Source organism: Xenopus laevis, chromosome 1L (genome assembly GCF_017654675.1).
Source record: "Xenopus laevis strain J_2021 chromosome 1L, Xenopus_laevis_v10.1, whole genome shotgun sequence".
In the NCBI taxonomy this organism is placed as follows: Eukaryota; Metazoa; Chordata; class Amphibia; order Anura; family Pipidae; genus Xenopus; species Xenopus laevis.
In genome coordinates, this window is record NC_054371.1 from 25,316,132 (window position 1) to 26,386,896 (window position 1,070,765).

General features: G+C 39.9%; 10 protein-coding genes, 1 long non-coding RNA gene, 1 other non-coding gene and 1 pseudogene across 25 annotated transcripts; 3 read left to right on the forward strand and 10 right to left on the reverse strand.

The window, feature by feature from the left end:
* The first annotated feature begins 27,412 nt into the window (after positions 1-27,412).
* afap1.L (actin filament associated protein 1 L homeolog) lies at positions 27,413-132,144 on the forward strand. Of its 3 annotated transcripts, none has more exons than XM_018228470.2 (18): positions 27,413-27,588; positions 69,273-69,401; positions 71,684-71,781; positions 77,561-77,669; positions 79,792-80,003; positions 81,217-81,396; positions 93,405-93,497; positions 95,830-95,911; positions 102,444-102,593; positions 104,209-104,420; positions 105,069-105,214; positions 109,901-110,018; positions 111,652-111,915; positions 115,549-115,663; positions 115,890-116,054; positions 118,003-118,193; positions 126,501-126,662; positions 128,345-132,144. In XM_018228470.2, the coding sequence occupies exons 1-18, from the start codon at positions 27,570-27,572 to the stop codon at positions 128,369-128,371; spliced, it is 2,472 nt and encodes an 823-aa protein (XP_018083959.1). In that variant the 5' UTR covers positions 27,413-27,569; the 3' UTR covers positions 128,372-132,144. The 3 variants fall into 3 exon arrangements, with proteins under 3 accessions (XP_018083959.1, XP_018083954.1, XP_018083968.1); XM_018228465.2 differs by lacking the exon at positions 27,413-27,588 and adding an exon at positions 59,057-59,186; XM_018228479.2 differs by lacking the exons at positions 27,413-27,588; positions 111,652-111,915 and adding an exon at positions 59,071-59,186.
* Positions 132,145-144,402: 12,258 nt separating this feature from the next.
* sorcs2.L (sortilin-related VPS10 domain containing receptor 2 L homeolog) lies at positions 144,403-719,843 on the reverse strand. 2 transcript variants are annotated; one of them, XM_018228485.2, is made up of 28 exons: positions 719,031-719,843; positions 534,807-534,874; positions 403,973-404,072; positions 274,382-274,540; positions 273,119-273,192; positions 246,986-247,050; positions 242,321-242,439; positions 237,424-237,513; positions 225,783-225,962; positions 213,246-213,392; positions 212,078-212,180; positions 209,881-209,957; positions 206,040-206,131; positions 203,454-203,561; positions 190,701-190,821; positions 188,817-188,950; positions 188,022-188,150; positions 183,719-183,890; positions 182,062-182,239; positions 172,416-172,549; positions 171,983-172,106; positions 169,991-170,103; positions 163,985-164,110; positions 161,182-161,281; positions 156,881-156,983; positions 153,974-154,131; positions 145,817-145,896; positions 144,403-145,528 (listed from the first exon to the last, which is right to left on the reverse strand). In XM_018228485.2, the coding sequence occupies exons 1-28, from the start codon at positions 719,499-719,501 to the stop codon at positions 145,505-145,507; spliced, it is 3,549 nt and encodes a 1,182-aa protein (XP_018083974.2). In that variant the 5' UTR covers positions 719,502-719,843; the 3' UTR covers positions 144,403-145,504. The 2 variants fall into 2 exon arrangements, with proteins under 2 accessions (XP_018083974.2, XP_041443704.1); XM_041587770.1 differs by lacking the exon at positions 145,817-145,896.
* Positions 556,733-556,927, reverse strand: LOC121396294. Its single transcript, XR_005962965.1, has one exon. It is a non-coding gene; the product is annotated as a U2 spliceosomal RNA (small nuclear RNA).
* A 9,425-nt stretch (positions 719,844-729,268) lies between the features above and the next one.
* Positions 729,269-735,854, reverse strand: LOC108698020. Of its 3 annotated transcripts, none has more exons than XR_005966508.1 (3): positions 735,768-735,854; positions 735,078-735,180; positions 729,269-729,778 (listed from the first exon to the last, which is right to left on the reverse strand). It is a non-coding gene; the product is annotated as an uncharacterized LOC108698020 (long non-coding RNA). The 3 variants fall into 3 exon arrangements; XR_001932538.2 differs by lacking the exon at positions 735,768-735,854 and adding an exon at positions 735,646-735,767; XR_001932537.2 differs by lacking the exon at positions 735,768-735,854 and adding an exon at positions 735,388-735,529.
* Positions 735,855-735,875: 21 nt separating this feature from the next.
* On the forward strand, positions 735,876-743,377 carry grpel1.L (GrpE-like 1, mitochondrial L homeolog). Its single transcript, NM_001096018.1, is given in 4 exon segments — positions 735,876-736,023; positions 740,143-740,290; positions 740,973-741,054; positions 742,812-743,377. Coding segments are annotated over 4 exon segments (651 nt in total). The 5' UTR covers positions 735,876-735,949; the 3' UTR covers positions 743,159-743,377.
* Positions 743,378-757,193: 13,816 nt separating this feature from the next.
* tada2b.L (transcriptional adaptor 2B L homeolog) lies at positions 757,194-760,673 on the reverse strand. Its single transcript, NM_001091291.1, is given in 2 exon segments — positions 757,194-758,498; positions 760,335-760,673. Coding segments are annotated over 2 exon segments (1,263 nt in total). The 5' UTR covers positions 760,605-760,673; the 3' UTR covers positions 757,194-757,505.
* A 197-nt stretch (positions 760,674-760,870) lies between these two features.
* LOC108719561 lies at positions 760,871-769,041 on the forward strand (annotated as a pseudogene).
* A 1,826-nt stretch (positions 769,042-770,867) lies between these two features.
* On the reverse strand, positions 770,868-844,863 carry tbc1d14.L (TBC1 domain family member 14 L homeolog). Of its 7 annotated transcripts, none has more exons than XM_018228500.2 (15): positions 844,603-844,863; positions 843,615-843,741; positions 832,684-833,395; positions 802,625-802,733; positions 790,261-790,379; positions 788,046-788,128; positions 784,259-784,376; positions 783,741-783,847; positions 782,322-782,402; positions 781,569-781,663; positions 781,115-781,186; positions 780,799-780,927; positions 778,432-778,541; positions 775,794-776,052; positions 770,868-773,962 (listed from the first exon to the last, which is right to left on the reverse strand). In XM_018228500.2, exons 1-15 carry the CDS (start codon positions 844,786-844,788, stop codon positions 773,897-773,899), a joined length of 2,373 nt encoding a protein of 790 aa, XP_018083989.1. In that variant the 5' UTR covers positions 844,789-844,863; the 3' UTR covers positions 770,868-773,896. The 7 variants fall into 7 exon arrangements, with proteins under 7 accessions (XP_018083989.1, XP_018084000.1, XP_018083992.2 ...); XM_018228511.2 differs by having other exon boundaries at positions 844,599-844,728; XM_018228503.2 differs by lacking the exons at positions 843,615-843,741; positions 844,603-844,863 and adding an exon at positions 833,639-833,969.
* Positions 844,864-867,575: 22,712 nt separating this feature from the next.
* On the reverse strand, positions 867,576-902,059 carry kiaa0232.L (KIAA0232 L homeolog). The gene is made up of 9 exons (XM_018228535.2): positions 901,901-902,059; positions 892,375-892,847; positions 890,045-890,182; positions 878,235-878,325; positions 877,649-877,721; positions 873,034-876,217; positions 871,742-871,850; positions 871,073-871,167; positions 867,576-869,266 (listed from the first exon to the last, which is right to left on the reverse strand). The coding sequence occupies exons 2-9, from the start codon at positions 892,600-892,602 to the stop codon at positions 869,090-869,092; spliced, it is 4,095 nt and encodes a 1,364-aa protein (XP_018084024.1). The 5' UTR covers positions 892,603-892,847; positions 901,901-902,059; the 3' UTR covers positions 867,576-869,089.
* Positions 902,060-938,656: 36,597 nt separating this feature from the next.
* Positions 938,657-943,534, reverse strand: s100p.L (S100 calcium binding protein P L homeolog). Its single transcript, XM_018225643.2, has 2 exons — positions 943,382-943,534; positions 938,657-938,864 (listed from the first exon to the last, which is right to left on the reverse strand). Exons 1-2 carry the CDS (start codon positions 943,517-943,519, stop codon positions 938,712-938,714), a joined length of 291 nt encoding a protein of 96 aa, XP_018081132.1. The 5' UTR covers positions 943,520-943,534; the 3' UTR covers positions 938,657-938,711.
* A 14,145-nt stretch (positions 943,535-957,679) lies between these two features.
* On the reverse strand, positions 957,680-972,678 carry LOC108696360. Of its 2 annotated transcripts, none has more exons than XM_041587803.1 (6): positions 972,554-972,678; positions 968,381-968,767; positions 963,999-964,025; positions 962,690-962,770; positions 960,582-960,688; positions 957,680-958,432 (listed from the first exon to the last, which is right to left on the reverse strand). In XM_041587803.1, the coding sequence occupies exons 1-6, from the start codon at positions 972,603-972,605 to the stop codon at positions 958,343-958,345; spliced, it is 744 nt and encodes a 247-aa protein (XP_041443737.1). In that variant the 5' UTR covers positions 972,606-972,678; the 3' UTR covers positions 957,680-958,342. The 2 variants fall into 2 exon arrangements, with proteins under 2 accessions (XP_041443737.1, XP_018081144.1); XM_018225655.2 differs by having other exon boundaries at positions 968,381-968,770.
* A 20,005-nt stretch (positions 972,679-992,683) lies between these two features.
* On the reverse strand, positions 992,684-1,011,722 carry LOC121402073. Its single transcript, XM_041587805.1, has 5 exons — positions 1,011,589-1,011,722; positions 1,000,312-1,000,698; positions 998,422-998,532; positions 995,436-995,540; positions 992,684-993,187 (listed from the first exon to the last, which is right to left on the reverse strand). Exons 1-5 carry the CDS (start codon positions 1,011,638-1,011,640, stop codon positions 993,132-993,134), a joined length of 711 nt encoding a protein of 236 aa, XP_041443739.1. The 5' UTR covers positions 1,011,641-1,011,722; the 3' UTR covers positions 992,684-993,131.
* A 7,376-nt stretch (positions 1,011,723-1,019,098) lies between these two features.
* Positions 1,019,099-1,054,075, reverse strand: man2b2.L (mannosidase, alpha, class 2B, member 2 L homeolog). Of its 2 annotated transcripts, none has more exons than XM_018228545.2 (19): positions 1,053,850-1,054,075; positions 1,050,335-1,050,481; positions 1,049,205-1,049,310; positions 1,047,481-1,047,653; positions 1,046,610-1,046,725; positions 1,044,432-1,044,609; positions 1,042,209-1,042,404; positions 1,041,646-1,041,836; positions 1,041,376-1,041,529; positions 1,039,811-1,039,932; positions 1,037,635-1,037,900; positions 1,031,167-1,031,358; positions 1,030,566-1,030,818; positions 1,028,897-1,029,007; positions 1,028,624-1,028,816; positions 1,026,310-1,026,456; positions 1,022,972-1,023,084; positions 1,022,573-1,022,690; positions 1,019,099-1,019,494 (listed from the first exon to the last, which is right to left on the reverse strand). In XM_018228545.2, exons 1-19 carry the CDS (start codon positions 1,054,003-1,054,005, stop codon positions 1,019,406-1,019,408), a joined length of 3,021 nt encoding a protein of 1,006 aa, XP_018084034.1. In that variant the 5' UTR covers positions 1,054,006-1,054,075; the 3' UTR covers positions 1,019,099-1,019,405. The 2 variants fall into 2 exon arrangements, with proteins under 2 accessions (XP_018084034.1, XP_018084037.1); XM_018228548.2 differs by having other exon boundaries at positions 1,026,310-1,026,450; positions 1,053,850-1,054,074.
* Positions 1,054,076-1,070,765: the final 16,690 nt, after the last annotated feature.

Here is a 1,070,765-nt window from a genome sequence, read left to right on the forward strand (position 1 = left end):
GCCACTGGATTTAAATATTTACCTATTCATGTTAATTTAAAGCCATATTTATATTTTATCATCCCTGAAAAAAAATGCAGATGCGGTGTAGATTTAATAAATCGGTACATTAAAATATGCATGAATTTCAGGCCTGCTAGGAATGAGGGCATGTCTCAGATACTCGACTGTCACATCACTTTAGACGCTGATAAGTACACAATGCAGAGATGTTGTTAGGGGGTTCAAGCAAAGATGGCTGCCCAGGGCCCTGCACATGAAGAAGGCCTGCAGAGCACTGAGTGAGGAATAACATATATATATATATATACATATAGAAGGGCAGCAGTAATGCTTTATATCAGTGGAGTCCAACCTATAGTACAACCCTTAGCAGCCAAAGTCTAATGGGTGTAGGCCAACAACAGGGTACAGTAGCTTGCTGGACAATCTGGGAAACCCACAAAGCCTATTTTGCCCCACCGCTCTGAAAGATAGCCTTGACAGAATGAGGTGCAAACCTTACAACGCTGGTAGAACTTCAGAAGCCTCTTATTCTATGGCACAAACACTTCACCAATATGCTGTTAACTGCACCACCGGGAACGACACCTCTCAGCAACTGCTACGGTAGAAACTACAGACGTTTTTCAAATGTCTTTCTTATGTGTCTTATCTCTGCAATACATTGATTTGATTGTATCTCTCTGTGGCTTTATATTACATCACCTTATGCTGCTATAAGTTCTATTAATGTTCTGTAAACTACATAATAAATGGTTGTGTTTATAGAAATCTGTTTGTGTGTCTTGCCTGAGAAAAAGCTTGGGACAATACTATTATATCCAACCACGTCATATTAGCCTACACTCTTCTGGGCAGGTTTCCACTAGGTGTTGGACAATTGTTGGTGGGATCTATCTCCATTCAGCCATTAGTGAGGTTGGGCACTGATTCATACTCGCCATTCCAATTCCACCCAACGGTACAGTAAATTACATGGATACTATTGGTAGTATAATGTATTTTATGGTCATTGCCAACTTTACATAGCAAAGGCAATATCTGACCATTCTGAAGTTTGTAGGCTTAGTAGTAAATAACACCCAGAGCATGGAGAACACGAGCCACTCAGTGCTTCATGGTACAATTAGCTCCTGCATTTAAGATATTAAAGGAGAAGGAAAGGCTTTGTGCACTTGGGGGTGACAAATATTAGGCACCCCCAAGTGATTGTATTGACTTACCTGAAACCCCAGGTCAATGCTCCTATCAGCAGAAAACTGCACCGGCCCGGGGTTATACCAGTGAACACCATGGAGGGATCCTCTTCCGGCTTCTTGTTGCTTTGAATTTCCCAGGGCAAACTGATGCACAGTTGAACGAAATAGCCGACTTTTTAGTTAAAGTTTGGCTTTTCGCTCTACTGCGCATGCATAGCCGCGCAAAGAAATCGGATCGGAGAAATCGGAGGATTGCTCAGTGGTGCTCTCTGGAATAACCCCAGGCCGGTGCAGTTTTCTGCTGATAGGAGCAGCAGCCTGGGGTTTCAGGTAAGTCAATACAATCACTTGGGGGTGCCTAACAATTTGTACCCCAAAATACAGGATGCCTTTCCTTCTCCTTTAAGTATGGGACTCTGGATGCACTTTGCACCTGCAGGTGCTCCTCTCTTAGTATCATGAATGGTGTGCCAGTAGGAGGTGATCACATGCCACTCACATAAAATGCCTTGGTAAATTAACTTTTGTCCTAAGTACAATAAGGAATATTTATATAGAAAGAAAGCCTGATCTGATCCCTGATGTTCATGTCTTCTACTGAGCTACTTTTAGTACGATAACTAAAGTCATTTTAGGTCTATATATAATTACTGCCGGATAATCTTCTAGAACCTATTTTACCCTTGAGCCACTTTCATATGTAAAAAGAGTTGGGGAGCAATAAAAGCAAGACAAAAGCTCATAGGGAGTGCCAAATAAGGGATGTGATTGGTTATTTTGTAGCCCCCTATGTGGACTGGCAGCCTATAGGAGGCTCTGTTTGGCAGTACACCTGGTTTTTATGCAATTAAAACTTGCCTCTGCTTTGAGGCCACTGGGAGCAACATCCAAGGGGTTGGAGAGCAACATGTTGCTCACAAGCTACTGGTTGGGCATCACTGGTTTTCTAAAAAATATTTAGAAAACCAAAATGTGTCCAACCCAAAACTCACCCTGAAGTATGAGCATCTAGAGGAGCAGTCTATCTAAATCACACCCTATCTAACCTAAATGTTGGGCCTCCCTGCCACTAATTCAGGCTCCTTGCCAGTGCAGTGCAAGTTTGGGAAACACTGTTCTGCCCATTCCAGCTCCCCAACATCTTTAGGAGTTACCGTCTAATCTCTTCTGGCTTATGGAAATCCTTGCAGAGAATCTAGGTGTCTGCTGGAAGACATTAAGTCGGTCATTTGAAAGTGTAGTGCAAACATCAGTAATGTTTATTCTGAACATGTGCTTAATAGCTTTGCCTGCAGCAATAAAACCAGTGCGTGTATTTATAGAGCCAAAACAAATTCCTCCGATGGAGTGAGTAAGAAGTACAAACATTGTCCGTGCATGGGGGCCCTTACAATCTAGAGGAAACAATGAGATTTGATGGACCTGCAGGCCTTTGTTGGTCTCTTGATTAGAAGAGTTCCTGTCCCTCTGAGTGATGGTACTTATTTGTTTGTAATTTAGGATGCCTGCCTTTCACCGCCAGCAACTGCTATGGGCACTAGGTTTCCCATTCTTTTCAGTGGGGACAGGTGATCAAGGGAATGAGAATGCTGGATCCAAACAGAAAGTGTTTCGGAGAGGGGAGGCATCCCCCATAAGTTTTGTGGGAAGCTGCCAATTCACTATTGACATGGGCTCTCGAACAGGTTTACTAGTCCTTAAATGAGAGCGGTATCTAAGCATTGGGCCTCTTGGGGCTCCACTAGATCAGGGGTCCCCAAACTTTTTTCACTTGTGAGCAACATTCAGATGTGAAAGGAGTTGGGGATCAACACAACCATAAAAAATGTTCCTGGGTGGTTAAAATAAAGGGTGTGATTGGCTATTTGGTAGCCCCTATATGGACCGGCAGCCTACAGGAGGCTCTTTTTGGCCATAAATCTGTTTTTTATGCAACCAAATCTTACCTTCAAGCCAGGAATTCAAAAATACGTACCTGCTTTTAGGCCACTGGGAACAACATCCAAGGGGTTGGGGAGCAACATGTGGAGCCACTGATCACTGAACTAGATGGAGGAGGGGAATGGTGGTGCAGTGTAACTTTCCTTATAGCATATTCATTATTTCTGTGCCTGGAAGGGCACTACATGTTTGCACAATAATGTTCTGATAGGGGGCATTATTCTTCTTATATTACCGGGATACTGACACTACAGTCATTGCATGAGTTAAATATTTTTTTTACTTTTTGACCCCATTTCTATTCTATTCTATCTATTGCTGACCTTGGTCTTTACTTGAATTGTCATATATTGGAGAATACAGTAGAAGCCCATAGGCATATTCCTCTGCTGCCTACACCTAGTTCATGGAGTACTGTGCTCTCCAAAATGTGTTTCATTAGGCTAAGGCACTCCAGATACTGACACCAGAAATTAAACTCTTTTTTTACATCTATCATAATATTGCCTTTGAAAGCTACATATAACTTTGCCATAAAGTATTTGCCCAATGCTTTTACATTACCTGTCTGATGCCTCATGTTCCTGTATGAGGGGGCTGCCATATTTGTGCAGCAGGAGTCCGTTAGCATTAGAAACTGAGGCTGAGATGGGACAGTCAGGTTGGCAAAACAGTCAGGTTTAGGAACATCAACTAACAATAACTTACAAAAACAAACAAAAAACGATCAACATGACCTATAGGTAACTTTTAATGTACATTCATATTTTAAAAAGTAGTTTTTTAGTGTCAGTATCACTTTAACTATAATTCCTGGTAAAATTCTAACTTTCACCCATATGCCACAAGCTCCCAAAGAAGACTCTCAATTGAGGTGCTGCCTTTCTGTTGTAAGTTAGTTTTTATCCAACAGAGACTTTGGGGGCAATGTAATAAAAGGTGCAAAGTTTGTTTTAGGTCAAGACACTGATAGGATTTTGTAACCTGACCAGGGCTTCCATCAGGGGGGCACAGGGGGTACGAGTGTATCAGGCCCAGGCCTAAAGGGGGCCCGGCTGTGATGCAGTTTTAAAAATAGCCGGGCCCCTTGGCTGCGCCAAAGCTGTGTCACCTCTTCAAAAGTCCTGAATCGCCAAAAAGTCGAAGTCTCGAATCAGGGTGAACTGGGGGAGCCGGGGCTGAATCCATGGGGCCCCCCTCTAGCCCCCCAGCCGCGCGTGTGCGGATGCGCACTGTGTTTTTGCTGCGACCAGCAGGAAGATAAAAGAGTGCAGATGTAGATACAGGGTGCGGATTTTGGCCGGTGGGGCCCACAAGAGACGGAGGTCAACCCTGTCCCGAACTGCCGAAGTCTCGAAGCCACAAAAAGAGCCATACTTGAAGTCCCAAAGCTGCGAAAAGACCCGAAGTCACAAAAAGAGCTGAACTTGAATTTCTGAAACCGTGGAAAGACCCGAAGTCGCGGAAAGAGCTGAACTTAAAGTTCTGAAGCCATGAGTTCAGTTTTAAAGCCCTAGCCACCAATGTATTATTTTAATACTCTTCAGGCCCCTGCCACCAATGTTTTTTTTTTAAATATTCTTTTTAAGGGGGGCCCTGGCACCAATATTATTTTTTTAAGTTATGGGGGGCCCTGACCACCAATAATTTTTATGGGGGGCCCTGGCGTCACAGTTTTTAACTTATAGAGGGGCCCTAACCAGTGTTGGACTGGGACACCAGGGGGCCCATCAAAAAACCTTTAAGCTCTGATGTCTGTGTGGTCTTTTAACTGTGGTGTGGGGTCGGCAGGATCTGGGGTGGGGCTTGTGATTTCTAATGGCGGCCCTGAACCTGACCAATAGATATCTGGATGAGTTTAGCATGATATTTTGTACAGGCTGTGGGGAGGGCCCCAAACATGACCTTTGCAAGGCTACCTTAAGGCACAGCTGATGGGACTGCCCTGAGCGACCATACATATAAATTACACTACATCACTGGGAAATCTTTGAGAGCTTAAAAAAAAAAATCGCATTAGCTTAACCATGTCAGTACCACTTGAAATACAGAGGGGTTGCAGTAGGATTGTATAAGTGATAATAAATGGCTATGCCTTTATAGCAAGATGATATTGTTGCAGCATCCTCGCCTTATTAGCCATGTGTGTGTGGAGGGTCTAATGAATAAATGGGGTACTGCTGTGAAGCCCCACCCTGATCCACTTACCGTATAGGAACACCTTTTATTAGCATTAACCAGGTCCCTTTCATTGTTCCCCACGTCTCCTCTCCACTGTGAAAAAAAAGACTTCAACGTGGATATTAAAAACAAGGGGATTTGAAAGAAATCCATTTTTATAACACAGCCTGTGAAAAAGACACCTGCTCATCAAGGTCATCCTTTTGGCTTGAATTAAACCTGCCTGTTAGAGGAAGGGGACAAAAACTCCAAAAGGGGTCAAATTGTACCGATTGTTCCTTGCAGTGTCCTTTTATTTACTTACTAGCTAAAAGGGCATCCATCCCTTTCTTGAAGCTGTCTAATGTATCGGCCATTACAACTGATTCAGGAATCGGTCACATCCCCCACTGTGACAAATCCCTTTCAGACCTTAAAATGGCAAAATGGAACCTCTTTTCTTCTAATAGGAATGGTTGTCCTTGTGTGTGCTGGGGACCATCAGAGAGTTTATTATATATTTATTCTATACATATGAGACAGTGGTGTATAGCAGGGTAACATGATATACCAGGGAAAGCATGAAGATATGAGAGAACAGACAGATTTAGAGGTCACACAGATCCCCTACTGTAAAATATATAGATAGTAGAAGCCCATGATTATGTATTTAGCAGCAGGCTTATAGCCTTGTACTCTGGAACTCTGCTGTGTCTTCTACATTGTAATATCCTTATTATGTTATAACGGGGGCTTATTATTTCCTGTGTATCACCTCCACTGACATGTCCCACATTCAGTGAACATTATTCAGGCACAGAGCAGCACCCGCTAATATCTATTACAATAGACCGTCCTGAGGTTGTGTATCTGTGCGCTAATCATCCCTCTGCCACTAGAGGGCAGTGTCTACAGAATAATGTGACGGTTCCCTGACAGTCAGTGCCATACAACAAATAATAAAATTAAACTAAATATTTTATGAGACCTTTCAGTGGCATAACTAGGTGGAACCCCCCATTTTACATATGGGGGGGGTGATCTGCCTTAGGGTGATGTGCAGGTCCCAAGTTACAATTTTTGCAGCGAGGGGTAAATCAGGATCAGGGTAAATTTCTGTTTGCTAATACCAACTGCACTGGTGCAATTTAGCAAATGAACCCCAAGCATAACTTGCCTCTCCTCCTACCACCTGCGCTCGCCGGAGCCCGACTTCAGGGTTCCTTTTAGAGACCTGCGCTGACGCTCCCCGCCACAACGTCACAAAATGGGTGGGGCAAGAGGCGCGCGTCTATAAAAGTTCAACCGAGAAGTCGGAACCAGTGACCCGGAAAGGGGGGTGCGAGATCGGCCCAAACCTACCTGACCTGCAGTTATCAGACTGCTCCGCACATCACTAGTTGACACACTTACACTTACGTCAATTTAAATATGGCGGCTACATGTAGATCATATATATGTCTTTATTAGAGATGTTGCTGAAATTGCTGGAAGTGGCCATTTATTATTACAGATGTCCAAGGAAGCAAAATAAAGAAAAAAGAGATCCTCTAATGCCCCAGACATGAGCCCACCCTAAAACAAATGTGGCATGACTTTTAAATGGTTAATCCCACAACTTCAACGTTTTGTCTTTTTTTATGACTTTTCAGCATACAGGATATGATGTCACTGGCATTATATTGAGGATGCAGCTTCATCTTATCATTTCCCCAGGTATAACCTGATGAAAAGGGTAACGGATTGGAAAGTTTGCACTTTGATAAATTTGCAGAGTAACGATCGTTCGCCTGATCAGAAAATTGCCTGGTGAAACAGCGCAAAACTTCCCTAGCGCTGAGCTTTTTTATTGTCCACTTCGCCTTTTAGTAAATCGGCAATGTCCCTGCAAATTGTCATTTTGCCAAATTTTCCCTAGAAAAACCCCACTTCATCCTTTAGTAAATTTGCCCCAAAGGCTAGACAGCTGCAACTGTCCCACACACACACGTTATAACATTCAGCAGGTGATTGATTATTTTCAAAGTTACATGAACGTTTCTCAGTATGACGAACATTACATTATATGGGTGGGAACGAGCAGGCCGATATTATTCCTCTATCAGTCCCTTTCCAAGCAACCCCCTGCAGTGCTCCGCACGTGTTGTGCTGACTGATTCTGGCTCTCAGTCCCAGTGTGTTGCAATGGAGCAGCGCCCGCCCCACAGAGTGCAACTTGGAAGCACCGATTGCTTGTTCTGGCCATGTTTCTTGCAGATGTCATACCCTGACTGGGGGCTGCACTATTCAAGAGGAGAAGAGCTTGCAGGGGGGGATGAGCTGCAGAGCAAGAGAAAATTGTGGATTGTTACAGTCATTTGGCAGCAGCCACTTTCTCCTGTTCAGGCCCATTATCTACTTATTTTAAAGGGATCCTGTCATCGGAAAACATGTTTTTTTCAAAACGCATCAGTTAATAGTGCTACTCCAGCAGAATTCTGCACTGAAATCCATTTCTCAAAAGAGCAAACAGATTTTTTATATTCAATTTTGAAATCTGACATGGGTCTAGACATATTGTCAATATCCCAGCTGCCCCTGGTCATGTGACTTGTGCCTGCACTTTAGGAGAGAAATGCTTTCTGGCACGCTGCTGTTTTTCCTTCTCAATGTAACTGAATGTGTCTCAGTGGGACATGGGTTTTTACTATTGAGTGTTGTTCTTAGATCTACCAGGCAGCTGTTATCTTGTGTTAGGGAGCTGTTATCTGGTTACCTTCCCATTGTTCTTTTGTTTGGCTGCTGGGGGGAAAAAGGGAGGGGGGTGATATCACTCCAACTTGCAGTACAGCAGTAAAGAGTGATTGACGTTTATCAGAGCACAAGTCACATGACTTGGGGCAGCTGGGAAATTGACAATATGTCTAGCCCCATGTCAGATTTCAAAATCGAATATAAAAAAATCTGTTTGCTCTTTTGAGAAATGGATTTCAGTGCAGAATTCTGCTGGAGCAGCACTATTAACTGATTCATTTTGAAATTTTCTTTTTTCCCATGACAGTATCCCTTTAAGCACCTGGTATATACTGCTGTGAGTTACCTAGAGCTCCTCTGCTAGAGCCAGACCCAATGGGAAGCTTTTATAAAAGACATGATGGATCCGGGACTTAAACACACGTTAGAGCCTATTAGGTCCCAGGCCAAAGCCCCCTCCCAAATACCAAACACAGCAAGTGTTAGGCAGGACTACACGGCCGATTCCGCCGCGATCCGCCAAGCTGCACAAAATCTCAGGCGTCACGTCGGATGCGACGGAAATAAGGTAAGTAATGCCAGTGTCAGATTGTGTCGCATTGTTGATGCGACACGACTGTCGGATGCAGACGCAGCGTGCAGCAAATGCATGTAGCGTCAGATCACCGTTCCGACACAATTCGACTTTATATTACTGACCTTGTTCCGGTCGCATCCAACTTGACGCGTGCGTTTTGTGTGTTTCGGATTGTGCGTTTCGGATTCAGCCGTGTAGTCCTACCCTAAATTAACTTTTAATATGATGTAGAGAGTGATAGTCTGAGACAATTTGCAATTGTTTTTTATTATTTATTATTTGTGATTTTTGAGTTATTTAGCTTTTTATTCAGCATTTCTCCAGGTCTCAATTTCCGCTATCTGGTTGCTAGAAATAAAAAGCAGCAATAACAATACATTTGTAGCCTTAAAGAACCTTATTTGTTTTTTACTTGGGGTCAGTGATGGAGTATTTGATCTACATTTAAAAGTTTGAAAGAGTCAGAAGGAAAAAAGCAAAAAAAAAAAAAAAAAAAAAAAAAATAACGAAGACCAATTGCAAAGTTGTTTAGAATGATCCATTCTATGACATATTAAAAGTTAACATAAAGGTGAATCACCCCTTTAATGGGAAGTTAAACTGGCCATACACCAGCCAATAAGCTTCTGACTCCAGAGGGGTGCCATTTGGGTTCTCACTTCATCTCATGTCACAAACATTTCTGACCATTCAAACCGATACCTGAAAAAAGTAATTAGATTGTAAGTAGTGATGGGCGAATTCGCGCGAAATTCGCGAAACGGCGCCGGTGCCCGTTTTTCAACGCCAGCGCCCGCGACTTTTTGCGGGCGTTTCGAAAATGTATTCGCTGGCAGCGAATCACGCGAATTTGCGCCTGTCGAATAAATTCGCCCATCACTAATTGTAAGCTCCACTGGAAGCTCCACCGTAAGTTCTACTTGGCCAGAGGCAAGAGTGGCGTGCAACAGCTGTATGAATATATTTGAGGGCGTTGTTGATACTGTATATAGTGAATAAAGTACCCCCTCTTGTAAAATATAAGGATTATAAATTACCAAGGAGTTCCACGACCATTTTTTTTACAAGTCATGGAACTATGAGGTAAATTTTAATATTCTCATATTTTGCAGGGGGTAATTTATTTATTATAATAGACAAGCTTCAGTGAGTCATGTGACAGAAATGACATCACTAAGCTCTGGTTATTACTGATGACATCACTAAGAACCATTTATAAGGATATAATTTATAGGATATTTATAGCTCTTGTGTACCTCTATAATTCCACTACCGTACCATAAATGCCTTAACCCTGCTTATTTCCTGGGGATGAAAGAACAACAGGAGGGTTATGGGAAATAGCAGCCAACTAAAATATAAAAATAAAATAAGTAAATTTTTATACAGGCCATGGAACTCCGGGCTGACTTGTAATTGCCTCATATTTTGCAACAGGGGGTACTTTATTTATTATAATACACAAGTTTCAGTGAGTCATGTGACAGGAATGACATCACTTAGCTCCAATTATAACCAATGACATTGCTACGAGGATATAATTTACAGGATATTTATGGCTCTTGTGTATTATACCACTATGATTCCACTACCGTACCATAAATGCCATATATAACCCTGCTAATTTCCTGGGGATGAAAGAACGATAGGAGGGTTATGGGAAATAGCTGCCAGCTAGCCTGCGGTTGCAAACATATCCAGCTGGAATTAGCTGCACCAAGAGAACCATATATTTCTGATCACTCAGTGTAAGGCTTCTGCTTATAGAATCAGTGAGGCAGCACCTGCATATGTTTAAATATGGAAATAGTCAGATGTTTGTCTGTGACAAGAAAATCCAGATCAAGAAATCCAATCCATCAGTGGAGTAACTATAGAGAAAGCAGACCCGCGCAGTTGCTTCTTCTATAGCCAATAAAAAATCCCCTCCTTTCCAGCCGATCTCTCTTACCAATGAGGGGGAAGCAAGTCGGGTGGGAGTGGGCGGAGCTGGGGTGGGATGTGGGTGGAGCTGGGATGGGGTGTGGGCGGTGTTGGGGCAGGATGTGGGTGGGGCAGGGCATGGGCTGGGTGGAGGTGGAGCAGGAAGTGAGCAGGAGAATGGGAATCGGAGTGAGCCTGACCCCTCTAAAGATTTTTTTGCAGGGCTATGCTATCGATCAGTGATGGGCGAATTTCCCGCGAAATTCACAAAGCGGTGAATTTCGACGCCTACGACAATTTCGACGCGCATTACAGTCAATGGATGCCTGATAATTGTCGCCGGCAATTTTGCTAATTTATTCACCGGCGGTGAAATGCGGAAATTCGACGCGATTTCGCACCTGGCGAATAAATTCGTCCATCACTGCTATAGTAACACACAGAACATAAACCAAAGGGACAAAAGCTGATTGTTCTCTGTAGAGATAGAGCTTACATGGAGAGATAAGGTGGATGTGAGATATTCCTTCTCAGTCCTATCAAACAAATCCAATTGGCTGACACTGAGCACAACATCCCTGGAAGCAGACAAGTTGTCTTTTTCACCTTCAACAGATAGGGAGTGTTTGTGAAAAATATATTTTCTTTGGCTGGAATGAACAATCCTTTATTCTATGCCATAAACACCCACATTTCTGACTAAACATGCCTGAGAGCTGTATATTTTATCATACTGAGTCTAACAAAGCCGGGGAGGCAGAGAGAACGTGTAGGGAATCATTTGTGATTTATCCGAAAGGAAGAGGAAAAAAGCACATAAGTAACCGGTATTACAATGTTTCTAAGCCTTTTCTTCAGGGAGGGGTAGAATTTGAAAACAGCTTTGGGACCCAACATTTGGTTCGTGTACCTCTTTTCTATTGAAGGAAAAAATTAAGGAGAGTCAAAGTCACTAGGGATGTAGCGAACTGTTCGCCGACGAACTTGTTCGCGCGAACTTCGACCGTTCGCGTCCGCCGAATGTTCGCGAACGTCGCGCGACGTTCGCATTTTGCGTTCGCGTTCGATTCGAATACAAATCGTTCGACCATTCGACCATTCGAATTCCTTTGACCGCTAAAAATCGAACGATTTCCATTCGTTCGAACGATTGTAAGCATTCGATCGAATGAAAAGCATTTGATCGAATGCTTCGATCGTTCGATTCGAATGAAAATCGTTCGATCGAACGATTAAAATCCTTCGATCGTTCGAATCGAACGATTTTAGCGGGTGTTCGAAGTTCGCGAACTGTTCGCGAACGTTCGCATTTTTTGCCGGTGTTCGCGAACACCAAATCGGCAGTTCGCTACATCCCTAAAAGTCACCCACCCCAAATAGCACAGGGACCTATTATTTGTCCTGACCCATAAGTTAAAGGGGTGGCTCACCTTTAAGTTAACTTTTAGTATGTTATAGAATGGCTAATTCTAAGCAACTTTTCAGTTGGTCTTTTTTAATATAGTTTTTGAATAATTTTCCTTGTTTTGACCAACTTTTGAAAAGACAAATCCTCTGCAAGGCTACAAATGTATTGTTATTGCTACATTTTATTATTCATCTTCGGGCCCTCCCAGGGGCGTAACTACAGAGGAAGCAGATGACTGCAGGGGGGCCCAGGAGGTATAGGGGCCCCAAGAGGCCCTAAATAATAAGCAATTTCAACATATATTGATAATAAAAAGACAAACTCTCATTATATTGGGAGCCCTAAAATTAATTTGCTGTGGGGCCCAGTAAGATCTAGTTACTCCACTGGGCCCTCCCATATTTATATTTCTGTCTCTTATTCAAATCAGTGGATGATTGCTAGGGTAAATTGGACCCTAGCAACCAGACTGCTGAAATTGCAAACTGGAGAGCTGCTGAATAAAACACTAAATAAGTAAAATCATCATATAATTAAAAATGAAAACCAGCTGCAAATTGTCTCAGAATATCGCTCTCTACGTCATGCCAAAAATTATTTTAAAGGTGAACAACCCCTTTAAGAGCCCCTGAATCTAAATAAAGGAATCCAAAACTGCACATCTCCCTTTCAAGTTGATTTTGGGTAGGTTGCTGAGGGTATTTGCTTTGTGTCCCCAGTACAACAGGGAGATTTTAGTGTCCTGCTCTTGCTGCATGGAAACCCCTCTTCACTACTCTTAAGGTGGCCATAGACTTAAAGATCCGCTCGTTTGGCGACATCGCCAAACGAGCGGATCTTTCCCCGATATGCCACTAAACTGCGTGGCTATATCGGGGGTAATTCGAGTGTTCGGCCGTATGGCCGAACGATCGAATTACGATGCGCCAAGCGGCTCCGACAGGTCGGTCGGGTAAAAATCCAACCTTCCCGATCGATATCGTGGCCAGATATCGATCGGGATGACCCGTCGGAAGCCCCCATACACGGGCAGATAAGCTGTCAAATCGGTCCAAACGACCGATATCGGCAGCTTTATCTGCCCGTGTATGGCCACCTTTACATTACTTCCAACTTTGTGTCCCCAAACTACACACTGGCTTTTCAGAATGGGTCCAGGGTCTTTAGATTGTCTTAAATAAGTATATGACACCATTCATGTTTTATAGTTTAGGTTTTCAAGTTGTTCTTTATTGTTTTGGGTGTATCTTTTACTAACAGAGCAGGTATTATTACTAACAATAAATATCAGACCGTTGGGTTGTAGTACTAGGCTCCCTCTAGAGATCCACCTCATTACCTCTGACTTCAGCTGGATTAATCTCTCTCAGTTTCTCTTACAATATGAATGATTCCAAGTACAGGAAAGCGTGTGTCTCAGCTATGGTTTTTAAGTTGTGGTGCTGTAGCAACACTAAATAGATAGGACTAGATTGTCATACAGCTCCATGCTTTGCAAAGGAGATAGAGTAGGGTTATTGCTAGTGATGAGTTAATTTTTTCACCAGCCATGGATTTGTGGCGAAAGTTCGCATTTCACCATCTGCAAATTTTTTCATGAAACTGAGGAAAAAGTCAGAGACAAAAATGTTGCAGAGACAAAAAAGTCACCATAAGAAAAAACGCCCATTGACTATAATGCATTTGAAGCAAGAAAAATATCACGCGTGTAAAAAATTGTTGTGCATAAAAAAAAATTGATGCCCATTAACTTCAATGCGTTTCAAAGTAAGATAGTAAGTTAGGTTGAAAAAAGACACATGTCCATCAAGTTCAACCTTTTAAGTCTATATTTAACCTGCCTAACTGCCAGTTGATACAAAGGAAGGCAAAAACCCATTCGAAGCCTCTCCAATTTGCCTCAGAAGGGGGAAAATTCCTTCCTGACTCCAAAATGACAGACCAGTCCCTGGATCAACTTGGACTATGAGCTATCTTCCATAACCCTGTATTCCCTCACTTGCTAAAAAGCCATCTAACCCCTTCTTAAAGCTGTCTAATGTATCAGCCTGTACAACTGATTCAGGGAGAGAATTCCACATCTTCACAGCTCTCACTGTAACAAACACCTTCCCAATATTTAGGCGGAACCTCTTTTCTTCTAATCGGAATGGGTGACCTCATTTCAGCTGGAAAGACCTACTGGTAAATAAAGCATTAGAGAGATTATTATATGATCCCCTTATATATTTATACATAGTTATCATATCACCCCTTAAGCGCCTCTTCTCCAGTGTGAACAACCCCACAACACATTATTTCTGCTACAGGACTCCATCATTATATACGGTCAGCAAACATTTGCAACCGTCACACTAGGGGCCAACCATGCTAGAATACAGTTTCAAGGCACCTCTTTGTAACTGTCGCTCAAGTTGCGTGTGGGTCATTATACTGTTATAGGCATTGCAACATATGGTTGTAGAACAGGCACTTACAGGCCCTCTACGTGAATGTAGTTTTGCAGGTACAGAAGAAGAACAGGAATAAATGGACCCATGTAAATTGTGTTTGGTCAAGGGTTTGCTTCTCTGCACCTAAGAGTGCGGCAATTTGCACCAGATGTATAGACAAAAGAGACACTGGCCACTTAATAGTATATGAAGCCCACTACCCATATGAGCCAGGCCTAACTCTGTTTATTGTCTGAGCTGGAAGGGGGGTGGGGTGGCAGCATTAATCTCTCCAATAAATCCACCATCACATCCAAAAAAATCTCACATGACTAAGACGAATGTGTTGGGGTAACTCTGATTATACAGATCATAAACCAATGTATTTCTGAGTTTTACATAAAATAAACCAGTTAAGTGAAACACACTCCAGGTTTGTTTGTATTTGTGCTGTACATATATACAGTTTGATGTTCTTATCCGCCTCAGCACATACACTGCACAAAGTACACAAGAATTGAGCTGTCTGGCTGCTGGCTATTGCCCAATATCACAAACTACAAAACACACACAGAGGGGAGAGGTTGCCCCCATCCCTCAGCTGTTCCTTTCCACCCCATCCCCATCTCCGTAACTCTCCAGTGTGCCTTGCCATCATCCAGCTCACAAATCTGACAGCAAACATGACATAAATCAATGGACAAGAAAGCGAAATCTAGGCAAATCGTTAAAAAAGCGAAGCTGTCGAGAGGAGGGTACGGTGCAGCGCAGCACAATTTATTCTCATGGTTGATGCTTTTTATATCAACACTGCCCTTAAGCCAAATAAACACATTGATGTGATGTAGAGTTAAAAGCCTATGATATAAAACTGTAGATTAATTGTACTGGGGCCTTGGCTTTAGGAAGCTGAGAGCAGACAAAAGGCTGCAACAGATAAACTGTGCAGTTCATATATTCCAATGGTCCATGGGGGAATTAATGGGAAAGGGGCTGATATTTTGATTTCTGAACAGATTTGCTCTCTTTTAGGGTAGGGGCACACGGCGCGATTTCGCCGCGATTCTGCGCTAAGCGAGTTGTCGCTGCGTTTTTTAAGCCGAAATAGCTTTGCTAACTTTGGCGCTGGCGTCAATGCAAATCGCGGCGAAATCGCTGCGCTAATTCACACGCGGCGATTCGTTTTCTATTGTCGTCCGAAGTTGCCTCGCTGGGCGTTTCCGGGCGACAGTAGAAAAAGAATCGCCGCGTGTGAATTAGCGCAGCGATTTCGCCGCGATTTGCATTGATGCCAGCGCCAAAGTTAGCAAAGCTATTTCGGCTTAAAAAACGCAGAGACAACTCGCCCAGCGCAGAATCGCGGCGAAATCGCGCCGTGTGCCCCTAGCCTTAAATGATAGACAAAACCTATGCCTCTTTGCTACTTAAATCCGACAAAAGGATATAACAGCTGCTTTATGCTCAAACAAAATAAATTCTTGCTTAGAATGTCTGTGTTTACTTTAGGCATGTTTATTACTTATGGCTGGTTGTGTAATTGCCTAGAGGCACCTGGACTTCTTGCAGCCTGCCTTCAGCAGAACAACTGACTTCAACACATAAGTGCTAGTAAATCTGCAGGCCATATAGAAAATTGGTGGCTGCTGGTGCTCAGCTTTTACTGAGCTCAAGGCAAGTTTTTCTGCTGTCAGTCACAGCTAACTCATACTCATAGGGGCAAATTCACGGAGTTGCGCTAGCGCAGGCTTCGCCACACTTCGCCGGACTTCACCAAGCGCTCAGGGAGGCGAAAGGTAGCGAAGTTGCGCTAGCGTTAATTCGTCAAGGAAAGCTCAGTTACGCTAGCAATGCCTAATTTGCATACGGCACCAAGTTAAAGTACAATGGACGTATATGTAGCAGCAAATACATTACACTACACAAGCCTGGGAAAGCTTCATAAAATAAAATAGAGTTGTTATATTGCCCTACATATTTGCCCACTGTATAGTTTATGTGCCATATGTTAGGAAATGTAGGGGGGAAGGAGGGTACTCCAAAAAAATGTGAGATCTTTTTCAGCCTATCACCCTTAAAAAAGGAAAAGACGCCAGCGTTTTTTGGGACTTTCTACTTTTTTAAGCAATCCCTATCTACTCTATTGCACTTTGCCTGGTCTGAGGTGGCGAAGGCAAGTCTGGCGCAATAGGTAACGTTCAGTAAAATGCGTAGGTTAGTGAATTAATGTAGTTACGTCCCTTCGTCATAGTGTAACTTCGCCTGGCATAAGGGTGCGAAGTAGCGCTAGAGTAGGTCCACTTTGCTAGCGAATTTACGCCAGCACCCGTTAGTAAATCAGCGAAGTAACGAAATGACGTCACGCTGGCGAATTTGCGCTAGCGTTAGGTGCTTCGCACTTTACTGAATTTGCCCCATAGAGCTTACTTGGCTTTGGAAGTGTTCAGATGCCTCCAGGAGTCATAGAGGTACCTAAAAGCAATAGACAAGCATAAAATATTATCCATATATGCTAAATTCCAAGTTTAATTCAGTATTAAAAATTTAAATATCTGCTACTCCCTTGTTTATGAGGGTTAAAGTGAATAAGTGAAGTGTTGAACGGGTATAAATATTAATGAATGCATTTGATAGGGGTCTGTCTACTTTGCCATTTAGATTGGAGGATATTGAAGATAAATGAGTAAATTATTGGGAATGGCCCTTTTACCATAGCTCTATAAGAAAATCACGTGTGGCTTAAGGTCTCCCATCCATCCTAGGACATTCCATCCTCCACTTGGGGAGTCTAAATATGTTGGGGAGTATCAGGGGGGAATGACAGATGCAGCAACGAGGCTGCAACCTTTCCCCAGGCCCGGATTTGTGGAAAGGCCACAAGGCCTAGGGCTGCAGGATTTTAGGGGGGCAGCATGCTGCCCAACCACACCCACATTGGTTCAAAAACACTGGGGGTGTGCTGAAGATACAATCATTTTTTTAATTTACCATGCGCCAATCCCCATTGCTCTGGTCCAGATGATGAAATTATGACGGAATAAAGGGGAGGGGACAGGGGCGATGAACGGCAGTGAGCCTAGGGGCGCCCACTATGTAAATCCGTCTCTGCCCTTCTCCTACTTACTTACTGACACCACACCCATCACCCTTTCTCCCCAACAAAAACAACCGCACACCATGGTTGGTTATTTATTAACAATTAAACTTCATCAGTTAACACGTGTAACATTAGTAACTTGTTGTAACAAAACTGTTTGTCTAACATGCATTTAGTAACCAGCAATCCGTACTCCCCTCCAAAAGGACAGACCCTGAGCCCTAATGTAACACCTAATTCCTACCTCCTTTTTCTCCATATCTAAACTGAGGCTGACTACCTTTGATCAGGACCCCAGGCCTACAGGGCTACTCCCTTTCCTTGTCAAGTACCCCCTTTAACTTTCCCCTGGTACTCTCTACCAACTGCGTCAACAAACAGCCCACCTGTTAGGGAGGGAGGATTATCCCTCCATCTGGACCCAACTGAAGGTTGACCCAACCTAGCGACCCGGTCTTAAAAACAGAAAGTGAGGCATTCCCTAAAAGTCAGTTAAGCAGATAAGCAATATACATAAATAAGTGGGCCCCATATGTTACACTAATAATGAATTTATGAAACACAAATGGATGCTTCCAGTATGGCAATGAACACATGGATTACAGCAGCTCTTCTTGCTGTTACTGTAATACAGATTTCCCACCTATTTCTTGAGATGTGCTGTTGGTCTAGGGCTGAGAAGATGGACCCAACTATTAGGCGGGTAAGACTGATCCCAACTTTGTTTCACTGTTATTCCAACCTTTGAAGGCCTCTCATCCCACCAATCGCAAATGCCTGTTTGAAGCCAAAGAGAATGTCTTCAGGATGGAACACAACTTGTGTTATTGTTATTTCAAAAAAAAATGTTCCATTTGTATTTGTCATTCTTTCCACCCATTCGTGACATTTATTGAGAAGAAAATGCAGTTTAATAGCAGTGGGAACTGCCCTGTCTGATCTCTCTACAAAGACTTTTCCTAGACCAGTGGAAAGAGATGAAACAGGGAACAACCCAGGTGAATCCATAAAAAATGATTGGTTACAATAAAAAAAAAAATGATTTGCAAAATGACTCTGTAGTCCTATTTTATTAACTGTCATATCTGGAGCTTTTCGGATACATTGAACTGAATCTGAAGAAAGTTATTCGGCTAAAAAGAATATGGAGAGAAGGTAAGATTGCGTTTTATATTCTGTATACATTATACAGCGTATCAAAGGAAAATATAAAACTACAGCCATAGCACAAAACAGCTTCTATGGGAACACCCATGTTGTGTGATATGTGTATATGTGGTTTTGTTTTTTTTCCCTGAGGAAGGTCACAACAATGTAATTGAAACGTCAGAATGTCTTGTGTTTGTTTATTAAAACACAATTACTCTAACTGAGCGCGGTACTTTTTATTGCTTTGTACACATTTTACCTGCACCCAGGAATGCTGTATTTTTGTTTGGTGAGTGCTCCTCCATGTTCCATATGAATATATCTTCATCCGTACAACACAAAGTTGTTGCTTCAACAATCTAGTTATCTTTGTTGTGCTTTTATAACACTGTAAGGACAAAAGTATCTAAACACCTTCCTGTCCAACATCTCATTCCCAAACCAAGGTTATTGTCATTTTACCCTGTTTTAATGGAACCATCGGTACTAGTCCAGAGCATAGAAAAAAACCCCCAGACCATTATTCCTCATCCACTAAACCTTACAGTCAAAATTATGCATTCAGACAGGTAACTCCGTAACTAGAGGGGGGCGGGCCCTGGTGCGTGACGCGCAGCCGGGCCCCGCCCCCCCCCTCAGCACATGCGGGATTTCAGTGGTGAGCGGGCTGCCGGGGGGCCCTGGTCCGCTCGCACCCCCTGCTCCCCCGGTAGTTCCGCCACTGTTCTCCTTGTATCTGCCAAACCCAGACTGGGCACAATTTACTGCTTCAAATACATTAGGTGAAGAGAATCTACCCTATGTCTTCCTAAGGCAAGCCCCAAATTGTGGGGGTTCTCAGAGCCTTGGTTTGGGGGGCACAGTCTGTAGACTAGATAGGGACTGATTTGGTGGAATGCTTACTTGTTTTAAATCCTCTTGTAAATCAACCTTGGAGGTCAATTTTAGGGGTGCTGCAACCATGCAGTTAATTGAGAACGTTTTTTTAGGTGGCAGCAGCCCAGAAGTTCGAAATGATAAGCAAGGGGGGTAGCATCAGAAAGTCTGCCTCGCTCTTGGGTCAATTAGAGCATGGCTTGGGCTAAACATTTCTTTGATGTATAAAAATCCTACAATGACCTTTCTAATGCTTTATTTACCAGTAGGTCCTTCCAGCTGACAAGAGGGCGCCCATTCCAATTATAAGAAAGGAGGTTCCATCTAAATATTTGGAAGGGTTTTTTTTTACAGTGAATTCTCTCCCTGAATCAGTGGTACAGGCTGATACATTAGATAGCTTTAAGAAGGGGTTGGATGGTGTTTAGCAAGTGAGGGAATACAGGGTTATGGGAGATAGCTCATAGTACAAGTTGATCCAGGGACTGGTCCTATTGCATCTTGGAATCAGGAAGGAATTTTCCCCTCTGAGGCAAATTAGAGAGGCTTCTTATGTGTTTTTTTTGCCTTCCTCTGGATCAACTGGCAGTTAGGCAGGTTATACTGTATATAGACTTCAAAGGTTGAACTTGATAGACGTGTGTCTTTTTTCAACCTTACTATGTTACTATATTACTATGATTTCCTAGATATTCTTGGAGCTGATCTGAATGACTGTTAGAACAATATTTATGCTATATCTTTAATTTCATTATTAGCTAAGTGGGGGCTTTCTCTTATCAGCTAACTGGGGCCCTGACCCAATGTTAGTCCTCACAGGAGGGCTCTACCCAAATTTGTCTGACAACCTCTGCCGTAAGGCATTAGACATGCACCCCTAAGCATAAGTAAAGCGTGCCCATCCCCCCCAAACAAAAAAAGAAGCGATTCCCGAATTATTAAAGTGACATACACCCATAATGAGCAATCATGCAGTTAAAAAAACAAATAAACTTAGAATGGGATAATTATTGAAATCCCGCAAAACATAAGTGAGCACAGTAAAGTGTAATTAAATATAATTACAGAAGCACAACCAAGTTGCGAACCATCTTCTGACGTAGTACAAAGTCTTTCTGTTTAGATGTTAATAAAAGACAGATGTTTAAAGAAAAATGATGATGCATGCTCTATATAAAGAATAACAGAAAAATTAAAAAATAAAGAGACATACATTACTTTTCATGCATGTGTACCTTCCTTTTCCATGGCATTGGGTTTATTACTGGCATTGCATACAGGGAAGAGAACTCATGGGCTCCCATGTTTTGCATGAGGTAATATCAAGCACATTCTGCCTTTATCTTTCATCTGTTGTGCCAACATAGTGTATGCTGCAATTGGGGTATAGTTCCAATATAGCTACCAATCAGAACATGGCTCTGGATATCAAGGAAAGAGCCTATGGTGCACCTGCAATCTGCACAGAGGTAAATGAGAAATGTTAAATCCTGATTTTATACCTCTAATAGGTGCGCTCTTCCCTATATTGATTTCATTGGATCATAAATGTGAATTATCAAGCTCCAAAGACTTGACCCTGAGACTGGATGGTCACTGGTTTGTGAATTAGGCCAATCAGAGAGCAGATAAATCTGATCAAATATCTACAACTGGTGCTGAATAGGAAAAATTATATGTCAGTATCAATGAATAATTCTGGTTTTGGTGCTACTGGACCTTTCATTTGATGGTGTAATAAAGGGGTGAACCTTCATCAATATTCATAACTGTATTAATTAATATTAATACAAATATTAATACAGATATACAGGATCAATGATTAAACCTTTTGATATACTGCTTGTGAGCAATAACTTACACACACACACACACACACACACGTAAAGGTAGAATTTAAAAACATTTACTTAGCTATGATGGTAATTACAAGAATAGCCAGTTCAGCATCTATTCAGCACAATTGGGAGCTCCGTATACCTTCGGTGCATGACTCTCAGGATCCTGATAATCAAGCGATCATCCAAATTCCTGTCACTTTTTCAGGAGTCCGAGGTGAAGCTACTTATCCAAAAATGAAGGTGTCCTTTATAGTCAACAGCTAAAAAGACCTTTAACCCAAATGCTGAACTAGGCAATATTGATAGTTTAAAAGAGTCTTGTCTGTCTGCTGTTTGTTTATTCATTCTTAAGGCTATTTGCTGTGTAACCATACCTTTGTTAACTATGTACTGTTTACCCAGCAAGGAGACCTTACTTCTTAACTTTACAATAGCTCTCTAAAATGTGCTGAATTTACTTCAATGACTAAAGCTCCCCATAGATGCGACGATTCTTCTTGCCGAATGACCGATTTTAGGGAAGTCCGACCAATCCTTCGAAATTATTGTGCGGTTAGTGGGATTCGAACGATCGTACATCTTACGATTTTTCGGCCGACATCTGTCAGGAAATTGATCGTCCAGGTCAAAAAATCTTTGTTGGTCCCAGTGCAATCTATCTATGTTTGCAGGGCCAAGCAGGCAGCTCCCCTTTGTTTTCCTGGCAAATTGGTCTTTTTAGTTGATGGTCAATTTGTACGATCGTACGATCGTTCTGAGAAAATCGTGGTCTCACGATAGGGTTGCCACCTTTTGCCAAAAAAAATTCCGGCTGGTGGGGGCGGGTACACAAAGGGGGCGTGGCATCGAAGGGGTGGGGTTGTGCAGCAAAGGGGCGGGGCCACGGCGCGGCCAGGACAAGAACAGAAAGGACAAGGTAAGTTTACAGGGGATTGGGGGCTGGCCGAGGGGGTCTTTTTAAGGGTATTACAAATTTACCGGCAGCTACATTGCCGATAAATTTGTAATACCGGCCCCGGCCTTGGCAGGTGTTTTACCGGCTAGGCCGGTAAAATAGCGGCCGGGTGGCAACCCTATCGGATCTTTTAAAAATCTCAACATCTATGGCCAGCTTAAAGCAAAAGAAGACTCAAATCAGAAATATATATTGTAAATCATAAAATTAAATTAGAAAATATCCACCGTGCTACAGATGGATAAAACAAGAATAAAAGCTGCACAGTCATGTTTAAAGAGAAAGGAGGGCACTGGTCTGTCTTTAGTTGGGGCACTGGATCAAACAGGCTATGTGAGGCCCCTTTTATTATATAAAGGGACTGCTTAAAGGACTAGTAAGATCAAAAAATTAAAGTGTTTTAAAGTAATAAAAATCTAATGCAGTGTTGCCCTGCACTGGTAAAACTGCTGTGTTTGCTTCAGAAAAACTACTATTGTTTATATAAATAAGCTGCTGTGTAGCAATGGGGGCAGCCATTCAAAGTAGAAAAGGCTTAGGTTACACAGCAGATAGCAGATAAGCTCTGTAGAACATAATGTTGTCTGTTATTCACTATTTAACCTGTGCCATATAGTCTTTTTTTTTAATTTCCAACATTGCTACACAGCAGCTTTATATTTTCATTACTTTAAAACACATCTATTTTTTTAGTTTTACTGTTCCTTTAACTTACAGCTCTTCAGCTGTAGCTGAACTAGCTTCCTTAGGCTTACTAAGGCTAATTAATGAACACTGGGTGCTTTTGAACCAATGTGTCAGCCCATATGAAGCAACCTGTTCAAAGCTATTTGCTAAATTGTTGCTATAGGTTACTGCACTGGTGCAAGATTACCTGTTGTTGGTACATGAGCCCCACAGGTTCCACCTTGCAGTAGAGTTGCCATCTGGATCTTCTAAATCTGATATGGCCTGATTTTTCTACCTACAACTACTGCATTACAGGGCCTAGGCAAGCCCTCATCTATCTTATAGACAGCTCTGGGAGGAGGCACCATGAGACAATATCCTACTTCTTACAGCCTACATTTCTGAAATTATTTACTCAATTCCAGACCAAGTTCTAAAAAAAGCTGGCATTTTGGGTGGAGGTGGCATAAGACTAAGTCAGGCTTTGGATACAAAATAAATCCAATCTCCCCCTAAAAAGCAGAGGCTTGGAAGATGCTGGGAGTGATTTTTCCCAACCTGCTGGAGGGACATGGGTGTAACAGCACTGATCTGCTTGTGTTGGTTTAAAGTCCACATACTAATCAATACTTTGTGTTATTTACAGCACAAGCACATGAATTATTTATTGTTTTTTGGCAGCCAGACATAATTCATGATCCTTGTAGAAATCCACTAGGCATTTAAATATACAGGTACAGCTGCCTCTGTGCTGCAGCCTCTGCCTCTGTACAACTCCCTCTCCTCACCCTACCCCAGATCTTGTATGGCTCCTCCATGTACCTCTGCCTGTGCCCACCCCTGTGCATCTACCTGTGATCTTTTCAGTCCTTATCCTGAGCCTGGCATTGCACCTTCCATCTATCCCTAACTGTATAAATACCTAGACCTACATCCCTCTGTACCTCTGTCTCTGTTGCGCCCCCTCTGTTTCTCCCCTAAAGACTCTAGCGCTGCCATCTGGTACAGTACAGTGATTTTGAGGGTTTTAGGGTCCAGCATTCATGATATTTGGAACATATTCAGCAATTTCATTTAATTTACACCCATTCACCAAGAAATAAATGTACATAAACTTGCTATGACTTACACCCCCCATCTGCAAACAGCTGCCTGATCATTGTTCCATGGGGGTTTGTGATTACTCCCCACGCAGGCAGGAAACTATTTGTCAGAATAAAATTGCAATAAAAGATTAATACACAGCCTTTTTATTGAAGGGCCCAACTTGGCTAAGCTCAATTGACTACATGAATATGTATGAATCATTGTGGAAGTGGACAGAAGGGTCAACAATGACCAAATGTTGTTATTTTAAATGGATATCATCATTTGTAAACAAAAACTTGGTGAAGGTCCAAACAATCAGTTCTCTCATTAACATGACACAAAACAGTCCCTTTTTCAGAACTGAACTGTAAAAGACCCCCCCCCCCCTATTCTTCTCCCACAGGCTGCCATTGGTGTTTTACTTGAATCTCTAGTTAACTCACTTTGTCTAAACTTACTAATAAGGTAAGCCCATAGATGTCACATTGGGGTACATTGCCCGGCAGATGTAGCATCCCCAGCAAACCACATTATTTAGAAGCCCGAGGGACTGTTTCAAACCCCTGTAGGTACTCATACAGCACAAGGATATTGGCAATGAAAAGGAGAAATAAAGCTATATGATGCAACATCAGGTCTTATGTATAGGGCTTTTTTATTGGCTCAAGGCGCAGCAATCACATTGATTTTGCTCCTTTACCAATATATATTGAAATTGCTCATTAATTAGGTCCTCATGGGGCCCTGTATACCTCCTGTGCCCCCCTGCAGCTGCAGAGACTGCTTCCTCTGTAGTTACGCCACTGTCATTGGTCATAGGTCCCTGGTGCAGTCCCTAAAACATTGGCCATGGTCAACAACTCTCCCCATTGAGAAAATGAGATTTCAATTGCCACATAAATGTTTCAATTTTATTCATATTATTTTTTAGGGTTTCATTCTCCTGCAAGATGGCCGTATATGCACAGATATTATTGTATGAAACTCAGCTACGATATTTGGTGCATATGGCAGAAGATGAGCCCAAACATCAGCCAGGGTTTACTGCTGAATCAGCAGATAGAGATAGAATTCTATTGTTCTATCTACCTTTATATCTGACAATTCAGCTCTTAACGTTTGTAATCAAAACAAATGGTGTTTGCAGGAAAGATCATAATTGTATGGCCATCTTTACAGATCTCCCTTGCTCAAGACCAAGTAGAAGCACCAGACTTTGCTGCCCCTTTGTTGGCATTATAGTCAGATGGGCCTGTGACCACATCTAAACATGACAAAATCTCATCTTCCAATGTAAATTTTGGCACGCAAATGGATTTTAGGCTCTTATGCTTGAAGGCCACACAGCGGTGGGTGGATGAATTTGGCTTCTCACTCTGGGTAGCAGGTTGGTCAGCATATGCCCAGAAAACAACAAATATGGCCTTGAGTTGCATATTAAGTACACTTGCAGACCCGGACTGTGGGTCCTGGCTAGAGAGGCTGCTGTTAAATGCCATAGACAATCCATATTTATTGGGCTGGTGGGGGGCTGTTTGGACCTGAAATATCCTGAACCAATAGGTGTATTTTTTTTATAGTTGTAATATTGTGTGTAGGCAGTCTTCTGAGGTCATTTACCTGGTCATGAGCTTTCAGAAAAAGCCAGTACTGCACTATGGAACTACTTTCTGACAGGCTGTTGTTTCTCCTACTCAATGTAACCGGAGTCAAAGTGGGACATGGAGTGCTGTTCTTATATCTACCAGGGAACTGTTATCTGGTTAACTTCCAATTGTTCTGCTGATGGACTGTTGGGGTAAATGGGCGTGATGTCACTCAAACTTGAAATACAGCAGTAAAGAGTGACTGAAGTTTATCAGAGCTCAAGTCAAATGACTGGGGGCACCTGGGAAACTGGCAATATATCTAGCCCCATGTCAGATTTCAAAATTAAATATAAAAAAAATCAGTTTACTCTTTTGCAAAATGGATTTCAGAGCAGAAGTCTGCTGGATCAACACTATTAACTGATGTGTTTTGAAAAAAAAAAAGTTTTCTCATGACAGTATCCCTTTAAAATACCAGGGCCTATTTTGATTCCCAGTCCTGACCTGTACCTCTGGCCTGGCTGTAGGTGTACAATTGGAGGTACGTAGCTCGCTGGCATTATATACAATGAATAAATCGATGAAAAAGATGCTAGTAGTTGAAGCTAAGTTTTTGAGGGAAACGTTTGCTGCCCTTGCCCCTTTTACTGTCTCTATTGTTAAATGTGTTTATATATAAAGCAAGGCTGCCTTAAATTTAAAAAAGTGAATTATGATATAAACTTAAATAAATGAGTGGTGCCTAGGGTTGCCACCTGGCCGGTAAAAATTATGGTTGATCCCAATATTATTAATAGGGAAAAAAAGATAAATATATAGGAAGGCCGGTATTTTTTTCCACAAAAGGTGGCAACCCTAGTGGTGCCTGAAGGCAAACAATGATGGTTGGACCAGTAGATATTTTGGGGGTAACAGCAGAAGAGCAGTAGCCTATATATATAAAAAGCTGTGTTAGAGGAATAATATATATATAATAATATAGTGGATAAGGTACCCCCTACTGTTATAGGGGGTATAAGATATTATAAGTCACTGAGGAGTTATGTGACCATATAAAAGCACGAGGCCGCGTGCTTTTATACAGGTCACATAACTCCAAGGTGACTTCTGATATCTTTATAAATTTCTAGTAGGGGGTACATTATGCATTATAATCTACATTTTGTGGGGGGGGGGTCAGGAGGGGGGTCGGAGTCTAAATTTTGGTAGTCCATTTCGGATGTACGGCATCGAATTCCGACGCTCTGCATCAAATTCGGCAGCCTGGGGGCCCCTGTTCTGACCTCAGAATGCGCCGTTTATAAGAATATAATTTACAGTTTGGTCCCATAGGGAAATGACCAGACTGTAGATTATATATAAAGAGCTGTGTTATTGGAATAAGAGCACTGTATCCCCCCCACAGACACACTGTAATGTACATAAGATCAGTTTTCTGTGGTGAGAACTTTATTCAAGAAGGAATCTGTGGAGGCAGAAGATGTACAGGACACAGTCACTCCTATAAGGTGAGGCACAGACACGGCTGGGGCTATTCTCCTGGTGCCCTAATACACAGAACTGGCACCCTGAGAGTCTAAAGGTCATTATATGAATAAAGTGGAGTGTGCTGCTGGCAGGGGCTGAGTAACCAGAAAGCTTTTTGTGCAGAGCTGAGAGACCCAGGCAATAGCAGCAGCCTCCTTTGTTCCTCAGTACATTACACACGCCCCTGCTCAGCCCCGCCCCTTATCATTTTGTCCCGCCACTGCATTGGCCGCTCGTGCTGTCAGTCAGCGCCGTGATGATGTCCCAGCTTTTCTGGGCAGGGGTTGTGTGCAGCTGCTGAACCCCCAGCTCATTCCTCCTCCTCCCGCTGCTGCTGCGTGTGCTGCTCACTCACCGGCTTCTTATTCACCTTCCGGAGCAGATCTGGATTCTTTGGGGCAGCCATGCAGAAATACTGCAAAGGTAAGGGCACTTGGTGGGCTTCTGCTCCTTCATTGCTCCTTTTTGGGGGGAGGGGGAGGTTGTACCATGTAGCTGTGCATGCAGCTTTAGGAATCCCAGCTGTGCTGCTGGCTCCAGTGTGCTTGTGCTATATGATCCCCCGTAGGGCTATACTGTTATTGTGGCTGTTCTCCTTCCTCTGGACTGCTGCCCTATTAGAATCCTGTGTGCAGAAAAGCAAAAGGCTGGTTGGTTGGGTCCAGTAAGGCTGATACATGGACCAGCTCCTGGGCCCTCTAATTTGTAAGCACAGCTCTGCCCAGAGCAGTCCTTGGCAGTGTTAGAGATTCCTTCAATCATTGACAGTTTTTCTTAAATGCATATGGACAACACGACCACCTCGCGCCTAGTGTCACAGCTATGCGAGGTGTTGCCACCTTTTCTGGAAAAAAATACCTGCCTTCCTGTATATTTATCTTTTTCCTCTATTAATAACATTGGAATCAGCCATCATTTTTACCAGCCACGCCGGTAAAACACCGGCCAGGTGGCAGCCCTAGTTGTGACTAGCAGGGGCAGCTGCACGGAAAAAGGGACTGTCCTGGCTATTGTTCCACTGCAAGTCTTTTGTAGCTGTCATGGGATGCTGGGAATTGTAGTCCAGTGACAGCTGGAGGAAGTCATATTGAGATGTTGTTGTTGGACATCTGGGACAACCCTGCTCCACATGGGAGCTGTCAGCTACTGCCCTGCTGTTTAAATGGAACACACCGTTTTCATAGGTATTTTTCATATATAGTGACCCTGCAGCTTGGGGTGGCAAAATGACTTATGAATTTTGTTCTTTGCACCTTTGTGCTCCCTTGATATATGCAGCAGCATCTTTATTATGCTCTATACATAAGCACATGGGGTAAAGACTAATCACACTAATTTGGGATCCCTTTATTTCATCTGGATAAGCACCAATGGGTTTGTAAAATACCCCAAACCACTCTAGTTAACCATATCTGCTGCTGCTGGGAGTAGGCATGAACCCCCTGCCAGTCTCGTTGAGGAGATAATTAGACAGAAAGCCTTATAACTGCATATGGTATGGGAATGTCAAACTGTCACCTTCCTAGCTACGGTTAGAGTTGACAAGCAGTCAGTGCCCAATTCTGACTTGGCACCAGGAAGAAATACACAGTCTGGCCAAGCAATTCTAGAATTATGGATAAACCCTTTCCTCCTCTTCCCATCCACTTGATGACCCCCCCCCCCCAGTGTAGGCTGAACTCCCCCTTTTCAAATGGATCTGGGTATGAGATCTCTCCCTGCCGCTTGCTACAGATCCGGCTGCAGACACCAGTTCTGATTGGCAGGGGGAGAGTCCGTTTAGCAAGCTGCGTTTTGGTTTCTTCCTTTGGGGATTTTGTTCTCATTTCAAACTGGATGGGCCGCCCTGTAACTGATTATATTGCTGTGTGTGTAATGTTGTTAGTGGCTGTTATATGCCCATGATTTGATTAGTCTCTATCTCTCTGTACTCCAGGGTGCGGGGAATCCTACTGCAAAATAATGAAGTGCTCTTTGTGGAATGATCTGTTTCTTTGTATCCGCAGATTAATCTTCGAGCCATAGCATACCAGTTTAACCCCTTATATTGTGCTCAGTTCGCTCCCTCTGCTGACACAGTGAATAAATACATTCAGAATCTGAATACAATTTATCCCTAAAGGCGCAATGTTTATTTGCTGGGTGCCATGTGATGAGCATGCCCCGCTGCTTTGCATGGGCTTTTCTTTGCCTTATTCTCATCGTGAGTTGAAACCCCAGGGGTAAGAATAAGGTGCAGTAGGGCAAGATGGCATCTTGAAATCCTTTAGTTGTTGGGTTCTGCAATGTCCATGCATTAGGGAACCTGCTGTCTGTTTTTGGTGTTGGAATCCCCCACCCCACCTAGTCTTCATGTCTGCCAGTTTATGAATAAATAATAATAATTACATTGACATTCCATCTGCCATTGAGAACCCACCACCCTTTCCCTATGGATTGATAGATGTTGTACCACATGATCTTACAGGAACTGCTCATGTAGTTGCAGAGACAGTAGTTGCATGGGAATGGTAGTAGCTGGAGATATAGATGCCCATCACTACAAGTGTCCCAGACATTGCTGCGCACAGTTTAATCAGAAGGGGCTTATCTTAGTTCATTAAAGGTGAAGGAAAGCTACCGAAGCAGTTTATTGCCAATAGATAAGCCACAATAATGCAAACTATAACACTATATTTATTCTGTAGAATGCTTTACCATACCTGAATAAACAGCTCTAGATCTTCCTCTATTTGTTTAGGATAGCAGCTGCCATATTAGTTTGGCGTGACATCAATTCCTGCTTGAGTCTCTCCCTGCTCACTCATAGCTCTGGGCTCAGATTACAGCAGGGAGGGAGAGAGGAGCAAACTGAGCATGCTCAAGCCCTAGCCTTGGAGGTTTATGCTGAAAACAGGAAGTCTGATACAGAAGCCCATGTGTACACAATAGAAGGAAAGAAATGATGTGTTTCTTTTGACAGAGGACTCAGAGCAGCATTACTTTGAGGGTTTACTGGTGTATTTATATAGACCTTTCTGATAAAGCTTACTTAGTTTTAGCCTTTCCTTCTCCTTCAATAGCAAAGAAGCAACTCTGGTCTTTTATGATTGCCGAAATCATTATTTACTGTCGTGGACTTTTTTCAGCATCAGCTGTAACTATGAGACTGATCAAGATGGGAGAGGGCCTTGCTGGCAAGTGCTTACAGTCTGTAATAATATACCATTGCGAGCAATACAAATCTTATTCTAATTCATTCAGATTGAACTTTCAGCTGACAATATTAGGCAGATAAGGTAGCAGAAGAGCAGAGAATATGCTGTCTATGGGGGCTAATTAGAGGGGGCGCATTATTCATTTTTAGCTGGATCCGCACAAACATATGGCATCCCTTGAGCTCTTAGTGGGTCTCGCCACAATAAAGGCCAGTGCTGCTCAGAAGGGGCCAGGGACAAACGATTAACCCTTTTAGTGACTGTGGGACTCAAAGCATCTTTGTTCTGTTTTGGGTGGAAGAATTGTTTTCTTGGAATGTCCATTAAAGGGGAACTCCACCCTGAAAAAGGGACAGTGAAATGTAAGTGTAAGCAAGTAATCTTAAGCATCTTTTCACATGTATTAGGAGATGTCAGTGGTTATATGTAAATGTATTTGCTATTAAATACCCTGCCTATATATACTACTGAAACAATAATGCAGCAGTCAGGTCTCCTCCAGCCCAAAATTTCAGTTCCCACAAGGCCTTGCCTGCTGTCTGCTGAATAATTAGCTGTAGGGGCATGGAGAAAATTGTGTGACTTTTTGTAACGAAACAAGGAAGTAAAAAAATGTTTTTCCCCTTCCCACCCCTAATTACGGTTCGGTATTTGACCGAATCTTTAGCAAAGGATTCGGGGGTTCGGCCGAATCCAAAATAGTGGATTCGGTGCTTCCCTAATTAATCTTTACATGATTTTCTAGTAGATTTAAGGTATGAAGATCCAAATTATAGAAGGATCAATTATCTGGAAAACCCCAGCTCCCAAGAATTCTGGATAACAGGTCCCATACCTGTATTTCGATAAAATGGACTCAATGGGAGACTTCCTGTATTTCGCAGCTGTATAATGGGTTTCAGGATAACAGAGCCCATACCTGTATACCTTTATTATTTGCTGTTTTAATTTACAGCAGCATTTACCTGTTGTTTAGCTCATGGGCATTGGTTATTCTGCATAAAGAGACTTATTTATTTTTGTTTGTCAATATACATGGGAACAGCCATACTGCTTATACTGCTGGGGTTAAATTGAATAGCTTCCATTGCAGTGACTAAATTGTCATGAAAAATGGAAAATTCGGCAGAAGAATAGTCTTTTGTATCATTAATTTTTTTTATAACCAGCTAATGGAAGCCATACAAAGCCCATACTGTTTTTAGAATGTATTATTGGCCAGTATAGTGTCCCTTTAGAGTAGGCCCAGGCAGTCCGGCTTGTGTGCATAAAGAGTGGGAGTTTGGAACAGTCTCAGCAGGAGTCCGTACAGTGAACTTCTCGCTAACAGAGGTGGGTTCTGATTCCTGAAGATATGGGGGAGATGTATTTGCCCCCAAGAGACAACCCACCTGCCCGCAGGCATCTGAATAGGGGGCTGAAACAAAAAGTAATGTTATTACTGCTGTCTGCCGGCCGCGATAAACATCTTAATCCAAATAGGCATCCGATTTTAATATCAAGTTATTGAAACAACAGGACATTTCCTCCTTCGCTCTATGGAGAAAGAAAACCTATTTCAGCACATATCTTGAATAGTTTTTGGTCTCCAGGAAAAAAATAAATGGAAACCCCCATTTCAGCTTAATCTCCAATACGGTGCGCTAGTCTCAAAACCAAATGGGCTAAACGCATAATCTCTTTAATACAGGTATGGAACCTGTTATCCAGATCTGGATTTCTGGATAATGGATCTTTCTGTAATTTGGATCTTGATACCTTAATTCTACTAGAAAATCGTGTAAACATTAAATAAAGCCAATAGGCTGGTTTTGCTTCCAATAAGGAATAATTATATCTTAGTTGGGATCAAGTACACGCTACTGTTTTATTATCACTGATAAAAAAATAGTTAGTTTTTTAAAATTTGGATAAAATGGAGCCTACGGGAGATGGTCTTTCTGTAATTCTGAGCTTTCTGGATAACGGGTTTCCGGATAACGGATCCAATACCTGTAATAAATACAGAAATCTGGCTTAGGATAAGCAACATGCCAGCTCCCAGGGGCAATATTCAGTATTCAGATTGTACAATTAGGTCAGAGACACACGGGCAGCTTAATCGCCAGCTAGAATGAAAATCGCCGGTGGGATGGCACTCGGAGCGCTTCGTTTTCCAAAGTCGCCCGAAGTTGCCTCACGAGGAAACTTTGGGCGACTTCGCCAAATCACCATTTGATCTTACAAGCAAACACAAGAGTGGAAGAGATTTATGTAATTTTTAGCCCTACATTAGGGGGTAAAAAAAACAAAAAAACTTCTTCAAGTAAAAACAGTCGAGTTCCCATATAAGTCAATGGGAGCTGTGCTGATCCTTTTTTTTTTTTTTTTCTTCAGACTTTGAGGTTTTGGGATTTTTTTTTGCTTGTATTTATCCAAAAAACTCGAAACGTTTTAGAGATATTCATATTTTTTTCTGCACTTTGTAGTTTCATTTTTCGATGTTACTGTTGCTTTCAGGAAGAAATGCATAAGAAATATGGTTGAAATCAGCCCAGCTGGCCCATCAGATCTGGGCATGTATGGCCAGCAAAAGTCAAGACAAACGGCAGCTCCTTCACATCTGTATTAGTACAACTATAAAGACTTTGTCGTCTCATGGTATAAAGTAGGTAAAAGATAAGCCGTCCTTATCAGGGAGATGTATTTACCCTTTAATTGAGGGCTGTGTTGGAGGCCTCAGTAAGGGTAAGGGCACACCTGTCAATTCGGGAAAATTTAGTCGCCTGTTGACTAATCGCCTCTTCTTTGGGGCGACTAATCTCCCCGAACGGCTTCCCCCTGTCTTCCGCTGGCTATAATGAAAAATCACCTGCGGCATGGCACACGCGGCACTTCGTATTCCGAAGTCGTCCGAAGTTTCTTTCGCCAGGCAACTAAATCTCCTCGAATCGCTAGGTGTGCCCTTACCCTAAGGGCAGGGGCACACAAAGCTACTGGGGGAGATTAGTCGCCCATCGACAAATCGCTTCTTCTTCGGGTGACTAAGAAGAACTGCCTCCCCGTTGGCTAGAATCTAAATCGTTGGCAGGATGGCACTCGGAGCGATTTGTTTTCCAAAGTCTTCTGAAGTTTGTTCGTGAGGCAACTTCGCAACGAATGCCATCCTGTCGGTGGTTTCGATTCTAGCTGGCGGGGAGGCAGTTCAGGGAGATTAGTCGCCTGAAGAAGAAGCGATTTGACGCTGGGCAACTAATCTCCCTCAGTAGCTTTGTGTGCCCCTGCCCTAATAAGCTGATTTCTGCCATAGGGATTTACATATCAGTCCATTTGCAGTCACGAGTCTTTGACACAGAATGTGTCTGGAGCTTTCTGACACTGAGCAAGAACAAAAAGGAGCAATAACAACAGCAGATTAACATTGCAAGATGAATGGGACAGAACAAAGGGAGAGGGTCTTTCTATTTGCGGAAACCCCCCACACCTCTTTATCACTGAGCTGAACTTTCTTTTCTCCTGTCACTCAGACTCACATCAGTGGCTCATGCCATGTGCCCTTTGGCTCTATTATAGCACAGAGACCAAGCCAAGTGGAGTCTCAGTCCAAATAAAAGCAGCAGTGCCTGACCTGCCCTTAGTGTCTGTGTCACGTTAGACTAATTATCGGCTCTTGTGTTGGTGAGGAATTCAGACGTAGAAAAACAGCTGATATATGCTGTATATGAAGAAGAGGGCCCCTATTGTAGGGGTAACAATTACATAAATCTCTTCCACTCTTGTGATTGCTTGTAAGATCAAATGGTGATGGGCGAATCTGTACCATTTCGCTACGCCGTACAATTTGCGAAACTCCGGAAAAAATTGCAAAACGGCTAAAAAGTTGCTGCAAAACAATTTTCACACGCATCGTTTTTACGACTATGAAGATTGTCATTCATCCAGGTCATGGTATATCTAATACAAGTAATTTAAAAAAATAAATCACGCATCAATTTTTACGTGCGCATATTTTGTGTGCAAATGTTTTAAAGTCAATGGGCGTCAAAATTATTTTACACACATGACTTTTATCGCAGCAAATTTTTTTCGGCTGCAAATTTTTGCAGCAGTTTTGAATTTTGTTTTTTTCAGGTGGCAATATGCGGAAATTCGCCCTCAAATCCATGCCTGGCAAATAAATAAATTCGCCCATCACTACACAGGAGCATAGCCAGGCTGCAGGGGCCAGTTACCTTGTTTTAAAGGGGTTTTTCCACCATTGAGTTAACTTTCAATATGATGTAGAGAGTGATATTCTGAGACAATTTACAATTGGTTGTCATTTTCTATTATTCGTGGTTTTTGAGTTATTTAGCTTTTTTTTTTTAAATTCGGCAGCTCTCTAGTTTGCCATTTCAGCAATCTGGTTGCTAGGATCCAAATTACCCTAACAACTAGGGATGCACCAAATCCACTATTTTGGATTCGGCCAAACCCCCGAATCCTTCATGAAAGATTTGGGCGAATACCGAACCAAATCCTAATTTGCATATGCAAATTATGGGTGAAAAGGGGAGAAAATATTTTACTTCCTTGTTTTATGACAAAAAGTCATGAGATTTCCCTCCCACCCCTAATATGCATATGCAAATTCGGATTCGGTTCGGCCAGGCAGAAGGATTCAGCCGAATCCGAATCCTGTTGAAAAATGCTGAATCCTGACCGAATCCCGAACCGAATCCAGGATTCGGTGCATCCCTGCTAGCAACCATGCATTGATTTGAATAAGAGGCTGGAATGTGAATATTAGAAGGACTGAAAAGAAAGATTATTAATAGCAATAACAATACATTTGTAGCCTTACAGAGCATGTTCTTTTTTTTTTTTTTTAAATTGGGCCAGTGACCCCCATTTAAAAGCTGGAAAGAGTCAGAAGAAGAAGGCAAATAATTCAAAAACTATATAAAAAAATAATAATGATGACCAATTGAAAAGTTGCCTAAAATTGGCCATTCTATAACATACTAAAAGTTATCTTGAAGGCTAACTACCCCTTTAAAGGAGAATTCAACCCCCTAGGCACAAAAATCTCTCCCCCCTCCCCTACGTAGGCCCCCTGGCCTACCTCTGCCCCCCAGGTGAATGCAGGGAAGGGGGGAGGGAGTTTTGCGCCTAGGGGTTGAATTCTCCTTTAATGCATCCTTTGTAAGTGGGGAATCAATATATAATCCATCAGTAATTATGGTGCACCATACTACTAGGTTAGCAGGGTCCTGCTCCAAGTGGGTCCCATTTATTAGCCCACTGATCACCAGGGTCTCCTGGGTGTCGCACCCTACCAACAAGTAAAACGGGGTCTCAATGAAAGTGCCAGTTGCATGCAGACCACACCCCATTATCCACAATGGCCATGCCCCAATCATTCCAAAATATCTGCTCATGATCTACCAAACCCCCCACATGCCCCAACCCTTCCACAATCCATGAATTGGTCTTTCCATCTCTGAAGACTTTCTCTGCCATGAATGAAAGTGTTTTAAAGTAATAAAAATATCATGTAGTGTTGCCCTGCACTGGTAAAACTAATGTGTTTGCTTCAGAAACACTACTATAGTTCATATAAACAAGCTGCTGTTTAGCAATGGCAGAAATTGAAAAAATACTTTATGGTACAGGATAAATAGCGGATAACATATAACATTATGTTCTACAGAGTTTATCTGCTATCTACTGTGTAACCTGAGCCTTTTCTCATTTGAATGGCTGCCCCCATGGCTACACAGCAGCTTATTTATATAACTATAGTAGTGTTTCTAAAGCAAACACACCATTTTTACCAGTGCAGGGCAACACTGCATTATATTTGTATTACTTTAAAACACTTTTCACTGTTCTGTTAAGGAGCCTCTGAGTGTTTATGCAGGGGTTGTGTATGGATTCTAGAATTCTGTTACTATTGGAATGGGGAAGCTGGAAATACTTTTACAGTATGAATTGTTTGTACTCTTTGTTTCCCAGCTCATGCAGCCCTTCCATCCCCTGGTTCCCACAACACAGTTATTCTTGGTGAGTTCACTAACAGAGGGGGGAAGATTAGATCACGGGAATGTCAGTGACCCCGTGCAAAATGGTAGCCTTCTGCTCATTAAGAGGAAGGGCCTTTTAAGGAAGCGCATGCTGATTTAATCATTTTGTTGACCAGATCTGTACAGCTTTTGTGCATTTCATAAGTTCAAGTAAAGTCATGTTTCCCAGTAATTGACTCTCCGAACTGCTACAAAATGATAAATTCAGTACTCTAGTGTCCCTTAGGGTCAGGGCACACACTCAGATTCGTGGAGATTAGTCGCCCGACAGTATGAATTTGTTGTACAGTATGAAGTTTCCTCATGAGGCAACTTGGGGCGACTTCGAAAAACGAGTGCCATCCCACCGGTGATTTACTTTCTAGCTGGCGGGAGGCAGTTCGGGAAGACTGCCGAATAGGTGTTTTAGCCTATGGGGGACGGAGTCAATTGGTGGACTTTGAAAAATCAAATACTTTATATTTTTTGGAAAAAAGTTGAATCTAATTCGATCGAATGCGCTATTCCTTTGATTCAAACGATTCGAATTCGGACGAATACGGACCTATTCGATTGAAAACTGACCTATTCGACCCTAATAAAAACGCCAACTTAATTTCGGTTGGTCTTTTTGAATTCTTATTTCAACGTTATTTAATGTATCAATTTAGAACAGTTTACAGGGTCGGCGACCCCCCCTCTCCCAGAGCTGCTTTAGAAGATGAAAAATGACACTTCAATATTAGAAAAACGATGACACATAGAAAATAGAAAGTAATTGGAAAAAGTTATTTCTGGTGATCTGTCTGAAAACAAGCAGTTGTTTGAAGGTGAACAACCCCGTTAAAAAGGTTATTCACATTTCAATGAACTTTTAGTATGATGTAGAGCAGGGGTGCCCAAAAGGTAGATCGGGATCTACCAGTAGAACTTTAGGTGGTGATCAGTAGATCTCAAGACACTGTTAACCAACAGCTTGACCTGAATTAACATCCTATTTTATGCTATTGAATTAACATCCTATTTTATGCTTTTCTTTCAGATATTTATTATTTTAAGGTTACCTAAGAAATATTGTTTGTTAAATATAGCAATATAAATTTTCCCAGTATTTAATTAATATTTTCCATGGAACAGAATGCTAAAAATATTTTATGGATTTAGATCATAATGGGACAAGACTAAAAGTAGACCTTGCATTAGTAAAGTATGGGCACTCCTGATGCAGAGAGCGATATTCTGAGAGAATTTAAATTGGTTTTCATTTTTTATTATTTGTGGTTTTTGAGTTATTTAGCTTTTTATTCAGCAGCTCTCCAGTTTGACATTTAAGCATCTGGTTACTAGGGTCCAAATTACCCTAGCAACTTGATTTGAGTAAGAGACTGGAATATGAATAGGAGAGGCCTGAATAGAAACATAAGGAATATAAAGTACCACTAACAATAAATGTGGAGCCTTACAGAACATTTTGTTTTTTTAGATGGGGTCAGTGTCCCCCATTTGAAAGCTGGAAAGTGTCAGAAATAAATAATTCAAAATTAAAAAAATGATGGTCAATTAAAAATGTAATTCTATAACATGCTGAAGGTTAACTTAAAGGTCAACCACCCCTTTAAAAAAAGGTGATACATTCTGTTGCACTCATCTTCCCAACCTTCTTGTCTGAAGCCTGGGGCTTGTGTAACCACTGTATCATGGAGAGAGGTGCTGATTTAAAGGAAAGATAAGAATGCTGAATGGAAATAGAAGAGATTTAAGGAATCTGTATTACCTTTCATGAAAAGTCATTGATGGTGTGTTATACAGTAGATAACACTTAAAGGCAGAGACACACGCTCAGTTACGGGGAGATTTAGTCGCCTGGCCATAAATCGCCTCTTCTTCTGGGCGACTAATCTACCCGAACTGCCTCCCGCCAGCTAGAATCTAAATAGCTGGCGGGGTGGCATTCGGATCGCTTTATTTTCCGAAATTGCCCAAAGTTTCCTCGTAAGTTTTTACTTAAAGGGGCAGTTCACCTTTAGGATAACTTTTAGTATGTCATAGAATGGCCAATTCTAACTACCTTTTCAGTTGGTCTTCATTTTTTCTTATGTATAGTCTTTGAATCCCTCACTTTTTTCTTCTGACCATTTCCAGCTTTCAAATGAGGGTCACTGACCCTATATAAAACACAAATGCTCAGCAAGGCTACAAATGTATTGTTACTTTTTATTAATCATCTTTCAGGTTCTCTCCTATTCATATTACAATCTTTCATTCAAATCAACAAATGGTTGCTAGGTTAATTTGGACCCTAGCAATCAGATTGCTGAAATTGCAAACTGAAGAGATGCTGAATAAAACGCTAAATAACTCAAACACCACAAATAATAAAAAATTGTCTCAGAAAATAACTTTCTACATCATACTAAAAGTTAATATAAAGGTGATTAACCCCTTTAACCCTCTCTCTTGGGGGCAGCTGTGAAAGGAGAAGAAAGTTTCAGTCTGATTCCAGGAGGTAAGAGGGGGGCGTTAGGAAGTGTAAAAACAAAGTAGCAATCAATTAGTACTTTATGATGAAAATAAATATGAATTTTAAATGTTTCATGCTGTACTAAGGTGTACGGGAATGAGCTGATGATATGATGTGCCAATATTATACTGGTTATGTGTCGCCTTGGGGGTGATTTTGAGGGAATTGTGGTTGTAAAATATGAGATGCAGTGGAAATACTCTGGTTCTAATTAGTTTTCTTGTGTATGTTTATGATTGCTCTTATCAGAGAGTGGGGTGGCGTTTTAAATATTACTGGCGGCACCTAAGGGATGATGTTCTTGGCTTGTGACATGTGAGTGGGAGTCCTTGATTCACTTTAAGGGTGGACGCGAAGATTCGGGGATATATAGTCGCCCGGCGATAAATCGCCTCTTCTTCGGGGCGACTAATCTCCCCGAACTGAGCCCTGTCAGCTAGAATCTAAATTGCCGTCGGGATGGCTTCGTTTTCTGAAGTCGCCCTAGTTTCCTCATGCGTTAACTTTGGGGGACCCCGTGCAAACGAAGCGCACCGATTGCCATCCCACCGGTGACTTACATTCTAGCTGGCGGGAAGCAGTTCAGGGAGATTAGTCGCCCCGAAGAAGAGGAGATTTGTCGCTGAGCGACTAATCTCCCCGAATATGAGAGTGTGTGGGCGACTAATCTCCCCGAACTCCCTACAGCCAGCTAAAATGTAAACCGCCGACGGGATGGCAATCGTTCGCTTCGTTTGCTGAAGCCCCCAAAGTTGCCTCATGAGGAAACTTCAGCCGACTTCGGAAAATGAAGTACTCCAAGTGCCATCCTGCCGGCAGTTCAGGGAGATTAGTTGCCCGAAGAAGAGGTGATTTATCGCCGGTCGACTAATCTCCCCAAGTCTGAGCGTGTCTCTGCCCTTAGGACTGTAAAACTGACGCCTGTGTTTGATATGATTGTATTTAGCCTGTTCAGTCCTCCCTGTTCCAAGTTATTTATTGGCATGTGGAACAGCCCGGTGTTGGAGTGGGACTAAAAATTAGACTCTGCTAAAAGGAAATGTTGGGAGTGCTACATTTGTCAAATATAATTCATGTTTAAGTTAACTTTTAGTATGTTATAGAATGGCTCATTCCTAGCATCTTTCCAATTGGATCCAATTTTTTCTTTTTAATAGTTTTTTAATTATTTACCTCCTTCTTCTGACTCGTTCCAGCTTTCAAATGGGGGTCACTGACCCCATCAGTCATTACTACTTTTTATTACTCGTCTTTCTATTCAGGCCCTCTCCTATTCATAGTCCAGTCTCTTATTCAAATCAATGCATGGTTGCTAGGGTAATTTGGATCCTAGCAACCAGATTGCTGACATTGCAAACTGGAGAGCTGCTGAATAAAAAGCTAAATAACTCAAAAACCACAAATAATAAAAAATGAAAACCAATTGCAAATTGTCTCAGAATAACACTCTTTACATGATACTAAAAGATCATTTAAAGCTGAACGACCCCTTTAATGGAAACATCACTTGTTTTGGCTGTAGTAACCCAAAGCAAACCAGAATGCTGGTGCTGTTACCCACATCATTGCTTCTTGTTAAAGGATTTTGTGGGGGCTGCTCTTACATTAGCCAGAGTTCTGATATAAAGACTACATTAGGTTTTCCCGCAACCCTTTTGGATTCACTTCCCTGTCCACATGAAAGGAAGGAGTGCTACAGAAGTTGTGCTTAGGTATGCGGATTCCTTGTTCTGGGAGATGCCATGACTTGGTAATTGTAGGGCTACTAAAACCCATTAATTATTATTACTATTTCTGTTCGGTTGGGTTTAGAATGTGCACAAAAATTATTATTATACTTTATTTATATAAAACCTTATAAAACAAACCAAATTTAAACCAAGTTTGAATATTAGAGTATGTGTCAATAATAAATTGGTGCTTCACCTTTATGTTATGTAATGCTAATTCTCAGCAACTTTTCAATTTGTCAATTTTTTTTATACTTTTTGAATTATTTGCCTTCTTCTTCTGACCCTTCCCAGCTTTCAAATTGGGGTCATCTTAAAAAAAAAAATGCTCTTTAAAGGGATCCTGTCATCGGAAAACATGTTTTTTTTTTCAAAACGCACCAGTTAATAGTTCTGCTCCAGCAGAATTCTGCACTGAAATCCATTTCTCAAAAGAGCAAACAGATTTTTTTATATTCAATTTTGAAATCTGACATGAGGCTAGACATTTTGTTAATTTCCCAGCTGCCCCTGGTCATATGACTTGTGCCTGTACTTTAGGAGAGAAATGCTTTCTGGCAGGCTGCTGTTTTTCCTTATTGTTCTGTTGTTTGGCTGCTGGGGGGGAAAAGGGAGGGGTGATTTCACTCCGACTTGCAGTACAGCAGTAAAGAGTGATTGAAGTTTATCAGAGCACAATTCACATGACTTGGGGCAGCTGGGAAATTGACAATATGTCTAGCCCCATGACAGATTTCAAAATTAAATATAAAAAAATCTGTTTGCTCTTTTGAGAAATGGATTTCAGCGCAGAATTCTGCTGGAGCGGCACTAATAACCGATTCCTTTTGGAAAAAAATGTTTTTGACAGTATCCCTTTAAGGATACATATTTATTGTTATTCCTACTCTTTAAAGGGGTGATTCACCTTCAAGTTAACTTTTAGTATGTTATAGTTTTTGAATGAATTGCCTTCTTCTCACTCTCTCCAGCTTTCAGATGACCTCCATTCAAAAAAACAACTAGATTTGGTAATTTGGACCCTAGCAACCAGATTGCTAAAATTACAGACTGTGGAGCTGCTGAATAAAATGCTAAATAACACAAAAATGAAAATAATAAAATAATTGAGGGCTGATGAGTTTAGCAAATGCAGAGATGCTCTGTACCTATCATGGTCCATAGTCCTTCTGTTGTGTTATAAAAATGCTACAGAGATAATCCTATAAATCTTTACCAACATTGATATTCCCTACACTAAGCACAAGTCTACAGGAAAATGGGACTGGATAGTTTCTTTGCACATATTGCCTAATGTAATGCATGAACGAGGCCTCTTATTCTCTATTGTGTACTGTATAGAGTTGCGACCTAGAACCGTGACAAATCTGCACCCGCAGCAACTCGCATTCTTTCTGATCCTTGCTCGCTGGTGCCTGTCGTATATAGGAGAATACACAGTAACTCATTTGTCTCCCTGGAACCGAAAAGGGATTTTCACGTGAGTCCAGATGAAATTAGCCTCCACGTGGCCAGTGCAAACACAGTGGCTCAAGAAATTCCCAAATAGTTTTCCCTCCCCTTATACACAGACCCTGTGCCACTCGGTGACCTTGAGCGAGCAATGAAAACAAAAGAGTGCAGTGTTCTGGCACTTAGCAGCCCAGTATCCAGTTGCTGGGAGTCATTAGTTACCCAAAAAAACAAAAGTCATGCTGTAAGAAAAGCAAAACTAGATGCAGCTGCTTTCCAAAAATCTAAATAATTTGCATTCTGTAAAGGCCTGGGTGATGGGGGGGTTATCGTGGTTCATAACTGCAGGAGGACTGTAAATTTGAACACTTGGGGAGTTATTTATTGGTTCGGAGCCGAGGTTCCAATAACACTGGATACTGTAGAGTGAAACTGTCCTTAGATTTGTCATAAAGGGCAACTTACCCCTCTGAATTGTGCTTATTACAGTAAAGGCTCATCCCATGAGTTGAAATGGAGCCCTGCTCTACTGAATACTCCTAGAGGGTTATCACACTACAGTCCCCTACCCAGCAAGCTTCCTTTTGGCTTCTTGTAATAGATTTACAACATAATAGGAGGGTTGTGGGAGGTGATAGGGAAATTTGTGGACAAGTAACATAGACTATGGCTGCATAGGCAAGTCTAGAACTGCAAGCAGTGCCTGTAATATTAAGGGCAACGCCAGATGTGGCATTTTTAAAAAAACTTTAGTCTGGCATAAATACGCATAAACGGCACTACCACTGAAACTAATGGAAAACGCACTATGGCAATTCTCACAGGGCCCTTGCAAGCTGAAATCAGCAACGGGACGCCCGTATTACCGTTTGTTTTTTAGCAGAAACGCCAATACGTCAAAAAACTACCAAATCGATAGTCTCTTTGGGATCTGCAAGTTTGAAACCACACTTTACGTAAATACGCAGCGTATTTTAAATATGGCGTCCAAATTCTCACAAGATAAATGACGCATTTACGTGCTTACGGCCGGTGACGTAATTACGTTGCGTATTGAGAAACATTCCTGCTCCATTTTGAATGTAAATAGTTTTTCTATTTCGAAATAGCTTTTCTATTTTCTATTTCCAGCCAGCGGAATTATGGGCCGCGAGAACAACGAGAAGTGCATGTTGGGAAAAGAAACCTACGTGCTGAAAAACGCATGTTGATGGTCGCATGTGGTTTTAGTGGCGTATTTAAGCAACGTAAAATCTCAACGTAAAAACGCCATGTCTGGCCTTGCCCTAAAGTGGCCAGAGGTAATATCCCAAAAGGTCATTCAGCACTTGATAGTGATTCTATTACAGTAAACATGTGGCAATGCAATAGGGGCTTAATCCACACCGTGCCATGGAGACACATAGACCATAAATATGCACTCATTCTATAAAGTCAAGCAATTCTCTATAACTTGAGCTACTATAAGAGGAGTTGTTTCACTGCACTACAACATCCCGCTGGCAGCTGCAAGGTCATTCTGTGTGTTGTAGTTAAACAACAGCTGGAGGATGCATGCCCTCCATCCCACTTTCTAAATTTGAGATGATAATTATTTAACCAAAAGCTTGAACTGGAATGTTTTTTTTTTTTTTAAATTCTACTAGGCAACTGTGTAACAATACAAATGAACAAGTATAATAATTTAAAATACATAAGAAAGAGATTTCGGTGTCCCTGGAAAGATGTGGAGCAGTCAGGCTTCCGGTTAGCGCCGAAATCAGTTGGGGATGATCTCAGCCGGCAGCCTTCCCTCTCTTTTTGTATGAAAGGCTTGAGCTCCAAGTGTCTCATCCAGTTACAGGGGATTTGCTTCAGAGTGGAGGATGTTGCATCAGCAGCAAAAACATCCCCCCCCCCTTTTCGGTTTATGGCTCAGTCTTTTCCAGTTCTAAAAATAACGGAATCTGGCTACCGCCTAAGCACTGTGCCTCCTTTACATTACATAATGCATCGTTTAAATTTATGTGAAGGGGTGATTCATCTTTATGTTAACATTTTGTAAGATAATACCATATTCCTGCCAACTTTGCAATTGGTCTTTCCTTTTTTTTTTTTAATAGTTTTTTAATTATTTGCCATTGTCTTCTGCCACATCTTGTGCCCTGACCACGGCAGTTCAATAACTTTTATTTATTTTTTTAATAACTTTCTTCTCTATGCAGGCCCTTTTCTATTTATTTTATCATCTCTCATTCAAACCACTGCCTGGTTGCTATAGTAACTAAGACCCTAGCAACTAGATCGCTGCTGAAATACCAAACTGTAGAGCTGCCAAACAAAAATCCTAATAAGTGAAAAAAAAAAAAAAAGAATGACCAGTTGCAAATTGTCTCAGAATATTAATGTTTACATGATATTAAAAAGTAATATAAAGGTGAACTACCCCTTTATCTGTATGTTTGTGACTGTCTGAGTTGCAGATCTTTAAGGATCAATGCTGTTGTTTCCAAACTGTAAGGCTGCCCCTTGAGGCGACGTGGAGCAGTGACAGTGACAGGGGGGGACCCATTTATGAAAGGTAGAATTTTAGCAGAATTAGAGCTTTTTGAAACCACAATTAAACTGTATTTCTCAAAAATTATGAATGCCATGAAAGTTATGAAAAGATCCAAATATAAAAAGTAGGAATGAAAAAAAAGTGCAGAAAAAAATATAAATTTCTCTAAAGCCTCTAAGAATCGGAGTTATTTGGATAATTGCTAGCGAAAAAAAATCCAAAAACCTCTAAAAGTGTGAATGGCTAAAAAAAAGAAAAAAGTTTTGTATTCGAGTTTTTCATGGTATATACACTTAAAGCGGTTGATCACTTTTGAGTTAACTTTTAGTATAATGTAGAGCGTGATATTCCGAGACTATTTGCAATTGGTTTTTATTTTTTATTATTTGTGGTTTTTGAGTTATTTAGCTTTTTATTCGGCAGCTCACCAGTTTGCAATTTCAGCAATCTGGTTGCTAGGATCCAAATTACCCTAGCAACCATGCATTGATTTGAATACTGGAATATGAATAGGAGAGTCTTCAATAGAAAGATGAGTAATAAAAAGTAGCAATTTACACACGTGAGAGCATTTTTTTTAGATGGAGGTCAGTGACCCCCCATTTAAAAGCTGGAAAGAGTCAGAAGAAGAAGGCAAATAGTTAAAAAACAGATGTCCAGACAGTGTTGGACTGGGCCGGCGGGACACCGGGAGAAAACCCGGTGGGCCCCTGCCGGCCCAGACATGGTCCCTGATCGGGCACCCCCTTAAAAAAACACATGCAGGCACATATCGGTGTTTGCGCAGGCACGAGCCCAGGGGCGGATTTACATTGTGGGCGCTCCTACGCCCACTTCCGTTCGTCGCCCCTGTCACCTCCCCTTTATTCCTGCAAATTTTCATCATCTGGACTGGAGCAATGGGGATTGTTGCACGGGAAATTTAAAAAATGATTGTATCTCCTGTGCATCCCCAGTGTTTTTGAACCAATATGGGTGTGGTCGGCATGCAGCATGCAGCCCCCCTAAAATCCTGCCGCCCTAGGCCCGGGCCTAGGTGGCCTTTCCACAAATCCGGGCCTGCATGAGCCACACCAGTGTTTGAGGAGGCGTGCAGAGGGAAGCTGGGAGGGGGTCCCTGGTGATTGCCTGGAGGGCCCTTTATGTGGCAGTCCCGGTGGGCCCCCATTGCTCCGGTCCAACCCTGTGTCCAGCCAATTCTACCTGCTGATTGGTTGCTATAGGTCGCTGCACCTGGGCAAACTTAATGTCTTTTATGACATTGCCCCATTAGTGTGCTCTTTTTAACGTGTCAGTGCAAACTGTGTCATGCAGTGCTTTTGTAGCCAGCTGTAGAGTGTCCTTTCATTTTACGCTGCACCGATAGATATGCTTGAATGGCAAAAGTGCATATAAAGGTGTGAGAGATGCCTGATATTAGCTTTATACTTACCTTTCCTAAGCCTCCATTGTGTAAGGCTGACTGGCCATAACATTTTTTATGGCATCCCATAGCCCCCCTGTAGTGTTACCATTTCCTTAGCAGGAAAATATGGTCTAGTGACCCGGGGTGCTTGGTTTTATCTCACTGTGGACTGGACCAGCGAATGGGCTGCAAATTGAATTCACCTGTACTGAGCATGTTCCATATCAAAGGAATTTGGCCATCCGCATGTGTGGCCCAACTATACAATATCTAACCCTTGTTGCCTGTGAGCTAATGTAAGACCCATTTGTTTGCGTGGAAAGAAAGGCGAGTAGCACGCCTCCGTCTTTATTCTTCATACCCAAACACGTGGTGATTACTACCATATTCACTCGAACACGGTGGGAACGGCGGGGCTGTACAAATACACACGCACCTCTAAATATTTCTCTACGAGCGAGATTTCCAAATTCAAATATACATGATGGACAAAGAGGGCAGTGTAAAAAATGACTTGCGGAGCAGGAATATTCCGTTCTGTAGTCTAAGAAAACAACATCTGAAATGTGTTTAGAATCCAGAGATTCGGCTCTGGGGATGGAAAAAGCTTAGGGAGCAAACCTGTTCCAGTGAATTGTTTCCACTTAAGGACAGTCGCCATTAGTGTGGGGGGTTGGAGAGACGGTCACTATTTGGACTCATTGGATCTTGGAGTCGAGCGTTACAGAGACCATCCCCAAGCTTGCCAATCACGGGGCCGGTTTATATTATTATCTCATGGAAACTGCTGGAGCCAACATCTGCAGCTATATTGTACATATAGGAAATATACAGTTAGGGTGGGGCAGTTTTATATTCCGCTTCTATGTTCCTGCTTTATTTTCTCAACAGGCATCAGTCAGCCGGAGCATCAGAACGTGGGATTTGTAGATGTACAGGTATGGGACCTGTTATCCAGAATGCTCGGGACCTGGAGTTTTCCAGATAAAGGATATTTCTGTCATTTGGATCACTACTTAAAGATAATTTAAAAGTTAAATAGGATTGTTTTGCTTCCAATAAGGATTCATTATATCTTAGTTTGGATCAAGTACAAGATACTGCTTTATTATTACAGAGAAAACGGAAATCATTTTTAAAAATATTACTTATTTTATAAGGTGAAGTCAAAGGTATACAGTCTTCGCATAATTCTGAGCTTTCTTGATAACAGATCCCATACCTGTATTATAACCGCATGGCCGTAGGTTGCTTATCATGACAGGCTTGAGTTTCTGCAGCTGATTTAGCGCACGCCACTATGAAATAAAGACATAACTAAATAACAAGCTCATTCTGTACCTTGTAAACAAGACATTACTGCAACATAGATATTGGGTGTTAATTCTCTGCTATTGAAATTTGTACACCCTTTTAATTAGATAATCTGTTTTTGTGGAGTTGTCTATTGTCTTTCCAAGCTTTCGTCGCTCAGTCACTTGCAGCGGGGTCTGCTTCCTCTAGAGTGGGGGTCCCCAACTTTTTTACCTGTGAGCCACATTCAGTTGTAAAAAGAGTTGGGGAGCAACAGAAGCATCTACAGCAGACCAGAAATGTGATGTACATACATATTACTCTTCCACTGTGAGCACTGCCTGAGCTTAGCATGTCCTAGTGCATGGACATCGGCCGGAATCTTCACCCAGCAGCATTCACCAAACGTGTACAAGTGTTTGGTCGGCATTAAGCAGAAGCTATAATGTTTCCATATTGGAAATATACACCCCTCACCTAGACAATTATAGTACAGGTATGGGACCTGTTATCCAGAATGATCGGGACCTGGGGTTTTCCGGATAACGGATCTTTCTGTAATTTCGGTCTTCATGCCTGAAGTCTACTAGAAATTCATTTAAACATTAAATAAACCCAATAGGCTGGTTTTGCTTCCAGCAAGGATTAATTATATCTTAGTTGGGATCAAGTACAAGCTACTGTTTTATTATTACAGAGAAAAAGGAAATCATTTTTAAAAATTTGGATTATTTAGATAAAAAGGAGTCTATGGGAGACAGCCATTCCGTAATTCGGAGCTTTCTGGATATCGGGTTGCCGGATAAGGGATCCTATACCTGTATAACTAAAAGAATGGGGCAGCAAGGGCCAATGAGCATTGCAAAGGATTTTGGAGGAAGGAAGATGAGAAAGAGCTATATAAAATGTTTTTATCAACTGGGTTTATTTTTCACATTTTCCTTCTGGTATAACACAAGCATTGCAATGTTTCATTAATATAATTAAAGATTTTAGTAAATGTCTCTCCTTATAGAAACCTGAAGGCTGTGCTCATATCAAAGATTCTTAGTTGGCAGCCCTTCTCTGAATGTGGTTTGAGTCATCCTATACAGTCTTGGTGTAAGCGTGTGATTTACACATGGTAGCTGATTGGATAGTAACAGTACAAGCCGGGATCTAAGCGCTAGCAGAAGGGTAATAAGCTGTCCCAGGGCAGTCACGGGTTAGTCCTAAGACAGGATGGTTAGTAGCTGAAAGCTCCTGGTGGGAGGAGCCACATAAAGGGTATGAAATGATTTATAATGTTGGAATATCAGGGTTTGTGTGCAGGCTGAGTGTACAGCAGCTCTGATTCGCAGTGGCCAAATGATCTCAGTTTATAGTTATGAGGATTGCGTTATCCTACTTAAATAATGTAATAGGCAGCCTTTATAGTGCAGTAACAAACTGGAGAAGGAGCTATAATATTTTTTTTATAGCTATTACCAAAATTTAACTATTCAGTGCCTTTTGCAGTTTTCTCTCTTAAAGGAGAAATGTGGGTTACCTTCATGTAAACTTTTAGTCTGTTATAGAATGTCCTATTCCCAGCAACTTTGCAGCTGGTCTTTATTACGTATTCTTTATAGTTTTTGATTCACTTGCCTTCCTCTTTTCAGCTTTCAATTGGGGGTCAGTGACCCCAGCAGACAAAAAAAAAACTACTGTTCTGTGAGGCTACAATTTTATTGTTATTGTTATCTTTTATAACTTATCTTCCTATTCAGTCCTGCTCCTTAGGGTAAGGGCATACCTGCAGATTCGGGGAGATTTAGTCGCCCGGCGACTAATCGCCTCTTCTTTGGGGTGACTAATGTCCCCGAATTGCTTCCCCGTATCTTCTGCCTGCTTCAATAAAAAACCGCCTGTGCAAATGCACTCGCAGCGATTTCCAAAGTCGCCTGAAGTTTCCTCACGAGTAAACTTTGGAAATTGAAGCGCCGTGAGTGCATTGGCGCAGGCGTTTTTTCATTGAAGCAGGTGGAAGACATGGGGAAGAAGTTCGGGGAGATTAAGAAGAGGCGATTAGTCGCCGGGCAACTAAATCTCCCCGAATCTCCAGGTATGCCGTTACCCTTACTTATTCCAGTCTCTCATTCAAGGAAAATAAGATCCCAGCAATCAGATAGCTGGAGAGCTGCTGAACAAAAAGTTCTGAAGAACCATAAAAATGAGGACCAATTGTAAACTGTCTGCATCATACTAAAACTCAATATATAGGTCAATTACACCTTTAAAGGGACAGTATAATCAAACAACGTGACATAAATACTCAAGCTCTATGTATAAATTGAAAGTCTTTAGAGTCAATTTGCAAGTATCTAGTATGGCAGCTCCCTACCATGTAAATAAAGAAAACCATATCACACCAACTGGACTCTTGGGGCTTTTTGTAAATGAGTTTAGAAGGTCAACATACTGAAAATAAAGAAATAATAATAACCCCAAAAGATATCTATTGTCTTACAGAAATGGAGAGTAAATGGTTCTTCACCGCCAAGGAGAAGCAGTTTGGAAACTGCCACAACCGTTGGTTATAAATCATCTGGGACACACAAGTTTTGTGTGATGGAAACTCCAGAGTTCTTACCAATGTACTGACGCAACTGCCAAGCCTGGCTTTGTCTTTATAGCGTTGCAATACAGGAATAAAATCCTTGTCTTCACAGAACTCCACCCAAAAAGATTTTTTGGAAAATTAAAAAAAAATGTAAAATAACTTTAAAACTATGGAAAAGTGTAATGAATTTATATTGTAAAGTGATTTGCAAAGGTTACAGTTAGTGAAAACAGTATTTGTTTGGCTGTTTACATTCTGGCTCTGACGCCTGAAACAGTGTAGCAGAAGCCAGCTGCTTAACAGACCTGGTGGAAAACTTCTGCTATATTATTTCATGAGTCAGAACAAGAGAAGGACCAAACAAATCTTGCTTTCGATTCCGGTTACATTTTCAAAAAGTTGCTTAAGGGCTCATGTATATTTGCAATGAAGTTGCGGTCCCGGCAAATTTCCCCGAAGTCAGTTGAGCGTAAAACCACGTCCATTAAAGGTACGTTAATGCCCTTGGTGCACTTCTTTATTGTTGCGAACGGTGCTACTTTCCACCTCCAGTTCTGAATTGAGCGCTGTTGCCCCTATTGATGCAGGATCACCCTGGAGCTAGCGCCACCTCCAGGCCAAAGCTCCTGAGTGCCCTCTGTGGCAACTACCGCAGTTCAGTTCTGCCATAAAAATATGTTGCACACTAGTGATGTACGGGCCGGCCCGATACCCGTGGGTCAGGCAGGTTCGGGCTGACCTCGCACTCCACTTCGCGGGTGGCGAGCAGGTGCGGTTTGAGCTCTTCTCCTGCTCTACCCGCCCGCCACCTTCAAATGCGTGCTTCTGGCTTACAGCCTTATAGCCGCGCGCCTACTCGCCTTACCCCTTTTTGTGACGTTATGGGCGGGTCGGCGTGGGTCTATAAAAGGAATCCGGAAGTTGGGTGCGGGTTGTGGGTGGACGGGTCCAGGTCGGGTGCGGGTCACTATTGCACACGTCACTCTCAGGTCAAACACTAAAAATGACACCAAGCAGATTTTGAAAATGTTAGACAAAATTGTGTGAAGCACAGCAGTTGCGTTAATTTAGTCGAACTGGACAAAGTTGTGCCAAATGCATAACCCTCTTGCAACAACAATGATACTGGAATTCTGGGGAAAACACTGCATTGCGAGAAAATGGCTACTGTGCTCGAAATTACACTTTGCTCACTGCATTTGCTGACGGTCATGTGAGCTATTTTCTTTGCAGCTTTCGGGTGGAGTTCCCCTTTAAAATCCCACTCGGCACAACAACATAATCCATTTGTACGAGGCGCTTTATAAATGTATATTAATAATAGTTATGGCCTCTCCTGGGTTCCCTGTGTTGGGAGAGATTTATCAGCCCACACTTTTTGCATTTGTGTTCCCCCACATGGAGAATATGATAAATGTTACCATTTTTATGGATTTATGCTCTGATATCCAGAGCAGCAGTTGGGAAGCCTGAGTCCAATTATCATTGGAAAAGCCTCAATTCGAACAGATGTTTATGTTGTGGTTGTTGCTGATTCTCTGTCTGTTTTATAGACAGAGGTCTGAACTGAAATATAACGGCGGCTTAAATATTGTATAATACTATGTTTGCAATAAGAGACCAAAATGGTGATCTATAGATATTTATTTATTTTGCTTTTAGGTTACATCCGCCATTGTAAAGATAGAGGCGTGTCTATTACGCTGACACTTCCTGTTACATCTAGAGGCTGCATTGTTTATTTTTCCTGTCAGGTGACCTGTGAGGGAGCACACAGTATATAGCAAAATGGTGGCTCAATGTGAAAGATGTATATAAAAAAATATATATATATATATCGATACGTATAAATGAGAATGGAAAGTTTCTATAATAGGTCACTTATTAGGATTTAAAATATCTGCTGGTTAAATATTATTTCAGAATATATAGATCCCCTGAAAGGAAAACTGTTGTGGGAAAGATTAGCATTTTTATTTGTAGATTATGTCATTGTCCTGCTCACAGATTCTTTCATTGCTGCCACCCTCTATGAGATTGCACGCCTATGAGATTTTAGGCCAAAGTGTGCTTTCCATTGCATAAACAAATAAATCCTTATCGGGCCGGGATTGCATCAGTATTTCATTTTTAGCAACAGCATCTTGGCACCAGACAAAAAATGTCGCTAAGGATTTGGCAGGGGCTTGAAGCTGGTACTTGAAACTTATATTTGCAACCTGTATGTGTTTCTTAATTAGTGAAATGTATCTTTATTATTGACATGTGTAACCTATGACCCTTCAGGTGTGGTTAAATATGAGTCCCTGCATTCTTGTCTACTATCAGATGATAGTAGTTGTTAGATTTGCTTCAACAATTTAAGGACCACTGATAGGCAGAGCTCATATTAACTGTTGCAATCTTGCTCTGCTGTGTCTTTTGGGGTTTATTAATCATGCCGTGTAAAAAGTGGAGTGAAACTATCCCACAGTCACAGTCCATTCCCAGAGACTAGGGATGGGCGAATTTTTTCGCCTTGTTTTGCTGTAAAAATGACGCCCGTAGACTTTAATGGATGTACGCAACATTTCGCCACTGGCGAATTTTTAACGAAACGGGTCAAATTCGCCCATCCCTACCAGAGACTATTATCCCACTGTTACTATAGGCACCATCTCTCCCTACTATACCTGCTATCCCACAGTCACACTCCCTTCCCAGAGACTATTATCCCGCTGTTACTATAGGCACCATCTCTCCCTACTATACCTGCTATCCCACAGTCACACTCCCTTCCCAGAGACTATTATCCCACTGTTACTATAGGCACCATCTCTCCCTACTATACCTGCTATCCCACAGTCACACTCCCTTTCCAGAGACTATTATCCCACTGTTAATATAGGCACCATCTCTCCCTACTATACCTGCTATCCCACAGTCACACTCCCTTCCCAGAGACTATTATCCCACTGTTACTATAGGCCCCATCTCTCCCTACTATACCTGCTATCCCACAGCCACAGTCCCTTCCCAGAGACTATTATCTGCCTGTTACTATAGGCACCATGTCTCCCAACTATACCTGCTATCCCACAGCCTCTTCCCAGAGACTATTATCCCACTGCTACTATAGACACAATCTCTTCCTCCCTATATGATTTACTTCTTGTTATAGTAAGTTTAATGGTAACGTTGTTGGACACCTTGGCCCACCCAGTCTGCCTGTTATGCTAGCTGGGTGTAGGCATGAAAAGCCTCTTTGATAGTTTGGGGACAATGTGTGCCCTGAAAGGTATATATGATGGTGGCTATGCATTCAGGCTGTTCCATGATCCTTATCATTAGTGTAGGAAATCTGCTCGCTCCCTTCCCTTCAACCTTTATCATCTTTCATACTGTGATTAATCCCTCTGTTCTGTGATCATGTTGATCATGTTGAAATGAAGATGACAAATTAATAGGTGAGGGAGATAGTAAGCCTAAAATGTATATTTGTGGGCCACATACAAAAGTGATTAAAGGGCAAGTCTACCTCAAAATAAAAATTTGCCTAACAAATGAAAACGTAATTCTAAGCAACTTTCCAATACACATGCTATCATCCCTAATTTCACATTTTAAAATATATCTTTTGTTTCATTTTTGTGCACTCATAATTTGTGCTAGCAGTATAAGATTGCATATTTTAAAACAGTTGTGACATTTTTTCCCTTTGGAAGCTTTCTTATGTTTATTACGGTGGCCATATATTATTTTATTAAGCCTACTCATTTATATTTTTACGTGATATGCCCACCTTGAGGTGACATTAATGGGGATACAAGCTTTTGTGAAAAAGACAGCATCAATAAGCAGATACTTATCTAGAACAAGGGATCGTTAAATTTTAAGTTTTAGAATGGCAACTTTTCAATTGGCTTTCATATTTTCTTGCTTATATTATTTGCCTTCTTCTTCTGACTCTTTTCAACATTCAAATTGGGGGTCACTGACCCTACCTAAAAATATGGTTATTGCTACTTTTTATTACTCATTTTTCTATTTAGGCCCTCTCCTATTCATATTCCAGTATCTTATTCTAATTAATTTGTGGTTGGTAGGGTAATTTGCACCCTACCAACCAGATTGCTGAAATTGCAAACTGGAGAACTAAATAACTCAAAAACCTCAAATAATAAGACATGAAAAACAATTGCAAATTGACCCAGATTTTTACTCTTTACACCATACTAAACACTTATTTAAAGTTGAGCAACCCCTTTTAAACCACAAAACAAGACAAAGTTAACTGCCTTGTCTATTTAAAGTTCTGAAACCATTGCCCTGGTCACATATAGTACTAGTACATTATAGTACATTATAGAGTTTTGTAGCTAATAACATATTCAGTATTAGTCAGTGAACTCAGTAGGGCAGCTCAGTTGTGCCAGATGCAGAAAGCATCACTAATCTGGGATCAATTCAGCTGCTGCATTATGAGCTCACTGCTTAATGTACAGTATTGTGCTGTAATGAGCCGGCACACTAAATTCCCATTCAGGTTGTCCCACCGGACCCACCGGAGCAAGCGATACCTCTACAGCATGACATCATACGCCCCAAATACATTGTTATATGAAGACACAACATCTTGAACTCTTTACAGCTGGGTGGGTGAGAAACATGAGAGCATGAACCTGATATTTTATTTTAATTAAACAGAAGAATGGGTTTTCCACACAGTAATGTTTTATTCTCTGCGCTGTTAATGAACTTTTGGAGCAAACTTACTGTATGTGCTGACGTGCCATCTTTTATCTGGGAGCTCAATGAGTTGCCTTGGACAGAGTTGAGGGCCACGCAATGAATCTCACATTATATTTCTATATTTTTAGGGCAAAGTTGCACCAAGTTGCATATCTGGCACAAAGGTGCACATTGCGATTGTATCTGAAAGTACACATTGTATGGGCCCTAGGGGTGGTGGCAGATGTAGTCACCCAGCAACAAATCCTCTCTACTGTGGGCGACTAATATCCCCAAAATGCCTTCCTACTGGCAAGAATACAATTCGCCAGTGTGATGGCATACGAATCGCTTCGGATTTCCGAAGTTGCCTCACGAGGAAACTTTGGGCAACTTCGGAAATCTGAAGCCAGATTGGGTGACTAATCTCCCCGTCTGCCACCACCCTAAAAGGTAGAGTTTGTGCTTTGGGACATGACCCCTTGTGTGTGTGGTCTCGTCATCAAAGACATATTTTGCTCTTTTTAAGTGTCAGTTTCTAAAGGAATAGGGAGTTTGAATGACACATGGTGTAAGAAAAAGTAACTTTTAACGTTTTGCACATGATGAAATGAAATGCATGCTGTACTGCCATACTCTCCTGCTACTGGATTAGCATCAGATGAAGGATAGTTGTAGAAACCATCAGAAGGTTGATAAACTGCGTGTGGTCAGGCTCATGAAGGGCCGGGGAGGTCATGCTTTGAAATTGTGGGAAGGGGGAAGAAGGTTAAAAGAGTAATGTTACAGAAGGACTTGGTGCTGGAGGTGGATGCAAGGTGGGATACCTATAATGATTACAATGTAATTCTCCTACTGCACACCTGTAGTTCACCAATCCTGCAAGCTGGTGGTGCGTTCCTTCCGTTGACCCGGCCGGGTCCCTTAGCAACCAACGTGTAAAAGAAACGGATCCGCACACACACCGATTAGTGCAATCGGGTATTATCCCCTTTTATTCAGCCACCAAACATCATGATGTTTGGTGGCTGAATAAAAGGGGATAATCCCCGACTGCACTAATCGGTGTGTGTGCGGATCCGTTTCTTTTACACGTTGATACCTATAATGATGGCATTTGGGATGTCAATAATTCTTCCTTTGTTCATGTAAAGACTATGGTGAATTTAGATTATCACTGTTTTCAGAAATTCTTACTTCAGATTTTTTGACTAGGGTCCACCATTCAGAGCTTGTGTCTGCCATACCATGCATTGCTATGGGAAAGGTTGACTGGCAATAATTCATAGCATTCTCCCTGCCCCCCCCCCCCTTCAATGTATGTTGTGCTGTTGACCCTCTTCTTTTTCTTCTCTTTTGTACTTGTAACCTTTTTATTCTACATCTCACTGAGCCAATTTTGGGCGACTATTGAAAACGCATCGCCGCGTGTGCATTAGCGCAGGCGAATTTGCGCTGTAGCCTATGGGGAAAAACGCCGAGGCAGTTCGGGGAAATAGTCGCGCAAAAGACGAGGCGTTTAGTCGCCAGGCGACAAAATCCCCACCGAATCTCCTCGTGTGGCCTTACCCTTAAAGTAACCAAAGTAGGCTACAGGCTACATAGGAAGTGCTGTTTCAGGGCACGCATGCTGCAGGTATTGGACTTGTTATTCAGAATGCTCAGTGCTCAGGACCTGAGGCTTTCCAGATAAGGGGTCTCTCTGTAATTTGGATCTTCATACTTTATAAAAAATACTCTGATTAAAAATCATTGAAATGTTGAATACACCCAGTAGGATTATTTCCCCACCTATATGGAATTATTATATCTTAGTACAAGGTACTGTTTAAATTATTACAGAGAAAAAGGAAATATGTTTAAAAGTTTTGAATTATTTGATTAAAATGGAGTCTATGACAAAACTAGTTTCCTGATAACGGATCTTATAACTGTATAAACATGGACTTTTCCAAGACAGTGCTGCCCAGTTTTTACCACGTAGTTGGCCAATGAGCTAACAAGCTAAATGTTGGAGGGCCAAATTATATCAAAATGATGGTGACCCACATAGCAGTGTATGGAGTCCATAGTCACATGGGGCAGTAGGCAAAACAATGCCACATCTGTCCCACAGGAATTCAGCTGGCACCAATGTAACACACTCAATTAGAATGATATTGTATATCTTGACAAGGGACTGGGGCTAAATGCTGAATCTTTCACACATTCGTTATTTATGATCGTAAGTACAAAGCACTAGCAATGTGCGGGCCGGCTCAATACCCGCTAGGGATGAACTGAATCCACTTTTTTGGATTCGGAACCCCCGAATCCTTCGTGAAAGATTTGACCGAATACCGAACTGAATCTGAACCCTAATTTGAATATGCAAATTAGGGGTGAGAAGGGGAAAACATTTTTTACTTACTTGTTTTCTGACAAAAAGTCACGCAGTTTCCCTCCCGCCCCTAATTTGCATATGCACATTAATTTGCATACGCAAATTAGGATTAGGATTTAGTTCGGCCGGCCAGAAGGATTCGGCCGAATCCGAATCCTGGATTTGGTGCATTCCTAATACCCGCACATCACTACAAAGCACTATTTTGGATGCAATGTGTAGCCAGTATTGGTGCTGTACCTGTGCCTATACCAGTGATCCCCAACCAGTAGCTCCTGAGCAACATGTTACTCTCCAGCCCCTTGGGTGTTGCTCCCAGTGGCCTTAAAGTAGCTGCTTAATTTTGAATTCCAGGCTTGGAGGCAAGTTTTGGTTGTATAAAAACCAGGTGCACTGCCAAACAGAGCCTCAATGTAGGTTGACAAACCACATAGGGGTGACCAAATGGCCAATCACAGCACTTATTTGGCACCCCAAGAGCATTTTTCATGCTAGTGTTGCTCCCCAACTCCCTTTTCTTCTCAATGTTGCTCACGGGTTCAAAAGGTTGGGGATCCCTGGCCTATACAGTATATGTTTCTTTTTACTTGCTTGGCGCATCAATGCACCCCTGCAGTTTGTTGTAAAGAATTACAAAGAAGTGCCGTTCCCTTTGTGGGTATCATAAATAGCCACAAACTACTTGCACTAAGTCAATTGCCCACTTACGCTGCATCCCAAAATTGATGCCATTCCAACACTAAGTTGGGCAAGTTACACTGGACAAATTTAGCTTCACATTTCATTATAGGTAAAAAGCATAGGGATTTGTGTCCAAAAATTGTACAATGAGCTGTGCTTGTAAATAAACCCTTATGAGTATAAATGATTGTAGAAAGTCGTATCTAATCCAGGATATGCTGTAATTTATCTATTAACAAGAAAATCACTTTCAAGACATAGATCCCAGCTTTAGAAAGGCAGCATTAGAGTGGGAGTGGGAGACATACAAAATACAAATGGCCTATCATTTTGTGTACCTATTTTTTTTTCATATATAGACTAGGGATACCAAGTCTGCAGCCCTCGTTATTTTTTCAATCCTCTTTATATAAGGGTCCCAGCCTTGGTCCATGAGATGGAGCCCCTTATTTAAAAGCTATATTCACTTTTAAATTTACTTTTAGTATGATGTAGAAAGGAATATTCTGAGACAATTTGCAATTGGTTTTCATTTTTTTTATGATTTATGTTTTTTTAAGTTATTCAACTTTTTATTCAGCAGCTCTCCAGTTTGCAATTTCAGCAATCTGGTTGCTAGGGTCCAAATTACCCTAGCAACCATGCATTGGTATGGATGAGAGACTGGAATATGAATAGGAGAGGGTTTTGATTAAAAAGGGAAGGAATATAAAGTAGTAAAAAATGTAGCCTTATAGAGCATTTGATTTTTAGATGGAGTCAGTGACCCCATTTGAATGCTGGGAAGAGTCAAAGCATTTATATCTCTGTGTAATATTGAGAGATCTCAATAATGTCTGTCCTTCCCATATAGCCAGATAGTAAACACGTACTGTAGGTTGTATCTTTTGCAAGAAACCCCCCTGATTCCAGCTGGCAGCAGTCCTGATGGAAATCAGGCTCCCGCTGACTCAGTCAATAGCCATTCCAAATTTATTGCAACAAGGTTACAGATATCAATGGGACCAAATCCAAAATGCAAGCCCCATCTCACCATCTGCTGGCCCCCTGAAAGTAATAGATAGGCTCTTGGAGTAAGAGGCTAATGCTACATCTGTTTCCATGAAAGCGCAGATAATTACAGATACACACAGCTTATTTGCTTGCTTTGTTTCATTTTGCTGGATACAAGTGTCAAAGACAACTCGGATTTTTATGGGAATAAAGTGTCATTGTGTCAGATTACAGGGGTGAGGTTGATCTGCAAGTTTAAAGGGGAACTTCAGCCCAATACTCAAAAGAAAATAATGTCCATTTCTGCATACTGAAAGAAAATGACATTTTAAGTACATTCTATAATAAACATTAAACATGTAAAATGGTTTGTAACTTTTTCAGTATAAATGTTATTGCGTTTGAAAGCAGGATTTGTCTGGCTTTTTCCTTTCTTTGCAGAGCTTGTTGGAACAATGTAACCAATGTCTGATGCCCTCCAGTTCCCAACATGCTTTGCATGCTGCTTTACAGGTCTGTTGTTCTGCTAATCTCAGAACTTGCAATGTCTTGTGTGATCTGGCAGTGGTGTAACTAGTACTTAAAGGGATCCTGTCATCGGAAAACATGTCTTTTTCAAAACACATCAGTTAATAGTGCTGCTCCAGCAGAATTCTGCACTGAAATCCATTTCTCAAAAGAGCAAACTGATTTTTTTTAAATTCAATTTTGAAATCTGACATGGGGCTAGACATTTTGTCAATTTCCCAGCTGCCCCATGTCATGTGACTTGTGCCTGGAGAGAAATACTTTCTGGCAGGCTGCTGTTTTTCCTTCTCAATGTAACTGAATGTGTCTCAGTGAGACATGGGTTTTTACTATTGAGTGTTGTTCTTAGATGTACCAGACAGCTGTTATCTTGTGTTAGGGAGCTGTTATCTGGTTACCTTCCCATTGTTCTTTTGTTTGGCTGCTGGGAGGAAAAGGGAGGGGGTGATATCACTCCAACTTGCAGTAAAGAGTGATTGAAGTTTATCAGAGCACAAGTCACATGACTTGGGGCAGCTGGGAAATTGACAATATGTCTAGCCCCATGTCAGATTTCAAAATTGAATATAAAAAAATCTGTTTGCTCTTTTGAGAAATGGATTTCAGTGCAGAATTCTGCTGGAACAGAACTATTAACTGATTCATTTTGAAAAAATGTTTCTTTCCCATGACAGTATCCCTTTAAATGGATACTGTCACGGGAAAACATATCAGTTAATAGTTCTCATCCAGCAGAATCCTGCACTGAAATATATTTTTCAAAAGAGCAACATTTTTTTTTTTCATATTTAATTTTATTTAATTTCACATTGGGTTAGACATGTTGTTAGATTCCCAGGTGCCCCCGATCAGATGACTTTTGATCTGATAAACTTCGGTCTCTCTTTACTGCAAGTTGGAGTGATATCACTCCCCTCCCTTTCCCCCAAAAGCCTTATATACACTAGGGATACTAAGCCTGCTCCCCCCCCCCATTACTTTAGCACTGAAATTTTTAATCCTCTTTTTTATAAGGAATGATGGAAATGCAAAAAGATATTGGCTCCTTAACACCTGTATTGCTAAAATGCTCCCACCTAGTGGTAGATATGACTATAGCACTCAGTTGGTAAAACCCAAGCCCCACCATCCTCCAGTTACATTGAGTAGGAGAAACAATAGCTTATCTGAAACCAGTTCCATTATGAAGTGCTAGCTCAGCTGTTACCTACACACCAATGTTACAGCTAAAAAAATACATTTATTAGTTCAAGAATAAAAATGTAAATGGTAGAATACATTATATGCAATGTACACAGCGTTGTTTAGAAATAAAGTGAGTGAATCCCTTGAAATCCTCTGATACCCCTTCCCATGCACTCACATTGAGCACAGACCCTACATCTTATGTGTTAAAAGAGATACCCCCTTGTCCAAAATATAAGAAAATTAGACATTGCCTTGTGTTTCTATGATCAATAGAAAAGCTGCGGCCTTGTGTCTTTATATGCTTTGTGACACACAACATTAGCACAATTTCATGTTGATGGCAAAACTATTCCAGATATTAGATCCCATAGCTTTGTTGTCTAATCGTGCCAGTGTATGTGAAAAGTTTGATAGCCCTGAGCTAGAAGATGAGCCATCAGAAGAGATGTATTTGTTGTCGTGGGATCAAATATGTATTATTGTGCGGTTCAATAAGGACAGAATGCAGTTCTCAATATTAAGATTATTCTTTGTGGTAGAAAAACAATGGGGACCATGTGTGGAAATTGGAGGAAAAACTAGATTGGCTTTTCTCTTAAAGTCAGAACTATTTATTGTTGCCTAATGTCTTTACTCATGTTTCTGATCAGCAGTTACTCATTGTTCTTTCCCTAAGATAAAGATGGATAGCCAAGCCCAATGAAAGCAGATGCTTGTGATACAGCAATGTATTCTAGTCTGTTTCCCAGGAGGAGAAAGGAAATTGATTTATGAATAGTCACCAGCAGATTTTTTGTTTATTTAATTGATACTTTGTATTAAATTTATTTTAACATTTTTATGTGATGTAATTAGGGGTGTAACTGGATTTTGGACTCTTGAATATGCCCTTAAGGGTGTGTCATGATATAGACACCTAATGTATTACGTTTTCAAATTATGGGTCTGGCCACAGCTGGAGATGAGCGGATCAGTACTAAAGGCAAACTGAGGTGAGATATGAACTCTTTATTGTCCTGCCCTAACCTGTACTTTCATTGGGCAAATGTTAAGTGCAGTAATCAGGCTTGCACTTTCATCATCATCACTGGGCTTGACAGATTAATCAGCTAATGGCTGATTGGTTGCTTTGTTGCCAATATGAGTAAGCAAGACTTGGTGTATACCAGTAATGAGCAAATGAAGTGGGTGAAAATACCTGACCCTAGTAAATGACCCAAAGCGGGAGACCCATTACTCTGCACAGACACTTTGCAGTCATTGGTCCTCCTCAACATTACGCTGAACTGTTTATCATCATAGTTTGGGCACTGGAACCCAATATTTGTCTTAAAGGAGAAACAAACCCCTTATTTAAAAAAACCCCATAACCCCTACCCCACATAGACCTCCCCTCAGCCTAGCTGCTACCCCAGGCAAATGCCCCTAACTTTTTACTTACCCGTCAGTGCAGATTCAGGGATCGGAGTTCACAGCAGCCATCTTCCCGGTCATAGTGTCTTCTTCCGGCACTTCTGCAATTTCAGCCAAATTCGGTGCATGCGCAGTTGTCGTGGACTGGAAAATGGCTCCAACTGGGCATGCACCGCTTCACCAGTCACATTCTCAGGTTACCAAAGACCCGGAAGGTGGCTGCCGTGAACTCTGATCCCTTAATGCACCGAGGGATAAGTAAACAGTTAGGGGCATTTGCCCAGGGAACAGCTAGGCTGGGGGTGGAGGAGGAAGGGGGGTCTATGTGGGGTAGGGTTTTTTTTTAATACTGAGTTTGTTTCTCCTTTAAGGGGATCCAAATCAAGGCTACTGCCCAGCAACTGTAGGTACAAATATAATGGCGTGGATAGTGGCTATCGTTGACAAGATAGTGACAGTAGGGGGCAGATTTATTATGGGTCAAATTGAAAATTTCAAACTCTGACTATTCACCACATAAAACCTGCCGAGTTCATATATAATTCAATGGGAGAGGTCCATGTTACTAGCCTTCCTGACATTCAAGTTTTTTTCGGAGAAAAAACTCAAATCGAGTTTAGTCAATTCGATTAGAGTTTTCGAGTCAGTAAAATTTGTTTTTTTTGAGTATATAGAAATTTATTAGAGTTAAAAAAAAAATCTCACATTGGACCTTTGATAAATGTGCCTCTAGTCAGGGATTCCCAGCCTTTTCAACCTGTGAGCAACATTCAGAAGTAAAAGGAGTTGGGAAGCAACACAAGCATGAAAAGTGTTCCTGGGGTGCCAAATAAGTACTGTGATTGGCCATTTAGCAGCCCCTATGTGGATTGTCAACCTATATTGATGCTCTGTTTGGCAGTGCACCTGGTTTTTATGCAGCCAAAACTTGCCTCCAAGCCTGGTATTCAAAAATAATTACCTGCTTTGAGGCCACTGAGAGCAACATCCAAGGGGAAGGAGAGCAACATGTTGCTCACAAGCTACTGGTTGGGGATCACTGCTCTAGGTGTAGATGACAGTAGGGCAAGATGGTGACTTTATATCAATGTGTCCCTTCAGCTCAGCCTTGGGAAGACCCAGGGGACAGCAGGTGTAGCTAAAGAAAGTAGCATCAGTGATGTTTTACCGCTGACCCCTCAGCTGTTTTTGATGTACATCTTCTATGAACCAAAGCTTTCAAGACAGGGTCCTAAGAGTTGTAGACCAGCAAAAGCAACCTCAGTTTCTTTAGTCCATATGCTGTGGGTTTTCATCTAACAACATCAATAGAGGTGCAGGCACCCGTCCCTGTTACTAACTACAATAACACCTAATCCTTGTCTATTCCATCTTCCTCGTTCCTACAATTAAGCAGTTGTCCTGTAAAACCAAACAACTGCTCGTAACAAGTCTCAGCCTAATGGACTTTTCGTCTGTCCATAATGGAAGCTGTAAAGCTGGCAGGGAGAGAAATTAGCATAGACTCTGTATCTCCTGGGGCTTCTACTATCTGCCATCTGTGACTGATAGGCCTGGGGCGCACCATTTATTTGTGTCACTCATAGCACAGCTCTGTTTGCACATGTCAGGCTGGTTCCTATATCACAAGGAGAAATCTCAAGCATAGGAAAGGGAAATACCACGTCCCTACTTACCAATAGCATGAGACCACGGGGGCTGAAATCACCGACGACTAAGCACTGGCAATGGACTAGTTCTGCTAGAGTGAAAGTGAATGGAGCCAGCTGAAATCATTTCTCTCTCTGTGCTTCTGACTTCCCTCCCTTTTCTTTGGGATCACGTTACAGTTGAGGAGAGAGACATTTGTGTTCCCTTTCACGGGTAAGTTATCATTATAAGGGATGGGATTTCTTGATCTTACAGCTGTCTTGGAAGGCCCGTGTAGAATAAAACCAGATTTATTTTATGGGGCAGTGGACACTGGCTTTCTTCCTTCTGATCTGTCTTGTGGGGATAATAGGGTTGGCTTGGAGTTGACCAGTATTAGGAGAGAGTGGGATAGACAGGATAGCAGAGCAAGATGGCAACTGTAGGGCAACATGGTGATGGTGATACAGTCCTCTGTTGTTGCTTCAGTTCCTCACGTATGCCTAATTGTCGTGCTGGCTCAGGTACAGCTTGTTTAAGTTGCCACTGGCTGGTTGACCTGCCACAATCTACTCCCACAGCCCCCTTGTTGTGTTATAATGCCCTACTAAGAAGCCAGAAGGGGCCTAAAAACCATTAGTGTAGCACCAGGTTCATTCTCCCGTGCTTTTTCATAGATTGAGAAAGATACCCATAAATGATGTCAGCATAGATATTCCCTGCATTAAGGACAATTTTGAAGAAGAATATGAATTTATACTGAATCTTGAACGGGAGAATTTACCCACCAGATAACTATCTAGAGAAAAGTTTTGTACAGGTGATACTTTTCATGCTGAATACAACAAGGTTACTGGACACTAGAGAGCCTTGTGTCAGAGGGTATAGACGTGGTTATCTTTTTAGAGCTGCATTTGATTCATTTCATTAAACAGAATCAAGTACATAAGGCTGCCCATACGGAATAACTGCGTCCAATACGTTTTATTAAATATTTTAAGGAAAGTCTAGTGAATGTAAAACCTATTTCTGATTTTGTATTTATGTGTTGTATCCAGCAACGATAATATCATTAATGGATCAGTAACACCGAAAATGAGCCTTTGAATTGTCTCATCATCGTCATCATTTATTTATATAGCGTCAGAAAATTACAGAGTGCTATACATTAAAGGGGTGGTTCACCTTTAAGTTAACTTTTAGTATGTTATAGAATCTACGTTTCAATTGGACTTCATTGTTTCCAGCTTTCAAATGGGGGGGGGGTCACTGACCTCATTTAAAAAAACAAATGCTCTGTCAGGCTACACATTTATTGTTATTGCTACTTTTTATTACTCCTCTTTCTATTCATGACCTCTCCTAGTCAAATCCCAGTCTCTTATTCAAATCAATACATGGTTGCTAGGGTAACTGGGTCACTAGCAACCAGATTGCTGAATTTGCAAACTGGACATCTGCTGAATAAAAAAACAAATACCGTTAACTCAAAAACCTGAAATAATAAAAAATGAAAACCAATTGCAAATTGTCTCAGAATATCATTCTCTACATCAGTGGTCCCCAACCAGTAGCTCGCGAGCAACATGTTGCTTACCAACCCCTTGGATGTTGCTCCCAGTGGCCTCAAAGCAGGTGCTTATTTTTGAATTCCAGGTTTGGAGGCAAATTTTGGTTGCATAAAAACAAGGTGTACTGCCAAACAATGCCTCATTTAGGCTACAAGTCCATATAGGGGCTATCAAACAGCCAATAACAGCCCTTATTTCACATCCCCAGGGACTTTTTCATATTTGTGTTGCTCCCCAACTCTTTTTTACATTTAAATATGGCTAACTATTAAAAAAGGTTGGGGACCCCTGCATCATACTAAAAGTTAACTCAAAAGTGAACAACCCCTTTAATTCATAATGAAAAAGGGATCTTAAAATACTTTAACAAACAATGGTTTACAGTGTAAGAATAGGATTAGAAGCCCTACTAGCAAGAGTTTACAATCTAAAGGGTTAGAGTACATTGTAGGGATGCACCGAATCCACTATTTGGGATTCGGCCGAATCCTTTGGGAAAGTTTCTGCAAATACTGAACCGAATCCTAATTTGCATATGCGGATTAGAGGCGGGAAAGGAAAAAGTGGAAAAAGAATGTTTTACTTTCTTGTTTTGAGACAAAAAGTCATGTGATTTCCCTTCCCACACCTAATTTACATATGCAAATTAGGATTGCAAAACCTGCTGAAAAAGGCTGAATCCCGAACCGAATCCTGGATTCGGAGCATCCCTAATACAATCAAACCTAAGTAATATAGAAACTATTTTGTGATTTATGATACATTCTGATCATTCAAGATACATTGAATAAGCTTCCTTAAACAGTTGGGTCTTTAGGGAGCATTTGATAGTTTGATAAGTAAAGGAGGTTCTTTGATTTTAGAATATGTGGCCACATACAACCTGACACCCCGTTAATATTCCTAGCTCCAGAACAGTAGCCAGATGGTATACAGGTATCTCTGTAGAATGTCTCACAACCAACACACAAGTATTTGAATTTAAAAATATTTGGGGATTCAAAAAAAGAGAGAAATGGAGCTGTAAGCCTGAGGCAGAATTCCTTACTGAATGATGAACCCTCCGGCTGTATCATTAGTAGGAAATATAGACAGTTTCAAAATATTGCCCATGGTCTGCTTAAAATCTCATTGTTCCACGTCTCCGAGCTGTCGCCCTTCAGGCATAGCGCCGTAAGAACATGATCACGCTGTTATGCTCTGTTTGTATGACTCCTGGGATCTCATCGTGTCAATACACGCTCTTATAAGCTCAAAAATATGCCGTGAGATTGAAAAGGGACAGTAGAACTTGCATCCTGCCCAAAACATGCTCAAATCACTTTCTTTTATAAACATTGTTTGCTAAGGAATGATCTCTGTAGCAACAAAGACAAGCATTTGTTTTTAAATATTAGCGATAAAGGCAGTTTTGGTACAGTAGATTTCCCAAAATACAGTACCGTTGTTAACAAAATATATGGCAAGAAAATGTTATTGCAAGGGTAACATCCTGTGGACCTACAGGTAGAGTCCTGAAGCGAGTCGGGTACCCGCGAGTTACCCGCAAAAAATTTTGGGTGCGGATATAGATGCGGGTCTGCGGGTTGGGTTGCGGGTCTCATTTATATTTCCTATCTTCTGTTATGTCTATATTTTCTTCTTAAAATTTTCTTCTCCATCCACTTTTAATGATGTCACGTCCGGTTTGCAGCAATAGCACTTCCTGTTTAATGGTGGTCAGCAAGTTGCAGATCAGGTTTTTGGATAAGGCAGTTGCGGACCGGGGTTGGGTAGCGGATCCAAGTGAGTAAATATGCGGGATGCAGGCTGTAGGTTGTGGGTTCGGTTCAGGTCACGGTCTCATAAATTGGTTCTGCACAGGACTGATCTACAGAAACATGTCTATAGGGCTGTATATACAGGGTTGGACTGAACCTGCGGGTCACCGGGAAAAAACTCTGCTGACCCAGACCCGCTCCCAACTGAACCCTTGTGTGCTGCCCCCTGACCTCCTAGATGAGGAAGGTGTGGGGGTTAAAGGGGTGTTGCGGCTGGGGTGGGGGGCCCTGAACCAGCAGCCCCGGTATGCCCCAGACCCCCCCAGTTTGATGCTGCTTGTATATACAGTATAGCCCATTGTTCACCATTCATCTTGCATTGCCTAGAGATGCCAGCTAACTAATTCCATGTAATTAGAGAGATTATGTTTCATGCCCGCCCTTAAACTGTGTTACCGTTTGCTGTAAAATTGAACACCAGGAGTGGTTCACCCTGATGGAATTATGGAATTAATGTACCGAAGCTTTGTCTCTGTTACATTCCATTCACTATTATATTTACTAATGGCTGAATCTGTCATGTTTTTGACCCACAATGCATAATTTTTCTCAGATATTCAGCCCCTTTGTGCCTGCTGCAGAATTTTGCATTGACTACTTGCAGAGATGCCAACCAGGGTGGGAATAGTGTGGCCCGCTCGCACACCCTGGCCTTCAAAAGGTAGATGCCTGGTGCACGGTGTTGGAGGGATCGGCACCCTCCCAAGCAATCATTTTCAAAGATACACTGGCACTCACAGGGAGATAGCCTTGCATGTTTATTTGCGGGAAGTGCAATTTTTCGGGGGTTATACCCCAAAGGGGTATAACCCCGAAATGTTGCACTTCTGCAAATAAACATGCAAGGATATCTCCCTGCTTGCACCAGCCGTGAGTGCCAGTGTATCTTTGAAATCCGGGTCTGAAGGCATATAGGTGCATCTTGGCCCGCCTCACACCCATCCCCACAGCTCTGCTGTGCACCCTGCTCCACTGCTTTGGGTGATGATTCCATGCATTTCAATGGAGTGGGTATGATAGGTTTCTGGTGCAAATTGCTGAAGGGCCAGTTACTGTGGAGTATGAAAGCTCCAATCAGTGAGGGGTGCCAAATAACTTACCTGACTTTACCCGAGTAGGTGCTCCTGTTAGCAGAAAACTGCACTGGTCTGGGCACTAGTGAGTAAGCGACCCTCTTCCTTTATTCATGTGGGTGCACATGCACAGATGCATTAAATGCTGGATTTAAAGCTGACTTTTTTGCTCTACTGCGCATGCATCGGCCACTGGATTCTGAAGAAGGGAGGAAGGAGACCACTCACTTGTGCCCCTGGCTGGTGCAGAAGTATAGGTGCAAATTTTGCTCAAATTCTGTGTAAATTGTGCCTACACCCTTGTGTATTGGCAAGGGAATAGTCTTATACCCACATAATAGTGCAGTGGTTAAATGTAGTCCTAATCAAAGATGCACGCTATAAGATGGCATAATATAGGATTTCTGTGTATGGAAATTTGGGTACATTTTTGCATCTCACACTGCCCCCCTATATACACACACCATGCCTATTGGGATCAGTAAGAATAATGTTAATAGCTGGAATTAATTGACCCATGACTATAGTGTTTCCTTGCCTGATGCGTTTGCTTGCACAATATTATCCACTGAAGCATGTGATATTGCCCAATTGTAGCCCCAAATGACTTATCAACAATAGCATGCTGGGTTACCCGGTCGGCTTGAACGAGGTGCTGCTGTACAGTAATGCAAACTGCCAAAGGAATATCAAGGGGAAATTTGCCCCGCCACATAATTATTTAATCTCCCTCTCTGAAGACTCTGGCCTGGCTTTAAAAATCTGGATTTAAGCAAGTCACAGGCAGCCAGAAAAGCAACAAAAGTTGTGGGTTATTCATCATTTTATGAAGGCTCGAAGCTTGCAAATGCGGCCAACAGGGATAAAATTTGTTCTAATGAACTTCTGGCTGAACTGGGATGCTCGTAATGTTCAGATGGTAAAGGGAAAATATACCCTATTTACAACTGTGGTTAAATCCTGCTTTATGTTCATTTAACTATTCAATAAGATATATAGGACAGAAAATCTCCAAAGGGAGATATTCATTAATACTTGTGAAATCTGAAACAGTGCCACCCAGTGGATGTTCGAAGCTCTAGCTTTTTAAAAAATAGACCCTAGGGTAATTATTGCAGGTTTAGGCGAGTAAAAAAATATGAAACTTATCATTCCAAAAATTGCATTCTCCTCCATTTTCGCACGGTTATGTGATTTAAATATTTTACCTATGGCAATTGCTGTTTGTGTCAATGGAAGGGTGTGTTTGGCCACTTTGTCATCCATAGGCAACAAAGTGCTCTGTGTGTCACTGCCCTTAAAAATGTATAGTGCATTGTGCCAATTGCCAAACTGTGTTTTATTAAATATTGAACTATCTGCTTTGTTTACTTGCAGAAATGGAGGAACTCATAGTGGAACTGCGGCTGTTTCTTGACCTGTTGGACCATGAATATCTCACAACAACAGTCCGAGAGAAAAAGACTTTAATAAGCAACATCCTGTACAGGATTCAGTCAGCCAGAGGTCAGTATATAGAGAGGGGTTTCATTCAGTCATTGGTTGGTCCTTATATATAGGGAGCGGGGGCTCATTCAGTCATCTGAAGACCAGTATATAGGGAGAGGGGGCTCATTCAATCATCCAGAGACCAGTATATAGGGAGAGGGGGCTCATTCATTTAGTATATAGGGAGAGGGGGCTCATGCAGTTTTCCAGACATTTTTATATAGGGAGAGGGGACTCATAAAGTAATCCATAAGTTAGTATATAGGGAGAGGGGTTTCATTCAGTCATCTGTTGGTCCTTATATATAGGGAGAGGGGGCTCATGCAGTCATCCGGAGACCAGTATATAGGGAGAGGGGGCTCATTCAGTCATCCGGAGACCTGTATATGGAAAGGGGGCTCATTCAGTCATCCGGAGACCAGTATATGCAGACGGGGCTCATTTAGTTAGTATATAGGGAGAGGAGGCTCATGCAGTCATCCAGAGACCAGTATATAGGGAGAGGCGGCTTATTCAGTTATTATATAGGGAGAGGGGGCTCATTCAGTTATCCATAAATTAGTATATAGGGAGAGGGGGCTCATGCAGTCATCCAGAGACCAGTATATAGGCAGAGGGGGCTCATTCAGTTATTATATAGGGAGAGGGGGCTCATTCAGTCATCCGGAGACCAGTATATAGGGAGAGGGGGCTCATTCAGTCATCCGGAGACCTGTATATAGGGAAAGGGGGCTCATTCAGTCATCCGGAGACCTGTATATAGGGAAAGGGGGCTCATTCAGTCACCCAGAGACCAGTATATAGGCAGAGGGGGCTCATTTAGTTAGTATATAGGGAGAGGGAGCTCATGCAGTCATCCAGAGACCAGTATATAGGGAGAGGCGGCTCATTCAGTTAGTATATTGGGAGAGGGGGCTCACGCAGTTTTCCAGATGTTTGTATATTGGGAGAGGGGACTCATTAAGTTATCCATAAGTCAGTATATAGGGAGAGGGGGCTCATTCAGTCATCCGGAGACCAGTATATAGGCAGAGGGGGCTCATTCAGTTAGTATATAGGGAGAGGGGGCTCATTCAGTCACCCGGAGACCAATATATAGGGAGAGGGAGCTCATTCAGTCATCCAGAAGTTTGTATATAGCGAGAGGGGGCTCATGCAGTTTTCCAGACTTTAGTATATAGGGAAAGGGGGCTCATTCAGTTGTCCATAAGTTAGTATATAAGGAGAGGGGGCTCATTCAGTTATCCAGAGGTTAGTATATTAGGATCATTCATGCAGTGGGGCTTATCTTATATCCCAATGATAAATAAAGGTGGCTGTAATAGTTTTTAGTCTGGTGTCCCCTAAGGGGAAATGTAGCTGTTGAGATGCAAGAGGATAAAGCACTGTGGCCTTTATTTACTAAGGGGGATTGCAATTTTTTTTGAGTTGCGGTTTCATTTTGGCTTCCTTCTTTCTTCTAATTACAGTGCACAGAGTTTCAATGTGTCCATCACATTGGAATTCAACATTTTCCATGCCCAAGGCTTTGTACCTAGTTTTAAATATAACCTGAAAGGCATATCAGTCTGCCCACAGAACACGATTACTGGTACTTTCAAGTAGGTTAAAAAAAAGTGAATTTATTAATGGGTTGGTTCACCTTTATATTGGCATTTAGTATGTTATTGATTGCCCTATATTTTGAACTTTTTATTGACCACTCCTAAACAGCTTCCTGTTTCCTATGGTAATGGGCCCCTAGCAACCATATAGCCACAGAGAACTAGGGATCTGTAAAGCAAAATGTTAATTAAATGCTAAATGTTAATTTTATTTTGGACTACTCCTTTAATCCATTATGGCACACACATACAAGAACATGCTAATACCTGGGTATTATTAAGTAAAACAAGACAATTTGCATGAAATTTATATTTTTGCATGACTATTTAGCCACCCTCACCCACTTTCCTTACATGTCACATGCTGGTAAGTGATGCAGAAGTAATTTTATCTTTATAATCCGTGGCAGAAGGCAGTCAAAGGTAAAATATGCATTGTATGCTGTTTATGTTTTTTGCTACATTATTTACTAAAAGTGAGTGAACTTGGTTGTTCTGGTTTAAATTAGGGAGAATGTAGCTCATTAGGCAAATTACAATGGGTTGGTGATAAATCTTATCCGAGTGCGCTAGACCACAAATAAAAATATGCTATTCTGATCCGAGATCCTTTTAGATACTGTTTCCTAAATGTTCTTCAGATGTTTGTTTCTTTGCCAAGGTTTTACAATACATGTATATCTTTTATTTTTATAGAATCTGAACTGAAGATTCATAACCACAGAGCAGAGATGCCTTGCAGTGTGCCTGCTCCACCTCAGATGCCTCTGCCAGAAATCCCTCAGCAGTGGCTGGTAAGAACTGTCTCATAGAGTGTTTAAAGGGGAACTAAATAAACATAGCTTTGATTTTTACTTTTAGCACCCCCACTTAGGGCATCCTCCCTTAAAACTCAGTGGTATCTTTACCTTACCTTAATATGCAGAGTTGCACAGGGTGGGAGTTGGTGGCTGCCATCTTTGCTTGCGTCACAGTTGGTTTTATGGCTTCTTGGTAGTTTATTGGCAGTTGTCAATGATCAGGAGCATCTTGACCGAAAGACTTTCTGGTTCTGGATTCCAGCATTCATGCTTCTGGTTGGCAATGGCCACCAAGGAGCCTCAATCAAAGATGGCAGCTGCCAGCTCTATTGAACAATTGTCTACGTAGAGAGATATGTTACTGCGGGCCCCTGGGGTATGCCAGAGAGCTAATCTAATAGCAGGCTGGTCTTACTTTTAAGTAACCAGTTTCCATGCTTGTAACCAGTAAAAATACATTGTGGCATTGATCCAAAAACATTAAATGTACGGTGTCAGCATAACGTTACTTTCCTATTGGCACCATATTTTCTATGTTTACCTTTTTTCTAAAGGGCTTATAAAAGGTGTTCTTTCACTTTACATCGGGGGTTCATAGAGTTAAAGAAAATGCACCCCAGGGCAAAGAAGCAGAGAATGGATGGATGACATTTTGACTATAAACATGACAAAAACACATAGAACTTGCCTCCAAACGACTTTCTGGTGGCTGTGGAAAATCATGTGAAAACCACTATAAATAAGTCACAGTGGACATGGGTATTTTCATTGTTATCAAGGGTAACTGTCTTCAATTGTCTAAAAAGTTAATATTTACTTTGCCTTTAATTCCCCCACGGGACACAGGGCGGGAGGAGTGCTGTAACATTAGCAAACTTGTCAGCACGGCCTCGGATCCTTGTACTTGGATGAGTAGCAGAGCTATAATCTCTTCCAGAATAACTGAACTTGGGGTCATTATAAGAAGAGTTTGGAATTCACAGAAGGGCGGGAGCCACAGAATATCCCTGCACATTGTTGGCTTTCCCTTTCTCACTGTGTCAGCACCCAAATTTCTCTTCTGCCAGTAGTTGGGTCACAATTCAGGCTCGTCTAGAAAGAGACTCTTTCTCTTCTGAGGGGGAGTTTTTAAGTCAAACATTAGACTGGATTTGCAATTTGCAACTGAGCGAAGAACTTAGTGCAACTTATTTTGTGTCGTGTAACTGCTGAGCCCTTAGCCCAGCAAATTGATTGTAGGAGATATTCAGGTATGGAAGTGCCATTTCAGGGCCTTTTCTGCTTCCTGCAACCTGAACATGCTACATCCTATAGCACTATAATCTTTGGGCCAGAGGATACTGACATAAGTGCGGAAGAGAAACGGAACATAAAATTGCATCCCTCAAAACCCATACCCTAAGGACTTGTACAGGAACCCACAGGAGGTACTATATCCCCCCCCCCCCTGCCGCTCACAATCCCTCAACAGCTCTGCTTCTTCTCTTCCACTGGGGGACTGGGTGGGTGGGAGATTTAAACAGCTGTCAAAATCTCCTGTCCAGTCCCTAGTGGGCAGGATGCCCCCCCCCCCATTTTGTACCCTAGGCCCACCCAATGTTTGCACCCTAGGCCCGGGCCTTTGTGGCTTGCACACAAATCTGGGCCTGGCTCGTAGTTACACAAAGATTTGCAGCTATGGGGGGGGCAGCTCCATAGTAAATAAATCCTAAAGTCATCCATGGTGGCCCTTGCTTAAAGGAAACTATACCCCCAAAATGAACACTTAAGTTACAGTAAGTTTATATCATATTAAGTGGCATAGTAAAGAATCTTACCAAACTGGAATATATATTTAAGTAAATCTTGCCCTTTTACATCTCATCCCTTGAAACACCCTTTTGTGATGGTCTGTGTGCTGCCTCAGAGATCACCTGACCAGAAATACTGCAGCTCTGTAACAGACAACTCTGTTAATTGGCTCATGTGACCTAACATGTATGGTTTATTTGTTGTGTTTGTGTGCACGATGAATCCTAGGATCACAGGGGACGGCCCTTATTTTTTAAAATGGAAGTTTTCTATTTTTGATTACCCAATGGCACATACTACTAAAAAAGTACATTAATATGAAAATGGTTTATTAACATGAAGCAGGGTTTTACATATGAGCTGTTTTATGCAATATCTTTTTATAGAGACCTACATTGTTTGAGGGGTATTGTTTTCCTTTAATTCTGCATTTGCTTACAGTACCATAGCAGTGTGAGCAGTTCTCCTGACCAGCCATTATGATGAAAGGGGTCACAGTTTTATGCTCCAAGTTTCCTGAAATAAATGTGCAATGAAAGTTTAAGCTATAAGTCATAGAGCTTGTGTTCTTTGTAGTGGAAATAATCAACCTGTGGCCGTCTGACAGTTGATGAATTATGCAAGCTAGTTTGGCTCTCCCTGATTTGTGATCAGAATAGGGTAAGCTCTGGAATGTCTTAGCAGCAACAATGGCTATGGGCTTATGTGGTGGAACATAAACATTCCACTCCTATGATCAGATTCTGCTGTACATAACAATGGAGCTGGTGGGAAAAGCCTCATAGGAAATTCCACGCCGGCGACTTATATTGACACCATTGTTAATGCAAATATTTGGTAGTGCTAACAGCATGGCTACTCATAGATTCCATGTACTGTTCCACATGCAGTTGCAGGATACAATGCTCGGTTAACGCAACAAACAATCATGTGCAAAGATTTCATAGCTGATAGAGAAATGCTTCTAGGCTGTGCAATCATTGTGATGGAAAGAGAAGTTTAAGGGTAGAACTCCGATCGAGCCGACACGTCGCCATGCGATGAAACTCATGCGACGTGTCGGATGTTCTGAAGATACAGAAAGTGAAGGAGAAATCGCAGGTAAGAACTACATTTATCCGACTGTTGGATGCAGCGTTTTAAATGTAGTTCTTACCTGCGATTTCTCTTTCACTTCCTGTATCTTCAGAACATCATACACTAGAGTCCTGCAGAGGGTCGGGTTACCCGCAAAAACCTCTGGTACCCTGCGGGTGTGGGTATAGATGCGGGTCGGCGTTTCTGCGGGTCGCTCCGCTGGTCTTCTCAATAGAGATTTTTACTCCCTTTTTATGATCATGATTACTCCAATGATGTCACGTCCGGTTTACAATGACAGAACTTCCTGTTTTACTCCTTTTTTTTCTGACCATGCCTATTTCTGATGATCTCACTTCCGGTTTTCAATGACCGTACTTCCTGATTCTTGATGGTCAGCGGGTCGCAGGTCCGGGTTGTGAATAAGGTACTTGCGGGTCGGGTAGCGGGTCCAAGCGGGTAAGAATGCAGGTCTGCGTTGCAGGTTGCGGGTACGGGTTCGGTAGGGGTTCCAAAAAATGGACCGGCGCAGGACTCTATCCTACACGTCTTGCGCGTTTCTTTGCATGGCGACATGTCGGTTTGAGCCGCACCGTGGAGTTTTACCCTAAAAAGTAGCAATCTAGTACTGTAATCCTGCTAATTTATGGAGTCCTGTATTAGAAAAAGTATCCGTAGTCTATTGGCTACATGGGGGGGAATGTAATTAAAAGTCTCATGTGTTATTTAAAATGGGGTCTTTGTGAATGTGTAGCACTGCTCACAATGTAAAATCAGTTGCTGGCAAATATTACATTGCACATTTTCGCTAAGCAAAGGTTTAGCGTTAAAACCTGGCTCCTATAGACTGTTGATTATATTTAGACCTTTACTTTAATGTGATACAAATAAAACTGAATAGCCCCTTTTTGGACTGTATTCTAACAACCTGCTCTTTAAATAGGTAAAGGTGGCCATACACGGGCCAATAAAAGCTGCAGACAGATCCAGTCGGCAGCTTAATGGTCCATGTAGGTGGCCCTCTGACCGGCTTCCCCGATCAATATCTTGCCGAAAGTCCACCAGATGTAGATCGGACAGGGGTAAAAATCTGACTGCGATCCGACTACCCTTATTCTTTGCATTATGATTCGATCGCTGTGCCCTAGGACCCATGATCGGATCAGCCCGATATGGTCCCCCCTAAGGTGGGCATACTGGGGAGGCGTTCGCTTGTTTGGCGACATTGCCAAATGAGGGGATCTCTCCGTGTATGGCCACCGTAAGTCGTTATTAAAGGGAAAGTCCCACTTCATAGTAAAACAAAAAAAATCATAATTACCAGGTGGTAAGATCCACAGGAGAAACCATGTTCATAGAAGACTTGGACATGACTGCCCATCGCCACTAATGAATGTAGTAGAAAATCCCTTACCTTTGACATCAATGAAGCTAGGATAAGTTTTTGTTTTTATCTACTGCCCCTTTAAATGCAGTGTGCCATATACATATATCATTATAGGTATTGTACAGTGTTCTGAGCTATTTTTCTTGGTCCTGGAAAGACATTCCCTGTTCTGTTTCAGTGGGTTTATTCATTTAAAACCAAATAATAAGACCATTTAAGCAAGGAACATTCCTTGACATGCCTACATGCCATGTAGCCTTCTATATCAGCTTGAAAGTACAGCAAGTGCACCTAAATCCTAAATTGATTCCATCTGTGTTGACGTTGGCTAAGCATTCTGGTCCAACCCAACTAGCGCTATAAAGGTATCTACCCTTTTTCGGCTTTTATTTCCTTAATCTTTGTTTCCTGTTATTCCTTAAGGAAGCCCGTACGTATAATGAGAAAAGGCCCATTTCAGACTAAAGCTTGGGAGAATGTGGAATTATGTTCTATTCAGTGTTTTTCTTCTAGAACTCCTCCCCTCACATAAGAGATTCATTACTGAATAATGAATTGGTCTGTGAGCTACTGCACTGGAGACCCTTTATCAGCCATATCCTGAAGCTTCTGAATCAGGGGCCTCAATGTTTTCAAAAGAAAATGTTAAAAATAAACATAGAAATCAACTTTAGGAAATTTTTCTGCATGATGTGGTTGTGTTGGTTTTGGGTTCAGCTTCATAGATTATATAAACAAATAAATGACCACGGTCATGGTGCCAACAGGTTCTTCGGGCTTGTGCTTATTTTCCCTAAAGGTTGTGCTGTGCCTTTAATACGCAAAGCAGTAATAATTCTGCAACTGAAGAGACACAATGGACTGTAAATACAGATTAAATTCACACGATGGCTCATTGTTGCCTTGAATAAGTCACTTTTCTGTAATGGCGGTCACACATAGGATGATTTTTAGACTTGGTGAGTCTTGTTGGCCACTATGTTATCATTTGATACATTAGTTGCTGCAGGCTTTCCTTCTGAGCACTTTTGCAAGTTCCATGAATTATTATTTTCATTTATTGTTCAAGATATTGGCAGTTTTGGCTACTGTGGGTGCTAAATAAGGGCTGTGATTGGCCTAGCGCCAATGTAGCTTGGCAATCTAAAGCAGACTCTCATTGGCAGAAGAAGAATGGTAAAACATAAGAAGCAGTTGAACAAGAGAATTTTTTATGATATGCATAGAGCTGTGGGCATATGTTAACTGTATGGGTGGACCTTTAGGGAAGAAAGTGTATGGATTGCCTATAAATGACCTGTCCCTTTTAGCTAGTAACCTGTTTTCACTTTTTTAGCTTATCTTTCTCTTGCACCACTACTGGGTGTGGGTTGTAAATGGGTGGGTCAGCGTTGGACTTGACCTTTGTTTATTTCAATTTTCTCATCACTATTTGGCAATGTATTTTGTGAAAAGAGAAAATATTTTGTTTGTTGTTTCATGCATTGGTAAAAAAATGTTTACGCTGTTTCGTTTCAGCCTCCAGATAATGGACCTCCTCCTCTTCCAACGTCTTCCCTTCCCGAGGGCTACTACGAGGAAGCTGTACCACTCGGCCCTGGAAAGGCTCCAGAGTACATCACTTCTAGTAAGTAATTGCTGGGGGAAAGCAGCACACTGCTAATTGTGACAATAAAACCATGGTTTGGATCAAGTACAAGGTACAGGTATGGGACCTGTTGTCTAGAATGCTTGGGACCTGGGGTTTCCAGTAATTTAGATCTTCATACCTTAAGTCTACTAGAAAATCATGTAAACATTAAATAAACCAAATAGGCTGGTTTTGCTTCCAATGAGGATTAATTATATCTTAGTTTGGATCAAGTTCAAGCTCCTGTTTTATTATTACAAATAAAAAGGAAATCATTTAAAAAAAAATTTAAGATCATTTGGATAAAATGGAGTCTATGGGAGATGGACTTTCCGTAATTTAGAGCTTTCTAGCTAGCGGGTTGCCGGATAACAGATCCCATACCTTTACTGCTTTATTACTACAGGTATGGGATCTGTTATCTGGAAACCCATTATCCAGAGAGCTCCGAATAACTGACAGCCCTCTCCCATAGACTCCATTTTATCGAAATAATCCAAATTTTAAAAAAGATTTCCTGTAATAATAAAACAATACCTTGTACTTGATCCAAACTAAGATATCATTAATCCTTATTGGAAACAAAACCAGCCTATTGAGTTTATTTAATGTCCTGAATACCCCAAGTCCCGAGCATCCTGTATAACAGGTCCCATACATGTACTGTGAAAAAGGGAATACTTTTTAAAAATTTGATTTCTTTGATTAAAATTCTGGGCTTTATGGATACCAGGTTTCCAGTTAATGGATCATTTACCTGTAGAACCAAAATGGTTTCTAAATGCCACTGCCTCCCCATGTTTCCTATGTGAATTGCCTGTGTTCAGTTCATAGTGTCATTGTGTAGAATGCATGTGTAATGTAATGTTGTAGGTCTAGCAACTCCTAGAAACCAGTTTGCAAATGTTACCCGTTGATTCATTGATATGGGGTGGCTATTACAGAGATGTGTGTTCTGAACCTGAGACCTGCAATGTTTCCCTTTAAATACTCAGTGGACAGATGTGTTCAAGGTTCTTTGGGGTCAGTTCCCAGGTATGCACACATTTCAGTGTTAAAAATAAAAAGGTTAAATGTTGGCAGTAAGGAGTCCTCTTTTCACCTCCACGTCTGACAGCGGTAATCCAATCCAGACTTTAGTGAGCCTCTTTAATTTTCTAATGATTTAGCTTGGCGCAACTTCCCACAGCAACGCTGAAAGCTTGGCACCACCTGCCCTGCCATTCTAATGACCCTCCCGTCTCCTGCCAAACATTTGCCGTTTAGTTGCTGACACAGCCTCTACAATGCGGCTTGCGAGGAAATAAATAACAGAGCATTATTTTGGTTGACAAAACAGAATCTCTAGGAAAACAAAAATTATATTATTCGTTTTTTTTGTGGTTTGAGCACTCATGTGAGGCCAACGGCTGGGCTGTTCTCTCTCACAAAATGTCAATAAAAGTACAGAATTGCTTCTTCTCTGCGGGACTAGAACATTTTTCACAGCTGGGTGTCCACATTGAAGTAACGTTCTCTGTTTTCTGTGGAAATCATTTGTTTTAGCAAAAAAAAAAAAAGAGCTGGATGGTCTCCATGCTGGGATATGGTTTTGCTACATCAACATGAAAAAGATTTATATACATGTGCAAAGCATGGAAGGAAATTTACGGGGCATTTTTAGCTGGTTCGGATCTGTGCTGAAGTCAAAGCTTCAGTTCTCTGTCTCTCTTGAATGTAGACAATATCAATAAAATAAATAAATACAAAAAAGTCTCAGTAGGCTTATTTATTAAAAGAAATAAAGAACCAAATACGGAACAGCCTAATAGCTTTTCATCCCAGATCTCACCATAATTGACCTTCAAGTTGGGGTTCAGGAGTATCTAGAAGACCAAACAGGCATTATTCCCTAATTTCACCCCATATGAACTTCAGGCTGAGGCCCCTCCCCTTTATTGGCTCCTTTCCCCAGTTCGGAAATCAATCAATTTGCTAGAATGTGGAAGCCACAACAGAGCTTTGAGGACCTGCTTACAGCGCTAGGAAGCTTTTTTGTTATTATGGCTCTCATTGCTATTTATTTTTCTGTAGCAGCATTCTAGCATTCTAACATAAGCCTTTTTGTGTCCTTATCAAGACTATGACTCGGATGCAATGAGCAGCTCATATGAATCGTATGATGAGGAGGAAGAGGATGGCAAAGGGCAGAAGAAGAGGATTCAGTGGCCTTCAGAAGAAGCATCTATGGATCTTGTGAAAGATGCCAAAATTTGTGCATTCCTTCTTCGGAAAAAAAGATTCGGCCAGTGGACCAAACTTCTGTGTGTCGTCAAAGAAAACAAATTATTGGTAATTAGTTACTTCGCTGTTATATCTTCCTTCGCTGTTGATCCTCCATTTGAGGCATATGTGTTGGTTTTTTCCAATATTTTTCCAATATCTATTTCATCCATATAGCGAGATTACAGATTCACCATATAACAAATTTGGTTAAATAAGAAATTGGCCAAGTTGCTGTGTAGCCATAAGGGCAGCCATTCAAGGCACAGGTTACATAGCAGATACCAGATGCACTCTGTAGAATCCCATTGTATTCTATTACAGAGCTTATCTGTTATCTGATAAGTAACCTTTACCGTTTTTCCTTTTTCAACTTGAATGGCTGCCTCCATGGCTACATACCAACCTATTTATATAAACTGTAGTCGTTTTCTACAACAAAAACACAACTTTAACCAATGCAAAGCAACAGTACATTATATTTTAATTACTTTAAAATGCTTTTAATTTTTTTTAGTATTACTGTTCCTTTAAATGTGTCCTCTACCTAAAACCTGACTTTTTTTCACAACAGAAGAAAATGTAATGCAAAAAAACTTTCCAATGTGTATTCAATGTACATTAATGGTTTTACTTGTAACTGTAACTGCACTGGAAAGCAGTGTTTGTTTGTCCATTTCTACTCTCAGTAGTCAGGTCTCCTCCAGGTCTGTTAATCAGCTGGCTTGCAAAATTGTTTGAGGAGTGAAAGCCTGGAGTTAAGAGAATGTAAAGGGAAAGTCAGATACTGCTTTTAGAGGATGCTCTGGATGGTTTTCTAAGCACTTTTGCAAAATGTTTTTGTTTCAAAGCTTTTTAGCTGTTTATTAACAATACCACCTGCTGGTTAGTTACTTTTATTGTGCAGTTGGAGAGGCAGGAAAAAGAGATGTGTACAGAAGGAAACAAAAACAAAAAAACTGTTCTAATGTTGCTCAGGTCATGAAAGAGATGAAAAAAAGAAAGAAGTTTCTGATCTCTTTCCTGAGTAAAGCAACATCAGAGCAGCTGGGGCAGTTATTCTCTTTGATCCCATATGTGCCCCCTCTGTTACTTGTTGACTTTAACCATGACCCATTCACTAATGTGACCCTGTTGACGTTAAGGCAGACGGATGGCCCTTTAAGCTATAAAGGTGATAAAGTGGCATCTCTGATATATACTGTATGTACAGTACTCTACCCCTTAACCGTATACCCTTTCTTATTGTGATGTAAATTCTTTTCCCCTTCCTTTTCACAAGTGCTACAAAACTTCTAAGGACCAGCAACCGCAAATGGAGCTGCCGCTGAATGGCTGTGCGGTTACCTATGTGCCAAAAGACAGCAAGAAGAAGAAGCATGAGCTCAAGGTTACTCACCAAGGGACCGATGCCTTAGTTCTTGCAGTGCAGAGTGAGGAACAGGCAGAGCAGTGGCTGAAGGTAAGTGACATAATGGCTGGTATTGTGAACCAATCAGGCTTTTTTCTAACAACTGTGGCCTTGGAATCTTTTTTTTTATGCGTGACACTTGCATTGGAAATGTTTTAAGAGTACTGGAAATGCTGCTGTCGAGCAAAAGTTTGCTTATGAATTTAGAGAAGACTTCTGTTCTCAGTAATTTGCCTTTACTTTTTGTTGATCCAAAGGAAGGCAGAGAGGCCTGTGCCCACTTGTATTGTTGTGCAGCATTTGGCACCCTTGTAGCAGATGAAATTCTTACTGGTTTATAATCCAGAGTGTAGCACTGGCAATAAGAAATCAGAAGAGGGTGGGACATGGCAGTGTTTGGGGGCAGCACTGTCATAAAAGGACTAATTCACATGGGAGAATCCCTATCATTGCAGAGAAATACTATAAAACTGTGCCTGTGCCGGAACAGGTATACCCCACAATTCTGCAAAAAAAAATCATATGTTGACCCTTTAAATCAGGGGTCCCCAACTGTTTTTTACCCACAAGCCACATTCAAATGTAAAAAGAGTTAGGGGTGCCAAAAATGCGCTAAGATTGGCTATTGGTGACCCCTATGTGGACTGGCAGCCTACAGGAGGCTCTATTTGGCAATACATCTGTTTTTTATGCAACCAAAACTTGCCTCCAAGTCAGGAAATAAAAAATAAGCCCCTGCTTTGAGGCCACTTGGAGCAACATCCAAGGGGTTGGGGAGCAACATGTTGCTAATTAGCCAATGGTTGGGGATCACTGCTTTTAATAAAATCCAGAGTTTTACTAGGGGTGTGAGCTTTAGCAAGGACTACACACTGCTCAACATACTCCTTCCTTCAACTTACTCCTCTTGAGCGAGTATCACAGCTATATTGTGGCTCCATTGATTTCCTCTAGTAATAGGTGTGTATGAAACTCAATAATTCATATTATGCAGCATGTTCCATGGCACAATTTGAGGGATTTACCTTTGCATTTCCTTTCTGCTCAGTAAATGTATTGGAACGATGGCTTTGTAGGTCAGGCGAAAACCAGCATTCGACCATACTTCAAGGGCGTAAATATTTCTCTTCTTATTTGTGCACCTATTTGTATATATTTAAATGACAGTGGATTTATATATATATATATATATATATATATATATATATATATATATATATATATACATACATACATACATACATACATACATACATACATACATACATACATATATATATATATATATATATATATATATATATATATATATATAAATCTATATATATAAAGCAGATCTGCCCTAAGAAATTATTCCAAATTCTACTTTATGTTAGTTAAGCAAAATAAACTCCACTTACGCTTTATAAATGATTTCAATCTTGTTTCTTTTATTCTTGGAATTCAAAATCACATGAAGCAAGCAGGCACTATTTTGTGGACACTGTGATTAAGGCAAGCTTTTCACCATGCCAAAATATTGTTTAGGCACCAGAATGGAGCACCTGATGTCCATGTCTTTGTACTGGCTACACAGTTAGATGTGACAGGGACGGGCCAAGGTATTTTGGCACCCTAGACAAGGGCTTCAATCAGCACCCCCACCCATTAAGCCTTACCATTTCCTACCTTACCATTACAGTTTAATTTTTCAGTAGGATCATTTTATCACATCACACATTACCTGTACCAGCAAGCCCATCAGCCATCATATTGCCCCAATGTACATGTACCAAAAGCCATCATTCTGCCCCCCCCCGTACCTGTGCTATAAGCACAGCAGCCATCATATTGCCAATCTTTATCTGTGCCAGCAGCAACCAAAAATTAATCAGATTATATTGCTCCCAAGTATCAATGTACCTGTGCCAGCAGCAACAGCAAAAATACCTGTGCCAGCAGGATGTGTCAGAATACAAGCCCTGGCGGGTTTTCCTTTATTTCTGTTGGAATGTCTTTGGTGCGATCAGCGAGCCACACCAACAAGCCAGCTCTCTGACTCAGCGACGGCATTGACGTGCATGCGTATGCACCACCTCACTGCCGCACAGCACAGGAGTATGTGAATGAGAGCGCTTAAGGTGGCTACTACTCACATGCAAGAGGGAGGTGAAGTGAGGTGGCGGGGCAGTGGATTCAACCCGCAGTATTATTGCAAAATAACGCATGTGAGGGTTGTGGCAGGCAGATTAGAACATTCTGTTAAAGGACAAGAAATTTCCAAAAAATGAAAAACAATTTACTCTTAAAAGAGTACCCCTCAATGATGGCGCCCTAGGCAGCCGCCAACTCTGCCTACCCCTAGTTCCAGCCCTGGATGGTGAGAAGAGAATGGGAATGTGAGGAGGGCAGTGACATAAAGGAAGTGCAGAATAGAAAGTGAAAATAATTGCCTGCTCCGCCTCTATGCCTCTGGCAAAGAGGAGGGGCAGGCAAAATATGACAGTTGAAATTATTAAATGAGTTTATAACGGGTATGGATTTTTGAATAAAAAAAGTATTTGGGTTTCATTCTTAATTTGAAAAGTTCTTTTCTTATACAGCTTTTTACGTCTGGGAGACAGGTCCCCTTTAAAGGAGAACTCAACCCCCCAATTAAAAAAAGCCCCTTCCTACTAAGCAAGATAGTCCCCTTCCCTGCTTCCCCCCCCCCGCATACTTCAATAGGTCTGAAAATGTCCATAAAATATTTCTCACCTGGTGTGCAACATCTTGCGCATTGCCGGTCTCCATCTATAATAGAGCGCCGTATTGGTGCATGTGCAGTTGTAGCAGTCTTGCGGCTTGTACCGACTGCGAATGCGCCAAAAGTGGCGGAAACTACCGAAGAGGACCCCAAAAATCCGAAGATAGGGAAAATGGCATCCACATGCTCGTCTGCGCTTACTCTGCACTGTTAGGTGAGAAATATTTTTGGGACATTTTCAGACCTATTGAAGTATGGGGGGAGGGGGGACTATCTTGCTTAGTAGGTAGGGACTTTTCTTAATTGGGGGTAAGTTCTCCTGTAGAAGATACTGCTTGTTAGACAACCCATATTTAGTTGGTTGTGGATAAATATCTGACTTGATAGAATAAACAATACCAGTAGATTTTACAGAGTGTTCAATGGAAACCCCACCTAAAGAAAGGGTATATTATCCCTTTAAGACAAAGCTGTCCAAATTCTTGTATCCTATTGTCTATTTATTTACTATTTAACATGTTTGGGTGCTGGATTATTATTATCACAAACTGGGGGCCATTAAAATCTCCTGTAGGGCCACATCCAACACATAGGCTTCTAACACATACAGCCCTGCTGTACAATGTATTAGGAAAAATACTTAATCCTTACTTTATAAAGTATTAGGCCTTGACAGGGAAATTCCCGCTGACTCACTACCTTACTGCCATTCATTCAGGGATCCACATCATGTTTCCGAATATGCCGGAGACCCGCACTTGAAGACATTTTTTTGGAGCGCTGCACGGTATTGCGTGTAACACGTTTGAGTAACGTTTCCAACTATAACACATTAATGCGTAAAACCTCCATCTGAGCTTCATTTGGAAAAGACCTTCCTATTTTCCCAATGTATTACTTCATAAAAACTGCAGCGAGTTACAGAATGAAGTGTATGATCCGTAGAAACCCTCTCTGGCAGGGCAAGTTGGCAAGGGGTACGGCCAAGAGAGAATGTAGTGTGCCGAGAGCTCAAACACTTTTCTATTGATAGAATTGAGAGTTCAGAAGGCGACTGTGCAGGTTTTATACCATTTTCCTTCATATTGATGAGGTGGAAATTCCTTAATGGGCCTCTTGTATCAAGCAGTAGTTCTTCTGATATAGTTCTTTAATGTGGGTTTATTTGTTGCCAAAGCTTAAAAAAAAGAAATAGAAATGTAGCTTATATTTCAAAAGTCAGGCGTAGTCTGCAAAATGCTTCTTAAGGGCAAATTAATTATGCTGCGTAAAATGAAATCCGCAGTAAAAACAGTATAAAAAGCTGCGTCAAACAAATGGCGAAATTATCAAGGTGTGTGTAATTTTACGCCGGCCAGATTTGCCGACGTTATTTTCCAATGCTTCTGGCAGAAGTCACTCCTAGAAAAAAACGCGTAAAAATTTGATGCCGGTTTTTACACAGAGTATGCCTGTCTATCTGCGGTGTATTATCCCGCAGTTTTTTACACAGCATAATAAATATGCCTCTTAGTGTACATTGGGCTAGTGCAGGGGTCCTCAACCTTTTTCACCCGTTAGCCACATTCTTATGTAACAAAAAAGTTGGCGAGCAGCACAAGCATGCAAAAACTTTCTGGGGATGCAAAATATGAGCTGCAATTAGCTGGCAGCCTCCAGTAAACCTGTTTTTTATCCAACCAAAACTTGCCTCCAAGCCAGGAATTTAAAAATAAGCACTTGTTTTTGCCACTGGGAGCAACATCCAACAACATGTTGCTACAGAGCCACTGGTTGGAGATCACTGCTTTTAATAAAATCCAGAATTTCACTAGGGGTGTAAGCTTTAGCAAGGTCTACACACTGCTCAACATACTCCTTCCTTCAACATATTCCTCTTGAATGAGTATCACAGCTATATTGTGCCTCCATTGATTTCCTCTAGTAATAGGTGTGTATGAAACTCAATAATTCATATTATGCAGCATGTTCTATGGTACAATTTGGGCTAGTAGTGTGATAGGGCTGCTTTGGCCAATGTGATTTAGCACCAAGGGGAGCCACCCGGAATGTTGGCAAAGGCCTACTGTGGTCTATAGGATAGGTCGTCTTGGAAGTTTCAGACCTGTTAGGGTTTTTTACTTCTTTAGATTTAGGGGCAGATTTACATAGGGTCGATATTCGACTGCCGAATGTAAATCCTTCGACTTCGAATATCGAAGTTGAAGGATTTACCGCAAATAGTTTGATCGAACGAAAAATCCTTCTATTCGAAGGATTTTAATCCATCGATTGAACGATTTTTCTTCGACCAAAAAATTGATAGAAAGCCTATGGGGACCTTTAGGTGGCAAGTACCGTAGGGGTTTGAAGTTTTTTTTAAAGAGACATTACTTCGACTATCGAATGGTCGAATAGTCGAACGATTTTTAGTTCGAATTGTTCGATTCGAAGTCGTAGTCGAAGGTTGAAGTAGCCAAAAAAAAAATCCGAAATTCAAAGTTTTTTTATTCTATTCCTTCACTTGAGCTAAGTAAATGGGCCCCTTAATGTTATTAGCAGTATTTACCTGCGCGCCCTCTGCTGTTCATACAAACGCTTATCTTACTGAAGCAGGAAACATCTCTTGAGGATCCCTGTTTATCGCTATTGTTCACGAGTGATTCAACCGGGTAGAAAAGCATCAAAAAATAAGACTTACTTCATCCCCGGATGATGACATACTGAAATCCTTTACTTGTAACTGGTTTAATCTGCTGCTTGATCTGAATATAAATATTAATAATTTGACTTTGTTTTCTGAACAAATCTTACCGAGATGTTGCTACACTCTGGATACCTCCAATGTCCTGTCATATTTCAAAACCCAGTAGTGAGCCATTAAACGTATACAGAGTTACCCCTAACTGGAATCTAAGATATATATACTGGATATCTCTAATAGTTATCTATTAGTGTGGCCTCACCTTGTTATAAATACAAATCTGGACTTATACAGGTATGGGATCTGTTATCTGGAAGCCGATTACCCAGAAAGATAGGAATTACGGAAAGGCCGTCTCCCATAGACTCTATTTTAATCAAATAATCCAAATTTTTAAAAATGATTTCCTTTTTCTCTGAATATTAAACAGTAGTTTGTACTTGATCCCAGCTAAGATATAATTAATCCTTATTGAAGGCAAAACCTGCCTATTGGGTTTTTTTAAAGGGGTTGTTCAGTTTCCAAACACTTTTTTTCAGTTCAGTTGTTTTCAGATTGTTCCCCAGAAATAAAGACTTTTTTCAATTACTTTCCATTATTTATTTTTTACTGTTTTTCCAAAATCTAAGTTTAAAGTTGAATGTTCGTGTCTCTGGTGTCTCAGTCTGACAGCTCAGTAATTTAGGTGCAGATTCTGAACTGTTACAATTTTGCAACATTTAGTTGATCCATTTCTCAGCAGCATCTCTGGAGTATTAGCAACTATTGTATCAATTCTAACAGCTGCCTTTACTGAAACTCAGGGATTCTGCTCAGCAGGGACAAAGATAAGAAATGTATCAACTAAATTTATCAATTTAGAACAGTTTACAGGGTCGGCGACCCCCCTCCCAGAGCTACTTTAGAAGGTGAAAAATTACACTTAACACTTAAATATTAGGAAAACAGTGGCACGTAGAAAATAAAAAGTAATTGGAAAAAGTCGTTATTTCTGGTGATCTATCTGAAAACAACTAGGTGCTTCGAAGGTGAACAACCCCTATAATGTTTACATGATTTTCTAGTAGACTTAAGTCATGGACATAAGTCATGGAGATCCAATTACAGAAAGATCCATTAAACCCCAGATCCTCAAGTATAAAGGCCCCAATATGGGCCAAAACATTGGATACACTGTGATGCGAAAAAAATAATAATATTACATGTACATTGGAGTGCAGGTCCATCTTGCAGCTGTATATTCATTATTGACTCTGGAAGGGCCGAAAGTTAGTCCATAGTTCTTTAATAAATTATTATTCATTTTTCTAAGACCTGTGAGTGCTGATCTTTTTCTTTGTTTTCATATATATAAATTGAACCAATAACTGCACTCACAGGTCTTTCATAATAGTGAAGAAAGAAAACGTTTATTCAATTTTCGGCGATTGTGTGCGGGCCTTCTTCAGGATTCGGGCTATCTACAGTATATACATTTATTATATAATACACAAGTTTTTGTGAGTCATGAAACAAAAATTACATCACTATTCTCCATTTATAAGGATATCATTTACAAGACATTCATGGCTTTTGTAAGAAGAAAAAAAACCCATGAGGAAGGGAGATGGCTGAGAAAAAAAGAGATTTTTACGCTGACATAGAAATTCCTCTTTAGGGTGGAGGCCCCATGCTGGCATAAAGAGCAATACCCCTACTTTACCGGTATTGTATCAATTTTATATTCTGTAAAGTGAACCCTACAACTAATTGCTTTGGTAATTAAAGGGCTATGGGTTTACTAGCTGGGAGACGCATGCATTCTGTTCTTACACCACTCTTTGAGAACACCAACAACTGAAAAATGAGAGCCTAGATAACGGAGTGTTCATGCTTTTTGCTACACGGGGCTGTATTATTTGAATTAACAACAAGGCTTTTGTCAGATAGTTGTTTATTTTATAAAAGTCTGATTCACGGCTTGTGCAGCCAAGAATATCTGTACTAAGTCTATCCCAGCATTGCACTTCTACACTGGAGATGATTGTAGCTCAGAAAAAATGGATGCCGTACCACTTATATCTTGAGACTTTCATTGTGTCAGCTAGAAGCCATAGGGCTAAATCTGAGGTCACCTCTAGTCTAGACAGCAAACCACATTAATGGCCTACGGGCTGCTCGTGAGGAAATGTTTTGGTAAAAATCACTGTCATTTAAAATGAAGCTGATTTCTTGGTATTACACTCAAAAAGCTACTAATTAAATTGCATTTTTTAGCCAAAAATCAGGTCATGGCCCCAGCCAACATGCAGCAGACAGTCTGTGCTGTAAGGCAAAAGAGATTAAACCCTAGATTCAATATATTTCTTAGCTATTGTTGGTGAAAAATGAGGAGCTTATACATCCCTTAAAGATTGTTATTTCTTATATTAACTTTGGGTCAAGGACAGGAAATCTGACATTCTCTAGATGTAATTTTACTGCTTTCAGCTGATGGCAATAGCTTGTTAATTGCTGTGGGATAGCAGGTATAGTAGGGAGAGATGGTGCCTATAGTAACAGTGGATAATAGTCTCTGGGAAAGGAGTGTGACTGTGGGATAGCAGGTATAGTAGGTAGAAATGGTGTCTATAGTAACAGTGGATAATAGTCTCTGGGAAGGGAGTGTGACTGTGGGATAGCAGGTATAGTAGGGAGAGATGGTGTCTATAGTAACAGTGGGATAATAGTCTCTGGGAAGGGAGTGTGACTGTGGGATAGCAGGTATAGTAGGGAGAGATGGTGCCTATAGTAACAGTGGGATAGTCTCTGGGAAGGGAGTGTGACTGTGGGATAGCAGGTATAGTGGGGAGAGATGGTGTCTATAGTAACAGTGGATAATAGTCTCTGGGAAGCGAGTGTGACTGTGGGATAGCAGGTATAGTAGGGAGAGATGGTGCCTATAGTAACAGTGGATAATAGTCTCTGGGAAGGGAGTGTGACTGTGGGATAGCAGGTATAGTAGGGAGAGATGGTGTCTATAGTAACAGTGGGATAATAGTCTCTGGGAAGGGAGTGTGACTGTGGGATAGCAGGTATAGTAGGGAGAGATGGTGCCTATAGTAACAGTGGATAATAGTCTCTGGGAAGGGAGTGTGACTGTGGGATAGCAGGTATAGTAGGGAGAGATGGTGTCTATAGTAACAGTGGATAATAGTCTCTGGGAAGGGAGTGTGGCTTGGGATAGCAGGTATAGTAGGGAGAGATGGTGCCTATAGTAACAGTGGGATAATAGTCTCTGGGAAGGGAGTGTGACTGTGGGATAGCAGGTATAGTAGGGAGAGATGGTGCCTGTAGTAACAGTGGATAATAGTCTCTGGGAAGGGAGTGTGACTGTGGGATAGCAGGTATAGTAGGGAGAGATGGTGTCTATAGTAACAGTGGATAATAGTCTCTGGGAAAGGACTGAGGTTGTGGGATAGCAGGTATAGTAGGGAGAGATGGTGCCTATAGTAACAGTGGGATAATAGTCTCTGGGAAGGGAGTGTGACTGTGGGATAGCAGGTATAGTAGGGAGAGATGGTGCCTATAGTAACAGTGGATAATAGTCTCTGGGAAGGGAGTGTGACTGTGGGATAGCAGGTATAGTAGGGAGAGATGGTGCCTATAGTTGCAGTGGGGATAATAGTTTCTAGGCAGCAGCAGACAAAACATCATCCCATGTGTCATTACCCTTACAGGACATCTTATTTTTTTGGGATACCAATTAAAGCCGGTTTGCCTAAACTTTTTAGAGTTAGAGTTATCATTCTTTATTTATGACTAAAGTCTTTCAGTTTATTCCTTACACTTTGCTCAGTTGTTTACTTCAGCTAGGACATTGCCATTAAAGAACATCTTGAGCAGTGACGGAGAGGGGTAGTTTTACTGCCACTGTTTTCCAATGGAGGGCAGCAGCGGTCAAAACACCCCAGGTGCCCTTGCCTAAAGGTATTAGAGGAGTTGAGAAAATATTGATTGTAAAGAGCAACAATGTTGTTCTATTTGCAACTGGCAAAGCATTTCCCACCATTCTGATTTCTTTGGGATTTTTGTAATGTACTGTGTTATCAGATATAGAGGGATGTAGGGCAGAAGGAGAAATGCTGAGAGAAAGGTTAGCATAACAGAGAGTTTTAAAGGGTTTTAGGAGGCTTAGGGTGGACATGGAAACATGGTGTTCATGGAGAAAAATAAAATGATTGCATTGAACAAAATTATTAAAAAAATAGTAAACAAAATCATTATGTTACATAAGAATGCAGTAGATATTGTGAATGTGTCAATTGTCAATTCCCAGGAATTTAAACAGTGATTTTCAGTCTGTTTTAAGGCAAACCCCTTTTGACATCCGATATTTGGTATGGGGCTCCTTATCTTTATAAGGGGTGACAAATATTAAACCGTTTTTAGGAGATATTTAGTAATCAATTCATGAATATCTAGGACAGGTAATGCGTGTTTACTCCCAAATCTCCCCATAACCAACCTTCTAACTGAACGTCCAGTTCTCTAGCAGGTCTAGTAACCAATAGCAACCAAACAGCAAGTTTGCTGGTCGCCAGTTTGAAACTTTGTTGTGGGTTATTGGACCTGATGCATGTGTTACTGGGGTGAGTAATAATATTTATTAGGTTTGCATACTCTAAAAGATTGAGCCACTTATACTCTTGACCAAATAAGGATCAGCCTTTTGACCCCATGGTCAAAATCAGATCTGAATGGGGGGGTCTAGAGGACCTGTTGGGGGTTGTCAGATGGAGTTTTCTAACCTGCACAATAATATCTGACCAATTTGCGACTGATATTGGCCAAACAGGCCATTATGTTTACCCCAGACAAGACCAATAAGCTGCCATCTTGGTCTGGAGGGGCAGAGTTGGCAGCTTTTATTAGCATATATATGACCATCTTAAAAAAAAATGAATGCAGGACCCAGGTGGGAACAGTGCTGCACTTTTGAAAAAGCTGGGCCCCCCGTGAGTGCGCCGAAGCTTTGCGGCCATTTTTGAAGTTCCGAACAGCTGAAATACGGAAGTGCCGAAGTGCCGAAAAGACCCGAAGCCACGAAAACAGCTGAACTCCCGAGGCGGCTAAAAGAACGGAAGCCACTAAAACAGCTGAAGCCGAACTCCCGAGGCGGCGAAAAGACCCGAAGCCACGAAAATAGCCAAAGCCGAAGTCCTGAAGCGGCGAAAAAACCCAAAGTAACAAAAACAGCCGAAATTTAACTCCTGAACCTGCGAAAGACCCAAAGTCGCAAAAGGAGGCGAAGTTGAAGTCCTGAAGCCATGAGTTCAATTCTACTGAACACCAAGTTTTTTGTTTTTTTTTTGTTTATCCCCTGGCCACCAATGTATTATTTTAATATTCTATAGGCCCCTGCCACCAATGTTTTTTTAAAAAAATATTCTTTGGGGCCCCAATTATTTTACTTGTAAGGGGGGCCCTGGCAACAATGCTTTGGATACCCATTCTAAACATGAGGGTACTACATTTAAAGAATCACTTATTTATAATAGACGTGAAGTTAAAAGAAAGGTGAACACCACTGTTTAAGTGAAAATAAATGAGAACCTTCCTTTGCTATATTGTGTTTTTCTACTTGACTTGCAACTGGCAGTCTGTCTAAGGGGGAAACAAGGGGAAAATAAACCTTTAATTTACCCCAAAAGAAATAAAACAAAGGCACCACGGTTACTCTTCAATATCCGTCCGCATTAGTCAAATCTATTGTAATAGCAGTGTTATGACAGCAATGATAAAAATCAGTTGCAGAGTAATAATACTGAACTGTGTTTTCCAGTGATAAAGTGCCAAACACTATTGTCATGGGAGCGTGGGGTAGACAAGAATCCTTTCTGTCACATGTATTTAGTGGAAAATTGCAATTTTAATGTTTTTACTGCTTAGTAGAGTCTTTTTTTAACTGCACCTCTGGAACAAGCGTTAAGTCAGCAACCAGACCACTTGCGGTTACTTAGTTGAAAATTTAAGTACGTTTAATCTCACTATAAAGACAATTTATCAATTAACTAAGTAAACATACATGGCTCTCGTGATTAGTGTTGAGTCAGCAAGGACTGTGGACGCTTTCTGTAGTCGCAACTAATGAGAAAATTAAATGAAACTGAGAGTCACTCTTGCACTTATTATATTGCAGAAATGAATCCTAATAAGCGTGCCTATGGCATATAAATGAAATACCTGGTTGTAGATAAGCCCGTTCTCTCTAACTCTGCATGGGATTCTGGGAAAGGCTTTTGGTGTAAACCTCAGAATAACCCACACTTTAAAGTAAAGTAGGCATAGTGGTAGAGGTAAATGGTAGGCAGTCAGCAGTTGACAAAAATGTCATCAGAAGTCCTCTGAAAACAATGGAAATGTTGAGTGATGGTCCGGTCTCTTGGGTGTTCATATAAATTATCTTAATTTTTTTAAATTCAAACTACTTCTCAACCAGATCCACCTTCTGCATTATTTTTTAACGCATTTGGAAATGAATCTATCAGTGCCCGGCCTTGGATTCCATACTGCGAGACTGCTCCTCTTCTTGCTTGACCTACGCAAACAGTAGCTGCCTTTCCTTATTCTGCTTAGTCGGAATCTCCATTTCCATACACTGCCAGTTACTTACAGATTGTTTCCTTGCAGGTAATCAAAGATGCTTGCAATATTTCTGGTGGGGCCATTGACTCTGACGGACCAATATCGAGTTCTCCTGTGCCGAAAAGTGAGCTAGAAAAGGTAAGACCTTATAAAAAAAAATAATAATATGGTCTGGTGAACCAAAAAAAGTAGGCCTAATTCTCTACCGTCTTGTGTTGTGCATTGACTGTACAGTGGACTTCAGGCATCCAGTTGACATTGATTTGATCTATTATCCACATCAAAATTTGATCTTCCAAAATACTCATAGAAATAAGCCTTACAGGCCCATTAGACTTAATGGACAATTGTGTTTTGCATAAAAGTGTGGTTGCGAAAATTTGGCATCATAACCTGACATGCACACCTATGCCTGTGTTACAGCATTAAGTGAGCCAAACAGTTGGCTAGAAATCTGATGTTCGGTGCTTAGATGTGTGTGTATGTATATAAAGGAAAGTCCAAAACCAAATAGATGGAAAACATATTCCGTTTAGGCCAACTATATGGCTGTGCCAATCACAGTACATGCGATACATGCAGTTTAATGGGAACCGGCTGGTAAGTAGACAGGAACAATATCATTCAGAAAACTGACATTCGGAAGTTTATACTTTATGCAGACATAACATGCTCCCTGCTCTGATGTACATCTCTTGCTCGCTGTGTGTTATACATAAACTAAAACTGCCAAGCCCATAAAGCCCATATGCAGAGTGTCTGCTTCACTGGCACTCAGCCATCTGCAAATATTCTTATCCCTGTGTATGCTACTATCTTCAAAATCATCACTTCCTTATTTTATCATATATATATATATATATATATATATATATATATATATATATATATATATATATATATATATATATATATATATATATATATACACAAATATATACGTATATATGTTTTCGGCCACTCAAATAAATACATTATTCCTTTGAAATAAACCCTGGTGTTCTTCAGCCTTTACTGCAACTGGATATTTATCCACTGAATTGCACCCAGGTACACAAACCCTTGTGTGTGCTAAAGCCTTCTACAAAATATATATATACACAACACGTCTATAGGTATAGGGTGCCTGGGTGCAGAGCTATGTATTAGTATGTACAATGGCTCAAAAGAAGCTAGCACTCATCTACATCTACACACCTCATCTACTTAAAAGTATACCCTACTCCCATATGATCCGCACAGTGAGGAACAATACCGAGCCATACCTACTCCATCAGCAACTAAATGATCTTATAGACCGGTTTCAACAACGTGGCTATCTGCAACATGAACTTCTAGATTGGTAGCAGCGAGCCACCAGCCACACACAGAACGAATTATTAACGTCCACCCACATGAACAATACAGCAAACGATGAGGATAAACTTACGTTTCTCACCACATACTCCCCAAGCACCAAATCATTTACTAGAGCTGTACCTAACCATTCGCCTTCAACACGCAGTTAAAGGAGAAGGAAAGGTAAAAACTAAGTAAGCCTTATCAGAAAGGTCCATCTAAATATACCAGTAAACCCGCAAAGTAATGCTGCTCTGAGTCCCCTGTCAAAAGAAACACAGCATTTCTTTCCTTCTATTGTGTACTCATGGGCTTCTGTATCAGACTTCCTGCCTTCAGCTTAAACCTAATTGCCCTGGGCAAGAGCATGCTCAGTTTGCTCCTCTTCCCCCCCCCCCTTCTCTGCTGTAATCTGAGCCCAGAGCAGGGAGAGACTCGGGCAGGAAGTGATGTCACACCACATTAATACTGCAGCTCCTATCCTAAACAAACAGAGAGCTTCTAGAGCTTTTTACTCAGGTATGGTAAAACATTCTACAGAATAAATATAGTATTCTAGCTTGCACTATTGCAGCTAATCTATTGGCAATAAAATGCCTCCGTAGCTTTCCTTCTCCTTTAACCCCAAGCGCCCTCTACTGGCCGGACTTTCTCCAATGACGAGCCTCTTTTGCGGCTACGCCCCCGTGACAGATACCGACAGCACGGTAGTGCCGCTTCCCTGCTTCTCCACTTCTCTGCTTCTCTACTTCTCTGCTTCGCCTACAACGCTGTCACGAGCCATACCACATAATTGCTATGTTCAGTAGCGCAGCATCAAATCTTCAAATGGTTTAAGGGACCTCTGCATTGACTTCTACATGACCCTGACAGGTTTTAGCTGGAGTATTTTTGGATTCAAGCTTTTTGCAGCTGGACATAAAAAATCTCAAAAAATGTGTTGTTTGCTTAACCCAAAAAAATGTAGTTTTTACTGAAATGATCCTCGAAAACTCGAATTTTTCAGGAAAAACACAATATGACCTTTGATAAATAACACCCATAATGTCAGCATGTTACATGGTCTTTACAGATAACGCAGCAGCAGAACTTACAGTCCAAGGTCATTTAATCATGTTTTTATGTTTAATAGAAACTGTCGTTGGAGCGGCCAAGCTCGGATGGAGAGGGAAATGTAGAGAATGGAGCGGTGATAACAAACGACAAGGAGCCAGGTTTGTTTACACAAGATTGCTTGAAAACATTTATCAGAACCCATATGCCACTATTGGCTGTAGAATTTCTGCGCTTGAGAACTGCAGAAAATGTTAAATATTTCCACAAATAAAACAACAAAAAAAAAGTAGAAAACTGCAATAGTGCCGTCTGCCTTAGGTGATTTAAAGGTGAACTACCCCTTTAAAAATGTGCCTGTTTCAGAATGTGGTCTAATAAGTATGCATTTGGTGGCAGAGCTTTTATAGTATAGAGACGGCAGTGTTTACGTTGGTATTTGAGTTTAAAGTGCTACAAATATGTGGGTTATGTGGCTGCGCTCTCTTGGGTTTGCTCTCTCTGTAACATGGGGTTTTTGACATTTGTGGTGCTATTAATGGAACATTTTGACTACATTATACAGATTACATTATGTAGGAGATGCACAGATATTGAAAGTCACATTTCCATGAGGAGGAAAAGAGCAAGGCTGGATTGCCTCAACTCCGTTCTAAAGGCAGGGTAGAAAGAATAAAATAATTCAAAATATCTTGTCATACTCTTAGTATGGGGTTTTAATCTCTGTCAGCCGTACAAATTATCTTTTATAGTCACCCTATTGCTTTTTGGCTCCCTGATTTAATGATCTCTGAATTTATTAATGGAGCCATATGTCAGGGAGTTGCGCCACCACTGAGAAAGGTTGTTTGTTTGCTGTGACTCACATTTGAAAGCTGGAAAGAGTCAGAAGATGACAGCGAATAATTAAAACAACTATAAAACATAAATGATGAAGACCAATCGGCCATTCTATAACTTATTAAAAGTTAAAGGGATACTGTCATGGGAAAACATGTTGTTTTCAAACATCAGTTAATAATGCTACTCCAGCAGAATTCTGCACTGAAATCCGTTTCTCAAAAGAGCAAACAGATTTTTTTATATTTAATTTTGAAATCGGACATGGGGCTAGACATATTGTCCGTTTCCCAGCTGTCCCCAGTCATGTGACTTGTGCTCTAATAAACTTCAGTCACTCTTTACTGCTGTACTGCAAGTTGGAGTGATATCACCCCTCCCTCCCCCCAGCAGCCAAACAACAGAATAATGGGAAGGTAACCAGATAGCAACTCCATGACACAAGATAGCAGCTGCCTGGTAGATATAAGAACAGCATTCAGTAGTAAAAATCCAGGTCCCACTGTGACACATTCAGTTACATTGAGTAAGAGAAACAACAGCCTGCCAGAAAGCAGTTCCATAGTGCAGCACTGGCTCTTTCTAAAAGCACATGACCAGGCAAAATTACCTGCGATGGCGCCTACACACTTTACACAATATTCTAAATTAACAAAATATACACTTTATATTGTAGAGTGAATTATTTGCAGTGTAAACAGTGTAATTTAGAAATAAAAACTACACCATAAAAATCATGACAGAATCCCTTTAACTTAAAGTTGAACTGCCCCTTTAAAATCACTAAAATCAGTCCCAGCACCGCTAGCTTTGTATATGGATTTTCTGTAGCTTATATTATGCTTCATTTATTTTCTTCTCTGCAATTCCCAGGCAAGGGAAAGATGATTTCCATAAGTTAGTACTCTCTTGAGCAGACCACCCAGCAGCTTCTTGTCCCAGAATGTTTCTTTGCAGAGAAAAACCCTTCTTCGCTGTAACATTTGACCCATATTGCATGCTTCCTATGTATCTGGCATCTGCTCAGAACCTTAATCTCCCAGCTTTTGTTCTAGCTACAGTTCTATAAGCACAACTTACCCAACCCTTCTTTGTTTACAGCAATAAAGACAGAGGTAGCTGCCTGCAATGGTTAAGAGAGTCAGGTTTACATCCCTGTGATTTATTACTGATGTAAAAAAGAAATACATTAAAAAAAAGTGAGTTTTATCCACTTGTTAAATTTCAATTTTGATATATTTTCTGTATCATCATATCCCCTAGTACATGGTATTTTTGCAGTAGTAAGTGAGAAAAGATAAAACACTAGGTTTGTCGTGAAACAAAGGGGAACTGTTTTCAATCAAAAAGAGTCAAATAACTTTGTCATGGAAGATATTTTTGCCCTATTTATATAAGAGTTTTTTCCACTTGTTTGGAGTAGAGTAGGGAGCCGGCAAACAACAGGCAGGCAGAATTCTCCTTAGAAGAACCTCTTGGCTTAAAGGAGAAGGAAAGCTCCAAGACAGTTTATTGCCAACATATTAGCCACAATAGTGCAAGCTAGAATGTTATATTTATTCTGCAGAATGCTTTACCATACCTGAGTAAACAGCTCTAGACACTGTCTATTTTTGTTTAGGATAGAAGCTGCCAAATAACCTTGGTGTGACATCACTTCCTGCCTGAGTCTCATCCTGCTCACTTACAGCTCTGAGCTCAGATTACAGCAGGGATGGGAGGAGGGAGGGGGAGAGGAGCAAACTGAGCATGCTCAAGCCCTGCCCTGGATGTTTCAGCTGAAGCCCATGTGTACACAATAGAAGGAAAGAAATGTGGTTTTCTTTTGACAGAGGACTCATTCATTGTAGCCTTTTTTTCTCCTTTAAAGGAGAAGGAAAGGCTAAAAGTAATTAAGCTTTATCAGAAAGGTCTATATAAATATACCAGTAAACCCTCAAAGTAATGTTGCTCTGAGTCCTCTGTCAAAAGAAACACTGCATCTCTTTCCTTCTATTGTGTATCAGACTTCCTGTTTTCAGTTTAAACCTCCAGGGCAGGGCTTGAGCATGCTCAGTTTGCTCCTCTCCCCCTCCCTCCTTCTCTCCCTGCTGTAATCTGAGCCCAGAGCTATGAGTGAGCAGGGAAAGTCGGGTAGGAAGTGATGTCACACCAAGAAAATATGGCAGCTGCTATCCGAAACAAACAGAGAGAGCTTCTACAGCTGTTTACTCAGGTATGGTAAAGAATTCTACAGAATAAATAGTGTTATAGCTTGCACTATTGTGGCTAATCTATTGGCAATAAACTGCTTTGCTAGCTTTCCTTCTCCTTTAAGTGGCCCACTGTCCATAGTCAACTGGGGAGGAGTCCCATCCTACGTTAACCCTTGATAATGTGTTCAAGTGTTCTTTCAAGTATGATGTCCAGTATCATTTGGATGGAGAACACTGCTATGGAATGGTTGTGTTCTAAAGAAATGCAGTGTCATAATGTACAGGAATGTGTTGAAATATCATGGTCCAGCAAAACAAATAGTTCATCCCTTGCCCTTTTTATGTGAAAGGGACTATTTGTTTAATGTTAGTGTGAAGACGAACACCAAGGAATATATGAGTTGCTCTTTGGTTTTTGATCAGCTGCAGTTGTTCGTGAATTGTTGGAGTAAAGAAGTGTTCTTCAAGAAAGAAAATCTTAAGTTATGTGAATATAAACTAAATACAAAGAAAACAGTTCTACTCCGCACCCTCCGTTTCAGATTTTCCACTAAAAGTTCAAAATGGTTTAGAGCAAGTGTTTGGGGGACTGCGGTTTGTGTTTGAATTCATCTTGGGTTTAACTGAATTAGTTTTTGCACCTAGGATGCACCTGGCCATCTGGGTTGTGTTCCTTGGCCAGTAGTCTACCATGCAATTGTAATTAGACTCATTGACCTTCTTAACATGGCTACCCATCACATGACAGAGCCAAAGCCATGCTTCACAGCTGAGCAAGTGGGGTTTGAAGGTTTTTTTTGGCTTTTTTATAATATAAACATGTCCAGATGTAGGAAAAACAGTAACAGTTGACTCACGAGGCAATATGATATTCTTCAACTGCTCAGAATCCAGTGTCGTTCCCATCAGGTTATGTAGCACTGACCCCAGGTTTGAAGCGGTGGTGTATTTATAAGTTACTGGAGCTCACATCAAAATATTGGTGACTTTGACACTCTCCTTTAAGGGGTAGATTTATTAAGGTTTGAGGTGTGTTTCCCATGCAAAATGGACCTGGACCTTCTCAAAAATGTCTTTAATTTTGGGTCTCTTACTCCAGTTTAGAACTAATTCTTGATGGACGTTTTGTAACTATATATAAAGTATTCTGTAGTCTATTATTGAGTTTGGACTTTGACCAACCAGTCCCCATTCCTCAAGGAATTGTCCCAGTTTTATTCATGTTTTTATACACATGAAATTCAACATGTTCCCTACTGCAGTTGATGTGAAATATCTAAACCTGTTATTAGTGATTTGCACAGCCCCGCAAAGAAAGCGGAAGACGGAAGCACTCTGTGGTATAACCCCGGGCCAGTGCAGTTTTCTGCTGATAGGAGCACCGGCCTATCAGCAGAATACAATCACTTGGGGGTGCCTAACATTTGGCACCCCCAAGTGCAGGATGCCTTTCCTTTTCCTTTAAGGTATGAAGATCCAAATTACGGAAAGATACGTTATCTGGAAAACCCCAGTTCCCAAGCATTCTGGATAACAGGTCCGATACCTTTACTATCTTTCATAAGGCCATTCTAAATATTTTTTATTCTCTGCAACAATTAAAGAACCATCAGGTCAGATGCATAATTCCTATGTTAAGGATTAAGGTTTAGCCATGATCCCAGAGTTATTTAACCTTAATCAAGTGACACGAGGCAAATGCACAGTATGGATAAGTTAGAGGGGATGTGTTCAGAGTAGACTACGGTTCTTGGGAATAAAATTAAGGGGTTTTCTTGGTTCATGGGCCTCTAGTGTCACATGCAGACTCAACTTTGCCAAATTATCTGAATTTTGGAGATAACAGAATGCAGTGGAGCATTAAGTTGAAAGCTATTCTCAAATAACATAATTGCCTTTTGGATCAAAACCTGTAAACCGAGAAGACTTTTTTTTGTCTTCCAGTTTAATGACAGAATGGATTAGCCTGCTCTAGGAGCATGTTTTGCAAACCTTTTAAACTTGGAGGAAGCTCAAATCTCTAAATTTCATTCCGAACATAAAGACCAATTGGCCTTGGTGCTGGACAACAGAGGCAGATATGTTGTAGGACTGTCTATTTTTTTTGCCCAAGTTAAAGCAGGTATATAGATTAGGTTGAAAAAGTCACATGTCAATTAAGTTCAACACTTTTGCCTGAAACCTACCTTACTGCTAGAGAAATGTAAAAAACCCATCTGCTGCCTCTACAATTTGCCTCAGAGGAACAGACTCCCAAGAGAGCCATTGGACCAGTCCCTGGATTAACTTTGTAGTAGTACTAATATTGTACTATTGATTTTCTTGTAAATATTAAGTAATACCGTTAAATATAGATCATACTGCATTAGATGCAGTTCATTGATTAATCCACCAAAGTATAATGAAATATCATCTGAAGACCAGAAAAAAACATTGTCGTCTAGTTGACAAGCCATTATATTATATTGTAGATTTCATGGCTTTACCTGACAATGCAAAGCATCTTTCTGAGTTGAGTAACTCATCATTCAATAAACATGTTGCTTAAAAGAATGTATTTCAATGTTTGAAGACAAAGGTAGCCACTTCTATTTTGACAGTAATATCACTTTAACATATTATTTGCACATTTCATGCCAGGGTTCTTAAGGGATTACTCCTGGTTTATATATGTATTTCACTCATTCTCTTGCCTTGTATGATGCTAAATATATCCCTTTTACATATTTGCACTATTACTGAGCCCACACACAGTTGCGGTTTTTCCAGGTGGATGTTCAGACATTGTTTGTATTCATTTATTAGTATTTCAGAAGTAGATTCCTCTGTAGTGCAGAATGTTAGACGTAGGCCCCTCAAGCATGGCAGACTTTCTGGCACAATGAAAGAGCAAATAAATCATGGTGTACTTGACTGTGCTTAGTCACTGACCAGGGCTCAAGCTGACAAAGCAAATTTAGCCATAGAACAATATTTCTTAAGATGAAAAATTTTCAGTTTGCTGGCACGTTGCGTGCATGATCAGGAGTTATATTCTTACTGGATTTAGTCTGTATGTGTGCAAAAGGTCTATGTGATCAGAGGCCTTACAATAGGAGCAGTAATCTGATGAAGAAAAACTGGTGCTCATCATACTTTGCCCCAGGACAGCAGCTGAAAGCAACCAATCAGGAATCAGCTTGAATCCACTGTAGCTCAGATAAAATAATGAAAGCAACTTTTTCATTGGTTGCCAGGCTGGTGGTGGCACTCTTCTAAAGGTCATCTTTTGAATAGGAATAACTGTAAAGATAGCAACAATGGTCTCCGTCCCACAGGGTTGGATGAGAAAAAAACCCTGAGAACAAACCTCTGCAGTAGCTATCAGTATTTTTGTCTAAAAAATGTATAGTAGTGCGGTTGGAGGGCACCAGTTGAGTCCCCTTGGATCCTCTTCACTGTGATATGCCCACAGAAGAAAATGCCATTGAAGCTAATCCAGACCTTGCTTCAACTGCATACGTGCTCCATGTCAGCCATTATAATGAAGGGGAGCCAAAACTTGTCTCTCATACATGGTATTTACTATACATAGGAACATCTGGTGGAATGTCTTCTGCTGCTTAAAATATATACATCATATTTACTGTTCTTTTTTTTTTTGTTTTGTTCTCAATAGTCAAAAGAAAGAAGAGTGGCAAAGTTGAGCCTAAAGGCACGGTGACAAAAGTAACAGGCAAAAAGATAACAAAAATAATTGGTCTGGGAAAGAAAAAACCAAGTACCGATGAACAGACATCATCAGCAGAAGAAGATGTCCCAACCTGTGGTGAGTTCCTAGGGGCTTCATTTAGGTCAGTTCTTGTTACTTTGTATTTTTTCAGGCACATATTCCCAGTTATTCCAGCAGTTACATATAATCCTTACCCCTTTATTCCTTCTTCGATATTGGTAAAAAAACAGATTTAAATCTGCCCAGGTGACATACTACCTGAACAGTCTATTGTCTCCTGAACACTCTCTGTCAAGTGTATGATCATTGATTTAAGAGATTGAGAGCAACAACCCCATTTGTTAATGTTAATGAGTCTCCAAGAAAGAGCCAATGATTGTCAGCCACTTAGTATCTCATTTACCAGTCAGCTTTTGGAAAGATGTTTTACACAAAAAAATAAAAAAGCAGAGTACATGATAAGTGCAGGTTACCCCATGCCTTCTGAAATACAGGGCAGCTACTGCACTGTTACCCAAAGGTGCCCTTGATTTCACTTTTTACTGGGCTATACATTAAGCTGAATGGCACAGGGAGATATTTTGACTAGAGGTCCACATGTCACCACCATGTTTGCTTTAGGCATAACCATTTACTATATATCTCTCTGGAATATCTTTGGGGAAGTGGAGAGATGTTAATAGGAGTGTTTTGATCACTGCTGTTTTCTACAGGAGGAGTTGTTCTAGAGGTGAATGTGGGACCATAAGCTGGAGACTCTTGTTCACTTCTCTGGCAACATCTTGTGACCCTGGACAAGTAACTTAATATCCTGGTGTCCCAACATAATTTGCCTATCATGGATGTTTAAATGCTGTTAATAGCATTGAGTCCCATGGGAGAAAAGCACTATATAAAGTAATCCCCGTCCCTCAGCCTGATTACAATGTGATATAGTCTTTGTGTGTGCATGGGCAGCACAGTAACAAGACTATTTTGGGCTGTTAATTGAGTGAGTGCGTGCTGGTCCAAGAGACTTCTCGCAAGCCCCATAGCATTGTGCATGCGTCTATTAACCATGGGAGATTGTCCAGTGTCCATAAAGGCCTTCGTATACTTGTTTATAACTACACAAAAAGAAAGCAGAAGCCCTATATCAGCTTTAAATGATTTCATTATGTTGAATGTAGTTTGGGAGATACTTGACCTCTAAAGGGACTGGAGCCAAAAGTCCAAAAAAGACCAATGTTTTTTAAATTGCTTCCCATTGTCCCCTCTGGCTAAGGGAATATTCTTTCAGGTGTTGGCGTTCTGCATGTTAGACATGCTCAAAAACACCCATCATTTTGTGTTCAAGTTCCATTAGCCTTGGTGAATTAAGCAACTGTTTGCTTAAAGGGTAGTAATAAGAATGCTAAAAGGGTCATTGTCATCTGAATGCTATTTTTCAAGAAAGTTTTCTCTGATTGCTTTCATTGCATCATTCATGGCATCTGCATGTAGCTGAATATTTTAATTAATAGCAATTCTAATAATTTATAAGCTGAGTTATGAATATATAAAATTAAGAAAAGTAACTGTAATCAGTGTAAAGAAAAGTAATTAGTAGGAAAAAACAAAAATGATAATGTCCCTTCCAGATTGGCATTGGCATTGTGTTCCCAATTTGTCATATACTTTTGTCACCGTCCTTAGTAACGTTATATATGAAGCCCTGCATCTTTTTTTACAGGATATCTTAATGTTTTGTCCAACAACCGCTGGAGGGAACGCTGGTGCAGAGTCAAAGACAATAAACTCATTTTCCACAAGGACAGGACGGATTTGAAGACCCACATAGTTTCAATCCCCCTTCGAGGGTGTGAAGTTATTCCTGGATTGGATTCCAAGCACCCCTTGACATTCCGACTTCTCCGTAACGGACAAGAAGTCGCCGTGCTGGAGGTATTGCTTTCTGTTTATGTCATGAAAAAAAGTTTTCGAGTATCTTTCTGGGCAAATCTCAAAGAATGTGTTTTCTTTAATAAAGAATTAATTTAGGGTCCATTTAACTGTTGTTACTTTCCAAATTGTATTTATTTTGATGGTAAACCCTTATTTTTGGATTTGGCAAAGTACCGAAAAGTCAGCAAAACACTGGCTGTTTTGATCTTATTTAATGGGAAATAAAGACCTTCCTTTACAAAATTTGGCTAGTACAGGTATCATCCTGAAACCCGTTATCCAGAAAACTCTGAATTACAGGAAGGCCATTTCCCATAGACTCCGTATTAATCTAATAATTAAACATTTCAAAAATAATTTCCCCTTTCTCTATAATAATTAAACAGTATATTGTACTTGATCCCAACTAAGATATAATTACTCCGTATTGGAGGCAAACCAAGCCTATTTGTTTTAATTAATATTTACCAGATTTTTTTAGTATACGTAAGGTATCCAAATTACAGAGAGATCCCTTATTCAAAAAACCCCATGCCCCAATCATTCTGCATAACAGGTCCCATACCTGTGCCATCCATGTTCCAGCTTCAATGAAACTGTGTTTTAGACTTCAGCTCAGCAGGAATAATTTGGTCTTTTTGATTGCAGGCTTCATCCTCAGAAAAAATGGGAAGGTGGATTGGAATATTATTGGCTGAGACAGGTTCCTCCACAGATCCTGGGGCTCTGCATTATGATTACATTGACGTGGATACAACTGCAAATGTGATACAAACTGCAAAGCAGTCTTTCTGGTAAGGTGATGATTCAGAATTTTTGTTTTTCAAAGTTATTTTACTCTAGCTGCTTTGTGTTGTCCTTTGTCTTAAAGGGCAAGAAACTCTCCCACCAATGATCACCTGGGCAGGTCTCCCTTTGCCTTCTACATGAAGTGCTCCCTCAAAGAATACTCCTTGCCCATTACCTGTTTTTAATGTAGAATTGTGCAGTGGGGTCAATAGCTTCATCTTAACTGGTGCTCAGGCTCCCTTGTAGTAACTGCCGGAACAGACCGTGTGTACTGGAAGTCAGGATGAAATGACCTTCACAGTCCTCAAACCTCCAAGTATGACAGTATTCCTCCAATATCTGTCCCTTCCACTCTTTGTCATGAACCCTCCTTATCTGGAAGATGAGCCTGGGATATAAGCAGCAAGTAGGAGCACTGTGGAGGCAGATGAGGGAAGGGTGAGTCCTTGAGGCAGGAGCTGTATGTGCCTAGGGAACACGTTAAGGGAAGGCAGGAACAGGTTAAAGAGGGCTATGAGTCAGACTGGATCAGGTGCAGAATGGAACAGGATGGAGAGAGCAAAGATCAGGACTGGACTAGACAGGATGAAGAGGGCGAAGGTCAGTACAGGAACAGACTGGATTAGGACTGGACGGTGCGGGCGTAGCTCAGGAGCAGACTAGAAGTTTAGGACAGGACGGTGTGGGCGTAGATCAGGAGGCAGGAGCAGACTAGAAGTATAAGAAAGGACAGTGCGGGTGTAGCACAGGAGACAGGAGCAGACGAAGTATAAGACAGGGTGGTGCAGGTGTAGCTCGGGAGCAGATTTGAAATCGGGATCAGTAGGACTGGATAGCGGAAGGAGACTGGAGCAGAATAGAGACTAGAGCAGAATAGCAAGAGGACTGGAGTGGATAGCAGGAGAGGACTGGAGCGGGTAGCAGGAGAGGACTGGAAAAGGCAGGGCAAGATGCAGAGCAAGACGAGGCAAGATATAGACAGGGTACAGGTTAGAACAGAACAGGAAGCAGGAACCAGAAAGGCAAGGTCAGTTCAAGGTCAAGGCAGAATATGGTTAAGGCAAGATCAGGTTTAGAGTGAGGAGCAAAGCAAGATTCAGAATAGCAAGGGAAGCTGAGCAGGGCAAAGTTGCAGCAAGGTTAAAGCAAGGAAAGATCCAGGTTTAAAGCAGGTCCGGAGCAGAACTGGAAGGGGAAGATAATGCAGATCAAGACAGGACAAGGTTCAGAGCCAGGCAGAACAAGACAGGGAAGGGTTCACACAAGACAAGATAAGGCAAGGCAAGGCAAGGCAGAATATGAAGGAGGCTAGAACAGGAACCCGTACCTCGGGACAATGCCGCACTGCTAGGATGGGAACCAATGCTCAGGCAAGGAGTGTTTTTAGGGCTGGTCTTATATAGGGCAGAGTCAGCCCTGATTGGCTGACTGCAACCAATCAGGCTGCTGCTGGGCTGGGGCTGCAGAGGCCAGGTAACATATAGTGAGCAACCCTACAGGCTGCTCATCTGGCCAAATGGTTATAGTATCGAGCCAGAAACCCAAAGGTCCCTGGTTTGATCCTGACATGTATGTCATTTTGTAAAACCTGAATATATTTAAAATAAAATAGTACATAAATAAAGAATACAAACAGCAGAACTCCTTGCAGAAGTCTACAGACTATATTTTAGGTTGGTGCAGTGTTTATGGAGGAAGCTCATTTTTGATCCATAGGACTTTACTACATGTGGCAAAAACACTCCATGCAAAAAAGAAAAACAGACATTAGAATTTGCCATAATCTGTAAATCTATAAGCAGTGTCTTTGTCTTTCTATGTGGAGGAGTTTCCGGTTCATCAAGGTTCTTATTTACTTTTTTTATTTCTGCCAGAAGACTTAGGCATTGAGTCTTTTCCTAGTAACTGAATAATTCTCAAAATCATATAGGTTATCCAAATTGATACTGCTTGTATTGATTATATGGTAGATTTATGGCCACTGCCCTCAAGCAGAGAACAACAAAGGCCACACCAGCATTCTCTGCCAGTCTCTGCTCCTAATGCTCTTTAATGCACACACATGGGCCAGACCTCCAAGAGTTTCGGTGGGGTTGTTTGCCTGTCACCACTCAGTGTATCAGCCAAGATGCATGTCATTAAAAATGTTACAAGTGGTGACAGATGAAGGGCTTTATGAATAGTGCTACGGCTGTGAAAACGCCCCCGTGTGCCATTTTATTGAAAAAATATACAAAGAAAACATATACAGTATAAAATAATATGATTATGTACTTGGGAAAAAAATTGCCACAGGAGACAGTTCGCCCTTTAATAAAATCCGACCTCATATTTAAAATTTGCTATAATTAACCAGTTGGTTAATGTTTCATTTCCAAAACCCATGAGGTCATGCTCCTTAACGCTGTTTCATAAATCAAAACGATGATGGTAACAACATCCAAGTTTGGCCACAAATACTGCTATCTCAGCTGATGGATGCTAACCATTCTTATTAAATTTAATTAAATGGCTGTATTTATTCTGCAAACCCTTGAGGTGGTCTGGAATTTTAAGAAGACCAGGCAAGCAGCCAACCTTTCTTGAATTTGAATTATGATGCACAGCACGCATGCAACTGAAGTTACGAGAAATAGAAAAAGCAGAGGCAGCAGAAGAAAGCTGCAAAGTTTAATATTTGTGTTTTTACTAAGTTACCAGAAGTCCATTCTGACAACTTCATCAAGTTACCTATGCCTTGATTTTCCCATTTTGCCTTTGTTCTGGTGAGTTGCAGCAATAGATATACAGGTATGGGACCTGTTATCCAGAATGCGCGGGACCTGGGGTTTTCCGGATAACGGATCTTTCCGTAATTAAGTCTACTAGAAATTCATTTAAACATTAAATAAATCCAATTGGCTGGCTTTGCTTCCAAAAAGGATTAATTATATCTTCGTTGGGATCAAGTACAAGCTACTGTTTTATTATTACAGAGAAAAAGGAAATCATTTTTAAAAATTTGGATTATTTGGATAAAATGGAGTCTATTCCGTAATTCGGAGCTTTCTGGATATCGGGTTTCCAGATAAGGGATCCTATACCTGTATGTGTGTGTATATATCACAGTAGAACACCCATTTTACATTTTTCAGGGGACCGAAAAAAAATGGTGTAAAATCCAGAAAATGTAAAAACAGGGAAATGTATTATGCATAATATATAGGTGGGACCACAAAAAAAAAAACAATGTAAAATGAAGGAAAACTTAAAATCAGGGATGTAAAATTGAGATTTCATTGTATATTAATTTGTGTAAAGTTGCTCAGAGTGCTGTGCAATTTACAGTAATTTTTAGTTTTCATGATAGCAATTTTACTCTGCTATATAAAAATGTAACAGGTGTGCCCCTTGATTACTCAGAGGAGGGCTGGATAGAACAGCAGAAGCTTCCTTTGATGTTTTCTATGCTGTACTCTGTACCTAGTGCCGGATTAAGCAGCTATTTTGAAAACCGGTGTATGCTACTTTTTTGGGAACAACTCAAACACGTCTCATTCTGTTGTTTTTCTTAGCTTAGTCACATTTGGGGCACATGTTGGATGGCACGCTGATAACTAAAGTGTCCTTATATAACAAATAAACATCATTGAGAAGGGTAGGCAACAGGGGTCTTTAAATAAGCTCAGTCCCACAAGTCATATTGCCCAGTAACTGCAGATTTCAGGCTGAATATATTGCATAGGGAGCAAGGAGAGCTCTGTCTGTAGCAGTCAACAGAATTTCTATAAGCCACAAACTCCTTCCTGTACATGTAAGGGGAATCCTAAATTTGCGGCTTGTCTTTGCTTTCCGTTTTGCAACACCAGAGGGCGCTAGTTAAGGACAACACAGCTACTCATTATGTGTGGTCGTTTTGATTAGGACTTGGCGCACGGAGTCAAGTATGGAGTCACCATAAGCTTTGTTGATATTAGTAAAAGATCAGTGCTTGGTGTTTTCCTCACATTTTTTGTTGTATTTTATCTACACATGATAACAATCGTGTTTTCTGTCATCAAACCCTATGAAAGTTTCTCTTGGTTGAACTGTTCTGCCAGGCTGATGTAGCATGTTAACTCTAGGTGGGAAAGAAAGGAAGCGTAAGAAGAAGAAGATTAGTCATCTGTAGAAAATTACATCTAAGCTGCAAGTTATTAGTACGTGCCCGATCTTGCCAAAGTGTAAAAACAAATCACTCCAACTGTGCCTTCTTAGAATACCGTGGATTATTGTGCGGACATTATTGTTTTTATACACATTGCGGCCAAGAGTATAAGGACACCTATTCTAATGACTGGAATGGGCTATTAAGGCCACAGCCATCATTACTGACACTGGTGCCGCATCATACAATGACATTGTTGACAATTCCGTGTTTGTGGAAGACCCTTTTCGGTTTCTGCTTAGCTTCACACAAAGTGAATGGAGGACCAAGCATATGTCAGTCACCTCTGAGACGTTGAACAGACAGGTGTCTGGATACTTTTGGCCGTATAGTGTATCACAAAGCATAATAGCTCACTTTCAAATAAATTGGAAAAGTCTGATGGGCCATGGAGCTGAAAGGCCATGAAGCTAATGGTGTCAACATGCCAAAAGTTTATTTTAATAGGATTTCTGGGTTAATGAGGTTTTTAGGGAGTCAATGTGTATTTCTATTTCTTTTGTAGCTTTATGAACAGAAGAGTGATCTCTGCAAACCCATACCGAGAAGCTACTACAAATGGCTATTCTTGTCCCAGTGGCGTGGCCCTTCATTATGATGATGTCCCGTGCATTAATGGACTGGTAAGCATTTAACAGGCATGGCACACGCACAGCAACAAATCAATAGCAAACATTTAAACCCTGGCAACAGCTAATTGTTAGCATTGACTGCATGACCAATATAGACCAATAACAGGTCTCCATTAAGTATACCAGACACTAATTTATTTGTCAAAATATTCAATAGCCTGTAACATTAACGTCTAGGATGTTCTTACATGCAGACCACTTAAACAATAGGTTTATTTTTTTAGTTGTCTGTCCAGACATTGCTAGTGATTGAAATAGAACTTTTTGACTTCAGTTTCTCCATCATCTTCGTGATTACTAGTATTAACTCCAGAGTATCCAATGCTGTTTTCATTGAAGTGATGAGATTTATACTTAAAGGGATTCTGTCATGATTTTTATGATGTCGTTTTTATTTCTAAATGACACTGTTTAAACTTCAAATAATTCACTCTACAATATAAAATTGAATTCCTGAACCAGCAAGTGTACTTTTTTAGTTGTAATATTGGTGTGTAGGTGCATCTCAGGTCATTGCCTGGTCATGTGCTTTCGGAAAGAGCCAGCATTTTAGGATGGAACTGCTTTCTGGCAGGCTGCTGTTTTTCCTTCTCAATGTAACTGAATGTGTCTCAGTGGGACCTGGATTTTACTAATGAGTGCTGCTCTTAGATCTACCAGGCAGCTGTTATCTTCTGTTAGGGAGCTGCTATCTGGTTACCTTCCTATTGTTCTGTTGTTAGGCTGCTTGAGGAAAGGCTGTTGCTAGCTTGAAACATCGCTGTATATCTGTCCAAGAAAAAAGCCCATTTTTTCAATAAAGGCCTTTTAAGAAAATTACACTGTTCAGTGCTTTCAATGTAAAAATTGAGGCTGGTGGGTAATATCACTCCAGTTTGCAGTACAGCAGTAAAGAGTGACTTAAGTTTATCAGAGCACAAGTCACATGACTGGGGGAAGCTGGGAAACTGACATGTCTAGCCCAATGTCAAATTTCAAAATTAAATTAAAAAAACTGTTTGCTTTTTTGAGAAATGGATTTCAGTGCTGACGTTTGCGGGAGCAGCACTATTAACTGATGCGTTTTGAAATTTATTTTTTCCCATTTCAGTATCCCTTTATGCAGCAGCTGGATACCCCTGGGGGGTTTTAGCTATTTTTACCTTTACCTAAAGATTGTTTAGTTGTTTGTGGCTACTGTATTCTTGTCTAATATTGCTGAAAGAAAGATGTATTTTGATAAGAGTTGTCAAGATCTTGGCTTGATGCAAGAAACCAGGTGGAACCTCTCTGAACCCATTGTGGAGAATCATCAACCCGTGGTCACTGTATGGAAAAGTTCTTATTTCCTTCAGTTATTCTAAATTGTATGGTCATACCTTAAGATAAGCTTGCTTTTTTCACTCACCTGGCGATCTTTAGAGTACATGAAGAAGGGCTTTTTGAAGGTTGTACTTTATTTTTCTGATCATGAGAAGACAGGCTCATTATATTTTTGTTCCTTAACAATGACTTGGTACAGACCTCTGATCTATGACCTTTATTTCAACTACTCTATGGTTTTTGTACCCGACAATGGTATCCAGTAACTCTTTTGCGCTGTTGCATGTTCTCTTTGCTAACACTACCAGTATGTGTGTTGCAGTGGAGACCTGATGAGGACTATGAGACATACCGTAACAGAAAGAATGGAGAAGAAGTATATTACGATGATGCAGACCTGTACGATAACTTACCATCTCCGAAAATCTTTGCCCGCTATCCACCAGCTGATAAAAAAGCCAATAGGTTTTCTTCTGATAAACTCCCTCCTAACCACTACAAATCTCCTGTCTCATCCAGTCTGTCTTCTCAGTCTGTCACTAACAACTCTGCTGTAGGGAGGGGACCTCTCAGTTCCCAGTCTCAGGTACAATTTATTGTTCTATGCTTGATCCATTTCCCATCCTGCATGTTTAGCTTTACTTCCTGCTCATTCAGTCTTATCATTCTTATTGTATCACTTGCCTTATGTTCTGTCTCCTGTCTTCAGCACTCTCTAATTGTCTTTCTACTTGTCCCTTAAGGTCAGACATTGCACACAACTATGTGGCCAAAATTTAGCCATGGTATACACGTTCCCCTGATCAGCATACATGTCTAAAGCTTACTAAGGAACCACATGCACAATATGAAATGAAATTACTAATTTTATTACAGACACAGAGACATCTTATAATAAAATTGGTGATGAGCCTTTGATTTAGTTTTGTGCATGTGGTTAATAATCAAGGTGTTTGCTGTTACTATACCATATATCAAGGGATCAAGCATTTTTGGATGCCAGTGACACATAGGCAATTTTGGCCACCTTCGTTCTCTTTGTATAGCAGTAGTGATTACAATACTTTCCTCTGGAGGCAGTCACATACTCTTCTACCCAATCGGAAAATAGTCGCTGCGGCACCGTTCTTTGTCATTGGGTAATATTGGTTAAAATCTCTTGTGTTTTTCTGTAACACAATATACAGGAGGTTCTACTGGGGGTTCTAATATATATATATATATATATTTTTTTTTATATAATATACAGTATATATTTTATATGTTATTTCTTTTTATTATTTGATATAATTATATATTATATATATTGTTTTATTTATATATATATATATATATATATATATATATATATATATATATATATATATATATATATACACATACATACATACATATATGCATACATATATACTATACATACAGGTCTAAAGTTGTATTCATACACACAAAGCATAGGGCAGGCAGAGTATGGCACACACAGGAAGCATAGGGCAGGCAATATACGGCACATCCAGGGAGCAAAGAAGGCAGAGTATGGCGCACACACAAGGAGCATAGGGCAGGCAAAGTATGGCACACACAGGGAGCATAAGGCAGACAGAGCATGGCACACACAGGGAGTATAGGGCAGGGAGTAAAGGGCAGACAAAGTACGGCACATCAAGGCATCATAGAAGGCAGAGTATGGCACACACAAGGAGCATAGGGCAGACAGAGTATGGCACACACACGGAGTACAGGGCAGGTAAAGTACGGCACACACAGGGAGTATAGGGCATGCGAAGTACAACACATCCAGGTAGCATAGAAGGCGAATTATGGCACACACAAGGAGCATAGGAGGCAGAGTATGGCACACACAAGGAGCATAGGGCAGGCAAAGTATGGCACACATAGGGAGCATATTGCAGGCAGAGTATGGCACACACAGGGAGAGTAGGGTAGGTAGAGTATGACACTCACAAGGAGCATAGGGTAAGCAGAGTATGGCACACACAAGGAGCAAAATATGGCACATGCAAGGAGCACAGGACAGGCAGAGTATGTCACATACAGGGAGCATATGGCAGGCTGAGTATGACACACACAGGGCACATAGGGCAGGCACAGAGCATTTTCAAGAGATTTGATGCCTGCAGTTGTGCATTTTTATCTCAGGGCAACAAATCTCCCTGTCAGCCATCAATTCTAAGCTTGCCATAGACTTGCAGATGTAACCTTAATATCGGACAATCGATCATGCTGTGCAATCTCCTGACCTACCAATAACCATTCAGATCAAATAAAGTAGTAAAAAATACCCAAATCAGGAGATGTTCTGTCACTGACAGCAATCGTATGAAAGTTATGTCCAACAAATAGTAGTGACAGAAATCATCAGATAGGAAATACATGCAGAGGTATCGTTAGACGACAAAAAATTTCTACTGATCGACTAAACGACCGATCGCCATGACAGTTTTTACTTAAGGTTATACTTAATATTATACTATGGGAAGTCTTTTTCCAGAGTTTTGTCACCCTCAGTAGAGTAGATTGCCTTGTGCCATCATCCTTAGACATCATCATCATCATCATGTATCTCTGATTTTGTTGAGATGATGGTACATTGATTCTCAATAAACATATACGATAAAGATAAACCTAAATCTACTAGCACATGACAACTTGCCTCTCCCTCCAGGGGACATGCTCCACAGTCTAATGATTTCTCATTGGAGCATAATGTGAGCATGTGGAAAAGCTCATCCATGTAACATTGCATGAAAAGGCAGTAATCGTAGCAGATAAAGTCAATTACAGTGCTGCTAACAGATAGGTATTTCATCATTTTCCATTCACTGTAGTAGAGACAACATGTTGAGTTTTTTATCTGTCCTGTTCTGGAGGTACTGCAATTTCCAGTAACAGAATGAAATCCTGATAAGGATACATGTTTATGAAAGTAAATGAGATATTTTCAGCAACTTACTTCCAGGTAGGGATGATGGAACAACATCATGACGTCTGGTGGCAGATAACAAAGGCCTATCGGCACATGGTCTACACAGACACGACATTTAGCTGTTCCTGTGAGTGAATTCACATCCTGCCTGCTGGAGATAGGAGTAACATTCCTGAAATCCCATCCATGGGGAATGACTTGTGTTAGTGGTCAGAAATATTGATGTAAACTGTTTGATTCCATATTTCAGCAACTGTGGTAGAAGCAAACAGCTCTTTGGGCCTTAGGCCACAGTGAGTCATAAAGTCCCCCTGTGACAGCCATGCCACTTAGATCAGTGTTTCTTAAAGAAAAATGGAGCCCCTTAAAAGATATTAGCAGTTTTTATACTGCTGATTTAATGAATTTGAAACAACAGCGCCACCTGCTGTTCATTTTGGCCAGTCGGATAAAAATGTGTTTACAGAGAATAAGAGTCTTGTCATGTTACTCTTCTTAGAACTGCTCGAAGATTCATTATACTATATATATATATATATATATATATATATATATATATATATTATTTTCATTTATTATATATATTATATTTATATAATATATATTTATATATATTATGTTATTTTTATTTTTTCTTTTATATTATATATTGTAATATATATATTATTTTCTTTTATAATATATATATATATATATAATATATAATATATATATTATTTTCTTTTATAATATATATATATATATATATATATATATATATATATATATATATATATATATATATATATACACATATATATATACATATATATACACACACACACAGGTTGAAAGTTGTATTCACTGGAGCCAATTTGTTAGGCACCCGCCCCCAGTTACTTACTTTTTACCTCTACTTTATTGCACTTTTGCAAATAATGCACCAGCCATTGAACCACCAGAAGTGTCATGGCAACTGACAATTGCATGTATTTATATAGCACCAACATATTGCGCAGCTCTGAATAGATTGTGGATCCTGCCATAAGAACGTTTGGTGCCTTTGTTTTTTTATTGAGGTGCTTGTAAATAAGCTTAATGTTTTCTTGCCTTACACAAGTGTGTGTGTATGGATGCTGGGTTTTCATTTGGAGGGGTTGAACTTGATGGACTTTGTCTTTTTTCAACCCAATTTAACTATGTAACTATGTAACTATAACTATGTAACAAGTGAGTCAAATCAAAGAGCCAAGTCAGAAAAATAACAATTAATGTTGAAATATTTCTCCCAAACAGCTGAAGAGCAAGAAGCCACCTGCCATGGCCAACGGCATTGCTGCAAAACCAAGAATAAACAGCAGCCAGCCAAAGAATGCAGCCCCGGCGACCAACGTGAAACGCGCTGCCTCAAGTAAGAACATCAGCCGGTCTTTTTCCTTTGTATATACTGTTAGGCATGTTTGTACTGGTGGTCAGGTTATGGGATGGTGCTTCATCAGGGATAGCAACTTTTAACCAAACATCACAATTTTTGATGGACATCTACATTAAGAATCAATGATGCAGAAACATTTTGGTGCTATATAATGCTGCTGCTAATAATATCTCACACCTGCTGATTCCTTTTGTGAGCTTAGATGCCGAACAGTACAAATATGGGAAGAACCGGGTGGAAGCAGATGCAAAAAGACTGCAGATGAAAGAGGAGGAATTGCTGAAAAAGAAAGAAGCGCTAAGAAACCGATTGGCTCAGCTACGGAAGGAGAGAAGGGACATACGAGCTGCCATCGAAGCCAATGCTGGTAAGTTTTACGCAAAAATTCCTGCTGCTGCTTCTTCTGAAAGGTTATTTTTATATAAATATATATATATATATATATATATATATATATATATATATATATATATATATATATATATATATATATATATAATACATAAAAAGTTCTGATGTCATCAGTTATAAACGGTGAGTAGTGATGTCATTTCTGTCACATGACTCACTGAAACTTGTGTGTTATAATAAATAAAGTACCCCCAGTTGTAAAATATGAGGATATTAGAAGTTACCTCTGAGTTCCATGACCTGTATAAAAACACTCAGCTGAAGTATATGGTCATGAAACTCCTCGGTTACTTATAATATCCTTATATTTTACAAAAGGAGGTACTTTATTCACTATATATATATATATATGTAAACTGGAGAATGTCACACCACTTCTACTCTATACCCAGGTGCAAGGTAAAATTTCATACATTATTCAAGAAAACCAGCAACACCGGGACTTTTGTTCGAAAATAAAAATACTATATTTATGTGAGCGTATACAGCCAATGTCATATTTATATATAAAACAGGGTTTTTTAGTTACAAAGTTCTGATCAATATGAAATTACATTCTGCCATTTGTTTTAATAAAAAAAAACTAATTTCCTATTTTTCACCGTTAAAAAGCATTCATTTGAAAGCTGGGCTAATTTGACTGAACTTACTGCCCCCTTCTTCTTTATAAACAGGGCAATTTGTCAGGGGCTTCTCAGCAGACTGGTAATTCGTTTTATCAGCTCGTCTAGAGAGGTTCTGTGGGACCAGAAGAAAAACTGGCTTCATATTTTTTAGTGCCAGACATAACCGAACCCATAGATATTTCTTAATTTAAACAATAGGCAAATAGTATGTTTAGCACAAGCCCCATTCACTCAGCTCGTGTTACAAAGGGGTCCCATTAAGAGCTGACTTTTGGTTGGTTACTATTAATTACTGCATCTATCAAAACCTTTGCCTCTGAGCAGTAAGCAGGCTACTCTGTATCCGCCTCACCTATTGCTTGCTTCAGAGATACCCTCTCTATTGGTTGGCTAAAGCAGCTCATCGCCCTAATTAGCACAGTTAATAAAAATGGAGAGTTATTTTTAATCCCTAGAAAATAAAAACTGGAACTGTGGCCGTTCTACCTTGATATTCTAGACGTGTGCCGGAATATTCAGCTGATCTTGTAACCTTAGTGTTAACACAGTGGCACTACCAGCTCTGTAGATTCTATGGGGGGTAGCAAGTACAGGGTTAAAAGCAGAAATGAGAAGATGTCATTAAAAATGGCAAAACTCTTTTTTCTCAAGAACATGTTTTTTTTCCTTACTATTCTGGCCTTGGAATCAGTAAACTGAACTACAGGCTGGCACGTTCAACATACAAACTTAAAAACTGACACCTGGTGGTGGATAAGGGCAAAAGCAGGTGTTTTCTGTTTTGGATTGAAGTTGATTGTCACAGCCAACACTGTTTATATAAATACGTAGTTGGTTAACAAAATCAACTTCCATTATGGTCATCAATCCCTGTCTAAATTACAGACTTCATTCATTTCTAAAGTCAGCATTGATTTTTGTGGTATGTATATTTTAACAGAATATTCTAGCATTTCAGCCATAAAGTGTGACGCTACTGCTGCTTCGTGAGAGAACAGCACATAAGGTATAGGGATTGAACTCCCCTATTTACACACAAAGGAGACATAGGTATAAATAACCCAAGTGCAGTTGCCGTTAACAATCATTCAGCAATTGGAGCTGCAGAAGATTGCTTTCCATGTGAATTCATTGTAGAAATAACTTTAAAACCTTTGACATTTGTGCTTCAAATAACATTTTCTTCCATGGGGTTTTTGGGTGGAGTTCCCCTTTAACATAGAGTTGCCATATTGGAGTCCAGTGATAATACCCCACCATCTACTGTGTGATTTGCAGGGAGAAAATCCCAGGTGCTGCTGGAAGACAAGCTGAAGAAGCTGGAGGATGAATGCAGACTTAAAGAGGGCGAGCGGGTTGCCCTTGAATTGGAGCTTACGGAGGTGAAGGAGAGTCTGAAGAAAGCCATGGCTGGGGGCGTCACACTCGGCCTCACTATTGAACCCAAGCAGGGAACATCTCGGTCACAGGTAAAGGCTCCAGCGATAAGAGAACTTTGATATATTTAAGAGGATTTTAGCTGGAGAGGGTTGGAGAGGGTTGGGAGCCACATGTTGTAGTTTCAGAGCCTCACAGCTGCAGCTGAGGGTTGCCACCTCACCCCTTTAAAACCGGACACTTAAAGGGATCCTGTCATCCGAAAACATGTTTTTTTCAAAACGCATCAGTTAATAGTGCTACTCCAGCAGAATTCTGCACTGAAATCCATTTCTCAAAAGAGGAAACAGATTTTTTTTATATTCAATTTTGAAATTTGACATGGGGCTAGACATTTTGTCAATTTCCCAGCTGCCCCTGGTCATGTGACTTGTGCCTGCACTTTAGGAGAGAAATGCTTTCTGGCAGGCTGCTGTTTTTCCTTCTCAATGTAACTGAATGTGTCTCAGTGGGACATGGGTTTTTACTATTGAGTGTTGTTCTTAGATCTACCAGGCAGCTGTTATCTTGTGTTAGGGAGCTGCTATCTGGTCACCTTCCCATTGTTCTTTTGTTTGGCTGCTGGGGGGGAAAGGGAGGGTGATATCACTCCAACTTGCAGTACAGCAGTAAAGAGTGATTGAAGTTTATCAGAGCACAAGTCACATGACTTGGGGCAGCTGGGAAATTGACAATATGTCTAGCCCCATGTTAGATTTCAAAATTTAATATAAAAAAATCTGTTTGCTCTTTTGAGAAATGGATTTCAGTGCAGAATTCTGCTGGAGCAGCACTATTAACTGATATATTTTGAAAAAAATTTTTTCCCATGACAGTATGCCTTTAAGGAATCCTCAGCCTGCTTGGCTAATTAGCAATTAATTTTGATGCATGGCTGCACATAAGGGTAGAATTCCTTGGGCGATTTTACCTGCGATACCTTTCGTTCCGACACGATGAGACTAATTGCAGGCGTCACGTCGGATGTGCCGAATCTAATGTAAGTAATACAAATGTCCCACGTAGAAGTTGATTGCATCCGACACTGAAAATATCAAAGTAAGAAGGCGCACACCCTTAAACTAAAATTCGAGGTGCTAATCCATAGGAGGCTCACCATAAGGGTCTCCAAAGCTAACATACCAATAACCAAGAAAGGATTGCAATTTACAAAAAAAAAATGAAATAAAGTTTATTCAACATCAACAAAAAGGGGGATTACATAAATTGCAAAAAATAATTGTTTAGCCCAACGCGTTTCGACCATAGTGGTCTTCCTCAGGGGCACAAATAATAAGAAATCAAAAAGAAAAGGATGTTTTTATCTATACAAATATAATTCCAAATGATTCTGATATGAGTGGTGTTTAGCACTGCTGCCCTATTGCTCGAGTTATATATTGATGGGGTTGAAATTTAAAGGGGGCATATGTTCTCTGACCCCACTTACTGTATAATTACACAGAGTGTACACTGAGCACTCTTGCAGTTTACATTCATACTTTACATTTATTTTTCATATTCGCAGTCATGCCAATATTGTTAAAGGGGTGGTTCACTTTTCAGTTAGCTTTTAGTAAGTTATAAAATGGCTAATTCTAAGCAACTTTTCAATTGGCCTTCATTTTTGCTTTTTTAGAGTTTTTGAAACATTTGCCTTCTTCTGACTCTTTCCAGCTGACTCTATTATGAAATAATTTTGTTACAACAGCGCCACCTGCTGGTCATTTTCCCACCAGTCTGACCAGCAAGTAGTCAAGGAAGTTGTCAGGAGAAAGAAAGAGGCTGCTCTCATGTTCTTCTGCTTAGGAAAGATTTGAGAACAATTTCTATTTTTCTCCTAAACAGAAGAACATGAGAGCAGCCTCTTTCTTTCTCCTGACAACTTCCTTGACTACTTGGTGGTCAGACTGGTGGGAAAATGACCAGCAGGTGGTTCTGTTATAGCAAAAATAATTTATATTAACTGCACATGTATCCCTTATATGTTGGGGAAAAAAAAAGAAAATAAATAATGAATAAAAATTACAAACGTGCTTAGAATAGCACCGTCATCAATGTTACATTCACTTACTTTAAAAGTTTACTTATCCTTTAATGTGGAAGTTGCAATATTAATGTATGAATGAGCAGAGAAGTGTCCGAAGAAGCTTCCTGCACACAGTAACTTAAATGATCTGGCCTATGGCTGGACTGTACAACAGGGCTGTGATATCAAATTGCTAAATATGAGCTATTTTACATGAATGTTTGTTGAAGAATATATATTATTTTAGACTGTATTATGTTCAGTTTGTGTATCCGTCAAAGAAGTACAACACTTGCTTGTGCTGTCTAATGGATTTTGTTTGCTTGAGGCAACTGTACACTTAAAATATATGAATAATCTACTGAAGGCAGTCTCTCAATCAGAGGCACTTGTTCCTGTAGTTACAGATACAGTCATTTTATAGGAGAAACAGAGAGCACTCAGCTTGTCTTTCAAGAGTTGCTTAACCCTTTAAGTGCCAGCAGAATTTCACATTTTGGTTACGCGAAATGCCAGCCGTTTTTGAAACATTTGTGCTCTCTCACTTTAGTGCCATTTTCTGAGGGGAAACCTATAGTTTACCTAGGAAAACTATATATTGTTTTTTTCGGGAGAAACTGAGCTTTCTAAATCTGCCTGAGTTGTCATGTATTTCCACCTCTGCAAAAAGATTTATAGCTCTAAAAAAATGAAAAAATCCTATTTTTCACAATATATGCATTTATACCAGAAAAATATTTCATTTTACGCATGAAAATCCAACTGATTTGGAAAGCCTCGTGTTTCACGAACGTGCCAATACCAGATATGTATAGTTTTAGCCAGATTTAGGACATCTGTACAGCAAAAACTCCCGGCAGTATATTACCGAATTTTGAAAGCACTAAGGCAGAAAACGGCATACTTTAGATTCCAAGGCCACAAAATCCTGAAACTGTAGGTTTACCCCAGAAAACCATATATTTTTAGAAAGTACACATTCTGCGGATTCCAAAATGGGTAACTATGTCTCTCTACTCCTAACTACCAAACATCAAAGCTTGTCTGAACGTAGCGGTTTTTATAAAAATGTATCAAAATTTTGAAAAATCACTTCAAAGGTTTTATTTTGCTGCTCCGCATATCCCAAACTATATTAGATACCAAGAAAAAGCACCCTGAATATGATTGCCAGGGGTCCACTGAACAGTTTGATCCCCATTATGCATAGGTTTACCAAAGTACCTGGCATTTAGAGACCCCAATATGAAGTTAGCACATCCAAATTGTCCAGGACTTTACTTCAGCTACTGAAAAATTAACACATTGACTGCATTTTTTGTGGGGTAAAAACACAGAAAAATAGGTTTACCCCCCAAAACCATATATTTTTGGAAAGGACACATTCTACCGAATCTAAAATGGGTACCCATGCCTTTCTGCTCCAAACTACTGAGTCGCAAGGCTTTCCCAAAATTGTCGGTTTTGGTGAAATATCTGAAAATTGCCTCAAACCTTCAACTTCCCAGCACCATATCACCCATGTATCATTAGGTACCAAGAAAAAGCACCCTAAATATGATTGCCAGGGGTCCTCCAAACAGTTTGGTGCCCATTGTTCATAGGTTTACAAAAGTATCTGGCATTTAGAGGCCCCAAAATGAAGTTAGCACATACAAATAGTCCTGTGGGTAACTTCAATCAACACATTGACTGCATTTTTTATGGGGTAAAAACACAGAAAAATAGGTTTACCCCCCAAAACCATATATTTTTGGAAAGGACACATTCTACCGAATCTAAAATGGGTACCCATGCCTTTCTGCTCCAAACTACTGAGTCGCAAGGCTTTCCCAAAATTGTCGGTTTTGGTGAAATATCTGAAAATTGCCTCAAACCTTCAACTTCCCAGCACCATATCACCCATGTATCATTAGGTACCAAGAAAAAGCACCCTAAATATGATTGCCAGGGGTCCTCCAAACAGTTTGGTGCCCATTGTTCATAGGTTTACAAAAGTAGCTGGCATTTAGAGGCCCCAAAATGAAGTTAGCACATACAAATAGTCCTGTGGGTAACTTCAGCAAATGAAAAATCAACACATTGACTGCATTTTTTGTGGGGTAAAAACACAGAAATATAGGTTTACCCCCCAAAACCATATATTTTTGGAAAGGACACATTCTACCGAATCTAAAATGGGTACCCATGCCTTTCTGCTCCAAACTACTGAGTCGCAAGGCTTTCCCAAAATTGTCGGTTTTGGGGAAATATCTGAAAATTGCCTCAAACCTTCAACTTCCCAGCACCATATCACCCATGTATCATTAGGTACCAAGAAAAAGCACCCTAAATATGATTGCCAGGGGTCCTCCAAACAGTTTGGTGCCCATTGTTCATAGGTTTACCAAAGTATCTGGCATTTAGAGACCCCAAAATGAAGCTAGCGCATACAAATAGTCCTGTGGGTAACTTCAGCTAATGAAAAATCAACACATTGACTGCATTTTTTGTGGGGTAAAAACACAGAAATATAGCTTTACCCCCAAAACCATATATTTTTGGAAAGGACACATTCTACCGAATCTAAAATGGGTACCCATGCCTTTCTGCTCCATACTACTGAGTCGCAAGGCTTTCCCAAAATTGTCTGTTTTGGTGAAATATCTGAAAATTGCCTCAAAGCTTCAACTTCCCAGCACCATATCACCCATGTATCATTAGGTGCCAAGAAAAAGCCCCCTAAATATGATTGCCAGGGTTCCTCCAAACAGTTTGGTGCCCATTGTTCATAGTTTTACCAAAGTATCTGGCATTTAGAGGCCCCAAAATGAAGTTAGCTCATACAAATAGTCCTGTGGGTAACTTCAGCTAATGAAAAATCAACACATTGACTGCATTTTTTGTGGGGTAAAAACACAGAAATATTGGTTTACCCCCCAAAACCATATATTTTTGGAAAGGACACATTCTACTGAATCTAAAATGGGTACCCATGCCTTTCTGCTCCAAACTACTGAGTCGCAAGGCTTTCCCAAAAATGGCAGTTTTGGTGAAATACCTGAAAATTGCCTCAAAGCTTAAACTTTCCAGCATTGTATCGTCCATGTATCATTACCAGCATAAAGCATCCTAAATATGAATGCCGGGGGTCTACTTAACAGTTTGATACCCAATAAACATAGATTTACCAAACTATGTGGCATACAGAGACCCCCAAATCCACATAGTGGATATGAATTTTCACGTATGACACTCTGGCTACTACAACATAAGCAGCCAATGAGAGCCCCTAACAATATGGAGACCCTAGAAAACCATATATTTTCCGAAAGTACACAGTCTGACAAATCTAAAGCATGTAAAGACATCTTTCTACTGCAAACTATCAAACCGCAAAGCAATGCTAAACATAACGCTTTTTATGAAATTTCTGAAAATAGTCACAAAGCAAGCATTTTACCCCATTATATACCCCACATTTTGTAACGTACCAGCAAAAGTCATCGTAAATATGAACGCCAGGGCTGTACTGAACAGTTTGATGCCTGATATGAAAAGATTTACCAAACTAGGTGGCATACAGAGACGCCCAAATGAAAATAGTACAAATGAATTTTCATATATGACACTCTGACTGCTACAATACAAGCACCTGGTATGTGCATTATGCACCATAAGACCCCCTAACAGTATGGAGACCCTAGAAAACTATATAGTTTCTGAAAGTACACATTCAGGCGAATCTAAAGCAAGTAATTACATCTTTCTACTGCAAACTACCAAACCACAAAGCTATGCTAAACATAAGGCTTTTTTTTAACTTTCTGAAAATAGTCACAAAGCTTGCATTTTACCCCATTATATACCCCACATTTTGTAACGTACCAACAAAAGTCATCCTAAATATGAACGCCAGGGGTGTACTGAACAGTTTGATGCCTGATATGAAAAGATTTACCAAACTAGGTGGCATACAGAGATGCCCAAATGAAAATAGTACATATGAATTTTCACATATGACACTCTGACTGCTACAATACAAGCACCTGGTATGTGCATTATGCACCATAAGACCCCCTAACAGTATGAAGACCCTAGAAACCCATATATTTTCCGAAAGTACACATTCAGACGGATCTAAAGCAAGTAATTACATCTTTCTACTGCAAACTACCAAACCGCAAAGCAATCCTAAACACAACGCTTTTTATGAAATTTCTGAAAATAGACACAAAGCAAGCATTTTACCCCATTATATACCCCACATTTTGCAACGTACCAGCAAAAGTCATCCTAAATATGAACGCCAGGGGTGTACTGAACAGTTTGATGCCTGATATGAAAAGATTTACCAAACTAGGTGGCATACAGAGACGCCCAAATGAAAATAGTACATATGAATTTTCACGTATGACACACTGACTGCTACAATACAAGCACCTGGTATGTGCATTATGCACCATAAGACCCCCTAACAGTATGAAGACCCTAGAAACCCATATATTTTCCGAAAGTACACATTCAGACGAATCTAAAGCAGGTAATTGCATCTTTCTACTGCAAACTACCAAACCGCAAAGCAATGCTAAACATAACAGTTTTTATGGAATTTCTGAAAATAGTCACAAAGCAAGCATTTTACCCCATTATATACCCCACATTTTGTAACGTACCAGCAAAAGTCATCCTAAATATGAACGCCAGGGGTGTACTGAACAGTTTGATGCCTGGTATGAAAAGATTTACCAAACTATTTTGCACACAGAGACCTCCAAATGGTTATATAGCAGACAAAATTTTCATGGTCAAAATGAAGTAACAAAGAACAAAGCGAAATGGTATAAAATCACTAAAATCCAACAAAACCGCAAAAATCAATGCTTTTTTTTTCCGCCTACTATAATCAGCAGTCAGAATTAATGGTTGAATATTTTAGCATGGCTAAATAAGTTTTACAGACAGAAACAGGGGAACAACACCATCGCACAGCTGAAAATGTAATAAAATGGCTAAACATGCAATAAAATGGCTAAAAATGCACAAAAATCACCAGAATTGCAGTATAATCACCAAAATAACATACAAAAGGTATTGCGCAGTGCAATTAGCGAATACTCTATTCGCAATGGCAATAAAACAGTTTTTTCAGGCAAAAAAAAACAGACGATGCGATAAAAACAAAAAAACAAAGACACAACATAGTGTAAGTGTGTATGTGTGTGTACAACTGACCAATTGCATGTTGTGTGCGTGTGCAAGCGTGTGGGGGTGCTGTGAATGTGTGTGACCCCCTGATCCCCCAAAAATGTATGTGATTGTGTGTAAGTGTGAATGTAAGTGTGTAATGGGAAAAAAAGTGTATGTTTGTGTGTTTGTGTGTGTGGATGGGCACTAACCTGGGTGTAGTAGGGTCCAGATCGTCCAGGAGTGCTGCAGGCAGAGCTGGCACCGTCCTCTTCTGATGATCCGGTAAAAGGGGCGGAGCTTAGCGGCCAGGAAGTGCAGGCAGCAGCATAGCACGTCCATTGCACGTGCTGCTGCTGCCTTTGGGGCCCCTGGGCTATAGAGCCTCAGGGGCCACTCATTCCCTGCCTAGGCTTGTTGCCTGGGGGCTGGGGAATGAGTCTGAACAGAGCGAGCAGCTTTACAAGCCGCTCCTCTGTTCACAGAGTGCAGGCAGCAGCAGAGCACGTAGATTTCACGTGCCTGCTGCTGCCTAGGGGCCCCTGGGCGATCGCGACCCAGGGGCCCCTTGTTCTTCACCTAGGCTCGTTGCCTAGGGGCTGGGGAACCGGAGGATAGCACTTAGAACGGAGCGAGTGACTTTACAAGTCGCTCCTCCGTTCTGAAAGTGCAGGCAGCAGCAGGGCACATATATTGCACGTGCCTTCTGCTGCCTTGGGGCCCCTGGGCGATCGCGCCTCAGGGGCCACTCGTTCCCAGCCCCTGCTCGTTGCCTGGGGGCTGGGGAACGAAAAGGAACGGAGCAAGCGGCTTGAAAAGCCGATCCTCCGTTCCCTAACCCTGAAATGCTGCAGAACGTAGAATCTACGTTCTGTGGCATTTCAAGTGTCATTCCCACAGAACGTAGATTCTACGTGGGGTGGCACTTAAAGGGTTAAGTTGTATCTATTGAATATTGGCACAAGAGATCTTGGAAACCTCACTTAATGGGATTATCAATATCACTGTCCTCCTTAATCAATATGGCAGCCGCTGAGAAGTATTGACTGACCGAGTAGCGTTTTTCACATATTATTTTAAAAGGAACATTTCTGTGGGCTCCAGCTGGCCTTTATATGTTTTCAAGGGTGTGAAGGTTATAATGGAATTCTCTCGGTTTTTGCAGTCTCCGGTCCTCAAGCACCGCACGATGGAGAATTCTCCCATCTCCAGCTGCGATACAAGTGATGCTGAATGCTCCCTACCTGTGAACAGTGCAGCCCTTTTAAAGAGACAGCCCTCTGCAAGGAACTCGCCTGTACGAGGTCATGTTTTAAGGAAGGCCAAGGTAAGAGATACTGCTTTATGTATGGGGGGGGTGCATGTCGCTGTTTGATCCACATGCTGATCTCTTCCCATTGGAGTGAATGCCATGACAGCACTTCCTATACATGCAAATGGGAAGCAGTCAAAACAATGTGTATGCCTAGCCTTGGGATCTGACAAATTAAGAGAGACATGGGTAATAGCTGCCCCTCCACAGTAGGGTCTTGGGTTCAATTATGGCTAGGAAGTACAGTAGTTTAGAGCCTCCAAAGGGCCCACCGCCACTCGGCCAAAGCCAAAACTACTCCCAGCCCCTGTGCTTTTCATCATTAATATTTAAAAGGTGGCCGTGCATTCCACAGTGGAACATGAGGTAGTGGTGACTGGGGTAGGCTGGCTTGTGGAAAGGGCTAACCACTTTCTGGGCCCACTGGAATTTATCCCAGTGGTCCAGTTCATCCATGCACCCAGAATAAAACATAGTAACATACTGTAGTAAGTTAGGTTAAAAAAAAATACCTTTCCATCAAGTTCAACCTTTTAACCCTATTTTAACCTGCCTAACAGCTAGTTGATCCAGAGTAAAGGCCCCCATACACGGGCCAATAAAAAAGCTGCCAACAGACTGAGTCGGCAGCTTATTGGCCCGTGTGTGGGGCCCTCCGACGGGCTTCCCCGATCGATATCCGCCTGAAAGTCAGACAGATGTTAATCGGGCAGGGTTAAAAATCCCGTCGTATTGCGGTCGCATCTGTTCATTGATGCAGTCCTGTGATCCGACCACCTCCATTCTGATCCAATCATTGGGCCGTAGGGCTCACGATTGGGTCAGCCCGATATCGCCCACCTCAATGTGGGCATATCAGGAAGAGATGCGCTCGTTTGGCGACATCGACATACGAGCAGATCTCCCTGTGTATGGCTACCTTAAGGCAAAAACCCCATTGAAGCCTCTCCAATTTGCCTCAAAGGGGGAACAATTCCTTCCTGACTCCAAAATGGCAATGGGACCAGTCCCTGGATCAACTTGTACTATGAGCTATCTCCCATAACCATTATTCCCTCACTTGCTAAACACCATCCAACCCCTTCTTAAAGCTATCTAATGTATCAGCCTGTACCACTGAGAATTCCACATCTTCTCAGCTCTCACTGTAATAAAACCCTTCCGAATATTTTGGCAGAACCTCCTTTCTTCTAAAGAAGCAAGTTGCGAATTCAATTGGGTTGACACATTACAGCAACCCCAGAGTGAATAGTCCATAAATCCATAACATATAACGCCAGTGGTGTAACTGTAGAGGATCAGACCCCGCAGTTGCAGAGGGGCTTGGGGAACAAGGAGGCTTGTCTGCTTCCTCTATAGCTAACAAAAAAACAGGGACACGGAGTGGGCGGAGTTGGGGCAGGAAGTGGACGGGAGGTTTGAGATGATGGGGATCAGAGTGCGTCAGGCCCCTCTGGAGATTTGTTTGCAGGGGGGCCAAGCACATTCTAGTTATGCTACTGCATAATGCGTTTTAACCTCCCCAAAGGATCTTCATCAGGGATTTAGCAAAAAGAGATGCCTTTCAATATATTGCTCTGATTTGGACCTGAGCAGTATCTCGAAGGATTTGGTATATTCTCCCTATGTCTCTATGGTTTTCCACTGTAGAGTGTTCTGATGAAAATGTCACTTGTTTTTTTTTTGTTTTTTTAAAGGAATGGGAACTCAAAAATGGCACATAATGAAAAAAGGAGGTTTGTTTTCATCTGTAACTGCCTTAACTAGCATCGACCAAGGGACTGACCAGCCAACTATTTGGTACAGCCTGATTTACAAATCTGTTGCATAAAATCCATACTTGCATTGTGCCTGTGGGACAGCAGTGAAAGGACCAGTCTCCGTCAAACGCAGCCTTCAACAGAACTCCTAGCAATGTTGTTCCGTTTTTTTTTGCTGCTGGTACAGTGTGCTTCTTCATCCGTCTGTCATTTCCTTACGTGTTCCTTACAAAGAGAAGTGTTATCTTTGATTTCTGCGCTTGTGGAAGGTCACGTCAAACATCTTCAAAGCGCTAAAGTTGAAGTATACTGTTAAGTTTTAATGCAGTCTGCTACTTCCCTCAACTTTTATACTCGCTGGTTGTAAAGGAAACGGCTTTCAGCGATCAAGTTTCTCGTATTGCGGTGCCTTCAGCCCATTGTTAATGTCAAAGTCAAGCTCAGTACATGGCTCAAAATATACTGGAGGTGTGGAGATGGTTGGTTTGATATGATTTTTATTCCATACGGGGTCCTGTCCTTACCTAGATCATTCCAATATTGGTTTGACAAAGCACGGCTATAATGGTCTTGAATACATTGCAACAGGGCCAGATCCTAAAAAGGAAGTGTAAACCCAAAAAGAAATAGATATAAATTCTTGGAGAGTTCAGAAAAAGACTCCACCTTCAACTCGTCACTCCAAAAGTGCTGCCTAGTGTTCCACTTGATGCAGAAGAAGAACAGCTCTACTTTTATGTGCAATGGGCAAATAAGGGTGAAATCATAATGAATTATATCCTTCCAGCTTTTACACCCCTAAGCACCTCTATTCTGTTATTTATGGACTTTTGTGTGCTAGATTCTAAATAAGTAGGTCGGTGCTATCTCATCATTCCAAAAAGAACAGATGTTGGATCATTTGTACAAGGAATTCCAACTGGTCAGAAAGGTCGCTGTTGTAAAATCAAGCACAAAATCTCTAGTCCTTTATTTGTTGGAAAAGGCTACTAAAATGATTATAATTATACTAATAAGAGTTACTGAACAAATGACCAATGTCCCTGCCCTGTGAATGTCAAATGTTGCCTGAAAAAGTCAGATTATATATGTTATCGTTTGCATTTCTTGACCAATCACAAAATGTCTGGAATCACAAGATGTTTTTTCTGCAGCACCATATGAGCCTCTTCGCTAATAGACTTTAGTGGGGAAATGTAAAAAACTTTGTAAATGATAACAATGGCATACACAAGAACAATTTGCACATCACAATATAATGTTTATCATTAAACAGCAGCACATAGCACATTTTTTTTTAAGACTGCGCAAGGTGGGATTTTTATTATTTTTCAATTACTTGTCATGATTTTTATTTTTTTTACACATATGGGGTTATACTAAAGCTCCATTTTTTTCTGGTCGAGGTTTTTTGGGATGAAAATTTTCATGAAAAAAAAATTGAATTTTGCCATATTTATTATACCCCAAGTTCGAATCTGTAATTCCACCACCTTTAACCTGCCATGGTCATCAATGGCAGATGTCCCTTTTACAATTTAAAGAGAATGAGATTTGCGCGGGGTTTCGTCCTAAAGAATTCTAGGCGATAACCCGAAAAAATCGAGCAATTCAGCCGGTAAATCCTAAAAATTTGTACAATTTGGGTTTTTGCTCGATTTTATAGTATTGGATTTTGGTCGAGCTTGGTTTTTGAGAAGGAACTGCATATTTACTTGGGGGTGCCAAAAGTTAGGTACCCCCAAGTAATTATATATACTAATGTCACATGCAAGGCTGGTGCTCCTATCAGGTGAAAACTGCATGTGTCCAGGGTTCTTCCAGCGAGCAGCACGGAACAATCGGCTTCCATCTTCTTCCTTCTTCAAATTTCCAGGGGCAGACGTATGCGCAATAGAATGATATAGCTGACTTATTTGTTAAAGTTTGGCTTTTCACTCTACTATGCAGGCGCACCTGCGCAAAGAAAGAAGAAGCCGGAAGCCGATCGATCCTTGGTGCTCGCTGGAAGAACCCCGGGCCGGTGCAGTTTTCTGCTGATAGGAGCACCAGCCCGGGGTGTGAGGTAAGTATATACAATCACTTGGGTGCTAATTTTTGGCACCCCTAAGTAAATACAGCCTTTCCTTCTCCCTTAATGAAAAGATGAGATATATTCGAGTTTAATTAAATTACCCCCATAATGTTCATTGATGCAAAAGGTTTGCAAAATCTCTAAAGAAAGCAAGTCTCTTGTACAAAGGAAAAATTGTTCTCATTGTGCCAATTTTTTGGTTACCAACTTTTATTACGTCTCCCCGCAAATGTCTGTTTGGCTTGTGGGAATGAAGGGCTCAGCTTTTTGGAGTGTTGGTCAGCAGTCAAACTTTAGAAAACAAGGTCTATCTGTTGGGCCATGGACGATTTTTTTTCAGTTCAAGCCCCCCTTGGAGGTACAGCCTTTGGCGAGGACCCCCTTAACAAGGTGATAGATATAGGAAAGCATTGACGTATCAGTCATTCAGCCATTGTTCCAAGAATATCTAGGACATCAAATAAGCTTGTACCTTATATCTCAGTTTGATTGAGCTTCAAGATGGCCGTCTAAAGGTATCAAGGAGAGCAAATAGGCACCCTAATTGACCTTGAGGTTGAGTTGTCCGCCCTATTCCCAGAAGGGTAATCAAAAGCAAATTATATATATTTAATATATAAGGAAACATTTACCTGTATCTCCAGTTTACTCTTACTTTTCTATCCACAAAGATTGTGTTTTGTGCTGCAGGGTCACTTTTTAATGTAAATGTAAAAGTTTGAAGGGACACAAAATGTTTAAAATGATAGCACATTTCTGTATTGAGAAATATGTTTTCAGTTATTTCATACAAAATCTGACAATTACAAGAATCTATATGGCCTAAGGAAAGATACAAATCACAAAAATAAGATCCATCTCCCTGAGCCCAAATTAAGGAAAAAAAAGTACTTTTTTGTTTCAATCCTCAGATTAAATTATTTATTTGTATATTTGCATTTAATGTTAATTTGTTTAATTTATGTCTGTAAATATGTCAAAAAATATATACACCTTGGACCTTCTGGGATATGTCTTGGGAAAGGAAGTTGTTGAAAAGCAATGAGAGGTGCCTGAGAAAATCTGTTGGCTCTGCATATTATACCCTTAAGCACAAGTCAGAGGAACCAAAAGAAAGTGTCTGAGAAGTCTGGGTTCTTCTACAAAACAAATATATTACAGTGTCTTTGTGAAATCATTTGTATTAGGAAGAGTTTTCAATGAGAAGATTCTACTGCACAGGTACCTAAAATTTTTAAAGGGGTTCTTCATCTTTGAGCTTTACTTTACTTTAAGTGGGTTATTTATTATAGTCCGAATTTATCTCATTGGCCTTTTTAAGGGGAAAACACAATTTTTTTGTTGTTTTGGGCATCAAATTTAAAAAAAAGTTGCAGTTTTCGGTGAAAAATTCATACAATTCAAATTTCCTCATGATTTTATAGTGTTTTTCTCCGCACAGGAATTTTTTGGGAAAATGATAAATAAAGGGGGAAAAATCAATCCGGGTTCGGTTGGAGTATTTTTCATTATGAGATATTTTCGGACTTGGTAAATGACGCTATAAGTATGATGTAGAGAGAGATGTTCTGAGACTATTTGCAATTGGTTTTAATTTTTCATTTTTATTTAGCATTTTATTCAGCAGCTCCCCAGTTTGCAATTTCAGAAATCTGGTTGCTAGGGTCCAAATTACCCTAGCAACCATGCATTGATTTGAATAAGAGACTGGAGTGGACAGGCCTGAATAGAAAGATGAGTAATAAAAAGTACCAACAACAATACATTTGTAGCCTTGTGGAGCATTTGTTTTTTAGAGGGGATTAGTGAACCCAATTTGAAAGCTGGAAAAAGTCAGAAAAAGAAGGCAAATAATTCAGTAGCTATGAAAAATAAAGACCATTTGAAAAGTTTCTTATAATTGGTTATTCTATTACATACTAAGGGGCAGATTTATCAAGGGTCGAATTTCGAGTTTATTTTAGTGTAATTTGACTAGGGAATAGTCCAAATTCAATTTGAGTTTAAAAAAAAATTGAAATTCGAAAATTATCATGTACTGACCATTTAAGATTTCAAATGAGACTATTCGCCATCTAAAACCTGCTGAATTGGTGTTTTAGCCTATGGGGGACCTCCTACAATCAATATGGAGTCGTTTGGTGAACTTTTGAAAAAAAAATATATTTTTGTGATAGGTCGATCCTATTCACCGAATTTCAAAAATTCAAATTTTTTAATAAATCTCAATTGGTCATTTTTTTTAGAATTTCGAGTTTATGGGAGTTTTTATGAACTCCCATAAACTCTAAATACAACCCTCTATAAATATGCCCCTTAATTTGAGATTTTGGAACAGAAAATACATGAAAGCATTATTTAGACCATTTTGTAAACTTTAACATAAATATTCAGAAAAATTGTAAATTTTGATTTTTTTGTTTTAATTAACTTTGTCAAAAAGCTAATTCTAGTTATAAGAAATAATGGCTTTCGAAGCTTCTGTGTGGAGGAGAGACCAACATTATTGATATTATCAAAAAGTTAGGTGAAAGTCTTTAAAAATGATCCAAAACAGTTAAGAGGCATCAAAAAGAATGATTTTTAGAAAGAAAAAAGAAACCTCCTGATGTAGGCTCATGGGACCTGTGGTTCCAAAAAAGCTTGAATACTAGTCCTGAATCAAATATAGACATATCTCAATGTAACTTGCAGAGAGTTGCCTCACCATTACATTGTCTCAGTCATTTTCAGAATATCAAAAAGATAAAGGAAAATATTTTAAAGCAAGGTAACTAGTTAGTTGCCAAAATGGCAAATATCTCTAATACATATCAGAAGGATTCAAACTACTGCTGATTGGATTCCAAAAATAATGTTATAGTGAAATACTGTACCTGTGTTCTACTACCAAGACTCGTGTACACTTCATGAAACTCCAAGGTAACATCTATTATCCTTTTGTTTCATAGTTGGGGGTACAATCTTTTTAGGTTTAAGTTGGGATAATTACTTAGCATCAAATTTAAGCAATGACAACTTTCAGTACAATTTATGGATATATAAAGTGTTCTGCAGTTTTATTTTGTCAAGATTGTGCTTTAAAGGGGTTATATAATAAAATCGACACCAGTTTCACCAGGTATAGTGACCAGTAGCATTTACTGTTTGCAGGTGACCTATAACTCGTTTTGGGTTCTTGAACTAATAGAAACATGATTTTATTACATAGGCCCCTTACGATTACAAGAACCTCTAGACAAGTCAAAGCCATGATCATTTTTTGTACAATTTTTGTGAATGTTTCCTATTTTGTAAATATCACCTTCGAAAAATACCAACTTGCAGCATTTTTATCCTTCTATCTGTTAATACTCAGCATATGTATTCAAATACCACTCTGTTCATTTTTCATAAACAGCCATTTTGATCATTTAGAGCTGTCTTTAACAGGGTCAGATAAGGGACAACAGCCATGTTCCTCACACATAGGGGCAGATTTATCAAGGGTCGAATTGAAAAAATCGGATTTTTAAATTTGAATTTCGAGCTGATTTTAGAGGCAGATTTATCAAGGATGATGGGATGTTTTTTTGAACTCCCATAACTTCAAAATTCGGATGAAAAAAGACCAATCAAAATTTATTTAAAAATCTACGTTTTTTTGCAGGTGAATAGGCTGTATTCGATCGTTCGAATCGAAGTAAGATCGTATTTGATCAAATTCGATTTAAAGTATTTTCAAAGTCCACCAGTCGACTAGGGAATAGTCCAAATTCGATTTAAATTTGAAAAAAATTTGAAAATTAGAATATTGAAATTTATCATGTACTGTCTCTTTAAAAATTCGACTTTGACTATCCGCCACCTAAAACCTGCTGAATTGCTGTTTTAGCCTATGGGGGACCTCCTAAAACCAATTTGGAATAATTTGATGGACTTTGAAAAATCAAATTTTTTTTTTTTAAATACTTGGGGGCAAATTTACTTATGGTCGAATATCGAGGGTTATTTAACCTTCGATATTCGTCTGCCAAATTGAAATCCTTCAACTTCCAATTCCTATAATCGTTCGAATGATTAAATCCTTCGAATCGAACGATTTGAAGGATTTTAATCCATCGATCAAAGGATTTTCCTTCGATCAGAAAATTGTTAAGAAGCCTATGGGGACCTTCCCCATAGGCGAACATTGGCCTCGGTAGGTTTTAGGTGGCGAACTAGGGGGTCGAAGTATTTTTTAAAGAGACAGTACTTCGACTGTCGAATAGTCGAACGATTTTTATTTCAAATCGTTCAAATCGAAGGTCGTGGTCGAAGTAGCCCATTCGATGGTCGAAGTTTTTTTCCTCTATTCCTTCACTCGAGCTAAGTAAATGGGCCCCTTGGAATTGAATTCGATCGAATACGATCTGAATTTGATTCTAACGATTGAATACAGCCTATTCATTTGACGTTAAAAAATTTTCAGCTTGGTCTTATTTTATTCGAATTTCGAGTTGATGGGAGTTTAAAAAGACTCCCATCACCTCGAAATTTGACCCTTGGTAAATCTGCCCCATAGTGTGGTCTTGGGCCACTGATATTCCAACTGATCTCATTCTTAGTTCTTCCACTGTTTGTACTTGAGTTCTGCATTCTTTAGATCAAGGAAGTAGAACATGAAACTTATTACTATGAAATGTAACTTCCAGCATAGCTAAGAATTTTGGGAGTATTCTACTGGTGCATAAGAATTAGTTATAATGTTATTATCCAGTTTTGTATCCCAACTATATAATTGCTATCAAAGTACATTTTAAGGTGACTCACCTTAAACCATGGCTTGTGGGAATTTGAGTAGAACATACTTTCCATGTGCTGAACATTTTGCACTCCTTGTTTCACCCAATATGTCTACCTTATGTTAATAGTTCAAGTGGGAGGTCCGTTGTTCATTGTAACTCATGGTAGGAGTCATGATGCCAACTATTCAGGCCACCAGTCGGAGCTTCCGAATAATGGTATATCATTGGACACTTCTTCAATTGAGACACTATTAACTTATGAACTGAAACTTTCCAAAAAGCTGATGACTATAATATTCACTTGGGGACCACTTTTTCAAAAATCCAGTTTCAGGAAAATGAACACGTTTTTGTTCTTGGGTAGTAATCATTTTTGGCGTAAAATTTTCTCAAGTTTGAAGTCTTCATGAAGTTGCTCATGTAGCAACTGGAGATATCTTGACAAGAAACAACAATAGTTTTCATTCAAAAACACTCTTGTAGCCAATGGTTTGAACGGACCTCGGTTTGAGCAGAAGAAAAACGATTTTTTTTTTGTGTCAAGATCAAAATTAATTTTCTTCTTGAGCTTTGAGAATTCATTTTATGAGGTCTTCTAGCAGTTTGACTCTTTATCACAGGCCCAGTGCTAGCACAATAGCCCTTTCTCTGACTGACACCCAATCACATTAAATGCAATATAGCAATAGAGGTGGCACTTTTGATGAATTACACTGAAAACAGTCAAACATTGTATCTGTGAGTTTTTGTACATTGGCACATTGGTATGAGAATAATCATTTTTTATGTATATAAAGAGGAAGAACTTTGTAGTGAAAAAGAGTGCATCACATTGAGCCAAGACTGCTCCATCATCAGGATCGTGCCCTGCAACTGCCATCTCCATTTTCTGCTGTAGTACCAATTCCAGTTGATCAATCAGAGGCTAGCAGAAACTTTGTATTTTAGAAACACTTTCTTTATAATTGTGCCATCTTTTTGTATCCTACTGATATTTTCAAATTTAAGAAAAAGAAAAATTAAGTGTAAAATCATTGTATCTTGAATTTTTTTTGTAATATATGGTGATCACATAGCTATATGTTGTACAACCAACTGCCCTTTATGAATGTAATAATTACCTTTTTTTGTATTTTTAAATAAAATTATCTAAAGTGAAAAATTCTGTGAAAAAAAAGGCACGAAATAAACCAGAAGGGTGCTGAAATTCCTCTCAGAAACTTTACATTTGACTGTAAATAGATCCCTTTTATGGGACATATTTAATTTTTGAAATGCACATATTTTATTTAATAAAGACATGTCTGCTTTTTATTATTAAAGTAGATTAAATGATTTATTGCTTTTTTTTTTAGATTATTCTTTATAATATTTCTGTACACAGTGCTGATATGGACTTGCACCCACGTGGGTGTCACACAATTATGTGCACTATTCATTTAGTAAATATAATTAAATATACTCGTGTGTGCCTGTTTATTTATTATGCCTACATATAAATATATATATAATTGCATTTTTATACATTCTTTTTTCAACATTTTTGCTGCCAGGTAATTTAAATTTAATTGAAAATGATTTAAAATATAATTACATTATTACATTTATTTTAGTAAATTTCATTTAAAAAAAAAATTTTCAAGAGATTTTTTTTTTCTACCAATAAGTATTCTCCTGCTTTGTTTTTGAAAAGTTTGCAATATTTGTTCTGTAGGGTGAGAAATATTCCTATAATTTCAGTCTACAGAAAATTCTTGTGTGTCAGACAAAATACATGTGGAGGCCTATTTATTTAAAGTCTATTTTTTGTGTTTTTAGAGGTTTTTGAAACCATGACTAAACTCACCTTCTCTAAAACCACGATTACCATTTATTAAAAGATCTGAATAAAAAAAGTACAAACGGAAAATAATGCAAAACAATCCGGAAAGAATACCTTCTAAAAATGTGAGGTTTCATTTAATTCCTATTGAAAAAATAATCTGAAAACCTATAAGTCTGAATTGATTGAAAAAGGTCCAATAGATTCAGCTTCTATAGGACCTCGACAACTTTTACCTGGCAAAGTTTTGTATTAGAGTTGTTTGTGGTTTCTACTCTTAGTGGCAGATTTATCAAAGGTCGAGGTGAATTTTTGAATGAAACAAATTAGAATTTCGAGCTGTTTTTTGTGTACTTCGACTAAGAGAATAGTCCAGATTCGATTTTGAAAAAAAATGGAATATCGAAATTTATTATGTACTGTCTCTTTAAAATTCGACTTTGGGTACCTAACCCCTGATAGACTCTCCAAAATGTACCCACAAAGCAGATGCTTTGCTATGCTGGAGAGGATGTAGCCACAAAGGTACATTACATCAGATTCTTTGGGCTTGCCCCAAACTGATAAAGTTCTGGCAGGAAATTGTGGACCTAATGATAGCGTTCTTTAAAACCCCAATGAATATAGAAATGCCTCACTTACTATTAGCTCTTCCTATTCCTAGATTGAAAAAAGCAGCCCAGAAATTGGTTAACCAGATATCCACGGTAGCCAGATTAGCAATTACTTCCAAATGGAAGACTCCGACAATCCCAACCATCGAAGAAATAATCCTTAGAATAGAGAGCAGCAAGAAATTTGAGGAAATGACTGCCCGCATCAACAATACATTACAATTGCATAGCAATATCTGGGGCTACTGGGACTATTACATGTCGACTAGAATCGACCGCTCTTAAATTATCTGGTAATTACTGATAGGCCAAAGCTATGACATTTGACCACGAGCTACATCTTCCCCTCCCTATGACTTTTCATTTGTTTATATTGTATTTTCTCCCCTCCCCTTTTTTATGTTCCTTTTTCTTTATTTCTCTTTATACAATTGCTGTACTACCTTACAATCATTGTCAAATCCAATACTTAGGCACAGTTTATTACTGTATTTGGAAGTATTGGAGGGAACAGCTTGGACCTTGAGTAATGATGATGTACATCATAATCTGTTATGTCTACTTGTTTATTCTGAAAATAAATAAAAATTTAAGTTACAAAAAAAAAATTCGACTTTGACCATTCGCCATCTAAAACCTGCCGAGTTACAACATGTTGTAACTTTGTTAAAGGGATACTGTCATGGGAAAATTTATTTTTTTTCAAAATGGTTTAGTTAATAGTGCTGCTCCAGCAGAATTCTGCACTGAAATCCATTTCTCAAAAGAAAAAACAGATTTTTTTATATTCAATTTTGAAATCTGACATGGGGCTAGACATTTTGTCAGTTTCCCAGCTGCCCCCAGTCATGTGACTTGTGCCTGCACTTTAGGAGAGAAATGCTTTCTGGCAGGCTGCTGTTTTTCCTTCTCAATGTAACTGAATGTGTCTCAGTGAGACATGGGTTTTTACTATTGAGTGTTGTTCTTAGATCTACCAGGCAGCTGTTATCTTGTGTTAGGGAGCTGTTATCTGGTTACCTTCCCATTGTTCTTTTGTTTGGCTGCTGGGGGGGAAAAGGGAGGGGGGTGATATCACTCCAACTTGCATTACAGTAGTAAAGAGTGATTGAAGTTTATCAGAGCACAAGTCACATGACTTGGGGCAGCTGGGAAATTGACAATATGTCTAGCCCCATGTCAAATTTCAAAATTGAATATAAAAAAATCTGTTTGCTTTTTTGAGAAATGGATTTCAGTGCAGAATTCTGCTGGAGTAGCACTATTAACTGATGAGTTTTGAAAAAAAAAATTTTTCCCATGACAGTATCCCTTTAAACATCTTTGCAAGACTAAGACTGCACATGCTCAGTGTGGTCTGGGCTGCTTAGGGATCGTCATAAACAAAGCTGCTTGAGTTCTGCAGGAACTGCAGGAGTTCTGCAGGAGTAAGGAGGGGGCTCCCCCTGCTGTTCATAAGTATGAATGTTGCCCTGCTCAGCAGTTAGGGACCGTCTGACAATTCCTATCCACAGCAGTAAATGAAGGGAGAATTTCACTGCATACAGTCAGGTTTCTTATAAAAACGGTACACATTTTTTAATTAAAGTATATTGGAGATAGGTTTCTTTTTCATGGCCTGAAAATCATACAAAATGGAGATTCGGGCAGAATTATCAAGGGTCGAATTTTGAATAATAAAAATTCTAATAAAAAAAAAAGGCCAACCTAAATTTATTAAAAAAATGTAAGGGTTTTTTTTCGGATGAATAGGTCATTTTCATTTGAATCGTACAAATCGAAGTAACATTGTATTCGATCGAATTCGTTTTATAGTTTTTCCTAAAAAAAAGTCCACCAATTGACTCCAAATAGGTTCTAGGAGGTCCCCCATGGGCTAAAACAGCAATTCAGCAGGTTTTAGATGGCGAATGGTTGAATTTTTAAAGAGACCGTACATGATACATTTTGATTTTTTTTTCAAATTTGAATATAATTTGGACCATTCACTAGTCAAAGTACACAACAAATAGCTTGAAATTTAATTTTTTTAATTCGAATTTTCACTTCGACCCTTGATAAATCTGCCCCTTAGAATCAATCGGTTGAGTTTTTGCTTGAGAATACAGCTTCATTCCCTGACAATTTCTTATTACAAATCTGGTGGGTGAACCACTTCTGTATCAGATAATGGGAGTCCAAGATGATGGTGTTGGTGTGAGACAAATGCTCTTTTCTGGTTCTGAGAATTCTGCTGATGCATAAATATTGTATTCCTTAATGCATTCACAAATACTCTGACATCTGGGCCACTGCCGCTATAAACCTCACCAATACTGAATGGCGTTAATATAATTTATGGGGCATGTTTGATGTTCACAGCAAGGTCACTATTTTTGTTCTTGCGTTAAATGTAATCAAACATAATCTGCATTTAACGCATTATTTATTTTTTAACCAATATATATGATTTTGAAGACAGAAATAATTGCTGATCTTTTCAATATCTCAGCTACACATCGCCAGACACATTTATTCTTAGCGGGCTCCTAAGCCATCGCGTTTCAGTTAAAATATATACATTGTGACTTATTATTGATCATATTTTATTCTGAGCACACATATGCTGGAGGTTTTAGCTTGTGAAGAGCACCAAGGCACCAGTCTGAATCTGCTATTCAAATAGGAGATAAACTCATGAAAGTGAACTGGGATTCTTAAAGAGATTCAGAGGCTGAAATTAGTACAACAGTATTGGCTTTATACAGTAGCCAGGGGTAAGGGCCCACCTGATGTCTTGTTCTTACGTTATGATGGGGTTAATCTATCAAAACAGGCCATTGTGACTGTGTGTGTACTTATACAGATATGGGGACTTGTTATCCAGAATGCTCAGGATCTGTGGTTTTCCAGATAACATCTTTCTGTAATTTGGATCATACAGAAAGGGGGTTATTCATTAAACTCCGAATTTATCTGGTCAGGCTTTTCTGGGCAAAACTCAAATTTTTCTTCTTTCTTTTTTTTCATACTCGAATTTTGCGAGATTTATTAAAGCTTGATGCTGCAACAACCCCAAATCCCAAAATCCGCCATCTCAGACCTGCCGAGGTTGTGTATAATCAACGGCAGAGGTCCCTATACTAATTGGAAGTTATCGTGGTCTGCGCTGGGTTTAGCCAGAAAATCCGATCTTTTTGGACAAAAACCTGAAAAAATCATGTGATTCGAGGAAAAATCCCAAAACAATCTAACAATATGATTTTTTTCAGGTTTTTCCCCGAACTGATAAATTCAAGCTTTTTAAATAATAAATAAGGTCAAATCGGGTACGAGGGTTTGGTTGTTATTTTTTTATTTAAAATAATTAGATAAAATCGGATTTTAGTAAATAACCCCCTAATGTCTACTAGAAAATCATGTAAACATTAATTTAGGGGCAGATTTATGAAGGGTCGAAGTGAATTAGAAGGAATTTTTGAAGTAAAAACATTTGAAATTCGAAGTAATTTTTTGGATACTTCGACTATCGAATAGGATACTACGACTTCGAATTCGATTCGAAGTAAAATCGTTCTAATATTCGACCATTCGATAATCGAAATACTGTCTCTTTAAAAAAACTTAGACTTCAATACTTCGCCAAATTAAACCTGCCGAAGTGCTATGTTAGCCTATAGGGACCTTCTAGAGCATTTTTCTAAGTTTTTGGAAGTCGAAGTAAAATCTTCGCTCGATCGCTGAAATCCTTCGAATCGTTCAATTCGAAGGATTTAATCGTCCGATCGAACGATTTTACTTCGACCGCAGGATACCCAAATTCAATGAAAAAAACTTCGACTTCGATATTCGAAGGCGGGTCAGATGCCCCTTGGCCAAGACCAAATATACAATGGTGCAAGGAACATCTTTGTATACCAGTACATTTAGGGGCAGATTTATCAAGGGTCTCTCCAGCAAAATAACATTAAAGAGGGAAGAAAGGGGTTTTTTTTGTTTTTTTTGTTTGTATATCATACAAAAATATAATTCGACAACCATTCGAAATGTTCCCCCTTTTATGAATCCATCCAATATACAGTCCCATTCAATAAAAGAGCCAAGGCTTTGACACAAACAGGTAAAATTCCATATTTCCACCTTTTATTTCATAATAATTTAGAGAAACGTGAATATCCTTCCATACATAGAAACACTTGCAAGTAAACGGAACACATATTTGCCATTTTCTTTAAAAAATTCCGTCTTTACTGTGCTATAAAACATTGGAAAAGGGGAAAATTGAGGCAACGTGTTATAGGGGGATGGCTGGTGAGAACGCGGGTTATTTGCGTGGGGAGGAGATTAACATGAGTGTGTCGCGGCGGAGGCAGGAATTATCTGCATGAACGTTTCATACTGACACGTCACTTATGGAGTAATAGTTATGCAAAAACACCGATTTTTACATTTGGAATGTTTTAGAGAAATTGCTGACATAAGGGATTAAACATATAATAGTAAAGAAACAAATTGTAAGGCTACGTCTGCAATAAACCACAACCAAATTATGTAATTGTCCGTTCCTAGGTAAAAGATATAACTAGAGATTATCTTCCTTTTAGGTAGAGTATCAAAGAGTTCTGCGTGAATTAGGGATGCACCGAATCCATCTGCTCGGCCGAACCGAATCCTAATTTGCATAGGCAGCGGGGAGGAACATCAAGTGACTTTTTGTCACAAAACAAGGAAGTAAAAAATGTTTTCCCCTTCCCACCCCTAATTTGCATATGCAAATTAGGATTTGGTTTGGTATTCGGCCGAATCTTTCGCGAAGGGTTTGGCCGAATCCACAATAGTGCTTTCGGTGCATCCCTAAATAGAATATTCTCTCTCTGCCAATTTGCATGTATATTTTTCTGTATATAAGTGGGAGCTATAATGGCAGCTGCCACACAACGTATGTTACTCTTGCCTGGTGCAATGCTAAGATGGCAGACCCAATATGAGCCCACTTTGTATTCAGCTGCAACCACCTACCCTTGATCCTTACACCAAATAAATCCATCTGCCAGATGGGCAGGCACTACATACTGTGGCAGCCACCCTCACTGACCTCCTAGGAAGGGCACATTTTGAGACAACCCTAAGAGGGGTGAATTATCGACACTCAAATTTATTTGATTTTTTTGCACTAAAACATGTGAAATTAAATTATGGATTCAAACTCAAATGTCTGCTATTTATTTAGTGCAAAAAAAATTAAAATTAAAAACTTGATAGAAGTCAATTGGAGTTATTCTAGGCAAAATGTAGAGATTTTTTGATTCTAATGTTTCAAATTTTTGTAGAGCTTGTAGACCCATTAAAAATTATGAGTAGAATACGAGTTTGATGCATTCCAATTTTCTTCCACGGTTTTATTCAATAGTTTTCTACATTACATTTTTAGAAATTCAAAAATTCTAGTTTATTTGAACTGGGGAAAAAAACTCACAAATTAATTTTTGATAAATATGTCCTCCAGTAAGGGGTTGCCTGTAGAATTAGAACCAGGGTCTGAGATTCAGGGTCTGGGGCAGGTTACTTATCCTGTGCAAATATGGAGGCAAAAATGTTGTGCGCTCATAAATAAACTATAGACTCATACTAGCTTTTAAAAGGAAGATAAACACTTCTTATAAGGAAAGGTCTAGAACTGCAATATCAGGGGATTTCCTGCTCGGTCTTTATACTGTAGTACCACCACCAGAAGCCATTGTCCCAGACCAAAGAAAACATAACATTTTGCTCTGATTTTACCAAAATGTGTTTTTTTTTCATCTCAAGTGACATGGTGAAAGCACACCTGGTGAAACTCTGTGTAAAGAACATCCATGAGTTACCTGTTGAAACTTTGATACAAATGAGATCTATGGTGAACTATCAAAATACAAAATAGAAGATATCTTCACTAATCAAAAAAACTTTGATGATATATGTAGCGATACTAGGTCACATACTGTCTCCTTCTTCAAGGTCCTTAAAGGGCATGTAAAGGTAAAATAATAAAATCCCATTTTTACTTTCTTAAATGATATATACTTTAATTAAAAAATATGTACCGTTTTTATAAGAAACCTGACTGTATGCAGTGAAATTCTCCCTTCATTTACTGCTGTGGATAGGAATTGTCAGACGGTCCCTAACTGCTGAGCAGGGAAACAATCATACTTATGTACAGCAGGGGGAGCCCCCGCCTTACTTCCCAGCCATGCAGAACTCAAGCAGCTTTGTTTGTTTCCCTGTAGAGCAGTCAGAGACTGTGTAGAGCTTTATATTGGATTTCACCTTTACATCCCCTTTACTGTTTCCAACTCCAGCTGCAGGGACAAAGATCATGGAGCCAGATTTAAACAGATAAACTGGGATTCTATTTGGAGGATTATTTTGCTGCAGTAACTGGTTCTGCAGAGTTAGATAAAGTTTGTATTAAACAATACAAAAACTATAAAATCCACATTAGATTACATGACAACACAGGACCCAGTGCAGTCTGTATATTCTGATTATTAATCAGTCTTGTTGTATCTGCTTCCGGCAGATATTATTTGACTTGTGCTGTTTTGATAATTTATGACGATCCCTAAGCAGCCCAGACCACACTGAGCATGTGCACAGTCTTAGTCTTGCAAAGATGTATAACAAAGTTACAAGATGGTGACCCCCTGTAGCCAACTTTGAAAGCATAAATCATTTGTTTGATTGGGCTTGTGGTGCAGTAAGTTCATGTTAATGTTTAGTTTACAAAATACAGCATTTCTAGCCTTATTCTATTTTAGACTTTACTTCCTCTTTAATAAGGTTTTTGCTGGTGGCCTATAGAATTCGAATGGTTTCCAGGGTAGGAGGATGATTAATCTTGAATTTTAATTTGAGTTTGTTGTTTTAAACTCGAAATTGTGAGTTTTGACCAAACTCGAATATTCTAATTTACCATTCGAACCTTATAGCTATACCTATAGCTACTTTTATTAGGTCTTTTACATGGAATTATTGTACCATTAGTGGCATAACTCTGCTACCTATGGAAAATACATGAAAAATGCAAATTCCTTTACCAAGAAACATTTTTTCTTTGTGGTTAAGGCCATAGTTCACCATTTCAAAAGCCTGGACAACTCAAGTTTGGGAAGTTTGTAGCTATCTTTTCAACCCTTGATATGCACCAAAATGTACAGCTACTGATCATAAGTCTACAGGGCAAAATCATTCTTTCAAATAAAAACCGATGATGGGACTTTATGTAATTCATTTAAGACGATGAACTCTTAATTGGAAATAGCTTAATAATGGTTCAATATATGGAGTGGTTTTTGCCAATATACTGTATAATCATACTGGGAAGAGGGAAACACCCCGTAGAACAATGTTAACTGCTAGAGATTCAGAAACATCAAACATCAATCGGGAATTTCATTATTCTAAAGAAATGTAAACTCAATTAAAAAAAAAAAAAAAGCTTCTCTAGATGAAGACATATATGCATTACATGGAGTACAGAGAGTATGAATACAAGACAGAAAATGTGCCTTGGGTTACAAATTTGCTACCACTTGAATATGACTCGTAGCAATTGTCTGTTTTTTTTTTATGAAATCGTGTCCTTAAAACAATTGGGCGTCCAGTTGGTCTTCCACAGCAACAGACATGGATGTGTCTCTGGAGCAGTTAGAATGAACTTCGCTTCTTGTTACAGTCCATTCTCACTCTCTTGATTTCCCACGGAGATATAAGACGATACAGAAAAAAAGTCTGTAAGATTTGAATTCAGCTGTGAACATCAGCTAACCAGGTAATTGTGCATCTCTCTGGAATTAATACTTAAAACCACGCCTGAGTGATTACCTGGCAAAGAAACAGAAGAGCGTTATTATACTATTTTACGTGTCGATACAGTTTCATTTCTCACTACACACTGGAAAAGAAGGGTGGTTTTACAAGTACATAGAAAAAAAGGTGCAATAACAACAACCAAAAATCTCCATGTCTGATCCATGACAAAGCATGGATATCTTGGTTGGGTTGTGGAGGAACCATAACTGTGGCAAGGTCTATTGTGCAGTGATAGTGTAGATATTGTTGAGGGGACACTGGGGGGAGAGGAGCAGGACATCCATCTAACATGCCACTGACCTGCGTATGGGCACTGGTAGGCATCGACAATAAGGGGATCGTGTAGCTGCTCAAATTTCCAGCTCTGCCAGAGAGCCTCACTGCAAGGCAATGGTGTGGAGGAATTCCAAGGATGGGCCATAAAAACAGTAAGCAAGATAAAATATATAGGATACAGAGGATGAGTGAAAGTGGAAGCACACTGGTAGATGTGCACAAAGTCAAGGGGAATAGAAATTAAAGTGATACTGATACCTCTAAACAAATGCCACCATTATGTTCCTGACATGAAAATACACTGAGATAGTATATTTCTTCCCTTTTACCATTAGTAACTCACTAACTTACTAAGGTTTCTTTCTAAGGAAGGTCAAGAGATAGGGCTTTTAGATGTGGGCAGTGATACGATGACAGTCCGGAGGGTTTCTTCTTTAAAGGGATACTGTCATGGGAAAAAAAAAAAAAATTTCAAAATGAATCAGTTAATAGTGCTGCTCCAGCAGAATTCTGCACTGAAATCCATTTCTCAAAAGAGCAAACAGATTTTTTTATATTCAATTTTGAAATCTGACATGGGGCTAGACATATTGTCAATTTCCCAGCTGCCCCAAGTCATGTGACTTGTGCTCTGATAAAATTCAATCACTCTTTACTGCTGTACTGCAAGTTGGAGTGATATCACCCCCCTCCCTTCCCCCCCCCCCCAGCAGCCAAACAAAAGAACAATGGGAAGGTAACCAGATAACAGCTCCCTAACACAAGATAACAGCTGCCTGGTAGATCTAAGAACAACACTCAATAGTAAAAACCCATGTCCCACTGAGACACATTCAGTTACATTGAGAAGGAAAAACAGCAGCCTGCCAGAAAGCATTTCTCTCCTAAAGTGCAGGCACAAGTCACATGACATGGGGCAGCTGGGAAATTGACAAAATATCTATCCCCATGTCAGATTTCAAAATTGAATATAAAAAAATCTGTTTGCTCTTTTGAGAAATGTATTTCAGTGCAGAATTCTGCTGGAGCAGCACTATTAACTGATTCATTTTGAATTTTTTTTTTCCCCATGACAGTATCCCTTTAATAGACCTATGCAAAGCCCACTGCCATTACACAAGAGCCCTATACTTGGGGCACTAGAAATTGTAGATAAGACAAGAGTGACCGTGTACTGGCAGACGTTAGCCTCTGGATGGGCCACTCTTGCCACAATGTTTGTTTGTTTTGAAATAAAATTCTTTGTTTTAAACTACTGAGTGGACGTGGAGTACTCGCCGACTTCTCTTCTAGGGCCACTCTTGCTAATGAGGTCTGTAGCTTGGGAAGCCAAATCTGGCAAAGATCTGATGGTTTGACCAAATTGTGCCAAATGGGTCTTGCTATGAATGGCCAGCTTTAGATGTGCCAATATCACTTGAAATTCTGTTTTTGTGTATGATAAATCTGTATCAAGCTGTGGAATTCTGGTATCTTTACATCTGTTAAACAGTAACAGCAGAGTCTAATGAAATCTCAATTATTTTTGTGCAAGAACATCAACTTTTTTCGGGAACAGTTTCGTCATTGTTCATTGTTAGGTTTACAATATATTCAAACTACATAGACATCATTTGCATTCAGATTAAAAGCTGGATTCACAAAGCTGTGAAAAAATTGGAAATGCATCCATGTATGGAAAGGTAAACATTGTTATACACAAAAGGGACGAGAAGACTGATGGTGTCAACGGCTCTACTTCTCCTGGGGTTGGAGGCAGAATATGAAGTGAAAAATGTCTATTTTTCATGTTTTTTTCCCCTTCACAAAGATTTACAAATCACATGTACAAAATTGCTCTTTCTCAAGGATAATTCACTTCTGTAGCTCTGGTAACTACTTACTTTAGGGTAAAGACTGTGCAAAATAAGTCTAGCAACTTAGCATTCAGCCTTTTACCTTGATGAAGTTATTAAACAATGAGCAGTGGCTAAATGTTTGTTCATGTTGAAAAACAAGGACAACAACTAGCGACAACTACGTTTGAAAGCCAATACGCCCAGCTGTGATATCTATGCATTGGTCATCAATCCAGGGCAGTATTGTAGAGTTGCCCCTCCAAAGGATGCCCAGTTGGAAGCTCAAATAGGGTAACATTTGGGGAGAATGATTTTTTGCTCAGCCAGATACTTCTGAAATCCCAGCCAGGAAACACAGTAGTTAGAAAGTTTTTTGCTCTCCTAGGTACTTCTGAAAGCCAGAAGATGAAGTAGTAGATACTTTTAAAAACCCAGCTTGAAGATCAAGTAGAGATATAGATGATTGCTCTCCAAGATACTTCCAGGACTAAAGTCATCACCCAGACCACTGGCTGTGGGTCACCTAGTCTAAAGGCCAGATAGGGTGAAATTCAGGGAGAATGCCTTATTGCTCTCCTAGATACTTATGAAAACACAAATGAAAGGCCAGTTAGAGATATATGCTGTCCTAAATATTTGTGAAACTATGTCCAAATATCTGGAACAACAATCATTTTTGTGTGTCTGTATCCTTGTTATGAGCTAAGGGGTTCCTGACCAATACTCAACCTCAAAGAAGATCTTGAACCAAAAAAGACTGTAATTTGCATGTCTCCGCCCATGATGCCTTATGGGAGAATTAAAAGTCTAATTTTTGGTCTCTAGGCAGTGCTGTGTGTATGACATGAAACAAGTAAATAACTTCGGATTTCAGAAGACTTCACTTTCCAAAAAAGACTGAAAACAACTGATTTGGCATTTGTAGGCAGTATCTTGTGTAGAAGGCCATTCTACAGAAAATAACTCTATGGTGGAATTCCATTAGACTAAGATGCTTGAGTAGGAATTTAGTCTGTTTTTCTCCCAAACTGTACTGAACTGTAGAATGAAATGTAAGAACTGTATGGTAAGATACTAGTGGTTGCAATGAAACCAAAATCATGTGTAGCTTCCATACATGTTCCCAGCAGAGAGCAATGACTTCACTTTTAATACACAGAAATAGATTACAATAAAAAGGACTGAATGGGGCCATCGGGTAGGCAGAGAGGTCATGCGAGGTCATATCCAGCCCACAGGCAACCGTCTTGAGATCAACATTATCAAGGGCACTTCTGCTATGAGGGAAGGTGAGGACCCAAGGTGGCCCTGAACATTATAGTTATTCAAAAAGTGTTAATGTCTTTTAACAATGTTCCTCCTACCACAACATGTCCATTTGTTAAGGTTCTAATTTGGTGAACGCCTGTGACATAAATAGAAAAAAAGACACGTTTTGGGCAAAAAATACCTTTTGCCCAAGTATTTCTCAGAGAGTCTCTCTGTTGGCCGGTAGGGATGTAGCGAACGGCGGAAAAAATGTTTGCGAACATATTCGCGTCAAAAATGCGAACGGTTCGCGAACGTCGCGAACCCCATAGACTTCAATGGGAAGGCGAATTTTAAAAGCTAGAAAAGACATTTCTGGCCAGAAAAATGATTTTAAAGTTGTTTAAAGGGTGCAACGACCTGGACAGTGGCATGCCAGAGGGGGATCAAGGGCAAAAATGTATCTGAAAAATACATTGTTGACACAGCGCTGCGTTTTGTGCTGTAAAGGGCAGAAATCACACTACGTCACTCAGGTGATGTTTCTGGACACGGAATGTGAAAAAGCTCACACAGCTAGGTGGCACTTGGTTAAAGACTGGGCAAACAATGCCTGCAAGGGCAACGTATACAGTAGTGGGTACGGAATATATTATTGCTGCTGTAAAAACATCACTCAGGTGATGTTTACGGACACGGAATTATTATTGTTATTTAGACAGAATGTGAAAAAGCTCACACAGCTAGGTGGCACTTGCATACCTCCCAACTGTCCCTCTTTTGACCACTCAACCCCCTGTCCCTCTTTTGTACTGGAAAGTCCCTCTTTTCTCTGAACTGAACAGCCAGAAAAAAAACAGTTTCTAACTTAATTAGCTTTTGGCAGAGAGCTCAGAACAGCTAACAGGTGCAAATAAGATACTTTGTAACAATTTTGACTCTGGTTGGTGCTGGTAGTGGTGAACTACTAGGAGGAGCAGCACACCAGTCCCACTCCCCAACACAGCTAGACTAATAGCACTGGGCTCTTACAGTAGCAAAGTAAAAAAAACAAAAAAGAAAATAAAAGCAGTCCTTACAAGGACTATTGGGTTACAGGCAGCAGTCAGCAGATGAGAGATCAGCAGCAGTGCCCACAGCAGCTACATACAGAGCACTGCAGTAGAAGGTAGATTACTAGCCAGCAACAGGCCCGGACTGAGAATTAAAATAGGCCCTGGCATTTCAGGTACACAGAGGCCCAATCAGCCCTCACAGAGGCCCAACACAGCCCCTACCAGCCCACTAAACATTTACTTTCTATGGGACCTTATAGCAGCCCCTCTGGCATTTGCCAGAACCCACAGATTGCCAGTCCGGGCCTGGCCAGCAAAGCTACCTAACCTAAAATGTCCCTCAAATCCCTGCAGAGTTCTGTCCCTACAATACAGAGCAGTATCAAGTAGATTACTAGCCAGCAAAGTTACTATCAACTGTCCCTCAAATCACTAAACAGCTCTCTCCCTACACTAGCTCTTCCAAGCACACACAGGCAGAATGAAAAAACGCTGCAGGGCTTCAGTTTATATATGGAAGGGGAGTGGTCCAGGGGGTGTGGGGGTGGTCCAGGAGGGAGAGCTTCCTGATTGGCTGCCATGTATCTGCTGCTCTGGGGTGAGAGGGCAAAAATAAGTGCCAGCTAAGGCGAACCCAAATTGGCGAACGTCGCGCAACGTTCGCGAACATTCGGCGGACGCGAACGGTCGATGTTCGCGCGAATTAGTTCGCGGGCGAACAGTCCGCGACATCCCTATTGGCCGGCAATGTCTGTGTGACATCCAGATTAGACAGCATAAAAGGATGTCAGTCTGTTCATATTACCTGATGCAGGGTGAGTTTTGGAATGTTTGTCAGGCATATCACTTTGCATTAGTGCTGGTACATTAGCACAAAACATTTCTGGGAAATATCCTGCACACTTGAATGCAGATAATAAAAACAAATGGAAGCATATTACCATCTGACAAGTTGTAAAGCTGTGTGCTAGAGTTTGATGCCGATTTGAGCCAAATGTATGCAGTTTGGCCTGAGGGGCATTGCAGGGATATTTTCATGGTGGACTTGGCAGTTAATGGCTTCATTCCTGAAGTATAGTCGTAGGGTTGGTTGTCTGAGTGAAGTCATGATGCTATGAGTCATATATCAATATTTTTATGAAGCTTTTCATTCATCCAGGTCACAGTATACAGTATCTAGTAGTGATAAGTCTTAAAGGGATACTGTCATGGGGAAAAACATTTTTTTCTCAAAATGAATCAGTTAATAGTGCTACTCCAGCAGAATTCTGCACTGAATTCTGCACTCAAAAGAGCAAACAGATTTTTTTATATTCAATTTTGAATTCTGACATGGGGCTAGACATATTGTCAATTTCCCAGCTGCCCCAAGTCATGTGACTTGTGCTCTGATAAACTTCAATCACTCTTTACTGCTGTACTGCAAGTTGGAGTGATATCACCCCCTCCCTTTTTCCCCCCAGCAGCCAAACAAAAGAACAATGGGAAGGTAATCAGATAACAGCTCCCTAACACAAGATAACAGCTGCCTGGTAGATCTAAGAACAACACTCAGTAGTAAAACCCATGTCCCACTGAGACACATTCAGTTACATTGAGAAGGAAAAACAGCAGCCTGCCAAAAAGCATTTCTCTCCTAAAATGCAGGCACAAGTCACATGACATGGGGCAGCTGGGAAATTGACAAAATGTCTAGCCCCATGTCAGATTTCAAAATTGAATATAAAAAAATCTTTTTGCTCTTTTGAGAAATGGATTTCAGTGCAGAATTCTGCTGGAGCAGCACTATTAACTGATTCGTTTAAAAAAAAAAATTTTCCCATGACAGTATCCCTTTAAACAACTGGACTTGCTCATCAAGTCTACTTGTTTTGAATGTATCACTGTTAGATACAGGGCATCAATAAAGAGCAACAAGAACCTTTATCTGTGCAGCATTTCAGATTTGTCGTGGCTCATTCAACTTTTGAAATGGTTTAGTGAACATTAAATGCAATCTATCATCTGCAAAACTCCATGCCAGATATTTAGTATATGGATCCATGTCCTGCACAGGGATACACAGTGCTTGGAGACATCTAAACAGCTACAAAGCCAGGAAGGGTGGATGAGTCCCTTCTTATTCATTGCAACATGTCTTCAGCTAAACTGCCAGTGAGCTTGTGAGGGAGATAACTTATTGGGCTATTGCTGACCAGGGCTAGAGATAAGCAGCAGAGGTGCAATGTAGGGGGTAGTAAGAGGGGGATGATTGTGGGGGAAGGAAGCTGGCCATAAATGCAAAGATCCGATCGTGCGAATCATCGTACGATCGGACTTTCCCATCTCCCGACCCGCCACTAACCATTCAGATCAAAGTCTTACCAGTCAGATTAGTAAAAGAACAGATCAGCAATGTTCTGCCCCTGACAGCAATCGTACGATATCTATGTCCAACCAAAGCTAGTGACAGTCTCCCACTGAAAATCGTACGATCGGCAATACACGCAGAGATATTATCGGCAGCCGACAGAAATTTTCTAACCTGTCCGATCGACCAAACGACCGATCTCCGCCGGACGAAAAATGTCGGGACTCTCCACACACGGTTTGAAAATCGTACGAATCCTCGATTCGTACGATCAGATCTTTGCGTCTATGGCCAGCTTAAGTAGAGAGTGGAAGGGGTGAGCAGGTTGCTTTTGTGGAGCGCAGTTGTGGGCTGAGGTTTTGCAGAGCTTGGACTGAGCAAAGAGAGTGTATTGCTTTGGGCAGCAATACTATTTGGCCAGGCTCTGCTGCTGGTGCTCAGCACTTATGGGCTTCAAGGGCACCTGCAACCTTAAACAGCTTCCCACATCAGTGGAACAGGCTAATAGAGCCCAGACTCTGATTGGGGGAAACAATACTTTTTTTAAAAAAAATTGCCTCCAGCGCTAGGCTGCCTGCATTGGAAGGAGCTCACGGTGCAGGCGGCCATGTGGGAACACATGTATGTGCATAAGGAGTGCTGTAACGTGCTCATTATGCGCAAGCATGTGGTGTCAGATTGTGAGGCACTTAATCAGAAGCAGTTGTTCCCTCTTATTCCCTCTTGGCTATGTTGAAAAAAATTCTTTTGTGTGCACATTTTAAACGTTTGTGCACATTTTAAAAATTTTACGTTCAGGTTAAAATGAATACAAAATGTTGTAAAATAATTTTTTGTGTGCACCACATATTGTTGTGAGGGTTAGCCTCAAAATCTGTGTGCATACACATGAGCGGACAGCTTAGATTGAACACTGGTCAGAAGCTCATGATGTGCATGCACGCCACACAACATGGCAGCTTGCACCCAGCTCTCTCCCAGTGCGGACAACTTAGCGCTGGTGAGGGAAACTATTTTAGGGTGACAGGTGCCCTTTAAAGAAGAACTAAAGCCCCCACTGTGATAAGTCCCCACTGGCCCCCTCCACTGCCTCCCCCCTGCTAAGTGTTACTCCAGAATTTGTGTCCCCTGTAAGATTACTGGCAGTACATGCAGAGTGAGCGCAGGGGAGCTCACAGACGCCATATTTTACAACTGCGCATGCGCCAGAAGTCATGGAGATTGCTAAAGCGTTGAAAGAAGATCCGAAGGTTACCAAAGCGCTGGAAGATGGCGCCATTGAGCTCCGCTGCACTCACTCTGCATTTGCGGTCAGTAATCCTACAGGATACTCAATTCTGGAGTAACACTTAGCAGGGGGGAGGCAGGGAGGGGGGCCAGTGGGGACTTATCATACTAGGGGGTTGAATTGTGCTTTAAGTCAGTTGTATAGGTGACCATATAGCACGTTTGATTTTCAGAAATGTTCAGGAACCTCCAGGTAACATGGAGTCACTCATATGCAATTCTAGAAGAGGTGAACATTGATGCGCCAATTACTTTTTATGCACAATAGATTCCCTCTAATCTTTCTTCCTACGTGGATTGTAAAGCAGTCCCTTGAAAACAAACAATTTACTAAAAAGAAAAAAATAGTCACAAAACACTAATCAGAATGACACAAGAAGAAGAAGAAAGGCCCTTTCATTACCTCTCCCATGTCCTAGAGTTTGCGAGTCCATGTCATCATCAATAAACTCCTCTCCCTGGATAATGTTCTGGGTGTCCTCGCTGTGATTGACTGGACTTGTCATTTCCTGCTCTTTTTCATTATGCATCTGAGCATAAACATTCCTCCCCGGCATTTTCCTACAGTAGGAGCAGAAAACAAAGTTTTAATGCCAAAAAAAGGTTATCTGGTAGATTCAGAAATCATCTGATGTACAAAATGATATGTCCAATGGCTAAAGCTACAGATAGATGGAAGTTCAGCATCTTATTTGATTTATAAGTGCAGCCTACAAAGACCTCAGGCTAATGTTCTCCTGTCAATATACTAGGCCACCTGTGTACAGCAGACAAATCTATTCAATGAAATGTACTGGTTTTCTCAATCCTTAAAGGGCATGTAAAGGCAAAAAAATAAAAGCCCATTTTTACTTTCTTTAATGAAAAAGAAACCTATCTCCAATATACTTTAATTAAAAAATGTGTACCGTTTTTATAAGAAACCTGACTGTATGCAGTGAAATTCTCCCTTCATTTACTGCTGTGGATAGGAATTGTCAGACGTTCCCTAACTGCTGAGCAGGGAAACAATCATACTTGTGAACAGCAGGGGGAGCCCCCGCCTTACTTCCCAGCCATGCAGACATGCAGAACTCAAGCAGCTTTGTTTATGATGATCCCTAAGCAGCCCAGACCACACTGAGCATGTGCAGAGTCTTAGTCTTGCAAAGATGTATAACAAAGTTACAAGATGGTGACCCCCTGTAGCCAACTTTGAAAGCATAAATTATTTGTTTGATTAGGCTTGTGGTGCAGTAAGTTCATGTTTATATTTAGTATACAAAATACAGCATTTCTAGCCTTATTCTATTTTAGACTTTACATGCCCTTTAAACAGATTTTTTATGGTATACTTTTTATTTCTAAATTACACTGTTTACATTGCAAATAATTCACTCTACAAATTTTACTCTCGCACAAGTCACATGACCTGAGGGCTCCAGGGAAACTGACAATATGTCTAGCCCAGGGATCCCCAACCTTTTGAACCCATGAGCAACATTCAGAGGTAAAAGAAGTTGGGGAGCAAAAATGTTCCTGGGGTGCAAAATATGGGCTGTGATTGGCCATTTAGTGGCTCCTATGTGGATTGTCAACATATATTAAAGCTCTGTTTGGCAGTGCACCTGGTTTTTATACAACCAAAACTTGCCTCTAAGCCTGGAATTCAAAAATAAGCTCCTGCTTTGAGGCCACTGGGAGCAACATCCAAGGGGTTGGGGAGCAACATGTTGCTCCGAGCTACTTGTTGGGGATCACTGGTCTAGCCCCATGCTAAATTTCAAAATTTAATATAAAAAAATCTGTTTGCCCCTTTTAAAAAGGATTTCAGTGCAGAATTCTGCTGGAGCAGCACTATTAACTGGTGCGTTACTTGTTTGGTATTACTTTCCATAACCTTCACCACTCATACATCACAAAATAAATGTAATATTATATGACATTTCTATTGAGATATTTCATTTTATTTTTATCATATGAGAACACAGAATCAAGCACATGTGCTGTTAGTTTTGAATTAAATGCAAAATATAATCAATCCCCATCAGGATTTACCCAATTTTGCTTATTCTGAATTTTCACGCATACATACAGTATGGGCATATGATGGGTTATTCTTCTAAGAGAGCAGACTTAATTAGCTGCGTCTTGAATAATGACAGGAAATAGGAAGTGCCATGTTGCTTTCTCAAGCAATGCAATGGAAATACCATACGCAGACTTCAATAAAGCAGCACTGCCAGTTGGCAAAATACTGACAATGGGAAAATGCTTACTTAGCCGTCTTCACTATGAAGAGACATGGGAGAACCAATTTTTTTTCTTCTTACGAACGATAAAAGCCAAAGATAATATTGCTTTTTTGATAAATAAAGGGCAGTATCATAAACATAAAATGTGTAAAACACGGAGCATCAGAAATTGGCGATGAAATATCACTTTTAATAGTCCATTTAAAAACTTTCCAAAATGTACATATAACGGCAAGGGGATCTGTGTTTTACGCGTTTCGTGGCATCTTGTCACTTCTTCTGATGAAGTGGCGAGATGCCACGAAATGCGTAATGCGCAGATCCCCTTGGCATGATATATGCACATTTTGGATCGTTTTTAAATGGACTATTAAAAGTGATATTTTATTGCCGATTCCTGACGCTCCACATTTTACACATTTAACGCTATAGATTTCCTGTGGGGGACAGATCACACATGCAGCACGGATACAAGCGTTTAAAGGGCATGTAAAGGCAAAAAAAGTTAAATCCCATCTTTAATGAAAAAGAAACCTATCTCCAATATACTTTAATTAAAAAATGTGTACTGTTTTTATAAGAAACCTGACCGTGTGCAGTGAAATTGTCCTTTCATTTACTGCTGTGGATAGGAATTGTCAGATGGTCCCTAACTGCTGAGCAGGGAAACAATCATACTTATGAACAGCAGGGGGAGCCCCCGCCTTACTTCCCAGCCATGCACAACTCAAGCAGCTTTGTTTATGACGATCCCTAAGCAGCCCAGACCACACTGAGCATGTGCACAGTCTTAGTCTTGCAAAGATGTATAACAAAGTTACAAGATGGTGACCCCCTGTAGCCAACTTTGAAAGCATAAATTATTTGTTTGATTAGGCTTGTGGTGCAGTAAGTTCATGTTTATATTTAGTATACAAAATACAGCATTTCTAGCCTTATTCTATTTTAGACTTTACATGCCCTTTAATAGGAGGTATGATGCTCCCTGGCCTTTGAATGCACAAAAGGCTAATTTCATGTCTGTTTAACATTGGATTATTTTAGAATCCCAACATAATTCTAATTATCTAACTTGCCTTTTGAATTTATAAAGGATAAAAGCTCCGACTGGTACAAGGCAGATTGCGAAGATAATGAATATGGCCCAATATCCTCCGGCTCCTCCAATTCTCTGGGAGTCTGGAATGACAAATACAATAGATAGTTGGTAATGTTTGGGGCAGAATAACATCTGCTCAGATACAGCACGGTTCAACTTCAACAATTCACTAATCATGGATTCCTGTAGAGGTTTTGATTTTAATTAACAATTACTTGGAACCACATGTAATCAGACTCTTGTTTAACTATCATCCCAACATTGTGTGAGTACAACTTGCTTAATCATCTGTTGTTAAAACCAAAGAACCCTTGAGACTCCTACATTAAGACATGTGAGATGTCATTTATGGATCCCTGGGGGGTAGAGTGTTATGGGTGCAGGAGTGCACCCCATTGTGTTCACTTAAAGGATAAGTATCCCCTAAAAATAAGTGAATGTCAAATTGATGAGGATGCTATTCTAAAAACTTTTGCAATGTACATTCATGATTTTTTTTAATTCCAAGATATTGAAGGATACATGTGCTGTTAATATAAATGAATTTTGTTATAACTGCGCCACCTGCTGGTCATTTTCCCACCAAGCTGACCACCAAGTAGTCAAGGAAGTTGTCAGGAGAAAGAAAGAGGCTGCTCTCATGTTCTTCTGCTTAGGAAAGATTTCTAATTTTTTTCCTAACCAGAAGAACATCAATACATTTATTCTTTAATATCTTGAAATTAAAAAAATAAAATAAAATAATGAACGTACTTTGCAAATAGTACCCTCATCAGTTTTTCATTCACTTGTTTTAAGGTTTACTTATCCTTTAACAAACACTTGTGCCCCAGGTAATTCTTTACTTTGCACTGAGTGCAACATTAAAAATGTGGTTCCCAGTATAGAGAGCAGCATCAAAAGCACAGGCCAGCCCTGTCTCTACTGCCTGCCATCTGGCTCTCTTTAACTTGCATGTGTAAATGACGTACAAATTAGGGGGGTATATAGCTCTGTATTCGAGGGGAAACAGGCAATTCTATGTATTCTGGAAAGGAGTGCAGGACCTATGGCAATGCTAGAGGACCAGACGTGTCAAAATGGGAAACAATGGCTGATTGCAGTGCGAAAGATACAAAAAAAAAATGGCTGATTGTGGCCCTTTTTCCGCTTTGCATACTGAGTTTTGCATTATAAATGTCCCCTGTTTTATCCTCAATTTCCTCTACATTAATAGTAAGCAGAGCTCTTGGTTGGAACTTGGAGTTGACAATGGAGACTCTTCTAAATTATCTCAGTATAGTTATACAGTCTTTTCATTCTTTGTAGGTTACCTGTTCTCCCTTGTTTGTTATAGTTATACAGGAGCAGTGACCAGCTCCATGTTGTAGCTCCCACCCCTCCCAGCTATAAAAGGGCGATATCAAATCCCCTATTGGCAAACATTTTAAATCCTGCAGTAAACGGGGTATACAAGACTTAGGGGTAAAAATAATTGAAAGAGTACCCATGCCTATAAGGGGTGGTGATCCACTTCTCTCTTTAAATAACCGTGAAGTTTTTTGGATTTTGACTTTACATACACGCAATCCAGATGGATTAAATACAAGATTTGATATTTCTTACTTTATCTAGATAGTTTAAGTGGCTAATCATAATGTATTACTGTATGTATCACAACTGTTTCATGTTTCACTAATGGATACTTTTTAATGCACTCTGTAATCTATTACCTATTTTTGGCCATTAGAGGTCACTGTGTATATTAGCTATTTAAGTTTGGATTTTCACCTTTTCTTTTATGCTTATGATTAAGGGCAGCTGAGCCCGAAACGCGTCAAGCTGAAACCACAGCGTGTATTTTTAAACATGGTTCAATAAAGATTTTCTATTTTAACTAAAACGGCCTGGTGTGCGGAATCGCTCTTCTCCATTTATCCTCCCAGCTATAGTCAGGTGATCCCACTGGTGTCTAATAAAAGGGCAGCCAAGTTTGGGAGTTTTACTTTGAAAGCAGCAAGTAAGTTGCAGGTAAAACTTAGTCCCTTTGTAAAATGTATAATGAAGCAATAGAAATCTTAATGAATCAGATAAAATTGAGCGTAGGACTGGCCAGATATGGGATGACTTTGACGTAGTTGATCAGTTTAAATATATTGCAGTATATGGACAAACAATCCCTGTTTTGTTTAAAGGGTAAGGCATTTTTCAGTAGCAGAATGCACAAAATGTCTCTGTCTTAAATATATTGATAATGGGTTGAGTGCAGAGGACTCTTATATTTGTCTATATGTATTTTGTGGTCACAGCCTCATTGCACCCCCGCCTAATGGTTTTAGAAATTAGTGGTGAGCACAACTTTCCCTTGTCTGCCTCACCAGGTGGCATAGGCGAGTGATGTAGTGATTTCACTCAATGTTCATAAATCCTAATCTTTTAGTTACTGTACTGTACTTTATAAATGGGGGAGGCTTTTTTGTTCTTTGTACAAAGACAAATAGGTTCCATCAGTTGATGAGAAACTAAACAGTTTGTATGTTATTAATATGATGTTCTATAAAAATCAGAGCATAAAACACGACTTTTGTGTTTATAGAACTTCCTTTTTCTCAAATAGTTAAAGTACGTGACGAGGAGGTGGTGAATGGCTTGGCTTCTCCACAAAGACGCACTCTAAGAGAAATTGTCCCAATTTTGGTACCACCTCCCCCCCAATCCCAGCCCTCTACTATTTAAAGGGGAACGCCACAAAAACATAACGTAAACTTTTTTAAAAGTAAACATAATTTCAAGCTTTGCAATATACATCATTTAAAAAAATACGCAGATTTTTCATGATTTTTAATGGTTTCTGAAAGCTTAACCCCCTGCTCTTCTGCTGATCTGTCTGACTACTTTGCTGAGCTGTCTGACTACTGTTACTTTGTATCAAAATCAGCTGTCCTCAGCTGCATCCTCCAAACCCCACAATTCCCTGCACAAGTGATATAAAATAAGGAACAGAACATCCCAGTGCAATGCATTGTGGGTTATGTAGTTGCTGCATGCTGTCTGTAAACTGTGGAGAAGTTGTTACAATTTGTAACATCAGTGTTTAGTTCCTCCTTCCCTGCCAGGATTTCAAATGATGCAGAAAGAGAAGAACTGTTAAACAGCTGGATTTCAGCATAGACAATGGCATTTATTAATAAGTTTTGAAGAAACAGGTAAATGTGATGGGTATATTAGTGGTTTCTGTGTCATGTCTGCCTCTTTATCAAATTTTGGTTTGGAAGCCGGAGTTTCCCTTTAAACAAATAATGGAGTACAAGGGATTTTGATCAGTCCTTTGGTGAGAACCTGTGTGAAGAAAATGTTCTACCCCACTGACAGTTTCCATTCTGTTGGATAGCAAACAGCTGACTTATGGCACATAAAATTGTCTTCAGGTGTAATGTCCCCTAACTGTCCTGATTTTCTAAGCAGGAGAGTATAACAGTTACATAGGTTTCATAGAGTGTATATAATCTATTTAAGGCACTGAGTTTGGCCCACAAGGTCTGAGAATCAACATCAAACTCAACGCTTGACAGTAGTATCTTACAGGAAAACTATACCCCCAAAATGAATACTTAAGCAACAGATAGTTCATATCATATTAAGTGGCATATTAAAGAATCTTACCAAACTGGCATATATATTTAAGTAAATATTGCCCTTTTACATCTCTTGCCTTGAGCCACCATTTTGTGATGGTCTCTGTGCTGCCTCAGAGATCACCTGACCAGAAATACTGCAGCTCTGTAACAGGAAGAAGTGTGGAAGCAAAAGACACAACTCTGTCTGTTAATTGGCTCATGTGACCTAATATGTATGGTTTGTTGGTATGTTTGTGAGTACAGTGAATCCTATGATCCCAGGGGGCGGCCCTTATTTTTAAAATGGCAATTTTCTATTTATGATTACCCAATGGCCCATACTACTAGAAAAGTATATTATTATGAAAATGGTTTATTTACATGAAGCAGGATTTTATATATGAGCTGTTTTATGCAATATCTTTTTATAGAGACCTACATTGTTTGGGGGGGGTATAGTTTTCCTTTAAGCTCTAGAAACCCCAGACTAACGTAAATCCCAGAGCCGCTATTACAAAAGTGAACAGTTTCCTTTCAAAGAGTCAGGGATACAATGAAGTAGAAACGATTTCTTATTGCAGCAAATTAGAGTAACTAGCAAACATCTACACAACAGAATGTCAACTGTAGCCTGTAGGACTTTCATTTCCGTAATGACTTACAGAAAGAGAAGCAGAATTACCTGATTCGGAATCGCTTAGCGTCACTAAGACCCAAAATCCACCCCTCAGGAAGAAACTAATGTTGTGCGCATTGAGGGCTTGCTTTATCACAGCTATTCTCTGAAAATAAATGGAACACATACATTAGTAGCAGCACAGGTAACATTCAAATAATGGCTCTCAGTCAGGAGACTAAACAAGCTTCAGTGACTTCTCAAGGTTGTTGTTGCGGCTGGAATTGTAGATCAGCAAGTTTGGATTATCCCTGCGTGAAATCTTTGGCTCTTTATTCAAACTCAGTTATTTACTTTATAGAAGCTGGAAACACACGCACCAAATGTTGATACAATATAATCAGTTTGCAGGTGAATGTGCTGTACATTAAAGGGCCCACTTGCAGGGCCACCAGGCTGATCATACTCGGGCGACTGTGCAAGATGCTGATTGGGCATCAGGAAAAATTGCAACAACAACTAATGAGCTGATGAGTTGGTGATCATAAAGGGTCATATAGCTAAACAGGTTAGCTTTGCCATGCACTAAACCAGTTAAAAGACCCTTAGCCCATGTCATCACAAAAACAGAAGCAACTTTAGGGGACTAGGACCTAGTGGCAGAATTACATTAATATTGAGCAGAGGGGCTCTTGGTTAGATTTGGATGTTTTTGGGGGGGACTTTTTGGTTCTTGGACAAATAGTTTCCATCAGTTTGTATGTTATTAGTATTATGTTCTATAAAAATCGGAGCATAAAACATGACTTTTGTGTTTATAGAACTTCCTTTTTCTCAAATAGTTAAAGTACATGGCGAGGAGGTGGTGAATGGCTTGGCTTCTCCACAAAGACGCACTCTAAGAAAAATTGTCCCAATTTTGGTACCACCTCCCCCCCAATCCCAGCCCTCTACTATTTAAAGGGGAAAGCCACAAAAACATAACTTGAAATTTTTTAAAAGTAAACATAATTTCAAGATGTGCAATATACATCATTTAAATATGCAGATTTTTCATGATTTTTAATGGTTTCTGAAAGCCTAGCCCCTTGCTCTTCTGCTGATCTGTCTGACTACTTTGCTGAGCTGGCTGACTACTGTTACTCTGTATCAACAGCCATCTGCATCCTCCAAACCCCACAATTCCCTGCACACATGAATTCAATACGGAACAGAGCATCGCAGTGCAATGCATTGTGGGTTATGTGGGTTATGATGGGGTCAACAGGAACAAAAAAGGTGATATTGTTTGGACAGAAGGAGTGGAAGGAGCCAATAACAGAATTGACTTTGAGTGAGGAATTTAAATTGCTGCCACTCTTGCAGCTTTGAGGCCATACTTAACAAACTTGAATAATGCAGTTATGGGGTCAACGGGAATGAAAAGGCGATATTGGTTGGATGCCCAAAAGTGGGAGGAGCCAACAACAGCATTGACTGTGAATGGGGAATTTAAATTGCTGCCACTCTTACAGCTTTGAGGCTACACTCACCAAACTTGAACCACATAGTTATGGGGTGAACCCAAATGAAAAGGCGACATTGGTTGGATGCCCAAAAGTGGAAGGAGCCAACAACAGCCAATCAGATTTCATTCAGTAAGCTTACATGTTTTTTCAAACCAACTTGTTCTCAAACTTCACCTTTCTAGATTACAATGCTCTACGATGCTCTTTTAAATGCTCTTTAAAATGCTCAAGTTAATTTTGACCAGAAATTACAATGAGCTTGTTTATTCCATGCTTTAAAGTAGCTTGAAGGTCTGCTGGTTAACCTAGTGTTAGTTACTTGCTTTACCATGTCATGATCATTGCTAGTGGGTAATTGTGTCATGTCTTACTCATCAGAGATTTATACTACAAGTCTGCAGTAACTGTTTCATTTTTCTTGATCAAGGCCAGGCCATATGTTCTCCTTTCCTTGGCTACAGTTAGGAAAGAGGGTCACAGAGTAAATTAGGAAAGTTGAGATCCCTATTGTAACAAAAAGTGACAGAAGTCATACGATCCTGATGGGATATTGTGAACCTCATGGGCCTTGATGCAAGACATGTGTATGTTCTTCTTCTGGTTGCTACCCATTAACTTTACCCATTAAGGATAATATGAAACACAATGATGCGTCTGGAGGTGAGGATCAACTATAGCTAGTGCTGGTGCTTACTGACAATCCACACTGGAGGCAATGGGGCGATTTTTAATTGGGAGAGTTAAAAAAAACACAGCAGGCAAAATGCCTGAAATCTTCTCTATGTCACTGCCCTAATGGCGTCTCTTGTTCTGTAAGTCCTTTGGAAAAATTAAAACATATAGGCCTTTCCTGTTAATGTATTCATTGCACAGTACCTGGATCAATCAGGCTGCTAATCCTGATTGGGTTATAATGATGTTTTTAAATAACACCATGACCTTCTCTTGCTTCAAAAAAAGGTTTTCAAAGCCTTCAGAGGTATTTCATGTTCTCAAATCCCATATGAATTCAGTGATTTATTGCTCACTATATATCAGACTGGAGTTCTATTTGATAGACGACTATGCTAATATGATAGATGAACATGCCAATGCAACATCTTAATTAAACTGCTATAATTATCCAGGTCGGTCATAACTAGGATTACATCTAGATAACAGTGAGAAAGTACATTGAGGGGTCTCAAAACATGGGGATTAGACTAGAAAAGGGTTTAAATGGCAAAGTGAAAATTGTAGGAAGGATTTATGTTGTTTCTTGTAGACAAGAACAAGGGCAGAATGCTTTGGGTGCAGGCAGAGAGCACACTTCTCTATATTGCTCTATCAGTTTGTACATACCTAACTTGTAAAGGATTTACCTTATCATTTGGCGCGTTCCTCTTTCTTTTCTCTTCATTGGTAGCTGGAAGCAGGTACAACTCTGCCGTGGTCGGAAGTCCTGGTTTCACCACCGTCACTATCGTTTGTTCGGGGATATTGGTTTCCTGTAAATAGGGAAGTTTTAAATTTTTATGCTTTTAATGTAATATTCCTGCAGATGTAATGTCTGACTATTACACTGGCTCCGAACACATTTAGGGTCATTTATTATGTATTGGGCAGGGTGCAAGGTGCAACAAAGGGGGTACAATCCAATGTGATTTATTGCTTTGCACTTGAAGAATTGCTGTGGGAATTCTACACTCCCAATCTGCCCCCATAGAACTGTGTTCAAAAGGGGCGCATTTACTAATATGTCATACTTAATGGTCATGGTTACATTACTGCAGATGTATTTTAAAGCGGTCGTTTGCCATTAAGTTACCTTTTAGTATGTTATAAAATGGCTAATTCTAAGGAACTTTTCAGTTGGTCTTCATCAGTAGCGTAGCTGTAGTGCACTGAGCTCTAGGGATGTAGCGAACTGTTCGCCCGCGAACTAGTTCGCGCCAACGTCGACCGTTTGCGTCCGCCGAATGTTCGCGAACGTTTGGGAACGTTCGCATTTTGAGTTCGCGTTCGATTCGAATACAAGTCGTTCGACCATTCGACCATTCGAATTCCTTCGACCGCTAAAAATCGAACGATTTCCATTCGTTCGAACGATTGTAAGCATTCGATCGAATTAAAATCCTTCGATCGAATGGCTTCGATCGTTCGATTCGAATGAAAATCCTTCGATCGAACGATCAAAATCCTTCGATCGTTCGTTTCGAACGATTTCAGCGGGTGTTCGAAGTTCGCGAACTGTCCGCGAACGTTCGCATTTTTTGCCGGTGTTCGCGAACGGCGCTCGCGAACACCAAATCGGCAGTTCGCTACATCCCTACTGAGCTCCCCTGCAAAAAATCTTCATAAGGGACACAGCACACTCCAAACCCCATCCTCCCGCCCACTTCCCGCCTCTGCCCACTTCCTGCCATGGCTCCACCCACTCTCCACCAGGATTTACCCTACTCCGCGCCTGATCTCTGATTGTTCCGACTTGCACTCTGATTCCCTGCCCCAGGTAAGAGAGCGGCTGGTGAAGGGGGGGTTCTTGTTAGCTATAGAGCAGTGATCCCCAACCAGTAGCTTGTGAGCAACATGTTGTTCTCCAACCCCTTGGATGTTGCTCCCAGTGGCCTCAAACCAGGTGCTTATTTTTAAATTTCAGGCTTGGAGGCAAGTTTTGGTTGTATAAAAACCAGATGTACTGCCAAACAGAGCCTCAATGTAGGTTGACAATCCAAATGGGGCTACCAAATGGCCAATCACAGCCCTTATTTGGCAGCCCAAGAACATTTTTCATGCTTGTGTTGCTCCCCAACTCCTTTTACTTCTGAATGTTGCTCACGGGTTCAAAAGGTTGGGGATCCCTGCTATAGAGGAAGCAGACCAGGAGGGCTTGGCAAAATGAGGGGTCTGTCTTCCTCTATAATTACACCACTGGTCTTCATTATTCTTTTTTATTTATCAGCTTTCAGATAGGGGTCACTGACCCCCATCTAAAAATGAATACCCTGTAAGATTACACATTTATTGTTATTGCTACTTTTTATTACTCATCTTTCTATTCAGACCCTCCCTTAATTATATTCCAGTCTCTTATTCAAACCAGTGCATGGTTGTTAGGATAATTTTGACCCTTGCAACCAAACTGCTGAAATTCCAAACTGGACAGCTAAAATAAAACCGGACTGGACAGAATAAAAAGCTAAATAACATCTTTTGTCAAAGTTTCTGCTTGTTTAACTTGGAAAAACAATAAAAATCATTTAAAACAAAAAACTAAATAACGCTAAAATCACAAAAATTTGGCGAATTTCTCCCATTTCGCTTCGCTGAAGAATTCATGAATTTCCCGAAAAATTTGAAACAGCGAAAAAATCTAGCAATTTGAATGTTTTTCACGATAAAATCGATCAACTTGAACGTTTTCACTAGAATAGAGCAATTCGAACCTTTTCACTAAAAAAAAATTTAGCAATTCAAACGTTTTCATTAAAACAATCGAGAAATTCGAATCTTTCCATGAAAAAATCTAGCAATTCGAACGTTTTCAAGAACAAATTGTGAAAATCGGAAATTGGCGGCGATTTTTTACTGGCAAATTTTCGCGGGAGATTCACAAATTTATTCGCCCATCACTACTCCCTTTTCCATGACTGTACCATTGACATTCTTTTCTCAGTTTTCAAAACCAGGGACAGACATTTCCAGAGCCAGAGAACCAGAACCAGGCAGTGACCGTAGCATGAAGTTGACAACTATAATAGCGACTATTATATAGAAAAAAATACTTTTATTTTAGCTTTAGTTTCCATTAATTCCACCTAATAGTTATAATCTACAAAATTTGAAAGACTAAATTGCTTGTTTAAGACGAGCAACACAGACCCCTTGTTGTTCATGTAGAACTTATTATACGACTTTCGAGGAATGATTGATTCTCTCAAGCACACGCATCTCAGAATTATAGCTTCTAGATCCGAGATCCGGATTTTTTTTGGAAAGAAATGGCCAAGAAGGAATTACAAAGAGCCTTTTCTATAAACAAATGTGGTGGTTGCCCTGGATATGAGGGAAAAGCCAAAACCTCAATCTAATGACCAGTGGACGGGATGATATAATGTATCCAGGGCGATTCCGAAATTCATTGTTTTTACACTGAGTCGTATATTACATCTGACAATAATGTGGGAAGATCAGTAACTCGACTCTGCACGAGGGCAACTTTTTTATTCAGATCCCTAAGTAAACATTCTGCAGCCCATTTGTAATAGTGATGTCTGCCAAGGCCAAATGACGCGGATATCAATCAAGCTCTTTTCTTGGGGTGCTACCAAATGCTGAAACCTCAAAGTATGAGAGCTTTCTCTGGACAATAAAAAAAGAATATCAGACGTTTCTCGTCTCTTTTAAATCACAAAAAAAAAAAAATGCTATAAAATATCCTGCTGACTTCTTTGTCCTCTCAATTCTTTTCCCAGTAAGTAGGAGACGCGCGTTGGAAGCGTATGTTGGAAATGAGCGGAGTGCTCGCTGACTCAAAGAAGTAATTAAATTTTAAGCCTTTCCAAAATTGCTTTCAAACACTAACTGTGACAATATAATCCCAAACTGTGTAACTACAGAATGCGTCGTAGACTACAACGATACCTGTAATGACGGGATTTATTGTAATATCAACAAATTATAAGGAACGGTCGGCGGGGTTTCTATGACAGCGGGACAAGTATGTACTTAGTTTACTTACATTATTGTACAAAGGTACTATGTAAAATACAGCAAAGGCAAACATGGGGAGGGAGAGTTTCTACTAGCTTTTTCAAAACTCCATCAAGAAATTAAAAACACAATGAAGCTCAATCGAGGTTATTTTCACAATCACATTTTTTTTCCTCCGTTACTAGCCTATTCAACAGAAGAAGTAAAGTCCATGTTAAGCCGTGGATAAAAATATTAAATGAAATTGTTCCATTCATCTTTAAAATGTAAAATAACTTGAATAATTAAATTATGCTTCCCGTTGACTTCTAGAGAAACATGGCAGATTTGTTCTTGAATTTTGTCATTTGAATTTACAATATTATTTTTCGAAATTTCAGCTTGGAAAAAATTGAAATTGAAATTTTGCAACAATTTTCTTCAATCTCTTTAAAAATTAAAAAAATGATCATACAAGTATTCAGTCTGTTATCTGTAAACGCGTTATCCTGAAAGTTCCGAATTATGGGAAGGCCATCACCCATAGAATCCATTCTCCCATTTTGCTTCGCTGAAAAATTCAGAAATTTCCCGAAAAATTCGCAAAACGGTGAAAAATCAAGCGAAAATTTGCCAGTAAAAAATCGCCGCCGCCAATTTCCGGTTTTCACAATTTTTTCGTGAAACATTTGAATTGCTCGATTTTTTCATGGAAAGATTCAAATTGCTCAAGAAATTAAAAACACAATGAAGCTCAATCGAGGTTCTTTTCACAATCACATTTTTTTTCTCTCCATTACTAGCATATTCAACAGAAGTAAAGTCCATGTTAAGCCGTGGATAAAAATATTAAATGAAATTGTTCCATTCATCTTTAAAATGTAAAATAACTTCAATAATCAAATTACGCTTCCCGTTGACTTCTAGAGAAACATGGCAGCTTTGTTCTTGAATTTTGTCATTTGAATTTACAAAATGATTTCGAAAATTCAGCTAGGAAAAAATTGAAATTGAAAGTTTGCAACAATTTTCTTCAATCTCTTTAGAAATTAAAAAAAATGATTATACAAGTATTGAGTCTGTTATCTGTAAACGCGTTATCCTGAAAGTTCCGAATTATGGGAAGGCCATCACCCATAGAATCCATTCTAATCAAATATATAAATATATTTTAATTTAATGCCTTTTTCTCTGTAATAATAAAACAGTAGCTTGTACTTGATCCCAACTAAGATATAATTAATCCTTAATCCTGTTGGGTTTAATTAATGTTTACATGATTTTTGTTCATAGATTTAGGGGCTTTTTTATCAAAGGTCACATTTTAGAGCTTTGTGACGTTTTTTATACCTTGAATGAATTCACAACTCAAATTTTTTCCGATTTAAGAAAAAACTCGAATGGAAAAAACTGGAATCAGTGAATTAGAGGTGAACAACCTGAAAATTTTCATTAATTGAATTTTCCACGGGGAAAAAAACGTGAACTGCTCGAATAAATCGAGTTTTTGAGCCGATAATAACTCGAACATCATGAAGGTTATTAACATCTTCAAATGGTTCAAGGGGCCTCTGTCATTGACTTCTACATGACCTCGACAGGTTTTAGCTGGAGTTTTTTCGGATTTGAATTATTTCCAGCATCATGGTCTAATAAATCTTGATAAATTTGTGGGTTTTTTTTTACAAAAACTCGTTTTTTTAACCACCAAAATAATTGAGTCTTTTTTTTTTAACTTGAATTTTTAGGGTTAAATACAACTCAACCTTTAAGAAATTGGTGATCTAAATTACAGAAAGACGGTAAAACCCCAGGTCCCATGGAAGAGTTTCCTAGTCTGCAGCTCCTAGATTGGTCACCCAACTTTATACAAATATTAGGGCCCCATAAACTAGACAATCTTGCTCTGAAGTTTATATAATACAAATATGATAATGGTTCAGTCAATAGTAATTTTATTAGGGATGCACCGAATCCACTATTTTGGATTCGGCCGAACCCCCGAATCCTTTGTGAAAGATTCGGCCGAATACCGAACCGAATCCGAACCCTAATTTGCATATGCAAATTAGGGGTGGGAAGGGATAAATATTTTTTACTTCCTCGTTTTCTGACAAAAAGTCACGTGATTTCCCTCCCGCCCCTAATTTGCATATGCAAATTAGGGTTTGGATTCGGTTCGGCCAGGCAGAAGGATTCGGCCGAATCCTGCTGAAAAAGGCTGAATCCTGGCCGAATCCCGAACCGAATCCTGGATTCGGTGCATCCCTAAATTTTATATTATAATTTTATACTTACTTGACTGTTCACTTGAGGAAGTATCAAACCCTAAAAAGCTGTATACGTGAGATGTAAATATTATGACATAATAGATGAAGGATAAACTAATCTGGACCTTCAGTACAGAATCTGTGTACATGCCTTCCCAGTGTTGATCCATTTGTTGTAAATGTTCATAATTTAGTTAAGTAATATGATCCCGGCAAAGTAAGGTTTTTCCCACACGCATTTACTATTCTTTGTGCAATACTGGACCCCTGCAGTAATTTATAGTGGCCAGGCATTCGCTTTCATTACAGATAGGCAGTTTATAATGAAAATTTAAAAAACATATATGCAAATGTAATTAAGATGACTTACTCTGATTGGATATGATTAGATACAGATATATGTAAAATGAGTATGTCTATGCGTACCTTTGTTATTAGTCTTGTTACAATTTGTCCGATATCTTCTCTCCACTCTGGGATGTTGGGGTTATACATATCCAGGTGTTTGCTGAACATCAGTGATAGGATCTGGTATTCATCTGCAAGACAAAGTCCCATTATGCCCTCTGCTGCTTTATATCATATACCTGATTGGCTCTCTCATTAAACGCCAATTCCTTTCTATACCCTTGTCTCATAGACATCAATCACCCAAGGAAAATTTTTAAGAAATCTGATGCTTCTTTTTCTTGCCTCTGTACATAGATTGAAGCTGTTATCAATTAGCACAATAAGGGGAGTACAACTGTCTTTCCCATGCCTACTGTCTGCTATTACAAGATTATCCAACACAGGATAGTGTTTGGAAGTGATCAGGAGGATTACATTGAAAATAGCTGTTAATTTTCAGTAAGTTAAAGGGGTGGTTCAACTTTAAGTTAACGTTTAATATGTTAAAGAATGGCCAGTTCTAAGCAACTTTTCATATTTTCTTTTTTATAGCTTTTTATAAATAATTTTCCTTCTTCTTCTGACGCTTTTCAGCTTTCAAAAGGGGGCCAATGACCCCATCTAAAAACAAATACTCTGTAAAGGTGGCCATACACGGGCCGATAAAAGCTGCCGACAGACCGAGTCGGCAGCTTATTGGCCCGTGTATGGGGGCCCCCGACGGGCTTCCCCGATCGAGATCTGGCCGAAAGTCGGCCAGATCTCGATCGGATGGGATTAAAAATCCCATCGGATCGCGGCCGCATCTGTTCGTTGATGCGGTCCCACTTTTTATTTATGAATTTCTTGTTTCTCTAAAATGATTCACATTTGGGGGTGAATGAAAACACACACACCTTTTTACTTAATTTATTTTCAGCCACTCAAATTTCTATCTATCTATCTATCTATCTATCTATCTATCTATCTATCTATCTATCTACCATCTCTCTATCTCTCTCTCTCTCTCTCTCTCTCTCTCTCTCTCTCTCTCTCATCTATCTATCTATCTATCTATCTATCTATCTATCTATCTCTCTCTCTCTCTCTCTCTCTCTCTCTCTCTCTCTCTCTCTCTCTCTCTCTCTCTTTCTATCTATCTTTCTATCTATCTCTCTCTCTCTCTCTCTCTCTCTCTCTATCTAATCTATCTATCTATCTATCTATCTATCTATCTATCTATCTATCAGTCTAGGTTTCTTGCTAGCTATCTGCCGGTCTGTACACTATAATGCTCTGCTATTTGTAGAAATTGATCAGAGGCAAAGAAACCTAACATTACCATGTGCAATTGTCAGCCAAAGTGATGTACAGGTTGCCACCATTGGAGCCTGGGACAGTGGAAACACTTCCTCTGGATTTATAAATAGCATTTGAACATCTGGCAGTCTGGGTTTGGCAGTTGCCAATAGAACACCACTTACCTATATTTATAATATTAACATTAAAGTTTGGTAAGGTTTTGGTGTAGCTGTTTTCCATGGATTGTGCAAGGGTCCCTGACTACATTGAAAGGAAACCTTACATCTACCATAATTCCAGACTTCTTACTATATGACAACAGTATGTGAAAGGTTCTTTCCTGTTTCAGCACAATAACGCCCCCATGTACTTAACAAATTTCGTTCAGAATGAGTTTGCTGAGATGGGAGTGGAAGAACATGACTGGATTAACCCTGGACCCAACTCAACCCAACTGACACTTGTGCAAACAATAGGAATGCCAACTGTGAGTCAGGACTGATCCCCAACATCAGTGCCCAACCTCTCTAATGCTCTTCAGGTTGAGCATAAGAACATTCCACCAATAATATTGCAGCATCTAGTGGAAAACTTCCCAAATGAGTAGAGGCTAATATAGCCTTGCCTTAGTACAGGAATGAGATGTTGGACAGGCATGTTTTGAGATATATTTGGCCATATAGTATATATTTATATTCTAGACAGTTCTTTCATTTTTAGTTTTGCATTGATATAGCCAAATCTCACCAAAGACTTTGACTGTTTTTGAAACCTGCAACATTGAATTCCAGCAGGAGACTTGCACCGTGACGCGGAACTCTCCGGCCTCACCAAATCTGGTCACAAGGTAATTTTCCAGTGTAAGGATCGGCTAAGAAAAAAAATAAAAGAAAAAGAGATTAATTCTATTATATTTGTTTTTCCAAGACACATACTACAATTTTACCTCTATAACTCAAGAGGGGTATATATCAGAAAAGTGCTATTAAGTGCCATTTTGTTGTTAGCAGAAGATACATTTCACAATCATCCAATAAGGCCAAACCCAGTCTCCAATGTATAATCATCCTATGAAAGTCTAAGTAAAGGCTGGCTCGCCCAGTTCTGCTCCACTTGCAGCAATGACCTTCAGGATTAATCCATGTTAAATCTGCTTGAGTGGAAAAATACAAAACGTTACCTGCAAGTTGTTTCCAATCCACCAGTAAAACACAGTCAAGTTTGCATTCCTTGGCTGTATCACAGCCGTCAGATTCACTTCTTTGTTCTTGCCAACCACTGGCACCAGTTCAAGATGCAGAGCCTGAAGAGGAGCTGTGAGAAGAATCCATAAGTACAATTGTGATACTTAATAATACTCAGATTACTTTCTCCGAAACGAAGAAAAAGAACATGAACTAATGGTAATTACATTTTGGTTTTTTTTCATTCTGGGATTATTAGCTAGTTATATTGGATGGGACAGGACAGGTTTTAAAGGAGAAGGAAAGGCTTGTTGCACTTGGGGGTGCCAAATGTTAAGTACTAACCCCAGGCCAGTGCTCCTATCAGCAGAAAACTGCACCGGCCCGGGGTTATACCAGTGAGCACCACAGAGCGATCTACTTCCGTCTTCCTCTTTCTTCAAATTTCCCGGGGGAAACGTATGCGCAGTTGAACGAAATAGCGACTTTTTAGTTAAACTTCGGCTTTTCGTTCTACTGTGCATGTGCAACCGCGCGAAGAAGGAGAAAGCCGATCTCTCTATGGTGCTCACTGGTATAACCCCGGGCCGGTGCAGTTTTCTGCTGATAGGAGCACTTGCCCTGGGTTTCAGGTAAGTAAATACAATCACTTGGGGTGTCTAACAACTGGCAACCAGCCTTTCCTTCTCCTTTAAGAAACAAGACAACATTTGAATCCAGTATTAACCAAGCATATTTTACTGTTGTTTGTTTAGAGGAACAGTCATTGGAACATTTAATTGAAACTGTATTCATTCATTCTAAATCCAATTTACAACATTGGAAGGCAAAGTGCAAAAACAGATGTAATCCACCCGGCTTCAATATTGTCTCCTATTGCCTACCGTCCAAATCAATATTCAATTTTTAAATGATACTTGCATTTCTAAACTAAAGGGCTCAACCCAAGCGCTGCATGCAAAGTGCAATAATAAAAAAAAAAAAGGATGCAATCCTTTCCTTGTACTTTGCATGCTGTGTTCGGGTGTCTGCAAATGGTGTGATGTCATCACGTGGCATTTTGGGGGGATTCAGAAAAAAATAAACACTGAGGACCAAACACAGGTCTGATTCTGTGGGTTTCTGGGTGCACCTACTTTACTGACTTGATTCCTTGTTCCTGACCCACTTGGCTGGTCACTGCCTGACATGACTTTTGCCTGGATTTTGACCTTGAGTCTCTTTAACCCTTTGGATACCTCACATTGGACTATTTCTTCTGCCTCCTTGGTCCTAACTCTGATCATCAGTAACAGCCATCAGGCCCTGACGTTGCTGTTTCACCCAAGGGCTTCCTTGAAAGGGGTGATTTACCTTTAAGTTAACTTTTAGCATGTTATAGAATGGCTAATTCTATGCAACTTTTCAACTGGTCTTCATTTTTCTTTTTTTATGGCTATTGAATTATTTGCCTTTTTCTTCTGACACTTTCCAGCTTTCAAATGGGGTTCACTGACCCCATCTACAAAGACAAATGCTCTGTAAGGCTACAAATGTATTGTTATTGCTACTCATTATTAATCATCTTTCTTTTCAGTCCCCTCTTATTCATATTCCAGTCGCTTAATCAAATCAGTGCATGGTTGCTAGGGTCATTTGGGCCTTAGCAACCATATGGCTGATATTGCAAACTGGAGAACAGCTGAATAAAAAGCTAAATAACCGAAACATAAAAAATGAAAAACAATAGCAAATTGTCTCAGAATATCACTCTCTAGAGCAGTGATCCCCAACCAGTAGCTCGTGAGCAACATGTTGCTCTCTAACCCCTTGGATGTTGCTCCCAGTGGCCTAAAAGCAGGTAATTATTTTTGAATTTCTGGCTTGGAGGCAAGTTTTAGTTGCATAAAAACCAGGTGTACTGCCAAACAGAGCCTCAATCTAGGTTGACAATCCACATAGGGGCTATCAAATGGACAATCAAAGCACTTATTTGGCAGCCCAAGAGCATTTCTCATGCTAGTGTTGCTCCCCAACTCCTTTTACTTCGGAATGTTGCTCACGGGTTCAAAAGGTTGGGGATCCCTGCTCTAGAGTCTACATCATAATAACAGTTAATTTAAAGGTGAACAACCCCTTTAGGGGTATAATTTGATCCTGACATAAAAATGGCTCTCCCGACTGGAAGTCGCATCTTCCTATATGTCCCTGAACAGCAGGGAAATGCGGAGCCCAGAACTACAGAGCAGACAGCAGACTCTGCATGGAGACTTGTCAGATCTGTGTTCAGCATAAAAAATAGTCTTTAAACACTAACTGCAGTGCCAGGGAGAATTATAATGTCAGGAATGTCAGTATCAATTTAATAAACAGGCGCTGGTAATTACATTCCCTTGCTATAGCTTTTATTCACATTTCTTACACCTACTGCAGTTAGTAAGTAAAATGCACTGATAACTTATGTGAGCACATTTATTACACACACTGGATGGATCAATCAGGAAAGCAGATTTGCAGGGCACAAACACAACCGCCTAATATAATAACATGTCTTCCTGCGGTTGTTGCAGAGGCATTACTACATAAACGAGGAATCTTACTAACAAAATAGGAAACTGCTCATTTGCATCAATTGCTTTGGCAGAGGCAACATGAAGAATAAAACCTCAAATTCAGCCAATTCATTTTGGCATGCACGTTTCATTTGAGTGTGCCAGACCTAGAAGAAGCTTTATGTAGCGGGTATTACCTTAAGTACCCAGTACATGCTGGCAATTGTTAATGCTACCAGTTTTAAGAAAAGTAGAAAAGTAAAAAAAAATACCCTTCCTATTTAAGAGGTTACTGATACCAAGCGGTGTGAATTGGAATTTCAGGCCTAGAGGCACTTTGGCTGTTACTGACAGTGATCACAAACAGGAGAATCTATTGGGGAGTCATGTATCAAAGACGGGAATCTTCAGCCCGTTGTTTTGTTGCAGTAAATGACCAATCTCATCTAGGAGAAGATAGATCTATTTTCTTGGCTCAGGCCACATGACAGATTAGTCACTGTCATTAAGAATCAATAGGAGAAAAACAAAACCGCCAAATGACATGATGGGCACCCTGACAGTCTCCATTTAATAGTCTGAGCTGAGTACATTTTGGCAAATCTTTATTGTTAAATTGCTGGGGATAATACAGCTAACAGAAGAATAACAATAAACAGAAACCTGCCTGGTGAATCAAGGCTTTGTACAGGTCTGGGACCTGTTATCCAGAATGCTTGGGACCTGGGGATAGTTTGGATCTTGATAGATTTATTTATCAAAGTCCGAATTTATCTCAATATTTTTGGCTACAAACATTTACTATTACATTTTCCTGAAAATTTGCTTTGCGGGAAAAAAATCAGATTTTCCCAATTTTTTTTTGATTTTTCACCCGATTTTCAGATTTTTTTCTGACTTTTCATCCAATATTTTCGGATTTTTCAGCCGATTTTCCCAATTTTATCGGATTTTTCACTCGAAAACTCAGATTTTTGCCCGAAAACTCCTTTTCGGGGTATTGCACGAAACCCAGCGCACATCAAAAAAATCATTGGGACTTCTCCCATTGACTTATATACAACCTTGACAGGTCTGAGATGCGAGATTTTCAGATTCTGACTTTTCCATCCTCTGGGTTTAATAAATTTCGGAAAAAAAAATTAAAATTTTTTGTGATTTTTACATTCGGAGTTTCGGAAGTAACCCCCTACATCTAATAGAAAATCATGTAAACATTAAGTAAACCAAATAGGCTAGTAAGGATTAATTATATCTTAGTTTGGATCAAGAACAAGCCACTGTTTTATTATTACAGAGAAAAAAGGAAATCATTTAAAAAAATTGGATTATATGATTATAATGGAGTCTATAAGAAACGGCTATTCTGTCATTTAGAGCTTTCTGGATAATGGGTTTCCAGATAACAGATCCCATACCTGTACTACTTTATAAACCACATGGTTGGATACCCTATACAGAAAAATAATATATAAGAGGATAATAAATATACCCAAAAGCAATGTCACCAACATATATGCTCATGTCACAACACTTTAGATATAAATAATGCATGGCGGATGTTGACTGCCTAGATAATTGTGGTACCTGCAACTCCAATCGAAGGAACAAGCTAAAAAGGGTGACCTTATGTTGGCTATTAGTGATCAGTATTTTTGATTTATTCCTCTTTTTATTTAGCACCTCTCCAGTTTGCCATTTCAGCTATCTGGTTGCTAGGGTTCACATTACCCTACCAACCATACATTGATTTAAATAAGAGACTGGAATATGAATAGGAGACAACTTGAGTAGAAATAAAAAGTAGCAATTATAGGAATTTGTTTTTTTTTTTGGATGAGGTCAGTGATCCCCATTTGAAAGCTGGAAAGAGTCAGAAGAAGAAGGCAAATCATTTAAAAAAACTAAAAAACAAAGGCCAGTTGAAAAGTTGCTTAGATTTTGCTTAGGTTCAGTAACATGCTAAACATTAACTTAAAGGGCAACCACCTCCTTTAAACACTTGGTGCAAACCAACTACAACTTAGCACTGAAGCGACAGCTACTGTATGTCAACACACTCAAAATCCTTATGTGACTTTGCAGTCCCCTGTCTAATGTAGAACACAACAGCCTTCTGTTGTTTATAAGACTATGCGCTGAAAGAATTGGGGTGCCCTAAGTGCTAGAGCCTTGTAACTGCCTTCTACTTTTGTAATCTACTACTGACAGCCTCCAAAACAAACTATGCCAACTGTTGAGATGAATGAGATTACACTACACCGGATCTAGGTGGGCACATAATGACTATAATACATTCCTTGAAATTAGGCTGGTGACAAGTCTTGAGAGCAGAGACATTCTGACCTTACTTTTTGTCCAATATTTGGTCAGGACTCCTATGAAAATCTGATCCTAGAACTCACCTTGTTACAGATGGAGGAAACGTTATTTAATTACAGTATGTGTATGTGTCTCAGGCAGCTTACCCTGTGTCCTATTATGAGCTCTTTCAGGTCAAAAAAATTTCTATTAACTCTGTCTCTATATAGGCCAGATATTAGATAGAGAGAGAGTAAGAGTAAGAGGCAGCGGTAAGAGAACTTCTTTTGAGAGAGCTCATCCCATGCACCACAGCAGTTAATGATTCATCCTTAAATCTCATTTTGACTGGTTCTCAGATTGGATACATTGCAATGGCCTCCCCATACAATTTGGTAAATACACATGTTGTATATGTACATGATGTACATCAGGGGTCGCCAACCACCGGGCCGAGGTCCAGTGGCAGGCCGCCGGCTGTGCCGAACTGGGCCGCCTCTGGAATACCTCCCAACATTTTGGAATTAAAAAGAGGGACAAAAAAGTTGCTGTTTTCTGCGTTTTTTTTCTTCAGTTATTACAGTTTTGCTAATGAAGGTGTTTTTTTCAAACCACATCAGTTAATAGTGCTGCTCCAGCAGAATTCTGCACTGAAATACATTTCTCAAAAGAGCAAACAGATTTTTTTATATTCAATTTTGAAATCTGACATGGGGCTAGACATTTTGTCAATTTCCCAGCTGCCCCCAGTCATGTGACTTGTGCCTGCACTTTAGGAGAGAAATGCTTTCTGGCAGGCTGCTGTTTTCCCTTCTCAATGTAACTGAATGTGTCTCAGTGGGACATGGGTTTTTACTATTGAGTGTTGTTCTTAGATCTACCAGGCAGCTGTTATCTTGTGTTAGGGAGCTGTTATCTGGTTACCTTCCCATTGTTCTTTTGTTTGGCTTTTGTAGGGAAAAGGGAGGGGGTGATATCACTCCAACTTGCAGTACAGCAGTAAAGAGTGACTGAAGTTTATCAGGGCACAAGTCACATGACTTGGGGCAGCTGGGAAATTGACAATATGTCTAGCTCCATGTCAGATTTCAAAATTGAATATAAAAAAAATCTGGCTGTTCTGGGCTCTCTGCCAAAAGCCAATTAAGTTAGAAACATTGTTTCTTTTTCTGCCTGTTCAGTGCAGAGAAAATCGGGACTTTCCAGTACAAACGAGGGACTGCAAGTTGAAGAGGGACTGTCCCACTAAAAACGGGATAGTTGGGAGGTATGGCCTCTGGTCCCAGCTGCAGTCTATAATATCTGTAAAAACTATGAAAAGAGTCCTGATTACCTGCAATCCCAGCTCCCTGATGCGTCATTGCTATAACAACAGTTGTGCAAAGCCCAGGATGCTTTCTACTGATTGTGATAAGGACCAAAATCCGGTTTGACAGTTTTTGGTAAGCCTGAAATGTGCCGACACATCTACTTCCTTTTCGGACTAACTTAATTTTCTTCCGACCATAGCCAGTTGGCCAGAATGATGTGCAGGCGGCGCTGTAAGCTGATGGATGTCACTTTTAACCAATGCTTGAACTTAATCAAAGCCGCCGAATCTTTCTCACATAATCATCAGTTTGAACATGCCCTTATTTAATGAAATCAAAACTCTGACAGTCTCTATTTCACAGCCCAAATCTTATGAACAAAGAGAGATTTTTAAAAAGAAAAAAATTGTGTAGGGACCCATAGGGCTAATGTGCCCCTATGGCTTTAGATCCCTACACTTCCTGATCTCCCTAGTTGCTGGGCAGATGCCCATGTAGCTAGTTGTAATTTACATATCCAAGTTATTGGCCAGGAGGTGCTGTGACCACTTCCTGTCACACTTTGGTATAGTGAGTGAGAAGGGGTGGATCTTCCTCTTTGGCTTCTGGTGTCTGACCCATCCGGATGTTTCCAGGGAGCCTGGGTACAACAAGGCCCAGTAAAGCCAGTTTGCCCTAGAGGGACCAGTATCTCTAGAGCAGAGATCCCCAACCTTTTGAACCCTGCAGCAACATTCAGAAGTAAAAGGAGTTGGGGAGCAACACAAGCATGAAAAATGTTCTTGGGGTGCCAAATAAGTGTTGTGATTGGCCATTTGGTAGTCCCTATGTGGATTATCAAGATACATTGAGGCTCTGTTTGGCAGTACATCTGGTTTTTATACAACCAAAACTTGCCTCCAAGCCTGGAATTCAAAAATAAGCTCCTGCTTTGAGGCCACTGAGAGCAACATCCAAGGGGTTGGAGAGCAACATGTTGCTCACGAGCTACTGGTTGGGGATCACTGCTCTAGAGAGATAAGTCGGGGAGCAGGGACCCTGTGAATGTGGCTAGGGAGTGGCAGGAATATAATGTTATAGACTCTCTTGTCTCTAACAGATAAAAGTTTGTTCTGTTTGACTGTAAGAACCTCCTGGCGCCCATTTCTTTTTTGGTTTATGCACAGTAGCCTGTGGGAGTTGTAGTTGCACTACATCGGACCTTCACTTCTTCCAATTTGCGAAGGCTCTGCCTTCAGTGATAGAGTTCAGTGTAACCCATGCTCTCGTTTACTAGCTGGTGATTAACCCCGTGTGCCTGTATCGCCCAAAAACGTGTTACAATTACTTATACATTGGTACCTGTATTTAGTATTGTCATTGTCTTACCATATGCTTTGATTTAATGTCCTTATGTGTGTGTATTCTTTGGATTAAATAACAGAGATGTAATTCACTGGCAAAACTCTCCAATGGTGCAGCCAACAAGGAAACACATTCCAAATCGTTATTTGGCCGCTTGCAGAATAAATTCATATTATGACTCACAAGCTGCCAGACTGTAGGTTGTTCTACTTGAATATTAGAAATGATTCAGTACATTTGGTAACAGAGACAAAAGATCAATATGAGAGAAGAAGCGGGGCAGTCACCTTAGTAAAAGTTGGGGATATTTTATTTTGTATATTTTGATAGAATTAATCTGAATTGAGTCCAACTAAAACCATTAAATTGTCAAGACTATGGGCTGCAACCAGATTGTACTGTCTAATCAAATAGTCCCATGGAAGCTTTGATTGAATTACAGCCTATAATAGAGGACAACTTCTATGAATCTGACAGGTTCTGTTTACAAGTCTTCTGTCAGGTTGATGGAAAGCCCTTCTATAAGTTGCTGTTGTTCCTCATTGTGGTTCTACCATAAATGTATTTCAGTGGAATTTTGAAATGTGAGAGAACATCAAGAGCTTTGGGTGAATACCCAAAGAGGAGGCACTACCTACAATGCGAAAATCAATATTTTTTTAATTTACTGTTTTCGTGAACATCAAAGACCTTGTTCTTAAAACGTAGGGGTCAGGGTTAGTGATGTGCGGGCTAATCGGGCGGGTTTGGGCCGACTTTGCACTCCTCTTCGCGGGTGGTGTGTGTGTGCGGGTCGAGCTCTTTTCTGGCTCTCCCCACCCGCCACCTTCAATTTCCGCCTTCCGGCTTTATAGCCACGCGTATGCTTGCCCCGTCCCTTTTGTGACATTATCGGTGGGGCGGCGTTGGTCTATAAAAGGAACCCGAAAGTCGGATGCGAGAAGTCGCGGGTTGTGGGAGGGCGGGTCCAGGTCGGGGTTTACCCGTCGCACACATCACTATGGGTCCTACGTTTGAGCTTTTACCCACGAGCAGGTAGGGGTTAGGGGCATCAGACAGACGAGGGGAACCGGGTATTTACTGCCCTTTACTTTACTAAGGGACATGTTTGCCTTTAGGGCAAAGTGATGTTTGAGAAGTTTGTTTCACTATGCGAACCCATTACAAAAAAGTACATTCCCAAAAACAAGGGAAATAAGAGGGTTGGCTGCTTTTAGTAACCCCTCCCCCAGGGAGTGTTGAGAGGCTAATAGGAAGGCACATAGAATTGTTTTATTCTCGTGTTCCTTAGTTGCCAAAGGTCCATTGATACATGAAACCTTCAATCAACCATTTACAGGACTGTCAATGGGTTATTTGTTTAAATCTCTTCTTTACAATTCTACACTTTTCATGGCTAACCCACTAATACCCACTAATACCTGAGTGCCTGTGGTAAGGGAGGATGAGCAGTACAGGTATGGGACCTGTTATCCAGAATGCCTGTGACATTGTGTTTTCCAGATCTTTCCGTAATTTGTATCTTCATACCTTAAGTCTACTAGAAAATCATGTAAACATTAAATAAACCCAATAGACTGGTTCTCCTTCCAATAAGGATTAATTATACCTTAGTTGGGATCAAGTACAAGCTACTGTTTTATTATTACACAGAAAAAGGAAATCAATTTTAAACAATTTGAATAAAATGGAGTCTATGGGAGCCTTTTCTTAATTCTGAGCCTTCTGGATAACTGGTTTGCAAATAATGGATCCCATACCTGTACTTGGGAACAATTTCCTCACTGCTGCTACAGAAAGTTGAATGACTAAGGCACCTACCAACCAGGTTAAAATAGAAATTGGTCAAATGTATGTCTATAAAAGCATGTGATTGTGTGGATATTTGAGTAATTTATAGGCAGGGTTACTAAGAAAGAAATAAAAATGTAATTCTCACCCCCCCCTCCTGTTTAAATGCAGCAAATGACAGGGGTATTCAAAACGTATCATCCTGGCTACATTATTCTAACCACCTACTGTGTAATTGTCTCCCATTTCTTTTGTGATATTCCAATCTATGAAAACCAGCTCTGAAATGAAATTCTGGGAAGGGAGAATTAAATGACACTCAGTGGATTTGCATCAGTACAAAGGGAAGAGAAGGCAATGCTTACGGTTAACCTGCACGTAGATCACGGCCTCGTCCTGCCCGGCAATATTCTCTGCTTTTACAGAAACCCTGTAGATCCCAGGATTTTCATAGCGATGCTGTATGGGCTCATTGGTCAGTGAGAGATTCAATTTGACTCCGCCCCCGAGGTCCACTTGGTACTTGGTATTCAGCATATCCCCCTGTAACAAAGGGCAGCAAATGACCCTGGAAACATAGTAAACTACTAACACTCTAGTACGGCCACTTATCACCAGGGCTGCTTCTATAGTGGGGCAGGACATTTCCCAAGGAGCCCTTTGTAAGAAAATATGTTTTCTAAGGACATATTATTATATAAAACAGATTTTTTTTTAGTAAATACCTGCGTCCCACCATCAGCTGTTGGTGCATGCTGGGAAATATAGTTGAAGGATGGTCAATGGTTGGGAAAACTGGAACTAAGTAGATATTTTTCCCTTGATACACCTCCTAGTATTTCCAAACCTCCTAGAATTACAGTATATTGCATAGGTATGGGACCTGTTATCCAGAACACTCGGGACCTGGGGTGTTCCGGATTATGGATCTTTCTGTAATTTAGATCTTCATACCTTAACTCTACTAGAAAATCATATAAACATTAAATAAACCCAATAGGCTGGTTCTGCTTCCAATAAGGATTAATTATTTCTTAGTTGGGATCAAGTACAAGCTACTGTTTTATTATTATAGAGTCTATGGGAGATGTGCATTCTGTAATTAGGAACTTTCTGTATAACGTGTTTCCGGATAACGGATCCCATACCTGTACCTCCTAGCATTTCCAAACCTCCTAGAATTACAGTATATTGCATATACCTCCTAGCATTTCCAAACTGAAATGTTGGACAATTTCAAACTTAGCTCTGATTTGCTATAGTCGCAGTATTACCCTATTAATAGGTACAAGTATACGACCTATTATCCAGAATGCTCAGGACCTGGGTTATTCCAGATAACGGATCTTTCCATAATATGGATCTTCATACCTTAAGTCTAGAATATTCTAGACTAGAAAATTGATGATTTACTAATATCAATGAAATCATTTTTCTTGTGTTGTTGCAATGAACATAAAAAAACATTTCCAGACCTATTACAGGTATAGGATCTGTTTTCCAGAATCCTCAGGACCTGGGGGTTTTCCAGATAAGGGATCTTTCTGTAATTTGAATCTCCATACTTGAAGTCTGCTACAAATAATTAAAACATTAAATAAACCCAATAGGCTGATTTCAATAAGGATTAATTATATCTTAGTTGGGATTTAATACAAGGTACTGTTTTATTATTACAGGGAAAAAGGAAATCGTCTTTTCAAAATTTGGATTATTTGGTTAAAATGGAGTCTATGGGAGACGGACTTTCTGTAATTCTTTTTGGATAACAGGTTTCCAGAAGACGGATCCCATGACTGTACTATATAAATCACAAATAATAATAAATGGCAGGCTGCATAGTGCAAAGAATGGCTGTAAAACCTATGATGCTGCCTCTGGGGAACTGATAAATGACCTCCCAGATCTTTAAACCCAAATATTAACATCTCCTTAATAACAGAACCCCCTGAAATAAATATTTATGGATTATGGACAGCACAACCGAAATAATATTAAATGGATAATAGAATTATGGAATACCTGATCCTGTTGAATAATAAATGTAATCTCCTCTCCAGGCTTCACCGCGATGGAGTCTCCCTTAATGGTGATGCGGAGACCCTTTGGAGCAAGCAGCGGGCAGGGATACCGAACTAAATTTTCTTGAAGGTCAACGCCACCTTCACATACATTGGATACAAGCTTTCTATACCTACAGAATATAAAAGAATTATTAGCCACAGCAAGCTTACAGAGGACATTTTTTCTAAAGACATGATGGGGATTATTTATCAAAATCTTTTTTTTTTACGGATTTTTGCCAAAAACCACAAAATCTTTGGATTATTGCACGAAACCCAGGGCAGATCAGGATATCTTTGGGAATTCTCTCATTGACGTCTACGTTGAACTCGGCAGGTCTGAGTTGGAGTACTTTTTTATTCGAACTTGTAACATCCTCCTCAGGGTTTAATAAATTCCAAAAAAAAATTTTATAGTAAAAAAGAACTAAAATGTTTCTAGTTTTTGGCATTCGGACTTTGATAAATACCCCCTATGCTTATTTACAGTATGCATTTGGTGTTAGTCGTATGGGCTGCATTTCATAAAGAGACGTAAAGGGTAATTTGCAAAATAGAAAAACAGGAGTCACCATAGTCTTTTCCAAAAATGTAGGAGCCATAGCAGATAAAGTTTTTTGTCTGATAGAAGAATGGTTTGGAGAGTGAAAGTAGCAGCTCCGTCCCATACATAATCAGAGAAATATATTTAAAATACAAGATTTGATAGTAAAATGTTGACTTAAGTGTAACAACACACATTGACACCAACCAAGCCAGTCCCCCCATCAGTTCATGGTTTTAGTCTGCTAAATGCACTTGTATTTGTAAATAACTAAATGCCTTTTAAATTGGATGGGCCTAAAATGTAAAACAGTCAATTATTTTCTACAGGGCTGCGCCGTTTATTCTAATGGAATGAGCTCTTTCTCCTCCATTGGCTTCCATGCTCCAGGAGTTTCATGATTTCATTTGAGCTCCTCTGGAAAGTACAAGCCCTGAATTTAATTAACACTGGAGTTCATTTTGGTTGAATTTAAAGGAGATATTCTAATAAGGGTTACATTTCTATTCAGCATATGAAAACATGGAAGCGAGCCTGGGGAAAAGCATGTTAAAGGAAAATGTTCAGGCTTCCCATTGTCTATCAGAGCTTCTCTGCCACTCACAGGCTCTGTTTTGTCGGCCATTAAGGCTTGAGCCAAGGGATGAATGATTTTAGAGGTGGCATGATGCCCACAGGCACTGACTGGAGAGGCAGGAGATTTTAATGTGATTAACTATCTTTGCCTGCTCAGTCCTGAGTAGGGCAGGAGAGGGTTGGTGCTGGTGAAGGAGAGCATGTGGGGGGTGAAGGGGTGCACTGCTCTGAAATGTTGCTGGTTTTGAATTTCCAAATACCATTTGTTCCAGTTCATCCTCTTAATGTGTCTTAACAAGCCACGGATTGTGGTTGCCCTAACTATGCCCATTTGCAATTTAATACAGGTATGGCAGCTGTTATCCAGAATGCTCTGGACCTGGGGTTTTTCGTATAATGGATCTTTCCATAATTTGGATCTTCATACCTTAAAGAAGAATCAACCCTTAGTTTAAAAACCCCTTGCCCCCCCAGGCTAATACCCCTAATTTTTTACTCAGCCCTCCGGGAAGATTCTGGCCTCGGAGTTCACGGCAGCCATCTTCTTCTTCTCCGGTAATCTTTGTGTATTTGCAGCATTTTCGGCATATTCACAGATGGAGTAAATTTCCTGTCCCGAACAACTGCGCAAGTGGCGAAAGTCACAAAAATTTCCGTAAAATTTTCCGAAATTGTTGTGACTTTCGTCACATGCGCAGTGATTCGGGATCGGAAATTTACTCCAAGTGCGCATGCGCCGAAACTTCCAAAAAAGACAGAAGAAAGAAGATGGCTGCCGTGAACTCAGAGGCCAGAATCCAAGGGGTGAATAAAAAATTAGGGGCATTTGCCGGGAGGGGGGGCAGGTAGGCTGAGTGGCACGAGGGAGGGGGGTCTACCCAGGGTAGGGGGGAGGGTTTTTTTTATTACGGGTTGAATTTTCCTTCATATAAACATTAAATAAACCCAATAGGCTGGGTTTGCCTCCAATAAGGACTAATTAAATCTTAGTGGGATCAAGTACAAGCTACTGTTTTATTATTACAGAGAAAAAGGAAATCATTTTGAAAAATTAGTATTTTTTTGGATAAAATGAAATCTATCATAGCTTTCTGGCTGAATCTTTGCACCTGTATCTGTTGCAAAATGTTCTGGCTGATTGTGTTGGGAGCAATAAAGCTGGGACATTTTTTGTGCCCATTCGTATATGTATGAGCCCCTCAGGAACTATTCTGCAATCAAACTTGATCATAGACAGCCATTGGACAGCTATTGGCCTCACTTGATATTTGCTTCTACCCAGCAATAGGCCAACTTCAGCTGCCTATAAAATCTCTTCCAATATCTCAGAATGTGATGGATTGGGCAGATGTGTGGCTCAGTGGCATGTGGATGGACAAATGTGACTATATCTGTCATTGAAGTGCAGAGAAGGTATTTACCCTGCCCCACAGTCTCAGAGAAGGGCCTCTTGGCCACAATATGTCCTTGCTAGGAGTACATGCTCATGTATTAATGAAACGATGTAATAATGTTTATTATGACATCACTGATACCCAACGTGTGGTCAAGTATATAAACTACAACCTTCAACAGCCTCCTTCTGGGAGCTAGTGTAACTCTATTATACATTTTCTGCATTATTTCAGGCCCCTTTGTTCTCTAACTGAGATGCTATAGGTTCAGTAGATATATATATATATATATATATATATATATATATATATATATATATATATATATATATATATATATATATATATATATACAGTAGATATCAGTGGAGGGAAGGTTACATTTATGGCAGCTTGGTGGAGGCAAATCCCCTCCTACACTCGTGTTTGCTTTATATCTGTGCTGATTTATACAGTTCCGAGATGCAGGCTGCTGTAGGTACTTCTGTTGTAAGTAAAACAAAAAAGCTCTAACCTACATCTTGATGTTATTATCAACAGCAATAAACACAAATATGTTTAATTATTTATGCTGGACCACATCTTTTTATTTCACTGTCCAATATATCAAAGTGTCTATGAAGCAGATATGACCATGCCCTAAGCCTGGAACACAGTTTTGTATTATCAGCAAATACACAGAGACATCGCTTGGAGAACCTGCTGCTGCCCTGCAGTTCCTACTCCCTTGCACCCTTCTGGCCTTGTGTTCTGCCTGTCTGAGAGAAATAGAAATTTACTAGCAGCTGGGCAACTCTGTCTACAAAGGTACTGCATCACCTCCAGCATTTTTGAAATCCATTTACAGAAAATTCCTAAATAATAACTGGATTTTCCACTTGAATGATAAACTACCCATTTCGGTAAATCGATTTTTATATATTCAATGTATCCCACAGACATCTAAGCCTCGTCGAAAGGATGTTATTATTATTATTCTCATTATGCATGATTTATATATTGATGCCATGTTGCCAAGACCTTTGCAGAGATTATACATCAGTCACATCTCTGTTCCAGTGGAAATTACAATATAAATTCCCTATCACATTCACATAACAAACTAGGTTCAATTCTGATAATCTGCCTGGATGTATTTGGGGTGCGATAGGACCCAGGATTACCCAGAAAGAAACCCATGCACACATGGGGAGAATATGCAAATTTCTTGCAGACAGTGTACTAGTCAGACTTTTATAGATAAAAGTTATTATCCAAAAAAACGTATTTCCTCTAAAAAAAAAAAAAAGTTAATCACTGGGGGTGGCAAGTTGTTAGGCACCCTCCCCCCCAGTAATTCTAGTTGCTCCTGTTCCAGAAATGCAATGACCCACCATACTTTTTCAGAATTCTTTACACCCAACCTCCAGAAAAGCACTAGCAATAAAATTAGGCACACCCTATAGGTACTCCATCACAGGTATTTTTGTCTTTACTGGACCAATAGTTTTTTTTTTTTTGCCTCTGCCCGGATTTTAACAATTTGTTCATAATAAACTACTTCATTTTTTTAATTTAGTTGTTTGTCTCTGTGCTTTCATCTCTGTGATTACATTAAAAAAATAAATTGTGAATTTTTTTTTCCCCCCTGTGGATTGTGCAAATATAAAGTCTGAATGTAAATAAATCAACCACTAATTGTTCTGAATAGCTGATTGGATATTGATCCTTTTTTGTCTCATTTCATTGGCTCCAGTGTTAAGACTCACCCAGTGGTACTTGTATAGGTTTGACCTATAACACAATCCTCAGGTGGGGACTCCGGGTTAAACCAGAAATCGGCAAAACATTTGTTGGATTGTGATCTCTGAAGTGTCTCCTGTTCATATCCGTAATCACTGAAAGAGAAACATGTTTGGTAAGGTGCAGCCACTGACAAGTATAATGCGCCCTAATTCTATATAATTCTAAATATATTCTATATAATTGCCCTAATTCTATAAATACAGCATACACAGAGCTGGGCAGCAATATGTACAGGAGAAAGCATACCGGATCCTAATTTCAGCATGCTGTATGCAAGATATAAAGTCTAGATGGCTGGAGGGACAACAAACATTATAAAGAATATTATAGATGCCCAAATGTTAGCCACCTGGCCAAAATCTAGTTCTGCTTGCTCACATGGTATTCTGAGAATTACTTTCCCTACCTCTAATGAAAAGTGGCAGCAGTATTCAATTTTCCAAAGGAATAAGCACACCAATACCTTCGGCAATGCCTTTAAATCATTTATTCAGCAGAATTTGGCACAAGCTTTGGGGGAATCAACCCCTTCTTCAGGTGAAATAACTGAGGAAGGGGTTGATCCCCGAAAGCTTGTGCCACATTCTGCTGAATAAATGATTTAAATGCATTGCAGAAGTTATTGGTGTGCTTATTCCTTTGGAAAATTGAATGTGAAGTCTGGTTTGGAAGTAGCCTGAGGAGTTCAATGCACCTGAAAAAGTAACTGGTGTGCCAAAGAAATTGTATATTGATACAAATGGCAGCAGTAGACATACCAGACAAAGTCGGAATTCTCACACTGGCAGATCTTAGACGTAAGTGCCGATGTGAAGCTTCTCCCTTTAATGCACCACGAGGATAGTTTTCTCCTCCGAAAACTTCGCTGCTGGCCCATAATGCATTGGTCCCCCTAGCGTTATAATACGATTACAAAAAAAAGGAAAGAACAATTATTAGAGCTGGAATATGAGCCTTATTTATAAAAATGCATTAATTTACATGTATAAGCTGTGGCGTTGATATTAAGCAGCAGTACTGATTTTTTTTCTTTTTGCATAGAAATCCCATATATTAATGCCTATTTATAAAAGAATAACTTTTAAACCAACATTTAATGTCAAAAGTCCATTGAGGTCAAGGGGAACAAAGGTACATAAGTGCAGAAAACTGCAAAGCAACCTGAGCAGCTGATGGATGCCACTCCTGCCCTATAGGGAAGTACAGATATAGGACCTGTTATCCAGAACGCTGAGGACCTGGGCTTTTCTGCATAATGGATCTTTCCATAATCTGGATCTTCATACCTAGAGTCTACTAGAAAATCATGTAGACATTAAATAAACCCAATTAACCGGTTTTGCCTCCAATAAGGATTATTGATCATTTTTAAAAATTTGGATTATTTGATTATAATGGAGTTCATGGGAGGTGGCCTTTCCGTAATTCGGGGCTTTCTGTTTGCACTTCAATTTACACTTGATTCAGTGGCCAATGGTTCAGACACTCCACTCACTGAATTTCAGCTCACCTAAAACAGCAGTGGGCTGTACTTAATCAGCGTTATTTTTGTGGTAGTAACTTGCACTTAGTAAGACCATACTGGAATTATTTGAATTGGCCAACACTTGATTCTTCCTTTATTTTGGTTGTTTTCAGACGTTTTGGAGTTAACACCCCTTTTGAAGTCCAGCATTTGTTGAGGCCCCTCTCCCCTTGTAATTCATTTACTGATAATGAGGTTTTCACATATAAAACATCATTGCAATAGTCCTCCTGCTATAGGTTCAGGCAGTAATTAAGTAGTTACTATTCTTTATCTCACTTGATATTGCCCGACCCCACAGCTTGTCTCTTAGCCCCTTCTCGTTTTAGGGCAGAGACAGATGCGAAGATTCAGGGAGATTTAGTCACCCGGCAACAAATAGACTCTTCTTCGGGCGACTAATCTGCCTTCCCGCCAGCTAGATTCTAAATCGCCGGCGGGATGGCACTCGGAGCCCTTCGTTTTCCGAAGTCGGCAAAAGTTTCCTTGTGAGGCAACTTCAGGCGACTTCGAAAAATCAGATGTCCGAGTGCCATCCCGCTGGCGACTTAGATTCTCTCCGACCGGAAGGTAGTTTGGGGAGATTAGTCGCCCGAAGAAGAGGCGATTTGTTGCACGCCGACTAATCTCCCCGAATCTTTGCGTGTGTCTCTGCCCTTAGGTTGTAAGGTCTTTTGGGCAGGGCCGTCTTTACCTCTTGTATTGGTTATTGGTTGTTTTGTAGGTTTGCTTGTGTGTTTAATGCGTATACCCAATTGTTGTACAATGCTGTCAATAAGTAAGAATTTTATTTGTCGGTGTTAAAAATAATAATAATTATGGTTTACGGCACTCATGCATATTTGCTCATTGCAAGGGGAATGGGTCACAGTGTTTTCCAGTGGATAACAATATTCACATTACAATGATATAAGCACTAAATGGAATCAATGTTTGGTTATTATTATTCAGATGGTCTTGCTGTGGTATAACAAGACTCGCCAGTCTTTCCAGCTGTCATGGAATTCTGTGAGTCATACTTTTGAAAAAAGCTTAAATGTAGGGAAATCAATATTTCTATTACAGCAGGGAGTCTATAAAGTATCAGTATAGGGCAAAGGTTAAGCCTGCTGTTTACCTGTGGGGTGGCAAGGCTCCATGGATCATAGTCTTCCTCACTACATTCTTCAGTGAAAGATGGTCTGAAATCGACTTTCACCAGTTCCCAGTCTGAGCGGTAACTGATGTGCCCAAATACCCTGTAGGAAAACAAACACATGTAAAAATGTATGACGATTCTCAAGCTTTATACACAATCATGTACTCTCTGCTGTTAATTATATATAGATTATATTACAATTCACCAGAAGAAAAAAAAAAGAAAAAAAAATGCCAGTGGTTGGCATTGAATTGAATTGGCAATTCATTTTTTGTTTCACTGGAAAATCTATCTATCTATCTATCTATCTATCTATCTATCTATCTATCTATCTATCTATCTATCTATCTATCTATCTATCTATCTATCTATCTATCTATCATCATCTGGCATCTCCCTCTATCATTTATCATCTATCGATCTATCTATCTATTAATATATCTACCATATCTAGCAATATCTATCTATCTATCATCTATCTATCTATCTATCTATCTATCTATCTATCTATCTATCTATCTATCTATCTATCTATCTATCTATCTATCCATCCATCCATCCATCTACCTATCTATCTATCTATCTATCTATCTATCTATCTATCTATCTATCTATCTATCTATCTATCTATCTATCTATCTATCTATCATCATCTGGCATCTCCCTCTATCATTTATCATCTATCGATCTATCTATCTATTAATATATCTACCATATCTAGCAATATCTATCTATCTATTATCTATCTATCTATTATCTATCTATCTATCTATCTATCTATCTATCTATCTATCATCTATCTATCTATCTATCTATCTATCTATCTATCTATCCATCCATCCATCTATCTACCTATCTATCTATCTATCTATCTATCTATCTATCTATCTATCTATCTATCTATCTATCTATCATCATCTGGCATCTCCCTCTATCATTTATCATCTATCGATCTATCTATCTATTAATATATCTACCATATCTAGCAATATCTATCTATCTATCATCTATCTATCTATCTATCTATCTATCTATCTATCTATCTATCTATCTATCTATCTATCTATCTATCTATCTATCTATCTATCTATCTATCTATCTATCTATCCATCCATCCATCCATCCATCCATCTACCTATCTACCTATCTATCTATCTATCTATCTATCTATCTATCTATCTATCTATCTATCTATCTATCTATCTATCCATCCATCCATCCATCCATCTACCTATCTATCTATCTATCTATCTATCTATCTATCTATCTATCTATCTATCTATCATCATCTGGCATCTCCCTCTATCATTTATCATCTATCGATCTATCTATCTATTAATATATCTACCATATCTAGCAATATCTATCTATCTATTATCTATCTATCTATTATCTATCTATCTATCTATCTATCTATCTATCTATCATCTATCTATCTATCTATCTATCTATCCATCCATCCATCTATCTACCTATCTATCTATTTATCTATCTATCTATCTATCTATCTATCTATCTATCTATCTATCTATCTATCTATCTATCTATCTATCTATCTATCTATCTATCTATCATCATCTGGCATCTCCCTCTATCATTTATCATCTATCGATCTATCTATCTATTAATATATCTACCATATCTAGCAATATCTATCTATCTATTATCTATCTATCTATTATCTATCTATCTATCTATCTATCTATCTATCTATCTATCTATCTATCTATCTATCTATCTATCTATCTATCTATCTATCTATCAATCATATATATCATCTATCTATCTAGTTAGTTATTGTTGACATCTATTCCTACAATGATCGCTATCCCTTGAGTCTTCCTTCTCAAATTGCCCTGCGAAAAGTGAATATTTTCCTTCTGATGTCAGATATTTCCTTGTGGCCACTATGTGGTGCTGTCATATAAGTTCTGCTTCTCTTTCTTGCCCAGTGTATGAGACGTGTTTTTCTGAAGAATATTCTAAACTAGTTTGTCAGCGGCTTCAACGCAACGCCGCTCTTCCACTTCAACAATGGTTCTGTTCTTTATTTGAAACGTAAGCCCTCTGGACTCATCTGCGCATTGCTAGACGTTCTGAATAACCGCAAGGTTCTGAATATAACAGTTTCCTTGTTATTGCTATCGGACTACAGATCTGAACCAGATTGGAACAGGAATAAAAATGAAAAAATTAATGAATGGACTTTACAGTTGCACTTTTTTCTGTGGTTCTCGCTTTGCTGTGATTAATAGAAGAATAATAATCTAACTTAATGTACACTATAAATATGCTTTATAGTAATATTGTTGCAGGCAGAGAGATGGTGAAAGCTGGTCTATTCTCTGTACTGATCATATACAAATAGCAGGGTATGGACAATTACCTGGGACCATTCGTTCCCACCACTTGGGGAGGTGGTGACGACTTGCACCCTAACAAGCACTTGCACCCCAAAGAATTAGGAAGTAGTTGTCTTACCCCTGGCACAGAACTGGCAGTAAGAACAGGGCCCTGTGGCAATCTCTGTCACCCGTCACTCTCTAGATTGTGAGGCCAAATGGCACTTAAAGGGAAACTAAACCAAACCATAAAGGTGTCCCACTGCACCCTCTAGTTCTCTATAGAAGTTGATAAAAAACATAATTTCACATGGAAACCAATTCACCTATTAGAATTCTACTGACCAAAAACTTAATTACAGATGCAACAGAATCAACCAGTGAGAATGCAGATGCCATCACTATATCAGCCATCTTGCTCTTATCTTACATACAGAGAATATTGTGAATTTGTTTTTTAATTTCATATTACACTGGAATCAAACATGGGCATTAAGTTCAGCCTTGTTTACGGCTGGGAAACTGTGCTTATTGCTTCCAATTCCAGTTGCAGGAACAAAGAATATGGAGCCAGATTTACACTGGTCAGTTGGGATTCTCATTGATGGATTGTTTTGCATTTTAATGCTGTTGCAGGCCCTGGAGAGCTGGGGGGGAAGTTTTATTGAGCAATATTGCTTTAAGAATACAACCCTGATGTTGCTGGACTACAGCTTGCACATGCCTTAACATTCATATGGTAAAGGAGAACTAAACCTTAACTAAAGAAGTAGCTAGAAATTTTGTACGTTATGTTTTGTGCTTCTGTACCAGCCCAAGGCAACCACAGCCCTTTAGCAGTAAAGATCTGTGTCTCCAAAGATGCCCCAGTAGCTCCCCATCTTCTTTTCTGCTGATTCACTGCACATGCTCTGTGCTGCTGTCACTTACTGAGCTTAGGGACCCACTCACAATATACAGTGCACATAGAATAGAAATGTCACAATATAAGGCTGATTAGTAATTAATACAGATAATTACTACATGGCAGCACAGAAACCAGTGCAATTACTGTAGCATCAGAATTTAATAATCAGCCCTGTAGCATCAGTTTATATTACAGACCAACCTCATTTTCTGCTGGATAATTAGTGATGACCCCTAAGCTTAGCTTCTCAACAGCTGCTCAGAGCCCACTGAGCAAGTGAGTGTCACAGACACTTTCCAAGATGGTGAGCCCCTGTGACAAGTTTGAAGTCCTGGATCATTGCTGCTATTGACAAGCTGAAACTTTAGGCTGGTCCAATATGTTCAGAATATAAAATATGGTATTTATAGCCATATTAATTTTTAGGGTTTAGTTCTCCTTCTAAGTATACTGGGATTTGCAGTGCAGTAGGGTTTAGTGTCCCTTTAAATAAGGGGACAAGTAGGGGGTCGGAGAGAGGAATTCTATGTGCCTCATTCCTCCTGCCCCTAGTGAATATATCGATGCCTAATGTACATTATAGTCAGAAGGGCAAAAATATTTGTTATCCATCAGAATTCAGATTTTAAAATGAAAAACTCCCGGCGAACTTTTAAAAAACCTGATTGTGATTAAAGGGAATGTAAAGTCTAAAATAGAATAAGGCTAGAAATGCTGTATTTTGTATACTAAATATAAACATGAACTTACTGCACCACAAGCCTAATCAAACAAATAATTTATGCTTTCAAAGTTGGCTACAGGGGGTCACCATCTTGTAACTTTGTTAAACATCTTTGCAAGACTAAGACTGTGCACATGCTCAGTGTGGTCTGGACTGCCTAGGGATCGTCATAAACAAAGCTGCTTGAGTTCTGCATGGCTGGGAAGTAAGGCGGGGGCTCCCCCTGCTGTTCATAAGTATGATTGTTTCCCTGCTCAGCAGTTAGGGACCGTCTGACAATTCCTATCCACAGCAGTAAATGAAGGGAGAATTTCACTGCCTACAGTCAGGTTTCTTATAAAAACGGTACACATGTTTTAATTAAAGTATATTGGAGATAGGTTTCTTTTTCATTAAAGAAAGTAAAAATTAGATTTTATTTTTTTGCCTTTACCTGCCCTTTAATATAAAAAAGAAGCAAGGCACAAGTAAAGATATGGATTACATTTTTTTCCACTGATATGCCCAAACCCCAACCTTTGATTAATAATTAATCTTCCCCAAGGGAATGAATTACCAACAATAAAAAAAGTAAAATGGCAGAATATTTATTAATTTATGAATACAATAAAATGTATAAATACAAATAAAACTTTCTCTAGCTTTAGGTCTAAAGGTGTTGTTTTGCTCTGAGGTTACGTAAACCTATAGATCTATAGCAAAATCGTTTTTCAGTATGTTTAGGAATCTGTCCCATTTCACGAAATGGCAAAAATTTGCAAAACGCATTGAAGTCAATGGGCTTCAAAATAATTCTGACGAGCAACAATTTTTGACATGAGCGACATTTTTTATACACACGACTATTTTGTCCAAATGCATTAATGTCAATGGGTGTCCGAACAATTTTGACGCGCAACAATTGTTACGCGTGCCAATTTTGAGGCAGGACAGTTTTTTTTGTCGCAGCAGATTTTTCGCCAGCAAATTTTTGACGCAGTGTGGCAAAAACATTTGCGGGCGGCAAAATGCGGAAAACCAGCAGCGCATCCATACCTGTCGAATTTATTTGCCCATAACTATGTATAATATTGATTCCAAAAGTTGCTGTTGAAGACAAGAAGAAGTTTACATACAATGGCTGTCCATGGGAAAATCTATTGTTTTGCTGGAAAAAGTGTTATGTATGGGATCCGTTATCCAGAAAACTGTTATCCAGAGAGCTCTGACTGCATTTTAATCAAAGAAATCACATTTTTAAAAAACGATTTCCTTTTTCTCTATAAAAATAAAACAGTAGCTTGTACAAGTATGAGATCCGTTATCTGGAAACCCGTTATAAAGAAAGTTCCAAATTACGGAAAGGCCGAACTCCCATAGACTCCATTATAATCAAATAATCCAAATTTTTAATAAGGATTTCCTTTTTCCCTGTAATAATAAAACAATACCTTGTACTGGATCCCAACTAAGATATAATTAATCCTTATTGGAAGCAAAACCAGCCTATTGGGTTTATGGGGAGGCCCATTTACTAAGGGTCGAATATCAAGGGTTAATTAACTCTCGATATTCGACCATCGAAGTAAAATCTTTCGACTTATATCGAAGTCGAAGGATTTACCGCAAATACTTTGATCGAAGGATTGAAGGAAAAATCGTTCAATCAAACAATTAAATTCTTGGAATCGAACGATTTGAAGGATTTTAATTCATCGATCGAACGATTTTCCTTCAATCAAAAAAAGCATAGAAAGCTTATTGATGCTTACATTGATGCTCGGTAGGTTTAAAGTGCCGAAGTAGGTAGTCGAAGTTTTTTTTAAAGAGACAGTACTTCGACTATCGAATAGTCGAATAGTTGAACGATTTTTCGTTCGAATCATTTGATTCGAAGTCGTAGACGAAGGTCGATGTAGCCTATACGATGGTCGAAGTACCCAAAAAAAAACTTAGAGATTCTAAGTTTTTTCAGTTCGAACCCTTCAGTCAAGCTTAGTAAATGTGCCCCTTAGTGTTTATATGATTTTCTAGTAGACTTAAGGTACGACGATCCAAATTACGGAAAGACCCTTTATCCAGAAAACCCCAGGTCCCGAACATTCTGGATAATAGGTCCCATACCTGTATTTGATTCCAACTAAGATATAATTAATCCTTCTTGGAGGCAAAACATTCCCATTGGGTTTATTTAATGTTTTAATTATTTTGAGCAGACTTCAGGTATGAAGATCTAAATTACAGAAAGATCCATTATCTGGAAAAAGCCAGGTCCCGAGCATTCTGGATAACAGATCATATACCTGTAATAGGTCTGGATATATTTTTTATTTTCATTGCAACAACACAGGAAAATGATTTTATAAGTATTAGTTAGTATCTATTAGATTATTAGATTAGTATTAGTTAGTATCATCCTATGTGGGTGTTTGGATGGATGCGCCATATTTGTATCTTATCTTGTGTTTTATAAAATTCTGTCTGTAGAAAGTGACTTTGTGGGGCACATACATTATAATTGTACTGTCACAGTTATTACGCCTGATTCATCTCCAATGCGCCAATCCCTAAATTAATTTCCTCCAATCTGCAAAATCGGAAAAATCTAGAATGGGTTCATCACGTTTACCTTCAATCAAGGACATTAATTATGATAATTTTTGCAAATTGCAGCCTTCGAGAAGCCACGCTGATTTTTAATTTTTGAAGTTAAAAAAAAATCGTTATCCAATTAAGGATAATTAATTAAGGATATTCTCTTCTCATTGATTTCTACGGTATCTCAGAAGATCAGAGCTGGAGGGATGAAACTTCTCATCATTTTGAGTTTGTTTTATCATAAATCTTAAAAGCCTCAAAACTTGGAGCGCAACTCATTGATCCACCAAACTTTCCTGATTCAATTAGAAGAATCATCAGTTGTCATTAGGAATGAGCCAACTTTTTGCCTGGTTCAGTTTTGCAGTGAAATTTACTTTTTCACCAGCTCTAAATATTTTTGTAAATCCATTCTAGAATTCTGCTATATTTTTGTTCATGGTTTCATCAAAAAAAACAAAAAAACAGTTGATTTTGCACCAGTAAAAATGACAGAAAACGCACCGATGACATTATTAGAATTTCTACATGTGTTTTGTTAGCAGGAAAAATATATGCTTTTTTTTTTCTGGGTAAATGTAGAAAAAACCCTGACTCCAATGTATTTTTTGACATTTATTTTCATGATTTTTTTTGCCTAGCAAAACAATTCAGTTTTTCTCATTGCGAGCTGTAATTAGCCTACATTACACAGGTGTAAGATCCATTATCCAGAGACCAGTTAGCCAAAAAGAGCCCTATTATAGGAAGACCATCTCCCATAGACTTCATTTTAATAAAATAATTCACATTTTGAAGACGATTTCCTTTTTCCCTGTAATAATAAAACAGTAACTTGTACTTGATCCCAACTAAGATATAATTAATCCTTATTGGAGGCAAAACCAACCTATTGGGTTTAATTCATGTTTAAATGATTTTTTAGCAGACTTAAGTTATAGAAATCCAAATTACAGAAAGATTCCTTACTAGTGATGGGCGAATAAATTCGGCAGGAGTGAATTTGCGGCGAATTTTAATGTTTCGGCGCCGGTGAATAAATTCGCAAAACTGTGAAAATTCGCTGGAGTAAAAAATGTTGTGCGTCAACATTACTCGAATGCCTATTGACTTTTAACGCGGGCGTCAAAATTTATACGAAATAGGACAAATTTGTCTGTCACTACCCCTTACCCAGAAAACCCCAGGCCCTGAGAATTCTGAATAAAAGGTCCCATATCTGTACACTTAAGTATTATTTGTAAAATGAGCAGGTCTGTGGATTGCACTTTCAATCTAGCATGGCCTGCATTGATATGTATTTTGCTTATTAATTTTTAGGGATGCACCGAATTCACTCTTTTGGATTCGGCCGAACCCTGGAATCCTTCGCAAAAGATTCGGACGAATACCGATCCGAATCCTAATTTGCATATGCAAATTAGGGGTGGGAAGGGAAAACATTTTATACTTCCTTGTTTTGTGACATCCCCACCCCTAATTTGCATATACAAATTAGGATTCAGATGCGGTTCAGCCGGGCAGAAGGATTTGGCCGAATCCTAGTCCTGCTGAAAGAGGCCATATCCTGAACCAAATACTGGATTTGGTGCATCCCTATAAATTATGTATAAAAAGATCCTATAACGTCATATTTCTCTGCAGCTATGCTCTGGTGATAGCCAGTCTTTCTATAGGCGACACATTTGTTGATAGAGTTTGAGATGGGATCCACCCATCCTTTTGCCTTCTAGAGAAGTGGAAGTGAGTTCCTGGAATTTCAGAGTAATCATATGATTTTTACATTATGAAAAAGTTTAACGTTGAGTATGAAAATCGATACAGACAAAAATAAAATGTATTAAAAAAATGAATCTGGAGAAGGTCGAGAGACCTAGATGCTGGGTGGCAGTGGATGTGATTTACTTAGACTTTGCTCACGCATTTGATACAGTGCCACACAAAAGGTTACTGGTTAAATTAAGGAATGTTGGCCTGGAACATAATATTTGTACCTGGATAGAGAACTGGCTAAAAGATAGACTACAAAGAGTGGTGGTAAATGGAACATTTTCTAATTGGACCAGTGTTGTTAGTGGAGTACCGCAGGGCTCTGTACTAGGTCCCTTGCTTTTCAACTTGTTTATTAATGACCTGGAGGTGGGTATTGAAAGTACTGTTTCTATTTTTGCAGATGATACTAAATTGTGCAGAACTATAGGTTCCATGCAGGATGCTGCCACTTTGCACAGTGATTTGTCTAAACTGGAAAACTGGGCAGCAAACTGGAAAATGAGGTTCAATGTTGATAAATGCAGGTTATGCACTTTGGCAAAAATAATATAAATGCAAGTTATACACTAAATGGCAGTGTGTTGGGAGTTTCCTTAAATGAGAAGGATCTTGGGGTTTTTGTAGATAACAAGTTGTCTAATTCTGGGCAGCGTCATTCTGTGGCTACTAAAGCAAATAAAGTTCTGTCTTGTATAAAAAAGGGCATTAACTCAAGGGATGCAAACATAATTCTGCCTCTTTATAGGTCCCTGGTGAGGCCTCATCTGGAGTATGCAGTGCAGTTTTGGACTCCAGTCCTTAAGAGGGATATAAATGAGCTGGAGAGAGTGCAGAGACTAAGTGCAACTAAATTGGTTAGGGGGAGGGAAGACTTAAATTATGAGGGTAGACTGTCAAGGTTGGGGTTGTTTTCTCTGGAAAAAAAGGCGCTTGCGAGGGGACATGATTACACTTTACAAGTACATTAGAGGACATTATAGACAAATAGCAGGGGACCTTTTTACCCATAAAGTGGATCACGGTACCAGAGGCCACCCCTTTAGACTAGAAGAAAAGAACTTTCATTTGAAGCAACGTAGGGGGTTCTTCACAGTCAGGACAGTGAGGTTGTGGAATGCACTGCCGGGTGATGTTGTGATGCTGATTCAGTTAATGACTATAAGAGGGGCTTCGATGATTTTTTGGCCAGACATAATATCAAAGGCTATTGTGATACTAAACTCTATAGTTAGTATAGATATGGGTATATAGAATTTATGTGAAAGTAGGGAGGGGTGTGTATGGATGCTGGGTTTTTATTTGGAGGGGTTGAACTTGATGGACTTTGTCTTTTTTCAACCCAATTTAACTATGTATGTAACTATGGAAAGTGTTTCATTTGATAGCAGCTATTCAAAGAATTTTCATGCCTTCATAGATTTACATTTTTGAGAGTTATTTTAAAAATTGCTAATGAAGATGGCAGAAGGTCGCTGGGGGGAATAAAGTCATTTTGACCTCTTCATCCCTGACTCCTTTTCGCTAAATAAAGAGGAGGATATCTTTCTATAATAAGCCTTGGTATCATTATTATAAGAGCGGATGACATTAAGTTAACCTTATACAGTGTAATTGTACTGAGACTCTGCAGCAATATTCACTATTCTCTCTCCCTCCATCAGAAAATAAAAGCTCACAAAAGCTTCTGGGGCCCAGTCTACGCTGGTTGTGCAGTCAATAGTTTTATCCATTTAACATTAAAGTATTTCTTTATTATTCACCTAAAGGCTTTATTACAATTTTGGAAATACCCGAGGAGAGATTTGTGCAGATGGTAAAAATACTTTGGGACAGATTTATAACTTTTTATTGCGATTTTCTTTTTTTCTAGCAAAAAATTGAGTTTTCAAATTTTTTCTGACCTTTATTAAACTTGAAACCTGGAATTTAAAAGCTGTTTTTTAAAGCTAGCTAGTGATGGGCGAATCTGTGCCAATTTGCAAATTTACAGAAAATTTTTCAAATTTACGGTAAAATTCGCGAATGTACCACAAAATTCGTGATACTGGGAAAAATCTGCAAAACAAAAAGTCAATGGGCATCAAAATAATTTTGGCATGCTTCAAAATTTTGATGCGAACGCCAATTTTTATACGCACAAATATGTGGTCCAAATGCATTAAAGTGAAAGGGCGTGCAAACTATTTTGACACACGACAATTTTTATTGATGCAGCGGATTTTTTGCCTGATAAATTATTGCTGCAGTTTTGGTGAAACGTGGAAATTCACTGCAAATTTTTGGCGAATTTATTCGCCCATCACTAAAGCTAGCGTGTGCATGTAGAAGTCAATGGGATGTGTATTTCCAAAATTCAAGCCGTTTTCTTCCTTTAAAGATTTTGAGATCAATTTGAAATTTGTGGGGTATATTAAAAATGAGGGGTAAAATGTTATTTCGCTGTGTTTGATTTGTTTTTTCTTTTAAACGTTTTTAAGCGATAAAGTTTTTATTTTAAAAAAATTTTTCTAGTATGTAGCACACACTTGAGTGTGCTTTTGTAGTGTATTAAGGCTGTGCGTGACCAGGCTAAAACTGCTGTAGTGTGCCCCGGACCCCCAGTGTACCCATGCAACTCCCTGCAATTCCCGGTACCTGGTGTAGATCAATGCAGCAGGATAATCAGCCAGACAAGTTTCTTTGCAGTAACATAAACTTGTTTATTAACGGAGAACTGTTGCAATGGAGTAGCTCACAGGTACTTAGATGTTCATAGACATAATAGGATAACTTCAAACAGCAATATTCCCTCCAGGGGGTACAAGGTGCTCCAGGTGAGCTAATATCCAATATATCAAAGTAACAGCAATAACAGACTTAGGAGATAGTTACCACTCTCACTAGGCACTATCCCTCTGGATGAACACTAAGGCATGGGTTTCTCAGCCTGGGGTCTTGTATCTTGGCACGGACTTGGTCCTCATCTCACCCACTGTATTCAGCCTGGGGTTTTGGGTCTTGGCACCCTATCTGGTCCTCAACTCACCCACTGTAGTCCCTGCTCTAGTGGTTCAAATACCACAAGGTCCTAACCCCACTATTTCTCCTCGTTGGAGCCACATCGGCTCACTAGCTACCCTGTGCTGACTCTCACTCCTAGAGTGACTATTACAGTATTCACTAACTCACACTTAACTAACTTCACGGTCAGACCTGGACCTGTAGCACCTCTCAGTGAGGCAAAGTCCCAGGACAGATCCAGACCACATGGTGCTAAACACCTTTATATTATCACATAGTGCCACCTAGTGGACAAACTCCGTGAACTAATGTGGACCCAGCAAGGGACATTAACTAAAGTTAACTCAGGGTCCCTACACATACATTGTGCCATGTGCCATAATTAATAGGTGCTACAACACTGCCTCTTAATGGCACAGAGGCATATTGCAAGTGGCCCTTGAATAATGTTTATACAAATGGAAATTTGCACGCAAAGTTGGGTTCCAAGGCCTTCTGTATTATAGGGATGGTTCACCTTTAAATAAACTTTTAGTATATTATAAAATTGAACAATTCTAAGCAACTTTTCAACTGGCCTTCATTTTTTTCTTTTTTCATAGTTTCTGAATTATTTGCCTTCTTCTTCTGACTCTTTGCAGCATTCAAATGGCGGTCACTGACCCCAAACAAATGCTCTTTGGGGCTACAACTTTATAGTTATTGCCACTTTTTATTACTCATCTTTCTATCCATGCCCTCTCCTATTCATATTTCAGTCTCTTAGGGTAATTTGGACCCTAGCAACCAGATGGCTGAAATTGCAACCCGGAGAGTTGCTGAACTAAAAACTAAATAACTCAAAAACCACAAATAATAAAAAATGAAAACCAATTGCAAATTGTCTCAGAATATCACTCTCTACATCATACTGAAAGGTAATTTAAAGGTGAACAACCCCTTTAAGACATAATAACTCAATTGTTAGTTCATTTGTTTCATCACTATGAGTTAGTGTATTTCATTTTTGAGTCAATGGGGTAACACAATAAAAAGGACAGGTGTACTACCCATAGTGACCACTCAGCTACCTCCTATGGTTTTCCATATACATATCAAATGTTGCACCTTTAATTACATTATCACATTTTCCTTACATCATTTAGTACTCTGGATCATATTCTAAAACACAGATATTGATTTCATTATGTTAGTAGCATGTGCAATGACTATGTAACATTCCAAAAAGTCTAATCACTGCTGACAGAGCAGACTTAGTGTTTTGAGCTATAAGTCTCCCTGGTCTACGTGAGCCCACAGTTCTAATTTCACAGCGCCGGCCAAGTATAATATTAAAGTCATAAAATATGGCCTGTCTGGAAAAATGAAGTCAATAAAAGCATGTGTAAATGCGGGTAGACAAAACTTACGTCATGACCAACGTCTCATCTCCTGGTTCACTGAGAAGTCCATCTACGAACACTGAAGTGCTGGTGAAGTTATGTATGCTCCACGTGTGGCCTTCGTCAATGCTGAATCTACAGAGGGATAAGGAGAATTCAATATTTAAGAAAGCCCTTTCTAGGATAAGAGGTATGTCTGATTGGAGTACATTGCAATGTTGTCTACTGGTGATAAAGCAGTCGTCCATCAAAACGACCATACACCATCTTTAACTGGACTCTAAGCAACCTGATGCAGCATTTTCTAATCAAGAGCAGTTCTACAATTCCATTCTCTCCAACTACCTATGTCCCTCAGTACCGGCATGCGAGTTTACAAATTGGTTCCATCACATCCCATGTGATTTCATCTATGGTGAAAGACCATGTGGGACCCTGGTGTGGTCAAATACCCTACATTGCTATAGTTACATTCCTGCCTCAATATCTATGGCATCTTGGGAATCCAACAGCTTAAAGGAGAAGGAAAGCTCCAAGACAGTTTATTGCCAACAGATTAGCCACAATAGTGCAAGCTAGAATGCTATATTTATTCTGCAGAATGCTTTACCACACTTGAGTAAACAGCTCTAGACATTGTCTCTGTTTGTTTAGGATAGAAGCTGCCAAATAACCTTGGTGTGACATCACTTCCTGCCTGAGTCTCTCCCTGCTCACTTACAGCTCTGAGCTCAGATTACAGCAGGGATGGGAGGAGGGAGGGGGAGAGGAGCAAACTGAGCATGCTCAAGCCCTGCCCTGGAGGTTTAAGCTGAAAACAGGAAGTCTGATACAGAAGTCCATGCGTACACAATAGAAGGAAAGAAATGCTGTGTTTGTTTTGACAGAGGACTCAGAGCAGCATTACTTTGAGGGTTTACTGGTGTATTTATATAGACCTTTCTGATAAAGCTTACTTAGTTCTAGCCTTTCCTTCTCCTTTAAAAATCCCATTTGTCTGAAAATGAACAAGAGCCAGGGTCGGACTGGGCCGGTGGCGCACCAGGAAAAAACCCGTTGGGCACCCGGCAGTTGTGGGCCCCATTGCCCCCACCGACCCAGACCAACTTCCGTGACTGACAACTGTGGGCGCTGGTGCTCCCCCCAACTTACGGCCCCTATTGTGGCTGCAAGGAGGTAGTATATGCGGTATATCGCAGGATGAGGGGAGCTGGCGTTCAGAGGAGGTGAAGCTCATGACTGGTGGGGGGCCTCTAGGCCAGGTCCGGACTGAGAGTTAAAATAGGCCCTGGCATTTCAGATACACAGAGGCCCAATCAGCCCACATAGAGGCCCAAACAGCCCCCACCAGCCCACCAAATACTGACTTTCTATGGGACCTTATAGCAGCCCCTCTGGCATTTGCCAGAACCCACAGATTGCCAGTCCGGGCCTGCTCTAGGCTGCAGTCCCAGTGGGCCCTGGAAACCCCAGTCTGACACTGCTAAAAATAAACTTTTCTTGTGGTAGGAAAATATATTCAATATTTACAATCAAGATCACTAGACAGGGCCAGATTGTTAAGGCCTTGGGCTCAACCCCCTTTATACAGAGGTCATTATATAAACAATGCCCATGTAAACCAAATATAATTATTTCACCTTAAATATTTGTTTTTTTAAATATCCACTTGTTATTGTTTCCATCCTCTATAGGAAATGTCCTTAACCCCTTATGTCCTTATGTACATAGGGGGAAAGAAAATGAAGTATAAACTCCTCCACATGTCTGTCAATGTCTGTCAATCCGCTGAAACCCTAATCATAAATATATATATATATATCTCATTCAGGTTCAGGTTTTATTTTTAGGGAAAAGCAGGACAATAATGCCTTCCTTCTATTGTCTTCTACTGATGTACTAATTCATTGTATCTCTCTGCCACTGTGAATCCCTGCAGCATGGAGCTCACAATCTGATTTCCTGATGCATTCGGATGTTAATGAGCTTCCACAAGGAGCAGCCACATTAATTAAAAGCCGACTGATTGATCCCCTCCTTCTGCTGCTACATAGACTCCTCTCCTTTTTCTGGCACAGTTTTGTCTTGTATTTTTTGCATTCGTGCTTCCACCTACGGACAGTTCCTAATCTCCTGTCCCTGCCAGCCTACAGCTGATGATATTACATGTGGAGCAGGGAGGTCAGGTCACTCAGAGAGTACTAGGAATTCATATGCTTTCAGTGACATAGAAGCACAGCCTGACAGTCTCATTTATCATTCCTTGGAAATGAGCAGATTTCAGTGAAAAACACAGCCTTGGCTCTGAATATCCTCCCCGTGTGTGTCAGGCAGGGCTAATCATCCTGGGGTTTTGAGTTGCTGACTTACAGTTTCCAACATCAGCCAGACATTGCATTCATAGAATAAGGGGGGCCTTGTCTGTTTTATGCATTTATAATATCCATGTTTAAAAATTTAATTTAAAATAGACCATGATTCTCATGCTTAGTGCCTGTATATAAGAACACAGAAATAATAAAAAAAACCTTGAAGAGTTGTACAAACAAAAGAGAGCTATGTGTGACTGTCATATAGGAATGAAGAATCTGCAATATATAAATTATACATTACTTGAGTATCTTTAGAGGAATTGAAGTGTCCTTGATGGCCACAATTACGCCGCCATGGTCTAAATACAAGATGTGATGCTCCTCTTCAAAAACCTGTAAAGTGGTAAAAACCCCATTCATTATTCAGAAGCATTGCTGGCACGAAAAATATACATTTGCCTGAAATCAAGGTCACTTCTGTCTTACCCTATTTAAGAAGTTATAACTAGTGATGGGCGAATTTATTTGGATAAAATAGAGTCTATGGGAGACAGCCTTTCCATAAGTTGGAGCTTTCTGGATAATGGGTTTGTGGATAATGGATATTGTCATTATTGTTCATCTGTGGTTCCTCCTCACCCACCCTACATGGTGAATTCAGATGTAACTTTGTCTTTAGATTGTCTTTTCTATGAATTTGGCCATAAATTAGGATTCATATTACAGCAGGATACAAAGTGATGCAAAAGAATATATTTTGGCCTAAGAATGTAATTTCACAGTACAGCAGGATGCATTGCAAAACAAATTGATTATCTGCATTAAATCAAACAAACACTGCTTCCATGCAGCTCAATCCCGGCGAAAATATTCTGTGTTTGCCATATTTAGGCTGATGATTAACCAGATGTTCCATCATTTTTAGCATTATTTATATGAATATGATCAGCCAGTGCTGCTCCACTCCTGCTCTACCATAATAAAAATATATGGAATGTCTGTCACTTCTTTCAAGTTCCTTGATTATTGTCTGCCATGAATGCCCTAGGGTCTCTTGATGCAGATGATGGACCCATGATCAGGATGTATCAGTGGAAAGTTACAGGACTCACAAAATATTCAGTTCAGGAATGGAAACTTCTTGAGCAGTGGTTTTCATACTACCCCCTAGGACAGTGATCCCCAACCAGTGGCTCATGAGAATATGTTTCTCACCAACACTTTGGATGTTGCTCTCAAACGTTGGCAGGCATGTGGTACAAAAGAACCCTGTCCTTATTGCCTTCCCTATGGATTGGGCTGCCTTGTGCCTTCCAGTGTGTTATACTCTTTACCTCTATAGCAGCGGTCACCAACCAGTCGTTCATCAGCAACATGTTGGTCACCAACCCCATGGATGTTGCTCCCAGTGGCCTCAAAGCAGGAGCTTATATTTGAATTCCAGGCTTGGAGGCAAATTGTGGTTGTATAAAACCAGGTGCACTGCCAAACAGAGACTCCTGTTGGCTGCTAGTCTACAAAGGGGCTACCAATAGTCAATTGCACCCCATATTTGGCACCCGAGAACTTTTTGCATGCAGGTGTTGGTTAAGAAATGGTTGGATATCCTGGGGGTCCAATCTGAAGACCAATTACGGTGAGATTTGAAGAGACTGTCTATTTGTCCCTGTAGACACTCCAGGAAGACCAACTTGAAGGTTATGTTTATAATGAAATTTGGAGAGGGAACACTTGGAACTATGGTAGAATGGTTGATTGATATAGCTTTGTTATCACATGTCTGTAACCCTGCAATAATCTAAGGTAAGTCCTGACTAATATGTTGGGGGGGGGGGTTATGAGCCAAATAAGTCTGAAAAACACTGGCAAGAGTTTGTTCTAATAGTGAGAAAAACATACAGTGGTAGAAGGAGAAAGAGATTGGTTGTTAAAATAATGGCAGCGACTGCTTGGTAAAATTAGATGCATCTCAAACGGCTCAGCACTCACCACACATGGGAGATATCGATATAGCAGACTGGGTACAACTGACAAAAACACTGCTGGGCAATAATGCCACTCGCCGAAAAATTAGTGAAACAGTGAAGAAACTTGCAAAACGCACAAAATTTGTGAAACGCATTGTCATGGAAGTCATGGTCTTCAAAAATTTTATACATGCAGATATTTTTCTTGCATCAAATGCATTCAAGTCAATGGACGTGTTTTCTTGTGGCAACTTTTTTTGTCTCTTGTGACTTTTTTGTCAAAATGCATTAAAGTCAATGGCCAGTTTTTTATGGTGACTTTTTTGTCCAAATGCATTAAAACCAATGGGCATTTTTTCTTATGGCGACTTTTTTGTTGCAGCAAATTTTTACACTGCAAATGTTTTGCAGAAAAATTGATCTGTTGGTAAATCAACCAATAGCAGCTTCCCTGCTGCATGAAAATCATGGCACCTGAGATAAGGAGAAGGTTTCACAAGAACCAAACACAGTTTTCTCAAGCTGAGACCATCAAATTATATCTTTGCAGGTTAAGACATAGTTTAACACTATTGCTTTACCATTATTTCCTATAATTCAGTTTCGCTTGCTAGGTTTAATATGAAAATATGATATTGCAGCTAATTGTAATAAGAAGTAGATACACTTATTTTTGCTTTAATATTTTCATATTAAACCTAGCAAGAGAAACTGAATTATAGGAAATAATGGTAAAGCAATAGTGTTAAACTAAATATGTCTTAACCTGCAAAGAATAAGGATTAAAATTATAAATACAAAAGATAAATGATAAAAAAAAGTTGCAGGTCTAATACGGAATGAGGAAGCTTTAACAGAGGGTTCACTTAAATGTAATAAATAAATTGAAACAAAAGAGCAATCATAATAAACATTAGTAACAAACTGGAAATGAATGGAATGTTTAAAAGTAACAAATTAAGTGAATCATATAAGTAAGTGTAACAAATACAGGAAATGAAGTAATAGAATGTTTTAAATAACATAAATAACATAAAATGCTTCCAGTTTCCTAATGAAATTGCAGAAGTCTAGATTTCACTATGTATATAACAGTAAGGGTTAATGATTGAGTGGAAGGAAAATCGTCACTAGTGACGTAAAAATCCGATTTCTTTTTAAAGATGGGGGGATCTAATGTTTTTTACCTATGACTACGTGTGGAGACACACGAAACGCGTTGGATGTTATCGATGTGAAATAAAGACTTTCTTTGATCTTACGCTGCGTCTGAGAAGTTGTTGGAGTGCGTGCGTATGGTGGAGTCGAGTGAAGTATTTGCCCCTAATCTACGGGTTCGGGGTGCAGCACCCGGGCCTCAGACGACAAGCGGTAATTGCTCCTGATCTTTAAAGATTGTACTTGATTGAGCGACGGGTTCGGGTAGTGACACCAGAACCACGGCACCGGCTTGGTGAGCGCTTGAGAAATAATTGTGAAAAATAGCTGTATCTATAACAATATGTTGTAGCAATCGAGCCATTAATGAATCAACTATATAAGCTTGTAGCACCTGTAGATTGTTAATTTCAGGAGAACATTGACTGAATCACACAGTTCATGCAATGGTGAATGCTGGTAAAACATGACAAGCAAAATGCACCAAAATCACTATGTGTGCCATAGACCACATTAGCACCAGTGGGGTGGCACAGTGCAAACTTTGCTATGGTAAAGTTACAAAAAAAATCCAATCCTTTATTTTATAAGCATATAACTATCATTTTTCTATTACATATACATCATTGAAATATATTGCTACACCTCAGTCTACAGCAGGGATCCCCAACCTTTAGAACCCGTGAGCAACATTCAGAAGTAAAAGGAGTTGGGAAGCAACACAAGCATGAAAAATTTCCTTGGGTGCCAAATGGGCTGTGATTGGCTATTTAGTAGCCCCTATGTGGTTTGCCAAACTACATTGAGGCTCTGTTTGGCAGTACATCTGGTTTTTATACAACCAAAACTTGTCTCCAAGCCAAGAATTCAAAAATAAGCACCTACTTTGAGGCCACTGGGAGCAACATCCAAGGGGTTGGAGAGCAACATGTTGCTCACAAGCTACCGGTTGGGGATCACTGGTCTACAGTATATCTCAAAGTGAGAGTATACTGCGAAAATTACCCATTATCTTACTTGTCTCCACGTATTTCCACAGTCCGATGTTATGTACATTTCTTCCTTATACTCCACCAACTGCGAGCCCAGATTACCTGTATTTCCGAGAAATCAAAGAAAAGGAGACCATTATCATCGTTATCCCAGCTCAGGAGTGTAGGGTTAATTGCACACTGTGATGTAGACTGATCGGCCTCACTTATTGAGCAGAATAAGTTACTATCACCATCCCTGGCATATTATCATTAGATAGCAGTACCGGCAGATATTTCTGCTTTGTCTCACTACCTTCAGAGAAAGAAGATAATGTCAACTTCTTAATGTGAAGGAGATGAATCTGAATCTGGGCAGATATGACAAGAGGTTTTTAGAAACAGCAGTGCATCACTCCATCTGCATTAGTGGCTCCCAGTCTGAATCCGGGGGGAATTTCTAGTCCCCCAACTTCGAGGTCACTTAGGGTGAGACTCTCTGGGTACTTTCTTGTCCTAAGAAATTCTTAAAATAATGGCTGCTGTTCCTGACTTGAGGGACGGAAACAAGGTTAGTAATGGCAGTGTCGGATCGTGTCGCATTGGTGATGCGACGCGACATGACTGTTGGATGCAGACGCAGCGTGCAGCGTCTGCATCCGACAGTTGTGTCGCATCAATGCTGCGACAGGATGCGACAATTGAATTACTTACCTTGTTTCCGTCGCATCCGACGTGACGCCTGCAATTTTGCGCAGCGCATCAGATCGAGGCTGAATCGCCCATGTAGTCCTGCCTTTATTGAAAACAAAACCAGCCTATTGGCTTTATTTAATGCTAACATGATTTTCTAGAAAACTAAGGGGGTTATATACTAAACTCCTGCTTTTTGGTGCAAATCTAGAATTTTTCAAGAATTATTAAAGTGGACCTATCACCCAGACACAAACATCTATATAATAAAAGTTCTTTTCAAATTAAACATGAAATCCAATTTCTATTTTTTATTAAAGCATTCATAGCTGTTATAAGCTCATTTAAAAATCTCAGCTGTCAATCAAATATTGTCTGCCCCTCCTCTATACCTTACGCATAAAAGCGGGGCAGACAATTACTTTCACTTTCCATTCAGCACTTCCTAGATGTCACTGCTCTCCCCACATTCCCCCCGTTTTCTTCACCATTTAATTGTGTAACCAGTGCATGGGGATGGACATCAGGTCCCTTATTCTGGTGCACAAACAAGATTCTGAGATGATACAAGTCTTGTCTTAATAACAGTGTCCACAAAATGGCTGCTGCCTGCTTGTTATCATTTTGAATTCCCAGACTGAAGGAAACAAGATTCAAATAATTTATATAGTGTAATTAAAGTTCATTTTGCTTGACTAATGTGATAAAATAGGATTTTGAATAATTTTTTTGGGTGACGGGTCCCCTTTAAAGCCCGATGCAGCAAAAAACCCGAATCTGAAAATCCGCCATCTCAGACCTGCCGAGGTTGTGTATAAGTCAAGGGCAGAGGTCCCTATCCTATTTTGAAGTTTCTGTGCTGAATTTAGCCCAAAAATCTTAAAAAAAAAAAATGTGAGCAAAAATTCTAAAAATTCCAACTTTTCTGGAAAAAGCTTGAAAAAACTCAAACGATTAAGATTTTGGCTCGATGTTATCGAGTTTTTACCCGTACCGATTAAATCAAGCTTTTTTAATAATAAATAAGGTAAAATCGGGTATTAGAGTTTGGTCAAGGTTTTTTTTTTTTTTTTATAAAAAATTAGTTAAATTCAGAATTTAGTAAATAAACCTCTTAATGAATGAGGATCCAAATAACTGAAAACTCCAAGCATTCTGGATAACAGGTCCCATAATTGTACTGTATTTCGGGTTTTCCTTTAAATGAACAAAAAAAGTTTTGCAGGAATAACGTTTAAGGTTGTGGCAAAACCATTTCTTAATCCGAAACAATAAAACTGCAAAAGCAGCAAGTGTAAAAAAAAGCGGCGCTTTATACAAAATATAACGGGCCCAGTGAAATCTCTCAACGAGGCACTTACAGTAGGTTTTAGAGAAGAACCAGAGAGCTCAAGCTGACAAACTGAAAGCTGACAGAAGCACATTTTCCACTTCAGAAATCATTACGCATTGACAGGAGCGAACCAAAAAAAATAAAAATAAATAAAAAAGACGCGAGTGGGCAGAAATGTCATTTTTTGACTAAAAGTTATTTTCATACAAAGACATACCTGCTCCCATAATTAGTCCTGGCGCTGTGTCCTTGGTATGGACTGTTCCGGATACATATGGATTGTCTGCCCAGCGGAGATGCAGGTGAAGGTGACACTCAGGCTTTCCAAATAAAATAAAAATTGTACAATTACAATCAAACTCAATTTTCAACACAGTATAAGACATATTATTTTAGGTTGATCCAACCCGTGGACCTGCAGCCTCCTGCTATTCCTGACAGCTTGAGGGCCACAGGATATATATATATATATATATATATATATATATATATATATATATATATATATATATATATATATATATATATATATATATATATATATACTGTATATAAGAAAGGACAATTACTTTGCCCTTGGACAAATTGAACTGGCAGCTGAAAGTAAATTACTATCATGTTATTGCAGGAACAGCACATTTTCAATGAATAATTACTTATTACATAGCAGTAAGAACAACAAGAACAGAAGCCCGGTACCTACAACCAACCATGCAAGTGTCTGCATTCATTAAACTAATCATAATAGGCCAGAAATGTTAACTGCTGATCAAAAGTAGAAGCCCAGGGTAATTAGGATGAGATTTCAGTTGAATCATATTAGGTGCCCTAAAAACGCCAATGTTTTCATTTATCTGTAACCTTATTATAGCTTGAGGAAGTCATTGAACAATTGTTGGACGTCAAAGGGGAACTGGAGCAAAAAAAGTCTAAAGACCACTGCCCTAGAGGTTTATTCTATTACCAATAAATTACAAATATGTTGTCCCCTTTTTATTAGGGATGCACCGAATCCAGGATTCGTTTCGGGATTTGGCCAGGATTCAGCCTTCTGCCCGACTGAACCGAATATGCAAATTCGGATTCGGTTCGGTATTCGGCTAAATCTTTTGTGAAGGATTCGGGATTGCTTTGCCTATGGTAAAATATAGATTCACCAATCAAGAGGATCAAGTTCTTCATAGATCTCCATGGAATCCCATCTACTCCCGTTCCAATCTGTAGAGATTTACGGGGATTGTTGCTTCTTGCAACACTTTCTGACCATTTCGATAAGGCTTGATCTGTGAATTTCTGATTTTTCAGACTCCAAAACTGGTTGAGTGTCTGTTGACATATACAAAGGAATGAAACAGAAGGTAAAAAGGAATATGATGCACACTTACAGGTTTGCAATTGGTTGGTTTGCCCATCATGTCTGTGCTTGGGGGATTGAGGGAGCTCCAGTCTCGACCCTTATTGTAGGTAATAAGCGTTGTCACCTTTCCATCAATTTTTTGGTTGGCCAGAAAGACACCCTTAATGCCTCTTGCCTGTAGGGAGAAATATTTAGGTTTAGAAAAGTCGTTAGCTCCAAACTAGAAAGACCATTGTGTCTTGACCCTTATTGACCATGCTCTTGACCACAGGGTCTTCTACTGATGCCCATTATGCATCTTTAGGGAAATATGTATATATAGCCATATAATCAAACCCCATAATGTGCTTCTGCAGAGAAAGCTCTACAAAGAAAAATATTATAAATGAAACTGGTCTTTAAACATCTTTGCATGACAACTGCCACCACGTGTGTTGGACTGGAGACCTTTTAAAGCAGACCTTTTAGTCCCCCCTGGGGACCCTCAGCTACTGAACATTGCCCCAACCCCATCTACAAGCCAAGATCACACATTCTAGTGGTGCCATGGAACTGGTGGCAGGAATATGCTGCAGGACTAGCCTGTGGAGGGAATAGACCCAGCAGGACCAAGGTCCAATGGAATTTTTCAAAGTATCCTGGTAGGTTAGTTCGACCCTGGCGTCTAGGATTATTGGTCCTTGCATTCTCCACTGGCAACCCTTTCAATTACAAATACAAGTAAACTCCTCCTGCAGTGAGGCCATTGCACATACTGTACATCAGCGGAAAATACACAGATGGTGTATACTGGGAAGACAAGCAATATATCACCTCCCACACAAATATATGGATACAGATGTTCAGAGAATGAATATTCTGTTCTGTTATGTCCTTGTACATAATGGGCCACTGTAATATCATTTTTCAAATTTCCCTTTCGTTTTGTCTAATGGAAATATAGGGTGAATGTTTAATTAACTCCCATTTTGCTTTTCCATAGCTGACTGTGTTGTGGTCTGACACAATTTAAGGTGTGTATGTCAGGAGGGGAGAGTGAGGGGGCAGTTAAACATGACCATAATAGAACTTATTATCTTGTACAATTCCCCATGCTTTCTTGAAGCCTATACAGATACCATAAAGCTAAACCATTCAGTGGGTAATTGACTGCGCAAGTCAAACAAGACCTTAGAATACTGTCCTGGAGGTGACAGCCCCATTGCTAATGCAACTTCCCTGAATACTGAGTGAGCAATATACCGAGTGGCATCTCTTTGGCAACACTTCCTCCATGTTTAATTAACCTCAGATAGGGCTGGTCAGCCTGAAGCCACATTTAGCAGTATAAAACTGCTCAAATAATTTTACATGTTAAAAATTAAAAAAAAAGTGACTGCAAAGGTGCTCAGAAGAGCAAGATAAGTTTCTTTAAGCCCCCCTTATTTTAGTATAGGACAAGTATATTAAATGACTAAGAAATGGATATTAATTAAATTTCATAGTGGGACAGGAATCCTTAGTACAGAATACTGAAGGGGCCATTTACTTAATTTGAGTGAAGGAATAGAATAAAAAAAATTAGAATTTCGAATGTTTTTTCTGGCTACTTCGACCATCGAATGGGCTACTTCGACCTTTGACTACGACTTCAAACTAAAAATCGTTCGACTATTCGACCATTCGATAGTCGAAGTACTGTCTCTTTAAAAAAAAACTTCGACCCCCTACTTCAGCAAGTAAAACCTACCGAGGCCAATGTTAGCCGATGGGGAAGGTCCCCATAGGCTTCCTAACAATTTTCCGATCGAAGGAAAATCCTTCGTTCGATTCGAAGGATTTAATCGTTCGTTCGAACAATTTTTCCTTCGATCGTAGGAAATGCGCTAAATCCTTCGACTTCGATATTCGACCATAAGTAAATTTGCCCCTGAGTGATTCTTTGGAAAAGGAGTTGAGGAGAGGGCTACTCAATTTAAATGCAAGAATGATTGCTGAAAATGATTTTACTGTTCACAGGCCTGCATAGTAAAGAAAGCACTGATGTGTGTTATTTAGCCCAACTGCTCGGTGTCCCTCCAGCCACGTTTGTCCTTTATGTCCTCTTTTAGTCTGTATATTTTATTCTGTTATTTCCCTAGCATTAAAATTTGTCATTAGGCACAATAGTTAAATACCCACAACATGTTAAAAGGAGACAAATCAAATCTCAGTTCTGTGTAATAAAAAGAACGCTACCCTGACTCTAGAATAGTGGTGGTTAAATCTCAATCATCAAGGGGATTGTTAAAGTCCTGCCAATGCTTCTCGCTATCTCGGTGGTGCAATGAATCATATGCTTTGCATAAATTTGTCCACTTATCGGCCCTCCCTGCGGCGCTGATGCTGAATGCAGCTGAGCCGATTAATTACACACAGCCATGATGTCATTAAGAAACATGAAGACCTCCTGCCGTCAGACACCAGAGGACCTGCCATGGTATTTCCCGTACTCGTCTCGTATATATGGAAAGTATGTTCTGTAATGAGATTCAGTCTATCTGCAGAACCTTTGAACCTGTAGGGATGGATGCAATGTACAAAAAGTATATTGTACCTCTCAGAAGTGGATCCAGGGAATAATTATTAATAATATTAATAATTAAAGAGTGTTAGAAGGGAGGGGGGTGTGGGGAGAGCAGTGACATCTAGGAATTACTGGCTAGAAAGTACTTGACGGCCCCACCTCTATGGCTCAGGCACAGAGGCAGGGCAGGTAATATTTGATTGACAGCTCAGATATTTAAACACCTTTATAACAGGTATGGATGCTTTAATGAAAAAAAGAATTTGGGTTCTATGTTTAATTTGCAAAATACTTTTTTTTTATACAGCTTTTTATGTGTAGGTGACAGGTCTACTTTAAGCCAAGAAGATATGAGAGGACTTCTTAATTCCTCATATTGTACAGTAGGGGGTATAAAAAAAATGTATTGAGTCATGTAAAACACGTGAGATCACTAGGCATATGTAACGAATAGTGTCCCTGTTGGTCCAGTGGTTTACCATAGTGTCCCTGGTGGTCTAGTAGCTGGCGGCGGGGACGCCCGTCGAACACGCTCTCCAACATGCTCTCCTTTCCCTAGTTCCAGCTTCCGCGTTCCATAGGGCACGCAAGGTGCTTCTCTGCTAGTTTTAAAGGCGCAGGCGCGCTGGTGTGATGACGCCAGCGTGCATTGGCCCAAAATTCAAATAGTATAAAAAGCCCATTTTGACTACAGGACTGTGTCGTTGTTAGGTTCAATTTAGCTTGTTCCTGGGTGCTATCCTACTTGAATCCTGATTGATCCTCTGTGTTTTGACCCTTGCTTGCCTACTCGACTATTCTGATCTCTCCAATCCTGACCTTTGCCTGTCTGTTTACTCCAAACTCTCCAATCCTGATCCTGCCTGTCTGAGACTATTCTGACCTCTCCAATCCTGACCTCTGCCTGTCCATCGACTATTCTACACTCTCTAATCCTGATCCCGGCCTGTCTTCCGATTCTACTCTGCTTGTGCTGGCCCGACCTGCCTGCCCCACGCTGCGTTGTCTGGCTTGCCCTCCTGGGGTGTTCTTCCATTCCAGTATCCTGGTGAGACGATTGTGCCCCTTTGCTCGTCCAGAGCTTTTCTCCTCTCTCTATTAAGACCTGGCGGCATCTGAGTAGCTGAGGGCTCCTCCCAAGGCCAAAGGCGGCTGCCATAGGCAGAAGTGAGAGCCGAGACCAGGGAGATTAGCTTGGGTTCAGGATTTAGGGTGCCAAACGTGACAGCACAACTGCAACTGATGACATCACTGAGCATTGCTTATGTAGTGAATAAAGTACCACCTCTTGTAAAATATACGGATATTATAAGTCACCAAGGACGACATACTTTTATACAGGTCATGGAACTCCAAGTTGACTTCTAATATCCTCATATTTTTCTACAGGGGGTACTATATTATAATACACAGTGAATCATGTGACAGAAATTACATCACTAAACTCCGATTACACCTGATGACATCACTAAGCATTGTTTATAAGGATATAATTTACGCAATATTCATGGTTTTTGTGTATTATAAAGATTTATATATCACAGGTTATTTTGGTTTTAGGGTAGTACAGTAGGGTCTTCAGCTTTGCAGAGGCCTTTGATAGAATATAAGACGAGAGCAGCACCCCCATTAACTCCAGGCCTGTCAGTTTTTTATGCACTTGCAATAAAATATATGGAATCCCTCATCTGGAAATGTTTTCCAGAAAGCACCAAATTACAGGTAGAACATCTCCCATAGACTTAATTTTTAAAAATGATTTCCCTTTTTTTCTGTAAAAGAAACACGTCAAAATCCAACACTGCCATGGCATTTTTTTCTCAACTTTGTTCCATAAGAAGAAAACACTAATCACTATTTGGGACTAGTGATGGGTGAATAAATTCGGCAGGCGTGAATTTGCAGGCGAATTTCCGCGTTTCGCTGCTGGTGAACAAATCCGTGAAACTGCTGCAGAAATTGACCAGCGTCAGCGTCAACATTATTTGGCTGCCCATTGACTTTAACGCTGGCGTCAAAATTGACGTGAGCGTCAAAATTGACGCGGGTGTTAAAATTGACAGAGGCGCCAAAAATCATGTTTCGCGAATTTCGCGGATTTTTCGGCAAAACCAGACAAATTCTCCCATCACTATTTGGGACACAACAAATCAGTATGAACGATATATATCGTCAGTAACGTGTAAATATATTTAGAAATCTGAAAGGACCAAGAATGGCTCTTTAACTATATCTCCAACAATGAATGTTTTTCATCTCGTGGTTATTCTCGGGACAGCGAGGAAATAGACAACCAATGCACAAAGGCAGCCTATCTAACTACTGTATTCTTGCCTGTGGTTTTAAATGATATCGATGTGTTTGAGAGAGAACTTTGGGCAGCTGGAATTTTACAGACGTGCCAGGTATAATTATACTGAGCAGCATGCGCCTTTTTTATGCGATGGAATGTGATTTCCACTTAAATAAGAAGCAGTGGGATCACATACTTGCTCTTGGTTTGAATCCACGCTCTTTGCTCAGAATTTTTGTGTGTGTGTGTGTGAAGCAGTTGGTATTGATTGTTTTCTATATTCTTTAATAGACCTCCAGTTGTTACACCTGAAAACTATATAATGGATTTTTATTTAAATTCCTTCTTTTTAATTTTTACAGCAGCAAAAGTTAAAGTTTGTCTAATTCTGCCGAGGACACGAGCCATTGCCCTAAGTGCCACTGCAAACAGGTTAAAGTAAATATAAACTAACAACTTCTGTACGGTGCCTTTTTTATTTTAATAACTTAAAAACAGCAAGCAGGAATGTATTGACAGCATCATAGGTGAGTTTTAATGAAGGCAAGGAAAGTTAAGCCCCAACCAACACCAATAATTCCCTGCAGCACATGGGAAAGAATGACTGTACATGGAACTGTCACTCAATTAATACCTAAGCGTAGGGATGGGCGAATCTGTCCTGTTTTGCTTTGTGAAAATTTGCAAAACAGCAAAAAATTCACCAAATGCATTGAAGTCAATTGGGCAATTTTTAAACTATACTTTAGAGTCGATGGGAGTTTTGTAATAAAAGGCACTAAGTTTGCCCAGGAGCAGTAACTAGGGTCGCACTGGGGGGCTGCTGTCCAGGGCCCCCCTCCGGACCCCTGGCCCCCACTGCTGCGGAGCCCACACCTCTCCACCGAGCATGTGCCCAGGCATGCACGCACACTACGGGGTTATTTATCAAGCTCCGAATTTATCTCAGTATTTCTAAGATAAAAATCCGAGCAACTCCAAATTCTTGAATAGACCTTATCATTCAAAAAAATAGGTTCGGGCAAACTTCGGAACCTTTGCCCGCAAAGTCCGAAGTTTTCTGACTATTCCACAAAAATCAGAGTTTTCAGACTTTTTGGCCCAATATCCCTGAAATCATCGGATATTATTGGTACTAACAGCAGCGCAGACACTGGGACCTTCCCCATTGAGTAATACAGGACCCCGAGAGCTTTGAGATGCAGGGTTTTTGGATTCAGAGTTTTCACACAATTGGACTTTAATAAATCCCCAAAAATTCGGATTTTTTTTAAGGTCCAAAAAATCAGAATTTTTCAGATTTCAGGTATTCTGAGCTTAATAAATAACCCCCAAAGTTTTATGGCGGTTGTGGCAGGAAGGAAGGAGAATGAAAAAGACCCTGCCTCCAGGGTGCATGCGAGAACGCAGATGCATGGCGCAAACTGTTATTTAGGAGGGGGGCGGCAGATCAGGGGAGGGGGTCTGGGTCGGCAGGGGCCCACCAGGTTTTTTCTGGTATCCCACCACCCCAGTCCGGCACTGGCACTAACCCATAGCAACCAATGAGCACGTAGCATTACTGGTTACCTGTTTAAAAGCAAATATCTTATTGGTTGCCATGGGTTGTTGCTCCTGGGCAAACTTATTGCCTTTTTATTACATATAGGGGTATGCGTGTTTTTTTTCATGGAGGTATAGTGTATGATCTAGAACATAGAACTAGCACTTTATCCTGCCATGTGTCTTCAGGACATTTTACCTAAAATTGTCAGTTTGCCATGCGTAGGAATAAAAAAACTTTTTTTGTGTAGTACATCCCTAACAGTGAAAATTTTTGTGAATCCTTAATAGAATTTCACCATGATTTTTTTTTGTCACTGGAAATTTTGGAAAAACTCAGACATGTTTCCATTGACTCCACAGTTTTGTGATTTTTTTCAATAAAACAGAACGTTCAATTTTTGCTCAGCACTAGTGGTGCAATTCAAGGTATTATACTTCAACATTAGCCCTGTATTTATCCTGCAATGTATTCTGGGGCATTATACACGGAGTAGCAACTGCTTTTATATTGATGCATTTATTATGTCATGTGTTATAGGGTATTATACACCTGGACCTTGAGATACTGTAAAAGAAGTGTTTAATTATCACTTTCCTACAAAAATATACCCATTCACTTATGGCCAACAAATTATTATTATTATTATTATTATTATTATTATTATTATTATTATAAGGGTAATAGTTAAAAACCATTACATTTGGAAAAGTGATTTATGAAAATGTCTGAAGTAGATGACAAGTTGCAGCACATTCAGGAATATAATCACTAGACGTGTGTACATGTCAGTATATCCAGATTATCCTTTGTTAGCAGATATTATATAGTGAATAAAGTACCCCCTCTTGTAAAATATAAGGATATTATTAGTTACCGAGGAGTTTCATGACCATATAAAAACACGAGGCCGAAGGCCGAGTGTTTTTATACAGGTCATGGAACTCCGAGGTAACTTCTAATATCCTCATATTTTACAACTGGGGGTACTTTATTTATTATAATACACAAATTTTAGTGAGTCATGTGACAGAAATTACATCACTACTCACCGTTTATAACTGATGACATCACTACTCACCGTTTATAAGGATATAATTTACAGGACATTCATGGCTTTTGTGTATTATAACTATATAAGCCATTCACCTTTGTTGCCCTGTGAAGGAATGTGTTTAATTGATTGTTCCACTGTATGCTATTCATGTATGTGTCTAGACCAATCAGAGAAGAATGCGTTAAAAACATATTCCAACACGAAATTAGCTGACACCCTTTAAGCAAATATAATTTATAAAATACCAAAGGTAAATTACATATGTGCAAGCCTACTGTACTGTTCATACTTTGTTTCCTTTGAATTCTTTCTGGGAAGCAACTAATACTAAAACTGGAATACTCAGTTGTACTTACAGTTAATGTTTTGTTATGCTTTATATGGAAAATACTCCTCTTAAATATATAGGGCATGAAAAGCTGCACATCTCTGTACTACCTGAAGTCTGACAAAAAGTAGGTCCGAGTGCAGTGACATTAACCAATTGGAAGTGTCACTCGGATCAATAATGTTGTAAGTGTAGTAACTTTTTTTTTTAAAAAATGGCAACTATTAGCGTGAGTTTGCAAGAGGGATTTATAGCACATAGTTAGATTTAGTTTTTATATTTAGCCACTATGGGGACAGCAAGAAAGGTTGACGTAAGGAGTGGACCCACAGTTCCACCAGAGGGTGGGAAGTGCCCTAAATCGTTAAAACAATCCTCAATTATGTCCAGGTGAGAGTCAAACATCCAACCAAACCAATGCACAGTTATGGAGAGGGCAGATTGTGTGAGAAGGTGAGAGTACAAAGAGTACAGAGATGCCAACCCATATCAGAAGGGATCTGGGGGAATCTTAGCCATGCCTGCCCCGCTCCTGTCTCTGTACCCATTCTGTTCTGGCTTAAATCACAAAAATATGAGTTGATATGTCTGTTAGCAGGCCAAAAACAGATCTGCTTTAACTGCTCTGAAGAGATTAGTAGAGTCTATACCCCCAACAAGCACCAAACTAAAGAAATGGATTAGGGGTTGCGAGACCTTTAGTAACCACTTCTGGTGGGAGCCCCTAGTGTGTACCACAAAGGTGAGACAATCATGGAAGTCCAGGAGGGACCCTAAAGCATGATCTGTGGGTTAGGTGATGAGGCAATGGATGAAGGATACAGGGCAGGATTTACATAATGGGCACCCCTAGGCCCACTGCCGTTCGTCGCCCCTGTCCCCTTCCCTTTATTCGTGCATATATTTTATATATATATATATTTTATCATCTGGACTGGAGTAATGGGGATTGGCGCATGGGAAATTTAAAAATGTATCTCCAGCGCATCACCTGTGTTTTTGAACCAATGTGGTTGGGCAGCATGACGCCCCCCCTAAAATCCTGCCGCCCTAGGCCCGTGCCTAGGTGGCCTTTCCACAAATCCGGGCCTGGATGGATACCAATTGGATGAAACCCCAAATAACACTGTGTATCTGTGGCTCTCTGAACTGTTATGCCTTTAACACCTTAAGATCTGTGTGTTACAACAATAAATGTATATTATATATTGCATGCTGCCATTATGATGACCTCACTGGCATCAATTTCATTCTTTCTTTTATAGGTCAATATCTTGACTTAATATAGACCATTGGGGAAATGTAAAAAAGTTGTTCTAAAAAAATAATCGGTTTATTTTTGGCAGCCATTTATTTAGTAATACAGTGGAGATTTTGAGCTTGTGAGTAGCTTAAGAGTTTGGCCACTTCAGTCCAAATATGTTGAATAAGATGGCAACACAGAACATATTTGGCAGGGTACCCCGTGCTCTATAGTTTCTCCAACATGGAAAATGCTTGTGAAGTCCGTCATCTGTTGTACCTGAACATTAAGGGGGTTATTTACTAAACTCCAAATGCCAAAAACCCGAAAAATTCATGTTTCTTTAGAATTTATTAAACCCCGAGGATGGAAAAGTCCAAATCAGAAAATCCAGCATCTCAGACCTGTCGAGGTTGCATATAAGTCAATGGGAGAAGTCCCAATGATTTTTTGCGCTGGGTTTTGTGCAATACCCGAAGTTTTCTGAGTTTTAAGGCAAAAAACATAAGAATTCAGAGTTTTCGGGTGAAAAATCTGAAAAAAACGCGAAAATCTGATTTTTTTTCATGCAAAGCAAATTTTTGGGAAAATGTAATAATAAATAAGGGTTAAAACCATGAACAGATTTGATCGGAGTTTGCAGCAGAAAATGTTGAGATAAAATGGGACTTTGATAAAAAAAAAAAACCTAGATGTGTTCTCTTTTGTCTGGTATGTAACCATCTGGAGCTGCCCCAGATACATGTCCAGTCTGTAGTAGACAGTTGTTAGGAAGCAATCCCTTTCACCTTTTTGTGATTTTTTTTTATTATATTTCTCTCAATGGGCCAGATTCAATTGAATGAGAAAAAAGGGTTTATCATGTGAAAAGTCATGGACGAGATTCAATTTGAGATGCAATTCAATTCAAGAAAACATCTTACTTTATTGAAGTCTATGGGAAAACACCAGAAATTAATTTGGAGAAAAGATTTTGCTCCTCAAATTGAATCTCGCCAACAGTGTTGGACTGGCCCACCAGGATACCATTAAAATGCCCTGTGAACTCAGGTGTCAGTGGGCCCTCGACCTTCTAAACATTTGGCCTATTTCATGGGCATATTCCATTTCTATTAGAACAAAGAGGCTAAATAGATGGAATAATATATTATAGTTTATGTAAAGAAAAGAGACTAGGAGAATGGAGGTTGAGTCAGAAGAGGAAGAATAATAATACTAAGAGTGGGCCCCTGGTCTAAGGGTTTTCAGTGGGCCCCTGGTGTCCCAGTCTGCTCGACAATGACTTTTCCCATGATAAACCGTGAGATAACTTTTTCTCATTGAGCTGAATCTGGCCCAATGTCTTTTAATCAGTGGCCAGTTTACAATGTGGGCAACTAAATGACCTATTTTTGGACAGGTCACGCCATTGCCTCTCGAATTATGTTTATTCAAATAAAATGAACGTGCATTTACACATCGATGTTTGCAATCAGCCAGTATAAATGGAAAGATACAAAAATGATGATATTGCGGTCCTTTTGATAGACAAAGCTCCCCGAGGACAGTAGTTGATGAGAACATTTTTGAAGAGATGCAACCTACCCAACTTGGACAAACCCTTCTATACATAATATATTCATCATTAATAATAGATTTGTAAAGAAATATGTCCAGGCCCCAGTGCTCTGACACTTTAATTATAAATGTATTGTTAAGTAATGCAGTACTTGAAATCCGTAGCTTTTTTTTTTTTTAACAGAAAAGGCCTGTTAATAACACTCTGTCAGAGAATAACTGATGCAATATTTGACCATTTTTCTTGCTGGCTATATGGAAATCAAGATTATGTATTAGTATTTGGCCTGGACCATTAATTTTACTACACACACTTTTCGAAACCGCAGTCACACTCTGTAAGGTCAATATGCATTTCAGTTCTGAGTGCCTATTCATGCACGGTTGCACATTATAGCCCTTTTTATTGTAAAGTTATTTTATGTAGTTGTTGGGTGAATAGTTATGTAGTCTGAGTAAATTATTTTTTTTATGAAAAGCTAAACATGTCGTTTAGCTCATATTTCTGTAGAATAGAAATATGAGCTGTAGAACAGGGTTTTCACACAAAGATTGTGTTGTTGTGTAAATAACTCAACAATTTAATAAAAAGGGGAAGAGTTAGATGCATTTGCTGTAGGTCAAAGTCTCGTGGGAAAAGTGAAAAAGAATCTGGGAAGGGGAAAGATCTAGTGGAGGCGAGATAAATGTTGGGCGAATAAAGGGGGTAATAAGAGGAATGAAAAAGGAAAGAGTGGGAGAAAGTAAAAATCTACATTTTTTTTAAAAAAAACTTAGAAGTGTCAGAGCTAACGATAAACGAATCTGTCCTGTTTCGCCGAATAATTCACTAAACTGTGAAAAAAAAGGCGAAAAATTTGCAAAGAGCATTGAAATCAATACGTATCAAATGTTTCATATGCACAACATTTTTCACACTTATGACAATTTCTTCTCACTCCAAATGCATTCAAGTCAATGGGCGTTTTTCCTTCAGGCAACCTTTTAGTCTCAGCGACTTTTTTGCCCAAATGTATGTCAATGCCAATGGCTATTTTTTCTTGTGGCGACTTTTTTGTCTCGGCTACAATATTGTCTTGGCAACTTTTTTGTGGCGGATTTAAGTGATTTTGTCGCAAAACCATGTCTGGCGAAAAAATTATCGCTAGTCAGAGTGAAAGAAATTGAGACAGAGAGAAATAAGGCAAAAAAGGTTGACAAGAAATTTAAAAGACAAATAAATGTGAAAAAAGACTAATTGGACAAATAAAAAAGTAATGTTGAAAGAATTAACATGCCGAAAGACCAAGTTTGCAGCTTATTGGCCCGTGTATGGGCTTCCCCAATTGATATTTGAAAGAAAATCGGACAGATGTTGATCGGACAGAGCTAAAAATTCTGTCGTTTCGCGAACCGCATCTGTTCGTTGATGTGACCGCGCATACTCCTGCATTATGATCCAATTGTTGGGCTTTAGGGCCCATGATCGGATCAGTCCAATATCACCCACCCCAAGGTGGGCATATCGGGAGAGATCTGCTCAATTGTCAACATCGCCAAACAAGCGGATCTTTCTATGTTTGGCCACCTGTTTACTATAGAGGATAGGGTAAATAACTGAAAGGCGATGAAGAACCCTTGAAGTGAAATGGGATAAGAATAGAGACAGAGATAGTGTAGGAAAGGTGAAGGTGGTGGAGACAGGAAGAGTAGAAGGTAAGGGAGAACAGAACAATAATGCTTATTAAGCCATAAACTTCTGCTACATTTATGAGGGGGAGCAGAGTAAAGGGGAAAACACAATATAGGGGGAGTTAGAGAGGGAGTAGGCAACAATTAGTCTTCAGTGGAGAACATAATCATGAGACAACTTTGAAGGTCCTATTCGTATTTTCCATGATACCGAGAACCTATTTACAATGTAGTCAGCCTCCCAGTGCAATGTTTTGTGTAGCCAGCTATTTGTGCTCTTTAGTTACAATTTCACAGCCCCTTACCAAACCATCTACCTTCTTCATACCTCAAGAATATCGATGACAACATTCTCTTCCGGTTGCTTGGTGCTCCTCACATTTTCCAGAACAAGTGAATAGTAGACTCCCTGCGGATCTGACTGGTACAGGTTGTAGGTGTCTGTCTGATACCATTCTTGGACAGCAATAAACACCTGGTTTTCATCCGTGCTGATTATCTGCAAGTCCTGAGTTAAAAAAAAATAGTAACCATAGTAAAAAGATGGAATAACAATGCAATGATGGTATCAACAATTGGTCCTCAGCTGTTTGTTTTGCAGTTGCATTGGGTGCATTTACTTGGAAGTAATCTTGAAAGAGTTTAGGATAAATATACAAACATGTCAGAACTGTTCTTACTATGTTGGCAAATGTAAAGAACTGGCCCTGCTAACACAATGACTGGAGTACTCTATAATTGGGTCTGCTTGACTGCCCACAATCCCAGAGATGCCAAATCCCACTCCTTGGTAACTAGACCTTATTTCCCTTGATGCTTCTTGCAAGTGGGGTTTATAGATGAACAGAAAGGGTTTGTGGGGTGATTAGGATGGTTTTGTTCGACCATTCGGAGACAATAGGTGCATAGGAACAATAAATCGTATCAGTACCACCTTCAGCTTTTGAAAAACATGAAAATAATTATCCTTTCACGTTTTCCTATTTCTATTAGACAAATACAAAGGCTAAATAAAAAAAAATCTTATTATGGTGGCCCATATTTATATACTGTATATGTAAGCCAGCGCTAAGTTTTTGGTACTGTCCCTTTAAGATGACTAATCCCAGACATGCTACAGCTTTGGCATTTAAAGTACTAAAAGTTTATATTTAATTCAGTCTTTCCTAATTACCTATAACTCAAGAAATGGTGTGAATGGTTTTCACATCTAATTAAATATAAATATGAAGGTTTTACATCTGAAATGTATGTACCACCAGTGCTAAATTTCCCCTTGATTAATCAGACAAGTGTTCAGATGCTCGGATTAAGGGAGAACTTGCAGTGCATAGCTGCATTGGTTAAAGGTTGCTTAATTCAGCGTCCTCTGGAAAGCAATTAGGTCAGCTTGCATAACAATTTTCATGAAGTATGAATGCTTAATCAGGAACCTTTTTAACGGATAAAAACCTCTAAAGTATTATTAAAAAAAAGGCCGGTAACTAATCAGATCGAGATCTACTGAGCATTAAAAATGATTAATGATTTGTAAGTGGATAGCTCACATTGTTCATTCACTGTGCGTCCTACACCCTTTCTAAAATGGTATTATTGTACAGGTATTGGACCCGTTATCCAGAAGACTCCAAATTACAGAAAGGGCTTCTTCTATAGACTCCATTTTATCCAAATAATCCAGATTTTTCATTTTTCTCTGTAATAATAAAACAGTAGCTTGTACTTGACCCAAGATAAGATATAATTAATCCTTATTGGAAGCAAAACCAGCATATTGGGTTTATTTAATGTTTATATGATTTTCTAGTAGACTTAAGGTATGATGATCCAAATTACACCAAGATCCATTATCCGGAAAACCCTAGGTTACGAGCATTCTGGATAACAGGTCCCATATCTGTACAATGGTTCTTCAAGAAGGAAAAGGTTTCTTCTGCTTCTGGTTGGAGAACGTGGACATCTAGATAAGAGGTTGTTAGAATAGGTCCCCCTTGGAGGGCCAACCCATTTTTTAGACCTCCTCTTATTTGATAGCAAGATTATAGATATAGCCATAGGTTTAAGAATACCAAATACGTGTTTACCTCCAAGTTTTACTCTATTTGACCTCTAAGTTGAGCTTTCTGTTATATCTAAGAAAGCAAATAGACATTCTCTTTAGTTCTCACCATAAGTTGCTTTCAGGTTGAGCTCCCCCTGCCAATGCTCTTGGTTAAGGAACCAGTAATCTAGATTAAGGAGGGATGGACCTGTTTGCACTGGCATGGAGAGCAGTCAAATTAAATAAAAATATAATGAAAAACCAGATTGTCAAACAGACTTGTCTTTTGCTTAATTATTTCACTTAGACTTGTCTTTCAGTTATTTCTTCCCTTGAAAGTGCTAGTAAATTTGGAATGGAGAGCCCTTTCTGTTTCATGCTTATTTGCATTGGCATATGAGGGGTAGTACTGCAAGTTTGACTTGTCCCTTGTAATTTGCACCACCAGTGTTTCACCAACAGCAGATAATGTTGCTCTCAACATGGAAAGTAAAATGAGCTTAATGTTTATAAAGCGTTGACCTGATTATGGCCAATCAAGCTTACCTGCCCGTGTATGGGGCTTCCAATGGGTCCCTCGATCGATATCAGTTAAAAAAATTGGCATGATATCGATTGGACAGGTTTGATTTTTCCTGTGATCAAAGACTGCATTGGCTAGTTGATGAAGTCCCATGACCCGCCAGTGCCCTTTCTCTGCGTTGTAATTTTATCGTTCGGCCATAGGGTCGAACGTTTGGATTAGTCTGATATCGCCAAACATCTACAAACATGTACAACATCTACAAACGTCTGTAGGACATTCCAGCTAGATTTCATAAGCTTTTCCCCAACCATCCTGCACTATGCTGGAGAACATGTGGCCATATAGATACCCTACCTCATATATTTTGTTCATGTCCTATTATTCAGCAACGATGGGACGAGGCCTCCCTAAGTAGAATTGCTATATAAGCCTATTGTAAGATGCCCTGAAGACCAGCGTGCACTCATACCTTCAGACTCCCCTGTCCACGGGTTCCTCTGGCAGCAAGCAGGCAAAAACGCACATGTGTGATGATGTCATCAGTGCTCATGCGCAATAACAGTGCTTTGTGACGTCAGCGGATGAGCTGATGTCATGTATTGATGCCAAATTCAAAAATAAAAGGTGCTTTTTCATTGCCCAAGCTGGTTCTCCGGTTTCTGACTTCCGCAAAATCATTATTACTTCTGGATTTTACCTTTTGCCTGTCTTCTTTCCTCCATACCTTGCCACCTGTCTTTTGTCATTTCGCCTGTCCACGACTTTTTCTCTACCTGACCCTTTTGTACCCCGCCTCCGATTACCTTGGCCGCGTTGAGGACCCCTGCCTGTTCCACAGCAGAAAGTTCCGGGCCCCAAAAGGGCTAAGGTGAAAACCAGGGGTAGGGCTCTCCGACTACACCTAAAGGGTAATTCTGACAGTTCTTGGGCTCCTATACCTACAGAGCGTAACACCTTTACAAGCAGATATTACAACTTTTTTGCAGGGCAAACCTAGGCCAAAGACACACAAAGACATGCAAAACCTTCTTAAATATTTACACCTACCCACCTAGCAATTGCAGCAAAATGGAAATCGACTTCTTCGCTCTCAATGGAAGAAATTTTTTTAAAAAGTGGGTTAACAGTAACAATATTTTTGAATCTGATATTGCCAACCTCCAGAACAAAACACAACATTTCTTGCAACTATGGCCCACTTGGGAGCTGCAGCCTCAAGACAGGGACCCAGGTCTGCTATTACTTTAGTTTACTCAAGACACTCAGCTAACCAAGCTTAGAAAATATGACATGCTACTCCACCTGTAAGCCAATATGACTCTGTTATGACTGCAATGTATAATCTTACTGTAACTCCATCTGTTGATTTTGTCTTTGCACATGCTTGCTTTAAAAAAACCAAAACACTTTTAATAAAACCTAAAACTGAAAGTGCCTACAATTTCTGATTTATGTCGGAGATTTATATTTGACGTTTGGCCTTAATGTGGTCAGAAAAAATATAATATGGTCGAGATTTATGTTCGATGTCTTGCCTTAATGTGGTCAGATAAAAATATAACAAATGAAGTAACTTCAACATATGTAAATACTTTCAGAACTCAGATGAACCTGAAACATAAGCTGTTTGGCAGTAGATGAAATTTTCTAATTTCCTTGTCAAGTAGCTGCAATTTTCTTTTCTAAGATTCTAAATTAGTGAATGTCAGCATAAAATGCAGCAATTAGTATCTCTGTACTCCCTTCATACTTCTGTAATACACTGAATCCAAAGCCTATTACATCAATTGTTAAGGAATCGCTTCTCTGTGGATTTAAAAGTAATAACGACAACTGGTAGTGTCCAACAATGGGCTGGATTCAATTCAGTGAGAAAAAGGTTTATCACATGAAAAATCACAGATGCGATTCAGTTTGAGATTAGTGATGGGCGAATTTATTCGCCAGGCGTGAATTCACGGCGAATTAGCGCGATTCGCCGCCAGCGAATAAATTCGCGAAACGCCCGCGAAAATTCGCCGGAAATTTTTTTCGGCGAATCGAAACGGCGCAAATTCGCCCATCACTATTTGAGATACAATTTAATTCAGTAAAACTTATCTCATGATTTATCATGAAAACTCTATTGAAGTCTATGGGATAAAACTGGAACTGAATTAGGAGAAATTAAATCTCGTCTATGACTTTTCACTTGATAAACCAGGAGATAACTTTTTCTCACTAAATTGAATTGAGGCATAACGAGGCTCATGCAAAGGCAAAGTTTGCTGCAAAAAATGAATTACTTCTGCCATCTTCAACTAACTTATTGAGTTAGAAAATGCTTGTTTTTTTAAGAAGAGTGGCTTTATCCTATGGGTTCATGGGGCATCATGCCTCCAGAACCATGAAAAAAATGAAAAAATCATAAAACAGTTAAATTAGGAAGAATTTTGGAACCTTAAAGTGATACTGACACTAACAAGTTTATTTCAAAATATTGATCTACATGAAAAGTTACCTATAGCTCATGTTAATCATTTTTCGCTGGTATTTCTGCTTTTGTAAGTAATTGTTACTTGAAGTTCCTAAACCTGACTGTTTTGCCAACCTGACTGTCCCTTCTTAACTTGTCAGTTAGAGTTTCTAATGCTAACGGACTCGTGCGGCACAAATATGGCAGCCCCCTCATAGGGAAAAAATGGGGTAAGAAAGGTAATGTACAATCATCAGGCAAATACTTTGATGGCAAAATTATAAATAACATTCAAAGATAATGTTATGATAGATATTACAAAAGTTTATTTTCTGGTGTCAGTATCTCTTTAAAACTGTTTTACTCCTGTCTTCTAACAACAGCTGCAACACTTCTCAACAGCCCAGATTCTGAACTGAATGCAGGATGCATAGCCATGGCTTGTACAGGCCGGTTAAAGGGACCTGTCACCGACACATAAAGTCCTTTGCAAGTTAAACATGAAACAAAAGTTATTTTTTTATTAAAACATCCGCACCTGTTATAAATGTATTTAAAAATCTGAGCTGTCAATCACATATTGGCAGCCTCAAGCATAGAGGCGGGGCCAGTCATTTACTTTCACTTTCTATTAGCTCTTCTCTGCACTCCTCACATTCCACCTCCCTACTCAAGGTCTAAATTATGTAGCCTGTGTATGGGCAAAAATGCAAAGCTTGCCTTAAAGGGGAAGGAAACCTAGTCGGCGCAAACCCCCCGCCCCCCTCCCGTTTGTTGCCCACCCTCCCTCCTCCCCCCTGGCCTACCCGTCCCACTGGGCAAATGCCCCTAACTTGTTACTTACCCTTCTGCGCAGGTCCAGTCCATGGAGTTCACAGACGACATCTTCTTCCACGCGATCTTCTTCCTGCTGTGAACGGCGCATGCGCAGTAGGATCATTTCGCCGGTACGATCTACTGCGCATGCGCGTGACTTTTGGCGCATGCGCAGTAGAGCCGTACCGGCGAAATGATCCTACTGCGCATGCGCCAAAACGCCGTTCACAGCAGGAAGAAGATCGCGTGGAAGAAGATGTCGTCTGTGAACTCCCTGGACTGGACCTGCGCAGAAGGGTAAGTAACAAGTTAGGGGCATTTGCCCAGTGGGACGGGTAGGCCAGGGGGGAGGAGGGAGGGTGGGCAACAAACGGGAGGGGGGGTGGGGGGTTTGCGCCGACTAGGTTTTCTTCCCCTTTAACAGTACTCACAAAATGGCACCTTCCTGTAGGCTGTGATTGTGAATTTCAAGAGTTAAGGGGTAAAAAAAATTAAATAATTTTTATTGTGTAAGTTAATTTTATTTTGCTCGACTATCATCATAAAAAAGTATTTGGAAAATTTTAAAAGTGACAGGTCCCCTTTAACATAATAATTCAATCCAAATATAGTTGGAGGAAGCAATGCCTGCATAAGGGGCAATTATTCTGTTTTATTGACCCGAATTGTACAATGTGCCCGTCATGGAGTCATTGGAGTGCACATTCCAGCCCCCACCTGCCCACTTGCTGCATTTGCTTAATCAAATCTCGCACGAGTGAAAAGTGGTCATTAGAGTGTTGGCAAGCATTCAGAAATATGAATTAAAATGCAAAAGGGTCTTCTTCTCTTAATGAAATGTGGTGCAATTTAGTTAATTTACCCATCAGATTTACAGTGATAGCAAATGTCAGTTTAGCATCTCCTTGGTGAGGGTTATTTTCCCGCATGCTATCAAGCATCTGTTTGCAACAATAAATTACAGCTCAGAATTGTGGGTTTTATACATGGTATAAACACTATAGACTGCTTCTTTAGACCATCCATTGGGAATTAAAGGGCATGTAAAGGCAAAAAAATAAAATCCAATTTTTACTTTCTTTAATGAAAAAGAAACCTATCTCCAATATACTTTAATAAAAAAAATGTGTACTGTTTTTATAAGAAACCTGACTGTATGCAGTGAAATTCTCCCTTCATTTACTGCTGTGGATAGGAATTGTCAGACGGTCCCTAACTGCTGAGCAGGGAAAACAATCATACTTATGAACAGCAGGGGGAGCCCCCGTCTTACTTCCCAGCCATGCAGAACTCAAGCAGCTTTGTTTATGACGATCCCTAAGCAGCCCAGACCACACTGAGCATGTGCACAGTCTTAGTCTTGCAAAGATGTATAACAAAGTTACAAGATGGTGACCCCCTGTAGCCAACTTTGAAAGCATAAATTATTTGTTTGATTAGGCTTGTGGTGCAGTAAGTTCATGTTTATATTTAGTATACAAAATACAGCATTTCTAGCCTTATTCTATTTTAGACGTTACATGCCCTTAAAGGAACACAACGAGAGCATGAATTTATACAGGCTGCTGTATGGGCGTTTTAGTGTTCAGAGCAGAGAAGGGGGAGATGATATGTTGTTATGTTATACATATAGGAAGCGACCGCCCCATCAAACTCAGTTCTCTCCACCATGTCAATGAGTAGCCTTAGTTACAGTGTTGGACTGGGACACCAGGGGCCCACCTAAAAATCTTAGACCAGGGGGCCCCACCATAAAACCTTAGACCAGGGGCCCACTCTCAGTACTAAACTTTAACTTCCCGCTGTATGCAAATTAGGCAATGTTGGCGCAACTTCGCTTCGCTTGGCACAGTAACGCTAGCGCAACTTCGCCAGCGTTCGGTGCCCTGGACACAACTTTGGATTTTAGCGAATTAGTGTTGTCCTGGCGAATCTACACCTGGCAAAATGTTGCGCTGTGAGCGAAGCCGTCGCTGGCAAATTTTCGGAGGTTAGTGAATTTGTCCCATTGTCTTTTACCTTCCTTTATCTGCAGGGGGCACTTACATAGTAGGGACACCATTCTATGCAATACTTGCTGCTTTATACACAAAAAGTCCTTGTGGCATCATGGTGAAGGGACTCTGAGGTAACTAATAACAGCGATGTTTCCAGAGCATTCTATTTTTGCATGAACAAGTTCCTATTCCTGTTCATTATGGGTCTAGTTGTTGGAGGAACAATATAAACACTCCATTCACATTTCTCATCTATTTTCCTGCCTAGCCCATAAGTACTATAAATATCCATCACAATGACCATTAAAAGTGCCTCACAAAGAATTTGCCTGAAATGTGACAGTTCAATTATGATGGAGAATGTTTTCCAGCTGTAAAGTTTTTGGTAGCAGACTTTTATTTCCCGGGAACTTGGTAACAAAGGAAGTGTTGCTGCATTTCACAAATAGCTCTATTGTATAAGGATTGGATAATGCTCTGGATAATGCCTATTTTTATAGCATTGCAGTCCTTGCGTCTTCTTCTTCATAACATATAGCAGCTCATTGGTAATGTTCTTTTATAAGCACAGTGTACTGGAGATAAGTTGGCACAAAGCTACAGGCAGTGATCTTGCAGAAGAAAGAAACACAGCATTTTCTGGTGTACAAATGTACATTTGGGGGGTTATTTACTAAACTCTGAATGCAAAAATCACGAAAAAAATCACATTTTTTTTTATAAAATGCAACTTTTAAAAAATCACGAATTTTTCAGAATTTATTCAACTCCAAGGATGGAATAGTCAGAATCAGAAAATCTGGCATCCCAGGCCTGTCGAGGTTGCATATAAGTCAATGGGAGAAGTCTCAATGATTATTTGATGTGCACTGGGTTTTGTGCAATACCCCAAAGTTTTCTGAGTTTTTGGGCAAAAATCTGAGTTTTCGGGTGAAAAATTGGAAAAAAAAACTTGAAAATCGGCTGAAAAATCTGAGAAAATGTAATAATACAAAAAATGCGGGAGGATTTGATCGGAGTTTGTAACAGAATATATAGTGAATAAAGTACCCCCTCTTGTAAAATATAAGGATATTATAAGTTACCGAGGAGTTTCATGACCATATAAAAACACGAGGCCTAAGGACGAGTGTTTTTATACAGGTCATGGAACTCCAACTGGGAGTTACTGGAGGGACTTTATTTGTTATAATACACAAATTTCAGTGAATCATGTGACAGGAATGACATCAGAACTCCCCGTTTCTAACTGATGACATCAGAACTCACCGTTTATAAGGATATAATTTACAAGATATTCATGGTTTTGTGTGTTATACTGAAAATTGGCTGAAAAATCTGAGAAAATGTAATAATAAATTAGCTCAAAAAACCTGAGAGGATTTGATCGGAGTTTGTAGCAGAATATATAGTGAATAAAGTACCCCCTCTTGTAAAATATAAGGATATTATAAGTTACCGAGGAGTCTTATGACCATATAAAAACACGAGGCCAAAGGCAGATCTTGGAACTCCAACTGGGAGTTACTGGGAGTTACAGCAACTGGGGGGACTTTATTTGTTATAATACACAAATTTCAGTGAGTCATGTGACAGGAATGACATCAGAACTCCCCGTTTATAACTGATGACATCAGAACTCACCGTTTATAAGGATATCATTTACAAGATATTCATGGTTTTGTGTATTATACTGAGATAAATTCGGACTTATTTATTTATTTTTTTGTCAAAACTCAGATTTTCGGGGTTAAAAGTTAAACATATTTTAAGGTTTATTATACCCCGTTCCTGGAAATAGCTTGAATCCAAAAATACACCATCTAAAACCTGTCGAGGTCATGTATGATTCAATGACAGAGGTCCCTTGAACCATTTGGAGATGTTAATAGTCATCATGATGTTTGAATTTTTTTCGGTGGGTTTTCCCCTATAACTCAATTAGTGTGATTAGGAAATTGGATCTCGCTGAAGTGAGTTTTTTCAATTCCATTTTTTTCTTAAATAAGAAGCCATTCAAGTTGTGACTTAATTTTAGTTCATTTGAGGTATAAAAAAACTCTAACATTAAACCTTTGATAAATAACCTTCTTAACGTAAATGCTCTGGCCAATAAAAATGAGACAAAGTGGTCTTTTTCTAAAGTGATTTTCCCGATCAATAATAAAAAAAATGGGGAATGGAAGGAAATGTAAACCCTCAAAACAAATTAATGTAAATTGCAATTTAAGCACTTTTGCTTCTAGTTTTCAAGATATAAGCCGTTCTTAAAGGGGTGGTTCACCTTTAAGTTAACTTTTAGCATGTTCAAGAATGGACATTTCTTTTCAATCAGCCTTCATTTTATTTTTTTTATAGTTTTTGAATTATTTGTCTTCTTCTTCTGACTTTTTCCAGCTTTCTAATAGGGGTCACTGACCCCATATAAAAAAACAACTGTTCGAGAAAGCTACAAATGTATTGCTATTGCTACATTTTATAACTTACCTTCTATTCTATTCCCTTTGTTGCTAGAGTAATTGGTCCTTACCAACCAGATTACTGAAATAGCAAACTGAAGATCTGCTGAATAAAAAGCTAAATAACTAAAAAACCATGAATAATAAAAAATAAAAATCAATTGCAAGCCTCGGAATATCACTGCCTACATCATACTAACAGTTAAGTTAAGAGGTAAACAACTCCTTTAAACAGCTAATATAATGCATTTTAAACAACATTTGTCACCTGCTGGCCATTTCTGACTATTGGCTACAGTTGGCTGAAAATTAATTTCCTAAGAAAATAAAAGTAACAAAATATTGTACTACTTAGGACTGACTAGAAAAATATCAGATGGCTCTTTGCTGCTCGCTAACTTTTTTTACAATTAGAACAAGATTACACGACTTTCCTCTTCTCACTAACTTTTTATTTTCTGCCAACTGGATAGTCTAAAGGAGCAGCAGTTGGTGTGGTTGCTTAAAATGTATTATATCAGCAGTGTAAAAACTGATTACATCTTGAAAATTAGAAAAAAAAAGTAATTGGCAAAAGGGCTCAAAAGTGCACTCCTTTAAATTCATTTATTGAGGGTCTACATTTCCTTTACAGACGCCACTAGAAGAAGAGCAACATCACAAGACATTTCTTTACTCAGAAATTAATTTTCAGCTGATAGTTGACACTCGGATTAAAATGACATGGGGCGCTGTTGTTTTAAATGCATCATATTATACCTTATTAATAATTAATATAAATGGCAAAACATCCTCCGTAGTAGTGATGACCGTATCTGATCCATTTCACTTTGCCAAAAATTCACAAAAAAATTCAAAGTCAATCTCACATTATTTTTCAAACCACGTAATTTTAAAATATACATGGGTGTTTTTTTTTTGGTGAAACGCTGCAAAATATTTCTCTCATCCCCACTTAGAAGAGTAGTTTTACATAAATTTGTTTTGAGGGTCTACATTTACTTTAAAATCATGTGACTATAAAGCACTAGACAATTATTTTTTTGTCCAAATTTAATGATGCATTTAAGGGGCATATTTATCAAGGGTCGAATTTCGAATCGAAAAAACTTCGAACAAAATTAGAATTCAAACCGTAATTAAGTCAAAGTTTTTTTTGGGTCGAATTGGTACGTTTTCGATTGAATAGGTCCGTATTCGGCCGAATTAGAATCGTTTGAATCGAATTAATAGCGCAATCAATTCAAAGTTTTTCCCCAAAAAACTGTGATTTTTCAAAGTCCACCAATTGACTCCAAATAGGCTCTAGGAGGTTCCCCATAGGCTAAAACAGCAATTCGGCAGGTTTTAGATGGCGAATGGTCGAAGTCGAATTTTTAAAGAGACAGTACACTTTTTTTCAAATTTGAATCGAATTTGGACTATTCCCTAATCGAAGTACACAAAAACAGCTTGAAATTAAAAAAAATTTAATTCGAAAATTCTACTCGATCTTTGATAAATCTGCCCACAAAGGTTAGGATTTGTATTTTTAAAAATCTATAATTTAGAGATTCACCGAATCCTTTCCAAATAAATGCTACCTTCATCGAGCTGCAGAGACCACCATACTAGCCAAGGCCCTGAATTTCTTTAGCCCTTTTTGGATAAGGGGAGGTTTATTTCAGCATCTTACCTTTGGCAAAGCATATTTTGGAAGTCTCATCTGTACAAATTCATTCCGTCGATATGATACGTAATATTTACTCCGATTTCCTGAAGTTGTCTATAAAAAAAAAAGAAACATTTTTATAAATTTTTGGCAGAAACAAAACAGAGGGGAAAACATTAGGGAATTTCTATAGAAATAACAATGCTGGGGGAGCCGACTGTACTGGCTATACATTATAATAAGTGATGGGCGAATTTGTCCCATTTCCCTGAAAAATTTGCGAATTTCTCGCAAAATCTGTGAATCATGTCCGAATAATGTTGACATGCAATGGTTTTGACGCGAGTGACTTTTCCGGCTCGAGTCCACAATTTTTTGACGTAGACAAATTTTTGTTGCAGTTTTGCAAATTTATTCACCGGCGGCAAAACACGGAAATTGGCTGTGAATTGGCGCCTGGTGAATTTATTCTCCCATCACTAGTTACAAGATGGATAAACCTGATCATAGCTAATACACAGGGAGAGAATGATAATAGTGCCTAGCTCTAATAATGGCGAATTTATTCGCCAGGAGCAAATTCGTTGGGAAATCCGGCAATTCGCTGGCGAAACTTCACCGGTGTAAAAAAAAATGGCCGCCACCATCCGTTTTTTTTGGGCGCCAGCGCATTTTCGCTGGCGTCAAAGAAACGGACGCCGGCGCGTTTTGCAAATTTTTCACCATTTCCCCAATTTCACTGCATTTTTCGGCAAAAGCGAAACGCTCCAAATTCGCCCATCACTACCTAGCTCATGCATCGCCCCATTTTCGGCACAAATAAGCAACAATAGAAAAAAAAATCCTGTTCGAGTTTCAGAAACAATAATGGCTCAAACTTTTTCCCCTCCGTTAGAGAATTGATGTGGGAGTTGGAAGATTTCCAGAGACAATAGGAAACAATCAAATTATGCGTCACTGTTCCCGGTATAATAAAGAGCGAAGTCATGGGTGTCAGGGACAAATTTGGCTGCTTCATTTGAATGGCAGAATATTGGTTTTACAGACATAGAGAACTCTGAGCCTAAGAGGAAGGGATATTTTTTAATAACAGAACAAGAATGATGCTCTATTTTATTGTGGTATGAAGTCAATTATATCTCAGGCCTAATAGGTCAACTAAAATGGACCCAACCCCAAGGCATAAATACATACAGTACTTATTGGAGCATGCAAATTTGCCTCATTATCTGGGGCCACAGTTTTTGCCTGAGCCGAGATACAGTGGCATTTATTCCTCCAAACTATGTACTTAATACGGTTCACTTTCATGCCCAGCTGAATGGAATAAACATAACCCTAATTACACCAAACATTTATATAAACAGTGACTCCCATTTAAAGGAGAAGGAATAGCATTTTACAATTGGGGTGCTAAAAGTTAGGCACCCCAAAGTGACTATTTTTACTTACCTGACACCTAGGGCCGGTGCTCCAATCAGCAGAAAACCTCACGGGCCTCACGACAGGGTCGAACTGGTGCAGTTGGAGCCCTCTGGGTTCCGAACCTCCGGGGCCCTACACGCATGCGCAAAAGCCGGAACGACCGGCGGGTGCACCGCACGCATGCACAAACCACGAGTGCACTGTGCCGGCCCAGTCCGACCCTGAACAAGCACCTCAGAGAGATCCTCTTCTTGCTTCATCGGTTTTCAAATTTCCCGGGTCAGACGCATGCGCAGTAGAGCGAAACAGCCGGCTTATCGCAACTGCGAGAAGACCCGAAGAAGCAGGAAGAGGATCTCTCCATGATGGTCGGTAAAAGAACCCCGGGCCGGTGCAGTTTTCTGTTGATAGGAGCACCGGCCTGGGGTGTCAGGTAAGTAAAAGTAGTCACTTGGGGGTGCCTAACTTATGGCACCCCCAAGTGTAAAATGCTATTCCTTCTCCTTTAAAAGGGTGGTTCACCTTTAAATTAAGTTTAGTATGACGTAAAGTGTGATATTCTGAAAAAATTCCCAGTTGGTTTTTTATTTTTTATTATTTGTGTTTTTTTGGGTTATTTAAGCTTTTTATTCAGCGGCTCTCCACTTTGCAACTTCAGCAATCTGGTTGCGAGGGTGCAAATTGCAGATTGCTGAAACTGTAGATTTTAATAAGAGACTGACATATGAATAGTTGTTACTCTTATTTTTCTATAAATGAGAGCATTGGCAGAACTAATAATTAGTTAAATTTGCCTCTTGGTGGGGCCAAGAAACCTGTCCCCCTATCTTCATGCTGTGTATATACAGGTATGAGGCCTGTTATCCGGAATGCTCAGGACCTGGAGTTTTCCAAATAATGGAACAGGCTGGCTCATTTCACAAATAACTACTTAGGGTATTATTTATCAAAATCCGAAAACATCTATTTACTTTCTGAAAGCTACTCTGGCAGGTTTTCCCCTTATTTATCAATACATTTTCGCTAAAATTTCATGTGCAGGAATAAACTCGAAACAATCGTGAAAAACTAGAATCGTACGAATCCACAAAATCTTTGGATTATTGTACAAAACCCAGCGCAGATCAGTATAGCTAAGGGACTTCTCCCATTGACTTCTGCATGGACTCGGCAAGTCTGAGTTGGAGAACTATTTTATTCTGATTTTAATAAATTCATAAAAAATTAAAGTTTTTTTTCCACTATAAATTTGAATTTTATTTTGGCATTCAGACTTTAATAAATAACCCCCTTAGGGTTTATCTCAATATTTTCTGCTACAAACTCAGATCAAATCTGCTCAAATTTTTTGTGCTTATTTATTATTACATTTTCCGGAAAATTTGCTTTGCAGGGAAAAAAATGTTCACAACTTTTTCTGATTTTTCATCCGATTTTCATGATTTTTTTCCGGATTTTTCACCCGAAAACTCAGATTTTTGCCCAAAAATGCTGCAAAACGGGGTATTGCAGGAAACTCAGCGCACATCAAAAAATCATTGGGACTTCTCCCTTTGACTTATACGCAACCTCGACAGGTCTGAGATGCCGGATTTTTAGATTCGGACTTTTCCATCCTCGGGTTTAATAAATTCCGAAAAATTCGTGATTTTTTAAAAGTCAGATTTTTATAAAAAAAAGAAATAACATTTTTCTTGATTTTTGCATTCGGAGTTTAGTAAATAACCCCCTTAGTGTACAGATATGGAACGTTTTATTCAGAATGCTCAGGGCCTGGGGTTTTCTGGATAAGGGGTAATTTGGATCTTCATACCTTAAGTCTACCAGAAAATCATATAAACATTAAATAAACCCAATAGGCTGGTTTTGCCTCCAATAAGGATTAATTATATCTTAGTTGGGATCAAGTACAAGCTACTGTTTTATTATTACAGAGAAAAAGGAAATCATTTTTAACAATTTGGATTATTGGGATGAAATGGGGTCTATAGGAGACGGCCTTTCCATAATTCGCCACTTTCTGGATAACAGGTTTCTGGATAACGGATCCCATACCTGTACATATAAGATAAGGGGGCCTGGTTTATTCATATCATTCGATTTTTTAGCAGGTCATAACGTGAAATATGACTCCAGACATGATTAATAAATCGCATTCACTCCGGGCAGCGAATGTGTATGGCTCAGCTTTGCCCAAAGAATCAGAGTATTTGTGTGCAGCTCTGCTGAGCAGCAGGGAAAGGGTTACTCCTGTGGCAGCTTGAAAAGGATTGGAAATTTATATCCAGCCAAAGAATCCATGTTTACCTTCAATTTCTATAAATCACTCATATGTGCGCAGAGTTCAGTTCATAAAGAGGAGAAGCCATTTAAACAATCAATCAGTGTCGCCCCTCATCTCTACAGGATAGACATCAAGCAAAATGAATTACTCTTATCTGCCGCTAACAGCTTTGATTTATATTTTTTTATTTGGCCACCGGCAGGTCGATTCTAGAGGGAAAGAGGTAAAGTGAATGGGCACCTTGTGGAAACTTCATTAGACAAAATCAATTTATGGGGGAAGACCCTGATCATGTGACTCCCTATTCCTTGGCTCTTTGCCGGCTGCTTGTTTATTGGCGGAGCAGATAAAGATGAGAGCGACACCTTCACTTTTATTAGATTTAGGATGTTCCTTGGCAAATCCGCTTCCTTTTCTGTCAATCATTTCCAACGTTCAAAAAATGGAAAGACGGACAAAGGACTTATTTGCAACTAAATTATTTTGACCACTTAGCGTTCCTCTCTCCTCCCCTACCCTTTTACTGTCTGTACCCCTTTTTAACATCAGTTAATAGTGCTGCTCCAATTCTCCAATTCTCAAAATAGCAAACAGATTTTTTTATATTAAATTTTGAAATCTGACATGGGGCTAGACATATTGTCAGTTTCCCAGCTTTACCCGAAAACTCCGAAAACTTCGGGGTATTGCACTAAATCATTGGGACTTCTTCCATTGACTTATATGCAACCTCAACAGGTCTGAGATGCCGGATTTCAGACTAAAATTTGTGATTTTTTAAAAGTCAGATTTTATTTTAAAAAATCACAAATTTTTCGTGATTTTTGCATTTGCAGTTTAGTAAATAAGAAACAATTTATTTGGTTTTTATATTTTTTGATTTTTTGCCTTCTTCAGACTATTTGCAGCTTTTAAATGGGGATCACTGACCCCATCTAAAAAACAAATGCTCTGTAAGGCTACAAATGTATTGTTAGTGCTACTTTTTATTACTCATCTTTCTATTCAGGCCTCTCCTATTCATATTCCAGTCTCTTATTCAAATAATGCATGGTTGCTAGGGTCATTTGAACCCTAGCAACCAGACAGCTGAAATTGCAAACCGCAGAGCTGCTAAATAAAAAAATAAATATCTTAAAAACCACAAATAATAAACATTGCGAACCAATAGCATACGGTCTCAGAATATCGCTCTCATCATAACAACTTTACCTTGAGGAAGATGTAATCGTCCTGTACAGTCAGAGAATCCCGATCAATGTTTCCAGTGAATTGAAATGCAAACGTATTGTCAGAACAATTGTGAATCTGGCATGCCACGTACCGATAACCTGCAGAGGAAGATCAATAGTGGAAACATGAAATATCTTTTATAGAAAGAATTCAAAGCAAAAGCAGCGTTACGCCATCTCACATTCTCCGTTTATGATGCCGTGCGCTCACTGAGCTCTATATCTTATTATAATCCTCTATAACGCTACTATATATTCCAGCCAAGCTAATGAACAATGGCTGTTAAATATAGAATATGACTCATATGGTTATTTCTTAAACTCCCTGGATTTTACTCACAGCACACAGTAAGGTGTAACTTGCTAACAGCAGTGCAACTGTCGTATCTATTTATTAGCTCTTGAAGCATAAGGGCCACCATTTTCAAGAATTGGTGCTGGCGGTTGCCGCTTTTATTTTATCTGGTTTTATGGATTTTTGATGACAAATAAAAGTCACAAGCAAAAGGTACATTATAGTGTCAAGTGCTTAGTAAGACCCCTGGGTGAACATATTACTGCAGACAGAATACTGTATAAGGGGGTTATATATATATATATATATATATATATATATATATATATATATATATATATATATATATATGTATATATATATATATACTAAAATTCAACCAAATTCCCTTCCCCCGATTTTGCCTTATTTATTTTGCCTTATTTATCATTAAATTAAATAAATTGGATCAGGCAGAAACCCGATAAAATTGACCAAAACCCGGAATCTTACCATTTTTTTTTACTTTTCTCCCGAATTGTTAATTTTTTTTTGGTTTATTGGATTCGGATTATCAGTTTAAACCCAACGCAAACCACTATCAGGGGCAATATAATAAAAGTCGGTAATGCAAAAACTGTTCACAAAGCGAAAACGTATGCCTTTATGCGAACAAATTTGGCTTTGTGCAAATTTAATATAGCTTTTGCGAACCTGGAAACTGTTTAGCGACCACTTCCAACAGTGGAAGACCGTTTGCGAATTTTATAGTTTGCGCCAATCAGTCAATGTAATAAAACTTCTTACTGAAAAAGTCGTTACGTTTGCTCCAAAAGATTACGACACCTTCAAGCACTTCTTAAGAGTGCGCAATTAAAATTCGCAATGCAATAACAGTTTAAGGAACAATATTACATTGCAAGATGTGGATTTTTATTCTTATTGTTGCAAATTGTTTTTCTCTTTACTTTCCCCCCAATATCTTGGGATCTCCCATTGATTTATACATGACCTCCACAGGTCTGAGATGGTGGATTTTCAAATTCTGCCTTTTCTCTGCATCGGTGTATAACAAATCTTGAAAAATTCTTTTTTTTCCCAAGAAAAATTTAAGTTTTTGCTGCCAAAAAGCCTGATCAGAAAAATTTGAGGTTTAGTAAATAAACCCCTACATGTTGATAAATAGAAGCTAATCTAAAATAGACGCTAAATCCCAACATAGGTATTTGTTTTCTGTATTAAAATACAGTACCTTGTACTAGATGCATGTAAAGGGCATGTAAAGGCAAAAAAATAAAATCCCATTTTTACTTTCTTTAATGAAAAAGAAACCCATCTCCAATATACTTTAATTAAAAAATGTGTACCGTTTTTATAAGAAACCTGACTGTATGCAGTGAAATTCTCCCTTCATTTACTGCTGTGGATAGGAATTGTCAGACGGTCCCTAACTGCTGAGCAGAGAAACAATCATACTTATGAACAGCAGGGGGAGCCTCCACCTTACTTCCCAGCCATGCAGAACTCAAGCAGCTTTGTTTATGACGATCCCTAAGCAGCCCAGACCACACTGAGCATGTGCACAGTCTTAGTCTTGCAAATAATTTAATAATCAGCCCTGTAGCATCAGCTTATATTACAAACCAACCTCATTTTCTGCTGGATAATTAGTGACGACCCCTAAGCTTAGCTTCTCAACAGCTGCTCAGAGCCCACTGATCATGTGAGTGTCACAGACACTTTCCAAGATGGTGACCCCCTGTGACAAGTTTGAAGTCCTGGATCATTGCTGCTGTTGACAAGCTGAAACTTTAGGCTGGTGCAATAAATTCACTATATAAAATATGGCATTTGTAGCCATATTCATTTTTAGGATTTAGTTCTCCTTTAAACCCTGTCTGAAATGAGGTTGAGGCCTACTTGTACTCATCCTATTGAAGACAGCGCTGATACACAGGCAGTTACTTTGAGCTACAACACATCAATGTCTCCCGGTTTATCAACGGTTTAATCAAAAGGAATTCTCATTAAAGTGGATAATCCACAGTACGCAATTCAAAGTACTTTCTTGCTGCAGATTTGCATAGCCAGGACTGAGCATGGATCCCTTCCATTGTATTTTTTACCAACATATTGATGTGACGTTCAGCTTTTGACATGTATTATAAATAAGTCTGATTTTACACTCAAAAGTAGACAATTGTTCAATTAGACATGTGCAGGGATTTATTCTCAGCCGCGCACACACATTACAGCTAAATCTGAAATAGCAACAGTATTTGTAGAATACGGGGATTTAGTTCTTAATTGTGAATGCATCAGTGTCGGCTTTTCTCCAGGGTATTGTGGATTTGACTCAGTCACACACATAGGGGCCACACACACACACACACAACTGAGCTGGCACAAAAGCTCATACACTAATAATAACTTCTAATGGTAATGTTCCCTTTCCTTGCTCCTATAAAGATGGTTCTTCAAGGGAATACTGTATCTCTTCATGGTTTGCTTTGTTGTATTCTACACAGAGTGTTTTAAATAAGTGACATATTTTTATTAATTAATATGCATAGGAGCTGCTTTACTGCATCTTTTCCATAGATACGATGAAACATATGTGTTTCCTTGGTTTCTCAATCAATAAAAGCATCTCCCAGGAAGAGGATTAACCTTCTTGCACTCTCCTAGGAGAGCGTACAAAACAAGTATTGGGTCAGATTCAGTTTGAAGACTAAAAACGTCTTTTGTTCATGCTCTTTCTCTTTACAAACCCAATGAAATTTATGTGAAAATCTAGATCTAAACTAGGAGACGATGTGACTGGTTCATTATTCTCAAAAAGCATTGCTGGCATATTGTCCTATTAAAGACTTGACATATGTAATGAATTGGTTATACCCAGGGATATGTCTTTTATTAACACAACTCTATGTTGTATTATTGTAATGCTGGAATTTCAGATAATGTCATCAATTTAAGGTTATGATACCGACCATGTGTTCTTCAAGTAGCTGTAAAGAAGAACTCTAAAGATGGCTGAGGATGCTGGACATTGCGTGGCAATTATAGGCCAGTAAGTTTGACATCGGTGGTGGCCAAAATATTTGAAGGCTTGTTAAGGGATCACAATCAAGATGTTGTCCTAGTGAATGGCATTATGAGCAGCAATCAGCATGGCTTTATGAAGGATAGGTCATGTCAGACAAATTTGTAAGTAGCATCAAGGGCAAATAAGGTCTTGAGCTGTATTAAAAGGGGCATAGAGTCACGGGAGGAGGGGGTCATTCTTCCACTGTACAGAGCACTTGTAAGGCCCCATCTAGAATATGCCGTACAGTTTTGGTCTCCATCACTCAAACAGGGCATTATTGTATTAGAGAGGGTACAGAGAAGGGCAACTAAGCTGGTAAAAGGTATTGAAAATCTTAGCTATGAGGAAAGATTGGCCAAATTGGGGATATTCACGCTGGAGAAGAGGCGCTTAAGGAGTGATACGATAACTGTATAAATATATAAGGGGATCATATAATAATCTCTCTAATGCTTTATTTACCAGTAGGTCTTTCCAGCTGACACAAGGTCACCCATTCCGATTAGAAGAAAAGAGGTTCAGCCTAAATATTTTCGGAAAGGGTTTTTTAGAGTGAGGGCTGTGAAGATGTGGAATTCTCTCCCTGAATCAGCGGTACAGGCTGATACATTAGATAGATTTAAGAAGGGGCTGGATGGTGTTTAGCAAGTGAGGGAATACAAGGTTATGGGAGATAGCTCATAGTACAAGTTGATCCAGGGACTAGTCCATTTTGGAGTCAGGAAAGAATTTCTTCCCCCTCTGAGACAAATTGGAGAGGCTTCAGATGGGGTTTTTTTTGCGTTCCTCAGGATCAACTGGCAGATAGGCAGGTTAAAAAAAGTAAAAAGGTTGAACTTGATGGACTTTTGTCTTTTTTCAACCTAAATTATTATGTTACTATGTTACTATGCTAGTCTCATGCATGAAATTTCATTGAATAAAACTCTTATTTTCTAGGGGTGGTTATTTCACATCCAAACTGATTGATGGATCCAACCCAAACACAACAGGTTTATAGTCAAACAAAAAAGATTCAATCATTTTGGAAGAACTTGTGTTTGGTCAGTCATTCCTACTGACTCTGTCTCTAAGTATCTTCCAAATGAACTCATTGGTCCTCCAGGCATATGGAACCTTTCTCTTTCCTTCAAACCCTTTAAGTTCATACATACAAGTCTTCATTATGCAGTCTCTTGGACTTGGAGAGTAACTGCATTTCAAAGGGCCAGAAGAAATCAATACAAACAGAAATAATGGTACAAAATGACATTAATGGTAAATAAAAATACACAGTGTACCTCCATCAAGGTCTTGAATTTCCATATGAACAACGTCAGGTTCAGTATCAACTCCTGCAACAGACCTGAAACCACACAAAGATAATGTTAGCCATCAGAGACAAGCGGACACATAAAACATTGCTGTTTATTGGCAAGGGCACAGTAGGCATTTCACTGCGTTTACTAAAGGGCAACGCGGTCATCGCTCAATGTGGGGGGCGACCTGACTTTCAAAGTTTATAGAATATACTAAATATCTGTAATCCCAGGCAAGAATCTGCATGATCATAAATGAGAAGTCATGAAAGGTCAGAGGGATTACAGAGAGATTACGCGGCACATAAATTACGTTCTGCAGTTCAGTAACAGCGTTACCTCCACTGTATCCAATTACACAGAGAGATTTTGAAAAGTAAATATTTTAAAGGAGATTGGGTTTGTAATTCATTTAAACTCTTCTCTGTGCATACAAATGCACACAATGCTTTTACACAATGGATTTATATTCCCTTTCATAAGGGCATCACTTATGTGTGACGAGATCACTCCTTTTGTGCGACTATAGCCATGCAGGCAACAAAAACCTGCCGTATTGTAACCATGGCAACACTAGCGGGCAAGTGCCGTCCCTACAGTGGACAGAGACACACGCATTGCTACAGATAAAAGTACTCTGCACACAGGTGCAAAATAATGTGAATTTACTCGCCTACACGTTTATGAAAACTGATTTAACAGAGAAAAGGTGACCATCTATACCTTTATATTTGATGGAAAAAATAAATAAAGACCAGTTGCCCTTATGTGTAACTTATTGCTTTTCACATTGGCAATTATTCTATAACTTGTAAGAAGTACGTACTCCGTGCCCTTTATAGCTGTCTGGAGAAGATCAGCCTTACCACACTACTTTTTAAAGGTCATTGTTTCAGAAAGCTCTTGGGAAGGAAGACATTTGCGGATATAATCATTATTAAGAAAATAAACATTATTTTCCTGCTTGGGTAGAACCCGTACTCGTGCCCCAATTCTCCTTTGTGTCTCCATATAAAGCTCCATTGTCGGCCTGAACACAAAAGGGATTTGTTTTCCAAGTGTCTCCAAGGGCTCATGTCCCACGTGATGTTTTGTCACAATTTTCTGGCGAATATTGTTGTAACCAAATAGGACAGAGGTGCACCACTATGTTGGATCCATTTCTCAAGTATACCCTACACCACCCTGGGCAGGAACATTCACATTAGTAAGTTTGATATTGCACATTCTCCTGCCCATGGTGGTAGGGAAGTGGATCAAACATGGGAGCACAGTTCCCAGGAAGAAAATATCCCAAAACAGTGTAATTTTTGTGAATGGGCACTAAGTCTGACTCGTGCCACAAGGTTAGAGATTTGCCTCTCTGGGTGGTCTTCAACATATTAGCAGTAGTTAAAGGGATACTGTCATGGGAAAAAAAACATTTTTCAAAATGAATCAGTTAATAGTACTGCTCCAGCAGAATTCTGCACTGAAATCCATTTCTCAAAAGAGCAAACTGATTTTTTAATATTCAATTTTGAAATCTGACATGGGGCTAGACATATTGTCAATTTCCCAGCTGCCCCAAGTCATGTGACTTGTGCTCTGATAAACTTCAATCACTCTTTACTGCTGTACTGCAAGTTGGAGTGATATCACCCCCTCCCTTTCACCCACCAGCAGCCAAACAAAAGAACAATGGGAAGGTAACCAGATAACAGCTCCCTAACATGAGATAACAGCTGCCTCTCAATAGCACTCAATAGTAAAAACCCATGTCTCACTGAGACACATTCAGTTACATTGAGAAGGAAAAACAGCAGCCTGCCAGAAAGCATTTCTCTCCTAAAGTGCAGGCACAAGTCACATGACCAGGGGCAGCTGGGAAATTGACAATATGTCTCGCCCCATGTCAGATTTCAAAATTGAATATAAAAAAATCTGTTTGCTCTTTTGAGAAATGGATTTCTGTGCAGAATTCTGCTGGAGCAGCACTATTAACTGATTCATTTTGAAAAAATGTTTTTTCCCATGACAGTATCCCTTTAAGGTTGTTTCTTTTTCAATCTAATACCAACTGGGGCTTCATGGGGCTGACTGATGATGTGACTGAGTAAGACATTGATATGACTGGGAGGGCCAGTGAGTTATGCTGCCAATTGGAGGTCTGCAGAATGGACTCGGAAGGCAAAAAGAAAGGCAAAAAAAGATTTTAACAGGCATTGGGGTGGATCAGTGGAACAAGAGGTAATACAAATTTATAGGTAATTACTTTGGAACCTTGGATACTATTTTACTGACTAGGCCAGTGAAATACAGTACCAAACATGTAACAAACCTACTCATAGTGACAGTCTGATGAAGCTCAGTCCCAGTCCAGTAGCTGTTATAGGTGCAGTCAATAAATACGTCTTGGATTCAACCAAATACCAAATTCTATGCAATAGATAAGACGGTAACCAGACGGTATCAGGTACCTAATTTTCATTTTCAGAAATCAACAAAATGTCATCCTCTTTGATCAAATATTTGCTGCATTCATTGTATAGAGGTCATCTGACATTGAGGTTCTTGATACAGCGGAATCAAGTGTATCCCTGCTCTCTGTATGTCACATCATAACAAAGGCCGATGCCCATTAACGTTTTACTGGGCCAATAAGTGGGAATGTTGTGTTTTTGTTCATATTTTGCAAATAAATCATTAATAAAATGATAATTCATTAATTGATAATTATTAAGATGATTCGTTCTTTCTCTCTTTCTTTCTTTCTTTCTCTTTCTTTCTTTCTCTCTTTCTCTTTTTTTCTCTCTTTCTCTCTTTCTTTGTTTGTCTCTTTCTTTCTTTCTCTCTTTCTCTCTTTCTTTCTTTCTCTCTTTCTTTCTTTCTTTCTTTCTTCTTTATTTTTCTCTTTCTTTCTTTCTTTCTTTCTTTCTTTGTTCTTTCTTTCTTTCTCTTTCTTTCTTTCTTTCTTTCTTTCTTTCTTTCTTTTTCTTTTTCTCTTTCTTTCTTTCTTTCTTTCTCTTTCTCTCTTTATTTTTCTCTTTCTTTCTTTCTTTCTTTCTTTCTTTCTTTCTTTCTCTCTTTCTTTCTTTCTCTTTCTTTTTCTCTTTCTTTCTTTCTTTTTCATTATTACCCCTGTTGGCATGGAGTGAGCTAATGCTGTTAGGTAAGTCATTTGGAAGCTTACAGGGGAATAGCGCCGATGACATAAAACCCCATGCGGTCTCCCTTCCCACTGAACAATGAGTAGGAGCTACAATAATGAACCGCAGTAGAAAGTAATTACTTTAATACCCAGGCTAGAGAAATGTATTCCGCACGCTTCCCTTTCCTGTATTTTCTACCAATTTATCAACTGAATAATGAAAAAAAAGGGAGCATAGGGCTCGGAATAAAAGAAAGTAGTGTGTAATTAATGTAGCATAATGAATAAAAGATTAGAACACAAATATAAGTCCAGAACACCCTGGTCTTTCAGTCATAACATGAAAGTTGCTAGGGCACATAGGAAAGCGAATGGTAGGGGGTATTTACTCTCTACATTAATATATCCACAAGCAGTCATTAGACACACAATGCAATTAAAATGCAGCTACAATATAACACAATTCAGCTGTAATTCTTTTTTAATATGCATGTCTATAACATTAATAATGAGAGCCCGTATGTAAATGAATTAGATTTGCAAAGTTCCCGGCTCTGGATGCTGCTAAATTTATTTGTTTAATAGATAGAGGAAGGCAATCATGGCCGGAGATGAAAATGCAACGAAAGAACAGAATCGCTCGAAATTAAATTTCATTATGATTAAAATTATTTAAAAGTGCCTCAAATTACTCAGCTGTATTTGTTATTTTGCGATCGGTATATTAATTAGGGGTCATTTACTAGGCACATAACAGAGAGACTGCGTAATACTCGCCTTGTAGAAAAGGTAGTTCAGGTGATCAAGATCTAGATCGTCAGCTTTGGAAGCGACATCAGTAAACAACAGCAACATGGGCTTATAATCACTCGAAGGATCCACAAGGGTCACAAAAATAAAAATAAAGAAAAAATAACCTACACATTTCATGTCCTATGGGGCACATGCTCATAAGACATGAAATGCGTAGGACATTATTGGAGATGATAATTTTAATGTAGCATTAAATAAAGAATTGTTTTTATTTTATTTTTGTGACCCCTGTGGATCCTTCGAATATACAGTATAGAGCATGTACTGTATTCACATCAGCATTTCAACATATGAACCTAAAGCTTTGCTGATAAATATTTGATTCTATTCACTTTCATGGCATCTGATTTAAAAAAGTAATAAAGTAAAATATACTGACAATAACAAGCCCTGTTGTGTTGAAAGGCACCAAGGGTTAACCAATTCCCCAAAGATTCATGTTCTCACACACAAACCCTGCATATAATATTGACAAGGTAGGGCCCTACAGAACAGAAATATTTTGAGCATCATAAAATAACCATATGATTATGCAGTATATTCCAATAATTACAATCAGGATCTTGCGGTTACCAGTTCTAAAAACTATATTTTTAGGGTACTTCACTACTGTGGAACCCAACGAATTGCTTATAGCAGAGCAGCAATTTGCAGGAAATCTGTAAAGGTTCAAAATACACAGATTCCCCTCTAGAATATTTATACAGTGCAATAATGTTTTTATTAGCTGCATGGCAAAATGATAATGGAGTACGGGATAGCAGGAATAGTAGGGAGAGGTGGTGCCTATAGTAACAGTGGATAATAGTCTCTTGGAAAGGACTGTGGCTGTGGGATAGCAGGTATAGTAGGGAGAGATAGTGCCTATAGTAACAGTGGGATAATAGTCTCTAGGAAGGGAGTGTGACTGTGGGATAGCAGATATAGTAGAGAGAGATGGTGCCTATAGTAACAGTGCGATAATAGTCTCTGGGAAGGGAGTGTGACTGTGGGATATCAGGTATAGTAGGGAGAGATGGTGTCTATAGTAACAGTGGATAATAGTCTCTGGGAAGGGAGTGTGACTGTGGGATAGCAGGTATAGTAGGGAGAGATGGTGTCTATAGTAACAGTGGATAATAGTCTCTGGGAAGGGAGTGTGACTGTGGGATAGCAGGTATAGTAGGAAGAGATGGTGTCTATAGTAACAGTGGATAATAGTCTCTGGGAAGGGAGTGTGACTGTGGGATAGCAGGTATAGTAGGGAGAGATGGTGCCTATAGTAACAGTGGATAATAGTCTCTGGGAAGGGAGTGTGACTGTGGGATAGCAGGTATAGTAGGGAGAGATGGTGTCTATAGTAACAGTGGATAATAGTCTCTGGGAAGGGAGTGTGACTGTGGGATAGCAGGTATAGTAGGAAGAGATTGTGTCTATAGTAACAGTGGATAATAGTCTCTGGGAAGGGAGTGTGACTGTGGGATAGCAGGTATAGTAGGGAGAGATGGTGCCTATAGTAACAGTGGGATAATAATCTCTGGGAAGGGAGTGTGACTGTGGGATAGCAGGTATAGTAGGGAGAGATGGTGCCTATAGTAACAGTGGGATAATAGTCTCTGGGAAGGGAGTGTGACTGTGGGATAGCAGGTATAGTAGGGAGAGATGGTGCCTATAGTAACAGTGGATAATAGTCTCTGGGAAGGGAGTGTGACTGTGGGATAGCAGGTATAGTAGGTAGAGATGGTGCCTATAGTAACAGTGGGATAATAGTCTCTGGGTAGGGAGTTTGACTGTGGGATAGCAGGTATAGTAGGGAGAGATGGTGCCTATAGTAACAGTGGGATAATAGTCGCTGGGAAAGGACTGTGGCTGTGGGATAGCAGGTATAGTAGGTAGAAATGGTGCCTATAGTAACAGTGGGATAATAGTCTCTGGGTAGGGAGTTTGACTGTGGGATAACAGGTATAGTAGGCAGAGATGGTTCCTAAAGTAACAGTGGGATAATAGTCTCTGGGAAGGGAGTGTGACTGTGGGATAGCAGGTATAGTAGGGAGAGATGGTGCCTATAGTAACAGTGGGATAATAGTCTCTGGGAAGGGAGTGTGAATGTGGGATAGCAGGTATAGTAGGGGGAGATGGTGCCTATAGTAACAGTGGGATAATAGTCGCTGGGAAAGGACTGTGGCTGTGGGATAGCAGGTATAGTAGGGAGAGATGGTGCCTATAGTAACAGTGGATAATAGTCTCTGGGAAGGGAGTGTGACTTTGGGATAGGGGGTATAGTAGGGAGAGATGGTGCCTATAGTAACAGTGGATAATAGTCTCTGGGAAGGGAGTGTGACTGTGGGATAGGGGGTATAGTAGGGAGAGATAGTGCCTATAGTAACAGTGGGATAATAGTCTCTGGGAAGGGAGTGTGACTGTAGGATAGCAGGTATAGTAGGGAGAGATGGTGCCTATAGTAACAGGGGGATAATAATCTCTGGGAAGTGAGTGTGACTGTGGGATAGGGGGTATAGTAGGGAGAGATAGTGCCTATAGTAACAGTGGGATAATAGTCTCTGGGAAGGGAGTGTGACTGTAGGATAGCAGGTATAGTAGGGAGAGATGGTGCCTATAGTAACAGGGGGATAATAATCTCTAGGAAGTGAGTGTGACTGTGGGATAGGGGGTATAGTAGGGAGAGATGGTGCCTATAGTAACAGTGGATAATAGTCTCTGGGAAGGGAGTGTGACTGTGGGATAGGGGGTATAGTAGGGAGAGATTGTGCCTATAGTAACAGTGGGATAATAGTCTCTGGGAAGGGAGTGTGACTGTGGGATAGCAGGTATAGTAGGAAGAGATGGTGTCTATAGTAACAGTGGGATAACAATCTCTGGGAAGGGAGTGTGACTGTGGGATAGCAGGTATAGTAGAGAGAGATGGTGCCTATAGTAACAGTGCGATAATAGTCTCTGGGAAGGGAGTGTGACTGTGGGATAGCAGGTATAGTAGGGAGAGATGGTGTCTATAGTAACAGTGGATAATAGTCTCTGGGAAGGGAGTGTGACTGTGGGATAGCAGGTATAGTAGGGAGAGATGGTGCCTATAGTAACAGTGGATAATAGTCTCTGGGAAGGGAGTGTGACTGTGGGATAGCAGGTATAGTAGGTAGAGATGGTGCTTATAGTAACAGTGGGATAATAGTCTCTGGGTAGGGAGTTTGACTGTGGGATAGGGGGTATAGTAGGGAGAGATGGTGCCTATAGTAACAGTGGGATAATAGTCTCTGGGAAGGGAGTGTGACTGTGGGATAGCAGGTATAGTAGGGAGAGATGGTGTATATAGTAACAGTGGGATAATAGTCTCTGGGAAGGGAGTGTGACTGTGGGATAGCAGGTATAGTAGGGAGAGATGGTGCCTATAGTAACAGTGGATAATAGTCTCTGGGAAGGGAGTGTGACTGTGGGATAGCAGGTATAGTAGGGAGAGATGGTGTCTATAGTAACAGTGGGCATAATAGTCTCTGGGAAGGGAGTGTGTCTATGGGATAGCAGGTATAGTAGGGAGAGATAGTGCCTATAGTAACAGTGGGATAATAATCTCTGGGAAGGGAGTGTGACTGTGGGATAGCAGGTATAGTAGGGAGAGATGGTGCCTATAGTAACAGTGGATAATAGTCTCTGGGAAGGGAGTGTGACTGTGGGATAGCAGGTATAGTAGGGAGAGATGGTGTCTATAGTAACAGTGGATAATAGTCTCTGGGAAGGGAGTGTGACTGTGGGATAGCAGGTATAGTAGGGAGAGATAGTGCCTATAGTAACAGTGGGATAATAATCTCTGGGAAGGGAGTGTGACTGTGGGATAGCAGGTATAGTAGGGAGAGATGGTGCCTATAGTAACAGTGGATAATAGTCTCTGGGAAGGGAGTGTGACTGTGGGATAGCAGGTATAGTAGGGAGAGATGGTGTCTATAGTAACAGTGGGCATAATAGTCTCTGGGAAGGGAGTGTGTCTATGGGATAGCAGGTATAGTAGGGAGAGATAGTGCCTATAGTAACAGTGGGATAATAATCTCTGGGAAGGGAGTGTGACTGTGAGATAGTAGGTATAGTAGGGAGAGATGGTGCCTATAGTAACAGTGGGATAATAGTCTCTGGGAAGGGAGTGTGGCTGTGGGATAGCAGGTATAGTAGGGAGAGATGGTGCCTATAGTATAGTGCAGTGCTGTCCAACTTCTATGGTACAGAGGGCCGGAATTTTTCTAATCTACATAGTGGAGGGCCGATAAGGGAAGCCAGTGTTAGCCACACCCATGTTACCGCAAGACTATTTCCATATTAATAGCACACCAAAAAACCAAATGGTTGGTGCTCACTGCAGGGATCAGGGCCGGAACTAGGGGTAGGCAGAGTAGGCGGCTGTCTAGGGCGCCATTATTGAGGGGCACACTTTAAAGGGGATTTTTTTTTTGTTTTTTAATTATTTTGTTTTTTTCAAGCGTTTATTTAATAATTTGTTTCAGTAATCATGGTCACCCAGTTGGGTGGAATCCATCTCCTTCACCTTCTCCCTCTTGCCTTCAAGTAATAGCTCCTTCTGTGTGGTGCAGCGCGACGTGCGTACACGCGTCAGTGACGTCACTGATGTGTTGGGTGGCAGAGAGAGGCAGAGAGCTGGCGGCCTACTTGTTGTGGCTCACTCTCGCTGCTCTCAGCCTTGCACAGCTGCACTGAACTGAAGACATTCTTTCTATTACTGTAAAGTGTGACGCTTCCTGCTGGCACAGCCAGGTACAGATTTGGGGCCCATATATTTGCTGTTGCTGCTGGGCACTGGCACAGGTACATAATTACTTGGGGGGCAATATGATGTGATCAGATTTATTTTTGGCTGCTGATGACACAGGTAAAGATTGGGGGCAATATGATGGCTGCAGGCGGGGTGCATTATGGATGGCTGCTGGGCTTACTGGTACAGGTATAGGGAGCAGTAATATAAATGAAAAAATGTACACTTTCTTTATTTAAAAACCATCATGGTAAGAAGGGAAATGGTAATGCAGGACAGGGGGTGAAGCTCTTGCCTAGGGTGCCAAACTACCTTGTGCCTGCCCTGGCAGGGATGCCACTCATATGTGAAAAACACTAAGTCATATTAAGACATACCCATATATCCATATGCCTCCTCCTCCCCTGTGTATAATACAGTACCCCAGCATATGATTTAACACCTTAGGGGCCACTAACAATAATTTTCAAATGCTAACAAACCCCCAGAACAAATACCAAAAGTATGACACACACAGGGAGCATAGGGAAGGCAGAACAGAGCAGGAGACAGGAATCAGGAGCAGTCTCATACCTCCCAACTGTCCCTTTTTCGGAGGGACAGTCCCTCTTTTGACAGCTCAACCCGCAGTCCCTCATTTGTACTGGAAAGTCCCTCTTTTCTCTGCACTGAACAACCAGAAAAAGAAACAAAGTTTCTCACTTAATTGGCTTTTAGTAGAGAGCCCAGAACAACTAACAGGTGCAAATAAGATACTTTGTAACAATTTTGAGGCATAAAAACACAGTTTAGATAAGGAGAAATATTTTCAAACTTTCATAACCTGCCAAATTTTGTAAAACAAACATGGTAATTAGGGGGTGTGGCCACAGAAAGGGGTGTGGTCAAAAAATTGCTGCTACAAAAATTTTTTGTCCCTCTTTTTACTTCCAAAATGTTGGGAGGTATGCAGTCTAATATGTACTACATACAGTGACACAGTGCTGGTGCCTCAGCATTTTGTATAAAGTGTGAACAGGTGAACAATGTGGGCAGTTTCAGTCTGGGTCTCAGGTAGAACAGTACAGGGCTTTAGGATTGTGAACAATAGAGGTGTCAAAGGTGTGAACAATACAGGGGATTACAGTGTGAATTTGAGGTTTAAACAATGCAGGGACCAGTCAATCTCTGTAGTGATACCTTTTAAACTTTACATATGGTAAACAGACACAGCAGGCAGACTTTGATGTGGAGGGCCATATAACGGGGGGGTAGCGGGCCGCATCTGGTATAGTGTATAGATATGTATTGTGGCTGACCAACAAATCGTAAAATGAGAAATTGATATTGAATCTGGTTCTTCCTTCCAGTAAATGGACATGACCCAGATTTTTTAAATGTTTTCGGCACCTTAAACTAAACTTATAATGATCCCCTCTGCCTGAGACACAGTACAAATACATCGAGAAAGGTTTCTAATGTTACAACTTCGTTAACTCTGCTGATTCCAGGAGACAAGTAACTGCAAAAAACAAGAGCATGATCCATTTACCATTTTAATAATAGATATGGAATGTACTTTACAACAACACACAGAACACATTATCAGTACAAGCCCTATACTTTTGGTACATGTTAGTGATGGGCAAATAAATTTGCCAGACACGAGTTTCGCCACAAGCAAATTAATTCGCGAAACTGCCGCGACAATTTGCTGGTGAAAAATCCGTTGTATCAAAATTGCCGCGTGCATATAAATTGACGGACATCAAAATAATTCTGACGCCCTTTGGACCAAATTGTCTTGCGTATAAAAATTGACGCTCACGTCAAAGTTATTTTGACGCCCATTGACTTCAATGCGTTTCACAAATTTTTCCGCTGTTTCGAGTATTTTGCGGTAAAAAAACGGCACAGATTCGCCCGTCACCAGTGCATGTTAACCACAGAAGCATACTGCTCCTTTAACAACAGAAAGCACTTTAGCATCACCCCATATTATATTATCAACAATAAAATAAGGGAGTGTGAGTTGTGCGGACAAACAGTCAATAAAAACAAAACAGAAACGTCAAATTACAGAACTAACTTGCTTTATTTAATGTTGCCCAAGGTTTACTGTAACAAATAAAAAGTATCATTTTTCATATAAATGCTGCAGTAAAGCCACTTCCAGGCCATTAATTACATACAGCAAAGTTTGTTTGTACAGTGCCAGCATGGCAAGAAGAATGGGGCTATTAAAACCTGCTGTGCGACAATAACTAAAATGTACGGAGATCCATTTGTCACAATTGCCTTGTGGTACTGTGTGTATTTTGTCAGTGCTTTGTGCCTCTAGCAGAGCCCTATACTGTATATATACAGCATATATATAAGAATAGTTGTACCATAGTAAGAAAGATCATTGCTGTTCTTTCCTATAAAGTAGCTCCTTATTTTAAGCTTTAACCTCTTAAATGCTCAGTAAAAACTGTTGTTATCTGCCTATTAATTAGTGAAGCCCTAAAAGTTGAGCACAGCAATGCCAGATGACTCATCTCTGCTCATTAACTTTATTTTCTGAACAGAACAACATCATTAAGACTTCCCCTTGCTTACTGACTTAATTTTCTGCCAACTGTGTGTTACCTACAAGTGTTCCCTGATGTTCGGGCTTGTGTGATCCAAACACAGATCTCCTATACTGGACATAGTCTTATTTAAAATGCACATTTATGGTGCTAAATGGGATTCATTCGTGGCTTTCAACACATCTATAGGATAAAAAGCAGTCTTACTGTATTCTGTTAGGAGATAGGTAATAATCTAGTTTTAAGTAACTCGCCATTTCTCATACACATTTCCCATTTTCTTAGTGGTTTATGGTAGAAAGTCTCAAAGTGTCACCTAAGATACATTCGGTTGTTCTCATTGATCTCAAAGATGGACTTACTGCTACTGCTGAACTACAAAGCATATCTGACCAGCCAGCCAGCGGCACTGAGCCATGTTCACTAAAAACTAGAGGGAATACACATTGAGCCTCCATGAGCTACATTGACTTAAAACTATAAGGAATACACATTGAGCCTCCATGAGCTACATTGACTTAAAACTAGAGGGAATACATATTGAGCCTCCATGAGCTACATTCACTTAAAACTAGAGGGAATACACATTGAGCCTCCATGAGCTACATTGACTTAAAACTAGAGGGAATACACATTGAGCCTCCATGAGCTACATTGACTTAAAACTAGAAGGAATACACATGGAGCCTCCATGAGCTACATTGACTTAAAACTAGAGGGAATACACATTGAGCCTCCATGAGCTACATTCACTTAAAACTAGAGGGAATACACATTGAGCCTCCATGAGCTACATTCACTTAAAACTAGAGGGAATACACATTGAGCCTCCATGAGCTACATTCACTTAAAACTAGAGGGAATACACATTGAGCCTCCATTAGTGATTTTGTCCCATTTTGCTTTGCCATGAATTTCCCACATAATGCGCAAAATTGGCGAAAAATTTACATAACACCAATTTTGCAGGCAAATTTTCACACCAAATTCTTGAATTTATTCGCCGGCGGAGAAACGCGGAAATTCAATGTGAATTTGCACCTGCCGAATAAATTCACCCATCACTAGCCTCCATGAGTCCCATTCACTTAAAACTAGAGGGAATACACATTGAGCCTCCATGAGTCACATTCACTAAAAACTAGAGGGAATACATATTGAGCTTCCATGAGTTTTAGGTTTCTTGAAGGTCTAAGCTAAGGATTCCAAGTCCATCAAGGAACACCAGGAGGAATACTCAGCAACATTCTTTCCCGAACATACAGTACGTTACAGCTCCAGCACTATAAGAGATGAACTGAAGAAAATGATTCTATGTAGTCAGACTGTGGCTCCTGAGTTTTCCACCCATTGATGATAACGTTTCTGATATGGGCTCACAAGGTTGACTGCATGTGATAATACTTAATTTGCACCCATGAGACAAATAATGGCCCAGATTCAATTTAGTGAAAAAAAGGTTTATCTTGTGTAGGGATGCACTGAATCCAGGATTTGGCATTTGTCAGCAGGATTCGGATTTGGCCAAATCCTTGTGCCTGGCAAACCAATTTCTATTTTATATATGTAAATTAGGGGCGAGAAGTGCAATCACATGACTTTTCATCACAAAACAAGGAAGTAAAACATGTTTTTTCCCACTTTTTCCTTCCCCCCCCCCAATTTGCATATGCAAATAATGATTCAGTTTGGCCATAAACATAATTATAAATAATATACATACTTGTTGCTATAAACCCTGTATTGGTAAGTACAGATATGAATGGGAGCTGCACTGCTGCTCACTTCAGCTGGGGAGGCCCCATTAATTGCAATGAATTCATTTTCAGCTTATTTATTTTTTGTGTGTATTTTTTAGTTCCTAGGGTTTTCCTACTTAAGCAAAGATATAGAATATAAGTTCAGTGACCACCTTACCTTGAAATTCTTATGTATGTGTAGGGGACTGGTAAATTAGTCTCCCAGTATTATTTGGCAGACAGTCCCCTAGTGTTATAGACTCCTAAACCCGGTCCTAAAATACAGGTAGGAGGGGGAACTGCTTTAGCTATGCCCTCTGTAGTTCAACCAGTATTCAGTAGATGGCACTGTGCTAAAGTATATAGTCCTGAGCAGCCATGTGCTCAGGGTCCATTTTGTTAAGCCCTTGCCTGAGCAGGCAGACAGGAAGGGTAGTGGAACATAGACAGGTCAGGTCTAGTAAGGATAGGCTACTCACATTAAAGGAGAATTCAACAACCCACTGTGATAAGTCCCCACTTGCCCCCTCCCTAACTCCCCCTGCTAAGTGTTACCCCAGAATTGTGTCCCCTGTAGGATTACGGACACACATGCAGACTGAGGGCAGAGTGAGGGCAGCAGAGTTCACCGGCGCCATCTTCGTCTCTTCGGTAATCTTCGTACAGTGAGCGCCGTATTGGCACATGCGCAGTTGGAGTAATCTTCCAGTTTGTGACAACTATGTATGCGCCGGAAGTGACGGAAATTGCCAAAGTTCTGGAAGAAGACCCGAAGATTACCGAAGTGCCGGAAGATGGCACCGCGAGTTCCGCTGCGCTCACTCTGCATGTGCATTCAGAAATCCTACAAGGGACACAATTCTGGGGTAACACTTAGCAGAGGGGAGGCAGGGAGGGGGGCTAGCATTGGGGGGGGCAGTGGGGATTTATCACTGTGGGGGGTTTAGTTCTCCTTTAATAGGTCACTCTAGGAGTGACAGACAGTCAGGCTATTTAGCTGAGCAGTTTGAGGCTCCGACGAGGTGGGTGAGTGGGATTAAGATCCTGGGTACCAATCACCCAGGTTAGGGGTTTAGAGCCTTAGAGATGTAGCGATTCCCCTGGGTTATACTTAGGGAAAAGGCTGAAAGCTGGGTGTACCTTCATTGCTGCTGAGTATGTTCTCTTCCATACTGGGACTAATACTGAGCACTGGTGCTTGTGAGTATATACCTATCCACTGTTGCACAATGTTCCTGCTTAATCTTTATGTACACTGCTTTGTGGATCACTCTGTTCAATAGAAACCATAAATGTTGGCAAGCACTCAACATTTATGGTTTCGATTGTACACCACCTACAGCTACGGGTTTGGGGTGATGCACCCGGGCCACTTGTCTACTTTGGTGAGTGCGACCTTTACTAAACTTATACAAATTGTATGAAGATTGTGCGAACCCAGGAGCGTGGGACCTGGGGTATATACACCCAGGTCATCGGCTAAAAAGGGTGAGCACGTTAGCTGTAAGAAGGCTTTTAGTTGCTTCTAAAAAAATTAAAAATAACACATAGAATTATTATTAGAAAAGTGGGATTGTGTTACCCCCTAAAAAATAAAAAATAATTTTAAATATGCTAAATACCTTATAAGAATTAGAGGTTGAGTTTGAGCTTATTTTTGAATGAAGTCACTCTGTTCAATAAACACGTTCTCTGGTTAAATTGCAAGAATCACCGGCCGCCCAATTATTATGTACAGAACTCAATTACAGCTGCACTACACCCTGCCTCCACACCGTTGTGAGGGCTTAACCCCTGAGCATTAAGGTCTCATCCGGAGAAAACTATTAGGGTAAAGTTCATAGTTAGGGAACAGTGCCACTCAATTTATACATGTAATGATGAATCTGTAAAGCCATGGAGAATATACTGTATGTAATGTAATTGACATAAGCAGCACTTAAAAACCTAAATACATGTACTTCAATATACAATTTTAAGGGCCCTTACCTTATTTTACTCAGCCACATCAATTTATTAATCTCAGAAATTCTGCAATGTCGGCAGGTTTTGCAATATTACAGTGGATCATTCTCTCCATGGGATATGGCTTACTGCACTACAATGTAATGTTATTTTATCTCCCTTGTCCTGTTTTTTGCTATGATTAATGACTTTGATGCATTCTGTCCAGCCATTATCTCTGTTAGCAAGTATCCTGTTCTACCCACAATAAAACTTCTGATCATCTAGATTTAGGGCACATATAAAAGCCATCTTCCAATGAGTCTAGTGTAACAGTCTTCTTTTCACTGTTAACTGGACATTGGCATCAGGGGGATCAGAAAGGGTATGTCCTTTGGGGACACAACACATAAACACACCTGTTTTGAACCCATACCAACTTCGGAAGCAGAGTCTGCCGTTAAATAATTCTCTTAAAAAGGGGGCGGTAGAAATCCTCAATTTTCCTTTTCATTCTTGTCAAGTTTTGACCCGAAACACCAAAAAGGAAAAATAAAATCCCCAACAACAGCAATACATAATACAGGTATGGGACCTGTTATCTAGAATGCTTGTGACCTGGGGATTTCTGTATAAGGGGTCTTTCCGTAATTTGGGTCATCATACTTAAAAAATAATTTAAACATTTGGGGGTTATTTACTAAAACTCAAATTTATCTCTGACCAAACTCCCATCCCATCCATCAGGAAAAACTTGATAAAATCAAGCCCAAAACGCGAAATGTACACATTTTTTGGATTTGTCGCTCCAAATCGCTCGTTTTTTTAGAGTTAATGCCCGAAAATCCAAAATTATTTTGATTATCGGACTAAACCCGGTGCAGATTGTGAAATCTTGAAATTGTAAATGGGATATCTGCGGTTGACCTCAGCAGGTTTGAGATGGTGGATTTCAGATTCTGAATTTAAGCAGCTTTGGGATATAATTAATCTCGAAAAATTAGATCTCCACGAAAAAAATTTGAGCTTTCGACCAAAAAAACGCGACCACAAAAAAATTTAGGTTTAGTAAATAAACCCCTAAATAAACCAAATAGGACTGTTTTGCCATCAGTAATGATTAATTATATCTTAGTATTATATTATTATATCTTCATTTGGCTCAAGTACAATGTACTGTTTTATTATTACAGAGAAAAAGGAAACCAATTTTAAAACGTTATTTGGAGCCTTCCTATAACTCTGAGCTTTTTCGATAACGGGTTTCTGGATAATACATGCCATACAGTACCTCTATATCACAAAGTAAACTAACAGGAAGGCATGTGGCTACAAACACACACATTTATACAGAGTTTGTAGTATTAAAATTGTTTGTGTTTGCAACAACTTGGCTGCCCAACAGGTGCAAGAACGAATGGGCAAAATAGAAATCTGAATGACACAGACCCAGATTAGCTGGTGGATTTTGTTAATAGACCTCAATCTCTTATCTCCCCCTGGTGGGATCAGATTGGTCAATGCATACCCACTGAATAATTGGTTGGATATCACATAAGGTCACCAGACTGGGACCAACATTAGCTTACTTGGCAGTGGTTTTTCAGGGTACTGTCTTTAATTTGGGTGTCAGGATTCAAATAAATTTGTGCCGAGTGTCAACTAATAAGCTGCTTTTTAGACTTCAAGAAACATTACAATAATCTCTGTGGGCATATGGTGGTAATGCATAAATGTGGAAAAGGATGCTTCCCCAAAGGGCTAATGGGTTTCATGATGTCAAAGCGTTCCTCAAATAGGATTCCTCACAAGGGGACGCCTCAATTGACCCTTCGCTTCTAGCCATCCAACTTACCTTAAGGTATTACCATAGGTATTGTTACATACCTTAATAAAACACCAGGATCTAGAAATAGGGTAAAATGGCCACAGCATTTATTGGCATTTTATCAAATAAATAGGACCTTGCCAGCCTTACCCCAAGGCAGTATTCTAAAGCCAGAATTCCATAAGAGATTGCTACTATGCTCTACTATGCCTTTCCTCAGTGAAGACTTAAGATCAACAGTTTGTCATTATATCCACCAACTAATTCCTTCTCACCCAATCACAGCTACATCAGATTCTGCCAATCTTTAAACATAAACCAGTGTAATTTGGCTGCTGGTCATTCGGATCCCTGGTCATGCAGCCCCTGTATTTATAGCTCCCAGGTTTTCCTAACTGGACATTCGTATGCCATCTTCTTCTTGCGCATTGGAACTTGAAAATATATTGATATCTTTCTTAATAAGCCTAAATATCCAAGGCGGCAAGTCAATAGCCTGGCAGGACCAAAATAAAACTCCCATTGCCAATAAATAACCAAAAAGAGAAAAAGTCTAGGACTAACAATGGGATGTTGGGTTCTAGTTAGGAATTCAAATGGGCAGCACTAACAATGGGATGTTGGGTTTTGTGTTGGCTCTTATTGGAAATTGGACAGCAATCCAAACCTCTGGTTAGATAGTAAAAGTAACCTTCCAAAATATCTACCTCTTATATGCAATATGAAAATAAATACTAATAATAATCATGCCAGATATTTACCATGTCACACAGGAGAACAAAATCCTTTATTACAAGGCCATAATAAGATTAATTATAGCAGACTTTCTCCAGTCACCTTTATGTTATAATTTCTTCTCTAGCAGCAGTATTTCCTAAGGAAGGAGCAGAATATCAAATGTGCCAAAATATTTAGCTACCAAATGTGTATTCAGAATCCAAGTAGTAAAATCAATGTCTCAGCACAGAAGCGAGCTTTGGTTCCTTCTTGAGGGCTAAAAAGAATCAATACTTTCTAAACTTGTCAAAGATATTTTAAATGAGGGCAATAAAGTATGATTCCCTTTATTTGCTCTTTTTCCTTAACAATAAAGCAAGTTGTCAGCAAAAAGCAAACAGGATTTTTCGGGCAATACAGAAATGAATAAATATTTAGGAAAAGAGAGAAATCAAAAATATCCCACGCAAACCGATTGTATTTCGGAGCTGCATAGACCACAGAAAATTCACAGTACCCGGAAATCTGAAACCAAAATACAGAGACCTGTATGCCACCCAATGAATATAGTGCTGCCTGCGTTCAGGAGCACTGTATTCATGAGGGTCAGGTGGGGGTAGCATGTAGGAGGCCCAACCCCCGCCTGTCTCCTGGCCATTCCCTAACTTGCGTGCCATTTAGATGTGCAAGTTGGGGAATGCAGGTGGTATGGGCAGGGATTCCTTGCCCCCACCAACACTGATCTCTGAACCTTATGCCATTCCAACCTTGTGCCAATCTGAGTGCAGCCAGACAGTGTTGAACTGGCCTATCAGGGTGCTAGGAAAATATCTGTTGAGCCCAATGTCAGTGGGCCCTCCTGCTCACTCAACCATGGCCTGTACCATGGCCATTCCCCATTCATGTTTGAGAGAAGGGAGTAGGTAACAGTACCAGGCCTAGCCAGCTGGGCACCCTACGAAATCCAACTGGCCACAGTCCCAACCCCCTCCTGTAGGGCACAAACTCATGTGTGGTCACTGCACAGGAGGAACACACAGGTACAGCATCATACCAGGGAACTGGAAACACCTGAGAGAGGGACAATGGCCCAGAGTAGGGGGTAGGGAAGAGTTATGTGTCTGGCACCCTCCCACCATTGCAGCCTAGGCACGTGCCTCTTTTGCCTACCCCTAGTTCTGGCCCTTGTGGGTGACATTGACGATAGATAAGTGTATGTAACATGAATAAAAAGGTGAGTGAAGAGAAAGTGAAAAATAGTTTGGACCATGGGCATGTGGTCAAACGTTTTTTGGTGGGCCCCTGGCACCCTGGACAGAAGGGCTTTTTGAAAGAGTATTTTGCCCAGGATCTATGCAAATGACCCCAATACTCATGTAACTTGCTCCATAGATATGAAATAGAATACAATTTCCAGCAACAAATTCTGCATTTAAATGACTAGTGTGACACCATCCCCGACAAACTATACAACTTGTAATAATATTCACCCGTTAGTTCCACCAGTCATAAATCTCAGTATTTCAAACACATAATATGCTAAAAATATCTTTCCTTTCTACTCTAAGCCAATGAAAAACCCATGGAAGTTCCACCTTCATTATCATCAAGAGGAAAAATATATGCCCACGTATGCCAAGATTGCTTGCTTGAGGTTAATTAAAGGCTTCCATTGGCTATTGTTCCCAGAACCTAGTAATGTATCTTTCTTTTCGATATGCTGAACACATCCTTTTGGCGAAGGATTAAGAGTTCATTCGGAAAAGTATTCACCAAGCTCCAGGCTGATATATTCTCAATTAACTCGCTGCCAGCTATTGATGACGGTGATGGTTTAACAAAGGATAGTGACAAAAGGCTGGAGTGATTCAAACTGTACAGCCGCTATAACTGGAGTCCAGAACGCTTTCTCTAAGCACAAGTCTAAATACAAGTTGTGATGGCACAGCAGAAATAGGCTCCTGCAACATATATTCAATGATACGACTGTAGCGCTAAACCACACATGGAAGAGTTTAAGTCTTGTTCTCTTCATCTCTTCTTAAAGGAGAAGGAAAGCTCCAAGACAGTTTATTGGCAACAGATTAGCCACAATAGTGCAAGATAGAATGCTATATTTATTCTGCAGAATGCTTTACCATACCTGAGTAAACAGCTCTAGACACTGTCTCTTTTTGTTTAGGATAGAAGCTGCCATATAAACTTGGTGTGACATCACTTCCTGCCTGAGTCTCTCCCTGCTCACTTACAGCTCTGAGCTCAGATTACAGCAGGGATGGGAGGAGGGAGGGGGAGAGGAGCCCTGCCCTGGTGGTTTAAGCTGAAAACAGGAAGTCTGATACAGAAGCCCATGAGTACACAATAGAAGGAAAGAAATACTGTGTTTATTTTGACAGAGGGCTCAGAGCAGCATTACTTTGAGGGTTTACTGGTGTATTTATATAGACCTTTCTGATAAAGCTTACTTAATTTTAGCCTTTCCTTCTCCTTTAAAGCTGCTCTGAAAGGAACAGAAATGCTTCATAACCAAAAACATGTGGCTTTGTTGCCTTCTAGCCATGCACAGAGCAGCAGTTCTACCCTGCTTTATGGCTAAAATGATATCATCTTCGCATATCCTTACTATCTGAAAGTCATCTTAACATCAGCAATATGGTGGTGCAAGGCTGGTAACAAACTACATGGAGTGGATATCACTAATGGTAACTATACATATACTTTCCTGGGTCTTGTGACATCATTTTCAGGTTCAGGCTATGTAGTAATTTTAACATTACCTTTTAATTATTCCATGTCCATTATAAGTCTAGTTACAGATGCATTCTGGACATTTAACCAGCCTTATAATCTGAAAGGGAAGATAAGCATTCTCTGGTATGCAAAGTGCAATATACAGCCTCGTTTGATGACTGTGTTCCCAATGATGCCATACTATGCCCCTTCACTGTCATGCCATGCCCCCTTCTGCTTCTTGCAATAGGGTTCTAAACTCAACTGGAAGTCTTTCGGGTGGATAAGGAAGCTTGAAGCCTCTAACAGTGAGACAATGGCTGCTTAAGCAACAGTTGAACTGCAGGATGAGCCCACACAGAATCTTTGGCAAAGTAAAACTAGTGGAAAATATTCCGTTTTTTAATATTTCCATTACTAAACCAATAGGGAAAATACAAACACGCCTTTTATCATTGCTATGATAATTTTGTTTATATTATATCCCTGGCTGCACTTTCATATTTTAATGCCATGGGCAGTAGGATAATAATTCCAGTTCTAGATCATAATTGAACTTAAACTTTTCAATTCCTCGTAAGAACAACTATCGCTCATATCTATAACCAATCACAAATCAGACTTTCTTTATCTTGAACTATAAAACTTATTTGTAAATACAGGTATAGGATCCCTTATCCGGAAACCCGATATCCAGAAAGCTCCGAATTATGGAATGACTCTCATAGACTCCATTTTATCCAAATAATGCAAATTTTTAAAAATGATTTCCCTTTTCTCTGTAATAATAAAACAGTAGCTTGTACTTGATCCCAACTAAGATATAATTAATCCTTATTGGAGGCAAAACCAGCCTATTGGGTCTGTGAACTCCCTGGACTGGACCTGCGCAGAAGGGTAAGTAACAAGTTAGGGGCATTTGCCCAGCAGGACAGGTAGGCCAGGGGGGAGGAGGGAGGGTGGGCAACAAACGGGAGGGGGGCTGGAGGGTTTGCGCCGACTAGGTTTCCTTCCCCTTTAAGGCATGAAGACCCAAATTACGGAAAGATCCGTTATCCGGAAAACCCCAGGTCCCGAGCATTCTGGATAACAGGTCCCATACCTGTATTACCAAGTACCCTCATCTCCTGATCATAACAACTCTATCTTGAAACTGTTGTGTATTTATTTCATACAATGTTTGTACACTGCCCTTCAATGTTAGATGAAGGTTTCATGGCAGCATGGTGGCAATATGAGCAGCAATGCTCTCAGCTCTCGATTCTTGGGTTTAAAGGAGAAGCAAACCCCCAAACTAATGAAAACCCCTACCCTCCATAGTCCCCCCTCCCTGTTTGCGTTAGGTGTTAATAACTGTAAATGCCCCTGAGTCTTAAATTACCCCTCGAGTCAGCACAGTGGAGCTCAAGGGTGCCATCGTCTCCACTTCAGGAGTCTTCCGTAAGTAAGCGGCGTATGGAAATTGCCGAAGGGACCTGAAGATTACCGAAGCGCAGGAAGATTTACAGGTATTAACACCTGTGTGGAGGGGAGCAGGGAGGGTAGGGGTTGGGGGTTTTCATTAGTTTGGGGGTTCACCGCATACAGTCAGGTTTCTTATAAAAACGGTACACATTTTTTAATTAAAGTATATTGGAGATAGGTTTATTTTTTATTAAAGAAAGTAAACATGGGATTTTATTTTTTTGCCTTTACATGCCCTTCAATCATTTCCAATGCCCCCATACGCTTAGTTTCTCTACAGCAGCCCAGAGCACGCTGAGCATGTGCAGTGCCGCTGACACCCCAAAGATGGACTAACAAGACCCAAGATGGAGAGCTCCTGTAGACAACGTTGCAGGCCTGCATCCTTACTGATTTATGGCTGCTAAATCTCTCTGCTAGTTCATTAAGTTTATTAAAAAAAAAATACAGAATTCCAGCCATATTCTATTTAAGACTTTAAGCACATTCCATTTGTTCAATTTGTATTGCTTTTCGTTTTAGTTTGTCAAAGCACTGTTCTTCTTGTATATCTATATTGTTTGTCAAACACCCACATCGTAGTTTGTTATGCATCATGTCTCTGGTTTAAAAATAACAAAACAGTACGGTAATAAAACCCTAAAAGGAAAATGCCAATAACACAAAAAAAGGAGAATTCCTGACAAACACAGGGCATTAAACCTACCAAAAATACCTGCCTGGCCGTCACACTACAGATAAAAAAAGACTTACAATGTTTGGCAGATGGAACTAAATGAATTTTATGCATTTTGACACCTTTACAAACAAACCCCCCCCATTAAAATCCATTAGTGAAATCATGATATTATTGTACAGTATTTGTATTTATGTACTTTTAAAGGGATGAACATGAGTAGTTGGCTTGCCCTATACCGATTGGTTGTCTGTTCTATCCTCCAGTAGTGATGGGCGAATTTATTCGCCAGGTTTGAATTCGTGGCGAATTTGCGCGATTCACCGGCAGCGAATAAATTTGTGAAACGCCGGTGTTTTAAAAAAAAAAATGTTGCTGGCATCGAAAAAACGCCAGCGTCAAAAAAATCAGACGCCGGCGCTGTTTCACGAATTTTTCGCAGTTTCATGAATTTCACTGGAAATTAGCGAATTTTTTGGCAAAGCGAAACGGCGCAAATTCGTCCATCACTATCCTCCATATCTCCAGCCACTTTGGGGGGGCTAAATTTCCCCCCACACATTAAACATAGGTTAGAATATCCTTCCAGCGTAAACTCATTAATCTCTCCAGACAGACTTTATTAGACTTTTTATTGCCTGTAATGTAATATTATTACACTATTATATTTTACTGATAATAAACATTTCAGTATTGCATCATTAATTACAAAAAAATTTAAATAAATCGCAATGCTGCATACAGAAAATACTTTTTTTTTATCCCCTCTACTTTTATTTTCCCATCTGTTGCCGATTCAACGAGAGAAAACTCATTGATCAACAGCACAGAGTGAAAATTATTCCAAAAAACTGATTTATGGGCTTTCAGTATAGAACTGAGGCAAATTATACTCGACTCATGGGAAGCCGCATTCAGTGGATCCTATTCTGTCTTTATGGCTATTGCTATTTATTATCAAGGAGAGAATATATAATCCAGGCCCCACAGTGTAATACAAATTACAGATACCCAGAAATAACCTTGGAATTCATGTTAGTCTGTAACAGTACTTCTATGGAAGTTACAAATCAATATTTATTAATACATTACTTCAGATTTATGTCAAATTTACCAAGTTCTTGCTCAAGATTACAGCCATTCATTATATCTCTGCACAAGGAAATATACCATTTGCAAAGTATTATTAAAGGGGCAATAAATCCCTCTGCTTAAAGGGCATGTAAAGGCAAAAAAATAAAATCCCAGTTTTACTGAAAAACAAACCTATCTCCAATATACTTTAATTAAAAAATGTGTACCGTTTTTATAAGAAACCTGACTGTATGCAGTGAAATTCTCCCTTCATTTACTGCTGTGGATAGGAATTTTCAGACGGTCCCTAACTGCTGAGCAGGGAAACAATCATACTTATGAACAGCAGGGGGAGCCCCCGCCTTACTTCCCAGCCATGCAGAACTCAAGCACCTTTGTTTATGACGATCCCTAAGCAGCCCAGACCACACTGAGCATGTGCACAGTCTTAGTCTTGCAAAGATGTTTAACAGAGTTACAAGATGGTGACCCCCTGTAGCCAACTTTGAAAGCATAAATCATTTGTTTGATTAGGCTTGTGGTGCAGTAAGTTCACGTTTATATTTAGTATACAAAATACAGCATTTCTAGCCTTATTCTATTTTAGACTTTACATGCCCTTTAACATGATAAGGGTTTTTGTTAAAAATGCCTATTTTGTAATTGACTTATCTGTTTAAAAGTGCAGAGCCGTCAAATTGAAAGTGTTATTGGCTGCCATTTGATCCCTTTTGCTTTTTTTAGAGCAAAAATGGAAGGTGGAGGTGCTTAGTCAAATAAACTTCATCGATTGTAAAGAACTCACCCCAATCTGTAAGATCGAGACAGGCAGCAACAGGGGGAAGAGAGGGAGTTAGCTAACATTCTCCTGGCAAGAGGAGCAGGAAGAGTAAAATTAAATGAGTTATCCATTCTTACTTTATAATTAGAATATATTTTTAGAATTAAAAAATATATCATCCCCAAAAACAAAGTTTTAAGTCAAAAACTGTATTTTTAACTTTCTCTGTAAGCCTTTATGTTGTTTTACATCATGGTACCGGTATTGGAATATATAAAACTTGAAATTTCAAGATTGATTAATGAAAAAAAACTCAAATTAGAAACTTTGTCCTCTAAAACCTACTGAAAGCAATACACATGTGAATCATTAGTATCTGAGCAAGTTGATAGTCCTTTTTGTTTAGGTCACAAGTCACAACCATGGAAAAAAAGTCATCAAGTTTTGTCACTTATTTTTATGTTTCAAGGTTTTTTTTTTATTGCGATCAAGCAGATTAGTACATGCTCTTCCCTGATTTGATCCCTGCAATGAGAACACCTTCCTAGAGCAGTATTTTACGTTGTGCCAATAAAGCTGACCATCCAAGGCTTCACACGTAATGACCTCTTCATATTTAATGATCCCCTTTTTCAGGGGCACTGCGCCAATGGTGCGGGTTGAAAAACTCACCATAGGCGGCAAGCACCCCCACGAGTTACCTAGGGCAGAAAATACCTACTCCTGGGTACTTTAAGAGGGTTATTTATTAAAATCTCAATGTTTAAAAAAAATTCAAGTTTTTTCAATAGAAAACTCAAATTTTTAGAGGAAAAAAAAGATTTATTATACCCGAAGCTGCAAAAGTCTGAATCCGAAAAGCCAAAGCCACCATCTTAGACCTTTTGAGGTCCTGTTTAAGTCAATGGGAGAGGCACCTATCTCAATTTGAAATTTTCGTGGTCTGCACTAGATTTAGCCTGAACATGCGACTTTTACGGGGTTTTCGGACAAAAAAACTCTAAAAATTCTAGCAATTCGGGAAAAATGGCTTAAATATTCGAGGAATTTGGGGGAAAAAAGCCTGAAAAATTTGAGCAATTCAGGAAAAAGCCAGAAAAATTCAAACTATTCGTGTTTTCGTTCGATTTTATCGAGTTTTTTTTTTTCAGTGATCCGGTTAAGTAGAGTTTTTTAAATTAATAAATTAGCTGAAATCGGGCATGAGAGTTTGGCCATAGTTTTTTTAATAAAATATGAGATAAATTCGGATTTTAGTAAATATCCCCCATGAGAGCCGAATTTCCGTTTTTTGAAAACCGGAAATGATGCTCTTATAATGGAGGACCTGCTCCATCGCCAATGAGGTGAGTGCGGGGGGGGGATGGGCAGCAGCAGGAAAAACACCTCAGGGCAGCAGAGAGGTCAGAATCGCCCCTGCCCTTTTTAATGTAAGGACTGAATTAGCAGATCTCCAGAGTTTTACTGAAATTTTTCCATCCATGAACCTCGTTAACCCAAAGTCCTACTGGGACATGTATGGTTACTACAAATCTAGGCCATAATACATTAAAGAGATAACACAATAAAAGTCATAACATTTGCACCAGATCTAGTTTCCTCATTCTACGTACCAGCATTTACAGGTCACCTGTTTGAAAGCATCATCTGACTGCTATGGGTTCCTAGACCATTACTTCCCCCTTGTTGTGTGCAACAACTTTTGACAACAGAAAACCAAGCAAACACATGGGAGATGGAAATCTGAATGTGACATTTTTATCACTTTGTTAAAAATGCAGGCTATTTCCAGCACGTTAAAAAATTAATTGCGTAAAACATTTTTTTTCCTCCCCAAAGCAGACAGCAAGAGTTCATATACAGGTCTCTTCAGTATCGTTCCATCAGACCGTGCCCAGCTACTGTAGATCGACTTACCAAAATATGTGGTCTTTAGAGGCACGTTCTTTCAGGAGGTCCCAGCTCTTGCCGAGGTTTATGGATGCATGAAGCTTGAAAAATAAAAAGATAAACAATACTTGATCTTGAAAATGGTGCAGATGTAAAGCATTATTTCATTATTATATATATGAGTATAAACACTACTATGTCCGTCTCCCCATCCTCATTTAGTTATAGAAGAACCATGAAGTTACACAATGCTTTACTGTACTAAGAAGTCTAAGAAACAAGAAGCCAACAATATCAGCGGTGGTTCTTGGAAATAGCTGTTCATTATTTATCACAGAACATTGGAATTAGAGAAACCAGAAACTGTATAATATTGAGCAAATCATGTAGCACACAACCAATACTCCAACAGAGCCATGGTCTTCTTAGCTCATGAGGCTTTTTTGCTTATTACAGTCCATGGATATTTGAGCTAGTCGGTGCTTTGGGCTGCCAGGACTTTCCTCTTGAGATTCTCAGTCAGGCAGGTTAGACAGAGAAGTTAAAGGATGGATTGCTGAAAGCCTGCTTCTAGTCTCCCTGGATCAGAGGCAAGGAGGAGAGACAGCAAACAGCAGGTCCCAGGATTAAATAAAGATAGGTGCAGGGGTTACCCTGGAATATCTTTTTTCACTAAAAAGGTCAAATGACTTGTAAACATTGAGCAATCAATCTGTCTCACTAACTGTGTTATGTATTCTCCCATATATGAAAGTAAATGTCCAGTTCAAGGCTCTCAATAGCAATTGAATGCACCTAGAAAGTTGCAAGTCTGAGCTTTCATTGCAGAATGTGTGATAGGGATACAAGAACACTGTCTGGATCAAACTAGGGACCATTTACAAAGGCCCCGAACACAAGCACAAAATTGCTACCCTTAGCGCACATTCACTAAGCATTAGGGTCTGGGGTTTTGCTGGACTCTGTGAGGGGCATAGCAACAGTAGGTGCAAGGCAGACCTGTCCTTGCCGAAAGGCAGATAGTAAGGACAGAGCTCCTGCTTCAGTCGATGCTAAGGAGGGTGGTGGGTTGATGCCTATTTTTATCGGGAGAGGGCAGGTCTTGCTTTCTATTCTGGTGCAAAGAGAAGGGCAAATGTGCAAAAACAAAGGGTTTTGTACCAGTTATTTATCCCTCCCTGCACTTTGTAAATGACCCTATATTCCTCTTGCAACCACTGGCTATTTATATCAGCCACAGGGAAACTCAATAAGTCAATAATCGTACATAATGGTGACATTAAACAATACCTTGGCATCTTTGCTATAGGCAAGTATCATGTCCTCTTCTTTGGGATGAAATATCAGGGTCTCAATAAAGAAATCAATTTGGTGCTTTTGAAAGGTCGCTCCTTCATCGCTGCTAGTGAAGAGGCATTGTTCTGAGACTGAAGAGCTGACAAGAATAATCTGTAAAGAGACAACAACGGTAAGAAAACTGGCTTTGATTTAAAGTGGGAAACAATAAATGCAGTGCAAACAATTCAGTTGTGACTCTTTTGCAATAAGGTTCCATTCAGATAAAAGGCAGTGATTGCTTGATACACTCTGGCACTGAATACCTGCCCGCCATCACTTCTGATCTACGGCTAAAAATATATAAAAGGCCACAAATTTAAAGTCAGAGAAAATGTTTCTAAATCTATTTTTTCCCAATCTATTTTAGTTGGTGTGTCTGGCACAGTAAAAGAGAAGGAATTAAATGGCTTGGAATATGCACTGGAGGGGAGGGCAAGAACTAACAGTGGAGAAGGTATATGTCCCCCAACTTTCCAGAATCTGCTCCAAAGTATTATGTCATATTTGGAGCCAGTGATATGGAGCTACAGGCAGTACCGTAACTAGAGGGGGGCGGGCCCTGGTGCATGACGCACAGCCTGGCCCCCTCCCCCTCCGTACGCCCTGCATTTCAGTGGCGGTTGGGCTCCCGGGGGGCCCTGAGGGGGTGCAGGCCCTGGCCCGCTCACACCCCCTGCTCCCCCGGTAGTTCCGCCACTGGCCACAGGTACCATGATATTTAGAGGTATTTAGAGTAATTACTAAATTATACGTTGTTACATGGGACCTGTACAGTTATTTACATTTTTATCAACATTTTCCCAAAGAAACCTCAATGATACTAAGGGCCCAGGCAGATGCTATCTTTGCTCAGTAACAAATGCCCCCTATAGCTTTAAACACATCAACACTTCCTACAAAAGCCATTGGTTCACCAACCCCTTACTAATAGGGAGAAGCAAATTTTTTCGCAGAGTTTCCATGCGGAAATGGTGGCCATAGACTCCAATGGGAGAAAAAAAATGTTACGCATCAAAAATAATGACGCGTGTCAAAAAAAAATATTTGTCGCCCATAGACTTTATTGCATTTCGGCAAATTTTTGGAAAAGCTGAATGGGTCAAATTTGCCCATCCCTAACCCCTCTTATTAAATCAGTCGCTGTGTTTTTCACCCTTTATGCCCTGTCTCCAACATGAGCACCCACAGGTGTAGCTCTTTGCTCTCCAAAAAGCTTGCCTTCCCTAAGCCTGCCTCTGTATTCATGAGGGGTGGGCTGGGGGAGGCATGTAGACAATGCCCATTCCACTCCTTAAATTGTGCCTCACTCAGGCAAGTAAGTTAAAGAGCTTTGGCAGACATGTGGTGCAAAAGAGCCCTGTCCTTATTGCTTCCCTATGGATTGGGCTGCCTTGAGCCTACCAGCGTTACAAACTATACTAGTGGTCCCCAACCAGTGTCTCACCAGCAAAGTTTTGGTCACCAACCCCATGAATGTTGCTCCCAATGCATCAAAGCAGATGCTTATTTTTGAATTCCAGACTTGGAGGCAAATTTAGGTTGCATAAAAAACAGGTGTACCGTCAAACAGAGTCTCCTGTAGGCTGTCACATAGGGGCTATTTAATAGCCAATCAATAGCCTAATTTTCCACACCCAATGTCTTGGGATGGGGACCCCTACTCTATACCTTTAGAGCTTCTGTACTTGCGGCTAGGGATGTAGCGAACGTCGGAAAAAATGTTCGCGGACATGTTCGCGAACGTCCGGACAAAAATGCGAACGGTTCGCGAACGTTGCGAACCCCATAGACTTCAATGGGAAGGCGAATTTTAAAAGCTAGAAAAGACATTTCTGGCCAGAAAAATGATTTTAAAGTTGTTTAAAGGGTGCAACGACCTGGACAGTGGCATGCCAGAGGGGGATCAAGGGCAAATATGTTTCTAAAAAATCCATTGTTGACACAGCGCTGCGTTTTGTGCTGTAAAGGGCAGAAATCACACTACGTCACTCAGGTGGTGTTTCTGGAGACGGTATTATTATTGATATTTAGACAGAATGTGAAAAAGCTCACACAGCTAGGTGGCAGTGGTTTGAAGAACAGATGCAGATGAGAGATCAGCAGCAGGACAGACAGCTGCCCACAGCAGCTACATACAGAGCACTGCAGTAGAAGGTAGATTACTAGCCAGCAGCAAAGCTACCTAACCTAAAATGTCCCTCAAATCCCTGCAGACTTCTGTCCCTACAATACAGAGCAGTATCAAGTAGATTACTAGCCAGCAAACTTACTATCAACTGTCCCTCAAATCACTAACAGCTCTCTCCCTACACTAGCTCTTCCAAGCACACACAGGCAGAATGAAAAAACGCTGCAGGGCTTCAGTTTATATATGGAAGGGGAGTGGTCCAGGGGGTGTGGGGGTGGTCCAGGAGGGAGAGCTTCCTGATTGGCTGCCATGTATCTGCTGGTCTGGGGGAGAAATGGCAAAAAAAAACGCCAGCTAAAGCGAACCCAAATTGGCGAACGTTGCGTTACGTTCGCGAACATTCGGCGGACGCGAACGGTCGATGTTCGCGCGAACAAGTTCGCCGGCGAACAGTCCGCGACATCCCTACTTGCGGCTGAGGCATAAGCAAATGACCCCTATTATCTCTTACCATATCTTTGTGACAATATCCTCACCCATCATTATCTCACTCTCACAGTTAGGGGCCGATTCACTAACTTTGAGTGAAGGATTCGAAGTAAAAAAACTTCGAATTTCGAAGTGTTTTTTGGACTACTTCGACCATTGAATGGGCTACTTCGACCTTCGACTACGACTTCGAATCGAAGGATTCGAACTAAAAATCTTTCGACTATTCGACCATTCGATAGTCGAAGTACTGTCTCTTTAAGAAAACACTTCGACCCCCTAGTTCGCCATCTAAAAGCTACCGAACTCAATGTTAGCCTATGGGGAAGGTCCCCATAGGCTTTCCTAAGTTTTTTTGATTGAAGGATATTCCTTCGATCGTTGGATTAAAATCCTTCGAATCGTTCGGTTCGAAGGATTTAATTGTTCGATCGAAGGAATATTCCTTCGATCGTACGATCGAACTATTTGCGCTAAAATCATTCGACTTCGATATTTGAAGTCGAAGGATTTTAATTCCCAGACGAATATTGAGGGTTAATTAACCCTCGATATTCGACCCTTGGTGAATCGGCCCCTTAATCCTGATAAAAATACCATACAGACTTTCCTTATCAGAACACAGCGTTCCAGTTTTTGCCTTTGAGACACTGGCTGCGCAAAATACGAGGTTTTCATTCAACTACAATTACTTTTGAACAATGAAAAAGTAGAATTTTCCCCTCAGGCTCCTTCCGTAGGAAGATTTTGTTATCCTTCTACACAAAATGATCTTCTTCAGTGGGTCACTGGGTACAACTTTCTAATGTGTCAGATTGCTCAGAGCTTTCTCACATTCGGCAAACCTTGACCTCCGAAACTAAAACTGCCACAATCACTCAGAGCGAGCGTACCTATAAAAGGAACCGTGATTCATCCTCCAGGCATTTTTATGTGCTGACATTTATTCTCAAATATTTTATATACAGTATATAGACAAAGTATGAGGAATAATATTAATACATGCAACTGGGGGATTGGTTGTACCTGTGCAATTATATTGTTTTGATATTGATGTGGGGATATAATTAACAACTTTTGGTTATATAATAATTAGAGTTTTCTGAGTTTCTGTTTTTTCTTATAATACTTATGCCAAGTATGCATACATTACAATGTTTTATATACATTACATGTTTATTTTACTTTGACTGGGCTTTCTCTCTTCATCTGCAAATGCAGTGTTTCTGCACTAGACATTTGTCCTTCTATTTTACCAAATGACCTAGATCTTCTTGATGAAATAGCAACCAGAGCATGGTGCTGCCGCCACCTTACTTTGCTGCATGCATGGTTCAACCAGTGGTAATAAAGCCATAGTCAATGCACATCTATAGATTTCCATAAAAGCATGGGAGCAACCAATTTGCAATGTCAAACAAAAAGGTTTGTGGTCAGATAAGGGATACGACACAGCATTTGGCCAAAGTTCAAAGCAATATGGTGGTACAATTCCACCACTGCCCACATCTCAAAAAACATCATACCTGTTGCCTACAGATAATTATGGTGGGGATGCAATGGTTTTATTGGCATTTTAAAATAAAAAGAAGAATGGATAGTGCAAAAACACAGAATCTTGGAGGGAAGTTCAACTTTTTAGCAGGGTAATTAGTCCAAAAACAAGGTCAAAATAACATTGATGTGGCTCAAGAACAAAAAAACCAATGTCCTGCAATTCAACAAACAGTCACAGAGCAATATTTACAAGACTGTATTAGAGGCACCTTAGCTGCACCTTCTTCACTCCCACTTACTGGCTGTTATTGTGGGCATTGTCACCCAGTCACAACCATGATCTCAATCCAACTGAGAAACTGTCACGTGATTTGTTAAGTGGGCAAGTGTCATCTAACTTACTTAAACATCATGGAGATATTCTGCCTGGAAGAATGGACCAATAACACTCACAAACAGTATGTAGGGTACTTGCCCCAAAAGACTTGCAGCTGTAATCTCAGCTAAAGGCAACTAAGTATTGTAAAAACTCCCATAAACTCTTATGAACTTGAAATTTGAAAAAAAATCTAATTTTTTAAATCCGGGGGAATGGGATTGACCCGCAAACTCGAATCGAATTCAAATCAAATTCAAATCGAATTCAATTCAAGTTTTTTCACCAAAACAACAGGATGTTCCCAAACAACTCCATTCCAGAAGATCCCCCATAGGCTAAAACAGCAATTTGGCAGGTTTAAGATGGCAAATAGTCGAATTTCAATTCTTAAAGGGCCAGTACATGATAAATTTGAAAATTCAAATTTGAATTTTTTAAAAAAAAAATCAAATCGAATATTAACTATTCCCTAGTAGAATTAAACTAAAATAAACTTGAAAATTCGAAATTTCAATTTGCATTACTATTACAGTAGGTCAGAGCAGAGTCTGCTTCCTCTCTAGTTTCACCCCATTGTGCAGAGCAGGGGTGAAACTAGAGAGGAAGCAGACCCTGCAGCTGCAGGGGGCCCAGGAGATACGAGGGGGCCACACGAGGCCTTAATTAATGAGCAATTTTAACATATATTGGTAAAAACTGTTGGTGACCCTAAAACTTATTTGCTTTGGGGCACAGTATTATCTAGTTCCCCCACTGGTGATTAAAGGCAAAGATTGCTGCTAAGAAAAGGGCTAACTCATCATTTAGGCCTATTATCTGTTATTGGACTTCCTTAGTGCCTTACCTACAACCAATGGGTTTGTGACTGTCCAACCATAGGGTCACATTATAGAATACCCTATACAATACAATGAGAGCTAGGGGTAAGTGGAAGTAATAGGAAACTGATATTCCTAGCACATTATACAGTATTGACATGCCTACACACCTCAAAAACACAAGATAAAGGGGGACAATTAGTGATGGGCGAATTTGTGCCGTTTCGATTTGCCGGAAAATTTGCGAATTTCCTGCGAAATTCGTGAAACAGCGAAAAATTTGCGAAACGTCTTGACGACAATTTTTTTTGACGCAAGCGAATTTTTGCGTCTGTATCGCGAATTTATTCACCGGCGGCGAATCGCGCAAATTCGCCGCAAATTCGCCTATCACTAGGGACAATGCAATGAAATAATGGAATAGCATCCCCAGAATATTATACAGTGAGAGCAATAGGTAATCGCCTATTATACACAATCAGCACATTACGGATCTTCTTTTGGAAATATGGACTTTTTTTTCTGTTGCATCACAATATACATGTCTAAGCATTCATAACTTATCATTACCTTAAAGTGGAACTAAACCATCCCCTTCTACTGTAGCAGTGACCAACAGCACTCCGAATAAAAGTGGAATTAGAATTTATGTTGGCTAACATAAACAGTAACATTGTAAGTATGTAATAAAAGGTGATACAATATAGCTCGTAAAAAATGTTACCGGGGAGACCATTAAAAAACAGTGAAACTGTAAAAACGAAAAAAAAAAAAAGACTGCACAAATAAGAACAAAACCTAATCCACAAGTCAATAAAAAAAGTAAGAAATAGAAACGTTCATTATAACTTCAAAACTCTCAGATAGAGAGCCATAATCCTCTGATCAGCATATATTAAAGGTGCTTCTTTATCATTGCTGTCACGCTGGCTTAACTCCAAAGCATTTGAGCAAAAGATGCCAATTAAAAATAATTGTATATTGCCTTCATGTAACTGTGGCCAAATAATAAAGTTGAAATTCTAGTTGAAATTCTCATGCTAAACAAAATGAAACCACAAGCAATTGGTTATTTTGCCAACAAATGAATTTTAATCAGTGTAGAGACCGGCAAACATTATCCCTAGATTCTCATATACTTGGTAATTATGTTTCTGGTTTGTTATAGACCCTGCAGTTTGTTCTCTTGCACTCAGTATTAGGCGAAATGGGTCCAGTTTATAAAATATTCTTAACTTTCTCAGTTCCATAACTGGTCTGCATTAGTGATGGGCGAATTCGGCAATTGAGAATTTGCGGCAAATTTCTGTGTTCCGCCGCCAGCGAATAAATTTGTGAAACTGCGGCAAGAAGTTGCCGGCGAAAAATCCGGCGCATCAAAAAAATGTGGGCGCGTCAGAATAGTCGCGTGCATAAATATTGTAGCGCGTCAAAATAATTGAGACGCCCATTGAGTTTAATGCATTTGGACAAAATTGCCGCCTATAAAATTGACGTGGGCGTCAAAATTGACAAGAGTCAAAATAATTTTGACGCCCATTGACTTCAATGCGGTTAGCAAATTTTTGCGAATTTAACATGAAATTCACGAAACGCCGTAAAAGTTGTTAAACGCATTGAAGTCAATGGGCGTCAAAATTATTTGAAGAATAAGAAGAATTTTTCAATAGGACAAATTCACGCATTCTGCATGATTATTTGTAGTCTGGTTAAGAAAATGTTTACTTTTGTCCACGGATAGTAGGACCAGTTCAGAGACCTAAATTATTTGCAAAGGAAATATGAATCTTCAAGACAAAGTGATGTAAATTGCTCATCATGCTCTTCTGAGCACTTTTTTGTAGGTTCATCAGCCCAACTACAGTTCAGATCTTCTGACCTTGATTCAGTCAGGAAAGTCAGAAGAAGATCAGTGACCTGCTGATGTTTCTACACTTAGGAAAGTCACCAGAACAGTTATCTGAGGTTTCTGATGTTTTTTTTCTAAATAGAACAACATCTGAAACGTCTTCTGACATTTTCTCCTGACTGTATCCCGATCACAAGAACTGACCAGCAGGTGGGTGGTTGTTTTGATTTCATTATATTAGCACTATAATTGTTGTTAATATCTTGGAATCTGCAATAGTATCTATGCTTTTCAGACCTCTGAAACCTTGGACAGGCAGTTATAAACTAAAAACTATAAAAACAAAAGTGTTAACACTTAACACAGCCGGCAGTAGTCCTGGGTCCCTGTTTAAAAGTCCTGCAGCTCCGTTAACGTCTAGCGCATAGACTCCAGCCAGACAGCTATTCCTGATGTCATAAGTCTCATTTTGCGAGGCCGTCACTCCACAGCTTTGTGCAGTGCAGCCAATCGCCAGCAGGAATGGATAGCAGGGTCCTCAGCAACCTCGACTCCAACCAAAGGTATTTTCCCGGTGCCCCTGCAGCGCTGCACAGCCATTGACTCAAGTATAAGACTTTTCCAGCACATTTTTGGCTGAAAAACTCGGCTTATACTCGAGTATATACGGTATGTTATTATTAGGGATGCACCAAATCCACTATTCTGGATACGGCAGAACCCCTGAATCCTCTGCAAAAGATTCGGCCAAATACCGAACCAAATCCGAATTCTAATTTGCATATGCAAATTAGGGGTGGGAAGGGGCAAACATTTTTTACTTCTTTGTTTTGTGACAAAAAGTTACGTGATTTCCGTCCCCGGTCCTGATTTGCATATGCAAATCCGAATCCTGCTGAAAAAGGCCGAATCCTGGCCGAATCCAGAACCGAATCCTGGATTCGGTGCATCCCTAGTTATTATCCATCTAAGTTCATTATAGCTGTAACTCAACCCCAACAGAGGACAGACTTCACTTTTACCCATATCACTGAATCTAAAAATGTTCCTTTTGGTGTACATGTGCACCTGCTTCATCAAGCAGCTAAAACTCTTAAGCCGGCTAAGTCAAAACATTATTTCCTCTTCAGTTATTTCTGATTTCATCCAATAGAATGTTGGAACCCAAATATCTTTCTTTTTGCCAAAGCCCCAGTCAGTCTGCCAGGATGGTAGATAAGTACTGATTGCAGTAGTTTGTGCAGAGTATATAATTGGAAAGTGCTTGTAATTAAATATAACGATAACCATAGATATGGTATAGAATTATTCCTGGAAGAAGGCACAGTTATGATGCAGCAATTTAATGGGACATTCCTTCCAGCTTGACTGCACAGCTGTGGGTTTATAGCATTATAGCAACAAAAATCCATTTCAAATACAGTTGGATAAAGTGCTGAAACTCAATTTCCTTCTTCCTAAATTTCACATGTTTAACCTGTATCCCGCCAGCTGTTGTTAGAATACAATATCCAGCCTCCTCCAACAGGTTGTAACCTATATGTCCTAAAAAATGATGATAAATAGTGATGGGCAAATTTCTCCCATTTTGATTTGCCGAAAAATTTGTGAAACACATTGAAGTCAATGGGCGTTATTTTCATGCGCGTCAATTTTCATATACCCCTTTTTTGTCGAAATGCATTAAAGTCAATGGGCATCCGAATAATTTTGATGCGCCAATTTTTATGCCCGCGACTATTCTGACGTGCACCCGAAATTTTTTGACGGGCCGGAATTTTCTCTGAAGTTTCGCAAGTTTATTCGCCAGCGGGGAAATGTGGAAAATTCACTAATGATCACGAATGATAAACATACACAATAGATATTGGCCAATTTACAATAATTTACCAGCCAAATGCCCATATTTGCACCAAAAATTATGCTCTCCCTAATCCACATCTGATTGGCGATCCAAAATCACAGGCCTCAAAACGATTTAGTTTACAGTTCCTAGATCACGGATCTGCATGCCACTTATGTGGTGTATGACAATCATTATAATATTTAGGGATGCACCAAATCCACTATTTTGGATTCAGTTGAACCCTAGAATCCTTTGCGAAAGATTTGGCCGAATACCGAATCCTAATTTGCATATTTTACTTAGGACAAGTCACGTGATTTCCCTTCCCACCCCTGAATTGCATATGCAAATTAGGATTCGGATTCGGTTCAGCTGGGCAGAAGGATCCTTCTTCCCGGCCAAATCAGAATCCTGCTGAAAAAGGCCGAATCCTGGTTGAATCCCAAACCAAATTCTGGATTTGGTGCATCCATAGAAATATTGGACAAAGATCTGCTTGTTTGGTGACCAAGCTAAACTTGAAGATTTTTCCATATGTAATTAACTTTAGAGCAGAAGTCCATGTTATTAACTTCAACCATCTCCTTTCAAGCCCAGACTGTGGTTGTCCCTGCCAGTTCATAAATGGTTACAAATAAAGGAAACCACACAGTAGCTCTAAGACATCCTGTACAGTAAGGGGGTTATTTATCAAAGTCCGAATGCCAAAAACTGGAAAAATTCCAAATTTTTATTGGAAAAAAACCCTAAAATTTTTCGGTATTTATTAATCCCAGAGGATGTTAAAAGTCAGAATAAAAAAGTACTCCAACTGAGACCTGCCGAGTTATAGAAGTCAATGGGAGAAGTCCAGAAGAAATTCTGATCTGCGTGCAATAATCTGAAGATTTCATGGTTTCAGCCCAAAATCCAAAGAAATTGGACGTCAAATCGGAAAAATTCATATGATTCGAATTTTTTCACTATTAGAATTTTTTCCCACACAGGAAATTTTCAGAAAAATGTATTGATAAATAAGGGGAAAAAATCTTGATTTTTTATAAATAATCCCCCCCATGTATATCAATACATGAGGGGTTATTTAGTAAACTCCGAATACAAAAATCATGAAAAATTTGTGATTTTTTTTTATAAAATCGGACTTTTAAAAAATCACAAATTTTTCAGACTTTATTAAACTCCAAGGAAGGAAAAGTCCAAATCAGAAAAGCATCTCAGAACTGTCGAGGTTGCATATAAGTCAATGGAAGAATTTCCAATGATTTTTTGATGTGTTCTGCGTTTTCGTGCAATACCCTGAAGTTTTCTGAGTTTTCAGGTGAAAAATCCCAAAAAAATCGTGAAAATCGGATTTTTCCCACAAAGCAAATTTTCGGGAAAATGTAATAATAAATAAGCGCAAAAAACCAGAGCGGATTTGATTGGAGGTTGTAGCAGGAAATATTGAGATACATTTGGACTTTGATAAATAACCCTCTAAGGAGCTAAATTATGATCTTTCAAATTTGAAATTTTACTACAATTCGAGTTTTTTTTGTACTAAAACTCACAAATTAATACAGTTTTCAAAACGTGAATTTTAGTGATTTATTAAGTGCAAAGAAAACTATGAAAAACTCAAATGTATCAATTCAGCATCTGCAAGCTGCCAAGTTCATGTAGATGTCAATAGGAGCTGTCCTAGGCAAATTTTAAGAACAATTCTCAATTAGAATTTTTCTGATTTTTCAAAATGTTTTACTTTTTTTGAGAGTTGGATAGAACCATTAAAAATGATTCACTACAATAAATTTTTTTCACATTTTTATGAGATCTAATTTTTTATACTGAAGTACACATTCGACTTTGGTAAACTATCGTGTTTATTTGAATAAAAAAAAATCACAAAACACAAATTAGAATTTTGATCAATAGGCCCCTAAGAGGGACATTATCTGCCCTGAAATGAAAATCTGCTTTTGATTCTATACAACAGACCTGATATGAGAAGTCTTCTAGTAGCCACTTTCAGGTATGGCATGACTATTAATTAACGCTGGCAACTTTTTAGACAACACTATCCTGGCCAAGGTAAGCCTAAAATGTACTTAATATGGGTATTTAATAAAGAGGATATTGACTTAACCTTCATAAAAAACTGCTTAGGTATTTAAAAAAGAGGTGGGGTTAATAAGTCTTCTCTTGAGAAGTGAATTAAATAACAGCTGGAGGGCCTTCATTTGGAAATCCCTTTTCTAAGCATTTTCAAAATTTGAGATACCTTCAATTCATTTTCAGCCTTATGCAGAATTCTTGCCAAAAACTGTTATTTAATTTGTTCCGCGAGGCTGCAGGAAATCTTGGCAACATTAACTGCATAAAGCTAAACTTATTTCTGAACCTATTACTTTCCTGTTCACCTCCATCCCTAAAGGACCTCGCAGGGAACTGTTATATAAGGAGAATAACAACTAAATAAAATCCTACAGAGTCATTTAAACAGAAAAATAATATCCTTTGTTGACAGGGGAAAATCACCTAAAAGGCAAAGTCACAAGGTGTCATTTAGGAATGCAAGTGGAGGGTGCCAAGTGCAATTTTGGATGCAAAATGTTTTTATCCCACGGTGTATCATTGTTATTGTGTCTGTGCTCTCATTTGCATTAGATGCCTCAATTGTGCTTTTGTATTGATGCAAATCAGGTGAAAGTTATGTGGATGCAAGTCTTCCAGGTCCAGTGCTGGACAGTCCCCCCGGGATACCAGGAAAAGTCCAGGTGGGCTCAGGTGTCAGTGGCCCTCATGCTGCTAAACATTTGGCCTATTTCATGGCCATTCCCTATTTCTATGAGAACAAAAAGACTAAATAAATGGAATAATAAATTATAGTATGTAAAGAAAAGAGACTAGGAGAATAGAGGTTTAGTGAGGAGAGGAAGAATAACAGAACTAAGAGTTGGCCTCCTGTCAAAGGTTTTGGTTGGACCCCTGGTCAAAGGTTTGGGTTGGACCCCTGGTGTCCCATTCCGACACTGGCCAGGTCCCGGGTGGTGGTAACTTCATAATTCTCAGTAGTGATGGGGAATTTGTTGTCACAAAATTCGCCAATATTCGGTGAAATTCGCAAAATGGGAGAAAATTTTTCGAAACGTGCATTTTGATGCCGGCGTCAACTCACGGGCATCAGAAATTAACGCCAGCGACAATGCAGACGCTGGCGACATTTGGCGCAGATTAAAGTCAATTCATCTAAATAATTCCAAAAAAAAATCAAAAAAGTTTTGCCGGCAAATTTTCATGGCAAATTTGCACATTTTTGAAACGCAGAAATTCGCTGCAAATTCTCACCTGCCCAATAAATTCGCCCATCACTAATGCTCAGTGTTAATATGTGCAGTTGCGCATCATTCATAAGAAGAGGCAGGATGGACCTAATGGCAACACTGTGGAATATAAACAAAACTCATTCAATTTAGGTTTCTCTTTAGGTTCTTTTTAAATAAAATCGACTCTTAGGGGAGCTTAGAGGAGCTAATTATGTAATCAACTATGAGAGAGAAGGAGACTAAATATATTCTCTTTAAATTAAAAAGGGAATAGTCACCATTAAAAGTTTCAACAGACAACCAATGTTTGAGTCTCTTGTTTCCAGTTACCCCATACCCACCCACACTGACATTTTTATGTATTTTTATTCCTACAGGATGACACCTGAGAAGAAGCTATTACTTGGGTTGCCCAGATATCAGGCCTGGATGCCAAGGTAACGGTGTAATTTTTTTAAGAAAACAGAGAGCAAATTAGAAAAGAATGAGAATAATGGTTGATCTAAACACTGGCTCTAAGCAGAAATCCATTCTCAAACCCCTACTGAAGCTATTAAAGCACTCAATACAAAGCAAACGAAGAAGTGATTAAAAAATAACCGCATTTCCCGCAATGAAGGATTAGCCATATTCTGAAAAGGTTTCTCTTGTGTAATAATATAAATATATAAATGGCCGCATATATTAGTGCTTATTATTATACACAGTAGTTTTGCTTATGAAAGTGAATTGCCCTTTAAGCTGTGAGTCTCAGTTCTCCCAAGAGACCTGCTTATCTTAAATCGTTACAATTGTATCTTTGCTTATCTTGAATTGTTTAAAAGTACCCAAGTGCAGCTGCTGGGTGTTCTGGGCTCTCTGCCAAAAAGACTCTTATTTTAATTAAGTTTCAGATAAGTTGTATATTTTTCTGGCTTTAGTGCAGGAGATCAAGAGAAAGTGGGGACATTTCAGTAAGAACTTGGGACTACTGCCGGCCTAGCTGCCAAAACCGGGAATGTCCCACAGAAAACTGGACAGATGGGAGGTATATTGATATGAATCATGTGATAGGGAAAATCACCTAAAAGGCAAACTAAATCATAAGGGGTCAATTAGTGTTTCCAGTATATCTCAAGTTCTAGATGAACTTCATAGCAGGAGCACCAGTTTGATTAACTGATAGCAACCAACTATTAAGTAGCATTTACAAATCTCTGGGGCTTCTTCGAGAGGATAGGTGGGAGTCCTGTCCAGGACCCAATCACAGTGGGATGCCCAGATAGTCATAGGTATCAGATTCACAGACTGCAAAAGGACAAGGCTTTTGGGGAGATGGGTGGAGTTCGGATAGTTCATGAGATCATGGTAAGGTACATTCTATATGGATGTAGGGTTGCCACCTATCCAGTTTTCAGAAGGACTGTCTCTGCCAAACTACCTGTCCTGTTTCGACTGGGCACTCGCTAATCTCTATGTCTCATTCCCCAATGCCATGGTCCCGCCGCCGATGTCTCCCATCACACCTCCCTGATGTCACCACCCACCTCCTGCCCAGTGGGCCACAGAAACCATATATGGATGAGATTTTTTTAAAAAAAAAAAAAAAAAAAATAGGGGCTCCATTTGAAATAGCTTTTAGGGGCCACCACCTATGGGAACTGAGAAAGTAGTGGATTCATAACACTGACCCCTGGGGGAGAAATCCCTGTTAAAGGAGAACTAAAGCCTAACTAAAGAAGTAGCTAGAAATGTTGTACATTATGTTTTGTGCTTCGGTACCAGCCCAAGGCAACCACAGCCCTTTAGCAGTAAAGATCAGTGTCTCCAAAGATGCCCCAGTAGCTCCCCATCTTTTTTTCTGCTGATTCACTGCACATGCTCTGTGCTGTTGTCACTTACTGAGCTTAGGGACCCACTCACAATATACAGTACACACAGAATAGAAATGTCACAATATAAGGCTGATTAGTAATTAATACAGATAATTACTACATGGCAGCACAGAAACCAGTGCAATTAGCATCAGAATTTAATAATCAGCCCTGTAGCATCAGTTTATATTACAGAACAACCTCATTTTCTGCTGTATAATTAGTGACGAGCCCTAAGCTTAGCTTCTCAACAGCTGCTCAGAGCCCACTGAGCATGTGAGTGTCACAGACACTTTCCAAGATGGTGACCCCCTGTGACAAGTTTGAAGTCCTGGATCATTGCTGCTATTGACAAGATGAGACTTTAGGCAGTTGCAATAAGTTCAGTATATAAAATAGGGCATTTTTACTCATATTCATTTTTAGGGGTTAGTTCTCCTTTAATTATTTGCATGGTGCCCCATGATTTCTGATGGTTGGCTAACCAGTCTGTATGAGAGCATCTTACTGGTTACTATGGGTTACTAGATCTGGTGCAAACTTTGCACCTGTTGCTATAATAGAGCTATAATTGCATGAGGATGACACCACCTACATGTACATTACTGTTAACAATTCTATCATAACATTGCAGCGTGATTATAACAGTTTTATTTATAATGGATAAAACTATTTACTGTAGAAATAATATTTTTATTGGCTTAACTATGTATTAAATGACTATAAACACAGTCCTAAAGAAAGAGTGGAATAAAAATAATGTTTTATTCTGATTAAGCATCAGTATTAAGGAACGGTAATTTAGTTTAAATAACATTACGTTCTTTTTCTCTAAACAGCTTAAATAGCCCTAATAAGAATTATATCTGTGAGTACATGATATCTGTCATTATTGTAAAATATCCACGGAATTTCCGGAGACATAAGTTAATTCATTTTCTTAGTTAATGTAAAGAAATGACGAGCTTGATCTGCTCATACTTTGTCTTTATTGTAATTGCACAGCGATGTTTCTACAGAAAAGGCCTGGGAGAAGCATCTACTAACTGAGACTTGTCATAGTCTTCTAAAGTAATTGCAAAAGCAGTCATGCAAAAACTAGGATCAATATTGCCTATTTATAGTGCGACACAAATACTGGATCTTTGGGTGTATATTATACATGCTTTAAGAAGGAACCCACCATTTTCTGTTTTGACACATGCCTAGAGCTGTTTTTTGCCTGGATCGGGTCTAATTCTAATAAAATAAAGCTATAAAGCTGATAACTTCTATCATTTAAGGGTACGAGTTAAAAGTCCAGTTATCACTAAAATTGGGCACCCAGAGATAACATGATGGGAGCAGGCTCTATCAATAAATAAAGGCATATTTACAACCGCAAACGCAGTGTGAGAATTGCAATTTCGGTTGCAAATCACCTTGTTCTTTACCAACAATGCAGCATTTATTTGCCACAATTCAATTGGAGCTGGTTGCAGCACTGCTTTCCCTACTGTTAAAGCATAATTAACACGATTACAGGTGAACGCTTTCATGAATCAGATGCAGTTGTGTCCGTTTTTGGGCACAAGTATCTATGGTGAATGGTGTCATGTGTACAACAAATTGTGTATATTTTGGTGTGACCACAGTTGCGGCTGCTTTTATAAATGAACCTGCCATGCTGAAGTAGGATGAGTAACTGTGTCTCAAAGGTACAGCTACTAATGATGAGCGAATTTGTCCCGTTTCGCTTTGCCAAAAAATTAGCGAATTTCCCAAGGAATTCGCGAAAAATTTGTGAATTGCGAATTTTGACACCCACGTCAATTTTGACACTGGTGTTAAAGTCAATGGACATCCAAATAATGTTGACGATCGACGGTTTTGATGCGAACAAATTTTCCGGAGCACGTCCAAAAAATTTTGACGCCGGTGAATATTAGTCGTCGAATATTTGTGAATTTATTTGCTGGTGGTGAAACACAGAAATAAGTTGCAAACTTGTGCCTGGCGAATTTATTCGCCCATCACTAACAGCTACATCTACATCAACGGGTTTTTGTGAAGATTTTTGTAAAGATCATAATATAAGTAAGGGATCTGTTATTCAGAATACTTGGGACCAGGGGCTTTCTGGATAAGACCCAAAGGACAACAATTTATCCAGTTACCCTAATAATTCAGATACTTGCTATAGAAAGCTTAGTAGGGGCAGACTAGGCTCCCTGCATTTGTTTCCATCTTGTGTGTTGTGAGTGGGCTTATGATGTGATTTTAATTACCCACAACATATTTATAATATTGTCCCCACACTCAACCCCAGAGCATTTAGGCAAAGACATAATTTTATAACTACGCATTTTTTGTTGTGTATTTTGTCCATTACAAAAGTAGGGTGAGCATTTTACAGGCATAACTTGGGAAAGCCTATTTACTAATTTTAGAGATAAAAAAAACCCCAGTATGCGGTGAGAAAAAAACCCACACCAAATTCTTTTCTCAAACGATAACTTATTTAAGAAACAAAGCTTCAAAATATTCCCATGTGTGTCCCAAGCAAACGAGAATCACATTGTTCCATTCATTGTAATGAGACCAAGACTGGGACTGGGAAAATAAATAAAGTTGATACAGACTATTCCCATTGAATTCTATTGAACTTCACCAGTTTGCTGAGTTTTGTTTGGTGGTTTTTTTCTCCAGTCCTTTTTGTTAATAAATCCCTACTATTTGTGGTTTCAGAAAATACTTTTAGTATTTTGCATCCATGTTTTTCTTGGATCGTGGAAAAAAATGCTAATTCGATTTTTTGTTAAATCAGCCTCAAAATTCGATCTCAGGGCTGATACGACCATATTCTCCAAGTTTTCCAGAGCAAATCTCTTATATATCACAGCAAAATCCATTTGAAATGCTATAACATTCAGCACCACGGACAGCGCAAGAGGCTTCCTAAGCATGTAAACTTATATAGAGAACTATTGATTTGATATTATTATCCTTTCAATCTATGGTCCCTATCACATTCACACACTATAGGTCAATTTGATTAAAGGGAAACTATCCCGAAAATGAAAATTCAATATAAACTTCATCATACAGAAATGAGAAACTTTCTAAATACAATCAACTAGATATTCTGCATTGTTTCCGAAATAATCAAGTTTATCTTCACTATTCCTCTCTCTGCATCTGTTTCTCTTCATTCGGTCTTCATGCAGCAGTTGGGTGTCAGATATTCAATGACAGTTAGATCCAATATATCTTATAGGGGGGCTCCTTTCCTAGTAGATGAATTAGAGCTTGTTCAAATAACTGATTCCAGTACAAACAAAATCTAACAAAATAACTGCCTTTTGCACAAATTCTGCATGTAGAGAGACATGATGTCTGGTGAGTTTAATAGAGTGAGCTCTAATACATCTTCTAGGCAAAAGGAGCCCCCCTATAAGATATATTGGATCTAACTGTCAATGAATATCTGACACCCAACTGCTGCATGAAGACAGAATGAAGAGAAACAGAGGAATAGTGAATATAAACTTGATTATTTTAGAAATGGTACAGATTTTTTAACTAACTGTATTTAGTAAACGTCTTCAGTATATAATAAATGTTTATTTTTACGATAGTTCCCCTTTAAGATCATGTATGGACATTCTCTGACTGTGCTGGAGGGGAAAGGTAAAGGGTACAATAGGGTGTATTAATGACATATATTTGTTATCCTTCTGAAGGCAAAAAGCAGTTAAAAGTCATACTTCTGGAGAATGTCATATTTTTGGTTAATAGAAATTTGAAACTATCGTCAAAATAAAGAAGTGTTTGTTTGCACAGCAGTATCCCTTTAAATAATTCTATTTTCATATAACTGCCACCCATAATGCCCCCACTCTTTAATTTCTATTGAGAATTCAGAAGCTAAAAGATTTAGAAGAAATTGTCTCATTGTACCCGAGAGCCCGCTAATAATCTTCTGCAAACAGCTATTTACTAATCAGCATATTGCCATGCGCATTTAATGTCACTTGCCAATTTGCAAAATTAAAATCTCTTATTTTACCAAAGGGAATCATAAAATGTTGCATATTCTTATGTGGTTGGTATTAATTGATATCCACATTCCAATAACCTATTGCAATTTGATTATTCGCTAAAGGACAATAGGGGGAGATTTGTCCTACATAACTTATTACTCTCAGCATGCAGACACTTGATGAATAGCTTTTGTCAGATAGAAATATAGGTCCCCAGCAGAGTAAATGCCACCTTTGTGCCTAGTGAAATCTCTTGTCATTTTACTGAAAATATCTCCTGAAATTTCTAAACAAAGACGAATAGGGTTGGCCATATAATCAGGTTGGACCTTGGTTTTGGTGGAGATTTGCATGCCCATAATGGTACTTTATACTAAACTTTTTAACTACATTTCTTTGGATGGAGCACTCTCTTTCTCATTATTTATCAGTCTAGATTGATTTATGTCTGAGAGAAAAGGCTTGTGATGTTTCTCAGATGCCTTTAGTGGAAAGGACTTGGGGGGGGGGGAAACAAAGTAAAAGAGGGTGAATATTTAAGAGGCAAGTAGAAATCTACAGGAGATTTACAGGAGTTATTTACAATACAGGTCTGGGATCTGTTATCAGGAAACTCATTATAGAGAAAGCTCAGAATTAGGGAAAGGCCGTCTCCCATAGACTCCATTTTAACCAAACAATCCAATTTTTTAAAAATGATTTCCTTTTTCTCTGTAATAATAAAACAGTGCCTTGTACTTGATCCCAACTAAAATATAATTGTAATAATAGCTGGTGGTTTAATGGGGAGGCGGGGACGCCACACTCACTGCGGGGGCAGCTGCATCCTTCGGTTTTTGAGTGGTGGGCGTCCTTTCTAGGATTCAATGTAGGTCTATTCTAGCCAGTTCCTCGGTCCGAATTCTTGCTTTATTATGGGCTCTTACTGACGAGCGTTTGAAGCTGCGCTCCCCTGTGTTCCATTTTTCTGCGTTCAGCCGCAGGGGAGCGCAGGAATAGACGCATTAGGTTTTTTTCAATGGGGCTGTACTCACACATGCGCGTGTAGGCGCCAAACGCAGGTTGAGACGCAACATGCTGCATTTTTCCTGCATTCTGCGCCTACATGCGCCTGTGTTTGTACAGCCCCATTGAAAAAAACCTAATGCATCTATTATTGCGCTCCCCTGCGTCTGAACGCAGAAAAACGGAACGCAGGGGAGCGCAGCTTCAACCACTCGTCAGTAAGAGCCCTTACTGCTTATTTCTCCTGTCACTCACTCCTTTGTTCTCAAGCTACCTAGGAAACTGCACCCTACCTGCATTCTAGCAGCTGAAGTTCATGAATATTACATTTAAAGAGATCTCATTAGTATATGTGAACTATGTCTGTACTGTCCTTTGGGTGGCCAAAACGAATGCAAAGTCGCACTGCTCCAATTATTCAAAAAACTTTTTGCTGTAGAAGCAGTAACCGACCAACATTTACAGCCATTCTGAGAAAATGAATATTGTTTGATAAGAGGTAATATAGCCCTTTTATCTAAGAGGATCCAATCTGGCAGGAGCCTGGTTGACATGCAAGCCAAGAGCAGCTCAAGTAAATTCAAACAGATTTTGATTTTAAGAGGATTTAAAGCCGATCTTAAGAAACACTCTATTTTGCATTCCTTTAAAGAACATCCTGCAAACGCAACAGACATTTCATTGTCTCAGTGAATGATTTCAGATGTTCAGTTGGAAAGCAGAAGGCTGGAGGCAAACCATTGACTGCGACGTTGCCTTTCCCAGATTTCTATTAAAAGAGAAAGAAAGCGAAAGGTGAAATGTCCGCTGGTTCATACAGTAATGTCAAACAGAAGCCCCCGGAGCTGCAACAAACAGAGTAAATACAATTACTTGTTAGAAATGTATTTACTGTATATGGCGACTAGATGTTTTTTTCTTTCTTCTAGGAGAACACGGACACAAAATGGGTCGAAACAAAGTCGCTGAGCCATTTGAAAATATGAAAATATATCGGAAATATTTCATGGACATTTTTCTGGGTTATGGAAGAATTCAATTTTTAAAGGGTTAAAGGGATGTAATTGCTTCAATGAATACCAACATATTCATGCAACACAATTTCTTATGTTCACTTATGTTCTGGCCAACTGTGTTAGGACTTCCAGGCCATATTTGACCTTCTAGAGTCCATATTTGTTGATAGCACCTCACCCATTTTTTGATAAGCCATTTTACTGGGCACCCCCAACTGGTTTTGCAAGGACAGAGCCACCAACACAGAATGAAGACCACCTCTAAAGTAAAAAGGGAGACCAGGGACAAGACATAGACTACTATGGTTTTCAATCATTCTGTAGAATAAAGTATGTCTATTTTTAAAAAAATACATTTACTGTATATTTATTGCTGGAAATTAAGATGAACCTTTTACTACATAGCTCAATTGGATGAGATCTATTTTTCATTATCCAGCATGTTAAACTACTGCACGGTTGATAGGGTTATTGGGACTCTTGCAGTCAGGTAAGGTAACTATACAAATAATATCCCGTTTAATATTTTTAACATCGTAGGCAGAACTGGAGTTTGAAACATTAAATAAATAAGGATTATTATTTGATGTTGGTTTCATTTTCAATGTTTGTTTGAACTTAAAGAAAAACCCGCAGGACATTTTAGTCTCTTAGGACGAAATCCTCAGGCAGGTTATTACCGATGTATTGTTCCCTCCACCTTCCCCGATACCTTAATATTTTTAGAATTTCGTTCAAACTGATTTTTTTTCCTTTTGGTTGGCGCTCATGCTGGAAATCGTTCTGTTCTTTCAGAGAAAAAAAGACTTTCTATTATTTAAGATGTTAGAAAATGACTTGATGTCTTATGAAAGGGAACATCAACCTGTTAAAACTATCTGAAAAAAATTCCATAATAAGCTCCCTAAGGGGAATACTTTTAGTGGAACAGTAAAAAGGCTTAGTAATTTGATTGTTGTTTTTTACAGTATCTGCACCAAGCCTCAAACAATTATTACCATTTAGTTGACTAATACAGAACTTTAGAGACAGGTGAATGAGTTTGTTACATCCATGCCATCAGTTGTAGTCCAAAAATCGTGAAGAGCTGCATTGTATTAAAGGGAATATTTTTGAGTCTTGAAATTTGTTGCAGCAGATTTGGCTGGAATGATATGATACAGTTTACAATAGGGTCCCAAGAATGCTGGTTAAACAATGTTTAGCAACATGAACTGCATATACTGGAGAGTTGAAAAATGAACTGAAAACTAGATTTTTACAGGAGCATTTCACTTACATATGGAATAGATTGGCCTTGGATCTGTGCAATGTATTACAGGGCCTCTGTGTGGATTTATATTGGACTGTCTCATAGGGATAGAAATATAACTACTATATAGTGGTGCTAAGGCAAAGTGAAGGAGACCTGAGACTGTCATGTGAGAACTGGGATATGGGACCTCTTGGCGGTCAGGTTTTCGTGGAAATTTCCATTTAAAGTTTTGACATGCTTTGCGCCCAGATTGCTGCATTTAATTGTGCATCTATATAGCTGTAGAATCTTCAAAAAACTTTACATATGTAGAGGCATGTCACAGATTGCACAGAGATATCATGCGACAATGCATGAAGTCATAAATTGTAGCTTTTCCATGAAATGTGGTTGCCTGTGGTCATAATAAGCATCTCAATAATATACCTAAAGACCTGCATTATCTGCTTACCCAAAAATTGTATACTTTACATAGTTAGTGTGGCCAAATATTTTTACGTGATTCCAAATTGGTCGCAATTTTTTGCTTCTTTGGAAAGATAAAAATATTCTATAATTTTCTAATTATTTCCTAGGTGTAAGATACAGTAATGAGTTTACTTCCTGGTTGGGAGGAAGTATTTCCTCGAGACCTTTCTTTGTCGAAACCTTTTGATATCTTGGGGTGGGGGTTCCAACATAAAAAAGTGTAATCAGTGCATTTCAGAACAAATATATACAAGTTTTAAACCATCCAACAGCATTTATTTGATAGTTGTCATAGGCCAGAGGTTCAAAAGTACAGTTCTCATCCCCTAACTAAAGGCGTAATTATTTAATGTATGCCCATAACTTGTTAAATAAAATGTATGCCCATAACTTGTTAAAACAAATGTTAAGGACAGGACATTGATGAAGTATGTGGGCATATGGGGTTGGCCAAATTGATAGTGTCCATGAAGAATATAGTTCCACATTGATTAGTCACTATTTACATGATCCATATAGGGTTTTATAATGGGTCATCAGTTGGAGACGTTTTCTCTTTTGGCCATTTTATGGCTTTTAAATATCATAGGTTGATGCTTTACTCCCACCCATGTCTACTCTTTTTTTATTAGATTTTTTATTGGTTTGATATAACCAAAATAAGGACAGACCATGTCAGCACAAAATAAGATAGCAATACAGGCAAAAGTGAAACTTCCAAGTTGATAATAGTTCTACAGGTGCTGCATAGTATTACATTATATGGTCAAGAGTCAACAGTTGAGCCGAATAGGGGCAGTTCAAAAATGCCCTGTCTTTGTGTGTTTGCCCCTCCAAATATTGTACCTCCAACAGCTTGATAAAGACAATTATGGTAGATAACTGGCAGGCAGTGATTGCAATACAACCCAACAGTATATTGCAAAAATCAAAATAATTGATAGGAAAGGTAAAAAGCTATGAAGAAAGATAGAAGAGTAGACGCAGAGAGGGGATAGAGAAGAGAGAGTGGGTAGGTTCTGCCCAATGATCCTGATTGCAGGGCATACGTGCCAACATTTCAGTTGTAATTTTAGTGGGTCTGTCAGTCTAAGATCCTCTTTCTCTACACTCTTTGGTCACCTATTAAAGTTAACATCCCACCTTTTAACTTTTCTTCTGATACAGTAACAACATACTGATCCACAGGAGATGGTTCTGCAGAAGGTGAGACTGGTTTGGGTAGATGAATAGCTTCTTTCTCAACAAGTATAGCAATTAGGCAAGCACAGGAACATCAGGGAGAAGCCTATGATCCACATCCTGCTCCATACTAGAGACAGCCTGCTCTTCTCTGTTGCATCGGTGACTTTTCAAAGAGTTATTGTGCATGACACAATGATGCAGAAATGCTTTCATGCCCAGTCATAATTTGCTCATTATCGGAGTAGAAGTCAGACAATTTTCTGCAAATTGCACAGTATCTGTACTCCCACAGAGCTGGACTAAAACAACTGTCAGACATGTATCTCACTGAACCTTGCCAGACGCCATGACAACAAAAACCCTGTAGTGATGACATTGCCAATCTCATTTCGGTTTCACACCCCTGAGGTTTTTATGGCACCATGCTATAAGTGCTTCAAACTCCAAAACTGCTGAATCATCAAATGGGCAAAGCTCCAGAGAATGGGTAGATGTTATATATAGACTCACACATCAACACGTCTGTGGAAAGCAGACAGCTACACTACTTAAAAACACAGATTAATAAGTACAGCACATTATTCATTGCCCAGAGAATTTAATACTCTAACAAGGACATTTCAGCAGGGAAGAACAGCAAAAACCAACCCTATTAATGACTATATATTAATGAACCGAGATGTCCAAAATTCAGAATACTAAAAACCTGCCAAATCATGTAGCTTTTCTCTAGATATCCAATCCCTAGTACAAGATCTCCTAGGAGAATTTGTGGATCAATTACTCGTGGTGGGATAACCAGAACCAGACAAAGGTTATCCAGATTGCTCAGTGGATTTCCAAATAAGGGATCTTTCTGTCATTTGGATCACCATACCTAAAAATCAAACACAATTCATTTAAATATGAATTAAACCCAATAGGTTTGTTTTGCCTCTAGTAAAGTTTCATTAGATCGTAGTTGGGATCACGTACAAGGCCCTGTTTTATTGCTACAGTGGGAGATGGTCTTCCAGTAATTCGGAGCTTTCTGGATAAGGGGTTTCTGGAAAATAGATCCTTTACCTGTGGCACAAGCATAGTCAAAAGCAAAGACAAGGGGCAATTTCAAACATGTAGAAGTTTATAAAAGTCTTATGTTCCCCATTACGTAACCAGGAGCAAAACATGTAGAAGATCTACCAATTTGTAACGCCAACATGGCTGACTGCATAAACAACTTTTGTATATATATATATATATATATATACGAAGTATTTTTTTTGTTCGGTGTATGAAGAAATAACTCTAAACTCCAGCAGTTCCATTATGAAGGAGACAAAAGAACAATCCTTGCTACAACTGGATTCCACCCAAGAAATCTGCAGAACGACTTTCCTTTCTCGGCCTTGATTCATTCTCACTTTTTGTTTTTAAAGAAATAAATAAATACAGATTTCTGGAGAGGGGTTGGAATGGACTCACATTTCTTCGAACAAGAGCTCCAGTGACAACCATAAAAAATCTTACATCTTGGAGAGAGAAAAATCATACTGGAAATGCTGGAAGCAATTAACACCAGCTTTGTGAGGGAGTCAGCTTTCCATAGAGAATGTGACACATCATTTTCACATTATGGTGAACTTCCTTACGGTGGTTTTAGATAACTGTTATGTTCCAAGTCTGTAGAGATAGATCATGATAGCCTCCATGTCAAAAGACCCAGCTGTTTAAATAGTAAAGAAAGAGATCAATGAGATCTCAAGAAATGAATGGAAAAGTTAGAATATAGTTAACCCATTAGTTACTACATAAAGTAAACCAAACAGTGGCTGTAGCAGTTGGGTCTAGTGAGTGGTCTCTACAACGTGGTTAACACATAGAGGGAAAGGACCAATAGGTCTAGCAAGACTTTGCAAATTAATCTTTTTTTTTCTATGTTTATGCTGAAACTACACAATTATTTCATTTGGCCTGAATAATATCATGTTAAAACTCCACTATAATCTCAAATTCTATTTTGTATATTTTCATATATATCATGACATATATTATGATATTGCTGTGAGAAAGCCAAGGAAATAGTATCTGAACGGAAACCCTGAGAACATCCCTATGCCCCCTCAAGAGAACTTCCACCCCTTCCCAAACCAATGGGGTCTTATAAAACAGCAGCTGCCATTTTTATTGGCTAACTGACAGGCTTTGAAGCTGCCATCTAGTGCCACTTTGGGTCCACTTCACTGTTAACCACAGCAGCATGTGAAGAGGACCTGAAGGCACACCAGATGGTGCTCACCAGGCCAACTGCTCTACTGTTGAAGCTCTCCATGTTATTTAATGTTGTAATACAGGTATGGGACCCATTATCCAGAATGCTTGGGACCTGCGCCTTTCTGGAAATGGGATCTTTAATTTGGATCTCTATACCTTAAGTCTGCTAAAATAAGTAAACACAATAGGCTGGTTTTGTCTGCAATAAGGATTAATTATAACTTAGTTGAGTACAAGGTACTGTTTTATTATTACAGAGAAATGGGAAATTATGTTTTAAAATTTGAATTATTTGTTTAAAATGGAGTCTAGGGGAGATGTCCATCTCATAATTCTGAACTTTCTGGATAATGGGTTTTGAATACCTGTATCAGGCAAAATTAACTTCTAGGCTATCTTGTAACTGGATAAGAAAACAATAGCAGATCTTTGTCCGGTTATACAGTAAGTCTGAGATAATTGTAAGACTATACCGCAAACGAATCCAGTATTATTTACATGCATATTATATACAGGTATGGGATCCATTATTCAGAATGCTCAGGACTTGGGGTTTTCAGGATAATGGATTTTTCCACAGTTTGGATCTTAATGCCTTAAAGGGATCCTGTCATTGGAAAACTTGTTTTTTTCAAAACGCATCAGTTAATAGTGCTACTCCAGCAGAATTCTGCACTGAAATCCATTTCTCAAAAGAGCAAACAGATTTTTTTATATTCGATTTTGAAATCTGACACGGGGCTAGACATTTTGTCAATTTCCCAGCTGCCCCTGTTCATGTGACTTGCGCCTGCACTTTAGGAGAGAAATGCTTTCTGGCAGGCTGCTGTTTTTCCTTCTCAATGTAACTGAATGTGTCTCAGTGGGACATGGGTTTTTACTATTGAGTGTTGTTCTTAGATCTACCAGGCAGCTGTTATCTTGTGTTAGGGAGCTGCTATCTGGTTGCCTTCCCATTGTTCTTTTGTTTGACTGCTGGGGGGAAAAAGGGAGGGGGATGATATCACTCTAACTTGCAGTACAGCAGTAAAGAGTGGTTGAAGTTTATCAGAGCACAAGTCACATGACTTGGGGCAGTTGGGAAATTGACAATATATCTAGCCCCATGTCAGATTTCAAAATTGAATATAAAAAAATCTGTGCAGAATTCTCCTGGAGCAGGACTATTTACTATTTACTGATGCGTTTTGAAATTTTTTTTTTCCCATGACAGTATCCCTTTAAGTCTACTAGATTAATCATTTAAACATTAAATAAACCCAAAAGACTGGTTTTGATTCCAATAAGGATTAATTATATCTTAGTGGATCAAGTTCAAGCATTATTTTATTATTTCAAAGATAAACAAAATAAATTTTAAAAATTTGGATTACTTGGATAAAAAGGGAGTTTATGGGAGATGGCATTTTTGTAATTCTGAGCTTTCCAGATAATGGATTCCATACCTGTACTATCTTGGCTATGGATCCCATACCTTATAGGACAACAGTAAACTGTACAAAACTATAGGGTAAATTAACAGAGTGGCAGGCTAGGGTCCGTTTTATATTTCTACCATCCTTTTAATAGCATAATTCTATAAATTAAAATTCATCATTTTTATCCAACCAATTTCCTAAATATTTGTGGAGAATATTGTGCAGAATTGTTTCTTATTTTTTTTTTATAAATATCGCCCCTTAGACATAATTTCTTTAAATAAAATACCTGAAATTAATCAAGTTACTCTTCACTATTTCCCTCTCAACATCTGTCTCTTTCTCTCTGCATGCAGGAGTCAGAAGTAGGGTGTCAGATTTTGATTGACAGTTAGATTTAATATATCTTTCAGTGGGCTATCTTTTCTAGCACAAGTATTGGAGCTGGCTCAAATATCTGATTCCAGCACAAACAAAAATCAAACAAAAAAAACTGACTTTGGCACAAATCCTGCATGTAGAGAGGCATGTTTTCTGGTGATTTTAAATAAGTTAACTCTAATTCATCTAAGCAAAAGAAGCTAGCACTCTCACCTTGCTCCAGCCAGGCAGTGTGTACATCTAGAATATCTATGGCCCCAGAAATGAGGTAAGGGGTCATTTATGGACGTAGGCTCTAAAATTGATGCAATGGGGAGTACCTTGGCCCAGCTCATTAAGGTTGTTGCATCCAAACCCACTGCTGCTCTTCCACATCCTTATAGATTTATCATTTCCTTAATTAAATGGTAAAATAATTCTAAAATTGCATTTGTCAAAATGAATAATAACCAGACATTTTCATTCACCGTCTAAAGTATATTAGACCAAATAAAGCTCAATGGTTGCTATGGGTTACTGCACTGGTGTCACTATGCATGTATGTTAGTAAATCGATCCTGTTGACTTCATCTGCCCTAAAGTTAAGATCTACTTTTCTTTTATTTGAGATTACCAATCACACATTTGTTTCAGGCTTTTATCCTTAGGAGTCTCTGTATTCTGGACATGTTCTGGGTAGCCCCGGCGCCCTGTTATCACTTCCGATCAAATCCAAGGCTGTTTCTGAACAACCTTATCCTTTCAGAAAGGTCTGTGTGGTAATGGATTATAAGCATTCTTCTCCTTCTCCTTTTATATTCTGCTCATAAAGCAGAGGAGAGGCTTGATGGTTTGACACTTGTGAATCCGGCAGTTTATAACTAAACATACTGTTGACATCTGGTGCTTTTTTTTAAAGTGCAGTCAATGTCAGTCTATAAAAGAAACTGTGTGTTGAAATGAAAGGCGATAAAGAAAATCCAAACCTACACCTTGCAGAACTGCTCACAGTTTCAAATATGTTAACATACACAGAGGTACCAAACTAATGGCACTCAATTTAAATTAATATATCATTAACTAAGGAGGTAAAGAGTTGAAGAAGATCTCTTTTATCTAGGAATAGCAGTAAACCCTTGTCTATAATGTTACAACTACATTTCACTTGCAACCAACATTGAAATGCTTCTTTCTCTACCTTGCTCTAGGTTTTTAATTCAGCCAGTGGTGCAACTCCATGCCTGCTCCAGAACTTGCACTTGTATCATTGATAAATTACTCCTAATGTTCCTTACATACTGTATTTTTATATTCAAGTTAAATCCTTAAAGGACATGTAAAGTCTAAAATAGAATAAGGCTAGAAATGCTGTATTTTGTATACTAAATATAAACATGAACTTACTGCACCACAAGCCTAATCAAACAAATATTTTATGCTTTAAAAGTTGGCTACAGGGGGTCACCATCTTGTAACTTTGTTAAACATCTTTGCAAGACTAAGACTGTGCACATGCTCAGTGTGGTCTGGGCTGCTTAGGGATCGTCATAAACAAAGCTGCTTGAGTTCTGCATGGCTGGGAAGTAAGGTGGGGGCAGAGCAGTTAGGGACCGTCTGACAATTCCTATCCACAGCAGTAAATGAAGGGAGAATTTCAGTGCATACAGTCAGGATTTTTATAAAAACGGTACACGTTTTTAAATTAAAGTATATTGGAGATAGGTTTCTTTTTCATTAAAGAAAGTAAAATTGGGACTTTATTTTTTTGCCTTTACATGCCCTTTAAAACTTTTCTAAACAGAACCCACTGATGCTTTCACCAACTCTGTATTTTCCATAGCTGTTCTATATGTATTCAGCTGAGCTGGGAGAAGAGATGAATATTCAGGGGGTCTTTTCCTTCTCTAAGGGACTTTATGCATAGACAGGTTAAAAAAATAATTTTCAACTTCATTTGAAATAGGTAGGAACATATCTATCTACCCAGCGTTATCAAATAAAGAATGTTCAAAGAGTTTTTACCTGGCTAATTACGGATAGTTATCCCAGCACCAGAAATAAAAGAATTCAAAAATGCTAAAAGTGTTCCCAAAAGTAAAGCCTTTAAAGTAAAGCACGTCAGCTCTAAAGGAATTGCTCACTTCAAAAGCAACACAGGACCTCATTTTAGTTCTTTGAAAACACATCTAACGATTCTTAGACGCTAACATTCATTTGCTCTGTGCCTGAGACATATTGTTATTAATCCTGGTTCTCCATATTATGAAGAGTTTGTTTGATGATGTTGTAAGCTCTCTGCCACAAGGAGTCCGTTTTCTGTATACACTCCTCAATGAGATTTGTTGTAGACCTCTCCATTTGATATTTATAACTGGGTATTGCTATTATATTGTATTTAAATGGGATCTACAGTCTCTATAAATAACATCTCTCATGTGCTTTTGTAGAAGTATTCTTAATGATTTGCTATGGCTCCAAATGATGCTCAAGGAGACCAAGCCTGATGAAGCCTGAGCTTTTACTAGGACCTTCATTCACAATACAGTGCTCTGTGCCTCAATGATCTTTAAGATTCTGGAGCATACTGACTTTATTTAACATATTTACTGTGGGATCACACGGGCAAGTCTAAAGGCAGCCATGCACAGGCAGATTTAAACTGCTGATTTGATCCCTTTAGACCAAGTGTATGGGACCCTCCAACGGGCAAAAATTGGACAAATGTTAATTGGGCAGGTTTGATTTTCATGTTGAATTGAGGACGGCAATGGCTCATCGATGTGGTCCTCACCCCAAACGCCCCTAATCCGATCATTTGGCCATAGGGATTAGCCCGTTATTTCATAACTTAGGTGTAGTGATGGACGAATTTATTCGCCAGGCACGAATTCGCGGCGAATTTGCGCGATTCACCGCCATCGAATAAATTTGCGAAACGCCCGTGAAAATTCGTGGCAAAAATTCGCCGCGTCAAAATGTTTTTTTTTTCTTGAAAAAACGGGCACCGCGTCAAAAACGGGCGCAGGCGTCAAAAACGGGCACCGGCATCAAAAATGCAAATTTTTCGCCGTTTCGCGAATTTCGCTAATTTTTCGGCGAAGCGAAATGGCACAAATTCGCCCATCACTACTTAGGTGGGTATATTGAGGGTAAGATCTGCTCATTTTGCAACCTTGCCAACCGAACGCATTTTATAATGTATGGCCACCTTTCGGCACAACATTTCCACTAATTTAGACGAAGCCTAGAAATGAAGTTCTTATGTCAGGGAGCCAGGAGCTCCCTCCAGGGAGGTAGTCAGGATCGAGGAGGAAGCCCTCTTGAGGGTGCAAGGTCGCGGTGTCCGAAGGGTTAATCAAAGGGGTAGTCAGGATCCAGGCAAGAGTTCACAGGCAGGCAGATAACAACAAAGTCCAAAGTCCAGGCAAAGGGTCAAAATAACAATCAGGAACAGGATATAGCTATAGAAGCTCACAGGGAACCCAGGATTCTCACAGGAATAGATTCCTATACTTGGGCGCCATTCTGGCGTCTTAGTAAGGCTTTTATATTTGAATTTGGCGCCATTCTGACGTCATCGGCGTCCTTGCGCCGACGTCGACGCGCTGACGTCATCGCGCCGGCGCCGCTACCCACATGGCGGCCATGGGCGCCGCCATTTTGGGAGCGACGCCGGCAGGGAGGGACGCGCCGCCCGGAGCTCCAGGACCTGCTCCGGGCAGCGATCGTGACACCTTAGTGCTGCAAAGAAAGCAATTTAAATGTTTAACACTGAAAGATTTGGGAAACCTATTCATATGTCATAATAGAGGAAGTGATTAAAAAGAGGGGAGTCAAGAATGTGGGTATGGGAGAGAAAGATAGAAGAAACATGTTGCAAATCTTAAACAGGAAGACAAGAAGAGGGGAAAGAAAAGAAAAGAAATAATAATATGGAAGATAGTGGGGTAGAAGGGTGAGAAGCTAGATCCTAAAGAGTGATATACGTGTGGCATTTAGGTGTAGAGATGTTGCTTCATTCCTGGGTGTCCCTCCTTGTTCATCTAAACTGGCATCAAACCATCCATGGGTGAACAAGTCAGTATTAACACATGAAAAGTTGGAAAAGCAGCAAGATATAGACAGCATAATCAAGAAAAATAATTAAAACAAAAAAATATTTAAGGAAAGTAAGAGAAAGTGATAAAATGCACAGATTATGAGCAGTCTTTACATTCCATAATCATTTACTGGGTAACGCTGAACAGTCTCCAGACTTTTCTTACATCCACAATATCTTTCTTATTTCATTGTTTTCTCATAGGTACAGTATAGGTTTTTTCCATTGACACCGGATAATCGAGGCTCTGTTGAATTCAGATCAAAGGGAAGGCAGCCGTTTAATAGTGGATTAGTGATTAATAAAATACTTTTCACAGCTTTCTTGGAATCATAGAGTAGAAAGAACTTGTTCCACCAGACACAAATCAAGGGACTTCAAACGTATTAAATCTCCCATTTAAAGTCAAAATTTTAGTCAAACCAATAATTCCAGCCAGCCTCTGGAGATAGGCAGCTTCAATGAATTCATCAAGAAACGATGAATTAAACATTATACACAGCTCGTGTAATGAACTAGTGTAATGAGAATGGGCATTAGGAAATTCTTTACAGGTTCTAGCTATAAACCGGAAAATAGGGTGCAAAGCAATAGCAAAGAGATAATAAACAAGGCATCTCAATTATAATACAGTTAATGGCATATTTTATATGTATTATGTTTATAAATAGTGATGGGCGAATTCACCCGAAAAAAATAAATCAAAAAATGCGTCAAAAACGGGCGCCGGCATCAAAAAAGACGCCGGCGCCGTTTCGCAAATTTTTCCCCGTTTCGCGAATTTCGCATGAAATTCTCGAATTTTCCGGCGAAGCGAAACGCCAGAAATTCGCCCATCACTATTTATAAAGGCAAGGATGCCCAACCTGCAGCTCTCTCCACAACTACAGGTACAATCTTTATTACCCAAAAACCTTATTATCCAGAAAGCTCCAAATTACAAGAAGGCCATCTCCCATAGACTCAATTTTAATCAAGTAATTCAATGTATTTTTTTATTTTGCTCTGTAATTATAAAACAATACTTTGTACTTGACCCCAACTAAAATATAAGTATTCCATATAGGAGGCAAAACAATCCTATTGGGTTTATTTATTGTTTGTAAGACTTTTTAGTAGACTTAAGGTATGGAGATCCAAATAATGAAAAGATCCCTTATCTGGAAAACCCCAGGTCCCGAGCATTCTGGATAACAGATCCCATCCCTGTACCAGTATCCTCAGATGGATGAAGTCATAACTGTAAACATCATGAATATCATAAGAAATAAAATGGTCAGAACTACAGTCTGTCTTATACTATGACTTTGATGTGTGGATCTGACCTGTTTTGGCAAAAATTTTCATACTGGCGAAAATTCGCCAAAATGCAGTGAAGTTTATGGGTGACACAATTTTTTGGACGCACGAGGCAGTGCAACAAATGTTTTTTCTGTTGTGCAGGAATTTTTTTCACCCATTGGAGTTTATGGGCGTCAGAAATTTTCAAAACTTTTTCACTCATTGCTAAATATGGGTGATGGCTCCATTATGACTTTAGGTTTACTTCTCATTATCAGTTTATTATTTTTAACTCCAAATTTCTGAATGAACTCTAATCCAGAACTTTTAAACAATGTGCTGCAGATTGATATCTGCTCAGTCTTGAAATGTCAATCAAAGCTTTATCTTTTTTTTATCTTTATCTTTTCTAACCTTTGTTTAGGACTATGGGCGAATCTGTGCCGTTTCGCTTTGCCGGAAAATGCGTAAAATTCGCAAGGCACATCGAAGTTAATGGGCGTCAAAATAATTGTGACACTCGACAATTTTGACAAGGCAACAATTTTTATACGTGCAACTATTTTGTCCAATGCTTTAAAGTCAATGGCAGTCAGAATAATTTTGATGCCGACAGTTTTATGCTCACAACTATTCTGGTGCAACAATTTTTTTGTTGTGCCAAAATTATTTGCAAGCGGCAAAATGTGGAAATTAACCACAAATTCGTGCCTGGTGAATTAATTCATCCATCACTATACATTAGGGGGCTGATTCCTTAAGGGTCGAATATCGAGGGTTAATTAACCCTCGATATTCGACTAGGAATTTAAATCCTTCGACTTCGAATATCGAAGTCGAAGGATTTAGCGCAAATACTGCGATCGTACGATCGAAGGATTATTCCTTCGATCGAACGATTTAATCCTTCGAATCGAACGATTCCAAGGATTTTAATCCAACGATCGAAGGAATATCCTTCGATCAAAAAAACTTAGGAAAGCCTATGGGGACCTTCCCCATAGGCTAACATTGACTTCAGTAGCTTTTAGCTGCCGAAGTAGGGGGTCGAAGTTTTTTTTAAAGAGACAGTACTTCAACTATCGAATGGTCGAATAGTCGAACGATTTTTAGTTCGAATCCTTCGATTCGAAGTCGTAGTCGTAGTCGAAGGTCGAAGTAGCCCATTCGATGGTCGAAGTAGCCCAAAAAATACTTCGAAATTTGACGTTTTTTTACTTCGAATCCTTCACTCGAATTTAGTGAATTGGCCCCAAAGTATGGAGATCCAAATTAAGGAAAGATCCCTTATCCAGGAAAGCCCCAGGACCCAAGCATTTTGGATAACAGGTCCCATACCTGTATTATGGCATCTTAAAAACTGCAGATACCATGTTAGCAGTTTTTCATACTGAGCCACAAGTCTGGGTAAAATTCAGTGATTTATAAAACCAATTAACAATCATTGTAATCATTTGACTGCCTAAATACACAGACTTCTCCGTATGCTTTCTTAATCATGGAATTCACAGTGGCATTCACACAAAGAGATCCTAATTAAAAGTACATCTTCTTCTGTTAGATTATACTCTTCTCTTAAAATGCTCTGATGTGGGCTCTTCCCTTGTGTTCATCCCAGATTTTGTCTTCCTTTTGTCTCTCATTGTCCGTTGCTTGTGTTTCACGCTTAAGTGTTCTAGGCAGTCTCTTGATTGTTCCCCCTCATGAGATTCTGCTGAGCTTTGAGTGCTTCATCATTTCAAACAGACAAGAATAAAACAATTTGTCTTTTCTTATGCGCGAATTTATTCTCACCAACTATTCTTCACCACAAGGACAGCCTGAAATATCAACGTTTAAGGTTTGTTTGTTTGTTTGTATGTCATTCTTTCATTGTTACACTAATGCATAGAAACAGAGAAAGGCATTAAAAGAAATCAGGCAGAAAATGAATATTATAACAAGGTTTATTTCACTGCACAGCTATGTCACTTCAATGGGAGAAAATCAGATGAAAACATCCTTTGAAAACAAAATAAACGCCGTACGCAAGCCAAAGGCGGCAGTAAAATTCTGAAAGTAAATATAACTGAGAAATGTGATATTTCACTGTACTGTTTCAAGAGAACCAGGCAAAAAAGACATCAGAGACTTGCAAACAAAAGCTCCACGTTCTCTTTCTGACTGACATTCTCCCTTAAAAACCTTCCCTTCAAGCAGTTCTCTTTCAATACTAACGTCTCACCAATTAGCCTACCCCTCAAGCTGCCATCACCCTAAAAAGTCTTCTCTAGCAAAAAACAAATGCTTTACTGCTACACAACCAACAGAGCGGCACTTAACAGCCCCTAAATGCTGTGCCACTCACAGAGTATACAAAGAATTAATAGATACTTAATATAAATGTTATAACCTGTCAATACCTATGTGACTTGGCTTGTAGCCTTGGTCATGTAAAGTCCTCAGTGACTTCTAGTATTATTGTATTTCACAGTAAAACGATGTACTATCTATACAGAGCGATATATAGACAGATAGTTGATAGATAGTTAGAGATAGATAGACAGCCAGATAGATAGATAGAATGTTAGACAGATGATAAACAGATTGATGATTGTTGAAAAGATAGTTAGATAGACAGCCAGATAGATAGATAGACAGACAGACAGACAGATAGATACATGATAGATAGATAGATTGATAGAGAGATAGATAGACCGACAGACAGATAGATACATGATAGATAGATAGATAGATAGATAGATAGATAGATAGATAGATAGATAGAGATATATGATAGATAGATGATAGATAGATAGATAGATAGATAGATGATAGATAGATAGATAGATAGATAGAGATACTGTAACGGGCCCGAAGGCGCAGTAATAGTGTAGACCAAAGAGGAGACCAAACCAAGTTCGAGGTACAAGAGGGTTTATCAAAAGAATCGTCAAGGTACAGGCAAATAGATCAGACCAGGCAGCAGACAACAGGAATCGTAATAACAGGCAAGAGTCGGTACACAAGAATCAAAAGCAGTATATCACACCCAGGAACAGACGAACAGGAACCTATAGTTGGGCAAGGACTGGAAGGGGAGAGAGGTTTAAATAGTCTCTGAGTTTGGCGCCAAAGTTGACGCACTGGCGTCAGACGCTGACGCGCTTGCGTCAGACGCAGACGCCAGCGTCCCCACGCTGACGTCCTGACGCCGGCGCCCATTCTGACGCCGGCGTCCATTCCGTCGCCGGCGGCCAATCCGGGAGCAGGAAGACGATGACACCATGGAACTGCGCCCATCAGGAACCATGCGGTGAGGCAGGGGGTCGCCATCTTGGACGCCATCTTTGGAAGGTGAGTTAGAATCCATTACAGTACCCCCCTCCTTAGGGGGGGCCTCAGGACCACCGAGACTAGGAGAAGAAGGGAAAAGTCTATGGAACTTACGGACCAAGGCAGGCGCATGGACGTCCGAGTTCCTCACCCAGGAGCACTCCTCCGGACCGAACCCTTTCCACTCAATGAGATACTGAAGAGTACCCCTGGAAAAACGGGAGTCCAAAATCCTCTTGACTTCGAATTCCTGGTGAATATCAACCAGGACAGGAGCTGGGGAAGAAGAAGAAGGACAAGACACAGCAGGCTTAAGTAACGAGACATGAAAGACATTTGGAATCCGCATCTCCGGAGGAAGTTGAAGGCGGACCGCCACAGGGTTGATGACTTCGACGACAGGATAAGGGCCGATGAACTTAGGACCAAGTTTGGGAGTGGGAATTTTCAGACGAATATTACGAGTAGAAAGAAAAACTTTGTCACCAGGAGAATATGGAGGGGCAGGAACTCTTCTCTTATCGGCAAACCTCTTCTGAGCCAGGGAACTCTTCTCCAAATTAGTGGCAGTGGCCTCCCAGATAGCCAACATGTGAGCAGCTTGGTCGTTGGCCGCAGGAACGTTGGTAAGAAGAAGATCTTGAGGAAAGGCCAACGGATTCCGACCATAAACACAGAAGAAGGGAGACTTTAGGGAAGAGGAATGCAGCGCATTATTGTGAGCGAACTCAGCCCAAGGAAGAAGATCCGACCAATCGTCCTGGCACAGAGACACATGACAGCGCAGAAACTGCTCCAAAGCCTGGTTGACCCGTTCAGCAGCACCATTGGATTGTGGGTGGTAAGCAGAGGAAAATTGGAGAGAAATATTAAGGGCCTTGCATAGCGACCTCCAGAACTTGGATATAAATTGAGAACCCCGATCAGAAACAATCTCAGCAGGAAAACCATGGAGGCGAAAAATATGTTTAATAAAAAGTTCAGAAAGTTCAGAGGCAGAAGGCAATTTCCGAAGTGGAGTAAAATGGGCCATCTTACTAAATCTGTCGATCACCACCCAGATCACAGTGTGGCCAGAGGATAAGGGCAGATCGACAATGAAATCCATTGCCACATGAGTCCAAGGGCGAGAAGGGATGGGCAACGGCAGGAGAAGACCCTTGGGAGAAGAATGACTAGCTTTAGAGACAGCACAGGTAGCACAGGAAGAAATAAAATCTTTCACGTCCTTTCTCATCGATGGCCACCACACCAAGCGTGATAGGAGTTCAGTGGTCTTCTCAATCCCCGGGTGACCAGCTTGTTTGGAATTGTGAGTTTGAGATAGGATGGCCTGGCGACACTCAGGTGGAACAAAAGCAACCCCCAAGGGAATGTTATCAGGAGCAGAGGCCTGGGCAGAAAGAAGTTCAGAAGCCAAGGAGGGAAACAAGGCAGCAACAATCTTGAAAGGAGGCACTATAGGTTCGGGATCTTCAGAATAAGAAATCTCGGGAACAAAACTCCTGGACAGCGCATCAGCCTTTCTATTTCTTGAGCCAGGACGAAAGGTGATGATAAAATTAAAACGGGAGAAAAATAAAGACCATCTGGCTTGACGAGGATTTAAACGTTTCAGGGACTGGATAAATTCAAGGTTCTTGTGGTCTGTAAAGATGGTCACAGGAATAGAAGATCCCTCAAGTAGATGCCTCCACTCCTCCAGGGCCAATTTGACCGCGAGTTCACGATTCCCAACGTCATAATTCTGCTCGGGAGAAGAGAATTTTTTGGAGAAGAATGCACACGGATGTAACTTCCCATCCGAAGAAGACCTTTGAGATAAAACGGCTCCAGCTCCCACATCAGAGGCGTCCACTTCAAGGAAAAAGGGCAGAAGAGGTTCGGGGTGTCTCAGAATTGGTGCAGAAGAAAAGGCCTCTTTCAATGTTTCAAAGGCTTCCACGGCTAGAGGGGGCCAGTGCTGAGGTTTGCCCCCTTTGCGGATAAGAGCAAGAATAGGAGAAATCTTGGAGGAAAAGCCTTTAATGAACTGCCTATAATAATTGGCAAAGCCAATAAACCTTTGAATAGCCTTGACGCTGGTGGGTAGAGGCCAATCAAGAATTGCAGTAACCTTGGCTGGATCCATCTTGAACCCCTGTTGTGAGATTATATACCCAAGGAAAGGGATGGAAGGCACCTCGAAAGAACACTTCTCCAACTTGGCGAAGAGATTATTCTTTCTAAGACGAAGAAGAACTTCCTTCACCTGACAACGGTGTTCCTGAAGATCTTTGGAGAAAATGAGGATATCATCCAGGTAAACGACTACACATTGCCCCAACAAATCTCTGAAAACGTCATTTACAAACTCCTGGAAGACCGCAGGGGCATTACATAGACCAAATGGCATTACAAGGTACTCATAATGCCCGTCACGAGTATTGAAAGCGGTCTTCCATTCATCGCCCTCTCGGATCCGAATGAGGTTGTAGGCGCCCCGAAGATCAAGTTTGGTGAAGAGATTAGCGCCTCTCAACTGATCGAAAAGTTCAGAGATTAAGGGGAGAGGGTAACGGTTTTTGATAGTGATTTTATTCAGCCCTCTATAGTCGATGCAGGGCCGCAGACTGCCATCCTTTTTTTCGACAAAGAAAAAACCTGCTCCAGCAGGAGACGAAGAGGGACGAATGAACCCTCTCTGAAGATTCTCCTGAATGTAGGTTTTCATGGCTGCTGTTTCAGAAGGAGACAGAGGATAGGTGCGGCCACGAGGAGGCATGGATCCAGGCAGGAGTTCAACTGGGCAGTCATAGGGTCGATGGGGAGGAAGAGTCTCAGCGGAGCCCTTATTGAAGACATCCGAAAAGGATTGATATACAACTGGAAGAGAGGGCTTAGAAGACACAGAGGAAACTTTGACAATGGGCACAGCAGGTAAACAGTTCTGTTGGCAATGTGGACTCCAACGGGCAACTTGTGAAGAAGACCAATCAATGACTGGGTTATGGGTGCATAACCATGGAAGACCCAGAACAATAGGAGTAGAAGGGCAATCAATAAGAAGAAAGGACAGTCTCTCCAAATGTAGGGTGCCCACTTTGAGTGAAAGTTCCGAGGTGGTCTGTGAAATGATGGCAGAAGACAGAGGACGATCATCAATTGCCAGAGCTCGCAGAGGAATAGCCAGAGGAAGAAGAGGAACAGCATGTCGGCTGGCAAAAGTCTTGTCCATGAAATTCCCGGCAGCACCAGAATCTACGAAGGCTTGAACCGGGATCCTCCGGGAGCCAAACTGGATCTGTGCCGGAAGTAGGAAACGATGACCAGACGGTCGGGGAGAAGGACAAACTCCACCCAGGTAAGTCTCCCCAAACTTACCGAGGTATTGGCGTTTTCCAGGCTTTACAGGACACTCGAGGATGGAGTGAGCTTTGCCCCCGCAGTAGAGACATAATCCCGCCGCCTTTCTCCGGTACTTCTCCTGTTCGGAAAGACGGGCCCGTCCAATCTGCATCGATTCCTCAGCAGATGTAGGAGAGGAAGAAGCAGAAGCCGCAGGAGGTGGAGAGGGCGAGAAGTAAGCAGGATTGTTGAGCAGGGGTCTCTGGAAGCGGGGGGCCAGGATAGGCTGGAAACGAGGGTTCCTCTTAGAATGCTCACGGTCTAGCTCGACCTGGAACTCCCTCTGGCGAGTATCGACCTTCACGGCCAAGGCGACCAACTCTTCCCAACGGGGAGGAATTTCCCGGGATACGAGGTCATTCTTTATTCTTATAGCCAGGCCGTTGTAGAAGGCAGCATGATAACCATCATTGTTCCACGACGTCTCCGCTACCAGGGTGCGAAACTCAATGGCATACTCCGGAACCGAGCGGGAGCCTTGCTGGAGCTGGAACAACCGAGCTGAAGAAGCTATGGCTCGTCCAGGAGCATCAAACACTGTCCGGAACTCATGGAGAAAGGTACAGGCATTATCGATCAGAGGATCCTTCTTTTCCCAAAAGGGTGATGCCCATTCTAGGGCCTTTCCCTGCAGACGAGAGATAACATAACCCACTTTGGCTCGCTCCGAGACAAACTGACCTGGCAGCAGGGCAAACTGGATCTCACATTGGATAATGAACCCTCTGCAAGCGTCAGGATCACCACTGTAGAGAGGAGGTGCGGGGATGCGAGGCTCGGAGACTTGGAGCGGGGTTGCAGGTACAGCGACTGGTGCCACGGGAGTCAAGGTAGACACTTTCTCCAGGACTGCGCCAATGGCCTGACCAAAGTGAGACTGGAGTACTTCATAAGAGTCAATTCGGGAGGCCAAAGCTCGAATGGTTTCACCAACATCAGGCGAAGCATGAGTCTCCTCCAAAGGGTCCATGGCCCAACTATACTGTAACGGGCCCGAAGGCGCAGTAATAGTGTAGACCAAAGAGGAGACCAAACCAAGTTCGAGGTACAAGAGGGTTTATCAAAAGAATCGTCAAGGTACAGGCAAATAGATCAGACCAGGCAGCAGACAACAGGAATCGTAATAACAGGCAAGAGTCGGTACACAAGAATCAAAAGCAGTATATCACACCCAGGAACAGACGAACAGGAACCTATAGTTGGGCAAGGACTGGAAGGGGAGAGAGGTTTAAATAGTCTCTGAGTTTGGCGCCAAAGTTGACGCACTGGCGTCAGACGCTGACGCGCTTGCGTCAGACGCAGACGCCAGCGTCCCCACGCTGACGTCCTGACGCCGGCGCCCATTCTGACGCCGGCGTCCATTCCGTCGCCGGCGGCCAATCCGGGAGCAGGAAGACGATGACACCATGGAACTGCGCCCATCAGGAACCATGCGGTGAGGCAGGGGGTCGCCATCTTGGACGCCATCTTTGGAAGGTGAGTTAGAATCCATTACAGATATATGATAGATAGATGATAGATAGATAGATAGATAGATAGATAGATGATAGATAGATAGATAGATAGATAGATAGATAGATAGATAGATAGATAGATAGATAGATAGATGATAGATAGATAGATAGATAGATAGATAGATAGATAGATAGATAGATAGATAGATAGATAGAGATATATGGTAGATGATAGATAGATAGATAGATAGATAGATAGATAGATAGATGATAGATAGATAGATAGATAGATAGATAGAGATAAATGATCCATGCAATGCAAGACCCATGCATTGTTCACATCTGTAAAACTCTGCATTATTCACAGCTCTTAGTCAGTCTGTAACTACCCACACTGTTCACTCCTGTAAGACCCTGACCTATAAGAACCTGCATTGTTCACACAGGTATTCAGCCTGTAAATACCCATATTGTTCACCTGTTCAACTCATAAAGACTGTAGAGGCAGCACTGACATTTTGTCACTGTACATAGTACAGTATGTACTTTTCTTCTTGAGTGGTCCTGATCAGTCATTACATGGTTTCCCTATCTCCTGTCCTGCTATGCCTGTGCCTTCCCTACTGTGCCTACCCTGCTCTATCCTACCTGTGTGTGCCATACTCTGCCTGCCCTATGCTCCCTGTATGTGTCATACTCTGCCTGCCCTATGCTCCCTGGGTGTGCCATACTCTGCCTGCTTTATGCTCCCTGTGTGTGCCATACTTTAACTGCCCTAAACTGCCTGTATGTGTCATACTCTGCCAGCCCTATGCTCCTTGTGTGCGCCATACTCTGACTGCTCTATGCTCCCTGCGTGTGCCATACTCTGCCTGCCCTATGCTCCCTGTGTGTGCCATACTCTACCTTCCCTATGCTCCCTGTGTGTGCCATACTCTGCCCACCCTATGCTCCTTGTGTGTGCCATACTCTGCCTGCCCTATGCTCCCTGTATGTGCCATACTCTGCCTGCCCTATGCTCCCTGTGTGTGCTATACTCTGCCTGCTTTATGCTCCCTGTGTGTGCCATACTCTGCCTTCCCTATGCTCCCTGTGTGTGCCATACTCTGCATGCCCTAAACTGCCTGTGTGTGCCATACTCTGCCTTCCCTATGCTCCCTGTGTGTGCCATACGCTGCCTTCCCTATGCTCCCTGTGTTTGCCATACTCTGCCTGCTCTACTCTGCTTGTGTGTGCCATACTCTGCTTGTTCCACACTCCCTGTGGGAAGTGAACCTGGTGATAGTTTGTTAGCATTTGGGAATACTTGTTAGGGGGTTCCTAAGGTGTTTATTCATGTGCTGGGTGTTGTGTTATACACAGGGGAAGAGGAGGCATATGGATTTAAGGGTATGTCTTAATATGACAAACTTTTTTCACATATGAGTACTGAGTGAGCACCAAAATGTGGTTTTCTGTGTGGTACCACCATTAATGCAGGTATCCTCTAAACATGTCTTGTGATAACATGTAGACCGGAGAAATTCTGGCACTCTGTACCTCAGAAGTATAAACAAAATAGCCAGTTGCATGCAATGTCATGAAGCTTAAACCTAGGCATTACTTAAATGCTGAGAGAAATAGCATCCACTAATAGTGGATTATTCTGTATATTCAACAGGAACAAACTCCAAAGAAGGAGAGCGTTATCAAAGATTGCATTAGGGATTCCTGTATGTTTCCTAGCCCAAAGGATTTACTTACACATGTACATCATGATAATAATATAATATTAGACAAAGTGAAAATATAAAATTGAAGGTACAGCAGCTCTTGAATATATTACCTTCTCTAGACAAATTAATTCAGACTTGGGAACAGCAATATTTTTCTACCTTCCCAGCCCTGTCATGTTATTTGTTTATTTCCTTAATGTCTTTTCAAATAGAAAGTGAATATCACATGTTTTCCTATCAATATGTAATCACTAAAGTAAATCCCAATGTACTGCCGCCTCTTGAAAGCACAGTACTTTGTGGAGATGGAGAACAGCGAAGCTCTAGCGATTGTCTCAGCAAGTACTAACAATTCAATAGTTCTAATTTAGAGTATCTGACTGGTGTTTGTCTCCGAAGCAGGATTCTAATTAATTTAAAGCCTGATTTCTCGGCCCTGCAATATCAAATGACAGACAGTCGATTTCAATCAAATTAACTCCAGATCCATAAAACTAACAGTAAACTATACTTTTCAATCTCTCATCAGTTTCAGAGTATCATCATTATATGCAGCAGAGTACAGTCATCTTTATAAATATCAGTGAGTTCAGACAGGACAAAGCAGTTAAAAGAAAGCTGAAAATCGTATTATTGCCTTAAATGCTTAAAGGAGAAACAAACCCTTTACCAAAAAAACCCTACGCCCCATCCCATGTAGACCACCCTCCCTCCCCCCAGCCTAGTTTACCCCCTGGGGAAATGCCCCTAACTTTTTATTTACCCCTCGGTGCAGAGTCACAGCATCAGAGTTTACCGCAGCCATCTTCCGGGTCTTCGGTAAGCTGAGACGGAGACTGTCGAAGCGGCGCATGCGTAGTTGGATCAATTTACCAGTTTGTGACAACTGCGCATGCGCCGAAATGGACGGAAATTGCCGAAGCGCCGGAAAAAGACCCGAAGACCATGTCCACTGCCAACCTACTCAGGGAGCACACACTTTCATCAACAATTCATTCACATGTGCTTCCATGATTATGTTTCTCTTTCAAACTTTAAAGGGATCCTGTCATTGGAAAACATGTTTTTTTCAAAACACATCAGTTAATAGTGCTACTCCAGCAGAATTCTGCACTGAAATCCGTTTCTCAAAAGAGCAAACAGATTTTTTTATATTCAATTTTGAAATCTGACATGGGGCTAGACATATTGTCAATTTCCCAGCTGCCCCAGGTCATGTGACTTGTGCCTGCACTTTAGGAGAGAAATGCTTTCTGGCAGGCTGCCGTTTTTCCTTCTCAATGTAACTGTATGTGTCTCAGTGGGACATGGGTTTTTACTATTGAGTGCTGTTCTTAGATCTACCAGGCAGCTGTTATCTTGTGTTAGGGAGCTGCTAACTGGTTACCTTCCCATTGTTCTTATGTTTGGCTGCTGGGGGGGACAGGAGGGGGTGATATCACTCCAACTTGCAGTACAGCAGTAAAGAGTGATTGAAGTTTATCAGAGCACAAGTCACATGACTTGGGGCAGCTGGGAAAATGACAAAATGTCTAGCCCCATGTCAGATTTCAAAATTGAATATAAAAAAATCTGTTTGCTCTTTTAAGAAACGGATTTCTGTGCAGAATTCTGCTGGAGCAGCACTATTAACTGATTCATTTTGAAAACATTTTTTTTCCCCATGACAGTATCCCTTTAAAGATACTTCCCCTTGGTCACTGTTTAATGTGAAATAAAACAACATTAACTAGTAGTTGATATGGATGCTCTTCCCTAACCTTAACCACTCTAGCAAAGTCTCCCATGATCAAGGGCTATTTCTCAGTAACCAAAACTTGTTGGTAAGCCTCCACTTTTTTCAAACATTTCCCTGTTTTGGTAATTACCTGTTTACACATATGTGTCTATAAAGAACGAGAATACAAGGCAAGGAAAAAAAAGTCATGACAGAGTACAAAGATTGATTGTGAATGCAGTGGCAATAAAATATGAAAATAATCCAGTACAATAAATGAGTTACCATCTGGTCTCCCATAATATGCTAAACTACAAAATTCTGTTATAATAACATTTTAACTTGAAAACAGAACTGCACTTGTTCAATTAGAATTTATTTTTTTGTCTTGTGTAGTGACGGGCGAATAAATTCGCGCCGAATGTCCACATTTCGATGCCGGCAAAAAGTTGCGAAACTGGTGTGAAAATTTAAATTTTAGACACACATTGGAAAAGTCGCTCGCGCCCAAAAAATTATTCGGGCGCCCATTGACTTTAACGCCAGCGTCAAAATTGGCGCGAGCGTCAGAATTGACGTTGATGTCAAAAATCTAGTTTTGCTAATTTTTCGCTGGAAATTTGCTAATTTTTTGGCGAAGCAAAACGGGACAAAGTCGTCCATCACTAGTTTTTGTACTTACAAAATATATTTGATGTCATGAAACTTTCAGAGATATAAGACGTCATTTATTCTTCCACCAGGTTGTGCAGTTTTTTTATGGGCATAACTGCAGGTCTCTGCAGCAATACAGCAATGAAGATGGGCAAAGTGCAAAAAATGACATATTTACCCCATTATTTAAACTTCGCACACTACAGTACCTTCCTTTCTGTGAATGACGCTAGATATTTAATCATCTACATTGTAAGGTATTAGAGGAGACTAACCACAAAATTGGCTTTTGAATCAGAAAAGTAGACACGCATAAATGCAAAATAAATTGAGTCTATAAACTTTAGAGCCACTAAAATGGCAGAAATGAGGAAATCAATCAGAATATAAATATCTGTGTTAATTACGAAAGGCTAAGCAGTGCTGGGTGGGGCAATAACACTCCATTGAGCTTATCTGCAGAAATGAACAGCTGCTTCATTAAAAATAAAAAATGAATAAATCTGGGTATTTAGGAGCTGCACTAATTAGAGCAAACCGTTTAACTGGATTGTACCGGAACTGAATAAGTTTGTTTTTGAGGGGCAAACAATAATTTCTTAGGGTTTTATGGAATTGATTTGGATCATGGTTGTCCATTTTGAAGAATCCAGATTTAGCTTGGATCATGCTTGCCCATTCTGTGGAGCTATAATTCTCAACATCCCCTGTAAGTCTGGGCTGTTTGTCTGTATTTGGATCTGTAGCTCAGAAGCCACTCTAGTGTAGACAGATGTCTTTCTAAGATAAAAGAATGCAATAATATGACAAGTGCTTGATCCTGGAAACCCCTACAGCAGGGATCCCCAACCTTTTGAACCTGTGAGCAACATTCAGAAGTAAAAGGAGTTGGGGAGCAACACAAGCATGAAAACTGTTCTTTGGGTGCCAAATAAGGGCTGTGATTGGCCATTTGGTAGCCCCTATTTGGATTGTCAACCTATATTGATGCTCTGTTTGGCAGTGCACCTGGTTTTTATGCAAATAAAACTTGTCACCAAGCCTGGAATTCAAAAATAAGCACCTGCTTTGAGGCCACTGGGAGCCACATAAAAGGGCTTGGTGAGAAACATGTTGCTCATGAGCTACTGGTTGGGGATCACTGCCCTACAGTGTGAAAAGTCTCCTGTAGTATAACCCATACCCTGCCAGAGGGTTGCTTTCTTAATGGCCCAGGGGGTGTTATGGGTATTTGTTTGCCCATAAAAGGTAAGTGATCCTATAGTAGTTATCTTTGGCCCTTTGTAAAGGGATTATACAACATTTGGTAGTCCAACATAAATGGTAACTCACCAAGTAATGGAAGAGGTCCAGGTACACTGTTCTGAGCCTTCAGCAAGGGGAGCGGGGGACCTAGGCTATATTTGTAACATAATAAATAATTTTACTTATTTCAATTGCCTGGTGGAACATTGCCTTCATTCGAGTGCCGGCTCTAATAATTTTTGGTTTGAACCTCTGTAAAGGGAATGGATGTGCTGGAGGGTCTGAGGCAGGAGACTTCAGTAGGAGTCTGAGGTGGGAGGCCTCACTGAGGAAAAGGCTGGACTCTACCATAGGTTAACCAGATAATTAGAAAATTCAGGGAAAAGTATAATACATGCATATTGGGGGGCTGATTTGATTACATACAAATTTAATTGCAATAAGAGCAACTCTTCTAGTGATCTGGTAACTCTACTCCTCCACGGAGGGACAGTGTGGTTAGCAATCCCAGATTACACCCATCATGTTAGGGTACCTGTGCATTATATGTATTACAATAATTGCTGTGTTTCATCTATTTTTTTCATCAGTATATCTGTTGTTATAGTGAAAAAAAAATCCGGACTTCTATATAATCACACAAGCAAGTGCAAAACTCTATTATGTACTCAAACCTGAGACTCCATTGACTCTATTCACAAAAGTAGTTGCGGTAATGCATTCTCCTAACAACTTGCGTCAAACACCAATGCACTCATTCAGCCTCATTTGACTAACTCTATTCATCTGTGCAAAAAGATGCTAGGGAACCTTGGAAAAACTGTCAAACTGGGCCTATAGGTGATTCCAGGGTTCATCTAGTGGGTGTCTCAATGGACACAACTGACTTGAACCATGTGAGTTAACAGTAGGGGGCCGATTCACTAAATTCGAGTGAAGGATTAGAAGTAAAAAAACGTCGAATTTCGAAGTATTTTTTGGGCTACTTCGACCATCGAATGGGCTACTTCGACCTTCGACTACGACTTCGAATCGAAGGATTCGAACTAAAAATCGTTCGACTATTCGACCATTCGATAGTCGAAGTACTGTCTCTTTAAAAAAAACTTCGACCCCCTACTTCGGCAGCTAAAAGCTACTGAAGTCAATGTTAGCCTATGGGGAAGGTCCCCATAGGCTTTCCTACGTTTTTTTGATCGAAGGATATTCCTTCGATCGTTGGATTTAAATCCTTCGAATAGTTCGATCGAAGGAATAATCCTTCGATCGTACGATCGCAGTATTTGCACTAAATCCTTCGACTTCGAAGTCGAAGGATTTTAATTCCTAGTCGAATATCAAGGGTTAATTAACCCTGGATATTCGACCCTTAGTGAATCAGCCCCTAGCTGTACACAAACAGCAGGCGCAATATTGAACCTGCATTATTACATGGCATGCAAGTTGTGATGGATGCCTGCTATTGTTCTGGAAAGCTGGGGGGGGGGGCAAAATGTTGGGTAGAAAGGTAATTATTTGCATCTGGATATTACACTTAGCACCTGCCAATGGCATCCCAACAATCACCCCTCAAACACTGGATGGCTTAGACTGACCCTCAATAAAATGGAAAGTGAATTGATAGAGTTGTATTTGTTTCCCCCTCACTTTACCCAAGTGTTTCCTTTATTTTGCCACTTACCAGTAAAACTCCATAGCGCTATTGTTATCTCTAATACCCTGAAATAATGGCTATGTAGTGCTCTGTAACCTGACTTGTCATTTTCTTTTCTTGATTCTAAATTACTATCTCAGTAGAGGCTCAGCAATTTGAAAGAAATAGATGTTAGATTGAATTGAGCTAAGGGCTCCGTTTGTCGGATTCATTAGGGATAAAAAATATTTTGATTCTAAAAAATATCAGTCAATTCTCTTTCTCGCTCTCTGTTTGGATCCCTACTCCAATATATGTAATTTGTTCTGAAATGTCACTGAATTTACTGCCTCGTAAGGTTTAAAAGCTTTAATCTAATTTAGCCCTAGAGAGGCTAGGAAGGATATTTAGTAAATATTGACACTATGGGGTAAATTTATCAAAGAGTGAAGTTCTGCCACTACAGTGAAATTCTGCAGCTCACAATTCATTTCTATGGGATTTTGAAAGGCGTATTTATCAATGGGTGAAAGTTCACCCTTTGATAAATACGCCTTTAAAAATCCCATAGAAATGAATGGAAAGTGGCGGAATTTCACTCTAGTGGCGGAACTTCACTATTAACTTCACTCTTTGATAAATATACCCCTTAGTTGATAAAGTAGTTCTATACTACTCAAAATGAACATTACAATAACTAGTGATGGGCGAATTTATTTGCCAGGCGCGAATTCGTGGCAAATTTGCGTGATTCCCCACCGGCTAATAAATGCGCTAAACTGCTGCGAAAATTCGCTGGCGAAGCAATGTTCAGTTGTATGAAATTAAATCAAATGTGAAAAACTGCCTGTGCAAAAACTGGGCTTTCCAATGAAATTAAGGGGCAGATTCACTAAGGGTCGAATTTCGAAGTAAAAAATACTTCGAAATTCGACCCTCGAATTGAAATCCTTCGACTTCGAATATCGAAGTCGAAGGATTTAGCGCTAAACGTTCGTTCGATCGATCGAACGATTAAATCCTTCGAATCGAACGATTCGAAGGATTTTAATCCAACGATCGAAGGAAAATCCTTCGATCAAAAAAAGTTTAGCAAGCCTATGGGGACCTTCCCCATAGGCTAACATTGACTTCGGTAGGTTTTATCTGCCGAAGTAGGGGGTCGAAGTTTTTTTTAAAGGGAAAGTACTTCGACTATCGAATGGTCGAATAGTCAAACGATTTTTCGTTCGAAACGTTCGAATCGAAGTCGAAGGTCGTAGTCGAAGGTCGAAGTAGCCCATTCGATGGTCGAAGTACCCAAAAAATACTTCGAAATTCGAAGTATTTTTCATTCAAATCCTTCACTCGAGCTTAGTGAATCGGCCCCTAAACTATTTAACTGTGAGCCGGGTATTTTTTTATAAGTATTCATATTAAAATATTCATAAGCGTATCATTCCCATTAATGTGTCACTTTTTAAACCACATTTCTCTGCTCTGACAGCTGCTGCCTTTACATTCCAAAAACCCACTTACCAACACGGTATTTATCACAGGTTCCTTCAAAACAGTGCCTTAAATAATAAATATCCCCGGCACTATCTTCAATTTGAAGTCAAGCTGGGTGATGGCATATTATATTTATAGATATCACTTCATTAAGATGCATTTTTTTTTAAAGAAACCTTAAGGCTCTACAGGAACAGTTGGATTCTCCAAGGGCTTCAGCAGTTCTCTTCATGGATTTTGAAATATTAGAGGCTTTTGAACAAGAGATAAAAAAAGGCATGTCACACTAACCATAGCTCTACATCTTGTCTTTTAGTTCTTACTGACCAAATCAAGTACATTTATTAAGAGAAACCCGGACAAAAAGAAATACAGTAGTAAGTTTCAGGATTGATTAAGCTTTGCTTAAATGTTGATGACTTATAGGAACCTTTGTCTATGATATGTTGCCCATGATTGGTATTCTAACAAACACTGGGAAGCAGAGATCTGGAACAAAATTGTAATTAAGAAGATCAATGAGGATACCACAGAACTGTGTCATATATTATCTAAAGTGAGCACCCTACACATTATACTGGCTAACAAGGTTTCTGGGGAACTGAGCCCTCAGGGAGGAGACGTATCAACAGCTCTATTTGTTTACGTCAGTTCTCGAGTAGTACAAGGTTAGAAATGGCTTTATGGTACCTGGAAAGCTGAAAATGATTAATTAATAATTGCCATCTATCTGGGTCAGGAATTAAACATGGTGGCACGTTTATGGGATAACTAGATTGCAGAAAATGTAATGTTTTAAAAGACAAGGGGGCAGATTTACTAAAGGACGAACTGGCGACTTTTCACCAGAAATCACATCCACAGTGTAAGGAAATTCTTGAGTTAATACTTGAAACGCATGATATGTGAAATGTAGCTTCTTTTACCAATAACATGTCCTTGTGATAATTGTAGCTTCTTTAACAATAACAAGTCTTTGTGATAATTTGAAACAGTGCATTTGTACACAGCTAACTGTCCCCTGAATAAATGACATGAACGTGGGGCCAGATCAGCTGCAGAAAGATTGTAACATTTTACAGTATCTATAAAAGCCAGCTACTTTCTGTATTAGCTGGTCAACCTGCAGCTTACTTCTGTATTGCTTGTCCCCTCGCAGCGAGTATAAAACTTATCACATTCCTCTGAACCCTGAATGGTCATTGGCAGATTTTTCTAACAACTTGGTCCTTCGAGCCGGAAACCAACATCTGTCTTCTCAAACGGGAAACGTGACTGTGGTCACTGCAGAGGGTTAATCATATTCTCTCTGTGGACTGAACCGAAAGACCTCCGACAGCTGTCGTAAAGAGAGGCCAGTTGCACTCGTTTGGGGGAACAGTGACGGTTTCCAAAGAACACAGCGACCAGGGTCACTGGAATCTGGTAACGTATATGTTTTCTTTTTGTTGTTGTTGTTACTAGTTGTCTACGTAGAGGTCCCATCACTAGACTGTTGATATTAAGGTGTTAAGTGGCGTAATCGCCCGCCTTTGATAAAGAGACAGGGAGTGATAGTGGGTCCAGTCACCTAGACTGTTGCTACGTAGAGGTCCCATCACTAGACTGTTGATATTAAGGTGTTAAGTGGCGTAATCGCCCGCCATTGATAAAGAGACAGGGAGTGATAGTGGGTCCGGTCACCTAGACTGTTGATATTAAGGTGTTAAGTGGCATAATCGCCCGCCTTTGATAAAGAAACAGAGTGACAAGCGGACAAGTCCATAGTCTGTGTGAGAAGACTACAGGAATAACTAACTCCGTGTGCACGTTAAAGATAAAGAGTACTCCGGGGACCGCTGAATTTGTTGTTTGAAGTGTGTGAAAGAGAGTGTTTGGGAGTCAAAGAGGGAATGGTCAACCCCTCAAACAGGCCATAAAGGGCGATACACTGACCGGTGAACGTTTTCGGCAAACGGACTACCTTGCTCCTCAGGTTTTACTTGGCCGAGCTCCAAGCTGTGAGGCCATATCCGTGAGTACTGCTTCACCAGGCGTTTGACTCCACAAAATTGTTTGTCAATTGTTTGTCATCTATACCTACTAACCATGGGAAATAAATGCTGTAAAAGTATCAATGATCTAACTGAGGATGCTCAGTTCATGCGTGATCAGAATCCAAATAATATCAGGTTCTTAAAAGGTAGAAAGAGGATTCTAATTTTAACCCTATATTAGACAAGGAACAGTATAGATTGCTTGTTGGAGAGGTACTGACGATAAAAAATGTACATTAAAAGTTACCTATAGGTCATGTTTTTTTTTTTTTTTTCTCTTTGCTGGGAGGTTTGTTTTTGTAAGTAATTATTAGATGAAGTTTCTAAACCTGACTGTTTTGCCAACCTGACTGTTTTGTCAGTTAGAGACTCTAATGCTAACGGCCTCCTGCTGCACAAATATGGCAGCCTCCTCATACAGGAGCATTGGGCATCAGACAGGTAATGTAAAAGCATTGTGCAAATACGTTATTGTGAAGTTATAAGTTTCTTTCCAATGCAATATTATGAGGAATGTAATAGGAGGGAAAATAAAGAAAGGAATGCCAAGAAAGGCAAGGTACAAGATCAACTATATGTCAGGTAATAAGATAATGAAGGGATTGTGGATTGATATTATTGTAAACTGAAGGAAGTCTTTGACACATATAGTGGTGTGCCTATACCAGATCAGGGCATGGTTAATGATAGTCCTTATGAGCTACAACTAAAAAATGCATTCCTATGAGGATGTCTTAGCAGTTTTGTGAGTCAGCATATGGTAGACCACCGGGTAGCCAGTTTGCAAGCAGTCCTTGAGTATGCCAGACATGCTGAAAGACATCTCCAAAAAACCAAAAAAACGAGGGTTAAGCTATATGTTTTAGTAGAGGAAGATGTGTATGTGGTAAAGCAGGATCGAGGACGAGATAGGCAGAGAGAAGGGGGGGGTTCAGACCCCATTGAGATGACAAGCGAGAAAGGGAAATACTGTAAGTAAAAGACGTAGGAGAAATTAGGTTTTTTCATTGTGAGAAACCGGGGCATTTTCCTAGAGAATGCCGAGCAGAATTGAGCAATGGGGATGACAGGAGCCCCCTTGGGGAGGCATGACTATCTGAGAGTATACATTCCCCTATAAATAACTGAGGATAATTCTTAATATAGAAGACATAGAATGTAGTCTCTTATGTAAGTCGAAACCCCAACTCACACTTGAAGTTGGGGGAAAATCCATTACCTTCCTATGTGACACTGGGGCATGTAGATTCCTTATACACCCCCCTGATGTGCCAACTATCCAAAGAACTGAGGAATTTACTTTTCTAAGAATAGCAGGGGGACAATTAGATAAAGTATACTTGTCCCCACTATTAGCCGTAACTGACCCTGACATTCAACAGACTATTCTTAATCAGTTCATTCTCTCTTCCCATTGTCCATTCAACTTACTGGGAAGGGACATGTTGGTGAGATCAGGAAAGTGCCTTATAACCACCCGGATGGTTAATTGCCTTTGGCGACCATCCGCTTAATAGAATAGCAGCCAACCCGAATCAAATACCAATCAAACCTCTTACACAATCACAAAAGATGAGGAAGCTAGAAAGCTAGAGGGAGAGATAAAGCTGCTAGCAAAGGAGTTAAGTCAGAAAATAGTGAACAGTGAGAAACAACACCAAAAGGAAAAACACCTTAGAGACAATTTATCTTTCAGTGCTGAAAATAGCAGCTCTGATACTGAGGAACAAGCAGTTCCCAGCCCCCCAGCCAAGTTCTACCCCGCCTGTAAATACAAACTAGAGAAGAGGGGTAGAAGCGGGGGCTGCTGCTTCAACACGTCACATTACACACACAGAGTACATTCCATGGGCAGCATCAGATCTTAGAAGGATTTTTCAAGACGTTCCACATCCCCGCACCAATCCACACAAATTTGTACAGGAACTCATGTTTGTCCAACCCTAATTGGACTGATGTTAGTTGTACTCAAACATGTGTGTGGTCCAGGGGCTTACCAACATTTGTTGGTCAAAATGAATTGGGACACTAATCCTGCTGACCCAGCCCAAGTAGGGTTCCGCTTACGTTCTCTGGAAGGTACCAAAGGCACCATTTTTCCAGAAGTTTATTGGGAAACAGTTTTCAAATTTAACCATGATGCTCAAGAGTCTGTTGTCCAGTATGCAACCAGATTTAAAGAGAGGGTCAATGCCTGTGGTGGACCTGCTGTCCTAACAGATGAGGAAAACCTGATGGGAGTTGTTGCATGGTTTAGGACCTACAAGCAGTAAATCAGGCCGTTTTCCAAGATCTCATTAGGAAATGCCACAGCTGATGCGGCTGCTAAAGCACATTCACATTCAAGCTTTAACTGCATCACCAGACACAAACTTTTTAGATCAAGGGTTACTCAAAGACATGCAAAATAATGTCAGTGAAGCAGAATGCCACAAATGGGTTTCTAAAGGGGCCCAACTTAAACAGGGCATATATTATTGCCCCAAAAGGAAAACCAATCCTTCCTACTACACTCTTTCACTATGTTGCCATTTTGAGTCATGGGCAAAGCCATGTCTCAACAGGAGGAATGGTAAATAACATACTCATTTTAGATTTTAGATCTGCATGGATTTTATCAAACTCAATAGATGGGAGAACAAGAAATGTTGCCTTGTAATTATAAATGCCTTTTTCAGATCATCGAGGAAGAGGCAGACCAAAGTTTGACGGAACATGTGCAGAATATTAAATAAACAAGAGCTTACTCCAAATTCTCTTCCAGATACCGGAGAGCCCATCCCAATAGAACTTGTGAAGCCTGGAGGCTACATGTGGGTAAAGGTAATAAAAATGAAGAATTGGTCGACTCCATTGTGGGAAGGGCCTTATCAGGTGAAATCGCAGAAAGAGTGTCCTGGGTACACTCCAGTCATTGTAAACTAGTAAAAGAACTAGGGCAAGTAGCTAGGGAACCCAAATAGTCCTTTAGATACAGTCTGACTACAAAGGGGGTTCTCTCCACTAGGGAGGGGGTCGTCTCAACGTCAGTGAAGAACCATGGGACTATTTGGGAGCAGCAGCAGAAGTAGGGAAAGAGTAGAACAATATGATACCTGGACACCATTCTCAAGGTGGGGTTGTGCAGGCATGTTAGAACTAATAATGTTTTTCATCTTATTCCCTTGGCTTTTCTTCCCCTTATAACATAATGCCACCAACCACAATAATACACCTGTTGGGGAGCATCCCTCATTCCCAAGAAATAGGACTCCCCAGAGTGTAGGTACAACAGGCAGACAGGATTGGGGACTACCTCCCAAGGATTATTCATATCCACCGTGGAGCAAACCTCTAGACATTACCATTATCGAAAGAACCACTACCACAGTTGAATTTGATGCCAGTGAATTCAGAGTGATTCCTTAGAGACTGCTAGGTCCTTTGCCTGGGAAAATAAGTATATGTGCATCATTGTACCCCCAACCCCCGGACTAAAGCCCTGCCCAGATTGGTCCACAGTCTGGTGGAGTAGAGATCCACAAGGGTGGGAGATAGCACCATGGGTAGGAGACTTAAAGAAATTCATGCAGCAGCAGATTTCCATAATAAAGAAAGCCCCATCTGCTTACTGCACGATCAAGTCATGTAACCCACTGCTCCAAACCATTAAACATCCCAGAGACCAAAAACTTTTTGGTCTCGGGATTACCATCACAGGAACAGACCCCATGGGATTAATTAATGTAACCATAGATAGGGCAAAGGCCATAAAGAGAGATTCCACAACCCCATTCCTCAAAGAAAAGATCTCTATCTCTGGTTTTCTGAGCCCAGGCTCTGAAGGGAGGGTGACTTACTTACTTACCCAATCTCACCCTTGAAAAAGCTTTTGGGATAGAGACAGGTGTCCCCGAGGGGAACAAATGGTTAAAATATGTCCCAAACATGTCCCCCGCTCAGGGAAAGATAACTGAGTCGCTTGCGCAAAAGCACGGCCAGCCATTGGTACGGTGCCATTCCCGCTAAACCCTGATAATGACTTAGAAGGGTTGTAGTGTGTGCTTAAGTTATATACTCAAAAGCAACCCGCAAACGGTACCACCCTGTCCTTTCTCTGCCCTGCTACATATGCCACATTCCATTACAGTATATGCATGTAACCAAACCTGTTTCCATAGTCAAGGGCATAGTCAGAAATTACTGGCACTGCCAGCCTCCTTTTGTGCCTGAAATATAGTTCTGACACAGAACGACACCACATTTAAAAACAATGGTTCCAGGACCACCGTAGTGTGTGGGCAGATATATGGTGGTTATGTGGAGACACAAAATTGCGTCCCTTACTTCCAAGTCTCTGGAGTGGGAGCTGCTGTTTAGTACAACTGATATTGCCTTTCTATGCTTTTCCCATAACCTCTATTCCGCAGGTACCAAGATTGGAAATGATTCACCGCTCCAAATGAGAAGTCCGACTTAAAGGGTCTTTCAACAATCATGTATACATTGATGATATAGGAGTACCCTGAGGAGTCCCAGATGAATATAAGGCCAGAAATCAAATCACCGCTGGTTTTGAATCCTTCCTCGCCTGGTGGGCAACTATAAACAAGAACGTCGATTGGATCTACAACTACATCTACTACAACCAACACAGATTTGTCAACTTTACCCATGATGGATTCAAAGGTTTAGCAAGTCAACTGGAAGACACCTCGGTTGCCTGGCAAGATCGTTTAGCCTTGGACATGCTTCTTGCCGAGAGAGGTGGCATGTGCAAAATCTTCGGTGATATGTGTTGCACCTTCATCCCAAATAACACGGCTCCTGATGGGAGTATCACTAAGGTCTTGGAAGGACTGGCTATGTTATCTAATGAACTGGCGGAAAACTCTGGGATATCCAACAATTTCACCGACTTTCTTAAGACTTGGTTCAGGAAATGGAGCGGACTTGAATCCAGCGTGATAATTTCAACTGCTATACTTGCAGCTATTTTGGTAACCTGTGGGTGCTGTTGCATCCCTTGTATTCGTGGCTTATTGCAACATCTTATCGATACTACTTTTACTAAAACCATGTATACTGCAGCTTCACTCTGCTCTTATGACTATGTGGATAATTATAACACAGATATATGACACGAAGGATGAAAAGCTATGCTAGTCCTGATCACTGATGTTTTTCTGTCACACATAATGCATTTACAAGTATAAAAAGGGTGGAAATGTAAGGAAATTCTTGAGTTAATACTTGAAACGCATGATATGTGAAATGTAGCTTCTTTTACCAATAACATGTCCTTGTGATAATTGTAGCTTCTTTAACAATAACAAGTCTTTGTGATAATTTGAAACAGTGCATTTGTACACAGCTAACTGTCCCCTGAATAAATGACATGAACGTGGGGCCAGATCAGCTGCAGAAAGATTGTAACATTTTACAGTATCTATAAAAGCCAGCTACTTTCTGTATTAGCTGGTCAACCTGCAGCTTACTTCTGTATTGCTTGTCCCCTCGCAGCGAGTATAAAACTTATCACATTCCTCTGAACCCTGAATGGTCATTGGCAGATTTTTCTAACACACAGGGGCATAAGCAATTCACTAACAGGCGCAGGCATCAATTCGCTAGCATAAGCGACCGTTGCTAGCGTTCAATCGAAGGCAACTTTTCGCTCTGGCGAATGGTCGTTACTCCACAAATTCAGCAAAGTGCTTTTACCAGATTTGACTTTGCCAGCTCAGACCAGGCAAAGTGCTTAAAAGCAGCTAGATCTTCCTCAATCTTCTGTCACTTACATCATATCCTATGAGCAGAAAATGCATTAAAGTTAAAAAAAAACGCTGCAGACTTTTCCTTTTTTTAAGCAGATTTGCCTGCAAAAGTCCTTACAAACTTTTTTTGGGTAAGCGGTTTTCTCCAGACATTTTATAACATATGGAACATTAATTTTACAGTGGGCTTATGTGTAGGGCATTGTATTAACTCTCTTGTCTTTATTAAGGTTCCCTGGACATGTGTAATAAAAAGTGGTAACTTCAAGTATTTGCACCAACATTTATAATAAAGACGTCCATACAACTTTAAATTACCCGCGTATGCAAATTGACCTTAGCGCAAGATCACTAGTGAATTTTCACTAGGGGCAAATAAACGTTAGCGCATCTTGGCTATGAAATGCTCGCACTGCCAAAGTAACGCTAGCAAAAAGTCACCAGCATTTGGCGCCCAGGGGCACAACTTCACATATTAGTCAATTAGTGTAGTGGTAGCCAAGTGGTGCGATGTGTGTGAAGTGGTCGCTGGCAACAATTTACCCTTTAGTGAATCTGCCCCAAGGAGAGATCAGGAGCATCAGTAGGTAAGACTCTTGGCCATTGTGGATACAGTATCTATCACTAATTCCATGGTTTGTTGTTAGCTCTAAGGGGCACTAAGTGCCGAAAATGCGCTAGCGACAGCTTCACGCACTTCGCCAGGCGTAGTTTCACTAGGGCTGCGCAAATTCATGAAGATCCGAAGTTGCGCACAGGTTACCGAACGGTTGCGAAGTTGCGCTAGAGATTCCAAATTAGCATATGGTGTGCAGTTAAAGTACAATGGATGTATATGCTGCAGCAACTACATTACACTAAACAAGGCCAGGGAAACTTAATAAAATTAAATAAAGGTCTTATATTACCCTACACATGTGCCCACTGTATAGTTTAGGTGCCAAATGTAAGGGGAAGGAGGGTACCCCAAAAAAAATTTTTTGATCTTTTTCAGCCTATCACCCATTAAAAAGTAAAAAACGCTAGTGTTTTGAAAATGTTCTACTTTTTTTGACAAACTCCTATCTACTCTATTGCACTTCGCCTCGTCTGAGCTGGCGAACTAAAGTCTGGCGCAAGAGGTAACGTTCAGTAAAATCCGCAACTTAGTGAATTAGCGCAGTTACGTCCCTTCGCAGAGCACAACTTCACCTGGCGTAAGGGTGCAAAGTACCGCTAGAATCTGTCTACTTCGCTAGCGAATTTACGCCAGGGACCGTTAGTAAATCGGCGAAGTGGCAAAATGACGTCACGCTGGTGAATTTTCACTAGCGTTAGCCTTTTAGTAAATTTGCCCCTAAATCTCTCCTCATCACTTCTGAATTTCCTGGTTGACGTTAGAGAACTTCCTTTAGGTGGCCCTGCCCTGGATGAGTGCCTTCACTGCCAATCCTGATCAATTCTTCTGTCTGATTGTTTGAGGTCAAGAAGTAAGAGACAAAACTCTCATTGTATCCCAATGTCTGAGGGAAATGAGCTTGACATGACACTTTTATAAATTCTTTATAATCATTTATAAATAGTGATGGGCGAATTTGGGGCGTTTCACTTCGCCGAAAAATTATCGAATTTCCAGTGAAATTCACGAAATGGCGAAAAATTCACAAAACGGCGCCGGTGTCTCGTTTTTGACACCAGCATCCATTTTTTTGACAGCAGCGAATTTTCACGGCGGTTATGCGAATTGCGGGAATTCGTTGCAAATTCACGTCTGGCGAATAAATTCGCCCATCACTATTTATAAAGAGTAATAAATAATAATAATAAAGAGGCATGAGTAAGCTGTGACATATGTCCTTATAAAAGGTTCTTAGTGATGTCATCTGTGCCAAATGACTTATTGCAATTTGTTTGCTATAGGAACATGTTTTAAGATATGTGGCATCTCCTCTGTGACTATATACGTATATGTATATCCCTAGTATTTTTCTGCAGGCATTATGATGGCATAAAGGCTGCTCAGCTCCATGCTGCCTTTGTTTTACTCTATCCCTCCCTCTCCTCCTGCTGCTTTGAATCAATGGCCAGATAACAGGAACAGCTGCCACAAGCTGCCTATGGGTCAAAATACATCTTCACTGTACTGGGAGTGTGATAAAAAAATAGTACTGTGTTTCAAAACCTACATTCCCATTATCTCTAGCGACCCAGTCCAAAGTCTGCATATGGCCCATGTTTTCTCTGATTCAGATAAATTGGGGAAAAAACAGGAAAATGATTGCACAAAATCCACAAAAGCCCTTATATACTAAGTTCTGGAGTTCATTTTGGACCTTGTAACACGTTTGTCGATTCTTACTTAATCCATGTGAGATACAGGGGGCTCAGGCTTCCTCCCAAACCTTCAAAAACATGAAATTGACCCAGATTGTAAGCTCTATTTGGGCAGGGATTGAGGTCTATGTTGGACAATCTCTGTAAAGAGATGTTTAACACGTGAGTGCTAAATAAAAAATAGCAAAAATAAAATCCAAAGCGAATACATTCCTTAATACTTTACAAACATTAAGGGGCCGATTCACTTAATTCGAGTGAACGATTCGAAGTAAAAAAACTTCGAATTTCGAAGTATTTTTTGGGCTACTTCGACCATCGAATGGGCTACTTCGACCTTCGACTACGACTAGGACTTCGAATCGAAGGATTCAAACTAAAAATCGTTCAACTATTCGACCATTCCATAGTCGAAGTACTGTCTCTTTAAAAAAAACTTCGACCCCCTAGTTCGGCAGCTAAAAGCTACCGAAGTCAATGTTAGCCTATGGGGAAGGTCCTCATAGGCTTTCCTAAGTTTTTTTGATCGAAGAATATTCCTTCGATCTTTGGATTAAAATCCTTCGAATCGTTCGATTCGAAGGATTTAATCGTTCGATCGAAGGAATAATCCTTCGATCGTACGATCGCAGTATTTGCGCTAAATCCTTCAACTTCGATATTCGAAGTCGAAGGATTTCAATTCCTAGTCGAATATCGAGGGTTAATTAACTCTCGATATTCAACCCTTAGTGAATCAGCCCCTAAATGAGAAATGTATCTGGATTGAACAAAAATTTTAGCATTACTGTCAAAAAAATCTGAATCGCAACATGCTGAAATAGGCAAACAGATTAATAATAGTTTCTTACATTTTACAAGTTAGAAAATGGGGCCTTTGCAGTGCACTAATCATAAATGTTTTAACCCAACTTTCAGGGGGCTCTCTTTGTTGTTGAACAAATGCTCAGCAAGAAGGAATCACTGTGGTCTTAAGCTCTTACTTAATATTGCAACGTGCTGAATCATTTGCTGTTGTTATAACAACTAATACATGATTATAATGATGCTATTTTCACCCCAGCATTCTCCATCACAATCACCAGCAGTTCTTCTAAGGAATGCATGGCGAGGGAATGCGTCTGATCCGAATTCTTTTGTTCTCCGGGATATTGTGTGTATGCCGTGTGAGTCTGTAATATCTCTTGCTACATCTGTCCTTTCCCTAAAGCCCTCTGCAGCTTTCACACAATCTAGGCGTTTTATCTTTCCTTATTATCACGTTCCCTTTTCAAACAAAACTTTTAACGCATTGAGACTATCCTAATATTGTCTTACAGTATCTTACCTAATCGCATTTGTCCTTAGTCTACATTATTTGTAATGATCACTGCCAACTCCAACTGTCACAGGAAAGACAAATAAATAGAAAAAAAATTAAAACTTGTCTGTTAGGTTATGGCCAAACAAGCAATTTTTTAGCCTTGGCAAAGTAGCTGAAAATGCTATACAGGCACCCTTTCTGCTGCTACTTATCTACTACCACATTGGGGTGAATCAGCTGATATTTTCCCCAGAAGTTGTTAATTGTTGAAGAACGATCAAGCACTATGCATTGTTGGCTTTGGCCGGAGCAGGAAGGGACCTGTAAAGGAAGTGGGTACAGGGGTATATTATATAGGAAGCATCCGTTGTGGCTGATTGAGACCCAGGTGGTACCAGGGAGCAGTGAGGCTTCCACTACTAAGGGCAGAGACAGACTGGAAGATGCGGGGACATTTAGTTGCTCAACGACAAATTGGCTCTTCTTCGGTGACTAATCTCCCTCAACTGCCTCCCCACCGGCTAGAATCTAAATTGCCGGCAGGATGGCACTCGGATTTCCTTTTTTCTCTGTAATAATAAAACAGTACCTTGTACTTGATCCCAACTAAGATATTATTAATCCTTATTGGAAGCAAAACCAGCCTATTGGGTTTATTTAATGTTTACATGATTTTCTACTAGACTTAAGGGTTTATTTATCAAAGTCTGAATTTATATAAATTATTTCTGAAAACCCAGAAATCTTCAGATTACTGCGCGAAACCCAGCGCAGATGAAAAAATCTTTGGAACTTCTCCATAGACTTATATGCAACCTCGGCAGGCCTGAGACGCCGGATTTTAGATTCAGAATTTTTCCATCCTAGGGGTATAATATATCCCAAAAAATGTGTGGGTTTTTTTCCACTAAAAATTTGGATTTTATAAAAAAAAAAAATGATTTTTTGGGGGTTTTTGGCATTCAGAGTTTAGTAAATAACCATCTTAGAGAATGTAGTAGCAAATATTGAAACATTTAGGAGGTTATTTATCGAAGGTCGAGTTGTCTTTTCCACTAATAATTTGAATTTTCGAGGGTATTTTTCAATTTCAAAATTTTTATTAAAAAAATAGTTTTTTTAAAAATCTCAAATTTTTCAAAATGACAAATACCCTGAAGCTGGAAATAGCTTAAATCCAAAAATACTCCAGCTAAAACCTGTCAAAGTCATGTAGAAGTCAATGGCAGGGGTCCCTTGAACCATTAGAACATTTTAATAGCCTTCATAGGGGCTGATTCACTATGGGTCGAATATCGAGGGTTAATTAACCCTCGATATTCAACTAGGAATTGAAATCCTTCGACTTCGAATATCGAAGACGAAGGATTTAGCGCAAATTCTGCGATCGAACGATCGAAGCATTATTCCTTCGATCGAACGATTCGAAGGATTTTAATCCAACGATCGAAAGAATATCCTTCGATCAAAAAAAGTTAGGCAAGCCTATGGGGCTAACATTGACTTCGGTAGCTTTTATCTGCCGAACTAGGGGGTCGAAGTTTTTTTTAAAGAGACAGTACTTCGACTATCGAATGGTCGAATAGTCGAACGATTTTTAGTACGAATCCTTCGATTCGAATTCGTAGTCGAAGGTCGAAGTAGCCCATTCGATGGTCGAAGTAGCCCAAAAAAACCTTCGAAATTCGAAGTTTTTTTACTTCGAATCCTTCACTCGAATTTAGTGAATCGGCCCCATAGTGTTAGAGTTTTTTCCAGTGGGTTTCTCTCAAACACTCGATCGAGCGTTTCAAGTTTTTTCCTGGTTAATTCAAGTTTTTAGGTTTCGCTCGAAACGTGAATCAAGTTTTTGGCTATTAAGTAGAGTTTTCATGTTTTTCATCCTGAATTCACTGATTCCAGTTTTTTTCCATGTGCGTTTTTTCTTAAAATTGGAAACCATTAGAGTTGTGATTTCATTCTAGGTATAAAAATAACCTCTCAAAGCTCTAAAATTCGACCTTTGATAAATAACCTCCTTAATATTAATAGACTCTAGCCTGCGTATGTGACTGCTGTCTTCTATTTATGAAATCGTGGAGTGAGGCTTAAGTTCCCCGGAATAAAAACCCATGGAAAATGAATTATTTGCAGAAAAATGCTGAGAGGTTCTTACCACCGTCCAAGGTTAAATACAGCATTTATATGAATAAAGAAGATAAGTTAATACTTCCTTCAAAAACCTATGGCTCATTGTTATTTGGGTCTTGTGCACAGGGAATGAAAGGGTAAACAGATAAAATGAATAAATGCCATTGGCTTAGATTAGCGAGGGGGATATTACTAGACAAAAAGTAGAAATGATTGACTGAGCGTGTCTGTTATTTAACTTTCACAAGCTGGTCGCACAGTCACCGACAAGGCTTTAGAATTCCCCGGCACTTCATTTACCAACCCGTCTGTAATTAACCTCCCTGCTCGCTCATTGTGGTTGCTATGGTGACCCATGAAGGGCACCGCCACACACCAGCCACCGGGATGCGTGGCTAACTGCTGTGAATGGGGTCCATGGCAACTGAATACTCCTATTAATACAGGAGTCACATTTTTATAGAACATCTGTCTAATTCTGCTTGTAAAAAATGAAGAAGGAAAAAAAAAAATATCAACCACCCACAACTGATGTCAAGGTTAAATGAGGCACTGGGGCTTCAAAACAAAAGATTGTATTTTTGACACAATAGGGAAAGCGTATGCACCGCTCAACCAGCCAGTGGAGAACACGATTACTAATATATTTCTCTGCATCCAGAGAGGTGGGCTCAGCAGGCAGAATGGTGAGAAAAAGAAACTCTTTGTGGGATATTATGGACTTACACATACTACACAGATACCACAAATTTACTGATACAGGTATGGGACCTGTTATCCAGAATGCTTGGGACCTGGCGGTTTTTCGGATAACAGAATTTTCTGTAATTCGGATCTTCATACCTTAAGTCTACCAGAAAATCCTGTAAACATTAAACAAACCCAATAGGCTGGTGACTCCAATAAGGATTAATTATATCTTTGGATCAAGTACAAGCTTTTTGGATAAAATGGAGTCTATGGGAACTGGCCTTTCTGAGCTTTCTGGATAATAGGTTTCTGGATAACGGATCCCCTACCTATATATATATATATATATATATATATATATATAACAACAGAGGGGTCGGTGCACACAGAGCACAAAATGGATGCCTAGGTGCTGGAACCATTAAACATATTATGGAGATAGCAAGAAAGGTCCGCACACACAGGACTTGAGTGAAGAAAAAATTTTTGTTTATTCAACGTTTCGGCCCAGTCACATGAGCCTTCCTGAAGACGGCTCATGTGACTGGGCCGAAACGTTGAATAAACAAAAATTTTTTCTTCACTCAAGTCCTGTGTGTGCGGACCTTTCTTGCTATCGCTATATATATATATATATATATATATATATATATATATATATATATATATATATATATATATATATATATATATATATATATATATATACTATATATAATAGTACAAGCTTTCATCAGGACTTAATATTATGAAACATATTAGTAGTGGTGCATAATAAAAAAGGCAACATTTTAGCTTCAAAGCAGATCTGACTGGCTGATGATGAAGGCAAGGGGGTGCATAATAATGACATTGGCATATACTTCTAGCACCAGAAAAAAAAAGAAAGACAAAACGCATGGAAAATGGTTGCACCAATTCGAGAAAATTTTCACCGCTGGCAAAACTGTGGTAGGCAAGAAAAGGACAGGCCACCAACCCAGAAGGACAGGAAAGCTTTGTGTCAGCTCATATGTCAGCATATTCTGTCTACATGAATGGCACAAACCATTCTAATTGCTATAATACTAATGTACAATAGGTAGCAAGCAAATTTATAACAATCATCATTTTAAAAATGCCTTTAAAGGGATACTGTCATGGGAAAGCATGTTTTTTTCAAAAAGCATCAGTTAATAGTGCTGCTCCAGCAGAATTCTGCACTGAAATCCATTTCTCAAAAGAGCAAACTGATTTTTTTAAATTCAATTTGGAAATCTGACATGGGGATAGATATTTTGTCAATTTCCCAGCTGCCCCAAGTCATGTGACTTGTGCTCTGATAAACTTCAATCACTCTTTACTGCTGTACTGAAAGTTAGAGTGATATCACCCCCCTCCCCCCCAGCAGCCTAACAAAAGAACAATTGGAAGGTAACCGGATAGCAGCTCCCTAACACAAGATAAAAGCTCCCTGGAAGAACAGCACTTAATAGTAAAAGCCAAGTCCCACTGAGACTGATTCAGTATCATTTAGTAGAAGAAATAACAGCCTGCCAGAAAGTAGTTCCATGATTGGGGCAGCTGGGAAATTGACAAAATGTCTAGCCCCATGTCAGATTTCAAAATTGAATATAAAAAAATCTGTTTGCTCTTTTGAGAAATGGATTTCAGTGCAGAATTCTGCTGGAGCAGCACTATTAACTGATGCGTTTTGGAAAAAACATGTTTTTTCCATGACAGTATCCCTTTAAAATTCATAAACCATAATTAAAATGAACACAATTAGAACTCCCAAAAGCAACTAGTGATCATTAGTCTTGAAAAGTCCAATATAGGTATCGAAGCTGTTAGCCAAATGCTTGAGTTAAACATAAATATGCACATTTTTTTAAACTATTGGGTGGCAGTTTACAATATTACTCATTGCTGCTCTCCACCTAGAAATATCTGCCTCACCTTGTATTTGGACATTCCCCGAGTAGGGATTCTCTCAAATGGTTTGTATATGTACATAGAGTCTACATAGTACATAGGTTCTACCCATTTGAGTCATAGTTACAGCCATGGCTACAATTAAAGGTTGTCAACAATCAACGGCGTAAAGAGATAATACTGGGCCCCAAAGCAAATTATTTTTCAGGTCCCCAAAATGTCTAGAGGTTGACCTGTTTTACCAATATTTATTGAAATTGTATATGAATTAGTGCTTCATGGGGCCCCTATACCTCCTGGGCCCCCCTGCAGTGACAGTGGCTGCTTCCTCTGTAGTTACACCCCTGTCGACAATTATCATCAATTTAATTCAACTATGTCCAATTAATGTTGCTATTGGCTTATTTTTTTAATGGATTATGGTTCACATCATTGACCACATCACAGATTCTTTAAGATTATAGCAGATTTATAGCAGAGGTGGAATTTACTCTCTTTGCTGTGAGGGAGTCTAACATGACTTCCAAGCTTTCTCCATTATTTGGTTAATACATTCCGGGTTTACACATTGTGCCATTAAACTCCAAACGAATATGGCTGATGGACATTTCTGTCAGAAAATGTTATGTCAACAGGGCCATGATTATGATTCGGTTTCTCTGTTTGTTGTAGCCTGCTTATCTTATACAGACCTCTTGCATTTCCGTGATTTCTCAGGAGGATTCTCACAGCAGCTGGTGAGATCTCCTCTTGCATTGTATCAACAGACCCTGAAAGTTCAGGACTAAGTAATGGAGATGAATCTGACTAGTTGTCAGAATGAGGCCGAATGACGAGAGCACTACGACTCTCAGCAAAACTTTCTTCCTTCTGGTTTCACAACTGCCAATTTCTCTGCTACATCAGCACTTACTTGTCTTCTCCGCTACCTCTCCACATTGAGAACAATGAACAATAGACAATATCAAGTGACAGAATGAAATCTTACTGAACTTATCTGGTGGATCATGAAAGTTATTTTACAGCCGGGGTGGTTCTCTTCTGGTTTCATCAGAAGCAGCTCTTTCTAGACTGTGATGCTCCCAAGTGTTATGCCATTTAAGATCAGTCAATATTCCTTTGATTACTGAAATGAAATTTATTTGGTTTGGGATGTCTAGGTCTCCTTTCTCCTGGAAGACTTTATAAAAGCAAAGCAGGAGATTACACGTGTTTTATATTTAGTTATTTTAAGTAATCTTTGGAATTTATTCTTTATGAAGAGAAGCAAGATGCGAATCATAGTGAAATGCAGTACGGGTTATTATCATACTTGAGTAATATTTGAGAATTACAAGGGTGAGTGGAAAATAGGCTTAAGATCCAATATATAATACCCAGACCAATGAATAGCCTGTGAATTATTTCCTTATAAACCTTGCTTAGTGATGTCATCAATTATAGTCGGTACATAGTGATGTCATTTCTTTCACATGACCACATGATTCAATGAAACTCACTTGTGCATTATAATAAATACTGTACCTCCTGTTAAATAAAAGGATATTAAAAGGCACCTTGGAGCTCAACGACCTCTACAAAAGCTCCTTTTGCCTCATGGCAATTATTGACTATATTTATAGACTCGTCAAATGTACTTACACTTTTAAAATGTATACTGTAGGTGTGTGTGTGTATAGTGTGTATATATATATATATATATATATATATATATATATATATATATATATATATATATATATATATATATATATATATATAAGGTAGACACAGGTTGCACACCTTAATGTTAATCAAATGACCTAGGTGCTCTAGTGAAAAAATAATATATACATTGTCCAAAGTACTGGCACTCACAAGATTTTCATAACAAGAAAAAGGTTTTAGTAAACAAAAAAGGTTTATTTAGCCGTCGTTTTGGTTCCGCACAGGAGAAAGGTTCCTGTGCGGAACCGAAATGTCGGCCAAATAAACTATATATATATATATGCAGAAAGGGTGAGCAATACATCAGAACTGCATAAATAAACAGTAAAAAGCATTTACTCTTGTATTCGCAAGATATGAAATCTGTCTGTCACACTCTTTAACCTGGAAATGTCAACTAGAATGAACTAGGTAGGTAGATTGTGCTCTCATATATTCCACTTGAGACAAAGTAGCTGGTATTTGCACTGCAGAGAGAGTGGAATTCCTTGTAGCATCACTTAGAGGCAATAAATGAATTGCATATTACATAGGAGCCACTCTGCTTAGAGTGCTAAACTGCCACGCAACATGTCCCTCCAAGTATTACTCATGCAATGTCTATTGACAACTAGACACACTTTCACCTACGTACTTAAATGGCTGATGTTACACCCACTTCAACAAATGTTGAATTCAGCGGCAAATTTATTTAGCTCTATATCTGAGGAATCACTCAATTACAGAGCTAAATAAATTTGCCGCTAAATTCAACATTTGTTGAAGTGGGTGTAACATCAGCCATTTAAGTGGGTGAAAGTGTGTTTGTCTTTTTCTAATTGGAATAAGTGCCAAATTATTATAGTCCCCTTATTTGTCTAATATTAATTCTGCTTTAGTATTTAATCCAAGCCAAGTTTACAGTAGAACCCTGATTTTAATTCCCTCCCAATTTACCTGATAATTTAATAATTATTTACGGTCCCACACTCACTTTGTTTGTTTTCTGGACTTTAAATTTTCCAGAATTTTACGTTTGTTTTTCCACGTCCCTTGCGCGACTTAAAAGCAGGGTTCTATTGTACAGGTATGAGACCTGTTATCCAGAATGCTCGGGTCTTGGGGTTTTCTGGATAATAGATCTTTCCGTAATTTGGATCTTCAAACTTGGTCTACTAGAAAATCACTTAAACATTAAACAAACCTAATAGGCTGTTTTTTTCTTAAGGATTAATTATTACTTAGTTGGGATCAAGTACAAGGTACTGTTTTATTATTACAGAGAAAAAGGAAACCATTTTTAAATATTTTTAAAGAATTATTTGGATAAAATGGAGTCTATGGGTTTTTGGATAACGGGTTTCCGGATTTGTTTTTTTTAAACAAAGTTTTCCAAAACTGAATTTTCAAGAGCCACCAGTAAGGCCTCAAATTAATTTTGCTCTAAGTCCTCTGTCAAAAGAAACACAGCATTTCTTTCCTTCTATTGTGTACACAGGGGCTTCTGTATCAGACTTCCTGTTTTCAGCATACACGTCCAGGGCTAGGGCTTGAGCATGCTCAGTTTGTCCTCTCTCCCTCTTCCCCTCCCTTTTCCTTCCTCCTCCTCCCCTCTCTGCTGTAATCTGAGCTCAGAGCTATGAGTGAGCAGGGAGAGACTCGGGCAGGAAGTGATGTCACACCAAGCTAATATGGCAGCTGCTATCCTAAACAAACAGAGAGAGCTTCCAGAGCTTTTAACTCAGGTTTGGTAAAGCATTCTGCAGAATAAATCTAGCGTTATAGCTTGCACTATTGTGGCTTATCTATTGGCAATAAACTGCATCGGTAGCTTTCCTTCTCCTTTAATGAGCTCCTGTCAAAGTAACCACCTCATATATTAATGAGTTGTAGAATAATTTCCCATACCTGTATTTTTAAAAACAAAGTTTTCCAAAACTGAATTTTTAAGAGCCAAAAAGAGGTGTAAAATTCAAGCTACTTTATTCTTTGGCATTTTAACAGCCACCTTTTATGCAAATAAGTTTTTCTGAAATTAACAATAGCTTGATTTTCATCTCAGTTTTTATATTGAAAACAAGCTTTAAAAAAATAAACTCAATTAATACATCAGCCTCCCTGTGTTATATCTGAAAACAACACAGCCTATTTCCTACAATTAATTAAATGAGGGTTATATTCTTTTTATAAACCAAACTAACCAAACGTGAGTGGAAGATATAATAGAATAGTCAAGTAGTACTTGACTACCTTTCCTAGCATAAAACTCCTATAACTCAGGAAGTGAATTAGCAGCAATATGAATGAAAGACTTTAGAAATTGGAATTAATGCTGTGGATTTTGCCCCCCCATGCCCCCAGAGATCTACTTGTCTCTTGCATCACAAACCCATGAAATACGGAGAACAGTTAAAAGGAGAAATAAATCTGAATTTAACCGCAGCAATCCTAATTTTGTGTTTGAGTCGACACCATAAAGCCACTGAGCTTCGCTGTTGTAGTTTATGATATTCCTACACCACTCAATAATTTTGCCACTGTCTAATTTACTTTCGTTTGTTCTTTTTTACTGAACCCAAAAATCCGATATATACAAAATAACAGTTATCAACCTTTGGCACTAACACAAAATGCTTTTCTTCGGCTTCTGCAGGAAAATTGAAATCCCTCGGTGCAGAGAATTTTACTGCAAATTATGGGGCTCTGGGTGGATGGGTGGTGGGGTGGGAGTTTTGGGTGAGGCATTGCAATTTAGCCTGAATTAGAGGGTTTAATCAGTGCTTCAAGACAACCCTAAACAACCAACTTCTTTAAACAGTCGAACTTTAGAGAAACTCGCAGCTACTTGATGCTCGTCTTTGACGTTCCTTCAGCTAAATGCAAGAATTCTCCTGACCACCATTGTTATTAAAGTAGAAGCAACGGCTAAAATTAAGTAAGCTTTATCACAAAAGTCTGTATAAATTAGGGATGCACCGAATCCAATATTTTGGATTCGGCCGAACCCCTGAATCCTTCGCGAAAGATTCGGCTGAATACCGAACCAAATCCTAATTTGCTTATGCAAATTAGGGCTGGGAGGGGGAAAACATTTTTTACTTCCTTGTTTTGTGACAAAAAGTTACTCAATCTCCCTTCCCGCCCCCAATTTGCAAATGCACATTAGGATTCGGATTCGGTTCGGCCAGGCAGAAGGATTCGCTGAATCCGAATCCTGCTGAAAAATGCCGAATCCTGTCCGAATCCCGAACTGAATCTTGGATTCGGTGCATCCCTAGTATAAATACACCAGTAAGTCCTTAAATTAATGTTGCTTTTAGTCCTCTGTCAAAAGAAACACCACATTTCTTTCCATTTATTGTGTACACATGGGCTTCTGTATCAGACTTCCTGTTTTCAGCATAAACCTCCAGGGCTTGGGCTTGAGCATGCTCAGTTTGCTCCTCTCTCCCTCTTCCCCTCATATTGCACATGATACAAAGTCCAACTTGTGTGTCATTCCAATTAGCACTGGGGCTTTATAAACACCATCTGAACACTGCTTTACAGTCATAACAAACAACTTGTCATCTTATTTCCAGCGATGCTTATGCTACATTATTAATATTCATTATTATAAAGTGCTAACTGATGTCTTAGCAAAATCTAGGGTGACCGAACGTATTGTCATCACTTACTTGTTCAGTACTAAGATCTAGGGCAGGAGAAGCAATTGTACGACACCGTCTCATAACCCTGAAGATTTTGTGTGGGTGGAATGAGTTGTCTAAACAAGGAAGCCAACCATCTGCCTATCAGCACAGACGATCCCAAAGCATATGCACATTATTTATTGACTTGATATTTGGCAAACAATATTCTACTGAATTCAGACATTAGTGCTTGTCATTGACTGGAGCGCTGTTTGCTGAGAATACACAGTCACATCTTTCCCCTTATTTCAGCCAATAATAATTTGCAAGGTAACAGCAAGTACTTGACCTTCTTTTAGGTGACACTTATTGGATGCCCTTAAAGTTACATGAAGAAAACTGATAATATTTTAGATATGTGTTATTAGTTCAGGGGGCCTTGAATAAATACTATTCTGATGGCTGCAAATCAACATGCTTTTTTCCCACAATGCATCGTTTAGTTTTTTTTAAAGTCCAAATTTTTGCCTGGTGCAACTGCATGCAATTTCCCAATATTCACAGTAAGGGGCATATTTATCAAGGGTCGAATTTCGAATCTGAAAAACTTAGAAAATCTAATGAAAAAAGACCAACCGAAATGGAATTTTTTTTTTGTCCGAATAGGTCCATTTTCGGTCGAATAGGTCCATATGCGGCTGAATTAGAATCGTACGAATCGAAGTAATAGCGCATCCGATCGAATTTGAATCAAAGTCCACCAATTGACTCCAAATAGGTTCTAGGATGTCCCCCATAGGCTAAAACAGCAATTCGATTTAGATGGCGAATGGTCGAAGTTGAATTTTTAAAGAGACAGTACATGATGAATTTCGATATTCAAATTTTTTCAAATTCAAGTCAAATTTGCACTATTCCCTAGTTGAAGTACACAAAAAAAAGCTTGAAATTCAAATTTTTTCAATTTGAAAATTCACCTTGACCTTTGATAAATCTGCCCCTAACTGTAAGGATACATGGTGGTCTAGTGAGGAGACAGGGAAGCCCACCACGCTCCATGCAGGGACACCTACATCTTCCGCAAAGTGCCACTTGCCTCCTGCGTGCGCTTTTTGAGTTTCGGCACACACATCTTTTAATTCGTTATTTCGCTTGGTACATAATTCAAATATTTAAAGGTGCCACATCCTAATTCCCATCGCCCAATGTAGGTCTATTGTACATAGTTCCTGGGTGCGCTTCTAGTCTGTTTCTCTGTTCCTTGACCTTTGCCTTTCCTTGACTACTGCTGCATTGCTGCCTGAACTGACCTTTGCCTGTTACTGACTATTCTTCCAGATCCTGACTCTGTACTGGGCTGGCTAGTGATGGGTGAATCTGGGCCATTTCTCTTTGCCGAATAATTCGCAAAACGGCGAAATTCATGAAGCGCATTGAAATCAATGAGCGTCCAGATAATTTTGACGTGCAACAATTTTTATGTGTGCACCAATTTTGACATGTGATAATTTTTTTTTCCCTGGCGGATTTTTCGACAGAAAATTTTTGATCCAGTTTCCTAAATGCAAACATTTACTGCAAAAATGTATTTGCCCATCTTCTTCAACTATGCTTAGCTCCAGTTCCGGTTCCCTTGCCTGCCCAGAACTCTTGCCTTGGTTCTCTCACTTTAAGACCTGGCGGCATCCCAGTAGCGAAGGGCTCCTTCCCATGTGAAAGGCGGCTGTTATAGGCCAAAGCATTACCCGTGACTGGAACTGGAACCTTGGTGTTTGTTCTGGCTTTGGGATACCGAACGTGATACTAACAAGTGTTGACTTATTTGAGAATTGTGATCACAATGTGGCAAATATTTTTGGAACATGTGATTTGCTTGGTGCAGTTCCATAGCACCTATTGATGCAAAGCACTAGTGGTACCCTGGCTTATGCCAGTCTAGATGTGGCTGTAGCTCTAAGGTTCCACTAGAACTTCAACTGCACCTGAGTCATTCATCAGAGCAGACTGGGTGTGTCATTGGTGCTCCCCACCAGTATGTGCAAGTGCAAGGAGCATGTATGGACACAAGCACCTTAAATGAATGGCGTCAATGTGTGCACAATTTTGCAACAATTTTTTAGTGCTTTTAGGTCCCTCTTAAACCCCCTTAATGTGGGTTTAAAAAAGGTCAATCAAATCAGCATATCAACCTGGATCAGGCTCAGGGGGATTCTGGGGCTGCTGCCGTCTGAGGAAGCCCAGATGCTGCCCCAACCCCCTCCGCACTTAAAAATCAGCATCAGAGCGGGTCAATATCTCTCTCTGCACAAGTTTTTATTCAATTTACATAGCTATAATCAGAAAATGAACTCTGAAGCCTGGAGAGACCAGCAATTTAGAATAATACATTTGGGGTATGGTTTAATCTACAAAAAATTACACAACTCTCAGTTGTTTCTGTTTGCCCAAAATGCAATGAACTAAATATAGATATACTTCATTACTTATGGTTATGTCCTGATGTTAAAAGGTTTTGGCACAAAGTAGATAAGTTTAATAAAGAAAAAACAAAACTAGATATACTTATGACCCCATTATTTACCTTATTGGACCAGAGAGACTCTATTCAAATGGAAAATAAAGCCTCAGACTTCATCATTTCTGAGGATATCTTTCACTTTTGTGTTTTGTGAATGGCTGCAGCTCGTAAGTCATTATTTTTGTATTGGATAAAGGAGAACACACCTACATTCGAAATCGTTTTGAGTTACCTAAACAACCTTTGTTTACAAGAGGCAATACGTTGTAGAAAGGAAAAACCAAAAAATGAGAAATCGTTTCTTGAATATATGGTCCAGATATCTGAGCATTATAGAGGTAAATAAAAGGGAATTTATATTAAACTGTATGGATTTTGAAAGATGCTCCTCTTCTATACAAACATAATAGCCAACTCATTCACATTGATGGTATATTACTCTTAACAGTAGTTTACCCTATTTATTTAGTTGTTGAAAATTGTAACTTGGAATAGTAATCATTACGTTTTTTTAATTTATTTATATATTTTTGTATTATTTAGCTTTGTTTAATTACGTGGTATCATATGTTCCTTTATTGAGTTTTTATTTAATTCATATGAATTCAAACTTTATATTGTAATCTGAAATGTGCTAATGTTTTAAACCTTTTGTAACCTGCAATTAAGCTGTTGAAAGCAATAAGCTGGTTTTTGATTAAAATCAATAAAAATAATTATACCCCCCCAAAAAAAGCAGGTACATATTTACAATTAAACCCCATTTGTCCTGTTGCCCTGGAACACTACCACAATGAAGGTTCTAAAGGATACAAGCCCCCAAGGGTAGATCAGACACTAATGGGCTGAACTATAAATACAGTATAGATTGGGGCACATACAGTTTGTCCTTTGAACACATGGTCAGTATTATGGAAGTTTCACTCCTAGGAAATACCCTTAAGCACTAAAAATAATGATGCTCTCACAAGCCCTGCCTTCTTTGGTGAATTGTGAGTCTAGTGACAGTCATGTCAAAATAAAAAGCTAACTTGACACAATGTTGACACAAAATACGTGGGTGGTGAAGGCATTATAACTCTATCTTTAGAAAGAATTGAGCTGACAATTTCGGATTCTGTTTCACTGATGATAAAACCGCCGAAGATAATAGCAGAGTCTGCAATGAGGTCATTAATGAGAGAGGAAGTCACTAACGAACCAACAAACTTGGTTGTTTTCATGTACGATTGCAGTAAGTTAATTCAATCATTCAATCATAATTTATTAAACTTGGGGATTGTGCCCCAAGTTTAATAATCTATAGCAACCGACTACCAGTAAATTCTTACTGGTGGCTAGTTATGGGTGAATAAATTTGGCAGGCATTGATCTGCGGCAAATTTCCGTGGTTCGCCGCCAACAAATAAATTTGTGAATCCAGTGTCGAACTGACCCACCGGGATACCAGGAAAACTCCCGGTGGGCCAAGATGTCAGCGGGCTCTCATGCTGCTAAACATTTGGCCTATTTCATGGCCATTCCCTATTTCTATGAAAACAAAGAGGCTAAATAGATGGAATAAAAGATTATCATATGTAAAGAAAAGAGACTAGGAGAATAGAGTAAGGAGAGGAAGAATAATAGAACAGAAAGTGGGCCCCTGGTCTAAGGTTTTCTGGTGGGCCCCTAGTGTTCCAGTCCGACGCCGTGCGAATCTTCGGCAAAAATTAGCAGGCGAAAAATGTGCTGCAAAAAAAATAAATTGTCGAATGTCAGAGTAGTCACACGCATAAAAATCGTCACGCGTCAAAATTATGCGGACGACCGTTGACTTCAGTGCGTTTGGACAAAATGGTCACATGCAAAAAAAATGTCGCGCATCAAAATTATTTTGACACCCATTGACTTCAATGTGTTTCGCAAATTTTTCTCTGTTTCACCAATTTTTCGGTAAATTCATACATTTTTTGGCGAATCGACACGCAACTAATTCGCCATCACGACTGGTTGCAATGGAGCGTTACTAGACCTGGGGTAAACTTTGTGGCTAATATTACATTGTATTTTCATAATTTTTTCCATGGGACATGGGCTAGGGACAGATAATCAGCCTGCTAAAATCCACAGGCCGAATTTAAGCCCCTCATTTGTGAGCAGTATCCACTTCTTCTTACACATCTGGAACTCTTGTGTCGACTCCAACGCAAACACTTCCACCAGATTGCCAAATGTAAAGTCTCATGTGTGTTTGTGCCACAGTCGACACAAGGGTTCCAGGCGTAGTAAGAGGCTAAAATTGGTCTGCGGTTTTCAGTAGGCTGATTTTGGCCTGTCTGGCCCTAGTCTAAGGGAACCATTTTATCAGAGGAGTAATGTTTGCTTTAGATTAGGTGATCCATGGGGAACTAAGCAAAAGACCTGTCAAGGGTCAAACTGGACCCACCAATGCAGACTTGCACCTGTTGCTGCCTGTACTGCCACCTGATCTTCCTGGCCCCGATTGAGAGAACACATATGCACGGGGTGGGGTGTGGGCAGAGGGTGGTTGTGGCTGTGGCAGGGTGCATGGAAGGGCATTGCAGCTGGGGCAGGGGGCCCATATAAGGAGTGGAGGGCAACTGTGTCAGAAGAATTGGTGGGCCCCAGACCCTTAAGTCCAACGCTGGGCCTGTCTGCAGCTTGATGGTGTGCACCCATGTCCCAACTGTATGCCACCCCATGAGTCACAACATATTGTAAAAGCCACAATAAAACTCATAACGCTTCACATGCCAAACTACCAACTCCCTGCAGGTACATGTTGGTATATGTTGTTGGCCAATAAAAACATAAAACATTATACTTTTATTGCTGCTGCTAGATAAGATATAAACCAAAACTTAGCCATAAACTCAGATGAAAGTGTGCCATCCGGTGCCATATAATAATGAAGAACTGAAGTAAGCTTGCTCTGATTTACTGGGCAATAACTTTTACATACAGCATGTTCTTGCCATGGGAGTGTGTTTCCATAATTCCATTATTCCATAATAGAAGGCAATGCAGCTACTGACGGCCATAAAGAGGAGTAGGTTTAGTGCAGCTGTCAGTATTACAGCGCATTGGGGGATTAGTGTGTCTTGCACTTAGTTTTATTCTATTATGGGTTTAATAGTGCTGTCACAGTGTCATATATTGAGTTGGTAAACTGCTTTGCTTTGACAGGGGTAGTGGTGCATGTTAATTGTGACGTCATACAGGCAAGTATGGGAGACGCTGGTGTAGGGCTGTATGATATTTTAAAGTGTGGGGTGCTCTGCTAACCATTACCTTGTCTATGACATTTAACAATAAATTAGTCCCAACATATACAGCAGTTCCAACTTGGACGTAAGTTACATTGGCACAGCATGATGTCCCCATGCACAATGCACATATTTTCAAGTCTTATTAAAAAGAAACCTGGCCAATCCTATTCAATGAACGTAGAAGTTTAAAAAAATGGGTTAAAAACTGGTCTAAATGGACCAACTGTTATTTTCATTAAAAATGGATTAAACATGCGTATTTCCAAAGAGAGTTCACTAAAATGGTTTAATCCAGATGAATGTTTCATGTTCAGATCTTCTTTCTGTGCTGTTGGCCCCTCGGCGTACCTGCTGCAGTGCTTCTCACACACCGGAAAAAAAAAAGCTTTACTCCACTAATAAAGGAAACAAGTAATTGTATGAATCATAAAGGCCTTCCGTGGAGAAGTTTTTTTTAAAGGAACAGAAACACTAAAAAATGTAAGTGTTGTCATGGAATGACAATATAATGTACTGTTGCCATGCACTGGTAAACATGGGGTATTTGCTTCAGAAAAACAATTATAGTTTATATAAACAAGCTGCTGTGTAGCTATGGGGGCAGCCACTAAAGCACAGGATACACAGTAGATAACAGATATGTTCAGAATAATCCCAATGTATGTTACAGAGCTTATCTGTTATCTACTGTGTAACCTGTATCTTTTTCTCCTTTTCCAGCTTTGAATGGCTGCCCCCATGGCACCACAGAAGCTTGTTTATATAAACTATTGTAGAGTTTCTGAAGCAAACACACCAGTTTATTTCCATTACTTTAATTTTTTTAATTTTTTTGTGTTACTGTTCCTTTAAAGGAGAAGGAAAGTTAAAGGAGAAGGCACCCGCAAGTGATTGTATTTACTTACCTGAAACCCTGGGCCGGTGCTCCTATCAGAAGAAAACTGCACCGGCCCAGGGTTTTTTTTAGCAAGCACCACAGAGCGATCCTCTTCCAGCTTCTTTCTTCAAATTTCCCCAGGCAAACGTATGTGCAGTAGAACGAAATCACAAAGTGAGGTTGATACAGAATGGGTTTGCTAAGATGGGAGGGGAAGAACATGATGAACCTGCACAGAACGTTAATCTCAACCCAACTGAACCCCCATGAGATGGACTGATTGTGAGCCGGGCCTGATTGCTCGACACTTGCCCAACTTTACTGATGCTCTTGTGGCTGGATGGAACCAAAACCAACCAACAACATCTCTACATGCAATGAAAAATTTCCAGCAGCAATGACCACCTTTATAAAAATATCCATGTTTGAGAATGAGATGTTGGATATACAGGTGTCCTCATCTATAGCTCCAGGCCCCAACCCTACAGATTGAGAACAACTGATCCACAAGGTGTATTTAAGATGCTTTTAAATACTCTTAGCTTATGTTTCACATACTATTGCTTCTTTTGCCATTTCAAGTATTCGTATTGATCAGTCAGTTCTAAGAAGGGGTTCTAAACTCAAACTCACCCTACTCTATATGCAGCATACTTTACATTAGATTTGAGCTGATGCCTCTGGTTAAATGGGCAACTATATCCCAGAAAGGTGTAGGTGTCCATGTCTTAAGCCAGTTCCATGCATGCCAATTATTCTAACTGTATTGAAACTGTACTTACATTAAGGAATATCCAATCATAGTCTTCTTGAGTATGGAGAGACAAGTGTCTTCACTGCAGACTTTGCTATTTGCATGATTGATTTGTCTATCATACTTTATAGGCCGCCAACATGAAACAGCCAAACTGGAATTAATAATTAATGATGGACTTAATGGTTGTCTAGGAGGTATGCACAGTAACAATAATTTCACAGTCAAAGAAAAGAATTAATCTGGGTGAGTGGTTACCGGATGTCTTCCTTACCCGAAGTCCTCTGATAATATTCGTGTAGTGCTGCACGCAGCTGTTTACTTGTAATTAAAATCATGTTTACTCACTGAAATGTGACTATCCAAGGAAAACTCCATAGCTCTCGCCTCGGTGCTTCAACCGCCAAGACAGATTTGCAGAAAATAATCTCTTAATTACAAAATTAGGTCATCCACTTTGTTAAATTACTTCCCTGAAAAGGCAATCAGTCAACTTTTTCAAGCATTCAACAATTATCAGAAAGATCTTATTTGTTGCCATAGAGAACGAACTACCAGGGCACAGTTTGCTATGAAAGTAACTCATATCAAAGGAACCTCAGCTCGATGCCACATTAAAAATAAGAAACAAACCCTGACCTTGAGATTCTCCTCTATTGCACCTCCCAAGCGCACGAGAAGCTTAAACTGGACATGTTATTTAAGGACATCAGATTCTTGATGATGGGAGACTTCTTTCTTTTTATATTGCCAAAAATGACAAATACAAATTAATTACAAGGTACTGTTTTATTATTACAGAGGGAACTGTTCAATTTCTAAAGAGATAATAGGCGTCATTTACGACAGGAAAGAAGTTCAGAGAAATAACTGGAAAGGACTGGCCTGCACCCCCTATTATGAAAAAATTAGCCCTAAGGGTGCACCCTTAGGGCTAATTTTTTCATAATAGGGGGTGCAGGCCAGTCCTCTCCTCTGTTCTGACTTGCCTGCACCTGGGCGGAGACAATGCTTCTGGGTGCAGGCAGAACAGGAGGAGAGAAGCAACGGGGGAGCACATTCTTGGCCTGTGGGGAAATGCAGAATAAAGGCATTAGCCCTACGTGTTTCGACCACAAGTGGTCATCAGGGGAAATTTTTTCTCTTTTTGTAATTTGTCCCTGATGAAGACCATTTGTGGTCGAAACGCGTAGGGCTAATGCCAAATTCCTGGACAGCGCACTCTTCGGATCACATCAATGAATCGCTTGGTCATCAAATCATTGGTAAAAAAACGTAATTTTATTTAAATGTTAAACATCTTAACAAACTGTTAACCCTGCGCCATGAGGTCTGACGCGTTTCGTATCACTGCACTTCATCAGAGACCTCTAGTTAGCGTAGGGCAAATGCCTTTATTCTGTAAACTTTTGATGTAACAAAATGAATATATTTTTTCATTTGAGTGTGCAATCCTCCTTTTTATTGGAATAATCATAAGCCTTGGTGACTCTAATGGGGAGTTCCCTTTGGATTAGCACCTCATACGTTTTTGATTGGGTGTGCGCCTTCTAATTATTTTACTACTACTAATGCAGGCAGAGATCAGGAGTCATCTGGCCCTAGCCTAAAAGTAGCCATAGACGCACTGATAATATTGTACAAAAACATTTTTGGCGGGAGACAAGCCGACCGATATTGGCAGAAGACTTGGTTATCGTTCGGCTTTTCTATCGGCTGGCTGGAAAATTTTGATCGGGCGCCTTTGAAGGCACCCGAACATCGCCCATTGTTAGTGCTGAATAATCAGATACAGGTAGAATTCTATTGTTTCTATTTATATATCTGGCGATTCAGCTCTACACGTGTATTGAAACGAACAATCTTTCTTGGAAACATCTTTTCCCGGAAAGATCAAAATTGTTATGTCTATGGCCACCTTTAGGCTTGTTTGTTTATGCTTCAGCTTGCTCTTTGTTACTGAGGCAGAATCACTTATTAATGGCTTTGGTGGACTACACACAATGACACACACACACATTTCAATTAAAGCATTTTCACAGACCGTAGTCCCAGTGCTACAGGACCATGACCAAGTGGCTATGTTCCTACCAGTTAAAAGTATGGACTACTGGAAGGTAAAGGTTCTTTATGGTGGGCCCACTATAGGAAAATGATTCATGCTGTATCATTAACTACTAACATGGTGTCCTAGTGCAGAAATGAAAAGTGACCAATCAGTTCTTACTTAATAACAACTGCAGTTAAAAAAACTTAAAGATACTTGCTGATTAGCTTCTTTAGCATAATATACTGTAATAAATGTGTGTTTCAAAAGCCAGAAGGGCTGTCAGAAGGTCCTTATTTTGTTAACCCTCTAGATACCGCTGCTCAATCTTTTGTTTGTTGAACTTAGCTACTTTTGGGACCCAGTTCAACCCACATAGATAAGTGCTGTTTTGGCTGCTCATTTGTTTCCCATCTTGTTATTTTTATCTACATTGGCAACCATTCAAAGACTGTGTGGCTTTGCATTTATCATGCCAGGTTTTTCTCAAATCCAGCCAGACTAGACACTTCATTATATCCGGTGATATGCAATAGGCACATACACAGGCATTCACCGAAGTAAATCTATAGAAGCACCATCTGCGCTCTAATCACCAATGGATTTCCAAACATAAACCCACGAGGCAAGGCTGCATTGTTTAGAATTTATAAATGCAAAATCTAGATAATCCCAGTAAAACAGGGGCTAAAAAGTATTCTTACAGGAAAGGTTGCCTGTGATATTTATTGCATCTGGTACCTAAGATTCCAATGTTTTCCTCTTAGTATGCCAGCCATAAAGGGACACAAGGAGGTTCTTCATCAATAAAATGAGTGTTGTAATTAGAACAGTTTTTCAAGTGAGCAAACGCCTTTGTGAGACATAAAACAAGTAGTAAACATTAAAACAAGTGGTAAAGATTCTTTTCCCGTAAATTGCAAAGAGCAGAGGTGTTAAATAAGTGAATCAGATGCAACTGACTCTTGTTTTTTAAGGTATTTTTTTTTAATAATAATATCTAAAATGAATAAAGTACCCCCTATAGTAAAATATAAGGATATTATAAATCAATGAGGAGTTTCAGTCATGTGACAGAAACGACATCACAAAATACCAGTTGTTTGTGTATTGTAGTAATAAATCTAGAGTTTAGGGTCTCCAAGTATAAAGTGATTACTCACCACATAAGGGAAGAGGCCCAGGTGCACCGCTGAGCACAGGGAGCGGACAAACCGAAAAAAACCTTTGGAGCAGGCACTCAAAGAAGGCAAACTTTCACCAGGCAGATAAATTCAAAGTGAAGAGAGTTTATTGTATCCACAGCCTTACGTGTTTTGTGTCATGAACACTTAATCCTATCTTTACAGAATCATGTTTCAAATATTTAAACAAAAGTGCACCAATTAAAACATTACACCAGCAAAAGCAACCAATCCAGAAACTTTACCCAGGTGCACCAATCACTATTCAGGTTAGATAGATGTGGTTACAACCTTGACTCCTATTAGGAGCCATGATTAAGTGTTTATGACACGAAACGCGTAAGGCTGTGGACAAGATAAACTCTCTTCACTTTGAATTTATCTGCCTGGTGGAAGTTTGCCTTCACTGAGTGCCTGCTGCAAAGGTCTTGTGTATTGTAGAATAATATATTACAAACATAAGAATTAAAGAAATATTAGAGAGTTCATTTACTACATGCTGGCAGGGTGTTAAAGTGAAATTAACCAGACCCAGTTTTCATTGTGTTTTGCACTTTGCACCCTGCTCTGCACACAGGAAAATTGCAGCAGGTCTCTGCACTCAAGACAGAGCACTGTATTTGCCCTCTGAATACAGAGCTTCCTGCATTTGGCAGTGCTGTATTCATGAGGGTTGGGAGGCATGTGATCATTTCCATTCCTTCCTCCTGTGAAATGCAAAAAGAAAGGCATGATATGTTTCAAACTTTGCACCCTGCCCCAGTTTCATCGCCTTTGGCTACAGCAGTGCAAGGACCAGTGCTTATCCCATGAATACAGTGCTGCCTACATTCAACATATTTGTATTCATGAACGGGGGGCATTGCAGGGACATTGATCCCCTAACTTGTATGTACCTGCAGGCAGTAAGTACAGGGCTCATTTGAACCCAGCATTCACCAGCACTCCCACAATTGTCTGCCTTGAAAGACTTTGCAACTTGTGCTCCATTATAGAGAATAAAGCCACAAGCGGTGACAGTGGGGCAAGGTGCAATTGAAAAATGACAGTTTGTGCCTGTTTTTTGCACCCCACCATCAGTTCTAATGTGTCTTGAATTGTGATGGGCGAATTTGAAAAATTCACGAAATGCATTGAAGTCAATGGACGTCAAAATCATTTTGACGTTTGTCAATTTTGACGCCCGCGACAATTTTTATATGTGCGCCTATTTTGTCAAATGCATTAAAGTCAAAATTTTTTGAACGCAGCTAATTTTTTGTCGCAGTTCTGTGAATTGATCTGCTGGTGGCGAATCGTGGACATTCACCGCAAATTCGTGCCTGCCGAATTTATTCGCCCCTCACTAGTCTTGAAAGCTGTTTTTGGAGAAGGGTTAACTAATATCATTAGTGGGCACTGTATACTAATTTAGAATAATAAAAGTAAATATCCTTTTATATACAGTATGTTACAGGAATGAAGCAAACTTGGCAAATATAATTATATAACCAGGCAAAAAATAGACTGTGAGCTCAGTAATAATAAAATATAACCAAATATTGTAATACTTACAAATAATCATATCCTATATTATTGATAGAGAAAAATGGAAGTTTGTCTAATTTATTTATATCTCTATTCTATCCTCTGAAATAATCAGCCGGCAGGTTGCTAGCTAACGCAAATTAGTATTCATACCTTGCCAACAAAGACTCCGTATTTTACATCATCGTAAGTAATGAAAAAAGCATAGAGTGCAATATACAGCAGGCAGGCCCAGAAATATCTGCATTGCATGCAGGACAAATTAGCATCAAATTGCTCTATAATTGTACAATAAATTTGCTTAACACTGTAGACTCATTACTATATTATGCATGGGCAGCTGAAAAGAAGATTAGAAGTACCTTGCAACTGCATTTATTTAAATGGGAATAAAGAAAACAGAAACATGTACGGTGTATATTGATGGGAAGGCATTTTCTAGTAGTGTGACACCATTGGGCCTTCTGTATCTGATTCTTGCAGGATTTAGATCTCAAGGAACCATAATCATCACAATCTCAGGACACAGATAATTGTAGGTACTTCTGTCCAAAGCATCTCCTAGAACTTCTGTGTAATTACACTCAGTGCCAGTTCTTTCCACCTCCTGTTCCAAATTGCACATAAATGCATGTATTGATGCAGGGGAACCTGTGACCTTCTGTCACCTTTGGTGGTTGCTCCAAGCTTCTGACCATGGCCAGTGTCAATACACATAGTTAAATAGCAATGCTGGAATCGTGGAACAACACATTGTGTGCAAAAAAAACCCCATCCCATGTTGCACTTTCACACTGCCCTTATAATTAAATAACAGCTATTTGGTTTTAGCGTTTTTTGAATAAAAGGGGCACTAGACCCTAAATTTATTTGCAAGATTGTTTTGATGTACAGGGTAAAGTCTATGCTGGAATAAAATGATGGTTTATCTTTGTACAGTATATGAGTAGTGATGAGCGAAAACATATTTTAGACTCCAATGGGTGAAAAAAATGCTTGTCAAAAAAATTGTCGTCCATAGACTTGCATTTCGGCATATTTTCACTTTGTTCAGAAATATTTCCCTTGGCACTAACATTGCAAGGTCTATTCCCATTCTTATTTTCAGTTACTCACGGTTATGTGTTACCTTTCGCTCTGTTACATCTGTATCTCATGTAAAGGAAAAGCAGGAGATGTTATTATTTTTTTGCTTCACATTTATTACAATGCCACTAAATATACTGGCAAGATTTTAAACATAGAGACAGACTGGAGGAAATAGACTATAGTCCAGCACCATGGACAGCGCCCATTGCCTTAGCCTTTTGCAAATGTCCTTGCCAACTTTTCTGTGGCCACTGGTTAGGCTTGATATTAAATAATACAGAGGCTACACCTCTGGCCATTAGGTGGGGTGAAAAAAAAGATGTCAGCCCTCCTGCTTATTTCCAAAGCAGTATGCACCAGCTGATCATGGTTTTCAATATATATTTTGGTTCACTTCTTTATGATAAATGACCTTTTTGCAATAGGCACCTCAGGGTTGTATATTGGGAAGCAGCATAAATGTTGCACTTATTAATATGCACACAATCATAATCTTCTCTGCTGGGTTCAGCATGTACATTAGGGAATAATATTTACAGACCCATTTAAAAAAACATCAGCATTTATCTAAATTGCCAAAAGCGGATGTGGTTTACGCTATAAAATACTACATAACATATTGGCATTATATAAATAAAGGTTATTATTATTATTATTAATAATAATAATAATAATACATTACTATAAATAGATAATAATACAATTTTCAGACTTTGAAAGCCATTGTCAGTTTTTACAATTTTACATTGGACATATGTATGTGTATATATATATATATATATATATATATATATATATATATATATATATATATTTGAGATCAATGTGTAATTGCAAACACCTTTGACTTTTTCTTCTCATTTCTTTGAACAATATGAAAATCTGCTCGGCGGCTGAGAAATGGCAAAATCTCATCATTTACTGTAGGAGGACGAAGAGCTCATTTTAAGAAAAATTAGAGAAGCTATCAATGTTTTATTGCCAGTCAATGATTCTGTCCTTAAAATGTCATCAAAATAATGGGACTTTAGAAATATTTTTTTTACTACTTAGCTGATTCATTTTCCATCACTGCATTAACAATGACTTTGACAGAATCTGACGTTTCGCAACACTGAAGTATGGTCACCCCGGTGAGTCTGTCTCAGAAAGGAAAACTAATCAACAAAAACTGGACTCGTGCAAAACATTAAGGCTTATTTATTATTATGAAGGCTTTGTAAAATGGCAAAAAGGGCACATTGTATCCTTTTGCACAACGCCTGTAACAAAATTCTAAATATTTAAAGGGGCCTTGGGCTAGTGTTTACTGCCCAACGTAAAGGTGCTTCCTAGTTCCTGGGTGCTATCTGTATTATTCTCCAGTGTTTGATTCTTATTGTACTGACCTTTGCCTGTCCCTGATACTGCTACTTGCTGCCTGAACTGATCCCTGCCTGGCTGAAGACTCTCTTGTATTTCATTTGGTACCGCGCTGATTCTCCCGTGTATGATCTTGGCCTGTGACCCTGACCATGCTATGTGTCATGACTGGCACCCAATACCAGAACAAGTGCCAAGAGCCCTGGTTTCGGCTCGGCTTCACCAGTAGTGTGACCACCGTTGGGCTTTGGGAGGAGCCCTCAGCTTACTTGGGTGCCACCTGGACTTAACGAGGGGTGCAAGGCGAGATGTTCTGGCTGGCAAAGGGGCACGGCTGTTAGCAAAGTCTTTTGGGCTGAAGGTCACGGAACAAAAGGATTAGGCAGAAGGATGGCCAGACAGGCTGGGTCAAGGCAGGCGGATATCAGAATCAGAAGGGGTTAAGCTGGAAGAGTTGTCGTAGGCAGGCAAGGGTCAGGATACAGAATGCAGAGTAGTCAGGGAACAGGCAGGAGTCAAAACCGGATAATCAAGACAAACAGGTACAGGATCAGATGCACAAGGCTCAGGAACCACTAGAAACCAAGTTCTATCACGGGCACTGGCTGGGGGTCAGAAGGGGCCCTAAATACAGACAAAGTGCGTGCCAAAACGTGCACCAATGTGTGCCGGCGCAATCACGCCAGCACACCTGTACCTTTAAGAGGCGCACAGGCGTGCCGTGCGCTCCCTAAGAATCAAAGATGGCTCCGGCTCCAGTGCCTAAGAACTACACGACGGGCGTCCCCACCGATGACCACTAGAAACCAAGTTCTATCACGGGCACTGGCTGGGGGTCAGAAGGGGCCCTAAATACAGACAAAGTGCGTGCCAAAACGTGCACCAATGTGTGCCGGCGCAATCACGCCAGCACACCTGTACCTTTAAGAGGCGCACAGGCGTGCCGTGCGCTCCCTAAGAATCAAAGATGGCTCCGGCTCCAGTGCCTAAGAACTACACGACGGGCGTCCCCACCGATGGCGCGGTGGACGTCCCCGCCGATGGTGCAGCGGGCGACCCCGCCACACAGGTAATTTTATTACACTATGCTACTGCTCCTCTGTCCTATGACTTCACGTTTGGTTCCCGTGCTCACCCAGAACTCTCTCCTTTGTTCTCCCACAGTAAGAACTGGTGGCATCTGAGTAGTGGAGGGCACCCCCCCCCAAGCCAAAGGCAGCTGCTATAGGCAGAAGAGTGGGCTTAGACGGAACATTGGAGTCAGTTCTGGGTTTGGGATTCTGAACGTTACACCAGCTCCCGATTGCACCGGTCTCATTAATAGAACTGTGGCTACCCCATGAATGCAATTCTGCCTGTGTTCATCAGTATTTATGAGGATTTGGTGGTGACACATGCAGGCTATTAAGTTAAAGAGTATGCAGGCAATAACATGGCCCTGGTCTTACCACCTGCCCTATGGCAGGAGCTGGTGTCTGCACCTTGTGTTGGATTTTTTTTTATCTGGCACAAGGTCTAGATTGCAACCAGACCAGGAGAGAAAGTGTTGGCTGAATGAGCACTCTTGCACCATTCTCACTTTCTTTCATATCTATATTTCACTAGCTATCTGTTAGATTTTGCTTCTCGTGTCTCACTCTAACTCGCTCCCCATCCCAATAATTTTGTAAAGGATCCTTATTGTTTCTTCCTTAATTTGTCCCCCTGGCTCTCCAACTTCATTCATTCTTGAGAGATTCTTCTTGTAAATGAATGCAAAGTCTGTCCTAGATCTGCATAGCATATGCTAACGCACATATATACTACCCAATGCCACTAATAATGTGCCTAGGCCGATGGCTCAAGATGCAAAGTAACTGAATTGCTCATCACAGAGAATGCAGTTGGATTACTCATTGAGCAGTTTGTGGCCAATGCAATGTAAAAGAACAGATCTGAACAGAGTTGCTCTCAAACGAGGCAAGCTGAATTCAGCAAAAAAGTTATATAACATATGCCTAATGGCTTATTACTCATTACTGAACCAGACCTTCAAGCTAAAGTATATGCATACCGGGAACAATGTGTTACAGTGACAAAAAAAAAGCATAATTTGAGATTCCGAATTGTGTCATAGAAAGATGGTGTTATACAACACTTTGTGAACAATCAGAAATTAGTGCAAACTGCAAACACTGAGGCAATCAGCCCTATTTTTTATAGCTACAATCCTTTACTTTCCCCAAAATTACAAAATGCACAATTAGGGGATTTTAGCAACTAGCACTAGATACCATCAATACTGCAATACTTTGCAAAATACATTGGCATCAATGTGAGGGTTCACTTATATGTACATTATTGCATTAAATGCAGGAGAAGTGACCCTGTGGTACAGTGGATTTAGCACAGTGGTCCCCAACTAGTGGCTAGTGAGCAACCGCCCTTGGGTGTTGCTCCCATTGTCCTCAAAGCAGGCTTGGAGGCAAGTTTTGGTTGCATAAAGACCAGGTGTACTGTCAAGCAGAACCTCCTATATGCTGTTAGTCCGCATGGAATCTGAAAATAGTCAATAAGAACCCATACTTGGCATCCCCAGGAACCTTTTTGTTTATTCTTGAATTGTTCCCCAACTCTTTCAACATCTGAATGTTGCTCATGGATAAAAAAGGTTGGGGACATCTAATTTAATGGATGCTGAAACTCAAAAGGTAAAAATAGAGTCCATTTTCCCTATAAAAGGGCAGAAATGTTTCACATGCTGATGTTTCTACAACAAACATAATTCTCCGAAATAGTTTCAGAAAGCCATATTTATAGCATTGTTGTAAAAACATCTGCTCAAAGGTCAAGTTTTTATAAAGATCTACATTGTGCACTGGGTCCAACCAGTTATGATTGGCAAACCCAAGAGACTTTCACAACGTTCTCAGGGAATGTACAATGATCACTATAGCTGCTACAATTTCTTCTAGAGGGTTAGCCTCAGCGAGATACCTAAAAAACTGGCTTCTTGATGTTCACACCTTTAGCTATTTTTGGGTTGGCTCACCTAGTGCACCATTGGTATCCTGTGACATTATGTCATGCCTTAAATAGAATTTCCAACTACGCACCAGGAATATGCACCCCCAGTAGTGATGGGCGAATTTCTTAAAATTCGCAAAAAAAATTGTGAAAGTCAAAAATTGACGCCCGCATCCAATTTTGGACTTGGGTCCGAAAAGTCGCTCTCGTCAATTTTTACGCTGGTGTTAAAGTCAATGGGTGTCCGATTAGTGCTGATGCACGGCAATTTTGATGTGTGTGACTTTTGTGACGCGTGTCCAAATTTTTTTGACACCAGTGCAGGAGATTTGCGGATTTATTGCACCCAGATACCTCTCTGCACAAAGGCTTTACTCTTTCCAATTATCTGGACAAACAGTATAAGGAAGAACGGTTCTTTTGAGAATGCTTAGCATTAACACCCGTTAACCAATCAAACATTCATCGGGGTCTATGTTATCCATAAGAAAATAAAAACTTCATAAACATTTTCCCTCTGTAGCATAGTTGTGCTAAAGCCAATTCACAAAAGCCAGAATTCTGACCACTAAAGCTACAGCTCTGTCGAGACAGATACTCCCCAGACTTTGAGCTCCTGTCAACTGCTGTAATCGCCCAAAATATGATACTAATGTTCTTTTGGCTCAGTATTAAATTCTCCCCTATCTTTCATTTGTTCAGTCATCATCCAGATAAATTGCAAGCCTAACTTTAAAGGATGTCTCCTTCTGTAAGGCTTAATAGAATGTGTGGAATCTCTATTGTTGAGGTCAGCCTGACTTTGGAGTAGGCTCAACAAAATCAGCTCCAGAAAAGTAATATTCTAACCACTAATATTGCTCCCTGGCTAAACATTTAGACGTCCTGACCTACTGAGATATGATTTGAAATGCTAATGGAAAACATGTGATCAATTTATGGATGATACAATCAAAAGTCATTTGGTGCTCTCAGCTGAAGTCTCCCGATGACATCAAAATACTTTAACCTTTAACTGTATCATTTTGATAATAAATGGACATCCCTGAAGAGTAATGCTGTCTGTTATTTTATGAATTCACTCCCAAATACATTACAGAGTATGGGATCCTTTATCCATAAACCCATTATCTAGAAAGCTCCAAATTATGGGAAGGCCATCTCCCATAGACTTCATTTTATCCAATTAATCCAAATTTTTAAAAATGATTTCTCAGTTATAATAAAAGTCCCTTGTACTTGATCCAAAGTAAAATATAATTAATCGCTATTGGAAGCAAAACCAGCCTATTGGGCTTTTTTAATGTTTAAATGATTTTTATAGTAGACTAAAGGTATGAAGAGCCAAATTACTGATAGGCCCCCATATTCGGAAACCCGCCAGGTCCCGAGCATTCTGGATAACAGGTCCCATACCTGTATATGAATTTATCCATACATATCCTCCCAACACATTTATGCAGTGTTGGGGGTTTTTTTGTTTTTGGAGAAACATTGTTTCGATATATTTTTATATTTGAATATTAAAGCACAAAATTTAGCAAAATAACAAGCATAATTACTGTCCCTATTAATAAAGAAATAAGTATGAACATTGATTCATAATTGCTGATTTTGATGACTTTGTGTATACTGTATGCACTTTTATCCCATTTACCCCTATTTTTGAAGCAAGTTCCTCCAGCTCAGTTCTTTCCAAATCCCTATGTTTTATTATAAAAAGATGAAGAACTTATCATTATGAAAATCCAACATTTCCGAGCTAATTTTTACATTCATTGAAATGCAATAAAGAAGATGTATTGCTGCAACATTTTACTACTTTAATAAATGTTCTAGTCCTGCAGCACCAACCTTCTAGGGAAGAGTAAGAAATTCATATTATAGAAGGTTTCAGTGTATACAGAAGTAGGGATCATTCTGGCTTCAAGGCTTGTTAATTATGGTTGGTGTAGTCAGAAAACGGTTACATCTTATGCATAGATGCTCTATGATCATGAAGTAGTGTGAGCAATTTACTGAGAACATTGAGCTCCAAGGGGCAGATTTACTAAAGGGCGATCTTTCGATAGCGTTACTTTGGCAGTGTGAGCATTTCATAGAGAAGATGCGCTAGTGTTTGTTTGAGCCTAGTAAAAATCCGCTAGTGATCTTGCGTTTAGGTCAATTTGCATATGGCCGGTAATTTAAAGTTGTATGGATGTCTTTATTATAAATGTTGGTGCAGATGCTTGAAGTTATCACTTTTTATTAGACATGTCCAGGGAACCTTAATAAAAACAAGAGAGTTCATATAATGCCCTACACATGAGCCCACTGTAAAATTAATGTTCCATATGTTATGAAATGTCTGGAGAAAACCAGTTACCAAAAAAAAGTTCAAGTCAGGACTTTTGCAGGCAATTCCGCTTCTGAGAAGGAAAAGTTGACAGCTTTGATGGAACTTTAATGCATTTACGGCACACGGGATATGATGTCACTGACGGAAGACTGAGGAAGATCTAGCTTCTTTTTAGCACTTCGCATGGTCCGAGGTGGCGAAGTCAACAATCCACACTTTAGTGAATTCGTGGCGTAACGATAGTTTCCCAGAGCGAAAATTCGCCTGGAGATAAAGTGCGAATGAACAATAGTGATGTCCGCGTTCGCCAGCCAATTGGTGCCTGCGCCTGTTAGTGAATTGGCGATGTCCATGCGGGTGGAAACGGTGACAAAAAGTCGCTAGCATTAGTCACTTCGCTCTTTAGTAAATCTGCCCCCAAGAGTCACTGTTACCCTGCTATTTCCACCTATTTTTGGCATGGATAAAATTAGTGGGGCACCTGCAGGGCTGTCTGGTAGTGGGGGGGTCAGAACCCAAGTGTGTACTGTAACCAAAGAGCCATTATTTTTACAGCTGCTATTGAACCGTTAATGTTAATTCTGTTTTGGCACCTATACTGCATTTATCCCTGTTAATAAATTATTAAAAAACAAAAACATTGTGTTGCCATCGGTGGTCTCTGGGAAGACAATGATTCGGCCCTACAAATAATGGTAAAATTGACAGTTTGAGCAAGAAGCTCTAGCTAGCCAGTTCTGAGCTCAGCACAAAGAATGTGGTAGGAAAGTGTCCCCAAAGTCTTTTTATATAATTAGTAAGTGAGGCATCTGGGAATAAAGTCATAAACAGCTGACTCTGTAACTGAACTCAGGTTTCCCTAAATAACAGCCCAGCACTTCAGTTCATTGTTGAACCCACTGGTGCTTTCCTTTTGCTTTAGCCAATATCTCCTGTAGATGGAAATGCACTGCCTGACACCGAAGTAAACATTGTTCCACTTTACCCACTATATCGAGTTGTCACTTCACTTGTTGCATCTTTATTTATTTTTTTTATCTGTGAACATCTATATTTGTATTGTGCATCGCTAGACTATATCTGCCAGTCCTGGGCTTTACCACAACACTCCACAAGAGCAGCAAACAGTATTATTTTGAGAGCCAAAGCAGGAATTCTAAAGGAGATTTATTACACGTACACTCCAGAGACATTCACTTTCTCTGCAATTAAAGTTCCCTCACAGGTCACTGAATGCTTGAAGAGCCGCAAGGAGAGAGCTCTCAATTTCCTGCTCTAAGTGCTTAACCAAAAATTATTCCATGTACAGTTCATATATAATGGGCCCGTGAAATTAGGTTAAAACAGAAAGGGTTTCATAAATGAGTTTCCAAAATGTTAGGGCAGGCGAACCCTGTGGAGTTTTTGAATTAATGTTGCTTTAAGGGAATATCTTTTCTTTTAAAGCACAGGAGGCAATCTTTTTCATTCTATAAAGCAAGCATTAAACAAGACACATTGGGCACAAGGGACAAGGCTTTGATTCCATTAGGGATGGATAAATATAGAAGGAAGGAAGGAGAAAGTGCGAGACAATCAGCTGATGACCATTGGGTAGAACATAACACTTTCATGTTCAGGACAGACTTTATTGCATGCACTAGGTAATCGCTGATTAGTTTTTACTGTAATCATAAACGATTTTCTTTCTACTAGCCATTGCAAAGATTAACCAATGCTGAGCTAATATTTTAAGTAAAGCTGTTTTATATGTTGTATTAATAAGAATTAATAAGAACTTTTAAAGTTTGCCGAATTATTGACACTTTGCCATGTGTTTGGACCCATCCCTTCTTCTTAGGAGAACATTTAATTACCCTGAAACTTAGGCCACCCTATAGTCAATAATTATTCTATCTTCCTTCTGGTTAAACCCTTCCCTAAAACCCCTAGACCCATTCATGTCTTGATCTCTTCTCTCTATAGCTCGGCTGTCCATAGCTACTAACTATGGAGCACCACAGCCACCTTCTCTAGCCAATATCATCTAGGGTAGGGCTGTCCAACTTCTTCGGTAGCGAGGGCCGCACTTTTTCTGCCCTAAGTGGTGGAGGGCTGGCCATGGAACCAGCATTGAACACATCCAATTTAACTACGGCCAGGTTAACATTCCCACTTTTTAGACTTAACACACTTTAACAGAAACCACAAGAAAGAAGGTTGTCTCACAGTTAAGAATGCATGCTTTTCTTTTATAATCCAGGCAGTATTGGTTGGTGGGCTGTATATTGGAAAAAAACACTTGCTTCCCCTTTAACGTGCTCTATATAGTGCAAATGGCAGCAAAACAAAAGTTAAAATAAGGAAGAAATTTGATTCAGGGAGTGGGTACACAACATGTTTTGGGTCAATCCCCTCCATCAAGTGATGCTTCCTTATACATTAGCTCTTACGCATCCATTTTCTTCCTGAGACTCTCAGCCAGGCATTTCTGTATAAGTAAAAGCCTCCCTGGTTTCAGCTGCCTATCTGTTGTAATAAATTGTGCTTCTGTCTTGCCCCTGACCCCATCATTGACTCCTCAATTAACCCTTCCCTATCTTTCGCACAAGATTTCCTTTTATTATTAGGTTACCCCAAGGCACCTTCTTTTTGTGTAAAACCCACAGAGATAATAAAAATATATTTCAAAAAAAGTAGAACCTGTAAAAGTTAAATTAAATAATGAATGCTCTCTGCTCTGGGGAGTCCAGTCAAACCAGGGCACACCAAGGATTTTCCAGTACTAAACAGTCCACACTGACCATGATTAGTTACTTGTCTTCCTCCAATTTGCTTATCTAATGCATTGTTTTTCTCTAGTCTACTCTGTTCTTTAAAGGAGACCCATCACCCAAAAAAAGTATTCAAAATACTATTTTATCACATTAGTCAAGCCAAATGAACTTCAATTACAATATATACATTATTTTAATCTTGTTTCCTTCCACCTGGGAATTCATAATTATAACAAGCAGGCAGGAGCCATTTTGTGGACACTGTTATTAAGACAAGCCTTGTATCATCTCAGAATCTTGTTTGTGCATCAGAATGGGGGACCTGATGTCCATCCCTAGTCCTGGCTACACAATTAAATGGTAAAGAGAACGGGGGAATGTGGGGAGAGCAGTGACATCTAGGAAGTGCTGAATGGAAAGTGAAAGTAATTGTCTGCCCTGCCTCTATGCCTAAGGCATAGAGGAGGGGCAGGCAATATTTGATTGACAGCGGAGATTTTTAAGTGAGCTTACAGCAGCTATGAATGCTTTAATAACAAATAGAAATTGGATTTCATGTTTCATTTGAAAAGGACTTTTATTATACAGATTTTTGTGTCTGGGTGACAGGTCCCCTTTAAGCTCATTTCCCTGCTACCCATACTCTACTCCCAATTTTCATTCTGCTAACCTTTATCTCTTTGTCAGAGACGTTTGGGAGTGATGGGCCATCACTATTAACTCTGAAATCCTCAGTCTACTGGTCTAAAGACATTTGGGTACACTTTGGATAATTCCAAGGAACATTTATTCTACTTTCTGATGACAGTCACAACATTTATACATATTAAATATTTTTTCTTTCATGGTTAAATATGGACTTTTTAATGGGACTTTTACAGCATCTAAGAATAAGAACGGTCTAACTAGAAGTCCATGAGCCTCAAATGCCAAATTTGTGCAGCAAGCCCTGTCCTTGTCACCTTAACTCTAGTGCCTCCCAACATTGCTAATTTCCTAATTCTAGTACATGAATCAAATTGTATGATAGCCTCATATAGTACTCATCCCTTAACTAAACTGTATAATAATATTAATAAATGTCCTGCTTGAGCCTATGACGGGGTGACAGAAATATAAGTGTAACAGGCAGAAGAGAAAGACAAAAGGCAAGTATTTCTGGGATGTTTTCATAGAGGTTTGGGAAAGCTACAGTACAGTTATAATGAACTCTAAAAATGTACTTAATTTCCCTGCATAATAATCTTTTTTCTGCTGCCCACTCATTTCCATTTACATGGGAAACTCATTGCAAAACAATGACATATTTTTATAGTAGCATGGAAAATTGGCCCATATTTCTATATTTTATTCACTGTATGTGTTTGTTTGCATCTTAGCTTAATGGCACTGCAGGAAGTATCCCAAGCATATCATTGTACTAAAAGCTTTAACTGAGCATTGTGCTGTAGGCTTTTAAAAAAGTTGAGAGTCTTGAATTTCATATTTGTATGATATATATTATTTTACTTTATAAAGGAACTGCTGTCTGGGTCAAAATGCTTTATATGGCCATGAGAAATCCTCAGGGGTAGTTGAGGGTATGTGCAAAACATCTGAAATAGGGAACACGCATTCAATGCGTAGCTGGATCATAAATGCAGGGTAATCTCGAACACAGGATGCCAGTTAAAAGTCCGTATTTATTGAATATAATTTAAAAACATCAAGTATTGCAAAAAATAGATGAGCTGGGCAGGGGAGTGCATGGCTCTACGCCAGGGGTAGGGAACCTGCGGCTCTAGAGCCGCATGTGGCTCTTCAGCCTGCTTGCTGCGGCTCAGTCTTGCGCCTTTGCCTGTCAGGTCGTATTTACAGCCCTCGCACCTGCTGGTGGCTTTTTGAGTGTGCGACCGCGTTAAGCATACTCAAAAAGCCGCCAGCAGGTGCGAGGGCTGTATAGATGTCCCAGGAGTGGCAAGACTGAGCCACAGCAAGATGATTCTTCATGGTCCTTACCGCGGTCACACACTCAAGACAAGAGAGAGACGATCAGCACGGAGCTTCAGAAACAGAAGTCACATTAAACAGATGAGAACACTAGCATTTAATAGGGCTATTCAGTGTTTAATTTTTTTCAAAGTAGCCCTGCATATACACAATGCACTTCTGTTTGTTGTATTCTGTTGTTGTAACAGTTAAAATTAAAAAAGTTTATAAGCTGTGTTATGTTTTGCGGCTCCAGACTATTTTTCTTTAGTGGGAGAGGGGCAAAATGGCTCTTTTGATCGTAAAGGTTGCTGACCCCTGCTCTACGCATTTCATGACTGTATGGGTCACTTCATCAGAAGCCAAAAGTGCCCCCTGCTGGCATAGTATTTATAAACACTAAAAAACTAAAAAACACACACACAACAGGTGATTATTAACAATCTGGCTAAAACACTGCAGTCAGTATAACGCCAGTCAGTTAATAAAGGAATGTAAGTATGTAGAATGAAATAAATATGGTTATAACTAGTGATGGGCGAATTTGCGCCGTTTCGCTTCGCCGAGAAATTCGCACGAAATTCGCGAACCAGCAAAAAATTTGTGAAACGGCGTTTTTTGCCGCCAGCGAATTTTTTGCAGGTGTTTCGCGAATTTATTCGCTGGCGGCGAATCGCACAAATTCGCCGCAAATTCGCGCCTGGCGAATAAATTCGACCATCACTAGTTATAACTTAATATATTCAGGTTATGTATATAGAATTAATAAAGGGTAGGTGCAAGGCACAGACACGGGGGGAATGTTTTTTTAATCTAGTTATCTCCCTAACAGAGAATTAGTAGCACTCAGTGATGGGCAAATAAAATCATCAGGCGCGGATTTGTGACAAATTTACGCGTTTCGACACCGGCTAATAAATGCGTGAGGTTGCCGCAAAAATTTGCGATGGAAAAGTTAATTGCGTCAAAACCGTCGTGCATCAACAATATTCGGACGCCCATTGACTTTAATGCTGGCGTCAAAATTGACACAAGTATCAGAATTGACACTGGCTTCAAAATTGATGCGGGTGGCAAAAATTTACGTTTTGCAAATTTTTGGTCGTTTTGCAAATTACGCAGGAAATTTGCGTATTTTTCGGCGAAGCGAAATGGAACAAATTCTCCCATCACTAGTAGCACATGACGGGCGCCTCATATGAACAGGGATAAGAGCAAAGTCAGGAAGAGCTCTTTGTTGCTTTCATTTCCTGAACATAAGAAGGAATGGATAACACTAGATAGGTGCCTAGTATATAAAGACATAGACACAAAAGATATTTTAGAAAGTGTAATGTATGCTGTGAATTTAAAGGGATAGTGACACATACCAGTCACAGTGCCCCAGCCTATGAGATTACTGCCCACCCCTAAGTGCGATGTCCCTCATGAAGTTGTTTCCCTTCCTCCAAATTTCTTTTTGAGCTCAACACAGCTTAATAAGCGGAGGGCTAGATGGAAGCAGGGAGGCACTACCATTAGAAAAGATTAGCAATACAGGTATGGGACCTGTTATCCAGAATGCTCAGAACCTGGGGTTTTAAGGATAAAGGATCTTTCTATAATTTGGATCCATATCTCCATAATTTCGACATTATTAAAACCCAATAGGCTGGTTTTGCCTCCAATGAGGATTAATTATATCTTAGGTGGGATCAAGTACAAGCTACTGTTTTATTATTACAGAGAAAAAGGAAATCATTTTGAGTTATTCGATTACAATGGAGTCTATGGGAGATGACCATCCCATAGCTTTCTGGATAACAGGTTTCCAGATAATGGATCCCACACCTATACTAGGTGATACATTCATTGCTATGCTCCTTTAATATCTACAGAAAGAGACAAGGGGTAAGAGTTGGAATAGACCCTGCCAAACCCTCTTTATATAATATTTACAGTGTTGGACTGGGGTACATTGAGAACCTCACCCAAGTCCTCCCACTTTATTCCACCTCCTACACTCCAGGACTACTGGGATTTCTCTTGGTACCCAGGTGTGCCATTCTGTACTTATTATATATATATAATACACAAAAGCCATGAATATCCTGTAAATTATATCCTTATAAACGGTGAGTTCTGATGTCATCAGTTATAAACGGTGAGTTCTGATGTCATTTCTGTCACATGACTCACTAAAATTTGTGTATTATAATAAACCAGTAAACCCCCGATTCTCTAAAGAATCGTTAATGAAAGAATGGTAACAACAGTGAGGCAGCAAAATGTGATGGGTGCTGATTCACTCTCCATCCCCAGGCAGCAACTGGCGACGCTAATTTGTGGGGATGTAGAGTGAATCTGTGCCGATTGCTTGTTGTTACCTATCTGCTATTAGAATTCTTAAATTTTGAGTTTATTGGTAGTAAAGGGTTACTGAAAAATTTCTTTATAAACAACATTTTTGGTGAAAATGTTCTCCTGTCCTTGAATGAGTTCTCCCTGGTGAGCTGTACTTAAAATCTTGACTTTAACATCAGATGAACGCTGCACTCTTGAAAATGCAACATAAAGTTGACCATGACCAAACACAGGCTCAGATAGGTAAATGCCGACTTTATCCAATGTTTGTCCTTGTGATTTGTTGATTGTCATGGCAAATGCAGCCTTAATGGGGAATTGTCGTCGTTTAAGTTTAAAAGGTAATTCCTGGTCAGAACTGGTAAGGTCAATTCTGGGAATCAAAATGGTATCACCGCTATGGGATCCTGTAAGCACTTCTGCCTTGATAACATTTTGTCTCATGGTCTTCACAACCAACCGTGTACCGTTACATAAACCTTGCTTAGTGTTAAGGTTTCTTAACAGCATGACTATAGCTGCCGGCACTGGCGACAGAGGCAGACAATTAATTAACTGGTGTGACAGAGGCAGTGGAGTAGCTGGTGGCACTGGTGACAGCGGCAGTGGAGTAGCTGCTGGCAGTCTGCACTGGTGACAGAGGCAGTGGAGTAGCTGCCAGCACTGGTGACAGAGGCAGACAGCTTATTAACTGGTGTGACAGAGGCAGTGGAGTAGCTGCTGGCAGTGGTTGTGCTAGTTTAGTAGCTGTATCCTCAAATGGTGCCCCTGATGGCTAGCACAGTTCTCAGCAGAGAGATATAGTGAGGAACAACACACCGTATGAAGGATGATTTAACTGAGGAGAAAGGGCGCATACAGACGTTCAGTGGGCGGATTGGTTTGCTTTGACCCTTGTGACCTGAATGGTGCGTGTTGATTGGGCAGCGCGTTGCCGCCCACGCAGGTACACAACCGTTTCCCCTCCTACAGTGTCGCTAGCGCCGCCATTACACAAACTCACAGAGGAGTAGCAACATGGCCGATGGTGCGTGCTGATTGGGCAGTGCGGTGCCGCCCACTCAGGTACGCAACACTTCCCCAGCAAAGAAGAGGTGGCGGGAGGCAGAAGGAGACAGCGGTAAGAGTGAGGGGGACGGTGTCTGGGGAGCCTGAATCTGCCGCCAGCACAGCGCATATGCCTCCTTCCTAACCTATGTCCGGCGTGTCTTTCAGCTGACACGCCGGGCACTCTCAGAGGAGTAGCAACATGGCCGATGGTGCGTGCTGATTGGGCAGCGCCGGGCACTCACAGAGGAGTAGCAACATGGCCGATGGTGCGTGCTGATTGGGCAGCGCGGTGCCGCCCACTCAGGTACGCAACGGTTCCCCAGCAAAGAAGAGGCGGCGGGAGGCAGAAGGAGACAGCGGTAAGAGTGAGGGGGACGGTCTCTGCCTGAATCTTATGCCAGCAACCTATGTCCGGAGTGCGCGCGCATCTTTCCTAGCCTTTCAGCTGAAGATGCGCGCGCATCTGCCTCCCCGACACGGCGGGCATGAGTGAGGGGCCTCCCCGACACGCCGGGCATGAGTGAGGGGGACGGTGTCTGCCTGAATCTTCTGCCAGCAACCTATGTCCGGCGTGTCTTTCTGCGCGCGCATCTTTCCTAACCTTTCAGCTGAAGATGCGCGCGCATCTGCCTCCCCGACACGCCGGGCATAGAAACAACCTTCGTTTAGTATATAGGATAAAGTACCCCCAATTGTAAAATATGAGGATATTAGAAGTTACCTCGGAGTTCCATGACCTGTATAAAAACACTCGGCCTTCGGCCTCGTGTTTTTATATGGTCATGAAACTCCTCGGTAACTTATAATATCCCTATATTTTACAGAAGGGGGTACTTTATTCGCTATATATTATATAGGAGAAGCTCAATAGCTCTCCTCTCCAGAACTGTACCACCTGGTCCCCTAAAATGGGAGATCTCATTAACCAGGTATTGGTGGCATGCCTTCCCAGCTACTTCATACAACCTCAGCAGCCCATATCTAAAACTGGCATACTGGCAAAGTCAATGTCATTTTTAGATATGAAAACAATATAAAAAAATCTAAAATATTATAAAATTTCCAATTGCATGCAAAAATAATAAAAATAATTATAATGAAAGTAAAAAAAAATAATTGGCTGTCTCAATTTTGTAGACCATTCCTATTCTGAACTTTGTGTAATACAAAACAGATGAAGAAGAAATTGCTCCGCAAGTTTTGATGCTTATGATTCCAAATGAATGAGAAGCGACTTACTGGAGAAAAGTTTAATAACGAAAATAAGAGATTGTTATGGAGTGGAAGTGACAGAATTGTAATGCAAATGGAAGCGACTATTAGGCAGCCATGTAATGTTCTAGCAAAGGGAAAATAATTCCCCTGGTGGGAAGGTTTCATTAGACTGCAGTCTTGTTCTCTCTCTCTCCAAAACACCGTCTGGATGATCGGCATAATGTTTGCTATTGTCTGACATCCCTGTGATGGAATACAAAAACACTGTCATGTATTTACCATTGTACAGCATACAATGATTCTTTATACCTGAAAATAATAAGTCTAATTGGAACGAAAACTGAGCTTGTATTCATTGTTCAGTGACAAATGGAAAGAAGTATCCACAAGTACAGAACATTATTAGAATGGGACACACAGCGGCTAGAGTTGGAAAAAAAAAACAAATACACTGCAGGGATTTTTTGCTGATTAGCCTCTTTGTTTGCTTTATATTGGCCTCCATCTTTATCACCAATATGGTTGCCATTGCCATCATACGGTACTAACCGTGCAATTGGAGCAACTGGAAAATATACGAGCCCAGTATTGTTAAACTGTATCCCCTGTAATTGTGCACAGGAATAACCAATCAGCAATTATATCTGAATAGCCACTAGGGGTGATTCTAGCCCCTTTGCCGCCTCAGGTGAATTGCGGCTGCCCCCCACCTCACCTTTTTTGGCACCAGAGGGGTCCAGGGAGGTCTGGGAAATCCAGATTGTTGTCGCAGAGAAGCCCAATTGTGCTCTCTGTGCTAGAAGAACTGAATTTCTGGTCTGAAAACGGAAATTTGTCTCTTAAAGTTACCAGGAACGGCATTTTTGCTGCTTCCATACTAATATAATATATATTATATTATTATTAACAGGTATTTATAACATGCCAACATATTCTTTAGCACTGAACAATCAATGACAGAGACTTTAATTACCAAACCTGGTTCCCAAAATGTTTTCGTTATTAAATACAATTTTTTAAAAAGTGCTCTTCTGAGAGCTTTTGCATTTTCCATTAATTTTATTTCCAATTTTCAAGGCATTTTCTGTTCGTATGCTGTTATTATAATGCATTTGAAACAACAGCGCCACCTGTTGTTCAGTGTGGCCAACTGCATAGAGTTGGCAGAAAATTAAGGTACTGAGCACTGGAAAGTCTTGTGATGTTGCTCTGATCAGGAAATAAAGTTAAGAAGCAGAAACCATCATCTGATTGCCATAAGGCACACAGTAGGCTATTCACCTACATTATAAACAGCTTTGTGGATACAGAATTACAGAACCGTACTAATCTAATATATACTGGATACAGTGGGGCTCATTTGCTAATGCAAAGTGCCATTTTGGGTGCACTTTACCTTGTTTTTACCCAACAAACACCATTTTCCCCTACTATTCCAGCATTATTGCTGCTACGCATAGGACAGTGCACTTGCTGCAATTATGTGCAATTTAACAAAAAGAACACAATTACTGGTGTCATGGTGATTCAGATGTGATTGCATCCAAATTTTGTCAAAATGAAGATTGCATCCAGCAGTTAGCTTTATAATTACATTTGTGAGCATGGGTCTGCTGTGCCTGTCTTCACAACTGCCCAATCCAATATCTGCATGACTACAAATGTGTCTAGTGTCTTATAAATGGCATGCTGCAGGTAGAGGTTTGGGATATGTTATCCGGAAACCCAATATCCTGAAAGCTATGGCCGCCTCCCATAGACTCCATTTTATCCAAATAATCCAAAATTTTAAAAAGGATTTACCTTTTCTCTGTAATATTAAAACAGTACCTTGTATTTGATCCAAACTAAGATATAATTAATCCTTATTGGAGGCAAAACAATTCTATTGGGTTTAATTCATGCTTAAATCCTATTTTAGTAGACTTAAGGTATGAGGATCCAAATTACAGAAATATCCATAACCCCATACCTCTATTACATGTACAGCACCTTTATACAAAGGTTCTTTAAAGGGCATGTAAAGGCAAAATAATAAAAAAACATTTTTACTTTCTTTAATGAAAAAGAAACCTATCTCCAATATACTTTAATTAAAAATGTGTACCGTTTTTATAAGAAACCTGACTGTATGCAGTGAAATTCTCCCTTCATTTACTGCTGTGGATAGGAATTGTCAGACGGTCCCTAACTGCTGAGCAGGGAAACAATCATACTTATGAACAGCAGAACTCAAGCAGCTTTGTTTATGACGATCCCTAAGCAGCCCAGACCACACTGAGCATGTGCACAGTCTTAGTCTTGCAAAGATGTATAACAAAGTTACAAGATGGTGACCCCCTGTAGCCAACTTTGAAAGCATAAATTACTTGTTTGTTTAGGCTTGTGGTGCAGTAAGTTCATGTTTATATTTAGCATACAAAATACAGCATTTCTAGCCTTATTCTATTTTAGACTTTACATGCCCTTTAACAAGAAAAGCATCTCACTGTGTTTAGGATCTGCACTAAGAAAGTTAAAGTCTGTATGTTAAAAAAGGGAGATCATTCTGATTTCCCTACACTCTCCTGCCTTAAATGACACTGAGTATATTGGACAGTATGACTCAGATGTACTAGATATCACATTTGGAGTGTTACATTCTGGATCCCACTGAGATTATTTCCAAACTTTCATGACGAGTGCGAAGGTGCCAAGCCTTTATCATGGGAACACAGAATCAGAAAGTTCAGCTAATGACCATTGTGACATTTCTATCACCCTGGGCCCTGGTGGAGGCACCGAAATACTATATATATTTTTTTATTTCTAGAATAATTTTCATACAGAAATAGATTTTCACAGTCTGCTAATGATGAAGTCAGATTTCACAGATTCATTACAGAAACTGCCAGTGACTTAGAGGAAGGTTTATTAAGAATAAGTATCATGGCGATGGTCTAGGCTTATTCAAGATCAAATCAGGACTGGTAGTTTGGTGGAGAACAGACTGTGACCATGCCATATGGAGAATGTCCCTAATTGTACATATTTATTCTTGCAAATTTCCAATATAACTGCCAAGCTTGCCAGATGTCTGTCCTATTAAATAGCAATGAAGTTCAGCCAAACAACCCCGATTTTTTATTTTTTGCACCTCTATCCTTGAATCAAATGATTCAACAATGCACATACAGCAACTAAGCTTTATTCATACAGTATATATATCCCGCATATGCTATAATAGTGGTGGAGACACATTGGAGCTCTTTGTCCATATTAATGGGTCATAAGTAGGATAACATTATGCAAATAAATAAAGAAACAAAATCTCATTTCCCCATCAGTGCCTTAGAACTTCAATCCATGTTAGGATAGATCATTTTGCATTAGTTCAGCCAAATCCAAGCCCATTGAAACACATTTCAATCAATGTCCATTGGGGCCACATGAGCTTTTGGTTAGAATTAAGGACAGTGACAGACTAAGATGCCAAGGGCTCACCGGAAAATCTTGGACCAAGTCCAGTCTCCACATTATTTTTCCTTTTCTCACTCATCTTTATTCTCCTAGTCTCTTCTCTTTATCATAGCCACACAAATAGAAACAGAGGCACACTCCATTCAATGCTTCTGCAAAAACTCCAAGGTTTCTTTTATTTAAGATGAGACCCCAGCAAACATTTCGGGGGCCAAGCCCCTTCATCAAGTGCTACTCACAAAGTGTGTGTAGGGAGGTATTTCAAGAGAAGGTTAACAAACAACCACACCCACCGTGATTAAGTGAGCCAAGATTGTGCACCTCCCATCGAATTACATACCCTTTTTCTATAAATAAAAGCAGAAAGAAGTTTGGATTGTGTATATCATCTCTTTATCATACTTCTCTATACTATCATCCAGCCTTCTTTCCATTGTTCCTCTTGGTTCTTCTACAGAAAAGAGGATTAACCAAGACACAAGCATACAGGCACAACGGAGCAGGAGGGTTCACTGACATCTGAGCCCACAGGGAATTTTCTTAGTATCCTGGTGGGCCAGTTCAACACTGATAGAGGATTTGGGAGGAAGCTTAACACAGATGACCATGCTAAAATCCAAATGCACAATATCTGACCCTGGTCCTTGGTGTCCTTTTATTTTGAATATTTTGATACATTGCAGCCATGGCCACTTCCATTTTGGATGCTGCACACGAAGTACAGTGGAGTGTTAATGGCTGTTCTGGAAATATTGCTATGATGTATTTAGAAAGTTTTGGTAAAGGGAAATCAAAACAATTAGTATTGGAAAAATATTGTAACATCCTGTTATTTCAAAGAGATATTATCTCCTGCAAGTAAAATATTGATGACTTCTTCTTGTTATTAATTAGAAGTTCTTCATCCTCCCATAGGAAAAAAAATTGCATTTTGCTAGGTCTCAGTGGTCGAACTTATTTCAGTGATATTTAGATTGATGTGAAAGCCGATATTCTTTATAAATAGAGTGAAGTGATTACTGATAACTGTTGCATTAGAGATTTATTGAAATAAACTATACTGCCAGTTTCCTTTATAGATAAGCTCGAAAATGTCATATCTGGATGTGACTGATATTGTCTGTTCCACTTCCTCCAATATAGATGCAAAACACAAGTCTCTGTTGGACTGTATATTCCAAGGTACCGGATGTTTTTTTTTTTGTGTTCATGTTCAGAACAAGGCGGGAGGGAGTTTGACATCACAGCTGTTGACATGATGCAACATTTCCAGCCCGGTCAACTCCCTCTTGAGCTGAGCACAATGGACTCCTTGCTGCCAAAACAGCTGTTTCAGAACCAAAATATTGGGCGTTTATACAGAATTTGGATTCCCAGCACTTTTTCAAGTGTTCCTTAGTTTTCCTTAGTTAATCCAAACAGAATATTATGTGACCGAAAAGCTCCAGACAACTGAAGGCGACAACTATTTCTCACAGATGATGCTATGTATTTCGTTTTATGGTTGGGCATTCAGCTGAATCTTTTTGTAGGGAATTAAGTCAGAATCCAAAATGTATAGATTCCATGCAACTCAAAGCTAAACTCCAAATTTACTCTGACCCAAGCCAATCTTTCATCAAACCAACTTTCGAGTGCAAAAATATATTTAAAGAACTCTATTCATGAAAAATAAACTCATAAAATACACTAAAAGGAGAAAAAGAACCTATCTGGTTCCAGGACAGCACTTAAAATATTTTATCAGTACAACTGACAATTAATTAGGGATACAGAATCCAGGATACAGTACACTATTCAGATCTGGCCAAAAACTGTTGAGCCAAACATAATCTAAACCCTTAAAGTCATGTGAGTTTAAACTCGCCAAAAATTTTGTTAAAACATTTTCTCAAATATGAGTATGCACTTTATGATTCAGACTCAGTATTTGGCAAATCTTTTAGTGATGATTCTTATTTGGACAAATCCAAAAAGTAGGGGTTCAGTGCATCCCTAAAAATGTGCATTCATAATAGTGATGAATGTTTTAGAAACCTGCACCTAACCCAGTCCAAAGTCCTCTTCTACTGTAACATACCCTGGTGGTGTAGTGGGCCGACAGGGACACCCGCCACGTGGTGCTGCCTCCTCCTCTGGTGCCGGGGCCCCCTAAAGCACATGCAGTTCGCACTTCCGCAATTTATGTGCTGTGTGTGATGATGTCATCACACTTGGCGTGAAATTCAAAGCTATTTAAAGGGGCTTCGGGCTAGAAGTCCTTGCCCATTGTTAGGTCTAATTCATTAGTATCTGGGTGTGATTCTGTCTTGTTCTGATTCCAGTTTTGATCCTTGCCTGCCTGACTATTCTGAACTCTGCCAATCCTGACACTTGCCTGCCTGACTATTCTGAACCCTGCCAATTCTGACCCTTGCCTGCCTGACCATTCTGAACTCTACCAATATTGAACCTTGCCTACCTGACTATTCTTCGAAAGCTGCCTGTACCGACCCTAGCCTGATTGACCTTGCTTGAACTTCGTCGGTACCGAACATTGCCTGTCTGACTCCTGTATCTACTACGGCCTGAGTACACTTTTCGTCTACTCACTGAACTGTTGCCTTCTGTCCAAAACCTTGGAAACCCATGTGCCCTTTTGCTTAATCAGAACATCTGCTTTGCTCCTCTCAAGTTAAGACCTGGTGGCATCTGAGTAGCTGAGGGCTCCTCCTGAGGCCAAAGGCAGCTGCTACAGGTGGAAGATTGAGCCGTGACCAGGGAGCTTAGCACTTGTTCTGAATTTAGGAAGCCGTACGCAACATCTACTTTATGAATTACACTTTGCCTGATTCAGGAAGGGGTTGATATTCAGGAACCAGAGATCACTTGAGGGAAAAGACAAAGTTTATCTGACACAAGCTTTGTGAATTCTGAAATCACAAATAGTCAAAACCCTAAACAAAGGAATCACACAGTTTTTATAGACTTGTAAAAAGAGAGTTAATGTTGGTAGAGAATAGAGATATCACTCAACAGCACAAAAAACTGCTCTTACAGCCAAGCAGGTGGCTCTGCCCTGAAGGCCAGGGTACTAGTGACCAAGTCTAGCTTGAGAACAGAATCCATCCAAGTCAGGGGGGCTCACGGGGGAATCTGCATACACAGAATTTTCAGTGCAATTAAATTACCGTATAGGGGGAGTTCTGCTTGAAGGTCGGCTTGACATCCACCCAAACTCCCACCTAGAACTTATTTTCTTAACTCAAACCCACCTAACCCACAAAGGGACCCATGGGTTCTGGGATAACCCACTCATCACTAATTCCTAACACTGAAACTCCTCTTTGCTGCCATTAGTAATAATAAAAATCAAATAAATCAGGAAGATTTATGCGGACACAATTAGGCATATGTTCATTGTTATTCTATGTGCATATACTGTACTAAATGTAATTGAAGTACCAATATTTCCTGGTTAAAGGAACGGTAATGACAAAAAATTAAAGTGTTTTAAAAGAATGACAATATAATGTACTGTTGCCCTGCACTGGTAAAACTGATGTGTTTGCTTCAGAAACACTACTATAGTTTATATAAATAAGCTGCTGTGCAGCTATTGGGGCAGCCATTCAAGCACAGGATACACAGTAGATAACAGATAAATCCTGAAGAATCCCATTGTATATTACAGAGCTTTTCTGTTATCTGAGCCCTTTCTCCTTTTTTTTTGAATGGCAGCCCCATTGCTACACAGCAGCTGGTTTATATAAACTACTGAGTTTCTGCAGCAAACACACCAGCACAAAAACTATATTTTCATTACTTGAATGCACTTTCATTTTTTGGTGTTACTGTTCCTTTAAACTCATGCATATATCTTACAACATTTCAAATGTTCACAGTTTATCATTATTCCTATTTAATCTACCAATGACCTCTTGAAATAAAAAAATTCAAATCAAAAGGAAAATGTTTGCTGTGACGGTTTCTAAGCGATGATTCAGCGCCCTGAAACACGTTTGCGGCTTTTAAGGAACAATTCCAATGACTATGAATGGGTGACGGCTGCGCCTGGAAGTTTCTGAACTCAGCACAAACATATAACCTCAGCTGGATGCTATTTTTTAATAACGCTGCGTGCTGCAAGAAAACCCCGATATGGTATTTATTTATATGGCAAAAAAAAGCAATAAAAATGTCCCGTTTTACAAGTTTCAAGCGTCTCCCCTCCCCGAGTGAGAAGAGTTAAGTTACAATGACACAGTAAAACAGACCTCACAGCACATCATATTTACACAAAGCGTCTGTTGAGACTGTAACCTGCTGGAGGGTGGTGTTTGAACTCGGGAGGCAATAAAAGAGTTTTACTAGGAGGACTTATTTAAATTCAGTTCACTTAAGGTTGGACAAGATTTCCCACATCTTTTCCTTTTCCCCGAAGACTTGGTCTCCAGCAGGCTTACCCGGCTTGTTTGCAAATTAACACATGGGCATGAAAAGAGGAAAAATGGATAATTGACAGTTCAGCTATGTGACAAATATCTAAATACACAGCGGCACAATAGCAGCCCATCTTGGGTCACCTTGTTTACAACAGGGGGGCATTCATGCTCTCCCCTTATTGGATTCCTGATGCTTTTTCTCAAACAAGACACTGATTCTTGTCTGTCTCAGAACAGAGCGAGGGAGAGAGAGAGCGAGGCCAGCGAGCCCTGAAAACATTCTTTCTCTGTCACTGGGAACACTGAGCAATTAGTGACTTCCGCTAATAGAGAACAGTGGTGTGTGTATGTGGATTGGGGGGATGTCCTGCAGTCGCTTGTGTCTGTAAGATTCCATCCCCAGAAGGCCAAACTTCCATATGTTGTGTAAGGTTTCTCCTGGCCGCAAGCAGTTAAAGAATTAATTGGACAAATATGTAACTTATAGCTCCTCATTAAACTGTCGCTGGGGCTGAAAAAAATAAAGATTGGTAAAAGGGCAACCTGCTGAAATGCAGAATAATATCATAATATAATATTAGATATTGCAAGTTTAAACTCTGCAAGTATAACAATGACGGTAGGTACAGTAGAACCCCAGTTTTGCATAATTTTCCCCTGAAATAACAGTTTTTTCGCTGCCCCATACAGGAACAGTTTTCCCCCTTTGATTTTACGTTTTGATACCATGACGGGTGCAATGTCGATTCTGCACCACTCCGTTTTGCCCCCCAACCACATACCTCCTTCCCCAATAACACACATGTACACCACTGGTTTGGAAAGAGATGGCCGCAGTTGTTTATTAAACAGAATAATAATAATTAACCTGTATAACATTTTAACATTTTACACACCATTTGTATAACAAACTTTTAACATTCTTTATAATATTATTCCCCCATCCGGGGGAAAGAGGAATGGGGATGGGGTGGCTGTTCCGAAACTGCCAAGATAGGTTTCTGTTCCATTTCTCCCAAGCCCTAAACTGGGCTGTCAACCTTCCCATGGGGACCCAGGCCTACCAGGCTACTTCCACTCCCTATGAAATACCCCCTTTAACTTCCCCTGGTGGTCCTTGTAAAGGTACCCTCCGCCAACTGCGACTAAACCAACCCGTATACAGGGAGGGCGGGTGGGATGCTGCGTCCTGCTGCCTCCACGTCCCGGCGCCGAATGGTGAGTACAATTACTGCATTGACCCTTCCGCAACCTGGGAACCTTTCCAGCCAATCAGAGCCCTGCAACGAAAAAAGGGGGCGGGCCTTGGCGCTACTCCTAGGCCCCGTCAAGTCCCTGCTTCCCCTAACAGTCATTGGGTCCCATTTCCTGGGAATTGTAAAATCAAGGATCGCCTGTATTTGAAGTCAAAGCCAATCATGGCAGTTAAAGAAGAAAAAAAAAACACCCTTTTAAATGATTTTCAAGGACAGTGAGACAATATTCTAATACTAGAACATGAAAAAACAATACAGGTATGAAACCTGTTATACAGAATCTTGGGACCTGGGGTTTTCCAGATAGGGGATCTTTCAGTAATTTGGATCTCCGTACCTTAAGTCTACTTAAAAATGATTAAAATATTAAATAAGCCTAATACAATTGTTTTTCCTCCAATAAGGATTCATTATCTCTTAGTTGGGATCAAGTACAAGGTATTTTTTATTATTACAGAGAAAAAGGAAATATTTTTACACATTTCAATTTTTTAGTTAAAAATTGTAAAATCAGGGATCTACTGTATTTGAAGTCAAGGCCAATGATGCCAGTCGAAGAAAAAAACATCTTTTTAAATGATTTCCAAGGACAGTGAGACAATATTCTGATACTAGAACATAAAAGAACAATACAGGTATGGGACCTGTTATGCAGAATGCTTGGGACCTGGGGTTTTACAGAAAGGGGATCTTTTAGAAATTTGGATCTCCATAAGCCTACTTAAAAATAATTTAAATATTAAATAAACCTAATACAATTGTTTTTCCTCCAATAAGGATTCATTATATCGTTTTTGGGATCAAGCACAAGGTATTTTTTATTATTACAGAGAAAAAGGAAATATTTTTACACATTTCAATTTAATTGATTTAAATGACATTTATGGAAGATGGCCTTCCCGTAATTTGGAGCTTTCTGGATTACGGGTTTCCAGATAATGGATCTCATTAGTGATGGGTGAATAAATACACCAGGCACAAATTCGCAGTAAATTCGCGTTTCGCCACCGCCAAATAAAAGCGTAAAACGGCAGTGTAAATTCAACGGTGTCAAAAAAAATGTGTCAACATTTTTCGGATGCCCATTGACTTTAACGCCGGCAACAAAATTTACATGAGCGTCAAAATTTGTGTTTCGCTAATTTTTCACCATTTCGTGAATTTAGTGGGAAATTTGCAAATTTTTCGGCGAAGTGAAACTGGACAAATTCGCCCATCACTAGATCTCATACTTGTATTTTATAAATCCCATGCATCTATTTAAAACCCACAACCACAATAGGAATCATATATTAATACTGCCTGCAAGCACTATGAGCAGTAATGGGTGGAAAATGAAACCCATTAACATCAAATTGACATAGTCCTTACACCTGATAACTGTGCAGAGCCCAGTGGTTTATGAACGGCAGAGGGTGGTGCTACTTCACCAGACTCCATGAGGACTTGCGATGACAAAGTGCTATATCAGCAAGGAGATATTGTGGGACATTCACTAAGATTCGTTGTTGCGCCAGCGTCCGCTTTGCCGCACTTCGCCAGGCGTATTTTGGCCAGCGCTACGCAAATTCACTATAATCCAAAGTTGCGCTCAGGGGAAGCATAAGGTTGCGAAGTTGCGCTAGCGTTAATTCACCAAGCAAAGCAAAGTTACACTAGCGATGGTTAATTTGCATACGGCGCCAAATTCAAGTTACAATGGAGGTATATGTAGCAGAACTACACAAGCCTGGGAAACCTTCAAAACAGCAAATACAATTTTTATTTTGCCCTACACATGTGCCCACTGTATAGTTAAGTTGCCATGAGTTAGGAAATGTAGGGGGGAAGGAGGGTAGCCCCAAAAAAAAATTCAATCTTTTTCAGCCTATCACTAGGGATGTAGCGAACTGTTCGCCGGCGAACTAGTTCGCGCGAACTTCGACTGTTCGCGTCCGCCGCAAGTTCGCGAACGTGGCGCGACGTTCACGTCAAAATCGTTCGACCATTCGATCGCTAAAATCGAACGATTAAAATCCTTCGATCGTTCGAATCGAACGATTTTCGGATGTTCGAAGTTCGCGAACAGTTCGCGAACTGTTCGCATTTTTTGCCGGTGTTCGCGAACGGCGTTCGCGAACACATACTCGGCGGTTCGCTACATCCCTACCTATCACCCATAAAAAATGAAAAAACACCAGCCTTTTTTGGGAATTTTTTTAACTTTTTTTGAAGCAATCCCTATCTACTCTATTGCACTTCGCCTGGTCTGAGGTGGCGAAGGAAGTCTGGCGTAAAAGGTAGCGCTCAGAAAAATGTGCGTGTCAGTGAATTTGCGTAGTTAAGTCCGTTGCGCAAATTTGCCAGGCGTAAGGGTGCGAAGCAACACTAGTGAATTTACGCCAGCGTCCGTTAGTGAATCGGCGAATTAACGAAAATGCGATACGCTGGCCTATTCACGCTAGCGTTAGGTGCTTCGTCGGTTAGTGAATTTGCCCCATTGTGTTGTGGAGAGGCAAAGGGTTGCAAATATAGCCCCAGGCCCATGCGTGTTTAGTTCCACCGTGTGCAGAGCCTCTATGTGCTTTTGTACTGGTAGCTGTCCAAGAAATCCTCCAAGCCCCTCTTAAAGGCATTAACAGAATCAGTCATCACAACTAGTGATGGGCAAATTTGTCCCGTTTCGCTTTGCCATGAATCCCGCGAAATTCGCAAAACTGGTGAAAAATTTGGGAAACGGCAATTCTGAGACCTGTGACAATTCACCGACATCAAAAAGGTGGAATGGCAAACAAATTCACGTCTGGCGAATAAATTTGCCCATCACTAATCACAACATCACCCGGCAGTGCATTCCACAACCTCACTGTCCTGACTGTGAAGAACCCCCTACGTTGCTTCAAATGAAAGTTCTTTTCTTCTAGTCTAAAGGGGTGGCCTCTGGTACGGTGATCCACTTTATGGGTAAAAAGGTCCCCTGCTATTTGTCTATAATGTCCTCTAATGTACTTGTAAAGTGTAATCATGTCCGCTCGCAAGCGCCTTTTTTCCAGAGAAAACAACCCCAACCTTGACAGTCTACCCTCATAATTTAAGTCTTCCGTCCCTCTAACCAGTTTAGTTGCACTTAGTCTCTGCACTCTCTCCAGCTCATTTATATTCCTCTTAAGGACTGGAGTACAATGATGGCACTTTGTGCAAACTATATGTATTTTACACCTTTAACCTGTTGGTAACTTAGCCATAATACTGTATGTCGGCTCTGGGTAGTTCTACTGAGCCTGAACTTATTTGTCAGAAGGAACCAAGGTTAGAGGCAGAGCTCCAGCTGCTTTAGGCTTTACAGAAATCTCTTGACTGCAGGTGAAGGAAATGATATATGTGAGTGAAACATTCCACTAACTACTATTGACATTATATACAGTGGCTGTTCCCTGGGGAGACGCGAGACATCAGGCAGCCAAATCTGTCTGACATCAGTGAGGCAAATGAGAAATCCAGGTCCTGTGATGAGACACCACTAGGAAGCCTCGGCCATAGGCACACAGTGGGGCGACAGCTGACTGAATGAACTCTCTGCTCCCATGAGCCTCAATGACATGCAGTGATGAATAGGAGATGTAAATACAGCAAAAATGAAATAATTAAGAGAAGCCTGATTCTGTTGGTAGTTCTTTGGGATCTCCTGCATTGTCTCACTGGTGTTCTAAAACAGGCATGAATTACCTCATTCCATTATTCCCCACTCCATATGTTTCTCCATATGTTCTCACCTAGACATTCCGCCCACTTCATTTTGTTCCCATGTATCAAGGGATATACAGTAAGTGAATGAATAAAGGCAACACACACCTGATGTTCATGAGGGACACCTTACAAAAGATACCAGTAATATTTTTGTTTTCGTTTAACTCTATTGTACCCAAAAAATTTTTTTTTAAATAAGGCAGAAATGTTTACATAAAACCATACCGGGGCTAATTTACAAGCGTGAGTCTTAGTGCAAAGTACAAAATTGCATCATTAAGACACTATTCACCAATGTACTTGCAGCTATACGTGCACATCTATACTTGCTCCAGGCACTAATACACAATGTCCCACATACTGTGAAAAGTACAAAAAATGCAGCAGCCAGCCATTGTTTTGCACTGACAGAGCACAGCATCTGGGTTGAGCACGTGTTCCTATAATGAGCAATAATGGGGGGGGGCGACTAGTGATGTGCGGGACGGCCGACCTCACACTCCTCTTCGCGCGTGGCGGGTTGAGCTCTTCTCCTGATCTACTGCCAGCTTCTAATGCCGACTTCTGGCTTTATAGCCACGCGCCTGCTCGCTCTGCCCCTTTTGTGACATCATCAGTCGGGCGAGTCTATAAAAGGAACTCAGAAGTCGGATGCGGGCGGGCTCGGGTTTTTGGAGGGCAGATCCAGGTCGGTTGCGGGTCTGGTTTTACCCGACCCGCAAATCACTAGTGGCGACTCTCTTACACCATAAGACTTAAAGAGCATGTAAAGTCTAAAATAGAATAAGGCTAGAAATGCTGTATTTTGTATACTAAATATAAACATGAACTTACTGCACCACAAGCCCAATCAAACAAATAATTTATGTTTTCAAAGTTGGCTACAGGGGGTCACCATCTTGTAACTTTGTTAAACATCTTTGCAAGACTAAGACTGTGCACATGCTCAGTGTGGTCTGGGCTGCTTAGGGATCGTCATAAACAAAGCTGCTTGAGTTCTGCATGGCTGGGAAGTAAGGTGGGGGCTCCCCCTGCTGTTCATAAGTATGATTGTTTCCCTGCTCAGCAGTTAGGGACCATCTGACAATTCCTATCCACAGCAGTAAATAAAGGGAGAATTTCACTGCATACAGTCAGGTTTCTTATAAAAATGGTACACATCTTTTAATTAAAGTATATTGGAGATAGGTTTCTTTTTCAAGAAAGTAAAAATGGGATTTTATTTTTTTGCCTTTACATGCCCTTTAAATAGTTTAAAACTGACACATCGATACCATTCAGGAAGGTACGTGCAGTTTCGGACTGGGGCACCAGGGGCCCACCAAAAAACCTTAGACCAGGGGCTTACCAAAAGTTTTTAGATCAGGGGCCCACTCTCAATTTTATTTTCTTCCTCTCCTCACTCAACCTCTATTCACTTAGTCTCTTTTCTTTACATACTATAATCTATTATTCCACCTATTTGGCCTCTTTGTTCTCATAGAAATAGGGAATGACCATGAAACAGGCCAAAAGTTTAGCAGCATGAGGGCCCACTGACACCTGGGCCCACCGAGAATTTTCCTGGTATCCCAGTGGGCCAGTCCGACACTGGGTACATGCTCCTTTAAACTGATAGTAACAAAGCACTTCACACTACTCCGATAAATAAGTACATTCATTGATGCAAATGAACTACAATGGCCGTCGTAACTGCAAAATGATGAATATTCATGTTGCTGGCTGTTGGGAAAAATGGGGAGACCCATTTATTAATATTCTCATCTAAGTGGTTTTAGAGATTTTTGAAACCCCGACTAAACTTAACAACGAATTCCATGTACCGTATATACTCGAGTATAAGCCAAGTTTTTCAGCCCCCAAAATATGCTGAAAAACTCTACCTCAGCATATACTCGGGTCAATCGCAAAAATGGTCGCCGGCGTCTAAGAATAGTCGCTGGCATCCAAGAATAGTCACCGGCATACAAGAATAGTCTCCAAGAATATTCGCCAGCGTCCAAGAATGGTCGCCGGCATCCAAAAATGAGACGCCGCCACTTCCAATGGGAGCAGAAACCCTCAATTTTTTGATTGAAACTTACCAGAAGCTGCTGCTTTTCTCACCCTAGGCTTATACTCGAGTCAATAAGCTTTCCCAGTTTTGGGAGGTAAAATTAGGTAACTCGGCTTATACTCGAGACGGCTTATACTCGAGTATATACGGTAATTTATTAAAAGATCCAAAAATAAAAAGTACGAATGGAAAAAACCCCTGATCCGAATATAAGTATAAAAACCTCTAAAGAGAAAGAGAGAAATTGCCAGCGCACGCTTTGCCTTTTAAAATAATTACTACAAAAAATGAGGTGTTAGTACCACACTTTGGCCTAAATATGTACGTTTCTCTTTGTGTACAAATATTGGCTCTTTATCGTTTATAGCAGCTGGTCAACTCCAGATTATGGGTTAGACCAAGCGCTGGCGATTTTTTTTCTGTGTTTCATGAAAACCTCTAAAATCTCTAAAAATTCAAGTTTTTCAGATAATTACTAGCAAAAAAAAATAATCTAAAAGACCTTGGTCCGAAAAGATCCAATAGGATCAGCACGGCTCCTGTTATCTTCTATGGGACCTTGGCTGCTTTTAACTTCCGAAGTTTTGTATTAGAGTTTGTTGTGGTTTTACAACAGCTATGAATGCTTTAATAAAAAAAAAAGAATTTGGATTTCATGTTTAATTTGAAAAGGGCTTTTATCATACAGCTTTTTATGTAGGATAGGTCCCCTTTAAGGAGATGTTACTAGAAGGTCTCTATTAGCACATTGCACTCACGAGTCACACACGCACCTTATGAATCGCACACTTGTGCAATTTGTACCCATGCCGGAATACAACATGCACGTGAATTACCAATGTGGCTACTACTTTTTATCTGCATTGGTAAACTGCAGTCAACCTGTGTGTATAGAAAACGGATACGCACACACAATGGTTAATGCAGTCGGGGAGTATCCCCTTTTATTCAGACACCAAACATTCAACGTTTCAATCCTGATGAAGGGTGGGTGTTCCCCCCTGAAACGTTGAATGTTTGGTGGCTGAATAAAAGGGGATACTCCCCGACTGCATTAACCAGTGTGTGTGCGAAACCGTTTTCTATACACATTCGTTGCTAAGGGACCCGGCCGGGTCAACGGAAGAAACGCACCACCAGTTGCAGGATTGGTGAACTACAGGTGTGCTGTAGGAGAAATTACATTGTACTGCAGTCAACCTGTGGCACCTAATATTACGCTGGAATTCTGGGGGGGGATTGCTTTGTGGGTACAAATACGTTTTTGTGATCAGTAAAGGAGCTCTTACATATTAATGATTATATTAAATATTGTAATCCAAATATAGAGCTGTATAAGTTTCTGCAGATTCTTGAATTAGGCTAAACAAGGGGGAACGAGTGTATAAGGCTGATTGTCACCAAGTCAGTCGACTGCCTGAGAAGCGATGAAGGTCAGGAGGCGACAAACTGGATGAATAAATGGCCTTGGCAGTTACTCTGTGGAACATATCATCGGAGTGCCACATGCAATTAAATTCACATTGACACCCCCAGCTTTTCCCGACAAAGGAATAGCGCCGTGTGCCATTTTTAATTCCGAAATCCGACTTGTTTACGTAAAGGGTAAGATTGCCAAAATGTGAGGAAATAAATAATTTAGCAGCCTCGGCAGGTGAAGACATGACCTTAGCTGAAACATTCAGCGCTTGTGATAATAACAATGACCTTTCCACAGATGGAAGCTGTCACGGATTACTCTGCTGTTTTTTAAATGTATCTTTAGTCCTAATTTCACAAAAGGAGAAATAAAATACCGTACCTGTTGGTGTAATGAGAAAGCTTTTGGCAGAACATAAATAAAAGACTGAGGATGACTAAAGATGAAGTCTGGACACTGCCAAGGGATAAACTAGCCATGGGCAGGCTGTGGCCCCTCTATAACAGCAAGAAGTTGGGAGTTTTCTCCAAAAGTAAAGACCAAAGTTAAGATAAAAAATTCAAATCATTTATTGGGACATACAGATGACCGCCTAATGCGTTTCGTGCCTACTGGGGCACTTACTCATAGACTATTTATAAATTATTTGAATTTTTTATCTTAACTTTGGTCTTTACTTTTGGAGAAACTCACAGCTTCTTGCTGTTTTGGATTTTTGCACCAATGGACTGGTAGTGAACTGTGAGTATTTTTCTCCCTTCATTCATTATTTTTTTATACTTTTTTTCTGATTAATAAAGGTGTAATTATAGGCTTTGCACATCAATTTCTTTAATATTGTGGCCCTCTATATTCTGAACTACCACTGGCATGTGTAGCATGTTTCTACTGTCAACATCATCACATAATTGTCATAATTCTCAATAACTCAGTCATAGACAGAAGCAGAGTGGAGGGCGAGATTGAAGTCTCTGAACATCTTCTTTTGACTATGGGCCCATTATTCAAGACATTGTCAAGGTCTGTCAAGGGTCATTTTAAACACACCAGACACCAAACAGGGTTTTTTTTTTAAACAAATGAATGCACAAATGCTCACAAATGCCCATGCCCAGTTTGGCAGCTGAAGATCCAGTTATTTTTTTTTTATCTTCACCCACCTCGGATACGTGTAACAAACCTGGTATTGGAGCTGAGGGTTAGTGGGTTACCCCTCTCCTACCTGATCAGTTATGGCCATAGACCAGAAATAATAATCTGCTACTGACCCAACTGCTCAAAGATTAACATTTGGCTATAAAACCTTATGAGGTGTCAAAGTCTCATTAAAAAATGTCTGTTTCTGGCCAGAAACATTAGGGGTAATTTAGAATCACAAGAACAATGTGCAAAGTGCAATTACACATGCAACTCACCATGTTCTTTACCCAAAATGCAGTGTTTGCCCCCCACAATTCCAGTATAATTGGAGCCTCATGGGAGTGCATGTTCTGGGCTAGCGTTGCTATCAGTGGCATAACAAACTGGCATCTGCCTGTTGTGTGGCCACTTACCCAGCCCTCCAACCACCAGTGTCCTCTGCTCCCTGCCCAGGTGTAAAAAAGCTGGAGAGGGGGATATCATTAATTTCTTCTTTAATTTTGTAACTAGAGAGGAAACAGACCCTGCCGTCTGGACCCCCATTTCCCCTGGGCCCCCCATGATTGTGGGGTCTCCTCTATAGTTTCGCCAGTGGTCGCTATCAATAATTCTATGATGTTTCCTTTGTGATTATTTTGCACCCTGGGTCCCCCTCTGTGGGCCCATCTCACGCGTACGCGCCGCCCGCGTGTATGCAATGCAAATTCTGAAGAAGGAGTGTTATACAGCCCCCCCCTCTTCGCCGGCTTAACTATCGGGAAAGGAAGGCAGGAACACTAGTGCAGACAGAGCAAATACAGTCTCTTGTCACTAGTCACTAGTAAAACCGAATTTCCAGTTTAAAAAACGGAAATCCGGCTCTTTAAGGTACCAGGTGCTGCCGCCTGAGGCGAGTTGAAACTCGCCTCATTGGTGGAGCACCCCAGCGCATGGGCATGTGCGCAATTGCATGCACGGCAGGAAAATCTACAGACGTGCAGGGTGCGGATCTGGGCTAGCGCGGCCCACAAGAGCCAGGGGCTCACCGGGTTATTCCCGGTGTCCCACCTATCCAGTCCGACCCTGCACCTATTGATGCAACCTGCCATAGGAACCCTGGTATTAACCCCCACATTCAGGGTGGTGGTAGCTTCAGGGTCCCCTGCATCAATAGGGGCACTTGCATGTGTTTCAACAAACAAAGCAAGCAGGTCACAATGGCCTCTGTCGCATGAAAGCACAAGAAATGTATTTGGACGCAAGTATCTTTAATGAAAAGCGTTAATACGTGCAAAGATTGCATTCACTTAAGCATTTGCAACTAGTGATGGGCGAATTTATTCACCAGGCATGGATTCCAAGCAAATTTCCACACTTCGCCACCTGCAAATTTTTTCGCAAAACTGCTGCAAACATTCACAGCAGAAAAATCTGCTGCGACAAAAAAAGTGTGCGCGTAAAAATTGTCACGCGTAAACATTTTTTTAGACACCCATCAACTTTAATGTGTTTGGAGAAAAAATGTGCACCTGTTAAAATAGTTGCTTGCATACATTTTTTACGGGGAAAAGAAACGGGAAAGATTCGCTCATCATTACTTGCAACTGCATTCGTAAATGAGCCGTATTGCCCTTTACATTTATATCTATTACTGAATACATATTACCATAGACTTTCATTTCCTTAATAAAAAATCACATATTCCCCATTCCCTGTGATACATGCTGAAAGAAATATATTTATACTCCAGGTCCAACTCTGTTTTAACTATTTCTATAATTACAATTTCAGCTATCAGCTTTCCTTTAATTAATGACTTCACAAGGGATCTTTTCTAATGACAATGGTGATTTTTCTTTGATTCTCATACTTCCCTCTGTTCTTTGGCAGTAGCTTTAGAAAGGAAATACAAATCTGTTTTTAGAGTCTGAGAGTAGGGGAAAACCATATAGACTTTTGTAGAACTTTTCCCACATTGCAGTATCGCTGCCAACAGCCTCAGGATGTAAGGACGGGCCCTGGGAGAGACACTGTTCTAAATACCATTTATCCTTCAGTTCATCCTGCAAGCAAACACCAGCACGGAGAGCCATTACAGAACAAGTGCTCTCTGGATGCTGAAAATCAATGAAGGAAAATTAAAAATCAACAAAGCTCCTACAAGCCGCTCTCTAAATGAAATGGCCCATGATCCAGTCAATCCTTGTAACAAGCAGAGTGATATAAATTGTTAATTAAGGATGAACTCCTCTCTGTGATGTGCTTTGGATATGATTTTTTTTCCATGCCAAATATAAAAGCCAACTTACTATAGCAGAGTACAGAAGGCATTGCACTGAGCATTTTGGTATACAGCCACAGATGGACCATTTTGCATTTAAGATGGGGAATGTATAGGCCACAACCTTGTAATTTATGCCAGTTTAGAGCCTCTGTTACATACTCAACCTTTGCTGCCCCCTTGCCCTCCATGTGTGCTTACTTGAGTACTGTCAAAACCATAGTAATCAGGAAATTCACCCATGCCATTGTCCCCCTGGCACCGATTTTCTGACCCTTAGGGGCTTGGGGCAGGCAGGTTCAACCTGAAGTCCATTTGAAGTGAGATTTAAGAATAATACATTTTAGATACCCTTGAAACCCAAACTAGTTGGTAATTTAGAAAGATATTTGGAGTTGAGCACTCATTGTTTCCACCATGGAAGCTTTGAACTATTAATGAATAGCTGATACAGAAATGTTTTCCTATCAGGTCACTCTATTGCAGAAGTCTCCATAGAGTGACCTCCAACTTTTTTTACCTGTGAGTCACATTCAAATGTAATGCAACTATAAGCATGAAATTGAAGTCCCTGAGGATGTCAAATATGGGCTATGATTGGCTGTTGGTAGTCCCTATGTGGACTGGCAGCCTATAGGAGCCTCTGTTTGGCAGTAGATCTAATTTCAATGCAATCAAAACTTGCCTTCAAACCAAAAATTCAAAAATAATCACCTACTTTGAGACCACTGAGAGCAACATCCAAGAGGTTGGTGAGCAACATTTTTTCTTATATTGAAAGCCTGAGGTTGTGATTTCTATCACCCCAAAGTGCACAGTGCAAAATACAAGGTGCAGGGTACATTCCAAGAGTCCTACCTTAAAAAGCATGGGCTCTAAAAAAAACCCAGAAGCTCTAGGCTAAAAGGCTAGTAATGGGCGAATTTATTCGGCACACGCGAATTTGTGGCAAATTTGCGCGTTCGGCCTCCGGCCATTTGCAAAATTGCAGAGAAAATTCGCCAGTGTCAATTTACAGACGGCCATTGACTTTAATGTGTGACAAATGTCGCCAGCGTTGGCATTTTTGCCAGCGCCGCCGTCAAATTTTTCGTTCCCCGAATTTTCTGCCTGTTTTGTGAATTTCCTGGGAATTTTGTGAATTTCATGGCAAAGCAAAATGGGACAAATTCGCCCATCACTAACCTTCACCCAAAGTTTAGGGTGAGCTCCTTGAATCCCCAACCCCCCGGGCCAAAAGGTACTGAGCAGCAAGGGTCTTCAGACTCTCCTTCACCTCATAGCTAGGGAGAGTCAATTTCTCCAAGGGGTCCGCCACAGCTTCTCTCAAGCAACTGTGCCAAGGGTCTGTTGCACACCAAGTTCCCAGTGAACAGGATCCATGTATAGACACTCATAAAAAAACAAATAAAAAAGTGCTAAAGATAATTGCTAAAAGTGCCATTCTAAGGCTCCAGCATTACTGCTACAGCCTTAGTGCAGGGCCAAAGGCAAGAGCAAAGAATAAAACAGATAAAAGCATTAAAGTGCAATGTGCTAGTGTCGCTCGTAGTGAGTCTGGCACCCCCAGAGATACATACTGGGGCTACAATTCCTCGGGCTTTCATACTGCCAGCCATCTGGCCATCTGATAAGAACAGATCATGTTACTAGCAAGCCATTGGTTGGGGATCACTGCTCTATGGGGTGGACTGGACCACTGTAGTAGAGTATAAAATGGTCAGGGGTTGACCATGGGAGAGCTTAACTATACCCGGAAAAGGTGGATGTCTTATTAAATCCACCTTTCTTGTTGGAGAAATTCATCACCTGATAAAAATGTGTTAAGCAGGTACAATACTCCTCAATGTGGCACCGGATTGTTTCCCAGAACTATGCTCTTAATCTCCGGGATATGGCTATTAGGGGCACCAGTAAGAGGAGACCTCATATTTCGGATGCCATGAACTAGAGAGAAGAAGTGACATCTCATTATTGATTACTGTTTCTTGCAATTAATAGTTATCATCAGTTAATTGCTTTTAGGAGCCTGTGACCTTCTATGAGTTACACGAGTGGGAGTAAGAGGTGCCCTTTGGGTTCCACTTTGGATAAGGCCTGAAATCTGGGAGTGCCTCTGTGTAAGCTGTGAGTATATGCCTATCTATGAATGTCTATGTTACTGCATCATTCTGATAACTCCTATGAGGACTTTGTTTAATAAAACAGTTCTATGGTTAAGTTAAGAGCCACTGGCACCTATTTATTATGTACTGCTATATACTAGTAGTTCAACAATACCCTGCCTGCACATCATTGCAATGGTTCACATGTTAATGTAGAGTCTCAACGGGAGCGAGTATATGATAAATCTCATGAGCTCTAATTTACTATAGCCTAAAGCTGGCCATAGATGCAAAGATCTAAAGACTTCCCCATCTCCCGACCTGCCACTAACCATTCAGATCAAATAAAGAAGAAAAAGAACAGATCAGCCAATGTTCTGCCCCTGACAGCAATCGTATGAAAGTTATGTCCGACAAAAGCCAGTGACAGTCTCCCACTGAAAATCGTCAGATCGGCAATACACGCAGAAATATCGGCAGCGACAGAAATCTTTTAACCTGTCCGATTGACCAAACAACTGATCTCCATTGGACGAAAAATGACGGGACTCTCCACACACGGTCCGAAAATCATACGAATCAGGGATTTGTACGATCGGATCTTTGCGTCTATCATTTCCCATTTATGTGCTTAGCCATAAAGCAAGTACACAAGGTCACACTTCAAGGTTGTTAAGTGAAACACACATTGCACATCTCGGCCTAAGCCCTGAACGAAAATATAATTATACTACCCATAAATGTGTATATAAAAAATTAAAATACTTACACAAAACCACCCTATAAAAATAATAAAAGTTGATTAAAAGTTATTTCACCTCGTGAATCAGGCCGCTAGGAAAAAAAAGTGCGGAATGCAAAATTCGTTTCATACATAGGATTCAATATACTACAGCAAATGAATCCTTCTCCTCCAGTGAAAACAAGTCATAAATAAAACACTTGTTTTATGTGCAAGCTAACATTGCCTATTAAATGAAGGGCAAAAATACTCGGTACAAATTAAAACTAAAGCTGTCTTAAAATGACTTATTTTATTTGCCCAGTTATTCGTAAAGAAAATGCTGCAAAGCATAATATTAATCTACCAAAGCCTGTGATCAGAGAACATCGCTTACATGGTCATATTTACTGGGGTCATTTATTAAAATAGAGCTAATGCTGGTTTCTGCACAAGTTCCCAGCATGCCGTGGTAGAGATTATGCATGCAGAATGTGTATTAGGAGAACAGGGATTTGTTATGCTTGCTATGGGCGTAATGGGAATACAGTTGAACCCCCATTTTACATTTTTCAGGGGACTCAAAAAAAAAAAATAATTGAGGGAAATGTATTATGCATAATATATAGGTGAACCACAAAACAACAATGTAGAATGAGGGAAAACTTAAAATCAGGGGATGTAAAAATGGGGGTTCTACTGTAAGTGCTTTTTGAATGAAGGGGTGCACTCTTTCTCCCCTCTTTAGTGTTCTATACTTCCATCTCAGTTCAATGGTAATTGACCCCCCTATATTCTCATAAGTAGTATAAGTTTTTTTTAATGTGATTACACATATAGTCAAGGATTTATAAGGAAGAGATTTGTTATATAACTCTAACAAATACATAATTATCCCAAATCTCGAACCAACTGACCTTCAAGGTGGACTTTTAACCTTCAGGTTGAGCCACCCCTACCACTTCTCCAATGCCTCTAGGGCAGGGATCCCCAGCCTTTTGAGCTCATGAGCAACATTCAGAAGTAAAAGGAGTTGGGGGCAACACTAGCATGAAAAATGTTCTTGGGATGCAAAATACAGTATGTGCTGTGATTGGCCATTTGGTAGCCCCTATGTGGATTGTCAACCTACATTGAGGCTCTGTTTGGCAGTGCACCTAGTTTTTATACAACCAAACCTTGCCTCCAAGCCTGGAATTCAAAAATAAGTTCCTGCTTTAAGGCCACTGATAGCAACATCCAAGGGGTTTGAGAGCAACATGTTACTCACGAGCTTCTGGTTGGGGATCACTGGTCTAGGGGTTAGACCCAAAGTTTGGCAACAACTGATCTAGACAGATTTAGTCCTCAAAGCAAAGACGTGGCAATGCCTAAAAACACCAGGTTAATAAAACCTGTTGACAGCTCTTGTTGGTGAATCAGTTGACAAGGAATATCCACTGTACAGGTCCAGGAACTTGGGGGAGGGAGGTATGAGCACAACTATTTAAAAACAGAGGGACCTCACCTCACCACAGTTTAGGAAGGTGCTGCTCAACAATTGATTTAATATAAATAAATCATAATTCTTTATATTTCTAATATTATTTGCAAGCACAGATCCATGAAGTAGGCTGGTTCTCATGTTAAGTATGGTTTCAAAGAATGTTTTTGTCAAAGCAGGCCCTACTAACGACAAAGAAACTTCAGTGTAATTGGCGTCTACCATGAATTAGCACCTCTGGAAAATATTGTGTTTATCTGCGCTTGTCCACCAAAAGATAATAATGGTTCTTAACAAAGATGGAAAAATGACAGCAGAATATGTTTCCTACTTTCCAGTATTTGTACGTTCTCAGTCTACCGCATAATATTTCATTGGCAACTAGCAATCTTCTTCCTCTTTACACCTTCCTAATAGCTCTCATCTACAGCCAGAAAAACACGTTGCCTTAAACCTTTTCATTATTGGAAAAGGGATTGTTGTGTTTAGGGGAATGTGTGCGAGTGCCACGGCACAATCTTTTCTTTCCCATCCTAATGGATAGGTGTAGTGTCAACTTGGTATGGCAAGCTTATCTAGCTGTATAGCATAGCTATTGTCAGGGGTTAGTCGGAACTGACAGGCGAGCACTAGCAGTAAGATAATGGCTTTTCCAATGTGCCGTTTTGTGCTTCTCTGAGAAATACAAGCTGTCAGCACCTCACACGCTAGCAAGTTAAGGGAAAATACATGTTAATGGCTTCTACAAAAGGAACCTCGCCTTACTCATGGGGAAAGCAATATAGTGGCTGTCAATTATTCACCCCCGATGTCTTATAATCACAGGGACATGAGTGTTATCCATTGTGGTTCGCTTTCTATTTAGAGTGCTGTAATATCACATGTGGGTTACCCCTCACATCAAACTACAGTCCTGCTACAAAGCGATGATAGCCATAATAACAAACACACACATCTTAAAATCAAGGTATAAATTACTTGTTCTTTTTTTATGCTTGAGAGAGCAAGGGATTGTTATGCATTGTAGGTTACAAAGATGCTGAAAATGATGCCTAAATCCTATATAATGACTCATAATAAACACTGGTTCTGTAGCAGCAATATACAGTACACAATGCTTCTCTTCCTGGATTTTTAAGGAGTCTCCTGAATTCAAATAACAGGCTGGAGCCATGGCTGGGGTATTATAGAAGCCTTCAATTTTAGATGGTTGACATCTCTGCTTTACTTAACCAATACTGTATATTTGTAGAATCCTAATTTGCTGCTTAGAGGCCAATTTGCAAAGTAGATCTCCAGATGCACGTCCATTGGCACCAAAAGGTCTACCTTATTCTATCACAACCCAACCTTCATGACTCTCCTTAGCCCACACTACCCAAATTATTTTACCAATGAAAATACAAAATGGGTGTATTGGGTGTTAATTTTGTATTTTCATTGGGAAATAAGCAGGAGAAACCAGTCATACATATCATACTCGACATCCAGTTTGCATAATCTGTGCATATCAGGGGAGCTGACAGTATTTCAAAAACAGAAGGGCCATATGTCAAATAAGCTTATGGTATATTCTGTATCTAATGGAAAACATTGTGCAGACGAGTGCCCTCTTAATCATAAAAGGCATAAAGCTTATAAGTCTGGAATATTTTTGTTTTTTAACTGCACCAGTTGATAGCGGTGGTCTAGATTGTGCCAGTCCATTGTCTTCAAGAAAATATATGGTTTACCTTCCACAAGCTGGGGCCAGTGCACCTGGATACCACATTGTTTTGAATCTACACCAAAAATACTGCTGGTTTTGATTAAAAAGATATGTGTCTCTAATGGAATCCTGGAAAGTCTGATTTGATCAGGGTCCTAAAGCAGTCTTTAAGATGTACAACTTAATTGGGGCACCAACTGGCCTTTAATACAGTAACATTTACCTTTGTTCATACCAGCCTCATAAGTAAAGCATGTGCATTGGATCAAGTGAATACTGTACTTTAATGACTTTGTACCCTTTCACAAAGGCGCTATTCAATATGAGGCTCCCAGTGGGCCCCATCATAACCACAGATAGCCATAACTATTATAGCAGGAAATTCCCTGTCTAGAAAGTATGCCAAAAATCTACAAATGCTAAAAAATAATGCTAATTGAAGAACCATTGAGGTGTGCAGCAGCAGACTTTCATAACTATATGCACCTTATCAAGCAGAGTACAGACACGTCATGATATCAATTCAGGGTATTAGATATATGACAGATTCACTGACCTCTGTTTGGAAGTGTAATTATTTTCCATGTATTTTCTCTTTCAGAACAATGGCTAAATCTTGCAGAAGCCTTTAACAAAAACATGTCTTTTGCCCAATTGGAAGCACCTACTGTATCATTCCTGTCCTGCCTGAGAAATCTATACCTCTCCTTATATTGCTTATAATTTATAGGGTTGCAATTATATGCATCCAAAACTTCTAGCCAAGCCAATGAAATAGTTGGACAGCCACTGCAATAAATTCACTGCAAATAAATTTTGTATAAATTAGCCTTTTCTTTTCTCTGAGATGGAGTTCAAGAGAATAATACAGGCTTTGTTTTGCACTGATTCCTCTGCTTGTTAAATACAATTTCTTTAAAATAATAATTTTGAAAATTCATTACTATCTTGTTGACATTTTTAAGTTGATTTTAGGATTGTATCACAAATTATGAAACCATTCACTGCTTTCGTTCAGACACGGGGCATAATGTTGCACATCACTTTTCTTTGTTACCAAACCCCCTTATACCCTCTGAGCCCCTTTCCAAACCTTTTGTTGTACATACACATTGCACATGACTATGTGTCTACTAACAAATTTCAAAGTCCTTTGGAACTGTTTTCATCTTCATCTCATGAAACACAAAAACGTATTCAAAACTATTGAATTTACCTAGATTTCTCATTATTAGCAGAACTTTGAGCAAGGACAGGAATACCACTCTCCAATATTAAAGCAAAATTAATCACCGCAATAAAAAAATTTGTAAATGGAAATTAATGACAACATACAAACCCTCAGCAAACTTTCATGAACTAAAAGAATAACATCTGGAATTCTCCGTGAGTATGTACAGCAATGAAATAATAAATAACTATATTTATATTTTTGAGGACTGGTAAGTTAGTTGCCCCTAAGCTATAAGTTTAGAAGGGTCCTAGCCATAGAAGGGAAGTAAGCCCTTTTCCTGGGTCAAAGTATAACCTTTATAGTTCTCTAGTTTGACATCTAGGAGGCAACATATTAAAGTATACAATCTGAGTCCTTACCTGAGCAGGCAGGGTCTGGCGGAACCTAGATAGGTCAAGGATGTGGTAGGCCATGCTCTTCAATAGGTCACTCTAGGAGTAATAAACTGATTAGAGCTATTTATCCAAGCAGCCCAAAGCTCCACCAAGGAGTATTAGTGGGACTAGGATCATGGGTGAACTATTGCCCATAATTAGGGAAACAAGTGTACATACTCAGGGGCTAGACAGGTGCCCTTAGGTTCCATTTATGATAAGGCCTGAACGCTGGGATTGCCTATTTATATTCTGCACTGTTCTCATTGCTCAATTGCTGACCAATGTTTGTGCTGTGTGTATATGCCTAACCATGGAATGGTTAACTGAATGGTTTATATGGACTATTAGAAAAAGTGCAAACTACTGATCTAGTCTTAATTCGCCCTAAAATAAGGGATGGGGAAAGGTTTTACACCCCCCAACTGCACTTTTTAGAATATGGCTCCATTTCATTTCATCCACCCCCAAATAAATACTGAAGAGACTATCTAAGACTTGTCCACGCTTTATGGAAGCACAAAAATATCACTCTCTGGGGTCTGCAGCAACAATATTAACAAAGGCAAAATATTTCTTTCTTTTGTACATTCTCCCTTTAGATTTCAGGCTTGGTGTTGAACAGGAGCAATGAATGAATGAGTCAGTACTTGGCATGGTTTGATGTGGATTTCCATGCCAATCACCACCTTTCATTTTAATTGGATACACCTCCATCCTGCCAACAGTAACTGAAATAACAGCGTTTGCACTTATTGTCGCCTTGTCGTTCAAGCAATCTTTCTTTTTGTTCCTCTGGACAACCGTGCCCTACGTGAGATGACAGCACCTGATAAAATATGGGAACACTCCTTTTCATGTGGATTTTATAAAAAGTCAAACTGTTTATGAAATTAATTCAGAATGTCTTGAGAATTATGTGCGGCTTTAAAGAACAATGTACGCTGCCACAATAGCACCCAGTCTGAACAAACCGTACGCCATTCTATTCAAAACTTCCCATTATTTCACATTTCTTAGCCAACGTGACTCATTTTGTCTAAATATATCCTCAAAGTGTGACATTTTCTGTCAGGAAACCAAGATATGATTGAGCTATTATTAGAAAACTATGACAGCTTCTTGTTAAAAAAAAAAAAAAATAAAAGATGATTTTAGGGAAGATTTAATATAGGGATAATTTAATAACTTTCTTTTCAATTCCTGTAATATTGTTATCCAAGTCGTGAAATGCAGAAATCTAATTTTTAATGATTGATTTGGATAGTGTTATTTTTCCACAGTTGCATTTTTTACACAATCACGTTGCATTTTGCTGCATTGTTTGTTAAATGTCATTTAGCTCACTGCAGTGTGTTGTAAAATGTTTATATTGCAGCATGTGAAAAGGGTTGCCTTCAAGGAGACATATTGTGTAAAAAACAAGATTGTGCCAAAGCACTACACTCTTATAAATATAGAAGGAATGTACTTAAAAAAGTAGTTTTCTGGTTGATTTATCAAAAAAATTCTGCATAAAGCCTACTAGTCCCATCCCTCTGTTCTACCTCTTGCTGCCTCCTTTCCCAGGCTGTGCAGTGGGAGCTGGCGGCACTAAGCACACTGCACTGTAGGATTAGAACCAATCAGGAGCTAGGCTGACCCAATAGGGAAATGAAGCCTTGTGGTGTTTATACAAAGGGCCTGTAGGTGTCACTGTGCACAAGCATTATACTGTGTACATAATACTTTCTAGACAGTTTTAAAGTATTAGAGTTGAAGTGTAATGGCTGCATGAACCTGCTAATAAAGCACTGTTATACTCTACTCATCCTCGGCTACCAAAACATAACAAGCCTGTCTTTACTTGAGTGACTGCAGGGCTGTGATTGGCTGTCCCCCTCCTACTATGCTTCTTGCAGGGACACACCCAGCCTAATTATAAATTATTGCCCATATGATTGAAGGGAGGTTTGGTTATGCTATATGTCTCCTTTAACATTTCAGTTTTGCACCAATGATATTATAAATTCCTGTAGATTGTTGATGTTTTACTTGAAAAACAATAGCAATACCTGATACTACAGTCACTCAGCCCTCTTCTAAGTTTGATTTGCAGTGAAGGCCCATATTTGATTATCTTCATAAGCAACTTTCAAAAAGCCCAGTTCAGAGAACACTGCCCAAACACACTCCTTATTTTCAGGAACCAATGCTTATAAGGTATATTATCACATACATTTATATCTCGATACAAATGACTCTCAGCAAGAGAAAAGCACAGGTCTGTCCTACCTTTTTCTTGTTCGTTGGACAGATGTAGAAGTTGTCTATCACTGTAGTGATCCCGGGCTGTAGGTTTAATTTTGTGTATGTAGTTCCATAATCAGACGATCTGGAAGAAAAAAATAAATAAACGGAATAAAATTGTGAAAAAATTTACTTCCCCAGTATGTACTGTATGTTTTTGTAACTAATGATCACTTGATTTAATTTGGAATTTAATAACATTCAAACAAAATGTACTTAATGATAAAAGGCACCAAAGATTGAGTCTGAGCAAAATTCTTATTCCTCTTAAAACTGAAAGTCTCCCAAAATTGCACTGGAAAGTTTTTTCCAAAACAAAATGTTGAATGAATTACAAGCTGATTTGAGGGCCTCATTTGATCTAAACAATTATCTTGCATGGTGGTCTCTGATGTGCAATTTCTTGTTGTAGTTGATGTTCTCATTCATCGCCAAGTGACTAATTCCCACCTTAATTCTATCCAAATCAATCAGAATTGCCAAATTTTTAATTACTCTCAATCAAACTACAGAATGAAATCCCATCAATATTGCTAAATTGCTCTCCGGAGAATACAGTTGGCAGTAATGTATGACAGTTTGACGCTTAATGAAGGGCTGAGACATGACCTAAAGCATCACTATAGTGTAAAGCAAGTTTTCCTTGGTTTCAAATTAGAGCTATGCTGATTTTTAATTGGTCTTAACGACACGATTTGCCAGTAAGGACTAATGGAGGGCTACAACATTTATTGACAGAGGGTATCTATTAAATAACTGTGGAACAATGGTTTAACACAATTACTAGATACAATTTAAACACATCTCACCATATCGTATGGCATGTAGGAAAGTCTAAGAACTCTTTCAAATAGCTGAAGTAAAGGTCAAATGTAATTTCACTGAGTTAAATTGCCAGATGGAACATGGAACCAGGAAGTGTAATGGTTTAGGTCAGCGTGGACCTCAGCAACTTCTAGAGAAGTAAATCTATGATGGTTCTTATTTTTTATGATAGGAGACCTCTTGTCTTGTTGATGGCATTGATTTATTTATAGTGATGGGGGTTCTCACAAAGAGGAAACAACATGTTGTCCATGTCAACTAACAGTCATGAGTAGGCACACAGAGGTAGGTTATTCAAGACACAGGAATATCAAGAAAAATGGGGGAGTTCACCTTTAAGTTAACGTTTGATATGTTATAGAATGGCCATTTCCTAGCAACTTTCATTTGGGCTTCAATTTTTATTATTTATTTAGTTTTTAAATGATTTACCCACTTCTTCTGACTTTATACATCTTTCAAATGGGCAGGGGGAGGGTTACTGATTATAATAGCAAAGCCTGTTACAGAACGGTGAAAATTAAAGGCCACTTTGTAAAAAGACAAGCTGAAAGATGAATTCCAATGATGTACAGAATTAAACTCCGAGAGGATCAAGATTAATTAAATTTGGTAAATTAATTTCTGTGCTGTTTGTGATGAAAGTAATATTGCATTTTTTATTACTGAAACAAGTGGGATGTACATGAATGGCTAGAAGTGGGATTTTTCTTGTTATTTCTGGTATGACCTTGAAATAAAACTCCCTAATAGAACATTCATTTGCATGCTAAGGCAATTAAACAGTGGTTATTTTTATTTCAGCATGGCTAGACTATGTAAGCGGGAGCCTGGGCTACTGAACCTGTTCTACTATCAAAGCTGCATATACAATAACTGCTATTGTCAAGGACATGGGATTATTTGGAGCAATAAATCTACTACATTCAATATACTACAAGATGAAGGTAACGCAAGGGTTGATGGAGCTGCACCTCCAAATCCCAGACATTGGTAGCACAGGTTGGGACTAAACACGTGATACTGTCATGTTACCTGCAATTACTTGCCCTTGTGTATTGAAATCGATGAAAAAGGGTAAGCAATGTATGTCCGTTCCAAGGTATAAAAATATATACTTGCATATCCTCTGCCTGTGTAGATCTATGTAGGCTCATAATGAGTGAAGATTGACTACATGGTCTATGAGTTATCGCCGAATGTCCTTTTGGCCAAGGGAAGTAAATGATTTTCCTTAATCTATAAAAGTCTAATAAATATATAGTCTGCAGAACTGTTTTTCCAACTATCTAAGCTACATTACACTCCTGTAGACTATAGGGACTCAAATGGTTAGGTCCATGGAAGTGAAGAATCCCTGTAAATTTTGACATGCAGGCATGCGAGTATTATCCAATGAAGTGACTGTTACTGTGAACTCCTGTTGAACTACTACAACATAAGTTAAGAGCCTTTAATGGAATATTTGTTACTGTTTAAGGAGCACCTAAAATTATGAGAGAAAGTGTTTGTGATTCAGTTTTGAGATCTTTTTTCTCCAGTATTATAACCAAAAAAAAAGAGTCTCATGTAACAATGCTCTACCTTAACAGATGCAGGAGCTACTAACAATAGTAGTCATTTCTAGGACCATAATCCTCTGATACAGAAACACGGATGCCCACAAAAGACAACTTGGCATCAGTTTTGTTTTCAAATACATTTCCCAGCATGTAGCGATTTGCAAAGAATGTCTGTATTGGCAGCAAACCACAAGATGGCACATTAGCTGGAAAGTGGTGCTAAGGGTATGCCAAAGGCCTTTCATGGATGGGACATCTGACTTATTTTGCTTCTAGTGTTTACCAGCCCACAAGTACAACTGGAGGCAACCACAGCCCTGGAGTTGCCACAACCATCTGTATTTCAACCATCAGTCATGTCCTCTACTTCAGCCATGCAGCCCCCCTCAAGAACTGTGCAGGCAAGTTACCAAGTTGCACTCAAGTGGTACAAAAATAGCATATTGGTTGAACCATTTAATAAAAGAGCCCAAACATATCTAAAGTATCTCATCCAGGATACAGACTCCTTCTAAAAACATTTAAATGTTTTACTCAAACCTCCCAAAAAATATTTTCTTTTAAGATATGTGACCATCTGTTATCCATCTATCATCCTGTCCGTGTGCATTCTGCAAATAAAGGTGCCATATGCCCATGGTGGTATCAGAGGAAGAGAGTATAGTAAAGAAAAGTAGGAGAGGCTGGGGGCTGTTGTAAAAAATAACACATACTATATCATATTTCCCTTCAATGCATTAAACATCAACCAAAAATGGCAGCTTTGGGCTTGCAAATAGCTGTGAAGGAAACCCAGCAGGTTGCTTTTTGCTTTCCTGATCAACAATGCAGGTATCAAATCCCTACGGTGCAGGACAGAGGAACACAACCTTTTTTCCCCATCTTGCTTACTCTTTGAGGTATAAACAATTGATAATACACATGTGTGTACAGCCTGCATTCCTCATTCAGCACACAGCTGCAGTGAAAATTGCCATGTCGATAATGCCGACATGAGTAGGACTGGAGAGAAGAAATGATTTTCATTCTTGGTCCGTCACTGGCAGAGCAGAAAGAACAGGGAACTCTTGGATCATTTCAAATAATACACGGCTCTCTATCTTAATAAAAAAAAATGATTAGGACTGGTAACAGTTTAACATTTGTAATTTTAAAGTGTATATTACTGATAATGTAAAAATTCAAATTTGGTTGCAAATATTTATCTGTATCTGTCAAGCCGCTCTCAGAAACACCTCATTACCAAATGCTTCTAGTGCCGAGTGTTCTGTGTTATTGGGCCCATGTTCACACTTCGTATCCTGCTCAGCAATGTCGCCTCCCTCCCATATTCTGACCACATAACATTGCGGTGGGTTGGAAAACAGCCGGCAATATTAGAGCAATTAGCCAAACAGACAAGATGCATTGAATGCGGTGCAGAGCAAAACGGAGAACATGTTACAGCGGAGTCAAGAAAAACTTGGTGAGGTCTACGCTTAACCAAAAGAAAATATTATTTTTTAATATTGGGACTTCCCTGAATACATATCATTGAACTGCCAAAGACATTGTACAGCCACAGCGTATTCACAAAATGACTTTCCACTTCCTTTTCTCTTTCATTTGTGTTTTAATACATTTTCCTGCAGAATTGCCCTTCGTATATGGGAATACATGTATGGGATCCGTTATCTGGAAAACTGTTATCCAGAATACAGAAAGATCATGTCTGCCGTAGACTTCATTTTAATGAAATAACTAAAATTTAAAAAAAATGATTCTCCTTTTCTCTGTAATCATAAAACAGTGTGTTGTACTTGATCCCAACTAAGAGATATTTAATCCTCCTAGGAGGCAAAACAATCCTATTGAGTTTATTTAATGTTTACATTATTTTTAGCAGACTTTAGTTATAGAGAAGCAAATTATGGAAAGACCCCTAATCTGGAAAACCTCAGGTCCTAAGTCAGTGATCCCCAACCAGTAGCTCAGGAACAACATGTTGCTCCCCAACCCCTTGGATGTTGCTCCCAGTGGTCTCAAAGCGGGTGCTTATTTTTGAATTCCAGGCTTGGAGGCAAGTTTTGGTTCCATAAAAACCAGATGTACTGCCAAACAGAGCTTCATGTAGCTGCCAGTCCACATAGGGGCTACCAAATGGCCCATCACAACCCTTATTTGGCACCACCCAGGAAAAATGATCATGTTTGTGTTGCTCCTCAACTCTTTTTACATCTGAATGTTGCTCATGGGTGGAAAGGGTTGGGGATCCCTGTCCTAAGTATTCTGGATAACAGGTCCCATACCTGTATTATGGCAAAGCTTTATTGTATCTTTCTCTGTGGGCTATAATAAAACCAGCTGCTTAGTTCCTCCTATGGAGAGGTCCATGTATGACGCTTGTTTGACCACACCCCATGGGCTGCTAGGCTCCACCCCACCCTGGCCTCTTGTAAGAGTATTAAAACACAAAGGTAGAATTGAAAGAGATAAAGGAGTTGGCTTGTGGTCAGTCAGAAAGGCAGACTTTGGGAAATCGAACGCTACAGGAACAACCTTCATAGAAAAGGAGGAGCAAAAAGAAATTTGTAATTGTAATGATCTATTAATATTTCCATTAGACAAACGGAAAGAGAAAAATGGAGGAATAAAAAGTCATTAATTCCTTTCTATAAGATTCACTAATGCAGAACATGTAAAATTAATTCACCTTAATATTACATTTTATTTAATTTAGGAGCACTTTTTAAGGAACATTAACTACAGGAGAGGGCAAGTTGTTAAATGAGCCTGGTGAAAAATGGCCAGTACTTCTATGAGGTCGGCCAGTAAAGGAGAGAACGACAATATTGTCTCTTGGCCCCCTGCCCAGCTGTTGTGCAACTGGAATCACAAACTCACTCATCACCCACTGGGCTGTTTAACTCCCTTCTATCTGGGCTCTGACTATATTTCCAAAATCGCTTGGAAAATATAAACATTTTAGTAAAGGGAGTAGCCCTGTAAATAGAAAAAAGGCAGTTAATAGGCATATATATTAGAAGGGTATGTTATTAGATCTTTTGTGACTGCAGTTCTGGTTAAGAGAAAAATTCCCTTTATATTACTTCTAATTCTCCCTTGACACGTGCCATTTAGCAGTAATAAATACAAAGTGAAGGCACAAGACATCAAAAACATGAAACCCAGTAACCAGAAGACAAGACACCCCAACTTCAGATTCATGTTATACACGCTTAGGCACAATACAATGTAGTTCATAAAAAAAACCTATGCAGTTGATATTACTGATGTAGTATTTTATTATTCATAATAACAAACAGTAAATCGGTGCTAAGACGGGCGAATTGTCTCCAGCTACCGCTTCGCACACATAGCACCACTGCGCCAGGCGCAAATGCTCTATGAATACGATAATTTGCTAAGATGCAAAGTTTTGTCCTGGGCGCCGAACGCCGGCGACTTTTCGCTAGCGTTTCTTCGGCAGTGCGAGCATTTCATAGCGAAGATGCGCTAACGTTTATTTGCGCCTAGCGAAGATCCGCTAGTGATCTTGCGCTTAGGTCAATTTGCATACGGCGGGTAATTTAAAGTTGTATGGACGTCTTTATTATTAATGTTACTGCAAATGCTTGAAGTTACCACTTTTTCTCATACATGTCCAGGGAACCTTAATAAAGACAAGAGAGTTAATATAATGCCCTACACATGAGCCCACTGTAAAATTAATAACCGCTTACCCATAAAAAGTTTGTCAGCAAAAAAATCTTTTGCAGGCAATTCCGCTTCAAAAAAAGAAAAGTTGCCAGCTTTTTTTGAACTTTGATGCATTTTCGGCTCACAGGATATGATGTAAGCGAAGTCATCTCTGGCGAAAGAGGTAACGTTCAGTAAAATCCGCATTTTAGTAACGTCTGTTTGACAGAGAGAAAAGTCGCGAATGACTGCTAGCGGCAGTCCCATTCGCTAGCAAATTGGCTTCTGCGCCTGTTAGTAAATTGCCAATGTCCCTGCGGGTGACAAAGTTGCTAGCGTTAGCAGCGCCGGATTTCACTTTTGGGCGCCCCTAGGCTGCGCGGTCCGACCAGACGGCCGCGCGCGCCTTCCCAGCGCGCCGGCGAAAAAACGCCGGTGCAGCTGGTGAAGCTGAACGGCGGCTGGGCGGCATGCCGCCCCTATTTCTTTGCCGCCCTAGGCCCGGGCCTATGCGGCCTTGCCGCAAATCCGGGCCTGAGCGTTAGCCACTTCGCTCTTTGGTAAAACTACCCCTAAGATCAGTTTGGTCAGCGGCTTTGACATTTTCCATCCAGCTTGGATATACATTATGGATGCAGAGGGACCTGTCCTGGAGGAAATTTCCTACCAACCTTCCAATCATCCCATTAGAATGCTAGGTCTGTCCATTCATATCTGTATAGACATATGGGGGGCAATGACAGACCTGGAAATGGCAGGGGCAACTTTTTTCTCCTTCTTCCATTGAGTAAGTCTGATTTACAGTGTCAACCACTCAAGCAGACCAGAGCTATGCAACTATTATTATCATAAGTATGTACAGGTATGGGACCTGTTATCCAGAATGATCAGGACTGGGGTTTTTCAGATAATGGTTATTTCTGTAATTTGGATTTTCATACCTTAAGTCTACTAGAAAATCATGTAAACATTTAATAAACCCAATAGGCTGGTTTTGCTTCCAATAAGGATTAATTATATCTTAGTTACCTTACCTTAGTAAAGGTATAGTTTTCTAATTACAGACAAAAAGAAAATAATTTTACATTTTTAAGTCTTCCCATATTTCGGAGCTTTCTGGATAATGGGTTTCAGAATAAAAGATCTGTGCCGTTGTACTGCACTAATGGGAGGGACACACTTTAATCACCAAATTGTAAATAACATCACAGAAGAGGCAATAAGGATTTTTCATAGGCTTTCAAAGGATATAAGCAAATAGATGTACTTTAGTATGGGTTTATTTGCCAGCAAATATGTAAGATCCTTTTTCACATTACAGCATGCTATTCTTCATTCACCCCCTGTAATTTGTGTTGATTTATTAACACACTGCACTGGAGAATCCAACTGCCTGACAATCAGCGGAAATACTTTTGTTCTGATTGCAACGTCAGTTTGGTGGAGAAGAGCTGTTCTTCTGTGGCTAAAGGTTTTTTTTTTTTTTTGGACATTTTTCAAAATGAATTTTGAAACAAAAGCTACATAATCTCTCCCAAGGTTATTGGCAGCTCAGCAATTACTGAAATGCACAGAGCTGTTTTCACCTAGTCCTAGGCCATGTGAAAATGCCATTTTTTCCAATACTGTAATGCAAAAATACATTATACCGTTGTACTAAAGAATCTTTACTCCTGGGAAAATAATGAACGTCAAAAGAAAAGATAAAGAATATTTTTCACTGGGCCATCGAGAGAGAAACAACAAGAAATAAGGAATAGATAGATAGATAGTAGATAGATAATAAATAGATAGATAGATGATAGATAGATAGATAGATAGATAGATAGATAGATAGATAGATAGATAGATAGATAGATAGATAGATAGATAGATAGATAGATGATAGATAGATAGATAGATAGATAGATGATAGATAGATAAATGATAAATAGATAGATAGATAGATAGATAGATAGATAGATAGATAGATAGATAGATAGATAGATAGATAGATAGATGATAGATAGATAGATAGATAGATGATAGATAGATAAATGATAAATAGATAGATAGATAGATAGATAGATAGATAGATAGATAGATAGATAGATAGATAGATAGATAGACAGACAGACATATAGATAGATAGATAGATAGATAGATAGATAGATAGATAGATAGATAGATAGATAGATAGATAGATAGATGATAGATAGATAAATGATAGATAGATAGATAGATAGATAGATGATAGATAGATGATAGATAGATGATAGATAGATGATAGATAGATAGATGATAGATAGATGATAGATAGATGATAGATAGATGATAGATAGATAGATAAGATAGATAGATAGATAGATAGATAGATAGATAGATAGATAGATAGATAGATAGATAGATAGATGATAGATAGATAAGATAGATAGATAGATAGATAGATAGATAGATAGATAGATAGATAGATAGATAGAAAAGAAATGGATAGATACTAGATAGACATGTAGATAGTAGTTAGAAAGATAATATATAGATATATATATAATAGATAGACGGGTAGGTAGTAGTTAGGTAGGTGATAGATAGATAGATAGATAGATAGATAGATAGATAGATAGATATAGGGCCAAAAGTATTTGTACACACGTTCTAATCATTGGAATTGGCTATTTTGAGTCAAATCCATCATTAGTTCCTTGCCATCATCACTATATTATTATTGTTTTCTAATAAAAAGATCACTGGTTAATTGATACGGTTCTCCAGAGTGATAGTATTGCTGATTTACTAAATTAGATTGACATACTCTACCATTCTTTGCTTCCTAATTTGTGGCAACCATTTGGGGCAGGCCCTTTCCTGTTTCAGCATAATATTGGTGACCGGGGGTGGAAGAACATGACTGGCCTACAAGAACTGGAATGCCAATGCTAGCCAGGCCTGGTGTCCAACATCAGTGCCGACCCTCACTAATGCTCCTGTGGTTGAATAGAAGCAAATGCCACCAACAATGGTACCACATCTAGCAGAAATGATTCTAGAGTAGCAGATGCCATTACAGCAGCAATGGAAGAAGTCATTTCATATTAATCTCCTTGGCATGTGAATGAGATGTTGCACAGGTAGATGTGTGTGTAATTTTGTACACTATTTTTAGAATACAAACCAGTACAGGTATGGGACTTTGGAATCTGTGTAACCGTGCAGTAAAATGAGAAATTTAAAGAGATTCCAATGAATGTGCAATGGTAATACCAAGAAAAAAAAAACAAAACAATCTCCAAAGTGCAATTGCATAAAACTGTGTTTTTATTTAACATCTCCGCTCTCTCACAATGTTCTTCTCAACACTAACGACAAAAAAAAAAATATGAAAGGACACCAAAAAATGTCTCAGTCCCACAAAGTAATTTTCAGTGCGACTCGGCTTGAATTATCAAACAGCGCAGCAGCGATTGCATTATTTCCAGTCCCATTCTGATGTGACTCGCCTGGAATATATAATTAACACAGTAAAGCTTTTCTACTCAGGACTCCTGCCACGATGTACTAAAAGAAAAAAAAAAATGATATCCACATGAATTGAATATACATTTTTTTTAATGTTCCTACCCCCCATTAATATTGTATTATTAACCTTAATAAATTAACTACATATTCGGTATCGTTTACGGCCGTATATTCCGTTATCACATTACAGCTATATTTAGCAATCATCTTGGGGAAAAGGGAATACAGAAACTTTAAATAAATAAGCTGTTTCTAATGTAGAATTTGCCATTAAATATGTAATAGGAATTTACAGAACTGAGAATGTTAAATGCGGTATACGAGTACCAGAAGGATATTGGATACATCAGAGATTTACTTTTCTCATTCTCATGTTCTGCCTTTCCGACAATAGGGTATGAAAGAAAAGTGTTATTTCTGCAGCAAATCAAGAAAAACATTCTTATTATTATTCTTGAAAATTTATATAGCGCTGACATTTTCCACATTATACATCATTCACATCATTTCCTGCCCCAGTGGAGCTTACAATCTAAGCACCGTGCGACACACTATGTTCACTTTTATCAGGAGTCAATGAATCTGCCCGAATGTTTTTGGGATGTAGGAGGAAACCCAGAGTAAATCCGGGCAAGCATGGGGAGAAGATCCCAACCCTTGCAGATAGTGCCCTGGCTAAAATCAAACCTGGGGCCACAGTGCTACAAGTCAGCAACATTACCCTTTGCACTGCCTACAATTGTGAACCTTTCAGGGATCCCCAACCTTTTGAACCCGTGAGCAACATTCAGAAGTAAAAGGAGTTGGGGAGCAACACTAGCATGAAAAATGTTCCTGGGCTGCCAAATAAGGGCTGTGATTGGCTATTTGGTAGCCCATATGTGGATTGTCAACCTACATTGAGACTCTGTTTGGCAGTACATCTGTTTTTTACGCAACCAAAACTCTGCTTTGAGGCCACTGAAGGCAACATCCAAAGGGTTGGAGAGCAACATGTTACTCACAAGCTACTGGTTGGGGATCACTGTTCTAAGGTATGGTAGTTGATGGCCTTGAATAATAGGGAAATTTGATACAGGTATAGGATCCATTATCCATAAAGCCGTTATACAGAAAGTTTCGAATTACAGAAAGGCTATTTCCCGTAGATTCCATTTTAGTGAAATAATTCACAATTTCTCTGTAATAATAAAACAGTACCTTCAGTTTGAGATTAATTCCACCTAAGAGATTAATTCTTATCGGAGGCTAAACAATCCCATTGAATATAATTATTATTTAAATGATTCTTAGCCGACTTAAGGTCTAGTGTTGCAAATTATGGAAAGATCCCTTAGCCGGAAAATCCCAGGTGCCAAGAAGATAACTGGTCCCATACCTGTAATAGCAAGTGCAACCTGGTTGGTACCTTACAGTACCCCATCAATGAGGCCCGGAGTTCCCAAGCGTCTCATTGCTTTGAAGCAAGGGTGGGCTGGAGCTGTGCTGAGGGCATGGACCAGGGGTTGGGAGTATAGGGGCACTGCCCAGGCTGATGCATCAATGACTTCGCTCCTGCACCTCATCCAACCAAATGCCACTCCTTTAAGACAAGGGGACAGAATCCACATTTTGGATTTGATGAAGGCCATTGCTTTTATTAAACAGACAAGAATATAATAAGCATACAGTATGTCTGTGTATAACAAACACAGGAATGTTTGTCACAAGTACCCCTCATACATGAATTGTGGGCTACATATCAGTCAAGTCAATGACCCCACAGGCAGCAGATTACCATCACCGCCAGGGATCCCATTTCACAGAAATCACCTGCCACTTAGTCGTAAATAACCCTAGTTCTAAGCCCCCAAACAACTCCTCAGCCCCCACCTTAAAAGAATACCCCCCACCCCACCCGGCAACATTCTAAACCTATTAAGGATGATAAATCTGCAAAAAAAATACATCACTTCTATTCTCCCCCATGCCTGATACATAATGCTCTCCTTCCTTACCCAATCATAACCATGTCCGGCCCGGGTTATACCAGTGAGCACCATGGAGCTCTTCTCTTCCAGCTCCTTCTTTCTTCAAATTTCCCGGGGCAGACGCATGTGCAGTCGAATGAAAAAGCGGACTTTTTTGTTAAAGTTCAGCTTTTCACTGGAATGCGCATGCGCAGCCGCACGAATAAAGAAGCCGGAAGCTGGAATAATCCCGGGCTAGTAAAGTTTCCTGCTGATAGGAGCACCGGCCTGGTAGGTTAGAAATGTTGTACATTATGTCTTGAGTTTCTCTACCAGCCCAAGGCAACCAAAGTCCTTTAGCAGTAAAGATCAGTGTCTCTAAAGATGCCCCAGTAGCTCCCCATCTTCTTTTCTGTTGATTCACTGCACATGCTCTGAGCTGCTGTCACTTACTGAGCTTAGGGACCCACTCACAATATACAGTACACATAGAATAGAAATGTCACAATATAAGGCTGATTAGTAATTAATACAGATAATTACTACATGGCAGCACAAAAACCAGTGCAATTAGCATCAGAATGTAATAATCAGCAAACCTGTAGCATCAGCTTATATTACAGGGGAAGCTCATTTTCTGCTGGATAATTAGTGACGAGCCCTAAGCTTAGCTTCTCAACAGCCAATCAGAGCCCACTGAGCATGTGAGTGTCACAGACACTTTCCAAGATGGTGACCCCCTGTGACAAGTTTGAAGTCCTGGATCATTGCTGCTATTGACAAGCTGAAACTTAAGGCTGTTGCAATAAGTTCACTATATAAAATATGGTATTTTTAGCCATATTCATTTTAAGGGTTTAGGTCTCTTTTTCAGAGCTCCATAATATAGCTTATATGTGTCAGTCCAATAAAGACAACCTTAACATTTCATCACAGTAATGGTGCTCCCTCAAGGGTCTTTATTGAATCCCCTTGATTTCTTGTGAAATTCAGTACTACAGTCAACATATCACCCATTTTTGTATTGCTTCGAAGCTGTATGACATCATGTGTTGGATATAAACTTCAACATCATTTTTATTCCATCCATTCAATTGTATTATAGTAAAAGCCCAGCATAAAGAATATTTTGTGATCATCAAACGTTGGATCTTATAGGTGACCGTTGCAGTCCCGAGGTTCTAAGAGAGTCGGATTCCATGAACACAAAGCTGGCGAGAGAGTCGCTTGGGTCGTTCCAGTGGTCACTTAAAGTGGAAATGGATTATAATGTAAAAACACACAGTAAAAACTGAAACTTGATCTTTTACATATTTGGTTTTTAACTTGAAGACTGGTAAGGACAAATACCAGATGTTTTCATTATTGATGGCTTCCCAGAAATCATTCCTGCCTGTCCAAGGACAGATGAGTTTTAAAACTCACACTCTGGTCATTAAACGTAAGTCGATACTGTACACATTTCCATTCATTTCCACAGTCATGTTAACCATGGCTCACACTTACTAAAGAAACCTGAACATGCTGGTTATGGGCTGTATAAACCCCCACACGGGATATGTTTCTGAGGGACCTAAGCTCAAACCACTTATTTTTTAATTAAATCTTTCATTTGCCTCATTTCTCATGATGAATTCAAACGAATGTTATGGGAGTAGGGAGGTTGTGCTAATGTCTTCTTGGCAATATATTCAAGCTTAATAATGAAGAAGTAATAATGGACCAAATTGTCCACCCACTCCCCTACCTACAGTAAATCCCACATTTTTCCTACTTGTTCTACCCCATCATCCTTCACCCCAAATGATGCCAGTACTGTGCCGACTACATGTCCTTCTCACATTTGTTATGTTTATTCAACCATGTATCAAAATTGGTGTTTTCAAACATTTGCTTCTTTCTTTCACAGTTTTCAGAACTATAGACCCATGTTCAATATCTGGGTAAATATATAAAAACATATATAAATATAATACACAGGAAACTGTACAACAACAATAAATAATGATAAGATCATTGATTCAATCTTAAAAATGTGATGAAAGGGCAATACAGTCTTCTGCTCTTCAGAGCATTGATGGGCGAATTTCTCCCATTTTGCTTCTCCAAAAAATTCGCGAATTTCCTGCAAAAATCAAAACGGACGCCAATTTTGGACACGCGTCCAAAAAGTCGCTCACGACAATTTTGAAGTCAATGGATGTCTGAATAGTGTTGACGCGCAGTGATTTTGACGCAAGCCACTTTTCGGACTTGGGTCCAAAATTTTCCTTATGAAGAAACCATATTTTTCATCATTCTCTTCTACAGGCGTTCATTACAATCTACCATTAAGATCTCAAAGATGGAGGAAGTGTTAAATCATGATCGGATTGGGCTGGTGGGACACTGGGAGAAATCCCAGTGGACTACGGCCCTTAAAAAGATTGGTTTTCAGTAAGTGGCAGGGGTAGGGGCTTCCACAGCCAGGGTGGTGGACTTCCATGGGATAGGGTGATGGGTCAGATACATATATGTGGAGCCCTAACTACTGCTTTGTATACAAGTGTATACTGTTCCTTCAGTATAGTGTGTTAAATGTGATCATTTAAAGAATATACTGCTTAATACTAAGCATGAAAAATAGATGATCTCCAGATTCTGTTGAACCCTAATTCCCAGTATCTCACTGCCTCATTTGCTGGGATCTGTACTGAACTAACCAACGTCACCCAAACAGATTCCAACACAAATATCCATTATCCAGAAACCTGTTATCCAAAAACCTGCTATCCAGAAAGCTTCAAATTACAGGAAGGCCATCTCCCATAGACTCAAATCATTCAAAATTGTTTTATTTCCTTTTTCTCTGTAATAATAAAACGGTACCATGTACTGGATTCCAAATGAGATAGAATTAATCCTTACTGGAGGCAAAATAATCCTATTGGGTTTACATGATATTTTAGTAGACTAAGGGGGTTATTTTTCAAAGTCCAAATTTATCTCAATATTTTCTGCTACAAACTCAGAACTCAGAACTTTTTTTGTGCTTATTTATTATTACATTTTCCCAAAAATTAGCTTTGCAGGAAAAAAATCCGATTTTCACGATTTTTTCAGATTTTTTACCTGAAAACTCAGATTTTTGCCCGAAAACTTCAGGGTATTGCACGAAACCCAGCACACATCAAAAAATCTTTGGGACTTCTCCCACTGACTTATATACAACCTCGACAGGTCTGAAATACTGGATTTTCTGATTCGGTCTTTTCCATCCTCTGGGTTTGATAAATTCCGAAAAATTTGGGATTTTTGCATTCGGAGTTTATTAAATAACCCCCTTAAAGTATGAAGATCCAAATTACAGAAAGACCCATTATCCTGCTCATTCTGGATAATAGGTCCCATGCATGTATAGAATGCTTTCCTTATTTCCTAATCCTATCTGGAAACCCAACAAAACACTAAACGCCACATTATAGAGTGAAGGAAACGTGCATATTTCAGATTTCATTGTCTCTAAATGCATGTAATTGGTTGCACTTGAAGCTCATTCGCATTCCTGGGGGTGGTAATTAGAAGCGAACATAAGGCCTTAATGTTAAAGTTTGTGAAAATAAAAATGATTTGTCAGATTATGACTTGAAAGTGACATTTCGGCAGTTAGGTTTGGAATGCATTTGCATAACAGTGACTTTCGCTCTAAAGTCTGTAATCACAGCTGACACATCTGTACAGCATCAGTGACAGCAGCATCAAAAATAATATCGTATCCAGTATCATGCGCATAAAAGTCAAGGGAGAAGGAACAAAATAACACATAAACAGCTCTCTGATACCGGGCAGGATAATGTGAACTTGGAGAACTAGCATTAATAGTCAGCATTAATAATGTCATGGAGTGGCTTTGTTAGTTATTTCAAAGGTCAGATCAGAGTTGAGTAAATATAGAAAAATATCACTGTCCATGGCCTGCAACAATTAGAGGACCAGCACAGAATATCACTATAGGCAGTCATGTACTTCATATTGTAATTTGCATGAGAAATAATGCAACCCCTATTAAAATATAAGCATATTAACAGATACAGAGCAGTTACATCAATATAAAGAAAGAAGGCAGCAGAATGCAAGGTTGCAAGCTGAGTTATACAGGGAACTCTGAGTATCACTCATGTATTATAAGGGATAATGTACCCCCTACTGTAAATGATAAGGATATTAGAAGTCCCTGAGGGGTTCTGTGACCATATAAAGGCACAAGGCTGCAGGATGAGTTATACAGGGAACTCTGAGTATCACTCATGGATTATAAGAGATAATGTACCCCCTACTGTAAATGATAAGGATATTAGAGGTCACTGAGGGGTTCTGTGACCATAAATAGACACAAGGATGCAGGTTGAGTTATACAGGGAACTCAGAGTATCACTCATGTATCATGGGATAACATAAGGATAAGGATATTAGAAGTCACTGAACAGGCCAGGGAACCATTTATACTATTAAAAAAAGTATTTTATATAGTTGATTGAACTCCAATGTATTTCCAATCACTGACAATGTCCAGGGCTTACCATTATAGATAATAAAGGGTAATTGCCAAAATTAGGCCAAGCTGGAAACCCTGTGGACAGGCAACATGGTGGCAAGCTCTCTGTCATTGCCCTTAAAGGAATTGTTCAGTAAAAAATAAAAACTGGGTAAATAGATAGGCTGTGCAAAATAAAAAAAATATAGTTAGGCAAAAATGTAATGTAAAAAGGCTGGAGTGACTGGATGTGTAACATAATAGCCAGAACACTACTTCCTGCTTTGCAGCTCTCTTGGTTTCCACTGATTGGTTACCAGGCGGTAACCAATCAGTGACTTGAGGGGGGCCACGTAAGTCATAACTGTTGCTTTTGAATCTGAGCTGATTGCTGAGGATCAATTGCAAACTCACTGAACAATGATGTCCCATGTAGCCCCCCTTAAAGTCACTGACTAACTCAGAGTTAGAGAGCTGCAAAGCAGGAAGTAGTGTTCTGGCTATTATGTTAGGCATCCAGTCACTCCAGCCTTTATACATTACATTTTTGGCTAAATAACTATATTAGAAACATTTTTTATTTTGCACAGCCTATCTATTTACCCAGTTTTTATTTTTATACTGAACTGTTCCTTTAAGCGAATTAGCATTGCAAAATATCTCATATATTCCCCACCTCCTTTGTAATCATAGTAACAATCATTTGCAAATGTGATCATTTCTGTATTTTATGGCCTCAATGAAAGTTTCTTTTAAAAACTTAATTTCTATATTTGAATTGTGTTCCCTTTACATCCATAGACAGCCGTATATTGTGCTAATTATTCACTAGAGAAACCCAGACTGGTAAATAACAAACTGGGAGTGGAAGAATGGGCACAGACCTAGTTTTATGGTAGCAAGGAGATGGCTGTTTTCTCGGAAACCCAAGCCTCCAAAGGCTTTTCATTAGCCAAGAATTGTATTTTTTTGGGTTTACATACCCTTTAGGGAAATCCTTTATTGCCAATGTGTCTTCCGTACAGACAGGGCTGTTATTTACAGTAGGAACGCTGGAGTCGGATCAATAGACTAAAATCTGATTTCCTATTCTCTGTTCAAGGTTTTCTCTCTTCAGGGATTGAGATTTGTTTGGAAAGTGTTAACCATTATTCTAGATTCTAGGTTATTGTTGTTTGCCTTGTTCAAGGACCATTGTCGAGAGACAGTTGCTCATTGTTTAGCAGCATCAAAGACTGTTGTATTCTTGTACTGATGGGAACCATTTAATCTTCTTCTGCCAGGGTGATGTTCTATTAGCACCTGCCTGTGGGTAGGGATGTCGCGGACTGTTCTGCGGCGAACTTGTTCGCGCGAACATCGGCTGTTCGCGTCCGCCGCAAGTTCGCGAACGTCGCGCGACGTTCGCCAATAGGCGTTCGCGTCAAAATCGTTCGACCATTCGACCATTCGGTCGCTAAAATCGAACGACTAAAGTTGTGTTTTACTCCAAAACATTTTTTTGACAATATTTCAAATTGTTGAAGTAAGAAAACAGGTTTCATCATGGATGGCAATATTCATTTACCTACCGTTCCCATCAGGAGAAGGCAGCTTTTGGACAGCCGAAGGCCCAAATATGGTTACACCTGCTTTAAACCCATAGATTCCGTAAGAAAAAAAGGTGACAAAACCCTGTAGTATATTAGGATTTGAGCATTTTACTGCATAGAAAACACACAGCAGGTTGAACTTCCACCAAAGAGGCTTGCTAATCACTGCCTGAAAATGGATATGACTGCAGAGCTGTAAGTTATCCTTTCACTCTTATTTCATAGTTCTTTCTTCAAACACACAAGTAGGCAGAGGGCTCGCCATTGCCGTCTAATGGCTGTGAGAGAGATGCCAAAGAAAATTAGCTTTTTGCCAGGAAGTGTAAGTAGTTCTAAAGCTCTGCTGATGCTAAACACACTCGATATTTATTAACCTGTTGAGTGCAGATATCAGCACACATTGGCAGCATTTTGGAATATATTCTTATGTGCCCCATACTACTTTAACTGATTAAAGGAGAAGGAACATCATTTTCCACTTGGGGTGTCAAATGATAAGCAGCCTTCAGCTTGTGGCTGTGGAAAACCGAACTTGCTTGGTTGTGCCAAATGTTAGGTGCCAAATGCATGGTGCAAGGTGGTGCAAGGTGCATTTGGCACCTAAAATTTGGCACCCCCAAGAAACTTCGGCTTTTCGCTCTACTGTGCATGAAGGAAGAAGCAGGAAGAGGATCCGTAGTACTCGCTGGAAGAACCCTGGGCCGGTGCAGTTTTCTGCTGATAGGAACATCAGCCCTGGGTATCAGGTACGTAGTGATGGGCGAATTTATTCGCCAGACACGAATTTGTGGTGAATTTGCGCGATTCGCCGCCAGCGAATAAATTCGCGAAACGCCCAGGAAAATTCGCTGCAAAAATTCGCCGGCGTCAAAAAAAATTTTTCCAAAAAAACGGACGCCGGCGTCAAAAAACGAGACGCCGGCGCCGTTTCGCAGATTTCGTGCGAAATTCGCCAATTTTTTGGCGAAACAGTGCAAATTCGCCCATCACTACAGGTAAGTAAATAGAATCACTTGGGCTGCCAAGCTTCTCCTTTAAACTATGACTAGCTCATAGCTCAATCAGTTAAAGTGGCCAAATGTGACGAATAAAACCTTCTGTTGGAAGCTTATTTGTCCCTGTATGTGATGGGCCTTCCTGATGACCTGCCCAACCGATATATTGTTACAAAACAAGGTAGACATTGATTTGGCACATTAAAAAATCCTTTTGGATGATGACCAAATTGGTGTGTAGATGCAGTCATCTCCTTACAGTACTCCATCATGATCCAATCATTGGCTTGGAGGGGAAAGCAGTTGGATGATACTGATTTGACCCAATGTGTTGGAGGTCAAAGTGGATAACAATCTTCAGACTTGAGAGCAATAAATGAAAATACACCTTTCAGCTCCAACCAGTGGGAGGTTTTTGCTTTGAGCTAGAGTGTATATTTGTCATAATGCAAGGCAGGACCACTGTTTTACTGACAAAAAGAAAGAAGAGGCATTCTACAGTTTCTGAGGAATACACAGCAATGACTATAACAATTTGTTCCCAAACTACTTTTGAACACATCCAAGACTGCTTGAGGCACAAGTAAATGTTGACATCAATCTGTCTTTAACTCTGAAGCAGAGAAAATGTAACCACGCAGAATGTATATTTATATCAATGCCTCCAAAAAATGAGGTGGAAAAAGAAAAGAAGATTTTGCATTGTAATTAACCTGGTGCATCATAGAAAACGAATCCCCATTCAGTGCAGTCAGGAATAGCGCATAATTACCATAAACAAGAAATAAAGCCTGTGTTATTATTGGGAGCAAATTTCTAAAATGTAAATTAGGCAATAGCCATCGTTTACAATGGAGCACCTTTAATCAGGTACACGGGTATCTTAGATAATGAGTTTCTTGTTTTTATCACTATATGATCATATGAATAATCCAGCACTTTGCTTACAAAGGCCTTTTGTTTGTTAAATATAAAGACTGTTCTGCCTTTGAATATTTCCTTAGGCTAAATACTCAGGGCCCGTACATGTGGGCATCTCTTATGCATGTTTCAGGCACAGGTTTAAGGTGAACACTATTTTGAATAACTCTATTACTCGATGAATATGACCCACTCTCTACAATACGATGCCTCTACCATGAAAGTGGAGGTGATAATTCCAGGGTTTCCACTGCAGGCTGCATCAATAGAGCTTGCAACAAAAGAATTTCAATGAGGGAACCAAGAGTGGCCACTGTTATGCTGGAGGTTGAGCTAAATGCTGAATTTTCGGTAAAAAATATGATAAACTGCATCCAAAATTGCACTTGTGTTCCAGGCAAGTTTACTGGCTCTTGATAATAAATTACCCATAGGATGAATGTTAGAGGGATCTTAGACTGTAAGCTCCACTGGGGCAGGGACTGATGTATAAAATCTGTAAAGCACTACAGCTATGTCAGTGATATATAAAGGAAATCACCATAGTGGTGTGATTGACTGAGGAATGCTGCTTTTACTTGCTCATACAAATATGGGATCACTTATTCGGAAACCCATTATCCAGAAAGCTCCAAATCACGGGAAAACCATCTCCCATAGACTCCATTTTAATAAAATAATTCAAATTTTTAAAAATGATTTCCTTTTACTCTGTAATATGAAAACAATACCTTGTATTGAATCCCAACTAAGGTATGATTAATCCTTATTGGAGTAAAAACAATCTGATTAGGTTTAAACACCGTTTAAATTATTTTTAAGTAGACTTGAGGCATGATGATGTTGACGACGACAAATTACTGAACAATCCCTTATCCAGAAAAGAACACGTCCCAAGAATTCTGAATAACATACCTGTAGTGCTTTCTTTGCTATTAAACCAAATTTTGTTGATGTTCTACTATTTTGTATCCTTCACACTTCAGCCCTCAAGTCTCCTTAAATGTATTTTATAAGGTGGCAGGTACTGAGAATATTAGAGATATCACAATATCTATAACCTATTCCGTTGGGGAGGGATGTTTTCCCACAGACCAAGGGGAGTTGTTCCTGCTCATGGTTAAGGGGAGGGAGCACATGTCCCTTCATCTTTGAACTCCACCTGGTGCTGGGGGCGGATGTGCTTGGGTGCCTGGAGCATAAGGGCCAGGAAGAAGCTTTGTGACCTAAATGAGTAAAATTCTTAGTGAAGTCAGGGAAAGAGATGCTGTGATTGGGATGTAGACACTCCTTACTGGTGTGACTTGGTCAGGGTAAGAAAAAGAGCAGTTCATGCTCTAGGATGGAGATGGTTCGGTACTCAACAAGTGTAGGGTCTCAAGTGATGAGGGCGCAGGGAAATCTGTGAGCACCCTTGAGGCAACGTGAAACCTTGAGATCAAGTATCTTTGGTAGTAATTCCCCAAGTGTAAAGTATATTTTGAGCCACTGTACAAAGTATTCTGTGTACTGAGAAGTACTGCTACCCATTTGATGTTCAAGAAACACTGGTGCCCTTCATTGTTTCAAGCAACAGGGGTGAAAGGGTTATAAAAGTAATTGTTCTAGCCTTGAGAGAACCTAGAAACACCCTTAATATCCCACATTCTTTGCATCAAAGGGTTTCCGTTCGTCACTAGTCTGCAATTTATCTGTAAGACAAGAAATGCCCGTGGGTCACCGAACAAGTAAATATTACCTTAGACTATGGAAATGTAACTCCTTCTATTTGCTTCAATGACAGCATAATAAGTATGACTTTTTTTTTCCCGTCTTTCAACTGAAAAGCCTTGCATTTGCAGTCGTTAAAAGCAATTTTCACTGGTAAGGTACTGAAATTAAAATGATTACTGAAAATGAATAATTTGATATAATTGGTTCGACTTCTATACAGAGTACAGCTGAGAACTCTTGAGGTGTTAAAGCCCACAGTGTCATTTTAATTAATGCTTATTCAACACTCCTGAAATTACAGTTTATTTTAACATTACGTTGTAACTTTACCAGTCATTTCAATGGAAAAAGTAACACTTGGCTGTTCGTCTGCTGATGGTAAGAAAACAGATATAAACTCAGTCTTATGAAATGGTTATTTGGAACCGTATGAAAATTACTTTGAAAGAGAAGCATTGTCTGAGCGGAGGTTTAAAGGCCAGGTATTATTCACTGGGGGGACCAATATGCTAGTCACCAACAGTGAATGTTTTTACTAGCTTTGAACCCTGGTATTATTCCATTGAAAGTCATGTGACATCTTTACAGGATTTCCAACAATCCCTTGTGCTGTCCTGGACCATGCACAGTAGAGTCAAAAATCAGACAGTGGAGGTGACTTCTAGGACATCTATAAAGATGGTAGTCTGATTATATTCAGCACTAAAGTGCTATAGGCAAATATTAAGGGGTTATTTATTTAAGTCTGAATGCCAAAAACTCCAAAAATTTGAGTTTTTTTAAAAAATTTAATTTTTCGAGGTTTATTATACCCCAATGATGGAAAAAGTCTGAATCCGAAAATCCAGCATCTCAGACCTGCCAAGGTTGTATATAAGTCAGTGGGAAAGTCCCAAAGATATCCTGATCTGCATTTCGTGCAATAATCCAAAGAATTCATGGTTTCGGCAAAAATCCAAAAAATTTACAATTCAAATTTTTCCCAATTTTTTAAAGTTTTTTCCCGGCACAGGAAATTTTAGGCAAAACATATTAATAAATAAGGGGAAACAACCTGTGCAGACTTGGTCGGAAAATATTTTAGAAAATATACAGATGGATTCAGATTCGATAACCATCATAGTATCCATTGTGTCGGGTTCTCCACTGTATCCCACTATGAGAAAAAATTGTTGAGGATGTTCATTTTCACTGGCAGAAGAAAAAACCTATTATGTGACCTTGAGTTGTCATTCAAATTAATGGCAAGCAACATGGGTGATGACATGTATTGTCCACCATGGTCCATTAGTCTTAAACCCGTGAAAAACATCTAGAGGCCAATTGAGGGCAGCAGTTTGTACACTGGCCAACATCTTCCCATATTTCTGTGACAACATCAATCTTAGTTACAGCATTGACCATCAGAATTTGAAAGTGGAAAGAAAAGTGGAGTGGTCTGAGTAATATATGAAATTTAAATTCTGTCTTTCTCATAGAGCCTTTTTATATTCGTATGAGTGTGTTTGTTTCTGTTTTTGAAGGTTTAATTTTAGTTAAGAGAAGGTTCCTTTAAAGGAAATATGTTGAACAACAAGTACAAATGTAGATTTACTATTCATCTTGTTCCATTATAGGCAGCTGAAGCACCAGAAGGCAACTACATGTGCTTTGTAGGTAATGATGATGAAGGTGGTTTTACGTTGACTGATATTTCCATTGTCCTGATGAGTGGACCATGCCAAGAAAAGGACCCCCTAATAATAAATATGCCTCCTGACACACCACAAAGAAAAACTAGAATTTAAGCTTACAGGGTGATATTTTGTACAGGTATGAAATCTGTTATCCAGAAACTCATTAATCAGAAAGCTCCCAATTACGGAAAGGCCATCTCCCATAGACTCCATTTTATCCAAAAAATCCAAATTTATAAAAATTATTTCCTTTTTTTCTGTAATAAAAAAGTTATAAAAAAAACGGTACCTTGTACTTAATTTAAGATATTTTTAATCCTTACTGGAAGCAAATCAAACATCCAATCATTGGGGTTCCTTCTTCTAACCACTACAACACTTGCAAGCAAGACCCAACCTTGAGCAATTGTTGAAGCACCTATTTTTTTGCATTGTTCCTTTGCTTAAACGGTTCCTCCAGTAATACATCTATTCCCCATGCCCAACCAATCTCTCAGTCTCTGATTACAGTGCAAATAACCTTACAGATTTTGCAATGCCTGATCATCATCATGTACACTTAACCATAACCACAAGCTACAGCGAGAGATGACTGATGGAAGGTACCAATTCCCTGTGAATACCATTTTCCAATTCTGGAGAATAAAAAAAAACAGGCTCCATCAAATCATTTTATTCTGAAAAGGGTTTCAATAACATATCAAAGGTTTATTACATTTTACTTGGAACCTGGTATACTGATCTTCTCTTTGTGGCTCATTTGGGATCACCGCAGGGCAACACCTATCTACAGTACCTTAGGTAGAAAGGCTGCTATTCAGTACATAATAGGTGATAGATTACAAAAGCCATTTTACATTACTGCTAAGTGAATTCCATTCTCCCGTTGGCTCTAGAGAAAGATTAATCTGCCTGTCTATGAGGGAGGGGAAAAAAACACGACACACCATTAGCTTGTAGGACTGGGCGACAATATCACTGATTCAAACAATCTTGCTCAGAATATTATATTAAAAAGGTCAGAATGTTCCGATTCTTCAGGCACAATCTATACCCTTTCTCTTGTTATTCGGTTATGTGTTTTATTTCCAACAAGACAAGGTTTGAATTTAAAAGACTGGAAATAAGATGAATAGTTGGATCCACTCTGTAATTACTGACAGCTTTCATTTTTATTCCAGCCTGGTAATGCGTTCCTTTAGTTAAAACTTTAAATGGAAGTTTGAAAAAAGTGACATATTTCGTACAGTAGACTAATTTCAGTAAACTACATGAATTTTGAAACAAATTATAGGCACTTTTGTGATTGCATGGAGGAATATATCATTATATAGCATTGTCTCCTTCTGTTTATTCATGATTGCTAGTATGTCAGCCATAAAGCATGGCAGGAATTATTTTGTACATATTTTTACTGTATATGCACCAAGGGATTGCTTTTGGGGTCCAAGCTCTCCATAGGAAATCTCCTCTCCCATGGGCAACAAATATCTTGTCATTAGGAATTGTGGTAGTCACCTAGGGTAAAACATATAAATCAGGTATTGTCTTAAAATTCTTATGTTTTACCCACACTTTAATTGTCACCCAGGAGACGGGATTTCCACCAGGTGATGACACTTAAGGGCTCTAAAAACTCCAACAATGTGAAAAGTGGATTTCAGGTGGAAGTCATGACTTTTGCAACCAAATTCATTTGTCTTACAAGACACAGGGGCAAATTCACTAAAGTGCGAAGCGCCTAACGCTAGTGCCAAATTGCCAACGTGACGTCATTTCATTACTTCGCTGATTTACTAACGGGTGCTGGCGTACATTCGCTAGCGAAGTGGACCTACTCTAGTGCTACTTCGCACCCTTATGCCAGGCGAAGTTGCGCTATGGCGAAGGGACGTAACTACGCTAATTCACTAACTTGCGCATTTTACTGAACGTTACCTCTTGCGCCAGACCTGCCTTCGCCACCTTAGACCAGGCGAAGTGCAATAGAGTAGATAAGGATTGCTTCAAAAAATGTTGACATTTTTTCTAAGTCCCAAAAAACGCTGGCTTCCCTTGACGAATTAACGCTAGCTCAACTTCGCTACCGTTCGCCTCCCTGAGCGCAACTTCGGATTTTAGTGAATTAGCGGTGCCATGGCAAAACTTCATCTGGCAAAGTGCGGCGAAGTGTGGCGAAGCCTGCGCTAGCGCAACTCCGCTGGTTAGTGAAATTGCCCCACAGAGTACTTAATTTGTTTATTTACATGTAATTCTCTGTTAAATTTGCGAGTGCTAAATATAATATGTATATATGATAAATAAATTGTATTCTCTAATGGGACAGAATATAACCCGTAATTAATTAATATCGTTAGTGCAAAAAAAAATAGATCTAAAAAGCAGAACAACCAGTGGCCAATTAAACTAGTATTAGAAGGTGCATTGAAATTGCCAATTACAATTCACAGTGTGTGAATATTAACAAGTCAAGAAGTCATTCTGAGCTCACTAAATAGTTGAAAATATTGGTGTAGAGGTTGCTTCATCCACAAACCATTCTTGGCCAATCAGAAACATACTCCTCACTCCTCGAATATTCACTTCTACACAATTAAGTCACACAGACAAACACACATTTCTGCTCCTTCTTCCTTCCGTGGTCTGATAATATACACAGTTGCTCTCTTTCCCTCCCTCCTTTGTAATATTTCCATGTACTCCTTCCAACCTCACCACTAATGCATTCATAAGCCCCTCGAAGAACCCATTGAAAGGTCACATGCTCAGGGATGTCAACCTACAGATCAGGGGTCCATAACCTTTTTTACCCATGAGCCACATTCATATGTAAAGTTGAGGTTGGGGAGTAACACCATCATGAAAAAAAGTCATAGGGGTGTCAAATAAGGGTTGTGATTGGCTTTTTTGTAACCCCTATGTGGACTGGCAGCCTACATGCGCCTCTGTTTGGCAGTAAATCTGGTTTTAACTAAAACTTGCCTCCAAGCCTGGAATTCAAACATAAACACCTGCTTTGAGGTTACTGAGAGCAACATAAGGGATTGGAGTGGTTATCTGGTAGGAAAGTCCAAAACATAATGAACAACATTTCTAGCCTATTTTCCAACCTTTCTTTAGTTAGGCTTTAGTTCTGTAAAAAGTCATTATTTCTGGTGATCAATCTGAAAACAACTAGTTGTTTGAAGGTGAACAACCCCTTTAAGCCTCACATGCCCAGATATGCCCTGACCATACCTTATTACACTGATCATGACCCTAGGATGGTGTATAAATCCAGGTGACACAATAAAATTCCAGAGGGTTGAAAGCTCTGCATGCTTCTAATACTCTTGACTAAATTTTCTTTAATAGCACTTTGAATACTATGTACAGGATATTGTGGCAATTGTCTAATAGACCTCATCTTACTGCAGCACAACTATCCTAATAAGATTTACAAATTACTTTGTCATAAATCAAAGAGAGAATCAGAATCAGAGCTAAACAATTGTGGATGAAATTGCAGGTATTCCTTGTGTTTCTGTAACATACTCTTACATTTTTTTTCTTTTTCATATTTAAATAGTCAAATCGGGTTGAAAAAAGACAAAGTCCATCAAGTTCAACCCCTCCAAATTAAAACCCAGCATCCATACTACAAAATAGGGGTGTGGAAGCACTCTAAAGGCTAAGTAATAGTATACTGTATTTAAGTATAAAGGAAGTGATAGTTTTAATGCACATTCCCTGGTCCCCTGTCACAAAAGTAAGTTTACAAAACAGGGGTTTTTAGTTACAAAGTTATGATCATAAAGTTGAAAAGCCACCATACCACGTCAAGGTAAACCCCACATGGCGGTCCCTAACTTATTTGCCTTTCGGCCATAGTATAAAAAGTCTTACTGCATAGTAGCATTCAGTGTAATCAGTGTCTGTTGAACCTTGGTTTCATTGTACAGGATCTATCTTCCCCCGCCAGTATGTGGCTTTTAAGGGAGAGGAATTGTCCAACCAACGCCCATTTTTAAAAGTATAGGGCCCCAATAGTTTACACACACCCCTCCATATCTTCACATCAATTAAATATACCCATATCTATACTAACTACAGGGTTTGTGTGTTTAACACGGAATATCTAAACATATGTAACCCACTTATCACATTATTGCATTTAACTTACAGATATATTTTGCATCTTTTTGCTCTTAAGCGTTCCACCTAACCAAATCCAAACCCTTCAGATTCTGCCAAATCCAAATCCTAGAAGAAGTGCAGGGATTGAAATGAACCCTGAATGGAATCCTGGATTTGTGTATCTCTCTCTCAAAAAAAAAAGATTCCACCCCTTTCAAGCATGTGTTTAAAAAAAATGCGTTGTGCATTGTTACATTTGGTAATCTAATAAACGAATCATAATTATTATTAAGAAATGTGATTGTTCATTTTTATTTCGTGATTTTTCATTCCATTTAAGCCTTTTTCATTTCATTCCAACCTATTTATTTCTGCCAACCTTTTATTACTTATCTTTAGCCGCAAAGTGTTTTGTATTGCTTGCTACCAGCAACACAGCGCATGTTAGAATGCGGAGGAGAAAAGTAATCCACTACAAAGTACCTGTCACTTTATGCACAATTTACATCTGTGTATGTGGTCATTTGCTTTCAAGAGCCCATTAACCAAATTAAAGGGGTAAACAGTTTACATTTATTTTTTTTCTGTGGCCTTTGAGAGATGTCTGTTACAATGCCAGGCAAAAATTCAGGCAAAAGGCTTTGTGAAGCAAAAATTTATGGTTTGGCCTTTCTAATAAATCACTTTTATTACACAAATTTTAAAAATTGGCAATTAGTCACACAGCTGCTATAATTAAAGGCTGACTGGATATGTCACAAGAACAGGCCGGTATTTCGGCAGAATCAAAGAAATACAATGCAAAACCAGCTCTTTATGTGACTGACAAATGTCCTCCTGGTTGGACACGTTACTGTAATGATCATGTGCTGAGCATCCGGAAGAGAGAGAAATACAGTGAGAAAAGACAAGGAAAGAAGAAAGCTACTACAGGGAAAACGAATGGAGGCACATTTGTTTCAGATGTCTGGGGTAAACAACATTTTTATGATCTCGGTGAAAGAAAAATGTGGTGTATAGGGAAACGTTACGCAAGATGTAAATTGGAGACAGACATACATTTTGGATGAGCCCCCTGCAGATGTTTCTTGCTTTGCCAGGGTCTGGGAACAAGTACAAATAGGAAAAAGACTAACAAACATGGCAATGAGCATGAAACAAGAATTCTTTTGACAACTTGGTGTTTCTGAGCTACAAATAGACTGACCAGATCACTCAGTTTCATAGTTATCAACCTGGAATAAACACATGGCTGCGATGGAGGACCCACGCATTATTTGTGATGGACATATCAGAGTTCAACTTTCAAACCGAACAAATCTGCTGTTCTGGTATCACAACCGTCAGCAGCAACCGACATATTTATCAAGGGTCGAATTTCGAGCTTATGGGAGTTTCTAAAAACTCAAATTCAAAAAAAACAAACGACCGATCGAAATTTATAAACAAATTGTATTTTTTTTTAAATTCGGGTGAATAGGATCGACCTGCAAACTCAAATCTAATTATATTCAAGTTTTTTTCACTGAAAATTTTATTTATTTTTTTCAAAAGTCCACCAAACGACTTCAAATGGATTTAGGAGGTCCCCCATAGCCTAAAACACCAATTCGGCAGGTTTTAGATGGTGAATAGTCTTAAAGGGCACCTGTTGGGTAAAAATGTTATCCCCAACTATAGGTGCAGGCTAATAGATCCTTCATTGCGGTTGGGGATAATAGTAGTTTGTTTTTTTTTTTAAAAAAATGCCCTCCACCAGTGCTAGGTTACCCCCACCAGGAGTGAGCTTCCCGTGCGAGCAGCTATGTCCGGTCACTTGAATGCACCTAATGTGCATGTGACATGTGACGCGCAATTCCGGCCAGCTTTTCATTATGCGCATGCGAGTGCCCAGAAATGGCTGCTCATACCTTCCGGTGTGGGAAGCCTAGCGCTGGTGGGCGGTATTTTTTTTTAAAAAAAAAAAAAACTACTGTTATCCCAAACCGGGATTTGGGCTCTATTAGCCCACACCTTTGGTTGGGGATAACATTTTTACCCAACAGGTGCCCTTTAATAATTCTTAAAGGGACAGTACATGATACAAGTTCTAATCGAATTTGGACTATTCCCTAGTCGAGTTACACTAAAATAAGCTCAAAATTCAAATTTAAAAATTAAAATCTTCAATTCGACCCTGGGTAAATCTGCCCCTGAGTTTACATATGGACAATGGAATCCTATACTTTACACTTGCTACTGACCAGGGATCCCTATGACTCCTGCACCCACACATGCTCTCCAAAAAATTGAATGGCTCCTAAAACAACACCCATGCCCTGTCCTAGTAATGAGTGCACAGTTTAGTGTCGGAATTTGTCCTAGTAGTAAATGAGGACCTTCATCTCATGTGAAATCATTGGCTATTGCCTATTAGCTATCGTATATGTTGAAACCAAGGCACCCCTGGCTAGAAAAATGATAATCCATTTGAACACTGGACCCTTCCACTGAGGGGTTATGCAAACAATGTACACTGAGCACCTGCTATGGGTCTGAGATCGGAGAACTGTTTACCAGCGAAGATAAGTGTTTTGCTGTGCTTTTTACTTTACTGTTTTGTTTTATTCATTTGTAAATTGCTGCAGACATAGCTTTATGTGTAATTAATTCAGAAGAAATGCTCCTGTATATACAAACAAAGACACAGTAAACACAGGTGTGTTCATCCACTGCCAAGTCCCTGTGTGAGCTCCATAAAGCAACACCTGAGTGAGTAAACTAAATTCTAAGGACATAAATTCTCTGCAAGTGCAATTTATTCAGCATTCAACATGTTTTGAGCCACACAGGCACTTTATCTCCTTTCTTATTGCCAGGACATGGTATAAAGAACGTACATTGTCCTACACCTGAACAAGTTCAAGCAGAATCTTAAATATCAGTTGTTGTGTAGTTAGAAGAGCCAACATATTGGTATAAACGTGCCATTCTTAAGTCTTTTCATTGCTGGAGACATTAAAATTCTCTTATTGCTCACCCACCCCAGAGTTTAGAAAGGTGTTTCAATTGCAGCTTACACTTTTGGATTCAAAAGACACTAAGGGAGGACTCTCTTAGTGGAATTAAGGGGTGGAATTCAAGAGGTAAGAAGCAGCAAGAGAGAGAAGTGGAGCACAACTGATTGTGTGACCAGGCAGTGGCTCTAAGAGGAGTGTTGGAATCAGACAGAGAGTTTACAGAGACTTAGTGCAAGAGCACTTAGGGTAGTACGTTTACCTTGGAATAACATTTACGTTAAGTAAAGGGCGGGTAGTAGATGGCCAGGCCCGGACTGGCAATCTATGGGTTCTGGCAAATGCCAGAGGGGCTGCTATAAGATACCATAGAAAGTCACTATTTAGTGGGCTGTTGAGGAGCTGATTGGGCCTCTCTGTACTGCAATGCCAGGGCCTGTTTTGACTCCCAGTCCAGACCTGAAGAGGGTGATAAGCGGAGGATGCCTACATGCTGACCGCTTTCCCCCCTCCCACTCACTGATACAGCCCTGATTAATATTCAAGGCCGGATTTACATAGCGGGTGCCCCTAGGCCTACTGCCGTTCATTGCCCCTGTCCCCTCCCCTTTTATTTGTGCAAATTTTCATCATCGACCGGAGCAATGGGGATTGGCGCACTCGAAAAAATGATTGTATCTCCTAGTCATCCCCAGTGTTTCTGAACTAATGTGGGTGTGGTTGGGCAGCATGCCACTCCCTTAAATCCTGCCGCCCTAAGCACGGGCCTTGGTGGCCTTTCCACAAATCCAGGCCTGCTAAATATTACTTACAACCCAACAAAGCCAACATAGCTTTCTAAATGCTCCAACATGCAAAGCAGTTTAAATATTTTTGACTGTATATTATTTAGTTGGCAGGCCCGCTGCTTCAAGCTAGCCTGGGTTCTGAGTCCTCTGCCTTGGGTGGTGGCCACTGGCAACTAACTATTACTGGAGACCGTTCTTCTAAATGAGTCATGATTGGCAAATGCCCCCCCCCCAGTCCTTTCAGGCCACTCCCCATATGAGCCTAAAAATCATAAGACAAATAAGTAGTTATGGGCAAATCTGTGCAGTTTCGCTTTGCTGAAAAATTAGTGAAACGTTAAAAATATGTGAAACGCATTGAAGTCAATAATAATTTTGACGTGCAACAATTTTGACCCTAGTAACAATTTTTATACGCTCGACTATTTGGTCGACTATTTTTGCATTAAAGTCAATGGGTTTCCGAATAATTTTGACGTGCGTTAATTTTTATGTGCACACAATTTTGACGCGGCTGATTTTTTGCCGGCGAATTGATGCCGCAGTTTCGCAAGTTAATTTGCTTGCGGCGAAACGCGGAAATTCACTGCAAATTCGTGTCTGCCGAATTTTATTCGCCCATCACTAAAAATAAGTAGACATGACAGAGCCACTGAATGGGCTCCCAACTGTCCATCCCTGACGATGACCCTGCTTTAAGTTGAATGATAACAATGGAGTTACAAAAATCCCACAACAACCAATAAGATGTTTTGCTTTCAAGCAGGCAAACCAGTAATTCTACTTGCTGATAGACATTTCTCTCTATTTATATTATATTGATACACCAGGGCCCGGGATCATGTTCTTCAAGAAGATTAGTTTGTAAATCTTAGACAGCAGGGAGCTCATCTGTCTCTTTACATTTGTAGTATAATCTTAGTTATTGTACATATTCAGTTTTCTAAATATTGCAATATTTATCCTATTGCTGCATTGTACAGAAATATACAGCACTGCATACCCATTAGAACTATATAATACTCATACATATATGCAGGTAGATGGTTATCAATCTAGACAATAGTAAAACTACTCAACATGTAACATGTTTAAATAATAATCTCCTATTTAGAGAACAGTTTTGCTGCTCAAATTTGACTTTTCTCCAAGGCAGAGGCTTAATAAATATTTCAGCGGCGCAGTGCTACTTGTCACATTATGCAGCGACTCATGTTGAGTAAGCATTAGGAATCCACAAGTGGCTTCCCGCACTGACAGCTAGACGTCATGATTGATGGTAGCAGCTTGTGAAATTAAATATTGCGGAACGTTCTTATTATTTGAGTGTACTTATTGCTTAAATACCTGGCTGGAGATACGACATATCTGAGAATGTATTTCATTTGTCCATGAACAATACGGTATTGTAAGCGCGGGACAAGACAGCCGTGTAGTCTGTAGTGGAAAGGGGGATAGATGTGATGGGAATTACATAAGTCATTAGAAATAATTAAAGTATTATGGGATTATCATGCGCGCAAGAAGCTGCTTTTGCCAGACTGCCACCTTGACGGGAAACGAAATATAATCAGAGTGAAGTGGTTTAAATCATAGCTGTTATTCTATATATGAAAGTAGCATTAGTTGGGAAAGGGGGTTCCAATGTGATTCTTGACAGTCAAGACAAAGCTTGGTCTAACCTACTGGGGTTCATTTATGAACACTGGGCTTATTTGCACCTGGGCAATAACCCATAGCAACCAATCAGTATTTCACTTTTTTCAGGTTGAGCACTGAAAGCAATCATCTCATTGGCAGGGGTGATCATGGCCCCTCCCCCACCTGAGGCAGCTTGGTGTTGCTGCCGCCCCCCCCTCCCCGGTGCGCTCACCTTTTTGGTCGGGAGGGTCCACGAGGGCAGTGGAGAGGGCCAGGTGAGCTAGAAGAGCCAAATTTCCGGTTTGAAAAACAGAAATTCTGGCTTTTAAAGTACCAGGAACGGCATTTTTGCCGCCCCTGGTACCTAGTGAGACGCTGCCGCCTGAGGCGAGTTACTCAACTCGCCTCATTGGCGGAGCGCCCCTGCTCATTGGTTGACATAGGTTACAGCTCAGGAGCAGTAATAGGGGAATTTGTCGTGTTTGACTCCTGCACTAAAATGGGAATCCGAATAATGTTGATGCATGACAGTTTTAATGCAATCGACTATTCCGGCCATGCATCCACATTTTTTTTAAAGCTGGCAAATTTTTGCTGCAGTTTCGTGAATTTATTCACCGGCGAAATACGGAAATTCGGCTGCCGAATTTATTCAGCCGTCACTGCTCAGGAGCAAATTTGCCCACTGTTTCTAAATGACCCCCGTTGGGTGTTGTACTTTGACAACACTTTTATGGGTTCTTACACACTTACCATTGGCACTCTTAATTGCAGTGAGTACATATTTTTATATCTATAGCTTTTGCAGCCATTAGGGAACATCATGCCCTCTTTTCTACTGGAGGATGCCACTTGAACATTTTGCCCACCATTTCTATCCCCAAATATATCTCTTATTTTAGACCTGCCCTAAATCATTATAAAGAGATCAGTTGATTTGGAGTGACAAAACAATTCTTGAAGTGTACAGTATTTGTTGCTAACCTTTTCAGATTTCTGCCTGAGGACTGGACCTTATTGGCTTCTATGGTAAATGCATCACTGGCAATGAGCAATGAGGGTTGTGCCTCTCGTGAACTCTATTTTCCCTCTTCGATATATATATATATATATATATGTCCCTTAAAGGGGATCTAAACCACAAAAGTATGCTCTCAGAGTGCTCCCGTTCTCTCAGCACTTTTTCACTTTACATTAATTTTCAGTTTTTAGTGGTTTCTTAGATATACAGTTTTAAATGGCTAATAGCAAGTTTTGAGCTTTACAGCTCTTTTTGAAGGTCTATGCACTTTTCCTATTAAATAATCCTGAATCCTCATTTGAGCCAAAAGCCTGGTATTACCAGTTTAAAACTGCACATATCTCATCTAAAAAATAGCAATACAAAATAGCAGATATGTACCAGAGAAGTAGAGTCAATATAGATAAATTAATTTTTTTTGGGTTTACATCACTGTTAATCTTGAAAACTGAATTTTAATGTTTAATGGCATAAGGTAGTTTGGTTTGGCACATTATGTCCACTTTTAGCATAGTTCTCCCATGTATGGTTTAACAGTATCATGTTATATTAACTTTTATCAAGGATATACCGTATTTTTGAAGTTACTCCTTTTTGAATTTGGGCTTCCAGGTCAAATACCATCTCTGCCATAGCCATAAGGCTGGCCTTGTCAACAAGCTCTTAAAGTCACCCCAAGGTACAGTATCATTCTGGATAAAACCGACATGATCAATAAGCTGCTTTGTAAAGATCCTACTTTCCTACCCCAATGAGAAGAAAGAACAAGCTGCAACTCCATTACATTCTGTAAATTGAAAATACATGAGCCGAGTGACTTTGTTTTATATTCCACAGGATGCCAAGGTCGGTGCTGCCACACTTCATATGTTCTTTCATACCTATAGCACTTAATCAAGGTATAAGTAAATCAATATTAGAGTCCAAATGAAATGATTCCCTTGGCCCTTGTCAAGAAGGGTCACGTCTACTGGATTCATCTTTAATTTTGAAGGAACATATTTTCCTGCTGCAAGTATGAATATAAATTAATGTAGCTGACCTTTCCATCCAGCCCTGGGTCTTATGGGAGAAAAGTGAAGTTTTATACTTCAGCCCATGTCTCGGAAATTGTTTTGAATATAAGAAAGTGAGCAATTAATTCCTGATCCCTTCTCCTCACCACGCAATTATAATCCTGTGATATACTGAACTTAATGGGCAGGTATAAGTTAAGAGGGTAAAAAGCTTTTTTAATTGATTATATTTAGAAGTTTCTTATTTCAGTCTGATAAATCCAGGGTCGGATCGGGGTATGAGAGTACCACTGGGGCTGCTAGCACAGGGGCTCCCACACCCCGGCCACCCACTTCCCACTGCCAGCCAGTTACCCCCCCTTTTTTTCTGCAATCATGGGAGGGAGGGCACTGGGGAAGCAATGGCAGAGGGCAGACAGAGGAGCTACAGCGTGGGACAGACAGGGATCGGGTCAGGGTTGGAGGGACCAACCAGGTTTTTTCGTGGTGTCGTGGTGGCCCAGTCTGACCCTGGATGATATTATGTTAAAGCTTCTTATCACAATAGTTCCCAGTTATGAATAGTGATGGGCGAATAAATTCGCCTGGCACGAATTTGCGGCAAATTTCCGCGTTTTGGTGCCGGCGAATAAATTTTGCGAATCTCCTGTGAAAATTCATCGGCATCAAAAAAATGCTGGATGCACATCCGAAAAGTCACTCGCATCAATATCGCTGTGCATCAATACTATTTGGACACCCATTGACTTTAACGCCAGCGTCAAAATTGACACAAACTAATTTTTCATCAATTTCCGTTTTTCACAATTTTTTCGCTAAAATTTCTGATTTTCACAATTTTTTTGTGAAACTTTCCGGTTTTCATGATTTTTTTGTGAACCTTTCTAATTTTTACGATTTTTCGTGAAACTTTTTTCATGAATTTCGTGAACGGGAGAAATTTGCCCATCACTAGTTATGAAATGACACCTCCTTTCTTCTGTTACAGGTAATTGTGCCGCCTTCTTTATTTATCTCCATCTGTCCTGGAGCCCTGTAGTCTGCATTTGTGCACTTTATAATATTAACTTTATGGAATTGTTATTTATCTTCACCAACCATCCTGTGCTCATTTGTTAAACATTTTGGGATAATCTCACTTATGAACAAACCTGGCTACTCGGATAATCTGTCTGGAACCTGTCAATTTGCACTAGTGCCATGACTCTCCTTTTATTACTGAAAACTTGGACTTTTCTCTTCAGGGCTGGAACGAGGGTAGGCAGAAGAAGCAGATGCCTAGGGTCAGGGCAGCCATCAGGGGGGGACAGGGGGGAGAGTTGTACGGGGCCCAGAGGGTAAGGGGGGCCCGGCCACGCCACACTTACTTGATTAGCTGGGCCCCCCATGTTTCTGAGAGATTCTGACTTCGGGAAGGCATGGACATTTAAGGGGCCCTGGCCACCAATTTTCTTATAATGTGTGGGGGGTCTGGCCACCAATTTTTTTTTTCTCATGTGGGGTCCTAGCCACCAATATTTTTTTATGGGGAGCCCTGACCACCAATATCTTTTTATTTTTTTATTAACATGTGGGAACCCTAGCCACCAATATTTTTTTTGTTTTTTTACTGTGTGTGGGGGGCGGACCTGTGGGGTGGGGAGGGAGGACCTGTAGGTGGGGCTTGCGGTGGGCGCAGCCCAGGGGCCCCAGGAAATGTTGTCGTAAGGGGCCCTTTGATTTCTGATGTTGGTCTTGCCTAGGGTGCGGTTGGAGATGCTAGGCATGTACCTCTTCACTATGGCTACCCCTACTCCAAGCCCTTGTCCTTTATCTCTTGATCTTTGAGCTGACATCAGCATGTGTATCAGGTGGGGATTGACTTGGCCAGTTGGATAGCCTAGGACACCCCAGGCTGGCCAAGCTTGGAACTGTTCTCGTTCCCCATTCAACGTTCACATCCAATTTCCAGCAGTGGGCAGTAAACATATGGATAATTACTTCCTTGATCCGGTCTTCATTAATATTTAACCCTCTCTGCATTTATTATAGATCCAATTATAGATCTCTTACATATTATCACTGCCACTCCTTTGTCTCTCACTCTCCTCATTCATCTTATCCTCTCCCTCCTGGTTTGAATAACTTTTTTATTTCCAGTCTCTTCCATTATATTTTTCCTCTAGCTTTTTGTGTATTCTGAACAAGCAGTAGGGTATAAGATATAAATCAATTATACAAATGATTCTTGCCTTGAACAAGGCACTGTAGGGTCATATACTGTCCTCTCGGTATTAGTGAGAGTTATTTTTATACAAAGAACTTCCACTTCATTTAAACAAAACACATTGATAAATTGAAAAAGGATGTGTCCTCACCTTCTGAAACCTAAAACACATGGTCAAGGAATGCAACACACACACCACAGAGCCCAATAAATAACTAAAGAAACATGGACAGATGGTTTTTCCTGAGATTTACTTGCACTTAAAGACAAACAGGAAAGTTGAGTGCACATGGTAAACAGCGCATTAAAAGATAATCAGATACTACCTGGTGACAAGTTCAAAGCTGTAAATACTTTTAGCCACTCCAGCCTAGGTTAAATTGGTCCAGAGCGTTTTGATGAATGGTGTGTCTTCAAGTCATAAATCAAGAGGACACCAACTGGATGAAGTCAATTGAGTAGAAGAAATGAAGCTGGAAACTGATGTTGCCTGGAATTTCTTTAAAAATGCCTTAAAATCAACCACAGAAAATGAATACCTTTACCTAGAAACAACTGCAGCTTTACTTTGAGGAATTCAACTGTTTTTCACATCCTGCTACTTCTAAACTTCTATATTTTGCATTTATTCCTTTTCATCTTTAACATCTCACCCACTGACCCATTTTAGCTGCCCTTGTCTGTTGAATGTCCCCTGATTTTCCCTCTTATAATTCATATCTCTCCTTATTTATTGCTATTCCACTAATGAAACAAAGCATCTTTAAAGGGATACTATGGTGCTATTTATGATGTACACTGCAGATAATTCACTCTACCATATAAAAAGTTATGCAGTTCTTATTTGGATTTACAGAATAGCCCTGTACTGGGTATTATAGACAGCATGGACAGTGACCAGGAATTTCATGAATATTCCTACGCTCTTCTCCTCTGGCCACACTGGGCGGACTCCGAAAATAAACCTTTTCAACACCCACCAACCGTTTCACTGAAGTCTCTGAACCGTGCACGTTGACCTTGAATAACTAAAGTGATTCCCATGCAAATGGGAGACAATTTAGCCGCCGATTTCTTCATTTACATCAAATCGCCCGAAGCAAACGAGATGGGAATGGCAATATTTTTCATTCTACATTTACATTGGCCATAAATAACTCAAGTCTATCATTTGAAAAAAAGGTATGCATATAAACTGTAGCAAACTGCGTTCGTTATTTTAGAAATAGCACAGTTTCGTTTGTAGGCTGAATATGCAAAGGCAAGGGTTTTTTTCCCCCCATTTATAACTCTCTTAAACAGTTCAAAGTATGATTAAACTCTGTTTACATTCCCCTTCTCGTCTCATTATAATTCATTGCAGTAACGCCTTTTGCTCCCAGAATAACAATAGTAAAAGCAATTTCATGCCAACGTTGTAAGACTCAGTATGCATGAAGTGCTGGCGTCCTACTGAAAAATTAATTAGTGCTATTTGTATGCATCACTCAACTTTTTGTAGCACTGAACAAGTACTGTATAGTTAGTCTGGAGTCTTCTTTAACTTATTTCAGATTTTCTTTAAAATTCAAATAAGCCCAGATCACTGCAGCTTATTTTATCTGTGCATTGTCTGGCAACGACAAATGCATTTATTTACTTCTTTCAAAAGGAGAAGGACCACGAAAAAAAAGAACCTGGTTTTCTCTTTACTTCAAACCCTAAAATGTTGTCTATGTGTAAGATTTATTAAAATGCAAGGTCATTTTTAGCTGATTTGGCAAAACGTTTTGAACTAAAGCAATTAAAAATGAATTAAAATTAAAAGTAAAAAATGTTGTTCGCAGACATCAATGGGAGGTGTATTTTCACCTTTGAATTTGTAAAAATGAATGTGATGATGTGACTGTACGAAAACAAATTGAATTTTTGTTTGTGATCGAGTTTTATCTTTCAGTGACTCAACCTTAAAAGGTTTTCCTGATTCAAATATTCTCATAAACCTGATAGTAGTCTGGAAAAAGAAATCAATCATGTTTAATCAAGTTTTTCCCAATCGAGTGTTGAAAAACCTCAAATTCGAAAAAATTAATGCATTTGTCTCGTTGTTTCATCGAAGAAAAATTGCTGCTAAGTGTAGTGGGGTTTATTGACGTACTATAGGGTATATTTAAGCTATGCCTATGAGTGTTTAATGTTCTAAGTTCTATTTATTATAGTCCATTATAGTGATGAGCGAATAAATTCGGCCGGCGCTAATTCACGGCACATTTCCGAATTTTCACGCCATAAAATAAATTCATGAAACCACAGAGAGAATTCGCCAGCTCCAAAAATTTGCCAGCGTCAGAAAATGTTCGAATGTCCATTGAATTCAAAGCCAGCCGCAAAATTAAGGTGAGCATCAGAATTGACGCAGGCATCAAAATCGATGCGGACGGCAAAATTCGCATTTTGTGAATTTTTCATCGTTTTGCGAATTACGCTGGAAATTTGCCAATTTTTCAGCAAATCGAAAAGGGACAAATTCTCCCATCACTAGTCCTTTCCTAATCCTGAATAAAGTTTAGTAGTGAGAGAAACTGCTCCATTTTGGTTTGCAAAATAAATGCTGAAAAATTTGAGAAGATTTTGCTAAATGCTTTGGAATCAACAGATGTTTTTTTTGGCCATGCTTTTTCGTTGATTGGCATTTTTCCTCCCATGCAAATTTTTTTTCTGAAGCAAAACTCATGCATGATTCATCTATCTCCACCTCTACCAATCACAAATCTCAACCCTGACCTTATTTAAGAAAACCGGATATTTAAGGACACCTGATTGGTTAGCGATTATTGAGTTTGACCAAAGAAATTAGCTGCTGTAATTTTCTCAAATCCAACATTCCTTGCATATTCCAGACCTTTTAGAAGTCAGGAGAAAGTTGATTTTTGAGAAACAGAACTGAATTACCAGTTCCCAAAATTAGAAAACCCAATTTTGTTAAGGGTTTAAGAGTGCTGTGTATGTCTGGTTAAAACAGGAGCATACAACACTTTCTCTCACATGTAATAATTAGAAGACTAATTTAATTGAATCAGAAACAGTTGTAATATTATTATCAGCGATACACATTTCTGTCCAGTGTAATAATAAGGGAAAGAGAAATATTTCATTGCAGAGAGCTTAAGTTGAATACAATTAGACTTTATTCACCTTGATGTTGCAGTTAGAATCTTATTAATATTAGTTATATTATTATAATTAGGATGACAGAGCAGAAGGGTCAACTGGTGAATTATCTGAGAAAGCAATGTCATAGTACAAATGAGACTTTTTACTGAAGGTCTAGCATCCAAGTCTCTAAGGATAGTAACAGGTACAGGACAGATTTGCCCTGACAGCCTCTTGTGCAGCGTCGGACTAGGGGGTCTGAGCCCACCAAGGCTGTTACATCAGAGTCCCAAACACCCCCCAGGCCTGTGACCCCATTCTGCCGCCCACACAGGCCCCCGACCCCCTCTCCGCCCCCCACATGGGCCCCTGCTATAAATTCCCCTGAGTGCTGAGCCCTCTTCAGGAGGAGGGAGGTCAGGAATGAGCCAGTGTCTGACTGGTACAATGGAGGCCAACGCAAAAACCTTAGGAACAAACTCTCAGTACTATTATTCCTCCTCTCTTCATTCAATGTCTATTCTCCAAGTCTCTTTTCTTTACACACTATAATCTATTATTCCATCCATTTAGCCTCTTTGTTCTAATAGAAATAGTAAATGGCCATGAAATAAGGCCCACCGGGAGTTTTCTTGGTATACTGGTGGGCCAGTCTAACACTGGAAGGAGCAAAGGCTCTGCCAGCAGCAACGAACGGGTCTGGGCTGGCGAGCCCACTGGGTTTTTTTCCCCTGCCCAGTCTGACCCTGCTCTTGAAAAATAGATTAAGCATATTGTTTCCCTTTCCTGTTACTTTGCAAACACCCCTTAGGCTCATAGTGTAATGCAACCCCTCCCTCACCTTGCTCTGTTATGAAGAGATGGATTCTGGGATTTGATGTCCCTTTGTTTTCTATAGTCAGTGCACAGATTCTCTGGATTTTCAACACACTGTCGGGAAGTCCCCTGCACTGGGTACCAGGTTAGGGATGAGTCCTCCAGGCAAGGAAACAGCAGGGACTCAGAAAGCTGACTTGGGGATATCACTACAGAACTGGACAGGTATGAGAGCGCAGGTAAAGCACAGGGCAGCATTGAGAAGGTGGATTACAGGACAGAAGGGGAAATGTATAGGGAACGGGGGAGCAAATGAAATACAAGACTGGGCAGAGATTGGACAGTAAAGGGTTAGTAAAAGATGGGACAGAGTGGATGAAGTTAAGGCTTGACAGAAAAATGACGGCATGGGTGAACTTCAGGACTTCAGGACTGGATAGGGAAAAGACTAAAACAAACAAGGCCAAAATCAGGGTCCAGGACAAACAATTATTAGAATTCCCAGGCCAATTATTAAAGGACATGGACACAAATCTTATATCAGATACTTGGTTCAGTATTCAGAATTCAAGAACAAAATCAGGGAAAAAAAAATAGAGGCTACAACAAAAGCTAGGGACAAACCACAGCTAACCTAAGGTAAGAGGAAGAGGAAGCATTTAAAAAGTGGCATAGCAGTCCTGATTGGCTGATTCTAGCTGGCCAGTGAGACTGCTGAGACTGCTGAGACTGATTGTAAAGGTACATAAGTTAGAAACCTCTGAATTGCTTCCCTAGAACTGTGGATAAGCCAGAAACCAGGGGATCCTTAGTAGTGCCTTAAAAGACTCATGTCATGTTGACCATTTAAACAAGCCAATGGCAGATGTATAGTACAGTTGACTGCGGCATACAAAATAAAAGTGAGTAAAACAAAAGTGGGTTATTTATCAAAGGTCGAGTTGTTTTTTCCATAAAAATTTCACGTTTTTGAGGGTATTTTTCAGTGAAAACTCATATTTTCAAAAAAAAAAAAACAACTTGAATTTTTTGAGATTTATTATACCCTGAAGTACTGTATACCCAGAAATAGCTTGAACCAGAAAATACTCCAGCTAAAACCTCTCGAGGTCACGTAGAAGTCAATAACAGAGGTCCCTTAAACCATTTGAAGATGTTAGCCTTCATGAAGTTTTTTTCGGTGGATTTCACTCAAAAACTCAATCAATTTTAATTTTTTCCGGTGAAAAATTTGTTAAATTCAAGTTTTCGGGTTGTTCAGCTCAAATTCACTGATTTGAGTTTTTCCATTTGAGTTTACAAATTTTTTTGTGAAGTTGTGAGTTAATTTGAGGTATTAAAAACCTCACAAAGTTTTGTTTGAAATTCGACCTTTGCTAAATAACATATCTGTAGAATCCTTTCAAATTTATTGGTTCATCACAGTGCAAACAAGGAAATAAGAACAATTAAAGCGCTGATGTTCATAGGATTTGACAGTATTTAGAATCCAACCAAAAAATAACAGTAACATGTCCACCAGGAAAATCACTGCAATGTTTAATTTCCAAAATGAATGTGCATCCCTTCTCCCACACTATTTCTCTACTTCTCATACAGTTCAGAATTCAGAAACCCAGAACAGACTTTTATTATCCTTGGACTGCGCCCACAACTCCTTTGAATCTGTTCAGACAAAACCTTTTTATTCAGATTGCTATAAACCTAATACTGAAGTAAAAAAAAAAAAAAAGTTGGCGATTTGGAATGGAAAAAGTTGCGCCATTGTGACAGGGTTGGTGGATGTGTTTTTTAAATTTCTTTTAAATCTGTGGAAGTATTGATCTCCGTATGGAAATTACATTGTGGGAAAGAAAGAAAGAAAGAAAGAAAGAAAGAAAGAAAGAAAGAAAGAGAGAGAGAGAGAGAGAGAGAGAGAGAGAGGAGAGAAAGAAAGAAAGAAAGAAAGAAAGAAAGAAAGAAAGAAAGAAAGAAGAAAGAAAGAAAGAAAGAAGGAGAAGGAAGGAAGGAAGGAAGGAAGGAAGGAAGGAAGGAAGGAAGGAAGGAAGGAAGGAAGGAAGGAAGGAAGGAAGGAAGGAAGGAAGGAAGGAAAGAAAACAAAATAGTAATTGAAATATAGATATTAAGGGAAATTTAAACTTTACTATTGGTTAATTTGTATTGAATGAACGAAAGAAAGAAAGAAAGAAAGAAAGAAAGAAAGAAAGAAAGAAAGAAAGAAAGAAAGAAAGAGAGAAAGAAAGAAAGAGAGAGAGAGAGAGAGAGAGAGAAAGAAAGAAAGAAAGAAAGAAAGAAAGAAAGAAAGAAAGAAAGAAAGAAAGAAAGAAAGAAAGAAAGAAAGAAAGAAAAGAAAGAAAGAAAGAAAGAAAGAAAGAAAGAAAGAAAGAAAGAAAGAAAGAGGTAATTGAAATATAGATATTAAGGGAAATTTAACCTTTACAATTGGTTAGTTTGTATTGAAAGAAAGAAAGAAAGAAAGAAAGAAAGAAAGAAAGAAAGAAAGAAAGAAAGAAAGAAAGAAAGAAAGAGAAAGAAGGAAGGAAGGAAAGAAAGAAAACGAAAATAGTAATTGAAATATAGATATTAAGGGAAATTTAAACTTTACTATTGGTTAATTTGTATTGAATGAACGAAAGAAAGAAAGAAAGAAAGAAAGAGAGAAAGAAAGAAAGAAAGAGAGAGAGAGAGAAAGAAAGAAAGAAAGAAAGAAAGAAAGAAAGAAAGAAAGAAAGAAAGAAAGAAAGAAAGAAAGAAAGAAAGAAAGAAAGAAAGAAAGAAAGAAAGAAAGAGAAAGAGGTAATTGAAATATAGATATTAAGGGAAATTTAAACTTTACAATTGGTTAGTTTGTATTGAATGAACGAAAGAAAGAAAGAAAGAAAGAAAGAAAGAAAGAGAGAAAGAAAGAAAGAAGAAAGAAAGAAAGAAAGAAAGAAAGAAAGAAAGAAAGAAAGAAAGAAAGAAAGAAAGAAAGAAAGAAAGAAAGAAAGAAAATAGTTATTGAAATATAGATAGATTATGAGAAATATAAAATTTACAATTGGTTAAATGCACAGGGTCCGTAGCATAAAAAGACTTCACTGTGTATATGTACATCATGGAGATGTGAAGTGACAGAATTGCTCAAATACCTAAAGGGATTAAGAAATAAGGAGAAATCTATTAAAAGAATACTGGAGGAAGAGGTCATGCTGAGGAGCAAGCATAGGGTTTATACTGTTTCTCACAGTTAGACTTGTGAACTGGTGAAATGTGTTATCAGTAAAAGTGCTGCCGGCTGCGAGAATAAAGAGACTTCAGAATCCTCAAGACATACATAAAGCTGTTCCGATATAAAGTAAGAGTCAAAGATCAACTAGATTTTATATGGTCCTGTGTTTCAAAGCAGAACAAAATGTCAGATTGAATGGGCCAATTGCGGTCATATCAGGAATTGCGAATATGTATCTTGAGTTTCTGTACAGAATATGTCTCGGGAGATCCCATTTATTCTTGCAAAGCATCAAAGCTTGCCAATACACACCAAGTTATCAAAATCAGCAAAGCCACAGTGATTTGTAAAAAAAATCGTGTCAAAAACTGTGATTTGTTACTTTATGCAATTTGCAATTTTTTTGTGGCGTGAGACTTAGCAAAAAAATGTTTAAAAATTAAATGACACCATATAAAAACATGTTGAGATGCCACAGAAATCAATCAGTGTTAAAGGGGTGGTTTGCCTTTCAGGTAACTTTTCGTATGTTATAGAATGGTTAATTTTATTTCTTTTTCATTATTTGCCTTCTTCTTCTGACTCTTTGCAGCTTTCAAATGTGGGTCACTGACCCCCAGGGCCGAAACTAGGGGTAGGCAGAAGAGGCACGTGCCTAAGGGCGCAAAGGTACCTCTTCTGACGCCTTCCCCTAGTTCGGACCATTGTGCCCAGAAGCTGCGGCAGCTGATTTCATCTGCCTGTGAGTCCGCACATGTGCACTATGCCTTCATAGGCTCAGGCGCAGTAGCGCTTCCTCGGTGCAGGCACACTATCGATTTGACGGTGCGAGCAGGTTGGGGGCCACGTAGTCGGCTGGGTTGTCTAGGGTGCCCGGCCAACTTGGCCCGGCACTTTGCTGACCCCATTTAAAAAACAAATGCTTTTTAAGGCTACGCATCGTTACTGATACTTTTTATCACTCATCTTTCTATTTATTATTCATCTTTCTATTCAAGCTCCCTCCTATTCATATTCTAGTCTCCTATTCACATCAGTTTGTGGTTGCTAGGGTAATTTAGACCCTACAAACCAGATTGTTGGAATTGCAAACTGGAGAGCTGTTAAATAAAAAAAAACAAATAATAAAAAAATAAAACCAATTGTGAATTTTCACTCTCTATGTCATACTAGAAGTTAATTTAAAGGTGAACATCCCATTTATGTGTAGATTCCGCATTTGGGCAATTTTACCAAATTTTGGTGAGTTTTCACTAGTCACAATTTATCAAAAATGCATGGAAAAATGTGATCCGCGACTCACTCTAATTAATCCATTTAAGATTTTTTAAAATGTGCCCAAAGTCACAGGAAAAACCAGGAATCACAGAGGAAGTGTCATTTAATAAATGTACACTGAGGAGGATTATTTATCAAAATAAAAACTGCGTGTTTTTTTAAAATTCTATTATACTTGAAAACTTACCAAACCCTAATGCGTGCTTATTTGTAAAAAAAACTGTACCTGATTTAAAAACATGAAAGAAAACCTCTCCAATGCAGCAAATTTGGATTCAACTCATCATTTTCAATGGGTCTACCAAAATTTAGAAAAGCATGAATTGCAACAATCGCTTAAATTTTGATTCCTATATTCCTTGTATCCTGATTCCTGGACTTTTTGACCCTGCCTAAACCTTGACTTTGTTCCTTCTCTGCTTGCCTATTGAACTATTGCCTGGAATTGACTACGGTTACTCCTGATCCCTTTCTGGTTACCGTGAACTTGGACTTTAACCCGAGGCTTCCTCCTTGGTCCGGACTTCTCCGTTGGGAGCCGATAGGCCCCTGACACTGATAAATCAGTCCCATAGTGTATATGTTTCATTTTGCAATTTATTGCTGTTGGTTATTAATCAGGTAATTAGCCAAGAACCACTGGCTCAATCTGATCACTGATCTGAGGGCGTTGGGGTGACCAAATCATGTTGAGTATTTTCCCCTAATAAAACAAGTGGATCTTTGCAAGTATTTGAAGTTTTACAGAATTCCAAAAAGCAGAAGAATTAATTATGAATGTGTCACTTCCATGTTTTGGCTTAATTTTCAATCTGCCTGACACCTGTCAGAAAAACTGCTAAAATTACCCAAAAAAAGTGGAAATGTTATTTGATGAGCAATGCTGAAAACCTATTTGTACGTTGTTTGCTTTTTCCAACCATAGTCTAATGTATTAAAAGAATTATTGCTCACAGAGCCCACATTTAATTCACTGTTGGGTAACTGTGGGGTAATTCATTTTCTTATATTTCTTTAAGTCATTTTCTTTTCATAATTATTTTTTCAGCCAATTTGTCTAATTTCTACAAATGATCAATGCAAAATTGATTTGTTCTTCTAACTGCTGATTTCGCTTGGGCTAGGCTTCCGATCTTTGGATTGGATTGATAGGGTCAAGTCATGGGTCAGTATTTGGTGCTAAATAACATATTGATGTTTGTGCAGTAAGCATTCCAACTCATCAACATTTCGTTTATAATTCTAGAGTATATTTATTTATTGATACATGGAATGGAGGAACATCAGACCCGATACATTAGGTAGTCTTGTAGATGTTAATACAAATTTTACAAAAATATATGGTTGGGTGAATAAATTCGTCTGGCACAAATTTGTGGCAAATTTCCGCGTTTCGGCGTTGTCAATTTCCTACTTTTTCGTGAAAACTTTCGAATTGATAGATTTTTTTGTGAAAATGTTCTCATTGCCAGATTTTTCTGTGAAAACATTCTAATTGCTTGATTTTTTTAGTGAAAACATTCAAATTGCTAGATTTTAGTGAAAATGTTATATTTATGATTACCCAATGGCACATACTACTAGAAAAGTATATTATTATGAAAATGGTTTATTTACATGAAGCAGGATTTTACATATGAGCTGTTTTATGCAATATCTTTTTATAGAGACCTACATTGTTTGGGGGGTATAGTTTTCCTTTAAGGGATTTATTAAAGTCTGAATTCCACATAATTAAAAATTCTAGTTTTTTTTACTATAAAATCTGAATTTTTAATGAAAAATTCGGATTTTGATAAATAAGGCCCTAAGAATATATTTTTATATATTAATTATATAAGTTTTACTTAAAAAAGTTTATCTCATGCTCCCATTTAAATTTCGCCTGTATCTCAAGGATTAGCACAGCCATTATTTGTTTGTAATTTGCGATGGGAGAATCTGATGCGTTTCACTTTGTTGAAAATCTGTGAAATGGCAAAAACTTTGCCAAACACAAAGTAAATGACCTTTCTTCAAACCATGCAACTAGTGATGGGTGAATTTATTTGCCAGGCATGGATTTGTGGCAAATTTTCTCGTTTGGCCACCCACAAATGTTTTTGCAAAACTGTGGCAAATATTCGATGGGGAAAAATTTGCTGCGACATAAAGAAGTTGCATATCAAAATTGGCACTTGCATAAAAAATTTTATGTGTCAAAATTATTCGGACACCCGTTGACTTTTGGACAAAATAGTCATGTGTATAAAAAATAGTTGCTCTCTTCAAATTTGTCCTCAATACTTTTGCGAATTTTTCATCCTTTTGCAAATTTTTTTGCCATTTCACGAATTTTTTCGGCAAAACGGGACAGATTCGCCCGTCACTACATGCAACATTTTTTAAAACATACATCTCTCTCTCTAGTAGACCCTTGCTGAGGATATTGGAAGAAGGAACCAGCAAACTGACAGAGGTCATTGGAGTCAGTGGGATTTAAAGGCTTGAATTTTGCCCACAAGCACAAGCATTACCTGGTTCTCACAATGCTGAAGCTGAAGATCCCCACTGACATCACAAGTGAGCAATGCACTGGCATGTGCTCTATAGTTGATCTCAAAGAAAGTACCGTTACATAGTTATTGTTCATTGTCAATATTTTCAGATGACACTGTCAAGATAGGCCACCAGTTACATTCAGCAGTAGCACTCGCATAGATATCCCGGCTATAGTGCCCAATATAGTGTTCATAGTGAACCTCCAAGTGTGCTCCATGGGACTTTCTCTGCCAGACATCTACACACTAAACTAGAAGCTACATCTTCTCTCCTTCTTGGAGCCTCCAACTTCTCTGCAAACTACTTAGTTCATGAGAAGGAGAACATAGAAGCCAACCTACCGCTAACTAGTCCTCGTGTAGGGGGTCCATCCCCTCTTGACTTTAATATTCTTACAGTGATGATCAAACTAGTTGTCATTAGTAGAAATGATTATGAATAATGAAGCTGCAGTCTCCGTTAATAAGAGTATGGATTAGTAGAACTACAAATCTGGATTTAATAAATAAAATACTGTGATAAGAAATGTTTAGTCTGTGCTGCTCATAAACTTAACATTGCTGGATTTATAATAACCTGAACATCTACTGATACTTAGTGATTTGCGCCATTTTGCTTCGCCGAAAAATTTGCGAATTTCGCGCGAAATTCACGAAACGGAAAAAAAAATTTGACGCCGGCAGAATTTTCGCATTTTGCGAATTTATTAGCGGGCGTTTCATGAATTTATTCGCTGGCGGCGAATCACGCAAATTCGCGCCTGGTGATTTAATTCGCCCATCCCTACTGATACTGATACAAGGCTGGAAAAATCCAGAATGAAGTTGTTGTCTCTCTGCATTATAGAACATTTGTTGCCTTAAGTGTTGTAAGTGCCTGAACAATTTTTGCTGCAATTAGTGATTTTCTGTTGGTGTTTGAAGCAATAAAGCGTAGAAAGAGCCAGCTGGCAGGTGTTGAATAAATAAATGTTTTCACTCCTTGTCCTGACAAACTAATGAAAGATATACACAATTTAGTGATGACGGAACAAAACGAAGCCGACTGGAAATGGCTGTACTTTTTCTAATTATATAAGTGCTGTCATCAAAAGAGATGTTATGCATTTTTAATGTCTAACAACAGGAAATGTTCTAAATGGAGAAACTGGCCTCGCTTTTTATTTATGGCTATACAATACATTAGGTATGGGAGGTTACCGAGACACTTTACATGAAGAACTATGATTTTGCCCGGATGAGACATTTTGTTCACAGTTAACTAAAACTCATTGGCTGACTTCTATCTGATTTCTCAGCCTAAATGGCATGGGATCTATTTGGGGGTGATAGAAATAAACACACAAGGGTTGTCTTAAGAACATACGTTCATACCATAGCATACAGTATGTGAAGTGGGAAAATCATTCTAATTTTAAACTTGATATTTTCTGATCACTTACTTTGAGATTTTGGTTATTAAAAAGGTCACTGGAAATATGCATGCAAACTATCAGTGCAGGGATAGGGCTGTTAAGTTGACTTAGAACATGTATGTATATGCTACCAGTAAGCCTGATTTATTCTGCAGGGTAGAGCCATTCCTTTGCCTAATGATCATTTGATGGTTCCACTGAGCTACCTTTGTTCTTCAAATGCTGATGTTATCTGTGTCCTACTCAAGAAGCTCCCCACTAACTAGCAGGCCCGGACAGGCAAAATGTGGGTTCTGGTAAATGCCAGAGGGGCTGCTATAAGGTCCCATAGGAAGTCAGTATTTAGTGGGCTGGTGGAGGCTGTTTGGGCCTCTATGTGGGCTGATTGGGCCTCTGTGTACCTGAAATGCCTGGGCCTATTTTAATTCTCAGTCCGGACCTGCTAACTAGTGATGGACGAATAAGGGCTCTTACTGACGAGCGTTTTTACCTGCGCTCCCCTGCGTTCCGTTTTTCTGCGTTCAGCTGCAGGGGAGCGCAGGAATAGACGCATTACATTTTTTCCAATGGGGCTGTACTCACACAGGCGCGTGTAGGCGCCGAACGCAGGAAAAATGCAGCATGTTGCGTCTCAACCTGCGTTTGGTGCCTACACGTGCCTGTGTGAGTACAGCCCCATTGGAAAAAATGTAATGCGTCTATTCCTGCACTCCCCTGCGGCTGAACGCAGAAAAAAACGGAACTCAGGGGAGCGCAGGTAAAAACGCTCATCAGTAAGAGCCCTTAATTTGTCAGGCAAGAATTTGCGTTGAATTTCAATAAATTAGCAATACTGTGCTGAAAAAGTACACGCGGAAAAAAAAATGTTGGCGCGCTTCAGACAAATTGTTGCACGTCAAAATTATTCGGACGCCAATTGACTTTAATGAATTTGAACAAAATAGGCACTCGTATAAAAAGTGTCGCTGGCGTCAAAATAATTTTGACAACCATTGACTTCAATGCGTTTTCGCAAATTTTTTGCCGTTTTGCTGTAGATTCGCTAATTTTCCCGCAAGGTGAAACAGGACAAATTTGCCCATCACTATCACTAACTATTATGACAATAGATCTATAATTACTTTCTATGTTGTCACCACAGACACCCACAAAGACATCCCATCTGTAAAATACAGAGGAATTAAGGTAATGGGTAGAATGAAATTTGCATTTAAGAGAACCCAAGATCATTGATCTAACTTAATCTACATATAAATATATATAATGTACTGAGTTCGGGGTTTAAATAATTTGTTCTTCATACCTTGAAAGATAAAACGATCAGTGGTTTATTAGGGAAACCTGAGTCCGTATTGATTTCCCGGAAGAGACAATTGTCCTCAGCCTTCTTTTCTCACGTACATTTATAAGATGTAGACACATATCTATGATTTGATTTTACAAATTGCTCGGCTGCCAAATCTTGCAGCAAAGCAACACAGGAGTTGACTTTTCATTAGGTAATCATATCACAATGGATGAATGAATGCCTGATAAGAAGATGTGTTGACAAATTGAGATGGACTGGCGCTCCTTTATTACAATGCACCCTGACAAGCAGTTCTGTCTAAATGGATTTTATCAAGCTGAATGATCGCTCGAGCTTGGAATTAAGCACCAAGGTGAAAGTGGGAATTTTCTCTTTCTTTTTAAGGAACTGATGACAAATTAAATGTAATTATTAGGAAAGGGGTGCTCAGTCTAATGGCTTTATCTCTTGACAATAAGGTAACTAGATGAATTAGATGAAGAGTTAAACAAGTCTGTCTTATTATTAGCCCTTGACTTCAGGCGCAAATTCGCTACCGCTACGCTAATACACTAACATGCAAAGTTGCGCCCTGGTCACAGACTGCTGGCGATTTTTCCCTAGCGTTACTTTGGCAGCGCGAACATTTCATAGTGAAAATTCGCTCGAGATCTTGCGCTTAGGTCAATTTGCATACGGTGGGTAATATAAAGTTGTATGGAGGTCTTTATTCTAAATGTTGGTGCAAATGCTTGAAGTTACCACTTTTTATTATAAACGTCCAGGGAATCTTAATAAAGACAATAGAATTTATATAATGCCCTACACATGAGCCCACTATTAAATGAATGTTACATATGTTATATAATGTCTGGAGAAAACCAGTTCCCCAAAAAAAGTTTGTTAGGACTTTTGTAGGCAATCCCACTTCAAAAAAGAAAAAGTCGCCAGCGTTTTTGGAACTTTAATGCATTTTAATGCATTTTTTGACACACATGATGTAAGTGACTGAAGATTGAGAAAGATCTAAACTTCTTTTTAGCAGTTTGTCTGTTCTAAGGTGGCGAAAATTGCCTTTTTCTGTGTAATAATAAAACAGTAGCTTGTACTTGATCCCAACTAAGATATAATTAATCTTTATTGGAAGCAAAACCAGCCTATTGGCTTTATTTAATGTTTACATGATTTTCTAGTAGACTACAAGGTATGAAGATCCAAATTACAAAAAGATCCATTATCCAGAAAACCCCAGGTCTCGGGCATTCTGGATAACAGGTCTCTTACCTGTATTATAATTGAGGCTGGAAAAGATACATGTTTATCAAGTTCAAGGGGGTTATTTACTAAACTCAGAATGCAAAAATCACGAAAAGTCAGTGATTTTTTTTTTATAAAATCAGACTTTTAAAAAATCACAAATTTTTCTGAATTTATTAAATCCCAAGGACGGAAAAGTCCAATTCAGAAAATCCGGCATCTCAGACATGTTGAGGTTGCATATAAGTCAATGGAAGTGCAATAACCCGAAGTTTTCGAGCAAAAAATCCGAGTTTTCGGGTGAAAAAATCCAAAAAATCTTGAAAATCTGATGAAAAATCGGAAAAACTTTTTTTGGGAAAATTTAATAAATAAGTGCAAAAAACCGAGCAGATTTGATCGGAGTTTGTAGCAGAAGATATTGAGATAAATGTGGACTTTGATAACTAACCCCCTTAATGTGATTTAGAGAGCAAAATTTATTTGTGGTTTTTGAGTTATTTAGCTTTTTATTCAGCAGCTCTCCAGTTTGCAATTTCAGCAATCGGTTTGCTGAGATCCAAATGACCCTAGCAACCATGCATTGATTTGAATAAGAGACTGGAATATGAATAGGAGAGGCCTGAATAGAAATATAAAAATACTAAAAAGTAATAAAAAAGTAGCCATAACAATACATTTGTAGCCTTACAGAACATTTGTAATAAAAATTAGAAAAAATAAAGGTGGAATGAAAAGTTGCTTAGAAATAGCCATTCTATAACATACTAAAAGTTAACTTAAAGGTGAACCACCTCTTTAAGGATTCAGTCTGAAAATACCCCTCGGGAGGCAGTTTTTTTGTTTTAACACAGACAGAGATTTTCCCATAGAAGTTATGGAGGCATGACTCTCCCTTTCACAAATTCCCAAAACAAATATTCAGAACACTAGTTAATATATTATGTACAATATGTGGCATCCCTAACCGACGAACCCACAAGGACTCGTTATTAAACCAACTCATATATCCCCTAGGCTTGTTTTTTACTCTGAGCAGAGTAGCCCTATTCCTACAAATGTATCTTTAAAACAAATGTTAAAATCAAGTTTAATACAGTAAATCTGAATCTGTGTGTGTGATTGAATATTCTTTGTTAGAGTACCTGCAATACGACTTCGTTTTGCAGAGGAAGAGAGAGATAAGACAAGGAAGACAAAGGACGAAACATTCAAATGGGAAATACCGATTTTCATGTCTTACTAAATCTACATCACAATGAAAACTTCATTTCTTATCCACTCGCTTAAATCAGCTAAAAATGACTTTGCAGGGCAGAGCAAAATAACAGCAAAGAAGAAGAATAAAACCAAACCGAACAGAGCTCTCCCTAATAAAATCAACCAATGAGCATTTCTTCAATAAAAAGCCTTAAAACATTATCCAGACATCAGCTACTTTCTGTCTAAACTCCCATAATGCATTTAATATGCCCCATTACATCATAATCTATCAGCTACTCCGATCCATTATTCTGAGAATTTCTCTTGCTGCTGTCGGCAATGCTTTACTTAACCATTGCATAAACTAACTCTGAGGGAGAATGGCTTATATCAAAGATAATATTCTTGTTATGCAAAGCATGTGTATTTTTTATTAAGGTAAGGAAGGTTTATAGATGCTCCATAAAGATGAAGATAAAACTCAAGAAATTGCCTTTTCTAATTCATCTGGTGGCAAAAGCATTGTTAAATTACTGAAATATATTCAGAGTACTATGCAAAAGGGGTATAAATATAATTTTTTAGGTGCAAACATGAGTGTCTACAAGTATATAACGTCCTATTCAGTATTATTCTTCTTTCGGATTCTGTTTAAGTTTAACATGATAAGATTTATTTTGACTGAGTTCTAGAATGAAATAAAGTTCTAGAGTTCCATAGCCATGTGGTTCCCTATGAGTTTTCCTGTTATAGGACTAAAGCTGGCCCTGCAATATGAGATCTGGGAGGTCACCAAATGTGTTTTCCATGTGCCCTCCTTGAGGTGGGCAACATCGGGCTGATCAAATCGTTGGCCCTTAGGCCAAAGAGCAGAGAATATTTGCTGTTATGGCCGCTGTCGGATCGAGGACCACATCAACACACATATGCTGTCCTTGATTTGACAGGAGAATCAAACCTGCCTGATCGACAGCTTTTTGGAGGGCCCCATACATGGGCAGATAAGCTGCTGAACCGGCCTGAATTTGGCAGCTTAAATCGAACCATGAATGACCACTTTTAGTCTATATTATAACTCAAAGTTCCTTGAAAATACCTTTTGTTATTTTATTTTTTTTAAAAGAAAATGAAAGGTGGAATCACTGTGGTCACCCCCATCCCCAGTGATTGTAGTCACTTACTTTAGACCTGAGAAGGAACTCCTCTTCTTCCAAAATGAACTGGTCTGGGGTACCTTTCGTTTTAGCTCTCCATTGCTTCAGCACAGGGTCAGACCACAGCATTCGGGGCCCATCGGGCCTGCAAAAACAAGGGCCCTCCTATCAGTTACCGGGGGCCACCTGCCGACATCCAAACTCCTGTGCCCCCCCCCCAGTGCACACTTGCGTGAAAGAGAGGGAGATAATTCCAGTACTAACAAGTTGGTTGGCTCCCCAGTCTCATTGATTCTATGTGACACCAAAAATAACTAGTGGTGTCCATTAGTGCAGAACTATCAGTTTCAATGGCTGCCCACAAAAATACCTGGGCAGCGTCGGACTGGCCGACCGGGATACCAGGAAAACTCCCGGTGGGCCCAGGTGTTAGTGGGCCCTCTTGCTTCTAAACATTTTGCCTATTTCATGGCCATTCTCTATTTCTAAGAGGATAAATAGATGGAATAATAGGTTATAGTATGTAAAGAAAAGAGAATATTAGAATAGAGGTTAAGTGAGGAGAGGAAGAAAATAGTACTTAGAGTGGGCCCCTGGTCTAAAGGTTTTTGGGTGGGCCCCTTGTCTAAGGGTTTTGGTGGGCCCCTGGTGTCCCAGTCTGACACTGTACCTGAGCATACAGGAGAAGATCCATAGGCTTGACTAAATTCTTATCCAATTTTGTACAAGTATAATGGACACCTATGCAAGCCCTTGGGTAGACCAACACATCATGATCTTCATGATTTTTTAATTTACCCAACAGATAACTTGCAGATTTTTTGCCCAGATAATTTAGCAGACCAGTGAAAGGGTCCCATACATGGCACAATAAGCTGCTGTCTTGGATTGAGACATTGATTCAGCCATTTTGATCAGCTTGTTTGTATGGCCAGCTTTAGCTTTAGCAGCTCTGCATCTGGCAGTAGTTTAATGTCAATAATCCCTCATGTTAAACAAACCCTTAGGCCTTTGCACAACAATGTTGCTACAGAAAAAATGGCCTCTGACTTCTATAGCTCAGTGTAATTAAAATATACTAATCATGACAATGACTCACAAATTAAACAGTAGCAATTTATTCAGAAGTGACTGTGATAAGACTGTGATGCCTTGTACGTGGGCTGTTATGAACAAAGCATGCATCCTAGCAAGTACACATGTTAAATGAGTTCAATTTTCTTCCTGCTTTGGGTGGACCGAGATAGTGTCCTTTTCAAGGTTACAACAATGAGCAAACAACAGCAGTGGAGCAGAGCCGCTCTATTGGTTAAATACTAAACATACAAGTCTGCCACAGCAAAACAACTCTTATTATTATTATCGTAAGAACCAGACCTTTACTAGTACTACAGCAGTGGTGAGAATAAAGTCCAACAAATCAATAATTCAGATCAAGTATTTCCTGATTAAGGACCACGAAAGCAAGTTAGAAAAAGTATTTTATAAAGGGGATTATGTACCCCTGTTTGAATATACTAGTATAAAAAAAATCCTTGTATAGTCTTTGCCGTCTATAACTTCTTCTTCTGCTCTTATTCTTCCCTTTTTCCTGTTTATGTCTCCCTCCTCCCCTTAATGTTTTTCTTATACTCCCTTAATACCTCTTCTTTCCATTTTTATATAGGCTTGATTATCTCCCTAACTCCCACACTTCTCTTTCTATTTCTCCATTCCATAAATTCCTTTGATCTACACTCTTTTCATTTTATACCCTTTCCACCAATTTTGTCCCGTCTCTACCCCTTTCTTGCTCCCCTACCCACATGGCACACTCAGTATGTGCATACAACTACAGAGTTCCATAATTCCTGGGGAAATAAAAATAAATAATAAAACTTCCAGTATGTGATGAAGCCTTTTGATGACCTGTTTGTTGAAGAAATTAGAGGGCTAAATGGGTTTCTAATGTTGGCCGTACAAAGGAGATCATCACATTGTACAAGAAGAAGAGATCCAACTTTAAAAAGACCAAGTGTACACAAGCAGGTGAAATGGCTGGGAAGATGAGATGACCCACTGAAGTCTGGTAACCTGCTAGGCCATTCTAAACCCTCACGGTGAGGTTTAAGACCCAAACTTGAAAAAATAAAACTGAACCAGGAAAGTGCAACCTGGTTCTCTCCAGCTGGATGTTGTGGTCCAGTAACAGCTGTAGGCTTAGAAGATTGCAATTGGCTTTGAAGGTGCTACTGTACATATCATTACAAGCTGTAAGACCCATAAGCATAAGACCACTGGGTAGATTCCTAAGCAATGACACTGAGTAGTTTCTATGTACCTCCCTGTTCTTAGATATATGATGCTACTACTCTATTTTGTCATGTTTTCTTGTTGGAGCATAAAAGCAGAATATTTTCTACATTTCTAACGATGCAGCAAACGACGCACAGAGAACAGATACTATAGTTGCTACAGGAAAACAATAAAACGTCTGAACTGCAAATACCCAGCTGATGTGTATGATGGGTTTTTCTCCATTGATTGGTCATTTTGAAGAGTTTAGGTGGATTGATTTTCCTCTGAGCAGATCTCCATGGCGCTTTCCAATAAATGTTTCTCCCATAACACAATGAAGTTCAAGTCAAGTCATGTTGCATGCTGGTAGATGGCTCAGTATTAGACTCAATTATATTGACTGGATCATAAATTAAACCAGTCTCACTGGAATAGATGTGTTTAAAACTCAGACGCCTGTGTAGTCCAATGATTTTTTTTTTCATATCTTCAACTGTAGATGAATAATATTTGTAGTTCCATTATTATTATATTGTATACATTTTATACAGCACCTTATAACAAAATGCTGCATACTTTTTACCAAATAAAACAGACAATAATCAGTGATCACATCATATGCTTTACTGCATGCCAGTTCTGGGCAATAATATTTCCTTTGATCAGTTACTGCATAAAACAAACTTTTCAAGACATTAGACCAGGGGTCCCCACATTTTTGTACCCATGAGCCACCTTCAAAATTAAACAGAGATGGGGAGCAACACAAACATGAAAATGTCCCAGGGAGAACCAAATATGGCTGTGATTGGCTATTTGATAACCTCTATTTGAACTGGCAGCCAAGGAGGCTCATTTTAGTAGTATAAGTGTTTTTTTTTATGCTGCAAAGAAGAAAATAGGGCTATCCGGCACTCAATGGATCCACAGGACCAAAGAAATTATATTAAAAGAATATTTTATTTATACAAAGTTAAACGTATGGTGGATGGAGTTGCAGATTTATATATACTTTTAACTTTGTATAAATAAAATATTCTTTTAATATAATTTATCTGGTCCTGTGGATACGTTGAGTGCCAGTTGGCCCACTCCTGCAATATTATTGGTTTACTATTTCCAGGCACAACTCTAGTTGCTAAATTGCTAACAACTGTGTGGATGCCAATTGTATACTAGTTACCAGTCATGTTTGTTGCACAATTACTTTTAGTGGAATTAAGCTGAAAGTGTATGTAACCTTATGGGAAATAACACCAGGGACCTCAATTATTAATGTCCCAGACACCAGTATTAGAACACTGAGAGGCCCATTTATTAAAGGTTTAGTGGTATTAGAGCTTTTGGAAACCACTACTCTGTTTCTCTAAAATCATGAATGCCATGAAAGTTATTAAAAGATACGAACGGGAAAAAGGTGCTCAACGTTCCGAAAAAATAAAGAACATGTCTAAAATATCTACAAAATTCAAGTTTTTTGGACAATTACAAGCAAAAAAAATCCAAAAAGTCTGAATGGCTAAAAAAAAGTCCAATAGGATCAGTGCAGCTCCCATTGACTTCTATGGGACATTGACTGCTTTTGCCTAGCGAAGTTTTGTATTCGAGTGTTCAGTGCTGCTTACACTTGGGAGGTTATTTACTAAACTCTGAATTTTTTTTTTTTATAAAATCGGACGTTTAAAAAAATCACAAATTTTTCATAATTTATATAACACAGAGGATGGAAAAGTCAGAATCAGAAAATCCAGCATCTCAAACCTGTCGAGGTTGCATATTAGTCAATGGGATAAGTCCCAATGATTTTTTGATGTGTGCTGGGTTTCGTGCAATACCCTGAAGTTTTCAGAGTTTTCGGGCAAAAATCATGAAAATCTGATAAAAAAATCGTGAAAATTGGATGTTTTCCCACAAAGCAAATTTCGGGAAAATGTAATAATAAATGAGCGTAAAAAACCAGAGCAGAATTTGATCGGAGTTTGTAGCAGAAAATATTGAGATCTATTCAGATTTTGATAAATAACCCCCTTAAAGGAGAAGGAAAGCTACGGAGGCATTTTATTGCCAATAGATTAGCTGCAATAGTGCAAGCTAGAATTTTATATTTATTCTGTAGAATTTTATACCATACCTGAGTAAAAAGCACTAGAAACTCTCTGTTTGTTTAGGATAGGAGCTGCAGTATTAATGTGGTGTGACATCACTTCCTGCCTGAGTCTCTCCCTGCTCTGGGCTCAGATTACAGTAGAGAAGGGAGGGGGGGGTGAGAGGAGCAAACTGAGCATGCTCTTGCCCAGGGCAATGATGTTTAAGTTGAAGGCAGGAAGTCTGATACAGAAGCCCATGAGTACACAATAGAAGGAATGAAATGCTGTGTTTCTTTTGACAGAAGACTCAGAGCAGCACCATTTTGCGGGTTTACTGGTATATTTAGGTGGACCTTTCTGATAAGGCTTACTTAGTTTTAACCTTTCCTTCTCCTTTAATAAATCTTGAATTTATAGATTTTTACAGAAAATTTTAAAAAGCATGGCTTTTTAGAAAAAAATAAGATTTGTGACAAAATACAATCTGAATGTAAATAGGGCCCCAGAGGGATGCACAATCTCATTCCTTTGTGCTTGTTCAGTCAGCAGATGATATCACTGGTCAGAGAGCAAAGTGGCCCTATCCATCTGGCCTGCCATAGAACTGAAGATAACGATAGAGCCTGTATGTACTCTGTCCCACCAACACTCCCTAGCTTCTGAATCTTCTGAAAGTTAGAGTACAGGAAGGGGCCTCCAGGACTCCCCCCAGCTCATCCCTCATGAATGCAGTGCTGCCTGCATTTAGCAGCACTGCATTCATTCTGGAGTGCAAAGACCAGGGTCCACAGGCACTGATAGTGATGCAAGGTATATGACCTGTACTATTAGATATAAATTAACCCTATAGAATGCTCAGATGTTTTTGTTTAAGCAGTAGGCACCTTAACCACAACATATATTAGCAGAGTTTTACATTTTAACATTTTAATAAAGATATTTTATAGAGCCATACTATCCTTGCTTTATGAATGTTATAATGTTATGGACTCTGTGCAAAGGCAAAAATATGTTCATTCTTAGCACCATTAAGAAAAATGAGACAAAGATACTCCATATTTGAAACCTGACTGGACTTGCTAAGATATCATTTCGGCCACCTAGAAAATTCTTACTTTCCCAGATTATTCCAAGCACTGAAAAAATAGCATATATTATGATATTCCTTGTTTTTTAAATCCCTTAAATATTAAATTCACATTTTCCAACACCAGAATCAATACTATCAACTATAACTCGTATTAAACCAAATTCATTTTCTTTTCCCCCGGTTCTGTAAGTGAGTAATTTCTTCTAGTTTGTCATTACCCTTTGCTCTGGCACTATCATGTACAGCAAGCAGTGTAACTGCTGAGTGGATTGAAATCTATTAATGACAATGGCACCAGTGCTGCTTCAGGCACTTACAATGTCAATTCTAAGACAAGATTCATATTATTCTGCAAACAAATGTATCTGCTTCAGCCATTTGTGTTTATAGTCAGATCTCCTATCATTTCGCTGCAGGTAGAAAATCATTTTCACTGGCATCCATGCTGTGAGAACCTATTTCAACACCTTCCAAATCGTTGTATAATAGCTTTCTGTTTCACTCACTCTTTTGCACACACATATAGGTAAGTGCATTTTATGCAGAATTGTAGGTGATAACCATGAGAATTGAAAACATTACTAACCTATCCATATACTAACAGCTGTTGTAATTGTTTCATTTAATCCATTGCCTTGGAGTTGGACCATTGGACGGTGAGGTCTATTGATGCAATCAGTCATAAACTCCACTAATGGCTGGAAAAGCCAACAGTGCACAGTCCCAAGTGACAAGATTAAGGCTAAACGAGAATCCTGCCTTTATCCATGTATTTCTTTAGTTAATCTGTTTTTTGGTAAATGGCCCTTGAGGCCCAAGTTATTTTTGTTCTTATAATACAGTAAGCGATCTGTTAATATGTAAAAAAAAAAAAAAAAATACAGAGATTTTGGGCCATCTCCTCTGCAGTTTATTTGTGAACAGAGAAGCCGTCTGTCCACCTTCCGTAGTTCAGTCTTTGATTTGCATGTTACTCCTAATCTAATGTCCTATTTCTAAACTTTACCACTTGACTTCCTATACTGGCAAATGACACCACCGGGAACTAACTTGGGACCAAAACCAAACTGATTTGGTTAGCGATCCGAGCTATTTTGATCATGATTCATCTTAATTCAGAGTGCAGGCATCTGTTTGTATGCAAGCTTTGTGTGCACATTCATTCACTCGTGCATCGGGTATTTCCACCCATATGCCAGATTTTCTCATTTCTCTATGGTACTAAATGTCAATGCTTAGAAGGTAGTTTCATTGTAAAGTAGAACTTGCTTTCAGTAAAACAGCAAGAAAATAAGAGCTGAAATGTTATAAATCTACCTACATTTGTTGCAGTGGATAAATGACAGGTTCCTTGTTTTCACATGTGACGGGGCAATGAATCATGCAATGGAAATGAATGGGAGAGTGAGAGTTGATGAAAGCTGGGTATCACTACAGGAACAAATGAAACTTGCTAATGTAGATACCCTCTGCCAATAAAATGCAACTGAGCTATGCTAACTGACAAGCTATTTTTATATTCCATTAAAGAGCCAATATTAAATTTTTATGAAGGTGCCCAATGAAATAGTGGAGAGTAGAGCACAATGCTCTACCAGAAGACAACCAAATCCATCTTTTGCCCTTATTATGTTACCATTATCCATAAGATCTTCCCCCAGACTGGTATCTGCTTGCCAGTATTACTGGAACCCTTTCCAATACTTCCCAAATATTCAATCTTAAAGCAAACAGAGGCAAGAATTCACCCGTTATCCAACCTCCCAACATATGAAAATCAGAGAGATGGACAAAAAGATTTTTGTGACCATGCTCCCAAACACCTTTTAAAGAGTAAAGTATAAATACACACATGGCTTATTCTGAACAAATCTGCATATTTTCTTTTAGACATAGTGTCAACTGCCATATTGTTTATTCTACAGTATTCTCCATCTTTATTGAATAATACAGGCATACTGTAGGTTTACCAATAAGGGAAGCTAAGCATGCAGCCTTGCTTGGACTGGGTATCCAGGGCCCATTGGGTCTGCAACCACAGGGCCCCCCTTGTGACATTGAGGGCCTCTTCTCCCGAGATCTGCTCTTCATCTTTCCCCCCCCCCACCCATAGTGCCATGGAACTGGGTTGGAGGAGCCTATGAAGGGTTTTTCCCAGTGTTCTGCCAGTCCACTCTGGCCCAGAGTACGTGTTTCCTTTTCGAGCTTTCCTTAGTTTCAAAGCAAAGGCAGTTGTAAAATGTTGCCGCCACCTGATGCTTTCTCTGCTCAGTCCTTCTTGTTTTTCCTTCTTGTTGCACATTCAGGAGAGAGTATCTGAAAGGCCCATAGCACTTAAAGGGCAATGTGAGAGTACTGGGGAAATTGTGACTGTACCAGCCTGCCATAAAACTGAATCTTGGAAGAAAGTTTATCTTTTAGCAGGATAATGATCAAGAATACAAGGCCAAAGAAACATTGGGCAGACATAAAAGTAAAAAGATGAATGCCCCGATCTCAGTCCAAATAAGGCTTTGGGTCCTAAGAATAACATGAATAAGCACATTTATCAGGATAAACAGGTTAAAGCTAACACTATCAACATCATATTAAATAAACTATTTCAGTGTAAGATTTGTTATTTGTTAAAATTAAAAATGTGGTCAAATGTGTGCTGGCTTTAGCAACATACCAAAGAGGCATAACAGTTAGGTTCCCTTTCTCATTCATATTTTATAACTACTCTACCATAACCAGTGCAGGACCCTCTTTTTCCCATTCCTCCAAACCTCCCTCCCCACCAACCCACCCAGCAAAGCTTTAAATAACACATGTGGTTACATTTTGTAATGTTTTTGTCTGTCTTAATATTGACCTACTGACTTAACACTCTCCTGAGACTGTGAGCAGAAGGTGAGTCATTCTAACACCGTTAAAGAAAATGAACAAAAATTATAAAAAATAAAATAGCACCGTGCTCCCCTAGAGCCTTCAATACACCATGGCCCCCTCTTTGTCTTTTTCAGACTTCCTATGATGGCAATGCAAATAATGATGTTCAGAATTAACAAGGAACTACACAAAGCCTCTTGTTTATATGCTGGATAAAGAACTTGCTCTAAGAATTTTATTCTCAGACTAAACCTTTATTTTTCTCGGACAGCACGAAGGGACTACAGTGACTATGAAATAAGTCAGTTTGCGCCATGCACCAAAGGGAAAAGCGGGAACCTGATCGTCACTGCTGAAGGAGTTCACTGGAAGGTTAGACACAGATGTCAGTACCCAACAATGGACACATGGGAGCAGAGGCTGAACAACAACCCAAGTCCAGTCCCTACAGAGATCAAATGGATTTGTTCAAGATTCAAATTACAGGCAAAGAACGGTGGGGGCAAAATGTCAGCTGGGAAAAAATATCAGTCGGTGCATTTAATATTGAACTTTTTTCCAAATAACTTCAGGCTTAAAAATTAAGAGGACCCATAGCACCACAGGAAACCAGGTATCCTCAAAAATACATGCTACAGTATGTTGAAAACTGTCAACTATAAGCTGATAAAGTCCCAGAAGAACTTTCATATACAGTATTTTGGGCATCCCTGAAGAGGATAATACACACATCTTTCAGTTTTTACTAGGGATGCACTGAATTCAGGATTCCGTTTATTCTGCCTTTATCAGCAGGATTCAGATTCAGCCCAATCCTTCTGCCTGGCCAAACTGAACCCTAATTAGCATATGCAAATTAGGAGCGGGATGGAAATATCGTGACTTTTTGTCACAAAACAAGGAAGTAAAAAATGTTTTCCCCTTCCCACCCCTAGTTTGCATATGCAAATTAGGATTTGGATTCAGTTCAGCATTCGCCTGAATCTTTCGCAAAGGATTCAGCGGTTCGGCCGAATCCAAAATAGAGAATTCGGTGCATCCCTAGTTTTTCCCTATGGTAAAAGTAAAGGTATGTGATCTGTTATCCAGAATGCTTGGGATCTGTAAAACAAATCTTTCTGTAATTTGTATTGCTTTGCTTCCAATAAGGATTCATTATCTTAGTCTGGATCAAGTCTTGGCACTGTTTTATTATTACAGGGTAATTTTTTAAAATTTGGATAATTTGGATAAAATGGAATCTATTTGAGATGGCCTTTCTGTATTTCTGAGCTTTCCAGATAATGAGTTTCCAGATAACAGATCCCATACCTGCACGATTTAAATATAATTATCCAGCATATTTTCTGTTGGAGACTGGGAACACTTAAACCTATATTGGTATTTGAGATCACTAACTAAAAGAGTTTAATAGTGCAAGGCAGAAATATATCTGCATTTGTAACGACTTTAATCTGATTTGTGAATGGTCAGCTCACATTCAGAGCCTTTCCTGTTACATTAATTGAAACATTATCGAGTGCCACGCAACGAAAGCAACTCCGTTTTGCACCAAAGGGAATATATCTTCTGACCAAATACTGAACACCTGCCACATCTAACAGAAATTCCCCGGCAGATTTTGTGTTTATATTTAATTAAAGTGATGGAAAAAGCCATTTACAGTGTAATAAACCAAATTTAAAATGTACCTTTAGAATTTCGCAGTTCCTGCTTCATCATATTGCAAGAAATAATAAAAGAAATACAGATGTAGAGATTTTACTTAATTCTTTTTTAAAATATTTAACTCACATTTAAAGCGGACCTGTCACCCAGACATAAAATGCTGAATAATAAAAGTCCTTTTCAAGTTAAACATGAAATCCAAATTCTTTTTTTTATTAAAGCATTAATAGCTGTTGTAAACCCATTTAAAAATATCAGCTGTCAATCAAATATTTCCTGGCCCTCAAGAGGTGGGGCAGGCAATTACTTTCACTTTCAATTCAGCACTTCCTAGATTTCACTGCTCTCCCCACATTCCCCCTCTCACCAGTCAATGGGGATGGACATCAGGTCCCCCATTTTGGTGCACAAACAAGATTCTGAGATGATACAAGACTTGTCTTAATAACAGTGTCCAAAAAATGGCTCCTGCCTGCTTGTTATAATTATGAATTCCCAGACCGAAGGAAACAAGATTCAAATAATGTATATATTATAATTTAAAGTTTATTTTGCTTGACAAACATGAAAAAATAGGATGTGGAATATTTTTTTCAGATGACAGGTAACCTTTAAGGGTTTCTAGCATCCCCACATTTTCCTATTTAAAATATCTCTGTATTTTTGGGATAATGTGCATTACAAAGGGTGGGTTTATAATGGAGACAAGGGGACACAAGGGAAGGTGTGCCCTTAATGAAGTTAGGGAAAGCAACTGCTTGAGAGAGGTATAAACAGTGGATAGTAAAATCCTAATTTAGCACCCTCGTAGTAGTAGTGAGATAGATATGATATCTACAAACCACACTTCACCATATACATATAGTGTGGTGTAGTACCAAGCATAGAGTTGGTAGGGAATCCCTTGAGGCAATGGGAGACAATACCTGTGATGTGTGAGTAAACATGAAGAGAAATCAGTCTGTGCTTCACTGTACCTGAAATGTTGAATATTCTGGGAAGTATTTGCCACTACCTGTTAGTAAATTGTTTATTGGCTGAAGAACCCTACTTTGTTTCAACAGCTGTGTGATTTAAGAGTTACAGTTTAGCCACATCTGAGCCTTCCACTATTTGACTCATCTAAGAGAGATGGACATAAATGTGATGTGTCCTGCCTGAGAGGACCAGGATTTATGCTATACAGCCAAAAATGGTGACAATTACTCTGAGCAGTCAAACACCATTGTACTCCAGTGAGTGGTAGTGCAACAGAACTGAGTGGCAGACAACATGCTCCTCTGTTTTTATTGCTATACATCTTACTGCTGACCAAATATGACAAATAGGACAGTTGATTTGTGATCATAAATTCAACTTTAATCCTCATCCACATTATAGGATTATACCTAAAGCAGTGATCCCCAATCAGTGGGTCATGAGCAACATGTTGTTCACCAAACCCTTGTATGCTGCTCAAGTGGCCTCAAAGCAGGTGCTTATTTTTAAATTTCAGGCTTGAAGTCAAGTTTTGATTGCATAAAAACCAGATGTACTGCCAAACAAAGCAGCCCTTATTTAGTACCCCCAATTAACTTTTTCATGCTTGTGTTGTTCCCCAACTCTTGCTCGTGGGTAAAAACGGTTGGGGACGCCTGACCTAAACTATTCTTCCAGGGATGGAGACACCTGTACAAAGTTTTATCCCCATCAATAGCATGTCAGTTAAAGTCCTACTGTCATTGTATTCTGGCTTCTTTTTCACCATACCTCATGTAATTTTTGATGATGGTCTGCATATCTGGCCCATTTATAAACTATTGTTTTGTTTAATGGAGTCACAATTCCAAAAGGTTTTTCCCAACCAAGAAGAATCTTGTAGTTGCACTGCAAAGTGAGAGATCACAATTGGGTATCAATAAGTGCGGTCAGACATGGGCATCAAAGAAATAAATTAAGTTACCCAAATCTAGCCCGAATGGATCTTCAAGTTCTAGCACCCACAGCTTGAAACTAAACTGTCTCACTTATTTTAGAGAGAAGGGACGTCTCTGCATCAGAACAGTAATGGAGGGGTAGGGTAGTTAATGCATTTTGGAGGGAACCAAAAATCTCCATATTTCCTGCACTGAATAGAACCTTCTGCATTCATTTATTTGACTTTAGTTAATTTATCCAAATCATTCTGTTTCTTTCCTCCTACAAGATAATTGTGAGGTAGCCATTTGAAAACAAAATCACAGCTTGTCCCGTGTTCCTGTGAGAAATCGGAAGCTTTTAAAATAGAACAAATGCTTGTTTGAATGCACCGCACAGGAGTCCCTGAGATCTCTGTTATTTAAGAAGTGACATAAAGACAGAACGGCACATTGCTAATTTACAGACCGGCCTCAAACAGCAGGTGTTCATTCTTTTTTTCAATCGCTCTTATGAAAAAATACCTAGTTAGCTTTTACACAGAAAGTATTACATAATGCTCGTGTACATACATCAAGTACCAACCTATAGATTTATAAAGATGCAACTGTTACAAAAGAGTTTAAAATTTGTTAAAAATGTTTTATCTTAAAATCAGTGTTTTCATTTTTTTAGGGGCGGCTTGCCGCCCAACCGCATTGGGAACACAGAGTTCCCCAGCGATATGGCGGGTGCGCTCGCGTGGGCGGTGGGCACTTGGACCGTGAGGCCTCTTGGAGCTGCAGATGGAAATCAGCCCCTGTATATAGTAGGGAGAGATGGTGCCTATAGTAACAGTGGGATAATAGTCTCTGGGAAGGGAGTGTGACTGTGGGACAGCAGGTATAGTAGGGAGAGATGGTGCCTATAGTAACAGTGGATAATAGTCTCTGGGAAGGGAGTGTGACTGTGGGATAGCAGGTATAGTAGGGAGAGATGGTGCCTATAGTAACAGTGGGATAATAGTCTCTGGGAAGGGAGTATGACTGTGGGACAGCAGGTATAGTAGGGAGAGATGGTGCCTATAGTAACAGTGGATAATAGTCTCTGGGAAGGGACTGTGGCTGTGGGATAGCAGGTATAGTAGGGAGAGATGGTGTCTATAGTAACAGTGGATAATAGTCTCTGGGAAGGGAGTGTGACTGTGGGATAGCAGGTATAGTAGGGAGAGATGGTGCCTATAGTAACAGTGGATAATAGTCTATGGGAAGGGAGTGTGACTGTGGGATAGCAGGTATAGTAGGGAGAGATGGTGCCTATAGTAACAGTGGATAATAGTCTCTGGAAGGGAGTGTGACTGTGGATAGCAGGTATAGTAGGGAGAGATGGTGTCTATAGTAACAGTGGATAATAGTCTCTGGGAAGGGAGTGTGACTGTGGGATAGCAGGTATAGTAGGGAGAGATGGTGCCTATAGTAACAGTGGATAATAGTCTCTGGGAAGGGAGTGTGACTGTGGGATAGCAGGTATAGTAGGGAGAGATAGATGGTGTCTATAGTAACAGTGGATAATAGTCTCTGGGAAGGGAGTGTGACTGTGGGATAGCAGGTATAGTAGGGAGAGATGGTGCCTATAGTAACAGTGGGATTGGGAAGGGAGTGTGGGAAAAATTATAAAGCAGTGTGAGCTTCTGCCTGTAGTAGCAATAGGTTTTTCCAAGCCACACCTTAAGGGTCACCTTGGCACTATATTGCACAGCAAAACTCCATTCACTATAGTGGAAAATGCATGAGGTGTCTTGTGCTACATACTATACAATTTACTAACAGGACAAAATTAACTTAGCACAAGTTAAACATTTCCTTTCCTCTACAGGGATGTCGCGGACTGTTCGCCCGCGAACTAATTCGCGCGAACATCGACCGTTCGCGTCCGCCGAATGTTCGCGAACGTCGCGCGACGTTCGCCAATTTGGGTTCGCCTTAGCTGGCGCTTATTTTTGCCCTCTCACCCCAGAGCAGCAGATACATGGCAGCCAATCAGGAAGCTCTCCCTCCTGGACCACCCCCACACCCCCTGGACCACTCCCCTTCCATATATAAACTGAAGCCCTGCAGCGTTTTTTCATTCTGCCTGTGTGTGCTTGCAAGAGCTAGTGTAGGGAGAGAGCTGTTTAGTGATTTGAGGGACAGTTGATAGTAACTTTGCTGGCTAGTAATCTACTTGATACTGCTCTGTATTGTAGGGACAGAACTCTGCAGGGATTTGAGGGACAGTGAGTTTAGGTTAGTTAGCTTTGCTGACTAGTAATCTACCTTTTACTGCAGTGCTCTGTATGTAGCTGCTGTGGGCACTGCTTCTGATCTCATCTGCTGACTGCTGTAATAACCCAATAGTCCTTGTAAGGACTGCTTTTATTTTCTTTTTTGTTTTTTTACTTTGCTACTATAAGAGCCCAGTGCTATTAGTCTAGCTGTGTTGGGGAGTGGGACTGGTGTGCTGCTCCTAGTAGTAGTTCACCACTACCAGCACCAACCAGAGTCAAAATTGTTACAAAGTATCTTATTTGCACCTGTTAGCTGTTCTGAGCTCTCTGCCAAAAGCTAATTAAGTTAGAAACTGTTTTTTTTCTGGCTGTTCAGTTCAGAGAAAAGAGGGACTGGTGTGCTGCTCCTCCTAGTAGTTCACCACTACCAGCACCAACCAGAGTCAAAATTGTTACAAAGTATCTTATTTGCACCTGTTAGCTGTTCTGAGCTCTCTGCCAAAAGCTAATTAAGTTAGAAACTGTTTTTTTTCTGGCTGTTCAGTTCAGAGAAAAGAGGGACTTTCCAGTACAAAAGAGGCACAGGGGGTTGAGTGGTCAAAAGAGGGACAGTTGGGAGGTATGCAAGTGCCACCTAGCTGTGTGAGCTTTTTCACATTCTGTCTAAATAACAATAATAATTCCGTGTCCGTAAACATCACCTGAGTGATGTTTTTACACCAGCAATAATATATTCCGTACCCACTACTGTATACGTTGCCCTTGCAGGCATTGTTTGCCCAGTCTTTAACCAAGTGCCACCTAGCTGTGTGAGCTTTTTCCCATTCCGTGTCCAGAAACATCACCTGAGTGACGTAGTGTGATTTCTGCCCTTTACAGCACAAAACGCAGCGCTGTGTCAACAATGTATTTTTCAGATACATTTTTGCCCTTGATCCCCCTCTGGCATGCCACTGTCCAGGTCGTTGCACCCTTTAAACAACTTTAAAATAATTTTTCTGGCCAGAATTGTCTTTTCTAGCTTTTAAAATTTGCCTTCCCATTGAAGTCTATGGGGTTCGCGACGTTCGCGAACCGTTCGCATTTTTGACGCAAGTTCGCGAATATGTTCGCGAACATTTTTTCCGCCGTTCGCTACATCCCTATTCCTCTATTCCCTCTAGTGTTTTCATTATGAAATGGCAGATGCAGAGTGTATTCTCTAAAGATGCTCTGTGCTTAAAGGGGAACTATAGTGAAAATGAAAATGTTATTTAAGCTTCCTCACACTGAAGTAAGAAACATTCTAAATGCAATCCATTAAATATTCTGCATTGTTTTATGAAATAATCAAGTTTATCTTCACTATTCCTCTCAGCATCTGTTTCTCTTCATTCTGTCTTCATGCAGCAGTTGGGTGTCAGATGAATGATCCAATATATCTTATATGGGAGCTTCCTTTCCTAGCAGATGTATCAGAGCTCACTCAAATAACTGATTCCAGTACAAACACAATCTAACAAAATAACTGCCTTTTGCATTGCATTTTTGAAAGTTTCTTATTTCAGTATGATGAAGCTGATATCAAAATTTCCTTTTTGTGATAGTTCCCCTTTAATTCAATTGCAGCTACAATATGTGCCTTTCTGTAAAATTTCCTGTTACAGCTCTGCTAATGCAGGTAAATGACCGGTAAGTGATGTCTAACTCATAAATATAGAATTGTTTGTATCAGTTCTTTCAGGATATAGTCACCAGACAATCGTCTCTTCATTATCTTCCAAAGTCAACACAGCAGCACAGTGTACAGTGCCTCTTTCTTCCTGCAGAATGCATGTATTGTAGCTAGAGATACACTGAGTTTACTTAGAAAACTAACATTAAGGGTAAGTCCACACTGGGCGTTTTGGGGAGATTTGGTCGTCTGGCGACTAATCGCCTCGTTTTTGCGGCGACCAATCTCCCCAAATGCCTTCGCTGACTCTGTGCCGGCTAAAATGAAAAAATGCCGGCACTAATCGCACGTGGCGGTTTGTTTTCCAAAGTCGCCTGAAGTTGCCTCACGAGGAAACTTCGGTCGACTTCGGAAAATGAATTGCTGCGTGTGATTAGCAACAGCGTTTTTTTCATTTTAGCCGGCAAAGAGTCAGGGAAGTCGTTTGGGGAGATTGGTCGCCGCAAAAATGAGGCGATTAGTCGCCAGGCGATCAAATCTCCACAAAACGCCCAGTGTGGCCTGACCCTAATATAAAATATCAACATATATAACGTAATCACATTAGATGCATTGCTTTAAGGAACAGTTCAGTGTAAAAATAAAAACTGGGTAAATAGACTGTGTAAAATAAAAAATGTTTCTAATATAGTTAGTTAGACCAAACTGTAATGTATAAAGGCTGGAGTGACTGGATGTGTAACAGAACAGAACAGAAAATAACTTCCTGCTTCCTGTTCTCTAACTCTGAGTTAGTCAGCGACTTGAAGGGGGGCCACATGGGACATAACTGTTCAGTGAGTTTGCAATAGATCCTCAGCATTCAGCTCAGATCCAAAAGCAACAGTTATGACCCATGTGTCACTGATTTGTTACTGCCTGATAACCAGTCAGTGGAAACCAAGAGAACTGAAAAGCAGGAAGTATTTTTCTGTTCTGTTCGACATCCAGTCACTCCAGCCTTTATACATTACATTTTTTTTGGCTAATCAACTATATCGAAAACAGCCTATCTATTTACTTGGGTTGTCACCTTTTCTGGGGGGGAACTGGCAGGGGGTGGGGCGGATAATGTAGTGGGGCAGACCAGTGATGTTGTTTTTGAGACTGATTACAGCAGGGGCGGGACTGATTGGCTGATCTCCATGTCATTAACGTCAATGTCCTGCCTGGATTTCCTAATTTTTCACCCGAACAGACCTTCCAAAAACCAGGCTGTCCGGGTGAAATCCAGACAGGTGGCAACCCTACTATTTACCCAATTTTTATACTGTACAATTCCTTTAAGGATAACACTTGAAAATTTTTCTAGTTTGTTTGTCAGGGCTGGTACTAGAGGTAGGCAGAAGACGCATGTGCCTAGGGTGCAGATGGGTGCCAGGCACATACCTCTACTGCCTTCTTCCCCTAGCTCTGACCCTTGCATCCTCCACAACTGGCAGCTTCTCCTCTTCGGCGCATACCTGAGCTCTGCCGCACAAACGCGCTTGTGCTCCAGCACTTGAGTCTCCACGAAAGGCAGCAACCCTAGCATCCTCGGCATGTACACGTGCGCGCACCCAAGCATGCGCACAAATGCTTAAGGAGTGGGTGACGTAGCCGGCAGGGTTGCCTAGGGCGCTCTCCTGGCTTGACCCAGCACTGTTGTGTGGTCATTTTTTTGGTAATTCCTTAAAGGGGATCTATGCTCAAAAATGTAAATCCCCCTTTGGCTTTGGGGAGCTAATACTGTATAAGCGTTTTTCCAATAGCGATTAATTATTTTTTATGAGCAGTTTTTCAGGCAATCGCAGCGCAATCACATCCCCCGCATACCTGCACCAGCTTTAGCATCGCGCAAAACCTTCACGGCCCATGGCCTTCTCCTCTTCTTGGTCCTCCTACTCCTGCTAGTCCCCGCTCGCCTACCAGTAAAAAACGAGTAGGCAGTGACGGTTGCAGACACCCGCTCAATGTGCCTCACCATCACTGACACCCTCACTACCTACTTAAAAAAAATCTGACCCTAAAATGCAAAGCAGCGGAGCTCCATGGCACCATCTTCCGTTACTTTATATTCTTTCTTAGGCGTACGCTAACACTAGCCCTTCTCACAATTATAAGCCACACCCGGTGTTATCCACTAATATTTTCTGGTTTCACCTACATTAATGCAAAGCACTTTTGCTATTTCCATTGTAGTAATTCCTTCTAATGATCAGTTTGATGCCCAATATATATAGATTTACCTAACCATGTGGCCTGTAGGTACCCCAAAATGAACATTTTTAATTTTGACTTTTCTTGGCTGCCAATTTACCTTCTGCAAACATAAGCACCCTGCTTGTGTACTGTGTGCCGAAACACAGCACAACCCAAGCATATTCTTTAAAACAACATATTATTTTGTATATATCACTCTCTTACCATTCTCTATAACTGTCTCTGATGCCTTCACCTTCTTCATCACACTTCTCCATCTCTTCTCTACTTCTCTCTCAGCAATCTTTGTTCTTCATTTATCTTCAATATGCTCTTTTATACTCTTGTGCTTTTTAACCTCTCCATTTTATTTGCATGCAGAAGTGGGGAGGGGGGCAAAATAAAGTATCGCCCCTGGGGGGATGCTTTTTTACAGAAATAAAGAAGTGGAGGGACGGCACCCCTGCACATCCCTCCCCAATTCCAGCACTGACTACCCATGAAGTAAGAAATTCTTAAATCTAAAGTAACTAGTGCTCTACTGAGGCTCCATTGGCCCCCAGTTGTTTAAAAGTTGCACATACAATAGAATTTCAGAAGTGATGTTTCAAACGAGTTAGTCCTGGATGTTGACTATGATAAACATTCAAGTCCTTGGTAAAAAAAAAAAAAGGCAAAGGAACAAGAAAATTTTTATCTTCCAATTGAATAACCTTATTTTCAAATGTAAATTTATTAAAAAATAATTAAAATGATTGCATTCATGTAAACTGTTTAAAAAGTATTTTCATTCCTGGTATCTTCATCTCTTAATCTGTCTTCCTGTACAGTATGTGTGTTGCTGGCCGTAACATGATTTATATAAATAAAGTATTAATCCCAATAAAGGTCATGTGATAGAGTCTAAAATCATTTTGGATGAATATTCTGCATCTTAATTGTATGCATAATTGGAAAGAACCACAGCGACCTCCTTAAAAATCATGAAACCATAAGTGCGTGGGGGTTAGCACCTATGCATCGAGCGCCATGGTTGGTTGGACTCAGTGAATACTGACTTTACGCTACACTGCCCCGAATCTACGTTGCTCCAATTTAATCCTCACCAACGTCTACAGATATGAGCCGCAGCATTGTACAGAATGTCACAAGGATAAAATAATTGACAGGGTTATTGTAAGGGCAGATATCTGACGAATGATGAACGAAGGCCCTCGCTAAAGCTCTGCATTTAATCAAAATCGTTCCTCAAGGCAACCTTCATTTATATTATCCAAAATGCAGGTTGTAAGGGGGTAACAGGTTCTTTTTTTTTAATCTGGATACACTAACCATAGTTATATAATTACATTATGCATTAAATCAGCTCTTTACAAGTAAATATTCCGAAATGATGTTTTTTGCATATGGATACGAGGATGAAGTGCCAGTTGAGTATTTTACTGCAGAAACCCTATAGGAATGCAACAGAATTTATTCAAAATATGGAAAATACATGTGCAGTATGTCAGCTCTGTAGAGTACATTCAACCCTCTACTGTTGGCTTGACAAACAATCCCTAAACAGCCATGTACATCAAATACCAATGACCTGGGCAGCATTAAGGTCACCGGTATTCCTACTTTACTTTACCAAATATAACATAGTTATTACAATAACGAAACTTGGAGCCCTGTATGGAGTTTAAAGGTAGCAGCTTCATTAAACATGTAAATATAAACCACATATATGGTAACTGTAGCATAACATCAACCCCAATAGGAATGCTTGCCTAACCAACTACTCTACTGAGTGAATGGGCCACCGCAATGCCAGCCACCCAAAGGGCTCTGCAGCTGGATGGGCAAGTAAGAGCAAATGGCCTCACTGAAAACCTTGCCTCTCTAGGCACCAGCACAGTCCACAGATAGGGGAATAATGCCCCATTGCCCCTCTGCCAATCATTCCCGACCTACCCAGCCACCATTGCATACTTTCTATGTTATCACAACCTTCATGAATTCCAAGACACAAGGGTGGGAGGGCTGAATGTTGCTCCCACCACTGAGCCACACAGACTGGAGAAATTAGAAATTCTGGCTTAAGCTGCTTCTTCTTGCCTGGTAAGCCCTCAACCTATCTACTCCTAGCATAAGTGTAACCCCTCTGGTCTGCCTAACCCGGTCAAACCCTACTTTCACTACACTTGTCCAGGAAGCCCTATTACTGAACAACAGATAGTCTAGTCCAGCCGATTTGGGTTGGACAATCCTACGTCCCTTTTTGCCTTTTATTGTAAGACAGTTAAATTGAAATCATGATAACTGTGTTGTGAGTCTTAATTCATTTGTTGACTGAATCTCCTTCAGGTTCTAATAAAGAGCTTGAAGAAGGCTCGGTTTACAAATAAGTGGTTACCCTGATGCAAACTAAAAAATTATTTCATGACAGAAAGAACTACAGACAGTTTTAAAGACCATGACAAGAAAGGTGAAGACGTTTCCAGGTCACTCCTGCTGTGTTTATTTCTGCTTAAATCTCCAATGTTCCTGTGTTTACTGCAACATTTCTCTACAAACACTGGCATTTTACAGTCTTTCACATGGAACAAATCTTGGCAAAAGCCAAAAAATCCTCAGGAGAACGTTTGAGACAAATGCCTTCTAATCAATTCCATACCACTCAACCAATCGTTGTCAATGAAATGTTTCAGGGCATAGACCCCCCCCCCTGTTCAGCTGGAGTTTATTTTCTCTCTGTTGCTATTGTATCACCCAGGGCCATTGTATATCACCTGTTTCTGGCTATTTCTATTTACACTGAACTGAAATCCTTACAGTGTTTTACATGCAATCATTGTGCCGACTCTGGCCTTGATTCAAGCACATGCTGGCTCCAGGCAGTAGTACAGCGAATATTTTCCACTCAATTTGAATATGTTACTGTTCTCTCTCTATGCCCAGTCTTTTTCACATTAGGCAAGTTGTCTTTGTGATATATGATATAGTCTTAGACAATCATTAGATCCCTGGAAACTTCCTGCAATTTTTCTTTAGCAGGATTTCCCATTTCATTGCTGGCTTTCATGTAACAAAATATCTTCCCAAATTATACAGTTATACCATACAATGACTTTCTAATTCACTTCTCTTTATTCTTTTGCCCCGTTTCCTCTCTCTCTCTCCATGCTACCACTTACAGTGCAGAATAAAACAATCCCCCTTCCAGCATTATTGAAAGAAGAGACTGCTGAATATGTTGCTATGCCAAAATGGACACCAGAACATTATTTGACATGAGTTTTAGAGATGGCGCGAACTGTTCGCCGGCGAACTTGTTCGCGCGAACATCGGGTGTTCGCGCTCGCCGGAAGTTCGCGAACGTCGCGCGACGTTCGCCATTTTGGGTTCGCCATTGTTGGCGCTTTTTTTTTGCCCTCTCACCCCAGACCAGCAGGTACATGGCAGCCAATCAGGAAGCTCTCCCCTGGACCACTCCCCTTCCCTATAAAAACCGAAGCCCTGCAGCGTTTTTCACTCTGCCTGTGTGTGCTGAAGAGATAGTGTAGGGAGAGAGCTGCTGCCTGTTAGTGATTTCAGGGACAGTTGAAAGTTTGCTGGCTAGTAATCGTTTTGATACTGCTCTGTTATTGGAGGGACAGAAGTCTGCAGGGGTTTGAGGGACATTTAAGCTTAGGTAGCTTTGCTGGCTAGTAATCTACCTTCTACTGCAGTGCTCTGTATGTAGCTGCAGTGGGCAGCTGTCCTGCTTCTGATCTCATCTGCTGACTGCTGCAATAACAGTAGTCCTTGTAAGGACTGCTTTTATTTATTTTTTGTTGTTTTACTACTACTACTACTACTACTATAAGAGCCCAGTGCTATTAGTCTAGCAGTGTTGGGGAGTGGGACTGGTGTGCTAATCTGCTGCTCCTAGTAGTTCAGCAGCACCAACTTTAATTTTTTTTTTTAATATTCATTTTTTTTTATTTTACTTTTTTTTATTTTACTACCGCTGTAGTAGTGTATAAGTTGACCTTTTAGGCATTATTTGCCCTGTAGGCATTTTTTGCCCAGTGTGTTATTCAACCAACTGCCATCTAGCTGTGTGACCTTGTTCACATTCTGTCTAAATATCCATAATATTACCGTCTCCAGAAAAAACACCGGAGTGACTTTTTTCAAGCAGCCATAATATATTTTACGTAATCCGTATCCATCGCTGTAGTAGTGTATAAGTTGACCTTGTACGCATTGTTTGCCCAGTTTTTTGGCCGCAGCCACTGAAGCACAGAGGCCAGAAAAAATATGCCATATAAATGCTGAAAATAGTCATTTTTTGCCATACGTTGACTCAACGTATATGGCAAAAATTACTATTTTCAGCATTTATATGGCATATTTTTTCTGGCAACTGTGCTTCAGTGGCTGCGACCAAAAAAACTGGGCAAACAATGCCTACAAGGTCAACGTATGGCAGTTGTTTAAAGAGAACAGTAGATTACTAGCCAGCAAAGCTACCTAAGCTAAAATGTCCCTCAAATCCCTGCAGACTTCTGTCCCTCCAATACAGAGCAGTATCAAGCAGATTACTAGCCAGCAAACTTACTATCATCTGTCCCTGAAATCACTAACAGCTCTCCCCCTACACTATCTCTTCCAAGCACACACAGGCAGATTTTTCAGATACATTTTTGCCCTTGATCCCCCTCTGGCATGCCACTGTCCAGGTCGTTGCACCCTTTAAACAACTTTTAAATCATTTTTCTGGCCAGAAATGTCTTTTTTAGATGTTAAAGTTCGCCTTCCCATTGAAGTCTATGGGGTTCGCGAACCGTTCGCGAACCGCTCGCATTTTTGCGCAAGTTCGCGAATATGTTCGCGAACTTTTTTTCCGACGTTCGCTACATCCCTAATGAGTTTACCTTTATTATCTATGATCAGATGAACCAGGGGTGGAACTACAGTACATAGAAGGCAGACCCTGTGGCTGCAGGGGGCCTAGTAAGACCGCAATTAATGAGCAACAGTTTTAGAACTACAAGATAGATAGATGTCGCCAAAAATATGCATTATTATTTCCTGCAATCCATTTGAAGAGAAATTAAAATATTTCTTGGTAGAATAGGTCAACTTACCGATGTTTTTGGACCCAAAACTGAATTTGCTGTGGGGCCCAGTAACAACTAGTTATGCCACTGAGATAAGACTCACATTGTTGAACTAAGCAAGAGGCACATCTACTCTTGAAAGAGGGCAAACCACTCATTTCAGACAGCAGTTGCATCTCCCTATCCCAGTTTACAGCACTTTGCAGCTGCAAAGTACTGCTTAGCCCTCTAGAACATTAGCCTCTAAGCCTTTCCCCTGCATGGAGTTGCCTGTAACCGACTTCTCCACTTCTTTATGGGTGTTTTCTGACCATGATCCCATGAGAACTATACTGTTTTGGCTTAAGAGCATCAGTAGAGTGCACTGCTTGCTAGCCTTTGAAAAGAAAGGCTCAAGGTGGAGGTCGCTAACTATGGGCTACCAAGTCATTCATTAGACTACACCAAAAAACCTTCATCTTTCAAAATGATCTTTACTAAAGGAAAACTATAATCCTAAAATGAATACTTAACCTACAGATAGTTTCTATCATATTAAATGCCCTATTCAAGACCAAACTGGAATATAGATACCAGTAAATAACATTCTTTCTTGAGCCACCATTTCCTGATTGTCTGTGTGCTGCCTTAGAAATCACCTGACCAGAAACACTGCAGCTCTAACTGTAACAGGAAGAAGTGTGGAAGCAAAAGACAGAACTTTGTCCATTAATTGGCTCATGTGACCTAACATGTATGTGTGCTCTTGATTAGTTTGTGTGCACTGTGAATCGTATGATCCCAGAGGGAGGCCCTACTTACAATGGTAATTTTCTATTTAGTATTACCCAGTGGCACAACAGGTATGGGATCAGAATGCTGAGGCAATAGGGTTTTCCAGATAAGGGATCTTTCTGTAATTTGAATCTCCACACTTTAAAGGAGAACTAAACCATAAAAATGAAAATGGCTAAAAATGCCATTTTTTTATACTGTACTTATTACACCAGCCTAAAGTATCAGCTTGTCAATAGCAGCAATGATCCAGGAATTCAAACTTGTCACAGGGGGTCACCATCTTAGAAAGTGTCTGTGACACTCACATGCTCAGTGGGCTCTGAGCAGCTGTTGAGAAGCTAAGCTTAGGGCTCGTCACTAATTATCCAGCAGAAAATGAGCTTCCCCTGTAATATAAGCTGATGCTACAGGGCTGATTATTAAATTCTGATGCTAATTGCACTGGTTTCTGTGCTGCCATGTAGTAATTATCTGTATTAATTACTAATCAGCCTTATATTGTGACATTTCTATTCTGTGTGTACTGTATATTGTGAGTGGGTTCCTAAGCTCAGTAAGTGACAGCAGCACAGAGCATGTGCAGTGAATCAGCAGAAAAGAAGATGAGGAGCTACTGGGGCATCTTTGGAGACACAGATCTTTATCCGCTAAAGGGCTGTGGTTGCCTTGGGCTCGTACAGAAGCACAAAACATAATATACAACATTTCTAGCTACTTCTTTAGTTAAGCTTTAGTGCTCCTTTAAGTCTACTAAAAAATCATTTAAACGTTAAACCCAATGGGATTGTTCTGCCTCCAATTAGGATTTATTAGATCTTGGCTGGGATGAAGTACAAACTACTGTTTCATTGCTGCAAAGAAAAGGGAAATCATTTTTAAAAAATTAAATTATTTAATTATAATGGAGTCTATGGGAGATGGCCTTTTAACGCTGCTTATTATTTTAGAGCTCATATCCATACCATTGTCTCCCAGCCATCATAAAACAATTTGTATCCATTAATTATTACCCTCCCTGTAAAGATGCTCTGCTGAATAGTACAGTAATAAACCTTTACTGAGATTACTTCATATTTTGATATAGAGATAGGAAAATACTTGTTGATTTATGAGTGTACATGGAACAAACAATAACTGGTTTTATCCTTGCTATTTTGATGATGGGTTGCACAGTGAAGGCTAAATTGTCTGTTTATGATGGCAGGCTACATCTGAAGTTCAGCCTCTCAATATGTCTGGTTGTTTGGAGTAGAAGAAAGCTGCATTGTAATATATTGTATAAATTGAGTTCTAAAAGGGGTGGTTCACCTATAAATGAACTTTTAGTATGTTATAGAATTCTAACCAACTTTTCAATTGGTTTTCATTATTTATCTTTTATAGTTTTTCATTATTTGCCTTTTTCTTCTGACTTTTTCCAGCTCTGAAATGGGGGTCTCTGACCCCATCCAAAATACAAATGCTCTGTAAGGCTACACATATATTTCTACTGCTACTTTTGATTACCGTACTTCTCTTTCTATTCAGGCCTCTCCTATTTATATCCCAGTCTCTTTTTCAAATAAATGCATGGTTGCTGGGGCCATTTGGACCTTAGCAACCAGATTGCTGAAAATTGTAAACAGAGTAGCTCTTGAATAAAAAGCTAAATAACTGAAAAACCACAAATGAGTAGCGCAGCAAAAAATTGTTGACTATGCCCATTTTTGCTGCCATGCCCCCTAATTACCATGTTCATTTTACAAAATTTGGCAGGTTATGAAAGTTTGAACATATTTCTGTGATTTTTTTTCCAGTTATTACAGTTTTGATAATGAAGTTGAATTGCCCTTTATGCTGTGAGTCTAACATTTTCCAAAGGTCCTGTTATCTTATATTGTTACAATTACTTATTTGCTTATCTTGAAATTGTTATAAAAGTATCTTATCTGCTGCTCTGGCTGTTCTGGGCTCTCTGCCAAAAGCCAATTAAGTTAGAAACTTTGTTTCTTTTTCGGGCTGTTCAGTGCAGAGAAAAATGGGACTTTCCAGTACAAATGAGAAATTGCGGGTTGAGCTGTCAAGAGAGGGACTGTCCCTTTAAAAACGGAACAGTTGGGAGGTATGGTAAATGAGCCCTCATGTATCAGCAATCTGGCAATAAAGGGCCTATATAAACCTGCCTTGTGCCGTTATATGATGGAGAATGCTAGTAAATGGGGTCGTAAACAGTTTGCTGAAGTGGCAAGGAATAGTAGCCACTCATGGTAATGAAATTGAAATGGAGTCCAGTATACAGTCCACATATTGACTCCAGCCCATTTACTTGCAGCCAACAGTCCTGACAAATTGATCAAGCCTCTAGAAGTTGCATGAGGCAGGTTTATATTGCCTTTAATTGCTGACAGAAACTGACATACAGGGGGGTTATTTACTAAACCTTGATTTTTTTTCTGGTCGAGGTTTTATGGCCAAAAACTGAAATTTTTAAAGGAAAAAGAAAACTCTAAGCTGCAAAGAGTCTGAAAATCCGCTATTTCAAACCTGTCGAGGTCATGTATAAGTCAATGGGTGATATCCCTTTTAGTGATGTGCGGGTCGTGATTTTCCCGACCCCCACCCGCCCTCCCTCAGTCCATGCCTGCCTTCTGGGTTCCTTTTATAGACCCGCCCTGCACTGAAGTTACAAAAGGGACGGGGTGTGCAGGCACGCATCTATAATAGTTCAACCAGGAAGTCAGAAGCCGGCATTTGTAAGGTCACGGGCGGGGAGAGCAGTCAGAAGAGCTTAACCCACACCCGCCTGCGACCCGTAGATGGGGGTACGAGGTCGGCCTGAATCCGCCCGAACCGCGGGTATCGGGCCGGCCCGCACATCACTAATCCCTTTTACAATTTGAAGATATCACGATCTGTGCTTGGTTTCGTCTGACAATCTTAAAAATTAGGGGTTTTCGGGCAATAAACTGAAAAAATTTAGTGATTCGGGCGTCAAATCCGAAAAAATTTGTACATTTGGGTTTTCCGCTCAGTCGACCCGACTTTTTCAAGTTATTTCTAGTGATGGGCGAATTGAAAAATTCGCGAAACGGTGCCGGCGTCCATTTTTGACGGCGGCATCCGTCTTTTTTCCGAAATTTTTTTGACGCTGGCGAATTTTCGCCAGCGAGTTTTTGCGGGCGTTTATCGAATTTTTGTCGCCGGCGGCGAAATTCGCCGCGACTTCGCGCCTGGCGGATAAATTCGCCCATCACTAGTTATTTCATTGATAAATAAGTTAAAATCGCGGATGGGAGATTGGTTTTATAAAAATTTGAGATAAATTCGAGTTTAAGTAAATAACCCCCACAGTGTTAATAAAGTAGGACTAGGAGAGTATTGCAACAACAATTCAGCGCACAATCCATGGTTCAAATATAGGCAGAAGCTGAGTAGCATATTCTGTTTGAAAGCAAGCATCTGACTGGTTCTTGTGGGGTCCTAGAAGTGTGGGGTAAATACTGGGCATTTATGGCGGCATGACTGGTACATATAGAACACAAAATCATTTCCTTGGTGCTAGCAATCAAATGTTATCAAGTCCTTTCAACAATTTTTAATAGTCTGCCCCTAAGTTATTTCTGACAAAAAGCATAAGTTAAAATACAACCTAATTCACTTGCAACGTAGCAACAAAAGCACTTTATAGAACAGCCCTGAAGTCCCACAGCTTTATATATACCAAGTATTCGTTTCCATTATTTCAATCATTTCAATAAACTGATAACACATTGATGCCTTAGCATTTCAGTGTATTCATTAAAAAAAAACAATAATTACTACATGGTCGTTAGAGATGAATGAGTCAGTGCAAATACTTAATCATTAAGCAATGATTAAGCACATTCAGGTATCATCAGGCTTATGGCACCAAATTATTGGGGAGACCTATTAAACGGAACTATTAATTATAACACAGCTGTTGCCAGTATGAGCTTGTTTCATTTAAATGCAGATAATTAATTAAGTGTTATTTTAAGGTAAATATCCCACGATTTATTTAGATCTGAGAATACATAAACATTGTATTATATATATATATAAATGAAACAGAAGGTATTCACATTCCTCCTGCTATACAAAGCATAGACTCAGAACAAGAAATTGAGTCACTGTATCCTATAAAATCAGCAGTTCGGGATGTATTGTAGACAAAGTATATATATATATATATATATATATATATATAGATGCAAACGTTGAAAGTAGCGACACTCACAGGTTTTGTAGAAGTTTTGAAAACAAAAGTGTTGTTTATTGAAGCTCAACGTTTCGATCCCCCACAGGGATCTTCGTCAGGAGAACACAAACAAAACGAAGACGAAGATCCCTGTGGGGGATCGAAACGTTGAGCTTCAATAAACAACACTTTTGTTTTCAAAACTTCTACAAAACCTGTGAGTGTCGCTACTTTCAACGTTTGCATCTACTTTATACTCAGCTGGCACCCAGGTACATGAACGTGGAAACGGTGTGCACCTTCAGACGACAGTTATATATATATATATATCCCATTGCATTTATTGTGAAATTACTTGAACTAACATTGTCACTAAACTATTTTCGGTTTGAAAATGACTTCTTTTTGCAAACCTCAGGAACCGCAATGGGTGCGGCCATGGCGCCGGCCTATGCAAATTTATTTATGCACCAATACGAGCAACAGTTTATTATACCTAAGTTTGGTGACAATTTAATATTTTTTCGTCGCTACATTGACGATTTATTGATAATATGGGGAGGCACGGAGACACAGTTTATTGAAATGGTCACTGAGCTTAATACTCTTGAGAGTCCCGTACGCTTTACTTTTGATATTAATCCTCTTACTATCAATTTTTTGGATGTTGCCCTCACTCTAAATGGTCCTAATATAGATTTTGCACTGTATCGCAAACCGACTGACAGAAATGTTCTCCTACATTTCAAAAGTAGCCACCCAACCTCGATGAAAAGATCCCTTCCCATTTCACAATTTTGTAGGGTGCTGAGGAACAACTCGAACCCGGTGATTCGAGAGGGGCAGTTAAAAGATATGTGGGATAGATTTAAGGAAAGGGGGTACCCAGATAAGATGCTCAATGATGCATTGGGGGTAGCTAGCAAACGCTGCCAAGAGCCTGCCATTGGGAGGGCTAAACAGCCTAGTGTTGTTTTTAGGACTAAATATAGTCAACATACAAAAATATGAGCAAATTTATCAGAAAACAATGGAACATCATTCATTCTGATAATGATTTGGCTAGAATTCTTCCAAATCCCCCAAGTATGTTATAAACGGGGCACAAATTTGCGGGATATATTGGTCAAAAATGACCCTGTACTGTGCTACAATAATTCAAATCCAAAACGTACTTGGTTAACCAACGATAAGCCAGGTTGTTACAGATGTCCGACCTGTACTTCATGTCGTTACATGTCCCCAGGACAATCTTTCTCACACCCCCATACAGGTAAAAGATATGCTATTAGACATCACATTACCTGTAATACCACACATGTGATTTATTTGATCACATGTCCCTGTGGTTTATCCTATGTTGGGAAAAGCGATTTGACACTAAGATTAAGAATGGATGCACATCGGTCCGCAATAAGTACAGCTTTCCGTGACGGGAAAACGGTCAAGCCAGTGGCGAAACATTTCCTTGAACAGGGTCATAGACTTCCCACATTTAAATATATTGGGATCGATCATATCCCACCCCTGAGACGCGGTGGAGACCGCTCCAATGCTCTTTTACAAAAAGAAGTGTTTTGGATTAAAACTTTAAACACTCTCAGTCCATCAGGTTTGAATGAAAATTGTCCACTTACCTGCTTCTTAAAACTAAGATGAATTTAACCGAGTTTTTTTTTTTTTTTTGAAACCCTTCTATCCTCTTGCCAGTTAATTTGGAATATGGATACGTCGGTATAACGCTTTGCTACAATATGTTATAATTCTCTCTATCTTCTCAATATTGCAATTATGTTGCTACAAAGAATTTTTACTATGCCATTTAAAACAGGTTTCTTCAGCTGACTGAATCTAATACTTATGTTGGAAAGTGATTTTGTACTTTAATCTTTCCTTCTTTTATAACAGTTTTTAAACACACTAAATGGTTAATAGACTACTTGGTGATTGGTCCTGTCCTCTTCGATCACATGATTCTATATGCTGCACGAGATTGGGTGAGTGTTTTTCCCTTTGTCTATTTAAGGGTTCATTTTAAAACAGTTTGTATCTTGAAAAAGGTCCTAGGTTCGGACCGAAACGTTGATCAGTTTTAATGTAACCTAATAAAATTATATTTTTATCAAATCCCAGTGTGCACTCATGCTTCTCGGATTTATATATATATATATATATATATATATATATATATATATATATATATATATATATATATATATAAGGATATACAAGGTTAAAGCACAAGCAAGGAGTCATTTCCGTTACCCCAGGGTGCTAGACTGCTGAGCTCTCCCTTTATAACTCACTTATAGTGATGGGCGAATAAATTTGCCAGGCACGAATTCGCAGTGAATTTTCAGAACCGTCGCGCGTCAACATTATTCGGACGACCATTGACTTTAACGCGGCATCAAAATTGACGCGGGCGTCAAAATTCGCATTTCACTAAATTTTCAGTGAAACGCAACAAATTCGCCCATCATTACTCACTCAGAAAGTACATGTTCCCCGCGGTAAACTGTGTCTTCATCCTCATGCCGTAAAGGATAGGGCCTCTTTGTGGACTGTAACTCTAGACCAGTGATCCCCAACCAGTAGCTCGTGAGCAACATGTTACTCACCAACCCCTTGAATGTTGATCTCAGGAGCCTCAAAGCAGTTGCTTGTTTTTGAATTCCAGGCTTGGAGGCAAGTTTTAATTGCATAGAAACTAAGTATAGTGCCAAGTAGTCTCCTGTAGGCTGCCAGTCCACATAGGGGCTACCAAATATCCAATCACAGCCCTTATTTGGCACCCCGTGGGACTTATTCATGCTTGTGTTGCTCCCCAACTCTTTTTACATTCGAATGTGGCTCATGGGTAAAAAAGGTTGGAGACCCCTGCTGTAGACCCTAACTTGTGTGTCTGATGATGGGCAAGTAACAGGGTGGGTGTAGTGTCAGTCTGCAGCATCGGCCCAGCCACAATCCCCCCTACAACGCTGCAAATCTCCCCCCCGTTGCACTCGTACTTTATTCTTCCTGCGCCTGTGATTGGGGGAGGTCAGTAAGCAGTGAGTAGTAAGCAGTAGGAGAGTGGGTCTGGGTCAGTGGGGCTCCTGGGTTTTTCTATAGCAATTCTATATTCTATGGGGGAACCTCTACAGTATTTTTATGCTGGCAGGTAATTTCTTAATACCGCCTGATACTGCCGCCTGTCATTACACACATGAGATGAATTTCAGCTTTGTATGCTTGTGTACTTCCAAATCCATCTCATTTGCAGGTGAAAATTCCCCCCGTGTGCACATTGACAGGTGGTTACCCTGTTGCACCAGTGCCATTGAGCCTTTCCACCCAAGAGAAAACTGCATGTGACATTGCCCATAGCTGAGGCTTACATATGTACACCCTTTTACATTTAAAACACGGACACTTTCGTTTTAATTTTAATAAAGCTGGAGGCTGATTTTATATTTTCTGAAGCCCCAAGGTACGGTAACATTTCCCCACAGTGTTTAAATGAGCTATTGGATAAATGACCAAGCTGTTCCTTATCATTCAATCCTATTTAATACACTTCCTGCTTCATTTCTTCCTCCCTAAAAGTGAAAGTTTTATCGGCCACTCAAAGAATTGCAGCACAAATGTTTCATATTAACCGAACCTGAATTGAAATGGCATTCCAGCTAGATAACCATTATTTTCCCCCCATTTGGAACATTGTTTGTTATTATAAGAGCAACTTAGAATGAATGCGAAGAATGAGAGACATATTATTATGACTTCATCAGAAACGTCTAAAAAAAAGTAAAGAGTAAGGGGCTCATTTACTTAGTTCGAGTTAAGGAATAGAATAAAAAAAACTTAGAATTTCAAATGTTTTTATTGGCTACTTCGACTACGACTTCGAATCGAACGATTCAAACTAAAAATCGGTCGACTATTCCACCATTCGATAGTCGAAGTACTGTCTCTTTAAAAAAAACTTCGACCCCCTACTTCGCCACCTAAAACCTACCGAGGTGCAATGTTAGCCTATGGGAAAGGTCCCCATAGGCTTTCTAACAATTTTTTGGTCGAAGAAAAATCGTTCAATCGATGGATTAAAATGCTTTGATCGAACGATTTTTTGTTCGGTCGAACTATTTGCGCTAAATCCTTTGACTTCGATATTTGAAGCAGAATGATTTACATTCGGCAGTCGAATATCGAGGGTTAATTAACCCTCGATATTCGACCCTATGTAAATCTGCCCCTCAATGTGTATTTTCTATATATCTAATTATATCTCATTTTAATTTGGCAAGTAATACAGGCTGGTTTTGCTTCCAATAAGGATTAATTATATCTTAGTTTGGATCAAGTGCATGGCACTGTTTTATTATTACAGAGGAAAAGGAAATGATGGCCATCCCATAATTGGAGCTTTCCAGGTGTCAGATCCCATACCTGTACATGAATCAGTTCTTTTATTCAAAGCAGTTGATAACTCTGCCCAACGTATGAGGCCCATTTACTAACGATCGACTTTTTTTTTTTCACAAATCTCAAAAAATGTGTGGTTTTCCTATTTCTTTAAAAGCTTTAAAAATTCAAGATTTGTTACGAGTAAAAACCATGAAAATCACTTAAACAAAACTTCAGCAGGTAAAAGTTTTCGAGGTCGTATAGAAGCCGACGGAACCTGCGCTGATCCTATTGGACCGTTTTAAATCAATTCGGACTTTTAGACGTTGTCAGATTTTTTTTGCTAGGAATTGTCTGAAAAACTATTATTTTTAGAGGTTTTTGAGGTATTTGTATTTGTTATATATGCATTAGTTCCCATTTGTACTTTTTTATTCAGATCTTTTAATAAATGTGTTGACATTCGTAGTTTTACAGAAAGTGAGTTTAGTTGTGGTTTGAAAAATCTCTTAAACCTCTAAAATCCAATCTTTGATAAATATGCCTCCAGATCTCCAGATACTCACCAAACGCTTGCTATGCTTCTCTAATGATCTACTTTTCAACTCCTTTTTCATCACATCCTCCGCACACTCAGGAACGTGACATCAAGGTTTGAATTTAGAATTAACGGGGGATCGACAAATAATTGGCGTAAAATATGTGAGCGGTGATTTACTTCGCCAAGTTTTATAGCACTGGGGCTGATTTCTGAAAGTTTGTAGAACATTTAATTCACTGAATCGTACTTTTTATTGCAAACAAACACGTTTTTTAGAGAGTTACTTAAAGCGGTGGTTCACCTTTGTGATAACTTTTAGAGGGTTATTTAACAAAGTCTGAATTTATCTTATTATTTTCTGCTACAAACTCTGATCAAATCATCTCAGGTACGCTTATTTATTATTACATTTTCCCGAAAATTTGCTTTGCTGGAAAAAAATCAGATTTTCACAATTTTTTCTGATTTTTCATCAGATTTTCACGATTTTTTGGGAATTCAGATTTTTGCCCGAAAACCCATCGCATATTAAAATATCATTGAGACTTCTCCCATTGACTTATATGCATCCTCGATAGGTCTGAGATTCCGAAATTCCGAAAAATTTGTGATTTGTTAAAAGTCAGATTTGCGTTTCATGAATTTTTCGCCGTTTCCCGTATTTTACGCGAAATTCAGCTTTTTCAGCAAAGCAATTGGGACAAATTTGCCCATCACTAGTAATATCTACTTACACCACTGATTTTGAAGCAGAATGGTTATGTGCAGGGTAACATCACATTACATTATATTTAAATACACTTTCATGAGTTTTTTTTTGGTGTTACTGGCTGGCGCCACCATTTGATCGATATTGAAGCAAAAAATAGGTTTCCGCTCATTCTGAATAAGCACAGAAAGTTGGATTCATGTCCATGCAATAAAGCCCTCAAATGTCCTGTTCTCTGTGGAGATTGGATTACCAGATGCCGAGCGGAACCTTCATAAGTAGACGATTATGAAAAATAATAGTTTAAAGCTTAAACCATAATCATCTCCCTTTCCTGTGTGTTAGAGTTCTGAAATGCTTTATTTCATGCAAAAGCTTTGGCTTATGAGAACAGACATCCGAATGAGCATTCAGCAAAAATCACTATAGACTTTTGTATAAAAGTATGTTCCGAAAAAAAGAAAAATGTCCGCATTTCTTTGAGTTAGCAGAAAGTGTCAAAATAAAACGCAACTCATAAACTAAGGACATGGTGGCCACCTTTATTAGGGCACATCCGAGACAACGGGTCGGGTGGGGCTATTGGAGACAGGTTATGATGTCATGAGAGAGCAGTGACATTCAGGGGTGGAGCCATGACATTGAAGGTAGGGCTATGACTTCCCACAGTCTTATCATAAACACATTGTTGCAATGCTCATCTGTCCATCTCTGGAACATGGGACACTTTAGGGAGGTTGTAGCCTGTTTAAGAAGGTCGAAAAAAACCCAAAACAGCTCCCATGCACTGAAATCAGTACAGACATAGGATCTGTTATCTGGAAACTCATTATCTGGAAAGTTCTGAATCTGATTCTGATTTTTTGGAATTTATTAAACTCCAGAGGTGGAAAAGTCCAAATCAGAAAATCCGGCATCTCAGACCTGTCAAAGTTGCATCTAAGTCAATGGGAGAAGTCCCAATGATTTTTTTGATGTGCGCTGGGTTTCGTGCAATACCCCGAAGTTTTCGGGAAAAAATCTGAAGAAAACGAGAAAATAGGATGAAAAATCAGAATAACTCGTGAAAATCTGATTTTTTTTTTCAGCAAAGCAAATTTTCGGGAAAATGAATTAATAAATAAGAGCTAAAAACCCGAGCGGATTTGATCGGACTTTGTAGCAGAAAATATTGAGATAAATTCGGACTTTAATAAATAACCCACTTAAAGGAAAACTATACCCCCAAAATGAATACTTCAGCAACAGATAGTTTATATCAAATTGAATGACATATTAAAGAATCTTACCAAACTGGAATATATATTTACATAAATATTGCCCTTTTACATCTCTTGCCTTGAACCACCATTTTGTGACTCTATCTGTGCTGCCTCAGAGATCACCTGACCAGAAATACTACAACTCTAACTGTAACAGGAAGAAGTGAGGAAGCAAAAGGCAGAACTCTGTCTGTTAATTGGCTCATGTGACCTTACATGTGGTTTGTATGTGTGCACAGTGAATCTTACGATCTCAGGGGGCGGCCCTTATTTTTTAAAATGGCAATTTTCTATTTATGATGACCCAATGGCACATACTACTAAAAAAGTATATTATTATGATAATGGTTCATTTACATGAAGCAGGGTTTTACACAAGATATGTAATATCTTTTAATAGAGACCTACATTGTTTGGGGGGTATAGTTTTCCTTTAAGGGATGGAGATCCAAATTATGTAAAGATCCGCTATTCGGAAAACACCAGGTCCTGAGCATTCTAAATAACAGGCCCCATACCTGTACTTTATCCCCACTAAGATATAATGAATTGTTATTGGAGGCAAAACAATCCTATTGGGTTTATTTAAAGTCCCAATGATTTTCTAGTAGACTTAAGGTATGGGGATCCAAATTACAGAAAGATCCATTATCTGTAAAACCCCAGTATATACACAAAGCATATGTCCTGTCCAAGAAAGCAATGGCAAATCTATCACACTCTGCAGTGCACTGAACGGCTTAAACCTTACATGTCCCTCTTGCTCTTCTGTTCAGTTTCAGGAAATGTAAAAAATAAATTTCATCTTTCGGCCAGACAGAGAATCACTTATCTTGCCCTGACTACTGTCTGCCTATTACACGTAGAACACATATCTGGGAATGTTAATATAAAACAAGGCTGGAGAATGTTTTTTTTTTTCTCTCTCTCAAAGAAGTTGGAGGAAATCAGATGAGAATATAACTTATCTATGAGGCAGACAAAGGGATTTAAAATATCACATGGTAGAAAAAATATTTTGTATAAAAAAACACACACCTCTTTTTACATTATAGTTAAAGCGTTTAGATATTTCATCAGACTTTCTGGTATTCCGGCACACTTTCGTTTGCTCAAAACAATGGTAACAAAACTGGTTAATGCAGTTGCAGATGAAACTTTAAAAGGTTTCATTCACCTTTAACTTAACTTTTAGGGTCAGAGTTATCAAAATCCGAGTTTGTGGGGAAAAAAATGCGGAGGAGGAAAAGAAACGGCGACAAACCCGTGCAACTGTTTTTCTCAAATGCTAGCTTATTTAAGAAAAAAAGACAAGATATTTCTGCGCAAGTTTTTTTCGTGGAAAAAAGTTGAATGCCAGTGAGAATTTCATTGTCCCACTCATTTTCAATGAGGCTAAAAATCTCAAATGTTTTAATAAACTGAGAAGTAGTGATGGGCAAATCTATGCAGTTTCGCATAGCCAAAAATTCATGAAACAGTGGAAAATTCACGAAACACATTGAAATCAACGGCCGTCAAAATAATTTTGACGCGAGCGGTAATTTTTATATGCGCAACTATTTGGTCCAAATGCATTTAAGTCAATGGGTGTCCGAATAATTTTGATGTACACCAATTTTTATGTGCGCGCCAATTTTGACACGTGTCAATTTTCAACTCTGATTTTTCGCAGGCTAATTGTCATCACAGTTTCGTGAATTAATTCGCTTGTGGTGAAACGATGAGATTCGCCACGAATTTGTGTCTGTCAAATTTATTTGCCCATCACTACTGGGAAGATAAATAAAGTTGTCAGAGAACATTCCCATTGACTTCAATACAACCTCTCCAGCTTTTACTTGCCGAGTTTTTTCTGGCGACTTTTTGTGTTTTTTTTTCTTTAATAAAGGGCAACTATTCAAGGTTAAAAAGAATATTCTCGATGTTCACTGTGTTTTTTCTCAAATCATGAAAAAACTAAAACTTAATTTTTGATAAGCTGGCCCCTAAGTATGATGTAGACAGTGATTTTGCGACAATTTGCAATTCATGTTTTATTTTTTAAGGTTTTGTGTTATTTAGCTTTTTGTTCAGCAGCTCTTCAATTGAAACTTATGGTTAGAGTTATGGTTATTTAGGCAGTGTCCTGAATGAGAAGCTGGAATAGAAAAATAGTGAATGAAAAAAGTAGTGAAATGTTGTAATAATAAAACTGTAGCCTTACAGAGCAATCGTTTTTTTGGTTACCGAGGTCAATGACCCCCAGTTTGAGAGCTACGGGAAGAGGCAGAAGAGGATATCAAATAATTCAAAAACTATAACCTAAAGGTGAACGCCCCTTTAAATAAACCAGCATGATAGGATTTGGTGGAGCAGATTTAACTATTTTGATCAATTAGGACTTAATAGGCTGCTTTACTGAAAAAAGAATTAAGTTGCTCAGAATGAAGAATGGTACATACACCAGATTTTGGAGTGATAAACAACTTGCCTTGTCACAAAATGGCACCTGCCTGCTTACTAAGATTGTGAATTCCAAGACTGAAGGATACAAAATATAAATAATAGATATAGTGTAAGTAAAATTTATTTTGCTCAACTAACATGATGGAAAAGGATTTGTAATTATTTATTAGGTTGACAGGTCCCCTTCAGGGCCGCCATCAGGGGGGGACAGGGGGGACAAGCGTACCGGGCCCGGGCATGAAGGGGGGCCCGGCAGCGCTGCATTTTTTTGAAGATCCGGGCCCCCCTTACGAGCGCCCGAGCCGTACGTCTTGCCTCTTCAGTGCCGAATGCGGAAGTGCCGAAAAGCCGAAGCCGATGCGACGAAAAGACCCGAAGTCACGGAAAAAGCCGAAGTCCCGAAGTCACGAAGCGCCGAAAAGACCCGAAGTCACGAAAACAGCCGAAGCCGAAGTCCTGAAGCAGCGCAAAGACCCGAAGTCACGAAAACAGCCGAAGCCGAAGTCCTGAAGCGGTGAAAAGACCCGAAGTCACGAAAGGAGGCGAAGTTGAAGTACTGAAGCCATGAGTTCAATTCTACTGAACACCAGTTTGTGTTTTTTTTTTTTTTTTAATCCCCTGGCCACCAATGTATTATTTTAATATTCTATAGGCCCCTGCCACCAATCTTTTTTTTAAAACTTTTGTTTTTGGGGCCCCAATTTTTTTTTTAACTCGTAAGGGGCCCCTTGCCACCATTGTTTTTTTTTGGGTTTTTTTTTTAAAAAAAAAATTAATTTTCTTTTTGGTGGCCCCAAATTTTTTTAACTTGTAAGGGGGCCCCTGCCACCAGTTTTTTTTTTTTTTCAAAAAAAAATTATTTTTTTTTTAAATTTTTTTTTGGGGCCCCAATTTGTTTTTAACTTGTAAGGGGGCCCCTGCCACCATTTTTTTTTTTTCAAAAAAATTTTTTTTTCTCCAAATTTTTTTTTTGGGGCCCCAATTTGTTTTTAACTTATAAGGGGGCCCCTGCCGCCAATGTTTTTTTTTTTTTTTCAAAAAAAAATTAATTTTTTTTCAAACTGCGATGTGGGCGGGATATGGGGCGGAGCTTGGTCGTCAGTGTGGGCGGGGCCCAGGGGGCCCCAAAAATTTTGTTGTACGGGGCCCCGTGATTTCTAATGGCGGCCCTGGTCCCCTTTAAGTACTTTTAGTACTACAGGTATGGGACCTGTTATCCAAAATGCTCAGTACTTGGAGTTTTCTAGATAATGGATCTTTCTGTAATTTGGATTGGAGCTTTATACCTTAAGTCTACTTAAAAAATATTTAAACATTAAGGGGGTTATTTATTATGCTCAATATATCTGAAATTCAAATAATTTGTAGTTTTCGGACTAAAAAAAAAAACCTAAGAATTTTTTTGGAATTTATGAAAGCCTGATGGTCTTAAAAGTTCAACTCCGAAAATCTGACATCTCAAAGCTCTCAAGGTCCTGTATAAGTCAATGGGGAAGTTCCCAGTATCTGCGCTGCTGTCCAACAATTTTAGTGATTTTGGACCAAAAAGCCTGAAAACTCTGAAAAATTTGTAGTATTATGGAAAAGTACGAAAAATTCGTACTTTTCGGGCAAAGCTCCAAAGTTAGCAGATTTTTGCCCAATCCAATTTTTTTCAGACTTTTTTTAATGATAAATAAGGTCCATTCGGGCATTCGGAGTTGATTGGATTTTTATGTTAGAAATACTTTAAAAAATTCGGACCTTGATAAATAACCCCCTACATAAACACAATAGGATTGTTTTGCCTCCATTAAAGGGAAAACATTTTTAAAATATGAATAATTTGGATAAACTGGAGTCTGTGACATTCCCGTAATTTGGAGTGTTCTGGATCAATGGATTTGAGATAATGGATACCATACCTATAGAAGTATTTTCTGACGTGTGGTCCTATAGTTGTTGCTGAAGTACAACTCTCATCACCCAATGACAACCTAGGAGTACTAGTATTTCCTATGAAAAGAAACCTTTTGCTGGTGTTGCTCTGTCCATAGTATTGTTAGGTGACTTTTCTCTGTTCACTGACTTCAGGATTGGGGATCTAATGCCCATGCATGGTACCCTACACAATTATAGAGTGTAAGGAGGGAGGGGCAATGTAAGGAGTGTAGTGACATCTAGGAAGTGCTGAATGGAAAGTGAAGGAAGTGATATATGATTGACAGCTGAAACTTTTAAATGAGATTATAAAAGGTATGGATGTTTTAAAGAAAAAAATAATTTGGGTTTCATGTTTAATTTGCAAATTTCTTTCATTATACTGCTTTTAATGTGTGGGTGACAGGTCCACTTTAAGTGCTGTTTCCATCTTAACCTACTATATGTGCTCTCTCTTACTCTTCAGTCACCTCTCGTTGGACCTCATAAGCTCTGTATGTGTCTCTGGGTGGAACATTAAAATGGCAGTGGAACGATGGGGGTAAAAAAATCATTTCAATTCCCCCGGTCCCAATTCTGTCTTAGTTCAGTTCTGCCTTTCCCCAGATCCTCAATGTTCCTATATTTTTTATATTTTCTATTTTTCAGCTGTAGCAAATATCAGAGAACCCCTGCTGCTTTTATCAGCTGCAATTGCACACAGCAGCGCACGAGATTCCTCTTGGGGTCGCATCTTGTTATGACACATCCTGTTTCTATTGCCTTCAGTCAATTATACAATAAAAACAACATAAACACAAATCCCTAGCCCTGAATATGCCCTGCAACATCCATCTCCCTTTGGATCTAACGTTTTCTCTAGATTTTGTTTTCAAGCTGTTCTCGGTTTCTCTGACAATACATTTAGCACTTGGGTAGCTGCATGCGTGTGTTTACCATTTTAGTGACTGTGTTTTTATTGAAAAACCACATCTGGACACAAAGTTGAAAAGAAATCATTACTGTTATCAAACAGCGTGAGATTTGATGAAGGAAATAAGATGGTAAAAGACATAAAATGATAACTATGCACCAAAGTGCTGTTAAAAATAGTCCCAAGTCAGATGGTAATGTAAAAATGGTAGGAACCCCCATCAGAGTGGGGAAGAACACAAAGAGATGTCTGACCTGTAGCCTTATAGCTCTACAATCTCAGATCTATAACCTGAATCTATAACATTAATGAGTCAACACATCAAATTCTGCTTCAGGGTATTTTTGCCTCTCTTCCTTGACCTCAAAGAGTTGTTTGTGGTCACTACTGTGGTCATCAATATGAACCTAAGCTAAGGGACCACTGGCTTTGTGAAAAATGAATGGTATCCTTGCAGTTACATTTATTTCTGACCCCAAACTTCTTAAAATGTATTTCCTAAAATGATAAAGCAGAAGCCTTCATTAATGCAAGGAGCTTCACTTGTTTCCTTTTCAATTGCCTAGTCTACATATGTTCCAGTCGAAGGTGGAGGGATGTAGAAGTGGTGGTCAGTATTGCTATGGAAATCTAAGTAAGTACTGTTCTATAATCTTACATAAATCTCATGGTTTCAATAGTATTTTACAGTATGGTACAGGTATGGGATCCATTATCCGGAAAACTGTTATATAGAAAGCTCCAAATTATGTAAAAGCCGTCACCCATAGACATTTTATCCAAATATTCAAAATTTTATTCTATTTAATAATAAAAAAAGTACCTTGTACCCAACTAAGATATAATTAATCCTTATTGGAAGCAAAACCAGTCTGTTGGGTTAATTTACTGTTTTCATGATTTTCTAGTAGACTTAAGGTATGAAGATCCAAATTACGGAAAGATTCATTATCCGGAAAACCCCAGGTCCCGAGCATTCTGGATAACAGGGCCCATACCTGTATAGTATTTCACAAAAACACTGAGGAGAGGGCAAAATATTGATTTCTTCTCTTGTTTTGCCCTAAACAATTGCTGCATCCCCCCCCCATTACGAAATTTAGAATTGTAAGCTGAATAAACTTGAATATATTTTGGCCATAGAGGATGTCAACATTTGTTCAACCCTGATAATTAAACATTACTGTTAAATTTAAAGCTTTCTAAAAAGAGAAATATAGTTATACTTTAACCATTTTTTCAAATTTAATATTTTCCAAAATAGGTATTATACAATAAAATTTCAGCGCAATTTCTTTGCAACATTTTTGTAGGTCAGCCGACCAGTTTCATTCAAAGACAGGAGGCAGATTTATTCCATTTCAATCTTTTTTCAAACTGTGGTTGCAAAAAAAAATCACAACTCACAAGTATTTGTACAAAAAAACCTGATGTGAAAGAACTTGATTGTATTCATTTGCCATTGGAATGAATTGAAATGGAAATCTGGAAATCACATTGTTCCATTCCACTTTTTCAAATTTCATCGTTTTTAAAATAGAAATTCTTAAATGCTGAAAATACACCTCCCATTTTTTTATATAAAAGTTCACATGATAGCTGCCCATTTTTTAGTATTCAGTTTTTTTCATTGATACATTCTGAGTTTTAAAAACAGCCTAGAATTTGAAAAAATAAGATTGTTTTTTTAAACCATGATTTACTCAAAATAAACCCTACAATCTTGAATCTGAATAAAGGACCCCATAATATAATAAACAGCTCAAATTCCACCTAGGTCTAGTAACTCATAATAATAATTTAGATGTTTGTTTTCAAACAGGAGACCCATAAATGCTCCATCTTGAGCCTACTGGAAGCCATGGGTTACTAGAGCAGTAACAAACTTAAAACCTTTGATAATATCAGTCAACATTAATTCTGTTTTTCAAATTTGCTAAAAGAGTAACCCCACATGTAGATTGCCCAGACTTAGGTGGTGATTTATCAAGGCTTGAATTAAAATAAATTTGCAAAAACACTCATACATTCTAATTATATTTTCAAAAACTTGAATGGTGGGTATTTATTAAGCACAAAAAAACTCTAAAAACTCAAATGTAAAACTTTGGCATCTACATTAAATGCTTTTGAGTTACTGTAGAAGTCAATCGGCGGCGTCCTAGGCAAAATTCAAGCCATTTTTTCAATTTAAGATTTTTAGCTTTTTTTAAACTTGTAAACTCACAAATTCTAGTTTTTTTTTAGCTTGTTAACTTCCAAATTTGAGGTATTTCAGTTTTTTTCCCACAATTGTAGTCAACCAAGCTTTTTGTAATAAAGTAGACGAAAACTCTTAAACCTCAGAAATTCGATTTTTGATAAATAAGCCCATTAGTTCAAGTTTGGTGGAAAAGTAAAATTATCTAGAGGCAAGTGCAGTACTTCACTGAAATTTGGCATCTTCCCTTGAAGGTCTATTCAATTATAGCTATATATAAAGACTTTACAACTAGTAGGCACTACTGTTACTTGTATATCACCCTTAATTTAAAGAAAACCTAGATTTAAAACTCAGCTTAAAGACTTTTTTAAAAAAAAATAATTTCATATACCAAATCTATGCAACTCTCAGGCAGTCACAGGTTGTTAAAATGTCTGAGAGTCACATCATAATTCAGAAGCCAGCATGACACCCCGATGCCGGGCGTTTGACTGAACTGTGTCAATGCGCATTGATTGAAGTCCTGCTGAAACGTTCCTGTCTCTACGTGTCTGTGAATAGAGAGCGGATTTTCCGGAGAGCGGTCAATTTCTTTTAAAATCTCATCGAAAGAAGAAAAAAAAGGGCACATTTTTTACAAAGACAATTTTTTGAAGCTCTTGAAAGGACACCAATCTGTGTGCAAGTATATGCAAAATAAAGTAAATTTAAAAAAAAAATAAATGTGATTATATCGTAGCAAACAGAATATGCCGTCTCCAAGAAGATATGGATCACTGAGATGCGAGAAGTGAGATTATAATATTTACTTTCGTTTTTCTGAGCAAACCAATCTTTATTCATGCGCTGACGGAGCGAATTGATTTTTTTTCCCTCAGGCGCCAGATCTGCTAATATAGAGATGAATGTCTCAGCAAAGTTATCTCAAGGAATAGATAATAATGATTAATCAATGGGTAACAATGCTGTTAAAACAAATGGAAGCACAGTTTCTGTGGGTACACGATCAGGAAAGTTGCTATATATATATATACTGTATATATATATATATATATATATATATATATATATATATATATATATATATATATATATATCTATACCTATATATATATATTTATTTATTACCCTGAGGGGCATATTTATCAAGGGTCGAATTTCGAATTGAAAAAAACTTCGAAATTCGAATTCAAAAAGACCAACCGAAATGAAGTCAAAGGTTTTTTGGTTGAATAGGTCCGTTTTTGATCGAATAGGTCCGTATTCTGCCAAATTCAAATCGTTCAAATCAAAGGAATAGCGCATTAGTGAATTCGATTCTAAATTTTTCCAAAAAAAAACTTTGATTATTCAACGCCCAATTGACTCCAAATAGGTTCTAGGAGGTCCCCTATAGGCTTATATATGCAATTTGGATTTTAGGTTTTAGATGGCGAATCGTTGAAGTCAAATTTTTAAAGAGACAGTACTTGATAAATTTCGATATTCTAATTTTTGAATTTTTTACAATTTTGAATCGAATTTGGACTACTCCCTAGTCGAAATACACAAAAAATAGATCGAAATTAGGTTAATTAGGCAACAATTATATTGTAAATGTAAAAAATTACTAAATTACTAAAGTAATAAATAAAATACTACAATAGAATATAAAAACTAACATAATAAATAAATCAATTATTAAAAAACAAAATAAAATTTAATAAAATTAACTATTAAACTCTGAAATTGCCTACTGATAAGAAAATATGAGATTTATGTGTGGTATATTAAGTATATGAAGGATTAACTAAACTACACTATGGGGTCCTTTTACTAACAGTGAAATTTCTAATTTCTATTTTCAAAAATCTCAAAATTGTGGTTTTCTTTTTTTTCTCTAAAAATGAGAGATTTATTAAGTTTAAAAACCATGAAAACTTCCAATACAAAACTTTGCCACTTAAAAGCTGTTGAGGTTGTATAGAAGTCAATTCAGATTTTTTGTGTCCAAGTGAGGTTTTGGAGATATTCATATTTTAAGCCCATTGTAATTTTACTTTTGTTTAATTCAGACTTTTTAATAAATCTCACAACATTCATAGTTTTGGAGTTTCTGAGTTTAGTTGTGGTTTCAAAAACCTCTAAAACCACTAAAATCCAACCTTTATAAGCCCCAACTTTGCATACTACTTTCATCTTCTGCTAGGAAAAGAGCTTTAAATGGGTGGTTCATCTTTAAGTGAACTTTTTAGTATGTTAGTATGGCCAATTTTAAGCAACCTTTCAATTGGTTGTCATTGTATACTTTTTATAGTTTTAAATTGCCTTCTTCTACTGACTCTTTCAAAAAGGGGGTCATTGACCCCATCTAAAAACAAATGTTCTGTAAGGCTACAAATGTATTGTTACTGCTACTTTTTATTCCTCATCTTTATATTCAGTTCTCTCCTATTCATATTCCAGTCTCTTGTTTAAATCAATGCTTGGTTTCTAGGGTAATTTGGACCCTAGTAACCAGACTGCTGAATACAGACAAATAACTGAAAAACCACAAATTATAAAAAATGAAAACCAATTACAAATTGTCTCATAGTATCACCCTCTACATCATACCAAAAGTTAAGTCAAAGTTGACCAACCCCTTTAATTCAATTCCATTCTCCTTCCCAGTCCATTTAACACCCAGTTGTAACATTTGGGGGGTTATTTATTAAAACATGAATTTATCTCATATTTTTATTAAAAAAATCTGACCAAACTCCCATCCATGATTTTATCTAATCAATAAAATAGTCAGGTCTGGCGCAAAACCTCGAAAGGTACCCCTTTTTCAGAATCGACGGGCAAATCGCTAGATTTTTTGGGGTTATCATCACCCAAAAACCCCAAATCTTTCAGATTATCTGACGAAACCCAGTGCAAATCACGATATCTTAAAATAGTAAAAGTGATATCTACCGTTGATTTCTACATGACCTCAGCAGGTTTGAGATGGCGGATTTTCAGGTTTCTGACTTTAAGCAGCTTCGGGGTATAATACATTTTTTTCAAAAAAAATTCAAGCTTTTGCCCAAAAAAACCTTGACCAGCAAAAAAAGGTTTAGTAAATAACCCCCTTGGTGTTACAATAACAGGCAACGGATCATTTTCTTTTTGTCGAGACTAATTTGTGATACCATATGGCTGCTTTGGTTGCTACAATCATTCACCCATTTGCTTTTCATTTTCTTTTTTATCTTCCCATTATGTCGAGTCAAAAGAAGCTGAAGGAGTTGCTCAGTCATGTTGTAGACTCGGGAACAGATGTTGAATGCCTTAGCCAGTAAAAACAGATCCACATGTCAGGAGTAATGTTGCCTATCTTCTGCCTTCTTTTAAAGTCAATTCTCTGTGTATTGTAAACGCTTACAGTATGTAGCTTCGGATCTTTGACAGTAGAGTACACAAGGGTAATGGGCTCATTTATATCATTTTAAATAAACAGATTACACTGGCTGTGCTAGCCCACTGAAGCAAACAAAGAAATTACTATTGCAGTTTTCATGGTCCCTTCTTGTTTACTCGGCTAAAATCCAATTTCAGAAAAAAAGAAGAAGAGATTTCACCGTACATCTTGCCTTTATCAAGCCCAAAGCTCAAGTACAGCCTAAACTAAATAAATGTCCTTGGTTATAAATGATGATCAAGAAGCATGTTATTCCTTAAGGTACCAAAAGAAATCTGAAATGCATTCAACTTTATTACATTTCACAGTAATCACTTAAATATGTTTACTTTAAATTGCACTCGGGAGGTATCAACTGACACATTGACATTCAGCTACTCGATCAGCTTTGCTTGGGACACATTTCCCTTTTTTAGGATAGATAAAAATGGAACCACTATAAAAAAACAATGTACTGTGATGAACACATTTTAGTGCTTTAATCCGTTATTTGTATAATTCAGATTCTTAAAAATGATTTTTTCTCTGTAATAATAAAACAGTAGCTTGTATTTGATCCCAACTAAGATATAATTAATTCTTATTTGAAGCAAAACCAGCCTATTGGGTTTAGTCAATATAGTAGACTTAGGGGCACATATACCTAGGGTTGAATATCGAGGGTTAATTAAAGCTCGATATTCGACCGTCGAAGTAAAATCCTTCGACTTCGAATATATAAAAAGTAGAAGAAATAAGAAGAAATAATCGTTCAATCGAACGATTAAATCCTTCGAATCGAACGATTAATTCCTTCGAATCGAACGATTCGAAGGATTTTAATCCATCGATCGAAGGATATTTCTGCAATCAGAAAATTGTTAGGAAGCCTATGGGAACCTTCCCCATAGGCTAACATTGGCCTCGGTAGCTTTTAGTTGGCGAACTAGGGGGTGGAAGAATTTTTTAAAGAGACAGTACTTCGACTATCGAATGGTCGAATGGTCGAATAGGCGAACGATTTTTAGTTTGAATCGTTCGAATCGAAGTCGAAGGTCGTAGTTGAAGTAGCCCATTCGATGCTCGAAGTAGCCAAAAAAAAAACATTCGAAATTCGAACTTTTTTTCCTGTATTCCTTCACTCGACCTAAGTAAATGGGCCCCTTAAAGTATGAAGATCCAAATTATGGAAAGATCCATTATCCATAAAGTGTCTTTAAAGAATCTTTATTAAGGTGACCAGATTTTCAGTGTAAAATCGGGGTCTGGGGGAAGATTGGCATCCAATAACCCTGACTCCCATTGCATCCCACACGCCATTGTTTTCCCCCAGTCTCTTCTGAATAATTGTGCACAAATATGCCTTCTGATGCTTTGGAAACACTACACTTGGGGGGTTATTTACCAAAACTTGAATTTTTTCTGGTCGGGCTTTTTGGGGTAAAAACTCAAGTTTTTCATGATTTTTTTTTCAGATTTATTATAGTGTAAAAAGCCAGAATCCGAAATTCCGCCATCTCAAACCTATTCAAGTCGTGTATAAGTCAATGGGAGATGTACCTATCCCAATTTGAAGATATTGTGGTTTGCGCTAGGTTAAGCAAGATATTTGGGGTTTTCGGGCAAAAACTTGAAAAAAAATCAAGTGATTCTGGAAAAAAAGTTTGATAAAAACATACAATTCAGGTTTTTGGTCAATGTTATCGAGTTCTTTTCCCAATCTGAGTTATTTTACTTATAAATGAGGCAAAATCAGGAATGGGAGTTTGTTTGAGCTTTTTTATTAAAATAATGAGATAAAATCATATTTTAGTAAAAAAAAAACCTTGATGATGTGAGAATTCCAGGTTTCCCATTGTGGATAGTGGCAAAAGACACTACAGATCAAAGAAATAACACGATTTTGCTATTTTAATGCTGCAAGAATTATGACCACCCACAATTTTGTTTGTCTTAATGCATTGGGTGCACAGGCACAATGACTCTGGTTGGGCTTTTTGAGATTTATTATACCCCGATGCTGCAAAAACCCAGAATCCGAAAATCTGCTACCTCAAACCTGTCGAGGTCAATGGGAGATGTACCTATCCCAATAAATAAATAAATCATTTCTAGATAGAGTAAATTGAAAGGCCAGAGTCTGGCTGAGAAATTAAAGTGTTTTTCAAAGAAAAATATTGAATTAAAACCTTTTAAATCAATGTTCTTTTTCGACTAACACTATTGAATTAAAACCTGTGAAATCAAAGTGTTTTTCAAACAAAACTATTGAATTAAAACCTGTGAATTCAAAGGGTTTTTTTTAAAGAAAAATATTGAATTAAAATCTGTGAAATCAAAGGGTTTTTTTCAAAGAAAAATATTGAATTAAAATCTGTGAAATCAAAGGGTTTTTTTCAAAGAAAAATATTGAATTAAAACCTGTGAAATCAAAGTGTTTTTCAAAGAAAAAATATTGAATTAAAACCTGTGAATTCAAAGGGTTTTTTTTAAAGAAAAATATTGAATTAAAATCTGTGAAATCAAAGGGTTTTTTTCAAAGAAAAATATTGAATTAAAACCTGTGAAATCAAAGTGTTTTTCAAACAAAATTTTGAATTAAAACCTGTGAATTCAAAGGGTTTTTTTAAAGAAAAATATTGAATTAAAATCTGTGAAATCAAAGGGTTTTTTTCAAAGAAAAATATTGAATTAAAACCTGTGAAATCAAAGTGTTTTTCAAAGAAAAAATATTGAATTAAAACTAAAGCTTCTCCTGTTCTCTATAAACTCATTCTCCGCTCCATTGACCAACCAGCATTCCCAGTTGTAGCACAGGGCCCAGCTGTTACGGAAGTAGAATGCTGGGGCAGGTCATTCCATTAGCCGTGTTCCACAGACCTAGCTGGGAAGCCTGCATGACTCTTCTCAATGAGCAGCTGTTTCTTTTGTATCCCATCCAAGCTATGTCAAGATATTAATCCCATTCAGCATTTTTCCCAGATGAAACTGTGTCATATAAATTGATTTTAGATGAATTTTAAGAAGCATGCGCTGCAGTTCACTCGTCAGCATTGGGTAAAGTTAACAGATAAGAGAAAAAACTCTTTAACCGTCTGCCCACTACAATTTCAGCGAATCTGTCCACAAATAATTGAACGAGAAGGGCTTAGAATTTAGGAAGACTGGAATTCCTGCATTTGTTACACTTAGCGGCTAAATTTTAGTCAAAGCTATTGGACCGTGGGGCACAATGTGCGGTGGCACTAATCTTTATTTCCATGCTAAGTGTAATAACACTTTCATAAATATTCAATCTGGTACAATGTGCATAACTGGGATCTCTGCTTCCATTCACCGTCTCCCTCATCGTGCCTGATTGCAGGCAGCTATGTACTTGCCAGCGGCAAATTCCTTCATTAAGGAAATGTAGGCTGCATGGGAACATCTTATTATCTATAATGCAAGGTCCCAGGTTAGAGGAATTGCAATTACATAAATAATAAAATGTAAATTATACATGGTAGGGATGTCCAAGCATCAGGCAATCGATTATGTATTATTTCTCATAATATGCAAGAGCCATAATTAGCCTGCAAAATATATAACTGGAGCTTAGTGACGTCATCAGATATCAATGCTTGTTGATGATGTAATTGTCACATGACTCACTGAATTATGATAAAAATGATGTTCCCCCAGTTGAAGTCAAAGTGAAAATCCATGACCGATATAAAATAAAATGCTTGCCCTTCTTCTAGTCCCCTGCCAGACTTCAACATGCCTTCCTCCATTGCTGCCAAAGCTGTGACATGGGCAGTGTTGGGGGGGGCCAATAAATTCGGCAGGCATGGATTTGTGCATGTTTTCGCAAAACAGTGGCGAATGTTCTCCCATGTCAAAATTGGCGTGCACATAAAAATTGACGAGCATCAAAATTATTCAGAAGCCTGTTAACTTTAATGCCTTTGGACCAAATAATCACTTGCGTCAAAAATTGTCGTACGTCAAAAGTATTTTGACACCCATTGACTTCAATGCGTTTCCGAATTTTCGCAAATTTTTTGCAGTTTGGAGAATTATTCGGCGAAAACGCATTTGCCCATCACTAGACATGGGGCTTGGGGGCAAGACAAAGACCCGATAGACTGGAGACACCTTTGATTCTGGTGCTCCAGCCTATCAACAATTTGTCGTGCCCCCTCAAGCAGGGGTATAACTACAGAGGAAGCAGACCCCACAGTTGCAGGAGGCCCAGGAAGTATAGGGGCCCCATAAGGCCCTAATCCATTTACAATTTCAATATATATTTTGCTGTGAGGCTCAGTAATATCTAGTTACTGCCCCAAGGCCCATGTCACAGCTTCAACAGCAATGGAAGAGGACATGTTGTAGTCTAGCAGAGGTTAGTAAAGTGGGATGAGGAGAGGCAAGGGTTTTTTGTTTTAGAAGGTATGAACTGGATAGGTTTATAAATTGATACTGATAAAGTTCCAGTAAAAAATCTGTAATGTGTCAGTGCTACATTAAATCAACTTCAACACTTTTCTAAATGGAGATAAGAAAAACAACAGGACACTTTTTAGGGATTAATATCACCAATAGATAGATGATTAATATACATGGGCAGAGGCAAGGGGGATGTGTTATACACATAAAGTATACTGTAATTCTTCTATCTTTTCAAATTGAACTTTAAGATGACATTTACATGCCAAAGCCTTAAAAGGTTGCCTTTTTTTTTACTCAACCTTAGTGAATAATGTCCCCTAATCTATGTAACACTGCAAGTCTTCTTGCACACGAGAAATGAGATTTATACCTTGATCAACTTCACTGGAGACATAACAAGTGTTATCAGTGCAGTATTGTTTATTGAGATTTTAGCACAACATGTTTCGGACCACTAAGGATCCTTCATCGGGTGCAAGGGATTGTTTTAGAGGTCACTTAAAAGTAAAAGACCAAGGAGGTTATTTATTAAAGTCCGATTGCTAAAAACTTTAAAAAGAATTTTAAAGTCAGAATCCAAAAATACTCCATCTTCAACCTGCCGAGGTCCTGTAGAAGTCAATGGCAGAGTTCCTATTTGAAGATAATATGGTCTGCGCTGAGTTTCGTACGATAATCCAAAAATTTCAGGCTTTTCAGCTGATTTCGTGAAAAATTCAGACTTTTCGTGTGACAATCTGAAAAAGTCAAAGCTTTTCCAGATCCGATATTTTCATGGTTTTTCAATGATAAATAATGGTAAATCATGGATTCTAGTTTGGTCTGACTTTTTTTTATTTAAAACATGATAAAAATTCAGATTTTGATAAATAACCCCCCAAATGTTGTAGTAACACAAGATGTGGCATGTAATGTGTTGACAGGCTGCTAGTGTTGTTAACTATTACAGCCAGTTTCAAATGCCAGTTTCAAGAAAGATTTAAAAAAAAATTGAAAAAAAACTGAGGCCAAATACAACTTTACACAAATTACTCATGTCTACAGTATTGACATTTCCACCACTATTTCTACTACAAAAATTAGTTGTTTATTCACACTATAAGTACCAAAAGTACCCGGACACCTGCCTGTCATCTCACTCCCAAACCAAAGGTTTTAATATTAATTTGATTCTCTAATTGCTGCTATAACAGCCTCTGGCAGGCTTTCCACTAACTGTTGCAGGACTGTTGGTGGGATTCATATGAGTTTGGGCACTGCTGTTGGATATCATTGGACAAGTGTTCAGCTAAGGTCAGGTCCCATCTCTGGAAACCCATTCTTTAAACACATTACTTTATGCATGGGCTGAAACTGGAACAGGATAATAACCCTATGCACAAATTAAGGTTTATACAGAATGAGTTTCCAGAGATGGGAATGGAGGCAAGAGTTTTCTCCAAGCTGGTGCCACAAAGTAAGCATTACAGAATTGCCAAGAAGGGCCATGGCTTAAAAAGACAGTTCCAAAAATATTGTGCTTATAGTGTAAGATACACACCAAAGGTGAGACTTCATGTACTTTCACACACCCCTATACAACATTCTCAAAAGTGAAGAGGTTCAGGGAAGAAGCCATTTTCTGTTACAGGTTATATCATTTCTCTCCTGAACCAATAATATCAGAATTGATCCCAAAAGCCTTATTGCCATTCCCTCACCCCTTAGCAATTTAAAAGGCTATCGGGGGAATGTAATAAAAGTTGATAGCGGAAAAACTATTCACAATGCGAAAAGTTATGCCTTTGCGCAAATTTTTTTTTGCTGTGCGTGAATTTAATATAGCTTTTGCAAACCCGGAAACTGCTTAGCAGCCACTTCCGACAGTGGAAGACCGTTTGCGAATTTTATAGTTTGCTCCAATGAGCAGTAAATGTAGTAAATCTTCTTACCGAAAAAGTCGTTATGTTTGCTCCAAAAGATTACGACACCTTCAAGCACTTCTTAAGAGTGCGCAATTAAAATTCACAATGCGCTATCAAAATACGCAATGCAATTGGAACTGTATTAAGGAACTGTATTAGATTGTGAGATATGGATTTTTATTCTTTTTCTCTTGAATTGTTTTGCTCTTTGCGACTTTTATTACATTCCCCCAATTGTCTGTATCTTCCAATAAGCACCATGGTAGATTTAAGGTTATTGCCAGTGCTATTCTGCCTGCCTTATCTAGTGGGGGTATTCCATTTCTACTTTGTTTCTAAGTTTCTGAATAGCTGTTATTTTGTCATCCATTACTGCCATAGCAATACACTGTGTACAATACACATCTCAGCTGTGCTGTCAGGGGCTAAACCAGGCGATCCGTAACTCACAAAAGATGGTCTGAAGTAAAGCTCCATTATACTGTACTGCTTAAAGCGATAGTGATTTGTATAGGACTTTATTCTAGACAAGAAGAAAGGCTTACTGGATCCTTTCCAATGGCCTGGCAGCACTGAAATTAATAGATGATAAATTGCCTATAGCTAATAATGGCTTGGTGTGAGCGAAAAGGCATTTCCTGCCATTACCTTTGATTTTGTATTGTCTTCTGCAAAAAAAAAAACCATATATTTATATGCCTCCAATATAATAAACATTTGCGTTAGTTCCTTATCGGAAATGCATTAGTATTACTGCTGTTACAGCGGGTTAGCATCGGCATGTCATAAACAAATCACTGCTGAGGTCATGCAAAATGACTTGGCTATGTTATTCTCAATGTGATACTGACACACTTCAAGAACATTTGCTTGAGGTTCCACTGGGCTGCCAGACACTGGACCAAGCCAACACTATTTAAGAACTTTCATCTTGTCTCCTCGACTACCTACATGGGGAACAGTCCAAAGTCCATACTGCTTTTTCATTTTTCCCATAATTCCTTTTCTCCTTGCAATGGCCGGGGGTTGAGTTGAGTTGTGAACGGGACTCAGTTGTGCTAAAAATTTTGTCCAGTTGGCGTCATTTCCTAAATGACATGTGCAGCCAATTCTTCAGCCCAGAAGTCCATCCTAGGGAACCCTGGAGCCATCCCCATCTTTGGAGGTGGCAATTATTCTAGGGTACCCCAACATTAATAGGCACACTTAATTCGGAAGACAAGGCAGGCAGTGATACATGGTGCAACTATACAGAAGTGAACTAGATGCGAGTCTGATGCAATTTAGTAGCCTACAACTGCACTTGCAGTCTTAAATGAGCTCTTATGTCTGTAGTGAATGTGTATAGTGATGGGCGAATTTGTCCCTTTTTGCTTCGCCATGAATTTTGCAAATTACCAAATCGGTGCTGGCGTCGACAAAAACGTAGATTTTTTTTTTTGCAGTAAATTTGAAAAATGTATTCACCGGTGGCGGAACGGGCAAATTTGCCGCTAATTCGCACCTGCCAAATAAATTCGCTCATCACTACATGTGTATAGTTAAATGAGGAGAAAAGTAAAGCATGAATATTAGCGCTTTTACAGGAGAATTCAACCCTTTATCAAAAAAAACCCTACCCCCCACCCCATGTAAACCCCAATCCCTCCTCCTTCCCAGGTTAACTGCCCCGGGGAAATGCCCCTAACTTTTTACTTACCCCTCGGTGCAGATTCAGGCATCAGAGGTCACCACAACCATCTTCTGGGTTTTCGTGTCTTCTTCCGGTGCTTCGACCATTTCCGTCCATTTCGGCGCATGCGCAGTTGTCGCAAACCGGTAAATTGCTCCAACTGCACATGCGCCGCTACGGCGGTCTGCATCTCAGCTTACCGAAGACCCAGAAGATGGATGCGGTGACTTTTGATGCCTGAATCTGCACAGAGGGGTAAGTAAAAAGTTGGGGTCATCTCCTGGGGGAGGAAGGGGTTTTACGTGGGGCAGTAGTCTCTGCCCTAAGGCTACAAACATATTCTTATTGCTACTTTTATTACTTTCTTATCATGTGAAAACTCAATTGATGGGAAAAAACTGGAACTGTCTTAGGAGAAAAGTTCCCGCTCAAATTGAATCTCATCCATGACTTTTCACATGATAAACCATGAGATAACTTTTTCCTCATTGAATTAAATCTGTCCCCATATTGGCAAAACAGTCCTGAAACTCACACCTTTAAAAGGCCACCAGGAAAGTAGGAGGCGTTTGGGGTGACCAGGTTCTCTATGTTGAACTACAACTTCAACCACGCAATGAAATTTGTAGCTCAACAAAATCAGAAGGGCCACAAGTTGTCAGTTCAGAACAAACAACTACTTCAATCAAAAGGAATTCACAAAAGAACAGATTGGCAGCGATGTAATAATGAATGCAAAATGTTCTGTAGTTCTAGCAACCTACAGCTGATGTTTTATTGGTTGCTATATGGTTATGGTTACTCAAACTAAAACAAATCCTGCACCTGATATTAAGGAAACCTATTTCTTGCCTTGTTGTATCACACCCATTATGCATTTAGGGGTAATGCAATAAAAAGCAATACGTTTGCCCAGGTGCAAAACATAGCGCCTTATATTAAATATGAGCGAAAGTATTTTAAAGTATTTTCCCATGCAAATTATAACTGTATTGCTTGGGTCTTTATAACGACTTAAATTGCTTTTATGGCTTTAGACTTGATGCTAATAACCCTTGCCATGACCATATCAGGCACAAAAAAAACAGGCAATTTTACTATATCAAACAGCTAAATTAGACTCAAAGAAAACAAATTTATTTTTCAACATGATGTGCCCATTTTATCCCTACAGAGATTAAATAACCTTCCAGCCTGTCACTGCTAACCCCCTTTGGGACATTTTAATAAAAAATAACATTGACCTCTAATTTAACAGATGACAAATATTGCAAATTGTAGCAATTCACTAAAAACCCGTATCCATCTGAAATATGCTCACAATGATGTATCCATGTAAGTAGCACTTTAAGTACTGAAAATGAGTAGAAGGCATTTGTAGGGCTGACAAGGGAGTAAGCTGATTACAAGGGCTGTCGACATAATAAAGTGGTAATGTACCCCCTGCTGTGAAATATATATATACTGTGAAATACAAGAATATTTTGCAACACCAAGACCCTGCTTGACCGTATGAATCAATGAGGCGGCGGGCTAAATACTTTTATTCAGGTCACAGAAGGCCAAGGAGATTTCCAACATCCTTACATTACACAGAAGGGGGTTCTTTATTTCTTATCATTTTAAGGGCAGAGACACACGGTCAGATTTGGGGAGATTAGTTGCCCTGCTACTAATCTCCCCGAACTCCCTTCCCCTGCCATTCCACGGCTAGAATGTAAATCGCCGACAGGATGGCACTGGGAGCAAATCGTTTTTGGAAGTCGGCCGAAGTTGCCTCACGAGGAAACTTCGGGCAACATCCCGCCAGCGATTTGAATTCTAAAATGCGCCCATCAATAATCATAGGCAACATGTTTTCCCAACATCCCTCCTTGGTGTATAAAAGGAAGGGGAACACTTTCACTTTTTCTCCTGTTGGAAGCTCTTAAGAAAAAAGGAAGAAAAAACAATTGTCAGTCCTGCAACCCATCTGATTGTAATTTATTGGTTAATGTATATATTGGTATTGTACTATTCTAGGTGCCTAAGCTAGTACATTTCTTATTATGTGATTAAAGGGATTCTCTCATGATGTTTATCGTACAGTTTTTATTACTGAATGACACTGTGTAATCAATTCTACCATTTAAAATTGTATTTTTGAACCAATAAATGTTATTTTTTAGCTGTAATATTGGTGTATAAGCAGACATCTCAGGTAATTTTACCCTATCATGTGCTTTCAGAAAAAGCCAGCACTTGACAATGGAACTACTTTCAGATAAGCTATTGTTTCTCCTACTCCATGTAACTGAAAGTCATGCCTTGGGTTAGCTGGACTTGGATTTTTACTATTGCGTGCTATTCTCATATCTGCCACTAGGCAGCAGGGGAGCATTTTTAGCAATGCAGGTGTGAGGGAGATGTTATCTGGTTATCTACCTATTGTTCAGCTGAAGGGCTGCTGGGAAGGGAGGGGTGATATAGTTTCAATTTGCAGTGCAGCAGTAAAGTGCAAATAAAGTTTATTGGTGCACAAGTCACACGACTGAAGGAAACTGACAACACATCTAGCCCCATGTCAGATTTTATCGAATCTCATGATGTTATCTAATTTTTCGCCGTTTCGTAAACTTTCGTGTAGGTTTGTGAATTTTTCGGCAAAGCAAAACGCGAAAAATTCACTCATCACTAGACCCAAGTTTATGTGCATTTATCATTTAATAATTTATCTTTAATAAGAAAGCCTCTTATCCATGTATTCCATGGAGAGGAGCCATCTATAGGAAGGCACAAGATGGAAGTGTCAGATATTGGTTGAAGACTGAACTTGAACTTACCAAGATATATTCACTGTGCTAATATATTCTTATTTGTAATTCCAGGTTTTATCAAGCTCTGCCTTTATTGTATTGTGTTTGACGTAATGCACTCTGGATAAATAAGGAGTTAAAAGGAGTTGAGAAGGTGACTCTGCAGTCTTTTCCCCTATCTTTAAATATAAACCTTCATACATTAGAAGTACTGAAAGCAATGTGTTCAAAACTGAGCTCCAGCTGTAATATGATGAATGAAGGTGTCTTTGGGTTCATTTCTTACTTTTTTTAGTATTGTTCTGTAAATGAGTCAGGATATTAGAAACAAGGTTTGCTTTATGGGAATCCCTGTACTCTGGGTAATGAGGCAGAAAAACCACCTGAAAGATTCAAATACTCATCCGGATTCTTCACAAAACCTCTACGTTTTACATCATTAAATTGTTTGTTTAAAGGGTTAGTAACAGATGGGGGGAAATTTACTTTTAATTTTCTATACACATAACTAAACAGATAGGGTTCATTTAATATAAGCAACCCTTTCTTTCAATAAAACACAGTTTCTGTTTTTTGATTTACAGCAGGACTGAGGATGTTTTTTTTTACCCTTATTCCACCCCTTCTGTTCCAGCGTTGTCAGCAGGGTTAAAGAACAGATACACTAAAACAGGATTCTATTTGTTTTTCATCATTGTTTGCAGGCTTTAGAGAAAAGCTTTATGATGAGCCTAAACAAATCATGTACAGCTAAAGCACTGGATAACTGAGGAGCCACAACCTTGTTTCAGATGATGCACTTTTTACAATTTTTTTACTGTTTATGACAATTAAGGTTTGAATGCAATTGGGTATTCCTAGTTTAAATGATCACTGTTCCCATAGGGGGTTATCAAAGCAGGGTCGGACTGGCGCGGTGGGCTCCCAGCTCTTGTGGGCCCTGCCGACCCAGATCCGCACCCACATCGTAAATACGCGCATGTGTACCTATGTGGATCACGTGGGGTTTGAAAGGGCGTCCTGGGACAGCAGCCCCAGTGGGCCCGGGTCCCCCAGTCCGACCCCGTATTAAACATTTTTTAGCTTTTATACCTTGAATGAACTTAAATGAACTAGGGATGCACCGAATCCAGGATTCAGTTCGGGATTCAGTCAGGATTCGGCCTTTTTCAGCAGGATTCGGATTTGGCCGAATCCTTATGCCCAGCCGAACAAATCCTAATTTTTTTTAAATTAGGGGCGGAGAGGGAAATCGCATGACTTTTGTCACAAAACAGGAAAGCAAAATAGTTTTTCCCTTCGTACCCCTAATTTTCATATGCAAATTAGGATTCGGATTCGGTTCAGTGTTCGGCCAAATCTTTCGCAACTCACAACTCCAATGGTTTCTAATTTAAGAAAAACTTGAATCAGTGAGTTCAGGAAAACTCAAATTAATCATGTGGCAGGAAAAAACTCGAATTACTCAAATTGATCGAGTTTTCAGGCAAAACTCTCCAAAAAAAAATCTTCAAATGGTTCAAGGGACCTCTGTCATTGACTCCTACATGGCCTCGGAAGGTTTTAGATGGTGTATTTTTGGATTTCCAGCGTCGGGGTATAATACATCTCAAAAAAAATCTACTTTTTTTAAAAAAAAAATCCTTTTTTTTTTTTACCAGAAAAATTTATTCTTGACCAAATAAAACCTCTAAAATTTGAATTTTCGTGGAAAACTCGAACCTTAAGCTGGCCACAGACGCAAAGATCCTCAATTCGTACGATTTTCGGACCTTGTGTGGAGAGTCCCGACATTTTTTGTCCGGTGGAGATCGCTCGTTTGGTCGATCAGACAGTTTAAAATATTTCTGTCGGCTGCCGATAATATCTCTGCGTGTATTGGCGATTGTATGATTTTCAGAGGGAGACTGTCACCAGCTTTGGTCAGACATAACTTTCATACAATTGCTGTCAGGGGCAGAATATTGGCTGATCTGTTCTTTTACTACTTTATTTGATCGGAATGGTTAGTGGCAGGTCGGGAGATGGGTAAGTCCGATCCTACGATGATTCGTACGATCGGATCTTTGCGTCTATGGCCAGCTATACAAAATCTGCCCCTTAGATTATTCCAGAGAATTGCATGTGTAACAGGGAACTACTATACCTATACTGACATACAGGCTCATACATGTCCCTTCTTGATTGGATTCACCTCTGTTGATCAGCAGATGATCCCTGGGTTTCTGGGCCATGTCTAATCCTGGAAATGGAGAAGGAAAAATAAAAATCCCTGGGTGGGGGGGCCAAGTTGTTAGGAACCCTCAGTGTTTCTAGTTGCTTCCTTGCTACCATGCTAAAAATGAACATTTATTTAATGAAATAGAATCCCTGGCTGGTGCATTTTTTGAAGGAGTACTGTTTGCTAAGGACCATGTCGCCTTCTTCCTTAATTATCCCTAGTACCCCCTGTGGGAGCCACACATTCATTACCGAAATCTCAGAATAAGTTCTGCACTGAACATGCATATCCCCAAGCCTGACATGGGAAGACATAAAGAAGATTGTGGCGCAGCACTCAGCACGCAAAAGAAGAGGAGCACAAGCCCAGAGTAGCAGGTAAGTGAGTAGAATGACCAGCACCGGGCTAAGCCGGCCAGACAGCCCAGACAACCAGGCTAGCCTATTCACCCAACACCCCTAACCCCCCCCCCAGAGTGCATGCACATACTCTCATACCTAATCGCATATTCACACTAATGGCTCAATACAGGGAAGAGACAAGGAAGTAGTGATGTGTGAATTTGTGCTGTTTTACCATGAAATTCACGAGACGGCGAAAATTCTCAAAACGCATTGAAGTCAACAGTCATCAAAATAATTTTGACACACATCAATCTTGACACAATCGTCAATTTTTATACACGTGACTATTTGGTCCAAATGCATCAAAAGTCAATGGGTGTCCGAATAATTTTGACGTATGCGCCAATTTTGATGTGGTTGATTTTTTGCAGACGAATTGTTGCCGCAGTTTCATGAATTACTTCGCTTGCAGCGAAATGCGGAGATTCACTGCTAATTCGTGTTTGGCAAATTTAATCGCCCATCACTACAGGGAAGGACTAGACTAGGGGTGCAGGAGAGGTACCTGTCTGACGTCCTAGGCATGTGTCTTTTCTGCCTATCCCTAGTTCGTGCCATTTTGGTGCTAACAACAAGGCACCCCCCAGTGATTTCACTTTTCCAATGAGAGAGTAAAATACAATAGGAGGGTTATGGAAAGCCAAGGCTAGCAAGCTTGGGTGACACTAGCAGTTAAAACTGCAATCTGAGCCACTAACACCTTTAACATTTTTCTTAGACAAATCTTCATTGATGAGTTCTGTACTAAGATTTCCACTTGCCCCCAGTGCTAATGTGTTACAAGCAGATAAGATGAGGATGGGATCATTATACTGGGAGTTTATCTGGGATGGGGGGATGTAGAATATGATTAAATGTCTTCCCTATTACTGTAAAGAACCAAAGAGGCAGCATTACAGTATTTGCAAAATGTATTATAACACAAAAGGGTGAAGTTCCCCTTTACACAGTTTCAGTATAGTGCACCCAAGCCTCAGTCTGACCACATAGATTAAACATATTCATTAGTATCTCATTTAATATAAAAAAAAACTATCAACGGTTCATTTTTATTGGTCCAAAATAAAATTTGGTCAGTCTGCAGGGAATCCATTGTGCATGTGCTGCTCAGTCTGTGGTCTGTGGGGCTTTTCTTTCCTAAGTAAAACACAGCAAGAAGTGTGAAATGGGAAGGAAAATGAATTCCCCCTGCATCATATACTTTATGTTCAATACTGCCGAAGGAACAGTTCAAATAAATATCTGTAAATGTTACAACATGCTGTTTAATGAAAGAGCTAATTTGGCTTCTGCGTTAAGGTCCCCAGAGAATGGAATATAGTAAAAATAGACTCTTTTTAAGTATTTCACAGCAGTAAAACATTTTCCCTCCACAAATGTTCCTGTTAATAGCCCAGCCGTTTACATTAAAGGAGAACTAAACCCTAAAATAACAACTTAGTTGTCAGAGTGACCGGGCTCAACGCATACCGGTTTGGTGGTGCATTTTTGAGACAAATTTATAGGCGTATAACATTCAGGGGGTTATTTATTTACTTAAGTGCAAATGCCAAAAACTGGAGTTTTTTTTATTATAAAATCCGAATTCAAGTCGGAAATTTTTTTTTCCAGAATTTATTAAACCCCGAGGGTGTTAAAAGTCAGAAAAAAAAGTACTCAGACCTGCCGAGTTCACGTAGAAGTCAATGGGAGAAGTCCCGAAGATATCCTGATCTGTGCTGGGTTCCGTGCAATAATCCACAAATTTTGTTGTTTTTGGACAATAATTCATAAAAAATCGTTGTTTTCAGGCGAAAAATTAGTACGATTCTAATGTTTTCACGATTTTACCAAGTTTTTAGCCTGCACAGGAAATTTTCGGGAAAATGTATCTGTATAAGAAATGTTCATATTTTGCTAAATAATCACCTCAATCTAGGCAGTATATGCATAGATTTAATGTTTCCTCAAGGTGCTCCACTTTGGTTAGTTAAAGGGGAACTGAAGACCTTTAAATGTAATGTAAAATTGCTCAGAGTGCTCTTCTGAGTACTTTTGCAATTAAGATTATATTTTTTCTTTTCTTTGTCATGACAACTGCAGTTAAACACTCCTAATTTGGGGAATTGACAACAGGATCTCCTCCTGGTGTTAAAGGTGGTTAAAGGACCAGTAACATCAATTTTTAAAAAAAAATAATTTGTTAGAATAGAATGAAAAAAAAACATAGACAAAATAAACTTTTAAATCGATAAGTCTTTATTTAAAAAGAATTTACCGAAACTCAGATTGTGCTCCTCTTCAGAAAAGGCGACACATCGACGATCCATCGTGCGGCACTCGATTTCTCCTCCCTGGCTATCGCCTATAAGGGAGGCAGGGAGGGGAAAACGATCGCCGCACAATGGATCGCCGGATTGCCTTTTCTGAAGAGGAGCACAAGCAGATCACTGCATTCTGTCCACCCATGCTCCACCACTGCACTACATTACCTGTCCATGTAGGCAGAATCATGGGGCCCAATAGGACTGGGGCCCACCAAGTTTCCTCCTGGTGTCCCAGCAAGTCTGTTCGATGAGGGTTTGGAACTTTAGCCAAGTTACCCTAACAACCAGACAATGGTTTGAAAGAGAGACTGCAAACCTATTAGCAGTATACCCGAATAGTACAATAAGTAACAAAGTAAGAATAACTACTAAATTGTAGCCTCACTTAACATATTGAAATTAAAATTAAAGGTGAACTACCCCTTTAAATGACTTTAACAGGAACCTGTTATCCAGAATGCTGGGAACCTGGGGTTTTCCATATAAGGTGTATTTCTGTCATTTGGATCTCTATACCTTAATTCTCAATTCTAACAAATCATTAAAACATTGAATAAACCCAAAAGGATTGTTTTGCTTCCAATAAGAATTAATTAAATCTTAGTTGGGTTTTATTATTACTAGGGATGCACCGAATCCAGGATTCGGTTCGGGATTCGGCCAGGATTCGGCCTTTTTCAGCAGGATTCGGATTCGGCTGAATCCTTCTGCCTGGCCGAACCGAATCCAAACCCTAATTTGCATATGCAAATTAGGGGCGGGAGGGAAATCACGTGACTTTTTTTCAGAAAACGAGGAAGTAAAAAATGTTTTCCCCTTCCCACCCCTAATTTTCATATGCAAATTAGGGTTCGGATTCGGTTCGGTATTCGGCCGAATCTTTCACAAAGGATTTGGGGGTTTGGCCAAATCCAAAATAGTGGATTCGGTGCATCCATAATTATTACACAGAAAAAGAAAATTTCAAATTATTTGATTAAAATGGAGTTCGTGGGAGGTGGCCTTCCCATAATTTGGAGGCTTCTGGATAACGGGGTTTTCCGGATAACTGATCCCATACCAGTAACTGAGTATTTTCTATAACGTTGCCTAGGACTGATCCTACAGATTTATGGGGACACGAGTCTTATGCAGTGCAATTAATGTAATAGTATGCATCAAATATTTGTTTAACACAAGGAGAGGAATTCTTTACAGCTTCTGCACTGTTTATATATACGTAAACAGAGGAAAATAGGAAACTACAAGGTGTATTGTGGTTCTGCTAGACTAGCTTTAGGCATGGCGATGGGCAAGAGCACAGCATCTGTACTCACTTTATCTTGTAGCTTCATGCACAGCAGCTAATTACTGGGAGCTCCACTTGGAACCACTGAACTGTACAAGCGAAGTGAACAACTGCCATACATAATTCTACATGGAACTGATTTATTGCTGGGCTGCGTAGATACCAGTGCATTGAAAGAGAATACAGTATATCTGCTCAGATGGATCTACCTGTTTGCACTACAAGACCACAAGCAAGGAATGGAGAGCGGCTGCAAACCTAAAACATATGCACATATAAAGACTGTATTCGTGTATTGGATGTCACTCAGTGCTACAGAAGAACAATGGATTTGGAATGATTGTTGTACTGGCTAAACTGGATAGAAAATTACATGGAGGCATGCATGCAGAATTAAAGGAATATTCAAGTAACAGTAACACCAAAAAATTAAAGTAATGAAAATATAATGTACTACTGGGCTGCACTGGTGCAACTGGTGTATTTGCTTCAGAAACTCTACTATAGTTTATATCAACAAGCTGCTGTGTAGCCATGGGGCAGCCATTCAAAGCCAAAAAAGGAGAAAAGGCACAGGATACACAGGAGATAACATATAAGCTCTGTAGTATACAATGGGATTCTTCAGAACTTATCTGTTCTCTACTGTGTATCCTGTGCTTGAATGGCTGCCCCATGGCTACACAGAAGCTTGTTTATATAAACTATAGTAGTACTTATCTGTTATCTACTGTGTATCCTGTGCTTGAATGGCTGCCCCCATGGCTACACAGCAGCTTGTTTATATAAACTATAGTAGTACTTATCTGTTCTCTACTGTGTATCCTGTGCTTGAATGGCTGCCCCCATGGCTACACAGCAGCTTGTTTATATAAACTATAGTAGTACTTATCTGTTATCTACTGTGTATCCTGTGCTTGAATGGCTGCCCCCATGGCTACACAGCAGCTTGTTTATATAAACTATAGTAGTACTTATCTGTTCTCTACTGTGTATCCTGTGCTTGAATGGCTGCCCCCATGGCTACACAGCAGCTTGTTTATATAAACTATAGTAGTACTTATCTGTTATCTACTGTGTATCCTGTGCTTGAATGGCTGCCCCCATGGCTACACAGCAGCTTGTTTATATAAACTATAGTAGTACTTATCTGTTCTCTACTGTGTATCCTGTGCTTGAATGGCTGCCCCCATGGCTACACAGCAGCTTGTTTATATAAACTATAGTAGTACTTATCTGTTATCTACTGTGTATCCTGTGCTTGAATGGCTGCCCCCATGGCTACACAGCAGCTTGTTTATATAAACTATAGTAGTACTTATCTGTTATCTACTGTGTATCCTGTGCTTGAATGGCTGCCCCCATGGCTACACAGCAGCTTGTTTATATAAACTATAGTAGTACTTATCTGTTATCTACTGTGTATCCTGTGCTTGAATGGCAGCCCCCATGGCTACACAGCAGCTTGTTTATATAAACTATAGTAGTACTTATCTGTTATCTACTGTGTATCCTGTGCTTGAATGGCTGCCCCCCATGGCTAAACCACAACTTTTTTTATATAAACTACAGCTGTGTTTCTGAAGCAAACACACCAGTTTTACCAGTGCAGGGCAACAGTGAATTATATTGTTGTCTCTTTATTTTTGAATGATAGTTTTGCTTTTGTAAGTTATTGTTACTTGAAGTTCATAAACCTGACTGTTTCGTCAACCTGACTGTCCCTTCTCAACTTGTCAGTTAGAGTTTCTAATGATAACAGACTCCTGCTGCACAGATATGGCAGCCCCCTCATAGGGAAAAAGGGGGTAAGTAATGTAAAAGCATCAGGCTGATACTTTTATGGCACAATTATAAATAGCTTTCAAAGGTAATGTTATGATAGATATTAAAAAAGTTTATTTTCTTGTGTCAGTATTTCTATAAAACACCATTTACTGGAGTTACTGTTCTTTTAAGAGCATATGAACATTCACATTTTCTAAGAGCGCTTGCTTAGTGCAAGGGATTGCATAGCCTGATTAGTTAAACAACACCTTTAAGTAAATACAGGAAGTTAATGAAAGTCCCCTACTCGACTTGTCTTGCCTATAACATCCCACCATACCCTCAGGGCTACTAGGCCCTGCCTCCTTCTGGCCTCTGGTTGGGGTATTATAACACAATAGGAGGCCTTAGGGAGGTAAAAAGAAAGGCTATGGCTAGACCCTGAAACAATGACAGTAGAGGCAAGAATAAATCTGTAAACAGCCCAGTAAAGGGTCTCGCCTGCCCATCATGTTGTGTATTTTGATCTGGCCAGATACAGGGGGTGGCTGGGTTTAGGGCCCAATGGATAGGTTAGGAGGGGAGTTTTGGAATGAATGGGTAGCTGGCTGTTCTGGAGCTGCATCGGTAAGTATACACCTTAGAAGTGGATTTGGTTGGCAGAGGAGGCTGGTAAGTTGTGGCACAAATTTTGATTGTGCTCTGGTTATAAGAGTTATGTTGTCTTTGACAATGCTTTTGCTGATCTATAAACTACATTTCATGCAATAAGGTTAATTTGCCTGCTCTGCTGCCTTTTCATCCCAAAACCAGAGTGCTCACTGGGAATGGGAGAACAACAGGGGTTGATATTGGCTAAAATAGTGCAAAAACCTGACACTGACCCTGGCAAGTATACCTTGCTCAGAAAAGGAGACCCTTTCAAGGGATATATAGTGCAATATAACACAATTTATTTATTCCATTGCCCCCAATATATTTTACAAACTATGGACTCTGGGAAAATGCCTTTCTTCCTGGGTAGCAATAGTGTGTTCCCGTGACATAAATATGTAAGAGCTGTGCCTTGCTAAACCCAAACAAACATTTCTCATATAGATATTGTAATGTGTATTCTCATTATTGCAAGTAGTCACATATATAAATATGCAGATAAATAAGGCTCCATATGCAGAATAACCTTGAGCTGAATCACGTTTACTGCCAATGGCTGGGAAAAGTGCATCATTATGGTTATCATTATTAGTAATAATAATAATGGTAGTACTGTACAAAAATGGAACTGCTTATAAATACTGTTGAGGTACAGACTCTTTTTTGATCCTCATTACCGGGGCTGATATGGTGCTGAAAACAGAAGCCTACAACAATCTTAGATCTCCTGTTCTCTTGTGAATCAAATTACACTTGTACAACTAGGCATGGGAAAAAAAGTTAAACCAAACGAAGGGGGGGGGAAATAATCATCGACGTTAAATAGAATTAAGTTGTTTGGTAGTGAAAAGTTGCCTTTAACACCAGCCAGACAGTAAATAACGAATTCAAGTGAAATACGATAGAGGGAAATCTCTGGCATTTGATCAGATGCACAAACATTTCAACAGCCCAAAACATTGTATTCACGTAATATTTAGCAGTTCGAGGTATTATGTTCTCCAGTAATCTGTGTCAACAGAGCATAAGGGGAACATGCCGTCATATCCTTGGTTGGTGCGAGATCAAGCCACATTTTCTGCTGAAACTGGATCCATGTTCAATCTGTGGTTCTTCACTTGTTGTTGACCTACATCTTCCAGCTGTTGCGGTGCTGGAATGGTAATTTGTTGGCGTACAACAATATCCTGGCATCAAAAATATTGCTACTGCCTGGATGTCTCAACACATGCTCAGCTTACCAATATCTCCAAGGAAGCCATTGGCTCCGATTCAGTCATCTGCTGACCGACTGTAGCCAAAATGATTAGCCAGCGCTGTTACTTGACAATAACGCTAGGTCTGAATAATGCCTGGTTGACTGGTTGAATTCTTGTACTGTCTTGGCTGTAGATCCTTTACATTATTATTTAATTTATTCTGATACACAAAAAGGGACTGTACACCGACAGATATTAAGTTATTGTCCCAATCGCTCAACCAAGTTGGAATCCCATAAAGCCACATCAAAAACCAAAAGAAATGCTCAGAAACCACAACAATGGGATCTGTCAACATCAGATTGGATAGGTCACATATCGGTTGTGTAGAAAACTACAGCTGGAGTAGATTGGCCAATAGGTTTATACCACCACCATCGCATGTGATTATATCAGTGGCCCAAGATCCAAAGTATCACATCATTAGATAGTATAGTGTATTGTTTATGAGATTCTGAACATATATCTACCGCTACAGACTGTTCTGATACTAAATATTTGGGTCAAAATAGTCACTCCCCATGAGCTATTTATTCTGTTGGAGCAGATTTGATTCTTGGTATCCCAACTGCTACCCATAGATTGCATGTAAAAATGCCTAGAACTGCAGTTATGGAGCTCAAGTGGAGGATGGGGTTATTTTATGGATGACTACCTCAAGTTAAAAGTGTGTATTAAGTTCAACAGCCTTGAACATAACAATGGTAGGACATTGGTACAACAATATGAGCATGTGCCATTATTGGACACTTGTCTAACGCAATACCAGTGTCTTAATGTATGTGTTGTATGAATGATATTACATTTGTAGAGACCCTGAGATTTGGGTGTATTTATCTCAGGCATTCCTCTTTAGTATTTGGACACCTAAGGGTCCTTTAGTTAACTAAAGGCAGCTATGTCCCTTGCTGGGTCCAAATAAGTTCATGGAGATTGTCCACTAGATGGCACTGTTTGTCAAAATAAAAGGGTTTAGCACCATGCGGTCTGGGTCTGTCCTGGGACTTTGCCTCAGTGTGAGGTACTACAGGTCCAGGTCTGCCAGAAAAGTTAGTGAAGCGTGAGATAGGGATAGTATTACAGTAATAGTCGCTCTAGGAGTGAAAGTCAGCACAGGGTAGCTAGTGAGCAGATGTGGCTCCAACGAGGAGAAATAGTGGGGTTAGGACCCCGTGGTATTTGAACCACTAGTGCAGGGACTACAGTGGGTGAGTTGAGGACCAGATAGGATACCAAGACCCAAGACCCCAGGCTGAATACAGTGGGTGAGGTGAGGATCAAGTCTGGTGCCAAGATACAAGACCTCAGGCTGAGAAACCCTTGCCTAAGTGCTTCACCAGAGGGATAGTGCCCAGTGAGAGTGGTAACTATTCCCCAAGTCTATTGTTGCTGTACCTTTGATATCTATTGAATATTAGCCCGTCTGTTGCACCTTGCCCCCTGGAGGGAATACTACTGTTTGAAGCTACTCTATGATTACTGTGAACATCGAAGTGCTTGTGAACTACAACCTTGCCACTGTTCTCTGTTAATAAACAAGTTATAGTTTACTGCAAAGAAATTGTCTGGCTGAATATCCTGCTGCATTGATCTACACCAGGTACCGGGAGTTGCAGGGAGTTGCACGGGTACACTGGGGGTCCAGGGCACACTACAAGCAGTTTTAGCCTGGTCACACACAGCCTTAATACACAGCAAAAGTACACTCAAGGGTGTGCTACACATTATTACTTTAGTGCATGTATGACATCACAGATTCAATGTTTTAATTTATTTTTTTTTACAAAAATTGATTTACTGTAATCAACTATCCAGACACATTCCCAATTGCGGTAGTAGTAACCCTACAGGCGAACAAAGTATTGGATGGCATCTCATTTTCTTTTTAAAGGAGACTGATACAATGGGCCAGATTCAATCCAGTGAAAAGTCAGGGCCGAAATTCGATTTGAGACGATGCAATTCAGAAATACTTGTGGTTTATCACATGAAAACTCTATTGAAGTCTATGGGGGAAAAACCGGAACTGAAAAATTTCTCCTGTAATTCTCGTCCATGACTTTTCACATGATAAAACACGAGATAACTTTTTCTCACTGAACTGAATCGGGCCCAATGTTGGATATAAAAGGGAAATTCCAGGGTAAGTTTAAGGCCTTCCTTTGGCCTGTATCAGATACGGTAAGCCCCTAACTGAGGATAAAATGTTGATGAAAATAGAAAGAACACATTTCACAGCAAATCCATTGCTGGTGAAAAATTTGCTCATCACTAGTAAGGAGTAAGGAGCAGGTAAACCCCCCTAGGGGGCCATGATTCACTGCCTCTAAGGGCCCAGTCCGAAGGCCTCTAACCTTGCTTTTGAACTAATGTTGGCCATGACGAAACTCAAACTCAAATGTCAACTTTAAAAGATCAAGAGAGCGAAAAACACTGCCTTTATAACACTGGGCAACACACCAGCACATTCTTATTTGGATGGCAATCTTTTATTCTGATTAGGGTTCCTGTTTTGTTTAGCCTTTAGCCAAATCAAATTAAAGCCCCATCAGACGTTATTCACAAGTACCAAAGTAAAATTATCTGAATGTAAGAGCCATACTGTAAATGAATCCGTATTACACCTTGAGCATAGGTTCAATGTTTCAGTTCCAGTCCATATCATTAATTAAAAGAGAAGTAATAATTTAAATGAATTTATCACAGTGACTAGAGCCATATCACTTAGCCACAAATTGTATTCGGCGGTGCTAGGCGTTTGTGCTGCTAGATAGTTAGTACTTAAGAAGAAAGTAAAGAGAAAGGGGATTTCAAATGCCTTGAGCAGTAAACAAGCAAATATGCACATTGCCTGATAAGTACAGCCGAGTTCAAAAGGAAAAAAAGAACATATTTACAAGAAAACCCGAACTAACAGCACCGCATAGAATATTTCATACAGAGATAACACAGCTCAGCGGACAACATCAAATATAGGAAATATACGCATGCTCCTGACATTCCAGTCTTTGAATCCCAAATGCCCGCTTTTCTTCAGAAGATGCTTCAGCTCAGAAAAAATTTGCCGGATTTCTAAATTTTTAACCCTATGTTGCCTCCCTTGTTCTGCAGAAAAACGTAATTTCTGTCTTGTTCTAAGAAATTCGGGGACCCAAATTAAGGCAATAAATCCAGTTGACAATGACAACCCAAATATTGGTTTGGGTTTTCAACTGGACAACTGTATCTTATTTTATTTTTTTATATAGTATTTACTGTATATAGGAAGAAGCATCCCATGACCATGGGGATCATGGGGACCCAAACTAAATAGCATAGGGACTTGTATTTGGGTCCATACCTATAGGTTAAGTATTCCTGGTCTAGAAAATCACAGGATAAGTAAGTTTTAGCCTGAGAAACATCCTTCCCATGGTCTGGAGCATGTTTAAGGCAGGCATTAAAATTCAATTGGCTTTATTTCTCTAGTGTTATTATTAGGGTGAGCTTTTTCTTCTATTGACCCCTTGACTCAGGATTGATATTACCACAAAGGATTTGAACTCATTTGAATGTAGCAATAGAAAAGTCATAGTATTCCATGAGTTGTTAGGGATGCTTAAGTGGAATGTGAGCACATGTTGCATTTAAAGTCTATGGACGTCAAATTTTTTTTGACGAGCAGCAAATTTTTTTATTCATATTTCAACACATTTCAACACTAAAACCTTATTTATGAAAATTCATATTAGTGTGGGTTTTTTTTCTATTTCAAATAAAGTCCCAATTTAAAAAAAGACTGCTACTTAATTTATTGAAAAAACTCAACTGATTAAAATTTTAGAAAAAAAATTCAATACATTGAATAAATAGTTCAAATTTCGTCTAGCAAGGCTTCCATTGACTTCTATGTGACCTTGCAAGCTTTTAGATGCCGAAGTTTACATTCGAGTTATTCCAAGTTTTTTTTTAGCTTAAAGGGGTGGTTCACTTTTAAGTTACATTTTAGAATGTTATAGAATGGCTAATTCTAAGCAACTTTTCAATTGGCCTTCATTTCTTCTTTTTTATAGTTTTTTAATTATTTGCTTTCTTCTTCTGACTCTTTCCAGCTTTCAAATGGGGATCACTGAAAACAAATGCTCTTTGAGGCTATACATTAAGGGGCCCATTTACTTAGTTCGAGTGAAGGAATAGAATAAAAAAAACGTTGAATTTCGAATGTTTTTTTGGCTACTTCAACCATCGAATTGGCTACTTCGACTACGACTTCGATTTCGAATCAAACGATTCGAACTAAAAATCGTTCGACTATTCGAACATTCGATAGTCGAAGTACTGTCTCTTTAAAAAAAAACTTCGACCCCCTAGTTCGCCACCTAAAACCTACCGAAGTCAATGTTAGCCTATGGGGAAGGTTCCCATAGGCTTAGCAATCCTTTTTTGGTCGAAGAAAAATCGTTCGATCGATGGATTAAAATCCTTCGAATCGAACGATTGCGGTAAATCCTTTGACTTCGATATTCGAAGTCGAAGGATTTCCATTCGGCAGTCGAATATCGAGGGTTAATTAACCCTCGATATTCGACCATAAGTAAATTTGCCCCTTATTGTCATTGCTACTTTTTATTACTCCCCTGTCTATGCAGGCCTCTCCTATTCAAATTCCAGTCTCTTATTCATTCATCCAATTCATGGTTGCTAGGTTTATTTCCATCTTAGCAACCAGATTGCTGAAATTGCAAACTGGAGAGCTGCTGAATAAAAACCACAAATAATAAAAAATGAAATCCAATTGCAAATGATCTCAGAATATCACTCTTTACATTATACTAAAAGCTAATTTAAAGGTGAACAACCCCTTTAATAAGTATTTGATTTGCAGTTATAATTTGCGTTTGTGAGTTTAATCGCAAAAAAATTGAAATGTGTTAAAAACTAAAAATTCTAAACATTGATAAATCAGACCCTTTGTGTAAATCATGTATTTGTAGCTTATTGCAATACTACAACACCCAGAAGCCCCTGCCAGGATACTGGGAGCAGTAGCTTCAAATTCCCCTGCTGTCAGTCTGTGTTATAAACGGCCTGGCGGCTGCTGAAGCTTTATACACATCTTAATTTAAATTACGCTTTTTCTAGTGACTGCTAGATTTAATGCCAAAATCTCAGCGTTAGAGAGTTGTCTTTATGGGTGGAATAAAGCAATTAAATGTGTTAAAATGCTGCTGTGCTTTAGTGCCACTGCCAAAGTTAATACACTAAGGGACTTTACCTACTGTAATAATGAGGATGTCTCCAGCGTGCGGCCGGATTCCAGGGCTACAGTGAATAAGATGTTCTGTATCTAATAAATAATAATAATTACCTTGCGAGGAAAAAAAATCTAGATCCCAAACAAACAGCATGGAATTCATTTCTTCATAAAGTGCTACTGTCAACAAGTACAGTGTCCCCCAATAAATCAGGCGGGTAGTAGAACACAAGGTGCAGGTAACTAAATAACTAAATAAGCTCCTCTTGATCTCAACTGGAATTCTACCCCCCGAGTACAATCAGTTGTGCGGATATGAGGACAGTCTCTGTGTGCAGGATATGGCTCTGTTCTACTAAAGCTCCTTCCTTCCAGGAGTTCCAATTAATAGCCAGGCACTTAGTAATAATCCAGTTATTGGCATGACCTCAATGAGCCCTTTTTGCAACAATACAAATTATAGGTAATGGGATTAAAAAAAGGAGATATTTTCATTTCGGAGATGGTAGGATCCTGCTGCAATACTCCTTGATATGCATCTACTCTGTCCCTAAAGACTTATTTTTTCTATATGGCTCCTGGTTTTAGATTCTGTGTCTATAGCTTTTCTGCCTCTCCTTCATTCTCACCCATAGTCATCCTTCCTTACTTAACTCTCACTTCCTCTGACTGAATCCTGCCTGGTAGGTGATTTTCATCCACTATTTCTTCCTAAAACATATTTTATCTCTTAAGTTCATTCTCTCTTTGATTCTTTTCCATTCCTACTCTCACCCTTTTGTCTTCCATCCATGCTTCTCCCTCTACTGTGTCTCTTACCCAGCTAAACAGGCTCCTCACCTTTCTCTACTTCACATCTTCTTCTACTCATTCCCATGTCATGCTGTCCCTTCTATTTCAGCTCCTCTACAAATTATCCCTTCTCCCCACATATTGTATGTCTACTCCTTCTGTCTCTATTCTATTCTGTAACTTCCCCTTAGACTCCCATTTAGATTTCCCCTATGGCCCCCACTGCTTACTTTTCATTATCTTTTTCATCCCCTACCACTCTTTCTCTTATTCTTTACTTTCTCACATTCTCTTTTTTCTCCCAGCACTTCTTCTTCCTACTTGATTAAATATGTTCAATATACTATAATTATATACTAATATCCCTCTCTCTCTTAGCTCTTTCCTTTTTCTCAGCCTCCTGTTTCATATTTCATTTGTTACTTTACTCCACAATTTCTCCCCTTTCTTCTCCCAACTTTTATTCTCCTCCTCCTTTATTCTCGAGTCATTTTACCCTTTTTGACCCTTTGTTTTTCCTAACCATTTAGTTATATTTCCATCCTCTTCACATTCCATCCCTGCCTCTCCACCTTTCCTCTACCTCCTCATTTTCCATTTTGTTTCTGAGCCAATTACCTTTTTTATTCTTTCCCTTGTCTTGGGTTCTCCTAATACTCCACCTGCCCCAGTTTGCCAGTTTTTCTTCCCCTCACCCCCATTTCATGTTTATCTCTTCAAATAGTTATGATTCAACATAAACTTCATAATCATAGTGAATCATAAAAAGGGCTGCTATTAAGAAAGTAGCACCTGGTAACGGGTATTATAAAGTTGTTTCTTATGACTGACAGGGCCTTTGGCCTTTCACAAGAATATAATAAAAATTTATTATACAATTTCAACACCAGAATGGATGGGATAAAGGCAAAGTGCTGGAACATGGGCCAATCTGGGCCAAGACTAGAAGATATAGAAGTGGTAAATTATTTATTTGTGCTCAAGAAGGGTTAGCAGATTCTCTAGTGCATTCTTCTGTGAAGTCTGTATATCAATATTCAGGCACTCAGTTATATACTTAAATACTCAAATGTTATTTGTTGTATTGCATATATTGACTGAAAGCAGAGAATGAACAGCATTACCAATTTATCTTTACCTAAAAGCTTCACTCCATTTATGAATGTTGAGATGTCTTTGCTATTTTCTTCAGGAGCTGTAAATAGAAAGTTCCATGCATTATAGAGCCTTAGGGACTTATTTATTTGTGGGTAGATGCAAGTGCTGTTGAATTAAAGGGTGCAACATCTGGGGTTATCTAAGCCATGTCTAACACATGCTCATTCTGCCCCAGTTCCACCCATTCTGCCCTAGCCCTGGCTCGGCCATGTATCTTGCTCCGCTGCTTCAGATTTATATAGGAGGACTTTGAATGTGGATTGTAGACATTTCATAAGTTAAGATAAGATTCATGAATAACCCATGTGAGTTGACATAAGTCAACTAATGGAGCCTTGTATGTTGTACTTGCCTATTTATTTGAGGGTCATGAATGTGAATACCCACAGGCCACACACTCCTTACATGGACAGGACAATTGGCTGAAGTTGTGCCTGATAGATATTGGTGCTACAAAGGGTGGAGACGATGCATTGCCCTTCAAAAAGAAGCAAGACAATATGCACCAATTTAGTTTTAATAGCCATTCAGCATGTGAGTTACACAGCACTTTCTACTCTCCCTATGTCCCAGAACTGTAAGACTGATGTTTTTCCTCATCGTCTTGAAACATGTTTTTTTGCCATTGTGCTAGTTCCCCAAACACTGAAACAGATGTGGATACTGACCATGGAGGCTGAGGTCATCCAGATCCCTCGGATCACAAAGGAAGCAAACATCTAGCATGTGGGGAGCTGCCTTTGCCTTTCCAATAAAATCCCAAGTGAGGCATTTTGCATTCTAGAACATTCCCCTTTGAAGTCTTTGGGTGCTTTTGGACAGGGGAGCGTGTAGCTGTTTACATCTTCCTAAACTACAGCTCCCAGTCTCTACAGCTGAATGGATGCACATTGATGACTACGGACATCTGGTAATTCTGTTCCACATGGCAGGCTCCAAAAAGCACCTGTCCCTGAAACCGGAAGCATTGCCTAGCAAAGCCCTTATGGCTGCTCACAGGAAGAAGACAAGGTTACACTACAAATCCCAACACAGCAGACAATGATGTATGTATCAATGAATTCTAAGCTGAATCTGCCACAATTGGGCACAATTGCACTTGCTTTTTGATACAAATTTGGTGCAAGTTGAGTTTTGCATGGTTGTATCAATTCTGTAGCGCATTTTTGATTTTCAGGGCACAATTCTGGTGTGCCTTTTGATACATCTTTCTAAGGGAACCCTTGAGCTAGCACCACATCTGGAATGGCTCCAGGGCAGTCAGGTTGGCAAAACAGTCAGGTTTAGAAACTTCAACTAAAAATTGATTACAAAAACAAATCTCTTAGCAAAAATCAATAAACATGACCTATAGGTAACTTATAATGTACATTCATGTTTTAAAAAGTAGTTTTTTAGTGTCAGTATCACCTTAAAGGACATGTAAAGGCAAAAAAATAAAATCCCATTTTTACTTTCTTTAATGAAAAAGAAACCTATCTCCAATATGCTTTAATTAAAAAATGTGTACCATTTTTATATGAAACCTGACTGTATGCAGTGAAATTCTCCCTTCATTTACTGCTGTGGATAGGAATTGTCAGACGGTCCCTAACTGCCCTGCAGGGAAACAATCATACTTATGTACAGCAGGGGGAGCCCCCGCCTTACTTCCCAGCCATGCAGAACTCAAGCAGCATTGTTCATCATGATCCCTAAGCAGCCCAGACCACACTGAGCATGTGCGTAGTCTTGGTCTTGCAAAGGTGTTTAACAAAGTTACAAGATGGTGACCCCCTGTGGCCAACTTTGAAAGCATAAATCATTTGTTTGATTAGGCTTGTCGTGCAGTAAGTTCATGTTTATATTTAGTATACAAAATACAGCATTTCTAGCCTTATTCTATTTTAGACTTTACATGCCCTTTAAGTACTGTCAGCAATTGGGGTCCAGAGCCATATATACATATACAAAAATCCCAAATCCTTTTCTGTTAAAAAGGACCCAACACACTAGCATTTATGTTACATTATAATCCTTCGACACTGAACCTCATTTGCCAAGTTGCTGCCCAGTTCTTTTTCTCAATTTAGTCACATTTCTCAGCAAAGTGGCAGAATCCTGCATGGAACGTACAGTTCTGCACAAATTAGGATAGTAAAATAGTGCAATGAGTCCTTCATGTTGCAAGTGCCCGACAAAACATATGAGACAAGCTGGTGCAAGAAGAATATCCAAAATTAATAAGTGGCCAGTATTAAACTGCAATCAAGCAGCACAATTATATCTGGGGGGGAGCAATACAATTATATTAAGTAATACATTGGCAAAATGCCGAATGCTACAGCTGTATTTTATAATATTTATGAATTTCTTTGTGAAGATTCTCATTCATTCAGGTCATAGTATATCTGTAGAAATAGGTCAAATCAACCGGACTTGCTGTGCTTTTCTTGAAGACGTTTCACCAGTAATCCGACTGACTTTCTCAATTCTGAATTAAGAAAGCCAGTTGGATGACTGGTGGAACATCTTCAAGAAAAGCACAGCAAGTCTGGTTGATTTGGCCTATTTCTACAGATATTTATGAATTTCCCACATCAATGTACCTAGACAGAAGAAATCACTAATGCTGAAAGGCTGTAGATAAGATCCTTCTTTACCCTTAAAGGAGAAGGAAAGTAATTTGCATTGGGGGTGCCAAATGTTAGGCACCCCCAAATGAATGTATTTACTTACCCGAAACACCGGGCTGCTACTCCTATGAGCAGAAAATTGCACCGGCCCGGGATGATTATTTGCTTCTCTTCCGGCTTCTTCTTTCTTCTCGCGGCTGCTCATGCGCATTAGAGTGAAAAGTCGAATGTTAACTAAAAAGTCTGCTTTTTCATTCTACTGCGCATGCGTGTGCCCCAGGAAATTTGAAGACCCCAGAAGAGAAGCGCTCCATGGTGCTCACTCCTAACAGGAGCACCAACCTGCGGTTTCAGGTAAGTAAATACATTCACTTGAGTGTGCCTAACATTTGGCACCCCCAACGACTGTCCTTCTCCTTTAACATTAACTTTGAAAGAAAGAATAGGAAGAGAACTTACCTCCATAAAGAGCTCTCCAGAACTTTCCCCATATCCGCATGGTAGTATTTGGTTAATATCAGAATCACCTGTATAGAAGAGACAGAAAAAGTCATTAAGTTGATAAGCAACAATCTAGAAAAAATAATCGAGCATGAAATAATAAAGAGAAAGCCTTCTGCACGGTGCCGCTCTAATACATCTTCTAGGCAAAAGGACCTCCTATAAGATATATTTGATCTAACTGTCAATGATTATCTGACACCCAACTGCTGCATGAAGAGAGAATGAAGAGAAACAGATGTGGAGAGAGGGATAGTGAAGATAAACTTGATTATTTCAGAAACGGCAGAGATATTTTAATTGATTATATTTAGAAAACTTCTTATTTCAGTATGCTGAAGCTTATATTAAATTTTCATTTTCATAATAGTTTCCCTTTAAAGGAATAGAATGCTGAGATATTTGAGATAGAATGATTAGAATGTGCACCGTAAAAGGGCTAGAATGTGTGGGATAGAAGAGTTAGGAGATGTAGAATAAAACAGGTTAGAATAGCAGGATGTGCCGAATAGAACATGTGAAGGGACAGCAGGACTAGAATGCTCAGAACAGAAAGGTTAGAATGTTTGCCATGGAATAGGCAAAATGTGTTGTGTAGAATAGAAGCAGCAATCTGCTAAGGGATATAATTATTAGAAAAGGCTGGAATGTGTGAGATAAAATCCTTTTACCAATGCAGGCCAAGTGATGCTTTAGCAGCCACCAACCTTTGTCACGCTAGGTCAGTCCGGTAGGAAATGGACAAACTAACCAACAACTACAGTGCATTTCTTTTCCGCATCTTCAGCCTTTCTCATTAGTATGTCTTTCTCGGATGCTCTTTATGAACCTGGACAGGCTTCGGATCCTTTAACATTAGGCACTAGTGATTGCCCTGGTACCAAATGAACTATTTGAGGTGAGTTTTGCAGTTTGAGCAACTCATTTATTATGGAGAAAGTGTAGAGGGCTTTATCAAGCGTTTCATGCTTCATGTGCATAATTGCTTTCCAACTGCCGCCTTCACCTCCAGCCTTAATCGCACAAACCACTCGAGATGGATTTTAGAAAGCAACGGAAGGCGGCATATCTGAGCCTCAAAATAAGACTCGGGAGTTATTAAAACAATAACGCTGCTCTGTGGTATGTGCATTTACTATCCAAGTTAGGAAATAAATAACAAAGACTATTAATCTGCATAACAATGACACATATAAATTGGCAGATAGTATCTAATGCTAGTGATGCCATTCTGGTATAATATAGTGCTTGTTCTGTTGACAGGCTAGCAGTAAAGCTGTAATCTTAACTAAAAAGCAAATAATCTGGTAAATATATATTTACATAAATATATTTATTACATATCAGCAATTCATATTCTCAACCGTACTCAACAGACGCTGCTCTCATCTGTTTTTTCCATAATGGATCATGGTTATGGTGTTTTGAGATTAGAAGGAAAACATATGCAGTCTTTATAAGCATTTCACTGTCATTTATTGTCCATTAACCTAAAAGTGAATCACAGTATAAAGATTCATATTACCGTTTAAAGAGCCCCTTCCTTGCATATTTTTGCATTTATACAGTGAGAGCTGCCATGGCTGAAACATTCTCTATTGAGAGGAAAGACATGGCAATATCTATGTGCGGCCACCAGAGGCGTTATAGTGTTGGTGTTGATGTCTCCGGTAAGACCAGAAGCAATATGTCAACTCCCTCTCTGTTGTATAGAAATGCAGATATACAGAGAAAGAATGGTTAGTTCCCTTAAGACATCACTACGCCACCTCCCAATGAGTATGTACTGTTGTCATTGCCAACTAGCTGTTATGAGATAATTGCAGTCCATCAGCAGCTAGGGTTCATCAACAGCTAGGGTTCATCAGTTACACCATACTAAAGTAATATAAATACTTAAAATATTTCACCATTTTTACATTTTATATGTATACGGTAAATGATATCTATTATATATTTAGGGGGTTATTTACTAAACCTTGAATGCAAAAATCACGGATTTTTTGGAATTTATTAAACCCAGAGGATGGAAAAGTCAGAATCAGAAAATCCAGCATGTCAGACCTGTCGAGGTTGCATTTAAGTCAATGGGAGAAGTTCCAATGATTTTTTGATGGGCTCTGGGTTTTGTGCAATAGATAATAGTTATACTGCGTTTTAGGGTGAAAAATCTGAAAAAATTGTGAAAATCAGACGAAAAATCAGAAAAAAATGTGGAAATCTGATTTTTCTCCCACAAAGCAAATTTTCTGGAAAATGTAATAATAAATAATCGTAAAAAACCCGAGCGGATTTGATCGGAGTTTGTAGCAGAAAATATTGAGATAAATTGAGTTGGACTTACTATTTCAACCAGGTAGTATTGCTATCATATCTGACGCAAAGCTGTGCACACTTCCCTGCTTGAATCTGTGGCCAGATGAGTCCACAGGAGTATTAATGTGGTTTGCTGCTCCTAACAACTTGCACACCTAGGCCCTTGCCTCTGTGGCCCTTTCAAATATATGGTGTTGGCTGTTCTTCTGACTGACCTCCACAGTACTTAATAAAAGCATGAAGTAACGGGGAGCCTCTGCTGCCATGCCAATGGTCTAGATTACTCCTGCCAGGTATATGTCAGGGAGAAGAGCATTACAATAGTTTTGCACACTGCAAGTCTTCTGTATAAATTACCTCCTCCCCATGCATTATAAGTTATGATAACTGAAGCGCAAGAAGATAACCTGTTATGCCAGAGCTCATACGGAGCAGACAAGTACATGAACGTATCTTGTCTGTTTCAGAACATTAGTAGAAAATAAAGGTTTAGCACAATTCCGGTAATTTTCCAAATTCAAGAAAATACAAACTGTGCAGCCAAAACAGAAGCATGGAGCAATGTTCAAATGTATCTTGGGTTGGTTTCATCAGCCACATAGTTGATGGTGGAACAAAAAGCAGCGTATAACAGTATGAGCAAACAAAAACCTCCGTTTAGTGTTTATTGTTCCAGACACAGAATCGCTTGTTATGGCCTCTGTCTGACAATAACCACTTCAAGACAACAGTAGCGATAGGGAAAATGAGTGGAGCAAAGCTGGAGAGATGCATTTCCTGGATCCAAATGCTAAAAGCATGACTTTCATTATTAGCTTTTATATGAAATAATAATAATAAGGAAACTAGGTTCTACACTTTTACATGCCAACAAACATAAAAGATTTGTCCCAATGCCATAGATTCAGCGTTTAAAGAAATGCCTCTTGATAGATCAAAAGGTTCCACCACTTTAGGAGGAGAAGAAGGATTGTATCCTTCAAAAAAATATATAGTTTTTCCCTGAAAATAGATATGCTGCAGAATCACTGCCACCAAGTTCAATGTTTTTCCACGTATATATATTCCACGTATATATATATTACTTTAGGACAATACAAATGCAACTCCCACCACCAAAACATTAGAAATGCAATCAAATTTGTTTATTTGGCTGGGTTAATAAACACAAATAATGAGCAAATCTGTCCCGTTTTGCTTTGCTGAAAAAAATCACGAAAAATTTGCGAAACGTATTGAAGTCAAAGGGGATCAAAATAATTTTGCAGCGAGTGACAATTTTTTTTACACGCGACTATTTTGTCCAAATGCATTAAGATCAATGGGCATCTGAATAGTTTTGACAAGAGGACAATTTTTATTCATGGGACAATTTTGACGCAGGACAATTTTTTTTTTGTCTCGGCAAATAAAATGCGTCAATTTGCAGCAAATTGATGCCTTGCAAATAAATTCACCCATCACTACACATAACATCTAAGGTGCTCCAAAAACTAAATCTAATGGAGCTCTTTGAGTACCCAATATAATACAATACTACAAAGCCTCTCTTCTAAAAACCACAATAGGATGCACAGACCAATATACCACACAAAGTAGTTGGACAGTGAAACAAGTGTTTTACCGAACCTTAATACACTAGCTGCTATGGTTGCCTGTTAAAAAAAGACCTAGAGACTTAAACATGCTACCTACAACCAAAACCATTCTATCTAATTGGGAAACACTGTGAGAACACCTGTGAGGTGGCAGGGATGTCGCAGTCATCTTCCAAGTAGGATTTCACTATCACACTATAACACTATGGTCAATGTTATTAGGAAACAATTAACCTGCCAGTGTTGAAAGAAACACCCAAGCACAGTCATGACTTACAAAGGAAGGACCCCAACACTACAAGGCAGCTGGGCTTACACTTGCACTACACTGCACTGCTACAGCAATATGTTTGTTTACGACTGTATCTATCTATTTATCTATCTTTCTATTGTATATCTATCTATATTTTTGTTTATCTGTCATATATTTATCGATCTTGTTGTCTATTTATCTATCATCTCTCTCTATCTATCATCTTGTGCTCTCTATCTATCTATCTATCTATCTATCTATCTATCTATCTATCTATCTCTCTATCTATCTATCTATCTCTCTATCTTGCTATCTATCATCTATCTATCTATTATCTATCTATTATCTATCTATTATCTATCTATCTATCTATCTCTATATCTCTCTCTCTCTCTCTATCTGTCTGTCTGTCTGTCTATCTATCTATCTATCTATCTATCTATCTATCTATCTATCTATCATCTATCTATCTATCTATCTATCTATCTATTATCTATCTATCTATCTATCTATCTATCTATCTATCTATCTATCTATCTATCTATCATCTATCTCTCTCTCTATCTATCTCTATCTTTCTATTGTATATCTATCTACTCTATCTTCTATCTATTATCTATATAACTATCATCATCCATCTCTTTGTCTCTCCCTATCATGCAATTGATTTATTTACCTGTATCTCACTATCTCTGAAACTTGTCAAATTTTATTATCAGGGATTTTCTGGGAATAAGAGACCCCTGTTGTAGTGGGAACAGTAAAACAGTAGCAATTCTCACAGCCTCCTAACTATTTAATATACATCTCTGTACTATACAGATCCCTCTGCTGGAATTGAAATACAAGACTCTACATTCGTACTCTCATAGCTATAAACTTGCACCCAAATTCTAGTCGATATTTGATAAATAGACTTTAGATATGAACCGACAAACCGATTTAGACTTTTGGGGGACAATAGGAAAATGTAAGCATTGCGGTACAGTCAAGGAGGTGTTTGTGAATGTAGCTGAAAATAATTACTGGGCTACAAGGAAAGTAAAAGGATGCAATTTTCCAAAGAAGGGTCCTGAAAGCAAGAATTAACTGTGTCTAAAACAGAGCTGCAGAGGAGATACAAAGAAGCTAAGTGAAAAGAAGCACGATAGCAGGTTAGAGTATATGGCATCAAGGCTTAGCCTCTACCTTTGAAAGAACAGGTGTTTCTGGAGTTACACCAAGTAGCATGGGTACTATCTAATAAACACATTAAAGTATAGGGATCTACTAACATGTGAACTCAAGCAGACAAGGGATAGAATGAACATTTTGAAGAAGTCCCTTACAGGACATTTCTGTTCTTCAATATGGATGAAACTGGGGAAGACTCACGAATGGACAGATCAGCACAGAGGAACCAACATCTAAAGAGCATGGGAAAGCTTACTGGTCTATGATTTAACATTAATCATAAATAATCCATATTCATGAATTGCCCACAAAAGCACATACCATGCAAACTAACGGTAATAAAAATACAGACAAAGAATGGATAAACAGACAAACATAATGTATAAAGGTAATAAGGCTCCTTCTTGCACTCCAATGGTGATACGTACAGAAATGAATCTTGCCAGGTTCCCACACATAAACTGTTTACATAAACAGTAAATTTGAAGAGGAAATTAAAATGTTATAATTTAAAAAATAACTGAACAAATTTGACTATTCCACTTACATTTTCCTGCCAATATGTTTTGTTTGCTTGTGTTTTTATGTGCAGCTGCATCCAGGACAGTTAGATTCTCACCCATTATATCTTTATAACAGAAAGTGAAATGTGTTTGTGCATTACTGAGCTGCATCAGTTCACTATCTGTAAATTGCCCATGCTTCAGCAATTTTTGTGGGTGACTCTGATATACGGGGGAAATAAAAGATGGTGCACAGGGCAGCAGTAAGTCAGGCAATGAGATCTTGTTAAACAGACGTGGGCAGCCAAATGCAATAAGGGAATTAATAAGGATGAATTTATTTATACAGGGAGTTTGGCAAATTAGGTATTTTTTCCTTATGGCTGCTTCCGGAGAATGCTGCCCAGGCAAAGTTAATATCATTATATTACAGTCCCTTTCAGACTATGATTAAAAACACACATTTCTGAAGTTCTAAACAATAGTTGATTTTTAGGTTCTGTGGCACAGACGCATTAATGCTACAGTCAGTGCATTTATCCATCTCTAGAAAATATGAAATAACAGTTACGTTTGCCGTTTTCTAAATGTGTCCTGTGATAATCAACCTCATTTACAAAGTGCAGGGCAAGATGCTTTATTTGCACCCTGCCCTGCGCCCTCTAAAATGGAAATCAAAAACCTGTGTCTGCCCCATGAATACAGTGTTGACTGCACTCAACAGGAATGTATTCATGAGGCGCAGCCATGGTCTCATGTACGGCTCCCTAAATTCAGAACAAGTGCTAAGCTACCTTTGGCCTCAGGAGGAGCCCTCAGTTACTCAGATGCAGCCAGGTCTTAACTTGAGAGGAGCAAAGCAGATGTTCAGAACGAGCAAAGGGGCAAGTGCGTTTCCAAGGTTTTGGACGAAAGGCAACAGTTCAGGGAACAGACGAAAAGTGTAGTCAGGCAGGCCGGGGTCAGTACAGGCGGAGTTCAAGCAAGGTCAATCAGGTCGGGGTCGGTACAGGCAGCGTTAAAAGAATAGTCAGGCAGGCAAGGGTCAATACCGGTAGAGCTCAGAATAGTCAGGCAGGCAAGGATCAAAAACTGGAATCAAACAGACAGAGAATCGTACCAAGAAACTAAGCAAGTAAGACCTAACAACGGATAATGAGTTTGGATTCAAAGCCCCTTTACATATTCAAAATTCGCGCCAAACGCAATGACGTCATGACGCTCATGATTTGGAAAACCCGGAAGGGTGCGCCATAGGAGAACCGGCAAGCAAAGGAGAAGGATCACCGCGGTGGGCGTCCCCACCGACCCACTAGACCACCAGGGTGAGAACTCACACAGGGAAGTAGTACATAGGCATCCCACCTCCCCATCTATCCCATAACTTACATGTCTGAGTGCCACAGCAGGTGCAAGCCATAAAGGAGCCCTGTATGGCCTGGGTGTAAGGGCTCTAGCACTTGCACCCAGGGTCATTGCAAATGACTCCTTGAGTATAAAATGGATCTTTCCATTATGGAAAAGGACCTTGGAGTCCTTGTAGATGATAAACTTGGCTGTAGCAAGCAATGCCAGTCAGCAGCATCAAGGGCAAATAAGGTCTTGAGCTGTATTAAAAGGGGCATAGAGTCACGGGAGGAGGGGGTCATTCTTCCACTGTATAGAGCACTTGTAAGGTCCCATCTAGAATATGCCGTACAGTTTTGGTCTCCATCACTCAAACAGGACATTATTGTATTAGAGAGGGTACAGAGAAGGGCAACTAAGCTGGTAAAAGGTATTGAAAATCTTAGCTATGAGGAAAGACTGGCCAAATTGGGGATGTTCACGCTGGAGAAGAGGCTCTTAAAAGGTGATATGATAACTATTTATAAATATATAAGGGGATCATATAATAATCTCTCTAATGCTTTATTTACCAGTAGGTCTTTCCAGCTGACACAAGGTCACCCATTCCGATTAGAAGAAAAGAGGTTCCGCCTAAATATTTGGAAGTTTTTTTTTACAGTGAGAGCTGTGAAGATGTGGAATTGTCTCCCTGAATCAGTGGTACATGCTGATACATTAGATAGCTTTAAGAAGGGGTTGGATGGTGTTTAGCAAGTGAGGGAATACAAGGTTATGGGAGATAGCTCATAGTCCAAGTTGATCCAGGGACTAGTCCGATTGCCATTTTGGAGTCAGGAAAGAATTTTTCCCCCTCTAAGGCAAATTGGAGAGGCTTTAGATGGGGTTTTTTTTTGCCTTCCTCTGGATCAACTGGCAGATAGGTAGTTAATAAAAAAATAAAAAAAGGTTGAATTCGATGGACATGTGTCTTTTTTCAACCTTACTTACTATGTTACTATGTTACTATGTTTCCCTACACTGTTTTTTACATCAGCAAAAGGTTTTCTGAACACCAGAAATTTTTTTTGGAGAATTCCTGGTGTCCCGCTGGGCCAGGTCGACCCTGCCAGGTCTAGTAACCTATAGCAACAGATAAGTTTGCCTTCAAACAAGTGGCCAGTTAATAGCAGACAGTGGTTGTTTGCTTTGGATTATTAGACCTGATACAAACTTTCCTCCATTTATTACATTACCTCAATAGTGTCTTCTCCAACAAGTTAATACTGGGATTCAAATTTGGCACTTGAACTTGCACTGCATTCTGCATTAATGCAAATCCCATTATTTATTGGATTGCAAGCTAAAAATAATCCGGATCTGGTTTTGTTAAATTATTTAAGCTCTGCGAGGCAGTCAAAGCAATGCTTCTCTCTGCGATGAACAATCCCGTTACAGAATGAATGCATGTAAACACTGCAAATAAACTGGAGCTGATTTTCTATGCATAACGGTATTATTTTATTTCCGCTACAGCAGAATTTGGTGAGCAGTAAATGATGATTCATACAGGAGCACTCCTGAGTATCTAGATTCCTCTTGTTAAAAAAATGAATCGGAGGGATGCACAAGCCAAGCCTGGGCAATATTAGCAGAAGGAAGGTCAAGAAGGACAAGAGGACGATAATTCTTAGTAGTTGTATGTGTGGATGATGTCGTACTATTATTGTTTAAAATAAAAAGATGCAGAAATTCACGCATGGATGGAAGACAGGAAATTAAAGCCTAATAAAAGACTAAGCCACAGAATCCTGCCAGTTGTGTGTGACCTCAGGCAAATGTTCATATCCCATAGAGCCTCGGGCATCATTGTCATGCTGTAAGGTTTATTGAGCAGAAACTTGCTGTGAGCCCTTGAAAAACATGCCTACAGGGTTTGATGGTTTGATGTAGGGGTCAGCATTGCATCTTTTTGCCATTATTCTAATTGATGGAAAAGAATCACTAGGCGCAACCAACTTCATTGCTGAAGATACGTAGACGCAATGGCAATAAATAGAACTTATTTCAACTGCCAGAAAAAAACTGTCGCTGCAGTGTCCAAAATCAACTTTGAATAAATTATTAACATGTATTTATAGAGCGCCAACAGATTTTCAGTTTCTATACATCCAGTTATATTCCATTTATACATTCAGTTGATATACAAATATGTTTCACCAATTTTTGGAGAAGCAAAACAGGTCAGACTCACTCATTACCATTCGAAAAACTTGAATCGCAATACCGTATATACTTGAGTATAAGCTGAGTTTTTCAGCCCCCAAAATATGCTGAAAAACTCTACCTCGGCTTATACTCGGGTCAAGTGCAAAAACGGTGGCCGGCATCTAAGAATAGTCGCCGGCGTCCAAGAATAGTCACCGGCGTCCAAGAATAGTCTCCAAGAATATTCGCTGGCGTCCAAGAATGGTCGCAGAAATCCTCAATTTTTTGATTGAAACTTACCAGAAGCTGCTGCATTTCTCACCCTAGGCTTATACTCGAGTCAATAAGCTTTCCCAGTTTTTGGAGGTAAAATTAGGTACCTCGGCTTATACTCGGGACGGCTTATACTCGAGTATATACGGCAATATTAAAATTGGAGCATTGATAAATCAGCCATCAGCCCTGTAATGTCAGCTAAGGCCATGCTTAAACTGCAAGTGGAGCCAGCATATTATGCTTTGCCTTTCTGTAGAGCTAGCAACATACAATACTGACCACTTGCTGAGATGACATTTAGATCATTCTCCAGGCAAAATTGAATCACAAACCATTTTGTAGATTCAGATATTTTACATTTTAGAGTAGAGTCCCATGATTTTTCTGTAAATTCCATTCATAAGTGTAGCTAAACTGCACAGTGTGTCTGTGCATAATGATAAGCAGCCGTAGGCAGCTCGGCGTCTGTATCTGCATAATGAACACACCATGAACCTGTATAATTAATACCACTATATCTGCATGTTGCCTGCTCTTCAAGACAAACTGGCTACAAGTTAGACTGCTGCGGGGGGATTATCCTCACAATGGCAGTTGTACATGAGCGCAGGCAGCACTTCTTTTCAATATTTTATACTGTCCTTGGAATCTGACTAGTGGCACACAAATTAAGCAATTTTTATTGATGGGCTGTTTAATGACTCCGGGAAAAGCTGTCAGAATTTAGTTTTCTTTTCTTATAGGATCCTAATTATACAGACTCGAGGCAAGTAATTCACCACCCACCAATAAAAACAAACCCACACACTACTGCTGCAATTATAAGTTTTATTCAAATAACCCTTGCACTAATGTATCCTCTTCCAAGTGACACTCTTTCCATATCCCCCGGGGCTGATCAAGTTCCTACAGATGTTGTTGCTTTATGAAGGGTGTGAGTGCTTGTATGGAGAATTATATGATTTTTGCAGCTTAAAGGAAAACTATACCCCTCAAACAATGTAGGTCTCTATAACAAGATATTGCATAAAACAGCTCATATGTAAAACCCTGCTTCATGTAAATAAACCATTTTCATAATAATATACTTTTCTAGTAGTATATGCCATTGGGTAATCATAAATAGAAAACTGCCAGTTTAAAAAATAAGGGCCGCCCCCTGGGATCGTATGATTCACTGTGCACACAAACAAACCATACATGTTAGGTCACATGAGCCAATTAACAGACAGAGTTCTGTCTTTTGCTTCCTCACTTCTTCCTGTTACAGTTAGAGCTGCAGTATTTCTGGTCAGGTGATCTCTGAGGCAGCACAGAGACCATCACAAAATGGTGGTTCAAGGCAAGAGATATAAAAGGGTAATATTTACTTAAATATATATTCCAGCTTGATAAGATTCTTTAATATGCCACTTAATTTGATATAAGTATCTGTTGCTCAAGTATTCATTTTGGGGGTATAGTTTTCCTTTAAAAGTAGCAGTTTACCTAAAAACATAACTCTTGGATGACATTTGTTACCTTAAGTTTCCATTGACAGTTTTGCAGATGCTGCTTGTCAGAGTGATGTCACAATGGTAAAATATTGATATCACAATTGCAAAATAATCATTTTTTAAAACATAACATTAATTTACTCCAGCGGTTGTCAAACTCACTATGGTTTTATAACCAGATATTACCCATTGGGAACATAAATTCTAAAATTACAATTAGGGTCTCAAACATCTGCAAAATGTACTGTTGTATAAAGTCTCACTGCCTAGGCAGAATAGAAGGCTTAACTGAAAAAATTCCAAAACATTCGTTTATGCCATTTTATGAAATAGCCATTCTACTTTTCAGGTCCCATATTCTGTTTTATGTAAAATGTACAGAGGGAACTTTTTATTTGTAGTTGCTAGTGTGACCACCTGGATTCCCATCGTTGTGTTCCAATCGGTGGGCCATAGGACCCACAATTAGATCAGCCCAATATGGCTTATTGGGCATAAGGGCATATTGGGAAGACATCAGCGTGTTGTAGCTCCCCCCCTTCCCAGCTATAGTCAGGTGATCCCACTGGTGTCTAATAAAAGGGCAGCCAAGTTTGGGAGGTTTACTTTGAAAGCAGCAAGTAAGTTGCAGGTAAAACTTAGTCCCTTTGTAAAATGTATAATGAAGCAATAGAATTCTTAATGAATCAGATAAAATTGAGCATAGGACTGGCCAGATATGGGATGACTTTGACGTAGTTGGCCAGCTTAAATATATTGCAATATATGGACAAACAATCCCTGTTTTGTTTAAGACATTTTTTTAGTAGCAGTATGCACAAAATGTCGCTGTCTTAAATATATTGATAATGGGTTGAGTGCAGAGGACTCTTGTATTTGACTATATGTATTTTGTGGTCACAGCCTCATTGCACCCCCGCCTAATGGTTTTAAAAATTAGTGGTGAGCACAACTTTCCCTTGTTTGTTATAGACATCAGCATGTTTGGCAAAGTTAGCAAAGGAGCGGGTTATTGCGTGTATGGACACCTATAATCCAAATCCCATCCCGTCTATGAACCTCCTTGCTGTATCCTATGATATTCACTGTCACCCTACTAACCACTGAGAACATCTTGAAAACCCAACACAGATATGACACTCAGTTCAGTAAAGAAACTGATAATCATAACTGATGATAAAAATATAGCTGTTTTTATTTGATCCCCGGCATAATATAGGAAGGGTGAGGTTATGAAATTTTGAAAGGTATATTGAACAAGAATGTAAAAATGAGTCAGCACTAATGATGGGCGAATACATTTGCCAGGCACGGATTCACTGAGAATTTTTGAGTTTCTCCACCTGCACGCAAAACTGCGGTGAAAATTTGCAGTCGAAAAACCTACGTCAAAATTATTTGGATGCCCATTGACTTTAATGCATTTGGACAAAATATTCACACATATAACATTTGCCGTCAAAAATTATCATGCGTCAAAATAATTTTGACGCCCATTGACTTCAATGTGTTTTGCGAATTTTCGGCAATCACTAGTGAGCCCCTTGATAAATTTAAAAATGCAGCTATTTTCCTAGTAATTAACAAACAAGCCCACATTTTACCTTCATTTTATTAATATTAGGGATGAACTAGGTACAAAAACTTGGACGAATCTGTCCCATTTCGCTTCACCAAAAATTTGCAAAATGCTTTGAGGTTAATGGGTGTTGTCCCACGCAAAACTTTTTTTTGCAATACATTTGAGTCTATGTGCAGTTTTTCACAGCTACTGTTTTATTATTACAGAGAAATAATTTCAGGATGATGATCCCATGCGAAATGAATATTAATGAATTGCCTCTGTTTATTTTCTTTAGATAGTGTCTACATTGTAATACTCTTTTATTTCTTTAAATTATGGGGCAGATTTACAAAGCTCGAGTGAAGGATTCGAATTAAAAAAACGTAGAATTTCGAAGTGTTTTTTGGGCTACTTCGACCATCGAATGGGCTACTTCGACCTTCGACTACTACTTCGACTTCGAATCGAACGATTCGAACTAAAAATCGTTCGACTATTCGACCATTCGATAGTCGAAGTACTGTCTCTTTAAGAAAAACTTCGACCCCCTACTTCGGCAGCTAAAAGCTACCGAAGTCAATGTTAGCCTATGGGGAAGGTCCCCATAGGCTTGCCTGAGATTTTATGATCAAAGGATATGCCTTCGATCGTTGTATTAAAATCCTTCTAATCGTTCGATTCTAAGGATTTAATCGTTCAATCGAACGAATAATCCTTCGATCGCAGGATTTGCGCTAAATCGTTCGACTTCGATATTCGAAGTCGAACGATTTTAGTTCCTGTTCGAATATCGAGGGTTAATTAACCCTCGATATTCGACCCTTCTTACATCTGCCCCTAAGAGTCTGAACATTTCCACCCATAATGTTCCAAACTAAAAGTTATACCAAAACATATTTCAAATAAAGTAGTTCATCTGAAAGATTTGATCTTAACCTTATTCTGTACGGCATGGATGTCAATTTGAGGATATCGGACTCTAAATTCAGGGTTTGGTTGCATTTTTTCCAAAAGCAAAGTGTGCTTTAAATCATTCGATGGAGTGTTACGTTATATTACGGGGCAGATTTATCATGGGTCGAATTTCGAAGTAGAAAACGCTTCGAAATTCGACCATCTAATTGGAATACTTCGAATATCGAAGACGAAGTTTTTTTACATCGAAGTAAAAATCGAACGATTCGAAGGATTTCATCGGTCGAACGATTTTTCTTCTACTTCAAAAAAGCATAGAAAAATGCTCTAGAAGGTCCCCATAGGCTAACATAGCACTTCGGCAGGTTTAATTTGGCGAAGTATTGAAATTGAAGTTTTTTTAAAGAGACAGTACTTCGATTATCAAATGGTCGAATATTCGAATGATTTTACTTCGAACGATCGAAGTATCCTATTCGATGATCAAAGTATCCAAAAAATTACTTAGAATTTCAAATTTTTTTACTTCGAAAATTCCCTTGAATTCACTTCGACCCTTGATAAATCTGCCCCTACTTGTTTCTACAGGGATCTTTTGTCAAGGTTAGGCATTTAAGGACAAGCTGTACCATACTGTGTGGCCAATAAACAATTTGAATTTCCAAGTCTACTTGCTCTTCACTCTCCAAGAATAGCACACATACAGTAAAAGAAACTACAGGCTCGTCTGCACCAAACTGTCTACGACTTACTAATGGATCCACTGGCAGTATTAACACAAAATATCCCAATGTGTACCACCAAGACGCATGCAGCTGGAGTAATGAATCTATATTAAACCCAGATGCTTGTTGGGTTTTTTTTGGGTTTTTTTTTCTTTTTGTAATATTCTTTTAACCACGGGAAATTTTCAAAATCTCTCAAGGTTTCATTTCTGGGAACGGAAAAGCCAAAATCACTTTCTAGCCACTTTTTATTGAAAGGTAGAATGAGCTCCTTTTTTTTTTTTTTAAAGGCAATTGTCTCGAATGAAGTAGCGCATGCTGTTTCTTTTATCCAAGTCGTACTTATTGAATGACATGACCCAGTTACAGGTAGACCGCATAGGACATTCATTTTATTTTAATTGGACTTTTTTTTTTTTTTACTGCCTGACCCATATAGCCTTTACTCTTTATTGCATTTCAGATTTATTTAAAGGCCACACGGGACTGGATTTGATATTGCACCGGGTTTTTCAAAGTTTCATAAAGTCTCTCAACAGAATATTTTGTTTTTCATTCTCGGTTGGATTTTTATGTTAATTATCTTAAGATGAGACGCCTAGGCGGTTATGTTTGTTTAATAATAAACAATGCAAAAGCGCCCTTTTATGATGTTGACTTTTTAAACATCATACAAACACAATTTGAAATGTAATCCAGTCCTCATAGTTTCCAAAGAATGTTCCCTCTAATTTATTTTTCCTTCCACCAAGAGGTTCATCTTCTAGAGTAGGTAGGCCACATCTCCTTGGCAAGAATAAAGAAAAGGCTTTACTAAGTCATTAAATCTACAGCAGTAGGCTCTGGATTTAGCATAATACCCACTAACCTAACCAAACATACAGTGTTCAAATCCTTTTGTCTGGATATGACCTCTAAGAATAAATTACCAGCCAGACTATATGTATATATATATATATATATATATATATATATATATATATATATATATATATATACTGTTTATATTGTTTCCAATGTTCTTTCAGCCACAAGGCTCTGCAAAGTATAATCCTGAGAAATGAATATGCCGCACTATGCCAAAATCCACTTCTAGCAAACTGCAGGTTTTTAAAGGAATTGTTCAGTATGAAAATAAAAACTGGGTAAATAGATAGGCTGTGCAAAATAAATAATGTTACTAATATAGTTAGCCAAAAATGTAATGTATAAAGACTGGAGTGACTGGATGTCTAACAGAACAGATCACTACTTCCTGCTTTTCAGCTCTCTAACTCTGAGTTAGTCAGTGACTTTAAGGGGAGCCACATGGGATATAAATATTAGAAGTGATGAGTGAAATTTTAGCCAAGTTTCACAGCGAAAATGACGGGGCATAGACTATAGTGGTTGAAAAAATTTGTTGTGTCAAAAATTTGTCGAGCAAGTTGTCACCCATAGACTTCAGTGCATTTGGGCAAATTTTCGACGTTTTGAAAATTTTTGACGAAGCAAAATGGGTCAGATTCGCCCATCACTTAGTTTGCAATAGCTCCTTAGCATGCAGGTCAGATTCAAAGGAAAACAGTTATGACCCATGTGGTCCCTATTAGCAGATTAATAACATGTGGGGCCCTAGGCTGCATCTACATAGAGCCCTCTTCTAGGCTATTTCTGGGTCTGGATAGGTGCACTGAGCACTCTATGCTGGGTCAGTATTGGCATGTGTCATTGATGTCACTGCATCTGAACATATATGGGCACATGTATATTAAGCAAACTGAAATGGGCCCCTGATTACACTGGGCCCCTAGGATATAGTCTAGGGTAGCCTAAGCATTAATCTGCCCCTGGTGCCCCCCCCATTAAGTCAATGATTGGTTCTTGCCTGGTAACCAATCAGTGGAAACCAAGAGAGCTGAAAAGCAGGAAGTAGAGTTCTGGCTATTATGTTAGACACCCAGTCACTCCAGCCTTTATACATTACATTTTTGACTAACTAACTAATATTTTATTTTATTTTTCACAGCTAACTATATTAGAAACATTTTTTATTTTGCACAGTCTATCTATTTACCCAGTTTTTATTTTTTATAATGAACAATCCCTTTTTTGTTTGAGCAGTACAGCATCAATGACTATTACATGGTTGCATACATTAGCCTATGTAATGTATGCAACCATGTAATAGTCATTGATGCTGTACTGCTCAAACAAAAAAGGGATTGTTCATTATAAAAATAAAATCTGGGTAAATAGATAGACTTGACCAGTTGAGGCTCTACACTGACAGGTGACACCCTTGGGTGCTAACCCTTCCTGCTGTCCTCCCTAGAGCCTCCCACTCAGCCTGACTTGCAATCCTAGAGCAAGCTATAACAGAATTTTTCCTGAGACTGCTATTGAGGCCATCCTCCACCTCAGGCTCCTCAGTGCTAACAACCCCCAGCAAATGGGGCTCAAAGAAAACAAAACATATGTTGAGTCCCCTTTTTAAAGACTAGGGGCTAGTGATGAGCACATTTTTTCACCATGCAAAGATTCCACAAAATTCCACATTTTGTCATTGGTGGATTTTTTTTCACAAAACTGCGACAAAAATTTGACAAGAAAAGAAACCCTCTCACTTGACTGAATTAGAAGTGACAAAAACTGCCCATTGACAATGCTTTTGAAATGAGAAAAGACACCCATTGACTTTAAAGGGCATGTAAATGCAAAAAAATAAAATCCCATTTTTACTTTCTTTAATGAAAAAGAAACCTATCTCCAATATACTTTTATTAAAAAATGTGTACCATTTTTATAAGAAACCTGACTGTATGCAGTGAAATTCTCCCTTCATTTACTGCTGTGGATAGGAATTGTCAGATGGTCCCTAACTGCTGAGCAGGGAAACAATCATACTTATGAACAGCAGGGGGAGCCCCCGCCTTACTTCCCAGCCATGCAGAACTCAAGCAGCTTTGTTTATGACGATCCCTAAGCAGCCCAGACCACACTGAGCATGTACGTAGTCTTGGTCTTGCAAAGATGTATAACAAAGTTACAAGATGGTGACCCCCTGTGGCCAACATTGAAAGCATAAATTATTTGTTTGATTAGGCTTGTGGTGCAGTAAATTCATGTTTATATTTAGTATACAAAATACAGCATTTCTAGCCTTATTCTATTTTAGACTTTATATGCCCTTTAATGCTATTGGATTGAGAAAAAAGTCACCATAGACTCCAATATATTTTGCAACAAAAAGTCACTGCAGAAAAAAATGTTGCCCATAGACTTTAATGCATTTTGCAGTTTTTTCAGTGAAACTGTGATAATTCACTCATCACTACTAGGGACCTCAACACCCCTGGTCTATTTCAGAACAACCAAGGAAACATAAACCTGGAAAGGAAAACATATCCCCTGTCCCTCCTGTGAAACAGGTCCATCTTTTGGATGGATTAACCCAGTCTAGGAACTACTTTAAATAATGGTGAACAAATCTGTTACCCTCTTACACTTTTATAGTACAATGACCCTTTAAAGGCAACAGCATTGAGTAACTAGGCCCACATCATTCCATGACATTTGATCAATGCTTGGAGTTAAGTGGACTTGTGAGGGTATGGTGATAGAGCCTCCAAGATGAAGTCCGCATCAGCGTGGCCTTGTCCGTACACCACAATGGTCATTATGTACAGCCGTGGTCGAGTGATTGTGCCATTATCTATTTATCACACCACAGTGCCCTTGTTTTTATGTTCATGTTCCCACCAAATGATGGTGGGAAAAGGCTTGGTTGAACTTCATGTCTACTAGTAAAGCTTCTGATCTATTTGATAGAAGTTATTCAATGTTATTTTTGTAGAAAGATACAGTATATTATTGTCTCACTAGAATCAGAAGGAAGAAATGCCATTGTCTTGTCAGGAAGATTTCAATTTTTTCTCATGCAGGCGCTTTATTTTTTTTCTTTCCTTTGTTTCTTTCATTAAAAATCGATGAGAAGTCTGTTCGGCTGAAATGGACTTTTTAATGACCTCAGCGGCTATGTGACAACAAGTTTGCCTTAAAACTACATCGGAGGCTCATATATTAAGTCGGGGATTAACTTTCCATTACATATTATAATGAACCCATGCAATTAATTAATTTTTAATTAATCAGTTCTACTGTTCATTGCTATGCAGGCTATCTTTTACGCATATTAAGAGGACAAATTATTTCACAAAAGAACTAAATTCTGCTCCATCAGGCATTACATTTATATTATTAACTACAGTATATGAAGTCACACATTAAGATGAAGTGTCCTTTATAGTTGTAAGTGGTAAGTTAAATATTAGGCACAAAAGATTTCAATTTCTGGGAAAAAGGAGCCAGCTGCTAAAGCGTTTGGCTAAAATTCAACGTTTTATTAACCCAGGTTATGTATCCTTATCATAGTCAATATTCACTACTGAAATAACATGATCAAAACATATAGTTATATTGTTATATTATTCTGGCACTTATGTAGACTTGTAGCATCTTCTACCATTTATGAGGAGCAAGAAGTCTGCTCAGGGCTCATCGGATTTTGCAATTACCATACAGTTTGCACCTTGCCTCAAAGTTTGAGTAGCAATGTTCTCTCATTTGTCATTGGAATTCGTGGCAAAGCCCCAGTTCCTTCACCTAATGTCATTTCTTTGTGAGCATGGCAGGAGAATTACTATCTGGGTATCCCACCACTAGTGATGGGCAAATTTGCGCCGTCGGCGAAAAATTAGCGAAACTATATTTGCGCCGGCATCCGGGTTTTTTACACCAGCGTCCGTTTTTGTTGGACGCCGGCGCACATTCGCTGACGAAAATGCGCTGGCGTCCAAAAACGGACGCCGGCATCCATTTTTTTTGACACCGGCGAATTTTTGCCAGTGAATTTTCTCGGCCGTTTCGCGAATTTATTTGCCGGATTCGCAAATTCGCACCTGGCAAATTATTTTTGCCCATCACTACCCACCACACAACGGGGCCTTTTTATCATGCTGGGCAAAAACTGGAGGAAAACTTAACCGGTGATGTTGCCCATAGCAATCCATCAATCAGCAATAAAATTTCAACCTACAAGTTATAAAACAAAACCAAAGATCTATAGGCCCAAAGTGTTACCTAAATATTACCTTCTATATAGGACCAAGTCCCATTGTGACATTTTATACATTACTTAGCACTCCCTTAGGCAGTATTGTTCATCTAGGCGTATTCATTCTCCTGATGTACATGTTTATGAGCAAGTATCTTCATCTTCTATCTCCATTTGTCATTGTTGGGGGGGGGGGCGGATATTGAAAAGCTACCAGTAAAACCAACGAACGAAAGGGTCTGTACACGTAAATATATTGAACTTGTGTTTTTTAAAAACATAACTAACCTTTGCATTTGCAGAGGCAGTCATTCATTCTTAAAATGGACTCACATAAAGGGTAAACTTTGTAGAATACAATGATTTCAGTTCTTGCACAGGTTCATAAGCAGGAGTCAACTGGCAAAATCCTTGAAAAAGGAGCACTGTGATATGTGAAAAATAAAATCACTTGATTTACTAAGGGAAGTGCTGGCCTGGGAATGCTTTATTCCAAATTGTGAGTATATCATTGATATTTGGCCGTGCACCCCTAAAATTGCTTTGTTGGAGTGCGGATACTGAAACCTTTTTTATCTGTGAGCAACAGTCAAATGTAAAAAGAGCTTGGGAGCAACACAGGCATGAAAAATGTTCCTTGATGGTGCATAATAAGTGCTGTGATTGGCTATTTGGTAGCCCTTATGTGGACTGGCAGCCTACAGGAGGCTCTGTTTGGCAGTACATCTGTTTTTCACACAACCAAAACTTGCCTTCAAGCCTGGAAATTAAAAATAAGCACCTGCTTTGAGGCCACTGGGAGCAACATCCAAGGGGTCGGTGAGCAACATGTTACTCACAAGCCAATGATTGGGTATTACTGTCCTACACTGATATTCTTAGGGTCAGACTGGGGTCCTGGGGCCCACCGGGACTGCTGTTTCAGGGCCACCCTCCACCCCCTGCTGTGCTGCGCGTGTGTGCGCTGTGTTTTGCTGCAACCAGCCGAAGAAGGGAGGTTGCAGCAGGCAGAAGAAGCACGGGGTGCGGATCTGGGCCGGCGGGGCCCAAAGGAGCTTTTTTTCCCAATGTCCCGGTTTGTTCCCGGCGTCCTGCCGACCCAGTCCGACCTTTCTTAGTGGTGTAACTATAGAGGAAGCAGAAGATGCAGTCACAGGGGGGGCGGACAGTGAGGTCTGCTTCCTCTATAGCTAAAAAGAATAGCTCCCCAGCTACTCTCCTACCTGTGGGCAGGGGAGGGGGATACAGGTGGGCAGTAGACTCTGGCAAAGAGCAGAGAATAGGAGGAATGGTAGAGATCACCATATGATGGGTCCCTCCAAAGATTTTTTTTCTGTGAGGGGGTCCCGCAGGACATTGGTTACCCCGCTGGACATTCTGTAATATGTTTAGGGGCCTGTTGAACCCAAGCTTCAGCTTTTTAGCAAACTGATATAGGTACTCTTGCAGTATTTTTCCTGTATTTTTCACCATTTTTCCTTCCATTATAATGATATGGCCAGTCCCTGCTGATGAAAAGCAGCTGCACAGTATGATGCCACCCAGCACTACACTTCGCTTTAAGTACGGTATTTTTTCCCCTGTAGGGCATCTATAATTGTAACACCAGTAAGTTAAAAAAACACAAAGGTACTTGAAAACCAAGCAAATCCATTTCTATTGAATCTGCCTTCTTCATTGTGTTAACTCTGCTCCCTTCATTCCCTCTGTCTGTTTGGATAATTATTCCATCAGGTACTATTTTATTTAATCTAGGACACCTAATTGAGGCAAGCAATTAGAGATTCAATGCTGGATACTTCCAAAGGAGCAATAGACGTTCTCTTGGGAGTCTGCAGTGCTGAAATCATTAGTGGCTAGCCCTTTGTTTCGTAGCCAGTACAGAAGGGGAAAATGTGTGGTTTTATCAGTCCCTCGTGACAAGCACAAAACCTGCCGAGGGAATCTAAGAGCATAAAGAAATTACACCACCACTACATCCATATATTCTAGATGAAGACATGCAAATGGCTGTTGTCTCTCCATCCTCTTGACATATAGCCCTTCAAAATACACATACTGTTTTAACACTTCCCTTAAAATACTGCCTGGGGAAGCATGATGTTTGAGTGGAGAAAGGCTTCATCACCGAAAGGTTTGTTTCTGTCAGCTGGAATGGATCTTTCAGAATGGTACCCAGAAGGGATTCATTAGTCTATTTTGCTAGGATAGTAATTTAAAAATGCCATTACGCAGCAAAGAAAAACATATTAAGGTGCATTGTGTCTCTGTGCTGTTCCCTTAAGGTGTTTCTGAGACTGATATTCCCTTGCAGAAACCTTAAACCTGGTTTAGACCAATCAGTGCTTGGGAACACCTCCATTCAAAACTGTACCCTCTGCACCATCATTAACGATGTCTACAAATAATAAAGAAACCCGAAAAACATACAGTAAATAAGATTTGCCCACGTGCAGTAATGCATAGCAGGTAGCATTTACTGGTCACCTAAATGCATCTATGGTGACCAATGGCAAATAACCCCTGGCCAAAGGATCAAGCGTTTCTCCGTCTCACTAGAAGAGGCTTTGAGACTCTGCCTCATAAGAACAGATATTACACTTGATCTGAGCCAAAAGGCTGAGGAATGACTGGTTAATATGTACCTATGAACTGGATACCCCATGTACACATGCTAGGGCAATTACCAACATAACTCCAAGCCATTAAGTATTCTCCAAAACTCAGAAGGAATTTTCTGGTAGGAATACCTCTCCGTTAGGTTCAAACCCATTACACCCACCTTCCAGGGATCCCTATCTCCAGGGCCGGGTTTACATGGCGGGCGCCCCTAGGCCCGCTGTCGTTCGTCTCCCCCTCCCTTTTATTCGCTCAAATTTTCATCATCTGGACTGGAGCAATGGGGATTGGTGCACAGGAAATTTAGAAAACTAACATCCTAATGATAGCTAATAATCTCCTGCGCATCCCCAGTGTTTCTGAACAAATGTGGGTGTGGCTGGGCAGCATGCCGCCACCTAAAATCCTGCGGTCCTAGGCCTGGGCATTGGTGGCCTCTCCATATATCTGGGCCTGCCTATCTCTAATTTCTTCCATGCCCTCTATTGCTCTTCCTCCTTCTCCCCCATCACCTTCCTTATATACTGTTCTCCCTCTACCTCCCTCTGGTGACCAGGGTATCAATTAAACTAAAACTGGTTAACAAACATGCTTGGAGATATCTATTTTAATCATCTCAGTCCTCACTCCTATGCTCTGTGCCATCATTCTTGTCCCCCAAGTGCCCTGTTCTGGCTATTGACGTGTTCGATTTCAAGTGCTGTAAATGTTAACACGCTCCTTTGCCAGTCCCAGAAACAGCACTCTCTTCTGCCTCTTACCCCTACCCTTGCCTTTGATTCAAGCCTCAGGTACTCAAAAGAGCACAGAGCTTAAAGGAAAACTTTTCCCCCAAAATGAATACTTAAGCAACAGTTGATATCATATTAAGTGACATATTAAAGAATATTACTACATTGGATTACAGATATCAGTAAGTATTGCCCTTTAACATCTTTTCCCTTCAGCCACCATTTTGTGATGGTCTGTGTGCTGCCTCAGAGATCACCTGACCAGAAATACTGCAGCTGTAACAGGAAGAAGTGTGGGAGTAAAAGATAGAACTTTGTATGTTAATTGTCTCATGTGACCTAACATGTATTTACACTGTGATTGTGAATCCTGGATCCCAGGGGCGGCAATTTTCTATTTAGAATTACCCAATGGCACATACTACTAAAACATATATCATTATGAAAATGGTTTATTTACATAAAGTAGGGTTTTACAAATGAGCTGTTTTATGCAATATATTTTTTAGATACCTACATTGTTTGGGGGCATAGTTTTCCTTTAATGTACAAAACGAGGAGTGATGTCTTGCCCCAGGGAAGTATATTTCGTGAGGTGGGGGTGCCCACAAACTGCAGAGGTGTAACAAACATGGCTGCCCCTGTAGAAGTGACAGTATTAAAGCAGGTATATACAGGCCAGTGATCCTTTAGCATTCAAGTTCAGATGGACATTCAGGCCTCAATGTTGAAACCTGTAGGTCCTTCAATTCAGCTTCACAAACCTTGTTTGTTTTTGTTTTGTTTTTTTTTTCAATTTGTGCAAAAACAGCATGAGTATATTTACTGGATCTCAAATAGATGCAAACCGTGATAGTTTCAGAGTGCCAATCTGCATATGACTAGCTCACTCAGCAGGTGGCACGATGAGGGGAAAATATGGGAACGCGGCTTTTTACATTACTTTCGAGACACAGATACTTGCACAGTCGGGGCTCCTTTCTGTTGCACTGAAGCGTTCTTTTTTGCATTAAGCAAAGAGAAGTAAGGTGGAAGGGAAAATACCGTTAAGTGAAACAGACAGAATGCAATAGAGCCTGCAGGTACTGGGGGAGCAGGACCATAAAAAGTCCTTTTGCATACCTCCCAACTGTCCCTTTTTCGGAGGGACAGTCCCTCTTTTTGACAGCTCAACCCGCAGTCCCTCATTTGTACTGGTATGTCCCTCTTTTCTATGAACTGAACAGCCAGAAAAAGAAACAAAGCTTCTCACTTAATTGGCTTTTAGCAGAGAGCCCAGAACAGCTAACAGGTGCAAATAAGATACTTTGTAACAATTTTGAGACACAAAAACACAGTTTAGATAAGGAGAAATATTTTCAAACTTTCATAACCTGCCAAATTTTGTAAAACAAACATGGTTATTAGGGGGTGTGGTCACAGAAAGGGGTGTGGTCACAAAATTGCTGCGCTACGTGTGGGAAAAATTTTTTGTCCCTCTTTTTACTTCCAAAATGTTGGGAGGTATGCTTTTGAGAGCCCTGCGGCATTCACAATGTCACTATTATTGTTTTCCCCGTGTTATTAAGGATATAGACCCTAAAACTAAACCCTGTGCTTGCCCCAAAATTTATCAGGATCCACCTAACCTAAAAAGTATGAACCAGTCTGCCAGACGAGCACAATATGGACAGACAAAAGACATTGGAGTAATTTACTGAGAGCAGTACATGGTGCATAGGTTCCACAGGTCTCATTCCCCTTGTGAATACAGCAAACCCTGAAAAAATTTGTGAAACCCCCGAAAAATTGGTCAAACACATTGAAGTCTGCCTAGCAAATAAATGTACCCATCACTAGTCTACACTAATTCCATACGCAGAAGGAAAAAGTGTAACTGGGAAAGCTGTTGATACTGCATAATCAAGTGCTCTATGTACATTAGCAAGAAGCAAGCAAATCCCAGATGGGTTCCAGTAGATAAGTGGGTCACGCCACTGGTGTATGGGCTGTGCAAAAGTCAATCCAGGGCTAATAATAGCATTCAGATGTGTTAGAAGAGCTTAAGTCACTTCAGTCTCAAACAACATCCCATGCTCCTTTCCCTTAATCACTAAATAATCACGTGAGGCTCAAGTGGGAATTATCCGCGTTATCCCATCTATATAGAACTCTTTCATGGTGAAATGAGGGGCCATTTTTTCCCTTGTATTATAGTGGTACAGTGGATTATACACATTCAAGTGGCTAATGAGGGGTTTGTTCCGGCATTGAACAACCTACACTTCAGTTAATAGAAATTGAGTGGAGTCTGCACGATGGTCTTCTGAGACTGCAGCTACTAAACGTGCCCTACGCTCACCATACATTGTCTGCCTTATTCACTAACTGTAGTTTTGGGTATGTAATGGGTAATTTCATTTAAAAATGTAGGTTAGTTCCTATTGTATTGATGGTTTTCTTATTTATAGAATTTCATCTTTTGGAAAATGATAATTTTTGGTATTTTTTCGGCAACCTTTTTCAACACTAAATAATAAGTTAATTAAAAAAACCCACAGTTATATACTCGCTCCCCCTTCAGTGATGTCAGAGATGGGTGGGTCAAGTCAGTGGTGTAACTAGATGTTACTGGGCCCCACAGCAGATTCATTTTAGGGCCCCGAACATATTCAGAGGTTGTCCTGTTTTACCAATATTTATTAAAATTGCTCAATAATTAGGGTTTCATGGGGCCCCATATACCTCCTGGGCCCCCCTGCAGCCGTAGGGTCTGCTTCATCTGTAGTTACACCCCTGGATCAGGTACAGGTAATGACAGCATGCCAGGTTGTGTCCAGGCTGGGAGAGGGCAGATTAGAGTCAGGCGCAGGTATACTTTGTGTCATTGCTCTCATCACTACTCACCATCACTACTAACCATCACTACTAACCATCCCTTCTAATGCTGAGCTGTTTTCATTGTCAATCTGGACCATAGAGAGGTAGTCGTTGCTTATGAGTGTAACCTTAAGGAATCTGATCCAAACCAGTGACCGTGAACGTGAAGGACCCTTTTAGTCTTCAGCATAGACATAAAGCTCCAGGTAAACTAATCTGGCCCTAATATGTCCATTTCTCCACACCTGCTACAGGTATAAAAACAGGTCACTCCCAAAAAATCTACAAGGACTGCTTCAAAGTCAGAATATAGCTTAAACAGGGCGCCATACCCTCCTATCCATATTCCATCCAGTCTGTCATTAAACCACTGTCTGATTGCTGGATTTAGTCTTCCCTAGCCACTATATAACAATGTAAATGCTAAACTAGCTTTCTTAGCTTGACTGGTTGCTATGGGTCACTAGACCTCAGGGCCAGAACTAGGGGTAGCCAGAAGAGGCAGCTGCCTAGGGTGCAACAATTGGGGGTGCTGGGCAGCTGCCTCTTCTGCCTACCCCTAGACCAGACTCACCTGCTCACCAGACAACTTGCGATCGAGAACGGCAGCAGCACCACACATGCGCGTAAGCATTACCGCACATGCACATAAGCGCGTGATGTCACTGTGCATGCGACAGTGGAAGTTAGGGTGAGCTGGCCGGCTAAGTCGCCTAGCCTGGCCCGCCTCTGCTAGACCTGGGCTTTGCTTATTTATCTAAATAACACTATGGGACACATTTACTTACCTGCAAATTTTTGCTTTGGAAATATCTACCAGATTTTGCGCAACTATTATGTGACAAATACACATATTCATCAAAATGCTCAATTACGTCTTGGCAAGAGAACGTTGGCATACTTTCGTCAGTGATGATTCGTTGGCGAGAAAATTTCATAACGAATTTTCTCTAGAGTTACTTTCTTCCTAGTGAATTCGCCTGGTGAAACGCAGCGAAAGTTCTCCAGCAGCAAGGTAATTTGCTAGTGAAGTGTATTGCTTGTCTTTTAGTAAACAGGCGATGTTGTTGAGAATTGTCTTTTTAGCAGTGATGGGCCAATTTATTTGCCAGGCACGAATTAGTGGCGAATGCCCGCGTTTCACCGGCGTCTAATAAATTCGCAAAACTGCAGCAAAAATTTGTTGGCGTCCAAAAAAATGGATGGTGGTGGCGTTTCACAGGAAATACGCAAAGTTTTCGGCAAAACGGGACAAATTCGCCCATCACTACTTTTTAGCAAAAATTCATCAGAAAAACACAATTCACTCTGTAGTTGTGATGGGCAAATCTGTCCCATTTCGATTTGCCAAAAAATTCTCAAAACTCTGAAAAAATTAGCTAAAATTTGCGAAAAGCATTGAAGTCAATGGGAGTCAAAATAATTTTGATGTGAGACAATTTTTACGAGTGACTTTTTTGTCCAAATGCTTTAAAGTCAATGGGCGTCAAAATAATTTTGACGCGCTACAATTTTTATGTGGACGACAATTTTTATGCACTCGACTCTTTTGTCCAAATACATTAAAGTCAATGGGCGTCAAAATTATTTTTATGCATAACAATTTTTACACTCGCAATTTTTTGTTGCTTCAAATTTTTTCGGAGGCAAATTTTTGCAGCATTTTCCTGCAAAAATTTGCAGGTGGCGAAATGCAGAAATTTGCGCCATGCCTGGCGAATAAATTTGCCCATCACTACTCTTTAGTAAATGTGCCCTTAAAAGTTGATACAAGGCGTTGTATGCATTTTAGTTTAATAGTTAGTAATAGCAATTTATAATGTTCCTTACGAGCTACTTGTCTGTTTGTATTGTTTATTACTTTAATGAATGTAACTATTCAACTACAGTGATTTATCCTTTGCAGATGATACTCTGTTATGTAAAAGGACGGAATAGGACAGGGAATTGGGCTGGTAAACAGCATAAGCGCAATAAAATGACTTTTTCCTACTGCAATCAAAATAGCTTAATAGTGTTATTTATATGGGGATTGGATTAACGCCCCTGCTAATGAGTGTAATTTCATTAGGTTAATGGGAACATTAAGAATCTGTTAAAGCCCATGACTGCTTTGTAAGACGCGGGGACAACAGATTTGATATTAAAATCACAGTGGAGTACAGCTGTAGATCTGAATTATACTTTTATTTCAGATTTGATTATTTTAAAGGGGTCACCTTCACAGACCAAATGTCACATGCACATGCCGTTTTGGGGTGACAACGACAACTACAGGAATCGGGATTATAAAAAGTGAACCCTCCCAGCCGGGATTTGTAGTTTATTGACAGCTGCAGGGGATCCTGGGAGTTGTTGTTTCCCAAAAGCTGGATTGGTAAGAACCTTGTATCAGACGGCAGAGAGCAGCCAGTTACCAGGGTCAGCAAAAAGCCGACAAAAATCATAAACAAATGAAATTAAAAAAATTAAACCGGTTGAGAAGCCATACAAGGCAGTGTGAAGTCTATCTTTGGCATTCAATCAATTTAAACACCATGTTTTTCCTCCAGTTGTGCGGCAATCTGGGTTTTTTTTTAACTTGCCTAAAATTCATAAAAAATGTGACACATTTAACCCATTCATAATTTTTAATAACATGTGCAAAACCACAAAAAACACATCTGATGCTTTCTACTGATTGCGATAAGGACCAAAATACTGTTTGGACAGTTTTTGGTAAACCTGAAATGCACCCACGCATCTACTTCCCCCTCCCCCCCCCCCCAGTCATCATAAAAATTGTCTTGCTCGAAACTGGTCCTGGTGCAAAAAAGCTTGGGAACCATTGCTCTATAGCATAAAATTGTGAATTCTGTGTACGCCATTTTACATATTGAAAACATGGAGTATAAAATATTTTTCATGTATCAAAACAGATCAGTTAAGTGTAATAATATTCTATGATGCCCAGTGATACGGATTTTTTCTTGACATATCCATAAATGACTACTGCGAACAGGCCCGGAATTTTGGCGAGTCCTCAAAGGCCCGGGCCTAGGGCAGCAATGCTGTAGGTGCAGTAGGCTGCCCAGCTACACTCTAAGAAGCACTAAGCACCGGAGAGGCGGGGAGGTTGTTGCGCACAAAGGAGGCTGCAGCCTTGGGGTGCCCAAGATGGGAATCCGTGCTTGACTGTGAACCTAACTATCACAACCTTATGTCTTTTGATTTTCTAAACAATTTAAATATAATTCAGCCTCTGTTAGATTTGGCCTTCCTCCCTTGCTCATTTATGCTGCATACAAATCCCAAAATTAATTCTCCCTCTTGAAAACACAAAAAAGTCATGCCCAGAGTTACTGATCCGGATTTCGTAATTTGGAAGTCCAGACAGGAGATTTTCACCCGGACAGCCCTTCCAAAAACCGGGCTGTCCAGGTGAAAACCAGATGGCAACCATAAGAGAAACAGCAAATCAGTCTAATGATCTACAAAATGGGAAATGGCCTTCCTGTACTTTCTGGATACTGGGATCCCAGATTATAGATCCCTGCCCACTCCAAAAATCCCTGCCCCCTTCGCAACTTGCAAATCATGCCTTTGCATTTCTTGGGCCCCCATCATCTGTAACAGGGCCCCTGACCCTTAAGATGGCAGCCCTGGCAGCAATTATTGATGATCAGTCTACTACAAGTTAGAAGTTACCATGGGAAAGTAGACTGTTGTAGTTAAGGACTTATGTTATTAAGCGTCACTGTTGAGGAAGGACCTCTATTTTTGTAATCACAACTGAGTTTGACAATTGGAACATGCTGGCAACCTTTGTAGAAATCAATGTATGTGAAAAATGTTAATTATCCACTAGTCTGACATTGACTACACAATTATAGCTTGTTTGGGTCCATGTGTACCCAGGTCCATGATACCATAGGCTATCTGGGGATGTTGAATGTTGAAGATCAGCAACAGCTGGTAGGCTGCAAGTGGACTGGCGCTTCTTTAAACTTTTGGAATATTAAATGATTAAAAAATATTGAGTTTCTGAATAATTTACCAACTATTTGTACATCCCTGGGATGGAAACTTTAGGCTGCATAAAGTTCCATAATGAAAAATAAATACAGATATGTGGAGAGGTGTCAGAGAACAAGTGGAGACGTGACCTTTATTAGACATGTTATAGATTCAGTTGATGTTTAGTCTCCACGTGAAGGAAAAGACTATTCCTCATTAGTATTTGTTCCATGCAATGCATTTTTCATGGCCACAACTGAACGTTAAGCTTGCCCAACCAACAGAACAATATGACAATAAGATGCTGTTGAATTTGGCTTTTTGTGCCAATGAAGACACTGGAAACAAAAATGTCTACTTTTTATCCGTAATAACTATTTTTAAAGCATTTTTGCTATAGCATGCCCTAATGATGCCTCTGTGATGTAGACTAAATACTTTAAAATGAAGGTCTGGTTCCAGATGTGGGAAGCATATTCCAGATAATTAACTGGAATCCTTAGCAACCTCCCCACATGATATATTGTAAGTTCTAAGAGATGCTCAGAACCATTTAACAATATGTTTGACCATGAATTTGGCTCTGAAAATGGTACCCGACTGTTTGCTGCTAAAATGAATGTGTTTGTGTATCAGCCAGCCCAGCAACACATTTGTTCATCTAAAACAGTCAGAACTTGCTTTATGTTGGGATGCAGCCTTGTTCCCCACACCACATACGGAGACTCGCAGGAACAACTGGCACAGGGAGAACAGTGATTCTGTTGAGTACAACGCATTTGTATTTTGTGCTATGCAGCAGTTTCTGCAAAACGAAAAGTACACCCTGGCCCCTTCTGCCTGTAGAAAAGTCAGTTATAACAATCATATATTATAATATGCTTTCATGGCAGGAGATATTCCTAGCCCAACACTGTAGTTGGGTAACCAGGACTTCTGGCAATATAACTAAATATGATTACAGTCAATATATAATTCATACGAAGGGCTGCATTAGCGGTCCATTCTATGTCCTTTCTCAATTTTTCATCTTAATTTTTTCCCCATTGTCTCCTTGCTATCTTAATTTTATTCTTATTCTATATTTTTTACTTCTTTCTTTTCTCCTGATCTAAGGGGCCCATTCATTAAGTTCGAGTGAAGGAATAGAAGAAAAAATGCTTCGAATTTCGAAATGTTTTTTTGGCTACTTCGACCATCGAATGGGCTACTTCGACCTTCGACTACGACTTCGAATCGAATGCTTCGAACTAAAAATCGTTCGACTATTCGACAGTCGAAGTACTGTCTCTTTAAGAAAAAACTTCAACCCCCTAGTTCGCCACCTAAAAGCTACCGAAGTCAATGTTAGCCTATGGGGAAGGTCCCCATAGGCTTGGCTAAGTTTTTTTGGTCGAAGGATAATCCTTCAATCGTTGGATTAAAATCCTTCGAATCGTTCGATTCGAAGGATTTAATAGTTCGATCGAACGATTATTCCTTCGATCAAAGTATTTGCGCAAAATCTTTCGACTTCGATATTTGAAGTCGAAGGATCTTCATTCCCTAGTTGAATATCGATATTCGACCCTTGATGAATTTGCCCCTAAGTGTTTCTCTTTCTTTGCCATATAGCTTTGAATTGTCATTCTGCTCCCTCGCTCCAGTTCTATTTCCCCCCTCTGTTAGTATCTTTCTAGCAGCTTTCTCAACCTGTCCTCTCTTTCTACCCTCAACTCTCAAATCAGCCCATTTTTTTCTTCCCAACATCAGACCCTGCCCCACTGTAGCTTACAATCTACGGACTCTCCCTTGCACATGAACGACCTATGAATATGTATGGGGCAAGGAGCTAAATATGTGCTTTATGGGTTACCCTACAGTTTGAGCCGTGAGGTGCGACTTTATGCCACAATGTGAAGAGTGCCTCACATTGATTGAAGTGCAAGTGCTCTGTGGATTTGCCTAAAGGGTACATTTTTGTGCCCCTTAGAGTCTAAGTACTTGTACATCTATCATAAGAAATGAGACCTACATGTTAACCCAAAAGCACAAAAATAATCTACAGAACACCTTTTTGAAAAAGACTAGATGCAATTAATGTAAAACCTCATCAACTAGTTGCATATACTTCCCTACACTGAATTATTTCATAGACGCATCAGTATGGTAAGGGATTCATCCTAATCCTAATTGCAATTATTCTACAGACGACAAGCTCATCATCATTGGTCAGAACATACCCAAGTTACACACATCTGTGCAAAGCATAAAAAAACAATATTAATAATCATTTCCAAATGTTAAAATAAAAAGGGAGATATTTCAGGTTATTACAAATACATTATGATTGTGATGAATACTCCAAGGGTTACTAAACATCGTATTTCTCAATAACATGAAATCCTACAACCAGTTAAAGAAATCATCCATCACAATATTCACTCATCCATTCCTAATCATTCCTACTGCACAGTCTATAAATGTAACAATATCTCATTATACAGGTATGGGACCTGTTAAAATATCAAACTAAGCAATGCTTCTGCCTTCCAAATTCCCCCCCTTTAGCCTATTCTACCACCAGAATCCTTTTTTTCATTAATAAGAGGTGACTATTCTTCAACTCATTGTCATGGCTTCACATTACTGGGCATGTTTTTTACATTTTGGGCCACCCACATTTACTTAGCTTGAATGAATGAATAGAAGAAAAAATACTTCGAATTTCTTTTTTGGCTACTTCGACCATCGAATTGGCTACTTTGACCTTTGACTACGACTTCGAATCGAACTAAAAATCGTTCAACTATTCGACCATTCGATAGTCGAAGTACTGTCTCTTTAAAAAAAACTTCGACCTCCTACCGAACATCAATGTTAGTCTACGGGGAAGGTCCCCATAGGCTTTCCTTGCAATTTCTGATCAAAGGAAAATCCTTCGATCGATGGATTAAAATCCTTCGAATCATTTGATTCTAAGGATTTAATCGTTCTATCGAACAATTTTTCCTTCGACCGAACGAATTGCGTTAAATCCTTCGACTTCAATATTCGAAGTCGAAGAATTTAACTTCGACAGTCGAATATTGAGGGTTAATTAACCCTCGATATTCGACCCTAAGTAAATGTGCCCCTTTGAATTGCATTTTTTTTAAATTGTAGTTGTTTTTTTTACCAAAATCAAGCACTAAAATCTCCCTAAAACGAGCTCAGATTTTTATTTTTTTTGGAACAGCATGATTGGGCAACCACAATTGAGATTTTGCTGTGATTTGCACCAATACATTTGTTTCTAAGACACAAGGGAAAATACATACAGGTATGGGATCTATTATGTGGAATGCTCGAGACCTGCTAAGATAATTTTAACAAAATAAACCCAATAAGATGGATTTGCCACCAATATGCATTAAGGCAGCTGAGTTCCCATCAAGTACAAGGTACTGTTTTATTATTACAGAGAAAAAGGAAATTGTTTTTAATAATTGGACTTATTTGTTTAATCAGAGACTTCTAGAAAGGGCATCCCATATTCCCATACTTATTATTTCATATTTTTTCACTCTACCACCCCTTTATTAATGTATAGTCATATTCTTGACTGTTCCATACCACAAAGAGCCACCATATTTCCATCTACTACTTTCCTGGCCCAACTTTCTCTCTTGCCTCTCCAGAGCCTCTATCTTTGCATACGACCTCTCTGGAGTATCATCTCCAACCTTCCTCTCTTGCCCCTCCATTTCTCAAGATTTCATTACTCTGTAGGACTCCAGGCCCTTTTACTAATCCCGTCTCTACACGCTGGGCCTCTCTTTATGCCGGTCCTACCGATGCAATTTAAAAATACTCTAGCGATTCAGTAACTTCCGACTTTTTCAGAATACGGAAAGAATCAATTCAGCAAAATGAATGTTATTATAGAAAGATAGACATCTTGCTCAGTAATCTTTACTATATAGATAATTTACTATATTTGTTGATACCATCCCAGCACACTCTTACTCCTCTGCCTTAGCCCAGAATTTTATTTTTTCCAGCAAACAGGGAAATTTATGCTCAATTCATTTACAAACTTTGACCTACTGATGGCCAGTCTCACACATTTATTATATCATTTTTCTTGTTGGTGCCAAACCAATTTCTTTAAAATCCATTATCAGATCCGGAGTATTAAAAAAAAACAAAAAAAAAAACAGTAAATCTGAGCTATGTATATGGCAGGAGGAAGCAAACCTCCACAGAGGTGTATGGAGTTCTAAATAAATTGAAAGCAAATGTAAAAAGTATAGTAAAGTATATTGCCTTCTAGCCAATATAATGATACAGGTACAGGATCCGTTATCCAGAAACCCATTATCTAGAAACCCATTATCCAGAAAGCTCTGAATTATGGAAAGACTGTCTGCCATAGACTCTGTTTTATCCAAATAATCTAAATTTTTAAAATTGATTTCCTTTTTCTGTGTAATAATAAAACAGTAGCTTGTACTTGATCCCAACTAAGATATAATTAATCCTTATTGGAAGCAAAACCAGCCTATTGGGTTTATTTAATGTTTACATAGACTAAAGGTGGCTGTAGACGTAGAGATACGCTCGTTTGGCGATGTCGCCAAACGAACGGATCTCTCCCCAATATGTCCACACTGAAGTGGACGATATCGGGCTGATCCAATCGTGGGCCCTATCATAATGGATACGATATGGGCGGTTGGATCGCAGGACCGCATACACGCATAGATGTGGCCGTGATATAACGATATTTTTTAACCTGACTGATCGAGATCTGGCCGACTTTCGGCCAGATATTAATCGGGGAAGCCCGTTGCATGGAACCACACATGGGCCAATAAGCTGCCGAATCGGTCTGTCTGCAGCTTTAATCGGCCCGTGTATGGGGGCCTTTAAGGTATGAAGATCCAAATTACAGAAAGACCAATTCTCCAGAAAACCCCAGGTCCTGAGCATTCTGGATAACAGGTCCAATACCTGTAATACATTACAGTCAGTATGCCCCCTGTTTTTTAATTTTATTTTTGCCAAGTATGCTTTTAATTTAACCATTTATAGAATGCATATTGCTTTTTAACCAATTTAATAATAATGATTACAGTCAGTATGTACCCCCATTTTTTTCATTTATTTATTTTCTTTGGCAAGTATGGTCTTAATTCAAACATTTCATAAAATGATTGCTATTATGTAGAAAACACTATTTTGCAAAGCAAAATGTAATTTAGTGTTGGGTTGATAAAGTCTATATTGTACGTAGTGATAAGAGAAACATAATTCTAGCACAATCTGTATCAGTATCAGAGTGAATCTGTATCAGGAGAAACTACTTGCTCATCCCACATGCAGTATATAAAATTTGATGTCTTTATTGCCAGTGTAGATGAGCAATCAGTCCCTTTTTCACTCTTTCTATCGCATCCTGAACAGCCTACCCCCTGAAAAGATTTATCGGTACCGGTATAGGATCTGTTAAATGGAAACTCATTATCCAGAAAGCTCCAAATTACAGGAAGGCCATCTTCCATAGACTCCATAACAATTAAATAACTAAAATTATTTGGTTTCTCTATGTAATAATAAACAGGACAGGTATGGGACAAGCTCCAAATTATGGGGAGGCCATCTCCCATAGACTCCATTTTATCCAAATAATTAAAATTTTTAAGAATGATTTCCTTTTTCTCTGTAATAATAAAACATTACCTAGTGTCAGGACTGGCAGAAGTACCCGACGGCGCTGTTTACATTCCCGGCGGTCACAGTGAAGATCCAAGATGGCGGCGCCCATGCTGAACACATGGCTGCAGCGTCGCTGCATGATGATGTCATCACTGGTGCCGGGATCTCGTCTTAAAAGGGCGCCCAAAACACTATGACGGCGATAGGATTCAAACCACTATTGATCCTGGGTTCCTGTCCTGCTTGCTCCCAGCCCTGATTCCTGCTCCCAGCCTTGATTCCTCTTCCCAGTCTTGATTCCTGCTCCCAGCCTTGATTCCTCTTCCCAGTCTTGATTCCTGCTCCCAGCCCTGATTCCTGCTCCCAGCCTTGATTCCTGCTCCCAGTCTTGATTCCTGCTCCCAGCCCTGATTCCTGCTCCCAGTCTTGATTCCTGCTCCCAGCCCTGATTCCTGCTCCCAGCCTTGATTCCTGCTCCCTGTCTGTGATTCTTGTTACCTGCCTGTGTTATTAAACTTTGCCGGGACTTTGGACTTTTGCATCTGATCTGCCTGCCCTCGTTAACTCCTGCCTGTGACCACTACTACTGATTCTGCTTAACCCTTCGGATACCGCGACCTTACTCCCACTAGAGGGCTTCCTCCTTGAATATTGCATCTTTCCATGATTTGAGAAAAACGTGTCAACAAAACTGCGAATGTACCCGAGCATATTTTTGGAATATCAATCAAATAGTTACGATTTATTTAAAAAAATTAAAGATTGACATGAAAAAACTGCTGAGTTTCAATAGAAGTCAATGGAAATTGTCTCTAGAGATTTCAAGGGACGTTATTTTATTTATTATTTCCCATTTCATCAAGGTTTTCATCTCATTGAAAATAGATAGAAAAATTGGATGTGTTACTTATTTCTTTGACAAAAAGCAGCTGCGACTCTTTTGAGTGTTTTGACCACAGCAATAGTGTTTTTTCCCCTCGCAGTTGTAAATTGATAAATCTGCCTCCCTGCATTTTCCATGTTTGGACTATCTACAGTTTAGTACATTTCTACCATGAATTTCATGAAAATCAACAGAAAATGTAAAGGTTGGTGATACCTTTTGTTGGCTAACTGAATAAGTAACCATTTCAAGCTTTTGGAGCACACGGTACATAGTAAAACTATGAAAATCAACTGAAGAGTTATTGGAAAACTGACTAACTTTTATCGCTTCTTTAAGAATAGCAGCGCCTCTCGAAATAATGATGGTTTTACATATGCTGCTATTTTAACATCCTTTAGGAACCTTTCAATTTTGTATTTCCCAAGAGAGCAACCAGCCATCACAATCATAATCTTTCCAACTCAGTGTATTCTTACATGTGGCGTCTGCAATACAAGATTTCAGCAGTGAAGACTAACACTGCTCATTTGCATCTGATATGCAGAAGGGTCTCCCTTGAGATCATTTTTCTTTCCAAGCATTTGGCTGCCTGGCTGAGATGTTAGTTCTAAAATGTTTTGATTTCAGAATGCAAAATATTACACAGTCAATTTTAGAACTGAAAATGAATACATGCATGCAAATTTCAGTCCAGAATAATGAATGCTGTTTCTGGTAGGGAGGATGCCTATAAGGTTGAGATGCACCGAATCCAGGATTCGGTTCAGGATTTGGCCAGGATTCTGCCTTTTTCAGCAGGATTCGGATTTGGTCGAATCCTTGTGCCTGGCTGAACCGAATCCGAATTTGCATATGCAAATTAGGGACGAAGGGAAATCGTTTTAATTTTTGTCACAAAACAAGGAAGTAAAAAATGTTTCCCCTTCCCTCCCCCTAATTTGCATATGCAAATTAGGGGTCGGTTCGGTATTCGTACAGATCTTCGGGGGTTCAGCCTAATCCAAAATAGTGGATTCAGTGCATTCCTACTATAAGGACATAGAATAAGTAGAAAGAATATATTCCTAAGTACCGGCTAGGTGTAAATATAGAGGGTTGTTCTTATGTCTGGAGTATTCCACTGCTGGTCATTTTTGACCGCACACAAATGGCATTAGGCCATGCTTCCGTCTGGCCTCTTGGGGTAAATTTACTAAAGGACTAACGCTGGTGACAATTCGCCAACGTTACCACTTTTTCCACTTTTACTAACGGGTGCAGGCGACAATTCGCTAGCGAAGGAGATAGAAGCTAGCGCTGATTCGCACTGTAACGCCCGGCGACTTTTTACTCTGGCGAAAATCCAAAAAATGCTGGCGACTTTTCAATTTTTCAGGCTTATAGGTAGCAAAAGGCATAAATAAATTTTTTCGGGTACTCGGCTTCCCCCATACATTTTCTAACATATGGAATATTATTTTAAAGTGGGCTCATGTGTAGGGCATTAAAACAACTGTATTGGCTTTATTTTAGGGATGCACAGAATCCAGGATTCGGTTCGGGATTTGGCCAGGATTCGGCCTTTTTAAGCAGGATTTGGATTCGGCTGAATCCTTCTGCCAGGCCGAACCAAATCCGAATCCTAATTTGCATATGCATATGCAAATTACGGGCGGGGAGGGAAATTGCATGTTTTTTTGTCACAAAACAAGAAAGTAAAAAATGTTTTCCCCTTTCGGATTCGGTTCGGTATTCGGCCGAATCTTTCAAGAAGGATTCGGGGGTTCGGCCGAATCCAAAATAGTGGATTCGGTGCATCCCTACTTTATTTAGGTTCCCTGGACATGTGTAGTTATCAGTGGAAATGTATTAGCTACAACATGTAACATACAGACCTCCATTAAATTTCCCGCCCTATGCAAATTAGCCTGAGCGAAGTCCTCTAACAAAGTTGCGCTAGGCAGATTTGAACGCTAATGCTTCTTTGCTTTGATTTGCTCGCATTGCGAAAGTAACGCTATCGAAAATTCGAAAGTTTTGCGATGGCTGCGAAGCCGTCGCTGGCGTATTTTCGCCGGTTAGTAAATTTGCCCCTTGGTCTTAGCTAGTGTGATATATACAGTACTCTAAAATATAGTCTCAATAATGTAACAATACATGTGTAGCCTTACAAAGTATTTGTTTTTTAGATGGGGTCAGTGACCCCTATTTGAAAGCTGGAAAGAGTCAGAAGAAGTAGGCAAATAATTAAAAAAAAACTAAAAAATATAAAGAATGAAGACTAATTGAAAAGTTGCTTAGAACTGGCCATTCTATTATTTACTAAAAGTTAACTCAAAGGTAATCCACCCCTAAAAGTGTTACGTAGGTAGGTTCCTACAGGAAACCACCACCTCCTATTGTCATTCATTTGTTCAATGTTCAGCAACCATATTAACACCCCATGGGGGGGGGCAAGGGGCATGGTCAGGGGAGTGGCTACAAAACACCTGGATTTGGTTCCATTGAGGCTAATGGCAGACAGAAATTTTAATACAATTGTGAAAAATTATCTTGGCTGCAGAAATCCAGAGACCCTTGGCTCAACATAAAAGTAAACAGTCTATACTTATAGTTATCTTCCAAATGCATAGTTTTCCTTAACTTCTAGTAATCCAACTACTCTGTTCAGTTTCCTCCTTGCTTATAGCTTGTTCACCTTTAAATTCCCTTTCAGTACAATGTAGATAGTGATATTTTGTAACATTTTGCAGTTTGTTTTCATTTTTTATTATTTGTCTTTTTTCAGTTGTTTTTTATCTCCAGTTTGCAATTTCAGCAAAATCTGGTTGCTTATATTCAAATGACCCTAGCAACCATGCACTGATTTGAATAAAAGACTGGAATATGTGGTGTTTATACAAATGGCCTGTAGATGTCACTGTGCTCAAGACTTATACTGTGCATACTTTCTATACAGCTTGTGGTGTTAGAGTTGCTTCCTGTTGTGTAATGGCTGCATGAGCCTGCTAATAAAGCACTGTTATACTCTACTCATCCTCAGCTTGAATATGAGAAGGACTGGATAGAAAAATAAGTAATAAATAGTAGCAAAAATAATACATTTGTAGCCTTACAGAGTATTTGTTGTTTTGGGTGAAATCAGTGACCCCCATTTGAAAGCTATAGAGAGTCAGAAGAAGATAAATAATTAAAAAAACTATAAAAAAAAGAAAAAATGAAGGTCAATGGAAAAGTACCTTGGAATTTTCCATTCTATAACATATTAAAAGTTAACTTAAAGGTGAACCAACTACAATTCCATTGTACAAAGACTCTGTTCTACCAACCCACCTATGACATCACCGGGTATGTATCCAACTGAGTAGAATCATTGAAATCTACAAATAAATCAGGCTAAATCATCGATATAACATTATTGTTGATATTGGGATATATAGCACATTTGGGATAGGCTAGGCAGATCTGAACACCTCGATTTGTATTTGTTGATAGCGATTAGGGAAAGTGTGTTGCTCTTTCGACCTTCAGTAGAGAAAGGATGTTGTCTTTCATCCGAAGCTCATCACAGCACAGATAATATCTGAACTATTCATGTTCTTAAACCTGGTGAACTGTGGAAAGGCTTTGATTATTTCCAACCCGATGATTAATTCTGCCTTGTCGTATCACTTTATAATAAGGGAAAATGCTTGCTCTCCATGATCTAAGGAATTTTATGATTAGATGCACCAACAGTGATTCTTTATGCAGCTCCTCCAAACAGACATCTTCTAATTGGATTACTAATCTAGCAGGACAGAATCACTACAGTGTGCTTTCTTGATGGTTTAGAAAAATAGAAGCAGACACAGAACACGTACTATAAATGCTTCTGGGAAGAAGCTTGGGGCTAAACAAGGTGGGGCATCCATCCCATTGTATATAACCCCTAGTTTTCTATTGCTTATCTGCCTGATTATGGACAGTCTCTTGTTTTTCCCAGTTGTTGACACATAGCCTACATAGAGAAACACCATAAAGGTACTCTTCTGTACAGATATGGGATCCATTATCTGGAAACTAATTATCCAGAAAGCTCTGAATTATGGCAAGTCCATCTCCCATAGACTACATTTTATACAAATAGTCCTAATAGTTTTCAATGATTTTTTTTTTGTACTTGATCCAAACTAGGATATAATTAATCTATTGGGTTTATTTAATGTTTAAATGATTTTCTAGTAGACTTTAGTTACGGAGATCCAAATTATGGAAAGATGTGTTATCTGGAAAACCTGTCCTGAGCATTCTGGATAACAGGTCCCATATCAGTATACTTAAAAAGACACCCTTGACCTGTCAAAAACCAACCAACTCTCCAGCATGGTCTTCCTCTCGGGCTCATCAAATTGAGACTTCTCTTCTTGTATGGGGAAATTGAGGGTTCTACATGTCCTAGCACCTCTGTATCATGCACTATCCCCCTTTAAAGATCGTAAACACAATAAGAAACCCCACTGTATATCACTGCTTTCTTTACAATTATTGTGCTACAAGACTACAACTCCAACACTCTGCCACTCATAGACAACATTAGTCCTGTTCCAAGATCAGTTCATAATCCAAGCATTTCTAGCTATCTTCAAGATCAACAACCTGCTGCTAAAACACAACACTCAGCATCAGCTGAAAATCATTGGCTTTATGGTACATGCCGATATTAGATCAGCAAGGGTTCAAAGCTGCCAAAGAACATCTATTGCAAATACAAACATTCAGATTATTTATCTATAACAGAAAAGGCCTTTGCATTATGAATCAAAGCACTGTCTACAAGTGGAGATGGGTCACTGTAGTCTAGAGTCAATTATGCAAATCCATTATATATGTACTCTTCGGAAAATTTGAGAAGATCATCATGATTGGCTCTGTGAGGAGGTGGAATATTAAAGGTCAACAAAAATAAACCAAAAATAAGGTTAGTAATAACAAAAATTAGAATGACCCCAATTAATCCGATTATAATAACGATAGTACCACTCTCTGGAAAAATCACTATCATTCATACAAATTCTATTTCCATTGAGTATTATTCTTGTTACTATCCATTTGGTGGGGCTCTTAACTCTTGAATATATATATATCTAAGAAATATCCTCTTCCAGAAGAGGACTTCATATGTGCCACAAATTATAGCTTGCACACTAGGGATTTCGTTTCACCAAAAATTCGCCGCTGGCAAAATGTCGCAGACGACCATTATAGACTATGGGCGTTAAAAAAAAAAATTTTAACGCACGGCACCATACAAGTCTATGGGCATCATTTTTGCGGCAAAACAAGGCGAAAAAATTCTCCCATCCCTATTACACCCTCTATATAGACACAGTAGAAGAATCACCTTGAAGGTACTTTACCATTATTTTCTATAAAAGTGGCCTTTAGATGAATCTTTGAGGCCATAGAGCATGAGTTATTGCATCTTTACTGATAGAGGTTTTCACAACACAAACTCCTAATTCCCCTTAAATAATGCACTACCAAGGGCGATCTATCACACAAACTGCTGATTCTGTATCTTAATACCTTATGTATCATACTGTAAGTATTCTTAGTACAAGAAAAGATAGCATTTATATCAATTATTTATAATGAGAGGCTTTCTTGTGCATTAGCATAAACAGCTGCAACTTTATGAAGCCGAGGCTGGGGGAGTTAAAGCGAAAATATTAAACTTTTTTTCCTTGCACAATATTTAGCTCTAGCTGCTTTCACAGGAATTATTTTATTGTATATTTTGCCTTTTACAAAAAAATTTGGTATTCATAATTAGCCTTTTAAGCGTGATTATAATAACAGTGTTCCGTTAGTGCGCTGTTATTATAGACGACCCATCTGCCAAGTTTCCAAAACAGGAAGCAAACAACCGATATTATCTCTCACTAATCAGTTCATCTTTTGTAAAAGAGGCCATGTGGTCTCTACATTGGCAGCGAGGCAAGCTGCTAAGTTGGGCGCGTGTGGGCGCTGAAGGCGTGGACTTTTTTAAAGACTAACTTCTGCAATTCACCACTGTACATTGTTTAAGTGATTGAACAACTCGATTCAAACAATCGTCTTATGTTTTATGGTAACCAAAATGAAGTTTGGTTTTAACCTCAAGAGTAAAAAATATTATCAAAATGCCTCCTTCCTCGGTTAGTTTTTTTTGGCAGATATTTGAAATAAAGAGGCGGATTTAAAAACAGAATGTGCGTCGGTTCCGCCACATTTTACCACTTTAAGATGCCTAACCCTGTTTTTTTTGTTTGTTTTTTTAAATAACCAAGAAACTTGAGATTACAAAACAAGGTTTTAAGCCTTTTATAAATTGCCCTTTATATGAGAATAATTCTGTTCTAACACATTGTTTAGTGCTGACTTATAACACACCAGATAACTCAACCAGAACAGGAAGATGTGGGCGGTTGCAAGAGCTTTCCAGTAAACATGATGGGAAAAGATGACCAGTGAACCAAGTATTTGAGACAGATATTCTCTCCAGCTGTAATAGTTGTATTAAGCATCTCTATTTTTGTAGTTTCGGTGCTAGACACCACCACGCCTACACTTATGGTTATTTATAGATTATCTATCCTTGTTCAGCCCAGTTCAAGCCCATGTGGAGGTTCAGCCTTTGGTCAGGCCCCACTTAGCTAATACAGATATAGGAAAACATAGAAAAACATTGGTTGATAAGTCATTCTGCCAAATCAATATTAAAAAGGATTTCGTCCAGATGACAACTATCATACCTTCTAGCTGGGCTTTTAGGTGCCTCTAAGAGAGCAATTAGGCATAGTAAACAAATTTCTCCCAAACAAACCTTCTGCCAGGGAACTCCCTGCCACTACTTCTGTTTCCGCCACAGTTCGGGAACTACAGGCGCAGAGGCAGGTGTGGGGTTGTCTTTTTTAGACTTGGAATTGACTAAGTGCTAAGCAGATATACTGTACTTTCCAGTTTTGACTGCTGTACCTGCTGCAAACAGCCATTATACCCTGGTTTCCCAAGAAGATCCTGTATTTATTCTTCCTGCATCCTGTGTGTGGTCATAAAAATATTATTTATTCATATATCTTTACTATACAGGTGTGTAACCGGTTACCCAGAATGCTTGGGACCTGTAGTTTCACAGATCTTTCCATAATTTGAATCTTCATACCTTAAGTCTATTTGGATCTTCGAACATCGAATATCGTATATACTCGAGTATAAGCCGAGTTTTTCAGCTCCCAAAATATGCTGAAAAACACTACCTCGGCTTATACTCGGGTCAAGCGCAAAAAACGGTCGCCGGCGTCTAAGAATAGTCGCTGGCGTCCAAGAATAGTCGCTGGCGCCCAAGAATAGTCTCCAAGAATAGTCGCTGGCATCCAAGAATGGTCGTCAGCGTCCAAAAACAAGAAGCCGGCACCTCCAATGGGAGCAGAAACCCTCAATTTTTTGATTGAAACTTACCAGAAGCTCCTGCATTTCTCACCCTAGGCTTATACTCGGCTTATACTCGAGTCAATAAGCTTTCACAGTTTTTGGAGGTAAAATGAGGTACCTCGGCTTATACTTGGGATGGCATATACTCGAGTATATACGGTAATTCATAGTTTGCGGAGCAAAAAAAAAACTAAGAATTTTTTGAGATTTATCAAAGTCCGATGGTCTAAAAACTCTGAATCCGAAACCCGGCATCTAAAAGCTCTCGAGGTCCTGTATAAGTCAATGGGGAAGTTCCCAGTGTCCAGCAGCTTTCTGGATAATAGGTATACATTTCTGGATAATACTGAATCCCATGACAATATATGTTTATAACATAACTACAGCTTCTAGTGAACATTTGTGATGGTCGAATTTATTCGCCACAAAAATTTGCCTGCAAAATCGATGCCGGCATCAACTTAGACGCTGGAGATGATTATCGAATGGCCATTGACTTTAATGGGCCCCGGCGTCAACTTTGAATTGTCACCTGCGCCAAAATCCACGACACTGGCTGTTTCAGGTGTGGCCTGGGCAGGTGGTAACTATGGCTGAAAACATCCTCAATATTTCATTTAGACTTTAGAAAGTTATAGCTGATGTCAAACTATTAACTCACAAGCGATCTATTTCTTTTGTTGGGCTGATTAGATGGAATATGTAAGTATTTACTAAACCACAACAACTTCAGTACCTAAATTACACCATAGACATCTCCCAAAGATTTCAACATTTTAACCCGCACTAAAAATTATGGGTAGCATCATGCAACTTTACACATCACCTTTATGCTTCTGTGCCTCACTGCTCAAGATAAGACTTTATTAAAAGAAAAAATCATGACTTCATATATTTACAATATTCGCAAGTACTTACACATTTTACTGGAATAATATCGCATTTCATTAAAAAAGAGTGCTTTTGTTTTTAGAAGTAATTGCACTATGAAAATGCAATAAGATAATAAAACGAGATGTTCCAGTTTACGGTGTACTATTTCAACTCCTGCGTCTATTCATTTAATGCGAGTATTTATTTACCGTAAACTTTTTTCATCTAAGTTTTCTTATTTGACTGTTTTTTGTGTGCTATATCTTCTTTGTTTTCAGTAATTTTTAGCAAGAGGAAATTATTTCTTGTTTGTTTTTCAATTCTTTGGAGCAATAAGAAATTCATTTTGCAAGGGCTCTTACTGTACGTTTGTGCCGAAGGAATAACGGTGTTAGAAGTTCTCAAATATCTTGAGAAAATTGGCCTGTTTATGTTCCAGCAACCAGTCATGAGGGATCCACAGAATGTAAAGTGGAATACATTTAGTAGTTCCAGAGCAGCTTATATATCAGCTGATATATTTTTTACTATTGTTTTTATTTCAGGAAATAGCCATGGATTTCAGATCGACAGAACAAGAGGAGGAATCAATGGTGTCCTGGATATTGGTACCACCCAAGGAGCAGTATCTCTGCAGATATAACGGGTAATACCCCACCTTATGTTAATTTAATACTCATATATCATCCAGACTAATAGACAAAGCTTCTGTTAATGACTGCAGAAGAAAATTTTATTTGGCAAAACAGGAATATAAAGTTGATAATGATAAAAGTTCATGCTGAAATTTAACATTAGCTACTTACTGAGCAATGCTTGTGGATGGGGCTAACCCCTAATAGGCAGGAGCTGAGCTCATATAAAAGCAATTTTTATAATGGTACTACCAATACCAAGAAATCAGTGTTTAATTTATTTTATTTTGAGGGTTTTAATGAGTTATATTTTAATTAGCATTTCCCAGTTTATTCATTTTCCAATTCAAATTGTTAAAAACTCAGAATAAAATCAGAATTAAACCTGATTACCTTTTTTTTTTCAAAATCACCATTTTTTTTCTTGATCGATACCATGTTTAGGGAAAAAAACAACCAAAAATATATGTATAATGTAAAAAACCAACCAAATGTGCATGGTTCCATTTATTTAAAAAATCTGACTTTTCTAAAAAGCCTCAAAAAATGCTTGAATGTAGAAATGACACCTCTCGGAGATTCTGCAGTGAAGCTTGCCAGGTTTTGATTGGCAAGTATTAGCAAATATTTAATAATAATTTTCAATTTTTCTCCGTTCATAAATGTCGAAAACTTCGATTGACAAATTTAGAAAATTCAAATTCATAAAATCAAATTTGAAAAAGCTTGAACATGGAGTTTTTATATTTTGTCCCTTTATTAGGTTAAAAACGACATATTATTGCAATTTTTTATCATCGTAAGCTTTAATAAGCAGGGTCCTCTTAACTTGGGTATCAGACTGCATGTGTATATATATATATATATATATATATATATATATATATATATATATATATATATATATATATATATATATATATATATATACAGGTATGGGACCTTTTATCCAGAATGCTTGGGACCTGGGGGTTTTCCGGATAACGGATCTTTCCGTAATTTGGGTCTTCGTGCCTTAAGTCTACTAGAAATTCATTTAAACATTAAATAACCCCAATAGGCTGGTTTTGCTTCCAATAAGGATTAATTATATCTTAGTTGGGATCAAGTACAAGCTACTGTTTTATTATTACAAGGAAATCATTTTAAAAATGGGAGACAGCCATTCCGTAATTCAGAGCTTTCTGGATATCGGGTTTCCGGATAAGGGATCCTATACCTGTATAACCTGTATCTGGTCTGTTATCCACTATGGAGAAAGTCCAACTGTTTTGTAAGATCAATTGGGATGGTTTAGAAAACGTAGACATCTGTTAGTTCTAGTTTTACTGGCTATGGGGGTGCTGTTAAATTACCTAAAATTGCTGGTGAACACAAGGTGAACAAAACATTTCCACATTTCAGGGCATAACTACAGAGGAAGCAGACCCTGAGGTTGCAGGGGGGCTCAGGAGGTTTAGGGGCCCCTTGAGGCCCAAATAATGAGCAATTTCAATATCTATTGGTAGAACAGGACAACCTCTGGATATATTTGGGACCCTAAAATTAATTTGCTGTGGGGCCCAGTAACATCTAGTTACGCCACTGCCACATTTCCAAAATGTTGCCAAAAATTGGCTGAAATCACTCCATATGTAGTGATGGGCGAATTTATTCACCAGGCGCAAATTCGCGGCGAATTTGCGCGATTCGCCGCCAGCGAATAAATTCGTGGCAAAAACGGGCGCCGGCGTCAAAAAAGGGCGCCGGCGTCAAAAACGAGACGCCGGCACCGTTTCGCGAATTTTTCGCCAAAGCGAAACGGTGCCAATTCGCCCATCACTATCCATATGCCATTGTCTAAAATACCTATCATGGAGGCATCTTCATGTAATGAAACTGCATATATGTATTGGTCTTGAAAAAGCCTTTAATTAAATTTGGGAAATATAAATATTTTTTCACCCATTCTTGCACACAGGATATTTTATATCTCCACACTGTTCCCTATGTTCCCTGCAGCACTTTTTCTTACAATGATCTGTTTGGTGCATTTACTTTACAACACTTCAATCTACACTGAAGCTTTATAAATAAGTGATAATTAAAGTAGTTAAGTAATAAATTACACCGGGATGGTGAGTGGCTGAGGTCCACTTTGGGTTTTACTCTTTGCAAATTAGAATTATTCTCTGAAATAATCCAGGTTTGTTACTCAGTGTACATGTTGCCACATTTTATGCTATTGGTTGTATTTTATTGCGAATATTACAAGGAATTTGCACTCTCAGCTTAATGGGCACAATAAATATGTCCAGGAGAACAGACCAGTCATATTTGGCACTTACAAAGCAGCAGTTTAATAAAAATCGGATGACAATGCAGAATGTTATCCTGGGAAATAAAGTTATATTCCTATTTAAAAAAAGAACTAAAAGGCTAAAAGTGCAAAGAATATTGTACATTAGAGCTCACTCAAATAACTGATTCCAGTACAAACTAAATCAAACAAAATAACTGACTTTTTGCACAAATCCTGCATGTAGAGAGACATGATGTCTGATGATTTTAATAGAGTGAGCTCTAATACATCTTCTAGGCAAAAGGAGCCCCCCTGTAAGATATATTGGATCTAACTGATACCAAACTCCTGCATGGAGAGAGAAAGAAGAGAAACAGATGCTGAGAGAGGAATAGTGAAGATAAACTTGATTATTTCAGAAACGGTACAGAATTTTTAATAAACTATATTTAGAAAACTTCTTATTTCAGTATGCTGAAGCTTATATTAAATTTTCATTTTTGTGATAGTTCCCTTCTCTTGAAAATGTTTTAATGCTTTAACAGATCTATCAGTACCTAATCACTGCTAAAATAAAATATGTATCCATTTATTTAAATCTAAGGTTTGCAAAAATTGTTTACATTTGCAGAGAGAGCATCTTACAGCCAAATGACAAACTCAGAGCCCAGGGCCACGGCTGATCCTGCGCATTTTGCCACCTGAGGTGGGCTTTGTTTTGCCGTCCCCCTCTACCACGACACTCACTTTTCCAGACCGGGACGGGGTAGGGGGGGTCCACGTCGCTAGTGCAGAGAGCGCAGTTGCACGCTCTGCACTAAAAGAGCCGAATTTCCGGATTGAAAACCGGAGATTTGGCTCTCAGTTACCAGGAGCGGCATTTTTGCCACCCCTGGTAACAAGGGGGGCGCTGCGGCCTGGGGCGAGTGCCTCAACTCGCTTCATTGGCGGAGCGCCCCTGCCCAGGGCTTCCCAAAAAGCGACGCATTCCCGAATTTATAAAATGCTCTGATTTTTCTAAATTTTTCTGTGAGCTCTGGACATTTAAGCATCCCCAGGAGGATTAGACTTGAATTTAATTTTTGTGTCGCTCTGTGAAGAACAAAAATCCATTATTCCAGACCCTTCAACAAAAGCTGTGTGCAGAACAGTTGGAGATATTCCAGAAAAAGAGGAGCATCAATCATTTTCTGCAGCACAAATGTCACTATCTGGCTAAAACCACAGGTTTACTCATTTGGTCAGGTAGTTTTATGACAGTGACATAGCCTCCCCCTGAACACTGTGGCGTTCAATCAAAATCGATGTCACATTCAACAAACATCACATTCTGGTCCACGAGTTTAATGCTGGAAGGTAAGAAAGTAATGGTCCTAGATAATGTATGATCTGAGCAAACACGTAGAAACGCATTCGTTGCTCGTAAGGTGAAACCCGACAGTGCAGGGGGAAAAACATTAAAAGAATAAAAACGAGAATATTTTACAGCCTTAAAGGAAAAATATTAAACTGCTGTGGTGCGCTGTCTTCATCCATCAGCAAATTATGACTATAACAAAATTAAATTCAACATGCAAAGACAGGGTCGGACTGGCCCAGCAGGACACTGGGAAAAAACCCGGGCCCTGGCCCTCATGGGCCCAATCTGGGCCTGACCCCATCTCCTGATTTCCTGGCCATACAAAAAAAACCCAAATTGTGCCGCAAGAGGCACGGCTCCTTCTGTGCATTGTCGCAGTAGGGGGTCTGGAGGGGGCCCTGGACAGCAGCCCTGGACAGGAGTCCCAGTGGGCACCAGGCAGGCCCGGATTTGTGGAGAGGCCACCAAGGCCCGGACCTAGGGCGGCAGGATTTTAGGGGGCGGCATGCTGCCCAACCACACCCACATTGGTTCAGAAACACTGGGGATGCGCAGGAGATACGATAATTTTTTTAATTTCCTGTGCATCAATCCCCATTGCTCCAGTCCCAGTGATGAAAATTTGAGCAAATAAAAAAGAGGGGACAGGGGCGATGAACGACATCAAGCCTAGGGGCGCCCAATATGTAAATCTGGCCCCCCCCCAGTCCAACCCTGCACAAAGAACAGACAGAACAGCACTGATGAAAAGTAAACCCAGAAACTTTCACATTAGCGCTGCAGGTTCTACGTTGCCTTACGTGTAAAAAATGAACCTGATCCAGCCCCCAAGTGTACACATAAGTCAAACTCCCCACTATTTGGATTCTTCAGAATTCAAATCACATAATATCACGTTAATGTATTTAACTGTGCTGTAAAAAATATTCATGAAGTTTCTAATGATGGTGGATTTATTCATTTTTGAATTCGGATTTTTCTAAATCTTGACAGAAAAACTTATATAAAGAACCTTATTGTGTTAATAAGCGTAAAAAAAACCCAGCAAACGCATTGTTCCATGAAAAATATGTTAAAAGAAAAAACAAATGGCTAAAGGTTGAATGTTGAAAATACACCTCCCATAAATTTGCCAGATTTTAGTTGCTGAATTTCTCCAAACTCAAAAGCTGCCATCAGGGGGGCATTAGGAGGACAATTGTCCCGGGCTTGATGGCTTCTATATGTTAAGGGGGGCTGCGTTTCCTGGATTAGCCGGGCCCCCCTTGAACTGCTGAAGTAGGAGCCGAGTTGCGCTAAAGTAGGAGCAGAGCCATGCTGAACACCAATATTTTTTTTTAAACCTTTGGGCACTAATTTTTTTGTTAACTTGGGAGGCCCTGGCCGCTGATGATTTTTTTTTTTTTTTTATAATAATAAATAATAAATTATTTTTTAGTTGACAAAGTATGGAGATCCAAATTATGGAAATATCCCTAATTCAGAAAAGCTCAGTCCCCAAGCATTCTGGATAATAGATCCCATACTTGTTTTTGTCTTTAAGAAACCTTTTAGTATTCTTGGTGTTGGCTAATTGCAAAGATCAAAACAACCTCCTGCAAGTCCATAATAAGTAAAAAAAATTCCTTTTCACTCTGGTGTCAAATTAATTGGAACTCGTTTTTTATCACTGAAGTAATTTACTTAGCACTAGAAGGCATTCACCGCCTCAGATTTAGAACATTAACTTTTAGAGACAGTATAAAGATGTAAAATCAACAATCCACCTCTAGTGCAGAGCACTTATAGGGAAATAGCCGTAGAGGCTGGCGAGGTTTAGCCTGTGTGCATTTAATGCTCTGGGCCACTGTCAGGAACTCGTCAATCACAGCAACTGGCTCAGTAAAACCTGTCACTGCCACAGATCTGCCTGGGAAACAGAGCTGTCAACTACATCTAATACTCCATCGGTGACAAGTGCGGCTGCTCAGCAAGCCAAGATGTTCTTCAGAGGCTTTGGTCTTACGGCTTGATAAGAAATGCTGGACAAGTTTTCAAAGGGAGACGTGCACCTGTGTTCAACATGAGCCAGTCATCATTTCTATACACATTAGGAGCTCAAATGGAAAATACCACCTGAAAAAGACTGGAAGCTATTGCCACACCCTTTCAGTGTATCATTTAGAGCAGAGATCCCCAACCTCAGGATTTGTGGAGAGGCAACCAAGGCCCGGGCCTAGGGCAGCAGGATTTTAGGGGGCGGAGTGTTGCCCAACCACACCCACATTGCCTCCGAAACACTGGGGATTAGCAAGAGATATGATAGTTTTTAAAATTTCTTCTACGCCAATCCCTATTGCTCTGATCCTGATGATGAAAGGTTGATTGAATAAAAGGGAGGGGACGGGGACCCCATGGCCTGAATAGGGGCAACAGGGTCTTGACGGGGCACCTATCCCCGCCCCTCCCCCTTTTCTGTTACAGGTGTGCTGATTGGCTGGTGGGTCCCGGGCAAAGGAGCAGAGGAAGGAACAGCGGGAATACTTACCATTCGGCGCCGGGACGTGGAGGAAGAAGGATGCAGCATTCCACCCTCCCTCCCTGTAATATACGTGTGTTAGTCGCAGTTGTGGAGGGTACCTTTGCATGGACCCCCAGGGGAAGTTAAAAGGGGGTATTTCACAGTGAGTGGAAGTAGCCTGGTAGCATACCTCCCAACATTTTGGAAGTAAAAAGAGGGACAAAAAATTTTTTTTGACCACACCCCTTTCTGTGGCCACACCCCCTAATTACCATGTTTGTTTTACAAAATTTGGCAGGTTATGAAAGTTTGAAAATATTTCTCATTATCTAAACTGTGTTTTTGTGTCTCAAAATTGTTACAAAGTATGTTATTTGCACCTGTTAATTGTTCTGGGCTCTCTGCCAAAAGCCAATTAAGTGTGAAACTTTGTTTCTTTTTCTGGCTGTTCAGTGCATAGAAAAGAGGGACTTTCCAGTACAAATGAGGGACTGCGGGTTGAGCTGTCAAAAGAGGGACTGTCCCTCTGAAAAAGGGACAGTTGGGAGGTATGCTGGTAGGCCTGGGTCCTCATGGTATGGTATGCAGCCCGGTTTAGGGTTGGGAGAATGGAACAGGAACCTATCTTGGCAGTTTGGGTACAGACACCCCACCCCCATTCCCTCTCCCCCGGGTGGGGGAATAATATGTTAAAGGTTAAAAAGTTTGTTATACAAACGGTTGTTAAAAGGTTAAAAATGTTATACATGACAATTATTTTATTATTGTGTTTAAATAAACAACTGCCGCCATCTCTTTCCAAACCAGTGGTGTGTATGTATTATTTGGGGTAGGAGACTTGTGGTGTGGGGGAGGTAGAAGGATAAGTGTGGAATCAACGCTGCACCCGTCAGGAGCAACAAACGACAGTGGGCCTACGGGCGCCTGCTATGTAAATCCGGCTCTGCCCAACTTTTTGAACAAGTGAGCCACATTCAGAAGTAAAAGGAGTTGGGGAGCAACACAAGCATGAAAAATATTCTTGGGGTACCTAATAAGTGTTGTTATTGGCCATTTAGGACTGTAAACCTACATTGGCTCTGTTTGGCAGTACAGCTGGTTTTTATACAACCAAAACTTGCCTCCAAGCCTGGAATTCAAAAATAAGCTCCTGCTTTGAGGCCACTCGGAGCAACATCCAAGGGGTTGGAGAGCAACATGTTGCTCATGAGCTACTGGTTGGGGATAACTGATTTAGAGAAACATGTTTGTGGGCCAAAAGCAAAGGACGTGTCAGCACATTTTAAAATCACTGAGGGGAAAATTGCATTAGCACTGATGTGTGTTTTGCCAAGTCTTTCGTGCTGCGCTTGGGTCTTGAAATAATATGGAAATAATATGGAGTCTACCAAGGGTCAGTCTGGGCCAGAAAAAAACTCAGTGGGCCCTCATGGGTCCCTGCTGGCCCAGACCCGCTCTTCCTAACGGACTCCCCTGAAGAAAATCAGTGTGTGATGTAATGCAGTGCGATGGAGTATGCAAATGCACATGGAGAGGCTGAATTTGGAAGTTGGGAGGGGGCCCCCAGTGGCTTCCAGGAGGTCCCTTGGTGTCTCAGCCCCAGTGGGCCCCCAAAGCTCCAGTCCAATGCTGAGTCTACCTCCATATTCTTCCTCATGTTCAGGCTGGTCTTTGTTTATACTGACCATTTGTATGATAAACAGTCTCTAAAAAGTACCATGAAATATGGTGGCGCTATATAAATGATGGACAATTACATTGAATCTGCTGGTTTTGTCATTTTCAGATTCTATGGCCTCTAATGAGTGGTGTCAATAAAAAGCAGAGGAAAAGACACACAACTGAAATGGTGTAACCAAGTACAGGTATGGGACCTGTTATGCAGAATCCTCAGGACCTGGGGTTTTTCTGGATGACGGATCTTTTTTATTCAGCTACTCTTCAGTTTGCAATATCAGCAATTTGGGTGCTAGGGTGCAAATAACCCTAGCAACCAGGCACTGATATGAATAAACGACTGGAATATGAATAGGAGAGGCCTGAATAGAAAGATGAGTAATAAAAAGTAGAATTAACAATACCTTTACAGAGCATTTGTTTTTTAGATGGGGTCAGTGTCTCCCATTTGAAAGCTGGAGAGAAGCAGGAGAGGAAGGCAAATAATTCAAAACTATAAAAAAAAATAATAATAATGAAGACCAATTGAAAAGTTACTTAGAAGTAGCCATTCTACAACATAGTAAAAGTTAACTTAAAGGTGAACCAACCCATTAAAGTTTTGGGCCTCTAATGATTTTTGTTTATATTAGGAAGTTTGGCTGCTGTAGCCCCAGAGAAGCTTCCTCCATAGAATCTATAGTATATTTTAAACACACCAATGTGAAGATGATCAATTATATGATATTAATATTATATAAAGATATCAATTATATGTTTCTGGATGCCAATTTCGGCAATGCCGCTTCACATCTACTGGCAACATGCAGAATCCTGGCACAGAAAGGGTTAAACGAGATTATTCTTATAAAACCAGCTCGTTATATGAAACCCTGGAATGACAAAGGAATCTGGCAATCACTGGAAACATTTTACTAGTATTCTAAATGTAAACACAATAAAAGAAGAATTGTAAAAATAGAAATGAAACGCATGAAGCATTTTTGTTTTTGAAATAATGGTGATATTAGTATATGAGGTCGGAATGTCCGTTATAAATTGTCTCCTCTTTCAGGGGGAAAAAAACCCCCCCCTGCAAAGGTAATTAAGATAAATGCACCGCACATGTTTAGTTTAATTATCCCGGTGGGAAATATTCTGCTGATATAGGGAAGTTATTACGTGAGCAATGGCTAAAGTATTTCGCTGATGGGATCCTTATGTACCTTTCCTTTATTGCAAGTCTGTGAGTTCTTTTAGCCGCAGACAGGATAGTATTATAAATCAACTTTGCTTATTTGTGTTCAGTGGATTTTCTGAAATGGGTTTATCGTATACAAGTGATAATGCTGGAAGTGCTTGGGCCCCATTATCAGCCTGACGAGTTATACTAGAATGCTCGGGACCTAAGGTTTTCCGGATAACAGATCTTTCCGTAATTTGGGTCTTCATGCCTTAAGTCTACTAGAAATTCATTTAAACATTAAATTAACCCAATAGGCTGGTTTTGCTTCCAATAAGGATTAATTATATCTTAGTTGGGATCAAATACAATCTACTGTTGTATTATTACACAGAAAAAGGGAATCATTTTTAAAAAATTGCATTATTTGGATAAATTGGAGACTATGGGAGACAAGCCATTCCGTAATTCAGAGCTTTCTGGATATCGGGTTTCCGGATAAGGGTTCCTATACCTGTACAATAGTCACAGATTGGAATAGGAATATGGATACCTTGAAATCCAACATAAAAATGAACTTCAGAAACAGTAAATACAGGTATGGGATCCATTATCCGAAAGCCCATTATCGAGAAAGCTCTGAATTACAGAAAGGCCGTCTCCCATAGTCTCCATAGTCCCCATTATCAGCCTGACGAGTTATACTAGAATGCTCGGGACCTGGGGTTTTCCGGATAATGGATCTTTCCGTAATTTGGGTCTTCATGCCTTAAGTCTACTAGAAATTCATTTAAACATTAAATCAACCCAATAGGCTGGTTTTGCTTTCAATAAGGATTAATTATATCTTAGTTGGGATCAAGTACAAGCTACTGTTTTATTATTACACAGAAAAAGGAAATCATTTTAAAAAAATTGCATTATTTGGATAAAATGGAGTCTATGGGAGACAAGCCATTCCGTAATTCAGAGCTTTCTGGATATCGGGTTTCCGGATAAGGGATCCTATACCTGTACAACAGTCACAGATTGGAATAGGAATATGGATACCTTGAGATCCGAAATAAAAATGAACTTCAGAAACAGTAAATACAGGTATGGGATCCATTATCCGAAAGCCCATTATCGAGAAAGCTCTGAATTACGGAAAGGCCGTCTCCCATAGTCTCCATTTTATCCAAATAATCCCAATTTTTAAAAAATTTCCTTTTTCTCTGTAATAATAAAACAGTATCTTGTACTTGATCCCAACTAAGATATAATTAATCTTTATTGGAGGCAAAACCATCTTAACGTAATGGAAAATTCGAACTGTATTGAATTTGTGGAGTAACAACTGTTCACCTGAGCGAAAATTTGCCTGGCAAAAGGGCTAAACACTTAGGGGCAGATTTATCAAGGGTGGAAGTGAATTAGAGGAAATTTTCGAAGTAAAAAAATTTGAGATTCGAAGTAATTTTTTGGAAACTTCGACCATCGAATAGGATACTACGACTTTGAATTCAATTCGAAGTAAAATATTTTGAATATTCGACCATTCGATAATCGAAGTACTGTCTCTTTAAAAAAACTTCCATTTCAATACTTCGCCAAATTAAACCTGCCGAAGTGCTATGTTAGCCTATGGGAACCTTCTAAAGCATTCTACCTTTTTTGAAGTCGAAGAAAAATCGTTTAAACGATGGATGAACGATTTTCCTTCGACCGCAAATGGCCAAATTCGATGTAAAAAAAACTTCGACTTCGATGTTCGAAGTCGAAGTATTCCAATCCGATGGTCGAATTTCGAAGCTTTTTCTACTTCGAAATTCGACCCTTGAGTTAGCGATTAACTCTTTCTCTAGAGAATTTTCCTCTAGTGAATTAGTCCCCTCTTGAATGCAGTGAGCTCGGGTGTTGAGGAGATGCAATTCTGGGTTGACAAAGTGAAAAAACATAGTGCTGTTAATGAGCCCTTCTGTCTGTGCTAAATCCTACTGCAAAATGTTGCTTCCAAAATTCTCAGCATCAATACATTGAAATATCTTAAATAGCTGACAAAACAGCTCCAATACCTCAAATGATGAAATCTGTACTAAATTCTGTGTTTTTTCTCCCAATAAACGCACGGATGTAAGTCAGAATAAGGTTCTCCCGCTGAGATATATTTAGCAGCCGCATCTGTCACAGCATTATAACAATCCGCTAATTGCAGAACAGAACCATTCAACAGAAACGCTCTCAAGATGTTTTGCTCTTTTCCCATTATTTGCTAAACATGGATTTATTAAATACAAATGAAATCAGGCTAAAGCCTGCACGTAATGTGGTGACTACATTCATTACATATGGACTTTAGCAGTAAATAAATAAGCAAATGTTACCAGGATATTAATGCACATATTTTAGCATCAACCCTACTCTTACTATAGACACCATCTCTCCCTACTATACCTGCTATCCCACAGTCACACTCCCTTCCCAGAGACTATTATCCCACTGTTACTATAGACACCATCTCTCCCTACTATACCTGCTATCCCACAGTCACACTCCCTTCCCAGAGACTATTATCCACTGTTACTATAGGCACCATCTCTCCCTACTATACCTGCTATCCCACAGTCACACTCCCTTCCCAGAGACTATTATCCCACTGTTACTATAGGCACCATCTCTCCCTACTATACCTGCTATCCCACAGCCACACTCCCTTCCCAGAGACTATTATCCACTGTTACTATAGACACCATCTCTCCCTACTATACCTGCTATCCCACAGTCACACTCCCTTCCCAGAGACTATTATCCACTGTTACTATAGGCCCCATCTCTCCCTACTATACCTGCTATCCCACAGTCACACTCCCTTCCCAGAGACTATTATCCCACTGTTACTATAGGCACCATCTCTCCCTACTATACCTGCTATCCCACAGTCACACTCCCTTCCCAGAGACTATTATCCACTGTTACTATAGGCACCATCTCTCCCTACTCTCCCACTATTATCCCATTGTTACTATAGGTACCATCTCTCCCTACTATACCTGCTATCCCACAGTCACACTCCCTTCCCAGAGACTATTATCCCATTGTTACTATAGGTACCATCTCTCCCTACTCTCCCACTATTATCCCATTGTTACTATAGGTACCATCTCTCCCTACTATACCTGCTATCCCACAGCCACACTCCCTTCCCAGAGAATATTATCCACTGTTACTATAGACACCATCTCTCCCTACTATACCTGTTGTCCCACAGTCACACTCCCTTCCCAGAGACTATTATTCACTGTTACTATAGGTACCATCTCTCCCTACTATACCTGCTATCCCACAGTCACACTCCCTTCCCAGAGACTATTATCCCATTGTTACTATAGGTACCATCTCTCCCTACTATACCTGCTATCCCACAGCCACACTCCCTTCCCAGAGACTATTATCCACTGTTACTATAGACACCATCTCTCCCTACTATACCTGCTATCCCACAGTTACACTCCCTTCCCAGAGACTATTATCCCACTGTTACTATAGGTACCATCTCTCCCTACTATACCTGCTATCCCACAGCCACACTCCCTTCCCAGAGACTATTATCCACTGTTACTATAGACACCATCTCTCCCTACTATACCTACTATCCCACAGTCACACTCCCTTCCCAGAGACTATTATCCCACTGTTACTATAGGTACCATCTCTCCCTACTATACCTGCTATCCCACAGCCACACTCCCTTCCCAGAGACTATTATCCACTGTTACTATAGGCACCATCTCTCCCTATTATACCTGCTATCCCACAGTCACACTCCCTTCCCAGAGACTATTATCCACTGTTACTATAGGCACCATCTCTCCCTACTATACCTGCTATCACACAGTCACACTCCCTTCCCAGAGACTATTATCCCACGGTTACTATAGGCACCATCTCTCCCTACTATACCTGCTATCCCACAGTCACACTCCCTTCCCAGAGACTATTATCCCACTGTTACTATAGACACCATCTCTCCCTACTATACCTGCTATCCCACAGTCACACTCCCTTCCCAGAGACTATTATCCCACTGTTACTATAGGCACCATCTCTCCTACTATACCTGCTATCCCACATTTACACTCCCTTCCCAGAGACTATTATCCCACAGTTACTATAGGCACCATCTCTCCCTACTATACCTGCTATCCCACAGTCACACTCCCTTCCCAGAGACTATTATCACACTGTTACTATAGACACCATCTCTCCCTACTATACCTGCTGTCCCACAGTCACACTCCCTTCCCAGAGACTATTATTCACTGTTACTATAGGTACCATCTCTCCCTACTATACCTGCTATCGCACAGTCACACTCCCTTCCCAGAGACTATTATTCCACTGTTACTATAGGCACCATCTCTCCCTACTATACCTGTTATCCCACAGTCACACTCCCTTCCTAGAGACTATTATCCCACTGTTACTATAGGCACCATCTCTCCCTACTATACCTGCTATCCCACAGTCACACTCCCTTCCCAGAGACTATTATCCCACTGTTACTATAGACACCATCTCTCCCTACTATACCTGCTATCCCACAGCCACACTCCCTTCCCAGAGACTATTATCCACTGTTACTATAGGCACCATCTCTCCCTACTATACCTGCTATCCCACAGTCACACTCCTTCCCAGAGACTATTATCCACTGTTACTATAGGCACCATCTCTCCCTACTATACCTGCTATCCCACAGTCACACTCCCTTCCCAGAGACTATTATCCACTGTTACTATAGGCACCATCTCTCCCTACTATACCTGCTATCACACAGTCACACTCCCTTCCCAGAGACTATTATCCCACGGTTACTATAGGCACCATCTCTCCCTACTATACCTGCTATCCCACAGTCACACTCCCTTCCCAGAGACTATTATCCCACTGTTACTATAGACACCATCTCTCCCTACTATACCTGCTATCCCACAGTCACACTCCCTTCCCAGAGACTATTATCCCACTGTTACTATAGGCACCATCTCTCCTACTATACCTGCTATCCCACATTTACACTCCCTTCCCAGAGACTATTATCCCACAGTTACTATAGGCACCATCTCTCCCTACTATACCTGCTATCCCACAGTCACACTCCCTTCCCAGAGACTATTATCCCACTGTTACTATAGACACCATCTCTCCCTACTATACCTGCTAACCCACAGTCACACTCCCTTCCCAGAGACTATTATCCACTGTTACTATAGGTACCATCTCTCCCTACTATACCTGTTATCCCACAGTCACACTCCCTTCCTAGAGACTATTATCCCACTGTTACTATAGGCACCATCTCTCCCTACTATACCTGCTATCCCACAGTCACACTCCCTTCCCAGAGACTATTATCCCACTGTTACTATAGACACCATCTCTCCCTACTATACCTGCTGTCCCACAGTCACACTCCCTTCCCAGAGACTATTATCCCACTTTTACTATAGGCACCATCTCTCCCTACTATACCTGCTATCCCACAGTCACACTCCCTTCCCAGAGACTATTATCCCACTGTTACTATAGGCACCATCTCTCCTACTATACCTGCTATCCCACATTTACACTCCCTTCCCAGAGACTATTATCCCACAGTTACTATAGGCACCATCTCTCCCTACTATACCTGTTATCCCACAGTCACACTCCCTTCCTAGAGACTATTATCCCACTGTTACTATAGGCACCATCTCTCCTACTATACCTGCTATCCCACATTTACACTCCCTTCCCAGAGACTATTATCCCACAGTTACTATAGGCACCATCTCTCCCTACTATACCTGTTATCCCACAGTCACACTCCCTTCCTAGAGACTATTATCACACTGTTACTATAGGCACCATCTCTCCCTACTATACCTGCTATCCCACAGTCACACTCCCTTCCCAGAGACTATTATCCCACTGTTACTATAGACACCATCTCTCCCTACTATACCTGCTATCCCACAGTCACACTCCCTTCCCAGAGACTATTATCCCACTTTTACTATAGGCACCATCTCTCCCTACTATACCTGCTATCCCACAGTCACACTCCCTTCCCAGAGACTATTATCCCACTGTTACTATAGACACCATCTCTCCCTATTATACCTGCTATCCCACAGTCACACTCCCTTCCCAGAGACTATTATCCACTGTTACTATAGGTACCATCTCTCCCTACTATACCTGCTATCCCACAGTCACACTCCCTTCCCAGAGACTATTATTCCACTGTTACTATAGGCACCATCTCTCCCTACTATACCTGTTATCCCACAGTCACACTCCCTTCCTAGAGACTATTATCCCACTGTTACTATAGGCACCATCTCTCCCTACTATACCTGCTATCCCACAGTCACACTCCCTTCCCAGAGACTATTATCCCACTGTTACTATAGACACCATCTCTCCCTACTATACCTGCTATCCCACAGTCACACTCCCTTCCTAGAGACTATTATCCCACTGTTACTATAGGCACCATCTCTCCCTACTATACCTGCTATCCCACAGTCACACTCCTTCCCAGAGACTATTATCCCCACTGTTACTATAGGCACCATCTCTCCATACTATACCTGCTATCCCACAGCCACACTCCCTTCCCAGAGACTATTATCCCACTGTTACTATAGGCACCATCTCTCCCTACTATACCTGCTATCCCACAGTCAAACTCCCTTCCCAGAGACTATTATCCCACTGTAACTATAGGCACCATCTCTACCTACTATACCTGCTATCCCACAGTCACACTCCCTTCCTAGAGACTATTATCCACAGTTACTATAGGCACCATATTTCCCTACTATACCTGCTATCCCACAGTCACACTCCCTTCCCAGAGACTATTATCCCACTGTTACTATAGACACTATCTCTCCCTACTATACCTGCTATCCCACAGTCACACTCCCTTCCCAGAGACTATTATCCTACTGTTACTATAGGCTATATATACTATATGAGCTCTGTACAAACAAACCTCTCTCTTTCTCTGATTTCTGCCTGCTTAATTGATATATTTAAGTGTCAACTCAGTATACAGGGGGTTTAATTGTAAGGGAAACTTGATAAAACATTTAATCTTCCCACATTTGAAGAATCAAGGAGGCAGGATCACAAAACAGAAAGTGGTTCTCAATGTAGAGGGTTATTTATCAAAGGGTAAATTGTGTTTTACAGAAAAATTCTAGTTTTTCAAGGGTAGTCTTCAGTCAAAACTCGAATTTTTGGGTTAAAAAAAACTAGAATTTTTCATGATTTATTTTACCCCGAAGCTTTAAATATCTCAAATCCATGATACTCCAGCTAAAACCTTTCGAGATCAAGTAGAAGTCAATGGCAGAGGTCTCTTGAACCACTTGAAGATGTTAAAAGCCATCATGATGTTTGGGTTTTTTTCTGGTGGGTTTCACTCTAAAATTTGATTAATTCAAACAAGTCAAGGTTTTTTCCATGGGAAAACTCGATTAACTTGGGTTTTGAACCCCAAATTCACTGTTACGAATTTTTCTATGCAAGTTTTTTCTTAGATTAGAAAACATTAGAGTTGTGAGTTCAGTGGAGGTATGAAAAAATCTCATAAACCCTATAACTCGACCTTTGATGAATAACCTCCTTTATTTTAGTAAGAAAATGTAAAATGAACTTCATTAAGGACCTTCAGATGGAAGCTTTACCTCAATCAAAAGTGACACAAAGAGATTGTAATTGAAAAGAGAATTATTTCAAGTAGCTTCTTGCTCTTAGCCTGAGATACTGAACAAAGCAAACATAAATCGTCACCTGCTTGAATCTCATGGTTGTGTTATAAACAATAGAGTGTCAGCTACCAGGTGTAAAGTTGTAGTAGGGGAATATTTCACATGATGGCATTAAATTATGTAAAAATCTAAGAACTCTGCACTGTGGGCATGTAATTTATAGTAAATATAGGGGATTATGCAATTAAAGGCATTAAGTTTGCCCAACCAATCAGCAGCTAGGATTTCCTGGTCACCTGTTAAAAAGCAAATATCTTATTGGTTTCTATGGGTTACTGCTCCTGGGCAAACTTAACGGTAGATTTATTAAGGGTCAATTTGTAAATTCTAATTCAAAAATGTTGCATTTTTTTGGTGTCAAAACTCACAAATTCGAATTGAAAAGCACCAACTCAAATGTAAATTAGAATGTGAGATTTATCACACCTCCACCACGGAAACAGTTCTAATTCGAATATTCGCCACCTGCCAAGTTCATTTACAAGTCAATGGCCGAGGTTTTGAACCATTTGAATATGTTAATTGCCTTCTTGACATTCAAGTTTTATTTTTGGAGGAAAACTCGATTTGTACAATTCTAATTTGATTTTCGAATTTTTTCATAAATAACCCCACATTCGAATTTTGAGTATATTCAAATGTATTGCAGTAGAATTCACATCAATTCGAAATTCGACCTTTGATAGATCTGCCCATTAAATTGTCTTTTATAACATATGGGGGATAGACAATAAGCCAATAGACAGAATGCTTTCCCAACACAAGCCTAAACTAAACTCCTGGTGAATACAGGTGAGTTTTTCCGCTTTAACATAGCGTTCATATTTTTCTAGGGATGCACCGAATCCAGGATTCGGTTCGCGATTCGGCCTTTTTCAGGAGGATTCGGATTCGGCCGAATCCTTCTGTCCGGCTGAATCCGAATCCTAATTTGCATATGCAAATTAGGGGCGGAGAGGGAAGTCACGTGACTTTTTGTCACAAAACAAGGAAGTAAAATATGTTTTCCCCTTCCCACCCCTAATTTGCATATGCAAATTAGGAATTGGATTCGGTTCAGTATTCGGCCGAATCCTTCGTGAATCCGAATCCAAAATAGTGGATTCAGTGCATCCCTATATTTTTCATCATTGTAACCAATATAATTGCTGCAGAAACGTCTGTATCAAGCCGACGGAGGTGAACGTTATTACACCAGCCTTTTCTTTTCTGCTAAACGAAAATATTACGTTACTTTTATACAGAGATGCAGGTGCCAAATGGAGAGTTATTTTTGTACTGCGGGATAATGAGTATAATTAAGTTCAGGCTATTAAACTGCCAGAATAACACAGCGGAACACTGTTTTCGTGTACTTTGTTCAATATAATATATGGCAATTTGCTTAATTTTTCTATGTTCTGTGTTTCTTGAGGTCTCAACGTCTTGCTAATTCATACAATTAGAAACTTGCTCATATATGAAATGATATCTGTTGTATCTCTGGTTTTTCTTTCTGCCATTGATAAATAACATATGTAAGGAATGTAAATCTGTGCCAAGAAAAGACAGCAACGGGAAACCGCGGCACTGGCTGCACCTTTACTTGATTGGATTTTTAATGGTGTTAATGCTGGCGACCCTTACATTATTGCTCCGCCAGCGTGTGTAACAAAGTATGTTATAATTTAGTATTTGGTGGTTTGTAAGATGCCAGGCTGCATTTATTCTGTTATTTCCAAGTCAGGCACAGTGCACTCTGGGATGTTACTTTTAAGTTTCCAATCCTAATTGAAACCACTCTGCAGTCTGAAATGAACCGTCAGATTATCCAGCAGCAAACAGGCTTGCGTTCATTCCAGCACTGTTAATTAACACGTAATTACTGGTTCCTGATGGAGAGCAGGTGCATAAGGGACTTTTCGGCTATTACAGGCACAACGTATGGAATTATAAAGATCCATGGCTCCTGGTCTGGAAATCGGGACGTTATTACGCAGCCATTTTGCCAGTTTTTGTTGGAAGATTAAAGCTCCATTAGGCTGAAAATAAGAGTTAATCCCATGCAATAATACGTTTTGTAAAATGCAACATTTCATCATTCATAAGTCAAGGTGTTTAAGGTAACATTGTGATCATCAAAGGACCAGTAACATCAAAAATTGCTTAAAAAAATTCGTTAGTATACATCGAAAAAAAAAAAAACACCAAGACAAATTAAACTTTAAAATGGCAAAGTCTTTATTAAGAAATAACTTACTGAAACTCCACTTCCGCTCCTCTTCAGAAAGCGATCCATTGCGAGGCGCTCAATTCTCCTCCCTGGCTGTCTCCTATATGGAAGGCAGGGAGGAGAAAGCAAGTGCCTCACGATGAATCGCCCAATTGCTTTCTCATGAAGAGCGCAAGCAGAGATTCGGTAAGTTATTTCTTAATAAAGGCTTTGCCATTTTAAAGTTTAATTTGTCTTGGTGAGGTTTTTTTTTCTATGTATACTAATGATTTTTTTTTTTTGTTTTTTTTTTTTAAAATTGATTATACTGATCCTTTAATACAAATGATTGAGCACTGGTAGCCCCAATTTAGCTGCAGAAAGACCCTTATTAAAAATATATTTATTTTCTCTATATATCTTTATCTATCATCTATCTATCTATCTCTCTATCTGTCTGTCTTTCTGTCTGTCTATCTATCATCTATCTATATCTGATCCCGGTTGTATACGTAAACATATGAGGGTAAATGTTCTCCTAAGTTTGAAAAGAATGAATTCACTTGTCATAGGTGTCCATCTTGTAGCCTTCCAAATGCCGAATTACAGCACCCAGCACCCCCCTGCCAACCACCCCTGCTAGGATAAACTTTAAAGGGGAACTATCACAAAAATAACAATTTAAAATAAGCTTCAGCATACTGAAATAAGAAACTTTCTAAATACAATCAATAAAAATTCTGCATTGTTTCTGAAATAATCAATTTTATCTTCACTATTCCTCTCTCAGCATCTGTTTCTCCTCATTCTGTCTTCATGCAGCAGTTGGGTGTCAGATATTAATGGACAGTTAGATCCAATATATCTTATAGGAGGGCTCCCTTTCCTAGCAGATGTATCGGAGCTCACTTAACTTATTCCAGTACAAACAAAATCTAATAAAATAACTGACTTTTGCACAAATTCTGCATGTAGAGAGACATGATGTCTGGTGATTTTAATAGAGTGAGCTCTAATACATCTTCTGGGCGAAAGGAGCCCCCCTATAAGATATATTGGATCATTCATCGCACACCCAACTCCTGCATGAAGACAGAATGCATAGAAACAGATGCTGAGAGAGGAATAGTGAATATAAACTTCATTGTTTCAGAAACGTTATAGAATTTTTAATTGTATTTAGAAAGTTTCTTACTTCAGTGTGAGGAAGCTTATATTCAATTTTCATTTTCGCGATAGTTCCCCTTTAAGGAGGGGAATGCACATTTTTCATGGCTCATGATGCCAGCCAGCAATCTATGCAGCATGAAGATTTTATTTATGTTTGACCTTGTTTCATCTCCAGAGATGATTTAATTTTAATTGCTGGTTCCTTTTGGAAGTTAAATGCATAGTACATTCCCTTGCTAGAGACCCAGTTGATAGGAGATGCGCTCCTGAAGTACAGTCACGTTTCCAGCAATTAGTTCTCCCACTGACATCTTCACTAGAATTTGCCTTAGGAGCAGAGAATCCAGCAGCTGACACCCATTTTTTCTTTCATCTTGGGAAAAAGTCTGTGGGTGACAATAAAATATGTATCCCAAAAAAAACGGAAGCAAATACTGAAAGCATGAGGGGGATGTAAAATATCGCAAAGTATTATTTATTGGTAGAAATAAAGAAAGAAGCCAAGGGAGATAAGGTCTCCCAGAATCCAAGAGAATTATGGGGAATTTATAATTGAAGTTGCCATAAATATCGCTACCAAATGTCCCCCATCATGGGCCTTTAGAAACAAGTCTGAAACCTTTACTTGACAGTATCCAGACCCTGAAGTTAATGAACGAAGATCATAGAGAACAACATACACTATAATTCTTCGTTTGTTCATGAAGAGATGCAGTAGTTGTGGAGAAACCTGTCTCAGACTGATCTTCAGCCCATATCTAGTCTGAGAACCTTCAGAGAATAAGCAGAGCCCCTTATGTGATGGGAAGCAGCAGTTCTGCATCTAGCAAATGTGAGCAATACATGGACAACATATCTGTATCTAATGCAGGAAAACACAGGCAGGTCTTTCCCATCTGAGACATAAACCACAGCCAGCTGACCTGCTCGATTTGGTCTGAGAGCAGCCCGGTAGCAAGGAATGTTCCCACTCATGATGCTTCCTCATTGGCATGTGATATCTGCATTGTTACTTTTTAGGCAACTGCTGCATTTAAAGAGACACTAACACTTAAATGATCTCATAGACTCAATTTTAACCAAATAAGCCAAAGTTTTATAAATGATTTCCTTTTTCACTGTGATAATACAACATACCTTGTACTTGATCCGAACTAAGATATAATGAATCCGTGTCGGCAGCAAAACCAGCCTATTGGGTTTATATTATATTATATTATTCTAGTAGACTTAAGGTATAAAAATTACGGAAAGATACATTACCCTGAAAACCCCAGGTCCCGAGCATTCTGAATAATGCTGTATCTGTATGTTATGAAAAGTTATTGAAGTCGTGGTCAAGCCCAAAATGAATGGATTCAGTATTGTTTTTCGGGGGGGGAGGAATAGGGGTACGAGGTTGGGTAAGGGGGTAACGCTGAGGAGTATTCCTCTGTTCTTTGCACATGATCAGCTCAACCATCATTCTTTGCTGTCTAAGGGCAGCGACAACCGGTCAGATTCGGGGAGATTAGTCGCCCAGCGACTAATCTCCCTGAACTGCCTCCCGCTGGCTAGAATGTAAATCGCCAGCGGGATGGCAATCGGTGCGCTTCATTTTCTGAACTCGCCCCAAGTTGCCTCACGAGGAAACTTTGGGCTATTTCTGAAAACAAATCGCTCTAAGTGCCATCCTGCTGGCGATTTCGATTCTATCTGGCGGGAGGCAGTTCGGGAGATTAGTCGCCCGAAGAAGAGGCGATTAGTCGCCCTGAAGAAGAGGCGATTTATCGCCCTGAAGAAGAGGCGATTTATCTCCGGGCGACTAAATCTCCCCGAATCTGAGCATGTGTCTATGCCCTAAGTGCAAATAAATATACCATCACTTATCATTTATTTATATGCTGCCAGCAAGTAACAGCCAGCCAATTACACTCATTTATAACACCCGGGGTCATACAATAACAATTTCATTCATAATAACAATATCTTAGAAATACAACTATAGATAGGGTCCATACATGCCATGCATGTGTTGAACAAATAGATTTCTCTTTTTTTTTTAAAGTCACGGTAGCTTCCAATTGCAAGTAGAAACACATTCCCTGGCAAACACAAGCCTGGAATTTCCCTCCGTCCTGTCACAAACCTCTCAGAAAGTCTAGACTTTTATTCTGACAATTCCCCCACACAAGAAAAGTCACAATCAGTGATTCCAAGAGGAAAAAAAAAACCTCTCTTTTTCTATAAAAAACGGTAGAGATGTTATCAGATTCAAATAACCCGGCAGCTGGGATGAGAAAGTCACACAATTAATACGATCCTAAAAGATAACCTGGGGCAAACTGGCAGTTATTAAATGCCATATTCTACCTGTGCCTTCTGTTGCTTATTAAACCTATTCCAAATGTTGCTAATCACATTAATATGTATTATATTTCCTAGCCAGGTGCAAATAACATCTTCTCCTCCAAATTTCCATCCTCTTCTTGGATGGGAATAAGGAATAGTAATAACTAAAATTAGAAGCAGCCAATTCAGGTGCTGAGTTCCAATTAGCTTTCAGCCAATCACTGTGCAATTAAACTTTTCAGGGCTTAATGCGAAAATCCAACAGAGTTCACTGTTTCTGACTCTCCTGTAACCAAGCCCCAGTAATCTATCCCCCATATGAAATTAAAATCAGATATTAGCTCAAGTACAGTAACCCACTGCAACCAAAAAGGTACTTTGTGTTTAAACAGGTGACCAGTAACTGTACTTGCTGATTGGTTGCTATAGGTTATGGCATCTGGGCAAACTTAGTGGGGGGGCGGGTATTTGCCCCTGGGCAAAAGTCCAAGAACAGGGGCACAAGAGAGTAAAGTTTTTCACTTTTTTCAACAATACTGGAGTGTTGCTTTATTTGATATATGCATATTTTGCCCTGGCAGGGGTTACGGCTTGCACCGGGGGCTGCAAGGAGCCTAATCCGCTTTTGAAGCACACTTCAACTACATTTAAGGGGCTCAAGAGTGCATTCCTTTATTGGAAAAAGGACATTGGGCCTCCGGTCTTCATGGGTCCCCATAGGCCAGACCTGCTCCCCCTACCTGGACTGGCTGCACCAGATGACAGGGTAGGAGGGATGTACCCACCACCGTTGCGTCCCCTCCCTCCAAAATTGCACACATGGGGGCAGGTTGTGGCTGAGGGCAATGCAAGGTTGGGCGCCAGGAGCTTGGCCCTTTAGTTCTCATGGAGGGCCCTGATGCACTAGTTTGACCCTGATAAAGCTTGCCTGAATGTACCCAGGACACAGAGCTGGAAAAGACTTCTGACTGCCCTCCAGCCCTGTGTAAACTCAATACCGACCCTACTGTTATTAGTAATAGTAAACGTGGAAGAAGGATATCTTGCAGAATGATAACGGGTCATCTAAAATAAATTATTATATCTGTATTAGTCCATTTTGTGGAAAATATATTCTACTTTTGCAAAGGCATCCCCCATCACTCCTCCCTACCTTGGCCCACAGAGGGGTTAGCAGCCTCCATGTCTTGTTCAGGCCCTCCATTACCATTAGAATATTTCATTAAAGAAATAACTATTACAGCAAGAATACAACACCTTTACACACACAAAAAGGTTAACAAATACATTCAACACACAATTAATACAAATGAGCATTGCACTTTTACAGAACCCTAAGCCTTCCTTGCTACATGCACTTATTGGTACGAGCTATATACCGGGATAAAGACGCCATTAATGAGTCTATTACCAAAGTGCCAGAGATAATGAATTGAAATTTACATCCACTGTAATGTCATTAATTGTACAATCTCATCTAACTAGACAATTTTAGTGCCTGGCTGAGTACAACACAATCTATTACATGGCATTAAAGATTGTATCGGGTCTAATTGGTTATAGAACCGGCCATTTTTCCCCCCAGTGTTAACCGTTGTGCTAATGACAAGCTGAATGATATTGTATACTGCACTGTGGCATAACAGCCTCCATACCAACACATTCATAGAAATTAGGGGGATATTATGGTATTGCAGCCCTTTAATTGAGATGACCATCAAAATGTTGCAGCTAAGTTGTAGGTAAATTATGGCAACACCACTAAACACTTCAGGCCTCAGTAATGATCATAAAATAAACAGAATAACAAATTCCAGTTTTCTGGTAAATGATAGAATGAACGAGGCCTGGCAGTATTTATTCATTCTTTAGCTGCTTCGTTAATCAAAGATTCTTTGTTATACTCTTTCCATATACAAAGTCTTCAGAATCTCAGATTCTAAGCATTTTTTCTTGGACTTTTTTTTTATATCACTCCTTAATATAAATCCTTCGATAGCCGCCAGGAATGTATGGGCTAAATTCTAAATATAAACTTGAATGCAAAAGAGTATTTCCTATGATGATTTATGTAGTTTACCAACCGCTTATATTATGGCATTGGGATCAAACGCTGTCTGAGGAATATTTACCCGTTGTTGCCACAGACAATTTAGAGCGAGCCGAGCTGGGAAAGCAAGAAATATATATAAACATTCATTCTCACTTAGAAAAGAGTAAAATAAAATAGACAAATTTGATGGCAGGAAATAACTGCATCAGAGAAAACCAACATTGCAACACTGTGAGCCAATAACAGGGAGTATTGCTTAGGATTCTTTAGGGCTGTGGCAGATGCAATGTTTTGATGTAATTGTTGCAGAAATCATGTCGCAATAAGGGGAACTGCCTTGGGTCACATGCATTGTGGGGCCTTGCAGAACTGCAATAATACTGCAACTCTTCAGTTGTTAAAATACAACTTCTAGCAGGTAGGGGGGTCTGGGAGTTGAATATCAATCACAGATGAAAGGCCATAGGTCAACAGTGCTATTAAACTCTGTATTGCTCTAGACCAGTGATCCCCAACTAGTGGCTCATGGGTGTCAGGCTCCGCTGGGAATCAAGCCAGGGACCTTTAGGTTTCCAGCTCAATGCCTTAAGCACTGGGCCAGGTGAGCAGCATGCAGGGTTGCTCACTATATGTGACATTCTCCCACCTCCCTAGACTTGGCAACACATAGGAGGATCTCTGCCCAGACAATGGGTGATGAACACATCTATAACCTACAAGTCAACTGAGCTGTTGGATGAATGCAATTGACATCTCAGCAGCTGAAACTTGTACTTCATTCTCCTGCATGGACTTTACATTCAATCACAACAGCCTATTGGTAGAAATATGAGTTGGGACTGGTCCCACTAATTTGACAATAATCTCACACTCGCTCCACCGCTTTACCTCAGATTGGATGTATCTTTATTGTCTCTTAAAGTTCCTTCATTCCCAGAAAATAAATAATATGCCTTACTTTCTCCCATACATACATATATATATATATATATATATATATATATATATATATATATATATATATATATATATATAGATATATAGATCATTACATCTTTAATCACCCATTTGCCAGCTGAAATACATCATACAATGAAAAAGTCTCCTTCTCTTTTAAATGACTTCGGCTCCGGATCCTTTCTTCTCCCCCTCTGAGTCAGGCACCGGTTATCGCTGGCAGAATATTTCACAGAGGAGGTAATGGGGGCACTTTATTACACTGGCATTTGAAATGCTTCATGGGTTGGACAAGGTATAGAGAATGAGTGGCCTTCAGAATGAATTGATGGTGCCTGGCTGTGTATAGTCAGTCAGCAGGAGAATGAGGGATATTGCTCGTGCTTTAATATCTGAAAGCACAGGAAACCCTTCCAACCCAGTCATATGGTACCGATTTGGCATCATTTACCTAATAAAGAGGGATTGCTTTTAGCTGTGAAATTATAAATTCTGTTATAAACAAAATCAAGACGGCTGGCAATAAAGCTGTGATAGCATGCAGATGTAGTGCTTTTTGTTCCAGTTTTAGATAAACTGAGATTGCTTTCTCCATCCTCAACCTCCTTCCAACTAATGACCCTTCTGAGTAAATCCAATGCTTGCTGTCTGTTCCTCTATCTATTATTTACTGTATCTATGCAGGGGACTCCTGCCCTGAAGGTTGAGTATCTTGCCTCAGATACAATGCCCTACAATTTACAGGGGGTGGAAAAATGTCACAAAGTCATAGCAAACAGATGCAGTAGAAAACAGTTGCTACCTGTTAAAGGAGAAGGAAAGCTACTGAGGCTGTTTACTGCCAATAGATTAATCACAATAGTGCAAGTTAGAATGCTATATTTATTCTGTAGAATGCTTTAACATACCTGAGTAAACAGCTCTAGAAACTCTCTCAGTTTGTTTAGGATAGCAGCTGCCATATTATCTTGGTGTGACATCACATCCTGCCCGAGTCTGTCCCTGCTCACTCATAGCTCTGGGCTCAGATTACAACAGGGAGGGAAGGGGAGGAGGGGAAAGGGAGGGGGAGAGGGAGGTTGAAGCAAGCTGAGCATGCTCAAGCCCTAGCCCTGGAGGTTTAAGCTGAAAACAGGAAGTCTGATACAGAAGTCCATGTGTACATAAATATTTATATAGACCTTTCTGATAAAGCTTAATTTCACTTCTAGTTTTAATCTTTCCTTCTTCTGTAATTGGTTGATTGGGTTACTCAACCAGTAGCAAACTTTGCACACCTTCTATTACACTAGGATTAGTAACCAGGTAGTAACAATAAATCTATTTCCCCTGGGCCTCAGCTCACTTTTGCCTGATAACAAATAAAAATAATAATGAGGTCAGATTGGCCTGCCAAGGTACCAAAGCATCTCACTCAGGTCCTAGTGGGCCCCATACAAGGACAACTGCTGCTTTTTTTTTTTAAATTCCATTATAAGCCTAAAAATAATTAATCATTATCTATATGTATTTCTGAGAGTGGGTCCTAAGGGGTTATTTATCAAGGTCTGAAATTATCTCAAAATTGGCTGCTACAAACTCCGATCCAAGCCACTTATCTATTATTAAATTTTCCCAAAAATTTGCTTTGCGGTAAAAACTCTGATTTTCACGATTTTTCTTTTCCTCCGATAACTTAGGGATATGGCACGAGACCCAGTGCACATCAATACAATCATTGGGACTTCTCCCATTGACTTATATGCAACTTCAACACGTCTGAGATGCTGGGATTTCAGATTCTGAGTTTTCCAGCCTCGGGGTTTAATAAATTCGGGAAAATTAGTGAATTTTTAAAATCCAGATTTTATTTAAAAAAACACAAATTTTTCGGGATTTTTGCATTCAGGGCTTAGTAAATAATGTCAGATTCCCTGGTGGGCCCTAGGTGGCCCAGGCCCACACTGCACACCAAAAAATAAAACTCATACAATAGTATACCCACTTTACACTGCATATTAAGCAGAACAAATTAAATTAAAGTGTATATGTGTAGAAATCGATTTGAACATTTGCTTAGATAAAGAATGTAGATTTTAATTTAGATTTGCTTACTCACAATACCCGCATCACTGGTTTAATCTAAAATGGGTCTATTGTACAGACTGTGTCACATGCATTATCTGTATATATTATTTTATAAACTGTATAGGGTTATTATTTTTTGTTTGAAAACATTATTATCTGGAAAATGTTGACATTTATTTCTGTAAAATGTTTTAGAACCAATGTTCTTTCTTGTTATATATGGTCGCCTTATAAAGAATATAAATCATTTTTTTACAAAACAAAATAACTGAGGGTTATATAGGTATGGGACCTGTAATACAGAATGCTCAGGACCTGAGGTTTTCTGGATAACGGATCTTTCTGTAATTTGGATCTTCATACCTTAAGTTTTTAGAACATCATTTAAATACTAAATAAACCTAATAGCCAGTTTTGCCTCCAATAAGGATTAATTATATCTTAGTTGGGATCAATTACAAGCTACTGTTTTATTATTACAGAGAAAAAGGAAATCATTTTTAAAAATTTTGATTATTTTGATAAAATGGAGTCTAGGGGAGATATTCTTTCTGTAATATCTGTACAAATTTGTATTTTATGTATTTCTTTTTCCATATCTATTTTTTCTTTTTGCACATGTATTACTTTTTATTTTTACACATTTGGTATTTTTAATTTATACATACTTTTACTTGTTTTTTATGCAATTACGTAACACTTTTATTCATTAGCTTACATATTTTTATTCATCATTTGTATTTTTGTATTTAACACGTTAAATTTAGTAATTATTTTACATTATTTGCATTTTTCTTTTTACATACTTTTTCAATTATTTTTGTAAATTGTTCGTTTTTTATTATTACACATTATTTGTATTTATTTTTACATTATTTACATTTTATATTTTTACATACTTTTTAAATTAATTTTTTTTTTTCACATTTTATTGTTACACACAATAATAAATCAAATGAGTTCTCCGTCTTCACTCAGGTCAGCTAATGATGAGATAGTGGCGATGAATTAATTTGCTTGTTTAGTGTCATATTTTATTAGCTTGCAGTCTGGCCCTGCAGTATTTAGGGCAAGATTATCTGGCATTTGTGTTACTGTGCATTTACCAGAGACCCCTTGTGATGAACCTTTGCCCACTCCCCACTAAGCAGAATAATGTGCTCTTTAATATGGAAACATAATTTCACTTCTAATTGCTTATTAGTGTAACACCGCTAACAAAATAGACATTTGTCCCACAGCTGTGAAAGCTTCAAGCTCAATCAAGCAAAAAGTGTCAATTGGGCAACCTCCAAAAAACAGCGTCATTGACCCACACTCAGGAGAACTGAGCTGCAAAGCATCACTCAAAAGGCTTGCGCTGGGTTTTATGGTTAATAAATCGCCCTGATTTTTTTATAGTATTTTTCTAATTTATTTTTGAATTATGAAAGATCTGCTATTTAATTCTACCAAAGACTCTACATGTTACAATTTTATAAACAACAGAATGGTTTAGTCTTTCAGCATATTCTGCACCTGAGCACAGCCCACACACAGAAAAAGGGGAAAAAACATACAAATCTTGTTTAAGTCCTAATATGTTTAATTTTGCACACTGCATCTTATTATCTGACAGTCAGGGTCAGTGCCACCGACATTCACCAGCTGGCATTCCATGCCTGAAAGATCTTTTAGCTTTCACAACTATAGAACTAAAGCCTATTATGTTTGCACTGCTAATGCAATAAACCATTAAATGAGAAAAAAGTGCATCTATTCTGCGTGAAAATACAATGGGGTTTTTTTTGGAAAATTGGGAGATACCATTTGCTTTATTTTATTATTGATCTGCATATTTGCATCAGAATTGCAGTAGCTGGCAGCCACATTCACGTGTTTTGCTGGGAAAAAAAAATCAAGTGCTGTTTCATGATTTTATCAATTTACTTTCAGCTTAAAATAGGAATATGTTTATAAATAAACAGAAAAAAAATAATCTTTTTTTTTTCCATCAGCTAAAGCTGACAGTGGATGCTGGAAGCTGTAGTTAAAGCTCTGGACTAACATTAAGACTACAACCAGTGCACAAAATTAAAATATACCAATATACCTTATTTTTTGATGAGTGGGGACTGTTTCTGGTCAGGCATAGCAGCCACCAAACTCACTACTCTGCTCTACATTTTATTACAAGCAGTTACAGGGGAGCAGGGATAATCTAGGATGTGTGGATGGTGTGATTCACACATTCATTTTCCTTGTCCTCGTGCCTCACTGCCCTTCCACAAGTAATTGTGACATCACATCCTCCCCAGTTCCTAGCGCTATTATGTTTAACACTCGTGAACATCTAGCTGTCCCAACCCCCTGCTTCATAGTTATGGGAATTAGGGATTCAGCGAACCCCCGAATCCTTTGCAAAAGATTCGGAAGGACACTAATTTGCATATGCAAATTAGGGACGGCAAGGGGAAACATTTTTTACTTCCTTATTTTGTGACAGAAAAAGTCATGTGATTTGCCTTCCCATCCTTAATTTGCAAATGCAAATTAGGATTTTGATTCGGTTCGGCCGGGCAAAAGGATTCGGCCGAATCCGAATCCTGTTGAAAAAGGCAGAATCCTCGCTGAATCCCGAACCAAATCCTGGATTCGGTGCATCCCTAATGGGAACCTTGATCATGGGGTTTATGCAATCTTTCTGCTGAATAAAAAAACTCTTAGGGGGTTATTTATCAAAGTCCGAATAACCCTAGCAACCATGCATTGATTTGAATAAGGGCTCTTACTCACTGGCGTTCTGACCTGCGCTCCCCTGCGTTCCGTTTTTTGGCGTTCAGCCGCAGGGGAGCGCAGGAATAGATGCATGTCATTATTTCAAATGGGGCTGTACTCACTCAGGCGCGTGTAGGCGCCGAACGCAGGTTGAGACGCAACATGCTGCATTTTCCTGCGTTCGGCGCCTACACGCACCTGAGTAAGTACAGCCCCATTTGAAATAATGACATGCGTCTATTCCTGCGCTCCCCTGCGGCTGAACGCCAAAAAACGGAACGCAGGGGAGCGCAGGTCAGAACCCAAGTGAGTAAGAGCCCTAAGAGACTGGGATCTCGATAGGAGAGGCCTGAATAGACAGATGAGTAATAAAAATAATAATACGTAGCAATAACAATACATTGGTAGCTTTACAGAGTTTGTAAAATGGGGTCAATGACCCCCATTTGAAAGCTGGAAAGCATCTGAAGAAGGCAAATAATCCACAAATAAAAATAAAAATGAAGGCTAATTGAAAAGTTGCTTAGAATTAGCCATCATATAAAATACTAACTTAAAGGTGAACCACTTTTTTAACAGCGAAAATTACATTTTTGTATTAATTGTCTAAGTTTCAGCAGACTTATTAAAGTTTTCCAGTGTGGTTAAATGGCCTTTAATGTTACAGTGTTTTGTATGATTAGGAGATAAAGTCACCCAAGCCAGCAATATACTCACAGAAACTTGGAAAATAAACGTACTTACACCTCTTAATATTTCCATTAGACAAAGCCGTAATAAAAATCAAAACATCAAGGTAAAGTTGCCCTTTGAGTCATGATTTTCAGTTAAGAATTTTCCAGCAGGTCATGAGCTTAGGCAATGATGCAACTAGTGCCCCGCAGCTACATTTTTAGACCCCCAAAATTTTGGCCTATAAGATCTGTTTTTCAGGCTTATATTAAATCAGACTGGTTCCCCTGTGGGCCATCAGTAATCTCAGATGTATAAAGCTTTGGCATTTTCTTTTTCTGCAGCCAACTAAAAACTAGCCAGTGTGAGATAAATGCCCCCCAGCAGAACTGACTGCAAACCAGGAGAGCGCATTCTAATGAATATAAACTTCAACTGGCTTTCGTTTTATCAAAAATCTATTAATTAAAATATACAGCACCGTGATCTTTTATGAAAAATTTTCATTTAATAATGTTTATTATAACCCACCTCCAAATCACAGGCATCTATTGTTTATGTTTTCCTGTACATGTGGTTTCAATGAGCAGCTGATATGCAGAGGTTCCAGCAAAGCCATGGATAATTCTTGCTTAGAAGCTTTTCTCCACTTTGGAACCAATATATGGCTGGTTACAGTAAGAAAAAAAAAAAAATCAAAGGGGCCCATTCTATAGATTATTATTGCACTCCAGAGGCCGAGGAAAATGAACTGCTGAAAGGGGGACAGACCCTGATTACATAAAAATGCTAAGGGAAAAATCGGAAAAAATTGTGAAAATCAGATGAAAAATCCGAAAAAATCGTGAAAATCAGATTTTTTAATAATATCTACGTGTAAAAAACCCGTGTGGATTTGATGAGAGTTTGTAGCAGAAAATATTGAGATAAATTCAGACTTTGATAAATAACCCCCTTAGTGTTATTTTAAAGGAATGCAATAGACCTGTACAAAATTATATACATTGTAAGGGGAGAATGAAAGCTTAACTAAAGAAGTAGCTAGAATTGTTGTACATTATGTTACCTGCTTCTGTACCAGCCCAAGGCAACCACAGCCCTTTAGCAGTAGAGATCTGGTGTCTCCAAAGATGCCCCAGTAGCTCCCCGTCTTCTTTTCTGCTGATTCACTGCACATGCTCTGTGCTGCTGTCACTTACTGAGCTTAGGGACCACTCACAATATACAGTACACATAGAATAGAAATGTCACAATATAAGGCTGATTAGTAATTAATACAGATAATTACTACATGGCAGCACAGAAAACAGTGCAGTTAGCATCAGAATTTAATAATCAGCCCTGTAGCATCAGCTTATATTACAGGGGAAGCTCATTTTCTGCTGGATAATTAGTGACGAGCCCTAAGCTTAGCTTCTCAACAGCTGCTCAGAGCCCACTGAGCATGTGAGTGTCACAGACACTTTCCAAGATGGTGACCCCCTGTGACAAGTTTGAAGTCCTGGATCATTGCTGCTATTGACAAGCTGAAACTTTAGGCTGGTGCAATAAGTTCATTATATAAAATATGGCATTTTTAGCCATATTCATTTTTAGGGTTTAGTTCTCCTTTAAATAAATTTTGCCACAACATATTTGGCTTTAGAAAATATAACATTCAAGGCTGCCGATGATCGCAGGGGTGCTGCCAGTTAGAATCAAACAGCTGGACGGCTTCAGGCAGCTTCAGACTGGGCCAGCAGGGCACCCAGAAAAAATCCAGTGGGACCCAGGCCTACTGCCTTCCCGTGACTCAGGCAGGGGGATCCATTTGTGATGCTAGCAGTGAGACAGCAAGTTGGGTGGGAGCGATGATAGGGATGGGAGCGGTGATAGAGGTAGGGGACCCTACATGGATGGTGTGGTGGGACTTTGAGGTGGTGGCCCCGTGGGCCCCAGTCGCCCCAGTCTGACACTGGCTGAAGGCTGGATATCAATGGTATATATACAATTGTAAAAGCATTATTTTGTGGTTTTCTTACCGCATTTTTTATTAACTTACATGTATTAAAGTTTTGCTTTGCATTTGATTAATTCTTCCATTTTCCGAGGGCATTAAACTACATAAAACAGCCCAAAAAGCCCTTTTTATGAAATGAAAAACAAATGGATGTTAAATTGCTCAGTTTGCTTTTCTAAGCACTTTTGTAATTCAAAAAAATAATTTTCTTTCTAATTTTCAAGATATCGGAACATTTTTATACTGCTCATATAATAAAATTAAAACAACGGGACTACCTGCTGCTCATTTCGTCCAATTATGTTGGGCATCTAATGAAATTGAAACAACAGCGCCACCTACTGGTTAGTTCTTCTGACTAGGGCACATGTTAGAAGAAAATGTAAGAAGTACAGGAAACGCTTCTGATGTTGCACTGCTTACAAAAGAGTAAAGAAGAGCCAAATAAGGTTTCATATTCTTTTTTAGGCAAAGCAACATCAGAAGACTTTCCTGTACTTCTGAAATTTTCATCTAACATGTGACCTAGTCAGAAGAACTAAACAGTTGGTGGTGCTGTTGTTTCAATTTAAATAGATAAGCAGTGTGAAAACTGTTAATATCTTGAAAATTAGATGTTAAATTAGAGTTAAATTTAAGACAACTCTGAGCAGTTTTACATTCATTTTTTTCAAGGGTTTTCATTTCTTTTAAAAACATGCTTTAAGGGTATAAATATTAAATAATTTTTATATTGTTTGCCCACAGTTCACATTTTTGAGTAACTGCCTAAAATACATTGCCCATTTAGGTAACCATATAGTTATCAAGTGTATACACAAGTACAGACAAATAGCTTCTTCTCTGGATTGCTCAATGTCTCTCTCCTATTGGCCAATGGAGGGGTTTCATCTGTTGGCCAGCTTTTTACATCCCGCTTGAATTAGGGTGGTGAGATATGCGAAGATTCAGGGAGATTTAGTCGCCCAGTGTCAAAACGTTTCTTCTTCGTGAAGTAACTTCGGGCGACTTCCAAAAACGAAGCTCTCACAAAGCCATCCCCCGGTGAATAAGATTCTAGCTGGCGGGAACACTTTTCAGGGAGATTAGTCGCCCGAAGAAGAAGCGATTTGTCACTGGGCAACTAAATCTGTGTCACCACCCTTAAATTGTAGTAATTTAAGATTCTGGTATTATCACATATTTATAAAGCACCAACATGTTCTGCAACGATGTACAATAAATGGGTTTATATATACAGATTTAATACAAAGCAATCATTAAACGATTCATTATCCCAATGGTCTTTGATTTTGGTAACATGTAAAAAACTGAATGCCATAAGGCAGGGATCCCCAACCTTTTAAAGCCGTGAGCAACATTCAGAAGTAAAAGGAGTTGGGGAGCAACACTAGCATGAAAAATGTTCTTGGGGTGCCAAATAAGGGCTGTGATTGGCCATTTGGTAGCCCCTATGTGGATTGTAACCTACATTGAGGCTCTGTTTGTCAGTACACCTGGTTTTTATACAACCAAAACTTGCCTCCAAGCCTGAAATTCAAAAATAATCACCTGCTTTGAGGCCACTGGGAGCAACATCAAAAGGGGTTGGAGAGCAACATGTTGCTCACGAGCTACTGGTTGGGGATCACTGCCATAAGGGGTGGTCACAAAACAAGTGTCATTTTTATTCCATCCACAGCATGAACACATAGCAACCAATCCTATGATCAGGCAACTGTAGTAAGACTAATAAAAAACATATTCTGAATGGTTGCACTGACTTATTCCATCTGTTTTTTTAATATCCCTACGTTGCCCAACTTTTGCATTTTATATGTACATTATGAGTTACTTTTATTATTTTCCTTTCTTTTCTTAAAGGGCATGTAAAGGCAAAAAAATAAAATCCCATTTTTACTTTCTTTAATGAAAAAGAAACCTATCTCGAATATACTTTAATTAAAAAATGTGTACCGTTTTTATAAGAAACCTGACTGTATGCAGTGAAGTTCTCCCTTCATTTACTGCTGTGGATAGGAATTGTCAGACGGTCCCTAACTGCTGAGCAGGGAAACAATCATACTTATGAACAGCAGGGGGAGCCCCCGCCTTACTTCCCAGCCATGCAGAACTCAAGCAGCTTTGTTTATGACGATCCCTAAGCAGCCCAGACCACACTGAGCATGTGCACAGTCTTAGTCTTGCAAAGATGTATAACAAAGTTACAAGATGGTGACCCCCTGTAGCCAACTTTGAAAGCATAAATTATTTGTTTGATTAGGCTTGTGGTGCAGTAAGTTCATGTTTATATTTAGTATACAAAATACAGCATTTCTAGCCTTATTCTATTTTAGACTTTACATGCCCTTTAAATAAGGAGCCATTTCTCCTAAAACCGCATTGCATGTACAGGATTATATTAAAATTATGATTCTCAAACTGCAGGCCACAAAAATTCCTTGGAGGGCCTTGAGCCTTCAGCTGAACCATGTTTCCTATGTTTCTGTTCGACAACCTTTGCCTCCTATCTTTCTTTAAAAATGATACTTTCTTACAGGAACCAATCCAAATTTCTTCCCTTCCAATGTTAGTTTAGTTTTAGTTATAAAGTTTCATAATGCTGACACTTTCCCACATCTGTGCATATAATTACTTGATCGTTATCTACACTTGATGTTGATATCCAGTTACTACCAGGAATAAAACAATTTACAATCTTGTAAATATCACCATGCACAGAAAGTCAAAATTCATCTATAGTTTTACACATTATCCATTGTGACAGAGTGACTGGAAAAGCCTTCAAGGGTCGGTATGTCTCCCCTAGAGTGCTTTATAAAATACAGTAGATGTGGCATATAACAAGGGCTGAGTTCACTCAGGCCGAAAAAGCCAGTATAGCTGGTGGAATTAATGAATCATCACCTTTAAAAAGGGGAGGTGCTGTAAGTGAGCTTTCTGTCCGGAAAGGCAGATCCAGGGATATGCACATGCAGTTTGGAAGTAAAACCACCATAACACTATAAGTAAATATTTGTATTTATCCTGGATTGAGTCCCCCTAATAATAACTAGGGCTCTGTCAAAACACAGGTTGCTGAAATATTTAGCCAGGGAACCTGGTATCAGAAAAATAAAATTTGCTTGTTTTGCTACATTGTGAGATTTGGAAGGTGCACAGTTTTTTGGGGAAAATGAAAATTTTTATGTGCTTAATAAAAATTCAAGCACATACCTGATTTACTATGACATGGGGTGTTGCTGTGTTTTCCTTTTTCTTTCTGCCATTTGACTGACTTGTCATACCATTTATTTCAAATCCTATAAAATACATCATTAGCTTATAAAAAATTAAATTTTACAGCCCAGCCTCTTTAAAAATATCATCACACCTTCATTTGCATTTTTTCTGCTTAAAGTGTATAAAATAAAAAGAGCAAGAGAAGTCTGTTACATTCAAAAAAAAAAACCCATGTGGTGTATACGCTTACATCTGCATTTTAGGAACACCGTGTTCTTAGGAAAACATTTTGTATTCTTCACTTCCTGTCCTAAATAGGCTCTTCCTGCTCTTATTTGCAAAGCTGCTATAAAACACAGCAGGGCGTCACTCGGAGAGATCATAAAGAGCACTCGCAAAAAGACATAGTGCTCCCTCTCAACCTGTTAAATGGATTGTGTTTCATAAATCTCAAGTGCACGGGGGAATTTTACACAAATATTTGGCAATGTTGTAAATTAGCCTTTAGTCTTGGAGTATCATGAACTAGAACAACATTTGGGGTGAATCTGTGTTCGTGCAGATATTATTTGGGCAGCGCCTCGTAGGTGCCAAGTACGAGGAACTGGACGGATTCTTGGCAAATGAATTGAGAGGCTGTTAAAAGTCACACAGAGCTGAAAGGGGCCAGTGATGGTAATGATGCAAATGCATTTCCAATATGTCAACCTCTGTACAGAAAGATAGAGGAACATTACGCCAATGGGATATTAATTTTAGCAATGAATCACTGAGTATCTCGTACCGAAAACCTGTTTCTGGCTCATTACATTTGTTGGTCGTTCAACCAGGGCAGCGACTATTCCAGAACTCCCTGTTTCCTCTACTCGGGATTACTATTGAGATTGTTATATCCGTCCACATAAAACACACATCTCGGATCATTTGCAAAACATGCAAAGCACTGGAAAGCAGATTATTATGACACGTGCAGAGGGTAAAGGAAAGATATAGAATGTCTATTGGTTCAGTGGCCTGAATGTTCTAAGCCTGATAGATGTTCTCTCTGTATGAATTGAGTCATTTGGACTAAATGGATTTAGTGATCTTTAGTCAATGATTATTGAGGGGTTCCATTAATCTCCTCCTTCAGCCTGCATTAGTGTCACTCTCTTAGCCTGAGATAAAGCTTCTGGTTGGCTGCCACAGCAAATTTATTTCAGCTTTACTGCTTCGTCAAATATTCCCTGCTGCAAATCTCAAATTCTCCTTCACCCTCCACTATTTCTGCTGGAAACCCAAACTAAGAACAATAGGAACATTACAGAATAGCAGACTCAAGAGAAAATAGTTTATTATATTATAGTATATTATAATTAAATATCATATAGCATTTTTGAACCACCATAATGGTTTCTCTGATTTGAGCAGACTCCCTTCCAATAAGAAGAGGTTATTCCCAGCATTCCTGCCAGTATCAAAGCCGAGGGCAGGGCAGGTTGTGAGCAATGTTGGGGAAAAGCAGGGCACTCAAATTATAAAAGATTACAAATCATTATTAACATATAATACACAAGAGCCATGAATATCTTGTAAATTATATGCTTATAAATGGAGAGTTCTGATGGCATCAGTTATAAACGGTGAGTAGTGATGTCATTTCTGACACATGACTCATTAAAACCTGTGTATTATAATAAATAAAGTACCCCTAGTTGCAAAATATGAGGTTATTAGAAGTTACCGAGGAGTTCCATGACCTGTATAAAAACACTCCGCCTCGTATTTTTATATGGTCATGAAACTCCTCGGTAACTTATAATATCCTTATATTTTACAAGAGGGGGTACTTTATTCACTATATAATACACAAGAGCCATGAATATCCTGTAAATTATATCCTTATAAACGGTGAGTTCTGATGTCATCAGTTATAAACGGTGAGTTCTGATGTCATTTCTGTCACATGACTCATTGAAATTTGTGTATTATAATAAATAAAGTACCCCCAGTTGTAAAATATGAGGATATTAGAAGTTACCTCGGAGTTCCATGACCTGTATAAAAACACTCGGCCTTCAACCTCGTGTTTTTATGTGGTCATGAAACTCCGCGGTAACTTATAATATCCTTATATTTTACAATAGGGGGTATTTTATTCACTATATAAACGGGGCTTAGTGATGTCATCCATTATAATCAGAGTTTAGTGATGTAATTGCTGTTGCATGACTCACTGAAACTTGTGTATTATAATAAATAAGTAGGGATGCACCGAATCCACTATTTAGGATTCGCCCGAACCCCTGAATCCTTTCCGAAAGTTTCCGAAACCTAATTAGCATATGCAAATTATGGGTGGGAAGGGGAAACATTTTTTACTTCCTTGTTTTGTGACAAAAAATCACACAATTTCCCTAACCACCCCTAATTTGCATATGCAAATTAGGATTCGGATTCTGTTCGGCCAGGCAGAAGGATTCAGCCAAATCCAAATCCTGCTGAAAAAGGCCGGACCCTAGAAAAAATCCCAAACCATATCCTCCATTCGGTGCATCCCTAAAATAAAGTTCCTGTTGCAAAAAATTAGGATATTATAAGTCACCTCGGAGTTCCATGACCTGTATAAAAACACGAGGCCTTCGGCACCACCGACTCGTACTCATTGAAAGACTGTATAACTTTGATATCTATTAGAAACACAAAGTATGTTAATGAAGACACATACACGTTCTGTGAGTCTCTGTGACTTGTAATACCATTATATATCTCAGTAGGGGGTATGTTATTCCCTATGTAGATGATTTTTGCCTACAGACGTTCCTCACTCCTAACAAGTCTGCAAAAGTCAAGAAAAACAGAACTTGCTACATCTCTTTCATGCCTTCTAGCTCACTTCAGCTTCAAACATCTCTTTAAGCAAAACCCTGCCAGGAGATATGTACAGTCTCAGACAAGAAAGTTTTACCTGTCATGTTTATTTTTAAATTGAATAAACCTTTACCGTCCGATGTAAAGATTTCCGCAGGACAATCAAAATGTGTACTGAGAGATAATCCCTTCTGCTCTGGTCTGATACATAAAAATGAACCAAGTAAAATACTGTCTCGTTTGATTGAACTTATAGAAAGTGCCAACCGAGGATATGAGTTTATTTCGCCGATGACAGAGAATGATGATTATTTCCATGACATGGCAAAAGAGTAATAGTTTTCTACAAGACGACTTCACTACCTGATCTCATTCGTCTTGATGTCGGCCCCTGAGTGTCTTAAAGAAATAATCTTGCAGGGGCGCTGATGACAGCAAAGGACGAGGATGAAGAGATTCACTCAGAGTGGTGGAACGTGAAAAATGGAAGTACGGCATGATAGGCAAGAACGGTACCATGCCCTGATGGCTTTCTCATTAATGCTAACACCGGATTAGGAGAAGGTCAGGTGCACCTCAGGGATCCCTACAAACAAATCTCTTACAATAAAACTGGCAAACGCTCTGTTAGTTCAGGATTTTCTTACTAAGACTGAGAAGAAGAATCTGCGGGGAAACAAAAACCCACAATACAAATATGAACCATTGTTTAACAATCTATAGCCGATATAAAAATACATTTTTAAAGGATTAACTAACTGTGTACCCTGTTAATCTTTTAATTTGAGTTTGCTGCTGGGAAATATTAAATCATATTGTATACAGTACTTGGGGTAGCCAGATCCAGACATTATAAATATTTGGGGATATTTTCGGTTTCCTTGGTACAGATATAGGATCTATTATCTAGAATGCTTGGGACCAGGGGTTTCCCAGGTAAACCAAAACTGGTAACTGGATTCACCGTACCTTAAGGGGTAAATGCAATGTGTTTCGCTAACACAAAAAACTGTTGTAAAGATGCTGTCGAATGTTAGCGGCCATGTTTGCGCCATTTTCGACGTCTTAAAGACCATACCGACTTCCTTGCAACATTTGCAACCAAATTGCTTTTGTGAACGTTTGCAGTGGATGTAATAAAAATTCGCAATTGCAAACCCTTATAAAGAAATATATAGCGAAACTCCATGGTAGGTGTTAAAGGTTTGCAATACGCAATTACGATTCACAATGCAATAAAAGCCTAACGAAGAATATTACATTGCGACAGGCGAATTTTTATTCGCAAAGTTTTGAACTTTGCGAATTACATTTCCCCCTAAGTTTGCTAAAAATCATTTAAGCAATAAATAAACCCAATAGGATTCTTTTGCCCCAATCTGGCTTAGTTGTCATCAAGTAAAAGAAACAGGAAATCATTTTGATAACAAAAGATGATGATGATGATGATTAAGGGATTGGTTTTTAAAAAACAATTATTGAATTATCTATAAACCTTCATGTTAATGTTGGAGAAATGAGAGCAACATTGCAGATGGCACCTTTACAGTAATAAGTAGCATAATGATTTCTAGCCTCCTGCCAGAAGCACCTCCATTTATCAGTATTGAATTTCAAATCCTGTACATGGATTCCTCTCATTTAGTTTGAACATTATTCATTTTTTATATCCCCCCTCACGAACATAAACTCCATTACAAGTGCCTTTGTTGTCAGTAAAGAAACCTACTTTGCCTTCCAGACCTCAAGTTATCATATAAACATACATGAAACAGAACAGACCACAACACTGATCCCTTAGATCAGGGGTCCCCAACCTTTTTCCACCCGTGAGCAACATTCAGATGTAAAAAGAGATGGGGAGCAACACAAGCATGAAACATTTCCTGGCTTGTAACAAGTAAGGGTTGTGATTGACTATTGGTAGCCCCTATGTGGACTGGCAACTTATAGGAGCTTCTGTTTTGTAGGGCACCTGGTTTTTGTGCAACCAAAACTTGCCTCCAAGCCAGTAATTCAAAAATAAGAACCTGCTTTGAGGCCACTGGGAGCAACATCCAAGGGGTTGGGGAGCAACATGTTGCTCACGAGCTACTGGTTGGGGATCACTGCCTTAGATAATGCGGCAGCCTGTCTTGAAATGCAATTTATTTAAAAAAAACAAAAAAACACTTTGTTGAAGATCAGCCTCCATGTGGCAAATTACAGTTTGTTTGGATATATTTTATATTCTACTAAAAAATAAATCAAATGTCAACCACAAATTGCAAAGTCCGATTTTTTTAGCTCTCATGCAAAGTTGTAGTTGCTTATAAAGTACAGCGATATCTACTGTTGTTTCTACAAGTATTATAATTGCTTTTGAAAGGGAGGCTTTGAAGGTATGCCACTGTCAAAAAGCAATAGCATCCATAGTCATTCTGTGCTTTGCACCTAGCGCCATAAAGGCTGCCGCAGAGGTGGGTGCAGGGCAGCCTTGTGCTTAATGCATGATATAATTCTTATTCACTCTCTCGTCATATCACTTCTAGACTACTGTAACTCTCTTTTAATTGGCCTTCCCCTCCAGAGACTGTCACCTCTCCAGTCCATAATGAACACTGCTGCGAGGCTCATAAACCTCAGCAACCGCTCCTCCTCTGCCTCGCCATTCTGTCAATCTCTACACTGGCTTCCGTTACCTTTCAGAATAAAATTCAAATTAATGACCCTGACATTCAAAGCACTTCATAACTCTGCCCCACCCTACATCTCTGAACTCATCTCTATATACTCTCCCATCCGCTCACTACGCTCCTCTACTGACCTGCTACTCAACTCCTCTCTCATTACCTCCTCACATGCTCGCATTCAAGACTTTGCAAGGGCTGCACCCCTCCTCTGGAACTCTCTCCCACGGTCTGTCTGACTTTTTCCCAAACTTTCTGCTTTCAAAAGATCTCTTAAAACACACTTCTTTAGAGAAGCCTACCCTCACTCTGCTTAACTACCAAATGCAATACCACATACAATACTACATCTGTCACTCACTTAAAACTGATCCTGCCCACTCCCACGCCTTTTGTCTTATTCCCTTCCCTTTAGACTGTAAGCTACTTTGCACAGGGCCTTCCTCACCTTTTGTACCGGTATAGGTTGTGATGTATGTAACTCCATATGTTCTATGTACAGAATGTGTTTTAGTTGTATAAACACATTTACTTTACAGCGCGGTGAAAAATGCTGGCGCTATATAAATAAATGTTAATAATAAATAATAATAATAACATTATAGGGCAAGGGGTAAATACCAACACTGCATGAAGGTGGCTATACATGGGCCGATAAAAGCCTGCCGGACCAAGACAGCCATTGGATCAAGGGCCTCAAGGTGGGTATATCAGTTTGGGGACCTTATTAATGAGCAGATCTTACAATGTATGGCCATCTTTACTTGCACATCTGAATGACAAACAAGTTAGGGATTGGGAGGGCGGGATGCCTACGTATATGTCTACTCTCATCACTTCTGAATGAAGTGCTGTTCAACACAGGCAACACTGTTATTATAGGGAGTACATTACCACTACCCATAGGTAAGGTCATATGCAGAGATTATAGAAATAATTTATTGAATACCTTACGTTCCAACACCAAAATTATTAATAATAATCATTTGTATAAACACCACAAATCCCTGTGCTTGTGAAAGTTACCTACTATATTTACTTATTAATGATTGTTTAGTGCATCCAGGCCATTAGCACAAGAACAAACATATACACTCCTCTGTATTTCAGCACATTCTTGCAGCTTCGCGAGATCTGAGACAAAGGCAGAAATACCGATAAGTTGTGCTAAAAGATTTGAAGTCCTGAGAGTGAGCGAAATCACAAGCATTTGTGTGAACCAGGAAGAATGTGGGGGTTTTGCCATGGTTCATATATATATATGTATTTGGGTGTCAGTGGTGCATTGTGATGACATCTTCTGTCGGCAGTAAATGGCATTGTACAGAAGGCCTCTTGTCAAGCTCTGAAGTGCAGCATAAGTGAAAAGTTTCTAAGAAACACAAATCTGACAACATGGTGAGTGCAGTTTTCATTTGTATTTGTTTTCTGGATCAGTAAGCTCAGCAGCAGAAACAAACACTCTCCTTTAGGGCCATGCAGATCCATCTCGCAGGCAAATATAAGCTCTCAAAGCCATGACATTCTATGGGACATGGACTTTTGATGTAGCCTGTCTAAATTCTAAATAGGATTTCACTATTCATCCCGGCCACCTGTTTTACTTTCTTCCATCTTTCTAGTTCTTTAATGCAATGAGATTGGAATGCGCTCGGTTACTCTTCTCTTGTATTCTATCTCTATTTATTTATTTAGAGGCCCAGTCCCCATAGGAAGTAACACCTGCTCACATTTTCAGCAACTGTCAAAGCAGTTTTCATAACACATGCAGCAGGAGATGGAAGACGTTGAAAGCCAAAGAAAACCTCCATAGACAAGAGGAGATTAAACCCTGACAGAGGGCGCATCAGAAGATGTCCGGCTTTGATGACTGCACTAAATAATAGAGTGCAGATGGTACATTTTTTTTGTATAAGCAGTTTATTCACATTTCTTTCACATAAGCCCAATTTGGGATTTATATTGTAAAAAAAAAAAGGGTTATTATTGGTGCTAAAGAGATATCAGGGCAGGTTGTAAAACTTCAAAGCAAAACAAATCTAAAGGCAAATGCAAAATACAACAAATTGAAACCATTATTAGAAAAAGTAGTTTCTGCCTCCTTCATTAAGGGGCAGATGTATCAAGGGTCGAATTTCGAAGTAGAAAAAACTTCGAAATTCAACCATCGAATAGAATCCTCCAACATTCGAATTCGAAGTCGGATGATTTTATACATCGTACATTCGTATTCCAATCGTACTTTGAATCAAAGGATTTTCCCAAAAAATCCTTCGACTTCAAAAAAGCAATTTTTTTACTTAGAAAAGTCCCTTGAATTCACTTCAACCCTTGATAAAACTGCCCCTAAAGCTACACGTGAAAAAAAAATGTAACTGTAGAGTAGATACAGGTATGGGACCTGATATCCACAATGGATACACCTGGATAACTGATCTTGCTGTAGATTGGATCTCCATACCTTAAGTCTACAAAAATATTATTTAGCCATTGATTAAATAGGATTGTTTTGCCTCCAAAAAGGATTCATTATATGTTAGTTGGGATGCAATAAAATGTAATGTTTCATTAATACAGGGAAAAGGGAAACGATTTCCTACAATAAAAAATATTTGCTGAAAAGGGAGTCTATCGGAGATGGCCTTTCTATAATTCTGAGCTTTCTGGATCATGGGTTACCGGATAATGGATCCCATACCTGTACTAAATCTTATGTTTAACAGAAAGGCCAGAAAATTGGGTTAACTCTACTGGAATACCTTATTCATTTAACATATTCATTTTAGCAAACATTGGGGTAATACAATAAAAAGCTCTGAGTTTGCCAAAGTGCTGTAACCTATAGCAGGTAGGATTTACCGGCCCCCTGTTTAAAATCAAATATCTTATTGGTATATATATATATATATATATATATATATATATATATATATATATATATATATATATATATAATTATTATCCAAATATGTGTTGCAGAATTGTACAGAGTGTATTATTTATCAGTAGGATATGAACATACACAAAAAAAGTGCCCAGGAACATACCTCCCATATGTAATAAAAGGCGCTACATGCCCAGGAACAGTTACTGGTAGCAACCAATTAGATATTTGATTTGAAACAGCTGATCAATAAATGCTACCTGCTGATTGGTGTAACTGCCCCTGGGCAAACTAAGTGCCTTTTATTACATAAACACAATATGACTATGAAGATTTTCATTTAGATCATGTTATATCTAATATGTGTAATTCTAAAACAACTGAATTTGCTGAGTAATCATTGAAGACTTTTTACTACTCATCTGAGCAGCTTCATTTAGTTCAACTTTGAACTGCAAAAGCTGCTCGGATGAGTAGTGAAACGTCAATGATTACTCAGCAAATTCAGTTGTTTTAGAATTACTTATATTAGATATAAACCCAACAGTGTCCTGTCCGGCACTGTTTTCTTATGTCTTTGCATGGATCACATCTTATGAAGTCTCACCCCATGGAGCATATCAGAACACATTCTTGTGGTATTTTATAAGGAGATGGACTCTCCCTACTCTGTTGAACAGATAATGTGAGGATGTAGTTTATTTTTCTTCTTGTCTCTCACCCTCTTAAATATTTGGCCCGTTCTGTTTATCCATTCGTTAAGACCCAACTCTTCGCATTTATTGTTTTCTGTCAAGTTCAAGACATTAAATTTGAAACGGAAAGGGGTTTATTGTTCAAGATTTATAGGTTTTCCCAGTACATCTTGTAAAACCATTATTTTTACATCTTTGTTCTCCAGTTTCAGTATAGAACCCAGCAAATATTTCCATTAATTACTGGCAAGATATCATTTGTAGATCAGTTTCTGTCATTACCTTGTTTCCGTCCTACCAAGTATTTTATCTACATTTATTGTACAAAAATAGATGGAAATTTCTAAGTGCATTTTAAGGTCCAGTTCTTAATAAGAGAGATTTATAAAACACCGGGATTATAGAGAAAAGAGAAGTGTTTTGAAAAGGGTCAGGATTTCACCTTATACAAAGCTAGGAAAGCTTTTATGATAAGCTGAAGTTTGGAAAAATACACTATATATTATTCATTGAGATATTCTCCTCATTTGCACTGGAGAAACCGCTCTTGAGTCATGTCTGAGTCCATACCTCACTGATGTCAAAATCATGTGCTCATATTGTTTTAAAAATGTTATTGTACAATCCCCACCTACTAGTAATGTGCGGGTCCAGATTTTTTGGACCCGCACCCGACCCTAACCCTCTCTTACCCAACCCTATCCCTCCCTCAGCTGACCCTAACCCTGCCTTACCCAACCCACACCTGACCCGGCTACTCCATTTAAAGACCCCCGCCCGCCCCACAGTGACATTACAAAAGGGCTGGCTGGTACAAATCTATAAATGGAGGAGCAGGAAGGAACCGCTCAACCCGTACCTGCCCGCCACCCAAAGTCTTGATGCAGCAGCCGGCCGTCTTGCAAGTACTGGGGGTTTCGGGCCAGCTCGCACATCACTACCACATACATTAAGGATGATAAGTACAATTTTTGTGGTACATGACTTATAAAGGTTTGTTTAGCAATTTTAGAATTTAAATATTTTGTTTTTTTTTTTAGCTCTGTTAAAATCAAGTTTCTAAAAATCACAATTTTTATCTCAATCACTAGCATATTTACTAAAAACTAGAATTGGAAAAACTTGATTGCATTAATTCATGGGGGGAAACTTGATCACAGACAAGATCTAATTGTTACATTCCTTTTTTTTACAATTTTGCTTTTAACAAAACTTACAAAATAAAAATAGTTTTAATGAAATTATACCTCTCGTTGACTTCTATAAAAACTCGCCCAGGTTTTAGCAGCTAAACATTTTTAATTCAAAATTTTAGATTTTTATGATTGATGAAGTCTGTTGTTTTAAATAAACAAGCCCTGTTGGCACCACAGTACCCAAATACATTTTCCAAAAAAAGTCAGCACACTATTCCAACGGAACACCAATTCCAGGCTACTGCTCTATTACATGGGGTCTTGTGTTCTAGGCATTCAAGGCCTTGTCTCACCTCTTGTCCCTCTTCCACTGGGTCCCTTGAATTAGGAACCACCCGGACATTGGTTCTTCTCTTTCTCCTTGTTAGAGCCTCAGCTGTTCTGCTGTCTATTCTGCCATTAACTCTCACCACCTACAATGAGCTCCAACAACTCCTTAACTCCTTACCCTTTAATTAGCTAACCTAACTAACCCTACAGGATACCTCTCTCAGGTGACCTACCTCAGGCTCACTGGTATCATGGACTTTCCTCTTCTCAATGGCCAAAGAGGAAGTGGCACTCTGCCCTCTTCTTTATATAACTCCTTCTGGAAACTTCCCCTACCCAACAGTGTCAACTGGTTATAGAACTAGAAATAGCAGTATTTACATAATATAATATCTTCTACTACTTACACACCTATGGAGAAATATTGTATTTCAGTGGCGTAACTATGATTGGTCACCCCCCCATGCAAAAAAAATCTTCAAGGAGGCCTGACATGCACCAGCATTATAGTTACACTACTGCTTCTTTATTTTGAAAGCCCAACACCAATAAATTATTATTATTCCTAATTTGTCACCAACATATTCCACAGCACTTTTCAGAGATTATACATTATTCACTTCAGCCCCTGCCCCATTGGAATTTTCAATGAAAGGTCCCTATCACATTCACACACTCACAGTAGGAGAAGAAATTAACCGGCCTGTACATGTTTGGAGTGTGGGTGAAAACCCACTCAAGCATACTTGAAGCCACACTCCAAATTATTCAAAATTAAATATAGTTTTCAGACTTCTGCACTGAAAGAGTTAATTGGGAAAAAAGTTTATTGTCTCACGCTATTGAGAAAAACAACCGATTAAAACATCTTTCTTCATCTGTTCGTGATGGTGAAAGATTCATTCCAGATGGCAGCAACCTTTAATCTTGAGAAACAACTGTTCAGATTTAAGTTACATTTAAGACCAGTGAAGATTAAACAAGAGTTTTTATAAATATACTTCATTTATGGCTGTTGCCTAGGCATGGAAACAAAGAGATATTTGTGGAACTGTGAGAAGTTTCATACCTAGGAGTTCACCATCAGCACAAGACTGTTTATAAATGAAAACTGTGTGCAGTTTTATTATCCTACCGATTTTTACACAGATCAAACATGGAGTCACAGGTTTGGGTAATTTGGGCATCAACTTGTGTAGGGGTCCACTGGGAGATATTATTCAACAGAACACTACACATCAATATTGGGTCACGGCCAGTCTATCCAGACAGAAAACATGGTCTTCTTCATACTGGAGAAAGCAGAAGGTCTATGACTGACTGGGGCTGCACCCTTCACTAGAATAAAATACCAGTCTCTCTGTCTGTTACATTATCCCCATATTCATAATATTGGAATTAGATATCTTCCCTACCAGCTGGACCAATAATATAGCTGGTAGCTCTATAACTAACCAGGAATTGATAGGGGGTTTATATTCCTCCTGCTTAATTTTAAAGATGTTTATTAAGTCCGGCAGCCTATTAAACAGAACAGTGAGTTCAGATACTAATACGAGAACTAAAATTGCTTGGGATCAGATAGCCTGGCCCACGTGTGACCAGTTTGGGGGCAGTTTGTATTGAGTTGCAACCAAAATTACAGATAGAGATAGATAGATAGATGATAGATAGATGATAGATAGATGAAAGATAAATAGATAGATAGATAGATTGATTTCGCTTTGCCAAAAATGAGCAAAATGGGAAAAAATTGGAAAACACATTGATGTCAATGGGCGCACAATTTTTTTCCAAACAGGGCAACTTTTTTTATAATACTTTGGAGTCTATCTGCATTTTTGCTTGGCAAAACCTGGAGAAGCATTTTGCCCACCGCCAGGATCAGTGCTACAATCACCCACTGTCCCTGCTCTATAATCTAGATGTTCACTGATATCCGCTGCCACAGGATAGAACATCTATAAAGAATATTGTATCACAAGGAGAATTGTTTTAAAAAAAAGATCTATTGATGTCAGGGTCATTTTCAACCCTGACCAGATGTGAATTAGTAAAGCTCTGCTTTGTGAACAGTACATCTCACAATTGTGTTTGTCAAGCCTACATTTCTCAGAAGTCCCCCTCTTGAAGCCAGGGACACTCTACAAAGAACTGTCAGACTGATCCAGCCTTGGCAATCACAAAGGAAGAACTTACACAAGTCACAGACCTAGAAACCTATTTAAAAAGGTTTAGGTTAAGATCATATCTGGTAACATAATGTAGGCAAGTAACATAGTGTTTGATCTATATTTATAGATTCATCAAAGACACTAAACCCAACTTTTGCTGTGAGGCTCAAGACAATAGAGAACTGACTGGGTTCCTGACCATAATGAAATTTCAATATATTGCATCAAATGCAACAAGATGCCATAACAAGGTTCTCCTATCTTAAAGGGATACTGTCATGGAAAAACATGTTTTTTTTCAAAACGCATAAGTTAATAGTGCTACTCCAGCAGAATTCTGCACTGAAATCCATTTCTCAAAAGAGCAAACAGATTTTTTTTATATTCAATTTTGAAATCTGACATGGGGCTAGACATTTTGTCAATTTCCCAGCTGCCCCTAGTCATGTGACTTGTGCCTGCACTTTAGGAGAGAAATGCTTTCTGGCAGGCTGCTGTTTTTCCGTCTCAATGTAACTGAATATGTCTCAGTGAAACATGGGTTTTTACTATTGAGTGTTGTTCTTAGATCTACCAGACAGCTGTTATCTTGTGTTAGGTAGCTGTTATCTGGTTAACTTCCCATTGTTCTTTTGTTTGGGAAAGGGAGGGGTTGATATCACTCCAACTTGCAGTACAGCAATAAAGAGTGATTGAAGTTCATCAGAGCACAAGTCACATGACCAGGGGCAGCTGGGAAATTGACAAAATGTCTAGCCCCATGTCAGATTTCAAAATTGAATATAAAAAAATCTGTTTGCTCTTTTGAGAAATGGATTTCATCGCAAAATTCTGCTGGAGCAGCACTATTAACTGATTCATTTTGAAAAAAATGTTTTTTTCCAATTACAGTATCCCTTTAAAGACCCATAATCTTCCCCAGACATTTTGATGAAGATCTTCTATTTCAAACTCATAAAGTATATCCACAATACGGATCAGTCAGGACATCCCTAGCACCCTACTCTTGGCTGTCTTGCCTGCCACTCTTGTAAAATTCCTAATAAATGTATTTTGGGGGGTGGCCTACTATCTTACAATTACACCTCTAAATATAATGGATGGGGAAGCTGAAAAACAAAGACCAGAAGATAAAACTCCTGGCTGTTACCATATCCAGTCAGCACTCCATAAAAAAAGCTTTGCTGGTTCCATATAAACATGCCGCACAGGCACTGAGCAGATGGTTTCATTTTTTTTTGCCCCATTAAGTGAAACCTGAAATGATTTATTGACAGACTGGGGACAGAGACGGAAGCAGGTGCTGTTTGATTTGGAACTGTACCTCCGAGTGCGGCAGGAGGGACACTGCTGGGAGTCTGTTAAGAGAATCATACTTAAACATGCTGATCCTGTCTTTCTATCTCACTTAGGAAGTTGTGTAAAGTCTGAAACTATCATTATGCAGAATAGCCATGGGAGGAATATGTTGGGATTTTTGTGCGACAAACAGTGTGGGTTGGGTCCAGCAAGAAGCTCATATTGGCTAAAGAGTATGTCAATCCAGGGGGAAGAGAAGGGAAGATAGCTTATAACTGGGTAAATGGGAAGTAGTTACTGGCAATAACTGTAGGCTTCAAATGCTGTAAATGCTCCAAAACTGAAGGAATGAGCAGGGAAGTAAATGTCCAGAACAAAGGCCAGTTGGGTTTGTTACATTAACATTTAACCCCAGTGAATAATATTTGGCTAAAATCTGCAACTGTCGCGCAAAATACGTGACACCCGTCAGAGCTGCTGATGTTCAGACTCACACATGAGAATGCACAATGTTGTTAACACAATGCAAGGTGAAGGGTTGAGGTGATGTTTTGGTGGATCAAGAATTTAGCCAAAAATATCCCACATTTTAACACAGGGATGCTGCAAGGTATGTAAAATATCTACCCCTTTTTTCACAATAAAGGGCAGGAGTAGAGCAAGTAGGATGCTACAGAGTATGATTTTTTTTACTTAGGTTGGAATTACTTGAGCCAAAGAATGAAATTGATCAATACGGGGGATTACTTATGAACTGTGCAAATACATTACATGTCCTCCATACAGACATCCCCCAATGACAAACCCAGTATTCATATGGATAATTCAAACTTTCTGAACTGAGCACGGACATACTGAGGAAGAATATAAAATGGTCTGCATCACATTAAGAAGGTTCTGAAAAGATCCGTCGGCGAGTCATGATGCGCCACGCTACGATTGGTTACCCCAGGCATAGCTACTAGCATTTGTAATTATTTATTTAAGGTCTGGCTCTGAAAGCTGTTAACACAATGTTATTCAGAGTATTCAACCATAGCTACAGTGTAGCTTCAAGATATTCATCTTATTTGCTACGGGCCGGTTACCGCTGCTGAGATTTTTATAAAGCCAACCGCAAGCCGACATGAAAGCCATTAAACTCGGGAGCCAGACAGAGCTGGCATTTGCTTTATGATCCATACGTAATTAAACTTCCAATTACAGATATTATTTACTTTTATCCAAACTATTAACTACCCTGACATTCACTCGATGGTCAGGCTCATTTGGAAAGAACAAAGAATGATGACAACATCCGACGAATGGTTTATGTTGCATAAATATGTACTCAACATTTCACCACTTTTTGTTTGGAAAGACTCATTGGAAATACAGAGGGTCATTTGCGAAGGGAGCTGTCAAGCTTAAAGGCAAATGTTGCGTGTGTTGACACCCTTCATTGGCCACAATCAGTTTAAATGAGTTTAGTGTGGGCCCCTGGGTGTCCGAGGAAGGGGCAAGTGGGGGCAGTTGCCCCACCCTGACTTATCCAGCTAGTCATTGTTTGTAAATTCAATTCCCACCAACACAAACTTTTTTTATACTTCCCACCGCAAGGCAAGCCTTGGTTTATGTTCTGTAGTGATGGGCGAATTTGGAGACTCCCATGCTCTGTGCATATGCACCCAGGCCGATACTGTGCTTGTCAATGAAGAGACAAAAGCAAGTGCATTCCAGCAGATCGGTTATTTCTCACTAGCCTGAGACTGGAAGTGCAAGTGTGTGAGTTGATGCATGTGTGTAAGTAAGAAACACTAAGATTATTGATCATTGCATCTGATACACTTTGATATTGCAATATATGGACAAACAATCCCTATTTTGTTTAAAGGGTAAGAAGAGGTCACACCTGGAGATTCGGGGAGATTTAGTCGCCCGGCGACTAATCGCCTCTTCTTTGTGGTGTGTAATCTCCCCGAATAGCTTCCTGCCTGCGGCATGGCACTCGCGGCACTTCGTTTTCTGAAGTCGCCTTAAGTTTCCTCGGTAAGCAACTTCGGGCGACTTCAGAAAATGAAGTGCCGCAAGTGCCATGCCGCAGGCGATTTCTCATTCTAACAGGCGGAAGACAGAGGGTGGCCATTCTGGGAGATTAGTCGCCCCAAAGAAGAGGCGATTAGCCACCAGGCGACTAAATTTCCACGAATGTTCAGGTGTTACCTTACCCTAAGGCATTTTTATTAGCTTAAGGCACAAAATGGTTTAATGTCCTTGATATATTGATAATGGGTTGAGTGCAGAGGACATCTTGTATTTATCTACAGGCATATGTAAACATAACACTTTCACCCATTCAAATATCGAAAAGAGCAAATGAGTGTTCAGCCACAAATCAAATCTCCACTATCTGTCCTTCTAGGCACCTGTTCTAAAGCTGGGGAAGGGGCAGCTCCACAGTCAGCCTCATTAAACACATTTTCTTCGTAATAGTCTGCCTTTAGGGACAAAAAAAAAACTGCCAGCAAGACTGGAATAAAATACAGTATATTTATGATATATTTACTCCAGGCTTTTTTTAGAGAAATAAATATATACAACTTGTTTATGACATACATTAAAGGTGTCTACTAGTTTGTTTCCTTTTATTTAAGGCACCAGCTGCAACTTCTTCTAACTTTGTCACCCTCCGACTGAGACATTATCTGGAAATGGCCATAAAATCCCCATCAAGGAATGGAAACAAAATTGAATTTAAATGGACTGTGCCACAGTCTGAGCGTCGGAGACAGATGGAAATATTCAGCACTCGGAGTACAACTAGAGAGCTTTAATAGCCTCTAGTATAACAAATTATTCCCAGATTTAACTGATTGCTGTTTTGCAGAGGTTGACAGCCTTCAGTGGCTGTTGAGGAACTACATCTCCCAGAATCCTCTGTTCAGAACAAATAGAGGATGCTGGAAGCTGTAGATTTGTAACAGTCGGAGGATGCCCCATGTGATATTTCAAGCTTTCTCAAATAGTTATCTCGACAGCTATTTAATAACCAGCATTCCCATACATACATAAATCATACATAAATCAAGATAAACTATTTTCCCTATAGATAATGACAGTCCCATCTCTACATTCCAACACAATGAAACAGCACTGCCATGGGAAAAATTCTGTAAAACACTGCATATTTTTTTTGCTTTAAAAAAGAACATTTGGTGTCTTGGATCATTTAATGTTAGCCAATATGCAGTAAAACTTACTAAAATAAACACAACTTACACTGACAACCAAAAGAAACAAACTGACAAATGATTCCCACTGATTGGGAGCCAATGTATTACACCGCGTGCTGCAAATCGTAGCCAGAGTAATAACAAGCAGACAGAGCACGTCCAGCACAGTGGAGAGATAGGCAAACTTGTGTGATTTCAGAGATGATTTGCAGGTGCCAGACCACCAACGTTTTCTGCTTTCAGCCCATAAACGTCACAGACACCAATCTATCATTTTAATTAAAAATACAATTAAAAGAGACATTGTATTTCACAAGGAGGGACTATGTTCAAGTGATTTTCATAAACAGAGATTAATGTTATAAGGCATCATTTATTGTACACATACTTTAGACATTCCTTCTATGCCCCCGCATGTAATGTGCTGTCTATATTGTCTATAATGTGCAGCTCTATATACAGATTAATAAACTGGTTTCTGTAATTAGATTCCTCGCCATTAGTTAGTAACTGAAGTTTAAAAGTTGCCTGGGCCAATATGTGTCTTCCAAAACCCTGGGAAATTTCCATACACTTACAAAATGCATGTTGTTCCAAAAAGCCTAATACACAGCTGCTAAACCTGAATGTTTAACAAAGAGACCTTGTTCTATGTACACTGTCTTATGCTGGATATTACAATAAATATAGCAAGCAGAGTGAGAAAGTTAGAAAACGTGGTTATCGGATAAGGTATAGTAGGGAGAGATGGTGCCTATAGTAACAGTGGATAATAGTCTCTGGGAAGGGAGTGTGACTGTGGGATAGCAGGTATAGTAGGAAGAGATGGTGCCTATAGTAACAGTGGATAATAGTCTCTGGGAAGCGAGTGTGACTGTGGGATAGCAGGTATAGTAGGGAGAGATGGTGCCTATAGTAACAGTGGATAATAGTCTCTGGGAAGGGAGTGTGACTGTGGGATAGCAGGTATAGTAGGGAGAGATGGTGTCTATAGAAACAGTGGATAATAGTCTCTGGGAAGCGAGTGTGACTGTGGGATAGCAGGTATAGTAGGGAGAGATGGTGCCTATAGTAACAGTGCATAATAGTCTCTGGGAAGGGAGTGTGACTGTGGGATAGCAGGTATAGTAGGGAGAGATGGTGCCTATAGTAACAGTGGATAATAGTCTCTGGGAAGGGAGTGTGACTGTGGATAGCAGGTATAGTAGGGAGAGATGGTGCCTATAGTAACAGTGGATAATAGTCTCTGGGAAGGGAGTGTGATTGTGGGATAGCAGGTATAGTAGGGAGAGATGGTGCCTATAGTAACAGTGGATAATAGTCTCTGGGAAGGGAGTGTGACTGTGGGATAGCAGGTATAGTAGGGAGAGATGGTGTCTATAGTAACAGTGGATAATAGTCTCTGGGAAGGGAGTGTGACTGTGGGATAGCAGGTATAGTAGGGAGAGATGGTGCCTATAGTAACAGTGGATAATAGTCTCTGGGAAGGGAGTGTGACTGTGGGATAGCAGGTATAGTAGGGAGAGATGGTGCCTATAGTAACAGTGCATAATAGTCTCTGGGAAGGGAGTGTGACTGTGGGATAGCAGGTATAGTAGGGAGAGATGGTGCCTATAGTAACAGTGTGGGATAGCAGGTATAATAGCGCTTATGGGGGGATATGATAACTATGTATAAATATATAAGGGGGTCATATAATAAATTCTATAATGTTTTATTTACCAGTAGGTCCTTCCAGAAGACACAAGATTGGAAGAAATGAGGTTCCATCTTAATATTTAAAAAGTGTTTGTTAAACTGAGGTGAAATTATGGATTTCTCTCCCTAGCTGCAAATACTTTCCATACTGCCAGAAAAATTAGATATGATTGGAAAGGTTTTTAGCAAGTGAGGAAACACAGGATTATTGAAAATATGCAAAATAGATACAGGGACTGGTCCGCTTGCCATCTTGGAGTCAGGAGGGAATTGTTTCACCTCTGAGGCAAACTGAACTTGTGTCTTTTTTCTATGTAAGCGACTATGTTACTGTGTCCTACATATAACTAGCAGTACCACATTATTAAAAAATAAATAAAAATTAGATAAATAACTATAGAAGTTATTTGGATGTGGGGATGTTAATTCAGTTGGATGGTGGCAGAGCCTAATGTTTCGTGAGCAGATGGTAAAAAAAAACACTTAGTTGAAAAACATTTCAGGGTCCTTAACCATTTCTCATCTTTATTTTCATTTTAGGAGACAGATCCCATTTTAGGAATGTAGAGCATTATATTTTTAGCTGGCACCTGACAGAATGCTGAATACACAGTGATGGCTACATGCTCCCATGAATAATGTTTACAGACGGCTTCAAGTCTTCCCCACCATCAGCATCTCTGTTTGTTAGAAGCGCTGTCAGTTTCCTAAGATGCTGACAATGGGTTTCTGCCTGGAACACAAGTACAAACAGCAGAAGGAAGAGGGTGAAAAAGCTTTTAAGGCCCCGCAGCAAGGATTGTAAGCAGCAGCCTGTGCACTTAGATGCATACAAGTGCCCCGAGAAACATGTCGCTATCCTGCAATCCTGAGGAAGCCACAAGGAGCACAAAGGCAAAGGCTGCCAAGTGCACATTAGCAGAGTTTTTCTGCATTGTGTGTCAGTGTGTGCAAATTACACTCCAAGATCTCTCTAATGACTTAAATAAAGATTGATGTGCTCCACCAGCAATAAACTTAATTATTCTATTATTATTATTATGCTCTTGTGTTATATAAATGGCAACATATTCAGCATCCAGGTTTGCTCCCAGATGCTTCAAATATATAACACATCTACATCTACCCCAGCGGGGGAAGGAGGTGCACTCGCAAGGACCCAGCAGGCCTAGAGGCACTCAATCCCGAAATCCGGACCTGCACATCTAATTAGGCATGCACCGAACCCATCTTTCCTGGGGAATGGATTTGGCCAGATAACAAACCAAATCCGAACCTTCTGCACCACCTTCCCAACGTGTGAGTGGGAAATGCCAGCACATTTTTAATGTTATATAGGGTTTGGATTCAGTTCAGCCAGGCTCTTGGATTCAGCTAAGTCATGGGGGCAAATTCACTAAGATTCGTAGTTGCGCCAGGCGTAACTTCGCCGCACTTCGCCAGGCGTAGTTTCGCCAGCGCTTCGCGAATTCACTCAAATCCGAAGTTGCACTCAGGGGTAGCATAAGGTTGCAAAGTTGCGCTAGCGTTGATTCGCTAAGCGAAGCGAAGTTGCGCTAGCGATGGTTAATTTGCATACGGCGCCAAATTCAAATTTCAATGGAGGAATATGTAGCAGCACTACAAATGCCTGGGAAACCTTCAAAACATCAAATAGAATTTTTATTTGGCCCTACACATGTGCCCACTGTATAGTTAAGTTGCCATGAGTTAGGAAATGTAAGGGGGAAGGAGGGGAGCCCCAAAAAAAATTTCGATCTTTTTCAGCCTATCACCCATAATATAGAAAAAAGGCCAGCGTTTTTTGGGACTTAGAAAAAATTTTAACTTTTTTTGAAGCAATCCCTATCTACTCTATTGCGCTTCGCCTGGTCTGAGGTGGCGAAGGAAGTCTAGCGTAAAAGGTAGCGTTCAGAACAATGCGCACGTTAGTGAATTTGCGTAGTTACGTCCTCTGCGCAAATTCGCCAGGCGTAAGGGTGCGAAGTTATGCTTGCGAAGTTACGCTAGCGTTAGGCGCTTCGGCGCATAGTGAATTTGCCCCTGAATCTTGCTTAAAAGGGCTCCAATTTGGCCAAATCCAGCATTCAGTGCTGCGCTCACCTTTCCGCTCTAGGCACATGTATCTTCTACTACCCCTAGTTCCAACCCTGATGATGGTTATTGAGCCTTAGAGGGTAAAACCTATAAATAAATCTGAATAGTAACCTTTGACAACCTTAGCAGGGGTAACCTGAGCCATTCTACCAGTTGAGGCAGCAGTGCCCATCTGTCTCCACTCTGCCCCTCCCCTCCACTGTATTCTAATTTGATATCTCTTACCATTAGTCTGTGATCACTAAACTCAGATGTAACCTACCAGACCACTCAACTTGACCATAATATTTTACTAATTTATCTAGTAAGTTCTGAAAATACAGAATTCAGAAACTGTGCTGATGAAGACTGGATGATGGATGGATTAACCTTGGTTTCAGCCCAGAGCAGTGCCCAGTTCCCTCCCCTACTAAGACTGAAATTAATTGCTTTCTATGGATTTCTCCTTAAAGCAATTAATTAGGATTTTTTTTACAGTGCGTGATGTGAAGTGGGGGAATGCTCTCTCTACTGGCAGATACATTCGATAGTTTCAAGAAAGGATGTTTAACAAGCAATAGAATACAAGATGACAGACACAATCTCTCAGTACGAGTTGATCCTGGAACTCGTCCGAATGGCCTTTTGGAGGATTTTTCTCCTTCTGAGGCAAACTGGAGAGGCTACAGATGTTTTTTCATGTTTTTTATCCATATGGATCAAGTAGCAGTTAGGTCGGTTTCACATGAAGTTGAACTTGGTGGGTGGGTGTCATTTCCCAGACAATTGTATCATTGATTATGGCCAAATTCACTAGAGGAACTGTGTTACCAGAATTAGGCTGCACTCCTAGATAAATTATTTCCCTATAAAGTACAACAAGTGGCTATATACAGTAGCTAATTTACGAGCAGGAGTGCATTGTGCCAAGTGAAATTTAGGGAGAAGTCGCCATGTTTTTTTACCCACAATGCAGTTTCCTCCCAATAATTCTAATATGCACATTTCTCTGTTATTTATAATAAGGTTTTTTCCATGAAAAATTCAAGTTTTTGAGGGGGTATTTTTTTAGTCAAAACTCGAATTTTCGGGTTAAAAAAAAAAGATTTATTATACACCGAAGAATGAAAAAGCTAGAATCCTAAAATACATCATCTAAAACCTTTTGAGGTCATATAAAAGTCAATGGCAGAGGTCCCTTAAACCATTTGAGGATGTTTGTAGCCATCATCATGTTTCCTCGAAAACTCGCTCAATTCAAGTGATTTGAGTTTTTTTCAGCAGAAAACTCAATCGGTTAGAGTCCCCACCCCCCGACTACACTGATTAGAATTTTTTAGATTCAAGTTTTTTCTTAAAATAAGAAACCATTCAAGTTGTGAGTTCATACGAAGGTCTAAAAAAAAAGCTCAGAAAGCTCTAAATTTCGACCTTTGATAAGTAACCTCCTTCATGTGATTCATATTAATAGACTGAAAAAGCTCCATGTTTTTTACTAAACATTTAAGGAAAAATGATGGAAAAAATAAATCTTCTGTAATCTGAAACAAGGTATTGGAGTAGGTGAAAAATAGGGGTACGTGGAAAAAAATATCTTGCATTAGCAAGTTACTATTTGTTGAAGATTTTAAAGCACTTTGGAATTTATTGATCACTATTGATGACAAATAACAACAAAAAAACTTCACTGAACTACAGGCATGAGATCTGTTCTACCAGATACCCCTGATCAAGAAAGCTCTAAATTACAAGAAGACCATCTCCCATAGACTCCATTTTAATCAAATAATTCCAAATTTTAGAAATGACTTTTTCTCAGTAATAATAAAACAGTACCTTGTACTTGATTCCAACTAAGATATAATTCATCCTGATTGGAGGCAGAACAATCCTATGTTTAAGTAATTTTCTAGTAAACGTAAGATATGGAGATCCAAATTACAGAAAGACCACTTAACCAGGAAACTCCAGGTCCTAAGCATAATAGATCCCTTTACTCCTATTGAATAAAATTGTAAAATTATTAATTACGACATTACTCTAATATAACTGTATGGAATAGATTAATTTACTAAACATAAATAAGGATATATAAATATGTTGATATGTTAAGTTGTTATTTTGGAATGATTTAATTGAATTGGGCTTATTTATGGGGTTTTTTTGCAAATTTAGTAGCAGGACTAGTTTACCCATTTATTTAAAGATTCCATTTGATAAACTGATATTTTTTTCCCTTCGTTATGAATACAGTTTATACAAAAGCTGGTGCTTTTCCAATGTATTTATTTCTGTCTCTTTCCAGCCTGGGAAATATTTTGATCCAATACTGACGGATGAAATATTCTTTTTGGCAACACGGTGGCTCGTAAACACAGAAATAATGGAGACATTGTTGTGAAGCTGAAGTTGAGGGCCAATAAAGAGTCCTGTTCCTCTTACTTGAGGCTCCTGGTGCTTAATCTGGGCATTTCTTTGTGCGAAGCTGCTCAATGCTGGAACGTTAAATTTAGTGAAAAAAGAGCAGACGTGATCCCTTCACATTTTCATTATATAAGAGGGTATCTCTTACGCTGAAAAATTAAATATAATTTTTATGAAAGCAAATTAAAATCTCCTTAAAACATATCAATTATATTTTCCTTCCTCGCCACGACTACTGAACCTAAAGTTTTATGACATACAGTATTCGTTTTATGATGGATTCTCTTACATCGACAGGGCTAAACTCGAAAAAAAAATGGTTCATTTGAGCTTGAAGGAATTTGCTGAGATTTCACTTTGGCTCCACTTCGCTCATAATTGATATTTGGAATGATTTACTGTATTTGGGCAGCAGAAGTCTCAGCATGATCGATGATAGATATTGGAATAACATTCCAGTGTCATGTCTTCATAATGGTTTGTTTAAAATATTGGTTTAATTTTTTTCCTACTTTGCCTTTTTTTTTAATAATATCATTGTTTACAGAAACTTAAAGGGATACTGTCATGGGAAAAAACATTTTTTTCAAAATGAATCAGTTAATAGTGTTGCTCCAGCAGAATTCTGCACTGAAATCCATTTCTCAAAAGAGCAAACAGATTTTTTTATATTCAATTTTGAATTTTGACATGGGGCTAGACATATTGTCAATTTCCCAGCTGCCCCAAGTCATGTGACTTGTGCTCTGATAAACGTCGATCACTCTTTACTGCTGTACTGCAAGTTGGAGTGATATCACCACCCTCCCTTTCCTTCCCCAGCAGCCAAACAAAAGAACAATGGGAAGGTAACCAGATAACAGCTCCCTAACACAAGATAACAGCTGCCTGATAGATCTAAGAACAACACTCAATAGTAAAAACCCATGTCCCACTGAGACACATTCAGTTACATTGAGAAGGAAAAACAGCAGCCTGCCAGAAAGCATTTCCCTCCTAAAGTGAAGGTAAAAGTCACATGACCAGGGGCAGCTGGGAAATTGACAAAATGTCTAGCCCCATGTCAGATTTCAAAATTGAATATAAAAAAATCTGTTTGCTCTTTTGAGAAATGGATTTCAGTGCAGAATTCTGCTGGAGCAGCACTATTAACTGATTTTTTTTGAAAAAATATTTTTTCCCATGACAGTATCCCTTTCAGTTTTATTCTTTTCTGTATGAACCACTTTGTACTGTCCCAGTTCAAACAATTTTAACATAATTTGCAACCTAATTTTTGACAAATTCTTCTCTCCTGCAGAAATTGTAAAAAAACACCCCATGGAAGGCTGAAGAATTTGTCCTTGGCAAAATGCGCACAATATTTACCAACTTACTGAGCCATGTGATTAAAATGGAATTAAGTGATAGGATTTCTCTAGTATACTGTTTTCAATGTAGAATCTATTCAATTCCATGAATAACTTTTAGTAAAAACACAGTATACATTGTTGTTTAAGTAAAAAAAATACTGAAATGCTCTGAAACAAAATGACTGTATATTCATAAGGGCCATCAGCCCAGTACAACAACGTCACATCACTGTCAATTATTATTGCCTCTAGCACTGGATCATTATTTACATGACTCCAATCAGAAACTAACACTTAAGGTCATCTGGGAACTCTTTTTGAGCCTGAAAAGGATTCAGTTCTATGTATTATTTGTATGGAAGACTATAGTGTTGCACTTTCTGCCTGCTGATGGCTGTCTTATACTTGTAGCAAAAAAGAGAAATTTTATGCTCACCACTAAACAATATTAACGGGTGTGTTCGCTTTTGAGTTAACTTTTAGGGCCAGATTTATCAAGGGTCGAATTTCGAAGTAGAAAAAACGTCAAAATTTGACCATCGAATAGAATCCTCCGACATTCGAATTCGAAGTCGGAGGATTTTATACATTGTACAATCGTATTACATACTTCGAATCGAACGCTTCAAATGATTTTATTGTACAATCGTACAATTTTCCCAAAAATCCTTCAAATACAAAGAGTAATGTAGAAGTGATACCTATATTGTTCCCCTACACACTGTCAGACTTAAGTGAAATAACTAACCTGTTGCTGAGACTTGGAAGTGGAAAAGATTACATTCCTCCACCTTCTTTCCTAAAATAACACATTACGGAGATCAATTGCATTGCACTTCCCTTAAACCCATTCAGAAAAAAAACACTGCCAAAGCCTCTAATTCCCCGCCTTACTGCTGAAGAATGCAGACCAGTCTGAGCCATGCTTCCAACCGGAATTAATTGTAAAACCTGGAAATTTAGAGGAGATGAAGTAGTCTTCTATTTGTGAAGCATCCCAGCAATTCATCAGGAACAGCTGTCATGCTACCCTGGAAAAAGACCTTACGCAGTGTATTTTAGTTGAATTGGAAATGCATTAGTAAGGGGCCACGGAATGTCTTGATGAATAAAACTAGTTCAATGCAATAACCATTGGCCAATGCATTGCATGAAATGAGCATGAGTCTCTATGGTATACTGTAAAAGAAAAAAAGAAAATATATATACGGTATGTCTCATGGAGTCTTCTTGGTCAGCTTATTTTGTTTATTGTTATGAGATGAAGCTGCTATATTTTCCATCATCAGTGCACTGCCCTCTGGTGGCCAAGCTGTTGAGGGCAGGGTTGTCTGGGCAGGGGACAGGCTGATGACATCACAGGGCAGGGTGATGATGCTGCGGGGGGGGATGTGTGCTGTCATGGGACATGCTATGACATGACGAGCGGCGATTGGCCAGTCGCTGCATCAACTTAGGAAAATCTGCACATGTTTTCCTGATTTTAAAAAACCCGGAACGCAGTCGTGACCCTGAAAGCCCTTCCAAAAACCGTCTGTCTGGGTCAAAACCAAACAGCTGGCATCCCTAGTTGGGGGATTCTATTATTTGGAATCATTTTATAATAGGACTCCAAACACGAAAAGCTAGGGAGTTTTAACTAATGAGTATGGCGAGAAGGGGTAAGAACCTCTCTCTGCTCAAGCAAATGTCTTGTAGTTCCTGTTCACATAAAACCGTCCATCTCATATCTAAATAGATTAAACAGATGCTGGGGTACTTCGGGTGTTAGTGGCAGAGCCTGGAGGATCTAACAGGGATCCCCAACCATTTGAACCCGTGAGCAACATTCAGAAGTAAAAGGAGTTGGGGAGCAACACAAACATGAAAAATGTTCTTGGGGTGCCAAATAAGTCCTGTGATTGCCCATTTGGTAGCCCCTATGTGGATTGTCAACATACATTGAAACTCTTTTTGGCAGTGCACCTGGTTTTATACAACCAAAACTTGCCTCCAAGCCTGGAATTCAAAAATAATCACCTGCTTTGAGGCCACAGGGAGCAACATCCAAGGGGTTGGAGAGCAACATGTTACTCATGAGCTACTGGTTGGGGATCACTGACTAATATAACAGTCCAGACTACTACCAAGTCTTGTTCCATTAGTACAGTGGTACAGGAAACCAGGAAAAGTCCCAGTGGACCCAGGTGTCATTTGGCCTTGTATGTTCATACCATGAATATTTCTTTATGAGAACAAAGAGGAGAATTGAGGAAGCCATAAATCAGAGTATACGAAGAGTAAAGACAAGGATAAATTAAGAATACAGTAAGAGAAAAGAGTGGAGGTAAAATCACTTGGATAGTTGGCCTAAGCCCAACCTTTTTTCATCCGTGAGCAACATTCAGATGTAAAAAGAGTTGGGGAGTAACGCAAGCATGAAACAAGTTCCTGGGTGGTGCTAAATAAGGGCTGTGATTGGCTATTGGTAGCCCCTATGTGGATTGGCAGCCTACTTGAGGCTCTGTTTGCCAGTACATCTGGTTTTTATGCAACCAAAGCCTGGAATTTAAAAATAATCACCTGATTTGAGGCCACTGGGAGCAACATCCAAGGGGTTGGGGAGCAACATGTTGCTCACAAGCTACTGGTTGGGGATAACTGGCCTAAGGTCTACAATTTTCTAGTGGGCCCATTCCAACACTACATTAGCAGTTTAGGTTGGCTTACCAATCCCCTGATTGTATTATATAATGTCAAGCATCCTGGTGCATTAAGCCATGTTAGGCCCAGCTAGCTTTGTATAAAGTGAAAATAACACAATAGGAGGGCTATGGAAAATAAAAAGGAAGCTTGTTTGAACTGGGGACGGGAAAGCCTGCAGTTGAAGAGTACAAATTAAAGACATTGGGGCTCATTTATTAACGCAGCGCAGCGCTAAAAAGAGCGCAGTGGCCAGACATTTGCCCAGCGCATGCGAGTATTTAATAATGTAGCGCACGATACCTTAACAGTGCGATTTGTGCGCTAATGTAGACACAAGACAGGTGCGACGTGTGAAACTGCGTATCAGCTGTCGCAGTGCTTATAATAAATTGTGCGCACAGGAAGATACCGCAAAGGTAAGGATTAGTTGTGCTCATGTATGAATGCGCTGCTTTAATTAGTTGCGTCACATATTGCGCATATTGCGTTCACTTAGACGCATCTGCATTTGTTTCTGTGCTAATATTTGTTTGGTTGCAAAGGTGTTTAGCCTACCTGATACCCTTAAAGGAACCTTGGTCAATATAAACATGTTGGGTGGAAGGCGTGGTTAATATGCACTTTACAAGGGTTGTTCATCTTGAATATACTAGCGCAGCTGGGCAGGAATGCGCATTTTGAAGAGCGTTACTATTACGCCACGAAGAGGCAGGCGTAAAAATTGTGGTGCTGTTGCCCGGGTGCAGTTTTGCACATATACAGACGCAAATCTGCGACGGCCGCAGTGCAAGCGCATTGTAGCCACGCCCACAGCCACGCCCCTAACAACCACGGCATCGTTTGCGACATAAATGCCCAATCTTTTGCGCAATGCGCATAAACAAAACCATCGCAAAAGCTCTGTGTTATGCGCAATATCACGCAAATATATTAGCGATCACGCTTGTGATGGCGCAGACAACCTTTTGCGTCAACTTATGCGCTGCGCTGCTTTAATAAATGAGCCCCATTGAGCCCTTGAGCATTACTTCATTTTCTATAATAAGAGTCTCATGTGGCAGGTGGGTACAATCTGCTGTCAGTTGTGGTTTGCCAACAGCATGAACATCTTTTCACTATTGCTTTAACTTATTGAAAATGTCTGTCCATATGTTCTTAAATAACATAAGATGCTATATAAATGTCATCTACCATAAAACTCCCTCCTATCCCCTAACCAGTCTAACTTGTTCTGCCCATGATGTATATTTTGCTGTATATCCAGCTCGATAAAAACCCCTTAATAAGACAGATACACCATGTCATCGGAGCTTCCCAAAATACCAAAAAAACAAAGTATTACTTAGAGATTTTTTTTTTCTCATGATCTCAGCTATTAAAACACGCTGACAGAAGGCACTGTATTGTTAGAGCATGTATGAGACGTCTATTTCATGGCAACGCGAGGGATCATAGGTTACACCGGCTGCTGAAACACATGAACCCAACAAAGATCCCGGGATAAAGAAGACGTCAGCTTTAACAGATTTGCTCTATGGGAAAATGTCGAGGCGACTGCTTTCTCGGTGACAGGTTTTATATGACTTTTTTTTTTTTCATCTCCCCTTCAGATTTTGCAGTAAAAGCTATTGCAGTTATTTTACAGAACAAGAAAGGGCTGGATCAGAGTAATATTTTAAAAAAAAAAGAATATTCCATATTTTATATACTGAACTTATTGTGCCTGAACTGTACTTGCTGCTGATGAACTGTAACTTCAAGCAAGTTTTTGACCATGAAGGTTTATAGAAAAGAAAACGGAAAATGGTTTACACCAGAAAAATGGTGTACAGGTATGGGACCTTTTCTGGATAATGGATCTTTGGGTAATTTGGATCTTCATACCTTAAGGGGCAGATGTATCAAGGGTCGAATTTCGAGGGATTAAATCCCTCAAAATTTGACTGGGGAATCGAATCGAATAGGGAATTCGGGCGAACCCGGCGAATAGTCGCACGATCGAATATTCGATAGAAGGATTTTCATTCGATCGAATGATCAATCGAATGCCTTTTTATTCGATCAAAAACTTAGAAAAAAAAGCCTATGGGACTTTCCCATAGGCTTTTAAAGCAATTCGGTAGGTTTAATCTGGCGAAGTAGGCAGTCGAATGATTTTTAAAAGAGACAATACTTCGACTATCGAATGGGCGAATAGTCACATCGTTTTTTCGCTCGGTCTATTCGAATAATTCTACTGGATAGTTGAGGAGCACAAAAAACGACTCGAAATTCGAGTTTTTTACCCTCTATTCATTAACCCGAGCTTGGTGAATGTGCCCCTAAGTCTACTAGAAAATCATGTAAACATTAAGGGGCAGATTTATCAAGGGTCGAATTTTGAGCTCCCATGAACTCCTTTGAACTCGAAATTTGAAGAAAAAAAACGACCAATCGAACATTTTAAAAACAAATTTTTTAAATTTGGCTGAATGGGATCGACCTGCAAACTCGATTAGAATTAGAATCAAATTCGATTCGAGTTTTTCACCAAAAAAACTCGATTTTCAGGATGTCTCAAAACAACTCCGAATTTTTCAATTCGAAATTCGACATTTCACTGCGGCCCTTGATAAATCTGGCCATAAATAAACCCAATAGGCTGGTTTTGCTTCCATTCATTATATTTTGGTTTGGATCAAGTACTATTATAACAGAGAAAAGGGGAAAAATTGGATTTTTTGGATAAAATGGAGTTTATGGGGGAAATGCATTAACAGGCGAAAATTCACCAGTGACAGCTTTACTGCCTTCGCCACACTCCGGCAGGCGCAACTTCGCACACTTGTGAAGTTGCGCTATCGTTACTACGTCAGGCATAGCGAAGTTGAGCTAGCATTAGATTTATTTGCAGATGCCAGCGTTTTCTGGGACTTAGAAAAAATTTCAACTTTTTTTGGACCAAGTCCTATCTACTCTATTGCACTTCACCTGGTCTGAGGTGGTGAAGGCAAGTCTGGCAATAAATCAAAAATGTAGAGATTTTGCGTAGTAACGCTCTTCACCAGAGTGAAAATTCGTCTGGCGTTAGAGTGCAAAGTTGCGGCACAGTCTATTTCCTTCGCTAGCGTAATTACTCCAGCGCCCGTTAGTAAATCGCCGAAGTGCCGAACTGACGTCACGCTGGCGAATTCGCATGATTAGATGTACTCACCCTACACCAGAACCCAGTTTGAGACAGGACAGGATGGAAATACAGGTGGAATCCAGACAATGGTGTAAACACCTCTGTAGGGGAGCTTGTGGGTGCCAGAAATGCATGGAAAAACCGAGGGTAACCAGCATATTTTTTTATATTTGAGCTCCATGAGTAACCCATGATTTTTTATTTTTTTTTTTTGCACCGTTGGGTACTTACTATTTCTGTTACAGGGATAGTCAAACACAATATGCAGGAGAGAGAAGAAGCACCTTTACTGTTATAAACCAGGGAAGCTGAGACTGCTAAACTACCCCTGGCACAATGAGAATTACACCCTCCCACGGGGTGTAGGTTTTTTACCTTGGGATTTCCTGAACAGCCTGAATTAACCTCCAAGGTCCCGTTCATCAGTTTGCTCAGGGCTGCAGTTGAGGAGCTAAGCTCTGGGGTCATGAGAAATCAAGCAAACATTAGCAGAAAGTGAGATTTCATCATAGAAGCTGATGCTACAGGGCGGATTATTAAGCAATTGTGATGCAGAATGCATTGATTTCTAAGTGAATCTAATGTGAATCTAAATTCATTACTAATCAGGCTTGTATAATATGTGAATCTGAATTCATTACTAATCAGGCTTGCATAATGAATTTTATATTCTATGTATATTCTTTATAATATGAGCCAGTCCCTAAGCTCAGAACATGCAGAAAAGATGGAGAGCTACTGGGGCATCTTCAGAGACACATATCTTCCCTGCTAAAGGACTGTGGTGGCTTTTGGCTGGTACAGAAGAATAAAACATAAGGTGCAGATATGTCAGCTCATAGGGGCAGATTTACTAAAGGGCGAAGTGGCCGTCACTAGTGAAAATTCGCCAGAAATCCAATCCGCAGGGACACCGCCAATTTACTAACAGACATAGAGGACAATTCACCAGTGAAAGAGACCGTCGCTACCGAAGTTTTGCGCCCCATCACCAGGCAAATTTTCGCTTAGGCAAACTGCAAATTCACTAAATAGCAAATTTTACTTTACGTTATCCCTTTCACCAGAGTTTCCTTCGCCAACTTAGACCTGGCGAACTGATAAGATGAAGCTACGTCCTCCTCAATCTTATGTCAGTGACATCATGTCCTGAATGCCTAAAAGTCATACACAGTTTTAAAAACTCTGGCGTTTTTTTTTTATATTTTAAAGCGTGATTGCCTTCAAATGTTCTAACTATTAAAAATGTAGGGAGTGAAACAGTTGCAGCCAAGATGCACATGGATCACTTAAGATCTAGGTTGGCATCTATTAAGTTGCAGCATTTAAAAACCTATTTATTTAACATTTGTTCTCCTTTGATAAAGCCCATTTCGGGAAAATCTGAGGGTCCATTGTTTTTTGGTGACTTTACTTGATCTTCTGGGAGTTGTAGTTTAAAAGGAGCTGTGCAGCCATAAACAAACAGCCTTGTGACTAAGTGGATCTCCTTGGCCAGAGGCTGCTCTAATATGAATTGCTATGGAAATTGTACAACCTGAACTACAACTTCCAGCATCCAACTAACATCTCTCAATCCTTGTTGTTAGTAATGGGCGAATTTGGGGCGTTTCGCTTTGGCGAAAAATTCGCGAATTTCCGGCAAAATTCAGAAAATAGCGAAAAATTCATGAAACGGCGCCGGCGTCTCATTTTTGGACGTCTCCATTTGTTCTTTGCCGCCAAAAACTGCAACAGCGTCCCAAAAAAAGGACGCCGGCAAATTTTCGTGCCGGTCTCGCAAATTTATTCGCCACTGGTGAATCGCGGGAATTCACAGCAAATTCGCACCTGCCGAATAAATTCACCCATCCCTACTTGTTGTAAGTCGTTCCGCTCCTGTGTGTAACTGACATTTAATCCCAATGGGGACAGTCTGCAAATTGTGTGCAGATCAGGTAGGTGTGTGGGTAAAAACGTCCCAAATTATTCAGCAACAATGATACCGATTTCTTGCTCTAATTCTCAGCTATGCGTGCAAAAATTGCCAATTAAATTAGAGTGCCAATTAAACTTATAATGATGATGATGATGAAACATAGGCCGAATCCTTTAAAAGGACACATTCATTTGCAGCTAATTATGTTAATCTAACTGTCCTTTTCTGTTAAACTGTAGGCTTTTCAGAAAGGTCACACTAGAAGCCCCTAATGGCAGGCGACTGTCAAGCTGACAAAATATTAGCCCATAACGGGAGGCTTATTAGTACTGGTACAATATTGTGTTTTCTCTGGGCTGCCTTGCTTTTGATTTCAGAACCCACCAGGGATCTCCAAAAGCCAACAGTTTCGTCTATAAATAACGTTAATTAGCAGCACATCAATTAAAGCTCCTCTCACGGTAACAGTCAATGTTGAACTATTTACACAGTGCCCGGGAAATATTTTTCGGCTGAACCAGTTTCGGAGCACATACCTCGGGTGCATTCTGACTTCTGAAAATTCGATTTAGTGCAAATCCTCCTTCTCTGGAAACGTGACAAAACGTAAAGCCGAAATGTAAACAAATGACATAATTCAGACCTGATACAGAACAGGACGTCCCCCGTGTCTCTATGATAAAGGCAAATGTAAATCTGTGTTTGAATACTGGCTGACCAAATATTTCATAAATGCGTTCCAGCTCTTGCTATGCAGAAATGTGTGGACGAAACAGATGAAACACAAGTCACAGGGAAAATAAATACATGTATGGGATCCATTGTCTGTCATTTTGGATTTTGCAGCGAGGGCCCTGACGCAGGCTGCTGGCTTTTAAGAATTTGGGGGGGTGGGGGAAGTCTTTTCTTTATACACACCCTTGTGCCACCCCATAGAGCTTCTGCTCTAGGCATGGCCCCTTGGATGCCTATATACAAAATATAGTTCTGGCAAGATGTGGACAGAAAAACAAGTTGCCAACAATAGCCGCAAACTGGTGGTGTGCGGGTCGGGCTTCTCCTGACCCGTACCCTAAACCCACCCTATCACCACTCGTGCCCGCCCGAGCCCGACTTTTTTATACGTGTGCCAATTTTGCCCAAATCTATTAAAGTCAATGGCGTCCGAATAATTTTAACGCTGCAGTTTTTTCACCGGCGAATTTTCATCACAGTTTCGCAATTTGCTGCGAATTCACATCTGCCGAATTTATTCGCCGATCACTAGAGTCAACCCTAATTATATAGCAGTCCCAAAAGTCAGAGCCTATAAAGAACATATGCCCAGGTCCTTTCAACTCAAACACATGGTATCATACACAGAAATACTAGATGCACACTGGGACATGTAAATAATAAATAAAGCATTCAGAAATAAATTTTTTATGAATTATTTACCAAGTCCCCATGTGCATCTAGTATTTCTACGTATTCTACATATTGTATATATATATATATACATAAACACACGCACACATAAATAGATAGCATTTCATGCCATACTAAAGGCTGAAGAATGTCGGAGTGACTGTCACTTTAAGGCATGCAGCCATGAGAAAGAAAGATTCTAATTATCTGTTGGAAATTGGCGGCACGGTGTAATACAGTGAATGCTATGGATGAGCAGAGCCTTACAGCCCTGCGAGATTTCCGCCATTGCTAAGGCTTTATCAGGAGTCTGTTCCATTTTCTGTGCCATTCACGCTGCAGAGATTAGTAGGTCTCGGGATCAGGGCTTCTGCCATTGTAACAGTAATCCCTTTTAGAGGAACACTGGATTTAGAATGCCACATCCCTGAATGAAATCCGTGAGTCCCAGCGTCTAAGAATGTCAGGCAAGGGCGCCATTTTCCTTTCCCCATGGCTGTGGACAGACCAGAATCTCAGGGGCCAAGCCCTTTTTTTAAAGGGAAACTAAAGAGAAACAAAAGTTCATTGGTTTAGGGCTGTGGGTTGTTATTCCGGGGGAATCCTGATTCATTTGAATTGCTATTGCTGCCAGTATTTGCCTTTAGCACTGAAAAGAATGTCTGCAAGTGTTTTTGGAAATGCCCCTGTTACACTCCCGACTCCCCCTAACCAATTATATAAATCCAGAAAGGTGTTCTGTCTGTTTATAGCCTGTTTCGACAATATATACATTATCTGGAAATCTGTTATCCAGAAAGCTCCGCTTACGGAAAGGCCGCCTCCCATAGACTCCATTTTATCCAAATGATCCAGATTTTTAAAAATGATTTCCCTTTTCTCTGTAATAATAAAACAGTACTTTGTACTTGACCCAAACGAAATTATAATTAATCCTTATTGGCCACAAAACAAGCCTACTGGGTTTATTTAATGTTTTATTGATTTTCTAGTAGACTTAAGGTATGAAGATCTAAATTACAGAAATATCTGTTATCGGGAAACCCCCAGGTCCCAAGAATTCTGGATAACAGGTCGCATATCTATATATATAAATATATATATATATATCCTGGAAAAAGGCAAGCACTCACAGGTCTTAAGATGCAAGAAAATCTGTGAGATTTATTGAAAATAAATAACTGCCGTTTTGGCTAATTCTATAGCCTTTCTCAAAGTATATATATATGATCCTTTCTCATATACGGTATATGATTGTCAGACACAAGGAAATCTGGTCCATTGAGCTTGCATTTATTATTTTCTTCGAGGGGGGGGGAAACATGACTTAACCATACTGCACTTAAACCAGAGTACTTCAGAAGTGGCAGAACTACATGTCCCAGAATTTCCTCCTGTTCTGGCGTAACAAAGAAATAGTCATGTGACTTAAATTTCTGTTTTCTCATATGAAATAAACCTTTGAGATTATCTGTTCCCACTAACTTTCTATTGATCACACCACCACTCTGGCTTCTTGTAAGAGTATTCTGTCCCTAGCAGAGGGCTATAAGGCAGGCACTGTTTGGAGAGAAGGAGAGTAATGGATGATTATGCAAGACTGAAACTGATATTACTCCTGCACTCATCTTTTCCTGGCAGCTTCGTTGGCCGTGACCCCTATGTAATTCATGTAAACGGTGATAAAAGGGCTTCCATTTCTTGTGCACATATTCTAATGGTTTTTTATAAAGAAAGAAATGCCAGAACTGTGAAACAAGTAACCTCAAACAGATTTGTATAAGTGCCACACCATTTATTTAACAAGGAACCACAGCTATGTTGGCATCCTTGACAGATCATTCCAAGCTATAAATGCCAACTTCCCAATATCCTGGTTGTAGTAAACACACCACACAATCCAGCAGCGCCAGCCTCACGCAGGGAAGTGCTTAATGCCAAAGCACTGTCATTTCTGACTACTGATAAACAGCTGTAATCCTACTAAGCTGCACATGGCTCGAGCATTCTCATAATTACAATGAGATCCTTCTTGATGTACAAACATTAATTCTTATGTCTTATGAAAATATTGAACCGATGAATAAACGTATCAATGCCAGGCCTGAGCAACTCCCCGTATCCTTGCAGTGCTGTGTAGGAGAGCTGTTAATAGTGTTAATTTGCTCTTGGATTCCCTGCAGAGCAGCACTGGGAGGCATTGCTTAAACTGCTGCTGAGTTTAATACCTATGGGTTTTGGTTTTTTTCTATAAGAATCTCTGTGCTGCTTCCACACTGCTGACTCATGAATCTTGGCACAAGGAATCATCCCTTAAACCAATTTCATATCTCCCTCCAGACGCGAGAAAGGAAGAATCCTGTCAGTCAGACCCGCTGCAGACGTTCTGGTCAGGGTCCAGAAAATATCTTTATTTAATGATATCTATCCAAACGATGGGTCACGATCAATTGTTATCATCAGAAGTGTATGCAAGGCAAGGGCATGTACACGGCAATGTTACTCTCCATTGAATAATACATTTAACTTTGAAAATTTGTTATCAAAATATATTGTAAAATTGCATAGAATAATATATTCTTTCATTAGACAAAAAAAACTGTATTAGAGGTTGTGACTTAACTAGAGTGTGCTGGGTCCCCTGCCAAAAAAATCTTCAGAGAGGCCCCACGCACTCCGATTCCCATCCTCCCACCCACTTCCTAGCCCACCTCAGTCCACCCATGCCCCACCCATGCCCCACCCACAACCCACCCACTTCCTGCACGACTTGCTTCCCCCTTCCTCACTGCAGGTAAGAGAGCGGCTGGGGAGGTGGGTTTTTTATTATTTATTGAGGAAGCAGGCCCCACAGCTTCCACTATAGTTATGCCACTGATTGTGGGTAATTAATATGGTAGTTATTTTTTAATTGTCTCTCTAGTAGATGTGCTGGGACATTTCTCTATCCTTCCAACACTTCTCACCATGCTTCATTACAGTTCTTCCCTCGTTTCACTGAGTTTAGATCCACAAATCAAGGCATTAGATAAAACAGTAAGAGAATGTGGCAGTTTTTCTTCTTCCAGTATGATGTAGCTCCGCATTTGAGAAATAAAACTGACTTATTTTTAGTTCCTCTTGTTTAACTGGATCTGCCCCGGGGAGGGGGGGTGTAAAAACAAACGTGCTCCACACTCAGGGGAGCCGAGGGCCACGAGGCAGCAGTTTCACCTCAAGCAGTTCTCGTTGTGGAAGATGTCATGACATTTCCAAGTTGTCTGCCCCACTGAGATTTGACTTTACATACACATAGAACAGTGTCAGAAAACAGAGCAGCCCTGATATATATAAAGTTAAATTGCAAAAAAAAGTGATATCTGTTTTTTTTTCTTTTTTTTATGTTGACCATTCAAAGGCCTTAAATAAAGCATAGCAGACATAACAACTCCCTCAATATGGCCGGGACCCCCAGCCTCCCATCACCTTAGGTCATTCCCCTGGGTTTTCAATGAAAACATGCGCAGGAAGCATTCAGTGACGTCAGAAGAGTGTGCGCACATGCACAGCAATGTCACTTCCATTTCATAGAGATTGGCTCCTCCCCTTGGTTGACATCTCTGCTTGAGCTCCTGCTCCTGTGCATGTGCGGGGAGGGTGGTGCACAGCACACACGAGGCTGCCGGGTGCTAGGCCCCAGCAGCCTAGAGGAGCTGAAGCCCGAAATCCGGGCCTGGTGGCTGTGGGATAGCAGGTATAGTAGGGAGAGATGGTGCCTATAGTAACAGTGGGATAATAGTCTCTGGGAAGGGAGTGTGACTGTGGGATAGCAGGTATAGTAGGGAGAGATGGTGCCTATATTAACAGTGGATAATAGTCTCTGGGAAGGGAGTGTGACTGTCGGATAGCAGGTATAGTAGGGAGAGATGGTGCCTATAGTAACAGTGGGATAATAGTCTCTGGGAAGGGAGTGTGACTGTGGGATAGCAGGTATAGTAGGGAGAGATGGTGCCTATATTAACAGTGGATAATAGTCTCTGGGAAGGGAGTGTGACTGTGGGATAGCAGGTATAGTAGGGAGAGATGGTGCCTATAGTAGCAGTGGATAATAGTCTCTGGGAAGGGAGTGTGACTGTGGGATAGCAGGTATAGTAGGGAGAGATGGTGCCTATAGTAACAGTGGGATAATAGTCTCTGGGAAGGGAGTGTGACTGTGGGATAGCAGGTATAGTAGGGAGAGATGGTGCCTATAGTAGCAGTGGATAATAGTCTCTGGGAAGGGAGTGTGACTGTGGGATAGCAGGTATAGTAGGGAGAGATGGTGCCTATATTAACAGTGGATAATAGTCTCTGGGAAGGGAGTGTGACTGTGGGATAGCAGGTATAGTAGGGAGAGATGGTGCCTATAGTAACAGTGGGATAATAGTCTCTGGGAAGGGAGTGTGACTGTGGGATAGCAGGTATAGTAGGGAGAGATGGTGCCTATATTAACAGTGGATAATAGTCTCTGGGAAGGGAGTGTGACTGTGGGATAGCAGGTATAGTAGGGAGAGATGGTGCCTATAGTAACAGTGGGATAATAGTCTCTGGAAGGGAGTGTGACTGTGGGATAGCAGGTATAGTAGGGAGAGATGGTGCCTATATTAACAGTGGATAATAGTCTCTGGGAAGGGAGTGTGACTGTGGGATAGCAGGTATAGTAGGGAGAGATGGTGCCTATAGTAGCAGTGGATAATAGTCTCTGGGAAGGGAGTGTGACTGTGGGATAGCAGGTATAGTAGGGAGAGATGGTGCCTATAGTAGCAGTGGATAATAGTCTCTGGGAAGGGAGTGTGACTGTGGGATAGCAGGTATAGTAGGGAGAGATGGTGTCTATAGTAACAGTGGATAATAGTCTCTGGGAAGGGAGTGTGACTGTGGGATAGCAGGTATAGTAGGGAGAGATGGTGTCTATAGTAACAGTGGATAATAGTCTCTGGGAAGGGAGTGTGACTGTGGGATAGCAGGTATAGTAGGGAGAGATGGTGCCTATAGTAACAGTGGGATAATAGTCTCTGGGAAGGGAGTGTGACTGTGGGATAGCAGGTATAGTAGGGAGAGATGTTGTCTATAGTAACAGTGGATAATAGTCTCTGGGAAGGGAGTGTGACTGTGGGATAGCAGGTATAGTAGGGAGAGACAGTGTCTATAGTAACAGTGGATAATAGTCTCTGGGAAGGGAGTGTGACTGTGGGATAGCAGGTATAGTAGGGAGAGACAGTGTCTATAGTAACAGTGGATAATAGTCTCTGGGAAGGGAGTGTGACTGTGGGATAGCAGGTATAGTAGGGAGAGATGGTGCCTATAGTAACAGTGGATAATAGTCTCTGGGAAGGGAGTGTGACTGTGGGATAGCAGGTATAGTAGGGAGAGACAGTGCCTATAGTAACAGTGGATAATAGTCTCTGGGAAGGGAGTGTGACTGTGGGATAGCAGGTATAGTAGGGAGAGATAAGTCTATAGTAACAGTGGATAATAGTCTCTGGGAAGGGAGTGTGACTGTGGGATAGCAGGTATATCAGAATGACATGGTACCAGTAGAAGAAGGGATAATATCTATTCTTGTCACATTGACGCTCTGCATTTGCAAACATGCCCCTTTACTGAACCACAGAACACTAATAGGTTTTCTGTATTCCTTTAATGCATTAGTGGATTATATTTTGTTCAAGATTAAGTACTTTTTTCTAGGACAGGACTGATTTTTCTAACGCATATTTAAATAAATTAGACATATCTGGCAGCTTTTCAAATAAAAAAAAAAGTGAATTCTTGAACGCTCCTCCATTTATTATCTAGATAAACGGCTTTCTGAAAATAATGACCCAGACTTTATACAGTAGCTGAAACAATGATATGATATAAACTGACTGCAGTACTGGGAGATGTTACCAATGACTGTACAGTATATGTTAATACTGCAAAGAGGTCAAATGAGAAACATTGCAGTGCCGCCTGTGCTATAACACATCTTGATTTGCATTGGCAGTAACATATTGCAGTAGGAGGTTGAGTAATTAGTAGGGATGCACCGAATCCACTTTTTTGGATTGGGCCGAACCCCCGAATCCTTTGAGAAACATTCGGCTGAATACTCAACTGAAGCTGAATCCTAATTTGCATATGCAAATTAGGGGTGGGAAGGGGAATATCATTTCACTTCCTTGTTTTGTGACAAAAGTCATGCAATTTCCCTCCCCGCCCCTATTCTGCATATACAAATTCAGTTCAGCCGGGCAGAAGGATTCGGCCGAATCCAAATCCTGCTGAAAAGGCAGAATCCTGGCCGAATCCCAAACAGGATCCTGGATTCGATGCATCCCTAATAATTAGGCATTTTAATGCCACTCAGAGGGCAAAACAGCTGAGTATTATCTTAGTCTCAGCTAATCTAGGAAAGCAGAGAGTTTCCTTCAGGAAGAGTGAGCTATACCTCCCAACATTTTGGAAATAGAAAGACGGACAAAAAGATTTGCCGAGAGTTGCGCGCAAATATTTTTTTGACCACACCCCCTAATTACCACATCTATTTTATAAAATTTGGCAGGTTATGAAAGTTTGAACACATTTCCGTGGTTTTTATACTTTATTACAGTTTTGCTACTGAAGGTGAATAGCGAAGTCACCCGAAGTTGCCTCACAAGGAATGCCATGCGATTCACATTCTTGCCGACTAGAAGGCATTTCGGGAGATAAGTCGCCCGAAGAAGAGGAGATTTGTTGCTGAGCGACTTATCTCCCCAGAAGCTGTGAATCTAAGTTCTCAGAAGAGACCTGCGTATCTTATATTGCTGCAGAAGTATCTAAGTAATTATTATGGGCTCTCTGCCAAAAGCCAATTAAGTTAGAAACTTTGTATCGTTTTTTGGCTGTTCAGTGCAGGAGATCAAAGAGAAAGTCGGGACATTTCAGTAACAATTCTTCGGGTTGAGCTGTCAAAATCTGGACTGTCCCGCGAAAAACGGGACAGTTGGGAGGTAAGTTGCAAAGTGCAACTGAACTATTAGTTTGCACTTGCACTGTGCTACCCATATAGTCTGTTAATAGCTAGCATCTTATTAACTCTATGAATAAATCTATGACAATATCATCAAAAAAGGTGACATTTGCATTCCAGCTGTCAGAGGATTCTGGGAGGTCATTCAACAACAACTGGCAACTATACCAAAGATATCTGTCAACAGTTACACAATAGAATGCCATTTACTATAGGAATCATCAAGATTCACCAGTGGCTAAAATACCATACAATAGACGAGGGGCCCAGGGAGGCTGCTGTATGATCGAAGTCCCCCAACATCTGTGGCTCCCCCAAAGATTTCTGCCCACAATGCACTACTCTAAAATCGTTATGTTTTTAAAATGAGCCTAAAACCGTTGAGTCCAATTCATATGTTGTTCAGAGCTGTAGAATTATGCTGCCATTGTCTTGTTAAAAGTAAACTCAAAAAGATCATATCCTTAAATAATACTTTTTAGTAATTGCAAGTGATTTAAATGTTTTACATCATATACCTTTTCAGCAGCCAAACGATCCCACTGAATAGTCATTGAAGGAGCGGAGAAGTGGTTGGAAGAGACGCACACAGTGGCCTCATTCACATGATTCCTGTAAGTCTCGCCCTTAGAAAAGAACAAGTCTCTCATAGCTCCTCTCCGACGTGTATCCCGCATGCATTTGCTTCCTCGGTTCCCCATGGAAAACAGCTGGAAGTGAAACCGCATAGAATCCCTTCTACTTTTTCCTGGTCAATTCGGGCTGTGTCTTATTTCTGGCTCGAGCCCAGAGCTTAACCCGTAAGCTAAAAAAGATCCCGGCAGGAACAAAGAACGAGTTTTAAAGGTTAGGCCACAGTGCAAAATGTTGACCCTTCTTTGCTAAACACTGTTATCTGGTAACGTTGGAGCCTGGGAAAGAAGTAGGCTCTTGTATTGCCTTTAGTGTTAAGCTCTTAATCTTGCCCATGCTACTGGAGGGACAGGGATAAAGGCTGTTGTATGTAGAGGCCCCAGAATAATTGGTATAAAAACATTTCATACCATACAGCTCTTTTAGGGTCTGGCCACACAAGCAGATTCGGGGAGATTAGTCACCGTATCGACAAATCTCCTCTTCTTCAGAGCGACAATCTCCCGAACTGCCTTCCCCCTGCCCTCCGCCGGCTAAAATGAAAATCGCCTGCAGCAATGCACTCACAGCGCTTCGATTTCTGAAGTCGCCCGAAATTTCCTCGTGAGGCAACTTCGGACGACCTCGAAAAATGAAGCGCCGCGTATGCCTTACCCCAGTCGATTTTTATTTTAGCCGGCGGAGGGCAGGGTGAAGGCAATTTCGGGAGATTGTCGCCCAGAAGAAGAGGAGATTTGTCGCTGGACCTGCTCATGTGGCCAGACCCTTAAAGAACCACTATATTGTATTTTCATTTTTTATTCGTTTATGCTGTGGCTCCACCAGAATCAGAATATTCGCAATGTCTAACCTGAGTGGGACACATTACTGGTGACCACTGACCCGCTCAGCATTTAGCATAAAAAAAAACAGATCTAATTTTGCCCAACCTCATCACTATTTGCTTACATCTGCAAAGCCTGGCTAGTCATCAATGAATCTGATGCGTTTTGCTTTGCAGAAAATTCACGAAAAAAATTCGCCAAACGCATTGAAGTCAATGCAACAATTTTTAAACCATGTAACAATTTTGTTTACTATACATTAGAGTCTATGAGTGTTTTTTTTTTTTGCAGCCAATCCCGGTAAACAAGCTTCCATTTATTTACTAAAATCCAAATCTATCTAATTTTTTTTATTAAACAAAGCTCAACCAAACTCCCATTTAGAAATTTACCATCTTTATCAATAAAATAACTCAAAAAAAGTCAGGTCGTAAAACAAATCGATAAAATCTAGCAAAAACTAGCGAATCGTATGATTTTTTTCTCACAAATTAGTCGATTTTTTTTGGGTTATTGCTTGAAAACCCCTGAATTTGTTGGATGATTGAGCTAAACCCAGCACAGATCACAATATCCTCAAATTGAAATAGGGACATTTGCCAATGATTTATACATGACCTCGACAGGTTTGAGATGCCGGGTATTCGGATTCAGGATTTTTCGTGGTATAATAAATTTCAAAAGATTTTAGGGTTTTTTTTCCAAAAAGCCCAACAAGAAAAATTTGAGTTTAAGTAAATAATCCCCTAAGAATAAATCATGGTGTTCCAAGAAAAACAGATGCCTTCTAGTCACCAAATTACAACTGGGTTAATATTTTTCATGCTCAAGTAATGTTATTCAACCCACCCTTAACTTAATAGTAATCTTACTCAGATTCCTTCCGTTAGACTCATGCAATATTTATTGAGCTTGTTACCCTAGAAACCCCTTGTATGTGATTATTAATTTGCATAGAGCTAAATGCTTTGTCAGCTGCTTACCGAAGTGCACCACTTACTGAACAATCTGACTAGTGTTATGTAGTTGGCACATTCAAGTATCTACAGCGAATTCATCTGCAGCGTCACGGCGTGCCAAATAGAATTCACATTGCAAGAGTTACCGATTAAGCCTTTGGATTCCGCTTCAGGCTAAGACCCTATATTTATCTGAAACAAGCAAAGCGCAGCCAACTTTGTGTTTTACCAGCTTGCGCCTCAATACAAAGATGGCTTCCAGATAGGGACATTTTGACATTTTGGGGGTTATTTATCAAAAGGTCGAATTTTAGAATGTCATATACCTCGAATGAACGTCAGGGTTAACGATCTGAAAACCCAAATTGATCGCTCGGGGAAAACCCACTGCTATATCCAGCTATTTCCAGGGTCAGGGTACAATAAATCTCTAAAATGTGAGTTTCAACCAAAAAAAATAAACTTTAAAATTAAAATTTTCGTGCAAAACGCAACTCGAACCTTAAAGGGGTGGTTCACCTTTGAGATAACTTTTAGAGAGTGATATTCTGAGACAATTTGCAATTGGGTTTCATTTTTTATTATTTAAGGTTTTTGAGTTATTTAGCTTTTTATTCAGCAGCTCTTCAATTTGCATTTTAAGCAATCTGGTTGCTAAGGTGCAAATGACCCTAGCAACCATGCATTGATAAGAGACTGGAATATTAATAGGAGAGGGGCTGAATAGAAAGATGAGGAATAGCCAGTAGCAATAACAATACATTTGTAGCCTTACAGAGAATTTGCTCTTTAGAAGGGGTCAGTGACACCCATTTGAAAGCTGCAAAGAAAAAGGCCAATAGCTATAAAACTATAAAAATAAATAATGAAGACCAATTGAAAAGTTGCTTAGAATTGCCCATTGGCTATAACATACTAAAAGTTACCTTAAAGGAAAACTATACCCCCAAAATGAACACTTAAGCAACAGATAGTTCATATCATATTAAGTGGCATATTAAAGAATCTTACCAAACTGGAATATATATTTAAGTAAATATTGTCCTTTTACATCTCTTGCCTTGAGCCACCATTTTGTGATGGTCTGTGTGCTGTCTCAGAGATCACCTGACCAGAAATACTGCAGCTCTAACTGTAACAGGAAGAAGTGTGGAAGCAAAAGACACTACTCTGTCTGTTAATTGGCTCATGTGACCTAACATGTATGGTTTGTTGGTATGTTTGAGAGTACAGTGAATCCTACGATCCCAGGGGGCGGCCCTTATTTTTTAAAATGGCAATTTTCTATTTATGATTACCCAATGGCACATACTAGTAGAAAAGTATATTATTATGAAAATGGTTTATTTACATGAAGCAGGTTTTTACATATGAGCTGTTTTATGCAATATCTTTTTATAGAGACCTACATTGTTTGGGGTTATAGTTTTACTTTAAAGGTGAACCACCCCTTTAATAAATCTGCCTCTCTGTGTTATAAGTAACCTTCAGTTATCAACTTTTAATATCAATAACATGTGAATTGGTTGCCGCAATTGAGCCGCACCTATTGACACAACCTGCCGTGAGAACCCTGAAATGACCTCCATGTTCAGAGTGGCCCTAGGGTTCCACAGCATCAATAGGAACACTTGCACGTGGTTCAGTAGAGGCAGGATGGACAACAATGTCACTTCTTGGCACAACAATAAGTGAATGGAGTGTGTTTGGAAAGTGCTGAATAGCATCAATACAATATTTGCTTGCATTCTAGCACAGCCGCATTTGCAGCCATATTTGTAAAGTAGGCCTATTTGTTTCCTACCATAGAATAAAACCTTCCTGTATGCTTTAATTACTGGTTATGTGAAATAAGCACAGGGCTTGCCATATGTAGCACGTTGCCATGTAATTCTAAAGCTGCAAATGTTCTTATACAAGTGTTTATCCTGTATTTGCATGCTGAGAAAACCGCACTGCTAGAATTTATCAAAAAATTATAATCTTTCTTTGTAATTCCGTCATTTGACCCTGAAGCACTTTGTGTTAAGTCTTTACAGCGGCCAAACACTGGCTAATAAACTGCCAACTGGGTCTCCCCACACCAAGTTGGCAGCTTCTCGGTCTGTGTTTGGGTCCTTCTCAAAAGTCTACTTTACTAATAGCGACGATATTTATTCGATATCCATGCAAATTCTGAATTTCGCCATGTGCGAATTTCTCTAAGAAACTGGGGTGAAAATTCGCTGAGGGAAAATTAGCTGAGAAAAAATGCACATAAGAAAAATGCCCATTGACTTTAAGGGTCAGGGCACCCAGGCAGATTCAGCGAGATTCGCTCCTAATGCCATCCCGCCGGCAGGAAGGCAGGGGAGGCAGTTCAGGGAGATTAGTCACCCCAAAGAAGAGGAGACAAATCCCCCCGAATCTGCCTGTGTGCTCTGACCCTAAGGACTAGATGCGTTTTTAATAGTTGCCCAAAGTTGCCTCAGTGAGGCAACTTCGGGAGACTATAGAAAACGCATCGCCGCGTGTGCATTAGTGCAGGCGACTTTTCATTGCAGCCTATGGGGAAAAACGCTGAGGCAGTTCGGGGAGATAATCGCTCAAAAGACGAGGCGATTAGATGCCAGGCGAAAAAATCTCCCCAATCTCCTCGTGTGGCCTTACCCTAATGCATTAGGACAAAAATTCTCCATAAGAAAAAACACCCATCGACTTTTGAGTAAGAAAAAATGTTCGGGGAGATGGTCGATCAAAAGACGAGGCGATTAGATGCCAGGCAACAAAATCTCCCCAATCTCCTTGTGTGGCCTTACCCTAATGCATTAGGACAAAAAGTCTCCAAAAGAAATCTCCCCGAACACAGGCAGATTCAGGGAGATTCGCTCCTAATGCCATCCCGCCAGCAATTTGCCAGCAGGAAGGCAGGGGAGGCAGTTCAGGGAGTTTAGTCACCCCAAAGAAGAGGAGACTAATCTCCCCGAATCTGCCTGTGTGCTCTGACCCTAAGGGCTAGACGCGTTTTTAATAGTTGCCCAAAGTTGCCTCAGTGAGGCAACTTCGGGCGACTATAGAAAACGCATCGCCGCGTGTGCATTAGCACAGGCGACTTTTCATTGCAGCCTATGAGGAAAAACGCTGAGGCAGTTCGGGGAGATAGTTGCTCAAAAGACGAGGCGATTAGATGCCAGGCGACAAAATCTCCCCAATCTCCTCGTGTGGCCTTACCCTAATGCATTAGGACAAAAATTCTCCATAAGAAAAAACACCCATCGACTTTTGAGTAAGAAAAAATGTTGCGCACGTGAAAAATTTGCATATTGACTTCATTATGTTTCACAAATTTCACAATTTTCACAAACGGGACAGATTCGCTCATCACTATTTACTTATATCTGGCCAAAAATCAGTCACATATCTATAAGGCAGGTTAAAAAATGTTGTTGGACAAGGACCGCATCAGCATGGTGATGCAATTCTCTCTGAAAGTCTGCCCATAGCCCTCCATTAGGGTTTCCACCTTTGTCTAAATCAAAATCTGGACAATGGACGTGGGTCTGGTTGGTTGTGTGGGGGAGCAAACTGATTGTGTTAGGGGATGGGTCGATGACGGGAAAAAGGCTGATGAGTTTGGGAATGGGCCAATGACATTAGGGACAGGGCTAAGACTTCACACATTGTTGGTCCGGGGGATTTAGCCCAGTTTTGCAGCCCACAGAAACTGGGCACAAGGTTTTGAAGCGAACAGCCCTTTCAAAAACCTGTTTGTCTTGTTCAAAAACAGACAGGTGGCAACCCTACCTAAATATAGTAGCCAATGCCGCTGTTCACCTCAAACAGGTGCTGCCAACTCGTCTAGGTCGTGGGAATCTAGGGAGCAGCTGTTTAAGTTTATCACACAGGGAAGAAGTTGTGGAGCCAGATTACAAACACCAGATCTGTGCCCTGTCTGTGCTATAAAAGGTACAGGCTTGTTAGTAACTGACCTTTGCAAGACCTTCAGAACTTTATGGTCTCAAGGGGAACTGCCAAAGCATTTAACATCTGGCCTCAAACAAAACTGTACTACTTTAGAAGTTATTGAAGTATAGGCAAAATCTACTTGTTTTAAACAGTTCATGGTATTTGGTGCTGCCGTTATTCAAGCTCTTTTATGAGTATATAGTTTAAAGTCTTTTAAAATGTATTTTTCTCTCTCTCAACAATATACGCTTACATTATAAAAGCCTACGGGATATAATAGTGACAACCTGGACCATTCACAGCTTGTGTTATAAACTATGAACAGACTATTTCTAAATAGTATGAGAAAGCATTACAGCTACATACATGTTTGCATTGCCCCACAAAAAAGTGAAGTGCATCGGAATGCAATGTTTTATCTTTATTATTAATGGGACTAAGGATTAGTGTGGAACTGGGCCCACCAGGGAACCTTAAACCCAGGGTCCACCATCACAACAATAGTATTGGGTTTTATGTAGGTCCATGGTGAAATTAAGGATGGGCTGATGGTAACAGTTCTAGGCTGGGGCTTACTAAAACCATGGAGAGATCCTCTGATACTCTCATAGACCAATCCCTACCAGGAATAACTTTGACATAGTTAGCCTCTTTAATAAATTGCAAGATATCATTTGTAAAACCCAGTGGCATAACTAGGGGACTGCACCTAGTAGTAGTTGAAGATGTTCACAAAAGCTCACAAAGCAGAATGGTTTCTTTGGAAGAGGTCATGCCAAATAAAGAGATAAGAGATAAGCAGGTATGGTCTTTCTCCTGCAAAAGAAAATACTTTTTTCACATAGTCAGGACTGATGCATTGACACTGCCTTGGTGGGGCGCATCAGCTTATGCATACTTTGTACAAACCATGTAAGTGTCTCTTTTTTCCAAATATATGTGTTTTCCTTTCAATCTGACTTTTTCCTAAAAGCTATATAGTAGGTGTGTGGGGTTAATGAGTTTTGTTCAATACATAAGCCACACCCATGCACCCAACTGCTTTTAATTGCAACATGGGGATGAGCTGCATTTTTTCACTTTGCACCTTGTAGTGATGTGTGGGTTGGGATTTCCGCGACCCGCATCTGACCCTAACCCGCCCTCCCTTAGCACCTCGCCCACCAGCATCCACACCGCCAATGACGTCACAAAGGGGGCGGGGCGAGCAGGTGCAACGTCTATAAAACCCCGAAGTCCAAGGCCGGCATTTGACGCAAAGAAGTGTGCGAGGTCGGCCCGAACCTGCCGACCCACGGGTCCCACGGATATCAGGCCGGCCCGCACATCACTAACGCCTAGCCCCTCTCTTCTGTTCCTCCACCCCCTGTAACTATCGAATCTTTACATAGGAGGGGCCCAGGTACAGTCACACCTGATGCTCCCCTGGTAGTTAAACCACTGGAAGAAAATTTTTGATGCCACTTCTTTTTGACCATGCCATGCCAAAAGATTTTTGGTGGCATAATGTTACTTTTAGACCAGACTAGATTCTAAAAGGGTTACTTAGGAGGGAATATGTACAACATGTCTCAATATAATATGTATATATGTCTAACCTTGTCTTGGTCTTGACCAAAGCTGGACCTATAGGGGTTTGAACAAAAACAATCTTGAAACCTATGGGCTAGAATGCCAAGGTGGAACATTGCTGTTATATATTTAATAATCAATAGCTCATGGTCAAAATCAATATCCAACCATTACAGCAATTCATGTTTATTTATCTGACCACATAATGCCTCCTTTTCTCAAACCACCTCTGGCAAGTGTAAAGATAAGCCTTGATTAACTCATAAAAATGCAAATTGTCCGCTCGGGGTAATAGCTTGCTAGGAGCATTTGAAGACAGATCTCTTGTTCTGACATTCATTCTCATTAGCCCTTATGTATGATTGCTTCTCTTTCAGTCTTCTGCTTTGACTTTCATGAGGCTGGCGTTGAAGAAAGTGTTCAATAGGACTGAAACATTTTGTGATTTGCAGGCTATTACGGAGGCCAGGTGAGTATACAAGCCGAGCAAGACCTTTGGTGTCTTTTATAAGAATTTGCATTAACCTAGGGCACATAATCATCAGTGTGATGGCGGGAGCTCTGTATTTTTTCTAACAAATATAGACATCCAGTTTGCAAGTAGTGAACCAGAAACTGCTGGTCATAAGCTTGCTTTGGCCTCATAACCTTCTTCTGTGTCTGAACTATTGCTATTTTGGGACAATTCCCTATGCTATTTCCGTGCCAAAAGGGGACTTTATACTAGCATGTAGTGATGAGCGAATTTATTCACCAGGCATGGATTCATGGGCAAATTCTGTCTTTCGACGCCGTGTTTCGCTGCCGGCAATAAATTTGGCGCAACAAATTTTGGCACGCACATAAAAATTTTTACACATCAAAATTAGTCGTACACCCATTTACTGTAATACATTTGGAAAATAGTGCGCAAATAAAAATTGACGTTTAAGTCAAAATTGTTGTGCTCCAAAATTATTTTGAAACCCATTGACTTCAATGTGTGTTGCAAATTTTTCGCCGATTCGCCCATCACTACTGCCAAGTTACAGGCAAAAACCAGTGATAATAATACTGGGCTTAAAGGAGAAGGAAAGTTGTTTACCACTTGGGGGTGCACCCCCAAGTGAATGTATTTACTTACCTGAAACCTCTGGCCGGTGCTCCTATCATCAGAAAACTGCACCAGCCCGGTTATTCCAGTGAGCACCACGGAGTGATCCACTTCCGGCTTGTTCTTGCGGAATTAGAGTGAAAAGCTGAACTTAACTAAAAAGTTGGCTTTTTCATTCTACTGCGCATTCATCTGCCCCGGGAAATTTGAAGAAAGAATAAGCCAGAAGAGGATTGCTCCGTGGTGCTCAGTGGAATAAGCCCTGGGCCGGTGCAGTTTTCTGCTGATAAGAGCACCGGCCCAGGGTTTCAGGTAAGTAAATCCATTCACTTGGGGGCACCCCCAAATGGTAAACGACTTTCCTTCTCCTTTAAGTTGTGGTCAAAAACAAGGGTTAAGTTCAGTGTTCACTTGTGCCGATAGTGTAGTACATTGAGTGGTGTTCATGAATCAGAGTAGCTGCTACTACAATAGGTGGGCTTTGCAGGAGGCAGCTTGACAAATAAAGTCCAATTTGTTCAAAGGTCATTCTGCTATAATCGTTGATTTTTCATGAAGGTTTGGCCAGTAGAGTAGAGCGCCTTCTCATGAAGGTTCAAAGCTATCACGCCTCATGCCTGATAGAAAAATAAAAGGCAAAGTGTCTATGTCTCTGCGTAATTACGTTTCCAGTTAAGGATTGTCTTCCAAGGAATCATTTTACGACTATCATATTGGAGAGCCCTTTATAAGAAAGAAAAAATCCTTCCCTTTAATCTTAATGGGCAACCTCTTGAACTCTGTATATTGCAGCCAAGAAGATGATCTCCACTGCTGTTGATTTATTGACCTCGGAACATATGTGAGAGGGTTATCCTATTACCTTGTTAGGGCATCTCCTCTATCTTCATACTCAAGATATATTGAATCCAGTGATGAGACCCTGTATGAAACTTTTTTTTGGGAACTGAGACCACAGCAATCATTAAAGGGATACTGTCATGGGAAAAAAAACATTTTTTCAAAACACATCATTTAATAGTGCTACTCCAGCAAACTCCTCACTGAAATCCATTTCTCAAAAGAGCAAACAGATTTTTTTTATATTTCATTTTGAAATCTGACATGGGGCTAGACATATTGTCAGTTTCCCAGCTGCCACCAGTCATGTGATTTGTGCTCTGATAAACTTCAGTCACTCTTTACTGCTGTACTGCAAGTTGGAGTGATATCACCCCCCCCCTCCCTCCCCTCCCCCACCAGCAGTCTAACAACAGAACCAGTGCCGGACCAAGCTGACTGGGCACCCTAGGCGACCCAGCCAGCCACTGAGCTCCCCTCGTGCTCGTGTGCGTGTGCGCTCTCCTCTCCATTCGTGCACCCTCCCATCCAGAGTGCGCACACGTGCGCAGAGTGACGGAGGGGAAAAACTGAAGAGGTGAGCTCGGCAAGGGAGAGGGAGGGGAGAGAGAGGGGAAAAAGCCGGAGGGGAGGGGGACAGAGCTGGTAGGGAATGGAGAGGGAGTGCAAACACGGACTAGGGGTAGGCAGAAGACTGGTACCTGCCCAGCGCCCCCCTTTCGTTGGGCCCTAGGCAGGTGCCTCTTCTGCCTACCCCTAGTTCCGGCCCTGAACAGAACAATTGGCAGGTAACCAGATAACAGCTCCCTAACACAAGATAACAGCTGCCTGGTAGATAAAAGAACAACACTCAATAGTAAAATTCAGGTCCCACTGCGACACATTCAGTTACATTGAGTAGGAGAAACAACATTCTGCCAGAAAGTAGTTCCATCCTAAAGTGCTGGCTCTTTCTGAAAGCACATGACCAGGCAAAATGACCTGAGATGGCTGCCTACACACCAATATTACAGCTAAAAAAATACACCTGCTGGTTCAGGAATTACATTTTATATTGTATAGTGAATTATTTGCAGTGTAAACAGTGTAATTTATAAAATCTACATAAAAAAAAATCATGACAGAATCCCTTTAAGTGGATGCAAGCAGGGAGACATATTGGGGGATAATGTACCCTTTGTCCCAAAGCTCATTTACTACACCCCAAGCTTAGTTTAAAGGGACAGGTATGAGTTCTTACCTAAGCACCGCAAACAAATATACCGGCCTTTTAAAATACAGGATTACCAGCAGTAAGATTTTTTCCTTTTATCAAAATTATCCTAACTGTCAGGAAAATGTTTAAGACAGTCAGGAAAGTGTTAAAGGAATTGCTCAGTGTAAAAATAAAAACTGGAAAAATAGATAGGCTGTGAAAATATTTCTAATATAGTTAGAAATGTATAGGCTGGAGTGACTGGATGTCTAACATAATAGCCAGAACTCTGCTTCCTGCTTTTCAGCTCTCTTGGTTTCCTGCTTTTCTGGATATGGGGTCTTTCCATAATTTGGAACTCCATATATTAATGGGGTTATTTATCAAAATCCAAATTTATCTCATTATTTTCTGAAATATAATCAGACCAAATCCTCATGGGTTATTTCACCGTATTTATCAATACATTTCCAGAAAAATTCCAGTGCAGGAAAAAAACACATAAAAAATTGTGAAAATCATACGAAAATTTGGATTTTTTTTGTTATTTTCTGCCTGAAAAAAACTTTGGATTACTGCAGGAAACCCAGCGCAGATCAGGATACCTTCGGGACTTCTCCCATTGACTTTATAAAAGCTCGTCAGATCTGAGATGCTGGATTTTTGGATTCTGACTTATTCCATCCTCGAGGTATACTAAATCACGAAAAATCTGGGGGTTTTTTCAGTAAAAAATTTTTTTTGGGGGGTTTTTGCCATTCGAATTTTAATAAATAACCCCCTTTGTTAAAATTAATTGAAAAATTAAATAAACCCAATGGGCTGGTTTTGCTCCTGATAAGTATTAATTATATCTTAGGTGGGATCAAGGATAAACTACTGTTTTATTATTACAGAGAAAAAGAAATTAACTTTTTTTTACAAAAAAAAAAAAAAAATCTAAATTGTTTGATTAAAATGTAGTCTATGGGAGACTGCCTTCAAGTAATTTGGCACTTTCTGGATAACAGGTTTCCGGATAACGGATCCTATAGCTGCACAATAATAAATCAGGCTCCAAAACTGAAGAATTTTGCACAGATAAAAGTTTATTAAGAACTTGATTAAGAAATGGCCACCCATAGTTAGAAAAAACAAATCTGTAATGGGAAAACACTATATAGAAATGAATGTTTTATGGATTTTACTGAACTGTTTTATTTTGTGCTTTCAGGCAGTCCTGTATGTGGCAGGTAGCTAGGCTGGAATTTATAGCGCACATGTCCCTCACATTTACAGCTGTTCCACGTCCCACCTATGACTCCATCAGAGGTCAGACCTCAAGGCTTACAAGCTTCCAGCTGGATTTCAATTTTCAACCTGGTGGTTCTGCTGAAACTGCCAATCTTTCCCCCTGTCACAGTTTGATGTTGTTTTCTTTCTCTAAATCTGGAGAAAATATAACTGGGCCTGAAGGAAACTTGGCATCTGGAGCAGGCAGGTCAGAGTGGAGCAGAAATACAGGCAATTCAGAAAGGAATCTATAAAACAAGATGCTACTAACTGTACAGTATGTTGGAACAGTCACAGATGCACTCGTCAAGGTCAGTCTATTTGACCTTTAAGTAACATGGAAGGAACTAGAGTGGTTAAATAGTAATAACAGAAACGTTTCAACTGCCCTTTGCCCTCCTTTCTTAACCTCTGGCTCTTATTCCCACACTAACTGGTTTTATGTTAGTTAATGTGAACCGTGTTGTGGCTTCAAATAACAAAACAAAACCCAACTTTAAAGGAGGAGAGAAAACACAGACTCTTCCAGGGTTTTGTGTAATATGCAACTAGGGACTGCAAACAAACTCCGTGATTCCTCACTTATGTGCAATGTATACAGTAAATAAAGTTGAGATTAAGGGCAGAGACACACGGTCAGATTCGGGGAGATTAGTCGCCTGGCGACAAATCTCTTCTTCTTCAGGGTGATCTCCCCGAACTGCCTTCCCTCCAGCTAGAATGAAAATCATCGGCGGGATGGAAATCGGAGCGATTCATTTTTTGAAGTCGTCTGAAGTTTCCTCGTGAGGCAACTTCAGGTGACTTCGGAAAACGAAGCACTCCGAGCAATTTTCATTCTAGCCGGCGGGAAGGCAGTTCGGGGAGATTAGTCGCCCCGAAGAAGAGGAGATTTGTCGCCAGGCGACTAATCTTCCCGAATTTGACCATGTGTCTCTGCCCTAAAGGTCCTGTTCCCGCAAGCACTGTTGGTCAAAGTGCAGTTCAAGAAGGGAAGCAAGTTAAGATTTGTCTATATACTCAGGGCTGCAATTAAAAATATCATGGAAGCTTGGGGGTGCTGGTAATGCTTGCTTCTTAAAAAAATCTATCATATAGAACTGCAATTACGGGCACAATTATTATTATTAGTGATGGGCGAATTTATTCGCCAGGCGCGATTCGCCGTCAGCGAATAAATTCGCTAAACGCCCGCACAAATTCGAAAAAACGGGCGCCAGCATCAAAAAAACGGCCGCCGGCGTCAAAACGAGACGCCTGCGGCGTTTTGCGAATTTTTTGCCATTTCGCGAATTTTTCAGAGAAACGGCACAAATTCCCCCATCACTAATTATTATTGTTACGTGTTTTTATAAAGCACAAATATATTATACAACAGAAGGCTGTATAGATCAAATACACAAAAACATACCTCCCAACTGTCCCGTTTTTTGCGGAACAGTCCCTATTTTGATGCTCAACCCGCAGTTCCGGGTTTGTTACTGAAATGCCCTGACTTTCTCTTTGATCTCCTACACTGAACCAGAAAAAGATACAAAGTTTCTAACTTAATTGGCTTTTATCAGAGAGTCTAGAATAGATACTTAGTTACTTTGTAACAATTTAAGAAATGGTTTTCTTGGGGAAACTGTGATTTGCAGCTTAAAGGGCAACCCCTTCACTAGCAAAACTGTAATACACATTAAAACCACAGAAATGTGTTCAAACTTACATAACCTGCCTGAGGGTTATAATATTGAGCTCCAATAAATGTCTTATATCCTGGGAATGTTTAGCTTTAAAGATCTTTCAGTTCACAATATGTAAAACGAGGCCATTCCAATCAATAGTTCCCAGCCACATTTCCAATCAGTCCACGGGCTGTAATTTTTAATTAGAGTGTTAAAGTAATAATGTAATACATTGCAGCTGTGATCATCACTCAGTGGCCAATCCAACACACCGCATCTGCTTTGCATTTACTAAGATATGCTCTGATTATTTTTATCATTCGACAGAAGACCATTTCTCTAGGAGATGCTTTATGGATCAAACCTCCTAAAACAATAAACTATTACTTTAAACCAGAGGTTGCAAAACTTTGGGACTACCCCCCCCCTAGGGTGACCCAAAGCAGTGGTTGGGGGGGGCAGGATGAAGGAGATTTGGGTCAATGCTTATTTATTCCAAGCCCAGACTGAAGGCCAATTAGGGTGAGATATGGGGTGGGAACACTTATCTGTAAAACTACAGTAGAACGACTGATGTTTTCATATATCTGGAACCTTTGAATAAGGCAAGGAGGCAATACTGGTCCTCAAAGGGGAGCTTGGACCTAAAAAGTCAGAAAATACACTACTCTAAACAGTAAGGGGTCTGTTTATCATGCTGTGTAAAAAGTGGAGTGAAGCATTGCCGGTGATGTTGCTCATAGCAACCAATCAGAAATTTGCTTTTTGTTTCTAACTGTTGAAATCAAATTTCTGATTGGTTGATATGAGCAACATCACTGGTAATGCTTCACTTCACTTTTTACACAGCGTGATAAACAGACCCCTAGATGTCCTAATTTACTAACATAATGGCTAAATCAATAATCAGTATCAGTACCAGCAGCCAATCAGCTGTTTGCTTTCATCCGTGTACATGCTGCAAATTAAAATATGAAAATAAAGAACAAACTGGCTGCTATTGGTAACAGCACTGAGAAAATTTTGCACCTTTGGAATTAAATCGGGCCCCAAGTCGTTATTAGGGCAGAGACACAAGTGAAGATTCGGGGACTAATCTGGCCAAACTGCCTCCCGAGAAAACTTCGGGCGACTTCGGAAAACGCCATCCCGCTGTCGATTTAGATTCTAACAGGCGGGAAGGCTTTTCGGGGAGATTAGTCGCCCGAAGAAGAGGCGATTTGTTGCCGGGCTACTAAATCTCCCTGAATCTTCTCATGTGTCTCTGCCCTTAGAGGCGCCAAATAAACTTTGTAGAGGCAAATTAAAATCAATACTTCTCATAGAAACTAAAAAAGACAGAGACAAAAGAGAAAAAGACATCCCAGTCTGACATGAGCTAATGAAGGCTGATACAATCAACTGCAAAGATGGGGCAGATAATCCTTGTCATAACTATGTGGGATATTTTCCTTATATCTACAGCTGCTTTCACTGAGATAAAACACTGACTACATAACCTCTGCAGGAGCGCTGGCGTTTCAGCTCAAATCGCATCCCAGCTTTTGGACATGTCTTGCAGAAACAAGCGAAGAAGCACGAATAGCTGAGCATGAGAGCTTAGAACAAGCTGAGCAGAGATACATTTTTTAATATAGTAATCCTTTGCATCCCTTAATCCACTAGGACATACTGTGTGTGGGTGGTACATTATCCAGGCCCGGATTTGTGATGAGGCCACAAAGGCCCGGGCCTAGGGCGGCAAATTTTTAGGGGTGGCATGCCGTCCAGCCGCATACCTTAGGAACATTGGGGACTCAAAGTTCTCCAGTGCTCCGGGGCTTGCTCACGTGCAGTTTTTCTTCGGCGCTAGGATCATGCGGCGGCGGGGGGAGGCGTGCTTTGCGAATGCCCAGCCTCTGGGCCACCATGCTGTCAAATCCAGCCCTGACCCTTATAATAAATGAGTGATACTCAGAGCCTGCAGCTTTGTGCCTTAATATGGTTACAAACCCAACAGAGACTGCTAATATCCTTATCATTTACACTAGGGGGTACAATTTTCCTTATAATACATGAGTTATACTCAGAGTTCCCTGTATAACTCAGCCTGCAGCCTTGTGCCTTTATATGGTCACAGAACAACCCCTCAGTGAATTCTAATATCCTTATCATTTACAGTAGGGGGTACATTATCCCTTATAATACATGAGTGATACTAAGAGTTCCCTGTATAACTCAGCCTGCAGCCTTGTGCCTTTATATAGTCACACTCTTATATCCATATAGTGAATTCTTATATCCATATATATATATTACAGCAGGTATACATTATTCCCTAGAAAATCTGTCCTGACTTAACAACATATCTGCCTCTTCATTTACCAAGTAATTCAATTGTAGTCTGTATGCACATCAACTTTGGTTTTTGATTGGTCAAACTACTTTTAGCTTGTCTCCACTCATTGGTTACGTATCCCAGACACAACAAAGTCTGAGGCAACATACAAGGAAAATGAAAGCCTATAACAAGCTCTACCTCAACCCAAAACCTACTTTTAGGATATAGCATTGCCTTCAGAATAATTATTTGCACCATTAGACACTGCCCTGAGATGCCCCTACTCTATGTCCCTCATTTCTGTGGAAGTGAGCAGGGGGGTGTCTGGCCATTGTGAACCAAGATTTTTATTGTAATTATTGTTTGTCTAACATGTCCATTCAAAACTTCAGATGTTCCAAAAAGAGTTGAACATAAAAAGACACAAACAGTTAAAGACCATTATAAACATGGAGTACATTGTTTTTAAGATAATTTCAAGTTAAACTGCCCTTTTAAGTACTGGCAGCATTCTGTTCCATACATTCGTTAATCTACTATATGCCACATGGGCCCTACTACGGCAGGAATGACAGACCCCATGATACACTATACAGATATCTAAAGTGTATTAAGGCTTTTGAAGCAGGCTCACCATTTTTACTGGGTCACAGTAAATTTAACATGAATTTGAAGCCTTGTACATTAACTGTGGGCTCTACATTGAGCAGACTATTTATATGCTTATGAAAGCCAATTTGCTTGTGGCTTTCTCGATACTCATCACTGGGAAACTGCAAGTGCTGATAATGTGCCAATATGACCTTTCATAAGCTGGCATTAATATTTGTTACAGCACAATGATGTCTTGCATTAAATACTGGCGTTGTTCACTGCTTTGACTCTGGCAATATTACCAGTGATACCGTTTGTTTCCTTTCAAATCCAAACATTTCTAGGTTGAACCAGTATATATCGCTGGATCTACCAGTTCTATTACTGAATGGGGAGGTCACATAACAATCAGGGAGTTAAAGTTCAGTTACTAATACTGGGCAAAAGATGCCCAAAAGAAGCCTACGATTAAGTGTTTATGACACGAAACGTGTAAGGCTGTGTACACAATAAACTTTCTTTACTTTGAACTATTTGCCTGGTGGAAGTTTACCTTCATTGAGTGCCTGCTCCAAAAGGTTTTTCAGAAGATGCAGAAACCCATTGCCGTGCCATTTTTGCCATGGAGCAAGATGGCATTTTTTCAGGGGCGGCAAATAGCTTTTCTCATGCAATACTTGCTCAGTGGCACTTAGAATATACTTAGCATATTGCGGGACATAGTTATGTTTATAGGAATTCTGGGAATGAATGTTGAACTGTGGATAAAAAACATGGCAAACTTTTGCTGACCTTTTCTAAATGATCCCTAATGAGTTCTTGTGTCCATAGGGAATACATTGCACCAACAGAGCAGTACTTCCCACATAGGCACCCGGGGGCATGTGCTTAGGGGAGATGCCTATTTTATGGGGGGTGCCCAAGGCAGCACCAAACCTATTTACAGCCATGATAGCAAAACACCAATACATTACAATCATCCATGGTTTCACATGCATCAGGATTGTAATGAAACAACCCAACGAGGGGGAAGAACTTGTTAGATGAAATGAAATACAGAACTGAAAACAGTGCAAAATATTTTTCAACTAGCAAAAAACAAAAGCCATCATAATAACACATAATAACAAGAAAATCTGTTAGCAAGTTGCTACCAGCAGGAACTATCATTAGGAGAAACTGAAGTGCAGTCATCTGACAGAACCATCCTTTCCTTTCTATTTTTACATGTGCCATGGTTGAAAATATAGCCATGTCTCTGACTGACTGACTGCGTGGACTGTCTGTCTTTGACTGACTGACTGACTGAGGGGACTCTGTGTCTCTGACTGACTGACTGAGTGGACTGTCTGTCTCTGACTGACTGACTGACTGAGGGGACTCTGTGTCTCTGACTGACTGACTGAGAGGACGGTGTGTCTCTGACTGACTGAGGGGGCTGTCTGTCTCTGACTGACTGACTGACTGAGGGGACTCTGTGTCTCTGACTGACTGACTGAGGGGACTCTGTGTCTCTGACTGACTGACTGAGAGGACGGTGTGTCTCTGACTGACTGAGGGGGCTGTCTGTCTCTGTCTGACTGAGGGGACTGTGTGTCTCTGACTGACTGACTAAGGGGACTGTGCGTCTCTAACTGACTGAGAGGACGGAGTTTCTCTGACTGACTGAGAGGACGGTGCTTCTCTGACTGACTGAGAGGACGGTGTGTCTCTGACTGACTGAGAGGACGGTGTGTCTCTGACTGACTGAGAGGACGGTGTGTCTCTGACCGACTAAGGGGACTGTCTGTCTCTGTCTGAATGAGGGGACTGTGTGTCTCTGACTGAGTGACAGGATTGTGTGTCTGACTGACTGAGGGACTGTGTGTCTCTGTCTAACTGAGGGGACTGTGTGTCTCTAACTGACTGACTGCGAGGATGGCGTGTCCCTGACTGACTGAGAGAATGGTGTGTCTCTGACTGACTGAGAGGACTGTGTGTCTCTAACTGACTGACTAAAGGGACGGTGTGTCTCTTACTGACGAACTAAGGGGATGCTATGTCTCCGACTGATAGGCTGAGAGGACGGTGTGTCTTTAACTGACTGAGGAGATGGTGTGCCTCTGACTGACTGAGGGTATGATATGTCTCTGACTGACTGAGGGGATGATTAGGGTTGCCACCCGGCCAATATTTTATCAGTCTAGCCGGTAAAACACCTGCCAAGTCTGGGGCCTGCATTACAAATTTTGTAGCTGCTGGTAAATTCGTAATACTCCTAACAAAAGCCCTTGGCCCGCCCCAATCCGCTCAAAACTTACTTTTTGAGCGGATAGGAAAGCCCTCGGCATCCAGTCAGTGAATCACGTGGACACCTTTGTTAGTACTGAATATATGTATATACTGTGTATATAAATATACATCAGCAGAGTGACCCACATCAGCCAATCAAAGACTAAAGCTGGCCATAGACGCTCAGATCTTATCGTACGAATCAAGGATTCGTACGATTTTCGGATCGTGTGTGGAGAGTGCCGACATCTTTCGTCCGGCAGAGATCAGTTGTTTGGTCGATCAGACAGGTTTGATTTTGACCTGACCAATCCCGCCGGAGCCCATTGCGCATAGTAATTGGATCATTCAGCCATATGGCCGAATGTTCAAATTTCCCCCGATATAGCCATGCTCGTAATGGCATATCGGCAGGCCCGGATTTACAAACTTTCCGCCCCTAGGCCGGCTCTACTCATCGCCCCCGCTCCCCTGCCTGTACCGTCCCCTTCACTTCCCCTGTCCAGCACTGCTACCTCCACTTCCGGTTTCCCCCTGTCCAGCGATGTCCCCTTGCCTTCCAGGGCCTTCCGCTTTCTGTGCGTGCGCATGCGCATAGCTTAACACTTGGGAACAGCGCTGTGCCGTCCACATCGCTTCCCCCTGTCCAGCGATGTCCCTCCCCTTCCAGGTGCCGTCCTCTTCCCCCTCAGTGTGTGTGCGCGCATGCGCACATCTTAACACTTGGGAACAGCACTGGAGACTGACGTGAGTCTCCAGTGCCAGTTACTGATGCGGCTGGGCCGCCCCTGAAATTGCGCCGCCCTAGGCCCGGGCCTATGTGGCCTTGCCACAAATCCGGGCCTGCATATCGGGGAAAGATCTGCTCTTTCGAGATGTCGCCAAACTAGCGGATCTTTGCGTCTATGGCCACTTTTACTTTCACTCTTCCATATGATTGCTAATTGGCAGTGAGTATGGAAATGGCTAGCATCAATAAATTAAGGCAATTAAGGAATTTAAAGTCCCTATGTATGTAATTCTTAGTGTTCTTCAGTTTCCATTTAACAAAATAAGATTTATAGACAGTGTTTTTTTATACCCTGCTCCATTGTCGTGTGATTTGAAGACAGCAAGATGATGTTACTTGGCACAATCAGGGATGGAGAATTGCCTCTAATTGCTCTATTTTCACACTCGACATATTGAAAGAAGAAAATTGACAATTAGCACTGACACCTGGGGAGACAGCCTTTGTACTATCTCACTGCATGGAGCCCTTTTTGTTAAAGGGAAACCATCACTGAGTGAAAAGGATCTCTCATTTATCAGAAGATGGCGCAGCCCCTTAACCAGCTTTGGCTCTCCTCCTCCCAAACAATTAGCTGGTAGGACTGCTTATGTACCAACCACTAATTAGAACCATTGCTTAGCAGTAGGTCTAACAGGGTGTATATTCATACATGCAGGTTTATTATTTTTATTATTATTATTATTATTATTATTATACATTTCTATTAGGACACTTCTAACTTAGCACATACTGTATGTAACATTTATATAATGCAGATGACAGTATTCCAAAGTAATTTCATATTCAATTATTTCATTATTTTTATAAAGTTTGCAGTTTTTAAATGAAATGGGAATGACCTCAGCGCAAGCCTACAGTAAGACAACCCCGTAGCTAAGAACAGTGGATGGGGCAGAATGAAGTAGGACCTGTTGATCCAGTTCAGGAGGGGGCAGTGAGACTTGTGCAGGGGAGTACTGTAAAAAAGGATTGGGGAGGGGGATGTTTCCCTTAAACAGACAGGGTCGGATTTAATCTGACAGCTCCCGGAGGCCAGTGTCCCCTAGCTCCCGCCCAAGCGACTCTGGAACCAAGGAAATTTCTTGTGCTGCTGGATGGCATGCCGTCCCTTATTATATGCTGCTGCCTTAGGCCTGGGCTTTTGTGGCCTTGCTGCAAATCTTGACCTCCACAGATCACAGAAGACCAATGGATACTTCAACCCTCTCAGCTTTGCCACTTGATTTTGCCCCCCCAAAAGTTACCACCCTAGGAATGATCATACTCTTAACAATTTTTTTCTGCCACTCACCAACTGGTTATTAGTGACGGTCTTATTTACCTGCATATCATATCAAATTGATCATATATTGTGTTGTTTATTTAATTACTTATCCAGAAGATCCCAGGTCTGGAGCATTCAGGATAATAATGTGAATATTGTATATTGTATCCCAAAATACTGAACCTAAATTCCAAATGATCCCCAATGCTTCACATTGTACAGACAAATATTCAGGAAAAGAATTAACCCATGAATGTATATTTAATGATGGCCCCCAATTCTGGAGCAGATTTTCAAGGATTCAGGTCAAGAAGACATGTATTATACTGACGGCACCTCCTGGCCAGAGTTCTCTGCATGTGCAGTGGTGCGGCTAACTGGATGGAATACTGGCCTTCTGTGGCTCCCAAACTGCATAACTTGCACGATAAATAATTAACCAACATTTTTGAAAAGCGCTGCTTTTTTTCCTCTTTTCCTTGGTGTTTAGGATTATTTTACAGCCGATTTAGTGCACACATGCCCAATGTTTTTTCATAAATACGATTTTACTGAGATTTCACAAAAAAATAAACCTGAAATCATTCAGAGATGTTCTATGAGATGTCAGTCTTAATTTGCACAATGGGGATCTTAACGGACTCAACCCCAAGTATAGCCTTGCTAAAACTAACAAAAATGTTGTGCTTATTCATTATTCAAGGTAGTTGCATCCAAAGATGCTCCTTGCACTTTTATATAGTTGCACTGCGTCTGTCCTGCCTCTTATAACATTTAAGTGTGTCTAATGATGCCGGAGAACTCAAGAGTTGCCTCCCCCCTAAATGTGCCACTAATTCCAGGGTTCCCACAGCAGACAGTAGACTTGTTCCAAAAACATCACCTACAAATGTAATTTTAATGCCAATGTCCAAACCTCAAAGTGATACTACCAAACACATCCTCAATGCTGGGACAATTCTCGTGTGGCTACACTAACGCTGCCAATCTGGATAAAAAAACATGGAGATTTGTGCTGGTGATTGTACTTTATCTATTGTACTTGTAGTTTTAAATGACCCTTAACTTTGACATAGTAGCTAAAGCTAAAGAAAGACACAGATACCTTACCCCAAATAAAACAGAAAGTTCTGAAAAGAGTTAGATATGTTTAAAGACAATTGCTTATAGCTTCTGCACTGCTGGCTCTGACTCCTTAAACAATGTAACAGATGCCAGCTGATTTTTAGACCTGGAGGAGAGCTGACCTCTGATACATTATTTTAAAGCAGAACCATAGAACAGAAAAGGGCAGACAACCATTGCATTTTAAAAAAAAATACATTAAAACATTTTAAAATAATGTACATTTGCTTATGCAATTTGCAGGAGAGATTTTGGGTGGAGTTCCCTTTTAAACAAGCCAATCGCTGTCAAATATCCGCAAAAAAACAAACGATAACAACTGATGGGAATTGCTACCCCTTAGGAAAGGTAACAGCAGCATTTAGCAATATGTCATCCACCAAGCTAAGCAAAGGTTTTTGGCAACAATATCTAATAATATGCGGCTGATTGAAGTGTCTCCGTGGAGTCAATAGCAATAGAGATAAGTGGATCCATTTGTAAGTTACCATGAAAACAAAAATGTTACAATTAGAAGCTCAGATCCGTTAGAAAGCACCTGCGGCGGGGATTCTGAAGAGAGAGAAAGGGATTATTCTCTAAGAAGAATCCGTGAAGAGACCGGCATGATTTAATTCGTTAATGACCCAGTGGCACCTTTGTACAAACCTCCCTGCAAAAAAAATCAAAAGCCATAAATTTATATTAGATAAAAGTACAGCGATGCACAAAGGGTCTTGCCCTGCTCCTGGGAAATGTTCTCTGCCAATGAGAAATCGATTAACGGGAAGAAATGGCACTTAGAACTCATTGATCTGCCCATAATATATATATTTCATATATACACTGTATACTGGATAAGCAAACAGTGGCCCAGAAGTCTCTCCTATGATAGGCATTATAAAAAGATGTACTTAATAAAAACAAAAATAACACTGGCTATCCAGCAATTCCATTTGGATAAAATGCACTTTTTCCATTTTTTTAATCCTTGGACTATGCCTTTCAATATACATGCTTTGCATTGTTATGGGGCATGAAGTTAAAGGTTGAATTTTTTTATTTTGGGTGACTCAAATGATCAAAAGTTATCAAAAAACTCCAAGCTCATGAAGTTAAAGGTTGAATTTTTTTATTTTGGGTGACTCAAATGATCAAAAGTTATCAAAAAACTCCAAGCTCATGAAGTTAAAGGTTGAATTTTTTTATTTTGGGTGACTCAAATTATCAAAAATTATCAAAAAACTCCAAGCTCCAAACTGTCCAGTTTATACTGTAGATCCTATGCCTGTAATGTCCTTTCCGTTTAAAATAGAATATAGTCATAATAACCAAAAGTATACAATGGAATATTTTTTTTATTTTCCATATAATATTTATCATTTTATTTATATGGAACCCACACAGGGTATGTTGCATCTGAGAAGTTATCAAAGACATAAACAACCCCGTTTAAAATAAGAACCACTGCAAAAAGTTAATTTGACACCAACAATGTCTATAATAATAGTAGATCCTTCATAGGAAGGTTCTGTGATGTGCAACAGATTTATATTGGGCCGGTATCGCTTTGTAAAAATGTCAGAAGCCTAATAAATTGTCATGGTGGCTCGAGTATTAGAAGAGAGGCTGTGCGGAGGCGCTGGCATACGTTCTACTGGCGCAGGATTTTTATGTCTCTTTCAGCTAGATTTCATTTACAAGTGGCACTTTAATGAAACAGAACAAGCCTGAATACGGCTTTTATGGCACATCCCTGGTGGAATATGCAGTATTAAATGGCTGTGCGCTGAGAAAACATGTTTATTTACAAGCTGAATTGAAACAAGGTAAAAACCAATGCAATTGTACATGTAAAAGCTTGCAGGAAGGAATGAATGTGTACCCAAGTGGACCAATGTGGCTGGAATATATTAGTTGCAATGTGACTGCAGGTTGATATTTCTGATAATATATATGCTGACAATATTTTACCGGGGTTACCCAATATAATAAATCCTGCTTGCTTTCATCTGTTGCCCCTCGGATGCCAGAATCTTTGGGAAATGCCTTCTCTGCCCTACCCTAAGTAACATCACCCTCATCATCCAAAAACTGATCAGCCGGGCATCCTTATCCACACTTGCTGTCACTCCAAACAGCCCCCAGACTTCAGCTCTCCTATGGACGTCCACCTCAAAAGATCAAAATCTCAAAGGTTTTTAGTCTACTACAACATACCTAGTTTACCACAACATACCCTAGTTACACTCTGGCCACTTTCCTTGTTCTGGGTTATAAATACGGAAGGGTTGACAGGTGTTCTTTGCATTTTGTGGCAGAAACAATGACACCCTGCTTGTTTACTAACCAATGTATGAGCCAGAGCAGGGGGGCTGGAATTGTAGAAGTGTAGAAGTCTAGAGGTCACAATTTGTTTCGGAAAGAGCACAATATGTGGTCAGTAAAAAGGTTTCCTTAAAGTTACAGTGTATTTGAACACAGAAAAAAAGGTACCTAAAAGCAGGTCTTTTGGCACCATGTTAAAGTGTTGCCTGAGGCACATGGATCTCCCATTGGCGCATGAGGGAAGCACCTCAGCTCCTGCTTCCCAATGAAAACAAACAGGGATGTGTAACTATTGCTACAGTTCTAGCAACCCATAGCAACCAACCAGTAGGTAGCTTTTATTGAACATATATGTAAAAGCAAACATTTGATATAAATGGTGGTCAAAAATAAAGGAATCTTCCGTTGCGGAGCTACTGCACACGTGCTGAAAGTCAAGAAATTTGCGGGGGGGAACTGAAATTTCTTGACTTTCGGCGCATACGCAGTAGCTCCACAACGGAAGATTCCTCCAACATCGCATGCGCCCGAAAATGCCGATCACTACTGGAAGAAGACCGAAGGAGACAAGATGGCTGCTGTGAACTCCGCTGGACAGGACCTGCAAATATGGGTAAGTAAAAAGTTAGGGACATTTGCCCAGAGTGCCAGGTAGGCCAGGAGGGTGGGGGGTCTATTTAGGGTAGGGGGAAGGGGGATGCAAATTATGGAGTTGAATTCTCCTTTAAGCTGTGAGTCTAACTTTTCCCAAGGGACCTGTTATCTTATATTGTTACAATTACTTATTTTCTTATCTAGATACATTTGAATTGTTACAAATGTATCTTATCTTCTGTTGTGGCTGTTCTGGACTCTCTGCCAAAAGCCAATTAAGTTAGAAACTTTGTTTCTTTTTCTGGCTGTTCAGTGCAGAGAAAAACGGGACTTTCAGGTTGAGCTATCAAAAGAGGGGCTGTCCCTCTAAAAACTGGACATTTGGGAGGAATGCGCCAGAGTCAACTGAGGGTCTTATGTAACCTGTGTTTAGTGGACAAGCTGTAGTGACATAAGGACAACAAGTTGTATGCTTTCCTTATATACACAAATTAATGTTGTCCTGTATTAAATATATTTTCTTAATCCAACACTGAAATAATGAATAAATACAGAAAGCTAAACGTCTTCATTTTAGATATTTTGAACTAAACTACAATGCGCGCTGCCTCTTTAATTAAGGAAAACGTCTGGGGGTTTTTCTCCCTACTTTTGGGCTGTAAGCCTACGGCTTTTATCGCTAAATAGATGCAGGGAAATAATGCATATGTGAGCGACCATGAACTAACCTAGATTTTTAGCCACGCTTTTGGAACAAATGTGTTGGACTCAGTCGGCACACAGATGCTTTTAAGCATGTATCAATTAAATCAGTTAATGGGTGCCAAGCAGCGAGAGGCAGCCCCACCAGCTCAAGTCATTAGCAGCACAGCGGGTTGTGAATGAAGGAGAATATATTTTAATGAAGAAGCTTTCACAGTAAACATTATTATGTATTTTATTTGCATCGGTCTGTGTGTTACTATATACAATATTTTGTTTTTCATTTTTGATTACAACTTAACCAGATGGAACAGACTTTATTTCAGTGCAGTTCTGAATGTAGTTCTGAATGTAGTGCAGTTAGTCTCACTAAAGGGGTTTGTTTACTTATCTCTGGGGTGCAAGTGGTGGAGTGCTAAGGGGCTCAAGAGCACATTCATTAAGGCTCACTTAACAGGCACTTGCGCCCCAACATAGGGTGCAGAGAGAGGGTATGAGAGGGGCAATTGAGGTCTTTGCACACTTTGTTTTGCTTTGTAAATTACCCCTTCTGATTTCAAATCCTTAAACAGTAATTTGTGACTGTAGGCAAAGGGCCTCCTACCTACTGTACATTCTACCCTTCCCTTCTTCTTCCTAATTTTAAAAACTCTCTCCTTTATTCTTCATGTTGTGTTCTCTCCAAATCTTTGGTCTCTACCGATCCCTATGACTTATCCCCTATAACTTTGCGCCTCAACTTCTGACCTCCTTTATTCTTTTCCTCTTCCTCTCATTACTTTTCTATGCACTTTGGAAGAAGAAAGGGATTTCAGACCAGATTAAGAGTCAGAAAGGCATTTTCAAGACAGATTTTTCCTGGATCAATAAAAACTATCTAGGTTCCATTTATTCATCACTATGTATATGATGGGGACAATGGTCAGGAATAAACTATGTGTTAAAAGAAAAGAAGGTTGGGTAGGCTAGGTCAGATGTCCTAGTACAGCACCTGTTATCCAGAATGCTTGGAACCTGGGGTTTTCCAGATAAGGGATCTTTCCATAATTTGGATCTCCATACCTTAACTATTAAAATATCATATAAACATGAATTAAACCCAATAGGATTGTTTTGCCTCCAATGAGGATTAATTATATCTTAGTTGGGATCCAGTACAAGCCACTGTTTTATTATCTCAGAGAAAAGGGAAATCGTTTTTAGAAATTGTAATTATTTTATTAAAATGGAGTCTATGGGAGATGGCCTCCAGTAATTCGGAGCTTTCTAGATTTCTGGATAACAGATCCCATTCCTGTACATAGTAGGCCACTCTAACCTAAAAGCTAAACACGGGCAACCAGTGCTGAGTAAATAGCATTATACTGCCAAAGAAGGTAGAGCTCCACCAAGCACTTTTTCATATGGGGATGTTTTACAGTTTGCCAATTTAATTATTCATTTTATAATCATTTTTGGGCACACGTCTCTTCACAAAGATCCCCATCACTTCTTGCATTAGTTTACACTGCAGTTTGGACATCCAAATAACTTCTGCTGCTCTTGATCCTTCAAAGTTACAGACAGAATAAATGACTGACAACCATACGAGGCCACCACTAATGCTTCTCTAACATATTAAAAATCTCTGTAGAGAGGAGAATGAAATCAAATTCCCTTAACCTGCCTTGGGAAAATACATGGAAACATTTCACGGCACAGAAATATCATTACAAACCAGTCGCTGAAGCTCAAAGGAGAAATATTAAAGTGTATTGATCTTGAAAAGTGGCAGTTGGCAGAGATCCTGCTTATCACGCAGCGACAGGGTTTTATTTAACCATTATATGTTTTGGCCTGAGCTCCGGGAGGCTGCCGCAACGACTTGGCCAAATGTCACAGGTGAAGATCAACTTTTATTGAATATATTATCCAGACACAGGAGGGCATGAGAGGAATAGAGCAGATGGCTTTAAATAAATCTGAGGTGGATCTGTCTAGACCCAGTGAGGTTCTGCTGGAATAGAAATCGCGGGATGGTGCAGCTGCCATTGAGAATTGGATGACAGTTTTGTGGCGCCTTGCTATACACTTTCTGTTACCGCTGACGTCCCGTGAAATATCCCATTGCACTAGCAGCAAGTCATATTTTCAGGAATATTGCTGTCAGAATTAGCGTCAGACCCCCCCCCCCTCCATGCTTTAAAAGTATATTAAAAAAAATGTCTGGCATTTTATTTTCATTATTTAACACATGATTCTTGGCCAAAATCAGCAGATTTGTTACTAAATCAGGAAAAACCCTTTTTATATATTTAAATGTATTGCAGACTTTTTCTTTTTAATTCCTCTAATATGGGTTGCCAACTCTCTGGATTTGGCCCGGACAGCCAGGTTTTCCGGGTCAAGACAGTCTGCCAGGTTTTCCAAAAAAAGAAAAAACTGGCAGGATCTCCCCTGACTGACATGGCGACCAGCCAATCACTCATTGCCACATCATGGCCCCACCCATGTGATGTAGCACGCCTTGCCCGCAATGACACAGACCCTCCCCGGTGACATTATGGCTCTGCCCCTTGCCCGGATCGTGAGCCGCACAAAAGTGGCAACCTTATGTTTAATAGAAAGTAAAAGAAAAACTGCAGCTTTTAAAGGAATAGTACACCCTGTATTTGAGTAGGAATTATCATCCATTTACTTTCCATTAAACAGACAATAAAGATTAGTGTGTACAAAGAGTATCAGTTCTTATATTTAGTATGGCTTTGTTTAGAATTTTGCTCCAGCCTAACGATGCCTGGAAATACAGAAGCCACATACACATTAATGACAAATGTATTATAAGGGATCATGTAACATCTATTGTAAATTACAAAGATATTAGAAGTCACTGACGAGTTCTGTGACCATTTAAAACACAAGGCTGCAGGCTGAGTTATATCGGGGACTCTGAGTATCACTCATGTATTATAAGTAATAATGTACCCCCTACTGTAAATGATAAGGATATTAGAAGTCACTGAGAGGTTGTTCTGTGACCATATAAAGGCACAAGGCTGCAGGCTGAGTTATACAGGGAACTCTGAGTATCACTTATGTATTATAAGGGATAATGTACCCCCTACTGTAAATGATAAGGATATTAGAAGTCACTGAGGGGCTCTGTGACCATATAAAGGCACAAGGCTGCAGGCTGAGTTATATCGGGGACTCTGAGTATCAATCATGTATTATAAGGAATAATGTACCCCCTACTGTAAATGATAAGGATATTAGAAGTCACTGAGAGGTTGTTCTGTGACCATATAAAGGCACAAGGCTACAGGCTGAGTTATACAGGGAACTCTGAGTATCACTCATGTATTATAAGGGATAATGTACCCCCTACTGTAAATGATAAGGATATTAGCAGTCACTGAGGGGTTCTGTGACCATATAAAGGCACAAGGCTGTGAGTTAACGTCTTATTTTACAATTTTTAAAACGCAAGTTTCACAAAGAATCAAATCTGGCAATATAACTAATCACCTAGTAAGAGGATATCTTTTATAGATTTTTCGTATTTCTTGCCTTCACAAAAAATAGAATTTATAAATTGGTTCTTTTTTAAACCACATACAATTCTCCTTTTTAGACCTATTTCATTAAACTCATTAGATCTCTAAAATATGTTTTCGATGTAGAAATTTCTAAAGGTTATATATTAACCTACGTTGCTGAAAACAATGCTCTCCCAAGCAATTTAGGTAAAATGCTTGAAAATAGCACGAGTGTGAATGATTATATTGCCACCATCACGTTATGCTCGATATGTTAATTGATTTTCTTTTATGAAATCTCATGCAAGGAAAAACTTGTAATAGCTCTCTCTTTCCTGTCTTATTGAATAATAACAGCACTTTATGGAACAACCAATACAGCCTTATAAAGCAATGACAATTTAATCATCGCATGATGTCACATTTACTATTTCTGTCGCTTTCCCTCTGTGCATCATTCACCCCTGGATAAGGGATTTGCATTTAATAATGAATATAATACATCCAGTCAGCATGAGAGTGAATCGCAGAGTAACACATTTCTCTGTCTAGGGAAAAAGAACTTGGTTCTGCCTAAAAAGAATCATGAATGTGTATGGATCAATTAGTAGCCCATGACATTCACTTAGTCCCCAGTATCCAGGGCAGCCATCAGGGGGGGGGGCAGGGGGGAGAGTTGTAGGGGGCCCGAGGGTAAGGGGGGCCCGGCCACGCCACACTTACTTGATTAGCCGGGCCCCCCATCTAAGAGCTGCTGACTTCGGGAAGGCATCGACGTTTAAGGGGCCCTGGCCACCAATTTTCTTTTATGGGGAGCCCTGACCACCAATATCTTTTTTTTTTTATTAACATGTGGGAACCCTAGCCACCAATATTTTTTTTGTTTTTTTACTGTGTGGTGGGGGCGGACCTGTGGGGTGGGGCTTGCGGTGGGCGCAGCCCAGGGGGCCCAGGAAATTTTGTCGTATGGGGCCCTGTGATTTCTGATGGCGGTCCTGCCAGTATCAGCCACATACGTAAATCAATACATGGCACAAGTAATTCAATCAATAGTAGTGATGTGGGGGTCGACTAAAAGTCGATCTGCACCTGACCCTAACCAATCGTTGCCCAACCCGACCCCTGTTTAAGGTGGCCATAGACGCAAAGATCCTATCATACGAAACGAGGATTTGTACAATTTTTGGATCGTGTGTGGAGTGTGCCGACATTGTTCGTCCGCGGAGATCGGTCGTTTGGTCGATCGGACAGGTTTGATTTTGACCCGACCGATCCCGTCGGAGCCCATTGCGCATCGTAATCGTGGCCGAACGTTCAGATTAACCCCCGATATAGCCATGCTCATGAAATGGCATATCGGGAAAGATCCACTCGTTTGGCGATGTCGCCAAATGAGCGGATCTTTGCGTCTATGGCCACCTTTAGAGATCCACATCCAACCACCCAACCCAATCACTATAAATAGAGGCTGTTGGAGACGGAAGCCGTGCAGAATAAGGTCGCAGGAGAAAGGGAGTGCTCAGCCTGAACCTGCCCACGTCATGTAAATCCTGCGCAAATGCCGCCCAAATCTGCCTGACCTGCGGGTTTTTGGCTGCACATCACTAATCAGCAGCACACATCATTCAGCCAGTGCTGCTAGTGAAACAATCAGTACCATAGTCAAATAAATCAGTACCACGTGCATCAATCAGAACCACAAATAAATCAGTAAGGGGCACAAGCAACGCACCATTCAGCCAGAACTACAGGTGAATAAATCAGCAGCACAACTGAATAAATGAGTAGCACAAGTAAGCTGATCAGTAGATATGTGAACTTATCAGAAAAGTGTCAGACTGGAGACCCATGGGCAGTGGAGTAATTATAGAGGAAGGAGACCCTGCGGCTGCGCTGGGTGGGGGGCTGGCCAGGGAACAGGGGAGCCTGGACTACGAGGTCCATTTTCTCTATAATTCTAATGAATTCCTCCCCAGCCTCCTACCTTTGAGTGTGGATTCTGGGGAGGTAAGAAAATGGGCAGATGGGTAGTAGGGGCCAGGTAGAGACTGCTGTGCTTTGGGTCCCTCCTCCAGAAACCCCCGGCCAACGCATACACACATATCTCTTATGTGCATGGCAGCACATAAAACAGTTCAGTCTGCATCATGCATCTAAATTACTAATTCATACCTCTCAACTGTCCTGTTTTGAATGGGACAGTCCCTCTTTTGAAAGCTCAATCTGCAGTCCTGTGTTTGTACTGGAAATTCCCAATTTGTCTGCACTGAACAGCACAAAAAAAACAATGTTTCTAACTTAATTGGCTCTTGGCAGAGAGCCCAGAATAGATACATAAGATACTTAAGATACATTTGTAACAGTTTTGTGCCTTGGGAGAAGTTAGACTCACAGCTTAAAGGGCAATTCACCTGCATTAGTAAAACTGTAATAAAACATAAAAACTACAGAAATGTGTTCATACTTTCATAACCTGGCAAATTTTGTAAAATGGGCATGGTAATTAGGGGGTGTGGCTGCAAAAAGGGGCGTTGTCAAAAATGTTGTCCCTCTTTCTGTTTCCAGAATGTTGCGAGGTATGCTAATTAGCCACGGTGTGGCAATTTTACTCCCAACAGTGACCCCTGGAATCTGGGTTGATTATGATAGCATGTTAACCAGTACCAGAGGTGAGTTAATCAGCAGCACTGCTGAATTAATTAGTAGCACAAATGAGTGAATCAGTAGAACAGACAAAGCAATGAGCAGCCCATGTGGATTGATCATTACAGCATGTTAACCAGTGGCACAGGTGAATCATTCAGTATAACACGTGGGCCAATAATGAATCAATCATTACCTGTGAATCAATCAGTAGCAGAGATCTACTTACTGACCCAGCAGTATTGCCTTGGCATTTTTTAAAACATATACAGGTATGGAATCTGTTATCCGGATACCAGTTATCCAGAATGTTCCGAATTACAGAAAGGTCGCCTCCCATAGACTCAATTTTATCCAAATAATCAAATGTTTCTAAATTATTTTCAATTTCCTCTGTAATAATCAAACAGTACCTTGTACTTGATCCAAACTAAGATGTAATTAATCATTATTGAAAGCAAAACCAGCCTATTTGTGTTTATTTAATGTTTACATGATTTTCTAGCAGACTTAAGGTATGAAGTTCCAAATAACGGAAAGATCCATTATCCAGAAAACCCCAGGTCCCGAGCATTCTGGATAAAAGGTCCCATACCTGTATATGAAAAACAGCACATATGAGGCCAATGTTCTCAGGGCTTTAACCGAACGAGAAAAACTCTGGCACTCAAGGCAAGTGAAATGCAGGGTTCCCCTTGCTTTTATTTCTTGTGCAGACGTGCAACGTTTCGGGGTGACCCCCTTTATCAAGCATCACCTCAGGGCTTTAACAACATCTAGAGGGCTACACTTTGAACATCCCCATGTCCTAAAAAATATATTGTTTTTTTTATACAACATAAAATGTGCTGTATTTAACATTTTAACAGGGTGCAATGGTGGTAGCCCACATAAATTCCCTACCTTAATTCCAACACTGAGAGTAAGCTGCTGAGGAATTTGTCCTGGTGCTGACTATAAAGAATGCCTTCAAGCAATGTGCCAGTTCTCCAGAAAAAGGAATATTGTGCAGTGAAGGTATAACCTTCTATAAGGGAATAATGAAGCATAAGCTTTACGTTCAGATGAGTTTTTTAGCTTTAGAAGTTCTAAGCAGCTTCTCTTCCATTTCTAATCTGATTGGATGTTTATAAGAGACAAGTATATGTGCCCACGCAGTTACCGGAGCATCAGTCACTACATCTAATTTAGCTGAAGGAAAAAGAACTATAGTCGGATTGCCTCCGAGTCTCCCAATGAAGCTCAAGATTACTTTGTTTTCTGCATGTAATATACTTCCCTACAGTCCCCTGTTGACACTTTAATGTTACTAAAACCCAAAACACAAAAGCAATAGCAAACACTGTTGCCTTGAAAAGTAGCTTGCAATAAACAAAACTGCCTTTATAAATTCACCACTGCGCTCTTGTAATTTCCTAGCTTCTTGCAATGTTTACAGGCTTATAACTTACTAGTGGCAGCCTCTGTGCATTTACCTTACAGTAGTTAAAGGGCCCCTATACCCGGCATCACATTGTCATGCAGAATTGTGCATTGTACAGGTGAATACCTACACTGGCATCTTTATGTATAGGCTCTTATCAAACTCATGATGTTGGTACTAATGCTATGTCATTTGCCAACAGTAGTTGTGAGCAGTGTCCACAGGCTTTTGTCCCTTGTTTTCTACATCATGCCCTATATACTTCCTAGGATAATACTATCACTAGAGCTATGGGAGGTGATATGGAGGGTCGTAGCTGCTTAGCATGAGACAATGGCAAACATTTGGTATAGTGGAGTCTAAATGGGGCCCAGTGAGACAGATATGGCTTACTGAGGCACCTCAATGCCTGACAACACCACAAAAATTGGAGACCATGGTCAGCATTCATGGAAGAACACAATAAAAACAGTAAGCCCACTGGGATGGATATACATCTTTATGTGTTATTGTAAGTTAAAAAGGTCAAGAAACGTAACAAAAAAAAAAAAAATTATCGATTTACTTTATTACTACATATATTTGTCTCTGCTATACAAATGTAATATCAGGAATTAAGATTGTAATAGAGTGTTTACTATTTTTTTGTTATAACGAATACAATTAATGGTGTGAAACTTCTTTAAGGTAAGGGCACACGCTAAGATTCGGGGAGATAGCCTCACGAGGAAACTTCAGGCGGCTTCGGAAAACAAATCGTTCCGAGTGCGAGCGATTTAGATTCTAGCCGGCGGGAAGGCTTTTCAGGGAGATTCGTAGCCCAAAGAAGAGGCGATTTATTGTCGGGCGACTAAATCTCCCCGAATCTTAGCATGTGTCCTTACCTGTACTCTACTGTCCACCCCCTTTCTTTTTCTGTAACCCCCTGATCTTTTCAATTAAAATAAAAAAAAAAACGAAATAAACATTGAATTGAGAAAAAAAAGGTTGTCTCTTGCAGGTTTACCAAACTGTTGGCTACAGATATGGGACCTGGTATCCAGAATGCTCAGGACCTGGGGTTTTCCGGATAACGTATCTTTGCGTAATTTGGATCTTCATCTACAAGAATATCATATAAACATTAAATAAACCCAATAGGCTGGTTTTGCTTCCAATAAGGATTAATTAGATCTTAGTTGGGATCAAGTACAGGCTACTGTTTTATTATTACAGAGAAAAAAATAAATGCTTTAAAGATGTGGATTATTTGGATAAAATGGAGTCCATAGCCGATGGCCTTTCATTAATTCTGAGCTTTCTGGGTAAAGGGTTTCCAGATAACAAATCCCATACCTGTACAAGACACTCTTTTTAGGGCAATTCCACTTCCATCTCCCCCCATTCAGTACTAGTTCAGAAGGCCTTCCCCTTCAGCCTGCAACAATATGTTATGTGAACATAGATATAACCAATCCAATTACAGGGGGAGATATAACAATCATATATCTTTATTGTCCATTATTTTATTAACTGACATGTTTTCTGCCTTCTCTAGGCCATTCATAATAGGTATACTGAACATTCGTTTATAAAAGTACAATAAAGATATCAAATTGTATATATCCCAGAATTCATTCTATCCATGTTTGTATATCATATAGGATCACAGTATAAAACATCAAATATCCACTTTATGATATGGAATCATAATTATTATTCACATGTATTTATATAAAAAAGCGCCAACATATTTCACAGCGCTGTATATCTCAACTAGATCCGTGCTGTTCACATTTGAATAAACTGCTGTAACAGGGAAACAGTTTTAAGCAAAACTTTTGAACTGTCAAACAATATCCAGTAGCCTTATTTTCTTTATTGAAATAAAAAGATGGCTGCTGATTGGTTCACTATCACAGAGGGCACTGGCGACCAGGTATTAGGCTTTCACCTCATTTAAGGACATATGCTTCAGCCAAAATGACAGCATCACTAATGAGCTCAGCTCAGAATCCTGGCCTGTTGAGACTCGTGAGTTGGACAGCACAGAGCATATGATTCTGGCCATCCATATGGATTTAGGGAAGGTGATTCATCATATCTTATTACTGGCTGATTGGGAACAGTTCTGGCGGTCATGGATGTAACTTGCAGCCAGAACATTTAATAGGCCACTTAGAATGTTTGATAAAATACCAACTTGTGTCTTTTCAGTAAGATACAGACACATTGGCTTTATTTGGATATGCCGAGTGTAATCCAAAGCTGTATAGGGAATATACATGTACTTTAACTAAAAAAATGTGCTGTTTTACATCAGCTTTCATCGTGCGTCTTTCAACACGTTCGGAATGCATGCAACGGGACAAATCCGGCTATCTTTGTTTTTATGGCTTGAGCTCAATTTTAGATTGATAACATACATACGCCACCATGGAAGTTCAACATTTCACGACCCCGTTCCCATTATAATTACAAGACATAAGCAAATATTGCACTTTTAAATGATATCACAATGTTCTTCCATGACCCATCAAACAACGGGGAGTGGGAGGATTTAGCATTGGGCTTGGAGAAATGGAAATTGCTAAGTTCAGAAAAGCTTTGATGTTTGGTACTTTGGAGAAAAAAGACATGGTGGACCATTTTGGATTGGGTAGAATGCGTACTTTTCAAAAATATATGGTTTACTGGGGTAAACCTACTGGTCCGGGATTTTTTTGTTTTTGAATGTAAAGTATGCCATATTCTCGGTAGTGCTTTGAAATTTCGGTAATTTACTGTTGGGACTTTTTGATCTATAGAAGTCAGAAATCTCCATAAAACTATAAGCAGGGGGCGGTATGCTGCCCAACCACATCCACATTGGTTCAGAAACACTGGGGATGTGCAGGAAAAACGATAATTTTTTAGCAGGCCTAGGAGCACCCGCAATGTAAATCCAGCCCTGACTATACATATTTGGTATTGGCATGCTCGAGACACTTGAAGCTTTCCAAATCAGTTGAATTTTTGTGTGTAAAATATTTACATAAAATATTTTTCTGGTATAAATTCCTATATCAAGGAAAACAGAAATTTGTGTTTAGAGCTCTAACTCATGTTCCAGAAGTGAATATACACAAAAAAACAATGTATAGTTTTCCTAGGTAAACTAATAATCCCTCCTGGGAAATGCCCCTAAAGTGAGAGAGCACAAAATAAAAAAATAAAAAAAACAGCTTGCACTGAGTGCAATTGAAATGGGAAATTCTGCTGGCACTTAAAGGGTTAAAGTATGGAGATCCCTAGCTGGCTCCAGGTCACAAGCATTCCAGATAATATGATTTCTTTCATGGAATCTAAGGTGAAGCTATTTATAATGTAAAGGAGCCTTCATCTAGGGCAGTGATGCCCAACCAGTAGCTTGTGAACAACATGTTGCTTCCCAACGCCTTGGATATTGCTCTCAGTGGCCTCAAAGCAGGGGCTTATTTTTGAATTCCAGGCTTGGAAGCAGGTTTTATTTGCATAAAAAGTATAGTAAAGTATAGTGCCAAGTTGAGTCTCCTGTAGGCTGCCAGTCCCCATAGGGGCTAACAAATAACCAATTACAGCCATTATTTGGCACCCAAGGGACTTTTTCATGCTTGCGTTGCTCCCCAACTCTTTTTACATTGGAATGTGGCACAAGGGTAAAAAAGGTTGGGGACCCCTGATCTAGGGTATCATCATCTATGGTGCCAATGTGGCCTAAAGTTCAGTCATAAGTTCTCATAATAATCACAAAACCAGGCAAAAAAATTACATGGATTCTATCATGCGTAAAAAAATTTATTTGAAAAAAATAATATTAATTTGGTTTTAATAAAATATATAGTATTAACTGAAAACACATTGGGAACTCCCCATCCCCAAGGCCTGCAATCCTTTTGGGGATTACTCCAAGCATTTTTGTGATGTTCAGTGCTTAACACAACTTAGACTTAATGAATAAACTGGTAGAGGCACCAATTGTCCATAGAGAAAGTTCTTGAGTCAGTCAAGATGCCATTATGAGAACAGTGTATTTACCATGAGCCAGACCATAATAAGTTACTAACCGTGCCAGGTTATAAGATAGCAGAACATGTGCAAAATGGAATCGTTATTTTCAGTTTAGAACCTCTGCACTAATATGATGCATGATCAATAGGGCAAGAAATCTTTGCGGTCTTTAATTTGAAATTCCAAACCTGAGATCTGAATGTGATTACTCACTTTGGCTATGTTATGCTCTTCCCCGGGGTCGGGCTGTTCATGGAATGACACTAATACATATTGAAGAGTGTTGATCTTAATCTGGCCCTCAGAGCAGACAAACTCAGCGCTGACTCTGTATTGGGAATTGTGATCTGTTTCCCCTCTCTGACTGGCAGAGGATGATGGGATATCAGAGACTGCTGGAAGAGTGCAGTTTATATTCCCTGCTCTGTGTAGTGTTCATCCAACAGTCAAGAATATGTGCATATACTGTAGGCTTAGTGTGACAATAATGGAAACTGATCACAGCCACAAGAGACATACACAGTATAAGGTGGACCTGTCACCCAGACATAAAAATCTTTATAATAAAAGTCCTTTTCAAATTAAACATGAAATTCAAATTATTTTATTTATTAAACAATTCATAGCTGTTGTAAACTCATTTAAAATTCTCAACTGTCAATCAAATATTGCCTGCCCCTCCTCTATGCCTTTCATTGAGCACTTACTAGAAGTCACTACTCTCCACACATTCTCCCACCATTTAATTGTGTAACCAGGACATGGGGATGGACATCAGGTCCCCCATTCTGGTGCACAAACAAGATTCTGAGATGATACAAGGCTTTCCTTAATAACCGTGTCCACAAAATGGCTCCTGCCTGCTTGTAATAATCATGAATTCCCAGACTAATGGAAACAAGATTGAAATAATTTATATAGTGTAATTAAAGTTTATTTTGCTTGACTAACTTAATTAAATAGGGTTTGTAATATTTTTTTCGGGTGACAGGTCCCCTTTAAGGTTTGTCTGCTGGGGGTCAGTAGAAGAGGTCATTTTTATTGCCAGGGTAATGGTAATTATCAATAATAATTACAAAGTATTCATAAAACTCAAAATATTAATTTATAATGACTTATAAATTATTTCTATCCAGTACTTTTCTTTGTAGTTGAAGTAATAATTCTCAGTAGGGATGTAGCGAACCGCCGATAATGTGTTCGCGAACGCCGTTCGCGAACACCGGCAAAAAATGCGAACAGTTCGCGAACTTCGAACATCCGAAAATCGTTCGATTCGAACGATCGAAGGATTTTAATCGTTCGATCGAACGATTTTCGTTCGAATCGAACGAAAATCGTTCGATTTTAGCGACCGAATGGTCGAATGGTCGAACGATTTTGACGCGAACGCCTATTGGCGAACGTTGCGCGACGTTCGCGAACTTGCGGCGGACGCGAACAGCCGATGTTCGCGCGAACAAGTTCGAAGCAGAACAGTCCGCGACATCCCTAATTCTCAGTGTTGGACTGTGGGGGTCCGGGGCCTACCGGGGATGCCGTCTCTGGGGCCCAAAACCCCTGCCCTCCCCCGGGCCGCAACCCTCCTCTGCCTCCCCTTTCTAGTTCATACTTTGTTTCTTCTTCTCACGGACACAATCGGGGCCAGGGAGGAGGTCAGGGGGCATCACACAAAGTGTCAGGGGGAGATCGGGTCTGGGTCGGCCAGGTTTTTTCCCAGTTCCCTTCTGCCTATTAAATATTAAAGTCATTGGGGGTCCTTTATAAAGTTCGCACTTCCACCTAAGGAACATATCCAAAATACGATCATTTATCACCCAAGACGCTGCCAAAATTCTTATTCACTCTCTCATCATATCGCGTCTAGACTACTGTAACTCTCTTTTAATTGGCCTTCCCCTCCAGAGACTGTCACCTCTCCAGTCCATAATGAACACTGCTGCGAGGCTCATACACCTCAGCAACCGCTCCTCCTCTGCCTCGCCATTCTGTCAATCCCTGCACTGGCTTCCGTTACCTTTCAGAATCAAATTCAAATTAATGACACTGACTTTCAAAGCACTTCACAACTCTGCTCCACCCTACATCTCTGAACTCATCTCTATATACTCACCCACTCGCTTACTACGCTCCTCTACTGACCTGCTACTCAACTCTTCTCTCATTACCTCCTCACATGCTCGCATTCAAGACTTTGGAAGGGCTGCACCCCTCCTCTGGAACGCTCTCCCACGGTCTGTCCGACTTTCTCCCAACCTTTCTGCTTTCAAAAAATCTCTGAAAACGCCTTCTTTCGAGAAGCCTACCCTCACTCTACTTAACTACCAAACGCAACACCACATACAACACCACATTTCTCACCCACTTACTTCGATATTGCCCACTCCCACACCTTGTGTATTACTCCCTTCCCTTTAGACTGTATGCCTATGCATAGGGCCTTCCTCACCTCGTTGTACCTGTATTGATTGTGATTTTTGTTACTCCATATATTATATATATGTAATTCATGTGATGTAGTTGTATAATCACATTTACTTTACAGTGCTACGCAATATGTTGGCGCTTAATAATAAATAATAATCACACAAAGTGTCAGGGGGAGATCGGGTCTGGGTCAGCCAGGTTTTTTCCCAGTTCCCTTCTGCCTATTAAATATTAAAGTCATTGGGGGTCCTTTATAAAGTTCGCTCAGGGCATATTTATTCGCAAATGGTTGTACTGCCCATGCTTTTTCCTGAACGCTAAAATATTGCACTGCAGTGCCCGTCTTTCTGATTTTTGCGGATTCGCATTGAGAATACATTTTTGCAAAATGGTGTTTGCGTGAGTGCGCCAACTGTGCGAGGTTGTTGTGCAAGAAAATAGTGTTGACTAACTTAAATTCGCATCTTGCAAAACTGTTTTGCAAATATTTTCTTCGCCACCAAAGTTGTGGCGTAATTCAAATGCAGAGTGTGCACATAATATTCGCAATTTGCGATTTTTGCCATATTTAAAAAGCACTTACAGACATTCAGCTTTATACATGTAACCATGTGCAGGGCAAATATATTCACTGTGTGAACTAATCTGCCCTGCGAGGAGTTTATAAATGAGCCCCATTGTTTCCAGTTTCATAATTTTGCCCAAAGCGCCAAAAAAAGTGAAAACAACTATTTTTTTTAGTACCGTTTCCAGTTTATATTTTTTCTTGTTTATTCAGAGGATACATTTTAAAACCCAGATGCTGTAGCATCTTAACCTTGAATGACCAACCCCCCCCCCCCTGCACTGTTACACTAACCCAATGTCAGCTTCTGCAGAGCTGGCGGTATTGAGTTGCAGTGTGGCATTCTAATGTCTTGTCATTAATCCAGAATATTTCTCGTTTTGCATTTTAAAAGATGCTGGCAATGAGCTAAAACTTTAAGAAAAACCTCATATTTTAGGGCAGAAAGTGGCAAATCTGTGCCAGCGAAGAGTTTTTCCACTTGGCCTGCAGTCCATTAATAGAATGTAAATCCGAGCATATGTTTGAATTAATATCATATTTCTCTGCCGATCCATGAAATCCTTGTTTTATTCTAGGAACCAGAAACACTTAGAATTCTACATTTTAATTACTGATTACGTAGGTCAGTGGAGGGTTTTGCAGATTGTTTTTAATTGTCATTATGGAAATAGGGAGCAAGGGGAACATTATGTGCAAGAGTCCCTGAAGCTGTATCAGGTTTATCTTATTTGCCCTTATATCTGCTGTAGCATTTTCCTTCTGATGGCGTACATTACTAGTATTATGTGACGTGTTCCAGGTTTTAAAAGGAAGGTATCACCCTGTGCCGCACGAGGTGGCCTTTCTGATGCTGCCCCCTTATCCTGCTGACTTTGACCCCAGCAGCCAAAAAACGATTACTCTGTGAGGCTACTATTTTATTGTCATTTTATTGTCTTTTTATTACTATTTAGGCTTTTGTTTATTCATTTTCCTGTATATCTTTCAAACCAATGTCTGGTTGCCAGGTTAAATTAAACCCTAGCAACAGATTACTGCTGAAATAACAAAGTGGAGAGCTGCTGCACAAAAAGTTAAATCATTTAAAAACCACAAATAAAAAATGAAGACTTTAAATGGTCTCAGAATAGCATTCTTTATATCATACTACGAGGCAGATTTATCAAGGGTGGAATAGTCAATTAGAATTTGAATTTTCAAGTTTAAAAATTCACACATTCGAATTCTAATCATACCTCGCCAATGGAAACAGTCCTAATTCGAATATTCGCCACCGCAAACCTGGTGAGTTCATGTACAAATCAAAGGTCCACTGAGCCATTTGGAGATGTTAATAGCCTTCCAGACATTTGAAGGGTTTTTTGGGAGAAAAATTTGATCCGTGTCGGAACCAATCGAACAAATATTAACCATTCAAATTTTTTCTTAAATAACCTCCCAGTCGAAAAGTGATTATATTCAAATTAAAAAAAATTAACATGAATTTGAAATTCGATCTTTGATAAATGAGCCTCAAAAGTTAATGTAAAGATGGGCAACCCCTTTAACGTTGGGCGGGATTTTCTAAGTGTAGTGGCTTATTCCATTATTCTAGAGACTAGTGCTATCAAAAAATGGCAGAAATTAAAGCTTGCCTGCAAGACAGCTGATTTCTGCTGCATTGTTTTAATACATAGAACCAGCATTGCAGATAGGGGTAGAAAATGCATTTTGGAATTTTTGGGGGATTTACATTAAAAACCAAGCAGAGATGTAAGGGGTGGGCAGGTGATGATGAGAGGGTGAGAACTGGAGCAGATCAGGGGCAAGGCCTCAGGGCTAGAACTAGGGGATGGCAGTAGGTGCAAATCCGCTGCGAATGTGCTTGTTTCGGCAACAGCAAATAAATTCTCGATTTTGCTGCGAAAATTAGACGCAAAGTTTTCGACGCCGGCAACGGTTCCGACTCCAGCAACAGTTTTGCCGTCAGCTACGACAGACGCCCATTAATTTTAATTGGCGTCCAATGTCGCCGGCGTTGAAGTTGTCGCTGGTGTAAATTTTTGCCGAATTTTCCGGGACGGGACAAAGTCACCCATCACAGTAGTTGGCAGTAGTAGATTAATTACATGTGGGCCCCTAAGCTACATTCACACAGGCCCCCCGCCAGGCTACTGCGGAGTCTGGATGCATGCATATCCAGGCATGTTTGTACCCAAGCTCTCTATGGCTGGTCGGATTTGGCGTGCCAGTAATGTAACTGGATCTGCACGCATCCGGACACGTGCCATGCCTTCTCCCAGCAGGAGTGCTTGACTGGACCCAGCAACACAAATAAAATAAATACAAAAAAGTAAATAGAAATAATCATTGAAAAATAGCTAGATGGACCCCTAGGCTTTAGATTAGGGTAACTTGAGCATTAATCCGTCCCTGGGGGTAGAAAGGGAAGGCATGTGCCTAGGGTGCAATGGTAGGGTCGCTAGGCATGTAACTCTTTTATTTCCTATAGTGATGGGTGAATTTGGGGTGTTTTGCTTTGCCGAAAAATTCCCAAAACGGCTCTGGCGTCTCATTTTTGACGCCGGTGTCCGTTTTTGCCAAAATTGCGGCGGCAATTTTTCACGGTGATTTCGCAAATCGCGGGAATTCACCGCGAATTCGGGCCTGGCGAATAAATTCGCCCATCACTAGTCACCTACCTTCTGTCATCAGCAAGCTTGGGCAGGGGGTGGGTCCATCAGAGGCGGGTCTTGTAACATCAGGGGTGGATGTATGATGTCAGGACGTGGGACGGTTGCTGATACGGCGGTGTGTCCATGGCATTGGGGTTGGGTTATGATGTGGCGATGACGGCTTTGTTTAAAAGACCTGTCCGGATTTTCTAAATTGGAAATCCGGACAGGCAGTTTGCACCAGGACAGCACTACTTACCCCTAGCCTGGGCCCTTGTGACAGTGCTTGTCCATTTGTCCTGCACCGCATACTGGATTCATTTACCAGCAAATACATTCAAGATTACTTTCACATAAAGCAACATGCCAAACAATGCAATGTGGTTGCCGCATCAGTACAAAGGTGTTGCCGCATCAGTTTGCTTACTGCAAATTCACCCCCATTTCATATGAATGAATGCACTCATCTCTAAGGCAAGGAAACAAATGAGATATGAACACGCTTTCCATTCCCTTTGCTCCCCAGGCACAGGGGTATATAACCTTAAAACAACATCAATGAATTTTTCATTTTTCAGAAGGTAACGTATTTCCTGTTCAGTGATAACGTATGGGACAATGTACCGTGCAGCAGTCATATAAATATTTAATTCTCCAGATCACAAAACAACGTAATGAGGACACAAAACAGCAGAGATGGATTTCATGCCTGTATGAACAGTTCTATAAAAATAAAAATGGGTAATCAAGGTACTTATACATGCTCGACAGTCACGCATAGCAAGGAATAATCTAACCAACCATCAAACCCTCATCTCGGATATGTGATTTGTCTGTATGTGTAAATGCAAGCTGTACATTAACATTTATATTACAACCAAATATCCCACCAACTGCTAAATTCTAGCCTAGTGTTTAAGTCCAATGCAAGTGCGAGTTACTCCAGAAAGGGATTTAAGGAGCCCCTTCATAGTGGAGAGTTTAGGCCTAAAACTATGAGACTTCAAGGCAACAATAGTAAAGTTAGAATTGTCTATACTCAAATTAATGATAGATTTGCAGTGTAGCATACAGTTCCATGTCCCCCGAGAAAGACCAATTCTTGAATTTCATAGGGAAATTAGACTGTAAATTCCAAAAGGAAAGAGACTGATGTTAATAATGAACAACATAACATGACAGAGCAATATGAATGAAGGATAACAATGAAGGCCAGTCTACTGCCCTTAAGTTTAATCTATAAACTGTTGGAGAATGTGTTACATTATGAGAGTAAATATTAGATGGAACCTCCCGGCTATAAGTATGTAATAGTTTTGCCGGATTCCCCTCAGACTATTCAGATATAACACAAACCAGTTCGACCCATTAATAAATGATTTGGCTGTTAGTTCTGGCCCTTAGGAACCTTAATAAAAAAGCTAACAGAAACCAGACATATATTCATTTATCAGCCACGAGGAGTTTGTATCAAAGAGGTGCTGCCCATCATAAATGAAAAATCACACAGAGGAGGTCAAAATGCCTTACAAGTATTGAGTGCCCCATGGATGAATTGCTCTGTGAGTAATGAAAACCAGTCACTTTGAATCTAAAAATTCAACCACTTCACTTTGGCAACCAGAAACTCCGAGATGCTTCTCATTGTGCGGAATTGGGTTCTAACACACTTTAAGGCTCCTACATGAAGCTGTTTTTTGGTCCAAGACCTTCTACACAAAGGATTAAGCTTCTATCCATAGCTACAGCAAATGGATCTGAGGTGTTAAACACCATGACATTAATCCAAGCATATTTCTGGTATTTCTAAGCAGAAATCAAGAGTTCTGTCTCTTGAGTAAGGCTGAGCAGCCTGGCCCCTCCAGACCAAGTTGGTAGGTCATGAGGAAATATAAGAGCTGCCAAACAAAATCCAAGAATCAAAGACCAAGAATTGTATTGTATTCTATTGTATCCAGGTATTGTCAGGAGTTCCCTGATACCAGGGACCTGGTGTATTCTGACCCCTGCCCTTCCAGGTTAAGTCACAGGAGGCAGTATGGTGTGGGGCTGGCAGATTATATTATTGACTTATCTCCCTGTCAGTGTTTCCTAGTATGCCCCATGGCAATAGAGGGAAATTAAGGGGCTACTTAATCCTGTCACCAGTTATAACCTGTGCTGGATCATTAGCTCTCCTGCTTGTCCAAGTCGTCCAAGTTCCTGTTACTGAGAATCCTGTCCAAAAATCCTGTGAAAGTATGCTACCCTATCCTTGTTCCCCCATTATCTGACTTCCCACGATGACCTTGTCCTACATAGTTACATAGTTACATAGTTAAATCGGGTCGAAAAAGACAAAGTCCATTAAGTTCAACCCTCCAACTGAAAACCCAGCATCCATACACTCACCCCTCCATACCTTCACATAAATTATATATACCCATATCTATAGAGTTCAGTATCACAATAGCCTTTGATATTATGTCTGTCCAAAAAATCATCCAAGCCATTCTTAAAGGCATTAACTGAATCAGCATCACAACATCACCCGGCAGTGCATTCCACAACCTCACTGTCCTAACTGTGAAGAATCCCCTACGTTGCTTCAAATGAAAGTTCTTTTCTTCTAGTCCTGTAATATGACTCTGCATGTTTTCTGCCTGCCCTGACCTTCGGCCTGTTTCACAGACTTGTTGGACTGCAGCCTGCCCTGATCAATTGCCTGAACTGTTTTTGTGGTTGCATTCTTGATGATGTCATCTGTCTCTATCCTATCATTGCTTAGGCACGGTACCATATTTTAACGTAGAATGCAGCTCAGACACATCTTTACTTAACTTCTTGTGCCCAAGCTGATTCTCTAATACAAAGCTGCCCACTGGAGGTCGACAAACAGGATGCCGTCACCAAGTCATTTATTTAGTCCCAGTCTTACAATCTTTTTGTTTCCTCATCAGGTAAGCGGCTATCTGAGAAAGTGTTCACTCATCACAGTATATTCATTATTCAGCCTTTACTGATCTCTTAGGATATATTTCCCAGCCATATATTTACAAACATCCTTTATTGGAGCACAGGAGAATTGACAAGAAATGCAGAATTCGTTTTCCCCCTTATATTTGCATTCAGGCTGTCAAGTCAATTTCCCCTGTGTGTTTAGCCCTGTGTCAAATCTCCGCAAACACACTGCCACTGTTCTAGGGAGGCACTTTTTCACTGACAATGTTAATATTGGGATTTTTTTCATTTATATTCTGCATTTGATGTAGAAATGATTTCTTACCTCAAGTACATTAGTAACCGTTACTATTCTTTCACCAGATCTATGTTATATGTAATGATTGTGTTCTGTATAATCTCAGGTCCAGCACTTAATTCTTTACACAGAGCTGCTGTCTAGCAAGGTCTCTACAAAATGTGTGACCCCCTACTCATCCTGCAAAACATTCATTGAACTTCCCTACTGACTCAGTACTGACAATTTTGCTCTCACAGCTGCATTTCTCTCTGCAATGCTGCTCCCCAGATCTTACGTTTTCTGCATTGGAAGGGGGTTGGTGGGGCACATCACTAATGCATAGGGCGCAATTGCACTCTCTCGCACTAGGAGAGCCGAATTTCCAGTTCTTCAACTCACCTCATTGGCGCAGAACCCCTGACCACCCAGTATCTCAATCACAATATTTGTTGCACCTCATGGTCCAGGCAAAGGGGCCAAGTTACTTGATAACAGGCAGGGGCCTGGGACCTCTCCTAGTGTGAGAGGGTGAGTGCAAGTGTCAGGTATGCGTTCTTCTCCACAGACTCAATAAAATATACTGTACTGTCCATACTCTTACTCTACGAGTATATATCATACAATAATGTAGCCTACAAACCAACAGCTGTTGTATTTTGTCTGCATTTGGCAACTTTGAATACACACTGACTCCAATGAGCTGCTATAGATTAGCATACACAAAACATTTATGCCTTTATTTATAGATTAAACATAGTCATCAATCAAACCTACAGCTATAAATGAGGTATTACCTATAATGAGGACCCAGAATGAAAGCCTGCCTCCCACATGTTAATATTTGCCCATCTTTGTGCTTTTATGTGTTGCTTTAGCAGATAATGTAGCAGATCTGACTGCTCTCTGAACAATAGGCCGCACTCCTACGGCAATGATTATTAAGCACAATATAGCATATGGTACTAATACAAGCCTGGCTTTAGGATTTATAAAATATTTTGATCTAATGCAGATAAGGTCTTTAGAAGGTTTTGGCAAAATATTGATGGCATTTGCAAATTCTCAATACTCTGTATTTTTGAGGTGAGGTGTCCAGCAGGACTTGAAGTTAAAAACAGGTAATACTTATTGGGGTTTATGGAAGACTGACTGTATATGTCACAGACAGAGTTTACACTGATGGTTTACACTGAATCCAGTGATCAATATGATAAATAGAGCAACCTTCAGTGCAGGAACAAATGTTGTGTCTAAATAACCTTGAAATTAAATTTAATTTCATGACAAATGTGATAACAGGTCTAGCAACCCAAAGTGACCAAACGGTTTGCTTTCAAACAGCAGAAAAGTAAGCATGACCTGATGATTTGTTGTTATGGGTTACTAGAATAGGCAAAAATAATTGTGGAATTCAGTAGTATCAAGGCTCAGGTCTCAGCTGCATCATGGGAGGCATTTTGATGCATTTTTATCAAAGAAGGAAAGCAAACAGAAACAAGGAGTTTACACTACATAATAGCATATGAGCCACCATGATTTCAGATAAAACTGGCAATAAGTTGCATCCCGTCACGGCTTGTAATTGATGTACTTTAACTCTAGACTAAATCTCCTTGAAGATAGTAATGGAGTCATGAAATAATAAAGGGCAAAGTTTGCCCAGTTCTATTAACCCATAGCAACCAATCAGATGTTGGCTCTCAAGAAGCTGTTCTGCAAATGCTACCTGCTGGTTAGTGATCTTACTGCATAATCTCCTCTAAATTCCCATAACCCAAACAATCCCAATGCTTCAGCCAAACCAAAGTACTTTCAGAATTAAATGGTTATTGCCTTCAGCCTTTTCTGCCCTTGCCTACTAGATTATCCAAAATGTTGGGCGTCTGCTTATTAAAGGTTTTTCATTTATGCAGGTCAAGATCTAGTAGTCTGTAGGTCTAAAGTATATAGTAGATAACTTGGCCATCTGAATGTTCAGTTAAACTTTCCCAAAATTACTCAACAAGATAAAAGCAATTCACCACTCATGATTGCTCTTCTCCAACAAAGTTGTTCTAGACATATTGCTTCATTGCCAATTCTCCTGTCTTCATGGACTTCTGAAAAATGTTATATGCCATGCAGTAGATACATCAATACCTAAAAAATGCAGCAGGGGGTGTGGAACCAGTCTGGAGAAATGGTTTTTCCATTCAATCAAGAACCTATGGGCAGTCTAGTGACTGATAGGTCTATATCACTCAAAAATCAGTGCAGATGGGCCCCCAGTTACACATCTTGGAAGCTAAAAGAAAATGGGAGGTACCAATGGATTTTCACAAATAGAAATTCCTGAACACGTCTTTGCATTCCTTTCAGTCCAGTACATTAACGGAGGGTCACATATGGGTCTCTTCCTCATGAATTATTAAACAAGGAGTTGATAATGTATCAACCAATCCACTGAGCCCTGCTTTGCTTCCACAATTATTGCTTTTTTTGAAATTTATTGTCAAGCCATTTATTATTCCACAGAGAGGCTGGTACAATGGCAAAGGTACACTTGTTCCAAGTCATCTCTCTATGAAAGGAAATAGCAGAATGACTAAATCCAAGCATTAGTATAACCAGATCAAATCTGTGTAACAAGGTTGCGCTTCAATAAACCAGTCTAACCTGATTATGTCTAGAGAGAGATAGAAATTGGGAATTCTGTGGTGAATGGCTCACCTACTATGTAACAATGCAACCTTTATTATATAGTTATTTATAGTAATAATAATAAATATTAAAGATGCAGGAACCCCAAAGATTGCCATTTTATCTAATAATAGCAAATTTAATCCAAAGCAACTTTCCATTACACATGAATTAAGAAATTTCCATCCTTTTAAAGCTCTTATATATGTAATTGTATGTGAAACAGTCTCTGCCCTGCAGACAACATGTACCATTGAAATAATGAGGAATTGGTCAACTTTCCTCCAGCCAAAACTCTCATTCCCATGACTTAAAATAAAAAGGGCAAAGACTATTCTTATAATTTATGTTAATAATTAAATAGTAGATGAGGTTAGAAAAAGACACGCATCTATCACTTTCAGCCCATTGCTCAGATAATTTGTATATGTAAGGATTTTGCCATCTTGGCATGAAGTTCAGCTATAAATGTCACACTGACCAATTATTGTGCCTACTTGTTAGGTCATTCTGTCTGCTTGAACACTTCTGCTTCTAAGGATTCCTCCACTTAAAATCTTGATCCTGATTTTTGGTATTGGCCTGCTCTGACCCATTGCCTGGACTTGGATTTTTAGTCAATTTATCCCTTCATTTGCCTTGCCTTGGAATTCTCTGTTTGCTTTGCATGTACCTATTTTACCTGCCTTACTTTGTTAGTATCTTCTGATAGGTCAGGATTGTCTGCCATCTTCATGAAATCAATGATGTCATTTGACACCCCTAGTCATTTCTCTTGGGGCTGCCTATAGAAATTATGGGGCTCCATAAGCCAATATGGCCAGAAAAAGCCATCCAAACATGCCCCCAATCTGTCACTAATACTATCCACACTGGACCTTAGCAGGTCCCACCTTTCTAGTGTAGACCGGGCAACAGACTGGATTCCCATCAGTCTCCTTCTGGTGGCTACTTAAACAGGACCCCAAACCACCCCAAACTCCATCCATTACTTAGCAAATCCCACCTTTTCCAATACAGTCTGGGCCCCTGGCAGATCTCCCACATGTTCCCCTCTGATGGCAGCCCTGATGCCCAGGGCAGCCATCAGGGTGGGATAGGGGAGAGAGTTGTAGGGGGCCCCAAGGGTAAGGGGGCCCCCAGCCACGCCACACTTACTTGATTAGACGGGCCCCCCATCTTTCTGAGAGCTGCTGACTTCGGGAAGGCATGGACGTTTAAGGGGCCCTGGCCACCAATTTTCTTATAATGTGTGGGGGGGGGCCTGGCCACCAATTTTTTTTTCTCATGTGGGGTCCTAGCCACCAATATCTTTTAATGGGGGGGCCTGGCCACAAATGTTTTTTTTTATGGGGGGCCCTGACCACCAATATCTTTTTATTTTTTATTAACATGTGGGAACCCTAGCCACCAATATTTATGTTTTTTTACTGTGTGGTGGGGGGCGGACCTGTGGGGTGGGGAGGGCGGACCTGTAGGTGGGGCTTGCGGTGGGCGCAGCCCAGGGGGCCCAGGAAATGTTGTTGTATGGGGGCCCTTGATTTCTGATGGCGGTCCTGCAGATGCCTCCATAGGAACAAAGACTTTCCCAACAACCCAGCTGGAATAAAACTGGCCATAGACACAAAGATAAAATCTTGAACGGTTTTAGGACCATGTGTGAATTGTCCTGACATTTTCCGTACCATGACGATTGGCCGTTTTGTGGATTGGACAGGTTAGAAAATTTCTGTCGGCTAACGATAATATCTCTGCATGTATTGCCTATCTGATGATATCAGCCAGTGACACTACTATTTGTCGGACATAACATAGGATTGCTGTCTGTCAATTAATGGCCAGAACTTTGTTTGCTCTTTTTACTACTTTATATAATCTGAATGCTTAGTTGTAGGTCAGGAGATTGCAATGCAGTAAATAGCATTCACTCTGGCCTATAATGATCATTTGGTCTTTCATATTTAATACGGTCCATAGCTTTCTACGTTACCTACAAAGCATGTTCTAGGGGTTGGATTCATCATCTACACCAGCCTACGGCAGCTCATAAAATCACTTGAAACTGTGAATAGAATGTTTATTGTAATAACATTACACATATTTACCCTATATTTTCTAAAAGTCACCATAATCATTAATCATACAAGAGGAGGAAAGGGAAAAGTCAAATCTAATAGAAAAGATAAAGGCTAATATGGGTTAACACTCCTGTGCTATCTACCATTTTTTTGCCCTGGGGCATAAACTGTAATTATAATAATCCTACTGGCCTTTCCGTATCATGTAGCAATTTCTGGGGCTGTCATTAATCTTACTGGCTGTAAATAAAACTTTAGCTTTGCACTGATATGGATTTGTACATAAAACAGGTAAAGACTAGACAATAAAATAGACTTGTGCTGAATCAATGTTAACCCCTACCCTTTCCCGAGCTCCACCAAGAGAACAACCAAAACTCTTGAGTTATCTCTGGCATTTGTTCTTCTTTAATTATTTTGGTCAATAGCTATTCAATAAGAGTTTACACTAAATGGGCACAACATTTTCTACATTCAGAATTGAAAAGTCACCCCATGCTGGCAGTGCAGAAACGGAATTCTATTAGTTGCTCAAGCTGAGCCCCCTCAATCTCACAACCCAGAGAGACAAAGGTCTGTTCAGAATGAGTCTGGGCACAGATGTTCTATGAACGGAAAAGAGAAATAATAGTGATGATGGTCCAGATGTGAATGTAAGAATGCAGAGTCAATGTGTTAAACATAGAAGAGCTTGTGCCTCTCATTAATCAAGTGCCAAAGAACAAGCGGTGACCCAGGAGCCACAGTGAGTCACTGAGACAAGGAGAAATGTAATTTATTGAAAATACTGTACAAGGTGAAGTCACCATGAGAAAATAATCCTTATTAATCAGTGTATGGGGAATGAATGGAAGAGAATCCCTACTGATTAATAAGGTTTATTTTTCAGCATTGTGGGAACAGTCAAGCAAGACAATAAGGGGAAATATCCAATGGGAATATTGTTTGCTTTTCTTAACTTGGATCTTCCAAGTACTTCCCTTCCAATAAAGTAAGAACAGCCTTATTGGTGATCATTAGAATAGGGTAGAAAGAGCATTTGCTCTGGACCCCCAGTTTCACAAGGTCCCGTTAGGGGAAAATAAATGAATAAAGGACATACATTTTTTCATATTCTCGGCATAGACTTTAGGGATTTCCAACCTGCAACTTCCCAGCATCCCACCAACCAACCACAAAATACTGTCAGGGGGTTGCTGGCTGCACCCTTTATGTATGTTATACCCCTCTTTATATGACGGCTTCAGGCATTCATTGCAAGGTGCCAATTTGTCTTTAACCCTGGTGGGTTTTTATATGTACATATTGGTCAGAACTGTTATATCTAAAAGCCATACCTCCCAACATTTTGGAAATAGAAAGAGGGACAAAAAGATGTGCCACACATAGCACGGCAAAAAAATGCTTGACAATGCCCATTTTGTGGCCACGCCCCCTATTACTATGTTCATTTCACAAAATTTGGCAGGTTATGAAAGTTTGAACACATTTCTGTGGTTTTTATGTGTTATTACAGTTTTGCTAATGAAGGTGAATTTCCCTTTAAGCTGCAAGTCCAAGAGACCTGCTTATCTTAAATAGTTACAATTGTATCGTTGCTAATCTTAAATTGTTAATTGTGCACCTGCCATGTATTCTTGGTTCTCTGTCAAAAGCCAATTAAGTTTTAGAAACTTTGTATCTTTTTCCAACTGTTCAGTGCAGGACATCAAAGAGAAGGTAGGGACGTTTCAGTAACAATCCGGGACTGCGGGTTGAGCTGTCAAAATCGAGACTGTCAAGCAAAAAAAACGGGAGGTATGCAAAAGCTACTGTAATGTTGGGAGTTATAGTCTAACAATACCTGGACCACCTTTTTCCATGTCACATGACTTCTGAAGAATCTGTTGAACCCCACTCTTCTTAAATCCTGCTTACTGCTCGGTAACTATTATTTAAGGCGACTGGGCACTCTGCTTAATCATACTATATATAAATATGATAAATAAGCCTCTTCTCGCAGTTATGTCCTGATGAAATCAAGTGACAGTAACGCTTCTAAACCCACTAGACAGGCACACAGTATTTTGGGCAGCAGGGGGCCAATCATGAGTGTAGCAACAGGGGCCCAATCTAACAGTACAAAAGCCTGGCTCCAGAAACAAAGAAATCTTACCATCTGCTTGTTTTTACCAACAATCACATTCTTCGTTCTGGAATTTTTAAAGAAATACACATTTAATGCTTTTAAGGAGATGATAGGGATGTTTACGGATAATTAGTGATGGGTCTGATTAATTAGTGGGCACCATGGGGCAGGGGTGGCTCCTGCAGGGTGTCAAATGGACTTAAACCTTGATTTAACAGCAGTGACTGTATCTGCATAATGCAGCCTGAATATCTACAATTACACCCCATTAGCTTTAGGGGGAAATGAATGGAACCCTGCCTGGGCTAATAATCTATAGGTCCTGCTTCCTACAAAATAGCAGTTTTAATAGGTACGGTACGTGTAGTTGCTAGAAATATAAAAATCCCTTGATACTAGCTTGGAACATTAATTATATTAGTACATTAATGTAATTTTGCACCTCTGTGTGACTTTTTTCAGTACTGTTATTACAGCTATCGGACCTGTTACCCAGAATGCTCGGGACCTGAGATTTTTCAGATAACAGATCTTTCTGTAATTTGGGTTTTCATACCTTACGTCTATTAGAAAATCATGTAAACATTAAATGAACCCAATAGGCTGGTTTTGCACCCAATAAGGATTAATTATATCTTAGTTGGGATCAAGTACAAGCTACTGTTTTATTATTACAGAGAAAAAGGAAATCATTTTTTAAAATTTGGATCATTTGGATAAAATGGAGTCTATGGGAGGCGGCCTTTCCGTAATTCGGAGGTTTCTGGATAACAGGTTTCTGGATAACGGATCCAATACCTGTATTATATAGAATGCATGGGACTTTTGCTTTTCTGGATTACCTATCCGTAATTGGGGCCACTGCTACTAAAGAAAACATTTCAGCGTTAAAAAATGCTTGCTTAAATTGTAAAATTGTATTCTTATGTTACAGAGCTTTTTTTCGATAATAGGTTTCTGGATAACAGGTCCACCACCTGTAGACATTCACAAATTTCTCTTACCCAGGCCATTCACTTAGTGCAGACACTGATTTTCTACATTACTGTAAACCTTCTAATCCAATGGATGTAAGTTTATTTAATAAAAAATACAATTACAAGTGCATTGAAAGACTTCAGAAACAACGTATAGGAAGTTATCTGCAGCAGAACCACAATGCTCTTAGGGACTGGACAGTGGGAGTTGTAGTTTCATAACTACTCCATTAAAGGAACAGTACTATATAATATAATGCAATGTTTCCCTGCACTGGTAAAACTGCTGTGTTTGCTTCAGAAACACTACTATAGTTTATATAAATCAGTTGCTGTGTAGCGATGGGGGCAGCCATTCAAAGGAGAAAAGGCTCAGGTTACACAGCAGATAGCAGATAAGCTCTGTAGAACATAATAATGTTATCTGTTGTCCACTATTTAACCTGTGCCATATAGTCTTTTTTCAATTTCTGCCATTGCTACTCGGCAGCTTGTTTATATGAACTATAGTAGTGTTTCTGAAGCAAACACATCAGTTTTACCAGTGCAGGGCAACACTACATGATATTTTTATTACTTTAAAACACTTTCATTTTTTTTGTGTTACTGTTCCTTTAATGAAGGTTTACCCAGCAGAACTCTCACCTGCAACTCTCAGGAGTTCACCATTTGTAACCTCAATACCAGACAATGGCATATAGCAACCAAGCAACTGGAACACTACATTCCTAGAAATACAACTGAACATTTTCTGGACTTCAAATCTCAAAACTCCAGAGACCCCAGGGCACTTTATTACGCAACGTTTCAGAAGAATGCATCCCATCTTCCAAGCCTACAAGTTCTTCCCAAATGTTGCTTGTTTAAGGGCAGAGACACACGGCAGATTCGGGGAGATTAGTTGCCCAGCGACAAACCTCCTCTTCTTTTGAGGGACTAATTTCCCCGAACTGCCTTCACTGCCTTCCCTGCCTCATGAAGAAACTTCGGGCGACTTTGGAAAATGAAGTGCTCCGAGTGCCATCCCAACTGCGATTTTCATTCTAGCCAGCGGGAAGACAGGGAAGGCAGTTTGGGGAGATTAGTTGCCCCAAAAAAGAGGAGATTTGTCGCCGGGCGACTAATCTCCCCGAATCTGCCTGTGTGTCTCTGCCCTAAATGTTTTTGAAAATGTCTTTCAATGTGCAAAATGACAGATTTTAGGTGAAGATTCAGTTTAACTATATTTCTAGTTTATATTGTATTTATAGTTTTATATTTTCTGGTTCTATGTGCCACTGTTAATGTTTATTAGATTCACTTTTATACTAAATTTGGTTGTGTGTAACTGACTTTAAATTGGGCGGATGAACCACTTTATATAGAAAAGCCCCACATATATGAAATCAATAGTAAGCTCACCAGTAAACCCATTGAGTCTCAAACCCCAAACCTTCAGCTAAGCGAGCAGAACACAGTAGGAACGAATATGACCTGCCGCTTGCAGAAACTCCAACATAAAGGCCAATTGTCAAAAGTAAAAAAAAAAAAATTGAGCAGTATTAGTCCACAGAAATAGAAACCCTTACGCGTTTTGTGCTACAGACCATTTAAAGGAGAAGGAAACCTAGTCGGCGCAAAAACCCTCCCGTGTGTTGCCCATCCTCCCTCCTCCCCCCTGGCCTACCCATCCCGCTGGGCAAATGCCCCCAAATTGTTACTTACCCTTCTGCACAGGTCCAGTCTACGGAGTTCACTGACGCCATCTTCTTCCACGCGATCTTCTTCCTGCTTTGACCGGCGCATGCGCAGTAGGAGCATTTCGCCGGTATGATCTACTGCGCATGCGCCAAAAGTCACAAAGTGAAATCGGAAAACTTCGTGACTTTTGGCACATGTGCAGTAGATCCGTACCGGCGAAAACTCCTACTGCGCATGTGCCAAAACGCCGGTCAAAGCAGGAAGAAGATCGCGTGGAAGAAGATGGTGCCTGTGAACTCCGTGGACTGGATCTGCACAGAAGGGTAAGTAACAAGTTAGGGGCATTTGCCCAGCGGGACAGGTAGGCCAGGGGGGAGGAGGGAGGGTGGGCAACACACGGGAGGGGGGGAGGGTTTTTGCGCTGACTGGGTTTCCTTCTCCTTTAATCACAGGCTCGTAAACGACAGATAGAACCTACCTATACACAATTAGATTATTATAGCCTCCACAGTGCTGAAACCAACCCCAATTAATTTATTCAATACTAACAACGTGTTTCTAGATAAAGCACCTTCTCTCCTTAAGGGGGTTGTTCGCCTTTGAATTAACGTTTAGTATGATGTAGAGAGGGATATGCTGAGCTAAATTGCAATTGGTTTTCATTTTTTATTATTTGAGATTTTTGAGTTATTTAGCTTTTTATTCAGCAGCTCTTCAATTTTGCAATTTCGGCAATCTGGTTGCTAGGCTCCAAATTACCCTAGCAATTATAAATAAGAGACTGGGCTATGAATAGGAGAGGGACTGAACAATAAGACAGGTAATAAAAACTAGCAATAACAATACATTTGTAGCCTTACGGAGCATTTATTTTTAGACGGGGTCAGCGAAAGCTGGAAAAAGCCAAAAGAAGAAGGTAAACAATTATACAAAAAAGGCCAATTGAAAAGTTGCTTAGAATTGACCAATCCATAAAATACTACAAGTTATCTTAAAGGTGAACAACCTCTAAAAATATTTTTACTATTGGCACACCAATAGTAAATGCAGTAGTAAAAGTAGTTATACAGTTTAAAAATGTTTATTAAGACATGTAAAGCCCAAATTTGTGGCAAATGGACACTTACTCATAGGCTACAGGCCCCAGTACAGGTATGAGATCCATTATCCGGAAACCCATTATTCAGAAAGCTCTACCATGAACTCCATTTTAATCAAACAATTCAATTTTATGTTATTTTCCTCTGTAATTATAAAACAGTTCCATGTACGTGATCCCAACTAAGACATAATGAATCCATTTGTGAGGCAAAACAATCCTATTTGGTTTTTATTTTAATGTTAGAAAGACTTTTTTTTAGCAGTTGGAGATCCAAATTACGGAAAGACCCCTTGTGCAGAAAACTCCAGGTCCCGAGCATTCTGGATAACAGGTCCCATACCTGTACTTACAAAACCATGTTCAGTTTTCTCTGATTTCAAATAAGAAACCGGAATGGCATGCGAAAAATCATGATACAAAAAAAGTTTTTAAGACAATTTACTGGATTTAACATGAAATGTACAGCAGGCAATGCAGCAGAGAGAGAGGTCCCCTTCCCTGCTTAAATCATATTATTAATATTTTTATTATTATTATTATTATTATTAACCTATTAACCCTTTCACTGGATTAAAAAAGCTCCATATTCGACCGGGTGAACAGGTGGTCAGATCTGTTTTCCTCTGAACAAATGAACTTCATTCCTGCATCCGACCTCTCGCATGAAATGAATTCCCAGTGACAGGTGGGGCAGCCCTGGAGCCCATTATAAACCCTAAGGAAAGTGACGGATGTGAGTGATGCACATGTGAGTGTAACCCTTTGTGGTGCTGGAGCGTCAGACACTTTCCCATAGAGGAAACATTACAGGGTGTCTCATCAGGCTGGAACTGAAGATTTTCCTGCTGCTAACAACACTACACTTGCTCAGTTTATGATCACACAAGGATAAAACAGGCTATGGATATTCTGCAATAATCACACTTACACTGAACTACAGGCACAGTAATAAGTGAATCTTTGTGCCCCATACGGGACATGGAAAGAATCACAACTGACAGAGACATGAACAATAGCACTGAGGCCAGATACATTATGGGCATCTTTCCCATTTTGCTCCTTGTCTCCACCCAACCTTAACCCCATTCATAAATGACCCATTACATTATCAGGGCTGTCCAACAAGTAGCCTCCAGCTACTTCAGAGAGGAATCTGTGAGTTGTAGTACAACAAGAGCTAAACAATTGCAAATAATAAAGTTCAACATTGCCCTACCCACCAGGATAGATGATAGACTGATAGATAAACCATGATAGATAGGGAGACAGAGAGAGAGAGAGAGAGAGAGAGAGAGAGAGAGAGAGAGAGAGAGAGAGAGAGAGAGAGAGGGAGAGGGGGAGAGAGAGAAAGAAAGAAAGAAAGAAAGAAAGAAAGAAAGAAAGAAAGAAAGAAAGAAAGAAAGAAAGAAAGAAAGAAAGAAAGAAAGAAAGAGAAAGAAAGAAAGAAAGAAAGAAAGAAAGAAAGAAAGAAAGAAAGAAAGAAAGAAAGAAATAGAAAGAAAGAGATAATAGATAGATAGACAGATAGATAGATAGAGAGAGAGAGAAAGAGAGAGATAATCGATAGATAGATAGATAGATAGATAGATGATAGATAGATAGATAGATAGATAGATAGATAGATAGATAGATAGATAGATAATTTACCAGTTGCTGCATGCACAGAAGAAGTGATAACTCGCACATCAGAGTTCAGGTGCACACCACAATTTTCTTAAAAACTTCCAAATCATTATAGTAGTGATGCCAAGCCATGCAGAATATTCCCCACATTAAAAAGTGTATGTGTGTGTAAGTGAGCATGTGAGATACATAACACATGCATATAGATATATATATATATATATATATATATATATATATATATATATATATATATATATATATATATATATATATATATATATATATATATATATAGTATATACCAGGCCTGGACTGGGAGTCAAAATAGGCCCTGCCATTCCAAGTACGCAGAGGCCCAAACAGCCCCCAACCAGCCCACTCTATGGTAACTTTCTATGGAACCATACAGCAGCCCTTCTGGCATTTGCCAGCACCCAGAGATTGCCAGTACGGGCCTGGTATATACACACACAGCACACAGTAGATCTATATATACTCATAGAAGGTAACAGCTAAAGAAGCAAGAGCCCAGCAGTAGCAGCAGCACAGTGGGTTCTGATAAAGGCAAAGTTAGAGTGAAAGTCAAGGTGGGACTATAGGAACCTGCCAGTCAATAAGAATGAGTGATGGGCGCCTTGCCTGTGCACTAGATGGGCAGAAAGTGTATAAGAGAGAGATTGTATAAGAGAGGGAGAGTGTAGAAGAGTGAGAGAGAGAGAGAGAGAGAGAGAGAGAGAGAGAGTTTATAAGAGAGAAAGTGTATAAGAGAGAGAGAGAGTGTAGAAGAGAGAGAGTGTGTAGAAGAGAGAGAGAGAGTGTATAAGAGAGAGAATATATAAGAGAGAGAGTGTGTATAAGAGAGAGAGTGTAGAAGAGAGAGTGTAGAAGAGAGAGAGTGTAGAAGAGAGAGAGTGTAGAAGAGAGAGAGAGTGTATAAGAGAGAGAGTGTATAAGAGAGAGTGTGTATAAGAGAGAGAGAGTGTAGAAAAGAGAGACAGTGTATGAGAGAGACAGTGTATAAGAGAGAGAGAGAGAGAGAGAGAGAGAGTGTATAAGAGAGAGACAGTGTATAAGAGAGTGTATAAGAGAGAGAGAGTGTAGAATAGAGAGAGTGTATAAGAGAGAGAGAGTGTATAAGAGAGAGAATATATAAGAGAGAGAGAGAGAGAGAGAGAAAGTGTATAAGAGAGAGAGTGTATAAGAGAGAGGGAGTGTATAAGAGAGAGAGAGTGTATAAGAGAGAGAGTGTATAAGAGAGAGAGAGTGTATAAGAGAGAGAGTGTATAAGAGAGAGTGTGTATAAGAGAGAGAGAGAGTGTAGAAAAGAGAGAGAGTGTATGAGAGAGAGTGTGTATACGAGAGAAACAGTGTATAAGAGAGAGAGAGAGAGAGAGAGAGAGAGAGAGAGAGAGTGTATAAGAGAGAGAGAGAGAGTGTATAAGAGAGAGAGAGTGTATAAGAGAGAGAATATATATAAGAGAGAGAGAGAGAGAGAGAGAGTGTGTATAAGAGAGAGAGTGTATAAGAGAGAGAGAGTGTAAAAGAGAAAGAGAGTGTATAAGAGAGAGAGTGTAGAAGAGAGAGAGAGTGTATAAGAGAGAGAGTGTATAAGAGAGAGTGTGTATAAGAGAGAGAGAGTGTGTATAAGAGAGAGAGAGAGTGTAGAAAAGAGAGAGAGTGTATGAGAGAGAGAGAGTGTAGAAGAGAGAGAGAGTGTAGAAGAGAGAGTATGTATAAGAGAGAGAGAGTGTAGAAAAGAGAGAGAGTGTATGAGAGAGAGAGTGTATAAGAGAGTGTATAAGAGAGAGACAGTGTATAAGAGAGTGTATAAGAGAGAGAGTGTAGAATAGAGACAGTGTAGAAGAGAGAGACAGTGTATAAGAGAGAGAATATATAAGAGAGAGAGAGTGTATAAGAGAGAGAGAGTGTAGAAGAGAGAGAGAGTGTAGAAGAGAGAGAGTGTAGAGAGAGAGTGTAGAAGAGAGAGAGAGTATAAGAGAGAGTGTGTATAAGAGAGAGAGAGAGAGAGTCTAGAAAAGAGAGAGAGTGTATGAGAGAGAGTGTATAAGAGAGAGAGAGAGAGAGAGAGAGAGTATAAGAGAGAGTGTATAAGATAGAGAGTATAAAAGAGAGAGAGAGAGTATAAGAGAGAGAGTGTATGAGAGAGAGAGTGTATAAGAGAGAGAGTGTATGAGAGAGAGAGTGTATAAGAGAGAGAGTATAAGAGAGAGAGTGTATAAGAGAGAGAGTATAAGAGAGAGAGAGAGTATAAGAGAGAGAGTGTATAAGAGAGAGAGTGTATAAGAGAGAGAGTGTATAAGAGAGAGTGTATAAGAGAGAGAGTATAAGAGAGAGAGTGTATAAGAGAGAGAGTGTATAAGAGAGAGAGTATAAGAAAGAGAGTGTATAAGAGAGAGAGAGAGAGTATAAGAGAGAGAGTGTATAAGAGAGAGAGTGTATAAGAGAGAGAGAGTGTATGAGAGAGAGTGTGTATAAGAGAGAGAGTGTATAAGAGAGAGTGTATAAGAGAGAGTGTATAAGAGAGAGAGTGTATAAGAGAGAGTGTTTAAGAGAGATAGAGTGTATAAGAGAGAGAGAGAATGTATAAGAGAGAGAGTGTATAAGAGAGAGAGAGAATGTATAAGAAAGAGAGAGTGTGTATAAGAGAGAGAGAGAGAGAGTGTATAAGAGAGAGAGAGAGTGTAGAGGAGATAGAGTGTAGAAGAGAGAGAGTGTATTAGAGAAAGAGTGTGTATAAGAGCGAGAGAGTGTAGAAGAGAGAGAGAGTGTAGAAGAGAGAGAGAGAGAGAGAGAGAGTGTATAAGAGAGAGAGAGTATAAGAGAGAGAGAGAGTGTATAAGAGAGAGAGAGTGTAGAGGAGATAGAGTGTAGAAGAGAGAGAGAGTGTATTAGAGAGAGAGTGTAGAGGAGATAGAGTGTAGAAGAGAGAGAGAGTGTATTAGAGAGAGAGTGTGTATAAGAAGAGAGAGAGAGTGTAGAGGAGATAGAGTGTAGAAGAGAGAGAGAGAGAGAGAGAGAGTATAAGAGAGGGAGAGTGTATAAGAGAGAGAGAGTATAAGGATCAGACACATGTAGAGAGGAGTGAGGTGATAAGGTCGGTACTTACGCTGCTGTTCTCCCCGGTCCAATGCACCATCGCCTGGTTATGAGACGCGTCCCCCTTGAGCACAAACGAGGTGCTGAGCAGCGAAACGCGCCCCCTGGAGGTTGCCCGCCTGAATCGTCCTGCTGCAGGATAAGCCTCCTCTCTAGATCCAACATCATCCCCATCATCCGCTCTGATCCCCGGCTCCGCTACATCCAGCGCACCCCTCCTGCTCATTGTGCGCTGCCCCGTGCCCTGAGCAAGAAGCACCAGCAGGGACAGGCAACTGCCCACCAGTAGGGTGATGCCCCCGGGAGGAGGAAGAACAAGTGTCCCCCTCAGTGCCATGATCTCCTTCTGATGTGCCACTGACAGGCAAGGGATGTGTATGGCAGATAGATAGATACTAGGGGAGGGATTGCAAACAAAGCACGCGATTTTTTTCCCCTTTACACAGGATAAAACTGAGATTTTGACGGTCGGGTTTGCCATTGACAATGGGACGAGCGCCACCTACTGGAAACACCGAGTAACGGCACAGTCTGAGCAATTCTTATCAGCTGCGGGGTCTACAGAAACCCCATAGTCCTGGCCACAAGCACAAAGCAACAAACATTCCTCAAACCAGCGAGTTTATCTTTATTGAGCTGCTGTATGTTTCTGCCTGTATAACAGCACTATACTAAGCCAATAGAGAGACACTTTACAGTGTATGATTGAGCCCAGTGAAGCTCTTAAACAAATGAGACATTTTCAAAATAAGCCTATAATGTAAGTCATCTATTAATAGTCATGGGGCCCTATATGATCTGCAGGAGCCATAAATCTACTGTCACATATATATATATATATACACACAGTGGAACCTCAATTTTACATCCCCTGATTTTAAACAGATATGACACCAAAAATTAAACCTTTTTTTATATCTGTCATAATATTGTCTTCGTATGCTATTTATAATGTTGCCATAAAAACTATTTACAGATTATTTTACATTACCCATCTGATCCCTGTGTTCCTCTATGAGGGGGCTGACATATTTAGGGATCCTGTCATGGGAAAACATGTTTTTTTCAAAACGCATCAGTTAATAGTGCTACTCCAGCAGAATTCTGCACTGAAATCCATTTCTCAAAAGAGCAAACAGATTTTTTTATATTCAATCTTGAAATCTGACATGGGGCTAGACATATTGTCAATTTCCCAGCTGCCCCCGGTCATGTGACTTGTGCCTGCACTTTAGGAGAGAAATGCTTTCTGGCAGGCTGCTGTTTTTCCTTCTCAATGTAACTGAATGTGTCTCAGTGGGACATGGATTTTACTACTGAGTGTTGTTCTTAGATCTACCAGGCAGCTGTTATCTTGTGTTAGGGAGCTGTTATCTGGTTACCTTCCCATTGATCTTTTGTTTGGCTGCTGGGGGGGGGAAGTGAGGGGGGTGATATCACTCCAACTTGCAGTACAGCAGTAAAGAGTGATTAAAGTTTATCAGAGCACAAGTCACATGACTTGGGGCAATCCCAAAGTATGGGGGCGCACTTCCAGGGCCACAAATCGGTCGCTTCAGTTTTTGGTAAAATCACTTTTATTTAAACATTGTTAAAAAGGATTACATCAGTTTATGGTCTGACGCGTTTACATCAGTTTATGGTCTGAGGTCTCCGATGAAGTATGTTTATACGAAACGCGTCAGACCATAAACTGATGTAATCCTTTTTAACAACGTTTAAATAAAAGTGATTTTACCGAAAAACTGAAGCGACCGATTTGTGGCCCTGGAAGTGCGCCCCCATACTTTGGGATTGTACACATCTGATTGTCTCCTTAGCGACGGACTCGGGGCGGCAGCACCCGGGTCACATTACCAAAAGGGTAAGCTTATCTCTATCATTTTATATGTGAAAAAATACATTTTGGATACAAGGTTTTTTCCCCCTTTGGGGCACCAATAAGAGCAGGGTTCGGGGCATATTGCACCCGAACCACTACGTCTGAACGGTGAGCGAACTAAAAGCACAATAAACTAAATGGATAGAGCTTATAGAAAATTTACAAACCCTCGTATTTGATGCATGGTGGAATATTGTTTGAAAGAGTTGTATAACATGACTTGGGGCAGCTGGGAAATTGACAAAATGTTTAGCCCCATGTCAGATTTCAAAATTGAATATAAAAAAATCTGTTTGCTCTTTTGAGAAATGGATTTCAGTGCAGAATTCTGCTGGAGCAGCACTATTAACTGATTCATTTTTTAAAAAAAAAAATTCCCATGACGGTAAACCGTTAAGCTTCAGTAGTAGTGATGGGTGAATTTCTCCTGGCGAAAAATTCATGAAAATGAATGAAATCATGAAATCCAACAGTTCACGAAAAAATCTAAAGTTTTCACAAAAAAAATTGAGCAATTCGAACTTATTCACTAAAATCGAGCAATTCAAATGTTTTCACAAAAAATCTAGGAATTTGAACATTTCACAAAAAAATCGAGCAATTCAAATGTTTTCAGTAAAAAATCGGAAATGAACGCCGGTGAATTTTCACCAGCAAATTTTCGCGGGAGATTCACAAATGTATTCGCCGGCGGCTAAATATGGAAATTCGCCGCAAATTCGTGCCAGGAGAATTTATTTGTAGTCAGTAGTCTGTTAGCATTAGAAAAGAACTTCAATTATAATCAACATAATCTATAGGTAACTTTTGATGTACATTAATATTTTGAATAATACATTTTTTAGTGTCAGTATCACTTTACGTTTTCCCTCATTTTACATTGTTTGTGCTGTCACTTATGTCACACAAGTGTGAAACGTGTGTATTTAAAGGATGCACCAAATCCAGGATTCGGTTCAGGATTCGGCCAAGATTCTGCCTTTTTCAGCAGGATTCAGATGAATTCAAGTGCCTGGCGTACCAAATCTTGAAGTCTTGGGAGCCTGGGACTAGGTTACCAGTAAGGAAAGACCTCAAGGGTGATGAGGCATGGACGGATAGCAAGATGGTAACTCTCCGCTCATGCACCACTGGCCTGTAGTGTATCACAGACTAATAGGGATTTAGTTTATGTGATTTCCTTGATCTACATGTACAGGTTATTGTACAGAGATCCTGAGGTGCATCTATCAGTGTGATAAACTATCTCCACAGGGATGTCACAAGGTGCTGGCTCTGAATTGCTGTGATGTTACCTGACATGTAATGTGATAAACCTCAAAGGATTGTGAGTATAAAACCCTGATTTGCACTTGCTTGTGGGGGGCGGGGACGCAAAGGGGCGGGCCGTGACATCATAGGGGCGGGGCCGCGTCACGGACACTAAAAGAACCACAAAGAAAAGGTAAGTTCAAGGGCATTGGGGGCAGGCCGAGGGCTCTTTTTAATGGTATTACAAATTTACCGGCAGCTACATTGCCGGTAAATTTGTAATACCGCCCCCGGCCTTGGCAGGTATTTTACCGGCTAGGCCAGTAAAATACCGGCCGTGTGGCAACCCTACTCATGACTAACTTGTTGCTCTCCAACCCTTTGGATGTTGCTCCCAGTGGCCTCAAAGGAGGTGCTTATTTTTGAATTCCTGGATTGGAGGCAAGTTTTGGTTGTATAAAAACCAGGTGTGCTGCCAAACAGAGTCTTAATGTAGGTTGACAATCCACGTAGGATTGTCCAAATGGCCAATTACAGCCCTTATTTGGCACCCCAAGTAAATTTTTCAGCTTGTTTTGCTCCCCAACTCCTTTTATTTCTGATTGTTGCTCACAGGTTCAAAAGGTTGGGGATCCCTGGTGTAGGATATATGAAATAGTTAATTGCTCCTGCCTCACTGAATGTCACAGGCAGTATCCTATGCCCTGAGGGAGTGACGTACTATTGATCAGCTCAGGTAGGAGACTCCACCTAAGTAGGCAGTGGATGTACTGGAGGTAGGGTTGCCACCTTTTCTTGAAAAAAAATACCAGCCTTCCTATATTTTTAAGGATTTCCCCTATTAATATCATTTGGGATCAAGCTTAATTTTTACCGGCTGTGCAGGTTAAATACAGGGCAGGTTGCAACCCTTACTGGAGGGGTTGATGTGGAGGAAGGCCTTAGGATGAAGCCCTAATGCAACCATTACCATTACCTTAGTGAGATTGGGGGATACAAGGCACCCATGAATGAAGCTCAGCAAATGACAGACTAGACCCAAATATAGTACAACTGAGTGTACCCTGATGTAAGGCAGTCAGAGCTCATGGGTAAGAGCAGCTGTGTGCTCCACCATGGCCTAGTAAAGGCACCACAGTGGGAAAGGGATTCACGCTATATATTTATCCCCTTTGTTATCAGTTTTTGCAATGGACAATGATAAGGGGCACTGTGTGTCTCATTCCACATTTCTTTCCTTCTATTTTTAGCTGCTAACAACTTGCTGTGCCCTGTGTAGGGGGCTGAAACCAATAGCATGCAGTAAATGCACCTACCTAAGGTGCAACCATTTGTTTAAAGTAGGGGGGTACAATGTCAGAAAATATTTATTGCAGTTTTATTCTCCAGCTCCTATGAAATATCAATAATACTTCCTTGTCTCACCTCTTCTTTTCTATGTGAGTTGGTCTGGGTCTTCCTCTGACCAGACAGTGGGTAATAGTGGTTCAGAGACTGAAACCCTTGCACTGGGTGCCAAAGCTGCTTAGCCCTCTCCTCTTGAATGTTGATGGATGCAGATCATATACGCAGGTCTCTTTGCTCCATTTTGCAGAGATGTACAAAAATGAAAACATGGATTTTTACCCCTGTGTGTTTTGCACTTTGCACCCTGCCCTGCCCTTTGGAAATGACCCCTAAGGACACTGAATGATCTCAGTAATTGAAGAATTTGTGAGAATTTGCCGTTCCCTTAGGCTCTATTAGGAAACGCTTTGTACGGCATTGCATCGGAATGCGATCATCCTGAGAAAATAGTTTGCTGTTTTGTGGTATTTACAGCATGAGACAGATGGCGATAAGGTACAAAAAAAAAAATCAGCCTTTGTATAAGTAATCATACGCACATAAACAGGCACTTCGTTCTCCAGGATGTTCTAATAAAAATATCTTTTCATTCTTCCCGTACGTCTCGCATTTTAATGAGCAGGAAAATCTTGGGAGAAAGTGAACGAAGGAAGGGAAGGTTGTGAATTTTCACTGAAATAAATTTCAGCATAAATCCATTTTTTTTTAAAGATTAACATATGACCTCTATGAGAGCCACAGGGATACATTTGCATCCTTTTAACGCATCAATATGGAGTTTGAAGCGTTCGCGGAGTCATGTGATCAAAAACACAAGCTAAAGATTAGTCATAGAAGAGATTTAGGAAATATGGTTTGTGCCATCATCATCATAAGTCGGTGTCCTACACGAGTCGGAGAAAACAGGGTGCAAATACAAAGCTGAATGTGTCACTGTGAACTTGTTTAAAGAGAACATATACGCCCCTTTTTGATATGAGCTGAGTCAGTTGGGCTTATGTAGAAAAGGTGCATAAACTCTTCCACATATAAATGTATCTTTTATGCAGACATAATTGACTCCGCAGAGACCAGGATAGGCTGTATGTGTGCTCATAGGGACCAGTTCCCCATCCCCCCTTAGGCTCACAGTGTAATGCAACCCCTTCCTTACCTTGTTCTATTGTAAAGTGAGGGATTCTGGGACTTGAAGTGCCTCTGCTTTCCAGAGAATCTATGCACCTCCCACTATGGAAATCAGAGGGACTTCAAGCCCATAATAAAGTACAAACTAGGAAATGGATAGGGGGCAAGAGGAGGTGGATGACTACTGCTCAATTAGCCACATTTTTCAAGTGGTTAGTAAAGGAGGACGAGATGAAGAAACATTTTTGTCAGTTACTCCAGCTCTAAGCAATGCCATTGGGAAGGTATAGGACACAAATCCAGATTTTAATATTCACCCCTGCTACAAGCTTATAATGGTGGACAGTCCTCAGGTACTTGTATGAGCATAGTATGAATAAACCAGAGACAATGCTTTGTTTACTAACTGCCAAAAGCAAAGGAATTAACACTCCGTGGTACGTGACAACATATACAAATCTAACAAGTATAGGTGTTATTTTCCAGAGGCCCAGAAGATGGCAGGTACAAGCATAACCTGTACCATTAATTAACAAAAATGAAATAATTGAATATATACGTATTGGCAAATATATTAGCCTGGAGGTTTTAAGCCAGAGCAAGTACAGGTATGGGACCTGTTATACAGAATGCTCGGAACCTGGGGTCTTCTGTATAATGGATCTTTCAGTAATTTGGATCTTCATACCTTAAGTCTACTAGAAAATCCTTTAAACATTAAATAAACCCAATAGGCTGGTTTTGCCTCCAATAAGGATTAATTATATCTTAATTTGGATCAAGTACAACAGTGATCCCCAAACAGTGGCTCGTGAGCAACACGTTGCTCACCGACCCCTTGGATGTTGCTCTCAGTGGCCTCAAAGCAGGTGCTTATTTTTTTAATTCCTGGCTTGGAGGCAAATTTTGGTTGCATTTAAATGGTGTACTGCTGGATATAGCTTCTTGCTCCCCAACTACTTTTATGTTTGAATGTGGCTTACAAGTACAAAAGCTTGGGGACCCCTGAAATACAAGGTACTGTTTTATTATTACAGAGAAAAAGGAAATTACTTTTTAACATTTGGATTATTTGGATAAATGGGAGGCGGCAATTCCATAATTCAGATCTTACTGGATAACGGGTTTTACTGGATAACGGATCCCATACCTGTACTAACAAATATAACAATGTCACTGAAGACCTATTCCACTGACACTCCTATTCGCTACATAGAGGCATAAGTGATGCATGGGACAAAGAGAGAAAGGAACTCAAGCTGGGCCCTGCAGGACTGGGCAGCCTTTAAGACTTAAAGTGGACCTGTCACCCAGACACAAAAATCTGTATAATAAAAGTCCTTTTCAAATTAAACATGAAATCCAATTTCTATTTTTTATTAAAGCATTCATAGCTGTTGTAAACTCATTTAAACACCTCAGCTGTCAATCAAATATTGTCTGCCCCTCCTCTATGCCCTGGGCATAGAGGCGGGGCAGACAATTACTTTCACTTTCCATTCAGCACTTCCTAGATGTCACTGCTCTCCACACATTCCCTCGTTCTCTTTACCATTTAATTGTGTAGCCAGGACATGGGAATGGACATCAGGTCCCCCATTCTGGTGCACAAACAAGATTCTGAGATGATACAAGGCTTGTCTTAATAACAGTGTCCATAAAATGGCTGCTGCCTGTTTGCTATCATTTTGAATTCCCAGACTGAAGAAAACAAGATTCAAATAATTTATTTAGTGTAATTTAAGTTCGTTTTGCTTGACTAATGTGATAAAATAAGATTTTTAATAATTTTTTTTGGGTGACAGGTCCCCTTTAAGTCCAGGAGCTGCATCGCCAAATGTAAGACTTTGATCCCTATTGTGTTGTGAACTCCAGTGAGAGGAGCCGTGTTAGTGCAGAAGTGAGAAACCCACGAAGGAAGGCATTATCACAAGTAAAGGCTTGTAGTCCCACTAAAATCAGTCAAATAAAGTCAAATAGAGTGGCAGGGGTATAGGAAGGGGCATGGTCCCCGTTGAAACATCGTTTTTTATACCTCCAGCCCCATAGCAATCTGATTTAAACTAAAAACATTTAGTTCTTGCAGATCCTATATCAGAAGCACATACAATAAAAGCCTGAAATTGACGTTTCCATTTCTCAATCTAGATCAATGTCATTTCATAAGAGTTCCCCTAATGTCGGTATTGAGAATGCTTGAAGAATTTTGGTTATATAAAACCAGATGTACTGCCAAACAGAGCCTCCTGTAGACTGCCATAGCACATAGGCACTACCAAATAATTGGCACCCCCTGGAACATTTTTTATACTTTAGTTGCTCCCCAACTCTTTTTACAACTGAATGTGGCTTACGGGTAAAAAAAGGTTGACTATAATTACCATGGACTATGGCACATTTCCACTTGCAGCATCTGGCGTGTCCATTGACCTTGATTTTGTCCATCAGCAAGTAATGTGGTTGACATGGTTAGATCCATGAGTTTGATGAGGTTGCCCAATGGGATTTTAAAACTTGCCCCATACACATGCAGATGTTTTTAGTCCTAAGGCTGTTCTTTTCTCAAAGGGAATTTCCCTTGAGAAAGGCTAACAGCCGAAACGTCGGGGTAATTCTCATTCTGTGGCAAGGGTATCCACTTCCTTTGTGCTGATTATCTGTATTGGACTTAATTTGAGTGGTATGCATTCATGTAGTGTATACTTTGTGGAAGTTTTGTCATATCATGTATATATGACTAAATTGATACTTTTCTGTGATTGCTTATAATCATGTAAATACATTTTTTTCCAATACCACCTGGTCTGTTTATTCAGTGTGCAAGCCCTCTCTATTTAGATTGTACCTAGTATGTTTGCCTTATATGGGCTCATTGCACCTGTAATCAGTTAAATCACGTTAAACTATTTTATACTATTGGTACATTAGTGTGCCCTCCAGTGACTAATATTTCTGAATGTGTCTGTGACTAGTCAGATACTACCTTATATAACCAGAGGATTCCCAAACAAGTTTGATGCAGTTTGGAGCACATGGATAACAATGCAACAAATGTACACTGACAACCTTCTATATTGAGGCCCTTGAGACTCTTTACTCCTTGTTTATGATTTTGAAAATACTTAAATAAAATCTTTAAAAAAAGTATTGGATGGTGGGGGATTTTCGGTGAGTTTAACTGCATGGATTCATGTACAGGAGCAGAACTGTTTTAGTTTACATTATAGTCTTGTTCTAGGGACACATTGGCCAAACCAAAAGGGTGTGGGCAGGGTTGGGCAAGCTTTCCTACTGCTTCAGTCAAAAGATGGACAAATAAGTATTTTATTGTTTAGCACGATAGTAAGCAAGGCCCACTCTTGGTATAAGGCAATGATCCCCAACCAGTGGTTTGCAAGCAACATGTTGCTCACCCAGTGTCGGACTGGCCCACAGGGATACCAGGAAAACTCCCGGTGGGCCCAGAGGTCAGTAGGCCTCTTGCTTCTAACCATTTGGCCTATTTGATGGTCATTCCCTATTTCTGTATGGAAACATAAAAGGCTAAATAGATAAATAATAGATTATAGAAAAGATAGAAAAGAGACTTGGAGAATAAAGAGGTTGAGCAAGTAGAGAAAGAGGAGAAATAGTTTGGAGAGTGGGCCCACAGTCTAAGGTTTTCTGGTGGGCCCCTGGCATCCCAGTCCAACACTGTGCTCACCAACCCAATAGATGTTGCTCCCAGTGGCCTCAAAGCAGGTGATTATTTTTGAATTCCTGGCTTGAAGGCAAGTTTTGGTTGTATAAAAGCCAGGTGTACTGCCAAACAGAACCTCCTGTAGGCTGCCAGTGCGCATAGGGGCTATTAATAGCCAATCACAGCACGTATTTTCTCCTCAAAAGAACTTTTTTTCATGGCATTGCTCCCCAACTTTTTTCACGTTTAAATTTGGCTCATAAAGAGGTTAGGGGATCCCCTGTATAAGGTAATCAATGAACAAATGAATTAAAGATACATAATTTATAGTTACATATACTCGCATAGTTATGTGCCCCATACAGTGTATCCTTTTATCAATAAGGATCACTCTATAACTTCCCTAAAGAGAAAGCTTATCCAAAAATAGCCTTGATTAAAGGTAAACAGTAAGTATTAAGTCAGTATAAATACAATCTTTATATCGGATACATCTACATAATTTTTTCCTTATGAGAACTATTGGCAGCATCAGATGAATCCAATGTTTTTCCAAGGACATACTGAGATACGTGTTTGGACTAGGAGCTTCTAGATTACATGCAGTATTCCAGCCTTTAATGTTGTCTTCTATCACATGTGGTTTCCATTTACCTGATAGCAACATGAATCAAGCTCCGGTTTCTGGTGCACACTTGGAGAGAGAATAAAAAGGAATAGGCCATCTTGGGCAGCTGTTTAACAGATCCATCTATTTCAGTGTAAGGTGAATTGTGAGAAAGCTACAATAGGATGCAATCAAGCTTATTGAAATGGGGGTAAAAATTTCCTGACATGGTAAAGATGATATTTACTTAAAGTAAACTGCTCACTCACAGTCAGATAATGTAAGCAAATGTGACGATGTATGGCCTTCGCTCATTAAAACAGAAGGAGAGTATGATGAAATAGGAGCAGTCAGGAATGAAGATCGCAGAGTTTATTTCAGGAGAAAGGGGTTAAATAAATCCAGGTTTAGAGCTAATTTGGATATCTGAACCTACAGTCTATCTCGTCTATGCTTTTTTCTCCAAAATACAGTTAAAATGCCTTTATTGGCTCACAAGCAGATACTTCAGTTGCCAGCAGTGTTTCAGGTCTCTCTGGTGTCCATCGTCGGACTGGGATGTCCAGGGCCCACCGGTGCACCTATCAAGGACCTAGCTCCTAACCCCTCCACATGTCCCCATATGTTTTTACCTCCCTTTCCGCCTATGATCAGGGAGAGTGGATGGCCCGTGTGGGGAGAGGAGATGGTGTGGGAGCAGGAGCTAGCCTGGATCCGAGAAAGCAGGGAGAGGGGATGGTGCATGCACAGGAGCAGGCCTGGATCCGGGGAGTGGATGGGGGCTCAAGAATGCAGGGGCTCGCCAGGTTTGTCCCGGTGTCCCGCCGGCCCAGTCCAACACTGCTGGTCTCCCAAGTTAAAGTGGACCTGTCACCCAGACACAAAAATCTGTATTATAAAAGTCCTTTTCAAATTAAGAATCCAATTTCTATTTTTTATTTAAGCATTCATAGCTGTTGTAAGCTCATTTAAAAATCTCAGCTGTCAATCAAATATTGTCTGCCCCTCCTCTATGCCCGTGGCATAGAGGCGGGGCAGACAATCACTTTCACTTTCAATTCAGCACTTCCTAGAGGTCACTGCTCTCCCCACATTCCCCCTGTTCTCTTTACCATATAACTGTGTGGCCAGGGCATGGAGATGGACATCAGGTCCCCCATTCTGGTGCACAAACAAAATTCTGAGATGATGCAAGGCTTGTCTTAATAACAGTGTCCACAAAATGGCTGCTGCCTGCTTGCTATAATTTTGAAATCCCAGACTGAAGGAAACAAGATTCAAATAATTTATATAGCGTAATTAAAGTTCATTTTCCTTGACTAATCTGAAAAAATAGGATTTTGAATAATTTTTTTGGGTGACGGGTCCCCTTTAAGAGATGGGGAGGATTATAAGCACAGAACATTCCTAATGAGTTAATCCTGACAAAATTGTTCTCTCTATATATAGCAGTATATGCAAAAAGAAAAACAGGGCTATCGAGCACTCAACGGAATCCACAGGGCCAAAAAAATAAAGTATAAAACTGTTTTATTAGTTAAAGTTAAAAATAATCATACCTACCAACTGTCCCGTTTTTAGAGGACAGTCCCTCTTTTGACAGCTCAACCTGCAGTCCCTCGTTTGTACTGGAAAGTCCCATTTTTCTCTGCACTGAACAGCCAGAAAAAGAAACCAAGTTTCTAACTTAATTGGCTTTTGGCAGAGAGCACAGAACAGCCACAACAGAAGAAAAGATAATTTTTTTAACAATTCAAATGTATCTAGATAAGCAAATAAGTAATTGTAACAATATAAGATTAGATAACAGGTCCCTTGGGAAAAGTTAGACTCACAGTTTAAAGGGAAATTCACCTTCATTAGCAAAACTGTAATAATTGAAAAAAAACACAGAAATATGTTCAAACTCTTATAACCAACGAAATTTTGTACAATGAACATGGTAATTAGGGGTGTGGCCAAAAATGGGCGTGGTCAAAAAATAGCACATGTGTGTGAATAAATCAATGTTTTTTTAGTCTAACTTCCTAATAACAATCACATTTTTCAGGTCTGATTTTTAGCAAATGTTAATGCAGGATCCCAATACTATTCTTTGAAAAATATACACGTTGCATAGATCAACTATGCAATGATGAAATACAAGGAAATCAAAAAACATAGTAAAATGTACACTTCAAATGAAGTTTACATTTATTATATGTAACATAATGAATTTCACCTTATATCTTAGTACCATCTAGTGGCCAAACCATGAAATCCAAATACAATTAAAGGAGAAGGAAAGTCGTTTAGCACTTGGGGGTGTCAAATGTTAGGCACCCCCAAGTGATTGTATTTACTTACCTGAAACCCCGAGCCAGTGCTCCTATCAGCAGAAAACTGCACCGCCAGGGTTATACCAGTGAGCACCATGGAGTGATCCTCTTCAGTCTTCTTCTGTCTTCAAATTTCCCGGGGCAGACGCATGTGCAATAGAATGAAAAAGCTGACTTTTTAGTTAAATTTCAGCTTTTCACTCTATTGCAAAATGTGCAGCCGCGTGAAGAAAGAAGAAGCCGGAAGAGGAGCACTCCGTGGTGCTCACTGGAATAACCCCGGGCCGGTGCAGTTTTCTGCTGCTAGGAGCACCGGCCCTGGGGTTTCTGGTAAGTCAATACAATCACTTGGAGGTGCCTAATATTTGGCAACCCCAACGCCTTTCCTACTCCTTTAAGAGCATGTATGGGAAAATAAAATACACAGTCCTAAATGGATAGAAACCTTGGATAAACAAGGACAAACATTTGTATTTCACAATGTAATATTCTTGAATTTGAATTGCAAATTTTTAAAGTGCTACAGTGGGTCTTTCCAGCTGACACGAGGTCACCCATTCTGATTAGAAGAAAAGAGGTTCCGCCTAAATATTCAGAAGGGGTTTTTTACAGTGAGAGCTGTGAAGATGTGGAATTGTCTCCCTGAATCAGTGGTACAGGCTGATACATTAGATAGCTTTAAGAAGGGGTTGAATGGTGTTTAGCAAGTGAGGGAATACAGGGTTATGGGAGATAGCTCATAGTACAAGTTGATCCAGGGACTAGTCTGATTGCCATTTTGGAGTCAGGAAGGAATTTTTTACCCTCTGAGGCAAATTGGAGAGGCTTGAGATGGGTTTTTTGCCTTCCTCTGGATCCCGTGCCAGCATGGTTTTATGCGTAATAGATCTTGCCAGACTAACTTAATTTCTTTTTACGAGAATGTAAGTAGAGACCTCGATTCTGGGATGGCAGTGGATGTGATTTACTTAGACTTTGCTAAAGCATTTGATACAGTGCCACACAAAAGGTTACTGGTTAAATTAAGGAATGTTGGCCTGGAACATAGTATTTGTACCTGGATAGCGAACTGGCTAAAAGATAGACTACAAAGAGTGGTGGTAAATGGAACATTTTCTAATTGGACCAGTGTTGTTAGTGGAGTACCGCAGGGCTCTGTACTAGGTCCCTTGCTTTTCAACTTGTTTATTAATGACCTGGAGGTGGGCATTGAAAGTACTGTTTCTATTTTTGCAGATGATACTAAATTGTGCAGAACTATAGGTTCCATGCAGGATGCTGCCACTTTGCAAAGTGATTTGTCTAAACTGGAAAACTGGGCAGCAAACTGGAAAATGAGGTTCAATGTTGATAAATGCAAGGTTATGCACTTTGGCAAAAATAATATAAATGTAAGTTATACACTAAATGGCAGTGTGTTGGGAGTTTCCTTAAATGAAAAGGATCTAGGGGTCTTTGTAGATAACACGTTGTCTAATTCTGGGCAGTGTCATTCTGTGGCTACTAAAGCAAATAAAGTTCTGTCTTGCATAAAAAAGGGCATTAACTCAAGGGATGAAAACATAATTATGCCTCTTTATAGGTCCCTGGTAAGGCCTCATCTGGAGTATGCAGTTCAGTTTTGGACTCCAGTCCTTAAGAGGGATATAAATGAGCTGGAGAGAGTGCAGAGACGTGCAACTAAATTGGTTAGAGGGACGGAAGACTTAAATTATGAGGGTAGACTGTCAAGGTTGGGGTTGTTTTCTCTGGAAAAAAGGCGCTTGCGAGGGGACATGATTACACTTTACAAGTACATTAGAGGACATTATAGACAAATGGCAGGGGACCTTTTTACCCATAAAGTGGATCACCGTACCAGAGGCCACCCCTTTAGACTAGAAGAAAAGAACTTTCATTTGAAGCAACGTAGGTGGTTCTTCACAGTCAGGACAGTGAGGTTGTGGAATGCACTGCCGGGTGATGTTGTGATGGCTGATTCAGTTAATGCCTTTAAGAATGGCTTGGATGATTTTTTGGACAGACATAATATTAAAGGCTATTGTGATACTAAACTCTATAGTTAATATAGGTATGGGTATATAGAATTTTAATTAAAAGTAGGGAGGGGTGTGTGTATGGATGCTGGGTTTTCATTTGGAGGGGTTGAACTTGATGGACTTTGTCTTTTTTCAACCCAATTTAACTATGTAACTATGTAACTATGTAACTATGTAACTGGCAGTTAGGCAGATATAAAAAAAAAAAGTTGAACTTGATGGACGTGTGTCTTTTTTCAACCTTACTTACTATGTTACTATGTTACTACTGTATGTTACTAAAAGGTGCATTTATTGCATACACAGAGTATATGTGTAGACTATAACATTTAATCTTTTACATTCTCCCTATAGATACAATTTAAAAGGGAATTCCACACAAAATCAAGCATTATCTGTTTGTTTCTTTTCACTTTCTCACTAATGCTTGTCCTGACTATGCACAGCACTGAAGGAGAGTATTGGTAGTTAGCTCTCCTCCAGCCATGGCATTTTCACAATATCAATATCTTCTGTGCAAATACAAGAGGTCCTCTTGGCCATTATCAATATATCAATGATATTAAAAATGTTCTGCATTAAACTACTAAAAAATGCCCTCCCTTTTAAACAACACAGGGATTGGTTGTCCATATATTGCAATATATTTAAGGTGGCCAACTACGTCAAAGTCATCCCATATCTGGCCAGTCCTACACTCACTTTCACCTGACCCTTCAAGAATGAACTTATTGATTTAAAATCATTTAGTGGTGAGCACAACTTTTCACTTTTGCATGTTCTGTGATTAATAGACCTGACAAGAAGGCAAATCACAAAGCATGCATTGTTTCTGTAGTTGAATTCTCAGGAGGTCCTTCTCAGTAACCTATGGCCTATTGGTGAGAGGTATTTGCATTGGCCCAGTGATTGCATACCTCCCAACATTTCGGAAATAGAAAAGGGACAAAAAAAAAAATTGGCGCACGGAATGTGGCAAAATGTTTTGACCATGCCCGTTTTTATGATCACTCCTCCTAATTACCATGTGCATTTTACAAAAAGGGTATGAAAGTTTCAACACATTTCTGTGGTTTTTATGTATTAATACAGTTTTGCTAATGAAGGTGAATTGCCCTGCAAGTCACAGTTTCCCAAAGAAAGCTGCTTATCTTAAATTGTTACAAATGGTTCTTTGCTTATCTTAAATTGTTGTAAAAATGCACCTGCTACGTATTCTGGGCTCTCTGCCAAAAGCCAATTAAGTTTTAGAAACTTTGTATCTTTTTCTGGCTGTTCAGTGCAGGAGATCAAAGAGAAAGCAGGGGCATTTCCGTAACAATCCGGGACTGCAGATTGAGTGGTCAAAATCGCTACTGCCCCATGAAAAACAGGACAGTTGGGAGGTATGGGATAGTTCAGAAACTTTGCTCTGGTGCCCTAGTGTATAATAGGTGATGGGACCATATCCAAAGTCTCTTTCTGGACTCCATCACAGTAGAAGGAGGCTCTGCCAGAGAGTTTGAGTTGGAGGTAGGCCTCAGGACAAGAGTCCAGTTTCTAAGATAATCAACCCTTACTGAAGCTGGGGGCATGGGGAGAACAAACTAGTGACAAACAAGCAACCTATTATACTACACCCAGTGACCCAGGGGTGTAATATAGTCAAGGCTAGTGAGCAAGAGCAGGCCTGTGGTTAGCCAAGGAGAAATAGCAAGGGTCTAGTGTTCCATAGACAAAACCCACCATAGTCTAGGGGTCACAGCTGGAAAGGCACTCAGGCTATGCAATATGTGGTGCTATATAAATACATGTTCATAATAATAATACCTGAAATGATCTCCAGTTCACTGTGATTTCCATGCTAGTCCAAATTACCCTAGCAACCATGTATTGATTTGAATGAAAGACTGGAATATGAATAGGAGAAGACCTGAATAGAAAGATGAGAATTGAAAAAAAAAAGTATTAATCTATACATTTGTAGCCCTACAAATTGTTAGCGAAAATATTTGCAAGCAGAATTAATACAACAAAAAAATACCGGCCTAGTAACTAGAGAGTGGGGCCCAGGAGGCATAGGCCCCATAAGGCCCTAATACATATATCATTTCAATAAATATTGGTAAAACAGGTCAACCTCTAGGTTTTTTGGCGGCCAGCAGATTTTTCTCTCAAAAATTGTCTGAAATTGATGAAAGTCACTGGGACTTCTACACAAGTCAGTCCCATTGCATGCTGGGTACTGTAGTCTTACATTAAACTCAGCAGTCGGCAAAAACAACATTACCCAACACGCATTGGGAGACGCAGGCTTGGCACATCAGGGCAAAAAAACTTTGGTTGGTTTCCTAAGTATAAACTAGCCAAATGCCCAAAAAGTAGCCCAAATCCGTACCTTGGCAATCCTACACACAAACTAGTTAGACAGACATAAAGACAAGCATGTTTTTGCTAAATTGTCGATAAAGTTGAGTGAAGAGTTAAAAAAAAAAAGCATAACCGGGTGAAGCAATTCACCTCAATGACATTTCAACTTCGCCTCAACCTATAATGACTAGAATGGCAAACGCGACTGCAACAACTTATGCGCATGCGCCATTCGGCAGGCCGTCTCCTGATTGGTTGCAAAACCGGTAGCGGTTTTAGGCTGCGCCGCTGCTTGCCCTCTGCGTGCAGTGTGTGTGTGAGAGACAGGAGACATGGCAGCGAGCGGACTAAGGTTCTTCAGGCAGAGCTTTGGCGCAGTACTGCGGTCGGCACAGACACCGGTCCGGTAAGGAGAATTAGAATTTAGTGGATTGTTTGTCATGTCGTTTATTTTTCACTCATTTGAACTCCGACTTGTGGTTCTTCTGCTGCTGTAGGACTGAATTTGATCCCACAATTAGAGGTTCCCTGGTTGGGCTCTAGGAAATGTAAATATTGTTGTTATTTTTGGCTGCAACAGTAACTCTCTTTTAATTGTACCATTAAAGGCATAAATCATGTAAATAGAACAGGGAAGCCCTGTGGGAGAGTAAGTGGGGGAATATTTGCAAATAGTGACTCCTGGAAGAAGGTGAAGTTAATCAGAAATGATGTACATGTATCACATGGGAAACACTTAAGTGAGGATCATTTAGCAACTCTGGGCAAATGTGCACCTGGGCCTTAACCCACGGCAACCAATCAAATGCTTGCTTTCACTGTTGTACCTGCAGCTGGATGAAAGATGGCTCATCTCTGATTGGTTGCCAGACTGACAATTCTCATTGGCTTCTGGCAAATGCCAGAGGGGCTGCTATAAGTTTCCATAGACAGTCACTATATATCGGGCCTGTGAGGTCTGTTACGGCCTCTGTGTTCAGGTAGGGGACCTGTTATCCAGACTGCTCAGGACCTGGTGTTTTGCAGGTAACTGATCTTTTCGTAATTTAGATCTTTATAACTAAATCTTACTAAAAAATCATTTAAAGGAGACATTTTGCGTAAAAGTGCGTTATACTCATTTAGATATAGAAGAATTGTACTTAAAAAGTATTGTTTCAGGCTGATTTATTGAATATTTCTCAAAAATCCCTAATAATCCCTCCCTTCTCTTCCTAATAATCCCTCCCTTCTCTTCCACTTCCTGCTCCCTGAATTCCCAGACTGTGCACCCATGCCCACCCCTCATTTAAAACACAGATAGGGACCAGTGAACATCTATAGGGAGCTCCAATAAAGGGGCTATTTTTAAAGATAATTAATTTTTAGCACTATGTAAAAAGCAACGCCATATATTACTTATAATTGCCTACAAAATTAGTTGTTTTTTTTTTCATTTAGCCTATATGTCTCCTTTAAACAGTAAATAAAACTGGAAGGCTGCTTTTGCTTTCAATAAGGATTAATTGATGGGATCAAGTACAAGGTACTGTTTTATTATTACAGAGAAAAGGGTAATAATTTTAAAAAGTTTGAATTATTTGGATATTATTTGAGTCTATGGAAGACAGCAAGTCCGAAATATGGAGCTTTCTGCACAACAGGTTTCCTGATAACAGATCCCATACCTGTACTTGATATGTCAGGGGCTATTTTTGAATGCCAATATGAACATTATGGTTGCTATGGGTTACTGCCCAGCTTCTAATTTGCCCAGTATTGATAAATGAGCTCAAGTCTGGGCCATTGCTCAGGGACAGGTGGTAGTAATGTGCGGGTCAGGAAAAAACGAAACCTGTATCCGACCCTAACCTGCAAAATGTTGCCGTAGTAGGACCTGCGCACAAACAGTATCTGGGGAGTTTATGTAACCCAAAATATACCATAGAACAGCAGGAGGTCTGCAGAGATGTACCACTGCTAATTGTACAGCTAATTACATGTCCAGGGCATGTGCTATGTGAGCTTTATATGTGCTAAATTCTTCTAAGCACTGGTCTTAAATGACTTTGCAAAGCTTTACACTGTGTTTAGGATACCATGTGATTTCAATGCCCTTGGAAGTACATGGTGTCTGCCAGACAGTAAATGATTGCCCACTGTTGCATCATGTAATGGTTCGGTCTGCGCAAGCCAGTATTGTTTTTTTATTTATAAGTGACCAATGGTAAGAATATTCAATTTCAAAACTGACTTTGATATATAGTTTGTATGTTATTTATGTAAAACTTTTACTTAGTTTTGTTCCCTGCCTAAAGTGTCTGCATATTTTCATGCAAGGTGATCCTATTTTTATTTTGATAAATGGCTGTAAGACTCCTGTTTGTTACGAATAAAGCTACAAATGACGTTACGATTGGCGTTGCGATTGACACTACGAATGAATCTACAAAGACATTACGAATGGCTTTGCGATTGACGTTACGAATGAAGCTACGAATGACGTTTCGATTGAAACTACGAATGGCGTTGCGATTGACACTACGTATGAATCTACAAAGACATTACGAATGGCTTTGTGATTGACGTTACAAATGAAGCTACGAATGACCTTACGAAGAAGCTACAAATGGCGTTGTGATTGGCACTACGAATGAATCTACAAAGACATTACGAATAGCTTTGCGATTGTCGTTATGAATGAAGCTACAAATGACGTTTCGAATGAAGCTACAAATGGCGTTGCAATTGACACTACAAATGAATCTACAAAGACATTACGAATGGCTTTGCGAATTACGTTACGAATGAAGCTACGAATGGCGTTGCAATTGACACTATGAATCTACAAAGACATTACGAATAGCTTTGCGATTGACGTTACGAATGAAGCTACGAATGACGTTTCGAATGAAGCTACGAATGGCGTTGCGATTGACACTATGAATGAATCTACAAAGACTTTGCGATTGACGTTACAAATGAAGCTACGAATGACCTTACGAATGACGTTCCGAAGAAGCTACGAATGGCGTTGTGATTGGCACTACTAATGAATCTACAAAGACATTACGAATAGCTTTGCGATTGAAGTTACTAATGAAGCTACTAATGACGTTTCGAATGAAGCTACGAATGGCGTTGCAATTGACACTATGAATGAATCTACAAAGACATTACGAATAACATTGCGATTGACGTTACAAATAAAGCTACGAATGACGTTCCGAAGAAGCTACCAATTGCGTTACCAATGACGCTACGAATGACGTGGCGATTGAAGTTACGAATGAAGCTATGAATGACATTATGAATGGCGTTGCGTTTGACTTTACAAATGAGGTTATGAATGACGTTACCAATGACGTTACCAATGACGCTACGAATGATGCTATGAACGAAGCTACGAATGACGTTGCTATTGACATTACGAATAAAGCTATGAATGACGTTACGAATGTCGTTACCAATGAAGCTGCAATTGATGCTACAAATGAAGTTACCAATTGCGTTACCAGTGGCGTTACGAATGACATTACGAACTAGGTTGCAAATTAAATAAAACGCTGTGTAACTGGCTGGTGCTATATTAACAAATGATGACATTGATAATGAAGTTGAAGTTACTTGCTGCAGCACTCATACTATTCTGACCACTAGATGGCAGTGTGCAATGAAGTGTCAAAGCTGGTAATGAGATCAAATAACAGAACTGTGCACTCATACAATACTCTGCATTTTTTAAGGGAGATGTCTGTAAAAATATTTAGCTACAGGATGTGTATTACATTTAGGATTTGGTTTATAGAGCAGAATGTTCTGCCATAAATGTTTACAGAAAGGTGATTTTAAATGAAAACTATTCCCCCAAACAACGTAGGTCTCTATAAAAAGATATTGCATAAAACAGCTCATATGTAAAACCCTGCTTCATGTAAATAAACCATTTTCATAATAATATACTTTTCTAGTAGTATGTGCCATTGGGTAATCATAAATAGAAAACTGCCATTTTAAAAAATAAGGGCCGCCCCCTGGGATCATAGGATTCACAGTGCACACAAACATACCAAACAAACCATACTTGTTAGGTCACATGAGCCAATTAACAGACAGAGTTCTGTCTTTTGCTTCCTCACTTCTTCCTGTTACAGTTAGAGCTGCAGTATTTCTGGTCAGGTGATCTCTGAGGCAGCACACAGACCATCACAAAATGGGGGATCAAGGCAAGAGATGTAAAAGGGCAAGATTTACTTAAATATATATTCCAGTTTGGTAAGATTCTTTAATGTGACACTTAATTTGATATAAACTATCTGTTGCTTAAGTATTCATTTTGGGGCTATAGTTTTCCTTTAAGGCAACAAAGCTATATGAAATCATCAAATCAAACCCATATTAGTGGAGTTGTTAACTTTCTAGAGAAGCATAAGAGATATTGTTCAGTAATGGTGGGGTTGGCTGAGGATGTCCTGTGCAAAAGAATACGTTTAAAATAAGTTTATTATAAGTTTTTTTACGTGATTACTTAATGCTGCCCCCTTAGAACATGTCCGCGACTCATGTGCACAGCAACAAAAGAGCAAAACCATCCTGGAGAGAATGAGGATAAGAGTAAGAATCAGGCAGAAGAAAGTCCTGATCAGGCTGCAGCAGAAAAGGCCAAACTAGAAGAGCAGATCAAAGACCTCACAGTGAGTAATGAATTGACTTGGCAGAATAATTTTTTCCTAAAAGAGCATCATCTATCTGAGCACTGGATTCTGAACCAGTTTTAAGGTAAAGCAGAAAGGGCGTTTGTGCTTCTGTACCAGCCCAAGGAAACCACAGCCCTTTAGCAGTAAAGATTTGTCTCCAAAGATGCCCCAGTAGCTCCCCATCTTCTTCTCTGCTGATTCACTGCACATGCTCTGTGCTGCTGTCACTTACTGAGCTTAGGGACCCACTCACAATATACAGTACACATAGAATAGAAATGTCACAATATAAGGCTGATTAGTAATTAATACCGATAATTACTACATGGCAGCACAGAAACCAGTGCAATTAGCATCAGAATTTAATAATCAGCCCTGTAGCATCAGCTTATATTACAGACCAACCTCATTTTCTGCTGGATAATTAGTGACGAGCCCTAAGCTTAGCTTCTCAACAGCTGCTCAGAGCCCACTGAGCATGTGAGTGTCACAGACACTTTCCAAGATGGTGACCCCCTGTGACAAGTTTGAAGTCCTGGATCATTGCTGCTATTGACAAGCTGGTGCAGTATATAAAATATGGCATTTTTAGCCATATTATGTTTTAATGTTTACTTTTCCTTTTAAAACCGTAATGTCCCACTCCTCTCACTCCCTCATCTTTTTTCTTAATCCCTAGGACAAATATAAGCGGGCTCTAGCAGACACAGAAAACTTGAGGCAAAGGAGTAAGAAACTAGTAGACGAAGCTAAATTATATGGTGAGTATGCACTTTTGTACTGTATTAGTCTCAGAGACTTTTCCTGCCATGTTAAAGATTCAGCATTAAATGCCTTCTATGAGGATTGGCTCAATGCACTGGAGTTATCTGTCTTGTTTTCAGGTAAGTGTTGTCCCATGTGTGATCCCCCTACAGCTGATCATCTTACCCAGCGAAAGATTTATAAAAATGCTCGGTTATTCTGGCATTAAGGTGTCTCCTTCAGTTTCATTTTTTAGTGTGCAAATTATCACTCCGTAAATTATCTGCCTTCCCCTACCTTTCCGCCGGCTATCATGAAAAATCGCCAGCAGGATGGCACTTGCGGCGCTTCGTTTTCGTTTTTCGTCGATTTTTCATTATAGCCGGCGGGAAGATAGGGGGAGGTGACTAATCTCCCCGAATCTGCCCGTGTGTCCTGACCCTAAATGTGATAAAAATGTGATGAAAGCTGCTGACTGTCCTCTGGATTGTGATGGCCTCTTACCAGCCCATCTCTGGAGCAGGTATCAGTCAGGCTGGTTTAACAATCTAGTCGGGCAAGGAGCATAGTCCTTGTATGACCCAGTAAGTGGGTGGCCAAATTGGGCTCAGATCTGCTGTGTATATCTCCACTAAAGGAGAAGAAAAGTTACTGAAGTAGTTTATTGTCATTAGATTAACCACAATAGTGCAAGCTATAAGACTATATTTACTCTGCAGAATGCTTTACCATACCTGAGTAAACCGATCTAGACACTCTCCCTGTTTATTTAGGATAGAAGCTGCTTGGTGTGACAAGCATTAGCATGCCTGAGTCTCTCCCTGCTCGCTCATGGCTCTGGGCTCAGATTACAGCAAGGAGGGAGGGGAGGAGCAAACTGAGCATGCTCAAGCCCAAGCCCTGGAGGTTTAAGCTGAAAACAGGAAGTCTGATACAGAAGCCCATGTGTACACAATAGAAGGAAAGAAATGATGTGTTTCTTTTGACAGAGGATTCAGAGCAGCATTATTTGAGGGTTTACTGGTGTATTTATATTAAGGATGCACTGAATCCACTTTTTTTGATTCGTCCGAACCCCGGAATCCTTCGCCAAAGATTCGGCTAAATATCGAACCGAATCCTAATTTCCATATGCATATGCAAATTAGGGGTGGGAAGGGGGAAAACATTTTTTACTTCCTTGTTTTGTGACAAAAAGTTTAATGATTTCCCTCCCTGCCCCTAATTTGCATATGCAAATTTTGTTAGGCCTGGCAAAAGGATTCGGCCGAATCCGAATTCTGCTGAAAAACGCAGAATCCTGGATTCGGTGCATCCCTAATTTTAATAGACTTTTCTGATAAAGCTTACTTACTTTTAGCTGTTCCTTCACCTTTAAAGTCGTTTATTAAAAGATAATTGCGTGAAAGTTATTTCCAAACATTATGATAAGCCAGTGCAAGTGTCCTTCATGGGTGAAGTGGGCTGAAAGCCAATCAGATTACCCAGGTCACTTATGTATTATTCATAATCAAGTTATTTATAAAGATGAGGGAAAATGACTTCCGGCTGCTTGTGACGCAGATAAAAGGGAAGGTTGTTCCAATTTTAGAGCAGCCAAACTGATGAAAAAAAGTCACCCCCAAAGAACATCATTGTGTTTGCAGAATTGTCACTAACCCTATGAGTGCGGCTTCCACATCATTTCCCAGTCACTTTACTATACACAAAGTAAAAGTGCTTTGTGTATTAATATCACCTTGCTAATGCTAAATCTGCATCATCCGTTATTCAGGAATCCAGGGCTTCTGCAAAGACCTGCTGGAGGTTGCTGATATTTTGGAGAAAGCAACAGAAAGTGTTCCAAAAGAGGAGATCAAGGCTGAAAATCCTCACCTAAAGAGCCTGTACGAAGGGCTAATCATGACTGAAGTCCAGATGCAGAAAGTGTTTGAGAAGCACGGGGTGCTCAAGCTAAATCCAGTCGGGGCCAAGTTTAACCCTTATGAACATGAAGCCTTGTTTCATAGTCCCGTTGCAGGAAAGGAGCCAGGCACCGTTGCCTTGGTAACCAAAGTGGGATACAAGCTTCATGAGCGTACCTTGAGGCCTGCCTTAGTCGGGGTCGTGAAAGGAACTTAACTGGTTTTCTTTTTTTTTTAAATAAACAATGTTTAGATATTAAATGGCTGGGATTTCTTTTAAAGATGAAAAAACCCTCCCCAAACCTTCATTCCGGTAATCTCAAGTATATATAGTAAAGGTTACAATGACATACCTGTGAGTTTATCAAATGTTTTGTACCTTGTTCATTCCAGTTGTTGTGTCTCACTCGTTGGCTAAATAAAGGATATAACCAAGTATGGAGTGGAAATCACTGAGGCTGAATACACCTGATGGGAAACTAAAACTGACCTGGTTAAAGAACTGCCCTGGGCCACTGCCACTAGCCTTACCGACATTTTTATAGCCACATATTGTACAGTATGTAATCCCCAAAGGAGCTGATTTATGGCAGCAAGCGAATGTATGCTTGGCGAATAAATTCGACATCACTAGCTGCGATTAGTGATGGGTGAATAAATTTGTCACAAATTTGCAGCGAAATCCGCATTAAGCCACCAGCAAATAAATCTCCAGCAAAAATTTGGCGGCATCAGAAAAATTTTGACGGGCATCCGAAAAGTCTCTCGCAATATAATCGCCGTGTGTCAACACTAAGAAAATTGGACGCGGGCGTCAATATTGGAGTTTCACGTTTTTTTCGCGAATAAAGCTAAACGGGAGAAATTCGTCCATCGCTAGTTGCGATCCTAGAAACTTCTAGTTATACAACGTCGGTCATGATCTACAACTAACACGGCTGCTTGACTTGGGATGTTGGAAGCTTAAAGGGATACTGTCATGGGAAAAAAAATTTTTTCAAAATGAATCAGTTAATAGTGCTGCTCCAGCAGAATTCTGCACTGAAATCCATTTCTCAAAAGAGCAAACACATTTTTTTATATTCAATTTTGAAATCTGACATGGGGCTAGACATATTGTCAATTTCCCAGCTGCCCCAAGTAATGTGACTTGTGCTCTGATAAACTTCAATCACTCTTTACTGCTGTACTGCAAGTTGGAGTGATATCACCCCCCTCCCCCAGCAGCCAAACAAAAGAACAATGGGAAGGTAACCAGATAACAGCTACCTAACACAAGATAACAGCTGCCTGGTAGATCTAAGAACAGCACTCAATAGTAAAAACCCATGTCCCACTGAGACACATTCAGTTACAATGAGAAGGAAAAACAGCAGCCTGCCAGAAAGTATTTCTCTCCTAAAGTGCAGGCACAAGTCACATGATTGGGGGCAGCGGGGAAATTGACAAAATGTCGAGCCCCATGTCAGATTTTAAAACTGAATATAAAAAAAATCTGTTTGCTCTTTTTTTAGAAATGGATTTCAGTGCAGAATTCTGCTGGAGTAGCACTATTAACTGATGCGTTTTGGGAAAAAAAATGTTTTTCGATGACAGGATCCCTTTAAGGATATGTGTAAAGAAAGGGACTTCACCTCCAACTAATAACTCACCAATATTCCGGTATAGCAAGATCAAAACTTGAATGTATAGATATAGTTAAAAAGCAATATTTATTTATCACCATGCCATATGTAAATTAAAAACATTTAAAACAAGCAGCAGTGCGTTTGGGATGATGGATTCCTCTCCTCTGGGTATTTGCTCACTAGATGATTCAACGAATCGGATGTGAGAAATGCAAGCAAACCATGTAATGCTCGATGTGAAAGGCTAAACAGACTTAATATAGAATGCCACGTGATGACCACTAAAGTTGGCCTTAGTTATATTAGTTAATGGGTAAGCGTTCATATAAGAAGGGTAAAGCCCAGATTTTGAGGAACGCACTGTCACAGTTGACACAAATTTGAGGAGGTTTTCCAAGGAGGTAATAATCGCAAATAAGACCTCTGGTCCGTAGCAATAGGGCTACTAGGTCCCATGAGGATTGGGCCAGTCAGCCCTAGGTGGGATGGTGAGACCGGTGTGACAGCAATAAAGTCAATGTTGAGCTGCGGGGGAGATCAATCGCGTTATATTCCCATGAAAAAGTTAGTAGGTCCACAGACTGTATTAGCGACCTAGCAGTCGCACAAGTCCAGCTTGTATATAATATTATGTCCCAGGGATAGCCCCAAAATTGAGCGCAGCCTGTCCCAATATGACGAAAAGATTTTTACCGACCATAGTGCAATCGACTCCCGCACAGGAGTCCCTTGTTCCTACTGGGTTAGTCCAAGTTCCTTGCTGCAATGGTACATCTGCAGGTCTTCAAGGAGGGGGAGATCCTCAGTGCCCAAACTCAGCCCAGCGCCACAACAGCTGTTTCGCCACCAAGTGTGGCCACGCCATCCCACCTAGGGCTGATTGGTCATCACGTGGCATTCTATATTAAAGGAGAAGAAAATTCCCTGGGCGCAAAAACCCTCCCCCCTGGCCTACCTGTCCCGCCGGGCAAATGCCCCTAACTTGTTACTCACCCCTCTGCGCAGGTCCTGTCCACGGAGCTCACAGGTGCCATCTTCTCCCAAGCGGTCTTCTTCCTGCTTTGATCGGCGTTTTTGGCGCTTGTAAAAAACTTGCCCCCCCCCCAGAAGTTTAAAAAAAATTGGTGCCCAGGGCCCCACCACACAACAGGGACCACAAAGGGTTACCTTTAGGGTGGCCCTGCCATGTTACACTTACTTCATTAGTGTGGCCCACCTGCTGTCAGTGAGCTGCCAACAACAGAAGGGAGGAGGGGAGCACAGGTGGCTGCATCTTCTTCCAGTGACAGTATTTTCTTCCCTTATTGGTCACAGAATTTCAAGTCCTGGTAAAGCTGCATGGTGATTGGATGAGCTGGAGGAGAAGTTCAAACCTCAGCTATCCAATCCCTGAGCAGCTCAACCGGGACTTAAACTCAGTGACCAATAAGGGGAAGTAATGGACAGAAGATACCTCCCCCTTGTGCTCCCGCCCTGCCTTCCTGAAGTCAGCAGCTCTCAGAAAGCAAGGGGGCCCGGCTAATCAAGAAAGTGTGGCGTGGCTGGGCCCCCCTTACCCCCAGGGCCCCCTACAGCTCTCCCCCCTGATGGCTGCCCTGCATACAATATAAAAATTATAAAGCAAGTTGTACAAAGCTAATCCTGTCCCAGTTTCCACCCCCTTCATGTTAATTTTGGCCTGTAGTTTACATTGGCAAAAAGGGGGTAGGAGCCTACAATCTGAATTCTGTTGGGAGTGTCTAGTTTAATACATGGCATACATTTATATGTTAGGTGTTTGTCTTATGCATTATTTATACTGATAATCTTAGATGACCGCAATTTTTCCTTCCTTTTTCAGCAGGATTCAGATTTGGCCGTATCCAAGTGCCTGGGCCAAACAGAATATGACTTTTCATCACCTGAACAAAGGAATCAGTAATTTTTTTTAATCACAACATGCCATAATTAGGGTTTGGGTTCGCCCAATTCCTTCATGAAAGATTTAGGACTCAAATGAAAATTCCAGGCAAACCGCACTTACTTTGTAGTTTACTTTTTCCAAGGTAAGGGTGCACGTCAAATAACCTGTTCACCAAGGTTATAACTTGAACACATTTCTTTCTACACACAGCACTCCAAATTCTTGATTAAAATTCGCCTTTATTTATTCCATCTTAGGGCAGCATAGGTATGCAACGTTTCGAGTGGCACTCCACTCTTTATCTTGATAAAGAGTGGAGTGCATGTAAACAAAAAAGAAAAATGCCGGCTCCAATCTCTTCTGGACTGATTATAATATATAAATAGAGCAAAACCACTTATAAACTTTACAGGTCAAATCCCTTATTTTTATATATATATATATATATATATATATATATATGCATATAATTGCTCAAATTATACGTTGATGTAAACCGCTAGGCAATCCTTACCAAGTAGAAAAATCTGACCTGGGTGTCCAGACCCCAGGCCCTTCACTCCAATTGTTAGATAATAGAAAACAGCCAAAGAGCTTTACACTCACCAAGTTAGCCGAATGGTCCGGGTGCCGTGCCCCGAACCCGTAGCTTAGGCAAACTCTGTCTTCAAAATAAATCTGCACGCACTCCTGCAACCATGGCCATGGAGGTTAAAAATTTAACTTTATTCCATATTAGTTAAAAGATATGCGTCCTATGCGCATATCTTTTAACTAATATGGAATAAAGTTACATTTTTAACCTCCATGGCCATGGTTGCAGGAGTGCGTGCAGATTTATTTTGAAGAAAGAGTGGAGTGCCACTCGAAACGTTGCATACCTATGCTGCCCTAAGATGGAATAAATAAAGGCGAATTTTAATCAAGAATTTGGAGTGCTGTCTGTAGAAAGAAATAGATTTAGGACTCAATGCATTCCAAATTATATGCATTCTATCTTTTGACCTTGTTAATACCATCTTTTGAGTGTCCTTAACCCTGCACACGCTCAATCAACATGCAAAAGCCATAGACATGCAGATATATAAACGTACAAAAGGACATTTGGTACGATTTTTGGACCATCTGTGGGCTCAGAATAATCGCCCCAACAATAATCGTATCATGGTGATTGGTCAATTGAACAGGTTAGAAAAATTCTGTCGGATAACTAAAATATCTTTGCATGTATTGCCTATATGACTATATCCATGGGTGACTGTCACTACTATTGCCGGGATATAACTTTCTTACCACTGTGGTCTGTCAATTAATGGCCAAAATATGGTCTCATTTGTTATTTTATCTACTATAATCCTACAATTTAAATATGAATGGTTAGTTGTAGCTCGTGGCATTGAAATGAACAATCGATAACTGAACGTTCGCACAGAATAAAATCTGAATGTCTATGGGCAGCTAAAGATCCACTCATATCGCCGAACTCGTCAAACAACCTGATCGACCATTGTATCGGCAGCTTTAAAGCTGTAATACACGTTCCACCTGTTATTACATTGCCGTTATATTTTTTTTTTCTTCTCTCAATACCTTTGCTTAGTAACAGGGCCATCTTTCTGTGGTACCATGCAAAGCAGATTTATTTGGATTCTATGGGGCAAATTCACTAAAAGGCGTTGTGGCTAACGCTAGAGACAATTTGCCTGAAATCCCATCTGAAGGGACATTGGCAATTTACTAACAGGCGTAGAGGACAATTCGCTAGCAAACGAGACTGTCAATAGCGTTCGTCCGCACCCTACGGCCAGGTGACTTTGCTCTGGCAAACGGTCGTTACTCAGCAGATTCACTAAGATGCAAATTTTAAAGAACGTTACCAGAGTTTACTTTGCCACCTCAGACCAGGCGAATTGCTAAAACAAGCTGCATCTTCCTCAATCCTATGTGACTTCATATCCTGTATGGCGGAAATTCATTAAAAAATGCTGGCGACTTTTACTTTTTTAAAGCGGTATTGCCGTCAAAAGTCCGAACTATTAAAAGATTTTTGAGTTCCAAAACTTTTACCAGACATTTGAGGGACATGGCACATTTGTTTTCAGGTGGGCTCATTTCTAGGGCAGTACCGCATCTCTTTTGTATTTATTATGGTTCCTTAGAAATTTGTAATAAAAAGTGGCCACAAAGCATTTGCACTCTCTCTAATAAAGACGTCCATCCGACTTTTATGTATCCACCCCATCGTAAGAGTACTAACGAAGTTTGGATAGCCAGAAATGAACGCTAGCGAAAATTCACTATGAAATCGCGCACTGCCAAAGTAACGGTAGCTAAAATTTGGCAGCGTTCGGCTCAACTTCGCATAAAGTAGGAATATATAACTACGGCTCTAAGGATCCTCAAAAACTGCAGACGGTCAATGAAAGCTGAATGTTGTCCAAATGAATTGCCGCGCTGATATAAAGTGTCATCTACAACCGCTGCTCTGAGAGTTCCTGGGCAGTTGTCTCCAGTTGCACCTTTTTCTAAAATAAGCCAATCACCAACGCCCATTGAACACTCCAGGACCTTACTAGAATGTGCTGTGAAAGGTTCCATGATTCTTGCGTCAGGTTGAGGAACGTACGACGATTAATAAAACACGGAGGCAGAACTTGGCACGGATTTTCAGTTTCACAGAAACTTGTTTATTACATCATAAAAAAATGGAAATAATGCCAATAGATTTATAGTATTACTGTCTCTTGCAAAATAATAAATTAGAAAATGTAAAAGGTTTCATGGCTTTATATACGTCCAACATGAAAGTCACACGACAAAGATGCTTCATCAAGCATTTCATTTCCAGCAATGATACATAAAACTTAGAACGCTTCCGTTTTCTTTTTTTGTACAGAAATATTGGGTGAAAGCTTTGGATAACCTATCTTTTTAAAGTCTTGAATACCAAGAAATGCCATCAGAGTCCAACGCAAACATAAAACTGGAAAAGGAGAGGAAAACAAAAAACAAAAGTGGCACTAGATTTTGAGCGTCACACAGCATAAAAAAAGAATATATTATTAAAATGTATTTCTGTGCAAAGATTTAGGTGTTGTCAACCAAAAAAAAAAACATTTCTGTCAAAGGAGCCTACTAAATAATAGTGGCTGGGAGGTGAAAGTACGACACAACAAGCATTAAAAGCTTCTTTCCTAAAGGAGGCCATAGACACAACTATATTATTGTACGAAACTAATTTTCGTACGATATTCGGTGCGTGTATGGCGGGAGACGAGCCGACCGATATCGGCAGAAGACTTGGATCGGCTCATCGATCAGGCTGGACGGAAAATTTTGAAGGCCCCCGAACATCGGCCATTGTTAGTGCTGAATCGTCGATACAGGTAGAATTCTTTTGTTTTTATCTGTATATCTGACAATTCAGCTCTACACGTCTGTATTGAAATGAACAATCTTTCCTGGAAAGATCTTAATTGTAACGTCTATGACCAAGAGGAAGCAGGTCAAGCAATGCATTATGGGCCCACTCCTTCAATAATTACAATTGTGATGACCCAGTGTATGACATGTATATGGATTTACAGCTTCCTCAAGAAGCTTGATAAGCAATGTACAGGTTATTGGCCAAACTTTTGGCTGAAATAAAGGGTTTACCGATCTTTAGGGGGGGGGGGTGAGCATAGTAAAATGAAGTATTCACAATAGAGAAGTAGCGACGGCCCCATTTACAAACCCAGTAAAGGACGGCGATGCTAGTGGTATTTAAGCTGAAGGTGAAGCAAAGAATATGGCAGTTAGCATGGAAAGAATGTTGTATGGGCATAAGGTATAGATGCTAATCTGCTTCCCTTGTTTATTAACGTTGGCCAGAGGTTATAGGGCTCTTATATTCGGCCTGAAAGCCAGTTAAAGGTTTGCAAGTCTGTCCTCCACCGTTGCTCTGTATATTCTCTACACTACTGCAGGGTGTCTGTGACAACCTCATTGCCTGTAACCTGGATATAAACTCATGACCAAATGATGAAAAGATTGATATGGACCCTGAAAAGCTCCATCTTAAGCTGGACTGACCAACTGCAATCAATATCAATGTACTGTACTTTTGTCGATCGGCAAGTCTGGCAATGCACCATATGTTCCAGCGTATTGCACCTCGGCAGATGAAGGGTTGCCGTTTGATCATGCTCTGGACAAACAAAAAAAGCAGCAATATCATTCACGACCCCCCTATATGGGATCAGTCCTTTTGGCTTGTGTGCTCATCACGTGGATCCCATACTGTATCAGCCCATGTATAGCTGCCTCTGTAGCCGCTGTTTTACAAATCAGGCCCAGCTGAAACGGTTCTCCGTACAACAATTCTGCGGATAGGAGGCAGTGGAGGGTGAAGAAACAGGCCTTGAGGGATACAGTATATGTACTATAAGCCAGAGCCTGTCTTTTTTGATGTGCTTATATTTTGGTAAATAAACCACAAATATATTTTTTTAAACCCTAACTCACTAAGGTGTTCCAAAATGTTACCCACCCCTCTGTAGATTAAATCCCCAGGTTTTCCGCTCAGACCGGTGCTCCTATTTGGGAAAAACTGCACGGAACCAAGGTCTCCAACCACTGCGATTTTATCTTTACCAGGAAACCCTTCCACATAAGTCAAACTGGTGCATGAACAGAAGTGTAAAGGCAGAAAATGTACTGTACTCCATACAGGGCAGCCATCAGGGGGGACAGGGGGGAGAGTTGTCGGGGGCCCTGGGGGTAAGGGGGGCCTAGCCACGCCGCACTTTCTTGATTAGCCGGGCCCCTCTGCTTTTTGAGAGCTGCTGACTTCAGGAAGGCAGGGCGGGAGCACAAGGGGAGGTATCTTCTATTCATTACTTCCCCTTATTGGTCACTGAGTTTAAGTCCAGGTTGAGCTGCTCAGGGATTGGATAGCAGAGGTTTGAACTTCTCCTCCAGCTCATCCAATCACCATGCAGCTTTACCAGGACTTGAAATTCTGTGACCAATAAGGGAAGAAAATGCAAGTTTTTTTACATGGACGTTTAAGGGGGGCCCTAGCCACCAATTTTCTTATAACATGGGGGGGCTGGCCACCAATTTTTTTCAACTAATTTTTTTTAATGGGGGGGCCCTGACCACCAATATTTTGTTATTAACATGTGGGAACCATAGCCACCAATGTGTTTTTTTTTGTAGTGTGTGGTGGGGGGTGGACCTGTGGGTGGGGCTTGTGGTTGGCACAGCCCAGGGGGCCCAGGAAATTTTTTGTATGGGGCCATGCGATTTCTGATGGTGGCCCTGACTCCGTATGCTCAAGTCTAACTAAAGGTGCAAAGGTACCTGGGAAATAAGACGGTGCTGCAATGGCTAAAACCACAGTCTGGTGCAATTATGTTTCCAAAGAGGAGCTAAAAAGTCTGGAGAAAAGTAGTGAAGCAATGTCATACACTGGGTATGAGGGCCTAACTGGCACCCTCCGGAGTATTAGCCTTTCCCTGTCCGTTACTTATACATACACACGATCTGAATGCATACGCATATCTCTAGAGAAACATATCTGTCCTATAGATAGAATAATCCGTTTGTTCCTATTCCAGAGGTACACAGTGATCACTGATATGCGAGGCAATCTTCAGGGGGCTCCACATGTACAACACCCTGCAGCCATCCCCTGTGGAATGGAATAAAATGGGAGTTGTAGTTTGTAGGAGCACCAGAGGTTTCCTATGTATGCACAATATTGCAAAGGGCATGCCTCCTCAAAAACAAAAGCTACCCTGGCAATCACTGTACATCCTAGTGTAATAGCATTGCAAACTTGAAAGCTTAAAGCCCGAAGTCAGGTTCATCTCCAAGGCTTTGTATTGGGGACACTTCCCAAGGTGGTATCCCAGTACATAGTCACATCGAACAAGGCTAGCTTCTCCACACTGTGGCCCTGGAACAAGTTCCATCCCAGTGGAGCCTGTAAAAAGCAGTGCGGCAGCCCAGTGTCCGAATACAAATGTCTAGAAAACGCTGACTACTGGATTTAATTGGCCAATTAAAAAAAAAAAAAAAAAACCAGGACATCCTATACAGAAATATTCCATTTTGAGATTATAAAAAAATTATATTATCTTTAAAAATAAAACATTAAAACTTTTTTAGCATTTCCAGCCTTTGTTTGGACATATATATATATATATATATATATATATATATATATATATATATATATATATATATATATATATATATATATATATATATCTATATCCTGGAACCATGAGAAGAAATAGCCACACCAAAAAATTTAAAGTGTTTTAAATGAATGACAATATAATGTAGTGTTGCCCTGCACTGGTAAATCTGCTGTGTTTGCTTCAGAAAAACTACTATAGTTTATATAAACAAGCTGCTGTGTAGCCATGGGGGCAGCCATTCAAGCACAGGATACACAGTAGATAACAGATACGTTCTGAAGAATCCCATTGTATACTACAGAGCTTATCTGTTATCTACTGTGTATCATATGCCTTTTCTCCTTTTTCCAACTTGAATGGCTGCCCCCATGGCTACACAGCAGCTTGTTTATATAAACTATAGTAGTCTTTCTGAAGCAAACACACCAGTTTAACAGTGCAAGGCAACACTACATTATATTTTCATTATTTTAAAACACTTTCATTTTTTGGTGTTACTGTCCCTTTAAGCATTCATATTGGGAGAATAAGGCCCACTTGTATAGCAGACAACTTAAAGGACAAACTAACTCCTTTTTTAAAAAAAAAAACCCTACCCAAAATAGCCCCCCTCCTCCCCGAGCCTAGTTGCTACCCCGGGTAAATGCCCCTAACTTTTTACTTACCCCTCGGTGCAGATTCAGGGATTGCAGTTCACGGCAGCCATCTTCCAGGATTCGGTAATCTGAGAACAAGACCGGCACATGCGCAGTTGGAGCAATCTTCTGGTTCGTGACAACTGCGCATGCACCGGAATTAACAAAGATTGCTGAAGCGCCGGAAGAAGATGTGAAGACCCAGAAAAGATGGCTGCCGTGAACTCCGATCCCTGAATCTGCACCGAGGGGTAAGTAAAAAGTTAGGGGCATTTGCCCGGGGTAGAAACTAAGCTGGGGGGAGGAGGGCGGGGGGTTCTATGAGGTGTAGGGGTTTTTTTTAATAATGGGTTTGTTTCTTGTTTGTTGGTGCACATAGCATTGTTGAGCCGGCTGAAAGGTATCCGAAAATTGCTCCCAATAACTTAAATTGGAAACACCTGAAAGTGCGGGTACTGGCACTATTTAGGCCAAAAACACAGAGTAATTTTGTGTCGTAAAACACCAGCATGTATGTGTGTATCATCAGACTACCACTGCTGATAAGCTTAAGTCATTCATGGCTCCCTAATAATACAGACTTATTCAAAATAAAATATTTGTCAGCAATAGACTTATTGAGTATTACTCAGAGTTACTGGCACCTCTAGAAATGCGATGGTTTCCCACACAATAGTAAGTTCCATATTCTATGGGCATGGACAGCCAAACCAGTTCACCACCTCTATGAGTGCTTGTACTTAAAGCTTCCATCAAAAACAGAACTGCTGCCCTGCACCTCACGAATAACTGATCAATAGCTGAAACTTGTATTTCACGGCTCCTAAAAGGAGGGTACCAGAACGGCTACACTATGCAATACTAATGGCTGCCCCACAGAGTTACTCTTGATATCGCTTCTGACATTTATACGCTGCACCTTCTTTAGAGGAGGGTATTGTATGGCAAAAATGCATTGGTTCAAAACCAGACACCATGGAAGTTTACATATAAGTGCAAATATGAACAGATAAAAGAATTGAAAGAGGCCGTCTACTTATCAATCGGCTGTATTCACAAATTGATGGTGAACAAACCAAAAGGCATAAGGTGGCCATATGTTGGGGACGTTTCCATGGCAGTGCTGTTTTTACTCGTAGGAAACCAAATAGTTCTCTCCTGTTCAAAGGTCGAATAATATTAAAATAATGACATCAGTCAAAGAAGGCTATGGAGCCCCTGAATAGACTGGAGGCCTAGAAATGCTTCGGAACTCAACTTTCTACTCCTGTTCAACAACTCATGGCCAAACGGATGGCTACTGTACAGGTGGCCGTATTCTACGGTGTTCTATTCAATTGGCACAAATGATCTGAACTGCAGGAAGAGGAGCGGCGGTTCATCTTTACTTTTTCTACCAATGAACTCAACAACATTGGGCATCCACAGACGACCATTCCTCATCCGAAAGAATTACAAGATGGTCCATCAGAATCCACCCCTGACCTGGCCAGATCCAAACAGATCCAGATTTGCTTGTTGCTGATTTGATGCATACAAATCCAAATCTCCAAACTCCTCCGGACCTAATTGAGGCATTTACTGCAAAGTGCTCTGTTCTGCGCATTATGGACTTATGTTAACACAAGGCTCTACAGACAGTGACAAGATCAACTGAATTCTGCATGTTATTCCCCCCTCTTTATGAAGCCTTAGATTACAACTGTGCCTTCCTAGCAACACATCAGAGTGCTCTGAAATCACCACCAGCTACAGTTAAAGGGGCAGCATGACAACACACTGTAATGACTGTACCTACTTCAGTTTCTTCCTCCAACCTATGTGTTGCTCTTGCTATATCTCTGATATTTTACACAAAGTCCACAATGGATCTCTATAAATGTTGACTAATGTGCCATATGCTGCTTTTTTTGTATAACAAGAAATAATTCAAACTCCAATTTAAAATATAATGAAAACGGTTTGAAGCCACCTTGGTGTTCCATGATCCATATAGCCCAACCTGCGGCTTCTAGTATTATTATATTTTACATTAGGATTAAATATCCTCCATATACCTCTGTGTAGGTATCTATGGTAACAGCACAAAGCAGCCCTTGACTGGTCCATTTGACCAAAACACAGGCCTATACTGTCTAAACTTAAAGGAACAGTAACAACAAAAAACGAAAAGTGTTTGAAAGGAATGAAAATATCATGTACTGTTGCCCTGCACTGGTAAAACTGGTGTGTTTTCCTCAGAAACGCTACTTTATTTCAAATAAACAAGCTGCTGTCTAGCCATGGGGACAGCCATTCAAGCACAGGATACACAGTAGATAACAGATAGGGTCAGAGGAATCCCATTGTATACTACAGAGTTTATCTGTTATCAGTTGTGTATCCTGTGCCTTTTCTCCTTTTTCAGCTTTGAATGGCTGCCCCCATGGCTACACAGCAGCTTGTTTATATAAACTATAGTAGTACTTATCTGTTATCTACTGTGTATTCTGTGCTTGACTGGCTGCCCTCATAGCTACACCACAGTTTGTTTATATAAATATTGTAGAGTTTCTGAAGCAAACACACCAGTTTTACCAGTACAGCACAACAGTACATTATATTTTCATTACTTTAAAAAACTTTAATTTTTTGGTGTTGGTGTTCCTTTAATATGGAACAAATTCCCAGCACACTAACTACTAAAGATTAATTTGCAACTGAATGGGACAGTTGGAATCTGCACAATGTAGGCCCAGCAAAAATCACAGCTGGCTTCCAAGACTGTTTGATGGACGTACTTATTATTTGCTGTAACATAGAAATATATTACAGTCGAGCTTTATGAACTCATCACAGGAAGGATGTTAGGATAAGGATTATTATATCGTTTGGATAGAGTGGTGACCTAAATCCAATGATCGATGATGCCATGCTCAGGATGTTCACATTTGGAAAATAGGAATCTGATTTAATTAAAGGGGAGCTATTGCAAAAACAAAAATGTTATATAAGCTTCAGCATATTGAAATAAGAAAACTTTCTAAATACAATCAATTAATAATTCTGTACCGTTTCTGAAACAATCAAGTTAATCTTTACTATTTATTTCACAGCAATTGTTTCTCCTCATTCTATCTTCATTCAGGAGTTGGGTGTCAGATGAATGATCCAATATATCTTATAGGGGGGCTCCTTTTGTCTAGAAGATGTATTAGAGCTCAATCTATTAAACTCACCAGACATCATGTCTCTCTACATGCAGGATTTGTGCAAAAGGCGGTTATTTTGTTAGATTTTGTTTGTACTGGAATCATTTATTTGAGTGAGCTCTAATTCATCTGCTAGGAAATGGAACCCCCCTATAAGATATGTTGGGTCATTCATCTGGCACCCAACTGCTGCATGAAGACAGAATGAAGAGAAACAGATGCTGAGAGAGGGATAGTGAACATAAAGTGATTATTTCAGAAAAAATGCAGAATTTTTAATTGATTGTATTTAGAAAGTTTCTTACTTCAGTATAAGGAAGCTTATATACAATTTTAATTTTCACTATAGTTCCTCTTTAAGATTATTAGGAACATATATTTCCCTTACAGTGAGTTTTGTGTTCAGCCATATGGGAAGTGTTTGGGCCCCTTCAATGGCAGCCAAATCAGTGAGCGAGCCTCTTCTGCAGCCGAATACACTCTGCCTAGGTACAGCATTGGAAGCAGAATGTAGGGGACGATGGCACAGGCATTTCAAGCAGAAAAATAGGATCTGCAGCAAACAGTTTAATCAAAAATTCACACTTATTTCTGTCCATCACAATGGCAGCAGATAGAGCAGCTGCTTTGCCTACCTGGGATACGTTACCCCCATGTTCTCCAATATAGACAATACAAGACAAATGCATGGATATCAATCGCCCTTTCTAACAGACTGCACAGCAGCCATTCCCTTAGGGAAACATTTCCGGAGCAATTCCTTGCCGACTTGCCAGCCATTGAACCTGTGTTAGACCTAAGTTGCAAACGGCCGAGTAACTCCTTGCGTTGCACTCGAAGTACATGTGATTTGAGCACAGCGTGAAGTGAATATCCCTCCATCACATAGTAACATTCTGCTGGGATGAGAAATCCAATGGCCACTTATCACTGTAGCACGAAGGGATAAAAGGAGGACACAAAAACGCACCATAATCGGACTCTTTGTGCCTAGAAGTCTTTCAAAGAAGAACCCGTCAGGATGCATCTCTAGATATCCAGCCGCTCTCTGTTAGGAAATTTAAAATCCTTTTCTTTAATACTTTATCCAGATAGCTGGGGAGGCGGCTTTTAGAAGGGATCCCTTGCCGTTTCTGTAGATGGTCCTTAATAATGATGGTTTTTACAGTCAGGTAGCGAGTGGGGCTCAAGTTGAGGGAGCTGCACAGCACTTTCTCTCTGTCGGACAACAGTTCAAACCCAGCAAGGTTTTCAATGGCAGCAAATTCACTCTCCTTGCCATCTTCCCTACCTCTCTTGGAGTTTGCAATGTTTTTATTTTCTTTCCTCTTCTCCCGTTTATGTCTGGCAGCTTCATATTCAGCAGATTCCTCCGTCTTGGTGATGCCATTTCGGCGGTACCTCTGCAGTTCCCGGATTTTAGCCCTAAGCATCCGTTCTTTGTGCATGTTCTCGAAGCAGTCCTCGATTTCCTTGTTCGACATGAACTGATACAGCGGCCTCAGTTTTAAACGGAGCTCCTTCTCCTCTTTGGAAATTTTCCGTTTGGCTGGTTTCTCCTTTTCCTTTTTATCTTTACCCAAAAAGGCAGGTACAAGATTGTAATCCCTTGCTAAGCTTTTCCTCCGTTGCCTTTCTTTGAGTTTCCTTACATACATATCCACGTAGGCTTCTTTTAGTTCTACTTCAACGTCATCGTCGTCATAATTTACAGACAGCCCACTAATTAGAGTCTCAGCTTCCTGGTCAAATTCAATTTCATAGTCATCTCGGAGTGGCATGTACCCCAACTGCTGCTGATCTGCAACTGTTAAGTCTAAAGTAGGCAGTGGGGTGGTGAGGCTCGGGGACAGCGGACCTCCTGTGGGACACGTGTGATCAGTTACTCTATTGGGAATACTGTCTGGAATACATGCTTTGCCTAGGTTGCCATGAATATACATGGTGACGTAGTGTTCCATTACTTCTGTTGGTGTTCTGGAAGCTCCCACGTGTGCAGCCATATCCTCCTGACAAGAAAATGGTACAAATTAACAAATATTTAAAGACATAAATTAAAGTTATCATACAATGACGAAGCAGGGGTTGGATTAACATTCTTCTACTGTCTGAGTTGACCAATATAAATAAATAGAACAAGTAAAGTTTATTTGGTTTGACTAACATTATTAGATAGTATTTAGAATTATTTCTTAAGGTGACAGGTCCCTTTTAACTTACAGCAAAGTTGCATTGACGTCCAGCTGTGAGAATGTCTAGCTTTGTTATCAGTAGCGGCCACTGTCCACTAGCAATAGACAACTTTTATTTTCTTTCAAGAAACCACTACAACAATAAGGCTAAATAACCCATTAAACCACAAAGGGGGAGTTTGTAAATCCAGCCTAAAGTCTTATTTCAGCAGTGACAATGAAAATGATACAGCACAAAGGATTGGAGTTGGTATCCTCGACTAAACCACACGAGCCTTTGTATGCATATTTTTAGTTTCCAGGTCTATGCAAAACTCTTGGACTCGGCGTAAGATATATCCAACAGCTACACTTGTTGGGCGGGCAGTAGGCTGTCTGGCATACAAACCCCGTGGGACATTAGTTTGTTCTTATTGTGACATTGTTTGTCTGTGTAGCAGCTCCTCCGAAAGTCAAATAATCCCAGTCTGTTGCTTTAACTCCAGAGAGAGAAGGCAACAGGTCAACTACATTGTTCCAAATCCAGTATGTAGGAAACCGTGTCGGAACAATGTAGTTGGGCATCAAACCCTAAGTTTCAAGTAGTTAAAGGGGAACTTTCGCAAAAATGAAAATTTAATATAAGCTTCCTCATTTTGAAATAAGAAACTTTCTAAATAAAATCAATTAAAAGTTCTGCATTGTGAAGTTTATATTCACTATTCCTCTCTCAGCATCTGTTTTTGTTCATTCTGTCTTCATGCAGCAGTTGGATGTCAGATGAATGATCCAATATATCTTATAGGGAGGCTCCCTTTCCTAGCAGATGTATTAGAGCTCACTCAAATAACTGATTCCAGTACAAACAAAATAACTGCCTTTTTGCACAAATTCTGCATGTAGAGAGACATGATGTCTGGTGAGTTTAATAGAGTGAGCTCCAATACATCTTCTAGGCAAAAGGAGCCCCCCTTTAAGATATATTGGATCATTCATCTGACACCCAACTGCTGCATGAAGACAGAATGAAGAGAAACAGATGCTGAGAGAGGAATAGTGAAGATAAACTTGATTATTTCAGAAACAATGCCGAATTTTTAATTGATTGTATTTAGAAAGTTTCTTATTTCAGTATGATGGAGCTTACATTTTCATTATAGTTCCCGTTTATGGTGCGAGGTTAAGGAATTCAGTTCATTCACTGCTTTCCGCTACAGTGTGTTATATAAAGGGGTCGTTCATCTTTAAATGAACTTTCAGTGTAATGCAGAGAGCGAAATTCTGAGACAATTTGCAATTGGTTTTCATTTTTTATTTGTGTTTTTTTTAGTTATTTAGCTTTTTATTCAGCAGCTCTCCGGTTGGCAATTTCAGCAATCTGGTTGCTAGGGTCCAAATGAGGATGAAAAGGTTGCCTAGAATGGGCCATTCTACAATGTACTAAAAGTTAACATAAAGGTCAACTCCCCTTTAATGAACAGCACCAGGGCAGGAATACTGATTTCAATAGTTATAGTGCAGGACGAATAACTGTTGAATGAAACTTTCCTGTAAGTCACTGTAAGCAAACAAGGTTACATATATCCCTCCAAATCCCAGGCTAGCCCTGACTAATAGGTTGGATGACATCGGGCATCATCTACTCTCCCCTACGAGCCCACTGATCCTGCTCACCCAGTTTCCAAAGCCAAATTGTTCGATTGCATCGAGCAGCAGCTGCTCTTCCCTGCTGGTCCAGCCTCCCTCGGCTTCGGGCCCCCATAGGGTGAATCGGCCGCCGTCCACTAGCTGGTAGCCGTGCCACCGGCGGTGATTGCCAATCTCTGCCCCCGCTGAGAAGCAGTCTGTGCATAGCTCGATGTCCTGGCATTCCGTACAACGGAGGCGCAGGCTGGTCACATCGGCTAAGCAATAGACGCAGTACTTCTTGCTCAGGTCCGCCATATTGAGCTGTTGTTGGGGGACTCTCTGCAAGCTACGCCCCGCCCATCGTTTCCCTCCTTTCCAAAGCGCATGCGCTGCGCTGAGTAGGGTTGTTCTCGAAGCCCATTGGCTGAGAGCCTCCGGCTTTGACGTCGCTCTTCAAAAACCAAAAAGACTGAGACGCTATTGGTGAAAGCTTGTCAATGTGGTTTAGTTAGTGCCGCCTCTACACGCCGTCGCCTTGGAAACCAGTAGTAACTTTTACAGCTTTTAGGTGACAGGCGGACATGGAGCTTGATGTGTTCGAGAGTCTGAGACGGAGCTGCAGTAAGAAGCGAACGCAGACACTGGAGTTAGAGGCCTCGAGTGAGTGATAACCAGGGACAGGCAACCACGACTCTTAGGCGCTTTCTCAGCCAGTTGCAGCAACAATTATTTATTATTATTTATGTAGGGTTAATGTGCCTTAATTCCCTACACTTCCTGATCTCCCTAGTTGCTGGGCAGATGCCCATGTAGCTAGATGTAATTTGCATACTTTTATTATTGGCTGTGACCACTTCCTGTCACACTTTGTTATAGTGAGAGAGGAGGGATGAATCTTCCTCTTTGGCAGGGTTGGCAGGTATCCAGCCAATTTGGCTACTAATTTAAAGCCCAGGCGGGTTATATAAAGTACAAACTAGCCAAGGTACGGATTTTGGCTACTTTTTAGGCCTTTGGCTGGTTTGTACTTTGGAAACCAGCCAAAATGTTTTCTTGCCCTAATGTGCCAAGCCTGTGTCTCCCAATGCATGTTGGGTAATGTATTATTTGTTTAACAATTTGCCAACTGCCAATTTTAATGTAAGACTACAATACCCAGCATGCAATGGGGCTGACTTGTATAGAAGACGGGTGTTGCCAGATTTTGGGCTCTGTACCCCAGTCTCCCGTCCCAAAGCATTCTCGCATTTTATGGTGACTTTCCTCAATTTCAGGCAATTTTGGAGTAAAAATCTGCTGCCCACCAAAACGTTTTACCAATATTTATTTGTAATTGTGTATGAATTAGGGTCTTATGGGGCCCCTTTACCTCCTGGGGGGGGATCTGTCCTATTTTACTTCATGGAAGAATTTGCAAATCAGTGAAAATTTTAAAAAGGTGAATTTTCACAAATATTAATTAATTTATTTTTTTAGACTTTTTTGTCACTGCACATATTGTGCTATTTTGGGCTACTTTTGAAGTGCCTTTTGGCTAGTTGTTGGCTGATTTTGGCTGATTTTGAAAATTATACCTGGCAACCCTGCTCTTTGGCTTCTGGTTGCTGATCCAGCTGGATGTTCCAGGGAGCCTGGGTGCAACAAGGCCCAGTAAAGCCATGAGCCCCAGAGGGACCTGAACCTCTAGAGAGATAAGTCGGGGAGCAGGGACCCCGTGAATGAGGCCAGCTAGAGATAGGTTACTACCTGTAATAGGACTCTCTAGTAGAGTAAGATAGGCAGGTTGAGTAGCAAGAGCAGCTTGGCTCCAACTAGGAGGGATAGCAGGGAGGTAGCAAGACTGGCCTGTAGTTAGGGTTGCCACCTTTTAAAAAAAATCTTCACCGGCAGGTGGAGGGGGCGGGGTTAAAAGGGCGGGTTGTGACACGAAAGGGGCCGTGACACGTTATTGGCTGTGCGGGACGTAACGTCTAAGGGGGCGTAGCCAAATCCGCGCATTTGGCAAGAAGCCCAGGAAAAAAGGTTTGTTTTGAGCAGGCTGAGGGCAGGCCACGGGCTTTTTTTAGGTGTATTACAAATTTACCGGCCGGGTGGCAACACTACCTGTAGTATAGGGACACAGCTTAATAGGGAATTAGGGCTTGTGAGTTTCCTGATCCAACATGTGAGGATCCAGTGCTGAGATCCTGAGGGTGTATTTATCCTGGTGTGACACTAACAGGGAGTTCCACTGTGCTGTCTCTGAGGGACATGTTGTAGTAAAGTCATGACTGTCTGCTGAGCCTCTGTGGCTTTGTAAGTACAACCCTGTGGATCATTTGTCTCTGACCAATAAAAGTTTTATTCTGTTTGACTGCAAGAACCTCCTGGCGCCCATTCTTTTCCTGTTTTATTGCACAGTAGCCTGTGGGAGTTGGAGTTACACTACACCACACCTTCCATGTAGCGAAGGCCCTAGCCTGAAGTGTTAGAGTCACATGTAACCCATGCTCTAGTGCACTAGCTTGTAATTAACCCAGTTGGTCTGTATAGCCCAAAATAGTTTTACATTCATAACATTTTACATTCATACATCAGCGCTGCTGAATATGTTGTCGCTGTTATAAAAACATGTCTTTGAACTTCCAGAATTACACAGCAACCAATAACTAACACAAGAATAGCTTACAATCTAAAAAAATTAAGACAAGATTTTGATTGGTTGCCATGGATTACTGCCCAGGTGTATTGAACCACATGTTCCCTCCAAAAAGGGGTTGTTCCCTGACACGTGCCCTCATGAGTGGGGTAACTACCGGGGCAGCAGAAGGTGCCAGAGCATTAAGTATGAGGGACATCACCCTGGCACAAATCATGTCTGGACTGGCATTCAAAATAGACCCCAGCATTTCAGCTATAAAGAGGCCCAAACAGCCCCCCCACCAGCCCACTAGACAGTGACTGTCTATGGCATCTTACAGCAGCTCCTCTGCGACAGTCTGGGCCTGGCACAATGGTGTTATGTTTTGGTAGCCGAGGATGAGTCGAGTATAACAGTGATTTATTAGCAGAGACTCATGCAGCCATTACACAACAGTAAGCAACTCCACAAGCTGTATAGAAAGTATGCACAGTAGAAGTCTTGAGCACAGTGACATCTACAGGCCATTTGTATAAACACCACAAATGGCTTAACAAGAGTGCGCCGGGCCCCCCTGCAAAAAAAATTTTCAGAGGGGCCCAGCACACTCCGATCAGCATCCTCCCTCCCGCTTCCTGCCTCCGCCCACTTCCTGCCTCCAAGCACTTCCCATCCTGATTCTGCCCACTCTCCGCCCCTGGACAACTTGCGCTCTGCTTCCCTGTCGCAGGTAAGATAGAGGAAGCAGACCCCGCAGTCCAATCCCCCCTAATCTCTGCCCCCCCTGACAGCAGGGTCTGCTTCCTCTATAGTTACGCCACTGGCCTGGCACAAATATTTCACTGGCACCCATAACCCTCTAATTTGGCTTTCTCAGCAGATGTGGCATCCCTCCAGAATTGTGAGTCTTTTTCCTTTTAATTTAAAGGAACAGTAACATCAAAAAAATAAAGTATAAAATATATTGTACTGTTGGCATACTAGGGCTGCCACCTGTCCGGATTTCACCCAGAAAGCCCAGATTTTGGAAGGGCCGTCCAGGTGAAAAGTGCCTGACAAGTCTTGACGTTAATGACATGGTGATCAGCAACGCCATCAGTCCCGCCTCTGATCTGCCCCGCCCCCTTACATCACTGGTCCTCCCTCGACATTAGCTCACCCTGCCCCCAACATCATCATGTGCCCGCCCCCCAACATCATCTGCTCGCCCTCTACCCCTTTTCTTCAGTTGGAAAAGATGGCAATCCTATTGCATGCACTGGTAAAACTGGTGTGTTTGCTTCAGAAAGACTACTTTCTACACAGCAGCTTATTTATATAAACTATAGTAGTGTTTCTGAAGCAAACGCACCAGTTTTACCAGTGCAGGGCAACACTACATGATATTTTTATTACCTTGATTCCCTTTCAGTTTTTGGTGTTATTGTTCCTTTAAGTCTCACCATTGCAAATGCCTATAAACCCTTCCAACATTACTTTTGGAAGTCTCACCATTGCAAATGCCTATAAACCCTTCCAAAATTACTTACAGCATAGGCAGAGCTGGGGACATGATGATAGGGAGTAATATGATACAGTTGGGCATGAATATGGAATCATGGCAGAAATTCTACTGAGTAAATATTGTGCTGAATTAACACCTATGTCTTTGCCAAACTCTATTAGCAATGATGTTGTATCTGTCCCTGATACTAAGCAGCCTCCCTCTGCTCCAGGCACTTTTGGGTTACATTGGGACTCATTGTAGTGATGGACGAATCTGACCCACTTTGCTTCGCCGAAAATTCGCAAAACGGCGAAAATTTGCCAAAATATATTGAAGTCTATGGGCGGCAGCATTTTTTTGACGCGTAACAATTTTTTTCACTCATTGGAGTCTATGGGCATCATTTTCGCTTAATGATCACTCAGTCTTTCAGCTCGTGGAATGTGGTTCTTGTGCTTGTTAAGTACAATCTTAGTGTAGGGCAGAGAGGGGATCTGCCTGGGCCCTCAATGAGAAACGATAGAGACAATTACAAAGGATGTACGATATTTAACAGTTGTTTGTTATTTTCTATACATAAATCAGCTGTACAACCTGCACTCCTCCAACTGTCTCTGTATAGCACCAGCATGTTCCATAGCCCTGCTCAAAGAACCATTAAACACCTTCAGCTTATAATGACATTTCCCCACACACAAATGGGGTCAATTTCACGTGTGGTCAGTTAGTTGAAATATATTTCAGGTAACGGAAGAAACCCCTACAAACACGGGGAGCACATACAGACAGTGTCCTGGACAGTATAACAATATAACTCAGCAATGTCAGGACAGCAATTAGCTCAGGTCTGGTCAGGGCACCATTCACTGGTTTAAGGGGAAACATTTAATATCTGATAACTAATCAGATTTCATTCAGGAACACAAACTGTGCAAAGGCCTTACATACACTTATAGGCTTGGCAGTACTCATTGCTGAACAGTTGCTATGGGCAACTGCACTTGTGTTATTTAGTGCTATGTTTTTTAATGTTTACCTCTTTCCTATATATGTGTAAGGCATTTGCACTGTTCCTGACTCTCACCATGCCTCCAGCATTTGAAGCGTATCTTACGCCTGATCAGGTACCCAGACTGGAAGCAACCTAAGAACATACTTGGGTAGAATGCCCTTTTCTGTAATGGATTCTGTTGGAATCCTGGGGCATCAGTGCCTTAGTATGGGAAACCCAGCCTGGAGGCAATCTAGGAACATATTTGGATGGAATGCCCTTTTCTGTAATGGATTCTGTTGGAATCCCAAGTTGAAGGTCATATATTGACCCAACTTGAAGGTCATGTAGTGCAAGATTTTGGATAGACACGTATTTGATGTCTTAGATATTCTTAGAACTTACCTGTTAATGTTCTAAGGGGGGTCCTGCTTTAATGCGCACTGCGTTTTCATCCGACAGTCGCATAAATGTAGTTCTTACCTACGATTTCTCCTTCACATCCGTTTTCTTTAGAACATCCGACACGTCGCATGCGTTTTGTCTCATTGCGACGTGTCGGCTCCTCTCACGTCGTAAAGTCCTACCCTAAAACAGGGGCTTGAGGAGAATAAGTCCGAAGAGCTGGACAGTTAGCTCAGTTGGGCCAAAGCTGTAGCTGTCTGTCAAAGATCTTTAGAGTGCTATGGAATCAAATTCTAACTGATTGAATCAGAATTAAGCAAAGGTCTGTAGTGATAAATTCTACTTAAAAGGGGTTGTTCACCTTCCAAACACTTTTTTCAGTTCAATTTGTTTCAGATTGTTCACCAGAAATAAAGACTTTTTACAATTACTTTCCCTTTTTTATTTTTTACAGTTTTTTTCCAAAATCTAAGTTTAAAGTTGAATGTTGGTGTCTGTGGTGTTTGAGTCTGGCAGCTCAGTAATTCAGGCGCAGACTCTGAACTGTTACAATTTTGCAACATTTAGTTAATACATTTCTCAGCAGCATCTCTGGAGTATTAGTAACTATTGTATCAATTCTAACAGCTGCCTGTAATGAAACCTCAGCAGGGACAAAGATAAGAAATGTATCAACTAAATGTATCAATTTAGAACCGTTTACAGGGTCAGCGACTGCCTCCCAGAGCCAGACTTATTTTTCTAGACCTGCGCCGCCCGGCCGATGACGTCTCAAAAGGGACGCGGCACGCGTCTATAAAAGTTCAACCCGGAAGTCGGCATTTTTACGGTCGACCCTGAAAGAGGGGTGCTCGGTCAGCCCAAACGCGCCTGCTATCAGGCCGGCCCGCACATCACTACAGAGCTGCTTTAGAAGGTGAAAATTTAAATTTTTATTTGAAAAACAATCAAACATAGAAAATAGAAAGTAATTGGAAATAGATTATTTCTGGTGAACTATCTCAAACCAACTGAACCGAAAAAAGTGTTGGAACTCCTTTTACAACATCATTACTAGAAATCTGGGTGTAATTACTGTATCACACACCAGCTAATTGGAGTTGTTGCCTAATATCTGCCTAATATTAGTAAGAAATTACTGTGTACTTTGAATTTATGAACCTGACGTGGAAAAAAGTATTGTGGCAAAAACAGAAATAATCTATTATTGTAGTTTATACTTTCACTTTTTGTTACATTTGTTCACTTTGATTATGTATATGCAATTTACATAATTTATAGCGTTTACAGTTTCCTCCCACAATCCATAAATGTACAGATAAGTAAACTACCTCCTCATACAATGTGACTGTAATAGAGGGATTAGATTGTAAGCTCTAAAGGGGAAGTGACTGATTTAAATCTTGGAACAATTTGTATAAAGCATCGTGTAACTGGCTTCTTAGCTGTGGCCCTAAAAATACATTTAGCAGCAACCAAACACTTGATTAAGCCTCATGTATTTTTTTTTTTTCTTTTTAATACTCAGTGGAGTCATTGAGCCAGCCATAGAGAAAGGAGATGGAGACGATTTGGAGACTGAGAGGATAATGGAAAGAGTGCTGACATTAAAGAAGAAGCAGAGTTACCACACAGTGGAGAAGAAGGCACCTCGGAGATGGTTGATTTGCCGGCAGAAGGTACCACGCTGGAGATACGTCGTGATGGAGCTGATCGCAGATCCTCTGTCCGTAGCAGGGAAGTTACCACAGAGAAATAGGAAGAAGAGGCAACTGGGGTAGAGGAATTCTGTAGTAGTGTCCAGTGAAGAAGTAATGGACACACCAGAGTTAGAGTCAGAAAAACAGTGGAATGATACCACATAGCCTTCTGTGGAACCAGAAGCCACTGTAGAAGAAGAGGAGTTAAAAGTAGAAGCAGAACACCAAGTACGTACAGATGATGTGGAAGTCCTGGAGGGGGAAGAGGACGATACTGATGATAAAGAAAGAAGAGAAGAACTGATTCAGCAATACCAAGCCCTAATTCAAAAACGGGATAAGGTTCAGCAGCACAACGTGCAACTCCAGAACAAACTGTATGAATATTTTAGACGCAAGAAAGGAGAAGATCTACGGCCAGAGACTGATAAACGCATCTCAGACCAGGAGCAACAATACCTCAAGTATCTGACTTCTCTGGAGAACATGAAGAAGAAGAACGTGGAGGATGCAGCTATGTGTCAGCAGCAGATGGAAGAACTCAGGGCCCAATGCTTGGAGGTAGTAAGCAGGGTGGACAAGGAGTGAACCTCTTTTCAAGAGCATAAGAAACGTGTAGCTCTGCTTGCATATAAGCAGTCTGGAGCTGGAAAGCATGCATTATCTGCCTTTATTGAAGCAGTGACCCAACTTCAGGCCAAAGAGGACCGCAAGGAAAAGGAGGTCACACAGGTTAACCTGGAAAATATCAAGCTGAAGAATCTGATGCATCAGTTCCAATCAACACTGAGATCCAAAGAAGAGCTGACCAAGGGATTGCACCTCATTGACTTTCAGCAGCTGAAGATTGAAACCCAGACCTACAACGAGAAGATCGAAGCGAAGAACAGGGAGCTGCTCAAGCTCCAAAAGAAAATCACAAGCACAGTTCATACTCTGACTCACGTAAAAGAGAAACTGCAGTTTGGCAGGAAAAGAAAGACCAACTGATGGAGGTGGAAGCAATCTTGGCTAATAAAAGGGATGTCCTGCCAAAAACCAAACATGTGAGAGACAGCTTAAAGGAGGGACAATTTAAAGCTTAAACAACAAAGTGGCCTGTTGGACAACAAGCTGCTATTAAAGGACTTTGAGGACAAAGTGGATTCAACAGAAGTGATGTCCCAGAAGCTGGAAAGTCTAAAGCGTCTCTATGCTGAGCAATCACTGTCCAGTAAAGGGTTAATGAAGAAAACAGAGGAAGGAAATCTTGCCTTGAAAGACTAATGGCATCCCTGTATGATAAGGTAGAAGGTTTTCCTTTAAGAACACAGGGTCTGGCACATGTATTAAATGTAAGAATGTACAATGTCTTGCTCTGTATTATTATACTAACAGCGCCCCCTGAGGGTGGGAAGTATTTCACTTTGGGCAGACAGGCAAAACTCCTGAATGAGCAAAACATTATAAGGGTGGCCATAATTATTGTGGCTACAGACAGACGTGGTTATGTGCAATGGGAATGAAACAGCAGCTCACAGATACACAGTCAGTTATGACTACAGCAACAACCTTTTACATTCTTTCGTTGCACTGCTCTGTGGCATCTTCAGCAAAGCAAATTTTCAAATTTCTTCCATAATGTGTAATTAAGGGAGTCACCAGTGGGTGGCACTGTCGCTTGCATTTCAGCTATTTACATGCAGCAATACACACAGCAGTCCCTGTAATGCCATATTGGCTCAATTAGTATTCATGTTCCCTCAAGGTCACCTTTCCACTAATGAGAACAACACATTTTGTATTAATTGTACTCATGGAATGCAGAGAAGGTGCTGTGGCTAAACTTGTGTTTAGACTGAATTAAACAATGAGTTATACACCTTTCCCACACTGCATTTTTAAAGGGGATATAATATATAAGCCAGTAAACCACTACTATCACTATACTGCCCTACTATACCTGCTGTCCCACAGTCACACTCCCTTCCCAGAGACTATTATCCCACTGTTACTATAGGCACCATCTCTCCCTACTATACCTGCTATCCCACAGCCACACTCCCTTCCCAGAGACTATTATCCACTGTTACTATAGACACCATCTCTCCCTACTATACCTGCTATCCCACAGTCACACTCCCTTCCCAGAGACTATTATCCACTGTTACTATAGGCACCATCTCTCCCTACTATACCTGCTATCCCACAGTCACACTCCCTTCCCAGAGACTATTATCCACTGTTACTATAGACACCATCTCTCCCTACTATACCTGCTGTCCCACAGTCACACTCCCTTCCCAGAAAAATTAATATTGTTATTGTTGTGAGTATTGTTGTATTCCAACATGGCATGTAGGGGCAGGGACAACCAGCACATGGGGGTATAGTTATCAAGAGTGAAGTTAGAGATCACCACAGTCCTCTAGAGTGAAATTGCGCCACTCTCCATTCATTTCTATGGGATTTTTAAGAGTATTTATCAATGGGTGAAAGTTCATCCTTTGATAAATACACCTTTCAAAAGCCCATAGAAATGAATGGAGAGAGGCGGAATTTCACTCTAGAGGACTGTGGTGATCTCGAATATCCATATCTGCAAATTATTGCTTTGCCCTTTATTAATTTTTCTTTTGGAGAGACACAAACACCTTTTCTCTTTCCAAGAAGAATGAATCTGCATGATCTTGTTGCAGTGACACCTATAGGGGGCCTATTTATCATGAAAAACAGCACCTGTGATGTTGCCCATAGCAACCAATCAGCAATTAGATTTCAATAGTCCCCTACAAGTTATTGGTTGCTATGGGAAACATCACCAATGGCATTTCTCTCCAACGTTCTACCCAGCATGATAAAAAGCCCCCCCTTGTGTGCACCATGTGATGTTACAGGGGGCAGATACAGTGCATTGTAGGAGTGTTTCTTAGCATAGTCATCAACACTATCCATTGCATTTTGGAAGCAGGTATGAGGCAATAGTGTGGTTGAGGGGATGGGAGACTGTGCTCGGTAGGGGTTTAGTTCCCCTTTAAAGAGAGGTTTAAAGGAGAACTAAAGCCAAACTAAAGAAGTAGCTAGAAATGTTGTACATTATGTTTTGTGCTTCTGTACCAGCCCAAGGCAACCACAGCCCTTTAGCAGTAGACCCATTCCTTAAAAATGTGCATAAAACAGTGGCATGAGAATACACATCTTATATATAAATATATCATTCTATGGAATAGAACGTGCAACCTTCCGGTGTAGAAAGCCATTACACCATAAAAAATGGTGTAAATTAAAATACGCACCTTGATAAATATCACCGCCACTGTCAACGGATTCTGCCTGCTGGTTTCGAAAAATAAAATGGTGATGGACGGTGTCAAGTCAAGAGTAAGGAGAACAACACGACTTTATAAATATCACTTTTATTTACACCACTTTCTACACTACTATTTGGTAAAAACATTTTACACATCTCTATACATACGGCCATACGTGTAAATTACATGACGGAATATTGTAGGCTCCCCCCCCACCTCTCTTATCCAATCGGAAATCCACACCCCATGCCAGAAACCATTGTACAGAGTAAAAATGAAATCTTAGGGACATATTTATTATGTGGTGTAAAAAACAGCGGGATCATATGCCACACATCTCCAGGATTTGCCGTGTAAAGTTTTTGCACGTTTTTTCTTACAGTGACTTCCGTCAGAAGAAATGGAAAATAACGGAGGCAAATCTGGGGGTCGATGGCGTAAAAATTACACACCCCTTGATAAATCCGGCACAGCATAATAAACATGGCCGACGCTAGTGCAAAATTCGAGGGGGAGATGGAGACATATTGCCTGAGTTTGATATTAAATCACAGCCATGAAAAATAAAACTGACCTTTTTGTAATTTTTTTTTCAACTTTGGAGTTTCCCCAAGACTCGTATGGTACATTGTGTCGCCCAAACATCGCGTGGCACTGTACATTCAGCCTAGGATATCAGAATAAACCATTTAAAGTGCTTGTTATAAAACCCAGTGAGGGATTCTGGGAGCTTCTTCCTCTACAGAGGCTTCCCAGTTAATCTACCTTCATCAACATTCTGATCATAAAACAGAGGGGCACTATCACTACTGCTAAATAGTCACATGATGTCTACTGGTCCAAGGTGAGAATAGAAGGATCGGAGCCAAAATAGTGAAAAGCATTAGGTGGAAGAGCGCAGACCCCACCATTATATCAGCATGCAGTCAATTCTTTTATTGGTCACCTCCCACTTTCATATTCCAGTCTTGAATCCCCCTCCTTCCCACATACCTTTGGTCCCACCTTAAATTTATCATCCAACTTTTCCATGTCCCATTCCATCTCTATTAACCTCTTTAGCTTAATGAAGTCCTTCCACCTCATCTCATTTTCTACCATCCCACCTTCTCTACCTTCACTGTCTCGATCACCATTTTCCTTCATCATCTCCTCCTATCTTCGCTGTCTCTATCATTATTTTCCTTCATCATCTCCTCCTCTCTTCACTGTCTGTACCATAATTTTCCTTCATCATCTCCTCCGACCTTCAATGTCTCATCATTTTCCTTCATCATCTCCTATCTGCACTGTCTCTATCATCATTATCCTTCATCTCCTCCTATCTTCACTGTCTCTACCATCATTTTGCTTCATCCCCTCCCATCATTTTCCTTCATCATCTCCTCCTATCTTCACTGTCTCGATCATTTTCCTTCATCATCTCCTTCTATCTGCACTGTCTCTATCATCATTTTCATAATCTCCTCCCATCCTCATATCTTTCTCCCATCTCATTTCCCATTACATTCTACCCTGTTGCCCACTCCCTCCCTTTCCTCGGTGTTGTGTCACCCACCTTATAATTTTAGATTTAGGGTTAGGCTTTCCTTGCTGTTGCACCCTATTAAACGGGAAAAGAGGTGCCAATATGGTGGTGGTAGGACACAGATCGGCGAAGAAGAATGACAATAGTGTCAAGGAGCTGGCAAAGGGCAGAAGAAACAAGAATCGAGACTCATGAACAAGAAACCAAAAAGAGAGGCTGAAAAGTGAGACCAAGGTAGAATAGGGAAACCCGAATGAGTAAAGGGAACAGTTATAGAGATCAGATGTCACTGATATAAAGAGTATAAGGAAATTCAGATGTCACTGATATAAAGAGTATAAGGAAATGGACAAAGCCCATGATTTGGAAAGTGAATAAGTGACCATGGATCTCCAAAGATCTCCTAGTTGGCCCCAGCCTATCAGCCCTTTCTATTCTTATTTCAAACACAGGCCTATATAATGCATGATCTCTACGTAACTGTTGTCAGGCCAACTTGCACCCTAAACCAAGTGCTAGCGCTGAGCAGGGTGTCAACTGATGAGCGCACCCACCGAATATTCTTTAACATACACTATATGTGCACCCCGCCTTCCTGGAGCAACTCTGAACCCAAGTGCTGCTTCTAGAGGAGTATTCACACCTATGTACTCAACGGAGAGCAGCAGGAATGTCAAAAATGTAGCCTTTTAGGTGCCATCAACTACAGCTCCCAGCATGCAACAGTCTGGGACATTCCTATAAGGCATAAGCCGAATACAATGAGAATGATGATACTTAATGAACCTCAAGCAGCCGGTTTTCTTTGAGAATAGGTTTCTGTTATTTTGCATATATATCTTTGGTAAAATGCCCATTAAATTATAAAACATTGTATTAATCTTTTAAAACTAAAGAGAGTCCACGTAGCAACACATGAATGCCCTGGTTTGGGGGGAGGAGTTAGAGATTTCGGTGGAATTCAGCAACAATATGTGAGTTTGTAGGACAGTCTGGCCCATGATGGACTACAGATATGGTGTGTGCAACCCCTTCATGCCTTTAACATGGCTAAGAGTGGAGACGGATCTACGTTCTAAGCAGCCATGCAGCGTGTGCTTCTACTCATTACCAATCAATGTGGTCAGTATCTAGGCCTTACAAAGGTTGTTGAACTACAGTTAAAAGCATTACAGTAAAGGATCATATGGAGGGTGACAGGTTGCATATCCCTGGTTTATGGTCTGTAAAATCATGAACATGGATTTGGTCGTGTGCAATGGAAATCAGACAAATACACCGTCAGTTCAGACTACAGCACACTCTGAGGCCCGGCCTCGGGTTTAAAGCCTGTATTTACTAAACTCAGTCATTCCACAGAATTCTCCCGTCATTGGGAAGGCGTCTCTCGCCGTGCAGAGGAAGGGGAGCCAGTCTGGTGGAACAAGGCTGATTAGCAAAGTATTGGCTCAAAGAGTTTAAGGCCAATTCCAGTGTTTTCACACAGTCTTAAATTAAAAATGACGTTCCACTGAAAACATCGGAAGCGGAGAATGAAAGACTCTGCAAGCACCGAGACAGGGGGATCCCTTCTGAGACTTGTGGCTTTTAGCGTTTAAGAGATGGGCTTCGGTTTTCCATGTCACGATTATCTTTCTGTAGTGCAGACAGTACCTACAATAGGAAAAGAATGGATGGGTTCATTAAAGAGAATATGGCTGCTACAATGTTTGTAATGTTTCATTGACACTCTATTGGCTGATATTGCCCTTCCCCAAAGCTCTTATCCCACTGTTACTATAGGCACCATCTCTCCCTACTATACCTGCTATCCCACAGTCACACTCCCTTCCCAGAGACTATTATCCCACTGTTACTATAGGCACCATCTCTCCCTACTATACCTGCTATCCCACAGTCACACTCCCTTCCCAGAGACTATTATCCCACTGTTACTATAGGCACCATCTCTCCCTACTATACCTGCTATCCCACAGTCACACTCCCTTCCCAGAGACTATTATCCCACTGTTACTATAGGCACCATCTCTCCCTACTATACCTGCTATCCCACAGTCACACTCCCTTCCCAGAGACTATTATCCCACTGTTACTATAGGCACCATCTCTCCCTACTATACCTGCTATCCCACAGTCACACTCCCTTCCCAGAGACTATTATCCCACTGTTACTATAGACACCATCTCTCCCTACTATACCTGCTATCCCACAGTCACACTCCCTTCCCAGAGACTATTATCCACTATTACTATAGACACCATCTCTCCCTACTATACCTGCTATCCCACAGTCACACTCCCTTCCCAGAGACTATTATCCACTATTACTATAGACACCATCTCTCCCTACTATACCTGCTATCCCACAGTCACACTCCCTTCCCAGAGACTATTATCCCACTGTTACTATAGGCACCATCTCTCCCTACTATACCTGCTATCCAAAAGTCACACTCCCTTCCCAGGGACTATTATCCACTGTTACTATAGACACCATCTCTCCCTACTATACCTGCTATCCCACAGTCACACTCCCTTCCCAGAGACTATTATCCACTGTTACTATAGACACCATCTCTCCCTACTATACCTGCTATCCCACAGTCACACTCCCTTCCCAGAGACTATTATCCCACTGTTACTATAGGCACCATCTCTCCCTACTATACCTGCTATCCCACAGTCACAGTCCCTTCTCAGAGACTATTATCCCCACTGTTACTATAGGCACCATCTCTCCCTACTATACCTGCTATCCCACAGTCACAGTCCCTTCCCAGAGACTATTATCCACTATTACTATAGACACCATCTCTCCCTACTATACCTGCTATCCCACAGTCACACTCCCTTCCCAGAGACTATTATCCCACTGTTACTATAGGCACCATCTCTCCCTACTATACCTGCTATCCAAAAGTCACACTCCCTTCCCAGGGACTATTATCCACTGTTACTATAGACACCATCTCTCCCTACTATACCTGCTATCCCACAGTCACACTCCCTTCCCAGAGACTATTATCCCACTGTTACTATAGACACCATCTCTCCCTACTATACCTGCTATCCCACAGTCACACTCCCTTCCCAGAGACTATTATCCACTGTTACTATAGGCACCATCTCTCCCTACTATACCTGCTATCCAAAAGTCACACTCCCTTCCCAGGGACTATTATCCACTGTTACTATAGACACCATCTCTCCCTACTATACCTGCTATCCCACAGTCACACTCCCTTCCCAGAGACTATTATCCCACTGTTACTATAGGTACAATTTCTCCCTACTATACCTGCTATCCCACAGTCCCTTCCCAGAGAGTATTATACCACTGCTACTACAGGAACCAGATTCAACAAATCAACTGTTCTACAAAAATAGGGGCAGTTGTAAGGAATGCGTATCATAAGTATTATGCACATTTCAGTAGAATGTTATAGCTGATGAAACCTTTAGAGGCACCTTATCAGTACATTACCTGAGACCACTTTTTATTCCGGCTTTGCATCTGAATTGCAGCAATGGAGGCAAATAAGTCCTCAGAGTTCAAGTCCTCCGGCAGTTTTGTCAGGAACTGGGCAATATGAATGAAGTCCATTCTGGTCAAAATGTCTTCAAAAAGTCTAAGGATCCCCAGCGCAGTCCTGAAAAGAAACTCCTCTCCATCACGGCAGAACACATCCCACACCCTGCACGCCAAATCCAGTGGTAGTGACTTACTGTATAAAGTGAAAATCCTACAGTGGGACAGAAAGGAGATCATGAATACACAAATATACAAAATATCCATCAACACTGTTCAAAGCCCACAATGAAGTCTATTGAGTCCAGTGAGTAATTATCTGTATTAATTACTAATCAGCCTTATATTGTGACATTTCTATTCTATGTGTAATGTATATTGTAAGTGACAGCAGCACAGAGCATGTGCAGTGAATCAGCAGAAAAAAAGATGGGGAGCTACTGGGGCATCTTTGGAGAAAGAAAAATCGTTATTACCTGCCAGGGTCTTTGACCCCAATTTACAAGCTGGATTGAGGAAGGCAAGTAATTTAAAAACGAAATATATAAGGAAAACCAATTGCAAAGTTTCTATAACATACTAAACGTTTACTTAAAGGTGAACCACCCCTTCAATGTAAACAATTCTTTAAAGATATGATCCCAGGATTTTTATGACGTATTTTTTAGTTCGAAATAACACTAATTTTCATTTCATTTCATTCCTGAACCAGCATTTTTTAGTTGTAATATTGGTGTGTAGGTGCATCTCAGGTCATTTTGCCTGGTCATGTGCTTTCAGAAAGAGTCAGTGCTGCACTATGGAACTGCTTTCTGGCAGACTGTTGTTTCTCCTACTCAATGTAACTGAATGTGTCACAGTGGGACCTAGATTTTACTATTGAGTGCTGTTCTTAGATCTACCAGGCAGCTGTTATCTTGTGTTAGGGAGCTGTTATCTGGTTACCTTCCCATTGTTCTCTTGTTAGGCTGCTTGGGGGGGAAAGGGAGGGGGTGATATCACTGCAACTTGCAGTACAGCAGTAAAGAGTGACTGAAGTTTATCAGAGCACAAGCCACATGACTGGGGCAGCTGGGAAACTGACAATATGTCTAGCCCCATGTCAGATTTCAAAATTAAACATAAAAAAATCTGTTTGCTCTTTTGAGAAATGGATTTCAGTGCAGAATTCTGCTGGAGCAGCACTATTAACTGATGTGTTTTGTGAAAAAAAAAACATTTTGTTCCCCATGACAGTATCCCTTTAACTTTTAGTATGTTATAGAATGGCCAATTTTAATCAACTTTTCAATTGGTCTTCATGGTTTACTTTTTATAGTTTTTGAGTTATTTGCCTTCTTCTTCTGACTCTTTCCAGCTTTCAAATGGGGGGGTCACTGACCTCATCTAAAAACAAATGCTCTGTAAGGCTACACATTTATTGTTATTGCTACTTTTTATTACTCATCTTTCTATTCAGGCTTCTCCTATTCATATTTCAGTCTCTCATTCTAATTAGCGCATGATTGCTAGGGACATTTGGACCATAGCAACCAGATTGCTGAAATTGCAAACTGGGGAGCTGCTGAATAAAAAGCTAAATAACTCAAAAACCACAAATAATAAAAAATAAAAACCAACTGCAAATTGTCTCAGAATATCACTCTCTACATCATACTAAGGGCAGAGACAGATGAGAAGATTCGGGGAGATTTAGTCGTCCGGCGACAAATCACCTCTTCCTTGAGCGACTAATCTCCCCGAACTGCCTCCATGCCAGCTAGAATCCAAATCACCAGCCGGATGGCACTTGGAGCACTTCGTTTTCCGAAGTCTCCCGAAGTTGCCTCACGAGGATCTAGATTCGTTCTGGGAGATCAGGCGCCCGAAAAAGAGGCGATTTCTCACTGGGCGACTAATCTCCCCGAATCTTCTCTGCCCTAAAAGTCAAAGGTGGAAAACCCCTTTGAAAAAACAGCTACAATCCCAGCCATTAAGCAGGAGAGACGTGCTGCTCTGTGAGAGAGAGAAAGATTCTAAATGGACCATAAGATGGAAAAAAACTTTATCCAAATGACAGTTTTGCAAGCCTGTTTTCTGCACACATACAATCCTCATTCTTCCCTATAGAATATTCCTTTAGTTAAGGACCACAGCCACCAAGGGGTTAATGACACAGGCATGTCAATCATGTTAATTTCCTGAAACAACAACAACTTTCCACTGAGACTATATAATTAGATCCAGCCGCAGGCACGGGATTTATCACCATTTTCCATTTACGATGACATGCGCAGGACAAGCGGCAGCTAAAGAACGATGACTTTGGATTTAGATGGACACTGGGGCTCATTTATAAACACTGGGCAAATCTGCACCTGGGCAACCAATCAGATGATTGCTTCCAGTGCTCAACCTGCAGCTGGCTGAAAAACACTGATCCCTGATTGGTTGATACGGCCTATGTTTAAGAACCTTTGGCGTATGAAACGCGTAGGGGAGTAGAGCAGACGCCTGTTGTTGGAATAACCTGAGAGGTGCTGGGATGGGTCGGCAGCATTCGGCCTCATTTAATGACAGTTTCAGACACGCGATATATATACGTAATACATACCAGTCTATCAGGTAGATATCTGGCGTAAGGTTGTTTTTCTTGAAATGCGAAAGTAACTTTGGCAGATTTTCTTCAAAAAATACTTCAAATGCGGCAAAATAGGTCAACATCTGAAGAAAAAAAAAAAAACAATACATTAACATTTAAAGCCACAGCGAGCCTATTTAGCATTCCACTCACAGTATTAATATTATAGTTACAGATTTAGTAGGAGATTGTCCAATGTGAGCCCCGCCCCCCCCCCGCCCCAGAACATTTGGCTGAATAGGAATGCTGGAAGCTGGAGCAACAGGCTGCCTATCCCCATTAGGAATACAAAGAATGTAGTGTATCTGTATTATTTGATCCATCCAGTGCCTTGTGTGGGCACAGTCTGAGGCCAAGAATGTATTAACAATACCTGGGCCCCAGTTGCTATGGAGATAAGGCAGGGGGATTCCTCTTTGTGCCATGTACCTCTGCAATGATGGGGGTATGCACCCCTTTTTAATGTCATTTTGTTAGAGGTTCAAGAGATGTAAAAACAGATAAAAAAAAAAAAGAGGGGACAGCCATTCTGATATAAAACAGAGGATGAAATTGTCCTTAGTAAATGGCCTTTTGCTTAAAGGAACTTTAACTCCAAAAAAATGAAAGTATATCAAAGTACCGTAATGAAAATATCATGTAGATTTGCCCTGCACTGGTAAAACTCATCTGAAACACTACTATACTTCATATAAACAAGCTGCTGTGTAGCAATGGCGGAAATTGAAAAAAAGTCTATATGGCACAGGTTAAATAGTGGATAACAGATAACACCATTATGTTCTACAGAGCTTATCTGCTGTGTAACCTGAACTTTTTCTCCTGAATGGCTGCCCCCATTGCTACACAGCAGCTTGTTTATATAAACTATAATAGTGTTTCTGAAGCAAACATTTTTTGATGTTATTGTGCCTTTAAATAGGAACGTTGCTCTGTACCGCGCAAATGGTGGGGAAGGAGATTATTATATAGAATATATAGAATACAAAAAGAAGACTTGCTGGGTACAGCTGAATGGAATATTGTAATATGGAAGATCTGTCTATATTTTTTAGAGATGCACTGAATCCACTATTTTGGATTCGGCTGAACCCCCGAATCCTTCTCGAAAGATTCGGCCCAATACGGAACAGAATCCTAATTAGCATATGCAAATTAGGGGTAGGAAGGGGAAAACATTTTTTACATCCTTGTTTTGTGACAAAGTCATGTGATTTCCCTCCCCACCCCTAATTTGCATATGCAAATTAGAATTCTGATTCAGTTTGGCTGGGCAGAAGGGTTCAGCCGAATCCAGAAGCGAACCCTGGAATCGTGCATTTCTAATATTTTTAACCCCATTATAACATGATCTGGTGGCAAGAGGCTGTCTATGGGGACCCGAGGAAAGGAGATATCACCACTAGAAAGTTGCTGCGCGGTATAAGACTCAATTGTTTAGCCCAGGTCTGAACTGAGAATCAAAATAGGCCCAGGCATTTCAGGTATACAGAGGCCCAAAAAGCCCCCCACCAGCCCACTAAATTGTGACTTTCTATGGCATCTCACAGCAGCCCCTCTGGCATTTGGCAGAACCCACAGATTGTCAACATTAGAGGAACTTCCACTTCTGGACTTTAGTTATAAATTTCAACAAAACAACTGAAATCATTTAGTCTGTCTTTGTAGTATGGAGGTGTATTGGCTGCAGCGCTATACATATGATATTATGAGTTACAGGAACATATTCTGCCTTCAGCTGCTCTGCTTCCCTCAAATACCAGCAGCTTTTCACGCAGTAATAAAATGTGCATGCACCGGGGGAAGTCGACTAACCCAGTATGCCGTGTTTAACAGCATCTTCACTAAGCAAAGAAAACCAGACAATTCCTTAAGCTGGCCATAGACGCAAAGATCCAATTGTACGAATCCTCAATTCAGATGATTTTCGGCCCGTATGTGGAGAGTCCAGGCATCTTCGTCGGCTGCCGATAATATTTCTGCATGCATTGCCAATCGTACGATTTTCAGTGGGAGACTGTCACCAGCTTTGTCGGACATAACTTTCATAATACGATTGCTGTCAGGGGCAGAACATCGGCTGATCTGTACTTTTTCTACTTTATTTGATCTTAAAGGTTAGTGGCAGGTCGGGAGATGGGGAAGTCCGATCGTTCAAGGATTCGAACAATCGGATCTTTGCGTCTATGGCCAACTTTAGTCTTCCCATATATAGCCTGTCCATAGAGACACCTAAAAACTGTGCCTCCTTAGCATTGCCTTGCACTAAGCATCATCCTGAAATCCCTGGAACACATTGTGGAGTAGGTCTAAATATTACTTTGCAAGTGTCAGACTTACAAGCCCGTGGTCCACTCGAAAAAATGCCATCTGACAGGGTTTATTCAAGAGGTTTGAAAAAGCGATAAAGGCATCTGCAGTATCCAAGTTCAAGATCAACACAGCAGCAATAAAGGACATGCCCTGCACCTAAGGACACCCAAGAGAACATTCAGTTAGAGAACACCCATCACTGGGTTTTTACTGGAAAGAACACCGGGCTGATAAACCGATTCCTTATACGCCAAAACCCAAGTGTGGTTATTCTGCCTTATCATCAATCAGCTCAGTGTTCTTATAGTAATAGGGGAAATCATGGGAAAAACATGGGACTTACATAACCGACATCTGGTCTGTAACACGTGTACGCGCCTAAAATACTGTGCAACATGTCGTGGTACGGGCCCCCCTACACAGGAACACAAAAATTTAATGAAATTATATGCGCAATTCATAAAGGTTATTTGAAGCATTGGAATACAGGTATGGGACCAGAATTCTCGGGACCTGGGGTTTTTCCGGATAATGGATCTTTCCGTAATTTGGATCTTCATACATTTTACTAGAAAATCATGTAAACATTAAATAAACCCAATAGGCTGGTTTTGCTTCCAATAAGGATTAACTATATCTTAGTTGGGATCAAGTACAAGCTACTGATTTATTATTATAGAGAGAAAGGAAATCATTTCTAAATTTGGATAAAATGGGAGACGGCCTTTCCTAATTCAGAGCTTTCTGGATAATGGATCCCATACCTGTACTAGAAGTTGACAGTGCATGGAACTTACCTTTTGAAAAATACACAGATTGGGGAAAGTCCGGGAGATATCCAGCTTGATAGACTCCAGACTGGCTTCTCTGTCTGCTACAGACAATCCGGAATCTGTTAATGAGACACAGCAGAATGGCTGAATTTGGTAAAACCCCTGCAATCGCCTTTGCCCATGGGGCAAAATTTCACGAAACGCATTGAAGTCACTTGGCGTTTTTTACGCAAGACAATTTTTATGCGCACAACAATTTTTCTCTCTCCAAATGCATTAAAGTCAACGGCCGTTTTTTCCTATGGTGACCTTTTTGTCCTAATGCATTAAAGTCAATAGCGTTTTTTCTTATGGCAACTTTTTTCTCCTAATGCATTAAAGTCAATGGCGTTTTTTCTTATAGTCACTTTTTCCATCCTAATGCATTAAAGTCAATGGGCATTTTTCTTATGGCGACTTTTTTTGTCCTAATGCATTAAAGTCAACGCTTGTTTTTTCTTATGGCGACTTTCTTTGTCCTAATGCATTAAAGTCAATGGCGGTTTTTTCTTATGGCGACTTTTTTTGTCCTAATGCATTAAAGTCAATGGCCATTTTTCTTATGGCAACTTTTTTCACCTAATGCATTAAAGGCAATGGGCCGCAGTTTCGTGAAAAAAAATTGCACATGGTGAAATTCTGAATTTTCCCGCAAATCCATGGCTGGCGAATAAATTCGCTCATCACTAGTTACAACCTGTAAATCTCCTTGAATATACATAGGAAGGAACAGGGTACCTTCATTCTCCGCTTCTTGAGTTCCCATGCTCAGGGATTTCCAGCGATCTTTGGCTCTGGACAAACAAATGTCGTAGAGGTCTAAAAAGACAAAAGGCAAATCATTGGCCCATGTGACGTCTGTAAATAAAACCAGACAACGGAATAAAGAAAGATTTTTATTAATAACCGATTTCTTCCTTCAGTACAACATTGGCTGTGTGAATAATCGGATACTATATATCTGACAATATTCCAGGGCAAATATACCTCAGGGGAGTAACCACTGACAACCAATCAGAAATGAGCTTTCACCAATTTACTGCGGTTACAATCCTGATTTAGACTCTTGCACCCTGGTGTACATGCCAGCTTAAAAAGAAATAAGATTGGTCAGCTATATAAAAACTGTAGAAAAGACGACTCAGATTGTAGTTTTAGTCTTGTCCATCTCTCCAGACTGTCTGGCAACATCCTTCTTTATTGCTTCCCACTGCCCTCCTATACAATCCCCTGGGCAGGAGAGGCAGATGGAGCTGTAAAGGGGAAGCTAATCCATAGAAGGGACAGGTGTCTAAGTATTCTAATAGCCTGCATGACAACCCAACAAATACTCTGTATTCAGCTGTATTAAAGGAGAACTAAACCATAGAAAATTGCATATTTTATATACTGAACTTATTGCACTGGCCTAAAGTTTGAGCTTGTCAATAGCAGCAATGATCCAGGACTTCAAACTTGTCACAGGGGGTCACCATCTTGGAAAGTGTCTGTGACACTCACATGCTCAGTGGGCTCTGAGCAGCTGTTGAGAAGCTAAGCTTAGGGGTCGTCACTAATTATCAAGCAGAAAATGAGGTTGGTCTGTAATATAAGCTGATGCTACAGGGCTGATTATTACATTCTGATGCTAATTGCACTGGTTTCTGTGCTGCCATGTAGTAATTATCTGTATTAATTACTAATCAGCCTTATATTGTGACATTTCTATTCTATGTGTACTGTATATTGTGAGTGGGTCCCTAAGCTCAGTAAGTGACAGCAGCACAGAGCATGTGCAGTGAATCAGCAGAAAAGAAGATGGGGAGCTACTGGGGCATCTTTGGAGACACAGATCTTTACTGCTAAAGGGCTGTGGTTGCCTTGGGCTGGTACAGAACCTCAAAACTTAATGCACAACATTTCTAGCTACTTCTTTAGTTCTCCTTTAAATTAATAACTATTCAGGAGTAACATATCATGGTGCAGAATCCCTATTACATTGTGCATAATGGAGGCGGCAGATGAAGAGTGTGGCTGATGGAGTATGAAGTCATCACCAATGAATTCTCAGTCATGGCTGATACTGCAGAAGATTCATTGCGGGAGACAGAATGACTAATGGCATAAAGCAGCGAGGAGCAGCAGGGAGACGGAGTTTAGAGTCTGTTACTGTCTCACCGTGAGTGATATTCAGCTCGTTGCCAATCGCCAGGCTCCAGACTCTCCCTCTCACACTGGGCGGAATCCCTTGCCACCACATATCCCGCACTCTGCGAGAGCAGCACCTGCAGAGGAAGGAAATTCACACCACGTTGAAAATGTTACTTGCCCTTTAATAAATGATCAGTAAGTTAATGTCCAATCAGAACAAAGAGCAACGGCTGCTTTACTGACTTCAAATCCCAATATAAATCAATATGTGTTCTACACCGACGGCTGGGGGAGATGATGTCATGACTTATTTAGAGGAAACAGTCGCGTTTGACGATTCCGCCATTTTGTTAATTGCACAACTATACATCGATACATAAAGCCATCTCCTCCCATCAGCAGCCGCACAATCATTAGTAGAAAAGCTGTAGAGCTGCTGAGCACAATGTACAACAGCGAGTAGGAGCAGAAATGAGAAGGAGCAACATCAGGGTCCCTTTACGCAGGCGGCTGATTGGCTGCTACAAATAGCGAGTGGCGCTTACATGGATTCCCAGTTGGGCAGGATCTCAGTGTTCCAGGTTAAAGCAGCATTGCCGATACTTTCTTCCACTTTGCACCTTTCCTCCAGTTGCTTTTTTCTCCTTTGGGCGTCTTTGAATTCTATGAGGAAGGGGAATTAAATATTATAAATTAATTATTCACACGGTCACACAATAAACAAGGCAGACAAAGGTCTTAAAGGAGAACTTAAGCCTAGAAAAAAAAGGAATGTGGCTAGAAATACTATATTTTATATAGTACAGGTATGGGACCTATTATCCCAGAAACCCATTATCCAGAAAGCTCCAAATTATGGAAAGTCCTTCTCCTATTTTATCTAAATAATCCAAATTTAAAAAAAATGATTTCCTTTTTCTGTGTAATAATAAAACAGTAGCTTGTACTTGTTCCCAACTAAAATATAATTAATCCTTATTGGAAGCAAAACCAGCCTATTGGCTTTATTTAATGTTTATATGATTTTCTAGTAGACAAAGTATGAAGATCTAAATTATGGAAAGACCAGTTATCTGGAAAACCCCAGGTTTTCACTTTTTATTATGTGGTTTTTGGGTTATTTAGCTTTTTATTCAGTAGCTCTTCAGTTTGTAATTTCAGCAATCTGGTTGCTAGGGTCCAAATTACCATAGCAACCATGCATTGATTTGAATAAGAGACTGGAATATGAATAGGAGAGGTCTGAATTGAAAGATTAGTTATAAAAAGTAGCAATAACAATACATTTGTAGCATTTGTTTTAGATGGGGTCAGTGCCCCCCCAGTTCCAAGCTGGGAAGAGTCAGAAGAAGAAGGCAAATCATTCAAAAACTATTAAAAAAAAAAAAAGTCATGAAAACCAACCTTTAAATTAACTTTTAGAATGATGTAGAAAGTGAGATTCTGAGACAATTAGCAACTATTTTATTATTATTTGTGGTTTTTGAGTTATTTAGCTTTTTATTCAGCACCTCTGTAGTTTGGAATTTCAAACTGGTTGCTAGGGTCCAAATTACCCTAACAACCATGCATTGATTTGAATAGAAGAGGGTCTGTATCAAAAGAGGAGTAATAAAAAATAGCAATAACAATACATTTGTAGCCTCACAGAGCATTTGTTTTCTAGATGTGGTCAGTGACCCCCATTTGAAAAGCTGAAAAGAGTCCGAAGAAGAAGGCAAATAATTCAAAACCTATAGAAAAGAAAAAATGAAGACTAATTGAAAAGTCGTTTAGAATGATCCGTGCTATAATATACTAAATGTTCACTGAAAGATAAGCCACCGTTTAATAAAGCAGACATTATTATTAAAGGAACAGTTCAGTATAAAAATAAAAACTGTTTAAATAATCAAGACTGTGCAAACTAAAAAATGTTCCTAATACAGTTATTTATCCAAAAATGTAATATATAAAGGCTGGAGTGAGTGGATGTGTAACATAATAGCCAGAACACTACTTCCTGCTTTTCAGCTCTCTAACTCTGAGTTAGTCAGTGACTTGAAGGGGGGCCACATGGTACATTTCTGTTCAGTGAGTTTGTAATTGATCCTCAGCATTCAGCTCAGATTCAAAAGCAACAGATATGACCCATGTGCCTCCCCTCAAGTCTCTGATTGGTTACTGCCTGGTAACCAGGGTAACCAGTCAGTGTAAACCAAGAGAGCTGCAAAGCATCAAGTCACTGACTAACTCAGAGTTAAGGTGGCCATAGGTGAAAAGATCCACTCGTTTGGCAACATGGCCAAACAAGCCAATCTTTCCCCGATATGTCACTAACGGGCATGGCTATATTGGGGGGTAATCTGAACGTTCGGCCCTATGGCCGAACGATCAGATTACAAAGAAAGCGCAACGGGCTCCGGGACAAAATGAAACCTGTCCGATCGACCAACGACCGATCTCTGCCGGATGAAAAATGTCAGGACTCTCCACACACGGTTTGAAAATCGTATGAATCCTCGATTCGTACGATGAGATCTTTGCGTCTATAGCCATCTTTATAGAGCTGAAAAGCAGGAAGTAGTATTCTGGCTATTATGTTACACATCCAGTCACTCCAGTCTTTATACATTACATTTTTGCCTAACTAACTACATTAGAAACATTTTTATTTTGCACACCCTATTTATTTACCCAGTTTTTATTTTCACACTGAACTGTTCCTTTAAGTCCAATATTTCAATATAAAGCCCCATGAAGCTCTGTGCCAAGACTCAATACATCCCATTCAGTGCGCTCCTTTCCCCACTGGGGTAATGTCATTGGAAAGCGATTTCTATGCAGCCGGCTGGAAAGATTTGCAATTCCAGAGGAGCCGGGAGTCGTGGGGGGGGGGGTTACTCATCGCTGCGTCTCTCCGGCTGAATGTCAGTAAATAGAATGAGTTATTTATCAGCAGGGTTTGCACATTATCTGGAACAGCAATTGCCTTCAATGAGTCGACTGCTGAGCCTAATTATTCTTCTACCTCTCCATCCTGTCAGTCAGCGCCATTCTATTCTGTATTCCATGTCACACTGTTACTGACACTGAAACCTCCGACTAATATTACCTCCCCCCCCATGTGCAATTTACACACCTACCTGCCACTAATCTGTATACTGGAAGTGCCACTGAATTATAAAGGGGTTGTTCACTTTAAATTAACTATTAGTATGATGTAGAGAGTGATATTCTGAGACAATTTGCAATTGGATTTAATTTTTTATTATTTGTGGTTTTTGAGTTATTTAGCTTTTTATTCAGCAGCTCTCCAGTTTGCAATTTCAGCCATCTGGTTGCTAGGGTCCAAATTACCCTAGTAACCATGCATTGATTTGAATAAGAGACTGGAATATGAATAGGAGAGGCCTGCATAAAAAAGATGAGTAATAAAAAGTAGCAATAACAAAACAATTGTAGCTATACAGAGTATTTGTTTATTAGATGGGGTCAGTGACCCCCATTAAACTTAGATTTTGGAAAAAAGGTATGAAAGTAATTGAAAAAAAGTATTTATTTCTGGGGAACAATTTGAAAACAACTGAACTGAAGAAGTGTTTGGAAGGTGAACATAGCCGATTAAAATAGCCTCTTGGGTTCTCCAAATCACTGGATATCCTCATTAGCCCTACTTACAAGGTAAAGCACTCCTTTAAAGTGTAATCTACTAGTGGTAGTACCCCTTGTCGCCATAGGGCTGCCAAACAACAGTGCCACCAATAGACACAGACATATTAGACAGAAGACCCGAGCAGCGAAAAAGGTAGCTACAGGTGTGGGACCTGTTATCCTTCCAGAATGCTGGGGACCTGGAGTTTTCCAGATAACAGATCTTTCCATAATTTGGACCCTCATACCTGTAATCTACTAGAAGATGGTGTAAACATTAAATAAACCCAATAGGCTGGTTTTGCCTCCAATAAGGATTAATTATATCTTAGTTGGGATCAAGTACAAGCTACTGTTTTATTATTACACAGAAAAAGAAAATCATTTTTAAAAAAGTGACTAATTTAGATAAAATGGAGTCTATGGAAGACATCCTTTCCGTAATTCGGAGCTTTCTGGATAACGGGTTTCCAGATAACATATCCAATACCTGTACAACAAAGCTGCAGTGCTTTTCATACATCTGTGAATTTAGGATTGGAGGCTTTAGTTCCCTTTAAACAAAATAAGATGGTTGCTAAGAGTCCCTCCTGTCCATACTGTACATAAAAGCAATGTAAGAATCAGCCTAGTCTTATTACTCCATGTGTACGTTAGTCTGGGGGTGCAGCACCCACTTTTCATTACCAGGCCACTTACCTCTCCGTTTGGCTTGGGCCACCATTTCTTCATATTCCAGCCGGTGTTTCTGGGCTTCCTCGGCTGGTTTGGCTGGAAGGTTCCTAGATACATAAAACAAGATGGAGTCTCTGTCACTCTCTATTCCCTTCTCCACTCACATAATCATTTGTATTCTATACATCACTGGGTGTCTGGGACACAATTAATTTGCCTTTATCTGCCTGGTGGAAACAGTAAGCGCAGACAGTTTGGGTTAAATGGAATAAAATAGGACACAGGCTGAGCAGCCCATTACACTGAGCTGGGGGATTTCATAGAAAAATATTTCATTCATGTAAGATTATTTTCAATTTCTAGTTAAAGAAAAAGGACACAGATTTTGATATTCATGAAAAAAGTTTTTGTTTTTTTTGAGTATTGTAGCAAGTTACTGCATAGGCACCATCTCTCCCTACTATACCTGCTATCCCACAGTCACACTCCCTTCACAGAGACTATTATCCTACTGTTACTATAGGCACCATCTCTCCCTACTATACCTGCTATCCCACAGTCACACTCCCTTCCCAGAGACTATTATCCCACTGTTACTATAGGCACCATCTCTCCCTACTATACCTGCTATCCCACAGTCACACTCCCTTCCCAGAGACTATTATCCACTGTTACTATAGGCACCATCTCTCCCTACTATACCTGCTATCCCACAGTCACACTCCCTTCCCAGAGACTATTATCCACTGTTACTATAGGCACCATCTCTCCCTACTATACCTGCTATCCCACAGTCACACTCCCTTCCCAGAGACTATTATCCACTGTTACTATTGGCACCATCTCTCCCTACTATACCTGCTATCCCACAGTCACACTCCCTTCCCAGAGACTATTATCCACTGTTACTATAGACACCATCTCTCCTACTATACCTGCTATCCCACAGTCACACTCCCTTCCCAGAGACTATTATCCCACTGTTACTATAGGCACCATCTCTCCCTACTATACCTGCTATCCCACAGTCACACTCCCTTCCCAGAGACTATTATCCACTGTTACTATAGGCACCATCTCTCCTACTATACCTGCTATCCCACAGTCACACTCCCTTCCCAGAGACTATTATCCCACTGTTACTAGAGGCACCATCTCTCCCTACTATACCTGCTATCCCACAGTCACACTCCTTTCCCAGAGACTATTATCCCACTGTTACTATAGGCACCATCTCTCCCTACTATACCTGCTATCCCACAGTCACACTCCCTTCCCAGAGACTATTATCCACCGTTACTATAGGCACCATCTCTCCCTACTATACCTGCTATCCCACAGTCACACTCCCTTCCCAGAGACTATTATCCACCGTTACTATAGGCACCATCTCTCCCTACTATACCTGCTATCCCACAGTCACACTCCCTTCCCAGAGACTATTATCCCACTGTTACTATAGACACCATCTCTCCCTACTATACCTGCTATCCCACAGTCACACTCCCTTCCCAGAGACTATTATCCCACTGTTACTATAGACACCATCTCTCCCTACTATACCTGCTATCCCACAACTACCAGCCAGCTTTAATACTGATATTGTAAGGAATTAAAAATCTAAGCAGTGTCAGTGTTGGCTGCTCCTGTCCTATGCAGAATGGCAGTGAGTCCATGGCCTCCACCACAGGAATAAAAATAACACTGTGTGGAGCTTAAATACTATCTAATTACATGTACTGTACTAAAGAGAAGCCCAAGATACACTGGGCTGCTAGAGACTGGGGCATGGAGGCCATACCTCTCTGTGCTGGAGGTAAGCGGGTCACAATTATTATTGGGAAGCAGATTGTGTAAAATTGTAATTGAACCTCCAGTCGATGGATAAACCTGTTGTACTGGTCTGGCTGCACTGAAAGCCACATGAATAGGAAACTGTGACCTAGTCTCTACTACAGAGTGAGAAGGAATTCCTCTGAGTAATCTCATTTAACCCTGTAGGCTGCCACAAGGGAACACAGCTCAATACACATCTAAAGGATTCAGTCATCATATAATTACCCCTATTTATCATGTGCCATTAGCCCATGACTAAGTGTCAATAGGGCACAAAACGCGTAGGGCCCAGGGAGATGTGTATATTTTAAATTCTACATAAAGCAAGAAAGTTGTGCTGCTGGAAAGGAAAAGTCACGGGCAATGGATGTCTTGGGAATTTAAAGATCATGGCTCTACTCACGCTGGTCTGTCTTCCAGAATGAGCGCGGTGGTGGAGAGAGGCTCAAAGTTGAGGCTTTTCCTCACATTCTGCTTCGGAGAGAGAGACTTTGAAGCTCGTCCAATTCTTTCCTCATATTCCTATGAGCAATGAGAGAACAAATAATGAATTGAGACATCCTCTGGACACTGCAGATATTATACAACATGAGCCATAGAGTTGTTCAAGAACGATTATACTTCCAGTCTCAATTCTATGGTTTCACATGATCTTTGTGTTACTCCAAGGGCATCACTATCTCCAGTGTTGGACTGGGTTGTGTAGGACCCACCAGAGAACCTGACCCCAGGTTTTAATGTAGGTTTTAATGTAGAACCACAGTGAAAATAATGATAAGCTTATGGCAACTGTCCCAGGCTGGAGCTCACAGCTCTCTGATAGAGCATTCTGACCCCGACTATCTCCCTCCGTATATCCAAAAGTGCAGGAGTAATTTTAATATATATACTGAATAAAGTACCCCCTATTGTAAAATATAAGGATATAAGTTACTGAGGAGTTTCATGACCATATAAAAGCACGAGGCAGAAGGCAAAGTCATGGAACTCCTAGTTTACTTCTAATATCCTCATATTTTCCAACAAGGGGTACTTTATTTATTATAATACACACGTTTTAGTGAGTCATGTCACCAAAGTGACATCACTACTCACCATTTATAACTGATGACATCACTACTCACTGTTTATAAGGATATCATTTACAAGATATTCATGGCTCTTGTGCATTATAAAGCTATACTGACAGCGATTGTGATTAATGGATTTTGATCTAGCGAGGCAAAACCCCTAATCAGTCAAAGACCATATCAGTCTGTAAAGAAGTAGTTACCCCCCCCAATAAACAGCATTGGTTGGCTAATGGCTGCATCTGCTGGTGTGTGTGGGCAGATAGACAACCACATTGCATCCGATCTGCTTGTTTAAAGGCTGCATGTCACTGAAAAGAGAAAAGTTTAAGGATTCCAAAAGTTCCGTCCTGTAGCCGTTTCTATTCCATTCTCCAACCAGTATGAATCTTTAAAAATCCAAATTCTGTGAATTCACAAGGAAGCCCAGGAACATGTTTTGTATATAATACACAAGAGCCATGAATATCCTGTAAATTATATCCTTATAAATGGGGAGTTCTGATGTCATTTCTGTCACATGACTCACTGAAACTTGTGTATTATAATAAATAAAGTACCCCCTCTTGCAAAATAAGAGAATATTATTAGTCACCTCGGAGTTCCATGACCTGTATAAAAACACTCGGTCTTGTGTTTTTATATGGTCATGGAACTCCTCGGTGACTTATAATATCCTTATAGTTTACAAGAGGGGGTACTTTATTCACTATATATTTGCCACCTCTCTGTGTGAACACTCTATAACATTCAATCTCACGTGAAACCCACTCCTTGATTCAACAGACCATGGTTACACGTTTTCATTTATCCTTACTGATTCACCGCCGAGGGAAGATGGGTAAATACAAACGTTTAAAATAGTAAATGGCTGCATGTGTGGCCAAACACAGAGACGCCCAAGTCATTTAACACAGTTTGGCAATGGGTGCTGATGAATTGCACGTGTTAATGTGAGTCTAGAAATAATCTACGGCACCACATACAGACTGGGGCAGGAAATAAATGTACAGCCCTGTGTATATAACAAGCAACAACGCATCTAGCCCAGGTTATATATAATAAAAACCCAGTAGCTTGCTGTTTAGGAGATATATAGATATAGATATATATCTATCTATCTATCTATCTATATATATATCTATATATATATATCTATCTATATATATATATCTATCTATAGATATATCTATATATATCTAGATAGATAGATAGATAGATAGATAGATAAAACAGAGTCACTACAAAGTGATTATTAGGCAGCAGCTATGCCTCGCCCGTTAGCTCCACAACATAAATCAATGTTATCATACAATAGAATTATACAGCTGCTATGTAAGAAAGAATGAAACCAGTTGTTATTCACCACAACCACCTTGTACAAGAACCAAAACAGGATTTGGGTTCTAAACGATAAACCCGTAAAGTGAATCCAAACTACAAATACAAATGCCGCTCTCCAATGCCCTTGATGAATGAGGCTGCTGGGAGACGTAGTGCAAAAGCAGCTGGAAGACGTTCTGTGATAGAACACAGAAAAGTGAAAGGATTCAGCAGGGTTTGGGTGCAAGTAACGATGGGGAACGCACATTGCCTTGTGCTGGTGGGTTTCCTTGGGCGCAGTAGAACAAGGTCACAGGAGAGAGAGTCAGCTCCTGGTTATTAGCAGGTAAGAAACAACTCGCCGCTCCCCCGGCCATTCTGTGTCTGTTCCGCTCATAACAAACAGAAGCAGAAGCTGCTCCCGGTGCTGCTGCTGCTGCACAATTAGTCCTGATGCTGACGGTCCCTGCTGGGTTGACTCACCATGAAAGCTGCAATTCCTCAGAGACAATTAAGCCGTTGCCCCATCCTGAATGGGTGACAATGTAGCAACACCCCAGGCACCTACAGGCGGAGGGGGAGTCCAGGCTTCTAGCAGGACATGTCTGAAGATACAGGATCACCCGTCACATGCATGACTCCTCTCCTCTTTCCCTGCTGCTCCCAAAGCTGCGGAGCAGAGATCCAGGCTGCGGCAGCCATTTCAATCAGCTGCAGATGGAATGCATCCAATCAACTCACTCCGGCCTCCGCTGCTCATGCCTTGATACAGATGCAGGGTACCAGGGACATTAATAGCTTCCGCTTCTGTGGACCACAAAGGCTAATGAAACCCTCTGGGGGATAGGGCTTAAAGGGATGCTTCACCTTTAAGTTAACTTGTATTATGTTATAGAATGGCTAATTTTAAGCAACTTTTCAATTGGTCTTAATTTTTTCTTTTTTCTTTTTTTTGTATAATTTTTTAATTATTTGCCTTCTTCTTCTGACTCTTTCCAGCTTTCAAATGGGAGGTCACTGACCCCATCTAAAAAAAACAAATGCTCTGTAAGGCTACAAATGTATTGTAATTGCTACGTTTTACTACTTATCTTTCTATTCAGTCCATTCCATTCATATACCGGCCTCCGAGTCAAATCAATGTATGGTTGCTAGGGTAATTTAGACCTTAGCAACCAGGTGGCTGCAACTGCAAACTAGAGAGCTGCTGAATAAAATTTTAAGTAACCCAAAAACCACATTTATAGGGCTTAGTTTTCCTTTAAATAGTTACAAATAGTTGCTTATCTTAAATTGTTACAAAGGTATCTAAATGCACCTGCCACATATTCTGGGCTCCCTGCCAGAAGCCAATTAAGTTTTAGAAACTTTGTATCTTTTTCTGGCTGTTCAGTGCAGGAGATCAAAGAGAAAGTCGGGACATTTCAGTAACAATCCGGGACTGCAGGCTGAGCTGTCAAAATTGGGACTGTCCAGCAAAAAACAAGACAGTTGGGAGTTATGGGAAAAGTCACTTATCGGTACTAATTCTGTGAAAATATTTGTCAGCACATTTATTAAATATATGTACATTTTACAATATCAATGTGCCACTTAGTGACTGGAGGTGTCGGAGTGTAGACGCCTCTGTTTCTTTACATGTCACTACAACTGCAGTGAGTTTAATAAAAGTCATTTCAAAGACATAACTAATATATTCCTGAAATATACTGATCAGCACAATTCAATGGGCTCCCCATGCTGCAGCAGCTGTTGAACCCAGCAGCTGTCAAAATCAACTATTTGCGTTAAGCTCTGACTTTAACCAATATGATGTTGCCGACATCCCTTTTTCCAAGAATTCCCATCTGGTTCAACTATTTAACACCAGGGAGGCGCTAACAAAGCAATTTGATTGAAAATTAAACCTAAAGTCCAAATGGCTTTATATAAAGAGCCAAGAAGAAGAAATAAAAACAATTTCCAAGGGTCTACAATGCAGCAAGGCCACTTCCCCTTTAATACGACAGACCTTTGTACTTCACATTATGTAAGCCAGATAAGCAATTCTAGCCGACCCCTTATCCGGAAAACTCCAGGCCAAGTATTGTGGAAAGATCTGGAGATAGGAGCAGCTGCTTATTATTCTCTGCTGGAAATGCCCATGAATTCCACACAATGTGAGTCACATGTACAGGGTCCGACTGGGGGGCCCGGGGCCCATCGAGACTGCTGTCCAGGGCCAAACTCCAACCCCCGTTCAACTCGCATGCACGAACAGGGACACTAGCAAATGTCGCAGCTCAGCGCGCATGCACAGGTAGAATCGGAAGACGGGGTCTGGCCCAGCTGGGGCCCATGGGTTGTTTTTTTTCCCCGGACGCTACACGTCACATATAACTAAGTGCCATGTGAGTGTATGGATGTCACCTCCCTGTTCCTCTGTGCCCTCACGTGTTAATTCATCTATATAAAGAATAGGGCCCAACCTTACTAGGAATCACTAGGAACACTGCAATGATTTCATGCAGACAGCCCAGTTTTTGGAAGGGCAATCAGGGTAAAAAGCGCCTGCCTGGATTTCCAAATTAAGAAATGGACAGGACATTGAAGTTAATGACATAGTGATCATAATTGCTGATCTCCAAATCATCAGTCCCACCCCTGACATCATAGGCCCCCCTCCATTGATGTCATCAGCCCCGCCCCCAACATCACTGGCCCACCCCTCCCCAATTACTGGCCCGTCCCTTGACATCTGCCCACCCCCTGCCCTTTTCCCCAAACAGAAAAGGTGGCAACCCTAACATATCCACCTAAATAATAACCAGCTTTTGGTTTTGGCTCTCCAGAAGTCATAAGCAAATCTTAAAGAAGTAAACCCTTGCTACTAAAATCCCCTACCCTACATAGACCTAGGGTTGACAACTTTTCTAAACAATTTTACCGGCCGGAGGGGGGGCAGGAACAAAAAGGGGTGGTCCGTGACATAAAAGAGGGTGGAGTCACGCACTGTGATGCAAAAGGGTGGAGTAACACGCGTGATGGACAGAAACCTGAAGAAAAAAAAAGTAAGTACTGAGCAAATTGGGGGCAAGGGCTTTTTTTAACTACATTGCGCATGCGCCGAAAGTCACCGAAATTGCCGAAGCACTGAAATAAGACTCAAAGATTATCGAAGCGGCTGAAGATGGCTGCCGTGAACTCCACTGGACAGAAACTGCAGCGCGGGGTAAGTAAAGAGTTAGGGGCATTTAGCAAAGGTACCACCTAGGATGGGAGGAGCAGGGTCAATGTAGTGTAGGGGATTTTAGTAGCAAGGGTTGGTTTCTCCTTTAAAGCAGTGATCCCCAACAAGTGGCTGAGGAGAAACATGTTGCTCCCCAACCCCTTGGATGTTGCTCCCTGTTGCCTCAAAGCAGGTGTTTATTTTTGAATTCCAGGCTTGAAGTCAAGTTTTAGTTGTATAAAAACCAGGTGCACTGACAAACAGAGTTAAATTAAAAAATGTGTACTGTTTTTATAAGAAACCTGACTGTATGCAGTGAAGTTCTCCCTTCATTTACTGCTGTGGATAGGAATTGTCAGATGGTCCCTAACTGCTGAGCTGGGAAACAATCATACTTATGAACAGCAGGGGGAGCCCCCGCCTTACTTCCCAGCCATGCAGAACTCAAGCAGCTTTGTTTATGCCGATCCCTAAGCAGCCCAGACCACACTGAGCATGTGCACAGTCTTAGTCTTGCAAAGATGTTTAACAAAGTTACAAGATGGTGACCCCCTGTAGCCAACTTTGAAAGCATAAATTATTTGTTTGATTAGGCTTGTGGTGCAGTAAGTTCATGTTTATATTTAGTATACAAAATACAGCATTTCTAGCCTTATTCTATTTTAGACTTTACATGCCCTTTAAGGAGCTCAAGCAGGAACATTGTACCCCAACACAGAGAACTGAATGCAAAGCTTTAATTTATTCCCTGTACAAAAATGGCCGGATTATCTTGCCATTCAAGCCAGCCTACCCTCCTCTAATAGCCACATCTGCAACATGCAAAGAACTATTAAATGGAAGAACTATTAAACGGATCTATTTTTGGATAAGAGCGTATGAACGAACCTGTTATTTCTGCTGATGTTGCCTTAGCAATGAATTATTCAATCGCCGGGAGTCATTTCAAGTCCAGGCTCCTGTGACTATTCTCTATTGTATATCACATCTAAACACACAATAATCCCAGGCTGCAAATATGTTTTGGGGTAACCTTATTGTGAACTGGGGGGAGGAGCTGGGGGGACAGAGATAAGAAATGTATCAACTAAATGTATCAAGAGCCATTAAAGAGTCGGTGACCCCCCTCCCAGAGCTGCTTTAGAAGCTGAAAAATGAAACAAAATAGAATCAGTCACAAATAGAAAGTAATTGGAAAAAGTCTATTTCTGGTGAACTATCTGAAACCAACTGAACTGAAAAAAAGTGCTGGAAGGTGACCAACCCCTTTAAAGGAGAACTAAACCCTAAAAATTAATTTGGCTAAAAATGCCATATTTTATATACTGAGTTTATTGCACCAGCCTAAAGTTTCAGCTTGTCAATAGCAGCAATGATCCAGGACTTCAAACTTGTCACAGGGGGTCACCATCTTGGAAAGTGTCTGTGACACTCACATGCTCAGTGGGCTCTGAGCAGCTGTTGAGAAGCTAAGCTTAGGGCTCGTCACTAATTATCCAGCAGAAAATGAGCTTCCCCTGTAATATAAGCTGATGCTACAGGGCTGGTTATTAAATTCTGATGCTAATTGCACTGGTTTTTGTGCTGCCATGTAGTAATTATCTGTATTAATTACTAATCAGCCTTATATTGTGACATTTCTATTCTATGTGTACTGTATATTGTCAGTGGGCCCCTAAGCTCAGTAAGTGACAGCAGCACAGAGCATGTGCAGTTAATCAGCAGAAAAGAAGATGGGGAGCTACTGGGGCATATTTGGAGACACAGATCTTTACTGCTAAAGGGCTGTGGTTGCCTTGGGCTGATACAGAAGCCCAAAACATAATGTACAACATTTCTACCTACTTCTTTAGTTAGACTTAAGTTCTACCTTTAATTGTGGTCACCCTCTAGGTTCTTCCTTATTCCTGGATCATGGAACCAACACAATCAGCCAAGTGGCAATTTTCTGTGCTCAAAATTGATTTACCAATAATCAGACTATGATGATGCATCACTGGCCAAACACTGTCCCAATATCACTGGCACAAAAACATATGGTTCAGGTGGTCCAGGTTATAATCAGTGGGTGTTATCCACTAACAGACCACAGACTACTTATCAGACCAATATTCTGCCGATCCCTGTTATTTAGGATGCCCTGGACCTGGGGTTTTACGGATAATGGATCTTTCCGTAATTTCGATCTTATTAAGTCTACTAAAAAATAATTTAAGCATTAAATAAACCCAATAGGATTGGTTTCCCTTCAGTAAGGATTAATTATATCTTCGTTGGGATCAAGTACAAAGCACTGTTTTGTTATTACAGAGAAAAGGGAAATCATTTTTAAAAAAATGTGAATTATTTGAATAAGATGGAGCCTATAGGCATTCCCATAATTCAGAGCTTTCTGGATAATGGATCCCACACCAATACTAGTAATGAAGCACAATTCAATACAAGACACATGAAATTAAACAAAGTGAGCACCAGAGCGCTGGGAGTTATTCCCAGAATACAGAACAGACAGCAAAACATGTAGAGCCCTCTCCTCCCTCCTGTGAGCTTAATAAGGAGTAAATGAGAATTTAATCAGGCACAAAGCAGGTCATTGAGAAATATAATCCTTACAAGGGTGCAATTACATAGAAGACGAGAGAGAGAGAGAGGGAGAGAGAGGGAGAGAGAGAGAGGGAGAGAGAGGGAGAGAGAGAGAGGGAGGGGAGAGAGAGAAGAGAGAAGAGAGAAGAGAGAGAAGAGAGAAGAGAGAAGAGAGAAGAGAGAAGAGAGAAGAGAGAAGAGAGAAGAGAGAAGAGAGAAGAGAGAAGAGAGAAGAGAGAAGAGAGAAGAGAGAAGAGAGAAGAGAGAGAGAGAGAGAGAGAGAGCGCGTTACTGTCTGTGTTTTGGCATTTTTAGTCATATGTATATGTGTAGGGGTAATAGATCCCGTAGTTTTAGGAGCGGAGTGACTAGTAATAAAACAGATTTATGCACATTCCATTTTTTATGGTACACAGGTAACTGCAAAAATAAATACATAAATAAATAAATAAATAAAGGGGGTGATGAGCTGCCTGTAGACTGATGGAGAAGGATCAGGCATTTCCAGCTTTTGGTTCATGTCCACATTCGAGGTGCAGCATCCAGTGTTACATATGTACAAAAACATACCAAGGACACATATCCAAGGATATAAAGGGCAGCAGATAAGTGTTCACTCCAAATCTCACCCAAACTAAACTTTGATTGGGTTTCCAGGCAAGAGCAAATCATGGAAAGGGAATCATTTATATAGACATTTAATATCATCTTAACTGGGGCAAAGGATGAGTTCCCCAAGTGAACCATTTGGAGCCCCTTAGGAGGGGCCAGATGGGAGGTTTATAAAGTACAAGTATAGGAGATTATCCAATAACACGTTATCCAGAAAGCTCCTAATTATAGAAAGGTCATCTCCCATTGACTCCGTTTTAATCAAATAATTACATTTTTTTTTTAAATAATTTCCTTTTTCTCTGCAATGCAGGTATGGGATCTGTTAGGTAGAAACCTGCTATCTAAAAAGTTCCAAATTACAGAAAGGCAGTCACCCATAGACTCCATTTAATCCAAATAAGGGCTCTTATTAGGTTTGCCATGTTTTCTGGAAAAAAATACCGGCCTTCATATATATTTATCTTTTTTCCCTATTAATAACATTGGGATCAACCATCATTTTTACTGGCCAGGCCGGTAAAATACCGGCCAAGTGGCAACCCAAGCTCTTATACATGGGCGTTTTTTGCTGCGCACTAAATTATTGTCAAGGGGGCTGTACACAAACGCATTTAAGCGGTGAACGCAGGTGGGATGCAGCATGTTACATTTCACCTGCGTTAGGTGCATACATGCGTCTGTGCGAGTACAGCCCCCTTGACAATAATGGAGTATGTTTACTCCTGCGCTTCCCTGCAGCTGAACAGAAGAAAGCGAAACCCGGGGGGCCGAGCAAAAAACGCCTGTGTGTAAGAGCCCTAATCCAAATTTTTTAAAATGATTTCCTTTTTGTCTGTAATAATAAAACAGTAGCTTGTACTTGATCCAAACTAAGATATAATTAATCCTTATTGGAAGCAGAACCAGCCTATTGGGTTTATTTACATGATTTTCTACTAGACTTAAAGGGGTTGTTCACCCTTGCGTTAACATAGAGAGTGATATTCTGAGACAACTTGCAATTCGTTTTCATTTTTTTATTATTTGTAGATTTTGAGCTTATTATTCAGCAGCTCTCCAGTTTGCAATGTCAGCAATCTGGTTGCTAAGGTCCAAATGACTCTAGCAACATGTATTGATTTGAATAAGAGACTGGAATATGAATAGGAGAGGCCTGAATAAAAAGAGGAGTAATGAAAAGTAGCAATAACTATACATGTGTGGCTCTATAGAGCTGAATTACAGAAAGACCCATTATCCTTGTCCTGAGCAGGTCCCATAACTATAATAGCAAAGTAACAAATATACTTTGGAGCCCTTTGTACTGCTATTTGATTGGTTATTGGCAGTTATGTCGAATTGATTATGCAATCGGGTTGGATGGAGTCACTAGAAACCTTTCATCAGAGGAGCGGATTAGCTGTATAATGCCTGGGACTCATTATAATATAAATACAGTATCACAATTTATCTCGGCACACCAGTATTTCAAGGTTCACTTTGAATAAAATCATTCAGAAACCACAGAACTGGAAAGTTGCAACATGTCAAAAGCAAATACATTTAGGGTCAGGCCACACTGGGCGTTTTAGGGAGATTTGGTCGCCTGGCGACTAATTGCCTCGTTTTTGCGGCGACCAATCTCCCCAAACGCCTTCCCTGAATATGCGCGGGCTAAAATGAAAAAAACGCCGGTGCTTATCACACACGGCAATTAGTTTTCCGAAGTCGCCTGAAGTGCAACTTCGGAAAATGAACCGCTGCGTGTGATTAGCGCCGGCGGTTTTTCATTTTAGCCCGCGCATATTCAGGGAAGGCATTTGGGGAGATTGGTCGCCGCAAAAACGAGGCAATTAGTCGCCAGGCGACCAAATCTCCCTAAAACGCCCAGTGTGGACTTACCCTTAAACTTCCTCCTTCGCAGGTTCAAGGAGTTGCACATTTCTATGAGAATCGTGTACAATGCTTCTTATTTCCCAATGCACCAATTTTTCTTATTTGTGGCAAAGGAAACCAATCTTGTATTTCAATCATAAAACAAAAAAAAAAACAAGCACCTTGCGGGCAGATTGCGCGGCGCATGAATATAGCTTTTTCTTTAAATAAGTAACAATTAGTTACTGTCAGTAAGTGTTGCGGTTATAGCGCAACGACTGCTGAACTTCATCCTTCTGATCCAATAGCCTACAGCAGAGGTTGGTATCACACTGAATTACAGGCAGTTTGCAAGTATTTTAGGTCTCGCCAGGAAAGGAGTTATTTTTCTTGCAGTAAGTTGTAATGTTTCTCCAGGACTAACATGCAGCTCTATAGCAATTAAAAGCATAAATCACAATGAAGTATATGACAAGAGCACAGAGAACCCAGGGGACATCTCCCTATAAATAATTCAGGAGATACTGACTTCTAACAGTTCTCTGCAGTCTCTTATATTTATTTAGTAGGAAGAACATGTTTATTAACTACCCTGAGGCAGCAGGTGCTGATCTGAAGAGTAATGGGTATTCTAGCACTACCAGCCTTCCCTTCTTCATATACAGGTATGGGATCAGTTATCCAGAAAATTGTTGTCCAGAAAGCTCCAAATTACGGAAAGGATGTCTCCCGTAAACTCCATTTTATCCAAATTTTTAAAAGTAATTTCCTTTTTCTATAATATAATAGTATAACCAGTCCCAGTCTACATTTCTTTTACATTACAGTGTGCCATTGTGATTGGATTAGTATAAGAGTTTATATGCGGAGAACTTCCCACACCAGTCAGTTGAAGTGAAGAAGCTGCTCGGACGAGTAGTGAAACGTCTTCATTGATTACTCAGCAAGTCCAGTTGTGTTTAGATTGACCTATACTAGATATACCATGACCTGGATGAAGGAAAATCTTCATAGTCATTTTACATTAAAACACTAACGGAGCGGTTTAATTGCTTCAATCGGCTGCAATAAAACAGAGGCCTGTGCCAGGTTGGTAATGAAACAGCCATTTACAGAAAATATTTACACGATAGAAAGCAAATTAATCTGCTCTTTAAAGTGAAAGTTCACTCAGTTTCTTTTTTGCTTCAGATTGGGATGGAAACAACAGCTAGGGTGCATTAGCTCTTGCTTTATTCTAAATTATCCACAGAAGCAATAAAAACGTATAAATGTCAGAATGCCTACGCAGTCATATCTGATTGCTGACAAATGTTCTACTTTGTAGGTCAAACCCATAAACAACTCAGCCCCTCAAATTAGGTTGGCAGCTTATCAGCCCACGTTTGGGGCCATCGGGAGGTCCTGAATGATCAATATCTGGCTAAAAACGTATCCAACTATCGATTGGGCAGGTTTAATAAGTCAGGTGAGGGTTACATTGTTGCGGCCCTCTCCTATTCAACCATTGGCTCCATTACTCTCCAATCATTGGAGGTTGGTCATGTCTGTGGTCAAATCAGAGAAGATCTGCTCATTTTTTCATCTGGCCAAATGAATGTATGAACAGCTTAAGGGTCAGGGCACACAGGCAGATTTGGGGAGATTAGTCGCCCGGCGACAAATCTCCTCTTCTTTGGGGCGACTAATCTCCCCAAAATGCTTCCCCTACGGCTAAAATGAAAATTGCCGGCGGGATGGCACTCAGAGCGATTCGTTTTTGAAAGTCGCCCGAAGTTTCGTCGTAAGGCAATTTCGGCCAACTTCGGAAAACAAAATCGCTCCGAGTGCCATCCCGCCGGTGATTTTCATTTTAGCCGTCGGGAAGGCAAGAGAGGCAGTTCGGGGGGAATAGTCGCCCGGAAGAAGAGGAGATTTGTCGCCGGGCGACTAATCTCCCCGAATCTGCCTGTGTGCCCTGACCCTTATACTCAGTGCAATGAATGGTCATGTAACCATGGAAACAAAAACTAGAGGGCAAGATGAACAAAAGCATCAGAAATGGCCCCGCCGCAGGCTGCGGAAGTTCAAGTTTTCCAGTCCAACAGACAAATTAAGGTAAACAAAACACAAACCTTTGATACAGTCCTAGGGTTTCCTTGTTGGGGAAATCTATTAAACAAATTCCAGCCCAAGTCATCTGCTTTTTCTACCGAAACACTCTTTTTCCGAGCAAATATATTCCTAGGGGGGGGGGAAAAAAAAGAAAATTTATTATTTAAAAAAAGACTTCAAATAAGCCATCAAAATATTTTAAATCAGCCAGTTATACAGGTATGGGAACGGTTATCCAGAATGTTTGGGACTTGAGGTTTTCCAGATAACTGATCTTTCCGTAATTTGAATCTTCATACTTTGGGGTATATTTATCAAAGAGTTAGAGGTCACCACAGTCCTTTAGAGTGAAATTACGCCACTCTCCATTCATTTCTATGGGATTTTGAAAGGTACATTTATCAAAGGATGAATTTTCACATTCACCCATTAATTAATACTCTTTTAACAATCCCATAGAAATGAATGGAGAGTGTCGGAATTTCACTCTAGAGAACTGTGGTGACCTCTAACTTCACTCTTTGATAAATATACCCCTTAAGTCTACTAGAAAGTAGGGATGCACCAATTCGGCCAAACCCCAGAATCCTTCGTGAAAGATTTGGCGGAATACCGAACCTGAATTTGCATATGCAAATTCGGGATGGGAAGGGGAAAACATTTTTTACTTCCTTGTTTTGTAACAAAAAGTCACGTGATTTCCCTCCCTGCCCCTAATTTGCATATGCAAATCAAGAGTCGGTTCAGCCGGACAAAAGGATTCGGCCGAATCTTGCTGAAAAAGGCTGAATCCTGGCCAAATCCCAAACCGATTCCTGGATTCGGTGCATCCCTACTAGAAAGCCATTACAAATTAGAGAGCTGCTGAATAAAAAGCTAAATAACTCAAAAACTACAAATGATAAAAAATTAAAACCAATTGCAAATTGTCTCAGAATATCACTCTCTACATCATACTAAAAGTTTCAAAGGTGAACAACCCGTTTAAATCTACTAGAAAATCATGTAAACATTAAATAAACCCAATAGGCTGGTTTTGCTTCCAATAAGGATTAATTATATCAATTAAATATATTCGTTTGGATCAAGTACAAGCTATTGTTTTTTTTATTACAGAGAAAAATCTTGATAAAGGGCGTGCAGCCTGAAACATGTTGTGAAAAATAAACCACTTAGCAGTTAATCTGCATTGCGTGGTTTCTTTCAGTTCCATTGAGCTATTGGATCATTTGTTGCACCTGGAGCGGGGGTGTCCTGCTGAGATAGAGAGCCTGAAGTACCCCAATACCCAGTCATCTTCATTTTGTTGAAAAATCTGGACTATTTTGATAAAATGATTTAATGGGAAACATGTGGAATTGTCTCCCTGAATCAGTGGTACAGGCTGATACATTAGACAGCTTTAAGAAGGGGTTGGATGGTGTTTAGCAAGTGAGGGAATACAGGGTTATGGGAAATAGCTCATAGTACAAGTTGATCCAGGGACTGGTCCCATTGCCATTTTGGAGTCAGGAAGGAATTTTCCCCCCTCTGAGGCAAATTGGAGAGGGTTCAGATGGGGTTTTTTGCCTTTCTCTGGATCAACTGGCAGGTTAAAATAGAGTTAAAAGGTTGAACTTGGACGGGTTTCTTTTTTTAACCTAACTTACTATGGTACTATGTGGATAGATGACCACTGTTATAGATAATATCTGCAATGAATATCTGCGAGTAATTATGCAATGTCTGATGGCACGCCTATTAGTGATGTGTGGGTTGTACCGAAACATGATGTGACCCACGGGTTGATCACTGGTTGGACTGTGTTTGGGTTGAGATTTGGCCAACCATTGTGAGTTAGTGTTGGGTGTGGGTTAGACTGGGGAAGTAAACTCCTCCACTGCTCCTGAAGATACTCTTGGAACCTGTGGAGCACAGAACTAGTGTAAAGACTGAGACACAGACAATATGGGTTGGGTGTTGATCCAACTGTAGCAACATTTTGCAGGTTAGGGTAAGGTGCGGGTTAAGGTTTTGCGGGTTAGGGATATATTTTTCCTGACCTGCACATCACTTACACCAGTGCTGCTCTAAACACAGTGTTTTTGCTGACAGTGTCCCTTGAAGTAGTGGAGCACCAGTTTGGTCACGGTTTCTCCTGCACATGGGTGGGATCAAAGAACAGAACACTCAGAGGCTTCATTATCAACGTTAGAGAAGAACATCAACACGAGCAGTCAAACTGGATTACACACCATGGGAGCAAATATTCCATGGAAAGTCAATTGTATTGCCGCAAAGGTTATAAAAACAAGTTTGCACAACTACTTCTTAAGAATATTGAGAAAGAGCAAGAGATAACAGAATTATTTCCAGGCTGCATGAGTAAAGACTCCTGTTCCACTGGCATAATAATAATAATTCTTCTAATACTGTAGACTGGATTGAATACCAATGTGAATACTTGAATACCCGGTTGCACACTTGATTGTGTTTTATTTGTTTTGTGTTTTTTCTCTGGCCTTTTAACTCCTAAGCATCACTGGCACGGGGCAAGCACTAGACAGTACACCGACTGCTAAAGGGAAACCAGAGGATTTGTTACTTGGCTCAGCACTTCTTGTTATCAAACAGTAATTGAAAAGCCAATGTTTGGTAGGCACAATTCTTTATACGTTACCGATTTCCATGGAGGTGCTTGTTGTAGAAAGCCGCTGATACTCGTGTTGCTAGTTGGGCCAACGTGTAGATTACTAGGAGTAAAGATGGCCATACACAATACAACTACTATCTATCTCCCCGAACTGCCTTCCCCTACCTTCCCGCCGGCTATAATAAAAAAAATAGCCAGCGGGATGGCACTTGCGGCGCTTAATTTTCCGAAGTCGCCCGAAGTTTCCTCGTCAATATCAGAAAAACAGTCACATGGAAAATAGAAAGTAATTGGAAAACGTCTTTATTTCTGGTGAACTGCCTTAAACCAACTGAAAAAGTGTTGGACGGTCAACAACCCCCAAACAACATATTTCAGAAGTGTAGGTAGAAACAAAAGAATTCTACCTCTGACGATTCAGCATTAATGCATTGCTGATGGTAAAAAAAATTGAATCGGCGTATACACACTGGCAATCTCAAGTGCAGGATCATAGCCTACAAGTCAGGTTAAAAGGCTGGAACGTCAACCAACGGCAGACCCATGACACTCAATAACAGGCTATTTTTCACAAAACTGGTGATTTCCGTACCAAAATGTCATCTACAAAGATTATAGCCTCCAGTGAGCCAGAAGCCTACGGTAACAACATTCACAGCGAATATCTACGCACAAATGCTCAAGGTCTACACATAAACCCGGAGCTAGCAAGACAAAAAGCACAAACCAGCCTGGGAATGGAAAGAACCTGAGCATTTACACAACTCTTGTCAAGAGCAGCAGAGCACAACCTATATGTGTGTAATAAGGAACACACGCAAAAACTTGGCAATAAAAAGGGCTGGATTATTTCCATGTACACACCAGCTCATTGTCTCTGCTCAGCCACGTAATACGAAGTTCCCTCGCCAATCACAGGGAAAAGAATGGCAAGGAAACTTCCAATGAATCCATAGGACAATCCAAAGCCTTTGCAGGCCAATATTATGTTGCAAATCGATTACTCAGCAACAATATAAATGCTGCAAATCAACCAAAAAGCTGAAAAGTAACTTTACTATTTAATCTGTTTATAAAGCTACTAAATGCGGCCCCATAGTCCGTCGCTTCCTCTTCTTTCAATGATAAGTCTACTGGAGTTTTGATTAAGGAGAACTAAAGCCTTTAATTATGGCTAGAAATGCAGTATTTGGTCATGAACTTACTGAACCAGCTGAGAGGTCCAGCAGCCCTATAACAGTAATAATCCAGACCATCAACATTGTCGACAGGGGCTCACCATCTAGGAACAAGATTCAAATACTTTATATAGTGTAATTAAAGTTTATTTTGCTTGACTAATGTTTTTGGGAGACAGGTCCCATTTAAGCGATCTTTTGAGCGTCAGTGACACTGCACATGCTCAGTGTGCTCTGGAAAAGCTAAGCTCAGGGGTCATTGGAAATGCAAACAGAAAATGAGGTTTATCCATCACAGAAGCTGATGCAACAGGGCTGATCCATTCTGATGCAGAATTCACTGGCTTCTAAGCCACATTAAATGTGAATCTGAATTCATTAGTTATTAGGTGTGGATGCCGGCTTCCAATTCAGTAGTCTAAATGCCCACTAGTTGTGGATGCCTGCTTACAATTCAGTAGCCTAAATGCCCACTAACTATAGATGCCTTCATCCAACGCATGAGCCTAAATGCCCAGTAGATGTGGATGCCTGCTTACAATTCAGTAGCCTAAATGCCCACTAACTATAGATGCCTTCATCCAACGCATGAGCCTAAATGCCCACTAGATGTGGATGCCTGCTTACAATTCAGTAGCCTGGCAGGGGCACACTGGGCAATTCGGGGGGAGATTTAGTCACCTGGCGACTAATCACCACGTCTTTGCGGCGACCAATATCCCCGAACGCCTTCCCTCTGTCTTGCGCCGGCTAAAATGAAAAATTGGCTGCACTAAAGCACACGCGGCACTTTGTTTTCCGAAGTCGCCCGAAGTTGCCTCACGAGGAAACTTTGGGCAACTTCGGAATACGAAGTGCAGACATCCACAAGACAAGACAATTAGTCGCCAGGTGACTAAATCTCCCTGAATCGCCCAGTGTGCCGCTACCCTAAATGCCCACTATTCATCACAAGGGTTTACAGTCCTATCAGAGGGAAATCTGGTTGTGCACAATCAGTGTCAGGGCTGGAAGGTGATACAAAATATACACAAATATACACAATAGGCTCTGGCCAACTCACCAGCTGTGAGTCCCCATTGAAAGAAAAGTGTAAATAAAAAATACGTGTGAAAATATAAGTGTGACTAAATTGGATTGGGCTGTGAGCGGGGTGAATGGGGTTGGATTAATCAGATGCTCCCATATCAGTAGAATACAATACCTGGATCTCAGCATTATCTTGTAGCAGACTTTCCCCCCATTCACCGCACAGACACATCCAAGAATGAACTTTGCAACAGGCACCCAGGAAGGAGTTGGAGCTTCACTGAGAGCAACAGGCAGCTGGATGATTAACTAAACCCAGCACACAATATATCACTCTTTATGTGATTAAAATGACAAGGTTCAAACTACACAAGCACAGTGTACAAAATAAGAATCATTTCAATGAGCTTTATAAACCTATGCATATATTAATTAGGGGTGGGAAGGGAAAACATTTTACTTCCTTGTTTTGTGACAAAAAGTCAAGCGATTTCCCTCCCTGCCCCAAATTTGCATATGCAAATTAGGATCCTGTTCAACCAGGCAGAAGGATTCGGCCGAATCTTGCAGAAAAAGGCTGAATCCTGGCTGAATCTTGGATTCGGTGCATCCCTACTTTTGCCATAAAGCAGCGTATAATGGGGGGAAAATTAGTGCTTCCTTTCTGCCACACTGAAGAAGCCCCTTGCTTTATGGCAGGAACTCTAGATCTATGAATAATACACCGCCAGTAAAACCTTGCATATAAAACATATGGAATGACAATGAAAGAGGCAAATTGTGCGACGGTACCTCTTTAAATGACAAGGACTGTGGCTGTAATTAAATCTCATTTAATTACATACAGGTATGGGATCTGTTATCCGGAAACCCGTTATCCAGAAAGCTCCGATTTACGGAAAAGGCCGACTCCCATAGACTCAATTTTTTTCCAAATAATCCAAATGTTTAAAAATTATTTCCTTTTTCTCTGTAATAATAAAACAGTAGTTTGTACTTGATCCCAACTAAGTTATAATTAATCTTTATTGGAGGCAAAGTCCAGCCTATTGGCTTTATTTAATGTTTACATGATTTTCTAGTAGACTTAATAAACCTATGCATATATTAATTAGGGGTGGGAAGGGAAAACATTTTACTTCCTTGTTTTGTGACAAAAAGTCAAGCGATTTCCCTCCCTGCCCCCAAATTTGCATATGCAAATTAGGATCCTGTTCAACCAGGCAGAAGGATTCGGCCGAATCCGAATCTTGCAGAAAAAGGCTGAATCCTGGCCGAATCCTGGATTCGGTGCATCCCTACTTTTGCCATAAAGCAGCGTATAATGGGGGGGAAATTAGTGCTTCCTTTCTGCCAAACTGAAGAAGCCCCTTGCTTTATGGCAGGAACTCTAGATCTATGAATAATACACCGCCAGTAAAACCTTGCATATAAAACATATGGAATGACAATTAAAGAGGCAAATTGTGCGACGGTATCTCTTTAAATGACAAGGACTGTGGCTGTAATTAAATCTCATTTAATTACATACAGGTATGGGATCTGTTATCCTGAAACCCGTTATCCAGAAAGCTCAGATTTACGGAAAAGGCCGACTCCCACAGACTCAATTTTTTTCCAAATAATCCAAATGTTTAAAAATTATTTCCTTTTTCTCTGTAATAATAAAACAGTAGTTTGTACTTGATCCCAACTAATATAATTAATCTTTATTGGAGGCAAAGTCCAGCCTATTGGCTTTATTTAATGTTTACATGATTTTCTAATAGACTTAAGGTATGAAGATCCAAATTATCTGTTATCTGGAAAACTCCAAGTCCCGAGCATTCTGGATAACAGGTCCTATACATTTATAAGTATGGCAGCACTAAATATCTGGGGGCCACTCTCATGCTCATGCCCGACCTACAGAATCGGTGGAACAGAGACCTGGGTCTTGGGCAAACAGCCAAAAGGCCAAACAAACAAACTGCCAACAAGAACACATTGAAAAATGCTGACAGTTTCTCTTTCTCTGTGCCTGCTCCCAGCTGATTGTGCAAGCGCAGACAAATCACTGGGGCTTTTGACAATACACAGGAATTTCATAACATCGCACCTTAACAACAGACGCTTCCACACTTGAGCTTCCTAACATTTAAGGCAGAGACACTAGTGGAGATTCGGAGAGATTAGTCATCTAGCGACAAATCGTCTCTTCTTTGGGCGACTAATCTCCCCGCCGGCTAGAATCTAAAATCGCCCACTGGATGGCACTCGGGAGCTCTTCGTTTTCCGAAGTTACCCGAAGTTACCTCATGAGTCAACTACGGAAGACGAATCGCTCATGCCAACCCGCCCTCGATTTAGATTCTAGCACAGATTAGTCGCCCGAAGAAGAGGTGATTTGTCGACGGGCAACTAAATCTCCCCGAATCTCCATGTGTGTCTCTGCCCCTAGGGGTGAACTAAACACCAGGAGTGAACATTTACAGATAATGTGAACATTTGTTATTATGAGTTCATGAGTTGAATTACATTCCATGCCACATATTTTGGGTTTGTATCCCCTTTCAACTGATCCCTGCAGCTGTTTTTGCTGGAATGTGACAAGTAACAAAGCTGCAGGATCAGCTGTGCATGGCGCATGGTATCTGTGCCCTCCTGCTTGTCTCCTGAATGGGACGCCAATTACTGGGCAGCACATCTGCAGGGGTCCCTCCATAACCATTTTTGTCCACCTCCAATGCATCCGAGGGACTTTCACAAGCCCAACAGCAAAACGCATGAGATTAAAATAACACCTACAACACAAATGAAGCCATGAGCTACAGGTTTGACAATATACACAAATGCTAAAGTTCGACTGCAAATCGAAAATCTTCTCCTGAAAACTAGAACCCGACAAAAGAAAAAAAATTCAGTTATATTCTACACCAGTGGTCCCCAACCAGTAGCTTGTGAGCAACAAGTTGCTCTCCAACCTCTTGGATGTTGCTCCCAGTTTTGGTTGTATAAAAACCAGGTGCACTGCCAAACAGAGTCTTAATGTAGGTTGACAATCCACATAGGGGCTACTAAATGGCCAATCACAGCCCTTATTTGGCACCCCAGGAACATTTTCATGTTAGTGTTGCTCCCCAACTCCTTTTACTTCTGAATGTTAGACCTCACATGTCTATATTTTAAAGGAGAACTAAAACCTAAAAATGAATAGGGCTAAAAATGTCATGTTTTATATACAGAACTTATTGCACGAGGCTAAAGTTTCAACTTGTCAATAGCAACAATGATCCAGGACTTCAAACTTGTCACAGGGGGTCACCATCTTGGAAAGTGTCTGTGACACTCACATGCTCAGTGGGCTCTGAGCAGCTGTTGAGAAGCTAAGCTTAGGGCTCGTCACTAATTATCCTGCAGAAAATGAGGTTGGTCTGTAATATAAACTGATGCTACAGGGCTGATTATTAAATTCTGATGCTAATTGTACTGGTTTCTGTGCTGCCATGTAGTAATTATATGTATTAATTACTAATCAGCCTTATATTGTGACATTTCTATTCTATGTGTACTGTATATTGTGAGTGGGCCCCTAAGCTCAGTAAGAAACAGCAGCACAGAGCATGTGCAGTGAATCAGAAGAAAAGAAGATGGGGAGCTACTGGGGCATCTTTGGAGACACAGATCTTTACTGCTAAAGGGCTGTGGTTGCCTTGGGCTGGTACAGAAGCACAAAACATAATGTACAACATTTCTACCTACTTCTTTATTTAGGCTTTCCTTGTCCTTTAAATCACAACGTTTAAATTTGCTTTGTTTTTCACTATTGCTATTGGTATGATTCACAGGTGTATTCTGCAACTTACCCTAATGTTAATAATTCATTATTACCGTTGAATAATATGTTTTCAACTGTATAAAGAAATCCAAATAAAAAGAGGTGAAAAAAACACCTACAGTACAAAAGTCTCCTAGCTCTTGTAAAACTACAACCCCCAGAACACAAGGCTGCGTATCTGTAACTCTATATAAATGATACTTTTAATTTAGTATGACTGCCCATTCTCTATTAATAAAATTAGAATCAAGCACCATTTTAGCAGCCAGCTCTATGGCACAGACAGACTGCTCTGCTAAACTCTGCCATTAATGATATCCTCAGTTCCCTATTGCACCGAAACCTTAACTTGCCCTTTAAATCCTGACTGAACAGAGACAGAGTGCAGCAGAGATTCTACACTCTTACACACAATCCCAGCTACTAGTTGTTCAACGTAACAATTCGGGATCTCGTGTTCCTCCCGTTCCATACACACCTGTCTACTATGAGCAGCAGAGAGGGAGCAGCCATGTCTAACGCCGGGTGTCTCTTCACTACAGGTCAGTGGGTTTGATCGGTTACACTCCAGTCCTGCTGAGCCGAGCGCAATCCATTGCTGGACGTAGTTGTTTAAGCTCAGAGTGAAAAGGAAGGGACTCTGGTCGTTGTATCAACAGGGAAGGCTACATTAGTTCACTGAGTGAGTGGCACACCCACTGAAACCTTGCACTCCGCTGCTCACATTACACTCCCTCTACAGCAGGGCCCACATTCCTTCTATGATATATTATAATTATCTATCATATCTTGTGTGTGATCTGCCCTGCCTGCAGGCTGAACACACAGGGACTTACTGACTTTTTAAAAACAACCAGAAAAGATACAGGGTTGCAACACGAGTACACAAGCTCAGCTATATGGAAAATATTAAAGGGAAACTTTCATGGGAAACAAAGTTTCTTTTCAAAATGCATCAGTTAATAGTGCTGCTCCATCAGAATTCTGCACCGAAATCCTTTTCTCAAAAAAGCTTATTTTTATATTTAATTTTGAAATCTGACATGGGACTAGACATATTGTCAGTTTCCCAGCTGCCCCCAGTCCGATGACCTTCAGTCACTCTTCACTGCAAGTTGTAGTGATATCACCCCCTTCCTCCCCCCCCCCCAGCAGCCTAACAGAACAGTGGGAAGATAACCAGATAGCAGCTCACTAAGGGTCAGGGCACACGCTCAGATTCAGGGAGATTAGTCACCCCGCGACAAATCTCCTCTTCTTCGCCGCGACATCTCCCTGAACTGCCTCCCGCTAGCTAGAATGTAAATCGCTGGCGGGATTGCACTTGGAGCACTTCGTTTTCCGAAGTTGCCCAAAGTCTCCTTGTGTCGCCGGGCGACTAATCTCCCCAAATCTGAGTATGTGCCCTGACCCTAACACAAGATAACAGCTCCCTGGTAGATATAAGATCAGCACTCAATAGTAAAATCCAGGTCCCACTGAGACACATTCAGTTACATTGAGAACAGTTGCATTAACAGCAGCCTGCCAAAAAGCAATTCCACCCTAAAGTGCTGGCTCTTTCTGAAAGCACATGACCAGGCAAAATGACCGGAGATGGTGCCTATTCACCAATATTACAACATTAAAAATATACTTGCTGGTTCAGGAATGAAGTTTTTTATTGTTGAGTGAATTATTTGCACTGTAAACAGTGTAATTTAGAAATAAAAACTAAATCATAAAAATCCCTTTAAACTACAATTCCCATCAGCCTCAGTCAGTGCTATGGATTTTTTTTCTCTTTCCTTTAGGGATGCATCGAATCCACTATTTTGGATTCAGTCGAACCCTTCGCAAAAGATTCGGCCAAACTGAATCCTAATTTGCGTATGCAAATTAGGGGTGCAAAGGGGAAACATTTTTTACTTCCTTGTTTTGCATATGCAAATTAGGATTTGGGTCGGCCAGGCAGAAGGATTTGGCCAAATCTGAATCCTGCTGAAAAAGGCCGAATCCTGGCTGAATCCCGAACCGAATTCTGGATTTGGTGTATCCCTACTTTCCTTATTACTTTATTTATTTGGAGCCACAGTTGGTCGCAGCCACAATGGAGTTGACATCAATCCCTAGCACATTCACACGTCAGAAGCCAATGTACCTGCCTGCATCTTCTTGGATTCTTGGACAAGACAAGGCTGTAATTGATCAGCAACGGGACAAGTGAAATGCTACCATTGAGCATAATTTTTAACAGTCATCAATTGGAAGTTGAGCTACAATTCCAAAGATCAACAATCACTGCAAATCAGGTCTGGACTGGGATTCAAAAGAGGACCTGGCATTCCAAGTACACAGAGGCCCAATCAGCTCCCCACCAGCCCACTAAATAGTGACTTTCTATGGCATTTTATGGCTGATGGAGAGTCTCCTGGGATGAGTAAGGAGTGTCCAGCCCCCACTGTCCAGTCTCTCTTTCTTGCAGTGAATTATTCATTCATTTGCCAGAATCCACAGATTCCGGGCCTGCTGCAAATGAGTGTTACCTCAATAAGAAATGACAGGCAAAGCATGGGAAAATCTGACAGGCGGACTAACCGGTTTAGAGGAGAAACATGGTTAAGGTGTACGCCAATCAGTGAATAATTCACTGCAAGAAAAGAGAGACTGGACAGTGGGGGCTGGACACTCCTTACTCATCCCAGGAGACTCTCCATCAGCCAAAGGCCTCCAACCCCATGTTCTCAGTCAGCCACAGGTCTCCAGCCCCATGTTCTCAGTCAGCCAAATGCCTCCTCCAGCCCCATGTTCTCTGTAAGCCAAAGGCCTCCAGCCCCATGTTCTCTGTCAGCCAAATGCCTCCTTCAGCCCCATGTTCTCCATCAGCCAAATGCCTCCTTCAGCCCCATGTTCTCCATCAGCCAAGGGCCTCCTTCAGCCCCATGTTCTCCATCAGCCAAAGGCCTCCTTCAGCCCCATGTTCTCTGTCAGCCAAAGGCCTCCTTCAGCCCCATGTTCTCTGTCAGCCAAAGGCCTCCTTCAGCCCCATGTTCTCCGTCATCCAAAGGCCTCCTTCAGCCCCATGTTCTCCGTCAGCCAAAGGCCTCCAGCCCCTCGTTCTCAGTGAGCCAAAGGCCTCCTCCAGCCCCTCGTTCTCAGTGAGCCAAAGGCCTCCTCCAGCCCCATGTTCTCAGTCAGCTAAATGCCTCCTCAGGCTCCATGTTCTCCATCAGCCAAAGGCCTCCAGCCCCTAGTTCTCAGTCAGCCAAAAGCCTCCTCCAACCCCATGTTCTCTGTCAGCCAAAAGCCTCCTCCAGCCCCATGTTCTCTGTCAGCCAAAGGCCTCCAGCCCCTTGTTCTCAGTCAGCCAAAGGCCTCCTCCAGCCCCATGTTCTCCGTCAGCCAAAGGTCTCCTCCAGCCCCATGTTCTCCGTCAGCCAAAGGCCTCCTCCAGCCCCATGTTCTCCGTCAGCCAAAGGGCTCCTCCAGCCACATGTTATCGTCAGACAAAGTCCTCCAAGCCCCATATTCTCCATCAGCCAAAGGCCTCCTCCAGCCCCATGTTCTCCATCAGACAAAGTCCTCCAAGCCCCATGTTCTCCGTCAGCCAGAGGACTCCTCCAGCCCCATGTTCTCTGTCAGACAAAGGCCTCTGGCCCTGAGTTTGTGGCCTGACAAGGTCTCCTGCCCTAGTTTCTCTAGCTGCCAAAATAGAGCCCATGATCTATTACTATGTACCTACATACCACATCCTTCCACAGAAAGACCAAAAGGGCCAGTTTACTAATTTTGGAGATAAATTGCTGATAGAAACCAATTGGCAATCATAGAAATCTGCAATTATATTTTAACAGTCCCCTGTAAAGTTAGAAAACAAAATGTCTGATTACCATATGATATTTATCTCCAATTCTAGTAACGAAACTGTCAATAGTGCTGTATCTTAATAGGAAGGGGGGACACATCTCACTGGTAGAGGCCACCGATTGACCTACTCAAGTAGCACGTGTCTCCAAATTCCACACTATCCTTTCTTGTGTAACTATTACAGCCATCCTTCATTTAGCTTGTGTTTAGTTTGTGTTTATACAAGAGCAAAACAGAAATCAAAGGAAGAACTAATTGTCTGCTAAAACACTGGCTCCATTGTTTGTGTTACTGGGAAGCCACAGATAAGCATAACCTTGTGAAAGGGACTATTTGACCTGCAGACAAAGGGGAGTTTACAGTAAAGAGAGAAGGGTAAAAACAATGGCTAAAATGAATGGAAAGCAAAAAACCCAGCAATGGAACATGGGGATACTTTGATTGAGGTGGTAGAAAAAGCCTGGCACTGGCAACATGTTGCTCAGCTGTATAGACTGGGGTTGGCATGTAGAGGAGCCGCCATGATGATGCTGATCTCCCCTTGGGCCACACAAACAATCTGGAAGAAAACGAGGGGCATGTCCCTATCTAATGAATCAGTGTGACTGTTCTTACAGTTGAACACTGAGCAGTTGGATTCTACCAATTGATAACATGATAACTGCTGGACTATAATTGTATGGTGTCTTTTTCGTTCAGCTTATCTCTGGTGCCGGCTTTTGGCAACGGTATCTAAGGACCCTAATCTGCAGCTGTAGGAGGCCCAGAGAAGCATTGCTTGTGACTAGGGTTGTCACCTTTTCTGGAAAAAAATACCGGCCTTCCTATATATTTATCTTTTTTCCCTATTAATAACATTGGTATCAACCATCATTTTTACCGGCGAGGCCAGTAAAATACCGGCCAGGTGGCAACCCTACTTGTGACCCTGAAACAATAAGCACCAGGGCTGCATTCCTAGTTACAAGGCAAAAGGACAGTGGTACAGTATCCAAATGCAACAGCTTAAAGGAGAATTAAACCCTAAAAATTAAAATGGCTAAAAATGCCATATTTTATATAGTGAACTTATTGCACCAGCCTAAAGTTTCAGCTTGTCAATAGCAGCAATGATCCAGGACTTCAAACTTGTCACAGGGGGTCACCATCTTGGAAAGTGTCTGTGACACTCACATGATCAGTTGGCTCTGAGCAGTTGTTGAGAAGCTAAGCTTAGGGGTCGTCACTAATTATACAGCAGAAAATGAGGTTGGTCTGTAATATAAGCTGATGCTACAGGACTGATTATTAAATTCTGATGCTAATTGCACTGGTTTCTGTGCTGCCATGTAGTAATTATCTGTATTATTACTAATCAGCCTTATATTGTGACATTTCTATTCTATGTGTACTGTATATTGTGAGTGGGTCCCTAAGCTCAGTAAGTGACAGCAGCACAGAGCATGTGCAGTCAATCAGCAGAAAAGAAGATGGAGAGCATTAGTTAAGCTTTAGTTCTCCTTTAAGGGCAATTAATTATAGATTTGCTGCCGGGAGGTTTTCCAGTAATTATTGCTGGTATGTTTTTTTGAACAATATTTACAGGCCCTGGGCTACTTACTGTCCTACTGAGGATAGACAGTGTGAAGCAACTCACAGAGGTGCCCACCACCATTCAGTGTTTAAAATGATCAAGACAAAGAAGCCAGATTGGCATGATATCAATTGTATCTTAAAGTGGTGGTTCATCCTTATGTTAACTTTTAGTATGTTATAGAATGTCCGATTCCTAGCTACTTTCTAATTGGTCTTCATTATTTATTTTTTTCATAGTTTTTGACTTATTTGCCTTCCTCTTACCAGCTTTCAAATGGGGGGTCACTGACACCAGAGGGCAAAAAACTATTGCTCCTATTCAGCCTCCTCCTATATTTATTCCAGTCTCATTTTCAAACCTCTGCCTGGTTGCTAGGGAAAAATAAGGCTCTAGAAACCAGGTAGCAGCTGAAACACCACACTGGAGAGCTGCCGATGCTGAACAAACAGCTACATAACTGAAAACCCATGAAAAATAAAGACTAATTGCAAACTGTCACAATATATCACTGCCTAGATCATACTAACAGCTAATTTAACCGGAACTTCCACTTTAAGGCACACTAGCGCTTGAAGACACACATACACACATCTAGGGGTTCGGCATGGGTTAATCCATGTGAAATTTTAAATTTAGCTCAGATCAAAACAATTTTGTGATGGATTTAATGTTCTGTTGTACACCCATTCTTTATTCCCCAGCAGCCAAATTCTATGATTCTCTAACAAGCTCATATTCTGGTCACTGCTGCAAAATAGAAGGTTTCCGACCAGCGAGGGGCCTTCAAAGACATTTTATACAGGTATAGATAATTGTATCTCTTAAAGAGTTGGTTCACCTTTAAGTGAACTTTTAGGGTCAGGCCACACTGGGCGTTTTGGGGAAATTTGGTCGTCTGGTGACTAATCGCCTCATCTTTGCGGCGACCATTCTTCCCAAACGCCTTCCCCGACTCTGCCCCGGCTAAAATGAAAAAACGCCGGTGCTTATCACACACGCCGATTCGTTTTCTGAAGTCTCCTCATGAGGCAACTTCAGAAAACGAACGGTGATTAGCGCCGGCGTTTTTTTCATTTTAGCCGGGGCAGAGTCAGGGAAGGCGTTTGGGGAGATTGGTCGTCGCAAAGACGAGGCGATTAGTCGCCAGGCAACCAAATCTCCCCAAAACGCCCAGTGTGGACTTACCCTTAGTATGCTATAGAATAGCAAATTCTAAGCAACTTCAATTGGTCTTCATTAGTTTTTTTTTTTATATAGTTTTTTAATTATTTGCCTTCTTCTGACGCTTTCCAGCTTTCAAATTGGGGGAAACTGACCCCATCTAAAACCAAATGCTCCACGTTTATTGCAATTGCAAATTGTCTCAGAATATCACTCTCTACATCATACTAAAAGTTAACTTATAGGCGACCAACCCCTTTAAAAGCCTTGCAACTGAAAGATTATTTTATTGTTTTGTTTTTATATATTTTATACATAATAAAGTATATTTTTGGAATAATATATACATGCTATAAACACATAAATGAACCAGGGATATCTCTAGGAAATGCATCAGAGCCCTGCATACAGAATCCTGCCACATTCTGCAAGTCTTCAACAGGATTCTACATAGGGTTCACAACCAGAGGCAGGTTTTTTATTTGTGAATGGTGGAAAAAATTCTCAACAGACCCGGGGAAGGACAATACAGATATAGTTCCAGATTATAAAATATAATGCTCAGTACCTTTTACTAGCAGGAACTGCAGGCTGAGCTCCGTTTACCTTATAGCAACACACATGAGAAGGCAGGGTTGACAACAGATTATGGATCACAAAGTTTGACACCCCAGTGACCCACACAAAGGGGCAAAGCCTTAGCCCTGCCCAATGGAAAATCCAATACCTGCCAACCAAGCATGAACGACCAATGAGAGCAAGAGCAGAGACATTTTTCACATATAGCTTACCATCACCCTTTTAGAATCTAGGGAGCCGGCACAAAAGGACCACTCTATAATTCTATTACGGGTTCCCCACTTATGCAGGGTGATCCATGCTGCAGCAAGATTAAAAAAGGACCCCTGGCACTGAATGGGTTAAATAAAGGAACTAAAACCTGAATAGCTTTTGTGTATGGAATTGTGGCTCCTTATCTGTAGCCAAATCACTGAATTACAGGTATTTCCAAGGCAGTTCCACCAAAGGTCACACAGAGGAGCTGAAGGAATTTATTGTGCACAATATGAAATAAAAGAGTTGTGAATGGCACAAATGTAACATAATTCAATGTAATGTAATATTAATCCTGTTATATGGGAGCTAGCGCCCCAGGAAATAACATAGGTCTGTGCCAGGGAGGAATGCAATGCTACAAGGAAGATACAGTAACGCTGGGGCTGCAGGAGGTGCTTTCCCATAGCCAAATCAGCCCACAGAAAAATTCCCTAAAAATCCTGACAATTATCCCCTAAGGGTAAGGGCACACCTGGAGATTCGGGGAGATTTAGATGCCCGACGACCTCTTCTTGGGGGCGACTAATCTCCCCGAACTGCTTCCCCGTGTCTTCTGTCTGCTTCAATAAAAAAAAAACGTCTGCGCCAATGCACTCGCGATGTTTCGATTTCCAAAGTCGCCTGTAGTTTACTCGTGAGGAAACTTCAGAAATCGAAGTGCCGCGAGTGCACTGGCGCAGGCATTTTTTTTTATTAAAGCTGGCGGAAGACACAGGGAAGCAGTTCGGGGAGATTAGTCGCCCCAAAGAAGAGGCGATTAGTTGCCGGGCGACTAAATCTACCCGAATCTCCACGTGTGCCCTTACCCTTAAAGTAAACACACATATGTGAGAGTATCAGATGCAGATAAGCAACTAACAGTCTAGCTCTTGGCATTTGGGGGTGTTCCACAAACACTTGGCTTATTTAGAAACACTGGCCAAATTTGCACCTGGGCAGTCACCTATAGCAACCAATCAGCGAGAAGCCTTTTTCAGCCAGCTGCAGATGGAACAATGAAAGCAAACATCTGATTGGCTGCCACAGGTTATTGCCCAGGTGCCGATGTAGCGATTTAGGGATGGTTTGATCGGCCAAGCAACCGCATGTAAAGCAAGGTGGCAAAAGATGATGAGTTCATTGCCGAATCCAAGGACCTTCATAAAAGATCGTCACAGAAGGGATACAATTCCAGTATTTTGAATAGAGCCATTGGTGTATATTTATCAAAGAGTGAAGTTCTCTAGAGTGAAATTCCACCACTCTCCATTAATTTGTATGGGATTTTTAAAAGAGTATTTATCAATGGGTGAAAGTGAAAGTTCATCCTTTGATAAATACGCCTTTCGAAATCCCATTGATAAATACAGTATACTCTTTGAGAGAGCAGTAAAAATAGATAGAGGTGATTTGTTTAAAAGATATAGAACCAATATGGGCAACATTAGCCCTATCAGAAATGATTTTAATAATAAGGATAGTGATGCCCTGATAAAAAGATTATTAACAGGATTTTAGTTATCTCAGATATCAGATCATATATTGAAACAAATCCTTAATAAGGGATACAAATTTGTTTCAAGGAGAACAGAACTTTGGCAAACAAGCTTACACTCAGTTTTATGGGATTTAAAGAAAAACAGGCTACCTGGTTAAACGTAAAGGGCAACTTACAGCGTAGATCAAATAGGTGCATTACATGTAGATATATAAAGAAACAAGTTTTTACTTCCTCTGCTACTAACAAGACCCATAAACTTCAACATTATATTAACTGTAATACTAAAAATGTAGTCATTTATTTATTAACCTGCAATAACCTGCAATATGTAGGTCAAACTAGTCGTAAACTTTAAAACAGAATTAGGGAACCTGTACTCAATATTATAAAGAAAACTGCTGAACTCCGGTCGGAATGTAACAATAGTGTCCTTCTTAAGTGTAACAGGAATTGATAACATTGTTCATAACATTGGAGGAGGTAAAAGAACTTCTGATCTATTGAAAAAAATTACGGATTTTTAATTTAGGGACCAGACAACCACTTGGGTTGAACGTTGATTTTGCCATCTCTTGCTTTACCCAATGAAACCTTTTCTATTATTTTTGCATTGTGTTATGTATTACTATTTACATTGTATTTTTTACATAGTGTCTAGTGTGTATGAGTGAGCCAATAGAGGTAATGACATATGGAAGCCTATTGGTTGGCTTTGCAAACACCTAATTAACTTCTAATTGGCTCCTTCTCCTTTAAATATCTCTGGTTTGGTGACACGAAATGCGTAGGTTTGTTTTTATACATAATGTTTTACATAGTGTAAAATAAAATCTTTTGTATTATTTAAACATTTGGCTCCTGGATTCTAATCTTTGGTGTTCCGGATTGATGCCTGCCTGCAATTACAATTTCTTGTGAAGGTGAAAACCCTACACAAAAATACAAAATAAACCAAAAATATGGAGCTACCCAGAGCACTTTGTTTTGAAAGTAGAAAGGCAAGTCTATAGTGTATCCATGGGGAAGCCCATACATTTTGATTTATCTGCTGTATTTACTTCCTCCATAGGACGCTGCAGCCTGAGAACACTACTGCCCTCTGGTGGAGACACAAGAGTATATGTGAAGGCTTGTATAAGAGCAAGGGAATATATTTCGTTACATCTCCCTGTAGTATTGGTTGAAGTACCTTTGAGCAGGTCCGGACTGAGAATTTAAACAGGCCCTGGCTAGTGATGGGGCAAATTTCTCCCATTTCGCTTCCCGAAAATTTGCTGGGAAATCGTGAAATCATAAAGTCTCACGAAAAAAATCAAGAAAATCAGACATTTTCACGAAAAATTGTGAAAATCAGAAATTGACACCTGGAGATTCGCAAATTTATTCGCCTGTGGCAAAACGCAGAAATTCGCCGCAAATTAATGCCTGGCGAATTTATTCGCCCATCACTAGCCCTGGCATTTCAGGTACACAGAGGCCCAATCAGCCCACACAGAGGCCCAATCAGCCCACACCAGCCCATTAAATAGTTACTTTCTATGGCACCTTATAGCAGCCCCTCTGGCATTTGCCAGAACCCACAGATTGCCAGTCCGGGCCTGCCAGTCCGATTTTTGCCTTAGGACTTCCAGGAGAAAAAGTTCAGGTTACACAGCAGATAAACTCTGTAGAACATAGTGGTGTTATCTGTTATCCACTATTTAACCTGTGCCATATAGTCTTATTTGATTTCCGCCATTGCTACACACACATTGCTACACAGCTGCTTGTTTATATGAACTATAGTAGTGTTTCTCAAGCAAACACATCAGTTTTACCAGTGCAGGGCAACACTACATTGTATTGTCATTTCTTTAAAACACTGTTTACTGTACGTGTTCCTTTAAGTGTGGCCTAACTAATTATATGCCTGAAATGTCCCACTACTGGGGACTGTATTTGGGGGGGGGGCATATAAAGGCACAGATTTAGAGTTAAAACAAGTAGACAGAATGTCCAGTGGGGGCACATTTTAACGGTCACTGTACATATGGGGAACTTTAGGTACAAAAAAGTGGGGGAATATACATTTTTGGAAAAGTCTGACACCCAGTGAAGTGGATAACACCTTCATGAGTAACTATAATCTATAACCCCCAGGCTCCCCCTTCCTTCCCAGTGTGAACCATGGACATTTCAAAGGGCCTGACGGCATCACATGACCATGGCACATACCCCTACTGGATATCCAGACTGTATATTTGGTACCCAAGTGCTTGCAAGACAAACAACATATTCGTATTCTATCTCATTCTATCTTATTCGGGTCTCTGCTATTTTTCATTTCACATGTCCATGGCAGATCCCTGCTTTTATGCATATTTTGTGTCTGGGTGTGTATAATATATAGTGAATAAAGTACCCCCCCTCTTGTAAAATATAAGGATATTATTATGTTATTATGTTACTCTGATGTAACTTCTAATATCCTTATATTTTACAACTGGGGGTACTTTATTTATTAGAATACACAAATTTTAGTGAGTCATGTGACAGAAATGACATCACTACTCACCGTTTATAACTGATGACATCACTACTCACCGTTTATAAGGATATAATTTACATGATATTCATGTTTTTTGTGTATTATAAGCATATTATAAGTTACCGAGGAGTTTCAAGGCCGAGTGTTTTTATAAAGGTCATGGAACTCCGAGGTAACTTCTAATAAAAAAAGGGGGCACGGCTGTTAGCAAAGTCTTTTTGGGCCAAAGGTCACGGTACAAAAGGATTAGGCAGAATCGTAGTCAGGCAGGCTGGGTCGAGGCAGGCAAATATCAAGGATCGTCAAAACAGGCAAAGGGTCAAAACCGGGTGATCAATCAAGGGGTTAAACAGAAGAGTTGTCGTAAGCAGGCAAAGGTCAACATACAGAAGTCAGAATAGTCAAAATAGCCAGGCAGAAGTCACAACAGGAATCAAACAGGTTCAGAAGATAACAGACAAAATAGCACAAGGCTCAGGAGTACCAGGAAATACAATCCTATCACTGGCAATGAGAAAAAGCAGGAAGGTCCCTTTTAACTTTTAAATTTCGCGCCATTGCGCGAAGACGTCATCACGCCAGCGCGCATGCGCCTACTAAACCCGGAAGTGCGCGCCGCGCGCTCACTAAGAAGAACCTGGCACATGAGAGGAGGAGCGGCGTGGCGGGCGTCCCCGCCGCAACACTAGACCACCAGGGTTAGTTATTTTCCTTACAATAATATCCTCATATTTTGCAACTGGGGCTACTTTATTTATTATAATACACACATTTAAGTGAGTTATGTGACAGAAATGACATCCGAACTCACCGTTTATAAGGATATAATTTACAAGATATTCATGGCTTTTGTGTATTATATAGTGAATAAAGTACACCTTCTTGTAAAATATAAGGATATTATAAGTTACCGAGGAGTTTCATGACCATATAAAAACACGAGGCCGAAGGCCGAGTGTTTTTATACAGGTCATGGAACTCCGAGGTAACTTATAATATTCTCATATTTTACAACTGGGGGTACTTTATTAATTATAATACACAAATTTTAGTGAGTCATGTGACAGAAATTACATCACTACTCACCGTTTATAACTGATGACATCAGAACTCACCGTTTATAAGGATATAATTTACAAGATATTCATGGCTTTTGTGTATTATAAATATATAAATAAAAACTTCACTAAATGTTTCAGAAATTATAACCTTATGTAAACACCTGATGAAGAGATGTATTTTTCTTTTGAAAGCTTGTCTTCATATATCAATAAACAATTTCAAGTTAGTAGGAATGCACAGAATCCAGGATTTGGTTCGAGATTTCAGCAGGATTCCTTGTGTCTGGCCAAACCAAATCCAAATCCTTAAAATCATGTGATTTTTGTCACAAAACAAGAAAGTAAAAAAAGTTTTAGCTGCGCCTCCCTTTTACCCTCCCACTCACTGATTTGTATGTGCAAATTAGGGTTTGGATTCGGTTCGGTATTCAGCCAAATCTTTTGCAAAGGATTTGGGGGTTCAGCCCCCAGTGGATTCGGTGCATCCCTACATGTTAGCACATAAATTCATATTATATTCCCTATATAACCGACACAGTACAACCCTCTACTCCCTCCTACTGATCCTTTAACAGAATGTATATATCAGACATGCTACAGTTCCCTGGGGACATGTGACAATACACTGAGTAAATTGCATTGCTTCAGCAAGCTAAAGGTCCGTTTCCTTTTTAGAATAGAAAATGTATAAAAAAAAAAAATTATATATAGCAGCTCATAAGTGAAATTATAATCACTTTCCCAGAGAAAACATACACTAATTATCTAACAGGAGGCCAGTATCTGCTCCCTGGTAGGGTTGCCACCTTTTTCTAAATTTTTTACCGGCTGGTGGGGGGGCGGGAACAAAACGGGGTGGGGGTGTTGTCAAAAGGGGCGGGCCATGATGTAAAAGGGGCGGGACGCAGCGTGGAGATTTCAAGACGGAGAACAAAAAGTTACGTTTCCAGGGGAATGGGGGCGGGCCGAGGGGTCTTTTTAAGGGTATTAAAAATTTAATGGCAGCTACATTGCCGGTAAATTTGTAATACCAGCCCCGGCCTTGGCAGGTGTTTTAAAATACCGGCGAGGTGGCAACCCTACTCCCTGTTAATTCCTATGAGTTATATGTGCTATACTATATATACAGTAAGTCACATAGACTCGGCAGAGTATGGACGGGGCTATCACTCTTACACTACTCCTACAATCCCAGTGGAGCTGCAACGGATGCTGGGAGTATTTCTGTGCTCTAGCCAAAGCAGTTTTTTCTCTCATTTACCCTTCAAGGGGAGGAGAAGGCGTTTGGCTAAAGCCCAGCCTCACAATAACATCACACTTGGCTTCAGTACAGACTTTCTGCCCAACTTGTTTGTCCACTTAAATCATTGGCATTTACAAAAAGGAAAACAGTTTCCGGACCATTTAAAGCAATCTATGTAAACATTACAAACACACGCTTGCCCATGCTTGCCTGTTAGGTATGCACCAAATCCACTATTTTATGATTCGGCTGAATCCTGAATCAAATACAAATTGCAAGGAGAAAAATTTAAATTTCCTTATTGGTGTAACAAAAAGTCATGTGATTTTAAGGATTCCGATTTGATTAGCCTGAAACCTGTTTTTTTATTTGTGAAATCACTAAATATTCCACAGTGCTATGCAGAGATTCACATCAGTCTGTGCCCTCTCTATTATATAGTGAATAAAGTACCCCCTATTGTAAAATATAAGGATATCATAAGTCACTGAGGAGTTCCATGACCATATAAAAGCACAAGCCCGAAGGCCGAGTACTTTTATACAGGTCATGGAACTCGAAGTTTACTTCTAATATCCTCATATTTTCCCAACAAGGGGTACTTTATTTATTATAATACACCCGTTTTAGTGAGTCATGTGACAAAAATGACCACTACTCACCGTTTATAACTGATGATGTCACTAGTCACCATTTATAAGGATATCATTTACAAGATATTCATGGGTTTTGTGTAATAAATTTTATATATATAGGATTCGAATAATGAACAGCACTCGCCAATAATGCTCAAAAATTTGTAATAAATAATTTATACAGTTACATCACCATAAATGTGCACATTTGTAACAGCGACGTTTTGAGCCAAAGGGGCTCTTTCTCAAGCCATGTGAAACAATGGTGTAAAAGTATAACGCTTTTTATAGTCCAGCAAGGGAAGTGACATGGTATATATTCTCTTTCACAATCTATGCAGGGATTCCACCATATAATCTGAATAAGATAAGATACAAATAACATATATCTATATCTATCTATCTATCTATCTAGATGGGTAAATCCTCCAAATTAGTTCAGAGTCCATGCCCCGCTCCATCCCCTTACTAATAAAAATATAAAAGTGATGCACATAATCCTGCAGAGAAGCAACCATTAGGTCCCAGCAATGGCATAACTATGGACCCCCAACAGAAGACAAAGGGGGGGGGGGATAACGGGTCACCTTCGATTCCAGGAGGGACTCAAAAAAAACTTTTGTGGAGTGGGGGAGCCCAGTCCCCTTTAGTTACTCAGTCCCCTGGGAAGATAGACAGATAGATACTCTCTCTCTATATAGGGATGCAGCAAATCCACTATTTGGGATTTGGCCGAATCCCTGAATCCTTCATAAAAGATTTGGCCGAATACTGAACCAAATCCTAATTATCATCTGCAAAAAAAAAAAAAAAAAAAAGGGTTTTTATACGTCCTTGTTTTATGACAAAAAGTTACGTGATTTCCCTACTTGCCCCTAAATTGCATGTCCAAATTAGGATTCAGTTTGGCCAGGCACGAGGATTCGGGTGAATACGATCCTGCTGGAAAAGGCCAAATCCTGGCTGAATCTCAAATCGAATACTGGATTCGATGCATATTATATATATTTATATTCACAGCACTGATACCCATATGCCCCAATTAGAACAGGGGTCAGTAGGAGGAATACTTTAACAACTCTGAACTAGGGATGCACCTAACCCACTATTTTGGATTCGGCCAAACCCCCGAATCCTTCACGAAAGATTCGGCCGAATACTGAACCGAATCCTAATTTGCATATGCAAACTTTTTTTACTTCCTTGTTTTGTGACAAAAAGTCACGCAATTTCGCTTCCTACCCCTAATTTGCATATGCTAATTAGGATGCGGGTTTGGTTCGGCCGGGTAGAAGGATTCGCCCGAATCCTGCTGAAAAAGGCCGAATCCTGGATTGGATGAAAAGCTGCAGGTATTAAATCCTTGGTGAAATCTTCTGAATTAAAGTTGCTGTGAATTCCTCCAGGTTCTTACAGTGATTTTGGGGAAAAAGCAGCTTAGAACAGGCCTTCCGGTTGGGCTGGCGCATCCCCGTCTATTATTATATTTAATTATTAATGGGTTTATGATTGCCCCAGTTTAAAAGGATTAGAAACAATGAAGCTGCATGGCAACTCCCGAGTGCATCGGAAACAGTAGAAAAAATAAATAAATAAAAGCTACTTTCCACAGCCAGTGTCTGGGTTAATGAGTGGAAACAAAATAGGCGAGTGCCTAATGAATTGGTTGGCTCTGTTCGGCTGTAAGGAACACCGAGCTGATCCGGGTATAACGTGACAGATCAGGTTTAGAGTGTTTCAATAATTTAGGCACCTTTGTAGAAATGTCCCACTGACGGCACAGGTATTTAGTTTCTATTATAAACAGAAGATTGGCATCCTGCAGCCATACAAACCTCAACTATTCCTGCGGCGATTGTATAAGGGGATCTATCGCGAAAATGAAAATTTAATAGAAGTTTTATCTCACTGAAATAAGACACTTACTAAATACAATCAATTAAATATTTTGTACGGTTTAAGAAATAAGTTACACTTCAGTATCTCACTCTCCACAACCGGTCACTCGTAATGCCGAGATCTGGGTCCGATATTGATTGACAGGAAGGTCTAATACGTTGTTCGGGGGGGGGGGGGCTCCCTTTCTTGTTAAATCTCTTTTTATTACGTTTTCAATATCAAAAAGTATCAGGGGTACAGAAGATGAAGAAGGGGGGGGGGGATTCAAAGAAAAAGACAAAAAGAAAGAAAAAGTTTTCCACACCTACAAGAAAATGTTTTTCAACTTTCTTAGCAGAATAACTCAAATAACCAACTCTAGCACAAACAAAATGTAACAAAATAACAGACTCTGGCAAACACCCTGCACGCAGAGAAACACGATTTCCATCAGAGATGGCTATTTTTAAAGAGTGAGCACCGAGGTTAAGGATGAACCTCCCCCCTAAAGGATTTAATTGACCTAACTGTCAATCAAAAACTGACTCCACCTACTGCATGAAGACAGAATGAAGAGAGATAGGTTTATCAGAGGGAGAGAGTGAAGAATAACTTGATTATTTCATAAACGGTACAGAATTTTTAATTGATTATATTTAGAAAGTTTCTTATTTCAGCAAGATGAAGCTTGTATTAAATTTTCAGTTTCGTGATAGATCCCCTTTAATAGTTCACATGATCCAGCATCAGCCTGGCAGGGGCTGTTGGGAGCTGTAGTTTAACAGGGCAAACATTAATGAGTAAGGCTGTTTAACAAAGGGGTGATAGTAACTGGCAATGAGGTCAGGGGAAAGATATATACGCATTACTCTGCTGTTCATGTAGTCCCCAGGGTGGTAGATTTAATCAGCAGGAGACTTGTGAGCTGTAGTAGTGGTGAGTCCTCAGTCTGTATATGACTGGTTTGTTTGGGGTCTGTAATAATATTTCATACATAAGGGAAGCTGTATAATCACATCTGCACTGCAGGAAGGGGAAACGTTAACCCTTTTACTCCTAGTGGCACTCCGTCATCACAGTAACAACCCATTTAATTAAGTCTTTAACATAATTTGGCCACTGTTTGTCATTACAGTATGTGCAAGGGGTTAAAGGGTTGTTTCACCTATAAGTTTTATGTTATAGAGTGGCCAATTCTGAGCAACATTTTAATTGGTCTTTATTTTTATGTTTTATAGTTTCTTTAAATGATTTGCCTTCTTCTGACTCTGTCCAGCCTGCAAATGGGTGTCACTGACCCCATCTAAAAAACAGATTTCCAGGCAGGCTCTCTCCTATTCATATTCCAGTCTCCTATTCAAAGCAGTACATGGTTGCCAGGGTAATTTGGACCTTAGCAAATAAGATTGCTGAAATTGTAAACTGGAGAGCTGCTGCACAAAAAGCTACAAATAATGAAAAAGAAAATGAAAACCAATTGCAAATTGTCTCACTCTACATCATACTAAAAGTTAACTCAAAGCTGAAGAACCCTTTTATGGGTCAGGGCACATGCTCAGATTCGGGGAGATTAGTCGCCTGGTGACAAATCTCTTCTTCGGGGCGACTGATCTCTCTGAAGTGTCTTCCGCCGGCTACAATGTAAATTGCCGGCTGGATGGCACTCGGAGAGCTTCGTTTTCCGAAATTGCCCATAGTTTTCCAAAGTCGCCTGAAGTTTCCTTGTGAGGCAATTTTATGCGACTTCGGAAAACGAAGTGCTCTGAGTGCCATCCTGCAGCCGATTTACATTCTAGCCGGCGGGAGGCAGTTTGCGGAGATTAGTCACCCCGAAGAAGAGGAGATTTGTCGCCAGGCGACTAATCTCCCTGAATCTGAAAGGGCTGTTACCCTGCACTGGGAAAAGTGTGTTTGTTTCAGAAGCTCCAGTGTAGTTTATGTAAATACATCCCTAAGCAGTTAGGGGGGGCTGCCATTTAGTGTTCAATAGGGCATTGCATAGCCATTTAGTGTTCCATAGGGCATTGCATAGCAGATAACAGATGCTTACAATAGAATGGTTTTCGCACTTTAGCTCCCCTTTACATCAATGCAAATAATGCAGGTGAGGGTGCTTTCCAGCCCCAAAAACACCCACTAAGGGTAAGACCACACTGGGCGTTTTGGGGAGATTTGGTCGCCTGGCAACTAATCACCTCGTCTTTGCGGCGACCAATCTCCCCAAACGCCTTCCCTAACTCTGCAACGGCGTTTTGTTCATTTTAGCCGGGCGCAGAGTCAGGGAAGTCTTCAGGGAAGTCGTTTGGGGAGATTGGTCACCGCAAAGACGAGGCGATTAGTCGCCAGGCGACCAAATCTCCCCAAAACGACCAGTGTGGCCTAACCCTAAAGCTGGCCATAGACGTTAAGATTTTAGAATCATATCTGACGAACGATCGTACGTCGCAATCTTCCCATCTGCCACTAACCATTCGGATTAAATAAAGTATTAAAAGAACAAATCAGACGATGTTCTGGCCTTGACAGCAATCATACGAGAGTTATGTCTCCCATTGATATAATTAGATACACGCAGAGATATCTTTTAACCTGTCTGATAAACTAAACGACCGATCGCCATGTCGGGACAATCCACACACAGTCCAAAAATCATACTATACTGATTTTTGTGCGACTTTATCTTTACGTCTATGGCCATCTTAACGCACCATGAAATATTTTATTCTCAAGTGTGGACAAACAGTTTAAAATATCAAGAAAATGGTTTCACCCTGGTGGTACTGGCCCTTTGAACGTGAACTTTCTTACAGTAATCAGTATGGCTGCTCCTATTATTATTATTATTCTTTAGAAAGTGTTGACATAAGGGGCATGAAAGGTTCGTCCTAATGCAAAGATAATGCAGGTTATTCACCATATTTAGTATATAGTGGGCTCCTGCCTCGCTAATTAAATCTCGCATTTGTCCCCGAGGAAGCCATTAGCTTAATTATTTGCCATTTTCCTTTCTGTTATAGCATTAGCTCAGCATACTTGCCCTTCACTACAATGCACATATGCTGCTGGCCAAAGAACACACTTGTGCTGTATGGGATGAGAAACTGGAAACGGCACAAGTCTGTATGAAGCCAGCGAGTCACATGCTCAGAGGCACGGCCAATGCACAGTAATCACATCATGACTTGCACCATGCCTCGCGTTTCTGGATTAACCCTTTTATTGCAGTGAGAATATAGAGCTGGTGAGAATTGAGCGTTTTTTTTTTTTTTTATAAGAAATGAGCCTAAGAGGCTCCCATACAATGCTGGGGATATCTAGAGCAGGGCACATGTTGCTTTGTGTTCCTCACTACTGAGCGGTAGAACAACCACCACAAGTTGGAGGCAACTCCAACGCCTTTAAATAAGATCATCTTGATAAAGGTCTGTGATGTGGACCGAAACGTTAATCACTCCAATAAAGAATTTCTACTGGATTTTTAAACCCTGAGAGTGCTGGACTTTGTCTACTGTTTGGGGCAGATTTATCAAGGGTCAAATTTTCAAGTTTTTTAATGGCCAAAACTGTCAAATTCGACAAGGGAGTTATCCAAAATTTGACTTTTAAAAAAAAAAATTAGATTTTCGAGATTGATCATACTCTGCCCCTTCGACAACTCTAATTCAGCTATTCGCCACCTAAAACCTGGCGAATTGCTGTATGAGGACTGAAACACGCGGCTTGGTCCGATCCGACGCGATGAGAGGAAACGAATGTTAAGAGACGCAAACGACGGAAATAAGGTAAAAAAAATGTTGGACCTTGCTGCTCCGTGCATCTGACATGACACGACTGTAGGATGAAGATGCAACATTGCGCGGTCGCATCTGACAGTCATGTCAGATGCACGCAGCAACAAGGTCCGACATTTCTATTACCTTATTTTTGTCGTTTGCGTCTCGTAACATTCGTTTCTTCTCATCGCGTCTCGTCGCATCAGTTTCCTCTCATTGCGTCGGATCTCAAGAAGACGCATCGTGTAGTTCCAGCCTTAGTCAATGGGAGAGGTCCAGGGATCAATTTGGTGATGTTTGCAGCCTTCTTGACATACAAGTTTTTTTTCGGAGACAAAAAACTCGAATCGAGTTTTAAAAACTCAACTCAATTCGAGTTTTCGGGTTGATCCTATTCATAAAAATGTGATTTTAATGATAGATTTCGATTGGTCGAATTTCGAGTTCACAGGAGTTTAACAAAAAAAAAAAAGCCAACATGAATTCTATATTCGACCCTTGATAAAAGTGCACTCTTTTGTGTTGAACTACAAGTTGGCAGCCAGGTAGTTGATACGGTTGGAGAGTGCCTTCTCTGGGGACCCAGTTTTAGGTTCCAATCAATAGGTTAAGGATCACTAAACTAGAAGTACCTGGCAATATCTAATATAAGCTTCTGATTATGAAGTCCCTGGGGGAGACAGGGTCATAAATAGATATTAGCAAAGTTTGCCCCAATCCAGTGACCAACAGCAACCAGACATTTGTGCCTGCTCTAGGCAGCTGAAGCTAAGGCTTTTGGCATGCAGGCTGAAGTATTTGGCTACTATCAGCCTGCGTAGAGCCCTTCAGTCTGTGTGCCTACAGCCTATATGCTGATCCTCTGGTTTCTACGGGTTCCTGACATAAGGATATCTCAGACCATCTTACTACATAACCCTACTGGAAGCAGGAGTACTGATTTAAAGGATTTAAACTATACCCCTCAAACAATGTAGGTATCTATAAAAAAATATTGCATAAAACAGCTCATATGTAAAACCCTGTTTCATAAACCATTTTCATAATAATATACGTTTTAGTAGTATGTCCCATTGGGTAATCATAAATAGAAAACTGCCATTTTAAAAAATAAGGGCCGCCTCCTGGGATCCTACGACACACAAACAAACCATACATGTTAAGTCACATGAGCAAATTAACAGACAAAGTTGTGTCTTTTGCTTCAACACTTCCTGTTACTGGTCAGGTGATCTCTGAGGCAGAACACAGACCATCACAAAAAGGTGGTTCAAAACAAGAGATGCAAAAGGGCAATATTTACTTAAATATTTATACCAGTTTGGGAAGATTCTCTAATAGGCCACTTAATCTGTTGCTTCATTTTGTGGGTATAGTTTTCCTTTAAGGGGGAAAAATTAACTTACTTGTTAAAGAGATTACTAAGCGATCCAAATATCTTCAACTTTCTGTCCACCTCCTCCTCCTGGGCGAAACTTTCCTGAATCCCATCAGCACTGCTGTCTTTTGTGGAGTTCAGCGTGACTTCGGAAAAATGGGTGTCGTCATTCTCCAAAGCGACAATTGCACTTGAATTGCTCATAACCACAAAGTCCACAATGTCCTCGTTACTCACAGACAATGTGGTGGAAAAGTCTGTGCTGAGGCTGGAAATGCTGCAGTCCGAGACGTCGTCGCTTCTGTTGAGAGACGTGGGGCTGTACAGTTTTGCCGTGTCGTATCCAGATCTGGGAAGGGTGGGAGGTTTCCACACGATGTGGTCTGGTTCTGTGCTACTCAAAGACGGAGGTCCATTACTACCTGAGATGGTCTTGGAGCTCTGGAAAACTCGTTCATGTGCAACAGCGCTAGAGGAAGAATTTGGACGTAAGGTTTGTACAGGTTCCGGGGGTGCAATTTCCAGTGTGGGTATACAAGAATCCCCTGTAAGACTCCCGCCACTTGCAGCAAAACGATGATCGGGCCGGTATTCTGGAAGCCCGAATGACTGAGCACCTTTTAAATTCCATTTCCCAAGGGCAGGAATTTCACTCTCGAAGTTAATGTCCTGGACTTCAATGAACCCTAAGTTTTTAATGTTGGTGGAGACGTCCTTATTCATGTTAGACCAGGACGCAACTAGGGAAAAAAAGACAAAAAACAGGTCTGGTTAGCCAAACTCTAGATCAGGGGTCTGCAACCTTTTTTTTTACCAGTGAGCCACATTCAAACGTAAAAAAATTGGGGAGCAACACAAGTTTGAAAAAGTCCCTGAGTATTTTGGTAGCCCCTATGAGGACTAGTAGCCTACAGGAGGCTCTGTTTGGCAGTACACCTAGTTTTTATACAACCAAAACTTGCCAGAAATTAAAAAATAAGCACCTGCTTTGAGTCCGCTGGGAGTAAGATCCAATGGGTTGGGGAGCAACATGTTGCTCATGAGCCACTGGCTGGGGATCACTGCTCTATATAGATATCCGCTATGCTTATAAGTCATGTACACCCACAATGCTGTGACTTCTCTAAAGGGGCTAAAACCTCCTTCCCAAAAGAACTCCACCTAACACGAATTCTTAGGGTCATACTACCAAAATGACCAACCCCCTTCCCCACTAAGCTGCCACTGAAGTCATTCAATGTAAAGCATCTGACTTGAATGGATCTGGTTCCTTGGATACACAAGTGCACTATTGTTCATTATCACATAGTAAATATTTAGCTACAGCCCAATGTGCCCTCCCCTCCCCCTGATTTCCATTTAGCAGGATGGGGGTGCAGTGGTATATCAAACTATAGGAGCACAGTGGCCATGGAATACAGGGAACAGGGCACTAAAACGACCCCATCAAGGAAAACCTGACTCCAGTTCAATAACCCCTGCAGCTTAACAGGTGGAACTAAAGAATGTTATGAACACAGCTGCAACCCCTTAAAGGGGTTGCTTACTTTTAAATTACCTTTTGGTATAATATGGAGAGTGGACAATTTGCAATTGGTTTTCATTCTTTATTATTTGTGTTTTTTGACTTATTTAGCTTTCTCTTATTCAAATCAATGAATGGTTGATAGGGTAATTTGGACCCTAGCAGTCAGAGCCTGGAATATGAATAGGAGAGGCCTGAATAGAAAGATAAGTAATACAAAGTAGCAATAAGAATATATGTGTAGCTTTACAGAGCATTTGTTTTTAGATGGGGTCAAAGATCCCCTTTGAAAGCTGGAAAGAGTCAGAAGAAAAGGGCCAATAGTTAAAATACTACAAAAAAATAATGAAAAGTTGCCAAGAACTGACCATTCTATAACATACTAAAAATTAGCACAAAGGTGAACCACCCCTTTAAAGAGGTTCACCTTTAAATAAACGTTTAGTACCATGAAGAGAGTGATATTCTGAGACAATTTGCAATTGATTTTAATTTTTTTATTATTTTTGGTTTTTAAGTTATTTAGCTTTTTATTCTGAAATCTGGTTGCTAGGGTCCAAATTACCCTAGCAACCATGCATTGACTGGAATATCAATGGGCCTGAATAGAAAGACAAGTAATAAAAAGTAGCAATAAACAATATATAAGTAGCCTTACAGAGCATTTGTTATTAGATGGGGTCAGTGACTTCCCATTTGAAAGCTGTCAGAAGAAATAATAGAAAACTACTTCCTGCTTTTCAGTTCTCTTGGTTTCCACTGAATGGTTCTCTGGTTACCAGCATTAACCAATCAGAGACTTGAGGGGGGCACATGGGTCATAGCTATTTGCTTTTGAATCTGATCTGCATACTAAGGATTAAACTCTCTGAACTTCAAGTCACTGACTAACTCAGAGTTAGAGGGCTGAAAAATGGAAGGTGTGTTCTGTTCTGTTATATTAGATATCCAATCACTCCAGCCTTTACATTACATTTTTGGCTAACTAACTATATTAGAAACATTTTATATTTTGCACAGCCTATCTATTTACCCAGTTTTTACTCTTATACTGAACTGTTCCTTTAACAAGCACTGAAAACTAGAGTCCTGCGCGGGTCCATTTTTTGGGACCCGTACCCGACCCATACCTGCAATCCGCACCTGCATTCTTACCAGCTTGGAACCGCTACCCGACCCTACCCGCAAGTACCTTATCCGCAACCCGGACCCGCTGACCATCAAGAATCAGGAAGCGCTGCCATTTAAACTGGAAGTGACATCATCTGAAGTAGACACGATCAGGGAAAAAAAGGCGTAAAACAGGAAGTGCTGTCATTGTAAACCGGAAGTGACGTCATTGGAAGTAGCTATGACCAGAAAAAAAGGAGTAAATATCGCAATTGAGAAGACCCGCGGCCCAAGCCGCGACCCCGCAGAACTGCCGACCCGCGTCTTTACCTGCACCCAGAACTTCTCCCCTCAACCCGCAAGGTACCGCAGGTTTTTGCGGGTACCCGACCCGCTGCAGGACTCTACTGAAAACTATGGCAAGAGCTGGCACTGACACAGGGGCAATGTTCAGGAATATCTACCTGCAACCGCCAGCGTCTACCAAAGGTAAAGAATTTGCCATGCTTTTCCATGGTGATTGGTGACAATTAAGGCTCACTTGACTGTTGTGCTTCTCCCTAAAGGAACGACAGGGGTCAGATGTCACCTCTGCCATAGTGTTTAGCTTTGGAATGATAAGATAGAATAATGCCAACACTCTTAAAATAAAGACACACAGATGTTAATATTTATCTTAATTTATCTTTTCAGCCACTGCATCACTACCCAACCGACATGGGACCTGCCGTCAGAATAATAATTACAGGAGAACTAAAGCTTAACTAAAGAAGTAGGTAGAGATGTTGTACATTATGTTTTGAGCTTCTGTACCAGCCCAAGGCAACCACAGCCCTTTAGCAGTAAAGATCTGTGTCTCCAAAGATGCCCCAGTAGCTCCCCATCTTCTTTTCTGCCGATTCACTGCACATGCTCTGTGCTGCTGTCACTTACTGAGCTTAGGGACCACTCACAATATACAGTACACATAGAATAGAAATGTCACAATATAAGGCTGATTAGTAATTAATACAGATAATTACTACATGGCAGCACAAAAACCAGTGCAATTAGCATCAGAATTTAATAATCAGCCCGGTAGCATCAGCTAATATTAAAGGCCAACCTCATTTTCTGCTGGATAATTAGTGACGAGCCCTAAGCTTAGCTTCTCAACAGCTGCTCAGAGCCCACTGAGCATGTGAGTGTCACAGACACTTTCCGAAATGGTGACCCCCTGTGACAAGTTTGAAGTCCTGGATCATTGCTGCTATTGACAAGCTGACACTTAAGGCTGGTGCAATAAGTTCAGTGTATAAAACATGACATTTCAGCCATATTCATTTTTAGCCGTTAGTTCTCCTTTAAAGCAGAGCCACCTGTTTGCTCTGTAACTGGAAAGCATAATCTTGTTTCTTTGTTATTTCCGTGTTGTATCTGGCAAATCCCATCACTTCTTATTGCTTCTGGCACCAGGAGAAAGGACGCCGAGCAACAAGACATTCCAGGTACTGACTCATGGTTTGTCGGCAATCTGGCAGCAGATCTCTATCCACATGGATTCCGTGCTGCTCCCATAACACTTATTTAGAGGCACATTTATCTAAATTTATTTACAAAAATTAACATTTTTTAAAACTCAGTTGAATACAATTGACCCAAAAACTCGAATCCAATTCTATTCGAATTTCAGGAAGGCTGCAAACAACTAAAGGTGGCCATACACGGAGAGATCCACTCGTTTGGCGATGTCGCCAAACGAGCAGATCTCTCCCCGATATGCCCACCTTGAGGTGGGCAATATCAGGCTGATCAAATCGTGGGCCCTAGGGCCCAACGATCGGATCCTAACGAATAGTAATGGGCGGTCGGATCGCAGGACCACATCAACGAATATATGTGGCCGTGATCCGACGGGATTTTTCGTCCCATCCAATCGAGATCTGGCCGACTTTCGGCCAGATCTCGATCGGTGAAGCCTGTCGGGCGGCCCCATACACGGGCCAAGAAGCTGCCGACACGGTCTGTCGGCAGCTTTTATCTGCCCGTGTATGCCCACCTTTAGAATTGATCCCTGGATCTCTCCCATTGACTTAAGACAGAAATTCGGCAGGTTTTAAGTGTTCCGACTTCTTAAAGGGCCAGAGTATGATAAACCTCGAAAATCAAATTCAAAACAAATTTTGAATAACTCCCTAGTCAAATTTGACAGTTTTGACCATATACCTCGAAAATTCTAATTTTCAATTCGAAAATCTACCCCTTTATTATGGTGAAAATTTGGCAATAAAAAAAAATGAGATGCCCATGGTGAATACATTAACATTATAGTCAATGACCAGGGGGACAGGACTGTTTGATCCATACTATTGGAATCGTGGCACATGAAGGATGAGGATTGAATATGTGCCCCTAGGGTTGGGCGAATTTGACCCGTTTCAATTCGCCGACGCTCATTAAAGTCTTTGGGTGTCAAAAATTATTTTGTCATTTTTTTTTTTTGACACGCGACGCCATTCAAGTCTATGGGTGTCATTTCCACGGCGAAACAAGGCGAAAAAATTCACCCATCCCACTGCCCAGTTTAAAGGAGGGGAAAGGGGCAACTACGGTCTCAGCAGATAACAGAACACTTTAACACCTGCCAGGTTACAAAGACAAAGCCACCAGGTTACATACACAAAGGTTAGATATAAACACAAGCACATCAGGATGTTGTTTATTGTGCAAACTCAATGAGCCTCTATCAGGCAGAGCTGTTTATACACAAACAAAAAGGCTGTATTTCCACTGCAGGGGCCCCCAGACTGATACAGAAGGGCTCGCTAGCCTGCTTTCAGCTACCATTAACAAAGCTGAGCAGCTCCGGCGTGTTCCCACTTGTAGATCACCACGGGTTTCCTTGTGAATTATAGATCAGCCAGGTATGTGTGCAACATGAACTGCCAGGACTCTTGTATATTTAACTGCTTCTTAGGAGGCCTCTTTTGTCTTCTAAGTCGTTTAAAGGGGAAGTTATATCTGTTAAATAACTATCAGTGTGTTAGAGACGGATCCAATCAAAGGATTTTTCAGCTGCCCTTAAATTTTTATGCTTTGTATCATATTTGACTTGCTATAAAAGTTTCTCTCCCTCTCCTGGTTTCTGTATTTAGCAGGCTGTACATGGCAACAATCAAATTATATTAGTATACGTGGCCCATGAATGCCCGGAAAAATTTAGGAAACTATGGGACAGTTTCAATGCCGGGTGATGTTGTGATGCTGATTCAGTTAATGCCTATAAGAATGGCTTGGATGATTTTTTGGATTTTTGGATTTTTTGTCTTTTTTTCAACCCAATTTAACTATGTAACTATGTAAGATGGCTAGCGGACCCACAAACGGGCACTGCAGCCTGATAGTGTACGGGTTGCGGATAAGGTACTAGCGGGTCGGATAGCGGGTCCAAGCGGGTAAGAATGCAGGTTGCGGGTACGGGTCGGGTTCCCAAAAATGTACTCGCGCAGGACTCTGTGGGAAAGCTCATCTTTGCTCCCTTCCCCTCTCTTTCTTTCTTGTTTCTTCCTCCTTGTTAACAGAAACATCCAGGATTCAGTTTGGGATTCGGCCAGGATTCAGCCTTTTTCAGCAGGATTCAGCCGAATCCTTCTGCCCCGCCGAACCCAATCCAAATTTGCATATGCAAATTAGGGGCAGGGAGGGAAATCGCGGGCGAATCCAAAATAGTGGATTCGGTGCATCCGGAAAAAAAAATGATAATAGTGGCCTACAGAAACCTGACAGGTGTTCTACATCAAAGCATTAATGCAGTCCTTGCCTTACTGGATTTTCAGACACGTCCGATCAATATCTGATTGATTTTCCATCAGGCGGGACTTCTCAGTATAGGTATTGGATCCGTTATCTGTAAACCTTTTATCCAGAAAGTTCCGAATTACAGAAAGGCCGTCTTCAATAGACTCCATTTTATCTAAATAATGCAAATTTTTAAAAACAATTTGCTTTTTCTCTGCAGTACCTTGTACTTGATCCCAACCAAGATATAATTAATCCTTATTAAAACCAGAACCAGCCCATTGGGCTTATTTAATGTTTACAAGATTTTCTAGTAGACTTAAGGTACGAAGATCCAAATTACAGAAAGATCTGGAAAACCCCAGGTCCCGAGCATTGTAGATAACAGGTCCCATACCGGTACCAAAATACACAGGCCGATAAGCTGGCAACTAAATCTGGAGCAATGCCACAGTTTGGCAGCTTTGGGGGTGTGTTGCCTATGTTGTACGATCCTATCAGAGCTGTTCATAGGGAGGGGCCCACAGGTGCAGTTGTGCCCGACACACAACAAGTAAAAAGGGGTCCCTGTACTTCTGGCAGTTAGGAATGGAGGGAGTGGATGAGAGTCATATAATGAGTAGCATGTCCCAGGTTCTCTAAAGCAGTGGTTCACCTTTAAATTAACTTTAATATGTTATAGAACGGCTAATTGTACGCAACTTTTCAATTGGCCTTTTTATAGTTTTTGAACTATTCGCCTTCTTTCCAGCTTTTAAATGGGGGGCCATTAACTCCATCTAAAAAAACAAATGTTCTGTAAGGCTACAGATGTGCCGTCACTGCTCGTATTTCTATTCAGGCCCTCTCCTATTGATATACCAGTCTCTTTGTCAAATCAGTGCATGGTTGCTAGAATCATTTGGACCCTAGCAACCAGACTGATGAAAGTGCAAACTGGAGAGCTGCTGAATAAAAAGCTAAATAACTCGAAAATCACAGATTAATAAAAAATTAAAACCATTTGCAAATTGTCTGAGAATATCACTCTCTACATCATACTAAAAATTAATTTGAAGGTGATCAACCTCTTTAAAGGAGAACTAAACGCTAAAAATATGGTTAAAAATTGTATTTTATATACTTAACTGATTGAACCAGCCTAAAGTTTCAGCTTGTCAATAGCAGCAATGATCCAGGACTTCAAACTTGTCACAGGGGGTCACCATCTTGGAAAGTGTCTGTGACACTCACATGCTCAGTGGGCTCTGAGCAGCTGTTGAGAAGCTAAGCTTAGGGCTCGTCACTAATTATCCAGCAGAAAATGAGGTTGGTCTGTAATATAAGCTGATGCTACAAGGCTGATTATTAAATTCTGATGCTAATTGCACTGGTTTCTGTGCTGCCATGTAGTAATTATCTGCATTAATTACTAATCAGCCTTATATTGTGACATTTCTATTCTATGTGTACTGTATATTGTGAGTGGGTCCCTAAGCTCAGTAAGTGAAAAGAAGATGGGGAGCTACTGGGGCATCTTTGAAAACACAGATCTTTACTGCTAAATGGCTGTGGTTGCCTTGGGCTGGTGCAGAAGCACAAAACAATGTACAACATTTCTAGATACTTCTTTATTTAATCTTCAGTTCTCCTTTAATCACTAAGGACTGCTCTGTCTTCTGTGGGCTAATGACCCATAGAGAATGCTCAGATCACCCCACGGCAAAAACATTGGAGCCTACCAGCACTCAAGTGCATGTAATGTGTAGGTGTGTGTGTGTATATATATATATATATATATATATATATATTTTATATACACACACGCAGGTGTATGTAGGATATGCGCAGGCATATATTATTATATGTGTGTGTGTGTATATATATATATATATATATATATATATATATATATATATATATATATATATATATATATATATATATATATATATATATATATATATATATATATATATATATATATATATATATATATATATAAAATATGTGCCCAAGGTCTCCTCGCTTGCCAGATGCCATAGTGAAACCAGGAGCAAGCAAACAGGACTACAGTTTATCGCAGGACAGTGCTACTAGAGACCTGCAGGATTTTTTTTTTTAGGCTGAACCAGATGGACTCGTGGCTACATGACAATGTTTCGGCCAGCACTAACCTCTCAGGCTGAATGATGGTGGTGAAAACAAAGTGCCGCTAAACCATTTGTGCAAAAGTGACTCTTTACATGATAGATTGTCTGAACTGTTTCATTGCTGCAATCTTGTTATCTCTCCAAGTCATATGTTGCCAGCATAATAAGCAGCGTGGCACAGCTTGAAAGGTAGAATTTGTAGTGCCGGATCTATATGTCAGCTCTGTAGATTCTATGGTAAGCGCCACTTCATGGTTTAAACCAGAACAGTGAAAAAAAGTCCCTATAGGAATAGGAAACAGGACAAATGTCATCTGATTAACTTTTTCCTTGTGACCTAGACTCTTCGTTACCCTTCCGTCACTTGCTTCCTATCCAGACTATTCAACTTCCAGTCTGTCACTGAAACTCCTTCCTGGTTGCTAGGTTAAGCAGGACACTAGCAACAGGATGTTGTACATTCAAACCAGAAAGACGTAGAACTAATTTCAAAGCAGCAAAGAATGAGTAAAAAAAAAAAAAGAAGACCAACAGCTAACTGGTTTCGACTACCACAGTCTAAAAATCATCATAAAAATTTATTTTAAAAGGGGTGGTTCGCCTTTAAGTTAACTTTTAGTATGTTATAGAATGACTAATTCTAAGCAACTTTTCAATTGGTCTTCGTTATGTATGTTTTATGGTTTTTAAATTATTTGCCTTCAAGCATCATTTTTACTGGCCAGGTGGCAACCCTAATTGCAAATCATCTCAGAATATACCTAACAGATAATTTAAAGGCAAACAACCCCTTTAAAGGAGACTTTGCAAGTCTAGGATAGTCATATACAGGCAAGACCTTGCTCCAATCCAGTGTAGCTGCTTTAAGCTGGGAAAAAAAAACAATACACGCACCCATCGAGAGTCCAACCTTTCTGTCAAAATTAGGGATGCAGCGAATCCAGCATTCGGTTTCGGACGAACCCTTGAATCCTTCGCAAAAGATCTGACGAATACCGAACAGAATCCGAATTTACATATGCTAATTAGGGCTGGGAAGGGAAAAACATTTTTTACTTCCTTGTTTTGTGAAAAAAGGCACGTGATTTCCCTTCTCACCCCTAATTTGCATAGGAAAATTAGGATTCGGTTCTGCCAAATCAGAATCCTGCTCAAAAAGTCCGAATCCTGGCCATATCGCTAACCAAATCCTGGATTTGTTGCATCCCTAGTCAATGAAACCTGTCTAACCAGCTAGCAAATACATCAGCCTTTAAAAATGAGCAGGAGAAATAACTGCCGGCCTTATAGTTTATTTATAGAGAGCCTGCATATTCAGCAATATTCAGTATATATATATTTATATAGGCAATTATCCAAACAGAACAAACCAAATCCAAACCGAGCAGGAGTCAAAAACAAACCGAGGCAACAAGCCGCCCGCCCACGGGAAACACGCAATCTTCCGTTTGTGTGTGTGTGTATCTATGTGTGTGTATCTATGTGTATATGTGTGTATGTGTGGATATGTGTGTGTATGTGGATATGTGTGTGTGTGTGTGTATGTGTGTGTGTGTGTGTGTGTGTGTGTGTGTGTGTGTGTGTGTGTGTGTGTGTGTGTGTGTGTGTGTATGTGTGTGTATGTGTGTGTATGTGTGTGTATGTGTGTGTATGTGTGTGTATGTGTGTGTATGTGTGTGTATGTGTGTGTATGTGTGTGTATGTGTGTGTATGTGTGTGTATGTGTGTGTGTATGTGTGTGTGTATGTGTGTGTGTATGTGTGTGTGTATGTGTGTGTGTATGTGTGTGTGTATGTGTGTGTGTGTGTATGTGTGTGTATGTGTGTGTATGTGTGTGTGTATGTGTGTGTATGTGTGTACGTGTGTGTGTGTGTGTGTGTGTACGTGTGCGTGTGCACGTGTGTACGTGTGCGTGTGTGCGTGTGTACGTGTGTACATGTACGTGTGTACATGTACGTGTGTACGTACGTGTGTACGTGTGTGTGTACGTTTGCTTGTGTGTGTGTTTGTGTGAGGAAATTAAGTATAGGCAATCAAATAGCTGTTACTATGTGTCAATACATTGAGTCACACCAACAAACACCCTTTCATCAAATAAACTGCCGTCCTCTTCACTTTCTGTTTGGGAAAGCCACAGAGTTGTGTAACGTGTACTACTAACATGGAATTATTACAGTCCTATTGTGGCCCTAGACCCCCCCAGTAACACAGAAGGACTGTGAGGCAATAATTGTAATAATATTCTCGTTTATCTTTCTGTTCAAGCCGTCTCCTATTCACTCTGTATCTGGCCACACAGACTCACACAGGATGCAGCTTTGGGTACAGGGTTTCCGGGCACTCGCTCAACACCCCAGCAAGTAAAGGGTTAACCAGCCGGATATAGGGGACGGCACCCTCAAGTCACTTTCTTACCTGGGCTATGGAGACCTCCATTCCGCTGGGGTTCATGTTGTGCTTGGGACATAGCCAGCAGCAGGCTGCCAAGTTTAGAGGAAGAGCGGTGCCATGCTAGGCCGGCGGAGCGGAACTTCTTCGAGAGCTTTTCACAAAAGAGCGGAGAGAGAAAACAAAAATTACCATGAGATCAAGGGGAAGTAAAGACACAACGTTCCACAAAAACTGTTAGATTCCTGCCAGTGTATCTTTATACGGCTACAATAACGGGGCAGCACATGAGCATGACAAGTGGCAATGTGACTGCTATATCCAATAAATGAGAGGCAGGCTGTTAAATACATACTAAATCATTCAAAATGTGGCCTGTCCTCTTCAGGTGCTGGTGGGGTAATATTAGTGGATAAAAAAGGAGGGTCCCTTTAAGAGAAACTTAGCAGGTGGGCAGAGGTGAAACAGAGATGGAGCAGGAGTTCATGACATATAGGACAGACAAGTTCCCCTGAGCTCTAGATGATATCACAGGGGAGTCCTTCTTGGACTACAAGTCCCAGCATCCCCCGGGAGCAAGCTGGGCTGTATGAGAAGCAGTAGTATGAGGATGAGATTAGATAATAATAATAATAATAATAATAATAACAGTCAGCGTGTTGTTGTCATGTGCCCCTGTGAGGAATACATGTGAGGAATACATGTGAGGAATACATGTGAGGAATACAGGAGGCTGCTAAGAAGTTGCCAAGTGCCCCTCAAACCCACCTAAAGGTAATGCACAAGTTGTAGTTTTCTCCCGTACACTGTACCCAGTAGCAGGGCCTCTCCCTCCCCCAGCCCTGGCACACAGCCCATCCCAAGCTAAACATGCCAGTCTCACCTTGTGCTGCTCCTTTCCACACCCCACTGACTCACAATCCCTGCGCATAGCAACCCCCCCTCTCCCCCGATAATGGAACGTTCCCCCCATCCCATGCCTGGGGACCTGCGGACCCTTCCCAGACTTACCCACCTGCCACAGGGGTCCCAGCGCACGATTGAGCCCTCCTCTCCCACCGGCAGGTGCTACTGCTTGTTCCTGGAAGGGAGGTGCTTCCTCACTGTGTCTCTGAGCCTCCTCCTCAGCTCTCCCTCCCATCTCACTGTGCCGCCTCTTTCTCCCCGTGTGAGCGCCTGTGAAGCGGCTTCCCCCTTGCATCTCTCACAGGTGCACCGGTTGCTCTGGGGCGGGAGGGATTAATAGGGCAGCCCCAGCAGCAGACTGGCAATATCACGTGCGACTCTGTTATGATGCGTCACGTCTCCAGTAGGGTTTTTTAAACTTAGTCTGAGCGGCTGAGAAAGAGTTTTGCTGCTCGTTGGCTGTTGCTGATCCAATGACGATCCATCAGTAGTTAAAGTGTTTTTAGAGTGATATTTTGAGACAATAAATAGGTTTTAATCTTTTATTATTTGTAGTTTTTGATTTTTTATTATTATATTTTTTATTTGATTTTTTATTCAGCAGCTCTCCAGTTTCAGCAATCCTGTTGCTAGGGTCCAAATGACCCTAGCAACCATGAATTGATTTGAATAAGAGACTGGAATATGAATAGGAGAGGCCTAAATAGAAAGATGAGTAATAAAACGTAGCAATAACAATACATTTGTAGCCTTAGGTTCAGGGCACACAGGCAGACTTGAGGAGATTAGTTGCCCGGCGACAAATCTCTTCCTTGGGGCGACTAATCTCCCTGAAATGCCTCCCTTGCCTTCCCGCCAGCTAAAATCTAAATCGACGGCGTGATGCCACTCGGAGCGATTCGGTTTCCTAGTGAGGCAACTTGGGGCGACTTCGAAAAACAAAACGCTCCGAGTGCCATCCCGTCGGTGATTTACATTTTAGCTGGCAGGAAGGCAAGGGAGGCAATTCAGGGATATTAGTCGCCGCAAAGAAGAGGAGATTTGTTGCAGGGTAACTAATCTCCCCAAATCTTGACCCTTACAGAGCATTTGTTTTTAGATGGGGTCAGTGACCCCCAGTTGGAACGAGTCAGAAGAAGAACACAGATAATTGAAAAGCTATATAAAAAAAAGTTTTTAGATAGAAAGAGGTATAATTAATTTATACCAATACCGCGGCAATGCACAATGCACTCTCCAGGCACCATTATCGAACACTCTGTGGCTCTAGGGGCTTAATTGCTTATCTTAATTGAGACAATAGTACTCTATGTGTGCGCTTCCTTTTGCATTCTATTTCAGATTTCCTATATAAAAAAAAGACCAACTAAAACGTTGCATAGAATTAGCCATTCTAATAAAATACTAAAAGTTAACTTAAAGGTGAACCACCCCTTTAAGGGGAAGTATACACATATTGTCACATTATTTCAACAAGAATAAAACAAACATTCTATTTAAAAAAATCCATAATTCGTTTTAAAAAAAAAAATTGTTTATGAAGTACTAAGCTATGGCTGTTTCCTTTTCATCTTTATGTCCCTGTAATAGTCAGAGTTAGTTGAATTAGAGATAATGAGCTCAGTGTGATCAATCCCCTCCCTTTTCTGTTGGAAGGTTTATCTGTGATTTGATCACATGAACTACACACCTAAAGAGCAGCCGAATGAAACTGGCTTTGAAATCACTCATTTCCTCTGTTTAGCTCAAGAAATGTCAAAAATAGTTCTTATTGCTATTTTTTATTACTCATCTCCTATTCATATAACAGTCTCATTTGAATTAATGCATGGTTGCTAGGGCAATTTGGACCCTAGCAACCAGATGGCTGAAATTGCAGACAGGAGAGATGCTGAATATAAAAACTAAATAAGCAGAAACCACAAATAATAAAAAATGAAAACCAATTGCAAATTGTCTCAGAATATCACTCTCTGTATCATACTAAGAGTTAATTTAAAGGTGACTGGTGTAAATGAATATTATATTCAAATTTAGCTGCAAATTCACGGCAGTTCAATTAGAATAAAATGTTCATTTACACCTGCAAATACGACACCTCCCCTCCATGTCTGGTGGCCCTGAAAACTCCCTCCCCTAATGGGATCTGGGTAGGGATGCAGCGAATCCAGGATTTGGTTTTGGAATTCGGCCTTATTCAGCACGATTCGGATTTGGCCGAATCCTTCTGCCCAGCACTGAATCAGAATCCTAATTTGCATATGTAAATTAGGGGCGGGGAGGGAAATCGCGTGACTTTTTGTCACAAAACAAGGAAGTAAAAATGTTTTCCCCTTCCCATCCCTAATTTGCATATGCTTATTAGGATTCTGTTCGGTATTCAGCCAAAACTTTTGTGAAGGATTCGGCCGAATCCGAAATGGTGGATTCGGTGCAGCCCTAGATTTGGGACTGTCCCACTGCGTAGTTGGGGTGGGGGGGGTATGGATGAAGAAAGTTGTGATTCCTGGTGCTCATTTATAAACAATGGTCAAATTAGAACCCGGGCAGTAACCCACGGCAACCAATTAAAGGTTTGTTTTCATTGTTCAACCTGCCTGTCAGTCGCTGATTGATTACTATGGGTTACTGCCCGGGTGCAAATTTTCCCAATGTTTATAAATGAACCCCAATTACCTGTTTGGGGGAGGTATAGAGATTCATTTCTGGGGTCCAAACAGGGGCTTCAGCATATTTTGAGGCCCTTTAAAGGGGCTGTTCACCTTTGAGATAACTTTTAGTATGATGTAGACAATTTGCAATTGGTTTTCACTTTTTACTATTGAAGGTTTTTGAGTTATTTAGCTTTTTATTCAGCAGCTCTTCAATTTGCATCTTAACCAATCTGGTAACTAGGGTTCAAATGACCCTAGCAACCATGCATTGATTTGAATAAGAGACTGGAATATGAATAGGAGAGGCCTGAATAGAAGGATCAGTAATAAAAAGTAATAATACTGTAACTAGGGATGCAGTGAATCCAGGAATCCGTTCGTGATTCGGGCAGGATTCAGCCTTTTTCAGCAGGATTTGGGTTTGGCCAAACCAAATCAGAATCCTAATTTGCATATGCAAATTAGGGGTGGGGATGGAAATCCTGTGACTTTTTGTCACAAAACAAGGAAGTAAAAAATGTGTTCCCCCTCCCAACCCTATTTTGCATATGCAAATTAGGATTTGGTTCAGTATTCGGCAGAATCTTTTGCGAAGTATTTGTGGGGTTCGGCCGAATCCAAAATAGTGGATTCTGTGCATCCCTAACAATAACAATACATCTGTAGCCTTACAGAGCATTTGTTGTTTTTTAGAAGGAGTCAGCGACGCCCATTTGAAAGCTGCAAAGAGTCAGAAGAAAAAGGCAAATAACTATAAAACTATAAAAAAAACAAATAATGAAAACCAATTGAAAAGTTGCTTAGAATTGGCTGTTCTATAACATAATAAAAGTTACTTTAAAGGTGAACCTCCCCTTTAAAGGTCCAGTAACATCCATCGTGCGGCGCTCGATTTCTCCTCCCTGGCTATCTCCTATAGAAGGCAGCAAGGAGAAATTGAGCGACGCACAATGGATCGTCGCCTTTTCTGAAGAGGAGCGCAAGCGGAGTATGGGTAAGTTATTTATTCATAAAGACTTTGCATTATAAAGTTAAATATGTCTTGGTTTTTTTTTAGTTATATACAAACAAATTTTTTACATTTTTTTTTTGATGTTACTGGTTCTTTAAAGTAGTAGACATTAGTGATGTGCATGGTAGGGTTGCCACCTTTTCTGGAAAAAAATACCGGCCTTCATATATATATATATGATATATATATATATATATATATATATATATATATATATATATATATATATTTATTTATTTATTTATTTATTTATTTTTTTCCTATTAATAACATTGGGATCAGCCATAATTTTTACCGGTCAGGTCGGTAAAATACAGGCGAGATGGCAACCCTATGTGCAGGTTGAGAAAAACTCAACCCACGCCCGACCAAAACCTGCACCCGGTTTACAAGAGGAGCAACGAGGTCGGCCTGAACCCGTCTGACCTGCAGGTATTGGACCGGCCCACATATCAGTAGTAGAGGTAGAGAGGAAGAGCAGAGGATATAGTAGTGCAACTTGGGAACATTATCTGTTGCCCAACCTTCAGATCAGTGGTATAACTGTAGGGGAGCAGGTTTTGGAAAGAACCAATCAGCTTCATTCTTGCCCACGTTCTCTAATTCCCTGTTCCTGCCCCTGGCATTTACTTGCTTCAACTTGCTTTGTTGAGGAACTACAACTCCCAGCACCCACTGACATATGAACAAAGTGTTGGACAGTACTACTTTATATAAACACTGGGGCCGCACAGAGTGTGTTCTCTCTAAGCACTGCCTATGGGAGAGATAAGGAGGAGGCATTTATACTTACGGCTGATATATTTGATCATTGGGCACTTGCCCCGGGAATGCTGGGTAAATACTTATAACGGTGACTGTCAGTCAAGAGGGGTTCAGCAATGGTCAGCACTGAGCTCAGTGATAACAATTATGAGCACTTTCAAGTTACTGCTCATTTCTAATGTTTTCTTGTCCTTTGAGTTTACCATGAACCTGCAGTTGTGGCTGTCAACTCCCCCGGGCCTTATGAATCAGGAGAGATGGATAAAGAATGACCCGGGATTACAGGAATCATCGAAGGTAACCATGGCAATTAATCCATCATTAGAACGAGCAGGACGACTGGACATTTGGATTAAGTTAAAACTCATTCATTAACTTTTTTTCCTCAGGGGACCCAAATTAAAGCTGGGAATTATCTGCCCGAACCACAACTAATTATGTGCCTTATTTTTATTACCATTGTAGGAATGCACTTCACTCTATCGAAGGGGAACTGCACCCAAAACTGTTGTCTTACTGCAATAACCGGTAAATCGTATCCTTATAAATAGTGCTTTGTGGTGTAATTAATTATAATTGGTGCTAAGTGGTATCATTTGTGTAAAATCCTTATATTTTACACAATCTAGACCAGAATTTGTTCACCTTTGATTTAACTTTTAGTATGATGTAGAGGGTGATATTCTGAGACAATTTGCATATAGTTTTTATTATTAGTGGGGTTTGAGTTATTTATCTTTTTATTCAGCAGTCTGGTTGCTAGGGCCCAAATTACCCTAGCAACCACACATTGATTTGAGTAAGAGACTGGAATATGAATAGGAGAGGGTCTGAAAAGAAAGACGAGTAATAAAAAGTAGCAATAACGAAACATTTGTAGCCTTACAGAGCATTTGTTTTTTAGATGGGGTCAGTGACCCCCAATTGAATACTGGAAAGAATCAGAAGAAGAAGGCAAATAAATAAAAAAAAATATAAAAAATGAAGACCAGTCGAAAAGTCAATTAGAATTAGATTGCTGAAATTGCAAATGAGAGAGCTGCTGAATAAAAAGCGAAATAACACAAAAAACACAAATAATCAAAAATGAAAACCAATTGCAAATTGTCTCAAAATATCACTATCTACATCATACTAAAAGTTAACTCAAAGGTGAACACACACTGGTCAAGACTGTGTAAAATATAAGGATTTTGCACAAATTATACCCTTTAGCACCAATAATAATTAATGACATCACTAAACATTATATAAGGGTACAATTTACTGGTTATCAATATAGAGTATGAGATACGTTATAGGTTGTCGCCTGGCAAAGATTCACAGATTTTGTAAAACTAGGATTGGCTAGTTTGGCCCTTTTTATGATGAAATCTGTATTCTGAGGGCTTTAACTCTTTGTGTGTCTGAATGTTACATTCAGGTCGGACTGGACCTGAGGGGCACTGGGAAAGAACTCGGTGGGCCCTGGCTCTGATGGGGCCCCTCTGGCCCAGACCCGCTCCCTACTTGAAACACTGCCACTCTCCCTACCTCCCGTTCAGGCCCCAGTCACTGTTGTGGTCGCTGTTGCGTGAAGCAATGGGTAGTGAAGCAATAGGTAAGCGTGAGGGGCCAGAGGGGGGTTGCAGCTGGGACAGGTGGGACAGGGGGGGGGCAGAGGAGGTTCTTTGTGGCTGGGAGCTGGGTGTAAGGTTGCCACCTTTTCTGAAAAAAATACTGGCCTTCCTATATATTTATCTTTTTTCCCTATTAATAAAATTGGGATCAACCTTCTTTTTAACTGGCCAGGCTGGCAAAATACTGGCCAGGTGGCAACCCTAGTTTAGGTGGCTTAGGGGCCCCTAAGGCAGCAGGCCGATGGGCCCCCAAGTCAGACACTGGTTACATTAATGGTAGTGCTGGATATTCTATGTTATCCAGCTAGATGAAAATAAAAGCTGTAAGTAGCCCCAGATACATGCACATATATACTAACACAGTGATGCATTTAGTCCTCATTATCAACCCAAAATTGCAGGGACCCCTACAAATATGGCACCTCAGTCAGCTCTTTGTCTGGCTGAATAGAAACTCCTCGATTGCAATTTTGCTGTGCAGTGTAATGCAATGTTTTTCCATGTGCCCATTTGATATATTCATGCATTCTATATAAATAGGGCAGTTATTCGAATGCTTGAATTGTATTATCCCTCTTATTAAGGGATTGTTCCAGCAAACTCTCTATATATAGGTCAGTTCATGGGGTCCCATAAGAATCTATTTGCTAACAACCTGCTCCATCAGGTAACCAAGGACTTCCCAACAGAGACTGCTGCTTCCAGGGGCCCAAGAGTACAGAGGGCCCAATGGAGTTGCTGACAGACACATATACAGTTAGGCCCATAAATCTTTGGACAGACAACTTTTTTCTCATTTTGGTTCTGTACATGACCACAATGAATTTTAAATGACACAACTCAGATGCAGTTGAACTGCAGACTTTCAGCTTTAATTCAGTGGGTTGAACAAAATAATGAGGAACTAAGTCCTTTTTTTAACACAATCACTTTATTTCAGGGGCTCAAAAGTAATTGGACAAATTAAAAAACTGAAAATAAAATGTTCATTTCTAATACTTGGTTGAAAACCCTTTGCTGGCAATGACAGCCTGAAGTCTTGAACTCATGGACATCACCAGATTCTGGGTTTCCTCCTGTTTAATGCTCTGCCAGGCCTTTACTGCAGCGGCTTTCACTTGCTGTTTGTTTGTGGGCCTTTCTGTCCCAAGTTTAGTCTTCAACAAGTGAAATGCTGCTCAATTGGGTTCAGATCAGGTGACTGACTTGTCCATTCAACAATATTCCAATCTTTTTGTTCAACCCACTGAATTAAAGCTGAAAGTCTGCAGTTCAACTGCATCTGAGTTGTTTCATTTAAAATTCATTGTGGTAATGTATATATATATACACACGCAGGTATGGGACCTGCTATCCAGAATGCTCAGGACCTGGGGCTTTTCCAGATAAGGGATCTTTCCGTAATTTGGATCTTCATGCCTTAATTCTACTAGAAAATCGTGTAAACATTAAATCAACCCAATAGGCTGGTTTTGCTTCCAATAAGGATTAATTATATCTTAGTTGGGATCAAGTACAAGGTACTGTTTTATTATTACAGAGAAAAAAGAAATCACTTAAAAATTTGGATAAAATGAAGTCTATGGGAGACAGCCTTTCCATAATTCAGAGCTTTCTGGATAATGGGTTTCCCGATAACAGATCCTATACCTGTATATATAAATATATTATATTGATAGATAGATTTAAAGATAGTATATATTTTATGTGTGTATTGTATTTGGTTGATGAGTTTAGGACCAATAAGCTCTTTTTTTTTCCTGCTGGAAGCTGTCCACATAATGCAAACGTTTGACTATATTGAGGAAAAGTAGTACAGGTATGGGATCTGTTATGCAGAATGCTCAGGACCTGGGGTTTTCTGAATAAATCCATATTTTGGATCACCATACCTTAAGTCTACTAAAAAAGCACTTATACATTAAATAAACCCAATAGGATTAATCTGCCTCCAATAGGGAATAGTTGTATCTTAATTAGGTTCTTGTACAAGTTACTGTTTTAGTATTACAGAGAAAAAGGAGAAATGTTTTAGAAATTTGAATTTGTTTGATAAAAAATGCAGACTATGGGCGTTGACCTTGCTGTAATTTGGATCTTTGTGGATAACGGGTTTACGGATAACGGATACCATGCCTGTGAAATGAATGAGTCATTCGAGCATTATTATCAGGCTTAAGCGAATGTTTATGGTAGTTATGTTCTGTGCGTCAGTGCTGCTGTCTCTGGAGATATTATGGAGATAATTTACTGGATTTCTTGAGCATGGAACATGTACTTCTCAGTCAGAGGAAGATTAATTGCTGCTTCAGCCCTATGTAGGGTTGCCACCTTTTCCCGGGAAGAAATACCGGCCTTCCTATATATTTATCTTATTTCCCTATTAATAACATTAGGATCAACCATCATTTTTACTGGCCAGATGGCAAACTTAGCCCTGTGCTGTGCTTAGGGTTGCCACCTGGCCGGTATTTTACAGACCTGGCCGATAAAAATGATGGTTGATCCCAATGTTATTAATAGGGAAAAGAGATAAATATATAGGAAGGCTGGTATTTTTTTCCAGAAAAGGTGACAACCCTAGTTGTAGAAGTCACTCAGGGCCGCCATCAGAAATCAACAACATTTTCGGGTCCCACTGCTGATTCACTGCACATGCTCTGTACTGCTGTCACTTACTGAGCTTAGGGACCCACTCACAATATACAGTACACATAGAATAGAAATGTCACAATATAAGGCTGATTAGTAATTAATGCAGATAATTACTAAATGGCAGCACAGAAACCATTGCAATTAGCATCAGAATTTAATAATCAGCCCTGTAGCATCAGCTTATATTACAGACCAACCTCATTTTCTGCTGGATAATTAGTGACGAGCCCTAAGCTTAGCTTCTCAACAGCTGCTCAGAGCCCACTGAGCATGTGAGTGTCACAGACACTTTCCAAGATGGTGACCCCCTGTGACAAGTCTGAAGTCCTGGATCATTGCTGCTATTCACAAGCTGAAACTTTAGGCTGGGGCAATAAGTTCAGTATATAAAATATGGCATTTTTAGCCATATTCATTTTTAGGGTTTAGTTCTCCTTTAAGGCAGGCAGGAAAGGTTCAGGAAATTGTTCCAGACGGGCAGCAAGATTCATAGAAGAAGACAGGAAAGGATCAGTAGGCAGGTGGCAATCAGGCAAAGTCTGGTCGGAAGGTCAGGCCACAACTGCTCAGGAACATATTCTCACAGACAATACTGAAATAATTCTTAAAAAAGGGATTCTGTCATGATTTTTATGATGTCGTTTTTATTCCTCAATTACAATGTTTACACTGCAAATAATTCACTCTACAATATAAAATTTAATTCCTGAACCAACAAGTATATTTTTTTAGCTGTGAGTAGGTGGATCTCAGGTAATTTTGCCTGGTCATGTGCTTTCAGAAAGAGCCAGCACTTTAGGGTGGAACTGCTTTCTAACAGGCTGTTGTTTCTCCTACTCAATGTAACTGAATGTGTCTCAGTGGGACCTGGATTTTACTATTGAGTGTTGTTCTTAGATCTACCAGGGAGCTGTTATCTTGTGTTAGCGAGCTGCTATCTGGTTACCTTTAGACAAATACAAGAGTCCTCTGCACTTAACCCATTATCAATATATTTAAGACAGAGACATTTTGTGCATACTGCTACTGAAAAATGCCTTACCCTTTAAACAAAACAGGGATTGTTTGTCCATATATTGCAATATATTTAAGCTTAAAGGGCATGTAAAGTCTAAAATAGAATTAGGCTAGAAATGCTGTATTTTGTATACTAAATATAAACATGAACTTACTGCACCACAAGCCTAATCAAACAAATAATTTATGCTTTCGAAGTTGGCTACAGGGGGTCACCATCTTGTAACTTTGTTATACATCTTTGCAAGACTAAGACTGTGCACATGCTCAGTGTGGTCTGGGCTGCTTAGGGATCGTCATAAACAAAGCTGCTTGAGTTCTGCATGGCTGGGAAGTAAGACGGGGGCTCCCCCTGCTGTTCATAAGTATGATTGTTTTCCCTGCTCAGCAGTTAGGGACCGTCTGACAATTCCTATCCACAGCAGTAAATGAAGGGAGAATTTCACTGCATACAGTCAGGTTTCTTATAAAAATGGTACACATTTTTTAATTAAAGTATACTGGAGATAAGTTTCTTTTTCATTAAAGAAAGTAAAAATGGGATTTTATTTTTTTGCCTTTACATGCCCTTTAACTATATATGTATTTTGTGGTCACAGCCTCATTGCACCCCCGCCTAATGGTTTTAAAAATTAGTGGTGAGCACAACTTTCCCTTGTTTGTTATATTTATCTGGTTACCTTCCCATTGTTCTGTTGTTAGGCTGCTGGGAGGGAAAGGGAGGGGGTGACAGTGTTGGACTTGCCCACTGGGATACCAGGAAAACTCCCGGGGGGCCCAGGTGTCAGTGGGCCCTCTTGCGTCTAAGCATTTATCATATTTCATGGTCATTCCCTATTTCTTTATGGGAAAAAAATACTTAGTAATGGAAGAATATAGTAAGTAGATATAAAAGACTAGGAGAATAAAGAGGTTGAGTGAGCAGAGGAGGAATAATAGTTTGGAAAGTGGGCCCAAAGTCTAAGGATTTCTGTTGGGCCCACAGTCTAAGGTTTTCTGGTGGACCCTAGCACTGAGAGGGTGATATTACTCTTGCAGTACAGCAGTAAAGAGTGACTGAAGTTTATCAGAGCACAAGTTACATGACTGGGGGGCAGCTGGGAAACTGACAATATATCCCCATGTCAGATTTCAAAATTAAATATAAAAAAATCTGTTTGTCTTTTGAGAAATGGAGGAGCAGCACTATTAACTGATGCATTTTGAAAAAAAATATGTTTTTTTTCTTCTTTTTTTCTATACCGAGTCAAATAGCAAGAGCACATCACGTAGAGTTGCCTTCCGCAAACTTCACACCTGTTTATAACTTTTGTATCTGGTACACTTCCTAACAAAAGCAGGCTTTAAATACAATAAAATGTCACAATGTTTGCAGCTACACCCATCTCTCTGATGTAGACACGCAGGCATTTGTGTTGCACCATGATGAACACAGACTCCAGGTCTTGTAACTATTATTACATACATAAGAGGGATGCAGGGAGTACCTGGATATTCTGTAATATAAAATTGCAAATCATCTCCCCGCCAGGCCCTCTGTACTCCTGGGCCCTAATATCAGCGACTGGTGCTCTGCTGTTATAGTTACACCCCTGCCTGTATCCCTTGGGGTCTCTGAATATTTTGCATGAGGCCCCTGTGGAGATGGGAGACGCTCCGAGCTCAAACACCTGCTATGACTCCCAGAACCTGCCTCCAGAATACTTGCCAACCGCAGTTATATTTAGCCAGCAGCACTCGCTCACTGAATAATGCCGGGCAGACATAATGTGAATCAGTTGCAGTATCCAGGATAATGAGTGCCTGCTGCTACACAATGTTCTATTATACACAATGCTCTATTATACACAAAGCAAATATACAGAAGATTACAAAGCGGATGAGCAAAGCAGCGGTGTTTGCCGGGAACATCCAAGGATTTTCAGCCTCCATTCTCATCCTTACTAATACTGTGTCCCTCCCCTTATTAGTCTCAAGGCAATATATAAATATGCAATATATAAGTGCTCCAATAAAATACATAGGGAATAATGGACCCCCTTTTATAAATAAGGATATTAGAAGTCACTGAGGGTTTCTGTGACCATATAAAGGCACAAGGCTGCAGGCTGAGTTATACAGGGAACTCTGAGTATCACTCATGTATTATAGGGGATAATGCACCCCCTACTGTAAATGATAAGGATATTAGAAGTCACTGAGGGGTTGTTCTGTGACCATATAAAGGCACAAGGCTGCAGGCTGAGTTATACAGAGAACTCTGAGTATCACTCATGTATTATAAGGGAAAATGTACCCCCTACTGTAAATAAGGATATAAGAAGTCACTGAGGGGTTAAGTGACCATATAAAGGCACAAGGCTGCAGGCTGAGTTATACAGGGAACTCTGAGTATCACTCATGTATTATAAGGGAAAATGTACCCCCTACTGTAAATAAGGATATAAGAAGTCACTGAGGGGTTGTTCTGTGACCATATAAAGGCACAAGGCTGCAGGCTGAGTTATACAGGGAACTCTGAGTATCACTCATGTATTATAAGGGATAATGTACCCTCTGCTGTAAATGATAAGGATATTAGATGTCACTAAGGGGTCCTGTGACCATATAAAGGCACAAGGCTGCAGGCTCAGTGTTTTTATATAGGTCATTGACTTCTAATATCCTTTTTTTTTATTTTTATAAGAGGGGGTTCCTTTTTTTATAATAAAAAAAGATTTACTGAGTCACTTGACGCGCGTGACAAAATTATGCAGCAATTATACCTGATGATGTGGCTAAATATTGTTTGTAAGAATATATTTTTCAGCATATTCATGGTTTTTGTGCATTATGACCTAATACATTTTGTTACATATTAGCAAGTCTGGAGCAGGGGTGTAACTACAGAGGAAGCAGACCCTGCAGTTGCTTGGTGGCCCTGGAGGCAAATGGGGCCCCATGAGGCCCTAATTAATGAACAGTGTCAAATTTGTCGTTACACCACTGGACTGGAGTGGCACATTTGATGCTCATAAATGTCATCAATTACAGGTATGTATCCCTCAAAATAAAACTCAAGTGATAAGTTAAAATATTATTGGCCGGATGCATAAAAGTTGATGTCAGAAGTATTCTGTCTGTGTGACTGGCATTTCATCAGGGTGCCTAAAAAGTAGGGCAGAGTATGAATTCTGAAATATAGGGCCATTGTAATTATACATTCTTTAACCTCATAGGACACAACGTGGCAAATAGAAGTGAACAGCCACTTCCATGCCTATAATATAATTAGAGCTAATTTACTTCATTAGTTACAATGCAAACAGCTGACAGGTTGCTATGGGTTACTAGACCTGGCTATGGCTATGTATTGTCACTATTGGTTATTATTTAAAGGGGAACTATTGCGAAAATGAAAATTTCCTTTTAGCTTCATCATACTGAAATAAGAAACTTTATAAATACAATCAATTAAAAATTCTGTACCATTTCCAGGCCCGGATTTGCGGCAAGGCCGCATAGGCCCGGGCCTAGGGCGGCAAAAAAATAGGGGCGGCATGCCGCCCAGCCGCATTATGGGGACGCGCGTGTCCCCATTCATTTACAGCAGCTGCGCCAGCGTTTTTTCGCCGGCGCGCTGGGAAGGGGAGGTGGGCGCTAGGACCGCGCGGCCGCCTAGTCGGACCGCGCGGCCTAGGGGTGCGCCTCATTGAAATCCGGCACTGACCATTTCTGAAATAATCAAGTTTATCTTCACTATTCCTCTCTCAGCATCTGTTTCTCCTCATTCTGTCTTCATGCAGCAGTTGGGTGTCAGATATTCATTGACAGCTAGATCCAATATATCTTATAGGGGGGCTCCTTTTGCCTAGAAGATGTATTAGAGCTCACTCTATTAAAATCACCAGACATCATGTCTCTCTACATGCAGAATTTGTGCAAAAGGCAGTTATTTTGTTTTGATTATGTTTGTACTGCGATTAGTTATTTGAATGAGCTTTAATTCATCTCTTAGGAAAGGAATCTCCTTATAAGATATATTGGATCATTCATCTGACACCCAACTGCTGCATGAAGACAGAATGAGGAGAAACAGATGCTTAGAGATAGTAAATATAAACTTGATTATTTCAGAAACAGTGCATAATATTAATTGATTGTATTTAGAATGTTTCTTACTTCTGTATGAGGAAGCTTATATTAAATTTAGGGATGCACCGAATCCAGGATTCAGTTCGGGATTCGGTCTAATTCAGCAGGATTCGGATTCGGCCGAATCCTTCTGCCCGGCCGAACCGAATCCTAATTTGCATATGCAAATTACATTTAATTAGGGGTGCACCGAATCCACTTTTTTGGATTCAGCCGAACCCCGAATCCGAATTTGCATATGCAAATTAGGGGTGGGAAGGGGAAACATTTTTTACTTCCTTGTTTAGTGGCAAATTCGGATTCGGGGGTTCAGCCGAATCCAAAAAAGTGGATTTGGTGCATCCCTAATTAAATGTTAATTTTCGCAATAGTTTAAATTTAAATTAAATGGATCGATCCTTAGAGTGAAAAGTCAAACTTTAACGAAACAGTCGGCTATTTAATTCTACTCCGAATGCGTCTGCTGTGGGAAATTTGAAGAAAGAGAAAGCAGGAAGAGGATGGCTCCATGGTGCTCGCTGGAATAACCCCGGGCTAGTGCAGTTTTCTGCTGATAGGAACATCAGCCCTGGTTTCAGTAAGTAAATAAAATCACCTGGGGGTGCCTAACATCCCAAGTGGGATACGACTTTAAATCTACGAGAAAATCATGTAAACATTAAATAAACCCAATAGGCTGGTTTTGCTTCTAATAAGGATTAATTATATCTTAGTTTGGATCAAGTACAAGGCACTGTTTTATTATTACAGAGAAAAAGGAAATGATTTTAAAACATTTGGATTATTTGGCTAAAATAAGTATGCTGTTTGTGTATGGGGAAACCTTTGTCCAGCACAAGGTTAAAGCTTTGTGACTAATGACAATCTGCTTTCCACCAGGGGCCCTGGATCACATTACAAGTTTCCCTTTGGTACCAGATCCAGCTACAGTTGTGCAACTTTATGAGAGAGAGAACAGAGGCAGCTAGACATGTATTACGTTTCTACGACTGGCTCCTACGTTTATACGACTTATAATAAGAAAGGTCCAAACAAGCACGTTATGGCTTCCTGGCAATCACTTGCCGAGCGGAAAGCTGAGAACTAGAAAGGCACAATAGAAGCGTAATTGGATTATTCCTTAAGGGAAACTGAGAATAAAACACTATTGCTGTCATTGCTTTTATTTTCTTCAGACTGTGTAGAATTGTTTAGAGGCAAAACTTGCAACTTTTAGGCTCATAGTGAATTATTTGGCGATCTGCTCTCTTTACCCCTCTTAAAGCTGAAGGAAAGCTACGGAAGCATTTTATTGCCAATAAATATTGCAATAGTGCAAGTTAGAATGCTATATTTATTCTTTAGAATGTTTTACCATATCATAAAAAGCTCTAGAAGCTCTGTTTGTTTAGGATAGCAGCTGCAGTATTAGCTTGGTGTGACATCACTTCCTGTCTGAGTCTCTCCCTGCTCACTTATAGCTCTGGGCTCAGATTACAGCAGAGAAGTGAGGGGAGGAAGAGTAGTAAACTGAGCATGCTCACGCCCGGGGCAAGGAGGCTTAAGCTGAAAACAGGAAGTCTGATACAGAAGCCCATGTGTTTCTTTTGACAGAGGACTCAGAGCAGCACTGGTGTACTTAGGTGGATCTTTCTGATAAAGCTAACTTTGTTTTAACCATTCCTTCTCCTTTAATATCTTAAAGGGGTGGTTCACCTTTAAGTTAACTTTTAGTATGTTATACAATGGATATATCTAAAGAATTTTTTAGTTGGTCTTCGTTATTTATTTATTTATTTTGATAGTTTTCGTATTTGCCCTTTTCTTCTGAATTTTTTTCTGGCTTGCAAATGGGGGGGGGGCACTGACCCCATCAAAAAAATAAATGCTCTGTAAGGGCTCTTACAGACGAGCGTTTGAAGGTGCGCTCCCCTGCGTTCCGGTTTTATGCGGGGAGCGCTGGAGTAGACGCATTCAGTTTTTTTCAATGGGGCTGTACTCACACAGGCGCATGTAGGTGCCGAACGCAGATTGAGACGCAACATGCTGCATTTTTCCCGCGTTCGGCGCCTGTGTGAGTACAGCCCCATTGAAAAAAACTGAATGCGTCTATTCCTGCGCTCCCCTGCAGCTGAGCGCATAAAACTGAATGCGTCTACAGATTTATTGCTAGTTCTTATTACACTTCTTTCTATTCAGGTCACATGTATGCTCATACACATGTGATAATGGCACATACTACTAAAAAAGCAAAGCAGGGTTTTACATATGAGCTGTTTTATGCAATATGTTTTTATAGAGACCTACCATGATACCTCCCTTCTAACAAGATGCCAATGGGGGATAGAGAACCTAGGAATGCTTAGAAAAGGCTAAAACTACAAGGTGATTCATAGAAGCTGGGTGGAGGAACACAAATGGATAATTATATATATCATTCTTTTATTGGTGACATTCCCAGTGTATTTTGCTATCACACTTATGGGGCAGACAATATTTGATTGAAAGCGGAGATTTTTAAATGAGTTTACAACAGCTATGAATGCTTTAATAAAAACAGAAATTGGATTTTCATGTTTAATATAAAAAAAGGATTTTTGTGTTGGGGTGACAGGTCCCCTTTAAAATCACCCGTGTAGTTCTACCCTATAGCAAACGTCAAGCGATGGATTAGGGTGAGCAGCAAGCACAGACACAGCTGGGAACATTCATAGTAAGACCTATAGCCTGAAAATTATTCTTCACAAAACTTGACACTGAGCCAAACCATTTACAGGTATAGGATCCGTTATCCAGAATGCCCGGGACATGGGGTTTTCCAGATAACGGATCTTTATGTAATATGTATCTTCTTACCTTAAGTCTACTAGAAAATCATGTAAACATTAAATAAACCCAATAGGCTGGTTTTGCTTCCAATAAGGATTAATTATATCTTAGTTTGGATCAAGTACAAGGTACTGTTTTATTATTACAGAGAAAAAGGAAATCATTTGGATAAAATGGGGTCTACGGGAAACGGCTATTCCATAATTCGGAGCTTTCTGGATAACAGGTTTCTGGATAACGGATCCCACACCTGTACAACTAGTTATGCACCAATCTTTTTTTTTTTTTTGCATTTGCGTATTCATATTTGAGAAAAAGCGTACAAGTGCTTCAGTTGCAAACCAAAAATGATTGCATTTAGTTGAAGTAAAAGACCCCTTACTTGAATTGTTTGGATTCTGTTTGGCTGAATGCTTAGAAGTTGGATTTAGCGGGCGTGTAATGCAGTGGTGCTCCCTTGTGCTTTGGCTAATGACAGAAAGCATTGGCACTTTATATTAACCAGGAGATAGTCGCACAGGCTGCTGAAGGAGGCCCAGTTTTATATAAAAACGACATTTCAGGGCTTCACACTCAAACCTTTCAAATAATACACCAACCTGGATACTAAACAGTATAGAAAACAGAGGCAGCCCTGCAGTTGAGAGCAATATAAAATGAATTTAGAGTTACTCCACAAGGGGGCAGTATAGGTACAATTTCATGGCAGCACCAGTGCAATTTGTCTATGAGCAGATACCACACAGCTCATGCGGAGAAAGCATTTTTAGTTTTTGCTATGAATTTCCCTCACTCTACAATCCAGGCCGCACAAGTATTTGACCTAACAAACGCAACGCCAAACTCATGAAATTCCCACATCGCCATTCCTTTTTGTGGCATTACAAATTTAACCTTAAAAGAAAATTTAGCCCCAAAATGAATAATTAAAGGGCATGTAAAGTCTAAAATAGAAAAAGGCTAGAAATGCTGTATTTTGTATACTAAATATAAGCATGAACTTACTGCACCACAAGCCTAATCAAACAAATAATTTATGCTTTCAAAGTTGGCTACAGGGGGTCACCATCTTGTGACTTTGTTATACATCTTTGCAAGACTAAGACTGTGCACATGCTCAGTGTGGTCTGGGCTACTTAGGGATCGTCATCAACAAAGCTGCTTTAGTTCTGCATGGCTGGGAAGTAAGGCGGGGGCTCCCCCTGCTGTTCATAAGTATGATTGTTTCCCTGCAGAGCAGTTAGGGACCGTCTGACAATTCCTATCGACAACAGTAAATGAAGGGAGAATTTCACTGCATACAGTCAGGTTTCTTATAAAAACGGAAGACATTTTTTAATTAAAGTATATTGGAGATAGGTTTCTTTTTCATTAAAGTAAAAATGGGATTTTATTTTTTTGCCTTTACATGCCCTTTAAGCAACAAATAGTTTATATAATAAGTGCCATAATAAATGATCTTACCAAACTGGAATATATATTTAAGTAAATATTGCTCTTTCACAGCCTTGAGCCACCATTTCGTGATGGTCTGTGTGCTGCCTCAGAGATCACCTGACCAGAAATACTGCAGCTCTAACTGTAACAGGAAGTGTAGAAGCAAAAGACAGAACTATGTCTGTTAATTGGCTCATGTGACCTAACATGTAGTTTGTTTGTGCGCAGTCGGAATCAATCCCAAGGGGCGGCCCTTATTTTTTTAAAGTGGCAGTTTTCTATTTATCATTACACAATCATCACATACTACTAAAAAAGTATATTATGAAAATGGTTTATTTACATGAAGCAGGGTTTTACATATGAGCTGTTTTATGCAATATCTTTTTATAGAGACCTACCATAATACCTCCCTTCTAACAAGATGCCAATGGGGGATAGAGAACCTAGGAATGCTTAGAAAAGGCTAAAACTAAAAGGTGAATCATAGAAGCTGGGAGAAGGAACACAAATGGATAATTATATAAAGGTACTGTATGGCTATGGACACACAGGCTGTTTTCAGACTGAGTAATTCTGCAGGCTGAGAGAAGCAGATCTGCTCAGTGCCCCTGCTCTAATGATGAGAGAATAAATTCACGGTGAATAAATTCTCAAAACTGATGTACGCGCATCAGAAAAGTTGCTCGCGTCAAAACAGTTGCACGTCAACATTATTCGGTCGCCCATTGACTTTAACATTTCGCAGCAAAGTGAAATGGGACAAATTTGCCCATCACTACCCTGCTCCATTGATTTGACTCCGATCAGCCTGTATGCGGTCACAAACAGGCGGAGATCAGCCCAATTACGCAGGCTGAAAACAGCCGGACAACAGCCTGTGTGTCCATAGCTTATGGGAGTGGTTATACAGAACGATCGTGTACGAGTTTTCCAGATAACAGATCTTTCTGTAATTTGGATCTTTATAGCTTTAAGTCTACTAGAAATTCATGTAAACATTAAATAAACCCAATAAGAAGGTTTTGCTTCCAATAAGGATTAATTATATCTTAGTTGGGATCAAGTACAAACTACTGTTTAAAAATTAATTATTTGATTAAAATGGAGTCTAAAGACAGCCTTTCGATTTGGGTTTTTTCTGCTTAACAGGTTTTCGGATAATAGATCCTATACCTGTAGACAAATGAATCTCTGTAAAAGGACTACAAAATATTTTAATTCTATATAAACTTCAATTTAAAAAAATACAAGTAAAACTAGTATAAAACTACACCTAGGTTGTATTTCCTTTCTTTTAAAGGACTGTTATTGAGCACCTACAACCCTGGGCTGAAGCTTAAAAGGTTTTTTTTTTTAAAAGGGAACCGTATCTTCAGTATGAATAAATGATATTTTCTATGCTGAAATCCAGCTGTTTAAGAATTCTTCTCTTTCTGCATCATTTGAAATCCTGGCAGGGAAGGAGGGACTAAACACTGATGTTACAAATTGTAACAACTTCTCCACAGCTTACAGACAACATGCAGGAACTACATAACCCACAATGCATTGCACTGTGATATTCCTTTCCTTATTGAAACCACGTGTGCAGGGAATTGTGGGGTTTGGAGGATGCAGGCTGAGGACAGATGGCTGTTGATACAAAGTAACAGTAGTCAGACAGCTCAGCAAAGTAGTCAGACAGATCAGCAGGAGAGCCGGGGGCTAGGCTTAGGGAACTGTCAGAAACCATTAAAAATCATGAAAAGTCTGCATATTTTTTAATTGATGTATATCATACCTCCCAACATATTGGACGTAAAAAGAGGGACAAAAATGTTTTTCCGCACGTAGCGCAGCAATTTTTTTGACCACACCCCTTTATGTGGCCACACCCCCTAATTACCATGTTTGTTTTACAAAATTTGGCAAGTTATGAATGTTTGAAAATATTTCTCCTTATCTAAACTGTGTTTTTGTGTCTCAAAATTGTTACAAAGTATCTTATTTGCACCTGTTAGCTGTTCTGGGCTCTCTGCTAAAAGCCAATTAAGTGAGAAACTTTGTTTCTTTTTCTGGCTGTTCAGTGCAGAGAAAAGAGGGACTTTCCAGTACAAATGAGGGACAGCAGGTTGAGCTGTCAAAAGAGGGACTGTCCCTCCGAAAAAGGGACAGTTGGGGGGTATGGTATATATAAGTTGCTTGAAATTATGTTTACTTTTCAAAAAAGCTTAAGTTCTGTTTGTGTAGAGTTCCCCTTTAAGTACAAATCCTGGGCGTGTAATGGCACCATATTGCTCCAGTCTGCCAAACATCCCCTGCTCTGCCCTGGGAGGAGGACTGTTTCAGTACTTTACATGGACTAGGGTATGTCTGAGAGTCTGAGACACCAGGATAACAGGACAGAATGCTCACAGCCAAAAGTAAGTAAAAAATAAATAAATAAATAAAAAAAGTGTGGGGGTACCATAGTTATTTACTGGCAACATGGAGCACTGCATCAGAGATCACAGAATGTAAGGCACTGCCAAAACAGTACATTCATGCTGGCACACTAGCTTATTTTAAAGAAAAAAACACAAAACCCCCTGAGGTTTTTAAAATTTTTATTTGGTGTTAAATAAGTCCACAAAGAAACAAAATCCGTTACTCTGGTGTACATGAATTAGAACAATACAACCACAGAAAAAAAAAAAGTTATATATATATATTTTTTTTTTAAAACAGAATTTCAGCCCAGGAAGGAACGGAAAACTGTTTTCAGTGCGGAGGATTTGCAACGCGCTTCATACCACAGAGCGATCAGCGTTTTGCCAACCATGGATGAATGGAACTGCTCCACAAGGGAAGAAATTAAAGAAAGGAGCTTCTGCATCGTGTTTCCGTCCCAAAAAAAATGAAACCCTTGCCAAGCGCTCGCTGTGTTATTTGCTGCTGAATTTGCAGGATCAGTGGGAGTTCTGACAGAGGCTCTGTAAGTGTAAGTGTGTGAGAGAGAGCGTGTTATATTGGGGACAGGATACCTCAATACAAAACAAAAACCTGCAAGAAGTGATTCGATAGAACTGATGTAAGTAAAGCCTTGGTTGCAAGAGTTTTATGCCTTACAACAAAAGGACAAGGATTCACAAATTTTATTTTCAGTGCGGGTTTAGCAAACAACCCTTTCAGGAAGCTCCAGAAACTTTTTGTTTTTAAGAAAAAAAACAAAACAAAAAAGCTAAATAAATGTCTTTGCACGTATATAATTTCCAAAGAAACTATTGGAAAAAAAAGCTCAATGGTGTACAAAAAAGGATAAAGAACTAAATGTTTTGTTTCAGAATAGTCTGGGTGGGAAGTGGGGCTTTATCAGGTACGATGTCGGCCTAAAAAAAAAAAAAATCAGCATTGACGGGATAGCAAAACAAATCACTGCAATATGCAACTTTGCATCACGTGCCGACCGAACAAGCTGGATTGAATTCAAATTTGCCACATTCCCGATACCGCGTTTTTTAAACAGAATTCTCTCTTTAATCCTTTCCACAACTCATGCCAAGAAAAAAAGGAAAGGGAAAACAAAACAAAAAAAACAGTTCAAGTGAATGAACTTATTTCAACGCTACTTTTAACTGAAATCTTAAACACCGTTTTTTACTCACGACTTGTATTGCCTTAAAAATGAGACTTGTTCCAAAGCAATGCGAAACTTTTTGCATTTCCCAGGTGTTCTAAGCATGCTTCTCAACGTTTTTTTTTTATTATTATTTTTTGTTTGATAGATTTTTTATTATTTTTTTATTTTCGTGTGCTTCTAAACTCTTGGCACAAGTACACAAGAGTTCGCTAGGTTTTTTTTTTTGGTACAGTTTGCACACTTTGAGACTCTGCGCTCAAGGAATAGGTTTCGACAAAGAACCGACGACCGCCATCCACGCACGTAATGTAGAGAAAATCGTTATTGCCACACGCGCACTTGCCCATAGCATCCGTTTCAAACACATAAAAAAAATAATGAAACTATGAGACTAAGTAACACCAGCGACACTACAGGGTAACAATCGCGGCAGCCGCGTGATTTCAAGTAAATGGCTCCCGGCCAATGGCAGGACAAAGGGCCTCCGTAACAACCACGTTATTTGGTTGTCATAGAAATTACGCAAAAGAAGAATTCATAATAAGCAACAGGAGTTTCAATGAATGTCAGGAGCTGGGGAGGCACAATAAGCTTATTATTCCAGGTATGGGACCGGTTTATCCAGAATGCTCGGGACCTGGGGTTTTCCGGATAATGGATAGTTCTGTAATTCGGATCTTTATACCTTAAGTCTACTAGAAAATCATGTAAACATATAGGGGCTGATTTATCAAGGGTCAAAGTGAAAATTCTAATTTGAGAGTTTTTTTTTATGGCCAAAATGGTCAAATTCGACTAGGGAGTTATTCAAATTTGATTCGTGCTCTGGCCCTTTAAAGGTAAAGTAAGTCTAAAATAGAATAAGGCTAGAAATGCTGTATTTTGTATACTAAATATAAACATGAACTTACTGCACCACAAGCCTAATCAAACAAATAATTTTATGCTTTCAAAGTTGGCTACAGGGGGTCACCATCTTGTAACTTTGTTATACATCTTTGCAAGACTAAGACTGTGCAAAGCTGCTTGAGTTCTGCATGGCTGGGAAGTAAGGCGGGGGCTCCCCCTGCTGTTCATAAGTATGATTGTTTCCCTGCTCAGCAGTTAGGGACCGTCTGACAATTCCTATCCACAGCAGTAAATCAAGGGAGAATTTCACTGCACACAGTCCGGTTTCTAATAAAACGGTAGACATTTTTTAATTAAAGTATATGTGAGATAGGTTTCTTTTTCATTAAAGAAAGTAAAAATGGGATTTTATTTTTTTGCCTTTACATGCCCTTTAAAGGAGAAGGAAAGGCTAAAATATAGTAAGATTTTATCAGAAAGGTCTATATAAATACACCAGTAAACCCTCAAAGTAATGCTGCTCTGAGTCCTCTGTCAAAAGAAACACAGCATTTCATTACTTCTATTGTGTACTCATGGGCTTCTGTATCAGACTTCCTGTTTTCAGCTTAAACCTCCAAGGCTAGGGCTTGAGCATGCTCAGTTTGCTCCTCTCCAACCTCCCTTTTCTCTTCCCGGCTGTAATCTGAGCCCAGAGCTATGAGGGAGCAGGGAGACACTCAAGACAGGAAGGCATGTCACAGCAAGCTAATATGGCAACTGCTATCCTAAACAAACCAAGAGCTTCTAGAGTTGTTTACACTGTTGGCAATAAACTGCCTCAGTATCTTTCCTTCTTCAAGAACTCAAATTAGACTATTTGCCACCTAAAACCTGACAAATTTGGAGTTACTTGCAGTCTTCCGGACAGTTATTTTTAAAATTCGATTTGCGTTTTCGGGGCGATCCTATGCACCAGAGTTTAAAAAAATAAATTACCTTTTCATAATAAATTTTGATAGTCGAATTTCGAGTTTATGGGAGCTTTAAAAAAAAACAAACAAAAACACCGACATGAATTAGAAATTCAACCCTTGATAAATGTGACTAAAACCCAATAGGCTGGTTTTGCTTCTAATAAGGATTAATCATTGCTTTGTTTGGATGATGAAGGACAAGCTACTGTTTTACTATTAAAGAGAAAAAGAAAATCTTAAAAATCTGGATTATTTGGATAAAATGGAGTTTGAGCTTTCTGGATAACGGGTTTCCGGATCCCATACCTGTACCATTTATTAAAAAAAAAAAAAAAAATGGATCAAAGTTTACAGACCCTCTCCCATTGACCAGGGTTTACCAGATCCGTGGCTTTTCGCGATTAGAATTAAAACTAAATTATCCTCTGACAGCAGGGGGGGCACAAAATATAATTGAATACAAAACACAGTATTCTTTAAGTCTCTAAAGCACAATCTCATTGCTTCTACTGTAACTTTATTTATTTTATTTTTTTTAATGCTTTTTTTATTTAAAAATTTTTTTTTTCTCCTTTGAAGACTAGGGCAAGCCATTCATGCTAGTCTCCCCACATTCAGAAAGGCACTGACTGATTACAGTGTTATGCATCTCTTTAGTTTTGAAAATATATTCAGAAAAAAAAAATTATATTTATATCTACGTATATCCAAAAGCCCAAGTCGATGTAGCTGCAGGTTGTACGACCTCTCAGTGGGATTTGTGGCTACAGTAAAGGAGGTTAAATAAGGATATGTAAAGTTTAGATGCTGGAAAGCAGTGATTCTACGACACAAGCACGTGCACATCCGCTCCTGATCTCACAACACAATCTTCGCTAACTAGACTAGGCAGAAATTTAGATTGAAGAAGATGGGAAAAATGGGAGGGACTTTAGCAGACGTATCTAAAACTAGCTCTAAACCAAAGAAAGTCTGAAATTGTAACTGAAAATTTCAGTAAAGACAACTAAAGGGACGGAGAGCGAGAGAGAAAAAAAAAAAAACAAAGAAAATAATAATAAAACATTCAGCAGACAGCCCCACACTCCGTCACAGCTGTGTGCGAGAGAAGAGCTCTTCTCGACAGATATCGGCCCATTCTCGCCCTCCATCTGAAGCCGTGTCGGAGCTTGAGCTGGCACTGGAGTAGATCTTCTTTCTGAAGCAATTGGATCGTGTTCCAGAGCTGTAGCCGATGACAACTTTGGCATCATTGCATGCAGAAACCTGAAAAAGGTTGAGAAGGGGGTTCAGTAGTTACTCGCGGATACATGCGGTTTATTTAAAGGGGAACTCCACACAAACATAACCAACGCTTTTTGAAAAGTAAACAATTTCAAGCCACTTGCAATATACATCAATATCTCCTGCTGATCTGTCTGACTACTTTGCTGAGATGGCCGACTACTGTTACTTTGTATAAACAGCTATCTGTCCTCAGCCTGCATCCTCCAAACCCCACAATTCCCTGCACATGTGATTTCAATAAGGAAAGGAACATCACAGTGTAGTGATGTGCAGGCCGACCAGATACCCGTGGGTTGGACAAGTTCAGGCCGACCGCGCAGGTTGAGCTCCTCTCCTGATCTCCCCGACCACCACCGTCAAATGCCGGCTTCAGACTTCCGAGTTAGTCTTTTATAGACGCTGCACCTGCTCGCCCCACCACTTTTGTGATATCATCGGAGAGTTGACACGGGTCTATAAAAGGAACCCGGAAGTGCGGGTGGTCAAACAGAGGGCAGGTTAGGATGGGGGAAATTCAGACCCACACATCACTATCACAGTGCAATGCACTGGTTATGTAGTTCCTGCAGGCAAATTCCCTAGCAAACACCCGTCTGAAGCAAGCGCCACAGTAAAGATGGCCATAGATCCTACAATAACTATCTTTACAAGAAAGATCACTAGTTTCAATACAAACGTGTAGAGCTGAATGGTCAGATATACAGATAGAAACAATAGAATTCTACCTGTATCTGATGATTCAGCACCAACAATGGCCGGTATTCGGATGCCTTCCTTTTCCCAATCAAAATTTTACAACAAGCCCAATAGACGAGTTGACCGATATCCAAGTCTTCTGCAAATATCAGCCGGCTCATCTCCGGTTATACACGCACCGAATATGGTATCTGTGCGTGTATGGCCACCTTAAAGGGGTGGTTCATCCTTAAGTGAACTTTTAGTATATTATAGAATGGCCAATTCTAAGTAACTATTGGTCTTCATTATTTATTTTTTTACAGTTTTTAAATCATTTGCCTTCTTTTCAATCCTTCCAGCTTTCAAATGGGGGTCAACGACCCCATCTAATTGCTACTTTTAATTACTCATCTTCTATTCAAACCCTCACCTATTCATATTACAGTCTCTTATTTATATCAATACATGGTTGCTAGGGCTGGGCAGGGACCTAACAACCCGACTGTTGAAACTGCAAATTGGAGAGCTGCTAAATAAAAAAAACTCAAAAACCACAAATTATTAAAAAAGAAAACCAATTGCAGATCTCAGAATATCACTTTTTGCATCATAATAAAAGTTAATTTAGTTAAACGGGTGAACAACCCCTTTAACACTACCGTTGTTTGCTGCATTCACAAAGGAGTGCACGGAGAATCCATTTGCACAGATACAATGCATAGAGAGCTTCTCTATTTCAGCAAAGCTAATCACACAAGTGTTAAGGTACACATTCTTAGAAGTGTTTGCTACCCAGTGTGGTATGTAGGTCAACCTCAGGACAGCATTGCATGTGTTAACCAATGTATGGTTTCTCTGCAAGTCTGTACCAATGAAAATGGAGACCAATTCTACACTTAAATAAGTGAGACCTAGTTTGGTGTTCAGCGTTGGTTTTAGTGTAAAACTCCCTAAAGATCCCCTTGTGTCATTGCAGAAGTTCATGGATAATGACGGGCCAGTGGGCTTATAACTATTTTATCAGACATACCCATAAGAGAAAAGAAATGTATATACTGTGCCTATTATGCAATGACAGAAGGACGAACAAGTTAAATCCATAGATACCTTTTCTATCTCTTGAGGATGCCATCCTGGGGTAGACGATTCTTTCCCATTTGCATTTTCTACACAACTCGGGTCCTTTACGCTCATGTAGTAGGCTGTAATACAAATAAGCAAGTTGTTTAATTAAAGAGATAAATATAAAATATATTGGCTCTAACGGTCAATCAATAGCTGACACCCAACTGCTGCAGGAAGACAGAATGAAGAGAAACAATGCGGAGAGATGAACAGTGAAGATAAACTTAATTATTGCAGAATATTTAACTGATTGTATTTACAAAATTTCATATTTCAGTACGCGGAAGCCAATTTTACATTTTCTCGATAATTCCCTTCTTTACATATTCTTTAAATAGTCCATGATACTCTTTAAATAGCCCATGCTAAACCACAAACACAAAATACAATTGTCTGCAGTATTTACAATTATGTAATTCATTGATTGTTTTTTTTAATCACACAGTTGAGTTCTAGGTCTACTGCATCTCAGCGTTTGATAGGGACAATGTGACAGTTTACAGAGGCATAGAACTGGGTTGGGCGAGTTTCCTATTGTACATCACACAGAGTTCTTGGGGTACAGAAAGCCTAATCTCACTTTGTTTGGCTGAGAATGTCACGCTTACATAAGAGTCCCCCCCTACAAGATGCAGTGTTAAAATTCCTTACCATCACAACAAGATCCAGATATTAATGGAGAGTACAGAGCTTTTTGCCACCAGCACTGTTTCTCTTGGGCAGCGTTCACTCCCTGAAGATCAATGTTCAGTGATGGATACTAAAAGAAGTAACAATTAACCCAATAGCAGAGCATGTTAAAATATTTTACACAATTTAAGTGCAACTAAACCAAAGACACTTTGGGAAAAATTGCAGAATTTGTCTTTTTCAATATTAATGCAATTAATAGGGCTTGTATAAATCAGAATGGTTTTACTTAGAAGCAAAATCCATCCTTTCTCTTAGCTGTAACCTGTTATGAGCTGCTCCATATCTACCGAGAGCTTCTAACTGGACTGCCGATTTGCTTTTGTTAAAGCAGAATGGGATTACCCAGTTAAGTGCAATAATTAACACAAGCCATGCACATGGCTTATAATGTACTGTAAGCACAGAATAAAAACTATTCAAAATTAAACTTTAAAATTGCAAAGCCTTTATTAAGAAATAACTTACCGAAACTACGCTTCTGCTCCTCTTTAGGAAAAGTGACAATCCATCGTGCGGCGATCGATTTCTCCTCCCTGGCTATCTCCTATAAGGAAGGAAGCGATGAGAAATCGAGCGCCGCATGATGGATAGCGATCACCTTTTCTGGAGAGGAGTGCAAGTCGAGTTTCAGTTAGTTATTTCTTTATAAAGACTTTTCAATTTTAAAGTTTCATTTGTCTTGGTTTTTTTGTTGTTTTTTTTCCCAATGTATGCTAATGAAATGTTTTTTAAATTTTTATTGACGTTACTGGTCCTTTAAAGTACCGCCTGTTATAAAATTAGCCTCAATCAGAAGTCTCTAAGGAGCTCCTTGACCATATAAACATGCCAACATATAATAATTATTTTATAATGCATTAGGTACTGCATTGATACTGTAGGTCATGAAATTAGAAACTGACCTCCATTATTCTCTTTGAATGTGAAATGCTGTACCTCCAGTTCTAAGAATTTAGTGAGAAAGATTGATGGTAGGAAAACAAAATCCATAATGTTTTGGATTTAGCCAAAAGCAAATCCTTCACAAAAATTCTACAACTTGAAATTAATTTGAAACCTAATATTCATAGTCAAATTTAAATAAAAATCCTGCATTCAGTGGTCTACAGTTAAATTGTCTTATGAGTGCAATAACTGCTAGCATATGGTCAAGTAACAAACCAAATTATGAATTCAGTGCATTTATGTATATTTTATAGATTTATGCATTAAGGCAAAACCTAACAATTCGTATATTCAAGTATACCTACCTCTCCTAGTTCTCCAGCAAACATAGATTCACAGCCCATTTCGTAGCTGCCTCCTCGATCAGCTTGGCTAGTCGGCTGAACTTTTTTGCAGTTTATTTTGGAGCTCTCCACAACATCACTTTCCAACGACTCAATGATCCTGAAGTCTAAATTGTCCTGTTTATCCGGGGGCAGTGCACCGAGGGAGTCCTCTTGGCCGTCCAAGGAGGTCTGTGCACTCTTCTCCATACCAGATTTCTTCAGGCTAGGGAGAAACTTCCCAGACTCAAGCTCAGACTTTCCATAAAAAGGACCTTCTTTCTCTGCATCCTCTTCCAGCGGCTTAAGATCACCTTGAGGATCCACAAACACTTCTTCAGAAACAGCAGGTGCAGCCGCCTCATCTTTTTCAGATTCAAAGTCTGAATCACTTCCCCCGCCAGGAGACAGCTCGGATGCAGATATTGGGCGAAAGTGTGTCCGTGGGGAAATTCTTATTGACCTGTACTGTGTTCTGTTGATGCCACAAATCCTAGGATTGCCTGCTTCCCCACCTGAACCCAAACAGAAAGATTTTGGCTTGAAGTTAGGGCTACATGCCGAAATGCAACCAGGCTCGAATGAGCACTCAACATGAAGAACTTGCGAAAAACGATTGTTCAGCTCAAAAGAGGAGAATGTATACCCCAAGTCGGGTTCATCTATTTGTAAGTTAGCACATGTTTCAAGAAGGTTTTCATGGAGAATGAAAGAAAAACCTTTATTTAGGCCTTTATCCCCATTTTTCAGCTGTTCGCTTTCCTCAAATGAAATAAATGGCCTCCATAATGGTCGATGGCCAGGTGCAAAACTGTTACCTGGCGTCATGAAAACATCAGTACCTGCAATTGTAACAACATCTGAAGCGGCACATTCCAGTAAGCCATCTTTCTCCTGATTGGATGGAAGCACAGCCCATTCATCATCTCCACCAAAGGCCTTGAACTCTCCATAAACTCCTCCAAGAATGAAGGAGTTTTCTTTAACATGATTTACATCCCAGGGTTTGGCTGGGGTAGTATAATCTCCACAGTCTACATCAGACTCGAGAAAAGCTCTTTTTTCCAAAGGGTCTTTTTGGCTTTCCCAAAGATGATACTCAGATCTTTGGACAGCTTTACTGGGTTCCTGAAAGGCTTCATCTGTAGCCTCAGTATCCGGACAACTGTATGCGTTTACACTGACTGGGAATAAAGGATCTTCCATTATCTCAGAATTCCTGTCCGACATACTTGTCCAGATGTCCTGAATGACCCCTGAGCTGTACCCATGTTCACCCTGGTAACTTGTCTTACCAGCATCGCTAGTGTCTGATAATTCATGAGATTCCTGTTCAAGTTGAATACCACAAACAGATTCCAATTTTGATTTCTTATTTAGGACCAAAGTCGATTCATCTTCTAAGTTGTTGCTTTGCTGAAAGGAACTCCTGGTATTTGAACATGATGCATCATCATCTTGAAGACTTAAAATCACTCTTGGAACATCATAACTCAGGTCTTCAATAATTGAAAGGGAGGGTTCTTCAAAATGACTGTTTAAGGTTTCAGTATCCGATCGGGCTCCTTCTGAGTGTGACCATGGACTACAGGTACGAGTTGAAAGATTTGAGCATTGTTCATTTTCATCAAAGGCACTATTTTTGGTCCATATTAGTAATCGTGATTGCGTTTTACCAAACCCATCCATGGTGAAACAAGAGTCTGCTTTAACTTTGTCATCCAAAACACTCTCCCTGGGCAGCGTGAATACAGAATTACTGCACTGCACTTCAAACACTGAAAAAGATGAGTTACTTGCAGCAAAAAATAAATCTTGATTGCGCGCATGTGAATGGGTGCTAAGCTTTGTGCTGTCTAGAAAAGGTGAAAATGCATTTGGGGAGTCCCCTCCAAAACTTTCCCCGTCTGCACCAACAGAGCTTGAAGGTGAACAGGGCTCCCAAAACTGAGCTAAATTACTGTGGTCTTGAAAGAACAAACCATCAGCACCAACAGAACTGGTTGATTCTGACCATATTGCACTTTCCCCTTGCAATCTCTTTTCATCCAACACTCTGCAAAATTCGGCCTCAAAATCACTTTTCACTTTACTTTTTTGTCGGATCATATTCAAGATACGACTTTCTCCTTGCATTTCTTCTGAGGCACCAGGATCCAACATGGATTGGTCAATTTCAACTTCATAGAAGTGCTTAAGTTCTAAAGGATGAATATCATCCAAATAATTGTCCTCAAACAGAGAACAGTTCGAGGTCCCAGTATGGTCACTGGTCTCATTTACAACTGCAGGCATTTCTATAAAGTGACCCTCAATAAAAGTACCTGCTGTGAGGTATGTTTCATGGATATTGTGGTTACCTAGATGTAGAGCATGTACAAACTCAGACAGCTCTTCAATATTTTCTGATGGGTTATACAAATTTTGCTGACTCTTTCGATACGTCGTCTCCAATTTGCTTTTGCTGTTAAGAGGAACTAAATATTCTGTTATGGGTTCGGTATACCACAAAGGCTCCTCTTTGAATTCAGTTTCACTTTTCCTATCTATACAGACATTTCCTTCATTCTCAGGTTCTTTCCATGCATGCTCTCTCACATGCCGTTTAACCCGCTTACAAAGCGGTCTAACTGAACTTGCACTGCAGCTGCTTCCAACAGCATTTTTCTTCTCCACCTTCTCTGAGTTTTTAGCAGGAATCCTTTGTCCACTTTTACCCTTCTTATTTCGAACTTCACGAACTTTATGCCGTACTTTGATTAACCTTGTTTTCATGTCCCCTTGATAACTACTTGAGCTTGCTTCACTTGAGCCTGATGACCAGGATCGAGGGCGAATCTTACCGCTGGACTTGTGCCGGACACTTTTACTTAAGCCAAATGTATCATCAGTTGCGCCGCCGTTAAACTTATTTTCCTTTTTGCTCTTGCTTTTTCTTTGTGAATTTTTTCCCTGTACAGTGTTCAAAGCTCCACTCTTGCTGATGGTTATGGTTTCGCACTCACTATTGCATTCCTTTGGAGATGGTGTTTCGGTGCTTGTTTGCGGGGCTGTAGAAGATGAGGAAGAGCTAGAATAAGAGCAGATTTTAGATTTGTTCCAAACAGTCATCATTTCCTGCAGGCAAACTGGCTTCTCTGAGAGTGGTGGGAAAGCTTCGTAATACCTGTAAAAAGAGCAAGAAAGAGCATAAAATTGCTATGGAGCAACAACATTAATACTCAAAATCAGTTGTAGAATAAGTGTTATATGGTATGTTAAAGTGAAAGTGGAGCACCAACTCTTTCAACTTAATGTTGTAGAAATGTCCAAAATGGTACAGGTTTTAAGGTGCCTACATTTGTTAAACTGCTATAGATCGTTTTCAGGGATCCTATTACAAGGAAAAAAAAAAAAAAAAAAAAACAGGACACCATGCACCACCACCACCATATTTGAAACAAACAGCAAATCGTGGCTCGTATTTGAGATGAGAATATAGGTAATTATTTCCCAAAATGTGTGCTTTCCCTCCAGTGTAGTGGGTGAGTTACCCACTATATTATACATTGGGGGAAGACAACCCACGCGGTAATCAAAGAGACACAGTGCAGACAATGAATGAATGGCGACTGAGCTCAGCAGTGACCAGACAGTGGGGAGACAGACCATATGCTATGGAGAAGACCTCTGACTGGAGATCCATTTTGCATGCGTAGTTAATGCCTGGGTTTCCAGGTAAGACAGAATTTTTTTTTTTTTTTTTGAGAGAAGCTTTAAAAGCCAATGGGGCAAATTCACTAAAGGGCGTATTTTCACCAGCGAACGCTCCGCTACACTATTTCACTAAAATGAGATGTTGCGTCTCTCTTTCACTAGCGTTAATTCGTCAGCGCGAGCATTTCATATCGATCTTTCGCTTGTGTTCAATTCTGCCTAGCAAAGCTTTGTTAGTACTGTTACGCTTAGGTCAATTGGAATAGGGCAGGTATGTATAGACGTCTTTATTAGAGATGTTGGTTAAAATGCCTTAAGTGGCCACTTATTATTACACATGTCCAAGAAAGCAAAATAAAGAATAAAGAGATCCTCTAATGCCCTAGACATGAGCCCACCCTAAAACAAATGTGGAGTGCCCCTCAAATTAGTTAAAAATTGTTAACACAAAAATCTTTTATCTTTTTTTAGAACTTTAATGACTTTCCGGCATACAAGAATTAAGGAGTATGTAATTTCATTTTATCAGTTCGCCTGGTTTAAGGTGGCGAGGGAAACTGGCGAAAGAGGTAACTTTCTGTAAAAATCAACGATTGATCACCTGAGCGAAAATTCGCATGGCGATAGGGCATGAAACTGCACTAGCAACAGTCTCTTTCACTAGTGAATTGTCCTCTATGCCTGTTCGTAAATTGGCAATGTCACTGCAGATGGAAATTCTGGCAAATATTCGCTAGCTACGGCCACTTCGCCCTTAAGTAAATCTGCCCCATTGTCTGTGGGGGCTGGAGACCCAGCAGTTAAGTCCCCATTGCATCACTGTCTGCTTATGTAATTTAATTTTGAAGGCCTTTGCTTCCTCATTAACCAGAAGCATTCATTAAAGTGAAGTTACACTTACATTTCTGCCTGATCTTTCTTTAGACATGTTGTTTCAGGAGAGGGAGAGCCTTCAAGCTTTTTATTAGTCTTCTCTGTAAATAGAAAAATAAAAACATTAATTTGAAGTAATAAATGCTGTTATTTTTTTCAACTATACTTGTTGACTATACTAGGAGAACAAAGTTATAACCCTTATAAACAGTTGCTAATGTTAGCAGTTTATAAGTTTATCGCAGCTATCAAGGGTCATTAGTGTTTGAATGTTTTCACAGATGCAACGCTACTGCTTCAAGTTTGTTTCTAGCAACCCTTTATATTGTTCCTAAATGGCTGCCGCTTACAATTTTATCTTGATAAGACATATCATAGCTCAGAACTGCATCAAGGTTCTGCAGAACTGCATTAACTTTGCCTTAGAATCACTAGGGTTGCTTTATTACTAACCGTAGAGTCCTGCCTGGGACAAATACCTGACTGGGACCTACAACTCTGTTCATATACAGCTGCACTGCACAGACCCGCAAATACGTTCCAACCTGGGACCGAAAACCCCAATTCTGATTTATGGAAATCAAAAATGTTATATCATGACTTTTTAAAGTTACCTTTGTTTATAGGTTGCTGTTCACCTTGGCTGCTCTGGAGATCTTTCAGTTTGGAGCAGAGCTCCTCTACTAAAGTTTCAATTCCAGAGGTCTAAATTAAAAGAGAGAAATATATACAATATATTAGAAAGGAACCACTATACACAATTTGTTACATATGTGATAAAATATTCAAAATTTAATAAGCAAGACATGCACAAACCATTCTTTAATACCTTCCTTGAGATGGAAGGCCAGCTGTGTGATGCTCATTGATTGGATAGTAAAGTGATAGAGATAGATCTATATCTATCTATCTTTCTATCTATACATGTATAAAAAAATCTCAAGTCTGGTCATAACAGGGGTCCCCGGCCACTGAATTTGACGCTGTGTCCGAATTTCACACTGCCACGTTCTAATTAACCGCCGGTGCGCCCAAATTGGACGCCGACCCCCCCCCCCTCCCGATAAACAAAATGTAGATTATAATGCATAATGTACCCCCTACAGAAATTTATAAAGATATTACAAGTCACCTTCGGCCTCGTGCTTTTATATGGTCACATAACTCCTCGGTGACATTATATCTTTATAAAATTACAATAGGGGGTACATTATCCTCTCTCTCTCCCTACATGAATTCTCAGCAAAACAAATACAGGCATGAGGTCTGGAAACCAGAATGATTGGATCCTAGGTTATTCCCCCCATCATTTTGGCCACATCCCTTAAAGAAATAGTAACATAAAAAAAATTAAAGTGTTTAAAATAGAAATATAATGCAGTGTCGCCCTGCACTAGTAAAACTGCTGTGTTTGCTTTAGAAACACTACTATTGTTTATATAAATAAGCTGCTGTGTAGCAATGGGGGCAGCCATTCAAAGTAGAAAAGGCTCAGGTTACACAGCAGATAAGCTCTGTAGAAAATAATGGCATTATCGGTTATTCACTATTTAACCTGTGCCATATAGACTTTTTTAAATTTCCACCATTGCTACACAGCAGCTTGTTTATATGAACTATAGTAGTGTTTCTGAAGCAAACACATCAGTTTTACCAGTGCAGGGCAACACTACATTATATTCTCATTACTTTAAAACACTTTCATTTTTTGGGGTTTACTGTATAAAAAAAACCAATGTTTTGCGATCAGCATGGATTTAGAAGACAAAAAAGTGAATTGTTTAATATGGTCTCCATGGAAGATGGACTTCAGATATTAATTTGGAGCTTTCTAAAAATTAGGTTACCATGTAAGAAACCCCATATATGTAATTGCAGAATTTTGCCCTTACAGCACCCAAGAAAGTTGGGTGTGAACGTCATTTTATCTTCATAAGGGGCCCAGCACTACCCAAACAATCAGACCAAAGAGCAAGGTTGAATTAAAATGTCAAAGTGAAGTCTGTGGAGCCTGAGCCGACTGGGGGGGGGGGGGCATAAAAATCATTTGGCGTCAGTTTATTGCCAATAGATTAGCCACAATAGTGTAAACTATAAGACTATTTATTCTGCAAAATGCTTTACCATACCTGGAGTAAACAGCTCTAGAAGCTGTTTAAAATGGCAGCTGCCGTATTAGCTTGTTGTGACAACTTCCTGCCCGAGTATCTCCCTGCTCACTCATAGCTCCTGGCTCAGATTACAGCAGGGAGGGGAAAGGGGGATAGAAGCAAACTGAGCATGCTCAAGCCCTAGCCCTGGAGGTTTAAGCTGAAAACAGGAAGTCTGATACAGAAGCCCATGTGTACACAATAGAAGGAAAACGGTTTCGTTTGACAGAGGACTCCGAGCAGCATTACTTTGAGGGTTTACTGGTGTATTTATATAGACCTTTCTGATAAGGCTTACTTAATTTTAGCCTTTCCTTCTCCTTTAAATCATATCATAAACACCAGCCAGCAGGACAAGCATTAAAGGGCGAGTTTGCCATTGAATAAAACTTTTCAGTTAAACTCAATTACTTTTTTTTTCCCAGATGGCAATTTACTTTTCTTTATCATTTGTCTATTTTTCTATGTGCACCTGTTAGTACATTAGCCCCTATGGGTTTATCCACAAATCATGCCCCTTCTGGTGAGGCCTGGGGAGGGAAGTTTGGTGACCTTGGCATAGGTAAATATTGGTTTAATGAAGCTAGTACTGGGGGGAAAAAAAATGAAAGCAAAGAAAAAAAAAAAAAGTCTTTTAGCTGAACGAATAAGCATGTCTGCATTCAAGGACAAACAAACCACTTCAATAGAAGTCAGGAATGGCAAAACATTGCTATTGCTTTAACAGCATTCAAACACAACATTGGTGCTTCTGATACACCTAAATCTGTTACATTTATTTAAGAAGGAGCCAAGTGCCCTAGCTTACAAGTGTAATTTCCCAACGGACAATGAGAGTTATGAAACTAACCCCCACTCGGAACGATCATTCAGGCCCAAGTCACAGCTGTTTTCGCTATATTTAAAGGCTGAAAATGACTAGGCAAAAACCCGACATTGTAACGGTACCGTCTCCTTACTGGAAGCAGGGATTAAAATAAACTATGTAAAAGCTTGAAATTCCACCAGCATTGTGCCGTCTAAACAAGGCCTGCTCAGACGGACAGACATCGACCTTTAGGAAAACAGATCCAGATAAGGTCTTCTACTTTATGAATATAAATAGGGGGGATTTCAATGATGTGCTTACCATAACGCAAGGATTGAAGTTTCGGAAGCAAACAATTTGTCCCTGCATCACGCAGCCCATGCACCAGCTGACATTCTGCATGTTGTTTCGAAGAAAGTGATGATACGTAAGAGGGGATGGCACGGAGGGAGAGAGGGGGAAGGGGCACGCAACTCAGTGCAGAATGCCAATCTCTCGCTGCAGAGCAAGTCTGCCCGCAGCTGAACGGGACAATGCTCAGAAGAATGTGAAACCAATTAAAGGCATACGGTCATGGGAAAACATGTTTTTTTCAAAACACAGTTAATAGTACTGCTCCAGCACGGAAATCTCTCAAAAGAGCAACCAGATTTTTTATATTTAATTTTGAAATCTAACATGGGGCTAGACATATTGTCAGTTTCCCAGCTGCCCCCAGACATGTGACTTGTGCTCTGATATACTTCAGCAGGGTCAGACTGGGCCAGCGGGACACCGGGTATTAAACCTGATATTAACGATGTTTCCTAAACTGCCCTCCGGCCCCCAGTTGCTGCCGCACAGGGTCGCACTGGACCCTGTGGGCCCCCGTCAGCCCAGAGAGAGTCCCCGTTTGGCTGGGCCCATTAAAAGACAAACATATTGTGGGGCAGCGTACATATAAGCTGGCGTCCATGCATACGCGGAAGTGTTGGCGCATGCATACATGTGCCGGCTTTGCACATGCGCTGCGGGAGCCCGAGTTATGTAACCCGGTGGCCCGCCAAAGGTCCAGTCCGACACTGAACTTAACTCTTTACCTCTTTACTGCACGTTGTAGTGATTTCACCCCCTCCCTCCCCCCCCCCAAGCAGCAGAACAATGGGAAGGAAACCAGATAGCAGCTCCCTAATACAAGATAACTGCTGCCTGGTAGATCTAAAAACAGCACTCAATAGTAAAATCCAGGTCCCACTGAGACACGTTCAGTTACATGGAGTAGGAGAAACAACAGAAAGCCGTTCCATCCTAAAGTGCTGGCTCTTTCTGAAAGCACATGACCAGCCAAAATGACTCAAGATGCACCTACGCACCAATATTACAACTTTCACAATATTAAAACTGAATTATTTGCAGTGCAAACAATGTAATTTAGAAATAAACATAAAAATCATGATCAAATCCCTTTAAAAAGCGGATATTTTCATTGCACCACCATTGCCAGCATCCACAGCACAACTGCCCCCAAACATCAGGGGAAAAGGAACCAAAAACAAGTGGAAGGAAATAAAAATCCAGAATTTGTTTCTCACATTCGCCCAGGCATGAGGTTAAAGGAGGAGTACACCCTAAAAATGAATATGGCTCAAAAAGCCATATTTTATATACTGAGCCTATTGCACTAGCCTAAAGTTTGAGCTTGTCAATAGCAGCAATGATCCAGGACTTCAAACTTGTCACAGGGGGTCACCATCTTGGAAAGTGTCTGTGACACTCACATGCTCAGTGGGCTCTGAGCAGCTGTTGAGAAGCTGAGCTTAGGGGTCGTCACTAATTATCAAGCAGAAAATTATGTTGGTCTGTAATATAAGCTGATGCTACAGGGCTGATTATTAAATTCTGATGCTAATTGCACTGGTTTCTGTGCTGCCATGTAGTAATTATCTGTATTAATTACTAATCAGCCTTATATTGTGACATTTCTATTCTATGTGTACTGTATATTGTGAGTGGGTCCCTAAGCTCAGTAAGTGACAGCAGCACAGAGCATGTGCAGTGAATCAGCAAAAAAGAAGATGGGGAGCTACTGGGGCATCTTTGGAGACACAGATCTTTATTGCTAAAGGGCTGTGGTTGCCTTTGGCTGGTACAGAAACACAAAACATAACATTTCTAGCTACTTCTTTAGTAAAGCTTTTAATGCCAAAGCACTTTAATGACTCCCCAATGAGTGCATTTCTAGACAATTTTGCCACTGTTTTACACCTTAGAATTCACCACTACATGGAAAACGAGTGCCAGAACATAAAAGGGGCCCCTGTTATCCACACAGTGATTATAAAGTAGTCCAGCTTATCCTTGTTGCAAGGCACTGACAGATTGGAACATACGTGCAACAGCGACCCTTACAGCCACATTGTGCAGGCTCTACACCCAGGGCTTAGGGTATGTACTAACCTTTGTATTTACAGCTGTACCTCGCAGCTTTCCTACAATTACACTTTGCTGGAGAATATCCCCTGTCTGGTTTTCCCCCTTTGCATATGCTGCTTGCACACAGCTGCCTAGGTCTAATTGCATGTGCAGGAAATGTGTGGCCAAAATCAAGCTGGATCTGGTTCAACAACAGAGTAAGACCAGGAATGTATGGGAAAGAACTAAAGGCTAAACTTCACAAGCGCTTTTGAAAGACTACATCTGATGCAACAAAATGCATCAGATGTAGCCGCATGGGGCAAAATATAATGGGACTGATAGAAAAATCGGATGGGTAAACTACATGAAAAACTTCCATCCAATGTGACACGACTGTTTGATGGAAACGCTGCATCTGATGAGAAAATCTGATGACCCTTTTTGGAATTCGGCCCAATACCCGAATCCTTCATTAAAGATTCGGCCCCAGTACCGGACCGAATCCTAATCTGCGTGTGCAAATTACAGACAGGAAGAGAAAAGTGGAAAATGTTTTTACTTCCGTGTTTGTAACAAAAAGTTACATGGTTTCCCTTTCTGCCCCTAATTTGCATATGCAAATCGGGATACGGACAGGAACAAGGATTCGTCCGAATCCTGCTGTAAGAGGCGGAATCCCAAACCAAACCCTGGATTCGGTGCATCCCTAAAATAAATTGCCTGTCGGATAAAGATGCAGGAACAAACTATACCATCCGACTTAATCTGATCCGACTTTACATTCTAACTAGGGAGATCAGATTTCGTAGCACCCTACAAATCTCATGTTGTTGCATGTTGGATGGGAAGATCAGATAAAATCTGAGCCTAAAAGCAAGTCATACATAACCTACAGTATGTTTCACTACTTGGCCACTTTAGATTGAGTTGGTACCTAATGAGATTGTGTACGGGCTAAACAAACACTATGCCTGATTTAAAGGAATAGTTCGGTGCAAATAAAAATAGGTAGGCTGTGCAAAATCAAAAATGTTTATAACAGTTAGCAAAAAAAAAAAAAAAATGTATTTATATATATATAAGTTTCAGTCCCTCTTGGGAACTTTTTCAAGGGACCCCAAGAGGGACCGAAACGTTGGAGCACTGTAATGTGTGTACAATAAAAAGACACTTATTTCACAAGTGTGGCCTGGGAATATTTTGTTCCAAATTGTGAGTACATGAATTGAAATTGGAGTGCGGATACTGAAGGTATATCTATCTATCTATCTATATGCTGGAGTGACTGTATGTCTAACATAACACAACTTCCTGCTTTTCAACTCTAACTCTGAGTTAGTCAGCAACTTTAAGGGGAGCCACATGGGACATAACTGTTCAGCAAGTTTGCGTTTGGGCCTTAGCACACAGGTTAGATTAAAAAGCAAGCTAACTTAACAGTAAAGTCCCATATGACCAGAGTAGCGGGTGGCCTGATTTTTGCAGCCTTCCAGAGGTTTGATGTTCCAACAATATCTAAGTAGAGGTTTTTTAGGGGAAGGCTTCCAAACCAAAATTTGATAAAGATGGCCAAATAACACAGAAACCCCTAATATACCCATCACAATAACCTGCTTCAAAAAGTATGAATAAATGCCATTTTCTATGCTGAAATCCAGCTAACAGTTCTCTTTCTGAATCATTTGAAATCCTGACAGGGAAGGAGGGACTAAACACTGATGTGACAAATTGTAACAACTTCTCCACAGCTTACAGACAGCATGCAGGAACTACATAACCCACAATGCATTGCACTGTGACGTTCTGTTCCTTATTGAAATCACGTGTGCAGGGAATTGTGGGGTTTGGAGGATGCAGCTTAGGACAACAGGCTGTTGATACAAAGTAACAGTAGTCAGCCAGCTCAGCAAAGTAGTCAGACAGATCAGCAGGAGAGCAAGGTGCTAGGCTTAGGGACCTGTTCCAAACCATTAAAAATCAAAAGTCTGCATATTTTTATAAATGATGTATATTATAAAGTTGCTTGAAATTAAGTTTATTTTTCAAAAACCATAAGTTATGGTTGTTTGGAGTTCCCTTTTAAAGGCAGCTGTTAGGGTCTGGCCACACAAGCAGATTCAAGGAGATTAGTTGCGCCAGCGTCAAATCTCATCTTCTTCGCCCCGAACTGCCTTCCCCCTGCCCTTCGCCGGCTAAAATGAAAATCGCCTGCGGCAATGCACACGGTGCTTCATTTTCAGAAGTCGCCCAAACTTGCCGCACTAGGATTTCAACAGTAAACTTAAAAACTTTGGAAAACCATAAAAAACTGAGAATCAATTTCTGTTGGTCTGAAAATAAGTGAACTGAGAAAAAAAAAAAAAAAAAAAAAGTGTTTGGAAGGTGAATATCACATTTAAGTCATTCTACCAGTAATCTCTAATCACAAGGAAAAGAGAATACACAGAAATGTTATCCTACCCTCTAAATATCTCCTTATTTAATTATCCCTTACCTACAGGCTCCAGCTATTTGCTACTAATATCTTCCAGCATGAAAAACTATCACTCCCTTTTCTCCTGAATAGGGAAGAGTGGGACATTTAGACAGAAAAAGGAACAGTGTGTAGTGCACCAGAGTGCCTCTCCTGGAATGTCAAACTGTCAGATTGAAGGATTAAGCAGCTGTTATGTGCAAGTCAGCTGCTCGGGCACGTGTTTCACACCACCGAGATCCACTTCTAGCTCCCAATCACTTCACAGTACTTACCAAAAGAACTTCGGAACATTTCATGGACTACAAACTGCAATAGCAACCTGTCCTGGAAGCTTGGAGTTTTTTTTATAGGTAGTTATTTTACATTCATAGGCTTAGCCCCGGGGATTGAATTATATAAAAGAAAACATAGAAACGTCATTATTTCATAATAGTCCCCCTTTAAATGTTCTGCCAGCAGTGGAAACAAGGGGTTATTTTAGAAGTCACTGTCACAGAGATAACAGGAAGGACGGGGTTAACAGAAAAGGATAGAAAGGGGCTCCTATTAATCCTAAAGAAAAAAATGATAAGAGCGCTAGCAAATAGACACAATGGGGTATATTTATCAAAGAGTGAAGTTAGAGATAACAGTCCTCTAGAGTTAAATTCCGCCACTTTTTTAAAAATCCCATAGATGAATGGAGAGTGGTGGAATTTCACTAGGGATGCACCGAATCCAGGATTCTGCCTTTTTCAGCAAGATTCGGCCGAATCCGTCTGCCCGGCTGAACCGAATCCTGATTTGCATATGCAAATTAGGGGCGGGGAGGGAAATTGCGTGACTTTTTGTCACAAAACAAGGAAGTAAAAAATGTTTTCACCTTCCAACCCCTAATGTGCATATGCAAATAAGGATTCGGAATCCGGCCAAATCTACCGCAAAAGATTCAGGGCTCGGCCAAATTCAAAATAATGGATTTGCTGCATCCCTAAATTTCACTCTAGAGGACTGTGGCGATCTCTAACTTCACTCTTTGATAAATATATCACAATGAGAGCAAGCATCTTCTTAGTGGTATAAAAGAGGCAGTTTAGCTTGACATTATCATTTAGTAATAGTAAAGATGCAGCAACAGAATTACTTAAAACCCAAGAATCCTCATTATATGGGTCCTAGCATGATATAAAGCTTTCTCTTATAAGGGGATATAATATACATATTGTGGTCTGTGCGTATGTATATGTATGCACTCAAGCCATTATCAATATATTTAGGACATTTTGTGCCTTAAGCTTATAAAAAATGCCTTACCGTTTAAACAAATCATATCACTACCAGCAGAGCGTGCCAGGACAGGAACCAAAACGTCTTTGTGGTTGCCAATGGAGACAGCCACTCTAAAATCTTTTTATAGCGGAGGTTTATTTTGATGTTAATTTTAGGAAACATATTTCTCCTTTGTGCAATATAGATCCAGACAACACAGTCATCAAAGAATGTGGAGAAAATGCTTAGCACATAGCTGCCCTAAACACAGTGAAGGAAGTGGTTATGAATAAGCACATAGCTTTCAGTCACCACTATTTTGGATTCGGCTGAACCCCCGAATCCTTCTTGAAAGATTCGGCCGAATACCGAACCGAAAACATTATTTACTTTCTTGTTTTGTGACAATAAGTCACGTGATTTCCCTCCCTGACCCTGATTTGCATAAGAAAATTAGGATTCAGATTTGGTTCGGCCTGGAAGAAGGATTCGGACGAATCCGAATCCTGCTTAAAAAGGCCAAATCCCGAATCGAATCCTGGATTCGGTGCATCCCTAGTCATCAGGTACACTACACATGTTCCATAAATAAATGTGTATACACACACAAAACCAGTAGAACATAGGTAGAAAGAAGAGCTCCTCAAGGAGAATCAAACAAAAGTTAAAAAAAAAAACCCTACCCCCCCTACCCTACATAGACCCCCCTACCCTACATAGACCCCCCCCTCCCTCCTCCCCCAGCCTAAGTGTCAAACCGGGGAAATGCCCCAATCGTTTTCTTATCCCTCGGTGCAGATTTAGGCATTACAGTTCACGGGCACCACCTTCAGCCACTTCGGTAATCTTCAGAATGAGACCAGCGCTTTGGCATTTTCCGCAAGTTCCGCCGCATGCGTAGTTGTCGCGATACAGAAAATTGCTCCAACTGCACATGCGCCACCACGCCAGTCTCATTCCGAAGATTAGCGAAGCGAAGAAGATGGCGTCCGTGAACTCTGCTGGACAGAATCTGCACCGAGGGGTAAGTAAAGACCTAGGGGCATTTGCTGGGGGGAGGAGGAAGTCTATGTAGGGTAGGGGGTTGGGGGTTTTTAACTTTTGGGTTTGATTTTCCTATAAAGGCACAGTATAACTTATTTCCTTAAAAAAAAAAAACTATTTCCAAAAGAAAGTTTGATAGAAATGTGCTGGCAGCAACATTTACCGCAGGCAGAGCATTTGACACCCATCTCAATAGGAAGCAGTTAGAGGTGCTTTGAACACTGCAGTTCTCCCTGACACCATGACAGTCAAGGTGCCACATGTGTTGCATAACTCTGACAGCCATTACGCTGTGCCCACACATCACTTCTGAGCAATTGTAAAACAGCCAACAACTAGATGACATTTGGGATGATGCAACAACCAATTTATAGGACTTCTTAATTTCTACAAGACACAGACTCAAATAGTTTAAAGGAATTGTTCAGTGTAAAAATAAGAACTGGGTAAATAAATAGGCTGTGCAAAATAAAAAAAATCTTTCTAATACAGTTAGTTAGGCAAAAATGTAATGTATAAAGGCTGGAGTGACTGGATGTCTAACATAACAGAACACTACTTCCTGCTTTTCAGCTCTCCTGGTTTCCGCTGATTGGTTATTAGGCGGTAACCAATCAGTGACTTGAGGGGGGCCACGTGAGTCATAACTGTTGCTTTTGAATCTGAGCTGATTGCTGAGGATCAATTGCAAACTCACTGAACAATGATGTCCCATGTGGCCCCCCTTAAAGTCACTGACTAACTCAGAGTTAGAGAGCTGAAAAGCAGGAAGTAGTGTTCAGGCTATTATATTAGACACCCAGTCATTTCAGCCTTTATACATTAAATTTTTGGCTAACTATATTAGAAACATTTATTTTTCAAAATCTATTTATCCAGTTTTTATTTTTACACTGAAGCTGCAGAAGTTGTGGTGAGGCCATCTCAGAATTCTGCCACTTAATGGAGCCCTGTCCAATAATGACCCAACTATTGAGAGAAGTGAAGCGAGTGGTGAGAAGTTCTGATAGCAATGTTAATTTATACATCCTTCACAATGGTCATGGCCCTAAAGCAGGGGTGTCCAAACTTTTTGCAACGAGGGCCAGATTTGGTGAGGTGAAAATGTTCGGGGTTGACATTCAGCCTGACACTGATATCCCTTCCGAGGTAGCTAACTAGCGATTTAGGCCCTATCTATTTCATGACATTTCTACTGTATTATTATCCTTTGTTTCTATAGCTCTGACATATTCCCCAGCTCTGCACAGAGATTATACATGATTCCCATCAGAGAAGAGTTTCTGCAGCAGCTAAGATCAGACACTACAACTCCCAGCAGCCCCTGCCTGGAGCCCAATGGCTCGTGTAATAATCATCCAGAGCGCAGGGGATGCTGGGAGCTCAGTGACAGAAGAAGGAGTAGGAGGAGGCGCCTTGGCCCGGGCTAAAGACAGAGGGGCCCCAAGTGCTGAGTAATGGGAGCTCCCCAGCAGCATCAGGCTCAATGACAGTGCAGATCTCTCGCATTCCCGGTCCCTCACTGCCCCGTCCCTCCCCGACCCCACTACCCGACCTTACCCCCGTGCTGTTCACTATTCACTATTCCCTCCCTTCTCTTCCACTTCCTGCTCCCTGACTGTGCAGGGGAGCCGGCGGCTCTCAGCTCACTGCACTTTAGGATAGGAACCAATCAGCCGCTAGCAGGACCGGATAGGAAACTGAAGCCTGCCTGTTCTTGTGTGACTGCAGGGCTGTGATTGGCTGTCCCCCTCCTACTGTGCTTCTGGCAAGGACTATTAGGATACACCCACCCCTTATTTGAAACACAGACAGGGACCAGAGAACATCTATAAGGAGCTCCAACAAAGGGACTATTTTTAAAAACAATATTAATTTTTATCACCATGTACAAGCAACACCATTTATTACTTCTTGCCTACAAAATTAGGGTTTTTTCACTTATAATTAACGGAGACATATAGGATATCTTAGTTTGCATCAAATACAAGCTATTGTTTTATTATTACAGAGACAAAGGAAATCATTTTTAAAATTTTGGATTATTTGGATAAAATGGAGTCTATGGGAAAAGGCCTTTAAGTAATTCGGAGCTTTCTGGGTTTCCAGATGCCATACCTGTACTATAAAGGATTCTTCTTCTTTCATGTATTCTCAATAACTCCCACACACCTAGATTTTCCTCAGATTATCATGTGCCATTGATGGTCTTTGCCTTTTTTTCTTCATTAACATGGCCTCCAATGTAAGGCATCGGCAGGGCAAAAAATTGTTTTGAAAACTATACAAAACATGTATACATACCTCATCAGACGCTGAAAGCAAACATTGGACCGCAGCCTGTTTTTTCATTTCTTCCAGAGAGAGGTCAGAGCTCTTTTTCTTGCCTTTTCCCCATTTTTTGCAAGCTCCCTTTTCCCAGCCCAAGAAGATGTCATTTTCCTGTAGTTTGCAAAGAAAAAAAAAAAAAGTTGAGATAATTATCACTATAAACAAAATGTAAATTCTCGAAGGCTGAAAAAAAAGACTATTAAACCAAACCCTACATGCACCCAAGCAAATGGAATGCTTAAACTCAAATACAGGTTACATGATAGTACTGTTTGTGTACAATGTCCATGCAGTTGCGTAAAACATATGGAAACATGAAAATATTTGCATTTAGAGAAGTAGTGACAGTTGGTCAAGGGGCATTAAATCTAGGGATACACCGAATCCACTATTTTGGATTCAGCAAAACCCACGATTCCTTCGCGAAATGTTCGGCCGAATACCGAACTGATTCTGAATTTGCATATGCAAATTAGGGGTGGGAAGGAAAAACATTTTTTTACTTCCTTGTTTTATGACAAAGTCACGTAATTTCCCTTCCCGCTCCTAATTTGCATATGCAAATAGGAAGGCCGGTATTTTTTTCCAGAAAAGGTGGCAACCCTATCTGTAGCCATGGGGGCAGCCATTCAAGCTGGAAAGAAAGGAGAAAAGGCACAGGTTACATAGCAGATAACACAATTTTGGATTGGACAGGGGCTTGTCTGTTGTGCGCTATGGCTACACAGCAGCTTGTTTATATAAAGTATAGTAGTCTTTATAAAGCAAACACAGCTTTTACCAGGGCACACTAACAGTATATTATACGTTTATTACTTTTAAACTAGGAATGCACCGAATCCAGGATTCGGCCAAATCCCTCTGCCCCACTGAACCGAATCCGAAGTTGCATATGCAAATTATGGATTGGGAGGGAAAATACGTGACTTTTTGTCACAAAACAAGGAAGCAAAAATGTTTTCCCCTTCCCAGGATTCGGTATTCAGGCGAATCTTTCGTGAAGGATTTGGGGGTTCGACCAAATCCAAAATAATGAAATCCGTGCATCCCTATTTAAAACGGATTCATTTTTTGGCATTACTGTTCCTTTATGCTACGCCCTGCTGGGTTTTAACAGCGCACTGTCAATCGATTAAAGATGTTTTGGACCATCAAAGTAGCAAAAAGCCCCACATTTGCCACAGCCCTTCCAAACACAAGTTAGAATGGAGCTTAGCGGCTGTGGGTGAGGTGGGTTTTAACAGATGAAACACATAAAAACAACCACTAATGGCCATGTATAGCCGTCTACAGAGAGATGACATTATGCTAGTACAAGTATGCAAACTGTTATCCAGAATGCTTGGGGCCTGGGATTTTCTGGATAACAGATCTTTCTATATTTTGGATCTTGTCTACTAGAAAATCATGTAAATATAAATTAAACCCAAATAGGCTGGTTTTGCTTCCAATAAGAATTAATTATATCTTAGTTGGGATCAAGTACAAGCTTCTGTTTTATTATTAGAGAAAAATTTAATTTTTAAAAATCATTTGATTAAAATAAAGTCTATGGGAGATGGCCATTTCATAATTTGGAACTTTCTGGATAATGGGTTTCCGGATAACAGATCCCATACCTGTGTAATCCTTGTTAGGAAGACCTCCACTCGCTCATTCTCACTCTAAAGTTATCCTTATGTATTCCCTTAAGTATGCATCCTGCTTTTTGAGCTGGAAAATATTTTTTCTGGTGTTCTTTAAAGGAAAACTATACCCCAACAATGTAGGTCTCTATAAAAAATATATGGCATAAAACAGTTCATGTGTAAAACCCTGCTTCATGTATTTAACCATTTTCATAATATATGGTTTTTGTTTTTTTTTTAGAAGTATGTGCCATTGGGTAATAGTAAATAGAGAATTGCCATTTAAAAAAAATAAGGGCCACCCCCTGGGATCCTAGGATTCACGGTGCCCATAAAATGCAAGCAAACCATACATGTTAGGTCACATGAGCCAATTAACAGACAGATTTCTGTCTTTTGCTTCAACACTTCTTCCTGTTACAGTTAGAGCTGCAGTATTTCTGGTCAGGTGATCTCTGAGGCAGCACACAGACCATCATGAAATGTGTACTAGCCAAGATGGTGGCTAGAACATGAGGTCTGGGAAATTTCCTAGGACGTGAATTGAAGCCCATTGTTTAGTGGCTCTGCTTGCGGCTTAAGTCACAGATTTCTGACGCATTTTGCCATATTATAGGTTTGTCTTACATTAGCACTGAATGAGAATATTAATAAGAGTCCGTCCACAAACTATACCTGTTCCTGAAGGTCGTAGTCATAACTGTCGTGCAGCAGAAGGCTTAAGACGTATCTAGTGTAGATCATGGCATCAATACCACATTTTTCTAACTCTTGGCCCAGCCAGGTCTGGACGGGATCTAAAGCACGAAGCATCGACATTTCAAAGACAGAAAAAGGGCGGGAAAACAAGCTTGTGGTGCCTTCTGATGGTAAACCATCCACAACTGTACAGATAGGGCGCATGAATCTAGGTAGTAGGCATTCTTAACAAAAGAAGCATTTTCTTCAGATGTTCTTTAGAAGGTGGAGGGGATCTTCATTCCAGCAATTTGGCAAAATGCTTCAGGAAGATCATTTATACTCTGTGACATTTAGTCAAGAGACTTATTCCTCAGGCATCATCGTAACACATCTTATGAGGATACACATGGAGATGTGTTTCGCTTTGTAATTTCACATTGATGGGAGGATTACCTCAATGGCACGATCTGAAAAACAAAAAAGAATTTACAATGTAAATAATAAGCATATATCCCAGAAAGCATCTGTAAGTCATGCTATAGCACGATTGAAATTATTTCCTACAGATACCTCGAAGGCGTTCTTTGCTGCCATTCAACAGAAAACAATAGTGTACAAAACTCCCCTCTCTGTCCTACAATATACCCTGTCTGATACATACCCCATAACAGATAAACAGCCATTAACTGCAGACTCAAGCCACACAAGGTGTGGGCTCTGCTAGTGTTTTCTTTTTTAGCAGAGTGACTTCTAAATTCTTACAGGCAATAGAAGCCTTAAATAGGAGAAATTTGGCAATAATTTTATATTTAAAAGTAAAAAAATAGGTTGATTCAGCTACCTATGTAAAAATATAATAAACAATAGGGATGTAGCGAATCAAGGATTCTGCTCGTGGTTTGGCCGAATCCTTCAACCCGGCCGAACCAAACCCTAATTTGCATAAGCAAATTAGGAGCGGGAGGGAAATAGTGTGACTTTTTGTCACGAAACAAGGAAGTAAAAAACATTTTTCCCTTCCCGCACGCAAATTAGGATTCGATTCGGTATTCGGCCAAATCTTTTGCAAAGGATTCAGGGGTTCAGCCACTTCCAAAATAGTGGATTCGGTGCATCCCTAAATAATAATAATAAAAAATTCTACATAAGAAAGTTCACATGTGGACCGTGAAATCATCTTGGATAGAAGTACAGGTATGGGACCAGTTATCCGGACATGGGGCTTTCCAGATACAGATCAGTCTGTAATCTAGATCTTCCTACCGTCTACTAGTAAATCATGTAAACATTAAATAAACGCAATAGGCTGGTTTTGCTTGCAATAATGACTAATTATATCTTAGTTGGGATCAACTAAGTACAAGGTATTTTTTTATTAGTACTAGGGATGCACCAAATCCAGGATTTATTAAAGATTTATTTAGCGCATATACATCAGCAAAAAGGTTTTGGACCCCTTCAGGCCCTTTATAAAGCCGATCAAGGGATACAAGGCATGTCTCCCAAAAAGTCAAGTCACAATCTTGATTGATTCCAATCTTAAAGTCATAAAGCTTTTGAAAAATCTAGTTATAGCCAGTTCAACATGAAAAGGTTGGTTTGAGACAACACCAATAATAGTTTTACTGCAGCCTCTTCCTGTTCTAATGACCCCCATAAACAAGCTGATATTACAAGAGAATTTGCACAGACTTACATGTTCAAGTGCAGTGGGGCACTGGCACATGGTTTAAACTAAAAAAAAAAAATCAATCAATTGAAGTTGGTTTCAGTAGCAATTTCTGCTTCCAATTACATTGCATAGACTAAATAAAAGGACCTTTTAAGTCAGCTTTTATGTTTTATCACTTATTAAAGATTATAGGTTACTTTGTCCAGTTAATAGATTGCATTAACCAGGTTGTAATCGCTTTGTTATAGTCCCGATGATAATAGCGTGTGAGTGCAACTAGATGTCTGGACAAGTGGTCAGGAATTGTCAAGGCATTGTGAGCACTTGCGAAATGATCCTTGTACATAGTAACTCCGTTTATGGTGTCCCTGCTTTGTCCTTTCAGTCTGTCTGTACAAACACACAACTACTGCTGCAGTGCCAAAAAAGCAGTTACAACACACAGACACTTTGCAAAGAAATAGTTCAGGGACCCTTTAAAGGAGACGTAAAGCAATGTTGTACGTTATGTTTTGGCTTCTATTCCAGCCCACGGCAACAACAGCCTTTTAGCAGTAAAGATCTGTCTCCAAAGATGCCCTAGTAGCTACCCATCTTCTTTCTGCAGATTCACTGCACATGCTCTGTCACTTACTGAGCTTAGGGACCCACTCACAATATACAGTACACATAGAAAAGAAATGTCACAATATAAGGCTGATTAGTAATTAATACAGATAATTACTACATGGCAGCACAGAAACCAGTGCAATTAGCATCAGAATTTAATAATCAGCCCTGTAGCATCATCTTATATTACAGACCAACCTCATTTTCTGCTGGATAATTAGTGACGAGCCCTAAGCTTAGCTTCTCAACAGCTGCTCAGAGCCCACTGAGCATGTGAGTGTCACAGACACTTTCCAAGATGGTGACCACCTGTAACAAGTTTGAAGTCCTGGATCATTGCTGCTATTGACAAGCTGAAACTTTAGCCTTGTGCAATAAGTTCAGTATATCAAATATGACATTTTTAACCATATTAATTTTTAGGGTTTAGATCTCCTTTAAGGATCTATTACCTAAATTAAAGGCCAAACAAAATCGGAGACACCCACGAAAAGATTTCACACCGACACTGGAGAAATATGCAGTCAATGTAAGAGCAGCTTAGATGTCAGTGCAGTGCTAAACATAGTACAGATAATTTGCATGTGGGTCATAGGAAAACCCATGTATGCCACTTTGTGCATGATTTTTGCACATGGATTACGAGGGGAAAAAAAAAGGTTTAGACAAAGGAATTAGGTGTGAATTAAGTATGTGATACACCTGTAGGAACCTCTGCTCATGGGTGACCCTACAATATGTGCCTCAGGAATAATCTGTCATCTAATTAACAATATGCAGCACAAGGACAACTGTTAGGCTCATGAATGTTTCAGGTAAGAATACACTGGCACACGAGGTACAATGCAATGCAGGGTGACCCCTTGCTTATTTATTTGTGCGGACGTGCAACGTTTCGGGGCGAGCCCCTTTCTCAAGCAACGCCAGTGATTACAATTATTTCCTATGGAGAAGCATTTTTGGGAGATTTATCGCTCATAAATAATCGTTGGCGACAAATCGCCGCTGCCCTAAAACTGGATCAGAATTCAATTGGACTAGGGAGTTATTCAAATTTTTTTGGGCAAGAAATGCATTGAATCCTGTATGCAATCCCCTCAAGGAGCCTGTGCAGGACTGCCTGTGTAGTCCAACTGGAAGTAACCAAAAAAATGTAAGTATTTTAAATGAATGATACTATAATGTACTGTTGTACCTCACTCGTAAAACTGGCGTGTTTGCTTTAGAAACACTACTATAGTTTATAATCAAGTTGCTGTGTAGCCAAACACACAGGATACACAGTAGATAACAGATAAGTTCTGAAGAATCTCATTGTATACTATGGAGCTGGTCTGTTGTCGGCCGTGTATCATGTGCCCTTTCTCCTTTTTCCAGCTTGAATATATAAACTATAGTAGTCTTTCTGAAAGCAACACACTGGTTTTACCAGTGCAGCAGAACATTACATTATATTTTCATTATTTTAAAATAGTTTGCTGTTATTGTTCCTTTAAGAGAATTTGGAGAAACCACACGCCTCCTGTGTGCCATTAGCCTAAAAATTTATATACATGGGTCGATTGGTATGCTCTCTGCCCTACTGGCCCAATGACGTACAAGAGGCCACACAAAGTTTGCCAGTCTATTTCTATTCTATTTCTGAACAAGAAGTAAAAAGCAGCTGTGATGCACTAGCCAACCTGGTGCATCCACAGATTACATTTTAAAGCTAAATTAAAGCCCGATTCCTAAACTAAACGATATACTTAATTCACAAATAGACAGCAAGAAGACCAGTTTGTATATACCAAAGTGACTACAGCACCCAACTAATTTACTGAAATGGAATGCTTTTTTTTTTTTTTTTTTTTTTTTTAAACTTGGTTCTGAATGTCATTGAAATGATTTTTTTCCCATTTTGATGCAAATTAGAAAACCCTCTAAAAAGAATCACCAGAAAGCAAAGCAGCAATATGAGCAGAACTGACGTCGTAGTACATGTATGGGATCTGTTATCCATAATCCAGAATGCACCGAAATACAGAAAGGCCGTCTCCCATAGACTCCATTTTATCTAAATAATCCAAAAGTTTAAAAAGGATTTCCTTTTTTTCTGTACATTGTACCTAATCCCAGCTAAAATATAATTAATCCTTACTGGAAGCCAAACCAGCCTATTGGGTTTATTTAATGTTTACACGATTTTCTAGTAGACTTAAGGTATTAAGATTCAAATTATGGAAAGATCCATTATCCGGAAACCCCAGGGCCTGAACATTCTGTAGAACAGGCCCCATGCCTGTACATGCATAATGCTGACTTGTAAAAGCACTAGCAAACATAAAGCCAGTGAAAAACACATCCCGCTGATAAACAAAACACAGGTTCTACAAAAAAAATTAAAAAAAAAAAAAAAAACAGCAATACCTGTGTGAATACAACGTCATACGGTTTCATCACTTCAAATAAACGTAAGCCTATTCCAAAGCACATCACTTGCAATGGTTTCCCACTTACAATGGTACACGCCGTGTCAGTCAGATCTGAGCATTCATTCAAACTAGTAATTTTTACGAAATGAAACTTGCAGTGTAAAAGTAACAAAAAACGTTCAGATATTTTATTTAAGTAGCCTAATGCTCTGGTCCCCACAGCTTCTACAGCAAATAGCAATTAAGCTCCAAACAGATTAATGGAGACATGCAACCCCACCCCATTCTTAGAATACTCCCCCCTCACCAGTAGCGCTCTTGGAAGCAGGTGCCTCTATTAAAGGGGAACTATCGCGAAAATGAAAAATGTAATATAAGCTTCAACATACCGAAACGAGAAACTTTCTAAATACAATCAAATATTCTGTACCGTTTCTAAAATAATCAAGTTTATCTTCACTATCCCTCTCTCAGCATCTGTTTCTCTTCATTTTGTCTTCATGCAGCAGTTGGGTATCAGATATTCATTGACAGATCCATTATATCTTATAGGGGGGGCTCCTTTTGCCTAGAAAATGTATTAGAGCTCACTCTATTAAACTCACCAGACATCATGTCTCTCTACATGCAGGATTTGTGCGAGAGGCGGTTATTTTGTTAGATTTTGTTTGTACTGGAATCAGTTATTTGAGTGAGCTCTAATACATCTGCTAGGAAAGGGAACACCCCCTATAAGATATATTGGATCTAACGTTCATTGAATATCTGACACCCAACTGCTGCTTGAAGACAGAATGAAGAGAAACATATACAGAGAGAGGGATAGCGAAGATAAACTTGATTAGTTCAGAAACTATGCAGAATTTTTAATTGATTGTATTTAGAAAGTCTCACATTTCAGTTCGCTGAAGCTTATATTAAATTTTCGATTGTTCCCCTTTAAGTACTTCAGTTCTGGAGGCAACATGCACATTGAGCTTGATTCAGGCAGGGCTGCCTGCAAGACACAAATCTCAGTCCCCTATTCTGCCCCCTCTGAGTACCTCACCTCAAATGAACTCTGCCTGCCAAAGGGAAAACACACAAAATGTCTGATCACATTCCGACTGCGGATACCTCCCCCCATGCACTGCAAGGATGGGAGGAGGGCGTTGATTGCTGCCTAATGATGACACAGAGGGCCACAAGGGGGGAGATTTACATCAGCCCAGTCCCGCCCACACTGCTGACTGACTGTCTGCTTGCATCAGCTCTGTTAACAAGAGAGGTCACGTGACTGTCACACACTGAAAAATGCAGAACTGACAGTCGGCACCAATGATCTAGGAACGCAATCACTAAAGTACAACAGCACAGGCAGGAGCATAACAAGCATTTAATATATTCCAGGCTTCCTCATTCAACTGCCAAACTTGGACATACGCTTTATTGCAGTTCACCTACAACCAAAAAAACAAAAAAAACCACAACTCCCACAATAGAAGATAAACAGCGACTTAGGTGAAATTTGCCTTTGGAGGTAAAAACTATCAAAGAAAATTAAAATCTTGCCCGTGTTCTGAACTACAAGTCCCATGATTCTAAGGCAGAGCAAGGTCTAACGGGAAGTAGTAATTCAAAAGCAGCTCAATAAAAAGAGGAGAGATCTATACTTGATATGATCCATGGGGAAGTACAATGTTACAGTGTTACTTTACAACAGAGAAACGTACTGATACAATACATAAAAACTGGGGGACGGTGGATCAGGGTGAAAGAGAAAGCAGCGCTACAGAATGCTGTGTGTACAGTGCAGTGGGGGAGGGGATAGAAGGAAACATGGAGCAAGGGATGGAGGGATATGGAAATGACCAGAGCAATAACACAGACACACAATGCAATTGTCAGAGTTGTAATAGGGGGAGGAGCTGTGATACAAGGGCAAAGACACACACCTACATACAAAGCTGAAGGATATTGGGATAGATACAGGCTAAATAGCGAATGATTGCTTTGATCATTAACTGGGTCACTATATTCGGCACGACTCAGCCCCTGCTATATACTCTGAGGGAATGCAGATCATATAGAGACAATAATCGAATATTACTTGTAGAATAGAATGGGCACCGATTAGACGCTGATCACTATACTTAAGCAAACATTTATACGGAACGGATTGGGTTTCTGACAGGGGCAGGGATACTAAATATGGGAATGTCAATTAGAACACATACATATAAACACAGCTCGATAGATATACAGTAGCTCGATAGATATAGCTCTAGGGCTATTGATATAGTGGTAGGGCTTTTAACTGAACATGCATACGTATGTGTATATATTGCTCCCTTTTGAATTGTTATAAATGAGCAATGCTGTCTGCATTATTGGACTTAGAGGACCCCAATATATTCAGTAGTGCTACAGAAAAGTAACGGACGTACAGACAAACACCAGTGAAATGCTTAGCCAACAAATCGTTATATTACAAAACTTATGTTTACATGATACATCTACCCTTGAACAATCCTAAAACAGATAATGAAAAGCAGAATAATACGCATTTAAAGGACAAGTAATGCTTAATAAACAATATTATATGCAGGCCGGGATTTGTTGAAAGGCCACCTAGGGCCATGCCTAGGGCGTCAGGATTTTAGGGGGGTGGCATGCTGCCCAACCACACCCACATTGATTCAAAAACACTGGGGATACGCTGGAGATAATCATTTTTTTTTTAATTCCCATGCGCCAATCCCCATTGCTCCGGTCCAGATGATGAAAATTTGCACGAATAAAGGGGAGGGGACAGGGGCGATGAACAGCAGTGGTCCTAGGGGAGCCCACTATGTAAATCCGGCCCTGATTATAAGCACTTATACACTCACTTTTAAGTCATGAATAATTTCCCACAATGCCAGTGATCCTACAAGGGTTGGGATACAGTTCGGGTTGCCACCTTTTCAGGAAAAAAATACCGGCCTTCCAATATTTTAATCTTTTTTCCCTATTAATAACATTGGGGTCAACCATCATTTTTACCAGCCAGACCGGGAAAATACTGGCCAGGTGGAAACCCTAGATAGGGTTCCTTTCCAACTCTGGGTTATCAGTGAGGTGGGTAAGCTGCAAGTATTACACATTCGGTCCTCTACCCACCCCCAGTATACACCCGGACCCTTAGGCTATGGCAGTGTTGGGCTGGCCCACCGGGATACCAGGAAAACTCCCTGTGGGCCCGGTGTCAGTGGGCCTCTTGCTTTTAACCATTTGGCCTATTTCATGGTCATTTCCTATTTTTGTATGGGAACAAAGAGGCTTAATAATGGAAGAAAATAGTATAGTATGTAAAGAAAAGAGACAAGGAGAATAAAGAGGTTGAGTGAGGAGAGGAGGAGTAATAGTTTGGAAAGTGGGCCCAAGGTGTTCTGGTGGGCCCCTGGCATCCCAGTCCGACACTGGGCTATGGGCAAACAGACTGATAGAAGCAGATCTGCTTAGGGCCCCTACTCCATTGATTTGAATTTGATTAGCCTGTGTGTGGTCACACATAGGGCAGTACGTGACCACACAAAGGCCAATCAATTTAAATCAATGGTTCTCTCATCCTGCAAAAAATATGCATCTGACATCAGCCTGTGTGTCCCTAGCCTTGATATGCAAGGGCAAATAGTAGCTAGCCATTTCAGACTGTTGTCTGCAGTTTAGTAGTCAATGTATGGGGGCAAGATGCCTGTCCAACATATAGGTCTGAAAATTAAAGTTACGTTGATGGCCCCACCAGGTAATTGATGTGTTCCTCTGACAATAGTCCCCTATTATGACCCAGGTAACAGGCCAAATCCGGAGCATACAAGCAGATCATTACATGTACAAGAAGCTTTGGATTTTTTCGTTTACGACACAAGCACAGAAATGCTAACAAGTCACCTATGGGCGTACAGCATCTCTAAGACATCGTTTGAAGCTCCCCATTCCCCTAAGCAATCAATGGCAGGTACATAAGAATCCTAAGCAGCCTGTATATTCTGAACAAATAAAGGCACCATCTGGCAACAGACTGTGGGGGGGGGGGGCACAAGCCCCCAGTTATCTCACATAGACACATACAGTTTGAGGGCTGAAGGTTAGTCTTCACTTATTGCTATCAACTGTATATTTCCCAATACAGACAATATATGTCCTTCTAATGTAACCTCCAGTCTTGCCCCAGCGCAGATGTCATTGTGCCCTAGGTTTTATGTCAGCCCAGGGCACTGGGAGTTGCAGTCCAACATCATCATCAGGGTTGTATGCTGGATATGCCCAATAGCAGAGGGGTCAATTACAGGGATATTAAGAGGGCCCCAATCTCTCCTAGTTGGTGGGGGTACAAATAAATCATTTTACTCTTGTTTGGAAGTGGCCCCACAGCAAATTCCCTTGAATCCTACAGTCCAGTTGTATGAATAAGTATAAAATGTGGTCAGTAATGAAGGCTTCCTCTATAGCTGTGCCCCTGTACTTCGCTTAATCCTTCCTGTAAGGCAAGCCAAAGGGGCCAAAAGGTTAGTAATGGCGGCCCTGTCTAGGGCAACACACCTGACCATACTCTAGAGTCTAGATAAAAAAAAACAAGCTACAGCGACATAACAGAACAACCCTGGGCTGGCTCACAACTACAGCTCCCAGCAACCCACCCAACATACTCGAGAACGGTAACCCAACACCGGGGCCCGAGAAGGGGCTGCCCCTCTACACAGATACCATGTCAAGCTCTCTATGGAGGCCGGCATTAAGGTAATGGCTGCAGGGTCATAGCAATGAGCTTCCCGGCGCCCAACCTCCCACCGTAAAGTCTTACCTGCCAAGAAGAAGGGGAAAAAATAGCGGCGCTGGAAGCACGGAGGAGGTTTCCTCAACCCCGGCCTCTCCCGCTTGTCTCCCTCCTGTTCACTGCAGCCCAACCCCGGGAGTGACGGCAAACAGCATGCAGAACACGCCCCCTCTCTGTGACACTGACGTCGCTTATACGTCATTGCGCAGGCGCAGAAGCTAGGATGAGGCGGGAAGTGTTTGGAGCAAAGGCGGTTAGAGGGCGCGCGGAGGGATTCGTCTATTCATATCGTGCGCGCGCGAACCGTCGGACTAGTTCACATGGTTACAGGACGTCTCCGAAGGAAGGCCGAACGCGGCTTGTATTGCTCCGCAGGGCTGACTTCAACCTTATGTAAGGGGGGCAGCTACACTGTGGTGTTACGTGCATTCTTGGAACTATGGACGCTGGTGTCACGTGCTGTGTACGCTTACAACCACGATGTGAGGCGCAAATGGCACGTCCGCACGGGATTTTTTTTTTGCCTAAACGAAAGTTTTTTTTGGGGACGTTTGCCTCACAATTTGTCTCCTAAAACTGGTCGTGGAAGTGGCCAAACACCCCCCCATGAATTATTTCTGGTTTTCCAACTTTCTATTGAAATCTTAAAACAATAAAAAAAAGTATTTTTGCTCTTTTTTTTTTTAAAGAAAATAATTGAGAAGAAATCTTTTTTTGGTTGGGGGGAAAGGGGACTTTCAAGTTTTCCAAGGGTTAGTAAGTCTGCCTGTATGGTTGTCCCTTCTAGGACAATGCAACAAAGTCTTAAAGGGCAGCTTCACTTTTGATATAACTTTCAGGGATATTCTGAGACAATTTGCAATTGGTTTTCATTTGTTATCATCAAAGGTTTTTGCGTTATTTAGCTTTTTAATCAGCAGCTCTTCAATTTGCATCTTAACCAATCTGGTAACTAGGGTTCCAATTACCCTAGCAACCATGCATTGATTTGAATAAAGGTGGCCACAGACGCACAGATAATATCGTAGGAAACAAATTTCCGTACGCTATTCAGTGTGTGTATGGTGGGAAAAGAGCCGACCAATATCAGCAGAAGACTTGGATATTGGTCGGTAGAGTTGTGCGGGTCAGGGTTTCCCTCAAATCCCCCCCCCCTCAAATCAACTCCAGGGCTTTTATAAAAATAGCCTTTGTGTCAATTGTCAAATTACTTTTGAGCCCCTGAAATAAAGTGATTGTGTTAAAAAAAAAATGCTTTAGTTCCTCTCATTTTTACGCAATCTTTTTGTTCAACCCACTGAATTAAAGATGAAAGTCTGCAGTTCAACTGCATCTTAATTGTTTCATTTAAAATTCATTGTGGTAATGTACAGAACCACAATTAGAAAAAAGTTGTCTCTGTCCAAAGATTTATGGGCCTAACTGTATCTCCTGAGCATCCCCAGTGTTTCTTAACCAATGTTGGTGTGGTTGGGCAGCATGCCGCCCCCCAAAATCCTGCCTCCCTAGGTCCGGCCCTTGGTGGCCTTTCCACAAATCCGGGCCTGCTTAGAATTGGCCGTTCTATAACATAATAAAAGTTACCTTAATGGTGAACCACCCCTTTAAGGGAATACCATATAACAATCTAATGTCCAATTTAGTTTCATTTATTAGTTGCACATTTCATTTGAAAACACTTTGACTGGGAGACTGGAGTTAGGGTTGCCAGCTTTTCTGTAAAAAAATACCAACTGTCCTATATTTTTATGGTTTTCTCTATAAATAACATTGGCATCAAGCAACATTTTTACAAGCAACCCCAACTGGAGTTGCATACCTCCCAACTGTACTGTTTCTAGAGGGACAGTCCCTCTTTTGACAGCTCAACCCGCAGTCCCTCGTTTGTATTGGAATGTCCCGATTTTTTCTGCACTGAACAGGCAGAAAAAGAAACAATGTTTCTAACTTAATTGTCTTTTGGCAGAGAGCCCAGAACAGCTGCAGATAAGATACTTTTGTAACAATTTTGTTATAAGTAATTGTAAGAAGATAGGTCTCTTGGGAGAAGTAAGACACAGCTTAAAGGGCAATTCACCTTCATTAGCAAAACTGTATAACTGAAAAAAAACTAGGGATGCACCGAATCCAATATTTTGGATTCGGCCGAACCCCTGAATCCTTCGCAAAAGATTCGGCCGAATACCGAACTGAATGGGGAAAGCATTTTTTACTTCCTTGTTTTCTGACAAAAAGTCACACAATTTCCCTCCCGCCCCTAATTTGCATATGCAAATTAGGATTTGGTTCGGCTGGGCAGAAGGATTTGGCCGAATCCTGCTGAAAAAGGCTGAATCCTGGAATCGGTGCATCCCTAAAAAAACACATAAATATGTTCAAACTTTAATAACCTGCCAAATTTTGTAAAATTAACATGGTAATTAGAGGGTGTGGCAACAAAAATGGGTGTGTCCAAAAAATTGCCGCACTGCACGCAGCAACTTTTTTGTCCCTCTTTTTATTTCCAAAATGTTGGGAGATACGGAGTTGATACCGAGGGCTGTGGAATAGAGAAACACAATAGTTCATTACATCGCTGCGAAATATGTTGGCACTATATAAATACATGTTAATAATAATAAAGGGAATATATTACTCTCATTGTTTTGGCAATGATGAATAATGTATGGCAACTGATTGCAGTCTAGGATAAAATGGTTAGTTAAACCTTTAATTGGCGCTTTCCCTTTTAAAGGGTTGTTTACCTTTGTGTCAGCTTTTAGTTTGTGTTTCAGCAATCTGGTTTCTTAAGTTACCCTAGCAACCATGCATTGATTTAAATAAGAGCCTGAAATATGAACGAGAGGGCCTAATTAGAAAGAAGAGTAATGACAATAAATTTGAAGCCTTATGGAGCATTAGTTTTTTTTTATGGGATCAGTGACCCTCATTTGAAAGCTTCAAAAAGTCAGAAGAAGGCAAATAATTGCTCTACAACTTGATTTTTGATAAATCAGCCCCTAAAAGTTAACTTAAGCTAGCCATAGACGCAAAGATCCTATCGTACGAATCGAGGATTCGTACGATTTTCGGACCGTGTGTGGAGAGTCCCGACATTTTTCGTCCGGCGGAGATTGGTCGTTTGGTCGATCGGACAGGTCGATAATATCTCTGTGTGTATTGCCGATGGTACGATTTTCAGTGGGAGTACGATTGCTGTCAGGGGCAGAACATCGGCTGATCTGTTCTTTAACTACTTTATTTGGTCTGACTGGTAAGATTTTGATCGGAATGGTTAGTGGCAGGTCAGTAGATGGGGAAGTCCGATCCTACGATGATTCGTACGATCGTATCTTTGCACCTATGGCCAGCACACACCGTCCTTGGGAATATTTTAGACAGAGTGTCCTAACTTGTTACTGGAGTCCCCTGTGCAATTGTATGGTTGCCACCTGGCTGGTATTTCACCAGCAATGTATTTGTGGGTACATTTTTAATTCATAGCTGTTCTTCCTCCAGCTAGGGTTGCCACCTTTTAAAATAATATTCACCGGCATGTGGAGGGGGCGGGGCCGTGACGGTAAAGGGGACAGGGCCTTGACGTGCTATTGGCTGGCTGGGTTGTGCCGTCAAAGGGGGCGGAGCCAAACACACACATTTGGCAAGAAGCCCAGGAAAAACGGTGAGTTTGGAGCAGGCTGGGGGCAGGCCACGGGCTTTTTTTAGGTGTATTACAAATTTACCGGCAGCTACATTGCCGGTAAATTTGTAATACCGGCCCCGGCCTTGGCTGGTGTTTTACCGGCTAGGCCGGTAAAATACCGGCTGGGCGGCAACACTACCTCCAGCCCATTTCCATCTGCCTCAATTCCACTGTTCCTCTGAATTCAGCCTTTTACCTCTTCAAACCTGTTTCCTCACCAATTGTTTGGGTGCAAACTTGGGTCGCCACCTGTCCAGTTTTGACCCAGACAGCCTGGTATTTTGAAGGGCTGCCCGGGTCAAAACTTCCTGTATGGTTTTTCCAAATAAGGAAAACCAGGCAGGATTCCCCATGATTGACGCAGCGATCGGCCTATTGACGATCGCTGCTTCATAGATCTGCCCCTCTATGCCATGCCCCCGCCACTTTACATCACGGCGCAAACATCACTGCCCTATCCCGTTTAAATCATATACAAGCTTTACAAATATGTAACCAGTATATGCTATTTTTAGGTGTATGAGCTTACCGCTGTACATGGTGGGCCCAGGTGCACACGCCCCAGACCTTCAGCAAGGGGAGCAAATACCAGGAGACTTCAGAAGAGGCTGGCACAAGCCTGGGACCCACGAAGTAGTAAAGCTGGAGTCAGATGGTAAAAGGTTAGAAAAGTTTACATTTTATTTTTCCAAAAATTAAGAACCAAGGCCTGACGCGTTTCATGTCTACCAGGGACACTTAGTCAAAGGCTGAACATTACATACACACTATTTAAAAGAAAAATAACCAATAGGAAGCAAGCAGGCAGTGCTACTAAATGTGCCACTCAAAAGAAAACATTCAAATCCTAGGATTCCTTAGGCACACCCCAAGGCTAATACAATACATAGGTTAACTTAATTAGGAAATACATTATACAAAGTATAAAGTACAAAGTAAATATATAAAAAAATAGGGAAAAGGACTGACCATTATACATAGCAGGAGACGTCAAAATCAAAATTTAAACCCAGAGGCTGCCTTGTACTTAGGTAAAAGATCCATTTGGTCTCTATTTTCAATAACTAATTTAACCTTTAACCATCTGACTCCGGCTTTACTACTTCATGGGTCCCAGGCTTGTGTCAGCCCGTTTAAATCATAACCAAACCCCCTTTGCATCATTGCTCTGTCTCTTTTCGGAACCACTAGAATGTCATCTTGTGGTAAGGGCCCAACAAAAAGGTAGTAACCCTATGTGTAGTAGAGAAATCTCAGAAAAGTTCTGTACTGCACATTAACTACTCAAGCTGAAGCAACAGATACCTGGAAGCCTGGAATAAGATGGCAGCTGTGTATTTGACAAAAAAGTGCTCCAGACTCTAATCAACCCACCTGCGAAGAAGGCTGATTAGACTTTTTAGGGAGGGGAGCATCCAACACATGAGCACCTCCCCCAGTAAATTTAGTTTCCTTCTCCTTTAAATCTAAAGGTGGCCAAAACCAGCGGATCTTTCCCCGATATGCCATTAACGAGCATGGCTATATCGGGGGTAATCCGATTACAGCGGGATCGGTCGGGTCATAATCCAACCTGACCGATTGACCAAACGACCAATCTCCGCCGGACGAAAGATGTTGGCACACGCCACACACGATCCGAAAATCGTACGAATCCTCGATTCGTACGATAGGATTTGTGTGTCTATGGCCACCTTAAGGCATGCCTCCAACTATGGAAACTCAGTTGGGACAAAATGACTGGACATGGAGTTTCCATAATTTTTTTCTTCAATTATTGTCAAAAGTTTATTGTATCTAGGGTTGCCTTCCTATATATTTATCTTTTTTCCCTATTCATAACATTGGGATCAGCCATAATTTTTACCGGCCAACCCTAATTGTATCATGATGGCCCAATGCTCAATCTTTGCTTAAGGGGTTACAAATATCCTTGCTATGCCAGTAATATAATTCTATGCTATACTATAAAGCTGTAAGAGAAAATCTACATGTTTACACAGGCATATGGCATGCACAGACCTGAAATTCAGAGTGTGACAGCAGAGACATTCCAGCATCCCCTAGTATAATAGGCAGCCTTGATGTGCTGGACTGAACAGAGGCACATTCTAAGTCATATCAATGACACATATTTTACAAAACACAACTGCATTCAGATATATGTGATATACTGTATACAATTTGCAAATATCTCAGGTTTTGTATAATTTATGGTCTTTACAATACACTGTTACACACTATACAGAGCAGCAGTAAAGCCACATAAAGGAGTATTCTGAAAACAGACACCCTTATAAATTCTAAACTGCTGAGTAATATTAAAGGAATACATTTGTATGTATACTATACGCACACACACACTCATACATCAGCTGTGTAACCTTGTGTATTAGTAGATTATTAGTTACACACAGGCAGTATTCTCTCTCACATTCCTGTAGCTGCCGTGAATGTCTCTGTTCATTATGGGGGGGAAGCTTCATCACAGTGCACTCTTTGACTCTGAAGAAGGGGGCCTTTTCCTCAGGGGACCCTTTAAGTCAGGAGACCCACCCTATGGTGCTTGGGGACCAATTTTGGGTCCTGATCCATTGAATAAGTATCCTTGCTATAAACATGTATATTAAACAATGAGCAGAATTGTGTAAAGTTGTTTAGAACTCGAGTGATTAACCATTCCACTCATCTGTGGGCTAGATTGTTATAACACAGAGATGCCAGTTAAAAAATATTATGGTGCCCTGTGAATATGATAGGGGTGTGTGTGAATAAAATCTTTCAGAGGACTTTATCTTGATGTCTGACCTCCAAACATACAGCCAAGCCATAGACTCCCCTTCCTTCGTCATACTCGAGGGATCTACTGTATTACAAACAGCAGCACAGATATGTCTGGAAATTCTAGGTAAAATAATAGCTTCCACAACAGGGAATAAATAGAATTTAAACTTACCTAGGCTGAAATAAAGCAATATTGTACTTACCCAGAGTCATATCTTATATATAGGCACCTGTTTGCCTATGCCTAGGGCAGCAGCTTTAGGAGTTGGCCCTTTGGGTGCCTATTAATAAAAAAAAAAAAACATCTTAAAAAATTTAGATAAGTCCCCCAGCTTGCAGCTGGACACTTCCATTTCAATACAGTGGTGGTGCAGACATTCAGAGGTCTGGCACTGGACAGAAATCCATCCCTGTCTAAACTACCATATAGTATTAATATCCATATTGCTGCCTATGTACTGAACCATGTAAAATCGACCCTAGTAGAGGACCCCTAGAACCAAGCAGGGAACAACCTGAGCCTTTTACTTGCAGTAGAATGATTAAAGGGATGGTTCACCTTCAAGCTAACTTTAATATGCTAAAAAAATGACTACATGTAAGCAACTTTTCAATTGGATTTTATTTTTTCTTTTATATTTTTTTTTTATTCTGATTCTTTCCAGCATTACAATAAGCATCACTGACCCCATCCATCTAAAAACAACTGCTTTGTATGGCTATGCATTTATTGTTATTTTTTATTACTCATTTTTCTATTCAGGCCATCTCCTGTATATGTTCCAGTCCATTCCACTCTCATTCAGATCAAGGCATGGTTGTAGGGTAATTTGGACCCTGGCAACAAGATTTCTGAAACTGCAAAATGAAGAGCTGCTGAATAAAAAGCAAAATAACTCATAAATCACAAACGAAGACCAATTGCAAATTATCTCAGAATATCACTTTCACATACTAAGGGGCCCATTCATTAAGTTCGAGTGAAGGAATAGAAGAAAAAAAACTTCGAATTTCGATGTGTTTTTTTGGCTACTTCGACCATTGAATGGGCTACTTCGACCTTCGACTACTACTTCGAATCAAACGATTTGAACTAAAAATCGTTCGACTATTCGACATTCGATAGTACTGTCTCTTTAAGAAAAAACTTCGACCCCCTAGTTCGCCACCTAAAAGCTACCGAACTCAATGTTAGCCTATGGGGAAGGTCCCCATAGGCTTGCCTAACTTTTTTTGGTCGAAGGATAATCCTTCGATCGTTGGATTAAAATCCTTCGAATCGTTAGATTCAAAGGATTTAATCGTTCGATCTAACGATTATTCCTTTGATCGTTCGATCAAAGTATTTGCGCAAAATCCTTCGATATTCGAAGTCGAAAGATTTTCATTCCCCAGTCGAATATCGTGGGTTCATTAACCCTCGATATTCAACTCTTGATGCATTTGCCCCTAAAAGTTAATGTGAACAACCAATTTAAAGCAAATTTCTGGTTGTTTTTAGTGAGCTGCTGCTGTGAGTCAAAATAGCCCTATTTAGTAAATGAGCATTGGATTATGTTTGGTGTAAAATAAATACTGTGTAAATAAGGTATACGTCCCCTTTAAGAATGATACAGCGTATGTGAAGAAAGGCAATAGAAATATAATTTTCCCCAAATTCTGCCTGTTTGTATTACACTAAATATAAATGTTTGGTGCTCAAGTTATTCAAGTTGAACCCCCTGCGTCCCTATGTTCTTTTGCTGAATCTTGGCACCATATGCAAGACGCTCCATCTCATTTCTGTCTCATTAAGCTCAGCTGGGGAAAGGGGCAGAATAAATCATTGCTATTCACTGCCGCGCAGAATAATAGATAAGGCAAACGATCAAGAACAAAATCTGAAATGTAAATTTTTTATGCAGAAGTTTCCCCTCTAATTGGCAATTAGACTAATGATTACTTCACTCTGGCTAATGTATTACAGAGAAATTATAAGCCATACAGAATAACGTATGATCACAGTTATTGAGATTGAAAAAAGAAGTTCATCCATTAAATTCAACTAGAAGCATGTTAAGATTATAATCTACCCAGCCCTTTCCTCCCAACCCCGTTGGGTCTCCAGTTTGCCTGGAGTGGGGCACATGGAAACATTTAGGGTAGAACTCCACAATCTTTTTTCGTCAGATGGAGACGCAGGCGTCAAGATTCTAATTAGACTGAATGAAAAGTCGCAGGTAAAAACTACATTATATCCAGCGCAACACAACTGTCGGATGTGGACGCAGAAAGCAGCGTCTTCATCCGACAGCCGGACCTCTGACTTTTCATTCAGTCCAATTATATCTTGACGCGTGTGACTCCATCCGACTTGTCGCATACGTTTTGTTCCTGGGTGTCGATTTGACGAAAAACACTCGTGGAGCTCTACCCTTAAGGGCTAATTTACTAACATAAGTGCTAAATTTCTTTGGTTGCTATCGTTAACTGCATTGGTGCAATTTAGGGTTAAAGCAAAGAACTAAGCTCATCTATCTATAATTAAAGAATGACAAACCAATCCTGGCTTCAATGGATAAATTGTAGAAATCATATATTTACAGAAGAGTAAAATCCCATTAACCGCAATCATCTATATCTACTGGTATGATCTCTTAAGGGATCAGCTTCATTACTCTCAATGCTAAAAAAAACACAACTCCAGAGAACGTCTGAAAGAAATATTTATCCTAATTACATTTTCCCTTAAATGGGCCTACGGCCAAAGCTCTGGTCACAAAGAACATCCTTTCTATGGATATATGTATTTATTAATAAATTGGAGGCTTTTTCTTTTGATTTTTGACAGTTTTGTTATGAGATGGCTTCTAGGGATGTTAGTGGACAAAATCTGGTTTTCTGCTTCAGAAGTCACTGCCTGTCCTTGTAGGGATACTGGCCATCCCAGATCAGCATTAGCAGCTTCCACAACAAGCCACCATGAGACCCCCACTGCCTACAGATATTGGATATTATCACAGGACTGAATACTTATTTAGGGATCTACTCCACTGCTTATACATAAAAAAGAGAGTTAATGTGAATTATCAAAGAAATAGAAGGAACCATCACAGCAGTAACTGCAAAAGGGAATTATGGGCAGAGATGCAGGGAGGGGTAGAATACTGGAGGAGGGTAAATGGCAATTGACAATACAATGCTTTGCAGAAGTGATGGGCAAAAAGTAATGCAGCTAAAAAATAGTGGAACACCATGAATGACACTCAAATCTGTTCTTTCATAAAAAATGTTCTTCCAGGGGCCCCTCTAATGCCATAGTTCCAGGACAAATGCCCTTTCTGCTCTACCCAAAACAGTAGGGGGCATTTAAGGTGGATATACACGCTACAATTACGATTTTTCCCACGACCATTGGTCGTTCAAAAGATCTTTTGTCCACTATGCTAACGTTAAAGGAGAACTATCGATGCCGAGTCAAGGTGGCCATACACAGGCCGATAAAAGCTGCCGACAGACCGTGTCGGCAGATTATTGGCCCGTGTATGAGGCCCTCTGACGGGCTTCCCTGATCAATATCTGGCCAAAATCCCGTCTGATCGCGGGCGCATCTGTTCGTTGATGCGGTCCTGCAATCCGACCGCCCGTTACCCATCGTTAGGATCCAATCGTTTGGCCCTAGGGCCCATGATCGGATCAGCCCGATATATCAGCCCGAAATCGCCAAATGAGAGGATCTCTCCGTGTATGGCCACCTATAGACCGAAGATCTGGAAGATGGAGCCCATGAGCTCCGCTGCGCTTACTCTGCAGCAATAAGTGAGCAATGTATTCGGGACACTTTCAGGGTTAATGAACTATGCGGGGGGAACCAGGGAGGGGGACTATCTAGGGTAGTAGGTAGGGCTTTTCTTATTGGGGGGTTAGTTCTCCTTTAAGAGCTGAATCATCACATATGCAGGTAAAAACAAAATAATTGTTTAGCTATATCTGACAATTCAGCATTAACGTTATAATGTTCGGACACCTTCAAAGGTGGAAACTTCACCAAATTTTCAGTCCTGCCCGATCGACTAGACGACTGATATCCAAGGCTTTTTACCAATATCAGTGACCTTGTCTTCCACCACACAAGCACAGATTATTGTATGAAAGATCGTTGGTACGATAAATATTGGTTTGTGTATGGCCACCTTTAGACATTTCTTCCTTTTAACTAGATAATAATGAAGAAACCTGATAATTTTTGCAGATACCAAAAGTGACCATACACTAGAAGAGCAGATCTTTCCCAGATGTGCCCACCTGAAATGGACCATATCTGGTCCTAGGCAGATGCAGTCCCTGATCTGATGTGAAAATCAAACCTGCCCAAACGCCATTTGGCCGATTTTTAGCCAGATATCAGTCAAGAGGGCCTGTTGGAGGTCCCATAGATAGGCAGAAAAATTGGAATTGGTTTAAAGGGCCTGACTCAGATTAAATATGTCTGTGGTTGGCCACCTTCAGGCATTTGTTTAGCATAAGAATTATTGGTATAAATTTTATCCGTATGAGATTAAGAATTATTGGTATAAATTTTATCCGTATGATTCAGTCTATAACAATTGAACACTCCTCGTGATTGATTCTGATGACTGTCCCTCCCAAAAACCAGCTGAAACTGCAAAGCCTGTTTGGTGTAAGCACTTCTCCCACATAGTAAGGAAACACTCACACCAAATTGCAGTTCATCAAATTCTGTGGGTGTGGCAAGTTTGTTACCTACTCCATGCCACGCTACACCCTTCATGACACATTTAAAATACAGATTGTCTGCAAACCAAAGTGGACCTCACTGAAATATTAGATAGATATTTGCATGTCTACTTGGCCATAACATGACAGTGATATGTTATGATTATGACGGTAACGGTCATACCTGCAGGTGTGTTTATATTATGCACCTCTTCCAAATGCTCTTTTTTGTGTACAGGTTTTTCTATTTCAAACATCATGTTTTCTTTGCATGATGGGAGTAACTGCTAGTGGCAGGGTGCGACTTCCCCTTTAAAAAATGTTTAATAGTTGTGTTCTATTTTAGGACCTGAGGAGTGATAGTGTTGACTGATGACTCAATGATTATACACGTGATGTCACACACATAACCAGGCTTATAATTAGGGATGTACCGAATACACCATTTGGGATTCGGCCAAATCCCCGAATCCTTCATGAAAGATTCGGCTGAATACCAAATCGAATCCAAATACTAATATCCATATGCAAATTACAGACAGGAAGGGAAGAAGTGGAGAAAATATTTTTTACTACTTTGTTTTGTGATTTCCCTTCCTGCTCCTAATTTGCATATGAAAATTAAGATCCGGATTCGGTTTCCGAACCGAATCCTGGATTAGGTGCATCCCTAATTATAACAGTAACGGCTGATGAAGTGGTTATTTATATTATATATATCTTGTATATTTGCCTCCAACTTATGCTTCTGCACTATACAATAATGATTAGATGGAATAAGATGTTAAATATAAATGGTAGAAGACACAATCTAAAAGTCCTTGTGAAAGTTAATGAGAGCCTGAATAGAAAGATGACTAATGAAAAAGTAGCAATATCAATAAATTTATAGCATTACAGGGCATTTGCTTTTCAGGTGGGGTCAATGACCCCTATTTGAAAGCTGGAAAGGATCAGAAGAAGAAGACAAATAATTAAAAAACTGTAAAAAATAAATGACGAAGACCAATTGAAAAGTTGCTTAGAAACGAACATTCTATGACATACTGAAAGCTAAAGGTGAACCAACCCTTTAATTACCTCCAGCTAAAAAAACAGAGGTTAGAGAGCCAAAGAGCAAAAAGGAAACCAAGTCAAAAGCAGTGTCTGAAGGGGATGCAGTGGTTACAGGGCAGCATGGCCAACGCTGAAAACAAATGCTACAAATGGATCACCTACCCTGTACTTTTTTTTTTTACAACACACGTCACAAGTACAATTCCAAAAATTCAAGCAGTGTGCAGAAATAGTTCACCAGTGTCTATCAGTGTGTGTTACTCCCATAAATGCCCCACCCATGTGACCCATGAGGAGTTTCAATTGCCAATTCTTCAACTGCACAGCAAGTCCAACTGGAAATCCAAATGGGGGGGGGGAGACTGAGGTGACCAAAATCAGAAAAAAAGCAAAGATCTGACTGGTTGCTATGGGTTACAGCACTGGTGAAACTTAACAACTGTGTTTACAAATCGGCCCCTTTCTCATAAAAACAGATGAGTGGTCTCAGGATCACAGGCTAATTATAATGGTATCTGTAAAGAAGGAAATAAATATACACCAAACCCTTTTAGTTTTAAAATGTATTAACCTAAATATCACTGTTCCAAACTCATGTAAACATTTAAGGGCAGATTTACTAAAGGGCTGTTTTTTGCCTCGGAAGGCTCAGCCACACTTTGTGCATCTTTTCCAACGTTAATTCGCAGTCAATACTTATTTATCAAAATTCAAAGTTTAGTCTCAGCAGACGAACCCTGGCGAAGTTTCGCCAGCGCAGACATTTCTAAGCGAGTGTTTGAAGTGTTACATTCTTCCTAGTGAAACTTTCTTAACATACCTGCGCTTCAAGTCAATCTAAATATGATGGGTACATATAGGTCATATATATCTCTTTATTAGAGATGTTGGTGAAATTGCTGGAAGTGGCCACTTATTACTAAAAATGTCCAAGGAATCAAAATAAAGACAAAAGAGATCCTCTAATCTTGTCCTAGACATGAGCCCACCCTAACCAAATGTGGAATGAGCTTCAAATGGTTAAGAAAATTTTTACCAAAAAATATACTTAAAGGAGAATTCAACCCTCATTATTAAAAACCCCTACACCCTACCCTACATAGTCCCCCCTTACCCCTCCCACCCTGCACAGGTGATAACACCTGTAAATGCCCCTAATCCTTTAAATACCTCTCGTTGCAGAGTCAGCACAGCAGAGGTCACGGGTGCCATCTTCCGACACTTTGGTATGCTTCTGGTTTTCATCAGTCCCTTCTGATATTTCCAACACTTTCGGCGCATGTACAGTTGTCACAACCAGAAGACTGTGCCAACTGCGCATGTGCCAATACGACGCTCACTTTCCGAAGAAGACTGCATCGCCGAAGATGGTGCCCGTGCTGACTCTGCAACGAGAGGTATTTAAAGGACATGGGGCATTTATAGGTGTCATCACCTGTGCGGGGGGGGGGAGCAGGGAGGGGGGACTATGTAGGGTAGGGGTTTTTTTTAGAGGGGGGGTTGAATTCTCCTTTAACAGTTACAACTTTTAAACATAATCCCACATTAAAATATTAAAAAACACCAGAGCTTTGCCTTTTTTATGACTTTACGGCATACAGGATATGATGTCACTGACATAAGATTGTTGAGGATGTAGCTTCATCTTATCAATTTGGCAGGTATAACCTGACGAAGCAGACTCTGACGAAAAGGGTTATGGATTGGAAAGTTCAAGTTGATGAATTTGCAGAGTAACGATCATTCGCCTGAGTGAAAATTCGCCTTGCGAAAGGGCGTGAAACTTTTGCTAGTGAATAGTCCTCTACGCCTGTTAGTAAATTGCCGATGTCCCTGCGAATTGCTGTTTTGGCTAATTTTTGCTAGCGACGGCCACTTCACCCTTTAGTAAATCTGCCCCTAAAGCTGGACCGATAATAGCTGCTTACTTCGGAATTATCTGGCAGCTTATTGCTGTGCCTGTAAATGCTCCCGCTTTATTAATAGCTGTCCAAAAAATCAGCCGGATATCGATTGGGTAGTTTTCAAAATATAATTGGATCATCTAAGAAAAATATGTACACTATACATGCCCATCATTGTCTCTCCAACATGAAAGTATTAGTCACAGAGAGAAAGAAAAATCCGGGAATTTAAACTGTGAAAATGTTTGACCCTTTGAAAATAGCAATGAACTTTGGCCAGGGGTGCCCAAAAGGTAGATCATGATCTACCAGTAGACCTTTAGCTGGCGATCAGTAGATCTCAAGACACTGTCAACATACAACTTGTCTATATCACCCTCCTGTTTCATGCTTTTCATTCAGATATGTATTACTTTTTAGATTACATTAGAAATAGTTGGTAAACATAGCAATATATATTTTCTCATAAATTAATATTATAAGTAATATTTTCCATGGATCAGAATGCTTACAATACTTTTATGGATATAGCTCATAATGGGACAACCTTACTAAAAGTAGACCTTGCATTAGAAAAGTATGGCCACTCCTGACTTTTGCCTTGTTCGCATGTCTTTTTAGTACTCTTTTTATCATTAATAATGATAAAAATTACTATTGACAGTATCTTTCTTTACAGGCCGCCTGCTTCAGCAGAGGCATAACAAGTTAATAGCAATATAATTTTAGCTACAACTTCTGTCAAATTCATAAAAACATTTGCGTGCAGTCAAGATGGATGCAACTCACGTTGATGGTGGGATTTTTGGATAAAAACGGAAATATTCCCATAGTGTTCACCTCTGCGGACTGCTAAATTCAAGTTGACAAAGTCACCCCAGTAGGTTCAAATGTTGATAGTCTATTGGAAATTTTGGTGTAATAAGTGTAACTTGTAATGATTGGAATATTAGATTCACGAGTGAATATTTTTCGAAGTAAAGTGAATTATATGGTCTTTGTGAAGTCAGAGCCATTAATGGGTTCATCCCGTTTCATCATCCCTTTTCAGCTGCCATCATAGGAAGCAATTAAGAAATACTCCCAAAGAAAATAAGGGAGGATAAAAGAATTGTACAGTGAATGAAGATTATGAGAAGGCTTGTTGCAGCAGAGGGAATTGGTGGCTAAGGGCAATGGCACAAGAGAAGATTTGTTGCCCGTTGGAAATCTCTGCTACCATGGGCAACAGATCTCCTGAAAATGCTTTGCTTTTTACTGTAAACCAGTTTTCCTGTTGCTGACAAATCTCCTTGTGTGTCGTTGCCCCAAAGGGTATGGAAAGGAAATTATAAAAAAGGGATAACCGAGAGTAGATGGTCTAAATAAGACAGCAAAGGACTTGTGAGATTTGGCGAGACTTTTGGGTAAAAAGTGAACAATTCTAAGAACTGTGTGCAAAAGGTTTGAAAAAAGGGAGATAACAGATTTAACTTGCAGAGCACTGGGAAGCAGTACAAGATTAACCAGTCCATTGCAATGCACACATGCTCTCATTTCCATTCTTTGAATTCTCTTGTCATCTCCCTTTGGTTTTCAGTTAGACTTGCCTAACTGTAAGTAATATACTCTAAAGCTGACCATACACAGGCCGATAAAAGCTGCCGGCAGATCGAGTCGGCAGCTTATCGGCCCATGTGTGGGGCCCTCCGACGCCTTCCCTGATCAATATCTGCCCGAAAGTTGTCCGGATGTCGACCGGGCAGGGTTAAAAATCCCGTCGGCCCCACGATCTGACCAACTGTATTGCATTATGATCCGAGTGTGCTAGTTTTACATTTTTTGAGCCATTAACTAAAGGGACATGTTACATTTGTGTACTGTATACATCACACATCCAAAATATATATTAATATTGAAAGTAGAGGGCCCCACTCATTAGAACTGTTTCAGACCTTCCTAGGCTGCTATTGCCTTACCGGTAGACTGGCCAAAAGTTCCTTTATATAACACCGGGTGATGTGATTACTCTCAGGGAAAACTGCAGAGCTCAAAATAGCCTTCTCATGTGTCATTGCTTTGTACTCCAGAGAACTAGAAATGCTCTGACTGTTGTTAGTGAGATGATCACACCTGTCACCAGCAGCAACCCCTCTAAGAACTTCGCAGTGGTTGGCATACTGTACAGTAGTGTGTCATAGGCTTTAGGGAAATTGCACAAGGGACTATTTGGAGCATTTTGACACTCCAGTGTTTGGTAGCTTCGTGGGTGAGGCACAAAACTCTTACAATTTCTCCCATTTGCCTGGGGATGTTTTATTCAGAAAGCTGTCACTTCAAAATCCTGATGGCCATACAGTGTATGTGTACATAGGAAATAGATTGCACAGAAAGGACAGTTTCAGACAATTTGCAATCAAAATGAATGGGGTGATTTTATGCATTTTGCCCCCCCATCAGGTCAACAAAATGCTACAAATCCTTCATGGGCAGTTGACCTCATTACTCACTATATACCTCCTATTTTGTTTTATAAGTTTTGGGTATCATATTGGGTGGCTTTGTGACTAACATCTTCACAGTGAATGCATGTATTAATAAATACTTTTATTAGTATGGCAAAGAACATAGCTTCTGCAGTTTTAACATAAGTATATGTACGGAAAGCAAGTCTGTTCCAAAAATCACATATTAATGCCCCAGTAATTGAGGTGCCATAAGGAAACCCAAAACAAAACAAAAAGAGAATAACAAGCTAATGAGAGCATAATGTTAATGCCATAAGAGGTGCCAGGGGTAGAGCAAAGTTCGATAGACTAAACAAAATATACCATAAATATATATGCTTAGAATTTTATTCATCCCAGGCCCGGATTTGTGGAAAGGCCACGAAGGCCCGGGCAGAGGGCGGCAGAATTTTAGGGGGTGGCATGCTGCCCAACCATACCCACATTGGTTCAGAAACACTGGGAATGAGTAGGGGGCTCTTTAAATAGTGTCCTGGTCAGAACAGAACTCAAAACTTGCAGTGCTGGGGTCCTGAGTTCTTTCCTGACCAGGGCACTATCTGCAGGGAGTATGCATATTCTCACAGTATTAGATTGGATTTCCTCTGGGTACTCCCCTTTCTCTCGCACTCCAGAAAACATATAGGCAGGTTAAGTGACTCCTGATAAAAGGACCCTGGCATGTTGTGGGAATGTGATAGGGAAGTTAGAGTGTAAGCCCCACTCCTCTCTTAGTATAGCTATTCAGGATTTTTTTTTTTTTATTGGAAAGTGACAGTTTCCCTTTTGAAATCTGCCACTTAGAGGGAATAATAAATATTTTAGATGTAAATTGGTATGGCGCTGCGATGTGCACCTGCTAATTAAATGATTATTTATAGAGGCTGGAAGCACTTGCTCTACTTGAGCTCACACCCTCTGTAATTTAGAGCTTGAGCAGGTATTTTTGATTGGAGGTATTATTTGTAATAAAATGAATTAAGCACATTGACATAGAAAACTGATCATTCAGACATCTGTTCCTTGCAAAGCACAAACTTGAATAAGGAAGCAGTGAATCATGAAGGATGAATAAGAGATTGGGCATGCATAAACAGATTGCCTGTTTGGTTTGTTGCTAATTTATCTTATGAAGTATTCATTCTTTCTTCTTGTGAAATATAGAAGGCATCATCAGCACTTGGATTCTTTATATGTGACAAAACAATTCGTAAAATAGTGATTTATTCCAATGAAGGTCTATGGGAGATTTGACCTTGAACTATGCTGAGTGTGCCAGTTTAAAGGAAACTTGCATGTTTTCTTTCTGTAAGGGCCTATGGAAGTAGAGAAATGGAAAATGCCTAGTTAGTTTAACACTGTTGCTGTTGTTGTTTTTTAATTATAAGCACAAGACAAGCCCAATTGATTGATAGTAGCTTATGTCTTTAAAATCCCCATGCTGCATGGCTAATTACCAATTGATGCATTATCCATGGTTGCTTATAAGAAAAATGCAGAAGGTTTTCAGACTTGGGTTCAAATTCAAACTTAGGCATGTTCTTTCCAAATGCACTGGATTGTGATAAAAACAAACCATGTATGTTTAAAATGGGGTTCTCCCTGCTTTGGGCAGACAAAGTGCCAGCTTCCTGCAGCTAATGGGAGTACTGATTACCTCTCCATAGAACTTCCTACTGAACTGAAGAGATGAATTCTGCCCATGGCATTAAATATATTGATCTGAACTTTTTATGACTTGGGTTTGACATTAGTCTGATTGGATTGCCAGCTATTTCTATCACAGGTCAGGCACACTCAATACACAAACCTTCCAACAATTTCCAATGACTTTGCCTTGAGGTATTTATTGGTTTTGTTTTTGGATATCCTATTGCCTTTGCCCTTTCATAGCTTCATGGTGACTAAAATGTGTCAAGTTAATTATTTTACAATAAGTATCATGCATGTCAATATGACTTTTGAGATGTTGCCCATTTACATCCTAGCTGTCCCAATCTTCTCTGGTTTCCCACATAGGGTGGCTACTCAATATTACTAGCAGGGTCTGCTTTAGGAATGTTTTTCTAGGGGCTTCTGTTTAAGGGGTGCGATAATAATCCTACTTCGGTAGTGTTCTTCCTCAGTTAGAGTAAATTGGAACACACTCCTATTCTTGACTAAACGGTTGACCATCAGTCTCTCTTTGGACTTGTTTTGGGCTTGGACTGTATGGAATGGGCATGCGCCTTCAACTGATAACTTTGCACAGTCAAGATCCAAAGCCTTTGTTCTTTATTATTTTCTGTCTCTGCTATCAACTTTCTCTTCTCTGTGTCATTTGTCGTTTCATTCTCATTTGTCTTTTCGGACTCCTTTCCTTTGTCTCCTTTTTTCTCTTTTTGTTCTCTAGTTTTATCCTCTCATATTCTTTAATCCTCAGTATGTTTTTCTTATTGTCTTTTTCTTCTTTCTTTCCATCCTCCTTCCTCAGCTTTTACATTTTTAATAATTTCATTCCACTTTTCCTTTCCCTTTTACCCTTTGCTCCTCCAAATCGTTCTTCATCCTTTTCAGCTGTTCTCTAGAATATCGAGTATAAGTAACTCAAGAGCAACTGGACTTGCTGAGTAATCATTGAAAACGTTTCACTACTCATCCGAGCAGCTTCTTCTGTTCAACTGACTGGTATGGGAAGTCCCTGGCATATAAACTGTGAGATTTACTTGTCATCTCTCTGAAAAGTTACAATGGGGCATTGTGATTGGATTAGTGGAAGAGTCTACTGTATATGCCAGGGACTTCCCATACCAGTCAGTGGAACTGAAGAAGCTGCTCAGATGAGTAGTGAATTGTCTTCAATGATTACTCAGCAAGTCCACTTACTCTAGAATTACTTATACTAGATATACCATGACCTGGATAAATGAGAATCTTCATAATCATATAAGTATTTTACACTTATTTTAATTCCCTTTCTCCTGTGATCTTCTGTTACCGTTTTAGTTTGACAGCTGTTTAAATGTGCTTTGGATCCCTTATTTTATCAGCCTAACAGTGCACTAGTGATTCATGTTAGAATAACCACTAGAGAAGGAAAAGAACACTTGGCCACAGGTATGACTGGAAAAAATCCCTGGAATTTCCAGTACACAAAGGCCCAAACAGCCTCACTCCCATCATCTGGGTGACCCCAACCTTAACTACTTACTGAATTTACATCAGATCCCTCTATCCCCACCCCCACAACATCATGGCTCCACTCTGCAATGTTACAGCCCTTCTTGGACCCATCCCTTACGTCAATGGTCGGAACAGGCCTGAAGGAAAGGTGGCAACCATACCAAAGTGGAGGCTAAGTTGCACCCACACTGGTGAATCACACAAGTTGCAATAAGACCTACTTTGCTGCATTGGGGCGGGGTAAACAAAAAAAAGTCCATTAGCGCAAATATTTAGCACTTTGGACTACTTAATTAAATGAGCCCTGTGGACCCTGCTATTAAAAAAATTTGTTTTTTCAGCCACAAGGCTGAAAAAAGCATTTACTAATACTGATGTTTTGCTCTTTGGACTATTTTAATAAATGAGCGATGTGATCACTGCTATGTCTTTTAAAGAGTTTGTTCACCTTTGAGTTACTTTTTAGTATGATGTAGAGATTGATATTCTGAGACCTTTGCTTTTTAACTGGTTTTGATGTTTTATTATTTGTGGTGTTTGAGTTGGTAGGGTCCACATTACCCTAGCAACCATGCATTGATTTGAATAAGAGACTGGAATATTAATCTGACAGGGCGCAAATAGAAAGGTAAGTAATAAAAAGTACCAATAACAATACATTTGTTGCCTTAGAGAGCATTTGTTTTTTAGATGGTGTTATTGACCCCCATTTGAAAGGTGCAAAGAGTCAGAAGAAGGCAAATAATTCCAAAACTACAAAAAAGAAAAATAATGAAGCCCAAATAAAAAGTTGCTTAGAATTGGCCATTCTATAACATACTAAACAATGGTGACCCATCCCTTTAAGTAACAGAACTGCTCATGTATTTTACATGCAAATCACTGGGACAAATACCGAGAACACATGAATCCATCTCAATCTCAGCAAACAAACAACAGTTACATTTCTCTGGTCCAGTGCAGTTAAAATATTGGAAGCTTGCATCTGATTGACTTGGTGTGAAAATATTGAAAGCAAACAATTGGTTGCTGTGATTTACAGGGCTAGAGCTATCATTGCCATAAATGAGCATCATCCTGCAGTATAATGTGGGCGAGGAAGCACCAGCCAGAGATTTATAAGGCCTGGCAGTTTCCTGTGTCCTCCCCCACATTTGCTTTTAAAACTGGATTGTCCTGGGTGGAGCAAGGGTTGGTACATTTTTGGACCAGTGCACCATTTTTACAGAATAAAGGGAGTGGTGCCTTCATTGTACTTTACTCCGAAAACAAAACACCCTCTTTTGTTGGCACGAGGTGAGTACATTGTTGCCTTATTATCTTGTCAGTTTGGACTGTAAACAGGTTCCTTTTCAAAGGGAAACTACACTCACGGTATTTCACAGTTTGCTATTTAACATTTATACAGATACCAAAATAAAAGAGTGTGGTTTTCACTTTTGTATAATATACATGTGTCCATTTTACTGGAGAATAACCAGTTTTTGTTTTAACACACACACCTGTATCCACATTTATGATTATATATAAACACTCACAAATCTCAGGGTTTCCTGGGAAATTCCACTTCTACCTTTTGGTAAATGCTATAACCTTGCAACCTACGTATCCCACGGACATTTATTCGTACAAATGTCACATTAAAGGAAAACTATAACCCCATGAATACTTAAGCAACAGATAGTTTATATCATATTAAGTGGCATATTAAAGAATCATAACAAACAAGGGAAAGTTGTGCTCACCACTAATTTTTAAAACCATTAGGCGGGGGTGCAATGAGGCTGTGACCACAAAATACATATAGACAAATACAAGAGTCCTCTGGACTCAACCCATTATCAATATATTTAAGACAGAGACATTTTGTGCATACTGCTACTGAAAAATGCCTTACCCTTTAAACAAAACAGGGATTGTTTGTCCATATATTGCAATATATTTAAGCTGGGAAAGTTGCAGGTAAAACTTAGTCCCTTTGTAAAATGTATAATGAAGCAATAGAATTCTTAATGAATCAGATGAAAATTGAGCATAGGACTGGCCAGATATGGGATGACTTTGACGTAGTTGGCCAGCTTAAATATATTGCAATATATGGACAAACAATCCCTGTTTTGTTTAAAGGGTAAGGCATTTTTCAGTAGCAGTATCCACAAAATGTCTTAAATATATTGATAATGGGTTGAATGTAGAGGACTTTTGTATTTGTCTATATTTTTTTTTTTTTTAAATGTTTTTATTGAAATTTTTTCATAACAAACAAAACAAAATAAAATACAAAGGAATTCGGAAATATAATAGATTGGTGGACAGGGTCCAGTGGTAGCATAATATGAGTATACACACACAACAGTTGGAATGTAGATTACCTCACAATGGGTAATTGTAAAAGAAGTTAAACATTATATGGCACAACATTATGTCCCACACACTTGACTTAAAGCAAACAATTAGTGATACCTCGTTCTTATCATCTGGTTGGTGTATTTGTCTATATTAAAGAATCATACCAAACTGGAATATATATTTAAGTAAATCTTGCCCTTTTACATCTCTTGCCTTGAACCACCATTTCATGATGGTCTGTGTGCTGCCTCAGAGATCAGCTGACCAGAAATACTACATTCTAAGGGGCAGATTTATCAAGGGTCGAAGTTAATTCAAGTGAATTTTTTGAAGTAAAAAAATTCGAAATTCAAAGTAATTTTTTGGATACTTCGACCATCGAATAGGATACTATGACTTTGAAGTAAAATACTTTGAATATTCGACCATCCGATAATCAAAATACTGTCTCTTTAAAAAAACTTTGACTTCAATACTTCGCCAAATGAAACCTGCCGAAGTGCTATGTTAGCCTATGGGGACCTTCTAGAGCAGTTTTTTGAAGTCGAAGAAAAATCATTCGTTCGATCATTGAAATCCTTCGAATCGTTGGATTTGAACTATTTAATCGTTCGATTTTACTTCGACCGCAGAATCTCCAGTTTGAAGTTTCATCGAAATGACCCTAGCAACCATGCATTTATTTAAATAAGAGCATGAATAGGAGAGAGGCCTGAATAGAAAGATGAGTAATACAAAGTAATATATATACAATACATTTGTAGCCTTACAAAGCATTTGTTTTTTTAGATAGGGTCAGTGATCTCCGTTTGAAAGCTGGAAAGAGACAAAATTCAAATAATTTATACAGTGAAAATTAAAGTTAATTTTGCTTGACTAATCTGATAAAATAGGATTTGGAATATGGGTGACGAGTCCCCTTTAAAGTTATTAATAGGACAAACAAGCCCTATAAGTAGTGGAGTTAAAAGAGAGTTACATATACAGGAGAGCGCAATTCATATGCAAGGTGCCACTATAAAGCTTTCTCTATCTTTGAGCGTGTGTGTATATATGTGTATGTGTGAGATACTCCAGACTATAATTACTAAAACCTAGTGAGCACATTGCAACTGGTATGGGCAGTTTATTAGAAATAATGGGTGTGTATGGGTTTGCTCTGGGTTCCGCCAGATGTGGATGAAAATAGCAGTGCATTTCCTATGCAAAGTAAAGGCAAATTATTGTGATAAATAGAGTTTCAAGATGTATTTATAGCCAGTTTGATTCTGCCAATGGCATCACTGGCTTCCTGTTGTTTTTCTCTTATTATTATAAAGGGGCAGAACTAAGCTGGTATGCTGCTCAAAGACACAGTATAGGTTAGAAGTTCTGGAATTTCTGAGTTCTTCCTGACCTTGTAGGTTGAACATTTTACTAGTTCCCTTAACCCCTTCACTAATAACTGTAGTTATTATAGGGAATATTGACACAGGAGAACCCTGTAGCTACCTTTATCCTGACTGTAACAATAATTCTAGGGTTCCCACAGCATTTGACTCCCATCCCTACTCTGTGTTAGCTGTAACTTGTACTGGATTTGCACAAATGCCCCATTGCATTTCTTGTGAGGCAATGGTACAATGATAATGGAATAATACTCTGTTATGGGGGGAAATAAAGTCATAAAGGAGCCTTGGGATGTATACATGGATTTATTTTCTATGATATTTCCATGGGTGGTGGGACCCTGGCAATAGAAGGCTACATACTTTCAAATAGTACTGTTATAGCCTGCAGTTGTTTACTTGTCTAAGACTCTGGTACCTGGAGACAACCCAGATTGTTAGAAGGAAGGCAAAAGGCAAAAATGGGGCTATTGTGTTGTCCACTGTACCAAATCACTGTTATGCCCCAAAAGGTAAATCCCTGTCACTCAGCAAATGAATGCATTTGCTTGTCCCTAGCAGACCTGGATTTCTGGAAAGGCCACCTAGGCCTGGGCCTAGGGCAGCAGGATTTTAGGAGAGCGGCATGCTGCCCAACCACACCTACATTGGTTCAAAAAGCGCTGGAGACAATAATTTTTTAAATTCCCCATTGCTCCAGTCCAGATAAATAAAGGGGACAGGGGTGACGAACGGCAGTGGGCCTAGGACAGCAGGAGAGGGAGGCAAAAGGGAAGAAGGGAAGAAATAAGACAGGATGCGGGTATAAGTGGGAACAAGAACAGCAGGCAGGGCCAGCGTTCATAGCGTGGTGCCCTGAGGCCGCATGTTCCTAGCGCCAAAATGATTATTGCTCGCAACCCCTCCTCCGTGCATGCGCTCTGAAGCACAGGAGCTCTGGGGGACTTTCGGATGCAGCTGGGTGGTATGCCACCAGCAAAATGTTGCCGCCCTAGGCTTGGGCCAAAAAATCCAGGCCTGGAAGCAGGAACATGGCAGAATAAGGTTAAGGCAAGGGTTAAAGCAGAACTGGAGCAGAACCAGAAGGGGAAGGCAAGGCAGGATCAGAACAAGACAAGGTTAGGCGTAAAGGTTCAAGGTAAGGCAGGACAGGACAAGACAAGGAGGCTAGAGCTGGAACCCTTAGCTTGGGGTGATGCCACAGTGCTAGTATAGGAAGCCAATGCTCAGGCAAGGCATGTGAGGAGGATTAAATAGGACAGAGTCAGCCTTGATTGACTGACTGACAGGCTGCAGCTGGACTGGGGCTGCAAAGGCCAGGTAACCTATAGTGAGCAACCCTAGGGAGGGGACAACTTGCCCATAAAGGAAGGCTTGAGCCTTCATGTAAATGGTGTGGAAGGGTATTACATAACTCAGGAATATCCAATCAGTTCACCATAGAATGGATGTTCCTGATTCATGTTATTAAAATATATGACAGTTTTATATCAAAATTATATGCCCTTTCTAGGTTTATCTACCAGTGTCACAGGGGCTCCTCTGATGCTGGGGGCCGAGGGCTAATGTGCTCTCTATCTTGCCCTAAACCAGATCTGACTGTAGAATAGAAAAAAAATCAGTTATGGTAGAAATGGCTATTTACTTTGTTGTTTTTTTTCTGTCCTGAAGATGTCCATGTGATTTGATATAAATGTAAGCATCCTTACAATCCCTTCCACTAATTCCGCAAACATTTATTAAACGTTTATTAAGAAACCAAAAACTATTCATGTAAAATTGCTCAGTATTCTTCTACCTGAACATTAATTATTTTTCTAGTTTGCAAGATATTAGCAGTTTTACACTGCTAATTTAATGTATTTGAAACAACTGCACCACTTGCTGTTCAGAAAGTGAAGGAAAAGTCTAAGGGCTCTTACACATGAGCGTTTTTACCGGCGCTCCCCTGCGTTCCGTTTTTCGGCGTTCAGCCGCAGGGGAGCGCAGGAATAGACGCATTTAATTATTTCAAATGGGGCTGTACTCACACAGGCTCATGTAGGTGCCGAACGCAGGTTGAGACGCAACATGCTGCATTTTTCCTGCGTTCGGCGCCTACATGCGCCTGTGTGAGTACAGCCCCATTTGAAATAATTAAATGCGTCTATTCCTGCGCTCCCCTGCGGCTGAACGCCGAAAAACGGAACGCAGGGGAGCGCAGGTAAAAACGCTCATGTGTAAGAGCCCTTAGCCCTGCTTAGAAATGACCAGAGAAACGTCAAACCACTCTTCTCTCTTCATTAACTTCTGAGCAGAGGAACAGCTATAGATGTTGCTTTTATCACAAAATTCATTTTCAGCCGATTGTAGTCAGCATCCAAATGCACAGACGTTGTTTCAAAGCCATTATATTAGCTGTGTAAAAACTCCTAATATTTAGAATTTAGAATAATATACTAGAAAAAATAACCAATGTAAATGGCAAAAGTGCTTGGAAGAACACTATAAGTAACTTTACATGAATCTGTTACAAGGGTTACATTAATATGTTTTGAAGGTTTATATTTTCTTTAATGAGTTGGCTTCTATCTACTTTAAGACATTCCTGTACATAAAGTTATGAAAATTGGCTTCTGCTTTTTAAAACAGTAAAAACTGCATTGCAATATATTGAAGCCCAGTGCAGGTTGACTACATTTTGAGAACCCAACATCTGGATAGGTGTGGGTACTGCACCAGTCTTACTTGCCATGCTCATTTTTGATAGCTAGAAAACTGGTTTGTGCACACGCAGATGTGAAGCAGTCACACCCATCGACTGCATTAATTATATTTATACATTTCGTTCATTCCTTAAATTCTTGTGAACAGGAATCTTCGTTTAGAGAAGGCTCCGCCGCCACCTAGTGTCAATTTGGACAGTCTTAAATATGCTCTGTTTGATCTATTTCTCTGAAGTTTTTCTTTAAGTTTACGTTTGTGGATGATTTATCCTCACATATTTCATAGGGGCCACATTATATACATACCATGGTCTGAGTTACAAATAAAAGCTCTATATGGTACCAGTTTGAGGGTTAAAAGTACAGTTCGTACATACACAGCAGGCAAGGGCAACCTGTGGCCCCCCTGATGTTTTTTCTACTACAGCTCTCAGCCCCTGCAATGGGAGGCATATTCCAATTTAGAGAGCTACCGACGCTCCACCATATTAAAGGTTAGGAGCCATTTAAAGCATGCAGCAAATGCAGTAATTAAAATAGAATGTACTGTTGCCGTGCATTGGAAAAATATATGTATTTGCTTTAGAAACACAACCATAGCTTATATTAACAAACTGCTGTGTAGCCATGGGGGCAGCCATTCAAAGCTGGAAAAGGAGAAAAGTCACACAGTAGATAACAGGTAAGCTCTGTAGTATACAATGGGCTTCATCAGAGCTTATCTGTTATCTACTGTGTATCCTGTGCATGAATGGCTGCCCCCATGGCTACACAGCAGCTTGTTTATATAAACTATAGTAGTGCTTATCTGTTATCTACTGTGTATCCTGTGCTTGAATGGCTGCCCCCATGGCTACACAGCAGCTTGTTTATATAAACTATAGTAGTACTTATCTGTTATCTACTGTGTATCCTGTGCTTGAATGGCTGCCCCCATGGCTACACAGCAGCTTGTTTATATAAACTATAGTAGTGCTTATCTGTTATCTACTGTGTATCCTGTACTTGAATGGCTGCCCCCATGGCTACACAGCAGCTTGTTTATATAAACTATAGTAGTACTTATCTGTTATCTACTGTGTATCCTGTGCTTGAATGGCTGCCCCCATGGCTACACAGCAGCTTGTTTATATAAACTATAGTAGTACTTATCTGTTATCTACTGTGTATCCTGTGCTCGAATGGCTGCCCCCATACATACAGTACTAAGCAGCTTGTTTATATAAACTATAATAGGGTTTCTGAAGCAAACACACCAGATTCACCAGTACAAGGCAACTACACATTATAATTTCATAACTTTAAGGGTAGAACTACACGGGCGTTTTGACATCCGATACCTTCCGTTTCGACTCAAGGAAGCGAAGGCGTCACGTCGGATGCACTGAATCTAAGTTAAGGAATAGGAATGTCGGACATTGTCGCAGTGTGCATCCGACACGACAGGACTGTCGGATGAAGACGCAACATGCAGCGTTTGCATCCGACAGTTGTGACGGAAGCATGCTGCGACAACGTCCTGCATTCCTATTACTTACCTTAGATTCGGCATCAGATGTCGAATGCCCACGTAGTTCTACCCTAAGACACTTTAATATTTTGAAGTTACTGTTCCTTTAATGTCTAATTCATTTGCAAGTGGAGCGCAATAACTGCTCATTATTTATCAGTTACAGGGTTGGTTGCACCTTTTGAACTTATTCTCATTGGGTATGCATATCAAACAAAGAGGCCAATAAGGTTGCTGGGAGAGACAGAGGGCTAAAATGAGCCACAAACAGCTGTATTGTAAGTGAATGGTAAAACTTATGTAATTCTTCCTTCCACTAGAGGGAGTGTATGTACTAGAAATTAAATATACAGCGCTGCTCTGTTTGTACAGTGGAACAATTGTAGCTACAAATGCATCATGTCTTTATGGCAGATTAAAGGGCAAAACTAAAATAAAAATGTGCCTTATAAAAGAAAACATAATTCTAAGCAATTTTTCAATATACATTTATTAAAACTTTTTAGTGCCTTTAAAGTTATTTGTAAAAACAGCAGTATTTGCTTAACTCCTGGTTGTTACTTTTTAAATAATATTGCAAAAGTCTTAGTTCCCCAGTAAAGACAGGTCTGTTAATCAGCTGCCTTGTCTTACATTGTATCAACAGTCTGAGACATCAGGGCAAAGAATACAAAGGGACAAACACTTTCAATTAGGGATGGGCAAATTTGACCCGTTTTGTTTCGCCAAAAATTTGCCGACGCCCATTAAAGACCATGGGCGTCAAAAAAATGTTGTCGCGCAGCGAAATTATTTAGACGCACTACGCCATACAAGTCTATAGGCGTAATTTTTTCGGTTAATAATAATACATATACAAATAACTTAATAACCATAGAACATTAAACCACAATCGCAAGATTCGGAGTGCTGCTTTGTGTCTTCTTTGGAATTAAAAACCATAGAACATTTGTAATGAATATATATTGCAAAGTTATGTTTTATTTTATTAGGCAACACATCTATGTACTACTATGTACTTTATTTACTGTATATGGCTGAAATGACAATAAAATCCACTTGACTTGACTTGACATCTTCACAGGAGGTTTCAGGAAGATACTGTAAGTGCAGCCAACTATATTGGTGCTTTCACACCATTGAGGAGAAACTACATTCCCCAGAATTCCCTTTCCTAACCACTTCCAGCCCCCTGCTCAGGCCAGCGACCAGTAATCATGGGGCCCAATACTACTTTGTTAGAAGTGCACTCACTTTCAGGGGGACCCAGTTTAAGCCTGCTGGTTGTCTGGGTCCCCTGGTTAGTGGGTACTGCCAACAAGTAGGATGAGGCCCAATTAAATAAATATAATGTGCACACAAGAGCCTGATCCAACCTGGCACTGTTCATATCAACATAAGATGACGAACCATAAAACCTTTTCATATACAACCCCACCATGTTGCTCTTCTCTTTGTTTAAAGTAGTTTCAAATATTTTTCTTTATTAAAGGGGTTGTTCTCCTTTGATTTAACTTTTAGTTTGAAGTAGAGAGTGATATTCTGAGACAATTCGCAATTGCTTTTATTGTTTTATTATTTGTGGTTTTTGAGTTATTTTGATTTTTATTCAGCAACTCTCCAGTTTGTAATTTCAGCAATCTGATTGCTAGGGTCCAAATTACCCTAGCAACCATACATGAATGTGAACAATAGACTGGAATATGAACAAGAGAGGGTCTGAATAGAAAGCTAAGTAATGAAAAGTAGCAAGTGGTTTTTGAGTTATTCAGCAGCTCTCCACTTTGTAATTTCAGCAATCTGTTTGCTAGGGTCCAAATTACCCTAGCAACCATGCACTGGTTTGTTTAAGAGACTGGGAAAGGGACTGAATGGACTGAATAGAAAGATGAGTAATAAAAAGCAATAACAAAAAATTTGTAGCCTTGCAGATCAGTTGTTTTTTTAGATGGGGTCAGTGACCCCCATCTGGAAAGAGTCAGAAGAAAAAGGCAAATAATTCAAAAACTATAGGGGTCAGGGCACACAGGCAGATTCGGGGAGATTAGTCGCCCAGCAACAAATCTCCTCTACTTCGGGGCGACTAATCTCCCCGAACTGCTGTAGAATTAGACATTCTATAACATACTAACATTTAACTTAAAGGTGAACCACCCATTATGGTATTCTTATGGGAATGTTGGTTAAACCACTTTAAAGTTGTGTTGCCTCTAAAGGAGAATTGAAATACAGTCAGGTTGAAAAGTTGCACAATTAGATCTTATTACATTATTCCTGCTATCTTTATTTAGACAACATTCTCTCAATTTGCAGGATTAAAAAAAAGGAGTCGGAAGGGAGTTTGCTATGGGTGAACTGGGGGTGTGGATAGGCGTAATTGTCCCTGTTGGGGTGGATCAGAGACTTGGAGAAAATATCTACATTTTCCAGTAAGTAATGTTCTCGATACATTATTATAATCCACCCCAGCATTGTGGCCCAGACACTGACTACTATTATATGAATTGCATATCTACCGTTTATTTAATTTACAGTGAAATAAGGTCAAAATCTGGAACTGAAATGGGAGGGTACAGAAGGCTTTTGCCTCAATGGTGAGTTAAGAGGTTTCAGAATGACTGATAACTAATCGAACATCCCATCCTCCAACCTCCCCACACACTAAGCTTCAACTATATCATGAATGGTCACATATAAATCATCAGAAACTAGAAAAGGTTTAATAAATGATATAAATAGCTGCATTGAACCATGACAGCACTGTGGGGGCATGTATATAAGGCTTGTGCACTCAAATGTCATGTGTATGACTATGTCTCGGAAAGGAAAAAGTGTCCCAAATGGAGTCGGAAATGCGTGTACTGTACAGCACTCTCATGCATACCACATTCAGCTTTTGAGGCCCACATAATACAGAAACCCCTAATATACCCATCACAGTTCAAAAAGTATGAATAAATGCCATTTTCTATGCTGTTATTATATATATTAATTGAATATGAGTGAAGCCAAAGTAATCACACACACTTTTCATTAGAATTTGTATTATGCACATGTTATTTACAGGTTAATTATATCTTTTATATAAAGTGCCCCCATAGTCAGTCAATATTTTACCTTTGTGGCCCCACAGCATTGTAGTACAAAAATGCCACTTCCAAAAGCGCAATGAAAAGATATAGAATAGTCAAAGCCACAGGGATATTTCCTGCTTTGGTTTCTAACTTTCATTGAAAATTACATGCATCATGAAGCTCTCCCCACACAAGTTCATTCTTTCATTTTAACGAACAAAACAGAGGTAGCATTTACATTAAAATGTAAGATATCTGCTTTTAAAGACTATTTACTGATTGGTTGCTATGGGTTTTTGCACCTAGGGAAACTTATAGGGGGTCATTCACAGTGACCTATGCAGAAGTGCAGAAAAGGCAGCAGTTTGGCTATTTGGGACATAGTGAAAATATCCACAGGCCTCTGTTCTTGAATACAATGCTGCCAGAATGAAGCAGGGACCAAGTAGGAAAAACCAGCCTATTGGGTTTATTTAATGTTTATATGAATTTCTAGCAGACTTAAGTCATGGAGACCCAAATTACGGGAAGATTCGTTATCTGGAAAACCCCAGGTCCCAAGCATTCTGGATAACAGGTCCCATACCTGCACTGGCCTTTGTATATTTTTAACTTTTTTTCCTATTAATAACATTGGGAGCGAGAGTAAATTTTACCGGCTAATCCATTAAAATTAGAATTTTAAAAAGTTTTTTTCTGCCCTGCCCACTTATGATGATGTCACTTCCAATGTACAGCAACAGCACTTAGGGCAGAGACACATGTGGAGATTCGGGGAGATTAGGCGCCCGGCGACAAATCGCCTCTTCGGGTGACTAAACTCCCCGAACTGCCTTCACGCCTGCTATAATCGAAATCGCCGGGCGGCATGGCACTCGGAGTGCTTCATTTTCCGAAGTCGCCGAAGTTTCTTTGTGAGGCAACTTCGCGCGACTTTGGAAAATGAGATGCTCCGAATGCCATCCCACCGCCGATTTACATTGTAGCCAGCGGGAAGGCAGTTCGGGGAGATTAGTCGCCTGAAGAAGAGGCGATTTGTGGCCGGGCAACTAAATCTCCCCCTCGAATCTCGTGTGTCTTAGTGTTTCTTGGTGGTCAACAGGTCGCTGATCGGGTTACAGATAAGGCAGTTGTGGGTAAAAATACAGGTTGTTTCAAAAACTGTTTCCATGCAAGATGCTAGTGTAGGTGCTACTTGGAAACATTTTCATCTTTTTTCATCTTTGATATTGCAGAGTGCTCAGTTTATGCTTCTTCCTTAGGGATCTACCAAAACAACTGTTAAGTAGTATATATTCTTTGAACGCTTCTTGGTGCTAAAAGAGTGCCATCCATCTCTATATACATATTCTATATCCAAAAGTTTGAGAACTGAATAGAACATTGAATTAATGATGTCACACAAAGATGTCACTAGAGGAGTCAACAATACATTTTGTGAAGGGGTTGTAGTTGAATAGCCCTATCATATTTTTTTCAGTTTATATCTAATTCAAATGACAGCAAGCCCCAGTTAATTTCCAACTGCTAAATTATAAGGAACATTTCTGCTGTGATATTTCCACTCACTGACATTCTTACACAGAACCTGGCCCGACAATAAAATATATGCCTTTTATGGACTGTGGGTTGGCTTCGGAAGGTCTGAAGTGGGCTCAGTCCTTTCCATTCCAGTAAGTATTTGACTCATTGCAAATCATGTTGAATGACTCCGATCTAGAGGAGACGGAGACCAACCATCTGCATGTGAGTAATTTCTTCATTTGGTCTAGTTGCCCACCCCCACAATCTCAATATCCAGGGAGCACGAGTTACATAGGAGTCTTCTTTGTTTATGGTGAACTCACATAGTATATTGGTAAAGAGGGCAAGGGAAACAATCGACAATTTAATGCAGAGGTGCATAATAAGGGTTTCTAGAAATATCTGTTTTATTAATGAATTATATGCTGTTTATCTAGCAGCTGTCATCATTGGGAAGGTTCACTCTGGGCAACCTGTTGGTTCAGTGGGCAGCACTTCTGCATTGCAGGGCTTGGGTCTTGAGTTTGATTCAGGGTTGGCCACTATATACTCAGAGCCGATTCTAAGTAAAGCGCCGCCTGAGGCGGCTCCTGCAATGCCACCCCCCTCGCCTTCTTACCTGTCGGGAGGGGAGGCAGGAACACTAATGCGGAGAGTGAAATTGCGCTCTCTCGCATTAGTAAAGCCGAATTTACGGTTTAAAAAACGGAAATTCGGCTCTAAAAAGGTACCAGGAGGGGCTTTTTGCCGCCCCTGGAAACCTCTCCGGCATGCCGCCTGAGGCGAGTTTCTCAGCTCGCCTCATTGGCGGCACGCCCCTGTATATACTAGGAGTTTGTATGTTTCCCTGTGTCTGTGTGGGTTTCCTGAGTTCTCAACTTTACTCCCACACTCCAAACACATGCTAACAGGTAAATTGGCTCCTGATAAAAAGGCACCCTATATAGTAAGCTCCACTGGGGCAGAGACTGATGTGAAAAATGTATAATCTCTGTAAAGTACTGATGAATATGTTGGCACAATATACTGTAAATAGGAAATAAATAATATAAAAACTAATTAAAAAAATCAGAGGTAGGAACAACGTTAATAATATGGATGCACCAAATCAAGAATTCAGTTGTAGATTTGGCCAAACTGCAGCTATGTTTCCAAGATTGATATTTGGCCGGATGCTATTGACGTAACCTAACAGAAGCCAAGACTTTGCAAATATTCCAAGTTCCAAATATGCAGAACCATGGCCTCTTTTTGTTAGAAGAATATTGTTCTCACTAGGGGAAAGGCCACACTCACCCAAAGGGCTTCACTCTGCTTATTTACAGAACTCTGGTCATGGGCACACCCAATGTTAGAATAAGGATAGACATACTGGACAATATAGCACAGCCAAACATTAGAGAGGATGGGATAAAATACACCCCTTGCCATAGAAATGTGTTACTTTTATCTGCATACAGTAGGGTTTCTCCTAAATCTGAGTACAGTGGAAAGTGTTGTTCAACAATACAGTGATTATTATTAAGACGTATTTATAAAACATCAACCTGTTCAGCAGCACTGTACAATAGAAGGGTGCATTCACTGAACATATAGCTTACACGCAAAAATACAAACAATAACTGATACAGGCCCTGGTCAATAGAGCTTACAACAATCCCAAAGCAATAACAAATAGTTATGTAAACAGTCAACATTACAGAAGATTACTTTAACAATACCAAGCAGAACATGACCTGTGTAGAATTGATCATACAAGTACTTATATATTCATGTGTTCAATGAGTCATTGATAAGGATGGATTGACACTTGATAAGGAGCTACTGAGCACCAAGAATATGAGTCAACTCTTTATTCCCTGATCTGGCAGGTAGTCACCAAGTGCCAATGAGAGCATGGGTCAGGCAGAGCCAATACCTGATAAGGCCATACTTCTTTGATGTACAATATAGTCATTAGAAAATGAATTGTTATCTAAGTCATAAGTAAAGAATCTCTTATAGGCTAGGCTGTTATCACTAAGAACCATATCTACATTCTAATATCACTTGGTTCAGCAATATTATCAAACAATCAGATAGGTGTGTCCCCATGATAACTGCTTCTGGCTTTGCACTATGCCAAAAGCTACAAACAGAAGCACAGTTTCCAATGCTTTTTGTGTTTTGTGCTCTTCCATTTTACCCATATTAAAATTAAAAATAGTATTTTAGTAATAAAAAACATGGACTGTCCACCCAGATATTTGGCAATGGGAGTGCTGTCATTTCTCTGGAGTATCTAAAGTACTTGATACTGATACTACTGATATTTAATTCACATTATCCCTTATTACATCAGTGCTCTCCAACCTTTCCTATGAATTATTTCATAATTCATGTTTGTAGGCTAGATTATGTTGAACAAATGGCATACAAATATATTTGTGGATCCCTAGGATAAGATGGGAATCATAAATCCCTGGTGGAGTTATTCAAGTGGTTAGTGCTGCTTTACATCATTATAGTTGGTCATTGGTTCTTGTTTCAACCTTTTATCTTGAACCTAAAAACACTGAAATCCACTGTATTGTCTCATTGATATCGGCTGAAAAAGCAACTGATTAAAATGTGGTGTCCTAATAATATGCGGATTAACCAGAGGGTGTCAGTAAGTATTAAAGTGTTAAAGGGCAAGTCAACTCCAAAATAAAAATTTGCCTAATTAAAGAAAACATAATTCTAAGCAACTTAGTATTATACATTCATTTCACTGTTTCTTTGGTTTTTAAGTTATTTGTATATGTATTGCTATTGAAAGCAGTGTTCATCCCTTTCTATTCTCTGCCCTGATGGCTCAGACTGCTGATACAATGTAAGACAAGGCAACTGATTAACAGACCTGTCTTTGCTGGGGAACTACACTGCAAAACAACTACACAACACTGTTTAAATAGTAACAAATAGGAGTTAAGAAAAAGCTGCTTTCAATAGCAATTATTTTACAAATTACTTTAAAAGCAATGACATTTTCTAATAAATATATATTGGAAATTGTGTTTTCTCTTATCAGGCAAATTTTTATTTATGGGTTGACTTGTCCTTGAAGAGAAAATATTTGAGGTCCAACTGGCTAACCAATGGCCTTTCTCTGCCTTTGACTGTGCACCAATAACAAATGGTAGATCTACTATAATCACAAGGGGTAAAATTTCAGTACAAATACACAACATTATATTCAGATATAGGACCTGTTATCCAAAATGCTTGGGACCTGGGGTTATACGGATAGGGCATCTTCCTGTAATTACATTAAGTCTAATAGGAAAATAATGTAAACATTAAATAAACCAAATATGCTGGTTTTGCTTCCAATAAGGATTAATTATATCTCAGTTTGGATCAGGTACAAGGTACTGTTTTATTATTACCGATAAAAAGGAAATAATGTTTTAAACATTTTGATTATTTGGATATCATGGAGTCTATGGGAGTTGGCCTTTCTGTAATTCAGAGCTTTCTGGATAACAGGTTCTGGATAACGAATCATATACCTGTATGCTGTTGTTTATGGTTTGACTGTATTGTGGCCTTGGACATTGCCGTTATTCATTCTGGGAAACCTTTAGGTACCCTAGCATATTTATAATATCACATGGTTAAGGGAAGGAAAGTCAAAGGCAGTAGGTTCAAAGCCCTAAAAGGAGAGATGGATTAAGGGTAATTGTAAGTGTAATCATCTAGCTAACTGAGGTATTATAATGATTGGTTTTCCTGCTGCAAGAGCGCATTTAGTTTTGTAGGTCAAGCTCATTGAGCCACTGCCAAATTTAGAAAAAATGTTCCGTCTGTGACCTTTTTCCACTCATGTAATGTTGTCGGCTGGTTACATTTTTGCTTGCTGGTGAGTAATTGTAAGTACACAAGAAAAAAAAGTATATGGGATCTTTCATTCTCATTTTTTGCAATATATAGCCCCTGGATTTATAGTTGTGTGTTCTAATTAGGGAAACAACAGTAATTTCAACTTTATTTAGCATTAAAGATTGCAACACAAAATAAGATATGGTCCCTTGGTACTCTGCTCTCTTGCAAAACAGGTTACATGTATGGGACCTGTTATCCAGAATGACCTTGGGTTTTCTGGATAAGGGGTCTTTCTGTAATTTAGATCTTAATATCTTGTCTACTAAAAATAATTAAAACTATAAATGAACCCAATAAGATCATTTTGAGTGCTATGAAGATTAATTATATCTTAGTTTGGATCAGGTGCAAGGTACTGTTTTATTATTACAGAGAAAAAGGAAATAACTTAAAAAAATTAGAATTGACTGCTTAAAAGAGAGCCTATGGGAGGAGGCTGTTTCCAGATAACAGATCCTATACCTATATGGGAAGCACCAATGGAAACTATTAGCTGGCCAAGAGAAACACAAGAATGCACGCGTGTTTTGATCAATATAAAGATTTGTAAAACTTTATTTCTGAAGCGATGCAGATATTCTCCTGTTTGGGTTTATTCTTTGGGTTTCATATCTGAAAATTTCCGGTGTCCAAGGCAGGTGATAGCAGCCACAAAGATAATGAATTCGTTAAAGTCCACTTCGGAGTCTCCATTCTCATCGAGATCTTTCATGAGTTTTTCACAAGTGTCCTTCTCCTTCGCATTCTAAAAATGAGAGAAAACATTGATTAGGGGTTGTAATGAGAGGAGTTTTATCAATGATGGCTCATGGTAAGACTTTGATAGAAATATAAGACAAATAACTGTTCAACCCTATATGGTATACAAGACAGCTTTATAACCGATAATCTTGTATAAGGAAGCTTTGTACGAGAGAAACTATTGGGGGCAAATTCACTATGCGCTGAAGCGCCTAACGCTAGTGTCAATTCGCTAGCGTTGGCCATTTTCGTTACTTCGTAAATTCACTAACGGACGCTAGCGTAACTTCACTAGCGTAACTTCGCACCCTTACGCCTGGCGAATTTGTGCAACAGACGTAATTACGCAAATTCACTAACGCGCACAATGTTCTGAACGCTACCTTTTACGCTAGACTTCCTTCGCCACCTCAGAGCAGGCGAAGCGCAATAGAGTAGATAGGGATTTCTTCAAAAAAAGTTAACATTTTTTCTAAGTCCCAAGAAACGCTGGCGTTTTTTCTATATTATGGGTGATAGGCTGAAAAAGATCGAAATTTTTTTTGGGGCTCCCCTCCTTCCCCCCTACATTTCCTAACTCATGGCAACTTAACTATACAGTGGGCACATGTGTAGGGCAAAATAAAAAAATTATTTGATGTTTTGAAGGTTTCCCAGGCATTTGTAGTGCTGCTACATATTCCTCCATTGAAATTTGAATTTGGCGCCGTATGCAAATTAACCATCGCTAGCGTAACTTCGCTTCACTTAGCAAATCAAAGCTAGCGCAACTTCGCAACCTTACGCTACCCCTGAGTGCAACTTCGGATTTTAGTGAATTTGCGAAGCGCTGGCGAAACTACTCTGGCGAAGTGCGGCGAAGTTACGCCTGGCACAAATACGAATCTTCAGAGACGGGGTCATATTCATAATTGTGGGAGTCATTGGTAGTGATGGGCGAATTTATTCGCCAGGCGCAAATTCGTGGCGAATTTGCGCGATTCGCGGCAGGCGAATAAATTCGCGAAACGCCCGCGAAAATTCACGGAAAAAATTCGCCGGCACTTGAAAAAGGGTTTCACCCGAAACATGTAGTGTGTTACACTGCTAATAAAAAACACATGCAGTTTGAAAATACTGCTTTGAAGCTGTTTATTCCAACAATTTGACTTTATCATATGTCTAAAACATATAACATTTACTATGGACTAGCAGAGGTAAAGCCTGTATTTTGTTTGGTTCTTTCCTATGCACCTAGTGTATGCCATTCAAACGACTTCCTGGTTGCGAGGGTAAGTGGTAACCTAGCAACCATTTAACATTTCAAACAAGGGTGCTGGAAAACAAACCACTTAGAAGCGTCTACATACATAAGTTCAACTCTCTGTCCCTAAAGTTTTATAAGGTTTTTGCTTTACATTTTACAGGGATTCTAAACCCAAATATAACATTTTGCATCATAAAAGCAAATACAGTCCTAAGCGGCTTTACAATGCAACGGTCAGAAACACATTTCAATCATTTTACAGTTATTAATACTCCTGAAGGTCATATCTGTCTGCCATGTGCTTCTCTGCACTGCTGGTTCTGACTACATTTATCACTGAAACAATGTTGTTATATCCAACTTTAAATGCACTGAAAATGTATACATAAAATATTCTGAATTTTGTGCAAAACTTTTAATTTTTTTACAACCCCTTTAAATGTATGTTTTAGTACTTATACATTAAGGGGTAGATTTATTAAGGTTTAAGTTGTCTTATTCGTTTTTTAAAAAAACAAAACTTGAATTCTCGAAATGTATTATACCTCGACCCTGGAAATAGCTCGAATCCGAAAACACATCATCTAAAAACCTGTCAAGGTCATGTAGGAGTCAATGGCAGAGGTCCCTTGAACCATTTGAGGATTTTAACAGCCTTTGATGTTCAAGTTTTTTTCAGAGGGTTTTGCCCCAATTTGGTTTTTTTTTGACAAAACTCAATCAATTCGGTTTTGGGACTCAAACTCTTTCTTAAATAAGATAGAATTTGAGTTTTGAGTACATTCGAGGTATGAAAAACTCAACACACAACCCTAGATAAATAACCCCCTCAAATAACCTTGTAAGAATGGGGCAGTTCACCTTTGGGCAGAACACGCTCAGATTCACAGCACATGTTTACTTTTGGTAGTTTTTGATTTTCTATTGGGGAGTGTGCGCCTGCTACCTTTGATGTTTCGTGGGAGATTTAGTCGCCCGGCCATAAATCGGCTCTTCTTCGGGGCGTCTAATCTCCCGGAACTGCCTCCCACAGGCTAAAATCTAAATCGCCGGCTGGATGGCACCTGGAGCGCTTCATTTCCAAAGTCGCCCAAAGTTTTCTCATGAGGCAACTTTGGGCTACTTCGGAAAACGAAGCGCACTGATTGCCATCCCGCCGGCGATTTACACCCTGAAGAAGAGGAGATTTGTCTCTGCCGTTAGGTAAACTTTTAACAGACATAAGACAATCTGAAACTGATGACAAAATCCCCCCCCCACCAATTTAAACATTCTTGGAATCTTGAAATGCATAATGATATTGGCTGAATAGTGTTATCTTTTAACCACAACAGACACTGCTTACCCTACGGACGTGGGCAGCGGGAAACAATGGAGAAATGAGCAAATATAAAACTTAATGGCAACTTGAATGCTTCTTCTCATGAGGAAAGTTTTAAAGGTCACCGGTTTCCACGTGAGCTGTGTATATACACTTTATAAGCCGGTGTGGTTTTCTATTGTCTCTATGTGATGCCTGTATCAAGACGGTTTCATATTTTAATTCGAATTTCACCTTTATTAATTTTTTTAAAATAGAATTTCACCTTTCACTGAATCTGTGAATGAGTCAGCCTTAATTTGTCTAAAGCAAACTTTTTTATGCTTTACATTGCTTTATGCTTGGCATAGGGGATATCTGGGAGGGCAAAAGAAAAGAGTGCAACTCTCAGCACACAGTCCCCCAAGCTGATGTAGGAGAAGAGCTGATGAAGAGGAGCAAGTAAGAGACTAGAATCACTGGGGGTGATTTTACCTTTTCTTCTCCTTTTTGTTACTCCACCTTATAACTGAATATACAGGGCATTCAGGGATCAATAAGTCACTAAATTCTGGAAGGGCAAAGTTGATATTTAAAATTGGCCTGTGTATGGCCATATTAAAGGAAAAGGAAAGTCACAACCACTGGTTGGGGGGGGGGTGCTAAAAGTTAGGATCCTGCTATGAAACAATTGAAGTGATATTATATGACATGATGTTAGGCACTATGTAGGGAGGATAGTTAAAGAAACCCTTAAATAAGGATAGCAACCAATCAACAGGGAGCATTTACAGGGGTGCTGCTAGAATGGATAGACCTGGAAAAATCTTTTGTCCTTTGTCCTCAACAAGGGGTGTAGATGGCATCTAACAGGGTGTGGCTCGGGCAAGTCATGTGGTGGTGGCAAATAATCACCTTGGTTCAGTTCCCATGAGGTTTATCTGTATTTTTTTGGGTCTGAGTAGAAGTAAATATAAGCAACCTGCAATAGTTACGTGTAATTATAGTAATATCACAGAGCAAAGGGAAATGTCATGAAGGGCAGGGCCGGATTTACATAGCGGGCACCCCTAGGCCCATGGCCGTTTGTGGCCCCTATCCCCTCCCCTTTATTCGTGCAAATTTTCATTATTGGGATCGGATATTATTGGTATTGTATCTCCTGCGCATCCCCAGTGTTTTTGAACCAATGTGGGTGTGGTTGGGCAGAATGCCCGGGCCTTGGTGGCCTTTCCACAAATCCGGGCCTGATGAAGGGTATGAGGACCAAGGTGTTATGAACATCTGAGGTGGCTTCTAACATCCTCATACAGTATTTTGAAACAGGGAGTACATTATTTCTTAAAATACACAAAAAGTGACATCACTAAAAAACTGTTCATAACTGATGACATCACTGACAGGGATAATATAGGCCTTGCTGAAGACTGTGTTTTATTCTATGCTAAAATTTACGTTATCACAGATAGGTTCTATTTGTTGGCAGTTAAATAATGCAGGCATGAGAAAGGGGTCACGCCCCGAAACGTTGCATCCGCAATAAACGAGCAAGGTTTTACCTGCTGGAATTACCCATGTTGTGCCGGTGTGTCCTATTTCTACGTTGTTTCTGAGGTTGCCCATTCCCTCTGGCATCGAGCACCTGGGAGTCGCTGGAGTCTGGACGGCCAGGGTGTGTGAGTGTAAGTCTTTCTTTTTGCAATTATCTGTTATCTGGCAACCCATTATTTAGAAAGTATCGAATTGCAGCAAGGCCATCTTCCTTAGACGCCATTATAATCAAATAACTGAAATTTCAAAAAAAAATATTCCTTTTTCTCTGTAGTAGCTGTTATCCCAACTGAGATACAATTCAATCTTATCAGAGGAAAAACAACCCTACTGAATTTATTTAATATAGAAATTATTATTATTTTTACAATTATATTATTATTTTAGACCATAAAGTAAAGTAGACCATAAACAAGTCCCTTACCACCAGGATCTCTGGAAGCTCTTTCTCTAAAAGCGTCTTCATTTCCCCCTTTGTTAGCGTCAGTTTGTTGCCCTCTGTACTCGCATATCTGTCAAAGACGTCAATGATCATTGCAATGGCCGTCTCTAATTCACTCATGGTGGCAATGGGCTCTGCAATTTTGCTATATCAAGAATTGTAAGCAGAATGGGTGCTCTCTGTCCTGGCTGTGAATTATATACGAGAGCCCTGATTCAAACATTTATCAGTAAGCAAACATTACACATAGGGTGCTATTCAGAAAATGAGGGTGTAACTGAAATTAAATATACCTTTATTTCAACTTTTTATCTGTGTTATGTCATTATTGACCGAGGAAAGAGATCTACTGAACAGTAACTGACACACCCAGGCAGCGTTATTCAGCTTTCTCTATACATGGAGAAAATAAAAGTCAGTAACCCCAATAACTAACAAAGGTTCTGTTTGTATCTACACTAAAGGGTGCATTAACTAAGGTGTGAAGGTGGTATAACATTTCTATTTGGTATAATGCTTCTCTGTAAATGTTTATTTCCCACCTGCGCAGGGTGTCCTGTTCTCCCATTTAGACTGTAAGCTCTACGGGGTAGGGTCCTCCAGCCTTTTATCTCCTTGACACTGAGCACTTATTCTGTATTGTAATTATATTTTATATTTAGGTGAATTGTATTTCTAATAATGCACTTACTGTTACTTTTTATTTCAATGACCCCTTGTTTGTTACTACTAATTTATTGTTTTGCTGTACAGTGCTTTGCCCTCAAGGAGCGCTATACAAATAAAAACATACATACATACATACATACAAGGCCCACTAATTAGTTGGCGTCTGCAGCATGGTTTCAGGAGTCAGAACCTGTAGTGCAGATAATATAAGCAGCCAGATAGATACGGCTTTCTAGCAATTACATTTACAGACTACTTTAAATCAATTATTTCTTTCATTAATGTATATAGAAAGTTGGTTTCCTGGTATAATGCAATAAAATTTGGGTGGAGTTCCCCCTCAGTAATATTCAGTTTTGGTTGTTACTTGCCTCTGAAAAATGAAGCAGAACTGAAGGAAACTGTACGTCACACACTTCTTCCTCACGTGGAGCACGTCTTATGAATAACTGATAGTGGTGTTATTAGTCATTATATATATTATATATTGATATCTTTCTATAAAAAAGGCCATCTTAAGGTCATGTCCTTGGAACATAACTAAAGAGTTACTTAGCTTAATTTCCATGAAATTAATTCCAGTTTACCTCTCTCTCTCTCTCTGGGGCAAATTCACTAACAATCGTAGTTTCGCCAGGCACAACTTCACCGCGCTTCGCCGCACTTCGCCAGGCGTAGTTTCGCCAGCACTCCGCAAATTCACTAAAATCCGAAGTTGCGCACAGGGGTAGCGTAAGATTGCGAAGTTGCGCTAGCGTTGATTCGCTAAGTAAAGCGAAGTTACACTAGCGAAGGCTAATTTGCATAGGGCGCCAAATTCAAATTTCAATGGAGGAATACGTATCAGCACTACAAATGCCTAGAAAACCTTCAAATCATCAAATAAAATTTTTATTTTGCCCTACACATGTGCCCATTGTCTAGGTAAGTTGCCATGAGTCAGGAAATGTAGGGGGGAAGGAGGGGAGCCCCAAAAAATTTTTTCGATCTTTTTCAGCCTATCACCCATAATGTAGAAAACACGCCAGAGTGGAAAAAATTTTGACTTTTTTTGAAACAATCCCTATCTACTCTATTGCGCTTTGCCAGGTCTGAGGTGGCGAAGGAAGTCTAGCGTAAAAGGTAGCGTTCAGTACACTGCGCGCGTTAGAGAATTTGTGTAGTTACGTCGCTAGCGAAAATTCGCCAGGCGTAAGGGTGCGAAGTAACACTAGCAAAACTACGCCAGCGTTCGTTAGTGAATTTGCGCAGTAATGAAAATGCCAAACGCTAGCGAATTAACGCTAGCGTTCGGCGCTTAGTGAATTTGCCCCTCTCTCTCTCTCTCTCTCTCTCAATCTACCAGTTATATTTCTCTCTATTATATTATATTTCTGATAAAAATTTTTTTCCTGTTTCACCTAATAATAAAAATAATACAAACTTCTACATTTTTTGACAAAATTAAAGCTGAAATGTCTTCATCAGCTCAGAATTGGGAAATCCCATTATTTTCTATGGGAAGGTGAAGAATGTCCTAGTCTTTCCTTAAGTCAAGAAAGGCAACAATGCTGTGAAAGGATTCAAAGCAGGTTTGTGCATGTATAGTTTGCTGATAAAAATAATTACTATTTATTATTGATTATTCATCAACCACCTATTGAAAGCCAAGTCAAATATTTGCTGAAGAGTATACATCTGAATGCATTTGCTAAAGGTGATACATAATGAATTAAACTAGTAAGCCAAAGGGAAGAAAATTGCAGAGAAGAAAAGGTAAGAAAATTGATTGTCACAGGAAAAGTTTTTTTTTCTCCAAAACATATCAGTTAATAGTACTGCTCTAGCAGAATTCTGAACTGAAATCCATTTTCAGATTTTTTATATTTAATTTTGAAATCTGACTTGAGGCTAGACATGTTGTTAGTTTCCAAGATGCCCTCAATTATGTGACTTGTTCTCTGATAACGTTCAGTAACTCTTTACTGCTGTACTGCAAGTTGGAGTGATATCACCCTCCTCCCTTTCCCCCACAGCAGCCCTTCAGCAGAACAATGGGAAGGTAATCAGATAACAGCTCTCTGACACAAGAGAGTTCCTTGATAGATATGAGAACAGTACTCAGTAGTAAAAATCCAAGTCTCACTGTGACTCCTCCAGTTACATTGAGTAAGAGAAACAATAGCCGGTCACTCGCATGCGTGAAAATGTGCCACAAATCTCTCGTTATGCGCATGCACGTGACGTCACATGTGGAATATGTGCATGCGAGTGACCAGGCATGGCTGCTTGCACTGGGAGCTCCCTTCCAGTATGGGTAGCGTATCGCTGGCGGGGGGCATTTTAAAAAAAAACAAAAAAAACTACTGTTAAGCCCAACCAGAATGCGGGCTCTATTAGCCCGCACCTTTGGTTGGGGATAACATTTTTACCCAACAGGTGCCCTTTAAAAAGATACATTTGGTGATTCAGGAATTTTATATGGTAGAGTGAATTATTTGTAATGTAACAGGGTAATTCAGAAATAAAAACTACACCATAAAAATCATGAAAGACTCCCTTTAAGTTACAGAAGTACAGGGTGACTTGGTTTCAGCCAGTTCTTCCCTAGTAGTTTGCTTGCTTTAGGCAAGCCAGGAAAGAATTTGCTTGTATAGAGCAAGCAGATTTCCATGACATTCAGTAATTTGGCAGATATGGTAATAATAAAAACCCTCTCTCTAGTTCTATATGCTAAAGGTCCCCATAGACGCAAAGATTTTTCTTGCCGAACGACTGATTTTAGCGAAGTCCGACCAATCTTTGAAATTATCATGCGGTTAATGGGATTTGAACAATCATACATCTTACGATTTTTCGGCCCACATGAGTCACAAAATTAATCGGCCAGGTTAAAAAATCTTTATCAGTCCCAGTGCAATCTATATATGTTTGCAGGGACAAGCAGGCAGCTTTTTAGTTGATGGACAATTCTTACGATGGTTTCGAGATAATCGTGGTCTCAGATCTTTTAAAAATCTTTACATCTATGGCCAGCTTAAGGCATATAATAGAATGTCTAGGAAGACTGTTGGGTCAACCTGGTGAAGAGCTAATGATCTTGGTACATATTGGTGCCTATTAAAAAGTTACTGAATGGTTCAGAGTATTAGAATTTGATTTAACCAATGGTAAGATTTGTCTTTGTATATTAAGCTTGAGATGTTTATATTTAGAGTTGTCATTAAATAATTTGTGTGCAACAGATACAACAATACCCACTTACATAATTCAAACCATGGCTATACATAATATTGGGCCGTCATCAGAATTTGCTGGGTCCCATACAACAACATTTTCTGGGCCCTCCTACAAGTTAAAAAAGACCATTGGGGGCCTGGGACCTGTACAAGTAAAAAAAAAAATAGTGCCAAACAGTTTAATATAAAAAAGAAGGCCATTGGTGTTCAGTGGAACTTACCTTTCTTTTTCCTCTGCTCCTTTCTGTGGCTTTGGCTTCTACTTCAGCACGGTTCAGCTCCTGCTCTGGCAGGCTAGGCTACTACTTCAACACAACTTGGCTTCTACTTCCACACAACTCGGCTTCTACTTTGGCGCCCTTAACATATAGAAGCCATTGGGCCCGGTGCCCCCCTGATGGCGCCCTGCTTATACCAAATGAAGTTTAGGGCTACTAGTAATATTTGGCAGATCCATTTTGCTGGGCACAACCAGTGCCACTTCTTAATAAATGGGAAACATTCCCGGACAGATCAGGGTGTCTGTGAGACTTGCACAAACTATACCTGGAGGGACATTGCCATGAACTCTCAGTTGCCTACTTGAAACAATAAGCTATAAAGTGATTTTCATGTATTAAAAATTAATATTACATATACTGTATACAAACATATGACACTGCCTAATATGTTTTTGTAGAGCAGTTGCTGTTCCGGTTGTCAGCAGCTGTTTTTTTCAGAGACCCCTGTTGTCAGGATGTGGCCAGTAAAGACCTTTTACGTGTTTTCCATTCCACATCAAGTGAGATGGTTAAACTAATCTGATTTAGCAGTGCTGAGGTGAGTTCTTCTTTTTCCTGGACACATTAATAGAAACAAATAGGTAAAAACGCAACTGCAGGCACGTTAGAAGTAGAGACATTTGTGCATAGTTAAGATGCCCGACTTCTAGCTCAGCCAACACCGCATGCAAGCATTACATATGTGACACATGTACTTGACGTAAAATAGGCGGGGTTTGAGGTTGAACAGGGACATGTTTGGCTGTAACACGATGGATTGGGGGTTCAAAGATCAAGTCAGCAGCTTAATGACCCACTTTGCCTGCTCAACTGATATCTGAGCAACAATAGTCCCAATATCTTTCTTTTCCAATTGTATTTACTGACCCACTGATGCGCCTGCTCGTCTCATATCTGGGCAACAACAGTCCAGAGATCTGTCTTTTGCAATTATATTTATTGCCTATTGAAAATGTACAGTGACATATAGCAATGCATTATAATTGCACAAGAATACTTAAGATGGATAAAAAGAAGTCGATTACAATGCAACAAAAAAAATGGAATAGAGAAAACATCATACATTTCAGAACTAACTGCAAATGAACAATTTTAGTCCAGATATCAATCAGGCAGGTTAAAAAGTCCTGTCCAAGGATAAGGCTGTCTTCTTTTATAGGCTCCTATATAGGCTCCAATGTGTAATCCGATTATTGGTCCCAGGGCCAATAATCTGATTGGCCCAATTTGGCCCTGCATATGTATTTGACAACCTCACCAAACAAGCAATTCTGGTATTACAATAGTGGGTTATTTCCCATCTGCTCACTAGAGCTGGTCATTTATTTCTAGACTTGGTTGAACAGTGTGACCAATTATCACAATACTGTCCAGCTGGATAGGTAGTCCAGGTCAGGGGCGACCAGTCACCCTGACTCTGATCCTCTTGGATCGTACATGTTAAAAAATTGTATCAGCTCAATGCACAATGTCAGTGTGTATACTGGCTCCCTGCCCACCACAATATATGAATTGTGCTCCAAAATGAAGTACAGAGACCTGCCTTCCCCCCATAAATACATTGCTGTCTGTATTCAGCAGTGCTGAATGTGTGATGGATCGACAGGGGTAGGTAAGTATCATTTTCACACCTTAATACTCTTGCACTTGGGCCTTGGCTCAAAATGTATTTCCCCTGTGGATTGACTGAATCCCTATATATTAAATATAGTCCTTTTTTTAACACTTTTCCTTTTCAGTGCCACATGGGACTTGCCAATAGTTTTGGAATAATATATTGATCATTTCAAAGTATCCTTTCATCATAACCACTATTTTACATATACAGGTATGGGACCTGTTATCCAAAATGCTCGGGACCTGGGGTTTTCCTGTTAAGGATTCTTTCTGTTATTTGGATCTCCATGCTTAAAAAACACTAAACCATAATTAAATCAAGTAGACTTGTTTTGCCTCCAATAAGGATGAATTATATATTAATTCTTAGGATGGAACACAAGGTACTGTTTTATTATTACAGAGAAAAAGGAAATCATTTTCAAAAAATGTAATTATTTAATTAAATTGGAGTCTATGGGAAATGGCCTTACCATAATTCAGATACTTCTGGCTAAAGGGTTTCCGTATAATGGATCCTATATTGAATATAGATCTTGTGTAAATGCAACTGCCCATTCATCCAAACACTACAAGGGATAAACAGGAAACCGCTTGTCTTGATTTAAAGGAGACATATTATGTAAAAAACAAAAATATACCAGTGCATTAAACTCTTTTAGATATAGAAGGAATGTGCTTTAAAAAGTTGTGCTTCTGGTTACTTTATTGAAAATTTCTGCAAAAACCCTACTATTCCAACCTATCTGTTCTGCTTCTCACTGCCTCCTTTCCCAGGCTGTGCAGGGGAGCCGGCAGCACTCAGCACACTGCACTGTAGAATAGGAACCAATCAGCAGCTAGCCTGAGCTGATAGGGAACTGAAGCCTGTCTTTGCTTGTGTTACTTCAGGGCTGTGATTGGCTGCCCCCCTTCTACTGGGCTTCTGGCAGGGACTGTTAGGACACGCCAACCCCTCATTTGAAACACAGGCAGGGACCAGAGAACATCTATAGGGAGATCCAATAAATGGTCCATTTTTAAAGGCAATATTAATTTACACCCAAAAGTAAAACCAGCACCATATAGTATACATTATTGCCTACGAAATAAGGTAAGACACAAATAACCCAGAATGAAAGCAGTTTATCTAGAAATGTTGGTTTAAGATCTCAGCATTTATACTAACAAAGCTATGCAAAAAACATGGGTTCCAATTTCCCATCCATGAAACAAGTGGTCAAAGGAGTGGTTCACCTTAAGATAACTTATAGCTTGTCATAGAATGGCTTATTCTAAGCAATGTTTCAATTGACCTTAATTTTCTATTTTTAGTTTTTTTATTATTTGCCTTCTTCTTCTCACTCTTTCCAGCTTTCAATAGGGGTCACTGGCCCCATCTAAAACACAACTGCTCTGTAAGGCTACAAATGTAGTTATTGCTACTTTTTTATTGCTCATCTTTCTATTCAGACCTCTCCTATTCATATTCTAGTCTCTTATTCAAATCAATGCACGGTTTCTAGAATCATTTTAACACTAGCAACCAGAATGTGGAAATTGCAAACTGGAGAGCAGCTGGATAAAAAGCGAAATAACTAAAAAAACACAAATAATAAAAAATGAAAACCAACTACAAATTGTCTCAGAATATAACTCTTTGCATCAGTGCTGTCCAACTTCTGTGGTACCGAGGGCCGAAATTTTTCCGGCCTACATAGTGGAGGGCCGATAATGGAAGCCAGTGTTAGCCACTCTCTGTTTTTTAAATCACACCCACTTTAAACCACACCCACGTTGCCACAAGATCCACATTAATTGTGGTAGAACACCAAAAAAACAAATGGTTGGTGCTCACTGCAGAGATATCACTTATCACTCATATGTGAAAAAAGTTGTCATATTAAAACATACCCTTAAATCCATATGCCTCCTCTTCTCCTTGGATAACACTGCACCCCCAGCACATGATTAAACACCTTAGGGGCCCCTAACAATAATTTATTTTCAAATGCTAACAAACCCCCAGAACAAATATAAGGCTTATGTTCCACAGGCAGAGCAGGGCACACACAGGCAAAGTATTGCACACACAGGCAGAGTATTGCACACACAGGCAGAGTATGGCACACACAGGCAGAGCAGGGCACACACAGGCAGAGTAGGGCACACAGCACATGCAGGCAGAATATGGCACACACAGGCAGCGCAGGGCACACACAGGCAGAGCATGGCACACGCAGGCAGAGCAGGGCACACACAGGCAGAGCAGAGCACACACAAACAGAGCAGGGCACACACATGCAAAGTAGGGCACACACAGGCAAAGCATGGCACACACAGGCAAAGCAGGGCACACTTAGGCAGAGCATGGCACACACAGGCAGTGCACACGCAGGCAGAGTAGGGCACACGCAGACAGAACAGGGCATACGCAGACAGAACAAGGCCCACACAGACAGAGCAGTGCACACACAGGCACAGTAGGGCACACGGCACACACAGACAGAGCAGGGCACACACAGGCAGAGTAGGTCACATGCAGAGCAGGGCACACGCAGGGAGCATATGGAAGGCAGAACAGAGCAAGAGACAGGGAAAACCCATCAGGACCAATCTAATATGTACTACATACAGTGACACAGTGCTAGTGCCTCATTAGTATTTTGTATAACAGTGTGAACAGGTGAACAATGTGGACAGTTTCAGTCTGGGTCTCAGGTAGAACAGTACAGGGCTTTACGAGTGTGAACGATAGAGGTGTTACAAGTGTGAACAATACAGGGGGATCACAGGTGTGAACAATACAGGGGATTAGTATTAATTTGAGGTTTAAACAATGTAGGGGCCAGTTAATCTCTGTAGTGATGCTATTTAAAGTTTACATATGGTAAGCAAACACAGCAGGTAGGTGGGGGGCCACACAAGGGGGGCCGCCAGTTGGACAGCACTGCTCTACATCATACTTAATGTACATTTAAAGATGATCAACCCCTTTAAATTGAACTGGTATAGTCTGTTTTTAGTTGCTGTCGGTTAGAGGACTAGTAGTCTTTTGGTCATGTTGCTTTAGTTCTTTACAAATACATAATGGTTTTGAGGGATACCTGATAGGAAGTCTAGTTAAATTCACTCCTGGATTCCAAGACATATGAGGGGTGTTGATGGTAGCTACATCATCTTGATTGGGGTCCCAGCCTGTCTGCCCCAGATTTTTTTAAATTTAACTCCAACCTCACTCCAGGGACGGCTTTACATAGCAGACACCCCTAGGCCAGCTGCCGTTCGTCACCCCTGTCACCTCCCCTTTATTTGTGCACATGCACACATTTTCATCATCGGGTCGGGAGCATTAGGGATTGGCACATGGGAAATTTAATAAACTATGATATCTCATGATCAGCCGCAGAGGTTCCGAACCAATGCAAGTGTGTTTGGGCTTCATGAAGCCCTGTGAAATCCTGCCGCCCTAGGCCCAGACCTTGGTGATCTTTCCACAAATCCGGGCCTGCCTCACTCACATTGACAAATAGTGATTTAGGTCCAATGACAAAGGGCTGAAAAATATTTAATTGCCACTGTTTGTTTGTTACCCAACTGAAACAGTATTTTATAGTTACCAATACTGTCTCTGTTGCCTCCATTTCACTTGAATGGAAAATGCCTGGTAGTGCCTGTACTGATGCTTTTGTCCCCAAAAGTGTTTGTTTTCGAGCTGAAAAGCACCCTGTGAATACCTAATCACAGACGCCACGACTCTGGTCTTTATTACTGAGAACTGTGGATATGTAAATTACTTATCATTCACTGCATTATTCACTGCTTACTGAGAACCTCAAGTCACACATTTGTTTCCATTTCCTTTGGCTTGGTCAAAAGCCATCATTCTATTAAAAGCACAAAAATCCACAATAAGATAAAAATATGTATTTAATACTTTTATGTCATTGTCTGCCTGCGTACAAAATGCAAACTTTTGTTGAGATTTATATTTTGCTAAAGCTTATTTATATATACTATAGTAGTGGATCTGAAGCAAACACACCAGTTTTACCAGTGCAGGAAAACACCAAATTATATTTGTATTACTTTCATTACTTTCATTTTTTTGATGTTACTGTTCCTTTAACTAGAGGCCAGCGTTGTCAAATCTTTGAAAACTAATGTGCCCCTATCTAAGGACACCCACCTCAATATTTCTCATGGAGACAGAACAGCTTTGACGGCAAATATTGACTTATTGTCCTAAAATTAACAAAACGCATTTCAGTCTGTGGTAGGGATGCACCGAATCCACTTTTTGGTATTCAGCCGAATCCCCGAATCCTTTGTGAAAGATTTGGCTGAATATCGAACTGAATCCAAATCCTAATTTGCATATGCAAATTAGGGTCGGGAAAGGAAAACATGGGGGGAAAATGGTTTACTTCATTGTTTTGTGACATAAAGTTACGTGATTTTCCTCCCCACCCCTAATTTACATATGCAAATTAGGATTCGGATTCAGTTCGGCCAGGCACAAGGATTCTACCTTATCCTGGATTCGGTGCATCCCTAGTCTGTGGGCATTTTTTAATTTTTAATTTTGTTGTGCAAAGTACAGTGAAGCCACTTTTTTGTGGTGAACTTTTCCATGTAAAATACACGTTTTTTACTGCAGTTTTTTTTCACACAAAATATATTGAAGTAAATGGGTCTTTTTTTTCCCTGCTTTATTTGCACAGCGATTTTTTTGTTGTTGTTACTTGGGTGGTTTATCATGGGGGAATTATGCTGCAGTTTCTCATATGCATGCCTGACAAAAAAATTCACTTATCACTGATAGAAACATAAGAAAGTAAGGGGTACGAGACACCAGAGAAGAAAACACAGAGATGATACAGAAACGCGCAGAGTAGTTTGTCAGAGAATGAGGAAGAACTGAGGTAGCCCAAAGAGTGAACCTCAAAGTTGTGTGACAGACAGTGACAGACAAGAGGAGAGAGTTCTAAGGATGGAAATGTTAAAAAAGTGGTTTGAGAATTATAAAGGGAAATAGGAACAGGGCCATGTAACTAAGCCACAAGTTACTCATTTCTTAAGTGTTCTATGTTGAATATTAAAAACAAAATCTGGCTGGTGGGACTATACCATGAAACCACACACACGCATATTGCTTTAATTTTTTGATTCTGGGAGGAGGATTTAGTGCATGACCTGATGGGGGGGAAATTAACTGATAAGAAATAATCGAAGTTCCCCTATTCATGTGTTTTAAATGCCTGGACTTACTGTAGACCTTAAATTATAATGGTAGTAAGTGTGTCCCCCCTAAAAGTTTTTATTCAGCCACTTATGGGGGGGAAAGGGTCATGCTTTTTTATATTGAACCAATACATTTATTGTAGAACCAAATACATTGGTACAAGAAATATTCATGGTGGACGAACATCAGGGGTGTTCTGGATCTTAGTGCCATCCTAAGGCGGCCAATCTATGGCGTCCCTACGCGCTTAGTTGTTTATGTTGGATTGGGGGCCAAGCTCACCTTCATCATCATCATTTATTTATATAGCGCTGTCAAGATACGCAGTGCTTTACTGCAGTTATAGCAAACAGGGAATAAATGGTGGATAACAAACAAGGATTACAGAGTACAATAGGGTTAGAAGGACCTAGAGATTAGAGTTTACAAACTAAAAGGTTAGGGTACAATTGGGACATTAGGATTATAAATACACTTTGTCATTTTTGATACAGCAATGATTAATTAAGGTACATCGAATAAGCCTCTTTAAACAGATTGGTCTTTAAGGAGCGTTCGAAAGTTTGGAAAGAAGGAGAAAGTCTGACAGCTTGTGGCAGAGAGTTCCAGAGAAAAGTAGAAGCCCCAGAGAAGTCTTGTAGACAAGAATGGGCAGAAGTGATCAGAGGAGAAGTGAGGCGAAGATCAGAAGCAGAGCGTAGGTTTCGTGAAGGAGAGTATTTGGAGATTAGAGATGAAATATAGGGAGGGGTTTCATTATTAAGGGCCTTGCATGTGAGTGTTTGTAATTTGAATTTGATTCTAGAAGAGATTGGGAGCCAGTGAAGGGATATGCATATGGGAGCAGCTGATGTTGAGCGGCGAGATAGATGAATGAGTCTAGCGGCAGCATTTAGAACAGATTGGAGTTGTGAAAGGTGACTTGTTGGAATACCTGTGAGGAGTAAGTTGCAGTAATCAAGGCGGGAGATGATGAGAGACTGAATCAGTGTTTTAGTTGATTCTGAACTGAGATAGGGTCGTATTCGAGCAATGTTGCGCAGTTGAATGCGGCAAGATTTTGCAAGTGTTTGAATGTGTGGTGAAAAAGACAGATGAGAGTCTAAGATGACTCCTAGGCAGCGTGCCTGTGTGGTGGAATGAAAGGTGGCGTTGTTTACGGTGAGTGATATCTGAGGGACAGGGGAAGATCTTGGAGGAAATATAATGAGTTCTGTTTTTGAAAGATTCAGTTTCAGGTGGCGCTGTGACATCCAGGAGGAGACAGCAGAGAGTCTGTGACTTGGGAAAGGACAGAATTAGAAAGATCAGGAGTAGACAAGTAGAGTTGGGTGTCATCAGCATAAAGGTGATACTAAAGTCCAAATGACTGAATATGTTTTCCTAGTGAAGTTGTATAGAGCGAGAACAGCAGGGGGCCAAGAACAGAGCCTTGAGGAACTCCATCAGAGAGTGGGAAAGTAGTAGAAGTAGAGTTAGAGAAGGAAACTTTAAAGGAACGGTCAGACAGATAAGATGTAAACCATGAAAGAGCAGTGTCCCGAATGCCAGCTGAGTGTAGAATGTCAAGGAGGAGTGTGTGGTCAACTGTGTCAAAGGCTGCAGAGAGATCTAGAAGGATTAGAATGGAATAATGACCTTTAGACTTTGCCAATAGAAGATCATTGGTTAATTTGGTGAGTGCAGTTTCAGTCGAGTGTGATGGGCGGAAGCCAGATTGCAGGGGGTCGAGGAGGGAGTTGTGAGCGAGATGCTGGATCAGGCGTTTGTAAACAAGCCTTTCTAGTAATTTGGATGCGAATGGAAGAAGGGAGACTGGTCGATAGTTAGTGGGAGAGCTGGGATCAAGAGAAGGTTTTTTGAGGATAGGAGTGATTAGTGCTTGCTTGTATAATGATGGAAAGGTACCAGTAGAGAGGATTATCCTTGAGAAAGGTCCCAATGGGGACCGAAACGTAGGATATGCATCTGTGAATAAAATACAACACTATTTTCACAAAATATCTTGGAGTGCGGCTCCATTTGTCATGATATATATATATATATATATATATATATATATATATATATATATTTATATTTATATACATTGTGTTTAGTGTTCTGCCCGCTCACACATCTATAGTGGTGACCAAGGCAGGAAGTGCTGTATAGTGTATCTCCTCTAGCAGAGAGAAGGTGAGAAACATACTTTGTAAAATCTGAGATTGAATAACCAAATCTTGCCCACATTAGCTATGTAATATTTTCACTTAAAAAGAATCCATCAGTATGTTCTTTGTTGTTAATTATGAGGAAAACCCAGTACTCCCATGGTCTGTGTTTCTAAACCGGTATATAATATTTACTGTGCAATAATGATTGACTTTACAACATAACAAATAATAGTTTTCTTTTTTTAAACGTTAGTGCTTAAAAGTAATGTCAGAAAAATAAATATCTATAGACTTTATACATCTGTGGGAAATTACATGTATGGGACCTTTTATCCAGAATGCTCAGAACCTGGGGTAATGGATCTTTCCGTAATTTGGATCTACATAACTTAAGTCTACTAGAAAATCGTATAAACATTAAATAAACCCAATAGACTGGTTCTGCTTCCAATAAGGATTAATTATATCTTAGTTTGGATTAAGTACAAGCTACTGTTTTATTATTACAGAGAAAAATCAACTCATTTATGAAAATTTTGATTATCTGAATAAAATGGAGCCTATGGGAGATGGCTTTTCCGTAATTCGGATAACACGTTTCCGGATAATTGATCCTATACCTGTATAAACTTTAATTTATAAAAGATTAAATAAAACAGTTAGGTAGAAAAGAATTATATGTCAGAATTGGTGGAAAGTGCAATGCCAAAAAAAATTGAGATTGTGTTAGCTATTATATTATATAGCTAATAACCGAGTGAACCTACTCAAATTGTAAATTAGGGGGTTGCCATATTTATTTTTGAACTTATCATCTTTGGTGAAAAGGGACATTATCAGGCAGGTACAAGAGAACCAAAGCAGGCATTGCTTGTTTCCTGATGACCAAACTTAGTTCTTCTGTTCTTCATGGTGCTTAGGTCCCAAACATCACACGTCTACAGGGCCATCTGGAAAGAAAAGGCCTTCTAATGGTGTTTGTGTATGTTTGTATGTATCGCTAATAATCATTTTTACGTACAGATTTTCAAAGTATACTCCAGTGAGAATCCAGATATTGTACTAGAAATTGCTAAAGAAGAAAATATCCATAATTGAACCAATTTTTCTGCAAATAAAAAATAAAAATTTCCACGTATTTAATAAAAAAAAATTCAGTAGTAGGGTATCATCTGCCAATGTAAATAAGACTGCATGTTTTATAATTGGTCTGTAGCAGTATTTAGTTATTTAATGTTAATATAAATAAGCATAGTAAATTCAATAGTACTCAGAAATCTCCCTTTAGAAGCAAACATTTACAATTCCAAAGCACATTATGTCCTTTCACAGAATGGTGGGATTTTCCTCATTTCTCCACATGTCCATGCTTGGAGTGCCTGTGTTCAGATGTCTCATTCCATTAGTTAAAAGGTCCAGAAGAGAATCTGACCAATCGTTTTTCAGAATGTCAGACACCGTCCGTGCAATACAGACTTTTGAAGGTCTTAGAAGTCGCCAAGATAAATTTTCCAGGCATTTCAAGAAAATCGAGAGAGAGAGTGGTGTATAAACTTCTTCAGAGATCCTCTTATAATAATATTCTCATTCCTGATGGGCATTTAAGGAATTGTCATCGTCCCATTTTTTTTTAAAACTTCTAAAGACATTACATTTCTAAAGACGTTAAAATGGGCTACCAGTTTGCTTCCTAGACAAGACTCCACTAACACTGATCTGGCTCCCATCTTAATGCTTCAGAATATTTATATGTGCATTGGAAGTTACATTCCAAGAATTTACAGAGCCAGGCTGTAGACTGCACCTTCTGGAGTCTCAGGAGTTTTCATTGCAAAATAGTCACAGGATTCATAAAGTGTTGAAACAGCCTGTCAATATAAAGATAACAGCAATAAATACTTAGCTTTTCATTGGGATATGTATCAGTTGCAGAAGTATTTCTAAGAATGGCATTCCTTAAAGGGCATGTCTAAAGTCTAAAATAGAATAAGGCTAGAAATGCTGTATTTTTTATACTAAATATAAACATTAACTTACTGCACCACAAGCCTAATCAAACAAATAATTTATGCTTTCAAAGTTGGCTACAGGGGGTCACCATCTTGTAACTTTGTTTAACATCTTTGCAAGACTAAGACTGTGCACATGCTCAGTATGGTCTGGGCTGCTTAGGGATTGTCATAAACAAAGCTGCTTGAGTTCTGCATGGCTGGGAAGTAAGACAGGGGCTCCCCCTGCTGTTCATAAGTATGATTGTTTCCCTGCAGAGCAGTTAGGGACTGTCTGACAATTCCTATCCACAGCAGTAAATGAAGGGAGAATTTCACTGCAAACAGCCAGGTCTCTTATAATAAAGGTAGACATTTTTTAATTAAAGTATATTGGAGATAGGTTTCTTTTTCATTAAAGAAAGTAAAAATGGGATTTTATTTTTTTGCCTTTACATGCCCTTTAAAGTTAATGCATATCACACAACGGGCTAGATTCAATTCAGTGAGAAAAGGGTTTATCACGTGAAAAGTCATGGACGAGATTCAATCTGAGATGCAATTCAATTCAGAGAAACTTATCTCACGCGAAAAGTCTATGGGGAAAAACTGAACTAAATTTGGAGAAAAGTTTTTTCTTCTCAAATTGAATCTTGTCCATGAATTTTCATGCGATAAACCATGAGTTGAATCTGGCCCAATATGTGCTCTGCTGCAATTTGCTAAACCTTTCACTAAAAATCCTTGGTAACTCCTGAGAAGTTTTCCTATTCATGGAATCCGCTAACTTTAATGTCTGAATTGAAAAGGAGTTCAGTGGTTGCCCCAGGATTTGAAATAGAAGATCCGCTATCAACCAAACAATCTAAAATAGCCAAAAGGATGAGTCTAACAGCAATAGTTGAAAATAATATGGACATCTTCAGGACATATGGCCACCCATGATGATTAAACTTGTAAGAGACCCTTGCAAACAAGATCTATCTACTCTTTCCATTTATCTCCCCTTCTTTAGAAATGTTTGACATGGTTTAAATGGATTATGGAATGTGCTAAATGTCATAAATTGTATAAATTGTACCAGTCTTTAATGCTTTAAATGATAAGGAAAGTCGTTAACTACGACGGAAGAGAATCGCTCCGTGGTGCTCACTGGTATAACGCTGGGGTGCAGTTTTCTGCTGATAGGAGCACCGGCCCGGAGTTTCAGGTAAGTAAATACATTCACTTGGGGGTGCCTAACATTTGGCATCCCCAAGTGGTTAACTACTTTCCTTCTCCTTTAACATAGTTGTATGCTACAGTCCATTTACTGCAACCACACCATCTCCCAGAACTTCCATATTAATCAGAAGAAGAATGCCGGAAACTTTACGTTTTTTTTATCTTGTGTCCAAAAAATGCTCAATCACTAAATGGAACTTCTGTAAACCAGTAATACACATGCAAATTCATTCTTAGTCTTAGTCTCGATTTTTGTTTTTAAAATTATTTTGAATGCATTCATCTTTCTGTTCTAAGCCTCTCCCATTTGTCGTTCAGTCTGTCATTTATACTATTGCCTAGTTGTATGATTCTGAGCAGTGATAGCTGAACTTAACAAAAGAAAGAAATAATTCTGCCTGTGATCTCTCATTCCCATTGGTGTGTTCTCAAGAACGGGGTTCACCGAAATCATTCTATGTAAAATAAATGAGTCAATGCAAAAGGCTATTAGTGTATTAAAGACTCACTTGTGTAGGGAAACTTAACCGTAGATTTTAACTTAACTATAGCTATGACCCCCTCTTATCATTGAAATAAATAAATATATATACATATATATATATATATATATATATATATATATATATATATATATATATATATATATATATATATATATATATATATATATAGAATCTCTGAACTGTTGCTGAACTGAACTAGCATTTCTAGAAGAAGATGGGTGCTGTCGTTTTTCAAGAGCTAGAAACCGGCAGGTTGGATATTCCAGATTATCAGTAACCAATGGGAGGGCTGCATTTACCCATCTCACAGAATTTGATGAAGAACTGTCCTCCCCGTCGTTCATATTTTCATGTATTTCATTCAGTTGCACAGCTTCTGGTGCTCTTTGATGTAAAAGATGGATATCTTTGAAGGTAATAATAGAGATAACATGTGAGATACATATTTATAACAGAATATATAACCGATATATATTAAAAATAAAACAACATAATATAAAGGGTCTATTTATACTGTAATTTTTGTTATCTTGAAAAAGAATCCAATTACTTTGTTCAGTCCTGTGCTCATATACTTGACTGATTAATAACAGTAGAGATTGGACCCATATTCTATGTGTAACCTGTGCCGTTGGTACATGTGTGCTTGGTCGGAATGAATGCGACTAATTCTGTGGGTAATTATTTGTCACCCTACATAGAATTAGGTTAGATGAGGACTGTTTAATCACTTCAATGCAGCCCCGTACCATCAGGTTTCCATAAAACTTCAGCGTAATCCAGTTGTTCCTCAGGGGTCAAACAATATGATAATCCAAATTTCTATGGTTCTAGTCTCACTTATTTTCTTGGGGAGAGGGGGTTCCCCAAAAGTAGAAATGTGTGCTGTGAAGGTTACTAATGTGCACATTGTATTTCTCATTTGCAAAGAAAGCTGATTGGTGTGGGATACACATGCTTAGACAAAGGTGTGACTTTTAACTCATTTGCACGCAATGTTATTTCCATTTGAAAGTGTGAAACACCTACAGTGAAATTGTGCAACTTCCCATTTGCCCCAAGCAGAGCTTTCAAAGGCCATGGCATTCTGTGGCTATCTTTATGTACTCACAAACTGAGTTTCATAATATCAGAATAGCATTATGAATGTATAAAAAAATTAAACCCCCTATGAGCATTAAAGTACATTTCTTTGGCCTGATTTAGTCATGCGGGTGGTGGGATAAATAGGGCTGTTATTGTCATTTGACCCCTGGACCAAAGATTGGATGACAATAGGGACTTATTTTAACCAGTCTGGAAGCTCAATCCAATGCCGTCTTTATAGTCAGAACCATCAAAGCTGCTTTATACATGTCTGGCCAGATTTTAACCAGGTTATAATGCTAAGGCCCATACATTTGCCAAGGTGATAACTCCGTCCGAACTTGGTAGACAATACTGGCTGCTATGGGGCCATCTCCATTGGTTCAAAGTAAAGAATTAGATCAATAATATTTGCAAGAACCACAGAATGTAATGTGTACATATAACTTGAATCCTGCCATTTTCAAGGTAAGCCTTTTACAGAAGTCATTGTTTGGTTTAGTAAATGCATTGTCGCTAAGCTGCTGATTGGAACTATAGGGCATTGAACAAGGAACTCAGCAGACCTCTGTGTGAGTGTAAAAACTACAGGCATTAGTCCACCGTTTACTAAGGCAAAATTACACTGCAGTTAAGGCATTTTTAGCTCTGTAGTAGCAAATACAGTGTCCTAAAATGTTAAAGAAGCTTCTTTCTGCAATGTTACAACTGTTCTTCAAAGTAAAAAAAGGCTTTCATGTTGCCAATTTCCAAACATGGTGCCCGGCAGATATTTAGGTAGACCGGGGTAGAGCTGAATATGCTTATATTAAGGAAGTTTGAAGTTGACATTGTTTTCCCGACTCAGAAATGCAAAACTTATGAGAAATTCTAGCATGGATTCATGATTATTAGAGTTTCATCTCAAAACTGTACTGGGTGTAAAAGTTTGCTCATCCAGTTTAAATGGATAAGGTTTTCCAGGAAAGAGTGCTTATGCTAATCCTAGTATACATCTGGCTGTGAAAGTACAGGACAATCTTTACTATGGACTATCTCCCTCTGGGACCCCCTGTAGCTACCGGCTCTGCTCCCCCTATTCTTACACCAGTAAATTGATCCCTATATTAAATTTATACTTGCTCCTCTTTAATGTGCCCCTGCACAGCTGCAACCACAGCCATCACTAAAAATGTACTGATCCACAGGAGCCAATATAATAATCCTATTACAGCCAGTAATAACATAGCCTATATATACCCTATATAGCTCCCTGCTGGTATGCTGAGCCATAACAATCCCAATAACAAGTAACCTGACAACAATGAGAATAAATACTTACTTTCTTTCTTTCTCCTTTTGTACAGTAAATATCCCAACAATATGACAGTGACGAGGATGAGAAACACAGCTAGATAAGCAACTGAAAAGAAATAATAATTACACACAAGCAAAATAACAAGTATTGAAATAGGTACATTGGGTGGTTTAACTTTAAGTTAACTTTTAGTATGTTAAGAATGGCCAATTCTTGGCAAATTTCCAATTGGTCTTCATTATTTATTTTTTTATAGTTTTTAACTATTTGCCTTTTTCTTCTGACTCTTCCCAGCTTTCAAATGGGGGTCACTGACCCCATCTAAAACCAAATGCTCTGTAAAGTTACAAATTTATTGTTATTGCTACTTTTTATTACTCATCTTTCTATTCCAGCCTCTCCTATTCATATCCCAGTCTCTTATTCAAATCAATGCATGGTTGCCAATGGTAATTTGGACCCTAGCAACCAGACAGTTGAAATGACAAACTGAAGAGCTGCTGAATAAAAAGCTAAATAATTAAAAAATTATTCAATTATAAAAAATGAAATCCAATTGCCAAGTCTCAGAATATCACTCTCTACATACTAGTAAAAGTTAATTTAAAGGGGAAGTAAAGTCTAACTAGAAGAAGGCTAGAAATGCTGTATTTTGTATACTAAATATAAACATGAACTTACTGCACAGAAGCCTAATTAGACAAATAATTTATACTATCAAAGTTGGCCACAGGGGGTCACCATCTTGTAACTTTGTTAAACATCTTTGCAAGACAAAGACTGTGCACATGCTCAGTGTGGTCTGGGCTGCTTAGGGATCGTCATAAATTATCAAAACAGCACAAGTAAAATAATATCTGCCAGAAGCTGATACAGCAAGACTGATTAATAATCAGAATATACAGACTGCACTGGGTCCTGTGTTGTCATGTAATCTAATGTGGATTTTATAGTTTTTCTATTGTTTAATACAAACTTTCTCCAACTCTGCAGAACCAGTGGCTGCAGCAAAATAATCCTCCAAATAGAATCCCAGTTTATCTTTTTAAATCTGGCTCTATGATATTTGTCCATGATAACTGGTGCCTATGTCTCATTTGTTATTGTGTGTGCTTAGTATTCTTATACTGCTTAATTTAGTCTAACTGTTCATTATAGAGCTCTGCTCTTAAGGGCTATGGCATACTAGGAAATGAGTCACCAACAATAAATCTCCTCTACCTTGGGCGACTAACTTTACCATCAGCCCTAAAGTTACACTACTGATACAAATAATGGTTTATGCACAAAAAAGACACAAACACCACATATACTTGAACTCAGGCAGACTTACTGTTGGCAAGAGCGGTTGGGGATGAGACTGTAAACAGAAAATAAAGATGGTTACAGAACAGAGCATGAGAATTCTCCCAGCTTTGGGTATACACAATGATTAATATTCAAGTACATAGTTTTAAAAGGACAATAGATAAAGGGCAACAGACACGTTCAACCCTCATGTGGGTTATTTCCAAATACTTTTTGGATCCAAATAAAGACAAAGAACCTAGACTAAAGCAAGGATTCCAGAGCTGTTGGAAAAATCAAGAGTGTCACCTATGTCCCAAAGTGGAACAAAATTACTGTTCAACTTAAAACAATAAAATTTATGGCTGCAATCTAGCGTTTTCCAAAAGAAATCCAAAATTCAACTCTCTGTATAGACTATACTGTATGCCTATGTACTATATCTGTATGTACCTTTACACTGAACTAATTGTATACCCAATTCTGTACAATTGTGCAATACATACTATACACATTCTAAGGATACACCAAATCCAGGATTCACTTAGGGATTCAGTTGAACCCTGGGTACCTCACTAAACTGAAACCATTAGTGAAATGTTACTTTAAAGTACAGTACAACTGGACAACTGAAGAGACAATTTTTTTTAGCATAGATTATAAACTCTGTGGGTCAGAGATGCACTTTTTCTTAAATATTTTAACATGCCGTACATAGGGGCCCCAGGACTCAAGTATTCGGTTCCAAAACAATACATGAGTTTCTAAAGTCACATGTGGTTTCTGCATCCGAATAACTTGACTTGCTGCCAATCATGTGTCTTGAGAAGGGTCTCACACAGGGACAGAAAGGTTGACAAATAATTAGTTTGCTGTTTTTTCAGTTTATTTTGAAGTCTGAGTGTCTGTTACCTGCTGCATAATTTGTCTGTATATGTATATATATATGTATATATATATAAAGCAAAGAAAAAACCGCACACACAGGACTTATGAAGTGCAAAAAAGTAAAAAATTTATTGCAACGTTTCGGCTCCTGAAGAAGGCTCGAGTCACCACCTGAAGAAGGCTCGAGTACAGGAGCCGAAACGTTGCAAGAAATTTTTTACTTTTTTGCACTTCATAAGTCCTGTGTGTGCGTTTTTTTCTTTGCTTTATGTATGATTGACTATAACCTGCACCCGGGCAATTGCCTAATGGATTGAGAGTGCTCCAGCTGCTAGAATATGTATATATATATATGTATATATATATATATATATATATATATATATATATATATATATATATATATATATATATATACACACAAACTTCAAATAGAGTTGGCACTCTCAGGACTTAAAAGAAAAATGTTTTCTTATTAATACAAGCTACTGACTGATGTTTCGGCCCCCTTAAGGCCTTTCTCAAAGTAACAAATACACATTAGACTATGCCTTTTAACCACATACTGGAGGGAAAATAGCTTCAATAGGGATGACCTATAACCTGCATCAGATGCAAGCGCCAGGTTTATCTAATTTCACTTAAACTGTGAATCTCATAGCTTCCATTAACTATAAACAGGCAATCAATTACCTAGATGCACATTTATACAGATCTTCAATAATTATACAAAAACGAATAAACAATCAAAAAACAACCACACAAGAAAAAAACTAAAATCAGATACAAAGTAACGTTGCTCTCCTAGTTTTCTCCTTATACCACCTCCTGCCCAATCTTAAATGGAACAAATTTTGTAACAAATGTATCATGAAGGTATCAAAGGTACAAGGTATATACCAAGTGGTCATCAAATCATTTTCTACTAGTAATCATCTTACCCTGAGCTATGAAAAATGAATCACATCGCCCTTTAATACATAAATCATGCCATGCAAAAAACATGTTATCACTAATCAAATTGCCAGTTCTAGGCATAACTATATATAACACATAACTAACATTGGGAGAGTGCTATGTCATCCATTTAATCATCTAAGTCACCTAGAACTGGCAATTTGGTTCCTGAGAGTGCGGACTCTATTTGAAGTTTGTTATATATATATATATATATATATATATATATACATATACATATACACACAAATTATGCAGCAGGTAACAGACACTCAGGGGCAGATTTACCAAGCCTTGAGTGAATAGTTCGAATGCAAAAATATTCGAATTTCGAAGTATTTTTTTGGGTACTTCCACCATTTAATTGGTCAAATTCGATCGAATCGAATGATTCGAACGATTCGAAGTAAAAATCGTCTCTTTAAATGTCTCTTTAAAAAATCCTTCGACTCAATATTTAGCCAAATAAAAGCTACAGAGTTGAATGTTAGCCTATGGGGACAGAGTAGATAGGTTTTAGGCACTTTTTATGATCAAATAAAAATTATTCGATCGTTCACTTAAAATTGTTCGAATCGTTCGATTCGAAGGATTTTATCGTTCGATCTAACTATTTTTATTTGATCGTTTGATCAAACCCTTTGCGCTAAAATCCATCGAATTCGAAGGATTTTACTTTGAGGGTCAAATTCGAGGGTTTTTTAACCCTCAAAATTCGACCCTTGATAAATCTGTCCCTGAGACTTCAAAATACGGAAAAAATCGCAAACTAATTATTTGTCAACCTTTCTGTCCCTGTGTGAGACCCTTCTCAAGACACATGATTGGCAGCAAGTCAAGTTATTTGGATGCAGAAACCACATGTGACTTTAGAAACTCATGTATCGTTTTGGAACCAAATGCTTGAGTCCTGAGAGTACGGACTCTATTTGAAATTTGTGTTACATTTACTTGATTCTGCACTCAGGCACATTATTTTGTTTTTTCGAGGGTGCTGGCATCTCTTTGGACTATATATATATATATATATATATATATATATATATATATATATATACAAAAAATAAAACCGCACTCCAAGGTCTTGAAATAGTGAAAACAGTGGGAAAGTTTATTTCAACATTTCGGCACACAAACTCGGGCCTCACATTTTTCACTTCCTGAGGATGGCCCGAGTTTGTGTGCCGAAACGTTGAAATATACTTTCCACTGTTTTCACTATTTCAAGACCTTGGAGTGCGGTTTTATTTTTTTGGATTATTATACTATGCTATAACCAGCACCCAGGCAGTTGCTTGTATTGCAAGTGCACCACTATAGACTTTCTATATATACATTATATACATGGGGGGCTTTATTTCTCAAAATCCGAATTTTTCTATTTAAATAAAAAACATCTGACCAAACTAGAATTCAAATTTGGACCTTATCTATTATTAAAAAAGCACAATTTAATCAGATTGGGGAGAAACACAAAAAAAATCGAGCAATAATCCAAATCGTACAATTTTTTCCCCCAAATCGTTTGATTTTTCGCAAAAAAGTTGAATTTTTCGGATCTTTGCCCAAAAGTCTGAAATAGACGGCTTTTCTGGCTAAATCCAGCGCAGACCACAGAAGCTTCCAAATATTTTTTCCCCCAAATCGTTTGATTTTTCGCAAAAAAGTTGAATTTTTCGGATCTTTGCCCAAAAAGTCTGAAATAGACGGCTTTTCTGGCTAAATCCAGCGCAGACCACAGAAGCTTCCAAATAGGATAGGGACCTCTCCCATTGACTTATATACATCCTCGGTAGGTCTGACATGCCGGATTTCCAGATTCAGACTTTTTCCATCCTCGGGGTATAATAAATCTAGAAAAATTTGAGGTTTTTTTTCTACTAAAAATTCAGATTTTATAGTAAATAAAACTCATATATTTTGAGTTTCTGGAATTTGAGATAATAACCCCCTAAATGTAACATTCAGTATCCCAAAAAGGTTCCGGTCAAGGCTCACGCTTCTGCCTATAACAGCCGCCTTTCACATCAGGAGGATCCCTTTCAGGGGCGTAACTATAGAGGAAGCAGACCCTGCGGTTGCAGGGGGGCCCAGGAGTGTAGGGGGCCCAGTGAGACCCTAATTAATTAGCAATTTTAATATATCTTGGTAAAATAGGCCAACTTATAAATATTTTGGGGCCCTAAATTGAATTTGCTATGGGGCCCAGTAACAACTAGTTACGCCACTGATCCCTTTGCTGCTTGGATGCCACCAGGTCTTAAAATCATAAGACCAAGATGAGGACTCTGGGCAGGCAAGGGAACCTGAATGTGTTACAGTAGGAACCTCAGAGTTAGTTTCAAAATATATCGAGAGGAACTCATGACCAGAGATGTTTGGTTCTATTACAATGCACAGTACAGAAAAATATCTCCATAAATAGAATAAATTGTCTAGTTATCCTGATTTTCTAATCTGGATGCAAAAACAAATGTAATATTTAGTACATTTTGATTTATCACCAAGAAAAGTATAAAAATCTCAACATGCTGCAAGAATGTAGTTTTTTGCCAGTGAATATATATGAGATAATGTTCTTACCAGAGTCAGTGACATACAATGTTGTGCCTTTTCCTTTTCCAGATCGAAGATCTGGTTTATCAATGGTGATCTCACAAATGTAAGTTCCGGCGTCGCTCTCATTGACAAAGAAAAGCCAGAGCTTGGCTTTATCCTTTGTTAACTGATAGTCACTCTGATTCCGAGATCTTATTCTGACCTCTGATTTATTGTTTGTCCATATAAGAGATGCTAAAACTGTCCCATCATGAGCTGCACTCGCTGATTCATAATATATTTTCCACCAGACTCTGATCCTCTCGTCCTGATCCTCAGCTTCCCAGGAGCAAGTTATACTGGCATTGTCTCCCTTTGTAACCGATAAATTCGTAGGAGTTTGACTGACGTTCAGTGTGGCATTGACAAAAACTACTGGAAAAATATTCAGTTACTTAAAATTAGAACCAATCTTCAATACCAAAATAAAATAGGTACAAAATATCATTTTAGTTATCATACGTATTTTTTCCCCCAAAACTTCTGCATGCTTGACATTATTGTAATATTGATGCAACATTTTCAGATGCACTGGCTAAGGACTGTTCATGGGATGTCTGTATGTCTGGGGCACGGAAGTTATTTTTGCCAGACAGTTATCATCTGATCCAGAAGTGCACCCCAGAGTCGAGGCAATTGATGTTGGGGAGCAATTCCAAATGCTTCATTGGCCGTCTGCTAGAGATTTTACCCACATGGTGATTAATGTTTTTAAAGGTGGGGCTGAAATACACTTAAACAAATCTTAAATACTTAAACATAATCTGTCCCTGATTTCTGAGCTGTTCATTTTACACTAGGCCCCCATTTAGCTCACAAGCACTTCCCAATGACATGGTAAATTTGTCCTATGAGCATTTATGGCACAAAAACTTGGAGGTTTGCACTTTTGGCCTGTAGATTATAGACAGACCAAGAAATTAATGTGTCTGTTTAATAAAGTGAGATAGACAGCCAGGAGAAACGCTAGCACAGGTTTACTGGAGTGTGAACATATCTGCATATTTCCATATCATTGTGGAATTTATGTGGCACATAAAGCACTTAAGGTGGCCATAGACGCGCGGATAATATCGTATGAAACTAGTTTTCGTACGATTTTCGGTGTGTGTATGGTGGGAAAAGAGCTGACCGATATCCGCAGAAGACTTGGATATCGGTCGGCTCATTGATCAGGCTGAACGGAAAATTTTGATTGGGAAAAGGAAGGCAGCCAAGCATCGTCCATTGTCAGTGCTGAATCATCAGATACAGGTAGAATTCTATTGTTTCTATTTGTATATCTGACCATTCAGCTCTACACGTGTCTATTGAAATGAACAATCTTTCTTGGAAACATCTTTTCCAAGAAAGATTGTAATTGTTATGTCTATGGCCACCTTTATTATTGCTTCAATGCAAGGTGTTTGTGGACGATTAGTAAAGATTAGTGCCAGAATTGTTAATTGATAAATGTGTAGGCAATTTCTATTCTACTCTTAAAGGGGTGGTTAAGTTAACTTTTAATATGCTATAGAACGGCCAATTCTAAGCAAGTTTTCAATTGGCTTTGATTGGCTTTGATATATTGTTATTGCTTTTTTTTACTTCTCATCTTTCTAATAAGGTCCTCTCCTATTCATATTCCAGTCTCTTATTCAAATTAATGCATGGTTGCTAGCGTCATTTGGACCCTAGCTACCAGATTGCGGAAACTGCAAACTGGAGAACTGCTGAATAAAAAGTGAAATAACTCAAAGACATTGAATAATAAAAAATGACAACCTATTGCAAATTGTCTCAGAATATCACTCTCAACACCATACTTACTGGCAGATTTATCAAAGGTCGAAGTTAAAATTCAAATTTCGAGCTCATTTTTGTGTACTTCGAATAGGGAATAGTCCAAATTCGATTCGAATTTCAAAATTTATGTTGTACTGTCTCTTTAAAAATTAGACTTCGACCATTCTCCATGTAAAACCTGACAAATTGCTGTTTTAGCCTATGGGTGACCTCCTAGAACCTATTTGGAGTCAATTGGTGGACTTTGAAAAATCTAAGGGTTTTTTTTGGGGAAAACTTTGAACCGTATGTTTCAAATGCACTATTCCTTCGATTTGTATGATTCTAATTTTTTATATGCGGGGACCCAAAAACAAATTGTTATAGGACAAGATGGGGGGCAACTTTGGAAAACGAAGAGCGGCATATGTTTTTCTACCGGCAATTTACTTTATTGTTGACTGGAAAGCATTTTTGGGTGGTAGACGTGGGGGACAAAACTGCCCGCCTGCCATGGCCCTTAGGGCACAATCTACAAAGTACTACAAACCCTTGTTATAATATGCTCAAGTAATAAAACCATAGTTTAGTCCCAGTAAGTGTTCACTTTTAATCATGGGTTCATTACATGTCCCTTTAAGGGGCTCAGCCTATAGACCAGTTGAAGTAACATTTGGGGAATGCCTATTTGCTCTCCTGAAAACCCACCTTATTCAGTTGGGGGCAGATTTATCAAGGGTCGAATTTCAACATGTAAAAAACTTCAAAATTCGACCATCGAATTGCATTACTTCGATATTCGAAGTCAAAGTTTTTTTAATTGAATTTGGCCATATTCAGTCAAAGTAAAATTGTTCGATCCTAGTGTTACCCTTCTGGGCCTTGCTTGTTAAAGCATCAGATCACTATGCAAGATATAAGAGCATTGCACTTATTATGAAAGTGGGCAATGGCTGTTTGCCATCCATGTCAACACTCGTGCTGAACGGGAAGTTTTCAAAATAGAGAAACGTGGGCATGAGAACTGTTAAAAAATGTACCTGTTTTGTTGCTGTTTTATTCAGTAACCAAATTCTATACATGAAGAAGCAATACGACTACAGTTCACTTTATGCCAATGATATTTACTAGTGTGGAATAATCATTCACTTTTATATGCTTTGTTTTGTACATTGCCTCTGTGGATAATCCCCATCATGAACTAAATTACAGTTTTATTCACTCAAAAGGTTTGATCAACCAGGTAATTGCTTTTATTTTTTTTAACTGCAGCAGGCAGTTTTTATTTTAATTTCTAAACACTGATTTATCTAACAAGGTAGGCACAAAATCAAAATGTTTGGTATCGGGTTAAGGTCAAATCATCAGCCAAAAGCTGCAGTTAATACTGAACTAAATTCAGAATCTAAAGTACAGAAGGGTAATATGACAGCTGCTGGGTTGCAGTTGTTTTTTAACGCTTCTGACATCAATGCAGCGTTGATCCGACGTGATCCGACTGTCGGATGCAGACGCTGCATGCTGCATCTGCATCCGACAGTCAGATCACGTCGGTTCAACGCTGTGACACCATGCAACAATTCTATCTCTTGCCTTATTTTTTATAATTCGCATGTGTTTTGTCGCAGCGCGTCGGATCGCGACAAATCGCTCGTCGAGTCCTACCCTAAGGCCCTAAAAAGATTTGGCTATTGGGGCAGTAGCTCAGAGTTACGGCACAGCAATTTAAAGTGGTTTCAGTTCCCCTGTTTCTTCCGTTACTAATGGGGTCACTGACTAACTAGAAATGACTTGTGGGGGAAGAGCAACAGGATACAGGGGCAGTTTCACTACCATTTAGGGGAAAATTCTCAGCCTTTTTCCCTTTTTCTCCCCCAAATTGATGATTGTAGTTTAATTAAGCTTTGCAAAATTGTTTAACAATGAGAAAATGATTAAAAGATTATTTTAAAAATTGTATTAAAATGTTGGACAACTTTGCCCATAGGTTACAATGCTTTTCATCCTGATGCATTATCATAAATGTGAATAAAATTTGAACTCAGGGGAAAATATTATTTTGCATTAAATTTTATGGAAGAAAAACTGCAAATGTTAGTAAATCTACCCAATAATTTAACTGCATATCGGCACCTTTGTTCTGTTTCTGGGTGAGATAAGCACAGCCTGGCATCAATAAAAACTGGGCGCCTAACTTAGATAAGGATGCAATATAGATAAATAAACAGAAAACATAGAGCTTAAAGGGAAAACAAAAATAGGTAGCAATACACAATGAAGAAAAACATTCCCCAGTCAACTATAAACTCTTTAATATATATATATATTTTCGGGAAGCCGGTGTCTACCCATCTGAAGGTCAGTAGCTCTGTACAGATTATTGGTGCCCCTTACCTTGACAGTAGAGAGGGAGCATAAGGATATAGAAGTTGGGGCTTCTGGCCATACTCGCAGAATCTCTAGGTGATCATATCTGTGCTAGAGCAGGCTGAGAATGCAGGAAACAGACGGCAGTATTGCAGCACCATCACTTCTAATTCTAAGCACTCCCTCTTCTTCCTCCTCGTCATCAAACACAAAAACTCTGGCGGCAGCTTTAAATGAATCATCATTATTTACTCTGTGGTTTGATGCATGGGCAGTATAAATAACACCACATCACCGTGAAAATGTTATTGTGTACAATTATAAGACCATGGCTTGGAAAAATGCGGGACCAGGTAGATGTAGGAATAGCGGAGGGTTATCAAGTAAAGAAGAGCAAGATGGCAGCAGTGAAAACATTTTATCAATTTGCCCAAACTTCCTTCAGTCGTTGCTTAAAAGCCATAGATTGAAGTCATATACCCTCCCCAGGCCTTGCCACAACTAAATATAGCTCTAATGACTAATTGTACTAGTTAGAAAAATCTTTAGTTGTCCTTTATTAGCATCAATAGACTTTACAGATTTGTAGACAGCAAAACTCTTTTAAGGCGTTATGGAAGATGATCACTACAAGACCCTTTATTACCTGGCTCAACCAATCAACCACTTGATATGGTGTCCTTGTTGTCCCACCCTTCCATGGAAAAGAGCTAAACAGGCGAATATATAAGACAGTTACACGGTACAGGTATGGGACCTGTTATCGAGAACGCTCGGGACCGGAGGTTTTCAGGATAACGGATCTTTCCATAATTTGGATCTTCATATTTTACGTCTACTAGAAAATCATTTAAATATTAAATAAACCCAATAGGCTGGTTTTGCTTCCAATAAGGATTAATTATATCTTCGTTGGGATCAACTACAAGGTTCTGTTTTATTATTACAGAGAAAAAGGAAAACATTTTTAAAAAATCGTATTATTTAGATAGAATGGAGTCTATGGGAGCAGCCTTTCTTTAATTCGGAGGCCCCCTAGGGCCCACGATCTCATCAGCCCAATATTGCCCACCTCAAGGTGGGCATATCGGGGAGAGGTACGCTCGTTTGGCGTCATCACCAAACGAGAGGATCTCTCCGTGTATGGCCACCTTTAGGGAGCTGCTATCTCGTTACCTTCCCATTGTTCTGTTTTTAGGCTGCGGGGGGGGGGGGAAGAGAGGGGTGATATCACTCCAACTTGCAGTACAGCAGTAAAGAGTGACTGAAGTTTATCAGAGCACAAGTCACATGATTGGGGGCAGCTGGGAAACTGACAATATGTCTAGTCCCATGTCAGATTTCAAAATTGAATATAACAAAATCAGTTTGCTCTTTTGAGAAATGGATTTCAGTGCAGAATGATGCGTTTTGAAAAAAAACATGTTTTCCCATGACAGTATCCCTTTAAATGACAGAAAAACCTCTAGCTATAGAGGGCTGCAATAGACAGAACTAGAAGAGTAAACAAAGATTAGAAAGGTTAGGTGTGGGTATAGGTGAATAATAACAGAGAAGAAAGGCAGGCAGAAACTCACGATTCAAACCCTTATTAAAAGTACAGCTTTCCCATACTCATTTCTAATTTTAGGCATAGCTGTACTTAATGGTCGACAGACTGCAAGCAAATGTCGGATGACAGTAAGTCTAGCTATACAATTGTTGGGGCAAAACAAACCAATCAGCTTTTAAAATATAGAAATCTATAGTAACTGAATATCTTATATTATAGAAAAGAAAAACAGATTATTAAAAGGTAAATCATTGATCTTTGTTTCAGACGCAGCCAATCCTGCGCTATGAATTCTGCTACCCCTGGATAATTCAAGTCCAGTACCAATGGGTGTTTTGTCCCAGTGCAATAAAAAGCGGATGATTATTAGATGATAAGATCTATTTATCCTTTTTAGTGCCAGTGATGTTATTAGGCCATGTGTATTGGGCCATGTGTATTCAGTAAACACACATTGTTAAAATATTTTAAACCCAAAAAAAAACCACACATTGTTGCTTTAAAGAAACATATGGTGGGACATTCACTAAGAATCGTAGTGGGTCAGCTTCGCCGCATTCGCCAGGCGTATTTTCACCAGCGGTCCGCAAATTCACTAAAATCTAAAGTTGCGCTCAGGGGTAGCATAAGGTTGCGAAGTTGCGCTAGCGTTAATTCGCCAAGCATTGAAGTTACACTGGAGGTATATGTAGCAGAACTACACAAGCCTGGGAAACCTTCAAAACAGCAAATAAGATTTTTATTTTGCCCTACACATGTGCCCACTGTATAGTTAAGGTGCCATGAGTTAGGAAATGTAGGGGGGAAGGAGGGGAGCCCCAAAAAATTTTTCGATCTTTTTCAGCCTATCACCCATAATAAAGAAAAAATGCCAGCGTTTTATGGGACTTAGAAAAAATTTTAACTTTTTTTGAAGCAATCCCTATCTACTCTATTGCGCTTCGCCTGATCTGAGTTGGCGAAGGAAGTCTGGTGTAAAAAGGTAGCGTTCAGAACAATGCTCGCGTTAGTGAATTTGCGTAGTTCCGTCCATTGCGCAAATTCGCCAGGCGTAAGGGTGCGAAGTAACACTAGCGAATTTACGCCAGCGTCCGTTAGTGAATCGGCGAAGTAATGAAAATGCCCAACGCTGGCGAATTCACGCTAGCGTTAGGCGCTTCGGCGCTTAGTGAATTTGCCCCATAGAGGTTATGATGCTGGCACTAGAAGCAGTGTCATAAATATTACAATGTATAGCACCTAAAGTATTAATACAGAAAAACTGTGGCTGTTTTGAAGTGGAAAATCTCTTATATGTTGCAAAAACGTGAATGTGGTTAACACCTTTTTTACACATGCTCAGACTGTGGCACACGGCTTATCATTACATGAGGATCTGCTGAGAGCTGCCACACAAGCCATTACCCAGCTATGGTCTGTAGGCCATGATTAGGCAGCTGTGTATATGCTGCAAAAACAGGAAATCTCTGCCAACACCAGAAGCACAAACACATTGTTGTACCTTTGTGCTTTACACTTCCCACAGAACATACTTTTAAAACTGTTCTCCTTTTTCCATTTTGCCATTACTGAATGGAGATGAACACCCTTTGTCTGCAACCCATTCTTACCGGCGCCTAGACTTTTATTCTGTGGTTTAGAGGGTTTCTGGCTTCAAGGCCCTCTTCTGGGCTGACTGATCAGAGACCCCTGTTCAGCTCACAGCAAAGCTTGCAGATAAAAGAAAATCTTTTTCAATGACTAATTTATCTCTTCATAGGAAAATCAGGACGGGTACATGTTGTTTAAACCTTCATATACTTTGCAGTGTCCAAAATGTTTAACTGTGGCGTCTAGTTAACCTCATACAGTGCTCACATTGGATCTAATTCACATTCACACACACACAGCACTTACTTTTAATAGCCCATGTGACATGACTTGCCCCAAAGTAACTGACTCACTGAAGTGTCCTGTTCCCTGTTCCTCAAACACTGCACTGAGCAACTCCACTTCTGTTTCCAACTGGCAGCTGCTAAGGGGTCCTATGTCAGACCTAAGCCTACTAACTAACTGGCATCCCTAACTGGCATGCATTTGCTCGGGTAACCCCTACACTAGCTTCTATTCTGCACACCCTTACCTAAGGCCCTGCCTTGCCTCCTTGTGGGAGTTAAAGGGCACGTAAAGGCAAAAAAAAAAATCCCATTTTTACTTTCTTTAATGAAAAAGAAACCTCCAATATACTTTAATTAAAAAATGTGTTCCATTTTTATAAGAAACCTGACTGTATGCAGTGAAATTCTCCCTTGATTTACTGCTGTGGATAGGAATTGTCAGACGGTCCCTAACTGCTGAGCAGGGAAACAATCATACTTATGAACAGCAGGGGGAGCCCCCGCCTTACTTCCCAGCCATGCAGAACTCAAGCAGCTTTGTTTATGACGATCTCTAAGCAGCCCAGACCATACTGAGCATGTGCACGGTCTTAGTCTTGCAAAGATGTATAACAAAGTTACAAGATGGTGACCCCCTGTAGCCAACTTTGAAAACATAAATGATTTGTTTGATTAGGCTTGTGGTGCAGTAAGTTCATGTTTCTATTTAGTATAAAAAATACAGCATTTCTGGCCTTATTCTATTTTAGACTTTACATGCCCTTTAAAGGGGGTTTGCTGCAACACCAAAGGCCCTCCCAGCAGTCCCCGGGAGACATCTCCTGACTTTAAAACCTCTGCGCCCAGTGCACTTGCGCGAACACCAGACAGCCACACGAAAGCGTGAACGCCAGACCACCGCACATATGCACAAACTACGGACCGGCACATCACGCTGATGGGGGAATGAGACTGGGCTGACAGGGGCCATGAGGGCCAGAGCCCACTGGGTTTTTTCCCGGTGTCCCGCCGACCCAGTCTGACCCTGGAGGTAATTAACAGATATAGGTGCAGCCAGTAAAAGTAGAAAGTAGTAAATGGAGCCAAAATGAAAGGTTAAGAACCATCTCTATTCACAGTTTGTGACATTCAATCATCATGTGCTGTGTATAAGTGTGAGAGAGGAAATGCGACGTGATGTGTTTGTGGTCACTGATGTGCAGAGAATCATTAGAGACACATAAATAACAGACGCTATAGTCCAACCTGTACAATATTCCTCTAGTCACAATTCATAGACTGATGTTTAAGAGATGATACTGGACGTGGAAAAGGCCAATAGATGTTATAGAATAGGCAAAATCTTCAAGCAGGGTTATAGGGTCTCAGGTCTGGACTGGGAATCAAAACAGGCCCTGGCATTTCAAGTACACAGAGGTCCCAACAGCCCCCCAGCAGCTCAATAACTAATGTCTGCCTATGGCATCTGACAGCAGCCCCTATGGAATTGGGCTGAACCCACAGATTTCCAGTCCAGGGGGCGAATTTACTAAAGTGCAAATTTTCGCCTTGGAAGGCTTCGCCATACTTCGGACAACTTCGTCAGATGTTACTTCACAGCGAATACACGTATTCATCAAAATCTGAAGTTTCGTCTTGACAAATGAGCGTTGGCGAAGTTTTGCCAGCAAAAACTTGTCAGCACTGACCTTTCTAAGCGCATTTTCGCTAGTGTTACTTTATTCCTAGAGATAATATACTTACGTCAATTTAAATATGTCGAGTACACACAGATCATATTTATGTCTTTATTAGTGATTGTTGGTGAAATTGCTGGAAGTGGCCACTTAATATTACAAATGTCCAAGGAAGCAAAGACAAAAGAGATCCTCTATTGTCCTAGACATTAGCCCACCCTAAAACAAGTGTGGTACGAGCTTCAAATGGTTAGAAACATTTTTTTAAAAAACAAATATTTAACAGTTACAACTTTTAAAAATAATTCCACATTCAAATATGAAAAAATGCCAGCGTTTTGTCTTTTTTTTTTACTTTTTTGGCATTCAGGGTATGATGTCACTGAATACTTTATAGACAATCTCTCTTCATCTCTCCTCCCTTCCAATGTCTCAGATGCTCCAAATTCGAATTTTAAAAATAGAAAATGTCTGAAGAAGCTGATTTGTCCTGTGAAACGCGTCAGGAGAGGGGAAGTCTCATTGGACTGGGAGCAGACCCATGAGGGAGCTATCTTATACTGGCAAACTTCCTCCATACTAACTGAACGGGGACTCTATGACTGTATGTACTATGTGCCTCATCCCATTTCAGCAGATGTGAGTGTAATATATTGTTTTTAAACTTTTAAATCATTAAACAGAACTACACTTTTGGACTTTTCTATTTTTAAATTCCTATTTGGAGCATCTGAGACGTTGGAAGGGAGAAGAGAGGAAGAGAGATTCTATGCAGTAATCATAACGATTGGTCTGTGAGTAGGAATTTCTGCCAGTTGGTGAAGGCTCCTTGAATCAGTCTTTTTCCTTTCTCTGGAAACATGCAAATTAAATATTTATACCTGTTTAAAGGTCAAGTACGCAATTTATTTGCTTTCTAGCTGCAACACAGGATGTGGTGATTTAATATACTTCACTATATAGGTTCCTGATTTCACTGTTGCCATTGCGGTTGATCTATTTGAATATTGTACTGAATTGAATGACCAAGTACAGGTATAGGATCCATTCCTGTTTTCCAGAAAGCTTGGAATTACCGGAAGGTCATCTCCATTATAATGAAGTAATTCAAAATGTTAAAACCTATTTAATTATAACAAAACTGTAACTTGTACTTGATACCAACTAAGATATAATTAAGGTGGGAAAACAATCTATTGGGTTTATTTAATGCTTTTCAAACGTGCACTTTATAGTAGAGTTGGTAGAAGATTATTAGAAAAGGTTTTTGTGCTTGCACAAATAAATGCCACAGTACAATATATTCTTAAGACATAATGAAGAAATAGAAACTGGATAATGTTGGCTCCTTCTTTTTGTACACTATTTACTTTTTGCTCTATAGTGTATATTGCAGTGTATGCTCTTTTAGTGTGTATGTGTGTGATATGTATTGTAGGTTTGGGGCAGGAAAGGAATATTATAATTTTGTCTCATTATGTATGCTTTTTCTTGTATGCAGAAGAGATGACAATAAAATTGGACTTGGATTTTTCCCCAGGTTCCTTTGTTGGCCAGAATTAGCTATTTCAGGGTCCAATTTCAACCATTTATGTGGGGACCCCCAGTCTCTGTAGGCCTTTATATGGCTAGGTGCTATCAAATTAATGATCAACAATCTTAATCTACACCATACTTTATGGCAGATAGGAAAGTATTGAACTCTTGTCTATGGTTACATAGTTATACCATTTGCTATTTGTCCCCCTACCTCCATGCCCGGATTTGTGGCGAGGCCCGGGCCTAGGGCGGCACATTTTTGGGGGCGGTATGCCGCCCAGCCGCTCTGTGGGGAGCCTGTGTTCCACCAGCGTGTGGTAGTACGGGCGGGCACTAGGACCGCTCGGAGCGCACGGCCTAGGGGCGCCCGCCCAGCGAATCCGGCGATGCCTACCTAACTTTTACTTCATTTTTCATAGCTGGAGGTGACCACCCTTAGTTTGGGGACGTCTGTGGGCTGTGGACCTCATTTGGTTGAAGTAGTCTGAAATCGTCTCATCTTTGATTCCTTTCTCTGCTCCCTCTCTGCTTCAGTAATGTCCTTTTTTATGTACAAAAATCTGCATATTATTCATGAAACATATTGGATGTAGTTGTGTGTTCATTTCATAGGTTCAGTATAATATCGTATATACCTTTGCATACAGAACTCTCAGTACCAAGTAGGGCTTTATAGGAGAACTAAAGCTTAAAGCTTATTTTTTATTTTTTATTTGATACATTCAGACAAATCCTAAACTTAAAAGGAAAAGTAACACCAACAAATGAAATGAAAGTAATGAAAATATAATATGTTGTTGCCCTGCACTGGTAAAACTGGAGTGTTTGCTTCTGAAACACTACTATAGTTTATATAAACAAACTGTTGCGTAGCCATGGAGGCAACCACTCAGTCTGAAAAGGGAGAAAAGGTCCTGGTTACATAGTAGATAAATGAAAAGTTCTGTAGAATACAATGGGATTCTATCTGCTTATCTGTTTTTTTATGGTGTTACTGTTCCTTTAAATTCTCAACAGCAGTCCAGAGTAGTGATGTGCGGCCCACTACCCACGGGACCCAGGGGTTTACCAATGGGTTGGGTGGGTTTGGGCCGACCCCACACCTCCATTTGCGGGTGGCGGGCGGGTCCGGGTTGAGCTCTTCTTCATGCTCTCCCCACCCGCCACCCGGAACTGGCGGCTTCCAACTTCCGGCTTAATTTTTTAAAGATGCGCGCCTCATGCCCACCCCTTTTGTGACGTCATCAACGGGGCGGGTCAGCATGGGCCTTAAAATGGAAGTCGGGCTCGGGTGGGGCCAGGTTGACAAAGGGCGGGTTAGGGTCGGGTGTGGGTTTTACCCAATCCGAACATCAGTAGTCCAGAGCACACTGAGCATGTGCAGAGTCACTGACAAACCTAACAAACTCCAAGATGTCGAGTTCCTATGACAATTTTGTATGCCTGAATCATTACTATCATAGGGATGCTGAACATCTAGACTGGTGCAATAAGTTCAGTAAATACAATGCACGTTTTATATTAGAATTTGTGGTACTGATAGTCCATAGGTTTCAAATGTCGTAGCTTTTTTTTTGTGTTTTTATATGTTGGCCTAGCAGCAAACTTAGTGGGAGTCATGTATCAACACTGGGCAAATGTGCACCTAGGTAGTTATCAATGACAGCCAATCAAATATTGGCCTACCCTTCGCTGGCTGAAAATGCTAGTTACTAACTGATTGCTGCTGGATACTGTGCAGATTTGCCCAGTGTTGATAAATAAGCTCCAGTATAGTACCAGCGCCACCTAGTGGCTACAAAAGCCCATATACATCCATATTCAATTACACAAAGCCAATGCTAAATGTTTGAATGTAAGTGTCCTTTATTGCTTGGTAAAAAGAGAGGACAACATATTATCCTAATATCTTTTTTCAGCGGAAAACTCTTACTCTGTTCCAGGCAAATAGTCCTGTGTAATTCATGCTCTACTGGGAGTTACAGGGAGTTGTAGGCCTGTGACAAGGGAAAAAGTGTTCTACAAAGAGTTTAAGCTTAAATAACTTTACTGTAAAATGGTTCTTTCATAGCTACATAGTAGATGCAGTTGAAAAATGTTTCCCAAGATTTCAATCTTCAAGCTTGATCTGTGGAGTAGGGGCCCATGAGGGCCGGGACAAACTGGAGATTTTCCCGGTGTCCCGTTGGCCCAGTTTGACCCTGTCTCTATCGTACTCTCCTAGACAAGGACATCAACATTTTAACCCCAGCAGTGTCAGTATAACCAATGTGGAAATGGCCAATAAGCATCAATCCCAGACTGCCAGAAAGATCACTGAAAAATTGCCAATGAGCACTTAATTAACTCTATTCATACCAGTAAGAACAGTGGATAGATTGAAAACATTACTTTACATTTGCACAAGCAGAATACCAGTAGCAAAGTTCTCTTTTCTCTTTGTGCTTACAGCTCCTTGATGTTCTCTCTCTCTCTCTGCCTGCTCCATAATGCTACACAAAAATCCTAGATGGCCATTTGTTCCACAGTGGAAGTCATGTCGCTTTGAGAAGAAAAGAAAATTGGTGGGGTAAATAGGGAATCAGTGATGCAGTGGGCCCTGGGCATCTGCCCTATTTGCCCTATGGTTAAAGCAGCCCTTCTCCTGGAAGTCTCTAAGGAGGTGCCTGGAATTGGAAACCATGTGCAATACTGTAACTAACATAGTAACATAGTAACATAGTAAGTAAGGTTGAAAAAAGACACACGTCCATCAAGTTTAAACTTTTAGTTTTTTTTTTAGTTTTTTAATCTGCCTGCTAGTTGATCCAGAGGAAGGCAAAAAAAAACCCATCGGAAGCCTCACCAATTTGCGTCAGAGGGGGAAAAAATTCCTTCCCGACTCCCTGGATCAACTTGTACTATGAGCTATCTCCCATAACCCTGTATTCCCTCACTTGCTAAACACCATCCAACCCCTTCTTAAAGCTATCTAATGTATCAGCCTGTACCACTGATTCAGGGAGACAATTCCACATCTTCACAGCTCTCACTGTAACAAACCCCTTCCGAATATTTAGGCGGAACCTCTTTTCTTCTAATCGGAATGGGTGACCATATGTCAGCTGGAAAGACCTACTGGTAAATAAAGCATTAGAGAGATTATTATATGATCCCCTTATATATTTATACATAGTTATCATATCACCCCTTAAGCACCTCTTCTCCAGCGTGAATATCCCAAATTTGGCCAGTCTTTCCTCATAGCTAAGATTTTCAATACCTTTTACCAGCTTAGTTGCCCTTCTCTGTACCCTCTCTAATACAATAATGTCCTGTTTGAGTGATGGAGACCAAAACTGTACGGCATATTCTAGATGGGGCCTTACAAGTGCTCTATACAGTGGAAGAATGACCCCCTCCTCCCTTGCCTCTATGCCCCTTTTAATACAGCTCAAGACCTTATTTGCCCTTGATGCTGCTGACTGGCATTGCTTGCTACAGCCAAGTCCCACTAGGTTTGCTGATGTCTTTGATTCTTCTCTGGAAACTTTATGTGCTTCTTCCTGCTAATAATCACTATTAATTGGTTAAGAACCACTGGCGCCCTCTATTGACTTTTTGGCAGCTTTTTTTGCAGCTCCAGCAGGTTGTATGTGGATGGCCACAGGTTTAATTTTCATTGAATATATTTGTATTTATTTTGTTTCTTTTATCACTTCTTTCTCAATTTATGATTTATTTTTATTGGCCATGTTGCAGATCCTAAACTTCCTACAGATGGAGGCAGATTTCATTGTGTGTTTGATGTGCTGTAGAAAGTGAGTTAACTAATGGACAGCACTCCACTCATATCATTAAAATGTCTTTATTTGTCAATTGGCAAAGACCAGCACAGCTCATACAGTTACACAATGCTGGTGACCCCCAAGCAGTTTGTCTAAGGAGTGAACAATGTGGGTCCTTTCAGTCTGAGTCTGAGGCACAGGGCAGCCATTAGAAATCACAGCCTTGAAAAAGCAATTTTGCGAAACGCGCGTTGGCTTTCCATTTTCACTGGTTTATACCATTTTTAGATTAAACCTTGGGGGGTTCTTTTTATAAAAAACTTTTTTACAGTGATCTGGGCGCTTCTCTCTGCTCAGATTATAGGAGATTCCTCATCTGTATTCCTGTTTTACTGTTTTCACTATAAGTGCTCTGGAATTTGTGTGTTTTTTAGACAAGATAGCTTCTCAATCTAGCCAGTTAAAATAGAATTGAGACCACAGTTCCAGAAGCACTGACTTCTCCTCCTTTGTGGGGTCCCGCAGTTAGTAAAACAATCAGCTAGACAATACGGGACTTCTCCACCATTCTACCAATTTCCTTTTCCTACCTTTTCTTGGAATCAGAGATATTTATAACTGCACTTTAAGTAATTTATATGTGAATCGATCACATTTGGTGGCACTTTACCACCCTTATTGGTGTTTTAGCTGGTTGTTAGTAATTTATTAATCAATGTTAAATGAATAGTTTATGAGTTAGAAAATTACCAAATACACACAATATTTGAAAGGAAAATTAATTGTGTTTTAGTTTTACCCTATTCAATGTTAACTTATTGAGGTTAAGCACTAGCACTTTGTGGGATAAATTATTTAAAAAAGGGGGGAACTCATAGATACTGGATCACGTGACCTAATGGTTTAACTGAAAACAAATCACACAGTGATAATATATATTCTTTTGTATTTTTTCTGATTAAGAAGACGGGGATACTTTTCTTCTTTTCTCTTATACAAATTAAATACTGACGGAAGTCAGATCCCCTCCTTTTAGTCAATTTTATATATCTGAAGTTAGATCATTCCTTTTTTATTGAAATCACGGGGCCCTGTACAACAAAATTTTCAGGGCGCCCTAGGCCCCGCCTAACCCAGCCCCCAAGCCCCACCCCAGACCCCACTCCACACACAAGGTATGTGTGTCATTGTGGCCTTTGTGTGGCCATTGATGGTCAGGGCCCCCCTATAAGTTAAAAAAAAACTGTGGTGCCAGGGGCCCCCATAAAAGTTAAAAAAAACATTGGGGGCCCCAGAGAATATTTTTTTAAAAAAACATTGGTGGCAGGGGCCTATAGAGTATTAAAATAATACATTGGTGATTAGGGCTTTAAAAAAATAAAAAAACATACATTGGTGTTCAGTAGAACTGAACTTGTGGCTTCTGGACTTCAACTTCCACTCCTTTTGTGACTTCGGGTCTTTTCGCGGTTTCAGGACTTCAAGTTCGGCTCTTTCATGACTTTTAGTCTTTTCATGAGTTCGGGACTTCGGCTTTTTGGCGGTTCAGGAGGCAGCACAGCTTTGGCGCTGCCAGGGGGGCCCGGCTATTTCGAAAAGTGCAGCACAGCCGGGCCCCCCTTCAAACCCGGGCCCAGTACACTTGTACCCCCTGTGCCCCCCTGATGGAGGCCCTGCTGAGGCATGAACAGCACTGATACCTTTTAAATCTTACACAAGGTAAGCAGTCACACTTTCATGGGGGGCCACACAAGGGATGGTCACGGGCCACCAGTGTACTATGGCAAACAAGTCTTCTGTTAATAAGTCCTCTGACTTTTTTCTGGTTAGTTCTAAGCAGAGTAACATCAAAAGACTTCCGTTCACCAGCATGATCTGCTGCCAATTGTAGCCAGTTTTCCAAACTGATCAACAGGTGTCGCTATTGCTGCTAATTCACAATACTACCAGTGTAAAAACTAGAAAAATATATATTTTGTGGTCACTGTGAGCTTTAATTTATTGAACTTTGATGGTGACACCTAGTGGTTAATTAATGGAAGAGAACCCTGCTTGTAATTGTGTAAATTGTGTAAATCATTACATTTTGGCACTTTTTTTTTTACATGATATAAAAAGTGATTTATTTGCATGTAAATGACCTCAAATCACCTGTGTGTGGTGCAAAATGGCTGCACAGTATAGATAGGCTACATTTTTGTGGCATAATACCAACCTTCAGGCCTGGCCAAATCCCGAACACATGTACCCAGCAAAACCACCAATCTATCTCTATCCATCTCACTGTCCTGACAAACCCTGGAAGATGTATTCTACTCTGTAATAGGAGCAACTGATCTAATTTCTAGTTGCACCATGAGCTTTGCCCTGACCATTTAATAGATCCCATCCCTGTTTATGATTGATTGTGAGCCTAAATATTTCTTGTTATTTTTATTTTTTATATTATACTTCTGTCCCTTTGCTATTCTTCTTTTAGTTTAATATTTAAATACCCGAAGGTACAAATGCCACCTTAGAGCAGTGGCTTTCAGACTTCTTCAGTTATAGCCCTTTAAAGGAGAATTCAACCCTTAACTAAAAAACCCTACCCCCCTACCCTACGTAGGCCCCTCTCCCTCCCCCCAGCCTAGCTTCTAACCCAAGGAAATGCCCCTAACTTTTTACTTACCCCTCGGTGCAGATTCAGGGATCGCAGTTCACGGCAGCCATCTTCCGGGTCTTCGTGTCTTCTGGCGCTTCAGCAATTTGCGTTTATGTTGGCGAATGTGCAATTGTCGCAAACCGGGAAATTGCTCCAACTGCTCATGCGCCAATTCACCGGCCTCAGTCTCAGATTACCGAAGACCCGGAAAATGGCTGGCGTGAACTCTGATCCTTGTATCTGCACAGAGGGGTAAGTAAAAAGTTAGGTGCATTTCACTGGGTAAGCAGCTAGGCTGGGTGGGAGGAGGGAGGGGGTCTACGTGGGGTAGGGGTAGGGTTTTTTGGGATTTTAGGGGGTGGCAAGCTACCTAACCACACCCACATTGGTTCAGAAACACTGGGGATGTGCAGAAGATACAATAGCAAACCCCATTACTCATTTCCCAATGATGAACGTTTGCGGAATAAAAGGTAGGGGACCGGCAACGAACAGCAGCAGGCCTAGGGGCTCCGGCTATGTAAATCCGGCCCTGAAACTATCCCTAGAATATCTTAGCATACAGCTATCCTTGCGGCCAGGCCATCACCCTTTGCTGTCATTATGATGCCCTGGTAGCAGGTATAACCTAGTGCCCTTGGTAATATAGGCTGGCATCAAGGGTGCTCAGTCATCCAAAAGGTGCAATAAATATGTAAATATGTAACTCCAAAGCGGTGCTGTCCAAATGTTTTCCATGGGGTAGCAGAATATTTGACATGCCACATATCTGAGGGCAAGATATATTAAAACAATAAAACCATAAAATATATTCTCTATACTAAGCAAAACTCAGCACAAGAGCTGTAGGGTACAATGAACTTTTCACTATGACATTGTGTGTGTTTTTTCATTGATTGTCAGTCATTACTGGCACAGTATGGAGTCTATAGAGGGGAACCTTCATCATTCGAGGACAGACAGGGAACACCAGATTAATTGACTGAAAAGCCTTTATCATTGTCTTTGTTCCAAAAATTGTATCCTGTGTTCATTGTGAATCTTCTCCATCTCATGGAGGGAAATGCAATGGTTCCTGGCTTCTCTGGCCATTATTGCTCTGCAAAAGAGCATTCTTTTTTTTGGCATTTCTGAACTTGAAAAGAAAAGTCATGTTTTTAATTAAATAAAAATTCAAGCAGTCTCGTGTTTCTTTTTTGTCCCCTTTTCAACACTGGAAACATTTGGAATTAAAAATAGGTGGCGTGAACAAAAGATTGCATGCATATATAGATCACATCAATAATCTGCGTGTGCCATACCCTACCTGCCGTACCCTGCTTTTGTGTGCCATATTTTATCTGTCCTTTTCAGCCTGTCTGTCTGTGCCATACTCTGACTGCCCTATGCTCCCTGTGTGTGTGTCATGCTCTGCCTATGGTAGGTGAATCTGGTGGGGGTTTGTTTGCATTTGTAAATACTTGTTAGGGGTCCCAAGGTGTTTAATCATGTGCTGTGTGTTGTTGTCATGAGGAGGCATATGGATTTAAAGGGCATGTAAAGGCAAAAAAATAAAATCCCATTTTTACTTTCTTTAATGAAAAAGATACCTATCTCCATTAACTTTAATTAAAAAATGCTTACCGTTTTTATAAGAAACCTGACTGTATGCAGTGAAATTCTCCCTTCATTTACTGCTTTGGATAAGAATTGTCAGACAGTTCCTAACTGCTCTGCAGGGAAACAATCATACTTATGAACAGCAGGGGGAGCCCCCACCTTACTTCCCAGCCATGCAGAACTCAAGCAGCTTTGTTTATGATGATCCCTAAGCAGCCCAGACCACACTGAGCATGTGCACAGTCTTAGTCTTGCAAAGATGTATAACAAAGTTACAAGATGGTGACCCCCTGTAGCCAACTTTGAAAGCATAAATTATTTGTCTGATTTGGCTTGTGGTGCAGTAAGTTCATGTTTATATTTAGTATACAAAATACAGCATTTCTATCCTTATTCTATTTAAGACTTTACATGCCCTTTAAGGGTATGACAATATGACTTTTTCACATATGAGTGATGAGTGATATGCTTGAAGTGAGCACCAACCATTTTGTTTTTTTGTGTGCTACCACCGTTGATGTGGGCATGATCCTAACATTTTTTTAATAACATGGGTGTGGTTTGAAGTGAGTGTGATTCCAAAATGGGAAGTGGTCAACACTGGCTAATATTATCATTCATCCAACACATAGAAATTCTGGCCCTCAGTACCACAGAAGTTGGACAGCACTGATACAGAGTATTGTGCACCAGAACCTTGTATATAAAAGCTTTGCCAGTTATCTACTATGTGCAAATTGCTCACTTTCTTATATGACTGGCAGTGAATAGAATGGGCTGTAGTGCACTAATGAAACTTTATATTACCGCACACCTCCTTCCACTTATTCTGCGTAGTGGTGCTGGTCTTCCGTTGACCTTGCCAGGTCACCTTATTGCTTTGTAATTTCGAAAAACGGTCCGCACACACCAATATTGCAGTCGGGGATTGTGCCCCTTTTATTAATGCCACCAACAATCAATTATTGATTGTTGGTGGCATTAATAAAAGGGGCACAATCCCCGACTGCAATATTGGTGTGTGTGCGGACCGTTTTTCGAAATTACAAAGCTGTAGTGCACTAACACAGCATCTTCAGCAGAAAATTTATTTGAAATCCTCTTAGCAGCTATGGTCAGCAGGGCTTTCAGGGAAATGCACTAATCATGGGTGACTATATATTGTAGGTAAAACCATAAACTCAATAATTTCTCCAAGGCATGCTAGTAAGTAAAAAAATATACTTTCTTTACATCAATAGTTAAAAAAGAGGGGACATTTTTCATGTTTTTTAACTATTGATGTAAATAAAGTATATTTTTTTACTTACTAGCATGCCTTGGAGAAATTATTGAGTTTATGGTTTTACCTCTGTTTGGTCACTAGAGGTCTCCGGCATGCATACCAGTAATGTTCCTGCTCCCAATTTGATACTAATAGTTTATATATTGTAGGTGCCTGACATGAACCTCTCTGGCCACCATGAGAACATATCAATTGAATATGGCAAAAATAAGATTTTTTTTATGTAATTATGTAAATACTTGTTAATGTATTTAATTTTTAAAACACAGCACTCCACTTTAAACCTGAAATGTTGCTTTGCTGGTGTGTGCTGGTCTGTGCCAATTGACAAATAAAGGCATTTTAATGATATAAAGGGTTACAGGGTGGAGTGCTGTCCACATTCTAAAGATTTAGATAACTCACTTTTTATAGCATGTCAAACACACAATGAAATCTGCCTCCATCTGTGAGCTCACTGTAGGTGGTACGAGATAACGGTAGGTGAGGTAGCTGAGCAGCTGAGGCTCCAACAAGGAATAAGGAATGGAAGAGCACCCTGGCAGTACCTCGCCAGTTAGGGGCACAGTGTATAGGGAGCTAGAAAGGCTCTGTACACCCCTAATGCTAGCTCTTAATACTTAAAACCTGGTTGCTCTACAGCCACCTGATCTGAAGGAAGAGTATCAGGAAAGTGAGCAATAGGAATGGAATCCTTGTACTGTTTTACTGTTGAAAATATTTTGGGCGCTGTGGCATCACTGAGAACTGGAGAAGTGGGGCAACTGACTGTGAATACAACTATTACTGAGTTATTACTTATTCATTATAAGAGTTAATTTACAAGTGTCATTTGCCATTACTACAAAGCATAGTATTGCCTTGTGGTACACCACACTAAACATGGCCCTTCATTAAGAAACCTGTCCTTGTTGCAGACACATTAATCTTTCAAGGGCTGGCCCTGCATTTACTTGCCTTGCATGACTGCCACATGGTTTGTGGAAAAAAGGAAGTTTCAGACACCAGCACATTTTTCCCACATTTGTACCAAAATACACAATAATGTTAACAATTCCAACAGATCTGTTGCAAAAAAACGAGGACTTACAAAACGAAGGAGCAAAAAAAGTCAACCTTATATTTTACAAAAAAAAAAAAATCATTTTCTTATAGCTTTTTATAATTTAAAAGTTTGAGACACACACAGGTTGCATTGATACTATTGTAGAACTTTACAGATTCGATTATGGAGAGAATTTATTTGCATAGATGTCATTGATCAATAAAACAATCACTGGGTTTGGGTTGATATTATTGACCATGGAGATCTTTGTAACGAATAGCCGTCACATTTTTTTTTAGTAGACAAGGTATACCGATCCAAATTACAGAAAAAAACAGTTTTCCAGAAAACTTGGCCCCAAACATTTTGAATAATAGATTTCATACATTTATATGAATCCACATTGATTGTGAGCCTAGAGATTTCTTGCTGTTTTCATTTCTTATCTTTTCCTTCTGTCCTTTTGCTATTTGATTTTGAGTTTACTATTTAAATATCCTCAGGTACAAATACCACCTTTGTGCATTGGCTTTTTGACTTCTTCAGTTATAGTCCCCTCTAAGGTCTAACCTTTGTTCAGGGGCCGTCTTAGTTTATAATAAGGTTACAGATCTATAAAACATCAGCTACAGTTCCAATAATACTTAGAACATCTATGAGGGCAAATAGAAAGTCTCCCTAAAATTACCACCGCCTAGCATAGTTCTGTGAGCGCCAGGTTCTGCTAGGACCAATTTAACCACAATTTAACCGCAATAATTTATCTTCAGATTACAAAAACAGCTGAAAAACAGTTGTGTGTCAAGCAAGTTACAAAAACAGGGGTAAAAGTCGCCAAACTTGAATTTTGTCTAGTATTGGGGAAATGTATTTTAATACTTCCTTTAGAGTGCAGCTCCTCTAATATATGGATAAATATAAATTTGTCTATGTAATTTTTTTCACCTACTTCCGCTAAGTAATTATCCCTAGAATATCCTAGAATAAATCTTTCCTTGCGGCCAGTCCATCACCCCTTGCTGTCATTATGTTATGATGCCCTGGTAGCAGGTACAACCAAAAGGTGCCATAAATGTAAATCTCCAAAGCAGTGTTGTCCAAATGTTTTCCATGGGGTGGCGGAATATCTGACATACCAATACCATATATTTGAGGGCAAGATATATTAAAAAGGAGGGGGTTGTGGGTGCACACCTAAGGCAAATTTCTAAATATTTCAAGCCCTGTCTAAGTAATTTAAGTAAATATGCAAGTGCATGTAATTTTAAAACTGGGTTATTTTGTTACAAAGTTATGATCATAAAAGATGATAAGCCACCACACCACGTCAAGGTAAACCCCACACGGTGGTCCCTAACTTGTTTACCTCTAATCATAGTATAAAAGGTATTTTACCTCTCTGTATGAACATCTTCTGTGCCTTTGTTTCATACTGTGAACTAAATCCTCCTCCGCCGGCTGCTGATGTGGCTTTTATGAGGGAGAGACTGCCCAAACCAACGTCCATTTTTAAAAAATGTGGTAGTGAGGTGTAATTAAAACAAAGTAGGGTGATATATGCAGTTACACGTTGGTGTGTATTAGTGGAGTGTGGGAGTGTGTAAAGTGGTGAACGGGGAATGTGAAAAGAAATATAGTGTGGAGGGTAATATGTGTAATATGTGCATGTTAGTGCAGTGTGTATTTAGTGAAATTTGCAGCAAATGTAATGTGTGTCTCGTGTGCTAAGTTACACATTGCTGTGCATAGTTGCACAAAGGTGTGTGTGTGTTGTGAAATGAATCTAGGTGTATGTATGGTGTGGATGTATGTGAAAAGGAAAACTAAATGAGGAATGTGATGGGTGTAATGTGTGTGTCTGTGCAGGAGTGTCTCATGGGACGTTGGTTTTTTTCACGGCTAGTTCCTCCCAAGTTTTTTAAGAGGTAAACAAGTTCGGGACCACCGTGTGGGGTTTACCTTGACGTGGTGTGGCGGCTTATCAATTTTATGATTATAACTTTGTAACAAAAAAACCCAGTTTTAAAATTACATGCACTTGCATATTTACTTAAAATACTTAGACAGGGCTTAAAATATTTAGAAATTTGCCTTAGGTGTGCACCCACAACCCCTCCTTTTTTGTATTTGCCGAAATCAATGGCTAAGCTCCATGTGGTTGCACCCTCATACCCACCCTTTTAGACTTTTGGCGGTCCTATTGCCTTTTTAAAAATGTGCCTTGGTTTGTGCAATCACTCTCTCTTAAATGCAGCAAATGCTAGCGACGTCGGAGGATCTAGCCATGAAAAAACCAACGTCCCATGAGACACCCCTGCACAGACACACACATTACATTCATCATTTAGTTTTCCTTTTCACATACATCCACACTTTACATACACCTATATTGATTACACACATTCCCCTTTCACCACTATACACACTCCCACACTCCACTAATACACACATACACACCAACGTGTAACTGCACATATTATTCTACGTTGTTTTAATTACACATCACTAACACATTTTTTAAAAATGGGCGTTGGTTTGGGCAGTCTCTCCCTTTTAAAAGCCGTATCAGCAGTTGGCGGGGGAGGATTTAGCTCACAGTTTGAAACCAAGGCACAGAAGATGTTCATACAAAGTAATGCTATTAAGCAGAGAGGTAAAATACCTTTTATACTATGATTAGAGATTAGGGACCACCATGTGGGGTTTACCTTGACGTGGTGTGGTGGCTTATCAATTTTATGATTTATGATAACTTTGAAACAAAAAACCCAGTTTTAAAATTACCTGCACTTGCATATTTATTTAAATTGCTTAGACAGGGCTTACAATATTTAGAAATTTGCCTTAGGTGTGCACCCACAACCCCCCTTTTCAAGATCTATCAAAATAATACATTTAACACAAAGATGTCTAGGGAGACTGGGGTCAGGAGGGTCTAGAACAGGGATCCCCAACCTTTTGAACCCGTGAGCAACATTCAGAAGTAAAAGGAATTGGGGAGCAACACAAGCATGAAAAATGTTCTTGGGGTGCCAAATAAGTGCTGTGATTGGCCATTTGGTAGCCCCTATGTGGATTGTCAACCTACATTGGGGTTCTGTTTGGCAGTACACCTGGTTTTTATACAACCAAAACTTGCCTCCAAGCCTGGAATTCAAAAATAATCACCTGCTTTGAGGCCACTGGGAGCAACATCCAAGGAGTTGGGGAGCAACATGTTACTCACGAGCTACTGGTTAGGGATCACTGGTCTAGAAGAACCATAAAATATATTCTCTGTATTAAACACAACTCAGCACAACAGCTGAAGGGTCCAGTGAACTTTTCACTATGACATTGTGTGTTTTTTCATTGCTTGTCAGTCATTATGAGCATAATATGGAGTCTATACAGGAGGAGCCAGCTGTGAGAACCTTCATCATTCCAGGACAGACGGGGAACCCAGATTCATTGACTGGAAACTCTTTATCGTTGTTTTTTTCACGAAAACGTTATCCGGGGTTCATTGTGAGTCTTCTCCATCTCATTGAGGGAATTGTAATGTTTCCTGGCTTCTCGGGCCATAATTGCTCTCGTAATATGGATTAAACTTGAAGGGAAAGTCTCTAATCGAGTGAAAATTCAAACAGTCTCATTTTGTTGTTGTTTCTTTTTCCCCTTGTCAACACTGGAAACATCTGGCATTAAAAAAATAAGTGGTGTGACCGAACGATTGCATGCATATGTAGATCACATCAATATCTATTTGGGTATTAAGTATGAAACAGAAAAAAAACTTAAACAGATGGACAAGGAAGAACACAAAATACGCATTATATAAACATCCATGGGGCAGATTTACTAACGGACGAATTTTCATCAGCTTCGCACCCATTGCAATACTTCACCAGGCGCAAATATGCTATGAATACGCTAATTCATTAAAATGCAACGTTTCGCCCCAGGCATTGAACGCCGGCAACTTTTCTCTAGCGTTACTTTGACTGTGCGAGCAGTGAAGAGGCGCAAGCAATCATTTGTGCCTAGCGAAACTTCATTAGTGATCTAGGTCAATTTGCATAGGGCGAGTAATTTAAAGTTGTATGGACGTCTTTATTATAAATGTTTGTGCAAATGGTTTAAGTTACCGGTTTATATTACACATGTCCAAGGAACCTTAATAAAGACAAGAGAGTTAATATAATGCCCTTAACATGAGCCCACTGTAAAATGAATGTTCTATATCTTATAAAATGTCTGGAGAAAACTGGTTCCCCAAAAAAGTAAGTTAGGACTTTTGCAGGAAATCTCGCTTAAAAAAAGAAAAAGTCGCCAGCGTTTTTTGAACTTTAATTAAGGAAGATCTAGCTTCTTTTTAGCACTGGTCTGAGGTGGCGAAGGCAACTCTGATGAAAGAACTAACGTTCAGTAAAATCCGCATTTTAGTGAATTTGTGGAGTAACTAACATCTGTTCGCCAGAGTGAAAAGTTGCCTGGCGATAGAGTGCGAATGACCAATATCGACGGTCCTGTTCGCTAGTGGCCCGTCGGGTGGCAACGCTGCCGAAAAGTCGCCACTTCGCACTTTAGTGAATCTGCCCCCATGTGATTTAACAATGGTGATTTCTGCAATCTGTCATAACGTCATTCCCTTTTCATGCAGGAGCATCCGACATTGATTGACATTTAGGTCTAATTGCCAAGTGAATTAGGGGTGATTTAAAGTGTTTAGAGTGATCACTGCTGGAAGTAAATGAGCAGAAATGCCCCATGCACCGGAGCCTTATGATTCTAAGAGCCTAAGAACATGGCCAGTCTGGTAGAAATGTATATGAATAAACACACATTGCAGGAAATTTACTGAAGGGTGAAGTGGCAGTAACTAGCCAAGATTAGCCAAAAAGACAATCCAATTTACTAACAGGTGTTGAGGACAATTTGCTAGCAAAAGAACTCAACGCTTAGGGCTCTTACAGACGAGTGTTTGAAGCCGCGCTCCCCTGCGTTCCGTTTTTATGTGTTCAGCCGCAGGGGAGCGCAGGAGTAGACACATTCAGTTTTTTTCAATGGGGCTGTACTCACACAGGCGCATGTAGGCGCCGAACGCAGGTTGAGACGCAACATGCTGCATTTTTCCTGCGTTCGACGCCTACATTCGCCTGTGTGAGTACAGCCCCATTGAAAAAAACTGAATGCGTCTACTCCTGCGCTACCCTGCGGCTGAACGCATAAAAACAGAACGCTGGGACCGAACATAGTCTCACACCCTCTCACCAGGCAAATTTTCTCTCAGGCGAACGATCGTTACTCTGCAAATTCATCAAAGTGTGAATTTTCCACTTTGTTGCCCTTTTCGCCAAAGTCTGGTTATACCTGGTGAACTGATAAGATGACGCTACATCCTCCTCAATCTTATGTCAGTGACATCATATCCTGTATGCTGAAAAGCCATAAAAAAAGAAAAAACTGGCATTTTTTCATATTTTAAAGTGGGATTATGTTTAAAAGTTGTAACTGTTAAATATATTTTTTAAATAATTTTTTTTAACCATTTGTTTTAGGGTGGGCTCAGGTCTAGCGCATTAGAGGGTCACTTTTGTCTATATTTTGCTTCCTTGGAGATTTTTAATAATAAGTGGAAGCATTTGCGCCAACATCTCTAATAAAGACATATAAACATTATGACCTGTATGTACCGGCCCTATTTTAATTGACCTAAGCGTAAGTGTGTTAACAAAATTTCGCTATGCAGCAAGTAAAGCTAAAGAAAGTTCGCTATGAAATGCTCACGCTGACTAATTTTCGTTGGCGTCATTTCGCCAGCGTTCGTCTGCCAAGATGTAACGTTGCATTTTGATGAATCCCTATAGACACTCTGTTTCATTAGCCTCAGACACCCTCTTTATTGTCTAACAGCTAGAGATGAGATGGACACAAAGAACTTACTTTTACATCTGCTTGGATGGTGCTTCTTGGTTTTTGAGGAGATTTTTCTGCGTGAATGCTTTTCGTTTTTTGTGAAGTTGCCATACAGGTGATCACTGTACAGAGCTAAAAAAAAACATTCATCAACATTAAAAGAAACATAAGCAGAATGCAGATTATACTCTAGTTTAGATAATAAGTATCATAAACAGACTGCACATCTGGGGTGAACTTCATGTCGACAAGAAAATTCTGAGCCTACACCCCTCCTCTCCTCCAAGTGGGTCATTCCATGTGCTTTATAAAGGGACGTCATTTCTTTTTTATTAGTGCTGTAAATTATATGTTATTTAAAATAGCAAAAATGTATATATATATATAAAGAAACCTCATTCTATTTAAAAAGAGGCTGGGCTTATCTGCAGTCTCCTGCCTACACATAAGCAGTGATTCTACATAGGCAGAAAAGACTGCCTCCTTGTGTCCTCTAGTGAACAATACACAAGCGATGTAATTAGTTGTGATGGGCGAATGTATTCGCCAGGCGCAAATTCGCGCGATTCGCCGCCAGCGAATAAATTTGCAAAACGCCCGCGAAAATTCGCGGCAAAAATTCGTCAGCGGCAAAAAAAATTTCCGCCGGCGTCGGAAAAAACGGACACCGGCATCAAAAACAGCCGCCAGTGTCAAAAAAACGGGCGCCAGCATCAAAAACGAGACGCCGGCGCCGTTTCGCTTTGCAGAAAAATTTGCGAAACGGCGCCGGCGTCTCGTTTTTGATGCCGGCGCAAATTCGCCCATCACTAGTAATTAGTGCTATAAATGCAAGCATGTGCTGCGAGGCCACCTTTAAGGCTGTAGATCAACCCCCTTATTTGCAATACAGTAGACTTGATCTAAGTACTAATGGAAAGTGCTATATTGCAGGCAGGTTCATCTGTAGCAAACGAAAAAAAAAAAAAGGTGTATTTCCGATTTTAATAACAGAGCAAGAAACATAAAAAGTTATAAATTAGTGTGAGCAAGACCACAATAGATAAATGTAACACCTTGGTATATTTTGTGGTGAGAGTCAGCCCCCTACTTCCTCTGCATGAAGCCGCACTGCTGGGTGAAAACTCAGCCCCCAAAACGACATCTTATTTGTTAGAACAACATGCAACTGTCCCAGCACGCAAAGAAAGCATTGGTCCATGCCCCAACTGCAGCTTTTGTCATATTTCTTTTCATGCTATCCCTTTTATGCAGCTTGGGTTCTGTATTGGCTTTTTGCAATGTTGCATGTGTTCCCAAGAGCTGACAATTCTGTCCTTATGTAGAATGTACTAGTTGCTGAGGATTCCTTACCTAAATGTGCAACTACTTACAATTGTCTGCCTTAATCCATCAGCTTCAGACTTTCTGTTGTGAACTTTGGCACGGTTAGGGGAGTTTAGATCTTAAAAGCTTCCTCTGTATCTTTGTTTAAACAATGAAGGCTGTTTCCACTTGCTTCCTTTGGTTAACATGGCACCAAAGCTTTTTTTTTTTTTTTTGCTTTATCGATTAATCAGAATCATATTCTATTATAGATCTGAAACATTTACTGTACTCAACAATAGGGGTGTCCCATCCATTTTCATGTCAGAAGTACAGTGGTCTTCAGTTGCTACCACAAGGTAATGGTAAAGGAACCAACAAAACATGAACATGAAAAATGAAAAAAACGCCAAAAAATTAAAGTGCATTAAAGTAATGAAAATATATAACGTACTAATTGGTTGCTGCAAAAATAGTTTATATAAACCAGCTGTTGTGTAGCCATAGGGGCAGCCATTGAAAGCTAAAAAAGGAGAAAAGGCACAGGATACTCAACAGATAATAGATAAGCTCTGTAGTATACAATGGGATTCCTCAGAACTTATCTGTGATCCATTGTGTTTCCTGTGCTTGAATGGCTGCCCACATAGTTGCACAGCAGCTTGTTTATATAAACTATAGTAGTTTTTCTGAAGCAAAGACACCAGTTTTACCAGTGCAGGGCGACACTACATTACATTGTCATTCTTTTAAATAAACTTTAATTTTTGGCATTACTGTTCCATTTTAACGAAGGAATGTTGTCCGTGTGGAAAGCTGGATCGGGGGTGGGCAGTGACATTGTGGGGAGGAGCTGTGATGGAGAGGGTGTGTTGGTGGCATCACAGGGAATGTCACCCTGGCAGGCAGTTTTGACCTGGGCAGTCCTTCTGAAAACCAGATTGTCTGTGTCAAAACCAGAAGGGTTTCCAACCCAACCAATAGGACTCAAGCATTGGAGGGCATGGTTTATTTCCTTCCATGTTTTCTGTGGTTTAGGATGAATAAAACCCAAACAGGGGTAACAGCTAATGACAAGGAAGGATTTTGTAAGAGATATAAGGTTATTAAGCATCCCCTAATTTTAATGTGTGCTATATAACAAGTTCAGCAATTTGTCTCCTGTAAGATTGTATTTTCCAGGAACACTTCCTGCTCTGCTAGGCAGAGGGAACCAATCTGCACAGCTGAGGTAGGAACTTTTACCTGATGCACCAGCTCCCATGTGCAGGAATAAGCAAGTGTTCCTGTTGTCTTTCAGCTCCCTGTAATAAACTTCTCTTACCCTACCCTCACACTCTGAATTCAATTTCATACGTGCAACAATTTTATCTTTTTTTTTTTTGATCGGCCAAAACTGAAGGTCTTCTATTTTGCTTCACTTTGTCCATGATTTTTTATATTCCTTTGGATTTTGTCACTCAAAGCCAGGTGTCATTTGTTATTCAAAGGCAACTGAAAACAAACAGGGGCTTTAGAGAAATAGTATGTTCTTTTAAAATGAAGACTGCAAATATACTTTTATCTGGCCCGCTGCCATGGATAGCCGGGAGTTTTATTTCAACAACATCTGGAGGTCTAGAGGTCTCCCATACCTAATGTAGCTATGTGGGGGCCATAGCAATTTGGAAAAATAGGGGTTTAATACATCTACACAATTAAGACTTACCTGTTGGTTCTTTTCTTCTTTTGCAAACCCAAATAATTGGAATTGTGACTATAATGAATGCAATAAGAATAGCAAGGATAATCCAGATGTAGTTCCACCAGGTATGAATCTCTGAAACATTAAAGGGAAAAAATTATATCTGAAAAAATGTCCTACAGCTCATGGCAGACAGGGCGTTTTCTTTGCAGACATAGGTGGGCAGCACAAAGTGTCAGTCATCTAAAACTGGGCCTGACGCGTGGACACTGTGGGGTAAATTCCTTCTACATGCTCTTGAAGACAAAGATAGAATTCCAGAATACAAACCCTCTGGGACTCTCAATTTCCACACAGTAACATCTCGTGCCATATTTTTAGGGCACAAATTTTATCTAGAACACCAAATATGAATAGTGCATTCAAAGCCTAAAGGGGTGGTTCAACTTTAACTTAACTTTTAGTATCTTATAGAATGGCCAGGTCCAAGCAATTTTCAGTTGGCCTTTGTTTTTCAACTTCTTTAAATCACCAACTGTGCATCCTGCTATGAATTTTCATGGCATTTTATGCTCCTTAAAAGCATTATAGCTACAACATGCTTTGGGATAAAAAAACAAATGATCCCAAAAATGATAGTCACCGGGCTTCTGAGTACTTTTATATAAAATATGTATATGATTACCCACCTATATGGCACAAAGACCATAAAATGTAACAGTACATATAAATGTTATGTCTGCACTGCCAGCAAAACACATTCTCTGCCCTTTATGTGTCTTAAAAGAGCCCAAAAAGTAGGTTATCCTGCATGATCATATTGTTGTTTAATGTACAGATCCAGAATGAGTAAAGATGATTTTTACTCCAAGGGCTAAACTACACAGGAGCTTTTGATCAGATGTTGTGTGGTCAGTATGCGGGGGACGTCATTAGTCTTGTGGAGGTGGGTCTGGGCCAGTGAGTTTTTTCCAACCCTGCATGCAACTTCATCCAACTTGTAGGATGCAATGTTGATCCAACACCATCATATAAAATCCTCTGTGTAGTTTAGCTCTAAAGTATTTGGCAACTAACCTCCCACGTACAAAGATATATAAAAATCATCTTCTTCTGAATAGTTTGATACCCAGTATGCGCATGTGGCACATACAAACCACACAATACAAATAACGCGTGTGCATTTTCATGGCTGACATTTAGGGAGCTGCAAATAAAAGACAACTTCCTGCCTTTTAAATGTCTTAAAACCCCAACAGAAAGTCAACCCCCTAAAACACATATATTTGGGAGCTACACTTCCTGAACGATTCAAAATGATTAAACATGTCATGGTTTACAAAACATCAAAGAGGAAATCTTTGCTAAATTAGCGAATGTTACACATTATCCTCAGTTCAAGTCAACTTTGGCTTATTTTTTTGGTAAAGAAAGACCAAGATGGCAGATAAACAGAAAAGCTTTTCTAAGCAGAACTAACAAAACCCTTAACCTTAGGCTATTAATCAGTTGTATTTTTACTTACACTATATTACCATATCTGTTCTCATACTATACAAAACTAAACTAAAATACACAAAAAGGGTATTATCTAATTAGACTAATATCTGATATGTCTGGGCTAAAGGAATCATTGTAGTCATTACATTGTGTCTCACACTAGTTTCTACTCTAGTTTCATTGTTACCAGCGTTTATGAAACCAGACGGGTTCTTCTTTATACGCAGCTCATGAGAACTGCGTGTGTTCCACATACTGACCCATTTACTCCAGAATTCCTTGTTAAATAGATCTACAGCAAATGTGACCCTAAAGGTCACCAATCAACTCATTAAAGGCCAATATATTTGGTATAACTTGCTGGCAAAAAATGTAGTTCTTAGCCAGTGAATATATATGAGATAATGTTCTTACCAGAGTCAGTGACATACAATGTTGTGCCTTTTCCTTTTCCAGATCGAAGATCTGGTTTATCAATGGTGATCTCACAAAAGTAAGTTCCGGCGTCGCTCTCATTGACATAGAAAAGCCAGAGCTTGGCTTTATCCTTTGTTAACTGATAGTCACTCTGATCCCGAGATCTGATTCTGACCTCTGATTTATTGTTTGTCCACAAAAGAGATGCTAAAACTGTCGGATCATGATCTCCACTCGCTGATTCATAATATATTTTCCACCAGACTCTGATCCTCTCGTCCTGATCCTCAGCTTCCCAGGAGCAAGTTATACTGGCATTGTCTCCCTTTGTAACCGATAAATTCTTAGGAGTCTGAACGACGTTCAGTGTGGCATTGGCAAAAACTGTGTGTTAATAATGAAAAAAAAAAAAAAAGACTTATTTTAGAAACATTTATTTTGAGAAAGAACAGAATACAAAAAAAGAGAGATGCCTTCTGGACTTCATGATAAGGGGGCAGATTTACTAAGCTCGAGTGAATAATTCGAATGGAAAAATATTTGAATTTCGAAGTATTGTTTTTTGGGTACTTCGACCATCGAATTGGTCAAATTCGATCGAATCGATTGATTCGCACGATTCGAAGTAAAAATCGTTTGACGATTCGACCATTATATAATCAAAGTACTGTCTCTTTAAAAAATACTTCGACTTCATACTTCGCCACTTTAAACCTACCGAGGTGCAATGTTAGTCTATGGGGACCTTCCCCAGCAGTTTTCTAAGTTTTTTTTGATCGAATAAAAATCGTTCGATTGATTGCTTAAAATCTTTGCGCTAAAATCCTTCGAATTCGACATTCGAAGTCGAAAGATTTTACTTTTTTAACCCTCAAAATTCAACCCTTGATAAATCTGCCCCTAAGAGTTAGTAGATGTATACCAAAGTATGGCTGATTTACTAACAGGCGCTAAGATGCAGCAGCACATTATTCCATAATCACTGATTAGTTTTTTTGTTTAATCTGTTTTTATTACAAGAGAAAGGCAATATAAATCAAGCAAGACAAATACTGAGACAAGGTCAATCACTGATTAGTTTTAATCAGCCAGTCACAAGTTAGAAAAAAAGCATCAAAGATTGGATTGGCTGCTATAGATCACTACAAACAATGGCTGCAAATATGACTTCTCTCAAATGAAGTGGCAGTTGATTGGTTGATGTGTGAAAAACTGGGTAAAGAACTGCTCATTAGGTGACTGAGACACACGAGACAATTTCAGATGAAGCTGGAAGATTTTTTTGTTTAATTTACATTTTTAATTATTTATAAAAGCCTTATTGTCGCATACAAATAATTATTATTATTAGGCACTTTGCTTATTTTCATTTTAAATCTATTTTTATTAAATTTTTTAAATTTTCCAAAGGGTACAGAAAGAAAAAAAAAGGGGACTGGGGAAAGAAAATGAACATAGAAAGAACATAAAAGAAAATAATTACACACCTTTGCACTTAATTATCATAATAAAATGTTACTTCACACTCTATTACTTTTTTTTTGTATTGTATGACCTACGACCTTATTACAGAAATCTGTAATTTGACCCTATTGTTATAGTTAAAAGACTCCTCGGCTCCAAACCTGGAAAAACAAACATTATGTGAGGCTAAGGCATCTGTTATTGGAAACAATTTCTAAAATTATCATTTAAGTTGAAAAAAAAAATGAGAAAAAAATGTACAAAAACATCACAATATTTTAGTACATTAGCACTTCACTATATTCAGTGCCTGTATATAAAGGTAGAAAAGCTGACTGTGCTGTACCAGGTGCTATTCATATACTAGTATCTGTTTTCCAGAACCCAATATCCAGAAAGTTCCAAATTACAGGAAGGCAATCTCCCTCAGTCCATTTTAATCAAATAATTTACAATTTGCTTTTTCTCTGTAGTAATAAAACAGTAGCTTGTACTTGATCCCAACTAAGATATAATTAATCCTTATTGAAAGCAAAACAATCCTATCAGGGTTTAATTAACGTTTACATTTTTTTTAGTAGACTTAATATATGAAGATGCAGGTCCCGAGCATTCTGTATAACAAGTCCCATACCTGTACTCTCATTTTATCCAAGCAGATGGATAAAATCAATTATAATACAATTTACATTATAATATATATATATATATATTTCTAACAAATGTAAAAGTAAAAGAAATGTGGTCAAACAGACAAGCTATCATTTTATTTTTGCCTTCTTTGGAAATTTTTAGAGACCTGATAATAGCACAGACTTGTTTCATTTCAACACATTTTCAACATATTTTGTCAATGTTGAGTTCAGTGGAAACTGTCTGACACTTTATAAATAGACCATTACTGCTTTGGCCGAAACATTTGGGAAGGAAATAAACACACTTGCGCCCACCTTTCAGAACAGCACCATTATCTGAAGCAAAAGCCAAACTTTATAGGCAGGGAATAGAGTGAATATAGTCAACCAATGAATGAACAGCCCCAAGCAGTTAAAGTCTTTGTTAAGAGGCTGAGTGTATTGTGTTTTTGGCAGCAGCCTTGTTTCTGAAGATCTGTACAAGTTTACATATTTAAAACATGGTAGTATATAATCTTTTTGCAAAAATGCTGTTGCACACTAGGGACTTTTGCCGATAAAAAAAGAACTTTATTTAGAACTTATCTGCAAAAGTCCCTAGAGTCCAACAGCATTTTTGCAAACTTTATATACTATTTCTGTTAGCACCAGGGCATTATCCCCTCTAAAGTATGTGCAGCAGTCTCACTGACTCTAAAGCACTGCGTATCTTGACAGCGCTATATAAATAAATGATGATGACGATGACTATATATATATATTTGTTCTCCATCTAGTGCCCCATTCAGAAGTGCCACCATCTGTGCCCTTAAATATGCTTTTCCATTCTCAATATTCTTATATATATACAACCACAATGTTTTACATTTGGGCAGATTTATCAAAGGTCAAGGTGAATTTTCAAATGAAAATTCGAATTTCGAGCTATTTTTTGTGTACTTCGACTTGGGAATAGTCCAAGTTCAATTTGAAAAAAAATCTAAAATTCAAATATCGAAATTTATCATGTACTGTCTCTTTAAAAATTCAACGTCGACCATTCACCATCTAAAACCTGCTGAATTGCTGTTTTAGCCTATGGGGGACCTCCTAGAATCTATTTGGAGTCAATTGGTGGACTTTGAAAAATCTAAGTTTTTTGGAGAAAAACTTTGAATCAAATTCGATCGAATGCGCTATTCTTTCAATTCGTACAATTCAGATTGGTCTTTTTGAATTTGAATTTCGAAGTTTTTTCATTTTGAAATTCCACCCTTGATAAATATGCCCCATACTGTTCACCCTACATTCTTCTTACATTAAGTTTCCCCCTCCTCTTCTGCTCTCTCCTCTTTTTCTGTTACCTGCAACCTTTGCTTTCCTCTACCACCCCTTCTCTGTTTATGTACTTTACTTGCCTGCAAGCCACACCCCATCTGCAGGCCCATTTAAACTTAAATTTTCCAATACTCTTTGCCCCACTGTCCTCTATCTATGTTGTTATGTTTTGGCATCCGAGGATGAGTAGAGTATAACAGTGCTTTTATTAGCAGAGTCATGCAGTCATTATAATTATGTCATGTTATCATGTATGTATTTGACACACATTTCTGCCTTAATCTTTGCCTCTATAATACATTTTTCTTTCTCCTACTTCCCCCCTCTATCCCCATTGTCTTGTCTTTCTCCTGTTCACCCCCACTGCTTTTCCTCCATTTACCCATAACAATTCCCAATTAACCTAGTCCATTTTCCCATGTTTTGTGTTCGTCCCATTACTTTCCCTGTTCTGTTCTAACCCAGTAATGTCACTGCACCCACATACCTGATACCCATTGTCAGGGTGGTGACACACATGGAGATTTAGAGTCTATGCTGCTGCGGGTGACTAATCTCCCCGAAATGCCTTCCCACTGGCAAGAATGTGAATCACTGGCTGGATGGCATACTTGCAGGGCCAGATTTCCTTTTTTGGCGCCCCTAGGCCACCTAGGTCCAAGCGTCGGCCGGGAACACATCCCTGCGTGTGCATGCGCCGGCCCCTAGTCCGCCGGGTCCAAGTGCCCACGCACATAGCGGCTCCCCAGTGCTCGTCTACATGTGGCTGGGCGGCATGCCGCCCCTCAAAATTTGTCGCCCTAGGCCTTGCTACAAATCCGGGCCTGCACACTTGTTGCTTCTGTTTTCTGAAGTCGGCCAAAGTTTCCTTGTGAATTCCAAGGAATTGCATTAGCAAGAGTGAGTGGGAGACTGTCCTGAAAAGCAGGATCCTCTTTATTATCATGAATGTCGCTGACCAAGGAGGAGGCAGTAAAGACATGAGGTAGCTGCCAGCAAAACCCCACTATCTTTCATATAAAAGGACGAGGTAATACAAGAGAGGTATCATAGATTGTACAGTACGGCTTACAGGAAATGATAGCAGCAGGTTTTACATAAATAAAATTCAATGTAAGATCTAAGCCATGAATGGAGTTTCATTGTAACTCAGTAGCCGCACTAATACTGCTTGCTCAAGCAAGAGGAAACAGCACAGTGGACTATAAAGAGCAGTTGGGTACCAGCCAGCCTTTGGGTTAACCCAATAAAATGAAAGACATCCTAACAGTCACATATCTGCTTCTTGTGCTGCAAAAGAGCAGAAAAGTAGGTCATGGGCACATGCACAATATTAGCAGCAAAACTGAGAACAAGAACTGCAGTGTATATATATATAAATATATATATACATATTTTATTGTGCAGTTAAGTTTAGCAGGATCCAAATGGAAAGATCCCGTATCCAGAAAACACAATAAGTAATAATTAATAAAGATAATTACTACATGGCAGCACATAAACCAGTGCAATTAGCATCAGAATTTAATAATCAGCCCTGTAGCATCAGCTTATTACAGACCAACCTCATTTTCTGCTGGATAATTAGTGACGAGCCCTAAGCTTAGCTTCTCAACAGCTGCTCAGAGCCCACTGAGCATGTGAGTGTCACAGACACTTTCCAAGATGGTGACCCCCCTGTGACAAGTTTGAAGTCCTGGATCATTGCTGCTATAGTCCATACAGTCTATATAGTCTGTGTTACCTGCTAAATACACTTAGGGCACCAAATATAGAAGGAATGAATTAAAGCTGGTTTAGTAATAAAAAAGCACCAAATAAAGTGTGTTTCAAAAGAAAAGATTTGTTTCGCAATAGAGATGATAAAACTGATAAGATAAATGCAGCTGTTGCTAAAGCTGTTTAAATAGAAGAACTTGTAATAGGATAAAGTTGAATATACAAACACAGCTCCATCATACTGTATATATGCAATATATTCTTTGACCAGTCCTTTTTATTGAAACATAGAATATGCCATAACTAGCACATTTTAAACCCATATTTTTATCTCAGTTGTTTGCTTTCTATCTTTAAAGGGGATCTCCACCTAAACAAAAGATTTTTACAAGGGGGAATTCCATTTAGGGAGCCCCTAGGCCAGCCACCCACACACTTCCCGTGGCTCCTCCTCACAACCCCATCAGCCCACTCACAACACCCCTGTACCCCACACCCCCTATTCTTACCACTAATAAAGAAAAAAAGCTTTTCAACATAATTTAAAGTCAAGTTTTAAAGTTATTTGTAGATGAAGTCAGCTCTACTCCAGGTATGCTATTCAGCTGACTTCTACTCTATTGTTCCAGGAATCAGAACCAAAAGAGTGCAGGAAATATAAACAAGCATACAGAGGAAAGACAAAATTCCCATAGCTGTAAGAAATGTATAATCTCACCAGTAGAAACATTGGCTCCAAACCTACAACCAGATAAGAGTGGGTCAAATTATTTCAGCAAACATCAGCAGCCACTCAAAAACGACGGGCCAAATAAAATAAGTATATTTTACTGAGTCTACATTGAGCCTAGTTTTTAAAACCCGCAGAATCAAAGAATAATTCTTTATACTATATTTGGCCCCTTATGTTGTAGTTTTTGAGTGCCTAGGCTTTTAAGAAATTGTAGACTTTTTGTACTTTTTATCTTTATTTGGCCCGTTACGTTGGAGTTTTTGAGTGCCTGCTCATTAATGTAAACAGCCAGGACACTACTTTCAATAGCAATGGCATTTACACAAAATCATTGAAATTAATGTGTATAGGAAAATTACTAAAGGTATGGGACCTGTTATCCAGAATGCTCGGGACCTGGGGTTTTCCGGATAACGGATCTTTACGTAATTTGGGTCTTCTTAAGTCTACTAGAAATTCATTAAAACATTAAATAAATCCAATAGGCTGGTTTTGCTTCCAATAAGGATTAATTGTATCTTAACTGGGATCGAGTACAAGCTACTGTTTTATTATTACAGAGAAAAAGGAAATCATTTTTAAAAATTTTGATTATTTGGATAAAATAGAGTCTATGGGAGACAGCCATTCCGTAATTCGGAGCTTTCTGGATATCGGATTTCGGATAAGGGATCCTATACCTGTACAGTTACCCTTAAAGTATTGTATAAATGTTGGGGAACCTAAGGACATTAGAGAAATACCATTCTAATAAATCAAATTACATATTTAGATAACAAGGCAGTTGTATTAGTATAATCCCTCAGTATATATCCCCTAAATATGTGTTTGCTCTCCCATACATGCATATTTATCTGTCGTGTGTCTCAGTCATTAAATGCCGTAAGGCACAAGTGCTTTCAACCTACAGAAAACACACTCAGAATTCTTTTATTTGCCAAATATAATTAATTAATTAATTAATTAATTAATTAAAAATAAATATATATATGGGGAAACAGCTTTTGTTTATAATACAAAACTGTGATTTTAGTTCATGATGAAATTGATTAGCCAGCACTCAAAGTAAGTCATTTATTTAGTAACCTAGAAATAAAAAAAAATGTAAATACTGTATATAAATAACTATATATACAGAATATGTTTATGGACACACTTTGCTATACAGGTATGAAACCTGCTATACAGAATGATTGGGACCTGGGGGGTTTCAGATAAGGGATCTTTCCTTAATTTGGATCCCCATACCTTAAACATCATTTTATCATGAATTAACCCAGTAAGACTGATTTGACGCCAATATGGATTCATGCAGCTCAGTTGCCACCAAGTACAACGTATTGTTTTATTATAACAGAGAAAAAGGAAATCATTTATAAAATTCTCAATTATTTGATTTACACAGAGTCTATGGTAATGGACTTATTGTAATTTGGAGCTTTCTGGATAACAGGTTTTGGAATAATGGATCTTATAACTGTACTGTAAATGCTTTGCCCTGCTGCTACCAATAATTGCAGTGATACAACGACAGGAGCACTCTGGGTCTTTTCAAAATTTTGGTTGCACTTTGGGAACCTTACTCAGGACAAATATATATTTATATATATATATATATATATATATATATATATATTTATATATATGTATTTATTACAGTTAAAGGGTTACTTGCTAAACCCCGAATTATCTCATTATTTTATTAACAAAACCACAACTAAACTCCCTTGCCCAATTTGCCCTTATTTATTAATTAAAAAACTCGAATTAATCGGACAGGGAAAAACACCATAAAATTTAACGAAAGTTAGAATCATTCGTTTTTTTCCAACTCGCTCGATCTTTTCGGGTTTTTGCCTGAAATCCCCACATTTTTTGGATTATTGGGCTAAACCCAATGCAAACCACAATATCTTCAAATTGGGATAGGTGCCTCTTCCACATGACTTTTACAGGTCTGAGATGGCGGATGTTCGGATTCAGGCTTTTTGCAGCATTGGGGTATAATAAATCTCGAAAAATTTGAGTTTTTGCCCCAAAAAGCCCGACCAGATAAATTTGAGGTTTAGTAAATAACCCCCTTAAACTACTGTGTATGTAAAACGGGCTTGAACATGCTCTTTTGTAAAGGCATCTCAGCCATAAAGAATTGCTGTCATGAGAGGAAAAAGCAAGGGGATGAGGTCCTCTGCACTCACCTATTAACAAGGACACTGAGACATTATGGGGTATATTTATCAAAGAGTAAGGTTAATAGTGAAGTTCCGCCACTAGAGTGAAATTCCGCCCCTCTCCATTCATTTCTATGGAATTTTTATAGGCGTATTTATCAAAGGGTGAACTTTCACTTTCACCCATTGTTAAATACGCCTTTCAAAATCCCATAGAAATGAATTGAGAGCTGCGGAATTTCACTCTAGTGGCGGAACTTCACTCTTTGATAAATTTACCCCTATGTGCCTTAAGCTGCTAAAAAAAATGCCTTACCCTTTAAACAAAACAGGGATTGATTGTCCATATATTGCAATATATTTAAGATGTCCAACTACGTCAAAGTCATCCCTGGTTTGGCCAGTCCTACACTCAACCAACTTTCATCTGATTCATTACGAATTCTACTGCTTCATTATACATTTTAAACAAGTACACAGGCTGATATAAGCTGCTGACAGTTGGTATCTTATTGGGCAGTGTATGGTGCCCTTTGACAGACTTCTCCCATTTGATATATGGCAAAAAAATGGCCAAATGTCGATTGGCCAGGATTTAAAATCCCATCGGATTGAGGACCAAATTGGTTTACTGACCGACTCCCTTTTTTCTCAGTGTTGTGATCCGATGTGTCGGACCTTAGGGCCTCAAGGTGGGCATATCCGGGAGAGAGACACTTGTTTGGTGACCTTGCCAAATGAACGTATCTCTGCATGTATGGCCACCTTAAGTTTTAACTGTAACTTGCTTGCTGCTTTCTACTCACAAATGGTTTCCCTTTTATTAGACACCAGTGGGATCACCTGACTATAGCTGGGAAGGGTGGGAGCTACAACATGGAGTTGGCCACTGTTCTTGTATAAAATATCGCAAGGAAAACTTGTGCTCACCACTAACCAATTTTAAACCAATACGTGAGGATGCAATGAGGCTATGACCACAAAATCCATGGAAAGAAATGCAGAGGAGCTATTTTCTTTGTATGATGTTGGTGGTTACATCCTCTCTTTGTTGCTATAGCAAAAAGCTATACAACACACAAAGGTTCAGGAACAAAATACCAATTCTATTTCTAAAAACAGAAGTGTTGCTTTAGACATAACTGCAAGGAAATAACAAGTTACTGTTTCACATTAAGAAATTAAATTGTACATCCACCTGGACTCCTGCTGGGCTCTGTTATACTAATGGGGCCACCCACTGCCACTGGGTCTGCTGCCTTTACTGTTATGTTGTGATAGATACATTGTTTAAGCCATCAGTGGAAATAGAAATTAAAGTTCACACAGAAAATATATTTTCTGCCACACCACTTGATAGGACAGGTGCTATTGGGTGATATTAGCTGCTCCAGAATCCTACACCTTTTTTTCCCAGCATCTGTGTACAGGGACATACTTTTCATTAGGGACATGGGTATGGTGGACCACTGGCCTAGATTGAAGTCAACATCTACACCAAACAGAGGAAGATGCTACTATCACCACTTTGCATAGATACCACTTTCACCCTTCTCCAGCACCACGCCAAGCTGGTGAGATCTGTGTCAGCCCATGTCCATATAAATGAGCAATTATAATCACTTATTAACATAAGGAACGCATGTATTTAAAGAGAAACCAAAAGTCAAGAACATACATCTGTTTTGGAGTTAGATGGATAGCATCTCACCTAGCTGTCTGCCAGCTAAACTGATTGTTTCAGAAGGTCTCACTCTGGCTTTACACACCAGTTAACCACTTGAAGGTATTGCTATAAACTCAATAATGACCAGGCAAAGGCATGTTCTGGAATGAAAGGGTTAACAGAGTTCTCTAGGCAATTTCTTGTGCCGACGTAATACTTAGCAGTTACAGAGCCTGTTTATCTAAAACTCATCAATCCATAACTTTTGCAAAAACAACACATAACATCTGTCCAGTACCACCCAAATAGATAATATCATATAATCCTCATTTTCACCGGCATCACCCCAATAGATAATCATCCTATTTTTCACCAGCATCACCCCAATGGATAATCATCCTCATCTTCACCAGCACCACCCCAATAGATAATAATCCTCATTTTCACCGGCATCACCCCAATAGATAATCATCCTCATCTTCACCAGCATCACCCCAATACATAATCTTCCTCATCTTCACCAGCATCACCCCAATACATAATCTTCCTCATCTTCACCAGCATCACCCCAATAGATAATAATCCTCATTTTCACCGGCATCACCCCAATAGATAATCATCCTCATCTTCACCAGCATCACCCCAATACATAATCTTCCTCATCTTCACCAGCATCACCCCAATAGATAATAATCCTCATTTTCACCAGCATCACCCCAATAGATAATCATCTTCATCTTCACCAGCACCACCCCAATAGATAATCATCCTCATCTTCACCAGTATCACCCCAAAAGATAATCTTCCTCATCTTCACCAGCATCACCCCAATAGATAATCTTCCTCATCTTCACCAGCATCACCCCAATAGATAATCATCCTCATCTTCACCAGCATCACCCCAATAGATAATCATCCTCATCTTCACCAGCATCACCCCAATAGATAATCATCCTCATCTTCACCAGCATCACCCCAATAGATAATCTTCCTCATCTTCACCAGCATCACCCCAATAGATAATCTTCATCATCTTCACCAGCATCACCCCAAAATATAATCATCCTCATCTTCACCAACATCACCCCAAAAGATATTCATCCTCATCTTCAGTAACATACAATAGTCCAAAAGACTGCGGCTGTATCGCTGTGGTGCTCTATCCAGAAACCTTGCTGCTTAACTGGGTTCCAATATCCATATGTTAGAAAAATAGGATGGCACTCACATTTGCAAACGTGCTTGGATTAAAGTGCTTTTATTGTGATCTCAAACACAACGTTTCGGAGGCACAACCTCCTTTAGAACACTTGATAAAGGAGGTTGTGCCTCCGAAATGTTGTGTTTGAGATCACAATAAAAGCACTTTGATCCAAGCACGTTTGCAAATGTGAGTGCCATCCTATTTTTCTATCATCCTCATCTTCACCAGCATCAACCTAATAGATAATCATCCTCATCTTCACCAGCATCACCCCAATAGATAATATTCCTCATTTTCGCTAATGTGCGTCTGGCTCTTTGGGAACATACGGTTAAAGGAAGGAATAAACAAGCAGGCATACTTACATTGTAAAGACAGGTGGAACATAGAGAAAAGATAAAGATGTGCTATCATCATGGGAGAACATCGGCTTTGAGCTGCACAGACTGTGTGAAAGACAAGGGGAATGAGGATGTGGCTTGCTGTAAATGTACCTGTTTCCTCTTTGTCATGAAATGTTATAATACCTACTACAGCTGTAAGTTAAGTCCCAACCTAACACAATGTCATGAATTATTCCTTGCTAGTAGGTTTGTAAATGTGCTGAACGAAGATTTTTTTTCCCAGCTCGTTCAAGAGCCTACTAGAAACAACTCTCTTTTGGACCTTGTAATAACTAACAATACTGAACTCATCTCTAGCATTTGTGTGGTTGAGCATTTAGGGAATAGTGATCATAACATGGTCTCCTTTGAGATTCTGTTGCAGAAGCAATTCTATAAGGGAGTAACTAAAACACTACATTTTAGACGCGCAAACTTTGACAGTATAAGGGCATCTCTGCAACATATTAAGTGGGAAATGCTTTTCACAGGGTTAAAGGAGAAGGACAGGTTAAAACTAAGTAAGCCTTATCAGAAAGGTCCACCTAAATATACCAGTAAACCTTCAAAGTAATGCTGCTCTGAGTTCTCTGTCAAAATAAACACAGCATTTCTTTCCTTCTATTGTGTACACATGGGCTTCTGTATCAGACTTCCTGTTTTCAGTTTAAACCTCCAGGGCAGGGCTTGAGCATGCTCAGTTTGCTCCTCTCCCCCCCCCACCGCTTCTCTGCTGTAATCTGAGCCCAGAGCTATAAGTGAGCAGGGAGAGACTCAGGCAGGAAATGATGTCACACCAAGCTAATATGGCAGTTGCTATCCTAAACAAACATAGAGGGCTTCTAGAGTTTTTTTTACAGAATAACTATAGCATTCTAGCTTGCACTATTGCAGCTAATATATTGCCTCCGTTGCTTTCCTTCTCCTTTAAACAGGTTAATCATTCAAGCTAAAATCGATATGGAAAAGGGTATTGCAGCAAGCAGTAAAAATAATCAATTTTTCTAAAGTGTAAAAAAGTGCAGCAGGAAGGGGTGGGATCCTTAATATCAGAGGGAGTCAGTGTATTTGCACTATACACATGACTGTAAGATACTATAGTACTTTGCTTTTCCTTTCTATATGAAGATATTATGTAGTGCTATTTAGAAGATGGACAACTACTTGGTGCTCAGGACCTTCCCAGTTCATTAAACCTTGCAATTTCCTGCAACTGCCAGTAGATAATGCATTACATGGGATTCTTGCTATCCAGATCCTTGAAGGATCCTTGTCTGGAAGAAGGCGGAACTACCGGTGATACCCACACCCCCTTGGGGCACGGTAACTGTTCACGGTCTTGCGAATCCGCCGCAATGTCTACTCCCGAACGGGGTGGGGGCCCTGCTGCATAGCCTGCACCCAGGCCCCGAGCCAGGTAGGTGTGTTACTGCATATAACAGATATATCAATAACTTGAATGACTGTTTGTTTAAAAAATACATACAATCTCTTAGATTTTACAGAACCAAATTAATCAATCAAAATTAATTCCTTGTTGTCTTCAACCTTCTTTGCCATCTATAGTAGACTTTATTTGTTGTCATATGTCTTTATAGAGAACTCCCCTCATTATCGGACGCCATTACTTATATGAACCAGCTCAGCTGGCAAGAAGCCTTATTAACTAAAACCAAAGGGAATAACTTCAAAGAGTCTTTTAGGCTGATTTGGTCTCCTTATTTTGATATTTGTAACTCTACTACTGGTGATCAAATAACGCGGTTTCTTCAATTGTAAGATGTTCTTTCCAGCATTCCAGTCGATCAATGGGCATTTTTTCCTGTCTTTTATTACATGTACATCCACTGGCTTAGTTAATTTTTAGTTAGTTCTTGTTGATTTTCTTGAATGGTATTCAGTTTTATTTATACTATGCCATTGTATCGAATGCTACATATTCTCTTCATCTGCATAACATTTGCTGTCATACTGATTTAATTTGTTTAATATGAAAATCAAATAAAATATTTTCAGAATAAATAAAGAGAACTGCAGGAATGTGAGTTTTATCAGGATCAATTAGCAAAAAGAAATTTAGCAAAGAAGGGCCCGTAGGAATTTTTGGTCTAGTGTCATGGAATATGGATTTCGCTGCCTTGTCTTTGAAGCTGAATGTGAAATCTAGTATGTACATGAGCTTTATGGCTAAAAGTTTGTCAAAACCAGTCTGTATAACATCTCATTACCAAAACAAGGGTATTAAAGGGGAACCTAACACTCCTGCTCCTGCAAGATCCTTATTGGGGAAATGACAGAAGAGGATCCAAAGACAGGGAAATATGGTGCCTGCGAACTCCGCTGTGCAACTGTGCAGTTGTATAGCAGGTCCACACACAGGGAAAATTGTGAATGGAATAGACATTGCAACAAGGGAGCTTGAAGGGGGACAATGAAGGTGTGTGGAGGGAGGTTTAATATTGGAGGAGGGTTTAGTTCTCCTTTAATATGAAGTTGGTCCTTTGTCTGTTACCAAAACAGCTTATACCCTGTAATGTTCTGGGAGATAGAAGGTAAAGCACCTTCTCCAATCTGTTGACACAAAGGAGGAATGGAATTGTCAAGAATGTCATTGTGTAAGTAGTGGCACCATGTGACAACATTGGCTGTGGTCTTTATAGCCACTTCCAGTATTTTCCTGTAATGCCACCAGCAGATGCAGGCAATAAAAACACAGAGAAGGAAGGTTAAGATAAATAAAAGAAAAAGTCTGGTTGCAACGGATGACTGCCCTGGTATTACTAATCAAGGACTTAGGAGGAGTTTCAGGTTTACTTGTCTAGTTCTTTAATAACTCAGGTCCGCTCACCTATAGTATTGTTGGCTTCTTTTCAGCTGATGTTCCAAAGCAGAAACAGCTCAGACTTTGTAAGTTGAATTTACCTTTGTTTTTATGTTGCACTTGTAGGTTGTACGTGGCATTACTGTAAAACGCCCGAGGAAGCCACAAACCAAAATTCATAGACACAATAAATGTTCTAAATCATATTACACAAAAAGTAGATTAATACTTCAAATTTCTGCTGCTAGATACTTTACAGGAACAGGATTATTAAGCCTAAAATACATTTACTGGTCCATTTTTCAACACACGAAGAAGCAAATTTATCAAAATTTGAATCTTGAATGTGCGGTAATTTATGAAAAACTTGAAAATAAAAACCGTTATTGCTTGAAAACATGAACAACTCAGCATCTCAACTTAGAGAGATGTGATTTATTTGGATTTTTCCAAAGCATTTGATACTGTGCCCCACAAATGACTGCTAAACTAAGGTCTGTTGGTCTTAATGAAGTCGTTTGCACGTGGATAGGAAACTGGCTACAGGATCGGGTACAGAGGGTGGTTGTTAATGGGACATTCTCTACTTGGAGTAAGGTTCTTAGTGGGGTCCCCCAGGGCTCGGTATTGGGTCCACTTTTATTTAACTTGTTCATTAATGACTTAGGGGAGGGTATTGTAAGTAATGTATCAGTGTTTGCAGATGACACAAAATTACCCAGCCCAATTAATTCCATCCAGGATGTGGCACTTGCAACATGATCTTGACAAACTGGCAATCTGGGCAGCTAAGTGGCAAATGAGATTCAATGTTGATAAATGTAAAGTCATGCACCTGGGATGTAAGAATATCCACTTATATCCTAAATGGGAATGCACTAGGCAAATCCATTATGGAAAAGGACCTTGGAGTCCTTGTAGATGATAAACTTGGCTGTAGCAAGCAATGCCAGTCAGCAGCATCAAGGGCAAATAAGGTCTTGAGCTGTATTAAAAGGGGCATAGAGTCAAGGGAGGAGGGGGTCATTCTTCCACTGTATAGAGCACTTGTAAGGCCCCATCTAGAATATGCCGTACAGTTTTGGTCTCCATCACTCAAACAGGACATTATTGTATTAGAGAGGGTACAGAGAAGGGCAACTAAGCTGGTAAAAGGTATTGAAAATCTTAGCTATGAGAAAAGACTGGCCAAATTGGGGATGTTCACGCTGGAGAAGAGGCTGTGAAGATGTGGAATTGTCTCCCTGAATCAGTGGTACAGGCTGATACATTAGATAGCTTTAAGAAGGGGTTGGATGGTGTTTAGCAAGTGAGGGAATACAAGGTTATGGGAGATAGCTCATAGTACAAGTTGATCCAGGGACTAGTCCCATTGCCATTTTGGAGTCAGGAAGGAATTTTTCCCCCTCTGAGGCAAATTGGAGAGGCTTCAGATGGGTTTTTTGCCTTCCTCTGGATCAACTGGCAGATAGGCAGGTTAAAAAAAGTTAAAAGGTTGAACTTGATGGACATGTGTTTTTTCAACCTTACTTACTATGTTACTATCTTAGATTTCTCCCTAAAGTTGGGTAAAGGTGGCCATAGACGTGCAGATTTACCTGCTATATCGGACAAATGATCGGACCTGCCACTAACCATTCAGATCAAATAAAGTAGTAAAAAAACAGATCAGACGATGTTCTGCCCCTGACAGCAATTGTACGAAAGTTTATGTCCGACAAAACTGGTGACAGTCTCCCTCTGAAATCTTCGAATCTGTCAGATCGACTGAACGACCAATTGGCATAGCACGACAAATGTCGGGACACTCCACACATGGTCCAAAAAATTGTACGAATCGAGGATTCCTACGATCGGATCATTGTGCCTATGGCCAACTTAATGTAGAGCAGCTGGGCAGCCAGAGCACTTGCAATAAGCAACGAGGCCGTGTGATTCTGCACTTCGGTAACTGCATGTGAAATGGTACGGCCTTTATATGTTTAAAGAAACATGCACATGATATACAATAGCAATCAGGCTGCCAAATCTCTCACACTATTCTCAGCCCAAGAAAACACTCAAATGAAAGGAAGGTTCCATATGAGTTTTCTCAATAGGGTTATTGAACATTCTTATATAGTTATATATATTAATGTTAACCTCAGTGGGGTACATGGGGGTAACTACAGCAAGGTCAGACTGGGCCAGTGGGAGACCGGATAAAAACCCGGTGGGCCCACCAGCCCAGACCTGTTTTCAGCCCATGCTGCCCATGATCTCCCTCTCTCTCCCTCCCCTGGGTCAGGAGGGGGGTTGTGATTGAGGCAGGGGTCTGTAGAGGGGTTGTAGCAGAGGCAGGGGGGCCCCGGAGGGGGGTAGGGGCCCCTGTGGTGGAAGCCACAGTGGGCCTCCGATCCGCCAGTCCAACGCTGAACTACAGAGGAAGCAGACCTTGCGGTTGCAGGGGAACCTGAATTGTAGAGGGCCCAGTAAAGCTCCAATTAATGAGCAATAGGTCAACCTACCAATATTTTCGGGCACTAAACTGAATATGCTGTGGGGCCCAGTAACTAGTTATGCCACTGGTGGGGTATTATTATATAAATAAACATAATCAAGGTCCCAGACAGGCCAAGGTAACAGGGTCTGACCAGAAGTAGAAGTTCAATACTGAATATAAAGGGATTAGTGATGTGCGGGCCGACCCAATACCCGCGGGACCCGGCGGGTTCGGGTCGACCTTGCACTGCTCCTCACGGGTGGCTTCTTCTTCTGCTCTCCCTGCCCACCACCTTCAAATGCTGGCTTCCGGTTTTAAAGTCTCGCGGCTGCACGCCCCTTTTGTGATGTCATTGTGACGTCATCGGCGGGGCAGGTCGGCGTGGGTCTATAAAAGGACCCCGGAAGCGCGGGTGCGGGCTGGAGCAGGACGGGTTAGGGTCGGGTGCGGGTCAGGAAAACCCTGACCCGCACATCACTAAAAGGGATGTATTTGTTAGAAAATACAGAGCAGCTGAGAGCAGAACCTGGGACATTGACTGGAGGGGCAAGAATAGCAATGATTTTTATAGTTCAGTGGACCCCAAACACCGGCTGGCGGGCAGTGCCGAACTAAGCCGCCTCTGGTCTCAGTTGCAGTCTATTATAGCTGCAAAAACAATGAAAAAGGCCCTTATTACCTACAATCCCAGCTTCCTGACACGCCATTGCCATGACAACAGCTATGCGAAGCCTGGGAAGCTTCCTACTGATTGCGATAAGGACCAAAATACTGTCTGGAAACTTTTTTTGATAAGCCTGAAATACATCCCCCACTCCCAGTCCTCGTAAAAATGGTCTTGCTTGAAACTGGTCCCCTGCTATAGCCTACAAACCTGCTACACATTACAGAGACAGAGCGCAGTTCTGTATGAACAGGGTAACCCCCCACCAATATAACATCTGCCCATGCCACTTGACCACATCATCATATATATATATATTTATAAAGTATGTGTCACCTCAACAGGAAAGACTGAGGAGGTGACATGGGGCCGTGGAGCAAACATAACAGACAACAATGTTTAGCAGAATCTACCAGCAGAGCTATGAAACATTTCTTACAGAAAAGAAAGTCCTGTTACAGGAATGAAACATTCATCTCTTAAAGTGACAAGTCCAAAAGGTCAATTCAGTGACAATTAAATATATTTATTTAATAATAAATAATTAAGTGAGAACAGAAAAATATAAAAAATAAAACAGGATAAACCACTAAGGACACAATAATAACATTGTTCTTATGGGTAGACACATAATATTATGGGTAGACACATCAATTCTGTTACAGTTATTTTTTATTTTTTACTGTAACAGAATTGATGTGTCTACCCATAATATTATGTGTCTACCCATAAGAACAATGTTATTATTGTGTCCTTAGTGGTTTATCCTGTTTTATTTTTTATATTTTTCTGTTCTCACTTAATTATTCGATTGTACAGTGGAATTTCCCCATACACGTCACTATGACGTCACCACCCTTAGCTTCCCACCACTTTTGGGTTTAAATGGCTGATAAATGTTTGTATCTTCACTTTGAGAAAGGCTTGAGTGCAAGCCGAAACGTTAGTCGTTTTTTGTTTGAAATAAACACTTTTTGACCTTGTAAGCCCTGTGAGTGCGAGCTTTATCATCTTTCTATACATTTCTTGGGCTTTTTTGCACCCAGGCAACTTTAACCCATTGACGAGCAGTGCCGGCTTCCAGACTATTATATATATATATATATATATATATCTATATATATATATAATGTTCAAAGTGGACCAGCACACCGAAGTTTTCAATCAAAAGAGTTTTATTTCAACATCACTCATGTGTCCAACGTTTCGCCCCACATTAGGGCCTTAATGTGGGCCGAAACGTTGGACACATGAGTGATGTTGAAATAAAATTTTTTTGATTGAAAACTTCGGTGTGCTGGTCCACTTTGAACATTGTATACGCTGATTGACCAAGCACCCACATTCGACTAACAAGGAAGGAGTGCAGGTACTTTGTGAATGTTTATATATATATATATATATATATATATATATATATATATATATATATATATATATATATATATATATATATATATATATATATATTATTTCAAGCCTCCGGCAATTTGTTAAATTACACATTTCTAGAATAAGAATCATCTTTAGCACAGCCAGATTAATTTGTTTAATTATAAAATCGCATAGAAAAAGCATTTTTGCTGCAATATTTAATGCCGATCATTATGAGCGTTATTGTGGCTTTCTATCCGCACAAGTCAGCTGTATCTGTCACACCTGAGAAATATGGTTTTATTGAAGACGTCCATCTCTTACATAGACAGGACAGGAATATTCTGCACACTGCACAGGTTAACACTTCATGACTGGCAGATTTCACACCCAATAGTTTCCTTTTTTTGTGTGTAAAGAACAGGTCGGCTGTCCATGAAATGCTACATTTTGGTGATTTATTGAAAGTAGACAAACAGTGTTCTTATTTCTTTGGGTGAGAGAGTGATCATGAAGTCTTTTGTCCTGAGCGTGTCATCTCTTTGGTCTGAAAATAGAAAAAAGACATTTCCTGTAAGAAGCATCGTCGGTGCCTACAATGTAGCGAGCATTTCTACCTTCCGAATGTGGTTTTTAGTGTATCATGAAAGCACATCGACTAAGAAGGTAAAGCTATCAATTGGAGAATGTTATTTTTTAGCTGCCCTGCTGCTTCCAGTAACCTCTCATGTGCTGATAACTGCACCAAAGCTCTACTGAGTTTTTTCTTTCCCATTTAATGGAATGGCTTTCTATGCTGAGAGCTTGGGATTTATCTAATACAAGTATAGGATCCACTATTCAGAAAAAAATCATTACAGGAAGGCCATCTACCATAAAGTTAATTTTAATTAATTAATTCACATTATTCAAAAATATTTCTTTATTCTCTGTAATAATAACACAGTAGAGGCATGGGATCCGTTATCCGGCAACCCGTTATCCACAAAGCTCAGAATTACGGAAAGGCCGTCTCCCATAGACGCCATTTTAGCCAAATAATCTAATTTTTTTTTAAATGATTTCATTTTTCTCTATAATAATAAAACAGTAGCTTGGACTTGATCCCAACTAAAATATAATTTATCCTTATTGGCAGCAAAACCATCTTATTTGGTTTATGGTATGAAGATTCAAATTACGGAAAGATCCGTTATCCAGAAAGCCTCAGGTCCCGAGCATTCTGGATAACAGGTCCCATACCTGTACCTTGTACTTGATCCTAACTAAGACATAATTCATCCTTATTGGAGGCAAAATACTCCTATTGGGTTTATTTAATATTCAAATACCCCTTTAGAATGTGAAATTCAAATTCGCTTTTTTTGGTCAAAACTCACTAATTCGAATTGGGAATAATCAAAACTCTATTAGAATTTTCGAGATTTATCAAACCTTTACCCCGGGAATAATTAGAATTCTACTATTTGCCACCTAAATCCTGCGGAGTTCATGTAGAAGTCAATGGCAGAGGTCCAGTAACCCAATAGAAGAAGTTAATATCCTTCCTGACATTCGAGTTTTTTTAGTAGAAAAAAACTCGTTAGAGTTTAGTCGAATTCAAATCTAATTCGTTTCGAGCTTTCGAGTCGGTAAAATTAGTTCGAGTTTTAGATATTCGATTTTATCCTGAAATAACCTCCCAATCGAATTTTGAGTATAATCTAATTTATTAGAGTTTGAAAGACTCTCATGAATTTGAAATTCGACCTTTGATAAATGGGCTTCTTAAAGTATAGAGATCCAATTTACAGAAATATCCATTAACTGAAAACCCAGGCCCTGAGCATTCGGGATAACAGGTCCCATTTCTGTAGTATGCAACAGTTTTATTCTTCTGTATAATCTATTTAGAATGATATATTGGAAAGATAAGGGCTGGCTGAGTAGGGGAGACACTGGGCTGGGTACCATTTGGATTCCTGGATCACCACAAGAAACTTAGGAGAGCAGGTATGACTTGGGCATCATTGCTGATGGGACTGAAGGACACATGTAGAACAAATGCTCAAACAAGTCAGCAGTTTTTAGATTGCGGTGTTTCATGCACTGAACTGCATTAAAGTGGTGGTTTTCCTTTAGGGTCAGGGCACATGCTCAGATTCGGGGAGATTAGTCACCCGACGACAAATCTCCTCTTCTTCGGGGCAACTAATCTCCCCAAACTGCCTTCCGCCGGCTAGAATATAAATAGCCGATGGGATCGCACTTGGAGCATTTTGTTTTCCAAAGTCGTCTGAAGTTGCCCCAAGAGGAAACTTCGTGCGACTTCGGAAAACGAAGCGCTCCGAGTGCCATCCCGCCAGCGATTTACATTCTAGCCTGCGGGAGGCAGTTCGGGGAGATTAGTCGCACCCTAAGAAGTGGAAATTTGTTGCCGGGTGAATAATCTCCCCGAATCTGAGCATGTGCCCTGACCCTTAAATTAACTTTTAGTATGTTATAGAATGGCTAAGTTGCTTAAAATTTTCAATTGGCCTTAATTTTTTCTTGTTTTTATAGTTTTTTAAAATTATTTGCCACCTTCTTCTTCTTCTGACTCTTTCCAGCTTTCAAATTGGGGGGGGGGTCACTGACCCCATCTAAAAATAAATGCTCTTTAAGGCTACAAATGTATTATTATTGCTACTTTTTATTACTCATCTTTATAATCAGGCCTCTCCTATTCATATTCCAGTCATATATTCATATCAATGCATGGTTGCTAGGGAGATTTGGCCCGTACCAACCAAATGGCTCAAATTGCAAACTGGAGAGCTGCTGAACAAAAAAGCTTAATAACTCAAAAACCACAAATAGCATAAAGTAAATGGCGACTGCAGCTGTACTTGCAGGCCATAAATTACCCTTTATATCTGTTTAATTTTCTACAAACAGCAATGCAGACTTACTTTTTTTAAAGAGAAGCAAAGCTTAACTAAAGAAGTAGGATAGAATTGCTGTACATTATGTTTTGTGCTTCTGTACCAGCCCAAGGCAACCACAGCTCTTTAGCAGTAAAGATCTGTATCTCCAAAGATGCCCCAGTAGCTCCTGATCTTCTTTTCTGCTGATTCACTGCACATGCTCTGTGCTGCTGTCCCTTACTGAGCTTAGGGACCCACTCACAATATACAGTACACATAGAATAGAAATGTCACAATATAAGGCTGATTAGTAATTAATACAGATAATTACTACATGGCAGCACAGAAGCCAGTACAATTAGCATCAGAATTTAATAATCAGCCCTGTAGCATCAGCTTATATTACAGACCAACCTCATTTTCTGATGGATAATTAGTGACGAGCCCTAAGCTTAGCTTCTCAACAGCTGCTCAGAGCCCACTGAGCATGTGAGTGTCACAGACACTTTCCAAGATGGTGACCCCCTGTGACAAGTTTGAAGTCCTGGATCATTGCTGCTATTGACAAGCTGAAACTTTAGGCTGGTGCAATAAGTTCAGTATATAAAATATGTCCTTTTTAGCCATATTCACTTTTACGGTTTAGTTCTCCTTTAAAAGTAACACAACAGGATAAATGGATTTATAAAAAATGATTAATTTAGCAAATGACCATACTATAAAACATGTAAACAATATACCTGTGTCCTTTATCTGCTTTGATCCCCACTTCCAGCGTTTCAGTGTATGGATATCCCATGTTCCAGTGAGGGATCGCTCCTCTACTAAAGACACTGTTCCTAAGCCTTTCAGGAGAGACTTGCAAAGTAAACAGATACATGAATCTCACTAAGATCTATGATTAGTAAAGCCACAGTTGAACACATGACAATTTATTAGTGCTGATGGGGTAATTGAAAGATGCAGGGATTGCTGTAACTGCAAGGCTGTGACATGGGGAAGAAATAAGTGATACACAGGGAAAGAGGAGGATACAATGGTGGGAGAAAAATGGAGGAAATAAATGGAGACAGAAATGCAGCAGCTAATCCATATGATTGGGGGGGTGGAGATGCTATGGTAAAATAATCTGAACATACTTGCAAGTTTATGGTTACGGGCTTCGAAAGGACAGGGTCTTCGTCGGTTTCGTACAGATGCTGCATTCTTAGGAGAACACGGTGAAAATCTGCAACACTGCCACGAACATTGCCTGGATTTTGAAACATAATAGAAACAAAATTCCAGTTTCAAGAGCTAATCAAGGAAAACTAGAATTTAGGGTGAAGAGAATAAAACAGTTCTCCATATTTTTTATTCCATTTATTGAACTATGTTAAAATATAATATTTATGTTATGTAATTATATTGTATTCATGCAAAATAACAAGCCATTTAAAAGTTGATGTTATTTTCTCAACCTCTTTTGCCCCTTCAGTTTAGCATTCAGCAAACTGAGTAGTTATAAGGGGACTCTACTAAACAGTGAAAGGGGTGGTTCGCCTTTAAAGGAGTTATTCACCTTCCAAACACTTTTTTCCCATTCAGTTGTTTTTAGATTGCTCACCAGAAATAAAGAATTTTTTCAATGGCTTTCCAGATTTTTTCAAAATTGAAGTGTAAATATTATGTTCCTGTTAGTGATGTGTGGGCGGGCTTTTCCCGACCTCCCACCACCCGCGCCTGCTTGAGCCCGACTTCCGGGTTTCTTTTAAAGAAAGGTTTGCGTCTATAAAAAGAGGTTCGCGTCTATAAAAACTCAACCCGGAAGTCGGAAGCCGGCATTTGGAAGGTCACGGAGCAGGGAGAGCAGTAAGAGTTCAACCTGCTCACGACCTGGAAAAGAGCGTGCGAGGTCGGGCCGAACTCGACCGACCTGCGGTTTCCGCGGGTATTGGGATGGCTGCACATCACTAGTTCCTGCCTCCTGTGTTTCAGTCTGGCAGCTCAGCGATCCAGCTGCAGATTCTGAACTGTTACAATCTGCTCCATTATTTGAAAAGAAAATGTATCAAATAATGTACCAATTTAGAACAGTTTATAGAGTCAGTGTCCTTCCCTCCCACACCTGCTTTAAAAAGACGGTGAAAAATAAAAACTTAAAAAGAAGGTGAAAAATAAAACTTAAAACTCCAATAATTGAAAATTGGTCATAAATAGACTGAAATTGAAAAAAAACAACAGAAAGTTAAAGGGATCCTGTCATTGGAAAACTTTTTTTTTCTCATAACACACCAGTTAATAGTGCTACTCCAGCAGAATTCTGCACTGAAATCCATTTCTCAAAAGAGCAAACAGATTTTTTTATATTCAATTTTGAAATCTGACATGGGGCTAGACATTTTGTCAATTTCCCAGCTGTCCCCAGTCATGTGACTTGTGCCTGCACTTTAGGAGAGAAATGCTTTCTGGCAGGCTGCTGTTTTTCCTTCTCAATGTAACTGAATGTGTCTCAGTGGGACATGGGTTTTACTATTGAGTGTTGTTCTTAGATCTACCAGGCAGCTGTTATCTTGTGTTAGGGAGCTGTTATCTGGTTACCTTCCCATTGTTCTTTTGTTTGGCTGCTGGGGGGAAAAGGGGAGGGGGTGATATCACTCTAACTTGCAGTACAGCAGTAAAGAGTGATTGAAGTTTATCAGAGCACAAGTCACATGACTGGGGGCAGCTGGGAAATTGACAATATGTCTAGCCCCATGTCAGATTTCAAAATTGAATATAAAAAATTCTGTAATGGATTTCAGTGCAGAATTCTGCTGGAGCAGCACTATTTACTGTTTTATTTTTTTTCCCATGACAGTATCCCTTTAAATAACTGACAAAAACAAAAAAAATAAAAATAAAAACCAATTGCAAATTGTGTTAGAACATCTAAGTCTACATCAGACTGAAAGTTAAATTAAAGGTGAAAACCCTATGAAAAATAACTAAACAGAAAAAAAGAGGATTCTGTTTACAGATTGAACATCCAACCATCTCCATCTGTTGGCTTTCTATTTTATTTTGTGACCCTCTAATCACAACTCTGTTTATTAATCCGAAATGGAAAATCTTGCCGTGGGTTTCATATCGGATCCCTGATCACTGTGAAAGAATGGTCGGTTGGTTCTGGGGGATTATTTTTCCATATCACTATATTATGGACACCCGGAAACCCTCATCAAATGCTCAATCAGAGAAATATGTTTATTTCATAGAATTCATCTGTATTTGATCTGTCTCATTTGCTTACAGCGACATTGAATTATAGACCCGTAAACACAGAGAATTCTCTTATTATGAAGAAAATTATTTGGACATACATCAGTTGGACTTCCCTTCTTCAGACTTCTCCTTTTGTCATGAAAGTTTGTGGTTTTAGTTGCTACAAAATCAAAACTTGCCAACATTCTATTTTATACTGGCATTTCCAGCGAGGCGCATAATTTCCCCATTACGAACTTATTTTTAACTATTTTATCATGAAGCTGATGGTGAAGGGGGGCTGAGCCACGAGCAGAGGGGTACCTGGTCTGTAAATCCAGGCCTGTTTATATGCTAAAAACACTTGGAGATAAGCTAAAAGCAAAATTATCTACAGTACAGGTATGGGACCCATTATCCAGAAACCGGTTATCCAGAAAGCTCCAAATTACAGAAAGCCCGTCTCGCATAGACTCCATTTTATCCAAATAATCCACATTTTTTAAAAATGATTTCCTTTTTCTCTGTAATAATAAATAATCTCTGTAATAATAAAACAGTAGCTTGTACTTGATCCCAACTAAGATATAATTAATCCTTTGGAAGCAAAACCAGCCTATTGGGTTTATTGCATGTTTATATGATTTTCTAGTAGACTTAAGGTATGAAGATCCAAATTACGGAAAGACCTGTTATCTGGAAAAAACCCATTCTGGATAACAGGTCCCATACCTGTATATGAATATTATGGAATTAACTGATTTGCAGCATTGGTTTTGCTTTACTAAAAGCTTCTTAACAACATGGTATTTATGGGGCTGGACTCAAGCCTCATGCATATGAACTAAAACAACGAAAGTCGATGATATAATTCTGTCCTCACTGTACTTTGGGGATGGCCCAGGAGCCAGTAGTGTAGCACAGACATATAAATGTTTATTTATGGTTGAATAATATGGCAACTAAGGGATGTTTTCAAAGAAAAAAGCCAGGATACGCCTATATTTCTGTGATAAGGGTCATCGTTATAAAACACTCAATGAATTAAAATATTCTAAGAGTGAATTATCCATTAAAGATAAATAATTGCTACTCGTTAATAATTGTTAGCGCATGGAGCACAAGTTGCTGGCACCTGCTACTACTCTGAGATTCTGGTGATCTGTGTCTGATTAGTTTACTATGCATTGTTTTTTTGTTTTTATATGAGACCTAACGAGATCCAGAAAATATTAAGGTGGGGTCGGAATCTTACCTGCATGTAGATCCTGCATATGTTCAGCGTGGCTTGAGGAATAGAACCAACCAGGAATACTCAAAATCTGCAGATGAATGTTGTCAGGTAATGTAATGGGGGAATCTGTAGTTTTGTTTGATTCTTCACCACGTTCTTGTCCTTTATATAAAAAAAAATCATTGTAAATTAATATTTACACCAGGGACTGGAAGATTACTACTTACCAATGGCAAGTCCGTTTTGTATTGCTTTCCTTTCCCATGCCTAGAATACAGTATATAATGCCGTTGAATTAAGGATAGTTGTATGACCTTTCCTTACCCACAATGCAATTTTGGTGAAAAGGGCCAACGTGAATCTTCACTAATGACTTCCTGTTCCCAGGTTCTTTCTGTAAAAGGGGTGGTTCAGCTTTCAGTTAACTTTTAGTATGTTATAAAATGCCTAATTCTAAGCAGCTTTTTTAATTTTTTTTAATGAATTTCCTTCTTTTTCTAACTCTTTCCAGCTTTCAAAGGGGGTCACTGACCCCATCTAAAAAACCAAATGCACTGTAAGTCTACACAATTGCTATTACTACTTTTTATTAATCATCTTTCTATTGAGGCCTCTACTATTAATATTCCAGTCTCTTATTCAAATCAGTGCATAGTTGTTAGGGTAATGTGTAGGGATGCACCGAATCCACTATTTTTATATCCTTTGCGAAAGATTCGGCTGAATACCGAACTGAATCCGAACCCTAATTTGGATATGCAAATTAGGGCTGGGAAGAGGAAAACATTTTTTACTTTGTTTTCTGACAAAAAGTCACGCGATTTCCCTCCCCTAATTTGCATATGCAAGTTAGGATTCGGCCGAATCCTGCTGAAAAAGGCCGAATCCTGGATTCGGTGCATCTCTAGTAATGTGGGCCATAGCAACCAGATGGCAAACTGGTAAACTGCTGAATAAAAAGCTAAATAACTTTAAAAAACATAAATAGTATAAAATGAAAACTAATTGCAAGCTGTCTCAGAATATCACGCTCTACGTCATAATAAGGTGGTTATTTATCAAAGTCCGAATTCATCTCAATATTTTCTGCTACAAACAGATCAAATCCGCTCTGGTTTTTTACGCTTATTTATTATTAAATTTTCCCGAAAATTTACTTTGTGGGAAAAAAAATCAGATTTTCACGATTTTCACAAATTTCAGGATTTATCCGGGATTTTCACCTGAAAACTTCAAAAATTTTGGGTTGTTGCACGAAACCCTGCGAACATCAAAAAGTCATTGGGACTTCTCCCATTGACTTATATGCAACCTCGATAGGTCTGAGATGCCGGATTTTCAGATTCTGACTTTTCCATACTCAGGCTTTAATAAATTCCGAAAAATTTGTGATTTTTTAAAAGTCGGATTTTTTATATGAGAAACCTCTAGCGAGTATTTTCGAGTATTTCCGTTCAGCTTTTGCACGCTATTATTTTGCGGTGCCAACAATGGCCCATAAGAGAAGCCAGCTGGTTTGAGATAGTTGTAGAATGAGGAAACAAGAAATCTAAGTGAAGTTAAGCTATCTGATATGCCCGCAAATTAAATAAAGGAACTTAAACGGATACCTGACATGTTCACAACTCCAGCACTTTATGTCTTAAAGGAGAAGGAAAGCTAAAGTTTTACCTTACCAGAGCAAACCGCTCTAGAAGCTCTCTGTTAGTTTAGGATAGGAGCTGCAGTATTAGCTTGGTGTGACATCACTTCCTGCCTGAGTCTTTCCTGGCTCACTTATAGCTCTGGGCTCAGATTACAGCAGTGAAGGGGGGGGGAGCAAACTGAGCATGCTCACGCCCTAGCCCCGGAGGTTTAAGCTGAAGGCAGGAAGTCTGATACAGAAGCCCATGTGTACACAATAGAAGGAAAGAAATGCAGTGTTTATTTTGACAGAGAACTCAGAGCAGCATTACTTTGAGGGTTTACCGGTGTATTTATATAGACCTTTGTGATAAGGCTTATTTAGTTTTAGCCTTTCCTTCTCCTTTAAAGGAATACTACACTTTCTCACATATATTATAATAAATGAGAGTTGACTTATTAAAGAATCGTATTATTCTCCCATATACTATGTGTGTAATGTATTTTGTATACAGAACAGAATGTACATGGGTATCGTTTCCCTTCAGCATTTTCTTGATAATATTCCAGCTACGTCTCACCTTAATGTTGATGGAAGTTGGGCTGTCAGAACCCCTTTAAAAATTCCCACTATACAGATGGATGGCTGGAAGAAGAAATCCCACCAAATATACTGCCATATTTAAATTGACGTCTCAGGTGACTGAATTACCTGTTTGTGGGGTAAATATGACCAACGGTCTGTGCTCCAGCGCCATTCCAAGTCTCTGATACAGCGCCCCAGTGAGAGCTCTAGAACCAAGCATGAGCCACATGGTGGGTCTAATTACTGAGGTATCATTCAGTGTTAGATTATAGTTGAGATCCCACTCAAGGTTATTCCACAGTCGTCTATGAAGCATGATCTGGGGATTAAACAAAAGGAATTATCCGTAACAAATTATTCCCACTTTCACCAACATTCCAAATCTTGTCTAAACTGTACCTCAACTTCTCCATTATCCTGGCTGGATACCCCGTGTGCCCTTTCAGAGAGGAAAACAAGGCGAGTGCTGTTGTCCTCTATATACGCAGTTCTGACCATTGGATAATAGTTCTAAAAGGAAAAAAGTCAGAACATTTTAAAACAAATCAGGCAATACTCATTAACCATGGCCTCTCTGGGGGGGGGGGCATGTTTTAACTACTTGGTAATGTATTAATGGCTTTTCTGGGAGGTGATATATACAGGCTTTGCCTGGGGTGTATATTTATTGTCTATAAGGGGAATTATGTGCAAATTTGTAAATAATTTGTTCATATTACACCACGTGTCAAGCATTAGTTTAATAAATTAGTTTAATAAATAAGGCTTGTGATGCACATATGCTCTGCTGTCGTAATCATTAACTATCTATGGTTTGTTATTCCGTGCACTAATCAGGTGCAGAATGGTAAAATTGAAAGTACTTACATTTCCTAAATCCCTTTGTTCAACAAAGCAGTTGTGGGAGAAGAAGCTACAGTAATTAACCCAACTAACAGCAACAGTTAATCCTCCTGTATAAGACACTTATCATTTATAAGCCTGGCTTTTTATATGTTAATTTTATTTAACCAATCTCTACTGATTACAAGGGGGTATTCAGGGTTACTCAATTTGTAATTGCACTTTTGGCACTACTTTACTATAAGGATTTTATTTACTAAACTCGAATTTTTGTAGATATATAATATTTATTATATATTATATACTGCAAAAAGCCCAAATCCAAAACTCCACCATCTCAGACCTGTTGAAGTCTTGTACAAACCAATGGGACTTGTAGTGGTTTAGGTTATTTATCTAAATATTTTCTGATTAAAACTCAGACCAAATCTGCACAGGTTTTTTTCGGCTTTTTATTAATACACTTTCCTGAAAATTTTGTTTGCGGGAAAAAAATGTACGCATTTTTTGTAATTTCCACCTGATTTTTGCCTGAAAACTTCAGATTATTACACGAAACCCAGCGCAGATCAAAAAATCTTTCAGACATCTCCCACTGACTTATATGCAAACTCTGCAGGTCTGAGATGCCGGATTTTCAGATTCTGACTTCTTCCATCCTCAGGGTATAGTAAATTCCTGAAAAATTTGTGATTTTTTAAAATACCAATTTTATACTAAAAAAACAAACACATTTTTCGGATTTTCTGCATTCGGAGTTTAGCCAGTAACCCCCTTAGATAAAGTGGTTTTCACTGGGGTTAGCCTAATAATCTGAAAAATATGGGGTTTTCAGGCAAAAACCTGAAAAAATTGAATGATTCGGGACAAAAGTCCTAAAAAAATCGATGATTCTGGTTTTCGCTCAATTTTATCAGGTTTTTTCCCCGATACGAATTATTAGAGTTATTTTATTGATAAATAAGGCAAATCGGTCATGGGAGATTGGTCGAGCTTTTTTTATTTTAATTATGAAATAAATTTGGATTTTAGTAAATAAAGAATTTCTTCATACTGTTTTTTGTGTTGATGTCTTCATTGTATTATTTTTTTTTAAATTTGAACTATCCTTATATTTGCTAGGGGTACTTGATATGATTGGTTATTGTCATTCAGAGCAACTGTGTATGCCCCAGGCCAACTTTATCCATATGATGCAGTAGAAAACCCTTTGATTCAGACATACCCTTGCCACTGTGTTGGAGTCATAGTTCTTGAACTGTCTCATTTGCATTTGATAGCCATTGTTGTCAGTGTAAATGTCCTTGTTTGTGCGCAGATCTGTACTGGTTCTTATAATGGACTCCCGATTGAGATCTATTGGACCCAGTCTGTAATGCTGCTCTATGTGGTGGCACACAAGACTTTTGTCAAATCCATCCGGTGCGTTGTAGATTCTTGAATAGATGGCATACAGGTAGGTCTTTGCTGTGATATTGCTTAAGTCATGAAAAGAAGGATAGAAAGAATAAGTAAGAAACCAACACAATGAGATACAATGGTTTGGTGCCTTTCTATTGCTCTGAAAATGACCACAACAGAAGAAGAAATGACATCTTCGTCGGCCAATATACAATGCATCATAATACATACATTTAGTACGGATATACCGGTCGGCAACTATACATGCACCAATATCCCTTCATACAAGCTTAACTCCAGATAAACTTTAGCAAGAAGACAATGGAAAATGAACAGAAAGATAAGTGATGAATATAAAAAAAAAAACCCTCTGGGTTGGCCTGCTTTGTGTTTTCTGGCATCACAAGAGCAGAAATGTGAATTACCTGTAGAAATACTGCCTAATTTCAGTAACCAGTTTCCCGGCTATAATTTCCAGTCCTACAGCCTTATAGGCCGAGATGGCAGGGCCAGCCGAGGTGAACATGTAGTTATCGGATATTGGGCCCTTACCGATGTCACCGTTGGAATGGTACTCCAGAAATTCCTGCGTTACCTGGATAGTTCGATTGCTCACCCTGAACACACACAGAAAGAGAGAACACAAACAGATATAAAAAATGCATTTTTACCTTATAACTGGAGTACTTACATAGATCTGCCTTTCCCCCCCCCAAGTAGTGGGACAATTATGCTGCATTTAATAAAATGCTCAAGAGCTACCACTGGTATGGCTCAGGCCTCAGTTACTCCCAGGAATCTAAATAATATACTGGAAACTTTCAGGGATTTCTAGTATAAATAAAGTAGGGCCCAAATAAATGCTTGCATCTAGGACAATATTTTATAATAGTGAATCAAGATGGGATGGGCTCAAATATTATGCGATTCTGTCTAATGAAGGTTTACATAATTTATAAATATATATATATAATGTCAGTACAGTGAGCGCACTCTTTCCGGATTTAGAATATAGAGGGTGGTGCGTTGGTCAAAACTTCATAATACATCTTAGTAAATGGACCCGCAGTCCTCTCTGGGACCTTAAAGGTCCCAGAGAGGACCGAAACGTTGGAGATGATTTTGTGAATAAAGCACATTGATTTATTTCACCAAAATGAAGGAGTGCGGGTCCATTTACCAAGATCTAATATATATATTTATAGATATATATATATATATATATATATATATATATATATCTAATGAAAATTCGCCAGCGTGACGTCATTTAGAAAGTTTCAGGCGTCACTTCAGGCGTCACTTCAGGCGTCACTTCGCTAGCGAAGGAGATAGACGATAGCGTTGATTCGCACTCTAACGCCAGGTGGATTTTCGCTCTGGCGAACGGATGTAACTCTGCAAATTCACTAAGATGCGGATTTTACTGAATGTTACCTTATTCGCCAGACTTGCGTTCGGCAGCTCAGACCAGGCAAATCGCAATGGAGTGCATAGGACTTCCTCAATTTTTAGTGCAAAATTTTTCTAAGTCCCAAAAAACGCTGGCGTCTTTGCCTGCAAAGGTCCGTAAAATTTATTTTTGGATAACTGGGTTCCCCCATACATTTCCTAACATATGGCACATAACTTCACACTTTAGGGAATTGGCGTTGTCCAATCGAATTTACACCTGGCGAAGTGTTGCGATGGCTGCGAAGTCGTCGATGGTGAATTTTCGCCGCTTAGTAAATTTACCCCTAAGGGTCTATTTAGTTCAATGTTTTCCTGATCATGCTTTAAAACTTACATTAATATTTGTTTGCATGCAACTGGTAACACAAAAGTCAGTGGGCAAATAGAGGGTTGCAGAGCTTCATAGCTTTGGGCTCTCCGTTCATCAGTAGAAGCCAGTAGCTATCACTTTGCTTCAGAGGTGCCAATAATGGGCATGCCCTGTTGTTATGCAGAACAAATTGCTGCACAAATTTACCATGATAAATGAGCTTCACTGACTTATATATGGGGGGGGACTGGAATAAACAACTAGGAGACTGTCTGCAAAAACATAGATAAAGAGTTTGTAATGTAATAACTGTACAGTTATCAGAAAGTTAACTGATACACTATTTTCATCGCATGTAAATTAATTGTTTCATTTTACTCCCCTTTTTTCATTAAAAAAAATGAAGCCAAACAAACTGTACTGGCTACAGCAGGAAAACACCAGCAAAAAAAGGATCTGCGGGTATACAATTAAACTGTAAAATGATTGGAGAACTAGTAATAGGATTTTTATGACCGCACCTTCTTGACTAATTCTCTCATTTAACCCAATAACAAATCCTACAGTAAAATCCTTTTCTCTGGTCTATATTTCAAAGCATTGAACAAGAAATTATTAGGTTACGGTATAAATATTTTTAAGGGAAACATAATAGCTGGTGCCAAACGCAGAGGGCGACAAACGCTGGTAAAGTTTTGCTAGCGTTACTTCGGCAATCAAACTGAAGATGCGCTAGCGTTGGCTAATTTGCATACGGCGGGAAATTTAAAGTTGAATGGATGTATATGTTGCAGCAAATACATTACACAAGTCCACGGAACCTTAATAAAGAAAATAGAGTTGTTATATTGCCCTACACATGAGCCCACTGTTTAGTTATTGTTCCATATGTTAGAAAATGTATGGGGGAAACCGGTTAACCAAAAATATTTTTATGGCCTTTTGCAGGCTCTCACTAGCCAGCATTTTTGGGACGAAGAAAATTTTTCCACTAAAAATTGAGAAACATCTATGCACTCCGCCTGGTCTGAGCTGGCCGAAGGCAAGTCTGGCGAAAGAGGTAACGTTCAGTAAAATCCGCATCTTAGTGAATTTGAGGAGTAACGTCCAAAGCGAAAATTCGATAGAGTGCGAATGATTCCTAGTGTCTGTCTTTTTCGCTAGTGAAGTTATGCTTGCGCCCATTATTTAATTGGCGAAGTGTCTGAAGACAAACGCTGGCAAAGTTTCTCATTAGTCACTTCGCCCTTTAGTAAATCTACCCCAAGTTAGATAGTCCTCCCTCCCTGCTTCCCCCTGCATACTTTAATAGCCCTAAAATATTTCTCACCTAACAGTGCAGAGTAAGTGCAGCGGAGCTTGTGGGCGAGTATTGGCGCATGCGCAGTTGGAGCAGTGATCTGGTTCGTGCCAACTGCACATGCTCCTAAAGTGCTGGAATTTGCCGAAGAGGACCCGGAAAAATCTAAAGATCCAGAAGATGGTGCCCACAAGCTCTGCTGCGCTTATTCTGCACTGATAGGTGAGAAATATTTTAGGGACATTTTTAGGGATATTGAAGTATGTGAGGGGGGGCAGGGAGGGGGTTTTCTTAATTGGGGGGTTGAGTTTTCCTTTAAAGTTCAATTATCTGAAAAACCCCAGGTCCTGAACATTCTGGACAACAGGTCCCATAGCTGTATTCAAGTAAATGAGGCATGTAATGAATGTACATGACCCCTTCAATCTTTTAGGGTACGTATGAAGCAGCCCTTTGTTTAGAAATGAATTTGGCTCATTTTTCAGGCAGATTTTTTACAGGTTACTCCAGTTAGTTGGATAACACGGGTGCGCTCACCCCAGCTGGATTGAGATCAGGGCCTTGACTTGGCCATTGTAGGACATTCACCTTTTTGTTCTCAAGCCACTTCATTGTTACCAGATCTCTGTCCTGCTGGAAGTTCTATTCTACAGTTTTACTGCATCTTACACATCCAATACAAGATCTCTGTCCTGCCGAAAGTTCTATTTTACAGTTTTACTGCATCTTACACATCCAATACAGGATCTCTGTCCTGCCGAAAGTTCTATTTTACAGTTTTACTGCATCTTACACATCCAATACAAGATCTCTGTCCTGCCGAAAGTTCTATTTTACAGTTTTACTGCATCTTACACATCCAATACAGGATCTCTGTCCTGCCGAAAGTTCTATTTTACAGTTTTACTGCATCATACACATTCAATCATTGTTCTATTTTATAATGTCCAGCTTTGCTAATGCAGGCAGCCCTATAGCATGATGCTGCCATACTGTACTTCAGTGTAGGTGGTATGTTGGGTGACAAGTCCTCTGTGTTAGATTTGGGCCACTGATACTGCTTATGACCATTTTCTATTTTGGTCTCATCTAACCACAAATCCTTTTCTTGCAGTAACACTGAGTCACTCTCCTGTTTATTGCATACTCCAAACATACTTAGGTTTGCATATAGAGTTTTGAAGTATGACCTATACTAGGCAGCATCTGGGTGGTTTGATAGAGCTTCCATTTCCTGATAAAACCAACACTGGGACTTCCACTCGCATGTTATCTTTCACACTTCTCTTATGCATTTCTATTACTATATGTGCAACACCTCTGGGACGAACTTTAGATTTAATTTGCACAGCTGCTCTTCAGCTTCACAACCTTAAAGGGTTTATTCACCTTTGAGATAAAGATTGAAGGGATCATGTAAATTCATTATTTCATTCATTTACAGGTATGGGAGCAGAATTCTCAGGAGCTGGGGCATGTTGAGAGAGTGATATTCTGAGACAATTTTTCATTATTTGTGGTTTTTGAGTTATTTAGCTTTTTATTCAGCAGCTCTCTATTTTGCAAATTCAGCAATTTGGTTGCTAGGGTCCAAATTATCCTAGCAACCATGCAGTGATATAAATTAGATAGAAAATCAGGAAAGGATTGCACACTCAATTTAAAGAAATTAAATAATATACAGGTATTGGATCCTTTATCCGGAAACCCGATATACAGAAAGCTCTGAATTATGGAATAGCCATCTCCCATAGACTACATTATAATGAAATAATCCACATTTTTAATGATAAAACAGTAGCTTGTACTTGATCCTAACTAAGATATACTTAACCCTTATTGGAAGCAAAACCAGCCTATTGGGTTTATTTAATGTTTACATGATTTTCTAGTAGACTTAAGGTATGAAGATCCAAATCATGGAAAGATCCGTTATCCGGAAAACCACGGGTTCCGAGCTTTCTGGATAATAGGTCGCATACCTGTATTTATTAAATAAGAAAAAAAGGGAATAAGAAAAATATACAAAAAAAAATAACAAAAAAGAACAAAAAAGAAAAAGACAGCCTTTATCTTTTTTGTTTTATTTTTATTTGTGCCCCTGAGTAGGACCAGTATGGTCGAAACGTGTCGGGCTCACTTTTTGTTTCTGTAATTTTTGTTTAATTTTGGTATATTTTTCTTTTTTCCTTTTTTTTCTTATTTAATAAATATATTATTTAATTTCTTTAAATTGAGTGTGCAATCCTTTCCTGATTTTCTCTGTGAGATTTGGAGACCCACATGGTTAGTCGCCCAATGCATTAGCACCTCCCATTATATATTTTTAAGGGTGTGCACCCTCTTTTCCAAATTTTACCGATATGAATCAGAGACTGGAATATGAATAGAAGGGCCTGAATAAAAAGATCAGTAATAAAAAGTAGCAATAACAATACATTAGTAGCCTTACAGAGCATTGTACTTAGCTGGCATCAGTAACCCCTATTTGAAAGATGGAAAACGTCAAAAGAAAAAGGCAAATCATTAAAAAAATAATGAAGACCAATTGAAAAGTATTTTAGAATTAGCCATTCTATAATCTAATATAATTTAAATGTGAACCACCCCTTTCACTGCTGGGTGTTTATAAAGTTCCAACAATATCTAGATTGTCAAAAAAGTGTTCACCCCATATATTATCTAAACTGACCATCATATTGTGTATATTAGATATTTAGTAAAGCAAAACAAAAAACCTTCATCCCTATTGTCTTTCAATGTAAGCATCAACGTGTTATTCTAAGCCTCCTACCAAAGGGACCAGACCCATACGTTATTAGCCTATGATTAAGTGCCCATATGTGGCACGAAGTGAGTAAGGCTATTAGATATGATTGATTGAGACGTGTAATAATAAACTAAAGTTATTTTAAACTACAAGAACTGCTCCTGGTTTCTCTACATTTTTGGGGTCCAGACTAGTGCCAGCGTTAATTTTCCAGTTTTGACAGACCCATACCTTGTCAGGTTATCTTACAATGTAACTAAACTGCTATGTATAGATTGTATGCAATATATAAACAATATGCCTCTAGGCTGGTGACATGTGGAGGCAGTGATGCCCATGAACAACTTGAGTGTCCGTGGGTGTTTAAAGGAGAATTAAAGCTTAAATAAAGAGGTGTTGTCCATTATGTTTTGTGCTTCTGTACCAGCCCAAGGCATCCACAGCCCTTTAGCAGTAAAGATCTGTGTCTCCAAAGATGCCCCAGTAGCTCCCCATCTTCTTTTCTGCTGATTCACTGCACATGCTCTGTGCTGCTATCACTTACTGAGCTTAGGGACCCACTCACAATATACAGTACACATAGAATAGAAATGTCACAATATAAGGCTGATTAGTAATTAATACAGATAATTACTACATGGCAGCACAGAAACCAGTGCAATTAACATCAGAATTTAATAATCAGCCCTGTAGCACCAGCTTATATTACAGGGGAAGCTCATTTTCTGCTGGATAATTAGTGACGAGCCCTAAGCTTAGCTTCTCAACAGCCAATCAGAGCCCACTGAGCATGTGAGTGTCACAGACACTTTCCAAGATGGTGACCCCCTGTGACAAGTTTGAAGTCCAGGATCATTGCTGCTATTGACAAGCTGAAACTTTAGGCTGGTGCAACAAGTTCACTATATAGAATATGGATTTTTTAGCCATATTAATTTTTAGGGTTTGTTCTCCTTTAAAACCCCCTTCTTCAACTTACATGAATCTAAGGAGTGTAAGATGCCAAACTGTGCTTTGTAATTAAAGTTATTGGCTAGTTGGAAAGGCTCTCTCCATACCTGTCAGTGATACTGTGCAGCAGGTTTGTGTTCTGATCAAGCAGGACTGTGTAACAATCATTCATTATAGGAGTTAACAGGTTTTTGCGTTTTGCTTTGTTCTTTATTGGTTGTCTGACAAATGTTATCATTCTTCCCATAACAAGAGGATCCTTCCCGGCATCAGAGTCAGCAAACGTGATAGAGTATCTTCCATAGCTAAGGCCTTTGAGGGTAACAAGGATGTACAAATCAAAGGCATTCCATGGTTCAGTGGAATTTTGGATCTGCAAGGTGAACAGGATAGAATTACTACTAATGTTTACATTATTTGAAACACTCAAGGGAACCTCCTACATAGTCAATTAAAGGGATACTGTCATGGGAAAACATGTTTTTTTTTTAAAAAACGCATTAGTTAATAGTGCTGCTCCAGCAGAATTCTGCACTGAAATCCATTTTTTTTTCAAGAGCAAACAGATTTTTTTAGATTTAATTTTGAAATCTGACATCGGGTTAGACATATTGTCGGTTTCCCAGGAGCCCACAGTCATGTGACTTGTGCTCCGATAAGCTGAATTCACTCTTTACTGCTGTACTGCAAGTTTGAGTGATATCACCCCCCTTCCGTCCCCCCCAGCAGTCCATCAGCAGAACAATGGGAAGGTAACCAGATAACAGCTCCCTGGTAGATATAAGGACAACAATAGTAAAAATCCAGGTCCCACTGTGACTCCTTCAGTTACATTGAGTAGGAGAAACAACAGCCTGCCAGAATGCAGTTCCATAGTGCAGCACTGACTCTTTCTGAAAGCACAAGACTAGGGTTGGCACTAAACACCTGCCAAGGCCGGGGCCAGTATTACAAATTTACCGGCAATGTAGTTGCTGGTAATTTGTAATACCTTTAAAAAAAGCCCACCCCCAATTTGCTCAGAACTTACCTTTTTTTCCAGTCTTCTGGACATCACAAGATGTTGCTCCGCCCACTTTTGCGGCACATTGCGTGGCTCTGCCCCTTTTTGCATCACGGACCACCCCCTTTTGTGCCCGCCCCCCCGCCGCCCGGCAATCTTTTTCAGAAAAGGTGGCAACCCTACACATGACCTGGCAAACTGACCTGAGATGGCACCTACACACCAATATTACAACTAAATAAATACACTTGCTGGTTCAGGAATTACATTTTATATTGTAGAGTGAATTTGCGGTGTAAACAATGTAATTTAGAAATAAAAACTACACCATAAAAATCATGACAGAATCCCTTTAAGTTTGTCTGATCCAACTGTGGGAAACCAATGGTAAAATGCTGAAAAACATACATTTTCAAGCAAAACACGTGTAATAAAGACAACTGAAAAATACCATACAGTAACTTTGCTGGCAGAGGGGAGAAGAGAATTCATTATTGTGGTGACAGAGTTGTGCAGGTGGTGAAATACAGCACCGTTATAGGAAGTCTGCTCTACTCTAATCTCTACTCATTTTCTATGCTTAGAACGGCCCACTGAATGGAAACTATACGTATAGGCTTTCTGAGTTTGAATTAACAAAACATATGACAAGGTTTGACAAAAGACAAAGTGACAAAGAGCATTTTGTGAAGATCAGCCTGTTGTTTCCTCTTTTATAACATACTTTTTTTTTTAATAATGATTGTATAATGTTTCTCTATGAATATTCACTTTTCTGTTAAGGGCTTGTATTTCTATTGGTTATATTTAGGACCAAAATGCTTGTATATCCATTCAAGAACACAAAGATAACCACTGTAAGCTTCCTCTGTAAATTTACCAGTTCAAAAATATAACTCCAATATGAAATGTGGCAACTAATAGTCTATATGTGCAGGTATAAGGGCAGGAATAGATGAAGCGCTTGGACCCGATTGCGACGTGTCGGGTCAAAGAGCTTCATCTAGTCCTGCCCTAAGTCTAGTGTGTTACAACAGAGCTGAGCAAACCCAGATGTTCTAGGACTACAATCTAAGGGGGATGGGGGGTTCTACAAGTTCAGCAACTTCTGGAGAGCCATCACTGCAATATATAACATGGTTGCAGTTGGTAATGGAAAAAATGTGGAAAAACATCTAAAAGCAGCTCTAAAATTAACCATTTAGACTTATTCTAAGAAACACTTTATTTCGGTTTTTGCAAGTTTGCAAAAATGGGATTAAAACAAATCATGTGAATACCTGTGCTGGCACCGGCTGTCCAAACTCATCATTAACACCAGAGACAGAAATGTTCAGGGGCACAGACACAAATGTTTTAACGTCCCACGCCAATGGGTTGTACACAGTGATATTAATCAATCCTGCAGGTAACAGGGAGATAAAGCATGAGGGTCAAGCATGGGATAGTTATACATTCTAATGGTCTTGTGATCCTAATGCTACTTATAGGCACCATCTGTCCCTACTATACCTGCTATCCCACAGTCACACTCCCTTCCCAGAGACTATTATCCACTGTTACTATAGGCACCATCTGTCCCTACTATACCTGCTATCCCACAGTCACACTCCCTTCCCAGAGACTATTATCCCACTGTTACTATAGGCACCATCTCTCCCTACTATACCTGCTATCCCACAGTCACACTCCCTTCCCAGAGACTATTATCCCACTGTTACTATAGGCACCATCTGTCCCTACTATACCTGCTATCCCACAGCCACACTCCCTTCCCAGAGACTATTATCCCACTGTTACTATAGGCACCATCTCTCCCTACTATACCTGCTATCCCACAGTCACACTCCCTTCCCAGAGACTATTATCCCACTGTTACTATAGGCACCATCTGTCCCTACTATACCTGCTATCCCACAGCCACACTCCCTTCCCAGAGACTATTATCCCACTGCTAATATAGGCACCATATCTCCCTACTATATCTGCTATCCCACAGCCACAGTCTCTTCCCAGAGACTATTATCCCCACTGTTACTATAGACACCATCTCTCCCTACTATACCTGCTATCCCACAGTCACACTCCCTTCCCAGAGACTATTATCCCACTGTTACTATAGACACCATCTCTCCCTACTATACCTGCTATCCCACAGCGCTCTCCCTTCCCAGAGACTATTATCCCACTGTTACTATAGGCACCATCTCTCCCTACTATACCTGCTATCCCACAGTCACACACCCTTCCCAGAGACTATTATCCACTGTTACTATAGGCACCATCTGTCCCTACTATACCTGCTATCCCACAGCCACACTCCCTTCCCAGAGACTATTATCCCACTGTTACTATAGGCACCATCTCTCCATACTATACCTGATATCCCACAGCGCTCTCCTTTCCCAGAGACTATTATCCACTGTTACTATAGACACCATCTCTCCCTACTATACCTGCTATCCCACAGTCACAGTCCCTTCCCAGAGACAATTATCCACTGTTACTATAGGCACCATCTCTCCCTACTATACCTGCTATCCCACAGTCACACTCCCTTCCCAGAGACTATTATCCCACTGTTACTATAGGCACCATCTCTCCCTACTATACCTGCTATCCCACAGTCACACTCCCTTCCCAGAGACTATTATCCCACTGTTACTATAGACACCATCTCTCCCTACTTTACCTGCTATCCCACAGCCACTGTCCCTTCCCAGATGCTATTATGCCCAGTGCTACAGGTAGTGGAGATATAATAAATAGTTCCTTGGCAGCACATCTATGTAGCGAGTGACAAAAAAAACAAAAGACTGACAAAGAAACTTTTAGTAAGAAATACCATTCCCGTGGCTGTTAGCTTTGGGGCTGTGCAAATCCAGCACAATTGCAGTCATCAGCTTTCTTACTCCTGCTGCACCGTGAAGCAGGTTTGTCATATACATGTCTCTGACTTTTGGGGACTCTGTGCCTGTGATCCCGTCATGATGCTGGACCTTTAAAATAAGACATTTTAAGCCCTATGTCAAAATGAATTGATTGACTGTAATATTTAATGAACTATAAAACGCAGAATACAATATTTCAGTTGAAGCACTACATTTCCCCATACCTCTGATACAGCCCATCTGAGTGACCTCAGTTGCTCCATAGCCCAAACCTTGTCCAGGGAACCTGACGGGCGCTTTAAAAGATGCTGCGCAAAAGCCGACTCTGCTGCATAAAGCAATGAACTAGCTCTACGTGCGACTCCTTTGAGAACATTGCGGGATGCGTAGAACCCTGTCCATGCCTGGGAAGAATCTGAATGTAAGAGAAAAGTTTGAGCTATCTACAGGAATAAACAGAGGTGCTGCATTGCCCCAGTGCCATTGCCAAATGAAACAAACCAGCCATTGGCTTTCATCCATCTATCACAAGTTATAAAATGAAAGCCAATATCTTATTGGTTACTATGACTAACTAAACTGGAGCAATTTAGCAACTACAGTGGAACCTCAATTTAACATCCCCTGATTTCTCCTCATTTTACATTGTTGTTTTGTGGTCCCACCTATATATTATGCATAATACATTTCCCTGATTTTACAACATTTTTTTCTGGTCCCTGAAAAATGGGGGGGTTCTACTATAAATGAATAAATCAACCCCTCTGTTTATAGGGGATAACTTCACCTGAAGAGTACGGAAGGAAATCTTGGTTCCCTCTGAGCCCCCAAGTTAAATTCCGATTGTATAGGTTCCTAAAATATTCTCCAAGGGTGGAGTACTTTACAGTCACACCAAATTCTTGATGTTTGTTTATGTAGTGAATTAACTGGTCCATGTTGTTGAATTGAACAGATGCGTTGAAGAACTGCTTGTCGCATCCCTAAAGGGAAATAAATACAGTTTTACCAAAAGACAAATAGCAGTACAGATTAAACTTTATCGTGAGCCTCATCTGTGCATATAGGTCTGTTATAGTCACTCAGTGTATACATTAATAAAATAAATGCAGCTACAAAATGTCTGGTGTCTAAAGCCCATCCTTGATAAAAAAAAAAAAGAACGCAACCCCTGAGTGTGAACTGATAGAAAAAAAATAGCTTTGTCACTCTATTTTCCGGCAGCTGATCATGAAACCACAAGTTGGTGCATTAGTGACTGGGGCCCATACCAACCAAAGAGCAACTGTGCAGATACAGATCATTAAACTGTTAGCACTTCAATGTAAAAAGCCATTATTGGCATTTTAAGGCTACGTATATGGCTGTTTTTGCTTCATATTTCAGAAACTTGTATGATATTTCTAGGGATGCATCGAATCCTACTTTTCGGGATCCAGCCAAATCCTGAATTGAATCCTTTCCTGCCAGTAAGAATAAGATCCAAAGAATTGATGTGTGGTTGTATGAATTGCCTGGATTTGGTGCATCCTTATATTTTCTTCAGCACCAGGGGCATTCTTCCTGGCATGAGGCAATCCAGTCACTCCAGACTTTATACTTATTATATTTTTGGCTAACTATATTAGAAACATTTTTTATTTTGCACAGCCTATCTATTTACCCAGTTGTTATTTTTACACTGACCTGCTTCATTATGGCACTTTATATTCAAGTTTTCTTATCTACACCTGATTTAATAAATCCTAATCGGGGGTGTATCAACATGACCCCTATTTAATGTTCAACTACCAAATAAACTTATTAAAAGTTTACCAATACGGCACCCAATTTTACTTGAGGTGTACCAAAATGGCACCTGAAAAAGGTGCACAGAATGGCAACTAACTAAAATTGGATGTATCTCTTTATAACGTACACCTGTTTGAATAGATCTACTAAAGGTGTACCAAAATGTCACCCATGGAAAACTGGGTGTAGCACTTTATTTTATTTCAAATATTTTATTGAAGTTTTATTATAAAACAAGCAGAATCAAAACGCAGCCTGTTAAGATGAAGTGCACTTTATTTTCTATAGTACCTAGACCTGAGATAATTGGACATAGGGGTTGGTTTTATGTGGTAAACTCAGGGATCACTTGAAGGCAGGTGGGAGGGTGCGGCCCTTACTAGGCCCTCCTGCAGGCCTTACTATTCCTTACTGTGGTCTGCTGCAATTTGTTTTAATTGCTAAAGGTTCATATTAAAAGGAGACATATAACAATCGGATAAATGAAAAAAAAAACGAATTTTGCAGGCAATTATGAGTAATATATGATGTTGTTTTTACATGGTGCTAAAAATTAATATTATCTTTAAAAATAGCCCCTTTATTAGAGATGATCACTGGTCCATGTCCCTGTTTCAAATGAGGGGTGGACTTGTCCTAATGGTCCCTGCCAGAAGCACAGTAGGAAGAGGACAGCCAATCACAGCCCTGCGGTCACATAAGCAAAGCCATGCTTCAGTTCCCTATCAGGTCCTGCTAGCTGCTGATTGGTTCCTGTCCTACAGTGCAGTGAGCTGAGAGCCGCTGGCTCCCCTGCACAGCCTGGAAATTCAGGGAGCAGGAAGTGGAAGAGAAGGGAGTGAGTATTAAAGTTTTTGCATAAATACTCAATAAATCAGCCTGAAACACTACTTTTTAAGCACAATTCTTCTATATCTAAATGAGTATAATGCACTGGTACGTTCTTATTTTTTACACAAAATGTCTCCTTTGAAATACAGCGTGATGATATTCTCTTTTTTCATGTTTTTAGTCTGATATGCTTCTGTACTCTATTCTCTAATAGAAAAAATGGTTTAGATCTCCTGATTATGGTTACAAAAAAAAAAACAGTTTTGCTCTTTGCAAATGCAGAACAGAAACCTAGCCCAATAGAGCTGTAAGTAATTCATGAAGTATAATAAATTCTCTCTCTATTACTTACACTCTGTTGCCCACTCTACAGGAAACCTGTACTCACCCACGGCCACAAGACGTCACTGCTTCTAAACCAAGCCGCTCTCTCTCTGATATTCTTCACCATGGTTTCTGCATAAGGGTGAATTGTGTCGGCTGTCACAGGCAAACTCATATTTGGATATACGCCATCTTTAGGGGGGTCAGGAAAAAGTGCAACCCCATTCCAGTAAAACCCTGATCTTTCAGAAGAAATATAATGTAAGATAATAAACGAATGCTGTTAAGGCGCACCTACAGTACACTAAAAAACACATACTGTGAGTTTACTTGTACCATAAACCTTAAGGGTAGGGCCATACGAGGAGATTCGGGGAGATTTTGTCGCCTGGCAACTAATCGCCTCGTCTTCTGAGCGACTATCTCCCCAAACTGCCCCAGCATTTTTCCCCATAGGCTACAATAAAAAAGTCGCCTGCACTAATGCACACGCGGCGATGCGTTTTCTATAGTCGCCTGAAGTTGCCTCACTGACAATTCGTTTATTTGTTCCTGAATCTGATTTATCTTGCACCCAGCACCTCACTGAGGCAACTTTGGGCGACTATTGAAAACGCATCGCCGCGTGTGCATTAGCGCAGGCGACTTTTCATTGTAACCTATGGGAAAACATGCTGAGGCAGTTCAGCAAGATAGTCGCTCAGAAGACGAGGCGATTAGTCGCCAGGCGACAAAATCTCCCCGAATCTCTTCGCGTGGACTAACCCTAAGGAGCACTTTTGTAGTTTTCAATATACTAGCGGCTTTAACACGGTTAGAGGCCCATTTACTAAGGGTCGAATATCGAGGGTTAATTAACCCTTGATATTCGACCATCGAAGTAAAATCCTTCGACTTCGAATGTCGAAGGATTTACCGCAAATACTTTGATCGAACGATTGAAGGAAAAATCTAACGACTCGAAGGATTTTAATCCATCGATCGAAGGATTTTCCTTCAATCAAAAAAAGCTTAGAAAGCTTATGGGGAAGTTCCCCATAGGCTAACATTGGTGCTCGGTAGGTTTAAAGTGCCGAAGTAGGTAGTAAACATTTTTTTAAAGAGACAGTACTTCCACTATTGAATGGTCGAATGGTCGAATAGTCGAACGATTTTTAGTTTGAATCGTTTGATTCGATGTCGTAGTCATAGTCGAAGGTCGAAGTAGCCTATTCGATGTTCGAAGTACCCAAAAAAAACTTTTCAGTTCGAATCCTTCACTCGAGCTTAGTAAATGTGCCCCTTAATATAATGAATCTGAAAACAACGATGTCACCGGCTGTTCAGTTTGGCAAAACGGTCCCAGTTGACAGAAAATTTCATTAGTGAGAAGAGGACTCTCTGCTTAAAGGAGAACTAAAGCCTAACTAAATAAGTAGGTAGAAATGTTGCACATTATGTTTTGGGCTTCTGTACCAGCCCAAGGCAACCACAGCCCTTTAGCAGTAAAGATCTGTGTCTCCAAAGATGCCCTAGTAGCTCCCCATCTTCTTTTCTGCTGATTCACTGCACATGCTCTGTGCTGCTGTCACTTACTGAGCTTAGGGACCCACTCACAATATACAGTACATATAGAATAGAAATGTCACAATATAAGGCTGATTAGTAATTAATACAGATAATTACTACATGGCAGCACAGAAACCAATAAGTATCAGCATTTAATAATCAGTCCCGTAGCATCAGCTTATATTACAGACCAACCTCATTTTCTGCTGGATAATTAGTGACGAGCCCTAAGCTTAGCTTCTCAACAGCTGCTCAGAGCCCACTGAGCATGTGAGTGTCACAGACACTTTCCAAGATGGTGACCCCCTGTGACAAGTTTGAAGTCCTGGATCATTGCTGCTATTGACAAGCTGAAACTTTAGGCTGGCGCAATAAGTTCATTATATAAAATATGGCATGTTTAGCCCTATTCATATTTAGGGTTTAACTCTCCTTTAATAACTTAGTTTTCTAAGCAGAGAAACACCACAACACTTTCCTTTGCTCTAATCTTCTACCAACTGCCAGGCAAAGTGAAGAGAAGGTGATGCTGTTGTTTCATATTCATTATATTAGCAGTGTAAATACTGCTAATATGTTGAAAACTAGGGGGAAAAACATGAATTTCTTTCAAGGGTTTATAGTTGCTTTAACTGCCAATTCTTACAATCAGTGTCATGCATTAAAACAATCATAATACGTTGTATGGTTTTACCTGTTGGAAAACGGTAGGTCGGAAGGAGTACAGTAACTGTACTGATCCATTAAATGGGTGAAGATCTCTTGTTTGTCTGCTAAAGATGGGGAGCCTCTCCAAATAAACTGTAGCTCCTACAGAACAGGCAAAGCAAAAACATTCATTTATACACCAGTTTTATTCATAGTACAGATGGCACAGATTATTCTGCTACTCCAATCATATCGTATTTATGGGATCCTTTCTAAAACTCGTTATGCAGAAAGTTCTGAATTACTAGAAGGTCCATTTTAAGCAAATAATTCTGATTTTTAGAAATGATTTCCTTTTCTCTGCAAAAATAAAACAGTAGCGTGTACTTGATATTAACTAAGTTACATGGATTCAAATTGGTGGCAAATTAAAACCTTTTTTTTTTTTTTAAAGTTTAGCAGACACAGAGATCCGAATTACAGAAATAACTATTATCCAGGAAAACACCAGGCCCTGAGCATTCTGGATAATAGATTCTATATTTGTAATATGGGAGAGGAGTCTTACAGGGCAACCATCTCAGTTATGAAACATCCGCTAACCTGTTGTAGATGCAATAAACCTGTTTTGCAAACACTTATACTTTTTTATATTTTGTGCAGTTGTTGATATATTCAACAATTCGTTTTATTTGTTCCTGAATCTAATATATCTTCCTCTTGCACCCAACACATTCATGCTGTAAGTGACAGCATGAGCCATCAATTTCAGTGCATTACTGACAAACAGCATGGTTGGGTTTTTTGCAATAGGACACTCACCAATACAAGACTTGCTTTAGTTAAGTATCTCTTATAATGGGATGCTGTATCTTTTATATTAGTCCAGGCTCAACTTATATTGCGGAAGCTTATACCTTGGCATTTTGCATGTTGGCTTTAGTGTCATAATCAATTCGGGAGATGAGGTGACCGTTAAATCCAGCCATGGCAAACAAAGTAGGTGATGCAGCCGAGGCCCCAAAAGGATCCACATGCCATGAGAAACGGGGCCTGACTCCAAACGTTTCATAAATAAACCCATGTCCTTCTGTATGATAAAAGACAACTTGTAATACATTCCTGCAATTATGTCCTGGTGCCTCTGTCAGAACTGAGCCTTAAAGGAGAACTAAAGCTTAACTAAAGAAGTAGACTAGAAATGTAGTACATTATGTATTGAGCTTCTGTACCAGGCCAAGGCAACCACAGCCCTTTAGCAGTAAAGATCTGTTGTTCCAAAGATGCCCCAGTAGCTCCCCATCTTCTTTTCTGCTGATTCACTGCACATGCTCTGTGCTGCTGTCACTTACTCAGCTTAGGGACCCACTCACAATATACAGTACACATAGAATAGAAATTACAGGCCAACCTCATTTTCTGCTGGATAATTAGTGACGAGCCCTAAGCTTAGCTTCTCAACAGCAGCTCAGAGCCCACTGAGCATGTGAGTGTCACAGACACTTTCCAAGATGGTGACCCCCTGTGACAAGTTTAAAGTCCTGGATCATTGCTGCTATTGACAAGCCGAAACTTGAGGCTGGTGCAAGAAGTTCAGTATATAAAATATGAAATTTTTAACCATTTTAAGGGTTTAGTCCCTTTAAAAGAAAGAATAAAATGCATCTAAAAGTAGCTCTAAAGCATCATATCTTCTTACCTCCCAATTAATGTTTCTAATTAATGAAGCATTAGTCACAATGTGAGCAATCCCCATTCATAAATGGGAACAAAACAAAACTCACACTTTAGTAAATCTGCATGTGATTCAGTGGCACAGTCTGGTTCGTGACCACCTTTCGGGAATGGAACATGGGTCATTTCAGGACACTTTGTCACCCAATCAGTTTCTAGCTTAGCATGCTGGTGAGAAATCCTTGTGTAGGTCTGAGAGGGCCTTTCTTTCCTTTAGGAATAGGCATCACAAATGCCCAACTTGCAACTCTCTAGTTGTTGTTGAAGGAAGGTTCCAGGCTGGACAACTCTTAAAAAAAGTAATACCCCCCCAGGTGAAGGCCAAAGCTACCCTGCATACCTACAAACCCACCTCAGCTCTAGCTCTGGTTCTTGGAGGGGCCAAGAAGTGCCCTGCAGGTGACCAAAACAACTGTTCCTTGGCACATTCAAATCAGTGTATTGTGAATGAGTTGCTGTGAAACATATGCTGCCTGTTTGAGGACCACTCCTAGGTGAAGAAATTTCTGTTCTGCAATAGGCAAAGCTGCACGGTCTAATCCCACTCAGCTCACATGAGAAAGTTACATTGTGACTACTTTACCCCTGGCAAGATGTTTAACTGCAGTCGTGGGCATCCAAGAGGGCTGTTCAACCATTCAAATCTGTAGGACATACTGTATGCTGCGCCTGTGTGTCTTATTTAGTACAGTTACATGGGACGATTGAGACCAACACATGCAGTGCTGAGCAGAGGTACACATTTATGGCATGGGGCAGTTAGATTTTGCAGAGGAACATCTCCATATATATTAGCTTTGATACTGCGTGCTGCGACCACTGCTAAATCACTACTTCTCTTTCCTTTTATATCTATGGTACTTTCATTATGATGACACTGATAACATATGAATGCAACATTACCTACCTGTTAGCTGTAAAATCTGATCATCTATTGTAGTGAGAGCCTCATCGTGCATTACCTGGCCTCCAATAATAAACTCTAGCCTTCCTTCACGAATTAGCTGCCGCACCTGGAAAGCAGATTATCCACATGTAAGACACAAAAGCCACAAATATACTGTAAAATGTGTCTTTGTCAGGGTAAAAATAACCCCAACTGCAAATTATAATATCCGTAGGATTTACAGTAGGGTGTAAATTATCCCTTATAATACATGAGTAATTCCGTGTATAACTCAGCCTGCAGTCTTGTGCCTTAGTTTATATAGTCACATAACCCCTCAGTGACTTCTAATATCCTACAGTAGGGGGTACAGTATCCCTTATAATACACGAGTGATACTAAGAGTTCCCTGTATAACACAGCCTGCAGCCTTGTGCCTTGGTCACAAAACCCCTCAGTGACTTCTAATATCCTTATCATTTACAGTAGGGGGTACATTATCCCTTATAATACATGAGTGATATTCAGAGTTCCCTGTATAACTCAGACTGCAGCCTTGTGCCTTTATATGGTCACATAACTCCTCAGTGACTTCTAATATCCTTATAACTTACAGTAGGGAAAACATGATCCCTTATAATAAATGAGTGATACTCAGAGTTCCCTGTATAACTCAGCCTGCAACCATGTACCTTTATATGGTCACAGAACCCCTCATTGACTTCTGATATCCTTATAATTTACAGTATGGGGTACATGATCTCTTATAATACGAGTGATACTCAGAGTTCCCTGTATTACTCATCCTGCAGCCTTGTGCCTTTATATGGTCACATAACGCCTCGTGACTTCTAATATCCTAATAATTTACAGTAGAAGGTATATTATCCCTTATAATACATGAGTGATACTCAGAGTTCCCTGTATAACTCAGCCTGCAGCCTTGTGCCTTTATATGGTCACAAAGCCCCTCAGTGACTTCTAAGAACCTTATAAATCAAGCAAAAAGCATGTCCTACGTAATATTTTATATACAGTAAAATGTTTAGGGTTCCATGTACAGTCAAAGCTGTCCTACATATTGCTTTCTAACAGCCTATAAATGTGAGGAAGAAATAGTATGCTTGAGGCAATACAAAGGCTCCACTTACCTGCTGCTTTTCTACATTTCCAGCAAACAACTTCCACCACAAGCGGAAAAACTCCTGTTCCACCACTATAAACCTCCTTCGGTCCCCTCTGATCAGCTCTTCCACAACTGTAGTGTAGACATTTGCAGCGTATGCATGCATGCTTTCCTGTAACAAAAGGATTGTACTAAGAATTAACTACATAAGTAGCATACATCTTACTTTATAGCCTTTTTGCCTTATGATAATAGAATTGGCAGAAATAGAACTGGTAAAACTTGGGAAGGTCACAGCATGTGTGGCATTATGATTGGCACTACCACATACTTGTTTGCTGGGCAAGTCGCCTTGTCAGTCTTGTCCATCTCTGTGACAAAGTAGTCCGAAAATTCTGGATGCCAGATGTGATCTCAAAAATTTACTATGCAGCCCTTGTACCAAGAAGAACGCTGAGTCTTTAAAGGGGCAGTTCACCTTTAGTGAACTATTTTAATATGTTATAGGACAGTTCTAAACAACATTTCATTTGGTCTTCATGTTTTTTTTTTTTATCTTTTTTTACATATTTGTCTTTTTGGGGCAGAGACATACGTGGAGATTAGTAGCTCAGCGACAAATCTCCTCTTCTTCACCCAGCTAGAATCAAAATCACCAGCGGGATGCGACTTTGCTTTCCTGAAGTCACGAGGCAACTAAATCTCCCCCAATCTCCACGTGTGTCTCTGCACTTAATATGGGTCTTTACAGCTTTGAAATGGGGGTCACTGACCCAATCTAAAAAACAACAGCTCTATAAGGCTACAAATGTATTGTTATTGCTACTTTTTATTACTCATCTTTCTATTCAGGCCTCTCCTATTCATATTCCAGTCTCTTATTGAAATCAATGCATGGTTGCTAGGGTAATTTATACCTTAGTAACCAGATTGCTAAAATTGAATACTGGAGAGCTGCTGATTAAAAAGCTAAATATCTAAAAAAAAAAAATATTTAATAAAAAAACCAAGAACAAATTGTCTCAGAATGTCACTTTCTACATCATACTAAAAATTAACTCAAAGATGAAAAACCCCTGTAAAGGAACAGGAACTATAAACCATCAAAACAAATGAATATAAAACTGCTTCTGAGATATACACTAAAATAACAATTTTGAAACAACAGAGCCACCTGCTGTTCATTTTGACCAAATACTAAATTAAGTAAATGAGCAGAGAAGGGTCACCTGACATTTCTCTTTAGTCAGTTCTAAACAGGGCAACATCATCTTTTTTTTTTTTTCATTAACTTAATTTTCTACCAAATCAGCAGTGCAAAAACATCTAATATCTTGAAAGCTATGAGAAATAATAATTAAAGTAAATTGCAAAAGTGTTCAGAAGAGTGGTCTGAGCAATTCTGCATTAGTTTGTTTTGGATAAACATTTCACTTTTTTTTTGCATTTTGAAAGTACATTATGGCTGTCATCTGAGTAAGGATACAAATAACACAATATGTGTAATATAACATGTATGTGTATGTGTGTATATATATATATATATATATATATATATATATATATATATACCGAATCCATGCTGGTGCACACCACTCAAAAAAGTCCAATGCCTGGGTAGAAGACATTCAATCAAATATATTAACCATAAACCGCACACACATGACTTTAATGAAAAATCAGCAAAGGCTGTGATTTATTTCTTCAACGTTTCGGCTACCAAACTTTAGCTGTCCTCATAATACATATATAACATAATATAACAGTTAGTAGGACTACAGACAGGTTCTGCCGTTTAAGTTATCGTTTAACATGTTTAAATTGTTGTTAAATATGATTTTAGTAGATATGGATGGCAGTCACAAAAATAGTAAATAACCATGACAATAACCGTTAGTACAGCAATTTATGTACATGGATCCGCACTCACTCAATTCTTTGCAGTTGGGGATATGACCACTCTTTTTATTATAATGTCACCAACAGTTTGATACTTTTGGTGACATTATTATAAAAAGAGGGGTTAGGGTCGGGGAAATCCCGACCCGCACATCACTACAGTAGACACAACATGCTGTTAGTACACCAGACTGTATACAGAAACGTAACGCCAGTAAAGATATTCATAATTGGTTTGTAATGTTGGATAATAACCTTTAAAGGGCATGTAAAGGCAAAAAAATAAAATCCCATTTTTACTTTCTTTAATGAAAAAGAAACCTATCTCCATTATACTTTAATTAAAAAATGTCTACCTTTTTTATAAGAAACCTGGCTGTATGCAGTGAAATTCTCCCTTCATTTACTGCTGTGGATAGGAATTGTCAGACGGTCCCTAACTGCTGAGCAGGGAAACAATCATACTTATGAACAGCAGGGGGAGCCCCCGCCTTACTTCCCAGCCATGCAGAACTCAAGCAGCTTTGTTTATGATGATCCCTAAGCAGCCCAGACCACACTGAGCATGTGCACAGTCTTAGTCTTGCAAAGATGTTTAACAAAGTTACAAGATGGTGACCCCCTGTAGTTCATGTTTATATTTAGTATACAAAATACAGCATTTCTAGTCTTATTCTATTTTAGACTTTACATGCCCTTTAAATTAAATGACTGGAGCACTGAGGAGTGCGAAAAAGGGGGAATAACCCCTCCCTACAATAACAAAGGTGGTCTATTTATAATGAGACCAGCAAAATGAAAAAGAAAGTGAAAGAAGAATATAGGGCACTCTGAGCTAAATTATAATCACAATATATAGAATCTCTCTCTCTCTCTCTCTCTCTCTCTCTCTCTCTCTCTCTCTCTCTCTATATATAGTGAATAAAGTACCCCTCTTGTAAAATATAAGGATATTATAAGTTGCCGAGGAGTTTCATAACCATATAACCATATTTTTATACAGGTCATGGAACTCCGAGGTTGCTACTAATATCCTCATATTTTGCAACAGGGGGTACTTTATTTATTATAATACACAAGTTTCAGTGAGTCATGTGAGAGAAATGACATCAGAACTCACTGTTTATAACTGATGACATCAGAACTCACCATTTATAAGGATATAATTTAATGGCTTTTGTGTATTATATATATATATATATATATATATATATATATATATATATATATATATATATATATATATATATATATATATATATATATATATACACACACACACACACACACACACACACACACAACTGGTTTATGTGTAGGTGTTTTGAGTACCCTGGTACAGACTTGGTTACAATGCTAGAGAGCACATACAGTTAAAGTGAAACTACCATTACTTCCTACTTTATTCTCATCACATGATCACTAGCCAGTTTGCCTGAATACACTGTGACCTAAAAGCAATTCCTCTCTCCTGAACATTCTATGACAAATAATGACAGTCTTCTTTCTGCTGCTGGGAGTTTTTGTAAGACAACAGCTGCAGAGCCACAAGAAGCAGCTCGTGCTACAGACAGTGTATCCTTCCCAATACTCCCCAAACTTTAGGCAGCAGTCAGGGATATAAATAAGCACAAGCCTTACCTGCACTGTGTACACCCATCCCACATCCATGTGGCTGTGGGGAATCACGAAAGCCTGTATGGACTGAGCTGAGAGAGGGCAGACACATCCCAGCCAGGTAGAGAGAAGTACAAGCAGGACGATCATGTTCAAAAATCTACTGCCAGTCCCCAGCATCCAACCAGCAGGAACACAAAGACAGCTGATCGGTCCTACGGCGAGCGGGAGGAGTCAGGCTGAGTGATTCGCACTCTGTACTGGCAGATAGAGCAGAACAGTACAGGCGGAAGTGAAAGTATTTTCCTCACAGTTTTTCAGTGGTATCTTGTAATGTCGTTAACCCTTTCAGTGTACAGCGTGTTTCTTTGATTTACAGTATAGCATTAGTAGAATCATTTCAATTCATACACAGTATCGATGCAAGAGCTGTATGTTGCTGCAAGGTCCCATGTGAGCTGCTTTTGTCACCTTAGTAAAGAAAAAAGGCTGGTAGTGACTGAGACTTGATTTCATGCCACCATTGTTAGGATGAAAAGAACCAATTTTATTCATTTGTAATATTGGTGTGTAGGCAGCAATCTCAGGTCATTTTGCCTGGTCATGTGCTTTCAGAAAGAGCCAGCACTTTAGGATGGAACTGCTTTCTGGCAGGTTGTAGTTTATCCTACTCAATGTAACTGAATGTGTCTCAGTGGGACCTGGATTTTACTATTGAGTGCTGTTCTTAGGTCTACCAGGCAGCTGTTATCTGGTTACCTTCCCATTGTTCTGTTCTTAACGGAACAGTTCAGCGTGAAAATAAAAACTGGGCTGTGCAAAATAAAAAATGTTTCTAATATAGTTATTTAGGCAAATATGTAATGTATAAAGGCTGGAGTGACTGGATGTGTAACATAATAGCCAGAACACTACTTCCTGCTTTTCAGTTTTATAACTCTGAGTAAAGGTGGCCATATACGGGCCGATAAAAGCTGGCGACAGACCGAGTCGGCAGCTTATTTGCCAGTGTATGGGGGCCCCGACGGGCTTCCCCGATCGAGATCTGGCCGAAAATTGGCCAGATCTCGATCGGATGGGATTAAAAATCCCGTCGGATCGTGGCCGCATCTGTTCGTTGATGCGGTCCCGCGATCCGACCGCCCGTTTGCGAACGCTAGGATCCGATCGTTGGGCACTAGGGCCCACGATCGGATCAGCCCGATATTGTCCACCTCAAGGTGGGCATATCGGAGGGAGATCTGCTCGTTTGGTGACATCGCCAAACGAGCGGATCTATCCATGTATGGCCACCATTAGTCAGCGACCTGAAGGGGGCCACATGGTACATATCTGTTCAGTCAAAAGCAACAATAATGACCCATGTGCCCCCCCCCTCAAGTCTCTGATTGGTTACTGCCTGGTAACCAGAGTAACCAGTCAGCGTAAACCAAGAGAGCTGAAAAGCAGGAAGTAGTGTTCTGGCTATTATGTTACATATCCAGTCACTCCAGCCTTTATACATTACATTTTTAGCTACCTAACTATATTAGAAACTTTTTTTATTTTGCACAGTCTATTTACCCAGTTTTTATTTTTACATTGAACAATTCCTTTATGCTGCTGGGGAGGAAAGGGAAGGGGGTGGTATCACTCCAACTTGCAGTACAGCAGTAAAGAGTGATTGAAGTTTATCAGAGCACAAGTCACATGACTGGGGGCAGCTGGGAAACTGACAATATGTCTAGCCCCATGTCAGATTTCAAAATTAAATATAAAAAAATAGTTTTGCTCTTTTGAGAAACAGATTTCAATCAGAATTCTGCTGGAGCAGAACTATTAACTGATGTGTTTTGGAAAAAACATGTTTTCCCATGACAGTATTCCTTAAAGCCCATGTCATTAGGGTGATAACATGCTGCCCAACTGTCCCATTTTTCACGGTACAGCCCATATTTTGTGTAAAAGTCCTACTACTTGCAAGCACCCTCAAGATATCTATTCAAACAGTCTGGCAGCCTCACTCTTCACTTTTTGTAAGTGCTGACAACCCCTATTTGATATCTCCATCACAAATAGTACTGGTCCACTAATTAATGAAGAATAAAAAATGCATGTTAACTTCAGGCATTTATTTGTGCACCCAAATGGATAAAGCACCCAAATGGATGAAGCACCCAATGGTGCAAAACGCGTCAGGAGGGTGTGTCTTACATGAGGTATGGAGACAAAGAAGAAACCCTGCCATGTGGTATGTAATAAATGAATTTATTTAACACAATTTTGTAATGGTTTTGGTGAATTTGCACAAATAAATGCCTGAAGTGAGTTAACATGCATCTTTTTTTCTTAAATAATTGCTTAGTGTTATGGACCTAAGCATGGTGCTCACTTAAATATAGCATATAACCATACTGTTTACATTGTATAGATCTGGTCTACTAATTAACCCAAAAGGGGGGGGGCATATGTTTACAAGAGTTAATTTACATTGGGTATATTATAATTGATTAAAAAAAAAAGACCTTAAAAATTCTATACTAGAGAATAGAGCTGTGGTTTTGTTGTAGTCAAATGTCTGTTCATATCTCAAATATACCTGAAGGTGCTAAACTGGAGCAGGAGGCCTTCTAATAAAGGGTTTTCTATTATTGCTGCTCTGATTATTGTATCAAAAGAACCTTGGGAATGTTCTGGAGATACATTTCCTAAAGACCTCCAGCTGTTGGTAAATTACACCGACACGGAGACTTGTAAATCAGATGCAGCTGTGCCAGAAGGTAGCCATTAACTCTCATACTTGGTGTTTGATAAATCTAGATTTTTGTGTTATTTCCTCCCCAAGGATAATTAGATAAAAACACTGTTCTCTTTGAGATGAATGTAGAGCATGAAACTATGCGGGGAGCCATGCTCATGTTTACCATTAAAAAAAGATTATTTGATTCTAATGAACATCATATACATAATAAAAGTAAGATTCTGCCCGTGTGTTGTGAAGTAATGTATTTTTTAATAAGCAACTGATATCTACATGTCAGTACAACTAATGTAGAAGAAAGCTGACAGGGAATCAGTAATAAGTCTTATGAACTGTTTAGTTGGGACCACTTGTGTCTTTCTAATATGCATACAGTTTCCAGACAGAGTTCATTCCCAGAGACTATTATCCCCATTGCTTCTAGAGGCACCATCTCTCCCTACTATACCTGCTATCCCACAGTCACACTCCCTTCCCAGAGACTATTATCCCACTGTTACTATAGGCACCATCTCTCCCTACTATACCTGCTATCCCACAGTCACACTCCCTTCCCAGAGACTATTATCCCACTGTTAATATAGACACTGTCTCTCCCTACTATACCTGCTATCCAACAGTCACACTCCCTTGCCAGAGACTATTATCCCACTGTTACTATAGGCACCGTCTCTCCCTACTATACCTGCTATCCCACAGCCACAGTCCCTTCCCAGAGACTATTATCCCATTGTTACTATAGGTACCATCTTTCCCTACTATACCTGCTATTCCACAGTCACACTCCCTTCCCAGAGATTTTTATCCCACTGTTACTATAGGCACCATCTCTCCCTAGTATACCTGCTATCCCACAGCCACAGTCCCTTCCCAGAGACTATTATCCCACTGTTACTTTAGGCACCATATTTCCCTACTATACCTGCTATCCCACAGTCACACTCCCTTCCCAGAGACTATTATCCACTGTTACTATAGGCACCATCTCTCCCTACTATACCTGCTATCCCACAGTCACAGTCCCTTCCCAGAGACTATTATCCCACTGTTACTATAGGCACCATCTCTCCCTACTATACCTGCTATCCCACAGTCACACTCCCTTCCCAGAGACTATTATCCCACTGTTACTATAGGCACCATCTCTCCCTACTATACCTGCTATCCCACAGTCACACTCCCTTCCCAGAGACTATTATCCCACTGTTACTATAGGCACTGTCTCTCCCTACTATACCTGCTATCCCACAGGCACAGTCCCTTCCCAGAGACTATTATCCGACTGTTACTATAGGCACAATCTCTCCCTACTATACCTGCTATCCCACAGTCATAATCCCTTCCCAGAGACTATTATCCACTGTTACTATAGGCACCATCTCTCCCTACTATACCTGCTATCCCACAGTCACAATCCCTTCCCAGAGACGATTATCCACTGTTACTATAGGCACCATCTCTCCCTACTATACCTGCTATCCCACAGTCACACTCCCTTCCCAGAGACTATTATCCCACTGTTACTATAGGCACTGTCTCTCCCTACTATACCTGCTATCCCACAACCACAGTCCCTTCCCAGAGACTATTATCCCACTGTTACTATAGGCACCATCTCTCCCTACTATACCTGCTATCCCACAGTCACAATCCCTTTCCAGAGACTATTATCCACTGTTACTATAGGCACCATCTCTCCCTACTATACCTGCTATCCCACAGTCACACTCCCTTCCCAGAGACTATTAGCCCACTGTTACTATAGGCACCATCTCTCCCTACTATACCTGCTATCCCACAGTCACACTCCCTTCCCAGAGACTATTATCCCAATGTTACTATAGGCACCATCTCTCCCTACTATACCTGCTATCCCACAGTCACACTCCCTTCCCAGAGACTATTAGCCCACTGTTACTATAGGCACCATCTCTCCCTACTATACCTGCTATCCCACAGCCACACTCCCTTCCCAGAGACTATTATCCCACTGTTACTATAGACACCATCTCTCCCTACTATACCTGCTATCCCACAGTCACACTCCCTTCCCAGAGACTATTATCCCACTGTTACTATAGACACCATCTCTCCCTACTATACCTGCTATCCCACAGTCACAATCCCTTCCCAGAGACGATTATCCACTGTTACTATAGGCACCATCTCTCCCTACTATACCTGCTATCCCACAGTCACACTCCCTTCCCAGAGACTATTATCCCACTGTTACTATAGGCACTGTCTCTCCCTACTATACCTGCTATCCCACAACCACAGTCCCTTCCCAGAGACTATTATCCCACTGTTACTATAGGCACCATCTCTCCCTACTATACCTGCTATCCCACAGTCACAATCCCTTTCCAGAGACTATTATCCACTGTTACTATAGGCACCATCTCTCCCTACTATACCTGCTATCCCACAGTCACACTCCCTTCCCAGAGACTATTAGCCCACTGTTACTATAGGCACCATCTCTCCCTACTATACCTGCTATCCCACAGTCACACTCCCTTCCCAGAGACTATTATCCCAATGTTACTATAGGCACCATCTCTCCCTACTATACCTGCTATCCCACAGTCACACTCCCTTCCCAGAGACTATTAGCCCACTGTTACTATAGGCACCATCTCTCCCTACTATACCTGCTATCCCACAGCCACACTCCCTTCCCAGAGACTATTATCCCACTGTTACTATAGACACCATCTCTCCCTACTATACCTGCTATCCCACAGTCACACTCCCTTCCCAGAGACTATTATCCCACTGTTACTATAGACACCATCTCTCCCTACTATACCTGCTATCCCACAGCCACAGTCCCTACCCAGATGCACCATATATGAAAACACGTTCACTCCTCATTGAGGCCAAGGCAAATGGAACATTGGCTCCGCTGCTCTTAGCCTGCATAATTAATTTCAAACGAAAATAAACTCCATGCCCCATCTCAATTGATTTACACCATTTTCGCTTGTGTGCATTTGTACAAAATGTGCAAAAGCAGGCATTTCAGGTCAACCTCTGCTGCATGTGATGGCACACAAATTAAAATGCTTCAAATGAATGGAGAAAGGGCATGCAGTGGATTTGCTTCTCTCAGCCTGAAAAAAATATGCAGACTGAGAGCAGTGGAGCCAACACTCCATTTTCCCTTGGCTTGAGTACCTCTATTACCTGGAAATGCTCACGCCATCTTCACGCATAGCCATAAGGGATAAAGTGGTCATACTTAGCTTGTAGCACAAAAAGCACCGGCAGATAGGCTCATGACCAACCAATTCTGTCTAGACAAACAAAATGCAACGTTTTGTAGTCTGATTGGGCTGGATTTAAAGACAGTGTGTTGGTCAGTTTTGAAAATAACATGAGGAAAAGGGTAGGGTAGGTTTAGCACAAAGTAGATTCCAAAACCTGGTTTTCACTAATTTCCTTGTTGTTCCCTAACTGCTGCCCGATGTGGCCATTTTTAAAAATGCATCACCTATTGTGCTATTAAAGCAAATAAGATGAATAAATGATGTTAGTATAGACAATGCAGAGGTCAAAGATAGAAAATAATAACATCAGATGTAATTATTATTATTATTATTCTGTACAGTTCAGTGTAGAAGTGTTGGCAAGCCCAGCAGGCTGCTGTAAGACAGTATTACATGCCCTTATGTTTTTGTAATGAGGATGGAAGCCTTGTACTAATCATCCCTGTCACAATGGGAGCATTAAGCAAACATATGAGCAGTCTCCATGCCAATAACATGATGTGGGGGGAAGCGAATTGAAGCCGGAGTTGTCTAACATGGGGGGTTGCACATGGAAATGCCAGAATGATTACAGCAGCTCACTGACATATGATGCATCTGGGAAAATAAGACTCACATATTGCCAGCCTACACGAGAACCTAACTCTAGCGTGAAGATGTCTTTTATGAGGGAATGTTTTTCTGAACAACTTCTATTAAAATAGATGGAACATTTGTACTCAGGTTGATAGCCAAGCCGGCATCGGGACATCAATTTCACAGTTAACATTTTACCATGTCGTTATAAATAGCTTCCATTTTCATTTATTTTGTTTTACCAAGCATCATAGGTATTGCAATTTAAAGGAGAACTAAACTCTAAAAATGAATATGGTTAAAAATGTCATATTTTATATAATAAACATATTTACCAGCCTAAAGTTTCAGCTTGTCAATAGCAACAATGATCCAGGACTTCAAACTTGTCACAGGGGGTCACCATTTTGGAAAGTGTCTGTGACACTCACATGCTCAGTGGGCTCTGAGCAGCTGTTGAGAAGCTAAGCTTAGGGCTCGTCACTAATTATCCAGCAGAAAATGAGGTTGGCCTATAATTTATGCTGATGCTACAGGGCTGATTATTAAATTCTGATGCTAATTGCACTGGTTTCTGTGCTGCCATGTAGTAATTATCTGTATTAATTACTAATTAGCCTTATATTGTGACATTTCTATTCTATGTGTACTGTATATTGTGAGTGGGTCCCTAAGCTCAGTAAGTGACAGCAGCACAGAGCATGTGCAGTGAATCAGCAGAAAAGAAGATGTGGAGCTACTGGGGCATCTTTGGAGACACAGATCTTTACTGATAAAGGACTGTGGTTGCCTTGGGCTGGTACAGAAGCTCAAAACATAATGTACATTTCTAGATCTTTCTTTAGTTAAGTTTTAGTTCTCATTAAAGGGGATGCCCACCAAGAAAATTGTGTTTTGTATAATGTAATTGCAAATTAAAAGCAGTACAGGTGTATATGTGTATTGCTTTTTGTTCTGACTTGTAAAACAATGTAGCAGATATCAGTTCTACTCCAGGTCTTTGTATCAGCTGGCTTGTGCTACATTGTGGTGGTTTTTGGCTTGAAAAGCATGAATCAGGAACCGGAGGTTTCCATTTATGTCAATAACACACTGGTGCTAACGTATCCTTTGGGTGACACAGATTGTTTCTGTGTGCTACCTCTTGGGGTGGCAGAATTTGGGTGCTGCAATGAGTGTGGCAGAGTATTCATCTGGGTGAAAGAGTTTGTGTCTGGGTGCTACAATATCTATTGGCATGACAGAGTTTGTGTAGTGGTGCTACAATATCCCTTTTTGTGCCTGTGTCCTACAATATCCCCTGGAGTGGCACATCTTGTGTCTGGGTGCTACAATATCCATAATTGTGGCAGAGTTTGTATCTGTGTGCTACAAAATCCCTTGGGTGGTAGGGTTTGTGTATGGGTGCTACATTATCCCATTGGATGGCAGTGTTAATCTTTGCGTGCTACAAAATCCTGTTGAGTGGCTGGGTTTGTGTCTGTGCTACAATATATTTTGGGTGGCAGAGTTTGTGCCTGTCCTACAATATCCCTTGGGATGGTAAAGATTTAGTCTGTCAGCTACAATATTCCTTTGGGTGGCAGATCACCTTAATAAAGTGACTAGGGCAATATATATGTTATAACCAAATACATTCAAATAAATAAATATAAATGTATATGCAACCTTTAACCAAAAGTGCATAGTGCAATAAATAGAATATATTTGTTACATCTATATCCTGACTGTCTAGCACAGGGATCCCCAACCTTTTTTACCCGTGAGCCACATTCAAATGTAAAAAGAGTTGGGGAGCAACACAAGCATGAAAAAGTCCCACGGGGTGCCAAATAAGGGCTGTGATTGGCTATTTGGTAGCCCCTATGTGGACTGACAGCCTACAAGAGACTTTACTTGGCAATATACTTAGTTTTTATGGAATTAAAACTTGCTTCCATGCCTGGAATTTAAAAATAAGCAGCTGCTTTGAGGACACTGGGACCAAAATCCAAGGGGTTGGAGAGCAGCATGTTGCTCACGAGCTACTGGTTGGGGATCACTGGTCTAGCATAATGTTTGGGGTCCCCTTCTCAGACTACGCTGACAATGAACAATTGTTTGCCTGCACTAGCACATGTATAGAATAGTCTTTCACCTAATACAATAAAGGCAAAACTTTATAATAAATATCGTAGGCATGACCATCATATAAGCATAGCAGAAGGGTATATAAGTCATACTACTCAATTCATGTAATGCATCACCTATCCTGTAGCAAACAATTTAGCTGCAATGCCCCGTTCAAACCCCTGGGGGCCACACAATTACACTACATGAATTGAGTAGTATGAGTTGTTGTGAGTGTTCACATTTGTGAGGCTAAGTGCTAAACATCCATGGAATTAGCTAAGAGAATTTCTATTTGGAGCCCATTCAAGCTAATTTTGAAAGCTTGGAATATTTGCTTGAGACAGAAATTTAGATAAATGGGACTAAATTGCCCAACTGAGTCATCTCTGATTGACAATGCCAACATCTGCCCAGAAAGATATTTTAATCGTCTTGCCACCATAGTGTGCTATAGGCGTCATAGCAACCAACCCCCAACCATATATAATATAAACAATGTTGATCCATATGCCAATACCAGTTTAACTATAAGCCCCTCTGAGTTTGTTCTGCCATAAATCTGATTCAGCTACAGCTACATTCAGAATAAATGAATAATTCATAATAAATTAATAATTGCCCCCTTTTTTTAATAGAAAACCTATACTTTCCTCTGGTTGTTCACCTTTCAATAACTGTAAGTATGATGTAGTGCGTGATATTTTGAGACAATCTGCAATTGGGTTTAATTTTTTATTATTTGTGAGTTATTTCGCTTTTTATTCAGCAGCTCTGCAGTTTCGGGCCCAAATGACCCTAGCAACCATGCACTGATTTGAATAAGATACTGGAATATGAATAGGAGAGGCCTGAATAGAAATATTAGTAATAACGAGTAACAATAACAATACATTTTTAGATGGGGTCACTAACCCTCCATTTGAAAGCTGGAAAGAGTCAGAAGAAGAAGTAATTAAAAAATATAGAAAAATAAAAAAATTAAGACAACTTGAAAAGTTGCTTACAATTAGCCATTTTATAACATACCAACAGTTAACATAAAGATGAATCACCCCTTTAAAGGATACATTTCTGAAAACAAATTATAAGCGCAACCAATTTTTGAAACCCACGACTCATTAAACAGGACGTACTATTGCTGCAACCCGGAAGTGACATCAGCAGAAGTGGGCTGGACAAAAAAAAAGTTTAAAAAATGTTTAATGGAGTAAAATATAGATTGCATAGATAACATTAAATAAGAAATATAGAAAAGACCAACAATCCTACCTGAGACACATAGGCTAGCACCTGAAACTCCTACCTGCAGGGTACCCATTTTTTTAAGGAGTAACCTGTGGGTACCCAATCCACTGCAGGACTCTAGGGTGGGGCTATGGGTCAGTATTACCAATTTCCTAATTCCAAGACTGGGTCATTATCTCACATCTGGAGTTATTTGCATTCTTTCTAGCACATTGGATTGCTCTACGCTGTTCAGAATGCAGGGCCGCTCCTTAACATGAGGCAAGGTAAGAACCTGCAGTGAGCGGCCAGTTACGAGTGGTGGCAAAAAGCCATCTTTTGTAATTGTAGGAGTCGAATCTCCAGTTTTTTACTGGGTTTGTTACTGAAATGTCCCGACTTTTTCTTTGATCTCCTGCACTGAACAGCCAGAAAAAGATACAAAGTTTCTAACTTAATAAGCTTTTGGCAGAGAGCCCAGAATAGATACTTAGATACTTTTGTTACAGTTTAAGATAAAAAAGTCTCTTGGGAGAACTTAGACTCACAGCTTAAAGGGCAATTCACCTAAATTTGCATAACTGTAATAACACAAAAAAACTGTAATAACACAGTTTAAACTTTCATAACCTGCCAAATGTTGTAAAATTAACATGTTAATTAGGGGCGTAGCCACAAAAATAGGTGTGGTCAAAAATCTTTTTGTCCCCCATTTCAGAATGTTGGGAGGTATGCTTATAGATGTTATCACCTATGCGGGGGGTAGGGGGGCAGGGAGGGGGAACTATGTAGGGTTCTGGGAAAGGGTTTTTTTTTTTAGTGGGGGGGTCGAGTTTTCCTTTAAGCGCGGAGCAGGAGGGGGGGACTGTATCGGGGCTTCTGCCTCAAGGTGGCAACAGCTCCAGAATCACCCCTGTCAGTAGGGATGCACTGTATACTCACACCTCCACCATTAGATTCAGCTGAATACCAAACTAAATCTGAACCCTAATTTGCAAAATTATATCTGAGAAAAATTAAACATTTGAATAATCTATTAGCAATAATGAAAAAAGTTTCTTTCCTATATCCAGAGTTTAAGGGGATTATTTATCAAAGTCCAAATTGATCTCAATATTTTCTGCTACAAACTCCAATCAAATCCGCTCAGGTTTTTTTACGCTTATTTATTATTACATTTTCCCGAAAATTTGCTTTGCGGGGAAAAAAAATCAGATTTTCACAATTTTTGTAAATTTTTTACCGGTTTTCGCGATTTTTTGGCTTTTCATCAGAATACTCAGATTTTTGCCTGAAAACTGAGTATTGCACAAAACCCAGCGAACATCAAAAAATCATTGAGACTGAGATGCTGGATTTTCTGATTCGGACTTTTCCATCCTCTGGGTTTAATAAATTCTGAAAAAATTGTGATTTGTTAAAAGTCTGATTTTATAAAAAAAAAAAATGTTTTTTTTCGTGATTTTTGTATTCAGAGTTTAGTAAATAACCCCCTTAGTGTCACATGACAGGGTTTTGAGTTGGTTTGGCTGGATTCCGTGTCCCATTATTTTAGACGTAATCACATTGTGCATTGCTGAGATAAAAATGTGTAGCTTTCACTTAATACAGTCTCAGATCAATAATGTAGAACATGCACATAAGTGTGTGTATAAATCTAAAGCCGCTGCAGCCAAGATGATGTGTAAGCCAGAGGGGGCATATTTGTTACAGTCAGGCGCACAAGATTGTATTGCCATAGAATGCTAATGTGCACCGGTGCTTATCAGAATTCCGTACTCTGATCTTGCTATAAAGAAGATATGCGAGATGGTGCTGGGAAGCCAGAGCATTAAATCTGTCCATCCCTGTAATATTTCAGCGGCTGCAAGAAGAATGGTTATTGACAGTTTCACTTGGGAGATTTAGCGGAGTAGATTCCACATCCAACAGATGATGCTGGTGGTCTAATAGGTTAGTAACATGTATGTGATGTCCTGCAGAGATGAGCATGATAAACAAGGATCAAAGTGATAAAAATTTCCAAGAAACGCTGCCGGCCTAATCTCTCGCTGAAAGAAGCTCAGCCTGGGGCGGGTCATCTGACAACGTTTTGGAAGAGACCCAGCAAATTGAGGGGTTGGTTATGGGGTGCCAGATTTCATTCATAAGCAGAAGAACATGAGAGCAGCCTCTTTCTTTCTCCTGACAACTTCCTTGACTACTTGCTGGTCAGACTGGAGGGAAAATGACCAGCAGGTGACGCTGTTGGAACAAAATCCATTCATATTAACAGTACATGTATCCCTTAATATCTTGGAATGAAAAGAAAATAAATAATGAATGTAAATTGCAAAAGTTCTTAGAATAGCGCCCTCATCAGTTGTACATTCATTTATTTTAAAGGTTTACTTATCCTTTAAAGGGGAACTATCGCGAAAATTAGAATTTAATATAAGCTTCCTCACACTGAAGTAAGAAACTTTCTGAATGCAATCAATAAAAAATTCGGTACTGTTTCTGAAATAATCAAGTTTATCTTCACTATTCCTCTCCCCATTATGTCTTCTTGCAGGAGTTTTCAAACAAATGCTGAGAGAGGGATAGTAAAGATGAACTTGATTATTTCAGAAACAGTGCAGAATTGTTATTGATTGTATTTAGAAATTTCTTACTTCAGTATGAGGAATCTTATATTAAATTTTAATTTTCACAATAGTTTCCCTTTAACATCAAATTGCCCAGAGCAGGAACCATATAGTCCTGACTAAAATCCTTCAACAAGGCCTCATGCCAGCACTTGGCACCCATATCATAAGTAACCAACAGATGGGGCTGTACTGTTTGATATGCTCAGTAGATTCAGTAGATATCCTCAGTAGGCTGTTTTGGAGCAGATATAAGAATAATGTCTGTTGATGCAGAGCTGGAATGCCCTCTTGCTGTTGTTGTACTACAAATCCCAGGATCTCCCCCAACTACCATTGAAAGGTGTGGAATGTATTTATGTATATGTATGTAGCCACAGTCACAGTAAAGGATACCCATTCAAGGGCTGGAAATCTTAGTGCCCGGTGTACAGGGATAAATAGTAAATTGTCTAATATAAATGTATTATGCTGAGGCTATATCGTACTGACAAATTTTATCATCCAATGAGTGGCAAAAGCTATGAAATGAGGGACTACATCAATTGTCAGTCAGATCATGTCATCTACATGGTGAAATGTCCATGTGGAAAGATCTATGTGGGGGAGACAACTAGATCCCTAACTGTGAGAATTGGAGAACATCGGAGCGATGTGAGACGGTAAAAATTCGTCCCCGATAGCTAGACATTTCATGCAGGCACAACATCAAGTGAATCAGTTACGATTCATGGGAATAGAGCTGGTCAAGAGACCAACTCGAGGTGGCAATAGAGAGCTACTTCTCAAACAGAGAGAATTGAAATGGATATACAAATTGAATTGCCTCTCCCCTAATGGCCTAAATGAGGACAGGGAGCTGTCCCTATTTTTCTGACTCCGCTGTGATAGTTATTAATTGTCTATGACCTCAGCCTGTGTATAAAATGGGTTTTATTTTGTATTCTGGTGTTTGTGTAGTATTTTGTGTATATTTGTGGTTTTGATCGTAACGAATACCGTTATTCTTTCAGATTTAATAGGACATTGGTGACGGATTTGAATCTGTGCTATTTACCCCTATCTATGATTGACATGAACATTTTTTATGAGTATCTTCACGTTAACTTTTATTATGGATTTGATGAGGACATACCACGCTGGTGATCGATTTGCACTGGACACCATATTTGTACTAGATTAGTACCTGAGGAATTGTAATATGTATTTTTTTGCATGAAATATTTCAATAACCTCTTTTTCTAATAACCTCTATTTATGGTACTATGCACTTGAACTTTATGGTATATAATTCTACCACATGTATTTATTAATATTGACACTTAATTTTTATACTTATTCTGCAATTTTATGAGTATAATATGATCAATTGATTATCACGATATATAATCTATGAATGACATGTATAGAATTATGTCTAAACACTGTTTGTATTAATTATTGCAATATCACTTTAAATGGATTATGTAACTTTAAGGGGGTTGAGATTTTTATTATAAAACTAGATCCAATGTCTAAATCTTTTATCTGTTGCGAAAATATTGGGGTTGCTAGGATACGGCGTGACTGCCAATGTAGTTCTCATTGCACATTTATTTTTTAAGAAAGAGCACCCATAGTCTATTCTCGCGCGATGTTTACCCGAGGAAACGATCGGTTAGGGAGCCGCGTCACCACGCCGAACGTATCAACGTCGGAAGGGACGTAGGCGCATGTGACGTCACAGACACGAACGTACGGGTAGCGCGCGAAAACAGAAATGAACGCATTATTGAAGAGGGTATTTATTTCATTGCTAATCCCCTTACACATCAGAATCCCCTTGACAAAGGCTATTTGCCGAAACGTTGGGGTTATTCTCATTTTGGCAGGTGTATTCGCTCCTTGTAGTCTTCTTTTCTGCCTTGCTTGTACCTTAAGGGTGGTATGTATATTAGCATCATGTGAAATGTTTTCTGTTTTTGTTAAACATTATGCTTCTTGTTTGCTTGTTCTTTTTTAACCAGTAAAACATATTTCAATTTTACCACCTGAGTCTCAAGATTCGTATTTGAGTGTGCAGACCTGACTTTTTGCATGTGCTATATTGGCCTAAACACAGAATATCCTTGTGCCTCCTGCTCCTTTTAGATTGCAAGCTTTTTTGAGCAAGGCCCTCTGCATCATCTGTACAGGTCAGTATTTGTAGGTAAAATTGTGTTGTTGAGGCCTGGGAAATATGTTGGTGCTTTATGAATACACTTTAGTTATAATGATGTTTTCATAAATTGTCTAATATAAAGTTATTTGGCTGAGGCTATATTACACCCTAAACACCAGATATATGCTCACGCACAGTGTCAGACTGGGACGCCAGGGGTCCACCCAAAAACCTTTGACCAGGGGCCCAGCAATTAATCTTAGACCAAGGGCCCACTCTCAGTACTGTTATTCTTCCTCTCCTCACTCAACCTCTTCCTGGTCTCTTTTCTTTATATAATCTATTATTCCATCTTTTTATCCTCTTTGTTCTCATAGACATAATGAATGACCATGAAATAGGCCAAATGTTTAGCAACATGAGGGCCCACTGACACCCAGAGTCGGACTGGCCCACAGGGATACCAGGAAAAATCTCGGTGGGCCCAAGTGTCAGTGGGCCCTCCTGCTTCAAAAAATGTGGCCTATTTCATGGCCATTCCCTATTTATATGAGAACAAAGAGGCTAAATATATGGAATAATAGATTATAGTATGTAAAGAAAAGAGACTAGCAGAATAGAGGTTGAGTGGGGAGAGGAATTGTAATAGTATTGAGAGTGGGCCCCTGATCTAAGGCCTTGGGTGGACCCCTGGTCTAAGGTTTTTGGGTGGACCCCTGGTGTCCCAGTCTGACACCTGGTCCCCACTGCTGACACCTGAGCCCACTGGGACTTTTCCTGGTATCTCTGTGGGCCAGTCCGACACTGCTCACACATATACACTTTAATTATAAGGATGTTTTTCCCAGTCCAGCACAAATTTCCATGATGTTACCCTTCTATGCCCATTTAGAGTAAAGGGGGGGGGGTCCTTAGCAAGGGGCGTAACTACAGAGGAAGCAGACCCTGGAGGTATAGGGGGCCCCACATGGGCCTAATTAATGAACAATCTCAACATATAAATATTGGCAAAACAGGACAACCTCTCAGGGCTGGAAAAAAACCCGGTGAGCCCCTGGCTCTTGTGAGCCCCACCAGCAGGGCCGGACAGGGGAGCCATCAGGGGGGACAGGGGGATAATTGTAGGGGGCCCAGAGGGTAAGGGGGGCCCAGCCACGTCACACTTTCTTGATTAGCCGGGCCCCCTTGCTTTCTGAGAGCTGCTGACTTCAGGAAGGCAGGGCGGGAGCACAAGGGGAGGTATCTTCTGTCCATTACTTCCCTTATTGGATAGCTGAGGTTTGAAATTCTTTGACCAATAAGGGAAGAAAATGCTGTCACTGGAAGAGTATACAGCCACCTGTGCTCCCCTCCTCCCTTCTGTAGTTGGCGGCTCACTGACAGCAGGTGGGCCACACTAATGAAGTATGTGCAACATGGCAGGGCCCCCCTGAAGGTAACCCCTTTGTGGACCCTGTTGTGTGGTGGGGCCCTGGGCACCAAATTTTTTTTAAACTTCTGGGGGGGGGCAAGTTTTTTTACATGGACGTTTAAGGGGGGCCCGGCCACCAATTTTTTTCCCCATGTGGGGTCCTAGCCACCAATATTTTTTTAATGGGGGCCCTGACCACAAATGTTTTTTTCAATGGGGGGCCCTGACTACCAATATTTTTTTATTAACATGTGGGAACCATAGCCACCAATGTTTTTTTTTGTTAGTGTGGGGTGGGGGGTGGACCTGTGGGGTGGGGAGGGCGGACCTGTAGGTGGGGCTTGTGGTGAGCGCAGCCCAGGGGACCCAGGAAATATTTAGTATGGGGCCCTGTGATTTCTGATGGCGGCTCTGGGGCTGGATTTACATAGTGGGCACCCCTATTCCTGCTGTCGTTCGTCACCCGTCCCCTCCCCTTTATTCATGTAAATTTTCATAATTTGGACTGAAGCAATGGGGATTGGCGCACTGGAAATTTAAAAAGTGATAGTATCTCCTGCGCATCCCCAGTGTTTTTGAATCAATGTGGGTGTGGTTGGGCAGCATGCCGCCCCCCTAAAATTCTGCCATGGCCTTTTCACAAATCCGCGTCTGCCCACCAGCCCAGATCGGTGATTCGGAGGATAGAAAATGCAAAAATATTGTGCACACATGTGACGCATCGCAATGAGGGAAATAAGGGGGGCAGGAGGGGAGCCCGTTCCACCCAGGGGGGCAGGAGGGGCCCTGTCCCACCCTGCAACCTCCAGATATTTTGGGGGCCCTAAAATGAATTTGC

Excerpts from the sequence above, each read along its gene's own strand:
- afap1.L (XM_018228465.2), top strand. The coding sequence starts at position 59,138 with ATGTCTGATGCCCTCCAGTTCCCAACATGCTTTGCATGCTGCTTTACA. Across the intron at positions 102,594-104,208 it reads AGAAGATGTCCCAACCTGTG|GATATCTTAATGTTTTGTCC; the intron begins GTGAGTTCCTAG and ends CTTTTTTTACAG. Across the intron at positions 116,055-118,002 it reads TGCCATCGAAGCCAATGCTG|GGAGAAAATCCCAGGTGCTG; the intron begins GTAAGTTTTACG and ends TGTGATTTGCAG.
- sorcs2.L (XM_018228485.2), bottom strand. The coding sequence starts at position 719,501 with ATGGCAAACCCGACCGTCAAAATCTCAGTTTTATCCTGTGTAAAGGGG. Across the intron at positions 274,541-403,972 it reads GTCCAACGAACAAGAAAAAG|ATTATTCTTGTCAGCTCTTC; the intron begins GTAGGACAGACC and ends GTCTCTTTACAG. Across the intron at positions 161,282-163,984 it reads GGAACGCGCCAAATGATAAG|AGAATAGCTGTGATAAAGCA; the intron begins GTAAATCCTTTA and ends ATTTATTTTCAG.
- tbc1d14.L (XM_018228500.2), bottom strand. The coding sequence starts at position 844,788 with ATGCAAGGGGGAAGCCGCTTCACAGGCGCTCACACGGGGAGAAAGAGG. Across the intron at positions 788,129-790,260 it reads ATTCTGGAAGACAGACCAGC|GAACCTTCCAGCCAAACCAG; the intron begins GTGAGTAGAGCC and ends TTATGTATCTAG. Across the intron at positions 773,963-775,793 it reads GGAATAAAAAGTGGTCTCAG|GTACTGTCTGCACTACAGAA; the intron begins GTAATGTACTGA and ends TTCCTATTGTAG.
- kiaa0232.L (XM_018228535.2), bottom strand. The coding sequence starts at position 892,602 with ATGCGCCCTATCTGTACAGTTGTGGATGGTTTACCATCAGAAGGCACC. Across the intron at positions 871,851-873,033 it reads TTGCTGGAGAACTAGGAGAG|TATCCATCACTGAACATTGA; the intron begins GTAGGTATACTT and ends TACTTCTTTTAG. Across the intron at positions 871,168-871,741 it reads ATCTGGATCTTGTTGTGATG|CCTACTACATGAGCGTAAAG; the intron begins GTAAGGAATTTT and ends TTTGTATTACAG.
- s100p.L (XM_018225643.2), bottom strand. The coding sequence starts at position 943,519 with ATGAGTGAATTAGAGACGGCCATTGCAATGATCATTGACGTCTTTGAC. Across the intron at positions 938,865-943,381 it reads AGCTTCCAGAGATCCTGGTG|AATGCGAAGGAGAAGGACAC; the intron begins GTAAGGGACTTG and ends TCTCATTTTTAG.
- LOC108696360 (XM_018225655.2), bottom strand. The coding sequence starts at position 972,605 with ATGGCCAGAAGCCCCAACTTCTATATCCTTATGCTCCCTCTCTACTGT. Across the intron at positions 964,026-968,380 it reads ATTGTATGTCACTGACTCTG|TCTCATCCCCAACCGCTCTT; the intron begins GTAAGAACATTA and ends TTCTGTTTACAG. Across the intron at positions 958,433-960,581 it reads CATCAAATTCTGTGAGATGG|GCTGTTTCAACACTTTATGA; the intron begins GTAAATGCAGCC and ends TTATATTGACAG.
- LOC121402073 (XM_041587805.1), bottom strand. The coding sequence starts at position 1,011,640 with ATGATGATAGCACATCTTTATCTTTTCTCTATGTTCCACCTGTCTTTA. Across the intron at positions 995,541-998,421 it reads AAGAAGAAAAGAACCAACAG|CTCTGTACAGTGATCACCTG; the intron begins GTAAGTCTTAAT and ends GTTTTTTTTTAG. Across the intron at positions 993,188-995,435 it reads CCATCCAAGCAGATGTAAAA|ATGTTTCCAGTGTTGACAAG; the intron begins GTAAGTTCTTTG and ends TTTTAATGCCAG.
- man2b2.L (XM_018228545.2), bottom strand. The coding sequence starts at position 1,054,005 with ATGCTGGGGACTGGCAGTAGATTTTTGAACATGATCGTCCTGCTTGTA. Across the intron at positions 1,039,933-1,041,375 it reads AGCTAACAGCCACGGGAATG|GATTGATTAATATCACTGTG; the intron begins GTATTTCTTACT and ends TGTTACCTGCAG. Across the intron at positions 1,023,085-1,026,309 it reads TATGCAGGATCTACATGCAG|GCAATGTTCGTGGCAGTGTT; the intron begins GTAAGATTCCGA and ends TTCAAAATCCAG.